Source organism: Pseudopodoces humilis, chromosome 6 (genome assembly GCF_049639895.1).
Source record: "Pseudopodoces humilis isolate 2021_Gansu_Grassland_sample_001 chromosome 6, ASM4963989v1, whole genome shotgun sequence".
Taxonomy (NCBI): domain Eukaryota; kingdom Metazoa; phylum Chordata; class Aves; order Passeriformes; family Paridae; genus Pseudopodoces; species Pseudopodoces humilis.
The window spans coordinates 52,186,633-53,185,897 of record NC_142205.1 but is presented as its reverse complement, the minus strand read 5'-3'; the positions used below and the strand labels follow the sequence as shown (position 1 = coordinate 53,185,897).

Here is a 999,265-nt window from a genome sequence, read left to right as displayed (position 1 = left end):
CAATGAATAAAAAAAAGGAAAAAAAAATTTCATCCCTTCCACTTGTTTACAAATAAGGCATTTAACCTCAGATGTTGTAACAACATTCCCAGAGGGGAAGAACAGCTGGGATAGTGCTAGAAGTTCAAAGGAACTGCCTCGAAGCTCTTCTGCAAATGATGCAATATATTGCTTTAACCTGATTATTATTCATCATTTCCACAGTGACAGCAGAATTCAACACCCATTTCATAAGAGTAAGAACAGGCTTCTGTGAAATAAATAATTGCTGCCAGCCCTAGCATCCTTGACCATTACTCTTCCCTCCTGGCTAGCCCAAGTAGCCAGCCGCAGGATACTTGCTCTGACCTTCAGGGCAGTCATGGGAAGGTCAGCCCAGCTAAACATGGGCCTTACTCTGGTGAGTAAGACCTGGCAGCTACAGGTGAGAGCAAGAACCAAAATCATGATCCAGAAGCAGGTGGATATTGCCAGACCAACACATGAAAGAGAGTAGGTTTCGATTAGATATTAGGATAAACTCTTTACCATGAGGGTGTTGATATGCTGAAATAGGGTGCTCAGAGAAGTTGTGGATGCTCTGTTCCTGTAAGTGTTTGAGGCCGGGTTGGATGGAGTTGTGAGCAATCTGATCAGTGAAAGGTGTCACTGCCTGTGGCAGGGGTGTTGAAACTATGTGATCCTTGAGGGCTCTTCCAATCCAGGACATTCTATGATCTGGCTGAGAGATTAGTCTGTCATTGAGTCACTAACTACTTCTCATCCAAAAAGCAGTAACAGGACACCATTTCTTAGAGAAAAAAAAAAAAAAAAAAGCATGCAATAAAAGCATGTGATTCACTTCAATCAAGACATCTGTGGGAAGGTTTTTGGAGTCAAAATAAGGATGACTTTCCCCGGGATGTTGTTCTTGTAAATGAATTAAACATTTTAAATATCTAAAACTAGCATTAACAAGGGGTGGTGGTTTTTCTTTTGTGAACAAATACATGGCTACCTTGCAATTCTGCATGTAAACCAGAAAGTGAAAGGGACTAGAAACTATCTTGTTTTCCCTTCATTGTGTTGTCCAAATGAAAAAAAAACCCACCAAAATCCACTGGGCAGCAAATGGAAAGCAGAAAATTAAACCAAACATTTTTGAGAACTCTCTTACTAAAAGATGGGGCAGAGATTTATTGTGAGACTCTCTTCCAGTATAAACCCTACAAAAATGTCAGGCTGAATTTTTTTTTCACCTTTGTCCTTCAAGGCAGGGGAAGGATGTAGAAGGAGAAATCTGATTTGATAGTTATGATTCTAAAGCAAGAAAACAAATTGCTCTTGAAATGCAATTTGCAATTTTATCAAGCCTGAATAACACTGTTCTGCAGCTCAGTATTATCTTGTTATTTATGACATCCCACTTTATTAATGCAAAATTTTCTTTAGAAAAGGCAGTATTTGTTGGAGGCAGTCATTACAAGTGACTTCTCTGAATGTTCGAATACTCTGAACGATGAATCATCACCAACATCACTGCAAAAGGAATCAGTGGTGATAAATAGGAAAAGAGGATTTATATATAAATTACTTTTTATTGTAGGTCAGCAGTAAAAATACCTACATTTGGAAATAGTATTGGGGGCAGGGGAGAGCGATTAGAGCCACTCACAAAGATATCAGTGGTCCCAAGTTGGTGATAAAATGATGCATCACCTCATAATATGGATGATGAAAAAAGGAATTTTGTGGGCTCAGGTCCCTTTTATCCTCCCTTTATGTGTGCAAGACTGAGTAAATGCTGGCTAAATGAAGGGCTGAGCATGCTGAACACTTGCCTTTAGCTCAGAAGGGTTGGGAGGCTTCATTACACCAACATACAGAAAAGAGGATATGTATGTGACATAATATTTCCTACCAAACCTTTCAGGGACTGCCCATTGTTACGTTACAAAATGAAGTCTGTTAATCATTTCAGCCAAGCTGCCACCACTGCCAGCTAAACTTCAGACCTGCAGATCTGCAGAGGCCTTCCCTGGCCACATTTTAGCCTGGATTTCTTCCCTTGACCACTTGGGATAGAACATTTGTAGATATTTGATGACTCTTGAAGTTGAAAACAGAAAATAAAGCAGCAGTTGAAAACAGAAAATAAAGCAGCTTATAGGATTGATTTAACTGACTGAATCAATAGCCAGCTATTATCTGACTAATCATTAGCTCACTAATCTCTACTACTGTGACACACAGGTATTTTTAGAGAGAGGTTTGCCTCTTACCTGTAATGTTGCTGTGATGATTTAAAATTTGTCATGGATTTGCAAGGAGTTCAAATTGTGTATGGCCAACTATATCACAGAGGAGTTTTGATTTCAGCAAAGATAAGAAAGAGGGTTTTTTTCCCAGATCCCAGTATCATTCAATAATATAAAATTATTTAAGAATTAATATATCTTGCAAGTTTGCGTGCTCTAAATAATAGCAACAAAAGGAGGACCCTGAACGGGCAAGGATTATGGAGATTCATCCCTGCGGGGGAAGAAGGGTGTTCATACGTGGCCTAAACTCGGGCTTGCATCCCCATCTTGTGGCAGAAGGAGATGGGTGCAAGGAGCAAAAGGAAAATCACACCGCAGCCGGGAATGAATGCATAGGGAATATCCTCAGCCGGGTAATTGCTGCCACACCCTTTCTAATCTCACACCTCATCAGTACCCCTGCCTCATCAATAAAAGAGACTCAAGGAAAATCTTATCTTAGTATAAAAAACAAAACAACACAAAAAAACCAAAAAACAAAAAACAACCAACCAACAAAAAACAAAACAAAAACAAAGCAATAAAAAATCCCAACCAACTAACAAAGCCACAAAAACCCCCACCCCAAACCAACACCACACCACACCCCAAAATACTCGTTTCTAAAATCTCAGCACAACTGCATTCTGAAGATTTTTTACTTGGTGTATAAAGTGTCTCCATCCCAGCACTGTGCCAGCCAGAAATGCGCTTGCCATACTTTAGGAACAGTATCCTCTACTCAATCCTGTTTTAGCAGGGGAAACCTGAACTTAATTCAACTAATTTTATGGACTGCTGCTAAATTTTGGGTCAGGTCTGTAAGTAAAAACCAAGGAAAAAAACCAAAAAAAAAATCAAACCAAAACCAGAAAAGCACAACAACAACAATAAAACCCCAGCAAGACATGGGAAGATCAGAGTGGCAGATATTGTAACAAACCTACAGCAGAATAATAGCACTTCACTAGAAAGCCTGTGAGAATAATGACAAACTTTACAAGCAGATAAGGAATGGTTATTCCCTCTTTCTCTCCCCATCTCAGCCCCTATATCAGGTTGTGAGTCAGCCTTAGCAATTAAATTGTTGAAGAACAATAGTTGTAAAAGAAGAGAGAGCAGCATTTCTACCCTATCCCACAATGAGCTACACTATCCTAAAAATTATGTATGGTGAAACCTGCACACATTTTTAAAAGCAGGCAGATCCAGGCAGCAGCTGTCAGGACTGCAGCATGCTCAAATATATGTAGGATCTCCATGGGATGAGTGTGGCAGCCTGTGCTGCTGTTCAGACACACCTCTGAGAATATTAATGGGATTGCTACACTATTCAAAACCCTTAAAATTTTCTTTCTCCTTCTTGGCCTAGAACATCATCCAGTCTCTGTGTCTGGCTACACCTCTGTGCCTAGTGCACTCCAGGAACCGTAATTTAGATGGATTGAGACCCCACTAGAATCTGGCTGTGTATGGGGCAATGTTGTGGGAGCTCAGCTAACAGACAGTATTGAGGCAGCCTTAGCCAGAAGTGAAGATTTAGGCTTAAGTCAACTATAAAGAGAATCTGAGCTCTTGAATCTGGGCTTGACTTTGTGAAAATGTTGCAACACAGGCCTCTGTGTGAGATGCTGCTGTTTGTAGAGTTCCAGTCACTCCAGGCAACTGTCAGAAAGCAGGGAAGAATTCCCAGCATTCCCCAGGGATAAATGAGGTAAAAGTAATAAAAACAAGAGGAAAATTATTTATTTATTTATTTCCCTATCATATTCTGATAAAGGAAATCTCTTCAATATTACACAGCAGAAAAGGTTAATCTTTGAGTGACCAGCTACACATGACAGCCCAAGTTTTCTCTTTTTTTTTTTTTTCTGAAATATCATTTTTTATGGTTATGAGCTTAATCTTGCAGCATGTTTCAGGAAGAGCTGGCAGCTGTGCCCCCACTGCAGCGTGTCCAGGGCACGGCTGGCAGCAAAAGCGACACAAAGCAACTAGGGCCTGCTGCTCAGAGAAGGCAAGACATTTTGTTCTTCAGTAACTCTGTTTCTCAGCGCCTCTCTGCACTACAGATTTAGTAGCAATTTTTGAAATGAGGGAAATACATCCACAAAACATAGACCTTTGCCATGATTGCTGCAAGTTAACTTGGTGGTCTCAAAGATGAAGTACCAGCTGTCAAATTACAGCTGTCAGAGTCATTCACCCCCTTTAAAAGATAACTGTGAGGAAGAAGTACCTTGCACATGTCTCCCAGCTCAAAATATTGTGAAGTCCTACCCACAGTGGACCATGGGCATGAGCATTGATTCCTGTGTCAGAAAACTTTGTTTTTACTGGCTTTGAACATTGCAAAAGGTGCAATATGAGTAGAAGTTGCCTCTGAATCTCCAAGACAGAGAGGTAACTGAAATCATGTCTCTTATTGCGGGGTAAAATGAAGCATGATCAATAGGAGAGAAATGCGTAGGCTGGGACTAAATAAAACTGCTCTACATTTGGTGTTTTGTTGCCTTGACAGTACAAGTCTGTGTAAATAACAAAAAAAAAAAAATATCTCTGAGTACTAGACTGGATGGAGCCACATCTGATGCTGGGAAAGGATCCTGCCCATTTAATTTGTGTGAGCAGAGAAGACTACATGATAGGATTTGGGCACTGGAGACAAACCACTCGAGGGAATTTGCACTTAGGCTCCATGGTGGAAACATAAAACACTTGCAAATCTGACCCTGCTTTAGGAATTTCTGCTCCATGAAGAGTTTGTCACTCCCCACAAGGAGGGCAAAAGTCATCCTGCACGGTAAAGCTCTGAGGCCATATTGTGGCCACCCAGCTGCTTGCAGAGGATAAGAAGAAAGATCTTGTGTCAGCTGTTATTGCTCAGCAAGTTGGTTTTAATTATATTTTTAGTTTATCAGGCCTTTACCAAGTGTGTAAAAGAATCACTTTGGCAGTGAATGGCATTTTGCAAGTTGATTTACTGCAAAAATCAGCATCCCAGTTGAAGCCAGCTCAAAAGGCCTTCAGAAAGCAACATGTAACAAAACCATTGATTACATATTCTGGTTGGAAACTGTGCATCCTGGAGCCAAGAAAAATTCAGTCACTCTACATTTTGTGAATCTTCTTATTTTTTCCAGGTTTCACAGGACTATTTGACTGCCTGGAAGGCTTGTGCCAAGGAGAGATCTAGAGTTCAGCAGACTCTCAGCAGGAAGAAACAAAGGAGAGTTCATCAGAATAAGTTTTTATCAGTAACATATTAGCACACACCATTTTGGCTAAAAAGCTATTATTTCAAGTCTGAAATTTCCCCACCACATCTGACTTTCCAGCCAGATAATCCCTTCTATCTTCTTCTTTAGCTCAAACTCCAGGATCTGCTTTGGCTACAGCATGACAGTGAACCCTGATGAAAATCCTAGGATCTGTAATATGCTGTGTTTCCAACTGAATCAGAGAAAAATCAGCTGTGCTGTTTGAGGTATGGCCATAAACTCACTGTGTTCAGTCCTGCTTCATGAAACATTAATCTGGATGAAGACAAATGCAGAAAAGAACCAGTCGGATCAGAGAGGAGAAAATTCAGTTTCATATTGGAAAATGAAGACTGAAAAATATGATTGTTTACTGCTACAGTACAATAAAAACTCCAGAGAGAGGAAAGAGTTGTAATTTATGGAACATTAGCAAAAAGTGAAACTGGCCTATGTGGTTTGTGAATAACTTCAGGGTGGAAATAAAAAAAATATTTAAAACCTATTCAGGATCTGAAGTAGCCTTTTGTATGGAGGAATAAAGGCCAGAAACTTAATTAGGCTGAAGGTGGGTTATATGATGGGAATGTTGCTGCAGTCAGAAGCAATTCTGGCGATCCAGTAGATTTTTTTCCCATCTGTGGTTCAAGGGGAGGCCTGATAGGGAAAATACATGATATGGCAAATTTGGGTCACACTGTTTTACAGGAACTGAGTTTCCAGATTGAATTTTTTTTTTAGTTTGGGACTTTCCCTTTTCCAGCAAAAGAAGACTTACTCAGGGGAAGCAGACACACTCCACAAACATGCTCATTTGGTCAAGAAGATGTTTCCCACTGAGAAATTCATCTGTAAATTTACAAGTAGCCCCTGCACTAATATCTGCTTGCATTTAAACCCCTTGGGTAACGGCCTCCTCTCCTTATTTCTTCAGTGTCAAACACCCTTGGCAAGACAGATAAAGAATGACCATGTGAGGGAAGTAGGGAGTCCATCCAGCTTGTGCCATCGCCCCTTTCCATGGGCTGTCTGTGAGACGAGAGGGCAGGGAGTGACCCTGATGCGCTCAGCAGCTGGGTTGGAGCAGGAAATGCTGCAAAGATGTAAACCATACAATGAACCTGACCATACAAAACTCAAACATGACTTTGCAATGCACAAGCTCTTAATGAAATAAAGCTGAATGAAAGGGTACAATAATAAATAACAATGAACAATTGCTTTCAATAAACCAGCCAAGTGTTGTGTTGGATGAAACAGGAGGCATCTCAGGAACCCAGGCTATACTGAAAACCATGTAATTATTTGAAAAAATAATTATATTCCAAGAGGAGAAAAAGTAGGATTGAAAAGCTTGGGTTTTTTTTTTTTTTTCAATGTTTCCATTACAAAATTGTTCTATTTAAGAAGAAATCAAGTGTTATCCACTGCAGCTGAACCCTTCTGTCCTACCTGCCTGTTCTCTCATCCTGTGAGTTACAGAACTCTGTATATCTTATGTATGTGCAATAACGAATTTTCTTCCTGGAGAAGATGAATCCTTTGTCAGGTCTTCCACATTTTTGCCACCTACAAGTCTTTTGGGAAATGCTGTTCAACAAGCTTGAGTTAGCAGAGAATTCAGCTCAGCTCTTTCACAAAGCTTTTTAAGAGCTTGATTATCAGCAAGATGTGCAGGGGGTGCTCAGCCACATTCATTTCATGATCTTACACTGCCCAGACCTCAGGAGCTCTGAGTACAGTGCATAATTTTGGTTTGTACCCCAGCTCCTTTGCAATGTCAGCTAGCCAAAAAAATGAAAGAATCATTCCTGCATGCATAGACACACACACTGTGTTCTTCCTGCTGCAGAAAGAAAGGATTCTTCGTGCCTAGGAGTTTCTGTGGAAAAGCAGTGGAGACAGCAGCCCTCCTCCAGTGTGTCCTTGCTTGTCACAGCCTGGCCAAACAAAAAAGAATGTGCAGAAATCTCACTCAGACATGACTGATTGCTCCAATTTACCCTTGTGGGTTTTGTTGAATTTTACATTTTTTGTTTGTTTGGGTTTTGTTTTATGTTTTTGGGGTTTTTTTCCCACACCCTTCTTTTTCTGCTGTAGCTGCCAACTGAACAACTGATTTAGTGTTTTTGCTGGCTCAGAGGCTGTAAGGTCATTTTTACTGTATTGCTCCCACACAGTGCCTAATGATTTGGAGTCACAGCACCCTTGCCTATAACAGGGAACATAAAGCAGTGGGAATGACTGACACTTGCTGGGCCTGTCCTGAATGGAAACAGGATAATTATATTAACTGATAATTGTGTTTACATTTCACAGCCCATAGGGGTATTAAGGGTTATACAGGCATCAGACAAGGTCAGAGAAAACAGCAGTTTGGAGTAAATGAAACAATTATAAAGCCCAGTTTTCTTGAGCAGTTGTATTAACCATGACAGGAGTGGAGCACAGTCCCCATTTCCCAGTGAAGGAATAGATGCATCCTGCAGTGCCCTTCCGGCAAGGCCTCCATAAGCTTCTTTTGCAATTTTTGCTCCCAGAAGTATGAATTTAAGTACCCTGTAGATACATATAACACAGCAGTTCTGGCACTGGGAATGCTAAATCAACAGTGAAAAGCCAACACAGCATACAGAGGTACCTAACGGTGCAGGATCACAGTGCACTACTCACTCCAGTGTGTGGACTTCACCCTCTTGGGATCTGTCTTCATCAATCCCCTTAGAGTAGGGTCAGGATTCAGAGGAGGAGAAAGCAGCAACAAGGTGATTTTCTTGGCCCTGTCATGCTGTGAGTACTTGCTAATGATTGCTTTCATTACAGAACACAGCACACACGATGGCAGGTCTCACCTATCCAGCCTCATGGGTTTGCCCATACTCTGTTCTCTCCCTACCCAAACAACTTCTTCCTTTCCCACTGTTCAAAGTGGTGTGCCAAAAAAGGTCGCTCCCCACTACCAGCACAGGAGTCTCAGAGAAAATTTACAGGTCACTGCCAAAAGACTGAAGACATTTTCACCTGTCAGGAGTACAAAGTAGAGGTTTGGAGTTTGCCTTGGAGCAACTAAGCTGATCTTTGCTGTCAATTGCTTTTTACAGAGATTGGCAATGGACAGAAACAGGCACCCATCAGGAACTGAAAGCAAACACTCTCCTGAGGAGAGAAGCACCAGGGCTCTGCCTGCCAGCTCAGGGCCATAGGGAGGAAATCACTTTTATCAAGCCACCCTGATTCATGGGCAGCCAAATTAATGACGTGAAGGCTAACAGGTCCTAGGATAATTCCAGTTAAATGCATTTGTGTTTAAGGATCTCACAAGACAACAGCAGAGAGGGACTGGAGAAAGGTACTGAGCTGAAAAATAGGTTGTGTATGCTGGTGGGGAGGAAAGGAAGGTGCAAGATGGGGAAGCGGGAAGAGTGAGGTCTTGCCAAGCCCAGGAACTACTCAATGACAAACTTTCCTCCTGTTGCCTACAGTGAACATCCAAGTGCTTCAGAAGTGCTGAAATACTTCACAAGCACTTGTCAGTGGTTTAGACGTGTTGAATCATAGGTTAACCAGTAAATTGATGAGTACAAGTAGGATCCCTGACCTTCCCAAGGACTAAGGTGCTTGTTCACACCATCACTGCTGTCCCATCAGACTATTGCTACAGTTAAGCCAATAAAAACACTTCAGTTTTTCAGTCAGCTTCATAATTCATGTTCAAATATAGTCCTGAGTGTCTTGTAAGCACAGAAATTTTCTTCTCCTATTTCATAGTAGATATGAAGCTGTCTAATCTTGAAATCCAGACAGAACTGATATGTTCTTCAACTGCTCGATGATTTGGCTTGGCCTTGCTTTTTCTTTTTTACTTTTCTGTTTAGCAGATCTTCAAACTGCTATGACTTACTGACTTTCTTATGGCATAAATTTACACAACACCCCCAAATTCTGCAGCAGAAGAACACTGTTTAATCTGCATCACTCAGAACTGAGAAGGAGCTTTAAGGAGGGCTGTCTGTACGGCTTTAACTTGACCCCAAACACAGATACATCATATATAGTCCTTAATGACACAATTACACAGTATTTTTCTTCAGAGAACCCCTTGGCAATTTACCACATGAGGCGCATTTTCATCTTTGCTGCTGAGTGTCTCACCCTGAGCCTTGTGCTGGACAATCAGGCTGGCATATTTCCTGCAGAAGATTCAGTCAGGGGAGCAAAAGGGACGAACCCCTCTCTTCACCCCACCCCGGCCCTTGCCCTAACAACAATCACTGCTGAATTCAGGCATTTTTTTCTGCCAGAGTGTGGGGAGCCTGGGAGACATTAGGTTCCTATGGCTTGGCTGAGGAAGGGAAAGAGGTAATTTTCATGCCCCCCTGCAGGGTTAATACACTTGTAGGCTCACACCAATATCTCCCCCTTAAAATCCATGTCCATACCCCCAGGTGTCCTTGGCTCTGCGGTACTGGAAACAACTGCTTTTTTCTGGTACTCATTCCCATGTTGATGCTGGCCACTTAGAATTATTCTGTTTCCTTGCCTATGATTTTTTTTTCTTTCTTTTAAATCTTTCAGTTCCCTGGGGCAGAGCAGTGGCTCTGTGAATGCTGGAGAACAACTTGCAGCAGCGTGAGAAATTGAATTCCTTGTAAAAAAAAAAAAAAAATTAGATTTCTAAGTGAGACATCCTGTCCTGGAACAACACAAAAAGAAAAAAAAAAAAAAAAAGAAAAAAAGAAAAATCCAAACAGAGGAACAAGAAAAGTTTGTTCTTTTTAGCAAGAGGGTTAAGCTGGAGTACATAATAAGGAGGTTCCTTTCCAAAATCAGGGGTGGGGCTGGAGCATCCGAGGACCTTGAAAACACTCTCTTCAGGATAAAACTCCCTTTTTGTTGACTAGAAAAGGGATTAGGACTCTGAAGAGCCAAGATGTCCAAAGTCTCATGGTATCCTGGGAGGGGAAAAGAAATTAAAGATTGCATAGCATGCAGATTGCCATTAATGTGACTTGTGCAAAGGACAGGGGTCTTGTCATCCCCCAAAGCTCAGGCAGCTGTTCAGACTGTGCACTGTTATAGTCTCCTGTTTAAACATGTAAATTGCATTGTTAATAAAATGCACAAGGGCTTGTATCAGCTCATGATTATAGTCTGGGTTAGTTGATGAAGAGATTAAATGCTCAGAGATCCATGTCTCCTTATCTGGCTTAGTATCCAGGAGCATCCACTGCTTGTATGTTGGGAATGGGAGAAAGGGAATGTTGTGAAGGTTTTGCAGAGAGGCAGACGAAGGAAGATGAGAAAGTGATACGGGCCCCCAAATTGGCTTAAGGTCTAACAAAGGTAGGTGGAGAGGACTTGGCATAGCGCTGGAAGGAAGAATATTCCTGGTATTTGTTACCAAATCAGATAGGATGCTTTGGTGACACATCTGAAAAGAGAGCCCCAATAGCTTTGAAACAGGCCTGCAGAGCACTAATGCCATGCAGACTCACAGCAGATTGCCTGCCTTGAAACACGGGTAGATGCAGTGCCTCTCTAGCATCACTGCTGCCAGGAGATGAGGAGAAAAACCTCTTTAGGTGCTCTTTTCTCATTTTACTAGTTACCTCTGCTGTTATAATGCAGATCTTGTGTCCTGCTACCCCAAAGGCAGTAGATGGTGCTATTGATAGCACTACTAATGCATATGTTAATCAAGTAAAAGTATCCCTAGATAAACAATACTAAATGCTTGTGTTTTCCTCATATTCATCATCTCAAGGAACCTCAAGGCACTTGCCAAAATTTAAAACCTGGATTTTTATGTCGGTTCATGTTCAACCTGAGTGCAGCCACTCTTGTGTGAGCCCACAGGCCCTGCTCCAGAGAGAAGACAGAAGACTGATGGTGAATGGCAAAGAGCCTTGCTACTCCAAGTCCCACTGAGGCTTGAAAGATAATTTCAGGAAGAAGGATGCAACAAGTGAGGCTGGAACCTGGCAGGGCTAGTATAAATCAAACTAATCTCAGTTTTACAAGAGAGCCCTTAGCAACTTGAGGTCAGGTTACCATCTCCATTATCTCTTGGGAAGAGATGTTCTCAAAAGCCAGCACTGATTACCCTGTTGGCACATGGTAGCTACTCTGCTGCTTCTCAGAATGGGGACCTGTGATCTTGGTCCCATTACAATAATTGACTGTTATTAGTCTCAAAGTAGCAGCTTAGGCAAAAGCCATGGTTCCCAGGGGGAAGAGATGGTGCAAAGATACAGCTCTTGCCGGAAACAATTTACAAATGCAGCTGCTCCACCCTGAGAAATTAAATTACATCAGCAGTATCACAAAGCTGGCAACACTGATTTCTGACTCCAGATCAGTCATATTTCCAGGAACAAACTAAACTCCTTTTGCACCCTGTACAAAGTTGTCATTACAGTCACAACCCATGCATCCTAACAGAGATGTTAACAAAGGAACTGGCCAAACACAAAGCAAAGTGTCCCCAAGGATGCTGAACTAGCCGACTTAGCAAGACATTCAGCAGTGTGCTTTGCGTTATCAGGCTTTGTGGAAAACATCTGATGCCTCATAAAACCAAGAGTCAAATTTCTATAGCTGAAAGTGTCAGTGCTCATAGGAAAGACAGCTCCTTATCTGTGAAAAAGAGGTGCTCAGAGCCAAGAGGAGTTTCAGCTTTTCTGCATATTTAAAGTCTTCGGTGTTTTAAAATCAACGTTTCAGGCTGTATACAGCCCTTTTCTAAGTGCATACAAACACACATCCAACTCTGCAAAACACATGTCAAGCATGAGAACATCAGTCTGGTCCAGCTTCTGGAATTATTATCCTCTAGAATTATTTTCTATAATTTTCCTTTGTCAGCAGCAATTCTTTACATTGATCTTTTGAACGTGTAAAATTTTTTACTCTGTTGATTTCTCAGAGAAGATTTAAATAGCAGCAGATTGTGTTTGAAGCCTTACATGTAGATGGAAATTAAAGGTCCATTTCCCAGAGCTTTTAAATACTTGCTTAACTTTGGGCATATGAGCAATGCTATTAAGCAAAGGGATATTCATGTGTCTTGCTGTACTGCTGCACAACAGCTGGATGACAATACAAATTGCTCAAGTGACATTCATGAGATTACATGTTTTCTTAAAAAAATAAACCTGCAAGAGGAACATTACTTGGCAACACATTTTAGGAAGGGAATGAGGACCTGGTGACAAAGAACACAGAACCCTGAGGAACAGAGTGTGTTTTGTCTCACTCTTTACAGGTTAGACCACCCTTAAATAATCCAAGACCCTGAGACCTGGAAACTGGAGCAAGGAAGAATTAGCTGTGGTGGAATAGGATCAGGTTAGGGGATATTTAAACAAATTGGACATAAGTTAGATGGGTTGCATCCACAAGAATTGAATGCACTAGCAGGTAGTATGACAGCAAGGCTACTCTTGGTGACATTTGGAAGGTTGTGTTCCTTGGAGGAGGCTCCTGAGGATGGGAAGAAAGAAAATGTCATTTCTGTCTTCAAGAAAGGCCATAAAGGGGATCTGGCCTGAACTGCCAGGCTCAAAGTCATGATCACAAAATCCAGCTGTGGCATGAAGCCCAGCTGGAGGCCAGTCACTGGTGCTGCATCCCAGGAGAGGGTGCTGAGGTCAGTACTGTTAAACATTTTAATTAATGATTTTCATGACAGGGCAGAATCTACCCTTAAGAAGTTTGCTGATGACCCAAAACTGAGAGGAGTGGCTGATACTCAGGAGGCTTGTGCTGCCATCCAGGGGGAACTCGACGGGCAGGCAAAATGGGCTGAACAAAACCTCATGCAGTTCAACAAGGCACAGTGCAGACTCCTCCTGCATCTGGGGAGAAACATTCCTACACATCAGTACCTGGTGGGGGCCAAGTGTTTGTAAAGCAGCTGTACAGCAAAGGACGTGGGGATCCTGGTGGACACCAAGCTGACCATAAGTTATCATCATGCCCTTGCAACAAGGAAGCCCACCAAATTCTTCAAGAGAAATTACAAGAAGCATTGCCAGCAGGATGTGATCCTTCCTCTAGCACTGGTGAGACACATATGGAGTGCTGAGTCCAGACCTGGGCTCCCCATACAAGGAAAATATGGATTTACTGGAGTGAAACCTCAGGATGGGCCAGAAGGTGATGAAGGGAATGGACTGTCTGTCATACAAGGAGAAACTGCGAGCTAGGACTGTACAACCTCAAAAAGAGACAGCGGAGGGAGGAACTCATCAATGTGTAAAAATATCTGATATGGGGGAAGGGATAGAGAAGGTATAGCCCAACTCTACTCAGTGCTATCCAATAGGCACAAATGTAAGTATATAAAATCCCATTCAACCACAGAATGAGACATACTTTTTTCCCCTTCCTGTGAGAGAGGTCAAACACTGGCACAGGTTCCCCAGAGAGGTTCCTCCATCATTGCTGGTACTCAAAACCCAACTGGACATGGCCTTGAGAAACGTGCTCTAGCTGACTCTGCTCTGAGCTTGGGTGTTGATCTCAGCAGACAGTCCAGCAGCAGCTGCCACAGATCCCATGCTAAAATCAGATTTACATGAAGATTTTTCATCTTACTTTTCCTGGTGAGTAAAATAAAACTTTTGAAGTATAGCAGTGCAGCTGCCTTATTCAGTTCAACCATGAAATAATAGTCATTAAAATATACTCAAGCCAAAGGCACTAACAGCCAATTATACTACAAGTGGTGGTTTCTGCAGAGCTAACCTTTTAGTCCTTACTCTTTTCCCAATGCTAGTGTGCTTACATTGGAATCTAAATGGACAGTATTGGTTCAAGTCTAAAATGTCTGAATAAAAGATACAGCCTAGCACAATGGAGTTACATCTGCTTTCCCTTTTTTAACTTCTGCCTCCAAGGTTACAGGAACACTAAAAACACCTGCTCTCCTGCAAAAGTCCTTTCTGTTGCCAACTAAATTGTTGCTCTAAGTAAGGCCTGCTCCATAGTTTCCTCTTTTGTCCCAAAAGCAGAAAATGCATTTTAAACTTGCAGCGTATGCCAGTGAACCTCCTGGAACACTTATGGTTCCTCTAGTGCGGGCCAAGCCATATTAGCACCAAGATGCTGGGAAGCCTAAACACTCTTAGAAATATTGACTCTGCTGGTGAATCAAAGACTGAGTTACACAGGTCTGACTAATCATCAGTCTTCTGCAGACCGAGGAGATTCGCTGACCTCTCTTACCATCCAGGGGAAGTGTTTAAATGATCAAGTAAACAAAAATTGCAGGAAAGAAAAAAAGGAAGGTTGCTGTGGAAAAGAACCCAGTATTAGTATTTGACAGACTTTAATGACTACCATCAAACTCATTTCAGCCATATTCCAGTCATGCCAGTTCAGTTCAGACGTTAATTCTAACATCTTCCTGGTTTAGTGGTGGTCTTAGAAGTACTAGGTTTACAGTTGGACTCTATGATCTTAAGGGGCTTTTTCAACCTAAATGACTCCATGATGTATAGTACAATAAGTGCACACATACTCTGTTATTGTCAGTGCTAAAGTTTGCAGCAGCAGAAACATCAAACTAGTATCTTGGCAATCTCCGCATTAGCAAAAAATTACTCAAATCAATATTTACTTCTTCAAGAATCAAACCCAGGAACATCTACAGACCAAGGGAAAACAAGAAATGTTGGTAACACGTACAGAAAAGCCTGTCACTAGAGAACCATATGAATAGCTTCATTTTCCCATTAGGAGCTGGCACAGGAGTCATCCACCATTAGTTGTTGCAGAGTTGCTCATGATTCTGCTATACTACAGCCACAGAAACCAGACGCTCCAAACAGCAGCTCTCAATCCAACCGTATGGAGGTGACCATTCTACAAGGAGGAGACTTCATTTGGTACCACCAACATTGCTTTCTTTTTTTGGAACCTCAAGCAGCGTTGAGATCAAGTCAGTAAAATTTGTTTTCTTCACCTTGGCACTTACAGGCCAAAATCTGAGTTGCTGTTTTAAGCTACCTTTCACTTTAGAAAGTATTCATTGTTGTGAACACTGTCCTCATTTTCCACTTAGTTCAAACAAGAGGTGAAAGTTTGGAAAAATTTCTGCCAGGTTTAGTTTGTCTTTTAAAAATTTTTTTCCTTCTGCATTCCCAGCGATAGAAACAAACCAGAACAAAAGGAAGGGCCAGGCTGAGCCCCACTCTTACAATTGGCACACAAACATGCTCATTAACCAAATGCATTGTATCTGACTCTGCTGACAACACAGAGCAGAAGCTGAATCACAGCTGAGCAGGGCTAGACAGAGCCTGAATTTGATGTAGTAGTTGTTTGTGGAGTCAGTCCAGCAACATAAAAACCTGTTTTCTAACTCTGTGTTAGGAGTTACAGTCTGAGAGGAGCAACCTGCAAGGTACTAAATGAGAACAGTACTGAGGTTCACAATAGGAAACCAACAAAACTTCCGATCAGCACAAAAATATCATCAGTGGGGTGTTTTACCCCTTGTTGATTTGTCTTCGAAAGTTTTTACCTAATTTTCAGCTGGTAATTTCCATAGAAAGAAGGATAGGACTGAAGTTTCCTGCAGCAAATGAAGGAGAATTTGGAGAAGCATTACAGAGCCCACATGTCACCCTTTCACAGAATACAAATAATGATTTGACAGTATTTGAAGTGTTCAAAGCAGCTTTGCTGTTACATAGAGTATTTTACCACATCCTAATTACAAGTTTCTGGATCACTTGGCTAGTTGCAAAAAATCCTAGAGGCATAAAAATCAGAAAACAGAGGTAAATAGTTTATATGTGTTGTCGTGAAGATGATGGCATTTTTGGTGATGTTTCAAATATTTCAGATAGGCAGTACTGACAAAGTTACTCAATGGAAAACAAAAGAGGAATAGCTCAGATTATTACTTTATATACCCATTGGACACACTTTCCACTGAACCATGAAGTTAATCTCTTCTTATCAATGCTGATTTATTACCACTTTTGCCTGCAAGAGCATATGTCTAAAACATTAAATTACAATATTATTTGCTCTTTCAACAGCCAAACCAAAGGCCAAAATACCAGGTTTGGATGACACCGACCTCCCACAGCTGCTCCCAGGTATTGATGCTATGTGAACAAAATGAGAACAAGTTGGGAGTGAGCAGAACCTCTATAACCTTGGAGGGCTTTTGCATCAATCACTTCACAATTTTAAATGCCAAATATTTAAAAATCAGCAATGAAGGTGTTTACACTCCCAGCCCACTGCAGCCAGTGTCTCTTGTTTCCAGGATTGGAGAGAAAATTGAAGCACTGCCAGACTGCACCTGTAGAAAATTTTAGCAGTTCTTGATATCTTGCTTGTGTAACTCATTTAGAAAGAAGAGTTCTTAAACACCTGCTAGCTGTTCAACACTTTCCTGGACTGACTGGTTTGGTAGCATTTGCATTCTGCAGTCAAATCATACTTCTCCCACTAAGAAACCCACCAACTTCTCTCTACTTGGTTTGTGTAAGAGATTCTATTGCTAACACGTATGGTCTAGTTCAAATAGAAGTAACAGGACTTCTAAGTCCTTCAAACCGTGGCATTAGAACTAAATATGTCTTAAAATCCTTCTTGGACCAGACCTGAAAACCTGTGGAAAGATTCAGGAAAATCATGTTGATGGTAAAACAACCTAAGCCATCAGGAAGGAGTAAAGAGTCTGATTTGGTAATAATGAGAAAAGGTCTGAGCTCTATTTATACTATTTAACTCTGTTAAAATTATAAGAGACTTGTAATTTTGCTCTGGGTTCCTCTGTCACAGTAAAACATTTTGTCTGGTTTCAAAGGCACTTCAGATACAATAGTGGACAGGCAGTGCTGATAGATGGCTCCTGTGCTATTACAGGACATCTGTCACACATATGATTAATATGTTAAATATTAATTAGGGGTCTCAGGGGTCCTCAGGGACCACGGTCATGGCTTTTTGCTCTGGGACCCACATGTTGTCCAGCCTAGCCTGCTGCTGGAGGAATGTGTTACCCAGATGATGTGCTGTGGCCCACCTGAAAACACAGCAGGACAGACACCTGAAGACTGTTCCTGTAGGATGCTTCTGACAAGGTATCCTGCTTTTTAGCTGGGCCTCAAAGTTGGCATAAACTTGTTTCTGATGGGTTGCTTTCTGCTGGGAATTTAGAGGGAAAAACAACATGATCCTCAAGGAAAAAAATCTTGTGAAATCAATATATAAATATAAACAGTGAGCAAAATGTTTGCTCCTCGTGTATCCATTTCTGGCCTTTCAAGACCCTACTTACCAGAAAGAATAACATTACAAATTAATCTAAATGCAGTTGTCTGAGACCTCAGTTTCAGCATAGTGAAAAGCTGCCTGGTGAAAATGATGGGCTTGCTGTTACTTATGCCCTCCTTAAAATTGCTATTTTCATAGTACATTTTCACTGCAAGACATTTATTCTTTATAAAGATTTGGCAGATAGGAACAAAACTAGGTATTAAAGCACTGGGATAACTTCATTAATTCCCTGAAGGGAGTGGTGCAGAGCAGACCCTCATAGCTTATGCTTTAAATCCAACACTAAAAATACAGTCTCAGCTGGTCCTTTAAAAAAAAACTAAAAAAGCTAATCCATAATGACTTGTCAAGACTCGCAGGACTTCCTTTTGTTCTTCTCCTTTATCCCTGAATCTGGGTACATCTGAGGAGGTAAAAATATGCTCTTAAAGCCTTAAACTAGCATACGTTCACTCATCTAATTATTTCTACATGTAACATAAGGTGCAGCTAACAGCAAATTTAAGGAGAATTGAAGGTACTGCTTAGAGCTAAGGCAGCAGTGCACTTCTTCCTTGTCATTGAAACAAACTGCAAAAAATGGACACTGATGATCAAGTAATGTTTGATGATCAAGTAATGCCACTGCAGAGTGGCAGTATAATTCAGCCATGAAATACTCTTCCACATACAATCATGGATGACAGCCACCTCCCCGTCAACAACCTGAAGACCTGCTGTAAAAGACAGGAAGCTTTAAAAATCAGAAGGCAGAAACTAGGAGATACTGAAAAACTACAGAAGAAATGCTTGACCTTGAAACAATGATGACTTCTCCTGATGAGGAGCTCTCTTGCTTCCACATGCACAATCCTCTAATTGCTTAAACATCCAGACTCTGAGCACTCATGCCCTCAGAGCTGCCAAAAAGCCCATTACTCCCTGTATCTCAAGTCGGGTGTAAAAAATACCCAGGAGACAAAACTGGAGCTTTAATATCTCCCAATGATGTTGCATGCATAGAGACAAAAGACCCACTGATGTAAACTGAGTGTTTGCCCCATCCCTCCACCTGTTTTAAGTGACTATACAGGCAATGCCAGCTCTGTCTCCACAGCTGGGCTGTTTCTTATCAGTCCAGATGCCTCAAGCTGTTATTAGCTATTATGTTATTGATCATCATTATCTCTCAGACACATCTTCAGAGAGAGGCTTGAATTTGCAGATGTTCTCTGCCTCTCAAACCATCTCTGCTTGAACAGACCCATGAAATTTGGAATGCCAAATGCCCATTACCATAGACTTTCACCACAATTAACTCCCTGACAACACGTGGTGAAGGGAATGAGCTGCCCTCAAAGCACTGCTGGAGATGTAATGTGCTCACCCAGAGCAGTGGACTGCACACGAAAAGTTAACCCAATCTACATTGATGAGAATGGGATGAAAAGGTCATTTGATGGTGACTAGCAACACCCCAAGCCTTCTGTTCAGTGTTATTAGCAACCCCATGCATAGTAGCTATAAGGAGCTTCCTGTGCCTTCCTGGTAAGATCACATTGCTGGACTGGGTTTACATGGAGAAGTGCATGTGTTAACCAGGCACAAAACTGCCATCAGGGCTGCATGTAAGAATGCAGCCTTTCCCAAAGCAGAGGGGAAGCAACAGGACCCCAAGGCACAGCCATGTGGCCACAGCAGTGTTTTTGGGCCCTGCATGTGCTGAGGAAGGAAACTCCCAAGAGACTCCAGGAACCAGAGAGAGCTAAGGTGACAGGCTCTGGCTCTGCCAGCTGGGGTTGTGAAAATCATATCCAGATGTGGAAACAGCTACAGCAAACCAGAAACTCCCCCAGTCACTCCTGAATATAAACACTATGACAAGAAAACAACTAACTAAATCAAGGGCACTTCAGTAGAGGGTGGCATTAAGAGCTCTGTCAGCTTCTCATGAGTGACCGTGTTCAGGTAACAGCAAGGTCACTCAGGAGGAAAGGGCCCCTTTACACCAGGAACTGTACAGCCTGGGGTGGTTTCCCTACACCTCTCCAAATCTGCAGTCCCAGGAAGTCTGTAACAAAACAGAACAGTGAAATAAAACAACTTGAGGTAAAAAAATAGTCAATAAATTCAGCTCTGTTAACTCTGAATATGGAATTTCTCACAAAGGCTTGGTTAAATTCAGTCTCAAGATGTATGCCTAACCTCCTCCAAAACGGACAAAGCTCACTCTACTTACAGGACAGCGGTCAAGATTCAGACCTTAGGTGTATGGAGTTATTCAGATTCAAAGTAAATTCATCAGCAGCTATAAAGGACTGATGGCTTTGTTGAAGTCAATAGCACCATGTTCATTAACTCCAATTGATAATTTGGCCCCTAGGGCTTGATTCAAACACAAATCTTTAATCAACTAAAAGCCAACATGAGAAGCTGCAGATGCATTTGTGGACAGCCCATTGATTAGAACAGGAAGAAAGAGGTGATTTTTCCACATATGTTTAACAGCTATGCTTTTTTATTGTTTTCAAATTCAACTCAGTCAAACCCAATATGATTCTTCAGAGGAAGCTACATAAACCAGAGTCCCTGCCCTTTAACACAAAAGGACAATGCAGTGCAGCTGAGGAGTAAGATGTGAATTATTACTCTCAATACACTGCAGTCTCATTACATTCCGGGGCAGTCGTCCGAGTCGATTGCAATGCCCAGAGCGCCGGCAATTGCAGTCCAGGGGCTGGCTGAACTAAAAGCCAAATAGGATGCTGAAGAATAGGTAAGTGCAGATTCTCTCTGCCTTTCAGAGGGGAATTAAAGCTCTTAATTTTGTTTCCTGGTAAGAATCTCCCTGCTGAGCAATGCTGCTGTGCTCTGGTGCCCAAGGTTCTCCTGGAGTGACCACGGTTCAGGAATTTCTTTAGTCTTATCAACTCTTAAGGTTAAGGAGCGGAGCTAGAGATAAGACTTGCAGAGAAAATTCTAACTGAAAGGGTAAAGTAGAGGTTGGATTAAGCCGAAAGGAAATCCATTCTCTACAAGCCCCACATGGGATCTGAGGAAGAGTACCACATTAACATAACATCACACCTGGCCTGGACAAGAGGGAGGTGTGCTTTCTCAGGCAAGGCCAAAAATCCCAGGCAGAGCTGGCTGCTGGCCAGCTGCCAGGCTGTGTCCACCTTGCAAAGGGATAGCTTGGCCCAAAGGCCAACATGGAGGCAACAGGACATTCGCTCCAAGAGGTTTCCCACAACCTTGCTCTCTGTCAAGAAAAGTCATGGCCACCTCCTTTCCTAGTGATCCAGGCAGGAATGTAAGCTGACATTGAAGAGTAACCAAAGCATGAACGGCTTGAGGGCAGCCTGGGCTGTGCCTCACTCACCCTTCTGCAGAGGACACGCTGTGCAGTGTCCCCACCTAGCACCAGAGATGGGGAGGTGCCACAGCCACCACTGAGGTGCGTCACTGGGCTGTTGGTGATGCTACTGAAGGTTTGTACAGAAGGTGCTTGGGCAAATCGAAAGACAAGCATTGGTTTACACATTCTTCCAAGGAAGCATCATTATTTAATGCATTTAATCAGCAGAGATTCCCCTTCATTCATTCATTTCGTCTGCTTAGCAAAGGGATGCCAAGGCTGTCTGTCTCTGCTTACTGGAGATCAGCCCTGAGGCCTTTTCTCCCTGCTGAGCTCTGTGGGAGGTGAGCAAGCTCAGCTTCTGGAAGGAATTATCTTCTGTAAGATTGTGTCCTTTGAGACATGGCAAACCCCTGTGACAAGAAAGTCTTCTGCAGGTTTAATCATCAGAAGGCACTGTCTTAGCCGCCTGAACAGATTGTTTGTCTAATATACGCCAGAAAAACATGTTAACTAATTTCTGCATCCGGCTGACTGAGCTGGAACTTATGGGTCTTGTGTGAAACATTCCCAAATGATTAAAATTGAATAATATACCTGGGCTCTGCCACTGACACTGTGATATCTGACAGCCAGCATTGTAGCATACATTGCACCTTGTCCAGGCCATGAGCTGATGAACAGCTCATGGCTTTAAAAACCCCAAACCTGAGCACTTCCCACATTGAAAGGAATAAAGTTTTAATGCTTGGGCTCGGTATAGAAGCTATAAAACATCTTGCAGTGTGGCTGCAGCATTTTCTGGCTCCCCTGCTATCAGCACATCTGAGAAAAATGTTCTCTTAGACTAAGAGGAACAAACGTTGCACCCTCTGTTACAAGTGACGTGGAAGCAAAGACTTTCTCTAAACCTTGCAGGTAATTAGAAGATTAAGAAGGCTGTCTGTCTCTCTCAGACATTAGGGGCAAGGCTTAGAAGACCCATGCTGGGGTGCATAAATCATGAGCTGAAACCTACCTACACAGAAGTCCCCAAGATTCCCTGATGTCCAATGGCTTCGGAATTGCCTACCATAAAAGTGGCATCTAAGCAAGTGAGAATTAAAATTGTCTCCACAATTGACAGGTTGGCTATTTTGAGGGGAATTCATACGAAGTGACACAGTCCTAAGACTAACCCCTCCCTTGCTGGTTCAGCAGGCAGAGACAGCACTGCTCACCAGAATGAGACATGTGAGAACTAAACCTTGGGCCAACACAGCTGCCCTCTTTACTATAAATTATAGTGCAATGCAAGAGTCCTGCCAAGATCAGCAGTTTCCTCTAGATTTCCATCAAGCTTTGACAGCTCATTAAAAGTTAGGAGGGGAAAAGGGTTTGATTTGCTTCACTTAGAAGCAAAGCGTAGAAGCTTACCCTTTTGCACAAACAATGAAGAAAAAATGACCTTCACTCTTCCCAGCTTTTCTGTGCTGCACCATAACTAACAGCAGGGGAGGACCCAGCTCTGTGCACAATTATTGCCAAAAGTCTTTTAGAGCTTTCAAATTGATTCTCCAGTCAGATACTAATTTGCACTGCAAGAAAAGATTTAGAGCTACGTGCAGGTTTACAGCATACAGCCGCATCGATTATGCTGAAAGCACCATTTCAGGCAATCTTTGCAGCTTGGAGAGCCAAACTTCACATTTCCCCCCACCCAAATACGTTCTCCCCATGGACTCTTGTAAGGGCAGATCCACTGCAGGCCCTGCATGCCAAAGGCACAGCGTGAGAAAGAGTTAAGTATCCATGTGACACCGTGGCTGGTGCTGCTGCTGCCAGGAGCTGTCATGGAGTTTGTGTGCAGTGTGTTAGTGCAACACTAAAATCTATGTGTGCTCTGTATACCTGCAGGCACTGCTCAGTCCCTGGTAAACACAGCAGGCAGAGCCGTGATGAGAGCTACAAGACAGAGGACTCAATAACTCTGCTCTGTTTAAAAGAGATCTCATTTAAAGTGTGTGGCAATTCCATACAGCTTGCCAAGAACATCCAAAATATCAGACTACCCTTTTGTTCTTCTGTTAGAGCTTTAATGCTAAAAAAAGTGCTGACAATACCTTTTTATACAGGAAAAAGCTTTTGTGTCACATTTCTCTAATACTCTAGGAAGCTACCCAATCAATCTACATCTGCCTTTTCTAACTCTCAAACTTCAGTCAAAACATTCTTCTCCCATTAAAAACAATGCAAACAATCTACCAGGGATTTCTTACTTCTTTTTACAGCTGTGTCTCGTGGCAAGGAAAAGAGAGGGAAGCAGTAAAACTTCTGGGGGAAAGCCTGGCCTTGCAGAGTTTTGTGTGTCTTTCTGGTAAGTCCACACAGCTGAGCCACTTTGCACTCCCTGGGCTGCTCAGGTTGACGGGGGCACAGGCTCAACTGCTGCAATCTTAGCTTTGTCCTTCTTTTCTTCAGACCTTCCTCTACTTGTTCTTACTCTTGGCTTGCAAAGCAAGACCCTTACATTCAGCCAAGCATTTCAAACCACCTTATTCCTGCACTGAGAATCAAAACCTCTCCCCAAAGCTTTTAATTGCTCTGAATTAATAACACCATACACTCCATACAGCACAATATCCCATGTCTGGGTCCCTCCTCTCAATCAGACCCTCCATCCTCTCCTCTTGACAAAGTTTCACAACCCTTTGAACCAACTTTGAATAAAGGCATCACAGAAGCAAGAACTTCATGTTACACCTTACCCTCAGCATCCCTGATTACCTCAACTGTTCTGCAGCATAGACAGTCTTGTCTGGAAGCTTTCCCATCTCTTATGAGGAGGATCTTTAGAGCCCACCGTAATACCCAAGTCTCTGCTACAATTCACTGCATCTTCATCAGGTGTCTTTAGGCTCCTGACTCCTATCTCCTGCTCAAGTAATGAAGAACACTTGTGCCCCTGCTCTCTCCCCACCTGTCAGAGCCTCTACTGCCACCTGAGCTTAATGCTCAGCATCAATACACCTGGTGTTTGCAAAGATGAGGAAAGATGGGAGCCTCCTTTCTCACTGTCCTTGCAAAGTCCAACCTGCTAAGACCACTGATTAGAAACCAATCTTACAGAAAAGCTGCTCAGAGGCTCTTCACCTAAATGGATATTTTTCTTTTAATGAGCTGTAGATCATTTTCATGTACATTGCAGCACCTTGGAAAACATGTCAATCACTTGATTTTTGAAAGCCAAACTGTTCTAACAGTGCGGAAATGCCTTTGCAAAACATAGCTCATCTGTCTGGAAGGAGCATCCCAGGAAAAGGAGCATTTAAACTAGCCCATTCCTTTCTCCACAGATCTTTCTCTTTACTATCCAAGCAAAGCTCTGCACCATGGTTTTCTTTCTAATTACAAGTAAGTGTAATTAGAAAGAAATGTAATGTACATGCTACACTCTCAGGCAAGGACACTGAAACCAAGCGTCCTTTTTCTCCTAGCATGAGGAAATGTAGGAGTTTGTGGCAGTTTTGGTTGGGCAGATGACCTTTTAAGGAAATAGGTCACAGCCCTGAAAGACTCAATTTATTCAAGCAAAACTTGCCAAACAAGTTAAAGAAGTATGAAAGCTTTTTCTGGGGCTGGTATTGAATGTCTCACAATAATAGAAAAGTGTGTGATCAGAGCAGACTGCCAGAAAAAAGCACTGTGTACATTGTGCCACTATATATGTGCTTGGACAAGTAGAAGAGACAAATATGCCCCAGTAGAGGGAGGATTCAATGAAGGTATTTTCCCATTTTCTATTTGAGCCTACACTGGAGATAGAAAGGACCAGCTGTGCTGAAGCTGGACACAACCTTCCTATGTGTAGCTATTAAAAAAAAGCTGCATCTATACCACATAGCTCTCCTTTTGTCAGGGGTAGGTTCTACAAACACTTCAGCTTCTAGCTTAGAAGAAATTAGGATAATTTAGGGATTGTCTTCAATTTTGGAGGCTCTCTCTACAGTGCCATCAATTAGCCTGCAGTAGTTATTCCAGCCTGTATGTGAGCCAGGCTGGAAAGAAAATACACAAACGAAATGGCACAGATTTTCTTCCTTAAAGCAAAGGAATGGACATTATGAGATGGTTACTGCAGTTTGTGCTTTTGGAAAGTGTGCCACCTCAGGGAAATACCCAGTGAAGAAAAGAATAAATAGGACTGCTTTCTGCTCCACCTGTGCTACCCAAAGGGAACAGGCCAGAGAACCTGGCTTTGGCTTTGCAAGGGCAGAGAGACGAGTGACAGATGAGGAAGAGGCTACTTATCCACATCCAGCCCAGGAAGGAGAAGCCATGTACTGACTGTGTAGCTTGCACTCAGTTTAGTGATGTCAGGGTATGTCCCCAAAGCACAGGAATGTACCTTAGGAAATGCAAGGCAGCTGCCAGTATCACTCACAGCAATGTCCAACAAGTGAGGAGCAAACGAGAGTGGAAAACCAACAACTTCACTCTTGAGCTGTCGTCCTTCATCATCAGCTGAGCCAAGCTGGAAAGGCAGGTGAGTTTGGGAGGAGAGACAGCACTGTCAGCTCCCAGGATAATAAAGCCCAAGATGACAATGCAGAGGACAGTGCTTTCCAGAGAGCTTCAGCTACAGTGAGTGCATTATACTTCTCTAAAATAAGATGAGAGCAGGAAGGAGGTATAGTCTGTCAATGCACAAGCTGCACTGCAGGAAAGTTAGGGTGAATACCAGGAAGACTTTCCCAGCAGGGAAATATGTAAGCATGCAGTGAGGCCATGTCAGTGAAGGCAAGAGATAAACCTGTAATAAAGGATATTTCATGTAATGAACCAAAATTAGAGCATATTTTGCATTTGCCTTATTTAGTTTGTAGGACTCATTACAGGGGGCTTACTTAAACTGCTCTACATATCTTAGCTTCCTTAGCCAGCATTTCTCCTTTAAATAGCCAGAGAAGTCACACAGGGTGCAGGGAGATATTTGGATACAGCCTGAGCAAGTGTCAGCTGTATTTATTCCCCATTTTTTCTCTCCTGCAGCCAGAAAAAAAAGGGAATGCCTGTCCACCAGCCTCTGCCTACAGAGCAGGCACTCAGAGTGTCCAAAACCTTAAGGGGAGCCCAGGAGGAGGGTGAATAATCCAATGCATAGAGACAGTATCTCCCCAGAGGCTTTTCCCTAGCTTAAGACTTACTAAACCTATGCAATTTCTCTCATTGACTGGCAGCCCAGTAGCTGTAAGAAGTAAGAGACACAAGAAGGGAAGAAACATGAGTAGCTCCCAAACCCCAGGAGGGGGATGGCCTCACCTCTGCCAGTTCCCAGGCAGACCTGGTCTCTCCTCCTTCTTGCAGCCAGGGTGATACAGTCCAGCAGTTCCTGGCTCAGGCCAGACGTGGGGGCTTTGCAGAACCCAGCAGACATTCCTGCACACCAGCCATTCTCCACCAAGTGCTGAGGGAAAGGTGGGTGCCGAGTGGTTGTGCTCCAGCTGCCAGGGTGTTTTTCACCAGCCCATGAGAAAAATGTCCTTAACTGCTCAGCTCACTTATGTCTGATGTTATGTAAGTGGATTGAGAGAAAAAACACTGCCATGAGCAGGTTTCTAATTAGGAAAAGAAATAAAAAGCATTATGGAATTAAGGCAAAACCTCAGCATGAATGACCCAAATCCCTTCCTTGTGCTGCAGTCCACAGCAGGCTATTAGAAAATTTTTTTTTAAAAAGAAAGTTAATTCATCACTAAGATGGCACAGCAAAGGCAAATGCTTTTGTAGGCTGGCACCCGCTCTCCCAAGCAGCTGATCCCACTTAATTTGTCTATAGTAAGTGCAAAGGACACTTTAGAAAAAGATGTGCCATGTGACACAAGCACTCCAACAAACACTGCTGAAATATGAGTAACAATGGGGCATACCACAGAGTCTTAGAATCATCAAGGTTGGGAGACACCTTTAAGATCATCAAGTCCAACCATCTACCCAGCACTACCATGGTAACTCCTAAGTCATCACCCAGCACCACATCCAGACACCTCTTGAGCACCTCCAGAGATGATGGCTCCATCACCTCACTGGCCAACCTATTCTAGTGCCTGACCACGCTAACAGTGCAAAATATTTTTCTGATATCTAATTTGAATCTCCTGTGTCTCAAAGCCATTTCCTCTGGTCCTCACACTGCAGGCACAGCAGAAGAAACCAGTGCCCACCTCACTACAGCCTCCTTTCAGGGAGTTGTAGAGAAGGATGAGGTGCCTCCTGAACCTCCTCCAGACAAAACAACCTAAGCTCCCTCAGCTGCTGCTTATAAGACATAAAGCGTGTTCTCTGACCTTTCACGAGCCTTCTTGCCTTTCTCTGGACGTGCTCCAGTGTAAGAGCCCGACGGAGAGATGGGGACTTCAGACAGCTCTTCTTTAAAATGCTGTTTATTGCATAGACTAGGTTACAGCAGTTGGGGGTCATGGGTGAGCCTACAGCTGCTGGCTATAGGCAAGCTGTGTGTCCTGAAGCTCACTTTAGTTCTGGTTACAATGCATTATATATTTTTCTTTGCTGAGCATCTTAATACATAACAACCAATCAGCATGACACACAATACCTTTACATTTACATATAACTTATCAAAACTGCTAAAATTACTGTATTATGTTAGTGACTAACCAATCATCTGAGTTAGTAATTACATGTTAAATACTGAAACTTGTTTTGCAGTCAAAAATTCTTCTTGCTTTGGTAAAAAACATCTTTCTATCTACCTATGCTTTTTTACATGGTAGAAAACATGCTTTGTTCAAAGACCACTTAACCTGTTGGACCTTAGCCATAAAACCCCCTTCCAAATTGACTAAACCTTTGCTCTAAACCTTCTAACAGGACTAAACCTTTATTCTCTCAGCTGTTTCAGCAATAACTGGCCCTAAAACCATCTTTCATATATCAAAGCTTGCTTTCATTTCTAGAGAACCTTCTGCTAAGCATTCATATCTGTAAAACTTTTCTATTAGATTTTCATCCTTTGCAACATTCCAGCACCTCGATGGACATTTTAAAGCCCAGAACTGAACACAGCGCTTAAGGTAGTCCTGCTAACCATCCATATAATCACTGTACAATCACCATTTCCTAATTTGCACTGGCAGCTTTCTGTTGATTGTCTGCACTGTCATTACTACTGAGAGCTACCTACAATGAATTACCTACTGTCACACTGGATATAGGTGTCTCATCAACAGTGACTTGCTTTGTGAATATTTCAAGCATCCACTGGTCTCCATGACCTGGCCTTAGTAGGAGACTAGAGCACCCTACACTTCTCACCAATGAGGTCGTATTTCTTTAAATTCTCAGGTTGCAGATGTTAAGTGCCTACATTTTAAAACATTGGCTAGCCAAACTAGTAATTTTATGGTTCTTATAGAAGTAATTTCAAATTTGCTGAGGAAATCTTCCCTTCCCTCACAATACTGCCTATTGTGAGTGGAAACACCTGCCACAGATTTTGGTGACATTTGAATCCCTAAGGGCATGACGGTTTCTCTAGCAGGTTAAATGAAATAGATACCCAGGGAAGTAGTGTGGCTGTTTGGAAAGCTCACATCCTCAGTAAATCAGTTGATGTTTGAACAAGAAGCCAGACTTATTCTCTGTTTTTGAAGGCACCATCTCCCTGAAACTGCCATGTTACATGACAAAGTCTGCATCAGCCAGAAAATGTGCACTGGTCATCATTGGTTTGATAGGATGATAGCTTATTTCTGCACTCATCCTTTTTCTGCTGGGTCAGTCCCCTCAGGGTGAGGGATCTTTAGGCTTTTTCCTTACTGCAGCAAGGCTACAAGGATGAAGTACAAAAGGGAGACCTCAGCTTTCCAGCCTACTAGGAGACCTTAACAATTACAGCATAGAGCTGAATGAACCAGACTGCCACAGGGAAGCACCCCACTCTGGCAGCTTGGGGACTAATGTTTGGCAGACACTGGCATGCACAAATCTGAACCACAGGACAAGGAATCCAGCGAAGCTCATTAATAAAATACCTTCTGCAATTGCCAGAAGGACTGGGCAATTAGTTGAAGCACCCTGACAACTACAAGGCACAAATAGAGAAACACAAACAACTATTTTTGGGAATAGTCTCCAGCTTGGGGTGAGCAGACAGAACATCTGTGGTAGCAGAGGCACCATGCAACTGCATTATTTCAGTCTGCTCTGCTCCTGTCCTCTCATCATAGTAAAGTGTTGCCAAGGTGGGGTCCTCATGCCTTCTAGAAGATAGGTACATAGATACACCAGATCTGTTACAGCACTGGGTCAAAATACTTCCATAACCTGCTGTCTTATGCTGTTTTGTACCACGAGACAGAACTTCCCCTTTTTTGGGTTGAAAAATAATTACGGTGATGCCGATGCTCTCGGCTTTGTGTGTGGCGTGCAGGCACTGCTGCAGCAGTGACACGGCAGGGTTAAAACGCTCAGGGGTGGCTGTGCTGGGTGAGCAATGTGTTGTGTGGCAGGGGGCTGCTGAAAGGCTGAGTGCATTTGTGCGGAAGGGCGGAGCAGCAGCTGATGCAGAAGAGCCTGTGCTCGTGAGCAGCTGTGCAAAGGCCACTGCACTTACACAGAAGGAAGCAGACTGGTCTCTTCTCCGGCAGGGACTGCACATGGAAGCTTCCACCAGCAGGCTGAGCTTTGCGAGGTGCCAGATCTCAGGCCTGAATCCATAAAGCCCTTTGTAGCTGCTCTTACACACATTCATAAATTCAGGCAGAATGTTCATCCTTAAAAGTCCTTTCTTTTCCCATGTCAGCCTACAAACAGAGACCCAGAATAATTAAGACAGTGCTCATTTTATTGTACTCAGCATGGAAACCAGATGTAAAACAGCAAAACATTAAATTCCTAAGGGACTCAATCAGGTGGGTAACATTGCTTTAGTATCACTTTAAGACTTTTCACATGCAAACTTCTGTTGGTATGTCTCAAATGAATGCCATGGTACACCTGGTAGCCTAAGACTAGCTTTATTTTGTACAGTACATCACGTTCAATCAGTGTAACTATAAATTTAATAAAGCCACAATAACAGCTGTTGTTAGAAGCCTCCAAGTTGGTTTTTTTTTTCTGATGCTGGCTGACTCATGGCCATAGTTTTTTGAAATTAGAAGTTCAGATACACTCCCCACCTTTAATTCTGGGTAGAAACTCCCAATACTCTTCAGTGTCACTGAGACCTTTACTTCACAATGCAGACTTGGTGATTTTATGTGCCACAAACACACACAAATGGCTCTCTTCCATTTTATGGAAATTCTTCAGGGCAGTGTCTAAACTTGCTTTTGATGTGCTTGAAACTATTGATTGTAAACTGAGCTAAGGGAACTGTCAGGAGGACCCTCGCAGAAGGATTCTGCAGCAGACAACTGCTGGAGACTTTGCAAGCAGATTTTTCTTTTATTTCTACTCCAAGGAGTGTCAGTCTTAGCAGAAAGCTAACAAAAACTTAAGGTCTGATATTTCAAATGGGGATTAGTTGACATGATTCTGTTCCTAAGGAGATCAGATGCTTCCTATCACCCAGAGCCTGCTTTTTAGAGACCAGAGAAGGAGAAAGATTTAAACTTGCCTCAAGGTTGTGGAAAATGCTAAGCCTCCAGCATTCAATCAGAAGGGCAAAGGGAAAAAATCATATTAGAGCATGAGTGATGCATGAGACCTGCACACATATACTTGCCTTTTAAACAAGGACACACACACATAAGCTTACCTACATCAGAAGATTTCCTAGAGGAAAAAATATTTCCTCTCTGTGTGATTTGTCTCAGTAATAACATCACTTTTCTTTAAAGAAGCCTGAATGGTGAAAAGAAGGTTTCACTTTGCAAAATCTTCTTTGCCAGGATTTGATGCAAAATTCACACTATAAACTAGGAAGGAAGAGCTACTCAGAAAAACACAAAGCAGAAAAAACAATAAATCTCAGAGTTTAAAAGTTTTTGAGTTTGGCTCAATTCAGCTGTAATACTTCAGTCTTCCTTTTAAACATCTACAGTGACTCAAGTGGGATTTTAATCCCATTAATTAATTTAGGCCCCTAAGAGAATATTAAGCTAGTTCAAGTAACAGGACCTGACCTTTGGGTCACACCACAGCATCCAATAGCACCAGAGATATTTTGTAGTGCGCAGTATTTGGATCTACCTGCATGTCTTTGGGACCACTGACCACTCATACAGGCATCACAGAGACTCCAAAAAATAAACCAACCAAGATTGGTTAGTGAGACAGGGAGTTCAGGAAAAGGAGGGAAGAGTGTCCCTCCGACCAGAGCCCTTAACTTTCTAAGCCCTAAGAGTCTGACAATCAGTTTTCTGTCATTCAGAGCAGCCATTCCCACAAGCTGTGTGAAAATTACTCTGTTGTAGTAGCATTTTGTGTTAATTTTTAAAAAGTGTAGAAGGATAGACACAGAACAAGATAATGGAGCTAATAAGTTAACAAAATTTGTACTTTCATACAAACCTTACACATACTGAGCTACCTAATGAAACACTGGTATGGTACATTCCATGAAGTTTCCAAACTGAAAACCAATCTGAATTCCTCATCAAAACTGATTTTCATTTGAATTTCCACTTCTAACTTTAACACTTCAACATAGTAATGAAACTCAAGAGAAAAGGTAGCGCTATCTTTAGAGCATATATTAATTTTGAATCCCTTCAGTATACTTCAAACAGTGCATTTTACAAGCTCTTCTGTTTTAGTGGCAGTAATAAACAAGTTGACTTCTTAGAGGTTTTGTTGAATCCTATTTGGATATATCTATAAATACCAGCAAAATATACAGCCTTTGGAAATATTCATTTTCCTAAAAGACATGGGACACCAACTAATAAAAAAAGCCAGGTGAGGTCAGAAAACAAGTGGGCAAAACAAACATAGGAATGGGAATTCATTGTGAAGCACCTACACCAGCTTTATTTTACTTTTTTGTCCTTCCCTCCCCATGTTTCTCAGCAATTTCCTCTTCTGTATTCAAAACAATGTTTTCTTCTCCTGAAATGGAGAAGACAGATATTCCCCTTCTTGTCCCTTCAGCTCCTTCTCCACTCTTTTTTGCCAAACCAAGTCAACAGAAATGAGGCAGAACTTCAACACTTGTGCCCAAACAACATAAAACTGGCAGATCTCAACCAAGTGCACACATGGTTGTCACACTCACATGGATATCACAGCCTCACATGAAATCCAGGACTATATTACAAACTGCCTGCAATGAGATACTCCTTCAACTCAGGTATGTATTGGTAACACTGAAATGTGCTTATTCTCATCTTAGCTAGTGGAAAGCCCCCTAAGTGAAACTAGAAGCAAATCTTCCATTCTTATTCACTGTTTTTACTAATGGTTCTTGGTACATCAGCCTTCCTAGAAGATGCAACTGGCAGGGAGGGGTTTCCTGACAATGAGCTTGTTTCCCAAAGTCTCTCATCTTGCAAAGAAATGAATTTAAGAGTACTTCAACTGGCTAGGCAGGTTTGGTTTTTTTTTTTTTCATATAGATTTGCTCCTGGGAATGACAATGTATTTTCTGTTCTGAACCCTCTTTTTATCAGCCCAAATGGATATCTTTGGTTGTTACCCATCCAAATACAATGTGATTCTGAGTCATTGTACAGAGAAAAATAATGGGGTGGTGGCACGTGGATCATCTCCCCCTAATCTGCCACATCACTACTACAAGCACATTTTCATTTTTGAGACTGACACCCAGAACAGCCTTTCTTGGCTGCTACAAGCCCACTCAAATGCGTAATTGCTATCAAATGCAATACTTGCTAATTGCTACCCCCAAACGTGGTTGTTTTGCTGTTGGTGAAAGATGTTGTCATCAGTGAGGATTCACACTGTCACCTAGACATTGTGTGCAAGAGAAAGCACTAATCACCAGTGTTAAACTAGTGAGTTACCTACAGTCTGCCCTGGCAAGGCACAGTCAAAACCTAAAATATTTTCCATGAGATGTGCTGGTGATTATCGACTCATTTTTATGTGTTGGCTTTTGGCACTTTATTGCTTGGCTACCAACACACATCTGCAGGACTTCTGCAGCCACCAGACAGTGCCATGGACAATTTCCATCTTTGCACTCGTATTTGCCCAGAACACAGGCTGAGCACTTCATTTTGTTTCAGTCAGGCCCATGCAGCTGTTCAGATGCGCCCACTCAGTAACTTGTCCATCGGCGCTTTGTAATATGAATGCACTGGTGAAATTTTCCTAGAAGGAAGGTCATTTGGTGTGGGGAAGGGAGGGTGGTCCAGCCACTGAAGACTCACAGCTGAAAGAACCTGCAAGGAACCAGGAGATATCTCTCATTCCTTGCAAAAAAGCAGTAAGTCCAGTGCTGCCCCAGCTCATTCATTGCCAAGCCTAGTTTGGTCTCAATAAAGCAACACATACACATGTCCTAGAAATACTTTGCAGAGCTGAAGCTGTAGGATAAAATTCATGGAAATCAGTGAATGAATGACAGCTGTTTATTCTCCTCTGGAAGAAAAAAATAGGACAATCCATTTGCATATCCAGACTGAGCATATTTGTAAAGGGACAGTTCAGAGTAAGCTGGCTCACAGCTACAGCAAGGGGAATGCAGAGGGGGACGTAAGCTGAGCCAAGGGACACAGCTTCAGAGGAAGACAGGCTGGGCAACAGCTAGCAAGGGAAGGGGCAGAAGGGAGGCAAAAGATGCAGCCTTGGACCTGGACAGGACACAGCAAAAACTGCAGACAACTTGGGGAACCTCGTCAGGGCTGACACAGACACAATGTGGGAAGAGACACTGAACTTGTCAATTAACCTGACCTAATGATACTGTCAATATTAATCCCACACAAAATTTCACATGAAACTCACATCTCAGACACTGCTAGGAAGGGGGTGGAAACTAACTAACAGGGCAGTACTAACAGAAAAAAGGTTAAAGACTTTCCTCCTGGTAGGCAGAGATGGGAAGACACTCTCATATGTGGTGCTTCAGAATTAAAAACTCAGCACCATAAGTAGGAGAGGACTTGAAACAACATACAGAAATTGAACAAGGATGTGACATAAAGCCCCCTGGTATATATCTGAGGAAAACTAGAAGTCAATTCAGTCCTATGCTTAGGGGCAACACTTTTCATTGCAGTGGGCTAAAATGTTGTATTTTACAGTATTTTACTTTCCTGCTGGGGAAAAATTGACCCCAAATAGCTACTATGAAAGCTTGGCAGTTGATATACTCAAGAAGTCTGGCCTCCTAAATAACTAGGGACCACTTCAGGTTGACAGAAAAAAAAAAAAGAAAAAAAAAAGATCCTAATACTCATTTACATGGTGTAAACCTGTAAGATTTAGAGTAAGTTGTAAGAGTAAGAGCTACAGAGCGAGTCAGGTGCGTGGTACTAGAGACAGAAATAAATTATCATCATGATTCATGAAAAATCTTTAATGGACTAAAAGTATCTCCTATTTAACTCTAGTACTCTGCAGGATTACAATATCCAAATCATCAGTGCTTTGCAGGATTTATAACTAAATTTTCTACAAACTGAAGGAGTTCCCCAGCCTCCCATAATGAACTCTAGTGGACAAAATACAAAGCTACTGGGAAACACATTTCCCAAGTTTAGAAGTATTGAGAAATGAGACCAACATATATTTGAGACATTATTGTATATCATACTTCTGGAGAAACAGTCACTAAGCTACCTTTTATTAGCAGTTTCTACAACTAAGTTCAGAAATACAGCAAAGATTGTCTCAAGATTTCGGTACTGCTGCAAATTTTTCAAGTTAACAGTGTAATGGTTCATAATATAGAGCATTAGGTAAAATAAAACAACACACAGACTAAATAAATGGTATTCAGGTTATGAAAGGCAGCAAGAAAAGCACCAAAATACTGAAAAAAACCCAGCAGAGTTGGCTAAGTACTTAAAAGGGAAAAATAATATCAGTGTAACACACTAGACATAGAGGCTCGTGGACCCCAATGCACAGGAAAGCCTGCTGCTATGGGAAAACATTACTGTGCATCTCTGGAGAGAGAAGAAAGATCCACATCACTTTATTTGAAGAGTGATTTAGAAGAGAGGTGTTCAGCGCTGTGGGAGGCTGGGAGCAGGGGCTGCCCACTGTGCCTGAGGAGGCAGAATGACTCTCTGCTTTTTAAAGACTTGGCAGGAGTACCAGAGTAAGGGTGGGCACCATCCTGCTGGATGCAGGTCCATCTACTGATGTGCTCTCCCATGCCTCGAACGGCTTATACCTTAAGAGTGGCCACTGCAGGGGACAAAAAGCATCTCTCTCACCTCCCCTTCTGGCCATCAGCATCCCACTGACTTAGCTTTTCCCAAAGAGAATCCTTCAGTCTTGATCCTCATTCTTTGCCTGGTTCTGCATTTCAGAAGGAGGGGAAGACCGGGCTCCCTGGGGCTTGCCTGAGAACAGCAGCCCACAGTATCGACAGAAGGGAGGCTGCTCAGTGATCAGTGTCCATAGCCTGTTCACGGACTTGCCTCAGCACAGGTAACTTACAAACCAGGAAAGTTGTCTTATGTTAGGTCTTTACAGCTGTTGAACCTAAATTCCACCTCCCTCAGCTTCCCCCAGTCCATCCCTTTGAGTAAGACCTCATAATGCACATAAATAAATTCCCGTAATTCTGACAATCCCTCTGCTTCCTGCTTTATCAGAAGGTGCTGCTCTCCCTGCAGCAAGGTGGCAATTGAAATTTGTGCTTTTGCTAAGTGCCTAGCTTTTCATCTGACAGCAGTCAAGGTTGGGGCATAATGTGGAAATACACCAGCTGTGACAATAATAATGGCAGGATGGAGCATGTGGCTAGTCAGAAAACAAAGGGGAATAATTTTCCACTGTTGCATCACAACCCCAATTACACAATCAAACAGCAGGACTTGAGGGGAGGGATTCTCTCCACTGCAGGTATTTAGGCACCCCTGCAAACCACGTCAGTCTAACACAGAAGAGGGAGCAGGTCGGACGCAGCAATTAGGACGCCTAAAATTCTGCAGCATGGACTGGAACATGTTGTGCTGCCTCCCTTTCAGTTTTTTATTTGAGGATGTATCTGAGGAAATGGATTTCCGGGTCTGACTGTTCTGGGCCCGGATCAGTTTCTCGTGTTCCCGTATTTGTCTCTGTAAGTGGTTCTGGATGGCAATTCCCAGGGATTCTGGATCGAGGGAAGCGCCATAAACCTCCCATGTCATTCCTTGCTCATCCCAAACAACATCCCTGACGTGTTTGGACTGCTTCACCTGTACTTTCGCCTCCGTGGCTGGGGTGGAGTGCTTTTTGTTCTCCCCCAGGTTTGGCACAGCCTGAGAGGAAGCAGGAATCACTGCAGTGTGGAGATCGTGTCTGGACTCCCTGGCCTGGGGGCCCTGCTGCTGGGGAGCTGCTGATGCTGCCATGGGAGGGGCAAGAGTTGCAGAACTCACACTCAGCTCGGGCATCAGTCCTGCCTGCAGGTTCTGGCCACCAGCAATCTGAGACTGGCCGCTGTCTCCGTGGCCTCTGCTCTCCTCACCTGCATCCTGTGAGCACGTCTTTGCATGGCCAGTGGCAGGATGGCTGCCAACATTCAGTCCTCCTTTAGAATCAAGCACCACCAAGTCTTCTTCCTTTGGTTTTACCACAGATTGATTAGGACTGGCCTGCCCTTGACTCACACCATTGCTTTGCACAGGCTTTTGCTCAGAGCTGCCCAGGACCTCCTGCTGCTTGACTTCACTGTCCTTGCCAGAGAGTAAAGCTGAGCGGCTGATAGCTGCATGAGGGACGAGATCTCGCGTGTTGTTCTGGGTTTTTGGGACAGCATCAGTGGAAGCGGTGCTTGGCTCACCAGTGCCAGTCCCAGACTGTGATGGAGGGTGATTACTGGAGTCAACTCCAAGCTGCTCAACTGGGGTGAACTTTGGTGGGACTGGAGCATCCTTTGGCAGCTGAGCAGCATCCCTGACATCATGGGCTGTACTGGTCATTTCAGCATCACCCACAGATGTTCCTTGGGAGGTAACAGCTGCAGAGGAGCAGGGGAGAACAGGTTTTGCATTATCTGCTGACACCGGAGATGCCACGTCAGATGGGACCCCAGGCAGTTTGACAGGCTGGGTTTGGGCTGAAGCAGTCACAGCCACAAGAGTCGATTTTGATGTGATACCAGGAGAACATGGCAACTTTTGTTGTGAGGATAAACTGTCAGTAAGTGCAGCCTGGCTCTGCCCCATACCTCCTTGGTAAATTATGTGCAGTTCTTCCTTCTCCTCTGGAGGAAGATTCCCTTTTAAGAAGGCAGCAAAGATGCTGGGACTGGTGGAAGCTGATTTGCTCTCCACAGTAGCCACGGCCTGAACCTCAGCATCCCGCCATGTCCTGCTTACAGCTTCCTGAGTAAAAGGGCTGCTCTCTGGCTGAGCTGTCATTGTACCTGTTTCTTTGAATTTGGAAAGCTGGGTGGGGTTTGCACTCCCAGGCATGGGGTCCAGGTTGTGTACAGGATGTGGACTCCCGTGGCCAGACTGGGCTGGTGCCTCGCTGCTCTGCACTGTTTCAGTTTTATCTGGGGGATGCAACTGCGCCGTGTCTGCAGTCCCGCTGTTTGCCTCCAGACTGGTCTGCGGGTCTCTCCCCAGGTCAGCTGCGGTTTGCCTTGCTGGCAAGGCTGACTGACACACAGCAGAACCATTTTTTTCTGCTGCCCTGTCTTTTTCCCCTCTTTGCAGAAGGTTTGCCTGAGAAGTATGACAGAATTGATTAACCCCAACAGGATCACCCAGGGAAGAATAATTTAACACTTCAAGCACTGGCTGATCATCAGCTCCCTGAGGTTTCAAAGCAGAGTCTTCTATCTGTGTCAGGGAGCTCGATTTAGCCTGGCTGCCTTGCACAAACTGCCGGGAGCTCTGGGGGGCTGGCATCATCTCTGGCCCTTGCCCCACCAAGAGGGCTCCCACTGCAGCAAGAGCTGGCGCTGCCGGTGCCTGGATGCCCGCTGGCTGGGAGCAACCAGTAGGCTTTACATCTGCAGGATGCCCCTCTGCAGTTGTGCTGGCCACCCTGGGAGAAAAGGCTTCCTGCTGGCTGTCATCATTTGTGTGGCACTGCTGGCAGCTCTGTGTGCTGGCAGCACCTGCGCAGTTCAGGTCGAACAAGCAAACCTCAGCTGAGCTGGACGGTGTGCAGGGGATGCCATTGCTGGTCCTCTCGCCACTGGGGGGCTGGGGCTGGTGCTTAGCAGGCTGCAGGTCTCCCAGGTGTTCCTCCTCTGCAGCAGTTGAGACCAGGGAAAGCTTGGCAGATCTCACAGGATCTGGTACAGTCCCCATGGACTGTCCTCAAGATGTTGTTTGTCCTCAGCTTCTCACTGGAGTTTTCTCACAGTCAGGTTTCTCGATGACAGGTTTCCTGTGAAGTTAATCTGTTAATGAAACAAACACAGTGTTAGCAGCAGTCAGATTTAAGAAAAAGTACCCAGAACTAATTGATTTTACAGTGTGAGGAGAAATACTAGCAGGCAGGGAGGAAAGTGAAGCACCCAATTCTGCCTGAAAGCCACAAAAAAGATACAGATTTCAAGGATCTCCCAGCTCTCAGGTCTGGGTGGAGAAAACAATACTGGGGACAAAGCAACAAAGCTCCTGTGTTGTTGATGCATTAATGAAAACACTGACATGCCAAGAGGGAGGGAAAAAAAAAGAAATATGAAAGAAGAGGTACAGACTTTGTGTGGAAGTTTGAGTCACAAAATATAATCTCTGTGATAATATTCTCTAGCAAGCCACCTGTGGAAGGAAATGCATATGTACAGAACAGATCCCTAGGTTTTGAGTGGATTCCACATCTTCAGTGAACACCAGTTCCCCCTTCTTCTCAAGGACAGCCTTTCCAGCTCTACTACCAACAAGGACACAGTCACAGAGGGAAATAGGTCAATTCAGACTAATGTGGATGACCCCAAACCTCACTGGTAAAAGGAATATGGAGGGATCAGAACCTCCTGGTGATGCAGATAGAAACCAAGAGGAGATACTGCACACCAGGGCTGTGCACATACTTACTGCTGTCACACTTAGATCCTTTGAAATAATTACAAGGAAGCCAGCTTGATTAATAAATGGGGGTACAGATGACCTAGAAATCAACTTACAAGTAGGTGGTATGAAATTGAAAGGGGAACATTGCAACAATGTAGAACAGGAGGGGTTCATGCCATACCCATGAAAATGTGGGGGAGGGATTTTAAGCAGGTAGAACAGAGTTATCCAGGTTGGAATCATGCCATAACTGCAGAGAAACCATCCTTTCAAACAGGAGGTGATCTCCAAACGTGGTTGTTGGATTTCCGAAGGGCTTAGCACTGCCCAGCCTGGATACTGCTAGAGATCAAGGATGGGACCCATGTCAGCAGAGTGTTGGTGGCCAGTGATAAAACCCCACCCCACTCTTCTTTTTAAACTGCAGACTAACTGTACTTGTTTAAAAAACTTTCACTGGCTTATGCTGCCAGCAAAACACAGGTGTGAGACCTGGGAGACACCAGAGTTTTGTTAACCTGATGATGAGAGCATTGCTGTACCTGTTTGTGTGCCCCCATCTCTGCAGGCACACATTAGGGTCTCCTGTGCTACATTACTAGGGAGATGCTGCTGGAAGCAGTGGAGCAATCACTCATCTATTCCAGACCCTCCCTACCCACTAGCAAAATCCACAAAAGCTCTCTCCAGAAAAATCTCTGCTTTCCTTTACTCAGCCTGGATGGCAGTGGTATAACTTCCTTAGTTTCTCTAAAATCAGTCCCAAATTTCAGCATTTTAGGATACTTTAAAAGAGCAACAGGAGAAAAATGTTCCATGAAGGAAAACTTTAAAAAATACAGCCAGTCTATTTTTTCTAAGAAGAGGAAAGTGCTGCAACTTATTACTTATTCATTAAGCTTTCTGTCTTCCAGGTATTAAAAATGTATTACTTTATATTGCCTCTTTGGGCTCTGTCCAACCAGAGAGATATAGTCTGCTGGGTTAAGCCAGCCCTGAGAAATGGTAATCCTGCCCCTGAAGGATCCCAAGTTCCTTAGCTGTACTCTGTGACAGCAGCACAGCATCACCCCACAACGGCTTTCCAGGAGGGCTAAGGATTGCCAAGCTTTTTGGGAAGTACTGAGAGTATGTAAACCAGGCTACAAACCAGTGGAAGTTTGTGGCTGCCCACAACATGTCTTGCCTTCATTCTGTTCTCACTTTAAGGACAGCAGATACAGTCCTGAAGGAAGGACAGACATTCCATGTTCACCCTGTCATGCTATAAAAATCTAAGGGCTGCAAGGAGAGGAGCAGATGGCTTTGGGTATACACTGGACTAAATTCTGTTACTCTCTTCTTTCCTTTTCCAAATATCAATGCAAACCAAAGCAGTGTATACAACTGGGGAGGTCAGATATCTTTTTTCCTTATTCTTTGGATCCAGAGTTTATTTAAGAAAAATCAAGCAAATATTGGAACAAAATCAATCCACATTTTTAGGATGAGATGTTAGCAAAATGTGTCAGAAGAAATAAAGATTTCAGAGAAAAATCTGTTTGGTTCTTCACTATACAAAACCTGGGCAAGGTAATATGCATACTGGAGCATTATCTTTTAACTCATACCCACGCAACAGGGCAGTGATTCCTAAATTTTTCAATTAAATGAATTAGTTCTGGTCTGAATTTTGCATGAATTCTCCGCATCTGTTCGCCAGAGTTACCTGAAACACACAGTTCAATGTCTGCCTCATATGGTAATTAAAAGAGATTTTGCTACCAGTTCTTGACATAAAACATCAATAGAAGAAATTCTGTCCCAGAAAACCTGCCTGGACCTATTCTCTGATGTGGGACAACTGAGCATAGTCCAGACATTTTGCTTGACCCTTGAATATGGGTGGAGGGTGGATCATTCTTCTGCCTGGAATGACTGCAAATGAGTTAGTTTATGAGAATAAGGTTTCTATGAAGACTTTGTTGTCAAAGTCATAGGAACTATTTTCTAGACTGTCACTAAGCCATCCTAATGACAGGAGCCAAAGGCACTGAAGTAGTCTAAATAAGCATGGCAAATTAAGAAAATACTCTAACTTATGAATGAATAAAAATCAGAAAAAAAGCAAAGCCTTATGAAAGAAAGCAGCAAGGAAGTCCTACAGATTACAGAATTGGAAAGGCATTTTTATTATTGGAATCTCATTTATGATTATTGTCTCATTATTTGAGTCCTGTTATATAAGAAAGAAGAACAGTGTTGGGACCTGTGGGCAACACTACTCAACCGCAAAGACAGTGAGGATTCAAACAAACAAACAACATTGCCTGCAAGCAAATACTTAGGAAAAACAGAAATATAAAACTCAGTAGAAGGCCAAAAAACATGTCAAAACAAATCAAGATCGCTGATGAATTTTTCAAGTCTTGTATGCCAGACCTGGAGCAATCATCCAAAGTTTTATTTTAACAGGAGGTGAAATTAGTATCTCTACAAAGGTCAAAATCAATTTTTAGTAATAAGAACAGATTTGCTACGGAGTTCTCCTTACCCTTATTCTTGCAGATCAAATTAGCCTGCCTGTGTCAATCTCATCTCAACAAAAATTTAATCTGGACCTTTAACAACAAGAGGTTTCTAACTGGTAAAGTCTATGTTTGGCTTAAATGGCCTGGGAGGGTCCCTCTGCGGCCAGCAGACCTTCACAGACTCTTGTAGCTGAGTAGGACTTTTTCATGTGCTATTTAAAAAAAACTCCAAATCCCAAGAAGTTTCCAGGCAACTCAAGGCTGACAATGTAAAGAAACTCCTATTTATTTATTTTTCCTATTTTTTTCCTATTGGTAATACCCAACCCCTAATAAAACAACACTGCAATTTTTACTCTTGCTGCTTATGAGAAAGTCAACAAAACCAGAAAGTCTGCATGTTTCATAATATAAACCAGTACATTTTCAGGAAATTCCTACATGATTCTGCCTTCTATTCTATTGGAAAAGAGAAGAAATCTGAAAATCTGCAAAAGCACAAATAAGACTTTCAGCATCTCCACCTACCCTCAACTGTAAAAACAACTAAAAAGCAGCTCCCAAACCAATCCCATTCCAGATTCTTATCACCTTTCCATTCCTTGAGTCTCATGCTCTTTGAGCCCTCTCTTCAACCTTGTCTCTGCAAATGGAAGAGCTGAACACTTGCTCTTAATAGTTCTAATCTTACAAGATCTCTCAGATCATCACAGAAATCATTATACAGCCACATTGCTTAAGAAGAGAGATAAACATCTGCTGAAGTGGGAATTCAGTCTCTGTTCTCATTTTCTGATCCGAGAAAAAAAGACAATGGCTCATCTGAACTCATGTTGGACCACTAAATATATAGAAAATAAAATGTATTTCTTTAAATTTTAAATATACAAATGCACTTGCATCATTCTAGTTCTGCAGCCAGTGGGTTTTTTACCCTCTTTTCAATGTCAAAGGGTGTTGTTCTGTTTTTTTGTGAAAAATTTGCTTTATGGGCTATTTTATCCTAATTATCCGTGGGATCAAAAAGATTGGCGCTACAAATGAAAGACAGTACAAAACAAGGACACATTCATTAAAATACATAAGAGATTGCCTGAAGAGGTAAGACACAAGACACAGACCATCCATCTTTCAGTGTGTTTTGGGATGCTGACAGGAGACAAATTATTCACTGTGATGACAGGGAGGGAAGAGGTGGTGGAGATGCCTATAGATACTTTGCATACCTGTGATTACCACCAGAGATGGGGCTGACATTTCAAGCAGAGGGTGCCCCAAGTCCCAGTTCCCCTTCTACAGTCCAGGAATGCACATGTTATTGCAGACCAGACCTGCAGAGAAAGCAGGAACCTGTGCCAGAGACAGGCAGAGAGCCGGACAGCAGAAGCAACACGTTCAACAGCACAGGGCTGCAGCACCCTTGGTGCAGACATGAAGCAAAGTGGGTGGTTGTACGCACACCACAGCACTAAATCAGCTGGAACTACCAACTGAACCACGTGAACAGCTCTGAGGAGAAGCCAGATCCAGCCAGATCCTCACCAAACCTCAGAGCTCTTCCTCCTGGATGCTGACACACAACCAGCAATGTCCATCAGATCTGCTCAGAAAAGTGTCATGACACAATGAAAAATGGAAATGGCGAAGGTAAAATGGGAAATAACTCCAAACACAAAATCAGAGGCTAAGTGCTTGTCTTTGCTTTGTACTGGTAGTAAACAGAGGAAAATCATGTGAAAATCAAGGGCAAGATGCACTACCATTTTCAGCCAAAAGGAGATGGCTGTCAATCAGCCTGATACCTACTGAAGATTTTTCTAGCAATATTTGTACATGCTGAAGAAACTCATTTTTCTGGTTGTTGACTCCTCCCATCTCTCAGGTATAGAGGTTAACTCCACAGCATGCAGAGCATGGGAACTCCACTTTGGAAGGACAAAGCTCAGCTTAACCTGCTGCCCACAGCCTACATCCTACAGATGAGAAAACGTGTAAAGCCAGTCCTACAAATGGTACAGTAGCCTCTGGGACTAATACAAAGCAAAGCAAACTGCTTTGCACCTTCCTTCATTTCTCTCAGCTTTCAGCAAACCTTAAGTACATCCTGCCAAGAGCCCTGAGCAGGACCTTGCCCAAATATTTCAAAGCAGTCCAGGGACACATGGGTACCTCAGTGGTCACTCAGGGACAGATGTGTGAGAATATCTGCCATTGGCTTTTAATAGGCAGGCACGGAGAATGAAAACTGTGTGGTGATCAAGCGTGATTCAGCTCTACCGTCCTGCTGGCAGTTACCCTACAATTAGAAAGATGTCCATCTAAAAGGAAATACAGCTCTGCTCCGAGACAGGATGTTCCAGCCTGTGTCCCATCTGTTCCCTATAGGCAGCACCCTCATCTTGCCCTGGCCAAGAGACAGGCAGCAACTCCCACATCCAGCTCTGGCACCTGCTGATGAAGCTCCAGCAGGAGCCTGTGCACTGTTAGCAATGCCATGATGCAATTCAACCCCAAAAGCTGGGCTGCCCCTGCTGAAAATGTCACTGTCCTCTAGCCATGGCCAAAGGCAGCAGGCTGCTATGTGCTGTGGATGTGCTGCAAGAGCATCTTGTTTGTGTGGGAGTAGGAATCAATTGTTTATGGATTTACAGGTGCAACATGGTTTAGCAAAATTCTTCCACATTTCCAGACAGAAAAGGGGTTTACCTTGCACTCCAACTTCTTAAAGCAAGAAAAACCAGTATTTAGAAGTTAAAGAAAATTCAGTATTGAGAAGGTTGCTAGAAGACAACATTTGGCAAGGAGATTGAAAATCCTGGTTTAAATTAAGAATTGTGGTATCATCTGCCGCCATTGAAGTTTTGAGTCTTCAAAGTTCACTCCATTCTCACAGATTAAAAGCCTTTTCCATGAAAAGTTCAGATCATATAATCACAGCCTCTAGAATCTCTCCAAAGAGCTTTACACATCATCAGAGGAGGGTGGCATGGGAAGGAACCACAGGAGGACTGTATGACAGCCTGAACATCCATCACCTCCACACTCTTCTCCTGTATCATCCTTCCCCTCTGCTTCCCCACTCAGCTCACCCTCCCAGGCACGCTCCCAGTTGCAGACAGGGGCCTTGGGCAGCAGCAGGGGCTACAAGGACAGGCTCTCTCCCCGCACACCTCCTCCCAGGGCTACAGCACCAGATAAAAAAAGCTTTCTTCGGTGAGGCATGTAAGCATGCAAAAACCCCTGCTGAACACTGGGCTTGCTGCAGAGCACTGCAAAGAGCCCATCAGTCTTTCTCCTCCAAGGTGAAAGGGAAGGATAAATGGCTTTATGAAAACAGCTAAATCAAACAACAACTACACGGACTGGCAGCCAGCTGTAACAGTTGCATAAGCTACAGCGATATTCCTACCTCATATCCTGGGCCACCCTGGAGGGGAGGCAACACATAGGTAAAACCCACCAGGACATACCTTTTTGTTGTTTAACTGCATGTTATTATGTTTAGCCTCATTATTTATCAGCAGTTTTTTTCTTATTCCAGTGTCCGACCCTGGAAGTAATTTTTAAGGAAATGCAGCCTGACTTCCATGTTTCAGGAGGAAGTCTGCATGCACACTCCTGACACATGTGTGTGAGAGGAAACCAGCAACCCGCTGTTCACATCAGGCAGGTGACTCCACTTCACATAACTCACTGCCACTGCTTATTTTTCCTAAGCTTACTACTGGGTAAAAACAAGACGTGGTTTTAGAGGAATGTGAACAGGAGGGTCATATGGACCTCTCAAACAACACTTTTGTACTTGGTGTCGAAAGCAACAGAATTTCTAATGACCAATGAGAATCTCACTCCTTACCTATGCTGCTATCTTTCTGATAAAAGCATAGTGAAATCTAACCCTTCATTAACATATATTATGCAGCTGACTGCATTTGAATGTTGACAGCTGACAGACAAAGAGCTTTTTGTGAGAGCAGTTTAGCAGTAACCAACAATAAATACCTTTTTCCTACATAGCAATGCCAACATGACTTCATAAAGCAGAGTGATCATCTTTAGGGATGAAAGCATAATGCTGGCTTGTTGCCCACACAATTCTTGCAATTCTTCTTTGTTGCCCAGACAACTTGCAACAACCAGGATGATGTGGTTTACGTGGACATCCATCCACGGGAAGCTGGACTAAGACCAAATTCACATTACTGTGGTCAGGAAAACAACCACTGCTGAGTAGGTGTGTCTTAGAAAGGGAGGGACAAAAAGGCTGTTATGTACTTCTAACATGCTTTCAGGTACTCAAAAGGAAGTTTCCTGAATTTCATTATGACTTCCTTAAGAGCATTCCCCCCACAGCACTGAATACAAACATTCATCTTGCAGCTGAAGCATCCACAGGAGCAGAGTTACCACCCTAGACAATTAGGCCTGATTTGCTGCTGAATAACCATATTATCAGTGCCCAGAGAAATTTATCATAGCAGCACTTCTTATTTTAAAACCAACCTTGCAAGCAAGGAAATTCTGCCTTGGAAGAGCTGACAGCAGGATCAATGTCTTTTGCATAAGGTAAAACCCAAAAATGATGTTTAACTCTCATGCACCGCCTGAAAAAATTAAGTTCTCCTCATAGATCATATTATTTTAATGAAGATGCTGGGCTCAGTATTAGAGAGGGGAATAGATTTTTACATAACAGGCACCTGGCAAGGGACATATCCATTGTCATTTACAGGCGTTATCCTAACAGAAAAGAACTACTCCAAATGGCATGTAATTAGAGAAGAAGGATGCAGTGCCTACCCAGTCATTACTGTAACAGAAATTTGCTGTACCGTGTGATTAACCTAAGAAAGGCATGATGATGATCTCACCATGTCTGCTCTTGCCTCCTGGCTATCAAAAAACACAACTCATGTGAATAGAGAGGCTGGCAGCTGAAACAGCTATCACCGTGTTTTTTTGTTTTTTTTTTTTTAATAAAAAAAACCCCCAACAGTTAAAAATATCTTGCCTTCTTCCTGCTGCCACCTCAGCAGTTGCTTCCTGTTTTTTCACATTGTCATTTTGCTCTGCTGCTGGCTGTCACTGACAGTAAGAGCAGCAAAAAGAACAAAATAATCTCCTTAGCAAACTGCCTCCCACTAAACACCTTCCCAAAAAACCCACAAGAGGAAGTGCCATGTACTGGGCCACTTTTTGTCTGATGTATTGAGGCTCTGCAGGAAACCAAATGGCTGCAGGCTGGAGGCCTTCGGTGTTCAGGGATAAAATCTGAGCAATTCTGTGGTATCTTTACAACGCTGGTAAATGCTCTTTTGAGGGCAATGACTCAAACCTGTGTGTCCAGCTAAGGACTCTAAGCTGCTCACCTCAGTCACTCAAGCTTATGATGTGACTTTAGTGAGACCATTACACAAAAAGTTGTCATCTCAGCCTCTTCTTTTTCTTTACTTGAGGCTATACGCTTTGCTGTGTTGAACGCTAACCCTAGTGGAACTGGACCACACCAGCGCCTCAGTCATGATTTGTTTAATGGTGCAGAACTATGTGTAGGATATGGGGGAACCAACATTTGTCATGTACTGCAGATAATCAGTGAGACCGCTATTCTTTATATCCAGAAATGATGGAACAGCCTAACAGCACCCAAAGTGCTGTAGGTGGGTGATGGCTTCCAGACACCTGACTCTAATGAAGGTCAACACCAGATGGGAAAATGGTGGTAAAATATTACAGCTATAAACCACATCAGGTTTTCTTTGGTCTCCAGACAGAGCTGACAGAAGGCGTCGAAAGACACGTCTGAGTAACCTCACAGATGACAGCAACTGCCACTATGGCAGAGCTGATCAGGTAAAATTGAGAGAAATTTACTGTTCTGGCTCTTGGCTTGACCAAAAGGCACTACAGGCACTGATACCAACTCAGCATTGCTAAAAATCAACTCCCAAATCTTGCATCACTAACCTTGGGTCCTGACATTCTCTGGCTATGTAGCCAGAGAGATCTTTGGGATAAAGAAAAGCTCTTAAGTCTTTTCCATCCTATACTTAGATGTGCTTGAATAAAGAGACTGCAATGCTTCCTCCAGATGAAGCAGCCAACTCAGTCACCAAGTCATTCTCTCAACACCTCCATCTTCCTACAGCAAAGAAAAACACCAACAGCTGTGCTGTATGATGGCACATTTTAGGAACAACTCATTATTTGCAGTGTCTCCCACAGGTGTTTGATGGCAATAGCTTTTTTAAAGTTGCCCTTGCAAGGAGCCCAGGGGTGCAAAAATCTCTCATGCTAACAATTGCAGGAACCATCCTCACTTCTGTTAGAATTGTTTCCTAACAATGGCCTATACAAAATACATATTTTTATCCCTACATTCAATGTGCTTCTATCCTTCTAGCCCCAAGAAGGGGGGGCTAAGGTATCCAATCATCTGCAGCATTTCATACTGTGATTCAAAAATTATTTTCACAGGCTTAAGAATAATTACATTCTCTGCTTTTGAATTCTTAAAAATCACAGTGCTCTTAAAATGAATCCTTTAGTGTCTGACCTGGGAAATCCCATATGTATCGGAACAAAACTAAGCCCAAGATCACTTCCTCAAAACAGACAATATTTAAGAGGTAGCAGTGCAAAATTTGGAGACCAGTTCAATAAAACAGGCTGGAAACGGAGTCACAGCAGGTGTTGTAAGCCAAAGCTTTGCCCACTGCAGTGGATGGATGGATATAGATATACAGATATATAAATATACATATATATATATGGATATACAGCCATATCCATACCATAGACCTCTGCCTTATCCATACTAGGCTTATGGTCCAGTTGACACACTGAAAGTCTTATACCAAGCTAATGTGGCATCCCCACTCCTGCCAAAGGCTGGCATCTGCCCAGTTAAGAGTAGAAGGTTTACACTGAGCCCATTGCTGGGCACACCTCTTCTCCTCATTTCTTCTGCATTTAGGACAGGGGGAGTCACATTTGCGTTTATCAGGTGACTGAAGCAATGCATGCAGTGATGAAGGCACTTGTAAAGAACATTTAACTTTGACTTGAATCACTGTCCCTTAGGATGATTGCCAAATTGGTTAATGAGAATAATTAGCATAAATTAAAATTACAGCTCAAAGAAGTTATATCACATCTGAGTTCAACTGAGTTTCAGGCTTACTGGAGCTGGCTGCCTCAACCACCTGGCCAAGCCCAAAGGAGACATCCCCATGGGCAGCGTGACTGGCACTCACCTGACAGCCATCACTCCAGCTCAGCTTCCAGCTTCTCAGGCTACACATTGCAAGCAAATCATGCCCCTAAGCATTCAAAAAAAAAAAAAAAAGTGGCACCCCCCAAGCAATTACTGAGTTTATCATCTAATGCCCAGCACCTCCCATCATGCTGCACTTCTTTTTACTCCTCTTTGGAGCAGTTTTAGCTGTCCTTGCTCAAGCTGCCAGCATATTTAACCTGCAGATCTTAGAAGTGATCTAAGGTCAAGCTGTACCTTGCTAGAGCACAGCTGTGAGGGAGCAGGGCTGTGAGACAGCTTTGTCCTTGTTTCTAAGTCAGCTGGAGTGGAAGCTGGCAGGGCATGAAAAAGGATAATTCACAGCTTAGGGCTTAATCACTGGTCTTGCATTGAACATCAATGCCCCATGCACAGAGGCACACTTGAAAGAGTGAGAAAATACATGGCAACCTTAGAGCCAGTATGAAAATCCAGACAAGATGGTTTATTTCCACATAGGACCTTCTTCAAGATAAGTACTAGATACTTCAACCAGTCATCTGACAGCTGTGAAGGCACAGCAGTGTTCTGACCGCAATTTATTTTTATTGACATCCTGTTTATGGATACAATTTTAATTACCACAAATTCATACTTACATGATTGAAGACAGACATACACATACATATAAAATCTGCTCTATGCTAACAAAGATAGTCATCTAGCCTAATCTGGATGATTAAAGCTGGGCATTGAAATAAAAGAGGTCTGATGCTCAAAAGTGCTTAATAATCAGAAATACCGGTAAAGCTACTAGGATTAAAAAGTTGCTGAATATTTTTGAAAATACAATTTTTTACTCCTGTTCTTATCCAAGAAATGCAAGAAGGTTCTAACATATTCTGCCATTTTGCTGGATGCTACATGTGAGCATAGAGATACCAAGTTTCCGTCACTTAAGAAGAAAAGATACAGAGCAAAGGTAGGAAACTCTACTTTTTCTGCCTCTTTAATACAGTCTAACACAGATAGAGATCACAGAGAAAGCTATGCAACAGCCAGTGTCTAATGTCTAATCACTGGATTTAACTACAGAACACCTTTCCTCTACATCTCATAATCTACTGCTAAAAGCTGCGCAATCACAAGCCCAGCAATTCTGGCTTTAATGATCCACCTCTGCAACATTACTGAAAAAGATATACAAATTAGTTCCTTCCCTTTCTAGATTCGAGTCCTGAATCTACAAAGAGGGAAAGAGACCTCTGCTAAATGAAAGGCAGAAAACAAAAGAAGCATACAGAATATGCTGCTGCTAGCATTTGCAAAGAAAAAACCCAAACCCCGGAAAACCACCACCTTAAAGCTGAATAAGCAAAGGATGTTACAGACCCAGGAAAAGTACTTGCACATACTCCACTCAAGAAAAGTACTTGCAACCACTGCAGATTCATAAGTGCTCATACAAGGAGGTAAGCACTTTTGGAAAGGGCTCTGTTATTGCTCTTGCTCTTCCAGAAAGCTCAGGCAGGGCATGGGATCAGATGGGGTATGAACATATGACAAGAGAGAACAGGACATCCAGTGTAAACAGGGAAGCAGTCAATGAGATACTGAGCCAGCAACTCAATTATCTTTTCATCTTCTTACAGATGAGCTGCTTCTCTTGCAGAAAGCAAGGCTGGCAATTTGTTCTGAAACACCTCTCCCATAAACCTGTAGCCTGTGTGCCAGAGCAAGTGAACTCAGAGCAGACCAAAAACAAATGGAAGTAACAAGTGGACAGTGGCAGATTGTGTCAGAGGATCAAGTAATGCCAGGCAACAGAGCTGGGAAACTAAGAGCAATTTATCAGGTGTTCATTGTATAACCATATTACCAAACACCCAGGCCACACTCCAAGAAACTTGGCTGTCAGTAAGGTGGGAAGCCTTGTCCTCCATCCCTGATCAGCTGCTGGTCAGCACAGTCCAGGTAATTACTGTCGCTTCATTATCTCAGCTCTCTTCACTCTGGTCCTTCATCTATTTATTAACAATCCTGAGTCACAGGTGTGGGCAGCCACAGGAAAACTGTTAGGTTTGTTCTACTCCAAGTTAAGAGGAGGAAAATATTTTTGCAAATGCAGACTGCCATGTGAGGTGGTTCAAGAGACAGATGTCTGATTAGTGCTGCAGATGGGCTGCAAAATCCCCCATCACCACTTCTAAATTCTCACCCTTTTCCTTTTCCAGAAGGACAGAAAATGTGTTCTTTTCCCCTCATGTGTGGGAACTTTGCCTTTATTTTAAGGGAGAAACTGCAACACCTAGAATTAATTAGGCCCCTGAACTTCTCTCTAGGCAGCAGCTAGATGGAATGGCTCAGCTGTTGAATTTCAAGGTTAGCATGCCTCAGTCCTAATTTTCTCCCACAAAACTAGTGTTAATGCTGACCTTGAGAAGACCAGCCTTCTCCCATACAAATTCAGTGACTTCATTCCATTTTTGAGGATGACATACCTCTACAACTGCTGAATGAAGTCTCTTTGGGAAAGAAGGCAGGAGGAGATAAGGGGTGAAGGGGAGACCTCCTCTTTCAGAAAAAAAAAGAGGATGTGCAGAAGAAGGTAAGCTGGTTGGTCCCTGTGATAAGAGACATGTCTTGGCCCTCTGCCTCCTGGACCTAAGCTTGAATGCTCTTCCAGCACCGATTCCCCGTCTGTCTCTTACTGTGTACTCCTTGCCAGACCATTTTACAGCTTCATATCGCTCAAGGCCAGGAAACTGTTTATAAAGTGTTATTTTTAATAATGGTTTTATTTTTAATTTAAAATTGTCTTTTGCACCATGGTATAGCATGATTTTTGAAAGACAGTTTAAAGTATTTGTGCTGTCGACCATGTTCCTATCTCTTGCTGCCTCATGTTTCATGTTCAAGTTGAATAGCGTAAACATTGCTTTGTCTTTCTAAGCCTCTGATGAGCACTGTTTCCCATTTTCTGGGGTTTTCTTGATAAAGTATTATGTCTCTCTCTTTTAATGGATGACCAATATCAAACACAGTTCAAACAGCTACTCTCTGATCATACAGAAAGTATTTTTCTGAGTATAGGGATATAAAAAGAAAAAAAAAATCCACACCAAAAATCTTCAGACAAACAAAAAACCCCAAATAGACTTGACTAAAAAAAATGTGTATATGCATAAGGGGAAAAAGGAAAAGCCCATTTTCCCAAAGACTGCCTCTTTTCAGTCACAAACAAAAAAACCTCTCTCAAAACAGAATTAGTCATTAAGTGTATATAACCAATAGACACAAGGGTCAACAGTGCTAGGTGACCTCAAGATATTTATCCCACCTAAATTCTGGTCCTGGAGCTCAGAAGCTCATGAATGAAATTCCCCATGCAATACACAAAGGTCAATCCCACATTGACTCAAAGGGCAATGTATATAGTTTGTATATTGGTTTAATTCAATGGGTGATGCTTATTGATGTATAATCACGTGCATTTCTCCTTAAAAACGCTCTCCAAATGTAAGCCAACAGATTTACCCTAAAACAGATTTAACTCTGTCTTTAACTCCACAGTACAAAAGAGTCATCATATGGTCTACTAGAAAACAGACACTTCTCATTCATCTCTACCTCATCTGCCCTATATTCATTATGAATCAGCCATCTAAGACAGGATGACTGAAAGGATGATGTGGTTTGGCTTCCTGTCAGCATAGCAACTATGGCATTTGGAACAATTTCATATCCACTTAATATCTCTGGTTAGATACCTTTGGTAAAAGGTCAGATTTATACCTCCTGTAAACGACAAAGGAATTACAGCCTTTTAACTGCAAGGTCAAATTTCACCCATCTAATTAAGTTTCCTTCTCTGAGCAGCATGTTAGCTACTGACTCTGATAGGACTTTTACAATAACAGGTGTGGCTCCGATTGCCAACTAGTTGAACTCAAGTGGACATTAAAGACTACTTTTGATTGAAGTAGAGATTATAGATCACATTGAAAAAGAAGAAGGATTTTAACAGACAAATAAGAGATAAACTGAGGCTGAGTAGGTGGCATTCATTAGTCACTAGAAGGCGGGCTCTGCTCCTGGAGGAACACCACCACATGAATTGTCCTGGAGCATCCACACAGATGGAATTGATGAGTAACAGCAAATAACACCTCTTACAGAGCTCCCTTCTTGGGATCATAATATTAGAGGCATAATGTAATTGAAGCTTGCTTTCCTGGTACATACTTAACGAAATTATTATTAGCTTTGCTGTCCTTTTACTTAATTTTATTCTCCTAAGGCTTTTTAAGGAATGGCTCAGACATTGTGTGGGTTTTCTCCTTGTCAACTACATGTTTGAGCTGGCTGCTGGTAGGAAGGTCTGCTCATATTCCCGCAGGCATGCCAATCTGGATACAGCAAACACATACAAATAGTCTGCATTCATGAATCTAGTAAAAAAAAAAACCAAAAAAAAACCAAACCAAAACCCAACCCCAAACAAACAAAAAACCACCCCAAAACCCAAGGGTACTATCTCATGAACACATTCAATCCACTCATCTTCTCATTAGGGAGCAAGTGTGAGTGTGCTTACTGTCCACCTCTTTGGCAGGCATCCTGCTACCTTCCTGTCCCCTCCAGCATGGAAAACTGTAATTCTAAAGTAGGTCATTTTATTATGAAAATTTGTTTTCCAAGCAGTATTCCCTTGAGGCCCTTCATATTAAGAGCATCTTTTGAACTGGATAAATACTGTTCTTCTATTTCCCAATATCAACTCACATGTTTATGTGATAATGGCCAAGCATGGTCCAGCTGGAAGCAATTCTCAAATAGACCATTTAATAAAAGAATATTTCTGAGGGAAAGCTCCCAGGCTTTATGATAGGATATTATCTGCTTTTACTGCACTGTGTCCCCACGAGTTGAGGTTTGGATTGTTCCTTTTAAGTTGATGTGTACCCTGAACCCAGAGAGGAAGTAAAAACCCCTTTTATCACCAAAGGAAAGACCATCTCTGAGTTTCCATTCTCAGGAGGAAAGTGCTTGTCCCTTCCCCTTCCTAGGCATCAAGCTAATTGAGACTCAAAACAATCAATAAAGGCTGGATTAAATCCTGAGTGCCAAAAGCACAAGCAGCTAAATTAATGAAGCTAATCCTTTTGTAACACCCATTTGTTAAAACTTCTCTGCAGCTCCTGATGCAGCTTACTTGACTTCTCAGGAAATGAATGAACCACTTTTATTCCTCAGCCAAACTTTGCAGTGCATCCACATGCATTTTTAGTACCACTAGCACGTGGCCAAAACTACAGGCTGAATTCAGCTGATGAACCCCATGCTGTCAGGCATGAGATAACAGCACAGATTCTACACAGTCCTGACCTGAAGTCATCACACACAGGTATGGTCTTCCGTGTCTAAGCAGCTCTTGGCTGAAGTAGGTGAAAGCACATCTGCAGATACTAATGCTATCACTTATGCATGAACGAGTTTCTTTGAATAATGGGGCACCAGACAGGTACCTGAAAGCCTGGTCACTTTATTCTGCCATACCATGCACTTGAGGTGACCCTTTGAAACACCTCTTACCCTTTCTGTGAAAATGCCTTTGGTGCTGCAACTAAGAATTGTCAAATGTTACCACAGCTGACTTTGTGGATGGGATACCTACCCCTATGGACAGATGGAAACTGATGCTATTTTATGGAGTTCTGAAACAGCAGATCTTGTAAGGCTACTGCTTAGCTTGAGCAGAAATCTGGGTCCTCAAACTCATGCAAACCTTCACAGCCTTTTTAACAGATATTTCCTAACTATTAACCTCAAGGGCAAGATTAACATTTTGGTTTTAATTAACATGGAGAGGCTGTGGTGTGCAGCAGTATTATAAAGGGTTCTGAAATGCCAGCCTTTTGGAGTGGAATAATTCTGTCATCTTGTTTCCATACAGCTCTTCTCAAGACTATCATCTTTCTGACAAGTATTTTATCACTATTATTTCTACCCCTTACTACACTCCCCAGTGTGCTTATTATATTCCATAATTTTCTTAATGAGTCATCTCAACCTTAATCTTTCAATTGTGTGAAGTTTTTCATGAAACTGATACTTCAGAGGAAGGAGAGTGACTGTAATGAAAGTGACCCTTTAGTTTGTTAAACACTAGAGCGTGATTATTCTTCAGCATTTTCTAGCAAAAGGGCTGGCTAAGTCCTCAACAGCCAGACTGCTTCTAGGAGAGCTGAGCTGGGAAGATTTAGATGACTTTTACATCTCCCCACTTCCTGAAGTTGGGACCTGGTGATATCTAACTCATTCCTCAGTGCCCAAAGGCCACCTTAGAAGCTGCTCTGCATTGTAAGTCCAGTAGTCTAAGAAAACAAGGACTTGCTAAAATACAGCAGTGCCAAGTCCACATCCCCTTCTTTGCTGGAAAACTTCTTACCTGCTCTGTTCTTACCAACTTTACAGACATAATCTGTTGTTTGACCCTGGTTTTGGCAAATCTCCACAGAGTCCTGGGGCCCTATGGAAGGGCAGGGACTGTTCTCTGAGCACTCAGCAGACACACTACTTTCTGCATTAAGATCTCACTGGCAATACACCGAAAGTAAAGCACTAGTCCTTGGACTTCAAAATATTTCACAATTTCTTTACTAAGACAAAATGACTGCCCACATGTAGAAAATAACTTTCAGTCAGGCTGGCTTCAGGTTAAGGGACTCTGCTCACCCCAAAGCTCACATTTCCCTGACCAGAGAAACCACATGCCAGCTCTACTTGCTACCAAGAGGAACACTCATCTTTTCCCAAAACCATGTAAAATCAGATTAGTAACCAGTCTACTGGTCTTTTCCTTCTCTGTTTCACCCTGGAAAGGAAAAATCAATTCATCTGAAAATTATACCTAACCGCATAATTTATTTATTTTTTTCACAGAAATGTTAGTGAATTGACTCCTGTTCATGCAAATTTAAGGTAAATATCAGATCCTTTGCTGGTAAATATCGTTATCCTGTGCTGGAAATTCACACTGTTTCCATGATAACATCTTGAATGATTTTCTCAGCTTTCTAGTGATTACTTCATGCATGTAAAGAGGGGTCCTGGAGTCACCAGAAAATTCCTGAATTAATTCTTCACTGACTTCACTGTCATCATTTGAGATAAGCCATTGCTTTTTATAGTATCCTTTTAAGATTAGTCATAATCAGTCATAGTATTCATGCCCTCTGTTTGAATCTATTGGGTTTTTGCATAAAGAATATTAAAAATAATTGCACATCTCATTTAATTTTGCTTTTTTTCTCATTTGACTTCTGTTTTAAAAACTGAACTTTGTTTGTTTGCACATTAGCATCACTGGGAAAAAGATTTTCACCATTAGAATGCAGTCTGGGATTCCAACTGCAGTAGCCAATATTTGTTCAATGTTCTCCAAAAGAAGTAGGAAGGCACATGTGCATATAGAAAGCCATCCTGTTCATCCAGATAAAAATGCCAACTGGTGATAATTGCATGATGATTTTGAAGAGCTGACAATATTAATTACCATCACTGAGCTACAGGAGAATCTCAGGATAGAGGTGTCACTGTGAGAATTCAAGCAAACATTGATTACTTCTCAATATTTTAGAAACATCTTGTCCATTTAGCAGAACCTCCCCCCCCCCCCCCCAAAAAAAACCAACAAAAAACCAACAACAAACCGAAAACATAACAGAAAAAGGGAAAATAAGTTAGATCTGTCTTTCCAAAGCTGAATGTTTGGTCACTATGACTATGTTCTGCTTATGTTTGGTACAGGTTTTCTTCAGAAAATAATAATACTCTCGGTTCCAGGCTCTCTAGGCAACCTGTCCTACAGAAGTTACTTCAGTCCTGACCTATGCTGTAGTTCACAGTTGTAGGTAAGTGAAGCACTAAAATAACTTTGTTAGCTCTTGCCAGAATCATCCAGGCTACCAATGCTTCAGGGAATGCTGCTCTTCCCCCAACTTGTGTGTGTGCATGAATGCACAGGCACGCAAATGAGAGGGGAGGTGTTATTATTATGTAACTGTGTTCAATCCACAGACAATATGAATGATTTTAAACTTAGCAATGCTTCTGCTTCCTGGGTCAAGAGGTCACCACACCACAGTGAAGATTCCTGTCTAGCAAAGCTCTTCATATCTGTTTTATCATAGTTGAGTTTAACTGTGAGGGTTGCCTGAGAGTGAGATGATAAATATCTCAGAACACATACTTCTTGTGATCTTCTTCTAAAAAACTTTTCCTCCACTCCCTCAGCATAATATTTCTTCTCCAAAGCTAGACAACAGTGATATAACCTAGACTGGAAAATGAATTGCTACCACTTGCCAAGTGATACAAGCTTTCAGCCTCAGCTCAGAGACGGTCTCCACTATGTCAGACACAGACACCAGCAGTACGTAGCGATGCTGATAGCACAGATACTAACAGCTTAACACAGCACTGGGATGTCTTCATCCCCCTTGATTAACTCCTTGTTCTTCTAAAAGAAGAAGAGGGAGGAAACCAGCAAATTCAGCTGTTACCACCATGTTTTACTAATGTATAATAAGTACAGTAAAACAATCAGTAGAAGTAATGTGTTGCTAACAATTACTCTCAGAGATATAATAGATAAATACACTTTTCCCTGGATAATTTAATAGATATTCTATCTTCCTGGATCTCTGGCTGACAGTGGCTGTGGTAACAGCTTCCATACCTGCCACCAAGCTTTGTTACACAGGATCATTGATTTAGAGGCATGGGGGAGATGAGGGGAAATAATTGAATCTCTCCTCTATTAATACACTGTAGAACTCTACCACAATGCATGGCAATATTTGTCATTGTTGGCACTCTTCCCTCCACTTAATTATTCTCATCAAGTGTATGTGTCCACTGCTGGCAAATAGGTTCCAAATTGTATTATGGTGGTCCCCAGTCATTGCTACATAGGTGCCCACCTTTTCATTTGTCTTTCTCCCCCACAGCTTGCATGGAGTTGCAGGTGTTGGCACTGCTTTTTCTTCCCTATTTACTCAGCATCATGCTGACACCTCAACCCTCTAGGATCTGCTGCCAATTTACAAATGTGAGCTCCTAGCCAGACTCCCAAGAGACAAATAACTCGATGTTAATAAGTAACTGATCATGTGTGATTAAATTTTTCATCGGTACCCGTCTTTGTTTCTATAGAACTGTTACTAAGTTCAAAGTCCATATATATAATAAAACAGATATATATAGACTTTTTCTATTTTTACTATTTTTAAAAATAAACTGTGTTTAGATATACTTTCAAAACCTTTTTCTATTGGCCAGTAACTTAACTGCATTCAGAACACGTCCAGAACTTGTTTTCCCCTAGTAAAATTATCCATCTTTTTTTCGTTCAAGAAGGTGATGTTAACCTAAATTAGGTAACATCAGGTCTTAATCCAGGATTGCTCCTAAATCCACAAAAGCAGCAGATTCAGCCTATATCCTAACTCTGTTTTTAGTGTGTGAGTTATAAATGAAGGAGTGATGTGCTGCTAGGAGCATAATTCTCTGTTATGAAATTGGGTTTTGTCTGTAGCTGTGAGACTATGAGCAGATTGCCTGTACTCCCACAGCAGTGAGGATTTCACAAACTGGAGGCAGGATGTTGTTCCCCTTAGCTTTGTCTGAGTCTGACAGAGGGAGTTTATGTTCTTAAAAATAGCGGTATCAGGAACAGTTTTGGGACACAAATCTGACAAATTTTACCACTGCCATAGTGTTTTGCTAGTGAAATCTGTTTAACCTAGAACTGGACAGTCTTGAGCAAGTCTGAGACTGAAAAATACTATCTTCTCTCTGTTCTGGCCCTGTAGAATTCATTACCAACCACTATTCTTAATGCTGGGCTGACTCTGGATGGGCTTCATAATTCAGAAATGTGTAAATTTTGGGACCAGCCACCCTAAGGAAACACACACGTATCCTTCTGATTGCAAAAGGAGTTGAAGAAAAGGTGCAACCATGAGAAGGGAAAGCATATGTTGAAAAAACTCAGAGATATTAGCCCAATCTGGGAGACAGAAGCCGAGTTTGAATGGGTGAGGGAAAGATACCTCTCAGGTAGTAACACTTCAGAATTTCTTATTGGGGTGACGTACAATTGGACAAACAATTGAGAAACAATTCCAAAGATGCTGACACCAGCCTGGAAAATTCAGCAGAATTCTAGAGCTCTATTCAATCAGACATGGTATCTGAGTTCTGTGATGCTTTTTCAGACCATTTAAGGGTCCATCACTGTTTATATATAGTGCAGCACTGTCTATACTTCATGAAATCTTATGAATAGACATTTTCTGGGACTTGTAATAAAAAGAATCTTCATGAAATTTCAAGAACACTTTTTGTCATGACATTTAAGTTGTTATACAGTCAGAATGTACTTTGCTTAATTTTAACACTTTGAAGACAACCAGGTCATTCCAAAGGCTGAAATCTGCTATCATTATTTGTGCAAACAAACCTTACTCACAGACATCATCATATCACTTACTCGATGGGATTCCAGACCTCTTACATCACTCCCCCTCACTGCCCATTAAGATCATAGACAGGGCAAGTCAAGGTGGTTACAAACACACAGCCCCCAAACAAAAAAACCCCAAAAACAAGAAAACTTCAACCCAACAAAAAAAAAAAAAAAAAAGCTAATTTCAAAGAACTTTGTTTTGTACCATCTCCCTCAGAAGGTGTCTTTAGACTACTCAATCTCATCATTTTGTTGAGATTCAAGATGCTACATGCTGCTGGAAAAATTGTCAATTTTCTGTCAAAGCCACCTACCTCTGGCCCATACTCTCAGGTATTGTGCTTTCTAGAGGGATTTAAGTCCAGGTTTAACCACACTTCAGAGCTACTCACAGCGTTCAAGTTAAAGACTCGCAAAATAATGACACGTTATATGTCAGCCTAGACATCACAGCCAGCTGTGGGATTTACAGCTCTTTAAGACAGAAAAGCAATTCTCTTTTTCTCTCACCAATACTTGGAGGCATAACTGAACAAAAGCAGTTACAAAAGCAATTCACTGTAATAGGCACTTTCAGTTTGCAGTTTGTATATTACTCAGTACAACTTCTTGGTACCATTTACTCCAGGTGACCTTAAACTTACTGGAAGTTGGCTGGGGGAGAAGACAGACCTTTAGGGGGGAGGTCCCGGAAAAAGAAACCCTTCTGACTTCTAGAGGACACCAGAGATCTGTTGTGATTCCTGAGCTGCAGACTCACATGGAAATGAGGTGATCTGAGCTCTCTACCACAGGCAGATCCAAAGGTATAAATGTAGAAATATTTAATTCAAATGCTCCTTACAGGACAGCTTCTGAGAAAACCTTGGCTTGCACGAAGTGCAGGGATCACTGCCTGTAACTAATGGAACAGAAGTTCCCACCATGTAGTCGTGGGAAAGAAAAGTTTGTACCATTGGGTGAATAGACAGGGGAATACTGAGCACGAGGTTATTATCTCCACACGTGACATTAACAAGGGCCTTCCTGGAATTCACTGTGCAGCACCGGGGGAAAACAAGGACGATGGTGGAGGCTCAGAGAAGAGCAGCCCAGACATTTCTCTTGGGGAGCATCTGCATTCCAGAGAGAGACCAAGAGAGTCAGGTCTATTTATCTCATCAGAGACAACGTTAAGTGGCTATTTAATTACTGCCCTTAAATACTTGAGCAGAGAGAGATGATCTGAAACTAGATAGCTATTTAATCTGACAGGCAAAACATTACAAGATCCAGTAGCTGGAAGATGAAGTCAAAAAAGTTCAAAGAGGAAAAGAGATGCAAACGTTTAGCAAAGCGATTAAAAATTGGAGCCAATTATCCAGGAATGTAGTCAATTCCCATCGTTGGAAGTCATTAAATCAAGACTGTTTGTAGAGGCTGTTGGGCCAGACCTTGGAATCACTGGGGAATAGTCTCTGCTCTGTATTATGGAAGAGGTTAGGCTATGGGATCATACTAATATCTTATGACTAAGAATTCCACCACTAGCATTGTTATCTTCCTTGCCAAAAAAAAGGATGAAAGAATAAAGCATTAATGAAGCCAAGGCCTGTATGGGGCACAGAACACAAGATGAATATGGACAACACAAGCCGCAGATCAGGAGCTGACATCATCAGTAGTTTTGTCACCAACTATAGCAAAAGAAAGAAAAGGCCGTGAGGGATTCGTGCCCAACCCCAACGCCCTGAGCCAGGCAAGGGACATCACCTGGCCGACCCTCACGGCGCGATGCTCCTTGACCGTGACATCCCAGCTCGCAACCCTCACGGATCCTCCCGCTCTCGGCCGAGAGCCTCCACACCACGGTCTGGGGAGCACCCGGGGATACCCCAGCTCATCTTCCCCACTGTGCCCGCCCGGCTTCGGCCCGGGGGACGCTCCTGGGCCACGAGCCCCACCCCGGGCGGCCGAAGGCGGCGGCTGGGGTCACCCCCGCGTTGGGGGGTGCCTCCGGGGCATCTTCCGCGGTGCGACATCGCGGCCGCGGGCACGTTACCGTGGCGACCGCGCCGCGCATCTCCCCGGCCCGTCCCGGCGGTGGGGGGCATCTCATCATTATTTCCTCCACCTTTTTTATTTCTTTTCTTAAGTTTTCCGCTCTCCCGGACCACGCGTGAGCCAAAGTCTTTTACAAGCGCCGGTAAAAACGAGCAGAAGGTGAAAGAGGCGCCCTCGGGGCCGGCCCGGCCACTCCCAGCCGCTGGTGCCCGCTCGGCGGGGCGGCCGCAGCCCCTCCCGCCGCGGACCGGAGCACGGCTCGGCTCCCCGGGGTGCGCTCCCCGGGCGCGGCTCGGTCCGCGCGGCTCCGACCCCCGCGCCGGGCACGGCCGGCGGGGCGAGGCACGGCCGCCTCGCCCCGGCACCTGCCCACGCACCCACCCCGCTGCTCTCCTTCGCCGAACGTGTGTGTATGTGTGTGTGCGTGTGTGTGTGCGGGGTGTAGGTGCTCACCGTGTAGGTGCCCGCTCCGCTCCCCCCGCCCCTTACCTCCGCGGCGGCGCCTGGGGAGCCGCGGGCACACCGCCGCCGCGGGCAGGGATGACCTTGCGGAGAAATCCATCATCCGGGCAGGAAAACAAGCCGTTCCTCGGGGTGTGCGGCGGCGGGAGGAGGGCGGGAGGGAGGAGGGCTCCGCTTGGGCGGCCCTTCCCGCCGCGGGGGCAGGACGGAGGCGATCCGTGCCACCACCGACGAGGCGGCGGCGGCGGGAAGCGCGGGCAGCCCGCTCGGGCTCTGCAGCCGCCCGCGGAGCTGCCCCTCCGGCCGCTGCCAGCTGCGGCTCCCGGCCGGCTCGGGAGGCGGGGAGCGCCGGGGCTGCGGTGCCGGGCCGGGGCCGGGCTCCCCCCGCGGCCGCAGCAGAGCGGGGCAGCTCCCGGTCCCGCCGGCGGGGAGGGACAGCAGCAGCCCCGGTGCGCTCGGCCCCGCACCCCGCCCCAAGCCCTCCCAAACGCGCAGGGCGCGGACACGTACCTGCTTCCAGGGAGACATTTCCCGCTGACGCCAGCCCCACCCTGGGCCTCTCCTGGCTTTTATAGCGCGGGAGCTGGCGGCTCCTGTCCTCCATCAGGCGCACGGGGCTGAGCGGGGTGTCCTCGGCAGCCCCCCGGGAGACCTCGGCAGCCGTGCCAGAGCTCTGGGCTCCTTCTGTATTGCCACCTCTGCCAGCCGGTTTCTCTCCAGCTCCTAAGCCAAAACTAGGCGCTGAGCTGCTTCACGGCAGAAGAGCTAGAACCTCACACCCCAAATCCGCCAATTCCATCCACCGGTGCTAGCGGTGCATGCGTCCGCGGAGGAAGGGTTCAGCCAGCGAGGCAGCTCCTGAGCCCTCTGCTTGCGGGGTGGTACCGGTTTGCGCGGGGAATTGCAGTGGATGCAAATGCGGTTCAGCTCTTGTCACGCTTTCAATTTGGATTGTTGTTTTTGATAGGCAAATTTGGCTTCCTGTGTGAAGCACAGTCCTGTTTGCCTGGGAAAGAAAAAAGAAAGTAGAGTCAAGCGAAAAGCAGGAAAAGAGGTTTTGGTTTGGAACTCTTAATTATCCGGAAATCTTTGATCTAATTTCGGTTTATTCCCACCACAGTGGAATTTTATGTCTCTGTGCTGCAATCACAGGAAATGGTTCTGCGGTGCCCGGAGACTCAAATACAGGTTTTCAACTGGGAAGATTTTAACTCTTCTGCAATCCTTTAGGGATGAATAGGAGCAGGATTTAAAAACAAACAAACAAAAAAAACCCAACTGTAGGACAAGCTGTGAGGAGAACACTGTTGCAATATGGAAAAAATTGAGGGGAAAAAAGAACAGGTGGCTAGAGTATCTAAAAAATGTAATTTTTATCCCTAAACATTGTAGGCATCAGTGAATCATATTCTCTTGATCCTTATGAATGGACCCATATTTTATTTACTGCTTTACTAAACACCCTCTGCCCCACTTATTGCTCCTAGATCTTCTCTACTCAGGAGTTAAGTGATCATGAAAAACACCTTACATTTCCTACCATATCAAATGTAATTTCTTCCCCAACAGCAACCACTAAGATCAGCTCATATTTGTGCAGTAGCCATTCCTGAATGTGGCTTTCTGACAGTTACTTAAGCATGGAAAATTTAAGATATGTTTTCAGTGTTCATATACAATAACCACTTTTTCTCATATGCCAAAGCCAAACCAACAGTACTCTTAAGAGCCTGAACATCCCAAGCATCCATCACTCAAAGGAGATTGGAAAGAGCATCAGACTTTATCAAGAAAAGATTTACAGCACTGGCACATCCAAGGCTTCTCAGTAGCTCTTCTTTACTTCGCTCTCTTCACAACCTTGCTACTTTTTTTGGTGCTCTGGAGGGCTGAACAAAGCCTGGTCCCCCCTGTGCCTGCATCTGAATCAGGAACACAAGGTCAGCTTGGCAAACTGAGTCAGTGTTCAACTGCTCTTCAATATTCTGCTAAATGACCTATTTTTAAAGAAACATTGCCAAACTTCCTAGAATTAATCCTCTTGCCATTAGCATTACTACAGTGGAACTTCCCCTTTTTTGATAAAGAGGGGAAAAGGCTGGATGATGCAATTTCCTTTTGTCAGCAATTACACTTTTATGAAGAGATAGCTGTCAGCGCTTACAGACCTTGCAGCTGCAAGGACTTCGTGGGACCTCATGGGCTACTCAGCAAAGGACAATTACAATTAGTGTTGTTTTCATAAACCTTCCTAAACATGAGACTCCTTATCTGGATTCCTGAGAGACTTTTCTGTTGACAATCCAGCCTTGAAAGTCACAGCAAGAAGAGCTATATACATTCAGCTGGAAAGACTAGGAAGCTTTTCAATGGGCTATTGTGTCCTTGCTATTTTAGGGTTGTGAAGCACCTTCAGAGCATGTGGAGGACTTAGGCCCCTAACCTGTGGGAAATTGACATTCTGAGGAAAAAAAGAGAAGAACTGGGAGCTTTTTTTCTCCAAGTCCCTGCATGCTCATGCACCTCATAAACTAGTGTCCACATGTTTTCCTGCTGTGTTCAGATAAACCTTTATTTTGTCTGTACAGAATTGCTGGGAATCCCCACTCTGCTCTCAAGCAGTCATATCTGAGCACTGGGTCTACTATTATTGTGTCTGATGGACAAGGATTTCCAAGAGAATAGAAGACAGTAGTATGACTGAAATACTCAGTCATGCTCAGCTGATAATCTCTTTCCCATGCTCAGAAGGGCGTGGATGTTTTAGCCTCCAGATGCAGTGATGATCTGGGAAAGCTGAGAAGAGGTATTAAAGAGATTCAGGTCATTGCAGAAGCCAGTTGAGATGGTGCACTCAGGGCACGGCCACTTTGTTTATGAATTCTTCTTGCATACCTGTTTTTTCCCCAATGTCCTTTACTCTTCCCTGAACCACAGTCTACCATGTAATGGCTTCATTTGGTACATTAGGCAATATTGGTTTTAAAGACCTCAAAAGGATTTTTCTAAATCCCGTTATGAGCTCTGAAGTCTGCTTCAGCCGCTGTTCCAATTGTCAAGACAAATCATCACATTTCAACACATCAATGTGTCACCATATCAATGCAAACTAGAGATTTAGATAATTCTGATTTATTTATCTGAATGTTTAACCCCATAATCACCTGTGAGTCATGGCCAATTTGCTACTACTTATCCATACTTTTTTCTGCTTCAATCTACAGCTATATGCATTTGGTTTATGTTCACTTTTTGTAGGTCTCAAGGCAGAAAGTATTCATACTGAGGGCAGCACATAAATGGTTGCTTAGCTTTAGGCACTGTACTTAGCACTTTCAATAAAGTCAGAAGAACATGCTTAAAATTAAGTGTGTGCACAAGTCTTAATAATATCGAGAAGAAAAACATTACTCTTTAACTTACTAATATTGTCTGAGGTGAAAGCATAAATGTAGCTGCGGAGGGTTCAACTTTTGATATGTGTTCGACCAGAGCTCAGGGCAACAGGAGCCTGGGATTTTAGGAGCTGTCAAAGTTCAATTAGCCATCAGAATGACAACCACACTTCTGCAGTGCCCTTGACTTTTGTAGAGTATTTTAAAATCTCATCTTCAAACTGTATCGCTATCTGGCTAAAATAAATTCCTTACTGTGGCTGAAAAGAATTCCTTACTAGCTGAAAAAAAATTAAATAGATGATGGTTTATCAAAATGAATAATGGTATAACATGTTGAGATGATGTGCATGTTGGAGTCAGAGGCACAAAGTGTGTGCCCTTATCTTTGATACCCGGCCCTGACATCCAAGAGAGCACTGAATTTCATATAACATCATGAAAACAGCTGTTAAAGTTAAATAGAAAATTAGGAGTGTGAGTGTGTAAATTAGAGAGTTTTCTTAAGTCACTGGGTGAGAAAGTTAAAGGTTTAAGCTAGTTTAGAAAATAAGAGGCAAGATGGAGGAATTAGGGCATTGTCTTGTTTCCTTCTTCATCTTCTTCTTCTAGAGGTTTTTGGGTAGTAGTAGGTGACTGGATAGAAAATGTCGCAGTGCAGCACACAGGTGTTGGGTCATTGTGTCACTACGAAAAATAATTTACTTGGCATTTGTTAATAGAGTAAATGGACATGTACAGTTGGCCTTAACTAGTGTGGCTTCATTTCCTTCAGTAGTGCTAGGCAAAATATACATTGGTGTGGATTAGGCCTGTTTTTATTGTATTGCTTCTACCATATTTCTTAACATATTTTGATGAGCTTTGATGACATTAATAGAAAATTTAAATTGTGTAGAAGCTTTTTTTATTATTATTTTAATGCAACATCTTTCATGTCTTCTTTAGGAAAAGGAGTTAAGAATACTTCAAAAAGTAAATAGAAGCATAACTTTTCCCCAGCAAAACTTCAGTTAGAGATTGGTCTGAAAAAGGCAATAAGAGCAAATTTGTGAATACAGTCATTTAACATTTATGTGAAGGCACTTATAACTTTACTTTCCATTAGTGTAAGAAAGAAGTTGAAATGACTGGATGAATATGTTTATTTGGGACCAGGAGCTGAGCCAAAAAAGGTGCAGGTCCTCTGGTGTGATAGCTGCAGTTGACAGCTATATCATTAGAGACAAATGTATCAAGAAAGAAAACCGTACCATACACAAGGGGATGCGGTGCAAGTATTTTGTGATCATGCACTCTCCATCTGACCAGCAGAGCAGAGTAAATACTCATTGCATGTGTTACACAGCATCTCCCTCTCTCTCTACCTCTCACACACCTAATGGGCTGTACCAGGCACCTCACAAATAGATGCACTGTTCAGCCACGGTAATAACTCTGCTGGATCATTAGGCTGGCACTGGTATCACAGTTTATGGCTAGAAATAATGGGTTCTGATGGTCATATTTAAGAATGTTTCCTTTAAACATTTTGGTCTTTATAAAAATAATAATAAAAGGGATATAAAGAAAACTGCATGAAACAAATAGTATGCCACTGTGAAGTAACACAGTGTTTGGGATGTTTTTCACAGTAGTCCCAAAGCCCTATGCATCCATGAGTTAGTTGCTGTACCTCTGGCACTTATGCCAAATTTCAGTTAAAAATATGTAAACGTGAACTTCTACAGCACTGTGAAAATGTTCTTGCATCTTGCCATACATGTCTTGACAGCTTTTGCTTCTGTCTAATCTGTGAAGGTCCTCATGGGGAACTTCAACCACCCCAGCATATACAGAAGGGACGCCACTGTAGGACACAGGACACAGGCAGTCCTGGAGGTCCTTGGAGTACATCAGCTTCTTCATCCAAGTGATAGGAGCAGAGGAGAGGTGCTCGCTGGACCTCCTACTCGCCAACAAGGAGGGGCTCTCTGGGGATGTGAGGGTTAAAGGCAGCAGTGACAATGAGATGATGGAATTTGGGGTCCTGAAAGGAAGTAGAAGGGAAAAAAGCAAATTCACAACCCTGTACGTCAGGATAGCAAATTTTGGCCTTTTCAAAGGGTTGAGTCCCATGGAATAAAGCCCTAGAGGAAAGAGCAGCCCAAGAAAGCCGGTTAATGTTCAAGCATCACCTCCTCCAAGCTCAGGAGCAATCTATCCCAGTGAGGAGGAAGCCAGGCAAAATTTCTGCATGAATGAACAGTGAGCTCCCAGACAATCTCAGGGACTAGAAGGGAGCATACAAGGAGATGAAGCAAGGACAGGTAACCTGAGAGGAATAGAGATACATCATCAGAGCATCCAAGGTTGAAGTTAAGGAAGATAAAGCCCAACTGGAATTTAATCTGTCTAGGAACATCAAAGACAACAAGAAGGACTTCTGGTGGTACATGGGTAACAAAAAGAAGACAAGGGAAGAAGTGGATGAATTCATTGCTGAATGAGACAGGACATGGTAAAGGCTGTTAGAATCCCCTCTTCACCTCAGTCTTTACTAGCAAGACTGACCTTCAGAAATGCCAGGTCCCTGTAAACAGGGGAATCTCTGTATCAGAGATGACATAGCATTGGTGGACAAGGATAGGTTAGACAAATAGTTAAGACCAGACATGCACAAGAAAGGCAGAAAGAAGGACCCAGTAAGCCCCAGTTCAATCCTGGGAGAGTGATGGAGTAGTTAAACTTGGGAACTGTTTCCAGGCACGTGAAGGATCAGACAGTTGTCCAGAGCAGTCAACATGGTTTCACCAAGGGGAAGACGAGCTTGACCAACTTGATAAACTCCTTTGATGAAATGACTGGCTTTGTATGTGAGAACAGTGATTGTTGTCTACCCACACTTCAGGAAGGATTTTGGCACTGACTCCTCTAGGAGGAAATACGAGCTGGATGAACAGCAAGCTGGATTAAATAGTGGCTGAACAGATGTGTCCAGAGGGTGGTGATGAGCGGCAAGAAGTGTAATTGTAGGCCAGTCACTAGTGGTATATCCCAGGGGTGAAGACTGGGTTAATATGTTAACAGTATTAAATAATACTAAATAATAATGTATTAAACATCTTTGTTCATGATCTGGATGATGGTGCACCCTCAGCAGTTTTGGTGATGGCACAGATATGGTAGGGTGGCTGATGCACCAGAGGGTTGTGCTGCCATCCAGAGACAGCTCAGGGGGCTGGAGATATGGGCTGACAGAAACCTGAGGCATTTCAGCAAAGGAAGTGCAGGGAGGAGTAACTCCAGGCATTGGTTCATGCTGGGGCTGTCCATCTGAAAGGTTGTGAGGGTGACCAAGGACTGACACACTCGCCCAGAGAAGCTGTGGAGTCTCCATCCTTGGAGGTATTCCAAAGCCATTTGGATGTAGTCCCAGGTAGCTTGATCTAGGTGGCTCTGCTTGAACACGGGTGTTGGACCAGATGACCTCCAGAGATCCCTCCCAACCTGTAGCAGTCTGTGATTCTGTGATTCCTTTGGTATGATGAACTTTTGGCCAATGTGCTGTGACACTTCTGTTTTCACCCTTAGACTCTGAGGAGAACAATTGGGTATGATGCATTTCACATTCTGCTGTTCCCATTTAACACATTCTATGTATTCATTACTGTGCTCCTACATGTGAAGCAGGCCACACAAAAAAAATAACCTTCTCCCTTCTCAACAAATTAAAACAAATGATTTGATGAGTCAGTAATTTATACTGTTTACCTCCTTTTATGTCAACAATCCTGAGACCTGGAACAACACATAATCATAATGATTATAGACATAATGAGCTGATTTATTACGTAGTCACCACATGGTATTCTGGTGCATATTCAGCTGTAATGATGTCAAACAATATGACTGGAAAATCTATCTGCTCAGACAACCGCTGCCTACTGGGAACAATAAATTAAGCTAATGCAGTACCAGACACATGGGTTCTCTGGACTCAGTGCTCCATCTCTACTTAAATTATGTATATATCAAAAGCATTTGACATTTTCAGAATTTCAGGAAAAAAGAAAATCAGTCAGGGATCCTTTTAAGGAGTGGTTGTGAGTGCTGAAGGTCAATGTAAATGAAATACTCTCCCAATACAGTTCTGTGATATTGAATCACTCTTACAGTTGTACATTTCCACTGACTTTAAGAAACTGTTTGTTCTGATCACAGGTTAGTTCCTCCTTGGCTGTGTAAAGTGCTATTCCAGAGGGGAACATCCTTTGACAGGGCTATCACAGCTAATTTCATACCCTTGCATTTCATTGCACAAGACAGAAACTTCTCCTCATGCTACCAAAAGAACCATTCCCTGGACCACTACAAAAGATGTGTATGGCTCACAGTTTCCCCCTACAATATGGATTTTTATGTTGATTTATACAACAGGTAAGATGAAAAGCAGATGTAATAGGTGCTGCAAGGTGAGTAGATAAATGATGGATATGTACAAGCATGGAGGGTAAGTACCACAAACAGTAAAGAGTGGAGATAAAAAGAAATAAAGAGAGAAGAGGCTCTTTTTTAAATATAAAGAATGTCAAAAACCCAAGAATAACTACATATACCATAAGTCAGTATAGAATCTTATGTCCAAAAAGAAAAAAAATATGATCATATGATCTCTAAACATGTCAGTGCTCCATTGGGACAGAAAGCCTTACGTTAATTCCGGCAGTTGAAGAAACATCAGGTGTTTCTGTTTCCTGGATATATTTATTAATTTTCACTAGATTCCCACTGATGTATGGTCTTCATTGGCCTGTGATGCAACTGTGCTTTGTGAAACAACATTCCTAGTTATCCTCTTTAAATATGCCTGTGCATTATTCTTACACGTTATTCTTGTGTGCTATATGAAAATGTCTGATTTACTTTCTTCTGGCCATTCTTCATGTTGTATCTATTATCATAAGGTACCTATTAGTCATATATCTATTATTTTTTTTAAATCTAAAATAAGAAGTCAAACATTTACAGATTGTTGCCTTTTCATGCATCTATTCCATCTCTTGCCCAGCCATGGTTCTAATAAAATTATTGGTATCACAAACAGGTAATAGCTGCTCTATTTATCTGAATACGTAGAAATTATATCTTTGGCTGAAAATGCTTAGCTGTAGCTCAGTTGTACTCCATGTAGTTGTTTCTAGAAGCACAGCTTGATTTTTTTTTAAAAAGCCTGTTTTGTCTTTTTTCTTTTTTCTCCTTTTCTTACCATAGAAGTAATTACCTCCACTTGATCAAACCAACTGATTTTACAGTTTCTCAGTTTAAAGTAGGTCAGGCCATGTCTTGTGTTTGTCTAGACTACTTTCTGTTTGAGCTTTCATGCATGTTGTAAACAGCTCACCCCATCACACTGGACAGCCTCATCTGCAGACTCAGCCAGCCCCATGGAAATGGACACAAATGTGCCCAAATGGACACATTGCACCTGCCACATGGGCTTCTCTGGACCAGGCTGCACCACGAGGATTGCACTGGTTTAGTGCCACTTGAATGGACAAGTCTGCCTGAGAGTTTCTCCCTCCCTCCCTTTTGTCCTTGTAGCTCTTTCTGCTAGGCTGATTTTCCACTCTGCCTTGGTTATGTGCCCTTTACAGGCCTTCCTTGCTGCAGAGATCATCCAAACGCTGTTCCTAGCACCAAGAATGTGTATCATTCAAGCCAGGACTGAACTGATCCACTGGGATATGTGCAGGGCCCATTCAATATGATTTCATCATTTTTATGACCTGTGAACCTCAGGAAAGCGTTTTGAGACGCTTGCTGTGGCACAGACCATCACTGTTCTCCACTCCAGTTCTACCAAAACACATGTCCATTTTAGCTTTTGGTGAATGGCATTAGAGGTAGAAGCATGATTATCACAAGGTGTTTTGTAGGATGATGATGATGATGATGATGATGATGATGATGATGATGATTATTATTATTATTATTATTATTATTATTTCAAGATGGTTTTTCCTCTGGAGTTTGAGACCTCCCTCCAGAATATGAGCTAGTCAAGTGGTTCACAGGGAGATTGGGAAGATTCCTGTCTCACAGCTGCAGAACAAGACATTTTTCTGTCAGTGCTAAGAAAATGTATTGTCGAAACATTGTCTCTGAGCTCAACACAACAGACACTGAAGTATCTAGGTGACTTCTGATCTCAGTGGACAAGGCAAAAGTAATGGAATAAGTCACAGATGGCAGATGAACAAATGTTTCACTGTCCCTTTAAAGTCAACATCCCTTAATATAATTTCAGAAGAACTTGACCTTTTCTTTGAGCTAAAAAATCTTCAGACTTCTGTTAACCAGGGAAAAGGGCAGGGAGAAATAGCTGAAACTAATTCTAATAATTTTATATTATCTTGCCTACTGATAAGATATTTGAATAGTGCTCAGCATGGAAAAAGAAGGTAAATTTTCCATCTACATCTGATGTCACATTGCTTTATGACAGAAACTTTGATTAATTAGCAGCATTCTAAACTCAGAAACTAATCATCTGTGAGTTTAGCTTATCTCTAGAAGATGAATAATTTAAAAACCAGTAATACTTTTCTTTTTAGAATCATAGACTCATTTAGGCTATAAAAGATATTTAAAACATCAAGGCCAAGCATTAACCTAACACTGAGTCACTCCCTCTGTCCTCTCCCTCTAGAATTGGTAGACCGTGGTACCTTCTACTAGTGAAGGTGTTCTAACCTGTTCTGAAAACAGTATCAAAGTTTTTCTCAACTGATATTAATCTTCTCACCTGGCCATGAATACAAATGAACTTTACAGCATAGCTTGCCAGATGGAGCAAGAACCACAACACCTCTCTGCTTCAGATACAGGGGGAAGGTTATTTTTGTGGCTGTTCTGTTGAGAGTTTCAGGCATATTCAGGTAATGGCACAAGAAGAAAAAGTATTTTACTATTGGATTTGTGAAATAAAGTTAGTATAGCTGACCAAATGATTTCATGGCTTTGGCCCCAGGTATAGCAGTAAGACAAAAAAATGTTAATTCTTATGATATACCCGACAAAAAACATCCCCACCATGTTGTAAATTTTATTATATTGGTCTCAGGAAGCATTGTAGAGGTGAAAACTCCCCACATTCCAGAAAGACATGATATTTTAGAAAATATACTGTATACACAAGCCTGGCTCTGTCTTTCCTTTAATCCCTTACTATTGTTATTTGCCCTTCTTCTGAGCTGAATATAAAGTGCTACTCTGTGTAGCTAAAGAGTGTTAAGATCAATGCTGTGTGTGTAGCCAGAGATATTAAAAGGCACTTGCTGACACCATCAATAGTGCTGAACCTCTCCCACCCCAAAAACTGTAAAGTAGAAACAAATTACCTAGATGACCATCTGAGAGGCTGAATATTTTAGAATAAATTTGTTAAAGATGCACTCATGGGTTTCACTACAGTTTACAGAGTAGGCACCAGAACATTCCCAATTGGCACAGAAATTTGAGTGTTTTGGAGCTGTAGGACTGTAAGTGTCTCAGTGTGCTTTAGGGTGGTGTCCTGGTTTAGGGAATAATTTCTAGCCTAAGAAATGTTTAAGGCTGCCTCAAGCACTTTGGGAAAGATTTTTTTTTTCTTTTTTTTTTTTTTTTCTTCTTTTACAAATATGAGAAAGACAGAAATGGTTCAGTGGTTGGAGCACTGGATTCTAACATGATTTAATATCCATTTAAGCATAACCCCAGGTCTCCTTCATGGTGCTAGTCAAACCCTTAGGGCCTTGGTTCTCTTTACTTTACAGTTGCTCAAGAATAGCACTGGTGAAGAATAACAGAATTGGGAGTTGTTTGGAGCAAAGGAGACAGCTCTCTGTAAAACAGGGCTGCCAGGTTTTTAGAGATTTTTTCCCTTCTTCTCCAAACTTGCAGTGGAGTAGGACATACCTGAGTAGTGTGATCACCAGGGCTGACAGGGAGGACTCAGTCTAGGTTTGCTTTTTCTGAGACAGTATTTTGTGAAACAGGAAGATGTGGAGAGGGCCCACAGTGGGCTGGGGGTCAGATGAAAGAGTCGACAGAAAGAAGAAGCCAGCAGGGTTCCTGTGTGTCTGTGAGAAGAAGAGGAAGAAGACAAAGGTAGAACAAAACAGAAAACATCTGTTCTGTGAAAAACACCATGGAAAACCAGGATTTATCTGTATTGTGGATTTTTGGGGATGCTTTCTCAGAACTGCTTCCACCAATGGACTTGAGGGGTGGTGTGATGATAGCCAATGGGATGGGGTGCACTACGGGTTCAGAAGGGTATAAAAATGCTATGTATGGGCACAATAAAAAAACTTGGATGAAGTTTCTTAAGGATCTGCTTTGTGTAATATCTGCTCCCACAACAAGAAGAAGAGCCAGAAAAATCAGTGGTAGCCATATTCTCAGCCAACAGCTTACAAAATCTGCATATTTGATATTTGGGAATAGCGACTACCTGAAACCTGTATCATGTACAAAGTGGCACCTTTTTAAGGAATAATAGTGTTTGACAGATTCTCCTGGGCTTTGACATTTCTTCCCACAAGGCACATATGACAGAAGCTGGGCAGCTCAGGCTGAGGATCTCACACACCTCTGTTGCACTAGAGCAGCTTTCTCTTCCCCTCATTCTTCCTGTGGAAGGTTAACTGATCTCCTTACATGTGAATCCTAAGGTGCTCCTAGGAAATAAATAATCTACTGTCTCCCAGGAAATAAAAATGTTAAAACCAAAATACTACAAGAGGGAAACTGTTTGGATTTTATATTGATAAAATCTTTTCCAGATTTGTTTGCTCTGTTGGCAGCCTGATGCTTTGGGACTTTGCAAAAGGAAATCACCCTTTTGCCAATAAAACAGAACAAGCATGACAAAATCTGTCCTGCTGTGCTCTGGCGAAGCATCTGCTTGGTATTATGGGATACATGTTGACACGGTGTTCCCTTGTCAAATGGCACAGAACTGTTTCCTGGCTGACAAAATGCTTGGGACAGCCTAGTGGCTTTCCCCAATCCGGTTGCTAATTCCTGCTGTCTCCTACCTTTAGAATAGCCACAAAACCCTCTCTTCTCACTCCACTGTTGAACACAAAGGCACTCTCACCCTTATTAATCTCCACCTGATCACATTCCTCCATGATCCCATTGGGAATGACCTTGGCCCTTATGTGATGGCACCTTTCTCCCTCCTAGCTTTTTCCTATTTGTGATAAATGGTTATGAGTCAGTTGCCATTTTTTCCCTCCTGTGATGGCATCCTGATGAGATGACTGCAAAATCAGGGGCCTGGGACTAGTCCTGCTTTCCTGCTCATCATTAGATTTGGCTGACCTGAGATCCTGGATGTAGTCACTAAACAGGATGCCAAAGCAGTGAGAGTATAAAGCAAATAAAAATCCTCTTTCCTCTGTTGCTTCTATATAATAGATGTAAAACTGCAAAATTCTCAGCCACTATGACCAGTATATGGTTATATACATAAACACACACACACAGAAATAGATAACCCAGGATAAGGTTTTCCATGCCTACATCATGCTGTATGACTGGTTGCTTCAAAGGAGCTGAAGTGCTCAATTTTTTTAATGCTTGGTCCCCTAGATATACCCAGGTTGGATTTAAATGAGCAAATTGGACCTGTTTTTCTTGCCAGAGTGCTCTGAGCCAGCACCCTGATCAAAGTGAGGCCAACTGGCAATACTGTAAGAAGCAATCATTATCAGTAAACTGAAATCAGTGAATCTCTGGCAATTTATAACAGGTAAGAATCTGCCTTTAGCAAGAGGGAAAGACTTGAAGCTTGTCAGAGGTACAGTAGGACAGAGCAATCTTCAGCAGCCAGAAAGTTGTCATAAGGAGCCTCAGCTAAAAGCTCAGGGTTAAGTGGGCATCCTGGGACTCACAGAATGGCACTGCCAGATGTAGCAATTCCCTGTTTGATGCCAAACCCCTGAGAAATGAAGTAGGTGGCTGCCACAAAGTAATTGTGAAACTGCTTTTGCTGGGCATTGGGAGCTGTAAAGAGCAGGGGAACAAGGTGCTGGCATGAACCAGGCTGGGTCCTGGGAAGACACATAGAAGTCCAGTCAGAAAAATTCCTCAGTTTTCAAAAACAATTGTAAATTAATTGACTCTCTCTGTGCATTACCTTTTTGTAATAATCAGAGAGGGCATGTTTCTTACTTCCAATAAAATATCATGTTTCTATGTCACTGGAATAACAAACATTTTAAATTTATAATATAGGGGTCTTTTTAGATCAGTCTTTGCTGAGTATAAATCACTTTTCCTTTTTACAGGGGAAGAAAAGCATAAATATGACTTGACATTCTTATCACCTATCCATTCCCCAGCTAAAAGATTTACTGTGTTACTCACTGGGAAACATTCCTGTAGTTAAGGGACTTGTGTAGAAAAGCTTAGCTGTGAGACAACCTTATGTGTCTGGGAGATGTAAGTCAAACTAAGGTAATCTCCATGAATCTGTAGTACATTAGCTGCCAGATTGCAAAGGATGGATAAGGCTCTGCCTATTTTTTCACTTTGATGTAACTGCCATACAAGCCATATACTCTACAGAACTTTGTGATGTATGAGAGGCTTGTGGCCACTAAAATTTACTGGATGATGGCTTACTATTCAAACCAGAATATCTTATGGCAGTGAGTTCTTTGCTAATATCTTCAGTGTAACTGAAAAAATTGATTTGTATATGGTGAATGTTATTTGAAGTTGTAGTCATTGCAGATTTGCTCTAATTCCTTTTAACCTGAATGTATGTCCAGAAGTACCCTGCTTCCAGGAGAAACCAATACCCTCTTTCAGAAGTCACCAAAGAGACTTTTTTTTTTTTTCAGTGATGTCCCCAGTTTTCTAACACTGTGCAATTACTTCACATGTTGCTGCTCTTCTGGAAAGGGTCCCTTTGCTCATTGGTAAAGCAGCCTGAGAACTCTCTTCAGCATAGAAAATTAGTTCTTTGAGTGATTTATCCTAGTGGGCACAAAGGCAGCAGCCAGTTACAGATAGAGTACAGCTATATTGATAACACAGCTTGTAATAAAGCCTCAACCTTGGTAGGCTTGGAAGAAACTCTGCCCCCATGAAACTCCTTTAGAACTCAGCACAGCATCAAACTTTACCATGGACAAAAATAAAAAGAAACTTCAGTAATTAATGAAGACAGTATTGATAAGTGTTCTTTTTATCATTTCCACTAAAGTGAATGAATTTGCTATTGATACTGATGGCTGTAGGATTACCTTCCTGTACACTTAAACAGTTGTCCATTGTGCATATAAAGAATTCATATTTTAGATTAAAAAAAATATATATGTTAAAAATCTGTTTATCTTAGCTGAAGAGCAGTATCAGCTAGTCACACATGAAGAAAACTCACTTCAGATTCTGTTCACCTGACTCAGCCCATCTTTTTATTTTTTTGACTGAGCTGAATCCTTTGTGCTACAATAAATGGCAGGCTGCTGGGAGATTTTCTAAATGAGCCCTGGAAATCCTCACTGAGTAATTGAAAGCTACTGCTTCCTGTGATCCATCCTTCCCTGCAGGAATTGCCATCCTCAGGTCTGAGAGAGCAAAGTACGTGATACTTAAAGCCATCTTGTAATTTTAATAAAAATATTTGGAGCCTCAGGCACTAAAGGAAACCTTTCTCGGTGTTTACTTCTTTCTACATACAGTAAGCTGTAGTAAGGGAGTGGAATAGGCAGAGGAGGAAGTGAAAAAAAAAAAAAAAAAAAGCAACAGAGAAGTGAATTCCTGCTTTACTTGCACCAGAAAGGGTTGCAAGTCCATTTCTGAGTTCCTTGAAAACATTTGTTGGGACTCTGCATGGGATCATGCTAAAAGACCTTTTGCACATGTTAAAGTGGCTCTTTTCTGCTAGAGATAAACCTAAGCCAAGAACTTCTTAATTCATTCCTGTTAGACTCAGACATGCATTTATCTATGCTAGTTTTAATGTAGGAGTAGTGATTATCTTGCTTAACTTTGAAATTTGTGCCTGTCTTGAGTGCTGGAGTTTTTCCTACTGGTTCCCTTTTCTATTCCTGCACCAATTCCCTGCATTTGCTTTTAGTTATGCCATTTGCCTGTTTGTGAACACTGAATTTATCATCACTGCAGAATACTTCTAAGGACATCTTGGGTTGCCAAGGTTTCTAGCAAAGGTTACAGTGCAATCTACACTTTTGCAGAAGATCTCCTTCTCCCTATGATGCCATGCCAGGTTTTGAGCATAGAGCCCACTGCTGTTCCTTCCTTTCTCAGCTTAGGTTTGCCTTTCGCTGTCTCAGTGTATTCTCATCAAATGATTTTAGCAAGTCTTTTGACCCACAAACAAGCATCACTCTCACAAGGTGATGCTGACAAGAACTTCCTACCTTGCCTGTTTTCTTAGGAGTGTGGCCTTCAGAAGCATTTCAACCAACACATAATCAGAGCACATCCCGTACTTAGCCACTGGTGACTCTTCAGCATCCCTGCCCATGAGCTTGCACACATCCACAGCAGCTAAATAATTCAATGGCTGCTGAGGAATATATTGGAAAAATTCAATTGGTCTTCTAAAAAGTGTATATTAATGAAGTGTGTCTATTTAAGAAACCACTTTAAGAGGCAGCAGGAGAATTGCTGAGAATTCTGCCAAGGGCAATGGGTACAATTTATACTGCTAACAGAGGATATTACTCACATCTAGAAGAATAAATTGGATATCACCAATGCATTGAATTACTCTCTTGAAATAGAGGTGGGGAATAGAAGAAAAAATAATATCCCAAAAGCATTAAAGAATCCATCAAATAGTTTAGACTTTTTATTAAAAATTGTAATCAAAGCTGGATCCCATTTGTCTCTCATTCTAGCTTAATGGTTGGCAATGCTCCTCTGATCTCACTGGCATTCCTAAGAAGGGAATCAGCAGAGTCAGAAACAGGTTCTTTTTAGTCTCATTTTCTTAAGTTAAAGGTGAACTGAAGAGAAAAACCTATTTATTTACCAAGACTGATGAGGAGAGGCTAGAGAAATGAAAGCAATATTCCGTCCTGTGTTCAGCTGTATTTCAGAACTGCAGAGATTAACCATGCCACCCCCAGGACAGTCCCCTCCTTGTCACAGATGTGAGCCCTTCTGGCAGCAGGGCACAGGAGAATTTGCACACTCTGTGCCTGCCTGTTTGCCCCATGTGGCCTCCATTAAGTGCCACCACACTGTTCACCAGGACTCAGATGACAAGGCAACAATAGCCAAAGTTGAAGTTCAAATTATTTTTAAAAGTTTTTTTGAGTGCTTGGTGCAGGCTAGAGTTGTGTAAAGGGAAAGCATCCAAGGGAAAAGAAGGTGCAAGATGCACCCTGTGCTAGGGAGAGATAAGACAAAGTCATCTCCTTTTCTGAAACTCACTGTGAGTTTTGTAATATTCCAGAAAGAGCAAAACTGAGTCCCTAATAAAAAATGTCATCCCCCAAACCTCTGAAAAAACCTCAAACATTTGAAATGATTCACAACAATGTTAAAGCCCCTATGTTTTTCAAATGTTTAAAGTTCTGGAAAATTCAGCTTAGCCTCTCCCACGTACTGAGCACTGATATGCCAGCTTTAGGTTACTGATTCCTTAGAGGTTAAAGAAATTTGTGGAGGGAATGGACACAAATGAGTTAATTTCAAGTCTCTCACACAGAAGGGATGTGGTGTGTTTGTACAGTAACCAACATGTTGCTTTTCTGTATAAATCAGCAGTGCGTGGATTTTTCTCTTGTGCTGCATGTGCTGTTTACTGACTCATTTTAATTGTCTCTCCACAGAGGATAACAATGTGCTTGCTGTCTATAGCCACTGAACTCAGACTTGGCCCTTTCTCATCCAGGACTTTTCCCTGGCTGAATGATACAGAAGCAAGGATATCCATTTTGGACACATAAAATAAAGGTGTAGAGGGGGATTCAAGAGGGGCAAAAAGGCAGCCACCTGAGATGGTTTTCTTCCCTTACATGGATTTTCTGATCCTCATGCAGTCCAGAAGGCTCATAAAATACATGCAGCTGGACAACATTTTTTCTGGAGAACTAATGCTGATCAAAGTTCAGACTCCTGGAGGGTCCAGGAGGATGATATAAGCTGCTAGACGAGAGCATTGTGCCTTCATCTATTTCATCACTTTACCAGGGTCAGCTAGCACTCTGCTGAGAAATTCCTGTGCTTGGCGGGCTGGCAGATCAGATGCTCCAAGTTCATGCCAAATCACCTCTTTGTGGAGGACATAAAAATTTACAAAATTTGATAGACCTTGCTTGCTCCATGACATTTGGCTTCATCTTGCAGCAGAGGGGCCACAGACACAGTATTTGCTTGAGGACTGCCAGAAGGATGTTGTTGAATGTAGTTTCATGGCAGTTTTCAGTGCCCTGCCTGCCTCCTCCTCACAGCTGCACGTTCCTGCCTCTCCTCAGACCAGCATAAACACTTCCCTGCCTCTATGGTGAGCTAGAAGAGAGGGCTAATGAAGGCAAAAAGTATCACTCTCCAAATTATTAATTTTACCTATGCCAGCTCTCCAAACCATCTTACCACAGGTGTACAGGGACCTCCGGCCACCTCAAGGGAAAGGTAGGAAGAGAAGTGAAACCTCCAGATCATAGCCATGGCCTAAGTTGTTGCGGAACTGTAATGTACGCTGTGGATAAGGTCCCAGCACTCCTCTACCACTTCTCTTTACAATGCTGATATGAAAAGCAATTGTTTTTAATTCTGCTTCAGAAACAAGAAGTGGGCCTTTCAGTTTCTACAAATAAAAACCTGCCCTTTTTAAAATAAGCCGTCATAGCCCAAGCTTTAATTAAAAAGGAAGAGTCACTTTTTCAAGGTTTGAAAGATTAAAATATACTTTAATGGATCTCACCTCATAGCGGTCACTAATGAAGCAAGGAATTTATGAAAAACTGTGGAGACAGAAACAGTTTGTCCTGGACAGGCTGCATGGTCCCATACAAGTGAGTAACTTGAGACAGGTACTGTAAACTCACTTGGTGTACAGCATTCCTCATTCCATATTTTCACAAGGCTTTACCAATGAAACATCATTCTCTGTTGCTGCATAAGTAACACCATAATGTGACACAGAGCAGCTGAACAGGAAAAGTGAGAAAGTTTCCTGCAAAAATCAGGCAGATGGATCCAGGGCCCTGCCTACTTTTCATTGGACTGCCACTGGAAGGCAAGTGTCTGTACAGAATTCACCAAAGCTTTTCCAGCTGGGAACTTCAAGTGGGTCAGGCATCCCTGCAGGACATCTTGATAAGCTGAACATACCATTCAAGTTACCCACAAAAGTAAAAGCTTTCAGATTCTTCCCTTGAGAGGATCTTCAGGTGATGCCTTGTTGGCAGCCCTCTAGGTGTTAACCTTAGAAGCACTAAAATCTCCAGTTCCACAAGCAGTACATCTGTAAAGCATGCCTATTATTCACTGCTGTGCTACTCCAGCTGAATTCCAAAGCAGCTCTGTAACTGGTGCAAAATCTGACTAATGAAGTGCTAAATCAAGCCCAGCAAGTAGAAGGGTTCAATTCTTTTTTAGTTCAAAGCTTTTGCAATTAAGGATAATTATGACCCAATATTTAAACTGCTTCTGTTTCAGTTTTCCTGCAGATGAGATTTGGGTTTTGCACACATAATACTACTTCGTTTCAGTAAATATTTCAGTAATAGTATAAGTGGTCTATTATCGTGTAGTAAAAGTCTGTTGCAACATTTATTTACTAATAGCTATGAACTATTCAGAAATGGCCAAAAAAAAATTTTAAAAAATAAAAAAGCAGCCCAGTCTGGAAATGCATGAATGGGTTTTCAAGAGCACTGTTTGCTTTTTCCCTGTAAGCTTCTATTGCTGCAGGGAAATTTGATTTATGAAGCCCTGAGTCCATGTCTGCTTCAGACCCTGGCCTGTTGCTTAATTTAGCAACAAGGCATCGGCTGTGGATTGGCTGCCTTGGAGCAGCACAGCAGTTGGGCTCACTCTCGCTTTCCCTTGTGTAAGGTCACTTTCTCCACCAGCTTGAACGTGTGATGTGCTGCATACAAATAGACAGGAAAAGGCAAAAGCCTGTTGTGAAAACTGTCTGGCTCTCTGGTACTCATCAACAACATTCAGTCTGTTGCAGCTGAAATAAAGCTGCCTTACTCTTCCCACCTTATACCTTAAGCTTCCCTTTAGCCCTACTCTGTTTCTGCAAGTGTTTTCCTTCAACTCCCTGTGCTTCTTGTTTGCTTTATTATTTTCTAGCACCTTTATCCAAGAGGCTTTATTTTGCAGACATTTGGAGTGGTGACAGACCATCTGAGCTCCAGGCTGTTCAGTTCAATAGACCAAAAGGAAGGTGACATGACAGCTGGAGTAAGTACTGTACCATTTAACACACATAGTGGGAGGCGAGGGACTCTTAAGTCTTACAACTTCACATGCTGGCTGGCTGGAAGATGGAGGTGTAGAAAGGTAAAAAACAAATAACAAGAGTCCTAAACAGTTCAGCACCTAACTTTTAGCTTTATGTTTTTCCAGGTATGTCTCTGTGTTTTCAGAACATGAAGTAAAGTTCCTTTCTATTTTTGCCTTCTAGCCCCTTAAGTGGATATTTTTTATAAACCAGTTAGGGCTGGAACAGCTGTGGTTGGTCCTGCAGGAATCAAATGGAGGATACAGTCCATTGAAAAATTTGCATTTATCAGATGTCAAAGAACAGAGATAAAGGAATTTTTAATGTCCTCTCCCAGCACTTGGAGAGCTTATATCTCTAAAATTTGTTGACCACTTGGGCTGGATTAACCCTTCAGCTTTGACTTCAGGGGATGTTCTATTCGACTCTGCACCATGTACCTTTTTGGACATACATATTCCCATGGGTGAAAGCTGTACAGAGCTTCCTAAGCAAAGCAGAGACATTCTACCACCATGGGGCAGTCCTTCTGCCAAGCAGCAGGCTTACTCAAGCAAACAAAAAGTTTCAAGAACCCTTTATAATTAAATTTTTCATAGAATATAAATATAGACATTTCTGTCTATTCCCTCATTAATAAATCACAAAGAAGAAAACACAATTTACACAGGAGAACAAACCAAATAATCTAACCTTTATTTAGCATTGGTTTCTGCTATGACTTTTTTCATAGTTGACCTTTTCTACTTCAAGAGAGATTTTTATAAAGAATAAGCATGGATGGGGGGACGAAGAAATGAAATTATCTTGCTGAAGTGATAATTAAGCAAGACAAGGGGCATGAAAATAATATATTTTCAAAGGTCTGGTCACACGCAGTTGCCTTGGGCAACGTAAGTGACGCTCTGCCCCTCCTACAGCCCTTCCTGTCCCTGACATCAGCACATCACTGTCATTAAGACTGTCATAAAAAATAGACGGGGCTGATGGGCTGGCTGAGAGGAGCTGTGACAGCTGCTTCGTGTGTGTCACTGGGTTTTATCACTCCATTACAGGATAATGATAATGATTAGCCTTGCCTTGCTCTCAGAATGGAAAGAGGTATTTTTGATGAAAGGAACTAAAAACTTGGTTTGGGCATCATGGCAAGATTTCAAGAATCAACAGCATCTGTCAGCACAGCTCTGGGTTATTCTAATCTGCATTCCAATAACACCCGGATGGCAAGTGTATGAGACAACCCCTGACCAGAAGGGCTCATAGGTTTAAAGAAAAAGGCACATGGTGTGGAAGAGAAGGCCATTTTTGTGTGTGTCAATGTATAGTACAGACTGAAATACATGCATATGTGCATGGACATTTTGTATACAAATGTAGGGCAAGCCAGTTTCTAGCACTGCCTGTCAAGCTGCTCTTGCTTGTGGGACACGGAGCTACCTTGTACTAATGCCAGGTCGGTTTCCCACTCAGCAAGTGATGTGAGACAACTCATGCAGGTTCTCTGAGCTGTGTGACAGGCACCGAACTCTTCCTGTCACCTCTGTGTGAAACCCAGGTATCCTGAGTTGGCTCCTCTGATTTGGTCTGTACTCTTCACAAATAGTGTTTGTTCTGGGCTGAAAGCATTACAAAACGAGTCAAAGGTTCTGGGTTAGTTGCAGGCTTCCTTGTTCATGCTAAGGATTTAACACAAGAGATATATACAAGGACCTAATTGCACAGATAATCTCAATTCCTGTATTTTCTGAGAAAGTAGTCCTCATGCTCATTAATATAGTGTTTTAAGCTCTCAAACAAATGTAAAATGTTCCAGATTGTTATATCTGGTAACCACACAAACTAGTAGGCATTCTCACCCTTTCTAGCATTCCTCTCTTCCTCTTACAAAGGAAGTAGAAATCTGACTGCAAACATACCAACACTAAATGACCTGAAAATATATTTGGTACACCAACAAGTATTTTGTGGCTCTTTTTGGGCCAGGGTCTACCATCTCTATTTAATTCAGAGCATTTCTTGCTCAGGAGACAGTCCAAATATAATTAGTTTTCCCTCTGATTTAAGCATAGGGGAAACAGACTCACATATTTAATGAATGTCCTTTTTTATGAAGATGAAAATGGAAGTTCTCAGCAAAGCAAGCACTTTAAACTGTATCATGGGACAGACAGGGATTCTGAAAATTGTTCAAATCATGTTCTCAGCTTTCCTCACAGGGTAACATTGTAGGCTACTTTTTCCACAGCAATTATCTCTATTTTATTTTTTCCTACTTTTAGAATTTTGTCTCTTATTTCAATGGGACATTCCTTGGACATGAATGATTTTTCTCATTTTGTGAATCCTTGGGAGTCCTCTCTGTTGCACATGCAACAAAGCCGTGAGCTTTTAATGACTATTTGGAACAAAACAAAGCCAGTAAAAAAGGCAGACAGAAACACAGACATCTTTCCCTTTAATCAAATGTCCCCCAAATCTGAGATTGCTCTATGGTGCAAGAGACCCAGCTGTGTCACTGTCAGATACAAATGCGACTTGATGTTTGTTCACCCACTCAGTAGTGGGTCTGTTCCTCTCCTCAGCTGGAGCTCTGTTGTGCTGGGTCAGCTCATGCTTCACTGACCACAGGGATCACCATCAAGATGGACCCTGCGCCCTGTGGTTCTATCACTTGCTGGCATGCAGGCCACCAGAACCTCAAGCTCTTATCTGGCCTCATTTAAATCAGGTGTCAGTGATGACTGAACCACCTGTTGGTCTTGGGACAATGGATATTGTATCTCAGTATGTGCAAATGGAGTTTTCTTCATTTTGTATTGTAAGTTATTTCTCCAGAAGAACTTTATTCTCTGTCTCCCAGACTCCTACACATGTTCCAGGGTTGATACATTATATAAACACCACATATAGGCCATGGGCAGAGAAATCTAAGGTGTCACCTCTTCTGAAAGATTCATTTCCTAGCAAAGCTGGCCCATAACTTTTCAGCCAAGAAAGAATTGTGGATGGGCCAAGCCAAAGAGCAGGTAACTTGTAAGAAGGAGAACAACTACAACTCCAGAATACACTAGCAATACAAGATCCTAGAAAGACCTGTTGTGATCCATGTGGTGAGTGTAGGATCTGTCTGCATGCTGCTAGTATCAGTGGAAGCAGAAGCAGTCATTCCTCTGTGGGTGTGTAACGAAGTCAACTATAGTTTGGGAGTAATCCAAAGATATCAAGTTAATTGCTCAGTGCTACGTCTGCATGCTGTGCAGAGGAAGGAAATGGCAATTTCATTAAGCTTTTAGTGCAAACAACACACCTCTTTGTCTTGCTTAGTTCCTACATGTTACTCAGGATTTGTTGCCTTCATCGTATTTCATTTGTATAAACTGAACTGTCATTTTGCAAAGGGGATACTGGCTTTCATTTTACAATCAATAACATTATTTAATAGGCCTGGTTTTACTCCTAACAAGAAAAAAAATATATGTGGTCATCATAATTGGCCTTTTGGCTTACAAGGTAAAGGTATGAAGTGCAAAAATATGGTACTTCATGAGTTCTGGATTGTAGTAGTCTTCAAAAAGCAACAGCAAAAAATAGCACAGTATCCTGACCTATAATTACTTGAACAATATAATTTGTGGTAGAAACACAGAACATTTTGCAACAGAGTGACATTTTAATACCTCAGATAAATTCCTTTAGGTACGCATTGATGAGCATAATTTTTAACAGCCAGACTCTCCCACCGGCCGAGTAGGCAGATGGTTCTGTCCCACGGAGACGGGGAGGAGGAGTCACAGCAGGCAGCAGAGGGACAACCTGCACATTTGGACAGTCTGCTTGGTTCAAGAGCCATGTAGACACCTCCATTCTTTCATCCCCTCTTTGCCATCCTCACTTAAGGGAATGCAGCTCTGGTTTGAGTCGCTGCTGCTGCTGCTGCTGCTGCTTGAGGGCTCAGTGGAGTATTTTGAACCTTTAGATACACAGGCACCAGGAATGAGCCATCTCCTCCTCCTTGTGCATGGTGTTCCTCTACAGCACTGGGACCTTTGCTATCCCTTGCAGGCTGATTATCTCAGGGTGTCCCTAGCTGCCCAAGCTCTTCTCCTCTGTGCTGCACACCTGCAGTTGTTCCAAGTCTTTGCTGTCTCCATCAAGCGTCCTCTTCAGCCCTTTGCTTGGTGACTCCTGCCAAGGCATGCGAGAGCTTCAGGGTCACCTTAACTCCGGACCAACACTGACACTCTGTGTCTGTCATTTACTTCATCCTTTCCTGCAATGGCAGCCCCACCGTATTTGTTTAGAGAGGCAGAGAAAAGCCTAAAGCAAAACTGTAAAAGCTGCCTCAGGGATTCCCAGTGACTGTTCAAGTGGGTGGAACCAGGCAAAACCTGGTTTCCAAAACCTGCTAAAGAGCCCAATCTGTCAGGATTTCATGCACTTACACTGTCAAGAAGAGCATCAGGAGAGCAAATTGAAATGAGTTTCTAACATGAGAATATTTTTAGTTTCCAATCAAAGCGTTTTGGCATTCCGAATTGTAACTGCATGGAATGGGCTGCAATTTCCCTTTTCCCTGCACTGATGTGATTTCTTGCTCCTTCAATCTTCCTAACAATTTTTAATGGAGGCTGCACATTTTCCATGTTTTTGAGCAGTCATCTTCATTCATTTAAAAGGGGAATCTTTTCATGTTTTCTAAGATAATTCAAAAATTTTAAATATGTTAATAAAATTTGGTTATGAAATTGTGAATTTTGGGCAGAAGAGGACCTTTGCAAGGTCTTTTTTGCTAAAATCTCAATTGCTTAAAGAGATGGTTAATATTTCAATGTTCAAACAATGATGTAAAGAGAAAAGAAAATACTATGCCTTCTCTGACTACCTCTATTACTTGCTGTAGGAAATCTTTAGTGAAGAGTACATGAAGTTTGACTTGGAAAACAAAATGTCTCTACATGCTTTACCTATGCAGTAAGCACCATATCAGTGCTGGGGGCTTGGCTGGCTGATTTCAGAACTGGTCTCTTGATTGGCAATTTGCCTTTTACCTAAATACCTTACAGGGCAATTTTGAGAAAAAGGCCTAAATTGTTTTGATTGTTTGTTGGTTTGCTTTTTAAATTTTTCCTCAAATTGGTTTCTAGGCTGTGGTTCTACAATCCTTGATGCCATAGTTGTATAAGTAGGAGTCAGCTAAATGAATGTAAACTGGATTGAGAGTTTACGTGTGGTTGTGGCATTTTAAATCTGATTTACAATTGTTAGTTCCTTCAAAATTAGACTTAATTCATTGCAGCTGAACTAGTTTAAAACTAAACAATCTTATAGCCAGACAGAACTGTTTAACCAAATGAATAAAATTACGCCTTAACCAGGCTGTTGGTCCATGATAGGTTTTTCTAGATACCAAACGCAGGTTAAGAGAATCTCAGACAAGCTCATTATCCAAATCATGAAGGACCTGGATGGTTGTTCTGACCCTTCATGGTCTTTCTAAACACAGCCATGCCACTGCCCTCTCTCAGCTAACTCCATGCCAGTGGCACTGACATATAGGACAGCTCCAGGCTGGAGGCACTCTTTAGGCCAGCTTCACTGCACTGCAGATGAAGAGGAGGCAGGCTCAGGTACAGCCAGAGCACACCTTCTGCAGCCACCAGAGCCTTTGTGACCAGCTGGGTGGGAAGGTTTGGACACCCACGCCTCTGCACCCCTGCACAGGATGTTTGCAGCCCTGGCTGGCCATTCGTCCTCCTTTGGTGCAGCTGAGGCAGAGCCAGACATCCACATTTTGACCAGATGAAATTACAACTGTGGGTCCAGGGGCACTGGGGAAAGGAATGAAATAGGTGATTTCATGTGTTGTCTCTATTGTATTTCAATTCCTTTAGCCCAAAGAATGTGAAAATGTTTTGTGATATCCTACATCACTGTGAGCAAATGAAATAGAAACAACAAGGATGTGTCTGATTGCGAGTGCTAAAGGAAACTGTGGAATGTTTCCAGTCATATTAGATTTAATCTAATATAGATTTTTCCTTTTTTTTTGCCCCATAAGCTAGCAGTCAATGTTCCTTTTTCGTACTTTAAAGTGAAAATAAATCACTGTTGAAATACATAACACTTGCTAGCATTCACCTGCAGGAAGTCCATAACCCTGATGCTGACAAGCAATACATTAAAGCATGATGTAGAAGATGAAAATAAGGCCATGGATGCTAAATAATCACTGATGCAGTCAGCAAAAGGGGCTCCTGTCTTTATGAATGAACACCCTGTTGCCAGCCTCCCATCTCTAGGCATAATAAGGGATACAAAAAAGGACATATTACTTTGTTTTCAACTTTTTTACTTTGTCAAGTATAAGGCTTTAACTTTTGCTCCACGTCAGTGGCCTGTTATTTTTTTGGCTTTGCACCAAAGTCTGTTAAAACGGAAGAAGAAAAACCTTTCAATCCTAAAGGTCCACAGGGAAAAATATCTTAGTTTGATCTCATTTTCCTTTTAAAATTAATTGCATGTTTAGTTTTTGTAGGCAGAGGGCCAAAACGCAAAATAACAGCTTCTGCCATGAGCATGACTAAGGCCAAGCAGCAGAATTTAAGGCCATTTTGTTCTTAGTGTTTCTGGCACTGAAAATCCCCAGCTCTGGCTCAGCCCTTCTACTACCATCTTAGATGTGTTACAGAATAACCCTGTGCATCTCAAAGTGCAGAATGAAACAAGAGTGTAGGTGCCTGCAGAGCTTATCCACACAAACATAGCAGTTCGTAAATACTGCAGTTCACTCTCACTGCTCATCTGCTGTCTCTTCCCCGTAGTTCTTAAGCTGCACCAACATCAGTCTTATTAAGAAATGCCACTGAAGACTTGCTATACTTATTTCTTAATCTGAAAATGTTTGTTCTTACCCTTTGCGTGTTCCAGAAAATACAACCGCTCCACTCAAAAAGAGAGCTAGTCATTTTAAAGAGAACATGCAGGGAAAGGAAGCACATTTTCATTTGGTTAGCTCTCAGCACAAAAGAGATTTGGTTTCTGTCAGTGGTACAATACAAACTGAGCCAAATAATCAGTTCTTCACACTTCAGGAGTTGGGCCTAAGTTCATAACTTGATGTGATCCTAGTTAGAGAGAGGAATCCTGATACATGATAGCCCAAGACAGCAGACCATGAAGGTAGCAGGCTGGAGATGGAAATAAAAATTATCAGTGAGAAAAAATGGCTATGATTCCTTTTCCCCAGAGCTGACCTGAGAATCCCAGAGCCTGTTGTGATTGCTTTCAGGGCCATGATGAGAACAAGAAAATGCCCTGTCATTGCCTTGCTCATGCAGGAGATCTCTTTGCTCACAGATCAGCTCATCACAATGCCCAGACAGGTTTGGAGCACCCTAAGCCTCAACCTGTGCTTTCAAAACAGGACAGAACCGGACCATTTACAGAAGGCCTGATTTCACCTTGGTGTGCCACAACCACAACTTCTAATGCAAGCAGGAACAAGTTCATTCAGGGCTGTGTTTTTTCTTTTCAGTATATTTTGGGTACATGTATTACAGGATAAGCTCCTTTTGCTGCCGTAAGCATTCTAATAATTTAATCAGCTGTCGTCTACTGAATGATTTCCTTCCTTCTACCAACACTATCATTCTTAGGTCCAAGTTAGTTAGAAATTAACCACAAACTTCATTTAGTTAACTAAAATGAGAGGAGATATTTGTATTTGTCTGTATTTGTTACTGCAATAGTAGCACCAGTTTTTCTGGTTTGTTTTTGCAATGACTTAAGGGGAAGCAAACAAATTATTTTAAACATGTAATAAATACCTAGAGAAAAATAACAATAATTACACTTCCAATGTCAAACAAGTTTCACCTACTCTTATCCTGTGTTTCACAATTTTATGATGTTTCCATTTTTAAAGACTGCTTTTAAAATAAATGTCAAGTAAGTGTTCCCTAGAAAATAATGTGTTTGATGGCATTTCTTTTCTTCTGTGCCTGAATGGCTTAGGGACAACTGTTCAGTTTTCAGCTATAAATGCAAATGTAAACCTAACCTAGTTTACAGTTTGAATGTGTGCTATTTGCTCCAGCTGTTCTGTGTTTGCAAGGTGGTTTGATCCAATCCCCTCTATCAAATGACACTGTTTAAATTCTCTGGTTGTCTGAAAAAAACCACTGAAAGGTGAAGAAAAGAAAGTGATCTCAAGAGAGGCAAATACTGTTTTTCTGGTTAGATATGTAGGGAAACCACTACCTATCCAAAAATTTCATAGGGTTTTTGAGAACAGAAAGAAAACAGAAAAGAATGTTTGATCCCATTGAGACTTCTGTCACCTGTGGGAGAGTGGGCAGGGGAGGTTTGAGGCGCCTGATTCTACAACTTCTGTGGAGCTACAGGCCTCTGTTTCTTCCTGGCCACTCTACCAGGGAGAAGTACATTTTATTTTCGTTCCAGGAGCACGCTTGCTCAACCATGAGCTCTCATGCTGCTTGCTGGACACAGTCTGGGACTGAAGGCATTCCCTGTGGGAATACATATCTCAGCATACTTACGCTTTGCAGGCCGAGAAATCCTGGTGGGAAGAAGAGTGGGCCGGAATGATGAAAAATCAGTCCTGGGCTGGTAAGGCTCAAGGTAAAAGGCACTTACATGCTGGAGATAGGAATGTAGTGGCAAGCTTTAAAGGAAAATCATGAATTGCATAACCTTTTGGGGAGGGAACAGTGCTCTTCCTGGCTGTGCCTGTATGGCATCCACCACTTGTCAGATGATCTGTAATGTCACAATATGGCTACGTGGGAGAAGCGCCAAGGCTGCCAGAAGGGGTCTAACATACAGAGCATGGATCCTCCTCTGAATCTGCCCCAGGTTCACTCAGGTTTTGATTAATGCTCATCCCAAAGGGTTTCATCATTTTGTTTACCTTCTCGGCTTGGAGCCGCTAATGTTATTGCCACAGCAGTGCACATCTTGAGCTGAACACAACTCCGGTTCCCCTCGCATATCAGTTGAATTATGTAGGTCACGGTCACTGTGGTGAATTTGTCTTGGGGCAGAGAGCCTGTTTATTTGAAATGTTGCTGCATCTGTGCTCAGTCCACATTAGGGCTGTGCAGCCAATTAAAAAAATACAGGGAAATTGCTCTAAGTGCCAGTTCGGAGGCATAAATGAAATCTGGTTACATGCATTGTCAGATTGATAGATTCTGCTGCAGGAAAGAATAACTTTCATTTTATGGCAGTATTTGCTTATGAATATGCTGGGAGACCATTTCTTTGTTACACAGTCTTTGTCAGCAGCCTTGTGAAGCTTTGGCATTCCCAATGTTCTTTCTCTTTCTGGTCAAGCACGGTGACCAGCCAGGACTTGGGAATGTGACTTTCTGTTTCTAGCTCTGTGCAGGCTACAGAGGCACAACCTCACCCAACTGCAGCCAGATCAGCTGCAGAAGTGGGTAAATTCTACCTCCCTTACCCTTCTCTTTGTCTGATGTGACTTTAAACATTTGGATTTAGGAGCAGCCTCCAAAGGTATATCCCTGCTGCGCCTTTGCAATGGAGAGGGGAGGGAGATATCCAGGTTGCCCTGAAGAATCAGCACTAAGCAGCTCAACCCAGTCAGTGCCAAGTCCCACACCCTGCCTGGCATCATGTAGCCAGAAGCACAGACCTTCTACAGCTCAGATATTAGTAGAAAAGATCTCATCTAGTTCAGTTATTCCTACATTCTGCAGCATGCACTCACCTTTCAACATTTCTGCAGCCTGGTGGCACAAAGGGTTGATGTTTTACAGTGGCTTTGTGATGTGGGGATCAAGCTCCTCCAGTATACTGTGGTCTGCTTTAATGTAATTGAGGTAACTTTCAGCAATGTGACAAGCTGCAGTTTGTCTCATCAATACAGGCAGGAGATGGAGCAGTTTAAAAGCTTTGAAGGCTGAACAAAAAGAATGTAGAATCAGTTACCCCTTTTTGGCAGCTGTTATAATAGAAGGTAAAAAATTATTGTCCTTGGCAAGCCCCTTTCCTAGCACTCAGAAACATGCCCCAACCTCAAAGTAGCCCATAATAAAATAAAAAGAGCAACCAAAAAAGCCTGTTTTCAGGAACCAGCAAGGTTCCTTCATCAAGCCCTTTCTTCAACAGCAGCCAGCATTAAGGCAAGGAAAGCAACGGGATGAAGAGAAGTAAAAATTGTCTGCAGGAAGCCAGCCCATTGTCTGAAGGGGTGCTCCCCGCTTCCCTCCCCACAGCTTGTTTCTCCTTACAGCGTACCGTATGGCTTAGCAGCTCCGCAAATGCTGAGACAAGTGTGCTGGGGAGCAAAGAAATGTTTCCTTAAAGCCATGCCAGGCTGTCACTCCTCTGCCTCCCCCACTGTTAGGAGCTGCTAGACTCTCTCAGCCATCTGGTGCAGGATTTGAAATTTCCTGCTGCTAACCCTGGCCAGTCCTGGCATTGCTGTGCACTTGCTGTATGGAGATGAGACAGGTTTTTGAAGTGTTTCTACAAAGCTGGAAAAGCAGTGGAAAGGCTGGAGGAAAATGAGTGGGAAGGTGTGAGCCGGAAACAAGACACACTGGTGATGGAGGCCTCAGCACATGTTTCCCTTTTGTGGGGGGTAAGGGAAAGGGCTTTGCCCTTAGATTTTAGTGGTTGTTGTACACAGCCATGAAAGAATAAATTGTAGATAACATGCCCCTCTTTATTCCCTGCTGTGGAATGGAGATGCAGACAGATTTCCAGAGAAGCACAAGGACATGAAGCCTGTTGGATGAGGAAGGGTCTGAGAAGCCATCTGCCTCAGTTTCCTCTGCCAGCTCCTCACTGTGGGATGCCACTCCCGTGACAGTTGGGAAGCTGAAGAAGTCCTTATGAGGGGTATTTAGACCAGTGTGCCAGCAACTGGGATCAGGACCAAGCTGTGCCTGCATAGTGTGCATGGACAAGAGAGGAAGTCATTGCTGCTCTCGTGGCTCTCTCCCTGTTGGAATCTGCTCTGACCACAGCTTACTTGGAATTGCGAAGAGCTGTAAGACAGGTGTTAGACTGCTTTGTTTGTGCACTTTTTTCATTCCACTGGCATTCAGAAACCTGTCACACTTAATGCATGATTAATTTGGCCATGTTAAAAGATGTAGCTCGTTCCATACACTCAGTGCTAGCAGTGCTAGCAAAAGCAGAGAACATCCCTTTCCCTGACAGATAGGGGAAATCCCACATCAGGCTCTGTGATCCCAAACTGCTTATTCATCATTGTGCATGTGTTCCTTGTAGTCACTGTGATGAGTTTTGAGCTGGTGCTAGAAAGCCCTGAAGATGCACAGAAATTCATATGACTATTTAAAAAGTATTAAAGAAGTGCCACAACTTCAATAGGTGTTTTATCTGGGCAAGGGTCTCACAAGGATGCAGCCTCTGGTTGGGTGGAGTGAATGTGTTAGGCTATCCTTAGCCAACATGAATACCCCAAATAGATACTGCCTTGTGTGAAGTATAGACTGGGTTTTCCTCTGAACATTGTTACACAGGAGATACAGTTTCCATGCAGAGTGACTTGACTTTTCCCCAGGAAGATTGATAGGATGGTCAAACAGTTATTTAGTTATCAATAACTGATTTTGGAAAATATGTTAGCTCCAGATAACAGGAGAAATATGTTAGAGTATATAGAAAAACCTTCAGTTCTCCTGTTTTAAGCAACTCTCTCAAATATGTACTCTAATACTTGCAGTGTGTATGGTGGATGTAGCAGTATTAGTGTTATATCTTTTTCTTCAAAGAAAAATATCCCATCTTTCCACAGGCCAGCATGCAAGTGCTTGAAAATAATGAGCTGGAGATATTATTTTCTATTTTCTAGTGAATAGTTGCTGAAATTATTTACAGTCCTCCCATAGTTCCAATTATGTCCCTGTGTGGCCTTACAGGCTTTCTTGATGTGCAAGGTATTTTATTCCTGTACCTCCACACAGAGAAGAGAATTTATTGGCACAAGCTGGCATAGCCAAACTGACTTTAGCTACCAGCAGTGATTTTAAGTCATAATAATCAAGGATGCTTCTCACACTACATGCACCACCCAACTGTGTGCCCTGAAATTTAACTAAAGGGTGCCCATTAATTTGAATACTGTTTTGGTGAGGCCCTAACAAACACTCTACCTTGGTCTTGTTCAGGGAAACATTGCATGGACTTCAATGTGAATTCACTTTTTGAACAAGGAATAGATAACATCTGCCCCATTAAATATACAGCTACAGTGCAGTGGGAAAGGTAAATGGTGGTGGTGATGAAGATGATAGTGAGGGTGATGACCATGGTGGTGCTGTGCTCCCCAGGTGTCACTCAATGTCTTTATCTCACCACTTAAAGTGTCTTCCATTTTGCGGGCTAAATGCTGAACACAGCGGTTTACACTGCCATGCTCTTCAGATTGCCCTTAAGCTTACAGGCTTTGGAAAAGAGGAAGAGTTTCAGAGAAACTCTCAGTGCTCCTGTCATCAGCTGGCAGTCATCAAAGGAGCATTATAACCATGGACACAACAAGGAGCAACTTGGACCATAAACAAGCCATCTAGATTCCAATGTGTTATTCTCAAAGAAAACAGTTTTCTTGGATGTGTGCACAGCCTGCTGCTCTTTCGATCTTCAGAGCACTGAAAGCATGACATTTTCACCTAAACATCCACCTGAACCCATTCAGAGAAACAGAAGGCTTGGTGCCCCAAGCAGGGCCTGTTTCCTTTTCCCCCTACAACACACAATGGCCACAAGAGTGGCAAATCTTACGCCTTTAGCACTTTTTCCCCCAAATCAATGACTACAGTGGGATGAAAAGAACACATGCTTCTGACTGATCAAACCAAGACTGTCATTTTCACCTGCTAGAAGAAGTCTGTCAACTAACAGTCTAACACAGTTGAGCAGACAGGCTTGACTATATTTAAATTAATAAGTACTTTGTTTATAATTAAGTTCAGGAAAAATGGAACCATATACAACAACAACTATACACATGAAGGAAAAAGTTTATATTGCCTAACCCCCTAAATCCACCTGAGTCTGTGCTGAGAAATAGAAGTACTCATCTATAAATGGGATCACATTCTTTGTGAGTGAGTTCTGTCCTGCAAGTTAGCCAAACGCTGGCAGTCTCAGGGACAACAGAGAGGCACTGAATGCAGAAGGCACAGCCACAACAGGGTTGACAAAATCAGTCATTCACTTTGCACCACCTGGAAGTAAGGAAATCACAACATGTATTGGGGGGAAAAAATTTGAGTTTGCTGCCCCTATTGGCACCAGGTCTTTAGGACTTGGAGTATCTGAAATCAGTCCATTACTGTCAGAATAATGAGGGGCCCACATATCTGCCAGTGCCATCTTGGCAAAGGTTTCTCCCTCTACCTTCACTTCACCACCAAAAAATAATTCTGGAAGCTTCAAAGTGTCAGCTGTGCTCCAAGCCAGCTGAACAGGTCATTCCAAATTAGCTGAGTTGCACAGCTCCCTCTCGGTTCCATTTCCTGTCACAGAAAGAATGACAACATGTGAGTCCTCACCTCTGAGTTGTCATCCACCCAAACTGGGGAACTACCCAGACCAGCTGACCATGCACTAGAGAGAGCAGAGCCGGAAGAACATGCAGGTATTCATTCTATTGTGCACTAAGGGTTACTGATAAACAAAATCTCAGAAATAGAAATGTTCCCTATCCTGAATTAGCAACATCCCAGCACAGAAATACAGCATTTCCAAGAACTTTTATGTTCTGCAAGCATTTCAGCATATCTCAAGCCACAGTGTAAGATACATTCAATAAGGACTCCACAGAGAAGAAAGGTTTTTGCTGGATGCTCCAATCCCACGGAGACGGGGAGGAGGAGTCACAGCAGGCAGCAGAGGGACAACCTGCACATTTGGACAGTCTGCTTGGTTCAAGAGCCATGTAGACACCTCCATTCTTTCATCCCCTCTTTGCCATCCTCACTTAAGGGAATGCAGCTCTGGTTTGAGTCGCTGCTGCTGCTGCTGCTGCTGCTGCTGCTGCTGCTGCTGCTGCTGCTGCTGCTTGAGGGCTCAGTGGAATATTTTGAACCTTTAGATACACAGGCACCAGGAATGAGCCATCTCCTCCTCCTTGTGCATGGTGTTCCTCTACAGCACTGGGACCTTTGCTATCCCTTGCAGGCTGATTATCTCAGGGTGTCCCTAGCTGCCCAAGCTCTTCTCCTCTGTGCTGCACACCTGCAGTTGTTCAAGTCTTTGCTGTCTCCATCAAGCGTCTTCTTCAGCCCTTTGCTTGGTGACTCCTGCCAAGGCATGCGAGAGCTTCAGGGTCACCTTAACTCCGGACCAACACTGACACTCTGTGTCTGTCATTTACTTCATCCTTTCCTGCAATGGCAGCCCCACCGTATTTGTTTAGAGAGGCAGAGAAAAGCCTAAAGCAAAACTGTAAAAGCTGCCTCAGGGATTCCCAGTGCCTGTTCAAGTGGGTGGAACCAGGCAAAGCTATCTCCTAGATGTTTCCAAAACCTGCTAAAGAGCCCAATCTGTCAGGATTTCATGCACTTACACTGTCAAGAAGAGCATCAGGAGAGCAAATTGAAATGAGTTTCTAACGTGAGAATATTTTTAGTTTCCAATCAAAGCGTTTTGGCATTCCGAATTGTAACTGCATGGAATGGGCTGCAATTTCCCTTTTCCCTGCACTGATGTGATTTCTTGCTCCTTCAATCTTCCTAACAATCTTTAATGGAGGCTGCACATTTTCCATGTTTTTGAGCAGTCATCTTCATTCATTTAAATGGGAATCTTTTTATGTTTTCTAAGATTATTCAAAAATTTTAAATATGTTAATAAAATTTGGCTATGAAATTGTGAATTTTGATGAAAAGAAGACATTTGCAAAATTTTTTGCTAAAATTGCTTCAATTATCTACCAAGATTGTTTGTATTTCAATGTTCAAACAATGATGTAAAGAGAAAAGAAAATACTATGCCTACTTTGGCTATCTCTACTACATGCTGTAGGAAATTATTTCCTCAAACTGATTCCTAAGCTATGGTTACATGATCATTTATTCTGTAGCTCTTCAAATAGCAATCAGCTAAATGAACTTAAACTGGATTGACAGTTTACATGTGGTTCTGGCATTTAAAAATCTCATTTACAATTGATAATTCCTTTAAAATTAGACTTAATTCATTCCAGCCAAACTTGTTTGAAATAAAACAGTCACACAGCCAGACAAAAGTGTTTAACCAAATGAATTTTTGCCTTAACTGGACTCCCCTAGGCACCCACATGAGCCCCTGTTCACAAACAGTAACTAAAGGTTGCTTTTAAAGTTATCCTTGAAAAATCTTGAAAGGGAGTCAATAGATAAAAATATGTTTTGCCTTTTCTGCTGTTTCATCTAATTTCACATTGCTTTTAAAATTCACTTAGCTGTTGCTGTAAAAATAACAACTACAGTAGTATGTTGCCCTTTACCACCTTCATGTCTGGTGTTTAAGGTCAGAGGATCCAAAACTATAAGTGGAATTAAGCAAAGTGCAAACTTCGTATTAAATCAGATTCAGATCTACAGAGCAGAGCTGATTCTAGCCCAGGTATTCATCACAGATGTGCTGAATTAATAGATAAGGCAGAAGCTACACACTGAAAATCCAATTTTTTTTTCTGCAGAACTCTCTAAATTGGAAGAATAATGAACCTGTCTCTTCCAGAGGAGCACCTATTTCTTAGGGCTTGTCTTGAAACTGAACACAAAGAGTATGACATAGGAAAAGAGTAGGGAGAGAGTAATTTCAGCAGAAAACAAAATAAGACATCCTTTCCATGACATGAAAACTCATTACATTACTTCATACAGTTAATGTATAGGGATTAGCCACCCTATCACAGCAGGTAAACATAAAGGGAAACTTTTCTCCCTCAGTTTCATCTGTGAATTACTATGCTCAGTCTTTTTTTTTTTTTTTTTTTAGTCTACATTTCTTGCTAATATTCTTCCATCTAAGTAGTCATTTGCCAGTTTTGCCAGCAAATTGAGAAAATTCAGCTATACACTCAGCACCTTCAGAAGCTACCTGCTTAGCTGAAGATATTTGCAGATATCAAACAGAGGATTGTGACTGTTCTAGCACTGTGCCTATAGTGTTGAAAGAAACATAATATTTGCATATTATTAGGAGCTAAATAATCACCCAAGAGTATAGAAAAACCTTCAGATCCTGCAGAATTGCATGGTTGGAGATGACCTTATAAAAAATTCTCCATAATTTATAGAGATGAAAGTGAAATAGTCATCTCAATTCATCTCAATGCATTGTGAGAACTTGGCTACACTAAATTATTTAAATATATATTTTTATTGACTTTGGAAGGGCCAGGGATTAATTTGTTGATATTTAGTATTTCTTAAAATGAACCCCCTGACTGACAGTGCTGGGATAAAAACTTCTGTGATCGAGGGTTAAGTGGCAGAAGGAGACCACTTATTTGCCCCAGTGAGTCTCAGTCCCAGTTTCAATTCCCAAGTATGGTGGCAGCTTGGACCATGACCCAGAAATCCTTATTCATGCCCAGCTTGGACTAGCTGCTACTTTTTTCTTCCAAAACTATCAATATATCTAGAAACAGGTGCATTTGCTTTCTGTATTTTTTCTGGAACAATGGTGACTTGTATATTTATTTATTTATTTATTTATATTGCAGAAAGAAGATCAAGGAGTGTCTGAACTCCTAAAAAACCCACCACATCTGACAATTCCTCTAGAGAGCTTTCATTTCCTTAGAGTCCATGGAGATGGTGCTTTTACAGGTGGGGCTTGGGCCAGCCTGTTTTCACTTTTCATCTCACTCTTTGTCTCCCTGTGTGTATGAAAGCTCACACCTGACAGGCAGCTCAATACCTATAAATGGCCATTTGTTATTTATGGTGATTAGAAAGTGTCCGTGTTCTCAGACCTATTACATATGCAGTGATGTAAGGCTTCTATTTTAAAGATAATATTTATTTATCATACCAGAAGGGGCTAATGTCTGGAAAGGTTATATCGGTAAAGTAAACATGGAGCACTACTGAACAAAGTATAACATAATGGCCTGTTTGCATTCAGTATTGAATTTTTAATCTCATTTCCCCATTTTGTTACAAACAGTCAGGGGAAAAACCGATACAGAATCCATAGGGAAAAAATCCAGGGCACTGTACACTGCATGTGAGAAAGAAGTCCCTCTGATATAATTCTGCTTTGTTATTGACAACAGTTTGCTCCCTGCCAATAACAGTAAGAGCAGCAGAGCTTGCTTTAAGTTCTGATTTTCCTGTTTGTAGCTAAGTAAGTTTCTTAGGGGTGAAATCAACAGCTGGAAAGGGGGACAGGAAGGAAAGAAGGCCTTTATGGTGTGTAGGTTGCACACTATAGAATAAATATTTAACACCCTGGTACCCCATAAAGCCTGTGTTCCCAGGCAGCTCTGCTCTCTTGGGATGCAGCCAACAGATAAGAGAACATACTCCACCTTCAAGTCCCTTCTTATTACAGTTCTGAAGGTCAGGGTGAATGAGAATTAGAAGAGCCAAGAAAATGGTAGCGAGAAAGAAGATCTAAATCATTAGCTGATCTGGAAAGGCGTGGGAAGTCAGACAATTTTTGAGTCCTCTGTGGACTCAATGCAAGATAAAAGAGTCCTATTTTCTTGGAAGAGATATGAAAAGAGATCTACAAGTCATGCTGACTGTGCCACTTCAGGTTTCTAAAGCCTTTCCAGATGATCCTAGAGGGAACCTAGGCTGTGTGAACAGCTGTATAAACAGCTCCATCTTCCACTTTGACACTGGCTTTACTCTTAAATCTTCCTCTGTTTTTGGACACCTGCTGCCACAGCAGTCTTAAAAGAAAAAAGAAAGACTCATGTTGTATTATTGATTTTAGAATCAATATAAAGTCAGAATTCTGATATAATTTCTGTGATGGCACAAGGGAGATAATAATGGCAGCTTGCAATAGAAAGCTCAGGAAAGTGAAGATAGGGTGAAATCCTGAAAGGATTCTCTGCTGTTTGTCAAAACCTCTCTGAACAAAGCAGACCTACTTGTTTTCATGCACTCAGTAGACACGACCCTCTTAGCCTCAGTTTTCCAATGAGTCCAACAGCCAAACCTACAAACATTTTTATAAACAGTGAAATCAACACAAAGTAGAGTAGAATGAGGCAAATCAGAACCGACTTCTATTGATTTTGTGATAAAGACTCCATGGAGACCAGCTGTTAATTATCTTTTCAGAGGAGACACTTATTTAGCTTGTAGCCAGGGTTAGGGTTTTTTTGCCCCTTTCCTCTCAGGTACAATAGACTGTACTGCTAGGATTAGCATAGGATTGAAACTATAAATGTGTATGGGGGCAAAGTTTTAATTATTCATCCATTTTATTATGGTTCTGCTAAAGACCAGGCAAGAATGAGACTATACACAAAAAACACATGCCCCATCGCAACTGCTTTGCTAGCAAGTAATATTTTCAGCAGTTCAGCACCACTTTCTTTCTAGTCAAAGTTATGCCAAAGCAGCACATACCTGTCCATCTTGTTTTCCTTTCCACTGCTGTTTCTACATATGTTAGTGACTTATCCCTGCCAGGTAAATGCCATGAATGACTTAACCCTGACAGATACAGAGCTCTCCTGATGCCTTCGGGGTGGGGGCAGAGACACAGTGCTGTGTTTCTGTGCTTAGCTCCTCTCTGAATAAAACCAGCGAGTCCCAGCTGTACGATGGCTCTGAGCAGTGCGTGGTGGAAGACAAGCAAGTAGGGGCAAATGAGGCTTGAAAACCATCTGTTCACTCACCAGAGCCTGACATGGGCTGATTCAGTGTTTGCTGCCCTGCCTGGGTGATGTGAGCTGTCCCTTACGGCAATAACAGGTGCAAGCTTTCTGGCAGTAGTGTTGATTTTAAACCCCTGAGTCCCTTTAATAATCCAGAGAGGCGGCGGGCTGAGCCCTCCAAAGCCGTAGGACCGACTTTGTACATGCAACCTGGGCAATTACAGATGCAAAACTAATCCTGCAAGTGAAGTCACACTGTTCTTCACTTCTCAGAATTACTGGGGATAGTATACACAGAGCAGGCTCATACACAACAGCAGGATGACATGGTTAGACTTTGCAAACTTATGCTTTTCCTTGAGAATCTTTCTTCTGCTACTAGGGCTGATGCAGTTTTGCTGGAAGTCCTGATGCAGAGGTCATGGAATCATAGAATTTCCAGTCTAGACTAGGCTAGACTCAGCCTCCTATCTGGCCTTGAACACTTCCATTGATGGGGCATCCACAGCTTCCCTGGGAAACTGTGCCAGTGCCTCACCACCCTCACAGTAATGATTTTCTTCCTAACATCTAATCTAAATCTCTCTTCTTTTAGTTTAGGACTATTCTGCCTTGAAGGCAGAATATATTTTTAAGACCCCTTTAAGTAGTGGAAGTCCTTCCATTTTTTTAGCCACCTTGAGGGAGAAGGTCAATGAGAAAGGACTTTGGTGACTGCAGCACACAAGAAGATGAGCATTTAAATTATTCATTTTATACAAAATCTCCCTATACATGATTGAAAACAGGTGGTGCCTGCAATGACAGCTCATAGCTGCTTTCTGATTACTAATACACCATCATTATGTGGTGTAAGGAAAAGTGCTATAGCAGATGGGGCTCTCTATAACCAGAGAGCAGCAGACCATACAGGAAAATGCATGACTCTGTTTTAGCTTACAAGCTGTAAGTACAAATGGTAATATGATTTGACTCAGAGGGAGGCCTTTGTGCAGTAAAACTTGGAAGTCTTCAAACATTGCAACCACTCAAAGTAGACAGACTTTGGTTAGTCACTCTTCTCCTGCCTATCTTGAATTTATTTTCTTTCTCTGTGCTTGTATAGCAGCACACCTAGTGCAAAACAAGCAAACTGAGTAAACTAGAAACAAGCAGCATGATGACCTTGGTTCACAGTTCAGCTCACACATCAAGAGTCTGTACCTTAACAAGCTGCCACTCAAAAGGAAGCCAGCTCAATCACAAATTAAAAACCTCTGCTTGTTTTTTATTCCAGATCTATTCTGCCTTGAGAAATATTACATCTAAAGATACTCTGAGTTAAGGTTCCCCATGTGCTTGAAGCAGGGTGTTCTAGAAATGATCTATAACATTTTGCATGTTAAAGGACAGCAGTGGCCTTGGTGAAAAACACTCTTCTCATTTGTATTTATATACATTCCCAGACCAGCAAAGTGGCCAAGGTGACTTTGGGAGGAAAAGGCTGCTAGAGTACAACCAGTGCAATTGGGGCCCACAACTTTCTGTGCATGTCAAAAGTCGTTTGCATATTCATTATCTTTTGATGAGCGTTGTGTGGTCAAGGGAAATGTACTTTCCCCTTTGGTGCATATCTCAATTTGATCAGTCTTCTGTAAATCTCCCATGCTCTGTATCAGTGGAGGTATAATTTAGTCCATTTGCTGTATGGAAAGATCCTTCTCCCATATTACTGTGGCTTTAACTGTAAACAAAATATTTGGGAAGGCAGAGAGCCTGGCAGGGGAGTTGGCTGGGGGGCAAATATATAATTGTTTAATTAGGACCAGTCCCTAGAACTTTTCTGGGAGATAAAAGAAGTTATCTTTTTATCTCAGAAGTTATCTGAGAAGTTGCTCACCAGTGTTAAGCAGCAGAGGTGCCAGGCAGGTTTACTAATAAAGCCAAGAAATTCTGGCATTGGGATCAGTCCTCAGCTCAGAGGTTATAAAAAACCCACAGCTATTCTGTCCTCACAAGAAAGGTGAGAATTGAAGCAATTCATGATCCACCCTTCGAGACAGAAGATACAGGAAAAAGAGCAAGGACTCAGCAGATGACCTGACCAGTGGAAGGGAATTTGGCATTGGAGAGGTCATGTTATTCATGTTATTGAAAGCTGGATGTGCTTGGTCTGACTGCTTTGCTTCAGCAACAAAAGGAGCAACCTGGCTTGCAGCTCTGTAGGAACAATTCCGTGTCTCTCTCTCAGGTCTCCTCTTACAGGACAGCAATGCCACTTAGTGGCTTCATGGAATCTGTTTTTTCATTAAAAGATTGCCTGTATTAGAGAGCAAGGTGTTTGACCAAATAGCAGCTTTTTGCAGAATTCTGATCGTAGCTGCAGAGTAAGGATGAGACACCACCCAAAATTTTTGTCTTCATCTTTTGCAGACATTACACAAGGCATAACCTCCAGCGGGATGTTACATCCCTGCCCTTTCCCTGCCTGAGTGCCCAGAGCTGGCAGCAAAAAGCCTGCATACCTGGGAGGCTGATGGGGAAGGCAGGACTTTGGGCACAAAAGCTTACCTTGCCCTAAGAAGAAGTGCCATCCTAACAGCAGAATTAGAACAAATAACCACAATTCAGAAGGAAAAGGCATTCTCTGGAAAGGAGAGGAGGCTGTAAGGCTCTCACCATCTGCCAAGCGTGTTCACTCTCAGATTTGTCAAGGTGCTGTGCCATCTAGAGGAATCTGAAAGGCATTTTCCTGTGCCTCTCCAAAGAGCTCATGGCTGCCCCAGGCTGCCACTGAAGGAGCCAGGCATTGAGACCTGCTCCTGGGCCAAAACCACTCCTGGCAGCCCCTGCGTCTGGTGTTCCTCCCAACACAGCACCAAGGCACAGAGGGGATTTGTGTGAGTTACACTAAATGCCTTTAAAATGTACCGCTTTAACTACTTGAATGTGTTTTCTTTATGCGTTCAATTTACATCCAAGTGTGATTTACAGAAACAAGGGCACATCCCTACCCAAATACCAGGCTACTGCTGACAGAGACACCTGTTTATTAGATGAAACAGGAGCTTCATCCTTTTTTGTTTGTTTGTTTTTATTGTTTGCTTTGTCATGTAGAGCATCACAAAGGAAACTGCTGTAATATCTAGCTACCAGTGACTACAGGCAGAGATGGTCTTCATGGCTTTTGGTGTGAGGTCAAAATGGAGCACACTAATACTAATTAACATGAAACAGAAGCTGCAGCCTAAAAAATAGAGGCTTAGGGTAAATAGTTGGTGAATATTGCTAGTGACTGAAACTACTTATTTAATCTTTAAAAGTGTTAAATTAATGCAAAATATTGCCTTCATTCCTTTCCTGCTCAGGAAAACACCTCAGGTTTTATTCACCCCCTGAACTGGCCAGCTCAGCCTTATATCCTCAGCTCTTTCCTGTCCCATGTGCCTGTCTGGTTCACATTTGTCTCCTCCAACTGAGAGCCATCCAAAGCTGATGGGCTGCCTATATTCTTCCTTTGCATTACCAGAGTAACAGTGCTCTCAGCTGTGCACAATTCTTTTAGGCATCCTAATTCCTTATGTGATTCTGACCATCAAAGATGTGAGCCATAAATCAGTAGAGAAAATGTCTGTCCAATTTGCTGTAAGAAAAATGAAGGAATTTCCCAGGTTCTCACAAGTTTGAAATCATCAGATGAAAATTATACAGCCCACTTTTTTTTGACTTGTCTTCAGTTTTGATGCCCTCTGCTCTTGATTTTGTCCCCACCAACCTGTGGAGCAGTGCTGAATGGCTCCAGAAAAACAGTCAATTTTTCTGGCAGGAGATGACTGTTACCAAGTGGGTGTCAGAGTAGGATGTTTGCCACCAGAAACATTTTCCCACACTGTTTGTAGTCTAGCTACAAAAACCCCAAATTCAACCAAACAAATAAAAAGAAGAGTAGAAGCAAAAAAACCCCCTATTGTTACAAGAAGTAATCCATTAGCATCATATTCTGTGCTTTTAAATCAGCATGTGTTTGGGAGGCCCCTTTGTAAAGTTTACTCTGCTTGTTTTGCTCTACTTTCTAAGTTTTACTTCGCTTTCACAGCAAATCTAGAGAGCTCTTCCATGTCACTCTTTAAAAAAGAAGATGGTTTTGCACATCTGGAATGAATGTACTTTCTCCTGGTAATCCAGGGGGTGAGGTCAGGGTCTCACAGGCTTGCATTTGAGGTGCTGACATCCCCACCTTGCCCATGTGCTCCAGGTGCTGGGCCAAGATCTGTTTCTGACTGTCATTGACTTGCTCAGTAACTATTAGAACTTGGTTAAATCCTTCTGTCTTTTTATCCATGTCCTGAGCAATAGGGCATACAGCATGCAGGAGAGAATTGCATTCTCACTGTATTTTTTTCCTTATGGGATTTCTGCAATGTGCTCAGAACAAATGATTCGTTTTACCCCTTGTCCTCACAACCTGCCTGGCTCCCCACCTCAGCCTCCCCAGGAGAACAGAAATACTTCTGAGAATAAGTGAAACACTGCTGACGCAGCAAGGGTTTCACATTTTACTCTAATTCTGTAGTATCTGAGACCTGTAGAAAACAGCAGAGCATATTTTAAATTATAAAGGATTAGATCAGGCAAGTATTCCAACCATGATAACTTCAGAACCAAAGGACAGATGGTTTATACACATTCAACTGAATTCTGACCTGCAAAAATGATATAGCTCCTCTAGGTGTAGCTATTCCTGCCTTACCATGCCAAATCCAGCTGTGCTTATTCACTAGAATAGACTAGAAAAGCAGGTTCAGTCAGCACCTGGTAAGAAATGGCACCACTGACTTGAAAGTCAAATCAGTAGACAAGACATATATACATTTTGATTCATGATATATTTATCAAAATTACCCTGTGTTCTGTGAAAGATGATTATGTGTATGTTGCAAAACAATAAATTAAAATGTGGCTGAGTAACTGGGTAAATGAGTAGTAATAGAAAGAAAGCAATAATGATGATGATGATGATGATGATGATAATGATCTAATATTTTAGATATTTAGATAGAATTATCAGATAATATGTGTCAATGGTCCCTGTTTGAGATAGCCTATGGAAGTTAATGAATGCAGTGGGACCACAAGGTAAGAAGTATTTCTGGGCTGACTGGTGAATACAAAAATGTCAAGGGGTATAAAAGGGTTCATGCTTTGAGTCACACAGAAATTGTATGGTTTGAATCATCAGACAGATCTAATTGAGTGGCACAGAGAGGCTGCCCTACTTAGAGTATAGCTTTGAAAGCTGATCAAAATCTGGACAAGAATTACTACACTTTTATGTAGGAAAACCAGGAAAATTCTTACACAGTGCTATTAAACCAGGCCCTTTAGCACCTTGTAGGAGTATACATTTGTCCAAGCTGCTCTCAGAGAGGCCCTGCAGGTAATCAATGTTTGATAGGGAATCTCACAACACAGATGGGGATAAGGGCTGTAGAATGCTGAGTGTTGTACAAATATGCAAGGTGTTGTTGACCTTTAGGGCTTTCAGGACAGGCAAGCAGCAGTGGAGAAGGCTTGAATGATATTCAACACAATGGAAAGGTTTGCCAGTAAAGCCAGGAAGCATAACCAAGTTTTCCAAATCCCTATCTGTCACCTTACCCCCAACCTACTTTGGATGATATGAAAGAATTTTTACTTTGTGACTTGTCTTATAGAAGAAAATCATAGGAAGGAATTGTCACAGCAAATAACATGAAAATTAAAGAACTAGACTGTCTCTTGAAAGAAATTTGGGCAATTGCACAATGTAAATTGCATGTATTGGCTTGAAACATCTGTTTTGATGTGTTGATTTCTTCAGAGGATTTTTGGATTGATATATCTCTATTTCAGTTGTCTGAGGGTCCTGGTGGAGAACAAGCTGTCCATGAGCCAGCAGTGGCCTGTGTCCAATGCTGTCCTGGGGTGCACTAGGAAGAGCATTGACACCAGGTCAAGGAAGGTGATCCTGTCCCTCTACTCAGCTCTAGTGAGGTTCACCTGGAGTGCTGTGTCCAGCTCTGGGCTCCTCAGGACAAGAGGCACATGGAGCTCCTGGAGTCCACGTGGAAGGCAACAAGATGATTAAGGGAGTGGAGCATCTCTCTTACGAGGATAGAGAGGGGATCTTGTCATTAAGTAGCTGAAGGGAGGATGCCAAGAGGACAAAGCCAGGCTCTGCTTGGTGGTGCCAAGCAATAGGACAAGAGGTAACAGGCAGAAAATGGAACACAGGAAGTTCCACTCGAACACGAAGAAGAGCTCACTGTGGGGGTGACTGAGCAATGGAACAAGGTGCCCAGAGAGGTTGCAAATTCTTTTTCCTTGGGGAGACAAAAAGCTGTCTGGAGACAATCCTGAGTAACATGCTCTTAGGGGGACCCTGCTTGAGCATGAAGGTTGGACTAGATGATCCCCATTGGGCCCCTACAACCTTATCTATTTTGTGATTCTGAAAGCTGAAATCCTTCAGGAAGGCTTCAAATCTTCACAAGATGTGATTTCCCCCTGTTCCAGAGAGTGGAGAGGTAAAATTGTGGCTTCCTTAGTAACACCAAGTAATCAGCCCATGCTCTTAATCAAGCCCATAAATGAGCTTGTGGTGGACCTGTGCTTCTTGGAAAGTATTTTCCAAGCCTGACATTGTGTGGTGCTGGATCACAGCCTGCCCTCAAAGCTAATCAGCATGTCTCTTAATGTGAAACAACTGAAGAGCACTGCTTTTGCTAGTGGCACTTTCCTCCTAACACTGCAGGTGTCACTGTGAAATAGAAAATCTGCTTGCAACAGACTGTTCTGGTGACTTTGCAGGGGGATGTACACAGCTAGAGTTTATGGGAAAATGTTTGTTCTCTGATGCTGGATTAGGTGCTATCCTCTATTCTAACGCTGTTGCTTGATCTGTATTTGGTGGATCAAGCATCACAGCTCTCACAGGAAGACCAAAATGTTGATGTTGTAACGGCAGAGTTCCCCCTCTCCTATGATATTGCCATTTGTGAGAGAAAGACAGAGCATCTTTGGTCTGCAAAGCCAGTGTTGCTTCATACAAATGTAGCAGAGCAGTGGAAGTTCAGCAAAATGTAAAAAAGAAATTTGTTTCTTGGGCATATGATTGTCCATGGAATTTTGTCTTTCAGAGATACCAGAGTAATTCTACGCAGAAGGAAGTTCAAATGCTTTAATTTGGGTAGGTATATCCAGTCTGCCAAGTGATTAGGATAATATAATGAGGAAATCCACAGCAGGCTCCTGTCTGTTATATGTGAGCAATATTTTAACTTTGCTGAAGAATAGTTCCATAAGACAGATTGTGTCCTATCACAAGGATTGATAAATTGTGAGGATAAATGTATTAAAGAATGGGAATCACTTAGATATTTTAGGTGTGAAGGTCAGATCAGGTGCCAAATGAGATTCATGTCTCACTCAGAAAAACTAGGTTTTGCCTGTTGTTTCACTGTTCTCAGTCTCTGATGAAAAAACACAGTGTGAAAGCAAAAAAAAAAAAAATCACCCCTATGCATTGCCTTATTGCAAGCAAAATGATCTAATTTACCCACAATTATAAATATGTTTATAAAGGAAAAAATTAAGTGCAAAATCATGATTTTGGGGTTTTTTGGGGTTTTTTTTTGGTTTGTTTTTTTTTTTTTTTATTAATTGCAAGCATTTATGCCTTTGAAACATTCCTAAGGATATATTTTAATAATATGAATTTTGGTACATTTAGAAAAGTCTTTGAAGCCTCTTTTAAGAATGATGCAAGAATTTCCAGAAAACATGACCTTGTCAAATGGCATGAAAGACTGTTTTAGTTGTGTGGATATATTAGAGACATAAACTAGTATGCTAGCATTTATATATTAGTATCCATATATTTGAGTGTGTTTGGACGTGTCAGCTCAGATATCCTGGAAGGGGAAAGATCCTAGCTGTCTAGGAAAATGACATCAGCACCCATGTAAACATCTGTATTTAGGCAATCCAGATGATTGCCAGAATATCAACATCTCCACACTTTTTATCTCAGGCCGGGCAGTGGTTATTCACAGCTAACAGGATAATCACAATATTAACTTCTGCAACCTGAACTCTCCCGTAAACTCTCGACCACTGGAGTTCTGCCACTGAACTAGACAGCACTCAGTACAACAAAAGGATACCCAGAAACCCTGGCAGGGGACTAATTTCCCTTGACAGCTGTGTGTGAGGGTAACAACAGTGTGTGTACAGGATCTGGAAAGAACAAGGCTGTGAACCTGCAGGAAAAGCAACAAAGTGCAGCCAAATTGTGTTGTGCCAATATTTCAGTAAGCTGTCTATGTGGGATAAAGGTTCTCACCTCTCCTGGTATTTTGTGTTGATTCTTTTTCTATAACCAGGAACATGGAAAACTGTTGCTGCTGTTTTTCCACACTTCAAAGAAAATGTTTGCTTCAGGAAGATTTTTGCCTTTGGCTTGTCCTGGCTAGTATTTTAACAGGTTCTGAGAAAATGAAAAAGATACATCTTGATTTCATTATAATTCCTGTGCAGGGATTCCTTCCACTGCTAGTGTGGATACAGTATGCCACTTCACATCCTGTAGACATCTCACATAATCTTCTGTTTCCTTTACTCCTGCACTGGACATAAGGATAGATTATTTCAATTTCTTTTGTTTCTGATGGTGTGCTGTTCCTAGATACTACAGTAGAAATTTTTGGTGACTTCCATTCACATTTAACATACCATTTGCACTTTCTTGTCATAAGTAGCATATTATTACAAGCCTATGGAATGAAAATAGTTTTAGAGATTGCCTTTAGGTTCAATGATATATTATTATTATTATTATTATTATTATTATTATTATTATTATTACTACTACTACTACTACTACTATTATTATTATTATTATTATTATTATTATTATTTAGGTTGACACATGAAGACCAGATGGATATGTGTTAAAACAAATTATTAGCCTTAGAACAATTTACAGCCTTAGAAGTCAGTTATAAACTGTGTTAGCATGCCGAAGAAATGAATGTAAAACTAAATGTTAAATATGGGTATAACAGCATATATCATATATGATATATATATTATATCATACACATAAATATGCGTATGATATATATGATGCAATTCCCTTCAGGTCACAAACCTCAGAATTAATTCTTTTCACTGTGAATTTCATCCTTCCAGTGCCCTGAAATGACAGCCTTGGTTCCTAGCCAGGGTTTTGGAGCAAGCAAATGAATTCCAGGAGTATAAGGTAAGTAGCTCTTTTGTATTCCTGGATTACTTTTGATCCCTGCAGCTCAACAAGAATTTATAGACCGTGCAATGCATTGCCAGAAAATTTCTATAGTCAGAGAGTTTATTATCTATTCCCATCTCAGGTCCTGTGAAAAATCTATGAAAGAAAGATTTCAAATCCCAAAATTGTGCATAACAACTATTCTTATGTGCCCATATTAGAAATATTTATTATTAAGATCAGGTGGGTTTGAAAGCAAGAGAAAGAGAAAAGGAGGAAGAGAATGGGGTGGAGTTTTTAGGTGACTTAAATCTTTTAATGAAGAATGGAAAGCTTGTGTTTCTCTTCCTGGTACTCCCAATGGGTACTCACCTATTTGGAAAAATAGTGTCTATTAAAAATGTCAGCATGTTGCAGCTCCTATTTCATCTAAGACAGCTGAGACTTTGGTGCTGTGTTCTGTCATGAACACCTGCAATTCTGCAGAAAGAGGTGCAAAACTCAAGAATGGTTTTCTTTGCCATTAGCCCTGTTCTCTGGGAAAACACCTTGGTCTGCTTCCTATCCACAGATCAACCCTCTACATCTTAATGTATTGTAGGATCATCTGATTAAAATCTGATTCCTTTCACTGCTCTTGAGTGGATGCCCAAAACCTGAATTTTCAATGCTCCTTTGCTGGACTGGGTACTTTGTTATCATTTGTACAACAAAATGCTGATAACTCTATCCTTGATCCTGCAAAACACTTAAATACATGCCTAAACTTACCTGCACACATGCTTTGATGCACAGCAGCCAGTGCTCAGCAGTTTTCAGGTCCATTAGCTGGGGGGAATAGTTTTGAAATATGCTGTGAGAACTCCACAAACCAAAATTCTTTCAAGCAGACCAGTGCAGAAGAAAATATTTCTGTTGGTTTTTCACTTCTGTTTTTTTCCTTGGGCAGGAAGGAAATGGAGTGGAAAGACAGCAAAAGACCTGATGCAGAAACAACATTCCTATTTCTTGCTGGCATAGCAAACTTAGGACACACATTTGGTTAATAAAGTATCCTGCACCGTGATCTCACTATATTCAGGGTCATCCCGTAGCTATATGAGAAGCAGGGAACTGTAAGAATTGCATAAAAGGAGAATTCACACATGCAATTTACTTTTTCCATCTCATCTAGGCCAAAAGTTTGGTTCCCTTTACAATAAGATTGGATAATTGTTTTAGACATGCTCAGAAATGTGACTCTTTCCTTTGATCCTGGATAAGAAAATATACAAACAAACCTGATATGCACATTTACACAATGTACAGGGAAACCTGCAAGAATAAATATTACAGAAGAAAATTATAAAATAGATTATAGAGAAATATTACTCAGACATTATTTAGGAATGCACTAATTTACCGCCTTAGAAAATTTATTTGAATTAGAGACATATCTTTTTTCCATCTACTGTGTGCAGAAATATATAATTTTGTCCAGTTTCATTATAGGAGGTAATTACTCTCACACTCATATATATGGGCATGTACTAACAGAATTTCATATTAATCTTTGCCTCTTTTTCTCCCAGGGTAGAATTATTGACTGTGAGATTTTTCCTTTGATATTGTTTTTTTTTTAATGAAGTAGAGGTTGCCTCACTCATTTAATCAGAAAAGTACATCTATTTATTTTTCTTGTTTGGTAAAGTTGTTTTAAAACCAACACATTTAAGAAATTTTTTTCACACCCTTCTAAGGTAGGTAGAGATGAACTACTAATTTGAAGACCTTAATATTACACACAGTGGCAGACAGCATTTAGTATTAAGGGCTGTAGTTTCCCTAAATCAATTGTAATAATGTGTCTATTATCCAAATAGGAATTAAAAAACCCATTTATACTATATTAATAATATTTAATTGAGCACTTTATCTACAAAAGCACATAGAAACTGTAGTACTGCCTAAAAGCCCAGTGTGAGTTGAGAAGTCATCACTTCATTCTCCTGCTTGTTGACCACATGCTTCCCAGGGGTTTGTAAGGTTTCTGCAGATCAGGGCTCTCACCAGTGAAATCCCAGGGCAATTAAGATTCTAAAGTGCAGAGCAATGAGGTGCTCCACATCTAGATGTTTCATTTCCACCTGCCTAGTCTCTGGTGTCAAAACTGGCATGTATTCAAAAAGTTTCTGTGAACCCTCCTGCAACACCTCAGTCTTTCAGCTACTGACTTAATAGTCTGGGATGCCAGAAGCTCAACTACTTTTCCTTCCACTTCTTGAGGTAATTTCTCTCTGCACATTTCCCTATCTCACCCTGTAGCAGAATTGCCTTAATTTCTCTTGCTGTTGCATTTTGTATATGGTAATTGCACAGTCATCAGACAGAGAGACTCACCACATTCATTACTTCCTCAGGCATTAGGCAGGACGTGGGAATTACATGGTGACAGCAAGTCACAGTGCCAGGAATGAATCATGTATCTTAGCAACTCTGCATCAACAAGGGATCCAATTGCAGAGTGTGTCCTTCTCATCCCATCAACAGCCAATTGCCTACAGAGTCATTCTTGCTTTCACCAGGCAATTTAAAAAAAATAAATCAATGCTATTCATCATTTTTGGAAGTTGCCAAAAATCTTGGAGGCTTAGCACCTGAAGAACTATATTAGAGACAACTATTTGCATTTTCAATAATTCCCCTTTGAAAATCTTGAGTTTTCATCTTGTACTGAACTGGCACAGCTTCACTTAGTTTTCTCACTATTACAAGTTGCTATTATAAAAAAAAACAACCCAACTTCTAATATATTAAAAATATTGGTTAGCACACCTTCATACAAAAAACAGCAAGGAAGATGATTTCTCCTTCAAGTGAATGCTGCCTGTGGACTTGAGAATTTGATAATTTTAGCTATAATTAATCTAATGCAGAGATGGAAGGACTAAGTCACAGTGCTTCTGCTTTCTTTCCACTAAATGAAGGAGAACAGCTATCGACCTTTCGCCAGCAGCAAAAATAAATTGGTAATTTCAGCCCACTGTTTATGTGGAGGGGAGAATAGAAGTGCTCTATAAAACATGCTCACCAGCAAGTCCATCCATTCTAAGACTGTTGCCAATTTCTGCCCTTAAATGCTAAGCTTATCCAAAGGCCCCACAGTGATAGCATTTATTCACTAACGTTGGTAAAGTCTGGAGCTGGACCTAGTTATTACACCAGTAAAATTATATCCAGTTTCTGGGATGTGGAGTCCTAGTCTGTTCATGGGAGTGGGTGAAAGAGGAAGGATGTGAGCTGTCAATCAGATGCTGGAACCCTTCCAGGGCACTGGAGGAAATCTGGTCTGTGGGAGCCAGAGACATGCACCAGACAAAATGCAGGTAGGAAGGGCACCCATGCAAGCAGGTGTACCCCTGTAATCTCTTTCAGGAAGGACAGCCTGAAGGAGAGACTTGGGGTGTAGAGGACATCTCATGGCCTTGTTATACTAATCCTTGATTTATGAGAGGACCCAGGACCCGATAACTTAGTTACAGCGAACAATCTAATTCATGGTTTGTTTTTTTAATTCTGCATTTTTATGCTAGATACGGCCACAATTGAAATGACATATAGGGTTTTATGTTCACTAAGCATTCTCTACTAGTTCACTAGGAGTTTCACTTCAAAATTGATTTCTTTATTTACTGTTGTTTTTCCTGACAAGAGGAGGAAACTAAATGTTGCTGCCATCATACTGCTGCAAAACTAAGGCCAGAAAATAGTTTGTCTAGTGGATACATCCACCAAAAGACTGAGTATTGCATAAAGGAATAGCTTAACTGGTTTTCTACACTTACAAAGAGTAGAGCTCAGTTAGGCAATAGGATTATTAGTATTTAAGGTGTAAGACACAAGCTCTTGCAAGAAGAAATCCCTCTTCCCTTTTCCCCATAAAATAAGCAAGTCAGGGGATATGGATCAAATTTTTCAAAAGATGATGCTGATTTCTGGTAGAGCTGAAAAATAGGAGTTTTACCCATGTCTACATTAACTTAAATGATGGACACTCTTTGTCAAGGTCTATGAAGACAAGGCAGTCAGGCTCATAGAAAAACTCTCACAGCATCTTCCCTTGCTTTGATCTCTAATGAGAGAACTGCTACAATGTTCATGACTCCTTACAGACGAGTTCATATCAAAACCTATGTAAAATTTATTGTGCAGACCCCTGGAGGCCCTTTAAAATGCAGAAAAATCCATGAGATGTAATGAAAGAGAATGTGATGCCTTAGGTTTACAATTTGTACTTTCTTTTCAGTCCTTATGGCTTTGCTAAGATTAGAACCATGGGCCACTTTGTACAATTCCCAAGTCACTGTAGCATTACACTGGGGGAGCGTATACACAAGGTATATGCTATATGCTATTAAAAAACCAAACATATATATATATATTTTAAAAATGTATAATCTCCTTGTATTATACAAACTATCTCTATATGTATATCTCAAATGAAAGTATTTATGGAAAATATATATTCCCAAAAAAAGTACCAAAAGGAAAATAAATAGGGAAATAATTCAATTCATTGTAGGGAAACATGTTCACTTTCAGTTTTGAAAGGCTGGCTGATAGTTGATAAGGAAATTTAGATACGTCACTAAACATGATGTTACTGAAAAATAACTTCTCTGAAGTACCTGCAAAGCCCTCCCAAAATCTGAGTACATGACTCAAATAAGAGACATCCTAAATATTCATCTAAAATAAGACTAAGTGTCTCAAAATGGGTTTTTCTGAGTCAGCAGGTTTTTTTCATGTTTATATCTGATAACTGCAGCATTACTTCCTTACTTTCAAAAGCTGTGCAGAGTTTCTGTTTGTAAAACTGGATGAAACGCAGCCCTTTCCATTTTCTCTACCAGAATTATCAGCTAAATCATGAAATACTACTTTTCAGAGTTGTATCTGTGGAATCTCATTGAATGCTATGCTTCATCTGAGCAAAAACGTGCTGGCAAGATGCAATTAATATCTATGTGTGGTCAGCAGTAAAATAAATTTGGCAGGCACTGAAAGAAATTCATACCAGTTCTGAAGAGCTGTCAGAAAAAATATGACCCATTTTGTAATGACTAAAAAAGCATTTCCCCCCAAACACCTCTCCCTGTAGATCATGGGGAAAAGCTGTGGCATGCTGCAGTTCTGACTCACAGATAAAAGTGTGAGAACAGGTGCTGTAAAGACTGGTATTATTCTTCAGAAAGGTGAATTATTATTTGATGTTCTCACTACATAGATCTCAAAATGTTTTTTGAAAAGCTAGAGAGTAATTTACTGTCATTCTCCAGCAGTTTGATAATGGGCCCAGGAACAGCTTAAATTCATTTATCTGGTTTAATACTCACATGACAGTAGAGAGAGAAACATAATTTAGAATGTGCTTTTATTTATTTTTTTTTCCAGATGGCTAACTCCACATTTGTTGGTAATGATGGAGAGATAATAATACCAGAACAGAATAAATAGGAATTCAAAGAACTAAGAACCAGTGTTTACAGACATCAGCAAGAAAGACAGATTGGTATAAAATATCCAACTCTTCTGTCCACTGTCACAAGCCATTCTAAGACAGATTTTCATTCCTATTTCTCATTAAGAAGCATCTACAGACCGAGTGGCATCTTTTTTTATAAAGCAAAATAACGTGTGTCTGGTTGCCATCTCTGGATTTGTATTCTGTCACTCTGTTTCACAGCTTGAGCTCCTGAGCCAGTGGCAGTGGCAATCCACACACATCAGCCTCCTCCAGAGGCTTTGTTTACTGCCATTTGTGTTTCCCCACTCCTTACTCCCTGGAAAGCTATGCGAGCTAAATCCTGCTCCCAGCCCTGCTTCTGTAACTCTGCAGTTGCCCACTGTGGGGACAATTTAAAATTCGTATGCACCTCTGGCAATCTGTCCACCTTTGCTGGTCCAAGGTTGGTAATGAAAAATGCTGCAACCCCCCAAAGGAACAAGTAACAAGCATTGAGTCCTCATTAAACTCTAGATGTTTTCATGGATTCCTTTCCTTGCAAATCAAAATACACGTAACTTTATATATAAAGCCTTTAAGCTTTTTATTTTTTTCTTTTTCTTTTTCCCCCAGTGTTTATCTGGTGCTGTGAGTGCTGTGGGCACACCAAGAGGCTCCTTTGAGGACAGAAAGCACAGCTGAAGAGCAGTTTAAGAACACATAAAGCTTTTTCATGACACAGGACACTGCGCTTGTCCAAACACATGGCATTTTAATCACTGACTGATTATGCCAGCAACGTTCAAGGTTATATTAGGCCTTGTTCAAGTGTTAGAGCAGCTTTTCCACCACTGAACTTACTTACACCTCTGCCACAACATCGTTATTGGGATCCTCTGTAAAGGCCTAAAATGGGAGACACAGTTTTCAGCTTACCACAGTTCAGGCACGGAGATCACTGTGTAAGGCAACAAACTGGGACTTGAGGCACTTCATTTTCCAGCCAGCAAATTCTCTGCCTTGGTAGCAAACTTCCCTGGGACTTCATGCTGTATCATGCTGGTATCCTCCCAATGTCTTCCCCTGATCTGGGACATTGAGTTAAACCTGGAGATAGAAAATCATCCAAAATCCATCATCTCTGTCACATCTAGCACTGAAATCTGGATTTAACGCTAAATCTAAATAGCATACAGAATCTTTCCAACTTACTGGCATCATGTTGTGGCAATATTTTGAACATGGTAAGGATCTTCTGAGTTCTGTGTGCATGTAATTTATTTCCTGCTTCCTGACTCACAACATGAGGAAATTTAATTATATTACTTGAACACGTAATTTAGCTTTTAAAGCCTCAGCACTGGTGAGATGTGAGCTCACAGCATCTGTCAGTGAACAAAATCAGTCATGGGTCATGCAAGTTCCTCTCCCCAGTGGCACCACATCAGCCACAGCCTGGAATTTCATGGAGAGCCTGGACACTCATGACAGCTTGCCAGACACAGAGGCTTGGGCAGATGGCTCTGAGAAAAAGCAGAAGTCAGGGTCACAGAATTGCTTGGGGTGCATTTAAATTAAATTGTCTATTGGCTCCCTGACAAAGGCTAGTTTTCTCCTTGGCTTACTCAAGCACAAAGAAATATACTCTGTAGGGACCTAAAGGAGTGAAAATCTGTAAGCTAGGATTTCATTAGGAGAAATTGCTGCCTCAAGAGTGTGTCCTCAAGACACTGTCTCAGGAAAGTAATTTAAAGGCTGTAGAAAGCTCTCTGTCTAAAGTATCTGTTTATTTGGGCTATTACCAATCCAATGTTCTGCACTGGTAATTCTGTGTGAATGCAATGGACCACACTGACAATTAATAGCAATTGATTAACATTGCACATAGTTTATAACAGCAGGCTGGACAAGAATAGAGATTTTCCAAATGTAAGTTTTCAGGAGAAAGACAGCTTGTCTTATGCCCATCACTGTGTCAAATTTTCAGGAGATTGCTGTTCTAGTTCCCAGTTTATGTAATTTTCTGTAATTGTTATCAAAATGAGGCTCAGTATTACGTACACATTTTACCTCAACACTGAAGAGTGCACATAGCCATAAATTGTGTGCCTGAGATTTTTTCTGTTTTTGTCTTTTTTTTCTGGATTCTGTGACATAAAAACTTTAAAAAAAACACAAACAAAACCCCCAACAAAACAACATAGTTGAAAACAGCCTCAGCTGTAGTAACTGATAATTTCAGCCATTTTGGCTTTTCAGCCATTTTAGCTTTCAAAGTCACTTTGAACACCAAAGTCTGCTAACATTCATGCAGCTGCCTCAAAAGATAGTAAATAATCTAAAATTGTTCTAAGTAGATGAAGACAATCAGATTTATTAAAAGGACATGGGGTACAAGATTAATGTTAACTCTGATAATCTCTGTTATATTCAGTGCCTTTGTGGTATTAGATGCTCTTGGCTTTTCCCTGTTTATGAAGGTCTCACTTCACAAATAATACGCATTTATTTATTTTCATGTTTGGTAGCAGGATTTCCAGGATTTTCCCCATGCTACTAAATATAATATCTTTTGGTAGCACTAAATTCCCTTCCTGGAGCAGATTTCCAGCAGAACATCAAATATAAACCAGTAATATTGCAGGAAAGCCTCTCCAAGCAGGCAAAAGAACATTGCAGCAGCTTGTCCGTGTGATCCTCCTCGTTTCTGTAACTGAGGATATTCATCATCTTGACAGCCACGCTTGAGAGAAGATCTGTAACTTCTCTCTCAGCCACGTATCTCTGGAGAATGTAGACTCATAGAATGGTTTGGGTTGGAGGGGACATTTTAAGGTCACCTAGTCAAATTCTGTTGGATCAGTTTGCTCAGAGACTTGTCCAGCCTGACCTTGAATGTTTCTAGGGATGGGGCATTTACCATCTCTCAGGGCAACCTGTTCCAGGGTTTTACCACCCTCATTGTAAAAGATTTCTTCCTTATATCTTTGTCTGAATCTGCCCTCTTTTAGCTTAAAATCATTTAAAGCCAAACCTGCCCTATAGCAGGCCCAGTTAAAAGGTCTGTGTACATGACAGCACAGTTTTCTTCTGCTGTCTGTCATATCACTGACATATGGAATTGATGTGCACCTTTAGCCTGATGGCTGCTCCACTAAGAAGCATCTCTCATCAACTTTATTCAAGGTATTTCTACAGATGAGGATTTCATAGAAAGAAGGGAAGGGCCCATATGTCCATATTGGCGCAGTGAGTGTACCAAAACACAGAACTGGAGCTGGAACTTTCATATAATCCCAGAGGGAGGACTTAAGTCATCTTTTGATTAGAAATCCAGGAAAGAATTCATGGGCATGCTCAACTGATACAAAAAACAGCTCAGGTCAGGCTGGATGTGCTGTGATCAGGATCTTAATTTCCCTTGAAAATGCGTTTTTCTTGAAACTGAACTTCATGAAATTGTACTAATTTGGCAAAACTCTGCCTGAGAGGGAAAGAATTTTTACAATAATACAACATGCCACTTTTCATAAGAATTTAGTTTTAGGTGTTTTATTTAGCAATTTCCTGTGGTATAAAGGAATACAGAGTGTTGAAATCGATTTGGTTTCAAGGTCATTGCTCTGTTTAGTATGAAACTTAATTTGGAAATCTGAAAAACCCCAGACAATCAGACTTTCCATTCTCTACCTCACTTTGCTTCAGATGATTTGTGTTATGTTTTTCTAGGCTGCTTGCTTTCTTTACGTTGATTGGTGAAAATGAGAATTTATAGAAATTGCCCATGTCATGGTTGATAGAAATCATCGTGTACGAGGTGCTTAAAAGCCTTTGAAAAATCTGACTCCAAGTCTCTATGGTACAATGCAGAGATGCATGTAGATAAGATTAATGAACACAAGTTGGGCAGAGAGAAAAACATAATTAGGCTGCTTCTGATGTTTATCAGAGAGGAAGGAGCCATGAATGAAAAGCAGGCATTTAATCAGGGTGGAGAGACGTGCTCCTAGCTGTAGCTGGCTGCGAGCAGACCTTCCCTTGCTCCTGTAGGAAGCTGTTTGTCAGGAGCCAGTGTGGAGCAGTGGGAAGCCACGGGGACAGGAGGCATGCACAGAGCACACACTCAGCACTTCTGCGGCAGCACTGCCAAGGGGCAAGAAATGGAAACCTTTGATGTAGCTGATAGTCCCATGAATGCTCCCCTCTCCCATGGAGCTTGGAAAGAGGATGTGGGAGCTGAAGCAACATCATGAACTGTTGTCCTTTTTTAATTGCTGCTGGCACCAAATCACATAAAGTTACATAAACTGGGAACTAGGACAGCAATTTTCCTGAAAATTTGACACAGTGATGGGCATAAGACAGGCTGTCTTTCTCCTGAAAACTTAGGTTTGAAAAATCTCTATTCCTGCACAGGCTGCTGTTATAAACTATGTGCAAAGTTAATCAATTGCTATTAATTGTCAGTGTGGTCCATTGCATTCACCACAGAATGCAGAGCAGAAGCAGAACGTTGGGCACTCTGGTTTCCCCACGTGGCACCACACTGTGCTACCCAGACTTTGGGTCATGATTTTTAGAGTTTTTTTTTTTTTTTCAAAAACATGTAGGAAGAAGAAAAAAAAAAAACCCCATACAAATTCTCTTCCACTCTGAAAACATTCATTCATCTTGTCAGCCTGGGGCAGTCCCTAACACCCCAAGAAGAGAATGGCAGATTCAGGGTCTTGAAAGGACTCAGTACAGAGCAGAAGAGTGGACTGCAGACTAAATCAACTGTGAGGATGGTTCCAGTTAAGTATCTGACCCAGTACATAGGAGCCAAGTTAACAGCTTTTTCAGTGTGACAGTAACTGAGCACTGGCACAGTGTTCCCAGAGGGCTTGTGGAGTCTCCATCATTGAAGATTCTCAAAAGCCATCTGGATGTGATCCCAGGCAGTCTGCTTAGCAGGAAGGATTGGACCAGATGACCTCCCTGTGTCCCTTCTAGCCTCAGCCACTCTGTTATTTGTTGTCCAACAAGCTTATTACTGTTACTGTTGTGTCCACTTGCTGTTTCTCTGTAGATAGCACAGCAGAAGCTCCTTCTTTCCAGCCTCTGGGCTGTCTGCTTACATCTGAAGCTGCTCCTACGGCACAGAGAACCTCTGGTTCAGCAAGAAACTGTGACCTCAGAGGCAGCTTATGTCTAATATCATACTATTTCATACAAATACTAATACTAATATCATAATACATTTGATCTCACAGCCTCCTCACTCAGGGAGAAGGAGATAGTATTTTCACTGAGTATCTATACAGGGTGGCCTAGAGATGGAAGCAAGGTTTGGCTGCTTATTGCCATCACCATTCTAGCTAGAAACAAAATTAGCCTGAGGGGGCTCACACAGATATTATGAAACCATTATTCACCCTTTAGTGTAAGGCATCTGTTTTAACTACATGATAATTACAAGCAGTAAATTCAGGCAATTTTACGTCCTTTAGTTCCAGTTCTAGGTTTATACCACCTTAACAACAGCTGTAATGACTTTTGCCTTTTTGGTCACGCTCAATTTGATAGATGGATGGAAAAAGTCTGAGCACTCGAAATGCGCATTAACGCCACACAACCACTGTGCACAGGAGCACATCCTGGTGGTGCCAAATGTAGGTGTATGTTGACACACAGCATTTGGGCAGTTTTAGCACTGCTAACACATGCCTCATCTCAGCAAGTGAGCAGAGGGTGCACTGAGCATCACTCTGGCAGTGTTTCATAATCAAGATTCCCCTGAGATGTGAGGAAGTGCTGAGCAGTTTAGGCCATCTCACACTGGTAGGTGGAGGTGGAGACTGAGGTAGAAAAACAGCCCATTCCCCCAAGTCTAAGTCCTTTCCCCATTTTCATTAACTGCAAACTGCCATTTAAATGTCTAACTCTTCATCCCCTCAGATGTGTCTTGAACAGCTTCAGATGCAGCCTTACAGCAAATGCTGCTTCAAACACACAGGGAATAAACACCTGGAAAATGTCTGCAAACATCACTGCACAGCTCTAGATTCGCAACACTCTTCCCCCTCACAGAGACCTGCAAGGCTGAGCCTCATCTGGACAGGCTAGGGGCAAATGTGTCCTCTCCAGAAAGATACATTAGACCAGCCAGCAGAAAGATGGATACATTGCACTCTCCCAGCTCTCTGTGGTGTTGGATGCTGACAGAGGGATGGCAAAAGATGTCACTCTTCAGCTAATGTGCTTTCGAAAGGCTGTACCAAATACACTTGCTCTGATGAAGTACCAAATACTTACACTTTTTTTATTCTTCCCAGCTACAACTTGTTTCTTTGAAGAGAGCATGGCTCAATTCAGCCCTGGTGTAATTACAGTGGCTTCAGTTGCAACCTCCTTATAACCAGGCTAAAATTGTTCTTTTGTTCGACATTTTCTTTTTCCTAACCAGCCACAGCTCCATTGTCCTGGCTTTTAATACTTGTAGCAAACCAGCCACTGCAGCCTGAAGTGTTTTTGTTGTCCATTTGCAAGGGATGACCTTCCTTTTCTCTCGGCACAAGTCTCCAGATGGAAATGTAATCTTTCACAGTTGAGTGGCTTTCAATACACAAGCAAAGGCTGAGTGAAAAAAACTTAGCACTGCTATTAAAGCTTCTCTCTATAAACAATTACTTGTCTTAATAGCAATTAATGTAAGAAATAAGCATTGAAAGAACATGAAATCACTGCAAAGTCTGTCTGGCAGCTGTAATTTCTTTCTGCAAATAAAACTGCAAAGCTACTAAGTCAGGCACTCTTCATCGAGTGAGTAATCAACAGAGTGAGTGCAGAAACAAACTACACTGGTATCCATGGAAAGAAAACCTGTTTGTTTGTTTATTTGCTATTAATTATGAAGACTACAAATACATCCTGACATACAGAAAGCATGTGCTATATGGGAATTTGGTGCCTTTTTAGCAGTAGAAAGTTTACATAAGACTTCAAATAAAGGACAAACAACTAGTGTGTGCAGAACACTAGAACAAAAAAGGAATAAGCTAGGTAGTAACTTTTTTTTGGTGAATTTTAATGCACAGTCAGTTCATTAGGAGCCACAGCAATAGAAAACTAACTACTCAGAGATGCACTAGCATAATCAGCTAGATTAAATGTAACCTTTTGAACCACTAATAAGATTACATTTCAGTGAGCTAATCAATGCAATATTGTGATTACATGGAGTTAAAACAGATTTTCAGAATAGAAATCAGGCCAGTCATTTAGATGGAATTAATAGTCTGCCTTTCCTTATTTTTACATTTCTTCAAATTCAAACTCAGTGCTAGGAACTTTACAGAATCCTTTCTTTGTTATGCTTGTCTGTTTATTTGCCATTCACTGCAATCATCTTGTTCAGCCAAGTGAAGTGATTGGTAAAAATCTCATACTTTGTTGTAATGTGTGGAAAAGGGACAACATCTGGGGAGATGCTTGTCTCATTTTGCTAAGGGACACCAGTCACACGAAAACACTAGTAACTGAGCAGCACAAAAACTTCTTTAAATGCAGAGTGTGGACCCTGCAATCTGTCCAGCTCCATGTTCTGGTGACAGTGCTGGCCTGCTCTGTTTCAGAGTCACCTGTGTCTCACCTGTCTTGAGACAGAGGCTGTTCACATTCCTCAGCTTTTCCACTGAGCTCAAGAAGTAGCTCTGAGCTTAAGAGCTTGGCTGTTTAGCGCAGCATTTGCTCTGGACTCAGCCAGCAAGTCCCACCGAGCTGTGTGGCTTCCCTGAAGGACATGCATGTGGCCAGTCGTGGCACTGCCACCAGAGAAGCCACACATGCCACCTGCTACCAGAGCATCTCTGTGTCCTGAGCACCTGGAATGCACAAATATAGTCCATGTCATGCAGTACCAAATGCTTAGCAATCATTGTTAGCTTATGTGATAGCAGCTCATCTGAACAATCATGAAGGCCCACACTCCTCATCCCCAATCCTGCTCCTTCTTACCTCCCCAGCCAGGCTGTCTCCTGGCTGCTCAGTGCCCTGTGTCCTTTGATCAGTTTATCTGCTTTATATACCCATATCCATACCCATACCCATATCCATATGTTTTGTTGTTGTTGTTGTTGTTGTTAAATCTTGTCTCCCTCAGTTTAAATAATAATTTTTTTCTGGTGGTACGAAATCAAATACTGTGCTCTAAGTGTATGTAGATGACACTACTTTCTGCTTTCTCGTCTTTAAAAAAAAATAATCATGTATCTCATGGATCTTGCTTCCATCTGCCATAAGCCACTGCTCAAGGCTTTTATTTTTCTCTGTCAGGTTTCAGAATTTTGTGCATTCTGAAGTCAGATGACAGGATACAATGTTTATGCAATTTGTTCTTCAAGGTTTCTCTTTAAAATAAAAAAAGCTATTCATTTGCTTTTTAATGGTCATGGTATTTATGGCATCTTGTTTCAGTGTTCATTTAAAATAAAATAATTAAATCTTTGACACCTTGGGCCAGAGCTCTGGTGTGGAGCTCTATCCTATTTCCTCTTTTAACCTGTAGTATATTTTTTACCCAGTTCAATACTCAATTATTTATTTCTATAGACCAGAGAAGCCTCTGCTGCAATCTTCATTGAAAACTGATGCCAACTGTGCTGAATTTGATCCACCTCTTTACAACATTGTCCCCTTTCTTTTTTTCCTCTGTGAGACTCTTCCAATTTCCTTTGCATGGCCTGAGCAGCAGCAATTTTTACTTTATCATTATTCTATAATCTCCTAATATCCTTTTTAATATCCCCCAGTGCAGTTTTTATTATCCATTCTTACTAAAATAAATAGCAATCAGAATATCATTATTATTAACTTTTAAAAAGATCATAAATTTATAAATTCTATAAAGAGAATAAGCAGACAAATATGATTGAAATAAAAGGTAAATGCCATTTTACAGGCAGATTATTGTGACATTTTTGCCATCATCAGCCTGTTTTTCTCCAAATTACCAGCCTCCTTCAACCAAGAGTTCAGGTTAGGAATCCTTTCCCCATATATGGATGGTCAAGGACTTTGTATTGTTCCTCAAAGCAGAAGGGTTGGAATGGCTTTCTTTGCTCTGCTTGACATGCATTTAAGTATATGTTAAACAAAAGCAGTTATTGGGTTTTCTGGTAAATCACAGAAGCACAATATGCACTGTGAGCAAAATTCACAATTTCCCATCTATACCCAGCAAGCAGCTTCATGGTGGAATAAAACACTGTCTGAAAAAGGCATATTCAGATCATTTTGTCGTTCTCTTGTGAACTCTTAGTAATAACTGCAGAGGAAAATAGCACATTTACAGAAAATAATGGTATTACATTGATGCTGTCTGAAGAGCTTCAAAAGATCTGACAAAGGTTGAATAAGCCATTGAAATGCAATTTTTCTTTCATGTTACCTGTTCAAAATGCAAATTGTACTTGGTTAGTTTTACATTTGTGACACACCTTCTGCCTGGAAATGTAATTTGCTTAAGAGGTAGTTAACTTCTGTGTAAAAAACAGAAATTTAAGTCTCAGAGTGAGATGAATCTATTTACATGATATATTTACTTCCAAATATGGACTTATTTTTCATTTTCCATTTGTGCAAGCATTTTAGGTAGTGCTTATCTCTGTAAAAAAATTATTTAAAGAGCCCTCTTATTTTTTTTAATGTCTTTTTTTCCAGACATTCATTTTGATGTTAGAAGGACCTCTATAACCTTTATTGCTTAATCAAAACACATTTAAAAAAAAAAAAAAAAAAAAGCCTAAGTTTTCTTGAATTCTCTTCTGGTTTTCAAGCAATGCTAAAACACCCAGGTAATTCCTTCCTGTTGATCCAAGTACAACGCAGTGATGACAGCACAGCTTGAGTTCAGGACCATATCAACAATTTTGGAAGCATGATATGCAAAAAACCAAGCAGGGTCTGAGTCCATAGCCCAGTCTGTCTGCTTTTAATTTGAGCCGCACAAAGTTTTGCCACTTATCATAGTCAGACCTTGCAGCCCAAATGCACGAGTTCATGCACGTAGAACAAATTGCATCTTCAAAAATACTCGAGGGACCTGCTGCAGAGCAGTCTGGCCATAGCACAAATATGGAGAGGGCAACAAGCCCTGGTACTGAATCAGCTTGCCGTTTTGTTTCCTGTTTCTGAACAATGGAAAGCAATCAAGAAAGCACTTTTGGTTTTCTATGGATGAAGAATCAATCTGGTATCACATCAGAAAAGACATCATCAGCTCCAGTAGGGTCTGCCAACACAAGTTTGTCATCAGCACATCTGGCTGGCAGGTGAGTACAGGAAGGATGGTGAAGAACAGGACAATAGTTTTCTACAAACAAACAGCAACCATTTCTAGTTACACCCATACCCACACCTTTCACTGCAGTCTTCTGAGCAAGTATTTGGAAATCTGCTTTTCTCAAAATGGCGCAGAAGAGGCAGATCACTCCTTCAAAGATGAAAAACCATTCTTCACAATTCTGCATCTATCAACTTTATGAAGAATGATTTATAGATCAACAAATTTCTTCTTTTTTTTTTTTTTTTTTAAACAGGTCACAAAGAAATCAGGTTAGAAGGTTTAGCCAAATTGGTCAGCTGCACATTGCCTTATACAACTCTGTCCAGACATTTTTGTTTCCTTTTCTCCTCTGTTCTTTCTTTGAAACAGCCTCTTCCACTCCTCTCTCACTGCATAGAAATTTTCTTTCTCAGTGTTTTCACTGTATTTTTGCTTGAAGCCTATGAGCAAAAAAACTGAAAGAGCATAGCTTATCTAGATACCAAAAGGAAACCTAGAAGAGGGTAGGATTTTCTCTCAGGAAAATTGCAGAATGGTAGCTGCTACAAATGGAGAATGCTGTTTAAACTACTGGACTGTACTGGCAGCAAATTGAACAGTGTCGTGGTTTTAAAGCAGTAACTAAAAAATTACTAGAAAACTTACTTATTTCTTGCTGTGAGATATGGATTAGAACAAGAGCAAAACAGGCTTAAAACTTAAAAGGAATAAAGAGAGTTTATTAACAAAACTACAAGAATAAGAACACCAGAATAAACTTCCAGAAAACTCCTTTATCCCCCACTACCTAACCATTTCCTTGTTCACATGACAATATAGAGACAAAAAACTTTGGAACTTTGGTGTTTAAAACAGTCCCAATTCCTGCTAGAGTCTTTTCATCAGCCTCTGTAGAGAAACAGAAGTCTTCTTCTGCTAATCTATGGAGTTTCTCACAAGAAAGCTATTTCTGTTGTAGCTTTCTATTTTTCTGATGACAGCTGCCTGGAAATCCTTTCATTAGTTCACTCCTCCCATTTCACATCACTCTGAGGTGTGTTATGGGTCAATGAGTCTAGGGATGTAATTTTTAAGGATGAGTTATTCAAAGGCAAAAGTTCTTTTCATCTGTCTCTGTGAGCTTTCCTGGAAAACAGAAGTTTTCTCTTTGCCTCAAGTGGCCCCAAATCTTCAACTAGTACTTCTCTCCTTCTGTTCCAGCACCTCACTGTATCATAATTACTCTACCTTTTGCTCAAAATCCAAACTCCATTCCTCCCTATATACTCTGTCAAGAATTAAAGGAGTTTTTTCAGGACACTATGGTCCATCTCCATAGCTTTAACAGAAAAATATTTCAGCTTATAAAGCATCTCCTTATTCTCTACCTTTTCTGAAGCTTAATTATTTTCTTTACTGTCTCTGATAGTTTATAAAGTCTCTTTACATGTTGATTACTCTCTCTCTCTCTCTCTGGAACAAAAGGATTAATCTGCAAGTCTCACCTGGCTAATGAAAAGGTTAAAATCTTGCCCAGGCTTTGTAGATGGTTCTGTGACCTCTGCTGGAGCAGCAGCTGGAGCTGTCTGCGATGGAAGATTCTTCATGGCTGCTCTGGAGAGTGTGGTCACTGTCTCAGCCTGCCACAGGTCAAGAGCTTTTTGCTTTCCTTACTCGGCAGTCTCTGGTGAATTCAGTCACAGCAAAAAAACTGCAGCTGAGCCAGGGACCGGCCTGGCCCGGCCAGAGCCCGGGGCAAGCCCCGCAGGCCCCATCTCCCGGCCGGGAGCTGCTGGACCCAGCCCAGCCCCTGCCCGGGCCACATGAGCTGGGTAGGGGAACATCTAAAGCTCAGTTACCTTTCACAGCCAGGGAACAAAGAGACAAAGAAATTCCCAGGCTTAGGTCTTAAGGTGGTGTTCACAGGTTGATCTCACTTTTCAATGGTTAAAACTGCTGTCAATTCTTAGAAATGGCCAGCTGTTGGCCAGGAGAAAAACTCCCATCAGCCTCCAGCTGTTCTAACTTCTTTAGGTGTTTCTCTTTGCTTTCTTAAATGCCAATCTATCACAAACAGGCACCAAGCAGTTATAAATTAATTTCACTAGGATATTTTGAGGGTTCAGTGCTGGGTCTGAGCTTCCAGAAGTCTTCCAACAGGGGCATGAGGATAATTCACCAGAGTAGTATTAAAACAGTGTTTACCACCACTATAATAAAAGGTTCATCCTGGAGAGTTGTAACCCCAAATGACTGGAGGACCTCTCTAGATCTATTAGCTCACATTACCAGTTGCCCAATTCCTTTTCCTGTGCTGACATTTCCTATGATTCCACATGAAAATTCATGAATTCAAACAGAAACAACAAATAAAAGGCTCCACACTTGCATTTCTCCATACAGCCTTAGCCTGGCTACATGCACCATCCATCTCAGTCACAATGTGGAGCTGGTGGTAATTCTCCACTGTAGCTACACTTCATTTTCCCTAAGTCTGCTTTCCAAAAAATAAAATGCATTATTTACACAAAAGTGCAACAGACAGTAACACAGGTTTTGCAATGCTGTTGTTGTTACCTCACAATTTGCTGTCTCCTTTTGTGAGGCTCAGAACATCTGTGAGTCAGTTGCTTACAGAAGGTAATTAGCTCTTGATTAACACTTACACCCAATTTTATATATTTTCACATCTTCTAGTCTTCCCAGCTTAGCCTGCTCTGATTCTTTTTGTAATGGATGAACAGCTTTGTCTTACCCTGTGCCCCTCTCAAGGGAAGCATTCTGGTGCTCTTCTGCAGCCTGGTTCTCAGACACATCCTTTTGCACTCTTCTGCATAGCATGGTGACTCTTGCTAGGGCTGTATTTCTCCACATACACAGACAAAAAAAAGCAGCTTTTCTAACATATTTTCAGTGAACTTCAAATTAAGGCAAGAGTAGCCCAAAACTGTCAAGTGCTCCAAGGACACAACGGGGGCTTGACTGAACATGCATGAGGTGTTGTGCTTAAGGGTGACTAACCCAGCATAAAACAGGTAAGAGTTCAGAGCTAAGCACATGTCTCATCTAATGGATCTTTCTTTTTTGTTCTGCATCTACCAGCCCAACACTTTTCTGGCTCCTTAGATGTCACTTCACACCTATGTGTGAAGTAGAAAGCTCTTGGAAAGTCCCCATCTATGAAAATACACCCTCCCTCCAAAGAAAGGAGGAGTGAATTTCTCTCTTCAGCATCATCCACTTTACCTGGCAGCAATATGTGTTTCATTTTTCATTAAAGTTCTGTTACCTTTGGAAATCTGTAAATCTCCCGAACAGGTTGCTTTGAAGGCAACTGAAGGTCATATATTTCGGTTGATGGCTGGAAGAATCAAGTGTCAAATCAGAATCTGAAATACAAACTTAGTTTGAATTTTTGCTTTTTACTGAGAACATACGTTTGGGAAGAAGCCCTGAGGCTAAATCATGCCTAATCTTTAGATTTGTATGCTTGTATATATTCAGACAATTAAACCATAAACTCTCAAGGTAACAGGAAAATTATCACTATTGGACTAGAATATTAAATATCAATCTTGGTTAGTTGGTACCTAAGGATACAGCTCAAGCTTAGTCTTATGTGGGTACACTTCTGCCTATTGTCTCACTGTGTTTGTGTGTGCTTTATTGGCTGCAATGCCCATCAACTTTTACAGGAGTTACCACTGTTAAGAGGTGAGTGATGATAAATTGTGTAACTGTCACTTCTGATCATACTTTATCCTTTATAAATGTAGCTAATAAATGCTGACCTTGTAAGCCCTGTCCCTATTCATTGGCTCAAGGTAAACAGCCTTTTCCTTTCACACGTTTTGTCAAAGCCTTTCTGACATGTTTCACACACAAAGTATTTTGCTGCCTTTCTTAAAACAAGAAAACCTTTGCTGCAAAGTTAGAATGACCTTGATATTTTTTTTTTTCCTGCTAAGATTAGACTACACTACTTGCAGGTACTGCTTCCCTTTGGAATGGTTTGCTCTGACTTCTGATGTGATTTTACAAGGTCTTCTTTATCTCTTCATCCCAGACTAATTCATTATAAATGTCTACAGCCTGTCTCGGACTTTGTCAGTGCTTGTACTGCAGTGGCTTTCCCAGCTGCTGCTGCTTCTGCTGCCATTGCAGTTTGCTGTATGTCAGGCAGCTGTTTCACACCCTCCACACCTCTGGCAATCTTTCTGCAATGATCTGCTAAATATTGCTGCCCACCAGGTCTGACTGGCTTCAGTTAACATCAGCCATTTTTTGCTTGATTCATTGCTGATACTTATTACAAGATAACATGGATTAACATCAGCAGACACCTTTGGTCTGGTCACAATGTCATACAGTAAAACATTCCTAGCTCTATATTTTTCCTTCCATACTGGTAATCTCTCAGGTTGAACAGATGAGGTAGTGGGCACCCTTTAAAAATGACACTTTAAAGATCTGTCTGTAAACATGCACCTCTATAGCCTAAGCTAGAAAAAATACCTGCTTAGCTAAAGGAAGATATAAGCTTTTATCCCATCAGTACATCTGAAATAAGTTGTTGTTTTTTTGGTTGTTTTTTTTTTCTTTTGTGGTGGATAGACACTAACCCATTCATATTTACAGTACCTCTGTGTTAATGACACAGTTAATATCACAGCTTTCCTGCAAATATTTCACAAAGTCCTTGACATCAGAGCAGACCAATGTCTAGGTCTCAGTTCCTTCTCTTCAATGAGGAAATGTCCATGTAACCCTCTCCTAAGCATCACAGCAAGAGAAATGAGTCAAGATTTCATGGCCTTAAGAGCCAGCTGCCAAAAGCAAATCATGATGTGTACAAACCTGCTCCCATTTCAGTGGCAGAAGCAGGCAAAGCCAAACCTCTCAAGGATCCTGTTTCCCTGTGTGCTAAATTGAAAAAGACTTTAACGCAACCAACAATGATAGCATGTCACCCAGTCTGATTTTTTTCTCCCCAGATTTACTCAAGATTACCTCCCAAAGTAAGGATCTAGACAGGGGAAACATGGCAAATTTTAGATTCCTTAACAGCACTGACAGCCTGAGTTGTGTTTTCTAAAGGAGAGGGAATCAAGCTGGGCTGTGCAGTGACTGAAACATTTTCAGATGAGTAGCCTTTAGCTGTACTTCAGATGACACATGCAGCCTACTGAAGCAAGCACAGCCACCAAAAGAGGCATTCCTGCCCTTTTCCCCTGTTGTTTGTTTCCACACTCCTTCATTCTGCTAGCACAAGCTTTTCTGTGAATATTTTGCAGGACTGAGAAGACTGAAAAATTAATCTTTTCATTGGTTGTGGCAAGGCTGTTATTCAGCTCCAAGAGTCTCACCTGTCACCTGACTACACAAATATTTGCGCTAGCCCAAAGATGAGGCAGGTTTGAGGCGACAAAAACTACAGCCTTCCTAGCTGTAGTAATCTGCACAGACTTTTTAAAGCCAGGTAATCCACCAGCTGTCCTTTGTCAGCAATGCTGTTTCTCCAGGTGAGGGTTGCAGGCCCTGTCCCAAGACCTGTGCCACACCACGACACTGCCATGCAATACTGTACCTTTGGTTTTTCCTAAAGAAAACTACCATGAGTGAATGATCTGCCAACAGCAAAGCAGCAAGAGTCATGGGGCTATGAACAACTCAAAGGACAGTTTCTCTACACATTAAAATGAGATTTTCTAAGATGCATGTGTTCTCACAGAGTAGCCCTAATTGCTTTTTGTGCAGACTGTTGTTGTTTCTTTTTGAAACTTTACCTGGTAGGAACCCCTTTCAGGAGAGAACAGAGAAAAAGAAAAGGAACTTTGTAGTCTCATTCCTGAACAGCTATTTAATTCTGGTTTTTCTATGTCTTTTCCATGCCTTGGTGTTCCAGCAGTAACAGAGCAAAACCCAATTACATTTAAAGTAAAGCTGTGAAATGAAAACAACTGAGAAAGCAAAACAGAGAACAGCAATTGGCCTAGGAGAGCACATCTGGCTCTGTCCAAGGAACAGAAGTACCCTGCCACTTTGTTAGGCTCATGATGACTGGGCAAATGAGCAGCCAAAACTACCTGAAAATGACAGACTGTGGGTACTGTTAAGAGCAGAAAGTGCCTTTCTGTGTGTAATCAATTTATCTTCTCCTGGAGGAGGTGGGACATATGCGTGCACGGACGCTTCAGTCACAGCTTGTGTGCCAGTGAAACCAAGGAATGGAAAGGACACTGGTTACAGGGGAACCCTAACAGGTGCTTCAGACTGGATGGGAAGCATTTTAGGGACCTGGCTTGCATTCTGTCCAAGTACAAATACAAGATGGTACCAAACAGTACAATGTGTCTAATGAATTTAACTGCAGCTACTTGTAGCCTTACAAGCTTAACCTGCAGTAAGGGGAAGGCAATATTCTTTTGTTGAGTCTAGTGATCAGCTGTTTAAATAAACTAACTTGCTGAATAAACTACATGCAGGAGTTTTTGGGGGTTTGTTTTGTTTTGTTTTTTAAACTTTTTTTTGAAACTTTTTTTTTTAATAATTTTTTCCTCAGCTACTAAACCTCTGTAATGTTTGGAGACAGGTCTTGAGAAATGTGCCCTGCTGCACGACAAGCTATGATGTACTGGTGACCTTCACCCAGCTCCCTGGAGCCTCACTGGGTCTGTGATCATCCATTCACTTAGCAGATTCACTCTTCATCATGGACAGGGTTCATCCCACTCACCTTTAATCTTCAAGGTATCTTACAGAAGCCATTTCTCTTGGCTTCTTCTGTACGGAGAAATAAAAAAAAAGTAGTCTCCAGTTAGTAATAAAACCAGAACTGTAAACAGAAACAAGTGAGAGTGTAGTTGCAAATACTTAAAGCTCTTTTAAGTCAGTAGAAGCTGTTTTGTAGTTATTCATCTTTGAAATTTAATGCTCTGATTACTTTAAGACTTGCAATTTATGGAATGAAAAATAATTTTGCTTTTTGTTACTTTTATAGATTGAGTTTATTATCTGCCATAAAAATAATGCAGGACTTACAGAATTAAGCAGTATATGTACAAATTACAGTACTATGTAGAGTTCTTCAAATGCTGTGGCTCTTTCCTTACTGCTACCTCTATGATTATTTTTATTTATCTAACCAGATTTTTGACTACCATTATTACTTGTTTGTGCCTCTAGGCAATGAACGGATGCACCTCTCTTTCAAGCAATAATATTCCTTACAGGTGATGGTTTCTTAGTTCATTTGAGTCTAGAATTAATCTCCTCCAAGAGTATCTTTCTTTTGTTTGGCTCTGCACAATACAACTGTCTTCTATTGTAGCCTCGTGCTTATACAACTACTCCAAATGGGCTTCCTTTGTTCTGATTTCCCAAAGAGTGTATGAAACACTGACCATTATTCTAAACTTCTATTATTCTGCAGTGGGCACTGAGCACTGTACTGGCAGGTGTTTACAGGACCTTCAGCCAGGTTAAAAGAAAGAAGTTTTGCTAATGTTGCACTTCCAGGAAATCCTTTCAGCTAAACATCTGTAGTCATAGCTAACTTTACCACATGTGAACTTTTCCTGGGGCTCAGACCAAATTTTTTAAATTATTTATGTAATATAATAAATATTAATACAAAACTAATATTAAAAAATACTGTATTTTTAAAACATGTTGCTACTTGTTAATAAGACTTTTCATGTTGATTTTCTAATTAGCGTAATTAATGTGCTCAAACTGAAGTGCAATTAACATTAGGAGCTTTCATACTGCTCTTTATGTAGATAAAAATCAATGTATAAATATATTTTATGCCTATAGTTGGTCTTCTAACTATAGTAACTTTACCCCACATAGAGTTTTTCCTTCATTCTCAAAGATTAGATACTTTTGGCAAAAATAACCATTCAGCTACTGTATTTGAGGTCTTAGGTATCTTTTCTATGTATCCACAGTATCAAGAGTGTTTCCTGGTTCTAGTGATTCCTTTAGACTTCCCAAAGCTTAAATGATTTGTTCATCTTAATATGCTAAAGTCTGGGCTAATTTTTAATTGTTTGTTAGTTTGCTTGTCTGTCTGAACAAAGAAAAGATATCCTGAGTATTTTTGGTAGTTAGAATGGGCCACCTCCCCCTGTCAGACTGAGCATCTTGCAGTCGGATTCTCTCAATTCACTTGGGCTCTGTCTTTCTCTGTTGTGCCATCATCTGTGATGCATGAGCAGAATGACATAATTTTTTCTTAATTTCACTTAATTTCTTACATCATTTATGCCTTTTTGTACAAAGGAAAAGATCATGTAGGTGAAAATACGGGATTTGTTCCAACATTAAGCAATGCTTCACCAAGTATATATATATATATATATATATATATATATATATATATATATAATGTTTATACTTCTCAGATCACCAGCTTCACTTTTCCCCTACATTTTAAGGGAAAAACTAGATTTGGTGACACAGAATGAATGTGGAAAAGACCATCTTCAAAACTGACAGAAGAAAAGATCCTCAAACTGGGAGGACAGGACAGCAAACATAGCACCAGTTTTGAGCCCAAGAGCATCACCCCCCTTGGCCACAGCTAATACCTGCAACACCCCTTGCAAAGCTATCGGCGGCATTTTAGCAGCATTTCCCGACTGCTCTCGCCCCGGCTGCGGGGCTTGGAGAGGGATTCGCGGCTGGCAGAGGGGACACAGCGGAGGGGGAGATGCCCTGGCAGCGACCACGGTGCCAAAGACGGGTCTAAGGCTCATCTCGCCGCCAGGCACCAGGTGGCGATGCACGGCCAGCGAAAGCCAGCGCTCCCGGCAGCTTCCCCACGGGAGATGCTCCCGGCCTGGAGAACATCCCTGGGGCCGGTACCGCCCTCCCCCGAGCACCTCTGATGGTTTTAGCACAGGACAAGGTCGGGTAGTTCCTAAGTGAGCTCTCCTCCACTGCTCAGCAGGTAAATCTCTATTTACCACTGTGAGAGCTGGTAGATCCTGTTCAAAAAGGAGCAAGATTTATTCCTGACGTTTGTCTCTCGCCTTATTTTCCCACCTATTTCTAAAACTATATATATGTGTGTGTGTGTAGATATATATATATATATAATGTTAACATCTTTAATAAATACAGCAAATTTTCCTGCACACACCCTATCTGAATATTTGCAATAAGTATGTATGCCTTCCTTGTGAGGGGAAGAGGAGGGTCAGGCACTGATCTTTTCTCTCTGGCCACCAGTGGAATGACATAAGAGAATGGCCTGAAGTTGTGTCAGGAGAGGTTTAGGTTGCATATTAATTAGGAAAAGGTTCTTCACCCTGAGGGTGTTTGGGCACTGGAACAGGATTTCCAGGGAAGTGGTCACAGCACCAAGCCTGACAGAGCTCAAGAAGCCTTTGGGCTCTCAGGCACAGGGTGTGATTCTTGGGACACTCCTGTGCAGGTCCAGGAGTTGGACTTGATGATCCTTGTGGGTCTCTTCCAACTCAGTTTATTCTATGACTCTGTGTAGTCCTTTGGGCCAGCTGAGATGTGGCAACAAGAATATTCAAGCCTAAGAATTCCTTTGGATGACTGTTCCATTCAGTCATCTGGAAGTGACTCACAACAACCAGAGATCTCCAATACTCTCAGATGAGCTGCTTAGATTGTATTGGGCCACGCTTCCTCCCCTATAAGGAGACTTTCTGTCTGTGTTCTGAAAGGCTCAATAACCTCAGATCATATTCCCCGAGTCTGGAAGACCTTTGAGCAATAAGGCCTGTTGAGAAAAGGATATATGAATTAAAACATGTTAATGCAGTTTCCATCTCTATCTACAGCTGAGGACTCAATTAATTTTCTATAGTCTATCACTAAGATTTCTATAGTGTATTATTACTTGTGTCAACCCTTTCCATCTCTTAGAGCCCAGCAACTATTTGTAATTCAGTTAGAACACTCAGAGCTGTTTCTTCGGAGGGAAGTGAGAAGAAATTTTCATAATATTTAAAAGAAAATATTGTCTAAGTTAAATATGGGCTTTTTCTTGCATTTTCTGAGGCAGCATGGCTCTGCAGTACTTTTGTAACCATAAGCTCCCATCAAAACCATATGAGGGGTGGAATTTCAGAGTTACAAGATGAAATATTTCTGTTATTCATTTCAGTTTTGCTGGATATAGCTCTGCAAAGAAAAAATCACAAAAGATGCACAATTTCTAAAGCTGCCCTGAAAAGACTTCATATTGAGCACAGCTCTGCAAAAATGTTACCTACCACTAATAAACAGTTGAGTGAAAAGGCACCTACAACTTTTACTGACCTCTCCTGGCCTCTCACACCCTGTAATGAACACCTTCTACCTGCAAGAAGAAGGGAAGAAAGGAGAAGGGATGAACTGCTCAAAGAAAGAAAGTCAGAGAATTTCAGGGCACTCAGATATGATAACAATAAGAATGTAGGTAGGTTTATTTTGGCAGGAAGAAGCTGTGACTAATCATGCACAAAGGAAGCCTCTATAGAGTGGGAGTTTGAGGTGCAGGTGGGGAAAGAAAAGGACGACATCAGGAGAAGGAGCATTAACATCACAGAGAATTTATATTTTCGGTGTCTGTCTGGGTTTCCTTTCACGATGCCTCAGTCTGTGTCAATAATATTCATTAAATCCAGAAGTTGCCGCAATGGCAAACTTGTACCTACCTTGAAATTTTACAGAGTTCAAAGAAGAACGAGCAGATGCTCATTAGATGCTGAGAGTTTAGATTTGACTGAAGAGGAGGGAAACAAGCCCATTATCTGCCAAACCTACTAACAGAGCTGTGTTCACAATTACATCTCTACTTAAAAGCAAGCCCAGACTCTTCTCCAGGTCAACATCAAAGCAACTATTTCAGGAGTATGCATGAGCTCGTCCTGAAATCTGTCCATGCCAGCATTTGGGACACCAGCAGGTACATCCAGTTCCTGGGCGCTGTAAATGCCATCATGGAGCATGAAAACACAGACCACTGCAACATTTTACCTCCTCAAGTTGTGACCCCCTGTTTAGGTCTTTAGATTAATTAGTTTTTGACTTAGAAGTAGAAATTTGCTTGCCAAATGTAAAATAGTCTTGTTTGCTCTGCAGATGATAAAAATTCTCATGTTTATTTTACCTTAAAGAAATGAGTTTCATGTGCCTAAACAAAAGTAAGAGTCAACCCTAAAAGTTCAAACCTGTCTGTCAGTGGTAGGTTTTGTTTTATTACTTTTTTATTATTAGGTTTTGTTTTGTTTTTTTTTTTTAATTTTTTTTTTTAACTTGCAACTGAAGAACCTGTCACTCTTTTAAGGGCAACTGGGTTTAAAACCAGTTGTATATTGGCCTGGTGATATTGTGATACCAAAGTGGCTGGCTTGGTACATAAGCAGCTAAAGGCAATTTGTCTCTAGATCACCTGTGCAGACCACTAGGGAGATGCTTCCAGGGCCTGGAAATCCCAGAAGAGGTGAAGAGAGCTTATTCTGTGAGCCTCATCTGCATCTGTTGAGCAACCATACCACAACCCCGAATTTCAGCATTCCCATGACTGAAATGTAACAGAAAGGGCCAGAGCAGGCCTGAGTGGGGGAAAAAAAAGTACTCAACTGTTAAACAACTGCTGGGAATTAGCTGAATACTGCATTCTTAAAAATAAACCAGACCTGACCTTCTAAGAACTCTCTGGAGGGGTTTCAGCTCAAAGCAGCAGCTTGAAAAGATAATAAGTAAAAGTGTCTCAGGAGAAAGAAGAAATTATTTAGCCTTTTCAGAGCAATGGGAAATCATCAACCAGGTAATAGTTGCAAAGATAAAACTGGATACCGTGTGCTGAACATCACAGAAGGACACATCACTGAAATGCAGAACTGTATATAAAGAACAGAAAAGGAGGGGACACCCATCCCCTGTAGATTATTGATTAGTTTCTTGACAATATCTGCTCTGCATTGATAGCTTAGAAGCAGAAGCCCAGCTCGGCTGGGAAAGCATACACAGGTGAGACGGGATTAGGTGTTCAAGTCCCTCCCTAGATTATATCAGACTCATCAGATTTTCTACTGGAAGACTGTTTCTTCATTTGTGCCTAGAACCAGAATGAAAACTACCAGAAGATGAAGAGAACAAATATGTCCTGAGCCATGAAATAAAAAATATGTGAAAGATGTCCTTGCAGGTCAGATCAATCTGAAGCAGGCTTGCTAGCTGTCTTATGAACATTCTAGTCTGAAAAATAAAATTATATATTCAATCATCATCATCTGAAGAATAAGAACATGCAGCAGTTTTACATCATGGAGCCAGTAGAATTCTTATCCTTAAGACTATGATTTTCCCATGAAATTTCCAGAACTATATGAATGGGTCCCAAATTATTCAGAGTTCAGTCCTATGACATTTTCAGGGTTTCTCTTGACATCAACAGAGATCAGTACTGTTATATCTCTGAGTTTTACTGTGTAGTATAAATTCAACTTGGCTCTATAGCTGAATTTTTAACACACACACAAAAAAGATACGTTCAGAGACACATGAATGTGTCCTGAGGCTTACAGACAAATTCCTCAGCTGGGGAAAAAAAAAATAAAAAAATCTAAAACTGCAGTTCCTGTATCTTTGTAATTTTCAACAGAAAATTTGAATGGTGATCATCCATACCTGCTGGGCAATTTCTAAGAAAGAATCTGTGTAATTGTGTGGCTGTTACACTCCATATTGCATGCATCTAAATTAAAGTTGGAAAGTATGTAAGTTACAGTCCAAGCCAACTATTAGTCTGATCAATGTATCGTGCTTATTGTAGCTCAGTATTGTGTTGAAAAGATTTCTGTAAGCTGTACAGAATGGCTTGGAAAAGATCCAGTCACTTTACACATCTGAGAATGTCACCAGGAAGAGAGGAATTAGATGTACAATGCTATTGTAAGAAAATGTTGATATCATTTCCAATGTTTTTTTACCACTCTCACAATACACAAACGTGAATAATTTGCAGTGACAATGTAGGGACTGTGAGTAGTAACATTTACCTCAGGAATATTTTTTTGTCAAATACCTGCAGCATAGCTACAGGAAGGAAAACAAAAATTAAACTATTCTTCAGAATTACCTTTTAAATCAAAGTCAAGCCTGCTAGGCATGAGTTGGAAGGATTTGGAGTCAATACTGCCGTGTCATGTTTGGAGGTAATTGGTTTGTTTTATAAATCTCTCTGCAAATAAAAAGCTATGCCTGATATGTCTAAGGCTGTGCAAACATTCCCCATTTGTGGCATCCAAATTCTGTCTCAAGCTAAATAATTTAAAATGCTGTCTGCAAGAACCTTACAACAAGTAATGAAGAATGTAAGTCTGACATTTCACTTTAGTCCAGTTACTCTGAGATTTTGATTTCTTCAACCCTCTTCTGGGTCCCTGGGTAGTGAGTTAATGAATTCAAGGCTCAGAATCTGACCACACTGCTCCTGCTTCCAGGGTAATAACATCCTAAAAGAGGTGGACATTGGGCTCCTAATAAATGCCAGTGTTCCCACGAAAGAGCTGGGATGGAGCAGCTGGAAGTTTTGGGCTGCTCTGAAGCAATTTATACAGCAGGGATGCCCATGGGATGAGCACACCAGGGACTCCCTTGCAGCTTCACAGAGCTCATAGCCAGCAACAAGAATATTATGGAGCAGCTTTGAGTAAAATATTTTACTTCAAATATGCTGCATTCAGGTGCTTCTGAAATGCAGTTCTCTTTGATTTCTGGTTCACAGATTTCTGCTAGAAATGGAAGAAATCAAATTAAAGGAATCAAATAATGTCTCATAAACAGTGGCTCCTGGCTGTTCAGTGATCTCCATATGGTACTGTTCTCTAGAATAAAAGTTTATTTGAGGACAGTTCCTATTGCTTTTCTGCAGGTGGATAAAACCATAACAAGGATGCTTGGTACAGCTGTATTGCAGCGTGCCATAGTTCCAAAAGAGCATGAAGTAACTTCGGACTTAACATCTGCACAAGACAGAACTAGACACAATTTTGTCAAAATCAGTAAATGCAAGAATCTTTAAAACAATATCTGAAGTGGGAGTAGAAAGAACTACAGCTCTGATCACTGCTTTCACTCAAAAAATGTATTAACTTAAAAACAATCACCTGCAGCAATATTTAGCAAAGCAAAGAAGGATGAAGAGAATGAAATTAATCAATGGGTTTTCCCTTAAGAAGAGGTTTGGTAAACATCTACAGGGATCAACAACAGGCATGCTGCTGCTTTCCTTGCATATTTCTGAACTGTGCCTTAAAGAATTTCAGCTTCCTGCTCAGTTGCATCTCAGTGAAAACTGGAACTATGGGCACACAAAGGTGACTGGGGAATTTCTCACTTACTACAATTCATCCTTTTGGGTAATTAGGTAATCAAGTGTTGAAGAATGGGTGGGGATGACTCTTCCATTTTTTGAAAAAAGCCTAAAGGAGATTCAATGCTTTATAGAAAAATGCTAAGATGCTAAAGCAATTCCAAATATACATTTAATAGAAAAATGATTAAGCTCCTTGTATGGGTCCCAAAGCACTGAATAGGAGAAATGGACAGTGCAAATATGCTGTCTCTCTGTTCTGGGCTTCTGAAGCTCAAAAAACCCCAGTTCTTCTATGACTACAGATCAATGATGGAATGAGCTGTAAATGTGCTTTTCCTTCTGCTGACAACTATGCACCAAGATCAAAAACAAATTTTAAAACACCAAAAATTTGAAAAGAAAATTGCCTCAGCTGATGCTGTTGAGCCAAACCAACATCCGTTTCAACTTCTTATAAAATCAGCTGAGTGCCATTTCATTGCAGGTTAATTAAGATCAAATTTACTTGACCATAAATGCTTTCTTGAAATGCTCTTTCCAGTGAAAATACATAGGATAGCATGTCACCTATGAATAAAACTATTTAAAAAGACATTTCTTCTTACTGTCATTGCATCCACCAAGAAGTTCAAAGTCTAACAATACCGAGAAACAGAAAACATTGGTCTAAACTTTATGGCCACCCTATAAGTAAATCATTTGATGTGTGTCTGTTGAAGTGTTATCTTGGAGTACTTTTGACAACTCAAGTCGTTGTCATGAATAGGAAAAATCAAAAGATCCCTTTATAAGGCTAATACTAACGTTTTGGGTTTTTTTATGACGATCACACCAAATCAAAAGTAGCAGATACTATGAACCTTGTTTATTACTACCCCTGCCGAAATATGGCAATACTCAGACATCTTGAAGTATGACTGAGGATGCAGGTGAATAACACAATAAAGACAAAAATATAAAAACCCAACTTAAGGGTGCATGTCCACACACATAACCCAATTTTAACACATAGAGGACTTAGTTCAATTTGGTCACCTGAGTTTTCTGTTTCCTGGCACAACAAATTTACTGTAGTATTGTTGACCTGAGATCTGTCTTTGCCTCTTTTTTACTTTTATATAACAGAAGCCATTTTCTTTCCTCTCTTACGTACAATTATTATATCTCTGGACAATTGCATTTCTCTTCAATGTCACTTTGGATTAAACTGCTGTAATTGAAGGAAATGGAGCTACAACACAGTGTATTGCTAACAGCTCCAAGTCAGAAACCAACCTCATCCATTCAAACACACATTCTTTCAAAAGCCTCCAGATTCGAACTCTGAGGAAACCTTGCAAGACTAAATGCAGCAGTTTGTTAACATGCCAGTTATTCTCCAAGAAAATTGCTTTCTTTGGGTGTGTGCACAACCTGCTCCTCTCTCCATCTTCTCAGCACTGAAATCATGACATTTGCACCTAAACATCCACCAGATGGTGGCCTGAGAAGTACAAGGCCTTGCATCCCAAGCAGCGCCTGCTTCTTTTCCCTGTACAACACACACTTGGTTTGCCAAAATTATTATTATTTAATTATTATTTAATTATTATTTACTGCCCACAAGAACTCCAAAGCCCTTTAGCACATTTCCCCCAAAACAGTGACTACGGTGTGATGAAAAGAATGAGCTTCTGACTGCTCAAACCAAGAGCCTTATTTCTACCTGTTAAACAACATCTCTGTCTATCAGCACAGGCCAACACAGAAGAGCAGACAGACTATATTTAAGTCAATCAAAACTTTATTTATAACTGAACGCAGTAAAAATGAAACTATGTACAGAAAGAACTATATACATGAAGATACAAGCCTCTTCACCGCCTCTTCTCCAAGATGCACCTGAGACTGCCCTGAGAAGCAGAAGCGCTCATAAATAAATTGGAAAATACATTTCTGCATCGAGTTCCTCTCTGCAGGTTGGGCACATGCCGGTAGTCTCCAGGGCAACAGGGAGGCACGCGCTGCAGAACATGTGGCCACACATAGTTGCCACCATCAGTCGTCCACTTTGCACAATCTGGAAGAAAGAAAACAACAGCCACATGTATTGGGAGGAAAGAATTGGAGTTTGCTGCTCTTTTGGCACCAGGCAAATGAGACTTGAGAGCATCTGCAATCAGTTAGAACCCAGGAGGGACCCACACATCTGCTAGTGCCATCCTGGCAAGGGTTTCTCCCTCTACATTCACCACCAAGAAGGGACTTGTGGAGCTTCCCAGCAAGGGCTGTGCTTCCAGCCAGCTGCCCACATCAGCCAGCTGACTTGTGCAACTCCCCTTTTGGCTCCTTCCTCCTACCACAAAGCACAAAGGATGACAAGAGGTGCATCCTTACCTCTGAGTAATAATCCATGCAAATTGGACAACTAATAACAACTCCTGGCTCTGCACTAGAAGGAACAGAAGCAGAAAGAATGTGCAGCTGTTAATATCACTACTCTTCAATGGTTATTGATACATAAAATCTCAAATAATCAGGCAACTACACTGACTAGCCCTGGCCCATTTCCTTTGAAGAAGCCTGCTGTCTTTAAGTCTCTGTTTTCTGCATTTAATGAGGATTTGGGATCTCCCTGCCCTGAAGGGTCCTGGTTGAAAAAAGGTGTAGACAGTCACCCATCTCTGGGATTTGAAGCAAGTAATCCCCATTTTCTGACATGCACCTACACTTGTCTTTAAGGTTCTGTGCAAAGTTGTACATCTGCCTTGGGCAGCCTTTTTCTCTCCAAATGTAAATGGGATCATTTCATCATCATGCAACACGGGAGAAGGAGGGAAATAAGTAGAGTAGGGAATGCTTCAAACATAAACCTGGCAGAGCAACATAACAGTCCTAGACTGAAAAGGAAAAAGGCAAAAATTCTGGTTTTGGTGGGGCATGAGCCATACATACTCTGAACGTGCAATTCCTTCCTCTGCTCCATGTCCTGCAGGGCGTGTGTTAGCCACAGGTGCAGCATTAGCTCCAGTTCCATGACTGTAGCCATTGACCTCTTGGAATCTGCTCAGGGCGGAATTACTCCTTTGCTGGTCATAAACTGAAATTTCATTTTTGTAAGTTATATGGGATGCAAAATGTAGAATATGTAAAAGAGCTCTTAAGGAAGGATGCTCTTTGTATTGATCTATTTCATCCTTGTATATTTTTAAGCCAAATCAAGTGGAAGGGAGATTTAATCCATGAAATAGACAGCAACTAACAACCAAGCTCTAAGTGATGCCCATGGGTTAGAAAAACAAATTCCTTGTTGGTAGAATTGCCTTGTTAAGCTTCAGGCCTTGGCATGCTTCAAGGAGCTCAGAGCCAGGGGAAGGTTCACAAAGCTTCAGGAGAAGGATGCCCACTGAGAGTGGACACAAAGAATGCAGAATTGAGGGGCCAAAAGGACATCCAACACAACTCCCAAGATAAGGAAGACACTAAGAAACCCAACTCTCCTGAAATCACCTTTGACTGGTAAAAAGTACTTCCTGCAGGGGGAGATTGCGACCACCGACTCAAGGAGCAGCAACTCCAGAAACTGCCCAGCCCAAAAGAAGAGAGAGACTGAGCAATGGACTGATTGGACTAATTCTAGGGAGAAGTGAGACAACCGGGAACTAAAAGAAGATGGAAGACTAATTAGGAAGATGACAGTGTCACTTGTAACCAATCAGTGCTAATTTCTTTGTTTGTTCAATTTTTTAAATAATAGAAGTTTGGAGAGTGAGCTTTTCTGATAGGTGAAATACCACTGAGCACCCAGACTGAAAGTGCAGCACTGAAATAAACAGTCAATGTCTCTCCCAAGTGTACAACTATTGACCTGTTGCACCAAACCCAGTAACCAATCCAGGTTTTGTGGGCAACATCTTGACCGAGTTCAAGAGAGATCAATTTTAAATGGCCTGGTCTGTCACAGCCAGAGGGTCAAGAAATGCTGCTGGCTTTTGAACTCTCAGAAAATGCAGGCATCAATGACTTCTGCAATTCCATTCTCCATGTGATACTAATCAATCACTAATCAATTAAAACTGTAGGAAGTGTCACCAAATTCCAGTTCATTCTGCCTAAGTATTCAGCCTCAACTTTTCTGGCAGGCATTTTCCACTGTGACTGATAGAGGCCACCACACAGACATTGCATCCATTCTCTAAGACACTGGCTAGCAGCTTGAGCCTGTCCTCTGCCTTTTACTAAAAGCACTTTCAAGCCCTGCTGCTTGAGGTTCTTGGAGAAGAACAAAAGTCATGATTACATTCTAGATCAAAGTCCATTACCAAGTGTCAAACATCAACTCACCTTGAAGAAGCTTCCATTGATGCATAACATGAGAAGGGAAAGAAAAGAAGATACAATTAGATTGGGTGAGCCCCCTGTGCTGCATACAAACCTCAGCTCAAAAAGCAGTTCTAGCAGAGGAGTGAGGAAGGCTAGGCTATCACCCTCCCAGTTGGCTTCAGAACATTCAAAGCAGGAGCACAAACAGCTGCTGCCCTGAAAACAACCAAGTGGCTGCTGCTGATTCTGCTCTCATTGATGCAACAGGGTACCAACAGAGACAGCTTAGGAAGCACCTGAAAACCCTCCTCCCTCCTCCCCTCTTCCTGTGCCCTAATTCAATTTGGCCTGAAGCTGCTTCTTTCCCTTGTTCTCCCCCAAAACTGGAAAATTCTGCTATTTTAACTCTAAACACTTCATGTTAGATGAAAGAGCTGCTGAAGACAGGAAACCACAACAGGCACTGGCAATAAAGAACTCTATCAGTCAGTGTTAGAATTCCAAGGAACACCTGGATCTGCCAGTGCCATCCTGGCAAGGGCTTCTCCCTCTATGGACACCAGCAAGGAGGGACTTGCAGGAATGGGCAACTTGGAGCTGCCCAGCAAGAGATGTTCTTCCAGCCAGCTGCCTGTAGCACCCATCTAAAACAACTGAGTTGTGCAGAGCCCCTTTTTTCCCCTCCCCTTCCAAAAAGCAGGAATGACAACTTGTGGATTCTTACCTGTGAGTAGCAACCCCTGCAAATCACACAAAGGAGACTACCAGAGGGCCTTGTTCTACAGAAAACAGATGCAGAAAAACATGCAGCCAATTAATATCACTGTGCATGAGTGGTCACTGATAGAGAAGTGCCAGAAAATAAAACATCCCTTATTCTGATTTAGCAACATTCCAGCCCAACAGCACAATCATTTCAGTTACTTTTACGTACTTCCGACTCTTCAGTGTCCCTCAAGCGTTACTGAAAGATACCTTCAACTAAGACTACATCTACAGAGTAGAACTGTCATAAAGCTTGGCAGCAGCCTCTTTCTACCATCTAGCAGAGATTAGACTTTGGAGACACTCTTTATCTGTCACATACATTTCAATATCTTGTGGCTCCTCTTCATTCTCATTTGCCACTACTTCAGCTGCATCCTCTGCTGCTCTGGAACCGAGTGGGTATGTCTGGCTCTGCTCCAGCAATGGGGTAAAAATGGACAGAGGTTAGGAGGCACCTGAAAATTCCTGAACAGCCTGCTCTTGTGTATCAGCTCCTTAAATGGATTTGGCCTGGAGTCTTTTCTTTCCCTCTTTCACCCCAAAAAGACCCAATGATCTGTCTAAACACTTCATGTGGGACGAGCAGCTTCTAAAGAACACAAAGAACAGCAGGAATTTGGAGCAAAGAATTCCCGTTTGCTGCTCTATTGGCACCAGGCAAACAGGACTTGGAGTATGTGCAATGCTAGAACTGTAAGGAACACACAACTCTGCCAGTGCCTTCCTGGCAAGGGCTTCTCCCTCTATGGACACCACCAAGGAGGGACTTGGAGGGACGTGCAAGTTGGAGCTTCCCAGCAAAGGCCGTGGATCCTCACCCCTGTGTTGTCATCCTCAGGAGCTAGAGGACTAATGAGACTTGCTGTCCATGCACTAGAGGGAGAAGAACCAGAAGAACATGCAGCCATCAATTTCACAGTGCACAGAGACAGAAAATCACAGAAATTGTGAACAATCCCTTATTCTCATTTAGCAACATCCCTTCCCAGAAACACAGGCAGTGCCAGAGCTTTAATGGACTGCAATTGTTTCAGTGTATCACAATCCATAATGTAAAGCAGCATTCAATAATGACTTCCTGAATGGAGAAGGAAGGTTTCTCCTGGATTTTGCTGGGCTTTAGGGGTTTGTTCCATTAGTTCCCTTCCAGACAGGACACTATGGTTCAAATCAGATTCCTTCCCACAGAATCAAGCAGAATCCAACAGTTTGACAAAACCCTGTGTCTACCCTATGTCAGCAATGACACTCTGGGGAGACACATCATCTGTTACATACTCATCGTCGTCTCTTGCTTCCTCTTCATCCTCACTCGGCCAGAGCTCCGCTGAAGTGTCTGCCTCTCTGGAGTCCTGTGGGTACAGCTGACTCTGCTCCCTGTCCTGCACCTCTGAGTTGTCATCCTCCCTACTCAGAGGACTAGCAGGATCTGCTGGCTGTGCACTAGAGGGAACAGAACCAGAAAGAACATGCAGCCATTTCAACATGGAGCCAGGAATTTCCCTAGGCACCAAGGGTTCCTAACAAAGAAAATGCTGCTACTTAAAACATCCCCTATTCTGAATATGAAACATTGTCACCCAGAAACACAACTATTGTAAGAATTTTTATGTACTGCAAGCATTTTGGTGTGCCATTCCCTGACATTCAGATTTAGATGGACCGCTTCTAAGAAGCTAAGGCTTCACAAAGAGAGAAGGAAGGTTTCTGCTGGATTTTGCTGGGTTTACCACTATATTGCACTATAGACTATATTGCACGTCTGAATATTTGCATGGAGTTCTGCAGAACCCAACAGCTTGGCCAAAACCTCTTTCTACCACATATATGAAATCAGAGTTTCAATAGACACTTTCTCTCTCACATACCCATCATCTTCTCTTGCTACCTCTCCATCGTTCCTTTCCAGTGGCTCAGCTGAATTGTCTGAGGCCCTGGAAAGATGTGGCTGCTGCTGGCTCTGCTGCAGGGGTAGAACGGGGTAGAAATGGACACACTTAGGAACCAGCGGAAATTGACACTTCCTGCTCCCCCATTTCAGTTCCCTAATTGGATTTGGGCCAGAGCTCTTTCTTTGCCTCTTTCTCCCTCCAACTGGCCAAGTTCACCTGTGATAGCCTGAGCACTACTTTTTAGAGGAGCAGCTACTGAAGAGAAAAAAACCCCTCGACCCAAACCTGCTCTTGTGTTTGCTGCAAGTGGAGCTGGGTCATGCAAAGCCTGTTGTGAAATTGGAGGCCTTTTCTTTGCATGGGTTCAGGAACAACCCTGTCAGGATATAAGTGCTATGCAATGTTCGCTGCAAGTGTTTGCTTTGCACAGCAGTAGAGGCATCCCAAATTTCAGCAGACACACTGCTCTGAGGCTTACAAAACGGATCAAAGTATATTCTTTGAAAATAGTAGGGGGAAAAAGAAAAAATCCCAAATGTGCCCCTTTTAAAGACTTAGAGGAATAAGAAACAGAATTAGTGTGTACCCCAGTCAGCTGCAGTTGCTTTTTACACCTCAGGGACAGGGGGACCTTAAACTGATGCTGCAGCTAAAACACTTCTTCAAATCAAAGACTTCCTGTGCTCTCTTTTGAATCACTGAAGCAACACCCTCTTTTAGCTTGTTCATCCACTCTCTGCTACTGATTCTCAGGCATGCTGATGTGCTTGGGAGTGTGTTTGGGATTGACTGGGAACTGTGTCTAAAGGGGTAAATCAGAGCCATCTTTCAATCTTTGAGGCCAGGGGACTTAGTAAGATTGCAGAGGGCAGGAAAATTCCTATGGATGCAACATGGAGAGGAGTGTGCCAGTCACTACTTACCACAGGAGATTCATCGTCACCGATAGAGATGACTTCAGGCTGTGGAGAATCTCCTGTGAGATCTATGATTTCTTTAGCAGTTGAAAAAGAGAAGGTTAGAAGTGAGGTCAGAGATTGCAGAGGAATGAAATGGGCTGCCACTGTGGAACAGACTGTGCTTGGATTCCCTGTACCCAAGGTGTCTTTTTTTCAGGAATGTGTCCAACATTTCACTCAAGCTTTGCCCTCAGCAGTCCACAGGGAGCGTTGTCCTCTGTGCATTGCCTCATGTGTCCTGGTGAGCATTGCCCTGTCCCCTGAAGGGGCAAAACAAGAGGAAGAGCACCTGAGCTCCTCACAAGCTCACACCAACAGATCATTCCTCTTGTATAGGGGAATGTTTAGCACACAGGAGAAAAAAACAACCCAAATCTAGAGGGGATCCTAATTTTACAGTACCATGCTGTCCACGCTCCCCTGAAGAATGGGCCACAGCTAATGACTAACTTTTCTTCGTCTTTCTCCAGCTTGGGAGATGCCAAACTCAGCCTGCCACCTCCACTGTGGCAGCTGCAGTCACTGCCAGCTCGTCAGAGCACCCATTCAGGTGTTTGAGCAGCACTTGGGGCCTTTGCTACACAGCTCATCTCCCACTAGAGGCCAATGGACAGAGTTCAGTAACAAACCAAAACAGCTGTCAGTGGGCTTGTTGTTTAGGGATGCCATACCAGGTGCTTCCTCAAGCCCAAGGTTCCCTTCTTCCCCAGGAAAGGGCCTAGGAATTGGCAAAACCACATGTTCAAATGAACTGCAAGCCTCCAGGAGCAGTTTCTCTTCTTACCAGGCTCTAAAGCAGGTGAACCACTTTCCTCACGCTCTATTGGCTCTGTCTGCCAAGTTCCACCTGCTCTGGAGGGCAGCAGCCTGCTCCGTTTCTGAGCTGGACTGGAATTCAGCGCCTCTCCAGGGCGCTTTCGCTGACCCTGAGAGGGAACAAAGCCTTAGCATTTTCTGCGGCACTAATATGAACATGGCACTTGGTTTTTGCCACCCCAATGACAGCACACAAGGATACACAAAACACTCCTGCAAAGGCTGCTGTATGCATCCAATGGTGCTATGGGCCATTCCCACCTAAGTGCATCTCCTCAGAGAAAAGACATCAGCCCTCAACTCCGACAAGCTGCTTCACCAAGAAGGAGCCTGTCCCAATGGCTTGAAAATGTGGAGACCAGTTCCCAATTCTAGCAGGCTGCTGCTCACACTGTAAGCATTTTTGAATTACTCCTAAAACCCACAGAGATCCAAATCTTTCAGGATTCTGGAACACCATATTACATAAAGTTTTCAAAAGTTTCCATTCTTGTGCTTTTGCTACAAACACTTGAAATACTTCCTAGAAGTATCCCGTAAAACGTTTCAAGATTCAGATCAGCATGGAGTAACAATGTACTTACTGAGCTCATGGTGTTTTGTGATCCAAAAGCAGTGGGAAAGGAAGTGGGACAAACACCAAAAAAGGAACTTCAGGGATGGGATCAATCCCTTCGGTTCCTTTGGGTAGCCCACTGCAGGTTCTCTTGGAGAGACAGAAAGCTGCTCAGCCGATGCCTCTCTCTTCCCAGCTGGGATGGAGAAGACGGACGCTCCACGTCTGCTGCGCAGCAGAGAATCCGTCAACTGGCTCAAGAGAGTCCGTGTCAACAGAACCTTGGGAGCAGGAGTGCCCCTGGCAACCGGTACCAACATTCCATGCCCAGGTAACGGGGCTCCGCTTTGCTCACCCATGGAGTTCCAGAAGGCCATGTAGGCACTGCAGCGATGGCCTGGTTCTGCTGCCACCCGCTCCATCAGGGTGCTCAGGGCCCCGTCCTGCCTGGCCTGGAACCTTGCAGGGACAGGGCATCCACAGCTTCTCTGGGCAGCCTGTTGCACTGGCTCAGCACCCTCCTAGCTCTTGCAAACATCTGATCCCAACCTTCCCCTTCCCCCATGGCTGTCTGCCCCCTCTGGGCACTGGAAGGCCACAGTGAGGGCTCCCCGGCCCCTGCTCCTCTCCCGGCTGCACAGCCCCGGCTCTCCCAGCCTGGCTGCACGGGACAGCTGCCCCAGGCCTCCACACATGCCCAGGGCCGCCTCCAGCCCTGCTCCACAGGCACATCCCGCTCCTGCTGGGCCCAGCTGGACACAGCTCCGCACGCGCGGCCTCACGGGCACAGCTGTGCCTCCCGCCGCCTTCAGCCTCAGGCACCTGAGCATCACTGGAGCCTTCCTGTGCCCAAAGAACCCACACCAAAACACACCTCCCCAAAGCAAAAACAAATTAAAACCCTTCCTTAACCCTCCTCCTCCAGCTTTATTGGTCTCTTGCTGGTTTAACTCTTATGGGACAGCTTTAACTTGAACCCGAGTAAATTGCAATTAAAACAGGATCCAAGTTTGTTGGACTCTTTTGTTCTCAAACTGTTGCAACTATCTAACCATTCAGATCCTGATTTCAAGTCTCTGAAATCTTGACATTGTCAGGTGTTTAACTACTCCTCTACTGGAATTTCCCAACAGGCCTGAGGTGCTTTGCTCTGCTCCCAGGGACAGCACCTCCCTCCTGAGGCCCTGCTCTGCTCTCCCAGGTGACACAGCAAAAAAAGCAGAATTAATAATCAGTTTTCCCTCCAGCCACTCTCTGACAGGTTCTGTGTTCAGAGGGATGGGCTGGGGCTCCTGAGAGCACCAGGGAACCCATCTTAGGCCTGCCAGATGCAGGAATGCTCCTCAGCCCCTGGTCCCTTTGCTTGGATGCCCTGTGGTGTGGGGAGAACGGTGGAAATTGATCCAGTGCTGTGGATATGAGCACAAGGATATGTTCAGCTCGTGCTCTATACGAGGAGCCTCATTTCTTACAATAATGTCTCACTTACTACAATTCATCCTTTTGGGTAATTAGGTAATCAAGTGTTGAGGAATGGGTGGGGGTGACTCTTCCATTTTTGAAAAAAGCCTAAAGGAGATTCAATGCTTTATAGAAAAATGCTAAGATGCTAAAGCAATTCCAAATATACATTTAATAGAAAAATGATTAAGCTCCTTGTATGGGTCCCAAAGCACTGAATAGGAGAGATGGACAGTGCAAATATGCTGTCTCTCTGTTCTGGGCTTCTGAAGCTCAAAAAAACCCCAGTTCTTCTATGACTACAGATCAATGATGGAATGAGCTGTAAATGTGCTTTTCCTTCTGCTGAGAACTATGCACCAAGATCAAAAACAAATTTTAAAACACCAAAAATTTGAAAAGAAAATTGCCTCAGCTGATGCTGTTGAGCCAAACCAACATCCGTTTCAACTTCTTATAAAATCAGCTGAGTGCCATTTCATTGCAGGTTAATTAAGATCAAATTTACTTGACCATAAATGCTTTCTTGAAATGCTCTTTCCAGTGAAAATACATAGGATAGCATGTCACCTATGAATAAAACTATTTAAAAAGACATTTCTTCTTACTGTCATTGCATCCACCAAGAAGTTCAAAGTCTAACAATACCGAGAAACAGAAAACATTGGTCTAAACTTTATGGCCACCCTATAAGTAAATCATTTGATGTGTGTCTGTTGAAGTGTTATCTTGGAGTACTTTTGACAACTCAAGTCGTTGTCATGAATAGGAAAAATCAAAAGATCCCTTTATAAGGCTAATACTAACGTTTTGGGTTTTTTTATGACGATCACACCAAATCAAAAGTAGCAGATACTATGAACCTTGTTTATTACTACCCCTGCCGAAATATGGCAATACTCAGACATCTTGAAGTATGACTGAGGATGCAGGTGAATAACACAATAAAGACAAAAATATAAAAACCCAACTTAAGGGTGCATGTCCACACACATAACCCAATTTTAACACATAGAGGACTTAGTTCAATTTGGTCACCTGAGTTTTCTGTTTCCTGGCACAACAAATTTACTGTAGTATTGTTGACCTGAGATCTGTCTTTGCCTCTTTTTTACTTTTATATAACAGAAGCCATTTTCTTTCCTCTCTTACGTACAATTATTATATCTCTGGACAATTGCATTTCTCTTCAATGTCACTTTGGATTAAACTGCTGTAATTGAAGGAAATGGAGCTACAACACAGTGTATTGCTAACAGCTCCAAGTCAGAAACCAGCCTCATCCATTCAAACACACATTCTTTCAAAAGCCTCCAGATTCGAACTCTGAGGAAACCTTGCAAGACTAAATGCAGCAGTTTGTTAACATGCCAGTTATTCTCCAAGAAAATTGCTTTCTTTGGGTGTGTGCACAACCTGCTCCTCTCTCCATCTTCTCAGCACTGAAATCATGACATTTGCACCTAAACATCCACCAGATGGTGGCCTGAGAAGTACAAGGCCTTGCATCCCAAGCAGCGCCTGCTTCTTTTCCCTGTACAACACACACTTGGTTCGCCAAAATTATTATTCAATTATTATTTAATTATTATTTACTGCCCACAAGAACTCCAAAGCCCTTTAGCACATTTCCCCCAAAACAGTGACTACGGTGTGATGAAAAGAATGAGCTTCTGACTGCTCAAACCAAGAGCCTTATTTCTACCTGTTAAACAACATCTCTGTCTATCAGCACAGGCCAACACAGAAGAGCAGACAGACTATATTTAAGTCAATCAAAACTTTATTTATAACTGAACGCAGTAAAAATGAAACTATGTACAGAAAGAACTATATACATGAAGATACAAGCCTCTTCACCGCCTCTTCTCCAAGATGCACCTGAGACTGCCCTGAGAAGCAGAAGCGCTCATAAATAAATTGGAAAATACATTTCTGCATCGAGTTCCTCTCTGCAGGTTGGGCACATGCCGGTAGTCTCCAGGGCAACAGGGAGGCACGCGCTGCAGAACATGTGGCCACACATAGTTGCCACCATCAGTCGTCCACTTTGCACAATCTGGAAGAAAGAAAACAACAGCCACATGTATTGGGAGGAAAGAATTGGAGTTTGCTGCTCTTTTGGCACCAGGCAAATGAGACTTGAGAGCATCTGCAATCAGTTAGAACCCAGGAGGGACCCACACATCTGCCAGTGCCATCCTGGCAAGGGTTTCTCCCTCTACATTCACCACCGAGAAGGGACTTGTGGAGCTTCCCAGCAAGGGCTGTGCTTCCAGCCAGCTGCCCACATCAGCCAGCTGACTTGTGCAACTCCCCTTTTGGCTCCTTCCTCCTCCCACAAAGCACAAAGGATGACAAGAGGTGCATCCTTACCTCTGAGTAGTAATCCATGCAAATTGGACACCTAATTACAACTCCTGGCTCTGCACTAGAAGGAACAGAAGCAGAAAGAATGTGCAGCTGTTAATATCACTACTCTTCAATGGTTATTGATACATAAAATCTCAAATAATCAGGCAACTACACTGACTAGCCCTGGCCCATTTCCTTTGAAGAAGCCTGCTGTCTTTAAGTCTCTGTTTTCTGCATTTAATGAGGATTTGGGATCTCCCTGCCCTGAAGGGTCCTGGTTGAAAAAAGGTGTAGACAGTCACCCATCTCTGGGATTTGAAGCAAGTAATCCCCATTCTCTGATATACCCCCACACTTATCTCTAAGGTTCTGTGCAAAGTTGTACATCTGCCTTGGGCAGCCTTTTTCTCTCCAAATGTAAATGGGATCATTTCATCGTCATGCAACATGGGAGAAGGAGGGAAATAAGTAGAGTGGGGAATGCTTCAAACATAAACCTGGCAGAGCAACATAACAGTCCTAGACTGAAAAGGAAAAAGGCAAAAATTCTGGTTTTGGTGGGGCATGAGCCATACATACTCTGAACGTGCAATTCCTTCCTCTGCTCCATGTCCTGCAGGGCGTGTGTTAGCCACAGGTGCAGCATTAGCTCCAGTTCCATGACTGTAGCCATTGACCTCTTGGAATCTGCTCAGGGCGGAATTACTCCTTTGCTGGTCATAAACTGAAATTTCATTTTTGTAAGTTATATGGGATGCAAAATGTAGAATATGTAAAAGAGCTCTTAAGGAAGGATGCTCTTTGTATTGATCTATTTCATCCTTGTATATTTTTAAGCCAAATCAAGTGGAAGGGAGATTTAATCCATGAAATAGACAGCAACGAACAAACAAGCTCTAAGTGATGCCCCTGGGTTAGAAAAACAAATTCCTTGTTGGTAGAATTGCCTTGTTAAGCTTCAGGCCTTGGCATGCTTCAAGGAGCTCAGAGCCAGGGGAAGGTTCACAAAGCTTCAGGAGAAGGATGCCCACTGAGAGTGGACACAAAGAATGCAGAATTGAGGGGCCAAAAGGACATCCAACACAACTCCCAAGATAAGGAAGACACTAAGAAACCCAACTCTCCTGAAATCACCTTTGACTGGTAAAAAGTACTTCCTGCAGGGGGAGATTGCGACCACCGACTCAAGGAGCAGCAACTCCAGAAACTGCCCAGCCCAAAAGAAGAGAGAGACTGAGCAATGGACTGATTGGACTAATTCTAGGGAGAAGTGAGACAACCGGGAACTAAAAGAAGATGGAAGACTAATTAGGAAGATGACAGTGTCACTTGTAACCAATCAATGCTAATTTCTTTGTTTGTTCAATTTTGTAAATAATAGAAGTTTGGAGAGTGAGCTTTTCTGATAGGTGAAATACCACTGAGCACCCAGACTGAAAGTGCAGCACTGAAATAAACAGTCAATGTCTCTCCCAAGTGTACAACTATTGACCTGTTGCACCAAACCCAGTAACCAATCCAGGTTTTGTGGGCAACATCTTGACCGAGTTCAAGAGAGATCAATTTTAAATGGCCTGGTCTGTCACAGCCAGAGGGTCAAGAAATGCTGCTGGCTTTTGAACTCTCAGAAAATGCAGGCATCAATGACTTCTGCAATTCCATTCTCCATGTGATACTAACCAATCACTAATCAATTAAAACTGTAGGAAGTGTCACCAAATTCCAGTTCCTTCTGCCTAAGTATTCAGCCTCAACTTTTCTGGCAGGCATTTTCCACTGTGACTGAGGCCACCACACAGACATTGCATCCATTCTCTAAGACACTGGCTAGCAGCTTGAGCCTGTCCTCTGCCTTTTACTAAAAGCACTTTCAAGCCCTGCTGCTTGAAGTTCTTGGAAAAGAACAAAAGTTATGATTACATTCTAGATCAAAGTCCATTATCAAGTGTCAAACATTAACTCACCTTGAAGAAGCTTCCATTGATGCATAACATGAGAAGGGAAAGAAAAGAAGATACAATTAGATTGGGTGAGCCCCCTGTGCTGCATACAAACCTCAGCTCAAAAAGCAGTTCTAGCAGAGGAGTGAGGAAGGCTAGGCTATCACCCTCCCAGTTGGCTTCAGAACATTCAAAGCAGGAGCACAAACAGCTGCTGCCCTGAAAACAACCAAGTGGCTGCTGCTGATTCTGCTCTCATTGATGCAACAGGGTACCAACAGAGACAGCTTAGGAAGCACCTGAAAACCCTCCTCCCTCCTCCCCTCATCCTGTGCCCTAATTCAATTTGGCCTGAAGCTGCTTCTTTCCCTTGTTCTCCCCCAAAACTGGAAAATTCTGCTATTTTAACTCTAAACACTTCATGTTAGATGAAAGAGCTGCTGAAGACAGGAAACCACAACAGGCACTGGCAATAAAGAACTCTATCAGTCAGTGTTAGAATTCCAAGGAACACCTGGATCTGCCAGTGCCATCCTGGCAAGGGCTTCTCCCTCTATGGACACCAGCAAGGAGGGACTTGCAGGAATGGGCAACTTGGAGCTGCCCAGCAAGAGATGTTCTTCCAGCCAGCTGCCTGTAGCACCCATCTAAAACAACTGAGTTGTGCAGCGCCCCTTTTTTCCCCTCCCCTTCCAAAAAGCAGGAATGACAACTTGTGGATTCTTACCTGTGAGTAGCAACCCCTGCAAATCACACAGAGGAGACTACCAGAGGGCCTTGTTCTACAGAAAACAGATGCAGAAAAACATGCAGCCAATTAATATCACTGTGCATGAGTGGTCACTGATAGAGAAGTGCCAGAAAATAAAACATCCCTTATTCTGATTTAGCAACATTCCAGCCCAACAGCACAATCATTTCAGTTACTTTTACGTACTTCCGACTCTTCAGTGTCCCTCAAGCGTTACTGAAAGATACCTTCAACTAAGACTACATCTACAGAGTAGAACTGTCATAAAGCTTGGCAGCAGCCTCTTTCTACCATCTAGCAGAGATTAGACTTTGGAGACACTCTTTATCTGTCACATACATTTCAATATCTTGTGGCTCCTCTTCATTCTCATTTGCCACTACTTCAGCTGCATCCTCTGCTGCTCTGGAACCGAGTGGGTATGTCTGGCTCTGCTCCAGCAATGGGGTAAAAATGGACAGAGATTAGGAGGCACCTGAAAATTCCTGAACAGCCTGCTCTTGTGTATCAGCTCCTTAAATGGATTTGGCCTGGAGTCTTTTCTTTCCCTCTTTCACCCCAAAAAGACCCAATGATCTGTCTAAACACTTCATGTGGGACGAGCAGCTTCTAAAGAACACAAAGAACAGCAGGAATTTGGAGCAAAGAATTCCCGTTTGCTGCTCTATTGGCACCAGGCAAACAGGACTTGGAGTATGTGCAATGCTAGAACTGTAAGGAACACACAACTCTGCCAGTGCCTTCCTGGCAAGGGCTTCTCCCTCTATGGACACCACCAAGGAGGGACTTGGAGGGACGTGCAAGTTGGAGCTTCCCAGCAAAGGCCGTGGATCCTCACCCCTGTGTTGTCATCCTCAGGAGCTAGAGGACTAATGAGACTTGCTGTCCATGCACTAGAGGGAGAAGAACCAGAAGAACATGCAGCCATCAATTTCACAGTGCACAGAGACAGAAAATCACAGAAATTGTGAACAATCCCTTATTCTCATTTAGCAACATCCCTTCCCAGAAACACAGGCAGTGCCAGAGCTTTGATGGACTGCAATTGTTTCAGTGTATCACAATCCATAATGTAAAGCAGCATTCAATAATGACTTCCTGAATGGAGAAGGAAGGTTTCTCCTGGATTTTGCTGGGCTTTAGGGGTTTGTTCCATTAGTTCCCTTCCAGACAGGACACTATGGTTCAAATCAGATTCCTTCCCACAGAATCAAGCAGAATCCAACAGTTTGACAAAACCCTGTGTCTACCCTATGTCAGCAATGACACTCTGGGGAGACACATCATCTGTTACATACTCATCGTCGTCTCTTGCTTCCTCTTCATCCTCACTCGGCCAGAGCTCCGCTGAAGTGTCTGCCTCTCTGGAGTCCTGTGGGTACAGCTGACTCTGCTCACTGTCCTGCACCTCTGAGTTGTCATCCTCCCTACTCAGAGGACTAGCAGGATCTGCTGGCTGTGCACTAGAGGGAACAGAACCAGAAAGAACATGCAGCCATTTCAACATGGAGCCAGGAATTTCCCTAGGCACCAAGGGTTCCTAACAAAGAAAATGCTGCTACTTAAAACATCCCCTATTCTGAATATGAAACATTGTCACCCAGAAACACAACTATTGTAAGAATTTTCATGTACTGCAAGCATTTTGGTGTGCCATTCCCTGACATTCAGATTTAGATGGACCGCTTCTAAGAAGCTAAGGCTTCACAAAGAGAGAAGGAAGGTTTCTGCTGGATTTTGCTGGGTTTATTTTAATTCTCCTCCAGGCAGACCACTATATTGCACGTCTGAATATTTGCATGGAGTTCTGCAGAACCCAACAGCTTGGCCAAAACCTCTTTCTACCACATATATGAAATCAGAGTTTCAATAGACACTTTCTCTCTCACATACCCATCATCTTCTCTTGCTACCTCTCCATCGTTCCTTTCCAGTGGCTCAGCTGAATTGTCTGAGGCCCTGGAAAGATGTGGCTGCTGCTGGCTCTGCTGCAGGGGTAGAACGGGGTAGAAATGGACACACTTAGGAACCAGCGGAAATTGACACTTCCTGCTCCCCCATTTCAGTTCCCTAATTGGATTTGGGCCAGAGCTCTTTCTTTGCCTCTTTCTCCCTCCAACTGGCCAAGTTCACCTGTGATAGCCTGAGCACTACTTTTTAGAGGAGCAGCTACTGAAGAGAAAAAAACCCCTCGACCCAAACCTGCTCTTGTGTTTGCTGCAAGTGGAGCTGGGTCATGCAAAGCCTGTTGTGAAATTGGAGGCCTTTCCTTTGCATGGGTTCAGGAACAACCCTGTCAGGATATAAGTGCTATGCAATGTTCGCTGCAAGTGTTTGCTTTGCACAGCAGTAGAGGCATCCCAAATTTCAGCAGACACACTGCTCTGAGGCTTACAAAACGGATCAAAGTATATTCTTTGAAAATAGTAGGGGAAAAAGAAAAAATCCCAAATGTGCCCCTTTTAAAGACTTAGAGGAATAAGAAACAGAATTAGTGTGTACCCCAGTCAGCTGCAGTTGCTTTTTACACCTCAGGGACAGGGGGACCTTAAACTGATGCTGCAGCTAAAACACTTCTTCAAATCAAAGACTTCCTGTGCTCTCTTTTGAATCACTGAAGCAACACCCTCTTTTAGCTTGTTCATCCACTCTCTGCTACTGATTCTCAGGCATGCTGATGTGCTTGGGAGTGTGTTTGGGATTGACTGGGAACTGTGTCTAAAGGGGTAAATCAGAGCCATCTTTCAATCTTTGAGGCCAGGGGACTTAGTAAGATTGCAGAGGGCAGGAAAATTCCTATGGATGCAACATGGAGAGGAGTGTGCCAGTCACTACTTACCACAGGAGATTCATCGTCACCGATAGAGATGACTTCAGGCTGCGGAGAATCTCCTGTGAGATCTATGATTTCTTTAGCAGTTGAAAAAGAGAAGGTTAGAAGTGAGGTCAGAGATTGCAGAGGAATGAAATGGGCTGCCACTGTGGAACAGACTGTGCTTGGATTCCCTGTACCCAAGGTGTCTTTTTTTCAGGAATGTGTCCAACATTTCACTCAAGCTTTGCCCTCAGCAGTCCACAGGGAGCATTGTCCTCTGTGCATTGCCTCATGTGTCCTGGTGAGCATTGCCCTGTCCCCTGAAGGGGCAAAACAAGAGGAAGAGCACCTGAGCTCCTCACAAGCTCACACCAACAGATCATTCCTCTTGTATAGGGGAATGTTTAGCACACAGGAGAAAAAAACAACCCAAATCTAGAGGGGATCCTAATTTTACAGTACCATGCTGTCCACGCTCCCCTGAAGAATGGGCCACAGCTAATGACTAACTTTTCTTCGTCTTTCTCCAGCTTGGGAGATGCCAAACTCAGCCTGCCACCTCCACTGTGGCAGCTGCAGTCACTGCCAGATCGTCAGGGCACCCATTCAGGTGTTTGAGCAGCACTTGGGGCCTTTGCTACATAGCTCATCACCCACTAGAGGCCAATGGACAGAGTTCAGTAACAAACCAAAACAGCTGTCAGTGGGCTTGTTGTTTAGGGATGCCATACCAGGTGCTTCCTCAAGCCCAAGGTTCCCTTCTTCCCCAGGAAAGGGCCTAGGAATTGGCAAAACCACATGTTCAAATGAACTGCAAGCCTCCAGGAGCAGTTTCTCTCCTTACCAGGCTCTAAAGCAGGTGAACCACTTTCCTCACGCTCTATTGGCTCTGTCTGCCAAGTTCCACCTGCTCTGGAGGGCAGCAGCCTGCTCCGTTTCTGAGCTGGACTGGAATTCAGCGCCTCTCCAGGGCGCTTTCGCTGACCCTGAGAGAGAACAAAGCCTTAGCATTTTCTGTGGCACTAATATGAACATGGCACTTGGTTTTTGCCACCCCAATGACAGCACACAAGGATACACAAAACACTCCTGCAAAGGCTGCTGTATGCATCCAATGGTGCTATGGGCCATTCCCACCTAAGTGCATCTCCTCAGAGAAAAGACATCAGCCCTCAACTCCGACAAGCTGCTTCACCAAGAAGGAGCCTGTCCCAATGGCTTGAAAATGTGGAGACCAGTTCCCAATTCTAGCAGGCTGCTGCTCACACTGTAAGCATTTTTGAATTACTCCTAACACCCACAGAGATCCAAATCTTTCAGGATTCTGGAACACCACCTTACATAAAGTTCTCAAAGGTTTCCATTCTTGTGTTTTTGCTACAAACACTTGAAATACTTCCTAGAAGTATCCCATAAAATGTTTTCAAGATTCAGATCAGCATGGAGTAACAATGTACTTACTGAGCTCATGGTGTTTTGTGATCCAAAAGCAGCGGGAAAGGAAGTGGGACAAACACCAAAAAAGGAACTTCAGGGATGGGATCAATCCCTTCGGTTCCTTTGGGTAGCCCACTGCAGGTTTTTTGGAGAGACAGAAAGCTGCTCAGCCGATGCCTCTCTCTTCCCAAACGGGATGGAGAAGACGGACGCTCCACGTCTACTGCGCAGCAGAGAATCCGTCAACTGGCTCAAGAGAGTCCGTGTCAACAGAACCTTGGGAGCAGGAGTGCCCCTGGCAACCGGTACCAACATTCCATGCCCAGGTAACGGGGCTCCGCTTTGCTCACCCATGGAGTTCCAGAAGGCCATAGAGGCACCGCAGCAATGGCCTGTTTCTGCTGCCACCCGCTCCATCAGGGTGCTCAGGGCCCCATCCTGCCTGGCCTGGAACCTTGCAGGGACAGGGCACCCACAGCTTCTCTGGGCAGCCTGTTGCACTGGCTCAGCACCCTCCTAGCTCTTGCAAACATCTGATCCCAACCTTCCCCTTCCCCCATGGCTGTCTGCCCCCTCTGGGCACTGGAAGGCCACAGTCAGGCCTCCCCGGTCCCTGCTCCTCTCCCGGCTGCACAGCCCCGGCTCTCCCAGCCTGGCTGCACAGGACAGCTGCCCCAGGCCTCCACACATGCCCAGGGCCGCCTCCAGCCCTGCTCCACAGGCACATCCCGCTCCTGCTGGGCCCAGCTGGACACAGCTCCGCACGCGCGGCCTCACGGGCACAGCTGTGCCTCCCGCCGCCTTCAGCCTCAGGCACCTGAGCATCACTGGAGCCTTCCTGTGCCCAAAGAACCCACACCAAAACACACCTCCCCAAAACAAAAACAAATTAAAACCCTTCCTTAACCCTCCTCCTCCAGCTTTATTGGTCTCTTGCTGGTTTAACTCTTATGGGACAGCTTTAACTTGAACCCGAGTAAATTGCAATTAAAACAGGATCCAAGTTTGTTGGACTCTTTTGTTCTCAAACTGTTGCAACTATCTAACCATTCAGATCCTGATTTCAAGTCTCTGAAATCTTGACATTGTCAGGTGTTTAACTACTCCTCTACTGGAATTTCCCAACAGGCCTGAGGAGCTTTGCTCTGCTCCCAGGGACAGCACCTCCCTTCTGAGGCCCTGCTCTGCTCTCCCAGGTGACACAGCAAAAAAAGCAGAATTAATAATCAGTTTTCCCTCCAGCCACTCTCTGACAGGTTCTGTGTTGAGAGGGATGGGCTGGGGCTCCTGAGAGCACCAGGGAACCCATCTTAGGCCTGCCAGATGCAGGAATGCTCCTCAGCCCCTGGTGCCTTTGCTTGGGTGCCCTGTGGTGTGGGGAGATCGGTGGAAATTGATCCAGTGCTGTGGATATGAGCACAAGGATATGTTCAGCTCGTGCTCTACACGAGGAACCTCATTTCTTACAAAAATGTCTCACCACAATTCATCCTTTTGGGTAATTAGGTATCAAGTGTTGAGGAATGGGTGGGGGATGACTCTTCCATCTTTTGAAAAAAGCCTAAAGGAGATTCAATGCTTTATAGAAATTGCTAAGATGCTAAAGCAATTCCAAATATACATTTAATAGAAGAATGATTAAGCTCCTTGTATGGGTCCCAAAGCACTGAATAGGAGAAATGGACAGTGCAAATATGCTGTCTCTCTGTTCTGGGCTTCTGAAGCTCAAAAAACCCCAATTCTTCTATGCCTACGTATCAATGATGGAATGAGCTGTAAATGTGCTTTTCCTTCTGCTGACAACTATGCACCAAGATCAAAAACAAATTTTAAAACACCAAAAATTTGAAAAGAAAATTACCTCAGCTGATGCTGTTGAGCCAAACCAACATCCGTTTCAACTTCTTATAAAATCAGCTGAGTGCCATTTCATTGCAGGTTAATTAAGATCAAATTTACTTGACCATAAATGCTTTCTTGAAATGCTCTTTCCAATGAAAATACCGAGCATAGCATGTCACCTACAAATAAAGCTATTTAGAAAGACATTTCTTCTTACTGTCATTGCATTCACCAAGAAGTTCAAAGTCTAGCAATACCGAGAAACAGAAAACATTGGTCTAAACAAGTACAAGGCCTTGCATCCTAAGCAGCGCCTGCTTCTTTTCCCTGTACAACACACACTTGATGTGCCACAATTATTATTCAATTATTATTCAATTCTTATTTATTGGCCACAAGAACTCCAAAGCCCATGGCTTTAGCACATTTCCCCCAAAACAGTGACTATGGTGTGATGAAAAGAATGAGCTTCTGACTGCTCAAACCAAGAGCCTTATTTCTACCTGTTAAACAACATCTCTGTCTATCAGCACAGGCCAACACAGAAGAGCAGACAGACTATATTTAAGTCAATCAAAACTTTATTTATAACTGGACTCAGCAAAAATGAAACTATGTACAAAGAGAACTATATACATAAAGAAACAGGCCTCTACATTGCCTATTCTCCAAGATGCACCTGACTCCGGAGAAGAAGAAGTGCTCATAAATAAATTGGAAAATACATTTCTGCATCGAGTTCCTCTCTGCAGGTTGGGCACATGCCGGTAGTCTCCAGGGCAACAGGGAGGCACGCGCTGCAGAACATGTGGCCACACATAGTTGCCACCATCAATCGTCCACTTTGCACAATCTGGAAGAAAGAAAACAACAGCCACATGTATTGGGAGGAAAGAATTGGAGTTTGCTGCTCTATTGGCACCAGGCAAATGAGACTTGAGAGCATCTGCAATCAGTTAGAACCCAGGAGGGACCCACACATCTGCCAGTGCCATCCTGGCAAGGGTTTCTCCCTCTACATTCACCACCGAGAAGGGACTTGTGGAGCTTCCCAGCAAGGGCTGTGCTTCCAGCCAGCTGCCCACATCAGCCAGCTGACTTGTGCAACTCCCCTTTTGGCTCCTTCCTCCTACCACAAAGCACAAAGGATGACAAGAGGTGCATCCTTATCTCTGAGTAATAATCCATGCAAATTGGACAACTAATAACAACTTGTGGCTCTGCACTAGAAGGAACAGAAGCAAAAAGAATGTACAGCTGTTAATATCACTACTCTTCAATGGTAATTGATAGGTAAAATCTCAAATAATCAGGCAACTACACTGACTAGCCCTGGCCCATTTCCTTTGAAGAAGCCTGCTGTCTTTAAGTCTCTGTTTTCTGCATTTAATGAGGATTTGGGGTCTCCCTGCCTCGAGGGAAAGAGCATCCTGGTTTTCACTAGGAGAAAGGTGCAGTCAGTCACCCTGCTCTGGCATTTGAAGTAAGAGCAGTCTCTAGCGCTGGCCAGTTGGTGTTTGGGAACTTTGGCTTGGCAGGAACAGCTTTGGAATGACAGCATCCAGCTGTCCTCTGGGAACTATTCAGCCAGGAATATTCATTGCAGGAGCCAGTTCTAACGCTACAGAGTAACATGGCTCTGGCAAGATCCAGCCCCAGGAAGGAGCCTTTGGTCAATGTTGAGTGCTGCAGCACTGAGTTCTTTCAGAGCAATTTCATTCTGGAACAGAGAACTAAAGGGACAAAGTATTCCTTTTCTATATGAACCAAGTGGTGGGATTTGTTCACCTGCAGACACAACAACCAAAACTTAAACATGTCCAAATTCATTGGCAAAAGGCATTAGGGTTAAGAATAGTGAAAGCCCTTGAGGTGGCATATTTAAGACCTGACACCTAAAAGTTCCATATTCCATTTCTTTCCTACATTGCCTTTCCCAAAGGCTCAAAGCACACCAGCTTTGTTTAAACCTATGCCTTTCCCTTTCACCCCCAAAAAACCACTTTAGAAAACCTTCCATCATAATTCTCATGTTCTTTGTCCTCTCTAGTGACACAGACACCTGGTTTAATTTAATCAGCCTAATGCATTGCATCTTTCTTATTCTGCTGGAGTGCTCCTAGAGCAGGACTTTCCTGTTTCTCTGCAGAACAGGGATTTTACTGTGCAGGCAGCCAACTTGAACTGCAAGATCTCCATGCCAGAAGCAAAGAAATCAGGGCTTGTGACATCCAGCACTGGCCATAAAAGCATGACCTCCACAGCTGGCTGTGTGCAAGTGTACCTTGGGAAGAATGGCTCCAGCTGCAGGAGAAAGGGAGCCAGCTGGCAGCATTCCAGCAGGGAATTTCTGCTAGAATTTTCCCAGCTGCTGCCTGCTGGCCCCATGATGCCAGGCCTCATCGTTGAGGCTGACTGAAGTGATGGGGAGAGTGGCACTGGGAAATCACTTTTCTCATGAAATGGCCAAGACTGTCCCAATACACAGCATGGTGCTCAGTCTCTCCTTACCTGATGAGAACTCCTGTGGCCTCAGAAACTCAGCACACTCTTCCTTGTTGCCAGCAAGAGAACAGGCTCCTACTGCTTGTGCTTAACAACAGCCTTCCTGATGAGCGCACCTGACTGTCTGACCCCAGCCTGTTCTCCAGAGAAAGCTTTAACAGTACAGTGCCCCCAAAACCACAAAATTACAAGTGACTAGAGGATGTCTGTTGTGAACACCATCAGTAATTGCTCAGAGATACTGGACCCAGCAAAGGCTGCTGTGATGAAACACCCTTGAAGCCAGGAGGTGCCCAGACCCCCTAAGCAAGAACTTGATTCCAGCAGGAACATCAGCCAGTGCCTTTGGTGATGATTTCCTCCATATTTAGAGGCAATTTGGAGATGTTATTTCGAGTAGTGATGCAAAATAAAATATTCATCTTCAGTTGCTTTAGAAAATTAGCTCCATAGGCATCTTTGACATGATTTACTAGATCCATTAAAACTCCAGTAAACATTTGTTAAATTATATAAATTAGAGGAAAGGAGAGAAGCTGCAAACACATATTTGCTCAGCCTTCCTTCCCTGTTGACAGATGTCTGTGGACTATGATTCATCAATACTGTTTTGGGGCTGGATTCACTTTTAAGCCCAGAAGCACTCTTACCTTAAATGAACAACTTTGCAATGCATTTGCTCCAGATTTTCCTGGAAAAATTAAACTTGGCAGTTCAAGTTACCCTGGCTGTCAGACAGCCTTCAAAATGTTTTTCTCAAAAGCCTTTGCACAGCTAGGAGTGGTCTTTGGGTCTGTTTACTACATTACAAAAGGCAGAGAGGGACTGGTAACATCAGTCTCATACCAAAATGTTTCCAAGAAAGAGTAAATATAATTTAAAGAAAATGAATCCAAGAAGACATTGCTGTCATTGTTAATCCCTAAGCAGGAGCTAAAAGGCTGCAATAAACAGAAGGACATAAATATTCTGCCTATGTTTCAACTTGCTTGCTAAATATTTACTTACCAACATTGTGGGATATAAAAGAGGTTTTAGGGTGGGGTAGTTTTTCTCCCATTTCATTATTCCTATTAATAGCTTAATTGAACATCTGTCTGTAATGTAATTGTATTAATCTTACTTAAGACATTTGCAATTTGCAATACTTGCATGTAACTTAATTGGTTAAATTCACTAGATAATGTGTGTACCTTAGGCTGAAGATGGAAGGGAGAGGAACAGAGAACACTGGACTCACTGCAATGGGTGAAGTGAAAAATCACCAGATGCATAATTTCTAGGGAAAATTAAGGAACCTTAATATGTCACTGTTCTTTTGAACAAAGGCAAATACTGCAGACAAAGAAAATTATGAGTTTGAGAAAGAAAGCTCTTGGTTGGGAAAAAAAAGATAAGAAATTCAGTTTTCAACAGAATGAATAACACTGTAAACTGCAGCAGGCTTGTCACTATGAAAAAAAAGCAGCAATTGTGTTTAATTAAAAATGCTGCTTTTTCATGTAAGAACATGCAGTCTGGATTGTGTCAACACGCTGCTTGCCTAATCTGAGTACAAAAAGAGCTGGTAGCAGTGAGATAAAGTGCAAGCCAAAGCAATGATTTGGTAATTTGGATTTTTTTCTTATTTTCTTATTTCTTTTTCTTTTTTCTTTCTTGTTATATTTATTGTATTTATTTATATCTACACTCTACCTTGTGGATTTTTATTTTTTTTTTAATTCCCAGGCATTAAGCAGCCTCATCCTCTTTCTCAGATCCATAGCAAATTGGATCATTAAGTTAGGAACTGTAAAACACTAGAAGCTGTATCTAGATGACAAAGGGAGCAAAGACACCCCTCTTGAATACTGAGATATGTTGGACCCAAGAAGCTTTGGAGTGCTCTTAGCCAAAAGACCTATGAACTTTTTTCAGTTTATCATAAACTGGGTATTTGAAGAATACAAAGGAGGGTTGTGGCGGGGACATGAAAACTCGGTAAGGCTCTCACATGCAATTGATACACTGAATACACTGAGTATTTTCCTCATCTGCAGAGTAAGTAAATTTCTATGTCATACCCAAGATTCTTACTAACCTTTAAAACATTAGGGGGAAAACAGAACACGACCTGAAGGTCTTTGCAAATGTTGGACTGGACTCTGATGAGTTTTGGCTCAGACTAAGAGGATTCTCTACTGTACAGAGTATACCGAAACATGGAATTGGTCAGACTAAGGGAAAAAAAGAAACAAAGGAACATTAAATTCCAGAACCTAAACACACACCTCCAGCATATTCTGACAAACCTTCTAATCATCTGGGAATTATCCGTGAAACCTGAAAAGTATAAAAATCAGTCAAGCTCTATTCATTAAGCACCTTTTTAATTTCTCGGTTGGTACATTTGCATGCCAATGATGTTACAAATAGTTTTCAAGTTATAGTTACTGTTAGAAAATAAAGATCTCTATTGTTTGCACACTATAGCGTCCATGTTCTGAAAATTTCAGATTATAATTTTAGTACTATGATCTATTTTCTTTTCTGCATGTACCTACTTGTTAGAAATGAAAAAGCTAAAGTGAAAAATGGTATTAATACGAGCATGAGAGACTTCAATTCTCAAATGCAATTACAGCAACTCAAAGCTGAAGACCTGGAGCAGAACAAATTAAATAGTGTAAGTACTAATACTTTTTCACCTTCTATACAAAAAACAAAAAAAAAAAAAAGAAAAAAAAAGAAAAAAAAAAAGAAAAAAAAAAGAAAAAAAAAAAAAAAGAAAAAAAGGAGAGAGGAGTTGAGGGAAGAAGTTTTGAAAGCCCTGCTCAGTCTCCAATGAGCCACACTCAGGAGCAGCCCAATGTCATCAGAGCCCAGAGAATTCCAATGGCACCAGAATCAATAGGCAGTGTAAAGCCATGTATACAATTAATGTTAAAAGTTCTTAAATCTAAGAATAGAATAGTAATCTTTCTGGTGACCAAAAGACACAGAAAACTGCTAAAATGCATATATTTTCATCTGCAAAAATATCCTTAATTTTAAACAAACAGAATCCTTTTTCCTCTGCAGATTAAGGCACTACTGCTGACCCTACATTGTCCCTGATTTTTTCCCTGCCAATATTTTATTCCTGGCAACTTCTGTCAAAGAACTACTTAAGAAAACAATATGGGCATACCAGAAAAATAACAAAATCAAGTGTTCAGCTAATGAAGACTTTAGTTTCTTTTCAGCTCCTACAAAGAATGCAATGAACTTTCTCCAGCAGATGTAGTTTTAAACAAATAAATAAACAAACATACATCAATTGTTTGACTACCAAGCAATTCATTAATAATAAATTAAGTGTTAATTTATATCCATTTTCAGGAGAAGCAAGAAATAAACTGATGTCCCTAAGATTCATGTGAGTAATGTAAAAGCTTATACCTGGGACACCAGAAACTCAAAAAAATATTTTATACATTAATTCTGGCATGCAAATTTAGTGAATTTTCCCATCCAAAAATTCAAAAAAAAAGGAAGATGACCTAGGGAAATTAAGTTAATATCAGTCCCAAGCAAAATCATGGGGAAATTAATACAAGACTGAACTGATAGCCAGCGAAGGATGCAATTAATGCCATCAACCCAGTTTTATGGAAAACATCCTTAGGGATGTATGGTTTGTTTAATGGGGGAAAATACAAGTATATAATTTAGTGTAATATAATATAGTATACATAGACCTTGCTGAAGTGCTCAGTTAATCTTTGCAGTATGTTCTGATAAAAACTGATATACATGGATTTGAAATACATGGATTTGATGAATTGACAGACTGGCAGACACAAATTTATTGAAAACCACAATTTAAATCACATTGTTTCTAGAGATTTGGTTTTTGGATTGAAGTAAATTAGAACTGATATAGCTCAATAGTTTTCATTAGCAATCCAGAAGTATTTTTAAAAACTTTGATGATCAGATTTTCAGATTACAATGATGAGTAGAAAGAAAATATTAACACAGACAAGCAGTCATAGAAAATGACACAGACAATCTGAGAGGGATGAAATTTTCATTTTAACAGGTTTCAGTGCAAAGCACTGTATTTAAACACACAAATTACAGAACAAATTTAGAAGATGACAATATCCATTCTGGAGCAGCAACTCAAGGAAGACTCTGCCACAATATTCAGAAATCCCACCCTGAAGTCTCTGTGTCATGGTATGAAAGAAAAACAGGTCCTGCAGCAGACTTCAAGGGCCTGAACACTTCATTACGTACTGCTCCAGTGCTTCATAAACTCAGAACAAAAGGCAGCACCCCTTATCCCCAGAAATTAAATAGCACAGATGCAAGAGATGCAAATTTACTGACAAGTGGAAAGAAGCATTCACATACTCCTGTGGCATTCACATTGATCTGCTAAGTGTCAATTAAAATAGCAAAACAGGTAATAAATCAAATATCACATGGGGAAAAGGGTAAGCATGACAGCCTAAACCCTGCTGCATTTTTCAAGATGAGCAAGAAAAGAGAAACTGTGCAGACACAAAGGTCCCTGAAACAAAGCCCAGCCCTGGAGCCAGCTGAGGCTGTGTGATTCATGGCATTAATGATCCTGGCTTCTGGGAAGGTCTGGGATCATGTGCATAAGCAGCAATAGCCAGCTGGACAAGGAACAACTGTGACAGCAACAGCAGCACATTTCACAGATGGAAATGTTGAATGCTGAGAGGAGGACTGTGGATTAAAAGCACTTATATTAACCTCCACTGCACTGCTTTTTATTTCTGCACCTTCAACCCCTTAGCTAATCCCTCCTTGGCAAGGTTTCCCTGTGCTGTTCTCCAGGGGAAGGTTCAGGAGCTGGCTCTGATCCTGACTAAACAGCATCTTAGCAAAAGTACAGTGGGAGTCTTCAAGGTCAGCTCTCGGCCACTGGCTCCAGTCCTGGCCCTGGCAATAAGCCAGAGCAATCTAGGCTTGTTCTAACTGTGACAACCAATTAGGACCACCAAGGGACCCCTGACCAGCAGAGATTCGACATCAGTATGAGACACTTCCCCATCCCTTTCTTACTCATCTTCCTAACTCCCCTTGGAGTCCTACTCTAGTAAGGATATGCTGGCGGTGCTCCAAAGCTCACCTTGATGAACATAAAGGACAAACAGGGATCAGGCATGAATACATTTTGCTATTTCAGGAATCCTGCCTGAGGGGTGGAAGGCAGCAATGGCCTCTTCCACAGACAAACTTCACTATGAAGTCTTGCCTACAGCACAGGGAAAGATTGGGAAAACTGCTGTCTCTGGAACACCTAGTCGAGTTCTGATTACACAAACTCAATTTTTGGTCAGTAGTTCTTTGCCAATGCAACAATTTTTCCTGTTGTGCCACACATACCTGTGGGAGTTTGTAGCCCCTATACACAAGCTGGAGAACAGAAAAAAGATACTCTTGCCACCTTATTTTACTGAAAAACCCACCAAAAGATAAGAGGCCAGCAAAATCCTTACCTTGGAAAGCAAGAATATTTGCAAATTCTTGTTTAATATCTATACTCTTGTTTCACAAAGACCCAAGTTGTTGCCTACTTCAGCCACTCAGGATACATTCTGTGGACAGTAGAAGCAAGCTGCTGTACTGTAAATAGGTTGCCACAAAATGCCTCCCAAACACCTGGCTCTAGCCTTCATTGGTGTCAGGGAGGTCAGCAGGGCAGCACTGTGTCAGGTTTGTTTGGAATAGTGTTTGAAGGCATGCAATCTCCCCACTGTCAGTGACAACCACTCAGGGGAGGCACAATGCTGTCCATGCTCATTTCTTGGCCCAGATATGGGAAGTGCAAAGACACCATGTCCTCCTGGAGAGAGCTGAACCTGGAAATCTTTGCTTCCAGGTCTCTGCAGAGAACACCTCAGCCCTGCTCTATACATATGCCTCAGTGAGAGCCCCGTATGTGACAAGTTAAGGACAGTGGCCAGTGATACAGACACCAGTCACTTAGATCTCACAATACCTGGACTTCTAAGCAGAAGACAGATCAGAAGCTATCAGTACTGATGTCAGATTTTTCCCCTCCACTGGAATTAACGAGGTTCACCGACACCAACCCAACGCCAAACCCAGGCCTCTGCCAGAACTGAAATATCAAGTGGGTTTGAGGCCTGTCCATAAATGTCACATGAATGTATTTTTCTCAGTCTGAAGTATGAAAAGCCTTAACCAGGCAACAATTATCCAGAGGGGCAGTGTCTGCTGTAGGCAGAGAGCAGGAATGCTTTTCAGCAGGTGTGACCAGCACCTCCAAGGGAGGCATCACCAAGCTCTGCAGCACCTCCCTTTTCCTCAGTGACGCACTGAGCATTCAGCTTCCCAGGAGAGACAAAAACTTGTGTTCCTGAAGAAAATCTCTGCAGCTTTGTTTACACCTGACATTTAATATATTACATAAAACCTGCTGAGCTTCAATAAATGAAATAAATGATCATCCAACTTCTTGAACACTTCCCTTCACTGTGCACACAGACTGGTGTGACACATTTTTTCCTTTTCCAAGTGTTACAAAGCAACAGCAAGTGCTAACAGAGATTTGCCTTCAAATACTGTGAAAAGTAAACACCTGCCATTACCTGATTCCTGGTAATAGTGTAGCCCTTGGCTCTTCAAAAGATCTCTCTAATATAAACAAAAGCAATAAGTAAATTTAGGTATCACTCACCAGTACAATAACCCAAAGGAACAATTAGAAAGAATCTGGGGCATGAAATGTATATTTATGACCCTAAAGCACCTAGCACAAGAGAATTTTGAAGCTTGATCAGGCTGAAACCCTTAGACACTGACACCCAACAATTAATAACTATATTAACACTAAGAATTAAAACACAGGCTGACCACGTTGCTATGGAAATACAAGAATATGGTAAATATGCCCTCCTGAAAAACAGTCAATAACTGTGAATGGCAGAAGGGAAATGAGCCTAAAACTAATTATTAAAAGAAATAGAATTTTTTCACAAATGGAAGGAAGAAAGGCTTGCTTAGTCAGGTATCAGGAAACAGGTGCATTCATATTCGTACTGATATTTACCTCTAATAATAACATTTCCAACAGCATAGTTACAAAAAAGACGGGAAGAACAAAAAGAAGCAAACAAACAGAAGGCAGATAAATACAGTTATTAATCTAAAATCTTTTAAAAGCACAAGCTTTCTGTCTTACAAGAAACAATGCTGCATTCTTTTCTGGTTTGAAAAGGAAAGCTCTACTACAATATAGCAAGATAAAAAATTTGAGTGCCAAAAGACAACAAAATTGCTATTCTTCACTGAAAATTTATATACCATTCAATGCAGGGATACATCTAGAAGAGAAAGATCCTGTTTGGACTTCCTTTTATCACCACATTTCCATCTGGTAACTTCAAAGCAGAGCATGTATCCCTGTGCCTGAGTCTGCATTTCTCTTACCCCTAAGGGAGGGCAGCACCTTTCCCCAGGTCCTGAGTCTTTCAACTCTGTGTCTGAATCCAGCACATGGAGGCACTTGAGCTGGTAACAGAGTAGTCATAGTGCCTCTATGGATCACAGAAGAAGCAATTTAAACAATTTGTGGGTAAACATAATAGAAGGGCAGTGAAGAGGCCCAGGAAAGGACAGTGCTTGCTCAGGAAAGCAATGAGCATGAGGGGACAGAAACGCTTTTGCTTTCCTTTCCCCATAAAGCAGTCCATCTCCTGGGAGGTTTGCTTTCATCTGTTGACAGGAACTTGCATCCACAACTTCTCATAGGATTGCCTTCCTTGAGGTTCTGCTGTGCTCACACCTAAGATATCTCTGCTTGTGTATGTTTGTGCTGTTCTATTCTCACAGCTTCTGGAAATTCCCTCACATGTACTGTGAGTTACTCCTCAGCAGAGGTGATTGATTTTTCACACATAAAACATCCTGGTGATTTTGAAGGCATTCATTTTTTTGTGCTCATATGCTCTTGTGTTGATTTTCCCTCAAAATCCTGGCTGAGAATATCATTCTGTCATCTTTGTGGTAGAAAAACCCGACACACAGGGACAAGGATCTAACTCTGTTATCTAAATCCTTTTAAAATACTGCCTTTTGAAATACTGATGTATCACTGCTTGAAGACACTTTTCTGAGCTGGATTCCCACTTCAGCAGGAGGAAGCAGGGAAGACATTCCCCCACCTTGAAGCACACATTCTGGGCACAGGTACCCCCAGTCAGAGCAGTGGATTCACAAGCCCCACTCTTTCTGAATTGCCGTGGACAGCACCAGATGACACAGAACTTGTGCAGAGCAGAGGAGCAGGCTGGTCACACAGATTTAAAAGGTAGGGAGCAGGAAAATACACACATAAACAGCATCTATACACCAGCTCCCCACCTTGCCCTGAGTAGAAGACTGCAGCACACAGCCAAACGAGATGTGCAAGTCCCCATGTGAGCAGTTTGGTTTTAAAAACAGTTGCCTAACAAACTACATGCATATCTATTCACATCCCAGAAAAAATTTGTACTTTTCTTTGCCCATGGACAGTACAGAGAAATACATTAATAATCATTTAAATGCCAGAAGTTATGGAAATTTTTCAGTAGAATAAAGCCTTATATAGCACAAGAGACACAGAATTTATGGTCAGAAAACTTTTCCACAACAGGTAGGGGAAAAAAATGGATTATTAAAAGCAACTTGTCATTTTTTGTTTGAAGACACCATCATCAATAAAACCAGTTCTTTGCCTTGATGCAAGTTCCCTTAGAGGCAGACTCCATCACTTCATGTTGGGCTTGGAGTTGTGTCTGAAGCACTAAAAGAAGATTGAAGACTTACCTGGAGTAAAATAAACAAATTGCAGGACAAAGCCTCTGGGTATCTAAATGCTGCCAGTTCCTTTGAAAAATGTTCTATTACTAGAATGGAAGGCAGGTCTGATTCTCATTCCATTGCTCTGAATTGTCTAAGTATTTAAAGTCCATTGACTAAGAATATTTTTGACCCAGGACCAAAAAAGTAAGTATCAATGGGTTGTGATTATTGAGCACACAAGATATCATTAGTTCACAGAAAAACTCAAGCATTTCCAAAAAAACTGAAGCTGAGCATCATGAACAAACTTCTGATAAATGATTGGATCTTAATTAGAAAAAGAAAAAAGCCAACAGTGAAATATATGTTTTTAAAAATAAAGGAAAGGAGAAGAGTGATGACTGATGCTATTGCTCCCCATATTTCAACTGATTAAGGTCTCTCCCATGAAAAAAACAACACTAGAGAAAAACAGATCCAGAAAGAAAAAATACCAGCAGCCAAGGCAGAACATCACATCAGCTAAAGAGGCAAGTAGGAGAACCCTGCCAGTGCTTTGAAAAGCAGGCTGTACTCCTCAGGGGCTTTGTCTGGAAAGCTGATTTACCATTTATACTTTATAGGCAATGTTCCAATAGCTGGCCTAATCACATCATTCTTTTTTTTTTTTTTTTCCTAATATTTTCAGGAAGCCACACAGGTTGGCAATGTAATACAGGGTCTGGTAGCTTGTGAAACGTCTGTAAACATGAGAAGAAAGAAGGCATTTGTTCCCATCTTTTCTAAAATAAATTCCAGCCCAGGCATTGCTGGGAATTGGATACAATTCTAAGAAAATCTGTATTGCATTGACAAGGCAACAAACAGAACTGAGTTCTTACACTGAACTGGAACCCAGTTTGGACATGAGACATCAATGCTCTATTAGCAAATTTTCAATTGTGAAGTATTAAGAGGCAAATTTTTATTGCAACTCTCCAGCCCTCTGCACCTGCTCTAGATAGAAACAAACTTGTTCACAGAAACTGGAAATAGTGATAAAAATGTATAAAGGGGAAGGAGAACAACAGTGCACCCATAAACAGCATCTGTCTTCAGAAGGGAGACATAAAAAGCTGGGGAAGAAATAATGAGTTTTATGGAGGCAATGAGAAAACAAAGATAATTAAAACCAAAACTAAAACTCTTTACCATTATGATGCCCATATAATAGATTCCCTACAGGAAAATAAAGGAACTACATCTGAATATACATGTACCGGGGGAGAAAGTTCTCTTGGCACCAGAAAATCTTTTTTGCTTGTTTGCTTGTTTTTTTTAAATTCAAATGAGCACCAAAGAGACTTGACCTCAGCTCCTTTAATGCTAGAAACATTCCGGTGCCACTGGCCTCCAGTCACTGAAGGACGGTCAGCAGAGGTGCTACATCTACTGTAGCAATTAATTTCACTTGTATTAATCCTTTCCTACCAGTGCTTATAAGTGGAAACGTTGCCTGGCCCATGCGGCAGTGTTCTGCTCACCCTGCATTTCTCCAGCTCTCCCACCATCCATGCTCCAATACTCATTACTCACCACAAAACATCCCCTCCAGTCATGCAATAACTGTATGTGGTGCAGACATCAAGCTATTTTGAGAGCTAAAATGAAAATAAATACCAAAAGTTACACCTTTCTTCCTGCCCATTGGGAACATTCTCCAATCTCCAGTCCTCACATGTTTTTTAGCTGCAGTTAAAAAAACACTTTTCAGGAATAATACCACACCATAGCCAAAATTCTGGCAGACAGAATCCATTCCCTGGTCTTGTAGGCAGTGATGGACAGAACTGTACCTGTTTCTCCATCTCTCCAGAAACCTTTCTGGTAGGAGAGATGCAGGCAACCTTACCCAACACCCTGCCACCTCCTAGTGCAAGACAGAAAGGCAGCTGAAAGCACAGACTGCAAATACATACAGCCAGCGCTGAAGGGATAGCAAAGAATCCATTTCAAGGCTAATCTAAAAACCCTTCCCTGTGCATGGGAGTCTGCCAGGGCTTTAAGAACAGGAGGTGACAGTGTGCCAAAGGCCCATTTCAAAGTACATATAACCATGCATGACAGGATGTAAAGATTGCTTCCTCTTCTTTAACAGTCTGCCATTGTTAATAACACAGCTAAATTTAAAATACTGTGCACCCAAGGTCTCTGGTGGGAAGCAAAGCCTTTGCAGATGAAGCAGCTTAAGCCAAGAGCTTCCTTTCCTGAAAGCCCTGTTTGAACCACCAGCTGTGTCTGCCAGAGTGAGCCTTGCCTTAATTCCCTCTCCAGACAATAAGGTCAGGCTGGCAACAGGACAGTTTTCTCAGAACAAGTTTTTCAAAAAAAGAAAACACAAAACCCAGCCCATTTACAGCTTCATGTAAGCTGGTGGAGCTTTAAAACCATGAGTTTCAGCTCTGTCTCCACATTGCCTACAACTTCATGCCAGGGCCCACCTCTGCTGCTGCTTCTTCACCTCCCCTTCTTTGAACTCACCGAGCACATAGTGTACAGCAGATGTGCAGAGCTGCCTTCCCTCCTACCTTCCAGCCACCAGAGGAAGCCCTTAAGTCAAGTCTCTGCTGAAAACGCTCTCAGAGACTCAGTCATGCCCTTGACCTTTTCTGCTGTGCTCATTTCTGTGGCTGTTTGTACTACTGAAATGCAATGTCCCAAACATACTTTCTGTAGCATCTTTACCAGGCTTCATCTTCGCCCCTTTCCTTGCTCTCTCCATGGTAAAACTGATGAGCAAATCCCTGGAGGTTCCACCTGCCCACAGCACATTTGCCACACTGCTCTCTCACCTGGGCAAAGAAATACACTGCATTTATCCTCTGAGAAACAAGATTGCCTATAACTCTGGTGCACAGTTGAGAAGTACATAATCCTATTTATTATTTGCAATAGAAGTCTGCAAGACATCAGTCAAAAATTTTAAGCTTTTGGGTGCTAATCAGAGCTGGCTGGCAGATATTTTATGAAGTTTTCTTCACATTTTTGACCAAACATTTAGCAAAGGATATTAAATAACGACAACAACAACCACCATCATCATCAAACACACAAACAAGCAAAACCCCAATACACACAAAAACAAATATACACAAAAAAGAATATTTTGGATTCTTCAAACTCTTAAAGAAGCAGTTTTTATGATTCCAGCAATGCAGGTCAGGTTAACATACATGTTCAAAACAACTTAAAGTTGATGCAAAATGCAACAAAAGCTCTTTCCCTCTGCTAAGGGCACCTATTAAACAGCTCATCAGTTTGAGTCATCTCAGTTTTTCTGATGGCATCAGAGGAGACAACAAGCCCACCTCCTCCAGACAAACCACTAACGCTAGCAGATGAACACTAAATTTAAGCAGAACCCATTCTTCTCGGAAGGATTTGCTTGAGTTTCTCAATATTCTGTCTGCATCTGTATGCACAGAATCAAGCATTTACCATTTTCCTGGGCTGATTTTGCTTCTCTTTAAGGAATAATGCAGGGCTGAGGAAGTGTCAGTTTTATGCAGCCCTTGTCACTGTCAGTATTATTTCATACTGTTTTCTTAGCAACTCCTGCTGAGATTCATAAACTGTTTGCACATAAGGATTACTAATGAAGTTCAACCCCATTCTTCAGCCCCCCTCCAGCCCACAGTGCAAAATATAGCTGTACTTTGGATTTAGAAGACTGACTAATCATGCAAGATACCTATCATTTATCTGTGGAGAAGGCAGCAGTTTCCACAAGAGGATTCCTGCCTTTTGTCCCTTTGCTCAGCTCTGTATCAAGAAAGAAGAACTATTCTGTGGACAGGGAGATAACCAAGGCTTCTAATCACAGAATTTTGAATGAGAAAGGTTGGAAGGAAGCATTAGTGGGGTCATCTGGTCCAATCTACCTGCTCAAGCAGTGTGCCCTGGAGCAAACTGCACAGGATTGCACCCAGGTAGTTCTTGAATGTCTCCAGGGATGGAGACTCCGTGACCTCCCTGGGCAGCCTGTTCCAGTGCAGGGTCACCCACACAGCAAATCACAGCCTTCAGTCCCAAGGGAAATACTAGCAGGTTTCAATACCCTACTCTTTAGGAAGACTGCCCACCATTAAGAGGTAAAGGATGATTGATCCAGTGTTTATAGTATGAATCTGGGAGTAGAGATGCACCTTAAAGTGCTGCCTTAACCTAAATTTTCATATCTTGGTAGTGAGCAAATGCCCTAAAGTCCAATAAGACTGATGATGACACAGATCCCTTGGAAAAACTTGGCTAACACAAATAGCCTTTCACAGATCAGGTGGTTATCCCTTCCAGGCTGTATTTTATAGTCCCAAAATACTTGGTGTTAATACTCATCTTCCATTAACAATATCAAAGCATCATAAGAAAAGTCCTGATACATTTACACACATTTAACAATTTTCAGGTTTAGGATCTTTTTTCAAAAGCCTTTGTAGATAAGAAGAGACAGAAAGCTTCAAGATAGGAAATATTTTTCTGTGCATCAAATATTTGTCCATGCAGCCTTTATGAAGACCACATCTGGAACAGAGAGAGTAAGAAAATGTTGCAGAAGAGCAGACCTCTAATAAATTGGTTGTATGTCAGAATCTGTCAGCAGTGTGACTCATTCTGTGCTTGTTTCTACTGTAACAAATTATTGTTCTTCCAGGTTTGAATTTTCTCACTTGCTCCTTTGCTACAGCACTGCACGAAATAACCCAGCACTGAGCACCCCACTGCAGGAGTGCCACATGCAGTTTATCATTAGCAATTTAATTTTGGCAAAGGATGGATAAGAGTGGTGGTGCAATGCATGAATAAAGCAATATTAAACAAATAAACAACGTGCAGCAGCAGGTGGATTCAAAACAAACGGCAGGCCATAATTACAGTAGGCTATTTTACACTGAGGCATCAGCTTGAGTCCTGCTTCAGTTCATCAATGTTTCTGCTACCAAGCAGCAACTTATTTTTGTATTTCTAGACATGGTAGTGGCCACAGTTGTTCTGAGATGGAAGACCCAGATTTTCAAGCAAACAGAGCATACCTACCAGCACCTATGGGCAGAGAAGAAGGCAGAGTCACTGTCGCCCTGTTCTCCCTTTCCTCACAACAGAACTTCTCAGCATTTCTGCATGTCTCCTCTGTTCTAGCCTTTGCATGGTTGGTGCAAAAAATAAAAACCATTCCCTAGAAGCCCCAGCAGAATACTGTGAAGTATCAGTGAATGAATGCTGGGCTTTCCCCAAACACCCAAGACTGCCTTGAGCTGCAGCTGGGTAAGAAGAGAAACTGGGAGTACACAAGCAGACAAAAAAAACCCCAGGAGGCTTCTGGTGTGAATAGGACAGACTGGAAGATGTCCCTTGCTAAGCATTTCTATACTGTTTCCAGGGATTGGAGGAGAACAAACTGGCTTCACTCCCACACCTTCCTTGGGGACTTGCCACCGAGTTTTTAACTTGCTGAAAGAATAAATTAAAAACACAATTAAAAATTGCATAACAAAAGCATTCCCCACCTCAAAGCACATACCCTCTTTCCCCTGTAAAATGACTACTGAGGTAGTCCAAGGTGAGTGCAACAGGGAAGAGGCTTCCTGAAAGTCAGAGTTGATGCAAGAAATACAAATTCACTAATATGAAATGAGATATATGTAGTAAAAAAGTTAAATGTCTGGTTTCAGAACAGCTTAAACAGAACATATTAATTTTGCTTTACTTTTTATACTCTTTTCTTCCATTCTAGTAGATGTTTCCCTCTGTGTCACAGCCTACAAGAGACAAAAGGATGATGACTTCTAATCAACAGTAATTTAAAAATCAAGAGCAGTCTGTGTGTTATGACTGCCCAAAAGTACCAGGCAGGCTGCAAAGACAAGAACCTGCTCCCAAATAAAAGGAAAAACCAAGAAAATCTTCCTAGTCACGCCCATTGCACTGGCTTCTCTCCTGACATCTCTAAAGCTAAACACCTGTGAGGTCAGATTTTAAAAGTGTTTAGACAAAGCTGCTATTTAAATACAGAGGTGAAGCATTTTAGGTGTTAGCACAGTAACCCTGACTTCCTGGAAATATGCTCCAACAAAAGGTTGCATCTATCTGCAACCCTGATATTTGTATTTCTGTGTGTCCACTAAAGGCTTGACTTGGAAACTCGCCAGGCTTCATCAGCCTCTTCAGCTGCACAAGTGAGCTCAGGCTGCATCTGCACATGTGCCAAAGGAAGGAGAAAATGGTAGAGCAGGATCAGCAGTCAGGCAGAGATAAGCAGGCACCGTGATTCAGATGCACTCACTGCCTTGCCTCACTTGGAATTAATTTTACACCCTTTTGTCACTGGAGTAGCTGGAATATAAACAGCATGCTATTATCTGGTGAATCAATTGTTCAAAGGTCTCAGCTCTAAACAGACTGAATGCTCCTCAGCTCTTTGTCTGACAGCCTGAATGGCAAATTGTGTTTAAGAAAAGAAAAAAACCAGGCATGTTGGTGCTACAAATCAGATGAGAGGATTCTGGTGGTTCTTTTAAGCCCTTTTCAATGAGAATTCATTTGAAAACAGAACATGAATGATGACACATGAAAAACATACTTGATAGGGCTTTTAAAGTATACTCAGACATGGCCCTGAAAGGTGATGATGGTTTTTCTAACCACAGCAAGGTTAGATTCAGCATTTGGGGGGGGGTTGTTCATCTAAAATAATAGTAGTGATTAATCTACAAATTAACAGAATTTGCTGGGGGAGGGAGTTAAAGGGAGGAAGTCCTTGTGGTGACATCCTAAAAAAGTGAGGAGCATGCTGAGTGCTGGCTTATCTGAGTGCCGGCTTATCTGAACCTGAGGTTTAGCTGCCCACAGCACTCTTCAGTTTTCCCAGCCTTTCATCAGCAAATGCAAGAACATTGCATTGGAGGGTCAGAATGCAATCCCCAGCAGGTCGGTCTACAAGCCAGGGCTTTTTTTCCCATTTGATTCTGAAAAACAATCCCCCTCACCTTCAAGCGTATGTGATTGGTGGCAAATAGGGGACTGCTGCCACTTAAAACAAAAGTATTTCACAGCCTTTCTCTGTAATGTTATTTGCATGGCACAGGGAATATGCCAGATGTTCTAAAAAGACACAAAAACTCTCTTTCTGCTTTGCAAACAGCAGCTAATGCATTTACATTCTTCGTCAGGTTTGCTTCTCCAACCTGGTATTTTAGAGCCCCTTAGCCCAATCATGTCTAGGGCCTGAGGATGCTCTCCTATCACCAGCAACAAATAGTAACTGAAGCCCCTGGGATTTATGCAACTACTGAGAGGTGAAACAAGCTGCCAACTTGTCCAGAATATTTATAATCTCATAAAACCCACAAAAATGACACCAGAAAGCTGGCTGATAAACTGTACGTGACAGTCACAAACACTGATCTTCCTACAGCCAGTATCATTAAAAATGGCACTGGAAATACACCACTCTGTGAAGCTGGGTGAAAGCCAACAGGAAAGTGATAGGTCCCCTCTGTGCTTCAGCAAGCTTTTCTTAAGTGATAGGTGAAGCCTTGTATACCCACAAAAATTGTAGCAAGTTACTTTTAAAGGTAAATCTGATAAGCATCAGCAAAGAGAGAGGCAGAAATCTGAAGCCCAAAAGCAGAAATGTGAAGCAGGAGGAGGAAATGGCTTATTTTAAGATTTTTGAGTAGCAAAGTACTGTGCAAAGTGTGATTCAAAAGCAACAGCAAGGTGACTCCCCTTCTGGAAATCAGATTGACAAGTGTGGAAATAAACTTCTTGGATTTCAATGAGCAGATTAATTAAATCTGGCCTCTGAGGTCTGGCTGACTTTTAATTGTCCCTATAGTTGAAAGTAGATTTTTCTCCTCTGGTGCATGTTCACACCTGGTTCTCACCTGGGCCATTTATTCCAAAGTTCCCTCCAGGCTCTGCACTACATTGTGATGTGTAACTAAAATCACTGACACAGAAAAATGCCTATGGAGAAGCCGTTGCAGTGCTGGTTTCCATTCTCTATCTCTGTGGCTCTATTTCCCTTCAGACAACCAAGACTCCTACTTAATGTCTAGTAATGTGCCCAGAAAAATGAATATACTCATAACCATCTAGATTTGAAATAATATAAATGGGAAAGAAAACCAAAAATAGAGCATATTTCCTTTTAAAAAATCAGTACATGTCCATTGTACTAACCCTGCACTTTCTGTCTCCAAAGAGATTCCACTGGGAATCAAGGATGTGCAAGGCTGTGACTTGAGAGTCAACACATCTTGGGCTTTGTAATGCTGTAAGTGAACACTGTAAGATCAGCAGAAAGACAAGGATGAAAGTTAAGAGAGAATAGATTATTCTTTGGCAAGAGTGTGCTGGAAATAGTGTGTGAGTGAAATTCTTCCCAAATCCTGAAGGAAAATCTAGGAAGGATGCACTCCTACTCCTGACACTTGGGCACACAGTACCAGAGCTCAGACTGGACTCTTCCCGTCCCAATCGACAAGTTCAGAGCTGATGACAGCAAGGCACAGCTTTCCTCTAGCCCAGGTGTCACTGGGGTACAAACCCCAGTCTTGGGATGAGCATGTGGCTGTGGCATGATCCCAAGCCAGGGAAGATGGAAAAACAATTATCTTCAGGTACCTTGCCTGGAAACTGATGTTGTGCAAATAAATGATGTCCATGGGAATATTCATGTTCCAGTTTATTTAATGAACAAACTAGAGAACTGTTTGCATTTCACATCTAACTGAGCCTATTCCTTGTTTTCAATTTAAATTAAGAAGTTGGAGGAAAAGACCTGCTGTTGCTCTTTTCCACCACAGAATGATAAGTGAGGTAATTAAAAAATACAAAGCAAAACACTTTGGTAACGTTACCTTTTTAAAAAAATCAGCCATCTATAAATAATATGGCTTGGTCATTTTAACAGGAATACCTGCACGACAACAGGGAAACCTGCAAACTCATTCTTTTACACTTTCTAGTCAATTTTGTCATGTGTTTCTTAAAGTCACGAGAGCTGTTTAGCCCTGGTAAAAGACACAAAATGTGTAACAGGAGAAGAGAGGAGAAGAAACATTGAACTATGGCAACTAGCTACAAATTAATTTCCAGTTCCTAATCTTCTTCTGCTGTATTATGTCCACATTATTAAATGAAGTCAGGGTAGTTTCAGAACTAGCAGTAACAACACGTCTTAGATCTGCAAGCACTTTGCAAGAACAGCTATTTCTGGTTTACAGTTGGGGTCTTAAGTTCAGTTGAGGTGATTTCCCTATCACAACATCATAAGCAAATAGCAAAATTTGAATTAAAGTCTGCCTCTCTATCTTCCATTACTGAAGGACACCCTTGTTGTCCCAGTGTTGTGGGATCTGTACTTGCCCATTGATTTAGTTTTCTGATTGAAACTCTTCATGCCCATCAGAGACACAAAAAGCTGAAGGCACAGCCCTATATAGCTTCTGAGCTTCTGCAGGTACTAAAGAAGCAGCTAAGCAATACTTCCCACTTACCTCTAGAAAGCATCTGCTTTTCGCAACATTACAGTCACACACTCTTTTTCCTTTCCTTCCCTTCCCTTTTCAGTTTCTGAGCTAAAGTAAATCCCACTTCAAAGCCAGAATCTTCTCTGGAATCTACATCCCTGTCAGCCAGGTGGAGATGGAGCTGGTTCAGGCACTAAGCTGGAGATGGAGCTGGTAACAGACAGATACATAATTTTAAACAATGCAAAATTCTTTGATATTGGGTAAGCTCAAACTCTTCTCATGACAGTACCTGTGCTTTGTCTAATGAGAAGCCTGGCAGGAACTTAGGCAACAATTTACAAAGAGTTGAAGTAGCCCACAGGGACTGAGAGCTAAACTCTGCTCCAACACCACTTGTACCATTTTCCCGAAGATTTCAAAAGGGTCTCCAGAGGCAACACACTTGACTCCATTCTCCTGAACTCCAGTTTAATACTATTATCCTTTTACTTCACTTAAGTTTCAGTAGTATTTGAGGTCCTGTTGAACAGTCATGGAAGAGGCAATGACCTTTCCTTCCAGCAACCTTGTGACATGTAAGACAAGAAAAAGTGATTAAAGAAAGAAAACAGATGGGCAATTGATCAACGTATTAAATGCAGTTTGTCCCCGAAAGCTCTCCTCTCTTCACCAGTTCTTGCCTTTTGGATCCTGAGGGAATGAGCACTTGTGCTCTCACTTCTGGACTGACTTGCATTAGTCAGCTGACATCCTCCCAGACCTGCCTTGCCATCAAGCTGCTCTGTAGCAGAGCTGCTCTGCTGACCCTCATCTATTCAGCTGCATAGTCAAGCTCAGGACAATTTCCTTTATTTAAGCAGCATCATTTATCTCTTTATGACAGAGAGACAGACTACCTCGATTTAACATGATTGTTTGCATGATGGCCTGCCCTTGATAGGAAGAGCTTGTTGGCAGCCACACAGGAGACAATATCCTGCTGGCACTTGGGTTCAGAAAAGCCACACTGTTCTTAGGAGCAGAAGATTGGCCAAAAAATTCCGTGTGTTACCAGGAATTGCCAGGGTGTCTGGGTAGGGTGCTTTTATTATCATGCTTATTTGAGTGGAACTGGCACTATGACAAGTGCTTCAGAAAGAGCACTAAGCACAATGTGGGGGAGAAAAACCATGAATCTCAACTGATGGAGCTGTACCATCAGGAACACCTAGTCCAGAGGTGTAGTAGCAACAGCGAATCTGTATTACACAGTGTATTTCAATATAAAGGAACAAATAATGCCAGTAATGCTGTACTGCAGGTAAGATAAACCACATATGGATTTATACAGTTATGTGGTTATACCTGCAAAACTCTGCTAATGCAGGTTTGGGCTGTTCATTGTGAGGCTTGAATTTGGCAGCTTTCAAGTATGCTACCTAGTATTTCTATTAAATGCCTTAAAAATGGATTCCTTGGATTTGGGATAATCCCTCACCCTTGAAGACAATAATTTTAATATTATTAAAATAGTATCACCTATGGTATCTAATGATATCTAATGATACACATACTCAGGAATGTGTATCATACTTCAGTATGTTCACATACTGAACAACAATTAACAGCAAGAAAAGACTCATCTGTCTGTGAAATGCAGAGTACAGGAGACTTGTCGCTCTAGTGAACAGCAACTGCCTTTGCACAGACTAACAGACTGGAATCATCATTTTATTTGAATTTGTTGAGCTTTCATAAAACTGAGAATGAAAATTGAAGGCTTTCAAAAGTCCATTTATTTCACACCTCAGAACACTCAGTTATTCAAATAAAAGATATCATTCTCTTGCTGCAAAAACCTGGGCCAGAAAGGAGCTCAATTTTGGAATGAGGAAGCTGAATAAATAGGAGGAATTTTGTTTCAAGGGTTTTGTCAGAGATGCCGTCACCTTCCTCTGCTAAGCAAAGTTGACACTTACTTAGTGGACTGAGATCACAGATTTCATTTCTTTTTGGCCTTACTATGTTACTGTTTGAAAATCACTGTTCTTTGTATTCTCACCATTAACATGTTTTCCTGCGTTACTCAACAGCACTGTTATGCCTGTGTGCTAAGGCTGCTTCTTTTGAGATTTTTCTGGTTTTGGGAAATAGGCAACGCAGCCATTTCAGCAGGATGCTGTCTTAACAACTGCTAATATTAGATGAACATCTTTTTTATTTTTACAAGGATTCATGGAATTTTACAACTGAAATTCACATGAATAAAATGCCAGGCCAAAAAAAAAAAAAAGAGGATACAATCCTAAGGGCATTGTGCAGTTTCCTCTTCTGTTCAGAAGACTGATAAAATCAGATTTCATATTTCATTTTTCATTTATTAATCTAGTGCACTCCTCGGTCAACTGCTTTTGTTTTCCTGGTACAGAGGATTTAAAAAACATAAAAATAGAAAAGGAAGTTCAGCATAGAAAGCCAGGTCTCCTCTGACAGGACAGGAATTCTGGCTCATGGAGAATGAAGCATCCCTGTTCTGAATTCACCTGGCTCCTCGAGGTACCAGTCCCTGGAAGCACTGTAAAGCCATGGACTATTTTCTATCATTAGCCTCTGACACCAGAAGCAGTGCATGGGGGAGGGAGGCAGGAAGAATGCCAGCTAGTTCTCAGCAAGGCTCTCATGCCTGGCTTTTTTTCTCCAGCCTCCTCGGCCATCCTTGAACAGCCTCCCCTTTGGGCACTGCCTCTGCCTTGCCGTGTCTTTGGCTGCAGTAGGGATGGAGCACAGCAAGGAGGAGACAAACTGTCCTCTTTTCAGAGAGAGGATGAAAGAGTAAAAACCCCAGCCCCCCAGGCATGCTTACAGCCTCATCACAATGTATTACACACAATGGCTGGAGTAAAATTTTGCAATAAAACAGACACTCAGCAATAGGTAGAGGGTAAGATCTGACCTTCTGAAAACAGCAGATTAATGCAGATAAAGAAACCATAGGACAGTGGTGAATAGAAAGAAAAAGAAAAGTTGAGGTATCTCAGCAGCTGCCTTTTCATAAAACACTATTCTAGTTAAATCTCACATTAATCATCAGAAGCACATGGGTGCTTTGGCTTCCTGTGAAGAGCTCTCCCATGCTGCAGCTGAAAAACACATACTTGTAATCTCAGACATTCACCTTTTCTGCAGAAATGTACCCTACAGATGTATCAGTTGCTGGTAGACTCTGACCTATGCAGAGATGTGAATATTAGTGGAAAATCATGAAACCCCACTTCAATGCATCCACTGGAGGAAGCATTTGTGAAAGCATTTATTCCAACATGGGAGAAATCTCATCTGACCTAGTTTCCTATTCTGTTTGTTACCTCCTGGCTGTCTCATCTGAGGTTCCACCTGCTGTTTCTCCATCTGCCAGTCTTTCTTGTATCAGAGGAACCTTCTGAGTTAGACGTTAAATGTCAGGCAGGCTGGAGGAAAGTTGTTTATGTCTGCATTTAAAGAGACAATATTTCCATTAAAAGTGCATCATGGAGACACTAAAGGCTAAGATGTCATTTGCATTTGGTTATTGCAACTCACAGGTAGGCCCTGCTTGTGTGAAAACTCATGCTATTATTTCATGCTTTGTATATCCAAGCAGAATGACCATACCCTGTGAAGTTCATCGTTAGCGTCTTTTCTAGTAATATTGAAAGCCTCAAGCTAGGGACCAGAAAAATTACCAGGTAATTTAGGTAAAGTCACTGGAAACCAAAACCACTAACAGGGAACCATCTGTTTTCTCCCACTTACCTCCTAAGCTATTTCAGAGCAGCACACAAAGAGTTAGTTTGGATTAATGTGTGAATAAACATCAATTACCTGAAAGAGTAATTAACTCAAAGGTTGTAGTACTTAAGGACAACTACCCCATTCAAACCCAGCATTTAAGGTATATTTTGCCAGCATACAGCACCACAGCTATGCTGAAAAAGTCTGGTAAGGGCTAAGATATGTGATTATTAAGGTACCTATCCTTTTTTTTTTTTTTTCCTGCTACTTTTGCTATTCTTAGATATTTTGCAATGAACTTCCTTTCAGCAACTCAGGGATCAGGGAGCATCACCTCCACCACATATCATCTCTCTGACAAAAAAAATGCTGTATAGCCAGTGCCTCAGGAAACTCTAGAATCAAGAGTTTCAGCAGTTATTTTCTCCCAAAAAAAGCATACAGAAAAGAACTGGAAACTCACCACGTCAGTGCAGACTGCTACACAATTTGTATGAGAAGATCAAATGCATACAGGAGCCACAGCTGTCCTAACACATCCATGTGAAGCCAGTAGGAATCTTTTCACAGATTTCAGTGAACTTCGGATTGAATCTTAGGGGCAATTAAGTAGTCCTGTTTTGTATATTAAGATTTTATGAATATGTGTAGGCAGCCTTTCTGTACCTGTCTTTCACTGTGCTCCTGGAATGATTTCAGCCATTAGAGGGACAGCTGTAGATCTTCCAGTCTCCCAGTTCTTGGAGGCAGAGTTTGCTGCAGCTGTTTGACCCACTGCCCATGTCTGATTCTCCCACATGAGAATCCCTGGGCCTAGACTGCCCATGCTATGAAAACCAGGATGAATAAAATCTGTGCTTCCCATAGAGATACAGGAACGTTACTTTTCTTTGAGTTTATTACTTAGCAATTTACCTTAATTTGCCTACAACTGTCTTGAGGGAATGAAGGAAAGTCTTGGTGTGGAGAGGAAACTTCTGAAATTCATTATATGAAAGTCATGTAACACAAGTATTAACATCATGATTTACAGTAATAAAAACATTATTACAATGTGTTTAATTAGGAACCATTACAAGACCAATTAATTTGACAATTAAAGTTGTCAAAATAGAACAAAAAAGCAACATGTGTTTTTCCCCTGGAGGAGTAGGATACAGTGAGGCTCATTATTAACTCTTAATTAGACAACAGAAGATTGCTTTTGCTTTGAGTTAAAATCCAAGCTCTTAGAAAAAAAGAGCTCCGAGTTATATTCCTCTCTGGCAGACATTGTTTAAAAAAAATTTTAGCGCACCAGCAGAAGCATCTGAATTCAGCAGTAATATTTAGTTCAGCTTTAGCACCCAACACAGTTCTGACGTTTGCCACCTGCATGCCAGTATCCATCTCACTAGAAGAAATGACACAATGACACTTGGTTTACCTGGGAAGGATGGTCAGGCAGCCCTTAAAGGAATCTAATTAAAATGCAGCTTGTTACCAGAGCAGTGCATGACACTGTGTTGCCATAGTAACCAGGGTCCCATGGACTTTTGGGGCCATCCGAGGGCATGCTTGCAAGAGGCACACAAGAACCAAACCCATCACCTTTGGTACATTTTAAATGACCTAAAATCTCTGAATGATTTGCTGATATTACCAATAAAAAAAATTAATTGTTACATGTTCAGACAACGGACCAGTCTCAGGAAGAAACTTATTACTGTTCCTTGTGATATAACGCTCCCCACACCTTATTTAAGATGTGCACGACTTATTTGCAACAAGTGAACAGCCAGTTTAAATTGATTTTCTGATAAAGAAACAATAGAGAAATCAGGACCTGTGGGCTGTGGAAGTAAAGATGAGCAACAGAAATACATATTCTATTTAGACTGCTGTTTCCAGTGCTATTTTCTGAAGTACCAGGCACAAGACTCATCTCAGTTGCTGCTTTTGGTGGATGATTCCCTGCTGCCATAGTGGGGGAAAAAAAATCACACTATAGCACTGGGCTTTTCTTTCCAAATCCTTCTCCTAGAATAGAAAGATCCTTAAACAACACAAAGATATATATGAAAGCAGTATGTTACATTGTAATTTTGTAATACAATGATGATATAATACAATGTAATTTTTCCAGGAATGCAATCAATAGATTTGTCACTGAGGCATTCATTTTTCACAGTAAAGATGTCCAGGTCAAGAAACTCCTTTGACATATCACCTGTGAAGGAGACTGCAAACTGTTGGTGGGTTGCTACAGATTACCATGAAAGATTTCTGAAAAAAAACCCACAGGACTTTAGATTTCATAAAGCAATTAAACTGTTGATGAAAATACCTGAAAATTGTTTGAAATGATCAAGGGGATTTTTCATTGCTTTGAAGAAAAAGAAAAAAGAGCTCAATAGCAATTCTTCTGAAATAAATGAAATTCCTGAGAAATACTGGGTAGGAACTGGGTGATGACATGGGAAATTGAAGCACTGATTTTCTAAGCGTCATGAAACCAGCATGTTCATGTGATTTTGGTTCACAGTACTACATCATCAGCTCCCACTGTCTACCTGATGGGATGGGCACACAGTTGGAAAGATCTGTTTCATATTGGGTATGATGGTACCAGGAAGGTTACAGAAAGCCAGAAAGGAGCTCAGCTCCAACAAGTTGGAGAGCTCATCCTCCATGGCTCTGTGTCTCTTTTTGATCATACCAGTAACACACATTATGTGGTTGTGCCTAAGTTTTCCCACTTTCAAAACCAGACAATGATATCTACCTATTTTAGAACACTGAAAAGAGCAGCTGCAAGTCAAGTTCAAAACCTTAAACACAAAACCACTTCAGGTTAGAGGTAACACTTGATCCAAGATAACAAATAATAAAACATGATAGAAGTAAAACCAACTCACATTTAAATATTTATGGAAAAATATCCAGGCAGCACATGTCTAAAAACAGCCAGTAGACTGTACTTCTGCAAAACAGGACTTCATACAAGACAAATTCATTGCAACTAAGCCATCACTGTATATCCCAGCCTTTTAACAACCTTGCAACAGTAATTCTTCAAAGGGCCTCATGATTTCCTGATAATCTGCTGCAGCCCATTATTAATGGCTTCATTCACTTTCAGGTTGTCCTTACAACAGCAAGTTTATTAGCCCTACAAACAAATCTGTCAGCAAAGCTGCACCCAGCTGCAGTAGCAGCCCTGATTTTCTCATTCTTCACCATGTTTTTTGTACAGACTGGGCATACATTTTCTGATTTTGCTCCTCCAGTTCTTTCAAAAGAAGCAACACAGCTTAAATGCTTCAACAGGGGCTTTTGGAAGGGAAAGGTGCTGTTAGAAATCATCACTAATTTAGAAATTCATTTTTAATGGGTTATGTTTTATTTGCTTCAGTTGAACACCATTATTTACAGACACAAGTTAATAAAACACGTCACAAAACAATAAAATTTCAACAGCTAATATTTATAGGTGCATAGTTCATGCTCAATTACTTTTTTTATATGTATAATACATACACATATATATAAAGCTCTCACAATAAGTCATCTCTGCACAGAAAGAATAGTCATAGGAAACAAATAAAAACTGTATCATAAACAATATCAAATTACTGACAGCCTATCAACAAAACATGTACAGAATTAGAAATAAGCAGTAGACACTTAGGTGTTTTTACTTAATATTTTCTTTTTTAACTTTTAAACTTGAAGCCACAATATCCACAGCACAACAATGACCCTGCCAACCGGCTTTCATTTCAGCAGGAGGGAAATGCTGAAACAAGGTGGATGCAGTCACAGAAACTCCAATCATTGCTGATGGAAGACTTCAAAATACACCGTAAAAACTGTAAAAAAATTTAACGACTGGGCACATTGGAACTCAGCACTTGTACAGGATGGGACGTCTTTAGTAGTTAGTTGATTTCAGGTGATAGAAAGGGAAGAAAGGACTCTCATGCTTCAGGTTCATAGTCTTGATACTCTTCCTATTTAGGGGGAGAGAAATCAACACAAATGGTATTTTAGATAAAGACATCCTGTTTTCTCTATTTATTCTATTCCTGGTGGAATCAATGCCCAAATATTATGGATTCTCATGTGACCAAGATATGAAACATATTTGGACTTTTTTACATTTTCCAGATTCTGTACTGTCATGATACTTGGAGAAGAATTAGACTTTTACAGTGAATAACATGTGATTCAGCTGATGCTGACAGGAACTCCTAAGCCCATGACAATTCAGTTGGAGAGGAAGGAGGACTACCTCTGGGCTGAACAGCACACCAGGTGCTGCACATCCTCATATGAGTCAGTAAATAATGTAAAAGAGTGCTCAACTATGGTCACATGAGAAGCATCCATAATTTCAGTGATATTCAAGATGTTGTACTCGAGCCTTTAAGTCTTTTATTGGATCATGGCCTAAATTATTTTATACCTCTCATTTCCAGTCTTATTATCTGCTCTACCATAAAACTGCTAGTGCAACTACCAGTGTATCGTGCCAGATACTGTAGTAATATTTTAAATAGCCCTTTCATAAAAACCAACAAAATAATTTACTCCCATAATTGCATTAACTTAAGACCATGCTTCACATAGCACGATGCATTGGTGAGTGGCCAAGCTATTAAAACAATCTATGAAGATTCAGCTTGTCCTGGATTCCCAATTAAACATACAAAACAGGATTCCTCAAAACTTAGAACAAGTGTTTTGAAACACTCAAAATATTTTCCCATTTAACTTCTTTACTATCAAAAAAGCAATTAATTTTCTGATTCCAAGCAATATACCTCTGGCAGATCTTGGCCAGAGAGACTGTTTCTTCTGTGCCCTTGCAGCTCCCAGCATCAGCCTGGACCAGGGTCATGTAACTCGAGTATGCAGCCTCCTCCTGTGTCCTTCTCTTACATGCACTCACAGAAAACACCACAACAGATTTACCTCTGGAGGCATTTCATAAGCCTCGTTCTCAGGATCCACAGGAACACCTGTATTGTTCACCATTCCCTCCTGCAGGAAACCTTCTTCATTCTACATTTAAAACAGGGAAAGAAAAGTGACAGTGACTGCTTGCCTCATCATTTCCACCAGTGTGAGTTTTCTCCCCATCAGTGGTTGACTTCTTGGCCTGTCCTTTGGTTGTGGGATGCTGCCAAGGGTTGTGGGGAGTGAGGGGACATTAGTTGCAGAGAGATCTTCCCCATGTTTCACAGGGGTATCTCCATGGGAATGACAACTATCATCTTTTTGAAAAGCTGAGACCCCATTTTTCCCTTGCCATGGACAGGCCAAGAAGTCAATCTGAATAAAAGAACAGTACCACCACCAACTTGCTGAATATCTTTGGAAAATATTTCAAGCCCACAGAAACGCTTCAGTCGAGTCATGAAGCAAACCAAAACAAGGGTTTTTTGTGTCTTAAGAAATCAATCTGGGAAACAAAGTCCCACACAAACAGTTCAAGTATCACTTTAAGTTATCACCTATTAATTCATGTTTAACTGCTTTGGGGAACACAGTGACGGGTATGCAAAAATGCCTGTAAAAACAGGCCAATACCAAGACACACAAATGAAACAGCAATTCAATTATTTATTTTTTAATGGTATGGACACATCCATCCTCTTGTAAACCATTGTTTATTTTAAAGTGTTAGTCTTACAGTTTTGCAATACGTTGCAGAAAGGGGGAAATATGCTGATTTTTTTCCTCTGTTTTAGAACTTATCTGTATTGGAAAATGTTTTTTTCCTTTAATGGGTCATACCTTTACTTGCTTTCTTACGTCAGCCAGCATGTTACTCTATGCACTACTAGTATATGAAACATGGTATGATACCTTTTACCCAGCTTCTTGCATTTTTTTCTTTATTATAGGAACACTTCTATTTTACACAGCAATTTTAGTAAGAGATTCTTGGACTTAACAAGATGGTAATGTTGTGAGGAATAACATGTTGAATAAGATTACTAAAGGAAGATTATTATTCTCCTAGAACTACGGATACTCTGCACCATATGAAACAAACACAATGGAAAAAACCCACAACATTTTAATTGGGTCAATCCTCTTTGCAGTTGTTACTCCAGAAGTTCACAGAGAAGAAACATGAGTGCTGCCAGAGCAGAGGCTGCTGGAGTTCATCCTGAACTGTAAGAAAATTGATATGAGAACAGGCAGAGTGTCTCAATGGCTCTATTGTGACCATGCTGATTTATAACAGGTGTCAATCTAGACAGAAACACACTAAAGACCAATTACAGACACTCAGGAAGAAACTAATTTTAAAACCCCCACCTGGTAGAGTAGACAGAAATACAAAATTAAGTAAATCATAAACCAGACTAATGAGGTAATTCTTCAAAATCTACAAATTATAAGATAGTGGTGCTAAAATAAATTTAGGATACAGACAAAATGAGGAAAAGAGAAGTTAAACCTGAAATCCACCTCTGACAGCTTAACACAAAATAGATTATAAAATGCAAAAGAGGTGGCACTAAGCCCTCTTTACCTTCACACAGTATTTATTGTGCTTCTCCATTTGCCACATATTGGCTCCCTCTCTGGTTTAACCAGGTGACTTTAGTCAAAACACTCTGTTCCTCACTTTCTGCACCACCCCAAGCTCAAACTGTTACTTCATCTGCCAGATACCAACCCTGGTCTTCCTTGGATTGGTCACCTTCCTGATACATGTATAGGTATGCTTATTTTTTATCCTCATCATTGAAGTTTATGATGTGCAGAATTTATATCCATAATATAGATTCTTCTCTTCAGCTCTTATTTCAGACTTTAAAAGGTCCAGTGTGAAGAGATATCTGGTCCTATTACTTCTCTGTGGGGCCAGATGTGCTTTTTCCTTTGGAGGTAAGCAGCAGAGTCTGTGTGGAGTCTGCTCTGCCAAGTTCCCTCCAGGCACACCCTGCTCTGAGTCAACACCCTGAGCTGCTCTATGGCAGAGACAACGTGGACAAATTCCAAAAAGCCAAAGGAGGCTGATGAATAACATTGCAAGTACCTTTATTTAGATATTGAATAGGCACTGGTGTCTTCCTGAACTGCCAAAAATTTGGGGTGTTCAACATGAAAGGTAATTTTTCAGTCTTGAAATTATGAGGAAAAACTAGGCTCAATTACACTTCTGCCTCATCTTATTAAAACTCTTGATCTCCTCACATTACTTGATTTCAGTATTTACTTACCTTAGCTTCTAAACAAACTTTTAATAGCATTTATGCCTGTTTGCTTTTATGAAAAGTAGCATCAGTCCCTATTAGTTTTGACTGAAATAGCCAAATAGAGTGTGCAACAAAAAATTTGCAATGCAAATTTTACAGCTGTTCCTGTGCCCTTGATCTTACAGACCAGTTCTAAGGACCTAAAGCTCCCAGCACATGCTCTCCTGCTTAATCCAAAATATAATTTAATTCCTGCTTCCCCCAGTCATTAAGGAACAGCTTCAGCTAACAATCAGTTCATGAAGTAAACAGTACCCAAAATCAGGCTTGAGGGTGCACAAGAAAGCATGCATGCAGCTTAATGTTATCTGTAGCAGGGAAAAAAAAAAAAAGCAAATAAAACTGCCAGGACATTATTAACAACAAGGAAAAACACTTCCCAGCTGAAATTCAAATAAGAGCTTCAAAGTTTCTATGCTGTTTTTTTGTTAGGAACTTCTGCAATGGATCTGGACTGTCCATCAGGATTACTGAGACACAAGGCCTAAAAGAGTGAATTTATCATCTTTCCAAGTCCCTTTAGTAAGTTCAGGACAGAGATTTCTCTACAGCTTCAAATAAAACAATCAGCAGCACTAGAAAAACACAACATCAACCACAGCACCACTATTTTTTCAAAGGAAGTAAATCAAAAACCATAACAAACCTCCAAGGGAACTCCTTGCCTGGGAAAGGTTTATTGCCTTTGCCCAACTGCAAACAGCAACACAAACTCCACCTCTCAAGTTGATGTCACTGCAGCTCAGATGAGGATGACATTACTCAAGGTTGTCTGTTACATAAAAATGTATAGCAAACGTGACAACCTCATTTTAAATGGTGGCATGCTCTGCTTCTGATGTACAGTCCCCCAAAGTAAGGGTATCACAAAACAAAACCACCCAGCAACGCAGAGCCATCTAAGGTACACTTTAAATCATAATTTACTTCCTTTAAAACAAAGAAATGCAATTTTATATTGGCATGATCAGTAATTCCATATCCTAATTGAGTTATGCAAAAGGAAATCCACCCAAAAGACCAATCCTTGTCTTAGTTTGAAAGATACATTTTTCTCTAGAAGCTGCAACCTCTCTCAACCACACTGAAGGGCATTTCCAGAGGGAAATATTTTTTTATATTAGATCATCTGAAAAGCTCAACTAAAGCTTCTCAGAGATGAAGGCAGTTTTTAACTGGTGAGCATGAATTCTTGCTGGGAAAACACTTTTAAAAGCGAAAATTACAACTCAACAACTCACCCAATAAACCCTGTGTTAGAAGAATGGTGAGGTGAGGACTTCTGCTTGTCCCCTAAGGTTTCCCTTGAAGAAAAATGAATACCCACCTATGTATCAGTTTGAAGCATGGTCACTCTGGGTAGGTCTTGTATTTTGACTCAGAGAATCTCGTGCCCTCAGACCCCATGTTACAGGAAAAAAGCTTTTGCACTATCCCAAGCAGAGTAGCCCACACTGCCATTCTCAGGCATTAACAGGAGTGTCACTTTGTGCTATCAGCACTTCTGCTTGCACGTGCCCATCAGAGCTGCACAAAGCCCATGTGCCTCCAGGCCACCTGGCAAGCCCCCCACCCTTTTCTCAGGAACCTGTGTCAACTTTACACAGTGTATACCCTCTCTTTCATGAGCTCTCATTTTACCAAGCAACTTGGGTCCTTTTATAAACAAAGGTGAGATGGTGTCCCACCATTGTGAAGTGACACTTTGGCATGACCCTGGGCACCAGATGTAACTCAAAGAACAGGTATGAATATAACTGTTCACAAGAGCATGAAGCAGAGCTGCTGCAATGGCTCCAAAACATTGATTCCTCCTCTTTTACTATGGTAATGAATCCTGCTAAGGTCTGTGCACAACAGTGTGAAATGACACAGTTTTGCAATAAAACAGCAATCAAGCTAATTAAAAACTCCTCCTGAAGACCTGGCCCTGTTAAAATACAGAATATTTGACAAAACTTCAAGACTCCTCCTTTTACCTTGTAAATGTCACCAAACAGCTTTTTCTTACCTCAGTGTTTTTGGTGAAAACTGCACCCTATTCTTTCCCTTCACTCTCTTTCCCACCTCGTAACACTCTTGGTGGAAGAGACTGTTCAAGATCCCCTATCCATGGAAAACAGACCAAGTGGTCCATTCCTGATACTGCTCCTATGCCAGCACCTTGTAGTAAAAGGGTCACTTCAAGGAGAGTGCATTCTGTCCTTCTGGTGATGTGTTGGTGTTGTAATGCCAAGTTACTCCCATCAGGAAGAAGGTAATTTATCCCATGGCATAGACAAGAGCAACTTCAAAAGGAAGCATTGTAATTGCAATTTAGTGGCTGATCTAAACACTATACTTTGCCATCTCCCTGGTTAATCATGTTTTTTCTCTCCTTTATGAACACTGATGGACTCTTAGAGTCATGCATAATTCTCATGATTACTGGAGACTAATTCCTTCTGGAGTGATTCCACATCCGGAGATAAATAAACCAGGCTACCAAACTGTCTGCTCTTAAAACACTGATACTGGCAAGAGGCAATCACCTTGGAAGCCACAAACCACAGAGGTCAGAAGAGACCTCCAGAACTCACCCACCTTGCTCAGGGCCACTCCTGATCGGGTTTTAACCATTCCCACAGAGACTCCACAACCTTGCTGGATAACCTCATCCAATGTTCCACTAAATACGCAGTGAAAAACGTTTTTTTCTGCATTTAAGTGGAGCTTCTTGCATTTCATTTAGTGCCCACTGCTCCTTGCCATTTCACTGGGCACCACTGAAAAGCCTGGTTCAATCTCCTTTATCTCCACCCCCACCCATTGATAAACTCCCCCCCCCCGCCTCGAAACTCACATTCATGTTTCACGGTCGCTGATTTTATGTATGGAATTTCCCATACAGATACTGTGGGAGGACCTTGTCTGTAGTTGAAAGCCCTACTACCTACAATAAATAAGGTGAGGCTTGCCTCAAACACCTAAAAGATTAATGTAACCTGAGAAGTCATAGTTTGTTTCAACAAAACAGAGTATTAAAATTCGATGAGCACTGGTCACTCTACATCACTTGCCAGTCTGTTATTGAGTGTTTTATAATGTAAAACTGTGAACCAATTAAATCTGATTGAATTAAATCTGTGTAAATTAATAAAATTAAAACTGTGAATCAAAAAAAGCTATGAACCAAGACAAGAGGCATTATGGAAATAGCAGTGAACTAGAATAGGGAAAAAAGCTGGTTTACAAGGTAATCTTCTGGAAAGTCCTTTGAGACCCCAACAAAATGTTCCATGCAAAGCAAATTAACACAGTCCAATCTGTTGTACATACACACCAGTTGGTAACTGTGGGAGCTCAAAATAAGAAAATACACATCTAAAAGCATGATTACTTTGAAAAATTATCACATACTGATAGAGTAATACCTGCCTGCCAGCCATGGGCATGTACATCTTTGTGAGCCTAGATGTTAATTGCAGCCCAGTATTAGTGAATTATTGAATTTGCTGCTGTTACAGTCTGGATAATTGCACTAGTAATCTGTCAGTATTTATTTAGGGATAAAATTGTTTATCCCTAAAGCTATTGGTCTTGTGCCTGCTACCGCATCCCAAACCTACAACTGGCACGGCTGCCTCAAGCCCTTACAACTGGTAGCTCCATTTCCCTACAGCTTGACTAAGCCCATTTCATTTCAGTATTACCCACGTCGTGAGAGCTTTTGCCAGGAGCTGTCAGTCATTGTATGGTGGAGTTTAAAGTAAAATTCTGGGATTCCTTTTTTATACCCCCAGTGCAGCTGTTATTGTTCCTGTGCAAATCTGCCTCCTGCTACAAGCTGAATAACTATTTGCTGTGCTTATGGGCTTAAAATTCCCCTTTGAAAATAAAATAATTTGCATTCCTTCTCCTCCAAAATATCTATATACTCCAAAAAAATATATATACTCCACCTGAATACTGTACTGAAGTGAAAAAATAACTGTCTTCCCCATTATGTATCTCTGTATCATTATGTATATTTTTTACAGATATTTTGACCATAAAGCCCAACTTCTCTGGACAGGAAAGAAACCCTTGAACAAAGAATCCAATAAGAGGAAAACCAAAGATTTCTTAAAATGGCCTCAATTCATTTACTTTCCTAGTCCTAAGATATTATATTCATGGGACTGACTGAGATATACAGTTATAACTGAGTTGCCAGGTCAGCTTAGGATGCTTTAAAGCTCCTGCTCTTTCATTGCAATAGTCAGTGCCTCCAAAACTCAGCTGTAAATGACAAAGCATCATCATCAGTCCAGCTGTTTTACTCCAGAGATAGAGATGTATCTGTGCACTAGCTAGAAATAAAGTTAACTGTTTTAATTATCCCTAAGCAGAACACCTAAGTGAAGGAAATGATGAGGAAGCATTATGTGTGAAAGAAACTAGCTGTTCCAGTGCACAACTCATTTAGAGTACCAATAATGAAATGAGACTGTTTCCCTCCTTCTCCTCAAATGGAGAGTTGAAATGAAGAAGAGACATTTAATTAAACAAATAAGTATCAACATAGGACAATTCCAGTGAAAGGCTAAAATACTGCCTGCAAGTTCTACAGCTGCATTCTGATTTGCATTTTTATGCCTTTCAATTGGCAATGACAAAAGTGAAAAGGAAAACAACAGAGGCTTACAGAGAGAGGAATAAAGTGCCTGTGGTAACCTGTAACCACAGTTCCACCTTGATGTCTACAAATAGCTGGAAATAATTTCTGTTTACAACAATTTACAAACTGTTGTAAATGCCTTGAAAAACAAATTTCAGTACAACATAGATTATATATATATTTTTTTCTTTCTTTAAATTTCCCCAGTATTACTTGTACAGATAAGATGCCTTCAGAGTACAACAGGAACATTTCTGTGAGAAATAAAATTTGCTGAAACTCAGGTTCATATTTGCACTAACCAGGCTGGTAAAGTTCATAATTAGAGCTGCTGGAATGTTGCTACTTGTTGATAAATGAGGATTACATGGAGAACCTGCTCATTGCAGAGGCCAGACCAGAAGTTCTTAAGAGTTCTACAGCGATGGACATGTGCATCAATTCCAGGTGACTTAAAGTAAGAGGCTGCCTAGGGCCTGAGTCAATGTGACATCAGCAACACATGTGAATGCATCCAGGACACACAGCCCTTTCAGCTTCATCCTTTTCTGCTTCCCAAATCCATGGTGACATTGAAAACTCCATGGGAAAGAAAAACCTAGAGCACATAATTTGGAAAGACTGAAGTTATTTCTAATTGCAATATAGGGGGAGTGATGTTAACTAAATGTCACATCACAGATGTGGCCCAGATCTGCCTCTCTTTCCATTCTCCTGAACAAGGTAATAATAATATTTTAGAGTAACAGACCTGCTCGAACTATATCTGTTACTATACACAACAAATAGCCACTATCAACTTAATTCTTTACATTTTCAAGACTGAAATTTCAGACTGTAGTTCCACTAAAATCTTCAGTCAAATAATACCACTAATTACAATAAGGATTTGGAAGAGGGGCCAAGGACTGCACTGAACTGTTTGCTTGATCTTATGCAGTAAGAAGGAACAATAAACAGCCCAAGTTTATTTTTATTGTTCTTACAATATAACTCAGAGACACCTTGCTAAAACTGAGTAAGTGACTTAAATAAATAACATGCACCTCAATAGGAAAATGTATAAGTTAGTGTCACTTAGGCCCTCACCAAATCAAAGATGATGGGCAAACAGTGCACAGAAAAGAATTAAAAGGAAAAGAGTAACATTAGCCAAAAATGTCACCTTAGGGTAAAAAAAGGGAAGCCATTCTCTCATGTATTAAAAAGGCCTATCCAGCCCCAGGGAGCCTTCTCCTGAACACAGAATTCAGTCTACACAATCCACTTGGCTGGGGATGTTGGGAGGTCCCAAAGGTGAACAGCAGGAATTATCACATCCTTGAAGAGAGGAAAATGAAGGTATCTGTCAGATGCTATGTCTGTCAGGAGCTCTATGGAATTAGCTAAACCCATCTGTCCCTTTCTGTAATGGAGGATTCTCCATTCTGTGTGAACCCATTACCAAGAATGACCTCCAAGGACAGTATCTGAATGTAACCTTCATTAAATAAACTAGAACACAGCACATGACCTTGATGGATCACATTAACTAGAAGAATGGTACACATCAGCTTGGAACTCAGCATAGAAATGAGCAATATTGGTCAGACTTGGCTCTACTAGGCCCAGTAAAGATGATTTTAATGATAGTGTGGTCTCAGCCAGAACTCCAATGTTTTTACCATACTTTATTTAAAAGTTTGAATATCATAATCAAATTTCAATGTTAATTCAAATTTTTAGTACAGATAAATTCCAGAAATTATTGTATAGACTCCATGAGCATATGCTCTAAGAAAAAGTTAAAGGAGAAAAATTAATTTCCTCTTCAAGAATTCTCCAGTTACACAAACAGTTGATCCAAAGCTGTATTATCTAAAACAGCAACATCTAAACCATAGCTACTTCTTCTAATCTTAGAAAAAGTCCTGTACACAGAGCTGCAGACCCAGCCACCCTTTGGCATTATGAACAGCATGAGTTCCCACTCACATGGCCCCAGAGGGAGCACACGTTCCAGCTCTGTATCCTGTCTCCCGTGACTGTAGTCACAAAGCACTGAAGCAACATCACTCACTCCGAAGGAAATTCATAAAGGGGAAGATTCTCTCTTCAGGCAGTGGGAAGAGGGCAGATTTTTCTCCCTTTTGCTTTTCCCTACAGTATGAGCAGACAAGCTAATGCAATGAGCACTGATTCATTCGCTTGTACTCTCCAGCACACTGAGCTGTGGGCTCACAGGTGATCTAGTGGCAGGTAGGATGTCACCTTCAAAGGCTGGAATTGATTGACAGGACACGCTATGCATTAAGTGGTCACCCTTCAGTTATTATCAGTGAGCATCTTCTCTAAAGCATTCCTTCAATTCCAACCTATTACAGCACTTTACCCATCTGGGGAATTTTAAAATATATTTCTTCTACAGAGTAAACCAGCACTTAACTTAAAAAAAAAGCCCTTGCAACAATTATTTGAACGACAAAAGTTTCAGGAGTATTTCCTGCAATTGTGATCTATTCAGCAGCAGATCAAACACTACAAAAGACTAGAGAGACAGCCTGCATTTTAAATTTTATACTCCTGAAGCGACACTCTTCATCTAGAAGCAAGTACACAACTATTCTGAGCTTTCATTTGGATTGGGAAAGGTTACTTCACAGTTCAGTGGCATGAAACACAAACATCACGAACACCTCTTCAGCTTATTCTTCTCCCATAGAAGAAGAAATAACTCCTTTTAACTAAGTGGAAAGAATTTTTTAATAAAGTCTACTTAGTAAGGTGTAGTATGCAAGGAGACTCTTAAAGTACCAGTGCCTAAATATACAATACATAAGTATTTGTGTTGTCTTTCCCTCCTACCCCAGCACTGCTTTTGTTATCTTTGCTTTTCACTTCTGGCTCAGATGCAAGAAAACAGCAGACTGAAGTCTGCCATCCTCTACAATGCATGAGAGTGGATTTCAAAGCAACAGTTTCCCAGTCCAAATTCTGCTCTTAGTCAGTATAAGCCTGGTGTAGCTCTCCCCCTCACTAAGCCACTTCCATACTTACACCTGTATGTCTGAGAGCAGCCTTCATAGACCTGAGGGGGTTTATGACCCCCTTTTCAGACACCTGCTGCTGTCCCAAAAGGGATGAACACTGGAAAAACCTTCACTACTGCTTCACATATAAGAAGTCATAAAGAGTGCAAGTTTGGATGACTTTGAGGAGTCACACAAGTTGCACCTCTGTTTTAGGCAGCTTTCCCCACATAGCTCCCAACAAATGTCTGGGGAAAGACACTTAAAGGCTTAAAGTAACCAACGTTCGATACTGGAAAAAAAACAGTTTACCCTGACCCACTCCAATCTTCTCTGGGCTAACCCAGCTTTTTCTGTCCACACAACACAGTCAGGAAAATCCTGTAGAGCATCCACTACCCTGTACCTGCGGTACTCATTTATGAGAACTGCAGACAAGTTACACCTTGCTAGAGTTGGGATGTGGATGATTGGTGTTGGAACAGAGTCAAGTGGGGCAGAGATGTTGCTCACCATGTTGCTGAGGAGAAAAAGAAGGGCAAGCCCCAATGGTGCCAAAAGTCCAAAAACTACCTGAACCAGCATCAACTGATGATGATTTCAGACATAGATGAAACTTCAAAGGGGAGCTATTGCTGCACTATTTTTACCAGAAGGAGCCTTCTATTAATAAACTCTGTTAAACCATTTGGCATTAAAATGCAGAGCTGCTTTTAAAGGATCAAAGCATTGAATGTTAGTTATTAGAATTGTTAAAATTACACTTTCCCTCTTGTCCTTATTATTAATCACAGTAGCTCCCCAAAGTTCACCAGCTAAGCAGGGGCTGCCCTTGGAATGCATTTAAGTCACAGTGAAGTTATCACCATAATCTGCTGGAATTCACAGGAAGCAGTCAGACCCACAGACACCAGGAACAAAAGGGAAATATCACTTTTCACATCTACTCTTCTGATTTGAGAGAGGGGATTCTAACCATACTCCAGCCCTCACCCCATTTATATTTAAGCATACCAGAAGAAAAAATGATGCACTCACACCATAGTGGTAGCGCACAAAAAAATAGTTGAGCTAAAAGAATTTACTCTGTTCACAACATCCAGAATAGCAGGTAAAACCATAATTCTGCCAGGAAGTTTTGAGTGGAATACTGCTTAGTAATTGCATCAATTACACCATCTACTTTGGGGATAAATAGGAAAAAGTAAACCACTTAGAACTCATGGCATAACAGTCAGCTACATGGGATTTATGGAAGCTCAGATCAAGCTGAGGAAGAATAATTTCATCTATGTCACATCAAGGAGATGGATTACCAACAATGCTTATTCTATGAGAGAGAAGAACGTTCAGTTAAAACACAGAAGGAGTGAGAGAACACGTGTAGCAAATTAATTACAGTTGGTACAGTTCTTTCTCCTACAAGCCATACTTGCAGTTCCTGAACAACAATACACTGCCTGAAGCAATACAACATTTCCTCCATCACACTGAGAACCTAAATGCTGCTTTTTTGTATTTGTATTTTCAGAACTGAGGATGAAACAAAACAACTGGCAGGATGAGTCCATGCTTCAGAAAAAGATGCGTACTTACAAAATGACTCCCTGTAGTTTGAAAACAACACAAAAACCTATCTGCTACCAGCCATAAAGATGTTTCTCTACACGTGCTGCCTAATGAACATTTGGACAAGAATCAGAGCCAGATCTTGAGAATGACCCATGCAGATCTGAACCCAACTGACCTGAAAGACTGCCACAGCTGGATGCCTAAGTGCTTCTAAATGCTCAAGCAGTATCAGTTAGGCCCTCAGCTGGTGAGTTTATGGGCAAACACCATTTTAGAAATAACACATAATAGAAAATATTCTATGGAATACAAGGCTAAGAGTAAATGTACTTTGACATGAACAAACAAACTAAATGAAATTCAGCATTATGCTGTATTATCATCTTTTGATGACGGCCTCCAAATAATTTTGTTTCAGTTATCTGATAGGTATTTGTGCATTCCCTCAATAGGGGTATTGCAATGGCTCTCATTAAAGTATGATAATTTTTGTAGTTGTTTAGCATAAAGCCAAATTATGTGTTCACTGTTCCATGACAAGCATTGTTCAACAAACAGTTTCAATGAGGAAATATTGCAGTGATTTCTCTTACACATGTGTATAATTTCTGATACAAGCAGGCAACAAACCAACTGGTCCTTGTCTGGTTTAGTTGCTCATCTGCCTGGAATTATCCAAGAAAGGCAGTAGCATTGGAAAAAGCAACAGCTGACTGCTCTAATGTTATTGACCTCTTTCCCACAGCTGTAACATTTCAAACAAACATGCAAAGTGTGGATGCTTAGTGGGCTACATTTACCTAAAGTCGCTTCTGCCAGGATGGGCTCTGGACCACTTAGCACCCTCAAAATCTTTTTACAGAAGAACAACTAGTGACTCAAGTATTCAGAAGAATTTTTCTGAACAGATTATTGCAGAAAAGTTCAATGCATTCTTCGCAACAACAACTAAATCATATTGTGTGGCTGCATGGAATTTATTTGCCAGCTAGACTTACACCATGACAAATATGGAAGCAATCTGATAAGAGAAGCTTAAAATAACATTACTACTGAAAGCTTAAAAGCTGATCTACTTCAACTTAAATTATTTTTAAACATTTGAATTCATTGTAAATTCATTAAATTAATTCATTTGATTCAGCAAAAGATTTTCAAGCCTACACTTAAGCAAGTAATAAGTTGTACAGAAGCCAAAGCTTTTTACACAGGTTTAATACTAACAGAATGCTGTAGTGAATCAAGAATGACCTTAAGATATCCAAAGTGTTTCAAGTGCCAAAAAGCAAACTACTTAATATGGCAAGGCAGGACATCTTGGAAATTTGATGCAAACCACTCTCATCCAGGGGACAGGTTCAGCATGTATCCATCCATCTGTAATCTCCCAGATTAAATCAGTGATAAGTGAGCTCTTCTACTGTACCCTAAAGAGACAGTATCCAAACAAAATGTGTTCCTAACACCAGTTCCAACAAACCCATGGAAACCAAGATTCAAGGCAAAGCAAACTTAGGAGACAACATTCCCCCAATGACTATTCACTGCAGGAACAGAATCCCTTCAGCACTTGAGGATTTTTTTTACTGCTGCTGATTACCCTGTGCAGAGGGAAAATGCTCTAGTGCTTTGTGTTGTGTGGGTGATGCTCCCATTTCCCAGCTGAGTTTGGTTCAACATTTATAGAAGGGATAAAGTATTCTGAATTGGCTTCTATCAGTAAAATGACTCAGTGATCACTGTGCAAGTGGGAGGACTTCAAGGATTTGACATTGCTTCTCACATTCTTTCTGTCACAAATGCAAATGTTGGGGAATTTAAACTCGCTCCTATCTTGTCATTTTAAAATCCTAGAGGGACCTTTGATCAGTGGCCTGTTAAATATTTAGCAGTCAGGAAGAAAGGTTTTTTTTTTCCCTTCTGTGATAGTTTATCTGGTTTCAAATCTTATACTGCTTCCTTTTTGTGAATACAATGTATCATCATTTGCCCACCATTTTCCTTAGAGGAAAAAAAAAATCCCTTCAATTAAAAATTTATCTGCCTTCTAAACTAATGAAAAAAGAAGACAGAAGTAATATAAACAGACAGAAGATAGGGCTGTGAACCCCACAAGCTACATAATCTGCATGCACAGAGCACAGGTACATCTTAGGGGCTTAAAAAATAAATTTTAATTACTCTGTCCCCCTTCAAAACTAAGTGCCTTGCAAATATTGTCTGGGGACATGCTCAACTTGTTGAAGGCAGCACTGCCACTACCCTCTTCATAGGTGCAGGGCTTTGGTCCTGAGGGCACCAATACCTCTCTACTGCACTTGAACCTGTAAATCCCACTGAAGTGCACGTGATTGTTTTCATCATAGTATTCCTCACACTCCATAAGGAGATGCGTCTCTCTAACCTAGGAGCTGAAATTAAGCCCCAGGGAGCAGTGAGCTGTAAGCAGCCCTGTTGCTCTGGCTCAACTCTGCCAGCAGCCTGAGGAGAGATGGCTCCTGCAGCGTCCCACACCAACCCTCTCCCGTGTTTGTTAGCATGCCTGTTATATTAATGACTCATCTTCATCGTAAAGCACCAGCTCAGACTTCTCGTTAATCACCTTGAGTGCGCTGGCTTCTGCGGTTTGCTCAGAGTCCCCACTAATTCAGGCTTCAGCACTACAAACACAGGGATGGAGTTTGTGGGTCAGGCCCTCAGCAAGAACTTTACAGCTTCACAGAAGATACCTTACGGTCAGAATCCGGTTTTTCCAACCCAGTGCTGGGTAATTCCTGGATATTTTTTATGAGCCAAAATAACTGTGTTCGAAATGTGATTCTGAAATTGCATGGGTGGCCAACAGGTCACTGCTGGTGCATTCTCAGTGATAGGCTGAGATAGAGAACTAGCCCTGTACCATAGTCCACCTTTTCTGCAGAAAAAAACACTGACTTACCTTGTCGAACAGTATGAAAAACCTAAAGTACAAAATGAATGCACTGTATTGCAAATTGATTTATCCTTCAGGGGAAGAGAAAAAATTCTCTCAAAATATGCTGAAAAGGGCTCTATACATGTTATGAGAATGGGAAAACCACTGATAAGAGCTGCAGGCTGTGACAAGGAAGGACTGACTTTTCATGGTCTGTGGGCACTTTCTCTTGTACCCCAGCCACCACTAGATTACATTCACAGTTCCTTTTTTACATCTCTTTGGATTTTAATTACTGTTTCTTAATTATTTCTGTACTGAATTCATTTTATTCCATTTTACAGATGACCTTTTTTAATGCTAACTACAAAGTAATACAACTTCCTACTCTAGCTTAAAATGGGTTTCACACAAATAAACTCCAGGGCAAAGTGTGCTGTTAGCAAAAACTAACAGCTAAACTAACTGATGTAAATTTATGTCCACCCACTGGTTAGCCCATCAATTTCTTCTCTTATAAAATGTCAAAGCACCTGTCAATCATGTAGACAATGTGAGAGGCTTCACCATAGGGACTAAAAGAAGAGCTCTCTCTTCTAACTTGCCACACCATTCCATGGGTGAACCATTTGATACAGAGGTCAGATCCCAGACACACTAGATATATATCAGAAACCTGACAGATATGTAAGCAATGCATCAAAGCTGTACCACTCCTTGACACATCACTACCTTAAAATACACACTAGATACCACATATGGGGTATCCATCTAGAGCCATGTATTTGGCACGTGTATACCAGAGCATTTGCACTGACTTCAGACCCCATGACTGATCACTTCTCCATCCCAACAGATTGCTTATCAACCAATTTGTATTATTGGAACACCAATTCCCAGATAGCTGGTTAACATCTTCTCAAGAGATACACTTCATCCAAGCCAAAAGCACCCATCTTCACATACAGCTCCCTCTAAAAAGGAAAGGGACAGCTTCTTCCCTGACTGGGACTGCCAGATTGAACCTACAAAAGCCTGTAATAGCACTAAGGCTGGATGTAGCAGGCTACGTGGTAACTCCCCAGAAGTTGTATCTTGAAAACACTACTCAGTTTCATTCCACAGGACAAGTGTCTGTAGCTACCCTAAAGGAAGTGTTCATTCCTTCTTCCCTTGCCTGCCGAAAATAAATACCTTTCTGGCACAGAAAAGACCCTACTTTTAGACATGCTACATATGAGCAATACATTTTGCTGTAAGACAACAGACTGAGACCTGAGCTCATGGCAGCAAAGGGGCAGCCCACAGCTGACAACACTCACAAATCAGCTGAGCTCATGTCATAGGCGGCATTGCTTTTATGCCTGAAATACATTTTGTTTCCCCGTCTGCTTTAGATTTTTTCTTTTTTTGGTTTTGCACTTTAAGATTACTAAATGCAAGCCCAGCAGCCACATGTTGTTGCCCCTCAAAGTCTCAGCTCCTCTGGAGAGTGGCCCCTCAGAGAGGACCTCACCATCCTCATCTCTCTGTGCTTTTCACCTTGGAAAGAGCAGTCCAAGGCCAGTCAGCACTCACCTGTGTAAGGAATGCTCTCCTGTTACATGGGAAAATGTCCTGGCTCAAGGGGCCAGACTTTTCAAAGTGATGAAGCTTCTCTCCTCTACATCCCCAAAGGACTACCTGCCTTGCTCCAAGCCCTACTTGTTGCTGGATGGCTGTCAGTGCAATTCCATAACACTGGCCAAGTAGTTGAAAACTGCTAAAACGCACTACGGACCGAACCTGTAACACCACTCAGCACTCCAGCGTGGGCAACACCAATGCTATGGCTTCATCACATCAACTCTGCATTTGAATTGACTCAAAGACTTGAAATCTCAGTAAACTATCCAGTGGCTGTCAGAGTGTGCCAGCACAATAAGAGTACTCATGAAAATACTGAAGGAGCTTTCCAGTTCAAATAAATCAACTTTTTATTTCCTTCCACATCACAATGTTTTAAGTCAGGGCAATCTGACACTGTTCAAATGCCCAAATTGAATCAATGGCAGTTAAAAGCTGTCTTTCTACATGGCAACTTCAAGTAACTAACTTCAGCTCAAGCTGCTGAGCTTGTTAAAGACACTTCCATGTCCAACGCTCTCACCCCACCTGAGCTGGGACTGAGGCCCCCGCATAGCAACACCCCCCACACTCACACAGAACAGCTTTCCTCACTGGCTGGACCCCAGGATTCCCACAGAACAGTTTCAGATGCCTCCATCTTTTAAGTACCTTAATCATGGTATAATGACAAAATTACAGCTCAAGCTGGTGCCTCTGAGGAGGGTCTCAGAACAAAGGAGTCCCTGGGATTTTGTAGCCTCACAGTCTAAGGGTGGGGAAGTAGGGAATCATCAGCTCCTGCTGTGCCCCTGAGTGTCTGGTCCCCTGGCTGGGCCACAGGTCCCAGGGCCCTCTGTTGTATCTATACCCACACCAATTCTTGCAATGCAGTTCTTCCACCAGCATATTCTGAAAAACTTTCTCCATTTTTTTTTTCTTTTTTTACTATAAAAGCTTTGTTGACATTTGGGATGAAGTTCCACAGAGAGCTCTACCAATATCTGTCTACCTTCTAAATATAATCTTTCTTCAGACATCTATCACATCCTCCCATGATACACACAGAATCTGTTCAAGCTTTTTGTACAGTCAGTGACAGATTTAACTCTGCATTTGCCAGACTGGGAATAGTATAGATGTGCCAGCACTTCTCTGACACCACTTACATCCTTTCCCATCGATTATTAGACTGTGTAGCTAATTATTGTCTCCCAGCGCCACAACACTGCTGAGAAAGAGCCTATTTCAAAATTTGTAAAGTACAAACAAAAAAAAAGGGGGCAAAAAAAGCCCCTCTGATGATTTCTCTTTACAAACTACACAGCAGGAACCAGCTCCTAGTCCATTCCCTGGACAACCTCTCCATTTCCCAGACTGTTTCTTGAAGTTCACTTGGAAGTGTGATGTGCTTCACACTGCTACAAAGCAAAGTAATCCCAGAGGATTGCCATGGGTTTGAAGTCAAGGGCGTGCCATGTTTACTTGTGATTTCTGTTTGCTTTGGGAAGCCTTAGAGAGAAAAGTCAAAAAATAAAATGCTCACAGCTGATACAAAGCAGTGCCTTCCAAGCACAAATGTTTGCACACGTGCAGAGGCAATCTAGATACCAGATGTGACCATAACAGCATCTCTGCTTTGAAAAAAATATGATTATTATAACTTTTTTTTTGGTGAGAGAAGGAAAAGGTTTAAATTCAGGTAATGTTCTTCAAAAGACTGCATTAGAGATGCAAAGATAAGCAAAGCACTCAGAAAATTATGAAACACCATCTGCTCTCTTTTATCTTCTAATGTCTATCAGCATCACCAGTGTTGCAAACATTAGTCACCCTCCTCATGATGTTGGGTGTTTTTCTTATGCTCTCAGCTCCCATAATAAAAATTATACAATAGCAGTTTATTTAAAATAAACTAAACAAAAAATCCAATACACTTGCTGCCTGAGAAAACTAGTGCAAGTCAGCAGCTCAGAAAAGCAGGAAAGTTTGCACTATTTAGATAGAATTTAACTGCTAAAATTTGTAATGATATTCAGCATACTCCAGGGGCTATCTTTCAGAGTAGCTCAGCTTCCACAGGGGTACCAAAGGGATAATAACCACACTTAAAACCCAGGGTAACACATTCCCAAAAAATCTGCTTTTAACTGTGACCAGAATATCACAGAATATCCCAGAAATCCTGTTGCAAGCCACATTTTTACATGAGCATAGCTCATGACAGAGAAGTCAACCAAAGTCTGTGCCTTTGGAAGCCAGGCAATACTCAAACACTGAGCCCCATATTGATTACAGTCTCATTATCTCCTCATGTGGGCACCCAGGAGAACAAGTGCAGCCTCTGCCTCTCTTGCCTGTCTCTTTACACTGTCAGGATTACATCTTACTCAGCTGCTTCGCACAGCTTTTATTTTTATATAAAGTGAAGAAAGCTTTTGCTATTCTGAAACACAAAGTATGTCACTGCCACTGCCTGCTGAGACCAGGGCAGCCAAGGAAATGCTGCTCACAGGTGTTTTTCAACAACTCAGCACCGCTGAGCTGGGACCCAAATGATTTGGGCTCCTTTGTATGTAGCCAGCAGCTGGGAAACACATCCATTATTGATTGCACTGCTCTCTCTCCCCATTGCATCCTTAGCACAGGTGCCAGCCAAAACCTCAGCCTCATCCTTGGCATTTAGTAAGACCTCAAGTCTTTAACCTCATGGTCCTGCTCCTCCTGTTTGAACAGGAAAGTAGGGGCTGCCTATGTGAACGAGTTCTGTTCTCTGCAGGCATGTTACAGCTGCATCTTTGCGGGAGGCTCTGTGACTCACGTCTGACTCATGCGAGACCTGTACCACCAGCAGCATCTATCACAGCCACAAAACAGAGCACTTGCCCTCAGGTTAGGAGCTATTTTAATGCCGTGTGTGTTAAGGAAGAAATATGCACAAGCCAAGGTAGCTGGCACAAGGAGATTTAAAGGAAGATGATGCTGCCCTGATCCCCACAACCCTCACTCAGCCCAAGCACTGGGGGTCCCACGAGGAAGATTGAACTGAAAACAGTCACCCCCTGAACTTAATTTAACCACAGCATCCTGGTATCCAAATCCCACTCAGGACTTTTTGCATACACACACTTGAGGCCATATACATACACAGAAGAATGAACCAGAGCACACACTTGGTCCTCTACACAATCAAGTCCTGGTCTTTCTGGCACTCTGATTTGTGCAATACATTTTTCAAAGTTCCATGTCTTTTCTGATCTGTATTTTTCCATGTGAAACAACAAAGTTTGTAATTTTCTTATTGTTACTGCTTCCCCCTTGCCCTTGCCAAGACAGAGGGGAAAACCAGGATTTCAAAACATTTGAATGTTTCTTACAAAGTCACCTCCCTCTCTCCTTCCAGCCTCAATAAAGCACAGCCATTTCTCCCCCACATTTAAAACCACCCAGCTCATTAACTACTTAATGAGTTTTGTGCCTTCCTGCTGCAACAGCAACAAGCCTCAGTCTATTTTCCAAGTTGCAACTTTTTTTTTTTGTTGTCATTTCTAATACACGGTTTTGTGCACAGAGGTTTCCCGAGAGCCATGTGGGCCAAGACATGTTTCTTCACAGCAGGAAATACAGAAATTGGTAGAACAGCAGCACTAAAATTAAAACATTTATTTGATATGTCAAACAAAACCTACAGCACCAAACCCAGGAGTTCCTTATTATATTATACTAGATTAAGAAAGCACAGACAAAATGCGTAAAATATTGTGGAAATATAAAATTTGAAATCTTACAGGGTATATTATATTTAGCAATATAATTTAACTGCACAGTAAAGCAAAACTGCTTAAGCATTGGACACGTATATCATTATAGTTTATCCACTGCAAGTAACTCTTGACAGTAGAGACAAGAAATTTTAAGTTACCTGTAGGGAATTCTTTTTGGATGAATTATTAGAGGGTGGTTGAATATTAAAAACAAGACAAATTTTAGAAACTTATTTCTCAAATAATATGCTCTTCAGTTAGTCCTTCCAGAAACAAGCCAGATTTTTGATTGTCTATCTACCAGTGCAGATCATCTAAATCAATCATTTAAATTATGGTCAGTTTTTAGACATTAGTTTTAAGAACGAGAAGAGGGACGAGAGATCACAAGATGATCTGCTTGGCTTATCTCTGGCCACTACTGCCAGCAGAGCTGTTAGGTGGAAGCAGACAGACATCCACCAGACAGACACATGCAGAAATACATCTTTTCAACCAACTGCAAATCAAGCCAAATGACCACCTGGGCAGCATTCAACAGCTGCCATTAACAGTAGTCACCAGTACATGTCTAGAAGGCATCTTTGAACTAATTAGTCAGCTTCCAACATCTCTTTTATTGACACGTCAAGTTTATATTTTACTTGATCAAAACCATATAGAGCTAACATACTTGGCATCAGCAAAAGGCTCAGATCCAAATTCAGTGCCATAACTGCCAAAAACTTAGTTTTGGATTGAGCTGTCATTTGTATCGTAGGCTTAGCAATCTTGGATGCTTAGAAATTATAATAAAAACCAAAATATGATGCTGTTAACCCATCTGCATCATATGAACTGATCTAGCATTACCAGGATTCTTAACTTGAATGTTAGTGTGGGTGAAGGCAAGCAGGAAATAGAAGTAATATTAGAAAGTATCATAATTTCAGGAAGCATACAGTAGTTGAAGAAAAGGCAAGTGGCAGTATCTTTCTCCACATCCCAAATCCTTCAATTACCCTGTGGTGAACCATGGGGAAATCAGCCTTGGTCCCAGGAGAGAGAAGATATGTGGACAGTGAGGAGGAGCAGAGGAAGTGTTTTTTAAGAGTAACCATGTAAGCAGAGTCCACAAATCACCAGCAAACAGCTACAGAAGAACTGTGAAATAACCATGAATGAGTCTCTGCCACAGGCAAAAAAGTATGGTCCTATCTCTTTGTAGTAACTTTTCCTGATTGGAAAAGTCAAGCCAAGTGTCTTGTTGCCTGTGAAGTGAGAATAACTAGGAATCCTACATAACCATTTCCTAGCAACACCTGTACAAAGAGGAAAAGCACCTTCTTCTTCTACCAATTGCCAAGTAATATTTTTAGATGTAATTTATCCTGACATGCACAAGTTCACAGACTTATACCTTTTTCCTTCTTTAAAACAATTATGTACTTAAATATAGAAAATAATTCTATGCTATTTGGCATCCAATAACTTGGCATAAAATAAAAAAAAACATACGTAAACAAAATATTTAAATAGCACAGGAAGTATTTATTCTCTTAAGATCTTACTGGGTTAAATCAATATGAAAAAACGAATAAAATTGCGAAAGGTATCATTACTCATCCAATGGCCATTGTCTAATGAAAGGAAAAGTCTCACAGTAGGTCTGATGAAACCATTAGTCCATGCTTTTGATTGCTCTCTTTCTCTAGAGATTCTGATAGAAAATATGCGAATGAAGTAGGAAAGGGATCTCTCAACTACTCAAAACCCACAAAGAAATAAATAAAAGCAAAACCCCAAAGCCAGTAAGACAGCTTCAGACCCTTCTTACATTCAATCCCTCGCCCCATCACTTCCATGTAATGCTTCAATTTTTAATTTTTTCCTAATGTTACCATTGTGTTACCTACGAGCCCCAGCTATTGGAGGACTCCATCCTCACTTAATCAACTTCTGGCCAACAGATCACTCAGCACAAAATATCCAGACCTAACCTGTCTTGCACAGGAATGATTTCTGGGAAGAGTGGAGTTCAACCTGTGTCATGGAGTTAAAGGGAGATCAAACAAAGTCCACAGACCTCTGTCAGCCACATCCATGATTTTCAGTCTTCTGATTGCTTTACTAAACACTGTGCTGATGTTCACCTCTGCAGAAATCTTCCCCTTGCTTACAATGGCATGCCAAGTTCATATTTTATGCAGATAAGGCAGAAACAGCCTACCAGCTCTGCAGGTAGAGAAACAGACTTACTAGATAGTCAGTGATTAAATGCAAAGTTGCAGCCAGTTTATGATAGACCAGAAACGCTCCTCCTACTTCTCCAGCAGCCTCCATCTATGGATCTAAATTTCAAAGTAGCTAAAAGTGCATCCAAGGCATTTTAAGCTCTGGAGTTAAAAATTAATTTTGCCTAGCAACATGCCCTTAAGTAATTGTACTTTCATAGAAGTTGCTTCAGTGATCCTTTTTGTTACAGAGGCAGCTTGGGCTTAGTATCAGCCATTTCATTTACAACTGGTACTGAAAGAACCCGGAAAAAGCTTTATTTGATCAATCCAGACTTGAATTTTCTTCCCTGCTTCCTGCACTAATCCTTAACTGAGTATCACTGTCCCCATTTCCCCCAGAACAACAATTCAGGGAAATTACTTGTGTTTTTACAGTACAACACAATATATTAATTTCTGATTTTCTCCTGACATCTGTGAGGATGCACAGAGTTCACTGTGGGGTCACCAGCTGCAAATGTCACCTCCCATATTTTTGTGGAGCTTCTCTTGACTACGTGCTTGTCTGCCATCAAGCAAGTTATCCTGCATTATTGCCAGTGTTTCCCAGGACAGAACATCTAATTGTTAATGATCACATGTCCAAAATCCACCAGCTTCATTAACTACACTCCAGCTCATCTAAAGATGCTTTGACAAAGCCTTCACATATTCTATCTTCCCCAGTTTCACCATATGAAAAATCATCCTTATCCTTTGAATGCCTTATCTCTGAAGAAAACCCTCTTGGCATGTGCTTCACACACACACAGCTCCCTTCCCAGTCCTTAGCAGGGAAAAGGGACATAAATCCATAATCCAAAATGTAGAACAAAGTTTTCCTCATTTAAACAGGTTTTCAGTGGGAGCCACATGAAACTTTGTACCACCCAAATAATGTGGTTCAGGATGAATGTTCCTTTTTTATTATTATTATTGTTTTTGGCCAAAACTCCTATTGTTCCTGAAGAAAAAGGAAGCCTTAAATCGTTTTTCAGCCACATTCTCTGCATTGCATACCTTGCCAGATCTTTGCTGATTGCTTTATATGCTGACACAACTTCAATTTTTTTTTCTGTTGAACTAATGTTTTTAAAATTATTTTCACATTATGTCGTTTGGAAAAAAACAGAGATTGTTTTCCCAATTATATAGCTCCCATCATTACCTTAGCCACAAGTTGTGTATCTCTGTTTTGGCTACATTCCCCTCATTACTTCATGTAATTTACAAATTCTGACATTCATTCAGCTCCCATGCTTTCAACCAGAGAAAACTAGCCAGTCACTAAATGCTTGCAGGAACTACACTACCTGTCATTCCTTCTGTAATCCCTGGCACTTCTGTTCATTGTCCTTAGTTAGGAGAAGAAAAACGAAGGTGGAGAGCATGCAACATCCGTGGCTTTTCTTCTGCTGAAATGACTATGTGGGTTTATTTTCTGTTCCAGCGGGATCTGTAGTTGGGTGTAGCTAAGCCTGTCACCTGTGAGCTGCATGTTCCTCCTTGGGACATTTGGGGGTCATGCTCAGCAAAAAAGCAAAGCTCTAGGGCCAGGCTTCACCAGGTGGCTGATGCTCTGTTCAAATTGCTCACGGTAGGGTTATGCTGGCTGGACATACAGTCCCAGGTTTTAGTGGTGCAGGGATCTCCTTGCCAGTTTCCAGCAGGAGTCATAACTCATCACTAGGATCTTCACAGAAGAGATTTTTGACAAACATTGTGGCCATATTTTATTTCCCTGCTACCCCCCATTCTAAATCTCAGTTTGTCTTGTTTCTTTTTGAGTCAGACTCCTTAAGAGTTTCTCAGATCATTCAGAAAAATGACTAAGAAGCCTAATAAAACTTGCAGAATAATGTATCAAATTGTATTTTAACAGGGAATAACTTAATTGAAATATAAAAGATGCTGAATTGTAAGCAATTGTAAGGGAAATTAAGCCAACAATAGTGAAAAGCTCACCTCCTCAACTTCCAAAATCACAATCAGTCCTTTTGCCCTAGTGGCTACAGTTACAGCCTTTAGAAAAATCTGAATTTTACATGCTCCTTGATTTCTCTCAGTCACCCTGTGGTGGTGGAACCATTAGGATTTAAAACGGAATGGTCTGGCTAAGAAGCTGATCTGACCTAAAAGAACATTCCTTTGGACTAAAAGCTAGCAGCCCACGATGGTTTCCAACTCCCCATTTGTGAGCTTGGGTAATACCAGAAGGGGGAGATGCCACCTCAGTGCTCTCTCTCTAGGGCCACAGTAAATAAGGTTTCTGTCTGACTTGCCCTCATTTGTACTCGCACTGTTACGCACTTGGAGTCCCCACACCCCCTGACAACTCTACACCACATTTGTTTTGAACACTACAAAATCCCATCTTTCTCAGAGGCCCGAACAAATGAAACCAGTGACCTTATTTCATTTCCTTTTCCCCAAAGGAGCACTAATTTCAGTGCCGCGCTGTAGCTGGCAAGAACAGTACGTCTTACAAATTAAGCAGTGAGAAACAGCATTCCCAACATCACATTGCATAATGCAAGACACTGAGATTTACTATGTTATTCACGAGTCTGAACTTAGCTATTCACAGAGCACTGAACTCTCCTGTTTAGAAAAGGCTCCTACATGTCCCATGCTAACAAAGATGACATTTGTGAGTTTTACCATGAGTCTTTTTTCTCCTCAACTAATTTTGTCATGGTAGGAGTATGTCACTTATTTATGGCACGCATTTGGGTGGAGTGTGGGGTTTTAATCACCAACTGGAGGAATTTTTGTTGTTGGACATTTTGGCCAAAGCTATGCTCATTTAAGAGTGGTTCAGAATTAGTAACACTGAGAAGCCCTATTGGAAGGACTTTAGGAATACCTTTTTCAGAATAAGTAACCTCAGATTACACACCCTGAAGTTAGAATCCTAATTATGGGTCACTCAACAGTTGCCTTCGACACTGACCTAATTTTTAATGCTCAAATGATATCATCTATTTTATTGCTTCTGAGAGGGAAACAAAGTAATTAGCTGGTTCTTTTGAACAGGACAACAAGAAATTTCAGTTTCTTTCACAGGGAAAGAGTCAAAATTGAAGAGTTATCTGCAAATAAATCTTCACTGAATTGCTTCTCCACTGCCAGAAATAGACTCCCATTGCACAGAAAGCAGATGTTGATGGGAGAGAACTGCATCATTAAAAAAGCTAAAATGTGTATGTTATTCCATTTTCTCATGCAAACATTGCTTCTCTTTCACAGCCTTAGAGTAAGAGCATCACATTTAAAGGAAACCTTCCCCTTAGTTGCTTTGGAAGGAATAAAATAACCAGTACAAGCCTACACAAAGTTAAAAAAAAAATCCCAATCCTCTAGAAGTAAAATACCTAAAGACTTTTTGAAAGTCTGGTTATCCTCTGACCAAATATTCTACCAAACACTTGACCAGATGTTTAGGTGGTCCAAAATGAGCATTGACGAAAGTCAAGCGACAAGCACTGGCATTTCATGAACAGTGAACAGTCAGGGGATTTAAGAGCTGCACCAGAGGCACTAAAGCTGCTCTCACAGGGAAAATCAGTAACTCTTGCCCTGATTGCAAGGGCCAACAACTACACACAGCTGAAAATCCTGCTCCTGGACAGAAACAGAAGCACAGGCAATAAAACACCAGAACAAATCTTGCCCAACAAGATTGCTTCTTTTGCACAGAATCATAAAACTAGTCAATTATGGATGCACAGTTAAATTAATCTAGTTAGATTTTACCCAGGCAACTGGTGTTGTACCTCAAAAATCTTAATTTACAAATTAACTCAAATTGATTTGAAAAAAAAACAAACAAGGCCTTTTGAATTTAAGCTGTAAAGAAAGAATAACAACAAATGACAGTGTTTCAGTTTGAAGGAAGGTGTCTTATCAGTTACTAAAAGGATTTTTTAAAAATATCTTCCTTAAAAGATCTGTGGTAGAAAAGACAGTGTACTAGTCACAGATTTAGAAGTGGTAATGAAGTTGAAGAAATTCTGATTACTGGCAGCAAAACAGGAACACAAAACTCTAAAAACTGCATCTCAAACATTAAACTTCCAGAATTTTTCCCAGAAATGATTTGTTCATAAGCTTAAAGTTCACATAAAAAAACCCCAAGTATTTGTAGCAGGAAATCTTGAAAATGTGAGCCAAGTGTAACTGTTACATACACGTGTAAAATCCCAAAAATACCCAGGTGACAGCTCAGAGATGCCACATCTCCCCTTCACTTCTGGCTGTTAGGTCAGAAAACAAAGAACAAGGTTTTAAAGGTCAGCAAAACTATCTCAGTAAGTCATGCTACAAAACCAGCATCCAGCTAAAGCTCATAATACCCACAATTGAAGACACTGTCTTTACAATGCCTATTTTAATAAGTACCCATAAGAAGCTGCAGTCACACTAAGCCATTACGAAATATTTCAGAACACTCATGCAAACACAATTCTTGTAACCATTTCAACAGCATTCCTTGTTCCTTTTATTTACATTCCATTATCATACATATGAGAAGCCACTGCAAATATACATGCAGTAATGTATTTGCACAGTTCCTTCAAAAAGGGCTTTGTGAGCTTGGAAGACTTTCTACCCAAGAGCAAGAACATTCCGTGCAATCAGTGACCAAACACACAGTGCAAATAACAGACAGAGCAACTGATAGCTTGAAACAGCCAAATAATTCTGAATAATGGGCAAATTAATGGAAATTGAAATCTGTTCACACATCATTTATGGACACAATAGCTAAAATCTCTGCATAACAAAGTTTTGAAATAAGTATTAGAAGATACTACAGGAAAAAGGATAGCTACCTGGACCAAGACTGGAAGATTATCTTTTTTTTTTTGCCCTTCCCAGTTTCTTATAATCATTCAGTCTAAGACAAAAACAGAGCAGCTCTACTGGATGAGGAAGTTACATAAAAATGTAGGATTTCCCCTTTCCCATTTAATTGCAAGGTGCATATTTTTCAAGAAGTGCAAATAAAAACTCAGTTAACGTCAAAAAATATCAGGATGAAGAGCATCTCAAAGAGCTCAGATTTGGTATTTTTTTGATCATCAATTTGACCTTTGCTGCTAAACAGCACAGAGATAAGGAATGATAGATCAGCTGTCTTCACAGATAATAAAAAAGGACATCAAATACAGCCACCAGTGCCACAATAAAAATCTTCAGGTGGGACACCAGCTGCAGAGGGTTACACAGATTTAAACAACTGCTTGGCAAGTTGAGAGGTACCACAATGAAAAACAGTACTTTTCATACAATGGTTCTGACACCTCTGGTTAGGAAGTCCCTTAATTGAAAATCCCTCCTGGCAAGGGAAGAGCGAGACCATGCCCCGCATGTCCTGCATCTTCCAGATGAGATTCGCATGCTACATCAATTTTATAACTCTTCTTAGTTTCTTTTACCTGATGCACTTATAAACAAAAGAACTAAGACACCTAATGCCCATTTTTTCCTTTCCAAAAATAAATAAAATAATAACATCATAAGAATCTTCAAACATTTCAGCAATGGTTGTAATTTCAAAAAGCACAATGGACAACTTAAATCTACACTGGAAATCTGGCCCAATGCTGAGCACTGAAGCAGCAATACCAAAAGATGTAGCTCTGAGTCCAAACAACTCAGTGTCACATTTGAATTTCATGCTGCTCTCTGGAACTCTCCCTTGCCTTGTATTAGAAGCTTTTAAATAAAAATGTTGTTCAAAGAGATGCTACCAAAATTTGTTTTCCTGTTACTAAATGAAACTTTATTTTAAAAAAAACTGAGGACAGTCATCACCCAACTAAAATTTTAATTAGTTTAAATCTAAGAGGACAAGCAATTCATCTGAGTTGGGCTGTGCCTGACTAGACAGATGGCATTAAGATTTTTTTCAGTGTTCAGAAACTGTAGAAAGCACAGTTTCTAAAATGCTTTAGGAGTGCTGGAGTGCATTAACCAGCAAATAGCTGCAGGTGAAGCCACAGAGGATGCTCCAATCAACATTTTAAACACTCCTGGAAGGTGCCTAAATCAATATTGTGGTAGTGAACCTGTGCTTACATGTCCATGTTTGGCAGACAGTCAACCAATTCAGGTTCATACCTCTGACATCAACACTACTAATAGGACTCAATGTAGCTCATATTCTTCTACTTCTCAAACAGCAAGAGAAATCCAAGCTTCCTGCCTTGCACTTCCAACAGAGTAGAAGCATCTGCTCTGAAGATGAAAAGCGGCATTTGCTTTTAAGTTCTTTGAAATAATCCCCATGCTTTTCAGAGTGTAAGGACTAATGATTTTTGTCAGTTTGGATGTTTCAGGATCCTGTTCTAGTGAGCTACATTTCTGTCACATTTTTTTTTCCTGGATAAAATACAAGTAAATCCCAATGCAACAAAGCTTGTACAGCTGCAAAGCCTTGAGAGGGGTATTCCGCTCTTTCTATCCAAACTACACTCTTTTGGATACAGTGTGACTTCAGACAATCATTACAGGAGTCTTCACCCAAGGACTACAAGAAAACACTGTGTTCTACTTACAGTTCGGACTACATGTGAGGAGAGCACTGTGGCTGCTTAGAGGACAACCCCTGTGACTTGGAAACATGGTTTTTGTGGGTCTGGCCCACGCTTACAAGTATGAAAAGAAAAGTATCAACACAGAAGCTTCAGGCCAACACCAGTCTGTGTGTGTTCCTCTTCAATGAAATCCACTAAGGTACAAGGCATCCTCCTCCCCAGCCATACAAGAGGTGAGATGATTTACTCTCCACAAGGATTGAACTCTAAGGTTATGTAGTTAATGCTGAGAGATCAACTAGGACTCATGGGCTCTCCATCTTCTAAAATGGACTAGGGCCATGCAAATACAGTTATTTCTGCAGCACCTATGTCTATCATATCTGGACTGATGCCTGTTCAGGTAGTCTAAATACATACTGTTTAACTGTATCTTTGTATCAGTATCTGGCACTGAACGCTCAATTCAGTTTCCCACCTCTTTTTTCAAACAGAAATAGATATTTGTATGTGGCATTTCAGCCAATCCTGTCTAAATAATGTGACACAGAAGGAAGAGATTGTTGAGAAAAACAGGCACAGAATGGCACTGCTATCACATCTCATGCTACTGCATGTATGTTCCGGTAGGAAATACTTCAAATACAGCCCAACTACTAAGATGAGACTTAAATCAATCACAAGGAGGAAGGAACTAGTACATGCACTAGAAGGCATGGTAAAAACAAGCAAGGCAAAATTCTTTCCCTGAAATCAAAAGTGTAATTACTTTGGTACAAAGTTTTACAAAAAAAATTTACAGATATTTCAAGAGCTGCATGTCTTAAGAGCTGCATGCAAGACCCCCTGTTGTAAACATCTCCATCCTTGATTACCAGTAATAAGACTGAAAAAAAACCAAACCAAATAATCCAAACTACATAGGAACCACAAAATTCCCCCTTTTCCATTTTCCACATAAATACATTTTTTCCCAGTGATGGACATGGACAGGGACTAAAAGATAGGCTATTCTACCATTCTGGCTTCATAAAGTAACTGAAAGCTCAAAGACCACCAGCCTTCTGATCGCTATCTCATATCAAATCAAAAACTGCCATCACCTCACAGTAATTGTCTGCTTCTGTGGCAGTATGAAGAAGACTCTAATAGCTTACTGTATTTCAGTCTAAGACAATGAAGAAGCAAACTGCTTGGCTTGGAAAAGGTGGAGGGAAAAGAGTAAAAAGAAAAAAAAAAAAAAGACAGCTGTAAATTATTACTACTTAATCTCAGAGTTAATATAGTGATTTTTCAGAAGGGAAAAATAGTTAAAAGGCAGTATATGCCATCACAATAGACTAAATGCATATAGATACAACAGTACTTCAGGAAAACAAACAGATGACAGTCTGGATGATCTGTCCAAGAGCATAGCTAACATCTGTGCTACATTTTTTAATTGCAAAGCACTTCTGTGCAATGCTCGACTGATCATTATTTTATATATTGACAGCTGAAGAAGCAGTCTCCCTGACATGAATATCCTGCTGCCTGGCATTTGTACTTTTTACTAATATCCCAATTACGTTACTACTGATAACCAAGAAATACAATAAAGTATTTAGTAAGAAATATGGCTATGCACCAAATTATCTCAGATTCTCAGATGTTCCGTCTACATAGTCTTGAAAAACAAAACTATTTGTATGGCATAATGAAGTACTCAAAGACCAGAACAATTCTGAATAGAAGGCAAAATAGAAATCAAACACCAAGTAAATGGAACAAGTTTTCTGTTGAGTAGGTTTGACTGACAAGATCATCCTTACTTGCTGTACTTGCTGTCAAAGAGTGACAGTCCACACTGAGGTGGCTGAACAAGCAATGAAATAAAAACCTACTGTCAAAGGAAGTAAGAAAACTTAACTGCCACCAGCTGTCACTGTACCAGCCTTACCCTCTTGTTCTTAGTCAATTCTAGCTGCTTTCAAACCTTGCCAATCTAGAAGGCATATCAGGTTGATCAAGAGTACAAGACAGACCTGACAGCTGACAGGCTCGTAATCGCCTTTCTTCATGCAGCCCAACATATCAAATAGGAAGAAGGGATGAATTTCACAGACCCCAAAACCATTTTGCATCTTAAAACACTGATGTTATTTGCTGCTCTGTACTATCTGGATATTATCCACCCACTGCTTGATGCCTCTGGAAGAGCAGCTGCCCAGATGACTAATGCTAACTCCCAAAATGGAGAAGATAACGCTCCAGATGCTGTGGAGAACAATACAAGGAAAAATAAAGAACAAAACATTTTCATGTCACATTTAAAGCCAGAAAAATTACACATCCCATTTATTTCCACTCGCTAGAGACTTATTTAATCATTACTCAATACAACCTGGTGGCAAAACTCTCAGGGTTTTGGTTTTTTGTTTTGTCAAGCACAACTACTGCATTTTTTCTCTCATATACAACTTCACCGGATGATGGCTGAGATTTGCAAAAATCTGAACACTGCAGCATGCACTGCTCCAACAGTAGAAGATAAGCAGAAACAACTCAACTGTTCAAATACAGAGTTCAAAAAAGCCCAGATATGGCAACATCCCAAGGGCTGTCTTAATGAAACCACGCACTCCTTTTAGCCAGTTCACTTAGAGATCTGACTGAGAAAGCCTACTACAGAATTACATACAGCATTGTTAAAATACATTAGAGTTCTACCTAACCAGTTCTATAGATGCACATGTTATTTTATGTTATCAACATGCCCATTCACTTCTGCTTGTTTTTCCTGCAATCACCTGTCAAACCTTCCTGGCACTTCTGAGTGGCCTCAGTGGCTGCAGTTCTGATTACCTGCTCACCAAAGCACTGCTGGGTGGCTGAAGCACAGAAGAATCTTACCCTTGATGCACCTCTAGTTTTAATATAGATGTACTAAAGCACTTAATTGTGTTTAACATTCCTGAACAAAGACAATCACAAGAATAATGCACTCAGGCATAAGCATGTTTTCTCAGTTAAGGATTCTCATGCACATCCCAAGTCTTCCCCATGCTAGTCCACAGAACACGCAGGTGCTGCACTCCTGTCCTTTGATTTTGGAATTGAAGCAACCTGTGATTCTTGAGAGAAACCGATCAAGTCATCAGCCAAAACCAAAGCCAAAGGAGCTTCTTGGGCTATCTCCCCCACTCCTTGCATAGCTTGGATCCTACTAACAGCAGCCCTTTCAGTCTTCTGTTAGCTACTCATCCAAGACAAGTGAAAGAACATCCCTGCAATGTCTCATAGTGAGGAAGACAGCTCCTCTTAGTCAAAGATAACTTGTATTTCTGGACTTCTTTGCCCCCACTTCTCAAATCAGTCTCCAATGCTGGCCACACAGAATGACACTTTGTGAAAGCACAGCGTGCTCTTCAACAAAGAGACAGTGATCAACAGATATTTGGGTGTTTTGAAAGACAAGCCACAATGTCTGGGGATGAGCCAGCCAAATTCCTGCCTCCTCTCCAGAAAAGATTTAAAAAATGCCAAACAACACAATGCATGTCAGCTATCACAATCAGAAATTACATCATGGTCTTACAAAAAAGGACATAACAGATGAGATACTGCAACACAGAAGCTCTTCATAAATATGCTACATACTGTAGCTTGAAACGCAGTCATGATTTCAACAGCTACATTGTTTTTTTCCAAGTAGTCGACAGTCCATGTCAAAACAAAAAAATACAAATGATTTCAAGTTTTCTTCCTTCTGAAAAATGTTTGGTAAATGCTATGACAGGTTTGTTTCTCTCCTTGAATGCCAGATACGTTCAGCTAAATGTAAAGAAACCCCTAAAAGTCAACTTGAGCTCTTACCTCTCCTGGATCATTGCTATATTTTAATAAAGATGTATCTAGCCAAGCTACATACTCAATTTCTACTGCATAGCCACTGTGGATAAAAGTCTTGTACCTGTTTACCCACGGACAAGGTAGCCTTCATTTACAAAAATGGTGCTGAGCATTAGGGCAATAAAAAGCCTACCTTGACTTGCATATTGATGATTTGTAAGAAAAGCTGGAAAGCACCAGTCCAGTTCTGATCTCCCACCAGTCTGCCTGGGAGATTGGGGCAGGAAGGGCCCATCACAAACACTCTGTGTAAATTCCTCATACTTTGTTGAAAGAGTTGGCATTCCCTCAAGTGTCAGTATCATGCCCAGTGACAGGCAGTCACTGTCCTTACCATCCTGGCAAAAGGGATACTGGCGTCTATCAATACACAGCAGTCATCATTACTTCCACAGGACTGCTGCAGAGATCCTGGCAAAGGACCAGGAAAGATAATGGCAGGGGGGTTGGAAGCAGACAATCCTTGATGTCCCTTCCAACCCAAGCCATTCCATGATTCTTTGATAGAGCAATATGATGTTGTACTGGACTGATGGAATAGGTGGTCAAACACTGTGCACCTGAGGGAAACCAAAAGGCCAGGGCTCCTCTACAGAACACAAGACTGCTTGTAGGACAGATAGACCTAAGGCCCAGATTTTAACAGATTATAGAACTCACTGGACAGATTTTAACTCACTGCAAAATTTAGAACGTATTCTGATTTTATTTTAAACGTGGATAATCAATAAACACAAAGCACATGGCTATAGATTTTTCTTAAACTTAATAATCTCTGAAAATTCCTTTTTTCCTTCTTTCAAGCATACAAACCCATCCAAATTCAAGATCCTCAGAATCTGAGGAGTTTTTTTCTCCTTGGGGAAGGGGGTACTAATTAGGTGAGCTAGTGAGATGTCAGCATACACTCCAGGAACATTTGGGTGGATACGATGGCTAGCATAGAGCTCAAAATATGCCTCAGGCATTGAAGGGTGGAACATGCAAGCAGAAGTAGAGAACATGACATGATAGATCCTATACAGATCCATTCAGATAATTTGAAATCTTAGCTGAATCTATGTCCCTTTGAAACAACCACTCAAATGCCCCACTTTTCCAAACTACTCAAATTTTAGGGGCTGGGATAGGTATTCAAAAGCAGTCAGCACTTACAAAGCTCTAATACAAGTAAGTTTCCTGGCAATTAGCAAATGGATCAACATTAGGACAGCTGCAGAGCACTTATATAAAAATAGAATCTAAAATGCAATTTCTTCTTGCCAAAGGATTCATGTTGGTTATCAATGCTCACCAAAAAGGCAAAAGATCAGGCTGAAATATTCAATTTCCATGTCAGCTCAACTTCCCAGACACTATTTTGCTGGCAAAAGCTGCTGCATATAAGGCAAAGGTGGAATCCACTGCACATCCCATATCACAGTTTGAGCCCTTCTTCTGAGTTCTCAGAAGCAGACAGAGATTTCTGGAGAGTGAGTTCTGTGCCAGCATCCCACACCCCAAGGAAACACAATTAGAAGTTGCCTCATGGTGCTTGAATGCAAGGGGAGTCAAGAACTACCTTCTCTCATATATGGCCACTCTTTTCTCCTCCCACTCATTCCCTAATGATCAAATATCCCCTACCCAGTCTTTCCATCCTTCCCGAACCCAACTCATCCCCACCATTGCCTTTGATCCCAAAAACAGAGTTTTGATAACTTGAAGATTCAGAGAAAGGTTGGGTTTGCCATCTGTCTCAGTCAAATCAGTTACTGTTTTCTTAGGCCAACTTTAAATCCAAGATAAACAGAGAAACTTGAAGCAACTGAATATCCTTAAGTCTCTGTGGAACACATTAACCCGACACCTTGACCAGCTATGATCATCCATTTTATTTCAAGTACAACCAATAGGTCTCCAGGTTCTCTTCATGTAGCCTGCATACCAGGATGAATTCCCAAGTCTGATTCTCCTTCAGGAGGCCTGCAAAGGCTTCCCTTCCCATAATGTACCACACACAATCTAGAGGCATAGAGCTGAGCTAAGGAACACAGGCTGGGAAAAGAAACAAAAACAAATCCACCACTACTCAACCGTCACCAAGATGTTTACATTACTCCAAACAGATTTCAGAGTAAGGTCTAAGATTTGCTTTTCAAAGTGCTTTCATTACTTCTCCCAGCCTCCCCTATTTCTCAGTTTGGACAACAGCTGGGATTTACAGCAGTCCAACCAGCCGCATGATAAAGCGTACATCCGAAATGCAACTCTGGGAAAAATCTACAGAGACAGCTAAGACTTAAAAACTCCATCTCATAGATGGTGTGTAGGAGGTGGAAAGAGGCACTGCTAAATCTGTTACCTTTCCTGTGAATGATGAGTACACCACCCCTTCCAAAAATAGACCACAGAGGAAACATTATGCTGGTGACTGTGAAAAAGCAAGCTCACTACTCTGGCTCAGACATCAGGTCAGCTCTATGTGAACACATGCCCTCCTTCAAAGCTACTGGAAGAGCTATTACTTAGGCTTTTTTTTGAAAGTAAGGAATGGAATCTATTGAAAATAATGGTGCTTTAAAAAAAAAGTACCTTCATTTCAATAAGCTGTTTTATAAATTCCATGCTAACAAAAGGTAACAACTGACATGAGGCTCCTGGTAAAAGTTTCCATCTTCCACCTGTTGGTCTGAAAACGCGGCACTGCATTTTATCACAACAGCCATCACTAATCCCTCCTTCCTGCCTTCACCTTTTAAACTTTTGCTATGCAAGAATATGCTTATAAAGCCTGTCTCCATGCTGTGGACAGGGAAGAGAGTTTAGCTTCTAAACACATTGTCCCAGAATCATCAAATACAACAAATGCACTTCAGAAAAAATTCTAAGACCACGGTAGAGGTGAGGAGAAGGGAGGAGATCTTTCTTCCATCTGTAGATCTGTGCAAAGCCAGTGACTTCACACTCTTGACCTGTTAGAAAATTTTTTCCAGAGAGGGAAATTAATTCAGCCTCCAGCTCTATTTGATCTCTGACCTTTCTCTACAAAACAATTTGCATACAGTATGTCTGAATTCAGTCAGTTGTATCTTGAGGGACTTGTAAGATGATTTGCCGCATGCACTAAATTAAAAATGACCCAGCCATTAAAGCTGATGCTACTAGGAATCTGAACAGAATCATTTGTTCAGATCAACCATATTAAGTATTAGCTAAGTCAGACAGGGGTCAAACAAGCATCTCTGAGTGCAGCTCTTACATGGCTAGGATACGTTGGTTGTTAAGTAATGAACTGAAGTGTTTGATGCCACCAGAGTAATGTTATTATTTTTAATTGACATAAGTATATTCATTAGGCAAATTATAAGTGTTTCATGCACACATTATCATCTCTAAACTGCATTATGGATATAAATTCTACCAAACTGGCCAGCAACTGCATACACACTTACAATTAAACCACACATTTCAATACCTTTAAAGTATTAACTTATTACAAATTATTAGCTTAATAACTAAAAACACTTCAAATTAGAAGCAATCAGAAGCTCACAGCGAGTTCTCAACACCAGAGGTGCCAACAGGTTTTACAGCTTCCAGCCTCCTTCCTGAAGGCTCACACAGAATCAAGAGGACCTACAAGTCTTAAAAATGCTCTGTAACCCAGCTCAGGTGCTGTTGTCATTTCCTTCCCCAAGCACATTTTGCATTACAAGGTGTAAAAATAATTTTCTTTAGATGTGATAGCTTGTTTCAACTGCTTCTTGCCTTCTTCATCTTGAAAGGATATTCCCTCTTAGAAATACTGTCTCTATGGATAAGCAGAGATTTCTCATGACTGACACACAACCTGACACCTTAATTGAATTTTTCACCAGGGCACCACTCCAGGGCAATGCATGTTCATTTAGACTACAATGAGCCCTTTGGGCCTTAAAATACCACAGGGAATTAGAAGGGAAAAAAAAACCAACCACATATCTTTCCTACATATAGGAGCACATGAAGAAAGAACTAATTACACAATTAAAAGGTATAGCAGAGGTCAGCCAAAAAGCCCAGAGCCTCTGCTTCATCCCACAGCCCCTGAGAAGAAATATGTATGGCTGACATAATACTGGCAGGGTATCAGCTGCTCTAGGTGATGCCCCTTCTACAGAGGATGGAGTGGGAGGTGGGATAGAGGGATTAGGTTGCTTCAAAGGCACAAACCCTGTTTTATGTGCTTCTGAAGGAGAGGCAATTACAGACAGCTCCTCTTTCTGTTCTAGCTAACCCATCAAGCAGGGTAAAAGTAGTTCTATACTGGCTGCACCTCCTCATCTTGAGCTGGGATTTGACTTTTCTGACCCAAGCTTGGCAAACCTCCAGGGCATGTGCTAATAAAGCACAAGGAAATAGCTCTGAAAGCTAACACCAAAAGCTTGGAGGGCAATCAATATGTCCAATACACTTGAGAATCAGGCTTTCTGCCTGCTTCAGTCTTGCAAAAAGCGTGTTTTTTTGAAGGACAACTTTAGCAGCTTACACCTCCAGTTTCCTCACAGGGAATATTTCGCATTAGATAAGCCACTGGCAAAAATGATGTTTGCAATCTAAATGTTCAGATGCATTTCTGAGACATTCAAGGTAGCTTTGTCCAGTAAAAAATTCCAGTGTCCAGATATATCATGGAAACTTTTGAAACACTCAGACAAGTACTTAAAAACTGAAAAATTATTACCAATCATCCTTATCCATGCCACTTAACTTTCTCTGACAAACACGTTAGCACAGTTGAAAGCAGGTGAGAGCCAGAGTTTAACAACAGTTTACTGTAGGAAAGATGGATCAGGATCATCTCTTCTCTTTCATTATGTCCTAGCATCTTGAAAAAAAGTCACAAACATCTGCAGGTTATGTCCAGGCTTTTATCTATTACTCCACAGATTCTTTAGGAAGTTCTATCAGTGGTTAAAATAGCCACAAAAATTGCATATATCATATGACACTAATATTTGCTAATCATCACCAGTACTCTGATACAAACTTCCTTTCCTCTGAAAGTAACAATAGCACTGCCAGTAATAAGGTAGTCCCAATAAAGCATCCCACCTTACTTTCATCCCCCCTCTCAACCTACAGGATTTCTCTGGGAGGGAGATGACATTGGATTGACATTCTGAAAATATAGATTAATCTCTATCTCCACAGAGAGGTATTTACTCCACATTTCAGTTCTTGAAGTTTATACAAACCTCATCATCACATCAATCCAAGACCCCAATTTGCTACTCATGCCTATTAAACATCCCGCTGCAGTGCGTTGCTGAACAGACTGGCAGACATAAACACACATTGCAGTGCTTTGCCAAAATGTCATTTCAGCACCATAAACTTTCACTGCTAGCTAAAAAAACCTGCCAGCTGCAGTCCTTGGCTTTTACAACATCAGCAACCAGCTACCATCACAAATCCTCTGGAGACAATGACTTCCATCACAAATCCTCTGGAGACAATGACTTCCAGATAGGCACTAAAGGAATCATGCTTAAGCTTCTTACCTTCCAAGGCTTACACTGTCCTTCTTGGCCAGCAGAGGAAAGGAGCACTGAAATGTGGCAGAAGATGCTAAGGAGACACTTGGAGTAACCTGCTAATATTTGGAAGCTTGTAAAACTCTTACCTTAAGTTGCACAAAATTGCTGCATTACAGTTTTCCCAGCTATCATGGGTTACATGAAACTATTTCCCATCTGAAATTGCTGAATCTTTCTCACAAAGTGGGCAAGAACAGGAATAGTTGGCATGAATATATATATCATCCCCAAATGAACTAAAAAGCACTCCTCTCACCAAGTAGCACCTTCCTGAGTATTTAGCATAGGACTGGCAACTATCTAGAACAGGGAAAAAAAAATAAAAAAATTCTGTGAGTTCTGCATGAAATCCCATAGATGGATGTATAGGAAAGACTGCAATACTATGAAATGGAACTGGTTCCATAGCTAGCCTGAGAGAATTCCATAATGCAATGTCCATACCTACACAGGAGAGATCAACACAGAAGCCTGGAATGTGCTGTGGGGGCATATTAGGTAAGTTACATGGAAACAGGAGATGGAGGATATAGGACATAGAAGGGAGACCAGATTAAAGAAGAGGGAGGAAACAGAGCAGACTGCAGACAAGCAAACCCTTGTAATAAATGCAAAAGGCAGACTCCTGGTAACGGATGGGGAATACCTTTTGCTTCTCCCTCATAAGTCAAACAAAAAGAAATTAAAAATTATGTTCTATCTGTAGATTTTACAAATATTATCTTATTAGCATGACATGAACAGCTCCTAATAGAGAACTTGTTTACCCTCTTATCAGCTGGCAAACAATTCTTCTTTGAGACCAAGGGAGACAGGCATATTCAGTTTAAGATGGGGGTACTTAATTTCTCCACAGTCAAAGATGAATTTGAGGTTAAGCAATTGCTAGAAAACAAATAACAATATGATGCCACCCAAAAGCTCCTTAACTCCATCTCTCCACAGGTAATTAGGAATCCATAATGGTCAGAAGTCATGAAGGCAGCAGGTAGACCATGAACATCAGTCTGCACTAAAATGTTCTCTCAGCATGGAAGCCATTAGGAAACCAGGAAAACTCGCAAGACCTTTCTATTACACTGACATTTGCTCCTGAATTAATGAAGAGCAATAACCTCCAGGATATTTTTATAACACCTTACAAGTTTTCTTTCCTCAGGTTCTGCTTAAGTCACAGATATAAATTCATGGAAATGCTTTCAGAGAGAGAACATGGTCTTCCTTCAAATACTATTGTGCCCTCTGAGAAAAAATACTGGCAACATTCCCCACAGTAGGAAAAGTATTTTCTCTTTCAACCAGGGAGGTCAAGCATAAGTTGCTATTCAGAATTCTACCAGCAATTCAACACACTCTTCAACAACCACAAAAACTCTAGCACTTCTACCTAGTCACCCATTTTCAACTTTCTTTTTTTTCCCCCAAGTATTATTATTTTCTGTGCATATTCATTTCTATATTGCTCAGCCTAATTTTAAGTATTTAAAACAGTGGTGTTCAAACTGACATAAAATTAATCTCCTCACATCCAGAAGCGCTACCAAAATGTGTGCATACCTGCCAAGAGGGAAGTGACAGATGAGAAAATCTTATAAAGCAAAAGAAAGGTAGAAGAAAAACATTGTATTTCCTTGCTGGCTTTGCGACTTCTGTACCCTTCCTATTAATCAGCATATTTTCTGTGGGCATCATTAGCACATTTCATCAAATAAAACTTCCTGTAAACATTGGAGTCTGGTTCACACACTCCACACTGTTCTTTACTGTGCCAATAGGCAGTGTCAACATATATTAAACTACATATGGGAGGCTTGCCCATGTGGAAACACCAAAAGAAAACAGAACTGCATTAACGAAACTGCATTAAGGGGCCTCAGTTGCAACTGAAATGTGTTTCCAAAATAAACTCAAACCACTAAATCAAAGCCACTTGCATTCCAACACTCAGAATTCATACTGGATTGCAACACAATTTCACAGGTCTGCTGACATTCATAGCTCTGTACAACCTAGATGATTCATGAGCTTTCCCATCAAAAATATACATGTGCTGTCATGAGGAGGAGACTGGACTGCATACATAAAGCAGATTCAGAACTTTAATATCACCTGCCTATGGGTGCCTTAAAATTCATAACAAATCAGAGTTTGCTGTTTCTGGAATATGGATTAGCTTTATAGAATGAATTTGTTACAGATATTTTAGTACAACACGCCATTATCAATTCTGAGATCGGTAAGAAAAGCTCTACCAGAATAAATCAGTCCAGCTACGCTACTACCAAAGAGGTATGTCAGCTCACTGACAGTTCCACTTCCTTCAACAATTTATAAAAACAGCTAACAAAGGCTTTCTCTTAAGAGGGTCTTCTGTGAATCAGCTCCTGAGCAGTGTGGATCCCCTAATGGGAAATCTATCCCTCCTTCTTCCACTCTCAATCAATCTACAGACATTAAAAAAGGAAACATTGCTAATAGCTGCTAAAGATCCTCTTTGTTTTGCAGCAGTCACTCATACATTATGCATAGATCGAGAATAAAACAATAAGGGGAAAAGAACACCTGCCCCAGACGATATGCTCTGCACATTATGATGCAAATAGAAGTTTGAGAGCAAGTGTTGTCTGACTGATGTTCAGCTGTGACTGTCTGAGCAGGCCTTCTTCTAAAAAACACCTAAACCCCGTTGGTTTCCTTGTGGAAGGCTGACTGTGTGCCAGTTACCCCACCAGAAACCACACCACGCAATCTTGTAGGGCCATGTTGATGGGGCATGGAGCAGCCTGGTCCTGTGGAAAGTGTCCCTGCTTGTGGCAGTGGGTTTGATACTAGGTGATCTTAAAACTCCCTTCCAACCCAAATAATTTTATGTTTCCAAACTGCTGCTGTAATTGCTCCCACGCACCAGCCAGGAGCGTCACATCAGCACAATGGTGAGGCCCACCCTGAACAACCAGAGAGCCCATCTCTCTACACTGCACAAGACAAGCTGGCACTGCTTTATGCCACAGGCATAAAGGGTTAGACCTAAAACTGCCTGACAGGCCTGCCAGGGTCCTAGGTTTTTTATTATATTTAATCAAACTTACCCATTCTCTACTGTGACTTTTATTAGAGCCATAAAAGGTAAGAAGTAGTTGAGGAGGGCAATTAGATATTGTACCCCTAAAGCCTGCTTGCTCCACAGTATCCACAAAAAATATTTAACTCCAGAAGTTAATTGGGTGGAGGCTATTTCTGCATTTGGCACATCAAAATCTTACTGAAGTTTCCTTGTTTAAATCAAGGATTGATGTTTTGCTCGTACTAAATGTTCTGGGAAATCTGCTTATTCCAACTAAAGAACAACAGTTTAAGACTCATGCAACTTGCACTTACCATCCTGCTTTTCATTGGGGTCTATTAGCCTGTTGGGACACATCTGGCAAAGGTGAAAAAACTCTCTAATTCTCTTTCTGAAGAAGGAAATCAGACATTTGTGCTCCACAGCTTTTCCTCTGTGGTTTTAGGCAAGCTTTTCAAAATCAATTGACTAATGGATAGACTGGAAAGATGGGAAATGGTGATCCTTCAATAAGCCAAGCATCCTGTACAGTATTACTGAACAGTAAGATGGTCAGAGAAGCAGCAGATCTTCTTATTCTATCAAAAGATGTGGTTCCACCTACACCCAAATTCTGCAATGATTAGATCTACTTCTAGAATCTTAACAACAAAAAAGCACATTAAAATTATTTTTAAAAGTTTCAGGAATTTCCCATGTGTCATGTCAGTATTATGGCACTGTAGTAAAGAAAATATACTAAATAGCTCTCAAAAAGATAAAAAGAGACAAAAGAAGAAAATCCCCATTGAAGCTTTTCAATTACTAAGCGAGACATTTTTATTGTATGCAGGTAACAAGGAGAGGACTAGAGCAGTGTTGGAGACTTTAATGTTATTATTCATATTTTGGGAACTGATACCCAAGAAATAACTTAAGTTGAAGTCAAATGTCATCCCAAAGTTTTTTCTGCTTAAGATTTCTACAGAAGTGTTTCTAAACTGACTTCTGTTTGGAAAATCAATGTGTAAAGTCCAAAACCTCAAGATTTCATATTCAGCTTTTTTTTTTGTTTTTTGAACTACAGATGGTAATCAAAACTTCTTTGGGAACACACAGGAATCTCAATTTGCAACCAGACAAATCAAATATTTGAAAGAAGTGGTAACACTTACACTTAAGAAATTGGTGCATAATACAGTAGAAAAGTATCCTTCCTTTTGCCACTGAAAGACAAATTTTCAAAGATACTCACAGGGTTTGCATTCCTTCTACTAGTAAGATTTCCCAAATGAACAAGTAACAGATGACTGGAGTACACTGTGATATTTGGTGTCTTACAACTGAGTTGCTCTCAGCAAAATTAAAAGGTGTTCCATCATGTCTTTAGTCTCAGCACTGCACCATGTCTTATGGAGCTTCCCTGTAAGAAGGATCAAAAAGGCTGCTACATATTTTTGTATTTGATTATGGTGATTCCCCAAAGTGGATTCATTCACCCTGGCTCTGAACAAATTATAATGTCTGCTGAAAATTTTGGTTGTTCATAAGATCCACAAGATCAGCTGTTGTAGAAAAGAAACGTAGTAAGACAAGACATACTCTAAACCTCTGGCTTCCACTGCACTGAACGTTCATGCTATGACACTGCTTGAATTCTAAGGAGTGCCAGGAAATGCAGGGGGTGGGAAGGGGAGATACAGCAAGCCTGCCACTGCTCTTCTATATTAATTTTCACATTAAATACAATTAGCAAGGGCTCCTGGTTAATTCATATTTTCTGTAGAAGAAAACACCAAATGCATAAATCGTCAGTCTTGACACAGAGACTTTTTCACCGAAAGCTTCATAATTAAACCAACGAGTTGTTTTACCTGCTCTGGAAGTGCATCGCCTACCTGTTACCTGCTACTGTAATTTTGTGTTTTCAGTGCTATTTACTGCAAATGTGCTAAATTAAGAGACAATAGAAACAAAAGGATTTAGAAATACCAAACATGATCCATACAGAACCCAAAAAATACTAAAGACAAGACCTGTTCATCTATTTACTTTAGTAAAATCTACAGCACATGAAATCTATATGACTATAGCACCATAGGGTACTCAAAGAACCTTGAGGTTTCAGCTTGACTGAGAATTTTGGTGCTAGAACAGTAAAAATAAAATTACTCAGCATGGAAATCATAGAAGTTGGCAACTGTTTATTCTTGAGATGCCAGGGAACCAAATGACATGGATGCAGTGAGGTTAAGAACTTCAATTTGTTAATTACCTATCTGAAAACAAACTTTGTAATCCATATTTTGTTTTCACACAATATTATGCACTAGATACTCATTTGCTGGTACACTCCCTCCCATTTGTATCCATACATTCAGGCTGACTTGCAAATAAAACATTCATGTTCATCTCTGTATTAAATGCAACTATCAATAATTTTTACATTTTAAAAACTTATTTAGAAGACACACTGTACACAAAAGTAAAAACACACAGGGACACAATAAATGTTTTGCTGTTCAGCAAAATACTGCTTGCAGTATGTTAACCCTTTTATAATTAATTTGAGCCTACTAAGCACCACTACCCTGGCTTGTTTAGCAGTGAGCTTCTGCCAAAGCAGAACTCCCCCAGGCAGCCTCAGATGGGCACTCTCAAGTCATCCCTGTCTCTCACTGTCTCAGCTGTCACTCCACACTGCCTGCTTACACCAGCTGCAGGGCAGGTGGGTGACAGTGGGGTCACAGCAGCCCTCCAGCCTGGCCTCACTTGGCTGCTTAAGCTTGTGCTTCATGCTCCAAAGCACAAACTTCCATCATGGCACAGGAAAAATGCCAGTCACCAGGCAAGACTGCAGGCTTTCCCACAGGCAGGCAGCCTTAATACACATAACCTTACAGAGATACTTTGAATGCCTGGCTGGCACCTCCTGTTATCTCAGAAAGACTCACCCTGCTTCCTTCAAGGGACCTGTGTCCCACTGCTATTCTGGATTCCCACACCTGCCCTACCCAACTGTCAGTTTACCTGGAAAATCCAAGCAAAAAAAAAAAAAAAATCTATCTCATGTGCCTCTGAGCTGCAAAGGAATGTAAACCCACTAGGTTTTAAAATAGCTTTATGTGACTCAGTTTTGATATTAACATTTTCAAAATGGCTACTCATCCCTTGCAAAACCAGTATAAGATAGAGATGCAAGGCAGTCCAGGAGCAGCCACAGATACTCATCAGCTACATGGCCATACTGCATAGATGACTGAGAATCTCAGTCTAAAAATATCGGTATCAAGTCTCAAATGAATGATTTTACATATCTAAAGAACAAAGCACCAGTTCAGAATAATATTGCTATTTATAGGAATAATATGCATGTACATTATGGATGTTCTTTCATTTCTCAGATGTGATTTTATTCTGTTACAGCCATCACGACATATTTAAGCTTTACAATACAGAGAACAGATTTAAATCAAAGTCAGCAGACATTTGTCTTATACTCTGTAATTACAGGGATCTCTCTCTGTAGAGAGAGATAAAAAGGCATTAGTTATGGTCAATACTAAAGGGGGTAATTGTGCATTACAGCAGTGATGATCCATATTACACTGAGTTTCAAGAGCTGTGAACAGAAAAGAATATTCTCAGCACAAAAGTACGCAAGAGCTTGAGCAGAAATGGAGGGCAGAGACTACTGTGACCATGCCATATTCATGTATCCCCTGGCAGTTCATTAGATTCTCCATTTTGCAAATCTTCCCACACAGCTTTTACAAAGGTCCATGACCACATCAAAAGCAATGTTTTACTTATAGCTGAATAAAAGAGGACTAAAAAAATCCCCTAGGAATATTGATTTGAAAGAGAATAAAACGGCCTGTGTGATGTTTTCAAGACAATCCACCACAGGGAAATGAATGCCCGGCATAACGTAATATCCATTTTTGCTCCCCATGGCAAAGCATCAGTAGGATTTGTCAGGCAGACAGGACTACACTTCAGGAAGGATAAAAAACTTCAGTTTTTAAGGAGTCAATTTTTACAGCTCCCCTGAACACTAACTGCAAATAAGATACACAATAGAACTTCATGCTAAATTCCATGACAGCCATATTTTTGTGTAAATACTAAATACTCTTCCTAATCCTGTTTTTGTCTGACTCTTAAATGTTCATACAGAAAACAGCACAAAACAAGGTATTTGTCTCTTCTGGGTTATTTTTGTCTCCAAAAAAACCACTATACACATTTTGGAAAGCATTGCTCCCACCAGCTGGGGTCACCTAGTGCCAGTGGAAGAATATAACTACAGTGTGTGAATAAAAATACCTACAGTGTTTTATAGGCTGACCTAGGGCATATTTAGTCTGAATACTTGAGGCCATTTGGAGGCATTTTTGAGATAGTGTCACTGTATTAATGGAAGACAGTGACTCTCCAGCTAGATTTTGACTTTAGATGCAATGTGTCTAACCAGTCAATGTATTGGTACACAAACCCTCCTCTCTACAATCAGAGAGGATACAACTTGTGCTGTTAAACCTGGTATTTGCTGTTTAACCTTTCAGCACTAGTAGATTGCTTTTCAATTCTAAATTAGTGGGAAAAGCAGTTTTATTTCCACAAAACTATACAGCTATCTCTACAGCGGCTGGCCTCCACTAGAGGCTGCTGAGTTCAGAACCACCACTAGATCACGCTTTTAAACCACGATCCAAATTAACTAAGACATTACAGAACAGTAAAGTTCCATGCCTAATCCTACTCAAGTTCCCAGATCCTGAGAAGTCACTCAAAATACAAGCTATAAACAGCAGACATCTTCTTTGCTCTTCGTTTGGCATAACACAATTCATCCTGCATTCATACGGCTGAGAGACAGAAAGCACTCCATCTGCCTCTCAGCTCATGAGCCCCTTGCTGCTCACTTCTTCACCTGGAAAAGGCTGCAAATAAACAAACCTGTTTGGCCAACTGATCCTTCTTCACCAAGCCAGTGGCTGCAGCGATGTTCCCTGCTCCTTCCACCGTCTTCTGCGCCACTGCCGTCACTCCTGTCACCACGGCTCCCCCAACATTAGACACCTGCTCTTTGGTCTTCTCGGCCACTGAGGAGAAGCAGAAGATGGAAAAACACATTACGCTTCTGGGAGCTGTAAGTTTCTCAGAGAATTTATCACTGACAGCCCAACATCATGAAAAGCCATAAGGCCATTATATTTTCTGTACCCCAAGTGGATCTTAAGAAATTAAACTATCCATCTGGTAACACTGGAGCAGCAGAGGTAGGAATAAGCCTCAGCTGGGGCTCAATTTCTTTTATGTGAAAGACATCTGACATTTTCATTCATGTCTAACTGCACTTTAGATGTGCATCTCACTGTATAATATATCCTAGTTCGGAAATGCGTTCCAATTAGTCCACCAAACACTTGCTGCATCATACAGGGCATGGAAGACAAGATTTTTTGCATTAGACTCAAAAAAATTGATTAATCTTTTTATTTTCTAATATATATTTAATTAAAAAGCCGATCTGTCAATGCTCAACCAGAGAATTTCAAACAGAACCTATTATCTGACTCACTTGAGATTTTTGCCCCAATGCTGAAACATAATATACTAATTTATAAAAAGACTGAATGCCAAAGCAAACTGGATTAATAGCCAACTTCCAAGCCCCAGGGAAACAACAACTCATTTAGCCTACATATACATCAGCAGTTGCCATTCTACCTTTCAGAATATCACTGGGGATTTTCTGCTCATTCATCCCCAAGGGCTCTTTCTGACAGAAGCTTGAACTACAGTGAAACTGCTCTAAGAAAAGAGATGGGATGACTTCATGGCTTGAAGTCACATACCCAGATTTCTAGCAAAACACACATGAACTCCTCTAAACAAGGGAATGTTCTCCAAAAACATCCATTGTATGTTTTTGCCATTCTAACTAATCCTATACTCTCCCTCAGGCTAAATCACCATCCGATCCATAAAATGGATAAAATAAAATGGATCGGATATAGCTTATCTGCATCCTTTATGAGCATGGGATGGATTTTGCTTGAAAGTTTGGCCACCATTTCTGAGTCTTTTTTGAGAAAGCACATATGAAAATTAGACTTTCTGTGGGTAAATTACATTTCTTCAGTTCCTTACATAAAAGAGCATAAGTTGTCCATATTAAAGGGCATGCAGCATGCATTAATATGATTGATATTAAAAAGCAAAAATTAGGAAAAAGCTAGAAAGTTAAACAACATGACTAATATGCCATTTTTATTGAAGACCCAAATTATAAATATCTGCTGATTGGAAATGGAGGCAGATAATTTAATGCTCATTCTAGCTAATTTAGAGGAAAAAGTTAGTAACTAATTAAGTATTATCTCTATTATGACCAGGAGCTTTCATTAATGAGTAGAACAACAGACTACACATTGTCTGAAATTAGAAACAGAAAAAGTCTTTCAAATATCTCCCACAGTATACACACTAACAATCTAAAGGTTCATAAGAAATTTCACTGTACATATCCACTACTCTACTGCCATGCTTTTTTTCAGGAAAAAAAAAAAAAAAAAAGATAATCCAAAGTCGGTTTTGCTGAAAAGCAAATGTTGCCCTCAGGGAAGGTTTGACTTAATGCTAGCAAGTGCAAAAAGACATCTGTTAAGATGCCCCATTTGATTATTACCAGCTACAGACCACAAAAAGCTTTGGATTCAATGCATGAAATTTATATAGGAAGCTTTCCACTAGTTCTTGCAAGCATATATCTTAAGATGTGTGTCCTCATAACACGCTATATCTTGCAAAGCCTAGTGAGACCCAGTTTTGCTTGGAGTCTTTCAGAAAGAAACTATGAAACAAACTCATTCATGTTGCTCCAAATGGCAGAAAGAATTCTAAGAAAATAAAGTAGCACCTTACAGAAGTAGATTCAAAAATCCAATTTCCCTATAAATATTTAAATTTTAAACAATTTAAAAGAAGTGGAGATATGTTCTGGGTACGTTTCAGTACTGCTTTTTGTTTTCCCTCTGTGTCGTTCATTTTCTGGCAGAGTTCCTGGGCTGCATCCAAAGCAGCAAACCAGCAAGTCAAGGGAGGGGATTCTACCCCTCTGCCCTGGCCTGGTGGGACCCCACCTGCAGGGCTGCATCAGCTCTGGGGTCCCAGCACAGGACAGACATGGGCCTGATGGAGTGAGTCCAGGGGACGCCACCAAGTTGACCAGAGGGATGGAGCACCCCTCCTAAGAAGACAGAGAGCTGGTGAGACCCTAATTGTGGCCTTCCAGTACCTAAAACCCTACAAGAAAGGTGAAGAGGGAATTTTTACAGGATCATATTGGGACAGGGCAGAAGCAGATGACTTGAAACTAAAAGAGAATTGGTTTAGATATGGAAGAAATTCTTTACTATGAGAGTGGTGAAGCACTGGAACAGGTTGCCCAGAGAAGTTGGGGATGCCCCATCCCTGGGCTCAAGGCCAGGGGGCCAGGAGCAACCTGGTCTAGTAGAAGGCATTTCTGCCCATGTAAGGGGGCTAGTATCAGATAATCTTTAAGGTCTTTTCCAACTCAAACCATTTCTATGATTCTATAATTCAGGGTCCTTTCATCCTGTTAAATTTTCTTGTATGGAAGTGACACACTTTGTTTTGAAAACTGCCCTTTCCAAAAAAGTTTGAATGGCAGAACACGTAAAAGACAAATTCAGTAGACTTGATGCTGACAAGGGCTCAGTTGGCCTTGAGCATCATCCTTTCTGATAAAATGATAAAGCATGGTTGTACAGTGCTGATTGTCACAGGCACAATTAATCTCATTACCTCAAGCTCTTAAAGCAACTGCACCCCAAAATACCAAGAAACAGAGTGGAATTGAGTGCACTGTGGGTGCTGCAGTATAAGCCACCTGATTCTCAATGCCATTATTATACTCACATTTCTTACACTATGTTGTCAGGGCCAGTACAACCACATACCAAGAGCAACTCTCCAGTTGCTGCTGTTCCCAATACTACAGCATTTTGGGAAGGCACTGTCTGAAGTACATTTCCTCCTCCCAGAAACACATTATCCTGGGAAAGGATTAGTACATACAAGCTCAAATGAAAAAGGAAAGAATCAGGCCACTACACCACTACTTGCACAGCAGCAAGATACTGATAAAAGTAGTAACAAAACCAGCATACTTAAGATTGCTACTATTTCAGACAGCCATGGTTTAACCCCAGCTGGCAACTAAGCACCACACAGATTCTCCGTCACTCCTTCCCCCAGCAGGATGGGGAGAACATCTCCAGAACTCCCACATTGGAATGGGAATTGGAAAGGTAAAAATAAGAAAACTCATAGGCTACGTATGGTTGAATTTAAATAAAACAGTAATAGTAATAAAAAGGAAAATAAAGAAAGACATAAATCCCACAAGTGATGCAAATTAAAACAATCGCTTACCACTAACCAATGCCCAGACAGTCCCCAAGCAGATGACCCCCACCAACCCTCCTCATGGTTTTACTGCCCAGTATGATGCCATACAGTGTGGAATAACCTTCTGGTCAGCTGTCCTGGCTGTGTCTTCCCCCAGCCTCCTCACTGGTGGGGTGAGATGAGAAACACAAAATGCTGTAAGCATTGTGTAAGCCCTGCTGAGCAGTAACTACAACATCCCTATTTTATCAACGCTGGCTCCAGCACAAATCCCAAACAGCCCCGTACCAGGTACTATGAAGAAAATTACCTCCATCCCAGGCAAAACTAGCACACAGACAAAGCTGACACAGGAGTTACCATGGAAGATCTCTCACACACTGCTTCAGAAATCAGAGCCATGAAGATAAATTCAGTAAACTACATTAACAGCACAGATTGGCAAAAGCATTCATAGCAAGGAGAGAATTGTCTTTCCTGTCTCTAAGGAATAACTAGACAACATCATTACCAGAGTGATAATGAGCTCCAGCCTGGTGACCCTCCAGATCTGAAAATCCCGCAATAGGAGAAGAAAATCCAAAACAGATTTCCAGTCTCGTGTATTTTATTGCTTACACTAAGTAGTAATGGGGAAAGCATTAAGTGTGCACAAACAAATCAGTTCAGAATGCAGGGGGTTGATTCCAATGTATTTAATTTATCTGAATACCAGGTTGCTTAACGATCTTAAGCCATAAGTCTTTGTAAAATTGATATCTGCTTTGCATGGTGTTGAGAACCAGAGCAAACCAGCTTCTGCAGAGCTTTGCTGTACTATGGCCTGATTACATCTTTTATCTATGCAGAGACTGTCCATTCCATTAAATGACCCTGGGACAATGAACAATCACCACACCAAGGCTAACTTTGAGTTTATATGCTGTCTATAGAACTGTGCAAAAAGTATTGGCATTGCAGTTGCCTTTTCATTACTTACTACAGACAACTGGGTAGCATATCAATGTAAAACCTCTGGAGCAATTCAAAATAATAACTAGCTACTTTCAACCTTGAACAATAAAAGTAGATTCAACCCACAAAATTTCTCTGCATTAATGAACTTACTCTCATTGTTACAAATATGCTTTTGAGTATGTATTCCATACAGTGAGTTTGTCTTAAGTACTCGAAGAATTTATTTATGAAGATGCCATAAATATGGTGGTTCTTTAATTTACGCAATTTTTTGTAAGATACCTTGTGGAGTTAAAGAGCAGGAGTACCAGTGACTAAGAATGTTAAGAAAAACAAGACTAATCAGATAAAAGAATTAAGCAAGACACGTGACTGTGGTTACTACTATCAATATTGTGCCTTCACTCACATGATTGAAGGACTAAGAGCTTTTTTGCCCTGAGTTTTTCACAAATAGTGCTTTATTTAGAATATCAGGAGATGGACTGTAAATATTTCATCTTTGATACTGTTCATTTCTGGGAGATAAGTAAGATATGTGAATTTTGCATTTACAGTCAAAGGCCAGGAGACATTTTAATTAGGAAAATCTAAACACAAGCATACACCCCATAAAACCAATAAGCAAAGCTGCTTTATCATCAGAAGATCAGAGAAAGGGTGACCTGACAACACACTCACCATATTCCTGTGAATCACAGCCTGGAATCCTCATTTCACAGTATCCTGATGTCATGGTACAGTCAGGTCACATTCAAAGCAAGAAACACCTCAGTCCAGTAATTCTGGGTTTGGAAATTAACTGACTGAGGAATGCATTTAGGTTTCTTAGCTCTTTAAGGTATGTCATTTCACCAGCATAGGGGGTTAAATCACAGCTTATTCAAAGATCAAAACTATCAAGATTTCGGAACTCAGACATTAAGAAGACTGACTGCAAAACTATGAACACTCACTTTGACCTGTGATTCTAGTTTGTATCCGACTGTCTCCAACCTCTCAAACCATTTGTATTTACATAACAAAGCGTTTACTTCACCTGAGGTTTCAAATGATGCACTGGGGAGTTCATGTCATAAGACCAGCACAACTTGTGAACTCCCAGTCATATGAAAAGAGACAAGCAGGTCTTTACAAGTGACTTAAAAGGCATTTTTGTCGCATCAACTTTAACAGTATTGATTTAAATGGATTTGACTTCTCCGGCAACTTCACTAGCATCTGTCTTCATGTTATACCTCAAAGAATCACTACAGTGAATCCAAATCTGTTTTTATCTACCTTCTTTTATTGCCAGAACAACTATTTTTATTTTTTTATTCTTAAAATGTGTCCAAGCAGTTCCTCCTTTCTTACATTAGCAAGTCCATATTGTTTCATTTTGGAAGCCTTGATCTCTTAGATTTTGCCTGAAGTCTTACCACTGCCACATTTCAACCTGTTCACTCCCTGTTCATTTTCCATTTTCATTCAACAGCCAAACTCATCTCAAACAGCCTGAAAGCTCAGAAGGAAGCAAACTGCAGCACACAACCTATTATTCCCAAGTTTCGGGTGTTTCACTTTGTGTCACCCGTTTCCTAAAGTGTGCGAGGAGCAGCTACTGTTTTGCTTAAAATCAACAATAACTTTTTCAAATTTTCTATTTACAGGCACAGCACGTAACAGATACATTCCCCTTATGTTTGGGTTTACAGTCTGTTTTGTACCTTCCAGAAGAAAATTTAACATATTTTCAAATCCATTAAAATTCTATTTACCTACTGAAAATTTCCTGCTGAACTAAATATTTGGCCATCATATAAAGAGAGGTACAGCATTTGAAATCAGTAGTTCCTTCCAGGATGAGCAAGTCCCCTACTGAGCTAGCCCACTAGAATCCTACTGCTTCAGCAAATTTCATCCCTGTGCAAAATGCCCTTGACTTCAATTCTGCCACATCCCAGCTTGGTGAACATCACCTCTATTAACTCGCCTCCTAGTGCTCTCAGTTGCTACTCCCACATCTGTGATGATATTGAGTATATGTGCCCCAAATCTCATTCTGCTGCAATCCTCTACTGGTCATAGCAATGATCCCTCTGAATATTTCTCTTAATTGAGGTCTAATGAGCTGATATTTCAAATCTCATAACAGCAGCACACATGCTGAGGCTAAACTCTGAAGGACTAGCCTCGATATTCTGCTCCATTTTCTTACTAGAAACACTCTTGACTCACTTTTCAACCATTTATGTGGGTTGTGTATTAAGTACTGACATTTGTTTACCTGCCACTGTTTATCCTTTGCCTTGGCTTATGTGAGCATGACACACTGATATGTGAGCTAAATGACACACTGGCTGTACACTGAGGAAAAAGAAATCCTTTTCTACTCTTATTTGTTTCTGAACGTGTTAGGGGAAAAAACAACTTAAATTTCTTGACCATGCATTCTCTTCACATCACCAGAACTCCCACATTCTACAGCAGAAAATTATACATTTTATTCAATGCCCTGTGGTCAACTAAGGCTTTTCTGTACTCCATAGATATCAAAGACTTTCATTCATTTTTCCCCTTAAAACAAATTATTGGTTACTGGTTTCAGTTCATACTTAAGATGATCCCTGAAAATCAATTTAAAATGCAAATTTACCCTGTCTTAGTGTAGAAATGTTATTGTAAAGATACATGCCTGGCATCAAATTCCAAGTTTGAAAGTGCTCTTGCTACTGAAAGATTAGTCAGTTTAAAAAAACATTTCAAAACACTCATAACTGTGACAAATTCCAATCAAAACTCTGAAATTTGTTTCTTTCCTGTAAGTCATTTCCATTCAGCCTTCCCACCCAACCAGATCTCTCAATTTTCCTATGCTTTTCCATCTTTCATAAATTGTAGTGCTCTCAAAAAACCAGAATTTTTAACAGCTAAATGGCTGGTTAATCTCATGGAGGAAAGAAGCTAAAATCAAGAGATGATTATCCTACCTGTTGTAACACCATGAACAACTCCCTCCTTGGTCCTGGAACCTAAACAAAGAAAAATATTAGGTTGAAAACACATGTTCTTAAGTACTGGTAAAGACTAGACAGATGATAAAGAGGGATCAATATGTAGGCTGCATACCATTGCATACAGTATTTTCCAATGCCATTAAAAGAAATTAAAAAGGAATTCAGTCTAAGGGAAGAGACAGAACCATGCATGGATGGGTATCAACTGTGGAAAGGTGAATAATACTGGAAACACTTCTGCAGTACATACTGACTTCCCCACCATTTTCTGAATAGCTATGTTAGGTCTCCCACATGGCAAACTCACACAAATGACTCTGCACAGAAATCATGTTAATGCCCTATGGAGGATCATGCATACATTTGCAGAAGCTCTGAGCCACAGTTTCCAGAAGATCATCAAAATTTCATCTTTGCCAGATCTCAGCTTGTAGGGCTTGACAATCACTACTGAACTACACAAAGAGGTTAAATTCACGGGGAGATAGAAATGCCAGCCAGATTTAGATATCAACTAATCCAAAAGAACAACTTTAAGCAATAGATAGGATTTCAACATGGAAATTCCCCCCAGGTCACACCCAAGGTCTGCTGCATCCACTGTTAGAGGCACATGCCACAGCTCACATATGATTTGCAGGCAGAAACCTGGAGCTTCTGCTAAACTGAGGCCTAACACCAGAACTGTGTAAGCAATGTAACTCTGCCACACTGAAGACCAAACTGATTTCTGCAACAACCCTGCAAAAAAAAAACCCATGACTTTTAACCATGCTGCATGAAAGGGAACAATCTCCTGTGTCTTTAAGGGGAAGGGAAACAAATTAGCACTGCTGTTTAAAACATAACCGGATGTCTTTTTCCCTACCAGCCCTCTACTTGCCCTTGTCAGGTTCCATAATTTGGCTATATTTCAGGGACTTGTATCCATCTGTGGACTATGATGCTTAACAATGTGCAATTAACAGACTTTATGGCTCCTAGTTAATCATCTTACCTAGTCTGGCAGAGATAGGATGACATTTTATTTTTCTTACCAACACAGAAATGACCTTATTTGTAATGCAATTTTTTGTCTGTCATTCAGTATTTGAGACATTATAATTTATACTTCTAACTTTACACTTCTAACATAACAGAAGAAAATGCATAAGCAGAAAAATATTAGGAAAAAAACCAACTTTTTGTCCAAAATTCTTTACAAAAATACAATTAAACACAGAAACACAATATAAGCTCATTCATCAGTATGTCCTACTCGCTACTACTGCAAATTTATGGAACTTTAGCCATGTAGTTCTGGCACTATTAGATTGATTACATGATTGAAAAGGCTCTCTTACCCAAGAGCAAGAGTAGAATAATAACCCATGATAAATACAAGGGAAAAAATACTACATGAAGTAAAATGAAATGTTCCTTTAGCTAATGATGAGGTTAAACAGCTGAGAAGTCTTTTTCCCTCTTTATTCCAGTTTTATCTTTTAAAGAAGTTTGCTTTTTCTCACTGAAAAATATTTACCATTGAAAAATGTGAAGCTTCATTATATGTAAAGTGCTCCCACCTAAGGACTTGTTTTTGGACTTGGGTTCTCAATTTTGTACAACCATGAGACCTGAAGAAGCAAAGCACATGCTGGAATTCAAGCAGGTGATGGTTCTACTGACTTCTAGCAACTAAACACCACTTCAGGCTTACAGTGTGTCTATTGGAATACTCAATATTAAGCACATGCTTTTAAAGGCATTGTTAGATCTGGCCAATATTTAATTCATGTTGTTGAAATGACTGTTTGCAAGCCAAGCCATTAAAGACATGGAAACCTGTGAATTAGCAAGCACTCGGTTCCCTAAGGTCAGAAAGGGAAGGATGCCACACCAGAATTCCCTGAGGACCAGTGCAATGCACACATCTCCAGAGAGACCTATTCCAAGTCCATTCTCACCTCACTTGCCCAGACAAAACACTGCTATAAGCACAACTCTCACAGGAATGCCGGTCTCTTTAGTGGAAGACAGACTTTTCTTTAAAAAAAGAAAAGCTCACAGACCCATATGGAATAGGGGTATGTATAGCCAGATCCATTAATCAGCAAACAACCAGCCAATTGGTGTTCCAGACCCTACAGCATATGTTAGAGCTCAAGAGCACTTGCCCCACTGCTGCACACTTGCATGCAAGTAGCTGTTCCTGCCATCACAGCTACAACAGCATCTAGAAGCACATTAGGATCTGCCAGAACAGGCCTATAAATAACAACAGCTGAATTCAGTAGGACGACTTCTGGCTGGCCATGAAGGAAAGCTGGTTGTTTCTGGGAGAAAGTAGCTGTCTTTCATCCTGGCATTCCCAAAATACCAACAGTCTTGCTCATTATACCCCGCATAACAAGGGGAACAGAGGAATCCAAGTAGGGGTAATATAAAGACCAAGGAACACAGCTCTAACATAAACCAAGAAGCAATAGTAGTACATGGTAATGCTACTTTTCCTAGCTATAGTAGACATCTGTGTGAGGGGAGGGAAAATACTAAACAGCATTTTTGGGGTTTTTTTTTCAATTATAAAACGTACCATAAAGTCTCTTCATGATTTATTATCATTGCTGTCATTGTGCCAGAATGAAGGAGTGCATCAGCAGTTTGCAAATACACTCGTTTCTGGACTATTTGAGAGACCAATGGACTGTTCATATTGCTTAGTCAGAACTGGTTACAGACTGGGAGACATAAACCCAAATCAGAGGAAGGGGCCATCAACATTTAAGGAAAACACTTGCTTCCAAGTGCTGAAGCCCATTATTCCACCAGACCGACCTTGAGTCCCTCAACTGCTCTGCTGGCTTTTCTACTACCAAAGGAAAATAAGAAAGATTATGAAAAGGGAGTGGAGGAATTTGGATGGCTTTGCCAAATAGGTCATGAGTGCTATGCTCTACTCTAAGGCCATGTGCCAGCACAGGGAGTAGTAAACAACTGTCAGCCACCCGGCTGCTAATAAACTATTCCTTTGTTCTGTGAGCTTATGACAAACCAAAAATGATCAGACTGGAAACTTCCATTCCTGGGCGCAGAACATGCACTCAAGAGTCAACTGAGCAAAAACTCCAGCTCCCTGGAAGCACACATGAAGCTCCACAGACATCCTGCACACTGCATTGCCAAGGGTATGTGAGCACATCCTTCTTACTCAGTTCCTGGTTTCAAAGCGAGTGGGGATTAAGTAGTGCCACTCACTTCCTTTCTGCTTCACACTAACAGCTCTTGAAGGATACAGAAAGATGAAGCTTTAAATTTACAGCACACACAGGACTGCTGAGCCTCAGTCCTTTCTAAACAATGACCAGGCCATTGGTTGACACCAAGAAAGGTCCTGATGCTGTGCTTGAAAGAGTTAAGAGAGAACCACCAATTTCAGCTAGCCAATGCTGAAGCCCATTGGCAGAGAAGCTTAAGCAGAAAAAAACCCCAATACTTGAAAGCAGAAAAACACATTGTAGACTGTATTGAAGGGATCTTGGGTACTCAAAAGGAGGCTCGACAGTGGACTGAGGGAAGAAATTAGACTTCAGCATGGACAGGGAAAAAAAAATCCTCAATTAATCCTCCAATATACTGCTCTCCTACATAACTCTAAGTTTCTCCCTTTGCCAAGAGAAATTTTCCTTGTGCCAAAAAAATTGCTAAAACCAAAACAAGAATAAAAGAATTACAGTGACCATATTTCATCCCAAACAGCAGCTGTTGTAAATAGAACTCTTACCAGGTAGAATTAGGTTACAGTCTTTCACGTAATAGCTAACAGCAGCCTGGACAGAAAAGTCCAGATGTTTTCCAGATTTATTTAAATTGCACTGATTTCAGTGGGAGACCACATCACTTAGGGGATCTGGACCAAAGACTCTGCATCTTCTTAATTCTCCAGCAGCAACTGGAGGCTGAATGTTATGAAACTGAAAATGATTAACAGGTCCCACTCAGCCCAGTGTTGTTAGGTTCTTCTTTGCAATATGTCAGGCAGCTTTCACAGTATAATCTGGCTGTGAATCTCAAATCTGAAAACCCAACTTTATAAAAAGGGAGTGAGAAGTCTTCATGAGCTCTAACGAATTGTGCTGCTCCTCTCCTCTGCTCTCAAAGGGGCTTTACCACCTTCCTCAGTACAATCATTATCAGCCTGCAGAGCACAAGAGTATCACACTGGCCTTTGCCAATGCTGCACAGGGGAAGAGACACCTCTGCTGTGTGCTTGGGAAATAGACAGAAACATCCAGCTCCTCCTTTCCCTATATGAACTTGCTGAAACCTCCTGCCTGTATGGGCAAGCACACAACTGGACACAAGCTGCCAGAGCTTCTGGAGACAGCTTCCAACCAAAGGCTCTTTTCCCTGCACAACACACCGTGCACACAGCCTGTGCCTCCTGAAAAGGAGGGACCTGGTGGGAGAAGGATCCTCCACTACAGTCACATGCACAGGTCCCTATCATGGCTCAGGGCTCTGCTGTCCCCAGCAATTTCTTGAAAAAAATAGAAAGCCTGCCCTCCGAAGTTCAACCTCAGCAAAAGCATCTCTGAAGACAATAGGTAATCTGTTGCCTTTGGGAACAGAACTAGGTTCAAATGTTATTATGGTCTGGAGAACAGGTCAGACACAAAGATTAATTTAGCACACAATGCACGTTTCTAATACAAAGAAATCAATGACCCCAGAAGCTTGGCCAGGACTACAAGAAAACAAAATAAAAGAAAGTCCTGCTGCTGGAAAATAATTCCAACATCGAGCACAATATACAGTGGAAGAACATCTATTTCAATATCTTGAAAATGAGCAGATGCTCCTTTTAAAATAGATTCATCCTACAATTAGTGCTCAAAATGACTGCCATCCCTGTTGGCAAGAGCACTGAGCTTTGCTATGGCTTAAAAGGGAGGGAAGCATATTCCAAATGAGTAGTCCACACTATCTGGAGCAGAAATAATTTCTTACAGACTGGCACTAGCCTGCAACAATAGAGGGAATCCAAAAAAGGCACTGGAATACCAGAGACCTCAGTACTCCCATTGAAAAGAAATGCCTATGGTTTTCAGCTCTGTTTAACTTCTCTCTGATACGTGTGCACATCTCCCTCAGTATGCACAGAGCCCATGACAGAAGTGACCTGCTACAAAATCAACAGAACAGAAACTACCTAAAGAAAAGGCTATTTTCCCCCCCTCCATTCTTTCATGGACTAGCTTTATTTGATGAATAAGAGAAACAGATCCATAATCATTTTTTTATAAATAAGCATATATTGCTCATATAGTCTTGGCAGATTGTTTTTCTGTGAATTTTTCATGACAGCATTTGCACGACACTCCTCTAAAGCCCAATATTTGCTAAATGAAGATGACTATCATGCATTGAAGTACCAGTCAGGGATTTGAAAAGAATTTTATCTCAGGCTTTCCATGCAAGACTTGTATGGCCTAGAATAAGACACTAAAAACTGCTTTGTTACCTTGGGGTCTACCTGCCCTACCTCATCAACTGTAGAGGCTTTTCCTTGAGAGGTTGTGGAAAATATCTGCCATGAATTTGCAATAGTAATTACAGAACATGAAATTAATTTCAGAAGATAACACTTTGCCATACAAAACATTACTGTCAATGTACCAAGCAGTCGGCATGTCTACTACTCAACTCCTGAGCTAACCTCTCAAGTCTCTCTTCCTGAAATCCTATTCAAGCCCCACATGCTCTGTAGAATGCTGCGAAGCCACCTTCACCTCCAGCTTCTACATTTTTCCATATTTATTTTTACTGCACCAACCACCCTTGAGCCTTGATCTACAAAACTTCTTGCATGGAGTGCCAGCCAATGACCTGTACTGTAAGGCACTTGGCTTCAAAAAACCGGAGCTCAGGAAGGCACAGCTTGCCTCTTGTTTCCTTTGCAATGGTCTCCTATGAACAATTACATATTTTTTTGCAGAAGAATAGGTCTGATGAGGATCCAGATGTGAACGTCTGGGTGCACCGACCAGCAGCGTGCTGGCTGCTGCCCACCTACCCACATAGAGGACTCCCTCTTTCGTCTTTCCTGCTGCCTCTGCCACACCCTGCTTGGTTTTTTCTGCTGCTGCTACGACTCCCTCCTTTGCCTTGGAAAGCCCTTTCATGAACACATCCATGGCTGAAGACTTTCTTCACACAGCTCTAGAGGGAAAAAAAAAAAGTACACACTTTCAGTAAGGTTTTTTTTCAGCTTTTTATCCCAGAAAGGGAAAAAAACTATTCTAACTAAATGGGATCACAATGACTTTAAATTATATTATTTATACCCCCAAATTGTATAGCTATATGAAACAGATATCCTATTTCCACAGAATCCTACAGAGAGGTTGTCAAAAATGCAGTTCTGACTGGAAGACAATTCCATTGATATAAGTGCCTTCTTGCCTATCAAGGCATCATTTCTCCCAAAGGACAGTTCTGCTCATGTGCTGAATGCAAGATTTAGCCCTGTGATTCTCATCCAGAGAAAAAAAGCCAACTTAAATAAACACCAGCAACTTAAAAAACCAAACAGACCAACCTGAAAACCAAACCACACAAACCAAAACCTTCCATAAATGACAAATGTTCACTTGTTTTAAGAAAATGCCATTACAACTCAGGACTGGGAGAAATAAAAAATGCTGCATTTCCATTAGTCCAGCATTTTACACACAGTCCACATCATTCTTTTGGAAACTGAATTTTCCTGAATGGGTTCCTTGCCTGCATCACAGCTAAGAAAATATTTTACTAAAAAGCAAAAGCAAGAACACAGGATTTTAAAAGCACTGCACTAAAGCTACCAAGAGAGTCCTCTGGCAGCAATTCAACCCAGTGTTACACCGAAACCACCGAAACAGTAATTAAAACCCAGAATCAGTGTCCCTTCAACAAATCCATTATCAGTAGTCCTTTCTCTTCCTCCACCCACACAGACAGAAGTGCTGCCTGTTATCTCCTCTTCTTTGCCAGAGGCTGAGTAGGAGGAATGGATGTCTAAGAAGGCATCTGGGCTGTCGCAGCTTTCCACGAACTCGTGACGAGCGTGCGAAGAAAGGCAGCGCTTGTGCTCCAGCCAAGCTGCCCACGGTACCTGCTGCCCTGCGGATGGCTGGGGGCTTTACACACCGCGCCGGGGGAGGCAGCACCGCCCGCGGGACCCTCCGGCTCCTCCACCGGCAGCATCCCCCGGCCCAGGGGGGGACCTGGCGCCCCTGGCACGGCGGGTGTGTATCAAACCACACACGGGCACCCGCGGAGGGAGGAGAGAGGGAGCGGGACGTCGCGCCCCTATATACGCGCGTGTGTATGTAGCTGTACATATACAAACACAGACATACGTATAAATACATACACACGGCGAGGCACCTACCGAGGGAAGCAGAGCGGCGCGACCATATGGGCACCCACGGGCTCCCGCGGACACGCCGTCGGCACACGGCGCCCGGCTTCTCCTCCCTCCCCCGCGCCCACACGAGAAGGCTCAACAGGACGTATCTAGCCAGCTATCTCTGGCATTACACATACACCCCGAATCCTCCGCAGGCACAGTCGCGCTGCCCCCCGAGCCGCCCCCGCCCTGCCCGCACTCACCGCCGGGCTCCTCCGCCGCCGGCCAGCGAGCCGTTCCGAGCAGGCGAGGGGCGGCGCGGGTGCGGGCGGGCGAGGCGCGGAGCGGCCCCGGGGAGCGGCCCCTGCTCAGCACATGCCGAGGAGCGGAGCCGGCCGGCTCTGCTGGCACCACCCCGGCGGCAGCCCCGCAGGCGGCGAGTGCCGGCGAGAGGCGAGGGCGGGAGGACGCGCCGCGGGAGGGAGGAGCGGAGGCTCTGGCTCCCTGTTGAGTATGCGCCCCCCGCCCGGCCCCCTGCGCCCACCCTGCCACGTCCTCCGTGGCAGTGAGGTAGGAGGCGTGACAAACGGGGAGCGCCTGTTCCCTGGGGGTAGGAGGCAGGCCGGGCGACTTGGTCCCGCTGGGACTCCGCGCTGTCACCGCTCCCCCCAAAGCCTGGAGCGCCTCATCTTAGAAGCCTAAGGGAGCTGTTGATGCGGCACACCCCTGAGTCACTTCACCAAAGCCCTAGAAAATCTCCCCCAGCTTCTAATTGGTTTTTCATCTACTTCCAAATCTTCCACCTTGAATGGCTGCAGTTCAATGTGACTGTTCTCACAAGATTCATGATTCCAGCTCGATTTAAGCACGGGAGGTGGTGCTTTTGCAGGTGTAATTCGAGTCTTAACTCTGTTGCACACACATACGAGAATTTTCATCCTAAGTGAAGAGCGGTACGGCCAGATTTGCCCAACCCTTACTGCTCTGCTGGAGTCCTCCACCACACTGGTGGCCACTGCCACCTGAATCTTAAGCTCATGCAGAGAAGTCACTTTCTCCCCAGAAAGGGAAACCTATCAAACTTCTCTATTTTGGTCACAGAATTTAAGCATGAAAAGCCAAGATCAGCAGGAGACAAGGCACTAGAACAGATGGACCTTCAGATTCAGTACATCAATTCAAATCCTGCAAGACTTACAGAAACAGATTGGCTTTTATTGCACTCCAAAAGGAGAAACAGAACGTGGCATAGATGAGATACAAGGTTGTGAGCTGCAAGGAGCATCTTTCATCCATCATCCCATGCAGACAGCTGATGCATCTCTGGTTTTGTTTCCATGCTGAACATGTAGTGCAAGATCTTATTCTTGTCAGGTTTCTTTGTAAGTCATAATATTTCTGTATTGTTTGGTAAACTTGCTTTTGCTTCATTCTACTAGTAGTTTTAATCAACCAAGCATTAGGCAGTAGATTTTACTTCTTTGTATAAGTATGTTCAGACTCGTAATACAAATCATTTTCTCATAATTCTCCCGTTAAGAAAACCATAAAAAAAAAAGCCCAGAAATTAAATTACATAAGGTATCTCCCCTCATTCATCCTATGCAGCACATTCATAGATAGTAGAGCAACAGCTACATGTGTGTTTCTATTTTCTTCCTGTTTTGGCAAGAGGACAATAGGTACAGTTCCAGACAATAAATAAAATGTAATCAAAATCATACTCCTTGCACATGCTAACTTGCCCAATTTATGTATCTTAGTATGTGATTTGGCTCATTGAAAACCCTTCTGTCAGTCATTCTCTAATACCTTGAGCAGTAAACTTAGACCCCAAATTAGAATTAAAGTGAATATTGCACTCCTTATGTAAGTATTATCTTCCAGATTTAAAGAAAGCTTTTGTTTTTCCAGCATGAAAATTACTATGAGTATGAAATGTTGCTTTTTTTTTTCTGTTGATATAAATCTAGATAGACTTATTGTACTTAATTATGTTAGGAGAAACAGATAATCCAGTATGATAAACAACCTTGTATTTATGGCTCTATTTCTGAAAACTTTACAAAGAAGAGCTCAGATGTTTGCAACTCCTAGCTTTTGCAAGCAGTCTTTTTTTGCCTTACGTTTATCAAAGGCAGGCATTATGTTCTGCTGTTAAACAAAGTAACAGCTTGTCCTTTAACAAAAATCATGCAGCTAGAAATAGAGAGGTAAAGGCAAGAGGGATCAGTTGCCACAGCAGAAGTAAAGCTTAAAATTTCAACTGTAGTATTCAAACTAGGCAGCTGCTAAATTCTAAATCATAGGGTAAGAGGCACAGTAAAAAACAATAGAGTACAAATGTTGACACAAGAAATTCTTCATTCTGAAAATGAATGGGACTTAAGTGGAAAACAGAATTAAATATGGTAGAGAATGGGCATTGTATCTCCAAGGCAATTCCTATTTAAACCACATTGTCTACAACAGCTGGTTGGGGCTTTTTTTAGGTTGTCTCTTCAGTACCATTAGTATCACAGTAAGTTCTCCCCTGAAGCCTTTTCTGTCTGAAGAAAGGATAGTAGCAAACAGATTGCCCACTGATCACATTTAAAACAAATCTTTATTTAATGACACTGTTTACCTCACATGAGCATCTAGAGCAAAAATCAATTAAGTAGTACTAAAATCTTCTTTAATCCCTCTTGCCTTGAAGACTAACTTGTTTTATTTGCTAGCAATCAAGTATATCTACTTAATCACTATGAAAATAACAATTCTGGACAATTGAAAAAAGTTGCAGAGTAAAATTGATCAGAATTTACTGGTTTTGGATTACACAGGCTCCCTGTGTTACCACAGAATTCATAGGTGATGCTTCTCAGAGGAAAGGTGCCTTTGAAAACCTGAAAGCTGCAGTATGAAGGGAAGCTGTTTTAGGGCAGTCTGTTCACAGTTAACATTGATTACTCCACTGCAAGGTCCTTCTGCTGATTGCAGATAATCTGAAAATGGTCTTAATTGGATAAATACATTAGCTGTGAGAAACTGTGAACTCTTTATGCATATATAGTCCAGTCTTTGGCTTTCTTACAGATCAGTTTACTATGTGGATTGCTTTAGAGGCAACTGGGAGTTCAGATCAGTTTGCTAGACTCTTGCATCACAACGTCTGCATTTCTATTCCCACTCAGCTCCCTCTGTGGATCGTTGCTGTCTTTACTGACCATGCTATAACTACCTGTGTGCATGGCCCTTTTCTGAGGACTCAAAAATAAGCTCAATTTAAAAAAAAAAAAAAAAAAGAAGACCTCATCTTTGTTTATAGGTAAGCCTGAGATTTAGCAAACCATTATCTTAATACTTACCATGCTCATAAGTGTTGTGATTTAACACTCTAGAGCATGCATGGTGTTCCCATGATTTTACTCAACTGAAAGTTAAGCACACGTATATTAAAGCCTTTATACAATCAAGATGCAACTCGTATCAGAGTTAATTTCCCAGTGGAAGCATTCTGTTTATTAATTAAAATTATTATTCATTATTATGCAGCAGTTGACATTTCCAGTTCAGTCCCCCATTGCAAAGATTTCTGTTTGTGAACTGTTTTGATAGATATAACTGGGTGCTCATTATGGGCTGGGTTATTGGATGTCCACTGTCATGCAACCATTGCCAAGGGATGCAAATAGAACTGTTGAAAAAGTTTTAATTGATATAGACATGTATGACATAGATACACCGTATTGGAGTACTTGGAAGGATGTACACACCTACACACAAAGGTGTACATATACATATATTTCAGGAAGATTGATGTATATCTCTCATTTGGTGGCTTTCAGCTCAGCTGCACTAATCTTGACATGACTCTAACCACCATGCAGAAGGGTGCACAGCTTTATACCACCTCTGTTACAGGCAAAGCCTGCCAGACCTTTACCTCTCCTTCACTTGCAGTTAATGGTGAAGTTATAGCCGTCACAGCTTTCATAAGCAATGGTAACATTTCTTAAAATAATTTACTTGTCTGGGCTAGAAATTCAGTCCTGAAGGGCACAGAAACTCTGACTTGCACCTGGAATGTTAAGCAAAGCTTTACTCTGGAAAACAGTATCTTGAGTGCCAAGGAAGCCATCTGGCAGCATGTTTCTACTCAGAGACAGCCAGTAGGTCAGAAGAGGCTGACCTAAGGATGCCTGGCAAAATCAGTGTTGATTGTTCTTCAAGATGTTTCCCACAGAATTACAGACTATACTGAGTTGAAAGGGATCTCACTGAGTCCTTCTCTTAGCCCTGCACAGGAACATCCCCAAGAGTCACACCATGTGCCTGAGAACATTGTCTGAGAGCTTCTTGATCTCTGTCAGGCTCAGTGCTGCAACCACTTCCCTGGGGAGCCTGTTCTGGTGCCAAACCCCTCTCTGGGTGAAGACCCTTTTCCTGATACCCATCCAAAATCTCCCTGATACTTCAGGGAGCTTCAGGGCATTCCCTCAGTCCTATCACTGGTCACCACAGAGAAGAGATGAGTGTTTGCCCTTGCTCTTCCCCTCTCAAGGAAGTTGTAAACTCCAATGTCTCCCCTCAGTCTCCTCTTCTCCAGTCTGAGCAGGACAAGTTGCATAGCGCCAATGAATTGATTTTACCTGAAAGAAAAATCACCTTCCTCACATGTGATGTGATGTGTTTTCAGCACCTCATATAACTGAAAATGCTGATGCTAAAAAAGTGGAAATCACCAAACCAGTCAGGTCTGATGCCTGTCTTGTCCCAGGTTCTGTTTGATTGAGAAGCCAGCACCAGATGTCTCCAAGGTCAATGATAATTCAGCATGTTCTAAAGCAGCCTGCTGCAAATATAGGCATCTGAGCCAGTGCAGGCACAGCACATTAATTACCTGGATGGCAGCATTTCTCAAGAGGTGCACCAGGAAGGCAGCAGCTTTAATTAGATACTACAGTTAGTTACCAAAAAACTGTTTGAACAGGTGGAAAACCCAAACAGGAGCATACTTCATTCTATCAAACTGTCTTCTTTCTGTAATTTCTAAAGGAAAGTAAACATCACATAAAAGCACAGCAGCAATTTTCATTCAGATATTAACCCATAGGGAAAACCTAAAGTCTTCTCTAGTAACACATGATTCTCTTCTCAGTTCTCTGATTCCTACATTCTAGCTTCCCAGTCAAGTTGTCCTTTGGATATTTTTGCTGGTGCCACTCCAATCACCATAAACTCGTAGCACTGTTTTCAGTTGCCAGCACTTTTTTTGTAACACCAGCTACTGGTCCAATTCAACTCCCATTCGTGCTGACATTAAACCAGAGATTGACTCAGGGGAACCAAAAATAGCAAAGGAAATATCACTATAAGCACATTATTATCTGTTCTGGTTTCTTTGGTTTCTTTATTTATTACATGGAATCACTTATTGAAATCCTATTTTAGTGCAATCTCCAACCCACAGGCCTGTACCTTCTTGTTGATGTTTGTATTGCCACAAAACATATAGGAACTTTCCTTGATCTAAAGTTCTTAATTTTAAGGCAACACCCTGGGCTATTAACACCTATCCATATGGAACACTAAGCAGGGCACAGAATAACTGTGGGGAGCCATTTCAGATTTCTTCACAAGGGGATGTAGACTCAGACTTGGGCAATATAGACAATTAAAAAAAAACCAAAATTACTTTTCCTCATAATCACGCACAAAATAAATGTACTTGTAAATTTAATTTAAATTACCATTCCAGTTACAGCCTCAAGCTCAGACCTTGGAAAAAAAAATCCCTACCTTAGAAACATTTAATTTCTGTTATGCTCTCCAATTTGTTTCAATTCACAAGCAGTTTGAAGCATTCACATTTGCAGTGATGCCCAAGAGGCAGGAGAAAAAGACTCAAAATATCACTTCAGTAAGAGACAGGACAGTTAGGTAAGAGACAAAAGGAAGACAAAGCAGCAAACAGGGTGGCAGTGGTCAAAATTAAAGGCCATAATCAAACCCAAGTCAAATTTGTGTAGGTATCTCAATGAGGGCTTTGTCCAGAAAGAGATTGCAGGTTGTCAGTGAGCTAAGTACAGATTTCTGGAGAATGACTTTTCATGTGTTAAGATTTCCTTTTGTGATGTGAAATAGAGATATAGAATTTGTGCAGAATCAGTGTCTCGGGAATTCACCTTCTTCTCATGGTACCAATCTACAGGAAATATTCAAAATATTCAAAAAGTTAATTTTTTTCCCCCTATCAATATATATTGGTGTTCACTCATAACTGCTGATGAATGCCCCATGCTTGATATTTTATAGCCACGATCAGACAATTTTCTTGGCTCAAAGGGGCTTATCTTATCTTGGTTTCATGACAAGATACCAACAAGGGAATAAAGCACAGATGAAGAATTTCAGAAGTAGTGAGAATGAAACAGGTGAACCATTCACAGTAACTGATTATCACAGATCACTGCCTTCCTAGGTACCAACTGCCCTGTGAAATGAGAATTTGACATTTCTGTAGCAGTAAATTCTTTGTACCTGTGGTGCATATTCATCAATAGGACTTTCTGCTGGCATCCTCATAACCAGGTTACCAGGTGCTTATGAAGTTTACTCCAAAAATTAAGCTCTTGTAGAACTACTCGAAATAGGCGTAAATCAGAATTTCCTCTTGCTCTCTATGACCCAAATGCAAAATTCATTATTCTATGACTAGTCTGAATGCTCTGGTGAAGAAAGGCATTTCCTATCATCAGCAAATTCGAGCTTCAATTTGAAATATGTCTGACTACATGCGTTTAAACGGAACATTCCAATTCCTAAATGAACTTAAATGTTCTTCACTTAAAATCATTGTGCTGAACACCTTATAGAAATGTTGAGTATTATATATACATTTAGTGATTTTAAAAGATTGTGCTTCAGTTACTGCTACTTCTGTCTGTTGTGAGTAATACAGCATTTACTCTGCAGGGGTCATCTGTGCTGCAAAGTACTAAGAGCTTGAATGAGAAACTGAGACCTTGACACTTCATTAAGCCATCTCAGTCTGAGAACAGCCTTTTCAGTCTCTTTAACATTTTTCATAAGTCAGCTATGTTGCTCCCATCCAGTACCCTTTCATCACAATGTTACAGTTTTGCAGTTTTGACATATCCTATGTGTAGTCACCAAAAACCATCCTCTAATATTTTTTATTTCAGTGATCTCTATTTGACTTTACCTGTCTGATTTGGGCTGCCATTTAGACCAGCTCTGTGGAAGACTGATTCCTCACTGGGACCACAGAACTTACTTTATATATGGCCTGGTATGAGATGCTGAGTCAGCCAAAGCTATGAGGTGGATCCATCTTGTCCCTGTCTCAATAGATCAAAACATTCAAAGAGCTAGGTATTTTCTTAGATTCTGAGTAGAATCTTAGCAAATAAACAAAATTTTCTAGTGAAGTCAGGTTAGATCAGACCAAGTAATTAGCCCAGCTGAAAATAAAAATATTTATACCTGACTTTGTTCCATATTGCCGTGTTCTGGCAGCAGCTTGTGCTTCCAGACCAGCTCATTGTCTTTCTGAGTTGCAGCAAGCAAGCCCTGCATGTCGCCCTTTGGTCCCTGGAAAGTCCTTCAGCCCCACCTGAGGCCAGGGAGCTGCTCTGCTCTTCAGTGCCATTCCACAACCTCTGTGAGCTATAGGCTTCTGGCTGCAGGTGGTGCGGTATGGCCCTGCCATAGGACCTTCCCTCCCTTACCATTCTGCTAAAGAGGTTACAATCTCTTTCTGCCTTCTCGGAAGTCTTCCTGATCCAGTCTTCGTGGGCCATTTCTCACCAACCAAGAAAGCATTCACACCCTCTTAGGCTAGCCTGAGATCCAAAACATTTGTTCATTTAAATGTATCCTGTTCAGACAGAGCTTTGTTGCAGACATGGCTGTCGTGCACCCTTGTAAATCTGGAGACACTACATAGGTCAGATATTGAACTGAAATCCCACGCTGATGATGGTGATGGTCTGAGCATGTAGAAAGCAAATGACATTTTAGCATGGAGCATCAACCCAAGTGCTAGTGGCACAGTCTGTTTGAGATTTTGTGATTACAGACATGAGACAGACAGCCTACATATGACAGGGGGAGAAAACTGTAAGAGCCAGAGATGCTTGAAAGAAGTGAGCAATGCATTTAGTATTCATTGTAGAAACAGCAGAATAGTGTTAATCAATAGATCAGCAGGATCCTGTTGCAGTATTCCTTTGCAATTGTAAGGAGAGAGAAAGATATTTCTTGCAATAAAGCCCTATCTGTGTAAGTCCACAAAGACAGGCTTATTTTTTCTAGCTGAGAATATGGTGAAGATCAAATGTGTTTCTCTCAACAACATGTCTGCATAGGCACGTGTAGGAAGACCTCAGACTGCTGGAAGAAAGTGAGATCATTCTGGGAGGCTGTAATAGCCTAACTCAGCTCTGCTGAGAAACTCAGTGTGATGTACAGCTTTACAGTCAATGTAATTCATGGAAACAAAAGGGCCCTCTCTAGCCAAGGGTATGCTGCCTCCGCAGGCTTAGCTAGCTCGTCTGTGTTGCTGCATCTTCTATAAAAATCTTAGTGAGTCTCATTTATAGAGTAGATCAATACTTCAACTCACATGCCTCCTGCATGTTTAGTCTTGTCCTCAAGCTTTGCCTTGTTCCATGATTTAAGCTTGGTGATCAGTTTATCACTGTGCAGCCACTCTCTCCCTCCCCCACAGTGGGATGGGGGAAGAATCGGAAGGGTAAAAGTACAAAAATTTGTGCATGGGGATAAAAACACTTCAATAGGTAAAGGAAAAGCTGCACAAACAAGCAAAACAGAGTTAAGGAATTAATTCACTAGCTCCCATCCACAAGCAGGTGTTCCATTTTCTGTTTTCCATTTCCAGAGCCATTTTCCAGAATAGCAGGTCTCCATCACATGTAATGGGTACTTGGAATGTTAAAGACCATAATAAGGAATGTACCCTCTTTCTTCTTCTTTCCTGAGATTTTATTGCAGAACATGACACGATATGGTATGCAATACCCTTTGGGTCAGTTGTGCTCAGCTGTCCCAGTGTGTCCCCTCCCAACTCCTTGTAGAGCCCCAGCCTCTTTGCTGGTGGGGTGTGTGGCAGGCAGAAAAGGCCTTGAAGCTGTGTGAGAGCTGCTCAGCAATACCTAGAACATCCCTGTGTTATCAACCCTGTTTTCAGCACAAATCCAAGCTACTATGAAGAAATTTAACTTTGTCCCAGATAAACCAGTACACTTAGTTTCAGTTGAATAGGCTTTCAGTGTGGTTTGCAAACTTCCAGACTTTCTCTCAACCATGTGAGCAGCCATTAACGTTAGAAGCTCAACTCTACACCTGTTTCTCTGAGATGCTCTGCTGTGTCACTAGCTCTCCTATCCTGTTATACTTTCTGAGTTACACTCTCTCTTTTTAAGGTACAAGGCTCACATTAGGGGGACATGAAGAGCGTGTCACTATGTTGTGGTTGAAGAAGAGGTTCAGTAACTCAAGCAGACTTATCAACTATTTCCTCCAAAGGACTAAAACATCTCTGTATTTGACCTTTTGCTATGTTCTTTCCAGTTTTTAGATACTGAACTCTCTAGGCAGCCAGGGTGTGTTGAGCTCAATAAGAGTTAGTCTTTGATGAAAACTTCTGCTTGTTCCTTCTTCTGTTACCTTAACAACCAGTGTATGTACTTCTCAAGTTACATCTTCATCTGAAGTGCCTCCTTCTTCCACACACATTTCCACTCTGAATATTCACTGAAAAATTATGCTGGAAATCATATATTACACAGAATTTGTATATGCCTGTTTTCCAACAGTAATTGAAATTGTCAGATAGCAAGCAACTCTCCTGCCAAATTGCATGGGTTTTTCTTTTTAAATTTACCTCAATCAAAAAAGATAACTTCATGTTTAAGCTATTGAACACCAAAGCAGAATTGATAAGAGGTACTCAATTTCCTCCTAAGAAAAGATTCTGTCACATTCTACATTAACGTGGTGATAGTTTTCAGTGGAGGACTGCAGATTTTTAGATTTTTAAGAAAAATTAAACTCTTCAAAATTCAGTTAAAGCAACAAGATTCTCAATGCTTAGACATGTAAAAGTCTCACCAAACTCTGCACTGTCTTTCAATACAATAAGGCTTAAAAATTGTTACATTCCAATAGTTTTTTATGGTGATCTGCCTGTATGAAAAATAATTTTTCTTTATGGGAGCACCGGTAGCTCAGACTCCTCAATTCAACAGTGTATATCAGCATGTTCTTAAATTAGAAGTATGCACAGCAACAAGCCAGACTTCACACGTTTAATGCTCAATTTGTAGACAAGAGTCCTGACATATGACTCAATATATCAATATGACAATATGACTCATCATATTCTATACATTTTCTATAAATTACTGTCTCTAGGACTTTTGAGTTGTTGTAATACTAAGTTTTCTTTGAAGTCTATCATAAATGCACTTTGAGGAGGTAACTTGTGTTATGGATGTTAGATTTTCATCCTTCAGTATCATATGCACATATTCTGTGCTAGTAGTCCTTTTCTGACAAATCAGTTCCCCCAAGTCATCACATGAAAATGTCTTGCAATGACATCATACTCGTTAAGTTTTATTTCAAACTCCAAAAACTTCAGTCAAAGAAAGGTCTTAACCCTTCTTGAAGTACAAGTTCAAACACACTCTATCAAGGGAAAAAATAATAGATTTATAATCCATTTGAAATGTGTCAGCAAGGTTTAAACCAGGGGGGAAAAACCAACCCAACCAAAACCTAAAAAATTTTCTATTACATTTTATTTGAAAGGGCTACTGTTTAATTTTTATTTTATCGGCAGGATAAATTACTCTCCTTAAAATTCCAAGGAAATTTGACTTGGTAAGTGCTTAATAATGATTAGGTGTTGCTGGAAAGCTCTCGACTAAATTTGTAATGTTTAATATAATAAGGATGACTGCACTTGCTTTCTCCTCTACCCACTCTTCTCCATCATTTTGGGTCCCAGATTTGCTCATAGGCTGGAGTTTCTACTTTCATGTCTTGAGCTCATCACACTCGCCTCAGTCACCACATCAGATGAGACAAAATAAAGAAATAGAGCAATGTATATGCTCAGTTATAAGCTCTGATACCAGCTCATCTCCTGCCCAACTTCTTTTCTTCCTCTGTTCTTAGCAATTTCTTCAGCTCTACACCTGTAAGAGAGTAGATTGAGATTTTTGTCTTCAATGTAATTTCCATAAATTTTTATAGAGATTACATTTTTGGCAGGAAGTGTGCCTAAACATTTTATAGTTCAGGTATATACCTGATCCTTGTCTGCTCATTGAGTTGAACTCTTTAAACGTTTCTGAGCATCTTGCAAGAAAAAAGCAGAATACCAAAAAAAATGTCATTAACCTCCTCCTGTATTGCTGAAATCAACAAACTCCTCCTGTTTGTTGCCCATGCTTCATGCTTTGGTGTAAAGACACCTCAGCTCGGCTGCTGGCTGTGTCACCTTCTTAGGGAAACACCCCTTAATTCCTTTGAGGTATTTCTCTGATGTTTGGCTTTTTCTGTTTCCCTGTTGGTCCTTTACCTCAGGAATGCCTGACTCATTTCTGTGAGAAAGGAAGTGTGCTCCAGTGTGGCTCACACATTTCAGAGTCCCTGGCAAAGGGGCCTCGCTGGTACCCTGTCCCTCTAACCTTTGCATATCACCCCAGGAACAATTGCTGTGTGCCATGTCTGTCACTCCCCTATCACACACAGTTTAAAGCTCTGCCAGTTCCTGCTAGTTCCTTAGCAAAGACTTGCTGAGAAAGGTGACTCCCATCTGATGCCAGCTTGCTTGGTGCTATGCATTCCACTGTCAAAACCCCCAAAATATTGACCAGCCAAGGAACTATGTATTAATAGACTCAGCCTGTCTGTTTCTTCCAGTGTTGCTACCTTCAACTGGAAATCTGAAAGAGAATATAACTTATGCCCCAGACTTCCTTACCAAATGTCCCAAGGCCCTGAAGTCCTGTTTTGATGGCCCTTGGACTGTGTGCTGCCATTTCATTGCTCCCTGTGTAGAAGATCAGTACTGGGGTACTCTGAGGGCTGCACCAGGCTAGGAAGTCTCTTGGTGATATCCTTAATGCAGGTCCCAGGGAGGCAGCAGACGCTCCCATCGGCTGAGCCTGGTTGGCTTATTGGGCTCTCTGCTCTCTTTAGAAAGGAAATCACCTACAACTTTAACCCATCTTTTGTCCTCTTGCAAGTGGTTGTAATACAGACCCTTCTGATTGTAACCTTCCTGATTGGTGTAACTGGGCCTTCATCCTCTTCATCCTTTGGCTGGCCTCCTGTGTACAAAACCTCGTAGCTATTCTGCAGAGGGTGAGTTTAAAATTCCCTTGGAAACATACTACTAATACACAGCAGCTTGTCTTTCTGAGATTCCCCCTACTTCTTTTTGAGTAAACAGACTGTTCATTGGTTTTTTACCAACATAAAGTCACAATGCAAAATGGGGGAAAAACTCATGGAAATATAACCTGGTCAGCCCAGAAATGATGGTCCCTAGTCACCTCCCAGCCTCTCCACTAGTTTTCTGTGGCCCTAAGAAGGAGATTTGGCACTCAGGATGGGGGAGCCATGGTTCTCTTACACCCCACACTTGATCTGTACAAGAGTGAGGCTGAATGCACACTAAAGGGAGCATACACAGATCCTGTCTATTAAATAGATTTATTACACACTTGCCACTGTGGGTTACTCAACATCACAATGCACCTTCAGTCAAGTGTTCCCATATTCTTCTATGCACCCTACAGTGCCTTGCTTAGTGACTTTAGGGAGGCTTTAGACTGTTGCTTTAAATATACATATTTTCTTGCATGGCAACTGCCACTATCCCAAATTAAAGCTGTCTTTTCCACCCATCCAGCTCAGATATTTATCAGTTAGGACTGTTTGAAACTCAGGAGATGTAGCTGGCAGTGTCAAAAGCACTGGAAACATGTGGAAATTGAAATGGGGCTCATAGAGAAAATTTTATTACTGCAGAGGGTAAGCGCAGCTTGCACACAAACATAAGCACTCCTCTTAGACCCTACCCCCACATGACAGGAAAATGTGTTGCTCAGTTCTAGCAGTTTGAAAAGCCAGGAATAAGCCATTAATCATTTTATTTTACTGTGCCTCATAAATTTGTGAAGCCTGTATTTCCCAGCAAACCATACAACCCATTTTATAGAACCACAGAGCTTCATCGGAAGCCAGGCACACCCTGGCCTGCCCTGTTCTGTGACATTTTCTTTGTCTTTTCACCAGAATCACATGTCATTGACAATGAGCCATTTTACAAAAATTAATCCAATGAAACTCTCCCTCCAGTTATTGGAAACATCCCTGATTAGTGGCCCAGGTTACTGGCAAGGCTTTTCCTGGACTATAACACACACTGATGGGTTTTCCTCTGTTACCACCAGTCTGCTACTCATAGTACAGATTCTGCTCTGCAATTTGATGCATCCATATCAAAGACTGCATTGCCTAAATTCTCCACCATTATACTCCAAATTCATGAGCAAAAAGGGGAACACCTTATATGCAAAATGAACAACTTATTTTTAGTTTAATGACACTCTAAACCATGGAATTAAATAATTATTTTTGGTGCAGTTACAATGATACTTACATAGTTCAGATGAAATACGGTTAGAAATGACATATACACAAACTTCCTAGAAACTCTCCCCTTTCTCTGTTATTGTGCTCACCTTTGCACTGCCCCTCTGGGTATGAAGGCTGATACCTCCAGGCCATGGACAGGGAGTTATAGCACACTCAGCATCTCCTCCCTGGGAGGAATGGGATATTGCTTCTCCCTTCTCAAACCAGGACCAGTGGTTGATATTACTTTTATATTATATTATATATATAGATACAGATATAGATATAGATATATAGATATATAGTGGTTGATATTATTTTTATAATATTTTCAATATTATATTTGGTAAGAGCATCTATGCTCTGCTTTTTACCTTGGTCTGTGATACCATGCTACACCTTCATTTGTGAGCTTAGCTTATGTTATATAGTAATTTTTTGTTCCCTTCCCACTAGAACTGGTTATATATATACTGCTGAGGCTGCCTTCCTTTGATAACTTATTTGTATCTTCTTTCTAACAACTGACCAGTGGTGAGTCATGGGTGTGCTGACATACATGATCCTTTCCCTGTCCTTTAAAGCTCCTGTCAAAGAAGGCAGTTTGGGAAGTAAGAAATCATGCTTATACACTTGGTACTAGGTTTTCCAGCTCTTCCAACTGGAATAATTTGCCGGTGGTCATTACGGCCTGCTCTGACCTCCTTTGACACTCTCTTAACCTCCAGTTTTCCTTTTACTGATACAGCTAAGAAATCCTTCCAATATCTTTCAAAATCCAAGCTCTCATTTGGCACTGATTATGTCATGGCTGCTATACATGAGCACACATGTATGTATTTAGATTTAGTACTTGCTCCTAAAGCTCTTTATTTTCTAAATGAAGCCACTTCAGGCTCCAGTCCAACTCTAAACTCCCAGCTGCAGCAACCATTGCATCACACATTACTCTACCCTCCTTCACTTTTTTGTTCCAAGGGAAAAATTAGTCACTACAAATAACCCACATTTGCTCTAATAGAAGATTACACACTGAGGTTTGTGTTGCCTTCCCTTTGTTTTTCTCCCAGGGCATGTCAAGACTGCTAACTAATTTTCTAGGAATAGAACTAATCACGTGAGCCAGAGAAAACTCTCTCAAATTTATTTTCCGTATGATAGAAAAAGCTTCTTTGTAAATAGCAGAGAGCTTGCTTCTAGGGCTTGGAGCAACCTCCTTCTGTTGCAAGATCAGAGAATTTTGAGAAGCCTTCAATGTAGATTAGTTTTACATATTATCAAGCTTTCCAGGGAAACAAAATATGGCTCCATATAGTAGCAATCCACACAGTAGCTGAATGTGAGGTTTTAAATCTGAGTGAAAAGGATAATTTCAAAATTCTTGTGTTAAAGGCTACATTGAAGAGTAAATTTGAGTGGGTTTGGAATCTCTTTTCTGACAAATCCTTGGCTTCTCCCATGCTTATACACCATTTTCTGATTGGAGAATTAAAACACATCATCACCGGTCAATCTGGAGATAATTTGTCCTACCTTCAAATGAAGTCTTAAGGAACATAAATCCCCAAGTATCTCTTTAAGTAGGGTAAAAGGGAGAGCAACATGATCAAGCAATTCTGTAAGAGAAACTGAGCAGGTTAAATCAAAGTCAGTGTTGGAAATTGAGACCAACAAAACATTGTGAATCAGGTTATTCTCTTGTATAGATATTCCACATCCTTAGCTCTTCTACCAAACATATTCATATAAAAACCTGCTTGCAAACCCAAGACAAAACTTCCATCAGAATGCCCCAGTCTTTGGAGAGATACTTTTACATCCTCCTGGGCTGGTTTAGGTCTATGACTTAACTTACCCCATAGTCATATCTGAAGGAAATAAGACACTACCATATCCTGACACAATACACTTCAAACCACAGAGATACCAGCTGGGAAACACCTAGAAAATCAAATTTCTTGCCCTAATGAACTAGAACACCACGGTCACTACAAAAACTAGAGACTGACATATTTATTCCTGTGCATTACATACACTCACCCTGTGAACAGCAACAAGCTCTAGTCATGTATCCAACCAAACCTGGACAAATTTCAACCACAGCAGCAAAAATTAGGAGACAGAAATATGCATAAACTTAAATTTATGTATACTGAAATGTCTACAGCTGTATTATCACCTTCCCTTTTCGGTTTCTGTCCCACTAAGCCTTTCCAAATGCCCCAGAGTTTGGCAACAGGCCATAGCTCATGAGTAATGGAAGAACTTCATGGCTCTCTGCATACTACCAGTTGCTGGGGGCTCATTGGTGGAAAAACGGAAAGAGGAATTCTGTGTATAAAATGGCAAAAATGAAATTGACCCAAAGATGTCTTGGAAGAGCAAAATGCAGAAAAACAAAACATCATGAGCAAAGCTCCTGTAGTCTTAGGAAATCACATGCAGCTTTTTAACCTTGATTGGCTCCATAAAGCCCTGTTCTTTGCATAACTTACACAACGTTCATTCTCCTTAGAAAAAAGCAAATGCGTTGTCACTGTCCTTTAAAGGATCTGTGACTCTTACTCCAGACTGAGTTGCTTGCAGGGAGTGGAAGAGGGAGGGGAGAAGACATATATTTTCCCATTAAATATATACCTACAAGAAAAGTGGTAAAATACTGTGATTGTAGAAAGCTAAGTCTATATGTTTGCCATGGAAACAGCACTTTTAAGAAACACAGTGATGGGAGGAATATCAACTATCACTTCAGTCTGCATTTCTGCAGAATGCAGTCATAGCAAACTGGCTAAAAGTAGGCTGCTCCTCATGCAGCTTGACAGACCCTCTGGTTTTATTAGCTGGGTGATTATGGGTCATCTCTGGCTGCTACTTTTGAAATGTCCTAGGTATCCTTTACAATATTCAGGGAATATAAGGAATTAAGTGGAAAGAGTGAAAAAGGCTCTGACCTTACTCTGGACACTCACCTCATTTTTTGTAAGACCAGCAGCCACCTTGATGCATATTTCATTCATACTTTTGCCTGTTTCTTTACATCCTAGTAGAGGCACACACTTTAAGGAAGGAAAGGGACTTCTTTGGACACCTCCTGAAGACAAAGCAGTGCAGGCCTTGTTCTGGTATTCTGCTTTTGGAAGCTTTTTGTTTCATACATATCAGGAAAAACTTGACATTAAAAGCACATCCAGGGTCTAAGAAAGCTTAAATCGAAGTAACAAACACAAATTTTAGCACAGGGGTCCCTTTCCAGGGTTGTCACTACTTCTGTAGTCATCATCTCTCTGATTTTTGCCTCTTACCAGTTTCCTTTCCATTTGATGCCCTCTTCCTCTTCAGTCACCTCTTTCCTGTCTTTATTCTTTTTGCTACCAAAGGTGTAGTGGAAACATCCCAGTTTCCCTTCTCATCCCTACTGATGTGAACAAATGAAGCAACTACTTTTGCCAAAGGAGAGAGATAAACATGGTCAATGCTGTCTCTTAGCCCTCAACTCTACAGAACAAGTACGGTACTCACTCCAGAAGAATTCACAGCACCTGCCCTTAAGGAATGCCAGGGGGTTTGGCTGCTCCCAGAGTTCAGGGAAGTGCTGCTCTTCCAGTCACATGCAGCACTGCTGTTCAGGAGGGTTGATCACCTTGTGGAGTCACCTTCAGCTGCAGGAGAGCAGCCCAGCACAGACATGGATGTGTGCTTCCAGCAGAGGAAATTTTTGCTGCTCTGGTCTTTTGTCACCGTCCTGGCTTCTTTCTAGTTCCCACAGAATGTTATTGATGGATACACTGGGGAATGAGCTGGCATGGGGGTTGTCAGTAGCACAGGTTTGTTTTTCACAGATTGTTCCTAATGAAACTACCAGACAGATGAAAAGTGCATTCAGGAAGTTTCTGTCCTTCAGGGATCATTACTTATTTCCCAGTTTGCCACATTTCCTTGAAGATAAAGCCATGCTTCTCCTAGTGTTGGATTTAAAGCCTCTATAGGTAACTTGCTTTCCTAGGTCTCTTGCTGATTTCCTGGCTCTTGGAAATGGTTTGGTCTTCAGAACAGTGTGAGCATTACCTCAACTAAAGTGGTTTATAGCACCATCACCCTGAGGCTGGTAAAAGAGGCTGCAATAGTCATCAAAGACTGGTGGCTTCATCACACCTGGGAGGCAATGCTGTGAAAAAAAGGCCAAAGTGAGATCTCTGCACCAAGAAGTTATTTCTTTTGTTCTAGGAAAAAAACAAAGTAGTGTTCTTTGGTTTATTTGCCTATCAAAGTCATTTCTAGAAAGGAAATGCTAGGAACAGCTCACATAGGGGTTTTTTTAAAGTAACCAGATGATTGCCAGTTGCCACTTATCTGATGTCAGCTTTGCCCCAAGGATAGTCTGAAGCAGACAGCAATCTCCTTCATCAGCTGCCACTGCTCCCAAGTAAAAAAGAATACATAAATGTCTCTGAAGGCCAAAAACATGCCCACAGGCAAAGGAAAAGAATATACTGGAATACACTTTAAAAACAAAGCTTTACATGATACTTCAGCAAAAGTATACTCAGATACTGTAGGGTATTTTGTTTGCTTAGTTTGATCAAGAGTGATGCTGATGATGTAATAGGACTCTTTGCCTTAGCTGGATCCAAATCACAGCTGAGCCTTTAGAAACACTAAGAGTTCATGCTGTAACCATGCAAACTTCATGTCCTGATCTTCAACTGGAAAATCCTTCTGCTGCTAGGTCTTTTTACATAAAGTAATGGTTTCTCCTGTTGCTACCATTCTAAGCAAACTAGGATTCAAAGGAATTATTTTATTATGTAATTAGGACAAACCTAAAGAAATCTTACTGATTCATGGAATCCTATTTTAGATGCAAAATTTGAACTTCCTAGGTAGACATAGAGAAATATTTTTTTTCTAAGTATGCAATGGTCACCTTAAGCATGATAGCATATTTTGTAATGTTTGCTTTTAATTCATGCTAGCCAGCCATCCTAAATAAAAAACAAAAACTTAAAACAAACATAAATAAAAAACAAAACTCAAACCAAACCAAACAGTAAGTGTGGGTATTGCTCAGGAGTCTTCAGTATGCTTTTGGACCTTACAGAGAAAAAATTATTATGAGAAAAAGATTCTTTTTCTTTTGATATAGAGCTATTTAGAGCTCTTCACAACCTGACAGGAATTTTCTGAATTATTGCAGAAGTGATTTCATCTTCCTTATCCTGAGGTGCCTATTTTGCTGTCTTAAGTGCTGCCCTGTGCGTCTGCGTATGAGAAAGGAAAGCAAAGTGGCTTTTTCACTGGACCATTCAGCTGATACCAAGAGGCACTGCAGGAAATGTGAGAATTTATGTCAAATACAAGTGTGTTTGATCTGGAGCAAGGGAAAGCAAAATTCTCCCAGCAGTAAGCACACTAGTGGAATAAAGAGCTATTCAATAACATCTTTCTCACTGTGCTGGTTTTGGCTGGGGTAGAGTTAAAATTCTCCCCAGTGGCTGGTATGTAGCTGTGGTTTGGATTTGTGCTGAACATAGGGTTAATAATATAGAGATGTTTGTGTTATTGCTGAGCAGGGCTTGCACAGAGCTAAGGCCTTTTCTGCTTTTTGTACTGCCACACTGGCAGGGAATTGTGTGGTGGGAGGTTGGGAGGAGCTACAGCTGGAACAGTTGACCCCAAAATGACCAAAGGGCTATTCCACACCATATGGATTATGCTCAGTGTACAGAGTGGGGGGAAGAAGGAGGAAGGGGGTATGTTTGGAGTGATGGCAGCTGTCTTCCCAAGTAACCATTACATATGGTGAGGCCTTGCTTTCTGGAGATGGCTGAACACCTTCCTGTCCATGGAAGCACTGAATTAATTCCTTGTTCTTTGCTTTGCTTACATGTGTGGCTTTTGCTTTTCTTAGTGAACTGTCTGTATCTCAACACATGAGTTTTCTACCTTTTGCCCTTCTGATTTTCTTCCTGATCCTACTGGTGAAGGACTGAGAGAGAGGTTGTGTGAGGCTTGCTTGCTGGGGTTAAACCACAACACTCGCATAGAAACTCTCATTTTTTACCTTATCACTTGTGATCCCAGGTGCTAAGCAGACAGAGAGCCCATTGAATGAGCACTGTTTTACAGATGATGTTGCTGCCAGCAGAGGTAGAGGAGATAATCTGGATGTGCAGTCCTTGGCCTGAATAGTTCTGGGTGACTAATCCTTATGGATTCGGACTACTCTGCCTAAGACTGGGAATAGTTTTTCTACTGGTAAATCCTGAAGAATGAGGATGGTGGACTGTGGCTGTGTAGCCATGATCTTATTGAAGTTGTTAGATAATCTGGAGGATCAACAGTAACTCTGCCAAGGTGGCTATGAAGTCTGGTAACTGATGATCCCCTTACATTGCTTGGGGAGAGTTCTCGAAGATGGCTGAGGTTATGCAATAAGATGTTCAGGGATTTGTCTGAAATCACAGTGATGAGTGTGTGCTGCTAGCAGATGTAAAATATAAAAGTGTTTCTAAAATCACAGTCTTTGGTCAGCTCACTCAAGCATTAGTAAAGTATTTGCCTTGTCTGAAGAACCACAGTTGTGACCCTGAAAATAAATGGTGCTCTTTTGCAGTACAGAACAGGGATAACTCTTCTGTGAGCAGGAGGATATTGCTTTTTTATATAATGTAGCCTGGTGACTTACATGACTCCCCCAGGAATGCATTTGCATCTTCACAATCAATTTCCACCTCCCAGAAAACATCTTATTTTACTATTTTGTGCTCTCATGGGTGATGAGAGGCTCTCCATGACTCCTGCTGAATGTGCCAATGCCTATAGAGTTAAACCTCATTAAGTGAAAGAATATGTGTTCAGCAGCATGCATGAGTGTAGACTCTGATATGGACACTTAATACTGACTGGAAATTGGGATCCAGCTTCTGCTCAACTTTAAAAGCTCAACTTTTAAAATTTGCAAGAAAAGCCCATGAGGCCAGCCCAACATTCAGGGATTTCAGTAACATGAATATGCAACTGATACAAAAAAAGTGGCAGCTATGGATTTATGCTTACTGGAGTGGGCAACATGTTGAGTGGGAGTTATCAGGATAATTTTGAATCTAGTTCTACCCAAGTTTTATCAAATGCATCCAAGTGCTGATCTTTTCCTGGGTTCAGTTTGCACCAAGACAAGCAGCACTTAGATGTGAACTAGTGCTGAAACAAGACTTATAATGAGCTTGGGATTCAGATCCAATATACAACAATCTGAAAATAGATATCATGAGTTTCTTACAGTGCCAAGATTGTTTTGCAGCCTTCAAACAATTTTATCTTTTAATCTAAAGCCCAGGCATGTGCTAATGAAGTAATATTAATAATAGATTTTCATTTTGGAGTATTCAGACAGGGAAATAAACACTGCTGTAGTGAAATCTACCAACCACCAAAAGCCAGACTCTTCTGCATTACTTTTCTTTGCACCAGTGGAAATCTGCAGTCACTTCTCTGAATTTAGAGGCAGAATTAACACTTGCAGTGGAGTGACACGAAGCAGAATCCAAGGTTTTTTTGCTATTAGGCAATCTTGTTGCATAAATAAACACAGTATGTAGCTGCTGTATATTATTTTTTAAAGTCAGCTTGTGTTTAAGTTGCAAATACAGTCAACACTAATTTACCCTTCACTTTGTCTTGGAATTTCTAAAAAAAATATGGGATGCCATATGCTAATGCAGGTAGTGGTACTAATGGTACTAATTCAAAATCTCAAAAATCTTAAAAATAAAGCTCAAAAATATAAGTGCTCACATGAAATTTCTTGTGTTAGTCTTTAAATTAAATGGCTCATTAGATTATCTTCTGTGTCCTACATTCATAGGTCTCGTACAGATTTTACTATGAATAAGAAAAAAAGAGAAGGGAAATAGTCTCCAAAAGAAAGCACAACCTCATATCTTTTCTAGTGTGTTGTATCATAAAATTGCATCTGGTTTCCTTACACAGTAGAAGCCCATGCTTTCCAAGACAATAAAACAGAAAAATAAACTATAAGAGAGGGAAAACCCAACCCTTTAGCACACCTGAACTTGTTCACCTGGAAACTGAAATCAAGGCACTGTTATCCAAATCTTCTAAACAGGAACAATCATCACAGAGATTTATTTGAGTGCAACAAGAGCTGCTGGTTTATCCCCCATGTTTGGTGTTTTGCTCTTGGTTTTATTGGTTTGGTTTGGGGGGCTTTTTGAAAGTATTTTCTGAAAAAATATGCAAGTAATTTACCAGCTTTTCCACTGTGTCCCTGTTAGTCATCAGATTTCCATGGAATGGGGATTTTGCATCTGTTTTTGAGAAAAGGTGATCCTCAAGTAATATAAAGTACACCCAGAAGCTGCTGTTCTGTTTGCTGGTGTGGGATCTTGCATTCAGGGATGTCTTGTCCACAGTACAGCACTTGTGTCAGTTGCCAGAGGCTTTTTGAACTGGTGTGCAATGGCCTCTCAGATCTATATGGCTCTTGACAGGTCTATTCTGTTGCTGCTTTGTACCCACTTTAAAATTTCATGTTGTATTTCTCTATGCAATTTCTTCAGCAATTACCTTTTCCCTTTCTTTTCTTTCAACAAGAAACTAAGCAGAGAAGCCTTACTCTCAGAGAGCTGGAGAATGGCAGTAGAGGAGGAAAGCTTTCATCTCCTCTTTCCTGGCTGCAGCGTTCAACCTTGAATTTACTAAGCATAATTTCATAGAGTGATGTAGACTGGAAAAGACATCCAAAGGTCATCTGGTCAAAATCCAACTCTGAGCAGGGCTAAGATCATATTGCTCAGGGTCTTGTCTTTGAGTTTTGAGTCAAGTTTTGAATATCTCCAGGCATGGAGATTAGTGATGGATACAGTGTGAATCTCTTCCTTATCTCTGCACTGTTAGCAGAGTATGCTTAAATGTTCAGAGAAAAAAGAGAAGACACAGCAAATGTTGAGCTTTGTGTAGCACACCAGTTTTGCCAATAACAAGGTCATAAGTTTGACCCATCCAAAGGGCACATGTGATAAGTCACTTGTCTGTCCATGTACATGTGAAAGGAAAATTAGCTAATAATTTCAGGTTTTATCCCTCAGGATTGCTTCACAGTACATATTTTTCCACATTTCTATCACACCATTAATCTTTATCCTGTGCCTTCTGTGGACTTCTTTTTTCTCTCCCACATAGCCTGCCAGGGTCCTGCTCTCCAAGGGGTCACAGGTTGCAGAGGGATCCACAGAAACAGGAAGCCAGGCTTCCTCAGTCAGTTTTGAAACACCAAAACCTGTTTCCTTTCTACAGAAATAAAGCCTGTCAGGGCATCCTCTGGGTAGGCTCATTATCTGAGCAGCAGCCCAGGAGGAGGGAGAAACTACAGGATTTCTTGTTTAGGAAATAAATGTGAGATAACTTGTAGTATTTAAAAACCATCAGAATGAAAAAGATAATTTTCTTGCTGTTCCTATTGTACTTACACAGGGGCAGCACTGGATTTAACACTCCAGGAAAACTCTGGACCACAGGAGAAGGTGATGAAACCCAGACACATCATTCAGACTCAACTCCATCTTTCACCACAATTAGGGGTTCACCTCATTCTGAAATCCAAGCTGCCAAAGCAAGTGCCTCACAGGGACCTCCTTTTGCATCTGCAGGCAAGACACTGGGAACGACAACAGTGAAGAAAACTTCCAGCCCTACAATATCTACCCCTGCAAGTCAATCAAATGAACACAGTGAAGGTGACTCTGGCAGAGACAAGATGGGAAGCTCATCTTTCGGCAAAGGGACAACTCTACAAAGCACTGCTAGAGAGATCCTTCTCCAGAAAGGAGTCACTACAAGCCTGGATGCAGCTACAGGGAACAGATCTGTCAAGCAATCCTCTCGCAGCACCGGCATCATCGGGGGCCAGCAGGATGCCAACTCCAAAGCATCCAGCTTTGAAACTACCAAGGGAAAGTAAGCTATGTATTTTTTCTTGTCTCCTATGTACTGCTTATTTTCCTGTTTCCAGTGACATAAATGGAAAAGGTCCTAGCAATTTCAATACAATTATTTTTTGACCTTAAAAAAGACCATCTAAAACAAGCAAGGGACCAAACTGGCAGCATTTACTCAGGCTTACTGTGGTAACATTTCTAACAGAGTAAATGCAGCAATGTTTTATTCCTTAGGGTGGTTATCTCAAAATCAACAGGGAAGTCATTATCATATATGGGTAGGAAAGGACTACAATAGATGGGCCCCAGTTTTATGCACAGTAGACTGCTGTTGATTTTTTTTTCTTCCTTCTTTTGCAAAGAAATTGCAAATGCACTATTTTATTTTAAACCCATTAAAAAATATTGTGTTTGTAAACTTCTCCAGTAAATCGAAAATACAAGCAATTAAATGTACAAAATGCATCAATGTCTGACAATTTGAAACATCCTGTTCTTAGGATTATACTACTTACTTATGAAAATAATTATACTACATACTTATGAATAGTGATGTTGTAGGTGAACGTGCATTCAGAGCTCTATAACAATACACAATAGCTGTGCATAAAAGAGTATATCAAACTGCACTGTCTAGTTTTATAGTTCTGGAACGCTCAATTCTTTTCTTTTTTCCCAAATGTATTCAGTTCTCAATGGGGATATTAACACTGACTTTGCAGATATTGCAAGTTTCCCTTAATTGCTGATATATAATCAGATACTGGTAAAAAATGAAAGACACAAAGGGTTGGTTGTTTTCCATAGTATTTATGGAGAGTGGGCTTTCAGAATATAGATTTCTTCTTATGATAGTACTTTCCCATATGGTAGCATACAAATTCCTGGAAAGGAGAATAAATCATCACTCCTACAATTATCTTGCTTTGTTTGGCTGGGAGTTAATGTTCCTTCAAGTGAAAGAAAAGATTCCCATTAACCTGAGCATGTTTTGGGTGATTCATAAGGGAAGGAATGCATAAGGACCCAAAGTAAAGGAGTCCTTTGGCTCTGCTTGGAAGAGAGAGCCCAGTAAAGGAGCTGTGTTTCCCAGACAGCCATACTCCTTAAGTTCAAAAAGTCACCCCTTATACCACGTTACCACAGGGTTTGACAGAGTGTCTGAGTTCACCTGAGTTAAATGGAATCTCTTTTTACATGGGTGCTGATAGCTAAATCTCTACTGAAATAAATCCTAATACATGCTAACCTTGGTCTTTAACTTTCACAGCTTTCTTCAAGAACAGTATTCCAATTAAATTAATCTTCAGCAAAACTCTGTGAATTAGCAGAGTTCTGCCTTTTACATGAGATATAAATACAAATAGCAAAAAGTCTCTGGTGAAGATGGTCACTTATTTTATCATAATGATACATGGTTGCAACTGCAGAGGGGCAAAAGAAGCAAATCTTGTATTTGCCAGCACCAAATTCTATGAGTGGTCAAGGAACAACCTGCTGTGCAACATGCATATTGGGAGTCCAGTGAGCCAGTTAGCAATAAAGCCAGGATTGCATGTCAGATCTACAGGAATGTGTAGCAGCATGAAACCCCAGCATAAAATCCAACGCTGAATTCCTACTCTCTTGCTCAAGCTGCTGAGCTACATAACTCTCTAGCAAATATCTACAGTTTTAGGTGTGGCTCAGTCCTTTTCACAGCAAGATTCTTGTGCTGCAAAGTTTGTCTTCCCACAGTGTATGTGTGTTTTTACAATCAGATGTGCTGTTTTGAACTTTCCTTCCACTTTTCCCATGAGCTGGACCACGACTTAAGTGACTTTGCTGTTCCATCTTCCTTTCCTTATGGATTAGACCTGGATGAATAATAAACTTGCTTGTGAATAATTTTTCTTTTTCAGCAAAGACATGAGAAAATACCTAGGGTGCTCACTGTTACCAATCACTGCTGTGAAACACCTGAAAAGCTACTGCTGAGAAAATATGCATAAGAAGACAAAAATTTTTATTTATTAAGTGTAGGTGCCATTGACTACACCTTAAATAATTTGTACCATATAATTTCTTTTTTTTTTTTAAATATTTATCACAAATAAAGTGAAAAAGATACTATAAGAATTCCGTTAAAGACACAGGTTTCTTCAAGGTTTTATTCATTTGAAGCCTGAGCACAGCATGATTCAGTAGCATATTCCACAGCTGTAAAGTGTACTGTCTCTGAGGAAATTTGGAAGAATGATTTGCTTTTTGAATTTACTTTGAATTAGACAACCTCTTTGGTTATAGTCTGTACTCCAACCTGAATTTTTGAGTGACCTTGTAGGAACTGCATGAGTCTGTAATCCTTTATGGCAACCCATTGTGCTCACATATGTGCAGAGATGCTGATGTTAGGAGGCTCCATACAGAAGGAACAATAGAGAGAGATCTGTAAGAGACAAGAGGAAGGAAAACAGACAAGAGCGAATATTTATTTTTAAACATATTTCTAATTTAAAAAATACCAGTGCATACACTTTGTAAGAGTCTGCAAGGCTGTCAGATTATCCACAAGGTACAATATGCATCCATTGTACAAACTTAATTGGCCAAATACCCCCTTCCAAAGGAGGCCATGTGCCTTAATGGCTTAATCACAAAGATAATTCCCTTACTACTGCTACCCTAGGTTATGTGAGGACAATATTATGCACCCATATCTTATCACATGCTCTCTAGAACTAGGTTAGGCTTTGAACCTCTCTCTATCACATCCTGATGTGGTATTATTTCAAGGGCTAAATATCAGACACATCCTTTTCTCTAAAAAAATTAATCTCTTCCTTATTCTTCACTGGCACAGAAATGCAATTAAATCCTGTTCCTTCACATTGTAACAATTTTACAATTAACCTTAGAATAGGTACAAGAGAACACAATTTGTCACTGTCTGCTCTCCAACCAGTTAAGAAGAACGTTTTCTGTGGTGAGGTATCCCTGCTTCAGGCAGAGTCTGCACCCAAGCTTTCATGAGGATATGTGCTTCATAGGAAGCACATCTGGAATGGTCTAAGCTGAAGGAAAATTAATTTCTCCATTCCTAGGAATGAATTTGACTTATATTCTGAAATGTGAAACTTAATTTCTCTATAAAAATGCTTTTTTTTCTTACTTTTCTATTTCTACCTATCTTCAAAGTTTTGTGCAATCCATATCAATGAATAAAGAAATAATGGAAACCTAGAGTGAGAGAATTTCTCCAAAATTCAGTGACATAAATCTGAGTGCCAATTTGGTGTGAAAGAAGAAAATTTATGATACATTCTTTTCAACTGAGTTTATTTGATATACTTGTTTTTCAGCCTGTGGAGGGAGACAGTTGCAATATTTGACTGTGTAAAGCAGCTTAAACAGCAGCAGTGTAATGGAGTCTCAGGTGGAGTCCTGAGACCAGCACACTCATCTTTTCTTTCTGAACCTGATTTTATTAATTACTATCCAAGGAAGCTCCTGAATACATGAGACCTTCATTCAGGCTGTAAATTAAGCACAATATCCCCACATTGCTGAGTGGCTCTACATTACTCTTTTCTCTTATTATGTGTGCATTACACCTTTCCCAGTTATCTTGAAGCCACTGAGGGTTTTTATTGACTTCCTCTACCATTACCTTGGGTAGTGGTGAGGTGACAGTATTTTATTACTAAACACAGAAGGGTTTAATAGAGTCAGCATCAGGGACAGATTTGCTTAGCTGTCACATGTGATAGGAGTGCTGACATATTTCATTCTCACGACCAGACGTCTGCATTTCTCCCTGGAAATTGCTTTTGCCTGTATCAGCTTGGTAGAAATCTAGTGTACTGACAAATTAAAATGAATGGTTAAGATCAGCAGACGGTTCAGATACATGAGACACATAGAAACCTGATTTAACTGCCTAGTTAATGTAAGGTTCACAGTCTCTTTTCATCATGTCACTTTTTAATGGAGCAGAGAGAACAATTCTTGAATCAATTTCCTAAGATTTTGCATCAGTGTGCATTTACAAAAAATACAGTCACACATGGCTTAGGTTTTTGCCTCTCTAGGTATATTCACTGTGACCTGGAAGGAAGAAGATCTTACACAGGCCTGAAGTTGCCTTGGTGGCTGTGTCAGGGTGTGTTTGACAATATTTGTCCCCAGAATGTTGTACTACAGCTATGCAGAAGGTGGTTGCAATAAGTCGCTCTCATCCAGCAGCACTTTGAATAGATTTCTGATGCTCAGCTGTAAGCCCACAATCCAATTTTCCTACACATGCTCAGTGTTACTCCCATAGCAGTCCCAAAGCAATGATTGCTGGTAGAGTCATGATAGACTGTTTTCAGCAGGAGACACAGCACCGCGAAAAAAAAAAGATCACTTCTTCACCAAAGTTGTTTTTGAGACACTCGCAAAATACTTAGCCTCCTCAAAGTCTGATCATTTAGTTTCCCTGTGATCAGATAAGGCACCACCATACAGATGATTTCTGAGGTCATTTTCAGGATGGTAAGGAAAGTTTCTGTTTGTCTCATTACACTAACTATTGCATTAATGCCCATGCTTATCTTGCTCTTGTTCTTTGTTTCATCTGCCATGGGAACAGCAAGGATTAGGAAAAGACTGTTTTCCATCCCTGCAGTGTCCCTTCACCTTTCTGAATAGTTCAGGATTACTGTGCCAAACCAGACACAGTGTTAGGATTTACCTCCTAGCCACTGCAAATAGTCAACTCTTTGTGGTATTTCATTTAAACATCTGCTCAGGTATGCACAGAAAATAGGCATTCTTACAAATCTGAATATAATTAACATTTTAGAGAACTGACCCTAATTCTAGAATTGATTTGGCAAGGAGAGGACAGCAACAAGGTGTCCCATATGTTTTCCAAAGGCTTTATCTGTGTTGCCAGATAGAGAATGCAAGTATTTCAAATGTCAATTTTCCTGCCAAATCTGATACAGAGCATCTATTCTGCATCACATTCCTGGTAAGCAACACCATTGGTCATGAGGAAAAAGCCTGTGGAAAAAAGTCACCTTGAATTTCATGGACTTTGGCTCAGATCCTTTAGGTTCAAGAGCCCCATAAGATCAGACAGTGACAGCAGAAAGATATGTGTCTGTATGATTAAGTGGCAATTCAGATACAAAGAAGCTGTCAAGGCTTTTAATCATTTAATGAAGGGAAGCAAGAAAAGAGAAGTGGCCCAAAACAACACTATAAACAGGGACAAATTCCACCTGAAACTGTAATGGATGTTAATTTTTATATTTTAATTTTGTCACTTACAAAGGGGGTTTTTTTTGAGTTGTCAGTATGTCTTAAAGTAGAGAAGCCATCACTGACATACTGAAATCTCCTTTTCTGTAGATCACAAAAGCACTAAAAAAGCAGTAAAAACCAATACCATTGAAGGTTACCTGAAAAGCACTGACAGTAAACTAAACCAGAACTTCCTTAATGAATTTTGTACTCTGGGTTGATTAGAAGACAGAAAATAAATTTATATTCCAGAAGTAAAAAGGCAGAATTCAGACCTTTTTAAAGAGCAGTTTGTCGGCATTTTCAGATGTGCTTTACTGGATAATTCTTACAGATTTGAGATTAATAGATATCTTCTCCAAAGTCTAAATTCTATCTGGAAAAGTTTGATTGTGTTAAAGGGCTCTGAACATGGAGTGGAAAATTATGTATCAAAGAGGTGACCTTATTTGCGACTAGAGAACATTTTAAATGCTAAAACATATTGGTGAAGTGCAAGATAAGTGGAAATTGTGAATTAATTTTTGCAGCACTAGGGAGGACAAACAGTAAATAAAAATTCAGATGAAACAAAGAAGCTGTTTGCAGTCCAAGGCTTCAGCACTGTAATACAAAAAAAAGGAAATGAATGATGGGAGCAGAATTTGTGTTTTGTAATAGACAGGACAAAATGTCAGGACACTGAGTCCTGAAAAAAAAACATTAAACAAATCTGTGACACCTATTGCTCCAGTCAGTGTCAACAAGTCAGCTGTTTCTCAGGGGTAAAAACATATCCTATGACATATTTTCACATACTATTTTATATTACATGTCACAATATTTTATATTACATGTCACATACACCTTTTCATTTCTTCCATTCCAGCCAGCTCGTAAAACACATTTTCCAATTTGATTTGTTTATGGCCAGTCCCTAGTGAGTACTGAATTTTTATTGCAGCTGAGATTCGTACATTTCAGAGCAAAGGAAGCTGGGCAGTGAACCTAAATAATTAACTGACTTTGGTTCAAGCTTATAATTTCTCTTTGAAATAAAGCTTATCTTTTTGAAAGATGACTGACATTCACTTAAAGATATAGACTTTACCATAGCACAGTGAGAAGTCTCTGTGGTCACCTAGTGGAATTCAAAGGAAGTTGCTAAAACCAGTCTCCCATGCAATAGCAAAAAAGAACCTTGTGAGGGTGCTTGCTATCCTTACAATCTGAGTGTTTACACTGTGTCAGTCAACATTATCTCTCCTCATCCAAACTTGGCAGGTTGTTTAAAGCAGATTGAAAAGACAGCATCTCGTGACTCTAGATGCTTGTAGCATCTTTCTACATCCCCTTTGCTCAGATGTGAAGGATAATATAAAATTAAAACTGTTGTAGAATCAAGATGAGTAGTTCATTAACTATGCTGTGAAATACAAATAAGCTACATGCAACATGAATGAGGCACAACCACCAAGCTGGGCATGGACTTTGACAAGAGCCCCAGCTCTGGGTCCTTTTGTATTCCACCAACAACACAGTAATCTCATTTTCATGATTCAGTGATGTTCAGCTGGGCTGATTCAATAGCATTTCTATTAAAAGACGGGTAATCTAATTTACTCACAGACAAAAATCAGTCATTTTCAGATACGATATGAAGGGGCCAGAACTGATTCTGTACCCTTTGTGGTCCGACTAGCATCGGTGTTCCCGTGGGGTGGCTCTAGGACCACTTACAAGGACCTGTGCTTACCAGCCAGAGGAAGCAATCACGTACAGGCGTTGCCGACACGTTCTGCGAGGTTTGTTTTTTTTTCCTCGGCAGTGAACACAGGGGACATTTTACAAGGGAAACGTGCTGTGGAAGGGGGGCTGCAGGGACCCTGGAAGAACCGGAGCAGGTTGCAATTCGCTTTTCAGCAGCACCGGGTGCTCCAGCGCCGGCCCCTCCGCGGGCTGCGGCCGCCACCTGCCAGCCGAGCCCGGCACTGCCGGCGGGCGAGGCCCGGCCTGGGCCCGGCTGAGCGCTGACGGGAGAGGCTTTGCCAGCGCAAAGGCGGCTTCGAGGGCTCTCGAGTGTCCCCCGAGCCAGGACGCAGGGATCCCAAAAGCTAAAGAGAGGCTTAAAGGCAGCGTCTGGGTGTCACTGGTGGGTCCGTGCCCGCTGGGCCCAGGGGGCTCTGGCTGCCGAGGCTGCCGAGCAGACAGGCGTGCTCACAGGTTCCAGCAGAAGCAAACGCTGCTCTTGCTACCGTGCCCTGCTTCCTCAGCCCTCACGGTGGGATGGCACATTTGGGTGCAGGCGCACCCCGCTGAGTGCAGAGTTGGGCTAGAAATAATTTGATTTAAGCTGGAAATACGGCAGCAAATACCACATCAAGGAGGCTGCTTCAAAGGCCTCACGGCTCTCCCACACACTGCCATCAGTGCAGGTTCCTGGCCGAGACGTGCAAGAGGAGGATGAAATATGTCATTTGGGCTTTATGCCAGCTGGGGACTTGCACCGCTCTTTCCAGGCTGGATTTCTGTTGTGTGTTATGAGGATTTTGTTTTGTTTTTAAATACAGCTTTCCTGATTGAAATCAGGCTCAATGCAAAAGAGACACTAGGCTCCTCCAGCTCTCATCAAAATCTGCATGTTAGAAGCCTGTGTTGATGATCTGGAATAAATTATTCCAGGGAGGGTAAAGAGGATTTTCAGGTTTAAAGTCCTGTTATGCAAATCAGTTGTCTTCTGTTCTGCCTTTGCATTAACACAGCCTGTCATAGTTCTTCCGCCACGCTTCATCTTCTATTTCCAAATCTACATTTTTTCAGACAATTTGATTTCAAAATTATATTTACATTCTTAACGTCTCTAAATGAGCTTATTACATTGGTAGCATAAACCTAATTACGAGTCACACCAGGGGCTCTTTTGCTGTGAATATTTCCTCCAATTTAGCCTGATCAAAGATTGCTGGGCTGTGTGAGAACCACAGCTTCAGACATCACACTCACGTACATTAAGAATGAGTTAAATATTTTAAATGGAAACAACCTGCTCAAGTTTGTTACAGTTTTGATAGAGACCAGAGGATGAGTTCAGACTGTCTTTAAAAAACAAGAATCACCCTTAACATTTGGGGTGTACTGTAACATTTTTGCCTTTGGAAGGCATCTCCAAATGGACAAGTTCCAATAGCTGTTCTTCAAAGCTAGGCACCCGTAATAATAATAATAATAATAATAATAACAATAACAGCAAGAGTGTGAATTTTTTAAAGGTTGGGGGGGGGGGGGTAGGGTTGTTTTTTTCTTAACTGAAATCTATATTCCAGTGCTTTCATGTCTTCTGTTTCATTCTTCCTGTTTTCATTCTTTTATCTTTTCATCGACCACATTAGCTCAGGTGTAAAATGGCTCTGTTACTAGAATGCATACCCCAAGCATGTGCACTGCAGAACAGGTTATCAATGACAATATTGTTGTACGTCTTCTGCTTAAAAACCCTTTCTCTGGTGAGCTGTCAGATCTGCATGCAAGGGTAAAGTGCAGGCTAGGGAGCCACAGGCCCAGGTCCCTAACCTCACCTGCCACACTGTGGAGCAGATTTTAAAAATCTGACCCCTACATTTAACTTATTTTCCAAGGTGGGATGCTTAGCACCCAGCTGCCCAAAGCATTAGTTCCTCACTTCCTAGAGAGCTAATGTGCAACAGGAAAGCACATGTGCTACTGCATAACAGCTAGAGATGGCATTATTGCTTCAGAGGTTTTCTGAGCAGACTTTATATGCCATCAGTTAATTGCTGAGAATTATTTAGGAATCTAGATGTTTACATTCTCTATACTTAGTTTAAATCACAAGCAAATCCCCATGCTTAGTCAGAGCTCCTCCTGAATAGATCACTGTCGGTCTGGCCCAGAATCATTTCCTGCATCTGTTAAGAAATATTTAGTGTCCCATTCATATGCTGAGAGATTTTTTTGATTTTTTTTTTTTAATCTCTGTGCTACACTTCTGAGGATAAAAAAACAGTTTTTAATCTTGGGTATGAATTTGCAGAACCCTCCCCACATCTGTGAAAAGGAAGACCTTTCATGCCTGTACTGAGCAGGATAACAAGCTTTGATGGTCCTAAGCAACCCCACTCATAACCTCCACCTGCCCTGGGCTGGCACTCCACTTAAACCCAGGCTTGAGCTCATGTTATTTTCCTTATGAGGATGCTTGGCTCTAGCAGTCCTCTTGGACCTGGCTCCTTACTTGGTTACTGCTGGGCTGCTCATTGACCTGTTCCTGCCACCCCACTGCTGCTTGCAGGTTCCTGTTGCTGTGCTAGCTCTGCTGCTGGTGAGGTTGGTGCCTGGCTTGTGTGACTGACCCTTCTCTTAGGAAGAAACCCCACTCTTGTGCTCCCTGATGCTCAGTGAGGAAGCCCCCTGGAAGAGCTGTTTTCCTGGCAGTGCTTCCAAGGGCACCAAGTCCTCTCTGAGTCTGGCTCCTGTTGATCTCTTGGCGAGAGAGGATGCCTGTCCTCCCTTGCTGCTGCAGAGCTGTGCTGGAAGAGATGCAGCTATAAACTCTGTCTCTGGCTTACTGCTGCTGGTGTTTAACTCAAATATCATTATGATTTAGTTACTACTGCCACTCTCTGTGATACAGGAGACTGTAAAGGACCCACATGCCCCACCCGGAGGGGTGGGTAAGTAACTTCATTATTCCTCTGCAAAACTTGAAAGACTTAAATTTCCTCTTGTTTTTGCCAAATTTATGGGTCTCAAACTTGTATATAGTTGCTCCTGACTTCCCCAGAGAAAGTGAGCAGAGTATCTAATCTCTATGCTCGTGCTTGATAGCTACATTTAACTTTCAGCAAATATTCATGCAGTCTTTAATTAATACGCACAGATAAAAGGCAGTAACTAAAGGAGTGAGAACGTAAAGGAAACATCAAAAAAAGCACAGCCTTTTTATACCTAATTAAGAAGAAATACTATCTTAATGAAAACTCTCACGCAAGTGGAGAGTGAGTGAGCAAAATCAGATCAAAGGCACTCAATAAGAGCCCATTTTATATGAGGCACATTATTCCTCAAATAAACAATGTGTGTTGTGAAAGGGAGTGCTGCAATATTGGCAGTAGAGATAATCTGTTAGTTTTAACATATTTCTGGCTTATCCTGCTTTTTTCTTAGGATTCCTGAGAATTCAGGACTATTGAGCATACACATAATGTGCATACACTGGTAGGATCTCAGTAGACAAAAACAATCACTTAAGGATAGATGCTGATGCTGTTTTGTGCTGTTGTTCATGTTTGAAGCACTGTAAATCTGTACTAATGCCACTTAAGTAAGTGGAACTAATCTGGTCTTAATTGTATTTTGATTTCCACTCTAAGGAGCCCATAGCAAGATATGACTTCTGGAGTAAATATATATATTCCCTTACTGGATCTTGAAACATGAACAGAACTACTACAAGTGGAAGAAAATGTTAGCAGAAAAGCACAACACACAAAGAGGAACTTTAAATTCTCATATGCAAATACTGTTTGGAAGTCCTTGCAGCTCCACAAATCCTACAACTGAAACAATGTCTAGTCACTAACTTGCTAAGTCAAAAATTAAATATGTTTCAGCATGCGCAAGGGAATAGCATGATCCTGAGAAAGGCTGTACTAAGTTAAAGATGAAAGAAAAAAGTCAGCACTAGTCCAATTAAACATCTGTTCCACCAGCAGAAACACAGTAATACTTCAGGATGCCTTCCAGTCTGCAGCTGGAAGACTTCCTGAGACAAAGGTTATTGTTGCAATTCAATGATTGTTACGAAAACCAAACTGGTAATACCCTAATGGCATGCTTTTTTCATTAAATAGTACTACTGCTTTTTAAAACCCTTTTGTCTTCCAAATTCAGCACAATCTAAGCTATGGAAATGCTGCTTGACCCTTCATTTTTGTCTTCTTTGATTTAAACCAGTTTTGTTTTGATATCCATTTATCATAACAAGACCAACTGAATAATTAATGTCATGACTTCGTATCTCTCCTGCTCTTCTATTTGTCTTTTTTCCCACCTCTCTTTAGAGAATTAACCTTAATTCTCTGCTCCAGCAGTTTATAAACTCATGTACAGGAACAAAGAGCTGATGTACTGAAACAGTGGTGATTCCTGTTTTTTCTTTAGTTCTTCCCTAATAATTTATAGTATTTGATTACCTAGCTTAGTGAAGGCAAACCAATAAATTGGCCTATTCAGAGAGCCATTAACAATTACTCAAATTTTTTCCCCTGATGAAAGCTATGTAGTGATACTATCTCTGTCTTTGTGACTGATTCTGCATTACAAGATTCTTTTCTGACACACACTTAGTTGGAAATTCAGTATCACGAGACTTCTGCAATTCTTCAACTTCAGCTTTTTTTACTGGACAAAATGATTTTGTAAAATTCTGTATAAATCCTGCCATCCCCCTATTTACTTGCTTCTCCTCTAGTTAATGAATATAGTGCCTATTACAGATGAATGTGGGATTGTGTTGATAAACTGCTTCTTGAAAAAGCAAACTAGTCTTTCATCTCTCTGATTTAATGCCTTATTTATTTATAATAGGATCTGTCTTCTTACTATGTAATAGATTGCTTCCACCCCCAATATCTTTTGGTGAGTGACCTTGTTAAAAGCCTCTGAAAATCACAAATTTATCTACTTGCTTCTGATTCAAGGAATACCAATATATCTCTGTGGCATAATTTCCCACTACAAATCTGTCCTGAGCCATTTTTCACATTATAACTCTGACTTAATTCTATTCTCTACTGTAGCCAAGTTTCAAAATCTGATTTAACAGTTTGCATTTGCTTTCAACCTCCTTAAAAACATTTTCAAAAAAACCCAGCAAGCCTGCACTTGCACACACCAGCTCTGGTCCCCTGTGCTGCAGTGATCTAGAGTTTGTTTTTTATGTGACTGCCTCCTCTGGATGGGCATCAAGAGGTTCAGGGAGTTGTAGAGCCATGTGTTTGCTCTGTGTGTCTTTGACCACACAGTGCACTGGAAAACAATACTGTACTCACAGTACTGCCAAGGAAAGGGAGAAACACTAGAATAGCTGTCCATAAAGTAAAGGCTGTGGGTGACTAAAAACCTCAATGAACAATCCTTTGAATTCTGGATAAACAGTTTCTGTGGTCTGAAATGTAGGTGTATTTTAAGACCTGTCATTACTGCAGTCTAGAAGAACTTCTTTGTTCTTGGAGCTCCACAGATGTTTACAAATTAAAATTTAGATTTGCGTAGTAAAATGTGTGTAGAGATGGAGAAATGATTATCTGTTTTCTTTGCTGAAGCACAAAGACTAAGTAATTGCCCAAGACGTCATCAGCAGTTCGAGTGGAAACGAATTTAATTTTTGTAACTTACTCCTATTTGTAAATTATGGGTTTAACTTTCACAATTAAGTATCATATATCATCATATGGTGGAAAATGTTATTTGTACTTTCAATCATTTTACCTTCTCTGTTCTACAGAAACTGGTGTGCTTATGTCCATACCAGACTCATACCTACAGTTGTGGTGGACAACCTGGAAACCTTCTCATCAGGCAGAGCAAAGCCTTGCACTTGGCAAATTGGATCCTGTGCTCAGAGGTATGGAGAACTGGGAAGAAAGAGTACTTTCAAGTACTTTAATTACAACCAAATACACCATAAATGTGAATATAACTTTAAAAGAGAAACAAGAGGGAACATGCCCTCACTCTGGTACCCTCCAGTCAGTTCAAAGTCTTTGAGTCAAAGAGAGGTGCTCAAGTACAAAGCTTTAAGGCACATGCAAGGAAGAAAATAATTTCTGTGCAGTACTCCAAGCTTATGCTCTGTTGAAGCAAAGGGTTTCCCCTGAGAGGCATAAATATTTTTGTTACTATCTCTCTGCTGAGTGCTTCTTTCTGGCACAGCTTTGGTCAGGCAGTGAACCTAGACAAGCAATTGGCCTGGATGGAACTTGTAAATAATACCTCTGTTAAACATTCAGGTTGTCCTTTGTGGTTTGGGTGCCTCATTGTATTCTCCAAATGTTAGATTTCAGTCATAAGTGAAATTAGATTTTAATGCATGATTTTGGAAAATGATAAACTGAAACGGCACCAACAAAATGGAGATTGTAATGTATTTTCCTCTTGACAAATTTTAAAAGCCTCTTAAAAGTCAGTTTGATTGTTCTGAGAATTGTCCTCTAGATGGTATGGCAGAACACGCTTAAAGCTTTGAGTTGAAACTGGGAATAGAGCGTCCTTAGCGTTTGGTGGCTCTGGAATGCAGTCGAATACATGGCAAAACTGTGGAGTGGATCCTGTGGTTGAAATGTTACCAATTTTGTTATTTTGTTTTAGTTTTTTCCTAAATCAATCATTTTAGGTCCTTGTACTGCTCCTATAAATAATGCTCTACCACATAAATTTCTAAATTAAACTCATTTATATGGATTTTTTTATGTGGATTATTTTTGAAATCGCTATTCCTGATTAACTCCTTTCATGGACACTTCATTTTTATAAGTAGTTTTAGAAATGGATTATGCTAATGCAGAATAAGGTGTTTTTATAAGACCGTCCATACAGCAAAATAACTGAATCCTCTCTTGAATTCAGATCACCTTAATCTTTATTGAGTTCTTGCTGCTGAAAAAGCCATTTCTTAGAGCCAAAGCTGGCTGGGGACATATGTGAAGCTCCTGCCAGCTGCTATGAGAATTTGAATATATATTATATTACGTCCCTTGTGAAGGGGTGACAACATTAACTGGAGTGTAAAATATGGTGGCATTTTTTAATGCATTGGGAAGATATTTTTTGGTGTGACAGCCTTTAAATTTGTCTCTTCTGGAATGATTTATACAAGGATTGTGGGTACAAAAAATTCAGTAACTGTTTCATCATCATGTCTTCTGAGATTTTAGGTGTTCTTTGTGTTAGTGTTTAGTAACTAGTAGTAGTGTGTGGTATTATTTTTGTTTGAACTTTTGTATTTAATATCTTAAAGGGCAAGGAGATTTACTGTAGTTTATTCTGTATGCCCTACTGCAGCATATTCATTCTAAACTGACTTCTCTGTAATGTTAAGAAACCTAGGAGAAGCAATGGGGTAGCCAGGACATGCACAATCTGTTGGAACACAAATAAAATTGCTGCTGCCTCTGCAGTTGCATGCTGTAAAAGTGATAACAGAGAACTCCCAATTGCATAGACAGGCCCTCCTTTCCCTGAAGTCCAGAGTGGAATTTTTCACACTTTATTGGATTAATGTTTGTATTATCTTGTTTAAAATAATCAGAAGGGAAGGTTTCCAGTGTTCCCTTAATGTGTGCTGATGTGGCGTAAATTTATTGTGAATGCATTTTTCCACCAATTTCAAAGAAAAGCAGTATATGGCAATTGTATTTTTGGCTCACTTTTCAGTTTAGTCGTTCTTTTATGGAAGACATTACAATTAATATTGCCTTATTTGAATCCTGAATAAGATATTCTGGGAAGAAATCTAAATAGGCATCAAGTGTCTTTGTCAAATCCGTGCAGATAATCTGAAGGCTGCAATATGAAAGCTGTGTTTTCTAGTGAAACCCCAAACCCTGGTTAGAATTCACTTTGAATTTCAAGCAGTAATGGAAGGATAGATATGAAAAGTGAGATAATTTAATGTAGTTATGCAGGTATTTTACATCTCCTCTTTGGTTACCTAAAATAGATTTAAATTGTTCTCTTTTCACAGGTCCCAGACAACAACACACCAGGCTTACAGAATCAAGCATAAAATAATGACATCGTTGGAGTGGAAGTGCTGTCCTGGGTACAGTGGGCAAAACTGCCAACCCAAAGGTGAGTAGGATTGTGAGAGTCTGAGCTATTCACTTCAGCAAAAGAAAACAATACAAGTTTGATCTGTGAGCAAATGGCTCTGTCAAAAACCAATGCAGTGCTTTCTGTTAATTTAAAATCAGAAAAAATGCACAGTAAATGAAAATATTTTGGGGTGTTGACTCTTCCCTTCATGTGAATTTCCAGAACAGTTAAGAAAAATGTCCTTTCCCCTTTTCCACTCTAAAGAAAGCTCATAAAATATGCCTCTCTAGCCATATTTCATTTTGCTAAAATATGGAGTTTGCATTTGGTGTGTCACTACTTTTGACCTTTTAGTTATTAAGTATTGCAGTGCTGGGGATATAAAATCCAGGTCCTCTACTGAATACTTGCTGTAATATTCCTCTACAGCACTGTTATTCTTTTGCCTTTTGGTTTCAGGCTCTAAGAATATATTTTGTTTGTGACAAAATAATGTATCAACTTTTTTTTTTACTTCTTTGAATTTTGTTGTTCTTTTGCTGTTCATTTCAACAGTGACTGAATTTTTCTAGGTTTTACACATGATCCCTGTATAATTGTGCACTTTTTTACAGAAGAACCTTTTACCTCTGCCCTGATGATCAAACATAATGTGGCATCATATTATAGTTTTACATCTGTATAATAGCTATTTCCTTGCTGCTGGCCTTAAGCAAGCAGTCCTTGAAAAATTAGATATGGCATCAGCATACAGGTTTTAAATGAATGAATATTGCAAGAGAGGCTATTAGATGTGATAGGGAATTCAATCAGCAGTGGTAAAGGGCTGTGATTAAAAATTAATGCAGAGGAATGAAGAAAAATCACTATTGTTCGCATCCAGGAGGGAAATTTTAGTGCCAAAGAGCCAGAACCTTGGCAGGCACAAAATTCTCCTCTGCACAGCGGAGTGTGGAGCCAGATATCAACAGATATAACAGAGCACAGTCAGTCAGCAGGGCTGTCCAGTAAGCATGGATCAAGTGGTTTATATGTTTCCTTACAGAAAAAAAGCAAACATTAGCAAAAATAGATTAAAAAAAATGTAAAGGGTAGCATTGAAGGGGGGAGGTCACAGCTGCTAAAATTGAAATTGCATCAAAATAACAGGCAAACATTGACCAGGAAGAAAAGCTGTATAACTCAATTTGTAGTGGCATCTGTGTAAAAAACAAGAATAAAGGAAAGTGCTGTGAAGTGTTATAGAAGCGAGTGTTACATCTCCTGGGTTGTATTTTCAAACCTCTTCTGGCTTGCTGAATAACTCAGGGAAGCCACTTATAATCTGCATAACCAAGTTTACCCATCTAGAAAATTGAGATGACACTTATCTCACAGGGGCACTGGGATATTTAATTAATTAATGCTTGTAGAAGTGCTTAAAGAGATTGGGATGAAAGGTGTTATGTCAGAGAAGCTTTTCTTCCTTGCTTCTGGAATCCTGCCTCCCATGAGGAGCAGACCACCAGCACAAGCCTGCCTGTATTATTCAATTCCCATGGAGGGACGGCGGCTAATGAACTTGAACAGCTGGGAGCCCAATGGCCTTGTCTTCCTGCGCTCTTCAACAGCAGGGGAGAGACACTGACAGTGCTGAGTGGGGCTCTCCTGAGTCATTGAGCCTCCCACTTGGCCTCTCTGTTGTTCAACTACAGAACTGCTACTGAAGGGTTTCTGTGCCATGGGAACTGGGGTGTTCTGACAATCCTTTAGATCCTGGAAAGTCGCTGTTAGTGTGATGTGGGTTGCTTGTAGCAAATGCTGATTTTAAATGCCTTCTGGTTTAACTTCTCTCTCAGACAGAGAGAAGTCATATGTAGCGATTTCAGTCTGATAGCCGAGGCAGGAGGAACCACTTACCACCACCTGATAGTTATTACCAGACATCTGAAAGTCTTATTTGGTAGCCCTGTTGTAACTGCTTGGTTACAGATGATTCTCGAGATAGTGCAGTAATGAGAGAGACGGAAGTGATGTGTTCAGATCACTGTTTCTAACCTTACCCTCCCTGTGGCAACACATGACCAAATTGGCTAAGATGTGGATCCTATTCCAACATGGACAATGCAATTTTATTAGAAAATTTATAAGAATGAAAAAATGTAGACATAATTTATTATAAGTCTAACGAGACAACTCAATAGGGACAATTCAACAATTAAAGTATCATCATTTTGACCTGGGAATATCAAATGCTTAACTGGGAGCAAAACCCCTAAAACAGAAGGACACTTAAATTCTGAATTGCAGACTCCATGACACGTCACTTTTACTAAACACGGCTTTATTTTAACTTCGTGTGTGTAGTAATGAAATCCCGGTTCCCTCATGTGCAATTCGGAACACTGAACCATGCGGTTCAGAGCCAGCAGCCTTCTCTGCCCCAGGCGCTGGCAGCACGGAATTCCCTGGCGTGGCAGGGATGCCATTCCTCCAGCAGATGGCCGTGCGGTGAGAGGCACACAGAAAAGGTGGCAATTGGCCTTGAAACACAGGGAACGGCAGGAAACTACCTAACCCCATCTCTGGGAAAAAACCCTTCAGCCACTCCTGCTTCAATAAAGATGTATTGAGTCAAAAAGACCCAATCTCCATTTTTTTAATATTCTCTGAACTGATTTTGAGTGCTGTGTTTAAAAATACATGGGATAATAAATTATACCTCTAGGCCAATATATTGGATGTTAGACACCTAATGTTAAATTTCTGTATGCATTGCCTGTTTTTCTGATACAACTGGAAGAACCCATTGCTCAGGATTTTTTTTCTGTTTGTGGTGCTTTGTTATTGCAAATGGCACCTCTATTGTGGGTCTAGCTGTCTAATTTGAATTTCATATTTTATTTTTTATGGTTTAAACTGATCATGACATATCTAATTTTTAAAAGATCTCAAATGTAACTCATTTGATGGCGATTTCTACCCTACAGAGTATGTGTATTAGGTTTTTGGTCTGTTGCTCCTATCACGCCTGCTGTTATCCAGCATCTACAATGGGAAATCTCAGCTGTGAGAATAAGGGGCACATAAATGTAATCACCATATGATGTCTTGGAGTGATTCCTTTGGAAAATGCCTGAGCCATGCTGGAAGAATGATGTAGGAGAAGCTATATTGCCAGTGACTCCTCTGAATGTTTCACAAATGAAAAGCCTGAATTTCTAATGCTACTTGCAGAGTACCTTTCCTGTACTGCTGTGAAATTTAATAAGCATACAATGTGTGATGGTCTGTGGGTGAGGTTTGTGCATGTGTACGTCGCTGGCTCCGGTCCTTGCTGCTGTCAGAGGCAGTGCAGTGCACTTTGGGCTTGCTCTATGGCTGGTTTGCTCTGACAGAGATGCTAGGTCCTTGGTCTTACAGCTATAATGTTACCTACCTGAACAATTTTAAAGCATTAGTGAAACAAGAACTGGGGGGGGGAAATATGTATCCTTGGAACTTAAGGAGTGAATAAAACTGTAAGGGTTTGGGTATTCTAGAATGTGGGGCAACTGATTTATTAGGGAGGATGAAAGATAAGGTGGATAGTATATATAAAAAAAAAAGAAAAAAGTGATGTCTTTAGAACCAACCATATCAGTGAATGCATTTAGAGCAACAGAAAGACCAGTAAATGAAAGAATTAAAGGACATTGATCAGCTGGTCTTGTTCACAGGCAAGTAACCGTCTCCCTTGCCATAGATTGTATTATCACAAGACCACCTGAGAAATCCTGTGTAATGAGTTGGGCTGATTGCAAGAGTTTAGCTTCTGTCAATAGCCATGCCACAGAAAGATAACAGAAGCTGTTGAAATTACAACCATTTAAGGATTTTGTATTTCTTATCAGGCAATTTCAAAAGGTTCTATCAAACTATTGGTCCACATGATAATTTCCTCTGAGCTCCTATCCTAATTTTTACAACACCCTTAATTTAGAACTTAAACACCTTATTTTATCCTCATTGTAGTCTATTTATCTGCAAATGAACTATGTGGAACAGGGAATTTCTTGACTCAGCATTTTAATCTGTTTCCCTGGAAACTCACATTATGGCTAAACTAGATTTTAATATTTGAGGTGTAAAATAATGTCACCATACCCAAGTTATTCTGTTTGTACTGTACTAGAGGTTGGTAATCTCATTAGTGGTATTCCTTAGATATGCTCCTCCTGGAACATTGACTTCAAAATGTTCCATGACCTGAGCAAGTATATAAAAATTTGTATCAATTTACGCTAGAAAATTTGTTACCTAATTTGCACATATTTTGTTTTTTTTTAAAAAAAATAATTAGATGAAAACAACAACATTAAGCCTGATGGCTAGAGAATGTATGTCAGGAATATGGAAATCTCAGTTCAGTTCCCAGTTATCTCATCAGTTCATTACTTTTTGTGAGTGAAGGCACTTAGCTTGCTAGACCTCAGTTTTCCCAGCTGTGTTATTAAATTAATAGTAATGTTAGTCCAGTTATTTGAAAATTGCTTTCAGATCTTTTGGGCTGAAATGTAAAATAAGCACAGATAATCCCATCTGCCATCACCAGAGAAAAGACTTACAAAATTGCCACCTTTGTGAATTTTTTTATATGGGTGCCAGTCATAAATCTCAGATGCTATTTGCTGGAACTTACAATTTGATTATGTTTTGAAATTGTTTTTTATTTTTTAGGTGCTGCAAAAATGTAATATCGCCATTGCGTTTAGTAGTAAGATTTCTGGGGTTGAAGGCCTGTGCAATCTGTTAAAAAAAAAAACAAAGGAAAACCAACCCAAAAATCAGTTTCAACAAACCTGGTTAATTTTGTAACCATTAAAAATCCCTAAATAATTTTACAGCTGTCAGTCTCTATATTGTCTTCGAACTGCTCTTTTATGTTGTTCTAATATATTCCTGGAGAATTTTTAGCCCTGGGCATTTAAAAATTCTCTTCATTATAAAGCAAATTTTGACATTTTAATATTGACACCAGCCCCTGCGAATCTTGAGAAGACTTTTATAAAGCCAGTCAACATCTTCAGCAATGTGGTCCCACACTGCATGAAGCAGATAAGAGTCACTGCGGATGATTAGGCTTTGGTACAGAATAAGGAAAAAAAAAATGTTGTGCAATCATCCCAATTATCATGTTCTGTGGTTCATTCACATCCTTTACTTTCCTTTTCCCCCCTTTTCTAGCTCAAGAGAAGCAATCTGTTATACACAGCAACCAGGCTGAAAGCAGCAGAAGTGATAGTGACAGTGAGCGGACACCAGGAGCTCTGCAGGACCCCAGTGGGCCAGGTCAGTTGTTAAAACTGCTCTCACCTCTACCCAGTCACTGAGATCACTGCAAAAACAATTTGAGGAAAATCTCTGCTTACTGGAGGGACCTGAATGCAATGTCAATTTCTATCAGTCATGGTGCAGTGGTTTGCTCTTTTGATAAAGATGGGCAGAAGATACTGAATTTAAATGTCCTAGAGGTTAGACATTAAAGATGGCTTTGTGCCTAAATTAAAATCAGGGAAGTATAGAAATGTTTAAATATTATGTTATTGAATATAATAAATTAATTAACTGGAGAAAAAAAAAAGAAAATTAAGCTGATAAACAAAGAAAAAACCCCAGCCCAACTGCAGTAGTATAGACCAGCATTGCACATAGAAGAAAATGTAATGAAGTTATTGACTATCTGAATATGTGATTATTGCTGTATATTTTCTTACCAAAATTGGTTCTTTATTCAAAATCAGTACAAAGATGTTTCAAACCTTAACAAGAGCAACTCAGGCATGTTTTAAGCTACCGTGTCTAGGATGATCAAATAACTAAGAAACACAGCGAGAGTTTAAACGTTAATACCAGAGATGCTTGAGAGTATTTCTTGCTGCCTTATACATTTGCTCATTATAGTGTTTACTTTATATAATTTAGATATTATGTTTTTGGAATATAATGTCAGTGTTGTCTCACAGAAGTAAGTACATAAAAATTAGACTTGTAAGAGCTGATCAGTAATGAAAAAAATTTATTCAAATAGTGACCTATATCAAGAACCTGTGTTAGATGACTGTTGTGTGAAAAAGTTCTCCATATTTTGGTTTCTAATTGCTGGCAGCTTTGTTCTGGGAGAAATCCTGCAATGTTCATGATTTTTGGAGGCAGCATGTGACTTGGGTCTCGATTGTCCCTTTCCTACTTGAAAAATGTACTATTCATGGTGAGGAGCCAAAAATGGCCCTGATGTGAAGGACTATTTAATGGGAGTATATTCCTTGAACTTTTTTACTACCTTCCTTTTCTTTTGAATCTATTGATGCTTCTGCTATTTTTGTCTGCATCGGCTTTTTGTATAACCATCATCTGTTCCATGCTGTGGTGGTGTTGTCATTCACCTATTGGCCTATATCCAGAAACATTTTACTGAAGCAAATAAATAAGGTAGATTGTATTCTCAGGTCTTTGTTTTGCAGTTTTAAATACTTTCTTGTGGGCTGAGAGAACAGGATGTCATAATTAAGATTGCCACAGAGTTTTATGGAGATTTTACACATGCATGTGCTTATATGCACATATGTGCTTTATTTTAGATCTTTATAGACAGAAAGAAAAAGAGAGAGAAGGATTGAATCTGTCATGGAGATATAGAATGGTATTTTCAAGGCTGTTGTGCCTTGGTGAATACTGTGTGAGCAACCAAGACTCTCAGGGCTGAAGGGAGGAGGATGTTTAGTAAATCAGACAGGAGCTATTATGAAAAAGTGAGCTTGATCAATAGAGCACTGAGACATGCCACTTCTGTTAGAAGGAATTCTGCTCTGAGAAATAAATCTGAAATTGGAATATCTAACCTCCATGTTAATTGCTTTTCAGTTATTTTTAAATCAAATTGGGTAAGTCTAGAAAGAGAAAGATACCTGTTTGGGCCATCAACCTGGCAAACACGGCCTGGGGCCAGGACTGACTGCCTTGGTCCGTCATTCCATCAGCACCTGCTGTGGCTCTACAAGCCAGATTCCAGCTCCCACGATGCAGCCATGCCACTTTCAGGCATAAAACCTCACCTTCAGGTTCATCTAACTTCTCTTCCTCCCTCAGTGGGAAAGGATAGAAACCAAGCCAAAAAAAGCATTACACCCTGCAGGTTATTTATCAGTTTGGGTGACTGTGCATGAGCAGCTAATGAATTCAAATCTCTTTTTCATAGTAACAATTCAACCAGAAGCAGAAGTGTCCAGACCTGTTTGTCTCTCGCAAAGTACTATGAAGACAAAGGTCTATCAATGGCCTGTGTCTTTGCATGGCCAGTCAGAAGAATTGCCAGAGTCTAAACAAGGTGGTTGAGTTAGAAACAATTTAGTATCTGTGTAAGTAGATACCTTAGGCAGAGAGTACAGTTGGAGGTCCTAACTTACAAGGGCCTTACTCTCCAGGCTTTCACTGGTATGGCCTTTACAACCACCATGCTTCTACAGGAGATCATTCTAATGGGTGTTGGCCTGCTTCATCTGCATCTCTACATATATGTATGTATGTATCTCTACATATTAGAATTTTAAGGAATACAAGTCATCAGAAGAATATGCCTTTTTGCATGTTACTTGCTTGGGGTTTTTAAAGCCTTTAGGCCCCTGTACTTTGACAGGATTTCTGATTAGAGCTGTTTGCTGCCATAGCAGTAGACACTGATGCTGTAATGAAAAGTGACAAAGGATCAATAGCAGTACTGTAAACTTGCACTAATAAATATTCGTATACAATGCTAAAGAATCTCTTCCATAGCAGTTTGAGTCATAGTATAGCTCAGATCATATGCCTAACATAGGCCATTTAGGCTGAATTGTTGGAGGTTTTCTAGCTTTTCTTACAGGAATTCAAACATCTGATTTTATCAGCATCTTCTGAAAATCCCAGACTGTTGAAGGTTAATTTTTCACACGTGGGATGTGACTGCTGGGTGATGCATCATGAGCTTTTATTTCAGGCACCAGTCTCAGTTATAGACACAGGAGATGGCACAAGCTCACATCTGCCACAAGCAGCCAAAAATCTCTTTGTTACAGAACATTTTAAAAGTTTTTCAGCCAATAACATATTGCTAAAGCTTACAGACAATTGTTCTAGCCAATCACTAAAAGCACACATACACCTGCTTCAAACAATGCTTGTTTGTGTGCTTTCTATTAACAATACACAATACTCCGTTGTTAAGCTTAAAACTTTCTACTATCTTGGTAAGCATATTTTTCTGCAGCCTTAAGGTCTATCTTAGCCAAGCCTAAAAAGTCAACTATTGTTTCATGTCCTTGTATTATTGTATTGTATTATTGTATCTTCTTTACTTTCAGGCTTTGCAGCTGCAGCTAGCTCTAAGTTCTCTGTTTTTTCTTTTCTGAGGCATGTTTTCACAGCTTCTGAAAGTCTTCTTACTTTTACTGTTTCCCACAACAGACTAAGTTTGATACCTGTCACCCATCAAACTCAGTTGACTGGCTGAAGTCATGTGGAGTCCTAATTTTCAACATCAAGGCATTCTTCACCAATGCCTATCTTTAAAGCATCTATCTAGGCCTTTTTATTTCTGAGGAGACTATGGGTGTCAAGAACAATTTGGGTAGATTTTAAAAGAAACTTGATTTTGTAGGTTAAGCTTCTATTTTTAATGATAGACTAATCATTATTCCAAAATAATTTATTAGCTGTTTTTCTGCCTTGCTGCTGTGTTGAACAAGTCTTTATTTTGAACCAAACAACTGAAAGACGATGTATTCCTTGAGACACAAGCCTTGCAAATTCATGAAGTTGTGTTATAAATGCTAAGTAAAAATTAATGCTTTTGTGATTGTGTTAAAGGAGATTGACTAAATGAGAGTTAACTGAATACCCTGTAGGGTGCTAGGTGAAGGAAGAATGGAATGATGTTGATTAAAATAAGCTAACTATTCAGAATACTCTTGTAGAATCATAAATACTTTATAATGGATACATATGCTTCAGTAATTAGTAACTGCTGTGCTGCTGAGTCTCACTAATACATGATACATGACAAAAATCAAGATGATTCACTCAAAACTAAAAATTCAGAAACTTTTCACCCCACTTTTAGCTAATGTCTCTCAGTCAATTATACCTTCTTTTTTATTCGCTCCACAATGTTTAACAATACTTGTTGGGTTTTTTCTCATTTTGTTTCCTGACCAAGCCCTATTTCAGAAAATGAACGAGAAGATTAGCAGTCAGGAGATGAAACTGACTTTTCTACAGAAGAAGGTTGACAGCATTGCTGCTGCAATGAATGATGTGAGCAAGATGCTTTCTTCTCTGGAAGGCAAAATCAATGAAGATAAGGGCAGAGACTTCCAGTCCTTTCTAAAAGGTAAAAAAAAATAAATTAATGTAATCACTCACTCTGTTAGATGTGGCAGGGAACAAAAAAAAAAAAAGCTAAAAATCATCCTAGACTGTCCTATTCTATAACTGAACACTTGTGGGGAGAACTCATTTTAAAAATTTCATTTTGTAAGAGGGGAATTGTTTATTTCAACATTTGCTATGGTGCCTTTCATAGTGACAAAAAAATATATTCTTGGATGTTTCATCAACTATATGGTGGGTTAAGCCACTATCAAGGCATTTTCATTTACTTAGAGCATCTGCAAATATTCCTAAGTCTGTTTTTGTTTATCTGGCAGCCACTAAAGGATGTAGTATTTGTTTTGTTACCAAATCTAACTAATGTACTTTAATACATAATTCACACACACAGGGCAAACTATAAGGAATTCTTTGATGGTTGTATTTATAATACAGCAAACATTCTGCTGAATAATTTGTCCCTGATTGTGTTAGGCTATCTTTGATAAACACCTGTACTCGTGTTCAGTATATGAGAAAGACACAGCTAGAGATCAGGAGCCTGGGCAGATCCTCAGCAGCAGAATTATGCACCCATCCATTGTGAGTGCTGAAGCAAGATCTGTGTGTTACCCAGCTAAAAGTGTTGCTTAACAAGCAGATTCAGACTGAAACTTTTATTTCCTCAATGTGCAATATTTTTCTCATTTTCAGGAATATTCCCCAAACCGTATTTTACACTTGAGAATCCAGAGGACTTTTCTATTATTTAAAAATAGAACAGATGTTCTGGAGTTCTTTGCATTGAGATAAAACGTAATGAAACAATAAGTGGTTTTTTTATCTCACTCAAATCTATGAAGTTGGGTCCCATGTTTTGTATTTTCAGTCTTCTGTCTCCTGAGCTGTTCCTGCCACATGCTAGATGGCTCTCTTGTATGCAGGTTTATTCCATCTCTTGATCGGTGACCTGCTTTCACCTCTCCACATATTGCTAGATGGCATTCTTGACCTTTGGATGCACATTTAATTTGTCTTTGAATACTTTCCATTTCCTTTCTGCTTTCTCCTCATTCTTATTTTATATTTCACTTGTTCTAGCTGTCATTTTCATGCTAGTCTAAGAAGTGTTTTTTAGCATCCTGTGTTTCTGCTTCTGCACTCCCTAACTGTATTTCAGGGTCTAAGTCTTAATTAAAATGTGCTGTTCAAAATGCCCCCTTCTTTGAAAATGTGCTTCAAGCCTTTATTGTTTCTCCAGCTCATGTCCTTTTTTTGATTTATTTTCTCAGTCTATCTCCTAATCAAGTAGCTCCAATGAAAAAGGTGTTATCAACTACATTTCTTGGCTCTAGATTATGAGCATTCCGGCACAGGTACTTCTTGGTTTCTACATAGGTAAACAGCAGAAAAGGAGGGGAGAAAGGAAAGGTTGTTGTCTGTTGGCTTGACAAATGGCAAGTGCAGTTTCTGTCCAGGAAATATCAGTCTGTTGTACTCAAATGCATAAACAGCATCCCAAAGTAGCAGGACCTGAAAGGATCTTCCATACTGTCCTCTAACACTGGCCTCTCTACCTTGCTAAAAGTTACTCTTAGAAGCTCATCTGAAGCAAACCATAACTTTCCCAGTACCAATGCCATCCTGAAGCAATCTGCTTTTGAAGCACAGTGAAGTCTGTTGAAACTAACAATAGCATGTTGCTTCATGCTATTCAGATATTTTACTTCTTCACCTACTTTTCCACTTTCCTGCTGTTGTGCCAGGTCCTTTGCTCACAGTCCATACATCACCTTTTTTCTTATCACAGAAATTCTAATATTCTGCCAGGCTTTTTATCAGGGTTTGTTTGGTGCGATTCTGTGACCAAACAATTCAATACAGTTTAAAAAGTCTTTAACTCTTGGTTTCATATATGACTTTGGTGACACAAACATGTCATCTGTTGCTAGAGAGCAACACTCACTGGAGTAACTGATATGCTTCTCTATTTTGTTAATGAAAGCTGCAGGGCATTTTAAAAATTGCTTTCAGTACTCAGATGTTCCCATTTGTTACTTAGGGAAAATAATTTTGTGCTCTTTTTAATTTAAGAAACTCTGCTTAATTCCAGCTATTCTTTTCTTCCTCCTTTAACTCTGTATTTAATACACACCTTTCCTCTTCATTATTAAAATGTACACTCCTTTCAAAATGAACTCAATAATGGAGTGTTAATCACTTCCAAGTCAGAAATGTCATTTACAGCTGCATATATAACCTCAGTTCAGTTTCCTGTGTACATACATTTATTTTTTGCACATTATTCTTCAAATAATTGAAACTGCAAAGAGAATATATGTTGACACAGAGTAATTACACCCTTTGGTTTTCAGGCAGGAAGCTAACATTAAAATTTATTATCTCATAAAAAGTGCAAGAGATCTTTAACGTTCACAGGTAGTTTGTACCTTTCTATTTCAAAATGAGCAACAGAGAAATTGAGTTATATCCATGAGTGCACACATGGATTTGCAGCTCAAGCTTAACAATATACCCAGTTGTCACCAAGTCTGGGTCAGGTCTTTGTGTGGACGAGTGTGCTCACATAGCCTCTGCTGCACTGTTTATGAGCAACCCAGTTTTCCTAGCCAGAAAGCAGGGTAGAGACAAATCCAAAGCTGTCTGGTTTATCAGGCTCCACACTCCCCTGGGAGCCGGAACACCTGAAAACCAGAGCTGAGCTCTGTACTACACTCACTATCCAACTACATGGAGCTGGAATAGCAGAGAGGGAGGCTGGCACCTTCTTGGCTGTCACAGAAAGAAAAGGTCGGTATAGACCCTCTGGGACACCTCTTTCAGATGAATGGTCTGTTATCAAGATTTGTTGCTGAGATGAACAAATTTAATTGATTCCTCACAAAAGGTTTAGAGTAATCTTGGTTCTTTCCACAGCCATTAAATTTTTCTTCACAGCTCATTGTGTGTCAGAGCACAGAACATTTTTCAGCATCATAAAGTAATCTGACCAAATCATCACTTGGAATGGTTTTTCTACATGTCAGTTTTTTACCTTGGTTCATATCTTGGTTTTTCCTCCCAGCTGCCAGGATGCCTTTATTCTCAGATATTTCAGTGTTCAGATACACGTCCATATTCATGTACATGTATTGACTTGCTTTTTAGGTAGATAAAAGGAAGATGATAAAGGTAATGTCAGTATTATCACTGTGGTTTATTACACTTCATGTAAAATTGCTGGGACATTTTGGACCTCAGTTGACAATAATGGAATTTAATTCTTAGGAATCTTCATGTTAGATGTCTGATGTGGCTCTTTCCTGGGCTAGCAAACTTGGGTCTGATTCCCTGATTTTTTACTGTACTTGCTGAGAATGTACCTTCAAGTTTTCAAAACATGCCTCAGTGTTTTAGTTAAAGAAATATATTCCAGGATGTAGAATTAATTGAGGAAAAAAAATGGAAGAAAGGAACATATAATTTCTGCCTTTATCAATACAGTTTTAATCAGAGAACCTGTGGTCACTGAGACATTGTAGAGGTTGAAGAGCTGAATCATTATATCACAGACTGGCTGCAAATGTTCTTTGGGTTGATGAAAATTGTGCAAAGAATACTTCAGTGTTTTAGTTGGACAGAGGAGCTACCTTTGGAGAATAAATTAATAAAATTCCTTCTAATCTCACACCAGAGCAGAACTACTGCTCTAATTGATTGAAATATATTATGTAGAACACTTTTATGCTTGTCTTGACCTCTCTAAGGCTATATGGGAAACATATTTTCAAGTTGCTCATTGGGGCAGAATTCACTTCTGCCTAGTGCTTTTTAGGATCAGAATTCCTAGGAGCTATTTAAGGAGTTGTAGTATGCAAGACTTTAAGTTTCTGCCTTTAAAATACCTGCATTTTGCAGCCATTGTGGCTTTAGCTGTTCAATAAACCTATTCTTTTTATTTTGCTTCCTTTTCACAATGATGTGTTGCATCATCACCTAGGCACATACAGTACAGTAGGAATGTAATAATATCTGCTTTCATTTCTTGGCCATAATGTTGTATAGCAGATTTTTTTTTTGCCTTACTTTTCTAGTGGAGAAAGGACACATCATTCTTTATGAGCAAGCCACAAAAGCACACAGATCTCCTCCTTTCAGTGCTCAGAAAAAGCTTAAGTAGCAGGTCAAAGTTGATACCACATCGAGAGTTTGAGCTTGCCCTTTCAAAATAATAAAAAAAGCCCCACTGATTTCAGTAGAAACAGGGATGAATCCTCAAACACTATAGCTGTATATGAACTGTAAGCATCCTCTACATTCTTCAGCTGCATATTTTACTCATATGTGGGTAAATTGGGGCAGGCATGTGTTTCACCTCTGTGCAGCACTGTGGTTGCTCACACTGTGGGAAAACTTAGATGCAACTAACACAGTTGATTTGACTGTTTTCATATTTTTCTTTTCCCCTAAAGGTCTCAAATCCAGAAGTATTAGTGGCTTAATCAAAGACATAGTTGGAGAAAACTTTCAAGTATTTCAAAATGAAATGCAAGAGAGCATGGCTCAAATTTTCAAGACTGTGTCTAGTATGTCAGGTGACCTTGAAAATACGAAAGAATTAATCAAGCAACTGAATGAAACCCAAAATAAATTTGCTCAGGAGAAAAACAGTGGGCCAACAGAGATTGACATTCTGGAGCTGAAGAGTCATATGGTGCAGATTAGAGAGGAAATGGCCCTCACTTGTGACAAGCCTATGAAAGCTTTACGAGAAAAGCAGAAGTCCTTGGAAGTTAACTTGGAACATCAACAGTCCAGAAGTGCAATTTATTATCAGTCTTTAAACAGGACACTTACTGAAATGAGAGATGCTCATGAACAACTGTTATCAGCTGAGCAGTCTTCAAGACAAAACCTCCCCTCAGTAGACAAAGTCATGGAGTACAACATTTCAGAGTACGTGATCACACTGCATGAGAAAGTAAGGAGACAAGGCACGATGATGCTGGAGATCTATGATGACTTAAGAGTCCAAGATAGCAAGATCAGCAATCTCAGTGTTGCACTGGAAATTCAGAGAGACTCTGTTCTGGGGGTCTGTGATGACATGTTGTCAGAGAGCAGGACAGATTTCCAAGCACAGCTGGCAGCAGTTCAAGAGAGTGTGATTGCTCTAAACAAGAGTATCTCTGATGTGTTCCTTCCATTGGGCAATAGGATGGACAGAATGAATGAGCAAATTAATGACTTGTGCTATGATATGGAGATCCTGCAACCCTTGATTGAACAAGGGATACCTTTTAGTCTGACTTCAGAGTATGAGCAACAAATCCAAGCTAAAGAATTCAAAGAGAAACTTGAAAACCTCACTGTTGTCATTAACAGAATCAGCTCTGAAATTAAGGAACTTTCTAAAACTCAGGAAGGACTTAAAAATGAATCTCAGGCTTATCAGGAACTGTTTGAGAGTCGTGTTAATGAATGCTCCATGGAAATAGAAGATGGAATAAACAAGACCATGATAGTAGTAAACAGTGCTATTGATTCTATTCAAGATAATTATGTACTGAAAGACATGCTACATGCTCTAAGAAATGAGACTGAAGTTTGCTGTGGCAGAGCTGAGGAACTGGACAGCCTTCTGGCCTTTATTCCCCAGTTCCAACATTTGAATGAATCCCTCCAGTCACTGCTTTATAGCAAGAGATACCAAATTACATCACAAGTAGCATCATCTCTTTCTGATCTTCCTTACAAGGAGTCTGACAAAACTATCCTTCACAATTTCAGTAGAGTTTTCTATATTTTAAATGATACATCATCAAAAGTGGAAAAGCAGCAACAAGATATCAGCCACCTGGAAGAAAAACTATTTGACTCTGTGGAGGGTTCAAAGGACCATGAAGTTCGCCTTCTGAATGTAGAGTCAAAAATTTCCAAGTTTTTGGCAAACAACTGTGTTTCAATAAAAACAACCAAAGCTGCCTCAGCAGAGAAAGAACAGCTGTTCTCACTTCAGCTCCAGGCACTGAGTTCCAGGATCAAGGCCCTGGAAGCCAAGTCGATCCGTTTCTCAAATGTCATTCCACTTGTGAACAAGACTTCTCATGAGGCCTGGGGGCTGTGCCAGGATGCCAACAGCGGCATCCAGAAAGTGAACGCAAGCATACCTGTGCTAATTAAATTGGCTCAGCCAGATATCCCCCTGCTGCAGAGAGGCCTCAAGGAGCTCATTGAAACTGTGCTTGAAGTAAAAGCAGGAACTATTTTGACAAATTTAACCCAGCATGTTGACACATCAATGGTAAATGCAATGAACAATATCACCAAACTTCAGAAGCAGCTGAAACCAGTTATAAAGAAACCCTCCCCAGCAAAAAAAGTGGCAGGAAATGCCACCACGAGCCTGGCAAGCCGAAGCCAGAGAAACACAGATAATGCAATAGATCCAGGTAATGCATTTTACTCTACTAAAAGTCAAGGTATGTTTTATAAAGACTTATGTAACCATTGTGATGAACTGAGTGGCAGAACATGACTGAGTAAATAAAAAGTCTAAAGACTGCTGTAAAGGGTGTTTCAGAGGAACCTGAGATTAATCTCTTGCTTACAATAGAATTTATTTTGCTTGTGAGATTTTGCACTCCATTTAATTTTCCTTAATAGATTCCCATCTGGTCAGTTTAAGGTGTATATACATGCAAACACATGTATATATACATGTTCTCAGCTGAGAACCTGACCTTTGAAAAGTTACTGATTGTTTGGACAAAATCTAAAGAATAATTCATCTCAATTAGAAATTTCAGTAGAAAAAAAGTATGCAAGCTGGGAGAGAAATATGGAGTTGTGTCAGTACTTTGCAGCATCAGCAGGGAAGAAAGGTATCAAAAACCTGAAGCAAGGGAACAAAAATGACAGTAATGAGGCTTTTGCTGGCTCCTTCAGGACTTCATTGAGAAGTGCAGTTACAGCAGTGTGTTCCTGAAAAAGCAGGAATCCAGCCAATAAAGTAAATTTGGCTCCAGTCCAACTGGAGAGCAGTTCAGCTAAGCAGGAGCTGCCATTCTTAAAAAGAAACTTTTGAGTGTGATCTGCTTCTGAAGTTAAATTCAAATGCCATCATGTGAAATGAATTACGAATGAATTCACAGAAGTACAAAGTCTTTGAGTTGTGACTTCTGCAATCATACTTGAATGAAAATCAATAGCACAGGACAATGTTTTATGGAAGTATAATTTCTGGCACAATACAGAAATGAAGGGTGGATGAGTGACTCAAAATACTGAGATGACTCTAATTCACACTAAAATTAGACAGATTTCTTAATGACAGGGACATGTCCAGATACTCTTGAAGATCCAGACATTTTTGGTAAAATGCTCTTAAAGTTATGAACATTTCTAAACCACTATTTGGTCCCTATTGCAAGCAGATGTAGAGGTGGTAAAAGTTATTACTCTTTTTCATGGGCTAAGGCCATGGGAGATCTCCTTTTCCCTCTACATGTTTTTTTTCTTTCCTTTGCAATTTGCTTCTTCATCTCTTCCTGTCTCAGGGACAGCATTTCTCAGTGATCAATGGAAAGGATCCTTTGTAAAGCCATAATCCCATGAGTGGCTTGGTTTCTGATGAGTCATTCCCACTGAAGGATTTCAGTCCTTGGTTATCTTTTCAGTTAGAGAGGGGACACAGCTGCTAGAAGAGGCAATCACACTTAAGAATGCATGAAGCAATTTGAATATTTTGCTATTCAGAATTGCAATTCTTCCTCAGTCATTTTTGTTTTATATCTGTTACTGGCACTGCACAGGATGGTAATTCAAAATCTTTGTTCAAATTTGAAATTAAGAGAAAATGAGAGATGTCTTTTATCCTTGCCACACCATGTACTTTGTTGGAAAATATCACTAGTGCTACCTGCCTGGAGCACAGGAAGGTGCCAACTGCTCTGGTTTTCACTTCATATTGATGAATTAATGTCTTTCCCATTTATTATTTATACTCAATTTTAACAAATAACTTTCTTGATAGCATTGAGTATATGCTCACTTAGAGGAAGTGCAGCTCTTTGCAGGTGTTGAGAAGCCTTATTTTTATATGAGGTTTGTACATAGCAATGTTTATGCTGACTTTTCCATTGGTAATGAGATTTTGTACTTACTAAATTTCATGCTTAGCAAAGCCATACATTATATTTCTGTAAGTTAAAGAAGCAAAACCATTACCCTAATTAACAAATATCCATCTTCTGCCTGGGTAGATTTTACTTCTCCATGAAAGCTTTTTCTCGCAAGTTCTAGGACACCACCAGAGTTTTGTGCTGCCTCTGCTAAAATTTCTTGAAGAAATTCTAAGGCATAATTGGCTAATTATAAAATGTATTTAATCTTAGATTTCCTTTTTCAGCTAAAAAAAATAATAGAATTCTAGAAAGAGGTGAATGACAATTTTTATTGACTCCAATATGTTCAATATTTGAACTTTAACACGTTAGTAGTTTAATTTGCTTTAATATGCTCAGGATTTGACCCTGATGTAATACTTTCCAATGTAATTAGTTGAAATCAGAAGAAAGCAATGTGAGTTTGCATTGCATATGCAGGGATATAAAACCTTGCAGACTTCCCATATTGTGGAATGAACTAAAGAAAAGTTCCTCATCAAGTAGAGGCTGCAATACGTGTATGAGGGGTGAAAGCACCAACACTTCACCTGACACTGACTGTAACAGCAACTCAGGGTGGATAAAAAAGTGATTTTCTTAAGACAGTTTAAATATCTAAGAGGAGATGACAACATTAAAGTAACTCTTAATTAGTCTTGAGTTTGGGTTATGACTGGTCCTACTTTCCAATGCACTTCTCCTGTAGAAATGTGTGGTGCAGTGTGAGGGCAGTTTAGCTCAGCTCCTATTTTCCTGTTGCTATCAGTGCTGTTCTATAATGAGTCTAGAGGCTGCTGTGCTTTCCAAATGTGAATGTACTCTCTTGTTGCATGTCTTGTGTTAGTTGTGGGTTTTGCTTTATTCAGATTATGCCACCCTCCCATCAACATGAATAACTGAGAGTCAAGCTGTGTTATATTCATGTATTTTAAAGAGTGCACCTGTGTGAGAGGTAATTCCATTTCATTCGTACTTTCTTTGTGTCTTATTACTGATTTTGTTATCACAAGATTTTTAACTCCTAACAGAAATGCAAGCTCCCATTGTTGCTTTATCATTCAAGCATTAATTTCAAGTGACATTAGCCTATTCAAATCTTTTCCATCTTGTGTTTTAACTGCACAAATGAGTTGGTTATTCCAATTCAGCTTGGTGACATACACTTCAAATTTACATATTTACTTTTTAGGCTAATGGCTTGATGAAACTGTTGTGTTGTTTTTAATTTGGTGAGCCTAACATCATCACACTGGAATAATTAGATACCTCTGCTTAACAGAGAAACAGCATTGCTAAAGTTCAAGTAGCTCAGATAGGCCATGAGGCTCTGCCCCACCCAAAACTGGAGGGCAAGCCCTCTCCTTGCCTTTTGCCCACTGTCAGAGTGCTGAGACAAAGGTGATTAATCATAGGCTGGCAACCAGTTTGACCCTGTGCAAGCAGGGTGGTTCAGTAGATTCCCCCACTCTTCCAGTCTCCTAGGGCTTCCTGAGAAGCAGGTACTGGTAACTGAATGCTGAGAATATGTTTTTAGGTTACCTTCTGGTCAGAAGAATTTCCACACTGAGCTACTGGAGTCAAACCTTTCCATAAGGAGACCATTAAATTGCTGAATATTTGTTTTGCTTCTAACAACACCCCAGTAGATACTGACAGAGCTTCATTATTTGTTTGAGATTTGTTTGCACAGCATTGGCAGTCTATTTCCCAAAAGAGCGTCTGGCTTTCTGCCCTCTCAAAGAGTAGCAAAACTGAGCATTAACTGGCTCTTCTCATTACTACCATACCAAGTGTAATTAGCAACTACATTTTATTTTCTGCTAGTAATAGTGACAATTCAAGCCTTTAATTTATAGTCTCTCTCTCTTTTACTCATCTATACTACCATGTTGTGAAACATTAATTAACAGTAAAATATTTGCTTTAGTGGGATATCCTTTCCTAACCTGAACCTTCTGGCCTTTTTACCCCAAGGAGATAATTCAGCTATAGTTTCTCAGGACACTCTTCAGCAAGAAAAGAGAAAATACTGGGCAGAGGAGAAGCCAGAAATGATAGCAGAAAGATGCTATTGTAGCATAATTACAAAGAGATGATTGGCACAATGGAGACCTGCAGCATTTGCCTCTTGCACTGAAAATCCTAATTTGACTCAAACCCCCACACAACTTCTTCTGTTCTAGGAAATGGAGGAGCTTCCCTGTTGCTGTTAAGCAGTGCTTCACCGAGAGGGTTAATTTAATGTAGATAAAGCTATGTCTGAATTTGAATTAACTCCAAGGTTAAGTTCGGGCAGAATCACTCCACAGCAGACTTCCAAAATGCTAGTCTCAATCTCATTATCATTTCCTTTAGTGATCTTTTTCCTGTTTCTTGGGTTTACTTCTTGTTTATGATAAGTAGAGGCCAATTAGCAGAGAGACTGCTGTGTTCTTACAGGAAGCTTTTGTTTTGGGAGTATGATACAGTCAGCACAATCAGCTCTTTTCCTTCCTTTCTGCTTTTCTTTGACACTTGGTAAATATGTGGATGCTTGGTAAATATCAGTGAAATGTTGTGGGTGCTTGGTAAATGTGAGTGAAAAATAACTTCCATGAAGGATGTAGCAAATCTGAGAAGGAAACCATTATTTTCTCATGTCCAGTTGCCTGTGCTGTGACCCCAGTCATGACAGTCCTAAATTGCTTTATTTCAGACATTACAGAATAGACATAATTTTCTGTGAAAAGAATGACTGTTGTGTTTATAAATCCATATGCTATATCAGAGCAAATTCAAGTGTCACTGTACAATGTGCCTCGGCATTCTGCTCACTGAACAAAAATATCACACAGAAACAGTTTGCCTTAATGCAGCAGTCTGTGAAATATCTGGTTGGGAAAATGAAGATAACACTGGAATTACTGAACTATCTATGTGAAATCCAGGTCAGCATTTTCCTGGCAATAACTAGATGCCTTTATGCAAGCCTTCTTCATTTCTGACCTACCAAAGTTAGATTTTCCCTAACAGGACTGTGTGGGGTTCTCTTTCCAGAGTTCTGCTGGTAATTCCTGGCAAAGAAAAGGTTTATTTTCTAAAATATCTGGCTTTTATTTGACCAAACCAAGAGAAAGCAAAAATAAATATGTGGTTTGGGAATGCTTTGTGTTCAGAATTTTTCATAGCAATATTTAATTTTTAATGTGACCTGAATTTTCTCCCCCCCAAAAAACTGCTATGACAACACATTATTCAATTACACTCAGTAGTTATGTTTCAGAGCCCAGCAGCACTGGCCCGAAAGATTTCTCTGTATTGGTTAAGTGTAATTTGGCCAGCTCATACCTGACTGGGGACAGAGCCTAGGATATCCTCAGTCAGGGTGCTCTGCAAAGCCACCTGTTTGGTATAACTTTTCTTGCTTGCAATACAAAACTTCTGCATCGACCTTTGTAGATATACTGGAATTCGGAACTTATTTATGGACAAGTACTTGAAGTGTCTGGGATAGCATTTAGAACCCTTCATCACCAGGACCCTGACTCTCGTGCAATGTTTGTTACATGCCTGGATGAAAAATGTCATAGACAAAACAGTCCAACCTGTGCACCAGCAGTACAAAATCTTTTCTAGTACAGCGAAAGATAAGATGGCTCAGTCCAGAAAGAGCAGCCTGATCTAACTTCTTTGGATGATCTTCTATGTACGTGATCCTCTGAGACCACTAGAACTCAGAATTCGCAGCTAATCTTGAATATCTTAGAGAACAGCTGAGGGTATGCTGTGTTCAGGTAAAGAGGGAAGCTGGGCTGGATCTGAAGTTGGCCTTCACAAAGAACTTCAGCAGAAATTGTGAATTGACAAAGAGCCTTTCCAAAATACTGCACACTTAGGAGGTGTCACTGTCACGACATTACAACTGAGGCTGTTGGTTTTCCTCGCTCTCTTTCACAGGACAGTTTTCAGCGTGTGCCAGTTCTCCGTGCCAGAATGGAGGAACCTGTGTCAATGACAGACAGAGTTTTGTCTGTGCCTGTCGCCACCCCTTTGGAGGAGTCAACTGTAGTGTGAAGCTGGTGAATGACAACTCCCTGAGTGTTGGCAAGTACAGAATTTAGCTGTGCAATACAGAATCAGTCCAGGCATCTGCCCCAAGGCCTAATTACAGAGCATTTGCTGGTCAGAGGTCTCGCGTTTCACTTTGATGAGTGACAACTCAAGCAGCATAGCCCTGTGTTTTGGTGCTGAAGACATCAGTCCCCATGGGTGACTCGTGATCTCTTTTTTAATATGACCAGATGATGGGATTAAATTGGTTTGGGACCTGCCACAATAGCTGGAAAGCTCCCTGATGAGATGTGCAGAGTTAGGAGGGCGTGCATTAGATGGATTTGAACACGATGTCATGGATTTTGAATTGGGAGGTAAAATCACATCACTGGGAAATGCTAGCTTCAATGCAGCCATAAATGTTCTATAAATACTAGTAGCTACCAGGATGTGCAGGACTGTGCCCTCAAGGAATCATTTTAGGCCTGCCTCTGGCTTTCATCAACAAAGGATGCAACCCTTGAAAGATTTCAAAAGAAAAAGAAAAAAAAAAAAAAGTGAAAATTATGCTTATTCAGTCCAGAAAACAAATAAATAATTTCCACCCAGGCCACATGGAATGTGAATTTTATGCATCTTTCAGCAGTCATAAAAATCAGCCTGATTTTTACTCATGACGGCATATGAATAGTGAATTAAATCATTTTTACAGGAGCAGGGAATGATAGTGTACAGGCTCAGCTTGAAGAGAAGCCCATATACTTTTATCCCCTCATTTAACATCATGAGTGCTAAACCTCCTCACTGTTTGTCTAAGATTTGTGCCAAAATTCTTGGCTTTAGCTCAATCACAAGAGCAATGAAAGAGATCCTGGGGTGGGAAAACTAGGAGGGGGTGTAGGGTGGAAAGCAAGCTCCCTTAATGATAACATAGTATATACTAACATAAAGTTCACTTGCTGTTGCTAAATTTTTCTCTGGTGGATACACCTAGCACTAATTGTGAAGAAAATTACTTTTTATACAATATAAGAAGATGTGTTTATGCAGAAATACTGTGTTTCAGTTGCTCAAGTTCTGTCATCCACATGATAACGTGACATCCGAAAATCTGCATTTGGTCTTCTGGCTAGTCCAAGTTGCCTTTCTACAATGTAACATCACTTGAAATTGTTCTTTTTTCCTTTCCAGATTTTTCAAAAGGATCATACCGATATGCACCTATGGTGGCTTTTTTTGCTTCTCATACATATGGAATGACAACCCCAGGACCCATCAGATTTAACAATCTGGATGTCAACTATGGTGCCTCATTTGCCCCAGCAACTGGGAAGTTCCATGTTCCGTACCTGGGGGTCTATGTTTTTGAATATACCATTGAATCATTTAGTCCACGTGCCTCTGGCTATCTGGTCATTGATGGAATAGACAAACTCACTTTTCAGGCTGAAAATATTAATAACAACAAGTACACTGACAGAGTAATTACTGGAAATGCCTTATTAGAATTAAATTATGGTCAGGAAGTCTGGCTCAGACTGGCAGCTGGCTCTATACCAGCCAAGTATCCACCAGTAACTACATTTAGTGGTTACTTGTTGTATCGTACCTAAGTCCCAAATGTGAGCTGGTAGTCAAATGAAGCAACCTGTGGGTGAATTTAGCTTTGAATTTAAATGCTTTGCTTCTTTAACAGCAATAAGCTTCCCAATGTAATGGCTTTTCTAGTGCTGGTCCTCCAAGATATTCTTTGATTGTAGCCATGTGCACAACCCCAAGGAGTCCACAGGTTGGAGATGGGGGGAAACAAAGCATCTTCCTCATATTAATATGACTGGGAAGCACAAATCTAATTCTGTTCTGCTGTTACATTGCATAGACATACTTAGACAAGATGGCTGAGAATCACTTCTCAAGAGAAAGCTTGTTTTGATCATTCCTTTACACCCTGACTGCAAATCACATGTGATGGATAGATTTTGATGACTCAGATGCTGTGTTACTACTTAGCTCATTATATCAATTGATAATCATGTGTATATATTCTGTTTGGAAAAAATATATTTCTTTTTCATTTTGCATACCATTATCCACCACATACTTTGCTATGGCAGTATTTAATTGATTCATTATTTTTTTATGTAACCAGTATGATGATAAACTAGGTTTTTTGGATCTGGTAGCAAAATAACCAAGAGGAATACATTCAGATTAGAAATAAGGTCTTTTTAGCAGTTTAATTAGTCATAGGATAAACACCATAATGGATTTGGTAGATTCTCTCTGCTGCTTGAAATATTTAAACTACAGCTGGATTTTCCTTGGGTGATATGTTTTAAGAAAACATTGTTATATTGGCTTCACACAGATTTTAGCATTTGACCTATAAAGTACACAAGATTAAATGATATAATCAAAGTATTTTCTAAGTTTGAGTTCTATAAATCTATGATTTCATTTGTTTCTGCATTATATTCACTAACTACTATGGCAAGATTAAATGAACTTCAGTCTGCGTGTGATTTTTCAAGCACCAATCCAATAAACAAATATTTTGAACTGATGCCTGACTGTCTGAAAAAACAAACCCTCAGGTTTTTATTCTTATTCTTTGCAAAGTCCCAGGCTGCTGCAGTTTCTTGATATCCTGTTCTCTGCTGTGACTGGCCAGGTTTATTTCTGGTTATTGCCTTTGTTAATGATATTTGACCAGGTTTTTCTGTGTCTCTGTGTTTGTCTCACTCTCTTTTCTTAACAGCTGGAAAAATCTAATTATGATCTGTGCCAATCTACTGAAGCACAGAATGTTTTGGAGCTCCCTGAATTATTTTGTTTTCCACTATAAGGAACTATTCTTGAAAAACACATGGGAATCTTCAGGTCTCTTCTTAGTATTATTTATGTACCTTACAAGATCTGAAGATGAATGTCCATGAAATGACTGAGTTCCTGCCATGCTGTATGTGGATAAGAGAATCCACAATATCTTCCCTCAGAAGCACACATGTAGCTTTTGTTGTTCCAAATGGAAACGAGCATTCCCCGCCAGAAGCAGCGGTACTGAAGTGTGTCCATGTGCCTCTGGGTGCTGGCTACCTGAACAACAGAAATGTGCAGCACTGCGCAGCGTCCCTCCAACTTCAGGGGGCATCTTATCATTGCTTGTGGTTAAGGACCAACAGTTAAGAACTGATGAAGGTTTTCAATCCAAACCCACTTCTTTTTGAGGTTTTTTCTGAGGCCAGGAATCCTTTCTTCTCTGTAATTAATGGGTTCTTAATGTACCGTGGACCCTGAATGAGTGTGCTTACAGACCTTTCTCCTGTTGCATACCATATTTTTTCTGTAAATACTCAGTATCTTTGACATGGCACTAACTCAGCTTACTGTATCACTGAATGTTACCAAATTAATATAAACCACAATCCCTCCTTGTATGACTTTGTCACTTTAATGTGTTTAGTCCCCTTTATTCCTGCTGTTGTTATGGCTAAATGGCATGAAAATTACTCTGAAGATGAAATTCAAATGACCCACCAGAGACTGCATCTCGCTTTTAATGTGACTTTCTTGCTGCCCTTCCCACTAAATCCTTCAAGCTGGGTCCTTATCTTCACAGGCACTGTTTTCCTCCAGCAATCATATAATTTCTGTGTTGTTGTACTGGTTTTCTTTCGTCTTTTCTCCCCCCCTTTTTTTTTTCTCCTCTCACAAACAACAGATTGATTTGGGTAAAGTAAGAATTCTGATCAACACCACATATGTATGACTAACACGTAGAAGACTGATTTCCCTAATAGGAATACTACTGAAATGAGTTCTCATTGTATTTAAAATATGGGAAAAAATAATACTTGAAAATGGTATTAAAAGTATACTCTCATTTTTTTACTGTTTAACAATCCATTTGAATATTTCTTCAGATGTCTTCAAACTAATTACTGTTGACTTTATTTTTAAAAACTAATATGATTGTTCACTATGAAAATAGTTTTGTATCAGTCACTGAAGCTTATTTTATGGGCTTGTGGCTGTACCTGAGCTGGCTGGACTCACAATGCGAACCACTGAAAAATAATTGAGGATCAATAAAATCAGTCAGCCTACCCATTATGCAGAATAGGAAACAATCAGTCTGAAATCCCAGGAGAACTTTTTAGGCATCAACCAGGATAGGTGGCTCCTGAGGCACTTTGTCACCCCTCTGCTTTCATCTTCATGCTCTGAATTTGCATTCCCTAATAACAGCAGGCAGCAAATCTCAATGCTCATCTCTGCCCACAGCCCTTGTGAGGGACCACAAAGCCAGCCTGAGCCTTTGTACTTCGGAGTGAACAGTGTTCTCTTTATTTGGGTGACTCGATAACCATGGCAACATTTTGTCTGCTCTGGCTCTGACAAGCCCATCCAATTTACTCCAGAGTTTGTATTATCATTTCCTCACCTTTACCAAGTGAGTTACGGCTGAACCCAGCCCCTCGTACGCTTGGAATTCACGCTGAGGACAGCGACTGGTTTTCCGCACGTACCATTTCTAGCTGCATAGCCAGCACAGCTCGTGCCAAGCTCCCCTACTAACCCAGGCCTGCCTGGGTCTGTCTTGTGGGTATTGCTGTCTGTCCCTACATCTGGGATGTTTTTGTTCAATTATTTTTCTCTGTGATAATAACATCAACATTGGCAGCAAGCAGGAAAGAAATCATTATTTCTGAATTCAAGCAGTGACTGAAAACAGGTATTAGGAGCAGCACTGCAGCTAAATCTCACCAAAATCAGTGGGTACCTGGTGATTAAGTGCCTTTGACTGTGAGATAATAAGTGCATTGAGGCAATTGCAAAACTGAATCTCCCTAGCAGCTCAATTGGGCAGGTGAGCAGGAGAGTGCAAAACAAAATAAGACAGCACACAAACAGTTTGGATGTTTCCAAAGAACCAAAGTTCAACATGGCTTTGCACATCTGTCACTGGTGGCTGCTACCTGGCTGCAGAAACAATTGCCTAGCAGCTCCATGCCTTTCATTAACTCCTTCAGGCCATAAGGTGTTTCACAAAGAATTAACAATGTCTAGATTTTTTCATTCAGTTTTAATTTTATTTATCCATACTTCTTCCTATCCTTGTTGACTGCTGGAAAGCCTGAGACACATACTCCTGTTCCCATGCTACAGTATTATCAACAGCAGAAGATGGAAACCTTCTTTAATTGTTGTGAAAGAAGTTTTTGTACTTAGTAAAGCATCTGGTGTAATCATATTTTCAGCAGTTTTATAAGAAGTACAAATATTTATCACTACTTTGTTTCTAAAACATACAGCAGTTCCATTGCAGTAATTTTCTCTTTGCAAGGCTGCCTTTGTATGATGGCCCTGACGGCAGAAGAATTCTCAAGGGTGAGATAAAATAAAACGCTCTGTTCAGATGGGGCTCCAGTCAAGAGTGCATGCTAGGAAAGTTTTATCAGCAAGCTGCTTCCTAACTGAAGTTGCTATAGATATGTTACAACCAACACACTGGCTTGTAATGAACTTCCTTGCCCTGCTCCCCCATCCTCAGAAATCTGTGGTGGCTGTGAGCTGAAAACAGTCTTCTGCACTCACATGTTACATATAAACAAACCAAAGTGTTTCTGAAAACATTGATTGCCGTGTCTGCTGTTGAAAATTCTTATCTTAGAAAAAGCAAGTTGCAAATAAAACAGACCATGGCTGTTTACAAACAGTGAGCAACTACTTCCAGAAAGCTTGCTGTTCAAATCTGCAGGAGTTGGGAGATGCCATAAAAATGATCTGAAGTTTCCAGAAGTCCTTTATAAATACTATAAGCTTTCTAAATTCTTCTTGAGCCATTGGAAACTAGTATGTCTCACATCCACACAGATTTAGCATGGCAAAGTCAAGAATGGTGGCAACCAAAACAAAATCCTAAAATGACAGACTTGTTTAGAAAAAAGAATTATCCTCAGCTCTATATGATGTCTCTGAATTCTCTGCAAATTGCCTTGGAAGGGGAAAAAAAAAGGTTCAGCCATCCATTGCTAGGCTACTTATTGCTACTTACTGAAGAGAAAAAATACACGTGTGAAAATTGTGTACTATTATTTCCTTTCAAAGAAAGGGCCATTACCAGCTTACTCAAGCAAAGACAATTTTCAGGCTTAGCATTTAGACATATTCTAGGGGAACACAGTAGGTTTCAAGTACAGTTTTCATCAATAATTTTTAGGGTCTAAGTTAATCGCTGTTACCTTGGCCTTAACACCTGGCATTATTACAGCTTCTTAATAGGTATACACTATCATAAAACATTTAATTCTGGAAAAGCAGAAACTATGCTTACAAAAAAGGGAGAGAGATTCACTAAGAGGTAAAATGTAGGAAAGGAAACTGGAATGCCATCAGCAATGAATGACAGAATCATTTAGTTTGGAAAAGACCTCTGAGGTCATCGTGTCCAGTCTTTGATCGCCACCTTGTCAATTGTCAGTTGTCACCTTGTTCATTTCTTGAACACTTCCAGGGATGGTGACTCCACCATCTCCCTGGGCAGTCTGTTCTAATGTTCCATGAAGAAATTCCTCCTGATGTTCAACCTGAACCTTCCATGGCACAGCTTGAGGCCATGTCCTCTCGTCCTGTCACCAGTTGCCTGGGAGGAGAGGCCAAATGTGCATTAAATACAGCCCACCTTGGCAAAAATTGCTAAAGTTCATTCCTTTATATGTGAAATTATTTGCATGAACTAAACTGAAGTATGATGAAAGCTATGAGAAACTCCTAGCTTCTAGAGCAGGAGATGCAGATCTAGGACAACCCTTCAATTTGTCTGTGGGCTTACCTTGTTTGTACAGTTTGGACTTTGACTTAGCTAGGACGTATGGTCATTATGGCCCCAAAGGAAGGTCAGATGCTTAAATAATTGTGAGAGAAGGGTACAAATCAGGAAAATAATATAGGACATATTTGTAAGAAAATGCATAAATAACAATACATTTGCTTTACTAAATAAGAATGAAGAGGAAAATAAACTAAAAGTAATGGATGAGTGTTTGTCAACAGTTAAAATGCCCAGCTGAAAGGGATTGCTCTCCCAGCTCTCACAGCACCCATGTGCATTCACTGGGACTGAACCACAGCCCTGCCTTTTCTCTGCCTTCCCTGTCTCCTACCCTGCATTTCTTTCTGCTTTCCTGCTGTATGTTTGAATGACCAGACTGCAGTGACTTTGGAAATTGGTTGTGATGCAAAATCCTTGCATCACATTTCCTCTGAGCCATAAAATAAGGACAGATTTTTCTTTCCTTCTGTTAGTTTCAGTTTGCTAACTGCTATGGGCACCCCAATTACCGCCATTTTAGTTCTCTTATAGTACAAAACAAAACTCCAAAAAGCTTGTTTGGAAGAAGGGATAGAGCATTCTTTGAATCTATTTCTACACAAACACAGTATTTCATTGTTGCCCTTTCAGCATAAATATATATGTGTGTGTGTGTGTATAGGTGTATATATATATATGTATATGTATATATATATATAAATTTATTTTTTTTTTCAGGCAAGAACAGGAAAAGCTGGTGATTACTTTTCAACCAGGTGATATACACTTTAGTTAGAGAAAAAAGTGCACATGGGTAAGAAGCTGTCTAGTGTCCCATTTTGAACTCCATGCCATGCTTTTTGTTTTTCACAGGTGTATTTACAATCCCTCGACACATTTGGTAGCCAGTTTCACCTGCAGCTCTGCCTGCAGGTTGTACTACCTCAGGTCATTTTTCCAGTGTCTGTGAAAACATGTGTATGTCAAAGGCCCCGTATCAGCAGTGAAAAACAATCCATCTGCTATAAAAATACTTTCAGGTTAAGGTACACTGCTGGTCACCCAGCAATGCTGCCCAGCAGAAGACTGTAGCCATCAGGCAGACTTTGATCTATCTTTTGAAACAGGAATAGAAGCAGGTTCAAAGATACAAAGATAGAAGAGGACAGTTAAAACCAGAGAATAGTTAAAAACATTGCAGAAAGAGGTAGTCAAGGGTTGGTGTATGAATTTATTGCTCAATGCAAAAGGTAGGCTTGTAAGACTTTTTAACATTGCTCAGATCAGATGAGGAGTTAGATGAAAAATTCTCTTCTGTGCTGATCAGAAAAACTTCCTGTTTACTGAAGACAGAGAACATATGGCAAGACATAGATCTGTAAAAGGAGATTTCATTGAAGAATCTAAACACAAGGAAGGTCTTGATGCCCACCTAAGAGTGGAAGTGAGAATGAAGAGTCATGCAGCTTCTGAAGCTCGGCAGGAAAGCCATCGACAGGAGCAGCACAACTGAGGCTCAGTGGGTCTGAACAGGATGCTGGCTTTCTTACTGGGAAGAACTGAGTTAAGCTGGGGCCAGCTGGGGCACTTGTCAGGTGCTACTGTGCCATCTCCAAGTGTTAGAGGAAAACCGGGTATGGGTATGTAACCAGCCTAACCCCAGCTGGTGCTTTGGTGTGTACGTACAGAGCTCCCCTTGTCTTATGAGCACTGATAGAAATAAGCTCATGGAATGAAGTGTCTATCTCATGTCAAATTACCTGGATGTCACTGCCTGTGATTCTGAGTACTCTTGCAACAACTTACTGTGGAAAAAGATTGAATCTTTATCTGAAGGAGAACTGCTCAGTTGAATTTAAGCCAAGTAATTACAAAATATTTGTTTAAGAAAATAGTGAGATTACATTTTGCATTTAAAAATCCCAAGATATACTTAAACACTACAGCAAAATATGTCCAACATCTTTTTTAAGTATAAGTTTTTCAGTGTAAATTTGAGGGAAGATAAAAATGCAGAGTTGGTTTTACAGCAGCCCTTTAGTTCTGCTAACAGCACTGAACGTGCAGAAGGGAGGAGAGCAATTCCTCCTGCATACAGAGAGCAGTGCTGTGGCAGTATTATTGTGGCAATTCTTTTTTAAATCTTGGGCTTAGGTGGTTATAGCAATGAGTAAGTATCAAGCTGTGTGTGTGTCAGTCCTCCTACCTGATGGAATAGAGCTACATGGAGAATCACATGCACAGCAAGTACTCTGCTGCAAGAATATAGAGAAGAGAAATATTTGACAGAAGTAAATTAACACAACAGGCATATAAAAGTTGAAGTAACAAAGAAGAATGCCTGACAGCATTAACAGGTTAAGGGCCAGGCTCCTGCTCAAGTCAAGATTTTTGCCAGTCTCCTGTTGTGTCTGTACCTTTTGGTCCTCAGGCCATTCTAAGGTGTGCTTGTGAGCCTTAGAGCCTGCAACCAGAGAGCATTTTAAGAACAGCAAAATCTGTTTGCCATCTCTGGAGAATTTCACCAAACCAGTGAGGACTGGTACCTTGTCAAAGCCACTGTGAGAGTTAGGGTGGGTTGCTGATCTCAGGATGAATTGAAGGCTATAACCACTTATGGAGGTGTCTTTGTAAATTTGATAGATCTTGCTTCACAACTACTGACTAAAATATTGATGTCTGGTGGGAAAAGGTCTTTCCTGGAGTAGTCTTTCATCACCATCTGGTTTACTACTTCTCTTTACACAATTATTTTCCAAAGTGCCAGCAATGACAACTCCTTTCCAGCTATCATCTTTAATGAGAAATTTTTGTTTGACTTTTGGTCTTCCCTCAGCATGGTGGCTCTCCTCTGCAGAGTTACAGCAGCAGCCCTGCGCTTGTGCGTGCTGAGAACAGCATGCTGCACGCGCTGATGATGTTGGGCTTGTCTCTCAAACCTGACAGGACTGATCACAGCAATTCATCTCTCAAGTGGTCAGTACTTCTGCAACATTTCAATCTTGCTGTAGTCAATCCCATACAGTTTCATGCTTTTAACTTACTTTTATTTCCTGCCAGTTGACTCCAGACACACTGGAGACTCACTGGGGCTCAATTTTTACATCCATGCTGTTTTGAGTTTTTACATTTCTTTGGAGCAGGCAACATGTAATATATTTTCCACCATCATTGTTATGCTGATGATTCACTGTTTTATCTACCAAGTACTTGCTTTGGGAATTTGCATTCAAATCCGATTACTTCCATAATCCTGGAGTGTTAAAGGAATTGCCTTAGGAACGGCATCGCTCTTTCCCACCTGAGTACACCTCTGTGTCTGGTTTTAAGGAGGTGTGTGTTGTGTTCTCTGATCTGCTTTGTCTCATGAACTTTAAAAACATGGCTGGTTCTAATGCAGCTCTTTAGGGTCTGGTCTGGGCATTTACCACTTTGGTTGCTCCCAGAAAGCTCATTCAGGTGGGCTTTAAAAAATTGAACTCTTCTTTAGAGGTAGCTTCCCTTCAAGGCTGCACTTCAATACATTTCCCTTCCCTGTTTCTCAGGCAGTTGTGTCTCTTTCTGTGACACAGGGGTTGCAATTGAAAATTTCAGGCTTTCCTGCCTGGCCTGGGGACAACTGACTTGAGAGCAGGGTTTCACATGGAACAAAAAAATGCCATAAATACCCACAGCTGAGAATAAATGAGTAAGTGCTGTGTCTCTCAGCATAAAAAATTAATTTCAATAAAAACTACACTTTCTGGTAACTGCAGAAGCTTTAGCTCCTTATTTGGCATCAAACATGACTTCATTCATTCTGATGGTGAAAAGTAATTTAAAATATATTGATTGATTCTGTTTTACCCTCCTCCTGGGATGACTTTGATGACCAATACTTTCTTCTTGGAGAGGGACTATTTGTCACAGCATTTCAAACAGTTAGCTTGGAAATATGTGCTCTTCTGGAGTCCCCAAAACACTTGAAGAGAAGCACTTCAGAATGCAAAAGAATTTGCTGAAGTATGTAGATACAAAAATGTTTTCACAGAAACTGTTGCAACCCTTTTTAAAGTCCCCTCTGATTCATGCCCTGTTTCATTATGAGACTAATTCTCCTTTCAGCTGGCAGATCAAAATGGCACAGTTTGAAGTCACAAAGCTTCCCCATATTCTCCCAGGAGCTGAGAACCCATTTTTCCACAAAACTATCCAGACTGTTGAGCTGTTATAATCTTTCAGAAAATAATGACATTTTGCTTTGGAAGCTTACTGTCATTTAATTGTATGTTGTCAGTATTACATGAATTACCAGATATTCCTCCTAACCTAGAATCCTCCAAATTAAATTTCTTTATTTCCCATGTGTCCTCATGATCCTTTTATCCAACCATATGGAATGAGTACTGATGGCAACTAACTTGATAATTATTGTATTTTGCAGATGTACAGAAGGGTAAAAATTCAAGTCTTAAAGACAAACCAAATGAAAAAAAAAGGAAAGCATCTTGCTTTGTCTGGCCTCTCCTTCCTTGGTACCAATATCCTCTAAAACAGTTTTCCCCATAAAGATTAAAACAAGCCAGCTTGATTCTTAAGGATAGCAATTATTTTTGAGTGCTCTAGTGAGTATAATTACTCTGTCAGGAGTTCACTTATGTTCTGCTGGTAACCGCGTGGCTCTGTTTCAGATTTCCAATCTCTCTCCTACAGGATCTACATCCCTTGAATGGTTTTAATGCTGTACCAGTCCAACACATTTGTGTGTGTGCCATGGTGAGTAGCACACCACCTGTCCACAGCCACAACAGCACTGAGCAGAGAAACATTGTAGTCCAGTCCACAGAGGCTCCTGTTTTCTGCTTTCCAACAAGTGGCTGCACAATAGGATCCAATCCTGGGAATGTCACCAGAAAACGAAAGTGGGAGAGGGAGAAAAGGAGGAACTGTGTTGAGAATATGCAACCCTGAAAAGCCTAGGTGTGAGATGAGTCCTGATAACAATGACAGGGATGATATTCCTGGAGTGGGAGAAGTCAGCACTAGGGAAATACCTCATGGGGAAAGGAGACATGTACTGTGACCTGAAGGCTGCCATGCTGCTGAAGAGCATCCAAAACTGGAAAGCAGCAAGAAATAAAGGAACAGAGGTATTTGACAAGAGACATACTGAAGCAGCAGGATTAAGAACAAAGGAAAATACAAGGGTAAAGTAACAGTAGGCAGTGATTCATTCGTTAACACTCAAGGGGTCTCTGTGATTTCCAGAGGGCTGAAACTCTGCTCATGGTATGCTTCAGAATAGATTCAGATCGCCTCAAGGTAGGCAGAATGAATCCATCTGGTGAGCAAGAGAAAAAAAGAGCAGGAGAGACAATGAGAAAGTAGTTTTGTCCTACTACTGATTTTCTTTCTGTGTGACTCAAGCTGCACTTCAGGTAGGCAGCACCATTGTACCCAGTCAGCACACCTCCTCGACCAAAATTCAGCATTTACATAAGGTTTGATGGTTTAATACCAAATGCCATATGTGGAAGAACACAAAGATTTTTACGATGAGCAGAGCCTGTTTTCATACACTACTGGCTCTTTTAAACTGGATCAATTTATGATTGTGCTGTTCTGCAGAAATCTACTACAAATCGTTACTGCTTTGTTTCTTCCCCACCAATATATGTTATTATAGCTTTTGTTAAATGAAATAGGGATGGGAGAGACAAAGTAAGTCTTTGGGGATTCAGAATGGAAAACGGATGAGCTTTCTTTAAAGGTAAAGCTTGGAAAGAGATGAAACACCTTAGGGCCCATGACAGTTGTTCTGAAAAAGTGCCTTGACTCAAATGGGAAAACTTGGTAAGAGGATAAAGCCACCTGCTCTGCTTTGTCCCCTCCAATTTGCCACTCCCAAGGAAAGAACATCCCTTTGCTTGGGAGATGTGGGGGAGGACTGATTGTTGATTAGCAGCACTTTCTTGCTGCTTTGGAAGGAAGAGATGATATCCTTTTTGGAGCTCAGAGTTGTCTGATCTCTCTCCACCTCTGCTGTAAAATGAAAATCTGTCTGAGAAACCCTGAAACCAGCAAAGGAAATGTGAAGACCTAGTTAGAGCATGTCCTGCTCCCTGTTCCAATGGGACAGGAAAGCCCCTGCTCAGGAAATTCGGGAATGTTTAGCCTGGGAAGGAGCCAGTGACTGACATGTCCTGGGAAAGCACCTGCTGTCAGTGTGTTGGCGTTGAGAGATCCCTGGAGCCACAATTACTTGGCTATGGGTGTGTTGACTTTAATCATTAAAGATATGGAAGGAATAGACAGGGGACGGGGATGAACACAAAATATGTTTTGGACCATTTTTTTCATTTTGGTTTTTATCCCTTTTGTTGGTTGTCACTGTTGATGCCACCTGCAATCTGTGGCTTAATCTTTTCCTGTGTGAAATTTTCTCCCTGTGCTCTGATTTAATTTTGTAATTTGTATTTTTATTGGTGCTATGATTGTCAACTATATAATGAATCCTTTTCTGCTGTATCTCCCAAAACCTCAAGAAAGCATCAGATGGTCTGAGCTGGCACTGTTCCACTGAATTCTAAACAGGTGAAGCAAAGCTGGCTTGAAGGGCTGATATTACAGTGCAGCGAAGGGAAGAGGAATTTCCCCCTAACATTGCCACACAAAATTAATAGTGATAGATATTACTCTGTTTCTCATTTTTTGACCAATGCTGTAGAATGAGAATAGATATTATAACAGCTTTCCATTTTGCAGTCTCCTGTGATATGGCACTTTGTTGACAGAAGGATAATTTATTTGCTTTTCGAGTATCTCTGCACAGCTCATGCTAGTCACATGGTGACAAGACTTCCTGATTCTTTGGGTCTCTGAGAAATATGCATCTCCTCTTCTTGTTTTTTATAAGACCAATACATGGGTTCCTTCCAAGTTGAGATATTCTATGATTCTATGATTCTATTCCTTCCCTCCACTCCAGTGCAAGCGATACAGGATAAGCATGGGATTAAGGATTAAAATAAACAAGTGGAAACATATGTTTATTGATTATGGTTGTGGTGACAAAAATCTTCTCAGACTCACTGTATAAGTACAGAGGTTGCAGCAAGGTGCATCCTCTGTGGATTTGGCTTGTCATGGGCAGCACAAGGGTGGAGTAAGTATCATCTGATTTTATCAGATTAAGCCAAAACCAAAGGAAGATGCAAAAGTCAGTGGGAAATTAAGGTGCACATATGACTGCTTTTCCTTGTCAATTGTTGATTTAAAGCTGACAAACCAGTTCCTGCCTGTGATTTGACTCATTTCAGGAAATTGCTTTCACATTCAGGTGAGAATTCTCATGGGTTAGAAAATGAATTACACTTGCATAAAAAATCATTAATTTGGGGCTTTTTCATGGGGATTTTGTTTGCCTGATTTTCTGACTCCCAGTTATTTTGGCCAAAAACTCAGGGAGAGAAAAGTGTGTGGAGTGGATTGGTGGGAAATGTCAATTTTGAGTAAATGTCAAGGTTTTCATGTAAACCCTTGTTTTATGATCTGGATCTTCAAAAAAGGTCCTGTGAGGCTGCTGGGAGTTTAACAGTGTGTTTACTTTTACTGGGTGTCAGGTTCATGTTTCACATCTGGTGAGTTGTGATCTATATAAGCCATGTCTCAAATAGGCTCTCCCATGCCTCTTTGCTTGACACAGCATTCACAATTGTCCTGTTGCTATTTAGTACGAGTGCAACAATTATCTATCATGAAATTCAGGGATATAGCAACAATAAACCATCAGAAGAATCAGTAAGTGTTCATGTGCAAATAATCATGTGCCACTTTTGTTACTGGAATTTAAGTACTCAAAGCCCAGTGCTGTATCCCACCCAGCTAACACTTTACATTTAAATGTAACTCACAGTTAGTGACAGATGTTGAAATAAATATACAAATAGGGAGGTGAGGTTATTAGATTATATACAGTCATTTATCTTCTGATAGCATGAGCAAAGCTGAAGTCAGATACAGTTAAATGAACTGAAACTTTAACAGTGCCTCTTGAACTGCTTGAATTAACAAAATCAATCCTCATAAATTAAACTATCATTGATCTATGATACAATTAAGTTCTATAATCAAAATACACTATTGGTGCATGCAGCGTAACCATACTTGCTCCAACGCTGAATTTTAACCACTGCTGGCTAACTGCTCCTGCCATGTTTTGTAAGGCTCCCATCTGGCATGGGAGATGCTAACATTATGATACAGTATTTCTTTTCCATCTTTCAATTTAGGCTGACATCTGCTGGTCTCCGCAAATGGCAGGCAACCCTGCTGAATGCAAACCAATTTGAGGCTGCAGCTTTTCGTGTTTTCCCTTTGTCATTTTTCCAGAGCCGGGAATGGCAACCAAGCCACTTAATTACAAAGGAAATTCATGCAGAATAATAACTCTGTGGAAGAAGAAAGGCAGGAACAATACCATGTAGAAGAAAATGAGTTTGACATGATAAATTACATGCATGCACGCCCAGCACACTGTGCAAGCACTCAGAGGATCCAATGGCAGCCACTCTATATTGGCCAATTAGACCCACACAAAAAAGGTGCTATTTAAGGGCACCACACTGCGGGCCGTAATGAGGAGGCTGTGGATGGGAGTTCTCTCTTTTACACACTCAATGAGGCTAAGGAGAGGGGGAGCTGCACGGTATTGGGCAATCAGCACTTGATGTCTGCCCAGGCAGATGGCAGTGGTCACAAGGAGCTGGGCATTGGAGGGCGTGAGACATTCCAACAGGAGCTACCGGCACTCCGGGTGATGTGACACACACACCTGGCCAGAAGCAGCAAGAAATAGAAGGCTGCTCTATGATTAAATAAAACAAGAGGCACCTCCACAGTCCCTGCTGGCTGTATATATTGTAGCTCTGTTTTTTAGGAAAACAAGTCTTACATTGACTGTAGCACCCCTCACCCCAGCAGCTAGCTGCAAGACCATTCAGGGCTATCTCCAGTGATCCAGCTTCCACCTGCATGGACTTTCAGTTCAGTTGTTACCCAGCTGTTATTTTGGACAGGAATCCACTCACAACCTCTTCTTTCCCACTGGGATTTTGAAGCCCTCAGTAAAACCAGTTACCTCTGAGTGAGCTGTGGATCTGTGGGGGTACTGATGCATGAGCTACCATGCAGCTTTGGATAGGCAGCATTTACTGACTCCCCTGTGGTGGCTTGTCATGCCCTTTGAAGTACAATTTGTAAAATTTTTGCTCTTGCCACTTTTCATTTCCTTTTGGTCCAGCTCTTTGTTTGAAACAGCTGGTGTGCCCGCTTACCTCAGCAGCAGTATTTCCCACTTCAGCTGCACCACTTTGTCTTTCCCAAGATACTTTGTAAGCAAACGGAAGAGAGAAGGGAAGCATTAATTATGTGATGGCAGAGGTACTCCTCTAACTCCAGGGTGTTTCAGGCCCAGGTTGCTGACAGTGGGTGTTGTCCATGCCTCCCACAGGCTGCAGCCCTTCAGCATGATGCTTGAGAGCTGGAGTATTATCCCATTCTACCTTGCTTTTCCCGTGGTGGCTAACCCTGCTTTTCAGCAGGGTGATGACATTGTGTTGGCTGTCTGAGCTGACATGCTGAGACATTTCAACACTTAAATCATTGCACAGGGCAGAATCACTTTAAATCCTGCACTGCAGATCCCTGTGTTTTTGATTTTTTTCTACAGGGTGTTGAAAATACTTGATGCTGGTTGTGATAACTCGTGACAATGACATTTATCCTTGGGAAACTGGGTTGAAGTTTCTGCTGTAGCTTGGAGGAGCCAAGAAAGCCTGAGCCAGTGATAAAGGAGAGCACCTACAAAGTTGCCACCTCTGTGAGCTGCCATGACTGGTGCTGAGGTGCAGCCTTACAGCCCACAAAGAAAGAAAAAAAGGGTGGATAAGATCTAGGTCCTTACATCTCATGAGCACTAAGGATCCTCCAGCTGATCCTGCCCAGAAAAGCAGAAAGCCTTGCTGTTTTGGGGTGTAAGGAGTAGTGAAATGTGTGCAGTTTATGCATGCTGCTAGTATTTCAGCCAGGAAACTGAAGTCAAATTGGCACAGGTTTAGTGATGGTTACCAATTACAATTAACTATTATTGTCTTTTGAGTGCTGACAGACATGAAAGGAGGCAGTGCCACCCCCAAGCACGATAACAATCAAATGAATCAGCAGTTGTTACCAATAATCCTCATCCCCAGGTGCTAAGGTGCAGCTGAGTTACAGATCTGGGCTTGATGAAGATCCTACAGATGGTGCTTGGTTAGTGTTGATGGGATGTAGGGGTCAGGAGAGTCCCTCATGCTTCTTTTGATAATACTAATATTACTAATAATAATATTTCTGCAGCACCTGTAAGAATAAATTACTCTTTCAAAGTGTTAGCCCTTTGGATCCTCACTAAAAATGTATTCGGGAAGATAGACAAGCCAGCTAGCAAAGCAAGTTTCCTCTTAGACCTTCAAATCATACCAGTTACATGAAGTAGAAAACTACAGTACTGAAGCTGACATAAAAGTTTGTCTTTTCTAACATAAATCATATGGGATTTTATCTGGTTGTTTGATTTTGCTTTGTAGGTTTTTTCCCTGAATTTAGGTTATTGTTTAGAGTTTTGAATCTTTATAAAAATTTTATCAAAAATATTAGCAAACAGTAAAGTGAGTGCCGTGGCAACATCAGTGTAACTATCAAGAAAATCCTTAAACTACCTTAAGCCCTTAAATGACTTGTTACAAAGCAGTTTGGACAGTTATGTAAGTAACTCTAGTGACATTTGGTGCTTCTTCAGGTTAAAGCCCTCTGAATGCTCCCAACAGCCCTGAGCTGCAGTTCAGCTGCCTCTGTGTAGCTGCTTCCCAGTGAAAACACAGGCATTTACCACTGAATTGCTTTTTAAGTGCTGGTGTTCATTTCTCACTCTCCAGTTCTGCAGACACCCTGTTTCTCTCAGGTGTCTAATAGTGACATTAATATACTGACAGATACACCCAGCCATGTTGCAATTTACTGGAGCTGATGGGGAAATGTTCTCAGAGCTACACTTGCAAAATTGAGTTGTTTCATAACTTTTGTGATTGCTGTTCCTGAAAACTTCACCTCTCTGAGAGTGCTGATAGACGATTTTCCCTTCCATTCACTCCTCTGCTTATTGTAATAGATACTTTAAGCACAGATCAGTGAACTGTAAATCTGAACAGACTCCTCAGCATTTCATACAGTAGGAGAGAAGCACCAGAGAATTCACGTTTGTTACAAAGCTAAAATAAATTATCGCACAGATATCTTGCTAGGATGGATTTCAAGTTCAAGTCAGATCTTCAAGATCAGAGCCAAAAAAATGAAGGCCAAGTCTTCTATCTGCCTGCTGCTATGCTTTGTGTAATAGACTTTAAAAGGAGCGATACACTAGATGGCTGAATGGACTTGTGAAAGCTTCATTTAAATGAATTCCTGTAAATGCAGAGTGAAGTTTAGTGGGTTGTGTATTCAGATAATGGCAGAGGGTAAAATCACCATGTGTGTACAAACAGAACATTTTTGTAGGTATGAGGCACATCAGACTAATGGCGTACCCAGAAATGTGTTCAGAATTCAGCCAAAAGCCAAACCAGCTATTCCTCAGCCATGTCACATCTTAGATAATTAATGAGAAACTTTATTGTGGCTTTGACTTTGCTGAAGTTTCAAGCCACAGAGCAAGATACACTTAAGATAGGGCTATGGTGAGTGGTCTTTTACTATTAGTTCACTGCTTTCTTTTGTACTAGCCACTTTTGCAATTTGATGATATGGCAGCAATGGCTTTTACTGTGAAAGTGAAGGTAGGTAATTTCGTACTTGTGAAAACTGTATAGTACTGCCTAAGTGTTTAGGATATGCTGTGATAACATCTATGCAGGCATTCAACTTGCATATGTGCTGCGCCCCTTTCACAGTTTCATTGACAATGGCATCACTGCTAATGAACAAGGCCTCTTGATGATAATTTTCCTGAACTTTTTGTGTAATCAGGTCTAGAGGATTTCAGTTCGTCAGGTTCTCATTTGAACTGGTGGGTACTTTTGCACCCTGGAGTCCTACAGAAATGAGCACAGACATGATCCAGAACTGCAGCAGTTCAGCTGTGTTGGGCTTGTTTTTTTAGCTATTCAGTTGACAAGAAGAATCATCTTTGTCATTTTAGTATTTCCCTATGAGACAATAATTTTTTTCTTCTTGGAGCTCATTAGCAGAAACCTTCACTGGTCTGAACTGAAGATAATAGTATCTGAAGGCTTTTCAAATTGCTGAGACAAGTAGAGTTGGTAACCCCTGAACCTGAAAAATGACAGATTGGAATTCCTGGACCCAACCACCTAGATGATCTTCCGGTCAAGTCAGAGAAAACTCTTCAAAGAGTTTGGGGAGAGGAAGGGAAAGTTCATATTTCACAGCACTGTCATGAATAGAAGAGGTTCCAAAGCAGTAGTGTGATTTCCTGCCTCTGAATTCTTTTTTACAGACAATATAATCCTCTGGAGCAGCTTCTAACCACTTTAAAACTCCTGATCTAATTTCCTGCTGCCTTCTGCTTTGTGCCTTTGTGCCAGTAGAAGTAGCAGGGAGACATTTTAGAAGAGCTCACATGGTCACACTTCATGCCCAGTTTGCCTCTGGTGGAAGTTAATGTAGAGGCAACAGGGCACAAACCATCAGAGATTGAAATATTGACCTGACAGAGGGATCCCAGAGGGGCAGCTGCAGCAGAGAGCAAGATGAGGGCCTCTTTGCACAACAGAGCTCAGGGCAGCACAGGCCACTTGAAGCCACTCCTGAGGCATCCAGCTCTGAGACAAGAGTGGGATGTAAATTGGTGGAGCTGGTCCAAGTTGTACTGGGATAGCTGATCGCAGACTGCCGGGCTCAGGGGATTTGGGGGCTGCAGGGTGCATGCAAATCTTCTGTAAGACACAGCAGTGAGGAGCTCAGGCCGAAAAGCTTCAGGGCTGCTCTATCGTCTCTGCCTCTGTCCTCATTCAGCTCCCTCAAGAGTGCTTAAGCAGCAAAGCTTAAGCTTAATCGAGTTATGTGATCCAATAAACTTCACTGCATTTCTTATTGCCCTACCACCTATATATGCTTCTATAATATTTTGTTTAAAATCAAGGCAAGGTTTTTTACAGATTTCTTCCAGCACAGTCTCTCCTCCTCACCTCGTGAACTTGCTGCTCTGCAGCTCAGGTGGACTCAGGATTGCCTGGTATGCATGTCTGTGAGGAACATTATGAACTGCACAGCTTTCACTTGACCTCAGGCTTCAGAAGGAACGTCAGGATCAGACTCCGAATATCTGAATTAAAGGCTTAACTTTGAAAAGCGCACCATCAAAGTGGTCAGAAGGTCTGTGGGGTGCACAAAGCAGGCAATTCTGCACTTAGACCCCTGTGTTAGCCTTCCATCTGTTGCCAGCAACGAAGGCTGAAAGAAAGTGCTTGTGTATGACAAATAATTGTTCTTGTTAAAGTTCAGTTTTGCAGAAGCTGGCCTCTTCCACCCAGCTTCACAGTGATGAGGGAAACAGCGAGCTCTTCCACTCATGATAACTGAGCTCACCCAGTTTCCTCCCTGTTGCAGTGTCTGCAATCCTTGCTGTATTTTAAAAGCTAATGCAAAGTCTTAAGAGAGGCAGGGCTTCAGTTCTGTGGACACCAGTGACATTTTCAGGAGTGCATCTCTCTTGATCCCAGCCCGTGCTTCCCACCTCCTGGCGAGCATAGGAGGAGCGGCTTGTGTCTCAAGGCGATGCAGCTCCCAGGCATCTTTCTTCATGATTCACATAGAAACTTTTAATTTATAGAACTGACATATTAACTCCGGTGGCCTAAAAGAATAAATGAGTAATGCTGTGGGGTCTTCCATTCAACAACGGGAATGTTTTCCCCGAGATCTCCTTTTAATTGAAGCTATTTGTCATTTTGAATGTAGAATGTATTCATTAGAAAGCGGCACCTCGGAGGGGGCTAGAGAGCTCAGGAGATTAGTAACAGGGTACAAAGCCTTTTGCCTCCAGGTTGCCAGTTTCAAATCTGGCCATGTCACTATTGATCAGAAGAAGTCATTACAGGCTGACAGATGTTTGGCTGCTTATATAGAAGTGACCTTGTCAGATTAGTTCAATTCTTGGTTAAGAGATACGTCCCTGCTCTCACACACACACAAAAATCCTCATTAGCACCTTGCTGGTAGTGCTCGCAGCATCAGTAAGGACAGGGCATGCTTGTTTATGCAAAATCAGAACAGAGGGATTTTTAAGCTATGTGAGGGTTGATTGAAGCATTTTCAAAGCATCTCACGATGCACTTTGAAATTTCCAAGTTGATTCTGTGCTGCATAATTTAAAATGAACCCTTCTTAGAATATTTGCAGTGCTTTGATCAATAAAAATTTATTTTTTTAGGAGTCTGGGAACTGAGTTTTTTCTATAGCATCAGCAATATGTGTATTAGCAGTAAAGCATATTCTTAGCAAAATAAAAGGTGGGGCATCTGAAATATGTGGAAAGGAAAAAGAGAATGGCAATACTGCATACATTTTATTCAGTAACCTTCAGACTAAGGCTGAAAATACTTCTAGTCCTGTGATGTATTTTAGAGACTGATACTTAGGGAACAGAAGAATATTACAAAATCACCCCAGACGCTTCAATCCAGCCTGCAGTAACTCATATCTCTAATTTGGATTAAACTCTTGCTCCGTGAACCACAGTGGCCACCTATGGTGACACCAGATATCTCCTTTCACAAGGCTCTGCTTGTCTTGAGCATAACCCATGGTTTTCAAAATCACCTAGGACAGGCCCTTGGGAGTGTGCACATGCAGATTTTCAAACACAGGCTCTTAAAGAGGTCCCTTTTCTGTGTCCCTTTAAAGACCCCATGAGGAAGACAATTCAACTTGGGATGAGGCTTCCTCCATGGACCCCCAACTGGGACTCAAGGGAAATTTACCCAAGTGAAGGGGCTCTGACAGAGATGAAAACCTCTACACAAATAACCTGTATGGGAGACCCCAATTCTTCTCTGAAACAGAGGGAATAAAATGCCAGAAATCCAGTGGGAACTCAATTTGCCACAGGGAAAAAAAATTATGTTTTTGTCAGCTTTGCAGCCCATGTTGCAAATTGAGTTTGAGACAGAAAAAAGATGCTTTGATGCGTTCGTATTTTTTACATCACCAGCAATAAATATTACAGCTGGGCTGATAATGTTGGTGTGAAAAGTGCAGATGACTTTGGTCTGCTTTGTGAACAGAACAGGTAAAGTGTGTCTTGATTAGTGAGGTTGGTAGGTGACAGTTTGTAATGCTGTGGTTTTGATTCCAGTCCAAATTCTGCTTTTTAGAAGTCTAAATCAAATTTTTACCTGAGCTGAACTTGCCTCTAATACAGGTGTTTTTAAAATAATTATAATCTCTCTGCAAAGGGAGGGCGAAGGGATTATAGGGTGTGAAAGCAATAAATAATAGCTTTGGGCTGGTCTCAGTTGCTCTGAGAAATGCCAAATGACTGGCACACCTTATTATATCTTTTAAGCAACCACAGCATGTGACTCCTGCTCTTTCTGTGTCAAGAACCTTTGTTGTTTAATGCCGCAAGGATATGGGAAGGTGTGCCAAGGCTTCTGTGCACCTTCAGTTGTTCTCAAGGTGATGACTTAAAAATGTCAATTTAGCCTTTGCAGAGCACAGAACAGCACATGCCATTCAAGTCTTGGGCAAAAAGATAAGATAAAATGTTGTATTTTAGAGTTGAGGATTATGAAATGGTGGGTGGGGGGAAGGGTGAACACTTCGCCTACCAAACTTGGCTGATTCGATTTTTCTTATCAGTGAGGAGATTTAACCTGCCTGATGCACCATTTCTTTAAGGGCTAAGTAATATCGGTTCTGCAAGAAGTAATATTTCAGTACATGCAGCTTAAAACCTGGTGTGCCTTAAGGTCACATCAGCCATAAGTAATACACACTGAGTACTCAGGACCCCACAAATGTGACCTTCTTCTTGTGTCCCAGTAATGCAGAAGACACCAGCCCAGAGCAGGTCTGTGGATTTCATAGGCATAGGAAAATAAAAATACAGATGTTTCTAGGTATTGTAAGGGGGGTGGGGAGGCAGAATCAACAAGAAGCTCTAAATTAGTTATTGTGGTGATGAATGCTGTGTTATGGACCTGCATATGTGCCTCAGGCTTTTATGGGCTTGTAATTATATTAGGAGATATTGCTTTGACCTAGACACAACTGTACAGGTTATTTACTACTATTCTTTTGCTTGAGAGAAATAAAACACAATACAAACTCTTTCAAATACTGTATGCCACACATGCATATGACAACATATAGAATAGGTTCCCTGAAGAGTAAAGGAAGTACAATGGCAGTAGAAATCCATTTCAGGGTGGATCAGTGAATGGGAATATTGATAGTTTCATGAAGGTAATTTAACTTGTCTTTCTGTGATGGTGTAGCTAAACTGAAGTTGGTTCTACCACTCTCTGTCACCACTCTTCCCAGGGGCAGCATATCCTGATGGACTAAAGGAATGTGGCCTATTTCAAGATAATGGGACAAATTAAATTGAATCACCACTGAAGGCATTTTAGAACAACCTGGCTAACTTTCCTCTGTAGCCTCAAAGCCTTCACACAGGCCTGGAAAAGCTGCTTAGCTGGAAGGCTGCAATAAAGCACTGTTCTAAAATAATCATGAATGTTCATAAAGCAGATGAAAGCCTCCAAGTAGTACAGCCAAACTGTATCAAAGACTAAAGTAACAAGACACATGATTTGCTTAAGACTTTCCCTCTATTTGCACTATTTTTTTCTTTCTTGCATAAAAAATGGAAAAAAAACAACTTTAAAACAAAAAGCTAAGAATTTTCCAAGGTCAAAATTAAGGACTTTAGAAGTCTTGCAAAAGTGTAATATTACTTCTACAAAGCACGCATAGAAACAGAGGATATCAGGATAAAAGTTTTAAAACATAAGGAGTTAACAATACATCCTTTTTAATATTGTTTCAGTAAAGGTAGCCATGCAGCAAATTAAAAAACAATGGATATGAAGGATTCCAATTTCAAGGAAGAAAAGAAGAAACCTGTAACACATCCTCGAAAGCACAGCTATTAGAGCAGAGAGACTTTCTGAAGCCACAGGTAGATGCTATGCTTTAGGAGACACTGACACAAAGTAGGGAAAACAAAACTTTTTTTTTTTTTTTAAAAAAAAAGGGGGGTGAAACCCTCAAAACCAATTGAGAATTTATGCAGTGGGTGGCTTTACTTGCATTTCTCATTTGTTTCCCATCAGGTTTCTCTTTAATATCACTATATACTCTCCATATCCAAAGTGTAAAAGCCCGTATTTTTTTTTTTTTCTTGGCGATTTCTTTGCATTGCTGCAAGGTTTCCAAGCAGTGAGAAAGATGTAAAGTCTCTGTAGCATGAACTACAGCTTCTTGAGGCATTGAAAGTTTTCAGTACGGCCAAGCTGGACTTGGCAGGGCAAGCAAAGGGAAAGGAAAAGAAAGTAATTATTGTGCCATTGCTGTAGTAGTTGCTGTGTATTGCTGCTTTGGGCAGTGCTGGTTTGGCCTGTTTCTACTCCAGCTGCTCCCAAGAGCCTGTAGTGTCCCAGGGAAGCTGCCCCCTTTGCCACATGCTGTCCCTACTCCTCCAGCCTTCCCAGGGGGAAGTCAACAAAAAAGCTTGGGCTGGTTGTCTCTGGGACCTGAATGGTGAAGTGCTCTTCGCACACACAAACACTTTCTTGAACCATGGCTGCGAACAACTAATCGCTCTTTAATCCTACTAACCTCTTTGCCTCAGCCGTATGGTGGGGTTAAAATTCCTGCTGATAAGATTAAGTGCTGTCTTGGATTGGGGCCTACATAAATAATAATGCTATTTCCACCGTTGCACTCATTAGAATGAAATGTAAGAAAGGATGTTGGTCTTCCTGCTGAGGGATGTCAGCCAGCTGCTAATTGTTTGTGATCAGAAAGACGTTCTCTTCTAGTTGTCCTTTAGGGGCCTATGTGTGTTCATATACTTGAGTTTTACACTTGCACTGAACTCAATCATCTACAGTGTTTGAACATCTACTGTGTTCATCTACAGTGTTTGAACTAGATTTTTACCTTTAGAACACTGGATAGCTGTATGTAAGTCTAAGTTTTATTAACCACAGGTTTTGTCTTCAGTTTTCTTATAAGGTTGTGTTTTTAATCTGAGTAGTATCTACAGTAGAATCCTTTTCAGTGGTCAAGACAGGCACACTTCAGATTTAATCCCCTTTTTATAAAGCTGGCGTGTTTTCCCCACTGTCAGACCAGTTGTGACTCACTGCTCCATTCTGCTAACAATAAATCCATTATATTAATGTGAGTTGGAGAACTACAATGACATTATTCCAGTAATCTTTTTATTTTAAAAATTCGTCAGCAAACACCACAGAAACCAAACCATCAGCAAACACCACAGAGTGGCTAAGTCAGTTATTTTACTGAACAATCTAAAAAGAAACAGCTGCTAGAGACTGAACGATGGATCTGTGGCTTTAATATTTAGAGGTGCTCTGTGCCCTGCCAAAAAAAAAAAAAGCACAAATATATAATATAATATTAAATATGTAATATAATAATATATAATATAGGCACAAAAACCATGAAACATAATCCTAAATTTAGGCACACCTGCAGTTCTTCTGTAGTGACTAAATGCTTTGGTTGCATTAGCTGTATTTTGGCAGACCAAGGAGACATTTGGGTACAACCAGTGAAGTCTGGAAAATCCTCTAAAGCAAATCATGTATCAAGACAAAACAATCACTTATTCAGTATTTAAAAACTAAATGTTGAAACAAACTCATCTGCTTTCCCTTGAAAAAAATAAGGAACACAAGAAAGACCAAAGAGTAGTTTTCCACCTAGCAAGCACCTCGTGTAGAATGATACAGTTGAAACGTGGCTGAAACTACTCTTGACAGAAGTGTACAATAATGTGTGTGATGGGGATATGTTGACATTCCCAGCACTTTTTTTCTGCATGCTTATTTTCAGCAAAATCTATTTCCTTGTAAATTTCTCTGCTGGGGGGGTTGGAAAGTGTGGAGGGTAGGAGCACTGAAATCTCCCGTTTTGCTAAAGGTGTGTGGAGACGTCTTTGAAAATGTGAGCTGAATGGCTCTTATCACAAGGGGAATCTGGCTGGCTGGGGAGCAGTGCTTTGCCAAAGGAGCTGTGTAGGGCACTCCTGCATGTATGTCAAATAACACTTGTCTGTGATGCCGTTCCCCGCTGCATGTGTCAGGAGTTATCTTCGCTCTTCCTCAGTCTCGCACTGTTAAGAGGGAAATGCAAATTTCCCCATGTCTTCTGGAGGGCTATGGAAGGAAGAAAGTGAGGAAGGGAATCAAAGGGAATATATTATTTGTGACAGCAAGTGTACCAAGCGAGAGATGGAAGCAGAAACTGAAGATGTGGTTAACGAGGGCATGTGAGGGGAAGCAGCCCACCATGCATGCTAAACCCACAGCAGGGGGGAGGCTGGGGGGAGACACTGAGGGAAAAGGACAAAACAGAGCTTTTCTGCTGATAGTTCTGATACTGCAACCCTGCCTTTCCAAGAAAGCAGCACCCATCTGATGGCATAGTCAGAAACCCTCTAATCTGTTCCTCTTGATACATTCCCCATCTAGAGCAGAGGTTCTTTCTCCCTTTCTCAAACCTCTGCTACCCTCCTGTTCTCCAATACTGATGCTAAAAGAAGCAAAGCTTGGTACCATTTTGACATTGCAAAATGAATTCTTTACAGCTGCAATGACTTCAGTCAGTTCTTTATTATTGTATCTTTTAATATTTTCAGAATTAAATGCCTTTGGTTTTAAAAAAAAAAAAGATTTCCAAGTAAAATAATTGTCTTCCCAGAATGTTTTTTCCCAGGGATTTCAAAGCCACCATGTTTCATTATAACTCATCTTGAAACCAAGGCAGATTTTGAATTATATTAAGACTTTGACAAACAGTATTTTCATCATGTTTCCAGGGGTAGTGGTTTAGGTTCACCAATTTGAGTTTCCTGGCCAATGCACCAATAACCAGGTCTGGCTTAGACTTTTAGCAGGACAGCAGCAGGACAGACCTTGTATTATACATTCATCCCTACCACTCTTACACAAGACTTGTAAACACGAGCATGTGTCCTCATCTTGACCTGTACCTTCACTTTGCTGATGGTTTAGTCTATTTTTGTTGCATTGTTATCACAGTCCTGCTTTTTCTCTTTCCCTAGAGGCACAAAAAGCACACAGAAGCAGCACAATATCACAATTCTGCAATTCTTATGGTAGGTACTTTTGGAAATGCTTGCTCCCGCTGCTCTGCAATTATTATCACACTAATGCAGAATTTCCAGACCTCTTGATTTATATATTTATGCAATATATATACAAAAGCACACAGATTACCCCAATCATTCTTTGAATTTAACTAGTATTGGCATTCTTTCATCTACGGTTAAGATGATCTTTCATGATCAATACAGTCTCTAGCGAACATTTTACACACGCTGTCTTATTAGCGTCTCTCCTCAGAGGTCATGCCTTTGTATTCCCTACTCCATTGCATTTAGGACTCCTTCTGAAATTGTAAGATTTCCAACCTAGATTGACAAAATTATCTTCATAAGAATTATTATCATGATGAAGATGGAAAGCTAGATGTGTAGCACCCAGTACTTTTTTTATGTATTAGGAATACTGCTTTAAATTTTGTGTTCTTTACAGAAATGTTGGTGTTTGAATATTCTGAATGTATCACAAAGAAGGAGGACTCAAATATTTTAGAATCAGGACAGAAGCAATGCCTGGATGTGGGGATTGTCCAAAACATGAATGGAAGTACCACATTCAGGGATGCTTTAGTTATTGTTGAGTGGCATGTGCACAGTGTCAAGGCCTTTTCTCCTCCTTGTACCACCCCACCAGTGAGGGGCTGGGGTGCACAAGGAGCTGGGAGGGGACATACCCAGGACAGCTGACCCCAACCAACCCAAGGGATGCTCCATCCCATATGGTGTCATTCCAGCATATAAAGCTGGAGGAAGAAGGAAGGGGGTGATGTTTGGAGTGATGACTTTTTGTTTTCCCAAGTCACCACTGGATGTGATGGGGCCCTGCCTTCCAGGGATGACTGAACACTTGCTCGCCCATGGGAAGTGGTGACTGAATGCCTTATTTTGCTTTGCTTGTGCACACAGCTTTTGCTTTATCTATTTGTCTTTATGTCAACCCATGAGTTTTCCCACTTTTATTCTTACAGTTCTTTCCCCCATCCCACCAGTGGGACAGTGAGCAAGTGGCTGTCCGGTGCTCAGTTGCCATCTGGTGTTAAACCACAACAGTGCTGAGAAGAGTCAAATACATAAATCCTCTTTATATTTTATTTTAAAAATGTCTAGTGACACTTTGCTTTCAGATCAGGTAGCATATGTCAGTGAAAGCTCTTTATTTTTTCCCCCTCTAGTAAGAAAAGTAATTTCTGAGATTGTGTTTGACAGCACTTCTGACAAAAAAAAAGAAGACAGGTCAGATGAAATGAGTTAGTATTTCAACAGAGAAATAATACAATCATTTTATCAGGAGACTGTTTGAAAAATAGAAGGCATGTTGAGAAGGAAGGAGTAACTGCTTAGATGAACAGATTTTTGAAGAGCAATCTTTAATTTGAAATATTACATATTTAAATGAGCACACTTCTCTTAGTCTGATATGAAATGAGTTAGTGCTTTGTAACATTTTTAACACATACAGAATGAAATTATTATATTATTTTTTAAAAAGGCTCAAGTAAAAAGAACTACATAATTTTTATCCACTTATCCGATCCTAGAGAGTTCATTTCTCACATAAAGCTAAGTTTAAACTAACCTGAGACTTCTAGGAGGATGAAATCTGTTTTCGTAAGCACCCTCCTGCATTACAGGAAAATCCACACTTTAGGAAAATCCAAAATCCAAAGACAAACCACCCTCCAATTCTAGCAGCCTTATCCTGCTGGGGGCACGTGGTGCCTACATACACTTTCTTCCCTGTAAACACAAAACTGGATTAGAAGGACTGTGAGGGTGATGATTTGATTTGCCTCTTGCCAACAGCAGAACGTCTGGCTGCCTTACTTTGAATAAAGTTTCTAAAAGAAAAAGCACTTATACAAATAATTTTTCAGGCAGCAGATAAAAATATTTTAAATTTAAATATTGAGATGCTAGGATATATGATTGCTAACTGGAACATTAAAAAGTTAATAATTTTTTAATCCTCTTTTAATGCAGAAATACATGAATTTGAACAGAAATGTCTTCCTAACTAAGGAATTGGCCCCTTTCTAATCAGCAATCACAAATCTGTCTATCAATTCTACATGTATTTATCAAGTTAGAAAGCAGTCTTCTCCTTCCCACTTTCATTTGTGCATTTCTAATTTCAATGCAGAAATCCCTTTGTGTGAAAATGCCTTAAACCAGTATCAACATATTTTCTTTTTTTTACACAGTATAAACCTATGCCCACAGAAACTGCAGTTTTGGAATTCACTGATGATGTGTGTCAAGAACTGCAGCTGTTTTGCAGACTATTACTAAAAGAAATGATTACCAGTCACTTTCTACTTCTTTTACTGTGTTTTACCTTGATCAGAAGTTAATGGCTTCCACTGTGGACACAGGGGAGGATAAATCCTCTTCAAAAGAAATAACACTCATTTTAATTCCTCTGTTGTAACAACATATTTATGGATCTAGTTCACTCCTTCCCTTGTGGGAAATGCATGTTGCAAAACAGGGCAGCTCCTGAGCATTGGGTACCACCAAGTTCCAACTGCAGAGCTTGGAAAGGTGGAAACACCAAATTCAGAAGGGGTCAGTCTTAAAAACTGCAGAGTGATACAGCCCAGGCTGAGCAAAGCAAGTGCTTAACCAGGAGCAACCTCAGAATCACATGGCAGATAAGAGAGCAACTTCTGTACTTTATATTTTACTGCCCATTGAAGCAATTTTTTTGACGAAGTCCAGAGTGTCTCCACTTTGCACGACTAAGCACCCCACATGACCTGTTCAGATTTGAATCCAATCCCATAAAGGACAAGAAAACAGTGTCTGAGTGTTTATGGACACTGTTATCTGCATCAGCCCTTAAATTGGGCCCTGGCATAGCAGCAATTTTTCAGCTTTACTGAAAATTTTGTAGCTCAAATTTGAACAGCTATGAAGATTTCACCACACTTTTATTATTCCTATCACTTAACTAAAATGTCTTCCTAAAGTTTCCACAGCATTATTCCATTGCTTGTCAACTTGTTTCTTCCCTATTATCTAGGTCCTCATTAATGCATAGTCTCTCATACCTCTTTAACATTTTCCTCTTCTGGGTGACTTATAAAAGACAGCAGGTCATTAAACTCACTATTATAAAATTCTTTGTTTTTCAGTGCTGTTCCCTGGTTCTTCTTTTATGCCTGCTCCATTAAACAGGTGTCTATTATCACCCTTAGCTTTGTAACCTAGCAATAGCCCATTGCCTTTCTCCACCTTGTCTCGTTCACTGCTGGTTATTTTCTGCTCTGTTCTTGTTTTCCCTCCCACTTCAGGACTTTCTCTTCCTTGCAGCTCTCTATGAAGCAATAGCACATGTATGTTTTGAGACACCCAGATATGGTTTGGTGGTTCTTTCCCTTTCTTTGGTGGCTCTGAAAGTATGGAGAAAAGATGAAGTGTGCCCTGGACACATTCCTCTCCCTCGCTCTCCCACCTCTCCCTTTGGAGAGGTCCAGAGCACTTTAGCTTATGGAGTAAGCTGTTTCTACTTTTCACTCAAAATATGTACTCAAGTAATTATTTCTGCTGAAAATGAGTTCATGTCATAAATCAAGCACTGCAAAGATGAGAATTCAGAAGAGGTGCATTTATGCTGGAAGGAGGAAAGAAGAAATTCCCATCAGTATCCTGTCACTTCTTTTGGCACATCGTGTTTGGTGGCATATTTCATGCTGCTGCACAAGTTTCTTCTACAAAACACCTGCTTCTAATTCAAGTTAATTTGCAAAACTGCCCTTAGTTTCAATGTGACAGGAAAGCCTTGTGAGCTTTGCTGCTGGTGAAGTCACCACTGTGCTCTTCCTGAAGCTCTGCCACCACACCATCAAACAGGTACAAGGTTCTGTTTTCCTGCACCCTGTAATTTCACACACTTCCCTTGTAAGTGCATGTTTGAATTTTTGGCTTCCAATATGCTTTAACTGACTACCAGTGACAGGGGCTGCATAACACACACGGTGCAGAACTGCAGCTGCCAAAGCTTCCTGCCAGATTGGTCCCTACAGTGCTGCTAATTCTTTGCTGTTCACCTGAGTGATCAGACTGAAATCTGGAAAAGGAGCCCAGCCTACATCACTCAAAAGAAATCTCCTTTACCCTCCTCTGGACTCCTACATCTGAAAGATTTCCAGCCAAGGTACTGCCATCTGTGCTCACAAGAGGGAGGAGATTCTGTAGCTTACCATCTTTTGTGTTCTTTCATGTAATCTCTATTTATGTGACCAAAACACTAGGATTAGAAGAAATACACAATAGCATTCCCAAAAGAAATGGCATAAGCAATTTGATTGCTTATTTCCCAGGAGCTCTCATCATGTTAAAACCTCCCAGTCTCTAAAATTGTTAGCTGGGGAAGAACAGATCATAAAAGAGCGAACTAAGAAAAAAACCCACAACAGAAATGGAAGAAAAACCCACAATCAGCTGTATCAGCTGGATTTGTGCTCCAAATCAGCTTCTACTACTTAAATATGTATTACTGGCAAAGATTTCTTAGTGTTGTATTTATTCAGAGTTACTCTTAGTCAAATTACTGGCTAAAATCCAAATAGGTAAATTCTGGTTCCTTTAACTCTTGAATTTCATTCACCATTTCAAAGCGCTTACTCTACTTTCTACTGTAGTTTTCTCTGTTAATTAATACCTTTCTATGACAAGACCCTGAAAATCCAAAACGTGCTATACAACAAAACAAAAATCCACAGTTTACAGTCCTTGGCTCCAGGCCATGCCATCCCTCCATACAGATCCAGACAGGCACGGGTGTCCACCTTCACACACGTTGGGATGTAACCTAAACCGAGGGAAGATTGCAAGAGGCTTTGACAAATGAGATCAAAATGCAACTTGGAGCTTGGGATTAATGATAAATAAACAGAGATCGGTTGCCTAAACTGAGGCAAGGATGCTACATGGATTTGTAGCTGGCATCTCATGCCAGAAGATTTACCTGATCAGTGGGTATGTGCATTGTAGAGAACAATGAGCCAGACAGTTTTTCTCTGTAAATCTGTACACCTGGAAGAAGACATAGGAAACATGGCAACAATCTCCCAACCACACTCTGTCTCTTCTAAATGTTTCCATGATGATGGCTGGAAACACAGAGCAAAGACACTCAATTACACCTGGACTTTTCTTCACTGCAACAACTGCACATTTGCCTCCACCTGTTCAAGGATGCTGCAGTGAAACATGCACAAAATAAAGAATACACCTCTCCCAAAACTTGAAAACACCCAGAAGTTGATGTTTCTTTAATATTTGTGTTCATCATTTACAGAGTACCATGATCAGAAGGGTAACCTGGACTACACAGACAGCTCATTAGCACACTAGTTGTCATGGGGAACATAATTCTGGCTCCCATTTCTGGCAAATTAAATTTTATAATTAGTTATGCTCTTCAACACATTATGTCCATCAGAATCAGATAATAATTTTGTTTTGCATAGTCTTGTCAGTAGACCTCAACCATAGAGAAAAACTCTGTGTAGCGAAAAGTTTAGAGAAAATAAACTCCATAGAACACCAAACAGTTTTGGAGAAACTTTCCATGTGAAAGATTTTGACCCAGAGCTCCCACACTCCTTAGTCTCTTATCAGAAACGTGTCCTGCTCTTAATTTTTCTGCAGAGTACCGCAAACTATGACATGGCTTATCCTTGCTTATAACAGGGTCATTATTTGCTTAATCCTCTCAGTGTGAATTTAGGTTTTATTATTTAATATTACTCAATTTCTGTTAAATAAACAGCTTTTTCCACTTCTCTCTAAGGAATTTTTTTTTCTTTTCCCGGACCAGTTAGTGGGGAGGGGCATTTCCCTGGGGAAATCCCCATTTGGAGTTTTCCTTCCTAATTTGCCCTAAACTAAGACAGTCCCCCATTTCATTTTTTTTTTAAAGGAGAATTTATTTGAAAATACAAGGTTTGAGGTTTCCTCTCAGACCTATTAACTACTCCCACATTGCTCCTTGACTTTCTATCTCAACATGAGTCTTAATCTGACCTAAGATACCATATCTTGCCATCATAGATAGGTGGCTAATAAGCTATAACAACCTAGATACTTTAAGAGTTATGCATTGCTTCTGAACAGATGTGACAAGATAATATTTAATCACTGTAGCATTCTTGACATCCACTGGGCTAAATGTCTAAGCCCCAGTGCTCGTATCAGAAATGCATGATTGCAAAAGGAAAAGGGAAATAAAAAGATTTTTTGCCTTTTTCTTTGGCTGCTGTGGAAACAGACATGCAGCTGCTCTTTTTCATTAGTGTATAGCAGACTGAGCGGAGTATTCATTGTTGAGTAAAATAATTGCAGGAAAAATGGAGAGATAAAAAGAGAAAAAAGATTTGCTTAATGAAGATAATTTGTTTGGAACTGAGGAATCTGTAATCCTTCCATCCATGCTTATTGTTCACTTGTGCTATATCTGCTTCCCCATAGCTGAGAATAATCTTACAGGATTTTTATTCTTTTTATAGGAGAAAACTGGAATTTTTATTAATTTTGCATATATGGTGTGTATTCTTCTGTGCTCCCTCTCAGATGGCATTGGTGTGTAACTTGACTACTAAGAAGCAATATCTGACACAGAAATGGAGCGGGGGCAGGGCAGACAATTGACTTTTTCAGTCCCTGACCATGCAACCACATCTGGAACTGTGGGATGTCTACAATAAATCCCATCTTCTTATCCTGCATATGAAATATAACTCAACTAATGACCATATGGAGCAGACTAAAGCAAGCAGTCTAATTTACTAAAGTCGGGGGTGGGGGGGGAAGGAAATTTCTTGCTCAATTAACAGGGGCAGAAATACAGCAACAGACAGTGTAACAGGAGGACCATAATTTGAGGCACCTCCAATCAAATGTTTTAATGGCATATAAGACCCAAGGGAGCTCTAAAAATGCCTGGCACTGCTAACATACTTGTAACATGGTTTTGGTTTTAAAAGCACTTTGGTAACAGTTTTGAAAATGATCAGTTATTAGGAATATCTTGATTTTTCCTGTCTGTCCAATTTGCAACGCCTACAAAGGGGATGATATTTATGACTCCGTAAAGCAATTACATAATTATGGCAAGGCAGAGCAAGATACACTCTGAAAAAAATCAAGGCACCCTGGCCTTGATTGGAGGAAGATACTGCATGAGCCGAAGGACAAGGCAAATGCAGTGTCTGCTTGTTCCCGAGTGATACCCAAGAAACATTATCTCACCTGGGACAGCAGTCTGTCATCATCTTAGCAGCTGTAAAAGCAACTTTCAAACATCATCCTTGGTCTGTGTGGGCAGTGCTCCATCATGTACTGCATGTCCTTGCTTTTGATTCCCAATCCAACCCAGGCAATTCCTTTGATTATGACTGCAGCCCTCAGAAGCCTTTTGTTTTCTCATATATTCAAATTAGTCCCGTGGATGACTACGGCATGAAAGGCTATGGAGTGTGTTTTTCCTGTTAAAGCAATAGTTTTTAACTGATTCTTTTTCCACAGCTGCTGTGAACCTTGTGAAGGATGCAGTACAGACACATAGGAAAAGGCATTTCTTTTCCAGAGAAAGCTTTCTGTCTGAGTATCAAAGCAGGAGAAAAGTGATTTGTATAAACCTAGAAACACAGTGAATATAATTTAAAGAGTCTAAGAAATTTTAGATTTGAAGGGCTGTTTGCTGATTTTTTTCTTTACAATGTAACAATGGGAAATTAGTGAAACCTGAAACACTTCTGATTTTTTATTTTGTTTTTACCTATGACCCTTGAATCTTTCAAAATGCAGGAAACAACACACTGTATTTCTTTGTATTCCTGACAGCCTTCCTTCAGCCTCACTGCCATCCCAGCTTCCAAACGATTTTCTATGTTGTCGCACATACAACCCTGGATGGCTTGGATTATGTAGAGCAAAATGTAATTAAAGACACATATTGCACGGGAGAGGTAGAGTCACCAAGGAAAAGAAGATTTGCCAACCCTGAAATGGGGATTAAGGAAGAAGGAGGTTTGCAGAGACTTGAATACATTAATTTTCGTAACAGCTTACATAGCAATTCAGTGACTTCTATTGTGCAGAGTGTAGTTAGCACCTTCCCTGACCTGAAATCGAGAAGAAAGGATGTACCTGTGTGGAGTCAGATGAAAGAATATGTTATTGCAGAGTCAAAGAACAAATATCCTAGTCTTGAAAGGAAAAGCTGAAAGATTGTAGCCAAGGATTAAAGTGGCTATGTCCCTGAGGACAAAACCATTCCATCTCATCCTCTGAGACTGTAGTTAAGTGATAATTAAATGGTCAAGGAGATTACTTTCCCAAATCACATTGTTTCACAGTGCTTGTTTGACTTTTCTTGCCTTGGACTCATGATGAACTAGATCCGGAAATAAGATAGAAATACCACTCCAGTGTTATTTCTGAGCTGCTCAGTCTCAGCCCTAAAACCAGCCTCAGCGGTTGTGCAAACAAAAACATTCTGTTTGAACATCTGTAACAGAAGAAAATTATGATTTGGGAGTTATGCTGGAATAGGAAGGTATGTTCTCTGTTATTCTCTGTTATTCTCCATTGTATGTGCCTGCCCATCAGTTTTCATATTTTATAAATCTTTTGAACTTCTGTGTTTGTGTTATGCTATAGAAGTAGGATAATGAAATACATGCAAAGGCACAAAAAAACACATCACTACAACATGATGATTTTAATTATTTTAAGGATTAATTATTTACATCTCTGTTGCTTTACTTACAGTTATAGTAAACCTGTGAACAAAAAACCAAAAGCAGCGATGACACTCTGATCAGAAGATTGTGGGGCAGTACAAACATTTACCCCAGCCCAGAAGCTACTGAGCAGATGATATTGTTGAGCAACAGATACACAGAACAAGGCACAGACCACCATAAAATTGTGATATCTGCAATGGGGAACACTGTATTCCCCTCTGAGACCACAAAGACATTGCTCTTATCAAATAAATACATAATCCAGCACAAAAAGGGCTCCAAAAGACAGCTGAGCTGTGGTAGAACTTCAGGATCTTGAAACACTGATGTGGTTCACTGGAATCAACTTCATTTAGTTTTAATACTAAAGGATTATTTCTTTGCAGCTGTGTTTCCCCAGACAGGCACAAGTCTGCTTCCAGCTCTGGCAGGAGCCTCTGCACACCCTCAGAGGGCCGATTCCTTCTGAAGCCTTTCCTGTGCTGCCTTCCCAAGAGCTGCCCAGGCCTTTCCCCATCTGCTTTTGATCAGTGGGGAACAGCTGTCCCAGTGGGGTGGGTACAGAATTTCCTGCCAGTCACACAGAACAGTCCACAGTGGTTGTTCATGTGTTAAATACAAGCAGTTTGTGTTGCATTGCTCAAGTGTCTCAGTCACAGGCCAGGTGTGTTTTCTACATGCCGAAAATCCTTGTCTTGATTCCATAGGAACCTGTATGATATAACACTGTTCCTCCTGGATATGTTGAAGTTTATTTGTGGAGCCTAAGGAAGGAAAAAGAAGTAAGTGCAGCCAGATTGAAGTTCAATGAAATTTCCATTTTATCCTGTCAATTGTGCATGCATAAGGGATTATGTCTTGAATAATGATTAAGGGTTCTTCAAATTCACTGATTATTATGAGGGCTGAGCTTGCTTTCAGCATGCTGTTTGTTGGGAGAGAAATTCCCTCCAAACTTTGCACCCTGCTGTACAGCCCACATGGACTCATTTAATCTGATTCTAGAAACACAGCTCAGTGGGAGAGAATAGACGATTTCTTCTTTTCCTTTTTTTTTTCCCCCTGAAGTTTTCAGTAGTGCTGGTGGGACAGTAACGTGAGACTCCACGGAAGGAAAAGCAATTGATTTAGCCAGAATTTCTGGTGTGGCCTGTGAGATATCTTCCCCTCAGCTTTGTCCCTCTCCCAAGAAATAGCCCAGCACCTGAAGTTTGATCCTGCTGCTGGTGCATCCTCTGGGATGCTGCAGGCGCTGGGGAGTTTGGTGGTGCTCCCCAGACTGTGTACACTAACATTGGGCTCTTTTGCAGCAAGGGCTGAGGCCAACCCCAACCTCAGAGAGCAAAAGGTTCCTGTCTAGAACCAAGAAACTTGGATTCTCCTGTTTTTGACCGTCTAATAGGAGAGATACCCAGGGCAGCCTTGCATGCAACAAACCTTTCCAACACCTTTCTTTTCTCCACTGGCAGTTTTACCCTGACACACAGTCCTGTGGTCAAGCAGTTTAGAATGTGTAGCTTTAACCTATGACACAGGTTTAAAGAGCATAAGTACAGACTATAGTGGAAACTGCAGCATGTCTTTGCTGAACTGAATAGCCTGGGTGTCTTGATAGTACAGGAGATCATTATGCCTGGCTTATCCGAATAATTGCACTATCAATGACCTTGACTAAGAAGGTCAGATCCTTTCTGCTTATCTCCCAATTTAGGGGTTATCTTTTTCATACACCTTACACTGGCACTTAAGTAATCCATACAATGCAATTAGCAGACAATGGCCATGAGTTTTACCTTCAGAAGTAGGGGAAAAAGGTGGGATGTCTCTAGTATTCTTGACTATTGACTATTCACTATTGACTATTCACTAATTAGCTCCTGTTGTATCATTAACATCAGATATGGGTCTCAGGAAATGAAGAGTAGCTGACACTGAAAACAGACCACTCCACATTAATTCCCATACACACACCAATGCTAACTGCAAAGGTTTCTGTCTGTTCTTATAATGATTTATTTTATAAAGTGTTAATAATTTCAGGTGTTACAGAAACTATGAGGGGATTCTTAAATTATTATTGCTGTTGTTATTTTTTTTAATGCTCTAATTAATTTTTTAATGCTCTAATTAATTCTAATTTAATTAACTGTTAATTCACAATTCATACTCTAGAATGAGAATGCTAAGAAGATACTGTTTCAAAGAGCTGACTGATGATGCGGTACTTGTTTTTTTTTAGAGAAATTGTGTGGAAGTGCTGAACTTTAATCATGCCAAGTGCTATGTAATGCTGTGTGCTCTGAAACATCATGTACTACAGCAATCAAACCAGATCGCCACGATGAAGGTGTCTGTGTTTCAGTTCCTTTCTGTACAACAGAGATACTATCATCCCCTCAACTCACAAAAAATGCAAAGAAAATTAATTAATTTTTTCAATGCAACCCAGGTATTGGCATAATGAGATTCTAGTCCTCACCCCCCCCAGCTTGCTATAACATCTGATTCCTTTCCCTTTTACTTATTCCTATTTTGATCTTAGAACCCATCCCTTTTAAAAAAGGCACTTGTTCAAATGTCTTTATAAAAATTAAGAATAAATGTGTTGACTAATACAGAACAATTCTTTTATGCAGAATAAAGATTTCCACTTTCAGCTTAGTTAACCATTTTTGTAAATGAAACGAACATGCTATATCCATTTTAAATTGTATGAAAATTTCCACGTGTTCTAAAAAACTTCTCCTTCTCTACTTTACAGCAAATTATGTTAAATTCAGCTTCAGGGGGAAAAAACCCACACCTGAAATGCACTAAAAATGGTCACTGCTGAGTAGGCAACCCTGCTTGGTAATAAAAATAAAAGCCCTTGTAAATCAGTTCAGCTGGGAGATTTAAACAGGGTCCTGCTTCAGGTGAGAAGAAGCCTCTGGGGCTTGCTTTTGGGCATAGAAGAATTTATATTTTACTATTCGAGGGCTCCTGTGGCCTGACCAAAGGAGGACAAGGAAAGGCTTGTTATTTTCTATTTTTCTCTTTGTCTGCAGGTGCAGTTGTACTATTTTTATGTTTAAAATGTGGAGAAAATGTCTGGCTAAGTAGAACAGCTCTGGCATTTATTGTCCTGTGCTTGTTAAGTCCTGTAACAAATCTCAGGTGGAATGAAACAGAATGATGAGTCTTGGAAGAAATACACCACCTTTTTTTAGCTTGAGATGCCTGGAAAAAGTCAGGAGATCAGTTTGATTTCAGTTTGTAATGAGATTACTTTTCTGATTTGTCTTTGTTATTTTTTAATGGAAATTGAGTTTTAGTATTGTTTCTTTAAGGGCTGTAACATGTCTATTACTGCCTTTACCAGCTACACATGTCTACATCATGAGTTTTTAACAACATATGCCAGCCAAAAGAGATCCTCCTCTTCTCCATTGCCTCGTATCCTGAGCAAGAGAGCTGCCTTATGTGAGTTGTATGGTGAGTAGTCAGAGCGGGTACTTCTATTCACATGTGTTTGTGCCCTCTGCAAATGAGGTCCAAGGAGGAAATGTAACTGGGAAGAGGCCCCCTTGACTGCTCTCAGCATCCAGAAACTACAACTCCAAGCTGTTGCCCGATCCGAAGAAAACACAAACAACCGAAGTCGTTTATGCGGTGCTTTATTGAGGGCCCGGGAGCCTGTGGACTAGCGTCCAAAGACAGAGCCCCATTTCACAGAAAAATCACAGGGTTTTTATATGTTTTCTACACGATTTCTTCATCATCATAATTTCTTAATTCTCTCTCACTACCTGGTACGATTATCTCTCTGACATTTAAATTTTGCCAAGAGTACATTCCTAGATTATCTCCTAGTTACACTGCTTACTTTGCAATATCTGCCGTATAGTTCATCTGCAGGTTACATGTGGCCTACCAAGCCTTAGCATAACTACTACTAATGTCAAACTAATGCTAACTAATATAGTTTATTGAACTAAATGGCAACAATTCCCCCCCTTTTGAGCATTCTTCAATCTTCTGCAAGAATGCTCAACTCTTAGTCATCGTTGGTTCTTTCAAATGCTGGATTATCCTGCCCAACGACATCTTCATACTTCGGAGGAAGTCGACGTCTTTCATCGAGGCGTATCTCATTGGTTCTTGTCAAGGCTTTTATCACTCTTCTGGTGCGTCTTGTTTCTTTTTCAATGACTCCTAGAACACACTTATAGGCTAACCAAACAATTAATAGCAAAACTACAAATAACAAAATGTACTGTACTATTGACGAAACCCATCCAGAAACCTGAAGTCCTAGGGACTCAAATATAGCTCCGATCCAATTATGTTGTGCTTCTTTTTCAATTTCTCTTGTTTTGGATTCAATCGTTTCCAATTGAGAAATATCTTTTTCTACTTCAATGGTCACATTTGGAATATGGATGCAGCAATGGTCAATTTTCGTTTTCAGATATTGACACACACCATGCTCTTTTAACAATAGCATATCTAGTGCCATCCTGTTCTGTAAAGTCATTCGAGATGTGGCTTGCAATTGCAAATTTATGTCTTTAAATCTTTTCTTGGTGGCTGCTGCTAATCTCTCAGTTTGCCCTAGCAGTTTGTATAGCATTTCTCTGTTCCTGTAGGAGGCTATAGGTGCAAATAGTGATTCTAGAGCCCATCCAAACTTAACTCCACCATCTGGCTCGTGCCATTCATTTTCTAACTCAGTGAATGCATCTACTTCTCTTTTCTTCCGGTTGGGTTTTAGTTTTGATTGTTTCCACAGGGGACAGAGGGTTGGGACTCCTAGAGTTATTTGTGTCACAGGTCCATCTACAGGAATATGCGTAGTCCATTGTCCATGTCCCATTACCCAAACTAAATTTCCTGGACTTTCAATAGTGGTAATTCTACAGCTTACAGCTCGTCTAATTCCACTGTTTCCAGATGCTTCTCTTGTAATTGTATGATTAAATTTCCTGCATTCGCATCCCCACTTAAGCAATACTCTAAGAGGTGCCAGGCTAATTTGGCTTTCAGGGGTATCACATGTAATAACTTTGGTACAATTCCAGTTTTCTTTAGCTGCTTTAATTTCTCTTGTGGAGGTCTCTGTTTTATAGACTTCTTTTGAGGTATGATTTTTACTTCCTGTCCATTGTATACACCAATCTACTGCCCCAATATAGCTATAATGTTCTAACAAACTCGGACCCCATATGGTTTTCCATTCGTCCCACAATGTGGTTTTGCTCGTAATATTTTGACAATCTTGTAACTCATCATAACTACACCACCCTAGATCATTAATCCCTCTCATACGGGTGAATTGGCTGCTGGGCAGTTTCATGCAATCTTCTTCAGGTCTGATAACTACTCTTTGGACAGTCTTTTGACATACCATAGATGTGCTGTCTGCCGTTTCAGGTAGTAATGGAATGGGGATTATTCCCTACGGAATTGGTTCTCCTGCTGCTTGTGGGAGGGGCAAGCATGCCGTAATTCGAGACACATTTTGGACCTTTCCAAAATCCCTGATCAATCCTACTACTAAATTCTCTTGTTCATCACTTCGATATGCTGCCACTTCTGTATCTCTCAGTTCTCTATGCTTCTTTTGTGCATCCTTACCCCAAATTGTGACAATTTTTGCTTCTGGACAATCAGCACCTTTCTTCCAGGTTGCTGACACGTTCTGGACTTCAGTTTTCCGGTCATAAGTCAGGTTCCCATCCATCTTTTCCACTGGTTCGGTACCTGCAACTACCATAGAACCGTTAACAAGAATTGGTTTCGTCATTACCAGTAACAATATAATCAAAAAGGCTACTTTTTGCGAAAAATCATTTGTGTTGGGGAGACTAGTTGAGTCTCCCATTGTACAGGGACTTTCTTGACTCGGGTGTAATGGATCCATGAGTCGATTCCTTCGACCTTTACTGCAGTATAAGTTGTCAGGATCACTTGACGGGGCCCGTCCCATGTCTCTTTCAAGGGGTGGGTGGACCAATTCTTCACGTACACTTGGTCTCCTGGTTGAATGTCATGCACCGGATTCTCCAGTGGCATAGGTCGGTTCCACTGCAAGGCTCCCCTTAAAGCATTAAGAGTTTTGTTTAGTGACATGATGTAACTAAATATTGTCTGATCACCCTGCACGTGCAAGTCTCCTTTCAACACATTAGCATGGTATGGTTTTCCATATAGAATTTCGTATGGACTAACTCCCACTCGCTCCCTGGGTTTGATTCTGATTCTGAGCAATGCTAATGGCAGTGCCTGTGGCCACTGTATCTTTGCCTCTTGGCAAATTTTCTTAATTTGTCCCTTAATTGTTTGATTCATCCGCTCCACCTGACCACTCGATTGAGGTCGCCAAGGGGTGTGCAAGTCCCAAGATATGTCTAGTATCCTGGCCACTTCTTGTACTATTCCTGCTGTAAAGTGTGGGCCTCTATCTGATGACAGTCCTAGAGGTACCCCAAATCTTGGAATGATTTCTTTCAACAGTGTTTTAACCACTTCCTTCGCTTGATTGGTGCGACAAGGAAAGGCCTCAGGCCATCCTGAAAAAGTGCATACATACACTAAAAGATACTTAAAGTTCTGTGCTTTCGGTAATTCTGAAAAATCTACTTGCCAGTAATCTCCTGGTTCTGGTCCTACTCGTAATTTCCCTAACTGAATCTGTTTCCTAACTATTGGGTTATTTTTCAAACAAGTTGAACACATGGCATTCACCCGTTTTGCCAATGTTAACATCTGGTTAGAAATTACTTCTCTTTTTAGAAATGTTACCAACGCTTCTGCTCCCCAATGGCATTTATTATGTTCCGTCTCTAAGATGGCTTTCATAATTCGGGCGGGAACTACAACTTGTCCCATGATTGTTACATACCATCCAGTTGCATTCTTCTGTGCTTTCAGCAGCGATGCTAATTTTTCATCATCCAGGGAATACTTCGGTTCCTGAGTTAAATGTGGAGTTACAGGACTCACCTTAGTGGGTATCAGGGCCATTTGAGTCCACACTTCTCTGGCCACTTCTCGTGCTGTGACATCAGCTAATTTGTTTCCCCGATATATTTTTCCTTCCTCCTTCTGGTGACCTCTCACATGCATTATTGCAACCTTTTTAGGTTGGTGTACTGCATCTAGCAAGGCTAGAATTTCAGTTCTATACTTGATAGTAGTTCCTTGGGAGTTCAATAACCCTCGTTCTTTCCACAAGGCGCCATGAATGTGCACAACCCCAAAAGCATATTTAGAATCAGTCCATATATTCACTTTCTTTCCAGAACTTAACATTAGGGCTCTAGTGAGTCCAATGATCTCGGCTCGCTGAGCTGATGTTCCAGGAGCCAAAGCTTTTGCTTCCACTACAGTGGTAACTGTTACCACTGCATATCCCGCATACCTGGTACCGTTTTCTACAAAGCTGGACCCGTCGGTGAACAATTCCCAATCCGGATCTTCCATTGGAACATCTTTCAAATCCATTCGGCTGGCATACACTTGTTCAATCACCTCCATGCAGTCATGTGCTAATTCTCCTTCTTCTTGCTCACTGCGGAGAAATTCTGCTGGGTTAACATGATTAGTCATTTTTAGATCTACATCATCCTGTTCTCTCAGAATTGCTTGGTATTGCAGCATTCTGCTGGATGAAAGCCAGTGACCCCCCTTTTGTTCCAAGACTGCCAGTACCATGTGAGGCACAAATACCTCTATTTTCCTTCCCAAAGTCAATTTCCTGGCTTCCTGGATGAGGATCACTGTGGCCGTAACTGCCCGCAAGCATGACGGCCAACCAGCACTTACTGTATCTAGTTGCTTCGAGAAATACCCTACCGGGCGTTTCCAGGAACCAAGTCTCTGAGCTAGCACTCCCAGTGCCAATTTCTGTCTCTCATTCACATACAACTGAAAGTCCTTGTTTAAATCTGGAAGGCCTAATGCCGGAGCTTCTTTCAATGCCTGTTTCAAGTCTTCAAAGGCCTTTTTCCTCTGTCGATTCCAGCTCAACTGCGGTTCTTTCAACGCTTCATATAATGGTTTAGCTAGAAGTCCAAAATTCAGAATCCACAGCCTGCACCACCCTACCATTCCTAAAAAGGACCTTAGTTCTTGATGGTTCCTGGGAAGGGGAATAGCACAAATAGCTTCCACTCGATTGACTCCCAACCGTCTCTGGCCTTGGGTGATTTCACATCCCAAATATATTACACTTTCTTTTATCAGCTGTGCTTTTTCTTTTGACACTCGGTAGCCAGCTTGGCCCAGCATATTCAACAGAGCAATAGTCAATTTCAGACACATTCCTTTTTCTGCTGTCGCTAAAAAGATATCATCCACATACTGGAGAATGACATAAGAGGAAGGTAACTCTCTTACCTCAGCAGTCTTCCATTCTTCCAATTCCTTTGCCAATTGATTTCCAAATATTGTAGGGCTGTTTTTGAATCCTTGCGGCAGTCGAGACCAGGTGAGCTGTCTCTTTCTTCCAGTATCAGGACTCTCCCATTCAAAGGCAAAATATTTCCTGCTTTCCAATGCCAGAGGGATGCAGAAGAAAGCATCTTTCAAATCAATAACAGAAAACCATTTAAATGTTTCTGACACAGATGTTAATAAAGTATACGGGTTGGCAACCACTGGGTGAATGTCTTTGGTAATGTTATTAATTGCCCTCAAATCTTGCACTAGCCGATACTTACCATTGGATTTTCTAACTGGAAAAATAGGAGTGTTAAAGTCTGATTCACATTCCTGCAAAATTCCTTGTGCTAAAAACTGAGTTATCAAAGGAGCGACACCCTGTTTAGCTTCTAACTTGATTGGGTATTGTTTTATTCTCACTGGCTGAGCTCCTTCTTTTAATTCTACTACCACCGGCTGAGCAGCTTTTGATTTTCCTGGATTCCCAGTCTCCCATACCCAAGGTACTACAGCTTGATCTACTTCAATAGGAATAGGAGAGGGATCAATTTCTTTTATTACAAACAATTTAGCAATTTCCTCTCCCGGAACCTCTAATTTTACCCTCCCATTTTCGAATATGATTCTGACATTTAATGATGACAACAAATCTCTGCCAAGCAATGGCTTGGGGCAATTAGGCATGTACAAAAACTGATGATCTAATTCTTTTCCTCCAAATCTCAAATTTAATGGTTGCAAAAAGGGTCTCTCTTCTAATTGTCCCGTTGCCCCCACTACCTGTATGGTAGTATCGCTGATAGGTCCTAACCTTTTGTTTAAAACTGAATGCGTTGCCCCCGTATCCACGATAAACTCTTGTTCTTTCCCATCAATATCAATCCTGACCCTTAAGTCCTGTTCTAGTCAGCTTTGATTCTGATAATTTCCCAATACAAATGCTTGGGCGCCACTTACTGGATTCACAGGATAACCTGTTGGTGCATTCACTGGCATTCCTCCCAATCCAGCTTTCACTGGGCACTCATTCTTCCAGTGTCCTATCTGACGACAGAACGCACATTGATTGGGAGCAATCTCTCCTTGCTGGGGACTAGGAGGGGCCATCCCCCGTCCTCCAAATTTAACATTCTGGAATCCTGCCCTGCCGCGTCCAGAACCACGACCGCGCCCGAAACCACCTCTGCCTCCCCCCCTTTCACTGGCTTGCTGCATTATAGCTAGTATGTTCGCCTGCTGTTTCTTGGCTGTTTCTTTCTCCCTGTTATTATAAACTTTCCAAGCCACTTCTAGCATTTTATCCAGGTCCCGAGTATCTTGTCCTTCTAATCTCTGCAGTTTTTTCCGAATATCTTCCTGTGTTTGACCCAAAAAGATTAAAGCAAGCTGCAATTTCCCTGCTTCACTGTCAATTTCCAAATCAGTGAAGCGTCTAGCAGTTTCTTTAAGTCTTTCTAAAAACGCCGAGGGAGATTCATTCTTATCCTGCCTGACAGAATACAGTTTCGACCAATTTAGCGTCTTAGGCATCCCAGTCCTGATTCCTTCTACTAACAACTCCTGGTACATCTTGATGGATTCCATTCCTCCGACCCTGTTTGGATCCCACCCTGGATCATCGCTCGGAACTAAGTCATTTACTGTTTCTACTGTACAACGCAGCCTAATCTCCTCTCGAGCACGCTCTTTCATTGCCCGTACCACCATCTCCTTTTCGGTGGAATCCATCAAAGTATCCAGCAAAACCTGCATGTCATTCCAATCTGGATTCTGGGTTTTAATTATCATTTTGACCACCCGGGCTACCCTCTCCGGATTCTCACGGTAACAGCCTGCTGACTGCTTCCAAATCACCAGATCCCCTGGGGAGAAAGGCACTTTCACAAGTACTTTCTCTCCTTGGGGTCCTATAGCTTCTCTTAAAGGGGCAATAAGCTGGGATTCCCCGTAATTTTTACGTCCCTGTCTAGTGCGTGCCGCAAGCGGAGTATTTCGCCGATTCTGGGGAGTAACAGGGGAAGGGGTTTTAGGTCGGATAACAACTTTCTTAACATTCCCCGGTACTGCCGTTAAATTTGCCACCTCTTCCTCCTCATCCTCATCCTCATCCTCAGTACTGGTTTCTGGTAACGGTGGATACAAAGAGGAATGGGGTGAGACAGAGGGAAGAGGTGAGACAGCAGGAGGGGTTAAGACAGCAGGAGGGGTTAAGACAGCAGGAGGGGTGGGTGAAGCAGGGAGCGCACCGGGTGACACCATTAAAGACAAATCCTCCTCTGGTCGAGAGGTTAAGGCCAAGCACTGAACACATTTAGATCCTTCTTTACAACCCCCGCACTTGGATTCTTTCATCTCTAATACCATTATCCCACACTCAGTCTGCCACTCCTTCTTACGGCGCAGTAAATGGAACAGGTCTAAATACTGTATTTCATCCCATTTTTCATTTTCCTCCAGATAGCGCATTAACGAATTTATGGTGTCAAAATCTACAGTACCATTCTCTGGCCATGACGGCCCTTCTCGCCGATATTCGGGCCACCAATGATTACAATAGTCAATCATTTTGTCCTTACTCATCTCCTGGAAAAACCTTTCACTTTTCCACCTCTTCAGTAAACATCCCAGCGGGGTATTTTCTGGGATACCTTTATTAGACTGAACCATAAACTTAAGTGTCTTGAATGGCATTTTATACCTTACTCACAGCCGTACAAAAACTCAGTAACCAATAGCAACAACCAATATGCAGCAATATATGAAACAATAAAAACCACAATCAATATTAACAGTCCAACAAAATCAATCATACCACGCACTCACACAACAATCACTTCAATACTGAGGTAGTTTCCTTTTTAGCAGCAACAAATTCAACTAACAATTATATCCAAAATAAACAAACAAAAGGACTAAATACCAAATAAATACCAGATAAATACCAGACCAATCCAACTTGCCGCTTCTCGACGCCGCGAGGGGCAAGTGCCGGACCTGCGCAGCTTTCGCCGCGTCTGACAGCCGGCGCCTAGGCTTCCCAGACCAACCAGACGTCTTAGCCCAACCCTGCGAGGATCGCCGCCTCGTCTTATGAGCAGGCACCCAAACCAGAAAGAAATAAAGCACCTTCGGGCTTACCTTTTGCAGTCGTCCGTCAGGTGCGGGGGTCGGGCACGAACCGATGACTCCCCGAGAATCACTCGGTGCCGGCGTGGAGTGGATCAGAACGCGAACCGCCCCAGGCACCTTCGGAGTCCTGCCGCGGTCGCCAGAAAACTGTTGCCCGATCCGAAGAAAACACAAACAACCGAAGTCGTTTATGCGGTGCTTTATTGAGGGCCCGGGAGCCTGTGGACTAGCGTCCAAAGACAGAGCCCCATTTCACAGAAAAATCACAGGGTTTTTATATGTTTTCTACACGATTTCTTCATCATCATAATTTCTTAATTCTCTCTCACTACCTGGTACGATTATCTCTCTGACATTTAAATTTTGCCAAGAGTACATTCCTAGATTATCTCCTAGTTACACTGCTTACTTTGCAATATCTGCCGTATAGTTCATCTGCAGGTTACATGTGGCCTACCAAGCCTTAGCATAACTACTACTAATGTCAAACTAATGCTAACTAATATAGTTTATTGAACTAAATGGCAACAAGCAGTCAAGTGCTTTGTCTCCCTGCTCTCAAAGTGTTTCTTTCAAAGGCTAAAGCAGCAGTGCAAAGGTAAGTCTAGAGTGATGAAGAGAAAATAGCTTCTTCAGCTGAGCAGAAAGGGAATAAGGGAGAGATGCTGAGTTTCGCTGTTTTGCCGGGACTGGATTGTAACTGCAACAAAATGATTACAGCAAATAGTCTTTCTGAAAGACAATTTTGCATTTATTTATCTGTGTAAAATTGTTTTCAGTTTGCAGCATTTGCACAGTTGCTATGCAGGCTTGTGCTTATTTTCTGACTAGCAGTTCAATTGGTAGACTGGAGAGAAGTGAAATTTCATGGTATATTCTTAACTAGATCCATAATATGCTAGTTATCATAATATCTAATTAGGAAAATACCAAATTAAAATGCATTCTTATCTAGGAGGGCTGAAACAAGAACACAAAAGCAAACTAGAAAAGAACCAGTGGGAAGTGCTGTCTATTAACATCCTAGCTCTACAAACTGCTTTTGAAATACAAGAGATAAATCTAGGTATTGGAAAGTCAGCTTAGAGAACAGCTGTGCATTAAGAGATGTCTAAGCTCCTTTCTCTGCAGAAGCAATTAGAAGCCTTTCCCATGAAGTTAATACTATTAATATAGCTATAGTAGATTTCAAAGTCTAGATCTAGAAGATGAAGTGCTTTGTGTCTATGCAGCTACTTGTTGAGCAAACAAATATTCCCAACAATTTGTTCCCACAAAGTAGTGGGGAATTCATATGCTTTGGATCACAGGTATTTTAACTGTTCTCATACCCTATAATGCAAAGGAATGAGAAGATAGCTATTCATTGATTCAGATGTGTACCTATACAAAATATGTTTGCTGTGTACAAATGTATGTATGTGTAGATTCTCGTATTTATTTATATGCATCAATAGACACACTATTCAAGCAAGGGTCTTTGCCCCAGGGTCTCCTTACCTAACTTGTCACTCCTTCCAGCAGAAGAGCTCTCCCAGCATTCAGGGGTTTGATGGATTTCCTTTCCTTTGCATGCTTCGTTTGTTCTCCTTCCCCAGGGTGTATGCAGTGGGTGATGAAGTCTAAAATGAAGGATGTGCATGGCTTTCTGAACGTGCTTGTGCAGAAAACTGACAATGAGAGGATGTTTGCTAGCTCTCTCTAAAACTTCTTCCTTACTGTTCCGTATTTCAGATGTGCAATGCTACCACCTATTAAGCTTTGTTTTAAAGATAGATTGTTTTGGATGATGAAGCTTCCTATTCCCCAAAATAAAGTGAACAATATGTGTGTATATATATATACATATCTATATATCACACCCACGGTAAAAAGGTGTGATTTCTGCTGAGATATGCGTATCATATGATAGTGATAAATTCTTATTTAGCAGATTCCACTTCTAGTAATGAAGGGGTCACTATTATCTATTATGTCTTTCCAGGAAATTATTGCTCTCTTCCAAGATTATTTCTGCAGAGATATTGTGATATATAACTTACTGCCAAAGCAAAAAATGAACTTACAGAACACATGAAAACAGTTCCTCTGTGTCAGTGCTTCCTAGAAGGTTCCAACATTTTTCTTTCCAAGGATAGATGAGGTCCAAGAAGTCAGCAAAGAAAGTGTCACAGTGCATGTCTTCACATATTCTGCCAAGGAGTCCTCAGATCTCAGAATTATTGTATTACTGTGCTGTTGTTGCTCAAAGGCAAGATTGCACTAGACCCTACCAGGCAGGGAAGCTGGATTTTCTTTATTTTTCCTAGTGGTTTAAATTTTAGCTTATGACCTGCTGCAGGAAATACTAACTTACCTAAAAATTCTGGGTAAGTTACTGTGTATGATGTTACCCACTTGCACCTGTTGTGCTACAGTCTACTTTCTACAGAAAAGTTTCTTCAGCCTAACAGATTGATTGATGATTGACAATTAAATATATACATGTGGGTATAATTATTTCTTCTCACTGTTTTAAGGTCAATTTCATGAGATGACATCTTCATTGTAAAGAAAATACAGAGTTAAAAAAAAGAGACCAGTTGTTTTATTGTCTTCATTTGAAGCCTGTGAATCCACAGTCAGAAACAACAAAAAAAAACAAACCAATACATCAGGTATATCAGAGAGGTACCGAGGGAGTGATTACTTCAGCGCTCCTGAAAATTGAGGGCTTGCCACAGGAATCCAAGGGGTTTCTGATACCAGTAAACTTGCCTCTCTGCCCCTCAGAGCACAGGGGACAGACATTGCCACTGTTGCCAAGTTGTCCTTTTGGAGGCTGGAAGGGAATTTAGGTAGGAGCTAAGCAGCAAACATGAGATTTTCCTACCAGGTGGCTGGGCACTTTGATGATGCTGGCTCTAAAAATCAAACTCTTTGTTTCAGGTGATAAACAGTTCATAAAACTGAGTATCAAATATCTGTCTGTGATAGTGATGTATTAGGGTAATATGTGAGAAGATATTCTCTGCAGGTACAGGAAAAGAGGAAATAGATTGTTAGAAAATGCTGGACTTGATTTATGGCTGTGAATGTATTTTGTGTATTCTGTATATTAAGAGCAAGAGTCTTTTGCCAATCTTAATGTAAAGCTTTGACCTGGAGTGAATGTAAGTGGATCTTGGGAGACCCTCTCTGCAATCTATGAAACTATCACTGGAATGGGTTAAAGCTTTTCTTTAGACTCTGCTTAGATATTTTTTCCTTTGACTTGATAAGTCAACATAGAAAGATCTAAGCATTAAAAATAAGATCCCATTATCAACTAGACTTAATTGGTACAATTAATGAGCTCAGTGGAGCTCTCTAGGTTTTTACATTGTAAGAATTTTTCCATTCAGTGATGAATCTCTGTTTTCCTGGGGTTTTCTCATTTCCATCTCCTTTCTCCTGCAGAAATCATAGATTGTTTTCCCTCTCTAGCCCCCTGCCTATTGCTTATTAAATGTAACATGAAAAATGAATAACATAAAGGTCAAAGTATTCTGAGTAATCAAGAAACCTAATTATGAATTTTAGTATTTACTTTTAAGAGCAATTAGTCATTAGAACAAAAATGCCTGGAGAGAAAAAAAAAAGGTTTTCCTTCATTTGACATCTTTAGATCTGGATATATGTTTTACACTTCAAGCAAAAGCTAATTCTAATGTAGATATTTCTAGATTAGGTTTTAATCTAGTCTGGTCAACTAAGTGAGCTCATACAAGGTATTTATAACAACACCTCTTATGTAGTGAATTTAGACCTATCAGTGGTAACATTTTGCTCTTTGATCAGTGAAGGTAACCACCAGATTGCACTCTTGGAGAAGGATTAAATGCTGTTTCCTGTTCTAATGAAAATAGTTGTCAGAAAGGTGTAGTCATCTACTGTGGTCAGGAAAACCTCACAAAAACCAATTATCTGTACTCAAGATTCAACAGGAAAAAGTATCATGTGAGACGGCTTTGGCTAATGCAGGAGGCTTTCCTGAGCTTGGGATCTAAAGGCTTTGTAACAAACTCTGCATTATGTTTTGCAGTTCAGAAAGGCTGATTTAACTGTGTTGCCTAGTTGAAATATCTTACTTTTTCTGGACCCTATTTGGGCAATTTTTTATTTTTATTTTTTTATTGTTATGAAATCCTGTTCATCAGGGAGTACCTGATGGCTCAGATGGGGTGACGGAAATTTTAAATATACTTGGTGTTTGTCCCTGTGGAATGAGATGCAAAATCTCCTTTGTGTTATGTCAGCACTGCTGTGTGTCACGCTGTCACTATTTCGTGCGCTGTTGACCTCTCTGAGAGCTGGCAGAGGAGATTCAGTGCTGAAATTCCCCATGTCCTCCAGTCTGTGCCAGTACTGTGACAGCTTTGGGGAGAGGGAGGACTTGGGGAGTCGATCTTAAGCTACAGGATGTGAAAATTATTTAGTTTTCTTTTGTGTAGACAAATGTGCAATTTCTCTGCACATTTCTATCCAGCAATGCAGCCAGGCTCAGGGTGATTATTTTTGTGCTTTTATTCCCGTACTGAATACCATCTGCTACTGAATGAACTGTATTACGGAAATTTTTGGTTTATCATGTTTGTCTGATAGCATCTATAGCTAGAGCTGACATGGTTCTTTGACTGGTAGATTGATTTCTGAATGTATCAGGTGAAATAAATCCAAGCCACGTAAATGCATATTCAGTGAGAGCTGGAAAAAAGTGCCTATTCCTGTATGATAGTCTGGAGCAGACTTGGGAAGAAGCTGAGTGTACTTTGGCAGAAGGGATGTAGCAGGTGCCTAGAGCACTTCTTCCTTTTTGATCGGGTTCCCTGCAGCAGAGAATTAGCTCAAGCACAACATAGGTTCTCACTGATGAAGCAGCTTGCCACTGGACCCAGGCATTTCTTACAAACCCCGTTCTTCCCTGTCCCATGTATCTCAGCTGCAGACATAAAGCACCATCCCAAACCAATCCTCCCAGCTTTGGTCTCTAATATTAACATGATTTCTGTAAAGCAAACAAACTTACGCTTCTGTAAACATTGCTAATGGGTGTTATCGGAATTACCTATGTGTGGGTACAGTGATTACAGGAAGAAGCAAGAAATGCTGTAGACTTGCATCTTCAGTGTCCAACCTCCTCCAATGCAGAGGGCTCCCTTGCAGCCTCCCAGCACCTTGTGCTGACAGTCTGTCTGCCAGTGTCTGTCTGTGTCTCTTTCAAGGTGCCTCGTGTTGCTGGAGATCCGAGGGACAGCCTCTGGCTATGCCAGGGGTCATGCTTGAGGCAGAGCTGTTGTACAGTCTCTAAGCTTGGTCTCTGGGAGAGCCCTGGGGAAGTCTGATGTGCTAAAGATGCAGTTTTGATTTATCTTTTTTAAATCTCCTTGGAGAGTGCTGGGAGTCAGCTTGCCCTGGGAAGTTCATGAATGACCGGCATTGCTAAAGAGGAGAGTTCTGTTCATAATGTGAGGTTTTCTAGGCTCACTGTGATGTTCCCAGGCTGCTCTTGGGTAAGTCTAGAGTCAGGCAGCTCAGCTTACCCTGAGCTTGTTCCTGTGGGTCAGTACTTTATCCAGCTCTCTGCAGCTGACAGTGCAGTTGTTCACTTTGGTTTTCCCTACCAAGCTGCCTTGCAGTGGTCTTATAGCAGAGGTGGAGTAAGCACATCCAGAATTATCTCCTGTTAATGGGTACAGGGACTTCCAGACCTCTTATGTCTTCTTTTGATAGATAAAAATGAAACTGCTCAGTAGTTCTCAATAGACAAAAATAAACTGGGGAAAAAAACAAATTAGACTCAATTTCTCATCTTCCAGCTCCTTGTAATGCTTTAAAAGTGTTTTTGTACCATTTCTTCAACTTGTTCAGTCTGTATAGTGAGAAGGCTTCTTAATTTGCATGTCAAATTTGCATGTCATTTCCATCCCATGAGTGTGTGGGACTACCCGAGTTAGTAACCTTGGCTGATTTTCTTTTATGCAATTTCCCACCCAAAAAGAGAGAAACTGGAGGAATTTTGACTTTTTTTGCTGCTACTTTAATTCAATCAATGCAAAATTGCCTGCCAGAGAAGTATTTTCAAATGTGAGGCAGTATTTTTGCCCAACTATAAACCGAGGCATGAGTACCCCCAGTCCATGAAAACCACTGCCAGTCCAGACCTCTGGACAGTTTCTTGTGCTTGTAACCACAAATCACCCTGCAGCCGTCTCTACACATCAGCTCATTTTTTTAAGTATAAAATGGAGTGTAAATGGGTTAAGTGAGATGCAGGCCCATCTTCTTATGTGCTTGAAATAACAATAGAAGCAGTTGACTGCATTTTCTGTGGATACTTGGTCTCATTTGTGTGCATTCTCTATTGGCAATTGCTGCTCTGCTTTGCTAAAAAGATGAAATACAAAAATGCTCTGCCGAGTGCCGTCTGATTTGCAATGGATAGTTCATGAACAAAGACAAACTGGGCTTTATGAAAAGCAGAATATTGAGTGGAATGAATCCCAAGGATAAGCACTCATTTGTTTTGTGAATTTTATATCTAAATCATAAATAAGGCATAACAATTTAAATCTCCTTTCTGAATTAATCTGATATGGCTCTGTAACAGTACTAGTAGTTATGATCTTTTTCTTTCCCTTCAGTGCCTACATGAGCGCTGTCATTATAGCCCTTTGTGCTGTGCAATTATCTAGTGGCATTAATCACTGCACTTTTAAATAGTTTACCATGAATTCACACATCCTGTGATTTGCTTATGTGGTAAATCCATACACAGCTACAAGAAATATCTGAGTCTGTTTATGAGCCCTTAAGTACACACAGCTATTGACAGTATATTTTAATGCAGATATTACTGTTGCTGTTTATTCTATTACATTGTAATTAGGTTCCACAATTAATTTTAATTATTACTAACCTTACATTAACTTTCTAAATACCTCAGATATTTGCAATAGATACATATGGGTGGATAGCGACCTGGAAAAAAATTAAGGATTGAGCTTTCAGCAGTGTCTTGAGAGGAATTAGGAAACACCTCCTCCTTCCCTTTTTTTTTAAAAAACTAATGTGTGTGCAACATTTTACTACTGAACAGACATGCAGATTAAAAAGAAAATCCTGGCACAAGGTACAGCCTTGCTCATCATGAGCTGGTATTTACAAGACTTTTTTTTTTTTTTTTTTTTTTAAATGTGGACAAAACACTAGATAGAAGCAGCTGTTATTTAAGATTATTTGAAGTTGGCTGGGCAATAAAGTTCACAGGGAAAGGAGTGATGTTAAGTTGTAAGGAAAATATGTCTGGTACTTGAACTTTGCTAATGATGCAGTTGTCTAAAGTGTGGAGGCCAACACTAAAGCAGCAGAAAATTGGGAAAGAAGATGGAAACAAAAACCAAGGCATTTAGTACAGCTTCTGTAAGTCAGAATACAAAGCAGGTCCTACTTTGCTTGGGAATGGGAGGAGATGCCAGGGCTTTGTTTTTTCTGCAGTTATTCCTTCTTGTTCCAGGCAGGCATAAAAGCTATTTCAGTGGACTGGGAGTTGGTATGGGTAGAAATCACGCAGACTCTGACACAACCATCACCTCTAGGGACCTGCAGTAGAAACCAAGGGCAGATTTGTCTCTGAGAGCCTCAAATATCAGGAGAAACTGAAGGGAGGATGTCATCTCTCTTGCCCCTTCTAAGCACCAGCTGAGTCAGTCCAATTGGTACGGCATTGAAGGCACCAAGAATAATCCCAGTTGTTTAAGTTATTCTTGTATAGGCTGAGGAAGCCCATGTATAATGTAATCATGCTGATGATTTAAAAAAAGAAAAAGATGAAACACTGTTCTGAGATTCTTCTTGCATCTGCCTGAGCATTCTTCAAAAAAATTCTGCGGTGTATTTCTTAATTTCCTCAAGCTTCTTAATTTGCATGTCAAATAAAACCTCCCTGACTGATTCTGATGACACTGCAAGCGTTTAGCTCCAAAGACAATCAGTGTAAATTGTCACACGTTATCAGATAACCACTGACAAACTACCTAACCGTGTGCCTTACAGCCTAATGTGTAATGATTTTTCTCATGAAATTAGGAAAAATCAAGATCACTATGAAACTGTGTCTTTTGTTTGGGAACACATTATGTGCAGTGCTGGAAAATGAGAGTCAGGTCAGAGAATGTGACTGAGCTTCCTTTTCCCTCTGCCCCTAAGGCCTATTTAGCCTTGAGACATTTACCATATGCCACAGATTATTTTAACCATGAGTGCTCCATATCTTTATGGATATGGAGCTACCAATGGGCTTTCACTGTCACTGGACTTTCAAGGTTATTTTTCTGAACCAGTCAAACAATTATGCTGATATTGCAGACATGTCAATCCTGATCTTAGCATTGTTTTTCTTTTTTTTTTCACCAAGAATAAATTTAAGTGTCTATGAACAGCCATTTGTTACCTTGCAGTGTGAACTTGAGGCAGAGTGAGCAGAATGAGTGCATGTATATATTGCCTGGCAGGGGGTATGTCCTCCTTTAAACTATGGGGAATGTAGATATTGCAATTTCATATTGGGCACATTGAGCTTTAGAGCTTAGTTCCCAGTCAGTTATCCTACTCAGTGAGGTGAAGTGATCCATACTAAAGGTATTTTTTCTGCAATATCTTTATGAATGTCATAGAAACCTCTTTACTGTTCGTAATTATTTTTCCCAGTGGAATGACATCCCAGTCTTATATGACAAAACAATAGGAAGGTGCAAAATTGGCCTTGTCAACTCTGATAGACTTGATTGAATGCACAGCAACAAAGAATAACTAAATATATATGCTTTCCTTTCCAAGGATATTTTTTGTTTGTATGATAAGACATAATTTTCTCTACATTGTGGTTAGCAGAAAGAAGGAAATATCTCAGATGTCCAATGCTATTATTAAAGGTTACCTATAAACATGGGTTTGCATTAGTTTGATGTGCTGATATAGTATTTGTTAGGAATTTTTTTTCTCCTAAGAAAGACCCAGTCAGAAAGAACTTTTATTTCATAAATTGGATTTGTGGGTGCGTGTTCTAGATCATTTAACAAGGAATGAGAAGATGAAAGGTCATGTACAAGTTTTACTTAATTTGAAAGGTAAGCTTGAACTGCTTAAAAAAAACTACCAGAGCGAGAGTTTTTTCTCTGGCCTGCTCCCAGGATTTTCTGAAGGGCCTCCTTGTCTTGCTCTTCAACTTCTCTGAGTGTGGGGTCACTTCCCCATGGCTGGAGGACTCGTGCAGAGCCCATCACATGAGGCAGGAACGTTCCTCAGCCATCCAGCTTCAGGACTCAGAGGGCGTTGTGGCCTTTATTCCTCAGCTGCTAAGGAGCCAGGGAACAACCGAAAAATAGAGTAAAATGTTTGCCAACACACTGCTGTCACAGTGTGAATAGAATGTTTTCATGTTGCACACACACAGCTTCTCCCTGCTGATAAATTATTCGGGTGCTAGCAACGTGCTGGCTGACTGGTGTGAGAGCGTTGCTTACCAGCTCCTACCTGCAGATGCTGGATTTGTGCCTTTTCCTTGGATGCAAATACACTTGAAATACTGCAGAGGACCACCGTGAAATTTTGAGGGCTTGCCTCAGGTCCTGTCTTCAATCTGCGCCTCGGGGTGAAGGAAGAAGCGGGATAGTGAGAAACTGTGCTCAGACAGCCTGTGTCAGATGGGTGCTTAGAGGAGAGCCAACACTGGGAGTCCATCAGGGCAAAGCAGCCCCTTGGGCTGAGCAGGACCCTTCTCTCCTCTCCCCAAGCACCTGGCTGTGCACTCAGCCTGGCCTCTCCCACGGGGATGGGAGCCGCGCCAGCCAGAGGGCTGGTGTTCGCTTTCCCAGCAGGTGGACAGACTTGAATGTCTGGTTCTGCCCTGGTTCACACGGTCTGTGTGCTAAAGAGATCAAAGCATGTTTATTTCTGGCACAAGACTTGATAGAGATTCCTGTGGCTGTATGTCAGCAGGGCATGGATGGGTGCTCTGACCACTGCAATAACCCCAGATCCACCCAGATGTCAACACCCCTCACCATACCTTTTGGGAAAGAGTCTTTCTTTTATCTAGCAGACCAACTTTCTCTACCAATTAGTCTGTAATGATCAAAGACATCTAATTCTCTTGAATATTTGTTATTTTTGAGGTTTTATGGATTAAACAATCTCAGATTTTCAGGCATCTATGTGAAATAGTTGTGAAACAAGATGATCAACTGATTCATTTAATGTTATGCCATACAGCATGGCTTGATTCAACTTTGAATTTTAGCTGTGTCTAGCTGTAGTTATAACTGAGAGGTGAATCACTACCCTTTGGTCACTGACCCTTTTGGTGTTGTTTGGGATCCCTGACTAGAAAAGAAAGGTTTGTTAAGGTTAGAAATTTCCTGTTGCTTGGTCCTAACCCATTGTAGTTAATTTTCTGTGTACCTACCATTTTAAGGTTCGAATAGTTTATTTGTTCATTTTTCTTACTTTACTAAGAATTTTTGCCAGCTTGTGAAGAGGCTGGTTAGTACACAGCCTATCCCCCACAGCTCTCTGCCACATCACAAGCTCTGTCATGTGTTAGTTAGGGTGACTGGCACTGAGTCATGCTTTCTTTTACTGTACCTGTACTGTATTTTTTCTTCCATAATCAACTTTACTCATATGATTTCCTGCCTTTTCTTTATTCAGGTAATAATTCACATGCTAATAGGATTTTGTTTGAGCCTGTTTCTAGAAGAGTAGCTCTTAGCTAAAGTTTGTCTATACTTTCCATTGTAAAGATCTTTTTAGATTTGAGATTTTATTTTTTTTCCAATAGCTGACATGGATAATCAGCAAGCAGTGGGCTTCTTAAAATCCCTTGTGAAAAACTGAGTGGGATGCCTGTTCTATTTGCAGTAGTTTACCAGAGATAAAAGCAATGTTAGAGCTCTCATGTTAAAGCCATTTTCCTCTCCTTTGCCTCATGATTTTATCAGGCTATCCCCCTTTGGCAGGGGCTGATTTGATATTTTAGAGGATCCACAGACAAATGCCTGTCACAGTAAAGATGTTCCAGGGTGCTGCAAGGCTTGCAGAGTAGCCAGGATTCCCAGCACCATCATCTCATCAGGGATTTCCACCTGTGTCTGAACTGTTTCCACCATGTATTCAGCATTCAGGCCTCAGCTGGGCATCTGGGCTCCTTGGAGAAAAGGTTAAGGAAGTCAGAGAAAGGAGTCCTCTCAAACCAGGAAAACCCATACTGCTTGTAACAGCTAGGAAGTGAATATTAAAAGGAGGAACTGGCGTTTATGTATATGCCACCCTCCTCTTCCTTTGGGGTCCCAAGTGTGACCCTTTTCTGGGGGTTTATTCCAAATGTGGCATTAGTTAGATACATCTCTGAACAGCCCTGCTTTGAGCAGGGTTTGTACCAGGTGTCTTTCTGAGGTCACTTCTGAACTAAGTAATTCCTGCCCAGGAGGAACTGGGTGGAGGGGCACACAACAACACGCCCTGCTTCCCATGGCTTGTGGTTAAAGCAGCTGCATGTGAGAGACCCAAGTTCATAGTCCTGTCCTGCCTGTTTCACAAAAACACAAATCCCTCTGTTCTACTCCTTGAGGGGCTATCCTGACAAACAGGTTAATAGATACTCTGGAGAGCTCAGGTCTCCTTTGGTTTCTTTGGAGGAGTTTACCTTGACAAAGAGACAGCTGGATGTTGGCTCCATAGGTTACTGTAATTTCCTGCAGATGCAAAAGACTGGGTCAGTAAATGTGGAGTTATTAATGAAGTGTACACAGGGGATAACATACAATAGCTTTCTGGTTAGCATGCTTACCTGAATCAGGCAGCTGGGTTGAGGGCACCTGGATGTGGCTCGCTGGCTTCACTGCACTAGTAGATGTTTTGGTATTTGCTACACCTTCAAAAGCTCTCTAGCTCTTTGGGGAACATCCCTATATCTGCTGAAAACTGCTTATCAATGTCAAAACCATGTTTGCAAACCACGGTAGCAGCCATCCCAGTACCGAGGGATAGAAGCAATCCCTGAGTGAAGCTAAAAAGTGCCCTCCTTTTTCCTGGCAAATCTCACCCTTGGCATGACCACCGTGAGGTCTAGGAGGACTTCTTCCTTTTTTATTTTGTTTTGTTTTGGTTTTTTTCAAGAAAGAAAGTCTGACTCTATGGTATCAGGAGACTCCCTTCTATAAATACTGCAATTATGGACACAAATGTGTTTTATGACCAGTGCTGAACATAAAATCTTTTCTTTAACTGCTGGGTAAATACTAGAATCTTATTTTCTGGAAATGTATGCTGCAGTAGGTGAGAGCATATTCCCACAATATGGCAATATTGATCCAAATAATGCTATATAAAACTCTGAACTTCTAGACAGGTGCATACATAAAAGTCCATTGATGTAATGGATTTTCTACAACAAAGGAAAATGTTTGGTTTGGGTTTTTTTCCCCTCTGGTTTTCAGGAGTAAAATACTTCAGTATGCATTAAGAAGTATGCACTTTAATTGTAAATCAATTTACTAGTTTATATGAAAGGTAAAAACAATATTTTCAGGAATTTCATTACGATAAAAAGAACTCTTCTGCAAGAACAGCTTCAGCCCTCAGCCCAACTCACATGCTTAGCCAGATTAATATGAGTGGAATTCAAATAAGTGAGTCTGGATCAAGTCCAAGTCAGAATTAGACTGCAGCGAGCCCAATATTGAAGTCAAAGGTAATTTTCCAATTGATTTTGGTCAGTACAGGATGTTAGAGCCAAGAAAGATGCTGAAAAACCTGATTTATATTAATAGTGCTGTGCTGAGGGTATACCTGCTTCAGCCACCTATTTTGTGCGCAGGGCATGGGGAAGGAGCAGGCAGCAGGCTGGAAGAAAATGGTTGAAGCCAGGATTTAAGGGCTAAAACTCTAAGGCAGCATTCTCTTTGCAGACTAGTTAAGGAATTCAAGACTCTAGAGTCAAACTGGCTTCTCTAGGAATACACTCTTAAATACCTGATCGCTCTTCTGATGAAACAACCTAGGTATTTCTACACTAGAGAGCATCCAGTGGCATTATTTCCCTCACTGTGAAGAGAGCCTGTGAGGTCCTTTTAGATAATTGGGTTGCTGGGCTTTTTCACACTAATTAAACAGAAAATGTTTTGAAGTGAAGTCAGTCACTCTCCCTGGCACGTTGCCATGTGGAATGGAGCAGGGACAGACGCGCTTACAGCTCTTCGCTGGCTACAGTGTACAGAAATTGGTAGGAAAGAGACTCAGTGCAAAATGGCCTGTTCTGTGGAGATATAAGTAATAGCAACATTAGACCAATAAAATTCGACAGTGTGATTCTTATGTGCAGCTGTAATTATTTCCCACTAAAGGAGGTGCGGGGGAAGCACAAAGCCCACGATTCCCATTGCTAGCAGCCTGCCTAGCAGAACGCTGCCTCCTCCTCACTGCCTCTCACAGACACACATCAAACAATTGCATTAGCACTTCTGCTGCCTTTCTTCTCCCACCCTCTTTTTTCACACTATTTAAGAGCTAAAGCAGAGTGGTGTTGATAGTTGAGCCTAACAGTGAGTTTTGTTTGAACACAGCTTATCCTATCAATGATAATTCAGAAATTTCTGTACGCATTTTGATGGCAAGTTTAAGTAATTTTTAAAGATGTGTTTCTCCGTTTGCAAATAGTAAATAATTTGTTCTGTTTAGTGCTTCTGAAAGTATGTCCTTGTGGAAAAGCTTGCTGTGGAAAGTTGGAATAGGATAAAATTCTGCCTGTAATCATAGAAATGGGCTCTGTGTTTGTGGGTTTAGAATACATAGAGTTCTAAAAGACATTTTTTTATTTATTTTATTTTAAAGACATTTTATTTATTTTATTATCTTTTATGTCTTTTTTAAAATTAAAAGGCCAACATGACAGAAGAACAAATTTTAATACATCATCTTTATTGCCACATTCACTACTGTGGGAGCAATTTGAAGGAACGGCAGCTCAGTAACTCCAGGTGCTTTCTTCAGACAACTGGTTTTTTTTTTTTCCTTGACATGTTTTCAACAGTTTTTGGATCAGGCCCCAAAATATGTGTAATTAGCTTTTTATAAAAGCTATTAAAGTGTAATCATCCTCCCATCTGGATTTTATGTTCTAGCTATTAATGCTAGGGATGCTTTAAAATATACATCTCTAAGTCCTGCTCTGATCCTATTAGCTAAGACCTAAATTCCATTTTATTTTCCAAGAGGCATGGGGAAATTCTTGGGATTTTAAAAATGTACTCACCTTACAAAGGGGATGTGTTTAGAACTGTAGTTATAGATAATTCACCTAGTGAAATGACTCCAGTGCTGCTCCTACAAAAATTATTAGGACCTTTGCTATCAAGTTCAGCATATGCATAAGTTTGTGTTCTCTACTTAGGTATTTGCAAAATACATGAATGTTTGCTTATCAGCTTCCCTAGCAAGCTTTCTCTTTGACTTTCAAGTGTTGTGGTCTTACATAATCAGATGATGATCATAATTTCTAACTAAAATCTGTGGGCATAATTTTATTTTGAGCAGTCCCACTTCTGCAAGAGGAAATACAGACTTAAAAGAAAGTGTAGTCTTGAAAAGAACATTCATTTCAGATGGAATATTTGTGGAAGTCTGTGGGAGTTAGTATCCAATTCCTGGTATTTTAATAAGATTTAGGTCCCTAGCTCCTATGTGCTCTCCAGAATCTCTGACTTATTTATTCCCCAAGATTTGCAATGAAGACCAGAATCCTGCTGGGCTAAACCACAGACCCAGTTAGAGTTTCTGCCTGAAAGAATCCTCTATATATTACTTCAAAGGTAAGGTCCGGTCAAAGCACAGAAACCACAGGATTGTGTAAAAATGTCCTACAACTACATTCTAGAAAAAAATATTTTGTCTTTCTATAGTGTTTTGTTTTGGTTTATTTAAATCCTCATTTAATGAATGAATGAATTAATTGAATTATCTAATACTTTTTTTTTTTCAAAGATTAATTCAGTATCTTGGAATTAGCTAAAGGATATATGATTCGTCAGGTTTCACGGCAGGTACACAAATGTTTATTGAAGAGAGAAGCATTTAGGGACATAAATCCATGCTGCTTGTTGAGGCATAACTTACTGTTGCCCTTGGGAGGGAAAAACACACTGCACTTCTGTGTGTGTGTTAATGAACACATATTTAATATACTGGCATGTTTTACTTGCAACACTCAGGTTTTCGTTTTCCATTTTTATTTAATGCCAGATCCAATGACACTAAGATATCTATGGCCTAGGTACTGATGTGTTAAAGTAATCTGAAAACCTGAAAACGAAATAGAGCTAGTGAGAATTATCTGTGTCTATTTCATAACTGTTCTCTACATGTATCTCAGAAGGATCCTATTTATTGTCTGGATATGGTTCGAAGATGGTCATGATAAATATAGAAATATATTCAGGGAAGAGTAAATAGGGGCATGAAGGTCAGAAAACGTGCTGTGTGAATTATTGTCATTATACATTAGTGAAACAAGTTTTGTGTTTTAAACAGTTTTTCTCAATTATTTGCTTGTGAAGGGTATCTATTTGGTAATCTTTGGGCTCTACTGAACTCCACCAATTTCTGGTACCTTCCTACACGCATCTTCTATGCTTCTGCATTTGCTAAAGATTTTGAAATCTACACTACTGAAAATGTCTGTTTAATGGCAGTTATCACTTTTATGTGACTATAAATAGCATAAATTAAGAAATTACCCAGGGTAATGTTAACAGACCTTTCTGGTGTCATCCTTCAGGTCATTTAAACCCATCACCAACTGAATAGGGACTTCCCTGGGAGAAGTGCAGCAGGGAGCTGGTGCCTTTCTCTGAACACCAGACCTGTTAACATAGATCCTCTTTTCCAGATGCGTGTTTCCTAGGAAGGAATATGTGCTTAAGGGACCTGAGCCAAAATACGAGCCTGTTCAAACATTCAGTGCATGAGGCAACACTCAGCATTTCTATATTTGGGGAAGTGTGCTGATTTTTTTTTCTTACAGACTAGGGTAGAGCTATACATCACGGGTGTTTGTGATGTTCATCAAAATAATACTGTGTAATAATAGAGTATGCAATGGAGTAATAAATATCCTTTAGGATTTAAGGCAAAGCCTAATAAATTCATTAAGCAGACTAGATTTCCAGCCCCTAGCAGCAGACCTTGCACTTACATCAAAATCGCAACATGCATTTGTCTTTGATGGAGACTTGGAAACAGACTTTAAAATGAGATGTCTGAATGAAGAAAATGCCCTTGCTTTCATAAATACTAAATATGAAGCTAGGTATAATAGACATGAATGTGGGAATGGAGGCATCTTAGCGTCTCTTTGTGTCTCAGTCTGATTGCACATTGTGAGGCCTGGTGGCTCGATGCTTTTTCTCCTTGAGGCTTGCGATCACACCAGCCAGTGCAGTGGCAGATGAGGCAAACCCATCCCTGATGTAATAGAAACCTGAAGTGAAATGCAGGGCAGTAACCTCTCTTAGACTTTGGTGCCGATCTGGAAATTTCCATGCAAATGGTGCTCTGTGAGAATGCAATCTCACATTTACATAGACCTGCCTCAGACCGCAGTGTGCATTGCAGCAAATACCAAGTAAGGGTGGTGCTGTGGAAAGGGCAATGAGGCCAGGCTGAGAAGGTGTTTTTGTTTGGTGGTGTTTTTTTTTGGTTGTTGTTTTGTTTTTTATTTGGGTTTTTTGTGTTTTTTTTTTTATTTGGGGGGGTGAGGTGTGTTTGTTTTTCTCTAGCCCCAGTACAGCAAGGGACTGCCAATGCAATACTCTCAGTTCTTTTAGTCCCAGAAGTCCATTCTCTAGCTGCAGCCTCAGACAGGACTCAGGAAAGTGCATGCTGATTATCCAGGCACACCATAGTGCAATAGTTCATAAACAATCTTTCTGCTGGATAAAAAAAAAATCAAGGTTTTCGTTAAGTCTAAAATGCTGTAATTTTAACTTGGGCATATCTTTACTGTTGTATTGGCATTTGAGGCCTACCACAGGTCGGTTTGTGTGACTACTAAAAATGTAAAAACTGTTTTTTCCTGTGCTTGGGGAAATATGGAGCTGGTGTTTTATGCAAAGACCAAATTCTTTGCCTCCCTGAAAAAACAGTGGTGACCATCCAAGTTCAGATTTCTGAATTCTTGCTGATGTGACCACTGCATGGTAGATACAATGCATGATAGAACCTAGAAGTTATTGCATGTCTATTTCTAGTCTTATTTTTTAGGTAGATTCTTATTCCTGAACACCAAGCTGAAAGGCTTCATGGAAGAACATCAGTAAGTGAATGAGCTTACACATTTTTCTGGGTGTTGCCAAAATGCTGCTTATTGATCATACAAGCCAGTTGAATAATATAGAATTCATGACATGTTCTTCTGATTTTGACATTAATTATTATTAATGTTTGAAGGCTATCTAGATGTTCTTACTAGGAGGCAATTTTAATTTTTTTTTTTTTAATTTGCTAAGCTAAAGAAGGAGATGAATGTTTTCTGTGAAGTCTGGATCAGTTGATAGGCTCATGAAGAATATGCACATTTCAGGAGAGAAGTTAAAAGTACAGCAGTAGAAGTGAAAGGGAGAATTTGGGAAGGTAGTGCTGGAAAGCTGGCTTTGCTCTGCATGGGTGAATGGTACTGAGCAAATCCTGTGGAATGGATTGTCTGTAACAACTGCAACAATAGAAGCCCACCTGTGCTGGAAGCCTTTCCAGTAACTGGCCTTTTAGGTGTTACTTTACATAATATATACGTGCACCTTATGTGTTTTGGTGTATTAATGTTTACAGCTGGATAGTCTACATTTTCTGCATAATCTCAGATGATGCCTACCTGATTTTTTTCTGGTTTTTTGTCTGTGGTCTTTCATCTGCAGAGAAGGTGCTGCTCACTAAACACACAAGGAAAACTTTAATAATTCCATGCCAAATGAATAACTTGAGGTGCTATTTTGGCCCAAGGCAAACCGAATTAATGAGACTTAAATGCAGAATTTGCTCAGCCCCCCCAGGTTCAATGGTACTGAAGAAAGCTCCTGCTGTGATGATGTATTGGAGTCACAGACACCATAAAATGCAGCACATATTATTATTTTTTAATCCTCTATTTTCTGGTACAAAATACCACCCTCAGTCAATGTTCTCAGTGCTAGCACTCAATCTATTACAAACAGAAATACAGTTATTCCTTTCAGCAGATTTCCTTCCTTTTCCTATTTTGTACAATGGATAAATTACAAGGCAGAAAAGAATGCTTGTTAACTTCAGTTTTGCCAAACATATTAATGTTATAAAAAATAATCTCAAAAAAAATTCCTAGACAAACCAAAATATTTCCACAATTTAAGTAAGATTAGAAAGATGAACAGATAATTTACAAATAAACCCTGGTTGCCTGCAGAACCAAAATATTTTGTCATGGGGATCCTCCAAGTGGAAGAGTTCAGAATGAAAAGTAAAACTGCATTCATGCAGACTTCCTTTGTTCAAATAAAAAGGCACAGAAACACACAAGGCAGCCATTGGAGGCTTTTATTAGCTGCTGTTTGTGAAAATACAATGCTCAAGTCCTTTGGAGTCCTTCAGGTTTGTGTATCCATGTGGAGCTTTGGGGATTACAGTGGAGAACCAGAAGTTTGCTCACCTACTTCAGGATTAGATCCTCAGCCAGTGTACACAGATTTTACTGGGGAAATACACCTCTGAGTTAGAAGCATTATTTTCTTCACCAAGACAGTTTTGCCAGTGAAACACTGAATTAAATAAACAAAACTTCATTCTCTAGTTATGGCATGTTTCTCCATGGACTTGTAAACAAACTTTACCACTAATCTAATTTATATGAATATCAAAGCCAATAAGATTTTTATGCTTTTGATTATACTGATAACGGTAAAGAAAGAAACTTGCATACTGAGTGTTTGAAATCAGATTAACTAGAAAAATATATTCACAAAGCTGTTTTGTTAAAAGGAAGCATTTTTGCTGTTCTTCTGTGGTAGTTATATATTCCTTGGCATCACAATTTCCAGCAATGAGCAATGATGATACCTGCATTAACTGAAAGGACAAAGTAAAGCCAAAATAGATGAGCTGTTCTAACAGACTAAACATGGAGAAAAATACAGGTATGGGGATTGATCCTTTTTTAATGCCAAACTGGAGATTTTTCATCAAAGATAAATCCGTGTCAGTTATCTCACAACTGGGAGTCAAATAACCTTTCTTTGTTCAATTTACTAAACTGAATTTTGAAGTGTAAGGAGCATTTATCTTTTTGAATGAATAGAAATTCTATATTTTCTAGTTGTTATTGCTCTTTCTGGCTTCAGTAGTGAAGATGGTTATAGTTCTAGAAAGTGGTGTCTTTTTTGCCATTGGCGATGAGGGAGCCAAGAGTCAGAGTATAAATCAATTTACAGCCTGTTAAAAAGCAGGGAACAAAATGCATGAGCCTTAATTCAAAAACTGCCTTTGTATTATTATTATTTCATGATTAACTAAAGTGAACTTCAGCTTCCTTGGAGGTTTCAGTGGTAGCATGATATTAACAAACTAGCTGGTTCCAGAATTCATTCAGTACATTATACATACACATACAACATACAATACAATAAGGGGAAGGTCACTCAATTAATCCTTGCTCCGAAGGTGTAAGTGGATATGATCATATGCAATACAAAACCAATACATATTGATCAGTGTCACAATGCTTCACTGAACAGTGAAGTTCAGTCTCTTGAAAGGAGAGGAGAAGCAATTTGGTACGGGAGGTTTCCTTTCTCCTCTGATGGTAAGGTAAACCAGGACCTGACCAGAGTGCTCCATGCTCACCATGGTATGACAACACCCCTAATGCCAACGTGGCTCAAACAGTACTGTGAGAGAAAAACATTTAGTGAAGCCCATACGTCACCTAGACCTCCCAAAATTGTCTCTGTGTACCCCAGTGCCAAGGTGAGGTTGCTCTCCCAGCCTGTGGCCATGAAGCACTGCTTGGCATACTTAGCTGTCCTCTAAAACTGGTTCCTTTCAGGGTCATAAGATGTTCCTACAAAACAGAAATTAATCCGTTTTACCCCCAAGGACTGTTTATAGCTCTGGCCAGACTCAAAATTCATGTAATTTGGATCACTTAGGCAGACAACCACTGCATGTCTGGTAGACTGAGTAAGACAGACTAGTGCTACTCTGTGCCCCAAGACTTCTCTCAAGAGTAAAAAGGTGCTTGTTTGGTGAAGGGCTGAGACCTTGAAGTTCACACAAAGATACATGTTCAATCCTGATGGACACAGCTTTTGAAACCAATTTGATCTTACATATTTCAGCTTCCCCTGTGCCTGCCTATGCTGGATCCATACATGTGGAAACAAAACCACAAAGGGATAAAAGCGTGAAAAACATGAATTCCTCTTATTTTTTGGAAGGAGACAGCATCAAGCACGGGGATTATGTGAAATCCTTGCTCATGCAACAAGGAATGAATGCCAGAAGAGAAAATACAAAGTTCAGACAAATGATGCAAGAGATCAGCTGTATTGACTTTCACAACACATATCTCAATGAGAATGTCTTGATCCTGGTGAATCTGCACCTCTCAATCTGATATTTCCTTTTAAGGCTTCCTTGTGCTAGCAAAACCTAATGAAGATTTTGGTGAAACACCCTGTCATAGCCTCAAAGAGAAGCTTTCTGCTGAAGTCACCAGGGCCACACCAGAAGGAAACTGGAGGGAAAAGAGAATTAGGTTACACATGCTTGTAGAGAGTTGGGGTGTGGTGACCACAAGTGTTCCTCCTTCAGTAACTCCCATAGCTATCTGCTGGGGCCTCAGGTAGTAAATCTATTTCTGCACAATTATTATATGCTCAAGGCTTAAGCTTAGGACCACGTTTAGGCATTTTTTTGTCCTTCCTAATCCCTAAAATTTGGAAAAGGTGGCAGTGTCCCATACAACCTCTAGCTGCTGTCTCTGCTGTTTGTCTGTCTGTGACACTGGACTGATCAAAGCCTTGACAGCTTCACTAGAAGCATCACTTGTGAGTGTGTCTGGAAATTCTGGTTAATCACAGGGGCTTTTTTACCCTTTCAGGGCAAGGGCAGGAAAGAGAACTGACAGAAACCGCAGAGGCAGAGTTAACCATTAGGAGGGTCTGTGAATCTTCTGCTGAGTACAAGGATGAAGGAGGGTGGGGAGATGGAGTTGAAAAATCATGCAACACTCTCAGAAGCAAAACACAGATACCTCTGCCTCTACAGTCAAGGCTGACTCAGCTTAACAAAGTGGCTAAGTAGGCCTGTAATTTTACTTGTGACAAATACCCTCATCTTCATTGAGACAGCTCATGCCCATGCAGTTGCTTGAATACTTTGCAGGTGAAAATACTTTGTAAACCACCTCTCAGTAAAGTCATCTGGTTACTGCATACCCTTGTTTGCAATTCCCAAATTGTGAAGATAGGTACTTTCAATAATGAACACTCTTGGGGCTTTGTCACATGAGATCTTTTGCCTTTTAAATGCAGATGACAGGTTACTAAAAATAGTTCTCTCCACATAGCATTTTTTGCGGTACTGCTTTGTGCTGCATATGCCAAATCTTCCTCTGTGACTGCAAAATATTTTATGTGGTTTAGGTTTATTTTCCTGCCCAAGAAGAAACAGAAACGCCTTCAGATTTGGTTATCACATTTCATTGAAAAATCTTGTGAATGTGTTGAACAGATTGAAAGTTATATTTAAAAATAATTAGGTTTGGTGAACTCACTTGTTTGAAAGTTTAGTTTTGTAAAGACATTTATAAACATTCAGTTTCTTGATACTTTCATACCAAGTATGATACTGACTTCTGCACTCTCAATTCTTATTCAGAATTTCAGTGGAACCACATTGTTGCTGTTAAGTTGAAGCTGTATTTTGTCAAAATCTGTTTTACTCAAAATTCTTCAAAACTCTCTTTGACTCCATTCTGGATCCATTTTACTGTAGCGTAACAGTTGAAAGTTCTTTGGGTTGCGGTTGCAGCATGAGCACTGATGTTACAGAATGAACACATTTTACTCCTGTTCAGACTGAAGTCTGCAAAGTCAAAGAGTTTCTTCAGTACCAGGAGTTTTATGTGTGTTATTTTTTGGCGTAAGAGGACACGGCATATATCTGCAGCTGGTCACTTTTGAGTCATCACTCATTTTACTCAACTGTTTTTAATGAGGCAAGGTAGCTCAGTTCGGTGGGTGATACAGGAGAGATCCTGTGTACACTGGCCAAAAAAAAACCAGGGTATGAAAACTCATATTCCTTAAGTATTAGTTACAGAGAACATGGCTATTTCTCTGCTTTCCCTTATCCTTCTGAATTAAATAAGGAACTTAATTCATTACATCTAAACGCCATGTAATTGACCTCTGCCCTCACCGGATATTCCAGGGAAATCATTCCTGCTCCTAGACCGCTGCAGCCGAGAACTGTCCTTGGTGTGGAGCTGCTTCTTAAACCTCCTTTCCTTATTCCCTGCCTAGGACCAGCAATGCACCGGGACGGCCACGAAGCAATTGGGAAATAATTACAAAACACATCTCTGGAAAAGAGAACGAGGAAGTGAAACCAGAGGACTCCGCCGCTCTTCGGGAAAGGGAAAAATAAGTAAGAACCCCTGAGCAGATGGTGAGTGTAAACACACCGGAGCGGAGCTGAGTTCCTCCCGGGGGGCACTGGGACTTTCTCCTCTCTGCTGCTCGCCTTTCGCCCGAGGAGGCCGGGGGCGCTGCTCCAGCCGGGGACACACGGACACGGACGGACACGGGGCAGCGCACACAGCCGGCCCACCCGCACAGGCGGGCACACGCTCATCATCCCTCGCACACGCAGAGACCGCGGCAGCCCCGCTCCCGCCGCGGAACACGCGCCCCGCACCGGCACACGCGCGAAGCGCCGCCCCGGACCGCCCCCGCATCCCTCCCTCCTCCTGCCGCCCTCCCTCCTCCCTGCCCGCCGCGCACACACGCACCGGCCGCAACATGACGGGCGGGCGGACAGACTGACAGACCGGGGCACCGCCGCTCCGCACGGATTATTCGCCCCGCGCCGGGCGGACGCAGCGACCCAGCGGGGCGGGGGCGGTGCCGGTGCGGCGCTGCCAGGAGGGTCCCAGCCCCCGCCGGCAAACGGCGAGCGCGTCGGGCGCTGGAGGGGCCCGGCCAGGTAACGCGTCCCTTGCGGGGCGGTATCGGCGGGCAGAGCCGGGCCAGGCCGCGGGGCGCCGCCGGGTCCCCGGCGTGCGGGTGCCCCGGGGCGGCGGGGGGCGTCTCGGCCCGGTCGGCAGGGGGCCAGGTGCCCCGGCGGGTGTCGCCCCGGGGCGCGGGCGGCCCCCCCTGCCTTGGCCTCGCCTCCCCCGCCGGCGGGGCGGCGGCCGCCGGGCGCCCTGCGCCGACCCGCGGCTGCGGCGGTGGGGGCGGCGGAGGATCGGGACTGCCGGTGCCGCAGCTCCGCGCTGATCCCCGGCAGCAGCGCTCCGGTAGCGCGGGGGATTTGCGAGCGAGGGCGGGCGGCGCGGGGCCAGCGGCACCGGCGTCTTTGTGGCGGGGCGGCCGGGGCTCGGCGCCCGCAGGTGTCACCCGGGGGCCAGCCCAGCCCGGGGCGCGGGCAGCGCCGGCGGTGCTGCCGGGCTGGCCTGGGGGCATCGCGGGGCTCGTCGGGCCCGGCCTGGGGGGGCACGGCGCGGGCAGCCGGCGGCTGAACCTCGCTGGCCATCGCTCCGGCCTCGCTGCTGCAGGTGACAGGGAAGAAATTGCATGCTTTTTTTTGTTTATTTTTTGGCGTTTGTTCTTTCCTTTTTCCCCGCTTTCCCTCCGTGTGTGTTAGACAATCTGCAGTTAACCTGTGAAAACGATAAGAGGTGGTTTCAGAAATGGGGACGGGTAGGGCCCGGCCACTGGCGGTCATGTGTGACCTTTGCCATGGATTTGGAGGCAGGAGCTGGAGGATGCTGCATGTGCTTTCCAAAATCTCATGGCAAGCTTAAAAAGTGGAGCAGATGGTGAGGGTAGTGCTTATATTATGGAAGAGGTTCATGGAAATCCTTTATTTCCTCTAGTTAGTTTTTGTGTTGCTTCTCCTAGCTAAGGAGGTTGTCTTTGACTTTTGGCAAGGAAAGGATGCTGCTGCAAGTTGACTTGCAAAGGAACGGGGTTATTTTGCTCTTCCACAGGGAAGAGATCCCCTCTCCCTCCCACCTTTATGTCTCTGTCTCTCCTTTGGGATTGACAGCACTAAGTGTCTTGGCATATACAAACTGCAGCGTGCTTTATTTTCTTATTACCCACCTTTCCAGTTGAATGTAACTAGAAAGGAGACTCAGAGTATTCTCTTATCCGTCTCTATGCCAGATGTGTTTTTCTATCTAGTGTATATTGCAATTGAAGTGTTAAACTCTCGGGGGGCACGGAGGTGGGGATGTGAGGCAAGGTCTACTAGTTACTTCAAACAATCCTCCTTGCTCATACTTAAGAAGGAGAGAAAGAAACATGTTGTAAAAGCGGCTGAGGAATATATAAAAGTGAAATATTAATGAACTGAAAAAGCTCAGATAGCAAAGACATTGTGCCTAATCATTCAGGAGGGTTCTTGTCCTCTTTACAGCTCTTGTTGTATGTGTGCCTGTACTACAAATGCAGTTGGTATAAAGGATTTAACGTTTGTATTTAGCTGTAAGTAGCAGTAAAACATTTTGGGGTTTTTTTGGCTTTAATTATCATCTCCGAAGTAGCTTCCTTTAGCTGTGATTATAAAGGAATTATTTCAGAAACAGTAAAAACAGTAAAAAAATATTTCAAGAATGCTTTCCTGGAAATGTAAATAGAAAGGGCTGACTCAGACCTGGAATAACCCAGAGGAATAACTAGTCTTGGAAGGTCCTCTTAGGAACATCATGACGACGGCTGAGATATTATTAATTTCTTGCATCCCAGAGAGCAACATCCCATAAAGAGGCAGCACTGGCTCAGGAGAAGGTAATAATAAATACCCAGCTGTCCAGGATCTGCTGAAAAAGAGACATAGAAGCAAGGGGTATTTTCTGCAAACTGAGGTTCCTTTACCTCTTTGAGTCTGGAGTGCAGTGCTCCCTGTAGTGTAACTTCCCCAGTTTGGCTTATAAGAAAAGTAAGTACAGCAGCTTTCTGCCATAGTTTGGTGAGGGAATTTAGTTCAGTGGGAAAGTCAGCCCACAGGGTGAAGTCTTGTAACCCTGGCTCTAATCCTTGGCTCTGTTCCTTTTTGGAGTAGCTGGTGGCTTCAGTGTGGCCTGCCTTCTGGAAAGCTCAGTGCAGGCCTGAGTAGGGCAACTGATATGGGGAGCTGTACCTGCAGGATGACCTGGAACAGCACATAGGGCACATACCATGTCTGATGGATTAATGTTTGGTTTTTAAGTCTGTTAGTCACAGAAGATGCTGAAAACGCATCTTGTATCCTCAGGTCTGTGCATGTGGTTGTGTGAGAGCACGATCTCTTGTGCTGCGTAAGCTGTGTGGCTGATTTCTCCTTTTTGATTCAAACCTAAGTCACGTGAGCCTTTGAAGTTGACATTGAAGAAGTCAGGTTTGGCAGTGTTTTGGAGCTTATTTTGCTAGTGTTTCATAAATCGAAAAAGAGATGTAGAGAAGTTGCTCCATGGGGAAAAACTCTCACTCTTCCATGAAAGTTCATGGAAGTTACTATGGCTTTATTGGATTAGCCCATCTGGAGTACTAGAAAGAATAACACCACTGCATTTGTTATGATGTTGGGAATTACAGAGATACAAGTAAGTTACTGAGAAAAGCATTTTGTAAAATTAAACTCAGTGATAGTTTTTAAAAATTTTAAATCTCTCTATATAGTCTAGAACTGTGACACTCATAGCGTTTAATTGTATTGTTTTCACTGTACTTTTGGAGGCCTCCTAATAAAAGGAGGCTGCCTGTTTACCTTCCCTTGAGGCAAGGGAAGAAGTGAATGTTGCACTGTGGTTTGTCTGAAGTTGATTGATACTAGTAAAGCAAGACATGAAATAGCTTAACATGTGTCAGAGAACATATCAATGGAAAAGAAATCTTTATGAACACTTAGTCAAATTAAATAGCTACCAGCTTGTTGCGATCAGGAGCTGAACTTTATCTTCTATCTTGCAGAATTTACTCTTGATTGTAAGATTCAGTGCCTCAGGTCTTCCCCTTGAGGATAGTTTTGCTGTGGTTGGAGGGGCTCATCACCAGGTGGGAGGAAGGGAAACAAAAGGAAATACATAAATAATGGCAAGTAGAGGCTGCATTTGTTTCTTGAAAAATGACTGCAGTTTTGTTAGGTTTTTCTCTCAATATTGCCTCTATTTGGCAGTTTTCTGCAGTGACAGTAAACTGGGTTACCTTGATAAAGTAAATAAGGGGTTACTTTGATAAAGTGCTTTTGTATTACACTTTACTGTTGAGCATACTGGCTGTGTGAGAGACCACAGGAGAGATGGCATGTAAAATAACAACTTGCAAGTACCTAAAATATGTATTGTCCTTTGTACTGGTAAGATTTCTTACACATTCCTGTGCTTTAGCAAGGGCCTGTTACTTCAACAGCATGGAAGATCCAGCTGTGTATTTTACAGGCATCAATATTAAACCTCTATAGCTGTTTGCTAGTTAAATATGTGGTTACTTACTGCTTCATGACTTGTCCTCACTCTACTACGTGTCATTTACATACATACATGGTGTATGTCATTTAGATAATACAAACTTACTCCATGACTGAAGGTTGTAGTATAATTTCTCTTGTATGGCAGTGAAATGATAATAATAGTAATGATAATAATAATAGTGGTAGTAATAAGGTTGTCTGTGAAGTCTACTGCTTTTACCTGAAATGTGACTGTCCTATAGAGGATAGTTGGTTTATAGTAAGGGAAAAGAAGATACAGACAGGCAATGAGTAAGAGTAGTAAAGTCCTAGATGTGGAAGAAGCAAGATTTTTGTTAAATGCACACTGCAGACTTGTTGAGTGTGTTTTGTAATTCTACGAAAACTAAAACCTAAAAATTAAAACCACACTGTTAAGAGGGATTTCCAAATCTGAGTGATGATGGTTTTGTATGCAAACACTGTATGTTGCTTATACATGGTGCTATGTTTTTGCCCTGATTATTGCTTTGAAGCCTTACATGAGTGTTGAGGTTTGGATATGTAGTTCTTTTCCTCATACATGGGACATTGAAGCAGTGATATGGGGGAGTCACACAGCTGATTTGTGATAAAGACAGCTGAACTGGAATATGCATCCTACGTCTGACAGTCTTATCTTAATGGATTAACTGTGTTTATATAGTTTGTTTGGTAACTTGGCATAGATGTGGAAACTTCTTACAGATCCAATTACAGGATTGTGTGTAAAGTTATGCAGCATTTTCTCAATATAGACTAATTACTGTCAGATGACTTTTTTCAGTATAGGCAAAAGAGCTTTTCCTGGATTTCATTGTGTTGTTAAGTCTGAGAGAAAGCAGTTCTGCACTCGTAGAATGTAGTGATGCTTTTACATTATTTAAGGAAATACCACTTAATTTTTTATAATCATCTAGCATATCAGGAATTTGAGATCCAGCTCAGTCAGTAATGCTCCTGAGGACCATAGCTGTTTTCCAGTGTAAAATACCAGTTGTGATAGACTGGTGGGAAGCTTTTAAAATCACTTCTTTATAAATTTTGGTAGTGCAAATCATTGCTCCTGAAAGTAAATTGGTTCCATTACATATTCAGCTCTCATTTTTTTTGCTTATTTCGTGCTTATTTTTGGACCCCTTTACTGATCCTACTTTGTGCCATCTTTATGTGATCTCTTTAAACATTTTAGTAAGAAAATAACAGCTCTAAGTGATGTACTGATTTTGTATAGTACAGTGGGATTTAGATTTGGGTGAGAGTACAGAGGTACTGAACAGGTTTCTCATCTGTGTGTTGCTTATGGCATAGTCCAAACCTTGTCATTTACCTAAGAAGCAATGACATCTGTTCAGATGTCACCTCCCAATGATGTTAAACTGTCACTGTATGCCATGCCAGCCAAATCTCACACTGGGAGAAAGATGGAGTCATCCAGTACATCCGAAATGTGGTCAGAGAGCTATGCTGAGCTCAGGTGGCAGTGGCAGTCTCTGCCTACTCTGCCAATATCCAAATACACCAGCAGTTTGTGCTTTGTATTTTGTAAAATTAAAAAGGAATTAGTAACTGTGTGCTGGGTACTAATTCCAAATTCTACAGTGTCTCCTAGCTTTAATTTAGTGCAGTGCCAATTTGTGGGGCTGTATTTCAGAGCTGCCCTGACTCTTTTTTTTATTAATCTAAAATGTTTTGTCTTATTTTTTTTTTTTTTTACTAAATGACTGGCAAGGAGAGAGGAGAAGAGCAAAGTTTTACCATCTATTCTTGAAGAAGTATTGGCTAGTGGCAGAATTGCTACTGATTGGAATAGGAGCCTTGGTAACTGTTTCGTCAGGTTTTATGACATTAAAATATGCTGGCTAGATTCTTGATGACCAACTGAACATGTTGTGGTGCAGAGGCAATGGAAATAGAGTTACAGTCCTGACAAGAATAGATTGCCTTTCATATTTTTTTATTAGTTGTCACCACACTTATTACTTTATTCTGTGCAAGAATATTTATTTCGTTGTTAACACAGAAACTTTAAATAAGAATATAGTGTATATATTGGAAGGATGAAAATGCTAAGAAGCTCATTTCATTTGGAGTATTCAGAAATATTAATAAGCTGCCTTCAAAAGCAAATTCTGCAATAATATATTCATGTTTTTTTCTCTTGATTTTGCTGAAGGGAGGCGAGTGGGAGAAAATGGCAATAGGAAAAATGATGTGGCTTTCTCCATATTTGTTTAAAGGGATGTTGCAAGATGATGTATGTTCTTTCACACTGAGACCTCTCAAATGCCTTGAGTGCAGATCATGTCTTCAGCTCTGAGTGTAAGGTATAAATTAAAGTGGCATGTTAAGCTTTTAATATTTCTTGATACTTAAACCAAGTATGTTTGAAATTGGGCCACCCAGCATCTGCAGGAAATGGCATGTCCAAGTTGATGTCAATTTGCGTGTGGAAGCACAAGCATTGTAGTATAATAGAATCATAGGATCATTATTGTTGGAAATTATCTCCAAGATCGAGTCCAACCTTTTATGAAATACCAAAATGCCCACTAAACCATATCACAAAGTGCCGTGTCTAATTTTTTTAATACTTCCAGGGACTGTGACTCCACCACTTTCCTGGGCAGACTGTTCCAATGCTTAACCACTCTTCCAGTGAAGAATTTTTTCTTAATATCCAGTCTGAACTTCTCTTGGTGCAACTTCAGTCTGTCTCAACTTCGTCCTGCTCCCAGTTGCCTGGGAGAAGAGGCTGACCCACAGCCTCATTTTAGGTACTTGTGGAGAGTGAAAAGGTCTCCCCTGAGACTCATTTTCCCCATCCTGTATAATTCTCAGCCTGTCCTCATAGGTTTTATGTTCCAGACCCTTTACTTGTTGCATGCCTACTTGGCTGTTTGGAAAACAGCCTACCCACCATGTGAAGGCACATCTGCATGTCTTCCAGAGGCAGCCTTTGAAGGCATTCCAGTTGATTTCTTCTGTTGGAGGTTAATAAGCTGTCAGGGATCCTGGGCTGGGAGAGCCATATAGTATCTTCTGTTTTCTTCTGGTTTTGCTGTTTCCCTATGTCAAAGTAGTTGTGGTATAAGGAATGTGATAGCAGGCTCTGCCATCTCCGTGAATAGCCAAATAAAATGGTTTTGTTTTATGGAAATGTAAATTTTGAATTATGTGGATATGTAGTGTTCTTTAGCTAGTTAGTACAGAAGTTACACGGTGAGTAGGACACTCAAGCATCCTAATTTGTTACGGTTTTGAACCCATTTTTAAAATGTAGTGGCTGCGAGCTCAGAGACAAATGTTGGCCCTGTAGCCCAGCGGCAAAACTGCTACTGGTTTTAATGAGGCCTTGATTATACCCTTAAATAATATTTTATTGTCTGTCTGTTTGCTTTGTACAACATTTATTTTTATCAAGGACTGATTTTGAAAAGTTACTGAGCTTGTACTGTTTTGATGTTTTTTGTTACATCATTAGATTCTTAGTACTTCTAAAAATTAGGTTATAAGAATGTTTCTTACACTAAGTCCAAAAGAATAGGAATTTTAGAATGTTTAAGACTGCAAATACAGTTGATGTGAATAAGTTCAGTGTCTGAAAACAAACGGCTTTGTAGCTGTAGGTACCTATTTTATACTAATGGTGGTTATGCAAGGGGACAACACAAGGCATTTTTAGTTTTTATGAAGTCCAGCTGGAGCAGAGATTCAAAAGACCAGCGTAGTTAAAATGATTGCCTAGATTTAAAATTTTCATAAATAGAGAAATAATGGGAAAGTAGAAGGAAGAATATAAGATTTGGGAAAACTATTTCAAAATAACATTGTCTGGAGAGTTGTGAAAAACATGCATATGGAGTAGATAAGGAGGAAATAAAAGAAATATGAAGAAATTAGTTTGTCAAATGATAAGAGCTGACACCACAAATTACTTCTTTTTATCTGCTGATCTTTATTTTATGGCTAGCAAACTCTGAGGCATTTGCTGAGATGGGGAAGAAAAAGACACAGAGTAGAGGTGGTGGGGAATTAATGGAAAATCAGCAGTTCTGTTCTTCCACCTCTGCCTCAACCATGAAAAGGGTATTAGAAGAAATTTAGGGATTAGTCACATGAGCTGCAAGGTAATCTCTATTGTCTCTAAATCCTCATCCCAGCATCCTGATCTTGGTCAATTATGGTTTTGGTGTCTGTCTGTGGAAGCACCTCAGCAAATTTTACACCAGTCTTTAGTTCTTGCTCATTAATACGTATTACATATTACAGTAATACATATTACAATATTAGTACATTACTCCTTAATAAGGGAGTAATGTACAGTTGTCTGTTAATGATAGGTTTTGTTACAGATTTAAACGTTTTACAAGCAGAAATCAGAACCAGAAGCTACAAGGCTGTTTTACACTGTCAGATCTGCAGCTCTGCAACACTTATACTATTCCTAATAGTTTTGCTAGTTAGCTCTTTTCATTTAGTATTTGGCATGAGCTAAGAACATGCAAATAACCACCTTACATGGCTTAGCTAAAGGCATAATAACTTAGGCATCTAAATCCTTTGTCCAGAGATACATATCATTTTTACCTGTAGTAGTTTCGATGTCAGGGTGTTAGCAGGTGAAGAAGACTAGGATGTTATGCCTTTAATGAAGTTTTTAGCTAACCCATCCTGTGAGTTGCTTACAGGGATATGTAATATTCCCGAGGCACTGTGAGGATAAATTTTCTGGGGTGTATACTGCATACGTGTGTGTGTGTGTATAAAATACAAATGTTTTCAATGAAAGGTGGTCAGCAGTGGTGGTTTCAGTTGAAAGCTACACTGTTTTTAATATGGAAGAGAGAATGGTTCAGAAAAAAAAAAGGGATTTCATTCATTTATTGCTTTAGGAACAGCAAAATTGGAATAGAAGTCCACTCTCAGATATCCAAGTAGTTAATAACTGGGGGCAGGGGTAGGCAGAAAATAACAAAAGCAAATAAAATGCTACTTATCCTGGTTTTAAGGAGTTTATTTTGTTGTGGGTGAGATGCTTCTCAAAGCTCTATTATTGCAATACACACATTATTTGTAGCCTTGATTTGAGAGGGCCTTAGGATGGATGGTACTGTTTATTAAAGAAGGTGAGCAAGAAGTTACGGTTGGAAAAGGGCGTGAAAATTTTAGATTTTTGTCTTTTTTCTCATGCTTTTATTTGAATTTTTTTGACATTCTGCATTTTAATGATTTCATTGTGATTCTGTGTGCTTTGAAAATAGTTTAAGGGGGGAAAAGTATATGTATAAAAGAAGCAATTCCCTAATCACAGTAACGATTCTTACAGTTTGCATAGGACAATGTATGTGACTTCCCAAATGCTGAATTTGAATACCACAGAAACTGTACAACACTTCCACAGCACTATATCTTCTGCAGCATTTTCTAAATATAGACTAAATCCTTGTCATAAAGCGTTTGTATAGTTAAAACAAAACAAGACTTGACATGACACAGAACAGCTTGAGAGAGGCATGAGATCTATAGGTGAGGAACTGTGAGAAATTAAACAACTGTTTCAAGTGAAGGATTTTTGGAAGGCTTGGAAGGACAGTGAAGAAGCCTACCCCCTTCAGTCAAAAAAAAAAAAAAAAGGAGTTTAAACTCCTTTTGTTGTCTAGTTTTTTATTACTAGGTTTTTAGAAACCACTATTTCTTTGTAATTTAGATAATAAAAACAGTAACTGTATGAAATCTACAGAAGATTTTTTGGTAATAAGAAAGGAATTTAAAGCTGTTGTTAAATGTACACTTGTGGTTCTTGATCTTCAGCTACTGCTACAGAACTTCTTCCTTCAGTGGAGCTCAACACATATATTGCTTGTAGCTCCTATTTGTATTTATTAGGCTGAGCAGTGGCTGCTGATGGCAGTGTAAGAAGGATGAAGAAGGCAGAAAATGCAATAGCTTTTGATCTACAGTGCCTCTGGCATCCCTTCCTTGGTATGTTGTTGGTTCTCCTCTGTTCCTCTTGAAACTGGTTTTCTGTCCTAGTAGTTAAAAATGAAGCTTGCAAACCTTAGGTAAATTATGCTGCTTGGACAAAAAATGAAAACACATTACAGAGAAAACAACTCATCCTCATTTTCTGTGGAAACAGAGAAAATGTTTTCATTTTTTATCCTACCTTCCAAGGATCCTACTGCACATGCCGCACCAGATGTTTTTGAACTTCCTAGTTGCTTTCAGCAGTATTTGACAAAAGATTGTAAGTATCAAAAATTAATTCAGGTTTTATTAAGTTTTGAGAAATTGGAGGAGAGACACTCATGTAAATTCTCTGGCTGAGAGAAGGGCTGCATTTTATGATCAGTGTCAGAGTCCACCTAGGAGAGGAGTCTTGTATATGTCCCGGCTGCCTGCTCAGAGCTTCTTAGACATTGAAATGAACCAACCACAACATGCAAATCTGTAGGCAATTAGGCCTTGTTAGGTCTGTCATTCATAATGGCATATGAGGAAAAAAAAAAATTGGAGTGCTTTTCTGAAGTTGTTGTTCGTTTGGGGCTTGATTTGTTTTTTCTTAATGGCCTTCCTCCCTTCCTCTGGGTTATTTTATATCACCTTTTTTGAAAGTGTGGGGTGGAGCACTTATTCAGGGTGTTGGACTGACGCCTGCTTCATGAGAATTGATTTGTTTAAGCCCTTATGTTGTATCCATTTACAACACCTGAAGATTAGCTTCTCATTTTTTTTTAATTACTTACTTAACCTGAAGTCTTCAAGCAAGCACATTACAGCCATGAACCTTTTATTTTATTCAGCTTTTGACTGGAAAGATAGCACGTATTGTTTGTTTTTAATTGTTCTGTTCACATTGACGCTCAGCACATCTATTGGCAGAAGCAAAGAAGGCCAGACTTGGTTTTATTCTGTGGTGTCAGAAAAGAATGGAAAGCCCAAACAAACCCCGCTGTGAAGAAGGTGCAGTTGAATTGGTTTTGCTTTGAATTAACCCGAGTGCTTGAAAGAACGGACAGAATCTGTGCCTGCTTAGTGAAGTGAGTATTGGGCTGGCTGGCCACAGTGTAATTGAGGGAAAGATCCCAGTTAGAGATACTCACCTGAAGGTGGGAAACCAGTAATTTATGCTCTGTTGCCATTCAGCTTCTCTCTGGTACCTCTGGTTTGAGAAGGTTTGTTAAAAATAGGGAAATAGGAGAAAACTTCAGAGGCATCTGTTTTTCTGTGCAATAGCGAAATGCTTAGCAATTAGTCGTGAATGCAAAATCCAGATATTTTTATTCAAATAGAGTGCATTCCTACTGAGGTGTTTCAAGTAGTTTGTGAAAATGAGCTTAGAAAGAAAGCAAGGGAGTTTTTGTGTCATAAGAAACTTAAGGGAATGTTACGTTTCAGTACTTCAGTCTTTATGCTAAGATTGAGAAAGCATATTACTTTTCTGAACTGTACCTGAGCACAAATTATGGTGAAGAACACACAGAAAAATGTTGTAGATAGTGACTGTGAAAAATAATGATACTGTGTGTTTGGCACAGTAACAACATCAAAACCCCCCTCATGTGTTTATTTTGGAAAGCAGGGCAGTACTGTGATTATTCAAGTCATGTTTGGATATAAAATGAGCTTGGTTTGCTCTGTCAGGCAGGTGTTGCTGCGTTCAAGTAAAAAACATTTACTGAGCTTGTGTGCAAAAAATGCACCTGTTTATGGGAATGACAATTTCAGCTGAGATAAACTGCTGTGAAGGGTACAGTAAAGTGACTCAAGGGTGAGCCATTCTATTTTAAGCTGGGATTCTTCCTTTGGCACTGTGATAGTTCTGCTTTTGCTCCTGTTAGTTGTGCTTCAGACAGTGCTGGTTGGACTTGAGTAACTCTGGTTACTCTCTGTGTCTGTTAAAAAGACCTTTTGTATTTTATCTGTTATGTATGATGGTTATTGAAGAAAGTTATTTCATGGGCTACTTTATTATCTTGAATACAGCAGCTTGTAATACTTACGGATTTACCAGAGGGATTTAATGAATCTGTGACAATAGAAACAATTACAGGGGTGGTAGAAAGAATCCTTGACTGTATTATTTTTATTTCCCTGGGGTTAATCTTCACATATCAAAATAAATTGACCAGAATATGCTGCATGGATGTCTTCTGGATTCCCAAGTCAAAAGCTGTTATGAACAAAATGTGATTCTCTTTATTCCCTGTCCTTCAATCCTTTCTCAAAGTATGCTCCTAGTGAAGTCTATATAAGTAAAAAAAGTAATATTCTGTATATGTTCATGGCATTAAGGGAAGTCACTGGGATATGTACGGGTAAAAATTATTTCAGGAGGTATTTTTGCTTTTCTTCCTCAATCTTAGGCTCCTGCTACCCTGTGTCTCCATCCAGCTGGCTGGTGTCACCCATCTTCATGCTCTTTGTTATCCCAAGGGTTGGCAGTTCATGGCCTCTTGTCTGGGTTTCCAGCCAGACCTCAATCTGCATTTCAATCTTGCAGCTTGCAAGCTGAGCTTCCTGCACCAGGTGTATTCCTCAATGCTACAACAGAGTGTTTGCATGCCTCACTTTGTCCCTTTAATGCCCTGAGGGATTGCCAGTGGAGTGGGATTTACTGAAGAGGTCAGGTTTGATGGAAACTGAAAGCGTAACCTGGCTGGAGATGAAATGGAATATGTTTTGTGTTTGTTTACTTGCTTAGGAGTAGATACATGCAGAGATGAATTTCAGTGTAATCCTCAAACTGTGTACAATGTTGTACTAAGCTGTACAGCTACATCTGATTACAAAAGGAAAAAAGGCCTCTGGTAGGCTTTAAAAGTTTCTGCCATCTGTCCTGGTGCTTACCCTTCGTTTACCATAAGGATGTATTGTGAGAGGCTAGACAGCCTCCCCGTGTGAGGTTAGCAGCCTCTTAGGGTGATTTTACCTTCTGTCTTTCTTTTGGACTCTGTTCAAATGGAGCAGCATCTGGGTCTTCTGTTTTACCAGAACAATGCAGATCCTCATATCCTATGCTTCAGTTGTTTAACCTAGCAGCTTTGAATTTGGGACCTTCTTTTTATTGTGTACCTCTTGACAACAGCTTGCAGTGGAGTTATCACAAGGAAGAGATCTGCTAGGTCTGTTCTAGCAAGAGGAACGGTGTGCTTTCCTGCTCCTTCATCCTTGGGATTTTAGTGCCTGTGGAATGGTTTCACACAGCATCTTCTTGTTAGCTGAGTGCATCTCCAGATCCCCACCATGTAAATGACTGCACCCTTTGGGCACACTCTGCATCAGGCTCATCCTTTGTCCTCATCTGACACTTCACTGTTTCTGTCTGTGGGGGAGATCTGCCTGGATTTGAAACCGCAGAAGGAGGGGGATAGCATATACTTCTAGCCGGACAATAGCTTTCCTGCAGCTCCTAGCCTGCTTTCTGGTGTGCATGAGTTAGTGCAGTTGAAAGGAATATGATTGCTTGTGATTGTCTGGAGGAGCAGACTGATGTCTTTGGGAGAGCTGAGGAGGGTGCACGATTTACAATGATGTTGTCCATGCTGAAGTACTTCATTCATCTAAATCGCATTTTATCCATGCACTGAGTGTAATAAACATCATGTTATTAAACACAATATTATTAAACGCTAGTAACAACCACCATGGCTTTTGAGGAGATACTGTCATTGCTGAAAAGCTGGGTCAAATTCTCCCTAAATCCAAAAGTAATTCAGGCTGCTAATGGGGTTTCAAGACTCTTCCCTAGAAAGCGCAGACCAGGAAAATGATGGAGATCAGGAAAATAATATACAGATATCAAATTTGAGAGCAAATCCCTGTATTTTTAAACATTCAATGAATAATTTAGCAAAGTATTTTAAATATTTAAAGTGTATTTAAAGCACCATTTCAGTGATCTTTGGATTTTTCTTTCTAATTTTTTTGGGTTATGATAGAGGTCTCAGGTATGCGGTTATTTCTACTCCTTAGGCTATAATGAAATTAAGTATTACTTCAAGATATGAAATTGTTGATGTCACTGCTTGGGCACAGTTAGGCATGGAGACCTAAAAGATTTTAATTTTATGATGAAAATCCATTATAATAAAGTTGTGGCTTTCAGAGAAAAGGCTGGGCTTTGGAGTTATTCACACAGCTTAAAGGTAGGAAAGAGTGCTCTTAGGAAGTATAATCATCAAATTTTAAAGATTTTTGGCTTAAATAATTTTTGCCTCCACAATGTATACATTCTCTGGATCAGTTGTGGTGTGAAAAATGGTATCGGTAATGTTTTTTTATGCTTAAAATACATTGTTTTTGTTTATTGTTTGTCACTGGCTGTGGCAAATGAAAGTAGCTGTAGACAGTTTAAAAAAAATGAATTTAACATGCTCTTCATGCGGAGGGTGTGTAAACTTGAAGCTTCATGCCAAAATGTGTGTTGATTGTTAAAAGCCTGTGTGTTCTAAAGGGAATGCAGGACAAGTTGATGTGAAGTCCGGTTGGTGTTACCAAGTATGCAGAAATTTTGGCATGAAAATGGTAGGAAGAATATTTTAGGGGGGGTTGGTATCTTGCATTATTCCTGAGGAGAAGATTTTGCATGTGTGTGGCCTGGCTGCATTGTACGAATGGCTGCATCAGATCCAAATTCTGCCTTCACAATGCATCCTCAAAAGTGTGTAAAATTGTAGAAATTAAGAACTGAAAGTCTCCATGAGAGCTCCATGTCTGCAGTGTGCAAGGTAATGCAAATTGCATGAGCTGACAGTCTTATTCTGTGAGCTCAGGGAATGCTGCTGATCTTTTTGTTTTTTGAACTTTGATAATCCACTGTCCCACGTGGCTAAACAAGGGAGAAAGATCTTGTTTTCTACGTATCTAATGATAGCAGCAATTTCTTGGCAGCTGAATTAATTTCAGATTCTGAAACATGACTTCAGATTAACATTAGATTTCTCATAGCTAATGGCATTTTAGCTTCTCAACTCTATTCACAGGAAGAAAAAAATCCTCACTCTAGAGGTCTTTGTGTTTTACATCTGATCTCCCTTACTTTCTTGCATAGTGTGTGTGTCACACATCCACTTTAATACGTTTTTTTGACCCTTTAATAGATAGAGGTGTGAAGAGCACCGCGGTCATGACTGGCATCGCTTCTTTTCAAAAATTAGTTCTTAAACTTTGAGATTCTACATGAACAAAAAGGTTGTTGGTGTATACATAATAAGAGGAATTCAATTGCAGAGTGATCTGTGCTGCATAATAAGATGAGCTCACTTGTACAGGGTTCATTTTAATAAGCTAAATGAAACACTGAACGAATAGGAAGCAAAGATTTAGGTCACTCTTAAACTACATTAGAAAAGCAGTGACTCACTGGAGTAGTGGGTTACCAATCCCCTTGTCATACAGGAGATGAGGCTGCAGTGGGGGACTACTGAGCAGAAATAAAGGAGGTGGTTTTTTGTGGTGTGTGTTTTGTTGGCGAGGCTTGCTGGAGCAAGTCAGTTTGGTGTCTTACATTGAAAAATAGGATGTCCTTTTGTGGAGGATTTAAAGAAAAATGAGGGAAGCTTATTCAAAAATCAGAAAATGTTCTACCCTGAGGGGTTAAAAAAGGTCTGCTTGCTTGATTTAACAGGAGGAAAAAGAACTTGATGAATACAAATATGGAAGTACAAGTGTAGGTGAGAGGAAGGTTCCTGAAATAGAATGGTTTTTAGGAGTTGGAGTACAAAAAGTGCTTCTATAAAACCTGGAATATGAATATGAAGGAACTAATTTGTGTATACTGTTATATCAGAGGTCAGAAGCAATCCTCATTTTGGCTACGTCATCCTTAAAATCTGAGAATAGAACTATTGCAGGGATGCACACAATCACATGGTAAATTTTATTTTAAGACTCCGTGATGGATGGATTGAAAAAGTAATTATTTTAGGAGAGCCCAGGTATTTTCTGTTGAAAATGTTTTAAAAATGGAAGCAGTTTTCACTCTACATGCTGATTACTCTGTCCGTTAATTTATTTTTTTTTACAGCTTAGAGTAGGGAAATGATCTAGCGTCTTCCATCTTCATGTTCTTACACATGAGGACAGACTTAATAGAAAATTTGATGGAGAGAGGTTAATTAATTTAATTGGTTTCCATGGGACTTATAAAAATAAATATGGATACAGCTCATTTTCTCATAGAAGGCTGTTTTCTATAAGCCTAATAGAGTGATTTGAATTTGGCTTAAAATCTGTTTGGAGGAGTTTACTTTGATGTGGCCTAAGGGATAGGATGGCTCGTGGTTTTGGGACCTGAAAAGTGTTTTGGACCTGAAAAGTTTGGGATGTGTTTTGGACCTGAAAAGTGCTTTCCTCCATCTTTGGCAGCAAATGTTTTCCCCAGACCACTGCACAAGTGGCACCCATGTCGTGTGCCAGACCGTGCTGGAGAGGAGGTGTTCAGCTGCTATGTGTGCGATCACTGAGCAGCTGTTCCGTGTCTCCTGCAGGTGACAGGCCAGATGGAAATGTCTCCTGTGCCTGGTGTAGCCCACAGGCTGTTCTCTGGATAGCTGGCCAGTGCTCATGGTGGCTTCTCCTGCTGGCATGAGTGGGTTTTCTAAAAGCTTACAATGCTGTTGGGGATGAGTAACTTAAAAGCCTTGCTTTTCTGAGAGTGCTGAATGAAAAAGATCAGGTATCTTTGTAACTTAGAAACTGACTGATTATGGATTTTTCTAACCAGAAACGTGTGTTTCTTCTCCCCCACTCATAACCAACTTCTTTCCATGTTATCTGCCAGATTTTTGCCTTTTACATCTGTGGGTGCGTGCAGTTAGTCAGTCTCTATCCCACATTAGCATTCTGTGCCGGGAGGAGCCCTCGGAGACCATGGCTTAGCTCTGCTTAGGCTTTGCTGTACAAGCTTGTTGTTAGACAAAGCTTCACATTGAATTCACATTTTCATTATGAAAATGTGCATCTAATTGGTTCTTTCAGCTAACTGAAATGAAAGATGGGTGGCATCTGTTTAATGAAGTCCATTATCATCTGGAGATTGAAGAGGGAAATATTTATACTTTGCTGTATCTTAGTGTATTGACTCTGTTTCTGCAGGGGGTTCAGTGCTGACCTGGAGTTTCATAAGAAACTTCATGCAGTCAGTACATGTCTTGAAGCTGTTACGAACATTGATATGGTATGTTATGACATACTGATATTTTCTTAGACTCAAGTGGATATCTGATTGCGGTACCTGTAAATCTGAATCCACGGAAAATGAAAGTGTGCATTACCAGTCTTTTATCTGAGCTATCCCATACACACACCCTAATTTAAACAGGTCTCTTTAATTTATTTCCACCATGATCCACTGTATTTTTAGGAACTTAGCATATGATATGTTTTCTTTATTTATTTCTTCATACTTGGAAAGAAATATTTGTGCTGAGAGTTATTGTCAAACATATTGACACAAACTGAAAAAGCAGGTACTTGAGGAATACTCTACATGGTCATCAACTTTGCTGCAGCTGCATATTTCAGAAGTTTGTAATGGAAGCATTTCATGGGGTAAAGTTATGGAGGACACATGGCATGTTTGTTGGCAGACTATGGACTTGTGATGTTCTTGTCTATCAGCAAAGACATAATGCTTGCTTTATATAGGTGTTGCATGTTTGTGTGTGTGAATGCGTATATAAATATAGACGAGAGCTGATTTTATGCTACACTATTGCATAGTAAGTGGCATAAGGTATAATTAGATAAACTATCATTAAACTACTACTGAGTTACATAGTTTAGGATTATACATGATTTCATTTTGGATTGAGGCCATTTCTCTTATGTGGTTTCCATGTCTGTGATTTCTTGTTCTTCAGAATACAATTAAAGACTCAACAGACATATACAGCTAATGACATAGAGAGAAATTCAATGTTTTAATGATTTGAAGTGTAAAGCGCCATCCATTTATTTATTAAAATATTATTTAATACTTAATCTGTGCTCATGAAATATGACAAAGATGAAACCACAAAATACAGCATCTGTGGCGAAGCTGAGCCTGAGATGTTTAGGAAATTTTAAGTAAAGGATGTGTTTAAAGGCTGCCCTTTGTGCATCAGCTAAAACTGCTGTTACACCATGATAGCAAGAGACTATAGAGTGGGAGCACTGGTTTCTGGTTAAGAGGTTGCTTGTAATTGTTTTGGCTGAGGGATTTTGGTGGGGTTCCCCTGCTCCAAGGACTGTCCTTGTTTCTGCCCAGTCAGCTGTGGTGGATAAATTCCAGGACTGGTGTGGATCAATCCTCTTTAATACCATAGCTCAGGTTATAGCAAAAGAGGAATTCTCAGGACATTGGTGGTGCCTGTGAGAGAAATGGAAATGTGCCCTTATGGAAGAGTGTGGACAATGAGTGATATAACTAGAGAGGGACAGAATTAAAGGGCTTGTGAGAAGGAAATGGAACAATTTGGCCTCAAGGGAACAGAGATGTTTTGAGTGTACATGTACAGGTTGTGTTCTGGGAGCTTGGTATTGTCTTTAGGGCATGACAGTAGAACTGCTGACCTTGAATGATGCTCCTTTTGCCACATCACAGCTGTAGCTCTTTGAAATTAACTAGTTAAGCTGGACACCAGCAGAGGCTTTTGTAGAAAAGGCAGTGTCAGATGGATAGCTGACAGTGAATGTTGCTGCCCTTCTCTTTTTATCAGGGAAAAAGTCTGAACAAACATAACTCACGCTGTGTTTGTGCATATACGCTGTGCAAAAAGTACATATTTACATAAGCTTCACTCCTTTTTCATAAATGATTTCTATGATAAAGATATTTATTACTGCCTGGTGAAAATTTTATGTTCGGTTTGAATAAATGTTTTTGTTAGGATTTCTGCAGTGGTGATCTTAGAAATAGTTGGTTTTTTTTTTAAATTTACTTTTCTCTGTGAACTATGGTCTAGTTAAAGGTGGCTTAAAACTTAAGAACAAGTACCTGTTCTGCTATAAGAATAAATAATGCTGTATTGAAAGAAAAAACATATATTTTTAAGCTGCTTAAATCCTTTCCCATCTCCTTACCACAGGATTTAAGTTCTTTTTAGTGCTTACACAGTGCTTGACTTTTCCAGAAGCACTTTATATATATTAATTAATTGTTTTCCTCTCTTGGAAAAGCTGCACTGTGCAGACATGTGGGTGGGAGCAGTTGGGGACAGCCAGACCAGCAGAGCTGTGTGTCCTGCTACACCTCATTATTTCCTGTTGTAAAGATGGTGCCAGCCACCTTTCATTGTCCTTCCGTCTTGACAGCTCTTATCTGGAGAAGTCCACCCTGTATATTTCTTAATTAATCTCTCCTCTGAGAATACACCTTGAAGTCTTGCATCATGTATCATTTTAGGCCCACTAAGATTTTCACTGGAAAACAATTAGTACTGCTATATTTACACAGTGTGCCTCAAACGAGCGGTGATTAGCATTTACATGGTGCTTTCCAAATAGTGATCTCGAGGAGTCTAATGAAGTTGACATTTCCCTATTTTGGAGATGTAAAAAAAATTAAAGTTCAGAGAAGACAGAATTGGAAATAACATATTGGACTTCTGGCAAATAGCTTCTCTTTAAGTGAATGAATAAGATTGTATTAATATGGAAAACAGAAGTGCTTTGAATTATGAAAAAGAGTAAGATTACAGGAGTTAAGAGATGGAATATATTTCACATCCCACGCTTAAGTCAGAGAAAAGGAAAAGCCAATATCCATGCATGTTGAATTGGGTTCTCAGTGAGACAGTGAGTGCATATACCTGAGAACTTTTGTAGAAATTAATTGCTATATAGTTTCCTTAATAGATTAATTTGCAATGGCCTGGTAAGTTAACTGAGCAGCAACAGCCAAAACTATTGTCTCAGACCACACCCATGTACTGCAGTGGACTTTGTGTTGCATTTTGGCTGCAGAGGAGTCAGCACAAATCTCTTTAAATCCCAGTTTGTTACCAAGCACGTTAACCTGTGTTCCTCTTGAGCACTTCAGAAGTGCTGAAATGCGTCTTTCCAGTGCTCTTTTTTCACTGGTACATCAAAAGCAGGACTGCTGCTGCAAGAGTCTCCTCACCTGCAGCTGCCAGTTACAGGCATAGCCTTGCTGTTGTGCTTCTGTGTGTTTGGTGAGGTGTGGTTATTATGTGTGCCCTGGGTTCCCTCTGATCTGCCTTAGTTGCCTGGACTGCATCTTGCAGGGTTGAGTGTGCTGGTTTTGTTTGTGTCTTGCCCCATCCTGTCCAAGAACAGGATGTCGTTTCCAGCGATCCCACAGGAACGTGGAGTTAAAAAATTGAGTAGGAAAAGGAAGAAGGTGTCAAGAAAGGAGGAAATTAATTCAGATGAACTAAGGGAAGGCAATTAATATTCAAATGAGGCAGAGTTTTTTTTTTTTTTTTGTTTTTTGTTTTTTAAATCTTGTATTAATGTGCTACTGGCTACAGGTAGTTTTTTTGTAGGAGAATGTCTGCTACAGATTCAGGAAATGGTATTGGCATTTAAACAAAAAATTGCTTGGCTTCCAATTTAAAGACAATTTTTCTTGATCTTTTAGAATCAGAAATTTGATAAGCTGATGATTATGACAAATGATTATTTATTGAGAATCATCTGAAATGGTCACAGGATAACAGAATACCAGGTTGTAAGGGATCTCAAGGATAATCTGATTCAATCTTTTCTTATCAAAAGCACAGTCCAGGCAGGATGACCTAGCACCTGGTCCAGCTGATTCTTGGAAGTGTCCAATGTTGCATAGCTGTCCACTTCCCAGGAGAGGTTATTCTGGCAGCTGACAGTTCTCATTGTGAAAAATTTTCCACTTGTGTCCAATGAGAATCTCCCTAGGCGTCTTCTGGTTCTTGAGAGGCAGCTAATGACCATTCATTGCTGCTCTTGTGGGCGTGGGCCTGGCATATTCCCCAGTTGGGTGCACTGGCATGAGTGTTGCCAGTTTGGGCCCTGCTCCCTAAGCCCACCAGTTTAGAGCCTGCCTCTCAAAGTTGGCCATCCTGCTGCCAAACATTCCTTTGCTTTTCCTCGTCAGATGGATCCCATTCTTTCCTAATAGGCTGTAGCCATTGAAGATAACTACTGATGATAATTACTATTGATTACAAAATCATAGAGTGGGTCAGGTTGCAAGGGTCAACAGTGTGGTCATCTAGTCCAACCTCCCTGCTTAGGCAGGGTCATCTTAGAGCACATGGCACAGGATTGCATCCAGATGGTTCTTGGATATCTGCAGCAAGGGAGACTCCTGAGCCTCTCTGGGTGATCTGTTCCAGTGCACAGTCACACACATTAAAGAAGCTCTTCCTTGTCTTCAAATGGAACTTTCTGTGCCTCAGTTTCTGCCCATTGCCTTTTGCTCAGCACAACTGAGATGGGCCTAGATCCATCCTCTTGATGTCCTCTCTTCAGATACCCACAGACATTGATAAAGTTCCCTCTCAGCTGTCTCTTCTCAAGGCTTAACAGGCCCAGCTTCCCTTGGCCTTGCCGAAAAGATGCTCCAGCCCCTTAATCATCCTTGTCACTCTCTGCTGGGCCTGCTCCAGGAGCATTTGTCCCTTTGTGCAAGTCATAAATGACTTGCTAAAGGTCCTGAAAGTTGAGATTTAACATATTTGGGCAGGATGTTGGCATTAAAGACTCCAGTCATCAGCGTTTTCTTCTTGGAGTTGAACACAATTTTTGATTCATTCTGAATTCTGTCCTTTACAGCTGGTAATGGGCCAGGTATCTGCAATTCTTCATACCCTCAAGAATTGGGAGTTGGGGACATAAATCACTGTGTGTGAAGTACCTAAAAGTGTGTTAAAATCCAGTAGAATTGCAGATTTTGATCATTATGTGCAGCAAAATGATGACCTTTAAATGACAGTGGGATTTGCTTTTTTCAGTTGAAAAAGGCAGCTAGACTCTAAACACCATAATTAGCACAGATTATCTTCAGTGTTGGTGTGTTTGTACTTTTACTTCAAGGGGCACTTAAGGCTGGATGAATATTTGTTAGAAGCACCTTGTTGTAGTAAAGCCATAACCAGCTGGAAAGTTAATGTGTAGATGCACAAGTTACTTGGAGATAAAAGCTCACTTTGCTTTTTAGATTTTAGTTTTAGTACTCTTCTTTCCATAATGATGCTCTCCAGTTCTCTTCAAGTCCTCTCCATTTTTATGTGCATAGCCTTCTCTACCATAGTACATACTAATATTTAGGAATTTTTTTTGGAAAAAAGCTGAAGCAGCTAATAATTTTTTTTAAAAAAAGACTGGTCTCAGGTGTAATTAAACACCCAGTTTGTCACCTCAGTAGGCAGCAAGTCTACTCTTGTTCTGGTATCTTATTGCACTGTGTCTGGTCACACTTGGTTACATGTTACTTGAACGTTTTATCTCATCTGGGCAGTGAGCTGGTGAAGTTCTTAAGTAGATCTTTGGATTACGAAGTTCATGCATTGCTTATATGAATATAAGCAGTGCAATGTTACACATAGGCCTATACTTCTAGTCTTAATTCAGAGAAATAGCTCTGCTTTGTTTTCGATCTACTTACACTGAAAAACTTACCTTTGGAACATAGGATTTTCTCTTTTTTTTGGCAGCTGAGTTTCTTGCAAGAATGGTGAATCTTGTGATCAGGGAAGGTATACTGAAGTTTTTTTTAAATGTGAGGTTCTAATTGCTGCTTATTAAGAAGGCTGAATTTCCATATTAGCTAGGAGTAATTTAAAAAAAATTGACATTATGCTGAAATCTCTTATTTGCAGTCCTAAGCTTTTTAATTTCCTGAATATCAGATCCTATTTGTTTGTACAATTTTTTTGAAAATTATCAGAATAGTGTTGTGCATAGTAACCCTAGAAGATTAACAGAAGTTGAAACATCTCTGCATCCTAGAAATATACATAATATACATCCCAGGATAGTAGATAGAGTATCAGATATCTCAAAAACCATGTTTGGGCTATTGCATATACAAGTCATATTATGATTTCTAGGATCAAAGGAGGTACAATGTGGTTGATCAATGGTCAGTCAGGGCTTGGAACACCTCAGGTAGTGGGAAGACTGATAATGGGTGAAATTTGATTTCAAATTTAGGCTGAGCCTGCAGTAACTAGAAAGGACAGTCGGGTTTTTCTGTGTTTATGTCCAAATAGATGATTATCCAATTATTTCAGTAAAAGACTAGAAACTATTGAACTGAAAGATGTTTGGCTTTATCAAGCATGTTGATGTTCATGGTTAAGTACTAAAATATGAATGAATATAGGACAAAAAAAGAGTGATAAGAACAGCCAGTTTTTTCTAGCTCTCTGGATGTTACTATGAGCTTAATGGTGAGATAGGTATTTTTGCATATGTACTGGGACATTCCTTGTCGAAGCACTGAGCATAAACACTGCATACCCAGGCAATTTTTGCAATTTAAATCATGGGATGTTTTCTAGCAGGAAATGTCATTGCACACTGCCTGCTTGAGGTCAGTGAGTTAAGTATGGGAGTTGGACTCTAGCAGGGCTGGATAATTTAATAACCCATAACAGCATTAGCAGTTAGGCATGCAAAGATAATCATGCTTTGCTCTATAAGCTGATTCCAGTGGGGACCTATGGGATCTCTTCCCTTCCCTGCACACTTTAGAGCAGCACAAGAGTTGCTCTCTTAGAGTTGAATCAGCTTTTTAAAAAGAGAAATAGTAGATTTAAAAGTTCAGTGATCTCAGCTTATAGAGTGGATGTTTCATCAATGTCTATTCCAATGAGATGCTTGAAATGCAGAGACGTTGCAAGAGGGTTGGTGCAGCACCATGGAGAGATAAAGTGCTCTGGTGACTATTGCCCAAAGCATTATTTAGAGTAAAGGAACAGGAGCAGCTTCGTATGAGTTAGAGAATTTACAAATGGATTAAGAACTCTTAATCTCCATGTCAGTACAGATGGATACCTCGACAGAGGGAATCTGGTAAGCTTTTTGGAAAAGATGGGCAGAACTGAGACTATTACAGGAGCTAATCAGAGCTGAACAGCTTTAATCTGTTTGTTTACTGAAAAAGTTCATACAAGGAAACATAGAATAAAAAGTGAACTTTAAAGTGAGTAAAATGTTTATTGTTTGTTGCTTTATCATACTTTTTAGATAAAATTTGCAGTCAGTGATATGAGAGGAGGCAGGGTACGTGCACCTTGGGAGTCAGCTTAGGAGAAAAAAACATTCTACTTCTTAGTATCTCCTTATTCAGGATTGGCTGCAATTTTTAAGCATCTTCTCTGTTGATCTAGACTTTAGGAAAGACTACTGAGCAGAAGGTACCATGTTCTTTGGAAATTAATTGGTGCTGAAACACACTGATCCAGCAGCTGAGTATGTGCTGAAATGTGTTTTACTCTTATAACCAGTCTTGGTATATAGAGGATTTCCTTATAGTTAGGTTTTGAATGCTTAGGGGGAGAGCTATTGGCCTAAAATATAGTTAGCTTGTCACTCAGAATATTTAATCTCCTTATCTGTTCCTCTCCTCACATTTTGCTGGGAGTCTGTTTTCTTCTTTACATTTCCTTTTTTCTTCACATTTCCATAACTGATGGGGTGATGAAGGAATATTGGAGGTGTTGAAAATTACTGTGTACTGACCTTGCAGTAAACTGAAATAATGGGCTTTTTACTAAACCAAATGAAAACAGTAATCAAAGAAACCCAACTATATTCTGTCTCAAGCCATTTAGAATTGAACTTTATCCCTCATTGCAAATTTTACTGTAAAATTGGAACCTGCCTAGGCTGAGATGCTTTATTGGAGACAATACCCTGCCATTTGTGGGCTATTGCTCTGCAGCATGTGTTGTAATCATTTGGTGCATTGAGGCTACAGGCCCAACTAACATTACTCACTGTCCTGGTCAAGAGATACTTCAAGGAGACTTGATGTGTGAATAGGATAAGCTTTAATGCTGTGCACATTTAATGGTTAAGTGGAAAAAAATGCATAGGTTTTTTGTTACATTTTACTGAAGACTAATGAGTTAGAGGATTGCAGAGGACTTGGGGTTTCCCCTCTTTCCACCTCTTTTTGATCTTGTAGTCACAAAATAAGAGCTGGGGATGTGCAGATGTCTTAAGCTTGCCTGTAAGAGGGATTCCCTCCCTTCTTTTCAACTTTAAGCTGCAGAGGGAAAAACAGTGCACTCATTTAATTGAGTATCTAACTCCTTTTTCATGCTGGTGCTTACTGTAATTCTCATGTTGTGAAATTGGTCTAGCAGTCTGTTATGGGACACAGTAAATGACTTCTTATATAGCTGTGATTGATCTCTCAGAGAGTATGTAGTTTGTCTGGTGCCAATGTGAAATGTCAGGAACGCTGCACAGAAATCAGCATTTCAGCAAGGTTTTTACCTAAGTCTTAGAAATTGCAGGGACCTTTTAAATCTGATTGCTTAGATTAGAGGCATAGGAGACAGAAGGAATTCTTGGTTTTGAGTGTGATTGCATTGCTACACACCATCCTCTGATACTATAAATATTTGCACTTTTGTTCTGTTTAATTGTGAGAGCTAGTTAGAAATGATGATTAAAAAAATGGCTTTAAAAATTGAAAAGTCTTTCATGCTCGTTATGGCTCCTCAGGAAGGGAGAAACTGATTTATCCAGGAACATTGAAGTTACTCTAACAAAAGTATGGCATAGCTTTGGAAAGAGCAAAAGACAGGTGTATTTATGTATTTATGAAAATGTAACTCCTAAGCGTGCATCTTTTGCTCTTGCAGCTATGGTATTAATGTTGGAAAATACAAAGTAGAACTTCTGTTAATTGTTGCAATGGGTGATGACATTCTCATTGTTTATGCCAAATCTTCTTCCATAAAGAAGATTTAATCCAGTGTCTTAGGTACAGACTTGTGCAAGAGAAGTTTATTTCAGTAGTAACTATCGGCAGTTTACTTAGAATTTGCTGAGGATGATTACTAAGCTTCTTATGTAAATTTTCCCTTGGAAATTATATTGGTGGCACATGGACTAGAAGGTTCTCATCTATTCTAACCTGACCAGGGATTAAAATGCAGGCGTGGTTGCCTCACTTAGAAGCCAGCCTAGTGTTCAAACAGTAAAACCTGTAATGCTTCTTTAAGTTCATTGCCAGGAAGGACTACCTGCTTTATAGTGGTTTGTATGATACATTCATTTAATCTACAGGAATTACCATTTCTGAAGAAACAAACTGGCTTCTGGAAATGTGTACAGCTGGTAAAAACTCTGTCAATTACTAGCTCAGAGTCAACATGTAAGTTATAGTATGAACATCGGTTTGAAAAAAATCTTCGTTAGCTTGTGCTTCAGGTGAAATAAAAATAAGACACCAACTTTTCCCCTTTTCCTTTCCTCTTGAAGTATCTGCTGTTATGTTTTTCTTTTAAATAAACTCAAAAAAATCAAGTGAAATTGTTGCTTGAAAATTGGCATGAAGTTCATTGTGTGTCATTTACACAGAAACAGCCCTGGAATGGAAACCTTACAATTTTCTACCAAGGAATTCTATTTCCTTGTATTTCTAAAGTTGTTAATTTAAATGTTCTGGCAGTAGCAATGTTTCATTTTAAAAACCTTAATGAAAATACTTTGTGCGGGCAACAATTCCAAACTTTGATGCAATGGACAGTATTTCATTACATTTTTGCAAATTGGATTTTTTAAAAATGTTTTTAATTTTTTTTTTCTTTGTATTTTAGACTGTGGTTTAATTTTTCCTATTGATTAAGAACAGATGGTTAGCTTAATGCCAACTAAGCTTAATATGGCCAAACTGGTTAATTTGCTGGGTTTAATCTTCTAATATGCATCAGGAAAACTTTGGAGTATTTTCTTCTACCCTCAAAATATGCTGGACCGTATTTGTAAGATTTCTAAGGTAATCTCTGCATAGCATTGCATTGTAGATAATAAATAATTTGACATTAGTTGAACAAGCTCCTGGAAGTGATGTCTTCTCCATAACCCTTCCTAATCTCCCGTGTCAGTAAATAGAGGCTCTGAGCTTGTACCTCTCCAGGGCTGTGGTGCTTTATTACAGCATTATCACAGCAATGGCAGTGAGATTGCTGGTGGTGTTTTAGCTTTATTGAGCTAAAACCAAGTGACTTCAAAGAGAATGTTTGTGGAGAAGAGGGGGCTTCTTGTTGTCTCTGCTGCGTGTTGGGGCCGGGGTGAAGTGAGGAACAGGTCAGAATGGCATTTCTGCCAGTGGTACTAGTGAGACATGAGTGTAGATAGTATAAAACTTATCCTGGCTTACCTGCTTGGAGAAGAAAGCAGGGTTTTATGTGACAGCTGCTGTCTTGGCTTACAAGCCAGTGAGTGAACTGGTCTGTGAGTTATTTACATTGTTACAGAGCAGAATTGTGTACCTGCAATTGCCACAGGTCCCATTAGCACTGATAGCAGTGGGGGATGCAACACCACTTGGTTTCTTCTTCAGGGAAAGCAAGATGTGACATAGGGATTCATGTTTTCAAGATGTGTCTTGAGTTTTGCTAATCAAGCAGTAAGAGTTATATTTCAGAATGTGTTTTGATTGTCAAGATAAGAATTTTTGAGGGGAAGAAGCATTCAGATCTTCTAACTTCAGCCACATAACTGAGATTCTTATATTAAAGGTCTGTTCTTCCTCTGTGGTTAGTGAACACTGAGAGACTTCTCTGTAAAGCAATTCAGAACATCTAAATTGGATTACTTCCTTGATTTGTTCCCTTATGGAGCCCACTGTACTTTGCAGAGGATGCTTAGGGAAGCTAAAGTCATGATATACTTTCTCAGGTATGGTAGAACTCCTCTACCCAACTTCACTAATATTTGCGTTACGTGGTGGAAAACCGCCTGGAATTTGGTATCATTCCTTTACATTTTAGACAAACTTTTCCATAAAAGATTGATGATAAAGAGCTAATATTGCAATTACTATAAAATTGTACTTTCAAAATGTGTTATATATGTCTTGGAAAGTGACAAACTCCAGATGCTTTCAAACATCTCATTCAAGATGGGATAATAAAGTATCGTGGTACACGCTTAAAAAAATTTATTACAAAGGGGGATGGGGGTGACAAGAAGAACTTAGTTGTAATGAATGTGTGATTTTATCTCTGCAAAAATAGTCTTAATGCTATCTGGGGCATTTCCATTTTGGATGTTTCACAAATGAGAAGTTTGTAGTTATGATTGGATATAGTTTTTAAAGTATTATATGTGTGCTTGGGGGTTGATACAAAGTAATTAGTTGAGTGACTTTGAGTAAAACTTCTCTTGTGTGTGGTACAAGTGTTTGGAGTTATCTGACTTGCTAATACATTAAAATGGTAACAATTGCAATGTGCAGAAGTGCTGCAAGGATGGATCTCCATCACTGACCTGCAGAACTGGCACACAATTGCAGGAATAATTGTGAGCAGTCAAGCTTTTTCTATGGCTGACAGGCAGATTTTTTAAATGGCTTGGTGAGAGCTGCATTAGGATCACTTTGTGTACTTGAAGTTAATCATTGGCAAAGTGCTTTGTTGGATCAGGGTCAGTGTTCACTTCCTCAAGGGATCCCATCTCTACTTACCATTATCTGTTTTTCTGACTTTGTATAATTTTCAATTCAAGGGGGACTTGCTTTGTTGTTTGGTTTGGTTTTTTTGTTGTATTCTTTTTGTTTGTTTTCAAAAAGAAAAATCAGAAATAATTTATTAGCAAATGCCTGGCAAAGAGGCGACTTCTCTCAAGTCTATGTTCCTTAAAGTACAAACAGCAAGTTCCTAGTCCTAGGGACTTTCAGCCTGATAGGAGGCCATGGGAACCAGGAGGCAGTGTTCAGTTGGCCAGGCCTGGGAAAGGAGCCCAAAGGTTGCTGCAGTGAGATCATAAAGTTGCTCAATTTATGAATATTTGCATCTTGATTCAGTTCCCTTGGTGTAAGAAATGAGTTTCTCACTCAGCTGAAATAAAACATACTGAAATGCAAAAATACATTATTGGAGCTTGTTGCTTCAGTGATTTTCATATGAAAAAAGACATGTTAAAAAGTAGTCCCAAGCTGACAGTGTTTATATACTATCTGTTGTTCCTATCTCTTGCAGTAGCATATTCTTAGTGTTCTTGATCAAACAGGGTGTTTTCATGCGAAAGAAATGTGCCATGCCATGCAGCAGAATGGCCAAAAACACTTTGGCTGACATTAGAAGACAACAGTATCAAATGAGAAAATGTTTAGAATGATGTTGTTGGTTTGAAATATGTATACATATCGCTTTATAATCCCATAATGAAAGTAAAATCAAACATATAAATCTGAGAGTGCTGCATTCAGTTGACAAGTCAGGCTTCTCAGAAAGGACATAAACCAGAAAAATATTTTAATGATCTATAACTCTTTCTGGGGAATATTTGGGTTTACAGTAAAGGCAAACATAAATAAAATAGTCTTAGAATAATTTATATGATGCTAGGCTAGTGAGTGCAGTGGACTTGCAAGGCTTCATCCCTTTGGGCAATAATAAATACATAAATCTGGAGATAAAAATACAGTATCTCAATGACTAAATTTAAGAGCTGTTCCATTGTCAGAAGCACAGATTTGCAAATGTAGGGAATTCAAACCAGGAAAGCTACTGTCTGACTTAGAGGATGGAGTTAATTACGGACTTTATTTTTAAACCACTTAAAGCACAGGCTTTAGCATTGTTCTTTGCATCCTTCCAGTCTGTGAAATAATTTGACACCAAAAAAAATGAGCTCAGAGAGCAGCATGGCAGTGACTTGTGGCATCCTTAGAGCTGGTGGGAGAGCCCTGCAGTGGGAGTGGGGCTTTATCTGGACCTCAGTGCTCAGGGAGGCAGCAATGCCCCTGTGAGCTCAGCACAGCCTTGCTTTGCTCTATTTGGGGTTCAGCTCCAGCTGCTGTGGCTTCTGTGTGCTGCTTCCCATAGTCAAAGGTCACAAAACCATGTTTTTTTTCAATGACTTGATAATACAGTTTGCTGTGTTGAAACATGGAACAGGGTACAAGTTTGGGTTGCAGTGGTGTCTTTGTACTGAGTGTTTTGATGGAATCTATGTATTTTTATTTTTTTTTGACAAAAAAGTTTTATGGATATTTTCATCTTTTACTTGAAAATAAATTACTTTAGATTAAAATGAAAAACTGTTGTTTTAATAGAAATGAAGGCAGACTAGCAGCTGTCTCTGTCTTTAGAGTGTCAGTTTAAAACACTAGTATTTGCTTGGGAACAGGTATTTAATGCAAATAATTATATTTTGACTTTGAAACTCATGACTTTGAGAATATTTAAGTGGAAAATTTTATCCCACACGTGGAATATTATTTTCTGCTCATTATGAAAACATAGTCAGTCCATCTAAGATTCAATCGTATAGACTGCTTCTTATTTTGTGCCAGTCTCTGAAGACAGAACAGGGAACAACAGGGGTAATTATATTCTGTCATGCTCAGTCATCCACATATACTTCTGTTTTCAAGAGTAAAAATCAAACTGTTGTACATGCCTCTCACTGCAATCAATAAAGATATATTTTCTTGGAAATATTAAATGTGTGCCAGAAATACTTGGGACATTAAAAAAAAAAAATTCACAAGTAAAAATGAATTGCAAAGTCACCCAAGTTTCTCACTTGATTCTGTCTGTGGCAACTCTAAAAGGAAAAAGAAAGGGAGGATGAAAAGAGTTCAAGCTTTTTTATTGCTTTTAGTTTGAAGATCAGAGTTTTGAGAAGCTGGTGCCTTTTTTTTTTTTTTTTTTAATAAGAGTGTCCCAATTTATAAGAAAGCATAATATTTTTATTGTATTATAGATTAGCTGTCAATAAGATTTTAGAATGCCCAGTTGACTGTTAATATTCACTGGTAGAGATATTGCTTGCCTACAAAGTTGTTGATTAGCAGAATTAATTACATCTAACTGGGTGATCATATCCTGGTGCTGTGTCTTGAGTTCAACACGTTTTTACTGAACAAGCTGCTGAACAAATGTTTGCTCTCATGGAAGTTTTTTAATCCTTTCCTCCTCTGTGTGAGTATGCTATGTAAAGCCTCTCAACTGAACTCTGAACCACAGAGAGACAGGCAGTGAGATGAGTCCAATCTCTACAAGCACATTCTCTCTGCAGTGCAGGACCAGACCTTCCCAAAGCAATAGCTAGATTCTGATAAAGCCTGCATTAGACTCAATGTGAATGTTTGTACCCTGAGGGCATCTGTCCCCTGCTTGAAGTGGCATATCAGATCACATCTGTGAACATATGTAGCCACTGTTGAGATTGAGAGAATTTAAAATGCAATTGAAAGTGATTTGTAATCCCCTTACTGGAATTATTTCTGAGTTTTTCTCATATTCATTTAGTTTAAAGCTGTGTCTATTAAATTGCCTTTTCTTCAATGCTTTCTTTCTCAGCTTCTCAAGAAAATGAGTGAAAAACTAATGTCATGTTGTGACCTTCTAGATTTCTGTTTAGTGCTCCCAATCAATCACAAAGATGTATATGTTACAGCAATTTAAAATGCAGTCTGAACACAGAGGTGTGATGGTGAAACGGTCCAGAATCAATAAAAATCAGCTCCAGACCTTGCTGTTCAGCTGCATTGTGTTTCAGCACTACAGGGAGAGAAAGCTCAGGTCCTGCCTTTCAAAGGAGAGGCGCTGCTAGCATGGGAGCTGTTAAAACATTGCTCCTGCAGAGCCCAGCTTGTTTTAAATATTCTGTTCAGTCCCTGTAACTCCAAACCCATTCCTTTTCAGGATTCTTTCTCCCTCAAGAAGCATTTGCATCAAGCGATGTCAGTTCTGTTTGGTACACCACAGTGAGGTGTGGGGGTTGATCAAATGTAGCTAATGACACACATTTTATAGCCACTTGGTGGGAGCACCAGGCATCTCAAACATCACTCTAATATGTTTATTTCACTGAAATTTCTTGACACAATTGAAAGGCGTTTGTTTGAAAGCAGGTTTCTCCAATTACTGCAATTCTTTGGTGGGGTTAAACCAACTCTCAGTTTCCAGCTTCACAAAAAATGCCATTGTGACAGACACTTCAGTCACAGGGCTACTAACTCTCCCTCAGAAAGAAGGCGAATGCTAAAATTAAAGGCACTGTCACAGTAGATGCTGCTTTTTTGTACAAAGAAGCAGTCTCAGGATGGAGTACTGTTAATTCGATATTGAAAACATTACTTTTAATTGATACATATTTTTAGAGGCATTCACAGATCTTATTTCATTATTCTGACAACTGGTGCCTTCCTGCATTCCCTGTTCAGAGGGAAATAGCTTCAAGTGTAATAAATTTATGTCTTCTTACTGCTAGAAAAAGGAACTCCTGAGTAAGATAGAACATGCCTAAAGAAAAATTTACAAGAATCTTACATTTTATTGCAAACCTTGCATGGATTTAGAATTAAAAAAAATAAAAGGAAAAGAAAGACATGGAAAGAAAAAAGGGCAGTGCATTAAAGAGATGGTTGTAGGGCTTGGAATTGTCTTTGTTTTGGTGCTGTTGCTCTAATTTATTGAAAGTAGTGTGGAAAAAAGTATTTGAACCAGTAAGTGTAAATATAAACAGTAAATAAACTGATTATCCTTAGAGATTCAGTAAAACTGTAGAGAACAGTTATTATCTATTAGAACTTCTATTCTTACTTTTATTAGTAGCAATAGAACAGGAGGAGAAAGGTGCATCCTCAGGATATTTTCTTTCAATTCTGGAGTGTTTTTTTGCCTTGCTTCTAACAGTAATGTGATAAAAGCTTCCAGAAATCTGTTTGACACAGATCTTTCTTTTGCCATCTTCCTGCCGTCCTCAGCATCAGCCAAGGGGAGCTGAAGCTCTGACAAGAACAGGTTTTTTCCCCCCCACTACTTTCTCTGGCAGATGGCCCTCAAGAAAATAGCCTTCATTTGTACTTTAGACCCAGAGCCAGGACATAATTCATCAAATATATCTCTTATCAAAGCTCAGTGGAAGGTTGAGAAGGAGGGAATTGTATTTTGGAATAGGTGTAAACAAATGTTGTTTTTCTTTGTGGTGCCTCTTTTTCTCTAGACAACTGATTTTCCTGGAGCACAAAAGTGGTTGTTTTGGAAAACTAACTGGTATCATGTAATAAACCAGTTTCTTCATCTGTTCTGACTAGTGGAAATTGCTGTTGCAAGATACGAAAATGAAGGCTATGGATGGCTTAAAATTAGAGGCTATAGAGGAATGAACTTCCCTAAAAGCTTTCCAGAAATATACGTTCTTCTATGAAATTATATCTGGCGTTAGACAATATATATCTCTTTCCTTCAAATCCTGGGAGTGGAACTGCTTTGGAGAGTCCTTCAGTTTCTTTCCATAGAGGGATCACAAGAAATGAGGCACAAAATCAGACTTGGAAGGTGGAAATTTGTCCTGTGTTCATCCCTAAAGGATAGAAGATGTGTAATAATTATCACAAAGCCTCATACATTGGTTCTTAACACTGTGTGTAAGGGGATACTGTTCCCTTGAGGTGGCATGAGAAGATACTGGCCTAAATAGGAAATGATGTGAAAATCTGAAGTCTTTCCCCTCCTTGGAACTAGTCAGAATGCTATTGAGGGTGCAAGGTGAATGTAGGATAGATTTGACAGCAGCTCAGATTAGGATGCTTGAGAAGTGGGAGGATTTGCATGTCCTAGGTTTGGCTGGTGCTGGCTGTACAGTTATTGTACCTGTAACACTATTTGTGGTGACAGGGCAGCCTTCCTGTCTGCAGAGAAGTTCTCTTGGCAAACCAGCATAGAATAGCTTGCAAAAGTCTCTCTGCTGCAGGATACATGTGAAGAAGAGAGGTCTTTGTGCAGCCTTATGGTTACAGGAAGGAGATGGTGAGAGCAGTGTGAAAGCTTCCTGCAATAATTTGGAAATGTGTAAAGGTTAAAATGTCCTTTAGTCAGCTCACAGGAGAACAAATTTTAGCCACTCATTCAGAAAGGAAGGAAGGAATAATTTGTTTGAAACTCAGCGGAAATGGTAGAGTTCCCTTACATGTACACAGGTGTTTCCTGGATGGAATGTGAACTATCCATATATTAGGGTATAGATTTGCATATCTTTGGGCATTTTCTGGGGCCAAATAGGAAAATGAGCTTTTCTTGGGCTTGAAGTTGGAGAAGTAATGATTACCTTTTCATCTATAGTGAATGATTTCTGACACTAGCATTATTAATTTTCTTAAGAAACTTTTCTTGGTCACTGGCTTAAGATGGAGCAGGATGCATTCTATAAGGGTAGCAAATTAGAAGCAAAGAATACTGATGGTTAGTGCTTTTGACAAAGCCTTACTTTACTCATCCCCTAGAGGATCAGGGTGAATAAACCATTTGAGACATGTTGTAAAATTAAACTTTGCAAAAGTATATCAAGACAGTGTACTGCCACTTCATTTTTGACTACTAAACATTATTATGTGTTGCAGCTATGGTTAGAATTACTTAAATTCCTCAGATGTCCATGCTGCCACCATAAGGATATTTCTACCATTGTTTTTGTCCCAGGCCTTAGCATTCATTGTGTGTCTGTTCTTCATCATAGCAGCATCATAATTAAGCTTATGGAGAAATCACTCTGCTTGTGTCTGATTAGATTTCAATGGTTAAATTCTCTAACTTGATTTATTCTGTGCTCTTACTGCACCCATCCCTGGAGGAAAGGGTGATGGTGCAGTGAGTCCCAGCTGAGTGGGAGAGGAAGCCAGAGCCTATTTGCAATGGGAAGATGGCTTGAAGTGTCTCTCAGCTGTTTGTGGGGTAATTTGACAGGTCTGAAAACAAAAAAAACCCAAAAAACCAAAGAAACAAAAAAAAAAATCAAAATAACTACAAAGGAGGAAAATTAAAGAAAAAATGCATTTCTTCCAATACTGAAAACAAAGATGAAATTTGTAGTGCTAGATTTGATCTGAAGTTACTATCCTTTTACTTTTGAATATTGCTGGGATACACACATTTATGATGGAGAGCTGTCTCAATGGAAAGCAGCATGTCCAGACAGCAGTGTGACAGCCAGGAGGAATTTCCAGCTGCTGCCGAATGTGCTGGTGCAGCAGCCAAGCAGCGTGAATTGCTTAGGATGCAGGTTGCACCTCCTGCCCCAGATGTTGTTCTGACTTCTGCAGTTCAGACTGGACTGCACTTTCTACATGTCGGTCTTTATACCCCCTCCCTCAGCTGGCCTTGTGTGAAGCATTACGGCAGGGGATTTTGTGAGGCTCCATGGGGAATTTCCTTTTTTAACACCTAAGGGCCTGTCTGACCTGTGCTTTTGTGTTTTAGAGCATTGCCGAGTGCACGACTGTTCTGTGTGGCCAGTGCATTGCTGACAGGTAGAATTCCCATTGCTTAGTTTGAGAATTCTTTCCGCAACACAGTGAAGTTTTTTAAAATGTATTTAACACTTGGTAAACAAGTCCTTGAGCTAGCTCTTGTATTTTTCCAGTTAATGTAGTACTTTACAAAGCATAGCTACACTGTCCCATCTCTACATCTGGTGTGTATTCTTTGTCTTTTTCTGTCCATACACATTTGAAAATTGTTTTGCTAATTACAGTTCAGTAGTTCAGACCTACTGCATGTTGAGATCACCCTGATTAAATTCTCAGAATGTGCATTAAGCTTGGTGGTGATGCTTATGAATTTTTTTTTTTTCATTAAAATTGCTACCTCTTGTCTCATCCATGGAAATGCTTTCTCTCTGAAACACAGCTGCATTATGATTTTCTGTGATTAATGTTAATTGATAAATGATAGTTGGAGTCTCTTGTTTCAGCCTTATTAGAGATTCCAAATTAAAACTCAGAAAGCATGTTCGTGAATGCATGAATGGTAAAAGGAATGAGGAAAAATAGCTTTTGGAAAACATGTAAAAGATTGCATAAATGGATAGGTAAAACTCTTAATGTCATTTTTTTAGCACAAGGATGATTCTTAGATTAATCACTAAAGTGAACACTGAAGTTCCTCCTTTTCTAATAGATTCAAATGATTCACTTAAGAATATGTATTTCTTGTTTGTTGATGTATGAAAAAATCTTTGTTTCCAGCTTTTGTGAATATATCTAGGAAGGAGGTGATTTATGCTCCTGCTACATGCAGTTTTATTGTAACCGAAAGCTGCAGCTGCCATGTAAATTCAGCAAACAAAATCTCTTAAGGTTAAAAGCAGTTTACATCTTTGGAAATACAGTAATTTCTAAACTGGGAGAAATCTAGGTCCTGATTCTAGAGAGCAGATCTCAAAATCATAACACTTTAGTCAGAAGTGGGATCTCTCTGAAGTAGATTTCTGGTTGTATTCTATATGTTAGCTAATATGTGTAATTTCATTTTTGACAGGATGATGCAGCTGATGAATGTGAGGTTCATCCTGTCTCCCAGACAGATCTTTACATGTACATTTCCTTAGGAACCTTGTAATGGGAGTACAGTTGCACCATGATCAATTTGAAGACTTACAAAATTATATAGCACTTCTGAGATGTCAGTCCCCAGTTCATGATTTGTTTTCAGCGCAAGGTCTGCTGGATTAGTGTGAAGGTGTATTTTGAAGCCACGTTTATTTAGGAAGGGTAGGAAAGTACATTTGTACATACATATATTGAAACTCTCCTGGTGCCAGACTCTTCAAAGTTCATTTAACTTACTTTAATGCCGTAATTCATTAGAACCAATTTCACGGTTACACATACATTAAGTGATACTTGTACTGAGAAATGGAAAAGATTGAGGATTGTTTTCTGTTTCTTTAATATGTGTACAGTACACACAGTTTTGCTAATCTCAGTATCTATGTACATGTGACTAATTTAAGATTACCATATTTGTCACATGAACATCTAACACTCTGCATATTGCAGCTGGTTGATTTAAGTGTAATTGCATATAAAACCATCATATGGTCCTTTCCACTAAATTTTATTTGAGATTTTTTCTCCTTTTTAGAAAACATTCTTGCAGTAGAAAGGGAGCTTTATCCCAGTCTGTGTTACAGCAATGCTGTTTTCTGTTTAATAGGACTGCACTTACTAAGTCTAATTTAGAATGTAATGCATGTATTTTTATGAATGTTGACAGTGCTTGTGTGTAACGAGCATTGTGTATTTTAAAAATTGTACAAGAGGGCTGGTAAGTTTTAAGAATGAAGTGGAATTGTTTCTGTTACCATTTGGTGCAGCAATGTTGCTTATACTTCTTTACGCTTCTGGTGCAATTGTATGTCTACCTGTTCTCTTTTAATTTATTATAGAATGTCCTTCTTGCAAAAATGCCTAAATCAAATAAAAAAATTAATGGGCTGTTACACGGGTGAGGGGGTTTTCAAATTATTGATCTTTGGTTTCTAGATTGTTAATCCTTGAAAGCTATAGAAGTTGTACTGAGGTACTAAAAGGCTGAGATCTGAAATTTTTTGAGGTTTAGTTTGGAGGCTGAATTATAAAGTAAATTTAAAAAAAATCATTAGCTAGTCAAGATTATTGTTCCATTATATGGCAGACTGAAGTAAACCAGAAAAACTGTTTTAAGACAGAAAAAGTAGCGTTTTATTGTGATTCTTGGCCACATTTGAGTAGAAACAAAAGATTTAAGGTTCCCGGGGTTTGCAGGAAAAAAAAAATAGGACTGTTGATACTTTTCTTCTCTCTCAGGTGTCCTGATTTGACTTTCGCGAGATAGGTGACTCTGGGATCACTCACTTCACTTTCTTTCTTTGCTCCTGCTGAGTGCATATTTGTATTTGGTGCAAAATGGAATTGGTTTGACAGGAGAGACTGATGCAGAGAGTCCCCAGGATCACTACACCCTGTCAGAGTGATAGTGCTTGGAAAACAGTCCTTGGTTCACGTGTCTGCTCGGATTCATGCAGAGAGGGAAACTGTGGCCTTGGTTTTCTCTGTTCCTGGCAGCTGGATTGGGCTCATGTTCATGGAAGGCACTTGGAACCTTGCCAAGGGCCAGCTGGTCCTTCACCCTGTCCCCAACACCTTTCTGCCTGCTGCCTCCTTCCATTACCTGAGCAGCTGCACCTGCAGGATGACTGCATCCACCACGGACGATGCTGTGGGAATAGCAGGAGGGAAGGGGTAGGAGGCTCAACACAGACTATGGGTGAATTTTTATTGGTGTTGAAGAAAGTGGAAAATCTGTGAGGTGAGCAGTGCTTCCTGTTTTCCCTGTGAGGCAGTGGACAAGTTTTAAAAAAGGAATTTTGATCTGATTTTACTTTAAAAAATTACAACCTCCACAGCAATGCAGTTGCTGGTAGAAGAGTCATGTCCAGAAGACCACTCAGAATATGAAATTAAAGGGCATAGGAATGAAAGACTAATAAAAGTTATTGGGCTGTGGGGGTGTGGGCTTGTGATGAAGGGGAGGAAATGGGTATATGTAGCAAGTGAACAGGGAAGAGGTTGATGATACAGAATTATGAAGTAAGGTTACACTGTTTTAATAATGCTTTAATACAGTTTTAGTAATGCCTTTCATGTCCCTAAAATTGATCAAATTACTGTGCCATTTAGAAAATGAATCAAGCTTCATTTCTTTGGTCTAATCTGCCCAGATGCAAAAGTGCAGTGTTCAGTTAAATTAGTGCAAGCTCCGTGTAAGTCCTGGGATCTGTGCACAGACAGCTGAAATGAGGCAGACTGAAGATAGCTGAGCTTCCAAAAATAGAATGAGGGAACCAAAATTCTGCCTCTGCACTTCTCTTAGCAGTAAGGCTTTATTTTTTTCTCCATCTCTCAAATGTCATAGTCTTTGTATCTTCTGACATTCATCACTCTCCTCTTTGTAAGCTCACTTTCATCTACAAAACTCATTTTCCTTTATCTTTTTCCTAGTCCTTTTCCTCAGGGTTCTTGTAGAATTCTTAGCTGTAACCTTTCTTGCTAACTCTACTGTTTTTTTGCCTGCTGACTTGTGATCGATGGCTGTGCTTCAGATGCTTACCCTTTAATTTCTACAAACTTATCTGGCACCACCCAGAAGTACCTTTGAATGTCTGGAGCTAAAACCTGGATGAACAGTTCTTAGCCTGCTTGCCTTAGGGTGGCCATAAAGAGAACACTGCTGGTGGATCTTGTTCAAGAAATGCTGTATTTCATTGTAAAAAACCTCTAAGAAATGAAGTGTGTGAACCAGAAATGCAGTAGCATAACTTTCCATGTCTTGCTTCTTCATTTACTTATATATTTAAAATTATATTTAAATTTAAAACTGATTATAGGAATTTTTCTCCCCATGACTATTGTTTAGATTCCAGTTAATTTACTTCATATATGATCCTGTTCTGCTGAATTTTGCAGTAAATCCTATGACAGACAGTATGCTTAAGAAGTAAGGCCATGTAGTTCAAAAGTTATTTCCTTGTCTCACAAGACTTTTTAATTTTAAAGAGTATCATATGACAGTATTTACAGTAAAACTTTGAGGGGCTTTGCTCTTTTTCTTATTTGAGGCAGAGTAAGATTTTGCTGTACAAAATTGGCTTCTTTGGGACAGTTGAGTAGTTACCATTTGTAGAATTATGCAGTTTACACTTCTGTATATTTACTAAGAGAGAGTGATGCCAGTTACAACTCATTCTGCAAATAATTGGTTTATGTTCTTTCAGGCAAAAAATGAAGATGTAGTAATTTTTCACCTGGTTAAATCAACAGGGTATTAACTTTCTTTGCTGGATTTTCTTTGTCAATATTGATTTTGGAGAGATAAACCTCTTACCTTATTTGCTTATGGAAAAGGCAAAGCAGCACATATTGACTCATTTCTTCATTCCAACTGCAGTTGTAATTTTGTAGTGAAGTTTGTAAGACTAAAGGAGCTGTCTGAACTTTGAGCACCCTCAGTAGGATTGAGAAGACTCTTACCTTTTTTTAGAAGAAGGAAGGTACTGAAAAATGGAGATTTTAATGTACTTTGCTGTACAAGGAGCAGATTTATTTGGAGGTCCACACAGACATGTACACATACTCTTAATTTAACAATGAACAAATTTCATTCTAAAACCTACCGTGTTTGTGGGTTTTGATACTTGACTGTCAGTGAGAACCTTGTATCCTTTGTCTGTGTTATCCATCAGTAATATCACTGTGTGTAAGACGGGTGTGTGGCTTATAGAACACCTACGAACCACCACAGTATTTGTATGAAAAGATTGAGAGGTCTTTAAATGGATGAGGATTTTGCAATGTAGTTCTATAAACAGCACTTTGAGGTTCGAGTGTTGTGTTTTTGTTGATTTTGTTTGTTTCTTTTATATTTTTAATTTCTTTCTTCCTGAAACAATCTTTAAACCTGTGATAAAATGCGTTCCTGACCTCACACAGTTACTTATAGGCAGGTTTTCTTGGTAGTAGATTTTCTTGGAGGTTCTTTGGTGCTTGCCAACTTTTTTCTGCATCTCATTTCAGTTGTAAAATGTGAAACCTTTTTTTGTGGCTGTAAATTGCTGCGTCATGCAATTGCTGCGTTGTTTGATTATAATATGGGCTCCAGTGTTTGGTAAACTGTGTAAGCTAATTGCATTAGAGCAGGTAGAGAGAGACAGACAGGCTGTTGGTACAGGCTCCTTGTGGACTAGACCTTTGGGAGTTGCTCTTCCTGTTCCTCTTCAGTGCTAGGTGAAGTGCTGAAGAGGCTCCAACAAGGTAACAGCCTCCCACATACTGCAATGCAGTTTACACAATCTAATTGTCATGACTGAAATGCCAAGTCTTTTGATACGGTCCTACTGACATCATTAGTGATGTCAGCAAGAAATTAATGTCGATGGTTTGAAATTGTGTTGGTGCCACTTACCTGCAGGAAAAAAATGCCTTTTTTTATTCTTATTTGGGTTTAGTTGAAGGAATAATATAATTCTTGTAGTGATACAATGACAATTTTTAATGTTCCCTCAAGTTAAAACCAATACTGTAAAAAACAAATACTGTGCTTTTATATCTAAAGAGATAACATGTGTACATTATAAGTGGTACTGGTTCAATGAAGTGTTAATTTCAGCTATTTCACGTGTTCTGATTTCTGCTGTCATTTAGCTCATGCCTTAACTACTTATGGTGCAGCTTTTTTAATGTTTTTAAGGGTGCTATTATAGTCTTAGAGAAGTAGCATTGGAAGTATTAAATGATTGTGAACGTAGTGTCAGAGGATTAAAGCCTAAAGCTCATTTTCCCTGTACAGCTATAACAGTACTTTATTCTGGTCAGTATTATGCCATGGATAGTGATACCACAATCCTAAATGACTGTGAATCAAGTCAAGCAGAGAAAATACAATATTGAAGAGACTGACAACTGCAATATCTCTGTTTGAAAACTGCTTTGAAATTCTATTGATGGCATGACTTGCAGCATCAGACTTGATGTCTCTTGATGTGAATCCTTCTGTTTAAAAAACATCAGCGAAGAGATACACCTATGCCTAGTAGAGTTAATTTGTTCAGAGTTTTGAAAGTAGGGCAGTTCTTCTAATGGTACTACTTCCAAAAGCTGTTCTGGTGTTGATTTACCTTTCACATATGAGAGATTCTGCTTTTGAGAGGTTCTTTAGAGTTCAAAAATACGAGTTTTTATAACACAGATTTCTGATCAGGTATATGGAGGGAGATGGCAAAAGGTAATACAAGCAGTAATAAGTGTGAAAATCTTGGAGTAAGCTAAAGCTTCATTCACATTTTTTCATGGTTGATTATACAGCTTAGAAAAAACTTCTGTGTAGAGTAAGTTAGATGGGTACTTACAAGCAGTTAGGCTATTGTGGTATGCATGTTAAGCTCTCTAGACTCCTGCAGTTAAGCCTTCAACTTTCAGGTGTAGTCAGGTTCTTGTAATTCTGATATTAGCCCTAACTGATTATATGGGGACAAGTGTATTTATGAAATTGGCATCAGATGTTCATAGGTGGCCTGACTTGTTGTGTGCACAGGATCTTGTGTGGATCCATGTGAAGGAAGAATATAAAGTCTGCAGCTGTACAAGGGTCAGCAGTCATGTATTACATTAAAATAGTCGTGTCAGCTACACAGCGTGTTCCTGAGGTTTCAATGAGTGCATTTCATGTGCAGATCATTACACCCATTATTCTCCTTCCAGAGACAGGCAAGGTGAAGCACAGAGACATTACCTGCCTAAAGACACAAGTGTGTCCACTGGCTGGACTCCATATCTCATAAACCTCTTATGTCCACAGAACCAAAATAAGACATTTTTTTTTAATCATTTTCTTTAAAATCTGTGGGAGGGCTTCTCTGTTGTTATAGGCACTGTATTTCAGAATGCTTTTAAATGTTTTTAGGCATTATAATTATCTGTATTCAGAGAAAAGTGGAAAAATCCCAGACCCTTTTTTTTTTCTTCATGGAATGAGAAAGGCATTCATACCTAGATGCAAAATTCCATCCCAAAGCAGATTTTACAGCTCAATTATTAACCCCTGGATAAAAATTCATAATGAAAGTGCTGTCAATTCTTTAATTACAGTGATTATAATAGAACCTGTAATAATAAGGCAGCACCCAAGTTTTTGAGCTGCTGTGTCAGCTGTTGAACCCAGGCTCACAAAAATCCCTTTCTGAGTGGAAATGTGGTGTAATGCTGTTCAAGGGGGACTTGTATCTGCTCTTTTCAATGAGCACATCAGCTAATGTATGAAATTGTCTTCCTATCATTACAGCTGCACAGAAAGTATGTCTTAGTGCATTTGCAGTTATTTCTGCCTCTTTAAAACAAAAAAAGCATTTCATTCTTAGACTAGATAAAAACTACTGTTGTTCATGGCAATTGAGGAAGTATTAGCACTCTTAAGAATAGTAATTACTATTTTTTTGCTAAGAATATCTTTACAGCAAACTTTACTTAGAAGCATTGGCATTTCATTTATACATAGGTTATAGCAGCAAAGTCTTCCTAGCAATACTTGCCCACACAGCATGGAGGACGATGCACCAATGACCCAATTTATGGAGATACACCCATTTTCTGTTCTACTCTGTCAGTACAAAAACACTTTCTCAAGTTGCTTACTTCAGACTGCAGAAAACAGTTCATGAAGTTTAACTTGTTGAGAACAAGGGCCATGAACTGGCAGTGAATATCCAGTGCTGACAGTTGATCTGTGGAAGAAATCCTTTCCCAGGTGAACGGCCTAGGAGTGAGCACTGGTAGGTCACACCGTAGGTAGATGAACCACGGTTGAATCTCCAGCAATTGCCTGTAATTGGAGATTTTTTTCTGGCTCATGAATATGTTGCCAGTACAATACCTGATAATTAGCATGGATATTTCTGAATTATGTTTGTTAGCACTTAAAAATGTATTCATGAGCAACTGGTACTTTTGTATATGATTATTAGCTATTCTGTTTCTCTGTTTTTCTGTTTCTAAAAATATTTCATGTTGGGCTACTGATGAAACTTCAATTGTCATTGTCCATCTCAAAGTTGATTTAATTGGGCTTTAACTGTCAGGCTCATCTGCAACATGACTTTCAGGGTAGGAAAAAGATGAAAAAGATTGCTGCTGAAGACAGACTTATTTTTTGTTTGTCTGTGATTTTTTAAAAACATACTTTCAATATGGTATGAAAATCTACCTTTTTGAATAATTTTGTACGGTAAAGGAATTTGAGATAAATCATGATAGTGTGTGTTCAAGGAGGTAATTCTGTTAAAAATGACAGCTTTACAGAAAAGTCTTCAACTGATATTGATCACTTTGCTACTGAGACATATACTGTGCTTCAGTAACACTTGGGGTAAGTCATCATATAAAATTAACTTCAGTTTTATTTTCAAGTATTGTAGTGTCAGCAAGAATAAAGAAGTCTTGAGCAGTATTATAAAAAAACAGTTTTATTATTCAGTAATTATAAGATTTAAATTTACATTACTTCATTAGTTAAAACCAAAGAATCAAAATTCTATTTCTTTTCTGAAAGTAAGCAGACAAGTGCTAACTGAAACAATTTCTTTGGTTTTCTTGGAGGGGAAAGGAACTCCTTGTTTTTTGCCGGTGGATTCATAAACATGGCTCTAATGGCACATAATGCAGTCTCCTCTTCTTTGTTATGAAATGAGAAAAAGGCCACTATCTGGTTTAGATGCTACCACCTGTCATCTGCTGCTGACATTTGTTTGGGAGGAATAATGACTGGAAAATGCTTAATAAAGGTGCAAGGCCTGAAGTCGTAGGCTGCATTCTCATAGACAGCTGCTTCTTCAGGTCAAGTCCTTGAGGAGCCCTCTGAAGTATCCACAAGCTGCCTTTGACTCGCATCCATATTTATGCTGTTACAAAAAAGTGGGATAGCAGTGGTTACCCTGGAGTCTGGCCTGGGGGCACAGTATGGAGCTCCTTGTTGCTGACCTAAATAACCCTACTGGTGTTTAGGTCCTAGGGACTGTGGGTGCCTGCACAATTTGATAGCAGTCAGTCATTTCTAGTGCTTTGATACCAGTGCCACCAAAATAACGGTTCAGAAAGAGACATCGAAGTGAAAGCTGTGATGTGCCCTATAACCACTAACAGACAAGTACTGTGCAGTTTTCTTACTGTTCCTGTGTTTGTCCTGTATTGATGACTGTGATGGGTGCTATTTGCAGCTTACTGGTAAAACCAGCATTAAATGAAGATGTTGCAGAGACCTGCTTCTTTTCTTACCTAATCAGCAGACAGGCTGTTGTGGTAATGGATAATGAACATCTGTGTTTCAGGTGGAGTCCAGTAAAGACTGGACACAAAACAAAACTTTTCCAGATTTTGAAATAGCAGTGATATAATAACACATTAACATTAAATGAAGTGGGGAGATGGGAAAGCAAGATATAATTGGGTATAATCTGTCCTTCCTTGTATAATGTAGTATGAGTTGTGCACTGTTATTGTGGGACCTGTTGTGCCTTGGGCAGTTCTGATTGTGAGCTGTGTACTGTGTTTACAGGTGAAGCTTCACAGGACCCTTGCAGCTGAATCCTGTCAGGTTGATGTCATTTAGGCTGATGTGAGATGTCACCTTCTTGTGACTCAGCTGTGGCCATCCTCTCCTGGGAGCATTGTAGCTGTTTATATCATTGTGCTATCACTGCACCTGGCTTGTTACGTTCAGACATTTATCAGGACAATAAATGTTTCCTCCTTCCTCATAGTGGGAAGGAGGAAATACATTCTCAGAAGTGGAATTGACTGTTCAGTGACCAAATCAGTTAAACACTTTCCATTTGGCTTTTCCCATGCACTTTAAACTGAATTTATCACAATGGGAGCTTGTCTTTGGGTTTTTATTTCTCTCAAGCATTTCTGTCTCCCTCAAATAAAGACACAAAATAATTCATGTAGCCCAAAAGAGAGCATCAGTGAATTGTTTCCAGCTACTCTTCCAGTTTTTGCTTTGGAAATGCTTCCTCTTTGGTATTGTACTCCTGTATAGCTCATTCCTAAATGGGGGAATGACTCAAGTATGTATTCCTGACCAACCTTACAAGCCTTTTCTTCTCTCATTCAACATTGCCTTTTACTTATGTCTGGCAACAGTAGCTTTTGAAACTATTAAATGGTCTTAGTTGTGTAAAAAGATGGAGGAGACATTTTATAAAATCTAACTCTTTCACTTGATCTGCCTTAAGTATTTCAGCACTCTTGTTCACAGCGTTGAGACTTGATATTCTCATAAGCTCCAGAGGAGTGATATAAGCATGACATAATGTTATGTTATACTGCTGTCATCTGTACACAGTACACACTGCCCTGGAATTTGTGTCTCGAGGCATTGCTTTTGCCTTGGTACAGCACATTCTGCATTTACTGCTTTTCCAGAAGCTCACTGTGCTGCCTGGTATTCTCAGTTTTGGAAACTGCAGAGGGAAACCTGGATTTGTGCTCTTTGATCAGTTCTTCTGTCTTTTCTATTTGTCAGAGCTTGAGGATAATAGCTGTCACTTCGGCTATTCACTTGGGAAGCTTTTGGAGGTCTTTTAGATGTTACAGGCTGAAGTTGGGGAATTTTGGAGCAGGTCCCTGGGCAAGTTGTGAGAGTTCTGCTGGAGCCATGAACAGGTGTCAGGGCCAGACCAGGGGCAGCCATGTAGGTGTGTGCCTTGTGCTGATGTCCCCAGCTTGGAGCCTTTACACAACACAAGCTACTATCCTAAAGAGAATAAGGCCAGAGCAGGAGTTGTGGGAACAGAGAGTAAAAAAATGCGGATTCACCTCTTCTTTCAAACAAGTTTATTCTTTCACAACAGCTTTAGTGTTTGCAGATGACACATAAGAACAGGGTGATCAGGGACAGGGTTAGCACTTGATGATTTGCTTTTTTCGTGTAACTTCAGCTGGTCTGGATTAAAGAACAGATTCATGTATTTCAAATACATATACATACATATAATAGCTTAAAATTAGCTGCGGTAAGGCTGGCATTAGGCTTCTGGATTTTTTTTGCCAGTGTCTTTGGTGCAGATATTCTCAAGAATCCTTTGTTTTTTGTGGACTGAAAGTTTTGTGTTGGGCTGTAATGTATTATCTGTAGTACTTTCTTCTGTTAAATGACTATAGTTACATTTTCAGTACAATCTGAATTGTCTGTCCACACCTATCTCTTGTGTCTCTAGTACTTTGATAGTTCAGATCAACCTTCATTTTTAGTTAATATGTGCCTAAATCTCACTTTCCTTATATTTTCTGTTTACAATTCCTATGCATTTTGTTTTTGTATTCAAGCAGCCATTTTCCTGATCAAAGTTTAAAGACTGAATCATTAGCTGTTTTCTTCATTTCATGGGTGTGTCAGCATTTTGCTTGTAATTTTCTTCAGATCCTTCTTATAAATGGAGACTCTTAAAGCTACAGTCAGAATCCATAAAGATGAGACCATAAATGGTCAATGTATTGGCCTGAATATTGCAAATATTTCTTTGTGTGTGGTATTCCTCAAATCAGCCAGGAGTGAGTGTGTGAAAGTGCTGTGTGCACTGCATGCCTGTGAAGTATTTGTGTAAGAATGCAAATAGCTTTTAACAGGCACACCAGCATTTGAGCTTTGATCTGTTAATGACTTCCTCATACAAAAAAGTATAGAATGCCAAATCCATGTGCTTGGCAAATTCAGACTGCTAATTTGTCAAAGCTGAATAAGAGGAAAGCGTATTTTGCAATTCATCGTAAGAATGTAAGGAAAACAGAAGTCTTAGTAAAAGGAGCAGTAAGATGCTGAATATCCCTTTTATCTGTTGAAAGCAGATGAAAGACAGCAGGACTAATCCATAGTGTCCAATATTTACACTCTCCTTTGTGTCAAATTAGGCAGTTCATCTGCTCAAATACACACAGGAGTGTTTTGCTTGGTGAAGAGTAGGTGGTGCTCCAGAACTGGAGTAATAACAAGTTCAAGTGACTATGAAATTGTTTACATTTACCTATACATTTTAAATTAGTTAATCTAACAGAAATTAGTTAGAAGGCTTTTGATGGGCTTATTTTGCATATAGAAATTGTTGTAAACTTCCAGAACAGATTGTAAGTCTGATGCTGTCACCTGGAGACTCTTTAAAAAAAATAATTACTGAAACAAAGGTAATCCTGAAAATACTTTTTTTCTCCAGAGTTTAGCTTGACTGAGGTGAGAGATATTTTTTACTTTTGAATTATTTGATCTGTTGAGTGACTTTGTGTCCCAAGTACATATTTAGAAAAAAAAAATATAGATACATAATATGTATCAAACTCAAAATTCAAAACAGGGCCATGCAAACATGTGCCCTAATCCTGAAATGCAATGAACTGAAATAGAGAATGGTCTGAGAGCAGCCCTGAAAGGAAAGATTTTGGGGTGCTGGTGCATGAGAGAGATTGGACATGACCTGTCAATGTGTGCTTGAAACACACAACTGGACGGTATCACAAACAGTGTAACCAGGCGGGTGAAGGAGAGGATTCTGCCCCTCTGCTCAGATGAGACCCCACCTGCAGTGATGCATCAGCTCTGGGCCTCAGACACCAGAGAGACCTGGTCCTGTTAAAACATGTTCAAAGAACGCCACAAAGGTGATCAGAGGGCTGGAGCGCCTCTCCTACTCAGGCTGAGTAAGCTGGGGGTTGTTCAGGCTGGAGGAGAGAAGGCTCTGATTAGATGATAGACCACCTTCCAATACCTTGTAGGGAACTACAAGAAAGCCAGAGAGGGACTTTTTACAAGGGCATGTAGGGGTAGGACAAGGGGGGAAAAAAATGGATTTAAACTGAAAGAGAGTAGTGTTAGGTTAGGTATTAGAAAGAAATCCTTCAATGTGAAGGTTGTGAGGCACTCTACAGAAAGCTGAGCAGTTGTGGATGTGCCCCATCCCTGGAAATGTTCGAGACCAGGCTGGCTGGGGCTCTGAGCAGCCTGGCTAGTGGAAGGTGTCCCTGCCATGGCAGAGGGTTGGAACCAGATGACGTAAAAAGGTGTTGTTTAATGCCATTCTATGGCTTTATGAATAGCAGAGGAGTTTCTATGTGGTTAGTGAAAGACGATGAACAATGAAAGTGCTTCCAAATAAAGTGCTGTATTCCCTTAGACAGCAGTTCCATTAAAATTGCACCATATGTACTCCGCAAGCAGCAGATGTACAGTCTAACATTTAGCAATGGAACTTTCCCATTTGAACGTTTGGGATAATACTAAAATAATGAATAATCAATCTTTAGCATTTCTAAGGCAGTTTCTTTTTTTTTTCTATTTTTCCCTACTTTGCTGTGCTTATTTGTTTCAGAAGGTCTTGCCACTTAAAGATTTTAGAACTCTAATGTAGACATTTTCTTATAACTATCCAATAACCCTGAAAGCATTATCCATTTTAATGCTTGGATGACTAGGTGGCTTCCCCAAGATCACACCAGGCACCACAGAAATGCAGGGGACATCACTGGTGTCTTAAAGACTGATGTTTCTGACAGGACAGCCACAGCTGCAGGGTCAATGGGGAGTAGCCAAGAGCATGGCATCTGTTGAATGACAAAGTGCCACCTTGAAGGCAGTGCTCAAAGGCATTGTCTCCTCACTCTCTTTACCTCTTTTGAATGCTTTATATTTCATTAATAAAGGGAATTACAGGAGCTGGATGGTAATTCAAGTATTCTCTACTCATAGAAGGAGCTTGCTTTCTAATACTGTGGAAGGTAGGTATAAAGTTACGTTGGACCAGGGTGCAAGATAATTAAACCAGGGGAAAATACCAAGTTTGCACTGCAAGTTTTGATAGGTCAGTTTATGCTTTGAGTAGAATATAATCTGAATTAAAAGTTCACTAAATCAGCCTTGCTTTGGGAAGTGGAATGGGATTGTCTGGCTGTAATAGGATATATTTTTTAAAGCGTCAGTTAAAATTGTTCCAGTCTGGTCATGTCCTTTAAGAGGGATCTTGTGGTGTTTGTTGTGAGTAGTACATTAACCTTTATAGCCTCCTGAGGAATGTATTGATTTACTTCCTTTTTTCAATTCAGCCTTACAGTTCTATGAAAAAATATCTGAGTATAATGTGTAGAAATGTGTATAATATTTCCTTCATTGGAAAACTAATGATCTTGTAACCTTCTTGCATTGCCCTTGGCTAGAGAGACATGTAGTCTTATGGGACTTTGGTTCTTAAGTTCTTGAAAATAGCTGCAAAGCTGCAAGGAAAGCAAAACACTTTGTTTTATTGACTATTTTTTATTACATTTAAAAGCTTTTTTAGTACTTTTGTCAAGTGTGAAACTTGATCTGTTCCCTAAAAAGTGTTGTTGTATCTTTCTACAGTTTATTTACAGCTCATTACAAGTTCATGACCTGTTCTGTTGGTTTTTTTTTTCCTTTAATTCTGCTTAAGCCAATCAATAATTGTCAGATCTTGTCTTAGTAGTAATTTTGCAGGCTGATATTTGATCTCCATCCCTTATCTAATTGAGGATGAGTCAAAGCTGAAGACTCATTTCTTTTTTTATGCACAAAGTTATGAAGAGTGCAGTAAATGGGGGAAAATGGAAGGTGTTTTGTTGCAGACAAACTTGTAATAGATTTGTTTTTTGCCACTTGAATTATTTTGCCTTATTGAGTCACTACATTATTCAAAGTGTCTTCTGAGGGTAAAATACAAGGAAAAAAGAATCCTTCCATTGTTCAGTGGTATTTCTTAATGATCTGGATGAGTGATCAGAACAGTGAGTTAGTTGCATTAATATTCTGTTCTTTCCTGGCATATGGACTGTAGTTCTGGTGGTGAATACTGGGTATTATTTTCTCTGTGAAGACAGTAATTAAATTTAGCATTCAGCACATCTTATCCGTTGGACTTGATTTTTCTAATGGAGCTGAAGGAGCAGCCTCTCAGTCACTTTCAGTTTGTTCCTGATACCATTCCAGATCTTTTCCAAAGGAAATACCATGCTGTTAGTTTTTTTTTGCCCTGGACCTTCCTGAAACTGCCTCTAGGGATGTTGACCTCGTTTTTGAGTTGTCCAGTTATAAGATTCACCTCAATTAAGGGATTTTTTCTTCCTACCTCTGTTTTTCTACTATGTTCTACATCTGCATTCATAAAATGATCATTTTTTACTTCTGGAAAGGTTGGGGTTTTTTTTTTCCTTGTCCAACCTCTCTGATCTTCCTCTGGGAGTTAAAAGTGCAGGAAATATACAAGCAATGTGCTGCTGCTCTAAGCTGACTTTCTATTAGATGCAAACATGAAATCCTGGCCCTGCAGAGGTTTCAGTCTGACTGTTAATAGACATGAATGGAGTTTAATGAAGGTCTGTTTTGTTAAAAATTAAGGTGAGAAAGTTGCTGTGTCATTAACTTTCCTCTCTCCTAAAGACACATGGTGTGATTCTTGGTCCTGTGCAGGCCAGGACCCATGGACTGCTGATCCTTTGGATTCTTTCAAATTTAGGATATTCCATGACTTTATGACAGGCATCTGTTCACTTTTGTCTTGTTCTATGTTTTTGCAGGACAGTCAGCTGTGGCTCTGAAACACATCTTTTTCTTCCATGTCTTTTCTTCTGAGTCTAAATCACTTTATTTGATGAAAAAGTGAAACTCCCAGGCTTCAAATTTGAAAATTATCAGCTCTCTTACAGGTATGAAACCATTTCCCTTTAAAGCTGTTTATTGAAGAATGGCATCCCATCTTTTCAACAGGAGTAGCCAGCTTTCATATACTTGAGTACTTTGCCTTCCTTATTATAAGCACAATATACTTTCCAAAACAGTTGGAAACTGTTTCCAAAACTTTTCAAAACAATTTCTCTGGCAGTATTTCTTCATTTGGAGTATAGCAGGCCTCAGATCCTCTGTGCTCCTGACTCCAAATCCCTAGCTGCTGACCTCAGGGCTCCCCTGGTGCTTTCTGCCAGGGGCTCCAATAAGGTTGGTTCTCCATGGCTGTTTTGTATGTTTTTTATATCTTGTACTGTCTAGACTGGTCTGTGGGCTGCTGCATGAGCTATCACCTGTTTGATTTATTTGAAGGCTTGTTGTTGCTCAGCGCCCCGTGTGAAATTGTTCTTCTGGATCACTTGATAGAGAGAGCTGGCAGTCAGTCATTTGGAATGTGTATTCTCCAGAAACGTACAGTGCCTAAGAAAGCTTGTGTGTGTTTCTTACTAATTGGTGGATATGCAGGTGTGGTATTGTTGATCACAACCACTGGGGTCTAGTGAACTCTGTCTTACCATTTCATTCCTGTGCAGGTCGCTTGACCTTACTTTGTATAATAGCAAAACCAACTTTCAGAAATATTTGAGGTATTTTTTCTGTTTCTCAAAAGCTTCTTCAGCTGTATTATCCCACAACTGTCATCAGTTTACTGCAGGTGTTCCTGAGCTTCTCCTTGTTCCAGTGCAGCCTGGATTGGTCCATGACAGATGGTAGAGCTGTGTCCCTCCCCCAGGGGTGCGGGATTCCAGGTATAATGGGCACCTCTCCAAGTGCAAGTGAGCTCTCTTGCCAAAGGGATTGAGAAAAACACATTAGTGGTACCAGTTTTTATATACCACTGGGCTGCCTTTGACTCAGTTAAGGTTGAAGCATATCTAGTATAGCAGCAGGTTGATTTCAGTCATGTCACAATAGTCTGCTTTTAATTGCCATTCTCTGTTAGACTTTGCCATTGGCCATATGGGGCTGTTAAAGAGTGAGCAGTTCCTACTAATGACTCTTAGGTGATCCAGTTGGTGACTTAGTTTATGGATGAGAAGCATGGAGTCTTGGTAGATGTGACATTGCTGCTCGTGCACTGTTAATGGTAATGACCAGTGCCTGTGGTCCTTCAGCCTTCAGGAATCCCGTGAGAGGAGAGTCCTCGAGAGACCAGGCAAGATGGACAGCTGTTTAATTTCCTTTGTCAGCTGTACAACAAGGCCATGGCATAGTTCAATGCCATCAGGGTACCCTTTGTACTGTTATCTGCTAGAGCCTTGTACTCCTGTGTTTCTGATGTTCCAAGCCACTGGATCTACACAGTCCAGTAAATCCAGTTGTCCCTTGTTGTAGTCAGCCACCGCAGGATCATATCCAGGGAAGCTACAGTTACTGAGAACCAGCATGGGACATGAAGGAGAAGGGCCTCTGTTCATCAAATCGTTTATTCAGCATGGGAATGAACTCCTTCAGAGACAGAGAGCCTCGAACAAAGGCAGGTGATGGGTTTTGAGGGACAGAACTAGGGTGGTGTTCAGGGTCAGGGACCACTAGGAGCACAGCAAGGGAGAAACCCCCAGGGACTCAAACCCAATCAGAACTCCTGGGCTGCCCTTCACAAGGGGTTTGGGGTGGGACAACTTCATCCAGGGTTCACACGCCCATCCCCCAAAGCAGGAGGTCAAAATTCACTAGCTTGGCTTACAGCCATGCCTCTCACGTTAACAATGCTTATCTGAAACTAAATCTTTGCCTTCCTGAGGCACCTCACAACAGTCCCTCATATCCTCTTGGCTGGAGGCAAGACCCCTCTAATACTCATTGTAGGATGCTTCACTTATATCTTAAATAATTTCTTTCCATTGGATCAAGAGTAAAGTCAGCTTTACCTCTGTGCCTGGGAGATTGCCTGCTGCAGACTGCAGCAGCAGCAGCTTTCCTGAAGGAACTCCCATTTGTGGTTGTTTTTCCTTGCAATTCATGTGCCTTTATCTCTAGGGCTGAGAAATTTTCCATCCCATTTGCTCACATCTTCTCTGTGGTCTCACAGGTAAAACCATAGGGTACCTTATGGTTATAACTTCTCTATCCTCTGTCTTGAGCAGAAGTTGGATTAGTTTTCCTTATCCACAGTGCAAAGTCTCAGTGACGGGTTCCCACATCCCTGCATTGATTCATAGTAATACTTAAGTTGGCAAGAAGTTGGTCAAAGACACAGTTATACTAACTGTGATGTTGCCTGCAGTATCCTTCCCCCTACCCCAAGCCTTGCTGTGAATGTATGTCAAGTAGAGAAATGTCTTTCTCTCTTCCAAACCTTCCCATTGTTTGTTTGGTTTTTTTTCCTATGGAGAATGTCTCTCTGCAGGTAGCAATGGTGCAGATGCCTTAGGTACCTCTTCATCAAGTCAGGGTTTTCCTAAAGCCAGTAGATAGCTCATAGTTCTTGCAGGAGCAGTCCTCATAGTTCTTGCAGGAGCAGTCATCCTTGAAGAATGTTCCTGGAGAAGCTGAGGGTGTCTGGCCCATCTCATAGAAGGCACAAGGAAGGGATCAAAATGCAAGGGGCAGTGTGGTCTCAAGGGGTGAGAGCTCTCTGTCTGGGCTTGGCCTCTCTGGGACAAACTCAGGCCTCGCTGGGGTGTCCCATATGGAAAAGGCTTCAGGCAGCTCTGTCTTGTTCCCCTTGTTTGTCAGCCTATCCTGGTTTCCTCTGCAGCAGCTGAGACCCACCTCTACCTCCTGGGACTAGGCAAAGGAGGCAGAGCAGCTTTGGTGCCTGCCCAAGCTTTTCCTCTACGTGGGCTCTCAGCCCTTGCCCTGCGTGTTGTTGGCCCAAGGCCATGGCGGGTCCTGGCTCGCAGCCACCTGGCACCATCCCACCTGGCTGAGCCCCATTGCTCAGCGCTCTTGAGTGTCTCCTGGCTTTCCTGCAAAGGCAGGGAAGAGCCAAAACCTCGCCGAGCTCCTCCAGCAGGCCACCTGCCAGGACCTCCGGGTGACAGCCAGCTGGGCACAGCAGGACTGGCTCCCTGTGCCCGGGCCTTGCCACTCCAGGTCCCGGCGAGGCGTGTCCTACGTGAGCGTGACCCAGGCGGGACGGCTGCAGAGGTCAAAGCTGCTGGGAAGAGAGTGGCCATGGAGAGGGCTGTCCATCTTACCTGACTTGTGTGTGTCGTACCTGCCTGTTTTACCTTCTGTTGTGAAGAACTCAGAGAGTTCTGAGTCAAGGATGAGATAGAGCACAAAAGCAGTCAGCTGGAGTCTGGACATGAGAAAAGCCTGCCCCATTGCTTTAAATCAGAGATAAATCTAAGAGAGAAATTGAGCTTGACTGTAGGAATCTGAGAAAATATATATATTTACTATTTCAGCAGGATGAAGAATTGTGTGGTTATGTTTATGCCAGGTACATAATAAAGGGAAAGTAACTTGTGAGGCTGCTGTTGGATTTTACTGAAGCGACACCTGTTTTTCAGCTGGCCGTGTCTTCTGAAATCGCTTGTTATAGGATCCAGAAGAGAGACTGGAAGAGAATACACCATAATATTTTGCAGAGCAGCCTTTGGCTCACAGCCAAAAAATGTTATAACCCTTGACATAATTATTAGAGCAGTAATGACCTTAAACGGTAATAGAGAATGCAATCTATGCCCTTTTTGATGGGAATTTAGGACTAAAGGAGAGGTGTTAATTTTATTGATATCATTAAGGGAAAAGTAATGCAGCCACTGTGTAGTTTTCCGTATGGGATGAAAAATTAAAGAACTCCATCCTCTTTGCAGCTGGAGAAAGAAGACAGAAAGAGAGAGAGGCACAGATATGATACATGATCTTTCAAAAACATTAATAAAAATTTAAAATTTCATAAGTGTAAAACAACTACAATAATTTTTTAAAATTGATTTGATAATTGGGCATTAAATTAGCAGCGTAGAACCAATTTCTGTTGACTTCCATCAGAGGTCTATGTAATGTGTAATCCATATTTTTAAGACTAATTTAGAACCATAGTAGACAACTTTATACTATGACAAAATGACCAGTTTCTATACTGTCCTTTAAATTTCATCCTTCACCTTTGCATATTTAGATTTGTTTTGTATTTGAATTGGAAGCTGAGTGAAGTATTGACCATATTTTCTTAAATGTGGGTATGATTAAATAAATAGGGTGACTGAGACAGGACCTGCAAGCATTGATCTACTCAAAATAATACATGGCTTCTGAAATAAGGAGCTCCTTTTATTTTTAATACAAGGTATTTTTATCAGTTGAAGTAGAAAAACTATATTGAAGCTTCTTGTAGCAGCATTTTCTTTTTAAAAAAAGACTTCATTTCTATTCAGTGTTTTACTCTACTAAAGTTGCACTGTCTGGTCGCTGTCAGATGCTGGAAGATTATTGCCTCGTTTCATAGACATCTCCTGTGTGTGGTACTTGCCTTTGAGACATATGTTCTTGACAGAAGAAAATGAGGGAGATTTGCTGTTGTCATCGTCTGTCATCACTGAACATAAAGACATTGGTTGTAACAGTCAGGGAAATTATCTCAAGAAGCTTATGCATTATTTTGCTATTGTCTGTGTAAGCTGTAGTCAGATACAGTAGATTTTTAGAAGTCCTCTTTGTCTCTTTGCACAGAGTTTTGATTTTTCAAAAGATCTCAGCAAGATTGACTAGTTAAGACTGCTGTGCATCAGATGTTTTGGAACATTTCATCCAAGCTGGTGGATGGCATAGTGCTGTCACTAGTTGAATTTCTTGGTAACACTTAAAGTTCTATAACTTTCATGCAAAGTATATCCTGCTCTGCTAAAGGAGAAGGTTTGATGGCACTGAATCTGGCAGTTTGCTGTCCAGGAACAGAGCTCTTCTTTATTACTTCTGATTATATCCCCTCTGTGGACTTTAACTCCATCTCTCTGTGTCATTTTGTTACCAGTGTTTTTACTACGTGCAGAGACGGTCTGCAAGCAGGATGCTTGCTTAAAGGCATTTAAAAGTGCAAAGTGACTGCCTGTTGTCTAAGAAGAGCTACTAGATTAAGTATTAATATACTCACCATCCTGGTGAGACTTCTAGACAGTGTGTGCTTGCTCCTCATTCATGCTGTCTGTATTTTTGCCTATCTGTATATGCCATCTATGTATATCCTCACAAGAATAACAAGTAGGTGTATTCTACCAGGGTTCAGAACATGCTTTAAGTTTTCAAAATAAGATTTCTTGATCTTACTACTGCTGTTGGAATTCAGGTGATGTTGCTCTTTTCAGTTTTGGTTGCAGTTCCCATCTTCTCACTGAACATTCCGTGTTCGTGTTTAACAAGTAGCAGAGTGTTTTGGTTAGATAATTTTGTCTTTTCTTTTTCTCCTAAAGAAGAATAATCAAGGAATACGTACCATTTTTGGAAAATAAATACATGAAAATACAAGGAGAGCAAATATGCAAAGATATTTACTGTTGCTCATTTTGTTTTGTAACTAGAGTTCTTATTCATAGAAGTTGGCAATATCAGTGGCTTAAAAGTCCCTTAACTTACCTGTTGGTTCCAGTTTGAAAGCTTCATTATGTAACAAATAAAAAGATCAAGGGAGACATGAGAATTAGAGTATGTGGCTATCAGTAGATGTTTCTGTAATCAGATGTAAGTGGGCTGTGTTTTGGGAATACATTCACGTGTTGTGCTGCAGTGTAGGAGGGCCTGGTTCAGCAGCTGTGTTAAGCAGTTCTAAACAGAAGATGTTTTTCCTCCTGGTGTGCAGAATCTGCATTGTGGTGCAGGCTGTGTTTTTTTTTATTTTCATGTTGCTCATTAAAGGACTTTTGTAGCACCACCCATCCCAAAATCACTTCTGAGGTACCTTTGAGGAATTTACCTTTGTCATTAGTATGCAAAGTCTCTTGCTTTAGAGAGTTGTTTTAGCAGGCTTTATGCAGCTGACAGCTTTTAGGTGCCTTTCAACACTGCAGCTTTAGCAGTTGGGCACACTCACAGAATGGTTTGGGTTGGATGGGACCTTTAAATATTACCTTGTTTCAACCCCACTGCCATGGGCAGGAATACTTTCCACTCTACCACGTTGTTCAAAGCCCAACCCATCTTGGTGTTCAGCACTTCCAGGAATGGAGCATTTTTGAGCAACTTGTTCCAGTGTCTTACCACTCTCATTATAAAAAGTTTCTTCTTTATGTTCAATCTAAACCAACATAGTTCCACTTTAGAGCTGTTCTTGGTGTCATCCACAGACTTGTGGAGGTGCACTTGCTTTCACTGTCTTTATTATTTATGAAGATATTCAGTAACACTGGTCCCAGTACAGACCTTGAGGGACATAAGTGGTTAGTGGTGTCCATGTGGACACTGAGTTATTGATTGTGATAAATCATTTGTTGGCTTCACTTTCAGGTGCAGTAAAGCTTTCTGACTGACATTTTTCACTTGAATGAGATACAACTAAGCAGATTGAGCTAAAATTATTGACTATGTCAAAGCAAGCCTTTAAAATGGGAAAGGCTAGTCTGTGTAAAACCAGCTGCAATAGGAGTAATATTTACAGCCAGGAGTGAGTTTTGTTATCTGATCATTGTGGGCCATGGAGAAAGATGGGTCTTGAATTACTGCTTTTGCGAGCACTGTGAGGCTGTACATGTGCATTCATAATATGCCCTCTGATATTCATAGGCAACTTTGAGAGTGTGGCAGTTCTATTTCTATTTAATACTGAAGAGCTTAGATGTGATGGAGTAAGTCATGACTAGACACTGTCATGAGCTAAAACTTAAAGCTGCCCAAAACTTTCAGCTGTGAGCTTGTAATTACACGGTTTTAAGTGCTGATGTAGTCACTGAGATTTCACACCCTGATTTTCCGAATTTTCCCTTCTGTTATCTCTCCCCTGCAACTTTGTTCAGACTCACCCAGCGCTACTAAAGCAGACAAAATATGCTTGTGTAAAATGAAATACGTGAAAACCGCTCATCTCACTTCCCTCAAAAGACCATAACCAAATCAACAATATTTCAGATTTGTGTAGAATCAGAGGTCAGGGATTGGTATCTCGTAAGTATACATGCAGAAATGAACTAATATGTCCCTCTGAATCCATCTTTTTAAACCTGATATTATTAGCCTTTAAATAATTACTGTGCAAACTGTTTACTTATTGAGGTAATTGGGAAATACCTGTACTTGTTTTTTTGACACCTCTTTAATACATTCAAGACTGAAGACCTGCTGCATTTAGCTGTCTTTTAATCTGAGTTTTGTGTTCACACACAAGTGTGTGAAATCTGCTCTTATGTCTCTGATTTTTGGAACTGAGAACCATATGGTATCTTGGTTTTGCATTTCTTAGATCTTCTTAATTGTGCCTGCATAGCAATTAGCCTTGTGCATAAATTTGAGAAAATAACGCATTCATTTGTTCTTAGTATATAAAGTATACTGAGAATTCATTTCAGCTTTCACAATAACCATAAAAAGCATTCAGAATAGGACAATTTAGGTTAACGTTACAACGTAGTTAATTTGACCCATTAAGGTTTCTTTTGCATTTTTTTTTTTTTGTCTTTTATTATGAAATGGCAAGACACAGTATGTCCAATTCATCCAGTGAAGGGGGCTAAATTATATCTTTGTGCACTGATCCGGCAAAGCGGTTGGCATTGTGCTCATGTCCCATTTGAAGTCAATGGGATCACTTATGTTTTAGAAGAAGTGTGTGCTTTTAAGTGTTTTACTGAATAGGGGTGAGATTATTCTCAAAGTCAAGCATGTGCTTAAGTGCTTGGTAGAACTGAATTAGTTAACATCTATGAGTTAGCACAAGAATAACTGAACGTTTTTGTACGTTCCAGTTTGAGATTGACTGGCTCTGAGAGAATGTCATTATGCACTAAGTCATACACTGTGATGTGGCTTTCAATGGAATTAAAAAATAAATTGGGATGACTTTAGGACTCCTACTCATTCAGACATGGTTTTATCATCAAACTTCTTGTTTCAATTTTTGTCTCTTGTTAACTTTTAAAATATATTTTGCATTTCTGCCATCTTTTTCTTTACCTCTCTGTTCTAGACATTTATCTTCTCTCTAGGTTGAGAGGTGAATTCAGTTTCATGCTTGAGTTTCTGAGCAGTTGTGTATCTACATAGGCATCTCTCCTGTTGGGAGGTGGGTCTCCAAATTGCTCACTCTAAATTGACATTAGAGGTTTTATTGCTACCATCATTGATATTGCTCCACTGATATTGGCATCCTTGCTCACCAAATTTCTGTTTCTATCTATTTGTTCATCCTTTGTATATGCTGAAATTGTTGGAGGCAAAATGTGATTTGTGTTGCTTAGATATGAGGGAACATGTTGTAAAGAAATAGCTATTTGCCTTCATATCAAACTTCTAGGCATGGTGTAGTTAATCTCTGCTTTCTGTCATCCCGACCAGGAGGCAGAAGACAAATGGAATGCACCCCTGCTAAGAAGGTAATTATTTGATTGGACTTCCAGGAATGGCATAAAGCACCCGCTCTTGTAAAAATGCTGTCACTTAATGTCCCTGATGTTTCAAGAAATCAGACTAGCTTTGAGAGTTATGTTTGGTGATAAAGGGGAGCAAATGATACCAACTTGGACATAATGATGGATTCTGATTAACGCCTTTTGGAAGCTGTACAGTGGTTAACAGTGACCAAGCACACCAGAGACATCCAGGAACATACAGTGAAAAAATTATTGTATCTAAGGACTCTAAACATGAAATTAAAATACCTAATAGGTTAAAATATTCCTGTTATTCTGATGAGATGGATATGGGTCCCTTGGTCACTGAGCATGTCACTTCTAAGTAGGGGAAACACAGCTGATGGCATCCTTTACACTTCCACTTAACACCTGGATGTTTATGTAATACCTGGGATATATGGAAACTGGGATATACCATCTTTTTGTAGACTTTTCTGTGTTGAACTTCGGGTTGAATACTAACATTAGTGGAAGTTTGTGTTGAGTTGTGACTACAAGCTGTGAAGTGCTAGATAATTGGGTTCTTAAATCCAGAGAAACAAATTAAGTGTTCATTTTTTCTGGAATTTTTAAAACTTCCATGATGTTTTTGTTCTCTTTAGGCACCTCTGAGTTTTCAAGTTGGTTTCTATTATTTCTTCCTATGCTTGCTTTGTGGGCTCACTTTCATGCTTAGACTTTGCTAACCTTCAGTTTTCAAAACAAAATGCAGGTCTTTACTGTGTTTGTGTGAACTTGTACATGTGGTTCCAGTCATTACTATGACACTTGGTTATCTTAAAGTGTGCTATGCTTAATGCTACAGAAATGTGAGCCATTGTGTTTTAATGTTTAATTAACAACTTCCAATTAGAGTTTGAGTATATGAATATATTGAGTTGTCCAGAGTGTTCTTCTCTTTCATTGTTTTTATTGGCAAGAAGAAAGGTGGAAGTGTGATAAATTTAATCTAGAAATAATTATAATTTCAATATAACAAAAGGGGTCTTGCCTGAGTCTTTGCTGAGGTTCATGGAAGTCTTAGGTAGAACATAAGTATCATGACTTAGTTCTAAGCGTAGTATGATCGATTCCTAAAAATCTATTATTCTTATAAGCAGTGTCCAGTGGAGCACATCAGCATATAAATAAATGTAAGCAGTTAGTTTGCAATTAAAATAATGAAATTGCACAGTATTGAGGATGGTAATTATGAATGTATTTAATACTCATCCCCTTGAGGCACACATCATATGTGTGGTAAAAGCTGCAGGGAACAGGAATCATGTGGTTCCCATTCATTAGAGCTAGTAAGCTGTGAGTAGCTTGCCTGGAAGTTTTCAGTCAATCTGGATCCTCACTCTGAGTGTTATCAGTTCATTTTGCATCACCAGATTTCTTTCAAGGCATGAGTTGGGAATTGTTCTTTTCTGTTGAGCTTAGAGGAATTTGGAAAAGAGCATTGCTGTTACATTATTTTGTGGTAATGCAGTCAACAGCTGCAACAGTGATATACTGCAATTACCTTTTTATTAATTGAGGATGAATCTGTAAATTAAATGCCTAGTGTTAGGCAAAGTTTTCACAGTTTATTTCATGAATACTAATAGCCACAGATATGTTGTATTTTTAAAATCGCTTCCCTCAAAAGCACATACTTCTTTCAAGACATGAGTGGTCCTATTGACTTCAATGGGACTTAATTGCAGTGGATTCTTGTGAGAGTTTTTAGTGCTGTCTGTCTTTGTCTGTCTCAGTGCTCTGTTTTTAACACAGCTCTAAGCAGACACATAGGGAGAAGCTGGAATTGGAACAGGAGGATGGCTCTTCAGAACTGCATGATTAATTTGCTAGAGTTTTATTAATTTTCATTGTAATCCATTAAGGGATTCTGTCCTTGGTCAGCATTAAAAAAAAAAAGAAAAAAAGAAAAAAAAAAAGACAGAGAACTCCCTTCTTCCATCTACTTAAAATTTGAGTCTGCACTGGGACTGACTGGATCATGCATGTCCATGTGTTGCTTTTGCAAGAGTTAATGAAGAATTACAGATGGGGTGATAGAGGCTTACAAGGATGAAAGGCCAAATGGTTTAAATCAGCATGATTCACTTCACTGGAGCCTGTTGAATTTACAGCAGATGAGGATTTGGTCCTTTTTAATGCAGTTAAGGTCACACAGTGAACCAGTGACAGGTAATAAATGACCCCAACCCTTGTTGTCACTGTGGTTGCCATATACACAGCAGAGGCAGGCGGCACTTGAGACCAAAAAGGAGCCAGACTGGGAAATGTGCAGGGAGCTTTGTCATAAAAAGTGAATTGCTGCTGACATTGGAGCTGTGATTCAGGAAGGTAAGAGGAATAGAGAGAGAGCACTGAACAAAGACTTGGAGCTCTTCTGGGACCGCACAGTATTGTGAGGTGGTTGCTTGAAGTGAGCAAGAGAGACAGATTTTAGAAGGAGCACATGAAAGCTGAACTTGAATGGACTACTAACTGTGCAAATCAAATGGATTATGCTTTAGAGACCCTTATGATGTCTTGTGGTCTTGTGAGACAGCAGAATTTTTTCAGGAAGCTTGTTTGTTTTTTTGGTGTGTGGCTGTTATTGTGGAGTTTTTTTTGGAGGGGCTGATAGAGATGCTTTGAATACCTGTGGGACTAGTTGCCAATATTGGTGCTTTGCTTCACTCTGCCAACGAATTTTATGCACTGAACAACACAGAGCTAGGGCTGTGTTATTCCTGGTATTTTCCTCTTGAGAATACCAACTGCCTTGTGCAGTAGTGATCTGTTCCACTCGAATTCCAGAGCAAATGTCTGGCAAGAAGTCTCTTCCTCTTTTTATGTCCTGGGCTGAGGCAAATGCTAGATCTGCTGTTTTTCAGTGTGCTCTAGTACGCATCTTACAGCTATTTTTCATGCATGAAAGAAAAAAATACCCTTGATTGTCTGTAGGTTGCTTTTCACTTTTAGTTAAAACAAAGCGCAGCTAGAAGTCAAATTGCTGTCTATATATAAGCACATCTTATGTTTATGACTAAATACTAATATTTAGTGTGAAGTACAAATATAACTATTTTCCTTAAAATATTACTTGAACATGCTTTTCTTCTATCTCTAAGCACTGTAGAAACACAATTATGGGCATCAAGAATGGGGGTGAGAGGAGAGGAAGATGTGAGGGAAGAAGGATGACATTTAATCCTATTGAATCCTTGCCAGTCCCCAGACTGCTATCTCTATGTCCACCCAAGATGTCTCAAAATTACTCAATTTTTCTTTGTCTCTTCATAGTGTAATTCCCATGTGTACTTAGGGACCTGTGTAAGTCCCCTTCACTTGTTAAAAGTGAATAATTCATTGCATGTAAACATATTTGGGGAAGATAATTGGGGGAGTTGATGCCATGGCATTTGAATCACAAAGTAAGCTCATGCTCTTTGATGCTTGCATTTCCAGGTTATTACTTATATTTGTAACTGTTTTTAATTAAACTTAAATATTTGGAATACCAGATACTGTAAGAAATCCGTTGTATACTTCTCCAGAATCCATATGAGCAACAGAGGTGAGAGAGGTGCTGTTTGTTCTCCATTAGAAAAGCAACACAACACCAAAACATTAATGTGACTGCTTCTTCAATGTTGTATAGTCCTTACCCCATTTCTGTCCTTTTTTATGTCTGATCGTTGAATGTGTGAAAGTGAATTGTTTATCTTCCTCATGCAATTATTTGCTAGTAGCTTCTCCCAGCTCTTACTGAAGAGCAGCTGGCCGCTGGGTGTATCTAAAGACTAACAATAAGATTGGTTTACTTCTGTTATTTTGTATATTATACTGAAGTGCTTTGAGATAACCTTTGCTGTGACACAGACATTTGAAATAGGGAGGGGGTGGTTCAAATGTGAGAGAACTGTGGCCTCTAGGTTTCTGAAGATCTGTTACCTTGTTCTCCTTTAGTACAGCTTCATTCACAGGGTACAAGTGGGATAAATTTACATACCCAGTGATAATAAATGATAGAATGATCTGTGTGTAACTTGTCCTATGCTAATGTTTGCCTTCTGGCTAATTTAAAGTCAAAAGAAGATAGATAGATAACTTACCTACAGTTGTTGTCTTTGAATGGTTGTTGCACTTCTAATTTCATCACAACACTGAGAATAGCATTAATGGATATATGAAATCACTGTCTTCAACTGGTACAAGACCAGTCAAAATGGGAGATGGGCTTTTGATGTATTTGTGTGGCTTCAGACTTCTTTATTGCAAATTTATCTGCTTGTATCCTCTCTCATTTCCTGAAAGCACAGAAGTATTTGAAAATAAAGATAGGCCTGAGCTGCAGAATGCAGGAAACTGAAAGAAATCTCATTTCTTGCCTTAGGGTAATTCAATGTTTGGATTCTGTGTTCATGTTGTTTTGTTTTTGGTTTGTTGGTTTTTTTTTCCAGATATATAAAAGCTGTTCCTAGATACATAAAAGCTTTCTTTGCCCAATTAGTTTTTCAATACAGAGGGGAGTAAGAAGTTGGAGTGGTACATGTGTGCATGTATAGACATACATAACTTTTAAAGTTCTGGTGCCCTTTGTTAGGTACTCTACTGTTGTTTATAAAACCTGTTCAGAAAAACTGACCTCCAAGCAGATGTGGATGTGGTAGGAGCTTAGAAAAATTCGCTGTGAGAATTGACTGTGGCTGCTGTTCCACAGAATACACTCTCTAGCTCTGTACCATGCTGCAAGGGTTACATGCACAAGGAAGGAAAAGGGAAGAGTGTTATTCAGACAAGCAAGTGGAGCTGTTATGTATTAGAGGGAGTTCCGCTCATTTAATTTGCAAACCCAGATTGTTTCAGGATCACAGTTTTGTGATCTCAGTCTCCCCTTTCCTAGCTAGTGCCTTCTGTTGTTCAAGTCTTTGGCTTTGCTGGTGTTTTCAATAAGATCCTATTAATTTGGTTACGTTGTTCTTGGTAACTGTTAAAGCCCTGAGTATTTATCTGGTGTTTATTTGTTTGCTTTTGTTTTAAATGTAAACTGATTTTTAATGGCTTTTTTAGACTCTTACGTTGTCCTCATGACAGGCTTGATCACACATAGTGATCTCTGGGAGCTGTGTGGGCAAAACCAAGTCACAAATGTACTAGAGAGACAAATAATGCTAGAATTGAACTAGAACTGTATTGAAGGCAGTAATGCTTAAATGCTGAGGACAATACAGTGCTGCAATCCAAAAGATGGAAACAGCAATTTGGGTGGGAGCCACAGGCACTGAGGTTACCCCATGGACCAAAGGACTGCTTCTTATAAGTGTATCAGCTGCATCAGGACTTCTGTTGACTCAGTGACAATTAAAAATACTTATTTTAATGTAGTTTTGTGGGTATTTGTAGTATCCTGGGGCAAATTTAATTTCAATGTAAGGTTGGAGCCAGCTGATCTATAGAGACTGTATCTCCGATGTGGTTCTTGCTTCCTGCTGCATGGTAATGCTCATGGGAGGGATGGAATATTCACAGTGTAAATGCACATCTTAGTTCTGTGTGTTCTGCTTTATTGTACGGTTCCCAGTTCTAAGCAATAAAGAAAATGTATCATCGTCATTCAGCTATGAGTGAAACCAAACAATCTTCCAGATCCTTATTGATATTCTGCTCTAAGGTTTGAGGCCTTTCAGCTATGTGTCACGTCATCTCCCAGTTTAAACTTTGATAGCTAATTCTGTTTTGTTTTTTGTGTGGAAGTTTTTTTGTTTAATATTTCTAGGAAGTACATCTTTAAGGAGAATCTCTTTAGGAAAGCTTTGTTTAGAAAGTGTTGAGAGATAGTAGCAGGTTGGTTTATTTATGAAGGGAGTGTTTGCACTCCCCTACACACTACAGTGTTGAACAAACATATATTATCTTTTGGCATGTACATGTAATTATGATAATGGTAAAGTTCACAAATAATTTCAATTCCTAAATTTCGCCTCAAAGGCAATGAGAAATTTAATAGGCACAGACTGTTGCTTTTTCATCTTTGCAGTTACTGAGAAAGTAGATCCGTGGCTCCATCTGCTGGGGTTCAAAACCAGAAGCACAAGAAATTGCTGTTTATTGAAAGCACTGAGTCCTGGCACACTTGTGAGAGTAGCTGCTAGTCAAAAGTTGAAATAAAAAGTACTGCATTTTCTTTTTAAGCTGGTAAATTGATAGATTTCTCTGGAGATACTGGTGTAATATTTTGAAAATATTGCCTATTTTAACACTTGTGGTTTTCTTCCTGCAGTTACATTCACTGTCTGAAAGTTGAGCAATTTGTCTCTTTTGACAAGATACAATAATATATACAGTACAGAGCTACTTGTATAATTTTTACCCTATGTGTTTTTTGTAGTCAGACAACTTCTGTAGGCAAGATAGGTAATATTACAATATTAGCTGGGTTGTTCCTCCGAAGTTCTCCTGTGGGGAAAGAATAAGGCCAAAGTATAAAAAACTTGACTCCTTGGTTTTCTCTGGCAATTAAACATGTGACATTAAGATATTTTTGAGATTAATTTGCGTTTTGCAGTATCTTGGTGCAGACCAACATGAAAGGAGGCTATTTCCATCTGATTAACTTTTAAAATTTCTTTTGAGAGGGAAAATATTTTTCTCACACTTGGGTTTCTCATTTCTATTGGTCTGAGCACAGGAGTTCAGAAACTCTGAGCTGTAGCCAAGCTCTTGAGGAAGAGAAGATTCTGAAACAATCCACTATTACTCTGCCTATAATTGTTTTCAAAGCAGCTTACTCATTTTCTGTCATTATATCAAACTCAGTCTTGTGTAATGCCAGCTGCAAAAATGTGCATCAAAAATCCGTTCCATAAAAAGTAAAAATTGTCTTTTTCAGCACTGAGTAAACACTTCAGTTTCAGCAGTAACTGGATTTTAGAATTCAAAAGTACTACAAAGTAATGGTTGTGTATTTGATTAAGATTCAGAACTCCATACAGAATAGCCTGACTGTTTTCTTGAGTATTCTCATTATGTGCTAATATATTTTGTACTAAGCAAGAAGCCTAAACAAAGGTGTCTTTCTCTGCCCTTTTCTTTTTCCTCTGTTGAAGATTTTAAGAGTGATGCCAGTAGGAACAAGGATTTTAGATAAAGAAAATTAATGGTTTTGTAGAGAAGATGTAGCTGGAGTGAATTTCACTCTGTAATAAGGGTTACTGCTGTAAAGTTGTAGGTACAAATACATTAAATGTTGAGACTGAAAGGAAACACCTCCTATGTTAATAAGACATATATGACAGTTTATAACTCCTCTGCTGTAAGAAAAAAAATTAATGGAAGGTGAGGTTTCATTAGTATCTGAAAGTATTGGTACCTTGAAATACTAGTTATTTTTCCTTGTGCTGCAAGTAGAAAAGTTGTCATTTTAACTTTGTGCTAAACTTTGGCAATTTAAGAATGCAAATGTATGTGTGTTTTTAAGTGATATATAATTCTATTAATTAATATCAAAAATATTACTAGAATGTTTACAACATTCAGACAGTGCATGCACACGGACATGCACATATACAGGTATATTTGTACAACATTGTATGTTTTAAGACTGTTTTGTGGCGGCTGTTGTAGACCTAGGAGGAGCAGTATATTGTGCTTAGTTGATATTTTATGGGTGAGGATTTCTGCTGCTTAGACAATAAGAGGAATGGTGACAGTTTGTTTTCTTCCTTCAAGAGACAGGAAAGGAGGAATCAACTGAATAAATGCCATTTTGTTATCTGCTGTTAGAGGCAATGTATTATATTAAAATTTATTACCACCTGGAAGGCTAAGGCTATCTTTATTCAGGGTCAATCCTTAGGAATAGTCTCTTCTTATTTAGACACAGTCTTTGCATTCCCAGTGCTAGTTACATTGGGCTTTTTGCTCTGTTTTTTTCTTCTTTTTACTCTCAGCTTGGAAAATTTTGTAGTTATAAACTAGGATGACTTGTTCTTCAGTGAAGTGACAACTTAAGCTCTGGGCAGGAGAGAGAACAGTGGCAGCAAGTGTTTTATACAACCATAAAATGTCTAAAGAGATTTAATATATTTCAAAAACTACTTTATCTACTGCTATTGTTAAACTGCATTATAAAGTCTTTGTTTCAGCAATTATGATCTCTCCTTAAAATACCTTGTGAAGGAAGAACCCTCACAATCTCTAAAAATCTTGTGTGTATGTGCTTATCCATACATACCAGTAAGCCTGCAGGTAGAGATTCACAACAGCAAAGAAACCCTGACACAGTTAGGGTCTTGAAGTGGTTAAAGAAGCCAGAGAAGGGGAAGGATGAAGAGAGTTTCATGTGGCTTTCAAAAGGCAATTTTCTTTAGGTAGAGTTATGGAAAAGTGAACAAATTGGGGTAACACCAGCTCCTTGGGGAGCTCACAGGGCCTGGGATTTTCTGCGCTGTCCCCCCCTGCAGTTGCTCTTGCACAATGGTCTGAATGCAAACTTTCACAGCTGTCAGTGGAATGGAGCAGCTGGCTGTGCTTCAGTTCCCAGTGGATGTAAAGTTATTCTGGTAACTCCCGTCCTGTATTGACAGTTTCCCCCCAGTTAGACTGAATTCATGGAGGGGTTTCAATCAAAGAACCTGGGCATTGTCTAGGTCAGGCTTTAGCTTGCCATCAGAGATCACCAGTGACTTCTAGCAATTAGTAGCTATTCTCCAGCTCTTTTTCTCATCCTAAACTACAAAATTGCTTATTGATTCCTGGTGTTTGTGAATAGTGTGGCTGCTTGGCACTGCATGTTAGGAGTGGAGCTGTACTAGCATTTTAAAAAAAAATGTCAACTGCAGAAAAGTCCAGTCCTATCTCTAGTCAGAAACAGTCTTTGAACTTACTTGTTACCCTTTCTTTCACAGTTACTTAACATATATGTAGTTTTACTAATACTTAAAAATTCTGTTTCAATTTATATACATATATATGTGTGTATGTATACACTACCTAAATACATATACTGCTCACAGATACTTGCTTTAGCCACATAATACATATTAAATTGCTCATTAGATGAATTACTTTTTTTTGCACTTGACATACAAACATAGTCCAGACAAATGACTTGGGGTTTATTTTTATGTGCTGAGCACCAGCAGCTCATGAAGTTACATTGGGGCAAAATTCCTACAGCCTCTCGTGTTCTTGTGATTATATATTACACGTTTTTATTGCTCTCTCTCTCTGTGGTCCTGTCTTTCACAGTGGTAGTTTATTATAACGAGAAGAAAAAGGAGATAGAACTGGTATATATTTCATAAAGATTAATATTCTTCCAGTACATCTGCAGTGCTGATCAAAATAAGTTTTGTTTAAATGTTTATAAAAAAACACCAAGTACATGTGCATGGAAGCACTTCTCACTAATTTCAAAAAACATGAAAAATTAGCTAATTATAGGCAAATAAGCTGTGAGAGGATTTCAGAGAAGTGTTCAAAGGAAACATTACAGCTCAAATCTAGAAATATGATCCCTTATTTTGACAGTAAATTCTTTGAACTTACAGTTCTTTAGGAAGATTTTTTGGTGTTGCATATTTTGGCTGGACTGCAATGCCATAATATTCTGTTACTGTGAAGTGATACATACAGCCTTTAACAGAAACACATAAAGTAATTAAAATCCAGGTGAAAGTTCAGTGAAGGTTGGAAAATTTAAATCCTCTTATTTCATGCAAAAATCTCAGTATTTAGAAATGCAAAATAATGAGTTGTTCTACTCAGATAATGAAAAATCAACTATTTGCTGAGAGTGCTTACACTTTATAGTAACTTAAAAACGAGGATGCTTGGGTGATATATTTGTATATCTTTTGGCATTTAGATTTTATACCATTACCCAGTGTAACGGTATACAATACTGCTGTACAATACCATATATAAAATTGTATCTTTTGTTAGCAGAATATTTTCAGCCACATGTTGCTCAATTCTTAGTGCAGGGTGTTGCACATCGCTTTGAAATGCTAAAAGTCTTCAGTAATGTGTATGCAACAAATTGATGTTGACATCTTGTGTATTCAGGCTGACTGACAAATCTGTTTGAGTAGTCTTTGAGGCTGAATAATTTATTTTCTTTCCCTTCTCCCCTTTATTTTTCTCTCATCCCAGATTATTTTATTGGCTGTGAAGAACCACGGACCTTTTGTGTCCTGATGGGGGACTCGGGATCCAGACGAGCGACTCTTGTGTCTCGGTTGCCGATATTCAGGAGAAGCGTTAGCCGGAGACACGACTCCCTGCCTTCCTCGCCTTCTTCTGCCAATGCCATTGGTGTCCACACCTCCTCTCCATCCAGCACTAACTCCAGCTCAGGGAGCACAGGAAAGCGCCGCAGTATTTTCCGCACTCCTTCCATTAGCTTCCATAACAAGAAAGGCAGTGAGCAGAAGCCTGACTCAGCGAGTCAGAATGTTAACATCTCAAATGGTGCCCAGTCCTCTCTGAGCACTTTTCAAAAACTCAGCTTAGATGAGCACATAAAAAGCAGAGGAAGGCATTCAGTTGGCTTTGGCAGCTCCCGTAACAAGAAGATAACAAGGTCTTTGACAGACGATTTTGAAAAGGGAAAGGAGCCCTCTGCTAATAAGAATGTCTTTATCAATTGCATAAGCTCTGGGAAGAATGAGGGTGACGATTCAGGCTTTGCAGAAGAGCGAAGCCGATATTCCGTCAAACAGTCCACACGAAAACTTCTTACTAAATCTTTTTCATCACACTACAAATTTTCCAAACCAGTTCCAGAGAGTCAGTCGGTTTCCTCCGTGCAGCAGCCCAGGTGCTTTCTGGAAGTTAAATCCTACGTGGAGAGCGAACCTGTGATGGCCAAGTCGTCTCCTCCGTGCTCGGCTGAGACGACGGAGTGCATGGGCAGCTCCCTGCAGTCCCCACTGCTCTCGGCTGACCTCACGGCTGCCCAGACCCCCTCGGACTTTGTCGCTCTGACCGAGGACTCTGTTTCAGAGGCTGATGCCCTGCCCAGCAGTGTGCCTGGGGCACTGCTTGCAGAGGATTTTGGCCACGATGTCTCTACCTCTCAGATCTTCTTTAATCCTGCTGCTGCTCCTGCGAGGGAGATGGATACTGTACAAAGCACTGGCCGTTCTGCTGGTGTATCTCCTGTGAGTCATGCAAGCTCGTGCAGCGTGGAATCCAGTACCTTATTCAAAACCTCAGTTCCTAATCAAACAAAAGTGCTGTTGCAAGCCAATGGACTACATATAAATGATGCCAGGCACATAGAAAAAATTAACTCAGAAAATGCACATCTAGAAACCTTGACGTTACAGCGTAGTGAGGAACCAGTGACACTCTCTCCAAAGGCATGGGCCTTAAGTGAGAGCAGAGATGAAAGCACTCCATCCAAGCACATAAGAGACGCAATTCCTGTAGTGGAGTCGAAGACTGTTCCATGTTCTGAACCTCAGTCCCTTAAAACCCAACAGGGTTATGAATCAAACCATCCTAAAGGTATGTTTCATAGTCTTTTCATTTTTGAGTTTGGTGAGTTTTGGGGGTCTGGCCTCATTTCTTCTATAATGATTGTTTTGTCATGAAGTGTTTATCAGAATTGCAAGTGCTAGCTATGATATTCAGAAAGTAGAACCTTTTTTTTTATGCATTAAATGCAAAGTTTATTAGTTTTTTGAGTTTGTGTTTTAGTGTTTGCAAACACACATCAGTGCTGTTCGTGGCTGTGCTTTGTTTAATAGAAAATTAATTAGGAATGCAAGTATTGACTCCCAGCAAAGCTGTGGTTTCTTGAGACATGGCTATTTTGGACTTGAACCATGGGATAGCATAATCTGGGATGGAAGCATCACCAGAGAAACAAACATTCCTGTAGTCTGATTATGGGAAATAATACAATTGAGTTTATATTGGTCTGGATTTAAACATTTCTAGAGTCTTGCTTTCTCTATTCAACTGATATTATAGAGTAACTCAGAGTGGATATCTTGTCAAAGTATGAGATACCCTGTTTCTGGTTTCATCTGAAATAAGTGTCCAAATTCTCATTTTGTCATCTGTGGAACTGAGGGAGTTAATTATCATCTAAATTTCACACAGAGTCTTTAGTTTATGAAGAGTGATTTAAAATCGGAAATACTAACAAGATTAAGTGGAAAGACTGTGCCTAGAAATCCCAATCTATAGAGATACAGATAAATAATGCACCAGGCCCTTGAGTGAAGGACACCTGTCAGAAGACATTTATCTCTGACAGTTTGTTTTCTTGAGCCAGCTTAATGACTGGTGCTTTCTTGCTTAATTCTGAGGCTGTATGTGGTGAGCCAAAATTTGAGGGTTAACAAGACAGTATTTGTAGTGATTGTATTAGAAGATGAATGATGGTAAGTATAAACTCATATAAATTCACACCCATCATTCTGCTTGGATATTTATCTAGGCGTGTAGATTATAAGCAGTCAAAAGCAATCTTGCTTTTTGAATTATTAGTCACTGCTAGGCTTAGTTGGAGATCTTGTACATAAATGGCAATAGAAAGTCAAATTAATCTACTGAATTAGCTTTCGCCAGAGGGAACCTCTTTCACTTGGAGCCTCAGTCACTTTGGGGAAAAAAAATATTATTTATCTGTTCTATCCATTTATCTATATTACTGGTCCTGAGCACTCAGTTTGTCTTCTTTGCCACACTGTCTCATCCGTGAATGAGCTCTTATTCAGAATCTGCCTTGCTAGAGTATACTGCAGAACACCAAGTGAGCAGCTTGGGGGGATGTTTAGAAATACTCACTGTATTTCAGACTCATGCATTGGCAATTGGATATTTAATCTGTATTTCAGTAAAGCAGCTAAAGGAAGTTGAAATCATGACAGAGAGATGTTTGTAAATTGGATTCATGTTCACAGAAACACTAGAGCTAATACTGCACTATGTAGAAGTTGATGATTAATTGTTCTGTTTTTTTAGTGCTGTTCAAAATAGTTTTTGTTTTTCTGGTGTTGTGAAGAATGTATTCCAAATTAGAAATTGGCCAAGTGTACAAGGGAACCACTGAAAATGAGATAAAATCCTACCATATGAAATGAGTCGAATACAGAAAAAGCTTACATGGCACTCAGTAAGATATGGTTATAAATACTTACACCTGTTGCAAACAGACTGGATTGAACATTTGGTTTTCTAAAACAGTATTTAAACCTAAATTTGAACACAAAATATTTCTATGCATTTTCTTTGGTAATAGATATTTTCTCTTCTGTACCTGGTCTCATAGCAGATACCATTATAGATAGCATCGTGAATGTGACGTTAACTTATGAGCAGGTTTGATGTGCCATATGTTTCTTAGTATATACCTTTATGCATTTTTATGTGATAAGGATTTTTTTTTTAAGAACTCTTAGGGAAAATGTCTCTTCTCTTGCAAAAGAAGGTAAGATTTTCTATATGTGTGGCATTTATTATGCTATTATGCTTTTATGTTTCCCCATTTCTAAATCTGCCTTAACATGTCAAAATGTATTTTTTTCTCCTCTTTTCTGGTGTTATTCTTTTAACTGGGCTGGGATTTTGCCCACTGACTGCAGGCTGAGTTTAGAGGGTGCAGGTGTAAGACTAAACTAGGAATGCTGAACAGAAATAGAAACTGATTTGCATCCCTGTCTTATGCAGAGGTAACAAAGTTGTCACCTGGCCCTTCAAAAGCTGGACTTGCCTTTGGGCATAGGGTAAGGCAGGTTGTTTTTTGGCACCACTGGACAAATTTCTCTCTTAGGTTTTCAGCAATTTGGAAGTATCCATGGTGAGGGGAGAAAGAAACGGATGGAGCAAAGAGTCCTTCTGGATTCTATGGGGAGTCCTGGAGTGGGCTGTAGTGTGCTGAGCATGCCTGTCATTGGGGTTGAGCAGTGAGCTGAGGGCCCAGGTGACACCTTTATCTAGGTGAGCACGGTCTGCGTTCCACAGAACCTTTCTCATGTGAACTCGGTTCAGTGTAATTATTTCAAGCAAAGCAGTGTTCTGATTAGGAAAATATTTGTAGAGAGCAATTCCCTGTAACAGTTGCTGGTTGCTTCTCTCTTTGTAGTTGATCTTGCCAGTAGCCTCAGTCCGTACCGGGAAGGCAGATTTGTTGAGAAACGGCTGAGGTCCTCTTCAGAAGGTACAGCTGGGGGCAGCCGGCTGATCATAAAACCAAGGGATGGAAATGCAGAAGAGCTTAACAGCCTAAGGAAGCAGAGAGCAAGCTCATCCTCTTCCAAAATGAACAGCATGGTGAGTTTTATTCCCACATGCCTAAGCTGATGTTTTTCTCTGATTGGTGTAGCTATAGTGAGAAGCAGTGACTTCACAGATTTAACAGTAATAAAGAGGGCAGGAGCTGTCTCAGGCTTCCATAATGTGATCTAGGCTCAGCTTCAGATATTGGAAGCATTTTTTGCAGGATGTGGTACTGTGAAAAGGTTTGTGTACTTTCTGGGAAGAGTTTTTTGGTGACATGTGTTGGTGATTTGCTTGAGCTATTAAAGCATGAAGCTTTTCATGTTTCTCTGCTTTTGCAGGAAGTTTGCATCCAAGTATAAGTGAATAAAATGTAATTTTTTTAGAGCCAGAAAGAATGTGATAACCTTTAAAGATGCTGTTTCATGTAGGCATACAAAGCATTACACAAATGGATTTTATGCCCTAAAATACTGATTAACCATTGCTCAGGCCTGTGAACCATTTTTGGCTTGTTAGACCCAAGCTGTTAGGGAGATCTTCATGTTTATTTAAATAGTAGGCTACACTGATGCTGTAGCACTTCATTCTGTTTAGCTCTATATTAATGGTGGAAGTGGGAAGGTGACAATCCGGGAAAAACAGGAAGTAGAGAACGTGTGGATGGGATTAGGTGGTAATATGATCCTTTCCTTGTGTTTTGTTTATAAAATCTATGAGCTTTTTCCCCCACTGCCATTAGCAAAAAGCAAAATTGTCCACAGATTGACATGATTTGCTTATGCTTATTGGCATTACAGTCACACACCAAGGACTTCTAAAACAGGATTAGAGAGCAGGCTCATGAGTGAAGGTAGAATTATTCTTGCTCTCCCCCCAGTACGTATGGATATTAAGAAAACTCCTGTTTTCTGATTTTTAGTAAAAAATGAGGTTTAGGAAGTAAATCAAACGAAACCAAACCTGAAAACACCTTTTCCACCCTTTCCTCCCCACAAACAACCAGAAGACAAAAGAATAAACCTGAGTTTTCCGGAAGCAAAAGAAAAAAAAAAATACTAAGAATTTGAACGTTCAGAGTAATACATATTTGAATGGTAAAAGGCCTCTTCAAGATACTTGTCACAATCATTTAATGTTTAACACTGCAGTAGCAGATTGCTACCAATGAATGATGCTAATGAAGAATAAATACTAGGTAAAGAATTGGTGTTACTACACAAAATATTATGAAAAGCCTTAACCTAACTCTCATACGTGGCTAGAACATCATGAGTCACATGGCTTTCTGTATTAATTTTGTTCAGTTCTGGAGAAAAATGAGCCACAAACATTTAAGGGATGTCAAATCTCTGGGGCATAGCCGAGGCCCCCGTGGCAAGGGCAGCGTTGCTGTGCAGTTCTGCTCTGTGGCTGTGGCTGCTGATGCAGGTTTTCTGGCATCACCCAGGTGTCTTGTTAAGCTGAAGAAACTGTGTACCTGTATATTTTCCCCAGCTGGTATTCTTTTCCTGTTGGCAGGCAGTGTGAGCTGCTTCTGCTTGAGGGACTGGGAGTGAGGAGCCAGAAAGTCTTGCTGAAGGGATGCAAGATTTTTCACAGGAGACAGGAAGTAAAAAAAAAAATTAGCATCTGAGAAGTTGTTTTTTATCCTAAACATCTTTCTCAGCAGAGTATGCTTGCATAATTGTCAGGTTTTTTTTGAAGATGACAGGTAAAAGTTTGGTTCTCAGACCAATGCTGTTTGTAAATGAAAGTTAGTGAAGAGAAAAATCTTTTGAAATAACTCTGCAAACGTGCCAATTTCGTAGTACTGTAAATAATGATGTGGAACAAATGCTTGAGGTGTATTGGATTGCCAATTATGTGTTTACAAAGGTGCTCTTCTTGCAGTGGCCGATTTCTGCTACAAGAGGGCACCGTTTCACCAGAAATGGTTTTGGAGAGCGTTTTGGAATGACTCGTCATTCTAATGCTCCAGCAATGAACTCATGAGTTAACAAATTCAAATCTTTTGACATAACATATAGACTAGTTAACTATGTCTCAGAAGGTTGGTAGAAGTTGTGCTTCACCTACTGTTTCTAACTAGGTGATTCTACTTTTCCAATGTGTAAGAGAGACAAGAAGAAAGAAAAATGTGAATCGGCACAGGCAAAAGACCTGAATGATCTGAAATATGCAGTCCTGCAAGACCAGTGAAAAGTGTAAACGTGTAGTTGACTCAATGGGAATTAGATTTACCACATTAAAAAAAAAACCCAAAAAACAATCAGACCATCAAGTTTATTCTTTAATGGGATTAGGAGACAGAACAGCAGGGGAAAAAAACTTGATGTGTAACATTACTTGGAACTAAGAGAAAGTGAGATATGAGTGAGCAACAGAATTATCTATCACTTGTCATAGTAGTGGCTAATATGGAATATCACATTTATCAGTACAGAGACAAAAAGTTAAATTGTTTTTAATGTATGATAGAGATTTTTAAATGCTAGCAAATTAAAGTCATTAAGACCAGATAGTCGTGAAGGATGATATGAATGGAAGTAACTGTGCAGTACTTCAAGTTTAAAAAAACCAAACTTGAGAGCATAGTGGGAGCACCTAGCTCACACTGCCCAATTTAAAGACATGAGTTACACTGTGCTGTATGCATACATGTGTTTTCACTCTGCCTAGAAATATAGCTGCATATGTGTTGTGGATCAAGACTGCCCACTTATATTTGGCTCTTGCAGATCTGCCCTTCTGCCTCCCTGCTATTCTTTACAAGAAAAATAGTTATTTGTCTTTACAATTGTACCCTTGCCCACACTTGTCTATCAGCATATGTACTACTTAACTAAAAAAACCCCTTATTTTTCAACTTCTTGTCTCAGTGGGTGAACATTATGTTCTGCAGGACTGTGTTTCTCTGGCCACTCTTTAGCTGTTTTCTCTTCAGTTTCTCATACTTGCATCTTTTCTAAGTGTTCTCTGTTTCTTGCATCTTAAATTCATCTTCAACTTTTCACCCTTGCAGGTAAAAACTTTTGTGCTTGCCCTCAGTGCTGCATCATCAGCTTCCTTTGCCTGGAGCAAAGCAGCCTTGCCGCCTGTGCCAGCCCAATTAGAGCAGCACAACTTATTTTTCTGGATTGTTGCTTTGAGTGTGCCATTTCTTTCTTTGATCTTTACTGTGGTTCCTATCTATTAGATATAAAACCAAGGACTTTTGAGGCCTAAGTACATCCCAGCCTTTTCCCCTTCAGCTTTAAGAGTGGCCCTGTTGCCATGCCGTCAAATAATTGCATTTGTGTTTTCTCCCATACTGCCTATCATGCACTTGGATAACTGCAGTTACCACAACATTTGCTTCATTTCCTTTCTCAAATTTTACTCTATTTTTTTGCCTTGCCTAAAGATAAATTTTCAAGGTGCATGCTGGTACTGTGTTATTAAGGTTTTTACTGAGCTTTTTTTGGCTTACCCATCCAGTGCTGATGCTTAGCCAAAATCCCCCTTTTCTCACACTTGTCCTATGCTTGTTATGTGGGGATGCTCCAAGTACTGAACATTTCGGTAAATGTACTTACAGCATAAATTACAAACAGTGAATGCTAAACCACGTGTCAGAATACAGAACAGTATTTAATGGGCAGGAATTCAATTTGATAATGGAATTAATTGAATATATTAGTTAAACATTAAATTAAAAAAATAATAATTTACTAACTTAGTATCGAGGGGCCATCTGACATTTTGGGAATATAGAATAAAAGTAAATGATTGACACAGGCATATGCTTGCAAAAGAGAGAATAACTGCAAATATTTGAGACTCCTAGTGTGTCTGGAGGGAGCAGAAAGTCAAAGCAGAGGTTGCTAATGAAAGTATGTTATGGCAAGAACATCTGTGATAATTATCCAATTAGCAGCTGTTGTCTAAATTGTGGCTGGTGTTGTGGATATTGTGTGTGTGTAATGCTACCTCAGTTTTGTTACCTAAGTGATTTGGGGTGACTTAGAAGTTAATAGTCTGGTTTCTAGTATACTTCAGAAATAGTACTTGCAATGTACTTGGAGCAATTATCCAAACCACTGTACTAAAATCTCTTTCTGTGTTTGATATTCTACCTTATCAGGCTACCCCAAAACCTGTAGCTCATGAAAGTGTGTTTATTGCTTCTCACAGATAGATTTATTTTTAATGTTACCTGAGTACCCTTATTTATTATCAAGCACCAGTTTTAATCCAGCTGCTACATCATGACAGAAACAGCAGGATCCTTTGCCCCTATGGACTTCAGTGAATGTACATGAATAAGGGCTAAAATGTTTTTTATGTTCCTCTTGCCTATGCTGAGTTGTATGATATTTTGCTGATGTATTATTTAGCACAGAGTATGAATCAAACTAGGTTGGCTCCTAGTCTAGAGAGAATTGAAGTAATTGTCATATTTGCTTGAGGTTACTTCAACACTGACCTTCTGGAAGCTGTGTTTTTTACTCAGTGTATGGCTATTACATGAGGTGGAAGCTGCTATTGAAAATACTTGAGTTGAATGTGTTTCAGAGGGTGACCAATGAGTAGATTTGAAGGTGGAGTTGAATGTGGCTGTTTTTTGTGACCCATAAATGTGACCTGTAAAGGCCTGATAAAACCCTGTGGGATATGTTCTTCTTCTACAGGCTGGCGTTAATTATTAATGCCTGGAAAGGCAGTGAACGAAAGGTTAGAGCGAGGATTTGAGTGCTCAGGGCTTCAGTTCAGGTTGAAAAAAACCATTAAACAAAACAGCCTTTTTCAGATATGCCAAGACTGTTACAAAAATATGAACTAGATAAGCAAAATGCGCACACTTATTTACTGTCTTCTGTGCAACCTTCTTTAGAACTAGCAATGTTATGTATGCTCTGAATTGCTGCAGCCTGTTTCTTTAACTTGCTATAGGGTGTATTATCTCAGGTATCTGTGGTGTTCATGAAAGCTTTGTCTTGATTAAAATAGATATGCCATTCTTTTTGTGTCACTGAATTACAGTATTTCTGCTTAATTCAAATTCTTCTCTGCTATTCTGGGCTTCTTGAGGGAGAATATTTAGGAGCATCAATTGTTACTGAACTGTTCAAGCAAACCCTGTAAGGCAGTGGTTCACCCTTCATGGAAAGTGGACTTGACAGCATTAATTTATAACTAGATTTGTACTAACATAACAAAATTCCCCTTTTTGCAATGAATTTGGCATTTTGCTCCTCTGTGAAAAGAAACTGTTGAAGCCACTTAAAGCAAGAACTGTCAGGACTACTTTGATACTATAAGGCTGAACAGTGCTATCTAGATAGGAATAAACTGACTATAGGTACTTAGCAATTTGAGCCTTATATTCCTAATTTAGTGTGGAGCCTTTCACATACTAATAGGATAAAAAAGTGGAAATGGCAGATAGGGATTTAAGCACTTTGGCTGTGATTTTTAGGTCGACTCAACTAGAAGCTTTTTGGGTAACTACCCTGTGGGAAATTCATGTCTGTAGTGTAATGTGTGTTTCTTAACAAACGAAGGGCTTGTGAAAATCAGATTGCCGCTGTTAAACACTTTGAATTAATTCTTGAGATCAAGTAACTAACAGAAATTAATTTAGATGTGACTTAATGCTTATGCTGTAATGTTCTGTGATCTTCTTTAAGGACATAATCATGGCCCAGAAAAGGATAAACTGTTACTCTAGCATTGGAGTAAAGATTTAAATTGAATTTTATGTATTGTTACATTAATACAGGTAGAAGGTAGAGCTGTTGGCAATTTTAAATCCAGAATCATCATGGCAGTTGGTGGATGTGTTTGTTGAGTAGCAAAAATAGAACAGAATTAGTTCTTTCTGTGCTTTTATGGGTTAACTGCAGTGGGTGAACTGCACTCCTCAGCCACTGCCTAAATTCCCTCTGGCAGGATGAGAAGTGGAAAGGTGGAAGTGTGAAAATATGCACACTGAGGTAAGGACGATTTAACAGGGAAGGCAAAAGCTGCACACACAAACAAAGCACACAAAGGAGTGAATTTAGTAGTTCCCAGGGGCAGACAGATATTCAGCCATCCGTCCATCCGTCACACCTAGTGGGTACTTTGGAGGATAAATGCCAAGAGCGCCCCTTCCATCTTCTTTCCCAACTTGAACTGCTGAACACAGTTCAGCATATGACCAGATCCCTTTGGTCAGGTGGGGTCAGCTGTACCAACTGTGTCCCCTCCAAGTTCTAGCTCACTCCCAGTCTCTTCAGTGGCAGGGCAGTGTGAGGAGCAGAAAAGGCCTTGGCAATTGTGCGAGCCCTGCTCAGCAATACCTAACGCATATATGGCTGTGTTGATAACACTGATTTGGTGAGAAATCCACAGCACAGCACCATAAAAATGTAATTCAGTTTTTATAATTACAAAAATGGTATTCTGTCCCATTCAAAACCAGTACAAACTGGGTATCAGATTTTTTTTCAGAAGACTTGTAGGAATACTTGCTCTAAGTGTTGTCTGAATGAATTTACAGGACACTGAACTTCTAAAACTATAGGTGGGTGTCCCCTGTAATGCACTGTGTTTAGTTTTCTGTTCTAATGTTTTTCAGAAAAAACGTTTATTTATTTATTGAGACTCAAAATATAAGTGTAAAGTACAGGCAGTTGATGGATTTTTCTAACAAAATACACTTTTGTGCTAGTCTTGTTGAATCCCCCAAATAGTTTTGCCAGTTAATGTAAAAGATAGCTTGTTCTGAAGCTGCTTATCATTTAGAGTTGATATTATTTTTATGGATTTCTTTTTCCACATGAAGGGAAAGACTTTTCTGCCCAGAAATATCTGGTAATATGTTAAAATGCACCCTAGGGATCAATATTGTTTAAATAGATAGATATAATTGTCAAGCAAAAGCAGCTTGGTAATTTTTCTGTTTTATTATGACTTTTACATTTTACTTTCCTATTCATTACTGTGTTTTCCATATGCTGAGTAAAAACCTTCTGAATATAGGTGAGTGCTGCAGCAAAATTGTTATGCAGTCTTCTTGAAGTCAACCCTTCAGTCTGTTTGTGCATGTGGGCTACTGAAGTCTTTGTCACCACCTATCATACCATCACCAAAGAAGTAACTTGTTTGTGGTGAAGATACCTACCTTCTGCTCAGTGCCTGTCATGCTGTGGACCTGTGAAATAGGTCAGGGATTTACCAAGGATGAAGCAATCCTGTGAAAAATCTAATGGATGCTGCCAGCTCTCATGGTACGTTAATCAATATTAGGAGAGAAAGAATCACTGATGCATGCAGGCACCTTTGGGGATGATCTGGTCCAACACCTCTGCTCAAATCAGGGTCAGGGATGGCATCCCTTCACCAGGGACGTGTGTAGTTGGATTTAGAGTGTTTCTGAGGGTAGAGGCTCCAGAGCCTCCCTTGGTATCCTGTCCAGGTGTTTATCCAGATTTATGGTTTAAAAAAAGAACAAAGTTATTTCTTGTTTTTTTTTTATATTTCAGTTTGCTCTTCTATTCCCTGGGCAGCACTAAGAGAAGTGTGGCTCTGTCTTTGACACCCATGACCACCCTTGTTTGTCAGATGCTCAAAGGCCTTGGATACTGGGAAGGGATGAGTCCAGTATTGAAGGATAGGGAGCCAAAAGGAATTCTAAACAGAGCTCTCTTGACACCCCCCACTGTGCTACAAACTCATTTCCTGTGCCTTCGGGCTCTGCCTCGTCATTCTGACTGCAAATGTGCTGTGTTGGGCAGAAATTATGAAGTCACAGGAACTGAGATCATAAGAGACACACAGTCTCTTATGTTTCCCCCATTCTACTTTGTGGAGCAGTTGTGCCAGAGAAGGAGGTGGTTTATAGGGAGTTCCTGTGATATCCAGTGATGGCAGGTGGGAAGTAGAAGTATGAGAGAGTGGAGAGGCCACAAGGACTTTAACAAGTGTTTCTGGAAGAATTGTAAGAGGTGGCAAAACCTGATGCAACCTCTGCTTGCAAGCTGGGATCTCTTCCCTGCAGAAGGGCAGAGGTCAGGGGAACGTGGAAGTTACCATTGGTGAAGACAGGTTAGAGAGTTATCTGAACTAGTGTGACTGATCTAATGTCTGTATTTTATTACACTTAATTTTTAAATAAAAGAGGAACCTTGTGCAATGAGTAATACTTAAGTGGAAAAATCTTTCCATTATCGGTAAGAGAAAGTACTTCCTCAGAAAAAGAAAGTAAATTACTTTAATTGAATGTTTGCTATGCCCTAGAAGATTAGTCATGTCTTTAATCTTGGGAGATGCCCTTAGCATGGACAGTATTTTTGCAACTGTGGTATATCTTCTTGGGTTAGCATATGCAAGTAATACATGCAATAGGAAAACTGAAATTTTTAGAGGACTTTTCTAAGGTAGACAGTTAATGGGCAGCTAATTCACTGAACTTGAAATTTATGGCTAGTGTAAAGAAGTCAGTTTCTTGGGTTTATCATCCTGTAGGTCAGATGATTCATAGATAGTTTGCACTGACTTATTTTTTATGAAAATAAAAATGGAAAATTGCCCTGGCTTTGCTCTTAGAGTGACTAATTTTGCCCTAGTCCTTTCTTACACACATCATTTCCTGCTGTGTGGGTCCCTCGAACAGTGTGTCCATAAACTGGTTATGTAGTGCCAGTTCTGGAATGCTTTCCTTTAAGCTACCTATTTGTATTCTTTTGCTTATGTGCGAATAAACTCAGAATAAATACAGTATTTTTTTCCACAGGCTATAGCAATTCAGGGTCGGGTTCTTCTTCCAGGCCTTTGATCCCTTTGATTGATAAAAAGAAGGTAATGGGGTGAGAAATGGAAATTCTGTTGGGTCACTTGTTAGGTCATTTGTATTTGCAGTCCTTGTCTTGCCAGTGTGTTGCTGGAGACTATACTAGATGAGCCCTGGATTAGCAGGGGCTGGAAAATTAGCTGTGGGCCCTGAGGCTTGCCATTTAGAACAGGAGATTTTTCTGGTTTAAAGTCAAGTGCGTGCTAGCCCATGAAAGACTCAGTATTGCCCTTTGTGATTTGATACATGGAAATCAGGATTGGGAATGTTTATCTAGATTTATTCACATTTTAATGAAGGTTTAGGAAACAGTGTATCATTCAGGAAAGGAATGAGATGCTAAACCGCATTTTGTTGCCTCTTGGATAATTTTCTGTATTCATAGCATTCATTCACTAAAACTAATTAAATTAATTGAAAAAACATAGACCTGGTGAATAACTTAGTATCTATCTTGTAAACTTTTCATAAGTTGCTGTGTAGATGTTTTCATGAGCAAATTGCGCACAACCCCCCAGACAACACAAACTTTCCAAAATTATTACACTTATAATGTGTGTTTTTTATTTGAATTCTTGATAAAGTAACAAACATTCTGTGATTTTGTTCTATGAGAGGCTTTTCGGACTTTGAAGGGCATTAGTGTTGGATAAATGTGTAAGATTAATATTTGCATCAACAGTCTGGATAGCTGTTGTGATTTGGAGCTGACTGGTTATCAGAGGCACGCTCATACTTGAGAAGTAGTTGTTTAGTAGTAGGTGGAGCAATTCACTGCATGACACAAAATGCCTTGATACCAAAGAAAACCTGAGGAAGGAAGTTAAGGTGTTTAGTAACAGACTGCTTCAGGATCTTGAACATCTGCAACAGGATGGGGAGTTTTAATCAATTGAAAACTAATAGGAGGTTGTTCACTAAAGTCTTTTTCTGTTGCTTAGACAGATATCTTGCATAGAAAGGGCTTCAGTTTTTCTTTCTTAATTGTTTTTTCTTCATACGTGTTTTAAGTTACTCCCACATACCCAACCTGTTATGTCTGATGCTGTGGAACACTGTAGTAGAACACTGTAGTAGAACTCCTGTCTCCTAAAAATGACTCCTACAAGATTCTTCACTGAATAACTTTTTTTAGGATATCTAAGGAAATGAGGTTAGTTTTGACTGCTCCAAAAATCAGAAGTCTCCTGTCATCTTTTTTTTTGGCATCTTTTAGTTGATAAAAGTAAAACCCAGCAGTTTTGACTTAGTCACTCTAACCAAAATGATTAGATTGAAAGTGTTGGGAGTATATTTTGAAGAAACTATCCCAAAATAAGCATTGTGAAACTTGTGTTATGTGAAGCAACATGAGTAAATAGTGAGAGGGTACACTTTGCTAAATGAAATTGTCTTTATAAATCTGTTGCCTTGGCAGACAGTTATCCTGGAAGACTTTCATCTTTCTAAATTTGCCAGCTTTGGAAATCTGTCTCCTTACTGGAGTGGAGGAAGTACAGTAGGAAAAATGAGAACCTGATCCAGAGAGAAGCAAGGAGGATAAAGGGCAGGACTTAACTGAGACTGGGCTGTGTTCCCATTAGAAAATGGGTGGGGTTATGAAGTGCTGATAAGAAAGGAAGAGTTAAATATAAGAAAATTGTCATTAAGAATGTGATGGACTTCACTGCCAGTGCTATGGAAAAGGAAGAGATGAAGCATTGGGAAGGAAGAAAGTTAATGAGAAATTTTTGGCGAGGAGATCTGAAAGTTAAGAGGATGGGAAGTAGTTCAGTTTAAGAAGCTGGAAAGATGGGAGAGGTTGTCTATATTTTTATAAATCAGTTGGGAATTGAGGGAGAAACTGGGAGCTAAGGAGGTCAAGAGCTTACAGAACTGGTTGTCAAGAGAAATTTGTAATCCTTCTGTTACCTGAAACATTGAAATTCAGTAGTTAGTTTTATCTTCTTGGAATATTCCCTATAGGGGATGATATTCAGAAGAAAATACAGCGGCCTGTAAAATATGCATTGTTGGCACAAACCTGTCAGGCATTTCAGCTAGAAGAGGGAAGTAATGCAATTTTCCTGCAGAAAGTGTGGCAGTATGCACAATAGTTTAAGTATTTTCATTAGCCACATTTCAGCAGAGCTTTTCCTCCAGATGAGAATAAAAAGTTGTCATTTTTGTCTTTATTCTTTAAGGACATATGTGACGTGGTGAAAGCAATTTGATATTATTATCAAAGCTCTGTCTTTCCTCTGTCTTTGCCTTCTCTCAGCCTGTAGAAAAAAGAAAAAAAAGGAAAAGGAATATTTTTGCATCTTTATGAATAAAAATTAATGCCTGTAACTTCCATGCATCTTGGCTCTGGTTAAAGTTAAATCACAAAGTTTTTGAGATGCCTGATTAACGTGCCTTGTTCACACCTGCACTAGTCATCACAGATAGAGTCAGGACAATTTTTCCCTGTGTATAAGATAAGGTAACTTTTGCTTTCCTCATAGCTTGCGATATCCTTTGTATTCCCCATTCCTAGGCTAGAGGAAGTGTGTGCAATCATTAAAGATTATGCAGAAAGAAAAATGAATAAAGGAACATAAGAAGAAATCATCATGGGGTTTCAGATATTGCTTGCTCCTAGGCACATGTTAAGGGTGTGGTTTGATGTTGTAAAATGCCCAACTAAAGTGAGTTAGTTCTCAGTCTATCAAATTATGCATAGGTTAACTTGTTTTTACACTGAGTCGCTTCTAAAGTTTTTAAAAACAAAAAAAGGATTATTTTCTGTGATATGATCACAGTGGGAAAATTTCTATATCTTCGAAACAAACCCAAATAATCATCAGTGACAGAGAACTATCTCTGTAGACAAGCTGTCAAGCTATTCATACTGCTTTCCAGGTTCTAAGAACAGAAGGGATGCAGAAATAAAGTTAATTCCTCAGAGCAGTAGTTTAGTAAGAAGATATGACCAGATCTAATAAAAGAACGTTAATAATAAATAATAGTAGAAAAGTAAAATGTCCTTCTTACTTTACTGTGCCCAGACACAAAATCAGGAATAAAATATTCCATTGAGAAGCAACTAACAAAGCTTATTTGTGCAAATGAAATTGTCAGAACAGACAGATTTAGAATGGGAGTTGTGGATGTCAGATTCTTCATTGCCACTATTAGGCACTGATAAGATGAGACATTGAATCTCAGCATGTTGGTGTCTTTGTGAGGTTTTTATTTCAAAGAGATACAGATACATGAATAAAAATCTTGAACCTAAGTGAAAGGAATAGTCAACCACTCAGCCATGGTTCATGAATCACAGTAGTTCGTTTTAATAACTTCAGTTGGGAAAGTGGATGCCAAACTATTCTATCTGGATTCTTCAAGTGGACTCAGCTGTCTACTGGAAGGACCTACAGGTGGAAGAGAATAGGACTGAATCAGGGATGGTATGCTGGCTAACACAAGAAAGAAAAGCCCTGTGAATGCATGGTTTTGCTCTCAGATAGCATTCACCCGTCTATACAGTCTGCATAACAAAAGCAGTTGTGGCATTATTAAATGGTATGAAGAAATGGTATGAAGACTGATTTCTTGAGGCATATTTATTGCTGCTCAGTGGGAGGCCTGTAAGGTCTATTAACCAGAGGAGTTCAAAGATATCTCTTGTTGTTCAATATTTATTTTTTAAAAAACTCCATGCAGCAGGGTGTCGGTTAAAAAGGTTTTAGGATGCTTTGTTGTCCCTCTAATATGCATTTCAGTTTGTTTAATGGAGCTCTCCATTTTGGAGCTAGCACATGAAACTGCCAAAACGAAATTGTTTGTGAGCCTGGTTGTTGTTATAAAGAAAGAAAAGCCAATGTTCCTAATGGTAAATAAAAACTTTTTCACAATCAGATACTTTGATCATTGTTGCATATTTTAATAGGTGGTGAGCAAACTTAACACTTTTTTTCTGCCTCTGTGCTGTGATGGCAAACTATCTAATTTCTAAAAATAGTGCTAACCATGCAGAATCTGTCAAGGGTTTTGTTTATGATTAGAATTATTTGGCAAATAAAATAAATTTCAATTTTTATTCATTCTGCATATTCTGCATAAGGTTGAGAGAGAACATTTTTGCACTGATGTATTGCAAGCTGTTTTCATACTCAAGGTGACCAGAAGGGTTTAGCAGATCCTAATGTGAATTAGGATTTCATTTAAGATCAGAGTTCCATTTTGATACTCTGTTGCTGCATACAAGGTTTGCCCACTAGCATTACAAAAGCCAATTAGCCTATTAATGTTAGTAGGTATTTATAGGGAATAGCCATAGGTCAAATACATCCATGAATATTGCCTAAGAAACCTTTTATTTTTGCTTTTTCCTCCCCTCTTAGACTCACTGTTGGAAATTATTTTACTAACACTATTTCTGGACCAAAACCAGGCTATTTTGTTTTCTGTACTTGTTTTTAAGTAGAGTGCTGGTGGTAAAGTGGCAGTGCTGTGTCCAAGCACTGTGTCCTCTGTGTGTTGAATTAAAAGAGATGTTGGGATCACAGACTAGAGGAGAACAGAGCCATTTTCTTAGGTGTGTGTGGATATCAAAGAAATGTCTGGCCTGTATGTGCCCACAGGTTTCAACAGGAAATAAAGGTTGCTAACTTTTTAGAACTGGAAAGGACCATTCTCTGGTAGACCTTTTGTATGGGACTCGTCATAAAAGGCTACCAGTTACCTCTGGGTCAAGGACAATGAGTTCTGTGGGAATAAGGAATGAAAAATAGGAAGAGATGGAATAAATGTGGCTTCACTTGCTAGGTTATTTCAAAGATGTGAGATTTAAAAAAAAAAAAACCAACAAAACAAACTAAACAACAGCCATTGGACCAAACCACCAAAAACAGACTGTGAGAAAACCAAGCCTGATTCCTAAATTAATGGTAACTGTGTTTTTACTTCCCTTAGGCTTCAGTTTTAAGATGGACTTAACTCCATCTTTTAGTAAGTGGAATTTTTCTGTCCATTAAAGCTACTTGTAAATGATAAAGCTACCTCCTTGGTATTTTCTTCTTTTTATTTGAGCAGATTGAGATCTTTACATATCTTACTTTGCAAAGCATTTTGAGTAATTTTATTTGTTTTATGATTTTTACTTGGCTTCATAAATTTTTTTTAGGGAGGGTAGGTTAAGCAGAAGGAAAAAAATAAACCCTACTATTGGATTCTAAAAGAAAAATGAAATATTTGTGAAAGTAACCAGTACAGAAAGACAAAATTCACCATCTCATTCTTGTCCTACTCATATGCATAGTCAATAGCTACAGTAGCAATAAATATCTTAATTTTGCACCTCCCAAGAAGAAGAATTTCTTTGCTGCAAGGTGTATCGACTTCACCTGGATGTTAGCTCATGCAAATGATGTGAATATCTAGTCTCTCATAAAGCATTTTGCTCTGTAAAGAAAATGGCTCTTTGTAAATTTGTGCAGAACTGATAATTTTCCACCGCTGTTTCCTGTGAAGGTGATGCAACTATATATGCATTTAAGAAAATAAAGTATAGGCAGTAACACACATTTTGTGTTATCAGTTGTATTCGTTGAAGCAAGAGTCCTGTTGTAGCTCAGTAGGATGACACAGGGAATTATTCCAGTGTGCTATGGGAAATAATTTGCTTTGGATTTTCTTTGTTGCTGTTGTTCTTAATGGTTTTTATTTGCCTCAGGACTACATATATTTTTTATGGAAGGGCTGCTGATCATAACTGCTTATGTCTGTCAGCCTTTAGGTGACTATTCTTCATCTATCATCCACTTGCACTGAATTCCGCAGATGCTGTGAAGGGATATTTGTTTTTGTCAGGAGATGTGCTGTAGCATGGTGCAGAAAGATGTGAGCAGTACAAGTAATGTAATTTATTAGTCTAATTGAAACAGGAAAAAAAATGAACAAGCTTTTGTTACGGAAATCCTTTTTCAGGGCCAGTTCCTTAGGTAGTAAGTAATTATCTTGGAAGAAGTGTTTGTGTCTAGGGAATAGGTCTATTTTTTTCTAGCTGCAAAACTGGCCTGGTAAAAGATACTGTTTCTTCTAGTAAACCTTGGTTTTCTTAGTTTTTCAGTCAATCATGCTTGCAACAATTCTGCTAATGTAGTTTTTCAGTAGCCCATCTCCCTGGTATTATGTGCTTTCAACCAACACAAGCAGAATGTAAGCTATCTGTCATTCACACATTGAAAAGTCTGGAAAAGTAGTAATAGATCAGAAAAATTAAATATATATATATGTGGTTTATCCACTTTTTCTGTATGGCTGCTTTTTATAAAGGTGATGCTGTTGCTTTTCTCCCACTGCAGCTATTCACTGCAAACTCCTATTTCTTTGTAGTTATTTTCTGGACTTAAAAGATGGTGCATTTCTTAATTTGTCAGCTTTCATCATTTACATTTGTAGGTGAAAGCTGCCAAGCCCTATTAGGGGGTTAAGCTCACCAGGGGGATACTTGTGTCATTTCCACCCGCTTGTCATGTTATTTTCTCTACACTTGTTAACTGGAACTGTCAACCTGTAAAGTGCTCTTACAACATTTGCTCATGAGGTGCTGCAGGAGGTGACATAAGCTAATAGAAGGAGTTGATGGTAACAGAAAATCTCATTTGTACGTAGTGGAAGTGATGAGCTCAGGGACTTGCACTTTGATTGCATTGTAATTAACGATGCTTTGTATATCTTAGTGTGATAGCTGCAGAGACTGCTGCTGTCTCCTTGGTCCTTTCTGACAGGGTTGTTTCTCCTAAGAGAAGTGGACAGGAGAGAACAACTGAGAGGTGTGTGATATAGCTGGACTGATTGCAAGTTTCTCTGCTAATCACAGGCCCATCCCTCATGATTAAGAACTGAAAGCCAGTCTTCAGCCTTATGTCCCAGTTGTGGATGTGATGGCTGCAGAACTGTATTTTGAAAGCATTTCTTTTATTTATCAACAGCTGAAAGGTTATGTAGATCTCCACAGAAATAAATGCTAAGGAAATGGAATGAAGAAAGAAAGTTACCTGATAGTGCCATGTAAAAGGGTGCCAAGATAAATTCCTGATGCTGAAGCTCCTGAAGATTAAGCTTTCTGCACCTGCTGTTGTTGAGAATCTTTGGGCTGTTTGGTTTCCTTGTGCTGTTTCTGATTACCTCTATAGAGACCAAAGACATTATCAACTGAATTTCTTATTGTGCTGGGTTGCCATCTTTCCTTTCTTTAGAAAAAAGAGCTTGTGAAGGGGATGAGTAGAGCTGTCCCTGTCTGGTAGCTGCCGTCATCTGGAATTTGCTTTGGTTTGTCCTGGTGGCAGATTGGCTTAGTTCTCTCTTTGTGAATCCAGAGGGGTCCCCACTTTTAAGATAAATACATTTGTGAACTCACAAGTCTGTTTAAGAGGGAGCCTCTTTGCTATCTCTTCAAGTCTGTGTTGGCACCACATATTTTCCTTCTGACTTTTAAATATCACTAACTACTGGTTCTTCCATGCTGAAGGACTGCTCATGCTTTTAACTTCTTGCAGGGCTTCAGACATTCAGTATTTCCCTGTCTGCTTTTCACATGTCTTTTATCAAGACTTAGTGAATCTGGCCTTGACCAAGTGTTTTGAGGAATGGGCATGAGCAGCTTTATTCCTTCTGGGCCATCTTGCAGTTAGCAAGCAAAGTTGATCATATCTTGCCTAGCTGCCCAACGTTTATCATTTATATACTGAAGATTTTTTAAAATGTTTTAAAAGATCTGTTTTCTTACAGAGCAAGTATTTGAGCCTAGAGCTAAAGAAAGAGAAGCTTTCTTTTTTAGCTAGCTCTTGAGAATGTTTTGTATTTACTCCAGTGTAATAAATGAATTACTTACCTATTGCCTTATTTTGACTGCATCTCTCATCTCCCTACACTGGACATTTGTTCCCTGCAATCTTGTATAGCAAGTACCTGTAGGACCTATTTGTAAAACTTAACTTTTATTGGATGATTTATATTGGAGGTGGATTTTGTAGTCAGTGGAGAAAAAGGCTCCTCTAGGAGGTAAGGTAAGAGTAGCTAATGTTAACCTCCTTTCTAAACCATGTGAAGATTTCCTCACTGCTCTCCCTTGCTGACTGTTGAGAGGACCTCCAGAGATTAACATCATTGGGCTGGTTCACTACTAAAGTATTTGACTCAGTTTGGCTGCTTTTTTTTCCTCTGTGCTGACAAATCCTCTGCTGTGTGGATCCAGCCAACAGTTACCCATTTCAGCTGATAGATTTGTCCCTTTGTCTCTCTGTCATGTTGGGTTAGCTAGATTCTTAAATATCTGCAGGGGGTTTTGGTTAAGTTTTTAACTTGATTCGATCTGAGCTAGTTGATACCATTTAAAGTACCACTTGAGATTCTGTACACTGGTAGTTCCCTTTTCATTAAGTGGGAATTGGTTTAATGTAGCTAAATAAATACTCTGTCAGATTTTACAGTGGCCTTTTTCTTAGACATACTGACTGATACTGCTATGTATAATAGATGTGAGCCAGCATTTTTTTATACTGCCCTGCTTTGGATTTGTGTTTTCTTTGGAAATGTGTTCAGAACAGTTTTTCCTTGTTTTTGTTTGTTTATGTTTGTCTTAGTCTTGTTGTTAAATAAAAAAAAAAATAAATCCAGAAATCCTGGCTACAAGGATATCAGAGGGCATCCCTAACAGTTGCAGCAAATCAGGGAAAAGAATTCATTTGAGTTTTTGTTTTGATTTACTGCACTTAGAAATCTTTTGGTAAAGGGATTGACTTAGGGGGAGGAGATGGAAGACAAATTTATTAAGGAGCAGATTTCATCCAGATATTCTTGGGTCCAGCAGTAGGGTGTTATTCATCATTAACAGAAATGGTAGAAACATGATTTGGGTTAATCTTCAGCACAAATACTGTAAGCCATGAAACAAACCACCAAGTTACAGCAGTTTTTTTAAGTACGGCTTTCCTCCCTTAACTCAGTGTTCCTTGAAGTCAGGAAACCATATTCATACCTGAAAATGCATTTGAATATAATAGTCTGGACAGTCTGTGGTTACTACACATTTACATACTTTTCATCCTGGCCTCACCCATGTCAGTCCATCTCAATCAGAGATAAATATTTTGTTTCAGGCTTGCAAGATGAAACTGAGACTGACTTCTACAGCTATTGCTCTGAAACTCTTAGATTTGATTAGCATTTTTTTAATAACACTTCAAACTGCATGCCAAGGAGATTTAGTTCTTGGTGTTATCTGAAATAAGATTCTTATTACCTTGGGAAAAAATATATCCTTCCTCTTTAATTTCCTAGAACATCAGTGTATACAGAGTACATGACATTTTGTCTTATGATTGTATTTTTTATTAGACTAGAAGAAATGTATTGGGGAACTTCTAATAAAAATCAATTGAAATTTTGCATGAGGAAAGATATGGTGTAAATGGTTGGATATAGCCAAGATCATACCATTATTCTTCATGACATTAAAATATAAACTGCATTGTCAAAAAGTAGGAGATGCCTGAAGTTTAGATTGCTTACTTTAGGATCCATTTAAACTCCTTTCTCAGTAGGGCATTTTCATTTAAAGTCTGGAAAAAAAAATAGTACAAATTTAGTAAAAGACTTCTTTGTAACGAAGTTATATTTTTATGAACTCTTACAAGAATTGACGTGATACCATACTCTCTTACTTTATGATCCTGGAATTGAAGACCTGAGAAATGAGTGAAGGAGCACACTAGATTTTCTGGTGAGCAAATAAACCTTTAATATCATCAACACAGAAATGTCAATCATCAAGCAAGTAGACTACTTTTTGCCTGAGAAAATAAAAACATGCTTTCAAAACAGTACTTCAAGTCCCTTTTTTCTTAACCCACTATCTTGGAAAACATGGTCAGAAAAAACAAAAAGTAACATTGCTCTCAAAAATGCCTGTGGTAGTACAAGAATTTTCTCTTCTCATTTTTGCAAAAAGACTGACACTTGTTACAGTAAATGCACCTATTGCTGGAGAAAAAAAACAAACTGAGATGAAAAATGCTTGCTGTGTCAATGCCCCCATATAGAGTGTTGAAAAAGCGTGCAACAAGAATAGGAAAGAGATTACTGGGTTGTAAACAGGTATTAAAATATCCTAGTAAGGCAAAGCAAATTTTAATCTCAGTTTAGCCGATAAGTTGACAATAGAGATGGAGGTAGAAACAATGAATATGAAAATAAGAGATCAGAGATAACAGGTTAAGATTTCAAGAGCAGATATTGCTCTTTCATTACCTGCTTCCCTCTGTTGATTGATGGATTATGGTAGTTTGGTTTGCTGCTCTCTTTGGGATTTATTTCTAAATGCATGCATATTACATAGCACTTCATCATCTACTTCAGTTCTCCTGCTTACTGATTCCAGGGTAAAATCTGCTTTAGGCTTGATGCACTACATTTCACTCATTACATTCCTAAGAAAGAAAAATGGTTGTAGGCCTTTGCATGTTGACAACTCATAAATAGGACCTTTAGGAATTAGAGGCTTCTTCCTTCTGTCCTTCCTTGCAATGATACAAGCACTGTGTAAGAACAGTAGAAGGATCAACAGTACGTTGTAATAATGAATAACAAACATAATAATGAAAAACAAACATACATTGATGGTTGTTGTGCATAGCTGGCTCCCCCAGTAATACTCAGAGCGTTGTGTGCAGTCACACTTCAATGTTATGTGCAGACATTTGGCTCTTTAACACAAATACATGTGTTATAAATAGGGAGCTTAACATTGTGATAGGAAGTTATAGCCTGATCATTAAATTGTCCCATTTCTTTCTGGAAAATCCTGCAGTCACTGTGACCTTGAATTCTTCCTATTCAGTCTTCTTGCTTGGAGCCCTCCATCATAGTTATTAATGGGTATCATCAGTCATGTTTGTTTTCCATTTCAGTTTTTTTTTGTGTCCAGGGCTGATGGAGAGATCCATGTGTCTGATCTGTTTAACTTGAAGACTCTTTATAGTCACAGCTTTACTGTTATCTCTGTACAAAGCTTGTGGTATGCTTGGAATGCTGTACAAACTTGAAAATATCTGTGATAATTTCATCCAGATCTTTGGGTAATACAGGTTTGTTTGCCATAATAGAGAGTATTTCCTGTCAGTTATACCCTTTGTACATAAGGTGGAATATAGCATGAATGTATCTCGTTTTTCTCAGATAACACAGTGAAGGGATATAAAAGGGGTAGTAAAAGCTGGACAGGTTTTTTTTGAGTTTTATTTTTTGGAAAAGAACTTTGATTTGTGGTGCTTAGCTGTAAAAAGATGAGGAGATGGTAACTGTGAGGCTTTGTCACAGGCTCACTGCATAGCCTGAGCTAAGTTGCCTTATTTTTTCCCCAACTGGAAAAAAAATACGCTCATCTTGCTGGTTGTGAAGATGCTGATGTAATGAGGGGTTAGCTTCCCTAGGTGCATAAAAGATATTTTACTGAAGGGTTTTGCTATCTCCTAATCTGTGCTTTTCAGTTTAGTGTCTGAACTTATAGCAGCGCTAAAGGCCTATATGAGCCCTGGATTTTGCTGTAATGAATAGCGTTGGAAGCAGCTGTGCATATGTGCATGACAAAGGAAAGATAAAGATTTATGCCTGAAATTGTGAAGTAGCTACTTAATGTTACATTCTCCAGTTTATTATTGCTATAATTCCACTGGTGGTTTTGGGGCTGGAAATAGAGTTTAAAATGTTGACTTAACTAATAACTTGCTATTATTTTGTTCAGAATTAATTTTCAATTCATTAAAAATGTCATAGGTAAAGTTATAGGTATCAATCTGTTTTATGGGGCTAGTGACATTTCAGCCTTGTGATATTTGTCATGAGGAAAGTAATTTCTTTTTCCCTGTTAGCATTACAAGCAGTAAATAGAAATCACCCTTTTATGTCAGTAAAACATTTATTTCAAGAATTACTATTCACATGGGAAAAGGAGATACTTTGATGACTTGCTTAAGGAAAATCTTATATTTCCTTAATCTGGGAAAAAAGTTATCTTTGTGTCCTTCCTATTCCACTTAAAAATCAACCAGCTATCTCCCCAGCCAACCTGTTCTCCTGGTTTTTACTGTAGTGCAAACCTCCATTAACTTCCCTGGCTTTATTGCGTTTATATTACTAGAGGAAAAAAATAAGGTTTGTGGTGCATTGACTGGCCAAGCGCATCCAATCTTAGGCTGAAAATGAAAACTCTGACTCCAGTTAGCCTGCAGGCATGGCTGAGCTGTTATGATGAACCTAAGCTGTTTATCTGGAGCAGAAAATTACATGTATGTAGAATACATTTGATAAGAGAGACCTGTAAGGGAAATTCAGCAAAGTATTGTGCAGATGAACTAATAATCTATTTGTTTGGCAATTAGAGGCTTTCACACTTGTGACAGAGGTACCCTTTGTGAGGGCACCAGTGTTTCGGTTTTTAGAACTACCTCCTATTAGGTTTTGCATTTCTTTTTCTCTGTATAAACATAATGCTAAAATTTGCCATTAATTCTACAAGTGCTATAGAAGCAGATGGTGGTCACCTTAAAGTATACAACAATTTGGATGCAAAAAACCTCAGCATAAGAATGAGTATTCTGAAAAAGAATATTGAAAATTGAAAGCTGGGCCCTACCAGAATGCTACCTCTTGAGAAACAATTTGAAGGGTGCATCTGAAGCTTACTGCGTTTTAAACTTAAGATGTGTTTTGACTGCAGTTCACTGGGACACTAGGAACTGTAATCCTCAATGGAATCGTTGGGAGTATTCAGTCAGACTTGGTTAAAGTATGAGTTTTGCTTTTCTGGAAACCTTGGAGTGTTACTTTGTATGTCAAGTAGGAGTAGGAAAGCAGCTATCCATGGTAGAGGTCTAAAACTGTATTGCTTTATTAATGTAACTAGAAAAAAAATTGCCCTCCACTTTAACTTTTGAACTTTTTAGTAGCCTGTGTGAAAAATGCTGAGTTTAGGCTGACTTGATTCTCTGGGTTCCAAGTGGAAAAGTGATTTTCTCCAGATTTTTTGGGTTAAACCGTTTCTCCTTTTGACTTGTGACCAGTAGTGATCCTGTTGCAAGCAGTACTTCAGTGGCAAGTACAGAGGGTGGGTTTTGCTTTTTCCTTTTGAAATACTGTATTTCATTTGTTTGTCTTTTGGTAATTTTACCTATGGACATGAAATAAAGATGTCTAAACCGTACTGTAAGGACAGTTAGGCAGAGCAAAGCATTTAAATTTCTTATTGTATTGAATGTAAATATTTCATCTGCTGTGTACAGATACCCGTGGGTTGGTATTCTTGATTTTTATGTATTTATTTATAAAAGGAAAGTGCATAAAATGTTAAAATAGAGAAAAAAAAAATCCCTTGAAGTTTTCTATGGAGGAATGAAGAATAATCTGATGTTAATTCTGTGCATTCACTGAGATGTGCAATTTTATATTTTACTTGATGTTGTGTGTTCATACGCTGTTTTTATTGATATGGTTGCCCGTAGTAATACATTTTAGGAGTGTGAGTGTCTCTGCAAGAGCTGCAACAGGCAGTGATTTAAAGGTTTACTTAATGCTTTAATACAACCCTTGATCAAGTTAACAAAATTCTGTATCACCAGGGGAGCAATCGTCCCTGGCTGGGCTCTGCTCTAATCTTACAGATCAGCATAGCCTGCAGAACTGGGGATGAGAAACCCAAGTTTGAATTTGCAGTGCTGAGAGTACATTATACAGTGAGGTAACTGGTCTCTCACTCACCAGCACGATAATAAAACACACTTTTATAGATTAAGAGATACTGATGCTGAGCTCCATATAGCCTGTCATGGATAAATAAAGTGCTACAAAAATATTGCTGCTTCAGGCTCAAGGCATGAAATAGTGTTTTTTAGAACACAATTTTTCAGTTATATTAAACTTGGCCCAGCAGAAAAAAACACATTGCTGGTGGGCAGTGTGAGCCATTGGAGGTTGTCTCCTCCACTGGAGGAGAAATTGTCCTGAATTTATATTCAGGAGAAGAGTCTGAAAAGCCAGGCCCAACTGTGCTTATTGCATAAGGGGAAGAGAGGGGTGGAAATAAGAAATAAGCTCCTCTGCTGGTATGTCCACGTGCATGCACTGCAGTCTCCTTTTGTATTGAAATGTATATGAGTTTTTACATACTAATTTGTGTTCATTAGCGGTAGCATTTTTCCAGAACTAACAATGAGCTGGTTTGGTGTGTTATGCTAACTTGGGAGGAACTACCTATGCCTATAGGTAAGGCATGGGGAAGTACTAGTGACAGGATAAAAGAGTTTAAAATGGAAGTAGTTAAAATTTGGCTTTCTCTAGTGTTGCTCATGCTACAGTTGTGATACAGATTCGTAGGGGGCAGCCCAGAAATACCCAGCAGAAGGCAAATAATTGGCCACCTTTCCATGGCTTTTTCCTTATGCATCTGGAACTCATCTTTACCTTCCCCTTAATACCTCCATTTTAACTTAAGTGTACTCTAGCACATCTGGTTGTTGGTGCCTTTGTTTCTTGATGAGGTTCCTCTTGATATTAATTTGATTTGCATTAAGGAAGGACAAGGAAGTGTATTAGGAAATGGTTTCTGATGGTAAGGGTGATAAAAACCAAATAGTCTGACTTAAAAGTGTATTGTGGAATCTACATCACTGTGAATCTCTCTAAGAACATTTTAGATGAGCAGTGGATAGAAAGCACTATTAGATCACCATTAACTGAAGGTATTTTTTGTGTTTGGTCTGTTATCTTACTGGACCCATATCTTGTGTCTGAGAGAGGTTCTGGAGGGCATATCTGTGTGTGACATTAATTGTTCTGTACTGGCTCATGTGTGCATATATGTGTGTGTAACTACAGGAATTTGTCACGAGTTCAAATGTCCAGAAACTCACAGGATGTGTTTCTTTGCATCACAGTCACTCAGAAAAACTACATTACAAATGTCTTAAAGGTTTTTTTCACTTTGGCAACCAGTATATTTCTATAAACATTTCTACAGTGACATGTTGCAAAATTCCTTTGGTTACACATTCCAAGGAATGCTAGCATATCAGCAAGCTGCTGGAAGGATAACTGCCCATTTTGTCCACCAAACTGATGTAATTCCACTCTCTTTTCCAGGGGCAGCATTTTCTGTTCTGAGTCTTGAGATGTTTGAAGCATTTCAAGGATCAGTCATTTTAAATTCCACTAATTTCTTCTGTCTTTAGTGCTTCCTGTTGGCTACTGCAGATCCTTGAGACAAGCAGCAACATCAAATACTTGTTAGAGTCACTTTGATGGAATTAAAGCAATCTGAAACCGAGACTCTGTATGAAAATATTCTTATATAGTTATATTAATGAGGGGAAAAGGGATAACTTGTCCTGTGTTCGGAAGTAGAATTGGCATTATTTTTCTTCCCCAAAAACAATGGGCAAACTTTTCAGGGAATGGAGTATTGTTTTAAACCCTCCCACCCAACCCTACTCAAAAAATTGCTGTGGTAGGCTGACATTCTCTTTATGTCACAGAATTGTCTGAAACTCCTGCAGCAATTAATTTATCCTGTAACTTATATTTTATGTAGTTAAAATGATATCTTAGTATTCACTGAATATATTAACTATAGTTCAGAAGAAAAATATTCAGTATTTTAAGATGGAAGATAGCTCTGCTAAGGGTGTCCCGTCATTTTCCCCATTTACCACTTCATTTTCTATTCCCTTTCTCTTTCTACCCTTGATTAAATACTGTGCTATGGTGCTCATGAGAATAATTGGGATGAGCAGAAGCATTACTAACAGGAAAAAATTGCAGCCTCCAGCAAGTACTTTTTCCTATTAGTCAGTATGCCACCTTATAAGAATGTGATTAATTTCAGATGAGAACTTCACTTTAATGATGTGCTGATGTAATACTGTATGTAGGTCATTTGTTCTTCCAGCCCCCAAAAATCTGCTGGGCATTGAGATAGTCCCTGTCTTATGTTTATATCTGTGATGACCACTGATGAAAGAATAGCTTTTTGTACTTATTCTGTGTCTTCACTGGAGGATTTATCTTGGTCTGAAGCCTAACACTACAGAGTTAGTAGTAATACAGTAGTTGGAGGTTTTGCTTTATTCAAATAAAGAGTTGCTGGTCGGCCCATTTTGATAGAACTGTACTCATGTGGAGAATTGGCTGTAGCACAGGAATGGTGACTGCATTTCTTTTTTAACTGTGTGATGTCAGAAAGACATTTGAGAAATGCAGTTTTTGCCTAGTTGTTAATTGTAGTCCATATGCTGAATTATAAGGCAGGTATATCTCTCTGCAACGTCCTTGGACACTGATAAAAAGGTCAAAATTTCTTATTCCTAATAATATGAAATTGGTTTGTGTTCATGCAAGATTTGCCTGGTATTTCCATGATTTCTCCTGTAATTGTATCAGACTGTCAGGAACTTGGGGAAAGAAGGGCTGAAGGTCCAGCTAAAGTGAAATGTAGGAAGGAGGTTTCAAAATTTTGTTTGTTTTAAAAGAAATTATATTTCATTGAATTTACATACTTTCAGCTTCTGGGACTTTATTAGAACCATTCGTTAGTGCTTCTTTCACAAAAAAAAAATCTTTTGCTAAGCTTTTTAAAAATGTTTTTTTTTAAATTTCAAAGAATGAGAAGAGCATTTTGGCTTGTATGGCAAAACTATTAACCAGCACTCCCATTCCATGTGAACCCATGTGAAGCCAGGGAACAGACCTCCCTAAAACAGTAAGTAAAGGCCCCAGGTAAAACATCTAGGAGAGGCAGTGATGCTAAGATGCTCGGTTACAGACTTGCTTCAGAATAAGCGCTTTGAAATAATCTCACTCATGCCCAGCTGTTAGTCACGCATTTCTGCTCACTTGCTCCTTAAAAGGTAGAAGTGTTTTTCACTGCAGACTGCATTGTTGGGGAAATAATTTCATTCATAAGTGAACAAATTCAGAAGTGCCGTTTCTTGGTCTTGTTCCTGGCTGCTTTTAGTCAATGCTTAGCTTTGCATTTCAAGCTGGTAGAATGTAACCCTTTTTTCTGAGAACAGCTTCTGTCTGAAGGAATATGAGATAAGGAATAGTTCAAAATGTTCTTAGGATGGTGTTTGATTAATTTGCAAGTCTGTGGGATGGAAGGACAGTCCGAGGGACAAAGCATATAAACTCATGGCTGCTTTGTTGTTTTTGCCAACCAGCTGATTCCATGAGGTATCACCTTTGGATAAAGGTGATATGCTTTGAACTTACTGTGCTGCTATGCTGTGAACTTATTGTGGTGTGAGTTCTGAGTACACATGTGGACAGACCTCATGTTACTTAGATTTTGCATAGAGTTTTGCTGCTCATTAGAGTTTACTGTTCAGAGACTGAAATTAAGCATCAAAATTAATTACAAAAACCTATCTTTAATTGCTAACTTTTATTATTAAAATTTGGTAGTAGTAATGACTGCCTTACCTGTCAGAACAAAACATAATCCTCTGATATTGTATCAGCAGATGCAAATGACTTAGAAATTTTTCTTCAGCAGTACTATAATAAGAAACTGTGCTGTCATACAGTAATTTCATAACTCAAAAATTTGGAGTCTGATTCGGAAGGGGAGACTGTTTTTTCACAATCATAGAAAAATATTCAGTGCATGAAACAGCCACAGAATGGAGAAGATGCTTTGGTTGCTGATTTGAATGCTGTGTGAATTAACCTCTCCTCTGTACCATGTCCTCAGGGAAATAGTTATCATTTGTATTTATAATTGCTGTTGGTTGACCCCCAGCCATGAGCTGGGAACCAAGAACATTCACCAACTGCCTGACTAGAAGTCAAGCTTTTACAGGATTTACACATAAGTAGAAAAGGAATGGCTTCTCTTAAATGTAAACACAATCAATATGTGACTGATGAGTAAAAGAGAAGTGTAACATAAGGAGTCTGGTGAGTGAAAGAATAGGATGAAATTTGATGTGCCGAAGACTGCAAATTCTTGGAAATCATTGAAAGTACTACGTTATTTCATAAGAAATCTCATTTAATTTGCCCTAATAAAATCCAGAAAAGTCTCAGGGTTTCTACAAATGGGAGCCTCTGCTGTTACATGTATTTAATTGTGAGAGTTGTCTGAGAAAAAAACTCTAGTTTTATCACCTTATCACTACTGGAATATGATCATGTCAGAAACAGCAATATAATGTCAAGCAGTAACCACTGATGAAGGAATAGCATTTTGTACTAATACTGTCATTCAGGTTGCAAGGGACCTTACGAGGTCTCTAGTCTGACCCCCTGCTCACAGCAGGGCTACATAAGAGAGCAGACCTAGTTGTTCCAGGCTTGATCCAGCTGGGTCTTGGAAGTCTTCAAGGCTGAGACCACACAGCCTCAAGGAAGTGTTTTAGTACCTGTCTGCCTTCCTGTGGAATGTGTTTCTCCATACGTCAGGTCTGAACCTCCTTTCAGTTTATGTCTCTCTTGTCCTCTGGGCCATGCACTACTGTGAAAAGCCTAATTCTGTCTTCTCCTTGACCTTCCCAACGCTAATGATGGCTGCTTTTAGTTCCATTTGTATCACATTGTGTTAAAGGCTGTATTATCAGCTAAAGCGGCAAAGATTATTAGTTATAGTGTAGAGATTAAATTAATAGCTCTTTTCTGAGTGCACAGACAATCTATGAATAGATTAATCTTGATATGGAATTGCACTACCACCCAGTATTCAAAAAGAAATGCAATCTTTAGCAGCTTTTCTTCTTGCACGTTGCTGACTTAGAGTGCAGTAAGAATGCGTATGTCAGAGGCTGTTATTTTCTCTGACCTGAGTAGCGGCAGTTTCAGATGTACAAAAATAAACCTAAAAAACATAATTTTTTCTTTGTGCTTGGGTTAAAATCATCAACTAGTCATGTATATCACATGGAACAGAAAACAGTGTTTACTACCCTGAACAGTTATTTTTATTGACAATGGAACAGAGAAATTTAGACTATCTACATGGTGTAATGTATTACATGATATGTAATGTAATTTATATGGATACAGAAAGGTGGTATGATATTAGGTTGATTATTATACTGGGTTTTTTTTTATGTCGGTAAGAGAAAATGACAAGTTGCCACTGAAGAACTTGTACCATGTTTTGTAGTTACTCAAATCACCAGGAGTGGGCCAGAGTCCCACAACAAGATTATACTCCGTTTAAGAACTCCCATGAAGAAATAAGGAGTGCGACGAATGATTGTCAATCCCTAGTTGAAGTTTGGTTTTTTTTTAAGAGGAACTTTGTTTGCAGGATTTAAAAAAAACAAACCTTGACATAACTTTTCTTCAATTCACTTTTTAGAAACTTGTTTTTTTTTTTCAGTGAAATTTTGAAGTATAAAGTTCATATACATCAAGGGAAAAGGCAAGGAGTACTAAATCATCATGGTTTTAGTTTAAAAGGAAAAGCATGTGTGTGTTTGGTTGGAATACAAGTGTAACAGAGAATGCACTTGGATCTTCTGCACCCAGAGTTAATTTTACAGGATGCCAGCAAGTTATCAGGTCTACCACTGATAACAGCAATTATGTTGTACTTCTTACATTCTGAGTAGCATTAATATTTAAATGTATAAACCTTTCCATTATACTCTAAATTTACAATCCAGAACTCTGATGCAAAAACTGAAGGCAATTCCTCTGTGGTGTCAGTATTTGTCTCATTTGTCTCATTCAAAGATCCATGAAGTTGTCTGTTGACTGTTTTGCCTAGAAATTAATTTTTGATTACCTGATTTTCTCAACACAAACTGACTGCCAACTGCAATTCTAAGTCGTTCTTTTGGGAAATGTGTCTGCTTTCTGCAGATACAGTGCGTTTTACCCAGGAGCTAATTTTTCCACTCAGCCACTTGGTGGCACTAGGCTTCTGCAGAATGATATAAAGCTGCTGTAAAACCTGCCGGCCTTCGGAGTAGAAGGCTGCTCGGTTTCTTGTGTAGTCTGATAGCTAAGCCTTTTGATTAAAACATGGTTTATGTTTTCCTTATTTTATACAAATAGCAGTCAGATAATATTTGGAGAGCATTTAGGAGCAGTGTGCCACTCTGCAGTGTAGAAAACAGTGTTGAGGCTTTGGGAAGAGAGCAAGCAGGGTTCTTTTGATTTCTTGGCAGGTAAGGCCCTCGGCAAGGAAACCTCTTTGAGCTTTTTATTTCTGATGGTGCCACTGTCATAACCAGGGAGCTGTAACCCTGCAGTGCTAAGAAACTGGCAGTGCCTTGTCCTTGGGGTTGGGAAGGGTATGGGATCTCTCAGGAGTAAAGAATCCTGACAGATAGAAGAATACCATGGCAAGTGAAATCCTTATGCTGGAGCTTGGCAAGGTCACTTCAACTTCAGAGTTCCGTGGTGTTGCCTAAAGGGAAGAGATGCTTAAAGGCATTGGGCAGCTGGCAGGCTAAGGCATTCTCTTGTGATGTGGAGAGCTTTGAGTGAGGTGATGGACAGGCCAGCTTAGCATGCTTTTACTCTGCCTCTGTAAGCATCAACTGGCTGTAAAACAAATTTTGAGCTTTTTGAGTAGCAGAGTGAGAGTATCTAATTGTTCAGAGCTGTTGCTTAGTAGAAATGCAGGTATTGTATGGAGAGGAAAATAAAATCCTACTGAATTGATGCATAAGAGACTTTAGACTTCGTTTCCTTTTCACTATACGTTGTCTCAAGACATTTCAGAAAAGAATGATTTAGTAATAGGCACTGTACCCAAATGAAAAAACTAAATTTCATGCAATATGACATAATGGAAAAAAAGATACTGTGTGAATTTTCTCTGTTTAACGCTACATAGAGATACCAATTGAAAGACACCTTTGTCATTCTGCATAGGCCCAGGATGCTGCAACTGAAGGAAGCCATTATGGCTGAGGTGGTTACAACTCTTGATTTTCCACCTGGCTTTTGATTGTAGCAGATGCAGTGCTTGTATCTTACTCTTCCAAATATCTGCTCTAGCTCAGCTTCTGCATTATGCCTTTGAGACTGTCACTTTCCAATTTAGTGAATGTTAGTAAAGAGCTTCAAAATTTCCCAGGGAAAGGACAAAAAAAAATGTGACAATAGGATGGCATCAACCTTACTCTTTAGGAAAGTAGGCTAATAAGCTGTTGCTTGTAAATTTCCTTTTCCTGCTTGTACTCTTTCACTGCAGACCTGGAAATAATAGTACTGCATAGTACTGAACTCCAGAACAGTCTTTACATGTGCTGGCTTTTTTTACAATGATTGTGTTTACTACTCCAGTAAGTGGAAAGAAAACAAAACCTAATTTTTGCTTAATATGGTCTATACATACAGAATTAAGGCTGCAGAAGGGATGGGCATTGGTATTTGATCAGATTTTTTTGCTCAGCACATTTAGTAGTATCTAGTCTGTGTGTAGCTTCTGCTGCCTATTTCTGGAACCTCTTTACCTCTATGCTTTTATTTTGCACTAAAAGCAGCAGCAGCTAGGAGAAGGAGCTTAGACACAGAAAATCATCTTAAAAATAGGGATACTGACAAAGAAGCAACATGCCACTTTATTTTGGAAGTGTGAAGATGTCTGCTAATCCTTGTAAAAAGTGGTGTTTTAACCTGTTGACTGAAGTGAGGTTAGAACCTGCTTGAGTAAGCGATTTTAACATCAGTAGTAGTGATATAGTGCAATACTCCAGAGTAAGATACTCAAAAGTATAGTACGAGTAGACTTCCTCAGTCTAGTAAGCATTTGAAAGTAATGCCAGTTTGTCAATTCTAAGACAGCAAATATTTCTGTTTAAAACATCAGCTTATTGTCTAGTAAGTCCTGACTATATAGACATGGAAGACTGGTCTCACTCACTTAAGAGACTAAGTTCTTTTCAGTATAAATTTGAAAGTTGTTATATGCTGAATAAGGTTTTGTGGCAAGTATTTTCTAAATAAGTTCATTGTGATGGACCTACTGAAGCTTCGTCCGTGAGGATTCACGTCATTCATGTTATGAGATAAAAACCTGACCAGCACTGAGCAAGTCTGGGGTTTTTGTGGTGTTGCCTACTTAAAGTGGGAATGAAACAGAAAGTTTGTTATCTGAACCTGTAAATGCCACTACCTCATTCAAATCAGAAGACTCTGATTTACTTAATTCTGAAACAAAATTCTAACTTACCTTGTGATCCTTTTAAAATCTAGACTATTGACCAGGAGGCTACCTTTTTTAGTCTTCTTAACAATTTGCCCTGAGCTCCTAGCTGTTAACAAATAATAAGAACATTGATTCGATGAAAGGAAAAAAAACCCCAAACTGGAGCATATTAGACTATTAAATTAAAAATTTATTCCAATTAATACTGGGGGGACTGTTTTCTACCATACTAAATTAGGCAGCTGGGAATTAATGGCAAGTAAAAATCCTTATAATGACAGTCTTTTTTGGTTGAGATTTGAGAAAGTTTCTGCCAGTGTCACTATGACCTCAGAGAGTTTAAATTGCTCTCTAGACTGAAGATGCATAAATGTTGATTAGTGAAAAATGTCTTTGGGGTACTTCCTAGCGGAGCTGAGCCTTTCTAGACTGTCTGAGGTCCAACTCGTCAGTGTAATAAGCCATCCTCTCCATTTGTTCAAACACCATGCTTGTCACATGCTCAGGATGAAGAATTCTGTGATTTCATGTATGATATTTAATAGCAAACCAGAGACCTTTAAATACAGAGTTGCTGATTCAGTGACTACATTTTTTCACTCATTGCCCTTCTAAGCCAAAAATGTGCTATTTCTTTGCTATTCTATATTGTATGCACATTATTTCTGTTAAATTTATTGGAAGAATGGGAATTGTCAAAGAATAATAATTTGTCAAAAGCAGATACCATTTAAAAAAACAGTCGCACAGCAAATGGGAAGAAATGGAAACAGAATTGAGGGTAAAAGACCTGTAAGCAGAGTGAAGAACAAGTTTTTTGCTTTGCTTTGTGATAAATGATATACTTAATGTTTTAGAATGTTGTGCTCTTCTGATCCAGACGCTGATCCAATCTCTACAATATTTGTATGACATTTGTGCTCCATATGCATATATATATATCTAACACATATGTTTTATGTGACATTATTATTTGAATACATCAAATTTGAATTATTGGAATACATCAGCAACTACATTTTCTCAGTCTGATAAGCCTGACGTCAGTCTGATTTTAAATCTGCTGTATTGACTCAAATTACTGAAGGATTGAACGTCCTGCAAGCATGTAACAGTGTGGTGAGGCAATTAGCATTGCTAAGGGTTATGTTGTACTTAAAATGAGCTAAGTTCATTGCCTTATAAAGAGAATCTTCTTCAGCCTCATCTTTAGGCTCTGAAGCAGTGATAAAACTATTGTTGGGGTAGGCTGGACAGGCAGGGGTGCCCAAAAGCTTTAAGCTAGCCTAATTATCTTCCCTGGCTCAAGATATGTTATACCTTTGCAAGAGTGTTGTGTTCTCAGGCCTTTCCCCTTTGCTCTGGCAAGGAGATCACCCTGTTAATTGCACACTGACTTCATCAACACATGTGTTTTTGGGGAGGCAAATGCTGGGACACAGCCAGATACTGTTTGTTGTCCCTTGTTGTGGTTGGCAAGATGAGTGGCAGCTTTGGTAAAGTTTTGGTCATCTCTGAATTCGGACATAACAGCCAGGTGAACTCTGATACCCACATACAGTGTTCTGTTCTTAAGCTGGGATGCCTGGCATGCCAGATTTTTCTGTGCAGGTGAAGTACCTGTGTAAATCATGGGAATAAATTGGACACTGTTTCATGGATATTGATGCTGTTCTTCCATTCTGTGGTCTAGAGCCAAATATTTGTTAGAAGATGATGCAGATGTGGATGCTGAAAGAGATTGGTGTCTTAAGTATGAAATAGTTTTGAAAGTACAAGGGAGAAGTAATAAAGCCAGTCAGATGGCTGCAATGCAGGGTTTCTAGCAAGTGGTTGTGGTTTCTGTCTTTGTGATTTTGATAACTCTCCAAGATGGGATGTTGGATTTTGTATTGCTGCTGTTAGTCAAAGCTTGTACAAGTTTGCCTTACTTCAAGTTCCCAATTCACTGCCCACTCAACTGTGATAATAATAATAATTTAAAGAAAAACAAAACCAACAAATTCTTCTGGACCAATAATTGACATTACACTTTTTCTTACAATAAAAAAGAGATCTAAACAAAAATTAAACCAAAGAAAGTGGAGACAAGTTTGCAGTAGTGGTGAAGTGCCATTTGAGCAGAAGAATTTCTCAAAGAATGCTCTAAATCCCTGTTTACCAGAGCAGCCATAGGCCAAAGTTGCCATGGAAACAGAAAGAATTGAAATAATATTAGCCATAGCGTATTGATTATATATTGCATTAATGACACTATACCAAAGGGCCACTTGTGGATCCGTTTACAAGCCTCACTTTTCAGTGATTATCTACCAATATTGGAGGCTAGAATTTAAAATTAGAAATGGAAGGTTCAGCCTTAATTGGCTTATAATAGTATTGGGAAGGAAAAAAAATATTTATTTAATCATATGTCTAAACAAGTTTTGGGTTTTTGATATGCAGAAAGTTCTTAGTCTTTTCTTAGAAATAAAATTATGCTCAAGCCGTAAAAGAGATTATCCTCTTTTGGCATCCAAAAGTGCTGACTCCAACAGCATTCCTGATATAACTGGAACTGGAACATCCTTTTATTTGCAAGAAAAATCAATCAGTTCTTCAGCTTGGTATGTACCTGGTTGGGGAAAGGAGTTTGAATTCAACTGTGTCTGCCAGATTACTGTGGCTGGTGCTGGATTGCAACAATAGGTGAATTGTTCTGATGTAGTTTGTCAGAACAATGATACTGTTTAGATAAGAGTGGTAGGAGTACACAGGAGTGGTAGGGGTTTGTCATGACTGTAAATACTGAGGTTCTCCCTCTTGTATCCCCTGATAATAAATTTTTCTTGTTATGGCACTCAGGTACTCACTAGTTCTATAGTTATTATTTTTTCTTCCCTTCTCTGTACTACTGGTTGAGAAAAGGCAAAAGTAGAATTCAAGATTCCTTAGAAGTCATAAAGCAAATTTGGATCCTTTAAATTTTGGCTAGAAGCACTGACTTGGGTGTTTTCAGGACATGGACGAAGAAGTTTCAATTGACAGAAGGTTTAGATCTTAGTTATGTTTGTAATTTGAGTGGTTTTGGAAAAAAACAGCTGACCAATCCAGGTGTTGAATAACCTGTTGGACACTGTTTAGATGAACTCATATCTCTAAGATGTATACAAATGAGCTTCACAGACTGGTCTAAATTATATCCTATATAAATGCAGGAGAGAGATGCTCAAGGAGCTTTTCTGTGTTTGGCAGAAAAATCTGGCAAGAGAATAGAAAAAAATTTCCCAAAGCTGTGTGCTGATAATGACTGCACTAGAATGCTTGCATAACGCTTTGCCTATTACAAAAGCTGTAAAAACATTAACTAATCCACAAAGCAGATTACATGTTGCAGATGTATCCCTCTTCTGGGAGGAAAGCATATGTGTGTCTGAGTGAGGAGGAAAAAAAAAAATCTGTTAAAGGAGACTTTATTTGGTCCCTTTAAGCTTTATTACATTTCTTCAACTGTATTTTCATACTTTCTTAAGAGTGGGTTTTTTTTTCCCCTAGGATTCTGTTAATGGAATTGCAGATTGATGTATGAAAAATGTATGTACCTTTTTGAACACACAAAATTCCATTGGCTTGATTCTGTTGACAACCAAAATGAATCTCAACACTCTAAAATTATTTGCAACAGTGGCAACCATTCAGCAGAGCACCTCTCTGTCTGAGAGTTTTTTCCTTTTTTTCACAGATACAGTTCTCAGGCTTTCTGCTGCACAGAAGCTTTGGCACATTTTCAGGGTGGGTTTTAATTTAAAATTCTTGACAAATAGTGAATTCAGGGTTAGGTGACTGCTGTCTTTTATCAGGTCTGTCAAGAGCTGATTCTCATCTAGGGTTGACTTGACCATGGATTTAGAATGCTTAAAATATAGATAGATGCTTATGAGTAATTAATAATAACAAATAAATATGGATGCTTAAAAATTGTTTAAAATTGCTTAAAATTGTTTAAAACTAAAACTTAAATGCTGAAGCCACCTGTTGCCTTCCAGCTCTCTCCAGAGCTGTTTCTCTGTGCCTGTGTTGCAAGTGGCTGTGTGCACATACACACGTGTATGAATTAAATACGGCTGCTGAACTAAAAACGGGATTGTTTAGGAGATAAGGAGCAAGGCCAGTCTTGCTGGGCTGGTCCTTGCCATTGCCCTCACTGGGTCTGTGGAGGCCAGGCTCTGTTCTCTCAAGAACTGGAAGCTGGATCCAAAGTGTGCTACTTCCTTCCTCATCTTTGCACACCCATCCTTGATGGCTTTGTTCTTACCAGCCTCCACCCCAAAAAGGAAAGGGAGGGGACTTTATCCACCTCTCCTAGAGGTTATCTAATTTTTGGAATGTGGACTAGTTCTGATTCCATCACTTGTCTCTCTCTTGCCTGTCACACCTCCTTTGTTATCGTATTTCTGAGGTTTTTTGTGTGTTTTCCTACACATGGTTGGTGCAAATATATCACTATTCTCTGTTTGAGTCTTTGGAACAGCGTGTTATTCTATTCCTGTGCTTAGCAGTGTTACAAAATATTTTTGTCTTGTTACCAGTTATACTATCAGTGGCTTTCCTGTGCTACCAAAGCACTGGCTATTGTCCCTCTATTTTTGACTGACTCTGTGGCAGGACAGGAGCCATGGGCAGGTCCTGTTCCTGCCACCAGCAGGGCTTGGGCTTGTCTGTATTCCCCTTGTGTGGCTCCAGGGAGCTGGCCAGATCTGTGGCACAATGAGCCCTGCGTGGGTGAGTGCGAGCTTGAGTCCTGTTGGGAGAATCCATTAGTTATAATCACTCAGGCAAGAGGAGCATCATTGCAGACATTGATTTAATGCACAGAGAGAATCGAAAGGGCAGAAGCAGCAATCACATGTAAAGTACTGCTCTTCCCTTACGTGGCTGAAAGAGTGCACGCGGAAAATATTTTGAAGAATAGTATGATGGATCTGAGCTCTCTAGTTAGACTGTTCCCTCCACTGCTAATTTTCTGGTTTTGGTTCTTAAGGGCACATTAATTGATTATATAACTGGATTTTCACATTCTAGCTACAGAAGATATTCTTACCAACCATGGCAACATTTATTTTTCCATTTCAACAATCTTCCTTTTATTCGTGTAGGTAATAATACACTTTTTGGGTGGTGGCTTTCAGGAAAAAAGAAGTTTTAAGCTGCTCTTGGTATATGAAAGTAATCCATAAGCTTTACATTTGATGCAAAGATTTTGAGGCTGTTGGCAGAGATTCTATGTTTTTAAAGTTTTTCTGTTTGCTGGATTTCGTGTACTTTCATTTTCCCTTTGAAGTGTGTGGGAGAGAGCAGAAGGGGAAATACTTCATTATGTCCATGAATTATTCAGGTACAGTTCTAGCAGCTAACATTACTTTAAATAGCTCAAGGTCTTTCTTTTTCCTTGAGTATGTCTCAGTTTTCATTCTTATGCTGATTGTATGCCATGTTCCTTTGTTGAATACAATTTTGATGAAGTACTATCCTTCGGCAATCTTTAGAAATCATTTCAGTCTTGAAATAAGTATTTAATTCTGTTCTTCTCCAGCATCAGATATTCAGTGACCCTCAGTTGATACAGGTGAATTTTCATACATGTGACTTTACAAAAAATAAATTATTCTCCCTAGAGTGTGTTTTCTATATACTCTGCAAAGACATTGATCTCAAATGGCCTCCTACATATATTTCTACAGTGAAGGAAAAAAGGAATCTATAATATTAAATATTAACATACTGTTATACTCTGAGAGGAATTTTACAAACCACATTTAGTACATCATTTCAATGGGGAGGCACGAACATTAAATCCTTACATTTTAGAAAAGTCCTTCCCTCTCCTACTAATAATATATGAAAATCTGTATTTAGAAAATAGTTAAGAGCAGTAACACAGAGGAGGACAATTAGAAACATGTCTAGAGGCCAGTATGAGAGGAAAGGAAAGCAAAATTGAACTCACTTGAGTTTAAAATACTGTTCTTGTAGTTCTAAAAATATCTTTGAAAATCCAGTGATCACTGTATAAGCATGCAAATGAGACCCTTGCTATTATTTCTGGGGGAAAAATTATTCCCCTGATGTTTAGGGCTTACCTGACACAGTCTAAAGAGGCAGTGGGGCAGAATTACAGACAGTTGAGGAAAAATATCTGTGTGTGTGAGTGTGTGTACGTTTCGAAGAGGGACTCACGTTTCCAAGAGGGACGCCCATGACCAAATCTCAACTGCTCAGTTTAAGTTGCAGTAGCAGTGAGAATTTTGCAAGGCAAGCATCAGAGTAACTGCAGTGACAGAAGTGTGTCAAACAGTGCAAAGCTTGACCAAAAGATCCATTTAAGATTGAAATGTAGTTGATATGTTCATGTTCGTGACAGTAATGTTATAGCAATGTATTTATAACCAGAATTAACTTGTGTATATTTTCTTCAGTCATGGATGTGTTTCAGGGAAATATTTTTGAACTGAGTAATTGCAAACATTCCAATGCTTAAGTCTCGTAGTTTAAGTTGTTTCCTGGGCCTCAGGTTTGCAAAGCCCTTTAGCAAGATTTTGTTGCAGTAACACAATACAGCAATGAAATGGAAATCTCAGTCTGTGTGAAAAAACCTGGAAATCAACCTGTGTGTGGTAACCAAAAACATAAGGCAGAAAAAAAAAAATTGCTCAGCAAAGCAAGATTTATCATGGCTGAATCTCTCTCAAGGTTACCACTAGAGCACTTGAAAAATATACCAAAGTTGTTTGAATATCATATTGACCAGGGACTGCATGCTAATTAGAATAAAAATTACAAAATAACAGATAAAACATTCAAAAAATGCTGGTTTTGACAGAGAATCTGTGTCTGCAGCCTTTTGGGATCTGGCTGTTAGTTGGTTGTTTTAATTGTTTAGAAGAGCAAGAAGTATAGAATAAAGATGTGTGAAAACATGAAGAAATTAATCTTTTGATTGGTGCCACTGATTACTGGCTGGTTCAAATGGGGAGATTTGTTACCTAAACCAAATTATTGAACTTGGTTTTATCTATTAGTTGTAAATACCCAATTCTGCATGGGTTTAGCCTGCTTGGCATATATATATTACGCAATTAATACAGTTTTGCTTGGTCCATGTGGAATTGAATTCCATTGCTTAACAAATAGTATACATTAGTGTATTTGCATATTCATATGTGTGTTTTATTGCCATTTTTGAACAGCAGAGTAGTCAATTTTTAGAGGACTATGCTGTAATTCCATAAACAGTAATTTGACTAGGTATTTATATGTATAAGCTAGTTATCTGGAATAATTAAAAAAAAAAAGCAATAGTAAAGAAGTCTTCATAAAGAGATGTTATTTACTTTTTATTACTTAATACCCAATGGTAGGTTTGAGACCTGTTATCTTAGACATTTTATATTTACTGCTAAAGCTGCTGTTATTTATTCCAGCTTTCAAATGAATTTTCAGTGTTTTTCTCTGAACTGAACAGCAATAAAAATAATTAAATACTTCGTTATTCTGGAAAGGGACTAAAATTTATGTATTATGCACTAGGTTTCTTTTGAATTTCTGTTCTTAGGAAAGGAAACTGGGAAGAGAGAAAGGAGATAGGGTACTAAGGTGTAGGAAGGAAATCCCCTTCAACAAGCCTGACTAAACTTCCTGGCTGGGGGAACTGTGTGCCTAGTACATCTCTATTACTAAAAGCTCTCAGCTGTTTCTGAACTTTTCCTGTGTAAATCACTGGGTATCTTTTGATACTAGAACTATTTGTAGGTCATTTTTCTTAAGAATGTTAAGGAAGTTATGACTAGGCCCAGACTAAGTTGAATGCCATTGAATTCAGTGAGTCTGGTGTAAGATACCCAGTTGGATGAAAATAGCAGTTTGTACTTCTTGTGGTTGCTGAAAGAATTTTATATAGGAAATTTGTCAATAAGAAGTTACTGATGCCTTGAAATATTCTTAGATTAGCAACTTGTTCTGCTTATAGACATTATTGGTTATCGAACACATCCTGAGAAATTGTATGAATTGCTGTTGTTCATTCTGAGTTCGTAACGTTTAAATTATTATTGCTGAATCATTGTGTGAATAGAAACTTCTTAAAATAACAGTGGTAGTCCACCAAGTCAGAGGTGAAAAGTATGGCTGGAAAACTGAATTAGTTCTTAAACTATTTGCAGGCTGTGTTGACCTGGAGAATCTGAGATGTGTGGGTAAAAGATTGATTGTGTTCATATGTTCTTGTCAGGGCTTATGATCAACTTGCAGATTGACTAGAAGAAAAAAAACACCATCATGTTAATTTTGAGTCTGTTATAAAGTCAAAATGGTAGTAGAAGTCAGGCAGACTCTGGAAGCAGGAATTTTGTCTTAAGGCTTCTGTAGGGCTATGACAGGCTTAATAAAGAGGTTTTTGCTGCAAAGTTGTGCCTTAACTAAGTGGTTTGCCTCCTAAAATAAGTAAAAGCTATGCTGCCCTAAATAGACAACCAATGGTTCCTTAAGACCTTGATGGAAGATTTAATTTCTTTTTTCTTTATGTAGAAAAGCCTTGAAATTATTCACTTGGAATGCTCTTTAGGGCTCGATCTCTCTCTTATTTTATTTTTTTAATATTTAATTGTGTTATTCTTCAAAGACTGCTGTGGCAGTGGTGAGGGGAAGAATGGGCAAAGGGTCAAGAGATATTAAACCTTAAAGGAAATTAAATTTTTCGCTAATTGTCATAGCAACAGAGGAGTAATGAATCCTGGTGAGGAGGCGGAGGGGTGGAGGACGTTGGTGTGTACTCGCAGCAGTATCTCTGAGTTGTGCTGTGACATTAGGCAGGTCAGTCGGGGAGCTCGGCTTTCTTACTTTCTAATTATATGTTTTCAGAAAATATTACTTATTCAGAACAGCCCTGGGAATCTAACTAATGCTCTCTGCTTGGGTGGGCTTTTATGCATTCATGAGTTCATTTTTGGTTTGTGTCCATGGAAGAACACTGTGCCCACAGGTGAGCTGGCAGAGCAGAGAATCAGCTGGACACTGCCATCATTAACATCCTGGGAGGTGGAGCAATCCTGTCAAACCCTGGTTCTTGCCATGATGGACAGTAGCTGCTCTGATTTGTTTGGTCCCAGTCCTATTATTTGTCCCTTTATAAAGAAAAAGTCAATTATTAGGAGCAGAGGGAGACTATTTCCCTGGAGGAGATACTTAGGAAAGAATAAACACAGAGTGGCTTTTCTTTGTCATTTTAGATTGCCTGCTGTTATTGGTGCAGTTGAAGGGGCTGTAGGAAAGGGAAGGCAAGGGGATCAGCAGCTGGGAGAGCCCTGAGCTCAGGTGGACGAGAAGAGATGTTGCTGTATGGAGCAGGATGTACATCAGCCTTGCAGCACAGAGAGGATAGACAGACCATGGTTTGCCTCCACTTGGAGAGTGACTCAGGTAGTGAACATCTTCCCAAAAAGCAGTAATAAGCAGGAGAAGAGTTGAATACAGACTTTTTCTTTTGGTCCCTCTTACACAGTTCTTCAGCTCTTCAGTTCAGAAAGTTCTGTTTGTGTTTGTTAATTCCAAATCAAATGGAATTTGTTTCTTGATGAAGGCTGTGAGTCACTATGTTTTTGCAGGCAATCTCCCAGGATTTCAGACCACACATAAATTTCTGCACAAGATGTAGGACATGCTCAGCATGAATTCATTGCTCCTTGCTAATTTAGCTTATCAAAGGATGCTCAGCATTGATATCGATGTGGATTCAGTTGGTCAGCTCTAGTATAGACAAAAATTTTAAGGCAAAGAACAAACCTGTGTACTCAAACATTTTTGCCTTTTGCCTCTACTGGCATGAAAAACTTCCTGCTATTGCTCAAAAATTGCAGGGATTGTTCTGGATAGTTTCACCAATTTTTTTTTTTTTTTTTTTGTTACATTGTAAAAACAATATATAAACAAAGTATGTTTTACATTCTCTGAGTTTGTCATTTGATTAAGCTTGCCTGCATAATAGCATCTAAATTTAAAAGGGAGCAAAAAATATCATAACAGCCTGAGCAATGGGTTCTGTATGTCATGAAAGGTTTCTTGTGCTGATGGTAAGTCAGGGAAAGAATGCAAGAAAAAGTCCTTGTGTTGCCTAATCCTTTGCTTGTGTGAAAGAGCAGAAAACAGCGTTTGAAGAAATAATTATTCCAAAGGGTTGAATAGGTACAAGTGGTGAGTAGGAATGAGAGGTGACATCTATTGTGGTGGGAAAAAACTTTAAAGAATTAGAAGGAACCTAAAAAAATAAGGTTGAAACTGAAGTCAAGAAGGGCTTTTACTAGTTTAATGTACTACTATCTACTTTCTATAAAGCAGATTGCCATGCAGAGATCTCCCAGACAGTTCAATGCTTTGGGACAATAACCTGGCCTTTTTTACTGTGATTTGTTATGTTGCATTAGTGTTGGGAGCATGTGCAGTGGTGGGTGCCAGCATCCATCCCATGCAGCCTCAAATAAGTTACTTGCCTGTGGAGGGACTGAAGAATTGAGCCCTGCTTGTTGAGCAGCAAACAAAATGCCAGCTGGACAAGGAATTAAATTAGCTTGGATTATGTGTTGATGAATGTGGAGAAAATCCATGTATTATTACCAGGTCAAAATAAATGACCATAGAATAAAATACACATGGGAAGAAGATGGAGAATTATTACTGTCCTTGTCTGTAAACCTGCCTTATCTGTGGTTAAGACTTGGCAAACAAAGGTAATGGGGTCATAAGCAGCTACATTTAAGAGTCAGAATTCTCAGTCTATGTAAGCCTTTGCCACTCACATGAATACTTAAAAATTCAGAAGTTGATAATTCATGCCTGAATTTCCTGTTCATGCTAAATTTGTGTGTCTTTATCCTTTGGATCAATAGAACAGTCAATCTCTCTTCAAAGTATATTGGAAAGGGCAGGCAGTGTTTAGAATTCCAAAATTTAATAAAAAACACTCACTGATACTGTTGTGCTAAGAATAACATTTTTATTCTTCATAAAAAGTTCTGATTAAACTTAAAAAAGCACAAAACCATCACTGAACAGTGAAAATAAAAAAGGTAGGTGGTATTAGTTGTACTTCTGGGGTTTGTTGTTAAATATTTGATACCCTCTAAAAACAGTGACACACATTTCAGGTTAGGCAGTTGTTTCATACTGTTTCTCACTGGTCTAAAATTAGCAGAAAAATTTTCTGTAGCTCCTCCTTAAACATATTGTCCAAATGTGATTAGAAATTATTATGTGCTGAGCAATTTGTCTAAAACATCTGTCTAAATGCTTCTAATGCTTCTTTTCCTTTTTTAATCTGTACTAGGATGTTTTGAATAACTTGGGTTCCTGTGAGTTGGATGAAGATGACCTAATGCTTGACTTGGAGTTCCTGGAAGAGCAACATCACCATCATTCTGGTAAGTCAGATAAATGCTGTCTGTCTTCAGTGATGTATTGTTGCTCTAGAAATGTAAAGCAAACATGTTCAGTGCAATTACTTGGAAATAAAAAGAAGTAATTTTCTTGGAAGGAGGAGAGTGGTATGGTATTCCTTTTTTAGAGTTATTTCTGGATGTGTTTGTAATTAATCAGGAAAATGCTATTTACACAGCACTTGGACTTCATATGGTCAGTTATGAAATGGAAGTGATTTTTACAGCTACAGAATTTCAGTACCAAGGGCAGACCCATCTGTTTTTCTAAATACTTAAAATGACTGCTGCCTACCCCAGGCACTTAACAAAAGAGCATTGGTGGAATAACTATGATCACATTTTGTGTGTGCCAGAATAATACTCTTCAAATAAAGAAGGTTTGGTTTGAAACAGGAGTGTAACTTGATGGTTTCTGTCATGGTTGGTTAAAGTCTTATTGCACTACTTTGATTAATAGCAGTAAACTATTGCTATGTATTGTGTTTATGGCCATTTTATAATAGGATTATGCAAGGTAAGTTGTGGGACCTGTGATGAGGAATGCTGCAGTCTCTCTGGCTGGGATGTGGGACAGCAGGGGTCTGTGAATTGAAGTCCTGCTAACTCAGCAGGGTTTGGAGAGTCTTCAAACCTGTGTGGGACTTGTGCTTGATCCCAGATAGAGTTCTGAGTTTGTTCTCTGCTGTGATGCTCTATTCTGACAGTGCTGTGCATTTAAGCAGAGTAATTCTCACCTTCTCTTTTATCTGCTGTTCCCTGATCTGTTTCTTCATTCACCCACGTAGGTGCACGTAGTGCACATCCTTGCAGACTCGTGTGGAAGTGGGGTTTTGGAGACATGTGCTGGCTAGTGTGGATCATCTTCAGTTCTGATCCCTTCATAGATTCAAATTTAGCAATGGTTACAGAGAAACTTCTTGAACTGTGCTCCTGTTTGATATTTTCTATGTATGATTATTCTGTGAACATACCTGAATTACCTCTGATAATTCTGTGTAACCATTGTATTGTGCTTTTTAAACCTGTTTGCATATCTACTTTTAGGATAGAACATCTGTTTTCTTTTGTAGACTGTATGGAGGGTTGCAGCAGAAATATGTGCATGATTATAATTTTCTAAATTATTGGAAGCTGGGATTCAGTAAATGAACTGCACAGAAAAGGCCCTTTCAAACCCATTTTGAATAGTGCTATTAACAGTTAACAGAAAGTTAAATGATGGATAAAGAAATGTGGTTTCAAAAAGCTTCAAAAACAAACACTACATTTTATAAGAAATCATATGGGGTTCGGACTTACTTATTCCCTGGACTGGTTAGAAATGCATTAACTGGCCGAACTGCTTTCCATAAATAAACTTCTCTAATGTGTTGCACTTGGTCTGACCTTTGTTTTCCTTCTTTTTTTTGCAAATTACTGAATTAACAGCGAAAAAAATGTTATGTCCAGCATCCTGGTTTGGGACAGATTTTGGAGGAAACTTCTGAAGGGATTCCTCTAGAAAACAGGTGCAAGTGGCCCGTCCCCCAGCTGGTTTGGGAAGATTTCTTTGGAGAGAAGTTGAAAAAAAAAGGTGTAGAACTTAATATCCAGCATAGATAGAACAGATGATTGGGGATGCATGCATCATAAAGTCACCCTAGGACATGTATGTGATTACAGAGATTTTGTAGCAGCTTCTAGAACAGCTAAAATAATAAAGTCTGAATGACATACTTGATAGAGAAGTAATTAAGATGGAGATGTGATATGACACATAATCTTCCCACTCTTGGCTCATTATCCAGAGCAAATGAGATGCTTTTAAAACAGATATCTACATTGTCCTCTGAAAAATGGTGACCAGTTCTATTCTGATTAGTAATGTAGAGACGCACAGTGCAAGTATGCACATTGTCTTTAAACACAAATGTGTTTATTTTAGTAATATTGCTCTTTGGTTTTATTTGTTTGGTGGTGAATCTAGCTGCAAAAAATGTAGGCTTTTCCTAGCTGTCACTGTTTGTTTAAGTCATTCACTTGGAAGAAAGATTTGGAAGGATAGAGTCTCAGTATGGAGTTGACTCAATTTCACCAAATAAAGCTGATGTCTTTATATTGCATGAGGATCTGGCATAAAATGGTTAATACGGTTGTGAGTCATCATCTTAGTTTGCATTAAGATATTGAGGTAGTATGCTTGACTTTTATTGATTTAGCATTTAAATACCACTGAACTGCATAAAAGCCTTGAACTAGATACTGACATCTAAACACTTTCAACAACATTTCTGATTCCTCTGGTAAGTTTAAGTTGTGGCCAATTTCCAGGATTTAAGACTTTTCAAAAAAATCCTTTTCAGTAATTCCAAATCAATTCATTCTCTGTTTTCACTTCTGGGTTTGCTTGTTTTTGTTGTTTTGTTTTTTTCCAAGAGGCGTCTCTGTTCATACCTAAATAGAACTCTTCTAAATTTCTTCAATTAAATTATATTACCAGATATTTTTAATGCAATTTTTTCTTCAGGCACCAGAATACAAAATTGATCAGGTGATCATGTTGAAGACACACAGTTAATTTAATGCAGAGCTTTACACTTCTATAAACTCATATAGTACTGTGACTATTTGTAGTACAGTAAAAATTCTGTTGATGTTCTACGTGTTGATGCTGATTACAGCATTTATTTGGTTGAAGCCATCAGTCCTAGAGCCATATTGCTATTCACTTATGCCCCATTTGGCTCTTGATAAACAATTCTGTGGGGAATTACTATGGGGAGAAATGTTCCAAGAGAAGCTCTGTTCAGTATTTTAACAAATAGATTGAATATGAAGAGGTATAATTGGAAAATTATTCAGTTCTTGCTTCAGTTGTTACAGAGGGATAACTAAGGGATAGCTAGAAATAGCTATTCTTTAAAAAACTATGAAAATTTCTAATGGCAAATTACATGAGTGCAAGGGCTAACATCACATTTCTACCATGAATATCAAAAATTACGCCTTTTTGGTGAGGAGGCTGTATACATCAAGCTGTATTATTTAGACATAGCAATTCTGAAGGATACTGCCCCAGTTGATAAACACTCTTGATGAGCTGATTAATGGCAGATTGAGAAATTCTCTTAAATGCCATTAGGTGCTCCAGGTTTTTAGAGATTTGATAGTTAAGACATTATTTACCATAGTCTCTGCTTTTAGCTGCCGTACTTTTAAAGAACAGTATTTGTTAGTGTGAGGATATGTCTCCGACTTTGTACTGAAGCTTACAGTACAATACTAATTTAACAAATAATTGTATTGCAGTGATCTACCATTGTTTTAGTGACCATTTATGAATAGAAAATAAGATTATATTGGAAAGATTTCTGGGAGAATTCGCTATTAAGAAGCTTTCAAGAGGAGCTACAAGCCAGTTGGTAGGAAGGGAGACATTCCAGAAAGTGGTCTGCTGTGTTAATTAAAATAGAGAGATAGAAAGGAGAAAGAGACAAATATCTGTCACCTCTTTTGTTATTTGTGGTGGTTTTAATTTATTTATTTATTACTCCAACTAATTTTTTACTGGTGTCCTTGTTCTGTCCTCTCAGCTTTTCCCTAATGAGCTGGTTGCCCTCCAGCAGCATCCTCATGAAATGAGGTTCCTCCAAAAAGGTGCTGTAAATGCTTTTGAGTACTAGAGAATTGAAAAATAACACTAGCTTTTTCTCTAACCATACAACAGAAGATAAGGGACATCTGCAAACCTCTGGCAGATGCTTCTACTTTGGACATAGATGTCTGTGCTTTGCTGGTCTTAGCACAGCTTTAGAAGTCTGGAATTCCCTCATTTCCAACTTTCTCTCTGTAAGTAAATTTATGACTTTACTACTTTTGCTTCTGTTTTAAAGGCTGTATTGTTGAGATAAAGGATGTAAGACAGAGACATTTTATTGTCCCACCTAACACAATTGCTTTGAAATTTAATAAAATAATATTTATATAGTACTTTGTGAGTGCAGTGCGCTGCTGCATACAAATTCAAAGTATTAATCAATGTGATTTGCAGAGAGTTTTGCACACTGTTCTTAAGCTGGAATGCTTAAAACAAAGCATAATATGACATAAATGATGAGCCTTGAGGGTGCCTTTTTATTAATCTGAGTAAATTAGGCTTTTAAAATATGCTGCATCTTTGATTTCCAGCTGTAAAATAATGAAGTCAGTGGTTTCTATAGTGGGAAATCATTGCAGGTTTATAGAAAGTGACAGCATTAATTTAACCTCATTCATTTTCCTTTTCCCTCATGAAACACAGTGTATTTGATTCCAAGTATTGATTAGTCAAATGTATGAGGAAGACCTTATATTCAGTGATACAAGCAGTGGGGAATTTATTCAAGTAATGCACATTAATGTGTGTGCGTTGTGTGCCGGTGTTGTGCCATAGCCTCTTCAAAAACAAATGGTTTTATGTGGTTGTCATTAAATCAGGACTGCAGTAAATAGTAGCCTTTTCTGAAAGTTCACTGAAGCACAGCTATCCAAGGGCTTTGGTAGTTCCTTAACTATTTGCCATGGGTGGCATAAACAGATGCCCTGAATCCTCCTACAAAGATGTGTGTGTGTAGCTGGGATTTGCAGCGAGTGGTCTGGCTGGAAGTTGGGGGCCTGCTCCTGGTGCTGAATATTAAGCACATGCTCCTGTCTCTTCCCCATCAGGCTCCACACTACACACTGACTATTCATGGGTTTGATATTGATTAGCTGTGTACCCGTACTGGCCCGTGCATCCATCATGTTGCTGCTGGAATGCTTGCTGAATAGTTTTGAATAATGTAACTTGCTAAAATTTTTAGGAGAGATTTGTCTTCGGCTGGTGCTTTAGCCATTTTGGATTAAATGCCTCAGCCTCACCTGAAAAGCTGTGACCCAGTGTATACACAAAGTACAGTTACTTCACCCAGCATATTTCAGAAGTGAAATTATCTAAATTGCTGGGAACAAAAAAGTGGAAATATGAAAATTTATATGAATATGAAACTTTACAATCCATCAAAATTCATCAGAATATCTTTTAGCTCTTAAAAAAACAAACACTTTTAGAGATGGAATGCATTTGGATCAAACCTAAGTTAAGATCATGTCTGTTAGAAGCATTTTAAGTGTGTTCTAAATGCTGTGGTAATGCATGTTTTGATTCTTGCTCAAGGTTTATGAATGAAATGATGGATTACAGCATGGGTTTTGCAGACTGAGGGGAAGGCAGAAAGGGTTTGAGGTGTACACACGGAAATACTTACATAAATATCAAATTAGAGTCATTCATTATATCAGAATATGGTCTTTTAGTAACATCACTACGTTAGGTATTAGCAGCCTCACCAACAAAATCACAGTTTACTTGTTTTTTTTAGGGAGCAAAAGTCTGGCATTTGTGTTGTATTTCTTTTAAATCCAGCTAACCTGAAGATCAATTGCCGTCAGTACCCAAACTGAACTGTTGTGTAATGACCCAGTGATATTAATTAGGTAGTTGCTGAGGTATTTTGAATGTGATGAATAAACTGTGTGAAAATTCTGTCGTGAATTTGGAGTTCCTCCTGTGTCTTATTAATTCAACGTATTAATTATTTTTATTAATTTTTTAGTAGGCGGTAGGAGTGCTGAGCTGTGATGAAACTCCTTTGGTCTTTTGGTGGGTTTTTTTTGACCATAAGTTTGTCAGTGCAAGGAAAGCAAATTTTTCAAAGGTTCTAATTTGCTTTTAAATAGATAATAGGAAAAAAAGACCGTAACTATGCATTTTTATCAAACAGTTTCTTAGAACTAGAGAAGGAATACTTAAGTAATTTGAATGTATTGCTTTGCTCATTAATGTGTTTTTGGCAGCAGATTATGTTTCTGTGTTTACAAACAACGACCTATTTTGATTTTTAACTGTCGCTGGACACTCAGCTCCTTGAGCATTTCTGAAACCCTCGTCATTGCCAAATGCCATCTTTTAGAGTTGTATGTGTTACAGATCAGGCTAAACTAGAGGAGCATTTCTTTAGATTTCTGTTTGGAATGTGTAATAAGCAGTTTGGTTTGTACTTAAAGGTTTTGAACAGAATAAAGATTGTGACAGTAAAGTAGTGGAGAACTCTGTATCTCTGCCAAAGAGCAGGTTTAAAGATTATTTAGCTAACTAGCATCTTGCCTTGTCACTACACATTTTGGATAATAAGGTAATAAAAAAGTACACAGTACTAATAATGAACAAAACAAAAAGTGATGTGTGACTTCACTGCATTAATTGTACCACTATACATCTATTCTAACACCAGTTAAAAGGGAAAGTTCATGTTAGTTTTCAGTTTTGCAAGAGAAGAGGTCTTGCTGAATGAATGCCTGCCATTCCTCCATCAAACGTCTTGTGTGGATTTGAAGTATAGAGTGGAAAGTCACATGCCACTATACATATATATTCCATATATATATATATATATATTTATATAGGAAAAGTTATAAGAGAGAGCTTTTTTTATATTTTCAGAATGACCTGTTCTACTAAGCTGCATGTTTTCTCCTGAAGCATTGTTTAATAAATACTGCCCAGTAATGGAGTAACCTAAGGTCTCCAGGGAACGAAATAAAAGTTGGCCTCTTCTAAACTCTTCTAACCATGATCTACAGCTTCTGAAAGAGCACTGAGCATGGAGGAAAGGGATTTTTGCTGGGTTTGCAAGTGGAAGTATGTGTGGCAGTATCAAACAGAAAGAGCATATTTGTGTTAGTTGCAAATAACCATTGCACACTTGTGGCTAGGCTTGCATTAGGATACTAGAAGTGTTAACTGTTGAGAGTAAGAAGGAGAAGAAATAGTGAAGTTAGTATTAAATTGGAATGGAACTAGTTAGAAATCCTAGGCTAATGTAAGGTTAGACTTCCGGCATCCTCGAGAACCCTTGCCCATATTCTTGAAAAGAAATACTCCATTGAATGCCCTGTTTCTGTTCCCTTATTTTTGTAAATGAATGGTGCAATCTTATTTCAATTTTCGTTGAGAAAATCAAAACACAGCCTAGAATTGCTACCAAATTAACTTTATCCTCAATCTCTTTTAGTGTATTTTACTTTTAAAGTTGAACTGTAACCAAACCTAGTTGATGAGCCACAGGAAGTGTATAAGACTAGTTTCTAGCAACACTTTCTTCAGAATATGCTTAAAACATGTCTGGGATATAGGTAATCTGCCTGTGTTGTGTGTTCTCAGTGGATCAAGGAAAGTACTCAGTTTCCTGAACAAACTGGTATTTTTGGCTCTTATTTTGGTGTGAAGAGTGGTGAAGGACTGAGATATTCAAATGATGTGTGTATGTTAGATTCCTATCTGACTGTTACATATTTTATTAGTGATATGTACTTGTAAATCCTACTCAGTTAAGTGGAGCAGTGTCACACAGCATCATGTTACAATTTAGATACCAAGAGATCTTTTCCTTAATGGACAAGAAGGGCAAAAGAGCACGGTCATGAACTTCAGGGTCATTAAAGAATACTTTTGAGTGAGATGCATTTGTATGATTATCACAGAACAGTTAGATTCAGAGTCTGTATCTCAGTTTCCTGTTCTTTCATAATTATAGTGTGACATTTGGTTACAAATCCTTATTCATATTGGTATGCTTAACCATCGTTTACTGAAAGAACCAGGACAGTAATTAAATTAGGCAGATTGCCTTTCTTCATTCCTTTGATTTTATACATACATTGAGATGAAACATCATCTTTAATAATATCTGCAGGCAGAAAATAAATGCAATAATAAACATTATGACAAATCAAAGCATAGTGGCCTATTTAAAGCAATTCTTCACTTTTAGATGGCAAAGTTTAAGTAGGATGCCAAATACTGCTTTTCTCTCCTGCTTTGTAAATTTACAAAGATCTGGACTGGATGTCTTGCTAAAATGAAAATGTGATGAGAACTTCAGAGGAGTATGGCCTGTCTTCTCATTTTTGTGAGAGATTTAGGAAGCAAGAGAAACAATTATGAGCTTATAATTATTTTACAGAACAGCCATAACTCTGTTTATATAAAAAACAATTGCTCCTTCCATACAACTTCTGCAGTGATCCTACTTCAAGGTCAGACTGTGAAACTGTGAGTTAGTGATGACTTTTGATCTTTTGAGATATTTATCTCTGGGATCATTGTAGCTTCACTCTTAGGTAAAGGAAAGAAATAGTCTATAGTTAAAACTCAAGTGTAAGTCTCCTGGGTTGAGCTGGATTCTCTGATGCCGATTTCCAGCATTACCATGGGCTCATCACTTAATTTATTTGTAGTACATAAGTGGTACTCCAGTAGTCATGGGGGTTTGGCATTAAAGTCTGAGAGATACTCATGATACCGATGGGATGGAGCTGCTGTAATAACTAGAGTAATTTCAGTCTTTAGAGGCCAATTATGTTCTGGTTTGTGCCTCTTCATGTGTCATTACAGGAAGTGGAAGAGACACTGCCATTTCTGTTGCTGGTGTATCACTACTGTTACTGCTCCTGTGATTGTTTTATTTACTTCTGCAGAAAAAATGCCAAAGTGAACAAGTTTCTTTATACACCAGGAGGAAAAAATATTGCAGAAGCCTGTCATACTAATCAACTAAAGCCTGGGCTCAAATATAAATTACTTTTTAAATCTTCCCAAAATCCGTCATTACTCAAAGATTGGGTCAAATCTGTTGTACTGTTTGAAAATATTAGGTGACTTTATTTTTGTATGTCTTTACCTGAGTCTCTTGTGGTGAGAGAGCCTGTTGTCTCTTCTTTCATCCCTGTGAGTGTTCTATCAAATCCTTCATACTGCTTGTATTTTGTTGAATTTCATTTTTGTTTTCACCTCCAACTTCCCTTGATGGGGGAAGGCATTCAGAAATAAATGCTGTGCAGGTAGTAAACCCTGAAATTTATTGCAGCCTGGGTTCAGCTTCAGAAGAGGGGATCAAGAGGTAGCAAATGCTTTGGAGGTTGGTTGGGGATACAGGGTCTTCCTGAGAATGTTTTGTCCTTTCAGGGACTCCTAGAAGAAGGCTGTGCTTTTGGTTTGTATAGCCTAGCTAGTTTTCTGCAGTAAGAAGGACATTGTACACTTTCCTCTGCCAAGCGAAGAATTTGTGATAAAACTCTAAAAGGTAACCTTGAAGAAATTTTCCGGTTGTACCTTCTCTACTTAGGCTTATGTTAGGAATATTCTGTCTGACCCAAAGTGAATACTGCCCAGCAATCTCCTTATCACATTCCAGTTCTCAAAATTCTTCCATGCAGTCCTTACTGAAGGGAACAGCTTTACAATGAAAGTTTGTCAAAGCTTCACCGTGAAAGTTCGTCAAAGCAAAGTTTGCCTGCCACTGCTCCAGTAGCTTCATGAAAGGACAGTGCATTCCTTGGGCCTCCTGAGGGTAACATCAGTGTTGTGGGGTTTTGAGGGTTCTTTTTCCCTCCTGTTTTTGTAATGTTGTGATGTCTTCAGGAAATAGAGTCTGTTTTCAGTTAAAATTTAAAGGAAAGTGTGGTTGCAGTGGGAGGTATTCTGAATGCACTTTCAAGAACAAAGAAACAAGTGCTCTGTTGCAGGATGGGTGACACGTATATGTATGGATCTGCAAACAGCTAGTCATGCACAAACTGTTATTACACATTACATACTGCAGTGTTACTGGGTATCCCTATAATGTTTTTTTTTTTCCTTTTTTTTTCTCCTTTGACAAAGAGCTAAGCATTTGTGAGTTTGATATTTGAGGAGTTGCTGAGCCATACACTAAAAAGTGGCTGTGAGAAGTTGATTACTGGAGTCACTGGCCCCATGCAGCATCCCTCAGCCCACAGTGCTTTGTGTGCATGTACTTAAAACAACCTTTGCATAAATGTCTGTGCCTAAGGACTAGCATGTGCACAAACATGGAAGAGACCTGAGAGACCAAAGCCATTCCTCTGAGCTGTTTCAGTGTTTAAAATACTTTAATTCCTAACATCCAGGTTTTGATCATGATGCTTCTTTGTAACATAGTAGCTGCTGAATCTGGAATGGTGAGGAAGGAAACAGGAAATTGATGGTAAATAAGTGTAGTGCCTTTTGGTTGCAGGATGGATAATGCGCTCATTTTCTCTTCATATGTTTAAGGAAAAAAAAAGGATTACAGCAATGTCTTTGCAAAGGTTAAGGAAACCAGAGAGGCCCTAAGGCCTGAGAAACTGTTATGAAAAAAAAAAAAGTTGGTAGTAAACGTTTTATTATAATAAATTGATTTTGCTGACTGTCAGAAGCCAAGGCATCATGATTAACCTGTTGAAGATCTTCCTGACTTGACCAGTTTTTTCTCACAGAGATTTTTCTTTATAAAAAAAAGCAATTTACTATAAAAATATACTTATTTGGAGGTTGAAAAGCAGGATGTAGATAAAATGAAAGCACAGCTGTGCCATAATATTATTTTTGTGCTTTTTCCCAAAGCTGTTAATTTCACAGAAAATAGTTTTGACAAGTCTCTGTATTTCTAATGCATTTTCTTCTTTAATAAAACATGAAATAACTCTATTTCTAAGGTTCAGTTTCATTGTTTTCTTCCCTACTTAATCTTTAATTTGTTTGACTCATTTGGAGATTTTTGCAGGATTGGGAGTTCAGGAAAAAGTATTCTTTATGCTACTTAATATAACATTACTGATGTGATGTACTTGTAAATTCCGGGGTTTAAGCTAGAATTACATAAATACATTACTTTAACCATCTTATTGTCAGCATGTGCTGGATTAAATGCAAATAGCTCCTAGTTCTGAGCATATTCAGTCAAACCCCTCAGTTTGCAAATACAGCAGACCTGTGTTCACAGATGGGCTGTGCAGAGCTGTGTGAAGTTACACGGAGAAACTGTTGGTTGTGTCACTGAGCAACTGGAAGGGGTGGGTTTGGCTGGGGGATGAGGTTGACCAGGTAAAAGCCATTGCCTTGTAATGAATTTTTGTGGAAACCCGCACTGTGATCCTTTGACACTGAGTTAACACAGGTAGTAAAGAGTGGAGGTAGGCAGGAAGGGGAGAAGAATAGGGGCAAGAAGGAAAACTGGTATGGAAAAAGCTCACCTTTAGCTCCTGGGAAAAATAACATGGTTTGGAATGAAGTTTCTCTAAACTTCATTCAGAATGATATAGAACAAGCATCTTAAAAGAATTTTTCAAACTCTCCCAGAAGTATTATTCTGTCCCTCTCTTCTGAAGAGAAGTCAAGAGGTTGAAAGAAAGCTGGGTGATTTGTGTTTCTCAGGCTGCAGGGGCTCTCTGGAGCACATGTGTTCCTCCCTGCGTGTGCTGCTCCCCCTCATCCCCACGGCGAACACAGAGGAAGGAGTGATGGAGAGTTGGATGTTAGCTGGTACATCTAGTTTCACAACAGCCTGCTCTCTTATCTCATCTGCAAGAAAAACTCCTGAGGATCTTTTCCCTTGGAATACGGGAATAATGAGCTGTTTGAATCAGCTCAGTGGTATGTGCTTGGTGGGTCGCAAAAGACACGCAGCAAGGCCGGAGGAGATGACAGGAAAGACTGCACTTTCTTCCAGTGGGAGAATTTATATTTCCCATATTTTCAAATTGTAGGTAAAGAAAGACACTTCCAGTTCTGTCACTTTCTTCTTAACTAGAAGTGAGGTTGTTTTGCTTCCCCTTCCACAGTCACATTTAACACATCTTTTCCTCTCTTACCTGCCAGACTTTTTGTACTTTCCTGAAATAGCAGGAGCCTATGTAACCTTAGATGGCTTTTGGATTTTTTACGATTTAATATGATTACAGCTTTATAAAATCAGTTACTACTTTTGCAAATTCAGCTCATTTTGGAGTTGTCATGGAAAAAAAAAAACACATTACTTTTTCATCTTTAGTCCTTCTCTTGACCAAGTTGAGTTCGCTTTCTATTAAAGAATTGTGGTTTGATGGGCTTTTTCCTACTGTACATTCTTGTTTAAATCTCGTATTGAGGAGTGGGATGCAGACATCCTCTATATTTTGTATATTTTCAACCTTTGATTAGTTCTTGATTTCAGTTAAGTTTATGCAGGTAACAGTAATATTTGAAACTGTAGGTTAAAGATGGTGAGTTTTGCTTACTTTCAGGCTTAGAAGTCCAGACAGCTGAGATAAGTTTGACAGATTTTTATAGCTATAATAATGAAGACTTCAGTCTCCCAGTAGACTGTAGATGTAGAATAGAATTACCATGATTATTTAATAATGCTAGTTGTATTTATAAAATACAGTTTAGGCATTCTGGAGTCATCAGAAATCCTTGGAGATTAGAATACTTTCTAATTACATGTGGGAATAAATTGTCCTTACACTTACTGCTGCAAAAACATATTTGAAATTCTGATACTTTATCAGGGCTTAGGTCATTGCATTTACTGTTATGTTCAACTTCCTGTCTACATGAAGGATGATTCAGCATGTTTTACATTTACCACTTACTGCTTTGATCTATCTTTTTAGAGTTCATTATAGATTCAAATGTATTCTGTGTCTTCACTCATTCGTATAAATGCATGTTCTCTATTTTTGGGGAAAAACATTACTAGTGTATCAATGATTTCTAGAAAAAACATGTTTTTCCTTTGGGAAACAGGAATTTTTTTGGTGCTTCAACAATTTGCTGTGAGAATATCTCAGTGGAGAATTGAGTATATTTAGCCTAAGGCATATAGGTAGCTCCACTGAAGGCAGGGGGAACGTAGACTTCTGATTTAAGCTCATTCATAAGTGACCCCGGTCTTAGGAGCCTGGGCTTGGTACATCCAGTGAGACTGATTTTTTTATAGCTACTCAGTTTCTGTCATTTGCCTTAAACACAATCATGCTGTGGCTAAAAGTGTATGTATACAGTATTGCTAACGTATGGTAAAAGAGTAAACTGTATTGGAAATTTGTAGTTATAGCTAATGCATGGACAGATTTATTAGCAACAGCAGCATCGTTTAGAGGAACAAAAGGTCATATTGTGGGTAATGATTATTTTTTGGGGGTGCCATGTCTCTTTAATTTCAAATTTTTTCTAGGAATGGATTTGAAAGAAAGATTTGAAGAGAGCACAGCATTTGTATTTATATTGCAAGGAAAATTAGAATCGGTTGCAAAGCACAGTGTGCTTCTTTAAATTAAAATGTTAATATCTTTTTGAGAAAAAAAGCCTTCAGAAAATACTCCTCCCTAGCGAGTCTTAGTCCATACAAACTCTGCTATTTTCCCAAAACAATGAGGACATAATTTCTGACTATTTCTTAATCATCCAAGCACTGTAGAAATAGGTAGTAAGAAGGCTTTCTTCCTAAAGAAAATTTTTATTAAAAAGATTTATTTCTTTTATAAGACTTGGTACACTCAATAGTCTGATCAGACCTTGGAAGCAATTATGAGGAGGAAAAAGAAAACCCACAGCAAAAATAACTTATTCAAGGTTAATTTAGATGATGTTAATTTAAAATCTCAGCATGCCTTTTAACCCACTACAGCCCTGTTTAGAAGTGATGTGAGACTGGGTCTTTAATATAAAGTAGAAAGAGGTAGGAAGCTGATTAGGTACTTTGCTATCTCTGATCTTAAAATAATTTTGTTCTTTTGCATAAATATGATGCCTTGGTATTTTCCATCTATCAGAAGAAATTATTATTTTACTTGTAGGTAATTTCCACAGTCAGCCTAACAGGTTGAATGGTCTGGATCTAACTTTGTTTTTCGTGGCAGCCTTGATCACATATGTTGCTTCCTAAAAAACTAAAGGGATAAAAAAATAATAAATTTGAATAGGGGATTCTTAATGACAATATTTGATTTTCTTACCTAATCAAAGACCATCATCTCACAGTTTAATTTCTGATTTTTGTATCTTGAGCATGTATTTTCCAGTAGACTTTCCCAGTTGGTGACTAAAATTGCTCTCTTCCACACAAGATTTTTTGAGCAGAGGATTTTTATAAGCTTTCCCATCTCTGACATGATATAATACTAACATCTAGAATATTCCCACTGGGAAAAATTAGTCAAAACCCAGGGAAAGACTTGGAGATTACTTTGTAAGAGTTTTTGTGTTGTGGAATCAAATCACAATTTCAGGAAAAGCAGGTTTTTTCTCAACAAGCAGAGGCTAAATCTAATGTGTTTTAATGGCGTCTTAACTCCTATGTGAGTATGTAGTCTGTGCCATTAAGTGATTTAACCTCTACTCCTTACCCTGCAGTTCAGGTACCAAGTAATCAAATAATTTATTGAGGTGTTGTGCTCTGATTAAAGTGGTTGCATGGAGTTATGGGGCACTGACAGCTCACGTAATAAGGTGTTATGATTTGGTAAAAATGAAAACACTGTCCATATTTTCTTTATCTGATACATTGCATGCATACAGTAAGTAGGATATGCCTGGATGCAGAAATAAAGGAGGTTAGGTACAGACTGCTTACAGGAAGGAGTTGGTCTATGAAGCCATTGTGTGGTTGTTAATAATGTGGTGAGCTGTAATTTCTCATGTGCTGGTGCAGTGCAACTTGGCTTTCTGTTCCTTCATTATCTCAGTAGTTATGGTGGCCTGTTTTTGTTTTTCTTCCTTCCTCTATCTTGCAATTCATACAGATTATTCTGTGTAGTATAGCTGTTCAGATTGCAAGAATAAACTAATAGCTTTTCCTGCATTTAGTGTACCTAATTATTTTAAAGCCAGTGTGCCATTTGAGCAGAGGATAGGTTTTAGAAACATTTATTTCTTTGGGTTTTTTTCAGTCTTTCACCTTATGGTTTAGTGTATTAGCTTAAAAAGTTATAATTGTCTTTTCCATAGGAAGCACTATAATATAAGCATATTGGTCAGGTGTACAATATACATTGTACAGCTTTGGACTATTTTCTGTGATTTTTTTTTTTTCTCAAACCCTTTTCCTAAACTAGTACTATCTGTGAAGATCTAAGCATGTTTGTGTGAGGCAATATTAGAGAAACAGGACTTCCTGCATGCTGAAAATACTTAAAACTCCTTGTTTATTTTCTTAATTCATGAGGTGGGAGCCACACAATGCTGCTTGACTCATTGTTGGGTATTACTTCCACAGTTTGTCACTTGCAAGTGGAAAGAAGCTGTCAGCTGTTGTGGAGGTGACACAGCAGATGTTGTAGAAACGGAATTCTCATGGACAGTGTGAGAGTTACAGAGAGTTTCCAGTGAAGGGTAACTGAATTTCAGTCATCTTCAAGGAGCAATTTTGGTCTTTCTGTTAATGTAGCAAATGAGATTTTGTGGTTGTGATCTAGGGACCTCTTCATGCCCTGCAGCACTTTCTCAGTATTTAGGGAATGGTTTGGAAAGGAATGTAATATTCAATATGTTTTTTACGTTAGATTGTTTTTCTCAGCATTTTTGGTAAAATAAAGCATTGCTAAGATAGCGATAAACTTCTGGTAGCATATTGGCTTTGAGAACAGCAACAAGTGTTTTCTGTGGTCCCTATAATTTTATAAACAGATTTACTTAAAAAAAAATTTGTGTTAGGAACTTGATTTCAGTTTCCAAATCAATGCGGAGGTTGGCTTTGCTTTTGAAAAGTAACCCTAGCAAATTGCTTGGTAAAAATGTAATTTTGCTCCAGTTAAAAAATGCAAACCACCTTAATTATGTTATATTTTCAGACTGTCTTCCTTAGTGTTTTATGATGTTAGAGTTGGTTCAGCTCTAAAGAAACTGAGGAGGATCAAGGATAACCTGAGTTTCGAAGACTCATTTCTTCTAGTGTAGATTTGTTAGCTTCCTTAGAGATACAATGTGTTTTAAATGCTAAAACAAAGTAAAAGATGTGACGATTTATTGAATCAAGGACTATTACTTTAGATATGTGACTCTTGAGTCAGATGAAATAATTTACTACAGTGACTTTGGGGAGGGTGACATTTGATCCTCTTCTCATTTGGACCCAATAGGGAACTGCCTGGTAACAAACCTGAGATCTCGTATATCTTTCACATAATTCAGAGGAATTCTAGCAGAGGCATCTAACACTCAAGAGTATTGTGCAGATTTGTGCGTTCTCTGCAGCCCTTCTGATCCAGAAGTCAATAATTAGGCTGTCACAGAAATGTTGTGGTTTACGTTGTTTGATTTCTGGTATTGGAGAAGGAAAAAAGGAAAGAGTCAGTGAGAAGGGGAGAAATGTTTTTCTTGTTAGTTTTGATTTTTTTTTTTTAAATAAACTGTGTACAGGTAAAGGCTGTGTAAACATTAACAAAGAATGAATATATTTTTAAACTAGTTTTACTTTATAAATAACCTAAATCAAACCATCAGTAACCACTTATCTTTGTATTTTGTATCCTGAACAGCTTTTTTAGGGTATGTTTTATGGCCTTCCCAGAAGCTTTAAAAGAATTACAGATGTACTGTGGGCAAGCAAAAATAAATCATACAGCTGACAGGAAAAGTGTGTAGTCTCACTTCAGGAAATTTGAGATCTGCTTCTGTCTGTGCCACAGGTTGTCTTGTATAATCCTCTACAAGATACTTTGCTCATCAGTATTTATCTCTTACATAAGGATCCTTTTGGGATGCATTCTTTTTTTCATAGGTGTTCATGTACTGTGATTCCAAGTGCTATAATGTATCCTGAAATTTAATAACTTGCAGTGAGTGTTTTGCAAATAAGATTCTGATACTGACTGGATTGTTTGAGGAATTTCTTTTTACACCTTCTTCTGCTGTAATTTTGCAAGTGAGTTTTACTCTCAACAAAAGAGAAAGTAAATAGCTTTCAAATTGACAGCGATGAAACAAATTGCTCCACAGGGAGCTTGGTGTCTTGATTGACAGTGAATAGAAGCAAACAGGAGATTCTGATGTGGAGTATCAGGAATGAAGAGCATCAAGTGCTGCATCCTCAGGCTGTGATAACGAGTCTGTACTGAGGAAGGGGCTGCTCCAAGGGCTCCAGTGCCCTGTGCTGTCACTCTGTCTTTGGCAGATCTATAGGTGTGCTCTCATCATACATAGCCTACCAATATGTGAAGTGTATTTCGTTCACAAGTACATTTTTTGTACATGCAGCCATATTTTAACTGAAGCTCTGCATCCTGAAGAATCTCAAAGTATTTTATTTCAAAATAAAATTTTGAATTGCATTATGGAATTGTCTCATTAATTGTATTCTTGGTTTAAAGCACAATTTGGAGAACAAACAAGGCAAAAATACTATGAACCACCTGAGCCTTTTTTGTAAACTGCACTTAACAGTATGCTCCATACCAAATCATAGATGGGATTGTTCTGTGACTTTCTGGATTCTGTGGGTATAAGACCTTCTCTGTACTGTTTCCTGGTATCCACTAGTATTGAGATTTTAGATGCTTCTAGTGAATAGCTTACTAATTATGATATTTCTAACATCTGTTTATTTGCAAAAGTAGAGAAATGCTTTCTTTCAAAATCAGATGATGAAATTTTGAAAGAACACCTAATTGACCATCCATACTCTTGTGAAAATATTTTGACATCTTTCATCCAGCCAATGAACACAGATTTTATGAGCCAATATGAATCGCTTTAGTTCTGGAAAAGAAACCCAGCAGTTTGGCTTGTGTTAACAAACTAAGCATCTGTCTCTCGATGCTGTAACTGTGAAAAGGCACTGTATGATCTTGTTTGGTATTGGGACAGGGAACTAGTGCTCTTGTTGAAGAAGCAACCCATCCCCAGGACACAGGTGTTTCCTGCTCTTCCAGTGCTTCCTCATCTAAATGCTGGTCAGGTCTGCCTGATGCAGTGTACGTTGTGGTGGGGAGGTTGCTGCCTGGAATACTATGCCTGAAAAATGATCACTTAAATGGAGTCATATCAATTTACAGGCAAATTGCCTGGTAATTGTTTTTTATAAGTTTCAAATATCATTGCTCAACAAAAATCGTTGGCAGAATGGTGTGGTTTTATACATAATTTAGCATCATGGGCAGAATATTTTAATGCATTATTCTCTTGGAGGAGGTCTTAGTTTCCTCACTGTGTCATGGACTTTGGTCAGGAAAGCTGAAGTTCAAAGTGCCTACTGCATGTTTTCTGAGCCTTAGGCTGAAGAACCAAATGTGTTTGTTTAAAATATAAACCAATTATTCCTGAATTACACTGATCACCATAGTAACCTATATTCATTGTGTTTTCTATGAAGTAATTTAAAATCACTTAGCTGGAAGAAATAAGTAGTGTCAATTATTGATACATGAATGTAGCCTAATTATATTAATGTGAAACATTTTTATAGGATGAATATTTCTTCATGCACTGGAGTTTCATGTCATTGTCATAATTAGTGTCAGTCACTTATGCAAACAGGAATTCTGAGATGTTTTTGGTTTTGGGTTTTTTTCTTGGTTTGTTTTCCTTCCGCATCCCTCTTACACCATGTGTTATATTCTACATTTTAAAATTATTTCAGTTGCTTGCTTTTGCTTGCACATACAGCTGGATTGTATTTGAGAAGTACCAGATGCCTGTTAGGTTCTGTGGTAAAGCTGTAGTCACATATATGTAGTTGTGTATCTAGAGAATGTCACCGCTATTATTTGTCTTTTATTTATTTTCCTGACAAAACATTATTGATGTGATCTTGTAAAGAGTCTTGAAGTTGCTGGGAAAGTTTACTTGATCCTGATTTTTAATGGCTTTTTGGTTATATACTTGATTAATCAAACTGTTGCTTATTTGTTTAATTAATTAAATGCAGTGGTGTTTGAAGGCTCAAAAAGCAATGAAGTAAACAATCTATAATTGACTGAAATGGGAATTCTGTTTGAAGAACTGCTGGAGAATCAAGTTCACCATGTAATCTTAAAATGCAGAACAGTTCTGTTGTTTATGTATGCAGCTCCTGTTCATTATGCTGAAATTGAGCTGAAAATTGTTTTCTTTTGCTGTCATTAATTTTAGTTTTTAAATTCAAAGCAAATTAAGTTGCTAACTTCAGCAACTATGGAGATGACTTCCTAAATATGAGATAAACTTAGTCTCCAGCTATGTCTAACAAGCCTCATTTTGCTGGGTTATTTCCAAATACCTGCAGTGAAAGCCAATGTATTTGAAGAAGAATTTGTCGTTATTGCTGCAGCTAGGATAAACTGTCCATTGCCAACAGTAGGCAAATAACCCTCAAGCTTTACTGTTGAAATTTTACATGCCAGTTTTACCTCTTTCACTGCAAATCACCTCACCAGCATTCAGATCACCTAGTAGAGTTGGATGGCACAGAAGTTACAGATGGGAAGAGCTAATTACCTCATCTGGCACATTTGTTTTTGTTGGTTTTTGTTTGTTTTTCTTCTTTCTTTTTCTCTGCCAGTACAGGATTTTTCCTACAGTGCATTTCCTATCAGCTTTCTGTTATCTAAGTTATGAAACTACAGCCAGTTGCCTTGAGAGTTTTCCATGTTTTTTTTGTTTTTCTTACTTTGATTTTTATCTAGCATTCATAGATCTAAGTGATGTGCTAATCAACTGATAGCTTAAACCTCATTGAAAAAGAGATTGAGTTCAGTCTGTTAACACACACAGAGCTAAAAATACAGTCGGTTACCACATTATATTTGTTTTCATTCATCATTTCCATGAAACAATATGATTTCTTCATTTTGGTAAGGAAAATGCCCAGGTAAATACCATCTTGTTAAGTAAGTTAGCTTCTGTAGCATATTCTTATTCTAATCTGCTCACTTTCTGGCAAAACTGAATATCTAGACTTCTACGTTGCATTTCATCTTTGAAATGATTAGTGGAAGAAAGAGTATAAAAAGGAAAAAGCCAACTATTTTTCTCTTCTTGTTCCTAATCAACAGGTTTTTCAATCAACAGAACTGTGACTTGCTTTTGATTTTTATTAGCAATGGTTCATTAGCCTAAAAAGAAACCCAGAGGCCATGTTAAGCATTCTGATGTTCCCATGAGGGAAAATAAAAGGTTATGGTAATAAATGGAACATAGTTGCTCTGGAATTATTTTAAGAATAAATGCAGGGCATTGCGAGACTCTGCCACACAGAGTCACGCTGGGGTAATGTTTTCAGTGAGTACATACACCTGTTCCCAAAGTAATACAAATATTCTTGTGTCTGAAACCCTCCAAGAAGGCAAGTGGTTTCACTTCGGTCAGTTGAAGTTGCACTTGAACTTTCAGATCTGCACTTCATCTTTGTTTGACTGTGTTTGACCATCCATGAATGATTACAAGGTGCCTAAATATGGGCTTGAACAGTACCAGTTTCAGTAGATTGATTTTGATGCTAATGTTGCTCTTGAAAGGTAACGTTATTCTCAGCCTGGGTGTCATTAAATGAAGTGTATTTCCCAAAATGTTCCTTGTTTACATGGAAAACAAATAACAACAGAACTCAGTTCTCAGTTTCTCTGTCTGAGGGTTGAAGAAAAGCTTAGACTCCTGAATATGTTATGACTGAGGAGATCCTGGAAGGTATTAAAGGTAGTGAGCACGCTTCCAGGGTTAAAGGTGAAGATGCTGAAGATGTGTAGGATGTCAGGGTCACACATTCCTCAGCAGCAGCTGCTCACTTGGACAGTGCTCTCAGCCAGGTGGTGTGATTCTTAGCTGTTGCCCTTTGCAGGGCCAGGAGTTGGACTGGATAACCCTTGTGAGTTCTTTCCAACTCAGGATATTCTGTGAAATAACTTTTGTTTCTTTACCATAATCCTTAGTATCTTCTGTTTGGCGTCAGTTGCTCTGAATGAATACAACTGCTATGAAATAATAAAATGATGATCTTTTGAAATAGGAACAAACTCCCTCTGTTTCACACGTTTCTCTTTGTACGATCTTTGTTGTAAAAGAGAATTGGGATGCAGCTTGAAGGATTTACATTGACAACTATAGTGTGAACAAGCTAAATTTTAGCAAACAAGTAAGAGTCCTTTCAGAGCTGTAGCTTTTAAGAGAGTTGTAGCTTTTAACTGCTTACGCAAAGTTCTTAGTGACAGAAGACTGAAGTTTTATCTGAGGCTCTGTCATACTGCTGTGTATGATAAGTTTTACCAGGCAGAATATTCATTTAGGAAGTGGAGGAGCATAACTGCTGCATAGATGGACATACAGTTACCTCAGCATAACAGAGCCTCACTGCTTTATTTTAAATTAACTATTGCTTCTGTTGCTGAAGCTCTTTTTCATATATAAGTGTCAGCACAGTTTTATCCTTTCCTCTCTAGCAAAAGAGGTTGTGACTCCTTTCAATAAACTGCCTGAACAGCGCAGTGTGGGTTGATTCTTGTGGTGTTCAGGTCTCCAAAGTCACTAAATTTGAACTGTAAAAGCAGCCTCAGCCATCTAAGACTCTCTAATAGTCTCTGAAAACTTCAGAGTAGCTGGAAAATGAGTGATGTATCTCCACTATGTGCAGCATAAATGATGTTATGACAGTGTTCAGTTGTTTGAGTGAGTACTCAATAGAGCCTCAGAGGCATTGAGGGAAGAGCTCTGGGGGTGTGTGGTCAGCTGCAGGTAGCTGCTTCTGTCGTGCCTGTCTCCGTGAGGTGTCTTCATACACTTTGTTACAGTGCCTTGAATTGGCAGGATGAGTGCGGAGGATGCCAGTCTAATTGGGAGGAGGAAGAAAGTCTCCAAACACTTTCATCTATGACAGTGTCTGTCAGAGAACATGAAAGACTATTCCTGTGGTACTTAATTAAGCCTTGGGTCTTTGCAACGAAAACAGCAAACAATTAATTAATGATTAAAATTAGCTGCATGTCTTTTGTGTAGTGATTTATGTACATAATTAATGCTGTAGCATTTTAAGGTGTTAGCTGTCCTTAACTGAGCTGCGTAATAAATGGTGGCTTCAGAGGGTGATACTTAAAATTCAAATTAACATTTACTTCAAAAAATTCTCAGTGCTAAGAGGATAACTAGAAGCAGAGTAACGCCCCCCCCGCTAATTTTCTGTGTGTGTGAAGAGACATCAGTCTTACGCAGGGACTCCATTATTGTTCATACCTGCTCCAACTAGCTAGGCTGGCTCTTGCTGGTTCTAGGAAGATGATTTCAACTGCTACCAGAATTACTGATTAGACAGCTCTGTTGAACTACAGATATGGGTACTGATGGACTGTTGAAATCAGACTGAAGCATCCAAAGAGAGCGAGGTGGTGTATTTTGTACTTGTTAAAACTTTTGCATCTACTGAAGCTTGGTTCAGTTAAGTCCTACAGTCTCAGCAAAGCAACATGCACATCTGTGTTAAAAAGCTGTGCCTAAGCTTTACTTTTGCACACAATGGACAGAATAGGAGGCTGAAATTCAGAAACCGTGTGCACATTTATCTGCTCACAGGAGTTTTGCTGTACTGGTGATGGATTTAGGAATTCTGGCCACTTTTTGTTGTGTCTAGCCTCTTCATCTGCACTCCAGTTTTACCTGAAGAAGGTTATTTCAAGGTTCACTCAAAATGTCCAGTTTGACTGTGATGCCTTGTATGCCTAACTACATTTACAAATCTTTAAGCTTAAAATAGTATTTCAAAACAGCTTATTACAATGCAGAGAAATATGCTTTTATGCTCCTGCAAATACAGTTTCAACTATGAGCATTGATTGGAAAATGAAGGTCTAAAGGAAAGCTGTGATTCAGTGGCTGTAAAATGCTTAAACTGAATATGTGAATTAAGGAAGAAGCAATTCACTGGCTATAGAGTGCTTGAAATACCAGCATTAAGGCCACATTTGGTAGAAATTGGTAATTCTTAATTATTTTATTTCTAACCCTACCTGTGATTGTTGTCTAGCTTCATTTGGGATAATAAGGAGTTAGATATAAATAATTCAGTAAAGAGGTGATAATTCATTTCATAAAAATTGATTTGTAAGAACAGGGAATTCCTATATATAGAAATTATTATAAAAAGGCCAGAATAACATGGTAACTTGGGAGTTTCCGTTCTGGATTAGAACTATGTCTGTTCTCACTCATTCTCCTGTCTTTACCTGGGAGACCTTAATAAAAAAGAAGAGAAAATCATCTTTTTGTAGAAAAGATATTGCAGAACTTAATATATTTCTATTATAACATGGCATATGCTCAAAACTTTTTACTCAAAACCAGAAAGAAAATAACAGCACAAAATGCCAAATTCATCTCTTGTATGATTTTCTGTACCCCAATAGTATTCTTAAGCATTAGGGAAAAATTTGTTCAGCTTGATTTTCTAATATATGGGAGAATGTGGAGAAATTGTATTTTATCCTTCTGCATGTCCCATCTGATCCTTCCACCAAAATTGTTTTTGTATTGTTGTTACAATAATTAACAATTGTTACAAGAAAATAACAATTGTTATTGTATCTGATGCCAGTGAGTTCCAAAACCTGTTGGTGGGACAGTTTGTGGTCTTGGGCTGTGACCTTGGGCACAAAGAGTGTTTCATAGGCAGAAGAATTCTGATAGTGTTTATTTGCTCATGTGTCAGTAAATTTAATCTTTACCTGCATTTTATATAATTATTTTAAAATCTTATATGACACTAGTAATTTCAGCAGTAATTAGCAACCTGGTGAGAAGGTGATTACATGTACAGAGACTGTGTTCTCACATGTTTAGCAGTCTGCCTAACAAGCCACACCAATGAAAACAAAAAGCAAGAAGAATATTTCATGTAGAGCAATTACAAATTTCCTCTTATCACTGTAAAATCAACACAAGGTACTGAGAATTTGAATGGTAGTCCCTCTCTGTCCAGTACCTAATTAATGAAGGTTAATCAGATTCTTAAACAGCAAATCCTTCTACAAGGTGTACCTCTGCCATTGTTCCCATTAAATATCAGGGTCATGGCCCTGCTTATTCCTTTGCATAAAACCTCCCTGTGGGGTATTTTAACAGTGTAAGGTCTTCATAGTACATGGACTCGCTGTATGAGGAAGGCAGTGGTCTGTATCTGAAGTCCATAACAAATTTAGGCATTGAAAAGGTTTGAAAAGCAGTTGACATTTAAGGCGAGATTGTGTTTTTTCTCTTAGTGAACCAAAGGGCTTTTTGACATTAGCAGTAACTTTGCTGATCAGATACTCTGTCAGCATGAAAATCTTAGAGGGTAGGGCTCTAACCCAGCACCTAGAACCTTCTTCCATCCCAGAGCACCACTGCAGTGTGTGGTGGAGCCCATGGTCCCTTTCAGTCCTTCTTGTCTTCTGGGATTTCTGCTGGGATAAGTCTGGAGCCGTACAGTGCTGCACCAGGATTGTATCTGGTAGTGTTGCAATCCCTAAACTAGAGGGGGTTTTGCTTTGTTTTGGGTTTTTATTTGTTGTTTCTTGTTTTTGTTTTTTTTTTTTAGTGTGAGTAAATTAACACTTTTGAGTCTCTGTGTGAGAGCCTGAATAAATACACTATTCTTAAGAAAGGGAAAAAATACTCCCTTTTTGAGTAAAAGTGGTACTTAATTGGTATTAAGCCCTTAAGAAACAAAACAAAAGAATTCTTTTTTCATACCGTATATTGACTAGCAAACCAGGCAGGTTTGTAAATTTTTTTTTTGTGTTTCCTTTCATTGGCTTTGCAAATACAATGTTCTGTTGAGATTTCAAGGTAAGAAGCTGGAGGCTGGAAGGCAGTACTACTGCAGAAATTTCTTGAGTCATGGTTAGCCTATCAAGGGAGCCCTTTCTCTTTCACATCAGTTCATAATCTCTTCAGTTTTATTTGTACTTGTTTAGAAGACATTGTGTAAGTATCGGTGTATGTTACCCAAAAATTCCGACAAGATGGCAGTGTTTTTCCATCTTCCAAGGACATGTCACTGGGGATGTAGCTGTCTGACTGAGTGCCTTCTGATGCTTCTAGTTGTAGTAGTGTCTTGGCCCACAAACTTGTGATGTTTCGTTGTCCTGTGAGAAAGTATAAAACCCCAAATGGTTGTTACTTCCCTTGCTTTCAATGTGTCACCAAGGCAGAACCTGGAGATTGCCTAAATACATTTCTCTGTGCTAAATTTCAATTTGGTTGTGATGAGTTAATTTAGAAATAGTTCTTTGTTCTCTTTATATTCATGGCAATTTAGATATTCCACAACCCAGGAAGAGAGAACAGAGCTCAGTATGTGTCATGATTGACTGTACAGTCTCTATACATCAGCAGGACCTCATGGATGCTTAAGTGCCACAGCAGGCCCCACATCTTCGCGTTAGTCTTTAATTGTGGGAAACTCCTATTGAGAATAGCTACTGGGCACATCAGCTGTATCCTGGATTTTACATAAAGTTTTAATTTGGATACACTCTATAGACACCTTTTCACTGCAGTTTTGTTTATTTTTTTTTTGTTCAGAGGCATAACTGGTTGATTTTAATCTAAACCTTTTTCTGAACAAAGAAGCTGAAGTAGAGATTGTATCAGCTCACAGTTTCTTTCTGGTTTGCTAACTCCTTCTAGTTTACTAACAGTTCTATTGCTCTCAACTGGATTCTTCAGAGCTGTGTTCTTCAGAGCTATGTCAACAGAAAAAATGAAAAGGGTAACATAAGTGTTGAGAGCCCCAGAACTGATAGAAACTTCCTGCCCCACAGGTTTTAGCTGCTAACTCAGAGACCAGGCTGAGGGCTGTTAGTTCTGGCTGACAGAGCCAGAAATCCTGATTTCCACCATCCTGAAAATACACAACTTGTTGACTGTTTTTTTTATTAATAGTTTAAATTAGTTATCTAAGAAGGAAACTTTCATGTATCCCACAGTAATGTGTGTCTTTGAGATCTCCATGGTCAGCCTTGATCCCACAGTCATCCTGACTCCTCTCTTTGTTTACAGCCTTTTGCTGCTTGTGACTTGAATTCCAAGGGATTGAGGAGTGCTGTTCCTCTCTCATTCTTGACCTTTCTTGTGGGATGAGGGGCTTCACATATCCTGTGTGAAGCTGCAGTGAACCCATACCTTGCTGTGCAACCTTCACTTCCTGCTCTATCAGAAGGAACGATGGCTATGTAAAGAAATCACTCCTTCCTTTCATCTCTTATGTTTTGGCATCATTAATACTGACAGTACAACTCTGGGAATCATTTGCTAGTTAGATTGAACAGTCTTTCTGCTGTCTCAGCATTGACAGGTTGCAAAATGTTTAATGTATTGCTTCATCTAATAAACACATTTTGGTAACAAATCCATTAGCAGATCTAAAAATCAAAATAGATGCTCGGAATTCAGAAGTAGGATCAATCAAAAATTTTAATGTATTGGTCTTCCTTAGCGTTTTCATATGTGGGTAGCAGTTCTGTACATAATAGCGTTCCATCCATAGTGCTGGAGCACTGGTATAGAGGCTGACAGGGAGATGTACTCAAATAAAACCTTGGTCATGTGTTTAATCCCTGGGGATTGCAGCTATTTCATAGCAGTACTTTATGTTTTATGTAGACTAGGCAGTACCTCTGACATCAAAGCCATTATTAAAGAGATAGTGAATATATGAAGAAAAAGTAAAAGCATACAGTGAGAAATCTTTGCTGGGTAGAAAATGTGTTGCCCACTTCTTAGATCTAAATGGGTGCTTTAGCACATTTTATGCATGACTTCTCACATCAGAGTACAGGAATTCCTTTCTCAAATGCAATAAAGATAATTTAGATAGCTGATTTCCCATCTTTTTTATGCTGTTGAGTGTATAAAGCATCTAGCTACTTCAAATGCCACTGGTGGATACAAATTAATGGTATAGTACAATTATAAGGGGTGTTTTTAAGGAAGATGATGTGTTAAGTGTGTTTCCTTCACCTTTTGGATCTTTGTATTTTGAGTATTTTTGTAGATTAACTGCAGTACATAACATTTATATTGAAGGTTTTCTCAGAAGTGAAGTTTTATTTTGATTAATACATATGATATTTAAAATACTGGGTGACTTCCAAATAATTCTTGTTTTTAAATTTGAGGGCTTCTAGCAAATGTCAAGTGTTAATCTTAGGCTTGCTCTTAAATTCTAATCAGCTAAGAGCATAATTGTTCAGTAGAGAGTGAAGTAAATTAACCTTCTTGTATGCATGGCTTAGAGAACTGGTGGGAAGGAGCTTCCAGAATTGGTGGCCATGTGCTCCGAAGTGCAAGGAAGCGCTCTGCATACTGAAGATCCCATTAGTCACCCTCCCTTTGAAGAGACAAGGGTAACCTTTGCGCCCTGGTGTCTGGAGTGTTCTTGAAGTTAGTGGGACTCCTTCCAGTGAGTGCCAGGATTTTAAATTGCGTCGTGCAGGGGATGGCTGTTGACATTTGGATGAGAATGGAGCAGTGTCATTGAGTGCTCTACATTTTAGGAACTTTGGAGCCCATTTGTTCTGATTCTCTATGTAGGTTACAACTTTTCTGGAGCCTGGACTTCTTTGTGCATGTGTTGTTTCTGTGTGCCACCCTTTAGGAGCCAGCTGCATAAATATGCAGTAAAAGAGAGTCTTGTCTCCCTTGAAAGCAAGCAGTGAAGGCTGATGGATATAGCTGAGTTTTTATGAGGCCACATCTCCTGATACGCAGTTGTATATAAAAAAAATCACTCCAGAATCACTGTGGATTAGGAAAAAAAAGTGGTTTGTCGTAATTTTTTAGCTACCTCTAGAAATCTGGTCCACTTGCACTCAGCTAACTTTCAGCAGGATCTGTTGTACTTGACTGGTTCCTTGGATGCCTCTGGCATGACATCTGAAGTAAAGATCGAAGATTTCTCAAGGGAAAGTGAATGTGGGGCTGTGAATGTGTTGTCACTATTTAAATAGTCATTAGGCCAGATTTTGCTGGATTCACAGATGCCCAACCAGTCTTCCATATTCATGAACACTTCAGCTGCTTTGACAAATGGTGCTATTTGAGAATTGAGCTTTCTTCTTTTTGCTTCTATTTAACCAGTTCACCTTGGGTTCAGAAATTCTGGGGTTGGTGAATCCAGAGAAAGGTCCCAGTGAATTTTTATCTTCAGCTGGAGTGTTATTCAGTGAAAATCAGTAACGTAGATTTTACTCCTATTTTCTGTACATGTTTTGCTGGTTTAGAACATAATGACTTTTTCTGTGGAACAGATTTTTGAGTTACCTTCCTGCCAGCTCCTACAGGATTTCCCAGTATCCTTCTCTGTGTTCATAAAATTTAGAGTCTTGTTTGTCACCTGGTGGAGAGCAGGAGGAAAAGCGTGTAGTTCTTTGCTCTTGAGGGAGACAAGGCAGAAAGATTTAGTGCAGGTTCTAAATCATGCTTTGAATAAAACATCATACTTCTCAAAAAAACATTTACAGTATTTCCTCAAGTAAAAATAACAGTATTAGTGACTGTGCCAATGCTCAGCATTTGCAATTCCCATGCTAATATTGTCAGTGTGCACTACTGCATTCAGTTTAGAAAGTGCAGCGAATCTACCTGACCACTGAATGGCACTATTTCCTTTTCAGAACCAAAACCAGAGGAAAGGTGTTTAAATCAAAGTTGAGGAATAATATGCAAATGTTTATTTTCTTATTATCTAGTCTCCAAATTGTTGTTTGTCACTAACAGAAAACTGACTTACTTGTTCATTCTTTGCTTTGCATTTGGTATGACTGGTAGAATCTGAACAGAAGCTGATGAATTTGTAATGGCTTGGCTCTATCTGTTGCATTGCTTCAAAGGTTTGTATGACTCCTTCTGTGGAGAACTTCACCCATAACATGAAGAGAAGCAACTGAATTTCTTTGCAAGTTAAATTTTTATTTGATTCAGGTTAGGAATTTGTATTACTCTTTGTTAATTTTTTTGATGTTTAATGAGGTTAGAGCAAACCTAATATGAATCTGGGTGGTTGCCACTGAATTCTGGTTATTCTTTTTGCAGCATCAGTCTGTATGAATGATGCATCGTTGTCCTGTGGTGTTCTGCTCTCAAGTTTTTCAGGCATTTTCGTGTGGTTGTGTCAGTACATGGTCAGTTAACAGACATCTGCATGTTATTACCTATTCAGAGGAAAATAATTTTTGAAGAAATTAACCCCATGTAGTTTTCTATCTCATTTCCTGATACATGATTCTTCTTTTCCTCCATTGAGTTCTGTGGAGCTGCAATGTAAATATCAATGTCAGATTTGAAAATTAGGGTTAGGGGAAAATGGTTTAGATAATTTTCTTAAAGAAAACAGCCTCCAAAATGCTTCTATATATGCTAAGGCTATTTGGCTTGCCGTGACAGCTTGTATAATTAAAAACACTGGCTTAAAGGTCGATACAACTGGAGCATCTATGTTACACCCTTGAAGCGTGACTTGGACCAGCCAACTCTTGTGACTCTAACAGAGGGAGACCTCAGTTCATAAAGTCCAATCTCCCAAATAGCAAGGTGATTATACTTTGCCAAGTTGTACTGTGCAACTTTAAAATACATACTTGACAAACACACATCTTGGTTTTAATCTTTAAATATGTGTAGACAGACAGTCACCAATTTTGTTTAGTGTGTGTGGTTTTTTTCCCCCAATAATTTAATTGCTTTTAATCCTCCAGTTTGACTTCAGCTTATTTAGGGAGGTCTGGAATTTTCTCCCATACTGGATCACATACAGTGTAGTGTGTCTTTCAGTCATCTTTTTGAGAAGTTGAAATGGTAACCAAGTTGAGCATGACTTCAGTGACTTTGGTTCACCAGTTTCATCTTTGTATAGCCAATGCTTATGTTGGACATTTTTGCAGTGGCAGCACACTGATTTGCTGGTTTGCTCTGAACCAAAGCTGTACTTCAGAGGCATAGTGGTAGTCTGCACTCTTTCTTTCTGTAATCCTGAATTGGGCTCCATTTAAACAGTGTTTGTTATAATCATCTGGTTTAATGGCTCTTCAAGATTGCTGAGCTTGTCTCACATTCCTGTCAGTTTGATCCTGACCATTTTGCCAAGCACAGTCTATTCCTATTGCAATTTATCTGTCTTTAAGGTAAAATATATTGCTCTCAAAAGTTGGTTGGATTTCAGGCCCTAGTGAATTTAGTTTGTTTTTTTTTTTTTTAGAATAATTGAAACTTTTAGAGAAGTGTGAGAAGGCATCAGCATAATGACTGACTGTTTTATTGCTTTTCAGAAAGATGCATATATATTACTTGGCATATGCTTTATCTGCAGCATTGATGTATGGCTAGAAGTCTCTACTTCTGAAGATCAATTGGAAAAATTATGCTCTTATTTTGACCATTAATTGGAAGAACTCCTCAGATCATTTACAAACCTGGCATAGCAGTGACCTGTACTCTTCAAAGTTTTGCATCAGGACTGTAATATTGAACTTTTAGAAGAACCACCGGATGTGCCTGTGCCACATGTCAGATCAGATGATCCCAGTAGTTTCATTTGGCCTTGAAATCTAGTAAATCATATGTACTAAGTACAAAGCATAGAAAAATCTGCAAGCTGTGCAAATGGGCATACTTTTAAAACTTCAGGTACATCAAATAGTATTCTCTTTCCCAGTTTTCTCTGTGGCATGGGATGCTTTGTATCATTGTACAACTGCCACTAACCTTTCTTGTCACCTAGCCAAGTTGTGAACGTGATTTCCCTGGTATTGCATGAAAAGCTGTGTGAACAGCCTAGGAAATTGCTGTACTGATTATCTTCTGGAGTCCATCCTTTGCTTGCTGTCACAACCTACCTGTGAAGAGCCTTTACTTGGCCACTCTTTGAACATCCAAGTGTTCTTCCTTCACACCCAGGTTTGGTGGGTGCCTGCCATAGGTGCCCACAGGAGGAAGATATTATATATTCTCTATATACCCCATTGTTAAACCTTCTCTTCCTTAAAACCCTTGCATTTCCCCTCTTGCTTCAGAGGTCTGTCACTAGGTGCTCCTGCTGGCCTGTCCCTTTGCTGTGGGAGTGCTGAGTGGTAAGACTGTGGGTGATGACCCACTACCCACTTCCCTCATTTCTCCCCTGCTTTGTGGTTACCCTGGAGCAGTAGCCAGCTGCTTGGTATGCATGCTGGTTTACAGGATTGTTAAATGACTGCAGAGACACTAGGGCTGAATTTGCTTTCCTGTATGAATGTATCGCCTTAAAGAGAGCAAAGATATAAAATAAATGGCTTGCATTTTATAACAAATATGGAAAATATCTCCCCTGAGAAAAGGGTGAGATCTTCTTTGTTACGGATCCTCTATTTGTTTCAATGTCTGGTGTAAATTTCTAATAGTTGGTATGTGAGTGACTTCTGTGAAGGCAGGAATGAGTCTGGAATGGCTGTGACCAATGTGCTGCTGTGTAGGGACTGAGTTGCTTGTCAGTGGGGTTGACAAAGGCTGTCATTCTACAGCTGGAATGATGTACAGCTCTACTGGCAGCTGTACCTGGTGCTCCTGCTAGTGACTGCCAGCATGGCTATAATAGAAAACCAAGTAGCCTCATACTCCTGCAAAACAAAAATACCGTGTGTAATTTTCCTAGTGAGCTTTTAGAATCTGCAAGGAAACCTCATGTTGTGATTTTGTTTAATAATTTCTCTTGGGAAACTGTACTTTTGGAGGTTTATCTGTGTATTAATTGTTTAAGTAAATGTCTTGTGACTACAGCCATTCAATACAAACCACAATAAATTAATCTTGCTTGCTTGTCAGTCTTTATTTCAGCTAGGCCAGGAATAATATTTGAAGCCAGGAGACTGTGCTCCTGAAACCACTTGCTATTGAGTTTTGACAGTTTTACTTGCAGTGAGTGACAGTCGAGGATATTGTTGTTAGAGTAGTCATTCCTTCAGGGGATTGTATTATGCCTACAGAAATGCCCCGCAGGCCTTTTTATATTCCTTCTTTTAAGATGCCAGTGTCACAGTCACTCCTTTTTCTCTCCTTTTCTTGAAGGCATCACATAACATAAATAGAAACCCAAATGTGATCAAAAGCAAAACTAAAACTATTATTCTTCTCTTGGCTGAAAAAGGAACTTTGAGGCAGATGGCTGTTGCAGCTGGTGGCATCCCTGCTGGGATTTCCTCCATGCCCTGTGGGAAGAGACAAAGGCTTCCCAGTTTATGGTACCTTCTGGCTATTGCCAGGACATGGCTTTAGGCTTGCACATGAAACTGGCACTTTCAGCACTACCTTTTCCATTCTTACTGAAAATCTGGAGTTCTGGGCTGTTCTGTTTCCTTCCATCACCCAGGTCCTGTGGTGTTTTTCTTTCTTATTACCCAGTGAGGCAGCCTTGCCAAGAATGGCAGAGGCTACGAGAACGGGAGGTCTGGGTGAGCCTTGTTTCCCCCATGAACCAACCTGCAGCTGCACTGTATGATAAATTAATTTAATGAATTTAACCAGTTGTCTTCAAAGGCTCTTTGGGAAGAAATGGATGCACTTGGTGGCCCACATGGTGATGAGCACCATGCATCCTAGACTAAATGACTAAGCCTCCACTTCTTACTCTAATAGATGTTCATAATGTTCAATTATGAGACTTCCTGGAATTTGGCAGAATTAGATATGATTGGTAGGATTCAGATCATTAGTCTTTCATTATAACCTTTCCCTTGCACCGTTATGTATTTATGCACATAGTTCTTATTCATGCTTGTGTCACAAAACAAGTCATAGACTAGAGGGCTAAAAATACAAGCAGCTAATGAAACTTAGTAGTCCTTTTAAAAGTTCTATTATTAACACTAAGCCAATGCTTTTTGACATTGAGAAGTGAGATCTACCTACTGGATATGGAATACGCCTTTATTTTTAAAGGTTGATTTTTCAATTCCTGTGTAGGCTGCTTGGAACAATATTTGCTTTAAGTACTTCATGGTGAATAAAAAAGTATCTCAGAAGCAGCCTCAAGCACAAATAGATGTACTTAGAATGTTTTACGTGTACAGTAGTTACAGTGGAAAAACTAACCCACTTAATTTTCTGCAAATGCAGTTAGAGTTTCCCCTGGCCTTGCTACAGTGATGCATCATTGCAGGAACTGCAGCAAGGAATGGTTGGTTTTGAAGAGGTCAGCAAGGTGACCAGATTTATGGAACAGGTTTTAAATAGGAACAAATGCAGATAATGAGGGCTGTAAAAGAAATTGCTGGCTAAGTATCCAGAAGAAGTCTGAAAAATCCAGAGTGGAAGATGAAGGGGGATTTGTGCATTGTCCTCTCCAAGACTAAAACTGGGGGAGTCAGATGAAACAAGCTGGTTGCAAATTTAAAGTGGACTGGTAGGAGTATTTCTTCACATAACATATATTCAGCTTTGGAAGTCTGCAGGACATTGTGGATGCTACAAGTTTACGCTAGAACATAAGTAACTGAACAAATTCATAAAATCCCTGAGGGATTAGTAAATACAGGCACAACCACGTTGTAGAAGAAAGTCTGCAAGTCACTGTAAGCTGGGGGAGGCTGCTTGAGAAGTCTGATCAGGAGTTAAGGTGCCTGTGTCATCTTTCTGTCTCAGGAGAAACCAAACTGCAGTCGATCTCTCAATACAGTGGAGCTAACAGGAAATATGCAAGAAGTGGGTCATCAGTTTTGTCATTGTGTTTATTTTAGGAATTGGTGTTTCTATCACTTGCTGTGTCCGTAGGGTCAGTCCTTAGGTGATCAGGGCATACCCTTTCATTCAGCATTCCATTATGCATGAACATTGAAAAATTACAGTTTAATTTCTTATACATGGAGTACAAGTCACCAGACCCAGATTTCACTTGTGGCTCTTACTGTATTATCACAGTGGCGTGTGACAACAAACAAACTTAGGATACAAAAGCAAGGGTACAGACAATCACTGCAGAACTGCTGGTGCGTTAGAGAAATTCCCTAGTTCCTGCTTAATGCTGCATTTTGTACCCCTCATGTTTGTGTGCCAGTGTAGATAGCACAAAGCAAATATGTGTGTGCAGCCTTTGTATAAAAAAAGCCATGAAACATAAGAACCTGATAGAAAGTAATTCATTTGCCCATAATGGGCTTGTAATTGTTGCTATTACAAAATTTCTGATTGTGACTACGTTGTGTTTAAGAACCAGGCCTGTGGTTTTATTGCAGAATTATTACAGCAAACCCTTTGGGGACTGTGAGCATATACACTCATTTTCTTAAGTATTCACTTGGCCAATATTGTGAAATGTAGCTGTTTCTAGGGAACAAGAGGCCCTAGAATAACTGTTGAACTAATAAAAAATATACATCCATTTAGTTTCTTCTTTTCTCCAAAGACCATAATCAAATCTAGGATCAAGCAGCAGGAAAATTAGGCCTTGTTATTATTATTTTTTAATATTGAGCTTTTTTTTAATACAAGTAGATGGGCAAAAATAGCTTTCACATAAAGTACCTTGACCTTTTGTGTTGCTTTAAAGAGACCAAAAGTCTCCTTGGGCTTTAGGGTTTAATAACAAAGTAGAAAAAGACTTTATTGTGTTTCTGGATCTGAGAAAGAGTGTATGGAACTGAATTCCTACACTTGGTTTTGCTGCAGTGTTTCATGCAGGTGATGCTTAGGGTTGATGGAGTGACAAGTCAGAACACTGGTTCTTTTCTGGGCTCTCTGAGTGGCCCAGGACTATCAGAGGCTGTATCTGTGCAGTCAGGAAGGGATTAACTTGCTGGTTAGTCACAGTTCTTCCTGGACATACCAGAATTAATAGACTGGATTTCAAGATCCTCTCTTATTTGCTATTGCTAATGTCAGCAGCTGTCCTGGCAAAATAACTTGAGTTGCATATTATAAGTGTTCTTTTTCTTTCCTCAGCTGTTCACTTGTTCTAATATACTAAAGGAATTTACAGTGTATCCACTCTTCCTCTTTGGTTGGTTGGTGTGTTTGTGGTTTGGGTTTAGTTTATTTGTTTGTTTTAGCAAAAGCTCTGTTTTAAGTATAACAGTTCTTGGTCCTGAATTTCCCTTGTCTGAAGAACCTGTATAGGGGTTACATATTTTTCAGCTCTTTCTTGTCCTTTGTTCAGAGCTATTCAGAGGTTGACTCATTTCCTGAGCCTTTTAATGGCAGAAAGGTATTTAGGAAACCATGTGCCAGAATGTTCTCAGTGCCTGCAAGGAGAATTGGTGTTCAGGAGTTATTAAAACACAAGAGTTATTAAAACATAACGTCTGGCCTTCAGTAGTAAAAGGGATGTGGGTTTGGATACTTGGGACCCAGATGTTGCTCCTTCATGCTCTAGTTGCCTGTCTCCTACAGTGGCAGCTGACTGATCTTTCAGAGTAAAGCATTTAGATGCCTTCCATGCTCCTGGCTCCTTGCCTAGTTTTTTACCAAAGCAGAAGGATTTTTGGTATAAAACAGCATCTGTTTCCAGACTTGATCTGTCTCTTGAATGATGAGGGCTGATAATTTTAAACTTCATAGGCATAAATGTAAATACTTGGGATTGTCAGGATAAGTGCCCAGCTTTCTGAAATCCAGAAATACTTCACTGTTTTTGTGTCCCTGTGTCATGATTCCTTTTTGCTTCATTGGCCACTGCATATGAACATTTCCCTTCTGTTTTCTCTAAGCAGGTAGTACTTGTTGCTAATTTCATCTTGCATCTTGTGTCAAGGGAGACTTTTTTTTGATATCAAGAAATGATAGCCAGATTTTCTTTCTCCTCAATTAAAAAAAAGGAGAGGGGGGGAGGAAGTGTGTACAATTAAGTGTTTGAAATATATGATGTAAATGACATCCCTAGAGCTTAAAAATCTTTTTATTCTCTGGAGAAACACATTCTATTCCATAGCTGTTGAAGGCTTCCTACTGTCCTACTATTTAGGGAATTAAAAATTTTTCACTGATTGGTTCAAAGTAGAAGAAAAATGTTTAATTAGTCACTCTCATTGTTCTTGAAAGAAATGGCAAGGAAAAAAAGCAAAACCTAATGTTTTTCTTCTCCAGATGTAAAGATCTGTTTTGATAGTGAATGATGTTCTGGGATTGCCTAAACCAGCTAGGGTAAATCCAAGCCAGCACTCCTAGTGATAAATATATGGGATACTTTTAAAACACTTGGCAATGGAAGAAAACAAGCTGCATGCATCATTAAACTGAAGGATCTGGGGAGAAACCATGCAGCTTCAAAAGTAGTACAGATCTTTTATGATAGTAGTCTATGAAGTTAAGACTGTTTTCCCTTTCTGTAGAGTTCTCCTTTACATGACTTGTAATTTGTAGGTAGTATCTTTTGTTTCACTAAGAAAAATATGTTTCTTTAATGATAACATGTAGATGTTCCTCTGGTTGTGTTGTTTCATTACAATTATTAGCTTGTTCGTGTAATGGTTGAATTGCGAATAAAGGACTGAAAAATACCATCTCACTTGCATTCAAATTGCTTTTTTTTTTAACTGCAGGTATTCAGTGTATAACACATCCTGAGATACTAAAGATACTAGTTTCTTAAAGAAACTGCTACCAGTAGTATAAAATTGGCTGATTGTTCCCCTTGTTGTTGATAACTTGTACAGTTTTTTCTACCATTCTGCATGTATGCATCAGGAATAATGTTGTAGGCTGACACAGCTGATTACATTGATGGGTTTCCCAAACACTAACTCAGATGACTGAAAATTCTGCTTTCCTTACCAGTTGATGTGGGAAGGCTAAATTTTTAAGTTCTTGTTGGATGTTAAGGAGCAAGTGTGATGTGTGAGAGGATTTATGATTAAAAGGAGCGATTCCTTGGAGTAATTGTGGTATTTTGAGGCTTGAACAGATTTCAGTTCATGAAGAGTACAGTGTGTAGTCATCGTGAATGATCTTTCTTGGGGTAATGCTAGCCACTTGTAGATTAAAAAATGAAGTTGTAGAGATGAAGCTATACTTATGAGTTGAGTTTGGAATGTAAAATGCAAACAATCTTAAGTGAACACGGCCCATCCCCATCAGTATTAAAGTTGAGAGTCCGCATTCAAGCAGGTTCTCATTACTTCAATGCAAGTTATGAACAGATAGTAAGAGCATTCACTCCAGTAGGTGAAAATTACTTGCTTCTGTGCCATCTCCATTTCATGACATTTTAGTTAATTATACTGTCCAATAATGACTTATGACTGTGCACAGAGAATTGAGATAAAAAGGAAGAATTGTAGTGATTTTCAAAAGCAAGATCAAAGAGTATTGCTGCCTAAAATGGGGGGATAATATATTCCATGAGCTCCAATCACTGGATGACCACTGGGTTTTTCTTCAGCTGTAAATTAGGGGATTATACAACTCCTGTATAGCATTAATTATTAAATAAAAGCAATTTCACAGTTTTATTCATTCATGAAATTCCTGTAAAGAGTGAGAGATTTGCAGTGTCTTCTTTGTTACTTGTGAATCCCTTTTTTATTTTTCTTTGTAACTGCTCTGATGGATGGTGCCTGATCTAGGGCAAACTCTCCCCTGTGATGCTTGTCATCAGACCTTTTGAGTGCTAAAGTAAATTCTAGTAATAAGACAGGTCTTCTGAAGAAAAGTATGTATTTGCTTCATCCTTTATGCTCCCTGTTTTATCAGTGTTTCTGGTTAAAATTCAGGTACTGAATATCACTGGTGCATTATGACAAGCCTATTTTTTTTTCAATTCTTTGACTGTAAATAAAGAGACAAAGAGACATAAATGTTCTTATTTGCACATACTCATATTTGCTGGTTGTAATGAGAAAATACTGTTTCGTAAATTACTTGGTGCCTACCAACTGGATGGTCTGCTGGTTGTACATAATATAGTAGGATGTAAAATCACCTAAAATTCCATTTTTTCTTATATCGTCTCTTTAGTTCAATGTATCTTGCATTAGTTTCATCTTAAACTGTTGTGCATCAAGCTATAACATAAATCCTACTTGCCTGCCTGCAGTCAATATAGCAAGTTCTCTTTGTGTATGACTATCTGTTGGAGACGTGTGTCTGTGATAGAGACAAAATACTGAGTAATGCTGGTTCCAAAGGAAAAAAAGTAAGGCTTCAATACCAAGCATCTTAGGTGGCTTAGTCATTTAGCACAGTGTGCACATTAATATTTAAAATAAGAACATGAACAATGCTGGACAACAGATGAATTCAATGCAATTACAAGCACTCCATGAAAGGTTTCCTTCCTGATAGAGCTGCCTGTGCTCCAGCCATTTGTGCTGCTTGCTGAGTGGCTCAGAACTGCTCAGAAAGCAAGAAAAGACCTTTGCAGAAATACCCAGTCCCCACCTGACCTGTTCCTGTTAGTGTTTCAGGGTGTTTGTGGAGCACCAGCGCGTCCCGTTGGTCTCTGCTGAGTTTGGGCTGAAGGTAATTCATGCCTTTGGGGTAAAATGGCACAATTAGCTGTTATTGACACAGTCAGGTCAGTGTGGGTGAAGTTTTACTCCAGTTTTGCTTCTTCTGTAAGGGGAGTATAGGCTGTGCCAAAGGTGTGTTATCCGTGAGCAATAAGGATATGATAAGGGCATGATTGTGAAAAATGGAATAATAATAAATAAATGTCACAGTTCAACTTTCCCAGTACCAGTCTTGCATGAGTGTGTGTACTTGTGAAATGTGTTCTTTCTGGTTTTGAATTGCTGAGAATTTGCCACAGTCATTCTGGTTTTACAGGCTATGTTATTGGGTCTGTGGGCATGTGTTCACTCTTGTGAAAGGGTTCTGTATGTTATAAAATACTGTGTGTCTTTCTGTTTAAATATTTCTTCTTGCTTATATATAATACATTACCAAATGTAAAATAAGAAGCTGCCATGCTTTGTGCTATGAAACAAACTCTTAATTTCAGGTCTTACTTGTTTCAGAAAGGTGTGCCTTAGCTGTAAAGGAAATCCATAGCTTCAAAATCAGTAGGAGTGGTTGCTACTAAAAGCTGAATTACTAGTGACACTTAAAATTTAGAATTTAAGAATGTTTATGACTGGTAACATATATAATTGTCTGTTCAGAGATCAGAAACTTTGGATATTCATTTATTAGTGCTAACTGAGCCAAATGCTCAGCTCAAATGTGTGATCATTCTTCTAGCTCTAAACACTGTCTTAAGTTGTAACATTTAGCACAGCAATACAGATACAGTTTTTATGAAAAGAAAGCATGAGTCAATATATCAGATATCACTTCTAGACTTTTTGAGTGAAGTGAGTCATAACAGTTAAAGGTGAAAAGTAATCACTAATTTGATTTTCTTTAATCTATTTTCTTACAAAGTGTGAAATTTTTGAAGGTGCAAGGTTTGCCTAGAAACAACCCATTATTTTCACCCTTATTTTCAGTCTGTGATGAAAAAGAACTAAGAAGTGAATCAAATTCTGATGTCATTTATGAAATATAAGTTTTTATAGGACTCAGACACACCAATGAGCTAGAGCAGACTGACAACAGATCCTGTGCCAGGTAAAACTTAGTGAATGATCAGTCAATGGCAAAAAAGTGCAAAGTGAGCCCATTTGGAAGTGTGAAAAACAATGGCATTTTCATTGCATGTGACCACAGTAAAGCCTGATTAATTATCTGCATTTGTGTTTATCACAGTATGAATATATTTATTTTTTTTTCCTCCCTTTCAAGTGCAAACTGAGTTCACTGTTTAACACTGATGCTTTTTATCTTTGCAGTGTGCCGGGAAGACTCATACCAGTCAATAGTGTCATGTGCTGCTGTAGTACTTACCCCTGTGGAGACGACAGTGGATACAAGGAAAAAAGAGCAGATGATAATGCCTGATGTGTCCAAACAGTGAGTTATTCAAATAACATGATCTTTTACAAGTGCAATTTAAACACCAGGCCAGATTCCTTCTCATGGATATGCATATACACCCTCCTTTCTCTTTCATCAGGGCTTTCATAGGTGTTTCCAAAAGTAGAAACTGGCCTGAGGCTAAGCTGCTGCTTTTGTTCATTAGCCTACATTTTTTCCCAAGACTTTTGGTAATGACATTTATAGAGGGAATATAGAGGGCCTTTATATGCCAAGAAACTGACTTTTTAACAGATTTGATAAGGTGATTCTTTTTGTTTCAATAGTCCTTTCATTCTGGCAAGTAGTTGATTTTTGTAGAGGAGGTGATTGGTAAATACTCAGCTCATCTGATATATTTCAGTATTTTTCAGTGACCATTTTACCTCTGTGATGCGAGATACAATGGCATCTTCAAAAGTGTGGTAGTGTGTTCTTCCAGGGAAATTCTGTCTACTTAATTACAGTGTATTTTGGTGTCTTGCATTAAATAAAGATCATAACCACAGAGTGTACAGTAACATTTGCCTTGTAATACCAGGCAGGATGGTTATTTCTTAATGATTGAGTCTTTGGAAAATAAAGGTAATTTTGTTTACATGAAAAGAAAGAAAACACAATTGTAAGGCTTTACCACAACACAGACTTGAGGTCTGTACTTTTTAAAGTGTGGAAAGTATTAAAAAACATGACAATGTATAACATCATTTGTGTATTTACCATTTCTGTTTAGTTTTCTGCCTCCCTTGGTATATACAAGTTTAAAATAATCTGTGGAGTCCTGGCTTGCATGCCTATTACTGTAAAAAAAAATTAAAACGTTCCCTCACGTCCCCAAAATCCCTGTAACATCCAAAACACCACTGGTGGATTAGAGTAGATTAGGTAGGTTGTGATCTTGCTATGGATCTATGACTTAAGTCTGTATCTGGCTGTGGTATCTTCTTCAAGGTGGTGATAAACCCTTTTCATCTCAATTACCTATACTTAAAATTTAACACTGTGCATTACCTGTTGTCCAGGTGTTACTGCCATGGCCTTGTGTTTAAAGTGCTGTGAGCATCTAATTGTTGTAGTGCTTCCCTTGTGTGGCTCTCTGAATGCCAAGAGATTGGAAAGGCAATGGGCTGTAAAATACTGTGCTGAAATCCAGAATAATCTTTTCTGGTTAGTTCAAAGCAGCATAGAACATTTTTTCTTGTCTTCACTAAAAGGGAAACCTGCACTGTTGCTTGATTGGCTTTTTTGTCTACTATGATGAGATTCAGCATTTAATAATCTCTTAGGAATTCAAAGTAGGAATCTGTTTAGCATGTGCTGAATGAAGCCATCTCCCAGATTTTTGGCATGTTTGGGTTTTTATTTTTTCTTTACAGCCTGATTAGTGTTATCTTCTAAGAACACAGACATAACTTTTCATAAGCACTCAGAGGTCTCAGAAACATGCTCTAACCTCTGTTACTCTTCCAATACTCATGTTTAAAAATACAACCTGTGCCTCTGGAATTCTTTATACTAGAAACAAGATCGTTCTTAAACAGATTAAACCTATTTGAACTTCTCCGTATGAAACTGTATCAGTGTATAAGTGTCTTTAAGCCAACATTTCTGACAAGTATATTTGAAATTAGAAAGAACCATCTTGTTGGAAAAGATTTGCAACTGGAATTTGGTACATTTTGTAGAAACCTTAAGAGTAATTGTAGAGAGGTGAAAGCATGCAGCGTCAAGAAAATCTCCAGCATTATGAATGAAACATCGGCATACTGATCTTGCATTTCACCCTGTGCTTTCTACATGCAGACAGTTTTCTTCATATCCAGTTAATGGAAGCAAAACAGATCCTAATTCCCGTGTCTAAGTATCCCAGTGTCATCTGTCTCCAATGCAGACGTGCCCTTGGTATTTGTTGAATTCCATTGACTGGAATGCAGACTCCATGTATGAGCTGGTGTGCATGTGTGGATTATAGTTACTGGTATTCAATTCATGTGGAAAACAACATTGATGCTTTGATTTTTATTCTTATGTTTGTGTATCTACATGGTTTTGACTTACATGTCCAAAAATTGTGCATATAACAGAGGGCTGAGCAGTAGCCAGCCATCCAGGTCCTGTAGGGAGAAGTTTCTGCCTTCAGGCCCTACAGGGACAGACTATGTTTAGGATAACTAATGCTTTCTAAAGCTACATGAGAAAGTGTGTAATCCAAACCAGATAAAATGCATATTAATGATAATAAAATGTTAAACAGTTACAAATAGCTAAAAATAATTATCTTGTGTGCCACAGTAAAATTACATCCAAGACATTCAGGACACAAGCTGTGAAGACTGGTCAGAAAAAAAAATAAAAAGCTTTCAGTGCTACTTGTATAATATTTGATTAATGATGTTATTTTGTCCTAGAAAGAAACTGTTTAGTGGCTTTAAATAATGTATCTGCTTAATGTATTTTTTTTGTAAGCAGCAAATGGTGCCAGAAGTGGTAGCAGCAAATCTTAACGAGACTTTAAGTGTCCATGATTAGATATTATCAGGACTGCAGGAGTAAAGGGCCAATTTTTTTATTTTTTCCCTCTGTATTTCTTCTTGGAAGCTCAAACCATTTCATCAGGGAGTAATTTCATAGTGATGCTCAGGTAATTGCTGACTCGTTGCTTGGGCACTGAACAAAATCCCTACCTCAGTTATTCACCAGGAATGGATTTGGCAAGAGGAAGAGCGCGCCTTTGCAGTTTTTGTCTTTCCACTCCACTGAGGCAGTGAAATGCATGGTCAGTGTGAGGTTGGGGTGAAAAACAGGAAATGTGAGCTCTGCCTTATTTTGTCTTCTAGGTCTTCTACTTTGTCTAGGATGTTGCATTATCTTTGCTATATTTTGTAGAAATACAAGTCTTAAAAACCTCTTGCTGTCTTAATAGTTCAAGTTATAGAGGCCTCTTTGTGTTGCCATAGTGATACATCAGTCAGTTGTTCTCGAAGGTGCCCAGATGCTAAAACAATTGGAACATTTTTAACAGTGAATTCTGCTTGGAATCCCAGTTTTAATCCTTCCTATCTGAATTCAAATGTAAATAAATCAGCTGCTGGCACAGAGCAATGGCATGAGGAATCCTCACTTCTATTTGAAGTTCTTAGGAGGCAGCATGGGAGAGGAAGCGTGGGCCAGGGAACTGTATGTTATGCTCTAAATCAACTTAGCTTCAGCTTCACTGGGCAAACTCTTGGCTGAAAGGTCAGCCTACGAGGGGCAGTGTGGAAAAGAAGTGTCTAAAGACACATGAGTCCCAGAGCAGACAGTGTTCTGCTGCTCTGTGATGTTCATAGGTAAACATAGAAAACCATTCATGTGCTACTGGTGCATGAAAAAAGTATGGTGAAATTCAGGCGCATCATTTTTTAATCAGATTTAAGGTTAAGCTGATAGTTGTGTATTTCATTTGATGTGTTTCTTTGGGTATGACTGCCCAGCAGTTCAGAGTGGTGATTGCAACCATCTGAGCTGGCTGATTTCAAGGTGGTTTGTGCATTAGTACTTCAACTGCTGTCATATTTCTGATTTTGATTTTTACTTAAAGATATTATTTGCTGTTGAAGTGCTCTTAGAACTACAATTCTTGTTATGTCATGAAGCAGACATAGTAATTTGACAACTCTTTTTCATGTCAGAAATATTTTCCTGAGTTTTAGATGAGATTTACAGATGAAGATCCTAGAAAAATGATAGGATGAGCGGTAATGTTTTTAAACTGAAAGAAGGTAAATTCAGACTGGATCTAAGGGAGAAGGCTTTTACAGTGAGGGTGCTGAAACACCCTAGAAACATTCAAGGGGTGTTGGATGTGGCTCTGAGCAACCTGATCCAGCTGAAGGTGTCCCTGCTTATTGCAGTAGGATTGGATAAGGTGGCCTTTAAAGGTCCCTTCCAACTCAGATGTATTCTGTGATTTTATTTTAAAATTCTAAATGTCACAGATCATTTGACAGTTCTTCAGGCTCTTAAGATCAAATCAGATTTTTTTCTGATAAATGCCTGAATGAGCCTATGTAGTGAGTCTTTTTAATATTCTGTCTGTGCCAAAGCTGTTTCACTTGTACCTTGCAACTTGTACTTATCTGAGCAAGATTCTTTAGTGTGAGCTCAAATACATGAGAAAACTTCTTGAAATCACAGTGGCTACCTGTGTGCTTGCTGATGGAAACAGGTTGCTAAGGGGGAGAGTTACAGCTCTAATGCCATTTTGCACAGCACTGATTAGTGCAGATGCTAACCCAGGACTTTGGTACCGATACAGATTGGAATCTATGAAGATTTTGGTACATATATAGACTAAATTTATTAGCTGCAGTAGGCATACTCCAAAATATAGGAGCTTTTTTTCCTCTCTCAGAGTTTCAAGTTGTAGATGTATAATTGTTGCATCAGAGTACTGGTAATCCTTTTTGACTCCATCAGTCTTTCCTAATTCCTTTCAAAAGAAGTTCAAACCAAGCTGATTGTGTATTATTCTTCACTTATTCAGTTGTGGATTCTCTTTTCATTTTTTTCCCTACGATTTTTTTTTTCATTTTTCATAAGTCCCAGGGAAGATTTTTTCTTCTTGAAGCAGCAGTGATGTTATTTTACCTCTGTAATTTTTGATGCTTCTGTTATGATCCAGTTATTGAGAGATGCCTCTGCATAATTAAGGTGTAAACAAAGGGTTGAGGTGATACCAGCAATATGTGTACAAGCAGTTGCTGCTCCACAATTTCCACAGAAGTGGGAACCCTTGTCTGGATGTGTTACCCAGAATGAGCCAGGCCAACCTGCCACTCCATCCGGTGCTTATCTCATGGCAAAACACTTCTGTGGTGTTAAAATCACATTTCCCTGTCTCAAACAGTGTTTAAGTCCTTACAGCCCCTCAGTGGTGATGTGAAGTGTGGTCTCTAAAGCAGCCAGGTTATCAGGTGGTGGTGTCCACATCACAATTCATGTCTGCTCTAACATCCCTTTCAAAAAGGCATCTTTCAGTAATGTGAAACTGGAAGGGTTTTCACACTTGTTTGGAAAAGTGGATAAAAGATGGTTGTACTGTTTCAGTTTCTGGATGATGGGGCAATGGGCTATGGAAGCATATGTCACTCTTTGAGTGAGAGAATACAGGGAGAATAGGGATGCCCAGTGTGTCTCTGGAATGACCATGTTTTGAAAGCTGTGGTTCCAGCTCAGCTGAAAAACCCGAGACATCAGCTAGATTGCAGTATACTTGCCTCTACTGCATTTTAGTGATGACAGGAAGGAGAGGTAGCATTTATATCCATTTTTTTAAAGCAGATACTTTGAAATGGAGTAAACATAAGCAAAGCATTTATGCTGTCAGTGGTCTACTTCTACATTCTTTTATCTATTTTGCTAGTTAGTCTTTAAGCTCTATTTAGCGACTTCAAGAGGAACTGAAAATTTCTATTTTCTGTGTTGTCTGTCAGGTGGTCTCCTTGCACATCCTGTATTGCTTTTTGCACATAATGGAAAAATAAGTTATTTTGATGTACTTACGTCTCTTTTGAAATGGGAATCTTTTCAGAAAATAGTAAAAATACAGTACTTACACTTCTTCTATTGGCTGCTAACTAGTTGAAACTCCTACCTGACATTGCCTCTTGTCTAAGCTGCCCAAATAACTTCTTTCTTCTTGCTTTGAGGAAAAACAAAACACTAAACCAGACTCAGTTGTTTCTATTTTTACCCTGTGTCCAGCCACTTCAAAAATGAGAATGAGTTTGTAAAATCAATTATAAGTAGCAGTTACGCAAAGGAAATAAAATTGCACTGCAAAGTGAGTATAGAAGAAACTTTATATCTGGTTATAGAACAGGAGTATTATTAGTTCTCATGTTCCTTCTCAGTCACTGTAACCATGAATTTATAGGAGAGATTGACAGGAAAGCAATCTGCATACATAATTTAAATATTTTAGGCAATTGTTTGCAGCCAAGGGATTAAGCAGTTTTTTACAGCTTAATTTGGTCATGAGTTGCAAATGTTGAATGAAGTGGTTTTTGAGAGCCACTAAATAATTGCAGTTACTGTACTTAATGTTTTCAATGTTTTGTAGTTCAACTCCTGTCTTTTCCTCCTGTGTGGTGGTACATAATGCAGGAGGCAGAGGAATGATGGCAGCTGTCCTGTGGAAGAAAGGTGCTACATAGATTTATCTATAGCCCTACCAAGGAAGCTTTGATCCTTTGCAAGTATAGTCATTGTTTGGAAAGCTTCTTCTTTCCTATGAGAGGAGATTTGGTTTCTAATACACAATCAGCTATGAATGCTTCAATCATTTCCCTTAAAGTATTACTGATGTGACTGAAGTCAACTTGATAAAAAGAAACAGGGATGGAATCTTAAGCAAGGTACTTTATGAGGCCACTTTGAATCAAAATGTGGAGGATCAAGAAAACTACATAATTTTTTTAGTTGAGATAATTGTAACTTCAAAATAAGGTGAGTGCATTGTATCATTGTGTAGCTAGTCTTCATTAATAAAAGAAAACTGAGGAAATAAAAATGTATAGGGATAATACAGCTTTGCTGATGATGTTTCTGAGCACCAGATGGTGAAAATTTGGATAGAACTTTTTGAGTCAAAATAGTTATTGTAATGTACATTGGCAGTGTGGCCAAAACTGATTTAAAACACTGAACTGCACAAAGGACAGCGCAGTTATGGTAATTGGTAATACAAATTTCCTCTGCTTCAACAGTAAGCACTGGACAACATAACTACATCTACAACTACAGTTTCTGAACTAGATCTGAGTTGTCATAAGAAAAAACATTGTCACCAAATCACAGTGACATTTAGAAAACAGCTTTGCCTACAGCAAGATCACTTTGTTTCTTTTGACATGCGTTAAATTGTATACCTTTATGATACCATAATGTCATTCTGGTTTTGGCCATCACCCTAAAAAGAATGTCATCTGGATTAAGTTGATCAATTTATTTATCAGATCTGAGAAATTTTTTTAATTTGTAAATTAAATTAAAATCTGTGCCTTCACTTGCATCCTTCTATAAATCATCATGTTTTCCACTGGGCGTTTCTGCAATAGAGGAAGCTTTAATTACATGACTTGCTTCTCCTTCATGTCTGCAAATTTCCCCAAAAGAAATACATCAATATAAGTAATTTTACACTATTCAGTTATAGAGATTATTTAAAAATATGTTGTTCTTACATACATATATGGGCAGGTGCTTAAGGTAGACTTGGTTCCAGAGTGCAAATTTTATCCTGTATGCACTGCAGTATCTGGAGGTGTCTGCTTTATTTGCATAACTGAAAATTATGAGTCAGACCACCAAAACCAACTTAATTCCAAAGTGGCAATCTCAGACTTGGCAACTAAGAACTCTTCTAAACTGATAGCCTTGAGTAATCATTGCAAAATATTCTTGGCAAGTACATTTTAATTAGAATAACGAACCATAAGACACAGTTTTGAATATTAATTTTGGGCTGAGATTTTTGCTGTGCGATGAAATAGAAATTATTTTTTATATATATCAAAACTCCATCATGTCAGTAACAATTCATGCCATTCATTTGTATATATCATTCACTCCCGTCATGTCAGTAAAAAAAGGAGATGTAGTTGAAGTTAATAAAATCTTATCTGATTCAATTACTGTAGGTAATGCAAGCAGAGACATGCTTAGGCAATTGAAAATAAATTGTTTTATCTGGACATCTCCATCTGAAGAGCCGCTGTTCTAAGTTGTAGTGCTGGTCACTCACAGCCTTTGTTATTCTAATAAAATTAGAGAGTTTTGCATTATCTTATGTGGCAGCTGCCTAAGCTCTGAAGAGCACACCCATCATCCGCTGGGATGACTGCAAAGCCACCCCAGCCTGATGTTCTTGAGGCAGGGCTGGGGTGGGACACGTGGAAAATGACTCACTCATTTACTTCAGATTTAAAAGAAAAAACAGACTTCAATTTCATCCAGCCTAAATTCATGTCCAGTGTAGACACTCAGAACAAGCATTATTGTTACGCCCTCAGTTTCAGGTGTTAAAGGAGATCCACGGTTTTTATTTACCAGGTACCTATTTAAGGGGCTGAAGGCACTTGATTTTGGGGCAGCACAAAGAATCCTCAAAATAATGGCTTCACTGGACTTTGCTTCATTTCAAAAAATAAATTTTTTAGATAGGCTTAGAAAGTTAGATCATATAGCAGTTTCTCAATTTGTATTTCAATAACCAGTCCTTGTGACATCCTCTATCAGCTGGGAGGACAGTGTTAGATCCTGTTCTTAACCTAGATGCCTGGTGTTGCCTAATGAGAATTTACAGTTGCTGTGAAGCTTCACTGAGGGAAGATGCTTTTAAAATACAGAGCCAAAGATTTGGGAGCAAGCCTGCTTCGCTCAAATGAGGAGAATGAGAGAAGTACTAGCTGTGCCCATTTTATTCCTTTTTCTTTTATGTCCAAAATCTTGAAAGTATACAGAAATTATTTTGCTGTAAAATTTGGACAAATGTAGTTATTAAACTTCTTTTACTCAAGCTTTCACTAACTTAAGTGAAAGCACTCAGTCTTGGGAACCACTCAAGAAACAGAATTATACTTTCTAGTCTGTAAAAGCATAGGTTGTTGCTGAGCTGTAACTGAAGTTCTGTTTGAGATCAGTGGCTGTATTTTATCAATCCTTCAAGGAAATTAAGTCAGTCTGTATATCTTTGTGCAGCAGAAACATCGATCTGGGGCAGAATTACCTAAATGTTGAGGAGATGAGGGTGGGGTGGTGGGGGAGGAGGCACCAGGGGATCGTTAGGTTTTTAATTTAGAAGCCTGTGGTGTTTGTATTAAAGTGCAGCCTCAATTCTTACAAATTAGATTTCAAAACATAATTGCAGCATCAAATATAAAAATAAATCAACTGTGTTATTACTTGTGAACAATTAAAGCACTGTAAAAAGAAAAAATATGAAGAAAATACACTTGTACATGTAATGCTAGGATTGCAAAGTACTTTATTTGGTTAGACAAATGTATTGTAGATTAAAACCAGAAGAAACAGTTCAAGTGCATAGCAGAAATGTATTTGTTTCACTTTCACAGTAATTTAATAATTTCTCTGAAGCATAACAAAGAACAGCATTTGTTATTTCTTACTGTCACTGGAAGGTGGGAAAATAAGGGATATCACGGAAAAACTAGGTAGATTTGCATTTATAATTGCATGGTGTAACTATTGGACTATTGTGCTGTGCTGTTTCACAGCTCATTGTATGATTTCAGTGAAAGCATTATCAGGTATTCTTTTGAATCTGATGGGTGAAAAAGAATGGTATTATTGTGGAATCATTACTGGCTTACTGAGGGGTTTTCTAAACCAGGTATTTTGCAGAACATTCCTGAAAACCATCATCCTGTGCAGTGACTGTGTTAGGGTTAGCTTTGTAGAAAATATACTACTCTTGAGTCATATTATCGTGACTTAAATAGGAATACCACTGCAGCAAATGAAAGTTCAATCAGCATACTGCTTAAAAATATATAGAGTGCTTCATGGTGCTTAAGGTTGAGAGATTACCAGCATCCTGGAGGGAATGAATTATGTGAAAATATATCCTTACCTTCATGCTATGTTTCACATACTATCAGGAGGAGTTTGCTTTTTATTTAGCACAGCTAAATGCAGAGGGATGCTCCAGAAGTGTGCATAATCTAAATATTAGTATTTCTAAGAGCAAGATTTGGTCTGTTTTACAGAGTAAAAAAGTGATATTAGAGAAGGACAGAAATAATTTTAAGAACAATCTCCTTAGCCCCACCTCTAGCTCAAGTTTGTTCTGTTCTTATCTGTTTTTTCCTGGAAGTAACAAAAAAATAGAGGCAATATTCCTCTTTCTCTACCATGTACATTTTTCTATATATCTGTGAGTAGCCCTTGGAGCAGTAATTTTAATAACCTATCAAAATCTGTGTTTCAGTGAGTACTGAATACGTTATTTTTACTTGCATGGATTTACTGATAGCAGAGGTGAAACACTATATCTAAAAAAGGAGAAGTAGTACTATTGCTCTTTCTTTATCTTGTCTTCACCCTCCTGTTTTTTTACTAGTCAATACATTGGCTGCATTGGCCACCATATGGGATATATAAAACACATACAGCATAAAAAACCCAGTGAAAAGTAAGATGGGAAATGGGGAGGTGGGAAGCAGAGGAAATAAAAGTGAAAAGACTGTGCATCATCACGCTAGGACACAGGCAGCTTTGGTGCAGTTGGATTAAGACATAAATTTGCAATTACATTGCGATAGAGTTAAGCCATAAAGACAAAATATTGTACCAAATAAGAGTGAATTTAAAAAAGCCAAATGCTGCAAAAACTATTTGTACAGTTATGAAGTGAGTACAAATGTAAGTTCTTCCTCCTGTGCTCCAGGAGAAGGATTAAGCTCTGTTAAAACTGAGGACATCACTTAGCCCAGCTGCTTTTTGTCAGCAATAGCTGCGGTAGCCACCATCTGAAAAGATGTTTGTGAGGGAAGAATATTTTTTGGTTTTCTTTTCCTGTGCTGAAGCTCAAAATATTTCATGTGCTTCCAGGTCCATTTACTAGTTCTTTGTGGATGTGGTAGGACTTCACTCCAATTGTTTTGGTTTTGGTGTTTTAATCCTCTCTTAATCATTACATAAAGGAGTAGTATGTAGCTTTTGTTGCACATCAAAAAATACTCACTGCTACTACATTGATTAAATGTGTAGCAGCATGTATTCCTGATATATCCACCTAATATTAGTAATAATCCAGATTTAGAGCTTTCATCGCAGCAGCCCACAACATCAGCTTGTGTACAGCTTTTATAAGTGTTTTCAAAAAATAGAAGCGGGGAAAGAAAGAGGCCAATGCTTTCATCTTATATGTGAGATAGTGTTTTCAAAAGCAAGCAGATGTACATCAAAATATGATAGGTTACAACCCCTTTTTTCTCCCAGATCAGCTGTTTTGTGTGGTCAGTGCATCCTCCTGATACCAAGAGAGTTCCTGTGATGAGGAATACATATAGGAGGTTATCAGGGGTGAACTACTGGGAAAAACCAAGGGAAGCACAGGTGGGGAGAAAAGTGAGGTAGCTTTGAGGTAAACTTCTCCATGTTTTAATTAGTCATGCTTATAAACTGCACTCTTGATAAAACTCTTTTTCTATCTGTCAATTTGTTCATTTGTTCATGCAGAAAGCCTATAGAGTATTTATCCAAAAATATGGTAATGTTGCTCTAATTTTTGTACTGATCTATCCCCAACCCTTCATTCAAACTTTTTAATACTGATTTTTCAGGAACATTCCAGCCTCACTTCCAGTTATTATGACCTTTTGTAAAACTGACGTATTTGCATACAATTTTAATATATGCTCAGATTGCTGCTTTAGAACATAGAGTTGAGCAGGGCTGATCTCTCCTGGCAGCCATAGGTGCAAAATGACAGAGACCTCAGGTCAGAGCCACAAAGCAACCTGGAATAAACATTATGAGAACCAGGAATGAAAAACATCCTTTTATTTTAGAATACATTTCTTGGTGTTTTAATTACATCTATCTAAAAGGTCACATGCACACAGTTTAAAGGCAGAGCAGAAGAAACAGAATTCCTTTTTAACAGATGAACTAAATGGTAAGGTGGTGTCAAGTTATTTTGTCCTACAAGAGTCCTCCATTAACAGGGCTGCCTTTTAGGCCCTTTCTTCGTAATCCCTTTTAAAACTTAATCTGATGTTGCAATCTTATTTTCGTATTCTTTATCTAGACCTGTGCAAATAGAAGCTATTGATACTTTTGACTGGAAAAATTTTAATGTTCTGTATAAACATTTTCAGAGCTAGAGTCTAGATAAACATTTCTATATTGATTATTTGTTGTCAATTCTGACAAAGTGTGCTTCAGCACTCTAAAATGGGTAAATAAAACCCCCCTCATTTTCTTGTCCAAGGAACACTGCACTCTGTTTGGGATAATTTATGGAGGAGATAGAAAATAACATTTATAGTTCAGTGAGAAAGCACAGGTGTTCAGAATTAAGATTACCTATTATTTTCTAAAGCCTGTGCTGGTGTTGTCAGAACAAATATACATAAAACTAGTGTTTGATACCAGATGGACTTGAAATGGAACAATGCAACTAAGGTGTGTAGTAGTAGTAACAAATGCTGTCTGAAAGTTCTCTACTCTTAACTGTGCTGTAGATTCAAGTCAGAGAATAAATACAGTGCCAACACAAAACAGTTAATTTAAGAAAACTGAAGCAGGCAAATCATCATTTGTGATTTATTCTCCGGGAAATTACTTCCATTTTTCGAAGATGTCACCTAAAACCAGGAATACATTCACAGGGCTTGGAATTCAGTCCATATATGTAACAGGAATGAATCACAAAGCTGAGCCACAGTTCAAAAAGGAGTCGTATCTCTATTCAGGTAGGGAATTTTGATATGAGCTTTAGCAAGTCTTGTTTTTCCTCATATTTGAAGTTGAACTTAATAAAATTTGCCTGTTCAAAACAATATTTGATGCTTCCAGCTTTGTGCTGTATCTGCATTCTTTCTGAATTATTTTATTAATTTAATACTTCATACTTAAATGTACTAAGTGCCTTAAATTTCAAATTAATGAAAGCAAACCTGAATTTATAATGAATTCCTGATTGACTTCAGGCAATCCATAATTTAGATGACAAAAGAACACACTGATTCTAGCTACAAAAACAGATAATATTTGAAAAGGCAACAATTAAATACAAAGAATGGTTTTGGTTACTATGGGAACAGATAAAGAAAGGTTTTTCAGCATTGCAAGCGACTGTGTGTATACAAGAGAAATTATGTTCTTCTGAGTCCAAGAAGCTATGAAAGCTTTTCAAGGAAAAGGCTAAATAATAAGAAATATTTAAAACAAAAGCTGTAAAATATCTCTATATAATATGTTGGTGGTTTTATATTCTCTCTTCCTGCTTTTCCCCCGTTTTTCTGCCACTAATTTTTTTGAGTTAGAGTTTTTTTGAGTTGTGCAGCAAAAAGTGCTTTACAAAGAGGATTAATGAAAGAAAGAGCAACGTGGATGAGTTATTCTATTTCTGGGTCTATTTATAAGAGATTTAATCCTTTTTCATAAATTTGCCTAGGTGAAGGCATTTGTACTATAGTTTCACACTTTCTCTCACATACTTTTCTGTTTATTCTCGTAATCTGGAAGTAATGAAGACGCAAGTCAGACGAGGAAGAAGTGGGGAAGATTATCAACTCTGTATTTCACTAAAGCTGGAGTGCTTTGTAATGGAGTTGCACAGTCATGTTATGTATGCTGTACTTAATATTCTTGCTCAGGCAGGTGTTAACACTTTTCTGTTTTGCCTTTTTTTTTTTTTTATTATTTATTATTGTTTCATCAGTTTTTTATATTTGCTAAAATAAAAGAATGTCAGACAGGTACTAATTACAGCATCAACTTTGCAGTAGACCAAATGTTAAAATATACAATATTTATTTATAATATAATTTAGATATTATTTATATATAATATAATTTAGATATTTTATACTTGATCTAAATCAGAGGGTGTGTTGTATCTATTGGTGAAACTTTAAAAGGTTAATAATCAGGAATGCTCAGTCCTGCATGGAAGCTGGCATAATCTGCAAGGCTGGGAATCATTTGAAATGTGGTCCCTTGGAATAAAATAAATAGTAGCTGAAGTGAATGAGCATATTTATTTTCATGACATGGCAGTGAATTTAATATGGAGAAGGTTCTTTGATTTCTTTTAAAAGAAATAAGCTGTCTGAAAGCTGTGTTATCAGCTATTATTTAAATATGTTTTAAACAATACTGTGCTATTTCTGTGTATCTTTCAAACTTCAGATGTGGGAATATGCTGACATTGAACTACAATCCAGCAGTTACATAAATTATGCTAAATTTGTCATCTAATTTTCTGTGCTTTACTTGTGAGTGCCTACCTTGTGATGCTAAGTACCATACAGCTCTTTTATTTTTAATACTGAAGCAAGAGTACTGTATTTTGAGAAAAACATATTTAGGGGCACTAAGGAGATACGCTAAAAGTTGTGACTCTTTTTGGATGTAATATTTTTAATGAGCTTGATGCACAGTATTTTTCACAGCTGTATATGAAAAAAAAAGACTTAATTGTTGCGGGAAGTCAGTCCTTCTCTATCCCTATTGAGAAACCTGGGATAACTGACATCTGTGTGTGCAGTCATAGGTGAGGGGAAAGTCTCTAGATTTAGACCCATTTTTATTTGTTTGAGACCTTTATTTTGCTTGTGTATACAGGTGTTGTTTTTTTACAAGTCATCATTAAAAAGAAAGGATGTGTTCTGTATCTTGCAACACATTTCATTTACAAAATAAACCTTTCTGGATGCTGCATTTGGGGAAAACATATCTCTTCATAACCGATTTTCACTTTCACCCTCATTTGTTTAGATCATTTAATAACCTGTAACTTCAAATTGTTGTCAGGAACAAGAGAATACAAAACTACTAGGGTGAGGTAATGTTGGGTAGCTCAGTGACCTTCTCGATATTCATTGGCCTTGACATCCTCCTCCATGAAGAAGGAGGCCAGGAAGTTGTGTTTCTTGTGGTTTTGTGCTGACCTCTGTCAGTAGTCCTCTGTGGAATTCCCACTGAGCCCCACTGTGGGGGGCATAGGCTCCAAATGTGTAGCTGCCACAATATTCATGTGTTGCTCCCCTGCCATCCTGAGCCTTTTCAAAGCCATATTGAAAAGGGGATGAAATTGCTTTTAATGGGGACTGAGACAAATCTGTTGTGCTGTCTGCAGACAAATTGTTGCCAGGACTGAAGTGAGGTTGGTGCTCAGCAGTACCTGTTTGAAATCCTTGCCTGAGCTGTGTTTCCCGTCATCTAGGCTGGTGGTAATTCTGATAACCAAGGAAGAGAACAGCAAGAGCAGGCACAGCCTGTGCATGGCTGGAAGGGGCATGGATGGGCTTCTACAGCCGGGCAATAACTTCTGTGCCACTGACACAAGGCAGGGGGTGTTTTTCTTGGCTTGTTGACAGCTGCTCCAAAGATGACCTCAGAACGTGTCAGGAAAAGTAATAAAAGACAGACAAGAAGCCTGGCTTTAGACAAGGAGAGGTAATGAGTATATTTTTATAGATTGCTTCCCTCACCTGGGCTGGAGGAAGCTGACTCAAGACTAGCCACTGCTGAGGCTTCATAAGCAGGCTTACAGGCGCTCTGTATTCATATTTGGGGCAGTCAATACTTCATAAAATGGTAAGTTTCTTTTCAATGAAGTAAGAGAGACCTTGTATCCCTTAATCTTACAGGTGGCATTGGCCTGATTTGCCACATTTACGTGTTTTATTAAATAACCTTTGCAAAGTTAGCAAAGGGCAAAATGGATCATTCAGAAAGCTTTCTTTTGTGCCCTGTTTCTGCTGGCACTGGCTATAAAGAAAGCATAGTTCTGTGGAAAGATTGCTAGAGTCATTCTTAATGGTCCAGGTAATTAATGTATTCTTTAAAATCTTGTCTTTAAAATAGTTATTTATGATTATCATACATGTTCTTGAGGAATAGGGTTACTTTTCTATGCTGCAATTTGCCTAAAGTTAGGTGAGGTAGGCAGTGTTCTTTAATTTCAAACTAATTTTCCCTAGGCTCTGAATAATTTCTAGAATATTTTCCAACTATAGCTTCCTTATTATATATAATGAAATAAAGTCAGTAGTAAACAGTCAAATGTAAGAGCAGAGATTATAAATGAGTTTACTTAATAATACATCACACTACCCTGTGATCATCCTCAGAGCACTAGCTTTTGGAGGCAGTAAGAATTTCAAATCTACAGGGAAGGTACATAGGCAGTGCATCTTTGGGGGTCTTTAACTGACCATATGTGAGATTCATAAAGGTCAGCTGTGTTGCCTACTTTTTCTTTATATCAAGGCAAAACCAGTATAAAGATACAGGCTTAGGGGACCCCTGGTAATGCAGAAAGAATTTTATTTACTTGTTAGCTGCAGTTTTGTTGGGGTGAATGGGGAGAAATACTTCATGTGCAATGGGATGCCTGTGCCATCTGCATTGGATTCATATGTACCTTGCCAATAAATCAGGCTGTCCAAGGCACTTCCACTGCTTATCCTCAGAGGTGTCTTGTCTCATAACAGGGAAGCTGCACAGATATTTCTTGAATAACTATATGCAATTATGCCTGTAGGTGTCAGTGGTTCAATACAATGCCACGACAAGATGCCTAAAACAGGTGAGCAACCTTCCTTGGATTGCAGAAACGAGTTAACTTAATTTCTTCTTGACTTGTTAGCCTTACTGAAGCATGGAGCATTGTACCTTGAATCAAATGCTACCTGAAGTGATTGGAGTATGTCCAATAGTGGTATACTGTCAACTAGCTACCTGGAAATAATCACGGATCAATTATTTTTAACAATGTATTTTTTGTTTGATAGAATAAATCAGTGTAAGAAATGGTTTTGGCAAGTATGGTTTAGATTTTTTTTAAATTTTTTTTCCTTTTTTTGTAACTTTGGAAGGTACTGTAGGATAGAACTTGATTGTTTATAGTATATATAGATAGAACTAGATAGTTTATGTGTCATACTGAGTCATGTATCATGTAAATGCTCTTCATTGGTAGTGGTGAACAGAAAAACAAATGTTAATCTTTATTCAGTCTTGCTTTTTTACAAGAGGAATTAGCATTTGATCATTTTGATAGAGCTGTTGTGTTTTGTGAGGCATCTAATCTTGAATCTGTACTTGCTTACATCAGGACATTGTTTTCTAACAATGCTGTGTATAATGTGGTCAGGAGTGCTGCTGAAAACATGCAGTTCAGCCCTGTGCATCCTATGAATGCCGATGAGCAGGAAGCAGGTTTGCTGTCTTACTGGCTGCTCCTTAGGTTTCTTGGGGCTGTGAATCCCATTGTAGATTGATGACACAGGGATAAACTTGTTCATTCAAGCACACCTATGAAAAATTCATGTCTGCTCTAAAGATCTGTCACTTCAGCTTCCTATTGGTGGCTGTGTGAGCACATCACATCGTGTATTGGTCAAAGGCTGTGGCTCTTAGAAGTTTTTTCAGAATGACTTTATCCATCTAGCAAAACAGAAATGAAGAAAAACCTTTGGTCAGCCAAAATTTATTAGGAAAGTTTGATTCAAGATGATCATGCATGTCATGAAGTTTCTACTTCTTCCAGATAGTGATGAATTAAAAGTAGGAACTTTAAACCGTGAGTTAAATAACTGCATAAATATAAATGTGGCAGCTGCTTTACTGTCTTCAAAAGACTAATTACAATCTCCCTTTTCCTATATTAATGCACATACAGTGGTAAAGCAGTTGAATAGTTGAGATTTGCTATGTAAAATTTAATTTCCTGACATTAAAAGGTTTATATATTTAATGATAAAATGCCGGATACTGCCTTATGCTGGATGATTTTGCCCAGTAATTTTTACTGGCCAGGAGTAGTGCTGCTGCTCTGCAAAAAAACCAGCAGAGAACTTACCATTATATGCATATGTGCTTGTAAAATGGGGGCCTTCAGCATGTTTGAATAGCACCTTTAGAAATCAAGTAGCTATTGATTTTTATTCTCTTTGTGGAAATAGCAGAGGTTGTTTTCTTGGGTTTTGTTTGGGTTGTTTGTTTGTTTGTTTTTGCTGAAATACAGCGGCTCTGTGTATTAGAACATTGTGAAATCAGCAAAGTTCATGAGAATCTGGCAGGTTCATATGCATGATTCAATGCTCAAACCCCCCACTGGCAAGACAGAAGTATAGGAGATGATTTGAAAATTCTTTTCTTATTATTTCTGTCTGAAAGTCACAGGTTCTGATGTATTAAGTTTTGCAGAACCCAAGTAACTTACCACAAATGCACTTTTATTGGAAGTCTGAAACTGTCATAATGAAGTTAATATATGTTAAAAATTCAGCTACAGTACTGTGAAGATCTGCATAGTTATTCAAATTTAAGCAAATGACTGGTCCATTGAAATTTAAGCCTGTGCATAAGTCTTTGTGGCAAGCTTGTGCTGTTTTATCCAGTGTTCTTTCATTCAGCAAAGTAGCTGGGATGATATATGTCTGTGAAATGTAAATGTAAGTACATTTGCATGGCAATATTTAAAGAATTTTAGGAAAATAAGTACTGAAACACAGAAATTAGAGATAAAAGCATTCTTATTTCTAACAGAACTAGTCAGAAATTTTCAGCCATGGGAAAATACAAAGGACAAAGCTGTAATTCAAACAGATGAAGGTAGTGCCCTTGTAACGAGTGGACTCTTTTCATTTTGAATATTTAAAACCATTTCTTTCTTTTGAGGTGAACATTGTAGAGCGATAAAATCTCTTGTACCGTTTTGACCATTAAAAAGAAATTTGGTGATGTCTTACCTTTTCTGTCCTTCATTACATGTACATTTAAAATTCACTTTTGATATTAATCATACTTAGAATTCAATTTGCTACCCATAGTGATTTCACTAGGGAAGACTCAAATCTTTCAGGGTAATGGAGTTCTAAGTAAGTATTAGTTATTAGGTACTTAAGATCCTACTTTTTCCAGATGGTGATGCTTAATCTAGATCTTACACACTCTTGATAGATAAAGGTTCCAAATCATGTTCTGAAAGAGTCAAGAAGTTATTCCCATAGTCCAGTTAAATCAGGTGGTAGCTCTACACCTTGCACAGAAGCTTTCCCAAGCAAGTGTCACCTTCTGCAGGCTTCAAATATTGTTCATGGTGATTGGCACTGCACTGAAACCTTCCAGGAGTGAGGGAGTTTTAACCTGCAATCTTACCCCTGAGCAGTTAGGTAGAGGTTTCTTCATAGTGGCACAATTTGCTTGAACTGGAAATTGAAAACCGTCAGCAGTGTTCCGAGTTCATGCAGTATTGGCTTGGGCCATAGTTACTCTCAGCTATGGATCATAAAAAGTAAAGTTCATGCCTGCCTTATTGCAGCATGTCCTTCATCTCAGACCCACTTAGAAATTAGGTGGGGCTGGGATGAGCACCTGCCTGCTTGCTTTCAGCATCACTTGGGAGCAGAAACCCAAAACAGACAACTGAGGGAGAGGAGTGAATTTCTGGAGAAAATTTAGTGCTGCAGTAGATATTAGCAGAAGTGGGACGTTTTGTAAAACCCATCCCAGTCAAAGTCACTGCCCTTGAATAACAAAATAGAATATCCAGCAGAGTGTACTGCTTTTCACATATTTTCTTTATACTTACTATGTAAAACTAATCCTTCTGTGACAATCATTGAAACAAATAGCAACTCATTAGGAACAACCATTAAAATAAATCTTAGCTATGAACAAATCTCAATACTCATTAAAATAGGTCTCAGCTCATTAGGATTTTTAGTACACAGGTTGAAAACAGAAGATAATTCTTTTAAAAGAAAAATCAGGCATCAAAGCCTTTCCTGTTTCTCTTACTTCCTCAGCATTGAGGGGACTGGGGGTGCACAGGAGCTGGGATAGGACGCAGCCAGGACAGGTAACCCCAACTGACCAAGGGGTATCCCAGACCATATGGTTTCTGCTCAGTCTCTACAGCTGGGGGAAGAACGAGGGATGTTTGGACCGTGATGGCATTTGTCTTCCTAAGCAACTGTTGCATATGATGGAGCCCCACTCTTCTGGGAATGACTGAACACCTGCCTGCCCATGGGAAGCACTGAATGAATTCCTTGCTTTGCTTGCATGTGCAGCTTTTGCTTTACCTATTGAAGTGTCTTTATGTGAACCCACGAGTTTTGTAGCTTTTGCTGTTCTGATTCTGTTGCCAGTCCCGCTAGCAGGGCAGTGAGCAAGCAGCTGTGTGGTGCTTGCTTGACAGCTGGGGTTAAACCACGACAGTCCTGTGGGAACTGCTGATAACACAGCTGTCTGTGAACACTGTGCCTTAGCTGATTTTCCATGATGCTGTTTGAAAGAGAACTGAGAAGTGTGAAGTCATACCAAAATCTTGGTGTAAGGCTACAGGTCCGTACAGTGGAAACTTTGAGCTACGTGTGTATTGTGCAATTATAGTGACAAATGTTTGTCTTTTCAATTCAAAAAAAATACTAATGCTGACATAGTTTAGAGGTACATCTTTTATGACAGAAAATTCTTCACTTAAAAAAAGATTCTGTTGCATCAAAATACTAAAGCATCTTGTAGTCACTCTGGATCGAAATCTCAGAAGCAGTGTTCGTATTCACTGCATGTCATATTCCTTCACTTCTGCCTCATATGGACTTGTTCTTTGGTCATTGTTTTGTTCTTCAAATTAAAGGAAATTGATCAATGGGAGTTGAAATCAGTGGCTCAGCTGAATAGGAGTTACCCATGCATACCTGAGGTCTGAGTATGAGCCATTTATGTTTAATTAAATGTAGTGGTCTGAGTGCAAACCACATCTAATCTCTGTTTGTTAAAATGCAAGAATGAGCAAATCTAGTTAAATAAAAGAATAGCAGCACTCTGTTGGATGTCAGGGGCTGGAGGCATTGATAGAGGTCTAACCCTGGCTCTTTATCTACACCTGGAATAGATTGTATAGAAGACTAATTAATGCTGACTTGTAGTTTCTGGTACTAATGAATTTCTAAAATTAATAGAACACTGTTGTAGGAAAGAACAGCCCTGTTCAAAAAGTGTCAGCCAAAGACAGCATGCCTTTGTATTAACTGAGTTTTTAGATAGGCATTTGAAGCTATTCCAAATATTTCTAAGGTTTTAAAAACTTGTTATCTTCCTTTTAATATTTATCAAACTTTGTTGTGAGATTTTCTTGGAAACTCACTCCTTTGTGAGTACACTTATAAAAGCATGATATGTGGACTGTCTTTCTAAGGGATGCAACAGGGAATGTAATACCATCTTTCTCTCTAAAAGTTATAGTGGTACCTTTTAACCTGCAAATAATGCAGCCTTTTTGAGCTGGTTCAAGGCTGACTTTTTCTTCCGGAATAAAATCCAGATTTTATTCTGAAATCTAATGGTCTGTATTTGGCATAGCCTAAGAACAGAACCTGAGGGAGTGTTTATTCCTACTGAGCTCAGAGCATATGGAAACTAATCTGCACCCTTAATGTTAGGGACAATCCTTCCACATTTCCTCCAAAGACTCTTCTATGGAATCCTGTTAGGCAGATAATAAAATACCAAGTTTTTATCAGTCAAAACTATTTTGAGATTATGAAATATGATTTTTTTAGAAAAAAAACAAAAGTTGCTAAAAAGTCGCATTCAGTAGTTTCAAAATTCGTAAATCTTCATTTGTCTAGTGTAGTATATTCGACAAGACACAGATAAAAGCAGAAAACAATCTCAGAAGAGATGATTTGTTATTAGGGCAGAGACTTCTCCCTGCCCCCTTAGCTGTTAGGCCATTGGTTACTTTCATTTACTGAACTCCATAGTGTATTTAATTTATACAAATAACTGCTCTGATTTATACAACTAACTCTAACACTGAAAAATCAGTGTAATAGCATCTTGGGATTTTGCAAGGGTGAGATATGGCTGCCTTTTCTCTCAGCCTCCTGTGCAATGTATTTCACGCAAGTCTGCATTTCCACTTGTAAAATACCACTGGTTACAGGAGCTGTAGCTGTTACATTGTCTTTGCTTAGTGAAGGGTAGACCTCTCACTCTTATTAATGTTTCTTCTGTAGAGGTTCATTTGTGACAGCCTGGTCAAAGCTCCTGGTGATGTCCAGTGTTCCTGGAAGTAATTGAACAAGTAGAGTTTCTTAAAATATCACTGCACAAGGAGATAGAAATGTATAGTTCTGTTTATAGAATCGAAATGTGGTTGGGGAAAAGAAAAATACAAGAACATTGATTGTATAGGTCGGGTTTTTTGTTTGTTTTTTTTTTAAATACTCACTGTGATTGCCATCTAAAAATGAATGTGGGCTTTTGGGTTTGTTTGTTTTTGTTTGTCTGTTTTTTAATCCGAATTTATGAGGTGCTTGCTAAAGCAAAGTGATTAGGTTAAGATATTTTTTCTGCTTGTTCCAGTGAACTCATGCTGTTTGAAGCCAAACAATATTGCTTTAAATCTCAATTTTCTCACTGTTGCAAGCATTTTATTATAAACACATTGAAGAAAAAGAATCTTACTTGAATTATATCATCGTGCAAGAGGAGATGTTAAAATGTTCCTTTCAAAGATATTAGTGTTGTTAGTACTGTGTAAGATCTGAGGAGCAGAGAAGTCATTTACCAAATGTAGCAAAATATAAAAAACTTAATTAGTTTTGCACAAGATTTTTAGATGGTGTATGATACATATAGAAATGATGTATTGGAAAAAATGCTTTCAGATAGTTTTTGTGCTCTCTGTCCCTCCAGTGGAAGCTGGTTCTCATAATGCAATGCCTTTAGCTTGCTTACCTGCTTACATGAGGATTTTGTGCATTTGCTTTAGGGTTTGGTAATCTGAAATGCTCAGCTGTATAATCTAATCTAGCTCCAGAGAAAAATCTTGTCCTTTATCAAGAATTCTTTGTTTTCATTCTGAGCAGGGCAGACTATATTTAGGGTGTTCAAAGCCAATGTGGCAATGAGCAGTGTAAGCAGATGGAATCCATGGAAAACTGAAAATGTTCTGTTCTGATTTGCAACATGTAATTTAATGCAAGATTAAAATTTTCAGGTTTGTATATCTTGAATTTAGAAGTTGTGGGTGTATGATGAGAAGATACATCATGTGAAGAATGGCCTCTGCCTTTTGTCAGGCATGCACAGATACCTACACAGATAATTGTTGTAATATCCTTTGTTTGGATATATACCATGCCTTGTAAACTGTTGAAGATTCACTTGAATGATTGAGAATTTGAAATGGTCCTCCTTTTTTCCTCCTTATGAATATAATGTAAAAGATCATCTCCTGTGCAGTATTATAGTTTAATATAAAAACATAAGCTTGCATGGATATATTTGACCTTGGGGAATATCAACAAATATTAACATCACAGAAGATAAATAAACCATTACTTTTTTTGCTGTCAAATCTGTGATTTGGCAAGAAGTTTTATTTTATTACTGAAACATTTTATTGCTCTTAAATTTGTATTTGTATCATATATTATGCTGCATTCTCATGTTGCCTCTGTATTTCAATAGTACTGCAAAGTTCTATAAATAAAAAAATATGAGATTTCCAGGCAATTTAATATTACTTTAATGGATTATAGTGCAAATTGCCATGTGCAATTGATAATACTTGCTATAGTGAAGCTAAAATGAATGAAAAATCCCAGTCTTTACCATAAAATATATCACTGAGCCCTCAATATCCATCTCTAACGTGGCTAATTGCAAGCTGCCTTCTCACTGCAAATACACAGCTGGATCTTTATCTCCAGATGGTAAAACCTTACTGAAGATGAGAATCGGCTTGATTTCCCATTGACTAGTTTCTCCTGTTTCTCATGACTACTTTGGCCCTAGTTCCTGCCCACAGCCCTCTTTCTTGAATATTCAGCCAGTTGTAGATGCAAGCTCTGTGTTTTTCCTCTTGTGGCTGTGCTAAACCAGAGTTTTGCCACCACACCACATTACTCACAACAGATGTAATTTGTTCTCCTTGCTCACATCTTTGCCTGCTCACATCCAGAGTAACCAAAACCATTGCTGCCACCCACCAACCCCACGTTTAAAATCCAGTTTTAGAAGCCTGGCAGTCTCAGGTGCCAAGCAACCTTACACAGTTGAGTACTTACACAGTTGAGTACTTACACAGTTGAGTACTTACACAGTTGAGTACTTACACAGTTGAGTACTTACACAGTTGAGTACTTACACAGTTGAGTACTTACGCATGTGAGTATTGCCTTTGCCCAGCTTCACTGTCCCAGCCCTGCCTCTCAGCTCCTTCCCATCTGGCCAGGTCATATTGCTGATATTTAAGACTCTGAAATTAGTTTATTCCCAAAAGGGAATGAGGAAGACTTAGCTTGTGCAGGTCATCTTCATTTCACTGGACATAAAAGGCGTTACTGTGCGTGTTGGAGTGTGAAGGGTGGAAGTGAAGCACACACGTAGAACCTGTGCTTTTGTTCTGGTAGAATCCCCCTTGGGACAGCAGCACCTTACCAGAGCTTCTGCCTTCTTGGGTGCCAGAAGGAGGCTGATGCTATGAAATTGCACCAACTGTTGTTATGTTTGCACTGAGGACCCCGGTTTCTAAAAGGATTAAGACTGTAGAATTTTTACCATTGATATTTATATGATATTTTTTGTACACTGATATTTATGATTTGTAATGGCAATTAAATGTAATCCTTATTTACAGATATCTGTTTTCCCAGTTTTGAAAAAACACTACCAGTGGTGTTTTGCTTGAGGATCAACGTAGTGGCTTTTGTATTTCAAATCATTCTGTATGAAAGCATGAACTCTATTCCCTGCACTGTAATCTTGAGTCATGTTAGGAGTCAGATGGAAAGCGGCATTCCTTGCCAAGTGACAGGATGGTTTCCCAGAGAAGCCTAGGAAATTAATTATACTGGGCAGCAGCCATCCGTATGGTGCTGTATAGAAGCTGGATGTAGCAAATGTTGAAGGGTGGATGCTGTGGACAAGTAGACAAGAGCAGCTGCAGTAGCTGAATGTGGTGATGTGGGAGATGTGTGGGGACAGCTCAGCTGGGGCTGGTGGCACAGTAGGCACACGGGCAGGCCTTGGGGAGTGGTCTTGACACCCTGAAAATCCTAAATCTGTTGACTTGAACATACTGGATTGTTTTTCTCAGCGATCGTTTCTGTTGCAATTATTTTGAAATAGAACAAAACTACGCTGTACAGGTGGGGTAGCATTTCAGGAAACAACAGTTACTTTTGAAGTCAAACATTGATGCCACCCCTTTCCCCCATATAAAATGAAGTATTTTGTCTATATCTTTACCAAATATATTTTTGTAGGCTTTGCCAGAAGGAATTAATGCTTTGCATCTGCAGTAATGTCAGATCTCCATGGTTTATTAATCTCACAGTAGGCTGGAATTTAAACAGTTTTCTTACGGTTCTCTCCTTCTTGTTGCCATGTAGTTCTTAATAGTAGGGAAGAAAGCGACAGTCTTTTAGTCTGGAAGGAAAAGAATATCGAAGGCCTCTGTTGTGTTTGTTTTAAGTGCACTCTTCAGTTACATGAGCCTGACAAAAGGAAGGAGTAACAAAAATTATCTCAAAATCTGGGGAAGGCCCACAGTTCAGCATTTCTTTCATCATTATTGTTCACTTGAACTGATGAACTTTGAACTTTTGTAAATTATGTGCAGTCAACAGCTGGAGGGGCAAATCTGGAGTGAAATCTGGTTAGTGTAGCTTTTTAAATCCCACTGTCCTATCTCTTCACATGATACTATGTTGTGTTTTATTCAGTACTTTGCATGGTGAAACACCAGTTTTGTGTCCGAGTTGCTGGCTGTGGTTATTCTTGTTCCTATCCCCATGTCATTCCTGGCACTGGCTGTATATCAGCAATACAGTTACATTTTTTTCTTGCTTCTACATCTAAAATACACCCATAAAATAGAATGAAGAATGCAAAAAAACACCCAAGCAAACCAGAACATGGGCAAAAAAGGGTAAAACTTTTGTTAATAGGAAGTTCTTTAAAATTATGTGTCTTGGAGAATGGGAGTGCAGACTTTTTTCTGCATGAATTAATGAGCAGTGGCTTGGCCAACTGAGGTGCTACAGAAAGTACTGACACTTTTTAATGTGTTCACAAGTGTATTTGTATATATTGCTTTAAACTATTTGGTGTTCACATTCAAATTTCTGTGCCAAGTATGTCACAGGAATGATGTGCTGAGTATAGATAGAGTTTGGAATGCCAGTTCATCAGTTAATATTCCTTCAGCTATCTTGTCAGGATGAATGTGATACTGAAATTCTGCAAAAAGGGCGTTCTAGTTTACTCCAGTGCTGCTTTTGAAAGCCTCCACTGTATACTGGAGTATATAGTGATCATGGGGAAAGTATTTTGTCTTTATTAATGATGAGACAGCAAATTAAGATTTAGGAATCTGTCTCTCCTGGGAAATTGCCTGATGCCATCCTTTCAGAACAGGCATTGGAACTTCATGACATGCATCCAATATTACTCTCCAGCGATGGCCTGTCAAAGAATCTTACTGCATTTCAGAGAGGGAGGGAGGAAAAAAGCTCTGCTCCCACACAATTACAATGGAGAGGATCCTGTTCTCATGATTATTTATTTTTTAATCAGATGACTAACTTTTTAGATCAATATATGCTGCATTCACTTAGTTGCATAGAGAAGAGTCAGAGTTAGTAATCAGAGTGCAGGTCAAGAGGTAAAAAGCCAGAAGTCAGTTTCTGGCTTTCAGTTCCCTGAATGACATAGATTTCCACCATACTTAGGGGAAATAATGGAGGCTTCAGGCCTGTCATGTCTGTGTTGACTTTTCTTATTGTATCCTTTGATAGAAGAAGTTAGGAAAGCTTTTGGAGTTTTCTGAGAATTCAGAATACAGAATGAGAATAAAGCACTGATATTACCACATTTCTTGCATTTTCTCCGCAGAAATAAGTGTGAAGGGTGTTTTTTTAATGGTCCTTAGATATTGCTCAGGCTAATGCATTCTTGAATATGTCTTCGTGGTGCAAGCGAGAGACTCATTAAACCTATCTATTTGCAGTTGCACACAAAAACCAGTCCTTAATTGCCTCCCTGGGTATGGACAAGAGCTTAAAAAGAAGCAAAATATAAAAGATTAAAAGAGCATAATGACATCTTCAAAAGATGAAAGATATGATCTAAATGTTAGAAAACTAAAAAAAAAATAGAGGAGAAAAGCTTGAAACCTCTTTGTGTTTCCCCAAGTTAAGTAGGAAAACTTTGAAGATGACAGTAATTTTCCATTGTGTTTCATCTTTTTCATACTAACATATTTTGAAATCTGGAATGACTGTGTCACCTAATAGTGTTTTTTTAGGAGTACATAAGTTGTAGTATAAAACACAATATGAGCAAGATTTTCTTCTACCTTTTGCCACAATAACTACAGATACTATGCTGTATGTTTTTAAATAATTCTGATTAGATGCATTCTTGGGTGAGGCATTCCTAAAGAAAAAGGAGATTGATGCTGTTGATTTATCAGGTGTTGTTCTGAATTTGATTGCAAACTCAGATCTTAAGGGATCAAAGTAATGAGGTCTTCTTTTTGAATAAAGTGTAAAAACATGATTCTGACCATTTGTGGCCATGAAAGAACCCACGGTGCTTTTGGGGATATACCCTCGTGTCCTGGCCAAATTCAGTTTCTCTTAGTTGCATGGTGATTACTTTATTCTTGCTGGAGTTTTGGTTAGATGTGACATTCCTTGCTTCCCATTCTGAATCCCTGGTATGAGTTGCTTTGATGTTGCTCAGCCCATAGTTTTCAGCCTGAAGGAGATTGCTGTTCAGCGCAGAGCTAAGTTGTTTGCTAGTTAGGTCAGAAGTTTCTGGATTCATCTGGAAAAGGATGCTTTTGTTAGGTAGAGATTACAGTTTCAGCACCAGCACAGGCAGTGTGAATTTACATATGCTGGACAAATGTCTGACCTCTTGTAATAAACACTGATGATGTATGCAATAATGTGGTGATGGTGACTGGTGATGTATGTAATAATCTCTGTCAAGGAGATGAAAAGGGATTGCATTTTCCAAATGCTACAAGTTGCTGGAAAATTCCTGACTGATGGTTCAAAGCCAGTGTTCATTTTCTTTATCTGAACAAAAAAGTGTGGATTTCTTGTGTAACAAATGCCAATGTTTATGCATGTGCCCACATGCATAAAGGGATTGGTGTGCTATGTCTGTAGTAAATAGAATTACTACTTCTGTTTAGAATATAACAAGAGGTCCCCTGATTTTAGAACAAGGAATCTGAAGTTTTCCACTGATTTTGACACTATTTCTTTGTGACAATGTAGTTTGTTTAATATTCCTGTGCATTATTTGAAAAGGGTGAATGTGACTAGCATACCCGATGATCAAGATTCTCAACTCATTTGCAGAAAATTTCTTTCTGGGTGAAGAGATGCCAAATTATTCAACACTGGAGTGAAACATTTCCATTATAGCTTCAGAGTCACACTTATGTGTCAGATGGACTTTGATGGCATTTAACAGAGAGAGTTTATGTATGGGTGCTTTGTATTTGCAAGAATATTTTTGCTGTACCTCTTACAGGAAAAGAATACATTTTTGGTATGGAGTAGAAACCCTTTTTCTTGATACTGCATCAGTATGAGGAGCTTCAGTCAACACACTTGTATTTATAGGTTGCTTAGGAGGCCCCTAGAAACCATCAGTCAATAACCTTTCCTAGTTATTAGGTGTGATTTTGTAATGCATGCTGTTGTGTGTTTGTGTGCGCATAGGAATGCCTGCATTAATATTGCATGCTGAATTTTTTGTGGAGTGATTTATATGTGATTTTGTGTCTGTCCTTGTAAACATGCAGGCAATGATGGATCTGCTTGTTTTCAAGGAGTTTGGTGACAGCGCTAATTTGGCCTTGGCAGGAAGAGCCTGAGCTTTATCTCACAGCCTGTGTCTAGGCATTGGGGTGGAATAAAGTACAGTCCCTTGGCCATCATGACTGAAGACTGAAAGCTGGAGTCTATCCTAGCAGGTTCCAGCCATTGCATTGCTTTGCTTTCTGTGGAGACCTGGGTACAGCAGGAACATGGGATAGATGGCATAAAGATAAAGATGGGATAAAGTCTGTCACACAACACTCACACCAAAGGTGGTTTTAATAAATATGTCTCATTCATTTCTGAGAAGACAAAATGTTCTTTACCATTCTGTTCTTGCACAGGTGGGCTTAAAGATGGGGAGAAGTGATTTGCTGTCTTGGGAACACTGCCTTCATCTGACTTAGGGTGAAGCCAAATGGTTGACCCAGCAAGAGGTCAAGGGAGGAAAAGAATTTGCCTTATTGTGAACTGGCAGTTTTTGAGAATTTAAGGATTCTCCCTAAGTTATGACACCATAGGACTTCAAACAAGATGTTCGGAATCCCCTCCTTGTAAATTACATCTCTTTGTTTATGACAAGCTAGGGAGCACAGACACCTGTCTTGGGCCATCTGAACTGTGCGCATATGAGATCCCCAAACTCAATCCTGAGTCTCTGGCTTGCAGGAGGAGGCTGTAAGAGTGCAGCCTGAGCTGAGGGAATGTGCCCAACACTCCTGAGAGGTATTTCCATTTAAGGAATTTAAAGGATGCACTTTAAACATGAGGTTTTTGGGGTTGGTGATTAAATTGCCTGTGATGGATAAGGTGCTTCATTCTCTGCATATCCTGTGATCTGTCTCAGGTTCCAGCTGACCTTCTTGCGTGTTGGGTGTGTGACATTTCACTGGACAGCCCAGTCCTTTCTGTCTTCCTCATGGTCTCCAGCTGGACTCCAGTAAGATGAAAGCTAGGAGAAAGCTTGTGCATTAAAAAAAATCAGGCTTTAAATGAGGAGTGAGCTTATATCTTAGATTTGTCCAATGCACTTATCTTTGACCATCATGCTACAGAAGAGAAGCAAATGCTTTGTGTCTCTAACAGTATTTCTGGCATGAGTTTCTTTTATCGATTTCATTAGCATCCCAATACAACTCTGCTTTTAAAGACACTTTGCTTGACTTATAAAGATTTTAACAAAACAGCAGATGAAAAATCCCACATTTAATCATATTGTTCTGTGAAACTGTTCAGCTCTTTTTTGCTATCACATGGACCTTTAACCTCTGTCTTAAACAAAAATAACTGCAGGTCTTCTGAAATGAGTTACATGAAGAAGTCATTATTATTTCATTCAGATGTTTAGAAGCCAGATTTTAGATGCTGTTTGAGGTGCTGACATGAGCACTTTCAGTGAGCTACAGCAGCTGTTGTGCAGTTACTGCTCCTTAGCTAATGCTCTGCGACCAGCAGATTATTTATATTTCATTAACATTTAATTAGCTCACTGTACCTATGCCTGAATAATGACAGATGGATACAGTGAACTTGAGGACTATATGGCTTTTTAAAGTTTATAATTTTAAACCTTTTTTTTTCTTTCTTCTTGCCTTCCTTTCTCCAATCTGGCATTATGTCGATTTTATTTTACTTTAATCAACCTTTGGATACTTAAACTTGGGGAGGGAAGTAAGCCTCATCATAGCACTAGCAATCACAGAGTGCTGTGAGAGTGTGGCAATTTCATGTTCCTTAAAAGAACGTTTCAAAAACCCCTTTTCCAACAGATTATGGTATGGATACAGACAGAATCATTTGAAGGACAGGCAGTGCAAAAACAGTGTCATCCATTTCAAAGGGATTCCTCCAAACATCAGGTTATCCTTGAACTACTGAAAAAAAATCTGATCAATGTACTTGTTTAAAGGATTATTTTAGTTATTTCTGTAGTCCTTTAATGGCATGACAAACCTTTATGCTTTTGTGAGGATGAGTTTTAATTTTTTTTCTCTAAATAACATTGAATTGAAGTTACAATTATATAGACTTTGCTTCTTTACATGGACCCTGTGCTGGAATATTAAAATGCAGAAAATGGCTACAGCATTAAATTCAGAAATACTAAAATACTTTCTACCATTTAGAGAGAAGTAGTGGAAAGGAAAAATAAAGGAAAACTTAATAAGGAAATAAAATAAGATAAGGAAAAACTGGTTGATGTTCTGAAATGCAACTGGTTTGATGTGGGACTCTTCACTGATTTTAATATGGAAATGTAATAGGGCACATTCCTTTCTTGTAATTCTCAGGAATCTAGTAAATATCCAGAAAACTAAAAGAACAGAAGCAACAAACAGTATTATTGACATCTGTCCACTTTTGGCTCTTTTCCTTGTGTCCTTTGTTCTCAGAGGAAAGTCTGGTTTTAATCTGTGTAGAAAAATATTTGTTTTGACTCCTGGGTAGATGTAACTAGAAATACTAAACTTTGCTTACAGAGTCTAGAACAGAATTGAAAGCACTGTTCCTCAGAGTGCCAGGAAAACCTCTGGTAAATGTACATTATATCTGCACATACTCTGTTCACTTACTGTTCAGGTCTGTGAAGTCAGATAAACCCAATGGGAATCATACTCATTACCACAAATGCCTAAATACTAAATCTGATAGGATTTACAGGGACAATGAAAAAGAGGAGCTGTTGTAACATTTAATTTTTATTTTCAAGGCCGTGCTCAAGTTTATATTGGTGCCATCAATAAAAAACACCAATAAATTTAACAGTAAAAGATTACCTCTTCAGATAGGGTCAGTGGTATCTGCCTGGTTGAAGTGATGACTGGTGACTCCTTTGTGGTGAAAACCTATCCAGAGTCAGGTCAATATATCTTTCTCAGCATAACAGGAACACTGACCCTATCTGAGGAAGGAAGAAAATTTGTCAAAGAAAGAAGTTGGCTAAGAACTCTCTATCCTGTAAAGTTGAGGGATGCTGGAAGGACAAAAAGCAGTTTGAGCAAGTAAAGGTTGGGAAGACATATGTTGCCCTTACCTCTGCCTGTTGGGATCTGTCAGTCAGTTCATTTAATGTTCTTCTTTCATGACTGAAATGGTTCACCTGGGAAGTTAGTAGTGAAAATGTCCTCATAAAGCCAGAGTCTGCCTGGCTGTCCTCTGCCATACATCACCTCCGGGCTGTGAGAAGGCAGAGTTTGTCTGAAGTGAAGGAAGGCATTGCAAGAAAAGCTGGTTTATAAACCTGCATCAGGTATAAAGCATTACTGACAGTGAAGGTTTACGCCAAAACCAGTTGTCTATCATTTCCAAGTGCGGGTGTAAAAACCAGGTGTGAGATTTGGGAAATGATATTTGAAAAGAAGCTAACATAAAATAGCCATTTTAACCACCCCAGAATTCCCACCTGGAGCAGCACAGGACATCACTGGTGTTTGTGCCTGCCATGGCAGCATTGAACTACCTTAATTTCTAAGTATGAAGCCAGACACAAAAACTTGTGTTTTGGAAAGATGAATATTTTCATTCTCCACAGCAGACCATTTTATTTGTTGAAAAATTGAAAGTAACATTTGTGGTTGAAAATTTCTATTTTCAACCATCAGAAAAGAGAGGAAATGAAGATTAATACATTCTGGATTAAATTTTTGTTTTCTTTTGTGTACATTTTCAAAAGGATGAGCTCTATTTCTTTGTAAGACTCTTACAGCTATTCTTCTATCTTCTAAAATATCATTATGCAAACTGATGACTGCATCCCCCTGGGGATATTGTAATATAAAAATTCTGGTTTTGTGGAACTAATCTCTGTAAAATTGGATAGAAAACATAAGCAGCAAAGCTCTTGAAGAAAATCTGTTGATTTTAGCAATTACATATGCCGTTTCAATGCTGCCAAAGGGTGATCACAACTCAAAGGTATTGTTTACCCGTAGAAATATATCATTCCCTCTGTTTAAAACTCTTGATCAACACAATATCTTTGTATATTCTGAACCAATCTGAAGGGTTCCTTTTCCTGTTTGCAGTTTTCATTTCTTACTGTAATGAGTTTTGCACAGTTTTACTTTAAAAAGTATTTTTAGATTTAAAAATTATATTATTTAGGGAGATGGAAAAAATACCAGATTCTCCACTTCCAGTTCCTGCCATCCTTCATGATGTCATGGGAGAATGTAGAAGTGGAACTGTAGACAACTGAGCAAGACTTAATTTCTTACATTCAAATCTTATGTAGTCTGTCTGTCTAATTTTTACCCTTCAAATTTGCCATTCACTCAACAGTCTTTGCAGTTAATACTGTTGTGATATTAGATGTGAAATCAGGAGTTCTTATGGCTCTGAGAGAATTTTTGTTTTCAGGTACTCAGAGTAAAATCCATTAGGCTGATCTCTGTGATCTTTCAAATGATGACATATTCAGCTTTGAATGCTAATTCTAATAAAATTATAAGAGACTGATTTTGTGATTCTACTTTAAACAATTTTAAAACATCCTAATAATAGACATTATTTCCAAACTAATTTTTTGTGCTATGTATGAGTGGGGAGAGGAAACTTTATGAAGTTATTTGTATCAAAGTTTGCAAAGAGATTATTATACATATATTACAATAAATTGGTGTCATTATTTGGACATGAACTAAGAAATAAAAGCACGACGCTTTTGAAACAGCTACACAAAATTACATAACTGCTCTAGAAAGTAAATCACATTTGTTTTCATGTATTTCTTTTTCACCATATTAAATCTCCTTTCTGACAGCTAAAAGGAAATTACCGTGATTTAGGGAGTGAATCTTTATCAGTACCTGACAGGTAGGAAAAAAATGTTAAGTCCATATAAACAGTTATTTTTAATAGCATTTAGCTGGAAAATGAAAATCACTGAGCATTTGATTTATGTAATTTTCCAGGACAGTAGAAATACCTTCTGCAGTCCACCAGGCACTTTTTATGAGACTGAAGCATGGAAGGCCTGCTTACTCCAGAGGGAACAAGATAAATGCAAAACTGGATACAGTTGTGTACCAGATAATGCATTTACAGATTCTTGTCCTGCTTAGAAATAATAATTCCTTAATAAAGTCAAATTCGTATTTTACCGTTTTGGCTGGTTTTTTTTGAAGTGCACACAGTGCCCAAACTGTGCCTGCAGAGTTTAGTCTGCCACAATAAATGGCAGCTTGGCACAGCCATTGAGGATTTGCCTGGTAGAGCCAGACTAGTGGTATTAACTTCACTCTATTTTCCACTGCTTTTGTGTTTCTGCTGTTCCAGAGGAGAAATGCTTTGTCATGTCACTAGATGCTTAGCTGGTGTTCAGGGTGGAGGGATGAGTGTCCTATCTGTGTCATATGTTACTGAGAAACATTGGTAAAACTGATTATTTGAAGATTCTAAAACTGCTCTGTGCTATGCTATGTTGCTTTCTTGGACAGGATGACAATTGCAAAAGCCAAAATGTGGTGAGGCTGTATTTTCTTTTTGTTGATGTTCCTGCCAAATACTGAGACAGAAAACACCAATGTGAGTCTTTACTAGAAATTCATCTTATGACAGAACTTTATGGTTTTGGAAAGATAGGAATAAGCAGCTATGTGTTTTCAGATTCAGCTAAAGAAGTTGTGATGCTTTGGGATCACCTCAGCTCTCTTTAGTTCCTCTCAGCTGGAATGTGACTGCACAAAACTAGTATTTTGCTCATGCTGTGCTTTTCCAGCTGTAGAACAAAACTGCTTCATTTTGCAGGTATCCAGTCAAAAGTGGGTGGACCAGGCAAATCTCTGGGTTTCTGGAGAGCTGTCAGAGTTAGCCCAGGATTACAGTAAACACATCCCTATGGAATCCTTTAAGGGGAAAATGTTACAGTGTTGCTAGAATACAGTTTCAGATCCCATGATGGTGTGAATACACAAAAGTCAAAGAGATGATTTCAAACTAATTCATGGAGGAGCTGTCCTGACCAGGATTAAATCCCTTGGAAAGAATTGATGAAAGTTGAAAACAAAAATTAGTCATTCAGTAATCATAGCCAAAGATGAATCATTAGGAATTAGTTTTTCTGTCATCAAACCTGTTTCCTATTTTTTCCTGTGAGTTTGTGCCCTCCACCAACTGCTTTTGTCGGTGAGCAGTGCCTTATAAAGTAGTGGTGAATTAATGTTGCCCAGAAAGGCTCATTGAAGAAGACAGCCTTTGCTTGAGGCCTTAGGGCAGCCTTATTATGCCCTACAAGTAAACAGTAGCATCCTAAAAATCAACTGTTATTGCTGCATTAAGACTACAGGAGAAAATTGTATTTGACCTTTGCATGCAGATCTTGACGAAAAGTGGTAGCAGATCTTGACGAAAAGTGGAAGCTCTGATTGCAGGTTTCTTTTGTCTGTTTGTTAAAGCCTTCCTCTGCTGTGCTATTGCAGTTGATGATTTTACAGTGCTTTCTCTAGCAAGCACCAGTTAATCATAAGGTGCTTAGATTTTTTCCTTAAGTCTCAGTACAGAAATTTAATAGGGTTTTCAGTGCTTCAAGGAAGAAAAGTTAAGTAGTCTGCTAGCTGAGCTTCCTCATTATATTACCTTATGCTTAGCTGCTCAGATGAAATGAATAATAATTTTCTTCCTTGGCAGGATTAGCTCTACAGAAGCACCATAAGCATTCAGTCAGGCAATTCTGCATGTTGAACTGTTTTTAACTCATCCATTTGAATACCAGTTTAATGCGGTTTACCGTGATTCTGCCATCACACATAAAATGGCATATCTTTTATCAATTTTTTAAAAATTAATTTTGAGCTCACTGTGTGTTAGGGTGTATATATGTAACTAATGATTCGTGGAGGTGTACATCTCTGTTGCACAATATGCATCGCTTGTTTGAGTAATTAGATGGAGGCGCTGAAAGTGGACTATGAAATAGAAATACTCAAGCGGGAATCCTAGTCTGCCATAATAATTTAATGAAAAGGTTTGTCATTGCCTCTTGTAAGTCTTGAACAGACTGTTATCTCACAAAGCCACAACAGCATAAAATTTAGCTTAGTGAAATAGAGGTGCTTTTTTAATATCCTAGGGTTCATCAGCTATGGAAATAAGCATTTGGAAATAACAAAAAACACTGAAATTTTAATAATGGAGGTGAGTTTTGTGTGAAATGGGTGGTGTTTTAAGTAGAGGGTTAAAGAGATCTAGCAGCTAGGTAATAAGGTGGCAAAGTACAAAATACTTGGTCATTGGCAGTGCAGAAGATTTAGTATGCATAAAAATAATGAGGGAAAAAAAAAATGATAGCTCCTCTTATTCTGCACACCTGTCACAATGTATTTCCTACCTCTCAGTTACATGACTTTTCTGAGAATGAATTTTTCAAGATTTTTCAAGATATTTTTTCCTCTAACAGTTCAGTGTCACATTTTGGCTTTAGCAGCCATAGCTCAGAAAACAGAACTATCTGGACTGATGGAACAAACTTGTCCCATTGGGTCAAAACTGCAGAACTTTTTCATGTAAGTGATTTTTGATCCCAGTGCAGAGTTGTGGGTGCACAGCCACAGGAGGCAATGCCCCTGTTTTTGTCATTAGTATGAGCTGACTCTGTAGCTATATTCTGTTTTCCATATTAAGAGGTTACATCTTGTGCAAGACCATGATTGAGTTCCTTTGGACTTGAGACAGAGGGAAGTGTTTGTCATTTATTAACTTCTTAGCATTTTATTGTGCGCTCATCTCATCTCATGGCATCCCGTGATGGGATGGTGAAGATCAAACACTGCTTGTCACAGCCATGTGACAAACCAGTGCTAAATTATCGAATCTCAGCTGACAGCAGTTAGTGGTGGAAAAGGTCTTTGAGTCATCAGTTTGAAAACCTAAAGGTGTTAAAAGAAGGCATTCCTTGCTGGGGAAAACTGAAAATAAATCACTTTGTACACTCGGCTGGCTTTTGTGACATGTTGATTTGCTTTTCTACCTCTTCCCCTCCCCCTGCCACCCACCCCCTTTATATCAGGATTTATTTGATTTATCAGTATTTTACCATTCTCAGATGAGTGTAAGTAAATTGTCATGATAAAAACAGCATGATTCTTTCCAAGATTCTAATGTCTGCGATTTCTGGTTTCCTTTTCTGTGATCAAAAGTCATGGTGGAAGGAGCTAAGTGAATAAATTATAGCATTTATAGGTGCTAGAAGAATCTAGGTTTGTGTCTCTTGAATGTTTTTGTGAGCTTGGTAGGGTTTTCAGTTCCTGTTGGAGAATGGCAAGGGATGTTGATTTTCATTTGTGGGGTTTATAATGGTGTCTTTCAGTTGTTCTTCTTCTATATTTGGCTGTGTTAACATGGTATAATCTTGCTTTCTCTGAATTTCCTAAATATTTACTGGTTTTGTTGAGTTGTCTTGTCATTAAACTCACTTGGAAGGAGATTTGGGAGAAACAACTGCATGGAGTATGCAGAGAAAAGCAAAGGTAGTTATGGTTTTATTTTCTGTTTGTTTCTTTCTATTTTTGTGTATGTTGTGAAAGAATTTAAGATATGCCCCTGGGCTGGGAAAGCATTTTGTTTCTCTGAATAGGAGCAGTTGCTTGGAATCAATGAGAGCTCTGTCATTGATACCAGCTGGAGCATTAGTCAACTTGTTGCAAGATTTGCCAACAAAACCTGGCCATGTTAAAATAAAGTTTATATATCCAAATATTTCAGGTCTACAACTTGTCACATATATTTTTCAGTTCATACTGTTCATTTTTTGCTACTGTTTGAGAGCTGCAGATTCACAGATTTTTTTCCAAAATGCTGTAGCTTGATTATTTATCTCTTCCTTGGGAATGATATATTAAACTAATTTCTCCAAAAGCCTAAGCATTTTATTTTTCTTTAATTTAGTATTTTATCAAGGTTATGAAACAACACTGTAGATAAATAATTCAATTTTTCACTCTGGGAATAATACTACTACATTGTATCTCTCTTAAACACATCTAGTATTTATCTGGCAGTTTTTTCCTAAGATAAGAATGAAATTGTGTTGGCACGTAGAATTTTAAACCTGTAAAACAAATTAAGTATTACCTTATATATTTTATTACTTATTTTCTTTTGGAAAGGCTTCAGGTAATTGCAGATTTAGAAACCACAAACTAGGAAGTTTTATTCAGTTAGGTTTTTATGTCTTTGCTTTATTATATTTCTGTTATTATTTCAAGAGAGAGAAGAAGAATATTTTTCCAATGTAGCAGTATTTCAGTGGTGTGTAAATTAATCTTTTTTTTTACAGTCTGAACTTAGTTTGAGTGTCATATTTTAGGAGTTGTCTGGGATTCTTAACATGTTTACATATGGTGTATATGTTCCTATTAATCAGTAATCCAGTCAAAATGATTCAGTGAATATTCACTGTTAGCAACTCTCTACCATATGCAAACTATTGAGTGGTTAGCCCGTAATTTTTATCTGCTTTTATGTGCTCCCACAGTAGAAATCCTTAGAGGCACAAGGAAGTAAGGAAGACATGCTCTGACCACTCTTCACTTGTCCATCAGGAGTCTGAAGTTCTTTTGTGCAAAGCAGTTTTTTATCTTGTCTGTGCCCACGCTGTGTTGGTGCCTGGTGTAATCTTGGGGACAGGAAAACAGCTCCATCCTTGCTTCCTTCTTCTGGCTTGCACTCATTTGGTAAAATAAGGATGGAGCATGTTCTCATGGCTTAGATGCCTAAACACAATAAACAAAATCTGAGTCTCAGTCTGACGATTGTAATCTTTAACAGAGCAGGTGTTGGACAACGCAGGTTACAATTTTCCAGTTTGGGATGTCTCTGACATCCACTTTAGTCATCGTAAATGGAAAAGATTTAAGAAGGTCTTCTGTGAATGTTTCTTGTGGATTGTTTACATGTTTCTGTTCTGAGCCTGTTCTACTTTTAGGCAACTTCTCTACCCACTTTACAGTAACTTTAGGTGCCCAAGTTAGGGCTGTGCTTTCTGCTCCAAGGAGCTGGGTTCTCAGCATCTGTTGCCTTGTTCAGTGTCACAACCTTTAAGTGTCTTTTGTATCTTGCCACAAGTGACTGGATCACTCTGCATAATTTACTTGACATATTTAGCTTGGTTTTTTTCTGGTTTAATGCTTGTGAAGAGAGTACATGTTAAATGAAGTATCTGAATAGCCCCAAAGAACAGCTTTGTCAAGTATTTTTAAAATCACAGTCTTAATTGCATGAAATTCATACCTCAGATTCAAAATATGTGCTATATCATCAAGTTGATCTTACTGCTTTTGTCATAGCTTTTATTCCTTTTCCTGCATTGAAGTACTTCCCATGATTGCAAGCTGAAAATCACAATCTATCATAGCGTATTTCCTGTGAGATTTGGCTGACTCTTCATGAGAGTAAATGATTCTTTCTCTCTAGCAGGACATTATTCCTCACAAAAATATGTCACCTATTTGTTTGCACATATAGGTGGATATTTTTTGTTCTTTACAATGATGTCAATGTGCAAGTGCATATGTAGAGCTGTCAAAAGAAAATAAATACATTTTCCAGTCAATGACATTGCTAGTATAAATTAAGACAAAGGTGACTGGCAGACTAATAAACTGATGTGACAAGAATTATTGTGCCTTTTAGATACTGACAAGTTAGACTGGATCACTATTTATGTGAATAAACTTTGACTACCTTAGATCAGGTTTGTTGGTGTGTTTGTTTTTTTTTTTGTTGTTGTTTCCTGTTTAGAGTTACAGTGTCTCATAATCTGTGTAAGTGCCAAGGTTATAGTTATAAAGTGATAATAGAAAACAGATTTTGTAGGCACCTTGTTAGACCCTTCTTTTGCTGGGCATACTGAAATGTTGTGCTTTGCATTTTAAAATCTTGACTTTCAGATGATTTTTTGTTAGGATTCTTCACCTTTTTTCTTTTTTTTTTTCTTTGATATAAGCAAGGTGTTAGAATAGATCCAAAACAGGAGCCATTAATTGCCCTTATTTTCTAATGCTAGAATGGGCTGAAGTATGAAAGGATCTCCAAGATTAATTTGGTTTAGGGAGTAGAGAAATAAGCAGAAGCAGTCTTTTGTGTAAAGAGAAAGGAAGAGTGTAGTATTAAGATCAAGTTTCTTAAAGAAGAACTAATGAAAAAATACATGAACAGTTACTGCTTCTCTTGTCCCCTAGAGCACAACCTAAACCAGATAAAGCCCTGAGGGAATGAAAAGCCTTTCAGCAACAAATGCCAAGAGGACTGGTGTTATCTAAGCAGTCCCTGTTTTGAGTGTAATAGGCAACCCAAAATGTCAGAATCCACGCCCAAGGGAGAGTCAAAGGTGAATGTTGGGGTTAGCTTGTGGAGGGAAGAAAGCTGTGCTTAAAAAAAGGTGCTTTCCTGGGAAGGCTGCTCTCCAGCTGTGTCCCGTCTCTTTGTGGAGGTGGCAGGCATGTACACATCACCCCTGTCCTCCTAAGTGTGCTGCGCTTTTTGTGGAAATCAAACCTAAGCACAAATGCTGGAGTGGTCCAGGACTGACTGCAAATGGCCTCTGGGCTGCTATTTACATGTAACCTGTGCATCTCAGAGCAAACCTGAATGGCTTCCAGTTAGGATATAGTTCATATATCAGCTCCAGAATGCATTTGGTCTGTTTCTATGATTTATTTCCATCTTTGGCTGCACATTAAATGTATCACTGTGAACAATCTGAAAAAAAAAATTAAAAGGAGGTAGTCTAGCAGATCTGGAGGTCTACGCAGGTAAACTATTAAGCTGGAGACTGAACCTCATTCAGAAGAGTTTGCTCAATGCAAATGCCACCCTTTTTTGTGCCATAGCTGTTCTAAAAAAACTTTAAGTAATGCTGTTTCATAATGCTGTCTACCAGGTCTTCTAGGAACAAAAGAATTTATGAAGTTGGTATGTTCTGTTGTGACAGATCCTAGCAGGATTGGCATTAATTGAAACAAATCTTTGGAAGGGGAGTGTTCAAATCTGGTAACCACAGGAAAATATTTTGATGAACATGTAACCTAGGTAAGAAAGACTGATTATAGTAGTAAAGTTGCTTGTTACATGATATTAGTGAAAATGGTGTTTGGTTTGTAGATCTCTTCCTAGTCTTCATAGTCTGGCCTTAGGTATGTGTTACATGCAAGTATTACGTGCAAACTCCCTGTTATTAATATCAGCCAGCTTTTGTCTTTCTAGCATTTTGTCCAAAAGAGAGTTGTGATTTCAAAATCAAATGCAGAAAGGTTTGATGTAAGAATCTCTTCCAAAAAGCTGATGTTAAAAATCCCTCTAATTTTCTAAAATACTACTAAAATAAGATGTTGAAATAAAAGGATAAAATGTATATTACATTTGCTAGAAGGAATTGTTTTCCGAAGTATCTGTAAGTACAAAGCACAACAAATGTTTCTGCTTCAAAAACTCGTGCTCTTAGGTTTCACTGCACCCAGTGAAGTGTACAGTGCACACATAGCCTAGATGACAGCTTACTGTTATTCTTCAATTACAAGAAAGTTTGGAAAATGTATGATTAGGGTGCATACTAGCATTAATGTGTGTTGTGGCTGAATGGGAGGTTACAAAGGACCCAAGCTTCTAGGTGTCCTAGGTTCTAGGTGTGTAGAGATTCTGTTTACTACCCTACTTGAGTACTTTTGGAAACAGAAGATCTGTTTTCAAAGTTTTTAAAGTTTGATTGTCCAATCAGTCTTACTGAAACTTTGTGGAATTTTGATTGATAAAAAGGCAAACTTCTAAAGAAAGAATAGGATTTTTTAAATGCCGTCATTTGCTGTTTTGATTGTGGGCAAGGAATTAGAATAATTGTTAGATTTTTACCTGGGATTTCTCTTATTTTAGACACCTTATATGAATGCCTAAAATCTTTAAAATGTTTTTATTATATTTATTATATTATTCAGCAAATATATATAAGGTTGTCCTAAGCCAGAGGAGAGTTTGTGTCTCAACCACTTGACCTTTGCTCTTGAGCAGTTGATGTTTCTGGCTGCAGTGTTCAAATGGAGCAATGTCTGTCACTGTGCTCCACACTTCTTGGAGGGCTTTTGTCTTGATTCTGAAAAGTAAAGCCTCTGAAATTGAAGGCTGGGCATATTCAGTAGAAATTTTTGGTTTATGAGTTCATTCAAGCCCCAGGTGGTTTAGGGGGAAGTGATTCTAGCTTGCCATGGAGGGCACAGTGTTTAGAGGCATTTGTGTGGCATCTTGCTCAATGATCTCTTCATGGGACAGCGAGAGTCCTGTCTGTAAATGTACTCTGAGCATGAGAAAGGGGCCTGATCATTCCTCATTGCAGCAGAAATATCAATTCTATAGGAATTCTATAGGATGGATCTCAAGAAAGACTGCAGAACATATCAGGCAGCCTTTTCAGCAAATGCTTACATTATGTATTAGATTTGAAAACAATGTTTTGGGTTAGAAGAGACCTTAAAGGCCAACTAGTTCCAGCCCTCCTGCTGTGGGCAGGGACACCTTCCATTAGACCAGGGCCCCATCCAATCTGGCCTTGACCACTTCCAGAGATGGGGCAGCCACAGCTTCTCTGGGCAGTCTGCTCCAGTGTCTCAGCATTCTCAGTGATGATTTTCTTCCTGGTATCTAACCTAAACCTACTCTTTCAGTCTGAAGCCATTGCCCCATGTCCTGTCACTGCCTGCCCTTATACAAAACCCCTCTCTGGCTTTCTTATAGGCTCCCTTTAACTACTGGAAGGCCACAAAGAGGTCTTCCTGTAGCCTTCTCTTCTCCACACTGAATAACCCCAGCTCTCTCAGCCTGTCTTTGGGGGAGAGTTGCTTCAGCCCTATACAACTTCCTCAAAGTGTGATAGATAATGTAGTGTCTGTGGACTTTCTCTTGTTCCCCTTTTTTATACAGTGACACAATTTAAGATTGGCTGTCAGATCACATTCAAGTCTCTGAAATATTCTGTAGTGTAGATGAAAACAAGTCTTCACACAGAAGAAAGTGAGAAGAGCATTTATGCCAGTCAAGTTTATAGACATTGCTCTTTCACAAATTTTCTTCCCCTTTACTCTCCCTATTGCTGGTAACAATTGCATCAATCATAGAAGAGCTATCAAGTTAAGCTTCATGCACCCCAGTTAAGTTGTTTTTATGCAAATATGGTTCACCTGTTTTAGTTTCTCATTTGAGAGAATTTTTAGTAGGAAACCTGATAAATCAAAACTGGAAAGCAAGTGGGTAGAGCAAGATAAAAAAACTCCAGAGCTCCTTCTTGAATAAAGGCCTCGGGGATTAATCTTTTTTTTTTCAATTTAAAGGACACTGGTTAAGTTTAGAGTAACATAATTTTGTAACTGTAGTTTAAATGAAACCTGAAATGCTTTAGGATCACCAGCTATACTGGCATGGTTCAACTGAAACACAGGCAACTGCACAGACTTACCCCACAGCTCCTCCTGGGCATTTCCTTTGAAGCCAAGCAATGCCCTCAGGGTTATTCTTGATGAATTTGGAACATTGCATTTGTTCAGCAGAGATGGGGTGTTCATTTGCATCTCTCTGCTTACTTGCATGTTCCCCTAAAAGCCTTTGTCTTAACAGGACAGTTTCTATTACTTTAGAGAGAAATTTGTGGATACCAAATGGTGGTTTCAGCAAACAGAGCAGTGGGGCCATAGGGACAGACTGAGAAAATGGGGAAAAGACCTACTAGCTGGCTGGCACCATCAGATCTTTTAATAGTTAAGTCTGACTTCTAACAATAATTTCTATGTGCCTACAGGTTTACATTTTCTGATAAAGATGGTTTTAACAACATGTAGAAAGACAGTAAACTTCAACATATTCTGTAAAACACCAACACTTGGCACTGTTCTAACAAGGAGCTTACAGTGGTTTCTTTTCCAGCTTCACACTCATTTAAAGCTAAACTTTCATTTTTCATAGTTGTGTTTGTGAAATGTTTCATTTCTGTCCAGGAGACTGTAATGGGCTCAGGCATGTGATTCTGCACTTCTGAAGAATACAAATATTAACTCTTATGTATGCAGGTCAGCAGTACTTACTGGTGAATTGATGGCTGACTTCTTACTGTTATAAGTTTTGGCTTGAGAAAAGGTATAGAAAATCCAGTTATCAGTGAAAATAAGCTTTTCAAGTTCTTACTGGGTGGTATTTCTTAATTAATTAAGTTGAAGAAAGAGTCTGAGAATCACAGAGTAAATCGGCTCTGCTATTTTATATTGCCAATCACACAGTGCTAAAGTCTGTGTCAGCAACATGATGTACCCTCATATCACTAAATGCGTTTGTTGGGCATGGAAGAAATTGTTTCTGTGTGTGTAAGTGGTCAGATTTGGCCTCTGCATCTGGAGAAGTTTCAGTGAAGATGGTATTGGAAAGGGTACTGGCTGGCCTAACACTCTGACCTGTTTTCCAGTAAAAGCCCTTGTTAGGTTCTGAAGATGGAGAAATCCCTTCTCCTTGTATCTTTGTCCCTATTTAAATCCAGAATCTTAGTGTTTTGCATTCCTTGCATTGATAAAAATGACATCACTCTCTGTTACTTTGTGCCTGTCAGTTTTAAAAGCAGAACAGCAGTGTGGACAGCACTCTGGTGAAGACAAATGAGAAGAGGCTAACATTTTATTAAAACTGAGCACTTTCTGTTTTAACCAGTAACCTGGCAGGTTGTTTAGTTCTTTTTCTAGTTCTATTCTGCATTAAAAGTTAGTATAAATTTAAATTTGCCTCTATTTGCCTTCATTGCCTATTCTTAGACTGAGAGAGCTCATAAGTGATGTTTTCCTGTAACTAATACAATTTTGTAACTTCCATATGATAAGCTGATGCGTAGCTTGATTTGTACAACGATCTCAAATTTATTTTCACTTTAAGATCTTTAGATACTCAAGTTACCTAAATCTCATTGTTTTCTACAACATTCGGTGTTCTTCATAGTCAACTTGTAGCGTTTGAATAAGCAATTCAGAAAGCCCGAGTGTAATGCAATTGCATTATTACGCTTTGGTTACTTGGCAGTTTAAAACTATTTTCTTCCAATTTGGAATTAAAGCCTTTATTGGCAAATGTGGAACTAAGTATAAGCTGGATATCCTCAAAATATTTTGCTCTGTTTCAAACTTTTAATGGTTCCTCTTGGCCTTTTTAAAAATAAAATGCTATTTTAGTAACAAGATTTCCTTCCAACTGAAAATTGCATGTTTTTTTAAATTATAAGGAGTAGCTAGTTCTATTTTTTCAAAGAATTTCCAATAAAATTTGCTTGGAGCTGTAATTCTTTTTCCATTTGCTAGAATCCATTTTGCGTTCATGTGAAACTAGAGAAGTTTCTTTGCCCTTTAATTTTTTGTTTTTAATGAAGGCTGAGGAGGTAAATTGAGTAGGCAAAGAATGTTTTCCTTGCAGTAGCTTTACAGTCTGCATCAAAGAGCCAAAATTTTGGCTCCTCTGTATGGTTAGAACGTCTAGATTTCATGTTCCTCCTTGGAATGTGTATGTGTGTAGGCTTATCCATCTCTGTAACTTATTCGGTTATGTGGTCCCTTTCTGGACATTGTACTGGCTCCAGGAGTTTTTCCATGAGTTCCTGACCCCAGAGAAATCCCTTTTCTCTTCTTTCATCAACCTGCTCAGTTATTTGTGGTTACCTGCAGTAGCAATGGAAGCAATCATTGCACGCTCCTGTGGTGCTGTTAGAGCTGCAGCAGCTCACCTGCCTATTCCATCCTTTTTTGTTTGAGGAACTTGTGGGCAGCTCTTAGAAAAATGGAGAAATTTCAAATTTTGCATGTGTTTCCTTTACTAGACTTTCCTTTGACTTGTGAATCTGGGAAGTGATTACGCAGTAACCTGGGAGAGACCTTCTACAGTGAATCCCACAATGTATTTCTACATAATTTCAAGTTTCTAAATGAGGAACTAGCACGTCTCACTGGAGACACAAATACCTCTTGTTTTGTGATCAGGTGTCATCTCCTGAAATTGCAATGTGTATTAATAACTACTTGACTCAACAAAGTAAAAACTTCCTCCTTTCCCTGTTTCTGGATGACTCAATATTTATGCTTTATCAATAAAGTCCAGTGCTTGAACGTTTTATTCCATATTATCATAGAGATAGAGAGACCAACTCTACATAATACAAACATCTATACTGGATTAATTTGTGAAGCCCATTAATAGCTCTGGGCTGAGACCAGACCCAGTGGTAATCAATTGCTTTGGGTTAATACTAAGTTTGTGACTGACTCTAAATCCCATCATGTGGTGTTTCAACTGCTGGAGAAAATATAATATTGAATGTGACATTCTTTACAGCAGTGAAAGCGTGAGGCTTCTTTTGGTGAATTCAGCATTCTGTAAGAACATATCAACTCCAGTCAAGAGACATCTTTTCTTCTTAAGATTTTTGATACTTATTTTTTTAAAAATTTTAAATATTTTACTACTCAGCACTCTCACTTACTTATTGCTGTGTCTTTTCTGCCAATATATACCATTTCTCAGACAGACTACTTTGTAAGATCTCGTAGGGTTTATTAGCAGTGGATCTGCTGATGAATAGAGTTCACCTGAACACGGGTTTGAAACACTGATTACATTTAAAATCTTACATTTTCTTTGCAGAAGAAAAAATGTTGAATGTTTTGGGCTTTTTTTTAATTTCTACTTATTATTTAAAGTTCAGAGTGATGAATAAGCTTACAGAATTTCATGCTAGAAGGAGATAATTATTGAAATGAGTTTATAGAATTAAAAACCTGGTTGTACTGAATCATTGTTTTGCATACTAGAACTTCCATTGCTCTTTTGCATTTGACATGGAAGATTTCACAGCTCTGCTCAAAGATTGCTGCTGCAAAAACTCACTTTCCAAAAGTGCACCTTGTCTGCCCCTAAATTCTGTTGTCTGGCATTGGAGGGCATCGTCTGTCCTACTTGAGTACTGTGGGTCTTCTGTGCTCTGCACAAAATCCACATACACTGATTTATTTTGGTCAATAGTCCAGAAATCCTGGCCATGTTACCTTCTTCACCCAAACACCTCTGCCACTCAAAAACTGAGTTTTCAGTAGGGAAAAGAGGGGTTATGTGCATTTGGTCAAGGTGGATTAATGTATAAGGTGGGAAACAGAACAAAAACCCTGCTTGCTGAGGGGCTTTTCTCCCTCTCCTATTAGTCATTCTCACAGAAGTCAGCACAAGTTATACAGAATTTTTTTGTGAAGAGAAAGAAAATCCTTGAAAGTTATGATTAAAGTCTTGAATAGAGCAAAGTATTATGAAATTTATAAAATAGCTGTCATGTAAATCTGTAATTCAGTAGAAATAATGTCAAAATCTTATTGTATTCAATAAAGCCAGACTTCTAAACACTTTATAAAATCTTTCAAATGAAATTTTTGGCTTGAATTCAAATAAATTGATTTAATGTATATATGCTGGAGTTCATGTACATATTTAAAACAGATTTTAAAACTGAGTTACAAATTCCAAGTGCATATACCACAGAAATGCATTTTTATCCTTTTTATGAGTCTGGATTTTCTCCCTGTTCCTGGAACCAAGTCATAGTACCAGGCCATCAGTCAGCCAGGAAAAATGTCTTAGGAGAATTATTTTCACAGAAGAGCTGCTGTTGCATAATCCACCAGACACAGCCCACTGTCAGAAAATCCCTTCATCTGTTTTTTCTTTTGTTAAGGTATAAAGAAAATAAAGGTGTAAAAATAAGACGAATTTGGCAACCTTTTTTTTTTTTCCCCTAAGGCTTTGGTAATTGTTATTATTGTTAATTCATTATTACAGAAGATTCTATAATTTCTTGAAGCAGGGATTGTCCTCTTGTGTGCTGAGATCAGCCATAGCAGTCTTTTAGTTGACACACCACCAGCAGTAGCAGTAACTATTACTTAATTAAGTAATTATTAATTAATGTGTTCAATGCAGTGTTTGTACTCTTCAGTGTTATTACACACATGCACATTACAGTCCACATTTATTAAGATGCAAATCTGAGGTGGGGGGAAGGGGAACGCCATAATGTTCTATGAAGTTTAAATCTAGAAGAAATTTAAACAACATCACTGAGAGAATATTTCAGTAAAAATTTAGATGTAGTATCTCTTGGGGAGGATTAGTTGGTAAATGTGACTTTTGATCTCCCTCTGGCCTTTGCCCTGAGTCTTCAGTTAGCTATTGTTAAATTTAGATTTAAAGAATTGCAGTTTGCTTAAAAATGGCAGTATTTGTCTTTGTCAACTGGTAGACAAGGACTAACTTATTTCATAAGAGAATTATTTATTACATTTGTGTGAAGGGCAAAAGTTCAATTAAATTAGTTGGAAGGTCTTTTCACTGTTCATTCATCTGGACTAGATCATATGAGAGAAACACGAATTGTGTGATGTAAGATGCATTAGGCTACAGTAACATAAAGTAAAATAGTGCTTTATTTTTTATTTTACTTAGAGGCTTTTTTTAGGCATGGTGGCTCACAGGTTAATGTTGAACAAAAAGATGATATCTGGATGATAAGCACAAGAGAATGAGTATGACTTCAGTACCACTCTAAAGGTGGGAGGATATAATTCTCTTGGAATATTGAAGTTACGCACACAGAAAAAAAAAGTTAAAATTAATAAAAAAGTCAGACACAAGCAAGAAAACCGATAATGACTGACTATTAAAATAGATGGGGAACATATTTGAAAGTAATTGCATGCAGAATAGAACTTATTCTGACATACCATATTAAACATGGTGCTTTGCCTAAACTAGAGATGATACATCACCCACTCTTTATGAAATAACAGTAGGCATGCTTGAAATAGTCAGGAATGGTAGGATGTTTATATAGGCAGTTTGAAATGAGGAAAAGTCAATACTGTAATGGATTATGTAAATAAAGAACTATAGATAGTATTTGAATATAGAGGGAGACTAAATCAGCCTAACAATCATAAAATGGTATTGATTTTCTTTGCAAAAGGACAGGTTTGAAAGGTAATTCTTCTTAGATTGCTATATATGGTGGCTCTTGAGGTGAGATAGTTCTGTGGATTGTTCTTATATCAACTGAGCTCCGATGAAGCTGTAAAATTTATACCCCCATTTTTATTCTTAGCAGTGTACATAATAGCATTGGTACTTTAGTCCTTATATAACAAGCTCTTTTATAAATACAAGGATGGAGGAAATAATGGTTATATTTTAATAAAGTGAGACTGATTATGTCATCAAAGTTACTTCTGACAAATTAGTTTTCACTTGAAAGCTATGATGAGGAAAATTGATGTCATCCATTTCTGCTTTCTGACCCGTCAGCTTCTCTTCACATTTACTCTCCTGTAATGCTGAATTTCTTGAAGATTTTGGAATCCAATATCGATACTGACAGTACTCTTCTCAAAAATTTGATATCAGACTTGGTTTTTGGGATCAGGTTGCTGGTCACTGATAAATTGGTGATTAATAGGTTATGCTGGACTAGAATTCAAGTGCATAGGTGTATCTGTAGTGCAGGGAATGGTTGCACACCTGTATCTTCTTGCCATGGATTTATAGATGTCTGAGACCTATACCTGTGAGGGGAAGACCTGGCAGGCACACACACAATACCGTGTACTCCAGCTGTCCTATGAGGTCTTCTAGGTTCATATGTGGTTGTCACAGTTCACAAAAGGCTGTTTATAGCCCCATGCTGCTAAGAGCTTAATGATCCCCTACTAGTTGTAATATTAGGAACTCTCAGCCACATTGATTTGCAGCTTCCAGTTCTCTTTGGTGAGGAGTAACCCTTGAGACTTTATAGTTGCACTGCAAGAAATACATTGTTGTGCTGTCAGTTTGCTTTCTTTTATCTAAATAGTGAAAGACAGGCTGTGAGTACAGACTAGAATGTAAAATTCCCAGTGCACTAGAGTGAGGCCAAATACAAATGTGAGTCATTGGCTTGAGGGGAATTTGCCAAAGTTGCAAATAAGATCTGCTAGAAATGAAGTATTTCCTGTTGAAAAGATCTGTAGCTTTTTGCAGATGTCAATGATGGCTGCAAGCAGTGAATGTACTGGGATTCAATCAAAATATCTTAATAAATATGTCTTAGAGCAAAGGAAATTGTGAGAAGAATGAACTTCCCTTACTATTTTAATCTCATAAAACTGTCTGTCTAACTAAATATCAATAGGAGGGCACACTTCCTGTTTATATTTCTGCATCTTTTCTAGAACTAAGAAGTTAGTTTTATGAAGCATGATAGGGATTTAATTTTATCAGTAAGTCAGTTCACATAATTTTCAGTCAAAAGTCTTGGTTAGATCTTGTAGGTCAAGAGGAAGCTGTTCTATTTTTTTTATGCTATCCTGTCTGCTCTATCAGAAGAACACAAATAGAAAAATCCTGACTAGATGAAGCCTCTTTGGAGATTTCTCACACACACACCACACCCTCTATGTGCATACACAAGATTAATGAATATTGATGAGATTTTAAGTTCTAGGTTATGACCTCAAATTACAGCAGGATTTAATTCCTGCTTAGAAACCTGGCATCTGACCTGTTTGCTTTCCAGTGTACAGATTTTTGTTTCATTATCTTACTGCTCATGCCTATATAAACCCCTGATACCTTGAGTTTCATTCTTACGTATTTGGCATAAATAAGCCAAGGCCAACCGTAGAACTTGTAAAAAATGTGAATTCTGATCATACAGTAAAGATAGTAAATAATTCATAGATTCTCCTGGCTGGTTGGGATCAGCAGGTCCTCATGTGTGACCTCTTCCTTCAAATAAAAACATGAATTTCATTCAAGTACTAAGAATATTACAGCAAGGTATACTTATAACCAAGTCCAGTGGATTTGCTAGTCCAGTCAAAGTGGATCTAGTCACTCTTCTTATGTAAGGATGTTGTATGTGAAACAGATAGGAGTTTATTTCAACCATCAGGAAAATTTAAAAATTAGCAGTACCCTGGTTGAGGCAGAAGGGGTTGGTAGAGGTCATAGATAGGTAGTAACAGCATAAAGGGTCATAATTTCTGAAACCTGGAATTAAAACTTTTGGTTTCAGATACAGCTTGTATATTTCATATTTTAGAAGCAATGATTCATGTTTTAGAGGCAGTCATTAATGAAGTTTAGGATAAGTATCTAGTTTTCTTAAATTACAGAACATAGGAAAATTTTTTACTTCAAATAGCTTCTAAATTTCTCCCATGGCTTCTTACAGCCTCTGCTCTGGGAATCTTGAACATCATAAATGATCAGCTCCTCTGTTTATTGAAATGAAAAGGATAAGAGAGTAAAAGTGTTCTTGAATTTTATTGTAGTGGTTCTGGCACAGGGGATTTCTCTTCCCAGCCCCCCAACACTTTTTCACCATTTCATGGGCAGCAAAGTGCTTTTCTATATTTCTGTATAAACTACAAGAGAAAACAGAAAGTTCAGGGTGGTGTTTTTTAAATATTGTGAATAGCACAGCCTCAGTTATTAATTATTTTCTGGCTTGTACCCTCTAGGTTTAGCAAATGCAGTATTTTCACTCATGCCTGTTTCCTGCCTGTCCCAAAGAAAGGCTGAAGAACACACCTTTTGGAGTCTGATGGCTTGATACCTCTGTTAACATCAACGAAGCAGCTATGGAATTTTCAAACTTTTTTGATAAGAAGGAACTTTTGTGACTTAAGGATATTAAAAGCCAACATGGTTATCTTTTCATAGGTGATTAAATCCAAAGAAAACTTCTGTATTGTGGAAAGTAAAAAGGAAACACGGAGATAATACGGAGAAACCCTCATATAAGAAGTGCTTCTGCAACTTCTCTGTTCCTATATTTACTTCCCAGACTGAATTACTCCATGAATGTAGTTCTGACTCCAGGTGACGTGGTTTGGGTTGCCTCTCTGTGTCAGTGCCATTAAGAATATCCTTGACTGTTCTCAGTAACTCTCTTTTCTGAGCTGATCCAAGGGTAAGGGCTTCACAGCATAAATTCATTCCCTCATGTATCAACAACTTAATTTTGCAGCACAAGTCTTTCATCCTTGTATTTTTCAAAATTCTACTGCTAGCTAGAACTTATTTACTGTACTGACATGCTCTGGAGATAAGGGAAGCAGCAAGAACTATTTAGATCCTTAGTTCTGGTGTGCTTCCATTCAAACTTGAACATTTTCTTCTGCTCTATATGATCAGTGCTTCATGTTTTTGGAGGCAATAAGGGGACCAGACATCTGACTCCAGTGAATAACACCCCAAGTTGGATGCAGAATCCTGGAAAATTAGGGCGCATATGAATTATAATTTGTTACTTAATTTTGCGTTGATACTGTAAATAAGTATTTTAACTTTGTCCTATAGCTCCTCTTACTAATTTTTCTTCAATTATTTATGAAGCTATTATTTTAATGTCTCACTTGTCTCACTGCTGTTCTTCAGGACTCTGTATTTCCTTTTTTTTTTTCTAAGATACAGTTAATTCCTGTGTCTTTTGGCCTATATTTCCAACAAAGCCCTTTGATTTTCATTACTGTGAACACAGGGTTTAAGACAGTGTACTTATTGATCTCATAGAACAGGGGCTAAGACTTTTCGTACCAGAAATAATGACTGAAGCAGTCATCCCTTTTTTCATGAGTATTAGATTTCATCTTGGGCTATCATTACATGGACAAGTAATGATAGTAGTAGGTAACCATTTTTTTCATATGTAAGCAAATAGTCCCTGTGTATGCAAAACGTATTGTTTTTTAATTTTTCTTGTGGAAAGCTAGAATACATAAGATAGCAGTGATGTGTTCATATATTTTAGTGTTCATTCTCTCTATCCTCAACCTTATTTTCCTTGTTGTTACTCCTTTGTGGTGTACATGCATTCAGTCCCTAATCCCACTGATTCAACAACTATTCTTTATTTACTTGTTTGGTTCCAGCCACATTTACATGTATTAAGAGCCATGTATGCCTAAAAATACAGCATTAATATTGTCTGTACTGCCACACAGGTTAGAAAGGATAACATTGCACTGCCTGTTGCCTGTCACCTCTGTAAAATATTGTTCTGCCAGTAGCCATTGATTTTTGTGAATCATTCAGGGTTTATGGAGAGTAGTGATTTGGGAAATGTCAAGACACCAATCACAAGGTGTTATGGAATAGTTTTGTTCACAGCTAGTAATCATTTTTACCAGTAAAACATTTTTATTGTGTAGTCCTATACTCCTGTCAGCTGTTGAAAAGTGTGACTGTGGAACACAAGTCTGAATGTAGCCTAAGCACTCTGTGTCAGGAAGCCAGCAGTTGCCACCACGTGGATTGTTGGGATTTTTCCTTTGAAAGGACCTACACTGTACATTGTGCATTTAAAAAGGCTGATGAAAATCTGTGAGCAAGTGAAGAAAGAATAGTGCTGACACTTCAGTAGGTAATACAAATTTGAATTGTGGTGATACTGCTATTGACTTCATCCCAGCAATGTGAGCTTTAAGGACAGAGTGCTAAAGCATCATTAGTCCAGGAAAAAAAAGAAACCACACTCATCATAGCAGTGTGACACTACTTTTAAAGAAGCAAGAACGCAATATAATTTGTGAGTTAATAATTCTTACTATATATTTTTCCTTTGTATTTTATTTCTTTTTTGTGTGGTATTTCCATATTTTAAAGTGAGTGGCATTAAAGCAGATTTCTAGGTATCTGAGGCCTCTCTGCAGCACCTCTTTGCTCTGTAAGCGCTATTGGCAGTATAAAGTTACTTGTTCAAGCCCTCAAAGGAGGCAGTGCTTAAGTGGAAAAATCCCTGTAGCAAAAGTGGATCACACTCAACCCCACTAGACTCATCACCTTACATAGAGCTGTGAAAGAAATTAGCTTAATTTGTGGTTCTCTAGACACTATTAATTAGCTGATTGTTACTTTTTAATTGAATATTGTGGTACAGAGAAGCTCAGTAAGTGATTTCCTTAAAACCATTCAGAATTTAAGTTGTTCAAGAAGAAACTGCATTTTTGAGTCCTAATTTTGTATGTAGGGTTGTACTGTGTATTTAAGAGGAAATGCTACTGGAGGTTTAATTTCTCTGTTTCTATTTCCAGGAAACAAAGAGCATAGAAACAGAAGAGTAGACAGGGAATAAAGATAATACTAACTTCATCATTTGTATGTATCCAGGAAAACACAGAAATCAATGGTAGAAGTTAAAATCAGGGTATCATTTGTTATTTATGAGTGTTAATATTGTAGAAGTATTTTTAAATCCCCATATTATTAGTAGGTGTCTGGGGAAGTCATACTGTTTCATCTTTGAGAAAAAGAATTTGGTGTCGAAAGGTAACAGAAGTCTGAATAAGATAAGAGGGAGAAGTACTTGGCAATTAAATCAAAAGTGAGGTGGAATACATTTGCAATGGAATGAATTAGTTGTTGCTAAGGGTTTTCTGAATGCTGAAAACAACTCTTTTACAAGCACAGTATTTTCTGAATGTCTTTGAAAATCTCTTTTGGAACTTGACAACTCATTTGGTAGATGTCAGCTTCAAGGTTCAAAAAGCTTGGCATATAAAATTCAGCTTGGAATGGAAAATCTAGAGCAGCTTTCCTGGCAGATGCTCCCAGCAGCATCACTGAAAACTTCCACAGTATAGGTGATGGGGTTTTAACACAGTTGTCTTAGTGCTAGATTAATTTGTAGACACTATTCCATAGTTACTTGGCATTAGGGCAAGTTAATAGAGGAAGAATCAAGTTCATGTGAAGAGGTGTGTAAATCTTGACAAAAGCAGCTAAATTAGAGCAGACACAGCACGAGCCTACTCGTGCAGCAGCAATCTGGGCTGTTTTCTTGAGAAGAATATAGAGCTCTATTGATTTTTAGCAGATAACCTCTTTTTTTCCTTTTTGTGAGGTGAAAGCTGTTGGAAACAACTGTGTGTATGTCATTAAGTCAGTGGTAATTTTTAGATAGAGATAAAAATGTTCAATTTTGATTATTCTCATGGAGTGTTCCAGCCATTAGTGGAAGTAGAAAGCAAGAATTGTGTGCCTTGTTCTTAATCTGAATCTCTCAGAGGCAGTTAATTATTCTAGATATATATCTTAAATGTTACAGAGAATGAAAATACCTGATGGTTGTTTAAATGGAAATGTGTGTGGCTTTTAAAACTTTACTTAACTTTTCCCACTGATTTCCAATGTTCTTTATATGCTGACAGACCATTTGTCTCAGTGCTGCTATCTATAATATCATGTAATATTACGAAAGGGAAGCAGTTTGTTTTTTTTTTCTGTAGGACATAAGTTATTGAATTTCATGTTTGACTTTTTGTCTCTTTCTATGCTCCTGAAAAGAAGATACAAGATCTCTGCTGCTGTTCTCACTTCTAAATCGTGATTTATAATTCTTTTGGTCTGTCTTGGACAACAGTTTTTGTTGTCTTTGTACCGCAAGAGGTCACAGAGAGAACTCCTTATCAGAGATTAGGACCCAAGCTGTGCTGGCATGATACAAGCATGCAAGATAAAGGTAGGGCACATCACCTAAATAGTTTGCAGTGGGTATATGTGTGTGTCTGTATTCTGTGGCTGGGATAACTGCAGACTGCTCCTTTTGGTGGCTGTACCTGTGTAGCTACCACACCTGGATTCTTATGGTAAGAGGAGGGGCAGCTGTGCCCTGGGGGCATCAGGAACAGCATGGCCAGCCAGGCAAGGGAGGGGATTGTCCTGCTCTGCTCTGCACTAGGGCATCCTCACCTCCAGTGCTGGGGGCAGTTTTGGGTGCCACAATGCAAGATAATAACTTATCAGAGAGCATCCAAAGGAGAGATAAAAAGGTAGTGCAAGTTCTTGAAGGGGAAGCCTTACAAGAAGAGGATGAGGTGACTTGGACTGTTCAGCTTGGAGAAGAGAGGGCTGAGGGGAGACCTCACTGCAGTTACAACGTCTCATGAGGGGAACAGGAGGGGAAGGCACTGATTTTGTTTCTGTGGTCACCAGTGACAGGACCTGAGGGAATAGTCTGAAGTTGTGTCAGGGGAGGTTTAGGTTGGATATTAGGAAAAGGTTCTTTGCCCAGAGGGTGTTTGGGCACTGCTCCCCAGGGCAATGGTCACAACCCCAAACCTGCCAGCGTTCAGGAAGCTTCTAGACAACAGACGTGGTTATGGCTGTGTGTGCACAGCCAGGAGTTAGACTTCAATGATCCTTTCTGTTTGTTTCCAACTCAGGATGTTCTGTGGCTCTGTGATTCTGCGCAGCTATTTCATTACACATTCATGGAATTTCCCATTGAAACATTTATATTAGTTGAACAGTACATGTGATATATTCCTGCCATGCTTCTTCTAAGAGAAGTGATTTTTTGAACATAGTGCCAAAGGATTGAAACTCTTCTAAATTGGCCTACATGACAATGGAGGCAACATGCATTTCAGTCTTTTCAGGCTTTGAATTGAGAAGCCTGTAGATATTTGTGCGATATTAGATATATAATTAAGTAAAAATATTGCAAAATCTTTTACAAATCTACTGATAATATTTTTCAGGTTTTAAAGAATGTTTAACATCTTGTACATTTGGGTGCATAATTCTGCAGAATTCAAACAAGCACTACGGCTTTCCTACAGAATTAAAAAAGCACCCATAGAACTAAATAATGTTTTTTGCAATATCAAAGTCAGAAGTAAACGTATAGAAAGAAATCCACTTGAGACCTTGAGACAGTGACTAGGGAAATGTAGGTAACCTAATAGCTTTAAAAATGTAAATAAGAATTTCCAGACACTTTCACTATTCACAAAATCTTTATGTAATTTGTGGTTACCAAGTGTATGCCTCTAGATATGCTCAAAGTCAGTTAATCTTGACATCTGCCTCCTTTTTTCATCTCCTTTGGGATTCACAGAATAAGCATTGCCCTGACTTCTTCACCTGTGGAACCAGATGTTAGAAGGATGCTAACAGTGTTCTTTCAAAAAGCCACTGAAAACACGTGGAGGATCAGTTTCTGGTTTTATCAACTCTCTCACATAAACCTCTTTCAGCTTGACAAAAGTATTTCTACCAGTTTCTCAGTGATTTGATTCACATGTATTTCTCCACTTGAACACTGTTTTTCTGCTGGAAAAGAAGAACCTAGCTGGCGTGACAGGAAATTTTGGAACAGATGAATCACAGACTTCTGCTTTTTCCAGTAGGTCAGTGTCTTGAAAATTGGACTGTGTTTGAGAAGACTCTATTTCAGTCTTTCTAGCATAGAGGACGTGAAGCCCTAGAACCAAGTAGAGCTCCTGAATTAAGTTAGTATTGTGAGGCTATTTCCATCAGTTTTGCTGGAGCTCTTCTGTTTAAATTGGTCAGAAAATTAGTGAAGCATTCAACACTTCCTGAAAAACTCCCTGTAGTTTTGTGGTTGAAATATGAGGAGGAGTAGAAACATGTAGGTCAAAAGTCCCTGAGGCAGATGAGGGATTTGAGTCCAGGACATCTGAATGTTCTCCCAGATTCTTATTATCAGGCTGTGGAATAAAGAGGCTTAGCAGCTCATGGTTTCGTTTTCTGCTATTGTGTAAGAGTAGTTACCCTAATGTTTCTCTAATGCTTTTAAGGGCTTTCTACCTTAGCATGCTTTTCACTAAAGAAGCCATTGAAATTAGTGTTTTCCCAATAGAAGGAAGTGATTTTTACTGTTGCTGTGATATGTGCAACTTAGGATCACCATCTGCACTCCATTTCTACCTCACATAAATTACTGGTTGTTTAATTTAGCTTTTCTCTCATGTAATTTATTTTCACATACGGAGGTAGCAGCTTTACCAGTAGATAATAGGAAGTTATTAACTTGTTTCACCTTACATTCCCACAACCACATGCTGCTATTTCTTATAATAACCTTGGCTTCAGTAATGTGGCCCTTTGTGGGATCTTTCGAGAGTGCTGTGTAATTATATTGTGACTACTGAATGAATGCAGGCTGTCATTCCATTACCCTACTAATCTAATATGGTGATAGAGGTGTTGTTTGTATGATACTTTTCCACTTGTCTCATCTGATAAAATTCTGCTTGAAATTAACTGTTTCCTTTTTCTGCAACACTGATGTGTTCTGCTCCACAGTTCAGCCAGTGAAGGAGTAAGGAAATGTCTGTGAAAAACTGAATTGGTAAAATTGATGGAAATAATACTGATTTCCATGTTTTGCATTGCCAGCAGAAGACTCAACAAAATTTAAACTGTTTCTGGGATTTTTTTGAGTGGTTTTAATGGATAAGTGTAGAATATTTTTTTTCTGAAATGTTTTAACCTGAAACAAATAATACTTGTCAGCACTGCAAAAGAAAATAAATGTTTGTTGCATATTGCTTTCTGTTTTCTTATCATTGCAGTTTTTCTTGGTAAGTTCCTAAGTAAAATAAATAGAGCATAAATAACTTAAAAATATAAGGGTGAGAGAGGCTGAGACTCTAAAACTAGGGAATATATTCTCTGTGGGCATTTAAATTCTTGTTATCGTTTAGTGCTGAGTTTGGCTCCTTTCAAGAATATTCCTGCAATTGGCAGACTGTGGGACTCTCTGCAAGATGATGTCAGGAAATACAATTTCCCATCTGTGGGCAATTTTTTTTTTTGTGGCAGCATACCTGTATCAAGAATGGTTGTTTATCATCATGCTGTGTTTTGAATTTAATGTCCAAATTTTTTAGTACTGTAGACCAGCCTCTTCAGATGAAAATTGACAGAGTTTACATAATTAAACCGTGTGAGGTCTGACCCTGTTTTTCAAGATGTCCCCTATTGTTTATAAAACAACACATCGGTAATTTTTAAGAAGGACATGTTAGTGATTGTTAAAAATAAATGAGTTTCTGGAAGGTGAGAAGTTCAAAATGTAAGCTCTAGTTCCATTAACAGATGGAGACCTCTAAGTAGATACTAACTTTCTGATAACTGCAGTGGATGACAAGTAATGCATGGCCCCCACTCTGGTTTCCAGTATTTGACTGAAGTGGTTACAAATTCTTTGGTATGTCTTAGAAAAGGGCATCATGTGGATTTCTTCCTGCTGCAAAGAGACACATTTCATACCATGAAAAAAAACTCCTTGATCTGCCCTCTCCTATGTTGTTTTTCAGTAAAATGAAGATTGTTTCTGTTGGAGATGAAGAGGATAATTTGTGGATCATTGTTATAGATTAATTGGTTTATGAACCTGAAGTTCTTTAGAGGATGCCACAAATATTTATGACGTCCTTGAGCTTTACACCAGATCTGTAAATTAGCTGAAAGATGTGTAAAAATTCATACAGTCAGACAGCTCCCTCCTGGCTATGCACATAAAGTGGCTCAGGAGCATAAATTATTCCTGCTGAGGTCAATCATAATTTATGCTATTTTGCTTCTGCATCTGCTATTTTGAGAAAGAAGAATATAAAGAACATCTGTATTTGAAGAAAGATTTCCCTCTTTGCATCAAATTTCATTCACTTTGGGAAATCTTCTGGTACAAATGATAATCTGAAGAGCTGCAGTTTGAATTGGCAGGTCACAAGGGAAGAGTGCTTCAGACTGTATTTATGAAAAAGCTGAAAACATTACCAAGCCTGGACAGTTGAACCTCAGAGATCTGTAGAGATATTGTCAGTGAGGATGCATTCAGTCACATGCATATAAAAGCAGAATAATTCTTTAAAAAATTATGTGAGACAGAAACTCAAATTTCTGTTCTATAGCAGGTAGGTGAAACCTGGATTTCATGTTATCGACATGTTTTGTAGGAAAGAATTGGTTCTGTCTTCGTGGTGACAGTGGCCACATTTAAAACTTGGCTGTCTCCTTAGTTTTACATTTTATGTGTCCTTAGCTCCTTAAACATACTTTTTGTAATACACCTTAAGTATGTTTTCTAGAGAAAACCTGAAGTAGTTTTAGTACATATGTTGATTATGCCTTCCACAGATTAAAGGCTTTGATACAGGTAATAATATCAGTAGCTTGTTGCCTGTTATTCTTTGGCTAACTGTCCTTATTTTATTTGGGTGTGTAAAGCTTTGGTTTTTAGATGTCTAAAATGAATAAAACTAGCAGATAAGAGTTATAGCAATGAAGGTAGAAGTCAGCAAAGTGAAGTGAGTCAGACTATTCCTACTAAATAGTATTGCCTGTCTTCTGCATCTTTATGACAGTGCTGTCTGAAATTCTGTGCATTGCATGCTGCGCATAATAGTAGCTCAAACTGTAAATTAATTTAAGCATTTTTCTTAATTTCCGAATCTCTCTGATATATCTCAGTAAATAAAGGTTGACTCCACAGCCATTACGAGGAAAAAATCCAATTTTTCTTTATGTCACTTCCAAACAAAAGATATGTCTGTGAACAAAGTGATCGATTTAGGCAAGTATGAACAGGTTATTGGCAAGACCTAGTGGTTGTTTTATCTCCAGCCCTTTTTTTGGGAAAAAAAAAAGAACAGGATGAAAAAATAATGTATCAGCTTACATGACTGAAGTTCACCCTTTTTGAGACACAGTAATACTTGTGGTTTATTTTAGAAATGGGCCTTGCAAATTTGAATTAACTATGAGATATTTTTGTGTTGTATTGCCATTTAATTATCTAGCTCTAAAAGCTTATTTAATTTCATTCTAAGAAGGAAAAAATTAGACTTTAGCTCTTTTTTCCTCCCCTCTTACTTATGTTCAGCTCATTTTTTCTGGTCTAGTTAGCTATCATAGGCAGCATATACCATATTTCATTTTCAAAACTATATTTGAACACGCTTCCTCTAGATTGTTGGGAAGCAAAATGAATAATAACAACTTTTGTGGTATTCATTTTGCTGGGCAGATGTGCTGTCTCAGGGTAAGGAAAGCTAGAAGCAGAGAACACAAACTGTTGGAAAGGCATCAGGATGCCAGTAATTTAATCTGTAATGAACAGGAATGAATGAATCAGTCTATATTTTTAATTTTGCATTTATAAATTGTTTCATATTAATACCTATTAGAGTCTCCCCTGCAGACAGGCTGAGTGAGCTGGGAGGCGATAAGGCTCCAGGAAGAACTTAGAGCAGCCTTTCAGTTCCTGAGGGGGCTTACATGACTGCCTGAGAGGGATTTCACAAGGGCACGTAGGCATTCAAAGGGGAGTCACTTCAACTGGCGCAGGGTAGGTTTAGGTTAGGTATCAGGAAGAAATTCTTTACTGTGAGGGTGGGGAGGCACTAGAACAGGCTGCCCAGAGGAGCTGTGAGTGCTCCATCCCTGGAAGTATTCCAGTTGGATCCAGGTTGGATAGGGCTCTTAGCAACTTCATCTAGTGGAAGGTGTCCCTGCCCATGGCACAGGTTTGGAACAAAATGATCTTCAAGATTCCCTTGCAACCCAAACCATTCTCTGAAATTCAGTGGTAATCCTTAGAATGAGACACTGTGCCTAGTGCTTAATCTCCTTTTATGAAAAGTCAGGCAGCCTGACACCAACACTGCAAAGTGCTAAACAACTCCAAGAAATTCTAAACTCCTTAAGCTGCAGAAACAAGCAATGGTATAATTATCATTTCTGATGCCAGTACCATCTCTAATGAAGGATGTTTTTGTGCTGAGATATAAAAAATTTGCATTTAAAATTCTCCTCTGTTTTATTTTTAAAAGACAGTTTATATCTGAAGAAGTGTCATTTACTGCAGAACACCAAAACAAAAACATGCAAATGACACCAGAGTTTACCATTTTCATCATGAATGTTGTTACTGCTTGTAGAATGAAGATTTTGCTCCTATTTGCACTCTTTGTTATGTATATTTGTCATGTTCAGCGTGTTTGATCCTGGTTTTCTTCCAAATTTCATTTCCTTCCACCATAAATAATAAACAATGCTAATGAAGCAAAGTGCCCTTTCTATCCTGTTCTCTAATTGATTATAGCATATGATAACATATTTTACAATATATTACAAGAATTGCTTCAAATCGTATATACTGTACTTCACTGTTTTAAGAGATGTTTTAAGGAATAAAAATTGTGTGTGCTACTAGCTTTAGGCTCTTCTATTTAATTTTTGGGGGGAAAAAAAGTAAAAAGTATCCATTTGAATAGTGCTGCCTGGAATAAGTTTTGCATTTTTCTTGCTACTTAGAGAAGAGAATTTAATTCACAAATGTAAATTGTCACATATTTTTTATTACACTGCCTTAATTATAAGTTTTGATTTTGTTCTTGAGGGTTTCAGCTCTTAGTATTCAGTCTCTATCTGCATCATATTGATGCATTTCCTATTCTGAAGCTCAACCAAAATGGAATTCTAAGGACAAATGTATTTTATTATCTTCTATTGACAAGATTACTTATACACCAAATACCAAAACCAAGTAGATTTTACTGTGGAATTGCCTTTTTCTGTTAAAATACTCTAGTACTTGCAGAAATTTAACAAAAGGCAAAAAAAGAAAAATTTGAGGGGTTTTGGAAGATTGTTTCAGAGTAACTGTGGCATGTGACAACTTCTGTTATTTTTAAACATTTTCAGTCATGTAGGCCTACATTTTCACCATAAGAAAAAAATACCAAAAACCCTAAGTCAGTCTTTTTAATGATTCATAGTCAATGATTTTTTTTTATTTTTTAATTTTTTTTTTTAACTAGGGAATGCCAAAATCCATATGGTGCTTTCCAGGCTGTTAATACTTCAAACTTGGAATGTGAAATGTGTTCTCTTTTAATTCACCCCAGGACAGATGGAGCAGAGTGATTCCAGCTTTGCAAAGCCATCATTTTTTATCATTTCTTTGAATGGTTGTATCTTAGGTACTTTCCTAAAGCAATAATTTTACTAATAGCAGCTGAAAATTACTGTATAATTTTAGCATTACATTTTGTGACCTTTTTAGTTGATAACACAGGAATTGTGGTGCAATGTCTTCTGCACAGTAGATTCGCATTACTGCCTGTGGTATTGGTCTCTTCCAATACCATTCCTCTTAGGATCATTGCTGTCCAAGTCTCATTTCCCCCACGGCTTGTCAGCTCTACAAGAGGCTCAGTTACTGTTGGAAGTGGTAGGGGGCTGAGATATTTCCGAGTAGCTCTGGAGGCTTTTCTGAAGGGTTCAAAAGCTGCACTGTACATTCTGTGACTTGGGACCAGGTGAAACCTCTTGCATCCATAAAGTTGGGCTGGGAGCAGAAAGACAAGGCTTTACCAGAGGTCTAGCAGAAATCTCTCATGGCAAATGAAGGGGAAGGAGAATAAATTGACTTCTGGAGAGTACTTATCTGTCAGGAGTGGACCTAGGGGCTGTAGGGCACTCCATGGATCTGATGGTGTCCTCACCCTTCTCACTGCACAACAAAAGAGGAGAACTTTGGCTCTGGGTATCAAGAGCCAAGCTTCAAAGCACTTGAGCAATGTGAGCTCTTCCCTTCTTTGTGCCACAGACATTTGAGACAGTTGTTATTGTGCTGTTCAGTTTTACTAAACCTCATAATGCCTTAGTAGTGGCACACAAATGAAGTGTGAAGGCACAGAAGTGAGTATGGAGATGGGGAAATAAATAGTCTCCATAACCCTTTAGGTGCCCCAGTCTTCAACTTCTGCTGTACATTTTATGGCTGGCCCCACATGTGGGTGAGAAAGGAAGTACATGAAAGTTTTTGAGCCAAAGGAAGTCAGCAGTTATTCAAAAGCCAGCAAAAGACTGATTTTCATGGTTCTCAATAGAGGAAGATAGACATTAAAAGGCAAATTGACACTTTATACACGGAAATGTTAATATGGCTGTAGCCTTTTACTGTGCCAATAAAATGATACATGGCCCTAAATTTCTAACTGTGAAACATTTGGCTTTATATCATCATTTACATGAAGATTTTTGTAAAACAAAAGCCATTTGGTTTAATTCATATTGTTTGACTAAGACTATGAAAAAAATCTAAATTAGATGGGCACTAAGCTTGCTTTCTAAAGGGTTTTTGTTGTCACACAGGCATGAGCCCGAAACAGTGTTAGGCAATGCAATTCAAATTTTTGTTGCTTCCTGATAAGCAGCTGAATAATTGAAACTGCTTCTGTAATATTGATTCTCAAGTAACTTTCCAGTGCTGTTTCCTCACAAACTGCTGATACAACTCACTTTATGCTTCTTGCTGTTTAATTTCTTTTCATTGTAGAAAGGCACATTTAAGAAACTAGCAGAGAGATCTGCCAAAAAAAAAGCAGTTGCTGCACTGTGAGGCACTTCACATCAAAACTGAGCACCATAATAAGTATGAGATCCTTCCTAGGTTAATTGATTTCCCCTGTGAGATGCAGTGTAATGAATTTTCTGTAGCTGAATTCTATTCTCAGTGCTAGTGGCTAGTAAACCTTTTCTGTTTTCTATCAGTAGATTGGTACGTAGACAATCAATATTTGAACCTACTTTTTCTCCTGTTCATAGAAGACAAAAGGAAGCAACTCCTCCCTGCCATCATCGGTATTAAAAATAAATAAATAAACAAACAGCCTTTTCAAAACCTTCGTAAAATTACATACCTTACCTAGGTGTGCTGAATGAATGGCAATTCATACCATGTTTGATTTGCTCTTGGAAGCATTCTCCAGCTTCACAAGGGTACACAAGCGTATTAGCTGAGGTGAATACTTCACAGAAAATAAATAAGCAGCCTACAGCCTGGGGCCTAGGCATTGATAAACCACTTTACGTAGACAAGACTAACTGTCTGGCTGTCTGAAACCCCTGTCTTTTGACTGGTGACAGGGAGCAGATTGTGCTGATAATCTGTGATGAAAGAGTTTCCTGTGCACACATTTTGAGCTGTGCCTCTTAACCGGTGCACAAAACACAATGTTAAAATAATGCCGCATGCCATGTCAGTAATTACGGACCCTGATACAGTAACTGTGGAACCCAGCACAGCAAGATGTTAATTGCACTGCAGACCAGTGGTCTGCTAACACTAAAGCTGTCATCAGAAAGAAGCATAGCATTTGGATCTTAAAGGAGCTGCAGATTCTCTGTTCAAGAAATTTTGAGACAGGAGGTTCTCAGCAGAGTTGCTTTGCCAATCACTGCATGACACTGTGTCATTCCCTCAGCCTCTTACAGTGCTGTGACAAGATCCTGCTGGTACTTGTTGTCCCCAGACTATTTGAAATTTATGGCACTGATTTATTGCTGGTTTGCAGATTGCATCCAGAAAATCTATGCCGTACTCTTGTACTTCCTGAGGTGCTTCCTTCTGAGTGGTTGAGCTCTGTAGGGCTGAATTGCAAGCCTGTCATCTTGGAAAATAAAGGTTTTCGGAGAAGCCTTTGGTAAGGGGAGTTTGGTAGTAGGAAACGTGCAGGTTATCTCTGCAGGTAATTAGGAGGTAGGAGGAAGGTGTTGGTCGGTCACTGCCACATTTGGGGCCTTACCAGGCATAGGGGAGGCTTTTCCCCCCTCACTGATTATTACATACATGTGTACCAGGTGGAAAAGGCAGTGTAGTAAATGGCATACAAAGTCACCAAGTTGTATTTAAATAATGTATGTTTTTTGTAAATTTTGGAGTAGCAAAGCATGTGCAGAAGCTGAAGGAAGGAAACTAAATTAAAAGGAATGGGTATGCAACCAGGGCATGTTAAGATACAGGGCAGGAGTTTTTGATTGAGTCTAGAATGGATGCAGTGATGAAAGAAGAGAGTTCAAGTTCGAATTGAAAAGTATCTGTAGACTTTAAAGGTGAAAGCTTTAGGTATGAGAAGAACAGCAGCAGAAGGTGAAATAAAAGGTTGCAAAATCACTAGGTGTTACAGATTCAGTCAGGCCTAGGAAAATGTCAGAAACCTGATAGGAAGTCTGTAACAAATTAACAAATTTCTATGGTATGTTTTTTTTGAAAGATATGAGATGGCAAAAGATTGGCAATATAAGAGAAAATGCTGTTTTGTGAGGTGGAGATGAGGAAACAAAATTAAGGAAAAAATCAAAAGGATATTGATGAAAGTAGACAATGTAGATTTGGTAGAAGAGGAAGGAACCTAAGGTAAAAGAAATAAAACCACAAAAGTACTTTAAAGCAGAGGTGATTAATCCAAACCTAAGGAACTAAGCCTAGAAATGGATTTTGAACTTGGAAAGATAAGGCTAGGGATTAACCTCTTCCCTGGCACAAATTCATCTTATTAATTTCTTCTTCAGAAGCCTCAGAATGGCAAATAGGATGCAACCGATTTGCCACCTCTCACTGGGCGTTGTTTAGCTACATTCTGACATGTTCTCTTTCAAACCACTGTCTAATATCTCCTGTGAAAAAAACCCAGAATTTATGTGACAGGTATAATTTCAAAGCTGTTGTTATGGTTTGTTTTTAAAAGCACACAAACTCCAAACTTCTCTTTGTAATGTTTTCACATGCATTTACTCATGTAGAAATTGATTTTTTTTTAAAGAGAATTTTTTTTCTACCACAAACTAGTACCATAGTCTGGAAGGGAGCTGCTATAAATATGGCATGGAGTTCATAGGTTAACCTTTACTTTCTGGTTTTCTTTCAATACATTTCCCTGCATTGAATCAAACTTTTCAAATTCTTACCCATTAAAAAAAGCATTTGGATTGCAAAGTTTACAAGCACTGTGCTCTTCCATTTACATAGACTCCTGTACAGAAAAAATAGTTCAAACAGCTGCAGTCATAAAAAGTAATCTCTCTCTCTTTTCTCTTGGATTTATTGTTGTATTATCTGTCATTTTGTCTGTGTATGAGTAAATGTTCAATTTCTTACTTTTCCATTGTTACAAGTCTGAGAAAATTACCCTTCCTGATATGTGATATAAATGGATCCTTATTACTTTTATTGTTGGAGCATCACACGTTGTGATGAAACTGTAGTAAGGAGTCCAAGGGCAATCAAAAGAGAAGGCAGGGCCTTGGGATGGCTGGTTAAGCAGTAAGGAGCACAAGCAGTAAAGCCTCTGTCCTACCAGCTGCAGAGAGAGTGATGTTGGAAGGAACAGGCAGACCCTGCTGACCAGTAACAGGCTTGGTGACTGCTGTCACCAGGAGAATTTTGGGTTCTTTACTAATGGGTTGGTTTACATGACACCAGGCTGCTGGCAAGAGACAGGGTACACCAGTCTCAAAGAGGCAAAAGGATTTCATGTAAGAGTTAACAGAGCTTACTGAAATAGACTGAAACTAGATTTGAAGGGGGAAGGGGATAAAACCAGGCTTGGTAGTGATAAGCAGTGGGATGGCATGTCACTGATCAAGGGGTAAAATACATTACTTTTGAACACTCTTGAGAGTCGTGAAACCAAGAGCAGCAAAATTCACACTGAGAGAGCTAAACTCTTGTCCGAGTGTGAGTGTGTTTCTGATAGGATTTAGATGCTATAAATGTATAGCCCATGCCATTGACTAAAATTTAGACTGTAAGTACAAACAGCCTCTAAAAATGTACTATCAAGGAGAGAGCTTTCCATTTAGAATATACCAACAGTTTCGTCAAGGAAAGAAAACACAGTCTCACTTTCTGCAACAAGCAGAAAAAAAAAGCTATGCAAAGAATTTCAAGCTCTGAAGCTGGTTCCTTACTTTGCTTTACAGTAATGGCTTTACTCTAGTCCAAAGCAGAAACTTGGATTACACACTGAAGTTACTGTTTCCATATCACCAGAGCAGTGATGATAACAGGACATAGCAGACTCCATTCATGGGTTGCCTTGGACTTTTCAATGTATGTTTCATTCTGATTCAATACTGAAATTTTTTCTTTAACATTTCTAGTGAAAAAGAGGCTCTAAAAAGTTAGCTCTAACTGTTTGTTCGCAAGTCAAACTGGAATGCTTGCTTTTACAGTGAAAAAATAGTTCATTCAAGTAGAATTAACAGTAGAATTAACAACTGAGCAATAAAAGAAGATCTAGTGTTTAATTTTTCTATTTCAGGTGTTCTGTATTTAACAGTGGTTCACAATGTCCAGAAAGCATACAAAGATAATATTGACCTGACTGATAAAATTGACACAGAGATGAACCCTTTTATGTCAGTGTTTTAAGTGCAGCCAGCGTGGTAGATTTTTGGAGAGCTGAGGGCTCTCAGGATGTGTTGTGTTGAAAATAGTTGATATAAAGGTGTCTGTACATGGAGTGTTGCTGAAGGAGGCCAGGAGATCATCTTGGGGAAGCCATTTCTTGTGTTTTTCAAGCAGGTCATCCTGGCCATTGCCCCAATAACCTCACTTTGTAAGAATTGCAGCAGCTTTCCCAAGCTTGCCTCAGTTTCAGAGATACCTGCCACACCTGGTAGCTGCAGCAGTAGCTTACCTCATTCTTTGTCTTACTGATCTTCATATTTAAAATGTATTCTATACATTTTAGAGTAACACCGAATTCACATCTGACTTCCTGCTGTTTCCTTTCCCCCTGTCTGCTTTCCTGTTGGCATAACAAACCCTTCTGGCACGCAATACTGAGAAGGCAATTTAAATGCAGGAGAACAAAGGTTTCACAATTTCAGTTTTTCAGTTATGTACTTAATACAGAAGAGCATGTTTGGCACATTTTCCATAGGGAGAGAACCAAAGCCTGCTGTCTGCTGTACATTCTTACAATGGGAAGTGTCCCTTTATGCGATCTTTAGTATTTATTTTATAAGCTAACATCATGAAGGCTGAAACTCTGTCATTGCTATTTATACTGTATTTGTGCTTTGGGATAAAAAAGAAAAGCATCTGCATAGAAAAGGCTTATGGGAACATTCATACACGAAGATTTTTCATCCTGGGGTATGAAATGCGTTACATAAAAAGCATCAAGAAATCTTAATCCTGTTTATGCTTCAGAAGTTCCCTCTGGGTTTTGAATTTTTCTGACAGTGGAGACTGAACTCTTTATGAAAACATTAATGGTTAGAAATGATTTTCACATTAAGTGAAATAAATAGTTAGATTTTATTCTGAATGAGATTGTATAGAGTGACTGGTTTCACCTATTGCTTTTATGCACTTTTGCTACAAGGATATAAACAGATAGGTGTAAATGTCAGGTCTGCACAGGAACACTGTGTGGCAGAGAATCTTCCCTTAACTTCTTCATCAGATTAAAATATTTTACTGATCATACAATTAGAATTGCAGCAGCAATTAGGTAATACTTGAAATTTCTAAGATTATTATCGGGGATGGTCCTTTGCAGGGCCAAGCACTGGAGTCGACGAGTCTTGCAAGTCCCTTTCTACTCAGCATATTTTATGTTATATATTTATTTCTTCTCTTCTTTCCCCATATTATTCTATTTTTGAAACTTCTCCTCAGCTGAGATGCTACTTCTCTACTTCTGCCATTTTGTCCCATGTGCAAGAATGATGTGTAACATGTTATTTCTACTATGTAGGAAGGTATTTTAAAAAAAAAAAAAAAAAAATATTTCTAGGTATGAGCTAAAAATACTATTTTTAGAAGATTGATGTGATGGCTGTAACTTGAAAAAATTACAGCAAAGGAACATTAGACAAGGAACCAGTCGTGCTGAATTTTAAGTCTGTTTTTAATTTTGTTTTCTAGGCTCAAGCTTATATGTTTTGTAATCACTCTAGAATGTGTAGTGAAATCAAATAACTCTGAGAATGATGGTTTCATAAAAGTAATAAGTCTGGAAAAATTCGTTCTGAATTTCAGGATCTCATCAGGATTTCTTTTTTTCTTTTCTTTTCGTTAATGAAAATGCATTAAAATGCCAGTTAAACTCTCCCTTTGTTTCTGTTCATGCCCAAATACAAATGGGCAAAATTTTTGTTAAACAGATTAACTTGTTTCTCACTGAAATGCTTTGGTTTTTGTTTTGAGATCTGATATAAAAGCTCTTGTGCTGGTTTTGGCTGGGGTAGAGTTAGTTTTTTTCTCAGTAGCTGGTTTGGGGCTATGTTTTGGATTTGTGCTGGAAAGGGCAAGGAGGTGAGGGTGCACAAGGAGCTGGGAGGGGACACAGCCAGGACAGGTGACCCCAACTGACCAAGGGGATGTCCCAGACCATATGGCATCTGCTCAGCATATACAGCCAGGGGAAGAAGGAGGAAGTGGAGATGTTTGGAGTGATGGCTTTTTTACATGTGATGGAGCCCTGCTTTCCTGGGAATGGCTGAACACCTGCCTGCCCATGGGAAGCACTGAATGAATGCATTACTTTGTTTTGCTTTGCTTGTGTGCACAGTTCTTGATTTACCCATTAAACTGTCTTTAGCTCAACCCACAAGTTTGGTTTTTTTTCACTTCAAATTCTTCAATTACCTCTCCTGCCCCACTGGTGGGGGGTTAAGCATGGTGCTTAGGTGCCAGTTGGGGTTCAAATATGGCACTGCTTAAGTCAGTTTTGATGAAAAATATAGATCTATGCCTGAATTTTTCATCTGTGTGTGGGTGACAGTGATTCTTGGCTGTCAGTCAGGACTTACCTGCAGCTGTATTCTTACCTTATAGCTCATAGTCTGCTTGGAACTATTTAATATCACAGGTGATGCTAAACCAAAGTGGAGCTTGAAATACTTATATTTAGTATTTGTCCTGTCACATGTGCTTAGACTGTGTGACTAGGACATGTAGTTTGTAAAATAGGGTTGCCATTCTCTCTTTCTGGATTTTGGGGGGTCCTGAGTGATAAAGTAAGGTACAACTATGAGTGTTGTACCAGTTGTGTCTCATCACTGGCTACTCCAGATGCTGTACATATTTACACTTTCTTTCTGTTGCTTTTCAGAGCCATCATTCTCTGTGTCAAATTGCACTTACTGTAAATCTCATACTTAGGTATTGATTTTCTCTTCTAGAGCTGGTTCATATTGTATTTATTTATTTGTTAGTACTTCAGTGAGACATTTTATTTCAGCTTCTACACTTCACTTCCTTATGAAATGCCTGTCTTGATGTTTATTTTTCTTTCCAATCATTACTTCTACTAGGAAACAGTCATGAGAAGTGGATTGGTAATCTGGTGTGGCTCTTGGGCTTTGATGCTTGGTAGGATTTTCAAAGCAGAGCAATAACACTTTGGCAAGAATATCCAGAACAGAAGTTCCTGTTTTTTTGCATTCGGGCAGCAAAAAATACTCTTTTGTTGTCCTTCTTTGTTTCCGAGCAGGTCTCCCTAAAGAGCAGGAAAAAATATCACTTAGATCTTCAAACAGTATTCCTATTTTCTTATGACTGTATTGCCTTAAATGAGTTCCAGTGCAGAAGCCACTCTGCCTATTTGCAAGGTGTTGTCTCTTGCAAGCAAGTGCAATGGGGGAAGTATAAAGAAATGTTAGAAAACACTAGCAAGGAAAATTGTTCTTGGATGTCTTTGGTAGAATCAAGGAAACAAATGAATAATAAGGCTTTTAGCCAGGTGTCTTCACCTGGAACCACTGAAATTACTCTTTGCCATCTGTCTGGCATTACTGGAATATGTTTGGAAGGATAGGTTGGGGGATTAGCAGCACAAAATGAGGTGATAATTTTTCTTCTATACCCTCTGCTTTCACACACAAGTCCTTGAGGAAGGGAGTATTTTTGATTTTATGTCCTTTCTCTCTTGTTCTGCCTGTTTTCACTTGAGCCCCTGCATCAATGCTGTGGCTGGGAGCTTCCTCCCGCTCTTCCCTACCTAAGTGCAGTTTGTTCACCTATGCAGGGAATCTTGGATCAGTCAAGGGTCAGCATTAATTACCTCATGCATTAAATCCAAGTAAATCAATTGAGATAGTTTGGATAAGATTCATACTTTCACATAAGTGAAAGTTTTTTTTTCATCTAAAATGTTCCCTTGATCAGCAGTAGCCTTTGCCACATCAGGTAGAGATCAGCATTCTGCTACATGGAGCTCCTTCTTCTACATATCTAAATTTTCATTCTAATTTCTACAACCACAAAATAGAGGGAGGCAAAATACACTTCTGGTCATGGTGTTCACCAGCGTTGGGTTTGGCATTGCCATGTCCATTGTGCCTTTAATACAAGGGTAAAATGGTTGAGCAACACCTGACCAAGCTGACCTGTTCTGGTCCCAGAGCAAGAGCTGCCCCTACTCTTCAGGTTTTTTTAGCAGAAGACTTTTTTCAAAAGTTCCCCTTTTAAACTCTGCTTTGTTACTCAAATACTGACAGCAAGTTACCTGAAAATGGACTTTTTTTCCACTTAGATGTTGAAATTTGAGATTCAGTGGAGAGAGTCAGGAGGGACCACAGCAGAAGTTGCACAAATAGTGTGATAAGCTCTGAAATGCCTCAGCAGAATATGAAAGTGCGTTTGATCTCCTTCTTAGTTGGAACATACACAGAGGTAGACTGCAGGAACACAGGTGAAATAGCATCCCCCAGGCTGGGAAGAGGATGTCCTTCAGCAAGTACCTAATCCTTCTGTGTTCACTCTGCATTATTTTTCTTCCTCTCTGAAAACAAGAAATATTTTATGTATTATTACCAGCGTTTGGATGTAGGACTGCCATGAAATGACTGCCTCTGTAGCCAGTAGTGCTAATGAGAGACTCAGTACTTCCTTTTCATATTTAAGGAATAGTTTAGTGTGATGATAAAATGTGCCAGCTTAAGCAGTGATATAAAGTAGAATTCTTGCCTATGTTATGTTATTAAGATCCCAAATATTTCTCATGTAATAGTCCCAGGTGTTATTTGTAATTGATGCTTCTAAATTTCTGCTTTTAAACTGGACAGTGCGCCGTTCAAAAACTTGAAGAGATTTTTCCTAGTTTAGAAAGAGAAATTTGTATTTCAGTGGCAAATAGGTTTTTATCTTTTAACGTAAGTGTCTGAAGTAAGCAGTTAAGTGCACTTATCCAGGGCTTTCATTGTTTTTGGTGTGAATGTCAAGAATAAAAGAGGGAGCATGTACAGATATTCACAAAAGGACAAAACTTCCAGCTACCAGACATCTCTAATACTCATTTTGCACCTGTTTCTATTGATAATCTTTGGCCTATAAACAAAAGCACTTGTGGTTTGGTTTAGTTGGCTAAATTCCAGGAATTTTGTGAATAAAGAACATGTATGTGTTTTCCAAACTTCCACAGTTTTAACTCTTCAGAGATGAAGACAGATATAGAGACAGGTGTAAATACATCACACAAGGTGTGGAATTGCTATTTTTTCATGTTTATTATTCCTTGCCTTTTACAATTGTAGTTACCCACTGAGTCTTGACGTACTGGAATTTAAAGCCAATTAAAATGCCAGACCTTTTTTTTTTTTCTAAAAAACTTGTAGCACACAAACAATTGAAAAGAAAGTAATTAAGTATAAAATGCTTGTTGTTTTAGATGATGCTGTGAGGAAAAGTGTTGTCTACACAAATAGCATTACCAGTTGTCTCACTTAGCCAGCCAAGCAGGATGAAAACAAAGAATGGTAGAGGCTAATAAAGATACACCATCTAAAACTTTCTTCCTTACAACTTTTATTTGTTTCAGTGGCTGCCTCAACACTTATATTGATACTGCAGTGTCTGCAGTAAATATGCAAGTGAATTCTCTGGCTCATGTTCTGAAGGGATGATCGTTTATTCTTGTGTAATTTAATTGTCCTTGTAGGATCCACAGGGTTCCTCCCTGTTGGTAGTGAGCTGATCACAGTTTGGAAAATGCAAAGTCTAGTCTTTCACTTCAAGGCGTGAGAATTGCAATTATTTCTTTGGTTGTCCTCACTTCATTTGTTCTAAAAATGAAGTTAATATTCCTGTTGCATCAGCCTTACATTTTCACATTTTCTCTTCTCTTTATTATTGCTGTGGCTAGAGAACATGGCTTGTACCATGCAAATTTTGCATGTCAAAACCTCTACTACCTTATGCTAAGGAGGAAGAGTAAAGATCTCCTACCTTTTGGTGAGAGTTTTACAAATGCCAGTCAGAGGTCCAGTAGGCTTGGATTATTTTGTCTGTTTTCTAGCACATGGATAAAAGTGTTAGTCATCTGTCTTTTGGCTTTTGCTGGCATTTAAATGACTTGCTTCACTCATCTCTTAGTCATTCTTGTGACAGCCTTTATTCAGGAGTGAATAATCTGCTTTAGCTTAATTATTTCTTACTGTATTTTCTGTTTTCTAAAAACAATTAGTAATATTACAGGACTTAGAAAGTAATTTAGAAGAGATTTTTGCTTAATCTGTGCTCTGATCTATGCATTTTCTGTTTCTTTGTCTTTTTCCAACATTGCATTTGTTCTTGAAAATGAAACAAGATAACTTGATAAATGATGTTGTGTGAAAGAAATGCTGGCTTCTGCCCACCAGGGCTCATTTAGTCTGAAAAATGACAGTGAAATTTCAAAATTCTGCTTCTAGAACTAATAAAAATGTCTCTAAGGGAAAACTTAATTATTTAATTCTCTGCTGCCAGATTTTGCTGGCAAACTCTGTGTTTTGCCATATGGCCCTAGCCAAGCTGAAAATGTATTTCAGCAAAAAATGGACAGTCGTTCTGCTGGGATGGAGAAAAGCTTATGGATTATGCTTGGAGTTCTGTTGAACTCATGCTACTGATGGTCAACCACCCTGTTGTCAGTGTAGCTTGACTGTGCTCAGTTATGTCAGTTTATTATGCTGCCTGCATGAAACCTTTCATGGGAAAGCTGGTGGCCTGTTGTGGGTGTGTCTAAGGAGAGAATCTCCTTCCTTTGTGGAAACAGCTCCTTACCAATTTTGAGAGGTTGCTGCTGGATGTTAAGTGTGGGACATGCAGGTACACAGGCTGTAGGCACATGAGCAGACCAACCAGGTGAGATGGAATAAAAAATTTCAAGCACAGATATCCCTACTCTTCGATATTGCCTCAGAGGAATATGAATAATTCCTGGCCACTCAAAGAAGTGACTAAAAATAGGCATTCTGCATTCCATAGGACTTCAGTGCTCTCTTTCCTGTCTGAAGATTTGATCACACTTTACATCAACTTGCTGTTATAACAGTAAGAAGAACTTTGGGTTAGGTGGTAAAAATCTTCATAACTGGCTTGATGCAGACTAAAAGATGACATTCAGATTTTTGGGGCCTAAGAACTGTGTATTTAAGTGAAGGCTGCTGGTTTATCTATTCTTTTGCAACATCAAGAGTTCCCTTAAGAATAGTGGGACAGAATTTTTAGAAGGATCTGTTGTGATAGGACAAGGTTTAATGTTAAATAAAAGGAAGAAGTATTTTAGAATAAGGGTGGTGAGGCCCTGAAACAGTTGCCCAGAGGTGATGGATGTCCCATCCCTTGAATAGAAACATCCAGGGTCTGGCTTAGTGAGGCTCTGACCAACCTGATCTAGTTGAAGATGTTCCTGCACGTTGCGGGGAGATAGGTGTAGATGACTATCCAACATTCCTTACAACCCAAAACAATCTATGATTTGATGGTTATCCTCAAAATATTTCATTGAGTGTTCAAATTGATGTTTTTTTTTTTCTAAAACAAGCAAACAACCAAACAAAAACCAAACAACGCCCACCAAACCTCACAAACAAACAAAAAAACAAACAAACCCCCTCCAAAATTAAAAAAACAAAACAAACCCCAACAACAGCAAAAAAAACCCAAAAAACCCCTTCAGAAAACGAAAAAGTTGCTCAAGTCAAAGAAAAAACCACAGCATTCAGGTAATAGCAGGCAAATTCCTGTTCATCTTTCCATTACCACTTGACCATGAGTTGTGACTCTTCTCTTCTTGTCTGTCCATGTCCAATATATAGTTTTACAACATTTTCCCTATTAATACACTCACATCCTAGCATGTTCTTTAGGTTTGCTGTGTCAGATTTAGGCAACAATAGCCTGGCCAGTAATATGCATGCCAATCCAAGTGGCTGATGGATCTCTGGTCCCTGAAAGCAAAGGTAGGAGAGTGGCCTTGCCACAAAAGGTTCAGACTCATAAGTCAAGCAGTATTGAACCTCAAAGAAGTATATGTGCACAGGTGTATCCTTTGAGTGCTTTGTTTCCTTTGTCCAAAATCTATAGGGTGATGTTAGATCCAAATGTTATGCTGTATCTGGCAACAGTGTGGGCCAGAAGTTGATATTTTGTGCATTTTATTTTTAAAAATGGAATTTATTCCAAAAGCTGGACTGGTACTGCGAGGTGCTTTGAAAATAAATGAGTTGGCAAGTCCCATTTTAATCTCAGTCTAGATGGAGCTGCAGACAGCAAGTTTTAACATGTGCTCCAACAATTCTTAGGGCTGCTCTCCTGATAAATAGTTTGCAAAATCAGAAGCTAAAAATATTAATTATGCTATTATGTAATGTACATTTAGTGTTTCACAGAAGAAATGCTACAAATTCTATTATAAATTAATAATCATACTAAATTTTTAATGACTTCCTTACAGCAACACTTACAAGTGTGTTTTTTACCATATTTGTTGCAAGCTTTAATAAATTAATGGCACAAGTTACCGCAGTAATGTTAAATTAAGAGGAATTGTGTTCTAAATTTACTGCTTAAAATTTGAAGATGTGCAGTGTAAAAGGATTCAGACATGAGACATCAAACTGAAATCACAGGCTGTATGTTTTCAGTGAGATACAGCCTTTCTAGACCTGTGTAGTTTTGCACAATATTGCTCTTCATGTTATTCTCAGCCTTAAAGTGCAAACTGGCATTGTAAACTAGAAGCTGCTGCAGTAACCCCAAATATTCAGGTAATTCAAGCAGAATCCCCAAACTAGAGATTGTAGCAGCCAGACACTAAACAGTTGAAATAAACATCGAATTCTAGTATGACAGTCTCAAAACCCTGTCTTAAAAGGCAGTAGAGCTGATGCCCTCAAAGTGAAGAGAAGCAGGAGGCACTGCAGAGAGAATAAAGCTTCTGATGGGACATTGTTTGTAGGCACTTACCTGTCAAACAAAAATATTGTAACCATGAAGAGTTGAGCTAGTATTGAAGGTTTAGCATGCTTATTTCCTCCTCTGTGCTGCTGTACAAATAAATATTTGGAGATATTTCAGTATGATTCAGAGATCTGAGTTTAGGTCCTTCATAGTCAACCAAACCAAAAACCATTGTCTTTTTCGTGTGTCTCTGGCCTCAGTTTGATAATTCATTAGATTTCCTTTTTCACAGCAGGCCCCATTACGGGGGAGAGAAGGGACAAGAAAGTTTTCTTCTGCAAAAGAACAGTATGGAAGCATTACTGCAATGCTGTAGTCAAATGAAATTAAATATTCTCATTATTTTTAATGAGTTATTTACAATCAAAAATAAAAACACTGAAGACCATACTGGCAAAGTCAAAGAAATCTCCTGTAGGTGGGCTAATTTCACCATATGATAAAATAACACGTTTCTGCTGTGGCACTTAGTGATTGATAACCTCATGTGAGAACAAAGCAATTAGGCTAATTTACACATTAATTAGTTTATTGCTTTCTTTTTGTTTGGTCTCTTAATGCCTTTGTTTAAAAAATTGAGCATGTGCTGTTGCAGGGCTTTAATTTCACTAATTAGGTTCTAAGTGCAGGCATTGCAAACACCTGCCTTGTAAGTGAAACTATTCTGAGTTAATTTAAACCCTCTGGTTGTTTGAGAGGACTTTCCCAAGGAAAGAACACCAGGGGTCCCACAACTTAAAGGCTTTCATTCCTGTGTGTAGCTGGGAATTTTTCTGAAGTTTTTGGTGTCTCTTTGTGCTGGGGGCAGTTTTTGTAAGGTGGTGTCTGGAGCTGTGCAGTGCTCAGGGGAGGAGGAGAGGTTTTGAGCCTTTGGAAGGTCAGTGGTTCTGGAGAAATCTTGGCGCTTGTGAAGCTCTCAGACTCTTTTATGTCAAGATGATGGAGCGTGAGCTGTTTGCACTGAAGCAATAAACTAGCACTGTTGCTGGAATTCTTGTGTTGTTTTGTTACTCTTGTGTGGATCAGGCTTCCATAATGCTTCCCAGTAACTTCTCAAAAGAACACAATATAACCTTGAAAAAAAAAAAAATGCTGGTAGATTGATATCTTCAAGAAAGGATATGTAGTTACATACATGGTCTGGTCATAAATTATGTTCCTGAATCTATTACATGCTTTCATTTATTGGCCATAAAAGAGGATTTAGCATAAAAGCTCTTTTAGTGTTAACATTAGGTTACAGCTGTTGTGTGTGATAATGACAAGAATTTGTTTCAAAGTTGCAGTTTGCTCCTGACATATTTATAAGTTTGCTACATACTATAGATGGATGGTATCCTCTGAATTGAGATGACACTGTTTTCTACTCCTTATTCTAATAGTATTAGAGGTCAGGGAGAAGGGATACATTGGTTTAATCTTATATTTTCACCAAAATAGGAGTCTGCTGTGTTGATTTCATTGGGGAGTATTGAAAGGTATTATCACTCAGAAAGCTATGTTTGTAATTAGTGAGTATTTTGGAGTTAATGTTCTATTACTGACTTTATATTTCACTATATGAAAATGTAGAGTTAGTGCTAAATTTTAGGGTCACTAGTTGGAATTTCCTGAACACCCACACAGTTCTAACTACTTAATTGTTTTACAGGGCATCCCTTAACTGCTCAGCTCCTTTGACATTTTATTCTTTCTTTAAGTCTCTGCCATCTAATCCTGTAGGCATGTGCATTTTTTCTAACGGAGGAATGTGTGTGGCTGTGGCATGATAACCTGTAGGATGATTATTTAGATGTCTGTATCTGATTTTAAGTACTGGCATGGTTAGAAACCGAGATGTTTTTATAATTGAACCCAAACCAGGAAGAGTTCCTTGAGTGACCTGATGAGTGGGGGGTCAGGCAGGGTTTGGGATGTAGGGGAAGTTAGCAGAATGCTGAAGGTATTTTAGTAAATATTAATTAGATGTTTTTAAAATCTGTTATATATCTTAGATGAACCTCTTGGCCAATACGAGGTATAATTAATTGCTTGCTTGCTCCACAGAAGTGTTCTTAATGCTAATAGCTTGTCAAAAGATAGTATCTTGGGTTAGGCAATAATAATGTGATTAGGTGCTTCCCAGGTATTTAAAAACCAATTCAGATAGGTCTTGAAGCGAGTGGCTTGTCTCCTTTACAAAGAACATGAATTTTTCACTTAATTTTCTGTCTTACTGGAAGTCTATCTTTGTCTGTCTTACCCATGTCTGTGAATTCTGCTTGGTATTAAGCAAATATTCTTGCAGTCCTTTTGTCTTGTAGTGGATTTAACCTCTTCCATTAGCATACCTGTCTTCCCACTAAAGACTATAGTAACAGTTCAGTACCTTCTTATTGAGCACAGAAAATTATTTGCCTCTTTTTTTTCTTGTTTCATTTAAGATACAGATAATTTTGATCAGGACTTCATAAAGTTTTGGTAGCAAAAAATACTACTTGGAGTAGGAAGCATTTGACAATTTATTTTTAAATAATGAAACCTAGTTTGGTAACTGAATGAAGGGAATGTACTACTTGTGCTTGAAATCCAGTATCCATTGTGATTTTGCAAGGGTTTTTTTTAACCTACTAAAAGCTTGAAAGTTTTGTTGTGTCTGCACATTTTCTAAAGGAAAGACTGAAGCATTTAGAGCAAACCTGAAGAGAAATGTTGTTCTCATCTAGAAGATGACAGTGACAAAACGGATTTCCCCCTCATTTTTTTTCCCATTTCCCCCAATAGTATCAAACTTTCTGGACACATTTCAGTGTCTGTCATTAATAGATTAGATAAAAATGTTGTGGTTCTAGTGCCAGATGAGCTGAGTCTATCCCTTATTTGGAGTGAGATTTGGAGGGAACACCAAGTGTCTCTATCCTGGTCTGTACTGAGGCAGCAGCCAGTCAGAAATGTGTGTTTTTTACAAACACTGCAGTGTCTGCAGGGAAATGTAGCCTTTGTCCAAATAAAAAAATCACAGGGTTGGAAAAGAGCTTAAAGTTCATCTAGTTCCAACTCCACTGCCATGGACAGGAACAGGAAAGATTGCTTTTTTTTTTTTAATATCCTGAAGAGAGACATAATGTTAATTAATAGCAATAAAATGGTTTCAAGAATGATCTCCAGCTGACTTGTTTTTTTGGGAGGAGTGAGGGGGACTGAAGCTACCAAAGTCTTAGTGCCAAGCCAGCCTCATTTACTTTTGCTGGTTTGTCTTTAATGCTTTACTTACTACTGCACTGTTAATATTTGAAAGTAAAAAAGCCCCACTGGTCTTTTCCAAGTAGCTATTTTTTGCACTTGATCTGATTATTCATTGCATAATCTTTTTTTATCACATTTAAATTTTCCTAATAGGTTCCAGGAGGAAGAAAAGGGCTGAAGTTTGAAGTGTTGTGTGATAGATGAGGGGATATAAACGGAGCTCTTAATTCCTGTGGAGTTTGGAGAGAGGAAAGAAATGCTTGACAGGCCCTTAACAGCTGTACTTTACCAGCAGCTGAAAGATGGAGAGCTCTTTTACATTTTTTTTTTTTAAATTTGATTCTGTATTTCTTGATCACCATGTTCTAGCCCAAAGGATGCCTTTGTGATATAAACCTTGGAAAGAAAATCAGTTTTAATGAAAAGGGTTGACAATCTCTTAACTTAGAGCAGCCACAGCCATTAGAGTGTGGGTGGAGAGTTTGATAGTGACAGATACTGGACATCATTTCTCTAAAAGGCTGACCTTGAAAAATCATAACATCAATAAAGGATACACAGCTCTAAAAGCTGTAAGATGTCAACCAGCGTGTACCTTATGACACACTGATGTACAAGATTCCAAAATCTTATCCCTACAACTTCTGAAGCACTCTGTTAGAACAGAAGCAATATTGAGAAATTGTGTGAGACAGAGGTAGAAATTTTGATGCCAAATAATGCTAATATGGGTAATTAGCCAAGTGTTTAAGTTCTGGTTAGCTTTTTGTCTTAGTATTGCAAAGCCTGTGTTTTAAGAACTGAGTGAATTTGCCAATTTTTTTATCCTTCTTGACTAGATCTTGAGAACATTTAGGCACCTAGTAGGGAATTATTTTATATGTTCACTGTAGTATTTAGGAATATGCTTTTATTGGTAGAAGATCACTCAGGAATTAAGATTCAGTATGGGATGATAGTAGGGTTTCACGGGTTATGTACTTCATTTTAGTGGTGCCACAGAGTGCTTCAAACTAGATTATGGAAGTATTTGAGGTAGGCAGCTTTTCCTCTAAAAATCAGAAGCAATTGCTCTTGTGTGTCTTAGGTGGTCCAGCTGGGGGATCTTCATCAGAGTAGTAACTAGTTAATTTTCTGATGGAGGAAAATTTATTTACTGTGAAGGAAAATAAATATGAATTGAAGGCTTTCTAGATGAATAGGAAATAGCATTTCAGGACATAACACCTGTATGAAACTAAAAATATTTTTCTTCAAATGTAAAAGGATGGGCCAGGCAATGGACAAATAAGAACTACTTGTTGTTCTGAAAAATTTATGAAGACCAAATTTTTATGAGTTTATATATAAATATATAGGAGTTCTACAACCATACATATATATATACAGCTGTAAAAGTGTGTGTGTATATATATGGTATCTTTATTTATGAATATATATACAGAGAGCTGCATTCTGAAACACTGAAAATTAGAGATTTAAGGCTTTTTCTAAGACCCTGCTTTAGAAGATAAGCCCTCAGGGAAGAAAGGAGGTGTGTTCAGCTCTTCTCATAGAGTCTGGGGTCTTTTGCTCTGCTTTCAGAGCCTTCCTGATGCCAACAGTGTTACACGGGTTCTCCTCTGTTAAGCTGATATCAAGAGAAGCAGACTCAGGGGAACCAATTGTGTTAGTTTAGGCTAATTCTGCTTTAGCAACATCTTGAGCACTGCTGATGAAAACTAAGAAGATTAAAGTCCACATAATCTGGGGATCTTTATGTAAGTGAAGTTCAAATTACCATAAGCTGTTTAAATCATTGATCTGAGGATCAGTAAGAAGGGAAGAATAACTTAAACTCAAGCTGCAAATCCATGTCTTTGGGTCCTCTTTTTTTTTCTTTCTTTCCCTTTTCCTCTTATTTTTTCTCTTTTCCCTCCCCCCCCCCCCTTTTTTTCCTATTTCTTTTTAATAAAATACTTCAAGAATTCTTTAGTATAAGAAAATTGGTTTTGTTCTACCTTCCTAGGGAAAAGGAGCTTTCAAAGGAGCTGCTCAACTGTGTCTCTTACTCACTTAATATGTGGTTGCATTGGATTGATGCAGGCTATTAAATGCTGAAAGCCACTGATTGATTATTTTAATGCTAGCATACTATTTCAATAAAGATTGCTTTTGAAAAAGAAATCTGCATTAATGGCACTACCATTTTACTGACTGTGGATATTGCAGCTTCTGATTCTTAGTATCAACTAGAAATGGAGAAATAGATTTGTGGTACTTAGTAGATATGTCCAGATAAATAAGGAACAAGCCATCAGGCTGCAAGTACCTTTGAGTTGCACAAGTTTTCACCCTATTTAATGGTTACACACTTGTCACAATGTTTCTGTGGATTTTCTGACCTTATGATGGCAGTAATTCTACTAAAATTATGTTCCTTCCTCTATTGTCATTCACGGCTCCATGGCCAGGCTCAGGGACTGGAGGAGACATTTCTATGGGATGGGGTTTCAGTGCACATCTGCACTACTGACATCCTCCAGAATGGAGTGGTGCCATCCAATTTGCCTGTAGTGACAACCAAACCATGCCAGGGAATCATTGAAAAGAGTGGTCAAGCCATTTTAGAAGTGTTTTGAGACTGACTTGCAGTGCTCAGAACATTTTCAGGTATGGTTTATTAAAGTAGGAACTTAGCCTGAGCATATGGCAGGTGAATTTAGAGCTCAGGCCATAGCCATGTATTTAAAAGTGGCCAAATTGCTTTTCTGAGATAGTGTATGTTGATAATATACTTAATGTTGCCACTCAAAGGAAATACATTGTTTTTGGTCATTCAAGTAGACCTTTTGAGACATTTTTCCAAGGGCTTAAGAAGTTTTTCACAGATAATATTTACCTGTAAAATGTTTTTATTACAGTGAATGCGTGCTTGGAAGGTGGAGGGTCTGGCCATCTCTAAGGACCTCCTGCACCACCAGCCAAGGAGCCAGCCCCTACTCCAACTTTGCAGGCTGAGATGTTTTACTAATAAAGTGAAACTTCTAATTTAGGAAGAATGGGGTTTGTTTTTTTTCCTTTCTAGATCTTGACTGCTGCTTTGAGATGAATTGCAGTGGATTACCATAATAATAATGTAACAGACCACCTAGATGTTGTTAATAAGGAACTTAATGAAATACTATTTCTGGAATGAATTTGAAATGAGCTTCTTTTTTCTGCAGCAAGTAGGATGAGTTGTATCAAGAAGTGCAGAGTTTTTCTGTCACAGATCAGTTAAAGCACCGCTGAACTATCAGGAAGGATTGTATAGTCTGATTACTCTTTGTATACCAACTAACTCTGAGTCACCATTTTCAAGTAGCAATTGGGTCAGCTTTTAAACTCTTAAGACTGTGAGTGGTAATATGTTATTATGGTGCTTTTCATACACTAGTACAAGATTCTGTATTTGAAAAGATGGTAATTTTGTGTGTTGGGTGCTGTGATATCAATATAAAGCCCACTGATGTAACCGAAAATATTTTCTTTATTTGAAATTCAGAATTGCTGTATTTCCAGTACATCCATAGCCTATACATAAACACTGTATCTCTTCCAGAGAGGAGGGTAATTTTCCAAGAATACCACTTATTTCCTCCTCTCTGGGGAGCAGGGCATGGCTGGAGATACCAGATGCTTCATCCTGATAGTGGGCAGTAAAAGACTTCTGGGAGACAGTTCATCTTAAATTGGTCCTTTCTCAGGGTCAGGGTGGGACCCTCACAGGATGCCTGTACAGGAGTATGGGGAAGATGAAACTTCAGTGAGACTTACAAAGTGGATGTGCAGAATATTCTAAAGAATAATCCATCTTCTAGTCTGCAGGCACTGGGTGGGAGAAAAAAGGGAATCTTGTTGTTTCATCTTAATTTAAATAATGTGCTTTTCTGGGTACATAAATCATATGCAAGTGTAGATTCCAATAGTTTGAATATGGCTTCTTTTATAAACCTTTAAAAGTGGCCTGTGTTATGATACTTCAGTTTCCTAAGTTATTTCTTTGCATGATTTATACCTGGGTTTTGTTTAAAGGCTGTAAAACAGCAGTGGTTTAATATCCTTCAGTCAAAAGCAACTTTACCATCCACCTCATATTTTTATTTTAAAGGATGTAAAATATTCTACGCAAAGATGTTTAAACACATTTTAAAATTAAAACAAACTAATTTTTGTTCTTTTATGAATCTTGAAGAGCCTGAAATTTTAGTTCCATTGGCCATGATGAGGATCTGTCCATGTGTGTAATCTGTGGTACATTGCTTGATCTAACATGTTTTATTTACTGCATATTGAATAACTTTCAAAATATAAAAATGAACCCTCCATAAAATACAGTTTTAGTATCTTAATTTCCATTTTTTTTTAGTATGGCAGTGGGAGTTATTTATATTAAGAAATCATATTAATCTGGTTTTATCTGTGGATCCTATAAACCAAAGCTAAGGAAAAATTTTATGTGGGAAAACTCTTTGTCCTTCCTAACTATGGCAGAATCAGTTTGTGTTGCATAAAAATTCAAATGGAACAGTAAATTGAAATAATATTTTAAAAGAATAATAATAGTTGTGATTTTCTTCACTGCTTATGTTAGCAACTTTAATTGTACTGAGTTAATTTTGTATGCCTTTCTTCATCATGGGAGAAGTGGTTAGATAACTTGCTCTGATATTAAAGGAAGATAGTGTGTATGCAGCAAAATAATGGTCTTTCATTGCCTTTAAAGCCCATCAAAATATTTGTGTCTTGAATGCATTCTCAACCACAGCATACTGTTGTTTTGTTTCATGCTCTGCTTATATAGCTTTAGTAGTAACTAAACCTAAGCGTTAGTGCACTTTAATTAAATTCCATATTCTCTTTTATACGACAGGTTCATCTTATGTCACTGGGCCAGCCCAGAAGGGAGTCTTTTTTTTTTTTCAGTTTTCTTTTCTTTCTGAGTTCTAAGTCAAAGCACATGGAAGACTGTGATTTGATTTAGCTTCTAAAAGTGCATGACAGATTCTTTTTTTTTGTAAAGCTCAACTGAAATAAAATAGACCTGTAGAAGTTTTGCCCATAGGATATTTTGTTTTAAGAAAATGGCTTTCTTTTGTAGGGTGTGAGCTAGGGCATGGCTTTAATTCCTGTAGAATGTGTTCCTTTTATAAATGCATATTTTATTGCTAATGCCATACGCTACATGTGTGTTATAAAGGATGTTCATGCTAGTAGGCTCAAAAAGCAAATGCATAAGTGTCTAAGCTCAGAGGAATTACCACCCCCCAACTTATTAGTTCCTTTTCATATTTTAGTGTTGACCTTTCTGTTTTCTCTCACAAGGAATCTATCCCTGAAGCTGTCGAAGGAAGTGGAGCAAGGAGAAGCCAGGTACCCTCGTGTCAGCCAGCTGGCTGGCAGCCCATCTGTGGAGTGGCCTTTCACTGGTCTGGAAGAAGGTGGAGGCATTGAGTCTCTGCCCTTCAGATTGATGCTCCAAGACTGCACGGCTGTGAAGACATTGCTTCTGAAAATGAAGAGGGTTCTTCAAGAGGTAATCATCCACTTATTTGTCAGATTAATATATTTAAGCATTAATGAGCTAAGCAGCAGAAAAGGGTCAGTAAAGTTTATGGGCTTGATGTTTTTTAATATGTCTTGAATACAAGAAATTGATGCAGAAGTATAAATAGTCATGCCTCAACATGGTGAAGGTCAGAAAGTTTCTGCTTCGGCAGAATTTAAATGATCCTGCTATCTTGGTGTCCAGAGTGTAATGCTTTTTTCTTGAGCTTTTACTGAAAAGGGGACAGGGGAGGCCAGCTGCTTCAGGTCAAAATATACTGTATTGTTTTCATTGTTATGCATTATGAAGTTGCATGCAATTCATTTAGAGAAGAAATACAGAGATTAAAAAAAAAAACAACTGTTAAGTAACAGTTCTAAAAGGTTACCAGCGTGAGTTTGTAAATGGTTGCTGAAATCAGATTTTGTATGCCATTCACTGGGCCATTCCTAACAATTTCAAGAGTCCTAGCTTGTCCTGTCATGCTATATTCTCTCCTGCTTCTCCTATAGACTGCTGGTGTTGCTTTGAAAATTTTCTTTTGTGTCTGTTTCTAGAATTTTAGAGAAATAAAATTACTTGGAAACTTTTTTTTATACTTTCCAGCTGTGGAGCCTTTGCTCAGGTATATGCTGTGAACTTTCATCCTCGTTGTTAGCGAATTGCAGTTTGCATTACTTTGATCTACAAGAAAGTTTGTTTGTTTTTATCTATATAGTTCATAGAAATACAGAATAATTTATGTTCAGAGGACTCTCTGGAGGTCCATCTTCTCTACTCAAAGCAAGGCCACCTCAGAAGAGGTTATTCAGATCCTTGTGCACTTAAACTTTTGGTACCTTAATGGGGTCTCCACATCATCTCTGGGTAACCATTCCAGTATGTGACTACATCATTGTAACTTCTTTCCTGAAGATGGAAACAGAATTTCTCCTCTTGAAGCTTCATATAACAAACTAAAAATAAATAGGGGGGTTTTATTGCTCACTTCCTGATGATCTGTATCTAAATTCAACTGACTGTTGTCCTATCTGAAAAGGATTATCAAAGGTTTACCCATGGTAGCTTGCAATTAGTACTCCTAAACAGCATGTTTTTTGCTCATTGGCAAGCCCCAGGCTTTCCAGTTTCCTTCAGTTCACTGAAGCTTCATCAGAAGCTTGATTTGTGCTGTATGGATCCTTAATGCACTTCTGGGTTACTGAATCCAGAACTGAAATTGTTAATTCTCCATTAGTTGCTTTTTATATAATGTGAGAATATAGAGTGAAATTAAAGGATTTGTAACTTAATTTTACTGGAAATAAATAACAAATATTATATGACATAGCAGTTCTAACATTCATGTGGTAATATTGGCAGCATTCTCTATTGCTTCTAGTGTGGATAAGTCTATAATGCTCAGAAGAGTTCTTTCTTACCATGATGGTAAGCGTAAGAATTTTAGTTTTAACTTAGAGTTCCATTAAACTTGTGTAAGAAACTGTTATTTTCTGTTTGGAAATACATTGTACCTTTCAGTACTTCATCTTTAAAAACATTCACCAGGTGATCTCCACAAAAGGAACATGAGGTATTTCATGAGACTCAATGGAATTTCATGTCCAGTTACTAATACCTCCTTATGTAACTCAATGATCTTATTTTTTCAATGCAATCACTCACTCTTTTACTTATTTGTTCCTTTGTACTGTATCATTTTCCTCTCCCCAGCTGGCTGGGATACAGTGTGTGTCTGTAGTTTTCTTCTCTTGCCCTATGACATCAAAATGGCCTTTTCCTAATCCTACATTTGGATGTCCATATGTGCTGTAACTTACCTCAAAAGAACCCAGGTGGCTACTTGGTACAACCAAGGACATGACCTTAATAATATGTTGGAAATTTATATTGAAATGACATCACAGAAATTCAGATATTTATAAGTTTGTCACTTTTAAATTATTAGTGAAAGATTACAGGAAAATATAATCCTATAAAACTGAAATATTGTATTGAAGAATCTGATAAATAAGTCATGTGAGCATATTTAGCAGACAGTTTCCATGGAGAGGATCCCTTACTTCCATTGCAACTAGATGTAATTTTTTCATCCAGAAATTACTTCTGCCCCAACCAATTTTATAAATCAAACTCAGAACAGTACAGAACAAAAGACATAAAAGAAAAGTTCTTTCCTTACCATGGAATGCTCAGGCATTTTTAGATGTAGTCAAACATAGTCTCTGGCAGTCTTTTATAGAATGGAAGTATTTTATGCTTGCAAGTGTGTAAAATAAGATTATATATTTATAAAAGTAATAATATGTCATGTATTTTCATCCACTTCAAAAGCCTACAAACTTCATGGGGAAAATTACACAGGTTACCAGAAAAAGAAGTTGCAGTATTTGTTTTATAGTTGATATTACCTATAGAAGGAATTGTAGTAGTGTGTACCTCTTTATTGAAAAATAACATGCTAATTGCATTAAAATATTAGCCCTGTTATTCAATGTAATCCTTCTTCTTAAGCACTGAGCACTGCTTCTAAGGAATAATTTAATTATGATCTGCCAAAATTTAATACTAGCTAGTAAAATATGCTTTTTTTTTGTTGCAGTTGCTTGTAATTGAAGAATCTAAGTGGAAAAACTGCATACAATGTATGCTGTACTGTGCTGCAGACTTAGAGGCTTGTTATTAGTCTTATCTTGAAAAGGGAAATTGAAGGCATGGCAGTAACTCTCAAGATTGAGAATGTTATTTAGTAAAAAGCTAATGAATGATCGTTCAATTAAGAGAATTAATTACCATTTAACTTTCAGTGAAAAAGCCTTGAAAATGTCTACTCTTTATAGGTTTGGCCATGCAAGGCTCATAAGGCAGATTGTTTCCCAATGTTTTGGAAAACCTCATTGAACAAAGCTGAACCCTGGCATGTGAGGAAATTCAATCATTTTCCAAGTGCTCTGGAAGATCTCTCTCAATCCCATCTGCAACTTTTTCTCATGGATTTTTCCATTTCTGACAGACAAATCTGCGATGATTTGTATAACCAAGGCCTGTGGGATGCATAATTTCACAAACAAGTACTACCAGAGTGTTACCCATATTACCCAGCATGGGCAGCTTGATAAAAGCCACTTCAGCACAGCAGACAATGCAACCTGTTTTGCAGCCTGTCCGTGATGTCTTGGTCTCCCTTTTCTCTGCAGCTCTTGGATGTTTATTTTGACTGTTTGGTTTTTGGTTTTTTTCTTTTCTCACAGTCTTTATAGTACTGATCTTTTTGCTAGTAGTAACTCCTCTCATTTGAAAGAGAGAAGACAAGAAAATTAGGAGTTGGATGGATGAAATTTGGGAGTTTTGTCCACTCCTAAGAAATTGATTCTGTACCTTTTGACTTGAGACTGGCCTCTGCTCTGAATGCTTTTTCAATTAATCTGTCATTTTTTTTCTCCCCATTGCAGGAGGAAAGTATCGAGTAATTGTTGTTCTATACTTTCTATGTTTTATAATGTTTCTGGTAACTGATTGTGTTCAGCCAATGAGCTTCTGAAAACTAGACTAGCTTCACTCTCACTCATTACTATCAGCAATAATGAGTGTATAATGCCTCTTAACCAAGCAATATGTTGGCTTTCCTGTACTCTTCCAGATGAGAATGAAATTATTTCTATCTGTTAACTTTTTTATGGCTTGAGTTATAGCTGGCTTAGGCAATATTGAAGTCTGGGTAATCGAGGGGACATTTAAGGGTTTTGCCTTTTCTAAAATCTTTGGTTGAACGTTTCAGGCACAAACATATGAGCAAAACTTGTATGGTTTTGGCTTTGTTCCTAGCAAGAGAAGGTCTTTATGCTGAAATAAACAATGGAAAAATACAGTTGTATTGGGAAGGAATCCGTTTAGTCAGTGATAATGGGGTTTTGTTCAACCCTTAGTTGTTGAGCTTGTTGATTAATTTTACTGAGCGCCATAATAAAAAGAAAATCTTCAGGCTTGTGGAAGGAAATAAGGTCATATTTTCCATGTATTCTTTATGAAATATGTAGTTTACCAGCTGCATAATTCTACTTTTAGGGATTTTTATGGGGCTATCAGAAGTGACCTTACTGGTTGCTAATCTAGAAAATTAAGATATGTTGTCTATGTTTGTGTAATTTGGAATATAAATTATTCAGCCCATGCTTTTTTTTGGAGCTCTGCAAAACACCATGCAGGCTATGGAGCTGTAGCTAATTGCTACAATTAGCAATAGGACTAAGTCACTTTGGACATATATTGCATACTGTGTTTTACTAATTAATCATTTATTTTACTGAGAGAAATTGCAGCTGCCTGTGGCTGTCATTAAAAGTTAATGTGTCCGATACAGTGTCTTTAGATTACACTTGGGAAAAAAACCAACCTCAAAAAAAAAAGAGAAATGTGGAAAATTATGTCAAAATTGCTGTGAGACTGGCCATTAAGGTTGCCTGAGATTAGAGGGGCAGAATGATACCACTCAGGCTGCAATTAGTCTGTCAGATATCCCTGGCTGCATTACTTCTCCCCATGCATCTTTCACCTCATCAGTAAAATAAGCATAATTATAGATTCCCCTTTTATACACTTGCAGTCCACTGATGGAAAATACTGAGAAAAAGCTAATTGCTGTTAGGATATTTTGTAGTCTGATTGCTGGTCAATATGGACTTGGCCTTAAACTATGGTTTTTACAGACATTAAAGCATTTCATTCATGAAATGTATTAGATTTCTAATATTGTGTTAGCCACCCTAGGAACCAATTGCAAATTTAATACACTGTAAAATACTGCAGGTTTTCTTCCTTTAAGTAACTTTGTAATTAACCACTGTAGCATTGCTGATTTATTCAACAGCTCTGCATCTAACACAGTCCCTTTTTTCAAGTAATTCATGCTGGAAATTGGTAATTCCTTCATTTCATGGTATGTTGACACTGCATATACTCATAAATTTAACTAACTAATAATAAAAATGTACTAGATTGAGTAATAGGATTTAAATTTATCATGTTAAATTGGCTTTTTCACTTGGAAATATACATTGCCATACCCATGCCCAGCTGGTTGCAAAGCCACGCATGACACCCCATTGTTGCACTTTGTGTGGTTTTTTTTTCCTAGGAGTGTATGCCAGAGTAGTAGAGAATATTTGGAACAAGTGGATATAATCAGGTATTCACTTTGTTAGTGAAGATGTTTTATTCTAAGGTTATCCATTATATTTAATAACAGCGAGAAAACCCAGTTATTCAGTTATTCATCCTTCATGTACAGGAGCAATTCTGTCCATTCCATGTGATGGCACTCAGGTGGATCTGGCACCAAGCTGACAGGCCTGTGGCTGCCTCCTTCCAGCCCTTCATGTAGAAAGGCATCCCATTTGCTACCCTTCAATCAGCTGGGACCTCCCCTGTGAGCCTGGACAGGGGTAAATGACTGAGAATGGCTCGGTGGGCTCTTCCACCAGCTCCCTCAGTACCCTTGGGTGGATCCTGTCTGGCCCCGTAGATTTGTGCATGTCTAGCAGGCTGCTGGCCATTTCCACTTGGATTATGTGGTTTCATTCTGCTTCCCGTCCCTGGCTTCCAGCTCTGAGTTTTCCCCTGAGGACAACTTATCTTACTACCAAAGATGGATGATGAAACAGCACTAAATTCTTTATCCTTTGTCACTTTCTTTTCCCCTTCATCCAGTAAAGGATAGAGAGTCTCCTTAACCCTTCTTTTGTTTCTTATGTACTTATAGAAGCTCTTTTTGTTATTTTATATGGCAGTGGACAAATTAAGTTCTAGTTGGGTTTCGTGCCTTCTAATTTTCTCCCAGCATAACCTCATGAAGTCTTTTTAGTCCTCCTGAGTTTCTTACCTCTTCTTGCAAAGATCTCAAATTCTCTTTTTATTTTTTTGTTTTCCTAAAGTTCTGGTCAGAGCTCGCTGTTCAGCCATGCTGGTTATCTTCCCTGCAGCTTGTCTTTTGGCATATGGGGATGGGCTTCTCCTGTGCCATTAAGATTTATTTCCTGAAGAATGTCCAACCTTCCTGGACTCCTTTTCTCTTAAGGATCTTTGTACCTTAAAGCAGATGATCCTGGACAGTGTATTCATTTGCTGATACTCTTAGAATACTTCAGAGTGTGAGCTTACAGGTTGGGATGGGCACACAGCTCTGGGCCCCTGTGGACACACACTGATCCTGGCTCAATAAAAACACCTTTTGAATTGGTTCAGCTCAGTTATCAGTTTGTTGTTGCCCATGCTCACATCAAAGTTCTCTTGAAGGCTACATTCAGAATGTTTTTAATACTGAAAATGGAAAATTCCTGTTCTGTTTGTTCTGCCACTGGTTTAGTGGCTTAGTCTTTGTAGATTACATGTGTGTCTACATGAGTGTGCTGCAGCCTCACTCAAACCAGTTTTACCATGAAACAAATTCTCTTCCACATGTAGAGGTGGTGGTGATAGAAGTGTCTACTCCAAGTATTCAGAAAGCAAGTGAAGAGTTCTTTCTTATTTCTCCTGTGGTTGTCTGAGTGAAACATTTTCATTTGGCAGGGCAGCTTGCTCCAGGTCAGCAAAAATTTGCATAGATTGTGCCCCAGCCTCCTCAACAAGCCAGGTCTTAGCAGCACCTCGCAGACAGGCATTAAAAATAGTAACCCTGTTAACATGTAATGTCGCTACATCAGCACTTCTGTGCAATTGGTTGTGATTAACCTGTGGCTGAACGCCATAAAATTATAACTGCTGCAAAACTGAAACCATTTTCTCATTTAATACTTCCATGGTTTTGTTCAGGTGCTGCAGGTCAGTCAGGTAAATCCCACCAATGGAGCTGATCGCACCAATTGCATTTTGTGATAAATTGGCAAATGCCGAAAAGTGCATTGCACAACAATGAGCAAGCAGGGGAAGAAATCCAGAATGTCTGCAAGAGTCTATAGAAGTTGATTATACTAAATTATTAGGGCTCATGAGTAATTTGAGTTAAATAACAGGAGGTAGATGGAAGAATTTCTGATTAAAAAATGCATAATGCTGCCAGGTCTAAAAAAAATTCCCAGTCAGTTATCCAATTACCCAGTTTTTAAAGAGAAAAAAATAAATTAAAATAGGACTGGGTTGAAGATGAGTGCATAGCACCAAAGCTTCATTATAATTTATTTCCCTGCAAATTTATTGTTATGAAAATACCAACTCATCAAACTGTTTTGTAATTTATAAAGAGCATTTCATATGAGTTTTGTAGCTGGTGCCATTACCTTCAAGTCCAGTAGGTTAAAACCAGAAAGAATTGTGTTCATCTAAGTAGTCTCTCAACTTCTGAAGCCATACATTGTATTCCCTCTACACGTTAGGATGTTTTTATTCCTCATGATAGGTTTCAGAGTTTTCCTGACACTGAAAAATGACTGGTTCTGTAGATAAAGCAGTAAAACTGGTAATATGCAACTGTTGCTGCTGTAAATGGATGTCCAAGAAGATTAAAAGGTAACAGATAAAAATGTAGGTCTAATACTCAGGCAGTGGTGTGCCAACTGTACATGTAGTTACCCATTTCAATATTTGTGTCCATATATGACCATAAGAATGCTTCTGCAGAATTTAAATTTGATCTCTTAATTATATCTAGTCCCTTGATAATCCAGAATTTCTGAAGCAAGTGCTAGTGTAGTCACAGGAGAAATTCTCCCAGTTTGTAGCATAGCTGGATCCTGGCATTGCTCTGTGCTGTAGATTTGTTCAATGTTTTCTCTGCACCCTGAATTCTATTACTTTGCAGCCCACTTATCAGAACAGTCCTGATCATTTTTCTAGTGGAAGAAAGAAAAGATATGAGAAATGCTGATACAGCATGCTTACAACTGAGCACCCTGATCTAGTAGATGTCATCTCTGTCACTGCAGAGCAGTTGGACTGTTATGATTTTATGGTTTTGACAGAAAATAATGGTGCTGATTCTGTGCAGTCTGGTGCCACTTGAATTTATAAAGATGAAATGGTTTGTTTCACAGCTTACATGATGAATCCCAGTGACAGAAAAATAAATGTTTTTTGGAAAAGGACTTAGAAATTGCACATCAGGGACATATCCTGCACCTGGTTATGTATTTGTCCAGAGCCAGTTGGTAGACACATGTATTTTTCATGAGCATGTAGTGTATCTAAAGAAATATTCAATATGTCCAATTGTCTGTATTTCACTCCCTTATGTACCTTAATATTGCAGATACAGCGGTTCTCTGTCTCTGGTCAGAGCCTCAGCTGGGTGGAAAATAGCACAGGTACATTTAATCCAGCTGGTACTGGGTGCCTTGTCAGAATGTTGCTCTCTTCATCTTTCTTTCTCCATGCATGTTTGGGTTCATGGTGAGTTTCTTTATGAGAGACAATAATCATCCACGTAATGAAGAGCTCATGGATGTTTCATGCGAAGTTACTCATGCTAGGAATTGTTTTTAAATTTTAATTGAAAACTCTCCTCTGTTTTCCCTCCTGGGCTCAACAAAAAGTACTGCAGAGTTGTCAGGTAAAAGCAGTATCCTCATTTGCAAGCTAAAGAGAAAGATTATTCTTTTCATGAACAGCTCTTGTGTCAGATCTCTGTGAAGATAATCTAAATAGGAACAAATACATGTTCAGAGATAACTGATGTTGCCTCAGTAGAAATTCAGCATGTCATAAAGCAGCCAAGAAAGTTGTCAGACTGTATCCTTACACCTCTTTCAAGCAGAATAAATAGAATAAATGACTAGCCAAAGATCACTTATACCCTAGGAGTTTTATTTCTCTTATGTGGCACAGTTTTCCTTGTCCCTTCTGGGCAAATAAGTGTGGTGTTTTTTTGGTTTTGTTTTTTGTTGTTTTTTTTTGGGGGGGGGGCTGTTTACTTTTGTTCTTAAACTCTTTATTTTGCTTTATTATATGAAGAAAACAAATCTCTGGTCGCATCTAAAAACTGCCACTGTGGAAATAGAGGAGCAGTTTGCATTACTTGCCACCCCATGCAGAAATCTCTTCTGAAGATTGTTCTTCACATTTCATTTAAACTATGGTATTAAGTTGTATCAGTGGTGAAATAAGTTCTTATATCTCCAGTGTACAGTCATGCCTGCCTTGCTCATTTGTGTAAGACCTCTGCTGCTAATAAACTCCTGATAGTAGGACAGAGAAAGAAGGCAGTGTTTGGGTCAGTCATTTTGCTATGAAAATGAGCATTTTCCTCACCAGTCCCCAGCCCCTTTTTGTTTTCTGCCTCTACACTTTGTGATGCAGCTTTGAATCCATTGGTGTCTTAAACTTGTACTCCTACCATCATGCACAGTACTGTGGAACAACAATTGCTTTCAAAATTAAGACTGGCAGGGTGCATGTAGAGAGAAACTGTTGAGTGGGTCTGGATGTTTTATAGCTAGCTAAAAGATTTAACCACAATCATCACTTGTAAGTAAGTGTGCAGATCTCCCACGTGAGCAGGACCTTTCCTCATTTGCCCCATCAGAAAGAAGAACATTTTATTCCTTTTGTGTAGATTGCTTTCATGTTGAAACAGAGATTAGCCTCTTTGGAGTACTCAAACTGAACATTCAAGGTAGAGTTTTAGATAACCCATGATAAAAATATTGTGGATCATACTGACTTCTGTAAAACCAGTCAACTATCATAAGTTTTGCTGTCTAGTTTTTTATTTCAGCAAAGCTCTCTTTCAGAGTTCATTGAGGCAGTGGAGAGCTCTGCCTTGATGTTAGTGAGCTCTGGACCTCCTGAATGAGTACAACAATGACATTGAAATGGATGCACGCTCACAGGTTCTGTTTGCGTGTGGTTGCGATTATAATTCACATTCTGGTGGGCCTGACAGCCTCTTTCATTGTGATTGTGTGTGAGCCTGTGGGTGTATAGCTGTGTATTATTTATACATTTTTACAATAAATTACTCAGGTAGATACATGTGCTTTTTTTTAATGCATGTAATAACTTCACAGTTCTTGCAGATAAACCTAAAATACTCCACTGTCTCTTGCTAGTGACACTGATGGTTGCATTGAATTTGCTGCTAAAAAGTGAACCCATACCAAGAATCTGTTAGGTGACTTCCAGTAGAAAGCATTTTTAAAATACGTTTCTTAGGCTGTTGTTAAGATACTGAGCTTTCCTAACCTCCGTCATTCTGTCATTGCATTGTTCTTTCACAAGTGATTTTTTTAATGAATATGAACTTTTAATGTATTCCTTTTGACTTTGGTGATTAAGCTTTTTCTAAGTTGTGTCTGTCTTTATTAAGATGCCATTATGTTTTGACAGTGCAAGATTCATCATTATATTTTGTAGGCCATATTCTACCATATGTTGTCGTTTGCTGATACAACACAGTATTTGGATCTTGGTTTGTTTATTCATATAATTGATTTTTTTTTCACAACTTAACCATCTTTCTGATTATCTTGTGTTTATGGCATCTTTTTCCAGCTTCTTGAACAATTTATTAGGGCGATTTACTGGCTCAAAATACAATTTGTCACTATTTATATCCCAGCTTTTACGAAAATATAATTACTTAGCATTATTTGGATAAATTATTTTCTCACATTCTAGTCACTTCAGGACTTGCATTATGTGCAGCTTAATTGGCTAGGATTTGTAAGAATTAGTATAAAATAGAATAGTAGTATTAGAATTAGTATAGAACAATCTTCTCATTATTTCTTCTCATTATTTTGAATATTTTGGTATTATTCAGTTTCCTTCCCCTATGTATTTGTATCTGAATGCTGCAGAGGATCTTACAGAAGCATTTCAAAATATTTTGACAGTATTTTAAATCATAGAAAAAATAAGTTTTGTATGAACTTTGGTCCTATAATATTGTCATTGCATAATGCTGTGTCCTTAGTTTTTAAATGGGTACTGTTTATAAGTGATATTCTGTGGACCTGATAAATGAAATGCAGTGTGGTCTTCCAGAGCCTATTGGAAAAAAAAAAAAAGATTTTTAGTAGTTAGATACAGTGTCTTATGGAATGTTTCCATTAGAGTTCAAGAACATGTAGTAGGGTGATAATTTCAAAGCTAGTGCTTACTTTTATTCATGTAGTAGAATCAATGTATAGGTAGATATATGGTGAGTCTTCAAGAGCATATTATTCTTATGCTGATTTTTATTTTTTTAAGATTTCATTTAGTTTTGTCTGTGCCATGGTTCCATTGCAGAACTTGATTCTATTTTTTATGGAATACAGATAGGAATGAACCTTTTTGGACATGCTGGAAACTGAAAATATTTTTTCTTATGGAACTGTTTCAATGTGTCAGGATAATAAAAACTTACATACCTTTGAACTACTTCTGCATTCAGATCTTTTGGAGAAATGCAATACTAGCAGTGATAGCTTTACTCCTGTGTGTCATTCAGAAAGGATTGTCTGTGTGAGTTACACCCAAAAAAACCCCCTTCATTTATTCCATCTTGGTTTTAATGTCAAATTACAAATTCCTGCCATTATCTGGAATATAGCTGGAAAAGGGAGAGGGAATGAAGCACAGATGCAAAAACAGGAACAGGAGAAAAGTGGCAGAATATGAACTAAATGTAGAAATGCTTTGCTGGGAGGGGGGTGGTTGTTTGAGCTAGTCTGGCACCCTGGCAGGCCTGCTTCTGTGTTTGGTATTTGCTGAAGCAACTCATTTATCCTGACAGTAATTTTGCCAGTACTGTGAGCATCCTATTTCACCAAGATTAACACTTTGTCTCTTGTTTCTAAGGATAAATATGCTTAATTTCTTGGTTCTGGTCTTCTCATCATCTGTCTCTTCTGTGGTTTGTGTGTGTACACTTTAGCAAGTGTTACACATGAAATCCAGAAGTAAGATCAACAGCTGAGCTCTTTAGCTGTCTTAAGGTGGTGGGGTTTTTTGGTTTTTTTTGTTGGTTGGTTTGTTCTAGGGTTTTTTCATTGTGGTTTTTTTTTTGGTGTGATGAGGGTGTTAATACAGTTTGCTGTCACAAGATTGAGCTCCAGCCACAAGGGAAAATAACAGGACTAAGTTTTGGGGTAGCCATTATTCCAGATAGCTTTTGGAGCAGTAACATAAAATATTCATGTATTGTCTGATGAAAGAAATCCTCATGGCTTTGGCCCATGACATTTTTCAGGGCCTTCTTGCTCATTGCCACTACGGTAAGAAATTCACTCAGCTGCTTTGGAAGGAAAAAACATTAGGAGTGAAAGGACAGAGAAAAAAGTGTTTATAATTGTATAATTATACACAGCATTTATTCTGACTTAGAAGGGTGTTGGTAGCGAGATTGGGAGACTTAACTTTTTTATTCCTGTATTAAGGCTTAAGTTAGAGCTTTATTTAGAAAGGTTTCTGCCCATCAAAAAACACTGATAGCTTGTCATACTGGCAGTTTGAGAAGATATATTGAACCTTGCATAGCAGCAAAGAGGAGGCTTGTACCAAAGCACTGTTCAGTTATATACCATGATTGGCAAAGTACAATTGAAATTAAAATAATGATATTAATGAAAGCAGGGCTAATTTTTTAAGTAAACTCAAGCATGAACTGTAGTTTGTGTATTTTTCTGGTTTTTATGTGGACTCATTTCAACAATTTTAATTTTGACTGAGAACAAATCTGAGATCTGCCATTCTTTTCAGTTTCAAGTGCTGATCCTGCTTCAAGTCACAGTCTTGCAGCAGAAATAATCAGATAATCCCTAGCACAGTTTTTGCCATGGGTGCCTGAATTCCAGTTTTCTACTTGACTCCAGTGCACAGCAGCTCAGTTGCATCGTGATACACAGACCTTGATGAAACACATGAAGTCAGTCTGGCAGTTTGAATTTAAAATAACCTCTACACAGGCACTCCTCATGCACTGACCATCTAGGAAGACCCAGCCTGTATCAGCTGTCCATGGATCAGGCAAGTTGACATGAAATAATTGTAATTATTATTGTCATTTGTTGCACAGTGGGCACTTCTAGGGAAAAAACCTCCCACTACTGTTCTTGTAAAGCAAAATGCAGACACTAAAACTAACTTGTGGAAACAGGCACTCTTTCCTACACGGATTCTGTGTAGAAACTAATGTTTTTATGCACATCCGTAGATTTCAGTAACATTGAATGGTGGACTTACAATGGTGAGTGTGATATTTCTGTTGCAGTAAAGAAAATGAGAGCAGTATGATTTTGCAGGTACATTTAGGGTTTAGAGGGGAAGCTGTAGGAAGAGAGGTTGAGGTCACTTGGTTTGTTCAGCCAGGAGAAGATGAGTCTGAGGGGGGAGATCCCATCACGGTCTACAGCTTCCTCATGATGGGGGGAGCAGGGGCACAGGTACTGATCTCTTCACTCTCCTGACCCAAGGCAGCAACATGAAGCTGTGAATCAAGAGGTTTAGTTTGGATATCAGCAAAAGGTTCTTCACCTAGAGGGTGAAAAAAAAAAAAAAAAAGAAAGCACTGAAGACCTAGTTTAATTTTTGAGAGCCAGGGATCTGAACAGCTTGACAGAGTTTTCACATACAAGGCCTTTGTGGGCACCAAGAAGCTTCCATGTCTCTGTGCAGCACAGATGTATCCTGATCAGTGCTAGGTTTGTCACTCCGTTCTTCTGCATACTAATGGGGATTTGTGCAGCCATCAGTTTTATTTTTAACTTCTGCTTATTGCAGTTGTTTTGTCTTTGACTAGGCAGGGAAAAGATCCTTGGCTGTGGAAATTAAAAAGCTTTGTTGTTATTATTGTCATTTGATTGATTACAGCACAGAAGAGTTACAGTATAGGTTATTGCAGGCTAAATCTGTTGACAAAACAAGTCTACCTGTAACTAGAATAAATATTGTCATGCTTTAATGTAACATTAAGACTTTTTAAAGCCAATTCAATTTCAGAAGTTAGCTGTTAGCAAAGGTGTGTTCATGATTGTTTCACCTGTACCTCCAGTGTGCCATCCCATTCCAGCTAGGAGTTGAACAAAAGGCTGTTCACACCTACTTCTAGAGAAGGGGGATGACACTGTTCTCGATCTGCATTTGTCACTTGTGTTTTAAGCATTTGTGTCTTGTGAATGTTGCAAGATACCAGTATTTTCCTTGTTTCTTACTCCATCCAGGAGTAAGCTGATTCATTCATAGCAGATTTCCGCTGCTGTCACTGACCTCTTGCTCCATACATTCATATTACTTTTCCTAATATCCATCTTTCAGTGGCCATCTGACATACAAAAGGTTAGTTGAATAGGTGCAAATCGAGAAGATATTCCAAGTTTTTCCAGTTCCTTTTAAATAAATTCTGCAGGGTTTGATATGGAAAGATAGGTGTTTGTTAAGGGGTTTTTTATCTATCCTCTAAAATTGAATAGATTACTGTACAGTTACTATAGAATTTTTTAGGACCCGAAAGGCCAATTAAAAATTCAGTGTTTTCTCTGGAACCCTATACATTTGCTTTGTTGTGTTTTCACCTTCATTTGTTAAAAGACAAATATAAATCACTAAGGTCATACAGTTCTCTGTTTAGGGCACATACATGCTTATTACATCCTGTACAGTATTTATGATTTTTAGATTTTGCAAGCCCTGTTGCTGAAATGTTTACATATTTTTGTTATACAAATGTAGTGTTAATGGTTTTCAGAAATGTAACTGAAGTGATTTTGAAATGCATGCATTTTTATATAGATAGATACAAGCTTTTGGAAGTAGAAACAAGGTCATCTTAAGTTCCAGTAAAAGCAGAATAAAAGTTTGTAAATATATTCTGAATCAATACATAGTTTCAAATGAAATCATATGCTCATCATATGCTTATGCTCAATCTTCAAGAATTTTAGGAGCACCTGAAAAATCTGCAGTTGTTATTTGTCTTTCTGTGCAGTAGGGTTTTGGGGTTTTCTTAATAAATAAGGTGGCCTAATCAGATTATCAGAAGCAATAGACCTGGGAAGAAAGGGCAAACACAGTTTTGGAAAGAAGGATTTAAGATTGATGGCATGCAGAGAAAAGCCTCCTCGGGGTACCTGAGATTACCTCTGAACTGTTTCTAGGTGGGAATAGATTTTATTTTTTTTATTATTAAATGTGTTCGTGTGGAAGATGAACAAGTTGTGTGGAAAAATTCGAAGAGGCATTTTAAAGTAGATAGTTTTACATGCTTAGCAGCTGTTAAGCTGTGACCACTGTTCAGGGAGCAGAAGCAGACAATTTTTGTCTGGTTTACAGACAATGTATGGATTGGCAAGAACTTGGTGGTGTATTCTGCTTCTTTTCTTTCCATTTCAAAACCTCTAGCAAATGTTTCCAGTAGTCTTAGTTTTTCATTCTGAAAAATGTGATAGAAATCCAGGAGATTTTAATCTGGTGCTTTCTCATTCCCTCATGTGGAATAGATTTTGTTCTGTAGCAAGGCTACAGTACATGGATTGGGGTAGCATCAGTCTTTCAGCACAGGTCAGCACCAGCAGTAACTGCTGCTCTCAGTTAGAGGAGGCCAGAGAAGAAATGATGTTTCATTTCCTGCCTTGCTGTTCTTTCAGGAAAGATCAAGGAACTAGTACAGCTCTTCCAAGAGGGCATTTCATTTCCTTCCTCGTGCCTGCTCTGCTGCACAGACTGCAACTCAGGACAACTAAACCTCTGTGTTCTTTCGATGGATATCTTCAACACCTCAGTGGTAGGAAGGGAGAGTCCACTGGGCAGTCACCAAGGGAGTCAGTAGACCAGAGAAATTTCTGGATAGAAGTAAAGTTGGAGGAGGAGGCAGTTTGTGTGGCTGAAAGCACACTGGTAAATTCTGGCTTCCTTCTGCAGTTTCCATGTACCAAAAAACCCCTGCCTTTGTTTTCAAATTAAGCAGTATTTACTGGCGTTTTGCAAACACACAGAGCAAGAAATGAGTTGTTGTGTTTCGTAGTTTCCCATTGAATGTGTAATATAAGCATGCACGTGTGTTTTACAATGCCTCTGTGAATGTTCTCATATTTGTCACGTGCAGGTTTACCTTTAAATATTGAAGAATAAATGAGCTTGAACAGACAACTAACGAGACATTTCTTCCTACAAGGAAGGCTTGCATTTATGAGCCACATATGTCCTACTTTGTATTTTCAAATGACAAACCTTATCAAATGGTGAACTTGTTTTCTGCCTGATGTTCACAGAGATGTTCTTTGGTATTTAGAAGTACATTTGCAGATTGCAGATCCAAGCCAGTTTCACAGAATGACAGACCAAACTCTAAACACAGTTTCCGAATGTAAGAAAAGATGAAATTATCCTTTTTTAAATTTCTGTCAGTCATTATAAGTGATAGCAAGCTTCAATTTAAAATTGGAATGTAGTGGAATAAAAATAGCTGTGAATAAAATTAAAAGAGAATGCAGTGACTCTAACCTCTGCATGGAATGCTGCTTTTAAAAAGCTTTAAGGTAAAACCCAGAGGTGGCAAAAAATATAATTTTCAGTTTCAAAAAAGATTGATAGCCTTAAAATGTGGCTTCTCAGGCCAAAAATAATCTTTATGCTAATGGACATTCCTTATTTTACATATAGGTAATTAGAAATTATGAAAGGGGGCAGGAGACCTTGAGTTCACATTAATAAAGAAGTACAGGGAGGGAGGAGGGAGAAGGGCTAATGTGTACTGCTGTCTGGAATACAACGTGGAAGATCATTGAAAGGATATTTAATTTTGATACTAAATCAAAGTTGTGGTAGGAAATGGGAGATGAACATTTTCCTAAAAGACCCCAAATATGTAAAATTGGATCTTCATTAACTATTTTTAATGGTAGGTTTGAGAACAGTAAAGGCTGTTGTTGCAGCTGTTACCTCATTGACAAGCGTCTCCCAAAGATAAAAAAGCATTTGGGTGTGGTCTTGAGTATAATATACTTGAATATAATACTTTGTCAGACAGACTAGAGAAGAAAATGCAGGTGTGTGTATGTGAGAGGAAAGAGAGTGTTATGGGCACTGGATATGAGTGGTAAGGTGTGGGAAACAGAAAATTAGGTAATTCCATCAGTAACAGAATATAAGGAATAGCATCCTTCTTGAATCTGTTTGCTAAAATGTACACAAGGAAGGATATGAGAATAAAAGAATGGAAAGATTTCTTTAAAACAGTGTAAAGGTATAATAGGAACCTAGGAAATGCTTGTTTATTTTCAGACATACTACACTGAATTCTAAGGAAGGACAAGATTAGGGGGTGTAAGGTAAGTAAAAAGTAACATCTTATAGGATTGAGTTACAATGGCATTTGGAGTTCATTGGTGAGAAGTGTTGGGCTAGTGCCTCTTTCACTATATGATCGTGCTGGGACTCAGGTTTGGCTGGAATTATCATGGTTTACATGGTTAACAAAACTATATAGACTTGAACAAACACCATTGTGGTTCATTCAGCTGCCTTCAATTTCATCCAGAAAATCCAGAGAGCCTTCAGTGGCTTGTGGAGTGTAATGTGAGCCTTACATGAGCCAGATGAGATTTTTATGCTGTATTTTCATAATTCCTTACATACCAAGAAGTAGAAAAGGAACAGGTGAAGACAAATAATAATAAATAATTAAACAAATGAAAATAAATAATAAATAATTCAATATAAACCTCAGCAAAGATTATTCTTTTGGATAAACTATTCTTAAGGTTCTGCTTGAAGGTCAGCAGTTTCGATGAGAGCTTCAAAAGTTGCACTTCCTGAAGCGGCAAAACCTCATTTCATGCTCAGGGTATTTTAAGGGGAAGAATCCAGTCTTCCTACAGACATTCTTACAGCCTTCTACCTTACTAGGAACTGCACTCTTCAAAGTACACTAGCAAGGCATAAAGTAAATATGTTTAAGTATTGAAGTACTCATTTCAATTCCCTTACTGTAGATGTTGAGTATCAGTGAATATGCTGTATGGTAATCTCATCCAGCTTCTAGCTCCAGCTCTACGAGGGTCTCCTCCATGTCCTGTGTCATATTTCCTGCCCTCTACTTAAGTACCTTAGGATATTCTCAGGGATACTTACATTTAGGAAACTGACCTGCTCCTGCAACCTCAAATCAGAAACCAAACAGGATAAAGGAACTGCAACCTACTGGAAGGGATTTTTTACAATGAAGGTGATGGAGCAGGTTGCCCAGAGGGGTGGAGGATGCCCCATCCCTGAAAACATTCAAGGTTAGGTTGGATGGAGCGCTGAGCAACCTGATCTTGATATAGAAATCCCTGGTCATTGCAGGGATTGGACAAGATGACTTTAAAGGTCCCTCCCAACCCAAACCATTCTATGATTCTGTTGTTGCCTTTTTGTAATACTGTAGAGAACAATAGAATATAAAGCATGAATGACGATAGTTCTAAATGTGTTTGCTATGCTAGGGCTACTCATGTGTGGGGGTGTGCATTCTGTTTTCCCTATTAAAAAATAAGATAAGCTACTTTAATTCTTGCAGCATGTCTTTTTAAGAACAAGATCATGAACAGGTATGTGAAAAAGCCAACAAAAAGCCCCAAACAAAACAAAAAATCAATCCACAAGCAAAAACCATTAAATTCGGTTTATGTGGAAGTCTCCTTGCCCTTTAGACAAGAAAATCTAAATCTCCATTTTTCAGCATTGTTAAGCATGCAATGAAATAATGCTGTTACAAGACTTAATAGCAGTATCAAGCCCACACAGCTTGGCTCTATCTTTCAGAAGAAACTTTTCATGTGAGGCAAGAACGACACTAAAATAGCACATCTAAGAGTGCCATCAGTGCTTTTCTGCTAGGTTTAATTTCTGAAGTTATGGGCTGTTGCTTTTGAAGCTCAAATTCCAGCTAGAGTGTGTATTAGATTTAGTGAGCTGTTTGATTTCATTATAAGGCAGAGGTCTGCTGCGTTTCTCTGATGGCACAATCCACCTGCCTTTGCTGAGAGCGCTCCCGTGGGAATCAGAGTGTTGGTGTGATGATGAAAAATTAAACCTTCCGTTTGATGCTCCTTTTATTGAGGTTCTGCAAGAGGATGTTGAAATGCCTTCTGTGTAATAGGCAGCTGGAGTAAAGTATTATCTATCAGCGTGGGCATAATGATTTATGTGAATACATATTTGTCACTGTATGTGGTGACAAAGTCCAGTGAAGCTCAGAGCATTCCTTGTGATTACCCAAGGAGTGTTATTTCATTTCCTGTTAGACTTTGATGCTTTTTTTTTGGTTGGTTTATTTTTTTTTTATCTGGTGCTTGTTTTTTATCAGTTTCTCTGTATGCAAGAGCAGGAGCACTACTCTTTGCTGTTAATCTTCCCCTCTGTAAAGGAGGCTTAACCTCCTCAGAGCACCTCTCTACACATCCCAAAGATACAAACCTGTCTAAAGGAACTGTCAACACTGAGCTGAAAAAGGAGCAAGCGCAGCTTGCACGAATATCTGCACTGCAGTGGCTGCAGCTGGTATGGATAGACTTGGACTAATGTGATGTGGCTGCCACACCATTAATTTCAAATTTCAAAAGCCACTGGTGTCTTTGAGTAAGGCTCTAAAGCTCTTAGTGTGAACTCCAGGCTGCTCTGGCTTCCTTGCTGGCAGTGACCAGTTTAGCTGGTTGAGTGCTGGGTGTGGAGGTGTCCTGCTGAGCAGCAGTGATTTTGGTACATCCTTCACTATGGCTTCAATGCTGTATTGGCTTAAGGAACTGCTCTTAAATTTTGGAAAGAAATATGAAGGCAAGTACTACAAATTTATTGCAGTTGCTTCAGTTCTGTTATTTCTTTGTGTTTTGGGTGGTGTTACTTGAAAGGCAGCAGGTGCTTCCCACCTCCCTACCTTTGGTCTGGGTTTCTGCAGAATGTTGTTGTTTCTTCTTCTACTGAAAAGACATTTTTTATTTAGTTATTTAGCTATTTATGCAAAGAACATTAAGTCAGGTTTTAACTTGAACAGACTGCTATTAAAAATTTCCTATGTAGTGGTACAAAGATCTTTTTAATGATCTTGTTCATAAACTCTCTGGCCTCTGAAGCTATTAATTCTTTAATGAGCAAATTACCTCATCATTTCTTTCTGAGGTAACAGTGTTGTCCCAGCTGTGTGATCTTTTCAGGGTATTCCCGAAGAGGAAAAAAAAAAATTAGCAACAAGGTCAAAAACCCTGAAGGATTTCCTACTAGCAATTACATTCATCACGTGCAGCTCTCTGGTGACTTCTTGGCCTCACTAATTGCCTGTAGTGTGAAGTAATTTTATGTCTAAAATAGCTTATGTGCCTCTAGCTTGGGTGAAGGCCAGAAACCAGGCTAAAAACTACAACTGATAAATCAAAACAGAATTCAAGCTATTGAAGAAGTAAATTGGCCCGTCCCATCCTCTGTCTCATCATAGTTGAGGTCAGGTCCTTTTGCCATTATTTTCTTATGGTGAATTAGTGGTTTTAAACCAACCAGTTGGCATTCTGCAAAGGCACGAGGTTTGTCAGCTGCTCTCTGTGAGCTGGGACTGTTTCTGAGTTGTGGTAACATCCAGGGGGCTCCGGGAGACCTTCCCTCCTCCAGCTACTGCAGCTTAGCAAGGAACCATCGGTCTGGGGTGTGGGACATACTGATGTACTGTCACCAAGAGTCTGAAGACTGGAACATTTCCCAACAAAGTTCTCTTTTCCAGAATGCTCTGCTTCCCAGCTGGAGAGGCAGGCTAGGTTGTCACACAGTGGGGCCGTCAGGCAGTGGGAATCCACATCCTGTCTCCTGAGTACATCCACACACGTGCCCACACGATGTGCTCTGACACTCCAATTCCATAGGCAATACTGGAACCAAAACTGCTTTTTGGCAGTGATTTTTTACACTGTTTAAAATACTGAAATAATTTATGTTCTGGTTTTCATTCTATTTTATTAATAAAGAGACAAGTACAGACCACAGTCTTCCTTTCTAGTTTCCTCTTTTCCCCTCTCTTTCCCACTGCCTGATAGGTACCTAGGAAGAATTAGCAATCTGAGTAGCACTTGGAATGATGCAGATCATTGGTTTTCCCTTAATTTGGTTCATCCCCTACAGAGGTTTTGCTCCTTTGCCTTTTTTATTTTTCCCCCCATTCTTGTTAACTAAATTTGCCTCATGGCTCATACTATGCATGTAGACAAGATAGATACCCTGGACAGTTTATTTTTTTAATGTTTCAGGATAGCAGATCCTGGAGGATAATAGAGTGTTTCCCCATAAATCAAATTAAATTGGAAGCACTTGGCAACAGTATTTTCCGGTATATGTGTACAGAAAAGCTTTTTCATCCTCCATCTGGATGTTGTGGGTAGAAATTACTATAAATTAGAAGGTGCTGTATTTCTGTGATGGCATCTTTTATTCTTGATCCTGAACAGTCAGAATCATTTTCATTCATTTCTGGTGTTATGTTAAGATATCACATTTTCTTCACTAAAAAAGGTTTGTTTGCTGAAATGAAGGATTCATTTTATGTTCAGCTTTCCAGGGTGCCCTTTGCTATAATTCAGTGTGACACAATAATAGCTTGGATGTCTTTTTCTTTGCCTGTATCATTTTCAGTATGGGAAAATTAAGAAATCATGGCTTCAGTTTTGCTTGTCAGGAGGCCCTGAAACTGTCTCTTACCTTATACCTTCACTTTTCATCTTGTGCAGTTTACTAAAAGAGAGAAAAAGTGGTTTACATTTTGAGTGACACTGTGGCATCAAAGAGCACATAGAAAAATGCCAGCAAAGCTTCTCAAATAGAAACATTGTGAAATAATATATACAGTTTTCATGCTAAAGAAGGTTTCTGTCTCAGTTGCCTCCTTAATTATAATTTAGGAGTCTTTAAATTTGGATTCAGAAAGAGCAAACATAGTTCAGTGGTGGTTTATATTTACTAACTAGGAGGAGGTTCTAACTTTCTTTTGGCTGTATGGAACATGTAGATGTAGATTTTCAGCTTCTGTCCATAAACTCACCCTGTGTGCCTCAGAGCTTTCTAGCTACCTCTCCTCTTGCGTTATCTTTTAAATCTCTTTGCTTACTTACTCTTCCTTAATATTCTGCAGAATTGTGAATTTAGGCTCTTCTGTTGAAAATATAGTCTATGTAGTGGAGGTTTAAGTACCAAAGACCCTTTTAGTTTGCTTCCTGAATTACTGACAGAGCTGAATATCATTCTGAATTTAATTTACAACAGTCTATTTCATTGTCTTGTTGGGATGAGAGAATTAAAAGTCAGTGCAGCTGTGATAGTGAGCTAGTCTTGGAATAACTACTCAAACCCTGATTTGTTCTCTTATGTCTTCTCTGGAATTCATGGAGTTATATAGGGCATGATCTAAATACTACAGAAGTCAATTAAATGTCCTTTACCAGCTGTATAGCCACATGTATATTCCATGCAATTCTCAAAAAAAAGCTTTACCTCAAAGGAGCATCTGAGCACATTTTAAAATATTTTGAAAGTCTGTGGAATGCAAATGCCTGCATAGATTGAATGTATTTGTCTAAAGAGGGAGCAGGGGTAGTGATTTTTTTTTTACTCTTATTCTGAAACAGGGGCCTCAGTTCCTGATTTTGTGCAGGAAAGGCCTGCCTAGAAACCAAGAATCTGTTTATGTGAACATCAATACTGTAAGCATCTCGCTTCAGCTGCAGCCTATAAGGATCAATATAACACAAGGAGGAGAGGAAGGACTGCTTATTGGCCTAATTATCTACCTAGAGCCTCATACTTTCTTTTTCCCGTAGTGTTCAGAAAGTCAGTAGTGAAGCATCTTTTGTGAGAAAACATTGTTTGAAATCAAGGTAAATGTGTTAATACAGGCAAATCTGCCTATATCTAAAAATTTAGCGTGCTGTCTGAAGATGTCAGAACATGACATTGCAGTTACACCAGTGACTGCAGTTTACCATTAGGAGTTTGTAAGTATAGCATGTGAAGAGATACCTGATGGAAAATTGATTTGCTTGGAAGTGGAGGGCATTACACATGCATTGTGAAATCCCCCAGAGAAGCAGGAAAAATTTGTACTAGCTGGTCACTCTTTACAACAGTCTTTCTTTCAAGAAAGAAACCAAACCCTATCCTGTCTACCTTGAGGTTAATCTTTGAAGGCAATGAAAGGTATTCTTAATTGTGATGCTAATATTCAGGCTAAAAGTGACTCTTCCGTTTTTAGCCCTGAAATGCTTCTCATTTTTGTTTCTCAAATAACTATTACTTACATCATAGATTAATGACTGTTAGGTAACACCCCTGCAGAAAAGGAGGCAGATTTTAAGGCCTTTCTCTTTTCCCAGAAGTGCGTAAAAGTGATCTTTGCTGCCTTGTTCTCTGCAGAGCTTGGTGCATCACTCTGTTAATCCAGCCTGGAGAATGCCTTGAGCATGTTGTAGACTACCCTGTGCTCACTTCCTTCTGAACCATCTTGCCAAAACATTGACAGTTCTAAAACCTGTCAAATGAGCCACGCTGAACTTCCATCAGCTCACAACCAGGTCTCCATACTACTGTGGTACTCTGGTGGCATGGAGATGAAGTTACCTTGACATGGCCCTCCAGGAGAGTCATTTTTGTGAAGTTAGTTTTAGCTGTGGCTTGTATGAATGATAGGAACATGATGTTCTGATTCCCTCTTATCATTAGAAAGAAGACTTATCTTCATTTCAGGTTTTGTTTTAAAGAATATAGGGTTCAGATTGATCCAGGCTATTGATCACTGATCAGCAAAAGAATGAAGTCAAAATGTGTCTGAAAAAGGTACCACAGAAGTTTGATGCAGGTATGTAAGTAGGTAGTTACTTACTTAAAGGAATATCTACTGGCCTAAAAATAAATAATTTTAATCTAAACTTCTTAACATCAAATTAAATGCAAAGCACAAAATCTGTCTGTCTCTTGAGATCTAATTGAGTGACATTCAAAAGAGTTTAACTACGTAATTATTGTTGACAAAAAGAAAAAAAACAGATGCAATCAAAGTTATTAGATGTAACTTCAAGAAGTATTTCAAGTTTCTGAATTGTGTTAAAATAAAGGAACATGCATTTTTGGCTTATAAATGGCATATATGTTGAAGTATGCAAAACATAGTTTAAGCATGTATGTGTATTTGTGTGTGAAAATGTGTATATTAACATGCATTATCTATATGTGTGTATGCAAAATTAATCATGTTCTTAAAAATTATGGTAAAAAGCAATGTAGTGATGGTGGTATTGCTTGTACAGTGGGAATTTTAAAAAATTCCATTTTGGCTCTAAGTGTGCTATCCATTTTAAGAGGGTAACTTTGCAACTGGGAGCATTACTAAACTTATTTTTATTGCATACTTGTGTTTGGATTATGTAGGCATATTTTGAATCAAGCATGTGCCCTGCCAAATGGCTGATGCATTTTGCCAGTGATGTGGAAAAGCAAAAATCTCTATTTGATTAGGTGCTGACAGATATTTACATATATATTTCACCATTTTCAAGCATGTTGATATAGTTGTAAGCACTTCTATTTTTATAAAGCTAACTCTTACTGTTCATGCAAAACTTTTAATGGTCTGGATTCAAAGAAACTTCAATCATTTAAAAGTGACTTGGGAATGTTGTTGCTGAAGTGCTAAACTGGAGTCTAGCAAATGCTGTCTATTGTGAGGTTGCCAGAATGCTGTCCTTACTCATACAGGGTCTGGCTCAAGGCTGGGAACCATCTCTTCATCCACCTGCACTCAAGGGACTCTCTTGTACATGTTTTTGTGGTTGTGTTTGCTGAATGTCAGTAAAGCCAGGTGTCCTCACCAGTCCCACTGATTTTTAGCAAGCAGCCATAGAAAGTGGGAGCAGCAGCACCTCCTTTTTCACAACAGCAGGGTGGGAGGGATGTCGGATTATGTTAGGGAGGGATTACGTTCTTCTTGCACCTAAGTAAATTCAGACCCACTTCTGGCAATTGGGCAAGCAGCTCATGAAAGCAGAAGGTAAATGCTCTCTATCTCTTCTTCCAATATTGTCTTGGTGCAGAAATGTATCTAAGATTAATTGTCTTGGGGAGAGAGAAAAAAAACAACAATCATTATATGAGTATCAGTGAGGGTGATTTTGCATTGGTCTTTGTTCAACACTTGTCTAGGAAGGAAATGTCCTTTTTTTTTCCCCCCCCCACTGGATCCTGGGAGTATCTCTGTGTTTAATGCAGTGCTTTTTGAATGAAAATTCATTCAAGTCATTCTTGGGAATGAATAACATCGCAAGAACAGTTATATAAAAATGCTGAAGTAATTTAAAGCATTGCAGAAATTATTTTGGATCACTGTGCTAATGTGGAAAGCAGACAGCTGGCTTTAAGGAAAGTATTAATATATTGGTATTATGAATATATATATTAATATACTGGTATTGGAAGTTAAAAAGCCTTCTTCAGTCAGCTGAATAACAAGAAGGCAAAAAATACCACATAAATCAAATTCTTTGAAGGGCAGTTGTAAGTTCTGTGTTTCCTAAGCCAGGGATCTTGGAAAATATTATTTTGGTCTGCCTCTCCTTTTGGTTTTTCCCTTGGCACTTAGCAAACTGCAGGTCATGTATTATGAATATAGTCTAATACCAAAGTCAGGGTCTTGGCTTCATTAACTTCCACCTAAGGAGAGATGCCTCTAGCTGATATGCTCATTCATTTGGCAGTTTCATCAATTCTGGGAGAATTACTGTTTTTTCTTCTGGCCTGAAGCATTAAATTGGTCACTGAAATGGAATCTCAGGTTTCTAAAGAAGTGAAAAATATCACATAACGTGCAGTTTCTGTATTAACCAGCAGAAATCTTGTTGTAGGCTTTGTTTTGATGTAATAGTGATATACAGGTTTTAGAAAATGGGCAGCCTGCAGGACTAAAGGTTTCAAGACAATTTGAAGAAGATAAAGTAATGTATGCATACAAATTTATTGAAAAGTATTTTCACTTTCCCTCACAAGGGAAAGGGAGGATCTGTCATCTATGGACAACTTGGCATTTTCAGGATCAATTCTCCCCTTCTTTGTAATCCACATAAGCTTTTCCTTGATGAAATGTGAATCTCCACAGTTTGGGGAACTTTGTTGCCCAATGCACACTACTTTTGTGGGCAGGTTATACGAAACCCACAAACACTGTCTGGAAACCATCTTGCAATGCATCAACTACAAATGTAGAGACTGCCAGTGGAAATTCCAGGAGTGCTTGGCATCAAGCAGAACTGAAAAGAACCAGAAAGCCTCCCTTTTATAGTCTGCCTCTTGTGCTAAACCCTGTGATTTGAAGCTCATGGTTTGTCTTACTAAGATGATGTGTCCTGCCAAGGGAACCTTTATAGTCCACAATTCCTAGGAGTGCTTTTTATGGAAGCATTTGTTCCTAATTTTATTGATTTCCCCTTCTTTTATAAAGCAGGTAAGTTTTAAGGTCATTTCCTGCATATTTATGTCCCTCAAAGCCACTGGCAGCTGCTTGACTCTTTCATTCCTTCCTTTCCTCCCTCACACCCTCCTTCTTTTGTTCCTATAACCTAGGGGCATTTTCTTTTCTGTTGTGTAGTTTTCCCCTCTTCTATCAATCTTTGATTATGTTGTTGATCATGGTTAAGGTCACTGTTCTTCACCAAATATTGACATGAATAAGTGGGTGTAGATGTCCACTTAAAAAATCCTTATGTGGAAGAAAAAAAATTGCATTGTGTTCTGTTGGAAAATTGTGTCTTTCCTCCAAGTAAGTTTCTGGTGAAGAAATAAAGTGTTTTTGTTAAGTGAGTTAAGGAATATTTGGGACATTTGCACAATTAATATTGCTCCAAAGTTAGAATATGTTTAGATATCTTTAGAAAAGTTGTTTAATTATTACTGCATCACTCACTTCCCAATCTTCTTTGCATGACATAAGGCTTTAGAATTGACAGCTTTAGAGTCAGAGGGAATGAAAGTTGACCTGCCTAGGACTTGGGCTCTATTGCTAGGACCAGTAAATACTGGGAAGTCTTCCAGGTGTATTGTACTTGAACAGAAAAATCAAAAACAATAACCATAAGCTATATACCCTAAGATAAATAATATGTAGCAGAAGTATGGCAGTAAGAGATCAATGTGTAGAGGCTGGATTTTAAATGTGGTATGAATTTGGTTATGTGAAAGAAAAATTAACTGGAATTTTCATTATTCTTTTAAGGCAGAGTCAAGGCAATGTCACATTATACAGTAGCTTGGTCCCATTATTTGTTGGTATATGACTTACAGAAGTTACATGACATGCAGCTTCATTTTGTCATACATTTTGATGATGTGTTTTTTTAATGTTTGTATATATTGTATGTATTCTATAAATTCTGTGTAAGATGTAGTTGTCTGAGAATACTTATCTGGGCTTAGACTATTCTAAAATTGAGATGATTGTAGTTGCTAATAAAGTTGATGTGGAAAATGCAGGATTATTTTACTCATTATTAAAGCAATGAATTTCTGAAATAAGACAATTTAAAAGCCTTCATTCCTTTTTTATCTTTGTGTGCACAGTATTTTAGTTAACTACTTGAGGGCCTGATCTTTTTATTCCATTATTATGGATTCCTATAGTAATATTGTGGTTCATTCCTACAGTCAGTACTTGTTGCCTCTCCAGTGACTCTAACAAAGGAGCCTTGTGAACATGCATTTGAGGGTCTGAGTTCTAAAAGTAGTTATGAAGACTGGTGTCCTGAAGTCTGCTGGTGGAAATGAGTTCTGATTCAGTTGATGAGTCATGAAGGTACACACTTGCACTTGGATTCAAACTTCATCATTTTAATGTTCAGTTTTCACACGTTATGCTTCTTAAATAGTGCCTTTAATTTTCATTTTTCATGAGGAACGGTATCTCAAGTCTTTGGAATTTTATCTGTATTATTTTTATGTTCCTCTTTATGATATCAGGTTGTCAGTCCATTTCACTCATGCATACTTGGCCATCTGTCCAGATAATCTCCCTTGGAAGGATGCTCAATATTGCGTCCACTTTGGTCACAGTTCCTTTCAAATATTATTTTGTTGTTATATACTGTGTAGCTGATGGTGAAAGCAGACACCTGTCATTTGTAGCTTTGTCAAAGAGATTTCCAAATAAAGAGGGCCTCTTTTCACAGCACATCAGAATTTTTTCAGCTCTACAGTTTCTTAATGCTGATGCTTTTGCCATGGTGCCTTATTCCTCTGTGTTAACCTTAGCTGACTGCTAATTGCCCACCACCACTCTTGGTGGACCTTCATGGACATGACACGGGGGAGCAATATGCATTGAAAAGCTCATGGATACCATTAAGGGCAAGGCGATTTCTTACTCATTACTGTAGGGGACAAACCAGGCTTGGCTTGAGAAAATTAATTTAATTCCTTTTATTTCATTGCTAATTAATTGTAATAGAGTAGGATAGAGAAAAACATGGAAAAACTAGGAACACCTTACCCCTACCTTTCCATTCTTCACAGGCTCAGAGTCCTCTCATCTCCTCCTGTTCCCCCTGGACATGCCCCGAGTGATGCAGGGAACGGGGAATAGGGGTTGTGTGATCAGTACGTAACACTTCATCTCTGCTGCTCCTTTCTCCCCATGCTCTTCCCTTTCTCCAGCATGGGGTCTGTCCTAAAAGATACAAGCTTCACAAAATTCTCTATCCTGGGTCCTTCTCAGTAGCTGCAGTGCTTCAAGAATTGCTCCAGTGTGGGTTCTGGTCGTAGGGTTCAATCCTGCAAGAGTGGAGTGCTCAGTGTGAACTCACTGCAGGCTTCAGCTTCCTTCAGGGATCTTCCACATAGTCCAGTGTAGACTTGCAGGTGCAACTCTTCTCTGATGTGAACCTCTCTGGGCTGCAGGGGCACAGTAGCATCACAGAATCACAAGGTTGGAAAGGACCTTCAAGATATCATTGAGTCCAACCCATGCCCTAACTCCTCAACTAAACCATGGCACCAACTGCCATGTCTGGTCTTTATGTAAACACATCCAGGGCTGGTGACTCCACCACCTCCACAGGCAGACACATTCCAGTATTTTATCCCTCTTTCCATGAAGAACTTTTTCCTAACATCCAACCTGTATTTCCCTTGGTGCAGCTTAAGGCTGTGTCCTCTCATTCTGTCAGTTGCTGTCTGATGAAAGAGACTGACCCCCACCTGCCCACAACCACCTTTCAGGGAGTTGTAGAGAGTGACAAGGTCACTCCTGAGTCTCCTTTTCTCCAGGCTGAGCAACCCCAGCTCCCTCAGCCATTCCCCACAGGGTTTGTGTTCCCAGCCCCTCACCAGCCTCGTTGCCTCCTCTGGATGTGCTCAAGTGTCTCAATGTCCTTCCCAAACTGAGGGGCCAGAACTGGACACAGCACTCCAGGTGTGGCCTCACCAGTGCCCAGTACAGGGGAAGAATGACCTCCCTGCTCCTGCTGGCCACACCATTCCTGACACAGGCCAGGGGCCATTGGCCTTCTTGGCCCCCAGGGCACAGGGCTGGCTCATGTCCAGCTGCTGTCACCAGCACCCCAGTCCCTTTCTGCCTGGGCACTGTCCAGCCACACCATCCCCAGCCTGTAACATTGCAGGGGGTTATTGTGGCCAAAATACAGGATTCAACACTTGGATTTATTAAACTTCATCCCATTGGACTCTGCCCATCCATCCAACTGTTCCAGGTCTCTCTGCAGAGCCCTCCTCCCTTCCAACAGATCGACACACACTCCCAGCTTAGTGCCATCTGCAAATTTACTAATGAAAGACTCAATACCCTCATCCATGTCATCAATAAAAAGTGTCCCTGAGGGACACCACTGGTGTCTGGCCCCCAGCTGGGTGCAGCACCGTTCACTACCACTCTCTGGGCCATCCAGCCAGTTCCTAACCCAGCACAGAGTGCTCCTGTCCAGGCCAAGGGCTGCCAGCTGCTCCAGGAGTGTGCTGAGGGAGACAGTGTCAAAGGCCTTGCTGAAGTCCAGGTACACAATGTCCACAGCCTTTCCTTCATCCACCAAGTGGGTCACTTGGTCATAAAAGGAGACCAGGTTGGTCAAACACAACCTACCCCTCCTAAACCTTTGCCAAGGGCTTCACGACAGGCTGTTGGGGAATCTCTGCTCCTGCACCTGGAGCACCTCCTGCCTTTCCTTCTGCACTGATGTTGGTGTCTGAAGAGCTGTTTCTCTCAGATATTCTCACTCCTCTTTCTGCATGCTGCACAGCCTTTTTTACTCTTTCCTAAATCTGCTATCCCAGAGGTGCCACCTCCATTGCTGATGAGTTCAGCTGTGGGCAGCAGTGGGTCTGTCTGGGAGCTGGCTGGCATTGGCTCTTCTTTCCACAGAAGCCTCCTTGAAGTGCCATTCTGTTCTACCAAAACCTTGCCATCTAATTCCAGTACAAATATTAAAAATTGGGATGTATGATATAGGGAAATAAAATCTTAATAACAATATGAACAGCTACAAACAGTTGGGAGCCAAGCTGTTTAATTAAAGGAATAAATGCTTTGCTTCCTTCTGGAACTCTGTGTTTTTGTAAGGAACTTCGTTGCAAGATACAAAATATCTGGAACTTGGTTTCCTTCTATTCTGCCTTTCTCTTCAGGTCTTCCTCTTCTATAGCAATTTATTGTAAAGTTTTGCCTTTAAGGACTTCATTCACACTGTTTCTCCTGAGCTTGTATCATGAGTATCCCTAAACATGAGACAGGGATGGAATGACTTATGTAAATCTTCAGACTAAGTACTCCCAACTGTGGGTTTTTATTGCATTTGATATGGCACTCCTTGTGTGTGCATGTATATTGAATTTTATTGCATTTATTCCTGATAAAGTAGTGTCACATCTAGAGCAGAAAATTTTGATGAAAGACAAGTTTATAACTGGCTTTAACATTGCTGAGAAAAGAGTTTTTTAATGAGATACATGTTAAAAATCTGAGAGAAAGCATCTGTCCCAAATATTTGTACTTTTGATTTGCATCAAAGACACGTAAATCCTAAATTGATGTGCCTCTTCGGCCATTCTTGAAATTCAAAACAATAAATGCTTAAGACCAGCATCAGAAATTGAAAGCACTAGAGAGAGAGCCTCTAGGGCATCAGGACTTCCCATAGTGAAAGGTATTTGCTTTTATTTTTTCCTCTTTGTGTCCTTACATTTTTCAGACCTACTTCTGTTGTGTTAAGGAGTCAGTAGAGTTCACGGTTTTTGTGTATTGTAGTGTGTTTGTGTAAGTCTTTATTTGGGCTTTTTGGATTGGTTCTGCTCTAATGGTTAAGTACTGTTAGTGTGTAAACAAAGAGGGATTTAAAAAAAATCAGAACTGCTTGTGAATAAGGAGAGAGTATGAGAAAAGGCTCTGCTACGTCTGCGACACAGAATGCTGGGAACAGGGTTCTGACTGTCTTCAGAGAGAGGAGAACAGGAGTTTTACAATTTACTAGAAACAGGTGCTGGAGAAGAGATTGCCAAGCCCTGGGAGGAACCATGCAGAATGTCATGCCAAAGTCTGACAAAATTGGTGTGTGATTGTGATATTGTGCAATGATAATTTGGAAAGAGCTTAGGCTAACTAATCACCCTTTTCAAATTAAGGCTGCACACTTCATGTTAGCTTTACAAGTATCTGGATTTGCTGAGATGAGAATCAGCATGGTCCTCTTTTACTGTTTGTAGGGTTATGTCTTTTGAGTTTGGAAGCTCAAAATATGTCATTCTTTAAAGCTTCTTCACCATATGTGGTGCAGAAAAATGCAACATATCATTCCCTAACTGCTTGTTGAGCAAGCTGCTTTGTGAGCTGAGCAGGAGATGAAGGGCTTACAGTGCTTTCTAGGCCCTTCCATTTTGGTACTTTTTGTTCCATGACAAATCAGGGATAGATAGCAGTAATTTAGTTTTTCCATTCAGAGAGTGCCAACAATAATTTTAGTTCTCACTTTAAAATTTTGAAAATGCAGTAAAAAGCATCCCAGTATCTTACAGAAGATTCTGATGCCATGTGGAGATAGTAGGATATGAAAGTATATTATCGTCATAGTGCCTTGTTAACATGTGGTGTTTCTGTATTTCTCTTTTTTTTTCACCCAGCTTTGTAGAATTTGTTTCAACTCTCTTTTATTGTTTCTTAATTTAGCCTGTAACCTCTGTGAAATAAGTTATTTTCAGGAAGAAAGTGTTTATATTGCAATGGTGTGTTTACATTGCTCTTATGGTTCACTTTGCTTCATAAGCTCTTTGTGGTCTGTGAGCGAGTGATTAAAGCCAGTAACGGTGTAAAAAGATTGTGTGGGTGAAGCTCTGATTTGAGACACTGCCAAATATGAGATTAGTACTGCATCAGCGATGTGGTCTTTGATTCTTGTGCCATTTTTTTGCTTTTTGCATGGTAGACCTTTGGCAAAATGAATTCATTTGTATTGGGTTTAATTATCACTGTGATATAACACGATGCATGTCTGTGTTACTGTCTTTATCCATAGCGGTAAGGGGGCTGTTGGTTTTGAGTCTGATTTGCAGACACAAATCAGGAAGTGCTGGTTAGCTAAGCAGCCGAATGAAAGTGTTTGCTCAATCAGTTTCAGCTGAAGCAGCTGTTTTTCAGTTTGTTTGAGTTGATCTGCACTGATGAGGATAATAACCAGTTTGGCATACCCTCTTTATTTCCCTGGCACTAGCCAAAAGTGCTTGAATAATATGATTGATATTTGAGTCTAAATCTTACTTTAGCAAATCTGAAGGGCTGCTAGACATACTGTAGGAATCAGTCAAAAGTAGATATTTGCAGGTCTTTGTTTGCTTCTAAACTTGCCACATTTACACTTAATTGTTCCCTGCAATTTTTATAGGCCAAAAATACTAGAGCATCAAAACCTCTTCTGAAACCAGTGATTTGTGTTGGTTCACTTGAGGCTGCTTGCTTTGAAGGCTTACTGTACTAACTTGGATGTTTTTCCCCTTGACCTCTTTTGATTCTGAAGAAATCCCCAGAACTTCTGAGAAGCATGAAAAAAAAAGGAAAAGTTACAGATTGCACATACTATAATTTTGATTGCAGACTGCTGTTAATGCTTTCAGTTTCTTTCATTCCCTGTAGTTACCACTATGGGGGAAGTTCATCTGGAATGCTTGTTGCTTAAGTGGAATTGTAATTTTAAGGCAGTGAACTTCCAACTTCAAAAAAATTAACTGAAAAATTGTTGATTAGTATTCTGCACATCTGTTTTACAGACCAGCTTACAGACACCTGCACTTAAAAATACATATGCATAAAGGGTGTATATTCTAGTCTAATCTTCACAGATTCAAGGATGATGGTTAGAGTAGGCAGTGTGCAGTATTAATCAGATGAAGTGCCATTGCCAAGGCTGTCCTGGTGCCAATAACCATTTCTAGCCTCCTTTGCAGTGAGGGAAGCCATGGCTTTAGCATACCTGTTACACACAGACTGAATGCTTACACATTGCTGAGTTTGTGCAAATGAGCACGTAAACCACGTCAGTCTGCGTGGTCTGTCTGTAGCAGCCTCCGTCCATCTCCATCACTTTGCTGGTGCAGGCTTCCTTTCTGTGCTCCTGTGTCATGCCCTCTTCTCACTGATGCTTCCAGAAAGCTGATCACTTGAGATGAAAAATAGTGGATCAGGTGAAGCTTGCTTTTCAGCCAGCACAGAGCCGAGTCTCACTCTCTGGCTTCAGATGGACAGACAAGGCTTGGTAGCAACCCCTTTCATCTTGAAAAGGAGCCATAGTTAATCTCTTTAGTGTGTTCCAGCAGCACAGGAAGAACATTCATGGCTGAATAAACAAGCCTGCTAACGACTGCTGAGTAATGTTACATTGTAATAAGAAAGCTCCATGGTTCTTTTTTGTTTTCACGTCATTAATCTATGTTACGTGAGATCTCTTGAGTCTTTATTTATTTTGCCCGCATTTTGAGACTGAACAACATTATCAGGTAGTTGAGGTGTCTGACTTTCAAACACTTTATTTGTGAAATGATGGCCTTGTAGTAGAGCAGGGGCATTAAGACAAAACTACTCTGTTTGCTGCTGTTGATCTGAGGGTCACCAGTACTAAGGCACAGTATTAAGAGCTTTCCGTGCATTGCTGTCTTTTCCTGGGCTGGCCTTCAAACCGAAGCAACTTGTTTACCTTCCCTTGCCAACCCACAAGGAACTGCTGTAGCACTTCATCTTCAGAGAATTTGCTCCCATGTTCCCGGATGTGCATCAGAAAATATATTATATATCCCACCAGATGAGGACTGGTAACTCTGCTGGCAGATGCAGTGGGCACATTTTGCTTCCACTGTCCTGTACATGTCATGTGCAATTCTCAGGAACTTCCTGCATCTCCTGCCTGCTCTCAGCACACACAGCTGCCCACACGTCTGTGATTGTCAGCTACATCAGCAGTCAGGAAGCACAACTGAAATGTAAACAGTTTGGCAGCTTGAACCTGATAGAATGACTGTCCTGAGTAGTTTCCTTGTAAGTAGGTGTTGCATCTGGTATGTGCTACTACAGTTCTAGGTGATAAAGATCACATGTCAAACCATATAATCTCGTGTGGTGTCTTAAAATTTCATTTTAAGGATTTTTTTTTTTTTGTGTGTGTGTCCATAGATTTCACTTTATGGTTCAATTCAAGTGGAAAGTTCTTTATTTCCTGGTAGAAACTGGTTTGTATGATACAGCAGATGGACAGTTTCCTCCCACTGACAGCTCACAGCTATTCCCTTAGGGAATCAGTAGCACACAGTAGTATTTCAGTAGTGCAGTGAGCTAAGTTTTTTGGGTTTTGTTTTGGGCTAGTGTTTTAGGTAAACTGCTAACATTTTCCCAGGGAATGTGAAAAAAGTGTGGTGAAATTGTACTTTTAAGTGGTTTATACCTCAGCAATATTTCTTGAGACAAAAGTCACTTCTTCAGTTCAAGGCTGTTTTCTGAACTAAATATAAAAGACCTGCAGAGAAGAGTGGTGCATGAAAGCTTTGAAGAAAAGGTCAGAGGAGTTCTTTAACATGAAAAACATTTGGCAGGCTGCCTGTAGGTGTCATTACAAGCTGTCTTGTGTGTACCCGGAGGCCTTAATATTGGAAACAATTAAGTGTTTCCAAGACAGACATTTCTTAAAACATAACTTAAAACATAACTTTGTGTGCCTGCCAAATCAGTAAGACAAACTGAAATCTTTCAGCATTTGTAAGATCTTTAGTTTGCATGCTTCCCCTTCAGGTGTCAGAACAAAACCATCTAAATGAAACATAGGAAGTGGTCTGATATAAGTTTAGTGTTATATTGCAAGATGATGAAGAGTTTTACATGATACTTGTGGGTAGTTCCTTTTTTTTGTGCTCTTACTAGGTTTATTTTGTTAAATACATCAATAACTATCATGGTTTCTGCTTTCTATTTCCTTCGCTGATAGACTTCTTGATCTTAAATTGACATTTCGGTTCCTTTTAGGGTTTTGAGAAAATATTGTGTTCCAGGCCCATATGTGTTACAAACTAGGTGACTTGCATATAATATCAGTGAATTATCTGAGAATAAAAAACAAATGGTGAGCTCTTCTGGGAAAAGAAGTCAGTCTAATTACATGGTTAATTGCATTTGTATCACACTATATATTGCACTGGGCACTGTAAAGTATCTCACAAGACGTCATAGCTTGTCTCTGTTTTCACGTGTCTTTTAGGGTGCTTCTGCAGGAAAGTAAAAACACTCCTTTTTTTTTTGTTTAAACATCATTGGAGAATGAAGCCTAAGTACTTGAGTATGTATATTAGGATGGATGAATAGGTAGAGACACAACCATAGTATTTTTTTTCTTAGTCAACAATTGTTAAACAAAGTGACAAACACTTCATTAATATAGCCTGCTCTAATATAATTTGGTTTGGTTTTCTTTGTAAGCACATGAAATTATTTTATCCTTTTTACTGGCTAGTGTCTCAGACTGATTTTAGTGCTTAATCTTTATTTTGTCACTTTTTTGTTATTTTATTCTATTTTCAGATCTAGCAGTACTATGGTTACATGCAAAAACCATAATACAATACACGCATGAAATGGTACAAGAAATCTGTTACTGGGATAGGAATAGGAAGACTTTTCACTGCGAAACTGAAGAAGAACAAACCAAGTATTGAGGATGCTGTGTTGCTTTATTTCTTTGTGTTCTTTGCCCTCTTTAGAGATAAGAAATTGGGCAATACTTTCTTCTACTTCCCTCTTCTATAGAATTCCTTGCCTTTGTAGCTTCCATCAGGCTGTATGTTGAAGCCATACCAAGATCCTCACTTGCTCTTGCTCTCCAGTCTCCCCACTTGCCCTGGTCAGACCCTGTATTTTGATTAGCTTTCTACAGGAAACATATTGCAAGTGTATTATACTACTTGTTCTCCCCAGCCTTATTTGTCACAACACAGGTCTGTTTTAATGTCTTCTGAGGTAACTGCAGATAACCTTGGGACCCCTTTATTGACTTCTTTCAGATTTATGGAGAATCCTGTGCTTAGACTTCTGCTTTTCCTGTCAGCCTTCCTTAAGTCCTTCCATCATCTCTTTGGCTTAAAAACCTTTGCTCCATCCCCCCTATTTTAGAGCTGCCAACCACATATGTCAGGACATTCTTCTTCAAGTCTTGTCCTTTTTGGCGTCACTGGGTGTTTGTCTCTCCTGCTTCTGACTCTTGAGTGGTTTCTGCAGTACAGAATGCCCTGGCTCTCTCACCAGCACACTGTCGGATGCCATCAATCACTGTCCTTTTCTGCTTCATTCACACCTCACTGAATTATCTCATCTGACTACATTAATCTGTCAAATAAAAGGTTAACTTGGGGATTTCATAATCTTCTACAGCCAGTTCTTGTTTTGTTGAAAATAGATCTGAGTGGGCTCAGAGATAAACCCCCTGTATAGCCACATGTAATGTTGTTGTTGCCCTGATATCAATCCATCCTAACTTTATCTTGCAACATACTTCTGAAATTAATTATGTGCACTGCTCTGGAATCAATTACACCATTAGGATGCCATTGTATTCAGCTTCCTGATTTTTTTCACCTTCTTACAAGAATGTGCCAGTAAAATGCTTTAGTTCTCAGTTCTTCTGGGTGATTCTTCGTGTCAGGAGCACATCACAGCAAGCAGTTCAGGTATCAGCTGAACTGATAAAGATATAATAATGACTTTTCTATTATTTTTTGCATTCTGAAATGTATTATTTGGCTTTCTTAAAATAAAATATGAAAAATTTGCAGAACTACTGATGAAAGATACAAAACTTGTTGATGGTATGCCGCTGAGATGTTTTTCAGGAGCTGTCTTATTGACACAATCCTTTAGTAAGCAGCAAAGTCTATTTTTGGCCTGACATAGTTCTTTTCATGACAGAAACTATCTTTTGAAGGCTTCCCTTCCCTCCTCCAAGTTTCTGTTGCTCAGTGGAAATTAACTGCAGCTGATGTTGCTTTTTATGGCAGTCCCCATATGTGGTGTGCAAGTGGATTTGCACAAAACCTACATATCAGAATGCTGACTGAAACCACTGGAATAGAGTAAATTGTCAGACACTGCTGTCCCATTGTTTGTGAAGTCTTGTGTTGTCATTTAACTAGGTGAAAATTGTCTCATATGAGACTTCAGTCATACCAAATGTTACTCTGCATGTATACATTATTAGAGAATTGAATAGGTTGTGAATTGTACCACTCGTTGTTCCAAAGAAGTGTTTCAGCCCCTGTATAATCACGCTTCTAAGTTTTGGATGTACTAATGGCAGTATATTCTTTGTAAAGGCCATGGGGATAGATAATTATTGAATATTAAAACCCCCTCATCCTGCAGGACTGTAGGTCGCTGCAGTCTCACTGAAGGTGAGAAGGAGAACGAGACATCGGCGCATCAGTGAAATTCCTGCTAACACCATTTTTCAAAAGCAGTGATGATGCACTGTGTGAAAACGGTCTTCTGTATCCCCTGGCAACCAGAAACAAAATGTCTCTGTTCTTGTCTGCTGGCCTTCAAAAAACACATCTGAAGAGTGATTTGTTTTCACAAGGCAATCATGCAGCATTAGAAGCCTGATGCTACCCATTCTTCATAAAGAGTAAACAAAAAGTAGACAATTCATTCCAGCTCTTGATTGAGTTGTAGGGCAAATGTTTTTTTGAGAGGTGTGTGGTTTTTGAGATTTGTTCTGTGACTTTCTTAATGCATGAAAAATAATACTGTATTTTATAGAAATTACTGTCAGTATTTAATATACTCCTGGAATCTGACTTTCATCCTCAATTTCTGAAATTTCTATAGCAACTCAGTATTTTATTATTTTCACTCAGCATGCTGTTGAATTTTGTTTTTTAGTATGCTTAGGATAAAATACCTGAGACTCCATATTTCACAAAACATGTAAAAATAAGGGAAATTTTCTTTAAACATAATATATTGGATGAGTGGTGTATCTTTGTGTAGGCAGCTGAAATTCAGCAAGTCAAATGCTGAAAAGATTGTGTCAAAATAAGCACAAAAGGCATAAGTTCTCTTTTTTCAGGCTTATTTTTCAGCAATCACACCCTTTTCTCTTTCCTCACAGCATCTAGCAATTGATGCTATTTTTAGAAATTATTTCTGATAATAATCACTTGGCAAACCTTAGGCTGAATTGTTAAGAATACTGTACTCTTAGCTGGAGAATTGCATGATGATGTACAAAAGGCTTTGACCTTTTCGGATCTCCAGATTCCCTATTTTGCTTTACAAAAGCTTGGTGGGGGGGGAAGTTGGTTTTTATCCAGAGGAGGTGCTTATTGCACAGTTACAATTTACATTTACAGAGCAGTGTGTTTCTTCCAGTTTTAAAATAGTTCAGTTGTATTTCACACTGACAGTTGTGTGAAGAGTTCTCTTGTGGAAAGTTAGATCAGAACAGATCATTCCCTATGTATGTTCATGTCCTGACTAACTGCAGTAGTAGCTCCCTACTTGTACAGTCTGTGGGGAGAAGATACTTCTGTCCTGGAAGAATTGCCTGGCTTTGGCTCATAGATTAATTTAGCCTTGCTTATACAAGTGCTGTAAGATAAAGGTTAAATTTGTGCACCTGAGGCACAGATTTAAATGAGAAGCAGCTGAAGAAAAACATGTTTCTCTTGAAAAGTATTTAAATTATCATAAGAATTGAAACTTGAATTCATTTTATACTATAAAGCATTAATCAGCTTTATTTATAAATAAATTCAAATTAGACTGCAGAAGTGATCATACTGCTTGAAATAGAAAACAGAAAATAAAGTTATCAATGCTATTTTGATGTTCATGCAGTTTTGCATTTTTACATTTTTTTCCTGCATAATTTTTTCCTCGTATTTTTCCACTGCTGTTGATTCCATAAATTGAACTTTTATTCACTATTTCAGGCCCCATTTATACATGACACTTCATGCGGGCAGTATCCTTAATCTGCTTGAAATGGCTTGAAAAACAGGAACATCAGTAACTTAAATCTGTTACTATTGGGCATATGTCACTGCTGCATAAATCTGTTGAAGGCCCATGCTTGCCTTTTTGAACATTTGGAATTCTGTGATACCTTGTGTTCAAGGAAACAAAATTTAAAAAAAAATCAAACCCTTTGAAGGTCATTTAGTCCTGCAATGAGTTGAAGGGACATCTCCCACTAGATCAGGTTGCTCAGAGCCCAGTCCAACCTGACCTTGAATGTTTCCAGGGATGGAGCACCACATCTCAGTGCAGCCTGTTCCAGTGGTTCACCACCTGCACAGTAAGAAACTTCTTCCTTTTATCTAAGCTAAATCGACTTTCTTTTAGTTTAAAACCATTACTCCTTGTACTAGTGCAGCACCCCCTGCCCCCATTTTTCTTACAGGCCCCCTTCAAGTCCTGAAAGGCTTCAGTGAGGTCTCCCTGGAGCCTTCTCTAGGCTGAACAAACCCACTTCTCTCAACCTCTCTGTTTTCTATTGCTTCATCCCCCAGCCTGTGTTGGGGCTGTGCCAGTCCAGGTGCAGCACCTTGCGCGTGGCCTTGAACCGCGTGAGGTTCCCACCTCTCGAGCTCGCCCAGGTCCCTTTGGATGGCATCCTGTCCTTCCAGTGGGTCTATCACACCTTGCAGCTTAGAGCCTAGTGGCATTGTAAAAACACTAGTGACATGGTGAAAACAAACGACTTCTGTTTTAGGAAACTTGAGTAAACAGATGGAAATTAAAAATATTAATGGTGTATTTTGTGTGATTTTGTAGAAATCCTCTGAAAAATATGTACCTGCAAGTAGCTTCCTTGAACATAGTATTTTTACTTCAGGTACCTGCCTGAAACCTTTTTTAAGCAATGAGAATCCTATGAGAATTTTCATTTTCCCTCAGGAAAACCTTACTTAAATGATGAGGATTTTTCTGTTGGATTTTTGTTTGCATCTATTAAAAAGCTACAACACGGCTTTTTTTTTTTTTTTTTTTTTTTTTTTTTTCCCTGCATTCTAGCTGTGACACACTTATTTGCAGCTAACAAACAAGGAAAAGTGATGTAAAAGTCATTTGTATTCACTGTTAATATCTCAGTTTTAAGAGCTATTAGTAAAAGTTGAAAATTCTTTTTAAAAAACATGTATTGATGGGGTTTTGTTTAATGTAAGGCTTTTTCAGAGCTGCTGGCACTAAACTCTGTCTCTCTGCTGAGAACAAGGATTAAAACTGCTTCTGGGCAGCTGTCCATTGCCCTTTAATGCAAGAGCCATTTAGACTTTATACTACTGAAGAGTAATCAGAACTGAGTGAAAGAAATGGGGGCATTAGACTAGAAAAGATTGAAACATGGAAGCAGAATTTTTGTCTCATCACATGTGGGCAGCTTCCAGACCCTTTGCAATATCCTGGTGCTGCAATATGAGTCCTGTATGTTAAAAAAAGTACTGAGAAGCTTTTAAAGGCCATCATCATGTGCTCTGATTGGTGCAGGACTTGGGGCAAAAAAGGTCCATGGCTATTAAATGGAAGTTACAATGAAATAGATAGGCATGGGTGATATTGCTTTTACTGTTTCCTCAATATTGATTTCTTCTGTTGAAAATGCAGTGTTCCACAAGTATGTTTTTGCATCTTTGGTGTATGTGCTTGAAGTTTCTTATATTTTATCTGTTTCCTGTATTCCAGTGCAAAAATACCCCACTATTCTCAGGGCAACCTCCTCCTTTTCATGATTCTTCATTGTATGCAATATCTGATGCAGACACAGTAAATTGCCCCAAATTTAAGAGGCATGAAAAAGCAGACTGGTGAAATTTTTGTACTGAACTTCTCGCTCCTGAAATGTTGAGAGCAGCAGTAGGGTAAGAGCTAGAGTTCAACAGGAATAATTGTAAGCCAGGCTTTTCAGGCCAGCTCTGCTGGTGGACATAATTTAAATCCAGGATATTGCTGCTACCTGCGATCTCTCAGGGGATTGTTTTATGTACTTTTGGATGTTAGTTTCTTTCTGAGTTCTTGAGGGTTTTAGGAAGAAGAGGGGGGACCAGCTTTTGCTTGTAGGTGGGATGGCAGCAGAGACAACCACAGGGCCTCCGTGCAGCAGCCAGGAGGTGTTAGCACCTGCCATCACCTCTGTGGTGCCAAGCAGGGAAAGATCCAGCGACGCTGCCAAGGAAAGCTTCTGTTTTTACCATAACTGAGCCTACAGAGATTCTTGTGTAAGCAGTGGCAGCTGCTGAGAGCTAAAATCATAGTGGTGGAAGGGAAGGGAAAAGGAGCAGATAAAAGTAACTCACTGGAGCCATGTGGAGAGGCTGCCATCAGATCAGCCAGAATGCCAACTGCTCCATGGTATAAAGCAGCTATGGATAAACTCCTAGCCTGTAGTGTGAGCCTAAGAGTTAACATGTCTCCTCATTTCCTTTGCCTCTTGCTGATTCATTTTTGTAGTTTTACCAAAGCTGTTTCAAGGAATACTGGTGTATCACGCATTGATTGAGCCAGTACCTTAACCTTGCCTCGTGGAATTACAAAACTAGAAAAAAAGAATAAAATATATTAATGAAATATATTAAAAAATATAAAATAGTGGAGATGCCTGTAACAGTATCTACAAAGAAAATAGTATTATTTTTAGGATTTTTTTCATCTGAAAGGCTCTTTATGTTTTATTGTAGTTAAATGAATGTGAAAGGTGAATTCAATTTTTCTCCTTGGTTTCCCTATTAATGTTGAAGGGTAAGAAGAAATTATGCTCATTTGTATTCCTGGACATAATATAAATGAAAAATGAATGTTTTATTGCTAATGGCTTTATAAAATGCTATTTAGATATCTCAGCAAATTTAGTATATAATTCTATTGCAAAACATAAAAATTAAAAAAATGCTCAGCTGAGGGCTCTAAAAATAACAATAATGTAATGCCTAAGTACTAGTACAGCAGCTTTGAACTCCTCTGTTTCTTTGCAAATGGTACCAGTTTCTTAAACAGCATAGCTTGGCCTCCCCAGACTTCACAGAGCTTGAGGCTGAGTTGTATCAAAATTAAGGTTCTCTGTAGCAAAATCCTACAACTTTTTCACACATTTGTTACTTTACCAGCTTCACTGTGTATTTATCTTTTCAGCAGCAAGCTAATTGTATGGCAGCTACATCACAGCAGCTACAGAAAGATTCCTTCAGTCAATTTTGTGTGTATATATATATATATACACTGTATTAGATATATTAGATGTAGTTTCATATACGTATTAGCCTCCATGCAGACTGAAAGGGACAGGTGTTGGCCGAAGGGAGAAAGGCAGAGAAGGTGGGAATACTTTCAGGTTCAGATGGATGGCACAAGTATGCTAGTGTTAGTGATGGAATGGGTGCAGGAGTGGGAGAAATGGGAGATGCTGTGCAAGTAAACTAAGAAGTAAGAAAGAGCAGACAGTCTTGAAGATGGTCTTGTGGGTGCTGAGGGATGAGAGGCTGGACATGAGTTGGCAGTGGTCACTCACAGCCCAGAAAACCAAACGTGTCCTGGGCTGCATCCAAAGCAGCGTGGTCAGCAGGGGAGGGAGGGGATTCTGCCCCTCTGCTCTGCTCTGCTCTGGTGGGACCCCACCCGCAGGGCTGCACCAGCTCTGGGGTCCCAGCACAAGAAGATGTCATTTAGCACTGGAAAGTAGAAAGGAGTACAAGTAGAGCTGGAAGGACTGTGGAGAGCTTACTGTAGTTTTGACAGAACCTACACTGAACCTTCTGACAGGGTGTGAGTTGAAGTTCCTGTTGTGTGTTACCCTTAATTTTTCCCTTAAGAATGAAAGCTGGTGTGTGAAGGCCAAAACTCAGCATATCACATTTTTACAAAATTCAGGAATTTTTGTTCTGCTTTGACCAACTCCACTGTGGAATCTGCTTCTTAAACTAAAAAAGTGGGAGTAGCATTCTAGAAACTGTCTGTGGTAATCAGAATTTCTACATTTCAGGAGATGAAATATTGCCTTATATATATATATGCCACATAGATTCAACTTCCAAAAGTCATTAGAGAACATTACTATTGAAAACACTGTGAAGCAAATAACATAGTGTAACTCACTAATTTTTTAGCTTTTACTTCTATCAACATTAACCAGAACAAGTGCTGCAGCCAGGAAAAATGTATTTCAAATTGTAAAATGTCACTTGTTTCTTTTCATGTAGCATGGAAAAAACACCCAGCCTGTCTTCCTTGATTTAGTAGCAGATACATACAGATGTTTAAAATGTTTCTTTTAAGCTGTTATTGGGTAATTCAAGACAGTTTTGAGAATGAAGCTACTGCATCTAAATAAGTTTAAATACCCTGTCAGGAGTGGTTCCATACTGAAATTGTAAAAACCCTTCTGAGAACTGATGAAGAAGTGAGAATAATTGCAATCACAACATTTAGGAAGCGCAAAATAGCTTGTTAAAACCTCAATGAAATGCAGAGAAATTGAAGTCATCTGAATCTTTTTTGGGAATCAAAGGAAAATAAAACATAGCCTCAGATTAAAACACAGTTGTGAAACTCTGGCAAAGTTGTCCATGATGCTTACAAAGTAAAATAAATTTAGGAAACAACTGAACAATTTAGCAGAAAATTATTAATGAAAGTCAGGTTGGCTTCATTGTGTTTAAATTTAAAAAATAAGTTTTGTCAATATTATGAAACATTGTCTTCATTTAGATGAAAGCACTGTAAGTCAGGGAGACTGTGGTCAGTTAACTGACCAAAATATTGGAGGGGATACCACCTATATCTCTATGTACTTATGGGCAAAGGGATATACTGGACAGTAAAGCATGTGTAGTTTTTGGATGTGAGTTTGATGTATGCTAAGATGTGTGCCTTAAAGAAAGATACTCATTAACAGGAAGTACAAATAGATTCTGTCTTGAAGGAATCGTGTCTTTTGTAGACTAAAAAAAGACATTACATTGTCTGTAAGGAGATCACAAACTTCTTTCAGAGCTTCATGGAGAGCAGTGAATTGTGAGCAGAGGAACTGTTGTGCTGAAACTGGCACCTAAGTCCATGTCTGGCTTCCAAAAGTGGCTGTCTGTGGGTAATTCAGAGGAACGTGGAGAACAACCTGGTTTGGGGAGCATTTTTTTCCTAACCCATCAAGCCGGTTGCTTCCCCATATCCAGCACCAAATAAATGTATATTCTATTTATATTTTTGTCCCCTTTAATGTAATTGTAGGTGCATTTATTGTTTGTATCTAATCCTTTTTAATTCCACCTTGTATCTTGGTCCCAGTATGTTATGTAATGATGCATAACATACATGTGTGTGGAAGGGAGGGAAAGGAGTCAATTCTTCTCTGTGACTTGACCCTTCTCAGTTTGATTAATTGATTGGTTCTGTTCTAGGTTTTTATTTGGAAGTGCAGGAAAACAATGGATTTCTGTGCAGGGAAGGTGTAGAAGTTTGAGGGAGCTGAGAGATTCTCTGCTGATAGCCTCTTCTTTGAGTGGATGCAGACCAGACATTTTCTTTCAGATTCAGATTATGACTCTGCTGTGGAGTATCAGGTGGTTACTGTGAGTGCTGTGATGCAGGCTTTGGAGAAAGAGTCTTTGTGATTAGAGTTAAAAAAAAACCAACACACTGAACCTACTGTGAGAGACAACAGCCATATTTTCTACAAAGCTGAAAGCAGTTTGAGAAAAAAAATGTGTACATTTGAACCTGAAAGATCTCCTGCAAGGAAAGAAAAGCAATTGAAATAGGCAGCCTGCAGATTAAAATCCCAGGAGAGCACTTGGTTCTCTCAATTGCCTGCTGAAAGAGCAGAAAAAGCAGATTTTATAGGATATTATTAGGGAGGAATATACAATAACAAAATGTCAAGGCTGGATAGTACAGTCAGTGAAGTATGAAAGAAACAATAGAAACTGAAGAGGGAGTAGAGTTTTGCTTAAGGAAATCAGTTCTCCACTGTGTTGTCAACAAAGCATTTGCATCTGTGAAAGCAACCCCCTGGTTTTCACTAGGATAAAAATATGACTGGAGTTGCATTTAATATCATGTGTCATGGAAGCAGTCCCAACTGAGAGAGTGACAGTCATTGATGATCCCACAGGTCTCCTCTCTAAGAGATGTTAACCCCAAAGTCACTGTCCAAATTAGTTCTGAAATTGGATTCTGCTTACAGTAGAAGTGAAGGAGGTTTTTAGAGATTAACTTGCAGTGAATTTGCTGTTGGGAAGGTAAAAATGGTTTTCTCCTACATATTAATGGGCCCTTGGTGTAACCTTTCTGTGGCAGGAGGTTGTCTGACAAGGAAACTTGTGCCTCTGTTTATTATGAGTTTTGTGGAGGAAAGCAGGGAGAAAAGGCAGAGTGGGAGGATGAGCAAGATAAAAATCCAGGTGAAAATAAAGAGCAGAAAGGAAGATATATTTGCTGTTAAATAAATGTGTTAGTTATGTAATGACATGTATGTCATTGTCTATTGTAAGAAATGTGGTATTTCTGTGCTTATAAAAACAGACTTTTTCCCCCACTCTGTATGTACTCAATTGTAAACCAGCAATCTGCCATTCTCAATAGTTCAGCTTTCTACTTCCTTTACAAGTTATGTTTCTGAAGGTGTTGTCCTTGTCCTGCCTACCAACATATTTTTATGTTAAGGAATTGCATATTGCCATTTTAGAAAGTGAAAAACAGATAATAATAGTAATTCGTGCTTTGGTGTTCTTACACTTCCACAATTAATATAAGGAGAAGAGGGATAGGTAACTTAGTAAATTTAAATATTTGAGTAAATTAAGTTTATGTTAAATATAAAACAGTATGAAAATATAGTCTAAGTCTAAACTATTTCAAACACAGTAGCCTTTCAACAAACCATGTACGCTTTATTACTTGCTGGGTAAGGGCTTTATAATTGATTTAGCCTAATTAGAAAGTTGAAAGAGCATCTTTTCAGCTATTTTTCCAAGTGGAATTAAATATCAGTCAACAAAATATTCTTCATACTAACCCCTCCTCAGTGGAAGAAAAATAATTGTGCTAAGTATTAGATTTAAAAGACATCCTGAAAACTCAGACTCTTCTAGAATAAACAATACTGGACATGCAAATACTGCTAAGTGAAAGATCAGTATCTTATCTTTCATGAGGTGAGATTTCCCAGCTTCCCCAGGTGACTGCCTTTGCTTAGATTGTGAGAGGAATCAGGACTAATCTGTGTGCCTGTATACTAATTGCTGATTGAGAATCAGTGGGTAATTGAACCACTGAAAACCTACTTGGCCGTCTGTACCTCATGTAGCATAAAAAGAGGTAGCAAGACACAGTAGCAGCTGTAATTTATGCTTCACCCCTGCAATGGGAGCTACAATAACTCAGGTCAGATGCAAGACCCATGCAGCCTTCCTAGCTATGGGAGCAGCCAGCTCCGGGCAGATACTGGAAAATAATACTTAAATGTCTCAGCTGTTAATTGCATGCATTAGTAATTAGAATATTTAACTGTATCTTCTAAGGAAGGAGACATGACATGGATTTATAAATAACCACCTGAACTGTATTCATAGATACTGCAAAACACATTTTAAGGAGGCTCTCACTCCATTCTTAGTGAGAGAGATGGGAGATGTTGGGGGATGTTACTCAAACCTGATGGAGGGTGGGAAGTGAAAGCTTTTATTGTGTCTCTACCATTTTTTTTTAATCTAAAGTAGTTCTCATTTTTCTGGCCTCAGTTCTTTATAGGAAATTTATTTGCAGGAAGTATATGTATGACCAAAACCTCCTCATGACATTAAATAATACAGAAATTACAGAAATCAGAGCACTCCAAAAGTGTGTAGGAGAGCATTGCACACCCTGGATGAGTAACTGGATGATTCTGTCTTTGTTTTTAACCTCCCTTCATAGCTGTGAGCAAATCACTTTTCCTTCTTTTTCACTTTCATGGATAAAATGGGATAATGATATTTAAGTACAATATTTCATAAAGATGCTGTGCAGACCCATTAATAAATCCATTTGCAGGTCTTTGATTACCCTCAGTATATCAAAATGTCACTACTGAGCTTGCTGACTACACTTATTTAATTTCCTAGTTCTACTCAACTTCTAGATTATAAAATGATATTTTCTGACATAACTTATGATACAACTAAAACTATCACTCTGAAAGTCACTTCAACACTCATCCACTACCCCTTAGAAAAAGCTATAAAGTACACAGATTGTCTTTTCTTCAGTTATTATAAAGATTTATTGGATCTCTAGCTCTAATATCCACTGAAGGTTTTCTCTGTCAGTATTAACTCCTCAGATCAATAAATTGCTGTACTGATCTCCTGAGAAGGCAGTGTGTGCCAGCTACCACTGCCGTGTTTACCCATCAAAAGGCAGCTGTAGCAAATTAAATTGGCTTCTCTTGGTGGATGGTCCTTATTTTATGGCACAGTTAACGAAGGCTGATAGATAGGCCACTTCCTAAAGAACATCAGATTAAAGGCAAAGATTTGTAGCAAGAAAAATCTGAATTTCAGAGTTGAATCTGCTTTCATTTATAGAAGAGTTGCTGAAGACTGGAAAATGACTCTTCAAAAAAAAAAAAAGTCCTTTTCAAGAGTTTCAGAGTGTTTTTAACACTCTGCACATACCTTCTTGCGGAGAACCACAGACTACATTCTCTAATCTGCTGTTAGACAGTTTACATTGTAACATAGCTTTGTGAAATGTTCTGCTTTGGAGGAAAGTAGAGATGAGTGGAATAAAACAAAACCAAACCTGTAACTACGTTAAAAGAACTCTAGAAACATCTGCTTTTATTTTGATCTAGCTCAAATGGTGAGAACATGTCCTCAAACAGAATCCTGACCTTGGATCTCCAAAATGGATGTAGAAATGGGAAAAGTTTGTATTCTTAGACTTGTTTTCTTCCTTTGCCTCATTATCAGGAAGCTTCCTGATCAATGTTTTAACGTTGCTCTCCAAGGATGAATGATTAGCATGGCCTATCAGTGACTCCAAGGTACCTGTTCAGCTGCACAATAAGGATGATGTATATTTAGACTGATTCTAGAAATTAGAATAAGACTCGAGCATTGATCTTTGCAATCATGGAAGAATTATTGACAAAATTCTAATAATGTCAGTTTTCTGGATATTAACAGCCTGTTCCAAACAAAACAAAAAAATTACCTAGAAGGAAGCACTGAGAGAAATGCTCACAGGGCTTTTTTTGGTGTGGGCAAGACAGTATTTTTCTAAACTGTTGTTCTGAGAAATACTTGAATTGCTTGGTATTCAGATATTTTGAAAATGTAGTTTAGGTGATTAAAGCTGTGCAAATTTTCTGCCCTCTGGTAAACTGAGAGATTTCCAGTGACACATGGAAAAGGCTCAGTTAACAAAACCCAGCTGTGCATTTTGTGCATAAAAAATACATATTAAAATTATAGTTGCACAGCAAAGTACTGCAAAATGAGATGTCCTAATTTTGCCTAATATTTTGAATTAAGATACAGATTATGTTTATTTAGCATTTGCAATGACTTACAAGATATAATTATAGCCTAATGGTATAGCATCTTGTTAATTTATAACCAAAACTTATCAAGTTTGTGCTGGACTTGAAGAGAGTGGCTGCTTTTATGAGAACACAATTGGTTTAGACAAGATCAAATAAAAAGTCTCCATTGAGTAAATTCCTCACAGTGATTTTTTATTTTTTTTTTAATATATGTATGGGGAGCTTTAGACTGCAAAGTGTGATTATGATAAACACACCATAGAAAGGAAATTTAAGCAGGGAGTGTGATGTTGTTTGAAATTCTTCGTATATTGCTTCAGGAGGGCAAGCTATCAACATCTTTCATAGCAGCGATTAGTTTGTAAGGGTTTGGGTTTTTTAATAGCTCAAGAAACAACCCTTTTGGTACTGTCTCACTCAATTCTCCACTATAATAAACTGTGTTAGTGCCACTGGGTTTAATTAATTTACACAGGCACAGATACTGCTCTGCTTTCCTTGGAGAGGAAAATTACTGAAGGTGTTGAAGGGGCCACTGAGAGTATGTACATGTGGATAGCTCTAGGCAGACACAGGCTCTTCTGCCAGTGCTCCTGTCTGTCCAGACTCAAATTATTTTCAGTCCAGAAGCCAGTCTGGTCGTGGCGCCCCTCTTAATGCACACAACCTCCCTCCCCCCCAGTCCTTTTGGTGCAGTGTGACATCAGACCTGCGCTGGCTCCTGTCCAGCCAGCACAGAAGAGCAGATCCTTTTCTGAGGCCACCCTGTGGATGTGCCCTGAGATGTTCTGTGACAACACCAGCGTCATCCTCAGGGCTGTTAAACCTTCCTTAGACCCCAGCTATCCCTGAACAACGTGCAGCTCATGCTTTGCAGATTTTCGGAGTGATGCTGTTTCAATGCTTAAAGATGGGTCTGCACACTTCTGATTACAAATTAGGGCATTTGATTTGGCTTGGAAATCAGATCCTTGATTTTTCTTTCCCATCTTAGTTTGGTTTCTTTTTTTCTATTCTATGTAAATTAAAAGGAAAATTTCTGCTGAGCTGCTGGCATTTGTGGTGAAACATTCCCACATAAGTGTCTAGTTTTGTCTGCACTCTGTGTTTAATGTAGAACATCTAAGTTCCACTTCATTTTGTAAATATTATTTTTTAGTTTTCTTGATGATCAGGTGCAGGAGTCCAAGTTAAAATTCGTAATGTTTCTGAATACAGTGGATTCTACAAAGGTACTGGCCTTCTGACATGCTGTAATCTCTATTCCTCAACATCATCTCTGTTCTGTAGGTTATAAATTACCTGTCTCTTTCTTAAGATGTAATTGCCATGACCCCCTTCTTTCTCATTTACTTGCATCCCTGTTATTTAGCAGGTAACTGTTGTCTTTTCTTTCAGCTATGGTGTAACTGATAGGTATCTAATTTAATTCACATTTTCTCAGAGGGTGTTAACTTTGAAGTCTCTGTGCCCTGTCTTGGATTTGCCACAGAGATTTCATACCCAAAATTTTGTCTTTCATCATCCCCTACCAGTTGGCTGAGTAAAATGCAGTGTCTCTCCATAAACATCTTCTGATGAATGAGCTGTTAGAAATTACTGGGTGGAGTGGTGCGCTTCACTTGCAGAATTTGCATTTATCAAAGGATTTAGAATTGATTCATAGTTATGCAAAAAGAGGTATTGGATTAGTCAAGTGCACAAGTTGAATTTATTAAATCGTTCTACATTGCAATGCTACATTGTGAAAAGGAATGCACTACTAGGTCATGCAAACTTGTTGACTTTTTTTTTAATATTCTTAATTTCTTTTTTATTGGTGGTCATGGTAGATTTTTTTTCATTTTAGCACTTATGGACTTTTTTCCCCAAGAAGTAGTCTTATTCTAGTTGTCTCTGGAACAATTCTGATATTGTTTATATATTTTTTTAAACTCCAGATTTTGTTCTTCTGTTATTGTCATTCTGTATTATTAGGAGTCACATACTCTGTTTTAATATGTCACATCTGTAAAAATAATGACTATGCTAACCAATGAGTTACTGAAATATGATCTGAAGAGGGTGGGGGTTCTAGGTCAATCTTTCAGGCATTTTGACTTGACAGATCCATTGAAGTATGCTGAACTATTTTTATTAACTTTGGTCTTCACTGTTTCTTTTCTTGTATTAGTGCTTGTTTGTAAGGTGTATTGACTCACGTGAATAGGATCTTTTTTTAATCCTTGAACAGAATATTTTTCTGAAATATATTGCTTTCCTCTTAATTTTTCCTTCTAAATATACTATTGAGCCATCCCAAAAGTAATTTAAAATTTTGTCATACTTTCGAGAAGAATAAATTTTTCTATATGAACAAATATGAACTGTGTGTTTGTGTACTTGTGCATGTGTTTCCGTCTTTGAGTGGGGAGTTAATTCAAAATAAAATGCAAGTACTTACCCATTAGTGAAATACTTGAACTAATTACAGGCAAATAAAGTACAGGTTGCAGTTGTCAGTCTAATTCTATTGACTTTTCAGTGCTGTTTCCAAGCTCTTTCATTCACCCTCCCCCAAAATGTAAAAAAGTTGTCCATAGAACTTGATTGAAAATGCAAACTCCTGTGTGCTTTTCTTTCAGAGTACAGACATGAGTCCAGCCAGTAGCACAACCTCCCTCCCTGTTAGCCCCCTTCCTGAGGAGCCATTGTTTTTCAAGGTACAGTTAATTAATTTAATCATAAATATTGTCTATTAATCTTGGCTTATCATGTTACCTGCTTTACTGTGAAGTGCTATTATTCTTCCTTTTCTTCAAATTACTATGATGTCACAAGATGTTCTGCGTCCATACAATTTTCAAGAAATACCTAGAATACAATGTTGGTTTTGAATGTTTTTCCAGAGGACTACAGCTGTGAACTGTTACTTGTAAGGCTGTATTGTTATCCATTATCCCATTTGGATATGTGCATTCCTGTGTGTGTGTCATCAACAGATTTTCTCTTTATTTTGTATTTCACGTATATCTTTTAACAAAACGATGATTAGTTTCTCCAAGGATTCAGGAGACATTAAAGGTCTGTTAAAGAACAGTTTTGGCATAAGTCAAGTGTAAGCCACAGGCCTGGAGTGTTAGTTAATAATAAATGTTGGGACAATGTCCACAACTTCATGAGGTTTAAGCTGTGACGAGTGAGTTGCCGTGTGTCACTTTTTCAGCTGACGCCATGGTATCCATCCCTGCGACACAGAATAGCCTTAGGCAGATCCTAACTTGTGGAAGAGGTCTCCTGAGGCCACCCAGGTACTCAGAGCAGTGCTGCATCATCTAGCAAAGAGGTCACCTTGCCAGGTGTTTGCTTAGATAAGGAAGAGGAACTTTGGTTTTCGGCACCATTGACTCAGTAGGTGTCATAATACAGACTAAGTTACACTCACCGGAATGTCCCTTTTAAAGTTTTCCCTCTCCCAAGTAAATTTGCACGTTTTGTGTGCATACAGTCAGTTGATTGGATTGAGCTTTAGTCACTTTGTGATGATGCTAAGTTAAAACTGAGTAACTGGAATTAAAGAAGTTTGATGATGGAAAGTTTTTGTCTGCCCTGAACTTCTTCCGGCACAAAAAATAAGTGTCCTTCAGACCTGGCCAAGCCCAGAAAAGAAACTCCTTTTTTCCCCCCATATTTTCAGCGTTTGTGCAAGAGCTGTACAACCAGCCAACTGATTCTTGCTATTAGAAGGGTTGAGGATTGTGCTTGCTCAGTTGTTTCATCAGTGGAGGTACAGATTGGATATCAGTGATCAGCTATTCACTGGTTCTTATTCCTCTTTCGGATTTAACACTCTTAAGACCCATCTCAGTCGGATTTGGCTGAAATTGACCAATTTTGTGCCAAGATACCAGGGTACACATCTTCATTTCTTTGGAACACCACTTTAAATGTGCATTGAAGTCTGCTCAGCATTCTAAGTCAGATTCAGTAGTTGAGTCTCCCAGTGCCTGGAAAACCACTAAGATATGACATGTACAAAGAAATGGGCTGCTCAGCTCAGATAAAGGTGTAAGAGGTAAGAAAATCTAACTTAATAATTCTCATGCTGAGGTAATCAAACATTGCTCTGTTTGTGTTGCGTGCACTACAGTACACTGTAGCGTCTTTATTTTTGAAGGAAATGGTGCTCCTAGAACCCAAAATGGGTTGTAAATTACTTATTTGAAGTGGAATAGTTGCTCTAACAAAGCAATAAAGAATTTTTTTTTATATTAAAAGTCTGGTAGAAATAGTAAAAGAAACAGAAAAATAGGGCAGAGAGCATTACTTAATCTTTCATTTTCAGTCAGTTTTCAAACCAGGAAACATTTTCCTTTGCAATTCAAGTAAAATGGAGGTCAGACCAGGAAAAAGTTAAGTGCATTTCACAGCATTTAGTAGAAATAAAAATAATATAAAACGTAACATTTTCTGTTATTTCTCCTTCACTCACTCCAAGAGAGAGCACTATTGTTCCAGTTGTAATGTGAATGACTGGTTTTACAAGACATAACCCTCTCCAAATAATGTCAGTCAATAATATTGGCTTTTGATGATGTGATGGTGCATTTCCCTTAGCAACATAATAACCTTTCCTACATCCTTGCTGTTGAGAGGGAGATTGAAAAAGAAATTCCATTCTGTGGTTCTGAAAACAGGTGTAACGAAGGAGGGCCCTATAAACTGCCTCTCTTTGGGACAGTTGAAGTTCTCTGAGCTAATGAGCTTTTATATTAGACTGTGAAATGAAACCAGGCCTGTGTTCGCAATTATATCTCATTTTATACCAAGAAAGAGAACTGTCCTTCCTTGGGTTTTAACAATTCCCCTTCAAAAGAAAATCTGCATTTCTGCATAAGGAAAGAATGCAAATCCTGTCACCGTAGTCTTCTTGCACATCTAACTTCACCAAAGCAGATGCCTGTCATTCTTAGTCCCACAGGATATGTGCAGGAAAAATATGGAGAACCTAAGCTTGCACAAAACCATTGTAAGATTTTGAATTTAGTCTAATGAAAGTTAGAAACCAGATTTCCCTGGAAATATTTGTAAGTTGCATCTCAGCTCTGCTAACACCAATCTCAGCTGCCATTCTCCCAGTATATGTGACTTGTAGCAGAAAGATCCAAATCATATAAGACCCTGCTCAGGAGTGTTTGGAGGAAGATATTTTCCAGTGCAATAAGACCTAGTCCACATAAATCCATCATACACCATTACTTTAATTGAGTCATTGGGCTTTACTTACATCAAGACAGCACCTTTAAAAGATTATCACTGATACCCAGCAAGAAGAGTACAAAACAATTGGGTAAGAAGTAAAGGTAGCCAACTCCAGAACTGTTGAATCCTAAACCAACCATGAGAAAATTAGCAGATAAACATAGAGGTCATGCCATTCAGCGACCTATCCCCTGTAAGTGTTGTAAATAGTAGATTTGGTTTTCCTTGAGGAAGGAACAACTTAGCACAGCAGCCAGTACAGCCAATTTCTGTGTGGCTTTGGGTTCCTTCTCCCTGTGCAGGTAGCAATACCCAGATGTTCAGAGCAATCTTCCTTAGCTGTGCCCTTCAGAATCTTAGGGAAAAATCCAGTTCAGCCATGTACACAGACACTTCCACAAAACTTTTCTACAACCATTTTGATAAAGCCATCATAGGCATTTCTTTTTAGTGAGTGTTATTTTTATGTCATATTCCAGCTTTCAGTTCTCTGCTCTTTTCCATGGCTAAAACTCTTTAGAAAAGAGTTTAGGAAGATCTTCTCCTATATTGTGGAAGAAGTTTGTTTCTCCTCTCAGAAAAGAACACTGTTGGTGGTTTTGCACTTAAATTTCCATGTAGGTAGGATCTTCTTTTGAACAGAAGTTTTTTTCTTCTGTTCCTTTATAATATTTCTTGAAGAATTAGGTCTCTGTCTTGTGGGAAAAAGTTATGTCACAATTTAAATAGTTCAGAACAAAGAACTTGGAATATAACGGAGAAGAATGGTATTTGTCATGCAATCTTAACTCAAGTGTTATTCTATGTTATAATAGCAAAATTGTAGCTGGCTCAAATGTGAGTGACTTTTAATTATAAGCACTTATATCTGCCCTCCTTAACTGGAATTAAAATAATCCTGCCTTTCGTTTAGAAGATAAGTGAAGGAGTGGGTATTTCTAAAAGGTCAACTTACCAAGCAATGTCTCATCCATTTTTTAGAACCTGTTCTTTTCTCCTACTCATTATGCTGTACTTTATTATAATAGTATTTTATTATTTTTAAGTAACTTTAAAATGTAGTGACAGTCTTTTAAGACGAGATCTATGACAGCCATTTAGTACATCAAATATCTAATATTAGCTAATTATACATTATCTGTTGTAATGAGCATCAGTCTCACTGGTTATTAGCCACAGCCAAGTTGTAAATAATAACCATAATAGTAATTTATTGTAGTGATGTTTAATTGTGTTTCAGTTCTATGATTAATCTCAACCATGCTTTGCTAATTGGCATTAAATGAAAGAAGAAAATTCTTACATTATTTCCTTTCTCCTTCGAGGGAGCTGAGAATTTCCGTCAGTGTTCATTGTTTCTGTGTTCTGACTTCTGTAATTAATACCCTTGATGCGAATTCTTTGAGTAAGAAAACAGAAGTGGCAGGTCAAGTAGCAAAAGCTGGCATTCCTCAGTAGTGTTACGACTGGTGTAGGTCTACTGAAATGCAATCTATACTTAATAATGCCTATACTTAGAGTTTTGCCATTCATCCTGGAGCTTTACAGGCTCTGAAAATGCAAATCATTGCAGTCACTTATGCTCATGACTCTGGCAGCTCATTACATTTGTGCCTACAATTAGCAAGAGATACATTTTCCATTTGCTCTGTAATCACAATTTAATTTTACTGCAGATATTTGGAATAATCAATATGAAAGTCACCGTAATGATCGCTCGTTAGCCCAGGGAACTCATCTTTGAGTGTGACTTTATATTTCTAGGTGTAGAATTAGGTCATTTCCTGACTTATTCAGCAATGATAGCAGCAAGCTGGGCCTATAGTTCCAAAGGCTTCCTATGGTGCTTGATACAGCCAGCTTATTTACTCTCTCTACTTTAAATGCACTATTTCCAATATTTTAAATATTTGCTGACACTTCCTTAAATAAGAAGATTTTAATGCACTGCTTTGTTTTCAGAACAGACTGAAATAATCACGCAGGCATTGTGACCCCATGGCAGGTACAGGGGGTTAGGGTTCAGTGATGCTCTTTAGTGGGCTGGAGGCCTCATTAGCTCTCGTCCCTCTCATTCCACCCTCCACCTGAATTGCTGCTTCTGCTGAGAAGCATCTGAAGCCTCTGTGGTTTTGGCTTTTTGTTTGTTTTGGAGATGTTTTTGATATTTCTAGTAAAGTGAGTAGAGTTGCAAAGTATGACTCACACAACCCCACCTTTACTGTTCTGCTGCCTCAATCTCCAGGCTATTTTAAACCAGTCTGTCACCATTCTTCAGTGGTTTAATCGATTCCTCCCACTCTCAGTTGTTATTTCCCATGTCAGTATTTCCTTTCTTTGACTCCTTATGTCTTACTGGTATAGCACAGACTTTTAAAAGTCATGTCAGCACAGCAGCTTTCTGCCTTTGGTGCAAGCTTTCCACTTTGTCATTTCTCAAAAAAATTTATACATCTGATTTGTTTCACAGTCTTTATCATCATAGGATATGAGATCTTGAAAAGCACTGAATTTATTCTGGAGGAGTGTGCAGTAGGTATTATGGACCCTGTTACAAGAAGCTTCTGTGCATTTATTCACTGTCTTTTCCTTTTTCTCAGTAACTCTATGCACATTTTTCCTAAGAAAAAGAGCTTTGCCAGGAAGTCTGTCTGAATAGAACCACATCACCTGTTTAATGAGTAAATAAAACAATATTTTTATTCTGGAGAGTGTAGGTACAATATCTGTAATTTCTGAATGTCACTGATATATTTACTAAATACTAACATATTTACTAATGACTGAAAGGATCAGCAATGAGACTGGGAACTACACATGTATTGTCTAATTTCTTTGTGCCTCTATGCCTTGATCGCAGTTTCCTTTCTTTCCAATTTTTTTTGTACAGGCATTTTTTAGTGTATTCACCCTTATTTTATTGAACCTTTCATCATAGAGTGACCGCTAATGTAATATTTCAAAATTACAATTCCTATCTTAGGCAAAACTGAGGCTTTTAATGGTATAAATTATGTTATTTACTTAGCAAGCCACATTTAGGAAAATGATTAATGTATGTCTTATCAAAATCTTCAAAAGCGACCAGAAACACAAGTGATGCTTCAACAAAGGCGTGCAGAAGAATCATCATCACTTTTTTCAGATAACAGGGTTTCCAACATAACTTTAACATTTTATATAATTAACACTGCAAGGGTAAATATTGGGTTCATTCCGGTTCCCTCCCTCGGGCAGACACATGCTCACACAATGAATTCTGATGTGTACCTACAAAGTAAGCTTTTCCTGCTGAGTACTCTATATCCAAGAGTTAAAAGTCATAAAAATTGTAACATTATAGGTTGCTGACAAGATTTGATCACTAAGACTACGAAAAAAGATTTTCTTGGAACTCCATGGGAAGATTCTGATAGACCCAGTAAGAGCACTTACAGTGCTTATCTAATCGTCTCGATACAGACCGTAAATCCTCCTAATTTCTCTGTCTTGGGACTGATAGGCATCAGTAAATCTGGGGGAGTGCATTGGTGTGTTGAGGAATCCATTCGGCGCAGGCAGCTCGGGGTGCAGCTGCAGCTTCAGCTCTGGGGCAGCAGCCCAAACCCTGGGCAAGAGACACACAAAGGTCCCTGTGGCCCAGCCAGGGGACCCAACACTCAGGAGCTGGTGACTCCAGACTTGACTGACCTTAGACTGTCAGGGTATAGAAGCCCAGGATGTTTTTTGTTTGGGGTTGCTCCTTGGAGGCACCAGCTGGAGCTGTTACTTGTTATTTTGTTATTGCAGCATGATTAAATTGTATTGAGGGTTTGGAAGTCTGAGACTGCTCTGGGAAACCTGGTGGAGGGTGTAGCTGCAAAAGCTCCTAAGTTCCAGCTCAGGTAGTGCCAGAGGGGCACCTGGATGGTCAAACGGTGAAGTTTTCTTTTCAGGCATTTGTGAAATACGATGAATGGGTTTTATTTTTTGCTTGGGGGTTTTTTAGGATTTATTTTATTTTTTTTTTGAGAAGAATCATTATAAAGTGTTTGGAGTAAAATATCATCTAATCAATGGCACAATGTCCACTGACTGTAGTGGCGTGTGCCATCAGGCCATGGATGGCGTGGATTATGTCAGAGGCATCAATTACTTTAGAAGTGAAAATGCTCATCTGTGTTGACCATTTTAACCCTATCAACTATTTTAAAGGTGAAAATGTATATCTATTTTGACCATTTCTACCCAAGAGTACTTTCTGCTGTTGTAAATGAGATAAAATTCAAGTGCTTTCATAAATTATGGTCAGTGAAAATGTAGAACTGTTTGCAATGCAGGAGTTTATTTAATAATAATTACTCACTTTCCAGTATGTGTTAGAGCAATGAATGTTTTCTTCCTAGGATAAATTAAACTGGGGACTTGAAAATGGGTTTTATACATATTAGACGTGTATTTTCACTGTAGCAGGTCCTCTCTCTCTCTCCTTTTCTGGCCATGGACTGCTGTTTTTTCATCCAGAAAGCCTCTGAAAATCATATGTGTGGAGACTTGACATGTTTTTTGACCAAAAGTTTTGACTTAGTGAAATTAATGATTTTAAATGGAAAGCATCTGATCCTTGACTCTTCCATTAGAACATACATAAACAACTTTGCTAGTACTGAGTGATGTTAATGATCCAGCCACGTGTTTTCAGACATAATCCATTCCAGTAAGAAATTGAGGGTTGGCATTTTGAAATCCTTATCAAGTTAAATGTCTCAAAAGTATGACACTAAAAATAACTGACTGATTTTGAAAATGTTCACCGAGAGTTTAAAGAAACAGGTATTTTTGTGAGCAATTTAGATAGCTGTTAACTGAAATTAAAGGCAAGATCTAATTGCTGACACATAGACACACCTTGAGCCACTTCTGAAAGGTCTATTCTGCCTTTCCTCTGGCTAACTTTCTGGCAGAGCCAAGTATTGAGAGGTGATGAAAGCTGTTGTGCTATAGTTATATTTTTGTTGTGTTCCTGGTTTCATTTAAGTTGGTCACTTGGTCATGCTCTTCCTCTTGGTAAGTTATGAACTCCTTTGTGAACCACATGTTAATAATGAGCTGTCTGATTTTACTGGGGAATGTGTCTTGTCTGGGAGGCTTTGATTGCCTGGTGTAATGGTGACTTACATTTTTAGGCAGAGACTTCTGAAGTGCTGCTCCTGTTTCCACCAATCTTTGCGTTGTTGTATAACATTAAAGCTAATTCTGTTTGGAGAAAAAAATGCTTTCCCCTGCATTTAAAGATTATAACAACATTATGGTAGTACTGGAGTAAATTTCTTGTTTTTGAAAGGTATGGTGTACTCTGATTTTAAACCATAGTATGTGCATTCAGTTTCTTCTCTGCCCTTCTCCTTGCGCCTGTAATGGTTCAATACTTTGATTATTGGTAGTGAAAGATATTTTTATGATTAAGGTGACTTTCTGATGACTTACCATTTTTTCAAAAACCATAAAGTTTCTTCTTCTTCACACTTTTTAAAAAATAGGACAGGTAAAAGAATATCTTTGCTGATGGAAACGTTCTTAAATGTGGGTCTATTAACTGGCTCTTAATAGTAGTCCAGAAAAGTTATGTGTCCAGAATAAGAAACCTTTATTCAGGCTTCTTCATTTATCAGAGGTTTTAACAAGAGTCATGAAATGCACTGGGGAGGGAGACAATGGGAAGTGTTGGTTTTAATTCTTTTTAAAATGTTGGAAACCCAGTCTCAAGGCTGAGGGTTTGTTGCATTGTTGTCATGAGGAACACCTGTTAGAAAATTCTGTTCCTGCTGTGAGTATCTCACTGATAACTTTGACAATTTAAGAAAATGTTGCTAAGTTTTGGACAAGTTAAATTTCTAAACCATTTCTTAATAAATGATTCACTTAAAAAAATTATGGGAAAAAAAAAGGCGGCCAAAGGGAAAAACCACAACCTTTGTGGCTGAAGGAGTGATAAAGGGGGGGAAAGTCCCTCAGAAGACTTAATCACTTCATTTTGTCCTGGTGAATAATGAGCTAAATATTCAGCAGTTTTATTAGATTTGATATTTTTAAGCAGAGCTGAATGCTACAGATGAGAAGGAATAGAAAATTTTTAATTTGTATAATACTTTCTTAGCATGTTAGACTTGTACAGCTATGTGGTACACTGTTATGGGTAGCCTTGTGAAAATTGCATCATTAGAGTTATCATCTGTCATCAGAGTTCTGAAAGATTAAATTAAGATTAAGGAGGGCACAGTGGAAAAAAGTTTTCTTTAGGTACATATCTGATTACCATTTGTTATAATCATCACATTGCTGGATGTTGTCAGTAACCAAGAAAGGACTGAACAAGTGTGACTGATTGTTGTTTATTTGGGGTTTTTCTACACAGTTTCGTATTTAAGTGAACAGGTGAAGCACTTCTATAGAGAGTTTTTTAGCAGATGGGGGACACGATATATTAGTAAAGGCCTGTCTGCACAAACCAGCCTCTGGGTTAAGTCATAATATTAAAGGCTAAAATCCTTGAAACTTGCCTGCAGAAAGTAAAACAATATTCCTGTGTACAAGGATAAGAATGTAAATTTGTGTGTACTAGCCAATAGTAGCTTGCTCTGCCCGCAAACCCTGTAGAACCCTATAAAAGGTGTGTTAATAATAGAAATAAACAGCGTTCACAATTACTTCTGTGTAGACTGGTGAATAGCTTGGGGGTCCTTCAAGACACATCATCTTCCACATGACTGTACAGAGTAATATTTATTTCTGGTTTTTCTAATAATTTGCCAGTTTATTTCAATAAATCAGTAAAAAGAGGCAAAGTTCCGGGGAGGGGAGAAATGTTTCTGTACAGCTGAGCCAAGGGAAAATCTAGGAATGGAGATGAAATAGTTTTTACAAGCAACATGAAACAAAGGTGTTTCCTGAAGTTTTTTGTTTGCTGTTCACTAAAATGCCTAAAGCCTTACCATTTTCAGACTGGTATGCCTGCATCAAATTTAAAATGCTTAGGAAACGTAGTCTAAGTGGAAATCTGCAGGGTATAATTATGTATCATAGAAGAACAGCTGCGATGGAAGCCAAGGGAAAAAACAAATAAGAAAACTGGTGACAGTGAAGTTTAAAATAAAGTAGTTAGTTTGGCATGCCAGTATTACTGAATGTAGGAGATTTTCACACACAAATTATCAATTTTTTAGTACTATGAGAGAAAGTTTAAAGCTGTTGAATATTGGTTTCATTCTGGTATTGCAGATGTGAAGTGGGATGAAGTTGGGATACTGTGTGAGAGGGGAACTTGGACTATAAAGTTGACTTATTAATATTTCTCAGGGATTGTTTGGATTCCTCTAGGTCAGTTTTCTTTGTAAAACTTTAATCTCTTTGGATAGAAACGTTTCCTGCCATTGCAAGCCTAATAGGCTGGCATCTTTGTGTAGGCAATTCTGGGTTTGCTACTTTGTCCATAGTGAGCTTTGCTTGCTGAGCAGCACTGGAAAGAGGGATTTTGTACAACTTGATCACTTAAATGAGAGTTGTCATATCAATACACAATTAAATTTGGACAAGAAACAGTTTTCCTCTACCATGGAAATGCCAAATATTTCAGGTCCTGGAATGAATGCCAATATTTTCTTGTGGCCTAGAATGACACAAGCAGATCATAATGTGTCATTTGGTCACCACAGCTCTAAGCAGCAAAGTCTTTAGCTGTGATCGGGAGGTATTTGTCAGAATCAGAAATGGCCAGAATGCTACTTGTGGCTTCTTCTATCTTCAATATTTTGCTTTATGCTTTGCTGTATTCTTGAAGATGATCCTTCAATTGCAAGTTTGTGTATTTGATATTTATTGCCATGTTTATAAATGTTTTGAATTAATAATATATATATAGGCTTTTAAGTTATGAATTCTTTAAACCTTTTGCTTTCATCTCCTCTTCTGAATATCTCTATCCTCTTCCCTTCTACAGCCACAGAATGGATGATTCCAGTACTCTTCATTTCCATAATTATCCTTAGTGATGTGTGAAGATGAATGCAAATTTGTTAGCAAAATGATAATTCCTTATCATAACAAGAAAAAAACCCCATAGAAATAGCTGTCCATAAATTAAGTCAGCATTATATTGGGTTTAATCTATTTTTTAAAGCGTTGCTCACCTTTTAGACAGAGAGAGGTCCTTAGAGTAAATGAAATTAATTGGGGAAAAATTAACAAATGTTATGAAGCTGTCATTTTTTTATGTGTCAGTACCACAGTCAAATAAATGCTACTCACATGTTAACTAGATGTCTTCAGTATGCAAATTTGATGGGACTGATCATCATAAATATTAATTAATTCTGAGGTGCAGAGGCTTTTGCAAACACTAATCCTTGTAACACTCCTACAGGGTGGAGAGGTGTTATCTTCCTTTCACAGAAAGAGGCTTCAGGTATTTGTATCAGTGAACCTGCACGCTGTCCTGGTCTTGGGCTGGGGAACTGATCCTGCTTTTCCTGGCTTCAGTTTCCAGTTGTTTGTTTCCTCACTGATCTGGGTCTTACTCAAAGAGCTAATATTCCCACTCAGAAGAAGAATTCTGCAATTCCTTTGCTGCAGCTCTGGGAAGTGAAGCCCAGGCTGCAAACAGATTTCCCCATTCACAGTCTGGCCCAGGGAAAGATAATTTCTCTTTAAATAAAGAAGTGGCATCTGAGTAATATATATTATTTTTTTAGATAGCTTTCATTTCATTAGAGCGTTAAACAGAGAAGTCACTGGTATTGTGTGATGCTTCAGTTCTCTGTATTATAATGAAACTTCTTTGCTTATAGGAACAGAAATGTAACATGAAAAATAATTAGTATATACAAACATACAAATATGTAACATATTATTTGATGGGAAATGTAGAGTGTTAAATACTCCTTCATATAGTTCTTTATTTTCTATCTACAGAGTCCTTCTCATCTCATAAAGAAGTGAGTTCCTTTATTTTCTGTTTTCCCCACTGGGTATTTGCATGCCAAGGGCTTGAAGTGTGGAAACATAAATGGCAGACTAAAAATTTAGTGGCTTAAGGAGATGAGGTGTGTCTGTCATTATTTAATCCCTCTTCTCGTGTATTCGTGTGTTTATTTTGTGGCTTATGGAAATCATGGTTAGTTGTACATACAAATGTCCTGCAGCCTCTATGAATCATTCAAAGCAAGAGTGCAAGCAGGCTTTGTGCTGCAATTACCTTGAAAGAGGATTCAGAAGGGTCCAAAAAGGCAAAACTGAATCTAAGTAAGTGCTTCTCTCACCAGTTTTAATTTAAATTGGCTTTTGATAGTGATGTTAAGGACATCAGATGTTCTTCTGTGATGCATCTACATTTGACTGCCCAATTGTAGCAGCTTCATACCTTCAGGTTCTTAAACTTCAGGCAGTTTAAAAAAAATAACTAAATGTGAACTGGAGTGCAGCTGATCACTTCTTCAGGTGCCTTTGTGCCTCTGACTGTGGATAGTTTGTCAGGAGAAAGGTAAGAAAGAGGTGACTGCTAGCCAAGCTGGCATTTAATGGCAGTGTGAGCCTAATGGCAGAGAAAGAAGTAGTCAAGAAACAGTCACTTTACTTAAAGAAAAGGTCAGAAGCAAATGAAGCACCTGCTCTATGTGTCTGGTGATTCTGTAGATTCTTGTGGGCCAGAGTTTGGGGCTTATTGTGTCACGCAGCAAGAGTGAAAGGGAGCATGAGCCCTGCAATTCCAGGCTTTCTGAGGTGTCCAATTAAAAATGGATGAATGGCTGGACAGATGGATGGATAATGTCAGATGGACCATGCCACTTGTCTCCCTGTTAATGAAGGATTAACTCTTCCTCAGGTCCATTCCAAAGCATCCTGTGTGCACATAGAGGACTGACCTATAGTTCAGTCCAGTGACTGAAGTATTAATTTGAAATTACCATCCTAATCAATGTGATTAATACCATTCTTTGTGCCTGCCTTAGTCGAAAGGCACATTAATGTAGATGAAATACTTGTAACCTGACTTCTCTACATTCCAAAACTTAAAGTGCTGCCAGGGAAATTCATCAAAGGGTTCATCTGGAAAGATACCCCTGCAGGTATATAATGTACATAATGTGCTACTTTTTGTACTCTTCAGCCATGCCAGCCTCATCAGTTTTGGGTTTTTTTTGGTTTTCTTTTCCAGTTGAGGTATAGTTTTCATAAAATGAAGTTAAACTTAAGAATGGCTAAAGGAACTTGGGTTAAGGAAGTTCTGTTCCTTTAAATGAATCAAGTAACACCTTCATTTCTTGGTGTGTGGCTGTCATGAGGGTGGAAGAAACCCACCTGACTGTCACACTGTGGTTAATGCAGCATTATACTGTGGAGCAAAACAGCATTTGGCAGCAAAACCAAAATGTTTACAACAAAGATGTTTCAATAACTGGTCAGATGTTAGATTCCATCAACAGAAGCCATCTTCCTTTGCCCTGCAAGAGTTCAGTTTATCAAGCAGCTCTTTCCATCTGGTTGCATGGTAGTTTGGGTGTTGGTTTTTTTCTTGTTTGTTTCCTTCCTTAAATAACAGCACGTTCATAATTTTGTCTTCTTGAGTCAATTTTTGTCTCTGCGATATCAACTCCTACAGAACAACTCCTACAGAACAACGGTACTGCACAAAATACCACATGGCTAACATTGGAAAAATCACTCCTCTATAAATATTTTACCTAAGAGAGGGTTCAAATAGAGTTAATGTTAATCCTGTTTTAAATTAAAATCCTTCTGTGATACATGATGAGAAACCCTGCTAGTATGAATTGAGGATTCCTCTTGTGCCATTGCAAAAAGATGTGAAAAAGATGAGCATCGTGGGGAAATTTACTGTGTCAAACAAGCTTCTTGTAGATTGACTCTTACTCCTTCACAGTCCTTAAGGCAATTGAATTTTTAAAAATAAGGATTTGGAGGCTTGTTGGGATTTTTACAGTGAGCTGATTGTATTTCCTACTGTGATTAGGAAATACAGCAGTACAGCTTTGTCCCCAGTGGTGTTATTAGGAGCCTCTTGCAGATTAGGTTGATTGCCCCTTGTTACACTGTTGATCAAAGAACTGTCTCAGTGCTCTTAACAAATTGTGATAACCATTTCTGGTGTTAAATGCATTTGGCATGAAAATTAATGTTTACAGGTATCATGGTGATATAAACAAATGCAATTCAAAGAAACACAGAAATTGCTGACACTTACTTAAGCTACAGCTTTAACTGTAAATTTATTTAAAAGCACTGTAAGAGTCTAATTGGTAAAACGACTACAAAATAGATATTAAAAGATCCGAGCTCCTAGTCACTTACCTAAAAATATGATAATGTTGCAGCCTTAGCAGAACAATTTACTTGTAAAGATAATATTGTTTGTATGACAGCTGTCATCTCAGTGAGTCTGTGTAACACTGGATTCTTGGTATTTGAGCAAGGATCCACAGTTTTGTAAAAGGCCTGTGCAGTCTTCCCACAGAGGTGGAATATGGCTACTTTCTTTGTTTAATTTTTGAGTTGTATGAAAAATTCTGCAAACACATAAATAGATGAGAGGATCATGGATCGATTATAATTTCAGCTGAGAAGATTTGGTAATACAGAATAGCGTCTGATAGTCCAAACTGACCTTGTTTTAACAAAAGAAAGTTGTTAAGAGAACGGATGGAAAACATATCTGTGTAGCAGATGACCTGCAGAATGAATTGTATGCTTGTCAGTCGTTATTAAATGTGTGAAATTCTTTAAGAAAATTTAAAAACCCACTGCAGCAATGTATCTACAGTGCAGATAGGCTGCCATGCTCTGTTGTGCAGACATGAAATTGTTGGGTGGTTTTCTCAAGGTCATAAATCCCCCAGGAGGTGTGAACCTCCCTGGTTCTTTTCTATAAAAAGTTTATTTTTTTTTTTTTTTTAAAAAAAGATCTTTTTCTAATTTAAAGTAAAAATGAGAAGGGAAGAGTGCAGCATTGAGCTGTGACTTCAATAAAAAGTTTGTCAGTGAGAAATCCAGATCTCATGATCTTCCAGTTTGTTACCTGTTGCTTCTCTGGCTTAATCTCTTTTCAGACTTGGTATAGTGATAGGTTTCCAGAAGTAGTCACGTTCCAGCCTTGCTTCTCTTTTCTCATCACATTTGTATGAGAGATCTCTGTTTTGGTTTTACTCTGCTTGCTTGCATACAGGTGGGAAATGAGGTGGGATTGAGGAAAGGGCAGAGACCTGGTCTCTTGGCACAGCACATGCTGATTTTGATTAATTATTAATTGAACTATAAGATCAAAACAATTTACTTGCAGTAAGTTCTATAATTAGTTTTATAATATCAAAACCATAAAGCCAACCAAGCCCAAAACCCATGACAACTTTTTTCCTTGTGTGAAAAGCAGGAGCAAAATTACCTGAATGAAACAGCATTCAGTAAATCTATGGGTGACCATGGCCTGGTCTGATCAAGAATATGTTAGCATACAGCTTCAACTAGAATATGCTCCCACTGGAAGGATAAGCAATAGAAATCAAAGGTGCCTGGAATGAGGGGGTAGTTTCTTGGATGGTGGCACTTTGGTTCACAGAGAAGCTCCACAAGACATAGCCAAGATGTGTTACAGATGACAGGAGTGGAATAGAAGAGAGAATTCAATTTTTCATGACTTTGTGCTGGTTTTATCTGGTGTCAAGTTCATTTTCTTCCCAGTGGCTGGTGTGTGGCTGTGTTTTGGATTTGTGCTGAGCACAGGGCTGATAATATAGAGATGTTTGTGTTATTGCTGAGCAGGGCTTGCACAGGGCCAAGGCCTTTTCTGCGTTTTGTACTGGCAGGGAATTTAGGGGTGCATGGGAGGTGGGAGGAGACTGAGCCAGACCAGGTGACCCAAACTCATCTAAGGGATATTCCAGACCATATGATGCCATGCTCATTGTATAAAATGGAGGTGGAAAGGAGAACATGGAGAAAATCTGGAGTGATGCTGTTTGTCTACTTAAATAACTGTTATCTGTGATGGGGCCCTGCTGTCCTGGAGACGGCTGAACACATGCATTGGAAGCACTGAATGAATTCCTTGTTTTCTTTGCTTGTGTATGTGGATTTTGCTTTCCCTATTAAACTGGTGTTTCTTTCAACCCACAAGTTTTATAGCTTTTTCCCTTGTGATCGTCTCTTTTCTCCTGCTGGTGAGGGACTGAGTGGCTGTGTGTGTGGCTGGGGTAAACCCAGCAACACACAGGTTGCTCTTGTCACAGAGAAAATTCAGTTTAATGACAGAATGTAGAAGGTAGTGGAGTGTTATGGGACATGCTGAAGCCAGGCCTGCAGAACAAGACAATTCCCATGGCAAAGGGGGGCAGCTGAGGAGTTACTGTGGTTTTCTTCAGTTATCCCTAGAAAACTCGAAAGTTTCCTCTGCTTGAAAAGTTACATGTTTTTGTTTTAATCCTAGCAGACCTTCTGAGCTGTGTGAATTAAAGACTATTTTGACTTCATGGAGTTTTAAGGAAGTTTATTATATAGTGTATTTAGTATAAGGTTTACTAGCAGGTTTCCTGGGGAACTGATTTCACCCTGATACCTACCCACCCACAGACTCAGGTATACATTTGTTACAGACACACTTACTGTAAACATGCTGTCGTTTTTTGGTTGCTTTTTTTTTTTTTTTTTTAATTACAACTGCTTTTGTTCAGAGCTGTATATGTGTAGCTCTTGACAGCAACCTACTCATCCTCTCTTTCTCCTTTGTTTCATGAGAAAAAAAGGCATTAAAAGAAAATGGGAGGAAAAGCAAATCAAATGCCAATCAAAGGTTCTTATCAAGAGCCCCAGGAGAAGAAAGGGTTGAATATACCTGTGATTGTCCAAAAGGAATGCTGGATTTTTCTTTCTCTTTCTGGGTGTACAAAAGGCAGAAGATTGGAGGGGTGGAAATTTCCATTTGTGAATTACAAAAAATGTGTTTAAATTGCAACTAGTGCAAGCTTTGTGCTGTATTAGTGGTTTATAGAGAAAGATGGCCTTGGGTTTAAGGTACAAAATTGAAAATCGGAGGATACAGAACTTGTGGCCCAGAAACAGCATATCTTCCTGGGGGAAATTAGGTGATTTAAATTCTATCTGCAGAACTGCCAGAGTACATTTATTCTTTTTAGTGGTACAGTCAGACTAATTGTATTAATCCTTTTAAGTGTTCAGAAGGCTGCCATGGTGTATGTGCAAAATACTGGTTCTTGCAAGTGTTCTAGATGCCAAAATACATGAAAATAGGGCAGTGAACATGATCCTAGAGGCTGCATTCTGAAAACCTGGGGGAGCTAACCGGTAATAAGAGTATTCATTCACAGAAATAGTTCACACTGGCATCTGACTTTTTGACTTTTATGAATGCTGTGAATTAATTACTGCTTTGCGGCATGTCTGAGGATGTTTCATTGAGCTGGTAAGATTAGATCTGGTATCCATAAAAGGAATGAACAATATCTTGCCTATAATAACTATCTGCTGTGCTGTGTCTTAATTAGTTTTTTTTCCTACTATGAACGTAACAGAGCTTCAGAAAGATTGACACCTTACATTACAGGAAACATGTTAAAATCACCTTGCTCTAGTGTTTTTTAATCTCATGCATATGATGAGATTAGAAAACATTATATTTGACAGTTTCAGTGAAAATCAGGTTCCCCTCTAAGTCACATGGCCCCTAATCAATAAGTTTGGATCAAGAGAGCTGTCATAAAAAATATAAGATTGAATATATTTTACAAATGGCTGCTGGTCTTAAAAGTTTGTTTATTAAGTTCTTAGTAGTCATCTATTTCATAATTTAGATAATGTCATAAAGTTTAGGATAAGAATCTTTATCATTGAATTCTAAGCAATATTTCCATACCGATTATTCTCCCTTCTAGAGTATCTTTCCCCTTCCCTTCAATCACAGGAGGAATCAAATACTTCTTCGATGTTTAACAGATAATGAAATCGAAATTCTAATAATAATTAAAATTCCTTTAAAGAAATAACTGGCTTTATTCTTCCATTTCCTGCCATGCAGGTGGATGAGAGACTAGGAACAGGTAGATGAGTAAAAACATCATGTAATTATAACTATGACACTACTGTTTCATCTTTCTAATTATGTAATTTAAAACAAAAAAAACTACTCAAAGCCACAAGATTTGGTCCTGTTTGTTTTGGTAGAAAATAAGCTCAGAGATGATTGTTCACTCATTAGGGAAAGGAAGATAGAATTTCTGAATGAAAAACAAGAATAAAATTTCAGTAGACACTGCCTTTGAAGACAGATTCATGTTCAATTCTATTACAGCACTAATTTATTACTCCTAAATATATCTATCAACTTTTTGTAGCTATTAGAGTATGATAGCAGTGTTTCAATTAGCTGAAATTAAATTTTAGCAAAGCAATTAACAGAATGCAGATAAAAAAAAACCTTAAATGCCATAATGGAAAGATTATAGGTGTCATGGGATCATACACCTCATAAAGCATGAACGTTTTTTGAGAACAGCAGAAACATAAGTTGTAAGAAAACCACAAGTCAAAGAGTAGTAGAAGATACCTAAATTAGGGATGCCCACCAAATGGCTGATGGGCCATACTCTGCCTTCAGGAAGAGAAGTCAAGGGCTTGATGCCTTCTCAACCTTGTTGACCAATCTGTATCCAAATGTCCTGGCTTAGCAGTTCTGTAGTGCCAGCTTGTCCTGGTGGACTCACGGTAACAAGGTTAGTTTTCTGATGCAAAGGTTATAATGAGAAGTAGATGGCTTTCTGCTGCTAAATTCCCATCTGTTCAGACTCTGTTTATAGGGGCAGGAGGAGGCTGGAGAGCTGGGAAGCTCCTGCCAAGGACTTGTTTTGGAGAAGGGAGGAAGTATGAGACTTCTGGATGGATTGGAGGACAGCATCCCTCACAATGAAGGCAGTTTTACTCTGGTAATTTCTGTGGGAAAGGCTGTGGCTATGTAAGAGGATCATTCCAGGTGGGATCTGTGCTAGCATGAGAATTTACTCATGGGCAGAGGCTTGAGTAGGGTTTCTGTGAGTTCACTGGGCTGCAGGCACTCTCATTGGTGGGTCTTGTAGCTGCCACTACTTTCTCCATTATTTGGAGTATGCCATCTGCTTGATATTTTGGGAAATGATAGGTTTTCCAAAATCCACTTGAACAGGAGTTGCCAACCCTGTTTGCAGCAACGAAAATTAAAGGACAAAGAGCATTTGAAGTGGGGGTTTCAGCTTTTCCTGGGTAATTCAACTGCATACTGCAGCTATCTTCCCTGTTCTATGTGGTGATGGAAAGGGAGGAAAAATTCTGTCATTCCTTTATAATCACATCAGCCATTTTCTATTAAATCTTTCCAACACTGCGTGATGCCAAATAATCTCTCCTCAGCTTTTTGTCCAGTTCCTCTCAAATTGCTTGGCATATTTTTTCTGTACTAAGAAGGTAAAGATCCCACTTAAACTATCTTATGTATTCAGAAAGGCTAATGAATTCAGTGTACCTTTCCAGGAGCTCTTACAGTAAGCTTCTGCAGAAACATTTTTTCTCTTGCTCTTTGGAAAGCATTGTATTTGATCTGTGAAATTTCGCCTGTGCAAGAAAGAATCCATCGGCAATGTCTAAGAAAAAAATAGTTCTGCCCAATCAAATGAAAATCACTAAATTATTTTTTTTTCTAACATGAAAATGCACTTTTCCATCATTGGAGTTTCCATGGGGGAGGAAGGGGCAGAGAGACAGGAGATTAATTGGATATTTAGAGTCAAGTGTGCAGTTCAGTGCTAAAATAAATCAGGACAATATAGCTGTGGCTGAAGTTTCAGAGATTTCAAGGTTGTCAGAAGTAAACAAAATAGTTGTTTTTCTCGTTTGGTTCTTCTTCTTCCTTCATCCACCCCTAAGAGTCTGTAAAGCGAAGAAGCCTAAGCATAAATGGTGTGATTTCAGGAAAGACATTCTTTATTAAATGTAGTCCTTTCAAATGTAGGTATGTTGTTGCTCAAAACTGGCTGGTTTTAGCTGAGGTTTGCAGAAGCACCTAGTGATGTAAGCTCCTTAGGTTTTATACTGTTAGCATAACACCTGAAAAGGAATGGTTTTTTGCACTCAAATACCCAGTAGTTTCTTCAAGGCAAGTCTCTTTAGGGTTGCTGTTACCTAAAATTAAAGATTACTTAAGAGCCACTGGTAAACATCATCTGGACAAAAAAGAAATCTGCTCTTCTGAGCAGTTTGTGCCTGGTATGCCACAGAACTTAGTACAGTTTAATGTTTGGAAATTGCAAACAGAGTACTCATCTATGGTGTTTAAGCTTAAACTGACGGTAGTTTATGTTTTAGGTAGCTTATGACTTTGAGGGCTGTCTGCAAACACATTCTCAAAGTCTTCCAAAATATTTATAGTAGTTACTGTCAGATCCATTACTGATTCATTTGAATATGCAAAAGTGCTTAATATTAGATAGAAGCATTCATGTGATCAATGTGATCTTTGATGATGATTAAAATAGAAGAAAGCTTACTCTGGTCATGGTTGCTATTTATATAAATGAAGTCTTCCTTATAAAAAGTAGCTGTGTCATTTACACAGCATGTGGAGAAATAAAATTGTCTGAAAATATAATTTGGGAATTGTACACTGTTTGTAAAATGCACACCCAAATATATATACAAAGTGGGGTATACAAGGCACCTACTTATTTTAGTACTTCAAATATATTTCTAAAGAAGTAAGGTTATAAAACTCTCCCTTCTGTTTGGAAAGCTTATTCAAGTCCATATTCACTGTAGTACATATATTTTTCCTGTTGTTTAAAGTGCAGTCTCTACATTGTTCTCAACTTTTTATTTAATAAATTTATCAACTGAATTTTAAGATGCTGCAAGAAATGTCCATATAACTTTGATGCCTTTGTCAATATATTGATTTTTCCAGTAGTTCTCCCAAAAGTATCTTTCAGTTTTCATGAAAAGTTATTTCTATACCTCTGATGTCTTGCTTAAGACATAGGATTTCTGCACGTGGTCTTTCAAGACACTTTGCCATACTGCACTCCTTGAAATAAAAAAATATTTTGAGAAACGTAACTAACTGCAACAGCTTCCTTCAAAGAGGGTGTAATAGCATATGTTTTTCTTTGCATGGGTGCTTGGGTTCATTAATGCACATCTCTGGTATTTTCATTGCTGGAGAAATGAAATTCAAGAGTCATTAAAAGTGTGCTTTTCAAAAAGAAAGCAGCCATACTGAACAGGAACATTTCCTTAAGCAGTGGTCTCAGCTGTTGGAACTCAATATGTAAAAGCAGAATTCAGCAGCGCTCAAGCAAGTCAACTGAAAATCTTTTGCATATTCATAATATAATAGTATTCTGTTTCAAGTGGTGTTGTGATAGCAATTCTTTCCTTTTAAAAAAAACCAAAAAAACCTCAGGATTTATCTAGCATTCCTTTATTATGTGGGCATGTCAAATTCAGAATGAAATGTGATAATCTGCTACCTTTACTGCCAATGTCTTTATGTGGGAGTGCTATTGTACAAACAGCTTAAAAATACCGGAGCAGAAGTGGTGTCATGCCCTCAGATATGTAGGGAAATCATTCCAGCAAACCTGATGCTGGGGATGAATTGCCATCACATGGCAACGAGGCGGTTTGGATATTGTGCATCTGCCAAGTGAGTGCACAGTAATCAGTGTCTGCTGAAAGAAAGCACAGACCTGTGATCCCACGAGGAATGTTTGATGAATCTCAAGACCATCCGATCTGTACCTGAGAGATAAATCTCTTTAACCTTTCTGATAGGGATATAGCTGCAGCCTGATATTTCAAAATAGATACGTGTTGCTTTTTTGTTTGGTGCAAAGTTACACAAGTACCAGGGCACTGGGTTAGCCATTTATCAAATAATATTTATTAAGTATTTCATGCCTTAAGAATATAGTTGTACAGATGAAATTCTGTCAAATTATTATTAATTCTGTAAGATTTTTCAAGCCAAAAAATATATTCAGAAAATGCTTGCAATGACAGTCTAAATGACCACAATTTTTCATTAGTTACCTGATGAGAGTCAGATAACTTTGACTAAGTAGACTTAGTAAATATTCTGATTTTTACAAAGCCTCTTAGTAGATGCTAGGAAAAGATAAATTTCTGTTTTATTTGTTCACATACAGCCTACTGGCATCTCCCTGGTTTGATCATGTGTTTATTACAGCTTTATTAGCTAAGGTTGCATAGCATTAGCACTTCTGAGAAGTTGTAATTGCATATTGAAATTATATATTTTAATCTAATTTAAATTTAAAATATTTTATTGAGCAGCTGAATTAGAAAGTGTTTTTTACATGTACTTTAGCTGTAGCTCAAGTAATGAAAGATTCAAGTTTTATGCCTGATCATAAACTTGTAAATTTTAGAAATTATTTGACATATTTTATGTCTGGCTGTGGCGGGGTATAAACCAGAGCATTCCTCACTTTGAAATTGTCCTGTACTTCATCTGATCTGTGTAATATTCTCTCTCAGAAGTTTACAGAAAGCCACTCCACCTTCAGTATGTTTCAAGCCTATACATCCTCCCCACCTTCTCTCAAGGGGTGCGTTCCTGACTCAGTGGGCTTTATGAAGCAAAAGCCCCACATTGGCTTTCAGATCCATGCTGAAACAATCAAACTTCCTTGTCTTGTCTTTCTGGACCCAAATTCCGTATCTTTTCACATCTCTTATCCTTTCAATTGCTGTAAAAGTCGTGACATTTTTAGTGTGAGTCTCTCACACTTGCTGTGTTTGGGGTTGTTTCTATTTTAGAAACCTGAATTATCATTGCATTTCTTTCTGGGCAGAGTAACAGTAGCCTTTTTTAATAAGTTCTCTCATGAAAGAGGAAGTCACTCCTTGGATTAATGTCTTCTTCCACCCCATTCTTAGTTGCTGTACATTTTTATGACTGTGCACCCTTTCATTGCCCTCCCTGTAGGCTGTGCTCTGGACTGCAGTACTCCCTTTACTGGCTCTCCTGTGACTGCAACAAGCTCTTGCTGAGCTTTCTAGTCATGGTTCTCAGCTCTGATATATGCAATTTGAGTTCAGCAGCCCAAGTGGGACCTCTTCTAGCTCATAAATGCTATGAGATTAATCTCACCATCCTGCCCAGCAGTCTGGTTGAAGCCCCACAAACCCCACAACGAAAGTGTTGCCTTTTGTTGCAGGTGGGAGTGTTTTGTTCTCTGTATATAAATTAACCAGTTTTTCAAAGTGCTCTTGTCCTCTTACACTTATCCTTTAGCAAATTACTGATGTAAGTTATTGATTGGTCAATTTAGAAGACCTCTGTAATAAACAAATTGTTATTTATTTATTTATTTATTTTGTACTGTGCTTTTAAGAATGTCAGAATCGTTGGTGAACAGTAAGATCATGACTATCCTGGCTTTCATCAGTGGAAAGTTTAAAAAGGGAATACAATGAGTTATAGTTTCTTTCTTGGTTCTTAAGCTGTGGATCTTGGTACTATCCTCTGATTAGTTAGGTGTTTCTTCAGTCATTCTGTGTTTAAAAATAAGCCAGATACCTTCTTATAATAGTTTTCTGTGCATTAAAGGAGTGGGGGAGTAATCAATATGTTAACTCATTTTCTGTCACAGAGAATTTTATAGTGCCATAAAGCACAGAGAGAATGTTTCTGTCAGTGCAAAAACAATGCCATCTTGTATTTAATTTTGATTATTATATGAAACTTAGAGTAAATTTGTACGATTTTCTGTCAATTCTGTCTAGTGATATACACATTCCTCCATTAAATCACATTCATTATGATTACCATTCTGTTGATACTGGAATAGTTGCTATATAAAGTCATAAACCATTTATGAAGTCTTAACTAGTGAAACGTGCATGAGTTGGTGATCCATCCTTTCTGTCTGAGGAGAGTGAGCCCAGTACGTGGCTATTTAAGACACAGGTTGAATTGAAGAGGCGGAGATCAAATGCTCTGCCAGCCACATGTGAGGTGACTTTTATCTGAATCCAGAGACTGAAAACTATACCAAAATACTATATAGTTACCATAGCATTTCTCAGGGAACAGGAAAATATGAGGCATACTTTCCTTTCCGTCAAGCCCCCACATTTCTCACCAAGCATCCAGAGGTTCTCCTCTGCCATGTCATTCGTTCTGGCCCTTTATTTTCTGTCTGTATTTCTCAGCTTCCCCTGATGGGAAATGATCCTTAGCTTATGTTCCTGTCCAGATGCACTGTCTTCTCAAGATCCAGTTGATCTTTGTGGGTTTTTTTCGTAACTCAAAAATGTTGTCTCTTATGGTCTGTAACATCAAACTCTTCTCTTTGTCCTTTTCTCCCTTTCCATTGTCTCTTTTTCTGCTGGAACAGCAATTTTTCAATGGGTCTGCCTCTTAAAAACTGTTGAATACATAGAATTTTTCAACTCTTGGCATTTTTTCATGTAACCCTGACTTCCTTCCTTAAGCCATTATTTTTTCTAGATGATTTCTGTAGGAGTGCATGCCTTTTCAGGGCAAGAACGAAAGATGAATACTGCACCAAGTCTTTCAGCAAATTACTTTCTTAGCACATCAGAAGTTCAGACACTTCCTAAAACATTCATTTGAAATTCTTGTACAAGAAAATTAGATTCTGCTTATACATGATGTGAAACTGTTCTGATGTTGATTAGTGCAAATTGTAGCAGAAAAAAAAAAAAAGTTTCAGGTTTTCTGTGGCATTTATTCTGTTTATCTTTCATTTTAATCATATTTTGTTATCAAAACCCGTAAACTTTTCTTCCATTATTTTTGCCAACTTCCTCTAGCTTAATTTTTCTTTCATTATTTTCCTTATTTGTTCTTTCATGTAATCTTCTTTTCGTGGTGTTTTATTTAATCATTTACCCTTCTTTCACAGATTGGAGGGTTTGTTTTTGCCACCACATACACAAGCCTGGACACTTATTAGGCTTTCTGGTGTTCTGCATCTGATAAGCAGAGGAGAAAACATCACTTTGAAAATAAGATTAATCCTTTCCCATCCCAGGGAAGAAGCAGGATAAGAAACTGTGTCTGAACTGGGATTGAGCTTTTCTGTGAATGTAGCCTTTGGCAGCTGTTCATGAACCTGTCACGGGACAGGTTTCTACACCTCACATCAGCATCCAAATCCATGAATTTCTGTTGTGCATAACAGGCTGCTCTTTCAGAAATCAGCTGGTTTATATAAATTTTCTTGCTCAGTTGTGTCCATATTGTATTGAATTTTAGCATTGAGAAAGTCAGAATAAATTTGGCCAGCAAACTTCTTGTGCAGAAAATGATGAGCAAATAGCTCTTTTTCTAATAGACTAGGATTTTACTTTTGGTGAGTAGTTTAATGCCTTTTGATGTCATTTGTAGTTAATGCATATAGACTACTTTGCTTTTAATGGACTGGATTACAAAAGCTAATAGCATTCGTAAAGATTATACAATAGCTGATTAGTACCTGTGCAAAAGGATTTTCGTTGTTGTGAGGTTTAGTAGAACACTGAAAGTAGGGTTAAAGGGTAAATAATTCATCTGATACTTCATGAAGAGTGAAATAATTTCATCATTTTGTCAACAGGTTTGACGACATATCAACAATGTTAAAAGTTAAAGGGATCTGAATAAAAAAATTATAATTTAGCTGGGCAGTAAGATACCTAAGAGAACACACATTGCTCTTGTGGATGGAGAAATGGGGGTTTCCCAGATTGATCTTCATGATACCATAAACCATGGTGTTTCCTTCCACTGAATCAAAAAAAAATCTATGCCTCTGTTTTAATGAAAAAATTCTCCTTTGGGGTTTTCATTCTGTTTGACACCTCTGTGAAATCAGTCTGGGTTTTTTAGTTTTCTGAAAACTATACTCATCTCTCTGCAGGATATAAAAAGTTGCTGTTCACTCCTGTAGGTGTATAACACAGGCTTTCTAATTTTCATAGCTCCATTAATTTTCCTAACACCTAGTAGTAAGTGTTAAGCCCATTCTTACGGGTTGGGAAAATACGTAGGGAGAATCATCATCTGTCTTTGTACAGCTGTGGAGATATATAGAAGATGATAATCTGATTACATGAATATTGTGACAGGAGCCTTTTGGTGAAGAGCCAGAGGGTGAATTTTGTGCAAAAGTAATTGTTTTGTTGGTGATAATGCTTGCAGCAGTGTTCACCTGGGCATGATCTGCTTCTGTGTACATGGAAAAAAGGCTGTGCTGCAGATTCAGTGGTGTTATGTCTGGATACTACATTTGTATCTGTTAAATATACAAGCAAACTTGTTTATCCTTGAAAATTCTCAAGTTTTCAACAACAACAAAAGATTAAGTTCATCACCTTTGCTTGGTTCTGTTTTACTTAAGCCTGTTAAAATGGCAGTAAGTGTTCCAGTGCTTTGCAGTTTGCTTCAAGGTGTGAGCATGCCCCACACTGAATGTGGCTGGTTTCTTTGGTTTAGGTCACAGCTGTGGTGTTAAGGTTTTCAAAGCTTTTTACATGAGTTCTTGTTTTATATATGGCAGACAGAAAAAACAAAGCTGTGTCTCAGTATAGCATAAAGGAGGTTTCTTTGGAGATACTTTTTAATGGGATGGAAACTTCTGTGAAAATGAGTTATTTAATCAACAATGAAAGTTAATTTTACTATTTGCTTCAGAGGTTTAACCTATAAGATTGAGAGTGCTTAATACCATTTTTAAAGACCAGGACCTCACTGGGATATGATGTTTTATCATATATAGTAGATATGGAAGTCATCCTTCTCTCTAGTTTATAGCCTTAATTAAACTACTCGTCCACTGTGTAAAAGGTGCTGAAGGAGAGTCTCCAGGACCTAAATAATTTTCTAAGTCATTCTGTTACTGTTGTCATAGGATTTTCACACATCTGAGTTTTGAGTTGGGGGTGAAGGCAGTCAGATGAAACCATGTGTATTATTACCACAGCAAATTTCTCACTTCAATGATTTTTTTTTCTATTAATTTTAGCAAAAACCTCTGCCTTTTTACTGCAAAATCAGCCATTTTCTATTTCCATGGATAGCATTTGACTTTTCAAGGACAAAGTTACTACAAATGGTGTATAAATATAGCAGCAGCTAATAGTTGGGCCTAAATTCCACTTTTTTCTTCTGTCAAACTGGGAATCTTTGAATGACAAATGTTTAAAGCATTGACAAAGGCAGATAGACCCTCACTGGAGCTTAGCAGTACTCTGGGTCTACCAGCTAGAGTGAGAGCCATCAGCTTCTTTCATTCACATTTGCATTTCATCTCCAATCAAGAGGTGTAACTGAGGAGAAAAGAACCATTTCTTCTCTTCCTGACATAAGCTAATTGTTCTGTGTAATTTGAATTCAGCAAGAAGACAAAGAATTTTGAAACATTAAAACACACAGCTAAATGAGAGGGACTGTACTCAATGCTAACAGTTATTAAACATATATGTGCTAAGAAAATCAGGGTCCAGGTTAGTAGGCAGAATCTGCTTTTTATTTTAAGCATGTAAAAATGTGATCTTTAATATTCTAGCCTTGTTTTGCAGATACTTTTTATTTAGTTCCCTTAATTTTTTTTCTCTACCTCATTATTTCTTTTTATGAATGGGGCTGATGCTTTGGTTCAGGCTTTTTTAAAAATGCATGCAGGAAGAGTATGAACTATAGGACAGTAAATACTTTTTTTAAAAAAGGAAAAAAAAAAGAATAAAGGTGAATGACTGAGATCTTGTACATTTTTGAAGTGGGAGGCCTGAAGACTGAGTTCTAGTACAGATTGATAAACATCAGTGATGTTATTTGCATAAGTCATTTGTCATGAATGAGTTATACTGATGAAAAATTTAGGTAGTGTTCTAAAGAAGTATTCTCTTCACACATAATGAGATCATTTTCCTACTATGTCTTTATTGTGTACAGTATAGTAATTTGCAAAACATCTAAACAGGTTTGTCACAAGAATTTTATGTATTAAAGGCACAAATAGTTTGGTTGTGTAGCCTTAAAAAAATAAAATGTGTACAATTGTCAGATGACTCTGCCGACATCAGCTCAAATCCTCCCACCTGGATGTGAAAGGGGCTTGTATGGTGGGCTGGGGTTGTTTTGCTTCTATTTTCACTGTTTCTCGTCTCAAACTGCAGAAAATGTTTCTCCTTACTTTGGATTATTAAAATATAAAATGTTTCCCTATTCACATGTTGACTAGGTACTCATAGTATAGTTGCTAGGGATACTGTTGACCTTCTGAAAGATTATGTGCAAGAGGGAGAAGTATACAAATTCTAACTGGTTGGGAAATCAGTATTAATCAATGCTAAAATAAGACATGCAAAAATCCTTCCATCTATTTCAATAATTGAAAGTAGAGCCAGGAATTCTGTGGTAAATAATTTGAATTTTAGGTTCACCCTACCCACTCTCAAGTGCCTGGAAAACTTCTGGGAGTATAAAATCCTGGCTCAAAACCAGCACAACTCAGGAAAACTATAAAGTCCTTATTTATGCCTGATGCAGGTGTAATACAGGATAAAGAGGATTAAGGGGCCTGAGAGCCATAACAAGCAAAAGAGAGTTGAGTTATGGTCATGGCAGAAAATGGAAAAGAAAAACCTGAGTCTTAGTCTGAGATCTTTTTTGCTGTCCTTTTGTTCAGCTTATTCTCTGAGATCATGACAATGACCTATGTCAGAAGGCTTTTGTGAGGCTTATTTCATTAGTTCTGAGCCACAGTGCAGTAGCAACAACTGCCTTTAGGATAACAGCACACAGAACTGTAAAGAATTCATACCAAAATCTTTGTGTTGGCTTGCTTTGATTTTGTTAGCCCTGTCAGTCCCAGTAGTATCATACTCAACTAATAGCTGGTGGAGTCACTTCCTGAGGGGAATGTTGCAAAGGACAAGGTACTAGGAACACCGATTTTCATACAAGAGGCAAAATAACAATGGACAGTTGCTCTGATGTGAAGTCAGAAAGATAACCTGGTTTTTTGCACTAGAAAATTCAAGAGTATCTAGTGTTTTGCTTGTGAAAATTTGAGATGAAAGATTTGCTTTGAGGTAGTGGGTGTTCGGAGTGGCTCAACAACATAAGGCGTGAAAATATAATGGTATGTTTGGGAGCTGGGAAGCAGTTTTTTTGTACATTGTTTAATTACCTCACATAGTGGAAGGTTGGGAGTCTTCCAATATGCCACTCTAAAATCACCCAAAAATTATCTTAAAATGGAAAGAATTCCTATCACTAAAGATATGCTCAGCCATAATTTGCCATGCTTCATTACAATATGCTGTTGAAAATTTGATCATCTACGATCTTATAAATTATTAATTTATACTGTAGTCTCACGACTTTCTCTGCTCATGAATAGAATGGGGGTACTTATAGATATTTCCTTAGCATTTGTATTAAAACAAATGCCAAACTCTTGATTAGTTATAGAACCTGATAATACTAAGCAATTTATTCAAAATGCAACTAATCATGAAGGTAAGGCTTAGGAATGTTTACTGTTGCTTAGAGTGAAAGAGAGTGTAATTAAAATGATAAGGTAGCCATGATTGGAGTAAATTATTGAAGTTACAGAGATGATACCTTAAACCATTTGATTAATGTTGAGAGACCTTGATTGTGAATATGTTCTAGGCCTTTAAACATTGAAAATATGGATCCTTGAACATAATCCTTTCTTCAGTGCGGCTTTTGCAGACTGAACAAAACCCATGCTATTTTTCTATTTCTTCCAAATCTTCTACAATTTGATCTGCATATTTTTATCTGTCTTTGTCTACAAATATTTTTTACCTGTTTACCTGCAACTTAAAATTGTCAGAAAATGAGTGGAAATGTGTTTGCTAATCTGAGGCATGGCTGGGAAAAGAGGCTCACGTATTCCTGAGAAAAATCCAGTTACCAATTAAGATTTTCATTAAAATATTTGAGTCATAGTTAATTTGCATTAGGATTTATTATCTGAACAAACCTGACCTATTAAACCTTCTAAATCTATTACTGTCAGTTAATGTCATGATTACAGGAAGATCACATGGTGTGCTATGGAAATACAGCTGTTCCACCAAATTTTTAACTTGAAATCACCGTTGTGAAGTTTATCACTGAATTATTAGACACAATAAATTATTTTATGCTAGCCACTCTCATGTCCATCTTCTTAATGTTTTCCTTGTCATGATAAGTGCCTTTAGCCTTGCAGGGTAATGAAAGGTTCTCATATCAAGTCTGATTACTACTCTAACATTTTCCAGGCATGCTTGGTGATGAGCTTGGCATATGAAACAATTTCCTACAGTAATAAAACTAATTAAAGTGGGCAGTCATCCCCACATCACTCTTTAATGAATTATAATGAGCTCATTAATCTATCCAGTCTTGCTCACCACATCTCTTGACTAAGCTTCTCTGGCAGTATAGGATAGAACACATGCCCAGGAAAAAAATGGACACTGAAATGCATCTATTTTCCTATTTTTTACATAAAAACAGGAGAAAGCAGAGGTATGCTCAAACTGGAATATGCTTTTTAATAATCAGAATTGGAAAGGCTGAGCAGCTAAGTCCCTCTAATGGTGGTGAAGGAAGAATCATGCTGGAACTTAACGAGGTCTAGTATTGCACTGCAAGTGATAGAATAATTAATGCTTCTGTGGCACATACACATCATATAAAATATGACTTTAAAAAAAATCCCTTAGTAACTGGCTGTCTGGGGAAACTGCCTAAAGAAAATAACATCAAACTCATTTTTGGCTGAGTTTCTTGGCATTTTTCTTTATTTGCTCCAAATGAGCAGAGAAGAGCTTGCAAGGTTATTTCATAACCAATTTCATAATGACAAATATTGGAGAATTAAGCCATAAGATTTATGAGTGGAAAAAGATGATTCATGCAAATATACATCTAGAAAAAACACCTGTTTTTCTTTGATTCTAACCCCACAATTTTCTCTATCTGTAACAGATAAAGTGTAGTAATGGCAAATCACAGCTAACTAATGGAGTTACCTGGTTCTTACTAGCATCCCAATGCTCTTAAGTAAAATCCCACAGGCATATTTTTATATTAGTTTATGCATGGAATTTTATCTCTATTTGGCTTAGTGCATTTGTATGTTTCTTTACAGGGTAGCTCAGAAACAGGGAGAGCAGTTCTTATTGTGTATTAGCATGTTCATTATGCTGGTGAGTGGTGTATTAATTAGACTGTACTGTTTTCTATACTCGCCAAACTAGGTGGGTATTTATACTTGGTATTTATTGTCTGAAGAGACTTAAATTTGTAGTATCATTGTAGTTATGCTGTCATAGGACAATTATCTTATGATAGCTGAATTTTGTTTGTCTCTGTTATTTGACAAAGCCTTATTTTTCTCAAAAGCCTTTTTTCCGTCAAGAAATCATTAAGACAAACGAGTCTTGTCTTTTGCAATGACCATAATGTTAGTCCAGAAATTTGATTTTCTGTATGTATGCAAAGTGGAAGGTATTTGAAGATTGATATATCTGCATAAACTTGCATCAAAATGTCCTATTGGTTGAACAAGAGTTTATTCTCAGCTGGAAAAATGTGTTTCCATTTAAGGTCAGTAGGTAATTGAATATGCAATAGAGGAGGGAGTCCTGCTGACCATACAGTCTAGTTAAGCTGTGTTGACTTCACTACAGTGGAGTACATTTGCTCTAATTTGGAATCTGTTCTTGACTACTGATAAGAAGAGATAAAACCTCGGTGGTTCTTGAGAAGCACTGTGTGTCAGAGCTCAGTCAACTAATTGGCTGTAGGTGAAAGAGGAGATATAAATGTTCTTATGTGGGGAAACAAATCCAACTGTGCTTGGCAAGTGTGATAAAGGCAGGAAACAGTCTTCACGTTTTATGTGTGTAAATTTTACATAAAGTGTAGCAAGGTGTTCTGAAATACCAAAATGATTTGCTGATTTGCTCACCAGCTGTGAATCTTTTTGCTATTCATTCATATTTTCTTTAAAGGGTCAGTAATATTACATATATGCAAGTATAGAGGACCTCATGTTCTCTCAATACACCTTCATGATATATATATGTATATATATATAAACAGAGTCAGTGGAACATCTGAGGTTTCGTTTTATCTAAATATGAGGGTTTCTTTCTTTTCTGTGTCACCATGGTGGATCTAGGGAACATTTTGGAATAAATTAGTTAGGCTGCTGTACTCAAAGATGGTCAAAGAAAAGTTACTTGTACTTTGCACATGATATCCATGCATGCAAGCATTTGTGTATGTGATCCTAGACTTTCCTGGAATGACACATTATTTTCAAATTTGTAACTTCAAGCAGAGCTGGCCGGATCTCTTCTCCTTTCTTACTCTCTTGTGAGCGTTTAATAAGATTACTTCTGTTAATTCTAATGTATTTGGAAGATCTAAAAACATATTCATCGCTTTCTTCCCTGAATCATCCTCATCAATCTAAAGTTATTTTTATATGTTTTTTATTCAGATCCTAAAGAAAAAATTGATTTGGCTTTAAAAGCAGTAATAGTAAAATAAAAAAAAACATATATTCTGTCCTTTTTGTTCACAAGATGTTGTTTTGTCACATTTTTCCTCACAACTGGAAGAACCAAAGTCACTATTTCATAACACTTCTCTTTCCTCCTCTCTGAAATTTTCTTGTGATTCCAGGAGACAGGACAAAGAATATTTTAAAGCTGATATATTGAATTCAGCATAAAATGGTGAAAATTGTATCACATATACAAGCTGATAGTAGAATACTGCAGTGGATTCAGGAGATATTTGAGCTTAGCGGCCTGTGCCGTGTTGGAGCTAAGAGAAACTTTTCTATTGATCGCCTCACAGGGCAGCCAGGATCCAATTTGGACTTGTCTCCTTCTGTTTAGACAAATGAGGTTTTGTTTAGGTCATTTTCTCCAAATATCAAGAAATACATTTACTGGTAAATGAAAATAATGAAACTTCTGCAAAATGCTGCAGGTTGGCAGATATTTTTACTTTACTTTTTTGGCCTGAACATTTTCTGTCATGCTGCGTGGTGGAAAGAAACTGACATACAAATTGAAAAGTGGCTGCATTTCCATTGTAAATTAAATTATATTTGCACAAAGTTATCGATTTTATGAGTATTTTTTCATGTAACACAGGCTATGTGTATTACATGATTAATAAGGTTATTTGTCTGTAAAAGTGTGAAGAGGTTTTGGTTTTGCTGATTTGGTATTAGGGAAAAAAATAGATATGAATATTTTATCCCTGATGATAATGAGAGTTGATAGGACAATATTAAAATTCTAAACATATGATTACAAACAAACAAAACCCCACCCTGATTACAGAAGCCTTTTGTCAAATTAGTCAGTGCAATGAGGTCTTCCAGAGAATTTGCAATGCTGGAAGAAAAACAGTGGTTAAGGAAGCACTTTTTGGCAAAAAATATTATAGTGAAGAAAAAGTATAATGAAAAATGTGGTGTTTGTTTCCACATCAATTGATGCACTGCAGCACTGGGGGAAGTAATCCAAGGAATGAGTCTTGAGATGCCAGTTTGATATCTGAGAATATAGTAATGGAACAGCAGAGAATAGGAAATCTCTTGCACCAGCTACTCATTCTGAGTATGAGATTGATCTGAGAAATTGTTGAACTGCTAACTCCTGCCTGCTCTCTATTGCTCTGATCTTTGTTGCTGAATGTCAGCGTTTTGTTTGGTGTTTTTTTGTTGGGTTATTTAAAACAGTTCTTTTGTTTTGAGTTTGTTACTGGCTAAACTAGTAGAAAGTGTTCTTGAAAACAGATTTGTTTGGACCATGAATGAATGTAATAAAGGGGGAAGAGCAGAGCTGACTACCTGAGATTTTAGTCAGACCTCAGAAGTCTGCTGGAAGAGTCATACATGCGAGTAAGGGTGATCTGTTTTGTGTAGTTAACTCAATTTCCAAAAGCCTTTCAATGAAACCCTTCATCAAGGGCTTTTAAAAACTAAGAAGATGAGTAGAAAAGTCTTCTTTTGGATTAATGGCAGATTAGGTGTACAGTACAAAAGACAGAGGAAGAATTATGCTTCTAGAAGGTCCAGAATAATCGGAATTCAAATGGAGTTTGAAATGCTGCAGAAAGATTCCATCACACTACATTTATTCTTAGTAGAATCCTGATTACCTGGTTCAAAGGAATGACACAATCCAACTGGGAAGAGTGGAGGATAGGTTTTGATCAGAGATACAGGATGTCCTATGTAAGGAATAAGATATTTGCTAGCTTCAAACAGAGATGACAGTAGTTAGGCAGTACACATGTGGATTTATAAAACAATGGAAGTCATGGAAGAGATGAATAGGAAATACACCTGTCTTGTCTTAAGGAAACAGGAACAATGACATTGTTCCACAGCAGGCTGAAAACCAGAAAAAGTTTAAGGGGTTTTGTTTCACTTGTTTTCTCTACATGAATGTAGAATTTATTTAGGGATATCACCGAAGGAGGCATTGTACTGTGTATGTGAATTCTGGCCATAAAGGGAGAATAGGTGGATTGATTATATTGGGAAGAATTCATTCATATCTTTTGTTATACTCTTGGCTGCTATTCATGATTAGGTTATTTCTTGGGCTTCACCTGGTATAATCATTCATTTTTTATGTTCTACAGTTTATTAATCAAGCTTCATTCTTTTAAACCTAATGTTTTTATTATCAGTCAGAAAGAGAGAAAATTTCAACTGGAGTAAAAAAAAAATCAAAATCAATTTGCTCAATCTGTATTTCAGAGTTAACAGAATTGGCTCACTATGAAGAAAACACTGTTAATTTGGCTTTTTACTCATAAATTTCTGAAGTCAAAGTAGCATAGTCTATATAGCTTCTTTGAGTGTTACCTTCACAGTAGGCTATCAATTGAATTCTAGTATTTAAATTGGTATAACTGCCCTAATTCACCCAGTAAAATATTTATTGACATGTAACTGAAGTTATGTTACAGTATTGCATAGGTCTTTTTTTAGGGTTAATCACCCTTATTTATCATTAGAAGATCAGATCCTGTGATCCCCAAACTCCATTTGATTTCCTGATCAAGAAAGGAAGTAGAGGGTTGTTCCTTTAGAAGTGTCATTTAAATACTGGAGCTGTGTGGAATGATATCTTTTTCTGATGTGATCACGGTTTACAAAGTTGATTAAGGATTTTATCTATTTGTGGTTTTCCTAATGGAAGAGTAACTTGGAGTGAGACTCTGCATATGCTGGGTCAAGGTGGTCGTGGGAGATGGCTCTGGGATGTTGTGTTATGTTTTAATGGGAATTTCTGAAGCAAGGACGTGCTCTCTCCCTTGTTCTGGGCTTCAGCAACAGCTGGCAGGGCAGTGTGACATGAGAAGCAGGCGAGTTAAGTGTGGCCATTGCCTGCAGTCAGCAGGGATGCTCTTTGGGAGCGTTGTTGGGACTCCAGCCAAGACTAACTGGTCTGGCAAGGCACCAAAACAGCAGATGAGCCAAAGGAACAAAATCAATGTACCTTGCACATGTGAAGAAATGCAGCCAGCCAAATCATTTCTCTCCTGGTGTGATTGAAAGGAATTGATACAACAGATATGAAGTGATCTGTAGGTAGAGCTAGAAGAGAGCACAGAAAGGGAGAAGACATGCTTGTGTACGTGAGGTGCCATGGTGTACTTACAGCAGGGACCAGAGCAGTGACTTCATTTTGACACTTGAAACAAATAATGCAGACTTGGTCTCTCTGCCCATCTTAGGGTCTTTAAGACTCATTAAAACAAGAGGAACAATGAACACTGCAAGTACTCATGGTCTGACTGAAAACTAATTTCTGGAAACACGGTCTGTAATATCCAGCAGTCTGCTTATGTAATCTTAAATAGGTAGATGCTCTTCCTTTTGTAAAACATGTTAACACAAGTGGTGTCTTAGTTAGGAGAAAGTTAGTAGTGCTCCTCTGCAAATTTCATGCAAGATCCACAAAGCTACTTGTTGCTTTTCAGGTGGTATAAAGTGAACCACAGAAGATACCCACAATCCCGAGTCTAGATTCCTATGCTGTTCACAGAAAAATACTGTGCATGTTAAACCTTGTGTTTTCTCTGAATGTTCTAGACAGTTACTCAGAATTTTTTTAATTTTAATGCATACATCTGCTTAATGCATAACTTGGAGGAAGCTTCAACTGTTGCAGCATTTGTGTACCTTTCTGGACCTGATGTTCAGTTTTAAATTTCTTAGTTTTATTTATTCCAGGGTTATTTCTTAAGACACTATATTCTACGTGTTTGTTGTTTTTTGCAGTACCAAGTTGGTAAACAATCTATTTAGCATCTGAAATTCAGCACATTTATCAAATGAGTTTTATTATATTCTAATTTTATGGTATTTCTTTGGAAATATATTCTGTTTAGTATCAGAGGAAAAGCACTAAATTTATCTTCCAGAGTACTTGGTTAGTTCTGTTTATAGCACTTTGATTACAGTAAGCACGTCATGCCTCTTGTTCCAAAGCATGAAGAAATATAACATAGGTTATCAAATTAAAATGATTATTCTTTTTGGCACTTATGCATAACCTGCTGCAGCTGTCTTCACACATAGCACAATTTTTCATCTTGTGACCTGATCTGAGGAGAAACAGATTTGCTATTATTTTCCCAAATGAGCAGAATTAAACTAAAGTAGGAAAATACTGGCACTGAGAGATAGCAATCACTGTCATAGCTGGCAGCTGAAAATAACTAAAGGGGTGATAATCTGAAGAATATTCTGACCATAAACGTATGCAATAATAACAGCAGATCTATCATGAACTTGCACCTAAATAGTGGATTTTTTAAGTATCAGGGGATGCAAGTGAGGAAAATGATAGATAGCTTTTTGCACACAGCTACTTCTGCATTTTTATGAAATACACTGGGAATTTAGTCTGCAAAACTTGTTTTGATTATATTTAATAAAATAAAAATAGTTTGAAGATGTACTATTTACAGATTATACTGTCTGACAGTTCTCTTTAACAATGAGGTGTTAATTGACTTTTTATCAAGCATTTCCAGAGTCATGGACATGCTTACTACAATTGAAAGCAGAATTCTTATCCTTTTTTTCTTAATAAAATAATGAACAGCATTCATAAAAAACAATGAGAATAATAATGACAATGTAATATGTAGTATATATAATTTATTAAGTTATGCAAAATGGCCTGAAAGCTAAAGTGTATATGAGTAGCTTATGAAAACATGCCTAGAGTGTAGATTGAATTATTTGGACTGATAATTCCATAGCATTCATGTTCCTATTGGACTGGTAGCCTTGATAAAATGTTGGCATAAACTCATTTTGCAGAAACATAAGGAATCAAAGTGGCAGAGGGTATTGGTTCAGTAAATGCAAAAGTAAATGTCACCTGGCAGACTTTCATATCTGTGGGCATTTAATTGCTTTTAGTTGGCTTCTGAACTCCACTTATATGACAGTCTGCTCTTTTACACTCTATAAATATTGTAAGGAGGAGACATATTTTGCAAATGTGGTCATGCCTGCACTGTAATTGGGCTTATTTTTCTAAACAAAGGAATACATGGGTCAGATATCTATTAGAATGCGGAGGTAGCTAAGAGGCCAGCTCTCACAGCCCCAGAGTATTCAAATCGTATTTAGAAAGCCCTACTTTATGAGGGAAATGGGGTTTTTTCAGCTTAGTAATTGCAGTGTAGATTTAGCATACACTGAGTGCATGCTTTCCTAAAAGCAGGCCATCCTTTTCAAGTTATTTCCTCTTCAAGATCTGTTGCTGTTACAATTCATTAGGAGGCATTACTGGGTTTTTGGGAGGTTTGGGTTTGGGCTTTATTTTGTTGTTGTTTTTTTTACTATAAATCCCCATCACACTATGTCTGCTATTTCTCATTCACCTTGAGAAGCTTTTCTCAAAAAAATATTTGGTCTTTCCACAGCAGCTTTGCCCTGTATTATAGTTTCTCAGCGGATAATGAAGCATTTCAGACCTCCTAAGGAGTAGAAATGATCCATTCCCGAATTCACACTATCCGATATACGTTGCTGTTTGCCCACAGACTAATGAATAGCGCAGCATTCCACCAGTTTTTGCTGCCTTCCACACCTTTCAGTAACGTGATTTCTTCAATATCATTCACACAATCCTTCACTGAAATGTTTTGGTTCATGCATGACAAAAGGATTTTCCAAGCCTCTTCTCCTGCCATAGCTTTCAGTAGTTATTTTCTGGAGGGTCTATATTCAGTGTTTTGGCAGCAGTTTTTTCCACAGCATTTTTTATTCTGTTAGTGCTACATTCAGACAGGTGTATGGGATATTGAAATTGCCCAAACCTTTTTGCAGTCAACTGCTTGACAATGTGTTTTTCTTTCTTTTATTCACGCTTTTGCATTTAAGAAAGATTGATGCTTTTGCAGATACTGTGCAGCAAAATGAGATTATAAAATCCTAATTCTGCTCTGCATTCAACAACAAACAGCTATCTGCTGCTCCAAGAAAGCAGGACTCTATTGTGTGTAGCGGTGACTTGGGAAGATGAGCACCATCACTCTTTCCTCTTTCTTTCCCTTGCTTTATGTACCCATCATGATGCCATATTTTATGGAATGTTCCTTGGATCAGTTGGCTGTGTTGGCTGTGTCCCCTCCCAGCTCCTTTGTGCCACCCCTCTCTCCTCACTGCAGCAGCGGCACGGGGAGCAGAAAAGGCTTTGACGCTGTGTAATTGCTGCTTGGAAAAACCAAAATAATCTCTGTGTTATCAACACTGCTTCCAGACCAAATCAAATCCACAGCGCCATACAAGCTGCTGTGAAGAAAGTTTACCTCAGCCAAAATCATTGTGGAGTCCAAACCTAAGAGTCTCAAGTACCCCAGAAATTGCAGTGTGCTCTTTTACAAGGCCGTGGTAGCCTGCACATTGATAATAAGGAGTTGATAAAGTCACTGATTTCCAAGCACCACATCCCACTGGAAGTGTGCATCAGAGTTTTGCTGCAATGAAGCAATGCAAGGCAAAAACCTTATCCCTACATGCTTTTCTCCAAGCTCTAAGGATAGTTATGGTCCAAATTTGATGAGACAGTTGTTGCACGGAATATGGAAGTTAAGTGCCTGGAGAACTGTGCCTTGCACACGTGAGGAAGATCCAGCTCGACTGCTTTTTGCCAGGAGAGGTTTTAAGTCTTTGGAAGCTCCGTGGGGCAGAATCTTTCTTCAAGCTCTCACTAGTCCAAGGGAGTTCTGCTTCGCCTTTTAGACAAAACCTAGTACCAAAGCTCATCTCAAAAATCCTTCCTGCTGTGGTTGAGGCATGCTGTTACAAGGCCTCATTGCTGCATTTTCTTGGGTATGCTTTCCAGAAGATGTTTCTGAAATAGTCTTGGCTATCGGACCTTGATGTTTTTCTTTCTCCACTGAGTATTGAACTATTTTATTCTAAGTTAAAAAGTAGAAATTCAAAAGGTAGCAACAGTGTAAAGCTGTGCTGGCAAAAAGAACTCAGAACAATGTAACAAAAATTTGAGGTACTGTAGCTAATGCCACACTGTTTTTAAAACATTTTGTTAGATAAAGACCTCATTTTGATAAAATAATAGTTGCTGATACTTAAAACCATATTTTTTTAGAAGCAGATATTTTGGCTAACAGTAATGCTAAACATGTACTAATATCATATTCAGTGCTGCGGGCTGTATTCTGGCACGCACTAAAATTTTATTTTCAGCTAATGTGCCTAAACATCAATCTCCTGGTAGATGGTAAAATGCTGCTATTGCTTGTAATGAAGAAAACTTCCATGAGTTTTTCCCTAACAGAAATAATGGGAGTTCTGGCTTTTTTCTAAATTTGTGTCTTTCAGAAGATCTATAGTAGCACTGACGTAGTGTGTAAGTGGCCAGAAATGGTGTAACTCTTTCTATTGCAGTTGTTTTAAATATTAGCAATATTGATGTGTGTCTTGTTTCTTCTTCCAATTCTGTTAGAGGAGATGATGAGCAATACAATTACTTCGAAAGATAATAATTATAACTTTTTATGTGAGGAAAATGGGATCACACTCTACTTTTTTTGTCCTGTATTTCTGTGTTTATTTGGATTTACAAACACATTAGTACTGGCAGAGTGCAAGTTTATCACGCTGGCTATACCCTTTACACCTCTTAACTCTACACAATCTAAATAATTTCTGCACTCTTACGCTGTTATTAGCTGATAGCTAGAGGTCCAATTTTTTTATTTTCACTGTAAGTGTTGTGAATATACCACCAGATTTCCAAAAGTTTTCTTGTCATATATGTCTTGTGGGTTTATGTTGGTTTTTTTAATTTCAGTAATAATACTCCAAATTAATGAAGTTCCCAAACTAAATGTTTCCATGATAGAAGGATGTAAAAATAGAGTTCTTCAGTTACAGCTGTATAACCAGCTAGATGGCTGGTTAGTTTGCTAGGTTTTTAGTTTATAACAGTTCCATCTGTGAATTGAGTTTATCATCTGGGATGTCTATCAGAACAACAGAAAACTACATGATTGATATTTCTTCTTCAAATATGATGCTGAGACTTGCATAAACTCATGAGATTTCCTGGGGACAGCTTGCAGCCTATCTCCTGGACATGGGTTTGGCTAAAGTTTTAGCTAGTAGGGTCTTTTGTGCAGGTCAAATTGAGTTACGGTGATTATTTCTCTAAGTGGTAACTGTATTACCACTGTATAACTGTATTCTTTCCTCCCCCAGTTAATACCAGAAATGCTGCTGGTTTACTTGATGTGGGACAAAAGATGGAGAGGGTGCTTTCCTTTGCCTGTGGATGTCTGTTGTGCTCTTTTTCATCTCTCCAAGATCAAGATCTCTGCAATAATGCTCTAAATTGATATTTCTCTAATGTTGTTTTGTATGATTAAAATTACAACATTTCATAGCTGTTTCTCAAATGAGGAGGAATGACCTGATATGATCTTCAGTAAAAAGAGTTAAAAGATTCAGAAAACAATGAAATGGACTTCTGTGCAGGGAGCTATTCAAATTTCTATGCAATGTCTTTGGATACATTAATTTGTTTATGCTGCAACTTAGAAAATGTTATTGAAAATACCACACATGACAAAGGAAAATTGAGTTTCATTATTTGAATGTAATTATCTCACACTATGTGAAACAGCCTTTTCTTGTCATGAGCAAAGTAGAAGCGTTAAGCCTATTATAACATCTCTTTTGATGTTTTTCTAGGATGGAATAAAAGATGAATGCTCACTGCTGAAGCTGCAGCTGAAGGAGAGAGATGAACTCATAGCTCAGCTTCGTGAGGAGCTGGTAAGTGGGAGAAGTGATGGGGGGAGTTTTGTAGGTGGTTTTGGGTTCATTTACCTGATAATGTCACTCCAAGACCAGAAATTAAAGATACAGAGTTTCACACCTGCTATAGAATTACTAGCCTAAGGCTATGTTAATCATTCAGCTAAACACTGATAACACTGACTGTACTTTTCTAGGGACTTGTCAGCCTCTGAAGTGGCTACTGTCTAGGTTCACTGCTTGTAAAGGCTTCTTTGAAGAGATTGTGTTGACAGTTGTCTGATCAGAAGCAGATAAGCACATGTACCAGCAATCTTGAAGGGCCATGCACATGCCTGATAAACTGTCACTACTTTTTCCATGAGCTGCTTCTCACATCTTTGAGATTCTTTAGTAGAAAAGGAAATACATTTTTTTTCCTCCATAATAGAGGTCATTGCATAAAATAAGAAATATTCTTACACTTGCTGGACCTTTTGTTAGCATACGAGCTACTAATGCTTGGCTGCTGCTGCTTTAAGGATTGGCAAAATACTTTCCAGTGACTGAAGTTAAATAAGTGATACAGTGATTAAAAAAAAACTAAGCACATGAAAATGTGTTTTATTGTATTGTTAAGGCTGTTAGTTATAACAGAATTTTAAGATTCTTTTTCTGATGGAATGTGTTTAAAGCACGGATGTCTTCAGTATTTTTAAATAGAGAGGGAGTTTCCACCTCCGCTCTCACAGCAGAAAACTTAAACACTGCAGAGAAGTCCTGTAGGGTCACCACATTCAGGAGGACATTCAGCACATACATTCCTTCCATGAAAGCTGCAGCTGTGTGGGCACCTAAGATTTTGTCTAAGCACCCTTTGGGACAAGGGATTGTTTCCCTAATTAGATTTTAATTAGCTGATCCACCTCAGGGTTTTTTGTGCCTTTCTGTCTTGTGCCTCTCCTGCCAGCTCAGAACTCAAACAGAATTAATTCAGGTCTAGCTATTACTTCATTTCTTGATACTCACTAAAAGCAGGAGTATGCTTTTATGCCAAATAACTGAATTTCAGGTTCCATGGGAAAAATGTAATCCTGCCCAAGAGTGAAAGATTTCTTTGCTATATTAGCATCTGCAAAATAAATACACATCATCAATATTCTTTGCTTTGTATTTGGCTACATTAAGAAATGATGTATTGTGTAATTATTATCTAAAATTAAATGACAAAATGGGACACAGGGTGCATCAAGCTTCTCCGCAGTCCTGGAGCATTAATTTTATATCTGTCTAGTTCAGAACATATGCTATTTAACTGGTGGACAATTTTGTCAGTGTAAAATTACCCATATTGATACAGGGAGCTGTAGCTCATTTGCTGTTAACTATTACCAAAGTTCATTTGTACATACGACATTTGAAGAAAAAATGATCCACAGGGAACTGTTATAATAGACAAAAAGTACAACTTCCCAGGGCTGTGAGATAAGGATTTCTGTTTGATTGAAAGTATCATGGATATAATCCATGATACAAATTTTGTATCCATGATTGACTTCAGTTTTGACACTCTTAAGTCTTGTAAAGGAGTGCAGGTGGGATTATTGAGACCATGTTCAGTCATTTGAAACTAAACTTTGAAGGGACTCAGTAGAACTGGTTTACTCCTAATTGAACTGAATAAAGCCTGGTTGGGAAGTGGACACAACAGAAACTATTTTAGTTTATGAAACCTAGAAAAAAACGAATGGGTACACACAACATAGGAAAAAAAGTGTGTGTTGTTTTTTTGTAGTGTGGGGGTTTTTTTTTTGGGTTTGATTTTTGTTGGGTTTTTTTTGAGTTGTCTAAGTACAGTCATAGATATACTTTTTTAATCTCTACTGCATCAATACTGCACATCCAGTGCCCCTTTTCTGGAGGTGCCCTGGGTTCTGCCACCAAGGCACTTCATGAAGTTGGCTCCTGATTGTGTGAGATGCTCTTAGAAACTTTTTGCAGTGGACTCTTGAAGGAAAGTAAGCTGTCTCTCAGAGCTGTTAAAATTAAATTAAACTTGTAATGATTTCCAGGAAATTCTGATAGTTTTCCTTGCTTGCATAAAATTCACTGAAAATTGATGTGAAACATGCTTTAATATACTGCAATTGCTATGTTTACGTATGTGTTTGTAAGACTTATTTATTAAGACTAAATATTTTGGAAGTGTTTGTTTACACAACTTAAGAGCAGTCATTTTTGGCTAATGAAACTGTGCATGATTTCACATTGCTGCAATTTATTACAGGCATAGACTATTTTCACTTAATAGAAAACGAGAACTTTTGTTCTCGTGTCTTGGGGCAGCCTATGTTCCCTTTTGTCACTCTGAATATGGAAATATAAAATTTGTAAATGCAACTTGCCTGTCTTGAAATCGTGGCATCATGATGCTAATTCAAAAATAGCACATAAAAATTGATTTGAGTAGGAGTCAGTTTTGTGCTTCTTGAGAAGTACGTGAAAATCTGTACTTTCCAGCATTCAAGTTGAATGTTTGCATGTGGATGTAAAACCCTTGCTTAGCTGGTTTTACAGCAAAACTCTTCAGCTAACTGAAAGTGAGCTTCAGTAAATCTTGGCTCTCTGTGAGCTTTTGCTTCTTGTTTTCCTCTAGATTTTCTAGACTTTTCTAGTAGTTTTCCCCTCTGCTGTTTTCTTTTTCATAATTTTTAAATACTTTTTAAAAAAGCATTTCTACCTTATTAGAGTGCATTATGAAGGAAACCTTGAGTTGAGGAAAATGTCAATGGAGCATGAGCTGATAAAGCTTCAGAATTTGTAACTGTTATGTAACTTTTTAAGGGAGAAAAAGCTAAATACTAGAGAAATTAAAATAGGGGTTTAGATGCTCAGCTACAATACTCAGGTAGAAAGGATGAAATAGAAGGAGCCATCATCTACCTCCTAGTAAACAAAGAATAGAATAGTCTCAGATTTTTTGTTTGTTCTCTTTTTTAATGATTAATTTATGTTGTCTCCCTTTGTCATCAGAAGTGTGTCTGTCTTTGGAGAAATAAATACAGTTGGTAAGGAAGTGGAAGATGGTAAGGAAGTGGAATTAATTCTTCCATGCTTCCATTATCTCCTGAAAAATGCCTGCTTTGGAAATGTTGGGCACCCAAACCTGTTCTAAAGGTACCTGGAAATGGTAAACCTCAGGAGGAATTGAAAATTTGGCTTCAAACTATCATTTGTCTCAAAACTGTACTCATTTGTGAAATCAAATTAAGCATATCCATTCTGCAGGGAATGTGCTTTTCTTTTCTCTTTTCTTCTTTTTTTCCCCCTAAAATAACCAAAATAAGTGAATAATTTAGTTTTCATTGGGCATGAAGATGTTTGAAACCTCAGCTGTCTCATACATGAGTCAGCTTGCAACTGCATCTTTACATATATTTTCCCAAATCGATCTTTTTCCGCTGCAGTGTGAGCACTTAGAATGACTTAAGCAGAAAATATTTTCATGCTGTATTGGCAAAAATAACTGACTGCTATTTACAGTAACATTTATTCTATTGCTGTCATTGGTACAGCAACATTCATGCTGAAAAATGAGTCTTAACAACATTATCCTTTCAACCTTGATTCCCTGTGTGACTTAAGTCGTATGTTGTATCACCAAAATGAAAAATGTAGTGAGGCAGTTGGGATGGATTCTGAGTGGAACTGGAGGCAAAGTTAGGTCAGGAAATTAATTCCCCTTATAGCCAGCTGTTGGGGATATTTTTCTGCTGTGGAGGTGGCTCTTTATCAAATGTTGGACTTGGTGCATTTATGGAATAGCGAGGTACAGTGCTACCTAAGTGGGCTTTACCTCAAGTAGAAGTTGCTGCTTTAAGACTAGATCCTCTGGAGTTAGCTCAACAAAACACAGCTACCCTATTTTTATTTTTCAAACTTTTTTCCTCATCTTTTCAAATCATAAATAAGCTCTATCTCCCTGCCCAATACTTAAGTTAAATTATTTGAGAGGGCATGGGACTTGTGATGTGGTTTGGGAGGAAAGGGTTGATGGGTGATTGTTTTTGGTGAGGAGCAGATTTTTATATTTGTTAATTTATTTGCTGTATCCTAAATACAGTGTATTCCTGGAGGGCAAGGGCGATGGCAAGCTTCGTTGTTTCCTGTAGGTTGATTTCACTAATGGTGGGCAATTAGCCAATTGCTCAATTTTTGAAGTATGGTGAAGATGAGTACTTGTGATTCAGCTTTGAAGTGTAACAGAAAACCTTAGATGCATTTGAATCCTGCTGATGAACTATTTATGAAAGACACTTAGGTTAAGTGTAAAAATCACCTCAAAATCTAGTTATGCCAGTATAGATCCCTTGAATTTTACAGTCTTAACATCACAACTTCTTTTGACAGGCAAAGAATGAGATGCGGATAAAAACGTTGTGAACACATGGGGAAAATAATTCTTTGAATTGTTGTGAAAAAGAGAAATTTTCATTAGTCCAGGCTACTTTCAACATTTTAAAAACAGCTGTCCTTGGAATTTTAAAGGTATTAGATAGTTCCCATTTGAAAAGGATAATAGTCTGTCGTTCTAATTGGGAACGGCGGGAAAGAACGACACGGACTCTCAAGGGAGTCACAACAGGAGAATCTCTAGTTTATTGCTCTAGGCTTGTTATATAGATTAGTTTGTGGAAAGTACAGAAAGGAAACTCTTATTGGTTAGTAAATCACTACATCACCATCATTGGTCAGTGGGGTTCACCACCCCCTGACTTTCTCCTGCAAGGAAAACAAGAGGACAGACAAACAGCACCTGGCAGTTGTTTTCGGTCTCTGAGGATTGTTTTGAAATCCTCCTATGAATTTCTCAGGCTAGCTTCTCGGGCAGGACTGAGAGGCCATGGGGTCTGCAGCCTGCTCTAAAGCTAGCATCCGCAGTAGTCCTTATTTTTGGAAAAAGAAATCTAGATTAATCTTTACACTAATTACCCATTTGCTTTACATTCTGTCAGTTTGTAGTATTATTTCATGTTGGCTGTTTTTATGAGAGGGTATTACAGACCCATGGATAATTTACATAAGAACCAGCATTTGTAAGTAGTTCCAAATCCTCTTCACCATATTTAGGAAAAATTAGAAGTAGAAAAGAAATAGATTAGGTGTACTTAAACATTATTAAAGTGTCAGGCATCTTCCCCCTTTTTTGCAGGAGAATTAATTGCACGTATTCCAGAAGAGGCTTATCTGAGCAGTAATTACTCTCTGAATCAGTTCCACAAGACAGACATGGAATGTGAAAATGGCAATATCCTATAACCCACAATGGGGATTAGGCTCCAACTCTTTGTCTACACCAGTCCCTTGATGAAAAGCTGCCAGTCAGATAGGATCTTTAATATTCTTGGGTGCTTTTAGAGGTGATTCTGCATATGAGTTTAAGTTCATACTACAAAACATTGTATCATGGCGTTTGGCATAGATAAAAAAATATGTCACGAGCACAGAGCTAGTTCCTGGTCTTACTGAGGCTCTGCTCTGGAGTATTTTATAAAAATAACACTGCAGAATGAGCAGACCTGAAATACAAAATTTGTCCGAAGTCTCCCTTGAGACACGGTGCCAAGGCTTGCCCTCCTTCAATAATAACGCACCTTGTGTGCTTATCTTTGGCAGGAGTGTCACTTGTAGACAGCTGCCTTCATGAGATGTGCAATGTTTTACTGATGGGCCTTCTAGTATAAGCAGGCAATTCTGATCTGGCCTTAGGCCAAAATTTAGGAAAACTTTAATTTTTGATCTATCTGAAAAGGACAAAATGTCTCAATGTCACCTTTCATTTCTTTTTCACTTAATATTTTTAACCAATTTTGACTCTAGTGGAGATGTAAAGACAGCTGACAACAGGTGACTTTCAGGACAAATGGAAATGGCATCTTGGGGATGTATAGGGAAGGAAGACTTTTGTGTGTTGCAGTTCAGCTTTGTAGATGTTTTCCTTTGTAGGATGAAAGTTGGCTTAACAGTATTGAAATTCATTGTTGCTTGATTGAAAGTTTGTGATATGAGATAAATTCTCAAAGAAGTACTCAAGTCTGAGCTGGCATGAAAATGACTGCTGTTGGTATCATCTAATCAAATACTGTTGTGTATGTGCTTATAAGAGAACAGAGAAAAGTAATATTGATTAAAAGCAAATGCAGGTATGCTGGGAAGCTTGTTTTGCTTCTGAAGATCAACAGTTTAATTTCTATGACTTAACACCTTTAGTATGTGGCTAAAAGCATGTGTGTGATGCATTTTTATTGTAATTGTCTGATATGGATGACTTTCAGATTAATAAATGCATTATCCTCACCTCTGCACTACAGTGTTTAATGCATCAATTGGTAGTGTTTTGTCTTCTAATAATTAATTTTCTGATTGGGGAAATATTTTTGCTCTTCATGATGTGGGGATATCTGTCTGTGCAATTTGCTAAGGATGTGATAGAAAAAGAATGTTTTGTTTGGTTTTTCTTTTCTCCCCTCAATCTTAGTTTAGTGTCATGCCCAGTTTTCTTTGCCATAGCTGGCCATAATTAACGCAAAAGTCTGTTCATACACACTAGTATAGCAATCATCAAAAATGAAGAATCATCTGCATTTTAATACCAAAATATATTTTTTCTTTGCATGCTAGTGAAGTTTTTTGAGGAAGGGTGTAATGCAGTTTTCATTCTCAATGAAAATTTTTTCATTCGCTTTCAGTATATTCCAGAATTTAAAGACATTGTATATTTTTGTCTGTAAATAACACATTGTTATTCACACATGAGCATTTTTAAGAAAAAAAAATAAAATTAAATACTTGGATTTTAGAATTGAGAAACTGTTCCTATGACACCAAAAAGCTGAACTGCAGTATCTGTTCTTTTCCTAAATTAAGTAACCTAACAAGAAATGAGTTGTATTAAAGTATTTCTTGCATTCACTAATACTGCTTCTCAGAGACTGACTCTGTAGATCCTCTCCAAGTTTTGTATATTTTTTGTTGTTCCATTATCCATTTGTTCTCAGAGACTGACTCTGTAGATCCTCTCCAAGTTTTGTATATTTTTTGTTGTTCCATTATCCATTTGTTCGTTATTTGAAATGAACAAGATTTAAGAGAGTCAACAAAGAATCCATTTCAAATTATTTTTCAAAGACTGAGCACTTTCTCACTGAAGATACCTTCTGTACTTTGGCATCATGAATGTTGCATGGTTCGAAGGATGCTCAAACACTTCCTCAGGTGCTCTGCCTTCTTTGAAACACATTCTTTAGTGACTAAGATCTGTGTAGAGCTGGGGTGGGTATGTGGAGTTTTAGTAGAACTCCCACAGAAAAGTTCTGATTCCTACCTAATTCATCCATGTGAGATTTTAGCTCTGAAATTGGGAAAGTTGCCCCTTCCAGTTTCTGGAGAGCAAAAATGCCTTTTAACATAGCTGTTTCCCATGGTTTGGAGAAGTGAATTAAATAGAATACGGTACTACTGAGCTTCTAAATTTGAGCAGCTAATCATTATACTGCAAGCCCTCTCTTACCTCTGTTATTAGCCTAGGATGGGTGGGACTGATGCTGGCGCTGGAGAGCTGCTGAAGTGGCCATTTATTTCAGAGATGTTAGATAAATGCCTTTTTCTTTTTATTCTTTTTTAATCAGAATAGCAATCTTACAAGAGGCAGGTTTTGGTCACAGTGTCAAGCCTCTTTCTTCCATCCAGGTCTCTAATGCTCCCCTTGGATTCTTTCTTCTGCTGTTCTGATTTCCTGCATCTTTCTTCATCTTTTGAAATACTGTTCCCCTCTTTCTTTCTATAACAACCACATGCAGTCAGCACATCTTTTAATGTCCTGTGCATGTTTTATCAATTCTCTATCCAGAAGCTTATTGATGCCTGCTTCTGTTTTTTGTGTGGAGACTTTTTTCAAGCTTAGGCATTTGTAGTGCTGCACAGCTATAATATTTTTGGCTCTGATGAGATTTTATCAGTATCCCAGTGCACCAAGAAGGGAAGGGGTTCTGTAGCAAAGCTTTCAGCAGTTACCTGCTGGTTACCCTGTATTTAGGCTGGGTGTTTGCTGAGATAGGCAGTGGGCTGTACAAATGCCCTTTATCGCCCTGCAGAGAGGAGGCAGATGACTGAAGAGCTGTAATGCATTCATGCCAAGTGGTAGTAAAAACCCCCTTGTGGGGATATCATTGATACAAAAGTGTGTTACAAGACTATGTACAAAAGCCTGAGTAGCGTCCTAGCAGAGAGCTAGCTGGCTTGCAAATTTCTACTTTCATTGGTAAGCTGTTTCCAAAAATTATTGCTCAAGTAATCTCCTTTCCTGTTTTGTCTCCTCTGAGTGTAACGGAATGAACATTTTATATTCCTTTGTATCTTGATTAGAAGAAAATAAAACAATAGTATATGGGCATCATAAAAAAATCAAATAAAACACCAATCTTACTGACTTTTAGCCACATATTAGAGTTAAATTACAAGGAGAAAATAAGGTACTGGTTAATACTAGGTCAGCTTAATCTCACTTGTACATTTATTTGGTTTGTCTGCATTCTCAGTACTCAATTCTGACTGTTTTTTCATTAGATTGCTCTGTATGGCTAGGAAAATAAAAGCAATGAACTGTTTCTTAATATTCTTTGTTGACTTCAGAATATAGAGTGAAAATATATCTTTTTTGGCTTGATTGGTGAGGTTTTTTTTCAGAGCTGTTCTTCATGAATAATTCAGTACGTTTGAAATGTACTTAACGTATTTTAGCGTTTTCTGGTAATAATGGAAGACATTTATCTTACAGTTCCCAATTTGACTTACAGATGATATTGTTTTTCTCAAAGGGAGCTCTTGTGACTTGCCAGAAGAGTAATAGAGTTTGCAGGCTGTGGTATTTATCAGAATTCACTGATTATTAGCACAGGGATTTATAAAACCAGACTTTCTCCAAGTGTGATATTTGTGTTTCAGCTTACAGATGAGGGTTTCACTCAACTAAGCTAGTTGAGAAATAGGATGCTCTATTATTATGGCTTTAGAAAAAACAAGTGGAGCTATTGTGCTGGTAGTATGGTGATGAGAAGGAATAAAACTGTGTAAACTTGCACCCGTCTGGTGGGGCTGCTTGCAGTGGAGCTCAGGTTAACAGGCTTGAAAAATATGAAGTGGTGCAATTAAAGGATGATCTGAAGCAGCTGAACAACTTGTTCTGTTTTTTAGCTGAACTGTGTGTTTCTCATACTGCTTTCAAGAGCAGGGTGTTGGGCTCTGAGTGGTGGGAAGGGTGGTAGACAGAGGACAGGATTTTTGGATTGTCCCTGGATATATACCTTGTAAGAACACTGCGGACGGAGGCATGGTTAGAAAATTGCTATGCAAATAAATAGAAAATGCTGTGCAAAGGATCCTCATTTAGCCAGTGTGAATAAGAAAGTTTTGACCATTTTCTGCAATTTTTTAGAAGTCATCTTGTTGCAACTTGTTCAATTTATGGAAATGGAATTCAGTTCTTAAGGGACGATATTTGCTTTTTTTTGTCCCTCCAGTTCAGAGACACTGGGGTGATGAGGCTATAGAGAAAGGAGCTAATGAACCACAAGTAGCTTAAGAGATCTGCTCTAGTACTATTTTGTCTTTATTTGTCAAATCACAGCTAGTAATGTATATATCTGTTTGTCTTGACTTTAACCTAAAAATTGATGGACCATTCTGCTTAGCCAGCAAATTTAAAGGAGTATCCAGGCAGAGAGCTTCTTTCACATATGTTGTTCTGCAGAAAAATGTTTATTGGTGAAGAATGTTAGAGAAGTGTCAAACCAGATTTTTGTAATCATGTAAGCAGATTGAGGGGGAGAGACAGAGAAAGAGTGAGAAAATGACTTTCTAAACTGTAAGGTGACAATTAAGTGGAAAGTGCAATTGTTCTTAACCTGCAGTATCCTAGGAATCATGAAGCTTCAAGTTGTGTTCATGCCTGTTTGTCTGCATAGAAAGAACCCTAAAAGTGTGGCAAAAACAAGACTAAGACTTGGAAAATTGCCAGAATCAGTAATGAAACAGGTCAGTAGAATTTTTATCTTACTTCCATTTCAGCTTTGTTTTTCCTTTTAAAATTAATTTTGATAATTTATTTTATTTATTTTTCATGAGTTATTAAAACCTTCCGTACATATGCTTTACCTTTAAGGTGGTTTTGGGAGCTAAGGAAGTTGAAGGTGCTGGTGGCTGATGGCAGTCTTTCCTCCTGACCAATTATCAGTCATTTCTAAGAATTGACAGCAGTTTTGACCATTAAAAAGTGAATTCAACCTGTGAACACCCCCTTAAGATCTAAAGTCAGAGCGCTCTTGTTCTCTTTTTGTGTTTCCGGCCTCTGAGAAGGTAACAGGGTTCTGTCTTGGCTCCCCCCGCCCCTTCCAGGCCGGACAAGGCCGCAGAGGGCAGGAGGGGGAGAAACGGAGCCGGCCAGCTCGGCTTAGTTTTCAGTTTCTGCTGCTGGACTGAAACCTGACACCATGAACTCTTGCAGCTTTTCTAAGGCTTTAATTCTTTTACTACCTGGATAAAACATACAGATTACTCCTTTTTCCCAGAGAGACAGAGAGAGAGACAATCAACATGAAAAAGACGTCATAAAACCACCAAAAACAGTGAAGAAAAGAGTTAAGTTTTAGATGGGGAAGAGAGAATAAGGAGATGCTTTATAAGCTGAAATACCTTTCTGTTAAAGCTATGGAGATGGACAATAGTAGCTTGAAAAGACTCCTTTAATTCATGACAGAGTATATTGGGAGGAATGGAGTGTTCAAAGTGTGGATTTTGAGTAAAAAGTAGAGTAATTGTGATACAGTGAGGTGCTGGAACAGAGTTGAGCGAAGATTTGAGGCCTTGAGGGCAATGAGAAAACTGTTTCCAGGGAAGCTCACAGAGACAGATGAAGAGGACTTTTGCCTTTGAATAACTCATCCTTAGAATGACATCCCTAGACTCATGGCCCATACACACCTCAGAGTGATGTGAAATGGGAGGAGAAAATCTGATGACAGATTTCCGGGCATCTGGCATCAGAAAAATAAAAAACTATAACAGAAATAGTTTTCTCGTGAGAAACTCCATAGATTAGCAGAAGAAGACTTCTGTTTCTCTACAAAGACTGATGAAAAGACTGTAGCAGAAATTAAGACTGTTTTAACCACTGAAGTTCTAAAGTTTTTGTCTCTATGTTGTCACGTGTACAAAAGAATGGTCAGGTAGTGGGGGATAAAAGAGTATTCTGGAAGTTTATTCTGGTGTTCTTATTCTTGTAGTTTTGTTAATAAACTTTCTTTATTCCTTTTAACTTTTAAGCCTGTTTTGCTCTGGTTCTAATCCATATCTCACAGCAAGAAATAAGTAATTTTTTAGTTACTGCTTTAAAACCACGACAACATATGAAGGCCCTAACTTTATGGAAGGCTGGTCTGATAAGGAATACATAGAATTTGGCATGAGAAGTATTAGAAACAGCAAAGGCCTAGCAGTGACTGTGTTGCCAGAGAGTTGTTGATACAGGCAGTTTTGATATTTTATTTTTTTTAGAACCTAAGCAGGTAACTTAAGACAATGGGTAAATTAGGAGTGAAGAACCTTAGAGGGTGCCCTAGTCCTACATCTTGGCTCCAAGTATCCCGAGAAGGCATATATTTACATAGAATCTGTACATGACCACTGGCATTTGGGATAATCACCACTGTCTTCAGTAGAAGATACTCCATAGAGCTGAGAACTCAGCATTGCCTCTGTTAAACTGAATCCTTAGGAATGCCTGAGAAAGTACACTTAAATGGGATACATCTTTAGGGAAACAGGATATATTTTTAAGAATTAGACTTTAAAGAAAAATGTGTGGGAAAACATTTTTCTTGTAAACTGAAGTATAAAGCTAAAATAGATGAAATGATGGAATACAAGTGGATAGGGTGCTTACAGCTCACAATTTCGGTTCTGCATGGAACTGAGTATCAGATGAGCACCAGGTGCACCAACTAGATGTTGCTGTGCTTTGTCTCAGTAAGAACAGGATACAATTACTCCATAATGAATCTTTCTTCCTCAGATAAGGTACTGAAGGCATATAGGACCCCTTGTCAGAGCAGACTTCTCAATTTCTTTTCTCACAGCTTTGACCAATACAGTTCATAAAATTTATTGTCATAGCTTTTAGTTTTACCAGTTTATTCAGTATGCATAGATAGGCATTCAAGCACTGCTCAGAAAAAAACCCCATGTTTTTAATGGTTATGTCTTGCTGTTCTAATTTAGTCTCCTTCTTTTGCACAGAATGCTTTGTACTTTAATTATTTTCTGACTTAGTATAATATAATTAATAGAAAGGACATCCCAGGCTAATAGGCTTCACCAAGTTTGTTTAGAAGGGTGAGGAATCTATTCACTTTTCCCTGGAGAACTGCTGCCTAGATAGCTGCTCTACACAGGAGAGGGCTTTGTGTGAGGTGACTTCTGGAATGCTTTTCAGACTTTTTTGTCTACTTAGACTGGTGTACACCGAAAATATCAACATAAAATGTTGATGGCAGTTTGCTCATTTAGTTTGCTGACCATCTCTTCACAGCTGTATTGCACCATACATCAAACCTATGGGACATCATCTTTAAAGGGCTCTCATGGGCCTCACATCTACAGGCTACAGGAGTTTAGCCCTGTGAATGCCTTAGTGTTTCTTGATCAGCTTTCTTAGTCATTACATCAGGCTGCAGAATTAGAAATGTTTATTGGTGAAGAATGTTAGAGACGTGTCAAACCCTATTATATTACTTGACATTTCATCATGGTTTTCACTTTTCCTTTAGTAGAGCTCTATTAGCATTCCTCTTTGTGTTTTGTGGTGCTAGAGTCCTTGTACCTGTAATGGAATGATGTCAATGAATAAAACATAGACTATTCCAGAGTCCAATAATGTTGCTAGTCTCCTACACTGGGTGAAGTAGGTCCTGAATTGTACTATAAATAGTATCATGTTTTCAGAAGGTAAGGGAGTAGAATTTTATAATTATGACTAATTCATGCTATTGAGAATGATCATGTGGAAGGTGACATCTTCCACAGCTCCTCTGTTTTTATGCTAAAATAAGTGAAAGTAGCTATCCTTCCTTTATCTGTGAAACATCTGCTTTGGTTTTTCATATATAATTATTGCATGGACAGGCTTATGCATGGTTCTTTGCTGTTAAAAGCAGAAAAAAGTGTTTATTAATCCCAGCTCTCAGCCATACATGAACATCTACCTTGGACTTGATGCCCTATTGTGTCTGCCTTGAACGTAAATGCACAAACATGTTAATGGCATCCCATTCATGTCTTAGGGTTACAACCAGGTAATCTCTTATTCCACTGGAGTAATAACTGAAGAAATAACTCAGCCTTTTTCTCATTCACTTATGCCAGCCCCAGAGTACGGTTTTCTGTTTCTTACACAAGGTTAAAAAGTGCCTTAAATCATGCCATGAAAGCTCTCATGTGTAGGCTTCATTTCTGGCAACTGTCTTTGTTTGCATTAATACCCACGTATGTTGTTTAGCAGAGGCAAAAAGTCTTCAAAAAAAAAAAAAGAACCAAATAAGCAAAACAAATTCAAAGTGAGATCTTGTGTACCATAAGCACAATTAAGCCATTTTATCATGTAAGAAAAAAAAGAGAAAATATATTTTTTGTGCTTATGCTTTTTTCCTGCAAGATTTCAATGTGAAGTAAGAGGAAAGAAAGCTCTAATTTCTGTTCATCGTGATTTATTTTTCAGTAAGGGGTAAGTCTATAGAGGCCATGTGGAAGCATAGCTATATGATGTGCTGATGGGCTGTGCTGATTTACATCAAGGTCTGTCATTGTAAGCCTAGAGGGGAACAGTGTAAATATCCATTTTGTAAGAGAATGATAGAACGGTTCATTTGCTTAACGTGCTTTTGGTGGACAGGTATATTAATGTAGCACCTCCCATGTAAAGATTGTTGGCAACTTACTTTGCCATTGATTAGATCAGGTTGTGCCTTTTGATTTAAAGATGATTTGTACACTGCATTGGAAATAGAAAAGTGCAAGAAGGGCCAGTGTTAATGAAGTTGACTGCCTCCCTTCATGATTTATGGTGTGACCTCCTTAATTAAATACCCAAAAAGAACAAGGTGTTATTTTTAACATCAGGATGGAAATGAAGAAAGGAAAGAGTTGACAGGACCATATGGTATCCCACACAAACACCCACACATCCTTATCTCTATAGAAAATTGAAAGCTAATCTTTCTAAAGTGAAATAGCAAGTTTTTCCATAGACTTGCTGTGATAAAAACAAAGAAAACAAGAGAATAACTTTGAAGGTCTAGTAATTTATTTTGTTTTCTGAGACTTCCCTGGTTTATAGTGGCTAAAGGACACAATCACAGCTGTAAGAGTGCAATCTCAAAATCAACCAGAATGGTTCCGTTAGGAAAGATTTGAAAAAAACTGTGCGCTAGAGTGCTCTAGAAAATCTCTGCTCACAAGGTCAGCTGTTGGAGGTGATCTTTACTGTTCTTTTCACTTCAAATGCTGTGAATCCTGTAACTGTTTTGCCCCCAAGGGGAATCAGAAACACATTAGAACATGTCTAAGCTTTAATGAAGCATAGGCAGGAACTGGCTTTGAGAGGGGTTTAGGCACTAGTGTCAGCTTGAATGAGTATTTTGGTTGTCCTGGGGAAAAAAAAAAAATAGGTTTTTCCAAATCAGAATTATGTTAACCCTGACAAAGGAGTTACCAAAATCTACATATGATATTAATTTTTTTTTTTTTTTTGTGAAAAGAAATTGGACACTGCTGTTACTGTAGACTCTCTTAGTGATGAAATAGTGGAATTAAATATATTTAAGTCTACCCCTCTTGGGTGAGATTTACCAAGAACAGAAAAAAGAATGTTTGTGTTCTTAGGTATCTCACACCTTCCTTGGTCATCCACAGGGAGTTTAACAGAACTAAATTATTCTCTTCATTACTTTGGTAAACCACAACATTATTGGAGGGACAAAAATAGGGCATTTTTTGTATGTAGATAGATTATAGTGTGCTGAGTACCTAGAGAGATATGAAGGTAGTTTTTAAGGTGAGATATGCAATACGGTGTTGCAGAGGTTTAAAACAGTACATTACCCTTTAAGCTTTAGAGGATGGGGTTCCAGCTGAGAACCCCCTACAGTCTATTTAACACAGTTTTTTTTTATTTGTTCCTAAAGTATGGCTGAACATACAGCGCCATGCAGGCTATTTTTTTTTTTTTAAATGCTGTTTAAAATAATGATGAACTCTGTTTAAGCCACTGTGGGGACCTCTCTTCATGAGGAGTAAAAATTCAGCAGTTTAAAGCTTTCTGTGTGCAATTCCAGCAAGGATTAATAATTTTTTGCAGGTTACTTCTGAAAGTGAAAAGTTTTTTCACTTCCTGTTGTCAGGATACTGCAATTCTAAAATTTTTTTTTATTTTATTACCACGACCTTTTATGTAGTACAAAATTTTTATTAAAAATAATGTTGGCTTTGTTGTTAGTTTTAGGGTTTTGGAAGAGCTCGTTTTCATTTCAGATACAGACAGTAAGTATTGATGGTTTTCTGGGCCTGCTTTAAAAAGCCATCCATTACAAACCAGGTTTTCTTTTTTGTTTGATTGTTTTTGTGGGTTTGTTTTCTTTTTTTTTAATTGGAGTTCTGCAACACTTCTGGGTGTAGGCACACACATGTGCCAGTAAGCACTAAAAAATTTATTTGATGTTTGAAAAAAGTACCATGAAATGATCATAGTGTTTTGAACTCTTCTTCTTTCTCTAAGAAATTACTGAAATTCACAAAAATTACATGTTTTTCTGCTTTTTGGTGACTGTGAGTTCCTTTAAAGATGCACAGATTGTAAGTGGACGAATTATCTGTCCCTTTCAGTTCCTAAACAGTTTATAAAAATCCTGCTATTTCCATTCTTGTAGCATTCATGCCAGAGTGATATTTTCAGGGTCGATCTAAAGAGAGAATGAGATTTTGAATACAGGGTGACAGCATAAAATTTTGCAGTTTATGAATGAAGCAGCACAGAATTCATTTAATTATCTCTGATTATCTCTGAGTGTTTCATCATATTAAAAACCTCTGCAGTTCTACAATTTCAGACAAGCAGATACCAGTCACTTCTAGAAGTTGGTGTCAGAATTTCTGTTACGTTTGATTAGATGAGATTTTTTCCATGTGGTTATGGATACAAAGAAACTGAACTTGCTGGGGAAGAGGTCTATGCTTCATTATTGGGCTTTGCTCACATTTAACCTCAATTTCCTGTGGTTGTCTCTGTTTTCTCTCACTGGATGGTGTGTCTCACTATACATTTCCCTTAAATTTATTAAAACATCTTTTGTATCCCTGTTGTGTTTAGTTCTCCAAAAATTTCAAAGCCAACATCTGATTTCCATATTTACATGAAGTGATGCTCACTTCCAGAATTGATATTATGTGTAGTGTGTGTTGCTATACAGAATTAATTTTTAGATCTCTGCATCCATATTTTAAGCAAAACATAATGGAAAACCCCACAAACATTAAAACCAAAACTTTGAATAGGTTTATTCCATCTGGATAACTTGGACTCTTAGTGTGGCTCTTAGTGTATTTTTCACAGCTTTGGAATGAGAGGTCACACCCTAGAAAGTTCTATCCTTGACCACACTCTCTAGCATTAGAAACCTTAAATTATGGAAAAAGTAAAATCACTTTTGTGTTAGCAGTGAACAGGACAACCTTGTCCTAAATGCTGTGCATGTTTCTTCTAAGTCCTTATTGATAATTGGAGAAAGACTCGGTGTTTTGGGAAGGGCTTCCGAAAAAAGTCACTTCTCACATGGATTAATAACACTGGCATAATTCCGATCACCTTATGTTTGAAGTACTGTTATGAGAAGTCTTACTAGCCTTCAGAAGATTCAACAAAATCTTAAAAAATGTCCTTTGGGTAAGATGTTTCTTGTCCCAAGGTTTTGCAGTTTTCTTGTCAGAATACTTGTGTAGTTACAAGTTGTTTCTTTTTATAAAAAGTTGAAGGAAATTGAAAGTTTTTTCCCTTAATCTGAAGTGAATTCCAGAATGTTTTAGGATTATTTTTTTTATACTATGCAGGATTCTTAATTGCCTATTTGTTCTTACGTTTTAAGTGTGATTATAAAGGCATTATCACTATATCACTTAGCAATTTATCATCACTATATCAATTATCACTATATAGTGCTTTTCTCAGTCCTGTTTTTTTGAAACTATTATTTTCTAGTCCTTCACTGAAACAACTTTGAATGAAACCATGAATGGATGGCATATATTTTATTGAAAGCTTGAAAAAGGTATCTGTGTGACATGTAGTACCTGACATTAACTGCTGTCACAGGCAGGAAGTTCAGTTTTTCAATTGACATTAAATTGGGAACTGTTTATGTAAATTGATATTAAATAGGTACAGGGGTCCTGAATTACTGAAAAAAAATGAGTTGGTGGGGTAGAAAATTGTCTTCCTATTAAGTGAGATTTTCCATTAAGCCACCTGTTAAAAAAACAGAGCTTTCTCTCCTCACTGTTTCAGTGTTTAGTTTAGTATGTGAAGCATAAGATGGTTGCTTTGCGGTTACAAGCGTGTTTCTTTTTCTTTATATAGAGTGGGAAGCAGCTCTTTTGAAAGCTGTGAATGGACTATTTCATTAAGAGTCAGCACTACCAGGATGTACCTATACTTTGGTCAAATTCCCTGAGCTGAAAGGCTATGATTATGGAATTAAGAATAACAAGGGCATTAGAGTATAATCTAACTCTTCAGGCATTGTGCTGATCTACTCAGCTGGTGCAGTCAATTTAAGCCAAATCAGATGTGTTTTGCAAGATAGAGGTGGCTGTTGCTTTGAAAATTTGTTGTGCTCCTACAGTTTCTTCTTTAAAATCATTAAGTGTAATTTTATGTAATGCAAGTCCTGGTTTGGATCCATTTACTGCTGCTCAAAAGCTCTTATGCCAGCTGAGATTGCTCTGTGAGCGATGCAGCGTTCGTAGCAGAGTTTATTTGTTGCACTGTGAGCATGCAGAAGTCTCTGAAGAGTAGGTCTGAAAGATGGAGCAATCTACAGCCTCTGTTCTGAGGAACCATTTGGCTCTGTCAGGGTATTCTATGTATTTTTCAATTACTGTGTTAAAGATTTACCTGATGTTGGAAGTTTAATAAATTACCAAGTGCTACCATTAGTAGGATCAAATTGATTTTTCTAGAGAGGTATTTCGACATCTCCTTTTTGTCCTATGAGCATAACAAAGGTACTGCCATGTAGGACAGTGTATAAGATCATAAATGAGAGAAAAATGTATTTTGCCACAGAAATGTTAGTACAGAAACACACTGAAATTATTTAAGTGTATTTTATGGGTACAGTTTTCTCACATCTCCATAACTCTGTTTCTGTTTTGTAATGTTAAGGGAAATAATTTTAATATGCAATCAATAATATTAATATTCAATATTAAATTTAATATTCAATGCCTGTTTTGTAACACACAAAAGGGAGCATTTTGCTTCAGTAGCTTATTTCTGTTGTGAAGGGGAAGCACCTACTTCCAAATACACATACATTATATATTGAAAGTAAAACTTCATTTTCATTAGGTTACATATGAGGTACTACAGATGAACAGCCTAACACTGACATCTTTTCAATTACTATTTCAACCATATTTAACCAAAATTATGCCTTTCATAGTCTCATTTAATGACTTCAATGATCCAGCTTTATTAAAACATTGGACATACTTGATTCAGTTTTCAAATGCATTAGTGGTGATGTCAGTATGTAAAGGTGTTTTCAAACTCTTAAGACACTCATCAAGTCAAATGTATGCAGAAACTCTTCTTTATAATAAACTGGAGATGAGCCTAAAGCTAAAAAGTTAGGCAGGGTATGAGCAATTCTCTACCATCCTCTGGGTTTCTTGCTGCTGCAGCAAAGCATTTGAGTAGTATGTGTGATTTAAATACTTAGGGGTTTTTTAAAGTGACTTGAATTATTCATGACCTTAAAATTAGGCATGTGTTTAACTGCTTGGCCAAAAGTGAGGCTTTAATTTTTCTAAGATTTCACTGTGAGCTGTATTGCCTGTTCCATTGTAATGCTTGCAAATTTCTCTGTAAGGCCATAAAAATATAAGGAGTATAAGAACATTCACATATTTCTAAAATTATGAGAAACATCATCCTTTGGTTCAGCTGAACTATTTGTCTCATACCAAGCCTTATCACTAACAGTCAGTAGCAGATGTCTTGGGAAAGATACTACACTACTGTTTTGCTAACAAAGCTTTCCATTTTAACATAATATTCTGTCTTGGAGCAGTTAAGTTTTATCTTTATGTCTTATCAACACTGATGGTGGTTTTTTTCCCTTCTCCAACTCCAATAAATAAATTTCTAAAACACTCTACATTTTCTGCATCCACAATACGTTCTATCTGTGAGAGGCATTATTTAGCAACATAGAATATCCCCAAGTTGGAAGATAAAAAAAGAAAAAAAAAGGGTTGTTACTAACTAATTTGTTTTTCAATATTTTGAGCATAATAGAATTAAATATGAACAAAATGCATTTACTTAAATATTGCTGAGGTGTTAATATTTTATAAGCTGTATAAAAATTTAATTAGTTGCTTCATTTTGGATCATTTTATCTAATATACTAGATGAGAATATTTATTCACTTACATACATATACAAATGTTTTTAATATTGCTTCCTATTCCTACCCAAAATCCATCAATATTCAACATGACTAATTTGTGTCACTTTCCATTTCCTTGCTTCCCTTAATGCAGAATTAAGAAACTAACACTGGCTCCATGGGTAATGATATGTACTCTAAGTCTCATAAGTATTCATCTAATAAATAAATTTTAAGTCTTCCTTCAGATCTGTGGATGAGAATAAAGTCAGCACCTCAGTATCAGCAATTCACTGTGATACAGCTCTCACAGGTTGATGAAGCTGTGCAATTACATTGGGCTTGGAAATGTCTGTGATCCTTCGGCATGGCACTGTTGGGTGTGTAAACCCAATACTGCTCATAAGGAATTTGTGGCTTCTGTTGCTCGCTCCCCCAGAAGCTTGTGGAGATCTCCTGTGCAGTCCCTGGCAGCACAGGTAGCTCATTCCTGCTCCTTTCAGGGCATTCCTGTTCTCCTTGCACTATGGAAGGAGCAAGTGTGGCATCTTTGCACCCTTTTCCTCATGGACAATAGCACCTTCTGTGTTTTGCTGAGCCAGAGGTGCCGTGGCTTGCAAGTGACTGACTCGATGTCTGGAAGGGCTGTCCAACCATGGAAATCAAACTTAACACAACAACAAAACTGTTCTTCCAAAAACATTTCCATACCCATAAAACTGTAGTCTTCCTTGTAATTATAAAGTAATTTATTAATCTCTTCAATGCAAAGAGAAGTCTAAAGACAAGGAAAGCTTTTATTTTGGAAGGGAGAAAGTGTGTTTCCATCGTTCCATTAGAGTCTTTAGTGAATGTACTGCTGAAGTAGTTTCGCTCTTGGTAGTGTCCTGAAACTTTAGGATCAAAGGGGATTTTCCTCACAGGAATCTACTCTGTAACATACAGTTCTAAAGCTGTAAATCTATGATTGTGTCTTTAAAAAGCTTATTGACTAGTTTTAGATGAGAGCTGTTAGGAATTTCTAGTTTTCTTGAGATTGTCTGGGAAAAATTTAAATGTGAAAAATACAATACTTTGAATACATTGGTAGTGTGTTTTAGAAAGATTGCATAGGTTTTGACATGTATTTCCATCCTGATTGTAGTATAGTCCATGGTGGGAAAATTAAATGCTTTCCAAATGTGTTTAACCTGCAATCTTTAGCAATATAATTCTTGGTATAACCAGAACTTACATTTCCATGAGCCATCATTTTTGTTTCCTGTAAAGCTGATAAATTCTGATTAGTAGAAAAACACAAGAATTACTAGCCTCTTTCCCCTGCTCCTTTTGCCTCCAAAAGGGCTCAGATCTTAACTGTTGATATTTAACAGTTGTCTTTGCAAAATATAACAACTATTTTTCCTCACTGATTTGTCAAAAAAAGAAAACTTCTAAGAAATTATACACATATCCTTAGGAAAAATAAACATCAAGTTTTAAGAATTACAAAAAGGATTGTTTTCTTCTGAAATTTTTATCTATCAGAAAATAATGAGTGGGAAATCTGTAGTCAACAAAGCTGCTGTAGAATAGAATATAGAACATTACTATTGTTTGATAGGTAATACTTCAGCAAAATATTACAGTAAGAGTTGCAGAATAAAAACTTTTTCTGGAAAGCTTCCTTGCCTGCTTTTTTCCTGTTCCACAAGACAAAATAGCAAACAACACTATTTTTCATATTAAGATTCTTGAAGGTGTATTACTTCCACTGCACTGTCCAGACTTTGACACATGCATCTATCAATGCTGGCAGGTCTGAATTTCTGTCTTCTGACAGAAAATACCATTTTGTGTACTATAATGTTGCTACAAAATGCAAATTCAGGTGATATTCAACAAAGTCCAACATTTGTAAGCAGCATTTCAAAGTTACACACTGCATGCATTTTACATTTTTAGATGCTTATTCCTGCAAGTTACACCAATTTTGGTCATCAGCACTTCAGGAGAAGATAAAATGAACTCCAGAATAAAATTCAAGTGGGATTCTGGCATATGTTTCTTGTTAAACATGAACTTATAACCTGGAAAAATAAAGAAGTAATATTTGTAGGAATTTTACTGATAAAAAAAAGAGCAAACATCTGAGCAAAGCACCATTGGGTTCCCCCTCCCTGCAAGGATTCCAAAAGGATTTTAAAGATGCCAGGAATACTCGATACAGCTGATTTTTAGAGAAAAATCAGATTATTTTTTTCAGTACATTTTCCTAGTGTTTACAGGACCACTAAGGAAAGTGCTACTGAGGTTGAAATACACTTTGTTAGCTATTAATCGTTCATTATTAAAATTTTGTTGGTGTTTTTAAGCATAGTGACAAAATGCTTCAAGTCAGGACTTGTTTTACCTTGAAAGTTATAAGTTAAGGAATAACTTCTTGCAGTTTGGGTTTTTGAGGTTTTTTTGGGGTAGGCTGTTGTGATGTTGTTTCCTATTCTGTTTGGGTTTGTTGGTTTTTTTTTCACAGATCTTGATCTAGTGTATTCTTACTGCAAAATTTAAAGCCTGCTTTTATGGACACTTGATCTATTTTGCAGTTACCAGAGTAATGTAACATTCTGACTTCAGTATTGGCAGGCAAACAAAGGACTGTCAAGTGTTTTGTGTTTAAATATAATTATTATGGATCTTTATTTTGCAGTTGGGTTTATTTTGTTCCTGTCTGAGTTGTAGCTGGTGTCTGTTTGAATGACAGACTAGTCTTTTGAAAATGCTGTCTATATTAGAGTAATGACTTCCAATATCTTGTATACTAAAAGCACTTTGTTTTTTCATGGTTTGTAGTACTCTCTGGCAAATTATTGCTTTGTTTGAGATTGTATGGATGTTAAAGGGTTTGCCTAAACCTTTATGTGAGTGTTGTAATGGTTGTTGTGTTATCATTGTGTTAATAAGGATCAAGACAGGAATTTTCACTTTAAAAATCCTCTAAATAATTGTTGACAACATTATAAACCATTCTAAGGCTTAGCTTGGCTTTCTTAATTTTTAGATTTTTGGTTTTTTTTGTTTTTTTTCTGAATCTAAAGGAAAGACTCTGAAATAATATTTCAAATTTATGTTTGTACCAGGTAATCCCAAGTTTTTCCAGTCTTAGTACAGGAGACTTCTGAGTCCAGAGGGGTATCAAACAGAATATAGTAGTGAAAGTAACAGATTCTACCCTTCCCTAGAAGTTAATAGTTTCGTCATGAACATGTTGGTATTGTAATCAGCTTTCAAGCAGCCTTTCTCAATTACATGATCCTTTGATGAAACTGCCCACTGCAATTATGCATGAGTGTAATATGGCTGGGAAGCAGAGTGATGATTAAAAGGAATTTAGAGAAATAAAAATGGACATCTATTTTATTAAAATGTATTTAAAATTACTGTGAGTGTTAAAGGTGAAGAGTTCCTCATTGTTCTTGCAGTAATAAGAATAACAGGTATTTTTTTCCCTTTTTAGTTGCGGTGAGTTTGAATAGATTTCACTAAACTAGTAGTAATTTTCCAGTTTCCAAAAAAGGAAGTGCACTAACCCAAATAAAATGAATCCACAAAACAGTTGATTTAATTATTCTTTTATATAGCTTCCTGCCTTCATATGGATTTCGTGCTAGTTAAAAAATAGCCAGAGGCTCCAATGCACCCCTGTACTGGAGCTGCATCCATTATGGACCATCCTTATCTTTGAATCTCTTTGCCCATGACACAGCTTCTTTCCAGAAGGCTGCAGTAAGCATGAAGATGGTTTTATTTTTTGTTTGTTTGGTTTGATTTTTGGTTGGGTTTCTTTTGGTTGTTTTTGTGTTTGTTTTTTGTTTGGGTTTTGTTTTGTGGTTTTTTATTTTGTGGTTTTCTTGTGAGTTTTTTGTTTGGGTTTTATTTTTGTTAATTTTACTGGCATTTTGTGTGTGCCTTGGCTCTGCAAAAGATTGCTGAAGTGAAAGAGCTACCAAGAACACCCCAGAATCAGTGAGAATCATGTTTTTAAACCACATTGGAAGACACATTGTCAGAAAGTTTTCAGTGCCTTTCTAGTTACGGTATGTGTGTTATGTGTCCTGTATTTATAAGCCATGACATCTGTAGGTTAAACCTTTAAAAAGAATAGCTAGCCACCCATAGAACAAAGTAGTGAGTTGGTTACTATGCATGATGGTTTTGCCATATATCAATATTTTTGCTGAATCAGTTCCTTTCTAGATGGTTAACCTGAAGTTTCAACTTTCATTGCATTGATTTTCACACTTTTTGCATGTGATAAATATACATGTCATAGTTTTTATCTCCTTTATTAATCTCAGAAGACATTCCAAAAGGTATTGTTATTTAATCATCCAGAAAGTGTTGTTCTTTCTCCTTTTATACATTGCCATTGTCAAGAAAATAGTTTAACCACTGTTGGAGGGGATTTTCTTTCACAAGTGCTTCATAGTTAGAAAATGCTTGGCTTTGGGGTTTTTTAATTGTTTTGTTCTAACTATTCAGCTCTATGTACTGTATTTGTTTGAACAAAATATCTGCTAAAAATGCATTGTGACAAAGTAGTTAATGACTTTTCCTAATTCTCTTTCTCACAAATGGAGAAACTCCATTACACATAATAAAGGATAAAATATAGCCATAATCGAACAACACATTAGACAGAAGGCTTTGAAACTGTGTTTTCAGCAAAGGCTAGAACTGTTTGTTCATTTATTCTCCATAATATGCAGCTTTGACTGAATGCCTGTGCTGTTTACAGACCCAAAGCTTAAATGACAATGTGCTCTGTGTAAAACGTGGTGAAGATTGTAACAATTTTGAAGTGCATTTAGCTTAGTAACATGAAATATCAGTTATTCCCCAAGGTATTGTGTAGTTGTAGATCATAAACTTTTAGCCTAAATTAAACATCACAGCTGGTTGCTTTAATTTGATGCATTATAGCACAAATGTTTCAACAGCTTGACTAAAATGAACCATACTGCAAATTCAAAAGAAGAGCGAAGGTCAACACACATGATGCTTAGTGATTTGCAAATTTCCTTTATTTGGATATATTAAATGTATTTTGTGGAATTTAGCACAGAGGAATGGAATTTGGCAGGGTAGAACTGATAGCAAAGTATGTTCAATGAGTTTTGCTTCAGAGTGCTGCAGTACAATAAGTGAGTCAAACTTGTATGGTCTCAGATTTTCAGAAGGCAGTTAAAACTAGAATATCTTCTGGATAGTTAAAACTCTTGGATTCTTTTGCACGTGTTTACATATAAATATGTCTTTCATAATCCTGATTTCTAAACTGTATACTTTTAAACTTAATTGTTTTTTAAGAACACAGTATGGCTGCTACCTCGTTCACATTTAGGGGATTGCTTAGTTGAACAAGAGGTATCTAGAGATAGATATTTAATCTGTGGCTGTGTTTCTGGTTGTCTAAGAAAGTGCATCATTCTGTATCAAAAAGGTCGGGAATGCAAAGCAGCTGCCATTGCTCCCTATCTCTTCAGTGAGAGTGCAGTGTTAAGAATTCATATTTGTGCAATAGAAAAACATTGGATTGAGCTGCCACAAAGGAAATGAAGGTAGGCTGGGCATATTGACAAATATAGTATGTTTCATACTGAATGCTCTAATTCTCTGCAGAATTTCTTTTCAGTATACTTCAAAAGTTCATATAGCTGGTAATTAACCTGTAACTGCACTTGGTATAAATATATATGTTGATCCAGCAGTTTTCACTCACATAAGTAGTAGGTAATTCTAAGTTCTGTGTGCTTGAGGAGTTTGAACTGGTTCATACCAAAGATAATGACTTGTACTTTGAGGAGCAAGCCCTCCCAAGGCTTTAGATTGAAAAGAAATGCTGGCAGAAATGTGTTGGTTCAGTTTGGTTCTCTGCAATGCTTTCCAACTACTGCCTTGCTTTGTCTCAGGATTGTGCTGGTGGTATTTCTTGTAAGAAATGTATTCTTACATGATTATATAATTCCAGAGGTTTAGAAAATCTAGTTAAGTTACTCTATGTTCTTTCTTCACCAAAATAAACAAGTTTGAACCGTGCCTTTCTCATCATTTGATGTTCTGATCTAAGTTTTCAGTGTTCTGGCATCTGTGGTACCTGTGTTGACCCAGTGAAATATCCTAGTTCATACAGGAGCTCTTTGTTACAAAGCAAGGTCCCTACAAGTCCTGTTGCTGGGAGGTGCAGCCACCAGCTGGTGTTCTTGGTAGAATGCCTTTATGTATGCTGTTAATAAGCAGTGACTGTATCTCCATTACCATCTTTCATGGCTCCCTAAACTGCCAGATACTTACTTTAATAATTTTTTCAAGTTTTTTTCCCCATTATATTAGAGCAACTTTTTTTAGTTTGCTGCTTCTGTATTTAATTTCTGCATGCCTGTTTCTTTGCTCTTTGAAAAGTAAGTATGGGTTTTATTTTTCCCCAGATATGCCATTTTATGTGAAACTTAAGAAAATATTAAAATCTCATGACTATCACTGTGTAACAATGCATAGCAAGAATAATTACTGAGAAACTAAAACCTTCTGACTGCAAAGTAAAGCCTCTGCTTAAACTGCAAGTGCTTGCAAGTTTCTCTTTCCACATTAATACTGAAATGGTATTAGGAATATGGTGATGAATTGCTTATGTCAGATTAAATACAGGTTTTTGTCCTGTTTTATACCTGAAGCTACGATGGTGATGATGTAGCAATTTTGATTGATGGTGTTTGGATTCACACTGCGATGCTCAAGCTGAAATGTGGTGCAAATTCAGTATTTATAATATATCAACCTTAATTGGCTTCAACCTTTGTAAATTCAAGACTTGTTGCCATAACTTGAATTAATGGCCAAAAGCAGTACAGCACTGAAACATTTTTCAATCTGATTGTTTTAACAATTTTAATCATTGAGAGTGTAATTGAAAGTTACTGTATTGATAAGAAAAGCAAGGTAGATTAAGTAGTTATTTGATTGACTATTTCAGTCTACAAAATAGAAGAAATAATATCTGCTAAATTTTTCCAAACTGGTGTGTTCTCTGGAATTAGTTTCATACTCAATATATCCATTCTTCAATCCCCAGGATCTAGTTTTCATAGTATTTTTTGCAATATTCTTCATTTTCTGCAACTTATTTTCTTGTATTTACATTTATTTTTAAATGCCTTTACTTGTGTGCTGATGCTTCAGGTTTTCATTAAATTTAGTTTTACTTGACAACTTGACAGGAACAATTGTTGCTCACTGGCCATTCAAAACTTAATTCAGTTGGTGAAATAATTTTGTGTTGTTAATATATAAAAATTAGTTTAGTTAGATGCTGTAGTAAGAAAAGTACTTAACTCCCTTTTCTCTGCTTTTCTGGTGTAAGAGCATGAATTTATCGTACAGCCAAGTTTTGGAGACTAAGTGCTTATCTTGTAATTTTTTTTATTCTCATGAAATTTTGGTTTCTGGGTCCTTACCTTGAAAATTGCATAAGTCGTCAAATACAATTGGTATTTGAGAGCCTCATGTAAGCTAATACAGATAATTGTGTGCTTCTAGCATTTGAAAAACTGATTATTTATGGATTTAACAGCTTAATCAAGATCTGCATTGTAATAAAAAACCTAACAAATCAAATCCCCAAACAAAAACAAAAATCCATACTCACCCCTCAAAAAACCCACCCCAGAACTTTACAATTTTGTTTCACAAGGAAGTCCATCAACCAGCTACATGAATTTCATTTTGATAGACTCACTTTACAGTGAAGAAAGCCATATTGTTCAAGTACCTCTATTCCAAGGAGATATGTAAAAGCTATTTCTAAATGAAATATTGGAAAGCAAGGATATCCTATTATCACTTAACTCTGCTGCATGTTTTTAATAAGTTGGCCATTACAGTGATAAGTGGAAAATTCCAACTTGCTCTTTTTTGTGGGATAAAATTAAGAAGAAGTACCTAAGTCATAATATTGTTTATGTGGCTAAGTTATGGAAATATAATTACAAAGACTTGAAGGAAAATGAAGGCTGCAAAGCAAAGCACTCCCTTGGGAAGTACGGAAGACTGGCTTTGTTTCTGCTCGTGTTCCTGCTGGCAGTGATAAAATTTAAAGTTACATGAGCCACCTTCCTGCTTCCCCCCTCCTCATCCCAGCCCCTAAAAGAGGAAGAAATTAATCTTCTGATGAGAGTTTATTGCATTTAATATAGTCATCGTATGCTTTGCAGTTCAGATTTTGTTTTTTCTTTTCTGCCAAATACAAAGTGTAATTCCGTGTGAGCTCTAAGCCTTGGAAATTTTCCCATTCATGCCAGTAATTGCTGCTGGAAGATGGAGGCCTTAGAAATCAATTAAAAAGTTGTGTTTCACGTGGATTAAGTTTTTGATAACAAATTAAACACTTAACCCCAAAACAAAAAAAAACCCAAAACAAACTAACAAAAAAAATCCCAAAATAAAAAAACTATTAATAAAAAAAAAATCAAACTGAGAGGGCTGAACTTCATTGAAATTATTGTTTTGGGAAAACTATCCCTTTTGAGAAACAGTAAATGTTGCCCAGTGTTTTGTAAGGTTTTTAGTATTAAGGAACAAATAAGAGGACAACATGCTTATATGGTGGTATTCTATTAAAAGAAATGAGCTCAAAAACTCAAAAGGAAACAAAAAAGTCACCTAGGACTTAGAAAGCAGTGATCTTTATAATACTGCAAGTTGTGTCTGTGACATACAAAACAAACATTTTGACAACTTCCTGCTATATAACTGAGCTTACTTTTTTTTGGTTTTTGTGGTTTGGGGTGTTGGTTTTTTGGTTTTATATTTGTTTCATCTTTGGAACCTGATTCACTGGAATATTTTGTTTGAAGTAATGTCTGACTGTACTTGATTTCCCACAAGTCCCAAAGCATTTTAAGATATATGTTTCTACTACCACATTGTTTCACATGAAGAAGATAGTTTCATGGTAGATTACAAGGTCTAGACAACTAATTTTGTGACATTCTGAATTATATAAATAATCTTTGCTCAAGCATGCAGGAGAATCTTACTGTTTTTCTCCAGATTTTCCACAAAGTTTAGTTTGATATTACACTGATGTATTCTGTCATTGTGCTTGTGAGTAAAACATGATGATGTGCTCATGGTTTACTTTCGCAAAAAAGTCTAAAGGGTATACATTATTTTGGAGCTTCTTTTTTGGATGAGGAATGAAGTGATAAGCTGGATATGCTAACCTGACAGATTATAATAACACACTACACTTGGGAAAATCAGAATTACTGTTCTTTCAGAGCAGCATCCGAGACTACCACTCAGTAACTATAGGGAATAGAAATTCAGATATGGATAAAGAAACCACCTGTCTAAAGCAGTCAGCTGAAACACATGAACAGACAGAACAGAGGGGAGTATATGAACTGTGTGACCTGTACTGCAAGGCAATTTGGTGAGAATCATTGATATAGAACATTGAATTTCTGGTGACTACCTTTCTGAACTGCAAAATGAATGAAAATAGAAGAGGAAAGGGTATCTCAGAGAGAAGTATGGTACATCACATCTCCTTTCCCTTTTGACCTTGGTTCTCTCATTATGTCTAATTTAAAGATTTCCCTGAAAGTGTAGCATCAAGGGCAGTGCGGTTTAGGTTTTTTTTTCCTGCCTGAAAATGAATTGATAAAAATGTGTGTTAAATTAAATTCATAATCTTTGGTTTTTTTATAGAATGCAAAGCAGCTATTTACACTCCAGGAGGTATAACTTCAGTAGTTCGAGACTGTTGTAATACCGATGTATTATGAGATACATAATGAGATTCTGCAACATTTCTTTTGGACGCTGTAATAGAGTTTTCAGTCATTTTGCCCTCTAGCAGTAAAGGCCCAGTGCAGTGATACACTTCTGTGCTGCTGGTACATGTAAAATTTTATTCTGCTCATCTGGGGACACATCAGCTGCAGAGCACATCTCCTGTAGGCTCACAGTTAACCAAGTGTGGTGGGCTGACCCTGGCTGGGTGCCAGGTGCCACCAAAGCTGCTCCATCAGTCCCCCTCCTCAGCTGGACAGGGGAGAGAAAGTGTAGTTAAAGGCTCCATGGGCTGAGATAAGGACAGGGAGAGATCTCGTACCCATTACCGACAAACAGACATGTGGAAGTCAGTTTAATTTATTGCCAATCAAATTGGGATAAAGACAAAATCAAATCTTTAAAAAAGCCTTTCACTCACCCCTCCCTTCTTTCCAGGCTTAACTTTGCTCTGGATTTTCTCTAGCCCCCTGTGACAGCATTGCAGGGGGGCAGGGAACAGGGCTGTGTTCATCACATGATATCTCTGTGGCTCCTTCCTTGCCATGGGGAAGCTTCCTCACACTCAGCATCAGGTCCCACGCGCAGGGGACCTGTTCTCTACCAACCTTTTCATTATGGGTCAGTCCCATGAGCTGCAGTTCTTCACAAACTGTGCCAGCATGGATCCCTTTCACAGGGGTTCAGTCTTTCAGGAACAGACTGTTCCAGGGTCAGTGCCCCATAGGGTCACAGGTCCTGCCAGCAGACCTGTTCTAGTGTGGTCTCCTCTCTCCATGGGGCCACAGGTCCTGCTGGGAGTCTCTCCTCCAAGCACAGGCTTCAGACAGAGTTAGAGGCTCCTGTGCTCATCCACTTGCTCCATCATGGAGTGTTCCAGGGGCTGCAGGTGGATGTCTCTCCACCATGGATCTCCATGGGCTGCAGAGGCACAGTTGCTTCACTACAGGCTTTACCTCAGGCTGCAGGGGAATCTCTCCTCCAGCGGCTGGAGCACCTCCAGCCCTTCCTTCACTGACTCTGGCATCTGTGCATAAACATATATTTAATGAAAATTTTTTAAAATGTATTCCTTTTCTACTTTGAACCATGTAAGGTCAGCATGTAAGGGCTCTTTTTTCATGCCACAATAAGCTAAGGAATCAATATCAACTAGCTCCTAGGACAAGATCCATAAAAGATTCCATTTCATTAAAAGCATTCTTACCTGTCTCTCATGAAGCCCAGTATGATAAATGTGCCAGCTCTGGGTAGAGCAAATTAGTGAAAAGGGTGGTCTTGGTTTCTCTACTGAGAACTTGGTATTGCAGGAGTGTGTATTGACCAGGGGCATCGGCTGTGTCCTCCATATTGACCTATTTAATGTCCCAGTTGGCTCAGTTTTTTCTGTAAAATCTGAGTTGTGCAGGCTGTTTTGCTGAAGGCAGAAGAGTTCTGGGAGTGGGTAAGATGTAGGAAAATAGGGTGAAGACTGGCACTGCAGTGTGGTGGAGGCACTGCTGCTCTGCCGTTAGTGTGACTGGGCAGTCTGTAGTCAGGATGATACTGTGGAGTCCCAGCTACACACTCAGCTGTAGCTCCACTCTTGGTTGCAGGGTAACTTCCCTGGAGCTTGGCCAGATGGAGGAACAAGAAGATCCCATGTGAGGCAGTGGTTGGAAGAGGAAGGTGAGGGACATCACCCTGCCCTCTGTAGGGCTCTTAGTACAGATCCACATTTAGGACATAATATAAAGCAAATATGCTCAGTTTGCAAATTATCCTCTGATGGAGAAAACAGGTGCTCTCCTTGCTGAGAAAAAAAAGAAAAAAGGTAAGGAGAATAACAGAGATGTTATGTTTATATTTTCATGCCCTGGGATGTTCTAAGGCCATGAAAGTATCAGTTCAGAGAGAACTTCTGCAGGGAAGTGAGCTCCATTTTTTGTCCCTTCTCCAACACCTTTACTACTTTAGAAAGAACTTAGCAAAAGGTGGCAGCCCTGGGACTTCAGAAGCCAATTGTTGTGGCTGCCCCTGAACTGAAGTTACAGCAATGGGGAGAGACCTTGGATTTCAGGGTCGCACCTATCAGAGACTGAAGTCTAAAAGGAAGAGCAAAGTGTGTCAGTGGCAGCAAAAGAACAAAGTTTATCAGCCATTTCATAGCAAGGAAAGAAAGGACCAGGAAAAGTTACAAAGGAAGGAACAGGTCCACAAGGAGATAATATGAGTGGAAAGCAAGGAATACAAGAGATGATCATCTCAAATCTAGTGCAGATGAAAAGAGAAAAGAGGACTTGAACTCAGATGAATAGAGCTGAGAATTTTGTGTCAGAATTTTAGTTTTGTAGCATTTGAGTCCAATTCTTAACTATCCTGATCACTAATAATGAGGAAGCTGCATGTGTAATTTTGGATGGGGGGCTGTGTTGCTTTTTTTTTCCTTTTCCCTGTTTTTTATCAGTAAAGTGTGTTATTGGGTCTCTTTAACTGTGTAAAGTTTACACAAATTACACCAGCCTTAGAACGCTGAGCTTGAATAGTACCACCTGAGCTGATGAGAGACTAGCTGTAGGACTAAAGATGGTCATCTGAAGTTCTCTTATAATCCCAGTTTATAGATCCACTGGCAAACAAATGATTTGTTTGTGTTGCCCATTCCATGTGGTGTGTGTAGGTTCTTGGGCTACATCTCTGCATGACTTTGTTTCCTTCTAGTTGAGAGTCTACGTAGTGACCTCCACCAGACAGTCAATGAAACATTATATTCTGAGCAGCAGGTAAAGCTTTGCATATGAATGGGGCTGAGCTGAATATATAGGATCAATTGTCATGGAAGATCTCTAGAATGCCTCAGGAAAACAAGCTAAGGCTAGGATAGAAATGAAATGCACTCAGAAGAATAGAAAAAAGGAAAATTCTCCTGATTATAATGTCTACCATAGTTACTGTGGTAGAATTAGAAACTTAGGCTGCCAAAAACAATTTATTCTTTCTCAGGTTGGGTGCAATTTGGGCACTTCAAACAATAGGTGCTTTCGTTACTTCTGCTTGTATGTATATTGTGACAGGAAAGCAAATACTGTCTCTGTAAGTGATGCTAGAAAAGCCAGTGTAAACAGAATAAACTGAACTTCCCTTCTTAGGAATACCAAACACTGCATTACTTTTCAAGCTCTCCACTCTTGATATAGAGTGGTGCTTATAAATAACAAGTCCATTTATTTCTGCAGTATTACTTGAACAAATAGCTAGAAGAACTTGAAAGCTTAAGACAATCTGCTTGAGAAATTCTGTAGAATTCATGAAAAACTCAACTAATTTTCCATAAAAGACAAGATACATCTAGTATATCTGTGCTTTAAAAATTATGTTTGCTCAAGTAATTCTGTTTTATTTTCTGCTTTTGTATTTCGTTTTTTATGCAATTTGGAAATAGACGTGTGACAGCCTTTTGTAGATGAGTCAGATTTGGAGGAATGGGACTCTTGGTTGCTGTGAATGGAATAACATGCCATGAATGCTCAAGACATGAAGATGTCAAACCTTCTGTAATCATCAAATAGGCAGCAATCTAAACCAGTTTATTCACGTACATCTGACTTTGAGAGTTCAGTGATGTTTTGAGTTGTTGGTCTGTTGAACCATTTCGAGTTTCAATACCAGAAAATCAGGAGACAAATGGATTGACTAATTGGATAAGAGAAAAAAAACAACTAACCAAAAACCCAAAAAGACGTAGTCTAATTTGGGTTCTGCAAAACCTGTTTAAGGAACAGAACAAAATCAAGATTTTTACCTTTTTTTGGCTTTGTTAAATCAACAGTGAACAAAAATGAAAAATGGGCTTAGCTTTTTGCACAGTGTTCACTAATAGTTCCAGGTGATACTTGATTCCTAAATCCACAGATATCTTAGAGAGGACAGTACAGGAAGTTTCTGAGGAAAACAGAAATCTGAACCAAATAGCAATAGTAGGGTGTAGAGGCAGGGTCTCACAGGTAAATTCTTTTCCCACTAGCTTTTTGATTCACCTTTTGAGGGTCCTTTAGAGTCTCTTTTCACTTCCATGTTAATAGGTCACTTGTTTCTTTTGATTTGTGTTTTTTTGATTTGTTTGATAATTTCCATTCAGCTTGAAATTTTGGAAGTTGATAGAGAGCTGCCATATGGCTCCCGAAGAGTTACAGGTTGAAATAGGTTGTCTGGATTTCTTACAGATTAAAAAGGTGGGTTTTATTGTGTCTACTCAAAGTATCTTTTGGTTATTGAGGAACAAGGAACAACTGGATGAATAACAGAGGAAACCAATTTTCTTGTCCATTGAAACAATATGAGCTGGGTTCCTGCGAGTCTGATATTGCAGTCTTACAAAACAGAGTGGATTTGGGTTAGTCTTTCAAGTATGAAGTAAGAAAAACTGTACTGGGTCAGTGCAAGGGTTTATCCAGCCCTTCAGCTGTCTCTCTCCTGTGGTGGCCACAAGCAGCTGCTTTCAGAAAAGCTGGCATTTGAAGAAATTCAGTATTTTCTTCAATGTTCTCCCAGTCCATCACTTTGCAGCTCAAGGGATCTCCTGAAATGCTTTTTACGTCATTGTTTATTAACCCCTAAAGGATTTCTGCTGCTCATTGGTGCAATCCAACTGGACAGTGTTTGTAGTTTTATAGCTCCATCTACTACTGCAGCCATTCACTGCATCTTTTAACCTGCCTGGATTGAAAGTGCTTTTCTTTCAAAGCTGTTTTTTTTTTGTTGACACTTGGATATCAGAGGGAGTCCCTGGTCTTTGGCCAACAGACAGAATTCATCTTCCTTCTGCATGTGTCGAGAAATGAGGCATCTTCCTAGGCAACACTGGCTTATCAAAAAGCAGCATTTGCAAACAAATCCTTTTTTGATAATAGGTGTACACAATAAACTCAGACTGCACTGGGACAGCATTAAAAAGCACTTGTAAAAATTTTAGCAGAACAATTGTTACCAGCAGTAGTGTACCAACAGGCTGATTATGAGACAATAAAGATGGTTTATTTGGTAGAGTGAGTTTATGTTACAGCATAAACTGACTACTAATGATTTTCAAATGCTGTAGATTCACCTTCATATCTTTTTCACTTATTTTCTGAGGCAAAATGAGAATTTATTCTTCTTTTGTCTGAAATACACTATAAGAAGTATCAGGGTGTCTCTTCAGACATGTATAATGTAATTGTTTTTATGAATATATCATAGTTTCAGTTGAGATTTCCCTCTTTGAATAGTTTTAAGTGACAGCTGCTTTATGGTCATGATTATAAGTCATCCTTTTTGGTTTGATTGCAGCAGCAATCTGGGTACCATAGCAACGTGTTTTGCTTATGAAATATGTCAGTGGGAAATAAAGGTCTAGTAACCACTTCCTTAAATGATGAGAAATTATATTTTAAAAAGGAAGAAAAAATGATGGATCTTTATTCAGTACTCTTTCCTAAAGATCCTATAATTCTTCTGGAAATAGTAAGAAAAATCCTATTTCTATTCTCTGTGCAGCAGTTGCCTTTTTGCATAGCCATCACAGCAAAAATCTGAATGTAATTGTTACTTTCCTTGTACAATATAATACTTGTTATTATCATTTGCAGGTGCTTGGAAAGCTCCATTTTTTATATGATAATGAAAACACTCTGCTATGAATTTTGTTAGTTTCACCAGTTGAAGTCAAAATGTCATTGCTAAAATGCTTGACTAAGTCACGGCATTCAAATGGTTTGCTGTAGAATTTGTAACAGTCTCACAGCTCTCACAAAGTCAAACTCACATTATTGGGGAAGTTTCTGAATTAATTAAAGACATGTCTGAAAGAAGAGGAGATTGATACGCTCCTCTCTTCTGGATTGCTTTGGTATTGTAAAAGTGAAAGAAAATTTTCTTGTCTGGTCACAACTATTCTGCTTCGGCAAAGTAATACAAAGCTGCTGAAAATTACTTGTGGGCCTGCAATACTATTTGGAATACCTGATAATGCATATTAAAGTGTGTTGGTTTTGTCTTAGCGAATTGAAGATGATGTGCTTCATACTCAATTTTCAGTGTCTCAGTTGAGGTGACTGTGTAAAAATGGAGGGCATGAATGATGAACCTGAACTCACAGTAAAAAGCTATCTAATAACATTCCAGTGTCAATTACTGGCAAAAACCATGCTGTGACTTCCCCTGAGAGTAGGTTCACAAAGGGTAAAAGTGCCTTTTAGTCCTTGCTTAAGCAGTTAATTGCCCAGGAAAAAGTCTTTGCAGCCTGAGTGCCTGGTGTAGTGACTGAAGCTTTTTCCTGAGCTGTACCACTAAATCCTGTTCTGAGTATGTCTCCTTAGTCTTTTATTGAAGCTCTCTGTTTCCCTATAATTCTCCATGCCTCACTTTTCCATCAAATCCCTACAAACCCTTCTGGGCTCCAAAGGGTTACCTGGGCAGAAGGTGCTGTGCAGCTCTCTGCTGGTTGCCTCTGGGCTGGCTTTCAGGTTGAAGCTCCTGCTGAAGCCCCTTGCCAGCTGAGACCCTTCTCATCTGTCCAGAGAGTGATTTTCATGAAACTCACTCTGTTGCTTGGACCAGTTAGTATTGACCACTGTAAAAAAATTATTTTGAAGGATAAGGCAGCATGATCATTTCCAGTGTGTGCATTTGAATGTGTACATTTAATGCTCACGAGTGCAGGACAAAAGCAAGTCAGAGTTGTCCTGTTCTGGCCATGCTAAACCCAAACTGATAGTTCTGTCCAAAACACCTGCCAAAATTTATTGAGTAATTGACATAATGTCACAGGGACAACAGCTCAGAGTGGCAGCTGTGGGTTGTTTTCAATATTGCTGGGTATATTTACAACGATGCAGGGATTATGTGTTGTTGATATCAGTGAATAAAACTGGAGCCTTATTTAGCACAGAGATTGGTCCAGGGATTTGTTGATTTCAGTGGTGGCAGCAATTATTTGATTTATGTGATTATTCTTCTCTATTCATTTGACCAACAAATGATCAAAATCTGCCTGCCTCATGCAGTTGCTGCTGAGACAACTCAAAAATGACCCTTTCATTTCATTTGTACTGTATGCTCCTAATGCCACAATCGTGAATCTCATTCCTCAGGACATCAATCTGCAAAATTATTGTAAATACTTAGCTGTGTGAGGTTTAATTAATGCCAGAAGCCTTCAATAAACAACATTTGCAATTTGGACTGTGATAATTTAATGATTCTTGCACTCATGTTCTGTTAAATCTCTGTGTCAAGTGACTGGCACTGACGTGAATCACGTCCCACCAATGTCCCTGTGTGCACAGAGGCAGAGGAAACCTCAAACCAACTGAAATATTTGAAATATCTGGCAGACAATGAACATAAATATCTCCTCTTAGACGCCTAAAGGATGTTAGCATTTCATGTGGTAGGTAGGGAAGAAAAACATAACAAAAAGTTAACGAATGCCTTTGATAATTTCAAAAGTTAATTAAACAGCTTCTCCAAGTAAAACCTTATATTGAATGTTTTATAGACTCATCTGCTAGTAATGCTACAGGATTTTCATAGTGTTGTTACGTTGTACTGTATTTGTTTAAGCAGAGAGTTTTTCCTTTGATGAACAGTGATCATCAAAAAAACCATGAGAGAAATTACAAAAAAATAACTCCAGCCCTTCCAAAACAAATGTTCTGGACAGACTGAAATTCTGTTTGTGTACCCATGCAGAACCTGGCAGCATTTAAAGTCATGTACACCATAAAAGTGGTAAATGTGGTTGTTCTGGAAAGGGATAAAGGAAGAAAAAACCTCAAAGTTATAAATGGTGCTTCCTTTCTTAACTAAATTTAGTAGGTTTGTGTCCATTTACATGTTAGCTTTATGTGTGTATGTGTGTGTGTGTGTCAGCACAACTGCCAGCCTGAATCATGAGCATACCACCTAGAGGTGATGTTGTGGCAGTATATTGCAATGAAAGCAAAAGGGCAGAAATAATCTAATTCATTTTTTCCTACTCCAGGTTCTTAGTTCATGCCAGACTATGAGAAAAGTACTGTGCTGCCCCATGAGACAAATACTTGAAATAAATACATTTATATCCTTGTTCAAGCAGTATTATTTTCTAAGTTGCTGTTATTTCTGAAAAACTTGAACATGAGTTTGCAAGCAGTTTAATTAGAGAGTTTGTCTCATCTCTATTTTCAGCTAGTAAATATAAGAAAAGCAGAATTTACATGGATTTAAACTTGCTTCTTTTAGATGATCAAGTTCTTTAAAGGTCAAAAATTGGTGTATATAAAACCAGTAAGTTTGTTTGGTATCTTAAGAGGGGGTATTTAATACTGTTCAGTTAAGTAAATGAGAGCACGAATTGGAGAGCATTCCACTGCCTTATCTGTGATGTCCATTTAGATAAAAATGCTGTGTAAAAGTACTGTGAATCAATGGTGTGCAAGTTGGATCTTCGAATCTGAATGTGTAACTCTTCTTTGCAGTAATTTTCCAATTCAGTGTTGTACTGAATGCTGCTCTGTTGTGGGCTCTGCGACTCTAACTGAGCCCAGAAATTCCCAGCTAAAGTGAGTGTGTTGAATTTAATGGTGTGAGGAAGTCTGCTTTTCAAGGACAGGAGATTTGGACTACATATTTATGCACCACACCGTAACTCTTCATGTAGCTTCACATGACATTGAAAAATAAATCACTTCTTGACTATTTTTCTTCAAATATTTGTGGAATGATCAAGTCAATAGCGCTAATGTGAGGGGTTTTTGTGTTTTGCTGCTGTAAGGCTTGGTGTCCCAGTATCACCATTTCTGAGTTATCAAACTGGCGTAATACTGTCTCCTCATCTTGTCTGTTGGGTGTTTTATATTTTGGGACAGGATTTTATTTGTCTAGGTGGTCCTAGCAGTCGGTGTAGCAGTGATAACCCAAGGATATATGGGTTGAAAGAGATGGTTAACTCACATCATCCTCTCCATTAGGTGAGCTACTGTAAGACTTAGGAATAACATCTTGGACATCTGGGTGCAACCACAACACAAATTAAAACTAACAACAATGCTTATTAAAGCTTCAAGACTATTTGTAGAGATAATTTCTACATGCACTCCTGTGCTTGATGTATCAACCTTTTGAAGGGTTATGACTGCACAGCTGCTTGTTTCTCCTTCCAGTAACTTTCTCAGGTCTTGGTTTTTGTTGTTGGGGTGTTAAGATTGGCATCACTTGTTATGGCCATATTATTCACAGAGTGTGACCATATAAAATTTTTATTGCATTGCATTATTCAGAGCACGCATGGCCATGTCTGGGCCATATGTATGTGATTTTTTCTTTTTTTTTGGGATGTGATCACTAGAAAAGGTTCTTCTATTTTTTAGTGACATGTTTACATAGGTGTATATCTAAAAGTAGCCATGAGAGCCATAATCAGTAGGGAAATGACAGCTGGCTATTCAGATTTACTGAATGACTGAATGATAGAAATAAACAATATTTCAGATATGGCTTTAAAATGTAAATCATAAATTCTAATAGCAATTTAGCATTCTGTTGATGCAACATATAAAACAGTAAATAATTAATCAAAATACATCTACTGTCAAGAAATTCTCCTGATCCAAGAAATGCATTAGGGGTTTTTTTCACATGGAATAAACAGATACCTCCCACTGTTTAATGCTATATTTTAAAACATCTTCCCAGGATGCTTTTGAAAAATAACTTAAAAACTCAAGTACATTGCAAAGTCCTTGTTCTGAAATTCTGAGATGGTGTCACATACCTGTAAACATTTATTTTTAATTTTGCAGCACATACACAAGTGGTAATGGCAATTTTTACAGTACAACACTGTCCAGTCAAATAAATGAGTCAGAAAATACCATTTTTGAGACTGTTTTCCTGTCTCTGACATTTGTCAGCTCAGTGGACTAGGAGATTTACTCTTTGTGTGTTTTCTCTTTCTAATTAGGTAGACTGGGCTCTCAAAGTTTGGAGTCATGTTTTATTGTTAAGGTCATACAGCACTCAGCGAAAGAGGAAAGTTTTTGTATTGCAGAACTTGAGGATGAACAGTTTAAGACAAAACTTGGGATTATAAGGATTGCAAAACTTGAAACAGTAATAAACCCTCTCTGGTTAGGCTCAAGTAAACCTTTGCAGTACTGTAAGGTTAGCTGCCATGTCTACAGCAGGACTCATAACTCTTTCAGAGATTTTAAACCTTGCTAGGTATTGTTGATCTTCAAAGACCTATCATGAAGTGATTGCATTTTTAGAAACTGTCTTTTTTCATTAGATATGTTAAATCTCAGCAGTAGCTAATTATTGAGGTACTGCAAACTGCTTGGAGACAGGCTTGTCATAGCCTTTCTTGATTCATACCTGGATATTGTGTTCTGATGGAAATCAAAGCAGAAGGTGTGCTGTCTTTGATTCCAGATGCCATACTGACCATATGCATAGAAATCTGCCTTGTGTTTCACAAAAGTCTTAAAATGTAAAAGCTGAAAAACTGTTTTGCTTCGTGTAAGAGTCCTATGTGAAAGCTGTAACTTTTCTCTAAAAAATCCTTTTTCTGTTTCTCTGATTCTGCTGCATTTCTTCTGTATTTTTCTTTTCTCTTTCTGGTTTTCTCAGCCTCCTTTGGACTGAATTCTTTTGGGATCCTCCCTTGTGGGGAGCCCTGCTTATATCAGTTCTTTAGGTTTGAAGAAAACTCCAGAGCTCATTACAATCTTGTTTCTTGTGTTTATTAGAAGGTCATCACAAAACTTGGCAGGTCTCTCCAGACTAACTGCACAATCTTCGCAATTGGGTACATTTGGTACAACAAGGTCTTGTGGCTCACCCTGTGCTTGATGCACAAAATGACCCCGAAATATTCAGTTCTTTTATCTTTATACCTGTTTTTACCTAATTAGCAATAGACACGTATATTATTTTTCTTCATGACCCTTTACCTATGTGCTGCACTGTGGCATTTTCTGTCCAATCACTTAACTATCACCCAAAAACCTCTAGGAGAAGAACATGAAGAAGAGAGAAGAAAGACAAGAGACAACATCCTAAATCTTCCGTCTTGTCTCTTGTTCTCTAACTTTTTCACCCAGTGATTTAAGAAAACTTTCTAATCTACACACTTACACTTTTAGCTTTTTCTATCTAATTTTAACATTTGTTTTCATGTATCACCATGAAAACATGCTCATGAATTTCATGTTATATGAAATTCAGTGTTTTTCTGGATCTTAGAACTAAGTATCAGAAACAAGGGCACACACTCTGTATTCCAGACTCCAACAAAAGCAATGAAATGTTCTCTGAAATTCCATGTAGTTTTGGTGTTGTTTGCAGTGATTTGACAGAACTATAACCCTCAGTGAAACCTGCATTTGTGGATACTTGGATGCATTCCCACCAAGTTTTCTCATGTTTTTCTCCTGATCAATGGGATAGTTCCCTTGGGGATGGTCACACTCATTTGTTACTGTGGTTGCAGAATAATGCCTCTAAATTTATTGTGGCTATTTAGCACCTCAGTTCTTAGTACATTTATGTATGGATAGCCAAGTTGTAGCTGTTTTCTCATGCTGTGCTCAAGAGACAGCTGGGCTTTTTGCTGGGCTTCACAAAGTGTTTTCAAGTGTGATGTGACTCAGCTGTACTGCAGCTGATCACTGGAGCTATGCTGTATATGATATGTTTTCTTCCCAAACTGAGACTGAAACCAATAGGGACTCAATTTCTATGGAAATAGCTGTCATAAAGTCAATTTTGTAGCTCATTGTAGTCTGTAAATTAGGTAGAATAGATGGTGGAAAGTGGGTTTTTTCCTACTTGTTATCCCTTTGCTCCCTGCCTAACTGCTGCTGTTGATTAAGTTTAATCCCAAATCACATTGGAATTAAAAGACTTTACATTTTTATAGCTCTTCTGAAAAACTGTTTTTTTGCCCCAGTTCTATGGTGAACATAAGTTGTTGTTCACAGTGGGGTTCATGCCTGAAGCAAGGGAAACAATCACATGTGAGTTGCAAATCTGACTGCAATGTTGGTGGCTACTGAAGGCTGTTCTGGATGTATGCTGAGAGAAAACACCACATTTATCTTCATAAGGTTTTAGAATAATCTGTAAAGACTATAGGAAACAGAGGTAAAAGGTTAATTTATGAGATTTTATATTTTTTGATCTAAGTAACAATAAAGGTGAAACAGCCATTAAGGGAAAAAAAAATCTTTACTATGCTATCGACTAGACAAAATACATTCTTTAGAGATGAAGGCCACAGCTGTACTGGACAGTAAAGTTTTGAGTCCTCCAAAACACCTGAGGCAGTAAGTTTTGTTCCTTGATTTGAGCATTCAAAGTAATTTTCAAGCATTTTCTTTTTGGAATTTGCAATTAAACAAAGCACCACAAGTGGTCACCATGGTGTCACTGGTAGGGAATGGGATAAGAAAACAGTCACAAAAAATAACTTTGACCTGTGCATAGTCAAAGCTTTGAAAATTGTTTTAATACTCGTCTGTTTGATGAAGGAATGTTTCAGAAAACCAGTGTAGTGTTTCAAGATGTATCAGGCTTTACTGACTGCCTAAATCTAAGTAACTGACTACTTTTTTCCTACTATCTGTCTTTCAGTAGTGAAGACCAAGTAATTTTCTCACTTTTTTATCTCACATTTCACTTCTCTTTTTTATTTGTACTGTTTTTCCTTGCATCAGTTTTCAGCTGATGTCTGTTGTCTTCCTATTTCAGCACCTTTTGGTGACTTATTACAAGCATAGTAATAAAATCTAAGTATTCAAACCATGACACTCTTGTATCAGAGCTGGATTGAGATACAAACTATGTGTGAACTTATTCCCATGTGAAGAAATAGACAGGAACATGATCTTTATTGATCATGGTCTAATGCTCTGCACTGTGGTTGTTGAAATAGCACAGTCAGTGATCTCAGTAATTGAAGCAACTGCAATGATTGAGAACATGCCCTTCCATGTAGTTTCTCTTTCTCTCTCCCCTCAAAACACACACTGTGATACACACACACGGGTACGTCAAGAGAGAGGGCTGCACTGAATATTCCTGGCAGTGTTGTATTAAAAAGGGCAACAGCTCTTCCTGCCTTTTCACTGATTAGGATGAACCCAGGAAATAAAAGTTTTTCATGCTCTCATCTGTGTCACCTGCAAATGTACTTTTGTGCTGTTTATTTTAATAAGAGGCAATAACAACGTACAGAATGGTAAGAGAAGATGCTCATTAATGCTCTCACTTTAAAAAAGTCACCTCAAAGTACTTTGTCTGATCCTAAAAATATTTTTAAATAAATTATTTGGTCCCTTCTTGGTCTTTAGAGAGGCAAAGGTACTTATTTTGTTTACCCTGTAAAGAAAAAGTAAGGGAAGATCTATTTGCAGTCTTTTTACTAGGTAGTATCTTGGAGGAGGGGGAGTTGACTCCTCTCAGATACACAGAGAAAGGGCAGGAAGCAGGACTGGGTCACATATGGAAAAAGTTAATAATAATTATTCAATTTCATTGGAAAGCCTCTGAAAGAAGGTAATTTTTGTCTTGTAGAATGGCAAGAATGTCTCAAGGAAGTTTCAGGACTTGAAAAAACTTGAAAAATTTCTTTACAATGTTACCTTATAATTGTAGTCTTTCCTAGGAGTAACGCTGTGAGGGTAGTAGAAGGCTGCTGTGGGAATAGATGTCCAGGTAACTTCTCTGTTATGAATCAAGGTTAAAGCATGCTACTTGGCTTGTAAAGATCTTCCATTTTCTCTTTTGCTATACTTGAGAAAAAAGAAGAGGGTTTTAGTTTCAAACTTTCTTTTCCAGTACCTGGACATCTAGAAATTTCAATTTTTCCCATTTTATTAGTTAGCTCACTAAAAGTAAATAAAAAATATTAGCATGTTAATGTAGAATCAGAGCTTGGATATGTTAAAAATGGATCTCACTGCATATATCTAGTTAAATGAGCAGCTCTGGGAAAAGGAAAGGGTTTTGTTATTCCAACCTTTCTAGCTTTCACAGTTAATTTTTTGCCTTAATGAATATTTGTCTTTATTCTGATTGGGTTTTTTTCTCCCTGCTTTTCAATCTCTTTTTTTTTTGAAAAAAAAACATGTATTTGTGAATCCATACAATGTTAAATTTGATCAGATACACAGTTTAATGATGATTTTGCTCCAATCACTACATCACTGGAAGACCCAATATCTGACAGTATCAGTTTATAGCTAGAAAATAGAACTTCTGAGCAGTAAAATATGGTTAAATAACATAGATGTATAATAATGCTTATCTTTTAAACATGCAAAAGTCCTTTGGACAGTGGACTAGTAAATTCAGATCTCAAGAGGACAAAGCATTTCTGTCAGAACTAGGATTTCCTTTTCTATGAGTTCAATTTTAACTTGGTTGTTACATCAGCAAATTTGGGCTCAAGAGTTTTGTACAAGTGAAGAGATCAGTCTGAATTCTGTTTCCCCAGCCCTTACTTGAAGCGTTGAAATACTGGAGATGAGAATCACTAAGGGGTTGACTTCTTTCTGCTGTTTACTCAATTAAGTGATGTGCATACCTTCCCTTGAAATAAATAATATGAGAACTTGAGAGTCAATTAACTTGAAATTCAATTTAAATGAATTCTGTTTTGTTGCAATACATGCCTGTCAGTAGCATTCAATTATATTTTGTAGATGTTGAAGAATTTGAGTTCAAGGTAAGTATTTTTTACAGATACAACTGAAATATTAAACTGAATCAGTAAGCAGGAAAACATAAATCAATGAAGTAAATAACTTTGCATTTTCCTTCCCCTCCTGTGTGCCATTTCATGCCTTCCCTACATATTTACAGTTGTTTTATAAAATATCTTCTCCTGGAAACTAAAATAGTATGCTCAAGGCCTTGATGAGGATTAGCATGTTTAATGATGAGATTCAAATGAAGTATCAGAATCCAGGTTTTTTTTGTGTCAAAGCAGCCTGATATCTTTGCTCAAGCCTGTTCATTGATTCCATGCCACGCTTCTGAAAATTACTGAGGTACAGAGGGACAAGGATGGGAAAAGCAGAAACCAGTGTAATACCCAAGAAATGCTTAGGATTTGCTAACATGTTTGCATTAGGGGAGGGCAGAAGTCATCTCAGTGTTGTGATCTGCAAGTTTCTTAATGTTTAAAAAAAAGTAAGTTATTTGTTTGCTGTTGGAGTGGTGCTGGTGTTCCCCCCAGTTGCTTGGTGGTTTGTAGCTCAGTGTCTGCCTCAGTGACATGCTTCCTGTGGGTCCCTCTGTATCACAGAGTTAGACTGGCTGAGTCTACTCTGTGTAAGGCAAAGACAAATTTATAAAAGCATATAATAGGAAGGAAATCAACCTCCCAGTGTGAATAGTGCCATAATAAATCTATTTCATACCAGCTGTCCATGCATGAGTTTTGAATTTCTCTGGATGTTTGGAGCTGCAAAGCCCAGTGAGGAAAAACATGACTCACCTATGCAATGTTATTTTGTTTTACAGGAAAAGGCTCAGTGCTTTCAGAAGGTTCTTGCTTCCCAAGCAGATAAATCCACACAGACAGAACTCGTAGGACATGATGTAAGTAGCTGTATCAAACAGTATTTTTTATCATCTTTGTGGGTGTTCAGACTTCTGTCAGCTGGTTTGCCTCTGCTGTTGTTGTGTCCATGCATGGATTTGGCGATTCTGAAGTACCTTCAGAAACATGAGAAGATAATTACAGCTACCTGCCAGCACACCAATGCCCTGTTAATTTTAGGCTTTATGAAGAGCTGAGAATTTGCATAAATGAATGTGAATGGTATGTATTAGTGTTTTGTAAGTTGGTTTTTTTTTTCAGTATTTATTTGCACACTTACTGACAGTTAATGAGGTCATTATGTTTAGAATTGTCATGTGCTGTCCAAACAGGATTTGAAATTTGAAAGATAATGGAATAAGTACAGTTTTGCCAAGTGATGCTAAAATTCTGTTCCCTAAAGAGCATCTGCCAGAATTTCTCCTAGAATTTGTATTGATTGTATGTATCCTCATGGAAGAATACAGTCAAGGAAGATTCCTTAACTGTAGAAATACTATTTCCCCACTTATTCTAACTGCAAATATTCTGTTTGTGGAATGTTGCTTGAATGTATGTAAGAGATTCTTGTGCCTACATGAGCCTCTTGAATAATCTTTGTGGAACATTTAGCACAGTTCCATTCTGTGACCTCTGCAAAGTCTAACAATAATTCTTAAAAACTGTTCTGCAAAGTAGTGCTATGGTTGTGCATTGGTATAGATCAACATGCTGTTTTAAATTTATGGAAAGAACTCTGGAATTAAAGCAGGCTTTGAAGCCTTCCTTTTAGTTTTGTGTCGGTGGAGCCTTAAAATTTTGTCTTCTGAGTATAGAAACATCAAAATTTCACATTCTAGTGTGAGCAGTTTTATCTGCACTGACTTCTTTTTTGTGGGTTACCAAACATGAGCCCTTATTTTCTACTGTGTCTGTGAAGGCATGTCTGGTGGAATTTACTGGAATTCTGAGGTGTGTATATATTACTGATGAAAAATCTGTAATATTCAAAAATACTAAATCATTTTCATATGTTGCAATCTCTGTCCACGTCTTCTGTGACAATTATCCTTCACAATACTTTCTTATACATTAGATGTTAAATAAAATTCTTCCACTGAAAATAGCAACAGGAAATATGTAAAGTTTGGGGGATTATTTGTGTTGTTTCATTTATTTTGGGGTTATGTTGTTTGCTTGAGGTTTTTTTAAGCAGATGTGACTTAGGCATTAGGTTGTTTTCTCCCAAATCAGATATGTAGTATTCATGCTGCAGGAGTTCACACTGTCAGTAGATTATATATTTTTTCCCTTTTCCAGTGTGTGTTTCCTTGGAGTTTGGTGGGGAGTAAAAAATAGCATTAGAACCTCCTTCCCCAGACAGGTACAGTTTTGTGGCTGAGATTTGACTGTTAAATGTCATAATAACAACAATAAGTTAAATAAATCCTTTTCTTTAGCAGCATTCTCTTCAATTAGTGGAACTAATACTTTGGAGACTTCCCTGGTAAAATGCCCCCACCTTGTCACGGTTGCAATAATGTATTATCTCATACAGGCTTTTGTAAGGCAAGAACAGAAGGAAATGTTGAATGCTTTTTCTATGGAAGAACACTTCACCTGTATTTACGTGGTACAGAGTTCTTGTGAAAATTCCATTGCAAGGGATTGATTGCGGAGAAATTTGAAGGAGTGTACAGAAATAACACAAGCCTGCTGTGATCACAATAAGGGGAACTCAGCGAGGAGGAATGTGCAAATAAATAGTATTAACACTTCTTGTAATATTGTTTAAACTTTTTTCTCTCTTATTTATCAGATTGTGTAGCTTTTCTGTGAAGCATAGCTATTAATGATTGGTTGAGCTGTGTTTCTGTTGAATCCAAGTGGCAATTACATTTACTTTCTTTGCTTTTGTGTGAGATTTTAAAGACCAGGTTGTAACTGTGGCTAGTATCTGTACATCGTTTTATTCAGGATGTCAGTAAGTGCATACAACTACGAGAATATTGTGCTAATATGAAATTTGATTAAATAGAATAATAGAAAACAGATCAGACAATACAAAGATGTATTTTTCACCCCATTAGTCACATTCTGAGAATAGTATACATTGAATACTATAGATCTGGTTTATGAGATAAGCAAAAAATTTAACTTCATTTCATCATTACAGACTTGCTGCTTTCATTTAAAACAAACAACAACAAACAAAACCCCTCACATTTTTATTTTTCTTTAATTCAAATTTAGAAGCTACTAATAGTTGGATAAAAGTGCTACCAGGAATTTGCATAGCATTATTTCATAAATGTAATACAAATATTGATATTCACTGCACAGTGTAATAGTTCAGAAATGCTTAAAACGGTGCCTCTATGATTAGTTTGGTTTATATTCTCATATATTCTTGTGTTCCATTGTGCAATCTTAAGTTACCTGCTTTGCAGTTGAAAAAGCTTGAAAAAAGGTTAGTCACCAAAATAAAGCACTACTGGTTTTTTTTCTTTTATTTCTGGACATCTCCAGTAGTTGAGACAGTTCTTTAGCCTTGGAGTTCATTTAGATGTGTCATTAAAAGTAAATGGAAGTTCTGACTTTGACTTAGATGAGGAATTAAGCCTTTTGTCCGTAGGGTATACAGTAATGAAAAAAAGCTGGAGGCGAGTCTATATTTAGGAAGGAATGGGTGAAGAAGGAGGAAATGCAGTGTTTCACAGAGAGGAAGTGTTCCTGTTCTTGTGGACTGCTCTGGAAAAGCATGAACAGTATTGAATGAGCATTTTGGTAAGTGTATAAGCAGATACTGGAATGGAAGTTGTTACAGCCTATTTTAGGTTAGTGGCTATAATGTAATTACAGTCAGATTCTGACTGTCAAGGTGATCAGTAAAATTTGGATGATGCAATCTCCTGCAATACCTTTGAATTGTTAGATAATACTTCTGATAGAGCTCTGGTGTTTTTCCCCATACAGCACAGAGATTTTTCAGCGGAAATTGCTTTAGAGTACTGTTTCAGTAAGCATGTAGAAGATAAAGTCTGTAGCAGTGAAGATAATGCTTCTCATAAAGAACTGTTTGAACTGGATAGCAAGCTGCTTAATGTCTTTTCTGTATTAAAATGGCCTAATGCAAAACTTAATTACAGAATTAAAACATAAAGTTTAAAATAATTTCGGATAAGGAAAAAAGAAGGTCTTCCATGATGAGAAATGCTTCAGTGTCCTTAAGTGATTAACTTGACAACTTTGCTGCTTGAGGAAATTGAAAGTAAAATATTGACACAACTACTGTATTCCAGGGAAGACATTGGAAGGGACTCATGGTTTCCATAAAGGCTAGTTGCTTTCTAGTGCAGCATGTGAGTGAGGGAATCTTCATCTTATAATTGACCTGAATGTATTCTGTTTTTCAGTATGTGTACTGGGAATCATTTAGAACATGTTGGGAGTCTTGCAGAAAGAGCCATGTGCACAACAGATTGATGTCAAGGCTGCTAAATAATAGATTATTAATGTGTCTCCAACAATCAATGCCAGTTTTAACCTCTTTCACCTTCCTGTGATTTCAAAGTCTTCCTTTATTGAGAGATCAAGGAATAATTTCTTTCATGTCAATCAGGTTGCTAAGGTGGACCGGAAGAGGAATAGATGCAATCAGCTGGCACTGGGACTGATTACAAGATTTTGTTAACGGGTACAAATCTGATAATGGCTGCCAGCTAAATAGGTAGTCCAAAGTATCATGCAGGCATCACACAAGCACTCTGCAGCATCTGCCACTGCTGGTTAGTTTTCATTAAAATGTGTCTCAAAACAGAATTAAGCGATCACAGGACAATTCTTATTTCTGTCAGCAAGGGAAGTACAACTCAGCACCACTTTGTCAATCTTTATCAGCCTTTGGATTGAAAGAGTTTGTATGTAATTTTATTCTCCACAAAATAGAAATTCCTAAGACCTGATGTGATTTCTGCAATGTCTTTTCTATGTTTGCCTTCTACTGGTGTTACAGATTTCATATCTGAGAACTGCTATCCTGTTTGCTCTTTATCTTTCATACTGGGAGTAAAGTTGATGTAAACAAGTTTTGGACTGGTCCTAAATTCATTCCCTATTTAATGAACATTCTTTCCAGTGTAGTGGTCCTTACATTTTGTATGATGCTTCTGATGTCTCAGACAACAAACTTGTGTACTGCTGCTGTCAGTCTGCTGCAGTTTGGTTTGCACAGCTACAGACAAAACTTACCTTTCTTTGGTGATCACCAGCACTGTGTTTACAGTGGTGCTGTGAGACAGATAAGAAGGCACTGACTTTTATCACCTGTACAATCATGCAATATTAAAATCCGTACTGATACATATTTTATGGTATTTGTTTTGTAGCTCGCACTGCATTACCTTGGACAGCATGCCTCCCTTAACCTCTCAAAACCTGGGTGCTGCCTCCTGCAGAGCCTCTGTGTTTGATTAGGAGGAAGTGGAAGACAGGGAGCTGGGTACTCTAACTGTTCCCCTCCACCTCCCTGCTGTGCTCCTGCTCCTCCCCAGCAGCCAGCCAGCACAGATTATGGATACTGTCTTTGCAGGGAACAGAATACTGAAGTACTTGAACTTATTGAACTTTCCAGTCTAAACATGTCCCTGGCCAAAGTGTTTGTGTGGTTTGCTACAGCATGAAGTGTGTTGTGTTTTGCTGCCTAAACTGGAAAATACATCCTACTTCTGCCTTTGCTCCTTCCCTTGGAGGCTGATGGACGTCTGCTGTTGTATTTTACTACTAGGTTATTTTTTTCCATTTATTTATTTCTTCTCTGAGTTTGTTGTCTCATGTGTACAGGGAAATAATAAAAACTTGTGCATAATATACCGTTCGCTCATACAAAATTACTTTTTTTTAAAAAAATACCTTTAGAAATCAAACCAGCCATTAACCATTTCAGTATTTGCTTTGATTGTATGTCTGTGTACTTACTCATATCTGGATATCCCAGTTGTTCTTAATATGCTACATCCATTCCTACAACTTCCTTTAACATTAGTTTTCTCTTCTTCTCATGTGCAATTTCCATTTTTTACTATACAACTTCAAAATATAATTTCAAAATCTATGATACTTTCTTTATTCTTTATTATTCTTTTTGGTGTTATGTGTGCAAATTATCAAGCTTTAATGATGTCAAACTGGGATGATACTTCTTTTAGCTTTAATGATTTCCTTCCACCAACCTTTATGAAACATATTGTTTCACCATCAAACCCATACATACTTGGTGTTTGAATTATTTAACCACCAAGTCATGAACAGGAATGAATTGTTGCACCTACTTGTGACAAAGAAAAACAGTTCAAATTATTGGTGCCAAATTTGCTGGAGGATAAATTCTTGTGATGAGGGTTTGGTGTATGTGGTGCTATATAAAAAACAGGTTTTCACATAAACTTCAGCAATAAATGGATTCTGGAACTGAAACTGAGGTGTGCCATATGAAAAAAAGAGACTTTCATTCTGTGGCTGGTTATTAACAGGGTGTTCTGAATTTAATTTTACCATCTCTAGGAGTAAAGAACAATAAAATTTGCATTCTGCAGTGATGCTTAGTTGGTATGAATGATCTTCAGTTTTGATTTGTGGCATGCAGGTTGGCTTCTGGATGCTTCTACAGATAAGCTCTGTGCTGTTTATGTATTTGTAGTAATATGATGATGATATAACTGAGTTTCATCACAGACCTGGAATGAATATAGTACTAGTAGTCTCTGGATCTTTAAAAAACACTGCTTTCCTTTGATATAATATTCATTAACAGTACACTGTTTTAAATCTTTCTACTTACACTACATTTTTCTTTCATAACCCTCTGTCTTTGTATCTGCAGTTATTCTGCTGCTGTCTTGTTATGAAAGTGCAATAAAATATGAGGTACTTTGAAGTATTTCCCAAACTTAGTAATTTTTTGCTTAGATGTCTTGGGGTAGGGGGAGAAGCAAAGAAAGGTGTTTAGATATTCCTAATTTTTCATCCTAGAAGTTCTGTTGGGTTCAGATAGAGCTCTTCCCACTTTTTCTGCTTTAGCTCCATCACTGTCTCTTCCTTAGAGTTCTCCAGAAGTTTGTTTTTTCACTTAAATTATCCATCTAGCCTTTTTATCTTATTTCTTACTTTACTTTAATTTTTGTGCTATACTTATGAGTATGACTTACCAAAGTTTATTTGCAGTAGTGTATTTTCAGTATGTTCTAGTTGTGTTACTTCTATTGTAAAGGTGCTACTAAGAAGTTCATGATTGCTCTCAGTAGGAACTGAGTGAACAGCTATCCCTAGAATTAATGCCATGTTCTTTCTATAGCCATTCTGACCTGTTTCATTAAGGACAGAAAGAAGTCGGACACTGGCAAACAGGATATTTGAATAGGTTTATTTGATTCAAATAAAAAAGCTGTCCACCAGATTATACCTTGCTGACTCTGTTCAGGCATTATGTTGAATACTAGCAGTGTCTTATTTTTAAGGGCAGAAAATAACAGCACTAAACCTTTTAGTAATATACCTTTAATAGCAATCAAAATATTCTGAGAAATAGCAGCATTTTGCAATAGGCCTTGAGTATATTTTCTTCAAATGGAGAAAAATTTGATTTCACCTTGAAGAAAAGATCAACAAACAAAGTTGAGAAATGAAGCATGGATAACCTCAGCATTATAAGCAATGTGTAGGGGTTTTGCTACATCAGTACACTTAGGGTGACTGGTTTTTATTACAGAATTATTTACTTACACAGTTTTATTGTAACGTGGAAATGTTTTAATGTTGTGTGCATGTTGCATGTAGATTTCCTCTGTTAGCATAGTTCAGTCTGATGACCTTTTTCCAGTAAAAACGTAGCATCTGTTGTACACAAGGATTTTCTGACTAGAACGGTGTCACACACAAGCTGACCAGCCATATTCCTGGTTTTCTCTGCATTTTCACTTAATTCATTGTTGTGTTGATCATTAGTGTGAAAGAAGCTTTATTATTATGTGCTGCCTGCATGACTGCATACAGCAGAAACAGTCATTTTTCATTTGCTTTGTGTTGCCATCAAACCATACATCACTAACATTTCATTTAATTTCATTTTTTTCTTTTTTCTTTTTTCTTTTTTTTTTTTTGTTTGTTTGTTTTTAAAGGCCCTGTGGAACTCTCCATGTTCTGAAGGCTTAGTTTACAAACCTATCAGCATCTCATTGGTTCCATCATTATTAAATTAAAAAGCAACATCTGGACACTCTGCACTTACGGATATAATTAAATACTGCTGTATATGAAATGAGCTGCAAGTTACCATTGCTGGCAAAATTCTACTACTTAAGATAATATTTGTATTATGAACAGTCAAACATCATTTTCTGGAGGAATATCTTCATTATTAAGTGTATCTATGAATAAATTATTAGTAAGCTATGACAAAGTTATTATTTGAAATAAAAATTATTCTTACCATTTTGTGCACTTAGTCATCCATTGGTGATTCACTTCAAGTAAGAAAATAAGAAAATCCTTCATTCATGCTTGTCTCTTGAGATGGAAAAAATATGTCTTCAGGAGCTGGAAACCTGAGGAAACGATTATTTTTTTAAAATGTGTATTTTACCTTTTCTAGGAATAACACTGTGAATACGGGGTCAGGACTTTTCAATATGTGGTGGTCTTATAAATGTTCATAATGATGTACATAATTCTTACGTAGGATTCAAGAAACGTTTCTGTAGGGTATTTGTTAAGCTTGCAGAAGGCCAGAATTTACCCAGCTTTATCCCAGGAAACAGAAGAGCCGAACCTAAAAACATACACTCTGATTTTTTAATACATTAGAATCATAGTTTTACTCTGCTTTCTATCTAACTTTCCTGCTTCTAAGAGACATTGCTAAGAGAGCATCCATGGAGGCAAAGTAAGCATTGTGTTTGCTGGAATTGACTGTGCTGCTTGAGTGGATTATAATTGTTATCCAGAGGGGATGGGATGGGGGTGAGTGGAGAAGGGTAATTCCAAGTTTAGGGTTTTATTAAGCAAGAAACCAATGAAGTTCAACACTGTTGCTTCAGTGTAACCTTACTCAGGAAGGACTTAATTCACCAGGAGGTACTTTACACCCACCCTTACCAGGTAAGATAAGAAAGTGCTTGTGCCAAGCAGTATTCATTTACCCTTTTCTCCTAACATATTTTCTTACTGATAATAAGCAATGCTTGACTCTTTTTATTCTGCCATTTCAGTCAGGCCTCATGTGATATGAACAGTTACTCAACTGGAGCAACAGTTTAGCACCTGTAGCTTTAGTTTCAAACAGAGGACATACTGCATTAATTCAAAAGTAACATTTTACTGAAACTGAAAATAAAAGTATTCAGAACTGAAAATAAAAGTATTCAGCTAAATATTCATGCCAGAGTTTAAAGTGAATGAACCTTCTTCACAGGGGATGTTGCATTATGTTGTCTGATTCTGCACCACTTAACATGGTATTACTGTTTCTCAGTCTTACATTGTCATCTCTTTGATCCTAACAGTCATCCTTCAGCATCCTCTCTTGCCCTCTTGGTCAGGCTGCCTGGAATTTCTTTGTGTGTATAATTGCATAGTTCTTACTGTATTGTTGGAAGTATCTTGTGAAAACAATTAAGTAGCAAATGTGTAATCTGAGGAAATAACGGAAGCAAGCGTGTGCATATTATCCTTTTGAACTTCACCTTCCTTTTTGAACTTCACCATTCTTCCTTCTTTCCTTGGACAAAAATCCTTTTTGTAATCACTGATAAGCGTAGAAATGCCAACCTATTGCTTCTGTCTGTCATGCTTTCTTTTTTCATCACTCTCTTTATTATGGTAATATTTTCAGTCTTTGTCAGGTACTGTTCTTTGGAAAAGGATAGAGAGAACGTTTTTCATTGTGATTTTTTGGAACAGAGATCTGTATTTCACTTAAAGAAATATATATGGGTAATGGAGAGGGTTGTGAAAAATTGTGTAAGTTAATGAAAGAAGAATAGTGGAATTAAAAAAATGTTTTCAGGATTCCAGTGAGGAGGAAGTAAGTTTCACTTTCTAAATAAAGAAGTTTTTTGCCTGTTCCTCCAAAGTTTGTGAAAGAACACTTTAAAATACTCAAAGAGCTAGTTTATTTCTGTATCTGTTCTATCATAGAGACGTTGCAAGCAGCCATCATTTCAATGCAAAACTGAACCCAGCCCTTTGGCTTTTGGGATAGAGCGTAAGAGTAGGATTTTTAACTTTCCTGTTAAATTACCCATAACTTACAGTAACTTTTTTTTTTTTTCATTTCTTTGGTTTCCTTTCATTTTTGTATATCTTTACAAAGTAGTATCAACTGATAAAAATTTCTCAGTTTGATGTTTTGCTCACCTAGCATTTAAATTATATGGAAAAAATCATGACTGACAGGTACTGTTTAGACTTCAAGGACACACAATCAATAGTTTGTATGCATAGGCAAGAACTTAATGCTAGTTTAATTAAAGTCTTAACAGTCTGATCAAAGATTTTTTTTAAAAAAATTATTATTGAGTGATACAGCACATCTAGTTTGAACAGTCAAAAATTAAATCTGTATAATGTTCCTAGTACCTATCTCTTTCTATGATGTATTTTACTGCTCACTGTTGCGCAGCCATCTGGGCTCTGAAGGTCAGTGGCTTCTGGTCAGTTGTAGGAGCATTGCAGGAAATCCGCTATTAGGATTGCTTGTAGGAGTCTGTTAGTAACATTGATTTCTTTTTCTTCACTCTGCAATCCAGTTGGGATCTCTCTTATGTTTGTTGTTAACGTGTTGTACACCTTGCTCTTACCATTGATATCAAGTGCATGTGACTTTCCTGTAACCCTTACGACTGGTTTTACCCTGCTCCAAAGATTTCTTTCCTTTGATGGTGAATAACTTCGTAGCCATGGAGCCTCTGCTGTCATCCACTGCCTGTAATTAGCTGGACTGCTTGTTACTGGAAGAGCATTCACAGAGTAAGTGCTTGTTACTGGTACCTGTAAGACACAAACATCTAGCTGACAAAGCCAAACCTGCCCCCCTCCCCACCACCAAAACTTTGCCAGGTAAATTCTGTAAAAGGTGTTACACCACATAGCTATAAAATACTGAACAGCTGGTGCAAAAAGAGTAATAGTAACCTGGTCGTTTGGTAACTGCCCTTTAGAGCTTAAGTAAATTATCCTGTAAATATTCAAACATAGTCTTCTGTAAATATCCAAGTGGGCCAGGCAAAAACAAATTATTCCCATGTCGTTAGCTTGATCCAAAGGCTGTGTCTTTTTCCAAACAATGGTAACACTGAGTTAACAGAGATAGAGCACAACAGTATTAGCAGAATACTTTGTTTTCATTGTGAGCATTGGCATTTAACAGGTGCAGAGATTTGTTATTTTACCTAGCACGGTGTTTATCTCCATTTGATGCTTTGCAAGTGGTACCAGACAACCTGAGTTTGCTTTCTGTGCTTTCCTCCAAGGACTTCTGAATGGACGAGTGCAAGGCTGTTTCGTACAGCACAGGAGGGGGAAAAGTAGAAGTTGAGTGAATGGACGCTTAACACAGTAACAGGTGCAAGAATGTTACAGCTAGAGCAAGTATTCTGTGATAAAGGTTGAAAGGCTGAGAAGGAACAGGAATGATTTGAACAGTTATGAGCAGTCAAAAGGCAGGCAAGCCTCAAAAAACCTGGGGTACTGTAGAGAGACAGAAAGGTTACATCCTGCTTGAATTGAAGGCTGATTTTTATTTTTTTTTTCAGTCAGAGTTTTATTCTTGGGTTTTTTTAAAAATAATTTGCTGAAGCAGTTTCAATATGAAAACACAGAACAGTATGAATACTGGCATAGGAATTATTCTGTTGTAACTCAATTGCATTTGGAGCAATAAAGAATTCCTGTAGCTTGTTATGTTTATAAAATGTGTTTAAAATAATTTGTAATGTGATCATTAAGACTTTTCGTGGGTGTGGGTACTGTGCGAATGGTGAAAGAGCTGGAAATTTTGTTGGTTTTGAGTAGATAGGAGATTAGTGGCTTTTCTTCTGAAACTGAGTTTACCCAGTTTTAACCAGTGGCTTTTAGGTATATTTACGCAATTTGGTCGCTTCACTAGTTTAAACTGCTCAGTATGCTTTAGAATTTTAGCTAAGTGTTAAAACTTAGGAGGCTAAAGCCAGTATATAATAGATGTTTTACTAAAGAAACAGTAAGTGCCATTTCTGTCCTTGACCTATTACTATTTCTTCCTCAATAGAACTGCAGTGAGAACTATGTCCAGGCTGTGTACTCGACCTTCATTTCAAAACAGTGCTCTCTTAGTATTCATTTTTTAGTAATGTAAGCTTCTACTTCTTAAGAGTCAACAGAACATTAACATTAATGATAAAACAGCAAGAAGGAGCATGAAGGGAAAGGATTATAAATGAGATTTGGGAAGTAGTAATATGTTTCTTATGTATTGTACAAAAAGGCATTCAATTGATGGCAGAATCTACTGGATACCAGCAATAAAAGGAAAAAAAAAGTTCTGTTTGGTTGCTAGCAAATGCATTACCAAAAAAACCTTGCAAAGATATATTTTTGTATGTGCACCTATTAAATCATGCTGGAGTTGAAAGTGCATGAATTAGATACCATATTACAACTTTATATTCAGTACCAGCTTCATTACTTTCAGGGAGAATTTAATTCGTCTAAAAATACCAAGGAAAAGCTGTTAATGATAAGCTTAATGGTCAAATTAAGTGGTAGCTTTGTATTTGATACTAAAATAGGGGGGCTTGATCTATATTGTGTAATGATGCATGCATACTATCGACTATTTGGGAGAGAAATGCCAACACCTGCACTGACATACTACATTTTAAGCAAAGAATGGGGAAAGCACAACTGCATGAAACAGGTGATGGAGACAGTAGGATCTTCATATCTTCATATCTCAAACATATTAAACAATTTTAAGTGCACACATCAAAGACGAGAACTTCCCAATGTGCAAGTATTGAAAAGCATCTGTGTGAATATAACTTTCTGCAAGTGTGTATGTCTATTATTTCATTTTCCAGTCTGTGAAATGATGCAGGAGAAAAAAATGCAGAGACAAATCTACTACTGGAGTCCTGTTGTGTTACAAATAAATTCTGCCAAGAGAACTTCTAAGAAATTGCCAAATTTCAGATATTAGAGAAACAAAGAACGTGAAAAAAGGAAAGTTTCACTGGTTAGAGGCAAAATTACAAAGTGGACCAATTCAGTGGTTCTATCAGGCTTCAATGAAGTTGGCATTTGAGATCATGTATGTTTTGCAACTATCCAGATAGCCTGAAAAACACTCAAGTAACTGAACAGAAATTGAACATGAACAAAAATTGTGAGACCAATGATGAACAGTTGGCTTTTCAGACATTTTCATGTATCTGTTCATGCTCCCACCATCACAGGTTTCTTTGAAGGTTTGTGGAACTGTCCTCTGACACTGGTTCATATATACATATATGTATGTATGTATAGCAAAGTAAATACAGGAATTTTTAATCATTCTGACATTCTGATACCTGGACAGAAGTGACCCCATTTTTTTCCGTGTCTGAAGCTTGCTGTGTTGTAAATCTAAATATAAAATGAGCTGAAGCCATAGGTAATGTTACTTTTGGGACTCAGGAAATGATGAGAGCATTTCAATGAATTCAAGGCAGGGGTAAGAGATTGTGCCATTTGTGCTTTGCTGGTTTTAATTTGGATCTGGGACTGAGTGTCTTACTGTGCTTCAGGAAATGCTCCAGTGTGGGCTCTCCATGGGCTGTAGTTCCTTCAGGGCAGATCCATCTGCTCCAGTCCAGTTCTCTCCAGAGGCCACAGTGTGTATGTCTTCTTCTGTCCCTGGAACACCATCTTGTCCTTCTTCACTGGTTTGGAGGCTCAGTTTTCTTCCTCACCTTTTTTTCCTTCACTTCTCTGCATCCTGGTGTTTTTTTCTTGCTTTTCTGTATGTTTTCAGAGAGGTGACACCAGCTTTAGTGACGCTCACTGTGCCCCGTGCGTGGGTTCATTGTGGAGCTGCCTGGCAGCGTATTTGTGTCTGGTCTTTTCCCACAGAGGCCATCCTGCAACCCTCCCACTGCCAGAACCTTGCCACATAAACTCATGGAAAGGCAAACAAAAGCAAAGCATAACCCTACAGCTGACCTGAATCGGATGAACATTAATAATATTAAAATTGCTTTTTATGTTTGGAAAACACTTGCATGGAGTTACAGATCTGTTAACATGTGAAAGATGAGTATTATCAAGTGGCTGGTTAGAGGTGGGAGTTTAGGTCCATAACAAATTCAGGAACAAGTGGAACTACATAACTTCTGTTCCAAAATGCCTGGATCCACTGAGACTGGTGTGTTGGTGATGACTGCTGTGCATACATCCATTGACTTCCATTGGTGCTCCGGGCCAAGAGACTTTTTTTTTTGCTGCAGGAATTGGGCATTGCATCACTTTAGGAGGAAGGGAAGAAATTACTTGGTTGATTCCATTCCTAAACATCAGGTTTTTCTGTTTTCCTTTCTCTTGTTTCCATGTCTGCAAATTTCTCTTGCTGTTGGAAATATTTGCAAACTCTGTTAGTGATGGGGCTTTTGTTCTGGCTCATTATTTTCCCCTGCTGTTGCTCCTTTGCTCATTTCCTTTTATCTTGCTGTATTGTTTTTATTCTCTCTCCACATTACAGTCCCATTTGGCTCATCCTCTCCTTTCTTTTCTATAAAACATGATTTTTATCGCTCATAAAGCATGCTTCTAAAACTTCAACAGTACTAAAAACTGGAAAGTCACAATTTTCCTTGTAAGTTCTGTTTTGCCTCAGTCTTTTTCTTCCTTTTGGGCAGAAGGAAAGAGAGAAAAATACATTTAAAGCAAAACTACCCATACAGAATAATTCTTGGGGACTAGGAGGTGATGCCTTTTCTGTAGTTCTCAATGCTAGTTGCTATGTTCAAAATCTATTAAAAGAAAATAATGCCATTTTCAATTCTTTGGAGGTTAAGATAATTCTATTTATCTATTTTTAACTGTCTAGAAAATAATATTGGTTTACTCCATCTTATACCAAAAAATAAATTTCTGTAAAACTTGTTTATCCACCATTCGGTTTTCTTGAACTATTTGTAACATACTCTGAAAGAAATACAAGGGAAGTTGTACTATGTGCTGTCAGTTTGGATTGCATAAAGAAAAAACATTTTTAGCGGACCATGAAGATGTACAAATAAATTAAAATGCTTTTAGATTCTACAGAAAACTTTTTAGACTCCCAGAAGGCTTATTTTACATTAGCAAAATTATTACCAATACATTGTTACCCATAATGTATTGGATTTTCAGTCACCGTTCTGGCTGAAATACAGAATGATTTATTCGTGTTGGTCATACCACACGTTTGTGGAAGATTCTAGGGCAGTAAATTGGAGGATGCAAAGAGGTCAAGCGTGAGTTATTTGCTGTCCATATTGCTGGCCTGGACCAGAAAAGATCTCACATCTTCAGGCATCAGATTTTCTTGTTGCACAACAAGAAGATTGCTTCAATTCTTGAAGCTCTTTAGAAGTCTGGATGAGTTACTTCATGTTACGGTAAAGATAGGCAAATTTAATATCTTAACAACATTGGGCAGCTTTCCTTCTGAGGACACTCATTTCTGCTTCATTTCTATCCTGCACTGTTCCAGCTGTTGCTCCTCTTGCCCTTTGGTTGTAAGTAGTGGATATAATATGCTCCTTTACTTATGGTAAAATTAATTAATCTGTGATTAGTACCAGTATTTCTCCATTAGCATAAAAAACATGCTCAAAGACTTGGGGCCATGTGTTCATAAAATATTCATCTTGTTCTTGTATTAATTTGAGAAGATTATTGCAGGACCAAATAAAAATCTGATTAAATGTACCTGGCAAATCATATCCAATCAAGATTTCGCACGGCAGGATTTCACCTCCTTTTCACAGGAGCCCTTTTAAAGGCCAGGTTATAGAACTGTTCTGTTGTCTAGGTCGTTCTTGCCCAGGGGAAGCCTGCTGCTGCTTCAGACTTTCGTAGCCATCAGACTGAGAAAACTACAGAAGTATTTACAGTGTACAGCTCAATACCTGTAGCCAGAGGAAGCTCTGTTTTGATTGACGGAGAAGGAAATGTAAGCAGCCTGACTCAATTTCCTTGTTCAGTTTGGGATGCCAGAACATTATATTGAACTACCCCGAGGCTTTAGGGTGAGTCTTTCGAAATCTCTTCTGCACATTTTCTTAGTTATCTGGAGTTTCTTTTGCACATAGTAAGCTTTTTTTTTCCCCCTCCTTTTTGCTAAAACTCATGAAGTATAACCTCAACAGTAATGTGAAATGTTGTTCTCCAACCCTTATTTGCATAAATTTGTTCCACTATGTGTGTATGTGTGTGTGTAAGAGCTGATGTTGATATTTCAAGTAAACAGCAGGGAAAGCTCCCACAGCACATGACATTTTTTCTCTCTTACAGCTCTCCCAGGACTGAAGTCTAGGTCAGTTCTCACAGGTTAACAAATGCATTATTGCTGAAAGAGGTCTGCTGCCTACAGGAAACTATTTTCTTTTGGAAAGTGCAAGTGTGAAAGGCATTGGGGAGGGAATCAGGGATGAAAACTCTACAATATATTTCATGGAGTGTTCAATTTTTCTTAATATTTTTTTCTATCTTCTTCTGAAATGTTCTCTGGAAACTTCCAGTGCTTTCACTTCCTTGTCTTGTAAGCTTGCCTCGTTGACCCATTAAAATTCTCTAATTCCCTAGTCTCTATTCCTCCCTGTATCCCTTTTCCTTTCCTCCAAAACTTTTTCTTTGTCAGCACTTTGGTTTCCATGCTACTTCTGTGCTCATTTGTGAAGTCATCTTCCCCATCTGCAGTTCTATTTTCGCTCAGCATTTCTCCTTGAAATATGTCTTTTTTATTTTCTTCAGAGTCATATTGATAGTGCAGAACCAATAGTTTCAAGTCTTGAAATTCAAGTTTATATGGAAGTACCAGTGAAGCCAGGAGGGAAAGCTTTTGACTGTAGAATGAAATTTCCAATTGGAAAAAGTTACTGCGTAAATTTTACTTACACTTCTTTGCCTTACTCAGCATCTCTATCAGTTATTGCAAAGTAGGTTGTGTGGCCATGTTATGAAAATAAGTTACAGCAAAGATTGTCACAAAATCCTTATTTATTTATTTATTTACTTACTTATTTTTCCCCTGCAATTCTCCAAGCTCTTGGTTAGTGTTGAGTTACTGCATCTGGTGTGGGTTTCCTGAATGCATATTGAATTAGCACATCAGTATTACTGATGCAAGTAAGCTTTGACTGGTGCACAGGCACTCCAGAAATAATAATGAGGATATTTAAATATTCTGACTCTTCCTCCTATGTTTGCTATCATTTTCACCTGTTTTGACTTTAGAAGCCGCTATCTGACTACAGAGTCCGGATCTGTGGCAAGTTTCAGCTGCAGCTAACAACTGGAGGACCTACATGATGGGCTCTGCACTTTAATAATAATCTTTGCTAGAGATGTTTCTGTGTCTAAATCAGTGTTGCTTTGGTCCTTGCATTGTGGGGAAATGCTCTGCCAATTAGGCCTGGTTTTGATATCTGCAGAGCTGTCAGAGAATGGCAGTGACCCTTGGAAGTGCAGGAGCTTATACCACTTCCTTTCCTGCTAATTTCTATTATTTTGCTTGTCTTTAGTCAGAACTAAAATAATCAAGAAAACCAACATGTAGAGTTTATTTTAAAATGTTCCTTTAAAATTACTTTGCTGAGCTCTGTGGGGATAGGAGAAGTTTTGGGAGAGAGAATATTTAATCCATAGGGCACTTTAGATTCTCATCCTTAGATTCAAACTGTTGCCTGGTTAGAAAAAGGCCACAGAATGTGTTTCTAGCTAGATTGCTCTATTTAATCACCAATTGCTATTGTTCCATGTTAAAGATGGCACACAGGCACTAGACATACCATAATATACAAAAGCTGCCTTGTTGTAACTGCTTTGAATTCAGTACAACCTTTCCAAATTAGTTGATCAAGTGATACATGATTATAATAAGCAGTGTGCTGGTGGTGACACCTCTTAATTTCAATTTACCAAGGTAGGAATTGGCCAGTAGCAACTCTGGCTTTTACAGGTAGATGAATAGCCATGCTTGAAAACTTCTGGTTTTGTTGTTTAAATTATTTATGAGACCTGAGGTTAGGCAAAGTTGGGAAAACAGTTTGTGATTGTACATGATTATAGTACCTACATAAGGACTACAGTTTCATCTCTAGCCCTAAATGGAAACAAAATCCAAATCACAGCGTAAAGTGTCAAAGGATCTCTAAAACTTATATAAAGTAAGATATCCAAAGGGCTTTTTTCTTGGGTCTCTCTTAATAACATACTTTAAGAAGAGTAAAGTTGCTTGCTACAATAAATATTAACTTTGACAACTCAACATCTAACTGTAGTTTTCTTGTTTCATAAGAACAGTTAGTTTTAGCAGTGTAATACGCCACTAGGCTCTAAGGTAGCTCTAAATTATATTTAAGATCTAGGGCCTTCTTTTAGCAAAATATAAACTTCCATTTTGAACAGTATCTTTGTTGGTGAACTAGGTCAGATGAGTACACAGATCCTTACCTGGAACTTAAAAGCAGTTGCCTTTACATACTGAATTTTGTTGCACATCAGCCTGAGTGCAAAACCGTTTTTAGCTACCAGCTGTAGTCAACATCCTCCAAAAACCTTAATGTTGATTGTGGATTTGTATTAAGTTAGCTGTTGGAATTTTAAGTATCTTTGTAATGTCAGTGACCCAGGCACAACTTTTTATAAAAATATGAGGAGCTGTAGGTTTGTAGAGGAAATAATTATTATTTGTAAGTCCGGAGAATGGTATTTGGTATTTGGTTGGGTTTTTTTAATTTGTTATGTATTTTTTACTTTAAAGAGCTCTTTTTCATTAGTGCTATGCCTTTTGTCCATCATTGTATTCTCAATTAGCACAATGGAGGTTTTCCAGTGTGGACCTTTTGTATGTGAAAGGTGCTAAAATTTCCGTCTTGTACTGATGAGTATAAATTGCTGTGTCACTTTGTATGGATGCATGAAACTGTCATGTCCTACACATAGGGACTTGTCACTGTATTTGCCTGAAAGAGGGTTCACCATTACTAGAAAAAAAAAATATGCCTTGCCTTTAAAAGGCTGCTATAAAGGGTGCCAGAGATGGGAACCATCCTTTTTTTCCTTTTTTTCTTGTAATGGGATTTGAAATTGAATATGATAGTCATTTATTTGTGTGAACATAAATAGAATAGTATGATTTTTTTATTTCTTTTTTACAGTTCCTGTGAATGCATATGCAAAGATGGAAGTGAAAGCTATTTGCAGGTTTTAAGAAATGGGGGACAGAAATTTCTTGTTGGTTTATTTCTTTGGCTCTCCAAATTCAAAAATTACTTAAAATTTATGCCTTGCTCTGGCTTTGTGTGGCTTTTGTGCTGTATGAAGGTTCTGGTCAGACCTCATTTCGTGATGAAACCATGCCTTACATGGAGGGACACAGTGTGAGTGTTCAGCTCTGTCACTTCTGAGGCAAAGGGAAGTGAATATTCTGTTACCTTTTCTCAGCTGTCACACTGAATCCTGGGATCCTGGTCTGTGCGAAATGGGAGCACTCCACCAGGGAATTCTGCTCCATCATAAGCAACGTGCATTGCGCTGCCTTTTCTATGGGCACAATCACATGCCCATTGTGTGTTTCTGCTGTGAAAGTTTCTGAAATGATACTGAAGTACATGGTTCTCTTTGTTTAAAAATTTATTTTTTTAAAAAGTGATGCTGATTCATTTAGTCCGTTACTTGAGCAAGTGTGATTCATGGTTAATCTTCACTTGCACGTGCTTATTGCAAACACTAATTAATCCTATTTGCAAAGACAAATTATAATTAATGCATATCCTTAAAATTTACACCTAATTAGACAGAATATAATCTATAATTTTGTATAAATAGAACTTAACATTTTGAAATAATTGTAGATAATAAGCAATTTTCTGAACTTACATTTGCATGTGCTAATTAACGGCTGCTTCATTGTATTTGCATTTGCAAACAGTTTTTTTCTAATTACTCATCTTAGTGCTCTGTGAACAGAGAAAAATAACATAAACATTACACTCCTGATTTTTTACCTAGGTTCATCTTTTGTTGAATTGAAATAGTGGCATTAACAATTGCTATAGATTTAATTGAATTTGCCTATTCTTAAAAAGGAAGGAAAATCTGAACCTTTATCCTTTTAATATTTTGATGAATTTTATTCTTGGAAAGCTAAAACTTTATGTAGTAATAAATTTAATCACATCATGCTAAAAATGCATGGGTCCATGTGCAATATAACCAATTTCTTGTGATAATAAATATTTTAGTAATAATAAATACCTTAGATTTTTTTTTTTTTATATGTACACTTTTTGTCCATTCATATATACAAGAATCTAAAATTCTCAAGGGGAAAAAAAAATTCTCAGAGGCCTTAATTTTTGGTTCTGTTTCCAGAGTCAGATTAAAAAATATATATGCATGTTGTGATGAAATGGGTAATTTGTACAATGTGGTAGTTAAAGCAAAGTATTAATTTTCAACTATGATATGCTAAATATAAAAGCTAGCAGATATTATTTTTGCAGCTGGTCTTTTACAAACTACCTCTTTCTAAACTAAAGTAAAACCTATAGTTGAAACCCAATCATTATCTTGTATTTGAATCTGTTCACTGCTTTTGAAGAATTTTAACTTTTTTTTGGTTCCCTACCGTGAGTCAAAAAATGTTTTTTATAAACATTTACTATCAGTCGGTAAAAAGTACACTTCAACCATCTCATAAAATCATAGCTATTAACAGTAATTGGTGTTTATATGCTGCTTAGTGAAATATTTGTTGGTTTTGGCTATTTTGTTGTTGTTGTGGTTATTGGATATGCCAGCTATAGTATAAATAAGTAAACCTGAAATTATTGGTAAAGACTTTAAATATTTATTTAAATTTAAATTTGATCTCAGACATCTCAATAATTTTATTATTTTGGTTGCTGTATTTTCTACACTACTAGTGTAAGTTCCTAATTTAAATAAATGGAGGATTCCAGAGTAGGTCTTGACCTTGCTGCCAGTTTTAACATTGGGCTTTATAATGTGAGACATAATGCAAGTCAGAGATGTAGCCTATTTTTTACCTCTGGTCACATAATTCAATGCTGTGGTAGTGGGTAAATTATCTGTATTCAGTATGTGGAAAGCTTCAATACAGACTGGTGAAAAATTACATTTATAAAAACTCACTGAAACTCCTCAGTAAGCCTAACTTGGATGTTATTAAAATAAGCTAGTGATAGCTTTTGTTAGACTATCCAGTGTCATTTCTCTTTGGACCATTTTTCTGTCTGTTAGTAAGCCCATGAATTGCACTTTTGGGGCTTGTAATTACACTTGGTAGTATTTTAAGAATGACCAACTTTATTATCTTTATTTTTTTCAGGTTATGGTGTGTTTTACTGATTCTTGTGAGTCAAAAATGGACATCAGTCTTAAGGAACGGGTTTTGTGATTTTTTTTCATGAATGTTGTAGCTCTTTACATGCATATGCCTTTGAGTTTTTTATTAATTGCTAAAAAAAAGTCTCCAAGGAAAGCTCTGACATGCTTTCATTGGAGGGGGATTCTTTGCACGTCAAACAGATTGGACAGAAAAAAAAATTGAGTGGAGAACAATAAAAGCTCTTTTACTTCCTGGGGCGTAGCTGGTATTTGGAGATCTGATTACTCAGTAGTGCATGATCCATCTGTGACTGTTGAGACTCAACCACACTCTTTAATGCATCTTTTTTTTTTTTTTAATTGTGATATTTTGCTTGGGGTTTTTTTGGCCAGAAAAAGACCGATATTCTATATTCAACAACAAAGCATTATTAGGATCAAAGTAGGAAGACAAGGTCCTCTCAAATGTTTTAATTAAATGTTTTCATTTACTTCAGAAAACTTGAACCCAATCCTCTTTATGCAAGTTTTCATTGCTAGTTACAGCTATTTAACCTTCCACAGACTGTTGCTTCCCTTCTTTTAAGTTCTGAAACCAAGCTCTTTGCTCTTAACCTCCTATTAATTCTCCAGGTCTACAAAAAGCAGTTTAATTCATATTCATATATTGTCACACTGCTGTGTCACTGAAATTTTGGCAGTTTTCCGTGCATTTGCCTATCTCACATTACGTGTGTAATTTCCTCAAAGTTTTATCTTTAAAAGAGGCAGATCTTATTCACACGTACAGATCTGATCTTTGAGTTCTGACAGTTGTTACTCTAAAATTTGTGTGCTTCTTTCTGTGTAAGGATTTTTCTTGGACAAAAGTCTTCAAAATCAAAATATTCTGTAATATAAATGGAACAACTTTCCCTTCACTGGGGTTCAGTTAAGATAGTTTACAGTTATTCAGTAGGTCCCTGTTTCACAATTATTTTTAAACCTTAAAGTGCATTATTTATGTGTTGTTGTTCTTAAAATAAAGTCGCTATTGAACTTCAAGAGCTGTCCACAAGTTGTGATCCAACAGTAATTTATGTAGTGTTTGCCAGGGACTTGCAAGAGCTGGAAGTAATCACTGCTAAGGTAATTTTTAGTCTCCACATGTGTCCTCATTTAGGTATTCACTTACACTGTAATAATTACTTAAATGTGATGTTCAAACATTTCATCTTTTTCAATGCCTTAAGAATGCCAAGTGATTACGGTGGCAACACCAGTTACCTGCCAGGAGGGAGGGCTACGTTTTGTATATATCTATATACACACAAGTGGATCAGAAATTCGGCCCAAAGATGCCCAAAATAATTCTTTTTGTCAGCTGGCTGCTGGTAAAGTTTCCTAGGATTGTTGCTGTGTTTTGGGGCAGCATTTCAAGACTAGAAATTAATAATTTGTGAAAGTCCAAAGGAACTAGAAGGAAATGAGCAAAAGATAAGAAACCATCTCTTGTTCAGAGAATTAGCTGTAATCTGAATAGCTTAAGGAAAGCCATACTAGAGACTGACATGGATCTCTAAGCTTAGAGTTTCTGCTAAAACTGTGTGTCAGATCTTTTGCAGCTTTAATGTTGCATATAAACTATAGTAAAGTTGAGACAGTAAAAGCTAAGTGGGAAAGAGGAAAATGTCAATAATTCTTTATTAATAGAAACCTGGGAAGGAAAAAAAAATATTTATTAGCGAAAGCAGCCTTCAGTGATACAGATCTGAGGTTTCCTGAGATGGATCACCCTGGGGTTCAGTTCCATCACAGAGCGAACGTCTGACTTCCTGCTGCCCATTTCAGTCATGCTGAAAGTCATCACTTCCCCTATGAATTTACATCTTCACTTCAAAAAGTGAGCAGTTTTCTATTAGCTGCCTCAGTTTGAGAACTGTTTAAAGCCAGATGTGCCAGTATGAAGATCAGTATCATGAAATTGGGAAGAGTAAGTGATCATAGGGAAGGCTAGCACCTCCCTGAAGATGTGAGTCACTCCAGCTAAACCTGTTATTGACAGTTTGACACTGAATTTTCACTAGCTCTCCCCAGATAACCTTGAGAGGCAATCCAGGACAGCACTGGCTTCTCTGTCGGGTTTTGGTGCCACTGCCTGAGGTCCTGCTCAGGCTCCCTGGGGTGTAAGACCAGCGGTGCTTTTAAGAAAAGAACAGCAGGAGGCCCAACAGTACCATTGCTGCAGGCTACAGCTGGTTGGTGTAGCACTTAAAGGTCTCCATGAAAGCAGAAGGCCTAGGGACAAGAGAGGATGGCTTTTTCCGTTTTCCCCATAGTGGACAGTGATTTTCAGGTATTTGCATGGCCCCTTGTCTTGGAGAGCTCACCACAAGAGGAATCTGTGATGCAATTGCTGCTGCCTGGGTTAGAATGGTTAGGGCTGCAGGACAAGATTATGGAGTCCAAACTTTGACTTATTGTGCTCTGGAAGAGTAATATCTCTCACTGGTGTAAAGAATTGAACTAAAAGTTAACCCAATACTCAGTTGATCCAACAAGTTTTTCAATGTGGGGTCAGAGAAGCTATGACTCAGGCTTGAGAATTCAAAGGGATAAGTGGAAATCGGTGTAAAGTTTAAATGGGGTGGAATTAGCTGGAGTTCAAGCCATAACAAGAGTATGGGTGTACTCAGGGTTGTGCCTGCGGTATAGATTCTTGCCAGTCTTCATAAATGTTTTAAATCGTGAGTAATCAATCTCAAACTTCCACATAATGCAGTAAGTTGATGGACTTGCTTTTCTGAATAAATGGAAGTAAAAATACTAATTTTGTTAACTGTGTTCTCAATTGGGTCATTAAAAGTAGTTCAGTTACCATATGCACCATAATGCTGAAACCCTGAAGCTATTGAAAGGGAAGCCTGAAAGATGGAGTTTTATGTTTGCTAGAAAAACTCAATGCTATTAATGTAAGGCTGGCAAGAAATAAATATCTGTTCATCAATATTTCATCTAGACAAATTTATCATAATGTTTTCAGAAGCACCCATCCTTAAATATATTCCCCAAACTCAGCTGAAGTATCTTTGTGCTCTATCCTTAATCTAGCATCCTGCAACCCCTGGAGTATAGGAGTGAGAAGATGTTTACATAGTATATTAGCTCCCAATGTTGATTTCTTTATTTTTTTGACAGCTGTTCAGTCAACTGTTACTAGATCTTCTGGGAGAAGATGAATATTTTTCTTGTAGGCTGGAGGAGGGAAGGAAGGAAGGAAGAAAAGCAGTCACTAATAATGTAGTTCTGCACTGCTTGCGGCGCTCCGACAGCAAGGTGCTGACTGGAGTGGGTTCAGCTTTCTGTGTAGCGTTGGGTTTGGTCATCGTGGAGCCACTGTGCAGGTCAGTGTGCATGCTCAGAGGGCTCCATCTGCACCACCTTGTCCTGCAGCACCCTGAGCTTTACAGCTGGCATAAATGAGTGAAGGCATGTAAGAACCCACTGACTTTGCTTTCAGTGCAGCTTGCCCCTGCAGCAGCAGGTTGGTTCTGGTAAAATGCACCACCTTGTAGTTGTGAGAGGGAAAACTTAGTGAGACAAGATGGCACTTGGCTTCCCCCACTGTCTGTGGGCTGTGAGTGTCAGTGGAAGCACACACAGGTGCTTCTTGGTGTTCTCATCTTTTATGGGCAGCTGCTGAAGGTATGGGATGGTGACATGATGATTCCTTCTGAGAAATGGAAACATTTAAACATGATACTGAAAAGTGGTGCTTAAAAAAAACATTTACACACCACCCAAATAAACATGCACAGTATTATTTTAAAAAGATTCAGTATCAGAATGAGGGATTCTGATAGTCATAGGATGGTGCAGCTGAAGCTGAGAGCATTTCTCTTCATCTTAAAATGGTACATGAGTCTAAATTAGTCTATCATAGCAAAAATAGTTCATGCTTGAGTTGTAGGTGCTGTGACTAAAGCATGCCGTACATGAAAATTATACTTTCTACACTTTCTACACTCAAACCAATTCATAGCATTTGAAAAAAATACAATAGTAGTTCTAGGTAATTAGGTACTTGTTGAAGATAAAATGCTTTAATATCTTTTAGACCTCTGAAAGGAGTGATGAATTAATGATGCATTAATATTGGTATTTTTGCTTTATCTTCATTGCTGTCTTACATTATATATGTAATTGTAATGTCAGTGTTTTAAGTATTGTTCTGGAATTTCTGTTTTACCTTTCTGTACCTGCGCCTTTTTATTTATTTATTTTTTCTTATCACAGCATGATTTAGCAGTGAGGCTCTCAAATTTAATTTTCAGAAAACCTGTTTTCTGACCTCATTCTTCCACTGAAGTCATGTGTGATCTCACCTTGGACATTTTTCCTCTCTCTACCTTGGTTTCCTTACTTGCCATTTAAGTGCTTTGAATTCTCTGAATGTTCAAAATTACTCTTTATCATGAAAAGGTAATTTATGAATTTATAATAATTTATGAAAAGCTTTTTTCAGTTGATACTTGCATAAAATATTTATATTTGCCTTACTGCAATCCTCTCAGTTCAGTAGAGGTAACAGCTATGATGGCTTTGTGTCAGCATTTCAAGGTAAAAATGATTGTTCATGATGCGAAATTTATTCAGCTTGTTATTAGCAGTTAAAATAGGCAATTTTAAAACCCTTTCCTGTCTTTACCTAACTTGAAAAGTAGTGCAGCGAGATATGTAGTGAATCATAAATTTTCAACAATCCAGGAATGGAAGCATCAAAATTATTCTTTTTTTTCCTTGTTTGAACTGGAATACTTAGAGACTCACATGCTTTTACCCAAAAAGTTTTTGTTGGGTAATTTTTCTGCCATTTGTTATTTGCTTGTTTTTCAGGAGGAGAGGGGCTAAAATTTGGACACTTTGCAATATGGTTTGTTGTTTTACTGCTACTGAGGTAAAATACTTTTTAATAAATCCGGAGGATTTTAATCTGAAAATACATTCTATGGTATTGAGATTAATACTGATTTCTAAGATATAATTCATCCGTCATTACTGAAAAAATGCCAGGTTTCTAAAACTAGAACTTAGTCTGGTGAAGATTATTGCCTGTGTGGGTTTGGATGCTTAATTTTGAAACTTTTGATTACTAAATAAGGTTTTTCATTGCAAAACAAACAAACAAATAAAAAGTCCCTTCATATTTGTCTTCTGTAAGTACCTGTGCAGAAATACCTTTTGCACACTTCCCCAAGAAGTTCCCTTGATATCTGTAATACTGTCCCTTGATTTAGCACAAATCACAGTTAAGCACACGTGAAGGATTCTCCAGTGGTGTGTGTGGTGTTATTTTACAGAAGGTGTGTGGGAGCATGACATGGAGCCTTGTTCTGCTTTACTGTGCCATGATGGGATTAACTTCTACTGTAGTCGATGCACTTTTGATTAATGAATCACAAAATATGGCCCAGCTGGACAGCAACCTATCCCATGAGCCTTGTGATGTTCCCAAATCCATCATTCTTGATGTGTCTAATTTTGCCTGTGGGCTGCCATAGCCTTCTATTCCACAGCAAGGTTGAGCTTCTAAATTATCACACTTAGATGAAAAAGTGAAATACAGTTCAAAAATTCAGAATTTTCTTATAATCAGTGAGTCTTACTGTCTATTTTTTTTTTAATCGATGGTCACTCAACTGACTTGCAATTTTATATTCTGCTTTTTTGGTGGATTTGGTGTAGGGATTGCTCTTTTCTTTTGGTAACATATCAGCAAAATAAGGTGGCATGTTAATTAAATACTTTCTGATTGCAGATAGACATGTCTGTGGGTTATTTTCTAAGGACTTCAGACCAAGTTCAATTTTGCAAGCCATTCAGTAGTGCTACTTTGAGTTTCTTTTATTCCTCTTGAAATGCAGAAGAAATTGTTTGGTGTCTCCAAACACAGCCAACTCAGACTGCACCTTCCTTGGCTACTCTGAATACCATTACTTCAGTAAAATGCAAGCATTGTAAACCCTAATACCTGCACTTATGTCTTACTGACCACATGCTTTCAAGAAGTCATTATACAGAGAACTGTAGAGGATTGGGTCCCTAGGAAAATATTGTCTATTATGACAAAGCTATTTATACTTGTGTATTTTAAAAACATTTTGTAGTTGTACATGTCTTAATATAACAGCCAGTTTAGTGAGAATTGTATCATTTGCTTGAAATATTATCCATCAAAGAGTTTCATTCAGGCAAGTGGTGACTCCAAAATTGACCTCTGCAGCAGAATTGCTAGGGATAAAGAAAATGGAAGATGCTGTGGGAGGCAGCAATCTATTTATCTTTTTTCACTTTTCCTCTGACTTTTCTGTTGCTTTTTCAAGGATCTCTGCTTTTCCAGTAGGATACAGATCCCATGGTGGAAAACGTGAGCTGCTTTGTGAAAGCCAGCCTGTAAGCTGCAAGCCAACCATTTGCTGAGGCAGCAGATTGTTTAAATTGTGGGAGATGTGCTGAACGATAGATAACATGGGTATTTTTTTTTAAAAAAAGCATTGCAAACATGACAGTCTTTCAAAAATCTCATTCTGTTGTGAAAGAATATGAGAAAATATGCCAACAGGAGAGTAAGCTTCAACTTATATACAACTGTAAGTGGTACATAAGTCATTTCTGTATCATCTTTATATAATTATTAATTCCTGTAAAGTATTTTCAGTTATTTTCCTCATCTGATTTACTGTGTAACCAGGAATGGCTGAAAATATAAACATGAATTTGATTTCTTGGTTAATTATTTCGAAGAGACAGAGTAAAATAGTAGCAGTTAACTAACAGCATAAAATTTATTTTGCAGAAAAACTGATATATTTCATGGCTGTCTTCAAGTTTGTACATCTGAAAATGCACTCAGAATTTATGCCAGGATACCACATCATTAATGTTTAATAGGGAAATAAATCAAGGTATCATCAGCATAACAATGCTATAATCTTTGGATCTGAGTAATGTGTCTCATGTGGGTGGGCATCAATGGAAAGGAAGATTAAATAAAATATGCAGCTTTATGTAAGGCACTGTGAGGGATTGCTGAAGATCTGGATGCTATTCCTGAGTCACAGCATAGTAATGTTTATGTATAAAAACACTATAAAATCAGAGTTAGGCCATAAAAGAGACAGCAATATTAACATAAAATAAAAGGAAAGAAATCTTTGCTTTAAGAGACACACAAAAAAAAGGTACAATGAAAACTCCACTATAAACAGTTTTTTCTTAAAAGTTTTTTAAGAAAACTTAAACTTAGGATTATTTTCTGTGCTACGGTAATTTCTTTACTTAGATCCAGTAGCTTGTATTCCATAAAGGACAAAACCAAACACTTAACTGATTTCCCATATGGAAAGACAGCGATTTTGGTTCATGGTTGTTTATATCAGATCTGTAGATTGTATGGAGATCTACAGAGAGCCTGTCCATATATCAAAATAGTTCACTTTGTCCTCAGAAAAAAATGCCACTGCAATCCTATCGGTATCCAGCAGAGTGTAAGCAGCAGCAGGGTTTTCATAAAGCTTCATTAGCTGATGATAACAGTACAAGTTTTTTGTGAAGACAGAAATTTGAGGGCTGAACTAGTCCTCCCCACCATTTGTATTTGACTATACCCTATGTGTCTTGAGCCCTCCCAGGGACTGATTATCAGAAGTCAGTCTGTCTGAGTCTGTTAGAGGTAAAGTTAGAGGAGGGCAGCCAATGTTTTTCTAAACTTCTGTTCCTCAGGCAACCTGTGAAATACAACCAAATTTTGTAGGGAAGCTTGTTAACGTATTCCAAGCTACAACAAAGGAGCAGTCTGCTAGAGAGTTTCAATTTAAGTTTTTGTAACTGCTGTTGCAGATTTTGCAGTTTTTAATATTTAGGAGAGGTAGGGTAGGTGTTGGTTTTGTCTTCAATCTTATGTCTTTCAGTGCATTGTTAGTGCTATTGTACATTTATATAGAAACATAAATCTAATACCTTTTATATACATAAAATTTAACTTATCTACCTTAGAGGTACTAAGTAGCATTTTTTAATTCTCAATTTGGTAATTCTTATTAACATAGGCCCACTTTTTCTTTTCATCTGTCTAGCACTTAAAAATCTTCCCACATATTGCATCATTTGCAGGTTTAATTAATGGCTTCTTCATTTAATGACTATTAGTAGAAGTCTGGTGAAGCTTTAACATTCATCTAGCTGCTCCTGGAGTAGGCTGTGTTCCATCTACACTTGGTGAAATTCTGTTACCATCAGTTTTACTTATTAGTTGGCACTGGTTGTGATTCATCTAGTGATACATTAAAGCCAAATTAGTTCAATCTTGCTGTTAAACTTCGGGACATGATTTACCAGCCGCATTGCATTGCTTTATTAAATGTAGTAAAATATCTCAGAACAAGAACATGAGTAGTTCCGGAGATTTTTGCATTGCTTTAAGTGACTTGTGAAAATTAAACATTTTACAAACATCAAGTTAGAAAGCAAATACAAAAATCTGGTTTTGTAGATAGAAGTCTTCGAAAAAAAGTCTCAAGTCCAGTGACCCTGATCACTGCCTTAGAAGTATCTGAAGTCAAAAATTTTCCAGGCTGTTTTTGTTGTCTTAATACTGGTAATCCAAGTATGTACTTAGAAAATACAGGAAAATGGAGAATCTCACTGAAATGCTTCTTTTGTAAATATTGTGCATTGGTGCAGCCTGTGCAGGTTCCCAGAATTTGTAGGACCTTTTTTCTCTTCTGACTAAAAGAAATCTGATTTGAACAAATAAGGACAGTTGATCCCACAGCTATGTCTATATCCTCTATTTAGTTGTTCCTAAAATATTTTCTCTTCTGTTTTTTTTAACAGGTACAGCTTACTAAATTTGAAACAGCATTTTTTCCTCTGCCTTGCAGATATGTTAAATGCTTGCTTTTTCTCTAAGAAAATGATTATTCAGTTATGTATGTATGAACACTTGGATGGGTTGAGGGTGTTCATGTATCCTCGCTCATTAAGCAGTTAAAAGGCCCAGAGAGGTAGGAGAGGTCTCTGAGAAACAGTCTGTAATTCAGTAACATATTTGATATATTTATAACCCATTTTCATTTTGTAGAAACCTAAGCTAGGCAGAAGTAGACACACTGGAGTTTTGTTGAGTTGAAATGGAAACACTAAACTCCATCCTCAGGCAGGAATGGAAATTTATAGCAGAGCTAGAAATAGGGCCATAATACTTTAGAACGTTATCTTGGCTCTTAAGAGATAACCGTCATCCCTCACATTTACTTTATTTATGGTTAACCAAGATGTACTATCCAAAGAAGAGAAGAGATGTACTTTTTAATTTTTTTCAGTCACTGTGTGTTTTTATCTTCCACTTGCATATAGTGAACTTCTCTCCCGAAAACATAGTTTGATTTTGAACTATCTAGCTTTGACTATATCATACTGCACCAGTAGTAGATTATTTGGGATTTGCCAGTGGAGAAATTTTATTAATTATATATACTTTTCATACTGCACATATTCTCTTCAACATATTGAAATGGTGGTAGTTGCTTAAACACTCACAGTAAAATCACTGTGTCCTTCTGACCTCACAGTCCATAACCCTAAAGCATTGCTAGCACAACAGCCTGGGATTGCAGGGCTTCAGATTCTATAGCTGCCTTTATTCAAGTAGTTGTAAAAAAAAGAGCAACAGAAACCAGCAACAAATATACTGACTGGTAATTTTTTTTTATCTTGCCTCTGTTGTACCCGACTGTAAAAATTTAAAACTTTGTAAGTACTTCCTGAGTTAATACCTATCATAAAGTTCTAAAGGCTATTAAACAGATTTAAACTCTCCTGTTCTAAGTGAGAAGCCATGTTTTTGCACACCATTAGCTGGAAGATATGTGTAATAAAAAGAACAGTTTATTGGGCAATAGTGATGAAAGTTGAAGATATTTCATTTCCTGGAGGAAGTGTTCAGGCATGTGTTTGGCTTGTACCTGGAGCCCAGCTTGTGTGAACCTGATCTCAGATCATCATCCCTTCCCTGTGCTTTTGATGTCCCTACAATTTCCTTGTCACACCTTTTCCGTGGTTGGGTTTGTCACCACAATATATCCTAAAACCCCCCAGCATAGGTATAGGACTTAGTGCAATTCTTGACATCACCTGCAGTGAAGTGGTAAATATCCAGTGGTACAGGTACAATCGTACTGCAGTCTTTTAGTGCAGTGCATCCAAACAGTGCTGTCTTTTATAATAGAAATCCCTATAATTGCATTTTCACATGTGTCCTTTTAACCTACTGTGAAATATTCTGGCAGTGATGCATCAAGCATGAGAAGTCATGGAAATAACATTCCTTCAGCACAGTTTTGGAAAAGGGTCTTTATTTCATTGTGTTTTGTCCCATTTCATGAATAGATTTCAAAGAAAAAGGCAGAATAGAATACAAACTAACCTCTAGAGAGGGATTTGAAATTAACAGAAAGGTTTGTTTTGTTTTGTTTTGTTGGGAGGAAAAAAGTAGTGCTTCTTTTTCTATTTGCATTTGAGCCACAAATTTTTTAGCAACTACTAATAGTTTGTAAAAAATTTACCACACAAAGGCAAAGCTTATAAATACTATTTATTTATCTAGTTACTTATTTATATTATTTGCACTGCAGAAACCACATTTGGTATTGCAGTAGTATAAAATCCTTCTCCTTTTTTTTTGTATTCTTCATGCTCGTAATAGTTCTCTGATTATTTCTGTGTGCACAGCAAATGGATGCAGAAAGCTCCAGTTCTGGTGAATGCAGTGGGGATTGTCTCCCAAAAGATCTGATATTGAAATTACCAACTTTGGAAAGATAAGAGTTTGGTATAGAAGGAATGAATTTAAAGTAGCACTGTCAGTCATTTAATCATCTTTAATACACATTTTAGTGTGTCAGAAACACATTATTAGCTTAAGGAATGGGAAGATCAAGATGCAGGTAATAGGAACTCATGGCAAGGCTTTCTTTGCAGCTACTCTGGAATGGAAAAAATTGAAATGCAGTATTTTCAAAAACAGGGGGACTTAATTACTTGTATTGTAGACCTTGGAATGAAAGGAATGATCAGATGATTAATATGTTTTGCAGGAAGAAAAACAGTAATAAAAACATTTTCTTTGCATGACTCAGTTTAATTTGAAATTTATCAATGAGTGAGATTAAAAGAATTATTTATTCTTTCTATTTGGTTTCTGCAGCTTTTTTTTTTTTTTCCCCCCCAGGTCAGATAATGCTAGCAGATAAACACACTATCTAGTGCTCCTTTTTACCTCACTATACATACTGCAATGTTGTTACAATTTAATGTGGTTGTTGGGTGGCAGGATGTTTATAAAATTTATGTTTGAGCTATAAACATGGAGAAATAATGTACAAGCAGTGACGATGGAGAAGGACTGAATTTTCCACTCATGAGCACAGGAGTGATAATTAAAACCCTGAACAGGGAAAGAACTGAAGAGCAGGAGGTCACAAATAAATCTGTGTGACTCTGTTGTAGGCAGCAATGCGGTGCCAGCCTCTGGCAGCCTTCGTGCCTATCTGCAGGGCAAGGACAAGGACAGAAGAGTATGAGGAACCATAAAACTGTCCTTCACTTCAAGGGATGTGAAGGAGGTTTCTAATTTTTTTTAATTATGTTAGACTTTCCAAAATGAGATTTTTTTTTACCCTGTCATTCTTGTGCAGGTTTGGTCTGTCTGTCTCCTAGTGGGGATGTGTGGGTGTATATATGCACATGTGTGCATCTAAATATTCCCTGTATCACAAATACTGTGTGTTTGTAAAGGACTGTATCCCCCAAAGCTGGAAATTATAGTTAGGAGATAAATTAGGCAGTAATTTCATTTCGGACCTGTTTCAAAATAAATTGGCACAGAACAGTTGTGAGCTTAGCAAACATTATTTTTATTCTTCAAGATGTACTACAATACAGAAATAAAAATAAACCTCAGTCTCTAAAAGGGAGCGTTTCACAGGCTGGTACATGTCTTGTTCTGCTTGAAGACAGCAGCATAAACTGTTGTATAAACATCATTTTGCAGAACACACTGTACTTCCGCATCTTAGTTTTCCCCATTTGAGGGCTGAAGCCTAAAGTCTGTACACAATTGGTGTGATCCCATTAACTTCATGTTTTTATTAAATAATGCTTTCTGGAAATGATGGACTCCATGGCCTGTCGTTGGATTGCATTGACTGTTGACACGTGTAAGTAAAGGAAGGTTTGTAGCCCAGGTACTACAGTGTAAGAAAGCACTAAAGTATTAATTTGAGTGACTTGATGAATCCTTTCCTAGTCCTAGTCTTAAACAAGGCAAAGTTGAAGACATGTTTAGCATGGAAAATTTCATGCATTTTTTTGATTTTTGCGTGTTCCATTCAAGTACAAGTTGATTTTTTTTCCCAGTATTTCAAAGATATTTTGTCAATTTGTACAGTTTATAGGCCTGGGGGAGGAAATCAGTTGTTAGAAGTATCTCCAAATTATGTCAAGGAAAACACAGAAGGGATTTACAAAACTAAGATTAGATGAAAGGAAATTTGTGAATACATACAGACAAACATTATTACAGATGGTTAAATAGTGGTAGAGATAAAGTAAATTACTTATCCTAGATCAATGACAGATGAAGAGAGTTCTTAATTTGTAATAAATTCTTATCTTTAGCCTATGGATCTTGTGACATTCTCTATTTCTCATCCTATAATCAGAATTGTCATTCAGAAGCATGTAATGAAAGCTTAATCAAAGTTATAAACATTTCATTTAATCTGATCAAGAAATCAGGATTCTTTAGAAAAAGTAGATCTGTAATAAATTACTAATGAGGCTGGCAGTGAATCAGATTACTACTTTGAGAACAAAATCCATACTGAGAGCTCTACAAAAAGAGCATGAAAATTAAATATTTAGCTATGTTACTATAGTTCGAGTAGGTTCAACATTACTTTGATTTTTTTTGATAACATACATTTAACCTTTTCATTAATGATTGTACATAGTATAACTAAATATTTTCTGACTTTTTTTTTACTCATTAAAGTGCAATTTATATTGTGCCAAGATTAATAATCGATTGTGGCATAAGACAGAAACAATCTGAAATATAAAAGAAAATATTTTTTTTATCCTTTTTTCCAGAGCCTAACTGTGCAGAAGAGGGTAGCCCCAGCAGTGTTACTCAGTCTTCATAAGTGCAGATAAATCTCGTCAGATCATGTATCTATCCATGAACCACAGATAGTTTTAGTGTAGGATGCTGCCCTCTTTGTTTATTTTCTACACTCTATCTCCTTTGTTTGAAATAAAATGCTGCTATAACATAACAAAATGCCATCTCTCATTCCGCTGTCCCATAAGAAATTTTGCCACTTTAAAATAGTGTTGTGAAGTAAATGGGAGAAACACTAGCTAAACTTCTAAATGTTAGTCAGAGCCACCTGCTAAAGAAAGACTGATACGTGTGTTAGTGAGAGAATTTCATTAAACTTCCTTTTTGACGCAGTCATCAATTTTAAGAAATCTCTTTTCCTCTCAACTAAATGAGGTCTCACTTGTTGGGAATATACAGTACTTTACATAGCTGTCCTTGACCATGTCTTCAGTTCCTGGAAAAAATAAAAATATAATGAATGGATCTCATAATTTAAATATTTCGTGTATCAGTGTGATATCTGTTATAGAAAAGGAGTGCATAGCCGAAGCACCATCATGGGATCTTATATCAATCAAGCTTTTTTTGTGCTTACAGATGCAATGTGTTCCTTTGTTAAGCTGATGATGGTGTTGGATTTTACACTGGGTTTGTGTTGGGAAATTTGCCCCAGTAAGGTCATGAGCACACCTGTATTACAAATGCACACGGTGAGTCAGGAATACACAGGAATTCCTGAAAGTTTAATCTCATGAGCGGAAGGTATTTCATTTAAGGGTTTATAAAGTAAAAGAAAGGAGGGTAGTTCATGTATGGATTGATTGAGGATTTTTTTAATCAGTTCTGTCAAAATTATGGGATAATAAGGTAGGCTAAATTGTCTGGGTTTTTCTGACAGAGTATCAGTCAAATGATTGATGTTCTCAAGAGAGAGCATTGTTCCAGGTACTTCATCAAGGAACTCAGCAGAGGGTTAGAAGCAGTATTTCCTGTTTCATCTGTCGCATGTTGGATTAAGGAAATCATATGTGCCAAAGGCAGATAAGAGAGAGGAGTTTGAAATTCAGCAATGAGTGAAACATTTATTGTGTTAGATGCTAATTGTATTGGCATCAGAGCAAGAAGAGCATGGGAGGGAACATTAGAATGGTGTCATGCTGAAGTGAGAATGATTTGTGTTGCTGATGCCTCTAAACATAAGAATGAATTCAGATGATAATTCTGATTTTTGAGGTCTGATTCTTTATTTTCTGTACTGTGTTTTTTTCTTTGCCCTATGCAAACACATTTTAAGATATTGTCTCTTTGCGCGTGGGGGAAATATCAGTGAGAGAATGTATGAAACAAAGAGAACTAGGAATTCAAATTCTTGCTGAAAGATCCATTAATGTGGCTCAGAATTTCCTTGCACGCTTTAAATTAACGTCAGACTGTATTGTCCTAGTACTGAACAAAGTAATATCACTTGGTTCTTTTCAATTGTATTTTAACTTCTAAACTGCATTTAACAATTGGAGCTGCTGATTTCTTTCAAAAGGTCAGGAGGGTACCTTTTGGGTACCTTTCCAGGTGTGTTTGCAGTTATCCCTAAGAGCCTGGTGAAGGAATTTGTCTTTCAGCATTCTAGAGTCATCTAAGTAGTTTTCAGTGTTAAGGTCTATGTTACTAGTTTTTTCTTGATGTTCTCCTTTGGGAGAGCCTTGAGATGGCTTTCACACTCTCCCAGAGGTAGTGAAGGGTGTGGATGCCCAGAGGAGGCAATGTGGTGTTACCTTGGGGAAGATTGGTTGAAGGGGAGTGTGGAGAAATATGGTTAAGGCAAATAGCAGCGGGAAGCTATGTCATCAGGAAAGAATAATGAGGACTGGGGTAGTTCTCTGCCTTATCTTCAAAATCTGCACTCTAATACAGGGCCAGCTGCAAGTCTTTTGTATTCCTGTCTTCCATGAGGGGGAAAACAGGGAGATATTGTTCCTGCTCCCCCACCCCTCCCTGGGCCATTGTGGAGCCAGGGTGGAGGATTTGGGTTTGTCGGCTTGCTACCCGGGACGGAAGGGGGTTTCTCTCAGGTGAGGAGTGCCAAGGCCAGGTGTGAGAGCTCGGGACCGGCAGTGCAGGCCCAAGCCGGGGAGCGGCCTTGGTGCGCAGTGCGAGGTACAGCGACCGGCTTTGGGGCGCTGTGTAAGAGACAATGTGTCACCAAAGCCTGGCCTGAGAGAGCAAGGGATGTTGTTTGAGTCATGCTTGCTCTAAATTTAGCTTTCTGATTTCTTCGGTGGAGCTTTCCTGCACCCCTAAGCGGTGGCTTGGGTTTTTCTGGGGCCAAGAAGATGTTTTAAACAGTTTTTAAGGACTTTGTAAAAACAAAAATTGAGAGGTATAGGAGATAATTCTTTTTTTTAAGAGTTGCAAGCATCTGACTCAATATTCTCTAGTGTTTGTTAATAGATGAAAATCCAGAATGGTTTAATAGTGGGGCAATAATGTATAAAATATGAGCAGTAGACTATTACAATCCTCTTGCAGGAGAAGGCTAGAACTGAAGAGTTCCCATGTCATTATGCAGGAAGTCCCTAGGTATGGAGGTTGCCATAGGCTGCAATACATTGTTTTGACAATGACATGCTGCCAGGTGTTCCATTTTCATTGTTTTCATAGGAGAAAAATAAAAACTCTGGGTCTGTCACAAATGAAGCAGAACTGATGGTGCCAGCATAAAATTTCTGTGTAGAAAAGTAAATCCCAGCTGCTGTGTAACTAAGGGTTAGGTAATTTGCTTCACTACAGAGGAAATATACCACAGGTTGAAAATGTTTGGCTTCTTTTTTTAGAAGTATGTTGCATCTGCTTACTTACAACAGAGAAATTCATCTGAGTTTGTGAATGTGAACAGATTTAGTTAATTTAAAAATAAGAAACTTAGTGTTAACTCAAGATAAATATCAGTATCTTCTTAAAATGGATACTTAATACAGTATTTTAACTATGTAAGATGTGTAATTTTTTTCTAAGTCAACTGTTCTTTAGAACAAGTAATTGAATATTTCTTCTGTTCCCTAATTTTGCTGTGAATCTACAGTCCTGCTTTTAGTAAACTTTATACAGAGAGAAGCCACGTAATTTATTTCATTTTTGAAATGCTTACCGCAAAATTAATGCTAAAACATAAGCAGTTACTGAATGCATCGTTATAGTACAACAGCAATCATGCATGTATATTCCTAGTAATACTGTATTTTATTTTTCATGAAACTTCTTGAATTACTGTATTTTAAAAAGGAGCATTGCTCCCTGTAGCTTACACCAGTTCCATGCTGTTGTGATTTCTTCAACTTTGTTGAAGACCTATGAGCCCATAGCTGTTATTACTGTGAGGCTTTTCAGGGCTTTATACGCAGTATGGTATTCTAATGGTTTATGACGCAGAAATCCTGCAAATTTCAGTTAATTGCTGAGTTATGAGACTGGGATACATGGGAGACAAAACACACTGATAACAAATGGCATCTGCAAGTTGTACTGGTGTGTTCTTATTACTGATCTCTGGGAGAACATGGCACACACCTGCTGAGCTCTGCTTCTGTCCCTTTGAATATCTCCTGCATTTTTAGTTCCTTCCTGTGTGTAGCAGAATCTACCCAAACCAAACTCTGCCAAGTACCTGCATCTAAGCAAGGGCCTTCAAGCTGGCAGAATCTGACCCTGTCCCATCAGACTCTTTAGCAGAGAAAGAGCTTCACAAAGAGCTTCATTTTAGGACCGTGGGAATGGCTGCATAAATATGATTGTTTGCATTTGTTTGTATGAGAGCTTTGTCTGGAACTGTAGCACAACCTCACGAAGATTAAAAGCACTATAGTTTTTCTGTCATCTCTAAAGCAAGATCACATCACAGCTCAGTGGCCAGATCTGTTGTTTTGTTCACCCAAAAGCAGCAGAATTTCATGGAGATGAAAGGCTTGCTATCAAAATAAGTGTTGGTTCAAGGCCTAATTTTTGGTTATTGCAGGTATTTTTTGCTGACGTGGGCCTGAAGTGCTACTTATCTATCCCTTCCAGGACTTGTTTTGTCCTTTGGCACTGATGATCTAAAGGGCACAAAGCAAATAAAGCTCTTGTGGAGCTCTGCTGGGGGTTTTAGTCTTCTGGGCCTGGCAAGATAGCAATGGCAACACAAAATTGTTAGGAGTCTCATCCCTGCTCGGATGAGCTCCGTGTCCTTATTGAGGAGCAGAAGGCAGACACTTCACAGCCGCTGTGACCACCTGTAGCTGCCTCCCCCTCAGAAACTCCTGAAGAGAGGCAGGCGGTGCTCCCATCTCGTCCTTGCATTGTGATTTTTGTGGAATCGTATGAGCAATAGGCAGGATATCTCCTCTTGATTGTTGATAATTATCTGACTCTAACAAGGATTTCAATAAAGAATTGTGATTGGAATTATGGTCCCCTACACCACTTTTATTTAAATTTGTTACAATAATTGCCATGTGATTAATAAAATGTTAGTGCATTCATTGAAATCACTGCTCTGCTATCACACAGTGTGGTAGTTAAACACAGTAAATGCTTCTAATTAGTTAGTAATTGAATATCGAGCATTAATTTTTATTATATTACCCATAGGATGTTTAATTGTATAGTTGGCTATTAGCTGCTGTGAAATATATGGGAAAGGTTAAGTTGTATAATTTTCGTAATTCAGGCCTTTCACTACTTCCCAGCTGCAAACATCAGAATGAAATATTTTTATTTCCTAAACTTACCTAAACATGAATTAAAATTCAAAATGTTAATACCTAGAATACCTTTCCTGCACTTCTAAAAGACACATTCATAAATGGAAGCATAAGGAGATCTAGGAAATGGACTTAAGTAGGATGAGCTTGTCATGGGTAGAATGCCATGTGTTGATAATGCAACAGTCAACACTTTACAGTAAAGAACTTTTCTATCACAGCAGCATTATTTTTGTATATTTTGCCCTCTTTTCCTCCCTCCCCTGAGCCAGTTTGCTTTTTATTGCATGTGTAATTTAAAGGAAGTTCACATTATCAAATTTCATTAAGCTTCTGGATACAGAAGGAGCACATGAGACAAGGGAGTGCTGGGGTTTTCTTTTAGAGGCATTGTTTTCTATCCAAAGACTTAAAAATTTTTGCATTATGTATAAGAGAAATATTATAATGTAATCATATCAATATCATAATAATAGCAGGAAAATATATATATATATATTTACTATTTGTCCTTTCGCATTTTTCATTATCTTCCACAGAAAAGAAAAAAATTATGACATCTGGTCTCTGTGAGAATCCCCAGTTAGCAGTTTCCAGCTTGGCGATACATCAAAGCAGTTCTATCTCACTGTCTCTGATTTTTCACAAGCAAATATTTCAAGAATATTTTTAAAAGAAAAATATTAACACCAAATAAATAAATAAAAATAAAATAAGAAAGGAGTAATTTGATAACTATTATGATACTTTCTTGATCAAAAGAGGAGTAAAATTTGAGAATATAAAAAAAAAATTTTGAATTTTTTTACAAAAAAAAGTACTGACTGGAGACATTCAGGGTAGAAGGAACCTGTTCACATCTGAGCCTCAGTTGTATGGGAGAGGAATATCTTCCAGTAGTCTTTTCAAATCACCAGGATGCTGGGTCCAGCTTTACATCTGAAATGTAAATGGTAGCAGGCAAACCAGAAAAGAGTGGGTTCCAAAGAACATCCTCCAGCTTCTGGAACCATTTGTAGGCAAATGTGTGGTTTTTGAAGACCCCTTTTCCCATCTTCAATCTCTTAGTGGCTGACAAAATCTAGCCACTGCTCCCAGGTCCCAGAGGTTATTTCTAAGATGTAAAGATCAGTAAGGATCAGCTGGTGGATTGTTTGTTTTTGTTATCAGCAGTCTTCAACTTTTGTGTTTATCATTGAAATATACTCAACTCAGGGCTGGTTTCATTAAAGACACTTCCTTCAGAACTCAGAGTCTGAGATACAGGGATGAGATCTCAGTTCCAGCTGAGCCATGATTTCAGAAAAGCTGTGTTTCTTCTTGGCCATAAAGGACTACTGAGAATATTGATCAAAAACCACAAACAAATGAACAAACACACCACAGATCTGATGATGGGAGAATCTTACCACTCTTCTATTTTTTAGGCATGTAAAAGTTTTTTAAAGATGCTTTTGAAATATGTCTCTTTATATTAACATTTCTTCAAAGTGATCTTTGAAAATACTATTGTGGACCTCTACAGAATATTTAATGAGAAAATTACACATATACACCCAATTCTCTTTTGTTTACAGCCAATTTTAATTGCTGAGATTAATTGGTTCTTTCCTTTGTTCTCACCCCAATTCAGTTCTTAAAGGTTTTTAAGAAAGCACTCTTGCAGTGCTTTTAATTGGAGTATGAGGGTATATAAAGGTAAAAACTTAGCTGAAAAACTTCTTCAAGTGATTCCAAGTTGGGCACATTGCAGAAGTGTAGGTAATTGAGTTTTGGGGCTTTTGTTTTGTTTTTTGGGTTTTTTTTTGTCTTCCATACAGTATTCCTTCTGCAGTCTCCACCTACCTTTGTAAGAACTAATTATTTGAAGGTTTAAAGGCTGCTGCTGCCAAATGGTCTCACAGTTAGTGACCGGGTATAGAAATGAAACAGAACTCTGAACCTTGGGGATTCACCTGGCCTCCTTTGCAAGCCAGGTTGGTTCCTACAGTGTTGAATAACAATTAAAGGAGTTCAAGTTTGAAAGTGACTCTTCAGATGTCAAACTACAAAGCAAGTTTCCCTTTCTTGGCATAGAAAAAGAAAATAACACAAAACAGGAAAGGCAGAGCAAAAATATGAGTACATGGAGTGATGTTTAAAAGTATTTCACTATATGTTTACATAGTGTTTGCTTATTATTTAAGAGATGTTAGTAGTGAATGTTAGTAGTTAATACTTGTTTGTTTTAATTCCCCTAGGGCCACACACGTGTGTGTCTGCATAATCCAGACCTGTCAGAAGGGCTGTAAGATGAGAACCCTGGTTTTGCTTTTGTAAACATGTAGTATGCAAAGTTGCCTTTTGAAACACAAAAGGTCATTGGCATTTATGCATCAGTGTTATGAGTGCAAATGACTCCTTTTATCTTCAATCAAAAGATGTCAAACCATTCCTGTATTCTTGTCTGTGCAATCCCTAACTAAAAAATTCAGACATTCATATCCTAAGATAGAAAAGATTCAGGAAAGCAAGTATCTGTGCATCTTTCTATTTAAGGAGCTGCAGAAAGTGACCTACCCACCAGCCTATGCGCTGTCCCTGACACTCCCAACCAGATCCTGTGTTGAAGCAGTTGTAGAGAATTTGTGGATTTTCAGACTAGATATAAGGAAGGTATCTTTTACAATAAGGGTTTTGAAACTGGTTGCCCAGAAAGGTGTTTAGTGTCTGATCCCTGGAAACATTGAAGGATTTGTTGTTTGGGGCTCTGAGCAACTTGATCTACTTGAAGATTTTCCTGCTTGCTGCAGGAAATGACTGTAGAAGGTCCCTTTTAACCCAGACTTTTCTGTGACTCCGTCACTACAGCCATTGAGACACATGCCTGGGAGAGGAAATGAGAGATGTGGTTTATGCTTTAATGCATTTCAGGTGCATTGAGCAGCCATTGGAGCAGTGTCAGGGACTCTTGTGTCTCTGCACAGTGCAGCTGCAGCATTCCTGCTCTCTGAAAAGTCAAATAGCTTCAGTGGGAAAGATTAAAGCTTCCCACTCTGCAATAGGGGACAGCTTGCTAATTAGAGCATCTTGCTGGGAGAATCAAATCTCCTGAGTCTGAATAGGGAAATCAAACTGTTTTCTCACATTCTGGGTCATGTTCTAGCAACTTAAATTTTGGTTATGACTTCTTAGGGCTCAGGCTAATGCCTCCCAGTTTCTGCTGGAAGAACTGTTATATTCAGCACCCTGCCTTTTGTGAATTCCATCCTGATATTTGTCCTATTTCACATCCTCAGTAAAAAGCCTATAGGCTTACCCCATTAGATTGCTGGCAACCACATACATCCTCAAAGGCCTTTTGAATACTACTGTGATCTCTGATTTTACTGGGAGCAAAGTACTTAAACATTTTCAGAAGTGAGGCCTTGTTACATGAAAGGTGAGATTAATTTCAAAGAGCTGGGCTTGTCTGTCCTGTGCAGCTTAAATGTGGCTTGCAGTCTATCCAAACAATCTGTTGACATTCTCCAAGTTCTCCTTTGCATAGGCTGTGACATTCTGCTTTTCCATACCCTTGCTTTGCTCTGCTTATTAAGATTCCAGATCTCACATTGTTCATCAGCCTATGAAAGGGGGGAAATAATTGTGAGTATAATAAAATCTAAGTCCAGACTGGATTCAAAGCGCATGATGTTTGAGAAATAGTTTAATCTAGTGTATTTTCTTACTTATTTCTACTTATGTTCTGGAAACACCAGTTGGATGAGATGTTCATTTCAGGATAGGAGATATTTAGGGTTGGGGCAGCACTAAATGTAGGGTGAATAAGGTTGTTGCACATGCTACTGAGACCAAAATTGTTGTTAAGCACTGCATGTTGTCCACTTGATTCTTCTGCTTTGTTTAAATATTCAGAACTTTTTGTAAAGCATTTAGATATAAAAGTTCAACATACAGGGAAGAGAGATAGCTAGCCTCGAGAAAGCTGCCATGAGAAGCTGTAAAGGTTTTCATGACAAAACCTGGCTCTTAAGTAGTCCATTGTCCAGAGTAAGAAATCTACTTTTAAGGTTTTGGTGGAGAGGGTTGTGAAGCTGGGCTAATTTAATTCTTAAGTTGCTTTCCATATACAAGGGAAAATTATATGAGATATTCTATACTAATGTTTCCAAAATGCTTTGGTTATCTGCTGTTAAAATAAGTGGACTTTAAAATAAAGTGAACAAGTATTATCTACTTCCACCAGTAAGAGGTTTTAACTTTATAACTTTGAGAGATCTTTTCTACCTGGCCAAAGTAATTGTGGCTGATGTTTGTCTGTGCACCTGCATTGCTCCATTCCTGCATTTCCACTTCCAAAAAGAAACATTACTTTAAAACAGGCTGTTCCTGTCTGTGATGGCCACCACTGATGCACACCCTGTTTGCTGCCTTTGAAAAAAAGAGATTTGAAGTCTAATGCTCCTCTTTACTGCATCGTTCATAGTTCTTTAGCAATATTACTTGCTCACAGTTCCAGAAAGCTTCTCAGTTCTGTAGAGCGTGTTGTTTTGTATTGACTGCAGGCCAGACACTGTCAACTCTAACTCAGACCCTCAGTACAGAAGAGGTCAAAACTTGCAAGTTAAAAGGTTTCTTGAATTAAATAAATTCCTGTCCAGGATCTTACTCAGTGAAAAGTTCTCATCCTCTTGATTATCTTCTAGCTCTGGACAGGGCAACAGAAATTGACCCAGATGTCTTTAAAGGAAGTCAGAGCTAAACAAAAATATTCCTTAATCTGTTAAATCCCAAATGATGAGTCAAGAGGTGTATTTTTTTTTTTTTTTTTTTTATTTCTTGCTGCTGTTTTCAAAGTAAATGCTAATAAGAAGGCAATGAGGGATCCTGGTTCAGCCAGCAGATGCCAGGGGACAAACACACACATCAAGTACGTTATATGTTGTTTCTCACAGCATGAAATCTTTAGTATGACGCAATAAGTAACAATTTAAAACCTCAACACACATCTGGTTTCTAGGGAGATCTGCTGAAGAGCATCACAGCCTTCTTCAGCAGCGCTATGATAAGATATGCAGAAAAGCATTGAAAACACTTTAATTTTAACATTTCATACTGTGATGGCCCTCAAGTGCTTCTAGGGAATGGGACTGGGGTGTTGTCTGGTGCTCCACAGATGCAGTTCTGTGTTTGAAGTATATCATCGTGCAATTTATACATAACTAGGAAATAAAGTAAAGGAGGAGATAAACAGGAAGATCAAAGCTGAACTTGATTTGGGAAAAATACTTCTAAGTATTTTCTGCCGCATTCTTTCTGGGTTTTGATTTTTTTTTTTTTTTTTTTTTTTTTTTTTTTTTTTTTTTTTTTCCCAAAGGGTTTGCATTTTAAATGAAAAATGGTCATGCTGGAGTACAGACTGAATTTAAAAGCAAGTATATAAGCTGTAAGTGCTGATTTAATAAACCATTAGCCTATTCATCTTGTAAACATCTTTGGAGAAAAACTAATGAACTCATTCTGGACAAAATTGCTTGGTGATAGAATATACTGGTGCTGAGCACCAGTAGATGATTTGGTGCTCTGAGGCTGTGTCTACCCTGCAGGACTGATGCCTGCTGCTGTGCCACCCTTGTCCCCGTTTGCCTGAGTGGAGAACCTCTTACAATGATTTGTAGCTCTCTTCCAGCCTGTGTGCCCTGCTTACCTCCCATGGGAATGAGCTGACAGCTCATTCAGACAGATGGTATGTTCCTAATCCTGTCCTCCAAGGCCAGGAGTTTATATGTGCTTCAGGGCCAAAAAAAGCCTCTCTCTGCTTTTCATATTACCTAGAGAGAAAGGACACAAGAGCTTATGTGGCTGAGTAAAACAAGCATATTTGAATCCCTCCTGGTTTTGTAGCATAGCTGTAATGTTTTATAGTCTGTATTTTTAACAATGGTTGGATTGTTCACTTTTATGCTGAGAATAATTTAATTATTTTAACAATTTATATCACAAAATGTCAATGGCTTCAGAGATTTGTTACTCGTAGAAAACTATCAGGCCCTGCAAGATAAGAAGCAAGCTAGCAATTGGGTCCATGCTAATTACAAGCAACAGTATATTTCTTTTCTTCTGTGTATTTTTGGGGGGATTCCTTCTGAATTATATGTCATGTAAAAAATAAGCAGAATTCTATATAGGATATGAATTACAGAATTTCTGAACAGGGGAGGAAGGGAGATGAAGAGAACTCCTCCTGAAGTGAGTAGTGATGACATGGTGAATTTGGGTTGAAAGAAGTAGAGCAGACCAAAGAATGATGTTTAGGACAAAAGTTATTCATTATGCCATACATGTTTTAATAGTTCCCAGTTGCTCCACAGATATAGTTAATGGGAATAAGTGGCTGAATTTTGGTTTTAAATTACTGTAGACAAACGTCCTTCTTGCAGACAAATTTAAGGATCCCTTGCAAAATAAATTCTGCACAATTTTATGATAGTTTGAAAGTATTGGGCATAAATAAGGATAAAGGTCAATGTGCTCAAAAGACAGCAGCTAAAGGGCAAGTGAGATTACCTGCAGGAGAATTCAGAGGCTGCTGTATAAGAGATAGGTGTAAATTAAGTATCCTCAACATCTCTTGGGAGAAAAAAACTCCTCAAATCAAACAGGTTATCTAACCTTTTGATACCTAAATGTAGAGGTTTTGGTATGGGCTGAAATAGTAGGACTTTAAAGAGTTGCAGCTCTTTGCTCATTGGTGGAAAAGAATTTATTTAGCCAACAAGGAGTAAAAGCAACTGCATATCATATGTTCAGACTTCTACCCAGACTTAATATTTCATTTAGCCTTCAGCTATGATAACCACAGACATACCCTATGAAATGTTATTTGTGCCCATAGAGTACCATTAATTTTCTTTTAATCTTTCTTTGCCTCAGGAAATATTTCAATTGAATTTTGCTCTTCATGCAAGGCATCAAGAGTACTGAGAACTGAACTAATTTCCTTTCATTTTTCCCTTTATTTCCATATTTTTAATAGATTCATGACCCATGATGCTACTACTCTAGCTTTTGTAAAAACATGTTAAATTTAAAATATGTATTTGTTGTATCCATCTGCTAAATTCACAACATCTTTCTAGAACTTACTGAATCTCTTGTCATCAGATCTCAGTTCCACAGTTTGGTCCAGTAGAATTTTCCTGACTAGGCAATTTCATCTTCTCTGCCCTTCTCATTGCTGCTCTCTTTCTTGCACGGTTTTACTCATCTTCTCAGGTTTCCATGGATTCCTTACACTGCACTCCCTATCTTTATTGGCCAAGGACTATCTCCTGTTCCCCTTTTAAATTTATCAAATTGTCCTAACCTTCTCTCCAGGTTTGTTCTAATTTTGTGTTATATACTTTTGCCTTCACCCCAGGTAGACGAAAGCTGTTGTATTGGCAAGAACGTGCAGAAACATGGGTGTCATTTGTGTGAGAGAGAGAGGGTATTTTATTCAATTGCAAATAGTGAACAACTCTGCATATAATACCCTATTTCACTCAGCATTCTGGTGGCATATTTCTCTTAGATGCATTGAAGCAGCTGTTTGACACAGAATAATGCCACAGCAGAGCTTGACAACTTTTTTTTAAGCTGACTTTGGATGGGTAATGATTATAAAATCAGGATCTCTGCTGAAAGATAACACCTCTAGCAATTTCAACCCTGAGATACTGGTTCAGAATTAACTCAGAGGGAAGTGTACCATCTGTTGCTAAAACCTCATACTAAGAGCTCAGGCAATTTCTAGCTTAAAGGGAAAACGTGGACATGAACCTAGCTAATTAAGGGAAGCAAAAAGAGGGACGGAAGCAAAAACTTTAAAATAGCTTCTGGTCCTCTGCTTGTGCCTGGTGCTGTCTGACTGTAGAGACAGCAGAGAGAATTGACACTGCAGAGAAAACAATCTGCAGAGAAAGTTCTGTCATATGCCCAAAGCAAACAAGTGGGAAGCAAATATTGTTTCATTGCTATTTGATTGAGAATAACTGTACTGTATTATGTAAAGCTTCTCCAGGCTCACTTAGGATTTTTAAATGGTTACTGTTCCTTCAGTGCTTGATAATCAGGATTAATTTCTGTGCCAAAAATGTATCTCCAGATAGCTTGTTTATTTCAAGACTGCTCATCAGCCAAACCTAGCAAAAGAATCAAAATTTCTTGTTGGTGCTTCTTCACATGAATGGCTTGTTTTATCACTTAATTATTTAATTGAATGGTTTAGGTGACCTGGAAGACAAGCCAAAATGTTCTGTTGAGCTTTATTTTCGGTTCTGCTAAGAGGGAAAAAAAAGAATATCAGAAAAGGTAAAATAAGAGCTGGAGGCCTCGTCTGCTGGAAATGAAATACAGTGCTCCAGCTTGCTTGCCCATGCCATATCTTCAGATAATGCAGTGATAAATCTCCCATAACTGTGGAACCTGGGTAAATGCAGATCTGACCTTTTGTTTACAGGGTATCAAGGGAAATCTTTATGAGACCACAGAAGTAATTCAAAAGGTTTAGAAACATTATGAGATGGCAGAATGTGTCCCCTGTGGATAATTCTGACAGCAAAGATCAGACACTGTTTCTCAATGAGCAGTGCCCTTTCTGTAGAGCTTTGAACAAGCCATTTGGTAGTGATGTTTGAGAAACATTTTTGGTAATCCAATTCGGGAAAAATCTGATCTTTGCTGCTATAATTAGGTGAGATTTTAATGTTATTAAAATATTGACATGAAAATATTTTCTGGGTGTGCAGATGTTGAGGCTGGTACAATGCAAGATAAAATAGAAAAGATAACATTTTTGATTTAGGAAGAAAATTAGTCAGATTAAGCTTTTATACTTCTAACTTCCACTGGTTGCAATGGTTTATCTGCTTATAATTTAAAGCGGGGACTTAAACTAACTTGATTAAAAGTCCAGACTGTGTTTTGTTACATAAAATGAATCTATTGATTAAATAAATACGGAGCAAAAATGGTGTGAGTGAGAAAGGAGCCATGCTGCTGAATTCCAGATTAAAGTCTGTTCTGTTGCTCGAAAAGAACTACCTTAAAGAACAGAATAGCAGCAGAAGGTTGGGATGCATTTTTTGGGTTAAAACACCACTTCTGGTTTTGGTTTGGTTTTGTTTTGAATTCAGGCATCTTCCTATCCCGTGGTTTGGTTTCTGATCTGTATAAAGGAACATGTTATGAATGCATCCACTAGTTAGCCCTGTGTGACATTGGTTCTCCTGGAAGTGGAGAATGGTTGGACTCAATCATCCAAGAGGTCATTTCCAGCCTTAACAATTTGTGAACCCTTGTGCGTGGTGTGCGCATACAGCTGTGGTCACTTCAGCATTCCAGGTATTCCAAGAGGCTTCTGCAGGGAGATGATCTGCTGAACAGTACTGTGCATGTTTACTGGGGAGCTGTGGAAACACTTAAAAAACTTTCAACACTGTAAGTAAGTAAGCATCTGGAGTTGCTGTCTCTGTCACCCTGCAGCATCAGGGTGATATTGTATTATATAAAATAGCCATAAAATACATATTACCTGACACCAGAATGCTTCTGAAAGGGTTACTTAGTTTTTGCAACACAGGTTGCTTATTTTTGTTTGTAGGTTTTTATGTTTGCTTACAATCTTACCTGTTGTTGGCCTCAGGTCAATAAATAAATACATAAAAATATTCTAAATAGAAACATAATAGATCAACAAAAAGTGTAACTCCCACACCATAGTAATTAAAGGCAATTTAAGAAAAAAAAAATAAATCTGTGCTTTTATATCACCTGTCAGCCTCATTTGCCCTAACTTATGATCTCAGAAATTAGATCATCTGAAAATGAAACAGATGGAGTCTCCTTTAGACTGGGTAGGTGTGGGAATGGGAGGGAGAGGGACACAGCCGAAGGCACCTTCCAGGGTGAGCAGTGCTACTTTAGCACCTGCTTTGGCTTTGTGTTGTTGTCTGGTGACATCAGCCTCACCGATATGTTCGCTGTGATTCACCAGCTTCGCTGTGGTTTGGCTGCGTGAGAGGAGAGAGGAGAATGACAGATAGAATAAATACCATCTCAGTGTATTGGTCTGACCCTTCTGCCAATATTGATTAATTCCTGAGTAAAACAGCTGGCATAATGCAGTTCCCGTCTTCTGTCATGCAAGCAGTGTGCAGAAAGGGTTCCTGCCTGCCATCCCCTTTTTCCCAAGAAAGTGGGCTAAAGCCTGGTACTATTCAGGCTATTAAAAACATAGAAGGTTTCTATTACGTAGGCCTGTACTTTGTTGGTATTTACAAACTGCTTTTGTAATAAGTGAAACTAAAATACTAAACTACAAAAACTCTCAGCTACACAGCATAGCTTTTTTTGGGGAGCTGTATTCTCTATATTACCTAGAAAATAATTTTGGTCATGTAGAAATGCTTCATATTTCAATTTCATAATGCTTCACCAGTCAAAAATAAACCCAAACCAAAAAATCCACTGTTGTGCTAATATGTTTCGCTGGAAACAAAACTTGTTTTAACCCTGTCACATGTTGCATTCATTGTTTAATTAGCATTTTTGAGTGCATTTCTTAGTTCTTTCATTGGTTTCAGTTCCCAGTTTTCTTTTTGGCTCTGTAGGTGTTTTTGGCACCAAGTATGTGCTTTTTTTAGATCATCCATTATCCACACCAGTGTTTACCTTTTTAATGCTCACAGTGAATATGCCAGCTAGAAACAAGGTTTATTTTGTGTATATATACATAAGGTTTTAAACACTGTCATTCTCAAATTGGCTGGATCTCTTCATATGACTGACATACTGCATCTTTGATATTGATTACAGAAATAACTGCATAGTAAATAATAGACAAAGGTTTTTTCTGTGACAGTGGAAAAAGATAAAAAGGACTTTATTTTCAGGATTAAATGGGAGGAGAGACAAGAAACATCTCAGTATCTGTCATTTCATCTAGGTAATGTTTCTGTCTCAGAATGATCAGAACTGGTGTTGTTCATAGACAAGACCTATAAGTCATTTAAACATAAGCAAACACCAGTTTGCAGCTTTCATCATGAAGATTTAACTGTCATGCATGCTGGATTACAAAAGTCAGTCTGTTGTATATTCGTTTTCCCTCTGTGACATATTTTTATAGCAAAAAAAAAAGCATTTTAAGGAACAGAAGAAAAATCTAACCCACTTTAAAATTCGGTGTTCAGAAGCATGTACTTCTGAGCTGATGTAAATTCATAACACTTAAAAAGATCTGGCACAAGTTAGCATTCTTCTCTTTTTCCCACTGAATAACAAGTATGAGCAGTTCTTTCTGTCTGCCTATTTAAACAAGGAGCTAACAGTATCAGCTCAGGCTGAGTAATGTATGATTTTATTTTTTTCCACACTTAGAGTTATTAAATAAAACCCCTTCCTGATCTGATTGGTTTCAGTGGAAATAGACTCTCCTTGAAATGGGTGTTTTAAAGTAAAATAAAAGGAGTATTCGAGCAAAGCATCATAAGCTATATCTAATATACTGTCCAAGCTGAACAATTTACTGTACAATTTTTGCATTTCCTCTTAATTTAAACCACTTTTGTCAAGATCACACAAGTATAAACTTAGAGATAGGAAATATACACATGATGGGGTACCAGACTGGGATTTGGTGTGTCTGTATTAACATCTCAGACTTGCCAAAGGCTCCCCATGTGACCTTGTAATATAATTTAGGGTTTTGGGACCTCATTATGTAATTATGATTATAAAAATGCAATGTTAATGATTTTTTCTTCTGTTCTTTGCATGTCTCATTTATTGTCACTACTCTCTCATCTTTGCTGAGATGCGGTTTCTTTCTGTGGGCTGAGTGCAGTTTGTGAAATTGCATGGGAATACCACAGTCTGTGTGGAACAGTGAAAACAGTTATTTAATTGTTGGACATTAAGGTTTTTTCTTTTATTAAGAAAATACTCTGCTTCTCAAATTGCATGAGCACTACCACATATGTGGTATCAAGATGCTGTATTTTAATATGCAGTGTCACACAAGCTTTTCTTAGGTTACCCTTATTAGAATCTAGCTGCCCCAAAAGGCCACACAAATCATTATTTATTTTTTTTTTAACTTGGTGCTTCCCAACCTTAGATTGTTTAAAATTGTTCTTGTTCACCTTAAAATATGCTGTGAAAAATTCTCTGCTCCCTTTATATTTTTATTTCTAGATGCTGTCACAAAAGCCTTGAAAAAGATCTTGAGGTTTTCAAATATTTTTTCCTACATAGGCTTTAAAATATGACACTGGGTAATATCACAGTCTGTGTCGTGTAAACAGAGACCGGTTGAGTTCTGTTCTGTTTTATGTGACAGACCAGACATCTCTGATTGACAGATTTGGAGCAGGGAGAACAGAGGAACTGACATTATAGCGTTCCTTATTGTTCAGCTGTGCATGTACTTCTTGTATTTTATTTTACTTTTTTGCCTTTTTTTTTTTTTCTGGTAAGTTTACCCAAATGTCTTGAGGTGAGATTAGGTTGCTTCTGAAGAAACAACTTCAATATTTAGGTAGGGCCTAGTTTGTCATGTGTCTTTCATGAAAGATGGCTCAAACGACGTATGGAATCCACGTACGTGAGAGTTAACGTGTGGTAATGTTTATGCTGTCATAAAGAGATGGATTCAAATGTATTCAGGCTTTTGACATTTTCTGGATTCATTTTTTATGCAATTGAAATATGGACTGTCATTGTTCTGCTGAAAGGTGCTTGCTTACAGGAGATAGATATTTACAAGTTACACTTTTGTTCAAAGTGTCTCAGTATCTCAGGTCAGGTGAGTTAAAAACCCAGGAGGTCCTGCAGGTGCTGCTTCTCCCTCATCTAAATATCCTTTTTGTGCCACTGATAAAGTGTACAAATGCCTGTGGTACATATCTTGGTAATAGATTATGCATAGCTATACAGGTAACTGAAACTTTATGGCAACAAAGGCCAAAAATGGGTCAGGACAAAAGAAGAAAAATAAATGTTTTGTTTGGTTGGTGTTTTGAGCACATAGAAGCCTTTTATATTATGGATATGATTTTATCATCATGAAACTGTAATTCAAAAGGTACCACAAATGAGTATTTCCATTTTAAAATTTCCTTTTATATTAACCATAACATCCTCATGACTGGTAATTATTTCATAGATTGATTTTTGAATTTGATTGGGAAAAGACATTAATGGAACAGCAGCTCTGAAGAAGATACAGGACTCAATTATGGGAAATTAGCAATGATTACTCTGATACGTAACATGAAGAAATTGCATAGTGACTGGGTAGATTTGCTGAAGGGAGTCAGAAAAGCAAATTACTCTGTTGCTCAGCTGGTAGATTCCTGAGAGTTCCTGTCAATTCTGAACCTCATCGAGGAATAGCCATTAGTCAGATGTACCTTACTGCTCACATAAACCGGCTGTGATTTGTAATCGCGGTAGCTGACAGTGTGGCTCTCAGTGTGAGTGGCGTTGTGTGACACCCAAAAGACATACTGGCCAAAGTCTTTCCAGGAGAAGACTTGGCTGCCCATGGCCTGCTCTGAGCGAGGTCTGTCTGAGGGTTTCCTTCAAGGACCATGACTGACTCGTAGGGTAGGTTTGTAGCTTACCATGTGGATGTGCTCCAGGAGAAAGCCTGCTGGAAGCATCCTGAGCTGAGCAGTGCCTCTGGCCTGACGCTTGGGCTGGCTCTCACCCTGTAGAACTCTGTGTTTCAGACTCAGGACTCTGCAGGAATAATTGCTACTGTCACTGATGGGCTCCAGTTTAACCTTCAGTGTTTTCCGAGGGGTACTCCTGGGTGTGTTCCAAAGCATCCTTCACCAGGTGCTCTTGAGGTGAGCGCTGGCTGTGTCAGCGCAAGAGGTTCAGTTTGCTTCTTGGAAGGAATGGCAATAGCTGAAGTGTGCTCAGGAAATAAAAGCAGGCAGTTCACTATCAGCTAAACAGGTAATAAATACTCCTGCAGAACCGATTGCTAGACAGCAAATCAAATGCTGCATGCTGAGTACAAACATATATGAAGAAGGAAAAATTAAAATGTAATTTAATTTACTTTAAAAGCAGATACTGATCTTAGTAACCTTAAATAGTGCTTTCCATGTCACTTGCATTAAGCTCCTAAGCATAAAGATATAACCACATATTACCAATTCCTTCTACTAATAAGTATTACCAATAATGTCATAAGGATCTGAGAGGAATTCTGTTGTTAGTCCATTATTGTACCTTCAAATGTTATTTGTTAAAATCACATCATTTATATTGTGATCTAACTTCCCTTTTCATGACTATAAAACTGAGTGATATTATACTGCTGAATGCTGTCATTTTCCTCATCTTTATGAGATATGTTGTCCTTTTGCAGGGCTAATATATAGTCTACAGAAAATGTCTTCATATATCCTGTGCTTAAATTTGCAACCTATAAAAGGGAAAAATGTAAGTTTATGTCCAGACTTAAATGCAAGTAGCTTGCACAGAAAACATATGGATAAATCAGAAAGTAACTTCTAGTCCATTTCCTTGCTCATCTCAGCACTGTTTCTCATCTGAGCTTCATTAAGTGGTGCAGACTGCATGTCTAGAGAATTAGAACGTGCTCTTCCAAAGGGTTTGCATGATTTTTTCCTTAAGAAGCTGTAAGAATTAACACTGATTTGAGTATCCAAATCCATAGAAAGCTTTTAAAGTCTCAGCTATAATTGTCTTCTACCATTGCCTACATCAACCTTCTTTCTTCCTCCTTTCTTCACCCCAAAAATTTCCATGAGCTCTGGACACTAAATGAATCTGTTACAAGCGAGTAATCCAAAGAGACAGTACCAGTTGTGAACTCCAGTCTTGCAGGGGAGGGTAGAGGCAATGACTTGAAACTGATAGCACTATTCTGATAAAGGTTTTTTAAATTCCTTTCAAACTATTTATATATAAAGGAATAGCTAGGGCAGTGGAGAAAGATATGATTCTCTTTGGTTGTATGTATTTGTCACTCATGAAGTGGGAGATCAAGATACAGTTATCTGTTCTCATGAATACTCATTTACGTATTCAACAAGGTCTTAGGAGGGAGTACTCACCTTGTAGTATCTGCAGCTGCCTCCCAAGGGGCGCCTGTGCAATGTGAGTGGCAGAAAAGCCAAGGTCCACATCAAGAAAGTAGATCTGGAACTGTGCTATATTTAGCAACGATGTAGTGGACCTTTACATCTTGCCTTTCCAGATTTTGGATCCTGAGAAGGACTTGGTGCTGGGGGATGAGCTGGCAATGGTCACTCCCAGCCCAGAAAGCCAAATGTGTCTTGGGCTGCATCCAGAGCAGTGTGGCCAGCAGGGGAGGGAGGGGATTCTGCCCCTCTGCTCTGCTCTGCTCTGCTCTGCTCTGCTCTGCTCTGCTCTGGTGGGACCCCACCTGCAGGGCTGCACCAGCTCTGGGGTCCCAGCACAGGACAGACATGGGCCTGATGGATCAGCTCCTGAGGAGGGTCACCAAGATGATGAGAGGTGTGGAGCACCTTTCCTGTGAAGGAAGGCTGAGAAATTTGGGCTTGTTCAGCCTGGAAAATGGGAAGCTTTGGTTTGACTTAATTGTTGCCTTCCAGTACCAGACGGGGGCATACAAGAAAAATGGAGAGGGGATTTTAGAAGCCAAATAGTGACAGGACAAGGGGGAATGTTTTCAAACTGGAAAGAGAATAGGTTTTGATTAGATGTTAATAAATTCTTTACTGTGAGGGTGGTGACACACTGAATAGGTTGCTCAGAGAGGTTGTGGATGACCCATGCCTGGAAATGTTCAAGGGCAGGTTGGATGGAGCTCTGAGCACCCTGGTCTAGTGGAAAGTGTCCCTGCCCACGGCAAAAGGGTTGGAACTAGATGATCTTTAAGAACCCTTCCAATCCAGACCATTCTGTGATTCTGAAAGGTCTTTCTTTGGCCATCTGAGTCAAGGCAGTACAGATGGGTGAGATCAGAGCCAGGGTCCTTGTTACACAGGCAGCGGAGCCCCTGGGTGCGTGTGTGGAAGACACTTCCAGCAGAGTTAGAGAGAGAAGGGATCACATGGGTTTGTGAAGGTAACCTCGTTTCAAATCAGTCTGCCACACATTTTCTCTTGAGGTTTAAAAAAGTAACCAAGATGGGATTAAATCATCCATAGTTTTAGCAGCTGGATACTTTATTCTTTATAGGACACATCAACTTTCTGTTCCCTTGGGAAAAATACAACTGTTCACTTCTTATCATACAGAGTTTGTAGTTCCTAAGAGTATATGATTTCAGTTCTCTAAATAAAACATTAGTTATTATATGAAAAAATCACTATTTACAAATATCCCAATGCCATTATGCAAATAGGAACATCCCAGGGTGAGACTGTGCACCTGTTCCTGTGGTATCAGAAATAAACGGGCATACTGTGAAACTACATAGATGCTTCCAGTTTATGTCCTAGGGCCAGCTGCTGTGCCTTTTGCCAAAGTCCCTTCAGAAAGGAAGGAAAGAGAATGCATTCATGCTGGGGATTCTCTAAGAGTTGAGCAGGAACAATTATTCTCCAGTGTCATTCTCAGGTGTAGGTAGGAAGAGGAGCCTTGCTATATGTTTGTTGTGTGCAATGAGATGTGTCGCTTTTGTAGTGGCTTTGGATGTGTTTTTCATGCTCAGGCAATGCAGTTTTATTCTCTCCTTAGGCCACTTTAGGTTTCTGAGTATTTTACCTTTCATATTTTGAATTTTAAATAAGTCAGGACTCCATATTAGTGGTTTTGCTTTTAGGCAGTGCAAGAGGGGAAAAAAACCCAGGGTAAAATTTAAGCTACAGTTGTCAAAACAAAACAAAGTAATAATAGAAAATTTTATTCTAAGCCCTTTCTTGATGATTAATAGAGAGTGATTGCCCATTTACTAATTTGGGTTACAGTATCCTTCACAAACTCCACAGCGTACCATATTCCCATTGCCACAGCAGAGGTGAGACCTGCGTTTTCCTGAGGCACAGGAATGGGTACAGTTCTGCCAGGTGAGCCAGAACAAAGCCTGCCTCTGGCAAAACCAGCGGGGATGCTGCTGAGCTTGTCTCAACTTGGAAGTCATTCTGCATAACTTACCGTAAACACAGGGGGATAATTTAGGGATGAAAATTAATGCAGACATGAAAAATGATAAATGAGAATCAAATGCTTTGGTCAATTTTGACCTTCAAGTTTGGGTTTCAGCACACACAGAAATATCTGCACATAGTTTATTAAATCAGATTACACAGCCTAATGGTGGTCTCCATGGCAAGCTTAGTGGCTTTTTTCTTTTTACTTGATTTGTAGATGTTCATTGTCTCTGATTTACAAGCTTTCAGTAGTTAATTAGAAATTTGAATTAATGAAAGGTGTTCTGTTAAACAGTCTCATTCGTACATTACTTGCTAGTTTCATTTTTTTCTTTTCCCACTCTTTTTTTAGATCTGATTGATATTAGTGAATTACCCTCAATGAAATTATCTCAGAATTATGAGATTGTAAGTGTGCCATTAAAGTCTTAAGTTCAAGTATCAGCTCTTGTGGTAAATCTCAGAAGATATTCAGAGCTCCAGCTATTTAGCAGAGCACATACATTTTAACAAATACTTCACAAGTGAGAGGAGAAGGCAAGAGTATCAGGAGTAGAGGAACAAACTAGAGGGAAAACCAATTAATTGTTTTCCTAGCAGTGAGACTCAGATGAATGAGCTGAGAAAGCAGGACATTAGAAAGCCTAGGCATTACCTAGGCTTTTAACTAGATTTTAAACTCAGCAAGTGACACAAAGCTGAAAATAATTAATTTTAGTAGAGGAAGTTTTTTAATCCAAAATACAGTTTTTGGAACACTGTGTATTTGTATTATATAATTGGTGGACAAATAAAAGTGCAATTTTAAGTAGAGCTTTTAAAAGTCTTCAGAAAATTGAATATATAGAAAATTTTATATTTATTCCCTTGTATCAGCATTTGAGGGTATGTGGGCTTCCCAGAAAAAATGATAAATGCAGGCAAATTCTATATTCTCCTGCCAATAATTATAATAGAAATAATTATGATAATAATAATAATAAATGATTTAAGGGGACTTGCTTTCTTTAAAACTCACACCTTGCTCTAACAATTGTTGGGCTGTAAGAGAAAGTGTTTGCTTGTACTGTTTCTAGGATCTGCAGTGATTTAGAAGATTTTTTGTTCCCTGGAAGTTGTATTGTCGCATTCGGACGGATTAAGCTGGAAGTTTCCTGGGAAGCCTGTATATTCTGGCCTAATGACCTCTGAATATTGCCAGTAACTTGCAGTGTAATTGCATGATAAAATAGCCCAGTCAGAGGAATGACTACAGTCTTTGGATGAAGAGTTCAAAGCTAGCCCTGGCAGCCATCCCTATTCAGCAGAGGCAGTAGACAATATCAGTGTGCTTCCTGGTATGGTCCTGGGAGCTGATACAAAAAATCAAATCTTTTGTATTCCTTCCAACTAGTAAAAGATCATAAGAACTGTTGGCTCATACTTGTGCTTTAAAGAGATCTCTCTCTATATAAAAGACTTACTTGGACTATTTGCAGAGCATCTGATGCCCTTCCATGGAGAAGAACCAAACTTAAGATATATTTTGGGTTGGGACTGTCCATTGTTATAACAATTACCTTTTTTCTATATCAACTCAAACTAAAAGCAATTTTAGAAATAAAGCTGATGTAAAATAACTTTTAGGTTCTAAATAGCTGACCTTCTACACTATAAATGCACAGTGATATCATTTGGAAATAGAAATTCAACAGCTTCAAACAGTGTAATATTTCAAACTGAAGGAAAGGTGTGATGTTCATATTTTATATTAAATAAGAGGACAGCAGTAGTAAAAGTGCCAGCTATTTACATGAATCCTTCTTTACCTAATGTCCTGTTGGCTGTGTTTGAAGTACTGTGGTGATTTCAGAAGTTGGGCAGATTCCTAAGATATTAAAATATTGAATAGGTAATAAAATTTTGTGGCACAACTGGTACTTTTCATGACCATCTATCTTTGCCCTTCTTTAGTTATCATGTCTCCAATTCAGGATATCAATCCCTAATTATACTACATTGATATTCTAAGTGATCTGCCATCTCAAAGACACTTTCAAAGGTAATAACATCATACCCATAGTTAGTGGAAGAGTCAGCAGTTTCTTGTTAGCAGCTGTATGAGATTGTTAATTGTGTATTTAGGAAGGGGATTATGCAAACAGTCTCCATACATAAAAGCCACAGACTTCCACGATCTATAGTACTTCCCATCAACACCAAGATTCTGATTATAGTGGTCACATTGGTGTTTTTTTAGATTTTAGATTTTTTAAATTTTCTGAGTTTAATAACAAATACCGGCTCATGCAAAAATCCTTTTGTATTTTAATTAGTATGCTGTCATTTTTGTCATTTTTGACAAGCATGAATGAAAATCTTTCCTGGAGTTCTTGTCAGAGGTACAAAATATCTTCATCTACCATCCAGGAATGTTCCAAGGCTTAGGCTGTACTGAACAGCTCTGTCTAGCAGCCATAGTATGGGAAATAGTTGTTTTTCCATAACTGGGGAAGCTCCTTAGCTGCCAGTCGTTGGGGAATTACGCGAGGAAGATTTCAGACTTCACCTGTCTCTTCTACTCAAAAAATACTTTCTGTTGGAGGAAACACAAACTTTGATGAGCTGTGATCATCTAAAGCAGATGTCTATCCATAACCTTTAGAGAGGCTGCTGGGTCATACAAATTTTGCTCTTCAAGGCAAGTGGTTCCAGAGAATGGGATTACTGCCTCTGCTCAAACTTGAAAACAGTCTGATCTTTTAGTGGCCTGAGGTTGTAACATTAATTTTTTTAAGTGGATAACAATTAACTCTATAGCCATGTTGAGTCACTTTGTACTGAAATAATCTGAATATTAATGTTCTATGTGTTACTGCAGTTTTCTTTCTCATCACCTTAAGTAGAGCACACCTGATGCTCCAGCTGAATTTGCAGATTCATTTTTAAAATTGTATTTAAAATGTCCATTTTAAATTTATTTGATTTCTCTGATTTTAACGTACAGTTTCATATGCCTCTAAGAAAGCAAACACCCCACAAGTTTATCTTGATTGATCAGAATATTCTGAATTGGCAGTTTTCTGACTGGTTTCTCTGTTGCTTCGTTAATTGTTGTTGTCTTTTTTTTACCTCCCTTGCCCATCTGCAATAAAAACAGTCAAGATTAGTTTTCAAAGTTTGTACTTTCGGGCTTGAAACTGTATCCCCTTAAGGGACTGTTATCTAGGTTTATAGTACAGCAAATGTATCTTAAAACCAGCAAAAAATCTACCCTCTCTATAAAAAGGCTTAATGCAATCTCACATGAATGACAACCCTTATTTCTATATAGGGTTAAAGTCAAACTTCATCTAAAAGGCAAACAAAATGAAACTTTGAGGAAAAATAAATGCAGAGTCAAAATGTGTGTTCAGGACCACCATCGATAAAGGAAATGTTTTGGGCATGGCATTAAAGCAGAATGAGTTGCATATTGAGCAAACTGAGGAAGTTGGATATTGAGGAAGTCTAAGTTTTACTTTGGTATTTATATCAAGTCTTGAATTTGGATTGTTTAGATCCCCATTTGTTTGTCTCACATTTGAATGAAAATCAAGCTGAATTTTTTATCTTTCTGTGTTATCATTAACTAAAACCATAAGGTGATTTTAAAATGTGGCTAATTGTTTGCCCTTCCCCCCCAGCCCTAGAATTTCTTTCATCATAGTTTTGCTCTGATTATTGCTGTAAGAAAAGACTAGTTTTTTCTGGGGCATTCTCTCTCATTTTGACCTTTGTCTGTCACTTGAAATATTGCTCCCTGGCTAAGAGATTAGCAAAGGGCCACTATATTCCACCTTCATCTCCCTTCATTAGGACAGTGAAAAAATTCATTAATTTTCTTCTCATACAGAGGTGATACTCTGTAAAGGCAGGGCAAGGAATTTTTTCTTGGAACCTTTGACATTTTGTCATTTATGCAGTGCTAAGTTTGGAGTTCTTGGGTTATTTGTCCTTCCACACAGCTCTTGTGGAATGTAGTCAATGTTAGATGCTGCTGCTATGAAGGCAATTTGTGTGTGCAGTTCGTGACAGTTAAAGGAGCTATTAATTGTATTGCCATTTCGTACTTTAGCAGAAGTTGCAGCCAGTTAAATGATCTCATTCCTTATCAGCTTTTGGAAAAGCACATGAGAAAAGTAATTTTTATTATTTTTCCTTTATAGGAATTAGAGGCAAGATGGATATTTTTCTCTTTTTTCTCAGTTAAGTAGAAATCATATGCATTTGTGCATGCATAATCTCATTAAATTTCTAATCAGATTACATCAGCCTTTTTCCTCTCCTAAACAGTCCTGAAAGCATGTTGGTTTGTATAAAATTCAGTTTGCCAAAAGATAAACAATCACTTTGCTTCTATTCTGAGGCCTCAGAAGCAACCACGCAGTGTTTTGAAAATGTTAGGTAGAGATGTCCCATATGCATTGAAAACCTGTTGCAAAAAGGAATGAATTTTTATAGGTTTATGGTGGTAAAATGTTGGCAAGGGGGATGTTGTTTTTAGGTACTCTCTTAAATTCTTGTCTGCAGATTCCAGGAATACATAATGATGGTCATATGAGGGGACATTATTAGAATATGCATGTATATCTAATGTGCCTGGATTCCAAAGGTTAATGGCACATTATTGTGTTTGGTATGCTGATGTGTTCGGACAGTGCATTTCAACAGCTATACTAAAAGATTATTACAGCTTGAAATTTGGTTAGAACTAGTAGAATTAAAATTCTTGCAGCCTCAACTGAGTCCTGTAGTGCTATTCTGTAGTAAATGCACCCAAACAGAATGGCTTTGTCATAACAATGTTGTATGATTATTTCATGCGTGCAAAACTGAGGCAAAGGGATGCTAAGATTTCAAATGGTCAAAAATGTGCAGTTGTTTGGTGTTTTTTTTAATCTGTATTGTTTTTTTACTATTCTTTTGTTTTTATTTTTGTGATTTTTAAAACTTGGTTTCAGATAAGCTAATTTGCAATCCTGGCCTTTCTGTACTTTATCAAGTGAACCCTAAATACCTCACATAACTCTGCAAATATAGAATGAAGAGGCTTGTGGATAGCTGTGAAAGCTTGGGGGTTATTTGCTTTGCTGCATTTAGAAACTTAATGGTGGAAGCAAGGATCTGATTCCATAGGTGTTTTTCTGTAACTTCATTGATCTGTTATTTAACATCCTCCAGTTCCATATCAAGGGTATGTATAGCTAGCAGGATCAGTCACCAGGCAGTACTTACCTTGGGCACTGAATCAGAGAGGCACTCTAGGGGAAAATGTGTGATTATCAGGTTCTGATCTCTCTTGACAATGTTCGAATTTGTTACTTCAGTGAATTCTGATGAAACCTCTTTTTTTTCTTTTTTTTTTTCACCAAGGAACACGATAGATATTTGCTTGTGTTGGAGAAATTCCGCAGGTGATTCTGAGACTAAGGAAAGTTGGTTTTGTCCCAGAACAGAGTCTAGCAGTTGTAGCCTTTTATTTTCATAATCTGTGAAATTTAGCAGCTTTAGCCTGCATCTGATTTCCTAATGTCCTCATTTACTGTGTCTGCATGCATATACCTCTGCTTTTATTCTTGCCTTCTCTTTCTTTTTTCTGCTCTCACTCTGGGTCCTGTGGCCTTTCTTCTGACTTTCCTCTAAATTTCTTGTCTTTAAAACAATTGCTTTTTCATTTTCCACACAGCTTGAGCATCTGCCAAGTGGATAATTGGGAGTTAGGGAAGGGATTGAAAGCCCATTAGGAACTGCAGACAAAAACCTGGACATGTGGTGGGAGGAGTGAGTGCCAGTGAAGTCCTGCTCTTCTGCCTGCAGCATTGTAGGCACATTTGGGACTTGAGGAAGTAGGGGTTTTTTTTGCACATAGAAACAAAAAAAAAAAGAAAATGTAGATGCCAAATGCCAGCATAACATGTCTTCCATGAAGCTCTGCTAAGAAGGCTTTTCAGTGGCTTGTTATTTTCCCATATTTAGTTTCCTTTCTGTAAGAAAAACAGAGGGTGTATCCAAGAAACAGACAAAAAGATTCTCTAACCTTATAACTCCGAGGAAATAAAATTGCGGAGTGAATGGTGTCATTTTGGGAACTCTACCATGGAGACTTCTGCTTTGGCACCATTCTCAAACTTTGTCAACTTATTTCAAGTTCAAATTTTTAAGCGTCCATTTTTTAAAGAGTTGCACTTGAGTTTCAGGAATTACCAGCCCAGACTATTAAAAAATCAGCAAGTGATAAGCAATTTTAAAAAGTTCTGTCTACGGAAGAATTCACTATCCAGAATAATACAAAGAACTGAGCTATCAGCTCAGCCTATAATCTTTTTATCCTGTGCATTACCAAAAAGATTAGAAAATAAAAATGAAAAGCCTGTATTGACTACAAATAACTGTATAGTTGCAGTAATTCCAGAAGGAAAGTGTAAAAAAAAAAAACTTCTTTCTCTCTCTCTTTTTTTTTTTTATTTTTTGTGCATACAATTGAGATCTTTAGGATATTCCTATGCAAGATAAGTGGTTTTGACTAACAGTCTTTTTCACTGTTTCACTTTTGTTTGTGATTGAAGCTGGACTCTGCTCTTCCTCAAAGTCTTCTAAAGGAACATCATGATCTCAGAGGTGTCATTCTTCCTCTGTTTCAATGACAGGTAGAGAATGGTTTGAGATCACAGGCACACTCCTGTGAAGCCTGTTGACATCTGAATCTACCCCTTTGTTTTGACTCACACTCAGCATTATAAAACTCTCCTGAACTCAGTGGAAGTTAAGAATGCTCACAATGACCCCAAATCAGACCATAATTGATGCCAGTCTGTATGGAAAAGTATTTCAATATTTCACACTTTCGTAATGATGTTACTGTGCTTGGATATTCTCAGTCTGACAGATGTTTAAGAAAGATAAGGGTAACTAGGAAAAGCAGAGATTATTTAAAAAAAAGAAAAATCAATCTTTGAGCCTGAAGGCTGTTTGGGTTTGGTACATGACATTGGGCATCTCTGTGGGAATGTTGATATCAGTGACAATGTTTTTGACAATTTAACCACTTTCTTTGACCCTTGCTTTGACACCTTTGTATGCCAGCAATACTCTCAAGCATTTAGTAAAAGGAGAATATCAAGCATGGGAGAGAGAGAAGTTACCAAATAAAAGTCAGCCAGTGAAGGTTGAGTAGGGCCCCTTTTTATTTCACATATGCAACAAGAGTCTTGAACATTATCAACTCCATAACAGAAAAAAAAAATAATAAAAAAAAATATAGGTGAGTCTTTCTCTGATAGAACAGTTAGATTATCTTGGCCAGGCAAGGTCAAGAACCTCTCCAATGCTTGTCAAGAAGATCCATAACAAATGCATGTCAAGAAGATCCATAGCAATTTACACCTTTACTTGGGGTTATCAGCCATGAAGTCAGTGTTCAAAGGAAAAAAAAGCACAACTGTTCATGCTAATTTCAAATGTGTACGTAATTTGTAGTTCTGAGGAGTACTTTCTGTCATGGTAGATTGGCTTCTTTATCTGCTAATTAGGGCGCTTCAGTTCCTCTGCATAGACACCTAGAGTTACATCAGTGGTAAAGAAAACAGCTCATTATTAATCTAGCGATGAGGATGTAAAAGCTGAATCAAAGCACTTTGAATCAATCCTGTTGACTTTCATATCTGCCTAAGCCTGCAGTTTAATCATTAAAGTGAAACTTATTTTGATTCAAAATCTTTGCACTTACAGACAAAGCTCTCTGAGTTCACAGAGCTTATTCAGAGGAAGAAGCTGAGAAAAATGTTTTCTTAGAGTCCTAAATGGTTGATCAGACACATCTGTTTATTTAGGCTGAATTCTCTGTATATTGAATACTCACTGTAATCAGTGTACAGTCTGAATTATCATTTCTTATTTCAAAGGGAATTGACAAGCTGTGGTGGTGAAGTAGTAAATGTCATTTTCATATCCATGCCCCAGACTGCCACTGAAATTCTCCTGTTCCTTTTTTGTAGCCAACTCTGAGCTTCTTTCCAAAAGTGTGCTGTGAATATTATATTCAGTGTCTCCACAGAGATAATCAACTAACTCCCATATGCAGAGAATTTTGTTCCAGTTTGTGTTTGGGATTTTGTGGTCCCTTAAGAAAAAAAAATAATAATAGTTTCAAACAAATGCATCTTTTGCTCTTGTCGGAATGTGCCTAATTACTGTGACTTCCAGCTCTTTTGCCACAGTATTCTGCTGGGACCAAGTGAGAGGTATGATCCAGATGCAGTCTGTAATTAGGGCAGAGCAAGTTAACAAACAGTTTATGTGTTGCTATACTGTGTGCAAATCGGATTCCTGTAATGCACCTGGAGAAATTGCAAGAAAGAGAAAAAGAAACGAATAAAAATAAAAATGCTGTCAGAAAACCATATTCAACACTGAATATGCACAGTGATGTGTGAAGTTATATTCTGTATTAGAAGGAAGGAGAAGGCTGTTGTTCTTACTCTCAGGAGTATGTGCGGCTTTAAATATATTTTGCTGCATAATGGCATACTGAATTCAGTGCTTAAATATATTCAAGCAGCAACCCAACCTGAAAGGAATGTGTATCATATACTCAGTTCAAAGTTGTTTTTTATTGGTCTTTGTAGTATTCATGTAGAACTCATGAACATATGCCATCGAAACTTGGCCACTGGAGAAAACAAGGATTATTTTGTTGGGGTTTTTTTTGTTCTTGTTTTTGTTTTTTTGGTGGTTTTTTTTTCCTTATGTAGTGCTCTGTATAGAATAAACAACACTAAAAATACCTAGTGAGCTGAGTTGGCTTGTGTTTGCTTGAGAGAACTCTGCAAGTGTGTAGGTGAGCGTGCTTTGCCTGTATTTTTTAAATTACAAGCATTTAAGCGTAATCACTTGCTCTTTCAAGTCATTTGCAATCATCTGCTTTTGTTTTAATATTCAGTCTTTATGCATGCTTTGGAAAGATTGCTTTCTCTCACATATATAATTATACTTGAATGATATCGTGGTTATTACACAAATCAGAAAAACAGCATTGTGTTTGGGGGAAGTATAAAAATGGGGGAGGCAGGTCAGACTGTCATCATGCTGTCTTTAACAAGTAGTCCCTTTAATTAGTCATTAGCGGACTTTCCCAGACAGTTTTCCAGCAATTATTGTGTCACTAACATTATAGGAGAAGGCATTGCATGGCAAAAAGGCAAGTTTAGCCAGTAGTGTCATTCAGAGCTGTTTTTAAATGGATGATTTTCAGTCTCATGTCTCTCGTGGGATTCTTCAGCCAGTTTTTCTCCCTCTTGGCTAAGACTTTACCCTTAGCAACGAATTAGTGGCTGTATTGTTATCTGCCTGTTGCTTTTTGGTTGATTTGTTTCTCAGCAAGTACAAATGTTGTCTTAGCATACAGAATATGCAAACCTGACTACCAAATTCAAACCATACAATTCTGGACTTTTCACTGATTCAGTTTTTCATTCTAGTGTATTGTCTTGGTCTAAGAAATTATATACATGTGTGTATGTCTCCATGTAGCTGCATTAAATGTCATCTTAAGAAGTATATAAAAAATTGTAGTTTGGGAGGAAAAAGTTTCTCTGTGTATTTGTATCATCTGGGTGTGCTGATTGACTAAAATGTGCCTCCTAGAAATGTCAAGGCTTTAGCCTAACCTCTAAAGCAGTATCCTTGATATCCTTCCTTTCTCGTTATCAATACTGAATTTTTTGATTGTATTCTTCGGATAAGCAAGAAATTGGGGTTAACAGAGGAGTTGCTTTGCCACAGTTATACTGTTGTACCCTGCAGACTCACAGATGACTGCAGACTGGCACTGGCTTTCTCCCTGCTTCATTGGGTAAAGGGTAAACCACCCCTTCTCCTTGAGGAGCTCTTAATGTCTTAAGAGCCCCTTCACAAGTTCTGAAGCCTTGATACCATGTTTTTCTCCTTTACATCTTCCCCTATTTTTTGATCAAGTTTTTGTTTTCTCTTTCCACGGGTAAAATTGTTTAATTGTTCACTCACAGGTTATGATGCTAATATCTTAAATTTCTTGGAATCTCTCATTCTTTGTAGCATCAGATCCCAGTAGCTCTGTGATGAAAGCAAGCATAGTCTTTATGTTGAACATGGCATTGTAATATTGTTATAATCATCTTTGAATTCCTGAAGTGTTACTCTGGCTCTCTTTCTCCATAACCAAACCAACATAGTCATTTCCAAGATGCACTGGTTATGCTCTGAAGCACCAATATTAGAGATAATATTACATATTTGTGGCTAGAGATTGGGTTCTTAACCCTTTTATCTGGTTCAGACTCCTACTTGAAAGCACGAGGGAATGGCATACATGAGCAGCAGTTTACCTCATTCTGCTCATGTCTATGTTACGCCCTCAAAATTACTCCGATAATTGCTGCTACCAAAGCAAATGCCAGTTTATTGTTGGAGAAACCAATGATTTCTCTGGAAGGAGTGGAATTTCTCACAAAAAAAGATCACTTTTCTCTGTGCTGTGGCTGTTGTCATTTTTAAGAACATTGACATCTAATTGATATGAACTTAATTCTGCAAACAATAGTTGTCTCACAGTAGGGAATACCTCTAGCTGACTGTGGAAACTACCAGATGAAAGCCTCAGAAGATAATTTAATTAATTTCTTTGTCGTTGAAGCCTTGTAAAACAGTCAACACCTTGACTTTTAAAGCAGAGCAAACACTCAAATTGGCATCTTTTTAGTAGTGTATCCTTCATGTACATTCTATAATTTAATGGTAAAAAATGTCAACAAATGCACTTTCATGCTTTCTCAATCTCATACATCAGTTTGTCTAGGAACTGGCAAAGACTGAAACTACTAAGTCTAAAATAAATATATTTGACTTGACACTCATTTAGTCTCTGTGGGTTAATACAGAGGATTAGTTAAGTGTCCACATCAGTACATTTTTACTTCGTTTATCTGTTTACTTAGAGACTTCATCCAGAATATTCCATCTCAGTATAAAATTATTAGTTTTTGGTATTTGTTACATTCTATATTGCATAAATTTATTTTTTTATGGATTGTGGGGTTTGGGAGATTATTTTTTTCAACAATAGGCTATTATACAGTTCAATTCAATGATTTATATACCTTATGTTAAGAAAATAATACTAAAATATAGCATAAAAATTTAAAATCTAGCTATTTTTCTTTTTTTCTGAATTAACAGAATCTAATAATCTGATACAGTTGACTGTCTTCAGGGAAGACAATGGTTTTGAGTCATAAAAAAATTTCCATTATTTTCCATATTCCTAACCCATATTTGGATATTCTTTCCAACATCCAAAAGAAACGGGAAGATGAGGTGATAGCTATTCCTAGTCTGTCATCAGATTATAAAACATTTTTGGAGGTTAATCCAGAAAAATATTTTGTTTCATTTGAAGTCAAAATATTTTTATATTTATGGGTTCACAAAAAAGTTACCAAATTGTTGTTAGACATGGATAATAGTTTTAATTATGTCATTAAATACCATTTCTCTCCTAATTTATGCAATTAGTTTCTTTCCTTCATCTACAAGGATAATGAAATAGGTTTGTTGATTTCACATTCTTCTGTACAATGCTGAAATTTTGGACATGTCTATGGCTGAAGATATATTTATTTATAAACAGATAGAACTGCTTCCTTTGGATTTTATGAACACATCTCACCAAAGAGAGGGCAATCTTCATGCATTTACACTGATCTTAAGCAATTTTTTAAAAAACCAAGCTTGGAAACAAATTTGCAATAAGATTCTCTTGAGAAACTAGTTGTGGAATGGTCAAATCATCTTACAGTAGAAAAACAAATTTAAATATTCTGGAGCCTGGGAGTGTTATGAAGCTTGAATAATGCATGTGTTGAAAATAATGTCAGATGAGGGGTGATATAGAGGAAAGAAGTATTGTAACTGCATTGTTGTTCTTTTTATTCACAGTGCAGACATGGTCACAGTGGCTTTGGGCTGGTTTCATTAATTTGTTTACTCTCTGCATGTGCTTCGTGGAAGAAGCCTCCCATAACATTGCATTTTAGAGCCAAGTGTTTGCAAAAGATAGAATTGTTCATCTGGCAGAGCGTGAGATGACCAGTGGCGGAATGTTGCTCTTGATCCCACTGTCTGTGTCACCAACAGTGATGTTAAACAGGGCTGGTCCCAACACCCACCCCTGAGGTCACCACTGGTCACTGAGCTCCACTGGACACTGAGCCATTGACCACAATGCTTCGAATGCAACCATCCAGGCAATTCCTTATCCACCAGGTGATCCATCCATCACATCTATTTCTCTCCAGTTTAGAGACAAAGATGTCATGTGGGACAGTGTGAAACACTTTACATAATTCCAAGAATGGTATTTCAGTTGCTGTTCCCTCACCCACCACCACTGTAACTCCACTGTAGAAGACCACAAAATTTGTCAGCTGTGATTTTCTTGTAGTGAAGCCCTGGTGGCTGTCACAAATCATGTCCTTACTTTCCATGTGCCTTACCAAAGTTTACAGGAGGATCTGCTTCATGATCTTGGTACGCACTGGGGTGAGACTCACCAGCCCATAGGTACCTGGGTCTTGCTTTATGTTGTTTTTTAAAAATGGGGGTTATGTTTTTTCCTTTTCCAGTCAGTGGGAACTTCAAGAGACTGTCATGACTTCTCAAATATGATGAGTAGTGGCTTAGGTCTACATTCTGCTGATATCTGTTGGTATTCTGAAACTGTTTTGTTGGGGTTTTTTTTTGTTTGTGGATTTGGGTATTTTTGGTTTTGGGGTTTTGTTTGTTTTTGTTTATGTTGCTGTTTTGGTTTTGGTTTTTGTTTGTTTTTTATTACATTCTTTTTTATTACATTCATTTATTACATTTATCACATTACATTTATTTATTACATTCTAATCACATTACATGTGATTAGAAACTTTTCCTTTTATTCTACCTGAAGGCTTAAAAAAGCTTTATTGGGGGTTGTTGAAGATGTCACTGGTATGAATTCAGGATTAAGGGACTAATTGTCTTCAGTCTCTATGTGCAATGTGCTGGGAATCCTGAAATGATTATTTGTCTTAGAGCCCTGAGTGTCTGTGTCAGGATTGTGTTTCTGCAGCTTTTTCAAGATAGAAGCCAACTGTTCAGGTATTTTGTAGATGATTTCTGATGTGGGACTTGCTTGAGCTTTCCAAGTATGTCGCAGTTGTGATCAATGCTTCCTTGAAAGCAGTCCATTAAGACTAGTGAACAGCACAGTGTAAAAATTATGAGCTTAATTTTGGCCAGATTAGCCATGCTTCTAAATCAACAAGTTTGCAACAGATAGCCATGCTTGTAGATCAGCATCCAAAACAGCACAATTTTCTCTTTTTTTTGAGATTGTTTCATGTTTCAGTGTCTTCCCAGTCCCCTAAATTCATCCCTCATCTGTGCCTCATAATTTCTGTCTCTGTTCCTGGAGAAACACAAGCTGTATTGGCCAGAATAAGCTACACTTTCAAATAGTTCTCTTAGATATTTTCCTGTAATTTCTTAGAACACTGTTGGTATTCTCTGTAATACACCTTATCTCTTGCTGCTCCCACGGTTATCTTTCATGAGAGATACCATCTCAAGAGAATCAGGAAAATAACAAGTATTTTCAGTATGGTCTATAAGAATTTACAACCCCACACCCTTTCTTTCCTCTTACCCCAGACTCCAGCTGGCTTCAAAGTACATTAATTCAGAGAGATGACTTCATGCTGTCAGGTAATCCTACCCCTTTGGGAGACCTGGTGAATTTTGCAGTGTGGCAGATTTGTCAGTGTATCATAGAGTGAGCTCAGCTCCAAGCCTGAGCTTTTGCAGGGGTCATTGTCTTTCACTAGAACTGAGCAAATTCAAATGGAGTCTTTTAGCATGTGGAAGGTCCAGGTACTGTTGAAAGCAATTTCCAAGGGAAAGCAAACTGAGCAGCTAGGCTTGCATTTTTTGGTCCTGGAATACGAGGTATCCATACCTGTGTCGTAAGGTCCCTTTATTTCTTAATTTAAATGGGAGACTGTGGTTATAACATTTTTGTTGATCACAGGTTGTTGGGTTTTTTGGACAGCATAAAATGCGGTAGCTAGCTTCTGGGTAAGTAGTTTGTGTGTAGCAATAGAAACACGCCTTCAAAATTGTCCTGGTGATAGAAAAAAGTCAATATACTTCAATTCCACTTCTCTTGGAAAGGAAAAATATGCTTTCCCCAATAATTGTTTTTGTCACCATTCAATGCTTTTTTCAGAAGGAAATGTGTAAATACCCTGGAATAAGTAAGTTTGGAACCCACAGACGAATCAAAATTGCCCGATACAAGGGTGAGACAGCTACTATCATACTGTAGTAAAATATTCAGAAATAATGAAATAAATGTCTGGAAAAAGAACTGACCTATTATTAATTACATTTTCCATAGGCATTCCCATAATACGATGCAATCAGTGCTAATTTTGAATAGGTATTACCAATGTATTATAAATGTTATATACATACATATATTGGTACAGTTTCAAAAGCAAAACTGCAGAAAAATCCTGATTGTGGTGAAACTTTAGTGTTATGTCTTTATGTAAGATAGGTTTCAGCTACATTCTTAAAAAAATCAGGAATAATTTATGATAATACCTTTTTTTAAGGGAAATTAAGAAAGCATATTTTACCTTGTTTGTTTATTCCAAATAAACTTCAATACTTACTTTCCATGTTTTCAGGCAAATAAAAAACCATGATACACATAGAATAATAATCTCCTGCTTTCAGACTATCAGTAGAAGAATGTAAATTTGAAATAAATTCACCGAATTCATGTGCTAGATAAATTCAGTAGGATGTCAAAGAGCAAATTCTCAAAGTATTGATGAAAAAAAGGACTTAGTGGCAGAGCGGATTAATTTTTGTACAAGGGGCAAAGCCCTGACCGAAAAAAGAAAAATTAACATTTCACTATTCTATCTCTGCATCCTTTGCCCCAAATGTCAGGTCTGTGGGTCTCACATGCACTTACATTCATAGGAGTAGAGGGACTGGGTAGTCTTGGATGTTTCTTGTTTCATCTAGGCTATGGATTAAAAGGAACATAATTATTCATAGCAGAGATTCCTTGGAAAGCACAGGTTGTACAGGTGATAGTGTAGCTGTCTCACGCTGCACGACCAGCTGATGCCGTAGGTGTTCCTGCACGTTGCTTGTGCAGAAGTGCACACACACCCAGAGCTGCATGTCCTGCCACTTTTCCCAATTGCACAGTGTTCAGCAGCCCCATGGCGGCCCCAGGGAATGCATCATTTAACCAAACACGGCCTTGGGCTTGACCTCGGTGGCTGGGGCTGTGTCAGGCTGCTCCAGGGAGAGGCATAAGTGCAGGGAGAGAAGCAGAGGTGAGCAAGGTCGTCAAACTGTGGCTCCCTTTCAGCAGCAGGGCTGAAGGCAGAGCTGCAGGTGGCTCCAGGGAAATTCACATCCACGATCTCCCTGTAGTGATAGTACAGCATATTAAGTGGGGCAGGGAGCTGCTTTTTCTTATCTATGCATCTTTTGTTTCTTATTCCTAGTAAGTGTACAGGATCTGCTGTGGTAAATCTGCATTGTCAATTACTAGGCACTACCTGGGGACTTCAAGGTATCGTTTCAGTATCATTTTACATTTTAGGGCTTATCTACACAGCATTGTCTAAGTATACAGGCACTTGAATGGGCTTGGGTAGCCTGTGTGGGACTTAAAACGCTGCTGAGGTACCTCTGCTATTCATTTCAAGCTGGCTTGAGTGGAAATGAGCTTCAATTAAAGCACTGGGTGCTGAGGGGTTTATATTGTTACCTTGGCAATGAAACTGCTTTCTTTCTTTCCTCTCTCAGAAAACCCCCAACAACTAACCATCAATTGACAATAGAGTTCCTGATTAAAGCTCCCAGAAAAAGCTGCCTCTATAAGTGAAATATGTGGATGTCTAAGAGAACAGTGTGTACAGAGATTATTTAACAAGGAGTAGTTTTCATGTGTAATCTTGGGCACTGGCTTTTCATACCTGGGAAATGGCATGACTGGAATCTATTTAACTACGGAGAAACCACTGAAAACCGGATCCTCTTACCCTTACATATGCTGTCTAGTATCTCCTCACATTTAAATTCTTTCAGATTTCATTGTGTTTGCTCAGTATAGATTGAGCAGAGCAATGATTTGATCAATGGTGTCATACATGCTAGTGCTTTTATGTTTGTGTTAGGGAATGGAGTATATTCTCATGTTACTTTAATCAAAGCAGAGAGCAAGTTATGTTACATTATCTCCTGTACATGTAGTGTTTAATTATTAGTAGGACTGTGAAAGTTTACTGTCTTCATAGAATGCCTGTAAAACCATTCATAGGAAAAAAAGAATATTTCAACTTGGCCAGGAATCTTATATATACAGTATATGGGTTTTTTTCTTCATTCTCTGCATTTTCTAACACCACTGTCTCTAGATTTTTAGGTTGAATTGTGTGTTTGACTAAGGTTTTATTCTGGCACGTTACCCTTTATGAGGAGCATTGCACAGTCAGTACCTTAGCAGGCAAAGGGTTGCTTGCAGTGTGTTTGGAGTACTGGTCTGTTGCAGCAATGCAAGAGAGGAAAACACCTCAAGTATTCTTTCCTTTGTTCCTACCCTCCCTTTTTTCTTTCTTCCCTGTCAAGGCTGCTAGTCCTTTCAGCCTTGACACCCGAGCTCAGAACTGAGAGGTATAGTTGTTGACCAAGTGTGGAAGAAACAAGTACCAATCCATTTGTTCATACAGAGTCTAATTTATATGAGGAAAAGTCATTCAGAATTGACAGTTTTCATTTACCTTTTATTCCCAGTGCCGTTACGAACCTCTGTGTTCTGTGATAAAGCTGGCTAACAGACTTGAGGCATTTGCCATGTTGTCAGCAAGCATTTGGAAACACATTTGTAACCATGTTGGCCCTAGCAGACTAATGCATTGAGTCTAACTTCTGCCCAAGTGCTGAACTAAACCATTACTTAACTTGGAGGGGTTGGAAGGGTGTGCTGATGGGCTGTTACAAAAGCAAATGAACTCTGACAAAGTCCCAGTGGTGGTTGACAAAAGTGTATGAGACTGCTTCACATGCAGCTAAGAACTGCCATTAGTTGGAAACCTAATTTTGAATTATTGACCAAGAATTAGTGAATCATTCATGTGTTGAAATATTATTATATCACTCATGTGACATCCTCCCACCATGTTTCTTCAAATTGGAGGGAAGGGAAGAATTAAAAGGGATTTTTAGTTAAGACAGCAGCAAATAACAAAGTCTTGCATTTAAAGTTATTAAAACAATGAACAAGGATTCAAATTGACTATCTAATTAGTTCTTGGAATTCACTGCTGGGTACTACGCAGAAAATCTAAGGTGTAGTTAGAATATTAGATTGCCAGCTTAATTGGGCAGTATAATTTTGCAGCAGTGTATAATGAGAATTCAAGCCAACAATTAATTCAGTAGTTCAGCTGGTAGAATTCTTGAGTCGCAGCCAGCTTTGCTTATAACCTCAGTTACAGCCTTTCTTTCCATCCCACCTTTCTCCTGACCACAGTCAGCTTGCTTTTCTACTGCTTATTTTAAAAGGAAGTTACTGTGAAATATCAAAAGTTAGATGACTTGAAAATCCAATTCCATTCTTGGACAAATATTGAGTACTCCATGAGGCAAGAGGAAATGACGAGCAATATGTTAATAAGTGATTTAGATGAAGTAAAACACTTTAATCTAAATGCTATGCTCTGCTAAGAAAGGATTTTTTTTCCAAGTTATATGTAATAGATATATTCTTTATGTCATGACTGTAGAATCCTTCACTGTTTTTCAAACTATTGATCCTGAAGTGTGTGCATGTAAACCAAAAGGTAGTAAGTATTCTGCATATTCTACAGTGCTCGTAAATTTGCTTCTGTTGGTTTCAAAAGGCAGGCAGCATCCTTACCTCCTAATCCCCTTCTAATGTATTTTAGATCTGTGTTCTTTGAGGAAGGATGATAGAAGATATTCATATGTAAAATGTACATAAAATTAATCACATATTCAGGAATTACTTCTAGTTCAAGTCTCATTTACTTTTGTATAAAGATGAACAGAATTGCCAACTCTACAAACTGTTTTCTTATTTGAGAAACACTGAAGGGTACTTCAGTTTGCTGTAATTACTTGAGAGAATAAGCCAGTGCTGAGGCAATTTAAATTATCAGTTTATATTGCAGAAAACTTTAAATCCAAGTGACTACCTCTGAGAGCTAGAATTCAGGAACGATTGTAGAATTATGATTTAGGAATTTTTCGGTTCTTTTTAGGACTTTTTTATATGGGATTTTAAGTCTTTCTTTCATATATAAACCTTGTGGTTGTCCCACTCCCAAAATACATATTTTCATTATTTTATTGGATGCCCTAGTTAAGAAGGCGAATGAGTATTCAAAGAAGTTGAGTAGAAACTGTTACTTGAAACAATGAAGATTATTTATTAACTGATCCTTTCCAATTTTTGGTCATACTTTCAGTAAATGTGCTTTATGTTACAGGAGTCACAGGGCTGAAATGCCTTTTTAGAGATCAAAGGAGTCTGCTGCATGGCACTAAGAAACCCAGTAGTATTTTCTGTTTTTAAAACTTTAAAACTGCTTTGTGCTAATGTAATTTGTCCTGAAGAAATGAGTTTAGGCAGTCCCATTAAAGTTTAGTATTGTTATAGATTAGTAAAATAGTTGGAAAGGAGACTTTGTAAATGAGACAGATACCATAAACAGAAAGCAGTGAAAGATATTTGCAAAAAATCAAAATGAGGAATTGCTTTAAAAATACGAAATCACCTGGAAATTCACCAGATGTAAGCAGGCTTGGGACAGGAGAAGCAAATTTTAACACTAATGGAAACCATGCCAGGATGCAAATTCCCCAGCCTTCTACTACATTAAATTGGTTAGTCCTGTATTCTGCAAGCTGCCTATGTACTATGTCTAAAATCACTTAATTTTCCCACCTTGTTCTTTGATTATCTATGGGAGGGACAGGAAGGGGAGAAAAGGTGGAGCAGTAGCATCCCACTGCAGCTGTCAAAGGTACACCAAACTGTCCTGCTCTAGGAGAGACCAAAAGCCTCACAGATACTCTGTCTTCTGATGGTGAAGGAAAAAAACCCAACAAACCCAAATGAATGTAGTTAAAAGATAATAGAATGCGTGTGTTTCTCTTGGTGTTATCCAGCAATGACAGATGAATTCTGAGATGAAGCTGAGATAGTTATTTTTGAAGCAGTTGCAAACTATTTTCAGCAGGAAAGTTCACATCCTATTAACGTAGTCACTATCCAAGCAAATGTTAAGCTTTTAAAGAAGATAGTTCAACCTGCCACTTGGATTGAATCCAAAAGTCTTTGCTGCTGGCATTATCATGGTGACACCCAAAATTTTCAGTGCCATGCAAACAAACACATACACTTCGCTTCTCCAGAAGGCTTGTGGTGTCACAAGTTGTAAAATCTCGCTATTGAAAGCCGTGGGAAAGTTGATTTACTTTGTGTGGCTGCCATTGCGTTGCTAATGCTGTAGCGTCCTGAAGAGCTAGTTCAAGATTTGTCCTATAAAATGTGGTATTTATTGATGTGGAAGTAGGCTATACCAGAATAGCTGAGTCTCAGATATTATTCAACACCCTCAGAATTTTGACTCACAAATTAAGGCATTTTCTTAGCTTTAGTATCCGTTCCTTATTGTTAATAAAATCTATTAACAAAATGTACTATGAATGGTAAAATAAGCAGGCTGCTTACATTAATAATTATTTTAAAATTTGAGTTCTGTTTTGTAAATTAAGGTATTTGCAGTTGTCTCTTGTACTGTAACTTGTGAAATACAGCTTAGTTTTTCTCAGCAGGTCTTTTTTCTCTTGTCTTTTTTTTCCCTAATAATAATAAAAATCCAGCATTCGTGAAATGCAAATATGTAGTAATCCAGCATTTTGATGGTAGATCCAGGTACTGTGGTTGCTCTCTTGTGCCTCTTCCTTGAAGTAATTTATTATTTGGGCAACAAGAGGGTGAACTGATGATCATGCTATTGCACTTTCAGCTTTTGATGGGCTCTTCCCTTCAAGTAAACTCCATTCCTAATGGTGTGCTTCATAACCTGTTATTGATTAAGCAATCTAAATCCCATTTTAGTCCTCACAGATGTGCCACAGAAAATAAAAGAAAAAGCCAGCATTTCAAGTAATAGTTAGACACGCTCAGCCTGGAAAACACATTTTCTGTTAGAATAGATGCAGTTCAATCGAAGACAGAACTGCAATTTTGGATGGAGAGACATATAAAATTTTTACAGGTGTATCAAGCTTGAAGGAAGAAATGCATAATCAATCTTGTTAGTTTTATAATAAAAAGTACAGTTCATGGTTGCAGGTGGGGTTATATCAAAGAACACCTCATACCAGAATAAGCTTCAGCCAGAATAAGCTTCCTGGAAAAAATAGCTGTTTATTTATTTATGTTTTGGGTTTTTGTTTGTTTGTTTGGTGTTTGGTTTTGTTGTTTGTTTGTTTGTTTGGTGTTGTTTTGGTGACATGTTTTTTCTCAGAATCCAGAATGCTGAGTTTTTCTTAGAAAATTCACTTTAAAGTGTTTTCTTAGGAGTGATATAATACTGTTTGGTCTCCTCAGAAATTTTACACAAAGCATGGTCCTAGAGTAAGCATTCCTAACTTCCTTAGGATTTTTCAGACTGGTTTGATACCTTTCTAGTGGTTATTCTTTGCTATTTATTTGCATGTTATGCCAGCACTGAGAATCTCCCAGAAATGGTCAGATGTAGTTGATGTAGCTGCTGCCTGTGTGATGTGTCTTCTCTGTGGTTTCAGAAGGCATTTTTCAGAATCTAGAAATGAGGGAATTGTTCCTCTGTAGCATTAGTAGATTCGGCAAGTGCCTTTCTGCCGCAGAAGCAGCTTCAATAGTTTATTCATAAATGCATTCTATGTTTTTCTCACAACCTACTACTGTATACAACTCATGCCATTATCTTGGTTTAATTAGTTTACTTACAGTGCAAACACCTTCTGATGATTGGCACTGTCATTTTTGAAGGTCAGCAATCACATAATATTTCATGGGCTAATTGTTCCATTTTCTCTACCAGATTTCAAATTTTGTGTTTCCAATAAGTTTACAGTTGTCATTGAGAGTTAGGAGAAATAACATTTGTTTTCCTGTTATTCCTATGATAGTTTTGAATATTATTAAAATTCTTTTACATTCTGTCCCTATCACATAAATTCAGAGTTTAGCTCTTTCTGCTACCTGTACAAGGACTTGGAATTGAGACACTGAGAAGATCTGAAATAGTGTATAAATCCCTCCCACTCTCTTTCAGAAGAGATTAGGGTAAAGGACAAATGCAGAAAATTCTATTAAACCCGTAAATCATTATTATGGCCTTACGTGTAATACTCTAACATTGATGCTTACAGATATAAGGATCAAAAAGATGACTGAAGAATGGAGGTCACAGAGGTGACATTAGCATCCAGCTCTAATGAAAGAAAATTCACAAAGTAAAGAATTTGATCACTGAAAATAATCACCTTATAAAATGCTATTTTTATAGTATGTATTGAAGTTAAAGTTTCAAAAAAGGCATTGCAAGCATTTTCTTATTTTATATATGAAATGCATTTTTTGGCTTTTTAGCAAATTTTTGAAACTTGTTAAAAATGGCGTATTTGAAACTTTATATCAGAAATTTAAAAAAATGCATCACTTCCAAAACTATAAAGCACTGAGTGATCATTTCTTTCAAAATATTAATCTCTCCAGCTGTTAGTAAATCTATTTACATGATCTGTATGATACCATTGATTAGATAAAGTTCATCTTAGTGTTGCCTCGTAAATTAATACTGGACTTATGTATCATAATTACTCTGTTCTTTAGCAGGTAATGTCAAGAAATATTCACATTTTCAAGTTCTTTTGTTTGATATTGTTAAGATGTAAGGGGTCTGATCAGAGATTATTTTATATACTTTCAGAGCAAGTGCCTGTTCTCTTTCATTCTGACATCTTTTACGCTGTTTCCAGTAGCACAGTCCAAGTTGTCTAAGCATAAATGGGTTTTATGAAAAAAAATTGTAGTGGTCCATTTCTACTTCTATCTCAACCTACGTGGCAATGTCACAAACCACTTTTAGAGGTTGTGAACTGGTCTTTTCCAGTCTGTGTAACATTTATTGCAAATGAAATGCCAGGCTTGATGACCAGCACGTGGCGCCCAGAACAAGGCTGCTGTCTATTATCCGTGTGGCTCTTCTCCAGATGATAAAAATCTGCATCTTCCTAGAAGATAAAATCCTGCTTGCAGTTATAATGCCTTTTAACTCTGTCTTTTCCAGGGTTCTTCTATCTCCAGTAGAAATTGTAAAGACGAGTTAAGTGGGTTAAAGTCATGCCTGCTGTGACTTAGCTGGTAGGCTGGTTGTATACAGATTATTTGTATTTATTTTATAGATATGTTTACTTATATTAATATAATTATTAGTATTTAATATATAAATATAAAATAAAAATATAAATAGTATAGACTATAAATATAAAATAAATATATAAATAGTATAGACTATAAATATAAAATAAATATATAAATAGCATAAAATATAAATCTAAAATATATAAATTTTATGTTTGTTCATTTATTTATATATATTTATATTTATTTTATATATATATAATTATATACAGACATATAATTTCATGTTCTTTGAAGGTGCTTAGGAAACTCCAGGAAATAGATGATTTTTTTTTTTCAAGGTAAGGTTGTACAGTCTTAGAAATGCAGTTAATTAACGTTTATTGCTCCCAAGTCTGCGTAGATATATGAATAGTCAATATAAATATTAATATATTAATAAATACAATATTATAAACAATAATAAAATAAAAATTATGTTAATAAGTATTAATATTAATATATCTTTCAATAGTGTAAAGTATTTAAATATGTATATATACATATGTATGATACATAAGACAATTTGAAATGTATCTGAAATGTTGCATAGGCAAACATCCATAAGGCAGGATGAATGAAACATCTCTGTGCCACAGACTGACTTTTTCTTCCACAACCCGCTCCAATTCCGAATTAAGTGACCCCACATTACTGAAGCTTATTAACCAAGATATTTCTGGTTCTAGAAAGTGAAATGGTTCTGCTCAAAAACTTTCCGGTCAGAATGATGTTTAATTAGCTTACACATTTTTAGAAATCATATTAATAACAGATAAAAATTTGAAGATAAAAACTGTCACTTGTCTAAGTGTGCCAAAATTTGAGAACGCAATTTCTTTTACGAGAAGTAAGTAGTTTACACTATCTGAAATCCAGCCCACTTAAATTTAGCTGTAAAATAGAAATACACATTGTCTTTGTTTACATATATTTTTAATGCCTACATATGAATATATTTGTAGTCTAGAGTATGTACACACATAAAAATAATATGAAATACTGTAAAAATAATTGCGTAGACAAAAAAAAAATTGCCTGCAAATGTCCTTATGTTAATATTTAAGTAAGCTGTGTATCTAAAGCCATAGAAATGTAAATATTCTGTTGTAAATTGTTTCTTCTTGCAGACAATTACACAGAAATAATACTGTGTATTTTAGCTTCCCTGACAAGTACTAGTATGGCTTAGTATTATGTATGGGCCCATTCAGCTATATATGTGTGTGTATTTATTCATATAAAAATGCCTTTCTGTAATAGTGAAGTTTCAATAGTTAAATTACAAACCCTTCCTGTTATTAACTTGACCAATTTTCTGCTTAATATATCACTTTCTTGGCAAATGTTAGCAGATTCTGTAGTGTGTATCATTAAATATACAGAAGCCATGATGTTGCTCCGCAAATGTCATTTATCATTTCCACTTTGGAATCTTAGTATCGCATTATTATAGCTTCTGTTCAGCCTCCTCAGCTTAAAGTATGTATAAATAATGGATTAAATTGTGTTCAGTAACATTTTAATAACTAACTCTCAATGTTTAGGGCCCTTCAAGGTGAACATCCATGGATCAGCTCACTTTTACATTGTTGCTGTGGGGATGCAAAGGCCAGTTACACTTTCTCCTGAAAATTAATTAATTACTGAACATTGTGGGGTCTACAGAATTTTATTTTTTTTTTTCCAGACATAAAGTTTTCAGTATTATGGTATTTATCACTGTCATCATTTCTTCTAGGGAGATGAGCTGTGGTACCAGCAGACAAACTGAGTTTAGAGGTTTCATGTAAACAGTCTTTCATATTTCAAGTATCTAGGCTGATTCCTGTTTGATTGGGGAGTAAAAATAAGAAAATGTCAGAAAGGCTGGGGAGTTTCCATTACTGAGTGATGGCATTGCCACAACTTAGCAGTTCAGTAATAAAGGCCCTCACTCAGCCGGCTTGTCCACCACCTCCTAAGCCCAAGTGTAGAACAGCGACGTTTTAAAATGCAGTGTACCTCCCAAGATGCATAGCAGGAATATTGCTCCACGACGAAAGAGTCCCTGAATATATCTGAATATAGTTAATTACTTGATTTCTTTGTTGAGGTGATAATCTGTTCAAAGACTTTTACAGTTTATTACCTCTAAATTACATTGCATTAGGTTATTCCCTGAAAAGCAGGACATATGCTAACAGATGAAGCTAGGAGGTAGGATCTCAAATTAGTTTATGGTACTCTGCTTAGCACAGCTGGGTGATAAAGTCATATTTCCTACCCTGCTTGACACAGATGCCTTGTGATATACTTCTCAGAGGATTTTATTTTCTTTCTACCTCTTTATCTTTCAAAGGAAATGTAATGGATTTTATCCCAGTCAAAGCTTCACCTGTTTATCTCCACCACAGTGGCCCCTTTGTGGGGTTCAGATGAAAAGTGAGAGTAGAACAAATAAAAAATAATTAAAGGGGGAAAAAGGGCCTGAAGTCTTTTCATATATGAAACTTCAAACTTTTATGTTCACAGTGAAAAATCAATGTTTCTGTTTAATTCCATTTCTTCTGCATTTAGTACAAAGAGAAGTAAGTAATTGCCTTGCTTGTAGAGCTGCTTTGTTCATTTTGCTATGTAAAATTGATGGTTTGAAATTTTTTATAGAACTGGTACTTCTAAGAGTATCATTTTTCATTTCACCCTTTCTATTATCTCAAATAACATACATTTTGTATTGCCATATTTTGCTCTGTTTATTCTTCACACTTTTGGTTTTGCACAATTCAGTAGCTCTGAAAAATAGCATAGATGTATTCTTAAAAACAATAACAGTGCTAGGTGAGTGTTCTTTAGAAAAATAAACTTTCTTTTGTCAGTTTAAAGCTCTGCTGGAATAAATGTAAAGCTGTGTATTTTAACTAGGTGGTATTGTAAAAATGATGGAATGCATAGTAAAATTGCAAATTAGTACTGGATGAGACCCAGACCCAGATACAGTAAAGGAAGATTAGAAATGATTTGTTTGGTCTCTGTGGGGAGGTGTGCCAGATGTCCCTCTGTTCAAACAATCCCTGGTGATTAACCCCTGAAGCAGTATTCTTTGTAGCTGAGGGGAGTTGCTTGCTGCTCTCAGCATCAGTTTAGGCATTGCCTAAAATTATAAAAGATATTGCCCCGTAAAAGAGAATGTCCCACAATACGTATCACGTGCAAAAACATCAGGTTTAGGTGAAGGGCATGGCTTTCTATGGGTTAAAGTGTCTTACTTCCAGACTGTGTAATGGTGCAGTCCAAGAAAATCAAGTAATGCCATTTTACTATGGAAGACCTGCATTTTGTTGGCTAATGGGCCAATTACATCAAAAGGGGAATTGTTTGCAGCTAAGGGAGGGCAATTTTGAACACATTACAAATTAAGTTTCTCTAACATGTCTTTACATGGATGTGCTTGTTTGCATACACATCAAATGTATGTAGCTTTTCACAGAGTAGAAGAATTATCTGAAAGTAGTGTTGAGATTATGCATTAGTGATTTAAAGGAAGGCAAGTGTCATAGCAGAGACCTAGACATGCTGCTGGTGAAAATTGGTTAAACCTGGTAAAGTCAGATGGTAGGCTGTCTTTAAGAGTTGGGTTTAGTTTTGTCCTCTTGTTCTGTATAACTTGCTGAGGACAGTAGTTGCATAGGCAAAGTTTTTCTTAGTAATTAATAAATCACCATCTTTTTTGGCAGTTAGCAGGGTGAGAGCTTTGCTTTCTTTATAATGTCCTTTTTTATTTTAAATAGTACTGAACAACTGAAAATCAACAGCTAATAATGTCTTCACTGTCTTAGTGTGCAAAATACGAATACCCACCGACTATGGATGGTTTGGAACTCCGGATATGCCAGTGACACTCACCTGCTTAGCTCCTAGGTTTTGCTGGCATAACATCCTGCTCTTCAGTACAGTTGAGCAATTCCTGTTAAGTGTTGTGTGACTGACTCTTCCTTGCAAGTAGTCTTTTACCTGAAAACATTATGTATCTTAGTTAAAGTAGCATATTTGACTGAAAGATCAGTGCCTTGGCTTTGCTGTGGTTCCAATGCAGAAGTGCTTCTGTGCAGATTAGCTGCATCCCAGGAGGAGTCACAATTGCAAAGGGCCTTTTTATGGAGCAGGAGCTATTGTGCAGAGGGCACAAGAGCAACTGGAGACAAGTGCAGAGGAGACAAGTGCAGTGTGTCTTTCCTGATGCTCAGTTTCCTGAGGAAGTGTACCAAAGTGTGAGTATACTTTTCCCTTTGTGGCAGTTGTCAGGAGGCTGTGCCCCACGGTCAGCGTCTGGAGTCCCTCATGCTGCACAAATACTCATTATGGCCGTTCCAGGGATCACGAGTGGCAATGACTTGGACCTAAGCCGAGTTGACATTTTGACCCAGATTTAGCTGATTAGGGAAATATTTCCATTTCAAATTTGGCATGTGCTGTAGGCTACCGAGAAACTAGGGCACAGATTCCCAGAGGGTGGGGGTTTTTGAATTGGATGTGTGTTCAAATGTATGCTTATGTAACTATGGCACTGCTAAATTACACACCCCTTCGTGCTTGACTGTTAAATAATCAAAAGAAGACATTTCTCCCTAATTTTATTATTTTCCCTGCCAAATTTGAAAATTTTGTATGAGTAAGAATTTGTGACCAACATTACAGTTGTGATTTTCTATGCCTAGAGGTTAGTGTGTCTGGGGACACAGTAAAGTGTGTAAAGTTCTTTATGGATGGTAAAGGGTAGAACTATGGTATTTGTCAACCCATCTTAGTCAGGTAAGCATGAAATTTCCTCAGCATCTGTGAGTTTTGGGACTGGACAACACGACTGAAGGTCAGGAAAGTGCTCCCAAAAGTGGGGTTATACTGCCTTGGCAACTTTATTGCTGCATAGGATAATGATTAAAAAACTGTGAATAGAAACCAATAGTTTTTCTTGTAAAAATTAATCAGGGCTTTGTGTATAACTATGTGTAGGAATGTAAATGCTTGAAATACTGCTTACATTATATTTCCTAGCTGTTTGGTGTAAACAGTTGTGCAGTACAAGGTAGCTTTTGGCTACCAGCTGCTTGCTTGTTTTTGTAAGGATTTGTCTGCAAGAGAACCAAACAAAAAGGCGTCTTTATTAAAGAATATAATTACCAAATTGTTTAGCTCATCCCAGCTTAAATGATTGTCAGCTTAACAAATTAGTCTCATTAGGCTAGCAGCATAAAATACAATAAATATGATACCCTGACAAGCTTCTGTGGAACTATTTGTTTTAGTTGTTTAATTGCTAAAAGTTCCTTTCTCTTCTTCAGAAAAAATGACATTTTTGTTGCATATATAGTCACAAAATATAGACATGATGGACTTGGAAGGAAGAAGAAATATTATGACAAGATTCGAATGTGATCTGTTGTTTCAAATTTTATAACCTTTTTTTAAAGTATTTTTATTATAAATACCTCACAAAGCTGTCAGTATTGGAAAAAGAATTAAACCAAAAGAACTGTACTGAATTTTAATATATCTTTGTTATTTAGATTTATCTTGCTTCCATAATGATAACTTTTCTGTCTTTTCAAGTAATTCAGCAAGATTTAGGTTTGATTTTTTTCTTCTCCAGCATCAGTGTTTGGCTGGCTTCCTATAAAGCCCTTTTGCATTTTTTTGTAGTTCTTTATCCAGTCATCCATCTCTAGAGTATAATGCAGTGGTAACTATTCCAATATTGAAGCTTGAATTGAACTTTCCATTATATCACTTGTTATTATTTTTTTTAAATCCAAGATCCTCCTGCAATAAATCTGCCTCTGCAATTGTAAATGATACATCATGGCCAGAGTTTCCTTTCTGGATGAAGTATATTTATGGAAAATGGTTTTAACAAGGAATGCCAAAGCACAAGGGTGCCTTGTACCTGCCTTTTTTATACCACTTTTCTTACGTGATATCTTGGTTGAAACCGCACTGTTTAACAGATATCATCAAGCTATTTTTGACATAAAAAACAATTCTAATATCTGGAAAACATCCTGCCAAAATGAATGTTTATAAATTCTGTATTTCAACTGGTCCTTCGGAAATTTGTACTTCTGAAATTAGAATCAGTAGTGGTGAATCTGTGGGTGCCACTCATGTCTGTACAGATGATTGTTCCATTTAAGGGCTCCTATGTTTTAAGCAGCTCTGTTTCCTGCAGCAGAATTTGCTTTTCAGGGTAAACTAGAAGTGTAAAGTAAAACTATAGGAAATTCTTTTCTCTGCTACTAAAGAAATTGAAAATATTTTTACTTCTTTGTTCCCTGTTTCTGGGGAGTCTCTCCTGCTGAGCTGTAGAACAAACATCATTTATATGAAGAGAACACTTACACACAGGGAGCCAGGTGTCACGGTTGAAAGCTCCTCTCAAGAAAGCAGCGGTGGCAGGTTCAGAGGTATAGCCTGTAGTCATAAAATTCACACCTACATGTGAGAGTACATATTTACTCTAGCAGCACCTACGATGTGCTAACTAGCTTTGGAAATTACATGCAGGAGTTATTCCACAGAAATGTTTAAAATTAATTTGAGTGTTGTGGCTGTTTCATGAGGTTTACTTCCCTTCCCCCTCTGCACTTAAATTCACTGTTTTCTTCAGTTTAAGCTTCAATCTGTGCTGGAGTTTGATTCACCATCTTTGCTCACTCTGCAATTTTGCAAACCTTTGAATCATGTGAATGGTATTGTACTGCACATCTTTGGGTTTCCTCCTTTTCCAGACACTGTAATCATGGGATAACAGGCATCAGCAGCATACTTGACAAAATGGGAGACTTTCTGTTCAATTCTGATGCAGTACAGACAGCTAAAAAGGTGGAGGAGCACCAGGAAGCTCTGCTGGGATTAAAGGACTTGGTGTTTATGCAGACCAGTGAATTGCAAGTGTTGTTGGTTGCAGTGGCTGGTGTCAGCATTTTGGCAGGAGCCACCACAATGTGGTCACTGTCCTTCACAGGTGGAGAATGTCCTTCCTCCTCCTCTCTCCTCAGGCAAACATTATTGTATTCCTCTGTGTCCATACTACACTGATCCCTTTTGCCTCACCTCCGGCTCACTTGCCATCCTAGAGCTTCTCCAAGAAAAGGAGACATGACATGGACAAGAAAGCCAGCATCCTAACTTAGCAGTAAGATAACATATTTGGGTAAACTTTGAAATCTCTTTAAATTCCTGTGCAAACAGGATATTTGGTCTTTGAAGAGAAAGCTCTTGAATTGTAGCTTTTTTTTCATGTAATTTTTTATTTTCATGTAATATTTTCTTGAATATACAGCTGTATACCTGTATTTACTTTTTTAAGTTATTACTAATTTCTCTTCCCCACTCAGAGTCTTCACAGTCTGCTTTCCCTTCCTTAGGTCCTGATCTGCTTTCCTCTGTTACTTAGACTATAACACGATGACATGACGCCTTGTGACCTGCAGAGTGTGTCAGAGAGTTTTAGAAACAGAAAGGAAGCATGTACTCCAGTCCTGGTATATTTTTCGGTGCTTGAGAAAGCACTTAATGTGGTTTTCTTTGCAAAAGGGGATTGGGGGACAGTTATTTCTGCTTCCAGTACAGAGTGATGGCTTGTGACTATGATCTTTTTTTCCATTTTTGCTGGCAACTCACTTGGAAAAAATGCTGTTCAGATTAATTTGTTGTGATTATGCTGATTTTTATTAAGATATTTTTTCCTGCTTGTCATGTTCAGTTGAGAGAAAAAGGAAAAAAAAGTATAATCAGTAGTTCTAATAGACTGGCAAAAAACCCTGCAGACATTAGTGCTGCAGGAAGATGTAGCTGCGTGCTGGAAGAAACTGAAGAGAAGCCAAAAGGTTTAGCAAGGAAGTTGATAGAAAAATTAAAGAAATGGGAGATTAGAATTTAAATCAGATCAGTTACAGGTTTTTCACCAGAGAGGACCTAAGAGCAGTATCTCAGAAAGCTTTAACTGGGGAGTGAGGAGAGGCTTGCCATCCCAGGCCTTCTGATAGCATAAAACAACATTAAATCTGGGTAAGGTATGTGAAGCCTGAAAAAAAAGGGAATTCTCAGCATTACCAAGAGCTGAGACATAGACTTGAGGACAAAGCATTAATATATAAAAATAAATATATAAAATTAAGATATAATTAAAATATTAAAAGCATAATACTGGTGACATGAAAGTTGCAGAAAAACATGGGAGGGAGGAAAGAAGGGAAGGAAGGAAGGAGAGATGAGCAGTTTATGAGAAATACTGGTCTAGAGTCAGCTTTAGGAAATGTGTCCAGAGCTTAGAGTCAGGTAAGGAGACTTGTTTCTTCCATTGTGATATGGATATGGAATTTGAGGTGTTTCCACTGGCCATTGTGATTGCATTGGTGTGTTTCATTACTTTTAAATGTTTTAATATTTGAATAGTAACTGATTTGTAGAATTGACAGCAGCTGTAGTGAACATGTATATAGCGTAAATACAATTGGCGCAAAATCCAGCTAGCCTGTTGGATTCTGCTCTCAGAGGAAAAAGTACTTGGAAACTGAACTAATTCACATATATCTAGTCTAGTTTCATTTTGTCTTTTAATGAGATGGTTCTCAGGATATATAAAGAAAGTGGAGGAGTAGGGAGGAAACTACGATTAATAACCAACAGTTTGGCTGTGCTCAGAACTGGAGTTTCTATTTCAGTTAAATGTACCCACATCATTAAGGTGGCCTTAAATGAATAAAATAAGAGGAAAGAGAGCAATTGCCTACATACTGTTTCCATTAGAATAAGTCAGCAGACTAGTTTGCTTACAGGTGTTTTATTCAATTTGTCAAGAGGTCTCTAGATTTGTTTCACCTTTCTTCTTGATGAGTTTCCCCATAAAGTGTTTGTTTGTCCATTTGTTTTTTGTTTTGGTTTGGTTTTGTTATCATTAAAAGCAAGATCCAGGTCCTGCTATGATTCTGTCTTTGTTTTTGCTTTTGAATTGGAGGAAAGATCACCGAGTTGTAATCCTGATCTATGGAAAATACTGCAGGAAAGGTCTAAATGTAATATCTAGAGTCCTGATTTCAGCAGGAAGGGGTGAGTTTCTTTATTAGTTACTAGGGGTCTTTTTTTAAAAAAAGTGCCACCTTCCACATATCTGAATGTGAGCAAGAGCTGAAAGCACAATCTCTTGGAGACTCAGCATTTGTCATACTAACCATCTCCAAAGTGCTGAAAAACCTGCTAAAGAAAATTGTGCAACCACGTGCAGTGAACCGCCAAAATATAAATGTAAGTTTAAAAGATCTGCAGAGTTTCAATTTAAGAATTAGTTTAAGTTTTATTGATCTGAGATTCGTTTCAGTTTTTAACATACGTTATAGACAGAGACAGTTTGCACTCTAAATTGGATATTTTTATTCCATCTTTCGTAAGTAAATTACTCTGCCTGAGGCAGACTGCACTTCTTCAACAGTGAACAAACCAAACTATGGATTATGGGAAATAAAAACACCATACTCAATAAGAAGTAGAAGTAAATTAGTAACTCCAACTAATTTGTCATACAGTTGTCAGTTTACATTCACCTGTTCTCAATTTTCATACTCCAATTTTTATACAAATCAAAATTCTACTAAAATATTGTACCAAATTAGACACTTGCACAGTTTTGAGGAGCAGAACCATGTATAAGGCAGAGACTAATGAAGCAATCTGTTTTGTCTCCCAGAAAATGTGTGGTTTATTGGTAGATGGTTGAATGTGTTGTGGATTCTTATTCTACAGTAGTACTCAGATTTGAAGTTAATATAATCCCTTCCAGTTATCATCCTTTTTCTGAATAATGACATTTTAAAAACTCAGGTTGAGCCTTTGTGTTTCATCTAGGAGTTTAACTAACATCCTGATTAATGGCACCAGCAACTAGTTAATGCTAACACCCCTTTTAAGACAAATGGCAGAAATTCCCTGTTTAGCGAGGGATTTTTCAAAGAATCTAGTCACAGACTGAGAAGAAAAGCAAGAGGCTGAGCATATGTTTTCTATGCAGTCTCTGACTGGAATGAGGAGCAGGTCAGGTTCTGGAACTTTCTAGGACAAGGGTAGGGAATCTGGGGCCAGTTGATTAGCACCTCACAAATGATATTAGACTGAAAGAGAAAAGGTGCTACTAAACATTGGTGCACGAGGAGGGAGAGGAATCTGCAGCACATGCTTTATCCTGATATTCAGTAATCATGCATGTTAGTTTCTCTGAAAAATGTAGTTTATGATAAGCTGTGGTGTTGAGTATTTGAGATGAGTTTCTGCATAGGTATAGATTTTTACTTCTGTTGAGCTGTATGCAAGTAAACTTGCTCTTTAAATTGCACATTAGAATCATCATTGGTCTAGAAAGCTAGATAATGGTCCCTCTCCATTTTTCTTTTTCTGATTTCTTGTTTACCTCTTCTTTTGAAACTAACAAGTCTGTTCAGGAAGGCAGATTTTTTCTCTTATTTGCGAGGGATTTGAAAATGCTAGATCCAAGTACATGTAGCTGTAATCAATATTCAGTACTGTTGTGGAAGACTAGAAATCCTGTTCATCTGAGCTGAACAAGTTTTCATCTGGAAGCCTCTAATCCCACTTCCAGTTGCTACCAGCCGTGAATATACCCTCAGTCTGTATTATACTGTTTGTCCATGAGGTGGCAAACAGTGTTGATCCTTGGCTTGACACATGGAGCTATAACATGTCAGTGTTGCTGATATGTTTTACTATCAGAATGGTAGTCGCAGCAACCTTCCTGATGTTCTGCAATAAAAATGTTGTATATTTGCCAGTACATAGCAGTATCATGATTTCTCTTCTAAAAAGCTGGTCAAAAAGGTTATGATCCCTTCCTTTTTCCTCTGTTCTTTGCCAGGCTCTGGCTCAGCTACAGTGGCAATTACTGCCCGTGATTTAAATGATGCAGTGCAGGGAGCAGGGAGGAACTAGAACAGGGTGGAGATAGGAGTACCTTTCAGCAGACTTTGAAAAAAAAAATTTGTAAAAGAAATTCTTGTGTGGATTTCTACCTTAGTTTCCATGGGCAAAAGTTTAGCTCTTGATGAGCTCATTTTTTTGTCCTGCATGGACAGGGCACCTGGGCTTCTGAGTGGACCTTGCAGGATTAAAGTCCTGGTGGCAAACAATTAGGAACCAAACTGTATTAGTTTTTAGGAGAAACTCCAGAAGTAGTTTCTGTGTTTCATATACATACATACATACATACATACATACATACATACATACATATATATATATATATATATATGTGAGGATGGATGCTTAGCTGTACTTCACAGATCTCCCCAACAGAACATACACAAAAAAGCCTTTTCCAGTTTTTCGCGTTTATAGAATTTAGAAATCTGTGGTGATTATTCTTCGCAGGTATTCAACTGTGAACTCTCTTAGATTCTGAATGTTACTAAAACAAAGTCTTCCTCTAATTAAGTTTGAACACTCAGAAGTCTCTGACATTTAGCCTACTTAATAGCATTTCTTTCAGTTTTCTAATTTAAAGCAGGTCTGCTACAGACATTTATATAAGGTATTTGGTTTGTTAATTCCTGAAGAAGCTCCATATTCAAAGAGTGTCAAGGTAATAAAGTGATACGAACCCTATAAAAATCAATAATTATAAAAGTAGACAATCACTTTCCTCCCAGATTCTCCTGCTTACTAGCTCTGGGATACAGTGTTCTTAAGTTGAGTTCTGTACTGTTGCCTTTTATAAGGCAAAAATCAATAATCATGCTTAGCTATTTTATGGCAGTGTACATTTGCCAGATTCGTTATCTGTGTGTTACAGATGAGAATATTGAGAGCAGCTGTGTGACTTGCTCGAGGTCATACCTGAAATCTGGCAGTTCTGCACATTTTCTGACTTGAGCTGAAACCGTTAGACCACTTTACCTCTCTCTGGGGAATTGCCTAGAAACGATGCACTGGTCACACAGAAATAGAAGTTTTGCGGCTGGCATCATTGGATCAGAATTTCTCTCATGTTGCTTGGATTTTCTTCTACCTTGTTTGTCTTTAATAAGTCTTGGTGTTGATTGATAGGGAACATGCACCCAAAAGCTTATTGAAACAAAGGACAGCTGCTAGCAGCTGCATTATGAAAAGAAGGAGAGAGCAAAAGGTGAAGCCAAAACCCAAATTACTTTGATCAGGGCCATGTATTGACGTCTAAGTATTTTGTGATTTTTGAAGACTGGATCAAAAAGTATTTTTCTAGCATTGATTGAATAGAATTAGGGGGATTTAATTCACTTGATAGTATGTGTCCTGAGTAGAAAAGAAGTATAGATATGTTATTGTTACTGGGATGGTATCATTTTAGGGGTGGGGCTGTTTGTTTGCTATTGTATCCCCATGTATCTCATGGGGATCTCGAACTCTTAACTTACTGACCATGGTTCTCATAGAAAATAAAAGTGAGCATTTTTTTCAGGGCATGGTTAGAAACTCCTGTGACTTCCATCAACTCATGGGGAAAAGCACTAATGCTTCTCATCAGGTTTATGCCTCTGGCCTTGCCTTTGAGTATGACCCTAGTTACAAGAATTAAGTTTTTTGACATTTCTTGCCTTTCCATAGAGAACTTTTTGTCCTGCACTTTTACAGAAGAACATTGAGTCTCTTAAAGAGAGTAAAATTGCTATTTTTGCTGTTATTTTATGAAATGTACAATAGTCAATGAGCTCTTTCAGAAGACATTGGATCACACTTTTTCTACTTAGTAGCTGTGCTCTTAGTCAGCAGTTATGGCACTTGAAATCTGGACTGTGATTATGCCTTACATGGATGACTTCAGTTTTTTGGGAAGAAAATGTTCCCCACTGTTCTCTTTGTCAATTTATGTCTAATATAGAATAAAAACTGTTGAAAAATGTTCTCAAATTTATGATTTTAAAACCTCTAGTTCCTAGCTCCACAAATAATTTACCATCAATTACATTTAAAATTATCATCAGTTGGAAATAGGAAATGGAATTACTTCTATGACAAACTGAAATGTTTTGTCCAAATGACCACTTTATGCCTATGATAAATCTGCACCAATCCAGAAACTCTATTTGCTCTATTTGTCCTGTAAACCAGTTCCACAGTGTAGTTATCAAAGGAAAAAAATCACTTCATGCACTGAACTCTTACCATCATTTAGATAGTTATTCTTGATAGTGGTATTTGTGTGTTGGATGTGATATGATGCCCACTTAATTAAAGATTACTGTCTCTATGAGGTAATAAGGGAAAAAAAGGGAGAGTCTATTAAAATTTTTGTACGTTTCATTGATTATTATATTTGTTTTAGAAAACTGTTCCTTTTCTTTAACCTTTCCATAAAGAAAAAAAAGCATATCTGCAATCTCTTATTATCAGAAAATGCCTATTACAGATATGCCCCTCTGATTTGGCAATACTCTTACAATGTAGTTTTATTTTCATTGCAGCAAATTCATCATTGCACTGAAATAACAGAATACTTTACCTCCTGATGGCTGGTGCTATAGCTAAGTGTTCAAGGTCACTCTGTCTTGGATAGATTTTATTTTTAACATACGTAGCATTTTCATTTAGCTAATCCATGACCAAGCAGTTTTCAGTTTTTTCCCCCTTTAATTTCTTTGATAAAACTTGCCCAGGGACTCATTAAATCTTAATTCACAGTACAAACCTTAGCTCATCTCATTCCCTGCAGTGTAGCCTGTTGTCAATTCTTTGTCGATCTGTCCTTTTGTGAAGTAATTGCATATCTTCTACCCTCTTCAATTTCCATGCTAGCCTGGGCTAGCCTGGGAGCGCCATACTTGTCCCCCTGAAAGAATAACATGTTCAGAAATACCAGAGATAAACAGTATGCTTGTCTTATTGAGCTGTTTTAGAACAGAGTCCATCATGTAAAAGCTGGGCACAGCCTGTTCAGTGTGTTAAACCTCTTACCTAGAGGTCCAGTCCAGGAAAAAAAAAAGTAAGAACATACTTAATCACTTAATTTTCAAAGCATGAGCAGTTTTATCGGTGTCAATGATGTTACCAATGCTTAAAGCAAGTGGCTTCATGTCCTGCACCAGTGTGAATGTTCAGAAAACATTTCTGTTCTTTTACAGCCAGAAATAATCTCATAAATACAATGGTTTTAAAAACTGCCCCAAAAAAGTTGGGTTGAAGGAGTTGTTCTGGCATTTCAAGCGCAGTGAATTTCCTGCCTGATTTAGAAATACAGGAAAGAGGCCTTCTCTGGAAAGCTGGTCACTAACTATAATTACAGTGCATTCTGTTGCTGTGTAATAACAAATAGGATGGTTTTGGTTAGTTGGCTGTTCAGAGGTTGGTTTGTTCTTTAGTCTGCGTGTTCTCTTGGCTTATAGAAGTCCTAGAAGGTGGTGTAAGGATGAAAAGCCAGTTCTGCAGAGGCTGAAATAAAATAAATCAAGGAAAAAAACAACCCCTTATGCTGTTTAATGAAACTGCTAAGGTTTTTCTTCAACCTTGACACAATTTTGCATTCATTTAAATGGTAAGATTTTCAGTAATTTCCATGGCACCTTATGTATGGTTTAAGCATATAAAAGGGGCTTATCTTATTTCTAAGCATTTGGAGTGTGAGCATAATTCATAATGCTGGAAGAACCTTTATCACAAACTGTTATCTCAAAATGTATTTGTTGTTGTGGCAGCACCTTTCAGAGATGATGGGAAAGTGACTTGCTTAATGAAATAGTCATTTTTAGATAAGTTACTCTATCCAAAGATGCCCCTTTGGAGTTCTGGAATAAGAACTGGGCGAGCAGCATGATATTATGTAAATTATTGAAGCTAACATGTTATTTAAAACTCTGAAGCACGATACACTAGCATGTAACTGAGAGAGCACTTCTGTAAAAAGTTGCTTAGATCGTTTTATTAAAATAAAAAAAAAATAATTTATTTCTGATAAACTAAAAAGTCCCTGGGGGAAAAAAAAAGAGTCTACAAATTGTTTCTGTTGGTCCCAACAGATGGCATAACCAGTTTACAAATGTAAATGCAATGAGCAGTGTACATTGCTAAAAGTGTAAATTTGTCATTTATCACTGTTGTTCTCCTTTCCTGCTCAAATAATAATTAAAAAAAAAAAAGTTTACATTCGGTTGTGGTGCAGAAATAAAACATTTTTGAGCCATGTCTTTAAGTGTTTGTTAAAAACTTATCTGTGTGAAACAACAACATCTGTTTACTGCTGCTGTTTCAAGAAGCACTGCTGGGCTTGGCCATTTGGGAATTTCTTACATTTGTTGGGAAACTTGCCTTTCTGATTAACTGCTTATGTTCACTCTGATTAGGGTCTCTGAAGAGGCTTAAGTGGGAATCCTTATTGGTGATTTTAGGCTCTTACAAGCAGGGAATTAGTATGTGGCTGGTCTTTTACAGTCTGAATTGCTGAATTGCTCTGCTGTTGTATGATCAATCATTTCACTGCAGAGGAAAAAGTGGCACACTTTCTTCTACCTCACTGAAACCTGTAAGTACTTGATTGTATAGTTGCCCTGGTGTTTAGTATCTCCACAGGTGGAGAGCGAGGGTAAATGTTTGAAACACGGAAAACTGAAGTACTGCAAGACCATGTGCACTCTCATGCAGCGCTGTCTCTAAGAGTGGAAATCAGCATTAGATTACTGACTTCAGTCCAATGTGTGGGTGGGTGGTAGCTGATTCAAAAGGGTGCTAAAAATCTCTGAGATGTAACACAGAGCAAATGTGAGTCCCATTTCCATTGCCTGATCCCACAATTGTTTACTGTAGTGCTGATGCATTTCATAGCACTAAGTGTGCTGTGGCATTGCTGCTACTGCTTTGCCTTGACCTCTGTGAATCAGAACATTTCTGTCCTACAGGTGGAATTGCAGTACTGCATTCATTGCACTGCTCTGCTTTGTAAACTGAGTGCCATCTGGATTTTTTGTTTTCCCTTGCCTGGGAATATCTAAGCATAGTTAATTAGTTTAAGACTTTAGGACGTGTTCTTGGGGCTCCCTTAAAAATAAATAATACTTTGTCTATTTGTATTGTGTTAGAGCAAAAATAGAAGTGGCGCTTTATTCTCTTTCATTATCACAATACAGGTCAAGTTAAAAAAAGAAAGAAAAGGAACTTAAAAGCAAAGTTTGTTCCAGAGACCCCCAATCCAAATGTATTTATGTTTTATGGCAGGTGTTTCAGCAATTATTACTAATTGGAAAATTAGATGCCGTTGCTATAGCAGCATCTTTATTCACTAATTGGTTTTGGCACATTTTAACTAGCACTAGCTCAGCTAGCTCAAATGAGACCTGTGAACATATGTGTGGAAGTGGTGAGCCAGTGGTGCAAGTCAGTACATTAACCTTTCACCTCTTGGTCCTGGGCACAGCCCAGGTTCTCTGTGGGAGCACAAGAAGGACCTTGGTGGCCTCATCCATATTTGTAAAGCACAAGAAAACAGGAAATTGCTTGCATTCTGATCTGCAGCTCTTCAGTTCTCATCCTTTATGTCCATTTTGACTGTATCAATTGCTGGAGGGTCAACAAACCCATGTGCTTCTCCTTTTCAGATTGCTTTTTGGCTGGTTTTCTTGCTTATATTTGAGTGGGTGATGTGTTTCTTTGCTGACCTCCAGAACCTCTGAATTCATCTTTTCTTCACCTGTCTTGGGCTTTTTGCCTTTGGTTCCTGCAGTGAATATTAACTGGGGCTTTGGTGCTTTTGTCACTGAAGTTACCTCCCTGTGCCATGTAACACTTATTTTCTGGGCAATCCTGGTTGCTGTTTGAGTATATCTTTGCATGTGCTTCACAGTAGGATGGAGCTCCACTGACATGCTGCATACCGGAGGATTTTCATATTTTATTCACCTTAATTCCTTCTTGAGGTTTCAGAGGTACAGCTTGCTAAAAAAAAAAAAAAAAATATATATATATTTTCTTCTCTACCTCTCCTGGATTTTGTGAAGATTTTAAAGTCTTGGAGGTTAGTAGAATTTGAAAGTGAACAGGACTTTCAAATCTACTTTCTTGCCCCTGCCCTGTCCATACGCTGTAGATGATCTTCCCATCCACCCTTCCTTCTGTGACTGTAGGTACCATGTGAAGGGCAGAGAAGGGTTGCTTAATAGTAACTCTGGTTTCTTGGCAAGTGTTACCTCTTCACCATTCATTCTCTGCCTTTTCTCTGTCAGTGTCTTCTTAAGTTAATGAAAAAGAATTTGAAGAGCTTTTCAAGGCAAGGATAGTGAAATATTTTCCTGCTGTATGTCTGACTCAGGAAGGCATAGTATCAGTGTGAGCAGGCATTATATATCCTTTTAGAGAAAAAGAAGATTCCTGTTTGAGAGGCACAGGAGCATGAGTTACATTGAGAAGTTGTGTATGTGTGTGTGTGTGTGTGTGTGTACAAATATTTCAAGTTATTCAAAGTGCAGTTAGAGCTGTGCCTCTTTTCCCTGCAAGCTAATGACGGGGTTATGTGCCAAAATATTGAAGTGCTGTGTGCCATAAAATTGTCAATAATCTTTCATTCTCAAAAATGTTTTTTAGTGGGTAGTGAAATAACCGATTTTAATCCTAAGACTTTAACTTCAAAAAAAGCAATTCTATTGAAAAGGGGTCTGTATTTGAAGATGGATCATTAGGACAGTGGATAATATGTAAATGAGAGTTTGATTTCTAAATGTAACATTAGTTGCTGTTAATCATGTCTTGACAGCTTTTAAATAGTTGTTGCAGTGATAATATTTTTTTTTGTTTAAAACATAAAACATTTTTATTTATGATTTGTTTAAATCATAATTATATTTATGATTTGTTTAAATCATAAAAACATTTGTTTTTTATGAGATGCATACTGATAAGAAATATTCAGAGGTACCAGCTCTTTGATGGGGTGAAAAATACACTGTTAGTGCTAGAATGAGAAACTTTCGAGTTCTAAGGCATAGAGCATATTGAAAGTTGAAGGATGAGTAGGGGTTTTTTCCTTTGATTTCTTTTTATTAATTTATATGTTTGTTAATTTGCGAGACAGAAGAAATATGCCCTGAACCTCCTGACAAGTGGCTGTGTTTATTCTTTGTGTTCTTGGTAATACCTCTTTCTCATTGTAGCAGACATTCTCTAAAAGGGAGAGGGAAAACATTTTTCAAAACACATGTTTGTTATAATAACACTCACTCTAGGACAGTTTTGTTCATCATAGCTGATATTCTGTTCTTAATAGCTGGTGGACTTTTCTTGACAGTGGCCTCAAGGCTAAAAAATTTAAAGATAAAAAAAAAAATCACAAAATAATAATGAAAAGTCAAGGTGACTCTCATCAGTGATATAGAAAACAAACAGATGTTGTTCTGATTTTTGTTGTACTTCTGGAAACTGATATGGTATCAAATCCTGCATGTATTTAAATGTGTAACTAACACTACCCTCACAAAAGACCCCTTGTAACTTCTTGTCTTCTCATTCAGGTTTGAATTCTACAGTGTTTAATAATCTTGTTTCCAATAGTTGCTCTTTTTTTTTTTCCATATCTAGTCTCTGTTTTGTAGTGGTTATCCCTGTGATTTGGGAAGTTATGAAATTTCAGTTAAAAGGCTCAACACAGCTTCAGTGTGTCTCTGGCTGCACCGACTTCTAATCAAATGAGAATTGCAAAGATCCCCAAACCTAAACCCAGAATGTGTGCAGCAGTTTGGAGTTCAAAGTAGAAATGTCATCTGCCTTATTTTCAGTTATGTTGCAACCTACATTTTTTAGAAGTAATTCCCACACATCATCATCCATAAGCTGCAGCTGAGATCTTGACTTGGCATTGTTAATGATTCTAAAAAGAGAAGCAGACTCTTAGGCCATCACCTCCTCCCAGGTTTGTCCATTTCTTCTGATTCCTCATTTCTGTCCCCACCTATAGTATTCTCTTGTTTTATGCTTCATTGATAAATGAATAAATTGATAAAATAGGTACTCTTTTTCTCTTCATATCCTACTGTCCATTCAGTAAAATGTTGGAAATTATTTCTGCATATATGCTAGTAGTAGATCTAATGAGAGTAGTGAATTTTAATATATTAAGTGCTAAAAAGACTTTTCTGGTTTGGGACTGCATAAAAATATTAGTTCAATTGCAGAGTGTGGGAGGAAAGAAATGTTTTGTGCCAGATTAGGTTTTGTTGTGCCACACATGCTTTGTGTGAAACATGCAGCATGGTATTCTTAGGAAAATATGCATTAACAAGATATCAGGGCATCTGACAAGCAACAGAGGCAAGGGATTGTGTTCAAAATGTTTTAATGTAGTTACAAGGCATTCACTTGTTTTGAAAATGCCTTTTTATAAGAGGTTGGAAAAAACAGTGCTCAGCTGATTATTTTTAGATAAACGTTGGGGAAGGGGCAGACCCAAATGGAAGAGAGTGAGTCTGAAAGGTGTGCCAGCCCTCACGCTGAAAGAACTATAAAATCAAGTAGGAACAGAAAAAATAGTAATAGCACCACAAAGGCTGGTAACAGAATAATTCCTTGCATTTGTGTTGTGGGTTTGTGTGGTTTTTACAATAAATTCCTTAAACAGATACCATTGAAACACCGTGCTAAAATGCTTCTGTAAAAAGCTGATGGGTAGCCCTGTATTATACAGAATCATAGAGTGGTTTGGGTTGGAAGGGACCTTTAAAGGCCACTTAGTCTGTTCCCCTGCAATGAGCAGGAGCATCTTCAACAGATTGCTCAGAATCTCATCTGACCTAGTCAAGAATGTTTCCAGGCATGAGACATGCGCAACTTCTTTAGGCTACTTGTGCCAGTGTTTTACCACCATAATTGTAAAAAAGACATCTTCCTTGTATCTAACCTAACCCTAACTGGCCCTCCTTCCGTTTAAAACCATTGCCCCTTGTCCTATTGCAACAGGCCCTGCTGTGATCTGTTCCCATCTTTCTTGCAGGCCCTCCTTAGGTACTTGAAGGTTGCTATAAGGTCTCCCTGAAGTCTTCTCCAGGCTGATCAACCCAAACTCTCTCAGCCTTTGAGAGGTGCTCCACACCACTCATCATCTTGGTGACCCTCCTCAGGAGCTGATCCATCAGGCCCATGTCTGTCCTGTGCTGGGACCCCAGAGCTGGTGCAGCCCTGCAGGTGGGGTCCCACCAGAGCAGAGCAGAGCAGAGCAGAGCAGAGCAGAGCAGAGCAGAGGGCAGAATCCCCTCCCTCCCCTGCTGGCCACGCTGCTCTGGATGCAGCCCAGGACACGTTTGGTTTTCTGGGCTGGGAGTGACCACTGCCAACTCATGTCCAGCCTCTCACCCCTCAGCACCCACAAGTCCTTCTGGGCAGGGCTGCTCTGGATCTGTTCATCCTCCAGGATGATACTGGGGATTGATTTCACCCAAGTGCAGGACCTGATACTTGGTCTTGTTAGAGTGAGATTTCAATGGGCCTGCTTCTCAAGCTTATCCAGGTCCCTCTGGGTGGTGTCCTGTCCTTCAGGCATGTCAAACACATCACTCACCTTGGTGTCCTCTACAGACCTGCTGGAGGTGCACTCCATCCCATATTAAAGATATTAAACAGTACTTCATAAAGATATTAAACAGTACTGGTCCCAGTAGACCCCTGAGGGGTGCCTCTCATCACTGATTTGCATCCGGACATGCCAAAAAAGGTGAAACACTGTATTATTGCTCAGGTGAACATAGGTCCAACTAACTCATATATCTATATATATATATAAAACTACATGAAAACAAAGACAAGAAACAGCAAAGCTAAATCTAAAGCAAACTTTTTTTGATTGACCATCCATTCAACAAAGAATCACTTTTTATTGTTTCAATTCAAAAGCTCAGGTGTTGAAAAAAGTGGATCAAAGCATAAGCACATTAGTCAGACTGTGGTTTAGATACAGGAACCATAAAAACTTTTGTGGTTTTAATTTTCCTGATGGGATTTTTATAATTATTATTATCTGTAAGATTTAACTGGCAGGACACTCCCATCTACATAATTTGGAAAAGAAAAAAGAAAGATTTTCTTTTTAAGGGAAAAGAATAGTCAGAAAAGATAGCTGTCTTCGGGAGCTGAGAAATTAAGATGTTTACTTCCAGGCAATTGGAAATTAAATTCTGAGAGCTTGTCATATTGCCTGTAAAAGAAAAATCAAAATGAGATGTATCCAGAATCACGTCGCTTTTCTTGTGTAGACTGTGTTTTATTTATATTTTAATTGGCTTTTGAAAAGAAGCTGAATCAACAGACTAAAAAAAAAAAAAAATCTTGTGTTTGAAGGTGATACAAATCATACACTCAGCAACAAAATCTTTCTCAGTTTTCTTCAGCTTTGGGCATAAGAGAAGAACTTGCATCCAATTTTTTTATTTTTTTTTTCTACTGAATAAGAATGATAATGTTTTTTACCTCCTTGCCTACCTCATCCCCACACCCCTGCAGCAGTGCTTTGTTGTAGTGTGAGCTTTTACCTGTTTGGTCCAGGAGTCCTGACATGGGGACCATCAAACGTTGATCAATGGCAATTGCCATCATAATGGATGAGATAGTTCATCTTGTAACAACCCTTCCTTTTCTTTCTTGCCAGTTAGTCATTTGTGTATAGTCATATGATTTCTTTTATTTGTAGATAATTATTTTTTAACAATAATCCACATTCCTAATAGAGACATTCAATTAGTTTAATAACTCATGTTATTTATATTAATGAGTTACTGGTGCTAGCTACATACATCATTTGCTACAAATAATATTTAAATTAATTTAATTAAACAGGTTCTTTTACAACTATTCTTCTGCCTGGATCGTGAGTACCTGCTTTCATGTGGACAACTAATCGATACAGAAAACACTCTATACTGTACTTGAGCTTACACAAGAAGAATATACTTTGGGATGAGAAAAACTTCCCGTGACTTCTGGTCAGACCTGTAATGTAATCACATCAAAACTGGCACTGATAATCACATTTATGGTGATCTGTACAAGTTTCACCCCTTAAAAATAGGAAAATTAGGTTGACTTGCTGGGATATTTCTGGCAGTGACAATTACAGAAACTAGTATACAGAACCTTGGAAGTATTTATGTAAAGTATGTGGAAGGATTTATGTAATATGGCAAAGCAAACATAGCAGATCTGCACTTTCTAGGCATGTGAATAGATTTGCAGTTCGAAAGAGGGAGAAAAATTTCAAAGGTTGTTATCATGTTTTAACCCCAGCCAACAACTACACAGCTACTCACCCACTCCCTCACTAGTGAGATCAGGGAGAGAATCAGAAGGGCAAAGATAGAAAGCTCATGGGTTGAGACAAAGACAGTTTAATAGGTAAAGCAAAAGCTACACATGCAAGCAAAGCAAACCAAGGAATTAATTCATTGCTTCCCATGGGCAGGCAGGTGTTCAGCCATCCCCAGGACAGCAGGGTCTCAGCACATGTAACGGTGACTTGGGATGACAAACATCATCCCTCCAAATGTCCTTCCCTTTCTTATTCTTCCCCCCTCTTTCTATACTGAGCATGATTTCATAGGATATGGAATAGCCCTTTGGTCAGTTTGGGTCACCAGTCATGTCTGGGTCTCCTTCCAGCTTCCTGTGGACCCCAAAATTCCCTTCCAGTATGGCAGTATAAGAACCAAAAAAGGCCTTGGGTCTGTTTAAGCCCTGCTCAGCAGTAGCAAAAACATCTCTATATTTCTGAACCTGTGTTCAGCAGAAATCCAAAAAGTAGCCCCATACCAGCCACTGTGAAGAAAATTAACTCTAGTACAGCCAAAACCAGCACTGTTGTTCACTGTTATATATTTCTTTTTAGCATTAACATTATTTTTCATGAAACCACGGAGGGAATTTTTTAGAAATAAATGAGTTCTAGTCAAAATATGAGCTGAGCTGAAAAGGTAGCTGTAAATGTGTGCTTCAGCATTATCTTCTGATTAAATTAAAATTGGAATATGAATCCCTAGGCATTTAGTTAAGCTTTGTACAAACATTTATTGCAGCATTATATTCTGATCTAGATATAATCATCCAATGGTGTCTGCCCTTACCTCTACTGAATTTTTAATTTAGGGGTGGTTAACTCAGAATTCATTGTTGACAAGGGTCTTTGAGCAGGAGGGGGAACTATGTGACCAGCAAAGATTTCTTTCAACTAGAATGGTGTGGGTTGTGTATCAATATCAGTAGGATCTGCATACATCTATACCATATGTAATTTTGAAGTGGTTTTTGAATGTTCTGTATGCACTTCTAATGCACATATTATATCTGAAGATAGTTGTATAGGCAAAAACAATAGCTAAATTTGGGATGTGATAATAATTAACTTCACAAAGAGAATCATTTGTCTTTTTGCCTCCCTTGGACTATAGTGAAAAAAGTTTCTTATAGTTGATGCAGCGAGTAACTTAGTAACATAGTGGTAAATAAGAGCAGTCTTCAAAATAACCCAACAACCCAGCCCAGCGTAGCCATGTCTGAGAATCACTGTGTCTGCTCCTGGGGAATATCAGATTCCCCACAGGGTTTGCTTTGACATCTGCTCCACCTGGAAAGGTAATGTGCACTGAGGGGCAGTGAGGTATCCAGGACTCCTTAAGCCATCCAGAGCCCTGTACTAAACATAGATCATCAAAAAGTATTTTTCTGACATGAAATAAATTTAAGTGGTGAGAAGTTTTGGTCTTCTGTGGCACACTGTCTAATGAATGTGGTAATTTAAAGCAGTGAAGGTCTCTAATTGCCCTTAAAATAGATGCCAAATTGACTTGCTATATAATGCAATGAATTACTTTGTTGTTGTTGTTGTTGTCTTTCAAGAAATCATGTATGTTCTGCCAAACAGTGGCTGAACTTCATTTTGCAGAGTTGGATCTCATGGTTATGAACCAGGTGCAAGACAAATAAGTGGCCATGTGTGGTACTCTTGGTTCACATCAGAGGACCTAAACACATGGGATCAGCCTAGATCAGACTGTCAGCAGAAGGCTGGCTTTTGGCAGGAGCAAGGGGCTTAGAAGAATGGGAGAAGGGGTGGAAGTTGGCTAAGTACTGAGGCTGCCCGTTGGAAATTCATTCTGAATCAGCCCTAAAATAGGAACACTTCTACTGAACTGTTTACAGAGGATATGCTTTAAATGAAAGACGTCATGGGCATTAGTGCCTAAGAGACCTGAAAAATCAAGTTCACAAAAGACTTAAATGAGCAAAGCAGGGTGGCTTTAAAATAACTTGTGTAAAACTGAAGGCAGGGATAGCAAAATTCAAGTTCTCTTAAGTCAAGATTCCCAGAAGGAGAAGGAATCAGGAGATCGAGTGAATAAGCTATTAATGTAACAAAACATCTACAGCGTGAATGAGATGTCTGCAAATGAGTTAATATTCTCCGATTTACTTTTTTTGTTACGTTTACAAAAACTTTTCTTTAAATGTAGGAACAGTCTTTCAGCAGATGTTGGGACATACAGGGGTCCACAATTTATTAGAAATTTCTACCTAAGCAACTTGAGCAGGTTTTTGTTTCTCAGGAGGTAGTACAAGGAAACATGCAAGTTAGAGGGAAGCTAGTTGTACAGAAACATTCCTTGGACTATCCATTTGAAACAGGCATCCTATCAGTATCAGGTAAGTACCCAGAAAGACTCTTACTACCTTGTCTGATTATATCTAGATCTAAGGTAGTATTGTAGTTTGGCCTCATGAGATTGCAATCCAAACTCTGGTGTTAAAGTGTATTTTAGGATCCTTCACTTATATGTGGAAGCAGATTGCTGAAAAATGTATGTAAATGTTGAGTCAGAGTTGAAAATGTGCCAGGAGACTTCTAGTAAAATATTTACTGATAACTTTAAGATGGAAATATGTCTTCCTTATTGAGCTATAAGTTCAGTTTGGAATGTGTTTTGAGGAGGAATATATTTATATTAATACATCTATAGTCTACAGAGCCACATTTGTTCTTGGGGATATTTTCTTTTAGTAATTTTGTTCATGCCTGGCATAGCTTTCAAAAAAATGAAAATAAATGTATGTGATTATGTGCAATCATCTTCAATTGCATATACATTTAAATATTTTGGAATTGTATGAAGGCCTTACGTTATTTTACGCCACCACAGGAACAAAACATTTTTTTCTTCTTTCTTTGTTAAAGGTAAAGCACATTGTGATCTGAAATCTAATAAAAGAAAAAGGCACAAGTGATAAGCAGTATTTCATCAGGGGGAATGTAAAGACTAAATGTTAGCCATTATTAAAGTTAGATAATGCTATGGAAGATAATAAGTTGTAAACAGTTATCAGTGAAAAATAATTGGGGGGAGGGGGTTGATTGAGGGGTTTTTTTAGAATTTTCTAATCCTGTCTTTAAAAAGAAAGTTTCTGTCCTGCTTGAGCTTGGCTTTAAAACACTCGTGTTCCTCTTCAATACTACTTCTTTGACTCTGATTTTTCATTTATGTTTATGCAGATGATTTATCTTCCGAAGTCTCAAGGTCTCCCCCTCTCTGTATTCAACTTGTCAAAATAAGCCTCAAGGATGGGGGGTTTCTACATAAGTAGAAGTTGTCTCAACATTTAAAATTTTAAATGGGAATTTTTTTAAATAAAATTTTTAATGGGATTTATTTTTTTTTTAATTAGAAATGGAGTTAAGACTAAAAGGCTGTGTATGAATTTCAGGCAGAAAACAGGACAAAGCTGTTCTAACTGACATAGTCCCATTGAGTCAGCTCACACAAAAAATAGGTCATGTGACAAAAAGCAGATTTTTCTGTAAAGATGGTGAAAATTTTGAAACCAAAATGAGTGCAGGTTGAATGTGCACAGTAAAATTCAACGATGAAGAAGGTGTTCATTAATAAATTTTTTGCACCAAAATTGAAACTTTGAAGAAAGAACCTGAAGTTTGATAGAAGTCTGTGTCTCTTAGAATGTGGTGGCACCATATCTGAAGACATGCTCGTGTCATTATATTGAATTAACTAACACATATAAAACCTTTCAAGAGATACTGCATTGGACAAGCAGTTGATCCAAGGCAGCCTTTACTGAGCTCCCTCCAGAGCTCAGAGTAGCAGCAGAGTACTTCGTGTCACTTCATTGTCGCGCTCTGCTGGTGAAGTGCTGCGTAGTGCAAGTGGAAGCCATCACACCAAAGCACATCTCACCACTTTAATATTTACTGTCTTTGTGAAAGTAACATATTCTGCTGTTACAGGAGAATGTGGGAGTGATACAGCAAGTCCTTATGTCTCTAAGAAATCTTACAGTGGTATTTTGTCATCGTGTACTGATGTGAAATTATCTTTCTTAACAGTTATGAGATCAGTTGACTTCTTTTTTTTTAATGTGGTAATAACTAAGACTTCAGTATAGCCTGTCTTCTAAGATTGTGCTTTTTAGTTCTTAGAAGTGTTCTGAAACATTCTGTGGTACTGGTCTGATTTCTGTGATGAGAAAAAAAGGATATGTTCATTTTCTAAGTTTATGTCAAACTACTATGGGCTAGGGAAACCTCTAGGGGAAATATTTTATCATGAGTTAGCCTCTTTCAAAATCATAACGAGGTTGGAATAGTCGAGAAGTTTTGGGTTGTTTGGGGGGGATGTATCTTTTTTTTTTTAATCTGCCTTTTAATCATGTACTAGGTAGGTTTGTGCTCTAAGGGAAGAGGGCATTTATTGGAAAAACACTCATTTGATGGGTAGCAAGCTCTTCTATTTATTTCTGACATTGATTGGTCTGTTGTCAATACACATCTTTGTGGAGATTCCTCATAGAAAGTGACAAAAAAAGAACAGCAATAGTTGTGTAGTTATGCTGCAGAGGGGGTATTTAGCTGTGTTATTTGATTGTTTCATATATTGCAATACTCAAATTTTCAAGTTGCTCAAGGTGAACCCAGAGGACTTCAGTCACTATATTCAGTTAATAACAGGTGAAATCATAACTCTAGAGTTCAGGCAAATGTAGGAAACATATAAAATTGGTAAAGTATTTTTAGTGAAAATCTTCCTTTGAACAGCAAACTAATACTTGAATGTTTTGCTTTGTTGAAGAGGTGGAATTACGAACCCTTTTCACTTGGACTTCCTTGCTACTGTTGTCCCAGAATAGCTACAGTCATAAATATTTAGAGTGGTTGGTGTTTTCAGTCATTACATTGAAAAGCTGACAGTAACTTTTGTTCAACGTGAGGATGTGAGAAGCAAAACAACAGTGGGAACTAAATGCCATATTCCCTTACAGAGTTCATTGGAGTTTTCAGTGAATACTTAACTGTGACTTCTGACAGAAACAGTGTCATACTCTCACCTTGACAAGATTAAAAATTGATAGTGTTTTCAAAAAGAACTGAGTTTTGTAATGTTCTGATTGCATTTCTGAAAACTAAGTGAAAAGAAATTAGGAATGACTGACTGAAGGAATGTAAACGGAACAACTGTATATCTGCTTGTTTGGTGCATAAAATCCACATTCGCTTTAGAGCTGTCTTGGGTAATCAAACATTCCTGCAGTAGCAATTAGGGGATGCTGCAGAAATGTTACATGAAGGCAGAAAAGATAAAATAAAAGCCTCTCTTATTTTTCCCTTTTGAGGAACAGAGACTGTAGCACTGAACTGCATGGCACAGGAACATATAGAAATATTAGTCTGTGCCCTTCTTTCACTGGGAACATGGGAATCTATGCTAAGCATGAGTTAATTAGGTGATTACTGTTTAGTTCAGCATCTGATTCTATGGTAAATATTAAATAAAAGAATCTGATTGCACATCAGATGCATCTGATTAAACCACTCTGGCCCTCCCAGGCCAGCAAGCACTTCAGACTGAAATCTCAATATATTTTATGACAAAGGCTATGATGTAGGCAGGAATCAAGACCTGAGCAAGTGTATTTTCTTGTCATTCTGTGTTCATGTGCAAAGCAGTCCTTAAAAACTGCCTTCATTGGCCTTCTGAATAGGCCAGGTGTTATAAATGAGTCATCCTGACACTTTTAGAGGCTTCCAGATCTTGATGGGAACCTGAGCTCCAGCTTGTCAGGTAGTCCTGTCTATTTTCTTCTCACATGTATATTCAAAAATACATTTAAAATGTATAAAAATCAGTGCCATTTGAGAGATGCTGTTGTGTATTTGATCTCTTAGTTAAAATTGCAAAGCAAAAATGTGGGGAAGGGTTCACCACTTACAACTTCAGATGAATGTGCTAACTTTTGTAAACCATTTTCTTAGCAACTACAGGGTAACTAGTCATCTACAATGCCTCTACATTATTGATATATTATTTTCTTTGTGTAAGGCTCTGCATTTCTATGAATCACACGACTTGGAAAACTTAGCCCAGTATTGACCACTGACAGTGCTAGGCACTTTCAGGATTAAGTGAATAGACATAGAGAGGACAGAAAAGAAGTTGTATGTGACTGAAACAGTTGAACTGCCCTAAGTTCTAGCAGAGCCTGAATTTCCCATAGAGAATATCTGAAAACTGTCTATAAACACTATTATTGGGCCAGATAATACTGAAGGAAAACATTTATTTCTGGAGTATGCACAGAAAAAAGGAAAGGAAGGCCTGGTTAAAAGGTACAGGTATATATTCTTTCCCTTGAGAAGGCAAATTACGCTGGAAATCAGAAATGTGAGAAAGTAATGCAGTCAAATTCATTGGCATCTTGCTTTTCAGAGGAGCGTTATGTAATTAGAGATACAGAATTTGTGTCAGGAGTGATGATAGTAACCAGCAATGAATAATTAAGTTCCCAATTCTTTGGTTGATGGATCTGTGTAAGCTGAGGCTGTGTAAAGGTTTTCTTTCTGATTCATGGAGGGTACTATGCAGATGCTACACATTCAAATTATAGAAAAAAAACCAACAAAAACCCTTTTGGTTAAATAAGCAAACAGTTTTTTAACCATTGTCAGACCAATTTACTTTGTGCTTTTTGTTTTGTGTATATGATTTCACAAATAATTTCAATGTCCTTAAATGATGATCTGGAAACTACTTTTAGGGGGTAGCTTAGCTTTTCTAGAAAGATGGCTTTAAGCATCCCAGAATAACTTAGAATTTGGAGAATGGGGAGACAGTAGTACTGCCCTCATGCAGTGTGTTTTCTTCAGTATTTCTAGCTTTGGTTTAGGTAAATATACTTAGTATCTCAAATGACTGTATTTTGCTTTCAAAAAATTTAAAGACAGTACTGGAAGTAGTAGGTAAAGCCTTAGCAGCCACTGAAGAACTCATCTTAAGTCCTAAATGTGCAACTGAATTTGGTACCCAAACGAATTTGTCCTTTGGCTACTCTGAGAAGTCAACTGGAGACAAAGGTGGGCTTTGACAGTGCTGAAATAATCCCATAAAAAACTGTGGGGCTGGGGGATAGTGCACTTGTAGGACACTGTCTGCCCTGGAGGAAGGACTTTGAGCACACTGCCCGCTGGCATGTTTTTCTGGCAAATAGGAGAGCTTACTGCCTTTTCCTGGCAGCCTGTCAACCTTGAAAACAAGGGATGCAGCTGGTGGGTATTTTGCTTCCCCAGCACAATTTAGTCCCTGCTTGCCCCTTTGATTCTTTGTTGCTGTGACTGTGGCCTCCTACTGCAGTTTCAGGAGGGGGTCTTGGAGTGACAAGCTTGGGGTGTAGTGAGACAAATGGTTTCTGCAGAGCTGCCCTGCACTGCATATGGCCACAGCGTGGCAAGCTGTGGTCTCAGCGACACAGCTGTGGTATTTATTATTCTGGTTTTCCTTAAAAATGTGGTATGGGAATCAGTGATGTAAAGGTGGCTCTTCTAGATCTGTCTCTCTAGATATGCATGTATGTGCTTTACTCCTCCTAGGCAAAGGAAAATGGAATTTCACAAGACCTGAAAGAGAAAATTATCTCCAAAAACCAGTGCCTAGCCCTGTCTAAATGTCTGGTAAATCAGTTCCCAGTCTTGTCTTCAAAAAGATGATGGAAGTCAAAATGGAAACCAAGATCCACTCAAGACTCATAAGTTACAAGTGTATGATCACTTATTTTTGTAAGGCAATACTTCCAATATAAATATTACTGTAACTAGTCGTGCTTGGCTGCCCAGTCCAAATGATCAGTAGGCCCTTTAACATTGGGAAGGAGGATGCAATCTTGGACATCAACTCAAAATTAAGCTCTGATTCATGATCTAGATTCAGAATGAGACAACATTGTTTTAACAGTGCTTTTCAAATTTTATATACTAGATTTTCTCTTTACCTAGTCATCTTTTTTTCTGTTGTTATTTTTCTGTGACTGATTTGTTGGTTTTGGGGGGGAGTGGGCTGAGGGATATTGTGGTAATAGGGGATCACACTGGGAAGAGATTTGCCTACAGATCCTGACTGGTGTGACTTGTTTGGTATTTGGTTCATGTTTTGTTTACATGCACAGTTGGTATTTCAGAGATATGTGGTAATTGCTGGCATAATACACAAAAGATGAAGCATTCTATCTATTGGAAGAGCGTACCACGTGTATTTATCGGGATTTAAGAGAGCTGTTTCTTGTCAGCTGGCATTAAACTGACTCAGTGAGGATGTGTAAAAGAATTACAGAGACAAGATGAAGTGGTAGGAGCCAAACAGTACTGCGCACACTCTCCTTCCTACCTGTTTGAAATGTACCTTCAAGCAGTGACAGTATCAGCTAAGACATTGGTGTCATTGAGCCTTCTTATTATTGTAAAGGAATTCATATTAATATATACTCTGTACATTGTCCTTTCCATCAAATTTAGTTTTTGACAAGTGTGAGCATGCCTGTCTTATGCTGATACTTTTTTCTGTCTTCTTTCTTTCTCTCTCTTTTCTCTCTTTTTGGTTCATTGTGTTCACTGATGGGTGGATTACTCAGAGAACATTCTCCACTATAATTTATGTTTATCTGAAAATAGGAACTTCAGTTCTTCTGAAAATAATAAACTCCTTTATCTAAACAGTCTCTATTTCAATTCACTGCCTTCATTTTCTTCATGTCCTGTCATTTTTTCATTTGCTGCTGCTGTTACTCTGACATCCTTTGCTCCAAAAAAAAAAAAAAAATGTGTTTTATTTACAGGGCACAGCATTTGGAAGTGCTCCTGTACCTTCTCGCAGGCAATTATGTGAGTCTCTTAAATTCCGCTCTGTGTTGTAAAGATGACTATGTGTTCATGTGCTGTAGCATGGCATGCCAATCTAGAGTTAATGCCCTGAGGTCAATATTCAACCGCTGGTGTTGTATATTGCCTGTAATGTGTTTGTAGCTAACAGCTTCTATTGACCCCTTCTTTATTTCTTCGTTGTGTTTTGTTCAACACATCATGAAATGGGGCTGCGCTGTGCACTATAGACTTGCAAGCAGGGAAGAAAATACCATAATGACTCAAAGTCTGGAGGGGAATAAGAATAACGTTACCAGATCATGTGTGCAACATAGTAATGACTAGTATTGTTAAAACTAAAGCATCTCTTTTTCCTGTTGTTCAAATTAATCTCTCCACTGCGCAGACAAAAAAAAAAATAATAATAATCTGGACCTCAAAAAACAAAGAAATGGAAAAATCAAACAATGTAGTGTAAGGCAGACATTAATGAGACCAGTTGTATTCCTTACAGGACTTTACTTCTAATTAATTTGAAGAACAAGTCCATCTGCTGAGTTGAGGAGAAAAGGGAACTTTTAGAAAGGGATTTCATTCATTTTTTTTCTTAAATCCATTGGAATTATTGATGATAAATTATCTTTCTTTTAAATTAAAATAAATTCCCCCATCGTCCACCAAAACTCCAAGAAATCACAAACAAAATGTGCTATATATTTTAAAAAAAGAAAAAAAAGAAGATAAAGGCTTGCATTCCAATTCCAGATGATCTCTCTGCTGCATTAACAGTCTTCATGTGTGAGTGTGTATATTGAATACATAGGTCCTGAGAATACCATCAGACTTTGAGATGAGGACTTCCTTACATTCCTTATTTCTGTCTTTCTCCTCCTACCTTGCGTTAATGTCCATCCTAAAGGCATTGGTGTCTTCCATGTGCATATAAAGAGCTACAGCCATGCACTGCATTACTATAATTACTGTGCACTGCATCACACCGCTGAATGTGAAACAGATTCATTATAATATAACATTACAGGCTTATTCATAAATACAGTGCAGTTTGACGCTTCATTGTTGGCGGTCTTGAAACATGTTGCTTGCGTAAATTCACTGGCGCTGCTCTTGTGTATTCCTAGGAAAGCATACGGCATTTGTCTATGAGTGTGGGTCTTGCAAAAGTAACAAAAATTATGATCTGTATATGACTGTCCTTTCTTTTGTGCAATTACCTAAGATGTTCCTATCCCACTGGGCATATCTAAGGGAAGAAAAAAAATACTGAGATGTAACACTCTTCATGAAATATAATTGTGCTCCTATTACAGTTGTTTAAGGTATCGTGGAAAGAATTAATATTCTCATTGCGTCCTTCAGGAAAACAATGCTGAAGTTATTTTTCATCCAGTATGTATGTCACTTAGCAGTCTGCTAAAAGGAAAATTTAAATTTCTGGCTGGCTTACCCTCATTTAAATTAGTCCTGCCACTGATTTATATGATTAACAACCTCAGTAAAGACTTTGGAAACACACTGAAACAATAACATGCTATAACATGTTTAGTTATAAATAACCAGCATGTCCACTGTTGACAGCTTCCTTCCTTGTATGGAGCCCCTGTTTGAGGTGAATGATGAACTGTCACAGAATGAAATGTCAGGGATTCGAACATACGGGAAGGTGTGGGAAGCACAGAACGTTTTATCTGGCAAAGACAGGTTAAAATTTGTGTAACAAAATGAAGATGCAGAACTCTGAAGTACACAGAGGAACAAATAATGGTTGGGTTAATATGTGAATGGGTAGGCTGGAAGAAGTGGTCAGAATTCCCACTCTTTTTTGATGAAATAACAGTAAAACTAACATCACTGAAATGGTGAGATGTGAGAAGTAAGTTTAAAGCAGCATATATAGAAAGCATAACTGTGAAGCAAAAGGAAACAAAGAGCCCCATGTCATAATAGGAAAGTCATAATATCCAGGTGAACTAATTCAGCCAGCTGTTTTCTTCTTTTATATGTTTTGGTAGGCAAAGGTTATATAGAACCATGAGTATGTTGTGGTGAAGGTCTGACAGGAAGCTAAAATTAGAGCTTGAACATCGTGAGCTCGTCTTTTACTTGTTGGGGATAACTTTTCTGGTCCTTGCAAAGCACTGGAGGTTACTGTTCGTGTACCAAAATGAGAAACGAGGATGTGTGGCAATCCAGAGGAGCAATGCTACTGAACGAGTGCTGTGTCCTATTACTGAAAAGTAGCAGGAATGTTTTCTTCCAGGTGGTGTGACCAGTGATCCTACAGTAACTCTACTGCAGTGGAAGAGGCAAGAGTGATCTGATCTCAGTTCGTGTGATACGTTTTAGACTACAGAGCGCTTGTGGCTGCTTCACCTGCAGAGTGAGCAGGGGGGGCTCAGAGGTGCTGTTGGAAGTCACTGGGATGTCACCTCAGGGCATCCAAAGCTGTTGTGGACATGGAGTGGTGTCTGTGCCAGTGCTGTGTTAGGACATTTGCTCCTGGAGCTCAGGGTCCAGAGGAGCTGCTGGTGAAATGTGGAAAATCAGTGAATGGTTGAGACTGAGATGCTGTTTATAAGCCATTTCAAAATAAATATCTTCTGCTCATAGGACACTTTAACACTGTGGCTATAAATTCTGAGACACTGAGTATAATGATAGCAAATAAATTACAATATGGGAGTTATGACTCCTTTCCACAAGATAAAAACTTGCTTTCTGAATTTGAATGGATTACAACTTTGTTTCTGTTTTACAATAAAAACACCACCAGGAATGAGGAAAAAAGGAATGGACAATTAAAACTAACAAAAAATATGAGAGCATCTGTAATTAGCAACAAAATACGATGCAAGGACAGAGGATAAACTGAATGGGAGTCCAAGGTCGATATAGATGTCCTCAGAAGTCTAATGATAGCTCTAATGACAGAGCTTTGGTCATTGGAGTACTGCTGACCTAAAGGCAAAACACAGATTTACAAAATAGAGTTATGACTAAATAAAATGTAGTATCAACACAAAATGTAGCTGGAGAATTGCACTGTAATTGCCTTAGGCAGAAAAAAGCTCTCATGTTTTCTCCTGTCACTTGTTCATCACATGGAGTGGAAGCACAAATGCACCAGTGAAATACATGGAGTAGAGTAAACCCCACAACTGTGAAAGCACATGTGTTTGTTGCAAGATTTCCTTTAAACTCCACCCTTGTCCTGCAAAAGTACATGTTAGAGTCAGGATTGTAGGTTTATATCGTGTGTTAAAGCATTGTGGATCTTGCACCAGATGACAGCGTTTTAACGTTTTTATATCTGTGGTCCTTTTTATTCCAAACATTTTTTCTTATTTGACCTGAAATGTTCTCAGACTGAAAATAATTGCTAATTGAATGTGACAGTGGTATTAGTTTTTAAAAATATATATTATGGTTTGCATGTAGTTGGGGAAATGAAAAATGCTTACCTGTTTTGATTAGCACTATTTAGAGGAATTCAGTGGGAAGAAATAGAATAGAAAGAGCCTTGCTATAATAGATGTTCCTGAAACAGAGTAGGATGGCATCAAAAATCAATACAGTTATGTGGCATCTGACAATTAACTTTACAAACAGGAAAAAAAATGGATCAGATGCTTGAAATAGCCATATAATATCCAAAGAATTTCATACCATCTAATGGTAAGAAAAGCACCAGAAGTTGAGTGCAGCTAACTAACCTTCTAGGCTTGGAATTTCATACAATGGAAAATTAAAAATAAAACAACCTAGCATCAAAAATAAGAGATTCTTGGTTGGTTCAGAAATGGCATTTTAATGTTGCAATCTCACAAAGTTTAATTTCTTAGGACAAATACATATACATGAGAGTTTTAAATTGTGGCGATTTTAATTACAGCAGAAAATAGGTAAAATGGAAATATGAGAGTAAAGTTTGTAAGGTAGGCAGTTGTTCCTGTCCTCTGTCAAGTTATTTCAAAGCACTAGACAGCTTCTTTGTAGGAAGGAGAAAACTTCCAGAAGGAGAAAACAAGGAAATAAGAAAATGCTGAGAACTTAACTGCTTTTTTGGTTCATGGTGCATTGCAGAGGAAGAAGCCTTTTTCAATGGAGTGGTTTTCTGATGAAGGGAAAAATTCAAGGTGGTTGTGGTAAATTAATAAGTTGTGAATGAAAAGATTTAAAATGTTTTATTTCAGAGTTTTAATGAAACTCATAATGAATAGGCTAGCATGCTAGTGAAAACAGTCTCTTAGGAGAAAGTAGTGGCAGTCATTTTCTTGTAGAGTTGATCAAAAGATATGGAGCTGAGATGTAAGTCGTAGTTTGGTTAAACCAGTGCTTTATAAAAGCTCATTAAAATACCTGCATGTTTGTAAAGTCATACCACGGTAATAAAGTTTTATCTATCAGAATTATCTTCTATGTAGGATAAAAATTTTAAGCATTGGAAAATAGATCAGTGTATTTTGAGCTTTGTGAGGAAGTTTTACACTCACAGAAGGATGCAAAACCCTCCTTCCAACCATAGGCCAGATGTAAGTTCTCCAGAGTGAAAATCTAACTTAGAAAAAATGCTACAGAATATTAAGCTCAGATATATATTCCATTAGTGTTTGGCTAGGGCATAGAAGTGTATCTGACTAATTGTAAAAAAATTCCCATCAGGTTTTAATTCACTTTCAAGAAAATTAAACAACAGTATTAGATTTAAATTATGTAAATAGAAATAATTCTTAGTATATATTGGTTTACATTTTTGGCTTGTAATTCTTCATTGTGCTATTTCCAAAAAAGGCCTCATATGACAGTCACCTCCTAAATTTAATTTAAAAATGCATCTGAAAATTATCTATTTAACTGAATAATCTTTTGATCAGGTTTTTTTACCTGAGTAATATGTTCTTAGTGATTTAGGCTAATTGTAATATAATCAAAAGTTACAGCCCTATTAACTCCAGTGAATGTAAGATCATGCTCTGCTTTTGCAAAATGAGAAAATGTATATTCTGACAATTGTTTTATTAATTTGTTATTATTTTTAAGTCTTTCATTTGTAGGAGAGAATTCTAATTCTTTTAACAGCACCTTCTGCTTTCATTCCTGTTTCCATGGGAACAAACATTAGCACAATGAAAATTTTTAAAAAGTGATTATTTTAAAACATTGAAGACTGGAGATTTCATTTAGCAAATTTGGAACCCACTCATAAAAACCATAGAACTTAGATATAAAATAGAAATAAAAGGCTTTTATGTGATAGCTTAACATGTGGGTTTTATTTGCCTTTGTTTCTTCATCCCATGATTGAAAAGAAGGATAATTCTGTTATTCATCGGTTTGTGCTTGAAGAGGGAGAGTAGTATTTATTGGATTGCTTTGTACAGTGCTATGTTAAAAGACAGTTTGGTTTGCACACTTTGAATATGGAAGAAGAAAATAAATACATTGTTGCAGTCTTACTGTGGCATTGTCCGTCTTGGCTGACTTATCACTGAGCAAGGAAAAAGGCTGTGGCCGTAATTTGATTAAAAAACAGATACTGTGTCTGGTTTAAGTAGAATAGCCCTTCAAAAACTTAGTCTTTCATCTTTGGAATAAATAGTCTATCAGGGCAAGATTCCTGCTTTGAATTCATAGACTTGATTACACCTCAGTCAAGGAAGAGTATGGAAGCCATGAGCTTGAAGAGCTCCTTTTTCTGCTTGTTGCCCTTTCTTTCGCTGCCATTTATAGAGTGTAAAAATGAGATGCATTGTTTTGCACTTATTTTGAAAGTTAAAAGATGAAAACTGAAGTAATCCATTGAAATTAGGGAGGCTCTTGCTAAATAAATTTTAAACCACTAGGAGATTTTCAAAAGAAAGCTTTCTCTGGCCTTCTTGAGCTGCCTCAAGTTCCTGTAATTGAATGTTTCTGAAAATATTCCCTTCAAAACCTCCATAAAATATAGTTCATTAGTAAAGATTTATTTTGAAGTAATTTCTGTATGAAACCCTTTAATATTATGGTGGTTTGTAAACTCTTTGTTCCCGTGAAAATAAGCAGAAGTGACAGCTTCCAATAGATGTAGTTTACACTCTCAAGTTGTTTTGTTTTGGGGTTTTTTTTTAATTATTTTTGTTAGTATTTTCTGTGCTCAATACAAAATGGAAGGTCTGTAGGACCTCTTTCCCTCTAAGCATCTCAGAAAAAAATATGTAATTAAATATATTAATAACTCCTTTCCTAAAAAGACTGAGCTCTGTATTTTCCACAGAATTTCATTCAACTTTTCCATGAATAGGGAACTGACAATTCCATATGTCTAATGCTGGAATTTGTGTCTGTCACAAACAGAAAGTAGTGAAGGAAAACCTCCACAAACCCCTCCCGGCCAAGGCTTCTCTCAGTCTGTAATTTGGGAAGTACTTCTGTGGATGGAAAGAAGGGAAAAAATGCACAGTCTCTGAAGCTGCATCTTTCTTTCAAATTTATTTGCTGTTTTCCAAGTCATGTGCAGTTAATCTAAGAAACTTTAGCTACTAAACCTGGTAATTTATCTTTTTAAGTGGATAATGATTGCTTTCAGGTTTTCCAAATGAGATTGACTTTTCCAAGTGGTGATACTTTTTTAATTCTAAAAATAAGGTTAACGCAGTAAATAATTCTTCAATTAAAGTAATATTTAATTTTAGGCCTAACAAAATATTTCTGATTGATCTGATCACTTTAATTCAGGCATCAAACTGAAGAGTCCCTTATTCACCTAACTCAATTTTGAGTAATGAAATTGAATCTCTGATAGATCTCCCTCAGGAGTAAATTCAGGGTTTCATTTATTCTGAGTAAATTATATCTCAAAGTAATCCTATTTCTGATTAGTCAGTTATCTAAAATCTGACAGTGTTTTTTTTTTTTTAGGGTTATATTTGAATTGTAATGACTTGTCAGTGTAGCCATATGTTAACTTGTGCTTTTTCAGTGGAGTAATTTCCCTCATTCAGTGATTCCCCTTTGCCCAGTGTAATGTTACTGCTGTTCCTGGACTTTTACACACATGCAAAAAAATCATTCTCTTTCTCCAGTGACCATCTAACATGCTGTAATAATAGTGATACATGCTTTCAGATTACTTATTGATACATTTTGCTGTGAAAAACTTGTCCTACTACCAGCTTAGCTGTTTGTTTTTTTATAAATGTTCTGTTGCTTATATAGTTACAGATTTTTATATAAGAAAAGCATCAAGAAAATGAAGAAAAATTACTTGCTTTATTCTCCTTAATGAGAATAATAGTAGAAGAATACATGAAGATAGAATATAGAAATAGAATAGTGGAAGAGTACATAGAAATTCAAAATAAAGCTTCCAGTGAAAGAAACTGATAGAGAAAGGATATGAAAGAATAAATGTGAAGAAGAGTGAGCATTTCTGCTCAGAAAATATGAAACCTGAGGCTAAAAGACTCTTTCTCAGGACCTTTGAGTGTCAGAGACTTAATGGCTTCAGGTACCAGTCTTCTCATTGATGTTGGAGCAGACTTGAGCAAAGCAGTCTCAGGCAGAATTTAAACTAAGAAACATATTTACCCATGTTTTTCTGATTTATATGTGCAGTCATAAAAAATAATTATTCCAAGATGTGAGGAGTTACACAATCAGTTTATGATGACTTATAGCCTAGACACTTGTATTTTAGTTACCTTGGGTGACATTCAGCATTTACAATTACGGAGACTGCATTTGCTTTTTGAATAATCATTATAATGGATAGGGCTTTTCTCTCATGTGAAAAACTCTTTTATTCGCTGTTTTGGTCAGTAGTTCTGTCTTCTGAAGATTAATGAAATTTTGGAGTGCTGAAAATGGTTTCTTAAATTACTGGAAGGCTTAATAGGCAAGTCAGTGCTCAAAAGTTTCCAAGTCATTCTCATTAGCATCCATTAAATGCTGTCGAGAGATCCCATGGAATGACACTTCTTGCCACACTGCTGGTTGTTACATATGTGACCAGAGGTATCATGAGTATGTTTTGCTTGGCATTCCTACAGATGTGCATAGGCTGAATAATGAATGATGGCATTGTTATTCTTCTCCTACAACTATTGACTGATTTAACAGTTTTCTATATAGTATTTAAATCCATTGAATAGATTAAAAAAATACTGCCTTTAATCAACACGGCATGAATTTTTTGTCCCAGATTTCCCTTCTGAGATTTTGCAAGTGCTATTATTGCAATCTCTTTTTCATTTTATCAGTAGTGGAAAAAACAAACCGACAGACATTTTGCTTCAGATGGTTGAAAAGAGTTAAATGTTGGAGTAAAAATATTCACCGTTTCTCTGTGTCACACAAGTGTGTATGTGAATGCCCCCTTTGCTGTTCTCTTCCTCACAGACAAGAGGCAGTCTGTACCTTTCTAGAGAGAAGCTACACAAATGATCCAGTCCATTGTTTTCCCATAAACACTATGGATTTTACATGTTCCATAGACCCCTAATTAAAATTACTTGTTTTTAAGGTGATGGAGCAAGACATTGCTTATGCTTGAATTATCTATGGGTATTTATCAAGTTCATCCATAGGAACTATAAATACAATTAATGTGGTATGGTTTGCTAAAAATGAATATTTGGCATCATACAGTTTTAAGCAGCATTATATGTATATTTTCACGTCAATTTATTCCTCGTCCAGTTATTTTTCTAAGAAGATTTCCTCCTTTTCATCCATTCATTTCTAATATCTGCAAAGTATCTGCTGCTTTGCTTTTATAGAAAAATCAATTCGTTATCGTCATTTGGTCATACTGCTGAAGTTGAAACACACAGGAAAAGAATGAGAGGCTTTTATATGCTTTGTTGGAGTCATCTATTGTTGGGAAATAAATATCTCCTGAATGTTTTCTGGAGGCTATTTCAAGCATTTGTTATAAAAAAATACAATAAAAGCAGTATAGAAAACCTCGTTAAGCTTTTCTACAGAGTAACAATAATTTTTAGATCCCTTCTCTTCAAAATGCTAATAATTGTCTCCATTTGGTTGTTAAAATAGGATATTATATGAACTTTACTTCTTTCAGAACTTTTTTAAAGAAAGGAGTAATGTTGTTACTGTTACTATAAATGTTGACATTTTCCTCTATATCTGATCTTTGGGGTTTTAAAAGACTAAAGAAAAGAGATGAAAAAAGGAAGTCTACCATAGATAATAAAGATGTTTGAGGGTTTTATTAGTTATTTTAAAATTACAGGTTTTGGCAGTGAAAAATTTTATCCTCTGTACTAAGAGCATAGCTGAAGAAACCCAGTGGTAATTCCCAAGTTGAAAGAATTGTTCAGTTTCTCTTGTGGGGTCTGTCATACTTCTACCACAGTCTCCTGCCAGCTCTCTGGGAATGACCCTAGACCTAGGCTAGCAAACCAGAAAGTAGAGATGCTCCATGACTTGTATCGTGTAAGTTTCCCTCTTTCCCCTCTCTAGCAAAAGGATGTGGTATTCCATGTTTTTACAGGTAAAAGCTGTAAGAAGAGTTAACAGAGACCTGTATTTGTTAGGATAATGAGTATATGCATAAAGTTGGCCTCATGCTAGCATTTACTGTTTTACTCATTAGATTATCATCATTACCCCTGGGCTGCTTATATTTAGTTTTTATGTGTAGGCTCAGACATTGCAATTTAGGGATCAGGCACTTAAGCTTACTGAAGCATGACTCCAAACAAGCAAAATGCCATCATGCACACAAACAGAGGTGTTTGAGAGACAATCATAGGCAGTGGTACAAAGGTGTGATTCACTAGCTAGACACAGAAACAGTCCAGAAGCACGAATTCATGTTCTTGTGTATTTCTCCCAGGAAGACTGAGGTTGGATTGGCCTGCAGTAGTCATGAGTTTATATACAGAACACTCCCTACTGTTCCAGTGTCACTGTGTCACCCTGTCTGCTTCTGGGCTGTCCTTTCAACACAACCAGTTCTTGCTGACTTGTATTTTATCTCCTGTAACATCAAAAATAGTTCCTGATGTGAAAAGCCTTATTATTCTATTTATTCATAGTGTTTTTTTTCAAACAGAAATAAAAATCTGTGGAGGTTGAGCAAAGAGACAATACTACTGTGGGGTCAGCTTGGTCTGTACTTGTAACTAGCTACTGTTTTGTAATCCTCACTCGCTTACAGTTTGTGTCTGAATTTCCACTCTGAGCTACTGTTTTTGTAGACAAAACTTTGACAGAGATGATCAGTGTGTTGTGATTTTTTTCACTGGGGTTTGGAGAAAGCTTTTGAAGTTCAAGTTCTTTCGAATGGGTTTTGGCTGTCTTGTCCATGTGCAGTGTATCTGATACTGTCAGTTTTGCCTACTCACCTGAATGAATTATGATCAGTATAATAAAAGCTATTTCTTATTTCTTCATTAGAAAGGGTTAAAGAGTCCTCCCATGAAGAACACAGAGGCCGATGCCAAACAGGTCTTTTTTGTTGTTGTTTTTTCTTTATTTTTTTGCAGGCAGCCAGGGCCAGTCTTGATAAGGCAGAGTTCCCAGGTGATGAGCTTCTGTGGAGAAGATCTCCTGTCACCTCACCTTGTTTGGTAGCTCTCAGCTATGGCATGTATGGTGGTGCCTGCACATGGATGGTGGTCTTTCCTACCAGCTTATGAATGCAACTTAGTTTTCCTTGCAGTGTAGTTGTTATTTTAGCTTCAATGACTGTGTGAAACTTTCCTTGGGCAATGGCATGTAAGCATATACCGGATTCAGCTATAGATTTCTGTCGGTCTGTTCATGTTCTTTTGCTGGGAGATTTTAAAGAATGACATTTATTTGGACCACACAAAAGATGGTAAAACTGGGCTGCTGTCACCTAGCTGAAAACCCCTGTGATTTTTGTCTTTCAGTAACAGTGATTGTATGTTGAAAATTTTTTCTAACTTAATGAAACAAGCTAAGAGTCACTTCTCTAAGCTGCATTAATTAAAACAAAGCAACTGCTACTGTAGGTTGGGAGCACTATGGCTGTCCTTTAGCATAGCATGAAAGACAGAGCATAAACCCCCCTTTCTTCTTTTTGTCTTCTTCTGTCTCATGTGGCAGGAGTTTATGATGCAGGTGTGCCATAACTGGAAGACAATAGTAGTCATAGGTTTGTGGCACCCCTTGGCTCAGCCACAGGCATCCTGTGTGAGTAGGACACCAAGGTGTGGGAGGTGGGGTACTCTGTGTGTGAAGTGTGTGTCCCACTTCTCACCTAAAAAAATAAATTTAAAAGATCTATTTTTTTTTTCCCCTAATGTGCCTTTCAGCCAGACAGGCTGTTGTACGTGCTTAACTTCGGGGGTGTGAACAGGAGAAAGTGAGACTGTTCCTATGTAGGAATAAATGTTTCTGTCCTTGGAGCAGGGCTGGACATGTTTCCATCCCATGGCTGATAGTGTGTTCTCTTGCCTCAGAGAACCACACAGCAAGAGGATCAGGGCATTTAGACAGCTTTCATGTGATGGAGTGAAGGAGTTTCATTAATTTATAAAACACTTAGAAAACCTTGGAAGATCTCACATCCAGCTGTGAAACTTGATAGCAAGTTGCTGATCCAGGTTTTCTGTTAGGAGTAACGGAGCTGTTGCTCTACTGAAAGCTTCGAGGAAGCAGTAATTCCATCCATTCAGTTTTTGCTTTCCAGGTCAAGTATGAGCATGGGTCTCAAGATTTGAAAAATTATTTTTCTACTCATCTTTGTGAAGTAGAATCTGATTTTAGATACAAAGACTAAAAGAATACAAAGAATAAAAGATACTTCTATTATTTACTGAGTATGATATTAAATATTATGTTTATGGTACTATAAATACTTCAAATATTTTTAAATTAACTGTCTGATGCAGCCACTGACTAAAATGGGAGTCACGTCTGGACATTTTACAGTTCACTTTTACTTCAGTTCTAAAATTTAAATGCAATTAATGTGATAAGTCATATAGAATAAAACAATAATGTGGAAAATACCCTGCAGTATTAATTTGTCTGCAAATTAATTTGAAGGAAAATTACTGAGTCTGAGTACTTCTGTCTGCCAAACGTGTGTTTCATGGCCGTAAGCACAGGATGCCTCACTCCAGATTCAGCATTTACTTTTACACTGAGCTATTAAGTACAAAAGCAACCACGACAGGAAGATTTCTTTTCCTAATGGATTTATAATGACATGGAACAAACATTCCCTAAAAATACCTAACTAAATAATTACAGGATGAGGTGCTATATTGTTACAGTTTTTCAGATGTATTGTGTAACCATTTGCTCTGCTTCTGAATTAGCTGGAAAATAAAGCAAGACAAATATGAAGTAATTCTTCATATTTCCTATTTAGTAACCGTTTGACAACTGATTTAGAATTTTTTTCCCCTTTGAAAAATGACAAGCATAAGGCAATTTAAATACTGTAATTTATCTTTGATGGATGATGTGTTTAAAGTAGCTGAAAGCAAATAATTCGAGCATGTAGCAATTAACATTCTAATCCCGCTGAGGGAGCTGCATATGCTGACCCTCACCATCCAAATGTGTCTCTTAACAGGTATGAGGTCTAGTGCTAGTTTCAGTTGCAGAGGGAAGTTATTGCACTTTTGTGTGCTGATTTGAAATGAATAGCCAAATGAATCTACAAAGGTGTTTATAGACTGTCCAGATTAAGGCGGCCAAGTCTTGTGCTGCAAGAAAAATCCACAAGCCTTTGGGAAGGCGTGAGTCATGAGTCAGTGACATGTGAAACCCTGCCCTTCCTTAATCTAAATAGTATGAGCTGAGTATTATCTAAACCATGATGTATGTAAATCCTTCTCATGGTTGATGTGGAGTCCCACCACAGGTACCTTGTGTTTTCCCTATCCTGTTTTTATTAATGCTTGGTGGAGAAGCACCAGTGGCAGCAGAGGGACTCTGCTGATTCCTTAAATGATTTCCTTGAAGACAATACAGCTGTACTACAAGTTTGTGGTGCAGAATGGCATTTTAGCTCCCCTGGAATCAGCCAGTGCCAAGGAAACAATGCAGGTCCTCTCAGGTAAAGAGAATATTTCACAATCAGACCTCTGAAGTAAAACACAAAATGCATCATGTAGTTCTACACTCCCAGTTGAAATCAGTGATAAGAATGCAAATCTGTAAAACCAGACAGAGTTGTTACGATCCTGTTTCCAACACATACTTTGCAAAGGCTTCAGGGTGATTCACATTACAAAATTTTGCATGCTGTTTTAACCTTGAGATCCTGACGTCAAAAGTATTAAATGCTTATTTGTGCTTCAAGCAAACATTTCGAGCTATTTTCAGACTTAGCTTAAATTTTCCTTATTCTTTTCTGTCAGGTAGCCTTGGAGATTTTCATTTTGCTTTGAATTTGTCTGTTCATTGTAAATTTGATTATAAACTATAAATTTCTCAATGAGAAAATTTAAGTGCTTGTCTTTGTTGCTTTACCTAGACAGTGGAATGCTGATCCACTGATATCAATTATTTTAGTATTTGGTCCACTGACATTCATGATTTTAGCTCTACCAGCATTTTAAGTTTTGGGGGTTTGTTTATTTTTGCTTTTTTTTTTTTTTTCTTTTTTGCTAGTTAAATTTTGTCCTTGGTTGTTTGCATTTGTGTGAGTAATTTTGAAATGATTGATGTTTATAAATATATGTTTCACAGGTTTGAAGTTACTTACCTTCTTAAGACCAGAAGCTCATAATGATTAGACATTGTTATCTTTTCATAATTTGGGACAGCTTACGATTTTAATTAAATTTTGATGTATAGGATTGGTGTTAATACACATTTTATGTAATGACAGCACTGGGGAAGAACTATTCTCTACCCAGACCAGTGAATTGCTAAATTGAATGAGAGATATAGGTGTTCCTGTCCTTCTGATTTAGTTGAAGAGCTTCATCAAATCCTACACAAAGCAAGGTTGTAAATAATTCCTTTTAAGTATGAAGAGTAACACATTTTAAATAATGTAGTGGATATAATTCTATTTGAAGCTTAACATCTTCAATGTATGTTACTAGGTTGTGCTCAGCCTTAGGTCAGGCCAAAAAGTGAGACTATTTGTATGAATTTTATGGAAAATCTTAAATATCAGAAATATTTTTGGTCATTTCCCGCTATCTATAAATCACTCTTTATAATCAGATGCCATTAAGCATACATTAACCTGTAGTTTTTTAATGGGATGAAAAGGCAGAAAAAAGATGAAAGAACATCTTTCATACCCTTGGTGCAGATCTGTCTGAGATAAGAGTCTGCATACAATTTTTGTGTTGGCATATTGAATAAAATGAAATCTTACATTGAGTGTTCCAATTAAACTAATTCTATGAAGTCAACTTAAGCCTTTGGTGGAAGAAATATTTCTGTTTGTCAGTGAAGCTTAAGTAATTGACCTGAGGACTCAGTGTTTTTAGTTTTCTTGGTAATCCATCATTACTTTCAAGCCAGAGACATCTTATTCTCATGAAAGTTCTGCTTCTTGCTTATTTCAAGACAGACTTTCTATTGTACACAGCAATGTATTAAAGAATGCAGAATGAAAATATATATAAAAATAATGGATTCCTTAATTGCACTCTAAATTGCACTACATAAATATTTTTGAAATATGCATTCATCTGTAATTTTAACCTTTTTAACCCTATCAGTACCTTTGTTGCCATTATTATTATTAGAAAATAGAGCATTGCTTGGAGGACTGCATTCTCAGATTGAGACACCAGGCAAATATCAAAACCTTAAGCAATTATTTATGCTCAGCTACTTCTGTTTGGACTTGTCTGGATGGGTGTTAATTCCTGTGTGCAGATCTATTCTGGATCATTGAGATCAGCATTAACTATTTGCTGACTGACTTCAAGTCATCTGGTTAATTCCAGCAGTTGCAGGCTAGAAATTACCTGAGTATTCGTATTTTTATACCAAAGATACCATTTTTATACTACTACAAATATTTATATACTGCTATACTAGATAATATTTTTATACTACTACAAAACACTTTGCTTCCTTTCTTAAGTCATTTTTGTATGTCTGAGCATAAGGCAAATACAGCAAAATCAGAAATAGTTTGTCTGCTGAGTCACCTCCCAACTTCCACTTCCTCTTTGAGGTCTTATCCTCAGTTTCAGGTATGTAGTGTTCTTTACCTACTCCCTTGAAAAACCGAAGAAAGGGAGTACATGCATTTTTATTCAAACATAACAGACCTCACAGACACAGTATTACTTTGGCCATTCATCTGTTTTCTTACATTTGCTTTGGTTTGTTGTTTTTAATTTTATTTTATTTATTTGTGGTTTAAATGAGAAACTCCTCAAGGTTCAAGTTCTATGAAAAACTGTAAAATATATAGACTATACCACTGTGTTAAATCCATAATGGTTTAGGTATCATTTATTTATAATAAATAACCAAATCTCTCACAGTATTCCCTTTAAGTGAAGCACACAGGAGGTTGTATCTCTCAGGAGGTGATCTTGGAATAATTTGCCTATTTAAAAAGATATTGTTTGCATTCTTTCTTGTAAGAGCTGTAATACAAGAAGACTATAGGATAAAAGGAGGAAAAAAATGTTGAAGTGGCATATTTTATTGTTTTTTTAAAGTTGCCCCCTAAGAAATAGCTCTGTTTTATATTTAGAATACTTCAGTGTCTGTGGAACGTTATTATATGACATATATGAACTTTAATACAAGAAAATTGTGAGTTCAGATATAATACAGTCATTAGGTTATATTCAGATAACATTGCCTAAGTGCTCAAGGGCTTCAAAGTCAATGCCAATCAGTGGATCCTGGAGTGAACTTACTTGATAAACTGCTGTGTTCTTTGTCTGTGCAAAGCAATAGAGATTGCTGGCACTATTGATTTCCATGCTGGAAAACAAAAATATGATCTCTCGGGGAGCTTGCCCTTTTAAATAGCAACCTGAGCATTAAAATTACACCTTTATTTAATATTAGTTCTTGAAGGGAAACTTCAGAAGGGAAGTAGCATTTATTCACTGTTTGAATCAAAGTAATGTCAAGTGAATCAAAGTGTCATCATATTCAACAACAGTTTTATAAGTCCATGAAAGGCTCCACAGACACAACAAATTTCTAACCAAAACCAAGAGCTATATGTTTTAGACATGCATCCATGTATTTATGTGAGTGGAACACTAACTGATACTTCTGAGGCAGAGAAGATGTAGTAGCAAAAGGGTGCAGTAAAACGGTGTGTAAGGAGAAAAGACAAATAAATATGTTTCATTCACTATGGAGACAAGAAGCAAATAATTACTTTATAATTGTGTGTTACTATATATAATTGAGATTCTGCTAGGAGAAAAGTAAATAAGAATATCTGGGAAGTACTTATGCCAGTAATTGATTAAAAGGGTCAACAAATTATGCACATATTGTTTTATACACAGGCAGCACTCATGAAGAAACTCTTCCTGAGGCATTGGTTGTCACAGAAGAGGTTTTTGATGGTGAGCTTAATCAGGATGATGAACTGCTTGAATTATAGAAGATACGTCTCTGGGAAGATTTCTTTGAATACTGATCATCTTCTGGTGCTAGGTGTACCTGTTTAGTGACTTTTGGTATAGGTGCCACAGTAGGATAGTAAGTGACATCCAGGATGTACAGTCACCAACAGTCTTTTACAGTAAATTCCTGTATGTTATTCAGGTAGTTCTTAAAAAGTGTGACCTGTTTCACTACAGGTGAAGGTAGGAACAGAAGTACTTAATCATGTGTGTTTATTTGCATTAAAGTACCTAATTTGCAGGTTTTAGTTTGAGCTGTAGGGTGGCAAAAAAGTAATTGGCACCTGAAGTTTTATATATTTTTCACCACCACCAAATTTTAGTTTGTTCAGCTGGGGGTTAAATATGGATTTTAATTTCATTTTGTTGTAGCTTTTATCAGTGCTCAGCTGGTGAATGCAGCAAATGCTCTTAATTGGAAAAGGATGTTTTGTTCTAGGCCGATCAGGGTAACATGATTTGTACTTCTGTCCTTTCACAGAGGAATTCCTGTGAAGGATTAAGCATCTCTACCGAGCTGTTAAGCCTGAAGAGTTCAGGATATTCCTTACCCCTCAGTATTAATCCAATTAGTCTATCTGTAGCAGAGAGACACAAATGAATAGCTGTGTGCTCTGCTCCTGCTGTGCTGTAGGATGCAGTTCTGCAGCTTCATATGCAGACACTGTGTGTGTCTATAAAGCATCCCTAATATTGTTTCCTTTGTTTCATGGTTTTCCTAGCCCCATTATGAAAATCTGTCATCATAGAGACTGCAATTGGAGGAGAAAGTTATTCCCAGACAGGTTGTAGCCTTGTCATTATTGCATCTGCTGAATAAAGCAAAGCCCATGAGGAGGATGAGGGATAAGGTACCGTGGGAGCCAGCAGCTGAGTCAGTGCATGTGCAGAAATAATACAACTCAACAACTTGTTCAACTGAGCATTAAAGTGTTAAGGTAAGAGGCACCTGAATGTGCACAGTGCCAGACACTGCCTGAACGTGAAGGAGGAATACAGGAGGAGCAAATGGCACAGTCAGGGCCCAGAGCTGAGCTGGCTCACTTTGAGCCTCTGTCTTTGTGCATGTGCTGGATTGTGTCTGACTCACAAAGGACTCAGTCCAGCCCTGTATAAAGCAATGATGATTTTGTAGTCTCTAACTTTCAGAATGTTGTGGCCTTTTGGAAGGTGCTTTTCATTATATTCCAGCAAATTTGCTATTGGTGGTGGTAGTGTTAAGACATGAAAAACTTAGACTACAAATTACAAAATTTGGGGATGAGATACTGCATTATAATGAGCAATGAGAAACAAACTTCTCAGCTGTCTTTTAAGTTAATTTAAACTGTAGTACCTTATCAAACAAAAGAAAGATTCTGCAATATTTTTTTATAAACAGAGGCCTCTTGGATTTTTATATTGACTGGAGAATGCTAGGACCAGGTTTCTCAGAGGTTGCACAAGGAAACAGAAATTAACATTTGCTGAAATCAGTCCTGAGAGGCAATCAAGACAAAGGCCAGGGAGGTGAGCTGATGGACTGCCTGATGTCAGGAGAGGGACATGAGCTGGTTTCTGCTCCCCACACAGTGCTCTCAGAGATGGAAATAGAGCCTGTGCTTGTGTCTCCTGGCACAAGTTGGTTTAAGGGGGTGCTGCTGTCCTCACTGCTTCATCTGGGGAGATTAGGAGCACTACCATTTATTTTACTTCATGGTCATCAAACACTCAGTCTTGTTTTTTCTCTCCACAAGTGGAGTGAGAGTCTGGAAACACCTGGTGTGTTTGAGACTCAAATAAACGTCACTTCTGAATGTCATGGTTTAGTTCTTCATAAGAACACAGATGGGAAATTTTGCCTTCTATTATTTGTGGTGTGATTAATTAATCCCTAGGAATAATTTCATGATTTTTGGTCCAGCTCTGCATAAAACCATCAATCTGTTTGTTTAAAATAAGATCATGGGTGTGGAATTACGTGCTAGTATCTTCCCATAAAAAAAAAAAAAAAGAAACTTCTGGCTGCCTAATCAAATTCTGAATATGAATATGAGCTAAATACTAATATGCAGTATGTACTTCAGTTTTGCCACCTGAATATTCAAGCCTTGCAGAAATACTAGCAGCTTAGCATTTTTGCCTGGAAGTTGAGAACTTTTTAGATAAAGATTCAATTTCAAAGCCACATAATAACTTCATCATAAATGCAAAAAGTAATGTGATAAAGTAATGGTTCTATTTACAAACCAATATTTTTCAGTGACAGCATTTCTTTGATTTGTTAAAAAATCCATTATTTTCAGGACGGGTATAATAAATTTATTTTAAAATATTGAAAATACTAATTAATTACTGTAATAAATTACTATCAAACTTACTGATAGAAGCAGTTATTGTAATGAGTTTTGCATCTTGAACTATAAATGATCCTTCCATACAGTATGAAAAAAGCCCACAAAGATAACTTTTTTGATTGAATAGCCTTAAAAGAAGCTTATAGGTGTAGCTTATATAAAAAAGTCAGGAGTGCAAAAAAAGCATTCTGTACAAGATCTCTGTATTTCTTCATGTCTCGGCTACTTTTTGTGAGGAACTTAGTGACCTTTCTTTATTTGGATCCCTGTAGTTCTCTCACACTCTTGTTTGTTTTTTTTTTTTGGTCCTGTTATTTTGTGAATAATTATGGGCTCTCTAAAAGCCATCAAGTGAAGTAATCTAAGTTGCACCCACAATATTCAAATTAATGAATAACATTTTGTTTCTGTGCTTGTCCAGCATGCGCATTCGCTACCAACACACTGCACCTGTCAGGCAGGTAGATGACCCCAGTCATTTCCTGCCCATAGTCAGTAAATATTTGCACTATAGGTTGCAAATAATCAAAGTTATCTCTGATGTCTCTTAATGTCAGCACTCTGCAATTCCACGCCTGTCTAGAACAACGCCGTGGGAGAGCATAAAGCAGACGCCCTATGCCACATTGACCAAATTTGAATAAACCCACTGCTGAAAAGTTTGACAGATCTGTATTATCCCAGACACACAATGGAGTGTGTTTTCCAAGTATGTGTCTGTTCAACAGGGTTCTTAATTTTCCCCCATGACTCTCAAAAAACCAGCTAGGGTCACCACAGGACAGAGAAGAGGGCTGGTCATAGTTGTGCTGTTCCCACACTTATCAGTGTGTGGCTGATTCATTATGGCTCAGCAAAAAAACCTAACCTGTATCTGGTGTAGTTCCCTTAGATACAGAAGCGGGCATTTGGGGTTTTTTCCTATCTCTGGTGCCACACAGCAGTTTGCTATTTTGAATACACCTGAGGAAAGGAAAATATTAGTAATTACAATTCTGAGCACCTATCATGTAAGTGAAACACAAAGGAAGGTAGAGAAATTAACTCCAGAAGCTTACTCTTTGGAGGCTTCTTCTCACACAACTTGTTAAATCTGACAATTATTTCAGGTTTCAACATTTCCATCCTTATCTTTCCTAGCAGTGGAAGATACTTTAAGAATTACAGTTTGGACTTGAAATATTAAGACACTTAAACACTGTTCAAGTATGTTTAGTATTTAGTTTTGGTTCCAGAACTTCCTCACTGTTTTGCTAATAAAATTGTTCCTTTATAAGCATTTGAGACCTAATGAGAACCTCCTTATAGATAAATTATATTTCATTTGTACAATTCACTTTTCAGTATTTTAAATACGAGACACAGCAATATATGTCAGTGAGTTTGGTTAAAAGAGAAACAGCAACAGATAAATCAATGGTTTGCTTAAAATAGAAACTACCAGTGCAGAGTGTTTAGGGCAACTTGCAGAGACACATCCAAAGTTTACCTGCCAGTTGTCTTGGTGCTTTTACTCTTTTTATTGCTCTTACTGTGCAGGTATTCAGAGTAGCTTGACTTGCTGAAACCTGATTTCATTTCACTGATACACCAGTGATCAAGTACTCCTTAAGTCCTTTTGATCCACCTGATTGCTTCTTTCTATCCTGCCAGCTCCTTTACAGGAGCCTTATGAGGCATAACCACTTCAGTGGAGAAGCTTTTTCAGATGTTCTGTAGGTCATGACATAGTGAAGCCATGGCTTAACTCACAAATATTTTGTATCTGCTACATTTCTCTGTCTTGGAGAGGAAAGTGGAAGCTTATCCACCAAGCTATTGACTGGCCTATGATGGCCCTGTCCAGATATTTTCTCAGGCCCCAAGAGTAATTATTTCCTAGTGATGTGAATGAAAACAGATGGAGTCTAGACAGTAGAGCATTTAAAAAAAAAAGAAGTGAGGCTACAGGGATATGTTCATGAACTGCTGCTTTTGGTTTACTGTACTCTTGGAAGACAGGGTTATTTTCTGAGGAATAAACTATACCCCAAGTATATTTAAAACTGAGTTTACTGGGGTGCACTGCCACATTAACTCTGAGGTGCTGGGCTGGGCCATGCTGCTTGACCTCCTGCTAAAATGTAAAGTTCTGTTATAGCAACAAAGCATCAAAACCAGCCCACAGAAATTCATGATGCTTTAGATATATTGTCAATCTTTTTATTCAGTTAATTCTCTGTGCTGCTTCTTATGCCACCTTTGTAAATATGGGGGCAGTGAAGACAGTCTCTTTTATCATCAACTTTATGAGACATTCAAAAGACCACGAGTAAAAATATTTTCTGGCCAGGGTTGCTTTCAATGTAGTTAGCATTCTGCAGAAAAGCACTGATTAAAGCATGTGGCACAGCCTTGTAGTGTGATGTCTCAAATCAGACTTGTGGTCTCACCCATATTTTGTAGTGAGCGTTGCTTACTTGCATTGCCAGCATTCTCTATGGTTAATGCATGAGCCAATTCACAGATCTTTCTTCTTTTATTACTTTTTCTGTGCTGGAAATAATGTGCCCACACATCCTTAGTGCTTTGCACTGTTATGTTTCTCTTTCGATCCTAGGCAAGAAAAATGGGCTGAAATCACAATTAAATATTAATAGCTTAGAATACTAAGGGTTTGAAAATTACCCATTACTTTTATCTTGGAAAAATAGAGATGTTTATTCATTAGTCATAACTTTATGAATCAGTTGTTTAGTGGAATATTAATATTTTTTTTTTCTATTTGCAAGAGTAATTGCTTGACTTTCCTTTTGTTTCTGGTGAAATTTTCTTTGTGTGTATTACATGCTAACATGGCTCTATAACAGCTTCTCACTGAAGTTATTCTTGGCCTAATTTGCTGCCTTCTTAGAGGAAGAGCTTTGCAGCAGGATTAAAATGGTATATGTGGCCGTGGGCTGCAGAACTAAGGATCCTGATCTTGGAATCCACACTCTTTCTAAGAAAAGATGCTCCAACTACAGCTGCTTTCTTTGGATTTTTTCCTTAAACAGTGATACTCTTGATAGGTCAATTATGCTCATATTTGCACTGGATCTCATGTGCAATAAGGGATATTTGTGCCTCTCTCATAAAAGAGGGGCATGAGGAGAACCATATTTTATCCTTCTACCTACAAAAAACTTTAAATACCTATCCAGTCCTGCTGTTTCCATAGGAAATTCAAAACTTCTTGTTCTTATGAGTTCCTAAAAGTAAGCAGACATGCCTGGGGCTATCTGATATACAGTATAACTAGCAGTGGAAGGCAAAAAAGAAAAGAAAACAACAAAAGAACTGTAATATAAAAAATTACATCATAACCTCACAAAGACAGCTGATATTTTTTGGCCACAAGTGAAAAGCCAATTCAAAAGAGAAAGTCTGCTTGGGTTAGAGAAACTGGAAAAATGCTGAAAAAGAATTATTACTTCTCATCAAATAGATACTTTCTCATGACAGAATTGTCATTTCAGATGGTTAGAATGCTTCTCATAAGGATTTTTGCTTGGTATAGATTCATAACTTTATGTTTCTCACCAGGAGATAGAAAGATTATTGTTTGATGTATAATTGGGTATATATAAAAAACTTGTTTTAAAGATGGCATGAGTTTAAAAAAAAAAAAAAAAGATAATGTATGTGAAAGATGCTAACTAAAGATCCTACCATAATGTTCTCTCAATTATAGCAGTTCATCTTTTATTCATTTGTCACCCTTGGCACTCGATTACATCAAATTCTCATTGGAAATACAAAGAGTGGATTCCCACTCACTTTCTTTTTTTTGCTGGCTTTATTGTGGATGTGCTTGAAGAGAGACGCATGTGTGCAGGTTGGTCTGAAGGTGGTGAACTTCAGAGCTCTCCAGACCTGTTCTGAAAATTAGTCACATTATGCCATGTGAAGTCACCCATCTTCTGTGCTGGGGGCAATGTTCCTCTGTGCTTTTCTCCTTTTAAGGATGAGCACTTAGGAAATGAAAAGCATATCCAGTAATTGTCTCAGTGATTCTTACAAAGATCTTACAAGTTTCAGATTGAAAGGTAGACATGGAGCTGGAATACATTAGGAGCTCTAAGAGATGGAAGAATGTTGTGGGTTTGGACAGTTGGTTTTCCTGGGTGATACTCTGCCTGCTTGGGACAGAGGGATCAGCTGTATGGCAGGGTTGCTGTGGCTTCTGTAATGTGAGATCCTGCTGGGGCTGTACATCTGTCATGGTTTTAAAATAACACTGCTGAGCATGCTCTAAGTGTACAATATATTCTGTGTGTGCCGCAGCTCATAAAACTGACAGCATCGAGGATGGAAATGACATTTAGTTCAAACTCTTGGACATTGCCAATTTCTGAAACTTTCATGTCGAAAACTCTTCTGCCTAGCCATGAGGCTGAACAGAAGAATTAGCAAGATGGTACAAATCACAGTATACATATTGCCATAATTCTTGGATGATTTTCAGTAGGAACACTAGAAGTAAAAACTCGACTGTCTTTCAAAGTGTTTGCACATGCGTTTTTGCAAATATGTGCCACCTATTATTCCGTAAGTGAAATTCTACTTAGCTTTCAAAAGACTTTGCAAACCCAGATAACCTTTTTGAAGCTCAGACAGGGAAAATAAAGTCAAAGAAATTGAAAAAAAAAAAAATAAAAATTAAGGTGTCCAATATGACTTTCTAGGTCAGTGAAATAACTGAGCCAATAGCAGGGCATGCTATTATACATAAGAAGACCATGCAGTTTGACAGACTTAACTGATTGTCATGTTCTGACCTCCTCTGAAGAGGACATGGATGGGGTGTGTACATGTAAATTGAAATGTCATAGCAATTATGGAATTATTTAAAATATATATGCATGAAACTTCCATCTTGAAATTGAGTAATAGTATTTTGTCTTACACTATTTTATGGTCTTCTTGAAGATATCTGCAAAAACTTCTTTTCACTTTTACCAGTAAACCACTCTTGCTTTTCTTTCTGATACTATTGTTCTTTTTTTTGTACAGTTATAGAACTATATAAGTTATACATAACCATCCTTATTCTAAATGATTAATGCAAGATCAATGACCAATAAAATATCAAAAAATACTGACGAATTTTCATTACTTAAAAATCATAAGTAGGGTTTTAATCTATAGCAAAGATGAATAAGTCTGGGAAGGGGAAAGCTTTCTAGAAGGAATTACATAAATTAAGCTAAATGTTTCGAGTAAGATTGGTTTTTTTCTTCTTTTTGTTTTGTCTTGGTACCCTCAGAGAGAAGCATGAGATACATTTGATTTCTTGGCAATATATTTTTATTTACATCCACTCAACTCAGTAGCACTGGGAATTAAAAAAAAAAAGAAAAAAATTTGTACTAGAGCTGATGAAATAATTGCTGCAAGCTGCATGTTTAGACACACTGTACAAGTTAAATGTACAAAACTCACCCATTAGGATCCCTCATGCCCCCAGTTTGTCATTCACTCCCAATTAGGATTTTTCTGTAGAGCAAACAAACAAAAATCCCTCAAGGACCAATTCTTCAAAGTGTTGAGTGTACAGAAAAGGCAAATGTCCCTTGCTTCTACTGAAGTCATCTCTCAGAAGTTCACACATTCATTCAGGCTGATGTGCTGGAGTATCCTATACCTGCTATAATCATTGAGAAGTTTTGATATTTTTCCGCTCTCCTCATTCTCACCACCCGCATTTTATTTTTTTAAATGTGTTTCCATTACATGAGACCATCTTTCTGTGGCACAGAGTTGGTTTCTTTTTATATATTTACACCTGGTCAACTAATGGTCTACAAGCTCTGATGAATTTTTGGAGTCTATTAAAAAAGTTCAGGTTTCTCATAAGTAGATCTGCAGTAGGTCCACACCAGTGTGGGTCCTGGAAGAGGTGTGTTGTCCTCCATCTTCCCCTTTTCCTCCAGAGTAGTTTAGAATAAGACACAAGTATATTAACTTTGTAACAGCTTCTCTAGCTTAGGGTATTGAGGGTACCTAACTGCGTGTGTAATGATTTTCTGCATGTTTTTATTGCTGAAAATTGTAAAGAATTTGATTTCATTAACACTGATGAGTGTCTAGCCACACTAAAATTCTGAGCTTCTGCAGGAAATGGTATTCAAATCCCTTTCAGTGTAAGGAGGTTTTGGCATATGCTGTGCTCCATACGGAATCATAATAGCAATTTTCTTAGCCCTCTGTTCTTCAATCAGTCTTATTTTTGGTGGGATAGCTTCTTTTTTTTTCCTTTTAAATTATAACAGTTACAGTTTGGGATGGGCCAGTGGTAGATATGATTCTACATGTCTGTCCTCTGGGCTGGTGGAACATGAAATATTTGGTACCGTTTTGCAATTATGCTGCTGTCGAGTTTAGGTTTTATATGGTGAGAAGTGATATTTCAATTGAAAAGTATTGAAAGTACTGTTAAGTGGGTGCAAGGGATAATTCTGACAAAATGAAATCCCTACAAAAGTCTGTTTAAAACTAATTCATCCTTATGAATAGCACCAGCTGTGTACCAATGAATTTGGGTAGCAGCTTTGGTGCTTCAAGAGGAAAGAAGTTTATTCTTTGCTCAGAGAAATCCCAGGGTAACATTGATAAAGCAGTTAAGCAGACTAAGTTTCAGATATTGTTTTAGCACACCAATGTCAGAATACTCTGTGGCTTCCAACAGGGCCTCGCAGAAGATGTGAGATCCGGGCAGTGGCCAAAATAGTGTGTAGAGGACAATATTTGTATTCTTCTCTTGCCATTTATTGACAATACCTGGCACCCAACTCTTGTTTTGCTGTTGTGTTTTTGCCAAGGACAAGATTGTGCATAGCTGAAGGGTATCATGAATCTCGATGGCCCAAAGTGCTCCTACTTCTATGAAATAAAGCAAATTAAAGTAGGAAGTCAGTGAGTTTGGAAAGGAGGATTTTTTTCTAGTCACTAGAATGACTGGAAATAAATGGATTGATTAATTAAAATCAGTATATCTACTTACAGAGTGAGGAACTGGAGCATGATTTATGTGAGGAGTTATTGCGCTGGACTCTTTGATCCCTTGCTTTGAGAATTAAATGTAAAAGTCTCATTCTCAGTTTCAAGGTTGAATACAAATGCTTGTGAGCCAGCCCCTGTTAAATTGTGTCCTGTCACTCTCCAGCATTCAAAGCTTCCATCGAGGCCAAACTCACAAATCCCTTCCTTAACTTCCAGTTTCTTTGCTGTTGCTACATGTGGAGTCAACCCCCATGAAAATTTACTAAAGTGAGTTTTTTTCCAGTCTTGCTATAAATCTCTCTCTCTCTCTCTCTCTTACATTGCCATATAAAATTTGTTGTTGAAAGATTAAATGTGCAGTACTTGCATGCTGGTTAACCATCACAGGAATAATTAATTGTAACTATTCCCTTTCATGCCAAAAGACTTATTAGGCATGCTCCACTGAAGAGATAATATAAAATGCTTTACCAAATGTTAGATATTTACTTAGGGCTATGTCTTCAATTTGGAGTTTTATTATAAAGTGTCAGGAAATCTATTCGTATCAAGGAAGTATTTATAAACATTCACTTTGCAACTATTCTTATGGAAAGTTTCCAAGTGGTTATTGGATGGTTCCAGACAGAAACATTTTTTATTCCCCAGTAAAGAAACTCTGATAAGACAATTGTGAGGCCTTCAAATAAAGACATACCTAGAAGTGTAATACTGATGATATTCATGAAGGGAATTGCATGAAAAAAATACAGAAAATAACTAATTTGCTTCCTAAAATAGGAAACAAAACTTTTGAGGCAAACAGATTTTATGTTTTCTGCTGGGAATAGTTCATAGTATGAGACAGTAGTAACAAGGATTCTGAATAAAATCCATAGGCTAACCCATGGGAATCAGTGCAAGGGAAGGGAAAATGACATTCAGAAGAAGAGAGTTTACTCAGAAGAAATTAATGAAAGAAATTGCTACTCGATGCACTGAATGAGCTGAAAGAATGTCACCAAAAACCAAAAAACATCCAACCAACCAACCAACCCCTAAAAAACAATACTCAGAGAAACCAGTCTCCTACTGTTTTCAGTCCCTGTTGGCCAGTTGAATGGGGAAATGTCCCACAGTTGCACCTGGAGCTGATCCTGCTGCTGGGTAGCTTTACCTTGATCCTCTCGGTGTTGGGGGTTTTGGTTGTTTTTAGTTTGGTTGGTTGGTTAATTTGGTTTATTTTTATTTTTGTTATAGGGGATTTCCCACCTTAGGATTTCGTACCTTTTCACACCAGGGTTTGCTTTTAGATCTTACAGCTGCTAACTCTACCTACATCAGCAGTGGGAACAGGTGTTGAGTCTTGAGACTGTGTAGGGCTGTGGGGAAAGAGGAAAAAATGTCTTCCAGGTCTTCTTCTGGACTACCACACTCAGTGATAAATGACACAACATCTCTTTGAGTGGATTTCAACAGCAGACAAAACCCACCCCCTCTAAAGTACTGATATATCCATGTGGGAAGATGAGATCGATCTCCATGCAAAGGATGGAGGAGTAGGGCAATTAGTGGGCATTTCTGATACCTCAATCTAATCTTATACCTCAATCTATTTTTTTTATTCAATTGCATTAACATGTAAGGTGAAAACAAAAGCCTAGGAATGGGATGAGTACTTAAATGACTGTGGGTTTGCATGTGGAATTCCAGGAATGAAGCCCAGTGGTTGAGGTGTCCAAGAGCTTTGTGTGGCTTCAGCAGGACCACTTGAATTCAGCAGTTTGAATTTGAATCTTGATTCTGGTAGTCTTTTGCATTTAGGATTATTTTTATTCATGGCATGGGATGACCTCTGTTACCAATCCTCAGCAGATTTCTTGACAATAGTTTTTAGTTTCAGTTACAGGCAACTTGGTTAAACACCATTTGTTTTGAGTCTTCCTTCAGATCTTAGTGTAGCCAATTAGTAATAGAAGATGTTTAACCTTTATGAGTTAACCATGGCTTTGCTGACCTACCATCAAAATTTTAGCAAAGTCTCTATTTGAAACTACTGAAAAGTTTCCCAATTTTAATGAAAATATTAGGAGGAGGTGGGATAACACGGTGACTTTGCTTCCTGCATCAGTGGATTCAACTGCTGTTTCATCCTGGTGCCTTGAACTTCGTACGTTATTACAATGGCTTTCACTTCTTTGATTTATATGTGACTTTAGAACATAACTTTTTGCGTTTTACTTCTGTGGTTTATTTTTAGATGTATTTTCTCAGTAATTGAAAGCTGTGATGGTGCACTAAGGAGAATGGTAGCATAAAAGAATCAGCCTGCCTTGATTCCAACATTTCACTTTGAACCATCAGTTGGCTCCATGATATGTAGCAGTTTTGCTTTGAAACATGGGATTTCAGTCTATAATCTAATTATTGCTGATTTATAAGGTAATTTAAATTAATTTAAGTATAGTATTAATGATTTCTCAGATAAATCAACTGAATAACAGGAAAAAATCATGCTATTTTTCATCATTATATGGTTGCTTTTGTTGTATTTGATTTCGCAGTTTTATTCATTTGTCATGCTTTTCCAATTACACTAGTCAAATATATAAACCAAAACCCCTAAGAGCACTTAACCTGAAGTTTCCAAGAAAAAAAAAATGCATAAGGTGAATGCCAGCTCAGTTCTTAGTAAACAGAACTGTTTAATTGTTTATAATTAATTTATTGTTCTTTTGCTTATCATCTTAGAAGACATTGCATTTATTTCCAAATTGTCATGGTTAGGTAGTGTTCAGAAAATTAACACGATCTGTGTACACATGAAATACATAAAATTTGTTTAGTGTACACCTACAATAATGTGTATCAGCAGTCCCTTAGCTCCTTCCATCCTGAGCACTGTCTATGCATAAGAGGGAATTGCAGTTAAACCTTTCCTTCTCCCACAGTCAGTAATCTGGCTGTTTATTCTTACAGCAAGGAAAACCCCAAACCATACAATAAGTAACAACAGAAGATCCTTCTGTAGTAATTTCTTTTGTATCTCTTTCTGTGAATGGCTTTCAGCAGTGATTACATCTTGCAATAGACTCTATTCCATTAGTGGACCAACATATGAGAAAATTTGTAATTCCGATTTTAGTGTAACAAGGTAATTAAAACACTAGATATAAATGTCAGGTGAGTCTAAGGTTATCTGTAGTTTTATTTTTCTGATCATGTATCACTTGAAAGGCTGAATATGAATATAGGAGTTGTGAGCAATCTTGCTGCTGCTTAATGTTGCCTTGCTTTGTTGCCAGCAGAGGTTAGAGAGGTCCCATCCCTTTGCTGCCATCCATCTGCGCTCCCTCAAACCACAGCACATCCCTTCCCTTCTGTTACGTGATGGCCTCGCTCAGGAGGGGAGAACCTAAACACATCAGTGAAGGAACAAACAACAGGAACCTCCTAAGTGGTGTTTCAGCACTTAAAAAATTATGGGGAACCGAATTCACAAAAAGTCAAATAATGCCTGGACTGGGCTTTAGCAAGTGGATCACACCACGTTGTTTAGCTCCCCTTGGGTACCCTGCTGAAGCTTAGAGCCACAGCTTGGTGTGATCTGTACTTCTCTAACCCTACATTTGTTTCTTCTTGTGGATATATCAAAAACAGAAGATACAGTCACAGGGTGAAGTTTTAACGGAGGTGGTTGTTATATATTTTGATATGTATATTCTATATGTATATTTTATAACCTTCTTTATAATCATCTAACCCTCTTTGAAATATATCAAGATAAATTTTAAATGCTTCTTTTGTTAATTTAGCCAAGATTTTTCCCCTGTGGTTGAAAAGATGTTAAACACCTTACTCCATGTGTTCATAACCTAATGTAACATATAAGGTCAAGGTGCTCAACAGCAAAAACCTGGTGACAGTGGTGGAACTTGTTTCCAGTCTGTAATACCCTAATAGTGAAGGAAATGTTACATTCAGAGAGGACCAATCCTTCTTTATTGCCACTTCAAGCAGAAAGTAAGCAAAAATCAACATGAGGTCTCTAAAGATGATCAGTTCAGTTTAGAGATCTCAAGTGAGTTGAAGGGGGTACTTCAGTATGTCCATGAAGTTGTTCATTTTTGTTATATGTGTTTGAATATCATTCTCATTCCTTCTCTCTTTTTTTTTCTCTTACCTTCCATCTATCCATTGTCACGCACTACATTCTTGATTACAGTCTGTGTAATCGTCACCACCGTGTGAAGGCATTTTCCCACGTCACCAGGTACGGTGTCACATGTCAAAAAACATGTTTGTGTGTTCCCAACCCTATTCAGTGTTGTGCTTAGCATATTTATCCTACATTAACCTCTTTTCTTCCTGTCTTCCTTTCCCATTTGATATAACATTGCTGCAGGAAAGTGACTTTTAAAATTAATGTATTTTTTAAAAAAAGTTTAATTTTCTGGATCAAAGAGTTACTGTCTTTCTTAGGGACTAAAAAGCAGTACTATACAGGTTTTTGGATGTCCACAGTTTATAGCCTGGAACCTGTAATCTTTTTAATGGATTAATATCTGCTAAGTTCCACTTCTGTAAAATCCCTGAGCTGCATTGTTCTGCTTTATTCTGATTGTTGCTGGTTTATGTTAGAACCCTGATACTTTCACCTCTGTAATGGCAAACACAGGTGGATAAATTAGTGCTTTTGTCAATCCTTATTGTTCTAGTTTTTTTCTAGTATCTAAACTTTCATTCCTCAGGATTTATGTGGCCTTTAGAAACATGTTATTTGCAGATTGCTACATGGCTAGCTGATTTTTTTAAGAAAGTAGTAAGATCCTTAAGATGCTCATTTACATGCAGATTTTTATAACTTTTAATGATGTTTCCGAACATCACTGACTCGTAGCTTGATTACTTTTGCACTTGGCAGAAGAAAATTTCATTAAAGAGCTGCTGCAAGAAACTGTTTTTAGCAATAGTGGGAAAGCATGTCTTACGACCTGCATTTCAGGGATTAAAATTAATATCATTACTGTGAGTTCATGAGTTTATGCACATTTATTATACCAAGACATGGTGGAACATGAATCATGTCTTTCTAAGCATTCTTCTTACAAGAAATAAAAAGGAACAAGTGTTCCTTCTAAATGCAAATTACAAAATCCAAAGCTGGTAAAAATTAATGTAACCCAATTGCTTCTGATGGTGACACATCTCATACACCATTTCTAATATCAGTCCTTTCAGTTCAATACTTATTTTGGATCAACTTCCAGTCCTTATGGGTCTCTAAGTTGCAATGTACCTAGAGGTAGAACTTTTTCTGAAAGAGGAAAAAACAAGTGTTGAAAATTACACAGTGACTATTTCTAGGCTTTTTAGTTGTATCTCAGCTTTTTCATTCTGATATCCAGTGTCTCTGCAACAATTTTAACAGCATAATCATTTTCCAATGTAAATATATTTAACTTACTGTATCAGTTCTTCTATGGGTAGGACACTAGTTATTTAGTCTTTAGTCTGTCCCTTCAACTTCAGACTGTAAAATGGTAACAAATTAGGTAAATGGTAATAAATTAAGAAAAGAGAAGTGGCAAGTACTTGTTTTTAAAGTAATACTCTGGAACAGCTGGATTTAGGTGTACAACTTTTTCTTGTATTGAGTGAGAACAGCACTTGGAGCTTCTAAGATCCATCTCAGTACCTCATTCGCAAGCTGGAGGTATTCAGGATGTTTACTGGCATAAATAGGACACAATTCTAAACAGATGGAAGCTGCAGCTTTGTAGCATGCAAACTGCAAGGTGCATTGTTGTGAGGTCAAGGCTAAATGAACTATTGTTGCTCCCTTGTTGTGTTCCAACCTTGCATAATTACATTAATGGATTTTCCTTACTTATTAGTAAGGCAAAATATGTGGGATGTAAAATTATCTAGTAATTGGCACAGTTAAGCCATTGGATAAGGATCGTGGTTCAGTTGTTGTAATCGCATGAGGTAATGGCTTTGTTATGGTACCTGCTGTAGAACCATTTGCAAAAGCATAAATTTAACTTCAAATAATTAAAAATTGATTTGTTTTGAACAGTGAGCTTCCGAGAGAAGGAATAGCTGGAAACATTGAGATAACTAGAGACGTATGTCATGGATGGATGAATAGTTGTATAACTGAGTCTAATTCCACTGGTGGGCTCAGTCATTTTGCAGCATTTTTGGACTCAGATTACTAGACACAATTCCACATTATAAACAGTACTTTTGGGTCACAGAAGCACACAGTATACCTGACATGCTTAAAATAAGACTTAAATCTGTTTGCAGATTTAAATATTCCACTTCTACTAAGGTTTTGTAATCTCAAGATCATTCCTGCAGTTCAAACACCTCTTTCAGTATTTGAGGACCATATAATCCCAGCAGCTCTTTTCTTACATTTTTTTTAGCATAACCTTAGTCTGATGGTCAAAGTTCAGTAACTGTAGTCATTCAAAATCATTTTTAAAGTGAATGTCTATGATAAGGGAGGAGAACAGGACCTGAATAAAATATGCAAGTCTGTATTTTGCTTCTGGGAACAGTCTGAGAACAAACAGAAAACCCTCATTTTTAGCACTGCTCACACCAGTGCTAATGAAATCTACCAAATAATTCTGCCTATTTTCTGCATTGTATGTTGCTGGTAAGAAAGTAGGGCAATTCACACAAAAGCATTCTTAAAGCATATGGATCATGAATTTGCAGTAAGTTGAGGAAAAAGAAAAGAAGTATTTAGCTACTGCTATTTAAATTGCAGTCCTGGTAATCTAAGCCTTCTGTGATTACATTGTTTGTATTACATTACTAATCACAAATATCCCTTAAATGATTGCACAGTTTTTAGATGTAATCAGTACTAAATGAAGCTAAGCAAGGAGTGCTACTTGTATCTGGCTTGTGCTACTGAACTTTCTGTTCTGTGTATTTGCACTTGTAAAGACTTTTTTTTTGTCATGGCAATCTGAAATACCTCAATGAGCTTGTATGTCTATGGCAATTGGCATTTAAATAATTTATATTTTTTATAATTTTTAATTTTGTTTCTAAGACATATAGTAAAGGTAATGTGGAATTGCCATGTAATTATGCACAAGTACTATGCTTTTACATTAGACAATGAATAATTGATATTTTAGGTTATATCCAGATGCTATTCTTAGATGAAATTGTGAGATTTCAAAGTATTCTTTCACACAGATCATTAAAAATCTGCTGGAGGATTTTCTTCTGAGTCTGTTTTGGTTTTATGCAGAACATATTAATGCTGAAAAAAACTCCAATCCCCCAAAGACTCAAGTTAAAGGAAATCTCTGTAGTTCCACTCTTGAAGAGGCTGAAATTATAGACTGTTAAAATTTTGTGTAAAAGCAGGAAATCAAATCTATCTGTAATTTTATTTTATAAAGAAAATACTATTACAGTTTCTCTGAAATGTGCTTCTGGGTGTATTTGAAATGCACTGGGAATATGAATGCTTGGTGAAATTAAGTGCAGACAATGAATCATGGTGATCAGATGTTCTCTATTGACAAATACTATTTTTTAAAAAGACTAATTTTTGTAACTCAAAACATCAGTCCCTTTTGTTTCAGATTTTAATGAAACAACTCACTTTTGGCACACGGCTTTAATGGACAAATGCCAGAGGATGGAAGCAAAGGGCAGCGTGTTTCTGTAAATCTAAATAGATTAATGATATTCAAACTCAATTTAAATGTCATTCTTCTTGTTTTCAAGTCTAGCCAGAGTACTTTAGAGATGTTAGTTGGTGTTTTTTTGGCACAGACTGGGTAGATGAGTGTGTCCCAGTTTGCTTGGTACCTGCTGCTGTCCTGTGCCACTGCAGTGAGGTCAGCTGAACTTCTCACAGCTTTTGACTCTCCTGCTGTTTTTCAGTGCTAATTTTAAGCAGTTTATTAAGTGAGAGTGAATTTCTCATGGCTCAATGTATTCCTGTGAGGCTTTGATAATTGGAATAATCACTTTATTTCCGCTTCCACTCATCTAAGCTACTTAAGTAGATAGTACAGTAGGCTGAGGCAATGAATGATTTCTTCTTTCCAGCCGTATGTTGGTCATGCAATATAACTGCAAATCAGAGCTAGACAGTGTGCCAATTACTACTTCCAAAATGTGTCTCTCCCACAGAAGTTATTTATGCACACTGCTAATTAGCCACCGAGATTTTTGTTCACTGGAGAACAGACACCACAGGAAGCCTTAAAATATGGGCAAGGATATCTGTGTCCAGGCCCCAGGCCTCCTGCTTCTCAGCAGGACATTCTGACTTTCAGTAATAATTTACATTTTAAGATGAAATACTGCCACAGGTGTTGGTGGCTTGTAATTTCAGACCTTACCTGAAGAAGAGCACGAGGGAGTTTAGGCAGGATCAATATGAACAAAAGTTTATTCCAAGAAAATGTCCTGCCTTTTTCCTTTTCATCACTCAAAATTTTCTCACAGTGCTGAGGAGCCTCTGAAACTCTGTATATTTAGGGCTTTCCAAAGTAGCAATTCACTCTTACTTTTATTTCTTTTGCTTCACTTCTTAAGCATAATTTATTTATTTTTTGTTTCAGATACTTCACCCAGGAAAACACGTGCTTCTGCTGTCTTGTCTAACCAAGCCTTCTCATTTTCACCACTTACACATAAACACCCCCTATAGAAATAATGTAACGGAGACATATCTCTGCTCAGAGGTATAGAACTTGTTTCAAATAAATAGCAAGTTGGTGAGAAATGGATGAGAGGTGTAACAGTACAATGCAGTCAACCATAATTGGGGAAAAATACAGAGGCTAACTGAGGATTGAGACAGAGAGCAACCATGATGGAGAAGTTGTAATCAATGTAACCTGCACAGGATGCAAGAAAACTGAAAGCATGAGGAGCAAAAGAAAAGTTGTCATTAAATCAGTTATAGATAATTTAATGACTATTTTAGGTAGAATCAAGATTTCAACCTGTTACTGAACAGGTCCCTTTCCCCTTCCAGTTCTTCTGTCCTTGTTTGCATGTAGCTCTAGTGGCAGCCTTACCTTAAATGTGGTTTCTGGTTTTAGTCAGTTGCTGTTCTTTGTGATGTCAGTTTAGAAGTAATGTCTACTGAGTGCCCTAGCCTCAAAGATGCTCAATGATGCTCTATACCACTTGTGTTCTTTCTGAGCCCATAAATCTCCCCTTTTACAGTGGCACAGCATCATTAGGATGAGTAGTGAGTACTCTGCTCTCCGTGATCCTCTGCCACTGCAGCTGCCCCTTAGAAGGAGCTTAGAGGTAAATTATTTTGGCCACACAGCTGAGGAGGGGATGAGAACAATATTGTTTAAAAAAATTACCCCCTAAGTGCCTGCCTTCCCCTTCTGCCCCTGTTCTGCATCAAGAGTGAGAGGCTTCTGCCTTTCTTTTTGAGATGGGATGGGGCCTCCTTGCCAGAGAGGATGCCCTGGGGTACCCTAATAGGTGCAAATGTTGCAGCCCTGAGTCAGCAGCATAAAGATAATAAGTGTATTTATGTACTAATTTAGGAAGCGCCAGCTCTGTGGAAACTTCATAGCGTGTTTAAGGGACAATGATTTATTAGCCACTGTCAGGAAAATCTCTATAAGCAGAAAGGAAAAATTGCAGAAGTTGTGAAGTAGATGAGGCAATAGAAGAGAAAAAGAAAGCACTCAATCTCACAAGTGCGTATTTTATTCCAAATGTTGGAGGCACAGAAATTATAGTCAGGGTAAATCAGTGCATTCACATAACAGGGTGAAACTCAGAATGTAATCTAAACTTGTGATAATAGTATCATCTATGATAATTGTATGCTTTCAGGTTGTTTTTATATATTTTCCAGTGTAGAATGAACAAAACCAATAAATTCACATTTCTACTCTTAGGAAAAGGAGAAGCATGGCATTTTAATAGCTGTGCAAGTTAGCTTTGAAAAGCCTACAGCTGAATATCTAATTGTTGGCGTAATGCTCCTCTTCATTCTCTGACCAATGTGGGAAATTTTAAATATGAGTTATTATCTGTATGAAACCTTTCAAGAGAAGATGCAAGTAAAGGTAAATGATAGTCACTCATTTATTATTGGCCATAGTAGAAAGTGGCAGCCAGAAGCTTATTAATTTTGATCTTAAAAAAATGCTGTCACACTGTCAAACATGCCAAAGCAGTGCTTTCTGGATCATTTTTCATATCTGTTTTCCATTTCATAGAAATGGCACAGATTGAATGGGTTAACTTTTAAATAAATTTCAAGTTTATTTTTAATCAATAGCAAATTAGGGATTTAGTTTACTGAGCAGCTGTGCCATAAATTATAACAGCACAGCTCAGGTAGAGATTTTGACACTCTGAAGACAGGAATGAGCAGTCAAGGGACAGATAGGTGGGAAACTCATTTGAGCAGCTTCATTGTCAGTCACAAAACCAAAGTGATTTTACATCTCCTTAGGGGGGAAGAAAAAGCATTCCTTTAGTATGTTTATACCAACTTAGAATAAGATTGCACAAAAGACCATGGAGGTAGGTGATCTGGGTCTAAATGAGACTTTAGCCAAGGTGCCAAGATTAAAACATGCTAAATAAGATGGAAATAAGTGTCATGACAGCACTGTGGGTGCCAGTGCTCCTACCCCGTGCAAATCTGTCTTGCTGGGCTTGGTAGTCAAGACCAGTTGTGGGTTTGTTTCCTCTTACCGGAGTTGTAAGGCAGTTCCTGGAGAGAAGCAGAAAAGAGGGGCAAACATAATGGTATAAAGATTCATGGAACTGCAATTTTGTGGTAAAAGCTGTAGATTTATAAGACAGTCAACAGCAGAGAATGCAATGGAAATGGCCAGGTGTTTCAAATAGTCAACATTTTTAAGGCTGTTCAGTCAGCCAAGTTCTTAAGAAAATCTACTGAGCTCTTACAAGAGCAGTGAAAATACTATTTTTATGTGAAGTAAAATATGCTGAGATACAAACAAAAATGTAATATGCAACAACTACAATGGTCTATTTATTAGAGAAATGGTTAAGAATAACTTTTGCTGTGAAGGAAATGCGTTATACACAGCAGTGGTGCTGAAGCTGTACACTTCTCAAATTAGGTTTACACTTTCAGATTACAAAAATGAGTTGAAAATGTGTTGGGAAATGTGAAATTTTCCTTGCGAGCTTAATGGATTATTTGCATAAACCACAAAATAATCAAACAAACCTGGGGCTGGCTTTTAAAGTACACACGAAGGAAATCATATACTCCATTCCTGTGTTATTTTAACAAAAACTTTAATTGACCTCACAGTGTGGTGGTGTAAAATGCATGTGATATAGTTAGGTAATGAGATAGGCTGTTTAATAAGACATTAAGAAATAAATAGCAGATGTGGTAATAAACAGAATCAGTGTAAAACAGGTGAAGAAGTGTCCTTAATGACGGATGCACTGCAGCATGTCATTTTATACTTAAATTAATGATGCAATTTCAGAAAAATGCTAATATACTAGTAGAAGTCATATCAATTGTATTGCTAACGTAAAATTTTATTAAAACATGTGTGAGTAATAAAACATTTTATTATTAAAATCTGGTTTTTGTGTTCTTGGGGACAATTTGGATTCGCAGAGGTTGATGGCACACTAATCTTTTATCAATTTCAATCCAAATGAAATTGTGCTTGTCTGTTGTTGTTTAGATATGTCATGAAGTCAGATAATCTAAAGCTGAAGGCAAAGATTTCGTAACATAACATTGTTCCAAAATCAGTCTGTTAGGAACAACCATCTACCTTTTTTCCCCTATCTTTAGTGAAAGACACATTCCTCATGCCCTTCTCTCACTTTTGGCTCTTTCTACTTGTATCTTTTTTCTTTTAAATCAGCTGGTGGCATGAGTCATAATTGAGCACAGTTCAAATTTCACTTTGCCCATTTGCCATATTGTAAAAGGGATGGAGGTCATGTCATGTATGATTTCAAAAGAGCTCAGGAAGGTTTCTCACCTTTACAGGAATAAATAATTTGTAAATAATTACATAATAATATATATAATATTTTATATATACACAAATATATCATATATACTATATATTATATATAATAATATATATATTATAATTATGTACTGTGCTGTGTTTCTGAATGCTCTAAGAAGTGACACAGCAATACACACTCTAAATTTTCTACCTCTTCACTACTGAGTTGCAGTGAATTGGTTTTTTCTTGTCTTGAGCTAACATTGATGTATTCACAAAACTGCCATATCTATTGGTGCAATTTTCAGCTTCAATAGCAAGTAACGTCTAGGAGTAAAAACAAATTAATAAATGATTACCAGAAGCAAGAGGCAGAGCTTTTTTGTTGAAAAGATACCTGGGAAAGTTTCATCCAGATTTTAAACAGTGCTGATGCCAAAATGTCCAACAAGAAAACTTTATGTCAAGTATAGTGCACAAGTTAAGCACCTATTCAAAATTAGTCTTGATGGTAACTCTGTGAAGACCTAGGGGAATAATTCTGTAGCCATATAAAGTTGTTTATGAGTCTGTAATTAAACTGTAATCAGTCAGTGTTTGACATTTTAGCACTTCAGCCGGCTGCAATGCAAAAGTACCAATTTCAACTACAAATCCCTCATTAAACTTCCAGTAAAATAGGATTACTGACTGCTATGACTGTCAACATGCATTTTATTTTAAATAGTAATCAGAGAAGTTATTGTAGTTCATTTTATAAACATGCATATTTTCTCTATCCATTTTTTTTAAGTTTTTAGCTGTGACAAATTAAGTAGGATGAGGTCATTGAGAGTTTTCCTTAGAAATAGTGCACACTTCTGTGCCAGCTTAAATCTTTAGCTTCATTTATAAAGAAAAATTAAGATGTGCTGTGGAGTGAAACTACAATGGCGAAAGATTAATTAGCTAATATTTGTGAAGCTCCGAAGATAAATCAGGCTATGCAGTGTGTGTTTGTTAAGTACTGCTGTGACAGGGTTGCTAAGTGCACGGTTGAGAGTTAGTTGGAGGGATGAATTTTTTCCCAATTCACTCACTTGTTCTCAAAGCTTCCATATTGTGAGGACTTGTAGGCGCTCATGATAATCTCGCTGGCACTGGTGGATCAATACTACTCAATTAGTTCAGCCCACACTTCTTTCACAGTCTATTAGTGCCTCTACATGTCTCATCTCACTAAATCCTTTGGGGGGAACTGAATGATGAATCATTCCTCGTTTCCAGTTCCTTGTCTATGGAAGAGAATTTAGCAAATTGGTTGTTTTGGGGGCAGCAGTGACCGATGAAAAAAAATTCCTTTTGTAAAGTGAATGATGCCTGGACCTAAATTTTCCTGCCGAAGCAGAACCCAACCTCTGGACTCCTCGGTGAAGAGAGCAGTGTAACAGTGTGTGTGGACCTCCTAGTATACAAATCAGAAATGTCACAGTCATATCAAATGAAGTGCCATTCCAGAATAAACTCACTCTTTGGCTCAAATAATCTTGACAGGTCAGTTTTGTCTGGAAGGACTTACGTCGGTTCAGGACTAGCCTGGCCTTAAGTTCCATAAAGCCAGCATAAAGGCATTTCTTTTATTCAGATATGAATGTTGCCTCTTTTGCTGCCATTGGATAATCTGTAAAAGCAAGGTTTGATTTAATAATAATAATAATAATAACAGTGGTAATAGTATTAATAGTAATAACTGGATGTAGGATCTGTCCTCCCACCTACTAAGAAATAGTAGTCTGAACCATGACTGAAAGAAGCTGTAAAAGGAACATTACAGTATTAATCCAGTGATGGTTTCCTTTCTTAAAACCCACTAACATAGTATTTTCAGTATTTTAATGTAATTTGTCATTAAATTTGACATGCTGTTCACAAGTTTTTAATGAGTCTTTCCCATAAATCTGAAGAATATGTTCTCTGAATTTTTGACTTAATTACATCTAAGCAGCGATCTATTTTGACAGTGATAGCATCATTTTTTCATACTAATTTCACTAGTGTATTTGTAGCCTTTTACTGGACTGTTCAACATTGTCCTGGTAGGCACAGTTGTAGCATTAACTTCATTGTCTTCAAGCTTCTATATTTTATATTTCAGTATCGGAGTCTCTTTCCTGTTTAGCAGAAATCTCTTTCTCATCTCTCACACACAGGTTGGGAAGGTTAGCTGGTTTTCTGCTTTATGCAGAAGCAGGAAAAAATTGATAGTGCTTCCTGGTTTTGCTTAGCCCAATGACAGTGTCACGCTACCTGGTGAGGTACCAGAGGAACTTAGCAGAGGAACTGGAAAACAGCTGGGCACTGGTTCCTTTGTGGAGAACACCCTGGTTCCAATCCTGCCTTGCTCCTCTCCGAGGAAACCAGCTAAGACTTCTATGTGAAACCAGCAGAGCTTGGCTGCAGTTGTAGTTACTCACTACAGTTGTAGTGAATATTGAAAACTAGGACGCTTGTGAATATTTTAGTTACTTTTCTGTAGACGTCAGAAGGAAGTTCCAGGTTGCTGCATGATAAATAATAGAGACTGTGATTTATTTACTATTTATACACTCTGCGTTTGTCAGAAGTAAGAGTGCAAGTGACAAGTCCTGTGTCACCAAAAAATTTTCCTTACCTCATCACAGTTAAGCTGTAGCTGCAGCTTTTTGCTCAGGAAAGGTTTGCAGGATTTTAGTCTCTAGTTCACTTAACCTCTGTAGAGCTGTGCAGAGCTGTCACACTTAAAAATGCAGATATCAAGATATCAAGCTCCTTTTGTGAAACAGCTTGGAGAGTTGTGTTTTAGTTCTTCTGTAAGGCCTGGAAGTGCCTTCAAATGCAATGTAAATTAGTATGCCCAGTATGAGTTATATTCTTTGATTTTTACATTCTTAAGAACTCTGGTTCTGATGTACAGTAAAAAAATAGGAATCATTTATCTGCTCTTTAATTATTGGTGAGATGGATGGTGTTATGGGAGGATGTGTTCGTCTTTTCTGCTGGCAGAAGGTCAGTGGGATAGTTGAAGGATAAATGTTCAATCAGGGAAATTCTGGTTTTGTCACTGCATACAGGGAGTGGACTTCTTTTCTGCTGAAAGCAAGCCTCTGTCTTCCTGGAGCTGTGTCATTTCACTTAAATAAGCTCCTGGAACTCCTAAATTTTAAATATGCTTCATACCATCCATGTGTAAGTGGCCATAACAGGCAAGTTTGGGTGTGATTACAGATTTTCTAATTTTAAAACATTGTGTGTTGATTTACTGCACATTTATTCCTATTGCTGGAACCCTGAAGGTATCTTTTTCGAACTCAGAAACACTAAGAAAAGTTACCTGAGTTTTTTTCCCTAAATAAATTAAATAAGTTAATTCCAAATCAACATTTCTGTAGATTCCAGTTTCATGCTGTTAAAGATAGCATTTGCTATTTCCCTCTGGAATTTAATAATAATTTTACTGTTCATTAGTAAGAATGTTGCTTTTTCCCTTCTTGATATTCCCATGCATTTGCAACTACTTCAAGGGAGTAATGCATGACCGCAATGTAGACCAGCAAGTTCTCTTATCTATTGGGTTGAATGTTTCATTTATATTTATGGATTTTGTTGTTGTTGTTGTTGTTAAGAGATGTAATGTTGTAGGAATGTGTTTGGAGCGTGCTTTTTTTTAATCTGCAATTATTTGGATTTTCCAGTTTCTGTATTTTGTAACAAATTTTCTCATGAATAACTTTATTCATCATTAGGTACTTGGATTCTATAAGAATGAAAACCTTGATTTTTTTTTTTTGCTTAAGTTTGTATCGTGCCACTTAGTCTTCAGGTTAGGCAATTTCTGGTAGGAAATAACAGCCATAGCAGCAATCCTGCTTCAGCTGAGTGTCTTGGGACTGGATCTGAGCTCGTGAAAGTTTTTGCTTATTTTTGTCCTCATTGAAGTTCATTACAAGTAGCAAGTTACCAGTCAACAGCAGCAAAATGTCTTGAAAACAAGAACTCATTAAGGTTCTTGTTTTCAAGCTATTTTGCTGCTGTTGACTGGTCTGCAGTCTGTGATAGAACAGGCAACTTACAATCACCTGGAACATCTTTGTCACATGTTTCCAGCACTTCTCAGGTATACATTTGTTATTGTTGTCACAATTGCTACATGCTGGTGTTTCTTCTGGATTAAATGAAGTTGTAGTTTATATTGATCTAAAGCTACAGTGCATGCATGTACTGCCATTCTGCAAAGTGATGACTTTGTAAAGTGTGTTTTAATGCAGTCACTTGAACTACTCCTTTATTTCCCAATAGATTTAAAAGTCCATTTAGATTTACCACCTTATCTGTTTGTGCAGCCCAGAGCCCAGGGCCCACCATGCAGCAGTGATGGGGGGCTGGAGTTGAAACAGGGTTACCTGGGAGGTAGCAAGGCTTGTGTGGCATTCAGGGAGGTGTTTGACACACACCAGTGGCACCCACTGGGCAGAGATGGTGGCAGATGAGAAGGGGCTAACAAAGTCTTGCTCACATGGAACCTCTCTCTGAGGAGGGTGGCTGGCCTTGTCTTCATCCATTGCCATTAGCCCAAGAGAACATTGTTTTCTCCACATCAAATATTCTCTTTATTTCTAATGTAATTCCGTTGCTGTTGAATTCCCATCTAATTCACACTTGCTGTATTCCCTTTGTCCCTAAATCTGCATGACATTATACCATAAATGCTTCAGCCTCTGTTAAATCTTAATGAGAAGAAAACTGGCTTGAATTAACCAGGTCTGGCTGTATCAATATTTTAGCAACGTAATTTAAGACTATATGTAAAACGTGATTTGTAATTCAGAGGATTATCTACTGTTGTATAATGAGGGGAGGGAAAAAAGATAACATTTTAATGCCTTTTAAGGCTTTTTGAAATTAAGTTCTCCCTTGGTTGTACTTGCAATCAAAAGGATTTTTATATTTTTATTTCTGTTTCATCTCCAAGCTTTATAGAAAAGCCCTCCAGACCAGTGGAATTAAACTAGGATAAAATAGTGGGTTATTGCTGAAATTAAGACCAAATTGTCATGCTTCCTCTAGAAGGAACTAAGTGTCTGTTAAGGCTCCCTTGTTCCCTGAGATTTACATTTAATGATGGAACTGCTTCTGTTTCTTTTCTTACTGATAAGGTTTTGTAGCTTAGTAAGAGTGATGTAATCACTGTAGTCTCATTCTTGGGAGGGTCATGGCTAAGCTGTTTTGAGCCATATTTTTTTATCTTCCTTCAACCCTTTGCTCAGGGATTATGACAAAAAAAACCGCAACCCAGCAATCACAAACGAATTTGTGTTTATGTGACAGCTGCTGCCACTTATAATCTACCTTTTAAATAAATTGTGTATCACAAGTATAATACTTACCTGACAACAAGTGTGACGTATTTAGTGGTACCTGTAGCTTTTCTTTAATATTTATTTGCCTAGAGCTGGTTTGGAAAATACTTTCTTACCCTAATGCAATCTCTCCAGAATTTTCCCTAGTGTTATTGAAAAATAATAGCCAAGTCTGGGCTTGATTGCAGCCATTTTTCCAAAATCTGATGAACTAGCAAAGAGGGAAATCAAAGTCTCTCTATTTTCTTCTCAGGAAATGTCAGCTACACACACTGTTGAGTGCACACTAGTTGAGTTTACAGACTACCCAGAGCAAAAGTCATGAATTCAAATGTTGAAAAAAAAATAATTCCTTTCTTGATTGTTTTCATCCAGTTGTTTCCCAATATTAAGCAAGTTTTTAGAAGAGTGCTGTTCCACCTCTGTTAACTCTGACTCCTGAAAGCACATGGAATGCACATGTGTCCCATTAGTAGTGTAGCAGTGTTTCCAAGCCATGAACAAGGAAACTGGTACTGCTGATGACAACTGTGACATCATGTCACCTTCTCTTGGCTTTCACCTTCATGGTGAGTGTCCTGGGGTGACTTTATGATGTTTGTATACAATGCCTTTGACCATTTGAGGCTTTGTCAAAGTACAGTAGTCCTGGCAAAGCAGAAATTTTACTCTCAAACTAGTAAAAGTCTCTTTTTCAAACTGTACCTAGGCAGAAGTTTTGAGGTGTCTACAGCACTGGTTTTCCATTTGGCACTTGGCAGGGAGCTGGGCCAAGTGTGTGAAAAGCTTTTGAAAGGCCAGTTTCCTCACTGACCTTCACAGTGTATAACTGATACAATGGACCAAGTCTCATGAAACCTGCTGACAAACTTTGCAGATTTTCACACTCAGATTTCTATCTCCATGCAACCAAACCACAAGAAACAAAAAAAAAAAAAAAAAAAAAAAGAAAAGAAAAATTTTTTAAAAAGTATATCATTATTGATATATGAAATAATGATATTAATTATCATCAAGCATCATCTGCAATCCTATTAAAAATGAGAAGCATCACAGTTTTTGCATACAGTTTGACAAAACAATATAAATTACTATTGATTTGAAATTTTTCTAAGTATTGCCATTTGCATCAGGTGTTTACAAAGGAAGGGTGTGATCTGAGCTCAGCAAGAAAAATCCAATCCTGTCTGTTAGGCTTTTCCTCCAGAGTAAATGAAAAGAATTTATGTGAATAGGTTTCTCAGGAGGTCTGTGGAACTTTTCTGGTTTTGTCTCTTTGGAAGTGCTTTGTTTTCAAGCAGTAAAAGCATGAGTCAGTTAACAGTCATACACATTGCCATAAAATGTATGAAATTCTGGTTTCTGGTCCCAGAGGCTCAGTCATTCATTTGCCATCTTTTGTTCACAATATATTGTTTCCCTTGCATTATTTCATTCTTAAATTCCAACTTAAAACATGACAGAGTTTGGCTGAATACATGAGATCTATTAGCCAGAATCACTACTTTTCCAAACTACTTCTGGGGGCTTGCAAAATCTCTTTTTGGGCCTGCTCCCTTTTCCCACATCTGTTTTTGTGCACTCTTTATCTTTCTTAGCTGGTAACATGACAGATAAGCAAAAGTATTAAGAATGTCATCTTTTAATAAGTTCATTATATCTGCCTGAATCAGGACCAAAAATTTTCCACATTATCATGCTGCAGTTGAAATGACTATTTTAGGAGTTAATGTTGTTTCGTGGTCTACCAAATGAAGCTGCATTATTTTCCTTTATGATTTTAACTCTCTTGAGTTTCTGAACACCCACTTCTTGTTTATTGACCTATTCATTTTGTAGAACTACTGTCACTTCATAAAATTGCCCAAACAATTCTGTTCCATGAGTATTAACAGTATTACTAATTAATATCTTTTTATGAACTGAAAATCTACTGTCTTGCCACTTAGTGTATTAGAAAAATTTATAATACAATTGGCCATCTGCTAGTTATATTCTATGATATTGGCTCACTCTATCAATAGAGGTAAATATTGCCTTAAATTGAAAAGGCTGTTGTTGATGGTATTATTAAATTTTTGTTGTTTGTGCTCTCTGTACAGCCCCACAGCTTCTTTTATAACTTCTATTAAGAATATAAGATCAATTACTTGGCATAAGTGCTCTTATTTTTATTAAGAGAATGTGAATCTATGAATCTTATATGCTGACAACTCTGCTTTAATATCTTGGCTCTTCAGTAGTTTAATTAATAAACATACATTTGTTCATTTTGTTGGAGCAAGTTTATTGGTATAGCATAATAATGTTTTACTGGTGAATGAAACTATCCAAATCTTCAGCTTGATTAATTTCTTGCCATGAAAATGAAGTGTATTTCTTAAAAGGGTTATTCCAACATGAATTTAATATAGCTGCTTTTTTTTTTTCCATTAATACATTTCCATAGAATCATTTTCCTTCATTTTGTCTTTCAATTAGGCCTTTGGAATATTGCAATTAGAAACTTTTTTACATTTTTCAAATGAGATGATCACATTTTTTATTTCCTGTTTTATATTCATTTATTCCATTCTGTTCACAGACTGAAATGTTGCCCAGATTTGTAGATGTGTAGTTGAGTTACCTTTACACCAAAATGTCTTTCCTGCAGATAGCTTTTAAATGTTGATTTAAAAAAACTTCAGAATATTATTTAGAAATACTGCATTTTGTCCTCTGGATGATACTATTTTCCCAGGTTAGATGAACTCCTTTAACACAGAGCTAAAACAAAAGTGGGAATAAAATGTTTCAGGAGTCTCAGTTTGTACAGGTAAACTATGAACACGTTATTTTCTAGTCTACGTATATATTGAATTACATTAAATTGTAATTCATATTATTGTTATTCCTCTGTATTCCTCATTTTCTTTCTCTGATTTCCAATCCATTTGGTGTATGGACACCTAAAAAAGCTAAAGAAGTCTTAGTTGTTTTTTTTCAGAACCCTAAAGGGGAGTTTGATTTTGTTACTCATTTCTGGGAGCACCTGTGCACTGTTGAGTTTAATTGGGCTACAGCTGGTGCCACTGATGTGTGGAGCGAGCAGGGCTTTGCAGCCCGACTGGAAATCTTGACATTGTGTGTCATTGTCTGGTTCCTAAGCTATTACTGTGCTCAGGTAGGATAGAAGGTGTTCTAAGTTTTAGGGAATTGCATTTTCTCTGGACTGGCGCAGCTGGTTTAGGAAGATCATTGCTGTGAGCTGGGAGTGCATTGAACACTCGGGCAGAACAAGTCTGCTGGACACCCACAGGGCTGGGTTTCTGTTTGCAGAAGTTAGGTGCTCATCTTACATTTTGAAAGTACTGAGGAGAGTTCTATTAAAAAAAAAAAAAAAGAGAGGAGCTACACATTTTATGGCTTTAAATATGTGAATGAAAGCAAGCTACCGATCTCCTGTCCCAAAGAGATTCTAGAGTACTGGTACGGTGTGAGAGGAAATAAGATGGAACTAATGCACCAAAAATGCTGATCAGAAATAGGAGAAATTTGAAAACAGAATCTTTTTATGGTTAATTTTTATCTATGGAATATATTAAGTTTAGAAATGGTAATAAAACAAGTAATATTCAATTTAAATTAGAAGAATTAATTTGCTAAAGGGCTGAATAAAACCATCAAGTGAGAAAATTAGGATATCATTCCCTGCATGTGAGAGATGACCTAGGGTTCATTTTCTTACACTCCTTATTTCCATAGGTTTGGTGGCTGTTTCACACAGGCAGTAGCACATCACTGCATGAAGAAGTTGCAGACAGTGGCTTGACTAATAAATCAGCTTCACCAACTTCTGTGGTTATGTTAAAATCGGTTCAAAGCACACAGTACCCCCATGTGCCCCCTCACAGAGAAGAGATGGAGGGGCTATGTGATAGAGCAGTGGATCTGTGATAGAGCTACTGGCTCTGGTCTGCTGAAGAGCAAAAGTATGGCTTGTACAGCTGAAATAATTTCAGCACAAAATTCCTGTGGTGGCCTTGAATTACCACAGACAGACTTAGCCATTGGCACTTCTTGAGGACATGCTGCCAAAGGACCAGCTGCTTCCTGTAGGAGACCTGCCATCTGGAGCTTAGAGAGTGATCCCTTTGATAGACATCTCTGGCAGTGGATGGTTTGCCACATGCAATTTTTCCTCTTTTCCCCTCCCCCCCCCCCAAAGTTTTGGAGGATTTCATACAGTAAACTTTGTGGAGAGATGTTAAAACATTTCTCTTCTCTCTGGGTTGACAGTGGGGAAAGTTAATTGAATAATTGGTTGGAATTCCTTCTTAAATAACTACAGTTCAAAGTCAGGAAGTGTGGCAGAGGACTGAGGGTCATGTCAGAGAGTAGCAGCCAGATATGGATTGGATGCAGTTTGATACCAGGGGGGTGAAACAATTGTGTTCCTGACAGGAACCTATTAAGTAGCATTTTGTTTGGTATGTGATTAAAGATTTAAGAGAAAAAAACTTGAAACATGATGAAATCCTCTGTTGAGCTGGAACTGCTGAAGAAAGCAATGAAGTAGGGAGTGATTTAGACAAGCTTGGCTTCAAGTTGGATAGATGGATTTCCAGTTACACATAGAGAAATACAGAATAACAATCACACAGGGTAAAGGACGTAAAAGGGAACATGCACTTGCTAGCCAGAAGTTAATAAATATTGTACAGGATGTCAGTCTGGAGACAGGACTAGGTGGAAGTGTAAAATCCCTTTGATAGAGAGCAAAGAGTAATGAGGCTGCATTCTCCTTATGGGGTCTAATTGCTTCCTCAAATGATGTGAAAATAAAAGATATAAAAAAAACAAATCTGATGCAGATTGTGGATCTGTTTCTCCCTAGCAGAGTAGTGCTTGATAGATTTTGATCTTCAACCTTTTCCTGGAGTTTAGTTCCAGCTCAGTTTATTCTGGAAGTGTTCCTGAGGCAAAGCAAGGTCCAAAGCACGGTGACCACGAGCTGTGTGCTGTGGTGGTAGGCCATTCACACCCCTCTGCAAAAGTAGAGTTTGTCCCTGAGAGTTTCTGCTCCAGTTCTCTTAGTTACTAATATGAACATTCTTAATAATTATCAATCTTAATACAGTCCTGAACCATCTTCTTGAGCAGAAGGCAGCTGTCTAGGGAGAGCTGGTCCTTTTAAAATCAGCTCTGGGCTTACTAGTGAGGACTAGAAACAGAAGGGCAGCACATCCACCATTCCGGTGGGTGCAATGGTAAATCAACTGTGAATATTCTGCCCCAATTTGCTTTATGATTTTGCTTTACACTTTTGTACCTCTATCATCTTGTCTACCAAAGTGGAAGTTTTTCAGATAATAATGGACCTTGTCATGAGTTACACAAGTCCTACAATAACAGGACCCTGCTCTTGCTCGAGGTGTCTGTGTTCTACTCACATTCACAGAATCATTCAGCTGTTTGTTTCCACGGTGGTATCAAGGAGGTCACAAAACTTGTGCCAAAGGTGTAACATTGAATTAAATGAAAAGCTTTATTTTATTTTTATTTCATTTCATACATAGCTCTCATTCTTTGTAGTGCAGCAAAATAATAAATAGTTGCTGCAGATAATTAAAAGTGGAAATGCAATTTAATTATTCCACTTTCTAGAAAGACTATTTGTTTTGTGAGGACAAGTAATTTCTTTTACGTAAGGGTTATATTATTAAGAAATAAGAGGAGAATTCATCACAATCTAGTTTTACTCTTTGAGAGCTTCAAACTCTAAACTCTTTTACTTTATGATGGTACATGGGCCTGGCATAGGTAAAGCACATGTGGAATGTTTGCAAATGGTAACTCTGTAAGGAAATTATTTTTGTCACATGTGGGAAGCTGTGCCATGCTGGAATACAGGTGATGGTTTTGGAAGTGTTTTTATGAAGTGATGCAATAATCTTACTGCCATGTCAAATGTCACCATTATTCTTTCTGCTGTGATTGCTGCAGCTATGAGAGATTACCAACACGTGTTGCCCACCCTCTGTGGAAGGATTAGTGAAGCCACAGCAGGAGCAGTGAATAGCAATGTGTGTCTGGACAGCTGTGCCAGTTCTGTGCTCCCAACACTGAGCTGCACTTGCTGGGCCTGGGACGTGCTTTTGTTTCTGCTGCAGGTGCATTGGCCAGTGTACTCGAGCATCTTTGTGGTATTTTGATGTGGTCCACAGGAAAGAAAATGCCCACGTCTTGCTGTCTTGTTTTTGTTAAGAGCAGCAGTTCTTAACTCATTCATATGACATTCTTGAAGAGTCACAAAGAAAAGCCAAGGTGGCAATCTGTGTGCTCCCTTCTGAAGGCTGGTGCAGCAAATTTGGGAATTTTGAATGTGTGATTGCCCAGAGTCTTTAGCCCTGCCCTGGGCATTAGTTCTTGGCTGCAGTCAGAGGTAGGATGCTGGGCTGCCACAATTTTAGCTATTTCCTTCTGTGTTCTCCATTTCATGAGCAGCAGGCAGGAGACTTGGAAAATCTTTATGATGAAGCAAATGCCAATCAAAATTAAAAGAAAAAGGCTAAGATTTTAACTCATTTATGTACAAAAAGGTAATAGAATAGATTTTACAATGTTCTTTTCTTTTTCTCCCAAATGATACTGCAAATGGTCCTTTGGAAGATAAAGCAGTGATCTGTTAGGATTAGGCCTGCAGCAGATGAAATAAAAAAAAAATCAAAGCATCAGAAGCTTGAACACTGAAAGATAGGTGAGGATGAGAAATGTTAATGTTACTGGATCTATCAAAAATACCAAATGGTAAAACTGCAATATAAATATCTTTGGTCAAAAGTTAATTCAATCTGAAAACGATATTGCCTCTTTTTGTGTGATATCAGCTTTCCATTTGCATTGTTAAAAAGTTTGCAGCCATCTGACTTGATCAACAGAATGTTTCAGCTTTATCAATTAATTGAATGGCTCTCCCCATAAAATGTGATGTGAGTAAAATACAGATGTGAGCATAGAGGAAAAAACATATTCTTTTAAAATTTAAATACCTGAAAAATAAGAAAATAATAACATTTTAGCTCAAAGATAATTTTTGACTGAAAGGATCTGTTTGGAAATATCAGAGAAGTGGAGTTAGGTATGGAAGCTGGAACCTAAAAGCAGCAGTTTGCTTGTGTTATAGTATCTGTTATATATTGTTATATATGTAGTTTGTTAGGTGTTGTTCACACATTTTCATTGCTTATACTAAGTTTAAGCTAATAACAGCTGGTTTATGCTAATACTGTAATTGCTTGATTAGAAAGGCTTTTCCTTCTATCAGTTTTCATTAGTTTTTCTTTTCCCTTAAAGCTGATACAGTAGGTACAGGATTCAAGATGTTTTCATAAGTAAAACTAAAAAAAAAAAAATCATGCTGTGGCTGTGTACCTCCTGTGAATAACTTGGTAGTCTTATTTCCCCTCCAAATTACTAATAAGAGAAAGATTCAATGGTTGAATTCTGAAAGGACAGGTTTTGTAACATCCATTTTCTTTTATGTGTACACTTCACACCTACTCTTGCAAAACAGGAATTCTTCACTGTGTTATTTGTTGATGCTTAAAGGTTCAATGAATAATTCAGCCCCCTTACCCTTCTTGCTTTGCTGCACACCTATTGAGCTCCCAGAGCAGAGTTGTATCAATAAATTCTGACTTACTTTACAGCTCCAATTTCATGCCTGGCCTTTCCTAAGATACATACAATCAAAAATAAACAACTGAAAGAAAGAAAATATCTGTACAAATCATTTTATGAAATCTCACATGCATGCAATAACCCCATCTCTCCTGAATTGAAATGGATTGTTAAAATGAGTTTGCAGTCCTTTGATCAGGCAAATACTTGTGTTACAACTCTGTCCACCAGTGTGAGGGCGAGAGTTTAGAAATAAAATGAAGTTGCAGAGCAGTGTGGGTGCAGACTTTAAAGGCCATGAGCACATCAGTGTGTATGTGCATAAATAAAGGCTATAATGTGGTGGGAAATGGAACCACTGAATCCTGCATTTAGGAAGATTCATGTCTTCATGGGTGCACTTCAGGGTGGTTGCAAGTAGGTAGATCATCTGCATGTGTTTCTGACTTTTCCATTGTGAAAAAATACAAACAAACTCCCGCTACCTTAGCTTTCAGTTTTTTCAACTTGTTCATTCACATATGCTTTATGTGAAAAAAAAAAAAAAAAAAGCTAATTATGTTCTGGAGGGCCAGCAGGGGAAACAATGGGTTTTTAACCTTAATTGTAGAGGTATTGTCTATATTGGAAAAGTGAGAACTTCTTCAATAATCATAACGTGGGAAGTGATTCATTCCTTAGTGTAGGCAAGATAATCAGAGGCTGTCTTACAGTAGAAGGCAGAGGTTTCTCCTCAGTATCAGAAACATTTGGGAACCTGAGTACCCTTGCAGTCAGGGGGATTTAGGGATCATTATGACCCCACATTTAGTTTTTTCTAGAAAGGGGAATGATAGGATTAACCACAGTTATTTAAAACAAATCCCATTGAGGGGTTTTGTTGTCCTCGACAACTCAAAGGTGTTTATTATCATGCTACTTAACCCTGCCTTAATTATGAGTGTTTCTTAGGAGTTAATGCCTACAATGATTAAATAGAAAAATGAAATGTACTCATATGCTGGAAGAGATTATTTAAAACTTATTTCTTGAGAGCTTCCTTCCTATGCATTTGTTTCAGTGAAGTAATCATCTGGACTCTTCTGAAAATGAAAATCTTTCGACAATTAAATTAGAATTTCCACTTTTGCTCAGTCACCAACTTGTGAGACAGATACCTTAACAGGGGAAGAAGAGGATGTCCTATTCAAAAAGGCTGATTGTCTGTGAAAAATAAATTGTAACAATAATTGAAGAGAAAATATGACATAAAGTACTCAAAGTATCATTTGAAGTCATATTTTTCTCTGTGAGGAAACAAAGAGATTTGATTCTCCTAAAGAAACAAAACCTCTGGCTTTTGTTATGGACATTATGGACAGCTTTATGGATGAGCTGTCCATAATGTCTGCAGATTTGTGAGTTCTGTTTTTTCTGAGTAGCACTAGAAGACCTTAATAAAGCTAAATTATTTGCTAGACCTCAAGGCATATTTAAATATAATTTTGTTTCTCCTCTTCCACCTGAAAAAAAAAAATATTGCTGAGAAAAGTTTCTTGGAAAAATCTTTTCTGAAGAACATTTATAATTTTAACACTAGCATTGCAACTTCTCCCAAAATGCCCCAAGTGACAAGTCTTTAGGAATTTCTTAAATGGAGTGATTCACTCAGGGTAAGATAAAATGAGAAGCTCATTTATTTAGTGTATTTTTTCACAAACTTTAGATGTGCTCATTTGGGAGTAAAGTGCATTTAATATTTCTGGAAATGATGAGATGCTTTGGTTTGCCAGTTGTTATTTTCAGTGAGATCTTCATTTGACAGCAGTGTCTCTACTGGCTATTACAAAGGATAATTGAGTTGTTATTTAGATTTTAAAAAGCCACAGTTACACGAAAATAGATGGTTCTATCAGGTATCATGTAAACACTTTAAAAAGTTTTAATTTTTGTTGCTCAGACACTTCAGGCTAAAAATGAGAACAGCTGTACTCTCATCTTGTATCTTTTTCCCCAGACTCTTAGTATCATTGTCTAAATATTATCTATTATTAAACTTGCTTGCTGCTTGTCTTAGTAATGTACTCATTTGTGGATGGCAATGCTGAGATATTAGTCCCCTAGAGCTCTCCAAAGAGGAAGAATATTCCAGATAATATTCCAAAATTTTTTCAAGTCTTCTCATTTTCTGGGTATACCTAGCACATACTGTCAGGTTGGCATATTAGTATTCTTTGTTTCAAAGAGTATTTTAGTGAAAAGTGACCGTACATCACTCACATTACCTAATTATATTCTGCTCTTCATATCTCATCAAACACACAAGTTGTTGGGACAGCAGTTCCAAGTTATAGCAGATGGAAGTCACTATTTTTGTAACCATAAATAGTTAATTTAATGTCATTCTTTATTCCTCCAGAGGCAGAGGAAAAAAAGAAAGTCAGTTGATAGAGTAATAAAAAGACATTTGCAAGGTCTTTACTCTGGCTTTTACTACTGGTTTTGTGTGATTAATCTTTTTAGATGTTTTGTTGTTGAATGACAGCAGCAGAAGCATAATGCAATTTCTGTTATAAGAGTTGTTTAAAATTATTACCCTCTAAATAATACTATCTTTTTGGAGAATGACATTATCACAATGATCACCTGGCCTCTCACAGTTTGTGTCGTGTTACTGACCTTAGTGCCTGCCCTGCGTGTGGCTCAGTGGGAAGCACGTGCCTGCAATGGAAAATGCAAACACGTGGATGTGGCGACAGTCTAAAGTGATTCACTGCAATGAGTGCATGAATTCCATTCGTGCTCATGCCTTTTTTCTCTCTAAAACTTTGTATACATGTCTTAAGTGTAACTTTCAGCAGAGTTTCACTCCTGCTGACTGCAAAACACTACTGTGGGCAGATGTGGCATCCCTGAAGCAGTGAGCACACATCCACAAACTACCAAATGTATTGTTGCATCCTCTACACTGTCATCCAAACATCACATGCAGGTGTAGTAGCCAGGAAGCCTATGGCATGATCACTGTTGAAAGGAAGAATTGATTTTCATATATTTTCAGCTGTTTTTCATATGCAAACAAACCTTGATTTTATTCTTTTCTTCCTAATTTAAGAATCTGAAATAGCTTCTCATCTATAGGAAGAAGTCAGTGACCAGTACATACTATTTTTTTTTAATGCTTAGAAGTATTGCAATTACTTTTTGTTTTCATAGCTTTCCTGTATTTGTTGGTTGTATTATTTACAGGAAGGGATGTCTCTAGCCTGAACAAGTGGTCATTCAGATATTCTTCTTTGCAAATAAAAGATGGAAGGATTGCTTTTAGACTCAGTCAAAGTTTTAGTTTTGGTCCTTGTTGCCTGCTCTGGGATACAGGATAGCTGCTTCTGCTGGACCAGATTCTTACACCTGTCATCACATGATGTGAAGGATTTCACTCCACACCAGTCAGGTGTACAAATTTGATCCTTGGTGTGTGTATCAGTTTCCTGCCTGTAACAAGCTGGCATTTGCACATTCCTACAGATTTTTCTGTATCTTTCCTTCTAGGACTTGTTTAATATAAAGCAATGCACAAATAAATGGTCTAATAGCAGAGTCCTACTCGGCTCCTGTACTCTGAGGAAAAGATTTCTCGTTAATTTATCAGACTTAACATTCTTCATCCCACTCACAAGCTGCTCGCTTGTTGCAATAAGTTATTGAAGAAGTTCAAAATTTATTGCATCTGTTTTCCTGTGTAAACCCTGCAAGTCTAAAGACAATCTCAGAGTTAAAAAAATTCTGATGGATATTCACAGATTTGCTGCAGATTCAGTAAGAGGTGCTTTACTGTCTCAGTTGATGCCTTTACTTAACTAGCTACAATAAAATCTGTGGCCAAGTACTGCAGCAATAGGAAGCTGCAATGGAAAAAACCTCTCATGGTATGTTGAACTCTACATATAAGAGAACATCAGCATATAAAATCAGAATTTATTTCTTTTCATGTTTTCTCACAACTACCAATTTTAATTTAAGTGATTAAAGCACTTGTGATATTTCGCTCCTTGGGTTAACAATGAACAGAGTAATTTAAGCTGCACTGAAGGGCAGATTTTAAAGGTTAATGTCTTCTGCATGTGGTTGTGATGAAAGCTTTGATGAAGATATAGTATTCAAAGAAATGAATGTTTATTAATTAGGAAGATTCATTGGCAGGTGTAATGGGATTTTTAAAAAAGGGAGAATTTTTTTTCTTCCTTTTTTTTAGCTGTTACAATTTGTACCGAATCTGATGATGAGTAATTGAGGTCAGATTTCCAAATTTCAGCATTGACCTAAATCAGCTTCTACTGAAATCACTACAAATTCTAACCATGTTTTGAGACAAAGGTGGCTTTTTTCAGTCTTGTGTGTATAGTTTGGGGTGGAGGTGGGGGATGTGTCCATGAATGAACTAAGTGATCTTTATTCTTTTTTTTAATTCCTCAAGTTAATTTAAACCGCTGAAAAATATTCAGAATATAGTTTTAAAGAGACAAAAGACAATTAAATTCCAGTTAGAAAGAAGTATGCATTCTTAGCAGCATCTTAGGATAAATCTTCCCATGTTAATGGCTTTAAAGCAGTAAGAGCTGGTTGTTTGCAACTGCATTCATTGTCAGAGGTCATCACTTACAATAGAAACACTTCACTTACAATTAAAAATGCAGATAATACTGTAAAAGCAAGTGTTGGAGATATTAAAGCCCACTTACCTAAAAGGCAAATATTCATATGCTTCACTGTCTGCCCTCTGAATTACACAGTATGACTTAATTTCCATCTAGAAGAATTATCTGCATTTGGAATAATTAATATTCCCTGCTGAGACCTCTGCTAAGTTAGTGTACTAGAAGAAACAAAATTATTTATTTATCTCTTCCCTCATTTATTTACCTCTTCCCATTTATCTTCTTCCCTAGCCTGATCTCTAACTGCAAATAGCAGCTGACTCAACTTTTGTTTTTCCATGTGATAGTGATCTGCACTGCTATCAACTCTTGGGGGAAATTAGTTGTAACGGGTCACTGAAGTGCACTAGAAAAAATCTTTTGTGTCTTCTGGCACTCACTGTTTTGATTTTCTGACAGGGTTTTTGAAGGATGCCATGGAAGTTTGGTATAGTTGCTGTTTGTTTCATTGAGATTAGGATGTGTTGATCACCAGGCTACTTTGAAAATCTAGCCTTTAGCAAGGATTTGCAAAAGCAGTTAAGTGTCCTGGAAGCATTACTTCTCTTATAATTCATGGACAACAGAATGCAAGTGAAGGGGGGAAAAATGGGGGAAAATAGATAAGCATTTAGACATGTGAGTGACTTTGAAAATTCCCCTATATTTAGGATCAAAGATTAGACTGATCTGATAGTTCTTCTGGGTTTCTTCTCCTGTCTTTGAATTGCTTTGGGCTGTTCAAGCAAATCCTGGGGATTTCTACTGCTCCTTGTTGTTTGTGAATGTACACTAGTTAAGATGGACTGGAATGAGTAATTCTTCATGAAGTTTAATGTTTTGAATTATATCTTTATTTACAGTGCATATTATCTTTCTTGAAAACAATCCTAATAAATTCAGTAGAAATCAACCTGAGAAATAGTCTGCTGTAACTCCACTAAGAATTTCTGGTTTGAATCTGATACAGAACTACAGCAGCTTTACACATTGTAAAACATTCAAAAGCTGTTCAACCCAAGGAGTCAAAGTAAGAAATGGCATTTGATTGCCTAGTTGTCCACAGTTCTCCAGATAAGGCTGTTATGTAAAAAAAAAATATATTTACTTTTCTTTCTGTTTTGTATTAAAAGAAGGATGTCTGCCTTTCTTTGATTTCAGATTATGAATGATGATTCTACATTGTGATTTCCAAAAAGATTCCCATAATGCATCAAGCCTGGCAGTCTCCTCTTGGGTTGGGCAGGCTTTTTCATTCACATGCCACATTTGCTCAGCTCTCAAGCTTATGGGTTGTTTTTGAAACATGGAAATAGGTGAAAATACAGCAGCAGTCAGTATTCAAAAGAAAAGGTATTTGGCTATTGGGTGTGTTTATGCATTTTACTGAGGGATCTCTAGTTCAAACTTTGTGAATGTGCAGCAGCAGCTGGAGTGTTGAACTGCAAGTCTAAACATGGCTGGGCAGAAAATATCTCCATATTCATGACACAGCAGAAAATTGTGCCACCTCATTCAAAAAAATTGAGCTGAAAATTGAAAGCACATAATGTTTTCAGAAGAAACCACTTTATTTCAGTCCTTTAAGAAAAGCTCAAAGGAAATACTTTTCTTCTAAAAAAGATAAGCCTAAGTTTTCGTTTAGAAAAAGCTTCCAAAGTATTCATTTATCTTCATTTTTATGTATCTGTTCCTACTGACAGCGCCTTAAGATATCACTTAATTTTCTCTTTTTTCCCCTTCTTTAAAGGCAGAGTAATGAGATTTAATTGCATCAAAGTATTGTGAAGAATCAGAAAACAGCTGAAAGGAAGTATCTTAAAAAGTAGTAAATAGTTTAACTTAGTTTTAAATGTCTTCATGAAGTGAAAAGCTCAAGTTTCAAAATGACATTAATTGTTTAATTGATTTTTTTTTTTTTTCTGAAGGCATAGGCTCAGGTAAATCATGTACCACAGAAAGCAGTGTAGCAATGGTATGGAAATAAAAAAAATAATTCAAATAATAAGGCACATGAGCAGAGTGAATCCATAGAGGGGAAAATTAATGAATGGCACAGCCTGAAACTGTGTCATGGCATTGGGCTGTATTAATGTAAATGGTATGACAGCATGATTCTAGCAGTTGTAGTTCTGCTAATTGTTTGTGTTCGTGGCTTAATGACGCTCGAAAGAAATGGTGCATTTCTCAGTAAAATACATCTCACTGACACTTAAGCCAGCATTATGTTCAGCACTGAACCGAGTGACTGTGAGCTGTATGTAGCTTCTTTGCAAGTGTTTGAAGCAATGGTAACCTTTGAAATTCCCTGAGGGAAGGAGAGTGTTATTCTCTTGATTTAAAATGTATTACAACTGTTCACATGCTAAGCAACATGTGCATTAGAGAGATTGCTGTAGGCTTGCAGGAAAGTTTGCATCTCTTACATGATAATAATACCAAGTGCCTTTCTGAGCATACCTGTGCATTTTGTCCTCCTTGCAGGACTTCTTGTCTAACTGGGCTTGGCTTAATGGGAAGAAGAAAGCTTTAAAGATTAAATTTGCTAATATGGATAAGGATTTCTATTTCAAATGTCCTTTTTAGAAAAGAATGTAAACATTCAGCAGCAGCACACACATAATTACCTTATGTAATTATGTAAAGGACCAAAAAAATGGTGTATCTGTAATTGAACGTAGTGCCATGGAAAAAGGCTGGTGATACCCACAAAATCCTAACCCCAAGCACGGGACAGGTACAGCTGTCCCTGGCAGTCTCAAAACCTGTTGGAAAAGTTTTGAGGCAGAACCTTTAACATGTCCCCAGGTGAGAGGACAGCAGTGCTGCTGATGTCACAGGTCTCTGCAGCATTGGTGTCAGCATTAAGTAAAACTCCCTTATATAACCCCACAGCACATACCAAAGCCCCAGTGATCATAATGACCCAATGGGAGCAGAGTGTCCAAAACATGCTGTGTCCAAAACATTGATCTACTCAAGTGTGAGAGCTGATACACACCAAGTGTATCACACCTCGGACATGTTGGTACCACTAACTTATGCTACTTTACCTTGGTTTACATCCTACTTGCAATTGTAGCTGTTGCAGAGTTGCAGCGCTATCAGCACATACAATGCAACAGAAGTTATCCCCCCGATTTTCCAACACCAAGATACTGTGTGCAGACCAAGAGATGAAGAGCACTTTTTTCCTCTCCATTTGTTCTTGGATTTTAGTGGGGTTTTTCTTTTGGTAGATTTTCAAGTTGGAGGCAGTGTTTATTGCACTGACAGACTTTTGAAATCTTTTCCCACTTAATACCATGAAAATGGAACCAAGGACCAGTTTCTTAAGATTTAAATTCTCACTGAGTCACATGGAAAGATTTTAGGACAGGGAATATTTCTGATACTGGCTCACCTTGTCTTGCATAGCGTTTTTAGCTTTATGTGTAGTTTTGACAGTTGTTTTGAAGGGTGAGAAATGGCTCCATATTTGCATTTTTAACATTCATTATGGAGAAGCTAGAAGCCTGTGGTTTTCAATTGCCTTTCTAACAGTGGTCAGATGATGAAGACAATCTGTTTAACAAACTGGCATATAAGATAGCTCTCTCCGTATGTCACACATTTGCCATTCCATCTGCTGGGTAATAAAGCCAGCAAAAACCCAGCCTGACCAGCCCCTTAGGTGATCTTATTGTCTTCCAGCAAACACCAGAAAAAGTGACAAACTCATTTCAACTTTAAGATATTTTATTTTATTTACTGCTTCCGGTTGTTCTTGATACTAAATAATATAGTAAACGTGTAATAAGTATAAATCAAATATTTGAAGTAAGCAGTACTTTTTGACCTTAAAGAAGGAAATATGGGGAGTTGTGAGAAAATGGTGCTCCTCACCAATTATTTATAATAGGAACAATAAGCTAGTGCTTTTTAATTTTTTTAGGTCAATTAATGTTAGTAAGAAGAGTCAGACTCACAGTATTGGGAGAGGATGACCGTGGTAGGTCATTGCATAAGCAGGAACTGGGCCAGACAAAGGGACAGTTGTCTGTGTGACAAGGAGAAATTCAGCAAAACTCTAGCTTGCCAAACCATATTTTTAATATGCACTTTGGACGTAATGAAAAATAGAAAACCTTTTCAAGAATTGATTGGAACCAGGTGTTTTACCTGTAATCCAACTACAAGGCTGGACAAGCACATCAATTAAGGGCAAGTTCGGTTATAGCATTATTAGGAAGTAAATACAGAAGCTTGAGCTTTAACAAAAAGTATTTTAGTTAGGCAGAAGTCTGTCAGAAAACCCCTTCAATTTTTGAGAATTATTTGGGAAGTTAGTGGTGATAGTAGCAGAAGTTGATGATTTATTAGATGTTAGTCTCTAACATGTTCTCAAGTCAAAGATGTGATCACTAGCTGAAAAATTATTACTCCCATCCTTACTGGAGTTGGTCTTCTCTAACATTTCAGTTTTTTGATGCAATTAGAAAGGGGTGTGCAAACACCACACAGATTTGCTTTGAACTTTTTCAGTTAGCTCTTGCAGAAGTCTTCAAGTACTGCACACAAAACTGCATCGTTGCAGTAAGCGTGATGCGGCCAAAGCTCTTTTCTCAAGTGACAAGCAGGCAGGTACTGAGAAGTCCTTGGTGGATGCATTGTCCTTTGAAGGGACATCTGTGTGTGGCATTGCTACCATGCCCTGATCTAATGTCAGAAATCCAGGTACATGCTGGGGAAGTTCACTTTTCTGCCTGGTGAAGCTCCTTTCTGCAGACACTGAGTGGGACAGCCATTTATTCTCAGTTCACGGCTCCATAAAAGGATACTGCTTCTATAGCCCAAATTTTTATATATTTTTTTAATACTATAATAAATACATTATTCTTGAGCCAAAATTTATCCTTTGACAGGCACAGTTGTGCAGCATATGTTAGCCACTCAAATCTTAGTGCCATGAAGACCACATAAGAGCTTCAAGAAAGAACAGCGCTGCCAGAAAATGAAGTATTGCAATTTCCTTCTGTTGAAGCAAAGGAACTTCCCATGCCTACATCCCTGCACTGATATCCTGGAACTGAACTTCAGTTTCTGTGCTGTTTCCAGTTTTTATCAGTGCTTGCAGAAATCTTCAAGTAGTAAGAGCTTCTCTTCTGTCCCTGATTAAACTACTTGAAACCTAACCTTATGAAGCACTGGAGAAACTAGAGAGATGCCTTCTATTTTTTCCAGAAAAGAAGGTGTTGCAGAAACAGAATGTAAATATGGATGGATACTGCTGTGATGAGAGCTTTATAAAAGTACGTATGACAGAATGAAGGGCTACTTCTGTAGGAAAGACTGGAATATGTTCATAGTTCATATGGTAAAAAGGAGAGAGTTCAGCTTTTGATTAGGTTTTGGTTTTGGTTTGGTTTGTTTATTTTTTTTGTTAACTCAGCATAAAATGACATGGCAGGCTGTTCTAGGAGTGCTTATTATCTACTGATTGTGTTATACAAAGTGTTATATTATGTTATCAATGATTATATTATCTTGAGTATTATCCCAGAGGAGAGAATTTTCATTCTCTCCCTGCAGATCCCTAAGTGACTGAACTCAGCATATCTTAGCACTTTCATAGTCCTCATTAAAAATAGATTGTTTGAAGATCATTTTAAGGTTTTGGGAGTGAGAAACTGTGAACCGAAGAATCCACTGTGGGTCACAATTCAAGTTCCATTTAAGCTGTAGAAACAAGTTTGATTAATCCTATTTTAATTTGAGATTGAAGTTTGTATGGGAGAGATTGGTGGTTTAGGACTTGAAATTTAAATACTACATTGTTCACTCCTTTACAAAATAGAAATTGCATTTTTTAAATTTGCTGTATTTTTTCTTACTCTCAAGGTTTACTTAAAATCTCATATTATGTTTATGCATGCGTAATTGTTGTTTTTTATATATATACATCTCTGTAGTGACCTGTCTTTATATGTTGTAAAATTATGTCCTTGCAGTTCAGTTCAGAAATTGTTCCAATGCTTCTCAGTTGCCTTTGTAGCCTAACGTGAACTCTTTTTTTCCTCCTCTGGGAGAAAACCTGGATTGAATTTTTGCCTTGACTGAAGAATTTGAAATCCCAGTTTCCATCTCCTATCCCAGACATAGAGTTATCACGTATCAAGAGGTGACTTACTTTCAGACTTTCCTGTTGGTTCTTTTCTGTGTTTTCTTTCAAACACATTATGGGCTTGTTTTTAGTGGAGGAATTAAAAAGAGTGGCTGTGAACATTTGGGAAGGTAATGCCTGTATTTTAGTCCCTACTTCAGCACATTTTCAAGTTTTTCATAAATAATACGAACAGGAAAAGTGATGGGTGTTATCTCAGAATGTTGTAAAGCCCTGTGATTATGACCCTTGCTTAGATAAGGGGTTTCACATTCATTCTTTTTAACATAAAGATTCAAATCTTTTTTGTCTTGAGCTGGACATATTTAATACTCTCCACCATTCTCCGAATGAGTACATTGTGAACTGAACAAAAGGAAGTGTATGAAAGTTGCCTTCTCCTAAAGGGATACATAGGGTTGCTTTATTTGGTTTTAACTTTAAACCAGTTTTTTCCCTTTTCCAAGGTTGAAGGATGAGCATTGTCTCTGATCAGGACCCTCAAGGCTGCTGTTTCTCAGATAAAAAAGGCTACCATAAAAATACATGCTTTATAGTGTTCAGCATTTTCTGTGGTGTGTATGCCTCTTTCCACCAGTGTATGACTAAATTTGTTGTGTGTTTTGAAATTCTAATGGAGAATGGGAGAAGTTAGGAGTTCCTAACATAAGTTTAACTAGATAGAAAAAATGAAATCAAAGTGAAGAGTGGGTGACAAGTTTTTGACAGATTCTGTGGTACATTCTGTGGTAATAAATATTTGAAGCATTTCCTTTCAAAAGGTCTTTAGGTTATTAGAAAATTTTTCATTTTCTGATACATTAGTATTTCTTTTGCTTATTACAGTTATTTGTGCAGCATTTTTTCACAGTTAGTGCAAAACAAATTATTCCACTATATTGCGTCTTCTTCCTGGAAGAAAGGAAGCTTGGCTTTGTGCATTGATCCATCCATACAAAATGTACTTGTGTACTTTTGTAGTGCTCTGCTGCAAGTTCAAATGCCTAAAGCTGCACACAGGAATAGATTATATGTAATATATTGCATACTGTAATATAATAAAATATGTGCATAAGCACCTTTTATGCCAGAAAATGTATTTTTAGATATTGCAGGGATTCTTTTTGTCATTTTCATCTCTTCACCAGTGGCTCAAAATTGATTCTAGCATTTATGCAAATTCCATATTCAGTACTTTCTCTGCGATCATAACTTGTGACCTTAGGCTTTAATCTTCATATGCAGTCCTCACATACTTAGTGTGCACATTATTCATGTCTACCGTCATTGTAAAGTCATCCAAATTGTATTTATGGAATTTATATGTGCCATGGTGTACTGACAGTTTTATGGGGAAAATTAATCAGAGCATCTAGAGATAAGTTTGTTACTTGCCACTTTCTTCTCATCTCTCTGCCTCATTATAATTAATCAGCTTTTTTTTTCTTTTTTTATAGCAGGCTGACATAATTTTAATGATGTTTCTTCTGTGCAAGCTTTAATTATATTTTATAATCTATGCTACATTATACTTTCTCCTTCCTTGTGCTAACAGGGTGATAATCTGTAAAATGATGCTTGTCTTGAGGCTTGTGCAGACAAGGAGTGATGAACAATATAGACACAAGCTGTTTTTCTCTTAAAAGGAATGTCAGCCATCAATGTGGTTTTACTTGCTCTCAAGCTGATGATATTCTTGATGAAATTGAATTCTTCTTTTCAAATAACATGGCCAGAAGTGAAAGGGAAACAGTATACAAAGGCTTATTATGTTTAATTATTGCAACTATGCCACATGAAGTAGAAGACACTAGAGCGTTCCTGATTTGTTTGTCATGCCGCGTGTTTTCAGTAGTAGGATTTTAGCACTCATGTTGCTCTGAACTCCAAATGTTTTCCAGCATGATGACATGAGAAGGCACCTCCGTTGATGCAGTGTTAAAATGGATTCACAAAAGCCAGTGACGTAGGTTCAGTGCTGAACATAGCAGATTTTTAGTTTAATTCTAGACAGCTTGAGTGTATTTAGTCAAAGCTCACAGGTATAAATGACATTTTTATAGTAGTGTAAGATAAGATTTTGCTAAATCAATGGTCTCACCATCACTGCAATATTCACAAGAATTTGGGGTTAATACCCTTTTTCAATCTCACCTGGTTTTTGGAAAGCAAGATTTTGCTGTCAGTGTACAGCAGCATCAATACTTAACAATCTGTGGTGGCTCAAATACGTTGGATACTGTGATTCACAAGCCAAAGTTAAATCTCTGCTGTCTAATGCCCAGCTGAGCAGTCCAGGTGCAGAATGCCTATTATTTGCTAAATGAGAAGTAGACCACACTTAAGGGAAGGTCAGCTTCTTTTGGCCTTCTAAAGGAATACAGCTCAAATGGAAATCCTACTCAAAAGCAGGTAAGTAAAAGTGCTGCTAGGATTTCATTTCTTTTCAGAAAATAGGCACTTTGTGAACATTGCATCTAAGTTCTGCAGTGTCTTTTGCCTTGAGGGATATGCAGAAATGTGTCAAATCAGGCCACTTCTACCTATTTATCTATTTAAAATCAGTACGTTTGTGTTCACCAGGGTTGTGAGAGCAAAAATATGTCAAACTTCACATAAAGGTTTTAAAATAAAGGTGGGGCAGTAATCCAGAGAAATGTAGTTTAACTTTCTATTCATAAATGCAGAGTTATACTTTTACAATTCTGCCTTGAGATTTCAGTAAGGTAATCTCATTACATAGCCTGGCATTGAAAAGTCTCGTCTTACTTAGGCTAACATAAATGAAGAGAAACAAAAGTGGTTGCCTCTCTATCACAAAAAGCAGATGCAGAGTTTCTGATAAATGACTAGACCTCAGATTTTTAATGAGTGATAAAGATAGGAAGTTTTTTTTTTGTCAATGCTGGCTCTATCCATTTTTTAACTTCCTTTTCTCTCACCTCACATATGAATCATTTTACTCTGCCCTTTCTTTTTCCATTTCCCCTTTGCTCTTTATTTCTTTCTCACAGACATGTAGCTTGGGTTCATCTTTTGTTATTTATTTGCACTCACTCCTCTTGCCTATACTTTCTACTTTTCTTGCACCAATTTATGTAACCATTTGCATTCCTTGCAAGGAAGAAGTGGTGCTTTCTATATGCCTGGAATATCAAATGCAGAAAACTTTACTTTCCATTCCAAACTTGATGAATAAGATTAAATTTTCTGAAGAATAAAACTTCTGCATATTTTAATATAAAGCAAAAATGTTAAAATTATCTGGTTTTTTATGTTTTTAACAAGTGTTTTAAAAAAGTGTTTGTTCACATTTACATTATGCTAAAACCAACATAGTGTTATACATAAATACCCTTTTTTGATAGCTTTAAAAATGTCTGAATGATAATTTAAATTATCAGATGTCAGGGCAACATCACTTCTTTTACTATTTTGTCTGAGGATTTCGACTGTTCCTAAAATTGATCTTACATTCCTACAGCAATCAGCAAGAGTTAGTTGCAAGCAGTTCAGTCAGTCTTTCCTTAAACTCTTCACAGAACATTAAGGGATGATGAGTGAAAATCACAAACCTTCTGCAGCTGATATTTTCTCTTGGTTTGGTTTTTTTTTTCTTTTGTTGCTTTATGCAGGTTTTATTTTTTTCCTTCTCCTGTCTATAAAGCACGGAAAATGTTGCTGTGCTTGAAATGAAGTTGAATTACAGTGTTATTTAAAACTTGTGGACAGGATTAAAAAATAGACCGGAGAGTCTCATAGCCGCTGGCTGTGCATGTCTGTGAGATATGAACACAGCTTTAATTGCCGTGTTTGTAACCATCAGGGGGATGGGAGCAGCTCAAATTGTGATTCAGGAATAGTGAATCAGGCTAGGCAACTACTGATACTCATTCCAATCAAAGGTACATTGAATGTATTAAAGCAAGATGTACTCAGCAGTGTTTCAGTTGGCATTCCATAGGAATTCCACAGGAAGGACCACACTCTGGAATACTTGAGTCAGTTGGAAATAGTTATCAATGTGAAAGTTGGAGGGGTATGCGTGTGCGGCTCTTTGCTGGTTAATAACTGGCAGAAATAAGATAATCTCATTTTTGGTACCTTTCAGATTTTCTTTTGAAGATGACTTTCATTGTTTCTCCATAAGGCTCTTTGTCATGGATGCAGTGACATACTTCACTCTTAAGAGAGAAGTAGAAATATGTTTATTGGTGTAAAACAGTGATTAAACACGGTTTGATAGTAAAATGTAGCTGTGGTCTAACAAGATTGGATAGCTTCATGGAGGACAGAGTCACACAAAACTGCCAGGGAGACTCTCCTGTTGAGTCATGGGGTTCAGAATAGAGCCCCTTGCATTCTTACTTCTTTTCTGGGGAGATTTTAGGTGTGTCTGGATCCACATTTGGTCAGTGATTTATGTCTGAAGGATTATATGTGCACAGTTAATCCTTCATCTCACTTAGCTGAGATTTCAAAGTCTCAATGAACTTATTCCCAATTCACTTAACAAGTACCAATTCATTTACCTGTCACAAATAAGGATTCTCTCAGCCTCAAGGACCAACCTGGAGGGGTGTCTCTCCTCCAGGGGAGATCCTTGTGTGCAGCCCACTGGCATGCAGGAGAGTCCAGCAGGCTGTGGGCTGCTCACTATTTATGGAGTGAGATGATTGAATTATATTTGTGTACCAGTTGTAGTTTGGCTGGTTCATGGTCAACCAACTTTAGCTGTTGATAAAGATTTACAGCCCTCAGCTTAAGCCAGATGGGACCATCCTGACTGCCACAGGTGGCAATTGCTAAAGCAGAACCGGCTGGGGGGACACACGGCCACACTCTTTTCTTACAATAGTTAAAATTTTCACTTTACTGCATGCTTTCTTGTGAGACCTATCATCTGCATATTAGGATAGTTAAGAAGAGGCATTCAGTTCACCTCTTAACCATGCCTTGCTGATGAAGATACTTCATACCTATCTTGAAAGTACTTCCTTTGTTCCATTGTACTTGGAAAATATTCATGGCCCTGAATACTCATACATAAAAAATAAAATCCCGAGACCAAGACTAAGCTTTGTGGCACAGGTAGGCTCACCTTTTATCTTCCTCCATTTTTAATAATTAATTCTTGCTAAGAATTAATACAGCTTTTCTTTTAGCTGTAAGTGGGCTTTTATTCATTTTAATAATGCTTTTCTCCTGTGACACTCTGACACAAGCGAGCAAACCTCACTGCAGGCACGAATCTTACACTGTGAGACAGTTTCTCACTTCAGACAAATCACATCCTTTACTTCACAATTTTGCTTCCCAGTTCAGTAGTGTGCTTGGAGGATCTCAGGCATGTCTGACAGGTGCAATCCTCTTTTCATGGATGTGGGCTGGCTGGCCCTTCATTGCATATAATCTTTTCTCTCTTATAAATGTGTCCTCACAGCTGAAGACAGAAACATTTCTTCATCTGGTTGGTTTTTTACCTATGGGGGTATCTGCACATATTTGAGATCTCCTGGAGTTTGTTTAGGATGGTGTGTATGACAAATCCACTTGCCAAAGGTTTTCCTCTTTTTCCTCATTAATTTCTGGGCCTGTGACCTTCTAATTGTTTCAGTGCATCCTTCAGGTCTTGGCTACCAGCACAACGAACTCTCTAATTGATTCCAGGATATTAAATATTTAGTCCATGCCTAAAGTCATGTCCCATTATCAAGTGTTCTTTTACCTTGTGGTAATCAAAATAGTAAGTAAAGCACTTCTCCATCAGAAAGATATCTCTCTCAGGGGATCACCTCCAGCTTTCACTGTTTAAAAAATAGGCAGAGAGACTTCACCCTGTCTGCAATTTGATTTCATCTGTCACCACAATGTCACTCTTGTCCCTTAATGGTCCTACTGTCTCTTCATCATGCTCATATGCTGGATTTTTAAAGACTTGCTTGCAATTCATCTTTATTTTCTGTGCTATTTTTATTTCATTGGCTGCTTTTATATCTGTTCATCCATGCTGAGATTCTAATTTAATTACTGTTTGTATGTCTTTCACTCAGTCTCCTTCACTAATATTCATACTCCAATATTCATATTCCAGTAAGGTATTTTCTTTTGTCAGTCTGCTTTTCCAGGCAAATATCACAGAGCTGTGGCATTGCAGCAATGTATTATTTACTTTCTAACTCCTGTAGTCAGTGTCAATACTATCTTGTATGTTCTGTTAATCTTTCTCAGTTCCTCTCTTTTCACTTATTCTTGCTTTTGTGCCTCAATCTGTTTGCTTCCACATGGTTTTAGCTGTACCCAGCTTTGACAATATATGTCTTCTTCCTGTCCTAGCTACTACTTTAATAAAATCTGTGTTGCTGAGATTCCTCTCTGCCTTAAAACACACTGTTACTTTCATTTTATTTCCTTGAAGTTTGATGCACATGTTGAATTTAGCCACATTCCAGCTATTCTGCCCACTGGTCTTATTATTTCAAATAGATACAGTCTAGTCTCTTATGTCTTTGGTTAATTCAAATTTTACACTGCTATCATTTCAACCTTTTAAAATGCTATTTTTTTATAATTTTGTAGGCCAGTTGTTCTTTCTTCTGATAACAGGGCCAACAGCCTATCCCCATCTATCTCAGCATCTGAAGCTTTTTCAGCTACCATCCATACTAGCTCTCTTCCATCCACATTTCTCTCCTGGTCATTTCTTGAGGAATTCTAAGTTGTCCTTGATAAATCAGACTCTGTCTTTCTCTTTGTTGTTAGTAATGGAGCAGATATCCGTATTCTCATTTTCTGGAATCTAGCAACAAATATTTTCCAGATGTTTTTTGTCATAATATGATAAAGAGAACTTCTTGCAGTTTTTCATTGGGAAGTCAACAGGGGTAGGAATTCAAGTATCAGCTGTTCTTCAGAAGACCTAGACTAATGGTGATGACTGGAATGAGTGGAAACACAGATCATCTTTCACTCTATGGTGTACTAGAGTAACCCTCAAGTCATTGTCCAACAGCTTATTTTCACATAGAAAATATAATGTAAAGCAGAGTGACCCATTTAGATGTTCCCATCTGTGATATTCACTTAGAACACCTTCCAGGCACCTGAGTGTTGGGACTTCATTGAACCTGCAGCTGTCCCAGGTGTGTCCCCTCCCAGCTCCTTGTGCACCTCCAGCCCACTCACTGTTGGGGTGCTGTGAGGAGCAGAAAAGGCCTTCATGCCATGCAAGCACCGCTCAGCAAGAGTTCAAACATCCCTCTGGGTCTTATCGGCACTGCTTTGGTCACAAATCCAAAGCTCAGCACAATACAAGCTACTGTGAAGAAGTTAAACTCTGTTCTAGCCAAACCAATAGAACTGAGGTAAATATTTGCAGTACTTGAATAAGGTCCTGGCTCCAGAACTGTGGCCCGACCATTATGTATGAGTTGCATGCTGTAGTCTCCGAAGGGACAATGGAAATAAAAGAGAAATTGAGCACATAGGTTTCTGGAGCTCAGAGACAAGCATCTTCTGTAGCAAAGCTGTAGCATCTGATGCTTCCATTAAAGAATAAATATAATTATATACTGTCAAGTTTGAAATGACTTTTGATTGATTCACTTATAAAGCGTAAATTTAAGAATTGACACTTGATATTTACTGCGTATTAGCACTTCTTCTAAGTATGGTTGCACCAGCAGGCATAATGTGAAGCCCTATGAGGAAAATTTGTGCTTGACAAGACTCAGAATGGGCTTATTGTTAGTAAGGCTGTATTTCATAAATGTTTCATGCTGACCCAAGGATATGCTTGTGTACGAACAGAATGCGAACACTTCTGTCTAAATAGGTTTTCTTGTGATTTTATAATAGCCTTTTATTTTGTGTAACCCAGACGGGAGGTTTAAAGAACCAAACGTGCCATGTTTTGGGGTGGGTTTTTTTATGTTTTATTTTACTAATTATGTTTTCACATTTGCTACATTCTGTCTATTCCTCTGTGACCACACACAACACTTGCCTTGTGCCGCATTTACCTGTGTTCATTTCCGTGCTGTTAGTGCTTAAGATGATGTGGGTGTTCAGCACTATCAGAGAGCTAATCAGGGTCTACCCTTAGTTTGGTGGCAGCAAGTAAGGGGTGTAACTCTTGGAAACAGTGATTGAATTTATTTCTAGAGTCAGAAATGGTTTATAATGTTTCCAGTTTGGTGTATCTGCAATGCAGTGTCACCTCTACTCTCTTGTTATTTTCACCTCTCTGTTCAAGTTGCAATTTCTATTTTTTTCTGGGAAGCTAAGTGTGATGTTTTAGTATATTTGTTTTGATTTATAAAGCTCAGCACATGGATTTTCTTTACTCATTTTTTAACAAAAATTGAAAATGGGTCCACTTTCCATCCAGTGTGTGGGACACATTAGTCTTGGGGATTGGGAAAAAAACCAGAATGGTTTTATTATAATTTTTAATTATGGTAAATTTCTTAAATTAAATTCTTAATTTTTTTTGTCATAATTACCCTCTGAGTTTCAAAAATGTAGCTTTCTAATTGTTTGCCCATTCTGTCCTTCCATGGAAGTGCCATGGAAATGGTATGTAGGCTCCTAGAAGGTTTTTTTTTCATTTTGTTGCAGGGAACATGGACTAAAATAAACTCAGTACTGACGCACACAACTACTTTTTGCATGAGCAGCATTAAATCTATCCATTGGATAGATCAATCTGAGTCTGAATCAATCTCAAGCTCAACATACCTTTTTTTTCCAGAGGATATTAGGCTAGAGAGAAAAGGCCAGAAAAATTATGTTTTAATGGAACACACTAGAACATTGAAGTGCATTGAAGAGAAACCTTTTTTGGGAGAGAGGGGGCAAATCTAAGCTTTGTGTTGTGGCAGCATAAGTGGATATCATCTTCTTCTCTCTGTAAAGTGGAAGCAGTGCTGCATATGTAAATAAAATGTTCAGCTTACTTTGTAGCAGGGAAGTAAAACACATTGAAATTCAATATGTGTTTAAGATGAAGTGTTATTGCATGTGGGCCATTGCACAGCATGCCTTTGAGAGATTGCTGAGAGTAAAGAAGGATACTGCCTAAGTGACAGGTCAGAAGAATTGTCAGGTTGCAGCAAGTCATCATTTAGAATAAATGAATTTGGCATGTATATTTTATATAGCTTTAAAGCAATAGAGAAAGGAAATTATGTTCCATATACAAGATTTCCCAGTCAGCTTAAATAGCCCTGCCTTTGTTATAGGCATAATAAATTTGCTGAATTGCAATTAATTTAACTTTCCACAGAAGGAAATTGTTCATCTGAGCTATTCTTTGTACTTAACACTTACCTGCCTCATTTTTTATAACAAAAAAACCTGACTTGGTGGGAATTTACTTGCAGCTCAAAGGCAAAATTGAATATTTGTTTATGTCTCACATCTGGTTTGGTAAAATAAAACCTTAAGGAAGCTCTTATTGAGAAAATGACTATTTTTTTTTAATGTTTCAACCAATGTTAGTAGGAATAAACATATGTGTGTGTGTGTGTGTGTCAGTCAGATAACATGTGGAATAAAAATGGTAAAGAATCACATTTTGGTGCCTCCAGTTAAGGGTGGTAGCTGTATCATTGGTTCCACAAATCGTACAAGGTCAGGTAGAGCATCTGATGTTATTTTTCTGTTTTTCTTTATCATACAAATGACTTAACATTTTATAGATTATTCATTTAGAGAAAGCTGCCTGCAAGAAAGCTCACTTTTAAGAAAACCTGGCAGCTCAGAGTTAATTTTACATGCACTTCACATCAGCATTATTAAAATAGACTAGCTTTCTGCATGTGAGTGTATTATTATTCTGACTGGATTTAATATGCATTTGTTTTATTTTTGCAAGTCTCTTGCAAGAAACAGAATTATGATATTCAAGCATCAATTCTTGTTTATCAATAGCTTCATTTTCTAATTGTCCATGCGGCAATATTGGATTGGAGATAATGAATAGGATTCATTTCTCATTTGACAAACCTAACACTAAAAAAAGGTATTGTTTATAATTGCTTTAAAAATTGCTGTTTCTTATTGTGTACAACTTAAACAATTTCTTCCATATTTATGGCCAAAGCTTACTTGTGACCAATAAGACAGCAGAAAAATAATTTAAAAATAGTATTTTTGATTGCCGTGTTTGTGAACAATCTTTGCACATCAAAACATACCAAGCATTCAATTATTTTCAAAATAAAGATAGAAATGATTGCTAATTAGATAAATTACTTAATGGGTTGTTGGCAATTCTTTTCCTTTGAAACCCTTATTGAAAACATAATAAAATATTTCTGAGTCTTAGATTATAAAAAAACCTCTTTTTCATATTATCTCTAATTTTGTAAAATTTTAATTCAGATTTACCTTTGAATGTCAGATATACATCTTCAAATCACCATAAAGGCAATTACTACTAATACTTGCAATAAATTAGAAAAATTATGTTTTTTAGCAGCGAGACTCATTAACTTTTAAAGTCTTTGGCATGTTATCAGCATTGAGAGAAATTGCATTCAACTGGCATGAATACAGAAGCAACTACAGAAATAGCTGTATATAGCTAAAAAAAGACTGTGGCTTCAGACAGGTGTTGGTGCAAACGTGCTTTTCTCAGCCTTGTAAGTATCTGTGTAGAAAATCTTTCCTTTCTGTACTCTGTCGCTTATCTTGCAGCAACTTTTTGCCTTTCTGGGCACCACTGTAGAGGCCAGGTTTTGTGAAAGTTCATTTAGGTCTTTTCCTCAACTTACAGTGTCTTTAGACAAGATGAAATTCCTCTTTTCCTGAATCAGCGTTGTATAAATTGTTTCTTCTCTACCCCTCCCCACACTCTCACCCACCATTGTTCTACTCCGCAGATTATTTTGTGGTACAGAAGTGCTTCTATAACTTTTGAGCTTTGTGAAAAAAAAAAAAAAAATAGTTTGCAGGCATAGGAAAACTTTCCTAATGCACCTGAAACATAACATTATGGCAGTTCATCCAACTGGATTCTCCCTTGTCTTCCCAGAGAACAAAAATCCGTAGACTGTTACTGTAATTGTCATTATTCGTGTAAGCAGTTCCCGAAGAAATTACCCATAAAGTGACTTTACACTGTCAAGTAGATAATTTTTTTCATCAGTGTTTGGGGCATTAAAAGAACCAGCAAAGTTAAATGGTGGAGATATCTCAGAGGAGCTGGCATGCACTGTGATGGGATGTGAGGTCACTTGCCAGGGATTCTTGCATTATTTTCAAGGGAGAAGAAAGCTCCCAAATTTCAAGCAGTTTGATTTAATAGTAGAAATTCTAGGATAGATAGCGGATTTTTTTCATTTTCATTCTGCCCTTCATAAAATAATGCAGAAGTATTTGTTTTTTTCATTGGAGGGTTTCTTTTCCTGGTATATCTCTTTTTCACTGGTACTAGAGATGCTGTTTCTCTTAGTTGGGGTTTGAATGTATACAGCATGATTGGTTTGGGGTTTTGTATCAGATCTGTATGCCTGAAATACAGGAGTCATGCTCTGGCTTGGTAAGGAGGAATAATATCTTGTAAGGTTGGAGGGAAAATGAGTGAAAGCTATTCTGCTATCCATTGACAGAAATGATGGAAGCAATGTCCTGAATCCACCTGAAATTAGGTGAAAAAAAGTGGAGGTACTAGTGAGAAAAGTCTAGCATCTTGGTGGAGCAGGCTGATGTGATAAATATGTTCAGAGATCTTCTGGCAAGTTTCCTGCATTGCTCAGGTAACAGCATCAAGCCTAAGAGAGCGTCTCCATGTTAGAAAGCGACATCTTTTACTAATGGACATGAAACATTTAGATTGGTTCAGGGAATAAAAATTTTCTGTGCTCTCTTACCTCTGATTTCATAATGGCTTCCATTTGTGCCCTGAACCAAGCCCATCATAGTAATGAATGCACAGAAAAAATGGAACACGTCTCAATTATTGCGCTAAATCCCTCAGTCAGGGCTGCGTCCTGCAAATCCTAATTCCAGACTGAGTTTAGCAGTGAGGTACTGCAGTGTCAAACACACCACCAGAACACTCAGCTCGTGTTTATGGCAGGAGCCTTCCCAAGGGCCTGGTGTGCCCGGAGACAGAGCCTCCCCCATGCATCCAGCACAAACCTGCCAAGAGCAGCAGCTCGGGGTGCTCAGGGAGGTAGGAAGCTCTCGTGGATCTGCTGCCACTTCTTAGAAACTGGACACAGTGAGGGAAGCCTCAAAACAGAGACAGTTAAGGGAGTATTAAAATACACCAGGCAGCTCCAAGCCTAAAAGGTAATATGGATAAAGAATGTTTTAAAAGAGAGGGACCTTACGTGAAGGAGAGAGCCATCACTGTGTTAGAGATGGAAGGAATACAGAAGCTCCTGGAAAGCTGCTCAGCTCCTTGGTGGGAGACAAGGCCGTAAACTAATGGAAAGATTTGAGAATAAGTAATGTACACAGCAGCAACATTGATTTTCACTTTGAGGAAGGAAATTCTTGGAGATAGGATTATTTTGAATACTGTCTGTTAAGCATAAAAGCAGTTCAAACAGTCAGCAGTAATGGTAATTATTGTGCCATGGTTTAATACTGAGTAATAAAAGACTGTGTAATTTTATAAACGTCTTCACACAAATACTATTTCAGGATTTACAGTAAAGTCTATATGTATTTATGAATTCTGCTTTTTAAGAAGCTGTATTTATTCGCTTAGCTAATTTTCATAATATTTTGATAACTTTTGTCTTTAAAACTTGCGTATTTTTAACCTCAGGGTTTCTCACAGTCTATCTTGAGGCAAATTGTTAAATTGAACTTACTGTTGGGCTATGTTGCCACAGGTTTTCAAAGATACAGTGAAATAACTGCTAAAGGATTGACAGAAAAACTCCTCTCCCCTTCCTCTTGGAAGTTAAATGCTTAATCCAGATCTGCTGACAATGTGTTCAGGAGAGAACATTGATAAATCAGTATAAGCATGAAATGCTGGCCCTATGAAGAGATAAATGGATGCCAAATTTTTGATGGAAAGTTTCTTATGTCTGTAGTGACACAGTTTTTGAGGGTTACCCGACCCACAGTTGTGTAAAGAATGTGAGGGTGGGGGTCCCAGGATTCTGCAATACACAAAGACATGTGGCTCCAGGTTTGTAGTAATTATTACAAATTACTACAAAACTACCATTAGTAAAGATATAAACAGACTAGTATTGCCAAACACCCACTACAATATTACCACTAGAGAGGCAAATACATGTACCAAAACTCATTACAGAATTCCAGCTAGTGAAACAAGTATATCATTGCAAACTTTTACCTGTGTGCACCTATAAATTATGTATTATGTGAGGTGTTACCGCTGTGATATTCAGCAAACCACTCCCAGCAGTGGAGCAAATCAGTGACAGAGAAGTCTCACCTCAAATCTGACCCACATCGTGGAGTCCAGAGTCAGTCAGGTGTCCCCAGCCAGGGCCCCCGGCTGCCCAGGAGATCTTGTGCAGAGAAGTTCATTTTGGGCACCTAGCAGTTCACTTTTTATCACTTTTGGTGTAACTGAATGTCAGACATCAGTTCCCAGGGTTACTCTTGCTGCTTTGTGTTTTCCTGAAAGGTCAGTTCCTTATCATGGTTTCTTTGTCCAGTACCCTTCCAGGTTTTTGTCCTACACCCATCAGGTTTTCTTTTTTTGTCCTGCACCCATCAAGATCTCTGCCTTACACCTATCAAGGTTTCTTTGTCCTGCAACTGGTCCCTATCAGGGTTTCAGCAGAGCTTATCAGGGATGTCTCAGGGCTCCCACTAAGGAGATGTCCTTTGTCAGTTTGTTTACCAGTCTTTGTGGCAGCTCGAGATATTATACTTTGAGATAGGAGTAAAATTTACAGTTCAAAAATAAAACATAACTGCTGTTTTTAGGGAAATATTTTACTTAGTTGAAATATTTGCTTTTAATGTTAATTACTGGTCTTTCTGACCTGCAAATTTACCTGTAGTAAAACCTACACTAGGCCTTCTGAAGCACCTGCTCCCCCAGAGTCCTGTGTGCCTGAGAAAGGTGGTAATTGAATATCCACAAACCATGCCCAGTACACCCTTCTGTCTCTATACTAATTAATCTTATACTTGCAATACTTCGTATTTTTCCTGGTGTTTTTTTCCTTCTTCTTGGATTTTTTTTTTTTTTTTAATCATTTAGATTAATCCATTCTCCTTTTCTGTGGAAGCGTAATTATTCAACATTTGAGCTACCATATAAAGCCTTTTCTGCAAGAGTTAATAGAAGCACTACAGAATGAGTGGTGCTGAGTAATACTAGCATTAGGTGGGCATGGAGAATGCTACTTGCTCCCCTAGCAGAGAGCTCAGTCATCTCACTGCCAGAACAGTGACTCATTTGCTGTGATCATTGCTGAAAAGGCACGTGTGAGAAAACGAGATTCAAGGCCCTTTTGTTCCCTCAACCATTCCCATCTCAACTTCTGGTACTTCAGAAAGTCTGCCTATTGAGTCACTGTGCACTTTGTAGAGCATTCAGTTGTCAAGGTCACGCAGCAAACAACGGCTTGATGAAGAATCTGATTCTCTTTTATGTTCAGCTTCTTTCTCTGCTCTCTAAGCAGGAATGACAGACCTACCCTTTTCAGGATGCTTTCCCTTCTTCAAACATTTTTGACTAGCTGGGTATAGGTTGTGGTAAAATAATGTTATTGGATTATAATTTGCTTGCATTCTTATACCTCCTTAGTCTCTGTGCTGTGGTAGATTTTATTTTTATTTTATTGAAGTGTTGTTAAAATGGGTTGGATTGTCTAGAGACAAATGCTGAGGTCTTAATCTAGTGTCTGATGTTGTCAATGAATGCTGTAAAGAGGTAAATTTTAAAAGGCTGCAAATACTTCCAAAATAGCTCTGTTTTGATTCTAGTCACTTTTCACAAAGTAGTTGCAAGATTGTAGCTTTTTTGTTCTTTTTTGTCTTTTTTGTTTTGTGGGTTTATTTTGGGGTTTTTGCCATTAAGTAATATGTCTGGCAGTGTGAATTTTATTTTGCAGTTATAGGCATCACACCACTTGTCATTTATATTTCTCAATCTATTAGACAGAGAGAGGGAAGGAATAAGAACAATTCTCATTCAAAATCATTTTGCTTGGTTGGAGGATGTAAAGCAGGTGGAAAGCATCAAGTTTACAAGAATTAATGGAGGATCTTTCGGTCATTAGAATAGTAGTCCAGTTCACTCGAAGAAAAGCACAATTCTCAGAAAGCAAAATTCTCTGTATATTGATTATGAAATGTGGAATACTAAAAACTGCTGGGAAATTGTGTGGATGCAGGAGGAAGTAAGAAGGGACTTTAGGAGAAATGAAGTATAACAAAAATAGGGGGGAGATTTTTGCATTTTCATGGATGTGTAAAAAGACATTTAGGGTTTCACTTATGCTTGTGTGTTTGCATCATCTTTCATGTTTTGTTTAAAAAGGGGATTAGAGCTTAGAGAGGTGGGAGTTTTACTGACACACAGATTGAAGTTCTGAGAAACAGAATATGTTCTATTATTTGTCAAAAGAAAAGAATCTTAGGGGAAAAATTATCAGCATTGATTCCTTTATTAGAAAAAAGGAAACTTGCATGTTAGAAATCTTAAGTGAGACAACTTCCAAAAGGCTGAAGTGAGATGGCAGGACACAGTGCATGCAGGAAACTCCATTTTTATCAAAGCCTGGAGTATATGTTGAACGCTATTTGCAGTTTTGACCACTCAGTGCTCAGTCAGATGGATGCACCCTTAATGGTTCACCTTTGACAGGGGAAGCATGTTTTACTCTACTGGTTTTGTTGTACGAGAAAGAAGTAGAACATCTGCTGCCATTTCCTGAGTGCAAAGTTGATCAAAATTACATTATAAAATTTTACAGCATTTTTGAAATGGAGGAGCTGCTAAAGTGGATAGTTACAATATCTCTCAGAGGCATTAAATATGAAGCAGATTTAATATCCTGACTTATATTTAGCTTTATCTTATTCTGCAGAAGTTAATAGCGATACAGAAACAAGAGTTGATGGTGACAAAGAGAAAAATACTGTATTCTTTTCACATGGTGATCTTGATCTGCAAGACTTGGAGTCTTAACTTCCATGAATTCACAACTGATATCCCATTGCATAAACAGAGATCTCATACTCATTAGGATTCTTGCCATGAGCAAACACAGAAGACTTTTTTTTCTGTTTAAACTGCAGGACTGGACTAGAAGCTGATAGAAATTGATGTGTTTTCATTAGCAAGCACAGGTAGGCACTGACCGAGAAGACCGTGGAGTCAGGCTGTTGGAGCTGCTCACGAGAAACACTGTCTTCTGACGAGGGAGAGGACAGTGCCAAGTAGCAGGAAGGTTCTCTTAGCCAAAGCTTGAGTGCCTTCACCCAGATGGAGCAAGGGGAAGATTTGATTAAGTCTCCTCCTGCATATGCACTCATTAATCAAATGCTTTGAAAGTACAGGTAACGAGTGCATTATGTAGTAGACTGGAAACAACAGGGAGTTAGGATTAATTTGTTCTGTTTCTAGATAATCAAGACTTGCAGGCTACTCTGGGTTGGATTCTCCTTCTGTCTGCATTTCTCTAATGAAGAGTAACAATATTTACCCAATTATTAGAAACATGGTAAGATATGCTCTCAAATTCTTTTTGCCAGATTTTAACTTGACTTTAAAATATGGATTGCAACCTGCTATACCTAATTGACTGTGAACAAAGTGAAACTTGAGCTTAGTAGGTGTCCTGGGTTGATTATGATGTTAAATTGTATCCCCATTCGTCCACCTAACCCAGACACAGGTTTTGTATTCTTAAAATTCCATCTAAGAGTAAAAGTGGGTGGAAAAGAAGCACCGAGTCTGTTATCAGAGACTGTACTGGCTCCCCCCGCATTGGGAGTTTTGACTACAGCACAGACAGACAACAAGACACAGATCGCCTTGGCTTTCCAACTAGCCGGAGCACAGAGGTCTTCCTGGACTGTTTTCTTTCCCTTTTTTGAAACGAATCGAACCTGCTCTGGACTGGGGACTCGGGGGAGCACCAGGAGCTTGCACCCGTGGACTACCGGGAGCCCAGCCTGGGCAGCGGCATTTTCCAGTGCCAGAGGGACTGATAACAGAGCGAACACGCACAGGAAAGAGACCCTCTGAAGTTTGTCATCTCTTCTGAAGGGCAAGAGGTTTTGTAATGTGATATCATTCATTTTTGTGCTGGGTAGTGCTGTGCCTGTGAAATAAACAGGTTTTTTCCACTTCTCTCAGAGAAATCTCGAACCGGTTGGGGGTGGGAGAAAAGGGCCACGTGGGTTTGCTTCCCGGGGGGAGCCCCACTGGAGATTTTCTCCCAAATTTGCCCTAAACCAGGACAGTAGGAAAAAAAAAAAGTAACATTTGCAAATACGAAGCTAAACAGTCTTTAAGCAGAAATCAATTGTAGTTGGCTTGCATATTCGTGTATCTGTTTTAAGGATACTTGTCAAAGATAGGAAGATAAGTAGTTGCAAAAAGATACAAAAACTTTTCGTTTTCAAGCGGTACACAGAAGGATTTTGAAGGAAAGACTAGTTAATGGAAAGTATAGTTAATGGAAAGTATTCTGGACATAGCCATAAAAAAGGAGAGAGGAGTGACTGGAGAGCAGCCCTGCAGAAAAGGATGGGGGTTTTCAGGTTGGCAGCAGAGTCAGTGTGGGTCAGCTGCATCCTGGGGTGCATCAAACACCAGCTGGTCAAACGAGGACATTTTGTCCTGTTGTATTCAGTGTTGGTGCAGCATCACCTCGAGCACCGTGTGCAGCTCTGGGCCCCACAATTTAAGAAGCACGTGAAGGGCACTTAAATGTGTCCAGAGGAGGGCAGGTGAGCTGGTGAAAGGGCTGAGAGCTCTGTGAGGACTGGCTGAGGATTCTGGGTTTGTCTAGTTTGAAGAGAAGGGGGCTGAGGGGAGACCTCATTGCTCTGCACAGCTTGCTGAGGAAGGGGACCTGGAGAGGGAGGTGCTGAACTCTTCTCCCCAGTGCCCCGTTCCCCTCTGTTCCATTCCATTCAAATGAAGTTGCAGCATTGAGAGGGTCTCTTCCTTGACAACCGAGATAACCAACATGTACATGTTAAATAGCAGAATCAGCTACAAATCTCTTGCTCATAAATATAATATTAGCAGCACAATGTTTTCCTTGATATAATGTAGACATAAGTGTACTTTTGTAAGGACAAGAAACAACAGTTCACATTAGCATCATTTTTCTTCAATCTGCAGGTGGCTCAGCTTCACAGGGAAGGCTAAAAGAACCAGTTAATGCAGTGCAGGTAGAGGGCATTTTTTTATATTCTAGTTTTATAGAAAGGGGGGAGGAGAATAGGAAATGATATCAACCCAATAATCAGTTTATCAGCTCTACTGTCATCACTAAATGTCACTGTCATCAGAAGATATTGTTCTGGAATACTTCAGAGGACAAAAGGATGATTTGACAAGCTCAGAAAAGCTGTGGATTGTGGAGGAAATGGGAGATATTAGGAGTCAATTTACATACCTGAATCATGACAGGTTTATAGTTTAAATATTTCTGCATAGTAACTAATAAATGTGTCCCCTTTTTGTTTGCTTCTTTGTTAAAAAATGATAGGGAAAAGTGAAACCATATTTTTATGAAGTCATGGGCAACTCTAACAAATCCATTTTTAATGCATGTGGAAGGAGAAAATACAGTCCACTAAGCAGGATGGTGTACTATGCTGTGTTACTCTACAGTGACTCTTTAGCAGTACAGTAGCAAGTAGTATCTTTGCCTTTTATTTGGTGTTTTGGAAGCAGTTTTACTTGCCACAATGGTTTTCATCAGTGAAACCATTCAACTCCAATGTATATAGCAATTAATACATTAAATATTTTTATTACACCACAAATCCACATTGTGTCTTTTTCCAAATATCATTCACTGAAAAGTTAATTTTCATATTCCTCTACTGTTCTAATATTTATTTATTTATTATTATTTATTTGTGTGTCTCCTCTTTAAATAATGGTGAGGATTCTGTTTAGCAAGGAGACAAGGGAGACTGGCAAGAGCTTTGTAATATATAAATATGTAAACTGTAGTCCAGATGGTAATGGGGCTACTGAACAAAATGTTAGATATGGCATTTCAAGTGTGATTGCAGAGAAAAGTTTTCAGTGTCTTTGCTATCTGCTTGAGCTGGGGCTCCTAGACTTTGAAAGGGTAAAGGATCACCAGGGAAGGAACTTTGCTCCAGAATTCCAATGTCTCTCTGCAAGAGCACTAGAATAATGGAATTTGCTATGTCATTTGGAGTTATTCTGCTCTAAAATGTTGTGCCATGAACGAATGCTGTGCCACTGAAGTTGAAACAAGTCACAGCTGTATTCAAAGGAGAGCGCATCAGACAGTTTTTAATTAAACTCCATTAGAAATAGCTCTTTGAGCAAGAGACCCTATTGTTTTTGCAGACTTCCACTATCTTTGCACTGAAAATTATTTGGCTATTAATGGGGCTTTTATTCTCATAGTTTGCTTTTTTCCTTTGAGATTTCTTTCACTATGTAGCAACATTAAAAAAATTCTACCTTGACTTCTCATAGCTCCTTTCCAGTAGTGCATTAGGGAGTTTTGCTTGCTAGCAACAGCAGCTTTTAAAAATGCCAGGGGGAGGCTGTGGTACCAAGGGCATAATAATGGTACAGCTACTGCAATCATTAGATACCAAAATTGCTACAGGATATTCTTCTCTGGTGAATAGGGCAGGAAAATGCTCCTGTGAAATGTACATGCAGACCAATAAATATACAGGGAATGGTAAAAGCCATAGGTGCACTGTTCTGGCATGGTAATTGAGTGGTTTATTATACAAGTAAATGTTAACAAAGAGTTTTAGTACTTTTGATCCATGGCTGTTTTTACAACTGACTTTTCTGGTGTGGAATTCAGTTAATTTATAGAAACAACTTAAAGAATTAGCAATATGAAGGACAGGATATTTCAGGTTTCTTTTCCTGTATTACAGAGGAATCAAAGGATTTTGCCTTCTTTATGAGCTGTCACTGACAGAAGTTTAATTTAGGAAGAGCTGAACTACTGTAGGGCAATAACAGTGGTTTAGCACAGGGATAAGTCCTAGACAAGCTGTAGGTTTTCTCTATCAATTTCTGACTTTTTTTCCTCTGTCAATTAGAAGCAATAACAGGAGTTTCCAATTTCAAAATGAGTTTTAGGAAGAAAATACATTTTTTCTTTTTCTGTGAAGGGAAAAGTTCCCAAAAGTTTGCAGTTCTTCCATTCTTTATACCACTGTAATAGTAAGCACATAAGTAGTCTGGCTGAAGTCAATGACAGCTGCTAAAAGGCTTCAATTTCAGACTGTTGTTTAAGCACTTTTCTAGATGAGAACAAGTCATTACTAAATTGCATCACATTATATCCATCAAACAAACAGTAAATCTTCATAGTTTTTATGCCATGGGACACCTGAAATAAATGCCCCTGGTTGGCCAATAAAAAGCAATAAGCAGTTGATAATTGCCATACTTTCAGGAGCTAGAGATGGGGTGGCAACAATATTCAACCTTTGTTTTGATTTGCCTTTACTTGAAAAGTTCCTCGTTTTCAGTACTAAGTACTTGTGGACAAATATTTGTATATGTATTCAATTTTAATAATTCATTAAAACTAATTATTTTAATAATTATTATTTATAATATCAGGAAGGAACTGGTTAAACAAATGTGTTTTAAGAAGAATGGAACCAAAAGAGGCTACAAGAAGCACGCTACCTTCTCAGTAAAAGATCCAACTTAATATAAAAACCTTATAAGAAGTAGAACTTAACAAAATGTCAGTGAACATGCTCAGCAAATGTTCAGTTCATGAAGTTAGATCAAATTCAATGAATACAGTAAGGTCAAGGAGAAAAGCCACCATGGTATGCAAATAAGATTATTCTACTTGATATTTTATTTAAAAATTAGGTGGCAGGCAACTTTTTTATTATTTAAACAAAAAAAACCCTAATTTTGCATTTTTTTTTCTGTCTTTTACTGCCCTCTGCACATGAGAAATAAATGCCTTAGGATAGATCTAATGAATGTGGTGTAAAAGACAGTCATAAATCATAAATTAAAGGGAAACACAAAGTTGTTTTTTTTTCTCAGAAATATTCTCTGAACCTGATTATCTTACAGTTAAATCTCAGGTATTGAAAATTGGAATAAAATTATATCACACTTTTAACTCCATCCTGCTCTGCCAGTCCCGTTTCTCTTTGTAAAATGATGTAATGCCACAGTAGGTTGAACCACAGAACTTTACATACTTTACATGTGTATGTGGTGTGCCTGTGAAACCCTGTCTTTGCTATGCCCAACATAATGCATACATTGTCCTACACGCTCAGTATTTTGGCCTTTCGTTGTTGCTGTTGTCCTTCTCTTTTTGGGGGGGAGAGGGTTGGGGTTTTTGGCTTTTTTTCAGGGTTTTTTTCCCTTTTTTTTGTCCCAGCTAAGGAGGTGGATTCTGTTTCTAAGTGTCGTGGCCTTCTCTAAGTAGGGTGCAGATGTGCTTTTCTTAACTCTGCTTTCCAAATGCTGCTTTTAGTTCCAGAATTGGATGATCACAGAATCATTTATAAAACCACTCAGACAAACCAGTATCTATATTTAGTTACTTAATGACCTGTTTATTTCTTACAAGAAAATGGATCCCATTTCCATGTTTTCAGTGTTCATTACCTTTGAGAAGATAATTATTTAGCAGATGCCTGAGATAATTGTGAATATGAATGTTGCAGTTATGTATATGGATATCTCCATAAAATCTATGAAACTCATTGGCTTTATTCTAGCTTGTTATAAATTTTGCTTATTTGCACACCTTGCAGATTTAAATTTGCTGCCAGGAGTTTGCCAGCTCTTTCACCTTGCTCGTAATGTTTTTGTTCCAAATGGTGAAAGACTCCATTTAGTCTTCCCATTAAGCAGATGGTTTATTATGTCATGTTATTTTTCTTCAGCAATAGTCTGTTGATTTTCTAGCATTATGAGGTTAGCAGATGTTATCGCATCTACTCTATGTCTGACTAAGTTGTCTGGATTTTTCTCTCCCTCACCCATTTGCAGTATTCCTTGTCCAACAACATGTCCCTAGCACAGCATTTTTTATATGACACTCAGAAGCTGCAGTGATCTGGTGTTTTGAAGTCATAAATGTGTGTTTTCCTTTTTCTGTATCAACTCTATTTTTGCTAACTTTTAACAGGAAGGGTATGTTAGCAAAGGTGGCAAGCAGACAGTGGTTTGACTTGAAACTTTTCCTCTGCACCAAAGGCTCCCATCTTTCTAGGTAATATTCAGTCTTCATTTTCCATCGAGCCACTTCTGGCTGTTTCTAGAGCTCCAGAAATGTCTTCCTTCTGATTTGTAGACTAAATCAGATTTGAAAATCAAGCACTTAGTTTGACCACCAGCTCAGGGGATATGTACTTCCAATTGCCAATCTCATGCTACAGTACTCCTGGTCTTGTTTTTCTAATCATTTTACCTCTGTTCTTTGGAAGCAAGACTGAGCTGGTTGGAAGAAGCAGTTAGAGGATACCAGTTCTCTGAGAAAACTGCTAACAAGAGAGCCCCTTTTTCTCAGTCTTGGCCCTTTTTTCCCCTAGATTACTCAATCAGCTCTTCGGGCATTTGCTTAATTCCCAGATCGATACATTTCTGCCCATACATAAAGCTACATGGAATTGAAAATAGCTTGAAACTTTAATGCTCTATTATAATGAAACAAGGTAAAGAAAAACAGTGGTTTGTGCAATTATATTTACATAGACAAAGTAACAGGCAAATTTTCATCCTGTTAGTTTTGAGTGATGCTGGAACCTGGACTGGGTACTAATAGGAATCCCTGCACGGCAGCAATTGATTATTGCTCTTGATCTCGTGGTTAATCAAGCTGCCAAGGCAGCATGTTAGGCCTTCGTTGCAGTCCACTGCTTTTCTTCTGAAAATCCATTCCCCAACAGTCATGCCCCTGCAACAAAATAGTGCCTTTGAACTGATGAATCCAGCTGCTGTCTTTTAACACGACCTGTTAGCAGAGCAAAACTAGGTTTGAGTTGAAGCATAGAGCTCAGTTTTTGGGTTGACATGAGGATTTAAATGTAGCACCTCTAACACAGAATGCAATTTTCACTAAAAATCTCTTATTAACTCAATCTCATCTTTAATCCCAGTTGCACTGCAAATTTGATGTTACCACTCTAAAAAAGTGAGGGTTTTTTTTCCCGCATTCATTTCTGTCATTTTAACATCTGTTTAATAATACATTTACCTAGCATTCTGCTGGGGTCTTCTCTGAGTCGCAGAATCCCTTTAAAATAAGTAACATCTGGTAATTGTGCAGATTAGCCGTGCAGGAGGCTCAGCATCTGTTGATGTTTGCCCCAATTTTACGCATTCTTAAGGACAGTCCAAGAAAAAACCTATCTGTGGATTTCTAAGCAGCACTTTACAACAGCAGTGGACATTTGCCAGGGTATGTTAAAAACAAAATGCAGCTTTTGCTGTGTGAAGAACACAGTATCTGTACTGCACAATTCAATGTACCAGGCAGTGTATCTGGTGATAGCTTGCTGTCACACTGATCTTCACAGAGAAACTCTCTATTCCAAACTCCATGAAGAACTTGAAGGATGATGGATTGAACTGTGCTGTCTGCATAGTTGCAGCTCCTGGCACACAATGCAGATGCAATCCTTTTCTTACAACACAAAAGATTTTAATCTAAAATCACATGTAGTCCCTGAACAGCACCAATGCATTGTTCCTAAAACTTGATTGTAGCTAGGTAATACCCAGGGAATGATGTGATTTTTAAGTTTCCCCCAAAATGAACTTTTATGATTGTAAAAGCTCAGCTCTGTACCTTGAAGCTGTGATTTTCTTGTCTTGCTCTCGTTCCTGTTTTCTGTTCATTCACTTTTTCCTGATTGTCCATACCAGATCCCCTCCTGGCGTAAGTCCATTATGATGTCCCCAAGTGTTTCTTCATGAGTTCTCCTTGTCTTATCCTCCACAAATGCTGTCTTAGCAGTACTCACACACTTTCCTATATGATATATCCACTATACAAGTGCCAATCTAAAACACCCACTAGTTTTTCACTCTCCTGACCAATCCCTTATTGTCTGCATCTCGTCTTCTTAGTTACATTCCTGTTGCTTTTAATTTGCACTCATCACACACAATATATGAAATCACATCCTCACTTGAGTCTTCCCATTTATGCCACCCTTCTAAAAATGAATTCAAAATTAAAGTATCTTGTCTCCTAGTCTGGCTTTTGTGATGTATATAATGGGAGAATCTACTATTTTAAGTTTTTACAAGGTGGTTATCCAAATATGCATCATCCACTTTTGGAGGAGGTAGAAGTGAAGAAAAATCTTGTTTAAGTTTCAAGTGAAAGAAAAAAAGATCCACAGAAAACTATAGAATCAAACTGGCTGTGAGTAGTGTGCTGGAACTTGCTGTGGGGCAAAGCCCTGGTCATGGCAGTGTCACTGAAGCTGCTTGGTAGTCAGAGGTCACAGATCTCAGTTGCCAGAAGCCTCTTGCTGCTGAGTATTTCTAGTGGAAATACCTACAGAAAGGATTTTTACCAAAGGTTTATAGCATAGGAAGCTGAGATGTACCTGTAGATATGATGGACTCTTGTGCAGTCTGCCTGGTAGAACTTTAAGATTTTTTAAGTCAAAATTTTCTTTATAAGAATATAAGAATAAACAGGATATATTTATAAGAATAAACAGGAAGAAGTCTGGCACTTTTCTCAGCTAGTACTGTAACATCATACAATGATTGTTTCCAGATCTGTGATAATTACTGTGAATGCATATACAATAAGGTCTCTTTTGTGTGTAGATATATATAAGATACATATATACATGCACACATGCATAGACTATAAAAATAACATTTTGATCAGCATATTTGTGTTCCCATGTGTAGGTCTCCTGCAGTTTGTCAGCTTGTTCTCATGCTTGCATCTGAAATGTGCTATTTCAATGCCACCCTACTGGGATAATTCCCTGTTTGCAGTACTTAACATCAAAGATTATATTCCTTTTTCAGCTGGCACTCTTTTTTGGGTTTGTTAAGTAATAATAATAAATAAACAACTGAACATAGAATAATGGGGGGAGGAAAGTGATGGTTGTTACTGGAACAAAAAAGTTATCTGACAATTGTTAATGATCTTATCCTCAGGAGTACAAAAATGTTCACAACATTTGAAGAGCTGATGTAACTTTAGCAGCTTGACTATATCATTGTCAGTGTTGATCCCATGAAATGTATCAGATCATAGGTGGCATCCCCATCTGTAAAACTTTCTGTGTGATGAATCTTCTCCTTTGTGTCTTTGTCAGCTGCTAGTACAGTTGTCTGCCTCCCTGTATATTACAGGAGTGCACACACATTCCTCTGTGTGAACATCCATCTTAGAACATTAAAACAAAACCAGAACAGAAAAGAGAAAAATAAGGAGGAAACCTTCATTTATATAATGCTGTACAAATTGCTGTGTCAGTGGCTGACTTGTTTGTCGATAGTATTAGGTAGGACATTAAAGAAAAAACAATTTAATACAAATCAAGAGAACTATAGCAACATTTAGAGTAATAGATTCAGTGAGTGAAACTAATTCATATGTAGCTTGGTGGTCTGTATGGAGAGTATTAATGGCTTCTATCATCGTATTTCTCATTTCAGTTGTTAAGGTGGCATATTTAGTTGTAGCTGTACAGATGGCTGGGTATGAAGTACAGGGTAGCAATTCAAGGAGTTTTCCATAGATATGAAATGAAGAAGCATTGCTAGAGACTCAAACAGCTGTGGCTCTCTATTTTTTTTTTACCTCTTTCTGCTGGTTCATATGTATTTTTGTGGGGTCATATGTCCCATGACAAAGGTCCCATGTACCAGAAAGGAAATCCTAGTGCAGAAAACCTTTCTGCAAGGGGTTCCTGTTTAAGGAATTAACATTACAGGATTAATTACTACGTTGAGACAAAATTCTACCTGCTTGTCAGGAATCCTTTTTCTTCATAATTTGCCGTGAGTATCACCATCTTTATTTCTTCTCGGAGGACATTTCCTTACTCCATTTTCGTGAAGGAGGGAAATTCTGTGGATGTGAGTCTAGTATTTGAGCATATGGTGGTCAACATGTTGATATATGACAAGACTGAGCAGTTTTTTCTGCAAAATAAAAAATGTGTGTGTGTCTGTAATGCTCATTATTGGCTACTATGAAGGGCCTTGATTCAAGACTCTCAGATATGACAGGTAGGATACATGAATAAACTCCTTCCTCAGAATGTCTACATTGCCAAAGACCAGGCAGTTTCCTAACCTGCTATGTTTTTGGAAGCCTGATAAAATTTTTGAATTATTAAAATTTTTCATATGCTTCTGTCTTCAGATTGTAAGCAATGTTGGCAAAAATTTGTGAGCCAGATAGATTCTCCTCTGTGCAACTTTGATGGAGCACCATGAAATCACTGGACCTTTATGAGACTATTTCTTGTGAGACTTTTAGAAGGATCGGGAAATGAAAATAAAAATTTCATTGAAGAAAGTATCTCTAGTCCACAAATTACTCTTGAAGGTGGCATCAAACCATTAAACACTCTTTTTTTTGAAATATGAAATTATTAAATGGCTTTGATCTGTTTTATATCTGATGCCCAAGCATATACTATCTATTTTGTTTTTTGATGCCTCTGTAATTGATCTCAGTCATGAAAGAAATCAGTTGTTCAGGTATTGTATTTAAAGAGAGAAGTAGCTAGTCTTTGTGTGATATGCCTAAGCAAACAGCTTTGGGGAAGAGGAGTACAGAAGAAGGGTAATGGCTTCCTCCTACATTACTTCCAAAGACTAGAAAATTTAGTTGTTACTGTTACCTGTAGGTTACCAAAGGCAAAAGAAGAACTGCTGGTGGTGGGGAGCTGTAGTGGCAGCATCTTCTTCTTAAGATAAAATGTTTAAAGTGCAAACTTTGTGGGTATTCTGGGAAGTAAGAGAGAAAGTCTTTATTCAGAAAAGCTTTCAGTAAAAATATGGTAGTTCAAATGCTGAATGTTCCCAGCAACAAAAATACATACTTACTACACTAGGTAATTCCTACCAGGATATGGGAGGAGTCACTCAAGCCATACAGTTGTCCACTGAGAGCTTGCATGAAAAAAATAAGAAGTATTGAGTGTGACTTAAGAACCAATGAACGTTCCTAGGTGCATAGGTCAAATGGTTTCTCAAAGTTTTGCCATTTCTCTTTCCTCTGCTGTCTTAGGGTCATATTATTAATGTACACATGAAGTGGAATTTATATGATTTACATTGGATTTGTTCTTATATCTAGTCAGAGGACAGTGAATGCAGGTAGAAATTATGCTGAAACTTCAGAAGTGATCATTTTGTTGTAACCTTACCACTAAACAGAGTGCATTTGGAAAGCTTGAAGTACTCCATGTGCACTAATGCAAATTTTTCATAAAAATCCTTCATGATAAATCATTATTTGCTGTAGGCAAAACCCCAGTCTGCTGGGTTTATCTCACTTTCCCCACAGAAGTTAGAATATGAAAGTGTGTTCATCCTGCCCAATCCAGCCCCATATATTTAAGCCTAGTCCCAAATAAACTCAAGGTATAATCTCCCAAAATAAGCATTGCTTTGCACAGAAAATACAGAATTTTATTAATCTCTCCAATAAAAAAAACATGAGTACTTGTATTCAAGCCATTGCTTTGAATTTAGGATGTTAAAACTACAACTAAAATATATGAAATGAGTATTTCTAATTCTACTGAATATGAAGAATCTGCACCACACTGACCTTAGAAGTTATTGTTTTTAGTGCACAAAACGTTTCTTGCTCAGCAGCTTTGTGTTATATAGGGAAGAGCTGTTTCTTTCAGGTTTTCTTATCCGTAGCATTATTACTGTGTTGTTATGTGTTACCACTTGAGCAGCTCTTTCAGCAGGTTCTGAATTTGTACCTTGCTGTCACCCTGCAGAAAACCCTGGGAGTTTTTTATCTTTGCACTCACAACAAGTGTTTGAGATTTTACCACTCTCTGCCATTGGAACTTTTTCACATGGTTGAGAGTCAGAGCAGCATGGAGCAGAAAAACCACTGACATTTGTGCAAGTTGTTGCAATCAGCCTTTGCAGAATACAGGTTTTCAGTTTTCTTTTTTGGGAGGATTATGTGGTGTTTCAGATGAGAAGCTGAAGAATTTTATATGGGATAGATGCTCCTCTCTTTCACCCTTCTGAAAGTTTGAATCAGCAGATTTACCCATAGATCAAAAAGTAATTTGTCAACCTGTTTAGTCACTGCTTTCTTTTTTGGTAGTATGAATTCTTATAATGTACATTCTGCAATGCAAATGTCATCAGCTGTGTTTCTAAATAACGTATTTCATGATTCCTTATTAATGAGCTTTTTTTGTTTATCAATATATAAATGCTGGTGCTGCATGGTAATGCAATACTATTTTCTCTGCTAGGGTTTTGGTTTATAAATGCTGTTACCACTGCTCTTGATGTATTATGCCTTTTCCAGGGTGATTTCTTATATAAGCCTATGATACATATTTTTTTAAAGTAAAAGGAAAAAAAGAAAAAGAAAAAAAAAAAACAAAACTTCCCAGTGTCCCTGTGACTGTTATTGAATGCTAGACTTAGGGTTTTTTTCTCTAGAAATAGATAGTGAAGAAAAGTCTGTGTGCAGTTTAATTTTTGTTAAGGAAATACTGTAGCTCATACACATTGACAATTGAATGGGATGAATCAATTCACTATTAGAAACTTGGAGAGAAAATTCTGAGAAACACCAGAAAAGCTGTTCCAGGCACCCCATCTCCCTTTGTGGCATTTAAAAAGCAGAATTCAAACACTTTTTAAAGCAAGATTATGTAACACCTCTGTCACTAAGCTAAAGTAACCCCCAAATCTTGTTCCCAAGGGTTTCATCCTGCAGGGACAGTTCTGCCTCGTGTGTCTGAGTGTCACCTCTGAGCTTTGGTGTGAGTTTGAGGGTTTCTTTGAGCTGACTTTCCTCCTGGTGTAGCTGCATCCAGCTTTGCCCACAAGAACTGTTTGCCATGAAAAGACAGATTCCCTCTTGCTCCCTCTGTGTGTACACAGCTGAGTAGAACCAACATCTGGTGTGAAGCTCACTGCCTGTTCCATGTGTGACATGGACACATGGGTCTCTAGCACAGCACAGCAAATCAAATCCTGTTGAAAAGAAAGGGGGAAAAACCATAAATGCTTACTAATTGTGGCAAATGAAATGTTATCTGAAATAAAATCAGTCTTACTGTTCTTAACCCATCAGTTTAAAAAACTTTCTAGTGAGATTACTTACTGCTATAAGCATGCACTATAGTTCTTCTGGTTTTAAAACATTTTCCCTTGGAGTCCAGGGGATAGGAAAGGAGAAAAGTAAAATAAATAAGATAAAAATCAGATCTTGTTGAACACAGTATATGGAGAGAAATGAGGAGAATCCCAAGCTGGAGCCTAGTATTCTGTTTGCACAAAATAAAACTTTACTGAATGTGTGGGGTCTCATTGAAATAGAAAACACTCATTGAAACAGGAAAGAAATTAAAAATTCCTATAAAAAGGATTTTTACATAAGGAAGAATTGGTATAATAAAAAAGTTATTGACGTGTGAATGATGTCAAACCATAAAAGCCCGTCCAGATGATGGTGGCTAAAAAGCAAAATAAGTGAAGACAGCTTTGAATATAATAATTCAGAATTTATTTAGGACCATGAATAATAAGTCACATTAGTAGTAATTCACGTCTGTGCTGTTATGGGTCACTAAAACTGTCTTATCTTTTTATGTATTTATCTCCAGTAAGAAATATATGTTAATGTGCCACATATGTAAGTGATAAAAATCTAAAAATTGAAAGGGGAAGGTTTGACTTTTCTTGAATAGACATTTATGATAGAACAGATGGATTTGATTCATTATTCCATGAATCTTTAAAAAGCTTTTAGTCTTTAGACCAATCATGAGGCATAGCTGGCATCAAGCACAAGTCATAGTTCTGTGAGGTGAACAAAATGTGAAAAGGAATTTCTCAGGTTTTTCCTCACCTTTCTATCATGTGCACTTTTTATTTTTGGCCTTATTGGTGTTCTTGGTTTACAGGAGAAGGGGAAGTATATGAAGTTAAACTTTTATGGCATAGAGAGTAGAAAATCACTTTTCTTCTACAAGAGATCTAGAGTAGTTACACAAATCAGCTTAGAGGAGATTTTCAGCTGCAGAAAATGCTCCTATCAGTGAGCTAACCCAGCCAGGACAATGCAGATAGGGGCTATGCCCTACTGTTTCAATTAATCATGCTGTGCTAGTTTCTTACTGCAGGGGCTTCAAGCACAACAGGTTTGCTTATCAACACTCTCTAAGCCTTTTGTGGCTTTCCTCCACCAACCTCCAGTGGAACAGGTGCCAGAAAAACTGAGAAAAAATGTCCATAGTCAAGGAATCACATGCTAAGCCAGAAATAAATAAGTAAACAAAAGCAGAAAATGATAGCAAAGCTTTCACTGATGTACTATTCAAGCATATAAGGGGTAGTTTATCTCCTTCAAGGGAATGATTGCATGTTATGCAGTCAGAATTGGAGAACTTCAATTATGCAAATCAGGATTCCTCACATGAGGAAAAGACGCATTTTCCAGACTGGTGAGAAGACAAAAGCTTACCACTAAAATTAAAACCCAGTGAAACTCAAGTCTCTCTTCTGTTTTACCCTTTCCTACTTTATACAACCTCCTCCCTTCCCACTTTGATTTATTTTCCTTTCAATGTTCAATATCAACAATACTTCCCCTCTGACTTCCAAAGGAGTATTCTCCACATTATGCAGATCAAGAAAAAGCAAGTGCAGTGCTCTAGATGCACATTAGATAGTTCTTTCTAAAAATAGGTGGTCTCTATGGCAATATTTCACAGTGCCCTTGAAGGTGAAAATTCAGTTTTGCTAAGCAGAAGTCTTTCAGCAAAAATGACAGATCTCACTTCTATAAGGAGATTGCTATTGTCAAAGCTGTATATTCAAAAAGTCAGAAGATTTTTTTAAAAGTCAGGAACTAGACAACCTCTTCCTCTAGAAACTGTTGCATGTTCCTGTTTCATTACATTGATATTATTTTTGTCTCCTTTTGTTCAGCTCTACAAAATTTCATAGTTTGATTTTCTCAATTTATGAAAAGACCTTTATAAACTGTCTCATTTATTATAGAAATTAAACACTCAACTCTCCTCATCACTTCAAGAATTATTTGTGTTTGTAGAATGTGCCTAAATATTGACTGTAATTGACTAATATTTCTCTGTAGTATAGCCTTCACTGAAGTTTGATCAGCTAACTTCATTCCTAGAGCTATAAGGTCATTTAAAGTAGTGGACATATACCATGAAAAGCAGGACCCCTGCTTTCAGCAAATAACATTACAAGGATAAGGTAAAACATTTGTTCTGCTCAGTTCTTAAGTTATGAGAATTGCTGAGATTAGTACTGGTGGAATTCTAAATTACCCTTCTGTCCTCCTGGAGTTTTGTAGCCAGTAGTTTAGCATTTGTGTGCATTAAACACCTAAGTGACGGATCCATGGACATTGGCAGATCCATGCACGTGGATTCTGTTGTGAGTTTCATTCAGTCAGTAAACAGGAGATTTTATATCACCTTGTCAACTGTTTATCCCCTAGTGTTTCTCATTAGAAGACACTAAGAGCACTGTGAAATAAAAAGGAACCAGAGAGGGCAATAAAGAAACCCTCAAGTTTAGTTATGTACTGATTTTCAGTGTGCAGTACATATCTACATATATGTAGAACACATGTAAAGTTACAATGTTATATACCCAAATTCTTGGATGCTTTCCTAATAGTAAACATGGAATTAGAAGCTTTGAGAAAGCCCTGAGAGTCACACGTAGGATTTTCAGTGTCAGGTCATGTCACATCACTACCTGATGTATCAGACCCTCATAACATCACAAATCATCTGTATTTGCATATGGTCCTGTGTACTGAATTGATTTAGCAAAAGTGCCTTAAGAATCTGTCATTATTTAATAAAACTTCTTGGGGATGTGCTGTTGAAGTGAATGTGAAGCCCCATAGAATCATACAAAAACTAATATAAAAACAAATGTGACTAACTAATGTGAATTATTTCTACTGCATTTGTGTTAATTCAGGTTTATTTTCCATGAGCATTAGATGATTAGACGTTGTGATGAGACTTACCATGATAATATTAGAACCTGCAATGTTGATAATTTGCAGTGCTGCTCCTGTCATTTCTTTATCTTCAAAACAGAATTGAAAATAATCTATAATGTGACTCTACTTAGCAAGTTTATTTTTTACAGAGGATTAGAAAACCCCTCTTGGAATGTGAATCTGCCAGAGCAATATGAGAATCACTTTATCTATTACTGAGAAAGCCATCTCTTGATTTTCCTGGTCTAGGCTAAAAAAAAAAAGATACTTTTTAATGAGTTTTTCTTGTGTTCCCTTTCCCATGTCACATGTTTGAAACATGTTCTAAACATTAGTATTGACAGAATGTGTTGTAGATATTTATAAAAAAAAAAACACATCAGAGGGCAGTGAGAGGGAATTTGTTTACTTTTTGTATGTGTATTGCATCTCTTCCCTGAAGCACTTCATATCCCAAGAGCATTTTCCTCTCCATTATGAATCATTTTCATATCCACTGAACACTGAAACTGCTTTTCAGATTAATAATAAAAATACATTTTTAAGGCAACAAATCTGGAAAACAAAAGCCTGTGCACAGTACTTACATTGCTGCAAGACTTTCTGTAACTATGAGGAAAAACCCCACCAAGTCAGGAATAGAAGGCTTATGAAAAGCTTATTTGTTCTTTTGTTATTCACGCTGATAAAGCAACCGTGAGGTTTGGAATGCTGCTATCCTAAAAGATATTAGTTGTTGAGGTGCTAAAATAACACTTCAGGTTGTACTGAATGGCTCTGGTAATAAATCTGAAGGTAATATTCATCAGTAAAATACAGTCTAAAAATACTTCTAAAGGAATTATTTCAGGCTAATAGTTTGCTAACTTCTTTAATTTCAAGGAGTATATGAGCCAGTTTCTTCTCTGAATGTTTTTTTGTGTCCAAGTAAAAGAAATAGAATTAAAGACACACCAAAAATTACATCTCATTATTCATTACAAGTGCTCAACCTGCCCAGCTGATCAGCTTTCAGCGTATTTTTGTGCACCATGTCAACAGCAAAGCTATGCTAAGCACATTAATTGATGGCTTCATGAATAAGAGATGGAAAAAAAGTTCTGTTGAATCTTAATTCTTAATGTTCACATTGGATGCCTCCCTCCCTCCCTTTCCTCCTTTTCCCATTCCTCCCTTCTGCCCTTCCTCCCTTCCCTCCCTCCAGGTTATTGAAGTTTGTATCATAGACTGTGTATGTGGTTTTTCCCCTCATCCTCTCTCTGCCCAGCATCTTCTGCCCCTTCTAAAACACACTTTGCCCAAGGCACTGAGGGGCTCAGCTGTGCCCTGTGGTGTGTTGGTTGGAGCTTCACTGCCCTCTCCTTTGCTTCCCCCCGGGGAAGTTTCTCTTTATTATTAATCTGAAAATAAAGTTAGGTCAAGCCGTGCATGCAGGGGTCCAGCAAGCCTTTTACACTTCACTGTGGTGTAGTATTCTTAGTTAGAATAAAAATTTGTCACCTGGTGAAAAGCATAAAACCTGGGGTGCTGAATTATAGACAAATGTTCCCTAATTAAATTCCAGAATGCAGTGTAATCTTTACTATTGCTTTGCTAGTAATGCATTATTATAAGACTGAGGATGGAGAATAGCGTGCATTGTGTAAAGTGACCATTTTATTACACAGTATAAAATAAGTAGGGCTTCTGTTTCTTCTTGAGAATTGTTCTGAGCAAGATCATTGCAGAATATTGATTAGTCATAAGAATTACAATGTTTCTTATTACTATTTGACTGTGCAAAATTAATAAAACAACAAAATAAATTCCTGTCGGTTATCATCTATCTTCTTGTTACCTTGAAAACACGGAGCTTGTGTTTCAATCTTTCCCCTGGCAAATTTGAACCACAGTGTTAGAGTGGAAATTTGAATGTTGCTTTTCACAGAGCTCTATGAGCTCCAAGCTGTCAGTTTTAAACAAGTTTGAATCCAGATCTGATTTTGGCTCCTTCAAGATGATAGGTTTGCCGCTTTACTGTTTAAAATAGAGTAAAATTGCTTACAAACTCTGTCATTAGAATCCAGGTTGTTTCCTTTTGCTGACTGTTGACTGTGCTGCTGTACAGTAGCCTTACCAACAGAATGAGACACTTTGCTTGCTGAGAAAGAAATGGGCTGAAAATATTCTATGGTGGTTTCAGAAAAGAATCTTAAAGTATTATCTGCAATTCAATGTGCACTATAATGCTAACTATATTAGTATTTGATAAATCAGAATATTTGATAAATATTTCAAAAGATAAGATGTCATATGCTTTTGCAGTTTGTCATAGGAGTGATCCACATTTTTCTGTCTGCATTTTTCTGTTTTCCAATTTTTTGTTACTATTACCAGCATTTTGTAGTCTGAGCAGTTTCAGAGTGAAAATTCTCACGTTAAATCACTTGACAGTTTTAATGCTAATAAATTTTGCATCTTCAAGAGGGAAAAAGGGTGAATTTTGATTTTTGTCTGTAAGAGAGCGTGTTGAACACAGGGAACTGGTCATAAACCACAGCAATCCAAACAACTCCCCATCCTATGTAATGTGAGTGACAAAGAATGGTTAATATTGGCATTATTCAGACATTGCATAATTTCAGTCCTAGGACAAGCAGCTCTTTTTAGCTTTAACAGAACCTCTGAGGCAGGTAGGTGTCCCTTCCTTGAGAGCACAAACAAGTTTTAGCATCTGAAATATCTAGACATGTCTAATTTTAACATAATGATATCCCAACTCCGCCTGCCTTGCATCCTAAAGATTTAATGTGTTCTTTATGAAACTGGTTTTCCATATAAAACATAGTGAACTGGCTGTCAGGTGTGGTAAAACTAGAGAACTTTGCCGATTTTCAGTGAGATGACAATCCCAAATTTATATTGAGAGTACAAAAGATCATTTTCTTCTAAGTTATGTACAGTCTTTTCCAGTTAATTTTCCTGTGCTGAAGGAGAAGGAAGAAACAAAGACCACAGAATTACGGCAATCCATTGATGTTCTTACCCAAAGAGGAGTGAAATAAAATGGCAGGTTTTGCCATTTGTTTCAGTGAAGACTGAGTTAGCTTGACTCTGAGGAAGCAACTTCAGGAATAAAGTTAATAAAAAATAATACAGAAATAGCTTTCCGTTAAAAAAGAATTAGCTTCCTTTTCTTTTTTCTTTATCAAAACAGGGAAAAAATAACATAGAATACCCTCTTTGCTTAAATACTCGCTCATTTCTAGTCTTCAGACTGAATTTAAACACTACATCATTACATTTTACTGTGACTTTTCAGAAAACTAAATACCATGCTCTATCTTTCAAACAGGGTCAGACAACTGAAATTGCAAAAGGTCCTATATATTTCCTCTGGACATTTTTTTAAGGATTTTTTTAAGGATTAGTCAAAACATTAACAAAGCTCAAACCTCAATCATTAGGCAAATTTTTTAAGTTTTTTCTCCTTTTCTGTAATTAGTTTTAGTAGGGATTTTATTGAAATTCAGTCTGCTGTTCTGCTGCATGATAATGGTACATTTTGGCCAAACTAATGGAGTTAATTTGAGAGGAGGAATGATGTTTTGATTATTTCCATTTAAGCACTCAGTCTTACTTGGGATATATCACTCATGATCAGAGTAGCATTATGAGCTCCTCTTCTAAAATGTCTGATATATTAATATAGTATTAGGGAGCTCTCTTTCCAGCAGGGTCCTAATGTACTACCCCTGCACATTAAAACATTCAGAAGTAAATTCCAATTATGAAAGGCCTAATTTGGAGCTCTCTAAAGTTAAAGGATTAATTTGTAAATTCCTTGGTAAGAAACCACTGAGTTCTATCATTTAAGGGCTGAATTGAAGCCCTTAAGAATTTTATATAAGTGCACCTGGGAATATAAATTAGATTCTTTCTACATAATTCTTAAATTTAATATATATGATGCAGTTAGCAATGCTGGGGAAGAAGGTCAGAAGTTACCCTTTTCAGACAGGAAAGCAATCCCAAATGAGTGAGGTGACAGTAAAAGTAGCAGTGAATTTATATGAATCATCAAAAGAAAGGCAGGGGGAGGAAATAAAAAATACCAAAAAAAAATACAGAAAAAAAAAATTTAAAAAGTTAAGAAATAAGATGAGTATAAAGAAGACCAGAAATGTGAGGTAGGATTAAAGATGTTTTCAACAAATATGTTCAGACTACTGAGGGATGTATGCACTGTCTTCAGAGAGCTTTAATTTAAACCTCAAGTAAGGTTTTCAGAAAACTCATAGCTTAAACTTGTGGTATCAAAATAAATCTGTTGGATTGTTTTGAAAACACTATGTGCAATGGATGGAGGGATATAGGCATGGAATACATGTACCTTATGCAATTGTTCTTGGCCTCAGGAAACCTCTCCAGCAGCTTCTGGGCAGAGTTCAGAGACTTGACAGAAAAATGAAGAGCAAAGGATTCTTGTATTGCAACAAATCCTCTATTGCAATGTCTGAGTTTCCATTATAATGGAGAAAGTGGGAGGTAGAGGTGGATTTCCCTTTTGCATCCTTGCTCTAGAAGCTCAAAAACTAGGATTGTGTCCTTTACGGTCTTTAAAAAATATTTAAAATACATCCTTAAAATATACTCTGATAGCAATATCTGCCTCTAAAATCTGATCATACACATTTCACCATATACATAACAAAGAAGAAAAGCAATTTCTTCCTTCTCACTTATCTGGTATGCTATCTGTAAAGTCAGGGACAATAAGTTCTCACTTGATACATCTGGGAGTTACTAGCTCTCATATTTCCAGTTACTAAGAAGATATCAGAAGGGGGGAAAAACCAAACAGCCAACCAAAAGAGCCTTTTAAGTATATTCCTTTAAGCCCCAAACCTTCAGTAAGAGTCACGTTGGTGTATGCTCAGAGCCACTGAGCAAGTGCTCTTTGTAAGCAGCGGGCATAAGTGCATACAAAAGACTTAAATCATAGCAAAGTTCTATTTTCAGCAACAAAATGTTCTGGAGACCTTACAAGGGCTCTGCATAAAACAGCTTCACCCGAAAGCCACAGCTACATTTGTCTTCTGTATGGCTTTATATCCCCATCTGCAGTCATTTGTCTAAATTCAGGATCTCCTCCCAGAAATCTGTAAAGAGAAAAAAGGTTTAATTATGAAAAAGGCTTTGTCTGGGTCATTACATCACTTGGTTATGAGCAGTGTGGATAAGCAAAAAACTTATTACCTTCACTCTCAGTATAGAAATATCACAGTAATTCAAAGTCGCAAAATTTTTGGAAACTCCTTTTTCAATATATGTAACAGGGCATAGAAGTGATGCTGATTTATTTATCCTATATTGAATAGTGTGTCTGAGAATAGCAGCAATGGTGATAAATAATAATCTGATAGAGAGTCTGTCACATTTTAAAAAAAAGCCTGCCAGACCAGAACAGATTGACTTTGGGTGTTGCAGGATAAGAGTGCATTGAGAATTTTATTATCTCTTCTGTAGAAACACACTATGAACCTTTTATTTGCTCTGTGTAAAAGCAGGTACATTTTACAAGCAGTGAAGGTGTAAGAACAATGTTCTTCTGGACTGGAATCCAGAATGCCGGAGTCAGTCCTGGGGTAGAAAGATTCTTGTGTAAAATCAGGAAATCCTTCTCTCTTTGTCATGTGTCTATTAGCTGATATTTCATCCTTTTGTCCCTTGATTGTAATCAGAATAATTGTATTAATAGTTTTTGTATGAGTGGACACATTAAAATGAAAAATAATTATTTAAGCTGAACTTCTGAGAGATGAAACACTTAAGTACTTTATACCTGGCATCATCCTTCAACTGGTACTTCCATAATATGGACAAGGATGTTTTACATCCTCCTCGAACCAGTAGGCTTTCACAGAGGCATTTACTGAATCATTTTATCTTCCAAATTTAATAATACATTTTGTCTTTACAGCTTCTTTTGAAAACCTGGAAAATATACATACTTTACACTTTTGCATGTAGTTTTTTAGAAATTTCATCACAGACCAATATATTATGTCCGGTTTTAAACAAATCCAACCTCAATGGAAGTCAGTTGACAGCTAGTGCTTTAGGATGACGTAGAGCCCATGCAAATCCCATGTAAATGTGTTTATTACAATACAATTTTTATCAATAATTTACATCCTAGAAAGAATAACGAAGGGCTCTGTATATATTTTAGGTTTTGCTTTGGGTTTTGTCATCATTTACTTGAAGACATGACATTTACCCTGATGAGGGCTTTCATTTAACAGCCTAATAGGAACCAAGATAGTTGGATGTTTATGGCTTTTTCCTCCTGAAGCAGTGAATATGAAGTATCTTAACAGCAAAGTCAGGTTAAATTGTACCCTTGGGAAATTCCAGAGTTGATGACTCCCACTGATGTCACATAGAGAAAAGTTCAGGCATTCTTAGTAGACTATGCTAATAATAGTTGAATTCTGGTTCTTACAAATTTTCTGGGGAAGACAAGGAAATGAGGTATGAGAATGAAATAATTTAGAGAAAGTTCAACCACTACTTGCAGATGCTTCCATGCCTGGACAAACCAGAACTAGGAATAAGTCTCAGAGATGAATGTGGCAGATCCAATAGCCATGGTGGCTGGATAGAGGCAGCAGTGGCTTAGGACAAGGAGCAGGAAGACTGTAGTTATGAACAGGAAAAACTCTGGCACTGCAGGTGGCTGGGATCCTTTAGAATGCCCTGTGTCTGCAGGAGTCTTGCTTCCCTTCAGGAACAAATGCCACTGGTGCACCACAGCACAAGAGAGGCAGAAGTGCTCTGCATCTGGCAGCAGAGCTCAGGCAGGGGAGGAGGCGGATCTCAACCAAACTTCCTTGCATAACTTGCTTTCACTTTCCACATCACTGCCCTGATGATCACTGAAAAACATTTGATCAGTGAACTGTTTTGGTTGAAAAATAACTTTGTGCATAGAGATTTGAAGGATGTAGTTTTCATCCACGCCGGCGTCCTTATTTAATTCACTGCATAGCTGCTCAAACCCTGATGCTGGCACAAGGGAATTAGCAGGGATGGCTGCAGAAAGTTAAACAGTAAAGATGGCAAAGGTACAAAACTTAATACAGTGGGGTAGGTTTTGCACACAAAGGATTCTGCCCCATGTTAGCAGTTTTAGTTGCTGTAATTTTAAAAGGTGTGGTTCCCAAGAGAAGTATCCTGTAGAGAACCCCAAGTCCCCAGGGTAGAAGTTTAAATACTGCTCTGTGGATGCTATGCCCTGCTTGAGGTGATTCCCTACTTGGTAGACATCCTGTTACAGCCTCATGTCTGAGAACAAAGCAATAAAAGGCAAGTTAAAGGCAGCAGACACAGTCTGAACAGAGTCAGCTCTGTGTGGGGCGTTTCTGAAACAGGCTTTGGAGCTTTGGCAAGATAGGGACATAAGGGGTTTTTTTAATACCACACCCCTATAAGTTATTTCATTCTCATACCTCAATTCCTTGTCTTCCCCTGATGATTTGTAAGAACCAGGATTCACCTCTGATTACTGATACTCTACTAAGAATGCCTAGTTAAAGACTTTGCTGACACAGTACAAATGGGAAGTTGCATATGTTTTTCTTTCATGTGTCTGTTTCAGATCATGCATTTTGCATGCTAAAAAGTCAAGTTGTTGTTGCCTTCTACCAGTAATAGCCATAAATGTTAAGAATAAAGTGAAAATAGCTTAGCAAATTACCATGTATTTCTTTCCCAAGAGAATGAAGTAACATATAGTAGGTATTGTTTATGGCATTGTAGACTAGTTAGATTTAGTGTACTTTTTATTTCACATCTACACTGGCTATACATATATATAGATAGATAGACAGATAGATAGATACATACATACATACATAAAATATAATATTTCACATCTACACTGGTCAAATTCAGCCAGTACATCATTTCAGCATTTCTAGCAACATTATAGAAAATATTACCTGTGCAATGTAACCTGACTTGTTCTTACAATTCTTGTGGGTAAGAAATTCATCGTTTTTTTCACTAGGGTAAAGGATTTTTTTCCTTTCTCCATTTTGATATCTCTGTGAGTTTTTTCCTTCTCTACATTCATGAGATTTGTTCAAGGCAACATTGTTTGAACACTATTTAATATTAAAAGCTCCAAGAAGGAAGTAAAATATTTTTATTGAGCAGAATCTTAAATAACAATCAAAAATATTTTTTTCTGTGTAAATATCTACTAAACATAGAGAAGTCTGTACTGTAGGTATCATTTTTAATTATATTTCTGAATGTTAAGATGAAAGTCTGCTTCATCTTATTTTAAGGTGATATTGTGATATTTAAATTTTATTAAAATAAAGCTTAGTGACTGCTACCAAGTTAAAAAAAGAAAAAGAAAATATTGTAAGTCCTTATTAGAGCTTTCAGGGGGATGTGTTTTAATATTAATGAAAACTTACACTTGGTCATTTTGGTTATAGATTCTCATAAGGGTTTGTTGTTGAATGTACAGCATAAATTTAGATAAATCCACCATTATGATTTCAAAGCAATGGTGCTCTTATCTCGAAATCAAATTTTTTGAATGCAGACTATTTTTCAAAGAAATAATTTCTGAAGTGAAGGGATAGCCTTCCTTTCTGCCATTTAAAAGCAGTTTCATTTTTGCATGGGCATGGGATGTATTTTTCTTCACCTATAAAGATTTATATTCACATACTCCTTCAGCATTGCTCTTCAGGTACTAAAAAGAGAGTGTTTTTCTTTCTCCACAGCAGCTGCTTATTACTTATTTTCCTTCACATGCTTTTCTGAATTTAAAGGGAAGCGGTTGGAAAAGTTAAGATTCCTATTTCAGTTCAAACCCAGTTTGCAAAAGAGTCAGACTGAGGGGTTTTTTGCAGCCCCAATTTACTCCATAGATCACTGCATCTCATTAAAAGATTTCAAGTGTCTGTGTGTTTCCCACATTTCTAGAGAGGATAGTTCATGGAAAGGTAATCGCGGTGTCATGTCCTTGGTCAAGCTTGCAGAAAGAGCATGATTCCAGCTTTGATAATCTGCTCCTCTTCTGGCAGGGTTGTTCAAATTCTCTGGAGCTCAGGGCAGGAGCAGCTCTCTGCACTGCAGCCTGGCACTCAGGCACATTCAACATTTTCTGTTGTCATTACTCGACATATTGTCACTGTTACTGTTGGACAGATTGATTTTTGGCGTAGAAGCAACTGCAAGCTGTAAGTTCTTCCTTGCAGCTGTACCTCCAGAAAAATGAGGAAATGGAAAAGGAGAAGGACAAGGAAGAGAAAGATGAAACAGGGATGCTTCTTGAACCTGAGTTTTCCCAAAGCAGCAATGTATTGTGCATTAAGGGATAACTGGTCAAGGTGGCTGGGCTGTGTTGCAGGGCTGTGTTGCACATTTGGGATAATCAGGATTCATGTAGAGCTTCTGCATTTAATTTCCTTCCCTAGCTCTATGCAGGCAGATGTCAGCACGGGAGTTTGTCTGCTGAGAAGTGTGTAATTATTCCTACGTGGAAAGCCAGGAGTTGGCTGTTAACCTGTTTGGTCTGTGGAGGTGAGCTGTTGAGATTGCTCTGACAGGGTGCCTGGGAGCTGTTTATTGCACGTGGCAGGTACCAGTTGGTGGGTGTCCTACTGCTTGCCAAACTTCCTGAGGTTACTCGTACCTCTCCTTGAAATTGCTCAGCCAGTCAAAGGGAAATGCAATCTTGGGACTATCCTGGCAGCCATAAGCTAGATATATGTTAGGACAAATTGGCTGAGTTGGGTTCCAGTGTGCTCCAGTGCCCCAAAATTGATTCATCATATTCACTTCTGGTTAATAGGAAAATGCTTGCGAATTACATTTTCAAAAATTTCTACGTCAGATTCCTAATAAGACAAGGGTGCTTTTTCAGCACACCTAGCTGTATAGTCATCAACATATTTGTTTTTACTCCAGGCCACCTGCTTAATCAATCTCTCTTTCCACAGCTGAGGAAGGATTTCACTTTGGGACCAGAGCAAAGAACTGTCAAACTAGTGTCTAAGCATCTTCCAGATCACAACAGAGATTGTGTTGAAGAGACCGAAATGTAGGTGACATGCACTAGCTGAATGTCTGGAGGCAGCAGAGTGGGTGTGTGCCCTGAATTAGAGAGTATTCCCTGTTTCCTGCAAGGTTTACAAAAGTGAGGGGAGCAATTTGCCAGTGGCTGAGAGGCAGAAATCCAGAGGTGAGATAGGCAGCTTGTAAAATATCCCCTCCCAAATAATGATCACCTATGCGTGGTAAGCACAGCCTGCAGAGCCTGCTTTGGGTTGGAATATTCTGGGAGTTGTTTGTGCGTGTTTTTTAGGCTTTTAGGAGTTGGTGGATGTCAGTCAAATGTGAGACTATCTTTTATCAGTCCTCAGGGTGTGTGTGAGTGTGTGCACTCACATTGTTCTCCTCCATGAATTCCAAACATGGCTCATCTTTTATGTCTCACTGTACAGTTAATTGGAGTGTCTGGGTTATTGCCTTAGACAGCTTTACTGTCTGTGTACAAAGTTTTCTTTTCCAGCTTGTAGCTTTCCTGACTTGAAGCACAGTTTTGGCTGTATTGGCTGAATTTTTAGCCAGTTTCAGTGTTGTTGGTACCTCTCAACCAGAAGGCAGGTTCATTGCCTGTGGATTATGTTAAACGGATCTGTTGTAGGTAAGCAGCCATTTAACAATGTTCAGTTTTGGCTGGTGAGGGAAAACACTGAGAAGATCTGCAGTGGTAATAACACTGTGAAATTGAGGAATTCAGATTCAAAGGGATTTCAGTTTGCAGCAGAAAATCTGATGGTCAGGTCACAGATCTCTCCTCTGGAGACTGCTTTGAGAGCTATTTGTTGCTTGAGTGGCTTGACTGCAAACCATTCAGGTCATGCCACTTAAGCTGGTGAAAGGACTCACCCCTTGGAAAAGTTTGTATTCCTTACCAGATTTAGCTATAAATTCTTCTGGTCTTATTTAGGACCGAGCACTAGTTCAGAGCTTTAGCCCTAGTGACAGTGGTGAGCAAATAATCTATGTTGCTTTTTTTCAAGAGAGAAACTGACATTATGGGCTGTAAAGAAAAGAAAGAGTAAACTTTTTACAGAGAAAGGTTTTGCTGTAACAGGCAGTAGGTAAGTGCCTTCCTATGTGCTTTATTACAGAAAATTGGAGGTATAATATGAAATATAATCTTGCTAACTTTCCCTAAGCTAGGCCATAGGAATAGGAAAGCAGAAAGCAACAGAAGTATTCCAGTATTTTTGCCATATTTTTTATGTCGGTTCTTGTAGAAGGAAAGGCAAAAAATAAAATGTCAGTGGATGTTTGGTTTTGTTTTCTTTGGTTCATTTTCCCTTGCTAAGTTTGTGTAATAAATATAGTTTTGCTGAAGGAAATAAGGAGCTTTTATGCTGAATATTGTTAAATAACTGCCTTTTTTTTAAACACACACACACACACACACACACACCCTTCCCCAATATTTCCAGGAAAGCAAGATAGAAAGGAAGGTTACTTTTCTATGTAACATCATCTTGGTACTGTAGGCTTGAGGTTTTTTGAAGTTTTGGGTTCTTTCTCATTTGAAGGCTGTACTGGCTTCCTCATGGTCACTCATCCTGTATAATCATTTATGTAAGACAATAGGGCCTTCAAATCATACATCAGACTACTTAAATGACCAAAACTTTCTCCAGTTTGGTTTGGCTCCAAATCCAACCAGCACTTTCTACAAAAATTCCATATTCCTAAATGTCTTAGACACTAGTCTCCTCTGCTCTGTAGGGACACTGTCTCCTAGCAGCAGCTTTGTCAGCAGTATTATTCCTACTTTTTCTTGTTCAAATACTAATGTAGGATTTGTCACCAGAATATAGCAACATTTCCAGTAAGGACCTGGATAGCATTGTTCTAAAAATATTTTAGTGGATTAAGAAGAAATAAAATACATTTTCCATAACTTCTAAATTATGCTGTAATTCCACTCCCTCTTCTGGATTACCTGATTCACCAAGAGAAATCTATGGCTTCCAGTGCAGAGAAGGGCAAACAAGATGATTATAACGACTTTTTCTGGCCTTAAAATTCATGAAATACATGAAATAGTTTTACCTTGTTAGAGTTCATTTTCCTGGACACTGAGTAGTGTGTCTCATAATGAACACTGTCCTGCCCTAGCTGGGTTAAAGAGAGCTGGACTGAATGGATCCTTAGAGAGGTACAGTAAAAATGCTATGAAATATTTTTCTTCTTTTGTGTAAGCTGCTAGAGTAGGCAGAAAGAGGTTATTTCATGTACTTATCTGATGGGTTTTTTACTATGTGAAACTTGGTTTGTCTGAAATTACACAGTAAGGAAAATTTTCTAACACCACCAAGTACTGACAATTTAGAAATTTTAAGGAAATAAGGTTTTGGATATTTTAAAAACATAATGGATTAATGACAGCCAGCATGGCTCTGCTAAGGGCCTGACAAATCTGATGGCCTTCTGGGGCAGAGTTGCAGGTGGTTTAGGGAAGAGCAAGTGACATAATCTACCTGGGCTTGTGCAAAGCATCTCACACTGTCCCACATGACATCCTTGTCTCTGAACTGCAGACACATGGATGTGGTGGGTGGACCCCTCAGGGGATAAGGAGCTGTCTGGGTGGTCACACTCAAAGCGTTGTGGTCAATGGCTCAGTGTCCAGTGGAGCTCAGTGACCAGTGGTGACCTCAGGGGTGGGTGTTGGGACCAGCCCTGTTTAACATCACTGTCCCACATGGACAGTGGAACTGGGAGCACCCTCAGCAAGTCTGGTGATGACACCAAGCTGTGTGGTGTGGCTGCCACGCTGGAGGGGAGGGAGGGCACCCAGAGGGACCTGGACAGGCTGGAGAGGGGAGCCCATGGGAACCTCAGGAAGTTCAGTGAGGCCAAGTGCAAGGTGCAGCCCGTGGGTCAGGACAATCCCAAACAAACACAGGCTGGGCAGAGATGGATTGAGAGCAGCCCTGCCCAGAAGGACATGTGGAAGTGGATGAGAGGCTGGACATGACCCAGCAATGGTCACTCACAGCCCAGAAAGCCAAACACGTCCTGGATCGTGTCCTGCATCCAGAGCAGTGTGGCCAGCAGGGGAGGGAGGGGATTCTGCCCCTCTGCTCTGCTCTGCTCTGCTCTGCTCTGCTCTGCTCTGCTCTGCTCTGCTCTGCTCTGCTCTGCTCTGCTGAGACCCCACCTGCAGGGCTGCACCAGCTCTGGGGTCCCCAGCTTGGGAAGGATATGGACCTGTGGCAGCAAGTCCAGAGGAGGGCCACAAAGATGAACAGAGGGCTGGAGCACCTCTCCCATGAAGACAGGCTGAGAGAGCTGTGACTGTTCAGCCTGGAAAAGGGAACACTCTGGGGATACCTTACAGCATTCCAGTACTTAAAGGGGGCTTAGAAAAAAGAGGAAGCATGACCTTTTTACACAGAGAGAGACAGTGACAGGGCAAGGGTGAATGGTTTTAAACTAAAAGAGGAGAGATTTAGACTAGATATTGGGAAGAAATTCTTTACTCAGAGGGTAATGAGGCACTGGAACAGATGGCCCAGAGATATGGATGTCCCATCCCTGGAAGTGTTGAGAACCAACAGTTGGATAGGGCTTTGAGCAACCTGGTCTAGAGGAAGATGTCTCTGGCTGTGGCAGGGAGTTGGAACAATGATGAATCATTGCTCAATGAATTGATGTTTAAGGTCCCTTCCAATCCAAATCATTCTGTGGTTCTGTGACTACATAATTCAACTGCAAACACTGTTTTGTTAAAGCAAGTTCTCTTTCACGTAAATCAGTTGAGTGAAATCCTTATGGAGCTCACATTTCCTTTACAATTACTTATACCTCTTGTCTGGGAATCCCTTTCCTCTCTCTGACAAGATTTTCTTGCTGTAAATATATTTGATACTAACAGATGGAGATTAGAGAACAGAATTTATATGAAGCAATTCCATACCAACAAGGCCAAAACATTCTTGGGTCATTGGTTTAACAGAAAAAGAAAAAAAAAAAAAAAAAAAAGAAAAAAAAAACCCAAACGGTACAGATAATCCGTATTCCAGGAGAATCCTATTTGTTCTTTTTCTATTTCTTAGATTGCCAATACCTTAAAAAAAAAACTAGGCATGGAATGATTCACTTAGCATAAATTTATAACCATCATAGTAAGGTCTTCAGAGAAAATATTTTAAGGTAAATTTTTCTGTTATGAATGGAGTCTGATTCACTGAGTATTGTCCTGTGGTGCAAAGTTCATGCAGTTTTTTTTTTTCCTGACTCAATCCTACACAGAGATTCAGTATCTTTCTGGCACAGTAATGCTTTATCCTGTCATAGGAGTCTATTTCTTCATCTTGTTCAACACACTAAACCAAACAAGGCTAGAGATGGATTATAGTTATGTTATAATTTTTTGGTCCAGCCACAAGGAAAGGCTTAATTACAAAAATCTAGTTTTGGGATAAAAAAAAATATGACTACTTCGTGATACTTCATTCCTAAAACAGGTGCCCTCATATATAGATACTAAAATAAAATGAATATTTTCCCTTTCCCTTCAAGACTATCTTGGTCTCATTAATCTCATCATAAAAATAAGAAGTCAAGTCAATTTAAGGGCAGATAGGATTTCTTTCCTTGTCATCAGGATAAAATTTGCCCTTTGTACTGGTCTACTGATTTCTCCTTTGCAGACTGTATATTGACCTAAGGGGACAGTGTCACTGATTAATATGATATTAGCTGATCATCGTTTGCCAGTGTAAGCAATTTTCCCCACTGTAGTTATAAGTTCAGCCCTTATGGCTTTCAACAGTAAGGATGCTAATTTATGGAACTCATTTATGAAAATTTAATAGAAGGATTTTTTATTGTTGTTAAATAATGTAATGAAAAAAGATGAGTGTTGGCTAGGTACAATCCATCTGGGGTTTTGTGTGGTTTTTTATGAAAAAGCAAGCAGTGCTTATTTCAGAAGGAACACATTCATTTGAAATCTGATTTGTGGCATTCACTAATTGAAAGCTAGGTGAGAAAGTGTTGAACTCAAAGATAGACATATATGATTATTTTCTTCATAGAAGGTAAGATACAAAAAATACACAGAGACACAATCTGAGACCCTATAATATGCCCAGCTATTAAAGCAAAAGCCTCACATGCCAAACTATTAAGATTCTTATCCTAAACATAACATCTGTAAGCATAACATCTATACTTTTACTTTCTTTTCCTAGAAGTATTTTTCAGATGTAGAGCAATATAGGATATAAGCAACTGTACAATGCATTTTAAAAGCTTCCTGAGACTACCACTTCTAAGGCTGCTGTCTGCTGGTATATTATCTAAGGGAATACATCATCATACGAATTTCATTTTATATATGAAATTTCTAATACTCTGGGAAATCATGCTAGGTGGTATTAGATTAAGAAAACATTTAAGTGTATAACTGGAAACTTAGTAAAGACTAAGTATTCACACACTTAGTCTTTACTAAGTTTCCAATTAGTAGTTGTCAAAGGTACTTGCCACCTACAAGTCAGTTTTCATTCAGATGATCTACAGGTACAATAATCAGGTTTTGGTGACCACATGTCAGTCCTGAGGCTAGAAATGGACTTCACAGCTTTCAGACAGCTGTTCATCAATAAAATAGGTAAGGCACAAGGCAGAGATCCTTGAACAACATATTATGTCTACATGGCACATCAAATGCTGTACAGAAACACTGGCTTAGCTTGCAAAGCCAGGGCTCCCTGTCAGCATAGCAGTAAATGTCAGCTGAGTAGCACACACTTTCAGAAGAGCTAATTAGCACTTGTGCAGTTTTCCTGCTTGTAAGTCCAGAGCAAACTCCCTTAGTGTTTCCTTAGGACATCTGTGTCTTCCTTCACTGCCCACACTGCACAAACTGTGGTCTTTTGAAGTGACCCTCATGTTCCCATGGGTCCACTTCTCCTTTCCTATCAGTTCATTTTGCATCAGTTATGCCAAAGAGGACCTTGACTGTACACACCTATGGCTTTCCATATGGCTGTAGCTAAAAGCATGGCATAAGTGGCCCTAATTTCTCTTGGGCTGCACAGAGATAGTGAGACCCAATGTGCTGGGTGATCATGGGGCCTATCCAGTCTCCTGGAATGCAGCCTGGGAGGCCCAAGGGCAAGTTTGACTTGGCATCTTATTCTAGACTCTGCTGCCTGTAACCAAAGACAGAGGCTCTGTATAAAAAGAGCTTAATGAAGAGATTTTCCTCATTGTTGGCTGCAGTAGTCTGCCCAAAGAACCTGAGGGGGTACAAGATCAGTAGAAAGATGCTGAAGGCTTCTGTAGAAGCAGAGGTGGTGTGAGACTTGCTGGAGATTGGGGACCTAGTATTTGCTAAAGACAGGATGTTTCTGAGATTAGGGATTTAACAGATCTTTTAAATGTGTGTAAAAGTCCATTGCATCTTTTTTACTATTTTTTTCTCCAACTGCAGCAAAAGAAAGGTTCGTTACCTTTTCTGTTTTGACCTTCTGATCTTAGGGAAGACTTAGACTTCCCTAGACTTGCAGACTGAGAAACATAAGATTTGTTATTTCACATAGTATGTCCTGCTGTTTGGTAGTTCTGTCATTGAAGGATCCACACAACTTAGTGGTTTTCATTTTCCTAAGTATTTTTGGAGTTATTTAAAATTTTAAAGCATAAGGTATTACAAGGTGTTAGTATCATCTAAATAAATTTTGTAGTATTTTTGAGGAATGCAATCAACAGCTCCAAAGATACAATTGTTTTATCTGGGAGGTGTGGCAAACAGCTGTAAAATGCAGAATCTTCTCAGCTTTACTAATGAGCAAAATCCTCCACTTAACCCTTGAAATGCATTATTGAGAATGCAGGGCAGTGATTTACTGTTACTAGAAATTAATGGGAAGTTATTTGTTTTCTTCCTGCTTTATAAAACAGCACTACATCTTTTACATCTTGTTGTCTTAACTGTGCATTATTACTCAGATAAATTGTCAAGAATAATTCCATGTTGCGAGAAGATGACGATCCTTTTTAAGCACTCAGTCTGTTACTTACCACATTGTATCATCACTACCATAAAATTCTTTTCGGACATTAACTCACCATTATGGTTAACTTTTATTCTGTTTGCCTGTTTGTTTAAATGGCCTTATGGCAAAGAGACAGCATTTTAGCATCTCATAATTTTTGCTTTCAGTAAGAAAATGAAGCGTTTGAAAGGCATAAAGAAAAATGTTTGTGACTTAGGTTGACTGCATTCATCTTGTAAAGGACAACAGCAGCTGATTCTTACCCATAACCTGTTGATGCAAGCCCATGCCTTATTTTGCCATGCTGGACTTTATTTCCTTCATTTGTCCCCTGTTGCCAGAGGGCAGCATCAGATGTTCAATAGATGCAGGTCTGGATTGTAAAAGCTACTCTCTCAGTCCAGGTGCTACTGAAATCAATAAGAGTGAAAGATTTTTAAGAGACTTGAATGAAGAACAATTACCTGCTGCAGCTAAATTACGTTTTGTGTTGGATCATCTCTAGCCTGGAAGCTGGTAAGCACAAAAGTGAGGAGGTGTAGAAATTAAGAGGCTGACATAGTGACAGATGTGGCATATCAAAGCACTGAGTTAACCTGTGTTTTGGTAAATTAGATCTGCACTTATATAAACTGTCAGAACTGCAAAAGGCATCTGAAGGTGTATAAATTCAAAAGCATCATGAAGGGCTTCATCCTTCCCATCCTTAAAAGAAATAGAGCTATAGAACCTTGTTTTGTGCCTGGACTCCTTTATGTTGCTCTATATTTTCTGGGTTCTGGGCCAGCCTGCAAATGGAGACAGTTCTGCAGAAGGTGCTGCAATCCAGCTGAGACCTGACAGGGCCCAAGGGAGCCATGCTGGGCCCTGCAGTAAATATTACATTGGAGAATACATTTTACATTCCTTGTGTATCAGCAAACACAAAATAATTAAGCAGTAGAAAACATGATGGAATCCAGAAAGTCTTCAGGTTCCTGTCAGAATAATTGCTATCTACAGAGTGCTTCCATTAACACCTCTGAAAGTGTAAAATCCTTTGGGGTGGCAAAACCATGTTCTTGAACTACACCATTGTTTGGTTGTCAGGGTACAGCAGGTACACTGATGAGAGCGTGTTTTGTTTGGTTTTATTCTCTATGCCTCATGTCAGAATGATGGATTTAAGAAAGTTGCTATTCTTTGAATAATTACATTATAGGCATCTAAGACTCCCAAATGCCTCTGGGCACAGACATCTTAAAAATCTGCACCCTTTTTGGGGTGTTTTTGTAATTCATGTCTTTTCCCATCATTTTTTATTAGTACTTTATCACCAGACAGTCAGAAACAATATTCATTTTCAAATGTCCTGCAGCAGTGTTGTCTTGTTGTTAACTCTTGTCATATTTCACTCATTGGCTTTGAAAATGGAAAGTGATGAATGGCTGCAGTGTTTTGTTTATAACTTCTCATTCTGGAGCTTTCTATAAAAGTAGTACATTTTCATTATTTAACACTGAGTCATTGAAGGGACTTAGGTTTTTTTTCTTATTATAAGAAAAAGTTATTAGACTTACAATCACAAAAATGAACCCTCAAAAATTATGGAAAGAATATTTTAAGAATATTAAGCTCCCATTTTGATTCAAGCCTAATTTATTTAGCACTAGTATGGAATAATGAAATCTAAAGTATTTTGACCTTTCTCACTCTTATGTACCTTAAAACAGAAGTGATCACGATACAAACTGACTAAAATTTTACAGCCAATCAGATTTTAATAATTTTTTTTCTTTTTTCCTTTTTGAGAAATAGACTCGAGCATGAAGGCCTGCACTTCTTGTGACTGTGTTTAATACGATCAGGAAATTCAAATCCAGATGTTTGCTTAAAGGTTAAGACATATTTGAAACAACAAAGGAGGTCTTTTCTTTCTGCTGCATATATTTAAAATGGGCTGCTTTTGAAAGAAATTTCAGAACCCCATTTGCATCCTAATTGCAACCCATTTCCTGAGTCCACAGTTAGGCAGACTATAGCGTGGCATTGGGGATTTCTGGGGCAGAGAAATTGTTGGTTCTAGCTGAGCTACTGAAAAATAAAAGGGAAAAAGATGAATGGATTTTTTGGTTCAGCAGTCACCAGCTGGCAGATCGGCTCCTTGGAGCTCCGCCAAGCAGCAGTTTACAGCAGCCCTGCAGCTGCTCTAGGCTGGGCTGGAGCACGACTGGCACGAAGCCACCTTCAGCTTTGGACAAGGACTCAGCCTTCGAATTGGCCAACAGATGCGCTGGGACTGTGGCTTTGCTCGCTCGTGGCTAATGCTCAGAGAACGCAGTTGGTACCTGAAAGCTCAGCGCTGGAAAATTTGCGTTAATTGCTTACAGGAAGATAAGGAGAAATAAGTAACAAACAAATGTTTAAGTTTGTCCAAAGTCGGTTTGGTTTGGGAGTTTTTTGGTATGGCATGTGTGGCTTTTACTTTTGTGCATCTCATTCTGGGACATTTTTCTTATTTTGACCTGTTCAGGAGGATCCTAAATAAAATGGACCAGCAAGAAAATTTGGTTGCACTGCATTCTTTCAAACTAAATTATCTGAATTCATCGAAAGAAAAATTAATTAATTTCAATTATTGTGTGTTGCCATTTTTATAAAAATGTTAGAATCATACCAAAAAATAACTTGCATGAAAATTAAAGCAGCACTGGACTTACTGACAATATTTTGGAGGGAGAATAGTGTTATTGGGATGAGCAGAGGAGAGGATTTCTTGTTGATTTTGACTCCCATCTGACACCTGTTCTCTCTTTTCCTGATTAAAAGCTATTCTTCAGTAATTTACTGATAACATAGATAACAATAGTATTGGGTTTTGGCAGTGTTTCATAAAACTCTCTGTTCATTTGATGTGTAACTATGCATCTGATAGAATGAGTCTGTCTTTCCTTGTTAACCATCTTATTATCTTATTGGCAGGGACAGGGCCAAACCAATTCCTTAAAATTGTGATGGCATATTCTGAATTTCTATTGGTGTTTTAATGTAGGTAAATTAGCTCTTAATTTGTCACCACCTGGTATTTGTTTAATTATTCAGTAGGTGGGGAATTTCAGCAAGTTACAGTTTCACGAAACTAAGACCATCACTAACCACATATGTATTATTAAATATTTATTGATACATATACACACAGTCTCCCCCCATCAGAAACCAATATTTTGTAGACCTAAATAATTTAGAATTTATTTTATTTTAGAATTTAGAATTTATTTTCTAAATTGAAAATATTTCATGTGAAATATAACCTTGATAAGGAAGAGAAAAGGAACACCCCAGTGCTAGATAGTCATAACAGCGTTTCATCAAGTTAAAAAGCAATAGGTGACAATAACCAGCTGAACTTAGATACAATTTTGCATTAAAAAATCGTTGAACTGTTGTGGACAGCTAGATGAACATGAATGAACAATTTCATGCTGTTGCTAAATAAAATTACTAGCCTCCTACTGGAGTAATTAATAAGAAGCAGATGAAGAAGTCCTTCATAGGATTAATAGTGTTTGTTCTGTTTCATAATGGTGGCAGGTTACCTTGAGTACTGTACTCCTGAGCCTTCTACTTCAAGAAAAAAACAGTGGAATTACTGAAGGGGATGTATATAGAAGACAAGTGTGAATGACTCAGAGTCTAGCAGATGAGTCCTGTGAGAAAAGATCAATGTGGTATTTTTTATTCTAGAGTAGAGAGGAATAAGGAGTTGCTTGACAGCATTCTTTGAAGACATAAATAAGTATTTGAGATTGAACAGTAATTCTTTCTTCATTTTCACAAGAGAGAGAAAAGGAATGGTCTTGAAGCTGGAAAGACACTAAAGTTTAGACATTAGGAAGACCTTTTCTAAAAGTAATATAGTGAAAAAATCTTGGAGGACAAGGCTGTACCGGTTACATCGATGAAGGTCCTTAACAGATGGTTAAGGACCATAAATGTCCAGAGGGATAAACTGGAGTTAACCAGAAGTCCCATGGAGGTCCCACCATGAAGTTCCTCTAAGGTTCCATATCAACCTTTAGGTTTTCAAAGATACAGGGTGACATACGGTAACTCCTGAAACATTCCCTTACAATAAATGCTTGGATTTTTGAAAGGGCATTGAATTTGACTCTTGTCCCAGTGGGAAGCTTATATTAACTGGCATGGAAGTAAATAATTAATATATAGATTAAATAAATATAAAGGAAAATGTTTGAACTTACAGACAGGTCCTCCCAAGAATGATACCCTAGGAATTAAATTGAATTTCATTTCAACACGTATGTGTTATAGATGCAGAAACTGATGTTTTCCAGAAGTGTTCTACTCCCATTTATAAATCTGTGTGCAGTCAGCACTGAATAAAGTGGGGAAAAAATGATGTTCCAGTCCTAATATTTTTTTTTTTTTTTTTTAAATATCATCTCTGATGCCTAAAATGCACTGCAGTCCTTATACCCAAATCTACATATGGCTCTGCATGGAATCATGACCATTAGCCTGCACTAAAAAAGAATATAAGCTATGAATACTGACAATATCATTCTTCTGTGCTGTTTAAAATAGTGAAGTGATACAATTCATTCTGAAACAATATATCTGAGTTTCCTGTGGAATCATGGAAACACCCTGAAATATTTTTAGCCAAATATTGTTGTAAGGCTTGGTAGTATTTTTTATTCTCTCAGCTTTGTTCTGCAACATCAGAGCCCATATGTCAATGTAAATGTCAAGAAACTGCTCCTGTGTCCTTTCAGAGTTCTGTTGCAGAAAACCTGTAAGGAGCCAAACTGGACTTTTGTTTCAAGTTAACCAGTTGCTTTAACCATGCAGTGTGTACCCTGGTCAGGTACACACTGGAAGTCTGCAGTGATCTGATTTGCCATGCACAGATAAATGACCATCATCTCAACAGAAGCAGAAGCATGCATGCTTGCACAGCTTCAGGATTTGGTAACATGCTGGAATCCTTCTTACATTGTATTTTTTCCAGGTAGCTGAAATAAAATTTGTGTTCTTCTCTAGCATGTACTTGACTTGTAAATACACAACAAAACACCTGGATTCAAGGGACAGTGAAAATTGAACATGTTCTGAGCTTAACTGAGACGTGAAGATATTTACAAAATATGTTAAGTTTTGCAAGGATTTGAGAGTATTAAGTGTTGAACTCAATGCAATCAAAATTCTCTTGTTTCATTATGTGGAATGCTTTTGAAAATCTGCTTACAATTCATGGAAACTTTTTATCCATTTATTATGTTCTTTAAAAAAATCCTCCTTTGATTTGAACTAGTTTTTTAAGGAAAGTGCCTAAATTGTTACCTCTAGCAAACATTTTTCAACTCTAGTGCTATTAAAAGTCAATGAAGTTTTGGAAGTTTTAACATCAATCGGAGTTGTCTTTTATTTTAATCTGCCAGACCCATGTGCTGTTCATGTGTAGTGAGGAGTGGTTTATGTACTGCACACCATTTCTCTACTGTGTTCTTTTACTAATACTTTTTGGTTTGTCTTGTTGTGTTTCCCCAGACTACATATCCAGTCAGAATGGTGAGCCAAAATCTCAGCACAAGGGACAGAAAGTCAGCACATACTCCCACCGAGGACCCTTTTAGACACACACCAGGCAACCAAGCAGCAGCGTACGAAAGCAAGAGCTGTCAGCTGTCTAATTTGTGTCTGAGCAGCCTCCTGAAGGAGAAGGAGATCGTGGAAGTCATCAAGCACACGCGAGGCACGTACGAAAGCCTGGCTTCAGAGGTGACGCAGAACGGTTTGGCCCCCAGCACAGCAAAGCCAGCACCCACGGCTGACGGCTTCCCCATGTTCTCAGGAGCTCCGAAGGACCAAAGCGCTGTGCCTCGGCAGCACACCACCTTCACAGGGAGACTGGGACAGCCCCCAAGGGGACCCATCTCTTTACACATGTACAGCAGGAAAAACGTTTTCCTCCACCACAATTTACACACGGCAGAGCTGCAGACTTTAGGTCAACAGGATGGCTAACGAGGTGCTTATTTTCTTGCCGTGGAAGGAGAGTTGATTAAAGAGGGATGTAAGCTCACCTAGAGCTCTTCTTCAGTTCTCATCTGCTGCTACTTTCATGTGAAAAAAAAAGAAATTAAATTTGAACATTGTGTGTAGGTTCCATATTTTCCCACCTCAGACTGAGGCAAAAGGATGAACGAGATTGTTAAATAACTGGGCTGATTTGTCTTGCAGAAGTCATGGGTTTAATAAGTGGGACCGTTGGCTGGCACTGCTAGTCCAATATTGGCTAAATATATTTTTTCCCCTCTATAAATCACTATCATTCCCTGGAGTTCTAGAAGATGATCTTAAATAAAACCTGTATGTTTAATAATATTACCGTTAAAGTAGATGTGAGGAATAAATAGATAAGTAATTAGTAAACCCTCATGAATTTCATAGACATTAGGGAAATTAGGAGTCAGAAATCTTTCAGGACCCTCTTTTTACACTTCTGTTTTTTAATACAGTGAAATTTGGTCAGTTACAGAGTGTTACCACTTCCTGCTGTATGTGTTTCATGAGTGCCTCATGCCACAAGTGGAGGAAGTGATTGATTTTCCTCTAACAGGTTCATAGAGATTCACCAGGTATTTGAGTCAGTAAATTAGGTCCCAGACTGAGGATGTCAGCTTGTTTCCTCAACCTTCCCTCTTCAACACTTTTATTTAACTACATTTCTTTGACTGTTTCTGTTCTATAAGGGCATGTCAAATTGTGGTGATCTTTGTGCTTTACAGGCACTGTAGCACTCATGATGCAATGTGACATTCTGCTGTGTAATTCATCCTATAATTTCATTTCACTTCCCAAACCAAAAAATGTGTGAAAGACTAAAGTAACATAATAATAATAAGGCAAAATAATCTTTTTCCCCACGCCAACCAACCTGCATCAGTCATAATTTCTGTGGGTTGTGTCATCTGCATTTAAGGACCTGTTGGTTTACACCAGTTCAGTGGGTTTGTTAGTCTTGACAGGTTACAAACAAGTGAGATTAATTTATTACCTGGTCTCACAGGAGTATGAAGTCATCTGACCATGCCACAGAGACCTGTCAGTAGCAAAAGATCTGGTTTTACCCTCTCAGAGGTTTGGAAACCTCTGAGTCCAGTTACTCCAAACATGTGCCATGTGTGAAACGTGACACTTCATTTACAACCTCTCTGATGCAGGGTAATCTGTTTGAGTTGTAATGGCACATGCAGTTAGTAGTTTAAAAATAATTTGGCATATTTAAGTACAGTTGAGTCATATCTGAGACAAGTCACCTCTCTCGTTAACTGGTGATTAATAGGGAAAGACAAGGGTGTAGCATGTTCTCACACACAGAAACAAGCCATTGTGACTTAACATGTAAAATAAAGCTTCTGCAGCCACTAAAAATCTGCAACTTTTAAATGTTAAGTCAGATGGAGTATGTGAAATGAAGACAAAAATTTACTTAGTGTTAAATGTATCTGCTTCACTGCTTAATATTTGGATTAATACAAGGAAATTGCATTAACAAGTCTTGCTTAGACTAAGAAAAAAAATAGACTATGAGCTTGGCAGATATTTTGTAAAGTAATTTCAGCAGCCTGAAATTTCAGGCTTCTGTTTATTGAGGATTTTATTTGGATTAAAGCTGATTTTATTACATTATCTGATGTTGAAGAGAGCAGGTTTTGTCTAAATATATAGTGATCATTTTTGGTACCCAGAGATGGATGCATAAGCACCAAGACAAACATTTGCCAAAATTCTTTGTGTTCATGTGTGCATTGCTACTGCCAAAACAGAATGTGCAAAAATTGCAAACACAGCTTTACCGAATTAACTGTGGGTATTCAAGACTCCCAGTCCTGCATTGAGACTCATAATTTAAAGTCTATCAAACAAGATAAAAATAGTAATAAGATAATTTCACTACTCAAAATCAATTTTTCTTCTCAGCAATATCTTAAAGTCGTGGTAGATTGAAAGGACAGTTAATTCTTACTAACGATTCTTTTCAGTGTTGCTCATCTCAAGAGCTGATGTATGCAATTCAATTTGTGATCTGTAAATAAGTTAAACATACACTGTAATCAAGGAATTTTTTTTTTTTCCAGGATACAAATGTACTGTACTGTTACAAAAAAAAAAAAAACAGAACCCAAAAACTAAACAAACCAATACCCTCTTCAGTTTTAGGTTAGGTACTGTATCTATAGTTGTTTTTTTCCTGGGAAAATGGACTTTTGGATTACACTTCATTTAAAAAAAATCCATCTACAAACTTCAAAAATAGCATTTTAAATGCTACTATTTTCTTGGAGAATCTTTTATAGAGCTGAAACTTAAAAAAAATTTGAAAAAAACAGTTCAATGAAAGTGAGGGTTATTTTTAAAATGTCATCTTGAAGCTGTTTTGTATCAGTATTTTCAGCATTATTTGTAATACTAAGTGTAAATCTCGCCCAGAGAAGGGTATTAGCCACATGTTAATGTACAGTACAGCAGTAACTGTAAAAGAGGACCTTTCTTTGATCCTCTTGTGTATATAGGAAATCATAAAGCAACAGCATGTGGACATTCTTGCAGTGAATTGATTCCTTTGTACTAAAAATCTCTAGTTTTTTAAGAGTTCCATGTACAAAATGATTTATACATTTCTCCAAGGCTGTACATATCCAAAGACATGACACCAGGGGAAAAGGCATTTATTATTTTTTTTCCATGGATGTACCTTTCTTCCCTTCTTCTTTTTTTTTTTTTTTTCTCTTTCTGTACAACAAAGCATAACTGCAAAGTTTCTGCTTAAAAATACTTGTTAGTTCCATGTCTTTTGGTGATAGAGGGCGTTTTAAGGAGGAGGAAATCCCTGAAGAAAAACTGTTTCCATTTGAAGCAGGGTCCGTCCCACTTTTTTAGAGCAATCACTTGGCAAAAGAAACCTTAGATCTGTGCCCTAAATATTTTTTTAATAATTTAACAGAGCCACACCTGAAATGTGCTTATCATCATCTCTAGACTTAACCCCGACTAGGACATGTTCATAAGATACAATAACATGCTAGGGGCAGCCCTGGGCATAAATTATTGAGATGGAAGGAAAACATTTGTCCAATACTGGTTTTATGTTTGGCTTTCTGAGCAGTGGAAAGGGGTTTTTGTATGTGCATGTGGATGAAGCTCAAGCTGTGTGCTTGTGCACACTGGAAAAAGAAATCTTGCTACAAAGCTCTCCTCTATTTAGGCTATTTAGCAGCATATGAAAGTATCCAGCAACAGAAATTTCTGCCACCTTTCCAGACAGGCCAGCCCTCTGTATGTAAAATGAAACAGCCAGAAAAGATTCCTTTACTTCAGTCCAGACTCTTACTGGTTTCTATTCCACACAACTCCACATAAATGTTAGAAGGGCTTTATTTATGTGGCTTTTTTCCTGGGTATTATGAAAGGGTGTATATCCAGACTAAGATCTTCAAATGATGTTTAGATAAGCATTTGAAAGCTTACCAAAGCGTTCATGTTTGTCCTACAGGTTCATTTCAGTCATTACAAGTTCATTACCAATAAAAATTGGTGGTTTTCTCTTTCAAAAAGCCAGTTTGGAAGTAATGATTTCTGTCTGTGCTGATTCACTTTATACTGTTAAATACACAGTGCACTCTTCAGAGTAAGAAAAATGAGGTGTTTACAAATCAGTACTGTACTTTATATGCCCTGAGAGTTGTGCCATATCTTCACTGGTTTGATTGGTATGACACTGACTTCCATTAGGTTATACCAAGTTAAGTCACCTGATGACTGAGATTGTGGCCTTTAATCCAGCTAGTCTCAGTTTATGCACAGGAGATCTCTAAATCTGGAAATCTTTCCTGGGTCACAAAAAAAAAAAAAAAAAAAATACTTACTCTAACAAAAACATCAGATCACGATCTATGGTGAGTGCATTTTTTTTCCCCCCTTCACATTCAAAATCAAAAAACTCCTTTGAACATCTACATAGTTCACAAGTGAAAAAGAGTAATATCTAACAAAATGCAAAATCTTGAAATAAAAATCTGGAGAAAAAAAATACAGGGGAGTCTTCTCACAGACGTTTGTAAAGTTAATAAGTTTGTAAAGACGTTGATAACTTCTGTATCTGAGTGCAGTAATGAAATATGTTCTATGGCCTCTACCACTCTCTGCTGAATTTTTTCAGAGGGAGAATTTGCTGTTTGAAGCTTGTTCAAGACAAAGCAGAGAGTACAGTCTGAGAGAGTAGATTGAAAATATCTGTGCAGGTCTTCTCCCAGCTGGGAGAAACACACAGCATCCTTTCCTTTCCAGGATATATCTTAGTGTTCTTCAGCAAGAAGCTGAGAGAGATTCCTCAGGAGAAAAGCCTCAAATCACGCAGGCCACAGCTGTCTTTAAATGGGCTTGACTTTAACATGTCCCATAGAAGGCACTTCTAAAATAATGTGGAAATTTCAGCAGCTGCAGAACACACCTTGCTGGGTTGTTGGGGCTTTGTTTTTGAGATAAGAATGCCATGTGCTAGTTTTAACCTTGTAAACTCTGTTTGGAACTTGCTTGCTCGCTGGTGATCTACCCAGGATGTGAGAGTTTATCCACTGTAATGGATATGATACTAACTCCTCACATTTAAAGACATTGGATATCCTCCCTGAGGAGCTTGGGATTTGCAATGTATTTTCAGTCTAGGAGAACTATCTGGATTTAATTATCTTCTTCAAGGATCTTCAGTTGTTGCAAAGTAGAAAAGAAACTTATTTATTGAAGTATTTTGGAAAGATTTTGTGGTTATTTTTATTTTAAAATACACTTAAACAGTTTCTCCCTGTATCTAAAGAAAAGCAAAAAAAAAAAAAAAGGAAAAAAAACCCCAACTTTTATCAGTATATATTTCCCATAAATCTGTGATTCTCACTAGCCACAGCTGTCACTTGCATTCTGTTCAGCTGTGAAATATTTTTGGATTTGCTGTTTTTGTTGCCTTCATTACCTCTAGTTCTGGGGTTTTTTGCCATCAATCCAGTACTTGAAACACACAGGGAGGGCTGTTGAGGATTTCTGTGGAAGTAATCCTGGTACTCTGAAAGCAGTGCAACAAAAAACTTACCTGGAGGTCATTGTGTGTTTCCTGGATGGTGGATGATGGAAAACCTATTCTGAGTGATCATAGCTGTGAAGGATTTGTGAGAATCTGATGGATGTGACAAATACCGTATCTTCTGGCTTCTACATCCACTTAAAGGTTGCAGAACAGAAAATACTCCACTGAGAAGATTTTTCTAGTGGGCAAACAGTATCTCCTTATATTCTGTATCATGACCCTTTCTGCCTCTCTGGATTTCAGGAACATTTCCCTTAGGTATGGAGTTGTGATGACTCTGTATAGAAGTTGCACCACAGTCTTATTTCTGCTACGAGAAGGCTCCACTGCATTTTTTTTTATTATTATTATTTTTTTTTTTTATTTAAAATATCACATCACTAAAATAAATGTTTTAACATTTTCCCCCAGAATTGCTGTGCTGCTGGGGTAGTAGAAAGCAGTGCATTCACATAAAATGTCCCTTTCCTATCTGGGTAGGCTGTTGGTGAGCTGAGGTCACAGCTGATTTACATCTACCCAAAAACTGTCAAACTTACTTCAGCATCTACATAGACAAATACATTGCCAGGGTTGACCCTGCTTTTGTCACATTGAAAAGACCCTAATAATGTAATTTTAAAATGCATATGGTAATCAGCAGTAGTAGGAGAATTTTAATTTATTTTCAATTTTCAATTATGTCAATGCACTTTATATAATGGTTTAATATGAATTACACAGGGACTTTTATTTTTTTCCTAACCTAAACTTGATTTTAACAGGGTTCAGAATTCTCTGCTTAAATTTAAGCATGTAAGCAATCCCATAAAACAGTCAAATCCTTCTTCTTTAAAAAGCTAACACACAAGTAAATAATATTTTTTCTGACAAAAACAATTACATTTGTGTTTATTGTTTGAAAGGTATGATGTATAAAAAGTATTTTTACTTCTATCTTAATATAGCTACTTTTCAAACACTCCACATAAGTAGAAAAGATAAGAAACGGCCTTCATACTAAAATCACTTGTCCAGCTATACCATTAGGCTTTGTTTGCCAAATCATTAATTTTTTTTTTAAAGAAAATCTGTTTTCCATGGTTAAGAGTGTGAAAAAAATAAACTGTTTTAGTACATGCTCTACAGAATGTGTGGCAAGATGATCAATATCACAAGGAGAATGTAAGCAAAGTCCTTAATCAGTGATGCACCTGATGCTTTTTAAGCAAGAGGATATAAAGATGTGTGTAAAAGGAGAATAGATGTTTTGTGGCTCAGAGAAGTCTAATGGAAGGGTGGAGGCTGACAGATTAGTAGCTCTTTTTCTGTTCCAGGGCTGGTGGTGCAGAGCCATTTGCTGTGAAATAACACTGAAGCAATGTATTTATAAAGTAAATCTATTGGAATAACAAGAAATGAGATTAAATGGTCACATAACACCCCAAAGCATGGTTAAGGGTATTTCCATAATTTGATCAAACAGCATCTGAGTGAATTTACATCTTTTTATTGCCAAGGTATTGTCTTTATCTCAAGTATTAAGTGTAAGCAGAACAGTGCAATTTGCACTGTAACATAGAAACAATTCAGACAAAAAGAATAAATTAAAATATTCTATCTCTAAAGCCTTGCACTTTGTACAGTCTTCTCTAGCTATCTGAAGTAGTTTTATGTAATTTTATTTCATGCAGCTGCGATAATGCCCTTATGTTGGGCAACAAGGAGAACACATTGAAGAGAGTCATGACCCCAGCCCTACATCAAGAGCTGCACCCGGTTAACAGGGTCACACTTTTGGTTTTCCTTTCCAGTAAAGGATCAGGGATCTTGTGAGAAGACCTTTATACATTACATAAACATACCCACAAACAGCTTGGCCTGTGTGAATTTCAGACTGGTTAGGGGAAAATTAAAATTTTAATTAAAAATAATTGATTTAAACTCTGACTATTTTTGAAAATATGTTCTTTGCTACTGCTGAGACCCATTAGAGAACTTTGGGCATTTTTCTATAAACAAAAGTGTTCTGTTTCATGTATTAAAATTGGACATTTTATGTGATTATTTCCTAATTGTGAACTTGTCTGTGAGTATCCTGCTGTCCAGGATGATATTTTTTAAAACTACAGACCACTATAAAAATTTAATAACTAATAAGACATTAAATTTTCTATTCTGTGCTGCTAAGCACCCATATAATTTTAATAACAGTACACAGCAAGGCTATTTGATATATACTGTTGAAATTATTTTTTTTTAATATAATTGGCAATACTATGGAGATTACTTGAATTAGAGAATTGAAAATAACAACACAGATGAGAAAAGGGGAAAAATATTAACTGGAAGGTAAAGCTTATGTAATGCACTGCTGAAGAGTGTTGAAGAATAAATTTCCGTGGGAGACAAGGTAAAGCTTTTTCACTGAACACACTCCAGTCAGTCCAGGATCCCTTTGCTGATTTAGATGTTAACTTAGATTTTAAAGGAAAGAAATGAGAATATTTTTGCTAAGAGATAACACACTTAAAAATCAGCTTGGAGCAGAATTTGCAATAGTGATGGTATTTGCCTCAAGGTATAGTCTGAAAAGAAAGCTGTAAAATGTCTCTAAATTCTGATGAAACAAGTTCATTAGTGATTTTAGTGGTTTTTTTACTCTACAAAGCTATAAATTGGTTAAACTCATTCTTATTTAACAGGCAAACACTTTGTAATAGTTAAGAATTGCCAAGGCATAACCCTAACCTTTGCCTTTAGTACCACACATCTTCTATTTTTTTTTTCTGGTTTTTTTTCATTGTTTTGAGGTTTTGTAACTTCTGTGCAATAAGAATCTGATTGTTTCAAATTCAGTCATTTTGCACTGACTGAAAACAGATATGTAGCCTTTAGATGAGAGCACTGTTGTCTCTGAAGAATATCAATCAGCATTCTGTTGGGTTTTTTTAAATCAGATTATTGGGTAAATAATTTCTGTGGATTAGTCTGAAGAGTTATGGCAGTTTGTAAAACAGTACTGTGGGATTCTATGGGTATTATTTAATGGTCATTTCTTTGTTCCTGGTTTTAGTTGACATTGTTTTTCCTACTATGTTTTATGGAAAGAAATATTATTTTTGAATATTTGTACGGACTTTAAACCTTATTGCAGAGGTTCACATTCATATATTTCCATATTTAAAATTAACATAAAGGGCTCTTACAGGTCTTTTTCTTTTCATCCTGCCGAAATTTTATTTGTTAATAAAAATCTTGTGTTCTAAAATAAGCCTTTGTTGGTTTTGTCTTTGAAATAGTTCATATTTCTTTGACATTTCTTCATACTTCTGCTGGGAAATACATATTACACTTTAATAAACACTAATTCTTTTATGGCTTAATATCTGTCACATTCAAAAGATGTATCATTTTTTCTTGAGGTTCTTTAATCACTTAATGAGAACTCTAGGTTAAAGATATTTGATACTGTGCTAATAATAAAGTACAAACATCTGTGCAGAACACTTTATAAAATCTAAAGGTTATATACAAAAATTCTACTGTCTTGCAGAAAAAAAACCAACATTCTGCCTTTGTCTTTTGCAAATTCCTTATTACACTATTTCTTGAGTGTCCAAATTTTGCTTATACAACATTTTTCAATTCTCAATTCAATTAAGTTGTTCTTAGTGTGAAAATAGTTATTTCCATAAATAAAATTAGGCTTTACTTTTGTTTTTCTTCTCTTTAGCATTTCAGTATATTCTTTTGCTTTTATAGTATGTGTGTATTTTTGTGTTGTCCATCCCAGGTTTCAACTAAGGATTTTATAAAGCACTTCTCCACTTTGCTCCATTTCCCCCACAGCATATCTAAATGATACGTCTTCACCTTCAAAGGCCAAAATCATTAATAATACTTTAATTCATATATAGAAGAAATAAGCAAACTTTCACATTTGTAAGGCCAGAAAGTATTTGTCATCACTAACAGTAGAATATAAATAAGTGTGAAGACCAAAGTGATTGCTCATCATGTCATAACTGAGTTCCATTTCAGCTTTTCCCTGCAGGTAAATAATTCTTACAGGCTGCATTCTCAGACCAGGAGGTTTATTTGTTTGGGGGGGGTTCTGGTTGTTGGTTTGGGTTTGGGGGTTTTTGGGGTTTTTTTTTGCATCACTACCAGTGAACCATTTTCAGTGCCTGCTTTGAATGCCTCAGCTCAGCTTCCAGTTCTTCATCTAGAAATGGCTGTAGCTCATTTCACAGTACTTAGATGCCTACTACTCTCTCAGTAATACTGTTTAAAATATATGTCCCATGCTAAGCTGTTTCTTCCTGTTGCTATCTACTCTTAAATAGCTGCTCCATTTCAGTGCTGTTTATAGGAATTCTTTGGAGCATTTGGATCCCTGGCAGAAATATGAAGCTTAATAGGTTATTTGACTTTATAACTTTATATATAATCTTCTAAGGAAAAATGAAGCTGAATTAGAAGAAAAGTTTTTAATCTGATATTTTTCTGTGAATTTAAATTACTGTATTATCAGCCTTCTACTAAATGAAGCTAAAGAAACATCAAACTAGATGCAAGTGCTGGAAAGTGGAAGATTCTTTGAAATTATCCCAGGTTATGCAAAGCACTTGGGAGCTAAGGAAGCTCTCCCACAAAAAAAGATCACTTCTATGAAACTTGAATGTGTCCAAAATAATGGACAGCTTAGTCTTTGTGTTGTGATGGTCTTTAAAGTGCCTGAGAATGTTTTCATAATTACATTATATATGTTTTCGTACTTCCTTGTAAAGCGTTCTCTTCCTTTATGAAACAACAGGTCAGGAATTTATTCCGTATTACAAAAATACCTCAAAAGCTACTGATTACTGAGAGTGAAACAATACTCATCAGACAGCAAAGTAATTCCTCAATTAGCTTGCATGTAAAGGCCTGTGAGCAGCATATTCTGATTTATTTGGATTTTTTGTTATTTGCTTTGTTGAGTTTAAGACTATATTACTTAAGGCTCTTTACGTGAGTCAAATACACAAATTCAAGACTTGTCTGTACAAAAGATGCTGCAAGCCACCAGCTGACAAAGT

At 38.7% G+C, this 999,265-nt stretch overlaps 5 protein-coding genes and 2 long non-coding RNA genes across 16 annotated transcripts; 2 read left to right on the top strand and 5 right to left on the bottom strand.

The window, feature by feature from the left end:
* Positions 1–13,682: 13,682 nt before the first annotated feature.
* On the bottom strand, positions 13,683–24,051 carry LOC148184184 (uncharacterized). Of its 2 annotated transcripts, none has more exons than XR_015772676.1 (3): positions 23,946–24,051; positions 17,589–17,710; positions 13,683–16,859 (listed from the first exon to the last, which is right to left on the bottom strand). It is a non-coding gene; the product is annotated as an uncharacterized LOC148184184 (long non-coding RNA). The 2 variants fall into 2 exon arrangements; XR_015772675.1 differs by lacking the exon at positions 13,683–16,859 and adding an exon at positions 16,871–17,171.
* A 5,936-nt stretch (positions 24,052–29,987) lies between these two features.
* Positions 29,988–62,955, bottom strand: GPRIN3 (GPRIN family member 3). Of its 3 annotated transcripts, none has more exons than XM_014259051.2 (2): positions 62,574–62,955; positions 29,988–38,661 (listed from the first exon to the last, which is right to left on the bottom strand). In XM_014259051.2, exon 2 carries the CDS (start codon positions 38,567–38,569, stop codon positions 36,191–36,193), a length of 2,379 nt encoding a protein of 792 aa, XP_014114526.2. In that variant the 5' UTR covers positions 38,570–38,661; positions 62,574–62,955; the 3' UTR covers positions 29,988–36,190. The 3 variants fall into 3 exon arrangements, with proteins under 3 accessions (XP_014114526.2, XP_087912831.1, XP_014114527.2); XM_088056705.1 differs by lacking the exon at positions 62,574–62,955 and adding an exon at positions 62,055–62,224; XM_014259052.2 differs by lacking the exon at positions 62,574–62,955 and adding an exon at positions 62,091–62,224.
* An 89,892-nt stretch (positions 62,956–152,847) lies between these two features.
* LOC148184183 (uncharacterized) lies at positions 152,848–155,394 on the bottom strand. The gene is made up of 4 exons (XR_015772631.1): positions 155,256–155,394; positions 153,871–154,015; positions 153,313–153,367; positions 152,848–152,995 (listed from the first exon to the last, which is right to left on the bottom strand). It is a non-coding gene; the product is annotated as an uncharacterized LOC148184183 (long non-coding RNA).
* Positions 155,395–190,016: 34,622 nt separating this feature from the next.
* SNCA (synuclein alpha) lies at positions 190,017–252,926 on the bottom strand. Of its 2 annotated transcripts, none has more exons than XM_005517461.2 (6): positions 252,744–252,926; positions 251,164–251,309; positions 245,082–245,123; positions 237,673–237,818; positions 191,614–191,703; positions 190,017–190,649 (listed from the first exon to the last, which is right to left on the bottom strand). In XM_005517461.2, exons 2-6 carry the CDS (start codon positions 251,282–251,284, stop codon positions 190,617–190,619), a joined length of 432 nt encoding a protein of 143 aa, XP_005517518.1. In that variant the 5' UTR covers positions 251,285–251,309; positions 252,744–252,926; the 3' UTR covers positions 190,017–190,616. The 2 variants fall into 2 exon arrangements, with proteins under 2 accessions (XP_005517518.1, XP_014115017.1); XM_014259542.2 differs by lacking the exon at positions 252,744–252,926 and adding an exon at positions 252,523–252,628.
* A 22,601-nt stretch (positions 252,927–275,527) lies between these two features.
* On the top strand, positions 275,528–315,325 carry MMRN1 (multimerin 1). 2 transcript variants are annotated; one of them, XM_005517462.3, is made up of 8 exons: positions 275,528–276,138; positions 288,895–289,014; positions 291,133–291,239; positions 296,409–296,513; positions 300,415–300,588; positions 305,039–307,018; positions 312,671–312,817; positions 313,958–315,325. In XM_005517462.3, the coding sequence occupies exons 1-8, from the start codon at positions 275,612–275,614 to the stop codon at positions 314,377–314,379; spliced, it is 3,582 nt and encodes a 1,193-aa protein (XP_005517519.2). In that variant the 5' UTR covers positions 275,528–275,611; the 3' UTR covers positions 314,380–315,325. The 2 variants fall into 2 exon arrangements, with proteins under 2 accessions (XP_005517519.2, XP_087913056.1); XM_088056930.1 differs by lacking the exon at positions 275,528–276,138 and adding an exon at positions 285,595–285,713.
* Positions 315,326–351,995: 36,670 nt separating this feature from the next.
* Positions 351,996–989,086, top strand: CCSER1 (coiled-coil serine rich protein 1). Of its 4 annotated transcripts, none has more exons than XM_088056598.1 (11): positions 351,996–352,223; positions 382,928–383,072; positions 453,013–454,371; positions 456,959–457,146; positions 499,447–499,540; positions 539,099–539,219; positions 624,257–624,467; positions 676,102–676,179; positions 717,079–717,162; positions 762,258–762,335; positions 988,610–989,086. In XM_088056598.1, the coding sequence occupies exons 3-11, from the start codon at positions 453,057–453,059 to the stop codon at positions 989,084–989,086; spliced, it is 2,646 nt and encodes an 881-aa protein (XP_087912724.1). In that variant the 5' UTR covers positions 351,996–352,223; positions 382,928–383,072; positions 453,013–453,056. The 4 variants fall into 4 exon arrangements, with proteins under 4 accessions (XP_087912724.1, XP_087912723.1, XP_087912726.1 ...); XM_088056597.1 differs by having other exon boundaries at positions 382,928–383,609; XM_088056600.1 differs by lacking the exon at positions 988,610–989,086 and adding an exon at positions 769,491–769,602 and having other exon boundaries at positions 382,928–383,609.
* LOC148184182 (uncharacterized) lies at positions 352,390–360,824 on the bottom strand. 2 transcript variants are annotated; one of them, XR_015772681.1, is made up of 2 exons: positions 360,312–360,824; positions 352,390–354,828 (listed from the first exon to the last, which is right to left on the bottom strand). XR_015772681.1 is itself a non-coding variant. In XM_088056601.1 (2 exons), exons 1-2 carry the CDS (start codon positions 359,862–359,864, stop codon positions 354,778–354,780), a joined length of 1,785 nt encoding a protein of 594 aa, XP_087912727.1. In that variant the 5' UTR covers positions 359,865–360,085; the 3' UTR covers positions 352,390–354,777. The 2 variants fall into 2 exon arrangements, 1 of the variants encoding a protein (XP_087912727.1); XM_088056601.1 differs by lacking the exon at positions 360,312–360,824 and adding an exon at positions 358,131–360,085.
* Positions 989,087–999,265: the final 10,179 nt, after the last annotated feature.

Bases quoted from the DNA above. Each gene is read 5' to 3' on its own strand.
- GPRIN3 (XM_014259051.2), bottom strand. From the start codon at position 38,569: ATGGGGACTGTACCAGATCCTGTGAGATCTGCCAAGCTTTCCCTGGTC.
- SNCA (XM_005517461.2), bottom strand. From the start codon at position 251,284: ATGGATGTGTTCATGAAAGGGCTTTCCAAGGCAAAGGAGGGAGTCGTA. The intron at 191,704-237,672 runs GTTTGTTTATTT...TTTTAAATGTAG, and splicing joins AGGATCAGTTGGCCAAACAG to AATGAAGAAGGTTTCCTGCA. The intron at 190,650-191,613 runs GTAAATCTGTTG...CCCCCTAAATAG, and splicing joins CTTATGAAATGCCTCCAGAG to GAAGAGTATCAAGACTATGA.
- MMRN1 (XM_005517462.3), top strand. From the start codon at position 275,612: ATGAAAAAGATAATTTTCTTGCTGTTCCTATTGTACTTACACAGGGGC. The intron at 289,015-291,132 runs GTATGGAGAACT...CTCTTTTCACAG, and splicing joins ATTGGATCCTGTGCTCAGAG to GTCCCAGACAACAACACACC. The intron at 291,240-296,408 runs GTGAGTAGGATT...CCCCTTTTCTAG, and splicing joins GCAAAACTGCCAACCCAAAG to CTCAAGAGAAGCAATCTGTT.
- LOC148184182 (XM_088056601.1), bottom strand. From the start codon at position 359,864: ATGCCATTCAAGACACTTAAGTTTATGGTTCAGTCTAATAAAGGTATC. The intron at 354,829-358,130 runs GTAAGTGGCGCC...TAATGCTTTAAG, and splicing joins CAGGTTATCCTGTGAATCCA to GGGAGCCTTGCAGTGGAACC.
- CCSER1 (XM_088056598.1), top strand. From the start codon at position 453,057: ATGGGGGACTCGGGATCCAGACGAGCGACTCTTGTGTCTCGGTTGCCG. The intron at 717,163-762,257 runs GTAAGTGGGAGA...TTTGTTTTACAG, and splicing joins CTCAGCTTCGTGAGGAGCTG to GAAAAGGCTCAGTGCTTTCA. The intron at 762,336-988,609 runs GTAAGTAGCTGT...GTGTTTCCCCAG, and splicing joins CAGAACTCGTAGGACATGAT to ACTACATATCCAGTCAGAAT.